Source organism: Triturus cristatus, chromosome 2_2 (assembly GCF_964204655.1).
Source record: "Triturus cristatus chromosome 2_2, aTriCri1.1, whole genome shotgun sequence".
NCBI classification, from domain to species: Eukaryota; Metazoa; Chordata; class Amphibia; order Caudata; family Salamandridae; genus Triturus; species Triturus cristatus.
Window position 1 is genome coordinate 864,120,281 of NC_140582.1, and position 1,013,147 is coordinate 865,133,427.

Genomic DNA, 1,013,147 nt, shown 5'->3' on the forward strand with positions numbered 1-1,013,147 from the left:
CATTTATACAGAGTGTAAAGTTCCAAAGATGTCCGGCACTGGGATCTTCCTCTAGTGACATCTACCCTATGAGTGCAAGTGTTCCACAATCTGGTGAATTAAAGATCCTGTTGATGGAGGTCAATGCAGAGAGAAAGGAGATTTATTTTTTGACTGCCACGATCTACACTCTGCCACTGCTCCTTCCACTCATTTAAAGGGACAAGACAGATAGTAAGAGGGAGCAGAACCACAGCATGACCTTTTATGGAGCTCCGCGTGACAGTAAGAGGGAGCAGAACCACATAATGAGCTTTTATGGGACATCCATCAAAGACAGCCAATTTGACGGGGCCAAGGTCTCCAGGAATATCAATTTAAAGTAGCGTAGCGGTTAGACTTGGCATCTTTGGCGTGGTTCCCAATGACTTTTTGCCTCCACCTCCGGTATTTTTGATGCTATGCTTGATTTTGTTTTTGCTGGTTTAGATGCTTTGGGCACTTTGCCTCTGCTGATCAGTGTCAAAGTGCAAGTGCTCCCTCTGTGAATGGTCATTACAATTGGTTCTCCCTGATTGGCAAACCAAATGCTACTAGTGGCCCTGCAGCACTGATTGTGCCACCCACCTAATTAGCCCTGCAAATGTAACTCAGACCTGCCACTGCAGTGTCTGCACGCAGTTTTAAACTGGCATGTCGACCTGGCAAGTGCACCCACTTGCCAGGCCCTAACCTCACCTTTTCGTACATGTAAGGCAACTCTATGGTAGGCCCAAGGTACCCCATGGGCAGGATGCAGTGTATGTGAAAGGTAGGACATGTACTTGTGTGTGTGACATGTCCTGATAGTGAAATACAGTGTATTTCGTTTTTTCACTATTGAAAGGCTATCTGCCCCATAGGCTAACATGGGAAATACATAGTAACATCTTACAAGTTTAACTTACCATTGGGACAAGATAGAGAAATTAAGTTTAGGCTCTCTGATCTCAGAATTTAACAACATATTTAGTAAGGAGGGTTTTTAAGTTGTGTGTTGGAAAATGCCACTTTTAGATTTTCTTGTTTAACCATTTTGTGTGCATCTGCCTGTTTGTGGATTGACTGTCTGGTTTTGAAGGGACAGGGGCTGGGGATGTGCATTTCCTGTAGACAGCCACAGGGGAGGTTGAGGTGTGCCTGCCCTTCCGGGATGACTCAGAGCTGAGCTGAATCGACCTTGGCTTCATTTAGATTAGTGGGAGGAGTTGTCCTTGCACCTGAATAGGGCCTGTCGCCCTTGCACAATGCTGTCTTAACACACTGTGGTCATACTTCACCAGTGAGGACAGAACTGGTTTAGACTAGGCTTAGAAACCCTTGCACTAAGAAGAAAAAGACAAAATGAGGTATAAGTATTGCACCTTAAACCCCAGAACTTTAGATCACTTCTGGACTCAAGAGGAACCTTTGCCAAGGAGAAGAGCTGGAGAGCTGTGAGGAGGGGTACTGGCCCTAATGCTGTGTGGGGTTGGCCTTTAGTTGCTGCTTCTGCCAAGAAAAGGACAAAGACTGAAACTTTGCTGTGAACGTGCTTGAAGAAGAATCGCCAAGGGCCTATGTGTGCTGGCCTCCTGTTCTGAAGTCTCAGGGACACAAAAACGTCACCCCCAGCTCTCCTGAACTCTATCACTGAGAGTTCTGACCTGCCAGGAGGTGCCTTTTCCATTCTTGGGCCTCCGGAGCTTGTTTCTACTGTTGGGAGCTGGAAGCAACTTGAAAGAAGCAAGAAAAGCAATATCCAAAGCAGTCAGCGATGCTGCCGTAATGGCGCAAGCTTCACCGAGGCCAGGGGACCGCTCGTGAAGTGCACAACGCACCGCACGGCCTTCACCACAGCTCAGACGCCTGCGATCCTGCAGTTATCGGCATTCCCGATGCTAGTGCTCGCACTGACTCATTCACTGCCAGCGCCGGCATCCTGTTATTGTGCCACCGAGAACAGTCGAGGGTAACTCGCCGACTTCGCATTGCCTCACCGGAACCGAAACCTCATCGCCAATGCAACCAACTTCTCCTGTCCTGGATTTGATATGTTGCCGCGCCTCCCAAGTAGCAGTGAGGGAGCCAGCCTCAACCTCAGCACCGATGCCTCACCTCCACGACACTGTGCATCGTCATACACTTGGTTATTCAAAGGTACTGTTTGTTTTGGGGTCCATGTGACTCCATGCCCGATGCCACGCAACGCGTGGTCGGTGCCGTATTTTAGATTTAATGCTGTCACAACGTCATAATAGCCCCAGGTGGAGCTTTTTGTTTTCTACAAGCTTTGTTTTGGAAATAACTGTTTTTGAGTGCTATTTTACTACACGTATGTTGGATTGTCGTCGTTTTGGTCCTGTTGAGTTTAGATATAGATACTTTATTTTTCTAAACTGGTGTGGTGTTCATTGGTGGTGTTATCACTGTGTTACGGTGTGTTTTGAGTACAAATACTTTATAAATTGCCTTTGGGATAAGCCTGTCTGGTCGTGCCAAGCTACCAAGGGGGAGAGCAGGGGTTAGCTAAATGGTGTATCCCTCTTACCCTGACTAGAAGCAAGGGTCCCTACTTGGACAAAGGTGCATACCTCTGCCAATTATAGACCCCCAAATCAATGGTGAGGATTGAACTTGTATTTGTACTTGACCCACAGTGATTGATGTACATCACTAGATTAGTGCAGACCACTAAGCAACCACATACTGTGTTTTTGGGTTCTATCTTTGATCTGACCCTTGAAGTATCCACGCACAATGTCTCCAATTGGTAAACCAGCAGAGGAAGCAGAATTAGAGTTTAGCATTGAAATGTTACAAAGTATATCAACTCAAGCAATTTTGCAGAAATTTTGGATGCCCCAGGGGTTATCTAAAGTTTGTAACCCTCTTACCCTAACTAGGAGCAAGGGTCCCTAATTGGACAAAGGTACCTACCTCTGTCAATTAGAGACCCCCGATTCTAACAGTATCACAACCCGGTCTTGGTCTTGCTCAGCTCATACACAGTTCACAGCCAGCATGTTGTATTCCCCCTTGTTTAGGTAGTCTGTATACTTACCTTGGTGTAGGCATATTCTTCTTTTTGGCTTGTGGGTCGAATGCAGCTATGGTTACTTGCATTTCCCTAAATTGCTAAAGCTGGCCCAAGGTGGTGCAAGACGGGACTAAGAGCGGTATTAAGGCTGCCTGTTCTCGAAGGCACAGTTATTGTCTTCTTGATGTATATGGCTTGTAGTGATGGGTGTGGTGGCGGAACCAAGCCACTGGTCAGTGCCCTTTGCCGCCGGAGTGACCATTGCCATTTGTCGACCCCCTCTGAGTCAACTACACCCCTCTCTTCTTGTTTGGCCACTTTGAGGCACCCTTTCGCTCCCTCCTTCACACCCCTTCTATTTCTAATTTTCTACCCGACCCAGTAAAGATGTCCGGCACTGGTTGTTGTTGATCCCTGGACCCTCTCCGGTTTTGTTCGACCTGCTTACTCTGACTTTTTTTGGTATCCACTGAAGTACTCTTCTCCATGACCGGTCTACCTGACTTGATATGTATTCCAACCCCTTTACTTTTCCCCCTCTACCATCTATGACTTGTTTTCTATGTTATCTTATGCTCTAGCAACGGATGTATTTATGTAACACTGTCTTTCTCTATGCTATGTTATGCTCTAGAAACTAATGTAACTATGTAACACTGTTCTTTTGTAACCATATCCTCATGTAAAACGCTCTGATACCTCCGGGTCTAGCCAGCGCTATATAAAACTCTTCCAATCAATAAATAAATAAAATATATAAAGTACATGTGTCCAAAGGAATATGCCTCACAGCAGAAAGGCCTGGCATATGGCTAAGACAATGTTGATAAACTCTGCAGCATAAATTTATACACAAGAACACATTTGAACATATGATACTTACAAAAGCTTGCAAGTTTACTGCAAACAGGCTGGTGTGTTGCTGGTCCATGACTGCATCAGGTATCACAACTCCAATGATGGTAGGAGTGCTGTTCCTACTTGAGGGACCACTGCTGCATCCTCGGCAATTGGGAGAAGCCAGTCTGTCGGCCTGAGTACTAAGGCCATCTGCATCATATTGTCACAATATTCAGAGCACAAACAAATGCCATTTTTACTGACATACCCTGTTTCCAGGTGGTACATGTTGATGTGGTAAGCTGCATACCAAGACACAGGCGAATGCCTCACCGGGTATCCAACTACTGTCAATGCATGGGGGACCTAATGAATGTGCTGCAGCGGCAGGTTCACACACTTTGGAATCCAGATCAGCTGTGAAGAAGCAAGAAACATTTATCCACCGAGTACTCAATGACAATGCACTTAATGTAAACATCATGGGGTTTTCACATGTCGTGTGCCAAAATTGGAAAAAAAAACAAAAAACTTTCATGGTGAAAAGTCTAATTACTATACAGCTACAAGCACACATGGCATCCTAACTTGTTACATTTTTCTCATGAATTTTACTATCAGTCTATACAGACCCACATTACACAGTCGGGCATCAAGCACTGCTTCCATGCTGCCACCAAAACTGGAAATCCCTTTTTCTTTTCACAAGGAAACAAATATAGGACCAGGGCCAATGAGATGTGTCATAAGTAGGATAGATATGCACATTGCAATACACACCAACCAGGACAAGAAAGGTCACAGGTCAAGGGCCCATGTTAGACATGAGCTCCTGCTGTTCTTTCTGTGCTGAGGCGTGGTTTGAAAACGAGGCCGGGCGCGGCCTGTCCTTTCTTATCCCGCTGAACTGGAGTTAAACAAATATAGTGAAGATGAAGGAATAATACATCCTGTATTGGACAGCACTCAAGGATTTCCAAATCACGCGTGCGCAATGGCGAAAGAGCGCACTGAAAGACGGGATGATACGGGATGACCCAGGAAGGAGGGAACAGAATGTTCCTGAAATTTAGACACACCCAGGATATAAGGCTGTGCGCGGATTATGGGCGCCAAGCTGCCTCCGCTTGTTCTTTGTATAGGAAATGATAGCAGCACGTATATATTATTAATAGAATAGAAAGACTATTGTTATGAACTAATATCTGAAATGCATAAAGAAAAAAATTAGATATTATTTATTTCAAAAATAGATACTGCATAGAGAAATGAAATGAAATGCCTGCACAACCACAAGTCACCTTCGTTTCACTTCACATGAGCACCACAGCTAAAGTGCATGTTGACTGACAGGGCTTACTCGTGGGATTAGGCAGCTTTGGCAGACTCTGAAACTTGTCTGGTTGGCGAACAGCCTGGTACTGGGAGTAAGAGTTCTCCAATGTGGAGCTATCCACCAGCCAGAAAAATAACCATAGAGCCTGAAGAAAAAAGACGAAAGCACAGCAGCTATCAACGATGTAGAGAGACACGCCAAGGGTTTTAAATATATTTAAGGGCCTTAGTAAGAATGTCGATGTAGGGTTTGTCGGACCAGAGATGCAAATTCCTATTTTTTCATGCCTGATGGAACTTCGGGCCTGCTCTGCACAGAGTCCAACTACGTTCCTAATCTTTAAAAGTTCATGTTTCGTTTCTATTTATTATAATTCATGTTACAGAAGTCAGTAATGTCTGTTTTTACTCATTTGTACATATAAATACAGATGCAATACTATATATCTTCCTGTCTGTGTGTGAGAGCTCTAAAGCGGTCTCAATGCCTACCTGGCCGATGGTTTTCAGCGAGAAAGATAAAACCAATCGGAACAAGCATTTGCAATGCAATAGGTCTCACATTTATGCAGTTTGAGCTATTGGCATTGTAAATGACAATGCCCTTTATTTATGTTTTGGTTTTCAAAACATAAATAAAATGCATTGTCATTTACAATGCCAATAGCTTAAACCTGCGTAAATGCGAGACCTATTGCATTGCAAATGCTTGTTTGGGGGGGAAGTGTCCGAGCCTAATCGTGATCCAATCTGACCCTGGCCGCCCTCTGCCAATGGCGGCTAGATGGGGCCCGTGTGCCTCTGCCTCTGATGGTGGAGCTGCGCTGTGTGATACTTTCCTTCAGCACCTGCAGGCAGCGGCTCGTTCCTGGTACCTCGCCGAGCTGCCGGTACGGTTTCCTGCAGCCCACGTTTGCGCGAGACCCGCCAGACAACATACGCGCAGGAGCACATGAAACCACTTACTGCTTCATTGGCAAATCTGTACACAAACGGGGCGTTCACAAAGCGCGGGGCTGGGGATAAACATTTTAAAGGCCGCAAATGCTTTCGCGAGATGATATAAACTAAATCCAGAGAGTTAACCCAGCGATCTTCCAGCATGCCCAAGCATTCATCTTTTCAATTTCCTCAGGGCGACATGGCGCGTACAGCGAGGGTTATAAATATGGAAAATGAAACGGCACGTCCGGCCTGTGGGGCTCTGGCCCTCCCCGGCTCCTGCCTGCCTCCTACCGCCCCTGCTTTCCCTTGGAGCTGAGGGGCTTACGGTGGAGGGGAGGGGGTGGTTTCTCCCGGGACCCCTAGGCCATGGGAGTCAACGTTTAGAAAGAAGGCGGGGCATGCAGCCGCCTTTGGCCAATTGTGTGCTTTCAATTTTTGAAAGCCACACGAAAAAGGCCAATAGAATGTGTGGTAAAACTAAAGCCACACGCACAAGTTTTATTAAAGTCTCCAGGGATTCCAAGAGGCCCTCTCCTAGAACAGCGCATGCACACTGCCTTAGGCTCGACCTAAAAAGGCCCCAAAGAGGCCCAAAACCGGCCCCCACCATGGCGGCCCACCGGGGAAACGCCCGGTGCCTGCTACGGCCAGTCCGGCCCTGCCCTTCTCTACTTCCCATCAAGAAGCAAATTTACACCACATCACTCCCTTGCAGCCACTGTAGAGTGAAGGTGTTTTCCTCATGCACCTCCAGCCATGGAGGTGGACCAAAGTTGCCCTCCACTCTCCCGCCTCCCCTCCCCATCCCTAGATCGTAATGCAAAATGGTGGGTTTCCCCTGGAGAATGTGATTAGGGGCTCTCAAATCTCCCATCTCACAGAAGTTCATTGGCCTTGGCTTGAACGGTCCCCTCCCCCCCCTCATGAATGGTTGGGCCTCCCTGGAAAGTTAGGTGCCTCCTGGTCTGCAGGGGCTTGCCACACACTCATGAGACAGGTACATTCAGTTACAGTTCTCAAAGCATGATGTATGCGTCAGTGCATAGAATTTATAATAATATAAAAAATGCTGTGTGATACAAGAGGGATTGTACTGCTTTCCCTTCACTCATGACTAAATCAAACTATTCAGTGGGCAGTCTCTGCCCAATGGCTAGCCTTTAGTACAGCCAACATGGTTTGTAATCAATACTCCGTCCATAAGTGTTTCATTCATTAGATTCGAGGTCTGAGCCATTTCCACATATAATCCACCCACTCCAACAATCAACCTATGCTGCCTTAGAGCACCCTAATTTACATCCGCAATATTTGTTACAAAGTATCCGATTGCCAACAAGTCCTCTATAAGTGACCTGAAAAAGCGGCTTCTGTGATCCCGAGTACAGGAACTGGTTCCTGTACTCGGGATCACAGAAGCCGCTTTTTCAGGTCACTTATAGAGTTGACGACTTTCATAAAGGACTTGTTGGCAATCGGATACTTTGTAACAAATATTGCGGATGTAAATTAGGGTGCTCTTTATTTAGGCCTTTGACGCTTGGATGGCCTTTCTATGATTTTGCTGCATTTCGTTTTTGATATTGGGACTTGTGATTATTATCAAGTCTTAACAGGTTTGCAGTTCTTCGAAAAATTAAGCCCTGAGGAAGTCGTATGGGTTAATCCCCTCTAAACGACGAAACGCGTTGGGGAGTGGAAGAATCTTGCCAATAAACAAAGAAGAACTGAAGCTTTTGCTGGATTTGATTTATTGAAATATTTACTTATTTTATGGCGTGTGCATCAACTTTATTTCTTATCTCTATCAATCTTGCATTGAGCATTTTGGGATCTTGGGTGTTGTTCCCATTGTTGTTGGCACCGCTGTGACTTTGGTTCTTACATGTCTGATACTGTGTAATATTGTTGGTAGCGCCACATAGCCTCTTACACCCTAGGGATTTTTTTGCATGGTCACCCTCCCAAAAAGGTGGAGGGGGCTCAGCGCGAGGGGAAGATACTCCACGCGAGGCCTCTGAGTGTCTCTCATTCAGCGGAGTGCTGAAGGTCAGTCTGACGGGGACAGCTCCTCTTCTGGTTGGGTGAAAAAGATACACGAGAAGTGACAAGTGCAAAACTCAAAGGAGCCAATTAAATAAGATGCCATTATTGGGCCTGTTGCAGTCCTCTAGCAAAGGTGATTCTGCCAGGTGCCAGCGCCTCCTGCAACTTTCACAGATGTCTAATTTGTAAAGTACCAATGACCTTTCTCATTGAAATGTCAACCAGAATTTAATTTCCATTCAGAATGTGTTGTGCAATATCCGTGTATCGAAGGGACACTGAAAGTGCAGTGACTTTTTCTTTAAAAAAAAAAAAGTGTAGACACAGATTTGCAAAAGAGATGTGGTCCCCGGGCGGAAGTGTTCACCTCTTAAATTGGAGACCTGGGCTGTAATCCCAGCAGTGGCACTTGTGGTTTCGGACAAATCACTGCGTCTCCATTCCCTGAAATCTGAAACGTGTGCCTGTAATGCCTGTCGCTGCATTGTTTTATAATATTTAACCACTTTCACCGAAGTACGGAGACATATTGTAAAATTACATCAAATGCATTCATTGTTACAAATAAATCTAGTTTTAACCTCAAGCAAGTGGATTTATACCTGCGAACACTTCAGGCTTGGAGTCAGAGTCGGATTACATTTAAGAAACGCTGTGTTTTGTTACCACACGCTATAATGTTCATACATTGCAAACACACCTCTAATCAGCACTGAAATCCTTGTACCCTTTACAAACACCACTGAGCACTGATTCTGTCCACACAGCTAAAAAAAAAAAACTCATTGCACTCGTCAAGTTTATACCCGCACCCAACGCCCTAGTTTAACCAGGCTGAAAGAATATACTGCAGCAAAAAACACCCGAAAACAGGTATTACTGTAAGCATAGACCTCGTCTTGGTGGGCGGGGCCTAATGCCGACAGGGCGGACACCAACCCCGCTTCCACAGAACCCGGACACAGAAGCAACAACAATAGATCTCTCCGAGGCGAAGCAGCGCATGCGCTGCCTTCGCAGGCGAGACCTAAAAAGGCATTACACGAGAGTCCTGGCTGAACAGTCATTTTAATCTTCTTTACATTTCACCTATAACCATAACCCTGATTCAAAACTTAAAACAATCTGGCTAGTGGTTAAGTCCGCACTTTCTCACTTCCTCTAAAACAAATGTGTCATTGGAAAATTGGATATTGGTTTGAGACAAAAAATAGCATTCTTTACTGACAACATCCTCTGCTTTATAGCTAACACTGGGCTGAGTATACGAGCCCTACAAACTGAGCTCGACTCTTCTAGGTAAACTATCTGAAATCACAGGGAAGCGGCACGGGATCCACTGGAGCAATGTGACTTCACTTGGAGCATGACTCCAATAAGATAACTGGAAATTAAATTACACGTCAGGTCAAGAGAAATATAGGATTACAATGTTCCTCCTCTTCTCCGCAGGTTTTCTCTGGGGCAAGCTAGAAATCTCTTGGATGGGGAGGAGAGCGAGGCTCAAAATAACGCCTCGCTTATTGTATGTGGCCCAAGTTTGAACCCTATCCTTCTCTAAAACAGTGCTATCCCAAATAAGAATGCCGAATGGGACTGAAAAGACTGGTCCCCCAGGGTCACTAGAACAATTTTATATCTCTCTACTACAGAAGGTGGTCTAGGCTTCCCTAATGAAGATGCAGCTTCATTATGCCCAGCTTTTGACTAGAACTATGATTTTAAGAAGAAAAACCTTTGTACGTAAAGAACAAGAAGTTTCTAAAATCCCCGTTTGTGGTTGCTATGGCTCCCTCTCAAGGCTCATCCCACACCAAACATGTTTTTTCGTGCCACTTCGATCCTTCTAGATTATTGGCAACAGGTAATGAGGAAAAGGGGTTCCTTATACAAACCTTCCCCATTATCGCCAATAATCCATAACCTGGACTTTTCAACAGGCCTTTCAGACTTGGGGTTTAGCAAATGGAATCAAATCATCCCATCATCACTAGGGGATTTCTTTGGTAAAGAGAGCCTTCTAACAAGCGAAACTATAAGTGTGAAAGGATACTCCGGGATGATGAATTCCGAATAACCCAAATATTGCACTGGGTCAACAAGTGAGAACTAAGGGACAGAGCAGGTAGAAAAAAATTTGTGCTAATATGAGATGCAAGTGCATTACTTGGATCTAGCAATACATCGAAGAGCTTGCCCCCCTAACAAAAATAAATATGTAGCAATTTGGAAAAAGATATAGAGAAAGAAATCCCACACAAGACTCGCTTAGTGATATGGAAAAGGGCAGCCAAGTCCTCAATCTGTGTGCAACATGAAGAAAACGCATATTCGCGCATGACAAGGTGGTAACTCTCCCCTATGAGACTGAAGGACTCCGATATATGTTGGAAGGGTTGTGGGGACCGGGGCACACTAATAAAGTATGGTGGTCTTGCCCTGGTAATAAGTCACTCTGGTGCAAAATGTTATCCCATATTAAACACATAACGAGAATTACGCTTCCGCTGCAGCTTTTGATGCTGCTATTGGGAGATCTAGGAGAGAAAATCATAGTTCCTTTGACTATACATATAGGAAAATTAATTTCACCTACTGGCAACTGATGACCGCTCCGCAACTCAATGCGTGGTGGGCTAAGGCATGGCTTATCTTTGCAATGGAAAACCTTTTGATCATCCTGCATGATAGCGTTCAAGTGTGAGAGGGCGTGGCACCAGTTTATTACTCACCTGGAGATCACTCAGGTACTTAGGGGTGGCCAAACAGTCTTGTCAGATGTTCTAAGGAGCTCCAGATTATGTAAAATGTCCCCTACTGGGACAGGTGATGAGGATAATCCTAGACACCGATAAACGCGGAACTAAATTGATAATTATTGTGAATTACCTCACTGTACTAAGCCTTGACAATGTCTGTTAGCCCTCTCACTTCCGGATGCCAGATATGGGTCATAAACAATAGCTCGAAAAACCAAGGAGCCCATAATGGTATGAATACTGATGTAATACAAGATGTACATTCCGTGTAAAAAAAATTAAAATAAAAGTTGTTACAAAAAAAAAAAAGCTTTAGTCTACTGTGTAACTGAAATCTGAACAGAATTTTCAATTTATTCTAGAATCAGTTGTTCATATATAACCTCAGGACTTTGGTAAAAAACAACATCATCATTTATTTTAATTAGATACTTTGAGGGATTTTTTGGTGGGTAGAAGAAAACACAAAGAAAAAGCAATCTCCCCTCACCAAATACTGCCGAAATTCTCAATGTTTGTGTAAATGTGTATGTACATTAGGCACAATCTTTCCCTTTTCTTTTGATTGTGTGTGTGGTTGTACATAAGCGGTTCAGAGAAATCTGTTTCTCACACGGATAAATTAGCTCCGTAAAATTCAATTTAAATGACACACATCATCAAAGTGTGGCGGTGTGGACTTCTATGGATTTAAGTGGAATTACGTGTTGGTTTACGAGCTGATTTTAATCGAAAAGCGCTCACAGTTAAGAATGAGGACGCAGCGTGTAAAATCAAAAACGTATAGATTGTTAATCTGGTATTGATAAGCGCGAGAAATGTGCGTTTGTGGGTCTGTTCGAGCGTGGTCACGTACCTGTATCAGTGTGGCAGCTGTGCGCGCGTGCCTCTGACGTGTGCGGTTAGAAGGCAATGTCAGATGGAGGTGACACAGTCTCCGTTTGGGGGAGAGAAACACATTTCAAGGAACTGGATCAGGTGTTAGCGTGAACGCAGTTACGTGTGAATGTGTGACTATGTGCACCAGCACAGCATGTCGAGATATTCCAATTTAAAGGCACAACCCTTGTGCGACAGGTGTTGCATCGGGACCGCCTACACAAATGTGCCTATTGTGCTTGCTGCTGCTCAGGACAGGGGCGGCACCCTACAAATAGAGGGCGACTCTGGGGCTACCAGGAGAACGGCAGGCCACAGCCGCACTTCGCCCTATCGTTTTGACATTGCCACCCTTAGAATCTGGGAAGTAACTGAAATGAAAGTGACCCAGGAGAGGTTTTGTGGCTATCATTTTTGGAGCACGGGCTTTTGGGATGCCTGGATCTTAGCTGTTAGGTCCTCCGTGTTTGTCAGCAATCGTGTTAAAAATAGAAAGACTATTGCAGTACATGTTCACCGTTTTTATGTACTGTTCATTCAGGCGAAGTCTGTTGCAATATTTCAGGCATAGCCTCTTGCAAATGAAAGTTCAGTTTATATATATGACAGCATCTGTAAAGTGTTCATGATTGGACTGCACTATGACTGAAGAGCTCAGGTTCTATTGTGGGATTATATGGCGACACCACAACAAAGCCAGTAGGCCTGACGTTTCTAATAATAAACTCCTCATGTTTGTGTTAAGTGCATAGGAGTGCGGGGTGTTATGTTTCTAGGGGCTGTGACAGGGCTGGGGCACAAACTGCTAGAGATGCCTCCAGCATAGGGGATCCTGGCCACACTTCTGGGGTTACTTGACCTGTGTGACTTTCTTTTGTTGTGTCACCACGTGTTGTTTGTGAGGCCATGGGCATTTTCACCTTCTAGTTTTTACATTTTTTTTAACTGTTTTTATTAAACAAAAGGTGTTGTTTGTGGCAGTATCACATATTTGAGAATCAAGTACGTACACAGCATTCAATAGTACATATGGCAGGATAAGAGGCTCACTGGTAATGCATGTCAAGGCGATAACGGTTCGTCTAGGGCGGGGCAAGTGGGGGTTCACAGATATTGCCGCGATATACATTTCAATTAGACCAAATTGCTATCAATTTTCGGGGGCAGCCACGCGCTACATATACAGCATTTTCTCTTACCATACACCAGTTCATATCTGCCTTCCAGGCATTCAGTGTTGGCGGCCCTCCAACCTGGATTGCTCATACTATTACATATTGACTCAATTGTATATTTACACTTATGTTATCTAACTGTTATTCTTTTTCATCCCTTTGTCTAAACTTCTTTTTATAGTTGCCTCTCCTCAATTCCGCAGTAGTATTTATTCCATAGGTAGGTTCATTCGTTCAACTCCGTTTTTTGTTGCATGTCTCTCTCATGTTTAATCAATGTGGTAGTTTATCAATGCAGGTTTTGGTGCAGATTACAGCTGGTTGTGGCTGCAAAATATTTTATAGGTGGCTGGATGTGTGCACTCCTGTGAATGAGGTATGTTGTAGTATAGTATTCCAGTACAATAACTGATCATGTGCTCCAGGCACTCAGGACAATCCAGTAATATTCTAATACAATGTTTCTGGATGGAATCGTTTTCCCTCCCCTCAGAGGAGTTAGCGTGAAAAGGGTGAAGAATGAACAGGGGGCTGGATGGTCAGGCCAGTCAGCTGGTAAACCGTAGAAGGTAGGCTCCTGATGTACAACTACTGGTGATCCCTCCCATCATCTGAGGTGTTCTACCAGATCTACTGGTTTCTGGGTTTACTATCAAAACCCTATTAGGCGTCTCTACCTCAAGGGACTCCCCATGTGCTGACTGGTGACTGGCAACAGGTAGAAAAGGATACATAAGAAGAAGCATAATAAGAAGCGGATGATATTGATGGTACCCCCGATAATTACAAGGTATGCTAGTACAAAGTAGCGTGGAATTAGATGCTACAATTAGTCTGTCTCCTATCTAGATACACTATTCAAAGGATCTGTTGCTAGATGAGTTGTATTTTGGCCAAAAACACACATACAGGAATGGTTCCTTTTAGTCCTACCAAGATCAGATGCCCTAGGATGCCTTCTACCCGCTCCTTCAATAGCACTGGCCACACAAAAAGCAGGACGGAAGAAGGGAAATCTACAGGAATTGACAGACTTGACATTTGTGTATGAAAATTCTTTTGCAGCATTCTCAGAACAGGGGGTTCTCCTGCATCATTGAAGCTAGGCTCCATAGAAGGACTGGCCCAGTAATAGCCGAGAGGACAATATTCCATTTGCTACCCTGTAGGCTGCAATGGGAAGGACATGGGTGGAGTTGGGGTATTAGAGAGAGCACTACATAGCTAAGACAGTGAACCTCAACCTCTGTTTGCAGAAGCCATGAACTCTGCGCTCAATATATTGCCAAAGAGCACGTCCCCAAAAAGGGAGGGGAATTCTATTGCTGAACAACTGGAAGATGGAAAATTGGGTATTTCATCAGGACTACGTAGACCTCATAACCAAATCCAACAGGTTTACTTTTTAAAACAATACTCAAACCTTTCAGTAATAATCAATGGAAAGCGAAGGGAAGAAAAGGCAATTATCATGAATCAAAGAAACAAGAGCAAAAACAAAAACACACCAATATTAAATCAATCAAGGTCTGTATTTAAGGGTGAATCCATATGTTCTTTACATTTTATGGTGTCGAAATGAAACAGGCTGTCAAGGTTCATAAACATGTCATTTGTTCCAACGGCGGAAGTGATATGGTGAAAAAAGTGCGAAACAAAGTGCTGAATGTGAACAAGATATATACAGTGCTGAACAAAATGATGAAACTGGTCATTCAAAAGACATCCATCCCTTGGTACACAAAGCTCTGCGTCGCTTGGAGTTTTAAGTTTCCATTTCACGAGTGGTGGAGAAAGTAGGGTCAGGATTATCACAAGCACGTTTCGACCCAATGGGGTGCGTGGTCTTCCTCAGGACAAGGTGATAAAAGAGACAGCCAGGATTTATGCAAGAATGGTCTTCCGGGAATGGTCCACCATGGGTTGGACTCACAATGACTCACAATGACTATGGAAGGCGTCCTAGATGGTGATGAATCACATTAATAGGGCAGCGTCGTTCTGTAACTCTCCGGCGTGGTTCAGGAATTGAAAGTCTTTCCGGTGAGTTACAGAACACTGCCCTATTGATGCAATCACTTCGACTTCCTGTTTTGTCATTCCTTATGCAAGACGTTTGCTTTTTTACTACCAGAGCTCTGTGGCCTGCCAAGACCCCACATAGATCGTGATAAATAAAATTTTGATGAAACACGCGTCGGCTGCTTTTAAAAGACTTGAGCACATTGTCTTCTAAGACCCAACAAATATAAAAAAACTGCTCTCCAAAATCACGACTGGCATCCGGGAATTGTACTTGCTTTTTCAGTTCTTTGCGAAATATAACATGCATAGTGTGCTACCCATGACATGCGTGTTTTCTCCTTAGCAATTCTAGGAGTGCAACAAGTTTGGGGGTGGCCATAGTCTCCTACGGTATGTAGCCTTTTCAGTTGGATACTACCAAGTGTCTAACATCTGCAATTTAAACACTGGAGTTTACTGCTTGTGAATGTACGCTATTCATTTCACAGCTGCTAGGTTTTATTTGTATTATAATTTTTACCTTGGGCTATACTATAGATAAGGCACATTGTCCGTTGCACTGCAGTGTACCCTTTACAGGGTCTGCCGGGGAGGGAGGGGAGTGGAAATCAGGGACAGTATGCCCTATTACAAATAAATCACTGACCACCAGGACAGATGCAAACTCGCTACTGCCCTGGGGGCAGCACATTAGTGAAAGGAGGAATGACTGTTTTCAGCAGTTGCTCCATCTGCCAAAGTGTAGGCACCATCTGACATGTACATCAAAGGTGGAACACAGATCTGCACCCCACTGCAAGGGGATGTCTGGGTGGTCCACGGGACTTCCTTAACTGTCTTGCACCTCTTGGTAGCGTAATGTGTTTCCCTCATTTGCATGGAGCCACCATAAGGTCATATCCTATGCAAATGTGGCAACACCACTTTAGGATGGCGATACATGTGCACCAGCGCTTTCTTTATTACAGAAGGGGCCATGGAAGCGTCTGCAGCTCCTTCTGTAATACCAAAGTACCCCAGGACGCAGAAAGTAGATGAACATGCCTAGCACTTTATATAATACAAGCCTGTTGCACTTATATCATGTGCATTTTGCCTGACGAATATCTTTCAGTTGTGCAAGTTACAAACTGTAAATCAGGGATTCATCACAGAAACTTTACATTTATGGATAAACTTGTTTGTCCCTGGTGGGGGCTCAGTCACAGCTCACAAGAAGTCTGTGACCTCTCATTCTCATAAGCTAGATTCCCCGACAGCAGCCCATTTAGTACCACAAATCCTTGGTAAAGTGTGGACAGAAGTTGTGTGTGTATACAGTGTGCAGCGCCAGGACACCCTTGGGTATTAGTGCGCTTTATAAGCTCCTAAATAAATAAAATAAAGAAATTTTTAAAGAAACAGTATTTATCAGGAATAAATATCCACATATAGTATCTTCAACTGCTGGCCTCAGGACAGATACAAAGAAGATAATCATCAGACTGAAAGCAAAATATAATTTAATGCTGTTTTGCTACAGTAAAATAGTTTTTCTAAAGATTGAGATAATTTTCAATGTGCCTGCCCATAAATGAGGTTTTGCATGTACCATGGTCCATTTAGTCTGCCAGTTTTACAAGGATTTGGCATGATTTTGTATGAGAATGAGGCTGATGCAGCATCGACAATTTTTATATACTTAGAAATATCTCAACAATCTTCAGATAATTTAATATTTTCCGACAAGTGACATAAGCAACATCTGCAAAGAAAATTGTAAAATGCTATTGGTCTAACAACCTCTGTTTGTGGTGGAACGTCCGTATAATAACCATTTTTTGTTTTTTGTTTAATGAACTTTTGCTCACGTTGTCACTCTTTTCTCATTCCACTTTAACTGTTCTGGGGCATTTAAAATACCAAGGCACCCTCAACACAATTCGCTGCATATTTGGACAGATTTCACTCATCATACTACAAATGAAAGCACGGTTGTTGCCATGCACAGTAAGATTATTTACACAAAAAATGAAAATGCACTTTAAACCAAGGTTGGTGACTTTACTTTAAAAAAAAAATTGCAATACAGAACAGTAAACGAACTATAAAGAAGCAGGTCAGAATTTTAATGACATTTTAAGGATGGGGTTTTCTTGGCCAAAACATTCTCTTACCAAATGTTAATTTAATAATTGCACGTGAACAGCCAACAGGAAGATAAGTAAACACATCCTTTCTCCTCAGAACTGTGTCTTGTAGATGCTAATCCTCACAGAGACAAAAATAGCTCATACTCAAGTCTAATAAAAAGTCTAGTAAAAAGTAAACACGACACCCGATTCACTGGGGGGTATAAATACTTTGCATAATTCTGGACGACAAATGTGATTGAAATGGACAGTTCTAAGTAAAATGTAAAACACTTTGCCTGTCACTAATTTCCGAATATGACATGAAAAAGACGTGTACACCTAGTAGAGCCCACAGATCCTTGTGAAGAGTGACTAGTCGGGCATTTCTGTAAAATGCCAGCTCCTGAGTACCTTCAGAATGTTACTGGTGTAGGCCCTGACAAGACCCTACAATTGCTTTTTCTGCCACGAGAAGAGCACAGTTATCAAACAAACATGTACACACTTGATAACTAATGGGAACGCTAGTTTATTGCGCAGGCACTTTCTTTTCAAGGCACCTGCTTTTTAACAAGGATTAGCTAATTCATGATTCAAGGCAAACCAAAGCACCTTTAAATGTGTGTGTTGTTATGCATTCCCCACAGTCAATCACTAGTGAGATACAGGATGATGGTTCAAACTGTCCCGTACGGCTCTAAAGTTGAAAGTGTTGATCAAGGGCTCTCAAAATCAATCGTTAATTATACATCATGTGATAAAATACAAGCCCTTTTCACTGAGAATATAATTTGTTGTCGGGCATAAAGGTAAAATAAATCCTATATATGTGTAGAATAAAATCATAAATAAGCCTACCTTCACATGTAAATTTAAGAGTAAGTAAGGAGAGGCCACATACAATTGAGCCGATAAGCGTACCAGAGTTTTTGAATAAGAGAGACTACATAATACACCATTTGAAGCCTTCTTAAAGTACAGTCTATGAATGGTGATGAGATTTGTGGAGAAAAAAATGTGGCATAAAACGGTTTCATGAGCCTTTAGGTATATCTGAGGATTGACAGACCCATTTTGCAAAAATAAAATAGTTTTTTTTACAATGAAGAGTTAATAAGAATATTGCATTCCCATTAGACAGATACACACACCTTTGTGATCAAAACCGAGGTAACAGTACTAAAGTAGTGCAAATAGATTTGTCTGAAAAAGTTCTTGACACTTTCTTAAAAGTGAATTAGTTAATGTTGGTTTTGTGAAATGTACTTTGTCCAAACTATCTAGTCCAAACTATCTTAGTTCTAATTTCAGAGAGATAAAATAACTGAAATGCCTCTTTAAATTTTAAAATTGCTACCGAATTAAAGACGTTGTGAACGAATCTATGCATTATTCTGCAGGAATTAATCCATCTATGAAGTACTGTGCAGGAACAAGAAAGTAGATCTTTGTTATATTTTTTGCATCAATATATTCAACGTGAAAAAACTTGACACATTCGAAGTTCATGAAAATTCGAAAGGAAAACAGATTAAATATTATAAGTGTCACATTTATCACAGTTGCTATGCTTCCAGCATTGCAAAGACATACTAAAGGCTCAAAATATATATTGGGCATGACTCAGCAACTGGAACCACCATTACTGCTCAGAAAACAAACTGCTGTATTAAGAAGAGAGATTTCTTAGTCTCTGGCCATAAAAAATACAAAGCAACAACACGTTAAAAAATAGAAGTCAATATTTTGTAAAGTCAGTAAAATAACACACCATTTGTTGCAATTGTATCTAATCGTGAACTTAAAAACATGAGGATGTGGTCAACACTTAATAAGGATCAAATAAAATATCTTAAATAAAATGTAAAAGGCAGCAGGACAGCATGGGACATGCTCGAGGTCTGAGTGCATGTGCACCATCCTCATTGTTAAATGATGTCGTTCTTGCAGACCACCAAAAGTCATCCCTGTTGCAAACGAGTGTGTTAAGGAGGGGAATCCTTATGAGATCACTCCACTGGCCAATTTCTGAAGACAGGGTAAAAATAATGGGGAGAGTAAATTTCGAGCAAGTAACTGAAAGAACTGTCCTCCCCTATGTCGTTCGTAAGGAAGTCCTAACTCCCAAGTTATCAGCGGTCAATTACTTGTCTTCCGTTGATTTATTCCTTGAAGGGTAAGAGTTTGGATCTGACTACGCAGTTCTTCTACTCTACTCAGCAGTGCCGACCGCTCAAGTTCCAAAGCAAGGAGTGAATGCTTCAATTTGCTTTCAGAGCTCCTGAAATTGTCCACTGTGGATTCCAGACTTTGAATCTTCCCATGAGCTACCTAAAACAAAAGAAGAATTTTAGTGCGGATACTTATGGTAGCAGAGCATCAGAGAGAATTGAATAAAACTCCAAAGCGAGCCCAATCAAATGTTGAACTAATAAAAACGCCATCTCATACAAGCACTTGCAGATTGTTAATCATTCTGGATTATACAGTAGTCCAGTTTAACATTTACGTATTGTATAAACAAGATTCAGACAGGCCACGTCTAATGTTAATTTCACAATTCAATGGACTTTGATGTGCTCGACAGGAATTCATGATGGAGGAAATGCAGATATGCTGTACACCGCTTAAAAATGTGATCATAAAAACAATTACACATGGCAAGGCAGTTCAGTGCAAAAACAATCATGAAATGTAAAATAAAAATTGCTGTCTCCACTACTGCCCTACATGAATTTGCGAACAACCACCAAGGTTTAGTATCTAATCTGACAAAAAATATTCTTCCCAATGGCCAAATGTAGGGAAAAGGAAACCTCGGTTCACCCTTGGTATAATGGCGATTGTCGCAAGGTCAAGCAAGCACTAGTTTTTGCTATCAAATCCAAAGATAGACCCCTAATAAAAGACAAGTGAACAGCCCACAAAAACATAATCAATATGGCCAAGAAACAATAGGAGGAAGATAAATGGGAAGGCTTGAAAAATGCCCTATGTTCCAGGGACATGAGGACTTTTTGGAACTTAGTAAATACTGGCAGCACAGATGGCAAACTGGCAACAGAACCAAATCTGGGGGCAGAAGTCTGGAAGGCCCACTTTGAACCCCTATATGAAATGGCAGAGGGTGTAGCAGGGCAGGCTATTAATGAGTGCCTCCACTTGCAGCCACCTATCCCTGCTATTCCAACAATGTCTCTTAAAGAGATAATGGATGCCCTAAGCAGGGTTACCCCCCTCTAAGGCACCGGGACTAGACAAGAGTCCAGGTGACCTTTTCTGTAACAAGCCTAATATTTGGTCCCCATATTTATGGACCGTATTTAATGCTATCCTGCAGGGAATGCCGATTCCTAGGACCTGGCTGGGGGCAGAAATTATTCCAATTCCCAAGAAGGGCTCACCACTGTTACCCGCTAACTATCACCCAATTAGCCTTATAGATGTCACCCAAAAGATATATGCATGAGTGCTATTGGGACGATTAGAGAGCTGGATGGAGGAGTATTCTATACTCAGCCCCTATCAGGGAGGTTTTAGAGCTAGAAGGTCCACAATAGATCAAATTCTTAGGCTGCAACTTGTGTACTGGAAGACAGTACTTTTGGAGGGCGGCAGCCTTTATTTGATCTTTGTCGACCTAAAAATCGGCATTTGACCTGGTCCCCAGGGACAAATTGTGGTCCATTTTACTAGAAATGGGGGCCCCTCCCTTTCTCTGCCATCAGATCAAACGACTCCATTAATGTAATTACGCCCAAATCAGGCACGGGAAAAATGGCGAGCTCACTGTGTACGACAAGGGTGCGTGTTGGCTTTTCTGTTTATTTATTAACGGCCTAGTAGAGACTCTGATTGCTGGAAGGGATGTAGATGCCCCTAGGGTGGCAGACCTCAAGGTTCCCGCATTGATGTTTGCAGACGATACCCCCTTACTATCTAAGTCCCCCATGGGAATACAGAGGGCCCTAGATATCTTTCATTCATTTTGCAAAAGCAGGGGTTTAGAGATAAATTCACAAAAAACCAAACACATTGCTTTTAATGTAAAAAATACTACACAACCAAATCCTGTTAGATGGGAAACCACTAGAGAAAGTGACCGTCTTTGAATACTTAGGATTAACACTCACTGAGAAGATGGAGTGGAGCGCACAAATAAAGAAGGCCAGCCTTAAGCTGATACAGACAACGGGGGGTTAGCTAAAACGCTCAGGAAGTGTACCCACAAAATGGTTGGGCCAGTAATGGAAATTTATAAAGCCCAAATAAGGGGGATGGCCCTGTATGGGGCAGAAATCTGGGGCCATCGACCAACCAACCCCCTATCTAAGAATGAGAATTCCATTGCCAGGCAACTCCTAGGTCTCCCCATAAGTACTCTACTTACGCCACTTCGAATGGATCTCAGGGTTGGTCCAATTGCAAAGGAAGTTTCCCTCAGATCTTTCCTACATTGGAGATGCCTATGGAGTACCCCAGAATTAGATGCTTTTAGAGAAGAGCTAAAGGAAGTTTTAAACCTACAAGGAGCTAGTAAAATCTTATGGCTGGCGTATATTAAAAACTCCCTAGAAGCCATGGGGCTGAGGGACCTATGGGCTAATGCCGAAGGAAGCTGCATGTCAATACCCAGGAAGACCCTGTCAAAGATCTTTAGGGACTATAAACGTAATCAGCTTAAGAGGAACCCCGTGACTGGCACAGTGACTGCATCCTTCCTAGAGATTAAAGGGCAATACAGGCTAGACCCTGCTATTGATATTATTCAGCCTCCCCTTGCTAAAAAGCTGTATCTACAATTCAGGCACAGAGCATTGCCGCGTCGCACCTTTACAAATAACTGGGGGGCATTTTGTCCCAGGATTGTCTGGCTTGCAATCATATTTCGGAGACAGACCAACATGTATTATTCTCTTGTCCGGCATACAAGAAGGCTAGATGCCGATGGCTAGTACAGATATGTAGAAACCTTGGAACAAATCACTGTGCGGAGGCCTATAGGATATTAAAATATGACACCAGTACGCCGATTGTGTATTCGGTCTCCCGATATCTATTCTCCATGTGGTGTGCACGCCGAGTTATTTTAAAAGCAGGCTCTGCCTAATTTGATCACTTCATCTCCTTTCTGTGATTATATATTGGTACCAACCTTACCCCTTTTTAAATGTACTTTAATGCATTTATTACATCTTATAACTTCTATTTGGTATTCTTTGATACTGTATTGCACATGCATTTTTTCTTTGGAAATTAATATGTATGAATTGTGACGTATTTTTTACCTGTGCTTTTATGGTCTTACTGGCCGAAATAAAGAATTCTTGATGATGCTGAAAATAAAAATGTCCACGGTAGAACATTTCTTTACATCTTTAAGTGAAACAAGCTGGGCAAGGCGAGTTGTGTGGTCAGATTTTTACCAGCTAGTCGCAGGAGTTTATGTATGTTTATTCTGATAATCAGAAATGAGGCAATAAAAGAAGGAACATATTGATACTAATGGTAAAGCATTTCATCATAACTAGTGACATTGAAGATCACTTAAATTTCCATCAGAGCCTGACTAAGGATCAGACCCAGTAAAATAGTAATAGAATTAATGAAATGCCAATGACCGCCTTTAAAAGATTTAGGTGCAGCGAAGCTAGTTTTGGTGCAATGTAACTGGTGTGGTATAAATCTTTGTCAACATTTAACACCCCAGGTTACGTTGTGTCGGTTCATCGATAAACACGGCTAGAAAATATTATATTACTATTATAGTAATGACAATGCTAAATAAGGTTTCTTGGTTATCTCCTCTACACAAAAAGGATAGCATAGCCTTTATTACAATATTATCATTCCTGATAATATAGGGTCACCGTGTCCCAGGTGTGTAACGAGAATGTCGTTTTATAAATATCTATGATCTGAGTATCATGTCCTAAATATACAAAAATATTGCTCCATGAGTTAATAATTGAAAACCGAAACCCAATGGGACGATATTTAAGACAGTATTCATTTCAGACGTGATTTCTTGTATATGAGTGTCTGACATAGCACGATCCTGGAGCTGGTAAGCGCACTATTCCTTTTGATTTAACAAAATGTTTAGTCCCTCTCCCTTATCACGAAGACATAAATACCTTTCCTTTAATTCGGAAGTTTGTCAGTTTCCCTTAATCAGAATCTGAGTTGAATGGTGCTATGTATCAAGTTTCACCTTCCTTCTTTCTACAGCTTTTTTTATATCCCATTATTTTCTTACTTTCGAAGGCTCTGCTACGACTTCACTCTTGGGTTGACATCCAGCGGCCAAACCAGATTTCTTTACTCGTTGTTTAGGGGAATGGGCCTAGAAGGTTGGTATATAGATATATGTATCGCCTGGCACTCCTTGGGAATGTTCACTCTGATAAAGTCTAATGCTCTTGGTGCTATACTGTCCTGCTGGGGCACTGTGCACTAGTACCAGGTGTTTTCTTAATAACCCTTTTAAGGGGGCAGGGGGGCGCCTGTCCACCATGTCTCACTGACAGAGTACCCCTTGCTTTGCAAAGGAGATAGGGTGAAGCAAAGCCCATAACCCTCCTACAGCCTGCAATGCCAGAGGTTTGTGTTTCCGTTTTGAATGAAAAGGGAGTACTGAGCTCCTGTGCAGGTTCGACCCTCACACCTCTCGAATCCTCTTACCAGTGGCCCTCCTTCGTGGTATGGAGGTCCGCATCCGTTCATACCCTTACGTTTTTTTTACTGCAATAAGGACCTTGCTTTGCAGGTCACACCCCAGCTTTCGCTGGAGTCAGAGGAGGCTCCCGGTGCTTAAAGCATTCCTTCCGGGTCGCTGTTGGAGGAAAGTACCTTGATAGAAGCTGGATGTTCTTCCAGCCGTCAAGTACCACTACTCCTCCTCAAGTTTCAAATCTTGCTGGGGTGTGGTGGGGTGCTTTTACATGCCACGTTTGAGACATCTTCTCAGAAATGGAACACCGTGGTCATTCAAGCTACAAAGGTCTTAATCCCACCATACATAAGAGATATTCTACAGTGTGTTTTCATCAGAAAAATGGTTAATGTTCAATCACTATGTAGGTATCAGGATAGAAGCTGAACATGGCTCTGCTCTGGCAGAAACCTAAGCAGGTTTCTGCAGACCTTCAGTACTGCTTGTGGTATATTCTCCTTCACTCCTTCATTAACTGGGAGCCAAGAACAATATACCATAAGTCTTGGGCATTTGAGGCTGGTACTCCTCCCTATGTGCAGTTTCCCTTTATGTCTTTGATACTCTGCATTGCAGAAATGGTACGTTACTCTAGTTGGTTGAACAAGTCACGCAGAGGCTTACATGAGACCTGCAAGTCATGGTGGAAGGTGCAGCCACTGCCGCAATGATCCAGCTCTGGTTGCCCAGTATGTGCTCACTCAGGCTTCAGAAGCTGTGCCTGAAGCCTGGACTTTGCAAGCAGCGTCTAAACAGGATACACAGTTAACCTGCTGTGGCTGGTTCCTTTGGACCATGTCGCAATACTAAGGAGCTGATTAGCTAACTGCTCAGCAAATAAAAAAATACATTTCCCAGCATCCCTGTGGAGTGGACATCTTGCTATTGCAGGTACGAGATGTGAAACCCTTGGTCATGGCTCGTCTTTAGTGGCTCTTCTGAGGAAGATGAAAGAGTGTTTTGGTTCAGCCGAAGACAACAGCAGTCTCCTTGCTTGCTGGTGCATGCTCTCCTTTGGGCATCAGCCTCCCCAGCAGGGCACTTTGTGGGCATACTTGAAGCCCCTAGGCCAAATGGTGGATTTGACTTAGAACATTTTGTGAGTGTAAATACTCGTACAAGAACGGCTGGTGAATTCAGGTACCTTCTTTGTGTGATTCCTGGTGTGACTTAAAAACTAAAACTGGGTTGAAGTATTTTCTTTGTGAGGTTATATGATGAAACAAATTGCACTGGAAATCCAAAGTTAGTTTTGAAACAGAGCACAAATGATGGGGTCCCTAATTTTGACTTAACTGTTGGTGCCCAGTAATTTTTCTTTGATCTTTAAACCCTTTTCCTTTCTGGGAATGCAATTTGTGGTCAGTGAGGTAACGGACAAGGAATTGACACTACACGGCTGCTATTTCACATGGAAGTTGGATAGCCGTTAGCTGACAAGGTGTAAACACAAAAGAAAGTAGTTAGCTAAGTACAACAAAAAAATCTGGTCTTATTGATTTTCTAGAGCAGCTGCTGGGATGATGTCAGGCTTGCTGTCAAATTAATGCAAAGGTTCGCTATGGATTATTTGGTCACTATCCTTCTGTGCTGCTTGTTGTAGGTTTTCCTTCTTTTCCAGATCTCCTTCCCATTAGCACCCTTCCCAAAAAGCCATCTTTGTTGCTTAAAAAAGTAGCATGGAACTAATGGTCGTAAACATGGAATCATGCTTTGGGTGTCAACGAACCCAGGTTCAAACACTAGACTTGTCCGTTTCTCGATAATTCTGGGCCATATTTCAGAACATTCCAGAGCATCATTTTCAAATACTGCGACTGAGTCCACCTTTAACCTCTTCGGTGCCCGTGACGAGCTGGACTCGTCATGGGCCGCGGTGGCGCTGTGCCCATGACGAGTCCAGCTCGTCACAAACCCCGCCCGCTAATGTAACGGCCGGCACAGGGCGGGGAAAGGGGCGGGCACCGAAGGGGTTAAGCAAACCAGTGCTGCTCCTACTCAAATAGGAAAAGTCCAGCCTGAACAGCTATACCAGGGGCCACATGTATCATGCATTTTTTACCAGCCGCAAATGGCCCAATTTGCAAAATCGAGCGTTTTAAGGAAAACGGTCTGCATTTAAAAAAAAAGAAAAGAAAGGATTGCTTTATTTAAAAGCAATCGCATACATGGTAGTCTGCTGACCTCAGCAGGACACCATCCCCGTGATTTTAGCAATTCACAATGGGTCGCAAATTGCGACCTACCTCATTAATATTCATGAGGCTCGAATCGCTAAATGAAACTCATGGAGCTTCATACATAAGGAATAGCGATTACCTAATTGTGATTAACAGAAAATCACAATTAGGAAATTATTATTATTATTATTGATTCATGTGTCCCCAGGTCACTTCCAGATGGGAAGCCAAGCCAGATGGGAAGCCAGATGTGGGCTATTTAGGCCTCGTCAATTAGATTATAGCTTGAGTCCTGTGGCACAGTGAGCAAGGGAATCCCCTTCTCATAGCGTGTCTACTGCAACAAAAAACTAAGTGAAGGAAGGAATGCTAGAATTAATTGCAGCCACTTCTGAACGCTCAGGGCCACATGTCAGACCATTACCTTTTGCTCACTGTGCCACTCTAAACAGAGATCAGCCAAATGCAAATGGGCCTTGGTGCTGCTCCAATAAGAGCAATCCGGCTTTAACTGCCAGATCAGGTCTCTTTCAAATGATGTGGAAATAGGCGTTTCATACAGGCTTCAATTAGATGCCTACAAGATACGTAGTTCATTAAATTTTTAATAATATGCCATAACGGAGGATTCACTTTGGCCGAATAGAATTCCTGTGCTTAAGGTATGCTTTCCATATATGTTTTTTACGAATGCATGACGTTACAATGCAGACATTTAAAACGCATGCTTTTACAACACAGTTTTTACATTGCAACATCCTTTACAATGCATACATTTACATCGCATACCACTACAATGAATTTTTGAAAACTACACTTACAACGCATTCCATTACATCGCATTATACCTTTACAACGCATACCATTACATTGCATTTAAGGTAAGTGTTGGATAGTGTAGGGGTAAAAATTACTATTCTAACTCCAGGGGGTGCAACAGTAGGGTAAGTGTTGGCTAGTGTAGGGGTAAAAATTACTTTTCTAACTCCAGGGGGTGTAACAGTAGGGTAGGTGTTGGATAGTGTAGGGGTACTATGCGTTGTAGTGTCATGCAATGTAGTGTCAGGCAATGTAATGGATAAGTTGTAATGACATGCGTTGTATTGGATGTTGCGATGTAATGACTGTGTTGTAAATGTAGTGCGATGTAATGGTTGTGTTGTAAAGTTTGTTTCCCGTTTTTTACTGGCACCTTTGAAATGAAAAGCAGTGATTTTCAAAACTGTCACATCACTCTCTAATTCAAAATATGAAAATTATATTACAAGGTTCATTACGAGGAAGGGAAAATATATTGGCATGGAAATATATATCATTCCCTCTGGGAAAGGAAGGCATCCTACTCGCTAAAGATGTGCTTGTCTCATTAGACAACCGTTGGATGGAAATGAAAAATGGGGGAAAGATAGGAGTCGAATATACAGGTGCCATGAATCTAAGGTAGGGAGGAGATGAAGCCAAGTGGTCAGAGCCGCCGACTTAAGAACCTGGGGACCCGGGTTCGGATCTGAGACTGAGCTCTTGGCTCAACATCCTGTGAGTCTGAGCAAATCACTCATTCTTCCCTGTGCCTAAAAATGTGGACTGTAATGTGTGAAATTAATTTGTGTACTCCCTTTATCTACACGCCCTTTTAGATAGTCTCCTAGCCCTCCCATCCCCATCTAATGTATAGGGCTCAACTACTTACTAGCTAGGTTTGTGCTCCATACATACAAAATATACGCACACATTTTAGGTAAGAAGCTCCGGTGACAAGTTTTGGACGACCCATGAACCAGCAAAGCAGAAAGCATTATCTGACAAGCAATACATTTAAATATGTATTGATGGATAAATAATGCTCAAGCTAACTAATAGAGGAATATCTATACATAGGAGCGATATGTAATTTAGGAGTGCGATTGTGGAATAAAACTTTACACAGACTTTTGTTCACTATCCTTCAACCCAAAACCTGGGATTTTCTGATATACGTGGATAATCAAGCTTGAGGGACTCTATAGCGTTCACTACATTTGCTTCTATCAGAACAAAAGTTAATTCTCCAATAGCTAATAGGCGTTACATTTGCCCAAATCTTTGTAGAGTACAAGCATAAACCCTGTAGCCAAAAAATGGTAAAGTAATCTCAATAATGGATTTAGGGTTTTCCAACGCATCAAGCCACTTCTTTAGAGTGGTACATCTATGGAGTTAACAAAAATTCAAACCTTGAACTCCTTGAGCTCAAGTACATTAATGGCACAGACACCGCGTATCTCAATTGCACATTGGCAGCAAGTCCGGGTTTAAGACACAGCATAAGTAGACTCCTTCAGTTCAACGCTAACTCTCCCTCCACAATTCTCAAAACCTGAATTCAGAATGCCTGTTCAAGCACTGGTCCTATTCCACCTGGATGAATGCAACACCATGCTTCCAGACACCAATCTCTTGGTTTTGTAGCGTATACATGTGGTTGTTTGCGCTACTCACCGCACAACTCGTAACATTTGACATCATGGTTCAAGATTTCGACTGGGTTCCTTTGACTCCCACAACACATTCAAGATTTGCTACATCACGTTGTGGCAGCGAACTCAAACACATCACCATACATGGCAGACAAAATTAAGAACCTGAGTGCAGCAATAACATTAACAGACTTGAGACAAATGATGATTAGAAGCACCTAGGACCAGAACGCCACCCGGGCACAGACCGTCAAGTTCCTTATAACCCATTTCAGAAGGGAACCAACAGTAGGTTCCTCAAAAGAGCACTTCATCCACAAGGAGCTGTAGTTACTGCACCGCCATCTGGGATGCTTTATAAAGAATGTCCTAGCTCTCTACGACTACATTGCTCTTCCATCCCATTTGTACCACAAACCCTTTCTCATTGGCACTGTTATATGTTGCACCTAGATTTACACTTTATAGGAATGCGTATATATAGATGGGCATTCTTTCACAAAGATTAACAGTCATATGTAAAGACATTGTCACCCATATACACAGAGGCATAAACACACAAGCGCACACACAAAACATACGGAATGAACATGCAATCACAGAGAGCACACATAAAGAACACATGGACATAGGAATGGATGTACTGAGAGAGTAATGGATGATGTCAGGGGAGTGGATGTAGACAGAACTGATGCTGGAAAGATGCAGGCGTATTCCTTAGCCACACTGCTGTGGAAACTACAAGAAAAGTTAAGACAAGAGTGACATGCCAACACTCATTCAATTCTTGGCCTTTTTCGTTATAGGACTTTCCAGGGATGATTAAATACTTTGCTCTCCATGAGCATTAAGTATTTACCCCCTTGGGAATGTTCACCAAAATATATCATTGCAGAGTACATGTAAGCCCATTCCGAGACTCTGATATAACTGTTTATATATCTGTATTAGTGCAATTAAGTGCATGCCTCTTTCTAGAGCTTTTATGGGGAACAAGCGTATAAAGTCCCGAGCTTTTCTTTTATGAATCACTGTCATCATAAGTGTTCTTTCAACTGGTAAAATTTAAGAACCTGAAACTACAATTGCCAAAAAGAACATTTATTAAACACTAGAAACATTGTGCTTCATGCAGATGGCAAATTTAGTTAAATTGCCATCTAGAAGCTTTACCTTTATCACCTTCTGAACAAACATATACATTTTGTGCATGTGAAGTTGACAATGTAACATACATTTCATCCTCTCAGAGAAATGAAATGTGTTTCCTAAGCTAGCAAGTCAGAAACAAAAAGTTGGAAATAATCAATCGAGCAACAATACGAATACATCTACTCTGCTTGCTTCTCATTTTCATTACCCTGCAATTATATTCCCCTACAGACAAGAAGTGTCTCATAAAATAATTCACTTTAATCGCATATCAAGGAATAGCAGATTAACCAATCTGAAATGTGTGCCTTATTTCAATCTGCTAACCAAGAGATAGCCAATCATGATATTAAAGCAAATGCCTGATGGATAAATAGATTATTATTATTATTATTTATATGGCGCACGGATCATCCCCAAGGGGATCTCACGGCGCCTGGGAGGGAGGCGTCTAAAAGAAGAGCGTTTCAGTTAAATAACCAGGTTTTTAGGTGTTTCTTAAAAATAGTCAAGGTGGAACATGAACGCAGATCTAATGGCAACGCATTCCAGTATTTGGGAGCCAGATGGGAAAAGGCACGGCCACCCATCTTAACTTTTTTAATTCTCGGCGTTTGAAGAAGCTTTTGGCCACTGGATCTTAACTGTCATGCTAGGGTATACCATTCCAATTTCTTCGTAAGGTATTTAGGTCCTTGTCCAAAAAGCGCTTTAAAAACTAGGCACAAAAGTTTGAATGGTGCCCTTTTCCTTATAGGAAGCCAATGTAACTCTCTTAGTAGAGGTAAGGATGGCGTAAGCAGGGGTTTATTTAAAGCTAGGCGGGCAGCAGTGTTTTGAAGGACTTGTAGCCTAGAGAGCAGGTCCTTCCTCATCCCCACTAGAAGAGCATTACCGTAATCCAGTCTACTGACTAAAAGCGCCTGAATCAAAACCCTTCTAGCGGAGAGAGGAATCCACGGGAAGACCTTTTTTAAAGTGTGCATCAGTCCAAAACATTTACCTGATAGGGTCTTAACATGTTCTTCCATGGATAAGTTATTGTCCATTAAAATGCCCAGATTTTTTACCCATTTTCTTGGGGCAGGGGGTACTCTAAGTTCCTCAGGCCACCACTCATCTGTCCACAAATCCTCTGCTTTACCAAACAATAAGATCTCAGTTTTGTTGAAATTAAGTTGCAGGTAGTTGTTTTTCATCCATGTGGCTATTTTCATCATACAGCTCTTAAATCTGTCTCTGGTCACCGTGGGATCCTTCTCTATGGGGACTATCACCTGCGTGTCGTCCACATAGGAGATGGTTTGGAAGCCACAGGATTTTAGAATGGTAGCCAGAGACGACACAGATGTTGAACAGGGAGGGACTTAAAATGGAGCCCTGAGGGACCCCCTTATCCACCAATGTAGTCTGGGAGACAAAGTTGTCCAGTTGTACACATTGAGATCTGTCCGATAGGAAACACCCGCAGCCACTCTAATGCCATCCCAGTGACACCAATCTCTCGCAGTCTATCCAACAGAATTCTGTGAGAGATGGTGTCAAAGGCTTCTGACAGATCCAAAATGACCAACATTGTAGGGGTCCCTTCGTCCAGCGGCAGCCTGATAGTATCTGTTATCTCTATCAGAGCGGACTCTGTGCTGCAACCAGCACGGAAGCCTGACTGCGAGGAATCCAAAAGGTCATGCTGTTCCAGATAATCTGAAAGTTGGCGATTGATCAGAGCGTCCATTATTTTAGAGCAGTCCGGGAGAAGTGAGATAGATCTGTAGTTTTGTAAATCGGCACAGTCTGCTGACGTTTAATAAACGCTTTTTTCCATCTAGACGGAAAAGAGGAGGTTACTTAGGAGAGGTTACAAATTTCACTTATTGGATTTACTAGCTCCATTGCTAAGTCAGATAACATGTGAGGGGGGGGCTATATCAGACGGGGAGCTTGACTTGATATGTTTCAGTAGTGGTAAAACTTGCTCCCTAGTGATGGTTACAAAGGTCTCCAGTCTCGGTAGGGAGGAGTTATCTGTGATTAGGATTTCTTCCCTATTCTCCGATACCTGCTCAAAAGAATCATAGATATTGTCTATCTTGATTTTAAAATGCTTAGCGAGCTTATCGCAGAATTCCGGAGTTGGGGAGGAGGTAGAATTGCCTACTCTTGGGGTAGTAAACTCCTTAAGAATCCTAAAGAGTTCTTTCAACGAGCCCTTTGCCTCATCTATTCGAGTGGCTAAAAATGTTCGTCTTGCTGTATTACAGTTCTTAAGGTACATCCTATGTACTATATTATAGGCCAGTCTATCTTCCTCAGATTTTGATTTCCTCCATTTACATTCTCTCACTCTGCAAGCGGCTTTCTCCGTCTTTAAGCTATCAGAATACCATGGAGCCGGGCTCGTTTTATCATAGATTGTTGCTGTTTTACTCGGGGCGAGTAAGCCCTTATTATCTCTGACTCCAGTTTATCTAAAGCTTCATTGATGTCATAACATTCATTAAGCATTGGAGGAGAGAATACTGTACTAAACGTCTTTGGTGTTATTTTCCTCCATTGTCCACGTGTGACTTTCCGCCCTTGCGGTTGGCCCGAACATTTAGGAGCCAAAAAAGAGAAGCTAAGGGCCATATGGTCCGACCAACTTACTACTTGAGGTGGGTCTATGCTCAAACTGGGGATATTGGTAAAAATATTATCGAGTGTATGGACTGCTAAGTGTGTTGGAAAAACTACTTTAGGAAAAAGATCTAACGATTCCATAGCTGCCAGCAGGTCAGCTGTACAATTATTAGTATCAATATCAAAATGAAAATTGAAATCCCCTAAAAGAAAGAAATCTTCTGTTTGCAGAACATATGGGGCAAGTATTTCTAATAGTGAGGCACAAAAGGCCTTCTTATTTTCCCCCGGATGATACACTACTGCTCCAATTACTTTATGGCCCTGGGCAGGTTCCATAGATATAATCATCAACTCCATAACAGGAGATGATATTGTGTCCAGCACTTTTATATTTAAAATGGGACGGGTCGCTATAGCCAACCCTCCACCCCTTTTCCATGTTCTGTCCAGCCCTACTACCGTGTAATCTGATGGAAAGGCGATAGCTAGAGCGGGAGAGGAATGTGTGTGTAACCATGTCTCAGTAAAAAACACCAGAGTCAGGTTTTTGATCATCTAAGAAATCCCAGACTTCCGTGGCATGCTTAGATATGGACCAAGCATTAATGCATAGCCCTTGAAAAATGACATCTGACGTCTTATCTTTATTTGAGACTTCCTTAGGGGTCGGATTTATGACAATTTGCGGCCGAGGAGGCAGATTTTTGTTCAAAAGGCCAGCTACTTTCTGGGGCTGACTTACTGCTCATTTGCAACAAGGGCAGCAGCTTATAAAGGCTCCAGTATCCACGCGAAGCCTGCCTTCACATTCCATGCTAAACCTATTTGTCCCTACCTCCAACAGCTCCTCCCTTGAATAGGTTCGGGGTGATATTATTATGGGTGCGTAGGAGGACAGAGTTTTCCGCCAGCTAGCAGCGTTCTGGCGCGGACGGGCGCAGACGCGCTTGCATTAGGCGCGACAGCGGCGCGCCCGCTACGCACCCGCGAGTGATGTGAATTTAAATGACTCAGCGGTGGATCACTAGAGCGCTAACCGCCCAAAATGGCGCCCGATTCATGTCCCTGTGGTCGTGGGTTAACCTCTTGCCACTCAATCGGTCATAAACAGGACCGTGGTGGACCGGAGAGACCCCTGTGGCGAGTCACCAACAAAGTGCCCCAGCAAAATCACAGTATTAAAAATCAATGCCCCCCAATATTTAAACAGAAGTCATCAAGTTTTAAGAGCGTAATATTCGCGTGCATCCAACAATTAATTTTAAAAACACAAAGCTATCCTGCGGCAGTTCTACGGATAATTACAACTTCTAGCGTGCTGCGTGAGTAAGAAGCCAGCAGCTGTGTATGTGTATGTAGCTAGTGAATACGTCGTGAAAATCCCGCATGTGACTCATTTAGGATGTATCCAGGAGAAAACAGCTGCAATCTGTCCTTACTGCTTTTAGGTGCTTCATTTCAGTTTAAGGGCAACTGGACTACCTAGGATTGGTGTAAAAAAAAGGGAGATTGTGCAGATTACATAAATACATGAACGACTGGAACAAAGACACCATAATTCACAGATGATAAAAAGAATAACGCAAATGAAAAAGCTCTCTCCCAAGTAGAAGAAAATATGTATGATTGATTACTCAACTAGGCATTTACTAGGACGTCACTACCTTTTCTCATTCGTTCACTGAATTGAGTTTAATCGTTTCTAGTCTGCTATCGAGCATCTGCGAGTGACGAATGGGCTTTTACCGAGCATGGCATTTCCCCGGTTAGAGCCGCTGGTGTTCGTCGATGGGAAAGAAACTGCAACGGTTGCAAAATATTGGAGACTTTTTTTTATAAAGCTATTTAAGGTGATTTAGGGTGAATGAAAAGGACTCAAATCCCCATATGACCTACATTAGCCGAAAGACGAACCAGTATGTACTAAAAATTGGAAAAAATCATCACATTTTTTCAAAGCAAGAGTCAAACGCAAACACCTAAAGACACCTGCCATCGTAGGAAGCGCTTCAGAGCCTCATTCGGGGTCAATAAACGATACACACTCATACCATACACAGTTGTCAATGCATTGTTCTCTAAATAGGCAAGTGGTCAACCGGCCAGGTGTTTTGTATACTACCGCCAGTGGAAATAGCAGAGACCACAGTATCATGGTCCAGGCACCAAATCGGCATTGCTCAAAAAAATGGAATTCCTCTCTTATTGTAACAATCTGAAAACACTCCCTCCTTACATCTATTTGCAATAGATTCAGCATGAATGATGCAAGAGTCTAAAATAAACCAGTAACGCATGTCAATCTACAACTCTATGTGGCGACTGCCAGTGCTCCCAGAATGCCCTTTGATGGAATGCATGTCGCGATTGTCAAGATGCATAAGTAATTGTATGGACCTCAGTCATGGTGAAAAAGTAACTGAAGTCAATACGCAGATTAAAACACGTATCACGGTTCTATTTTTTGTCATCTTTGCAGTAATTAACAATTAAAAGAAGGCCGGCGACATCTTTAATTAGCAAAACGCCATTAGGAGGCTTGCTGCTGTTTCACCAACAGACCCTCTTCAAGCAATGACTCAGTTTCTTCAAAAAACCCTGTTTCCCCAGTGAAAAAGTAGCCCTTGATTATAACCATCTACCTAATCTAATAGCAGAAATCCCGAGGTGCCAATCCTGTCTCTGAAAACCGTAATTATTCACCGTGTAAAGACAGTAGTTTCACACATCTCCAACTGTGTATACAAGATAAGTGGGTGGTTGTTTTCGAAATACAAAGTGTCCAAAAATATAGGTAACTTGGAAAAATATTAACGAGGTTTGCAAACAGCGTTGCTAACCTACCACGCATTTTTAAGGTGAATTAAAATATTTTTTCTCTAAAGCATCATTCAATAAAATGTGTGACGTCGACATGACATTGCAGAAAATCTACCTATAAGATGGAAATGCTCACTTCGAAATTCTCACCACTTTAGCAAACAAGGTAACTGAGGCACAGAGATAAAGGGATTTGCTCAAGATAACACAATGCAGTTTAAAACTGCGACCAGACTCCTGGATTACAATTATACACAGTGTTTATTTACAGTAAACTATTGTAAAGTCACTTGAATGCGTTAGAGCACTTTTTCCACCTGCCAGAACAAAGCACAAACCCACCCACAGAAATCAAGTTAGGAAAGAGCCACGACAAAGATCTCCGCAAACAACTCTGAATACCACCAAATGAATGGGAAAAACAACTGCAGTGCTGCACCCACTCTTGAAAAATCATTCGCTGTCAACATTTTAAAACCATGGATGGACCCTGCCTGTCGATATGCATTGGTAAAAACAAAAGGGTCGAAAATGGTAGTAGCATGGCCATAGGCTTTCAATGGTGACAGTCTGATAATTTGGACAAATTTGAGGGACTGTGTAGCAGCACACATGTTAAAGCAGGAGGCGAATGAGCTCTAACACCTTTCTTTCTCTCCATTCTAATGAAGAGCAAAATACACCGTCCAGCTTTTGGTGCCTAGAAGTGACCATGCACAGAAATGCAGCATCATAATTGAGTGACTAGAAGATGTGATCAACGAGCCAGGTTTTGAGCCGTGAGAATTGTCTGAGTGTAGGATTTTCGATGGTAAGCAAAAGCTTGATCCACAGTTTATCCCCCAACACCCCGAAAGACCTTTTGCCCCAACTGGAGCGCTTGAATTTAGATACTACATTGAGTTTGAATGACACTGAGAGAAGCTTAAAATCAGGAATACATGTGCGGCAATTTAGAGGCGGACTTTTAGGATGAGCAGATCAAAATATCCTGTGCGTAATCCCCAATGTTTTGAAATAGATCTTTTCTACAGGTAATAAATGTAGAATTCTGAGTATGCCTGAGATGGAATCAAATTTGTACAGTCCAAAATGGATCAAGCTGCAGCATTTAGAACATGCTCGAGTCTGCGCGTTTTTGGAAAATGATAGTGCAATAATCAGTGCAAGAACAGACAAAAAAGCCTTTGCCACCATAAACCAACAGATCTGACTCAGTCAAAAACTAAAATATCTAAAAATGAAGAAGGCTGGTTTGGCAACTTCTCCCATGAAATTAGGTCAGAGTTTGTTTGCGAAAATCTACTCTGGGAGACCCTTACGGATTGGCACATCACATGACAGGTAATACACATGTGCCTTCTATGTCCACGGCACTTCTTTCAACACCCAGGAACGCTATTTGTGGACACCTTACACTGTTTCATGCTTGATTAGGAATATTATACAATGCTATGTTTCTGAGATGTCTCAACAAAGGTTAAGTCTGACTGCCATCGAAGAGGTGGCAGCTGAACACATCCAGAAGAAAAGAGAATGATCCAAATGTCCATAAAAGCGTGATGGAAAGGCCAATATAAGAGAAAAAATTATACAAGACTTCTGGAAAAAAAAGTCTTGTTCTTAACCAAACAACCTTACTAATAACAAGCTCCATATCCGTGAGGTACAATTTAGGCTAAATGCGTTTTTAACCTTCCTAGTGGAATATTCCCAAGCTGAGACGAAAACGGAGAGATTATGAGCAAGTGAATAAAGTGGGGCACCTGCTGGGCATACAACTAAGACAATGGACAGATATGTCAGCAATGCTTGCTGTTGCTAATAAAAAAGTCTATAAACTCATCCCCTGGAAATTAAAATATAGTTATCAGTTTATTTTTTAGTCTGCAATAATTCATCTCAGCCCCCTCCACTGCTATGATTAACAAGGGTAGTGGAGTAGGATGGAAGGCAACATATCACCATACATAGAGATTGGGCAACTTTTCGAGCAACACAGAGAGCATATGACTATGATCTGCCACCCCTAGCCCATTATGGAACAACATTACTGATGACTAACGATGGAGTGAAATCCGAAAGAATGATACTCACCTTGCACTTGATGAGCTCTAGCATTAGAATCCAGCTCAGCCCGCAGTTTGTCTGGGAACACCAGCACTACTTCCAGATGTGTGCAGGAATTGGTAGTACCTACAATGTGTGACATGAAGTGTAGAAAGAAGGGTACCGAAGGGCCGCATAAATTATTTGGGCCAGCAGTTGCCTCAGCATTTCCTGTAGTTATTACCAATGTGTCTGTGCTAATTTTCGGCAGCCCGGGCAAAGATTAGTTTATGTCCTCTCCAACATTATTTATGACCCACAACACCACCTCTGTTTCGGCAGTACTACCTACCATGGAAATCATTGCCTATATTGCTTTCTGTCTCCTTCTTTGAAGTCAACTATGTCATACAGATCCCTGGGATACTACGGATACTGCCATTGAGCTTCTAAAAGGCTATATAGCTGCATTCTGGCCCACGTTCACTGCAGTGGACTTTTAACAGAACCATTCATGGTCAGTATAGAAACCAGGCGAGGCTCTTGCCACCCATGCATTTCCTCATTGCCTTAGATTCTTCGGGAGCAGACAATGGGAATCCCCACTGATCAGAGGTAGAACCATTTATGCTGAGCACCAGAGGGTAATCTTGTAGGCCTGAGATCTACTACTTATGTTACCATATTATAGACCCTCTATGTGTACAATCTGATGGCCCTGGTTGCAATATTCTTTAAATACTGAGTTCCGGGGGGAACTGGGTGAGGAACAAAACCATGCAGTTAACCTGGTCACCTACAAGAGAATGCACAGAAAACCAAGAGTTTACTTGGATGCCCAACAATCCTAAATACCTAGGTATATTAGTTAACAAGGGTTGAACACATGGTGATAGAAAATATGAAATCCGTGATTGTAAAGACTACTGCCACTTCATCCAAAGTTCTCAGTGTCATTTGTACTCTGGGGCAAGGTAAAAGTGCTTAAAATGCTAACTACTCTTTGATTTAATCTATTACTACTATTTATGGAAACTGCAGCTGAAGATTTCCCAAATGAGCCTGCAGTCCACTTCCAAGTGCACTGACATCTTCATATTTTAAAATATGAAGAACTTAAACTTCAGTCACCAGAAGATCCTGAGGATTACATGTCTCAGATATAGAACCGTATTACAAGGCCCTCCAACTCTCCACATTTTTGTAATCATCACCACAATCAAAGTTGAAACCAATCTGAATACTAATTGACAAATGAATACTCTATGATTGCAGAGGCATAGATGTACTCCATCATTCGAAAACGGCCCCCCCAAATGGGAAGTAGATAGATGTTTCTTGTGAGACTGGATCTATGGGCCTCAACACACAACTAGCTAAATGTTTATTGGTTTATACTTCCAAATGTCTCTCTGTATAACAATTCTGACATATTGGTAGAAAGAAGAAGGCCAGTCTGGGCTCTGTAGTTCAGAAAGGGGGCAGCATGCCTCTTAACCAAGCAAGCAGACAATCCCATATACAAGACACTGGCATAGTCCAGTCGAGACGTGATAATTGCATCAATCACTGTTTTCTGTGACTAAAACAAAAGCAAGAACAGGAACTTTTTTAAAGACCACAATAAATCAAAACACAAGCCTACTACTGCCGTAATCTGTGGTGCCATAGTCAATTGCGGGCCAAATGGCAATATTTTGATTTTATCTGGATTTCACTGAAGGTTACTGGCCCACATCCACTCAAAAACTGCCCCAGACCACTCTTAAAAGTAACTTCCTGTGCCTCTGTTGTATCTTTATCCGTTGAAAAATACAACTGCTTGTTATGAGCATAGGAGACAATCCTAACACCAAAGGTGTCCACCAGAGAAGCCAATGCGGGAATGCAGATATTTAATAAGGTAGGGCTAAAAGCAGAGCCTGTAGAACTTCAAATGTAAGGGGCTTCATAATTGGAGGATTGTGGAGCCATCTAGACAGCCTAGCCCTCCACGCCAGTGCCAACCCCCTAACTCCAATGTTCTCTAAGCGATGAAGAAGGAAAGTATGCAACGCAATGTCAAAAGCTGCTAATAAATCGAATAAAATCAGGGCAGCCTGTTTTCTCTGATGCAACGTCAGCTTAATAGAGTTGATCACCTCCACAAGTGCCGTCTCTGTAATATGTTGATTCCGGTATCCATATTGTGAAGGATGCAATATCCACGTTTGCCGATTGTTGAAGACTGATCAGTTTTCCAGTTTTTAATAGGTGATGAGGAACAGGGAAATTGGTCTAAACGGAGTGCCATTCACTGAAGGTTTTTTTTTTTTTAAACAGTGGAATGACTCTGGCATGTTTCCAGCAGGAAGGCACATTTGTTGATTAAAGGTATGTGTTTAGTAGTTGATTGAAAATTGGGTTGATGACCTCCGAGATAGCTGTCAGAATTGAAGGAGGATGCAGGTCTTAGGAGGAATCTGACTTACACATGAGAACGGCACGTTCTGACTCTTCCAAAGGGATCTGGGAGAACTCGAGCAAGCTACTGGCCCTGGTCTTACTGATACTCTATAGTCAGTATAACAGTGCTAGACTCCAAATTAAAAACAATGTAAGACTCTTGGCTGCAAAAAAAAACAAGCATTTGCAATGCAATAGGTCTCGCATTGACACCAGTTTGAGCTACTGATATTGTAATTGACAATGCCTTTTATTTTGTTTTTAATTTTTAAAACCTAAATAAATGGCATTGTCATTCATAATGCCAATAGCTTGAACTCTCGTAATGCCTTTTATCATAAATGCATTGCAATATGTCTCGTATTTATGAGAGTTTAAGCTATTGGCATTATGAATAAAAATGCCATTTATTTATGTTTTAAAGATGAACACAAAAATAAAAGGCAGGGTTCTTATTTCCAACACGTGCCATGAAGCAGTTGTGCGGTTCGACTACTTTCATATGTAACTGTTCGAAAATCAAATCAGTTGTGGTCTATTTCATATTCCCTCGCTAGGCTGAGAGGATTTAAGTTTGCAAACGAGGCGAGCTTAAACCAAGTGCAGGAAAAATCCCTCGGAGCAAGGCTCCGAAAAGCCGTATTTGAGGAAGGAAACCATTTGCATGTGTGCGAGTGTGGAGACTCCAGGGTTCGTCTCCAGCCAGGGGGAGGGGAGGGGTTCTGAGGAATGCAGGGAATCAGGTCGGATTAAAAGGGGGGGGGGGGGGGGGGAGATTTGTACTAGTTTGCTGGATATGCTTAGCCAGACACGGGTGGAATGTTAAGAATTAAAAGTAAAACAGGCCCCATCCAGTTGGAAACGTTAGTTTTAATTGCATTTTTTCACCACGGTACGGTGCGGTTTATTATCTTTAGTCTTTGAAACATCAGCGATCAAAACTCTCAAACAGGAGGAGATACAAAGAGACAGGTTAACAAGAGGGGGCGATGCGTGAGTGATTCCGTGCAGCCTCCCAGATTAACACGGGCTCTCACACTTGTGTGCACCCAAGGCTCATTGAAGAAGGCACTTCATCTGACACGGGGACACATCCACGCTCACTACTAATGGTGCAAGGTGCACTAGACTCAAAACTGCACTGATGCCACACCAGCGACAGATTGTGTGCCATAGTTACCTCAATCCTGCACGCGCAGAGCTGCAATGCCATATGTGACACTTCCCGTCCGTCTTCGCGACAGAGCGATGCATTAAGGAGCCATTTAACCATCACATGGCAACAGTGAAACTTCACGTTACAGAGTAAAGGGTGGCTTTGGTTACAAACTCTGTCACACGCCACCAGAACCCACAGTAAAATGACAAGTCATCGATATTGTGCTAGTCGAGGTTATAAATATAGGTGCCCTTCCCTTTCTCTGACGCTATGGCCTCTCGTGTCTGCTCTGAACCTCTCAGCTCTCCTACTGAAGCTGTCTTCTGCAGTAGTTTCCTACACCTGTCTCTGGGTAAAGAGACAGCGCCGGGGCAAGGACGTCACGAGCCATGACTCCAGCAGACAACAAGACAAGCCCGGCGGATCAAGGCGCGCGCGCGCTTGGGGGTGTGTGCGTCTGCGCAAGCGCATCTCAGAAGCGCGTCCACAGACCCCGATAGCTGCGCGTGCCCCGGTCTGTCTCCATTGGGAGCAAACACGGCAACAATAGTAGTCTCGTTGGCGGCAGCGCTTCGCGCTGCAACGCCAGCGAGACCTAAAAATCAGCTGACTTAGTGCACAAATCTAAGGTAGATTAAACAATCTGCGCACAGGTCGCAGGGTGAAGAAAATTCCTGACAATTTTGAAAAATTCACGTCCCCGATAGCACCTTTGGATATTTTATCCTCAAAGTATCCATCTGGTTTCTCATCATCATCAACTTCCACATGGAGCCCCTTGGGGCTCTACTCACTTATATAACGCTAGTTGAAAGATTCCTCCACTCCAAAAATCCAAAACTTTAGATACTGTCTGCACCTCATTGAAACCTGGATGTAAAGGACCTACCTGAAGCTCACCTCCAACAAGATAGAATTCCTGTTATTTGCTAAGAACAACAAGCAACAACTTGCTCAGCCTTGGTTTAATGACATGAACTTTGATGGCTTTGAACCCCAACTTTCACCCAATACCAAGTCACTGGACACAAACCTCAAGCCGAAAGAGCACATCGTCAAAATAACAGATAGCATAGTGCCACCTGTCTCTAGTTAAGAAAGAGACACAGTTCCTCACAGGAGGCAACTTCAGAATTGCTGTTCAAGCCCTTATACTCTCGCAGCTGGATGGTGACAAAGTCCTGTTCCCTAACCTTCCGGACTGCATATTTGTCCCCCAAAGGGCATCCTATATGGCGCAGCACATATCATCCATGGCCTGAAGAAAAATGACAACATAACCCACATCCTGATGGAACTCAACTGGCTCCCCTTGACAACCCACATGGTCTTCAAAGATTATCTGCATCATTTACAAAACCATCATGCTACGCATCTCCTCCTACGTAGCTGACAAGCTAATCATCCGAAAATGACTCCCAGCACATCCACAATGAGGACATCTTCCGACTAGAGACTACTAAGTGCAAAACAGAAAAAACAAGGCGTCAGGGCTATTCCATCTATGCACTCAGGATCTGGAATAACATCTATGTATCCTTTTGGGATTGCCCCAACCCTGCTCCAGTTTAGGAAAGTTAAGTTAAAGTTTATAGATTTAAAAGGTAAGGTTATCCAGGAGCTGTCCATGGGCAGATTAGGTGATTTGCCCAGAATCACAAGATGTGCCGATGCAGAGACTCGAACCGGATCCCCAGCTCCCGTGTCGGCAGCTCTGCCTGCTGCGCCTCATCCTCTCCAGGAAAGAACTAGACACGCCTCTTTAAAGAACAACACATCATAATGCAGTCAGAGTCTTCCACTGTCCGAGATCCCAGCTACCTCTTCAATCATTTGATGGCTTCATACTTGCCTTTGACCCTGTACAGCGCTCTGCTGCCTAGTGGCTAGATTTCTGCTATGCAAATATCACATACTTAATGCATGCCATAACGAGTTATTATCCGGTTTTGTCAAAGCTGCTATCATTGAATTTAACTAATGCAACATCCCTACTCTGCACAGCTGGCACAACGTAAATGCTACATTGTACTCTTGGTTGCACAAAGCATGCCACTTGACACACTGTTACTAATCCAGAACACAAAAATATTAAGATACAGTTTACAAAAACACACTGTGCCACAGGTAAAGACCTTCTTCGCTCTAAAGCAGTCTCCGCAGGGGCAAAATAATAAATGACTAACAGCAAATGCAGCAGACCATAATATACACACAGTCCAGCTTGGACACGACTCTGTGCACACTGTAAACTGACAGACGGTTAATGATTATCTGTCCAGAAGCAGGCAGTAACTTCATACCTGCAGCTGCTCCAGCAGGTCAAGGTTCTGTTTGCGCAAGCTACTGTTTGCCTTTTCTAGTTTATCGATCCTCTGATTGTCACTCAGCGGAGAGGCGTCTATCAGTTCGTCCTGCAGCACATAGTACTCCACTTCATAGGCCTGCAGCTGCTTGGAAATGTCCATCTCGAACACCTGCTCGATAAATAAATATCAATATATTAGGAACCATGGACAGGAAGGTGGTCACCCTAGTATACTCTAGGCTGCTTCCAATGTGACATGGTAGCGCGGCAGCATTCAGAGGGGGGGGGGGGGGGGGGGGAGGGAAGGGAATACAAAAAAAGAAACTGTAAAAAAAAAAAAATAGATTACCACTTACCTAACGCTGGGTCCTCCGTCTTGCTCCTCTCCTGATCATCGACTGGTGCACACTACGCAGGCTCAATCCAGACACTGCTCTCATGCAGGGGATGCTATTGCCCAGCATGCGAGAAGCGCTGGGATTGGTCTGAGCGGCCTGGTTTGCCACTCAGACAGGGCCTGGGAGCCTGTGTGTGTGTTCTCCACCCAGCAGCTGTGCAACACCGCTTGGGTTGGAGAAATGCTAAGTACGCATGTCGGATTGGCCTTCCTAAGACGGCTAGCCAAACCGACATGCACACTTAGCAGTGCCCATCACTCTTCCTCCCTGAAGCCCAGGATGGCCTGGACCTGCCCTGTGACTCGACTATCCAGCAGAGGCAACAGTGAAAAATAATTTCTTATCATTTTAGTTTTCACTGTTGTCTCTAGCAGAAGCAGCGGGGCGACGCTCCTCCACTATAGTAGAGGAGCTGCCCCTGCTCTAAAGTAACTAACTCATTATGATTTTAAAGAGCATCTCGCAGCTGGGGATGGCAATTGTATACATCTTGGAAACAATGATAATCATGGAATGTAGAGAGTACACACAAGGCATTTAAATAGCAGTATCACAGTAAATACATTTTTGTATCCAACAGTCGTGGCATAATGCAAAATGATGAGGACCCCTGTGAGATATGAAGATGGCGGCCAAAGTCTCCCATAGCTCACAGCGCAGTACAACGCAATATAATTTATAAGTCTTAGGGTGAATGGGGGTGTGGGGCTTTAAGTGTGGAGGGCCCCTGCATTATGCTCCTGTCCAAAAGCAAACATGCAGCAATCAAGAAACAGAACGTTAAACACAAGAATCCTATATTTTTTTTAAATGTATTCTTCATCACAAAATACAGCATAATGTTTGTGTCTTACTGCAATCTGGTTTACATTCAGGCAAAAATCTTACTGTACGTAGATCTCCACTATACATTGTTACCTACAGTTTCTGAACATTATGGATCTCAGTTCTGTTCCAGTGATTCTGCAGGTAGGAGGTCCCAAAAGCATGTTCATTATATTATTATTTAACACAACCTCCTGTAGTCGTTTTACACTGAAAGAGTCAGAGTTAGAGGCTGGAGTTCCTACCAGTCGGTCTAATGGTGGCATTAAACTCTCCGACTAACACTAAGCAACCATGGGCCAAACTTTCTATTTTGTGGAGCAAGTTTGAAAAAAAATAGTTTCCTATCATCTTTTGGCCCATAGATGGATATGATAGTGACAGATTCTCCAGTCTACCTCTGATCCCTGGAATCCAACTCAGCTGGTCTTCAGTCAGGCTCTGGCTTAAATGGTAGGTTCTTTATCAACAAAATGCTTACTTGCCACTTTGTTTTGTTAACAACATCTGAGTGGACTTGTGTCAGGTGCTACTAGGATATAAGACGATGGGAGTCCTGGCGTAGTAAGTGTGTCTTCTGCAATAAGGCAACCCTGAGATTTTTATCATGGAGCCATTCTAGTATTGCAGAGCGTTTGACTGGTGTGTTCAAACCTTGGGCATTGGGGGAAACCAGCTGGGGGTCCACTGTCATCGAGGAGAGAGATGGTGCTTGCTTCAATCATGATATCACTACCCCAACCCTCCCACTCTCTAATCAAGAAGGATTGTTTCTGGGCTTCTGCCCTAAGAACATACAACACTGGTTTGTAACAATCATCAGTAAGCAATTGTCCCTCCAAACATACCTCCCCAATCCTCGTTTTAGGTTTTTACATCTACACAGTAAACTGCTAGAAGTATGAAACCAACCACAAAAAAGCGTCATCAGGAAAACCAAATCACATCTCCTCCATGGATGAGTCTTAGTACGAGTCTGTAGTAGTGTCTGGGAGGAGGGGCCCCTTTATCCCAGATACCTCTGGGGCAATAAAAGTTTGGTGTCCATCTAACGAGATAGGGTCCTGGATGGCGGCACTTAGGATATAGTCTCCTCAGGCATCTCTAGGAGGCCAGACATCGCTGGTATCACCCAAATAGCATTACCTTCCCTTCACCAACTGTTAGTCATCATTGGAGGTGGCTGCTTGTGCCTGCTTCTCCGCCCTTTGTCTCACTTTCGATTTTTCTCTACATAATTTTGCTGTTGGTGGTCTTCCCCATCCCTGTGCAGGAACGTTGTCAACTGGTTGCAGTTTCGGTCTCTGGCAGGTGCCACTGTGTCAGTAAGGTGCTTCATCTGGGTCATGGGTGGTGTATGCTTTTCCAGTGAAGGTGAACATTAGTTTAACAGGTTATCTCCTGCTGTAGGCTTTCAACGTTTGCCAATGGCTGGCTTTTGCACCAATAAATACTTTGCTCCAGGATATATCACCCATGACTCATCAAGCGCAAATTTATTGAGTCCTTCCAAATTTGTATTGGGTTAATTGCTCCCGCCATTGCGCTCTTTTCAAGTTGTGCGCATACTGTTTGTGTGGCAAGGTCTGTTTAGTCCGATATAAAGAAAAAACTCAGCTCAACCTCCATACTGGCATCTTCAGAGTGGATATGATGTGCCTTAACATGTGGCTTGAGTCAGGGACTGGGACATCGAGTTTGACGCCCTGAATCCTGATACTGTTCTACTTAGACTGATTTTCGATATCCTCTAACTTTCCAGCGAAGAAGCCAAATTAAGAATCTAGTGCTGTCGCAACTTCTGTTAGGACATCTTGTTCGTGGGCCGGCTCTGCTGCGATTGTTTGGGCCTGGTTGAGTCTGCTTTCGACTTTCTGCAGATTCGGGTCAGGTTCAGAGATAGTTTTAGCCAAATCTTGGCATAAGAAGGAAAGTTCAGTCTTGATCCCACATATCAGCAGAGGAATGTCATTCTGTGTTGCTGGAGCTTCGCCGTCTTGGGGTCCAATGCGCCTGAGGTATCAGAGCATGCCGCCACCTTCTGACACAGCCTTTGGATCTCGTTTCTGGTCAGTCAGCATTTCCCGCACCGAAGGGATTCTTGGTTTTATTGCCTTTTTGGGATGCCATGGCTGGTGACACAGTGGTGTGTTTTGTCCCCCATGGCACTTATAGCTCCTAGAAAGGGCTGTATTAGTGCCCCAGGGGGTGCTGTGCTCTAGGAAAAAAAAATTCAGTTGGGTAGGGAGGGCAGGGACATGTCAGATGTGACTGTCTGCTGACTGTCGTAGTCCCAACAGGCTTAGCCAAGTGTGGTGGCTAAGCTTGTTGGCCTTGCTCCATATAACAAGCTCCTAGGCCACTCCCCAGCAACTCCTGAGGCAGTGACAGAAGGGGTGTCAGTCATCCTAAAGAGGTAGAGGGTAGAAGATGCAGGGGTGCCAACACCAGGGGCCGCAGCAGTCTTTCCTGATTCTCTATGACCCTTAATGGTGGTGGTATTTGGTGATCATTGGGTGGGGTGGTTACTCCAGTCCCCCCCACCCTCACTCCGAGATAGCCAGAGAATTCCTTGAGGGTCACCCTCTCTCCCCAGCTCCCCACAATTCTAGCAAGGGAGAGCAGATATGTCCCCCTGCCGAGCACTCACAGAGACCACTGCTCTGGCCCCGGCATCCAGTGCTTGAAATGGAAAAATAGAAGTGCAGGTACTCTGTAGCAGAGTACCTCCTTGTTTCTGAGAAGTGCCGGTACTCTCCAATTAAAAGTATAGCATTTCTCTTGAGAAGTGCCGGTACTCTCCCTCCCAAAATAAAAAAGTGCCGGTACTCCGTACCGGACAGTACCGGCCCATTTAAAGCACTGCTGGCATCATAATAGTTGGTGTGGTCTTTATGCGGGGCGGTCTGTATTCCTCAGAGGCATCTGGAAGATCATTAGCATGGCTCCAGGGATGATCGCCACCTCAATGATGTCCTAGCGCTGCTGCCTTAGCAACGAATCTCGAAACAATGCCTTGGCTCCACCGGATGCCATCTTGGATCCCAGTTGCACAGCCTACCTCCAATGCCGCTCCGTTGCTACAGCTTGCGCAGATTGCGGTTGCAGCATAAAAAAAACAAACAAACAAAAAAACAGCCATCCACTGCCTCTTCGATTGCAGGTATTAGATGTTCTGCTCCTCCGTCTGCCCCCAGTGGCCAAGTTGCGTGCCCAGCCTGGAGCCTAGACAGATGCATCTTGTCGACTCCATGCACGACAGTAAGCAGCCCTGGAATATGAGTAACTCTGCCAGAGGTATGCTGTAGGCTTGGTAAATATAATCACAAAAGCTGAAGTAAGTGGAAGCCCTGTCAGAAAGGTACAGCTTGCTAAGGTATGCCAACCGGAAGTGAGGGTGCCAACAAAGGAAGAACCCTGACATGATGTGCAAGGATTCAGAAAGGACAATTAGTAACTGACCTCAGTCTTGGAGCTCATATTGAAGAAGATTGTGAAAACATTTTGAAACTTTTTCGTAACTTCTCCAAAACGGAGGTAAATGTCGTATTTCTTATCCGCTCTGGTCTCAGTGAAATGCTTTATGGCTGTCCGCCTGCTCTTTAATTAACCATCTCAGCGCCCTCCAGCAAGCTTGTTAAGGGGTTAGGATAGAAAAACCTTTTTCTAGTTGCGCTATATTTTTACTCCAATATCTGATTTTGTTCATTTTTCATTAATATCTTTTTGTACCAGCCCTTTTAATTCCTTGATCTTTTTATAACTGAAATGAACATTTAACTTAATTTCTGATCTCTATATTTTTTTAAGTTGTTTGTTGCACACCACTTCAGAAAATCTCTCCATGGATTGTCTTGCCTCTCTGGCCTAGCTACCAAAAGTGAGCAAAGAAATTCTCACCGAAACCTGCTCATTTCGGGGTACTTGAGTGTCGTAAAAAAACAATATGAGAGTTTTGACAATAACACATCAATGCAAAATAAAATGGATCATTGTACGGCTACCTGAAATATTGACAAATAGTAAATATGTCCTGTTGCCAGCCAGTCATGGTCACACACCCCAGGCAACACAACTTAACATGTGGAGCAGGAAAAATGAGCAGATGTCTTGTGAACCTCTCCCAAACCTATCTGGAAAAGAGCCAGGTTAGGAACAAACCTGCTGGAGAAATGGTGTATTTCCCTGGCTTTCTCTCACTGTTGTCCCAGAGGCAGCACACGAAGAAGACACTTGGACTAGTATTTTTAACAGAGTATTAGTAAAAGATACACTATGGGAAACAAATGCAGAATAGCGGTTACAGTGACAAAAGAGCATAATGAAAACACTATGAAAAGAGATCGCATAGTACGTTTCCCCTTCCTATTGAGTATATGCTAGTAAGAATGAACACCTAAACATTCTGCCATTGTGAGAGGTGGAATACATCCTTGTATACCTGCTCGCTAAGGGTGGGCGGCCGCCCACTGCTTGCAAGGCCAGATTGCGTCAGAAGGAGCCCGGATAGAATGGCAACCACAGTTGGCTGCTGCTGATTCTTACAAACCAGTGTTGCAAGGTCCCAGGGCAGGAATCCAGAAACAATCCTTCTTGGAGACACAAACTCACTGGATGCAAGCATGCGCCCCTCTCTGTCGCAGAGAGCTCATCCTGTTCTATTTGTATCGTTTCGCAAAAATAAAAATGAGGTGGTGTTCTTGTGTTTGCTGATGCAGTAAGCAAAGAATCTTTACAGTTTTACATATCAGTATACATACAAGACACTATGCCTAAGCTAAACTCTATACTATACATGGCTACTTGAATTAAATGCACACTATCATAATATGTGAACCCAAAGCAATGCATCATTATATAAATATCTGCATAATGGACTACAAGCAGTCAGCAGGAGCAATGGACTGTCAGGGGGCTGCGGGTGAATAATGGGCACCATTACATACAATGTGTAACACACGCAATAGATCAGCCTGAGATAATGTTTACAACTAGAGGCAGAAGTGCATCTCTTGGAGGATACTGAGGTGGATTAAGAAGATAGGGGCACAGAGGTTTTTAGATAGGAGAAGATGTCTGTGGAGACAATGTGCTTGTGATTCTAACACTAGTAGTTGCAACATCATCATGAAAAACAACGGTTCTGCAATAGTTTTCTTCCACTAATCTTTGGAGCTGGTCATGTGGACTCCCTTGAAAAGAGTTGTTTAAGTGGTTACATTACTAGAGCCAAGTCCACCAATGTCCTGCCAGCACACAATTAACATTGAAGGGTATTCAATATTCCGTATGCAACAAGGTGCACACTGATCCGGCTGGAGTTCAATATTTCAATGATGGACATCGAATGTAAAAAAAGACATCATTAAATTGTACTACCGGGTGACCAAGGCGGGTCCTGATACAATTAGGCAAGCACTAAAAGCGGTTTTCCAGGACAAAAACAGCCACTGGGCGAGGTATCTCTCGAAGGCAAACGAGTCACTGGGCTTGCCCCCATACACCATAACTGACACATCCTTAACAATGGCCAGCCTGAAAAGTTTGCTAAAGAAACCGGGCAAGCGCATCTCAAAGTTACAGGACCTCGAACGAATCAGACATATCCCTGGCGCAGAGGGCCTCTCTCCAACTCACATGAAATCACAGCTAGTTAATCATATCTGAAAGCAGGGCTGGGAAGGCAAGCCCTACAGAACATACTGAGATCCAGGCTCTTAACACTGCTAATACGGGATTACCGGGCCCACTGGAAACTTACACTGCCAGGAAACAAGGGATGCTGCCTGTGTCAATATCACACAGAAGCAGTCGAGCAGATCATCTGTTGCTGCCCAGTTCTGCTGGGACAGAGGCGATTATATTTAAGAATAACGCTTGTGCAAAATGGCGTGAGAACATACAAAGAGGCCCCAACGCTCATTTACACCATCACGGCACTGATGGCCCTTGCACGAATTGGCAAGTTATACGTGGAAGCAGCAAGGATCTTAAGAACAACCCAAGTAACGGAGACAAAAGACCGCAACACACAAGCCGCTGATCGTCAATTGCCGCAGCAACAGCTTCGGGAGGAGCATTCCATATGAGCCAGCCCCAAACAATTTCACTCTTGCACCTCGCACTTTGATCTCCTAGGTGCACATTGGTATGCATGAAGGCTGCCCCAATCTAGGGGCTCGCACGCGGTTCTGCTCCCTATCTATCTCTGGCGTAATCACCTGGTGGGGCCATTTGCACAACCATGCACCATACAGACCCATGTGCTTACATAGCGTGTATCGTCGGTTCTAACACCAGACTAATATTGAACTGGGAGGAGTATCACTTTTTATTTGCGTCATATGTTGTATTAATTTTGACACGCCCATGTATAACTCAATTCTACGCACACTTGCATGGTACAACTCTTCAAGCTCACGTACTCCCCGGCTTTGGCCTTGCCCAGTGTCACCTTACTATGCACTCACTACATAAATCACTTGTTGCTTCCACACCTCTGGACGGTAGCACCATCCGGCACTGTCAACCTTGCTCGGTGATAAACTTCGCGACACTTCACACTTTTATACGGCGTCACTTTACATTGTCTTTTTATATTTTTATACTTGGTGCATTTTTATGCTATTGCTTTTGTAAAAGATTTTAGTTAATCATACAATAAAGACACCCATGTGCTCACTGCGTGGGGAGGAGAAGCAAGAAACAGTTAACGTTTAAATTCTTCACAGTGACTCCAGCCTTCCCTGCGCAGGACATTCTCAATGTCCAGTTACTCCGGACCTCATGAAATATCTTCCACACAGCAGATCTATTAAACTGTATAACTGGAGTGAAATGCCAGGAATACACAAAGTGAGAGATGACAGTACCAAAGGCTGAAGAAAGATCAAGAAAGAAAGGCAGAAATTATAGTTGATGAGCTGGGTTTAGGTGAGGAAATTAGTGACGGAAAAAAGCAATTTTGGTTGTGTGCTTTTTCACGTCAATAGTGTGTTTATTTGAGCGGGCGAAAATGCCTGATGAAGGGACAGATTAAAGGAGTAGAATAAGAAAACAAGTACATGCAAATAGTGAGTAGGAATGAAGGAAGTGTCCCAGACGGTGTAAGGAAAGGGAATGGAGCATAGTAAGAGAAAAATAGTTAAGAAAGGAGACCTGTGGGGGTTGGAGTTTGAAAAGTGGAGAGCTGACAGGAGAAAGGGTCATCAGAGTGAGGCAAGAAAGGTTGACTGAGAGGAAAAATTAGGTGTTAGGAATGGGAGAAATAGTTACCTATGGGTTTGAGGTGGAGATGTTAAGACGCTAAGGAGTGTAGAGTTGTAGAAGTATGAAGAAGAGAGAGCAGTAAGGTCACTAGATGAACAGGATTCCTAAGAACTACATTTGAATAATGTTTTGGGCAAAGGAAAGGAGATGTGTCAGCCAGGCAAGGGAAGGTTGCACATGTTAGTAGAGGGGTACGGAACGAAAATAATCTAGAATAGAAACAAGGCGAGGGAAGAACAGGATAGAAGAGGAGAACATAGGTCATGAGGAAAAAATCATACAAGTGGGGGAGAGAAGATGTAGTAAGGTGGTGAGGGCGAAGAAAAAAAAACACAGTGGTCTGCGCCTGAGATAAGGAGGGAAAGTATAAAAGACAATGACAGATTAAAAGAAGTTCTTTAGATATTAATATGGATTATTTATCGCAACAACCATGGAAGTTTACTTTTCTTGTCTGATTTCAAATGTTTATATGGGGAAAATATAGATACTGGCATACCATTGGTAAGGACATCTCCCCCTACCTTACACTAGTTTTCGTACACTACCCTTCTGTATTTCCTACAGTACGATGCAGTTTCAGTGCCTTGTGGCAACAACATCTTCCAAAGTCCCTGTTAGCTCTGCACTCAGAATCCAAAACAGTCTTCAAAGACAATAAATACATTCCTACTCTCCCTGTGAAAACAGGTTGTAAATCCAACAGAGCACTGGAGAGCACATGGCTGGATTGCGACACAGCGGGAAGGAAACTGGTCACACATCCCTTTTATTGAGTTCCTGGTAAAACAGCTGATCCATCACACTTCAACCTCTGCATGCTCTTTTTTCCAAGAAAGCCTTTTACAATTAGTGATGTTAGTTTGAACTACTTAAAGTTACCTCCCGCTCAGGAGATGCAATTACAATCAAACTGTCTCTCCCTGAGAAAAGTATGAAAGCTCCAAACACTGATATATAATGCAAAGAAAACTGACGAAACTGAGAATAGATGATATGTCCTGAACATGCCCTTCCAAAATACTTTAAGATAGTGTCTCGTATGGACCTTCCTTTACATTAATATGGTTGTATTAAAAAAAGATATTACCTGATTGATGGTCTTTTCCATTTGTACCAAGCCCAGGTTGGGCAAAGTGCTTTTAATGAACTCAACTATGGGCTCCAAGTTCTCATGTTGAAGAATCAAAGGTTTGTGGCTTCCCATCAAGCTTAGGGAAACTTTAAATATCACCTCTGAGCCTTGAAGAAATATGATATCTAGCGGAAAAGACAAAGAAATCACCTTTTGGTAAATGGTAACAAAAGTTCACCCGACATAATTATGGGCTTTATATCGATGCAATATCACATATCAATACAATCCTATACAAGTAAAGCACTATGCTAAAACTATTCTCTCTGCACTTGAAAAAGATGTTGTTCAGGCAGTCAAATTAAGTTACATTTTGTACAGACCTAAAAGGCAGTGCTAACATTTGGAAAACTGAGGCACCTGCCTTAGGCAGTGGGTGAAGGAGTATGAAGCTGTAAAAAACGAAAGAACAGAGCAGAAACAATGTCAGCAAGCAGGAAATATCAGCTGTACAAGACTACCACGATAGCGAAGAAAGCACTCCTCTTCCTCATGGACATCATATACATCAAGCAAGATGTCACCATAGTCACACCACATTCAAAAGACTCATTCAAAGAACGGTCTCCGTTTTGTATGCGGGAATGTCATAACTAAGGGCAGTTACCTACTACCATTCCACCAGCATACATGCAACCAACAAAAGCCAAGTCATCTTTAAAGCCTTACACTTCCAAAGCAGCCACTTAATGGGACAATTTAAAGCCCATCAATCATTTCTTCGAAACAATAGATGAAAACAGGCAGCACATAACCAGCACCAAACAAGCAGCCAATGTTCCACCCATCTGACCTTACTGCTTGGGGCTACCTCGGTTTTCTTCACTCTCTCAAAACTTAATAACATGCTAGTCTCCCTCAAAGCAATCACATACTAATATGTATCAATGCCAGCCTTGTTCAAACCCTAACTAGGAATGTAGTTCTCAATATAATCAATGCTTCCCTTACACCACATTGCACTCATAACTACATCAAATATCCCTCTTCTGTGAAAGAAGAAAGGAATTCTTGACACTCATGATGGAACCAATTACACCTGCCCTCCCTCTGAATGACTATCAAGAAAGCAAAGACCATTTAATCACCAGATCAATGACCACTCCCTCCTTCATGACTACTAATCAGGATTCAGGGAGGAATGTAGCATCGGGTAATTCCCTTATAAAAGCACAATGCCTGGCTGCCACAATATCTATAAGCTAATCAGGATATCCTTTATGACTCCCAAGATGCCAGCTGGGCTTGCCCAGATGTCCACTATGTTAACAAGCAATCCCGTTTGCTCTAAATTATGTTATGCACGTCCAGATGCCTACTCTGCCAAAGCAGATGCTTGCTGTGCCTGCCAGTGTAAATATAAATCTGCCAAGGATCTTTATTATTCTATCCAGAATCCCTGTTTCCGATTCATGCAAACCAATTCCTATCTGCAAAGCAAACTCAGGCAAGTAATGGAATGGGGGAATTGCACCTCCCCCTTTCCAACAGTAGAAACTTTCCAATGTATTGCTTCTTTTAGAAACAGTGGAAGTGATACATTAGAACACCACACCACAAAAAGGACCTAGCTCCCAACTGAGACTGAAGTAAAAGAACAGAGATATACACCGGCATTGCTCTCGCTCTGCATGTAGATCAAACTTCCCTTATCGGTATTTTTCCAAGACCCAACAGCTTCTAATACAGTGCCATAATCACCATTAGCCAGTACTGAGGCAGTGATGGTGGTGGACATGGTGGATGTGGTTGATCAACCACATAGTAGTGGTTGCGGCTCCTCCAAATATGGGAACAATGGACATGTTTGATTGTTCGCAGCTCACTCCTCCATCACTCACATCCAAAAGAATGGTTAAGGCTCTCCCGGGCCAGGTTTCCGGATGGTGGTCGCCTTAATCATCAAAGTATATCCAACTTCCTCAGACCCACCCATAAATCGGACATTAAACACGGTCATTCAAAGGAAAGACAAAGAGCCCATGATTGTTGGTAGTAGTAAAAGGCACCGAACCAGGATAAGGTCAAAGTAAAGCTAAGCCGGTGTTATGGTGGGGAAGATTAGTCTCAGAAGGCAACAGTTAAAAGAACCTACATCAGGAAAATAGATTAAGCAAACTATGCTGTTTCAGTTCCAGCTGCGGGCTGTGGTCTAGCAATGCCGGTTGGTGGGCTATAACTCATAGGTAATGTGATGTCTTGTGCAGTGAAAGAGAAAATGCATCAACTGCTTTATGTTTTTGAGCAGATGCTGAAAAACCAATAGCAAGGAGGATTCAGATTCTGTAACTGTCTACAAGTCAAAAACATTTGAGGCATTTCTGGGATTGCCATGGAATGCCCCAATGGGGCAGACATGCCTACAATCTACCGCGCCAGTGAGCAGGACACAAAGGGCATGTCCAGATCAATACCATGTATAATGGAAGTTTATGTACCAATTGTGGAAGAATGTACATTTCTAGTAGTAGAAGGTCAGGAAGATGCATGTTGCAACATTGTTAGAAAGGGTCTCACAACATTCTAAGAAATATGAAAGTAAGCCTCACATCCTAGTCACTCTGAAGTGCCTAGGAAGCCTGAGTCAAAGTTAAGGCAGTTGCGGCCGGCATTAATCACGGGTGGTGGGGTCTCGCGCAGGGAGGGGGGTGGGTGTAAATCTAATAATTAAAACAAAATAAAACGTACCTGTACGCCGGCCAGGTCCCGTCTTTTCTTTCCAGCTACAGCTTCTGCTCTCCTCTCCTGCCTCCGGCAGGAACAGGAAGCAGGCAGCATCCCTCCCCTCAGTCAATCACAAAGCTGCAATGGCCGTGTTGTGATTGGTGGGGACACCGCCCAGCCAAAAGCCTACGGGAAGGCCATTTTCTCCATATAGGCTGCATTGCAGCCTGCATGGATAAAGGGCAGAGAGCGCATGACTGGTTTGGGCGGCCCCAGAGGGCTGACCTAACCAGTCACACTCACTCAAGAGTGGGCACAACACTCCTCCCCTGCCCATCCCTACTCGTAGAGCAGCCCCGCCTGCCCGCAACCAAACACTTCTGATTTCTCGCAGTGCGAGAAGCAGAAACATAAAATTGTAGTTTTGCCATTTTATGTTTCTGCTTCTCGCACTGCCAGAAACCAGTGGGGCGATGCTCCTCCGCCCTAGTGGAGGAGCCACCCCTGCTAACTACGAGGAGAAAGCAGCAGTCTGAGAATCAGGTTACCAGAACTACTAATTATAGCACTGTCCTGAGACCCACACACAGACTATTACTTTACCACCTACTACTACCAATCATGACCATCAGTGAAACTGAATTAAACAAGAAGTTAATTTGCTGTTGAAGATTCCTTAGAGGATATACAACCTTTCTTCAGGACTATTTCCTGCTTCTCTTCTGGTACACAACTTGCACCTGGCTCTGCCAGAGTAGAACTGTTCATTATTAATTTTAGAATATGCTAATGAACTTTATTTTAAGTTTACTGTACTATGTTTTACTTGTAAATGCAACAATCCAAACTATAAATATCTATATCCACAGATTAAAAGATAATTAATTAGCTACGCTATCCCAGATAAAGAACTTGCTGCTAGTTCACTGTAAGCCCGGCATTTGATTTGCATTATGACAGGGGCTAAAGCTCCAAAATTAGAATTCAGCACATGGTTTTACGTTGCCAAAGCACTACATTGATTTACCACTACATCGTAATCACCACACTGAGGAAAATTATGTTGTCGAGATAAGTTAGTATACTACTACCTTCAACTCACTGCATAACCCCTACAAATACCCTGACTTGTTTGTCATTTTTTATGGTGGTCAATTTCTTACAAAAGCTGCAATTGTAAGCTTTTTTAATGTATGGTATTTGTTTTTAATATTTGTATCCGCTCTACTTCTATTTTATAAGTAGATGTGACCGATTTGATCAATTATCCGTATCCTAGCCCTAAATCTAACCTTAAAACTGTTTGTATTAATACAATTTACCCTATAACCTGTCCTCACATATTAGCTATTGGGCTTTAAATAATATATTTTATGCTATATTGTTAACCTACTTCGAATTCTCACCCTAACCCTAAATATTTTACTTAAACTGATTTTAAACTGTATGATTACAAGCCTAACTCTTATACTAACACTGACCATTTATTAACTCAAACATTTTTATATAAATACCTTAAAGTTTGCTCTTATATGATTTAAAAAAGAAAATTAAAAATACATTTTAAGTTGAATATGCATTAAGAATAATAACTGCAATATGTTACAAACTCATTAATCTGGGGAAACCATGCAAACCTGCATTTCTACATATCTTGTATTTAAATGAGTAACCCTAATGCGTATCAATAAATATTATGAATTAGAAGGTTTCAATAAATACCATACCTTGAAGAAAACTTTCACCGCCTCCCATGATTTTTTAAATGAATCTAAATATGCTACCTTTCGTAATGTTTTACCTTAATTGTAGTTGCATGGGCTACAATTTACCTTTTTAATGTACCTAAAGCGATGTAGTAACAAAATATGTAAAATGGTGTATCAATAACATTTACACAGTCGTAATATTATGTTGGTGTCTTTTTCTGTATTCTTCATCACCTAAAGTAGACTATTTACCGCCTAACTGCATTTTGAAGTGCAAAGTCTGCAAAAGTCTGCAAAGTGATAGTATGAAGCCTGGGTGGAAAATGCACGTTTATCCTAACTCTGAGGTGTCCACACTGGCTTCTTGAAGAGGAAAGAACAGGTGAAGAAGTAGATTTGCACATCTATTTACAAAAGACGTAGGAGTAACAAAAGGAACACTGACATACGAAGCCGAGCAATGCACTTGTGTAATCAGCTTAAGCTGCAAGGGACAAGTTTGACAACAATGGCTTCAATACAAGCACTTCACTGAAAACACTGCACGACACTGGCTTCTAGAAGTCCTTGTTATCCCTTCTGTTGATGCTACAATATAGGTGTTCTCAAGAATCGATACTCAAATGCCTTAGGGTATAAAAGTGTTTGTGATCATCACTTTTAAAGAGTATAAGAGTGCACGACTTGATACACAAAAGAACAAAATATGGGGTGGATTACTTGAGCCCCGGATAATTCCATTTTTGGATCGGAATTATAAATTGTGCTTAACTTATTTTACATGCTAATTAGCTGTGATAAAATTCCCACCGGCAGGAATCTTTCCTGGTATTATTCCAGGAGAAAAATACCCCGAAATATAGAAGGACGTGCGGATTTTGATGCAGAAAGAAACAAAGTTTGTGTTATGCCCAATGTTTAGGACAAAACTCGCAACAGGTGTAACTAATCGCATTTAGATTACATTATATTGGGTCAGGAAGATATTGTAAACTCTTCCATAGCAATTGTAATCCGGGCCTCTGTCCTAACCCATCACCTATTCAGCATATAAAATTACAGATGCTTAACACTGAATTAGGGAGATGTTTTGCAAGTGACTTCAAATAGACAATAAGAGCAAAGCTCGATTTGAGTTTTATATCACTCAGAAACAGAGGAGAAAAACATCCCTGTAATTCACTTTTAAATCATCTATAATGTTATGCTATGTCTGGCCCCTAAAATCCTCTGCCCGGTTTTAAACTGCTTCAGAGGGTCAGAAGAGTAATGGGGAGCCATACATAAGATGGCCTCTCCTTCCTAACTTATATGTGAAAAAACGCACCTTCCCTGCCACAATTTACCAACCCCCACCAGGTTCCCGTCTTCCTTCCCAGTCCTGCAACTTTCAGTCGGGGCTGCGCTGATAGGTTCTCATAGAGCCCCGTCAGCCCGGCCCGGAAGGCCTTTATGATGTAGCAACAGTGGGTAATTCGTTTTGTTATAAACGGTTCCTATGCCAATAGCAGTGAATTTCCAGACTTAGATTCTGGTGTAAACGCTAGAAGCTTCCAATGGTACCCCATGCATAACAAATTGATTCAGTCAACTCTGTCTCTGTTTTCAGCAGTACACAGAACACACAGGTCTGGAACTGACATGTAATGTAAAGGGTGCCCTTGGCAATTGTGAAAATATAGAAAAAGAGGACTACATCCGAACCAGACGAAAGTGAATTGCTTGCAATGGCCAAGTCAAAGACAGCCTTGAAGAACGTTTACATTATTAAAGACCAGTGCTTTAAATGGGCAGTTCCTATCAGGTATCAGTACCTGCACTCCTTTAATTGGGAAGGGATAGTTACCCTACCTTCCATTACTACAGGAGTCCTTCTCATACATGCCAGGGACCAGCCAGAAGCTGCATACCTTATGACAGTGAAAGCCTACTCCCTCGTTAGGATGTATATTTGCTGATTCGCCATGCAGGCATTATAACAGATGTGAAATTGCTTAGTTTTACCATTATGTATGTCAAACCATTATGTATGTTAATCCAAGAGGAGTAGAGTTGTGTACTGCTGAGCAACCCTACCCAACACAATTCTTGATCTATTCATCTCTTATACAAAGCCATTTGGAAATTGGTTGCATGAAGTGAACAACATGTGCTATTATGACCACACTTTCAACTTTTCAGCTTCACAGTTTGAAAAGGGTCATCACAAAACAGTGGATTACTCATGGATTTTAGGTCTCATCTGAGACAGCACATGCACAGTCGCTTGCAAACCTTTCTGTTTACTTACAAAGGATTTAGAGCCCGCCCATTGCTTACCACTGATCGACTTAAATGTAAATCTTATTTGCTGGCTCTTGTTTGGTCAGCAAGTGCTGGTTTCACTTTAGTTTTGTGTGGCTCCCCTGTCCTTGAAGCATGGGACCAAGTACAATATGTTTGGGGGGGGGGGGTGGGGGGGGGGAGTGTCCTTTCGCTGCTTCTGCCTTGGCCTTTTTAAGGTTACGCCTAGGTAGAGCACATGCGCTGCATAGGAGACCTTTAGCCGTGGTTCTACTTTTTCCAAGCACACACTCGTGCTTGTGGTGGCATACACCTTGCAGGAGCGCGCAGGGGCGCGCCTCAAGCCCGAGTGCAGAGCTTGGAAATAAGCAGACTGCTCTCCCAAGCGCGCGCACCTCTCTCCTCACCCACACGTTCCGGAATTTCATTGATGTCCTTATCGCTTCCCACACCCCTCCCCTTTCAGCGATGGCCGCCCAATATGTCATGAAGTGTTGGAGCTGCTACACGACAGAATCAAAGCTTGTTTATCATGCGGCCTTGTTTTGCTTTCTTCGGAGTGTTCCTTGTCTTCTGCTCCTCGTACACTTCACCTGAATCTCTCTGTGCATGTCTGCAGCTTGGAGCTCACTTTTAATGGAGGTGGACAGATGAGGCCCTCCGCTGTGTGAAAGAATGAATGGGGCCGGGTGACTTCCTCCCAGCAGCGTCTGAGTGCCTGCAAGTGTCTACTGCACTGGCCAGCCGCCAGCTCAGCTGATCACAATTGCAATGCATTAATCAGAACCACAGTGGGTGTTACCTGTACTGTTGATGTACAAAGTCCTGGTCTACGTTTCCTGTATTTTACTAGTGCGCATTTTCCCTACATTTGGAAATGCACAGAGAAATGTAGCGAGACCCAGAAAACACGTGATCAATTTTCAAAAAACTTCTTAAATCTGCGGGTAGCTTATATAAGTGGAAAATCTGTAAAAATCTGCTGTGCGTAATTTGATTGTCCGCAGTGATTCCTCTCAAACAGGAGACAGCAAGAGTCACAGGATAATGGGAAATATGTTGGTGTGTCCCTTGCCAGCTTACAGCGTGCGAAGGATGGTCCAGTCCCTCGGTGGGGTACCTGGTGCTTAAGAGGCCAATGCTGCTTTTTACTCCATCGATTTGTCTTCACGGAGACAATAACAGAGGTGGCACAGACTTCCTAAAGGGACCAATAGTGCACCGGGAAGTCTGTACAATGGGATACCATTCATCTGTGTGCACTTGAAGAAGCATGCCCAATAATAAAGTCGCTTGCCTCAGTAATTAATGTTATTCCCCAAGATGATTGCTTCCAGGAGTAAAGGAATTAGTCTCTGTGTTTCAGCCCGCTACACTTACATAGTCAAATTTAAATTACTTTGTTTCATTGCTGTATTTCGACTCATGACGTGCCATTCTAGATATTAAAGTGATTAAGCATTTAGACTTCCAGGTATTTGGGCGACTATAGAGCATGTACAAATTTCTAGAAATCCTGCGTTCTGATGTGCTTTATGGATTGATGCACAGTAATGGTACTCGCCGGACAGGACATTTAACAGGCTAGCCCCAGCTATAGAGGAACCAAAGGCATATTCAGTAGCACCCAGCAAATTTACAGGCACGGTTCGGGATAGTGTGCCACCCTCCTTGGTTTCAGAGTTTATGCCCTTCAGGGGTGAGGCTTGCCTTCAGGCCCAGCCTGAACGCGTGATGGGGAAGTGCTCAAACAGTACAATGATGAAAGTGTGCCACTGTGGCTTTAATCAATCATTGCCTTTTACTTCCTTTTTACCTTTCTCTGTACAGCCTTTTCCCCCCGGAAAAAAATTAGAAAGTATAAATTTCACGCAGCAAATACATTTCTGCCCCCCCCCCCCCCCATCACCTTTAATAAACAACTTATTTTGTTCTTTATACACTAGAATTCACCACGCGCAATGTCAGAATTTGTATTCACCAATGATCCAAAAGACAGGAAATAGCTCTGCTAAACCGGTATGTTTTATTTTTATTTTATTTGTTTTTGCCTCCGGATTCCAAACTACCAATCCCCGTTTTCATTTACTAGATGAACTACATGTTTTGTCGTGAATTAGCGCTTCGTGCCGCAAATCAATTTGTTCGATCATTATGTGCGTTTTGTTAGCCCATTTTTATGGCTGATTAATAAAAGCTAAGGGGCTATTTCATCATTAACCTTAAATGGTGCCCATTAGTAATATTAGAATATGTGTATTCTAAGGCATGGTTGTACTTTGTCGAAACATACATTTTCTTTTCTAATATTATTTTGGGATAATGCATTTGAATGTGTATCAGGAGTGAAAATCTAGATAAATGCCCGCATGAACCCAATGCCTTAATTAATGATGTACATTGTGGACAGACTTCGGGTACATTTTGCACATTGTTGAAAGCTTTCACAAACTGGCTGAGAGTGGAATCTGGAGTGATGCACCTTATGCATTTAGCTGCTAAAAAAAACCAAGCGTTGACATAGCCAATAGGTCTCGCTTTTGGGACCTTATAAGTATTTAGTTATGCAGCACAATATCCTTGGTGCAACAACATCAACTGTTACATGGCTAAACACTTATAAGGTCCCAAAGGCGAGACCTATTGGCTATGCCAATGCTTGTTTTTTCTTCTACTAGCAGCGCTTTGCAAGAGTGTATGTAATGTAACATGGGTTTGTAGGGTGGTGTTTGTCACCCATGAGGGTATTTAGGGTATGTGTTTTGAAGTTGTCTTGTACCTGGTTTGCTCTGCGCTATTGATTTCGTCAACTCATTTCCCATGTTCTTTCCTTAGGTCTCGCGAGCCAAAGGCTCGAAGAGACATTTTATATGTGGGCTCCAAAAAGTGCTACCAGGCCAGCCTAGAGGTACAGTGCATGTGCGCGGGCGCGCGCGCCGCGCTTACTTTCACTTTCGCGGCCGCACGGCCGCTTTGATCGCGTATTCTTTTCAATTCATGAGCCCCCCCCCCCCTTCCTGTTCAGCGATAATTGACACCTCCAAGATGCAGTGACGTGCTCGAGCGCCCTGCTGCGGCTTAGCCATGCGTTCATCCCGGCCAGCCCTGTACCACACTCCGTGCTTACTTGCACGTCTCTCGTGTTTTTCCCCACGGTTTTCACTAGTATTTAACCTGCTCCTCTGCCATCCGCCACTTCGTATCACCAGACAGAGCAGAAGGCTGCAGTTATCGTGTTCCTCGGGTACGTCTAACATACGCTCTACATCTACCGAAGCCTTTACCAGCCTTTCGATCTTAGCTTATTGCTGGCCTTAGTATTGCATGCTTGGCTGCTTTTTATTATTTTTATTACTTACGCCCTTTTCGGCCCTCGTTTGTACTGAGTTTAGTGCTTCCCGCCCATACGGTAATTCTACCGGCATCAAACCTGGCCCGGTTAGCGCCTGTACTTTTTGTTTCTTTTTTCTTAAAATAAACTTTCTCCCGTAACTTGTACATGCAGTGTCGTGCTTATCATACGAGGCGCACCATGCCTCATGAGCTGACCTAAGACTTTCTTTCATCCCACAGGCCGGGAGGCTTTACATCACTTGGGCCACCAGCGCGCCACCCTATACCGCGCACGGATCCATTATCCTTGTAAAAGCACGATCTGTGCTTTCTAAATGCGCCTTATTTTTGATAATCACATTGCACTACTGTGCGCCGCCTACCCCTCGTATTATATCTTACGATGTTTAATCAAATCACGGGGCTTTGCCCTTTTATTTTGTACTGATTATGATCGGTTTGAACGTACGGGGACATCGTTCACTGCACCCTTTCACGTGCAATCTCTGCTTTCCTGAATGCGCCCAATCATTGTTTTTCGCATCCCACTGTTGTGCACTGCCCCCCACCCCCCTTGTTAGGTCTCGCTATTGTCAGAGGTCAGCCATTTATGAAGGGCCGTATAACTTCCTCAAGCTGCACCCACATAAGTTATTGTAAACGCCCTCTTTAATGATCAGTGAGAAGAAAAACCACACCTAACGCCAATCCCTTCAGGACACAAATACACCCAGACTACTGTCAACCCAAGCGAGTGAAATAAGAAGCAATGCACAGCATGCACACACGTGGTAGAAAGCAACACAAACAGAATACGCAAACAGCCAAACAGTACGGGATCCCACATAAATATGCATAATAAATGACTAAAATAAATAAAGTTAGACAAACTGCTGGACTAATTCCAATGTCGGCATACGCAGCAAGGCCTTCTGGGAGTGAGGAGGATCACACGGAAGACAGAGTGTAAGGTATACAGCGCAGAATGGCCTTTAATGCAGGTCACAAATACTGACAACACAGATACCGGGTATATTACTCTCCACTATGAGCGCACTACCAGAAGTACATATGTATCACACACAGGTTTACCCGAGGGGGAAACTTTCTACCATACAAAGAATCGCAAAAAGGAGCTATAAGCAGTGATGAGTAGGGGCTACTTCACCCTTTTACTATTACATAACATACTCTCTTAGAAACAAATGACCTTTATATCATATATACTCGCACAAGTTGGCCTAGGAAAATGTATGCAAAAACAACAATTGATGGACAGAATGCAGAACAATGTCATACATTCACCCCAGTACAGAGATCTGGGCCTAAATCCATCGTTTTTTTGCTCACCATGCCGTTCCAGTTTGAACCCAGCCATATGCAAATCAGTCTTGACCCTGTGCCTCATGGGAACAGTCCAGCCCGAACTGCCAAGCCAGGTCCTCCCTGGACTGGAAACAAGCATCCTAGGACCGGTTTCTGGCATTTCAGCAGTCTTCAGCCAGGCTTGCTTGATTTCCAGTGGCATGGAGAGCAAGGGACCCACGTCTTACACGAAGTTCTGTGAGAGTACCAAAGTGTTTTAGTGGAGTAATAATGCAGCTAGTAAATACTAATAACCAGCGTTTAATCTGTGAAAAAGGTAAGTGCAGGGCCCCAAAGTTTTTCTTAGGAGCCTAGCAGTCTACTTTAGTCTCGATTCCCCTGCATACTCATTCTTCCACGACTCTGCACTTTCTGATTGTCGATCTCAATCATGCAGGTCATTTTTCATCAATGTTTTCTCAGACTCTCACTGTTTTCCTAGCTTTGGCTTCCCCCATTCTCCCTTTCCTGCCTTTTTCCTCTTGGTCTGAGTCAAAGAGACATGATGAACAAGCATTTGCAATGCATTAGGTCTCGCATTTACGCGAGTTTGAGCTATTGACATTGCAAATAACAATGCCTAATGGCATTGTCATTTACAATGCCAATAGCTTTAACTCGTATAACTGCGAGACCTATTGCATTGCAAATGCTTGTTTTACTTTCAGCCACTCCCCTTCCTCTCTTTGCTGCGGCATACACCAACAGGCAGGCCACAGATTGTTAGCGTTGCCTTTAGCAATTATTTCAAAATTCATTAATGGCTTTGCACTGTCGCTATTAAGTAATCACTTGTTTCGTTTGTAACCAAGTGCTTTTTTGGTACATTTTATGATTTATAGGATGTGTTGGGCATGATTAATATGTTTTATGCAGGAAACAGGGTGTGCTTTAAATTGGTTAATGTTTGTACGATTACAGGTCGGATAGAACATTCTAGAGTGAAAAGAACATTATATTGTAAAGCTTTTTTTCTACTTGTTTGTCCGCTCCTATTGCACTTTCTCCCCCTTACTGTGTACATTATAACAAAGATTACCATACTACACTATACAATGACATACAATACCATACAATACAATGAAAGGCCACGCCATACCAGCCCACACCATTCAATACCAACCTATACCAGGCAACATCGTACCATACTATAAGACAGGCCATAAAATACTATACAATGACATGCCATACCATACTGTATGACAGGACATACCATATCATAAAATGGCAAGCAACACCATAACATAATAATAATGACAGGCCATACCATATTATACAAGTACAAGCCATATCATACCATACTATACAATGACAGGCCTTAACCATACCATACTATACAATGACATACCATACTATACAATGACAGGCCACACCATACCGTACTAAACAATGACAAGCCATACCATTCCACACTATGCAAGGACAAGCCATTCCCTAGCATACCACCCTGTTCAATGGCGAGCCATATCATACCAGACAATGAAATGACAGGTCATACCATACCACACTATATTATGAAAGGCCGTACCATACCACACTATAAAAGGGTTAAAAAAAAAAAAAAAGAATGTTGCCCATTTTACACAGAAACCACGCTGTTGTGCAACATGGCTAAAAAACAAACATTGAATAAGCCAATAGATCTCGCATAGGCGAGATCTATTGACGTTGCCTAATTTTGTTAGCCTTGTAAGTAACTGGAACACGGATCGCTTGTTAACAGCATTCTGGGCCCAACTCAGCTACTCTTCACAAGCAGAATGCGCCAGCACAACTGTCAGTGTCCTGACACCCAGGCAATGGACAGATTTTCTCCAGCGGGACACGTTGAATTCAGAGTTACTTAGTGGAAACGCTGAGCTAGGTTTATGAAATGAACCCTAACTTCTAGCAATGGAGGAGGGAGTGAACACCGCCGTTTGCATTGGTCGTTAATCAACAGAAGCTTAAAGTAGGAAAACATATCGGACGCCTGCACGTTTAGTGTGAACGTGTTGTCAACTAATAGGAAGCGAGTAAAGTACAATTATTAAACACACACAGAAATCACAGCCCCATCTCATGTTAACATAACATGACTGTGTGCTTCTGTAAACTTTTTTCCGGTTTTCTGTTTATTCGCAGACTTTCTTGTGGAAACCTCATAAAAATATTGAGCAGGGAGGGTCACCAGTCAAGCAATTCTTTTCCTGCGTGTTTATATTCCTCCCGCTGCCTGGAAATGCTTACTGGCAGACCGGAAGTGATCGCCGCTGCTACAGGTGGTCGCAACATAAATGTGCAGAGACTATCTATTGAGCGGAGGAACGTCAACAGACACTTCCTTTGCACTTCTTTCCCCTCCTGTCACAAACGACCCGCCTCGACTCCAGCCTTTCACAGACAGGAAACCGAAAGGAAGCTCTTAGGGCAGCCAACAAAAACAACTCAGGGGGCCTTGGGCTGTTTTTTTTGTTCATTTCTGACTGCAGCGTCACTTCTGTGAAATAGATCCCGAAACGCCCATAGACACCCTCTAGGTTTACAGGAGCTCTGTGTGAAGCAAACTGGGCTACTGGGCTATGCGTTTAAAGTAGCTCCGAGACTGGTCCGCAGACATTTGGTTGGAGGTGCTCTTCTATAAGGAAATCTCCTAAATTAATTTCCTTATAAACCAATCTATCTGGACAAAAGAACTACAAAGGAGATATCGGACCACACACACTCACGTTAGCATTTCACACCTACTATTTCCTAAATACAAGTGGAGTGGTGGAAACACTGCTGCTGCGTGTGCTTTTGTTACAAGAAACCGATTTTGCAGCAATGCTGAAAAACCGGCCCCCACTAACTAAAACACTCCCCACCGGTCCAAAACCGCCCCCCACCCTTCAGGCCCACTGGGGGAAACGCTGGTAATAGCTATGGCCAGTCCGGCCCTGGTGGTGGCCACAGGTGGGAGGGCCTTATAGCTTTACGCAAGTGTTTTTCCAGCTGTACAATATGGGTAAAAGGTAAGCCATGGAGGGAGGAAACGGGACATCCAAAACTAAAAAACCCAACAAAATGTTAAATACGGCTGGTGATAACTGTCATTGATCACCTTCATAATCTGCTCATTGAATGTGAGGAAATACTTGACCCAGCAACACCTATCCTCCCCATTAGCTCGGTCCATTCCCGGCACCTCCTCCACAGACTCTTATCTTAAGGAAAAACTAATCCCAGTGATGATCAAAGAATCCCAGTCCAGGACCACTTAATCCATCTTATCTGGTCCCACTGGTGCTACCTGTAAACCCACTACTGCGGACTCGCATAGTTCCATTTTACCTCAAGACTATTTACACTATAGCAATCGTTTTGCACCCTTGCCAGGCCTCATCGAGGGTTCGGACCCCTCCGATAGATGCCCTTACACGGACCAAGTACCTTCTTTGCCCGTTTTTTACTGTACTATCCTGTCCCAATGCATATCAGTTATTACTGACCTAAGGACAGAGGTCCTTGAGGTGAAAGCAATGCTTCAGAGTATGCCAGCCACTCTGAACCAACTTGCAGCTTTAAGAGGGCCGAATTCCAACATGCTTATGTATCAACCACCCTTATGTCTACTCACAATACCTCAATCCGACCCCCTTCCCATCAAGCTCTTGAGACCAGATTATTTGCAACTACATCATACAACAGAGGAGGTCGGTTTCAGGGATCCAGGCATGCACATGCCAAACCTTGGGCCTCCGGCTGTTACTAGACCAAATGGTCGGATAGGTAAGCCCACCAAACCCCTGCTCACTAACTCTTATTTCATTCAGGCCACAACAGCCTGTATGTCTAACTATAGGGCTCACCCAGGCTGTGAACCCAAGTCTCTGCAGCCTTTCAGCAACAAGCAACATATGTCTTCTAATTCTATAGCGATGATCAGCATTCGAAAACTGCCCTCTGACTCTTGCCCCGAAGAAGAAGATTTTCTTAAAAATAAAGTGGTCCACTGATGAGACATGTCAGGGGTTGTCATTCTTAATTCGTTTCGACATTATCAGTGCTAAAAGGTAGCCCACATCTCACCCCAACATGACGTGATTGAACTGACCTTTAGTGATAAAACAATAGGTGATGACTTGGTGGCCCTCAACATCAGTTCTTGTCCTCCAATTCATTCGAACATACAGTTCAAGCCCCAAATATTTTTTTCCTATTAGACTACCTACTCTCCCAAGCAACTCGTGTGAGTGACTTTGATTGATTCTGGGTTCACCTCATACCCCCACATGTGAGTCTCGTTCACCATCATCAAACTTATCCATTATTGACAGCTTCTGGTACTGTAGTGAAAAAAATCTTCCCCAGAGGTTTGGCCTTACTCTTTGAAGTCTCCTTGCCTCTGGGTTTTACAGCACCCCGGCCCTCTTGATATTCCCACCAGCAACTCTGGCATGATGCTGGTTCAATTCAAATCTCCTCAGGAAGTTTCTCCTGGTCCAGCCTTTTCTCTACAACACCCTTCTGTGTTAAAACCCGTGTCCTGGAACATGGCTGGCCTAAAGACCAAAACACCCATAACCGATTGAAATGCATTTATTGAAGGGCATGACATTTGTCTGTTCCAGGAGACATGGTCGTTGGACCCCATATTTAAATTTGGCAATCTTAAGCATTACATCCCTGCCAAGCCTAGTCTTCATGGGAGAGCATCAGTAGGCTTAACCACATGGGTCCGTGTTTCCCTTAATTGCAAAATGTGCCCACTTAAGATCAATAGTCAGGACATCTGGGCATTTTGCTAATGATTATCAAAGGTCTCAGGGTTTCTATTAATAGCATGTATTCCAGAGGGATGTCAAGCGGCCTGGCTTCTAATACTGTGCAAATCCTTGAGGATTATTTGAACAGGTCCCCACCACAAAATCTCCATATTATCTTGGGTGACTTCAATAACTAATTTCAGCCTTTGGATAGGGATGATGTCCAACTATCACTTGAAGAGGATGACATTTGGGATGTTCCTTATCTGGATATTTGGCCATAAATAGGAGGACCCAGGCTGCTATCCAACTAAAGGCAATTACCATTGAATATTGGCTTAGGGCAACTAATGGTCGAACTAGATCAGATCCACATGGTGCTCACATGTTTAATAAACTAAACCACATGAACTGCATTGACTACATTCTTGTTGATTTGAGGTTGTGGTCAATGGTTGATGATCTGACTTATTGAAAAGACGGAGAGTGACCACAATCCAATCTCTTTTACTGTGTTAGCTCTCTGTGGTGGCCATCCTCCTGTCCACCGTGAGGGAGCCTGAGTTGTCTATATACCAATCCTCTGGAGTAGCTTTATGGTCGAAACTGATGAGGACACTAGGGGGAGTGAATTATCTGAGCTAGACTGTAAGGGGATCAGGTTTGCTGTTGTCATGTAGGTGCATGAGGCAGATTCGAGTCGGAACCATAGCCTCCTCTGGTGTCAGTGAGATTTAGATGTTGATGAAAAGGACAGGGATAGGTAGTGGACTCAGAATGAAAATCGGCACCCGAGTCAGTATGGAATCAGAGGTGGCTTCTAGGGACTCCGATGGTGCAAAGAACAGATCTGCTGGCGGAAACTATGCTGGAGTTTTCTGCAGGTCCTTGGGGCCTGTCAGTGCCGCAAAGGAGGGGGCAAAAGCTTGCCAAACGTACCGCATGGCCTGTTTAAAGACCTCGACTGGCAACTGCATCACCAATGGCCCAGGGAATGTGTTATACATCAGGACCAGCTGCAGAATCTGTTCCTCAATACAGGATCAGGAGGGAGATCGACTGGTGCATTGACAACCTCACAACTTCTCTTTAAAAAGAGAGTGGCTGGATGGGGAAGTGTCCCACTTTGACTTTTTATACTTCTTCTTGGACTTTGACTTACTGGAAGACTCTGACCATGAAGACGACCTGTCGCAGGAGTGGTCCAGGGAGCAGGAACACGTCTACGCTCGACTTGAAGCAGGAGTGGGCTAACAGGAGGTCAATGACTTCTTTTTATTATTAGATTTATTGCATTGCTTCATTGTCCCGTATTCCCTTCAGATTCATCAGGGCGCATTCCTCACATGACTTGGAGTCATGCACTGAGCCCCACCACCAAAGGTACACCTTGAGCGAGTTCCGTATCAGCATCTATTTCAAGAGTTACTGCATAGTTTGAAGCCTGTATTTTTTGCTGAGGACAACATCCCTCTGAATACTGGAATTCAATTTGAAGAAAATTGTCTACTGACAAAAAAGGGAGCAGAACTCCGGAACATTGATGTACTGGTGTTGTACTTGTATGATGCTCCGCTTTAGGGCAGAGCGAGGCCAATACAGACCTGGGTACCACCTAGTGGCGCACAGGAACACTGTTGTAAAATCTTCCAGATCCAGTCTGGCACCTGGAAAATATCCTAAAGGCGAGGAACCTGCAGTTATAGGTATCCATCAGAACAGACATACCTTTGGCAAGAACACCTGTTGTGGAAACAAGGTCTGAAAGCTTATGTTTAACGTACGGAAAACGTTAAAAAAAAAAAAAAAAGGAGGGCTCAGCAATAGGTTCGGGAAAAGTGTCAGCAGTTAAGGTGCTAAACAATGCTGATTAAACTAACAAAATTGTGGATTGATATATGGGGTGGGAAAGGTATTGCAATGTATTAGTTTGCAGTGTAGGGAATGTTTTAGCATTTAAGATGAAGGGGTAAAAATGCAGAAGTTGTACTGTTTCTTTTTACACTATTAAATACAAAATGTTACAGAGACACTTGTCTTGGTGTTTGTGAAGTGTTGCAACTCCTACACGGAGAGTGGGAGCAGTGCCACACCCCTCCATGTGACTGTATAGGGGTGAGGAGGGTGGGAATGATGGCTCACATATATCCTGTAGTAGGCCAACACCCTGCCCAGAGTTGTTGATGACTGGGGTTAAGTGGGCTACCAATGTGGAAAGATGTGCTGTATTCATGAAGGGCAAGGTCTTTTGGTCGGAAAAAGACTATTAGATTAGGTGTGTCAATACACGTGTTGTCTATAGGGGCTGGATAAAAGAATTGGACCATCAGGCCATTAATTGTGGGTTTAATTGTTGTTAGGATTGTGTGTGGTATAACAATTAGGATATATTAGAAGATGGAATGATGGCTCAGTGAGTTAGACGCTCACTTGTTATTATATTAATTTGCTGTTTATGCATGTTCTAGTTTTCTAGGCTGATGGAGCAGAGGGAGAAGTAATTGTAAGCACAGTTTATTTCTATTACATGCACTTTTTTGTTTTTATTTTGCAGAGTTTTATATAGCGCGAACTTGATCCGAAGCCAATCAGGTATCAGAGCGCTTTACATAGCACCAGTTACGTTACATGAGGACACACATTCATTTTTTTGTTAGGCACGGGGAGATCACGTGATTTGCCTAGAATCACAGGATGTTCAGCGTCATTACCGAGACTCGAACCCAGTTCTCCAGGTCCGAGGTCGAGCGCCCCAGCCGTTAGGCCAACTCCTACCTCTATTGATGTCTGGATAGCCTATTTACCCAGTGGCAGCTACTCTGTAATGGCGGAGGAGCGCCGCTCCCCTATTAAAAGAGGAAAAATAAAATGATAATAAAAGAATTATATTATCATTTTATATTTGCCAAACAGCTGACAACGTGAGTCTTCAGCGGGTCAGGGCAAGCCCAGGCAATCCTGCTGGAGAGGCATGCCAGGGGGAGGAGGGGTGAGCACTTTTAAGTGTGCATATGTGTTTGGCCGGCCAAACACACTTGCGCACCTAAGTTTCTCGAACCCGGCTGTGTTGCACAGCAGGTTGAAAAAACACCCCAGGCTCCAATACACTGTGAGCGGCAAACAAAGCTGCTCAGACCAATTCCAATACTATTCCCAGCATGAGAGAAGTGCTGGGATTTTGCATCTACGAGCCTGCGCAGTCGGAGTCTAGGATCAGAGGAGAGAAGGAAGGCGCCACCTGTCGGAGCGGAAGGTAAGTGTAATTTTAATTATTTTTAGATATGCCTTTAGTTTTTGGTTGTATTCCCCCCCCACCCACCCCACCACTAAGGAATAATAGTAGTTGCCACTGTATTTACCCCTAAGGCACGCACAGGAAGGAACAGCAGCACCACTGGACAAACTGAGAAAAACAACATACAAGACACTATCCTGCCAGAAAAAGCGGACGCTTTGGAAAGAATGAAACTGGGGATTTCATGCAAAAGACAGCGAGTGAGGGAAATGTCCATTGTAGGCACCAGTGGTGGAGCACAGTAGGAGAGAAGAGAGAGAGAATAAAACAGAGAAAAGGCTTGCACTAAGGAGCACAGATGCTGTAGGAGAAAAGGGAAAAGGCAATACATGAGCTATGTATCCAGGAGTAATGGCACAAGAAAGACCAAGTTGGAGGAAGGGCAAATTCAAGGATTGCACACAGCAGAGACTGTGCAGGACAGAAAATAGAAAGAGAAGGAATGCGTCTGGAAAGTTGTCAATAGGGAGCATCGCTTAATTTGAGACAGTGGTTTCCGGTGCTCAGCACCAGCTCTTAATTATCAACAATGGTACAAATGACAGTCCACTATATTGTGGAGCTGTTTGTCTAATTTTGAGGTGAGCTCACCAACAGTGTTTAATAATCCAATATACATTAAACATGAATATTACCCGACACCCAGTCTATTCTTATAGTGTGAATTGTCACATTTGTAGCAGTGCTATGGTTAGTAGTTGTGGTGGTACGGTCACTGCCTGCAATGGAAGGGTTACAGGATGGTGCAAGCTGCAGTGGCCTCCTGAGAAAGGCCTTGGCACTTACTCTTTACATTTAAAAAACAAAAACAAATTAAGCACCGATAGGGAAGAACAGATGAAGTTGTACAGTGGATTAGAGGAAAGTGATGGCATGCAGTGTGACTGCAGGGGAGCAGGGTAGGAGAGTGGGGGATACAGGAAGGCAACAGGGTAGACTACTATCTCCCAAGACTTGTTTCTTTTTTTTCTTTTTTTAACTACCCGGTCCCACAACATATGTTCCTCCCCCACCACAGGCAGAACCACAATTACATGGCCTGGTGAAAAAACAGTTACCACTGCCACAAACTGATATTCTCTAGCACTCAATGTTTCAAGTTAATAGTTATCACCGCTCAATGATCCCTAAGTAACTGGAGAAGTGAAGAATATGTTGAGAATGTTGCATCTCTTAATGCAAAAGAGCTTAGCTTTGATCGCTGTAAAGGTTTAACAAAGAGCGTCAAGGAACTCTGCATAAAGCACAAAGGATCTGAGTGGGTGAAGGATTCTGTTCATAGGTGGTCCCAAAGTAGATCTCCAATAAAGGACGGCCTCTCACAAACTGTGGTCTCCCTCCTCTAGGCTCCCTCTCCGACAATTGATTCTAGGATTGAGTCTGGTCATTACCGCTGATTCACCACACTGTTTACCACCACAATAGTTCCAGTGTATCAATCAACAAGAGAGGCTAGAAGGTGAATCTACGTCTTCACCTCCGACTCTGCTCACAGCTTCTGCTTGCACATCACTCCTCACCAACCAGAGGGCTTGCAGCGACCTAATGCTCCTTCCTGAGGCGACGTTAACAGCCATACCACATATGGACTCTTCATGGTCTCATGCTTAATATACCAGTTACATTCGACATGTGTCTGCAACCCATAAAATCCTGGTAAGTTGTTAAGAAAAGGCAGGAATGCTGAATGGAATAAAAAAACTGGAGTACAAAATATTACCACACAACGCCCACACTAAAATAAAAAAACAAGTATTCTAGGTGGCCATCGCTGGGTGCATGGAGAAACCCACTGCTCGCTCCTACCTTCACACTCACGCAAAAGCATTAGGTAACAGAAGGATTATTTGTTTTTTTTGGGACCATGTCCAGTACTAATGGCTTGCAGCACCCGGGACGCATGCCAGCCCAAACACGACACACTTTAGCCTTCAGCAGGCGTAGCCGAAAGGCTTCGCGATTTATCTCAATTTAGCGCAGTCTCGGAACACAGCGAACTGAGAACTTTTATGACTGCACGTTCGTGGAAATCAAATGGTCGCTTTAAAAAACTCTGTCTTTGCTATCATCTCCTAGAACCGTCAGTTCAAGAGTGCTAAGAGGGGACAATGAATGGAAAACAAACAATACGGTTTGTTTTTTGATGCTATAAAGTACAATGCTACCTTATGATTTAAGAATCCTGTCAAATAAACTTTAGATTTTACAACGTGTTAAAATATCTCTTTGCGGGATGATGTAAAGGGCACTAAACGTTTCTGATTATGAGCTAGTTACTGAATAATAAAGTAAACAAAAGCACTAGTCATTGAGAACAATGGCTGGACAACTGAGATTTTTACTTGCCAGTTACTTAGGCGACCTTCAGTGTGGCTAATATATCTGAGAGTATTTCAATTCAAGCAGACTCAGAGTTCTTTTCTATAATATTTCTAACTGCCAAGTAGGTCCACTCTGTTTTTCAATAAAGATGCTACACTTGCCTGCAAATGTCCCCGGTTCATGGAGTGCCACCCTTGATTCACATTGCTGAGGTAATCCTAGCAGCCTCTCCCTCCAGTCTCAGTGCGAAGATTTTTGGGTGTCGCAACTCTACACCCAGATCCAGCCTCTCTCCTCTCCAGAATGGGGAGTGTTGGAAATGGCCCATCTGCAGAGTCACCACGAAACCTTTTGCCCGGTGTCATGCTTCATCATCGGCTGTCCTCGCCCTCTACAAACTTGGTTTGATAGAGGGCGGGGATACACTTCTAAATCTAAGTGATGGCCGTGGGGGAGTGATAAGTGACTTAAAAACCATTACATTAGTCCTTACTATGTTTATTCAAGTGGTAAAGGTATGGTGGTTAAAAACTAAGTGAACGGTGATGTGGGATGTTATTCTCCCTTCACCGTGTCAAATGCGGTCGACATGTTTCTGCTGTGTCCCCGAAGGGTACGTAGCATTCTTCAGGACCAAAAGGGGGTTATTACCTATGGACTCCCCTCCTCATACCTAGTGTCAAGGAAGGAGATTCTGTCTCTAGAACGGGGAAGGGGTTGTGATTTTTAAAAAAATATATCAATATTTCCCTCTTGGTATAGTACCACTGTGAGTAACTCTGTAGAAAAAGGAAAAAGCAAAGGAAAACATACAAACCAGAGCGTGTGAGTATGTGAACAAATTCTATACCATCCTGCGTCATACCTATTGCGCGCGTGGTGGTGTGGTCTTTATGAGACACGTGACATGTGCAACGTGTACTCATACAGTCACAAAAAGCGGTATCAAACCAACTCTTACCCTGTATTTCTACCCTACACACTCCATGGGAGGGCTGAGGTGGAAGGACCTACTTAGACTTTCCGAAAGGAGAAATATATGTAATCACTAGTGGTAGCTAAAGTTAGTTACCATCATACATAAATAACCAGGAGGACGACTCCCAGCTTGGCAAACATGACATGGTGGTATCCCATACTGTGGACCACCCATTCAAACTCACACTAACATTCCTTCAAACACACTCTTACTGTCTGACTTCAGTGCTTCCAGCCGTTCTTCCCGGAGGCGTCCTCTCTGTCTCCCTGTTGATACCGCTTTTTTGTGACTTTTTTGTGATGAAGGATGCTACGTACCCTTCGGGGACACATCAGCAGAAACATGTCGACCGCATTTCACACGGTGAAGGGAGAATAACAGCTCACATCACCGTTCACTTAGTTTTTAACCACCATACATTTACCACTTGAATAAACCTAGTATATGGACTAATGTAATAGTTTTTAAGTCACTTATCACTCCCCCACGGCCATCACTTAGATTTAGAAGTGTATCCCCGCCCTCTATCAAACCAAGTTTGTAGAGGGCGAGGACAGCCGATGATGAAGCATGACACCGGGTGGTGTGTGAGGCCAGTCCGTAACTTTTTACGAGATGCCCCCACTGGCGCTGCATCTCGTTAGAATGCTGTAGATAACTGTAGGAATTTAATCGAGGGGCAGCCCATTTTTGTGTATCCATAAGCTGTCTTGCCCCTTGGCCCCGTGCCTCTGGTTCCCACGCTCGGCAACACTGCTGAGGTTAGTCTGTGTGGAGGCTGCAATGGGGACAGAGGGGCCTGACCCAACCCTCTTGAAGAGTCTCAGAAAAGGCAAATCCGGGGAGAGGACTGTCCGCCAGGGGTTGAGAGATCTAAACAAAATGCTGTGGCCCGGCTTGCCTTAAAACGTTCAAAGGTGAGTCAGCTTTTTTGCCAAATGGAGATGTCAAAAAACATAAGCATAAGGGTTTCCTGCACATCTCCTGAAAACCTCATTGACAGCATCCACACATAGTGACAGACCACCACACTGGTGCCAACTGTTCACCCAAGCAATCAGTAGCACCCAGGTCAACACGAATTATGTATTTGCACGCATCCTGACCAACCTGAATGGTTTCAGCCAGAGAGGTCCTAAATTCTTTAGGGACTGCCAACAACAACTCGCTGGCCATGATCTAGTGGCCGTGCATATAGCATCTGAGTAGACAAACTGCATTGATTGACCTCAAGGCTAGATTGGCCAAAGAAAGCATCTGTTTTGTGAATTACTCAAACAAAGGGGGGGGGGGGCATGGGGACTGAATAAGAATTCACCTTCCTAGTGGAAGCTTGGGCCACCAAAGTCCCAGGGGTAAGATGCATAAGAAAATCAGGGTTGCAGATCGCATCTGACCATCTGCCTGTTCAGCAGAGTCAACAGTAAGGCTTATACGAAGTGCGTATCAGTGAGGGCTTCATTGAATGGGAGTAAGGCTCAGTGGAAGCAAGCCAAGACTAAGAAACTTTGGTAAGGATGATTTCTTTAACTGCAACTGAAGGCAGTTGTAGGTGCAGGACCTCAGCTGCATGTTGAATGATCACAGCAAAGGAAGCACTTTCTTCCGCTGGTGGCTCATGGGGGTTATCAACCTTGTGTGAGGGGAAGTATTAATTCCACAGGCCTCCAACTAAGCCCATGTATAAACTCTCTTCAACAAAATGTGGGGTAAATAATCTCTTACAACACTATTGTTATCTCCGGGTGGTTGTAAACTCTGGTTAGATAAGGAACCAAGCCTGGATCTACATAATCTCCAGCAACCAAGACAGTCACTGTCTCTAAAATATCCTCCCTTTCACAACATTAAAACGATGTTATCAGTAGGAAGCTTTAATTCCATTTTCCCGACATGTTTGCATGTTACATACGCACACACTGTCCCAAAAATGACAATCAAAATGCAGGGTCACTGCAGCATCAGCACACCACAAAACACAAAAGAAAGTACTACATTTAATGTAGATATACTTCGTATGGGGCACTCTCTGGAATGTTGTTCTCTTCACCTGTAATGTGGCCTTTCTGTTTTTTACTCCTTCAGAAATGTTTCCAAACAAATATGTACAAGAATTTGTTTAGAGCTAAATAAAAATAAAAAAAGACACACTTACCAAACACTCGGGCCACAAATCCAAGAGGAAACTGAGAAGCAAACATTGTTAGAAACCAAGGGGCAGCATATAGGCTAGGGCCTATTTCATACTCTTCTAAGTGGTCGTAAAGGTCACGGTGATAATCGTGAAGAAGTCGCGAAAGTTGGTACATCTGGATCTGTGTAAATAAAATACAATAATAAATAATAAAATTGGGTTAGCACCTTAAAGTATATTGTAGTATACTCTGAGCACACACCTGTCAATCACGCACAAGTAGGTCTGACCATTTTGAATAGCTGTTCTCACATAATAACACAAATACTTGTGCAGCTGCACAATGAACTACAATTGAGAAAGAAGCCACAATATGTCATCATATGGTAATGAAAAATGAACGGAATGCTAGAGCTTAGAGCTGCATAATGATAAGACTGGTACCTTTTGGGCAGTACATTGTAATAACTCTGATCTAGTGGTTGCTTACTTGACAAAAAATATTTTATAATTTGATTTACTTTCTTTCAGTATGCCTTAGTTCCCTCTCCTGAAATTAATGCGAGCACTTAGAAAAGGATGTACTGCCTCAGTCAGAGAAGTCTATGAAACATTGGCCAGTAACTGCACTCAACACACAATGCTGACACAGTACCATACAACTCTGGTCAGGTCACTCAATCACTCTCTGCCCTGCTCATTCTCTTTCACCCAGTTCTGTTTAGTTATCAGATGAAGTGGGACGAGTCTTTCTTGGTCAGATGTGATATCACATGAAAGGCAAAATATGCATGAAAATGCATATAAGAATACACCATCCATGTGTCATTGACAAGTAATTCATAACAGGCACTAGACAACGACGCTGGTTGATAGAGGTGCAAAATGAGCATATATCCTGGCGAATTTCAGGGGGTTTATGTTTTTGAAAGTGAATTTCTTACGTTTAACTAGGATATCACCAATGCCCCCATATCCACTTGGCATGGCTAGCGACCAAAAATACTGAGCATTAATCATCGAGAGAGCACCCTTTGGCACGGTCATGGACCCAGTTTCTAATACATTAGCGCCTAATTAGCAAATCGGACCTTGGCCATGTGTTGTACACATTCTTCCTGCCCCCAAAGTCATAAGTTGTGCTTCTAAGGCCACATGGTGATGACTTTGAGTACTGCCATGGCCTCGCCTCTGCCAGAGCCTGTAAGGCATGACTTTTGACCTTGTCCAAAAGGCTCTGGGCACACTTGTGTTCACTTTCCACTTCCACCCATAGCAAAATGCCTTCAGCTGTGCCCAGCTATTTTTGCTTGTAGGACATAGACTTTAGCCACACTCTGCTTCTAGCTTCACAGTCCTCAGAGGCATGGGGTGCGGGGAGGGGGGTTGGCAATCCAACAGGGGGCCGGCCCATTCATCCGAAGGGCAATGAATATCAGAGACACAGGCGCCCCTCATCACATTTTGCGGAGGGCAACATCATTTTGTGTTATGCCATTGCCAGAGCCTGCTGGGTAGGACCTTTGGCCAACCACTGCTCCCAGCCCCACATGGTGCCACAGCCCACAAAGCACTGAAAGAAGCCCGACTATAGACTGAAAAACAGATGAGTAAATGAGCCATTGGTTGGGATCTCAGTGATATCATCAGCCATTTGTGAGGTGATATCTAAACCACCTGTGATGTCATTTAATTTAATTTCTAATGTGACTAAGTATATAATTAACAAACACTACTTACGCGGACAATACATACCCTCAGAGAATTTAACAGGAGTTGTAAGGATTTAGAACCACTTTCCGCAACTAGATGTCTCTGTAAATGATACGTCTAGGGACACAGCTGTTATCACTCTCAGCTCACAGAATGCGTCAAACAACAACTGATGTTTTCTGCAAATGCACAGGTGGCCACTGAGCATTTCCAATTTGCAGGGCAAAGTATTACATGGAGGTGCTAGAGGGTAGGTAGGTCCCTACCTACACAGGCAAGGACAACGGTACGCAATCAAGAATTCTAAGAGTGCATGCAGTTTATTAAATATGAAGGTGGAAAACTAGGGACAGAGGAGGGCAGCTTTGTTTCACTGCCATGTCTAACGTAAAGGTCCTAAATATTTCCCATGTGCTTTCTTGTATACTCGATGAATCACAAAATATGCTCCAGGGCTGTGTGCTTGCCCCAACGCTATTTACCTTGTACATCAATGGATTAATTAAAGAGCTTTATGACTGTGGGGGTGATCCTCCTAGACTAGCAGGCAGGGCCTTACCCTCCTTGCTGTTCGTAGATGACACACTACTCATCTCTTAGGACCCGATGGGTATTCAAAATACCCTGAACAAGTTTAATAAAGTCTGCAAGGATCGGGGCCTCGAGATCAATGGCTCTAAAACAAAATATATGGTTTTTAACCCCTACAAACTATCTATGGGTAAATTGATGCTGGGTACCAAGCATATAGAGCAGCTTAAGGTCTTTGATTACCTGGCTGTCAGAATCAGTGACAACCTAGTATGGACTCCCCAAATTCAGAAGTGCGAGTTGTCATTACAACAAGTGGACTGCGCAATTGCAAGAAGGTAAGACGCTCATCCTTTCGCCCAATTTCCCCCACACTCGAAATACACAGGGCCAAAGGCCTAGGTGCAGCCTTATATGGAGCCAAATTGTGGGGTCTGGAGAATACGAAAAAGTTAGAGGTAGTGGAAAACAAATTTTTAAAAGCAATACTTAATGTCCCAATTAACACACCAATACTGCCACTACGCATCTATTTAGGTATTAAATCCATCTCGCACTTTGCTATCCTCAAAGCACTGTTATTTTGGGTTCGAATTTGGACTGACAATACGGAGATTCCCTTAAAAGAGGTTGTGGAGGAATTACTAGCCCTCCAAAGCCAGAAAGTCGAGTTGCCGTGGTTTAACAGGGTAAGGAAATGGTTGTATCGGCTGGGCATGGATATAATGTGGGAGCCCCTTGTTCCATCACTAAGAGAATGGCTCCTCTATTGACGAAGAGGTATTGGGATTTTTTAAACTCCTCTTGTAACGATACTGTAGCACGTGGCACTTTAACCCTGCAATTTCTAAACTTTAAAACCTGCTTTAACTTTGATATGTACAAGGACGAAATTGAACCACCCCAGGCACGAGCACTATATATTCAATTCAGGCTTGGGACTCTACCATTAAATGCATGGAAAAACAGTTGAACAAATGCTACAATTTCCTCTATGTGCCCATCTTGTTTGACGGTGCCAGAGACAATAGAGCACTTTTTCTTCTTGTGTCCTGCATACAGAAATACAAGGAAAACATGGATTACTCCAGCATGTCGATTGCTTTCCTTTTCACGCCCTCGGTCAGACACAACACAGTGGCTTGTCTTTGCATTAACAAGATACTTATTATATGCCTGGTGGCAGCAATCGAAAGCCTCATTGAAATAAGTGCCTGGGTTTGATGTCTGAATATAATGTTTTTTCATACTGTACATCCATTATAGATTGTAAATAGTAACTTTTTAAGTTTATAATTGACATTAGCTCCAAGCAAGGTTTTGAATCATAGTTTTATGAAATGTTTTTTTAAAGTTCTATGTGACAAAGTTTGTATGCACGATTTTAAGCTGTATATGATCATGCTATTGGTCGATCAATAAAATAATGATTCACAAAATATATGCATACGTTTCCCATACTTCCTTGGTCTAACTTTTTTCATGTATTGCAGTGCATTCGCTGTACAGCGACTCTTTTGGGAGCGCATATTTAGCTGCTCCTGATAAGCTCAATGTGTCCAGGGGGCATTTTATCTGAGAAGGAACAGAATGCATCTCCTCACTGAAAAACACAAAGCTTCCACAATTGTTTACTTATGTGGAGTGGAACAGATGGGGCAGCTGACTGCTATGTAATCTCACGCAGGCATAATACTGATATACGGCATGACACACAGGTGGGGGCTCCAGCACCAGGGACTCGCCTTCATTAACTACTCACTGGTCATGAGCGAGATGGAGGAGTAGGCATGATCTACATCAGGGTTCTCTGAAGCTGGTCCTGGGGGGCCTGTTCCATGCCAGATTTTTGGCATATCCCCATTTAGATAATTGTAGTTCTCTCAAAATCTGGTATGTATCCGGCCCTCCAGGACAGACTTTGGGGAACACTGCTCTACATTATAATAATATTTGTTTATTGTTCCCTTTACAGCCATCATTTCACAACATGGGTTGGGCAGAAAGATTTGTGAGTCCCTATCCTTATGATAGGCCAAGTTCCATGGCTTTTTTATTTCGCACTATTCAGGCGGCTTTCTCCTCCTGTGACAAAGGTACTGGGGCAATCTCTGTGCCCCCACCTGTTGAATTTGACCATTCCTTGCATGCGGTTAGGCCTGTGGACCTTCCTGATTCCCTAAAAATTCTCAAGGGTCTAAAGTCTGGCTCGCCCTCGGACCCTTGCACTCCTAGACTGCTGGCGGCAGCAGCAGAGACTATTAACATAGAACTGAACGGCATTATCAACATGTCCCTTCAGGAAGCCGGTGTACCACAGGTATGGAAGCAGGCCAAGATTTTGCCACTTTAAAAAAAGCCGTCGCTAGATCCCCTCAGTCCAGGGAACTATCGTCCCATTTCCCTCTTACCTGCTTTGGCCAAGGTGTGTGAGAAGGTGGTGAATAAACAACTCACTGAGTTTGTTGAGAGGGAGGGCCTTCTGCATCCGGCCCAGTCAGGGTTTTGGGCTTCTCATAGTACCGAATCGGCCCTGGTTGAGGTCTCAGAGGCCATTCGGGAGTGTTTGGACGCCGGCGGGAGGGCAACATTAATCTTGCTTGACCTCTCGGCAACTTTCGACATGGTCCCGCATTCACTACTCCTTGCGCAACTTGCCTGTGTCGGGCACTGCCTGGGGCTGGCTTAGGTCCTTCTTGGAAGGACTGATCCAGCAGATCTGACTTCCACCGTCCTCTTCCTCTCCCCAGTCAGTGACAACGGGAGTCCCCCAGGGGTCCTCCCTTAGTCCCCTCTCTTCAATTAATGTTACACCTTTAGTATATCTGGTCTGGGGCTTGGGGGCCAAGGTGATGGCTTATGCCGATGACACCCAGCTGCATTTCACCTGGGACAAAAGTGCGGACTCAGTCTTCTCTGTTCAACATTGTCTCTCTTCCATTTTTAAATGGCTGGCAGTTGCGCAACTCAAGTGCAATGAAGAGAAGTCTGAGATTCTCCTCTTTGGAAAATTTCCTCCTAACTTCCGGGAATCCCTCTGGCCACCTGAGTTTCCCTTGCCCACCTCTACAGGGAAGCCTGCCAAGAATCAGGGGGTGTGGTTCGATGAGAGCCTTTCATTTTCGACTCATATCAAGCAGCTGGCCGGCAATTGTTTTGGCCTTCTTAAAACCCTAAGGAGTTTCTTTCCTCTCCTACCCCAGGCAGCGAGGGAAACGGTTACCGGTGCACTTATTTTGTCACGGCTGGACTATGCCAATGCCCTTTGCATTGGCATCCCGGGCTGCAGGTAGTCCAAAATACAGCAGCCAGACTCCTTCTGGGTATTTCCACCAGGAATAATGTGTGTCATCACTTGCGTTCACTACAATGGCTTCCCGTGGTCGAAAGGGTAACATTTAAATTGTTGGTTCTGGCCCACCGTGCTCTTCATGGCCTCGGCCCTTCTTACTTGCAGAAACGTTTCTCTTGTTATGCTCCCTCTCGATATCTGTGATCTATGTCCCAACGCCTCGCCCAGGTCCCTCGTTTCAAATTTCAGAGGCTAGGAGGCAGTTCTTTTGCTCGGATGGCTGCCGTTGCCCTTCCTCTTGCCTTACGTAATCTTCAGGAGCCAGTGGTTTTCAAGAAGAACCTGAAAACACACCTCTTTGTTTTAAGACCATACTTTCACCCCTCATGGTTCCGCGCAAGGACACTCGTGAGTATCCGTGCACGTTACAAATATAAGTAACATAACATAACATTTCTTAATTATTTTTATAACATGCTAGTTGCTTTGTCCAACTCAAGACTTATTTCTCTTCTCATTAGAAGTTAAAAAGTTACATTCCCGCCACTTAAGGCTGTGTTCTAGTTATCATTGGTGTTGGGGAAGCAAAGGGGGGCGGGATGTGTGCTCCCCCTGTCCCCATTGCCCTATATTGTTTTATTGTGATTTTAGAACCAGAACAGACTTTTCAAACCCTTTAATGGACAACGGAGGAAAACTAACCAAAGCTTTGTAGTCAATTAGTCTGTAGATATTAAAGAACCTGCTTCTAAACTTACGAAGTATGTCCTTGAAAGTCTGGAGGTTTGGTTTAGAAAAGGTACAATCATAGATAAATATTCACTTGCTAAATTAAGCAGGAAACCAAGCCAGGTAGTGTCAACTGCAATCTCCCATAAATAAGTGTCTTCTGCATTTAGATCATTATCTTACAATAAAGCAGTGGGGTCAGATGGTTCACCAGTGGTAATTTACACGGAATTGCTTCTGCTTCTAAACCCATTACCATTACCTACAGGCAGGTTATGCACAAAATTATTAAGCAATGGGCCACTCTGCAGTGCTGGTCCTGACAAGGTATACATGTCTTTTTTAAGCCTGCTGAAGGTGCGTAATAAAGATCAATCTTACTCTTGAACTTCAAGGAAATGTCTACTCTTAGACTCATGGTAACCGCCTGAAACTAATGCTTGTAACAGTGATTTCTAAGGAACAACTCAATGTTATTCCTACTTAGAAAACCACTGAATACTACCTCCTTATCTTCCTGGACCCATGCCAACTGGCTGACTTATAGACGCGCCATACAGGAGGATATTCGTATATGGAGCAACCTCCCTCTCTCCGTGCTAGGGCGAATCAACACAGTTAAGATGTCTCTCCTCCCAAAAGTGCTATACTTACTTCAAACCCTTCCTACCCCAATCCCACAAGCAGATATTCAATCTCTCCAACGAGATTTAACCACTTTCATATGGGGCAAGGGTCGCCTGCGCTTTTACAATAAAGTCCTGATGCTAACACACGACCGGGGAGGCTTAGCGTGCCCTAATATTCTTGAATACTACTGGTCCTGTCATCTCTGCTATATCTCGGAATGGGTGGTCCGTGAATGCGAAAAACACTGGTTCCACATGGACCTTGCGGTCTCATATAGGTCCTTATGGGACTTAGCTTGGCTTCCTCGAGCAGACCCCCATTAGTGCATACATAGCCACTCTCACTAAAACGGTCCTGGACATATGGGACAAACTTTCGACATCTCTGGGCCTGACCTCGTTTCCATCCCCAACACTCCTATAGCATGTAACCCCATCTTCCCGCCCGCACAGCAGCCTCACGCCTACATGTCCTGGACAGAGGGAGACTGTTGCACAATCCAAGACTTATTTCACGGGGACACATTCATCACTTTTGAACAATGCAAAATATCATTTCTCGATGTACAATAGAGGTCTTGGATATATTACCGCACTTATTTGTGTCTCGGGGAATTATTAACATGTGGTGCAAAGATCAAAAGAAACAAGACCTCAGTTTCATGACTGTGAAAAAATTCACATCAACAATTACAGAAAGAATTTGATCAGCACACACTAATTGTAATAAACAACTTCACAGAAGGAGATTTTTTTCAGACGTTCCATTATTCTTTAATCTTATTTTCTTCACAGGTTAGCCAACGCTTTTCGTCCTTTTATAGGACTTCTTCAGGACCACAAAACAGACAACATACATGACATTTTTAAAAATCTTATTGTTTTCACATATGTCAAAGTTTAAGACATTTGTGCTCCACATATGTACATTATAATTCATGTTCTATTTACATATTTACAAAAACAATTACAAATTGGCATTTAGTTAGAAAGAACACACTAAAAATACATTTGGAGAGGCCATGATGTTTGCATGGGTATAACTCCATAAATTATCGACATAACCATCAAATATGAAATAGAGATCATTAACAAAAATGCAAGTCAATCATCTAAAAACATGTCAGTCAGGCAGTATGGGATACCTTCATTTCGGAACTGTCCGACTGAATGTAATCAATTTATCAGAGTTTTGTTATGCACGGTTACATTGGTTGAAGGGAGAACGTGAAAGAAAAAAGACACAATAAACAGAACACAAGACATTTTGTAAAACATTGCAAGAAGATCAGCACACAAAAACCCACAGTTGTCAAATAAATATTTCCATTGTATGGCATAGTTACCTCATCAATAGTACTTTCAGGTACACAAATATACGTGCTCCAGAGGTTCAGTAAAACATGAAAGTCTTCTTCTAAAAAGAAGTTGAAATAACACTCGAATAACACTCAAATCCATCGATCCACTTTTTGAAGAAGTGGATCGATGGATTTGAGCCTACCTTGGGTGGCAAGGAGTTCCATATCCTTGGCGCTGCTCCGGAGAAGGATCGTGTGTACGTTTTCTGCTTTCGGAATCTAGGAGGTTCCAGCCCGAGAGAGTTAGCGCTTCTTAGGTAGCGGTTGCCACCGGATATTCGAATCTTTTCTGCCAGGTAACTTTAAAATGTAATGCGTTGAGCTCTTGCTTCAAGGGGAAGCCAGTTTAAATACCTGAGCGATGGGGTGATGTGGTCAAAGCGTCTAGTTCCTGTTACAGTCTCGCTGCTGCATTAAGAGCCACTTTTGAGTGGAGCTTTTCTCGTTTTGGGTAGTCCTGACAGTGTCGCCACACCGTATTCTAGTCTGGAGACCACAAGTGCTTGTACTGCTTGTTTGAAGTCTGAAGGTGGTAGAAATGGTTTTAGTTTTTTCCAGTAATCTGAGTTGGAAAGTTGCACTGCGTGTGATCGCAGTGATGTGATCTCTCATATTTAGACTTTTGTCCAGAGTTATTCCCAGGGATTTCATGGAATCAATGATGGTAGGTGTGCAATTGAGTGCGTCGAGGTGCTTGAGCCAGTCATGGACGAGTGAAGAGCTGTTTGGTGGGGAGAAAAGAAGGCATTCGGTTTTCAGAGAGTTCAGCTTGAGGTTGTTTTGAGAGAGCCAGGACTAGGTTTTTACTAAAGTGTTATTTAGTTGAATGAGTCATCTAGGGAGGATATCTAAGTATAGTTGTGTATCATCTGCGTACATGTGGTATGCAGTGTTCGATTGGTTGAGAATTTCAGTTAGTGGTTCCATATATAAGTTAAAGAGTGTGGGTGAAATGGTCGACCCTTAGGGGACTTCACATCTCACTGGGGAGGAGACAGAAAATTAGTTGCCAAGTTTGATTTACTGTGAGCGATTCTGTAGGAAGAAAGCAAACCAAGAAATACCTTTCCCAGACAACCCCATTCTGTGCCCCAGTACTTTTAGTAGGATGTTGTGATTGACTGTGTCAAACGCTGATGAGAGATCTAGGAGGATGAGTAGGCATGAGTCGTCATTGTCTAGTATCTTAAGTGTATCGTCCATTATATGCACGATGGCTGATTCAGTGCTGTGTCCTGTTATAAACCCTGATTGAAATTTGTTAAGTACGTCGAATTGATCAATGTGCTGGTACAGTTGGTTGTGCACACCTTTTTCCAGCAATTTTGCTAGAAAGGGGTTATTTGACACTGGCCGAAGGTTGCTCAGGATTTTAGGGTCAGCACCCGCTTTTTTCAAGAGGGGTGTCACTTGACCGATCTTCAGGCATTTTGGGATCTTGCCTTGTTTGAGCGATGAGTTTACAATCTCCATTAGTATAGGTGCGAAGATGTGACTTAGTTCCTTCACTGTTGAGGAGGGGATGGGGTCATTGAAATGTGAAGCTGGTTTCACAGATATTAAGACCTTGTGGACCTCGTCCTTTGTTAGTGCTTTGAACTCGCTCCATGTAGCTTGATTTTTGGTCTTGGAAGGGTGGTTCAACCATGGCTCCCTCCTTTGGCCTGTAGGGTCATAGATGGGATGGCGATCATAGACTTTATTGTCTTGTGAACTGTGTCTGTCGGTTGCAATTTCCTTTTCAAGTTTTTCATCGAAAAATGAAGCAAACGCTTCACATTCTTCCACTGTGTTGCTACTGAGCTTAGTTACACCGTTCGCCCCCGTTTGTTGGTTGACAATTTCAAACAGTTATTTTGGTCATTTATTTGCCTTGTCTAGTTGGATTCTGAAGAATGAAGCTTTGGCATCCCAGATGCTTTTTTCGTATCTGTTTCGTCGCTCCCGAAGTCTGCTTAGAAGTAATGTTGAGGGTTCCTGTCTCCATCTTCGCTCCGCTTGTCAGACTTCTCTTTTCCTCATTTAGGCTTTGCATGTACCACGGTTGGGAAGGTTTGTTTCTTGAGTCTTAGAGGGGCTACTACCTCCATTATATTTGATACTGTTTGATTGTAGTGTTCGGTTAGTTCGGACACATTCTGTTTTGATGCTGGAGGGGGTGAAGTTGTTTTACACAATTCTGTCAGTTTCACTTTATGTTTTTGTGTCTCTGACCCAGTATTTTTGTTTGGTTAATTGTCCTTTGATGGTCTATGTGTGCGTCATTACGTGGAATAATATTGAGTAGTGATCCGACCAGTCAATGGGTGTTGAGTTTATTGACAATGCCCCTTCTCTGGATATGATTTGGTCGAGTGTCGATCCTTTGTTGTGTGTTGGGCTTGTGCAGGATTGGGTCAGGTTTTGGTTCTCTATGAATTGTTTAAGGGTGGAGACCTGTGAATAGTCCTTGTCGTTCCAGTGAAGGTTAAAGTCTCTAAGAAAAATCGCATTGGGGTGTAGCATGGAATGTATTGTGATTGTTTCCATTATCTGTTCAATTAACAGCTGGTTGTCTCCTGGAGGGTGAAAACAGGTGTACTGTGGCTAATGATTTCTCTGCTGTATAGATTTCTGCACCCATGTAGTCACAGGATGTGAGATTGTCTACAGAGAATGTTTTGACTTGAAGGGAGTTCTCTTGAATAATTACAATCCCGCCTCCAGGTGGATGCTGTCTTTCTAGGTGTTGGATGGTGCAATTTTGGAGGAACAAGTAGGTCCGGCATGGGTGCGGACCATTGGTTTAGCCATGTTTTTTCAGGAAAAGAATGTCCAAGTCGCGGTGAAGAATGGTTTCGGCAATGTCTGTGGCATCTTTGATCGTTGATCTGCAGTTTAGTAACATACATTTAGTGGACGGTTTTGGGAGTGATGAGGGATTGAGATTTAGCTCCCTTGGGATTTCAATTAGGTTCTCATGGTTTGTGTTCTGTCTTTTTTCCAGCGGGTTACGACTTTCTTTGAAATCCACAGTTTGTATGTTAAAGACTTGTGTGTTGGATGGTGGTGAACGGACGATGTAATGTTCAAGCAAGTTTTCAATGTCTTTCGTGGATAGATGGTTCGAAAAAATGGATGGCCAAGTTTGGATGTCGAATTAGGTTTCCAATTTTTCTTTCCAGTTGCTTAGCTGGGCATACCATGGGGTTGCCAGATTGTGTCTACTTAGCGGATCGTCTATTGGGGATTTTATATTGTTTGCCACTGTCTGACCTGGTGCGTGATCTTTGTAACCTGTGTTGACTGGAAGTGGTGATTGACTTATTGTGCGTGTCTTTAAGCATCCGTGTGATAGAGGATTGTGGTAATTGTAATTTGTTTTCCAAAGTTATTGGAAAAGGAGTGTTCGCTTTTTCGAATCTTTGGGTGCCCTGGACGTTGTGTGCAAGTGATGGGTTTATTGCAAACTGGGGGGTGTTGTTCCTGTATCCCTGTGGTCAGCTTCATTTGGGGGTCCATGTACGTCTTTTCTCCGTCGGGTGAGGTTTGATGTTCTTTCTGTATACGACATACTCATCTACGTGGGAATCTTTGCCTCTCCGTTCTTCCCTAGTGTTTGTCGTTATCATCTGGTGTTGTGGCCCTGGGGTAGCATCTGGAATGTGAGCGCCTGGAATTTGACTTGGATCCTTAAATGTTTTTGATCTTATTGTAAAATTGTTGCCGTTCCTCAAGAGAAAGTGTTTTGTATGATTGGCTACAGTTGTACTAGGGTCTTGGACGTTTGTGTTGGGGAGTAGATTTAGTTGGAATGAGCTCGTAGTGCAATGAGGAGAGCGACGAATCATTGCCATCGAGTCTGGGTCTTGTTCTGTAGAATTCCCGTTCTGAGAGGCTGTTGAGTGAACTGTGCATCTTGTGATGTGTTCTGTGATGATATGGCTCTTGTGTGTGCTCTTAGTTTGGGGAACAAAGATTTCGATGTCAGGGTCCGATGCTTGTACCAGCAGGATGCCATTCTTGTAGAATGTTATTGCCACTTCTGCCTCGAATGATTGTGAGGGGGAAATGGATAGTTTGAGACCGTGCGGTATTTTGTTGGATTTAAAGACCAGTAGTACTGCATGCATCGATTTTCTCCACCTTGCTGTACATCGTGTGAAGAAGATCAGATCTGATTTTATTGCTCCTTTCTTTAGGCAGAAGTATGCATCAGCGATTAAAGTTTAAAGTCAGCCATATGCAAATCAGTCTTGGCCCTGTTCCCCATGTGAACAATCCAGCCCAAGCTGCCAGGGCAGGTCCTCCCTGGACCAAAAACAAGCATCCTGGGACCAGTTTTGGGGTATCACCCCTTCATCAGCCCGAATAGCTTGAATCCTATGGTATAGCAAGCACAGAACCCATGTCTGGGCATACCCTTCCAACTTAGGGCAACAAATGCAAAAGAAAACAGATGATGGATGGAATGCTGAGCAAATCAAACATTCACTCCCAGTCACAGATCTGGGATAAATCCATTGTTGTTTTGCTCACCATGCCATTCCAGTCTAGACCCAGTCATATGCAAATCAGTATTGACCCTGCTCTCCATGGTAACAGTCCAGCCTGAACTGCCAGGCCTGGTCCTCCCTGGACTGGATACAAGCATCCTAGGACCGGTTTTGGGGCATCACCCCATATCAGCCAGGATAGCTTGAATCCAGTGGCATGGGGAACATGGGATCCACGTCTGGGCATACGAGTGCCACTTGGGCTGACAAATGCAAAAAGAAGAACTGCTGGACGGAATGCTGAACAATGTCTATCATTCATCCCCAGTCAGAGAGCTGAGCACAATCCATCATTTTTCTGATCACCACACCAAATCAGTTAAGACCCAGCCATATGCAAATCAGTCTTGACCCTGCTCCTCATGGGAACAGTCCAGTTCGAACAGTGGGAGGAAGGCTCATAGATGCATGCTGTTTCGGAAGTCCACTCTTCATGCTGTTCTTAGCTGACTCACAACTCTGGTCTTCAGCAGTACAGATGTATAAGACAGGGGTAAAAAAGTAATCATGGAGAATCCAGGAAATATGCACCCTAGAGGACAGAACACAACAAGGGACTGCCTAGTAAACCTTGCAAAGAGATCAACAGGTTGTGAGACAAGTAGGAAGTAGGTAAAGTCTTGCAAGAAGACATGATAGGACTGGAAGTAGATTCACAATCTCGTACAGTGAAAAACAAAAGTCCAAGTCAGAAAAAAGAAAAAATACTGTACGCCAGACTAAACACAGAGTTTGTTCAAAGATAAATCCTTCATGGGAAGGAGTGAATGCAGCATAACACAAAGGGCAGAACAATTAGATGATCAAGCAACAAAAGAGATACAAAACATCAGGGATGATAGGAAAGAAACCATGAGAAAGGCAGGCCCATCTATGGTTTCAGAGACTGCCAAGAGAGTTTCTCAGGGTTTGAAATCTATCTGGGGCCAAGACTTAAACAACTAGATAATCCACAAAAATGTATGCACTAATGTCATCTTTACATGAGAAACCAATCAGTAGCATACTGATTTCACAAGAATGCAAGACAAATTCGAACAGACAGTTCTATCCTCTGCACAGAGAAAACAATGGGGTTGTCATGTTCTTTCGTAAAATGGGATTGGGAAGGCAAATATTGACTGGTGGAGTGTAAACTGCAGAGAAAGATAGTCGCTATTGTGTTTTGTTTATACTCCCCAAGCTAAGCAATCTTTTATTTCATTTTCTTCAAACACTATCATGTTTCTTTCTGTGAGTGAATTCCTATGGTGACTTCAACTTGACACAGGATGGGCACCAATGGTGGGATAAATCTACCTGCGCATGCTTCTAACCCACTAAACTGTTTGAGTGGTTTGGCTTGTTTAACATTTGGAGGGAGAAAATTCCTGAATGTATGGAATGTACATTCTTTTGCCATGTCCACAGAATGTACTCAAGGGCTGATTATATTTTCTTGAGTAACAATCTGGTGTTAGGAGACAACTCTAGACCAGTGGTGTAATGAAACTTGAGGGGGTCCTCCTGCAATGTACATGGAGGGGCCACCCATGCTCCGGACCCAGTCAGGAGCACTCTGGCCAACGGCCTACATCCAATGCACAGTGCTTGAGGGGGGACCCCTGGAGCTGGACCACACCACACCACACTGCAGGGCTAATGTTACGCAACTGATCCAGACAATGATGTCATCACTATCTCAAACCATGACCCCTAAAGGGGTCACTCAACATGGGTCCCAATATGAAAAGACAAATGGAGGCTACACCAGGACCTTCTCAAGGGTTCGGACCATATACAAGAATTTTTCCCGCACTAGGCATTCCTTTTTTGTCTCCTCTGGCTTTGAGACCTGCAGTGATATAACTCATAGACTGATCCGTTTAATAGCACCCTTATGTGCTTTTATTACATCAGATAGGTTTTGGGTTGTTTCGTCTGTTTCTGTGGAATTATTGGCTCACTAAGATTGCAAATTACACAGGAATTTATTTTTAATAAAGTGTTTGAGGGAGGAGAATTGGGATGTGCAAGCATTTTAAACATTATCACCTTCGAGTTTCAAAGGTGTTCTATTTGAATGGCGCTGTATATGAAAGGCAAATCATGAAATGGGATTTATCCAAATGATATTCGTGTAAGGTGGTGATGATTGGGTTTTATAAAGTGCGCACATATTCTAAGGAGTGTCCTGGACCTAATTGTAAGGCTGCTTGCAACAATGCTGAACACTCAATTCTTGTTGGGAGAGACCGAAGATGTCCATCTCTGATATGGCACGAAGTTCCAGGGGGGGGGGGGGGGGGGATTATTCCAGACCACTGGCCCAAAATAAGAAAAGGATCTGCCTCCAGTCCTGGCCCCGTGGATTTTGGAATTCTGGCCAGATAGCCATAGGCAGAGCATAAATTCCTGGTGGGTGGGGTCATAGGCACAAATCCTCCTCCTCAAGTATACTGCTCCTTTGTCATGCAGGGCTTTATGATTCAGGACCAGGGTTTTTAAAAAAATCCTCTTTTTAATCAGCAGCCAGTGAAGGGCATTCAAACGCGGGGCCATCTGAGTTTGTGGACAAAGGTTGAGAAGAATTTGAGCTACTGCACTCTGCACCACATGAAGTCTATGGTGAAGATAATTTGGAAGACCCAAGTAAAAGTGCATTGCCATAATCTAGTCTGGAAGTTATTAGTGCTTGAATGACCGTTTTCTTCGCTTCAACTGATAGGAGAGGTAGGAATTTTTTAAACGACCATAACAGCCCAAAACAGGAGCCAGCCAGTGAATGAATTTGTGTTTGGAAGGTGAGGGCACTATCCATTTTAATTCCTAAATGCTTTACCATACTCTGTTGAGGGCCAGGAAGGGGAGCACCCTTAAGCCAGAACATTCTCTAAAAGTCAGGCAAAATGTGCCCAAAAACCCCAATCTCCATTTTGTCAGAATTACATTTTAGTTGGTTGGTGGACAGCCAGTTAAACACATTGAAGAGGCAGGTTTTAAAAGCTCCTTCTTCACCTTTTTCACAAGTTCAAAGCACCTGAGTGTCGTCTGCACAAGATATTATGTTCACCCACAAAGTCTCCGCTAATGACGCCTAGGGTGTAAGATATGCATTGAATAAAGATGGGCTGAACCTTGAGGGACTCCAATTGCTAACTCATGGACATGAGAAAATAAAAGGGAGGTGTCCACACTTCTTGCCTTCTATCAGTCAAGAAGGAAGTCAACCATTTCAGGGCTAAGCCTCCAATCCCAACAGACTGTAGACGGGCCAGCAGTTTCTCATGGGCAACGGTATCAAAGGCACCAATAGATCTAACAGAATCAAGATGGCCTTACAATCTTTATCTAGCATGCCCCTAATATGTTCGATCACTTCAAGCAAGGCTGTCTCCATACTGCAATTAGTTCTGAATCCCGACTGACTCGGGTGAAGAAGATACTTATTTTCCAGGTATCCCGCGATTTGGGAATTTGCTAATTTTTCTAAAACTTTAGAGAAGTAACGAAGAAGGGAAATGGGACTATAATTTGCTTGGGATTTGAGATCCGCCATAGGTTTTTTGAGTAATGGCAACATTTTAGCATGTTTCCACTGAACCAGCACCATTCGCGCAGACAGTGATGGGTTTCGAACTTTGTTGGCAATAAGATTAATAGCATAGGCCGCTTTAGCAAGTTTATTAGGAGGGCATGGGTCCGACGATGAACCAGACTGAAGAGGCTTAATGGCCTCTAATGAGTCTTCCACAGAAATAGTTGGGATGTTACAAAGAGAAGGCGCCTCATAAATGGGCTTGCTAGAAAATATCACCTCAAGGGGAATATCTGCAGCTTGGGTGCCAGTAAGCAGGCTAGCTTGAGTATAGTGGTAATTTTGTTGTGAAAAGAATAGGCCATCAGGTGCTATGTTTGACAGGTCCATTACGGAAAAGCCCCTGAAAAATAACCATCTCTCCTGTATTTTATGTGTGCTAGATATAGCAGGACCCTTCTGGTCTCTGATGGACTCCGTAGAATAGCGGCGTAAGTGATTGTGTGTGCTTAGAAACTTCATGGCCTATTAACGGCAGTTAATAGTTAAACTCTGAAGAATAAGGATGTGTAAATACCGAGCTCGGTGTGTGGCATCATTTACATGTACCCTGGCGGTGGGTGGGGGGGCGCTACAACTAGTGACGAGTTAGGGGATTACGTAAACCCCGCAACCCGAAGAACCCAGAGTGCTCTCCTGGAGAGTTTGCCATGGTCCAGAAAACTGATCATGCATGCCATGTGTGCCTCAGTAGAAGTAAAAAAAAATGATGGTTGGGATATGTGGATTCAAAGCGCCACTCCAGCCACTGCAAGGCCTGTGAAGAAAGTGAAGGCCCTACAGAAAGTTGGTTTGTCATCAGCTGTAAAATTGCATCAAAAGTTGAGACACGAGATACTGCGCCACAGCCTAATTCATACAGTACGACAACACTAAAGGCAGCGACAACCAGGCTTTGAGAAGCACCAAAGTCAGTGACTGCCAAGTGTAAGGAAGTGCTAAAAGCGAAAACCTTTCTGACAAAAAAACACTAAAGGGAACGACATTCAGGTACGGAAAGCGCAACGGGCAGTGACAGCCAGGTGCAAGAGAAAGCTTGGAGTAGAAGCAGAGAAACATTAGAGGCAATGATAACCAGATATATATAGAGAATCGATTACGCTTACCAGAACCTGAGTAAATAGAGCCATCTGCCTTCAGACCAGACACCACAACAAAAGCAGAAGCACAGAGTTGCGCTTACAAGGCTGGTGAATCACATCGGACCAACTGAAAAGAAGTGGGCGACAGTCGGAATAGTGACTATTTCAATGGCTGCACAAAAGAGCGTCAAATAGGACTCTGCCTCCTTAAAACCACAACTTTCCGCCGATACCGCCAAAAAGCAGAATATTGGCATCAGATGCACTGCCTGGATCGAATCCTTAAATGATTTCATTGATGAGCTGGAAGAAGCAAATTACAAAAAGAAGTGTTAAATACCTAAAGAATTCGGCGGGTGAAGGAGTACAAGACTGAATAAAGAAAATATCACACGGTGATCAAGTGACATACCGTCAAATCAAAAAGGCGTTAAACACCAAGTTCAATCCAATGCCAAATGTACACTATGAAAGGTGAGTCAAGAAAGGCAGATAGTTGGTGAAACAACGGACGAGTCTGCAGAACGACTTAATTCGCTCATCAAGCATTCCAAGTTCAATTAGTTCAACAATGAAGAGGTCATGCTTATCAAAGTAAAAGAGTGTCTGTTTCATTACGACGAATGCTGAAAGAGACACTCAGCTTGGATCAAGTACTCATGGCTGCTAGAGCAGAAGAAAGAGCTGACAGATAAGCCGCTAACATGGAGGCTGGAACACCCCAAAAGGAATCAGCTCCAAGTGTGACAAGTAAGCTGAAACACAATGCAGAAGGCACAAAGTAATGTCTCAGAAGAAAAGAAAGTTGTGTTTTCTATGTGGATTTTTCTTTCCACATGAAGGTAAGATGTCCAGATATGCAAAGGCTGCAGTAAAAAAAATGTTTTTAATGGTTTGCAAAGCGAAGGAAAGATCAAGTGTGTCACATCAAGAAAACTAAATGGATGCCAGAAAGTTCCAGAGGCGTTCCAACCAGACCCACAAGGCCAAGAGGCAACATCAATTGAGGAAGTAGAAACTGAATGATGCGGATTGTCATCAAATTCCTCTTCGAAACGTTTGTCACCATCCTTGTCAAGTGACAGTGAAGAAGATGGGTGTGCGATGTCAATGTCGACCACTGGCCAACATACACATGTAGGATTAGCATCTTGCAAGGAAGAATGCAGATCGAAGCGAGATCAACCAGTAAAGTGCGAAATTTATTTGGACACTATCCCAAAATCACACTGAAGATGAATGGGTGCTCCATACCTTTTATCATAAACAGTCGATCGTCCATAAAAATTATGCCAGTGGAAAAGTACAATGAACTGTCTCCAGTGGTCCGTTTAACCCAGTCGAATATCAAAGTGTATATGTTGGTTGCTTCGACACCACTGCAAAGTCAAAGTTCATTTCTAGCAACTATGAAGCATAAAAAGAAAGAAGTACAAGCATCAATTCATGGCCTCCTAGACACTTCATCAAGGGCATGTTTACTCAGTTTAGCATGGATGCTGACATAGGGCTGATTTCTATAAACTACAACGTCAATGCCCATCATGAGATGGTGAATCAGTTTCCATCTTTGTTTCATGGACTAGGCAGACTTTAAGACAATGAAAGTGCAACTTCACATAAATGAGGACATCCATCCTGATGCTCAACGGCATTGTCGAATTCTATTTTATTTACAAGAGGCTGTTGAGAAAGAAACTGAGATACTTTAAAGCATGACATCATTGAGCGAGCCACTGGTTCGACGCCATGGGTATCACCCATAGTGGTAGTGCCTATGAAGGATAGTGGAGGAGCCATGCGCATCTGCGTTGATATGCGCCAAGCTAACAAGGTGATTGAAAGAGAACGACATTCAAGTCCGCATATTGCAGACATGATCACACAGCTGAATGGAGCCAAAGTCTTTTCCCACTTTTTTTTGAACAAAGGATATCACTAACGTAAACTGGAAGAAAATTTCAGGTAGATTACTATCTTTTCAAATCATGCTGATTTATTTAGATATAAAATACTACATTTTTAAGAGCTGCAGAACTCCTAGGATGTCATTCATTGAATAATACAGCCAGTCACAAATGCTTTCAATTACAGTGATGACATACTGGTTTTTGGGGCCACATGAAAGGAACATGAAAAAGCACTGACACAAGTGTGTTGTATACTTTCTGATGCAGGTCTCGCTTTAAATGCAGCAAAGTGTGAACTTCATAAAACAAATCTCAAGTTTTTTGGTCAATCTTTTCTGATGGGGGAATGACTCCAGATCCAAATAAAGTACGAGCTTTGTCTGTCACTTCTCCCCCACAAGATGCAACTATGCTACAATCCTCCTTTGGGATGGTCAGTTACTGTTCAAGGTACATAGGTACATATGTGACTTTGCCACTGTAAGTGCCCCATTGTGAGACTTAACAAAACTAAATGTTCTATTTAGATGGTCACGTGAATGTGAACAAAGCTTCAAGAAAATCTAACATGCAATTGAAAATGCCCCTGAAATAGCATACTTTGATCCGAAACTACAAATGAGGATTGTTGTTGATGTCAGCCCAGTGTAGTTAGGTGCTGTACTGGCCCAGCACAATGGACATCCTAATGCACTGAGACACATTGTGACTAATGCTAGCAGGAGGTTGTCATAGACGGAGCATACTTATCCACAACCTGAAGGGAAAAAAAAGCCTTTCTGTGGTCTGAGCTTGTGTTCATTTCCATGTGTTCCTGTATGAAAAGCACTTCACAGTGGTCACCGACCACTAATCATTACTCACCATTTTTGGCACTCCTTAAGCCAAGATGCTCTCTTGCGGTGGTTGGTTGAGACTGCAGGAGTATTATTATATGGTTGTGCATCATCCAGGAAAAGATCAAAACCCTGCTGGCTACTTCTCACATGTACAAATACCATGTCAAGCGACCACTTCTAAAGTGGTTGAGGCTTATGTTAACTTTATCGTAAAATCCTGACCCCCTGCTGCCAGATCAGTGGAACAAATTACTGCCATGACCACTGACAGATTTGCTAATACTCAAAGACATTATTACACATCAGTCTTGGAGAAAATATACTCAACCTCTTCATGAGGACCTTGAACATCAGAAATTCAAATATGTGCAGAAAGAAGACAAGGCAATCTATTATGAGGATAGAGAATTGTTATTCGGAAGACAACAAGTAATTGAACTGGCACATGAGGGACACCGTGGAGTTGCTGCTATTAAACAAGCCCTATGGGACAGAGTGTTGTTCCCTCATCTTGATAAAAGAGTTGTAAAGGAATTAAGGGCATGTCATTTGTGCAACTTATTGTCATCCAAAACAACCCCACATCTGCTAAACATATCTGATCTTCCAAAGCATGCATGGGAGAAGATTGCAATTGTTTTCTTTGGACCCCTTAACAATGGACATCTACTAGTAATTGCTAATGAATACTCCGTTTTCCCCTTGTGGAAGATCGGTCATCAACTACTCATGACAGAGACATAGAGAGATTAAAAACGGTTTTTGCAACATGGGGTGTTCCTTTGATTTTGAAGTCTGACAATGGCCCGCCTTTCAATAGTCGAGCATTTAAGGACTTTCTCACACAACTAAAGGTTGATCATCAGAAAAAGACACTTCACAGGTCCTAGGTGAATGGTGTTGTTGAGTGTTTTAATGAGCACCCTTAAGAAGACTGTTCATAAGGCTCGAACTCGAGTCAGTTCTTCACTCTACTCTTCATGCATGCAGGTCAACTCCCCTTTCTACCACAGGTGAAAGCCCTGCCACCTTAATGTTTGGGAGAGCCATGGGAATCAAATTGCCACAATGGACCACTGAAAGATCTATTGACATTGATAAACTTTGCACTACTGATTCGTCTCACAAACGCAATTAGAAGACCTGTGCCGATAGACGCCACTGGGCTCAGAGTACTGTGTTCAAAAGAGGAGACCAAGTCATTGTCAGGCAGAAATGTAAACGCAAGCCTGATGCTCCTTTTGATGCTAACCCACTAAGGGTTGTGACGAGCAAAGGACAATGGAGACTGCTCATCTTCCTGGAAAGTCCATCACAAGAACAACTTCTTATTTCAAACACCTGCCTTGAGGTTCATTGACTCCAGACTTTCAGAGTGAGACCCTTCTATCTAGAAGTCAGGAGAGCCCAAAAACTGTGTCTGTGTTACCTGTGCCTGTTGCGGATGTCTCTCCTATGTCTCCTCAAGCTCACACAAGGAGATATGGAAGACTGATTTGTGCACCTCAATGACTCATTGGGGAGTTATGATGCATATATGTATTTTTTTTTAGTACTTTTGATTTAATAAGGAGGGGTGTTGTGTCATGTGTGTTAGAGAATGTGGGATCCATCTGGTCTCTGATGGACTCTGTAGAATAGTGACGTAAGTGATTGGGTGTGGTTAAGAAAATTCATGATGTAGTACGGGCAGTTAAGGCTTACACTTTGAAAAATAAAAAAGTGTAAACTTGAGCTGTGTGTGTGGCATGATCATTTACATGTACCCAGGCGGGGGTGATGTGGACGCTACATCTCCTTTCAATTCTATATGGCTCTATGCATGAAAAACACATTGAGGAATGTGCTTTACCTGTAAAATAATCATATCATTTTTCAATATAAGGCACTGGATTTGAAATCCAAATCAGGAAATAAGAATGAACTACAGAACTATCTTATCGCATTAAAATCCTGTGAGGGTTTGCCTGAAAGCCACCTTGGGACATGAGAATAATGCACAGCATAATCATATCAGCTTTCAATCCTGTAAACAGCATATGTCAAATGGGCAAACCCCTTTTGTGGCCGCAAAATCAGAGGGCTTGCAAACACCAAAGGGGGTTTCTTCAGGTGGGAAAGCCCTTTAACAATTCGTAAAAGGGCTTTTTCGATCCGATTGAATTGCAAATAAGATGGGTCATGAAAGTGGTGATTGGGAATAGAATGCATAAATGGTTTGTAACTACAATTGTGGATCACTGCCTGCTCCCCTAGCCGCTGTCTACCCATGGGGGGGGGGGGGGGGTGAGGATTTCTCAATTTCGAATTGAATTGGAGGGACGGGGGCCTACTGTTCCTTGCAGGCTTCCTTCCTGTAGACTGACAGCCAAAACCCAAGGTCGCAAATGGAGGCCCGCTCCCTTAATGCTGTCTGTTTTTTACCACCACCTGCGAATGGATAATTCGGTTGTAACCTATCAGTACAACAGTCGTATTGCAAATTGCATTCCTGTTTGTGAACTGCATTCCAATTTGCAAACTGCATATCATATCCCTGTTTAGCGAATGGGAACGATACCGATGGCCCTATATGTGAAGGGCAATTTAGGGAAAGAGAATTGCCCTGTAGAATGACCATGTGTTGAAAGATTAGACCAGACTGCAATCCTGTAAATCATTATGTGGAGAGCTGCTTGCAGAATAGTCCTGTATTACACCTCAGGCCTTCAAGGAGTTGTGTTTGAAATGCACATTGAAGAGAAATTAAGACCTGTAGAATCATTCTATAACCTCTCATCCTGTAAGGCGTCACATTTGAAAGGCACATCAGCAAACAATTTACCTGTAGAATGATCATGTCAGGCCGATACTGCTTCCTGAGCCCCATGTCATACATGAGAAACTTCAGCATGTTAAATGCGTCCTCTTCGGTCATGTGCAGCAGCAGGACCCCGGCCACGAAGCTGAGGCCCTGGCAGTACCCGACCTCGGGGTCCAGCAGGGAGTAGGCCTTCAGAATGTTGTAGAGGGACAGCTGCCCCGCCCCCAGCTGGGCTGAGAAGTAGGGATGTGTCGGGAAGGTGCGTCCTGCGAAAACAACGGAGGTGAGCAATTCAAACATGCCTTTTTCAACTCTACAATCTAGACAGGTCAAACAAACACAGCTCCTTTGAAGCCGTCTTATCTCTAAGTCAACTTTCAAAGCTACCACCACTGAGTAAACAATATATAATCAGCGTGTCCTTGGCCCGTCAGGTTGTGTCTTTTTTGCAATAAAATTAAAAGGAATAGCTCATAAACACGTGTTGCAGTGTTTCTGACAATGCTGTTAGAAAACATTTCGGCTACCAGGATCTAAAAGGTACATACGATACACTAAGCATCCCAGCCCAGGTCCCTCTGTTGCTGTATGTTGTAAGGTATGCAGCCGCAGCGACCCCTACTGGCTGAGCGTGAGAACGCTCAGAGCAGTTTCATACTGTGTACATTGATGTTACACTAAAATAGTGCCTCATTAATCCTCATCGATGCAAACATCTACCCAAAAAAATGGGCTTGTAGGACTATTTTCAACTGCAGTATCTAAGCATGTGGGGAAAATATTGGAACACAGACACCACCTGAGACGGAAAACAATGCATAGAGAGCGCCATTCGATGTTCTCTTAGAGATTTGATTCACAAAGCTTAAATGTAAAAAAACATGAGTTGAAATTGTCTCCTGTTGAATTCCTTTTGGAACATATTTTACATTCTTTTTTTTAATTCTTAAGGAATATAGTCATAGCTTCATAGGAGTTCAAACATATGCAAGATTTTTAGGGGCAGGCCAATTTAATAAAATGTTGTATTTGTTTTTTAATTTTCAAAGGAGAAAATATTTTACCAACCTAAGGCACAGTTTGGCCTATAATGACATTAAAATTTTGATTTTTCCCTAACCATTCCTACTCTAGAAATACACTCACATTTGCTAATGGCAGGAGTATATTTATTTGAATGTGTATCCCAGTTAAGAAACTACCTGCACATTTTGGCAAAACTCCAACTTTTACGGCTGGACACACTCAGAAGCGCCCAGAAGCCTCCTTAGTCGTAGGTTTTCGTAATATACAAACACACCATATGCAAATTCCATTAATGCCAAAAGATTATTCTAATTTAAGATTTTTCACTTTACGACCCAATTTGTGAATTGGGTCCTTATACATCAGGCATAACTGATCATCAACTAGGAGACAGTAGAACATGCAGTGTCACTCACTGCTTGACTTGAACTCCATCACTCGACTCCAAAAACACCTTCTGTCAAGATCCTCTAAAAACATTCGTAACTTTAGACGAAATAGGCTTAGGTCTGTACTCTTGAATAAATCTAATTTTTGGGGGGATTCACAAAATAAATGTTTTTGTGCATGGAAATATATGTAAATCATATAATTTCTGTATAGTTGCTTAATATTAAACAGATTATTTTTGTTAGAATTCAGGTGTAAATCCACTCCTCATTTTATTCTTCACATGGAACTATTTTGCTATGGAAATAAATCCCTTCCATTACGACCATTGTAAATATGTGGATGCTAGGAGCACATTCACGCCCAATACGCATATCTACCACAACATTTCATTCACCACTAAACCTAGGTGGACAAATTGGGTGTGAAACAGCATTGGTATTTTTTTTGTAATACTGATAAAGTGACGAATATCTACTGCTTGTAATAACCCAAGATCCCATCCCTCACCTCAAATACATGGCCTTGAAAAACTTGCCAAGTTTGGACAGATTCGATTGTCCATAACAGACAAGTTTTTTTTGTGAGGTAATTTCCAGTTCAATATTTTTATATGACAGTTTTGTCTCATAAATCAACATTAAGAAGATGTTTTCTCTCCCCATTTGCTTATTTTCAACCTCACTAACCGAAATTTCCAAAATTAAAAAAAACAAAAACCTTTGGGAGGAAAAAAAGCAAAACTTAAATGCAATACTTAAAAAAAACTTCAAATAATTTCTGTGACAAGGATCTGGGATTTCGAACCTCCAATCAAGCTTTTCACAGTCACTCACAACTACAGCTAGCAACGCAGACGCTTTGTGAATTAGGCCTTCAGCCAACAACGCGCGTTGCCTGCAAATGTCATGTGTCTGCAGCACACACAGTGTTCCCCTTTCACAGGCGAGGTTCAAGATGCACCACAGTTACAAGGGCCGTGCAGTAATGAAGTGAGGTTTCCAACTTAAAGGAAAGGAAACCTGATATATTCCATCCCCACCCCTTCCACACAAAGAGCGTCTGTGTAGAGGCTCCCAAAAGCTGCCTTCTTCCAGGGCCAGTCAAGCGTCCCGTGCAGCAACCCACTTGTTAAATAACAGCCGCGCCTCCTGTTCCAGGAACGCTGCTCTCATGGAGCCACGGTAGGTGCGCTGCGAGATACCATCAGAGCGCCTTTGTGCACAACCAAGACTTCCGCGAGAAAGACTACGTGATCAAAACAAAACCTGAAAGAAGTCTGCTTACGCTTCTCTCTCTTGTTGTGGGCATGCGTGCGCTCGGCACATGCATCTATGGACGTGACAATAACCAAGTTCTTGTGCAGTCGCAAAGCCTGCAATTTGCAAAATCACAGGGTTTGAGACCACAACATTAGTTTTGGTGATGTGCAAAGCTCCTTTTGTGAGTTGCAAAAGCCTTTCCAATCGGCAAAAGGTGTTCTGCGGATCGTTTGGAATCGCACTTAGGAGGGGCAGTGAAGGGGCCGCCCCCTTCTAGTGTCAACTGTCAGTGACACGTACCAGTCGTATGGCACTGTTAGGACTGCAAACCACTGATAAGATACAGACACCTGAGCTGGGGTGGGGTGGGATCTGAGTCACAAGGGGGAAGCTACCCCATAGGACAGCTTCCCCTTTCAGAAAGGTATTGGGGCCTCAAAGGAATTGAGGAGTGATTCTGGGGATCAATGCATGCTCCCACCGATGACCTCACAAATGGGACTTTTTTTATTTTAAAGCAGAACTTGTCCATTAAAGGGACTTCGATTGCATTTATGGTTTAAATCTTTTATTAAGTTTTCAAGTAATAATAAAAAAAAGACCCCCAGCTCCGTGAGAACAGTGCAATATGGACAACAAGTGTCGTAGGTAGTAGCATTACCAAAGTAAGATGAGCGGAGCGGGCCTGTGGGAAACGAACAATGAAAGGGAAAAAATAAAAGCAAGCAACATTAATCCAACATTACCGCCCCCCCAACCCCACCCCCCCTCGTCCACCAAAAAGAAAAAAGGAGAAGGATTAATATGGAAATCAGCGTGGTCGCGTTCGATGTCGTGAAGGATCATTATGTGTGGGTTGTGTGTCTGAAAGACGGAAGAGTCTGAGGTATCGGGGGCATGTCAGTTCTTGGAATTTCGATGTGAGAAGGGTCAAGAAAGGCTACCACATCTTTAGAAAGTCAGACCCCTTACCAGCTAATATAAGGGTTAATTTCTCCATACCTAACACCTGCCAAAGTCGTTGTAGCCATCCGTAAAGTGTTGGAGGCTGGGAAGTGTGCCAGTGTATCAGGATGTTCTGTGTAGCCGCGCCTAATGCAATGACAATCAGTCGGCTCCTCCGGGATTTGAGCGGATATGTTATGGGATTGGGTAATCCCAGGAGAATATATGCAGGAAATCTCGGGAGCTGTGTCTCGAAGTGGGTATCTACTTCATCGAGCACCTGCGACCAGTATGATTGGATACGATCGCAGTCCCAGAGGAGATGCACCAGGGTGCCAACCTCCCCACAACCCTTCCAGCAGAGGGCGCTTTGTCGTGAGTCAAATCGGTGCAGGCGTTCCGGTGTGTAATACCAATATGTGGCTACTTTAGTGAGTGTCTCAGTGAGTCCCATGTGATATGCTGAGTGCCGGGCCCTATCTTATATGCCTTCCCATTCTTTGTGGCTAAGTGTCCTTCCTAAGTCTCACTCCCAACATGCTCGGCTGGCGTTATATGTGTGCGTGTTTGATGCCAGTAACATTTTATACAGGTCCGATAAAAAAAATCAGTTCTGATGTGCGGGTGATGAGCCATTTTTCGTAGGGAGTCAGAAAGCGGTGAGCCTCAGGTTTGATGTGCGGATGAAATGCCCAGTGACGGAGCTGTAAATAGGGCAGACGTTCCGATTCAATAAGGCCATAGTCCGCCTTGAGTTGTGGGAATGGGAGAATCCCTTCCAGGTCGAAGAGGTGGCTCAGGGACCGACATGTGGTGAGGCACCAGGTGGGAAAGGCCTTAATACCATACCAGGTTGGAATTCTGGGTTATCGAATAATGGTGTGAGGGGAGAGGGATAGGTAGTCAGTTATGGGCAATGTTAGTGTGATCCCAGGCCTCCATAATCGTGCTTGTGATATATGATGCGTAGAGATTGGGTGGTCTGTGTTGTTTACGGAGGAAGGGAATGCCTTGAAGAGGCATGGCCGCTACTGCCTGATCCTGAAACAGCCAGTGTTTCTCAGATTCTTGTCGGTGTCATTCCACTAAATATCGGAGCTGGGAAGCGTAGAAGTAAAGTTGTAGATCAGGAACCCCTACACCTCCCTTCTCAAGTGGAAGGATTGCTATCGCATGTTGAAGCCGGGGCTTGTGTCCCTGCCAGATAAATTGTGCCAGGTCTGATTGGGTTTGTTGGATCCAGCCTGATGGAGGGCGAAGGGGTAGGGTCTGAAAGAGATACAGGATTTGAGGGAGGATGGTCATCTTAATAGCCACAATCCTACCTAGCCAGGATAGAGTACAGTGTTTCCACTGGCCTAGCTCCTTACGTATGTGTGAGCGAAGTATTGAATAGTTGGATTCAGCCATGGCCTGTATGGAGGGGGCTAGTTGAATTTCCAAATACGGGATCACACGGAGGTTGACCATTGTATGGGATGTTCTTCCTGGAGGTGAGCAAAAGTGTGCGGGGAGAGGGAGATGTTAAGTGCAATCGATTTATCCATGTTGATCTTGAATCCTGAAGCCTGCACGAAGCAATGCATTTCAATGAAGAGGGATTGTAGCGCGGGGATCGGGTTTGAGAGGGAGAGCAAGATGTCATCCGCGTATAAACTTATAGTGTGTACGTCTCCTCCAAACTTGATCCTAGAAATGAGGGGGTGACGCCTAATCCGTAATGCTAAGGGTTCCATGTAGAGCGCGAATAAAAGGGATGAGAGAGGGCACCCTTGCCTGGTGCCCCTGCAATAGGGAAGTGAGAAGACGTATGGCCATTAACCCGAACCGTCGCTTTGGGGAAGCGATAACAATTAAGGATCTGAGTGCGCAGTCTCTCACCGATGCCGATGTGCGTTAGGACCTGTTCCAGGTAGGGCCAATGCACCCCGTCGAACGCCTTCTCCGCGTCGATGGCCAATAGCATGTATTCCCCCTGAGTTCGAGAAGCCTTTTCGATTAGATGGAGGACCCGTTTGGTGTTGTCGCTCGTCTTTCTCTGTGGGATAAATCCTGCCTGGTCCGGCTTGACTAGTTGGGACATGTAGGGTGCTAAGCGAGCCGCCAATACGCTAGTGTAAAGTTTAATATCTATATTCAATAGGGATATTGGTCTGTATGCGCCGCAGGATGTTCCATCTTTATCAGGTTTCGGAATAACTACTATAGACGCTTCAAGCATCTCATCCGGAATAGCCCCGGTCTGTGCGAAGGAGATGAACAGGCCCGTCAGTAGAGGGGCCACCAGGCTGCAGAAAGTCTTGTAAAAAGCTGCCGAGTAGCCGTCCGGACCGGGCGACTTGCCCACTCTGAGGCGTGAAATAGCTGCTATTAATTCTTCTGTCCCAATATACCTATCTAAATAGTCAGCCTGCGCCTGAGTGCGAGAGGGTATGTGTGCTGCTGCTAGATAGTCGACACTGTGGTGGGCGTCCAACGGTTCACCTGAATATAGCTTAGCATAGAAGTCTCGAAAGACTTCAGCTATTGCAGAGACCTCTGTAGTGAGTTCGCCTCTGAGAGAGCAGATGGCCAGGACACCCTGCTTTTGCCTGGCTTCCTGCAGTTTATGGGCTAGGAGGCGACTGCACCTGTCACCACCCGTGTAGTATGAGTGACGGAGACGGAGAGCTGCAAATTCGGCCCTGTCTTGATCCAAAGCTGCGAGGTGCTTCAGCTCTATACACAATTGGTGTCAAGCCCGGGAAGCGCCAGTCCGCTCGTGTTTCTGCTCCAGTTCCGCAACCCGTTGAGAGAGGTCGGCCCGTTTGCGGCTGCGCTCCAGATTGTTGGCTGTGGATATGGCTATAAATTCCCCCCATATAACTGCCTTTAGTGCCGCCCACTGCATCGCTAAGGTGGTATCCGAGTTGGCATTAAGGACCAGGTAGGTTTTAATGGCTTTCTGGATCTGGTCTGCTATGGAGTCTTGGTGGAGAAGAGTATCGCGCAAGCGCCAGTGTCTGATGGGCTGTCGTATTGGTGGGAACTGAAAGGTGGCAATAACTGGGGAATGGTCCGATAACGAGGCCGTCAAGATCTCAGTGCTGGTCGCAAGCGCGTGTAGTGGGGAGGAACTAAGGAGATAGTCCAGTCTAGCATATGTTTTGTGCGCTCCTGAGTAAAAGGTGTAAGCACGACTGTGGGGGTGGAAGTAGCGCCAGAGATCTATAAACCCCATGTCTTGAAGGCGGGCCTTTCCAGCAGGTGAGAGTGCGCCGGTCTGGCCCGCCCTCTGGCAGGAATGGTCGTTAATGTTGTCAAAGACAAGATTTAGGTCTCCCCCCAGTAGTAGGCGCCGTTTTGTTGTAGCTGTTGCATCAGTGAGTACGTCATCAAAACATTTGTCTTGCCCCTCGTTGGGTGCGTATACAAACCCCACTATAAATGTCACCCCTCCCACAAGGAACTGATAAGTGAGCAATCTGCCTCTGATCTCGGCTTCCTTCTGTAACACTGTGCCCTGAAAGGATTGAGAAACTAATAGGGCAACTCCAGCAGACTTGGTGGGATTAGAGGAGAACACCTGTGTAGGGAAGACGCTGGATTTCATCCTATGAATACTGAATAATGAAATTCTTTATTTGGTTTTTTACAACCATAAAATATAACACTTAAAATGTTTACAATGTATGTTAAAAGACAATTTCACAATAAAAAGCATCATTATGTCTGGATATGTATAAAATGTTCCTGCTCATTAATAACCATGTTCACAAATTGATGATAAAGTGTATCATTATGTCTGGATATCTACAAGATTTTCCAACTCATTAGTAACCATATTCACAGGTTCAATGTCCGCTTTTTTTTGAAGAGTGTGTCAATCAAGGTTAGAAACTTTACCCCTTGACAAAATAAAATATTTGATGATCCCCCCCCCTCCCAGCGGGTAATAGTCTGCCTACAAGTACGAATATTGAGCTCTTTTAAAATTGGTTTTAAAAGCGTTCTTCGCGACCCATGACCCTGCTCTCAGGCAGGTCGCTCCCCGCGCCGCACAGCACCACCTGTGTGTCCGTACCCTCCAAGCCCACTGCTGCAGCTGCCAGAAGTTCGAGGCCAGTGTTAGGCAGTAGGCCCTGTGCCCGTTGAGCCGAGTTCTGCGCCTTGCTGTATTTTTCTGCCTCCTTACTGTATTGTATTTCTGCCCCATTCTGTGCTTTTATTCCGCTTCATTCGTTCTGTGCCTTGCTGTACTTTTCTGCCCCCTTACTGTATTGTATTTCTGCCCCATTCTGTGCATCTATTCCGCTGCATTCATTCTGTGCCTTGCTGTACTTTTCTGCCTCCTTACTGTATTGTATTTCTGCCTCATTCTGTGCTTTTATTCTGTTCATTCTTTCCCCCCCGTTATTCGTCTCGTCTGACCATGCCTTCTGTTGACTTTTTCCGCCCGTTTTTCCCGCCGCTGCGTCCCCGCCCCCCTGCCAGCCCATTCGCCACCCCGTTCCCGCCTCCCAGCTGCTCCTCCCTCCCACCTCCCCTTATATGGCGGCTGCTGCACAGCGAGGAGAGCTACCCTTGACCCTGCTCTCAGGCAGGTCGCTCCCCACGCCGAACAGCACCGCCTGTGTGTCCATGCCCTCCAAGCCCACTGCTGCCGCTGCCAGAAGTTCCCGGCCAGTGGTAGGCCGTAGGTCCTGTGCCCGTTGAGCCGAGTTCTGAGACTTGCTGCATTTTTCTGCCTCCTTACTGTATTGTATTTCTGCCCCATTCCGTACTTTTATTTCGCTTCATTCGTTCTGTGCCTTACTGTACTTTTCTGCCTCCCTACTGTATTGTATTTCTGTCCCATTCTGTGCTTCTATTCCGCTCCATTCATTCTGCGCCTTGCTGTACTTTTCTGCCTCCCTACTGTATTGTATTTCTGCCCCAATCTGTGCTTTTATTCTGTTCATTCTTTTCCCCCCGTTATTGGTCTCCTCTGAGCGTGCCTTCTGTTGACTGTTTCCGCCCGTTTTTCCCAGCGCTGCGTCCCCACCCCCTGCCAGCCCATTCGCCGCCACGCTCCCGCCTCCCAGATGCTCCTCCCTCCCACCTCCCCTTATATGGCGGCTGCTGCGCAGTGAGGAGAGCGACCCTTGACACTGCTCTCAGGCAGGTCGCTCCCCGCGTCGCACAGCACCACCTGTATGTCCGCGCCCTCCAAGCCCACTGCTGCCGCTGCCAGAAGTTCAAGGCCAGTGGTAGGCCGTAGGTCCTGTGCCTGTTGAGCCAAGTTCTGTGCCTTGCTGTATTTTTTCTGCCTCCTTACTGTATTGTATTTCTGCGCCATTCTGTGCTTTTATTCCGCTTCATTCGTTCTGTGCCTTGCTGTACTTTTCTGCCTCCTTACTGTATTGTATTTCTGCCCCAGTCTGTGCTTTTATTCCACTTCATTCGTTCTGTGCCTTGCTGTACTTTTCTGCCTCCCTACTGTATTGTATTTCTGCCCCAATCTGTGCTTCTATTCCGCTTCATTCGTTCTGTGCCTTGCTGTACTTTTCTGCCTCCTTACTGTATTGTATTTCTGCCAGTTTTTCCCGCCGCTGCGTCCCCGCCCCCCTGCCAGCCCATTCGCCACCCGCTCCCACCTCCCAGCTGCTCCTCCCTCCCACCTCCCCTTATATGGCGGCCGCTGAGCGGCAGCGGGCGCGCCAAAGGCAAGCCTGTCTGCGCCTGGACCACGCCCAGTGCCAGAATCCCTAGCCCCCGCGAACGCCACAACGCCCGTCTCCGCTACGACTCCAGCACCCTCCATGCACTCAACGCTGGCCGATCATGCACCTGCTGCCTGGCCGCCCCAAAGCGTACCCAAGGACCCTTCTCCTGCTGGAACTGCAGCTTCACCAGCATCCGGCCCGCCAACCCACCTACCAAAGAACCAAACTACCTCAGATGCATCCTTCTCAACACCCGCTCGGCCCGCAAACACGCCGTTGAACTCTGGGACCTACTCGACTCCAACACCCCAGATGTCGCCTTCCTGACAGCGACCTGGCTGAACCCCTCCTCGGCACCCGACATCGCCATAAGATCACCCGCAAGGACCGCACCAACGGAGTAGGAATCGCCATCGTCCACAGGCACACTCTCAAAGTCTCGACAAACACCGACGACACCCTCAGCTCCGCCGAACACCTGCACTTCCAGATCCACACCGACCCCAACACCACCCTCAGAGGAACCTTCGTCGACAGAACCCCGGACTCCGAGCACAGTTCAGCGACTCCATCGCCGACTTCGTCAGCTCACACGCCCTCGCCTCCACAGACTCCATCCTCCTCGGGACCTGAACTTCTACCTCGAGAACAAGAACGACTCCAACTCCACCACCCTGATCGCCAACCTCGGACTCAGACAACTCGTCACAACACCCACCCACTCCGCCGGCCACACGCTTGACCCCATCTTCTCCGTCTCCTTCAACCACACCACCGAACTCCACTGGACCGACCACCGCTGCATCCACTTCACCTTCCGGAAACCCACCATGCACCACCGCGCCCAACAGATTGCCTCGCCGCTGCTGGAGCAAAATCTCCGAAGACCAGCTAACCACCACCCTGAAGACCCGACCGACCCTGCCGCCGCCACCCGCAACCTCAGACAGTGGATCAACGACTGCACCAACACCCTTGGCCCACTCAAGAAACCCTCCAACAGCCACACCAGAAAGAAAGCCAGCTGGTTCACTGAAGACCTCCAGGCCTCCAAGCAAATCTGCCGAAAGCTAGAGAAAACCTGGATCCGTGATCGAACACTGGAAAGCTACGCAGCCCACAAGAATGCCACCCACAGACACCATCAAAGACCACCTAGACAACAAGGCACACAACAGCAAAGAGCACTTCACATCATGAAGGAACTCTCCAACTCCAGCTCCAACACCGACATCCCACCTTCGCAAGACCTGTGCGACTCGCTGGCCACCTTCTTCCACCGCAAGATCGCAGACATCCACGACAGCTTCACCACCACGACCGCCCTGGCAACCACTGAGAACTACGCCCCCACGACCACCACCCACACCAACCGCCTGCTCTCCTGGACCAACATCAACGACACCATCAACATCATGAACACCGTCCACACCGGATCCCCGTCAGACCCATGCCCACACCACATCTTCAACAAAGCCAGCACCACCATTGCACCACATATCCGGAAAGCCATCAACATCTCCTTCGAGACAGCAACCTTCCCAGTGAGCTGGAAGTACGCCGAGATCAACGCCTTACTCAAGAAACCCAAGGCGGACCCCAAGGACCTCAAAAACTTCCGACCCATCTCCCTGCTCCCATTCCTGGTGAAGGTCATCGAGAAGGCCGTCAACAAACAACTGACCAGCTTCCTCGAGGAGAACAGCATCCTGGACCCGTCCCAGTCTGGGTTCCGCAGCAACCACAGCACCGAAACTGCCCTCATCGCCGCCACCGATGACATCAGGACTCTGCTAGACAACGGAGAAACTGCAGCCCTCATTCTCCTGGCCCTGTCAGCCGCCTTCGACACGGTCTGCCACCGCACACTAAGAACACGCCTACATGATGCCGGGATCCAAGAGAAGGCCCTGGACTGGACCACCACCTTCTTCTCCGGCAGAACACAGAGCGTCTGCCTCCCCCTTCCACTCCGAAGCCACCAAGATCATCGGTGGCGTACCCCAGGGCACATCCCTCAGCCCAACGCTGTTCAACATCTACATGGCACTGCTCGCCCACATCGTCCGACTGCACGACCTCAACATCATCTCTTACGCCGATGACACCCAGCTGATCCTCTCCCTCACCAAGGACCCCCACACTGCCAAAACCAACCTCCACGAAGGAATGAAGGCAGTCACCGACTGGATGAGAAACAGTCGACTGAAGCTGAACTCGGACAAGACGGAGGTCCTCATCCTCGGATCCACCTCCTCGGCCTGGGACGACTCTTGGTGGCCAACCGCACTAGGGATAGCTCCTACACCCACCGACGACGCACGCAACCTAGGGGTCATCGACTCCACCCTCTTCATAACAAAGCAAGTCAACGCCATCTCTTCCTCCTGCTTCAACACCCTCTGCATGCTCCGCAGGATCTACAAGTGGATTCCCACCGAAACAGGAAGGACAGTCACCCAGGCCCTCGTCAGCAGCAGACTGGATCACGGAAACGCCCTCTACGCAGGAGCCTCGGCCAAACTCGTGAAAATGCTCCAACGCATCCAGAAAGCCTCCGAACGCCTGATCCTCGACATCCCTTGCCGCAGCCACATCACACCCTACCTGAGAGTCCTGCACTGGTTCCCCGTCAACAAGAGGATAACCTTCAAGCTCCTCACCCACGCACACAAGGCACTCCACAACATCGGACCAGCGTACCTCAACAGCCGACTCAGCTTCTACACCTCCACCCGCCAGCTCCGCCGACCACGCCCTCGCCACTGTCCCCCGCATCCGAAGCGTGCCCGGCAGCGGCAGATCATTCTCCCACCTCGCCGCCAAGACATAGAACACCCTCCCCATCTGCCTACGGCAGACCCAAGACCTACTAACCTTCAGAAGACTCCTCAAGACCTGTTTTTTCGAACAGTAGCAGCATTCCCCCTCCCCTTAGCGCCTTGAGACCCTCACGGGTAAGTAGTGCGCTTTACAAATGCTTTGATTGATTTATTAGCTGGCTGTTGGACAGTCACACATCACGTGGCATAGGGACTCCTTATGATATCCACATACTCTACAAGTTGCGTTATGATATTTCCCTTTCCAACTTGGTTGCAAATCCTTGGTTTCGTATACTCCAAACCGATACAGCATATACTTCTTTTTTAGAAACAGTCTGAAGTGAGCTGCTAGATAGTCTTGCGGTTTTAGTTTTACATAGGCATTTATCACTGTCCAAGAATGTCGTCTTGTTGCCACTATATTTCTAGTCGTCTAGGAAATATTTTTTTTTTGCTGAGCCATTGCACACTCTGTTAAACGCCACCCTCTCCATCTTACCGTCCCATGCCTCTTCAATGCCCAGTTCCACCAGAGCTACTCTTAGGTGTTCACCCCATGAATATGTTTTTTTTTTATCAAACTGGGCCATTATTTCTATCCAGCATAGATTGTTCAGGGTACCGGGTTCCGAAGAGCGAAGTTTCCAACATAATTTCACAAAAACAGATTGCCTCTGGAATTTCTGATTTTGAAGTCCAAATTCCAGGAGAATCTGTGCTGAGGACACTGCTCTAGGGAGGTTAAAAACAGCTTTATACACTTTTGTCTGTAAATCATTTAAAATTCTGGATTCCAGACCATGCCATATTTCCAATCCATAAGCCAGTGCTGGAAGTAATTGTGCTGCCATTGTTTTTAAAAGATGACTATAAGACGGGCAACTCAATTTTATTTGTAGCTGTTTATATGGGAAAATTAAAGTTTGTGCCTTTGCTCTTATTACACTTTTTTGATCCATAAAGGACATACATCGCCCTAAATTGATACCCAAATACTTGTAAGTGCCAACTTCCTCTATTTCTGTACCCTTGGCGAATCACTTACATTTTCTTTTGGGTCTTGGGCCTACTAATCGCACCACCTTTGTTTTTTTCCTATTTATCTCCTGCCCCTGACAGTCGAAGTAGTTAGTCAGGTGGACAATGACACTTTGTAAGCCAAGAGGGGTTTGGCTTAGGACCACTATATCATCTGCATATTGCAAATGCTGTATGAGGTCCTCTGACAATTTCGGGGGATGGCCATTTACTTCTGACAAATGGTTGTTTAGGTCTGCAAGGTACAAGTTAAAAAGGCTTGGTGCCAATACACACCCCTGTTTCAGGCCATTTTTTATATCGATCTTAGATGATGCTATGCTACCATCTCCCAGCTTCACCCGGGCCCAGGTTTTGCTATGGAGGGATACTATGGAGTTAATTAATTGTTGTGGTAAACCCCATCCTTCCAATTTTGTCCATAGTCGTTCACGTGGGACTCGGTCAAAAGCAGATTTTAAATCTATATAACATACAAATAGACCTGATTTCTTTAAAATTGCTTTTTCACGAAGGAGTGCAATAGCTGCCAAGTTTGTGCTTGTACCCATTCCTTGCCTAAAACCGGTTTGATATTTGGGAATTATACCTTTCTCCTTCATCCATTCCTGTAGATGTAGTATTAGACAGGAAGCATAAAGTTTTGCATCAACATTCGTCAGGGCTATGAGCTTGTAATTACTAGGATCATTGCGATTACCATTTTTATATCTAGGATGAAATATGCTCCCTCTCCAAGAATTGATGATCTTGTTTTGTGAATACAAATAATTAAAGAGTGGAGTGAGAAAATGTGCCCAAAATTCCGCAACGTGTTTGAAGATTGTGTTTGGAAGCTCATTAGGCTCTGCAGCTCCCTCCGTTTTCAATTTTTTTATTACTTCTTTTAGTCGGTTGTTGTCAAATAAGATGTTTAAGCCATTATGATTTGGTTCCTGTGATCTGACTTCAAATTGAACCTTATCGTGGTGGACTAAGATTTCTTCTTGTTGTGCTATTTTCCAGGAAGTGGGGTCGATGTCAAATTTTGTATGCTTTTCCTCCTGCAGGATGTCCGGCCCAGGTTCCAGTTTCATTAACATTTCATGGTTTGTATTGTTGTATACATATTGTATATGTTGTTCCCAAATCTTCTCACTTATTCCTGCTTTTTGAGAGATTCCTGTTCCCTTAGTTAACTTGTTTATTATGCCCCAGAATTCACAACTGTTAGGCTGTTTACTGGCCCAGAGTAATTTTTCCCAGAGCTTTTCCATATCTTCCTTTTTTGCCACTCTACACCTCTCCCTAAAATTCTTCCTCATGTCTCTAATATTGTTGTTTCATCCTATGGTGATGCTTGGGGAGGGGGTGAGTCTCCTGTAGGAGGCATATGTCAGCGTTGGAGTGCTCCAGATAGTGAAGGACAGTTCTACGCTTGACAGGGTTGTTCAAACCTCGAACGTTTAGGGTAAGAATTTTGAGAGAGTTATGTGGCATCTAAGTTTCGGAAAGGATGAATGCTGTGGCTCAGGAAATATTTCCTAACGGGTGAGGAGGCGCAGGGGGGAGAGGACCATAGTCCGGTTTCGTACATCTGCGGCACAGTGAGAGGGGGTGGACGAGGGAACCCAAACCCGAAAACCTCAAAAACCCTCCAAAAACAAAGTTCCAAAGTAGAGCAAAATGTACAACGTTTAGGAAAAATAGTGTTAGAAAAAATAGTCTGTCATCTCGGGATGACCAGAGGTACAACAGAGTGGGGTCCATGGTCTGACCAAGTATGGGGTCTCAGCCCCACCCGCCGCCCGCCCAACATCAAAGGGAGAAAATGCAAAGAAATCAGTGACCCCCTGTCTATTTACTTGCCGCCAGAACCTGCTCCGGCCAAGGCGTCCGATGCAGAGGTAAGGGCTACTTGTTGACTCCTGGCAATTTCAGGCTTGTTCGGTTTCTGGATGCGCCTCCGTTGGCCCTGTCGCTGCCACCCTGATGGGGTGATCTCGGGCCCAGAGGTGGTGCTATGCTGGCTGTCTTCATCACATGGTGCGGTGAGGCCAAGGAGCCGGCAAGATTCCGTGAGTGAGCAAAGTTAGTGGAGTTTGCCATTACGACGGAATATGAGTCTAAAGGGATGGCTACAGGAATATGGAATTCCTTGCTGGCGAAGGTGCTCAGTCACAGGGCGGAATTGCCAGCGGCGCTGAAGTGTGATCAGGGCCAGATCTTGGAAAAACACCAGAGATTGTCCCTGGAGAGGGATGGAGTGAAGAGATCTCGCCTTGGCAAGGGGGACCTCTTTGGTTCTGAAGTCCTGAACACACACGAGAATGTCTGCCGGAGGAGCGTTGTTTGCCCGGGGTGGTCCGACCCTGTGTGCTCGGTCTAATATGATCTCAGCTTCGTGGGGGTCCCCCAGGATATGGTGGAACAGGCTGTTGGCGAAAGCAAACAAGTCTCTGGTGTCCTCTGTAGCCTTCACTCCCCAGATCCGGATGTTGTGTCTGCGTGACCTGTTTTCCAAATCTTCCAGGTGAGTTTGGATATCAACATGTTGGTCTTGCAGTCGGATCACCTCTTGTTGAAGCACAGTTGACTCAGACACTGCGGTGTCGCTCTTTTCTTCCAGGGCAGCCACCCGTTCCACCATGTCATCCACGTCCCTGCGAATCTCTTTGATCTCGCAGTGAGGTATTTTTTGCAGGTCTTCTCTGAGAGTTAGGAAGAGGGACTCCAGGAATGCCTTCGTGATGGGCTCATCTCCAGTGTGGACAGTCTGTGTCGAGGTCCTGGCGTCGGGGGCAGCGCTCGCCATATTGGGGTTGGATTGTGAGCATCCAAAGATGTCCTTCAGTGGCTTCAGCTTCTTCGTCCTGGAAGAAGACATGCTCAGTTGGCACCCCTAGATGAATCGTTGGTTGATTGGGATATGGGCGCCGGAGAAATCGCAGCTGTAGGGAACACAGGCCAGGGGGTGCTGGTGCACAGGGCTACGGGGAGCGCTAGGTGAGTAGTGCACACCCTTGTGTCACTTCTGTGGAACAGCGTGGAGCCCCGCTGCTGAGGACCGTGGAGGCATTGTGAAGGCAAAGGCAGGTGGATGCATCAGGCCCCGGTGGGGGGGGGGGCAACAGGTTGCTTCGCCGATCTATATAACTGCGTGCGATCCGTCACTGGCGTGTGCTGCAGCTACGCCGTAGTGCAGGGTTTAGGTCCCGCACTGTCAGGCCGGGCCTCCAGACGATATCACACCGGGACAGAGTCTCCCAGGTAGGCCGCAGCCCCCGTGCGTCTCCCCTGGGGTCCGCACACCCAGTCCTCCAACCACGGTGCGCCCAGTGCTCTCTGGTAGGCAGGGGTGTTCCTCTCCCCAGGTCGTGTGGCTCCCCCCGGCTCAACTGCAGGGTGCGCGCTCTTACCGGGTGTCCACATGGGGGTAAAAGTCTCACAGAGGCAGATCCCGTCACCGCGTGTGCTGTGGGGCCCAGGCATCGAGGGAGTGCCGGTCCGGCGAGCAGCCCAACAGCGAGAGTCGGGTGCGCGGACAGCTCTCAATCCCCAGACACGTTGATAGGGAGCTGGGCAATCCACCTGTCCTCCAGAAGATCCAGGGGCCTGTTGAGCCCACTGCCCCCGGCCTCTGTGCTCTGGGCGGACGTTCCCGAAATTGAGGCTGGGGATCCTCACGGCCTTGTGAGCTACGAGGTCTTTCTAGCTTGCGGGCATCCGACGTCTCCGAGCAAAAGGATAGCTTGCCTGGCCCCTTGCGGGCCATCCAGGTGGTTCAGGAGGCAACCAGGCCCGTCCCCATGGGCTCTGGCCGTTCGTGCAGGCAGCCCGAAAATCGAGGTCAGGGATGCACTTGGGCCTCCAGCATCAGGGCCTCACGAGCCGAGTCGAGGTGGGTGGTCACAGACCGACAGGCGTAGTGCTGGGCAACCCGCAGGTCTTCCAGGTTGCCCGGTAGGCGGCTGGGCGTAGAGCTGCCGGCCTCGGTGGTCTATACCCTAGACCCACCGCGTTGTTGAAGCCGCCGTTTGATATCGACGAGGGGGAAGCTAGTTCGTCTCCCTCGCGGTCCCCACAAGGCAGCTGCGTTCGACATAGGTCGAAGAGGTCGTCTAGAAGTAAAACATAACTATACTTTGGTACAAATTGTGAGTCTTTGGGGCATGTTTCTTGTTTGCATTAGAACCCATGGCATCCCTGCTAGGACACTGAAAAAGATTTCTTGTTTAACTAACCATAGTGATGATAGTCACGACAAAAATAGACTAGGGCTGTTCACCGATTTGAGGTCACGAAGTCCTAAGAATCTCAAAGTACAGGACACGGTCATCAGTTAGTTAGAAAGGCCTAGTAAGTAAACAACTACCATGGCTATCACGCATTGTTCTGGAATCTTTGCTGGTATTCAACACACTGGTTGACTTGTTAAGGAAGAATATAATTTCAGCTTAAACATTTTATTATAGCAATCAGTGCGCATTGTATGAGCGCGAGCAAATTTAGATGCAAAGCTACAAGACTAATATAGACAGTTATCAATCAAATTTCATAAACAAAAATAAATCTACTTATTACACTCTGCAGAGCTTGGATCCATAATACTCTATGGAGTAATTACAAAGTTCAAATTTACAATGGCAGGAGCTACAAAATAAGTAGGATTATGAGGAAGGGTCTGGATCGATAGAAGTGGGAGTGTTGGATAAGGGCTTAGTGCAGTAAACCCAGGACCTCACAACACCTACACTCAGTTGTTCAAATATAAACCTTACAACAGCAAGCAAATTAGGTAAGGACATCCTGCCGCATCAATCCTATACAGATTGCACCAAATTGGATTGTTAAGACATGAGAGAGAGAGAGACCCAATTCTTGATATGAGGTGTGGCTGCGCTCCCATACAACCCAAACAATACAACCCATACAAGGCCAGCTCACTTCTGTGATGAATGCTTAGCAAGTTTTTGGTAGCTTGGCTGAAGTTGCATGGTTCGAGGGTGAAACTCTTCAACTAAAGATGGAGTCTATAACTTAGGGCCCCCAAGGCTGGCTACACTTGATGGTCAGTTCCACTGTGCCAAAATTCTCAGAGCTGGAAAAAACGAATATGAAGCCATCAAGATAGGATATTTTTTTTAAAAAGATAAAAGTTTGTCACCATAGCCCAGTCCTGAAGAAATGAAGAAAACTTATCTGTTGCACTGCCACCATGAAAAAAAGTGACCAGATCCTCAAAACTGCTTCCTCAGATCCCTGTCCATGTTTCCCAATTCCTCGTTCGAATGAGTCCTTACAGTTTTTCAACAGCAACAACAGCGTTATCAGTTTACATAGCCACGGTGTGTGCTTTCCATCACGTGATGGCTTCCGCTGCTGTAGGAAGTCTTCACTCTGCAGCCACAATATGGAATTTTCACATAGGCTAGAAGGCCTTTATGGCAGGCGATGGTCCTCTATCCTTGGGCTTTAGCAAAAGATTAGCATCAGTTGCCTCGAAGCTACTTTAGGGGACACAGATTCAGTTTAAGAGGAGACAACTTTGCTTTGCCCTGTTTACGCAAGTTGGAAACCTCTGCTCCTCATTTGGTCTAGAGTCAAACAGGGTACCCTGAACAGTAAAACCAGTGCACTATTCCAGATGACCACCTTAGATCACAGCTTTCCAAACTTTTCATGTTGGTGACACACTTTTTGGAGATGTATCATTTTGGGACACAGTAAGGGAGTGTAGCGAGCGAGCGTAGCAAGCAGGCCTGAACCACTTAAGAGGTTGGGGGGGGTTCTCCCCCCGGAAGAAAATTTTGAAATAAAAGTGGGCAAATGGTGCATTTTCAAGCAAATCTGAGACCATGAGGTTGAACACAGGCCCCTGCAGAGGATGCCTTCGTCCAGTGAGCCACCAGACCCGGCATACACACATTTCTCTCTCGCTCTCTGTCTCCCTCCCTCTCTCTGTCTCCCTCCCTGTTTCTGTCTCCCTCTCCCTCCCTGTCTCCCTCCCTATCCCTCTCTGTCTCCCTCCCTATCCCTCTCTGTCTCCCTCTCTCTTTCTCCGTCTCCCTCTCTCTCTCTTTCCGTCTCCCTCTCTCTCTCTTTCCGTCTCCCTCTCTCTCTCTTTCCGTCTCCCTCTCTCTCTCTTTCCGTCCCTCTCTCTCTCTTTCCGTCTCCCTCTCTCTCTCTTTCCGTCTCCCTCTCTCTCTCTTTCCGTCTCCCTCTCTCTCTCTTTCCGTCTCCCTCTCTCTATTTCCGTCTCCCTCTCTCTCTCTTTCCGTCTCCCTCCCTCTCTCTCCCTCCTTCCGTCTCCCTCCCTCTCCCTCCCTCTCTCTATCTATCTATCTTTCTCTGTCTCCCTCCTTCTCCCTCTCTTCTCCCTCCCTCTCCCTCCCTCCTCTCTCCCTCCTGTCTCCCTCCGTCCGTCTCCCTCCTGTCTCCCTCCGTCCGTCTCCCTCCTGGCTCCCTCCGTCCGTCTCCCTCCTGGCTCCCTCCCTCCCGTCTCCATTCCTCCCTCTGTCGCCCTCCTCCCGCTGTCTGTCTCCCTCTGTCTGTCTCCCTCTGTCTGTCTGTCTGTCTCCCTCTGTCTGTCTGTCTGTCTCCGTCTGTCTGTCTGTCTGTCTGTCTCCGTCCGTCTGTCTGTCTGTCTGTCTCCCTCCCTCTGTCTGTCTCCCTCCCTCTGTCTGTCTCCCTCACTCTGTCTGTCTCCCTCCCTCTGTCTGTCTCCCTCACTCTGTCTGTCTCCCTCCCTCTGTCTGTCTCCCTCCCTCTGTCTGTCTCCCTCCCTCTGTCTGTCTCCCTCCCTCTGTCTGTCTCCCTCCCTCTGTCTGTCTCCCTCCCTCTGCCTGTCTCCCTCCCTCTGTCTGTCTGTCTCCCTCCCTCTGCCTGTCTGTCTCCCTCCCTCTGCCTGTCTGTCTCCCTCCCTCCCTCTGCCTGTCTGTCTCCCTCCCTCCCTCTGCCTGTCTGTCTCCCTCCCTCTGTCTGTCTCCCTCCCTCTGTCTGTCTCCCTCCCTCTGTCTGTCTGTCTGTCTGTCTCCCTCCCTCTGTCTGTCTCCCTCCCTCTGTCTGTCTCCCTCCCTCTGTCTGTCTCCCTCACTCTGTCTGTCTCCCTCCCTCTGTCTGTCTCCCTCCCTCTGTCTGTCTCCCTCCCTCTGTCTGTCTGTCTCCCTCCCTCTGCCTGTCTGTCTCCCTCCCTCTGCCTGTCTGTCTCCCTCCCTCTGCCTGTCTGTCTCCCTCCCTCTGTCTGTCTCCCTCCCTCTGTCTGTCTCCCTCCCTCTGTCTGTCTGTCTGTCTGTCTCCCTCCCTCTGTCTGTCTGTCTGTCTCCCTCCCTCTGTCTGTCTCCCTCCCTCTGTCTGTCTGTCTCCCTCCCTCTGTCTGTCTCCCTCCCTCTGTCTGTCTCCCTCCCTCTGTCTGTCTCCCTCCCTCTGTCTGTCTCCCTCCCTCTGTCTGTCTCCCTCCCTCTGTCTGTCTCCCTCCCTCTGTCTGTCTGTCTCCCTCCCTCTGCCTGTCTGTCTCCCTCCCTCTGCCTGTCTGTCTCCCTCCCTCTGTCTGTCTGTCTGTCTCCCTCCCTCTGTCTGTCTGTCTGTCTCCCTCCCTCTGTCTGTCTGTCTCCCTCCCTCTGTCTGTCTGTCTGTCTCCCTCCGTCTGTCTGTCTGTCTCCCTCCCTCTGTCTGTCTGTCTGTCTCCCTCCCTCTGTCTGTCTGTCTCCCTCCCTCTGTCTGTCTGTCTGTCTCCCTCCCTCTGTCTGTCTCCCTCCCTCTGTCTGTCTGTCTCCCTCCCTCTGTCTGTCTCCCTCCCTCTGTCTGTCTCCCTCCCTCTGTCTGTCTGTCTCCCTCCCTCTGCCTGTCTGTCTCCCTCCCTCTGTCTGTCTGTCTCCCTCCCTCTGCCTGTCTGTCTCCCTCCCTCTGCCTGTCTGTCTCCCTCCCTCTGTCTGTCTGTCTCCCTCCCTCTGCCTGTCTGTCTCCCTCCCTCTGCCTGTCTGTCTCCCTCCCTCTGCCTGTCTGTCTCCCTCCCTCTGTCTGTCTCCCTCCCTCTGTCTGTCTCCCTCCCTCTGTCTGTCTCCCTCCCTCTGTCTGTCTGTCTGTCTCCCTCCCTCCCTCTGTCTGTCTGTCTGTCTCCCTCCCTCTGTCTGTCTGTCTGTCTGTCTCCCTCCCTCTGTCTGTCTCCCTCCCTCTGTCTGTCTCCCTCCCTCTGTCTGTCTCCCTCCCTCTGTCTGTCTCCCTCCCTCTGTCTGTCTGTCTCCCTCCCTCTGTCTGTCTCCCTCCCTCTGTCTGTCTCCCTCCCTCTGTCTGTCTCCCTCCCTCTGTCTGTCTCCCTCCCTCTGTCTGTCTCCCTCCCTCTGTCTGTCTCCCTCCCTCTGTCTGTCTCCCTCCCTCTGTCTGTCTCCCTCCCTCCCTCTGTCTGTCTGTCTCCCTCTGTCTGTCTGTCTGTCTCCCTCCCTCCCTCTGTCTGTCTGTCTCCCTCTGTCTGTCTCCCTCTGTCTGTCTCCCTCTGTCTGTCTCCCTCTGTCTGTCTCCCTCTGTCTGTCTCCCTCTGTCTGTCTGTCTCCCTCTGTCTGTCTCCCTCTGTCTGTCTCCCTCTGTCTGTCTCCCTCTGTCTGTCTCCCTCTGTCTGTCTCCCTCTGTCTGTCTCCCTCCCCGTTTCCTTCTCTCCCGGTTTACCACGTTTTCCCTCTCTCTCTTCCTCCCTCCCTGTCTGTCTCCCTCTGTCTCCCTCCCTCTGTCGCCCTCCTCCCTCTGTCGCCCTCCTCCCTCTGTCGCCGCCCTCCCTCTGTCGCCGCCCTCCCTCTGTCGCCGCCCTCCCTCTGTCGCCGCCCTCCCTCTGTCGCCGCCCTCCCTCTGTCGCCGCCCTCCCTCTGTCGCCCTCCCTCTGTCGCCCTCCCTCTGTCGCCCTCCCTCTGTCGCCCTCCCTCTGTCGCCCTCCCTCTGTCTGTCGCCCTCCCTCTGTCTGTCGCCCTCCCTCTGTCTGTCGCCCTCCCTCTGTCTGTCGCCCTCCCTCTGTCTGTCGCCCTCTGTCTCCCTCCCTCTCTGTTTCCCACATTTTCCCTCTCTCTCTCTCCCTCCCTCTGTCGGTCTCCCTCCCTCTGTCTCCCTCCCTCTGTCTCCCTCCCTCTGTCTCCCTCCCTCTGTCTCCCTCCCTCTGTCTCCCTCCCTCTGTCTCCCTCCCTCTGTCTCCCTCCCTCTGTTTCCCTCTCTCTGTTTCCCACATTATCCCTCTCTCTCTCTCTCTCTCTCTCTCTCTTTCTCCCTCTGTCTGTCTCCCTCCCTCTGTCTCCCTCTGTCTGTCTCCCTCCCTCTGTCTCCCTCTGTCTGTCTCCCTCCCTCTCTCTCCCTCCCTCCTTCTCTCTCCCTCCCTCTGTCTCCCTCCCTCTGTCTCCCTCCCTCTGTCTCCCTCTGTCTGTCACCCCACCCCAGCTTCCCGGGCGCGCGCACACAGCCGCACTAGAGTACTTCCCCTCCGTCTCCCTCCTGTCTCCCGCCCTCCTGTCCTCCTGTCTGTCTCCCACCCTCCTGTCTGTCACCCTCTTGTCGCCCTCCCTCTGTCGCCCTCCCTCTGTCGCCCTCCCTCTGTCGCCCTCCTCCTGCTGTCTGTCTCCCTCCCTCTGCCTCCCTCCCTCTGTCTCCCTCCCTCTGTCTCCCTCCCTCTGTCTCCCTCCCTCTGTCTCCCTCCCTCCCTCCCTCCCGTCTCCCACCCTCCGTCTCCCACCCTCCGTCTCCCACCCTCCGTCTCCCACCCTCCGTCTCCCACCCTCTGTCTCCCACCCTCCGTCTCCCACCCTCCGTCTCCCACCCTCCGTCTCCCACCCTCTGTCTCCCTCCCTCTGTCTCCCTCCCTCTGCCTCCCTCCCTCTGCCTCCCTCCCTCTGCCTCCCTCCCTCCCTCTCCCTCTGCCTCCCTCCCTCTGCCTGCCTCCCTCCCTCTGCCTCCCACCCTCTGTCTCCCACCCTCTGGCTCCCACCCTCTGTCTCCCACCCTCTGTCTCCCACCCTCTGTCTCCCTCCCTCTGTCTCCCTCCCTCTGTCTCCCTCCCTCTGTCTCCCTCCCTCTGCCTCCCTCCCTCTGCCTCCCTCCGTCTCCCTCCCTCCCTCCGTCTCCCTCCCTCCCTCTGTCTCCCTCCCTCTGTCTCCCTCCCTCCCTCTGTCTCCCTCCCTCCCTCTCCCTCCCTCTGTCTCCCTCCCTCTGTTTCCCACGTTGTCCCTCTCTGTCTCCCTCTGTCTCCCTCCCTCCCTCTGTCTCCCTCCCTCCCTCTGTCTCCCTCCCTCCCTCTGTCTCCCTCCCGTCTCCCTCCCTCCCGTCTCCCTCCCTCCCGTCTCCCTCCCTCCCGTCTCCCTCCCTCCCGTCTCCCTCCCTCCCGTCTCCCTCCCACCCGTCTCCCTCCCTCCCGTCTCCCTCCCTCTGTCGCCCTCCCTCTGTCTCCCTCCCTCTGTCGCCCTCCCTCTGTCTCCCTCCCTCTGTCTCCCTCCCTCTGTCTCCCTCCCTCTGTCTCCCTCCCTCTGTCTCCCTCCCTCTGTCTCCCTCCCTCTGTTTCCCACGTTGTCCCTCTCTGTCTCCCTCTGTCTCCCTCCCTCCCTTTGTCTCCCTCCCTCCGTCTGTCTCCCTCCCTCCCTCTGTCTCCCTCCCTCCCTCTGTCTCCCTCCCTCCGTCTGTCTCCCTCCCGTCTCCCTCCCTCCTGTCTCCCTCCCTCCCGTCTCCCTCCCATCTCCCTCCCTCCCATCTCCCTCCCTCCCGTCTCCCTCCCTCCCGTCTCCCTCCCTCCCGTCTCCCTCCCTCCCGTCTCCCTCCCTCCCGTCTCCCTCCCTCCCGTCTCCCTCCCTCCCGTCTCCCTCCCTCCCTCCCATCTCCCTCCCATCTCCCTCCCTCCCATCTCCCTCCCTCCCGTCTCCCTCCCTCCCGTCTCCCTCCCTCCCGTCTCCCTCCCTCCCGTCTCCCTCCCTCCCGTCTCCCTCCCTCCCGTCTCCCTCCCTCCGTCGCCCTCCCTCCGTCGCCCTCCCTCTGTCGCCCTCCCTCTGTCGCCCTCCCTCTGTCTCCCTCCCTCTGTCTCCCTCCCTCTGTCTCCCTCCCTCTGTCTCCCTCCCTCTGTCTCCCTCCCTCTGTTTCCCTCTCTCTGTTTCCCTCTCTCTCTGTTTCCCACGTTTTCCCTCTCTCTCTCCCTCCCTCCCTCTGTCTCCCTTCGTCTCCCTCCCTTCGTCTCCCTCCCTCCGTCGCCCTCCCTCCGTCGCCCTCCCTCCGTCGCCCTCCCTCCGTCGCCCTCCCTCCGTCGCCCTCCCTCCGTCGCCCTCCCTCCGTCGCCCTCCTCCCTCTGTCTGTCGCCCTCCTCCCTCTGTCTGTCGCCCTCCCTCCCTCTGTCTGTCGCCCTCCTCCCTCTGTCTGTCACCCTCCCTCTGTCACCCTCCCTCTGTCACCCTCCCTCTGTCACCCTCCCTCTGTCACCCTCCCTCTGTCACCTCACCCCAGCTTCCCGGGTGCGCACACACAGCCGCACTCGAGGACTTCGCAGGTCTTTAAAAGACCATTTACTGGGAGACGTTATGCAATAGATGAGGCATAGTGAGAACAAAGCTTTCAAAGGAATGCCTCTTAATTAGCAGCAGTTATGTGCTAAGTGCCCGTTAATACCAGTGTCCTCCCGCGACACACCCACCATTTGCAGGCGACAGAGTACTGTGTCAGGGGGCACAGTTTGGAAAGCTCTGCCTTAGATGATCAAACTATAACTCACAGACTTCCATCTCTGAAGTTTGGTGTAATTCCGATCCCGTAGGCTGTGTGCAGTGAGGTATGTCCACACACAAGCCATCTACCCGTACCAGGGTAAAACCTAACCAGGCGAGACAGTGTGGGAACAGCTCATGGCCATAGGTTCAGACCTGCGCTCAATCCTGCTGTGGACGACCAAAAGGTGGAGCATAGATCGCTGTATCCACAGGGCCTGGCTGAGGCCACGTTTTGCTTTCATCGCATTGCACGTGGCCAAAGAACATGAATAGTCAGTTCCTAGGACTTGCAATGTTTGGGGTTAATGGAAAAAAGGAGATTGTTGCACACGAATGTAGGCTGTGTGTACCAGCCCAGAAATTTGTCATGGCAAAAAAACTCTGCATGACCGAGGACAATGCACAGCAGGGATTGAAGAGGAGTTCTGTTGCTTGCAGACACCAATACTACCATATATAGACACATACAGTTGTCTACTCGCTGTTTGTGAAACACCACACTGTAAATGGTGTGCGAACTATGTAAAGAGCATTAATCCTCTACTGTTCTCCCTCCTCTAAGAGACCAATGGATTACTGATGGATGTATTTATGTGGGGTGTGGGGATCACAACAGTGAAACATATAGTGTGCTCCTGTGATCTGCACCATACCTGTAGCACAATGTCCCTTGTGCAGACGGCATGTGCACAGTTACTTCATTATGCCTAGGCAAATATCCTGAGAGGCAAACTTAAGTAAAAATCTTATGCAACTTCATTTTGTTGCAAAGAGTTGATTTGCACACCGACCACTGCCGAGGCTACATAAAATGGAGGCGTCTTTCATTACAAGCCCCATTACTCACATCATTGCTTACATCACCAGCTGACATCCCACATGTCAGTGAATTCTAGACTCTGCTTTAAGAGGAATGTCTGCAGCTGAACAGGGAGGTGCAACGTCATCTGTCATAGTCAACAATATCAATTTGCTTAGCGTTCCTTCTAACTCTGTTAGATGCTGCTGATAATGTTACAAGGCACCCGGTGAAGTGCGGCAAATCCTATTAATTAAAACATGTCTGCTTACTTTTTCAAATCAGAGGCACTCAGCTGCTCCTGGAACTGTCTGATCTACAGTAGCATTTGCAAGTGTGTATATTGATGAACTTTTCTGATATTCAGAAAAACACAGGATTACTGCACAAAAAGGATGAACATAGTTTCCTACTTATACATAGCATGTGTTTTTGCTGGTTTTGGACCCTGCATGTGTAAACATCCTTTTATGTATGTGTTATCGGGAAAGGAGAAGACAATCAACAATTGTTCAGGTACTTATTAAGTACACATTTTTACAGCTGCTAAATATTAGAAGCATTAATTCAATTACCTGAACCCGGGCTGCTTTAATACGTCGAATCCCCTTTCCTCTTTCTTATCCTCAAAAACACACCCTTTTCCTCTTTTTTTGTTAAGAGGACTTATACACAATTTCGGTTTAATGAATGACAAATAATAGTTATTACTCACAAAGTTCTAAAATGCTGTTGTGCAAATTTAGACAAACAATTTTTTGTTCTCTATATTCCAAGATTTCTAAATTTTGTTGATTTATTCCTATAACTTTACATTTTGGTTTCTACTTTTTCGACCGACCAGGCCTCAATTAGTGTGCTACTTTTTATTATAACACCAGTATATATATATAGTGTAAAAATGTTTTTTTTCTTTTCACAAAGTATCACACAAAAAAAAAATGCGTATCTAACATGTATAATTATTTAAAAGCAAACAATGTTTTATATTTTATTGCAATTATTTGACTGGTATCTTGCTATAGTTTTGCCCAGGTGGAAAGAGACACCCAGTTGCTTTCTCCTTGCCTTTCTCCTATCTCCTCTTTCCCCCTTTTTCTGCCTGCATCTCTTTCTTTTTCTCTAATTATTGCTATGTGGGGTTAGCTAGACAAACGTGACATTGATGTATAAACTGCGCTTGGGACAATCTATGCTAACTCTGTAACAGAATTGCTAATGTGTTCTTGTATAAAAAAAAAAAAAAACACATGTTGAAATAAAAAAACAAATGCATATATTTGGTGTCCCACCTCTAAAGGAAGGTTCTACAAATTAGTTACCGTCAGTTTCAAGATGTGACACCTAAAAACCGCATCTGTGCTGCCACAGCAGTTCTTCCATGACTACTTCAGCATAGAAAAGATGTGGTTGGCCATCAAGTTTTGGGCTGACCATGTCATCTACGGGCACAAGGGTTGGTCAAGAGAGGCAGGTTGATGATGTATAGCTTCCGTAAGTAAGAAGGGATTATGTTGTTTATGATATGAGAAGTACAAATAAAATCTGTGCTAAAATGTACAGCCTACTATAGCAGTGGAATCAATCAATCAATCAATCATCGCATTTATATAGCGCGCTACTCACCCGGAGGGTCTCAAGGAGCTGGGGGGGTCCGCTACTGCTTGAACAGCCAGGTCTTGAGTTGCTTCCTGAAGGTGAGGTGGTCCTGGGTCAGGCGGAGGTGGGTGGGGAGGGAGTTCCATGTCTTGGCGGCGAGGTAGGAGAAGGACCGTCCCCCTGTGGTGGCTCTTCGGATGCGGGGGACGGCGGCGAGGGCGTGGCTGGTCGATCGAAGCTGGCATTTGGGAGCGTAGAAGTTGAGGCGGCTGTTGAGGTATCCTGGGCCTTGGTTGTGTAGGGCTTTGTGTGCGTGGGTGAGGAGACGGAAGGTGATTCTCTTGCTGACCGGGAGCCAGTGCAGGTCTCTCAGGAGTCCGGAGATGTGGCTGCAACGGGGGATGTCCAGGATGAGTCGCGCTGAGGCGTTCTGGATCCGCTGGAGTCGCTTTTGGAGTTTGGCGGTGGTTCCGGCGTAGAGGGAGTTGCCGTAGTCCAGACGGCTTGTGACGAGGGCCTGGGTGACCATCTTCCTGGTCTCGGTGGGGATCCACCGGAAGATCTTACATAGCATGCGCAGTATGTTGAAGCACGACGAGGAGACGGCGTTGACTTGTCTGGTCATGGAGAGGGAGGAGTCCAGGATGAAGCCCAGGTTGCGTGCATGGTCTGTTGGTTTGGGTGCGCTGCCTAGGGCGGGGGGCCACCAGGAGTCGTCCCACGCGGCGGGTGAGGATCCCAGGATGGTTGGTTTGGGTGCGCTGCCTAGGGCGGGGGGCCACCAGGAGTCGTCCCACGCGGCGGGTGAGGATCCCAGGATGAGGACTTCCGTCTTGCCTGAGTTCAGTTTCAGGCGGCTGTTCTTCATCCATTCGGCTACCTCTTTCATCCCTTCGTGAAGGTTGGCTCTGGCGGTGGCGGGGTCGTTGGTGAGGGAGAGGATCAGCTGGGTGTCGTCGGCGTAGGAGATGATGTTGAGGTTGTGCTGGCGTGCGATGTCTGCGAGGGGGCTCATGTAGACGTTGAAGAGGGTTGGACTGAGCGAGGAGCCTTGAGGGACGCCGCAGATGACTTCGGTGGCTTCAGATCTGAACGGAGGGAGACGGACTCTCTGTGTCCTTCCGGCGAGGAAGGAGATGATCCACTCCAGTGCCTTCTCCTGGACTCCGATGTTGCTGAGGCGTTGTACTAAGGTACGGTGGCAGACAGTGTCGAAGGCCGCGGAGAGGTCGAGGAGGATGAGGGCCGCTGTTTCTCCGTTGTCGAGTAGCGCTCGGATGTCATCGGTGGCTGCGATCAGGGCGGTCTCGGTGCTGTGGTTGGCTCGGAAGCCAGACTGCGAGGGGTCGAGGGATCCGTTTGTTTCGAGGAAGGCGGCCAGTTGCTTGTTGACGGTCTTCTCGATGACTTTTGCTGGAAACGGGAGCAGCGAGATGGGGCGGTAGTTCTTGAGGTCGGTCGGGTCGGCCGATGGCTTCTTGAGTAGGGCACTGAGTTCGGCGTGCTTCCAGCTCTCCGGGAAGGTGGCGGTGTCGAAGGAGGTGTTGATGATGTCCCGCAGGTGGGGTGCGATGACAGCGTCGGCCTTGTTGAAGACGTGGTGAGGGCAGGGGTCGGTCGGAGATCTGGAGTGGATGGAGTTCATCGTGCGGACGGTGTCTTCGGTGCTGATCTGAGTCCAGGCGTGGAGGGTGGTGGTGGGGGGCGGTGGTTTGGTCGCGACGTTCGTCGGTAGAGAGCTGAAGCTGTTGTGTAGGTCTGCGATCCTGTTGTGGAAGTAGGAGGCGAGGGAGTTGCAGAGGTCTTGCGAAGGGGTGATGTCGTTGTTTCCGGCGTTGGGGTTGGAGAGCTCTTTGACGTTGTTGAAGAGTTCCTTGCTGTTGTGTGCGTTGTTGTCCAGTCGTTCCTTGAATGCAGTTTTCTTGGTGGCGTGGATGAGTTGGTGTTGTTTTCGGGTGGTGAGCTTGAGAGCAGTCATGTTGTCCGGTGTTGGGTCTCTGCGCCAGGTTCTCTCGAGGGCTCGGCAGTTCTTCTTGGAGCTCTTGAGTTCGTCGGTGAACCATGGGGCTTTCTTGCTACCGGGTCTGCTGGGCGGGGTCCTCAGGGGGGCGAGCTCGTCTGCGCAGTCGCTGATCCACTTCGTGAGGTTGGTGACCGCCTGGCTAGGGTTCGTTGTGCTGGTGGGAGGGTTCATGTTCAGGGAGGTCGTGAGCTGGTCGGCTGTGATCTTGTTCCAGCTCCTGCGTGCAATCTGTTGCTGGTGGTGGTGGATCGTGGTCCTACCGAAGCTGAAGTGGACGCAGCTGTGGTCCGTCCAGTGGAGTCCGGTGGCGTGGCTGAAGGCGATGTCCTTGCTGGATGAGAAGACGGGGTCGAGTGTGTGTCCGGCGTAGTGGGTGGGGGTGGTCACCAGTTGCTTGAGTCCCAGGTTGGCGAGGTTGTCCAGCAGGGTGGTGGTGTTGCGGTCGTTGTTGTTCTCCAGGTGGAAGTTGAGGTCCCCTAGGAGGATGTAGTCAGCGGAGCAGAGGGCGTGCGGGCTGATGAAGTCAGCGATGTCTTCGCAGAATTGTGTGCGGGGTCCCGGGGGTCTGCAGATGAGGGTGCCTCTGAGGGTGGTCTTGGGGTTGATGTGGACCTGGAAGTGAAGGTGTTCGGCGGTTGTCAGGGCGTCGTCGGTGTTGGTCGTGATGCGGATGGTGTTCCTGTGGACGATGGCGACGCCTCCTCCGGTGTGGTTGATGCGGTCCTTTCGGATGATCTTGTAGCCGTCTGGGATGGCGATGGCGGGCGCTGAAGAGGCGTTCATCCAGGTTTCCGTGAGGAAGGCGACGTCTGGTGACGTAGTGTCAAGCAGGTTCCAGAGCTCGACGGCGTGTCTGTGGACGGAGCGGGTGTTGAGCAGGATGCACTTCAGGTGGCTGCTGCTGTTGCTCGTCTTGGTCTTGGTTGGTGCAGGTGTAGTGCAGGTGAACTTGCAGGAGTTGCAGCAGAAGGGTCCGTGGGTACGTCTCGGGGTGGCTCGGTAGCAACCCGGGATTCTTCTGGAAGGCTGTACTGCATAAATATTGATGTAGCAGAGCAAGGTATCACTTTCTAGATAGTGATTAAAGGGAAAAACTACACACAAGTTTGTCAGTAAGGCAGAAGACTCCATCGTACTGCCATTCGTATTGCTAGACGAGTGAAATGGAGAGACGTTTATTGAGATGTCGAAGATTCAAGAATTCAACGTGTTAGGAGGGTCAGTCTCGTCTAGAGCCACCACCTCCAAGTAGCACACTTAATCCAGTGATTTTCAGGGCTGGAATAAGATCCAAAAAAGCCCTAAAAATATTATTAACCCCAGACTGGCCAAAATTGTCTCACGAGAGCGAACATAGAAATCTAGGCCACCTTTCTCCAGCCATTTTGGTAGGGTGAGGAGTTTTGGATTATCCCACTCAATTTGCATTTTTGGAAAAATGGAGCCAAACAATGTTTTTTGCATCTCCATTCATAATATATAATAGCTATATAGCTACAGATTTTAAAAGCAGTCCTGAAGACGACATTTTGGAACAGCATTGTAATTACACCACTATCACATTGCAGACACAACCACCATTGACAAGTCAGTTCAAAATTGCACCAGCATGCAAAGCACCATAGCCAGGCAAATATCAACAGTCCCTGTATAGAAAGCAAAGCGGCATAGCCAGTCATGTTTCCACCATATTTGATTTATGTTACGGAGTTTTATATAGCGCAAACTTGACCCTAAGGTTTAGGGTATCAGAACGCTTTACATAGCACCAGTTGCTTACACAAGGACAGATTCATTTTTGTTAGGCATGGGGAGATTAAGTGATTTGCCCAGAATCACATGATGTTCAGCGTCGTTGCCGAGACTCGAACCCAGTCCCACAGATCAGGGGTCGACCGCTCTAGCCGTTAGGCCATCTCCTCTGTGACAGTGTTTCAGGGACTATATATAGTCGGAGTAGAATATTGTGTTGCAAACTTTATAGCATAAATGAAACATTTTGCTTAACAGATACTTCTTCCAACCTTGAAATGATGTTCATAATCTACACTGATGATGAAACTGCAGTTTGAAAAGAACACGGATACCTTGCTGTTTTTCTACTGACTTAAAACTATTTACGGCTCTCACAAAAGCATACTCTCATTAAGAAATCTCTCAAATTAGTTAACCTCCAATGACAAATTAACAATTGTGGAGGGAATGCTGTTAGTGGGCAATGAATCCTGCGAGCTGAAGGTCATCGGTTATCTGTAATCTCTGGGTGACTTGGAGCTTCATTAGGAATAACATGTCATTATCTAAAAGCCACTTCTGAGAGTTTTGAGGTATAGAGAACCTTGCATATATCATGTTCGTCCTCTGGAACGATACATACAGCATCGTGAGGGTTAAGAGTGAGTAAGATACAGATTTCTTTTATTCAGTTCATGCTCAAATGTGTATTTGGCAGATTATGATTATTAAGAGCAATTCTTAGTAGAGGTAATGGTTGGGTAAACCAGCTGGGTACTGAACAAAGGCAAGATGTAGTCAATGAGATCACTGGTTAAAGAGTTCTCTATTCCATTTGTCCAGTACATAAAATACCCCCTACACGACTTCACTCCAGGTTTCTCTAGTTTTTCAAATGCACAGAATTAACATGTTCTCAATATTACATAAGACACCAAGAAGACCTCCCTAAGTTGAAAAACAGCCCCAAGCCTGAAATCAACCTTTGTTGTCTTATCTTCTGCTGCCTCATGTGTGAAATACCCACAATAACTGGGCAGTAAGTCCTTCCAAACTGTGGACCCAAGTGTTCTCTTCCACACCCATTTCCAACAACAAGTCTATCTTCAATGCTACTTCTGGACTAGATCCGTCAGTCATTTTATGACTACCTCCCCCATTACTAACCATTTACAATTGGAAATGTCAGCTGTTTCTTATCTTAACTAGACGTGGGGTAGCACTTCTATAACGTTAACATTTATTTTAAAACCTATAAATACAAAACTATATCTTATTTGCCTCTACAGTGGAATCCTACCCACAAAGTTAGCCTAAATGTCGATGCCATGTTTACTGAAAATAATGCATTTACATTGAAAGGCCTGTTTTCTACATTGAACCATTATTTTACACAAGATGCTTTTTCTTTTTCTGCAGATGTTGATACTTTCCAGAAACCTTCTGTTCATGAATAGGCATATGCTTTGTTATTTAATGATTACACCCAGAGATTGAAATATAGAAAACTCCGCTGCGTGGGTACTTTGACACGCGAGTACTCGGATACCACAGCATTCTTTAATTACAGGTGTGCTGACCTGCTCTAAGGATTCTGTTTGATGCAACTTGTAGACACTACATCCTAAAAGCATAATGCAAAGTCCCTTTCATGTATATATTGGAAGCCTGTATAATATAAACTGATACGAACATGTTACTGATCTCCCTCAATTTGTATTCCAATCTGTAATTCACAACTCTATTTCCTTCTTAAATTTGAAAAGACATAATAAAAAAAGAAACTATCTATTTAATAAGTTTAATAACATTATAGGCAAACAAGCATTAGGATTGGCTCCAGAAGGTAGACTATTGCTTCCAAAGGAACAATGTTTGCACTCGACCCAGTCACCAGCCATATGACCTCACAGTTACTGGCTCAATTTCCCCAGAAGTGTTTTAAAGCAGGAATCAGTTACTTGTTTCTTATGAAAGTAATGGACCATTCCATTAACTTATTTGTTCGTCATCATTTTTGACTGCCTTCTTTGCTTTTTTAGATGCTTCCTTGGAATGGACAAAAAACACTGCTTTGTTGAAAAATATAGCCAAAACGCAGTAATAGTCTAGAAAAGTCTTGTTAATACTAATTGTAAAAACAAATCTTTATTTAGCTCGTAATCTTGTTTTAGGTGCAAAGATCAAGTAATCAGGCGGGGCAAATAAAACCCGTTTTTTAATCTAGGGGCATTATTGCAAGAGAGAGGAGGGAAGAAGGTAAAAGCTTTAGAACCACATAACCAGCAAACCGGTCGAATGAAAGAGTTTGGGAACTGAAGAAAACGAAAATGAAAACAAACAATTAGAAAAACAAAAAATGCACACTAGCGGAATCTGAGAAATGGCAAAACAACATTGTAAGGAAATGGCGCTCCCCACATAATATTTTATTGCATTACTTTTGAAAAGCAGAACCATGTATACCGATTCTGGAAAGTAAAACTTGCTATATAGAGAGATCTTAGTAACAGAATATTCTGCAAACAGAAACTATTCAAGTGCTGTACTATCCATCCTCTCTGTGTGTACAAAGGTGTTCAATAATGCTGTGGTGCTCAGGAGGCAGCATTCTTCTGAACACTTCTCTCTGAAACACAAATTGCATCTGAGGGTTAGATTAACTGTGAGCCAACCGGGTATGAGACACTTGGCACTTTCGACCTCAGATCGGATTCACCTGCGTGAAACCCAAAATCCCTTCCCATCAAAGACATCTAACACAAAGAGCACACAGTTCTGTGAATCTTTTCAAAGTAAGGCTGGGGATTATTACAGCATGAAATATTTTATCAAAAAAACAAGTCACATTTGCGGGAAGAATACATTCCAGCGTAATGGCCACCCGACGAATGTGACAGCCTGGAAATAGCCGCTGACGAATATGACAGCTTGTTTGTTTTCATAACCTACCACTTGCCTAAATGGAAAGCATGTCTAGCTCCTACCTTCTAAGTCTGTCGGGAAAAAATCCACTGAACGTCGGCTAGAAAAAAAAAAAAAGGATAGAATGCCCTGGCTATTACCTGAGCAGTTACTATTCTAAAGCATACGTGTCTTCTCACAGCCCATACAATGTTGTCACTTGAAATCGGTTTGAATGTCTATTTTACAAAGAGCCGATAACAAATTTGATAGCGCTGATAAGCCACACCCCTGATTTAATATTTCGACTCAGAGTCCTGATACAGGCAGATATAAACTGGGCGTACATTCAGCGTAAGGCATGTCATTACTTTTAGCCACTACAATCACTGGCGAACATTCATGTCCCAAATGACTTGTAGTTATGGAGATAAGATACAGTAAATATAAACAGGATTAGGAGTCTGAGCTTAAGTCGTAGGACAACACATGAATTCTAAACTGGAAACAGAAGACATGAATTCCTTGCAAATTACATTCTTTTAAGGAAACGGGCTCGTGTGCAGGATCCCCCGCCCCACACTTGCCACCACATTTCGACTGTTAGCTGCTGGGTTTTCGAGAAACCACTGAGGCCTGCTGTCCACACCTCAGTGCCAGTGTTCTGACCCACTGCAAAAGGTATGTTTAATGGGATACACCCAATTGGCAAGGACTGACTGACTTATAAGTCCCTAGTATATGGTTCACAGGGTACCAAAAGCATGTAAGGCACAGTATTCAAGCAGGGCGGCAGTCCTGTTTGTGCCACCCTGCATGTGAAAGAGACCAAATGGACCCCAGCCTGCCACTGCAGACTGAAAGGGCAATGTGTGACTCTGCTAGATCGACTTTGCCATAAAACCTAATGACAAAGCCGCCACTTCCCTATGGATGTCAGGGAGCTATACATTATCAAGTAGGACATATTATTTTCAATGTATCTTGGCAGCAACCCTTCTTAAGTGTTGGTTGGCTGTTGATGGGTTAGGAGCCCCATTGGCTAACACAGGGCTACTGGCTGGCACCCCAGCTTGGCTAACGTCTGATAGAGAATGCTTAACAGAGTTAAGTAAGGTATCAAATTAATTGTGGTATTAAATCCGACCTAATGCCCAGGCCAGATTTAAAGTCACTATTAAAGCGAAACAACTTTTAGAAAGTTGCCACTCCTCAATCAATCAATCAATCATGGCACCCGCGAGGGTCTCAAGGCGCTGGGGGTGGAGGGGGGCAAGCTGCTACTGTTCCAAGAGGCAGGTTTTGAGAAGTCTTCTGAAGGTCTTCGGTCTGCCGTAGGCGGATGGGGAGGGTGTTCCATGTCTTGGCGGCGAGGTGGCTTCACAAAAGCACTGACACAGACTGGTTTCTGACCACCTAGGGAGATGTTTGAATGTGGGACCTCCTCCCCCTGGATGGTCACTCAGGGTATTAGCCCAAAAGCCAGGCTTCAAAGGTGAAGTCCCCTTTGAAGGGCTGCTTCTAACAACATCCCTGAGAAGACAATTAGGAGACAGAGCCAAGGAAGGGAAACCTGTGTCCAAACAGGTTTTCCCGTGGGTGTGTGGCCCACTGGTAGCCACACCTCTAGAGTGGGCTACCCTGCTCCCTAGGACCAAGGAAGGGTCGTGCCATCTTAAGAGGGATGTGGGGGGGGGAGAAGGGTACACTCTGGGATAGCCAGATGCCAAACATCACAGGAACTTTGTCACTAGAGAGGAGGGAGCCCAGTAGCACATTGGCTAGTGACGGCATGGTCCCCACGGGGTACTTTCTTAGGAAAAATAGGTTGCACCTGGCACTCTGCCCCTCAGTTCACTCTTGAGACAAAGAAAGGACCAAAGAAGGACTGCTCTGCTGCCTTTAGTTCACACAAAGAGGTTGCACCATCGAGAGGACTGCACCTGCTGCACTTTTGGACTAGTAAGTCTGGGACTGTGCCTGTGGTTCCTGACTGTGGAAAAAGTTGATTTCCCACTTGATTTAGTGAAACTACAGTGACTAAGGATTAGTTGGCTGATCCCCTGGAACCAGCTCCAGGGACACAAAAGCTGAAAGTGCCCAAAAAGAAAAAGTCGACTTGAACAAAAGGGGCAGCCCAGTAATATGGGCTGGATAATTTTTAACAAAAGGTGGTCCCTATGGGGAAGTGTAGCCTTTGACTTCGATGGCAAAGTGTCACGCAGGGGGTACAAACATCTAACACAAATAACTCAGCATTACATATTTATCTTTTTATTATAGCAACTTTTGTTTTCATTGTAGCCAGTGAGAAGTAAAACTTATATTTTCTCTATCAAACACAAGGAGCTCCAAAAAAGGGGTCAGGGAGCAGTGAAAGTGACTATCAGTGGAGAAAGTGCATACGTGCTATGTACAGAAATAAATACATGTGGCTGATAGGGATAATAGAGTGTTGGAGATCAACCCCCGCTTAACGAGTGTTGATAGCCACCATTAGTTTCTTGAAAAACTGTCCACATATGTTATTTTTGTCAACGTTTTGATCCCTGGACTTAGATTATGTAAAATAGGGTCAGCATCAGGACGCAGAAATATAAAAGAAACACCAACTGATTGGGCCAATTAGTCCGCCAATCAAGAGTATCTTTAAACATCAGTCTTCAAATAGTTTTCAAAATAAGTATTCATATATGCTATTTTGGATAGAAGATATACAGGCACTTTGAAATCATGTGTACACCACTGGCTCAGTGTGAACAGGACCTCCTGGGTCCAGGAGAGATGCCTGAGTTTGCAGAGTTAGGAAACAGAAATTGCAGTTCAAGACTAAAGCGCGCTTGAAAAACAGATTTAATTTTGACGATGAAAGGCTTCCTTTCCAAATTTCAGCTCCTCCGGTTACATACAATCCAATCCAAAAGTGCACTCTTCTGTAGGGAATTTGTTGACTTGAGCACCCTCCTTGAGGTTTGGTTCACACTGACTCAGTGATGTACACATGATATCACAGTGCCTATACATCTTCTATCCAAAATAGCAAAGAGGCCCCAAAATGTCAAATGCCAGCTTATTTCATGACAATTGTGAATTATATGGTGTGGTTGTGCTATCTCACCGTGTAATGTTTTGTTGATTTGTATAGTGTGAAAATCACCAGAGAGGGTATCCAAGTGCTTGGGCTGGTGTGTGTGGTCCCCCGAGTGCTTATATGAATAGCCACATCTTCAGCTTCTTGTGGAACTCCAGAAATGAGAAGGATGCTCTCATGTATTGAGGGAGGTCATTCCTTGTCTTTGGTGTGATGTAGGAGAATGCGCAACCTCCAGTTTTGCTTTTGCAGATGCGAAGGGTGTGTGTGAGTGAGGCACAGAGTAGGTGAAGGTGTATGCGTCTGTTCAGGTATTCTGGTCCTGTGTTGTGTATGGCTTTGCATGCGTGCATGAGAAGTTTGAATTGACTGTGCTTCTGAATGGGGAGCCAGTAAAGCTTCCTGAGGTGCGATGTTATGTGGTACGCTGTGAGAGGTTGCATATGAGTCTTGTGGCATTGCTCTGGATGGTCTGGAGTCTGTGTAGAAGTTGTTTGGAGATTCCAGTGTAGAGAGTGTTGTTGCCTTAGTCCAGCCTGCTGGTGATCAGTGCATGTGTGATTGTCCGTCTGGTGTTCTACGGCAACCATTTGAAGATCTTTCGCAGCATGCATAGGATGTGGAAGCAGGAGGTGCACACTGCATTGACTTGAGCCATCATGTTGAGCCTGTCTTCTAGGATGATCCCTAGATTTCTTATGTGACCTATGTATGTGGCTGCTCGTCCTAACTTTGATGCCAACCAGGTTGGGTCCCATGGGGAGTTCTTGTTGTCGAAGACCAGTACTTCCGTTTTGTCAGAGTTGAGCTTCAGGCAAAAATAATGTCACAATTCCATATCAGGCCCAGTTAGGTTTGTTTGTAAAACCGTAGCTCAGTCCTGGGTAGCTGTGACACAGAGCAGCCAGGCCTGATCAAAGGAACAAGTGTTAACTATTAAGAAGTACTCAAACAGTCAATAATTAGAAAACACAACACAATAAATATCCAACACCAATTTATACAAATAGAGTGTATTTGTATCTTTCAATAGGCACCTGAATGACAAACTCTACTGGACGGGACCGGATTTAAGATTTTGGAAAGAAACAACAAATCACTGCTTTTTTACTCAATGCAATAAACCGCTGTAATCTACTGCAATAGCACTTTAGCAAGTTAAAAGTGGCTACGTAGGCACTCTTGGATAGGCCAACTCAGACAGAAGACCAGTCACAGAGACCAAAAGGTCTAATAAGATAGTTACCTGTCACTCTTAGCAGTCTCCAGTCCAGTTCTGAATCCTTAGGTCATACCACCATTGAAGTCTATGGAGTGATCCTGATGGAAGGGATGCAGGATACTGACGAATGTTGAAAATGCTGGAGATGCTAATCTGAATTATTTTTCTTGCCATAGACAACCAGTCTAACTGCTCTAGTTCAACACCTGAAACCTTTTGAATTCCTCTTCACCTAGTAGTGTACAGTGGGATTGAGAGTCTGTCATCACCGTGAAGCTTTCGAGATTAGACTTAACATTGCAATAAAGACTTCTCCTTCTACCTCCAACCCCCACAATGGTATTCACACACCCATCAGTCATCCCGACCTCACTCCTGTGATGTTTCCAATCAGAATCCTTGTAGACCTCACACTTGTGATGTTTCCAGTCAGAATCCCTGTACTTGCTGATGTGGTTAATATTGATCTTCACATTGTGACAGGACCTACAAGCTCTGTCATAGTTATCTTATTGCAAAACTTGTATCAGGTTTGTGGTAATGTGGTGCACAACTTGGCATTGTCTATATGGGATTATTAGAAATTGGGATGTCGGTTGACTGGAGTGTCAGCCCTGGTCAAGCAGCAACCACAATCCTAGTCAGGGGAAGGCACAAGCAAATCGCAAATTAACATGTGCTCACCCTCTCGTAGCGTGGTACAGAGCAATCAGGCTTAACTTCAAGGCAATGTGTAAAGTATTTGTGCAACACTTCAAACAATAAAATTGTGAAAACACCACACAAAAAGATCGCACATCCGATTTAAAACAGAGTAGATTTTAATAAATAAAACAAGACCAAAATGAAAAAAATCCAAACCAGAGATATTAAATTTTAAAGCTTTAAGGTAAAACAGCACCAAAAAGCACAAAGCGCCTACAAGGAGTATCTGGTCGTGACGGACCAGGACAAGGTCACAAGTGCAGGTCGAATGCAATAAAGCGTGGACCGGCTACAGGGACCCGGTTAGGCCCGCTTAAAAAAGTATCTTGAATTCTAGTTGTGGAGCGTTACATGGATCTGAGGCGAAGAAGCATTGAGCAGTAGAAGCGATGCGTCGGTTCTGAGAGGAGGCGAGCCAGCTGTGAGATGTCCAGTTGCTTCCTCATCGAGGACCCCGTAGACGAGGCTTGAGATGCGAAGTCTGGGCATCGAGGAATGCAGTGCGCAGCTGGCGATACGTCTGTTCCGAGGAGCTTCCAGGTTCCTTTTCGGAGGTCGGCGTTGTTGCTGAGCTTCCTTTGATGAGAGATGCGAGATCCAAAGTCGGCGATGTGCAGCACAATCGGCAATGCATCGGAAGACTGAGGTTGAGGCGGATCTTCTGCATCACGCCCAAGCCATGGGGCATTCCTCTGTTAAGCACCTTAGACCCACTTCCAAGAATCTAGGACTGGGGTGGCACCACTTGGCAGGGTAGACTCACAGATGGCAGAATCCAAATGCAAGGTTGTTGGAGGCATGTTATGTCCCTGAGGCTTCAGGTCAAGAGGTTAGCCAAGTAGCCTTGGTTCAAGGGTTGTAGGTCTAGTCATTCTCACCCAGACAAGAAGGCAGCAGGGCAGCAGGTCAGCAAAGCAAGAGTCCACCAAAGTAGCACTCCAAAAGAGTAGCAGTCCTTTCAGCAGTACAGCAGTCCTTCTTCCTGGCGGAGAATTCACAGGTCCAGAAGTGTACTGAAGTGGTGGTGTCAGAGGTCCTTCTTTTATACACAGTTGTGCCTTTGAAGTGGGGAGAAAAGTCTAGAGACATGCCTTTAAAGTGCACAGATGCCCTGCCAGCCCTGACTCCAGACTATCTACAGGGGGTATGCAGTCCTGTGTGTGGGGACAGGACACAGCCTATTCAGGTGTAAGTGAGGCTAGGTCAAGCTCCCCCCTCCCATCCTGTCAAGGATACCCCACTCATTCACACCGGAGGTCCCATTGTGTGTGGCTGTCTAGGTGGAATACACAAAGCCCAAATGCTAACTACACCAAGTCATGTGACCAGAGGCAGGCTGCAGGCACCAAATGGCTAAGGCAAGAAAATGCCAACTTTCTAAAAGTGGCATTTTCATAATTGCAATTGTAATTTAATTGACTTCGACATAAATTAGTATTTTAAATTAGGATCCCAGAGACACCAAACATGAAACAATCATATCTTCCCATTTGGAAATTATGCTTTTAAAAATGTGATAAGGTAATCCAATGTTATCCTATGGGAGATGTAGGCCTTGCAGTAGTGAAAAACAAATTTTAAGAGTTTTTCACTACCAGGACATGTAAAACTTAAAAGTACATGTCCTGCTTTTTAAATACATGGAACCCTGCCCTCTAGGCTGTTCAGGGCCTACCCTATGGGTGACTTATATGTATTAAAAAGGGAGGTTTGGGCTTGACAAGAGGTTTAACTTGTCAGGTCGACAGGGCATTTTAAAACCGCACACACAGGCTTTGCAATGGCAGGCCTGAGCCATGATTACAGGACTTCGGTGGCACAATCCGTGCTAGAGGCCCACTAGTAGCAATTAATTTACAGACCCTGGGTACAGGCAGTGCCCATTACTAGCGACTTATAAGTAAATACTATTTCCCCATTAACAGCAACAAACAAGGATTCATTGATTGAAAATGGGGTAATCAAAGCCAGCAAGTGGGACTGGTTAGAGTTGCTAGTTTCCTGCATACAGAACAACCTTTATAAACCTTTATTAAAACGTACCTTAAACTTGATAAAAACAAAACATGAATGTCGATTCTCATCCTCAATCTTTTGCTAGGCCATGCTACGGGGTAACCAAAATGGATCCCAATGGACTCCATTACATTGGCTTGCTCAGGCACCACGCAAGGGTTTGGGTATGCCCATGGGAGCAATACTTTATACAGATGGGCCAGTAAGCCTTAACCCAAGAGACAGAGATAAAAAGGCCTGGTCACGCCATTGATTTCTCGTAACCAAAGTACGCTGCCACCACTTCTCTATGAGCCATACTCACAACAGGGAAAGTAATATAGGTATGCTTGGTGCGCCCCTCCAGCTCACAAGAAAGGTCCAGGACCTCACATAGTCAAGGACCGGCCTGCTCACACACTTCAAAGAGGTGACACAGGGTCAAAATAAGCCAGGAAACCAGAAATACAGCAGGCGGGCACCCCCGGCACGGAACACGCCCATAAATCATGCAGTGGGTATTTCCATCCCAACAGACGTTATGGGATGTTCATATCATATTAATACATAATGTGCATGCAAATCACCCGCTATTGAGGTCTACGGGCCACTTCATCAATATTATAATAAATTTCAAATATTGCGGGTTATAAACGAGTTCAGACATGCCTTTCAGTTCCACCCCACTCCACAGCAAGGAACTCCGATATCATTGTACATATTTCACAAGTAACAGGACATATAAATCATCTTTGGCTGCTTTAATTCCATAAAAGCAAGATTACATTTCTTATCTATGGAAGAGGGTGCACTCTGGTGCATACCTACCTAGGTCAATAAGAATGGCATGCTGCTGGGAAGTTAACTGTTTTAACAATTCCTTATATGGCGTATCCTTTAATTGCTGTTTACTCGTGACTTGATGCCTCAGCTGGTGCTGCTCTGCTAAAAACTTCCAGATTTCCCCACGATGATGACGTGGTACTCCTGCCAAGAGACATAAGAAAAGATGCTGATTAATCTTGGTGTGGCAGGGAATGCTCGTGCTCTGTATACGACATGGGCGAGGCTTTATTATTTTAGCCAAACACGTTTTAAAATAATATTTCGATTGAATTTCAAGATTGACAGGTAAACAAATATCCAGCAGTAGATACATTATTTCGCCACTTTCTAAAATGTATTTGCAAAATAATCTGTTTAAAAATATATACTTAGCAGATTCATTTTAGAACGTTGGAATTCCTCTCCGATTTTACCCAACTCATTCTACTGTAATCAGGACTCATGAACGGCTAAAGCAATAAAGAGGGTCACAATAATTACCTTTAGAAAACTCAAATTTACACCATATTTTCCAAAGCTTCCTAAAAGATCCAATTTTCTTAGTACACACGAATTTAAATTTCCTTGTCTTGTGCATTTTAATTAACCATTCTGAAATGTCTATACGGATGCACTGCTTACCATATCTGAGTTATCAAGATGCACCCAAACAACACTGCTGTAAAAACAAATACACGCAAATTACTTTCTACATCTTCTGTGGGTTGTGTGAACCCTAAAAGGCTGACTTCTGGCATTAAATAAATGCCTAGTCCGGTACAAAATCCTCCGTCAAAATATTGTAGGCGTAGGCAAGCCCACACCTTAGGAATCAATTTCCAAAGTTGCTGTTCCAGCAGATTGAATTGTTATATTTATGAAGGACACAATATCTGATGACACAGGACTGAGACCACAGGCTCCGGCAGTAGGGGCAGTGCGTTAAGGATTGCACTGAATTATTTCAAGAACTTTCTTTACTGTAGAAGCACCATTGATGGACACTCATAGCACTGTCAAGAACAGCCTTGAGGCTTCTCACCAACGAAGGATACAGTAACGACTGCATTTAATACATACACCGAAATATATATATTTTTTTTGTGATTTGAAATTAAATGATTGATCCCGATAAAATGCACCGAAAGCAAGTTTATGTATAAGATGCGTTACAAACATTGGGAGCGTACAAGGGCTATATGAGCCAATGCACGGTTGTGTAAAGCATAAGTTGCAGCAAGAGCCCGCTGGCGCGGGTTGAGTAGGAGCCTGGGCAAGCTGCTGCTAGTAGCCAGTACCCTGCTGTTTAGTGGGGTGGCTGGCTTGGCGCAACCTACAGGTGGGATCATAGCCCTGTAGGTGGTGTGGTTTCCATCTCCGCGCGAGCTCTGGTTTCTAGGAGTGGTAACACTGGCTCGCCACACATGTTGAGCATCACTTATCTCATGACCTTGGTGTACACCTGGACCTGTACTACCACCACGTTCCAACCCATGGAGAAGCCTGCAGTGTGTGTTGCAGGGTGGGCCCTGTGCTGCCAGCTTCTGGCAACCAGTGGGGCTTGGCTGGGATTGCCAAATCATTTACTATTCAGTTCTGCGTAACAATATGGTTGAGTATGTGACCGGCCATGTGTATAGGTGAATGGCCCAGTGGGAGACGCCAAAAAGCTCCATGTTTTCAACAGTATTAGATGCCAAGTTTGCTGCTGACGTTGTAGACTTTCCAAGGCTAAAATCACCATGTCATGATACATTTTTTTTTATTTTTAGAGTGCATGTAGGTGGATGGCTAGCTTGATGACTTCTACGAGAAAGGAAGCGCTGTGACAAAGGGGTCTGTAGATCATAGCAGGGTGAATCAGGAGTGGGCTTTGATAGTGCATCTGAATATTACAAGTTCAAAGGATGTGTTTTGGACGGGAAGGATCTCCTTGTACGTAAATGATTTATGTGGAATGATATCTACGCTCCCTCCTCTTCTGGAATATCTGTTTTATCATTTTATATTGTAGAAGGGGCTTATGAGTTCGTAAAAGATGGCAGAAGGTTTCACTCAGAACCAGGTTTCTATTAAACCAAGGAGGCTAAAATTGTGGTTTTCCAGGTGGTCATGAACTTGAAAGAAATGACAAGATGCTAATAATGTATTCATGGTGCTTTCTTTTAAAGACATATTAGAACTAGTCTGCACAGAGAAAGATGCTTGCATAGGGTTGAGTCTGATACCATTAGCAAAGTGTTAGGGCTGTAAACTCTGCAAGACGAGCTGTTCTGACTAGGAACAGCTGCTGAGGAGCAGAAGCATGGGTAGGCTGACAGGCCAGGGCAATGTCTGCGATTTAAAAGTGATTAGAAGGTAAAGCAAAATTAACATATTTATGAACCTCCCTGGAAAAGAGCATGTTGGAGGAACAGAGTACTATGCGGTCTAGAAATGAGGCAGTGTCTGTGAGGAAGTCAGAAGGATCGGTAGTAATCTTGAGCTAGTAGAAAAATCTGTGAAGGCAAAGTAGGCATTAACTGGACTGGAAGAAGCCCTGGGAAAAGATTCACAAAATTGTAACTCGGTGAGATAGAGGGCAAAAGGTTATTTCCTGAGACAGAAATGTTTAAGTTATTGTTAAAAGTTATGAACTGAGGTGCATTGTCGATATGTGATTAGGAGTGGGTAGCAACACCTGATTTGAGCAGCTGGCAAAGCATAGCTGCAGGTGAGATTACTGCTAGGTTGCACGGCTATTCATATTCACTGGATAAGGCAATAAAGTTCAAGCATATTTAAATATGGCTGCCTTCAAGATGTTCAGTTAAAAGTAAAAATTAATTATGTGTATGTGCTGTCAAGATGACTTCCACAGAGGGGTGGATTAATGCTTTGCCAGAGTCGGAAGATGAGGTTGTTTTAAAAAAGTGAGGGCCAGCTCGGGAGTCAGGCGCTATGGCCAGCTCAGGGGTAAAGCGCTATGGCTAGTTCAAGGGTCAAGCGCCATGGCCAGCTGAGTGGTGAAGCACTGAGCTGGTGGATTGAGGACGCATGCAAGAGTTCTCAAGGAGGTGAGACGGGTTGATGAAAGGAGTCATTACATTAGCATTTGCTGCGCTTCTAAACATGACTTTTTTTCCTTTTTAGCACTGTATTTATGACTACTGTATTTTCTGGCATAACTAGTATTTTCAAGACGAATGCCCTAGAGAGGCAAGAAGAAGATCTAATCGATTGTGGAGATTTGCTTTTGTTTCCACTGATGGTTTGCTAAGTTGATTTTAAATTGTTGGGCCATTTGCATATCAATACTGCAATTTTGTGATCCAGGGCATGGCAATGACGAAGATGGAGGGTGATTGTAAATGCAGGGGAAGACACCTTCAGTTCTTGGGAGGTGGAGAGCAGTAATGACAGTCAAATGAGATTAGCCAAACTGGGCCCCAAGAGAGATGCAGCAGGCCAGCCCTGATCGGAGGCATGACTGAGGCTGGGACTGCGTCCCGGACTGTTGGAACTCTGCAGAAGAACGCTGTCCTCAGATGTCCGTGGTGCTGGGAGGATGGTCCCGCAGTCAGTTGGCTCATGGGCCACAACAGGTCATCTTAAACATCTTCGGCATGAGTGGCACTTGCAGTGAAGATGGAGCACAGAGATCTTGAAGGAGAAGGTCACCAAGAGGTGATCTGGCCCGAGTCTCAGTTTGTGAGAGCTGATGGCACAACAGTTGTTGGATGACAAGGCCACTGAAGCTAAACGTTTTGTTCTGGAGACTTGTTACTTAGATAACGCAAAAGGAGCGAAAGTACTAAGCAGCTAAGTCGGCTACAATCGGTAGTTTTTTTAAAAGTTGCCTCAGGAGCTTGATGGAGCGGTTCCTCATGAGTTGACCATCTGGGAAACAACCTTAGGGCCTGGGTAACTGCCCCCAACATTAGTGCCATAGGCTTTGCTCCCTGTCTTTAATGGCAGAGTCATAACCTTGAGTACCTGCATCTTTGCCCCCCCACCTTCACTATTGACATCGTCCCCTCCCACCATAGCGCCAGTCTGTACCTGTCATTTTTTTACACCGTGGCCAAAACTGCAGTGCCAGGGACTCTGCGCCGAATTTAGTGCCTGTGTCTTTGGCTCTTACCTTAACAACAGGGACCCTACCTCTCAACTTGTCAGTACCTCGAACTAAACTCATTAGATTTAAGAATATTGACATCTACAGTTTGTGGCAGGGTATCTGCATCTCACCTTTAACATCATGGTCTCTGCCACCCAGAGACGTTTTAAGGCATAGGCAAAGTGGGCAATTGCCTAAGGCTCCCACCTACCAAGGGGGCCCTTGGAAAAATTCTATATCAATTTCTATATCTGAATCTGTTTTCTTCTCTGTCCCTACCTCTACCTCTGTCTCTCTTTGCCCAGTGTCATCTTGAAGATTTCTGGGGTCCTCCGAAAGACATATGGCAACTGTTTTTATGTGAAACCTGTTTCCAAAGGTTTGTTTGGCATCATGCAGGCCAGCGCACTTTCCTAGTGCAGCGCGACACGGCTCTTGGCTAATAACAGTGCAACGTGCACAAATTTTCCCATCACACCTTTTAAGTGGGGAACATGACATAGCAAGCATATCGAAGGCACACACTACAATGCAATCCCAGTCATTTCCTGTAGGTGTTGCAATACCCCTTCCCAAAACAACAGCACTCGTCTGTACCCCCACGCCAGATGTAAGAAGTCAGCATCCGGCTGTCCGCATCTTTTACAGTTACTAGTTTCTCTAAGGCCACATCTGTGTAGTTTAACAGGCGTGTGGTAGACTTGGTGAATGTATTTGAAATGTATGATGCGCAAGTTACCATTAGGCGTGAGGGCTCCGGTCAACTTACAAATATGGTCCCATTCTGTTTCTAGTAGTGGTGGAGTTAAGCTGCAATTCCAGTGGGCCAGACTCTTATCTGATCCATGATCCCTCCCATCACGCACCTCTCTGTAGAGTTTTGTTACTAGTTTATGTCTAGTAGGTGCAACCAGTAGCGTTTGCAGTGCTGGCAACACCAGGGGTTCTGGTGGGTATGTGGTATAGTGGGCTTTGATCGCTTGCCGCAGCCTATGAATGGTAAAATTAAACAACGGCGAGGGATTAGTTATGTAACTCCGGTCTTCTGTCGTAAGAAAGTGCCCATCTGGGTAGATGTCTCGCATAGTCACCATGCCCGCTTCTCTCAGTGCCCTAAATTGGCCTTTTTCCCCTCATCATCGATAAGGCCGCATGATGTGCAAGGGGCAGTTCCGGAGCATAAACCGGGAGCCTATTCGTCAGTTTGCCCATAGCTTGCCATGCTGCGATAGTCGTATCTATCATGTTGATTGCAGTTCGTTGCGTACCTCTGTTTATATGTGTGATGACACCGGCTAACGGGGTTGGGTGTGCGTCCCCATCTTCCACTGCGACATGTGGAGTGTAAGCATGCGGTCTAAACCAATAGTAGGCATATTGCGCCTAGTCACAAAGGTAATATATAAAGAGGTCCGGAGCACTGAGCACTGAAGCCACCTCTAGTGTAGTCCAGTGTGAGTATAGTCCAGCTTACCCTGGCCTGCTTTTTCCCCATATCAAGCTAGTGAGAGAAGAGCGGAGCGGAGAAAACTGTTGTGTCAGCTTAATTGGGATGTTACAGAATAAATACAAAAAGCGTGGTAGTACAATCATTTTAATGATCGCTATTTGATCTGCCAGGGAGAGTGTCAGCTTGTTCCATCTGTCTACTTGCTGCTTGAGAGCGGCATATGCTCTGCCATAGTTCTCCCTGATCACCAGTTTGGGGTCCCGATGTATCCACACACCCAAGTATTTCACCGGGTCCATGGTCCACACCAAAGGGTAGTCCATATTTGCAGGGGGCGTGTTCGTTGTTAGTAGTATAACTATCGATTTCTCCCAATTGATTTGTAGCCACGAGAAGAGTCCAAACCGGATATATTCCCTTAACAACTGCGCTAGATACCGACAGGGTTCCCTCACAAATAACACCATGTCATCAGCATATAGTGATATACCTACCGGGCGAGGTAAGAAATTCAATGCAGATTCTCTGTGGCGCTGCCGTATGATGCAAGCCAGTGGCTCTAGGGTCAGCCATGGGGCTGTTGTGCAAAAGTCGTATCCAACCCAGGAACAGTGGCGGGAATCCCATGCGGTGTAACACATGAAACATGTAACTCCATTCAATGGAGTCAAATACTTTTGCCGCGTCCAGTAGGACCACGGCGGCTGGCAGTTCAGGGTTTAGTACATGGAATATTGCAAAGATGGTTGGTAAATTATTAGACGCGGAGCGCTCTGGGATAAATCCCGACTGGTCCGGGAGTACCAGGTTGGGCATGAGGGGCTGAAGCTTGGTAGCTAATATTTTTGCCAGTATCTTAGTGTCTAGGTTTATCAGAGACAACGGCCTGTGTGATTCGCACCTGTCCGGGGCCTTGTCTGTGTTTTTAACAGTGTAATTATCAGGACCTGGCAGAGGGACGGTGGCAGTACGCCAGCTTCATGTGCCTCTGCATACATTTCAAGCAGGTATGGCGCGAGCAGATCAATGTATTCTTTATAGAATTCAGCCGTCAGCCCATCGGGGTCTGGCGGCTTTGGATTTGGCAACGTGCACACTGTCACCCGTATATCCGCGCCACGCGCAGGCTATGTCGGATAGATAGGCGTCCAAGTCTGCATCTGTCGCACTCCCCTGTGCCGTGTATAGATCAGAGTAGAATCTGCGGAACTGTTCCACTATCGCCTCAGGGGCGTAATGCACTGTGCCCTGCTGGTCCGTGAACTTAGTTATGTGGTGAAAGTCCTCACAAATTTTTATTTTGATGGCCAGACTCCTGCCCGGGCGCCCTCCCTCACCATATGCTCACGCCACATGTCTACGTGCGATGTAGCGAATCTCAGATTCTGCCAGTGTGTCGTATTCCCTTTTTTGTTCATGTATACGGGCTAGGGTTTCAGGACAGGGACTGTCTGTGTATTGCCGTTCTAAGCCTGTTAGTTTGTGCTCAGCCTGTGTTAGTTGGCCTCGAAGGTCTTCAAGGATGCCCGCTGTGGTGCTGATACAAACCCCTCTAATAGTCACTTTTAAAGCTTCCCACAGTGTTAATGCACTGTCCACTGTACCCGTATTTACAGCAAAATATTGTTCAATGGCTTTCCGAAAAGTATTATTATAAAGCAGATCTAAAAGAGCTTGCGCACGGAAGCGCCATATATATGGGCGATGAACATTAGTCACATGTTTAAAGGAGAGCAGCACCGGATTATGATCTGACAATGTGGGTGGGAGGATCGTGGCGTCTGTAACCCAGTCATTGGCCCGCTCGCTAAGAACCCAATAGTCCAATCGGGACCAACTATTGTGTGCAGGTGTAGCATGTGTACCCTCCTTAGCTGTACCATTATGCAGTTTCTAGACATCAACAAGACCAAATTCAAGTACAGCATCATTGATGCACTGCGCTATTTTGGGTGTACGTATACCCTGCGGATTTGATTTATCCAGTTGAGGATCCAGGTATGTGTTTAGGTGTCCCCCCCACACAATGGCCACTTCAGGCCATTCTCACAGAGTGCTGTACAGTTGCAGGAAAGTGTCTGGTTTGTCTGCTATGGGCCCATTATTCTTTATGATGGTGACGAGGGAGAGTCTCAGCTTACCATGCACCATGGCGCATCACCCCTCTCTGTCTATGTATGTTTTAATAGGCGTAAATGTAATGCCTCTCTTCACTAGTAAGAGTACTCCTCTGGCATATGAGGAGTATGAGGAGGCCAGCTTGCATCCTGCCCATTTACCAGAGATTTTAACCTCAGAGGACATATTCAGATGCGTCTCCTGCAGGAAGGCGTTCTGTACGCTGTGGCGGTCTAAGTAGGCGAACACTTGTCTGATTTTTTGGGGGGTATTAAGCCCTCTGACATTCCATGTCACACAGTCTCGCCCATAATCATCATGATATGTTAAGTGTAATTGTGTCTGTGCCCTGCCGCTAAGGTCAAAGAATGCAATCAGTGTGAGTTGAAGCGTCTCTGGTAGTTCAATCACATTAACAAACCAGGCTTTTGAACCTTGCCATCCCCCCACCCCCACCCACTTCAGCAACCCCAAATTGGTAAAGCCATCCCACAAACAAACTCTAGAACCCCACTTCCCACCCTCCAAACAAACCCCGTTAGAAACAAGAAGACAATGTGGTGCACACATGGAGGCAAAAGCCGCCCGCCGGAAACCCCAGCGACAGTCACATGGGGGAGGGGGGGTCGATTAATTATCTAAATTCCACCTGTACAGCCCTCTGGCCAAATTTTCTTTTCTTCGACTACTGCACGAAGAAAAGCTCTACATCGTGCGCATGTGCATTGCCCCCACAATTAAATATCAGGAACCATACATCATGGCATGTGTTCGTGACGTGTACTTCTCTGTGTCCATGCAGCTCGCCATCGACTGCAGACAAGCTGCATTGTCCCAGTACTATCCAAAGTTCAGGGGGATCTGTCGATCATTCAACGTCTGAAGTGTGTCCTTGTTCCTCCTGCGCACCGGTCGGCGATTTTCTACGCGGTACTTGGGCACCCTTCAGCTGCAAAAATTTAAGGACATCCTTAGGGTCATTGTAGATCTTATTTTTTCCCCCCGTCAGTGATCCGAGTAGATCATCGTGTATGGAATATTCTGGTCCCGCAGTGATTTGACTGCTACGAACTTTTTCCGCGCCTCCTGGACTTGTTGCATGAAATCCGGGTATATGGAAATGTTCATCCCATCATGTGTTAGCTTTCCCAGCCCCCTGGCTTTCCGAAGCGCCGCATCCCGATCTCTGTTGTTTCTGAAGTTTTGCAATGATCGGGCGGGGTCTAGCCCCCAGCGGAGGCGGCGGGGCAAATGGTCTGTGCGCTCTTTCAATGATGAAAACCGCCGAGAACGTGTCTTTGCCAAAAAGAATCACTAGTAGATTTTCGATGTAGCGCTCCATGTTTGTCATCTCTGCTACTCCCATGACACGTAAGTTGTTACAGCGGGATCTCACCTCTAAATCTTCTGATTTCGCCATAATAGCAGCTAGTGTTTTCTCGACTTTTGCCTGTTTTGTTTCCATTTGGCGTTGTGCGTCTTCTGAATCCGATATCCGTCTCTCCGCCACATCTATTCTCTCCGTGTGGCAATCAAGCCGTTCAGACATACGATCCACTCTATTGGTCAAGGTATCGATCTTCCCAGCTATGTTAGTCAGCGTGGCTTGGATCGTTGTGAACATTGACTGAAAATCTACTGACGCAGCAGAGTTCGCGTCCACCATAGGCGTTTCAGTGGAAGATTGTTCCGCTATGCCCGAGTCTGTTGTTTTCTTGGTTTGGTCAAAATGTATTTTTGGCTGAGATTTATCCAGTTTCCACATTGTGCGCCCTGTCTAAGGCCGTGACGGTGTGACGCGTCTCGTGGGACCAAGGTACTACAACCTTGTGGGTGTCATGGGTAGCACCAGACGCAACTATCTTCGCACCGCCGCTCCTGCAATGTATCTTATGCAGTTATGAAGGGTAGTGGGCCCTCGATCAGCACGTGTGTATTGGTCCAGGGTACTGTTGTGCTAGGCCGCCTGAGTTCAAACGTAGCGCAGTCAGTGTTCAATGGAGGCCGCCAGGAATTCAGAGCAGTGGCGTGCCCGAGTCAGGTGACGCCCGATGGTCTCCGGGTATCACACGCGGAGAACTCCACCCTCCCGAGCAGTTATTGTGGGCCCCAACAGTGTACAGTCTCAGGTGCTGTTGGGGGTGGAGAGCCAAGTGGAGATTTCCCTGCAGCCCGATGGAAAGCCTCCCCCTATGTGCGCACCTCAATTGTTGCCGCTGAAATAGCAAGATCTTGGGGAGGTTGTCAGTCCCGAAGCTCCCAACCCAGTCCAGGTCACGACTGTCTCCTCCCCTGGATGCAGCCTCAGTCAGGGGGAAGTCGCTGGTTAAGAATGGCCGCAGGCACCCGCTGGCGCCCAAGAGAATCTCGGGTGTATGGGATCTGTGGCATAGGACGTCAGAGCATGAGTTACCTACGACAGCCAGTCCCTCAAAGCCGCAGTGTGCCGATCGCGGGTTCCCCCGGGTTCTGCCCTCAAGCACGCCCACGCGGCTGCAACCTCTCGGAACCCAGGCCCACGCGTCAGATGGCGCTCACCTCCGTCTCGTCGATCCCCTCAGCGGCCTTTATGACAGAGTTAGGGCTTCCGCCCCCAGGGGGTACAATGCAGGAGGGTTGCGGGATCACACAGCAGCACTTCACCTTCGCTGCACGGGTGCAGACGCCGAATCGATCTAGGGCCTCCGCACCGTGATCTCTACAGTTACTGCACCTCGGGTTGCAGGTTCTCCCGCATACGCTCCTCCCAGGCCCCACGTCGGCCGCGAGTCAAAAACAGTTTTCAGGGGTTACAGGAGCGATTTCGTCTGCCTTTGTTGGTGTAGCTTATCGCTGCAGTCTTCCGAGATCGTTATCTGTTTGTCTCATCACCCGAGACAGGCTGCTAGTGCAGGATAATTGCAGGATTGTGAAACGACCGCACAAGCTCGCTTACAGAGCGGCCATTAGTAGGTGTGGCTAGCTCCGCCCCCCTACTGATGAAGATTTCTGATTAGTATTTTGCACGTCTCCTGATGTGCTATTAATAAAAATATTTTTGAAACATAATTAATATAAATATTTGTCTGCTTTTGAAAAGGCGAAAGACTCCAGGGAGAGTGAGCAGATTAGGATTACTTACCAGAAATTTTACACCTATCTTGCAAATTATTTGAAAGCATGGTGGGAAACTTATTACATAGTTGGTGGAAGAGAAGAAATGAGGGATATTCAGCTGAAAATGCCTCTGAAGAGAAATGTCCATCAGAGTTCAAATCATAGTTCCCTATTTGGAGATTTCAAGGAAAGTGGTTGGTACTTTGAGCAAATTAATGTCTCTAAATCAGCCTCCCTTTCATGAGACGTTATTTCATCTCAAGCACCACATTGTGGTAGACTGCATCAGAAAGGTTAATTTTTTTAATGATTGCTATAATTTCATCACACGCACTAAATTGACTTGACCCATTCCTGTGTTTATTTTTTATTTAGTATTACTTTTGTATTTATTTTAAAACATCGCCCTACACTTGCAAGCAAAGCTAGACGCTAGTTTTAGTGTTTAGCTTTGCAATTTTTTTTTTTTTTTTTAAGCCTGAATCTTGTGGATTAGACACAAAATGGCAGTCAAATCAGCACCTAAAATCAGTACTGGTGAGTTCATGCATCGTCCTCAACATGTGATACATGCACTGTTTAGGTGCTTTTTTCTCTGAAGTGGTTTTATTTTTCAATGTGTCTGGTGTCCCATTTCAGTTGCTTTGAGGTCAGTCCTCTTTGGGGCTGTCCCACCATGACTGTGGATAATATTTTTTAAATTGCGAAACTTGAGTCAAAGCAGACTCGCAAGTTTCACGATGGCAGAAATAAAACATTCAGCCCTAATGCAACCGATCACATTTTGTAAAAAATTCAAAATGTGATTCATAGGATTCATAAAATAGGATTTGCTCGTTAAAACATCGATAGACAAAACTGCTAATCCTTTCGTTCCACTGAAGAACTTTACTAAGAAACTTACATCGCAAAAACTAGTGAACAGATTTACCGCTAACCAAAAAGGATTGCCTCCGCAGCTAAGCTCTACTTTCCTGCCAAGTTTGGTGTAAATCTGTTCAGCCGTTTGGGCTCTAGATGTGACTAAGTTTACACCTGGGGCTAAAATGGGAAATCACTTTTTGTTTTTACCTCTCTCCAGCATTCCCCCTCCCCCGTGGATGGACCTAAATAAAACTTGGAATGCCAAAACCTACTTGAGTAAGTAGATAGTCAAGTAACATGCAAATCCATCAAAAGTTGTTGACAAATCAAAAAAATCCTTTTCAATTGAAACATTGTCTGAATCATAACTACACATAGTTTATACATACACACATACAATATAATACAATATAAATATATTTTCATAGTGGTAGTCACCACTGTACATTTATAGTTAGGTCAGTGTTTCCATTGGAAGAGCTTTTTTTTGTTTGGCTAATAACTGTTTGACTGATCTGCACAAAACCACCTCAGCTCCTTCCTGGAAAATTTCACGCTGATCAGTCAAGCGGGGGCCAAGAAAAGTATGGTGGATCCCAAAATGTTTATTCCCTATAGGAAACTTTGCTCTCCAATACAGAATCAAAAAATTTAAATAAAAAACATAACAAAACCAAACGTGAATTGGGTGTCAATGGAAGAAGGATGTGGGGTGAGATTAGCCACCTGAAGCGTGGATTTGGTTAAATATGATTTTAGAAAAAGCTTTAAAACCCAAAGATTAAAGTGATGTTAATGTTAAGTATTGTAAATTAAGATATTTTGTTACGTTAAAATCAAAAAACAAATTCCTCTTTAAGAACTCTACATTATAATGCTTACACACCCACAACTCAGCTTCCTCTCCTATTACTTGTCGACTTTAAGCTTGCATTTGAGGATGCACAGTGCCACACTGCCTTTTGGCTAGGTTTGCATAGTAAAAATACCTTTTATATAAATACATTCATACATACACAGAAAAAAACAAATGTTAAAGTGACATTATAGTTGGGTAAAGTAATAAGATCATAGATCACAAAAAAAAATAGAAATCAACTGAAAAAAAAGGTTAGGGTGGTGCAGTGCTGTTATAGTTAGGTGTTCAAATAAGATAAAAACTAACGTTTATTAAAAAAAAACACTGAAATATACCAGTTGTAGTTTATTGAGCCAACTATAACTAGCATCCCCGCCATGCACTGCTCATGACCTTACATTTTACATCAGCCATGACATGTTATATGACATTACTGTAGACATCTCAAATGGCATCATTGATGAGATCAATATAAACATTGCGACACCATCCTATAGGATTTGTTGATGAAGTAATTCAGCAAACTACACTGGGGAACAATTTTCTATACACAACAGACTAGGAACCTACAGATCCACTAATTTGATCAGAAAAACATACTTTATATTTTATAAACATGCCATAAAATGCCAATAGGTGTTTCATGACAAAAGCTTTATGTATGTCAGTTCATCAGGGCATGGTACATTCAAGAGAGTTTTACAGAAAACTAGAGATCACAAGTCACAGGATTTCAGACATACCATGATTTCCTTTTGCAGTGAAGAGCATGATTTAGAAGTAGATATTCTATTTTCAAGAACAGAATTAGTTAGGGTGCGATGATAACACCTTCAGCACAGTTTTTCAGATTTCAACTATATATAATGTGATATAAATAAAAGATATTTCTGATCAACTTGATGGATCTCTTCGCCTCTAATCTGTCACTCATATACATAGCCAGGAAGGAGCTCTACAACACATACTAGTAGGGTTCAGTATTTTCTGCTCGCCTGAATGGGATTACCTTCTTAAAGATTTCACGTGACCCACAATATTAAGTCAAGGTATACCATCAGTCAAGCCCTATGGACAGGCCTCAGTAGTTTAATAAAATACACTACCCACATTCCTGGGATAGGCACAATAGCATACAACCTTGGAGTTATGCTTACTACACAAGTGTGAAATAAACCATGCACACCTTATAAACGTCTTTGCTACATGGAATTTTTCTATGCAATCTTTACAACTATTTAACAAGAAGATGGGCCCAGATATCCATTGGTGGACACTTTATTGTCAACAGCAGCTTTGGCATTTCTAACAGATTATTTGGAATAGACTTTGGCTTTAAGCCACATTCTACTTTAAAACACACCTCTGCAACCCACATCAGGTGGGTTCAAGGTTTTACTTTTATTAACATGGAGTACTACGTCTGCTCCGAACTTTAGTGCTTGTAAAAAGTGCACTGGTGCACCATGTAAATTTCAACATGCACATGGACACTTGCCTCCAGGGCTTACTCTATTTTCACGCTATGGAGCACTCAATGTCCACTCAGTAACTGTATGCTGTGTATGACTATGGTGTTTTTACTAATGCCATCAATAATGTCATTTGAGATTTCATCAGCGATGGCTTTAATTAGGTCATTCAACTTTTCATGAGGGATGTAATATGTACAGTCCTAAGCTGTGCATGGTGGGGGTGCTAGTTATAGTTATCTCAGTAAACTATAATTAGTGATTTTCATTTTTTTTTCGTTTTTAAACATTAGCTTTTATCTTATCTCATCACCAAATTATAAAGTCACTTGAACGTTTGTTTTTTTCAGTTTAATCCGGGGGGTTTTCTAAACAAAAGCCAATATCTTTTTACCATACAAAACTAAAACCATTTGTTCTTTTCAGTGAAAATCTATGTATGCACTATTCAAACCATAACCTATGCCCCTGCCATGCACTGCCAGGACCCATGACCTCACTCATGATATCACTAATTGCATCTCAAATGACAACTGATGAAACCTCAGTGTCATTGATGACATCACGGATGAGATTACCTCGAAACACAAATATTCAGCACAATACCAGCACTGCCGCTGGGGCGAGGGGTGGTGAGCGGTGGCCATTGGGAGGTTAGCCGGCTAGTGGTCGGGTCTGATCATAAATACGCATGCCAACGCGACCGCGCAGCATTGTGTGCCTGGGAAGGTTTGTGTTCAATACCCTCCAGGAGCGTGTGACTGTGGCCGAAGAAGTGGAAGGTGAAATTGATTTTAAAGCCTTTTAATTGTTGCTTTCTTTTAATATTGCATATTTGCACTCTTTGCACATCTCCAACTGCTGCTGCTGTTCCTTGGTGCTACTTTTTTTTAAAAACCGGAGTCTATATTTTAGTTATAACTCACCTCGCAGATCTGCACCTCACCCGTTCCCATTTGCCCGAATGCTGAAGCCGCCCGCTGCCGACCAGCACTGCCACTGGGGCGAGGGGCGGTGAGCGGCGGCCATTGGGAGGTTAGCGGGCTAGTGGTCGGGTCTGACCATAAATACGCATGCCAACATGACCATGCAGCATTGTGTGCCTGGGAAGGGTTGTGTTCAATACCCTCCAGGAGCGCGTGACTGTGGCCGAAGGAGTGGAAGGTGAAATTGATTTTAAAGCCTTTTAATTGTCGCTTTCTTTTAATATTGCATATTTGCACTCTTTGCACATCTCCAACTGCTGCTGCTGTTCCTTGGTGCTACTTTAAAAAAAAAAAAACACAGAGTCTATATTTTAGTTATAATTCACCTCGCAGATCGGCACCCCACCTGTTCCCATTTGCCCGAACGCTGAAGCCGCCCGCCGCCGACCAGCACTGCCGCTGGGGCGAGGGGTGGTGAGCAGCGGCCATTGGGATGTTAGCGGGCTAGTGATCGGGTCTGACCATAAATACGTATGCCAACGCGACCGCACAGAGGACGCGTGCAGCGGGCGCACCGCTGGCGCACTGAAGGCAAGCCCGTCTGCGCCCGTCCGAGACCAGGGGCCACAAACTCTGCTCAAATTTTGGCTCCCCCACCACAGCTTATCAAATACTCATCTGAACGGGGGGGCGTGGCCAAGCCGCGGGCTGAGATGGCCGTGCGGTGTTGAAGCTCCGTAGCCGACTCAGCGCTAAACCTGTCTTTCCCGACCTCCTGATGCGGGCGATGGCTGCCCGGACCCGGCGCTGACTCCCCTGTTCCCCTGCAGCGACCCGGAGTGGCGATCTGGCCCCGACTGCGCCCGGAGCGACCGACGGACGCCAGGACCGAGCGGATCTGATGCCCAAGATGGCGGCCTGACTCGGCGGCCGGGGAGATTAGTGTGGCGGCGGCGGCCGGTTGTGATGCGGGCGGTCGGGGGGGGGGTTTTGAGCGCTGGGGCGCGGTCTGGTGTGGGTCTGCTTCGCCCCCTTCGCCGCCGCTGGCCAGGAGCGGTCCGGGCGTTGGGCCGTTGCTCGGCGCCGCGGTCGCGGCCTCACTCGCTGACCCCTCTCGGGTTCCCCGGGCTGTTGCGGTCTGGGGGTCTGAGGGGGGCGACGGAACGGCTGGCTGGCGGTGGGGGTGGGCTGGGGGGGATCCGCGCTGACCCTAGCGCCCGGGCCGCCTCTGCCCCCCTTCCCTGGGACCTTGCTCGGCTGCTCCTGGGGTTCGTGGCCTGCGCCGTCCGGTCTCCCTCTCCCCGGCCCTGGGTCGCCTGGCCGCATCTGCTGACGCCCCACTGGCCGCCCGCTCTGCTTGGTCCGGGGCTCGGACCCCCAAGGAGGCGCTCCCTGGTCTTTGGCGCAGAGAAGTCGCCTTGTAACGGTGCGGCCGGTGCTGGTGCCCGGGTCTGGAGTGCCGCGTGGCCCGAGACTGCGGGGGACCGCTGCATCGCCCACGCTATGGGCCAAAGAAGTGGCAGAGCCGTTCCTCCTCCTGGCTGTCGTCGCAGCGCCTTGAAGCCGCCTTGTGGCCCCCTACCCGCGACTCGCAGTTTGGCCGTGTGGGGGCATGGGACGGAAGGACCCCAAGCAAAAGACTCTGCCCTTTGAAAGGCTCCACGATCAGCCGGCAGACCGTCGCCCGGACATGCCGGACCCTGTTGGGGGCCAGTCCTCTGTCCTGGCGGCTGTTGCTCCATCCCCTGACTGGCTTCAAGAGATGCGTGCTGGAGTCAGGGCCCTCGATGGACGCTTTGATGCCCTGAACAAAACGCTAGAAACGATGGGGGCGAAGATCCAGGCCCATGATCAGCGTTTGGTGGAGGCTGAGGCTCGAATATCGGCGGTGGAAGATGGCGCAGTGCAGGACACCAAGCGCTTAGATCGACTGGAGCGCATACTAAAGGACGTGGCCATCAAGAACGAGGACTTGGAATCGCGCAGTCGGCGCAATAACGTCCGAATCACTGGGGTTCCGGAATCCACGGCTACCGGCAGGCTGGATGTTTTTGTTGAGCAACTGTTATCGGACATTTTTGGGAGAGACTCCTTTACACCAGGCTTTGTGGTCGAGATGGCGCACCGCTCCCTGGGGCCGCGACCTAACCCGGGGCTCCCGCCTCGCCCTCTGATCGCCCGGATCATGAACTTCCGAGACCGAGACACGGCCCTGCGGCTGGCCAGGGAGAAGGGCGAGATCACCTGGCAGGGCTCGAGACTCTCGTTCTACCCAGATTTTACCGCCATGGTACAGGAGGCCAGGCGTAAATATGTTGGGGCGAAAGCGGCGCTCCGCAACCTAGGCCTCAAGTACGGTATGCTGTATCCTGCCCGGCTGAGGGTTGACATTGATGACCGACCGCGGATATTTGACAATCCTACTGCGGTACAGGAGTTCTGCCGAACATATAAACCACGCAGGGGCCCTTCGGGGCGCGAAGAGGATGGACACTCTCCTCCGCGCAGTGGTTCTGCGATTAGCCAGGACCTGTTTTCCGGCTCTGGGCCTGGCTGAATCAGTGCCCGCATCCCAGCTTTAGACTTCTTTTTCTGACTGTCTGCAATGGGGAAGTTTGAGACACTTTGTTCTGTCATTGCTTTTTCTGTGGTGCTGGGTCGGCGGCGGGTCGTTGCCATTCCCCGTTGGTTGACACCGCCGGGAGCACTTTTGGCTTACAATGCTTATTTCTTGTCTAATTGTATATCATTGGTATTGCTATTTGGAGCTTCGTTTTTTTCCACAGGTTGGGGTTTGCCTCACGTTTGCGTGATGTGGCTGGGTGGGGGGAGGGGGGATGGGATGGGGAGTTTTGATATTCTTGACATGGCTGGTCAGATTGTAACTTTGCGGATACACGGAGACGCTTCTGCTTTCCTGCTCTCATTGCTAGTGGTATGGCAGCGACGGTACACATAGGCTTACATGAAGCCCCCCTTGGCCTATCTCTCATGTCTTGGAACGTCAGAGGCCTGAACAATCAACGAAAATGCAAGCAGGTACTACACTATCTGAATCGACACAGGGTTGACATTGCCTTTCTGCAAGAAACGCATTTACACACCTCTGTTCCCGCGCGCTTTGCAGCTTCCTGGGGCGCCCATAGATACTTCTCCAATTTTAGCAATTATGCCCGAGGCACCGCGGTGCTGATTCACAAGAGAGTCCCGTTTCACTGCCATCTGTTCCGGGGGGATCCGGAGGGACGCTACTGCATAGTACGAGGGGTGTTAATGGGTCATGCGGTCATCCTGGTATGTGTGTACGCCCCTAACACTGATTCCCCGGAATTGTTTCATGCGCTGGCTGCCCAACTTGCGACGCTTGAACCAGCGGGCCTCATTCTTGGCGGCGACTTTAACTTATTGCTGGATGCTGGTTTGGATAGCACGTCTGGGGCTGCTCCTTCCAAGCCTAGGGCGCGGCGCGCACTTTTGGACCTTTGTCACCAGTTCTCCCTAGTCGATATTTGGCGCAGGCGCAACCCGAACACCACTGACTACACACATTTCTCGGGGCAACACAACACTTGGACCAGAATTGACTATTGGCTGCTGTCCCCGGGCTTGTCCCCATGGTCTCGTGGGCTACTTACTCTCCCTAGAACGTACTCAGACCACTCCCCTGTGTCGCTCTGCTTGGATGTTCCGCGCCCCGAGGGTTTTGAGCGACAGTGGCGATTCCCTGGGAGAGCACTGCTGGACGACTTATTTGTCCACGAGATTTCCGAGGCGATAGAGGACTATTTCACGATTAATGCAGGATCTGTAGACTCTCAGGCCGTGCTCTGGGAGGGGTTTAAGGCCTACATCAGGGGGATTTGCATAGCTAAGCACGCTGGGGTCCTGAAGGCGCTGCGCGCGACCATTAAGCAACTGGAGACACAGCTAGAGTCGATTGATGCTGAAGCGCAGCGTGAGCCGACTGGGGACGTGTCCGCTAGGCGGCTTTGCCTCCTGACTGACTTCCGGGAGGCAGCGGACAGAGAGATTCTGTATCTGGGGAAGTACCAGACGGCGCGTAGGTATGGTGAGGGGGACAGGCCGGGACGCACGCTGGCTCAGGCTCTGAGGCCTCCATATGGTAAGTCCTTAATAGTTGAGGTGCGGGGCGTAGATGGTTCACTCCACACAACACCCACCGAGATCAGAGACGAATTCCTGACCTACTTCTCCGAACTCTACAAGACCAAGCTGGGGGAATCCCCAGCCTCTCGTGCGGCCTACTTGTCGGAGATCGCGCTTGTGTTCCTGGATAAGGGCATGCAGGAGTTCATGGCGGAGCCTATAACTGTGGCGGAGGTGCGCGGGGCGATTAAGGTGCTTCGCGGGTCCACAGCCCCCGGCCTCGATGGCTTCTCCGGGGATTTTTATAAGGCCTTTTCTGATCTGCTGGCGCCACAGCTGATTGAGGTGTATGCGGAGGCGCTGGAGCGCGGCTCCCTTCCGGCTACCCTCAGCGAAGCGGTAATAGTTCTACTTCCAAAACCAAACAAGGACCCGACGTTGTGTAGCTCATATCGGCCCCTCTCCCTTTTAAACTTTGACTACAAGATCCTGGCAAAGATAGTGGCCAACAGGCTCTCTCAATTGATGGAATTCATCATTTCGCCCGTCCAATCGGGCTTCGTCCCGCGCCGCTCTACGTCTTTAAATCTGCGGACGCTTTTCACGGTTCTGCATAGAATTAATCCGGCCACGCCTGCTGCGGCGGTCCTCCTGGACACCGAGAAGGCCTTCGACACCCTAGAATGGCCTTTCTTCCTTTCCGTCATGCAACGTATGGGCATGCCGGAGAACTTCCTTGCTACCACGCGGCTTTTGTATAGTCGCCCCACGGCCCGATTGCGTATCAATGGCACGCTGTCTTGTCCCTTCTCTCTAACGCGTGGTACGCGGCAGGGCTGTCCACTCTCACCGCTACTGTTCATTTTGGCCATGGACCCCTTGATCCGGCATTTCCAGGAGCGCCATCTCCACAGGGGTCTCCAGTTCCGGACGGGTCCCTTGCTTGCTTCCCTCTACGCAGATGACACTATACTGTATGTAAGAGAACCGCAGGTCAACCTAGCCCCCCTGATACGGGAGATCCTTCGTTTCGGCGCACACTCCGGGCTGGGCATCAACTGGCATAAGTCCGTAATTTTCCCATTAACCAGCAGCACCTCCCCATGGCAATGCGAGTTCCCGTTGGAGTGGTGCTCTGACTCGGTTCGGTACCTGGGCATACAGATCCATCTAAACACGGACGAACTCATCCGCCTCAACTATGGCCGCGCTTTGGATAGGCTGGAGGCACAGGTGGAGGGATGGTTGAGGCTCCCGCTGTCCATGTCGGCCAGAATTGCAATCATAAAAATGATAGTTCTCCCTAGATTTTTATACCTCTTCAATAATATCCCTGTCCCTCTCACCCGGGCCTTTTTCTCCACGCTGCGATCCCAGCTGATCAGGCTGGTATGGGGCGGGAAGCACCCCCGGATCGGTTGGAAGACCCTCACGCTCCCTCATGATAGGGGCGGCCTCGGAGTACCGGATCTGTATTTGTACTATCTGGTTGCTCAGTGTGCGCACGCCTATGCCTGGTACCACCCTGACGCTCGTATTCCGTTCCTGCGTCCCGAGGCGGATTTCGTTCTCCCGGGCCGTTTGGCGGCTGTGTTGCCAAAGGGGGTTGCCCGGGACCCAGTAGATATTCAAACGGTGTCCACCACCAGCTGGGCGTGGCATCGCCTTACTCGCTATCTAGCCCAGCCTCTCCTCTACTCCTCTTCTCTTCCACTTCCCAACCCCGGGTTGCTGTCTGGCACGGGGGAGGCACTGGTGCAGCGTACTTTGACCAAGTTTCATCTTACTAAGATCGGAGACCTGTACCCTGGGGGCCACATTTTTTCTGTCTCGGAGGAGGAGCGCTTCAGTGAGGCCACGTTCATGGACAAATTTGTCCTGCGCCGGCTTTATTGTGCGGCTCGTTCAGACATTACGGGATTCCCTCTCGAGCCTGCATCCTTCGAGCCCCTAACTCTCCTCATTGACAAGGACTCTGGTGCCCATATGGTCTCTAAGCTTTATAAGGCATGTGCAGCGCTGGTTCCATGCGAGGATGGCCGATTGAGAGCGGCTTGGGCGGCAGATTTGGGTAGGCCGATTACAGATGACCAATGGACCGCTCAATAGTCGACATAAGCTCCTCCATTATAAATTTCTTCGCCGCTGCTACATGACCCCTGATAGGCTCCACGCCATTGACCCCGCGCGCCCACACACATGCTGGAAATGCGCTGCGCCACACGCTGACTTTGCGCACCTGTCCTGGACATGCCCCAGACTGCAATCATACTGGACGCAGGTACATGAGATCCTTGGCGTTATGTTGGGGCTCACGCTGGTTCCCACTCCGGAGGTTGCTTTATTGGGCTACACAGTAAATTTCCCCAAGAATGTCTGCAGGCTTGCCTCCCTGGGCCTGCTACTCGCCAAGCGGGAGGTGGCAAAACATTGGGGCGGTAGAACAGCCCCCACGGCCGGGACATGGCTCACGTCTATGGCTTATTGCAGCACAAACAGCGAGATCTACGCCAGTCTCCTCCCTGCAGTGGCGCGTCCCAAAGATATCTGGGTCCCCTACAAGACCTATATCGCTACCCTCCCGAGCTCTTCCCCACCGCGATCCAGTTCCAGAATAGTGCCTACGGGAGTAGGGTAGTTCTGGTATTCCTCCCTGTTGGGTGTTGGGGGGCTGTACTCTCTCGGGGCGGGCTGCATTGGGGGATTTGGGCCGAAGATGGGGGTGTCCGCTGAGCATGTTTGGTGTGTCCTGACTGCGTCCTTTCCCTTTAGTGGGCACGGGCGGATGAGAATGGTGGGCTCTTGATGGGGGTCTTTCTATGGTCTGCTGCCCTGATACTGAACTGCTTTTTGTATACGAGAGGGGAGTGTAATGTTGTATCTCCGTACTTGCTCTCAACTGTCTGCACAGCCGATATTTTCACATTGTTATGTTTTTCAAAACTAAATAAAGCTTTAAAAAAAAAAAAATACTAATTTGAACAATTGCAGAATTTACACGGTAAGCCTCACCCTGACTGTAGCTTATTTCACCCCACAGATGACGTTATTATTTGTTATCACTGTGATTTTATCTTTCATACACTACCCTCCAGTGAAGCAAATGGTACAATTACAGACAGTGTTTTTGCCCAACAAAATCACGGTCTCTCCTCTAACAAAATGTTTAACTTCTGGAATATTAACTGTCGATCCCTCCCTAAACATAAGGAGGATATCTTCAACCTATTAAGCAGTGAACAAACAGACGCAATTTTTCTAACTGAAACATGGTTGCATACAAGTTCAGGACCAGACATGGTCACGGCTTTACCTGTCAACTATGCCCTAGTTAGAAAAGATAGAAATCTAAGGGTAGGAGGAGGCATTGCATTAATCGTTAAAAAATGCTACTCATGCAAATTTGAGGACCTGCCTCTTACTGGTTGCGAAGCAGCTTTATTTAAAATTACCTTGACTTCTCAGTTTACTTTCTCCGGTATGCTGGTTTATCGGCCCCCAGGACCGTCCGGTCCTTGGGTATCATCATTCCCAGACTTGATTGCCCCCTATCTTCTTAAAATTGCTAATTTTACCATTTTAGGTGATTTAAGTCTCCATCTTGACAATACTGAGTGCACAACTAGCGGCTGCTATGAACTTACCACTTTGCAATAGCGGACCGACGCGTATGGCAGGCCACCTAGTAGATCCCATCTTTTCTAGTTTATGTCACATTCAATGTCCTCCTGCCTTTCCCTTGTGTTGGTCATATCACTTTGCGGTCAAGTTCTATTTTACTGCCCCAGGGAAGTTGTTTACATCGGTACCTGGATCACAATCATAATCAAGGAACTGGGGAAAATTGGATATGGAAGCTTTTAATCAAACCCTGTCCAATAGTGCTCCTATTATGGATTCGATATCAATGTCTTCTTTGGAAACTATTTACAGTTGGATTTCTAATGCAACTGATGACTGCCTTCCAACTTCTGTTAGAAAAACTGCATAACCATCGTCCCCCCGCTCCGTGGTTTACGGAACAACTAAAAACCGAAGAAAGTAAATGTAAAGCATTGGAAAGATGCTGGAGGAAAAAGTATTCCTCAGAATCTAAAATTATATACAAAATCGCCTTAAAAAAATATCAAGTTCTATGTAAATTGGCTCAAGCGGAATATGTTTTCGCCACTATTTCCAATGCAAATAACTGTTCACGTACTTTGTTTTCTATGGTCAAATAGTTAGCTGGCTCTGATACTCAGCCTACTTCTCCAATTCTTGATGAATCACAATGTAACACTCTCGCTAGCTTTTTTATAAATAAAGTGGAGCAAATATATCTAACACTAGATAAAACTAGACCATTGGCGCATATTCAGTCAGCCCCTTCGCCTGAGCCTATTTTTTCTGCCGAATTGTCCACAAAACTGGAAACGTGGTCACCTCTCTATATTAATTCTTGAAGAAAAAAAAAAGGCAGCCTCAAGTCAGGGTCTCCTTGTGATCTCCTTCCTGTTTCTTTATTTCAGCAACTGGAGTTGCCATCCTTAAAAATTATTATGGAGCTACTCAACGCTTCGCTCCAAGAGGCCATGGTTCCGCCAGATTGGAAACATGCCATGGTCCTCCCACTTTTGAAAAAGGCTAATGCCGACCCTGCCCAGTTATCCAATTTCAGGCCTATCTTCCTGCTCCCATTTTTTTCCAAAATCTTGGACAAACATGTTAACCTACAACTAACTGAGTTTATTGAATCCTCTAATTTTCTGCATTCGTCCCAGTCTGGCTTCCGAGCGGGTTTCTAGACTGAAACGACTCTTCTTGGTGTCACTGAAGTGTTACGGCAACATTTAGATACAGGTAACACTGTGGCCCTCATACTGTTAGACTGGAGTGCTGCATTTGACACGGTCTCTCACACCGTGTTAATTAAATCCTTGCAGTCTCTTGGTATTACTGGTACAGCACTTGGCCGGTTGTCTTCTTTCTTATCCAAGTGGACTTTTCAAGTCTTTTCTTCTAGGGCTGTGTCAAAAATCCACTCTTCTCCTTGTGGGGTACCTCAGGGGTCAATTTTAAGTCCTCTTCTGTTTAATGTATATGTACAACTTTTGGCAACGATCGCTTTTTCATATGCTGACACCCAAATAATGGTTTCCCTTTCTGCAGAAAAGCTGCCAGGACCCTCAACTCTTAAAGTTGCTTTGAGTAATATTGCATCTTGGATGCAAATCAATCTACTCAAGCTCAATGGTAAAAAAACGGAGGTCCTTATTCTAGGGAAAATTAAAGACCTGTGGGGTCCCCAACATTGGCCCAGTACAATGGGTCCTTTACCTGTGCCCACCTCTCAAGTCCGCAACCTGGGATTGATAATTGATAGCAATTTATCTATGAAGCAACATGCGGTAAAAACTGCTGCCACCTGCTTCACCATCTTAAAATGGTTGAAGAAAATCATCTGGATGCTCCCTAGTGTGACCCAATAAACCGTTGTCCAGGCACTTGTAACATCTAGACTGGACTACGGAAATATTCTTTAGTTGGGAGCATATAGGGATGTATTACGTAAGCTTCAGGTGGTGCAGAATTCTGCCGCAAGACTGCTTAGCAAACTCCCAAGAATGTCCTCTACATCTAGTGCCTTGAGAGAGCTACACTGGCTTAGAGTGGAAAATTGAACTAAGTTTAAAGCTCTGAACTATATGTTCAAGACCAAGACAGGTACTGCCCCTCAATACCTGCAAAAACGAGTCCGTCCCCATCAGCCCTCCCGCCTGTTGAGTTACACATCTCAGGAAAAATTTGTGGTTCCTAGGGTCAAGCTTACAAGAATGAGTGGTCGCTCTTTTTCCTATCTTGGCCCACTCTTATGGAACTCTCTCCCCATATTGATTCGTAGAGAAACACTTTATACGAATTTCTGTAAACTACTAAAAACTTGGTTGTTCAATCAATAATCTTTCACTTCCTTGGTTCCTTCAGCTCTGCACTGGGAAACCTTTTTTGGGTAGCTGTACGCATTATAAAACTATTTTAACATAACATAACAAGATGTAGAACGCAGAAAGTGTTAAAGAAAAGGAAATGCAGCAATAAAAAAAAGAAGCAGCAATTACAGAACGAGGGCCTGAAACAGAGTCATAGCATACCCTTCGAGACTGTAGACGGGAAGGAGAAAGGAAAGGTAAAGACCTAACAAAAATAAAATTCCCTCTGCACAGTAAAGACCAAGTCAACCTATAAGAAACGGCGCATTTCGAAGTGATACACATTCAAAGTAAAAAACAAAAGAAATCCCTGTACATTCAACCTCACAATGCTGGCTGTGATGCCAGCAAAGGCCCACCTTTACTGCTAGGAAAAGGGGATGTTTTCTAAGAACTGTGCAGAGCAGTGTTAGAAGCCTAGGACTGAATGGTACTATTAATTTGATTTTGTGATGAGAACTTTCATTTGTTTTAGTCAAATTCTGTTTATTCAGTTTTATTCAAAGATTACAAACATTACATAAGAAACAAAGACCATACACAAATTCAAGCTTTCTGCACAGGAGCATAGTCCAGACATTAGGTAGCTAAAATATAGACACAGTTTCATAATACATTATGGACGGCTCATGTGACCCGGTTCGAAGAGGAAGACCATGCATGGCTTCGGAGAGTAAGCAAATTAACCATAAAAAAGGAGTTAAGTGCAAGCCCCCTCTGCAAGCTTCTGGAATAATTAAACGCTTTCAGTGTTAAACCAACCAAAACCCATTGGGTAAGTGAGGTAACATGAAAAAAGAAAAGAAAAAAGAACCACTAACAAACATACCCAGGAAGGCTCATAAGCGAATATGCTGATGTGGGGAGCGGGGATGGACGGGAAACCCCTTGCGACCCGCATGCGGGGATCACAGAGGGCAATATACCAGAGGACCCATCCTCGGGGGGAGGTATGTCCTTATTAAATCAGGAAAAGATGTAGTGTCCAAAACCTTGGGCTGCAAGCAAATAGAGGGAGTCCCTCCGATAGATAGCTGAACAAAGGGCTCCAGATATAATCAAAGCTCTTGCAGGAATCCTCCGCGATGTCTGATAGACGATCCAGAGCCAGCGCATGCCACAAGCGGGCATGCCATTGGGTGAGGGAGCTTCCGGCTTCTTTCAGGCTGCCGCGGCAGCCATCTTGGCTAGTCCTAGACATACATAGAAAACAGGTGAATAATAGGGTCTGAGGGAAAGTTAACTACCAACGTGGACAAGTCCCCATACTGAATCTGTACAAACATAGAAGTCTACGGGTCAGGAAAAAAGAGAGAAAACAAAAGTATTAAGACTGTGGAAAACTGTATGGTATGACACCAGAACTACTGTCTAAATAAAGGGTCCTCATAAAGAGGACCTAATCCCATCACCCACCGAAGTGGCATGCTTCATCATATGGGATCTCCTCTTAACCGCAACCTGGTGCGATTAAGGAGCTATGACCCCCAGCAGTTGTCAAAAGGAGGAGCTCGCGGATGTTTTCAACTATACAGGGAGGACTAGATCTCCTAACGATCGATGAAGCTAGCCTTAGTGTGGTGAAAAGTAAGTGTTGCAGTGTCAAATGAGAGTGATATTAAAATGGACTACGAGGAGGAAGCATTATTTAATAGAAGTCTCCAAGTGCCAACATTAAAATAACAGTAGAAGCGCGATCTGAACAAATTTGCGAACGCGCATAAAGTGAATCAAAAAAAGTTCTACATGTTTCAGCCAACAGAGATCAAAAACTGTGATTGTGGCTTTCTTCAGGACCAAAAATTAACTACTGCAGCTAGTTAAAGTGACTCAATCACAAATGTGTGAAAGTAACCAAAACCAAAAGAGGGGTTTACATAACAGTGGAACAATACAACCAACTGTGTACCTGTGTGTTGTCTCTTTTTCATGTAAAACACTACAGGAATAGTGGACAGATTCCCATATCAAATCGGGAATATCATCTACCGCTCCTGGTCACAACTCAGGGCGTGAGGCAACGCTCTGTCCGTGGTTACCCTGGGCTTCCTTCCTGGTTTCTCCGAGCGCTCGGACAGAGCGTTGTCTCACGCCCTGAGTTGTGACCAGGAGCCGTAGGTGATATTCCCGATTTGATATGGGAATCTGTCCACTATTCCTGTAGTGTTTTACATAAAAAAGAGACAACACACAGGTACACAGTTGGTTGTATCGTTCCACTGTTATGTAAATCCCTGTCCACACAGCTGGTGTGTAGGCCTCCGGTCTTGGATTCGAAACCTTGGTGTCAATGCTGGAGCTGAAATTTACTTCAGTCGTAAAAGGCACCTGCGGTTCCTCAAGGAACAATGCGTCAAGATGGGAATAAGCTGGGGACAGAGTCGTGCATGGGACCACAAGGGTTCCAGCCTGGAGTCAACTTCCGCTGGCGTCTCCATCAGAGGTCCAACTCGCATTCGCCTACGCAGAAGAGGCATCGGAAGACAGGTACGACGCAGTCTTCAAAGACTGGTCTGAAGGATAAGAACCATGAAGCACTTAGTTCTCGTAGGCAAGGTGCACCGAGATGCTGTACCATGCGCTCACGGTAATGTCTTTCCAGGAGAGCCTTCGCAATCTCGCTGGCAGATGGTCCGTCCATTGCGCAGCAGGAAGACGATAATCAAGATTCCAGCTACAGCTAGCAGTATCAGAGGTAGACCCTCGAAAATACTTCCAAACACGGAGTGTATGAAGTTAGGAATAACTCTTAGGATAGTCTGGAAATTGCTAAGGAATCCGGACCCTATGGTCTGAAATAGGTGTATAATGCCACTCATATCAAACATATTAAAGATACGTCCCACCATTTCTACGAAATGTAGGGGGGAGTTTGTTCGAATTAGCACCTGTATCTCGGTCGAGGTCCTTGCAACATTAAGTTCAAAGGTTTCTCGAGCGGAAGTCAGTGGCATGGTTTTTTGGAAAAGCATGGTTTTCATTCTGCTCAAAGCATCAAATTGTATCAACGAAACATTCAGTGAAGGCCATACTGGTGGCCTCCCTGACTGCATTTGTCGGTGGAAACAATACTTGCATACAGCAAGTAACCCTGGTGTTCAAGGTGACCAGATATGCAACGCCTGGAAGCATGCCACAACAACCTTGATCGTTCAGCATCAAGTAACTCCCATTCGAAAGTAACTCGAACACTGGTGATATTACGGCAGCTGGTGTTCCTTTCATGTGGCAAGACAGATTTGAAGCCGAACCATTACATGCTCCGTGCAAAACGATATCTTGGCATATGAGAAAACCGCTAAAAGCGTTCTTGCAGTTAGTACCACTAAGAAACACTTCTCGATCCCCACTCCGGCATCGAAATCTACATGGTAAATCCCAGGATTTCTTAATGTATTCTTTACCCAATTGTTCACTTCTGCCGGCCTGCCTGTGCTCAAGGCAATAGTGAAACTGAAATGTAGTGACCGGGAGAGTGATTTGGCCATGGATTAGTCACTCAGTTGATGGTAATTCAGCTACTCTAAATGGTAGTCTGTCCAGCTTTTCAATTTGCAGCATTGAATATTTAGCTCCCCTTTGTGCCATTTCAATCTGTGTATCAGTGAGATTGTATTCTGGAAACAGACGTACTGTTTTTAAAAAGCCAAGGCACAAGGCATGCATGCAAAGATTGTAGCGTCCAGCTCAATAACATAATAGAACGCAAGTGTGATTGGCCGTGTTGAAATATGGCTAAATACTGTTCCAGCATGTCAACAGCAGAAGATACGTTGCCTAATACTCTGGAGGTCAAAGTTGTTAACCCATTATCCGCCACAGCAAAAGCTTTTTCTATGTTTATACGGTCTATTTCCTGTATTCTCTCTGCGGCTTCTTGTTGAAAAATCTTCCAGATTTCATTATAGGCAGCATAAATGCCTGGATATATGAAACGTTTTTGCCGTTGTTTCCTAGGTCCTAGTAAAAAATTCCCTAAGATCCATTTCTTGTGAGAGTAAAGATAAGTGTTGTTTCACTTCTGTAAGTGTTGAGGTTTCTAGCCAATCTAGGCACAACTTCCCAACACTATAGGATGTCACTACTCCTGGATGTTCTCTCTGTCCATTACGTGGGTCTGGCCTATGCATGCGGAGTCCCTCAGTGATGTTCAGGAACCTTCTATGACATGTATTTGTGTCTAAGGGCCAAACCACCCACTCTTTCCAATTTGAGTCTGATCTATTGTACTTTAGTATGTCATCAACTGTTGCCCCTTCCTTTATAGAAAAATTCTGCCACGCATGTGTCGGTGTAGGCAACCTTGGAGTGTTCAGGTCCTTTATCTTAGCTATTCCAAGACAGGATGTCTGTTGCAAAGTTTAATTTAAAAAGATCATCTGCTTTGGAATGAGGCATGCTCTAAATAGTAACTCTGTACCCTGGGCTTGCCAGTTCCTTGAACCCCAAATCGATTTTGTGTCAATTTCGTCTTGGCATAGGTCGAAACCCTGTTCAGACAACTGTAAATCTGTTTAGTGTTTGTTAGCATGATTTTCAGTCCTGATGTTGGTGCAACCTTATAATAAAATGAGGTTGGATCTGTTGTGTTAAATCCTGAAAAGTATGCAAATTTCTGTGCAAACACTTGTGAATTAGTTTTTGGTGGTGTTGGGCAATGTTCCCCCTGATGGTAGTCGAATACATTCCTAGGTGAAATGGATTTGTGCAGGAAATGATGACCAAAATGTTGATAACAGTACAATTTGTCATAATCTGATGAACCTGCTAATATTTCATTATAAGAAAATGCCGTAGTTTTCTCTAATCAGATAACATGTTATTAACTGTTTCAGTGTCTCAATCATCAAAATGTACTGGAGGTAATGAAATCACTTAATGATATTTTAAATACATGATTAATTTTTAAAAGTTCGTTCGGGCCGAAAATGTTGAACTCAACCTTGTCCCATACTATACCATCGGGTATAAGAACTGCTGTAATGTTCACTGATAACAAGTCTCTTCGTACACGATGTGACGATGTGTGTTCTATAATTCTTGCTTGAAAGGTGTTTTGGCTAGCGTTGTTTCCGGTTCGCTTGGATCCAGTGAAAACGTATCAAAGTTAATGAAATAGTCAGAAGCAGTTCGATCAATTGTTGGAATTGCATTGGGATTAGTTGAAATGTCCTTTTCCTCTCGACAAGGCATGTTGATGTAGACATCTGTATTAGGTCTAATTGCAACTTGTGAATTATTCATATTTTCTTTTAGATGGTGACTGTTTGGTTCAAGTGGAACAAGTTCCATAGCATTGTTGCTTAGTCCTTCATTCCTTACAGGTGGCTCTTCAAATGTGATGAGTCTTTCTGTTTGAACTTCTTGGATTGTAGCTAGAGGAGGACGTCTGCTACATTGGAGCCCACTAGGCCTACTGTTTAGTATCGCCCACATAGTGTGGTCAATTGAGACGAATCTTTTCTCCTTTTTTTCGGCAAGAGGGTCCAAATTACCTTTTATCCGCAATTTTCTCTCTGACCAGATCCCCGACTGTTGGTATCCAGACAGGTCTTGCCGTGACTACCCCGACTTCTTCAGTGGCGGTTTGCTTTAGATGGACACTGCTTTGTTTTGTCCTGGATTCTTTTAGATCCTGTAAAACAACCAAACGATCATGGATGTCAAATGGTTTTTCATCCGCCACTGTGCCTTCACACTCAAGATCAGGTACCCACATTTGTGTACCAAATAAGACCTCATATGGAGTGACACCCCCTAGAGAGCTTCTTGGCATGTTATTTAATGACCGCTGTACCCCAAAAAAGGTGTGTGACTTAACTACCGCCCTTACCTAATACCCTAGCTGGTAAAGATTGCTTTAAGTCTCGTTTTTTTTTCTCTCCACAACAGAATTTCCCTCAGGATGATACGGAGATGAGAACCGCAATGCTACGCCCATTCCTTCCATGGCCTCTTTGTAAGCCCAAGGGCTAAAAAGCAGGGCCGCGGTCAGAGCGTAACGTGTTCACTGCGTATGTACCGATGAAGACTCGCAAATCTTTTATAACAGTTCGAGCGTCAGCAGAACACTGGGGCCAAACCCATAGGAATCTCGAGCATTAATCCACTGCAACCATGATATACCTGTAAGCGCCGTCCATTTGTAAGGGGACACAGTGGTCCAAGTACACACATGCAAGAGGTTTGTCTGACTTTAGTAATGGCGTCTGTGTCTGGCGTATAACGGAAGAGCCTTTCATCTGCTGGCAGATGTCGTATTTCAAGACATAGTCTTTGGTTTGCTTGGATAACCCTGGCCACTAATAGCGCTGTTTCAGTAATGAAATAGTCGCTGTAACGCCTGTGTGCGCAGAGCCCAAACCCTTGAGTGCAGCTAGTATTAAACCTTGCCTACGATCCAGATTTGGTACTACTCTATCCCCCACTCCAGGAATCTGAGCATATGGAATGTTTTGTGCATCTAACTTGTAGGAGTATTTGAGTGGAAATTTTTCAGGTACTGCTGTGCTGCCTTTGCGTGAAGAGATGACAGCTACCATTATATCTCAGTCTATTCTCGTTTTCGAATGAGTCAGCGCAGATACGAAAGCTGTGCGAACAGCCCCCTTTGCGGCTTTATCAGCCAATGAATTCCCTTCAACGTGAACACCATCACGTTGATGACTCAGTGTATGGATCACATGAGTCCTCGGTAGCTCAGGTTTCAATTCCGCTACCCGTTCCCATAGAATTTTATGCTCAATTGTGCCACCTTTTGCATCCTTAAACCCGTTTTTTTCCCAATGCTGTAAGTACTGTACACAGTAAAAAGAATCACACACGATTAGTGTGGGGAATTCGTGATCCATGTTTACAGTGGTTTTAATTCTGCCAACTGAGCCGTGCAGTCTCCTAGAGATTGTGTCTTTGTGCAGCTTGGATGGAACTTACCATCACGCATGAGACCTTTAACGATAGCACATGCTGAAAAATATTGCTTCATACTTCCTATCCCCGGTTGAGCAGATCCGTCAGTGTAAATAATATATTCATACTGGTGAAGAGGCAAGATTTCATTTGGTAGAGGATATTCTTGTTTATATTGCAGGAATGCTAGAGTTTTTAAACTTGGATCAAATCTGTATTCAACATCTGTTGCAGTAAGAGAATTAGTCCATTGTATCCAGCTTGGATGTAACGCTTTCGCATTCGGGATGCTGGCTTTTGTAACAGCTTCTAAAGCCAGCACCGGAGTAACGACAATGATGCGTTTCTCCTGAGCCAGTGCTCTTTCTTTTGCTACAGCAGTCTGAAAGGAGTTTTAGTCTGTTGAAGTGAAATGCATTTGTGTACAGGTGTGATTTGTATGAGATTGGTGCAGTTTCTCCCTTATTAAAGGTCAAATAAGTGTACATGCTTTGACCCGCAATTATTCGGATCACCAAGTGGCATGTGTTTGGAAGTGTTTGGAAGCAATCATGTCATCCTAGACTAAACGAAGAATATTAATATGTTCTTGTGTCCAATCATTGGATGAAAATTTAGGTTTGATTAATTCATAGAAAGGTCTTACCCTTTGTGCATAATCTAAAATGTTTGTTCTGCCGAAGTTTAGGAATCCTAGTAATGATTGTAAATTTTTCAATGATTTTGGAGGCTGGAGCAACTCACACTTTTCTAAAAAGTTAGCTGCCAGACTCTTGCCTTCACTTGACAACTCATATCCCGAAAATAGGACATTGAGGTGGGCTATTTTTGATTTTTTTTTAAAGTTGAATTTGTAGCCTTCTGAAGCAAATCCCAATAATATTGATGCTTACCCTGGTCAAGTGCCTCTCTAAGTCGTCGTCAGTCAGATAAATATCATCCACATAGGACAACGCTTCTTCATCAAAATTTTGAAGTAACTGTGTTACCTTTGCAGAAAATACACCGGGGCTATTTTGTGCCCTTGGGCGAGTCGACAAATTTGTCGTTGGGACCCTAACGCACTGAAGGCTGTTAAATACCTGCTTTCAGGCACTATATTTTGGCAGAAAAATCCATTTGAGATATCAAGTGTGGTTTTATATTTTTTGCGCACAATTTTATTCATTTATGCGGCACTGTGTGCATTTTGGACAGCAAATGTCTTTGTACACGAGTTTAAATGTCTGCAATATAATACTAGACGATATGTATTGTCAGGTTTAGCAACTGGAAACAAAGGATTGTTCATTGGAGAGGTACAGTTTTCAATGACCCCCTGGTATTCAAGTTGATCTAATATCTCCCCGACTTGTTTTTTTAGCTTCTTGCTTCTTGCCTCTGAGCATTTAGTGAAACATTTAATGGAATCACAGGGTAGGTTTAATTCTCATCCCACCCTGCGTGATTTTTGTACAATGACGGAGCTTGGACTACTGCCCACTCCTGTGCATATGCATGTTTAAGGTAAAAGGGAACGTGGTTGGAAAATGCAGGAAAAATTATACTTTCTCCCCTAGGGCACTCTATTACGAATGCAGGCAGCCAATCTTGTTCTGCTAACAGGATGTCCTAACCGGATGATAACTTCTTCCAAAAAATACCTTTTACCTTCCTGGGCTTGTCCCCCTCCAGCCGGAGTGTTATTTCAAATAACTTATGTGGGACGCTCACCCTGGTGTCTGGTGTTTCCACTGTGATGTGATCATTCAACTCCGCTGTCACCAGAAATTCCTTCAGGTTCTGGCGAGCTATTGTTACTTCTGCCGCACTGTATGGCATCGTCTGAGCCCATTCCCCGTTCAGAAGTTGTGTCCTCAGAATTCTGGGCATGTCTGATTTTCAGACCAGCAACTTTCTTTTTCTTGAATTGAGGTTTTGGATTTTGCTTATCTTCTTTATTAGAAGATAAGTCTTGAGCGCGCTGCGTATCTCTGGACTGTGTGTGCTCCTCTCTGTGTACTGACCGTCCTTCTCTTTCGAAGCCTTTCTTCGAGCCCTGAATGGAACGTGTATCAGTATCCTGATACCCGTCAGGTTTCCTAATGTACCTCTTTTCAGAGTGCCCCTGTTGAGGAGACCTACCTCGGGACTGAGATCTCTTGTCTTTAGAGTTTTCTTTTTTATCCCACTTCTTTTTAGAAGAAATAGGTGTCTGTTTAAAAGTGACTGCCCTGTAGTTGAGGTTTTAAAGCTTTTCCCCCCAAACTATCCCCGCCTAATTCTGCATACGCAGTGTCATTTATTTTGGGTAGTTCATTCTCCTGTTCTTGTTCTAATGGAGAGAACTCCCTTAGGCGTTGGCAGATTGCCACTGATGCTGCTTCCCCTTTAATGTTAGCTAGTATTATGGCAGATACCTGGTCATAGTTGTTTAACAACTTCATCCCTAAGTTTAGGGCAGGTTCTGCTCCATAGTCGTTTTGTATTTATCTTATTACATCTGGTACTACTGCTAATGAAGGAATACCATGAGTTCTGGTATATATGGCAGCAAAGACTGTACCACAAAAGGTGCAATCCTCTAACTGTGGTGTAATCCCCATGGGCAAACAGATTGTTAACATTCTGTGTTTCTCAAAGGTGTTGTTTTTGGGAATACTGCTTCTAACTGGGTTATCTTCTGAGCTACCCAGAAATCAATTTGTTCACGTATTGTGGGCACTTTGCCTATTGCTGCGTGTAATGTTTGTGGAGTAATTTTAGTACCTGAGCTCTGTGTAGGAGCTGCAGTAGGTGTAATTACTGTAGGTTGGACCGCTTGAGTCCCCAAGACAAAGTGTGTCATGTTTCTGTAGAGTTTTATCAACTGTTTGTGTTGAACAAATAGTTCATCCTGTGGCATTGTGTCAATGTCTGGATGTGGTGCATAGATCGCTAAAATCGGCCATGTTGCTCCTGGAATCCCTAAAGGACCAAGCCTTGCTCTTGTTTTTATGTGGGGTAGGGCGCCATTAAACCACAAAATATGTTCCTGGAAAGTAAGCGGAATCTCAGTCTCCTAAAAAGGAGTGTAGACCGCTGGAATGTCATCATGTATGTAATAATGAAAAGTTTTTGTTATAGCATCGGCTGCTGGGAATATAACCCATGAGTAGAATACCTCTGTTTTGAGATCTTTGTGCACCTCTATCTCGAATATTACTACACCTCCTCTGGGTTGTAACCCATGTTGGAGTAGTTTTACTGTTCAAGTTTGTCTTACTTTGGGTGCAATTTGTATTGCATCTGCATCGACCTCTGATTCTGGAAGTGGTTGCTCTAGTGGGTTTAGTGTCGGAGAAGTCATTGGTTATAGAACACAGACTAACTGTCCAATGAAATTAAGAAAAGGTTTTATGCAAAGGTTTTATGCACATTTTTGGGAATATTGTCCTTTCAAGCTTGATTAACCAACAGCCAATACATAGGATGTCTCACCTACTCAGCTGTGGCAGAGTTTTTCACCCACTTACTCCAGACATCTCTGAGTTTTTGTAAGTAGGGTCTCTGAGAATAAGCATAACTGGGCTACTCAGATTCTATTGCTGAGTAAGTGCGCCTTCAATATACCACGTTGGGTGCCATGTACTGTAGTTCCAATAGTACCCTTTATGCAGGACCTACGCATTTGTGGATAACAAACTATGAGCGTGGTGGCAGACTGACTCTGTACACCCCCACCGAATAGGTTAGCCTGTTTTCGCATTAGCTAGCTCGTAGTGCTACTAGAATCTCCTGCTATCAGAGAGATTAGTTTTTGCAACCTCAGATCACAATAACCTCAGACTCGTGGAAACAATATACTACTTTTCACCCAGTCACTCGTGCATGCTTGTTTTGCTCTCAGAGAGATACAGAGAAGAAACAGTCGAGCATTTTTACAATAAGAATTTATTGTACCGTAGTTCTTCTCATGTAGAATAAGTGCGCTGTTACAACTGTAACACAGTAGCGGAGATATAGTACCAGCAGTACAGTGAATAAAAAGGAACAGTATTGTTCTACCATTTTGCAATAGTCAAGCACATATACATTAATATGAAATGCATTTATAAACAAAGTGCGTACTCCTAAGATGCCTGACTAGATGTACCTGAGTGTACCTAGCATGCAAGTAGGTGTGAAAGAGCTACTGAGCCTAAAAGCCGAATAGTCTAGAATCTAAGAGCCAAGAATCCCGCTAGGATTGAGCCGAACCTCCATACCTCCATACCGGATTAGTGAGAATGTGGGACTTCATCCTGGACTTGAGCTGGACACCCCACAAGGGATAGTTAGACCACTGTCAGCTGGAGAGATGTCATGCCGGAGCTGCAGCGTCTCTGGTCAGTGTGTCGGCCTTGAAGTCTCAGGTCCCTCCTGCTTTATGATAGCAGGAGGTGCTTATTTATACAGTTTATGTACGTGTGTTACCCATTGTTCAGTATGAGGTATGACATTGGGGATTAAACCTTGTGCGTCGATGGGAGAGGTGAAGTATGCCTCCTGGAGAGTGTACTCCTCAATTATTCATATCAGCTAAGGATGAGGTCTTAGCAATATCGATTGGGAAAAACCCACCCTCGGCATGGAACTAGGTGAAACGTTTAGTCCATAAAAGGCTACAGTCCTTATAAGGCGTGATGTCCCTATAAGGCATTCTGCCCTTATTTGGAGTTATGTCCTTATAAGGCTCATTCATGTGAAATAACGGGAGCTGATGTAGGGAAAGTGTACGATGTTCCCTGGACCTATATTAGGGCAGTGATATGAAACATAACACAAGGACCCCTTGGCTCATGGCCTCATCAGGAGGTAGTGAGAAAGCCGCGCCCGTTGTCCCTGCCAGATGAACTTGATAATCATGGTTTTCAACTCAGTAAAGAGTCCTTTTTCAGGCAGGATAGGGAGGCCCTGGACGAGGTAAAGGAGGGGGGGGGGGGGGGTTGCACGTTCATCTTTATGGTGTTAATCCTACCAATCCAGGAGATATAAGCTGCACTCCATTTCTTAAAAACAATGGCGAGCTGTCTAAGCAGCGGGGGTAAGTTGGCTATGCATAAATCGTTCAGTTTAGGGGTGATTTGCACTCTTAAGTATGTAATGGCTTTATGAGTCCACCTGAATGAAGACATCTCCTCTATCACACTCTGGGTCTCAGGAGCCAGAGTTAGGTTTAGTATGAAAGATTTTGAAAGATTGACCTTGAAGCCAGACACCTTTTCGAACTGCTCTAGTTCCTGACTAATTTCGGATAGGGAGGTAACTGGATTGGTTATCGGTAAGAGGACATCATCAGCAAAGAGGGATATTTTGTCATCGTCGGTTCCAAATCGAATCCCGCTGATCTTCGGGTTTGCTCTCAACCTCGCAGCGAAAGGTTCGATGTTGAGGGCAAAGAGCCTCAGGATAGGGGGCAGCCCTGCCTTGTTGACCTAGTCAGGGTAAAAAAGTCAGAGGCCACCCCGTTCACCAGGAACCTAGCTCTAGGGGTGCTAAAATTAGCTTGTACCAACCCCACGAAGGCCTCACTGAACCCAAATCAACGCAGAGAAAGCTGAAGTAAAGCCCAGTCGACTCGGTCAAAGGCATTCTCTGCGTCGAGTGATAAAAGGACTGCCGGTTTTTTCGTTTCTTCTGGACTTTATCTATTAGGTGGAATACCCTCTTGAGATTGTAATGAGTCTGGCACCCTTTAATGAACCCTGATTGATCGGGGTGGATGAGAGCAGGGAGAGTTTTCTCAAGTGTAGTGGCCAGAATTTTGGAATAGAGTTTTGCATCCAGGTTTAGATGAGCGATGGGCCTATAAGAGACGCATTTTTGTGGATCTTTGCCTGCTTTCGGGAGAATAGAGCTTCAACCATAGTTGGGGACCCCGCTTGGTTATTCGCAATGGTGTTAGATAAGGTAGTGAGTTGAGGAGTCAGTTCAGCTGCAAAGGTGCGATTAAACTGCGCCGTGAACCCATCAGGGTCTGGGGCTTTGTGTTGTTTGAGGGAATCAATGGCCGTCTGCACTTGCTCTGGGGGAGAACCTTCATTTTTAATCGAATATGTTTTATTTGGAATCCGTGTCTGAATATTTAAATTTGTAACAACAATGTGCTCTGTATCAGCATTTGTTTTTAACTGTAGGACATCACAATACTGATTTGTGTCAAGGTTGTAATGTAAAAATACAAGAAGGCGAAAAGTAAAAAAGAAAAACTAACTCACACAGACACCCATGTGGTGTCCGTCAACATTTAGTGAAAACAAATCACATTTAGGCACACATGAACGGTGTGACAGATGGGTGGCCAAGAGAAGACCCCAAGTGTGGCTGGATGTATCATCCTCAGATGAATGCATTTAGTAATTGACCTGGGATGATGCATGCTCCGTGCCCAGATAATCTTTAGCAGCTGTGTGGAGGACATTTAAATTGTGATGTCTCAATGATCACGCAATAAGAGACCTTTTTTGGCAAACCTTCTCCCTAGGAATAATGCATCAATCCTCTTGACCATCCAATCAATGAGCTCTTTGATACCTGTAGGCAATAATAGTGTGTATTTTGCATGTCAAGTTCATCTGTAATCTCTTTCATATAATGCATGAGCAGTACTAGAATCCATCATTTGCTTAGATCTAGGAACAGCATATGACACAATTAGGATTTCCGGAATGCTCCATATATGATAAACACTGATTATGCCTTGGACTTGAAGTTTAAAAATCACGCTCTTCGGCTGTTACACCAATTGTTTCAAATAAAGCAAACAAAGGCAACAATTCCCAGACTGCATGAGTTTGTTTAGTGAAATCCTGGGTTTAAACCAATGTGATTGGGATGTATGGAATGATCAGAAACCTTGCAGTGTGCATGCATTATGTATTTTAGATCTTTAAAAAAAAATAAAGGTTAATCCTCCTAAGTAACACACATATTTGGCGTCTAATATAGCAAAAGTTCTTCTTATTATCTGGGTCTACTTGATACCGGAGTGAAGACAAAAATATTGGGAAAAAAATATTGTGTGGACAAAATCTTGGGTCAAGAATATAGAGGACAAAAATATTGTGAAGTTAAGTTTCTAGAAGTGAGCAAAGTTTTACTATATAGAACTCCACATATATGCACCTTGACAATATATCTATTGTCAAGGTACGAAGATGTGGAGTTAAGAATAGTAAATCTATGCTTAGCTATTTGCATTTACCTTCTCGATATTTCGATCTTTGATATTCTTGACATGATATTCTGCTCACACAATATTTGTGATTCCTTCTGTCAGTGATCCCTAGTATTGTAGTTTGAGAAAAGGTTTGTCCCCATTAAAACGCCCTGAGGAAGCCCCAGGCCGGATGGCCATGTAAAGGGGCGAAACACGTGTTGGCTGTTCTTCTACTCACTATCACGAATATAGTGACACCATTATAAAAACTACCAAATGAACCAATGTGTGATTGGAATTCTTCCATAAAAAATTATAGGAAACAAATCTTGCCTGACAAACCTTTCTACATTAGGGGGTTAGGGGTTTCCCCCGGTCAAGGGGAAGCACCCCAAAAAAGAGTGACCTTTGCTCAATATATGGCCAGTAAGGGATCGGGACCTTTTACCCCTCTCTCAATAACTATCCCTAGTATTGTAGTCTGTGTTTTCTCTCCATTGCAGTGATCAACACAGGTTATTACTGCAATGGGGTGCATTTCATGTCATGCATGCAATTTTATATTTCTTTTTCTGCTTCAATAAAAAAACTACTATCCCAACTAGCACACCGCACTTCCCTTTCGCAGCTCCAAAATATTTGGTATGAATACTACAATGATCACTGATTAGCACCTGCTCAAAAAGTAAATGCACCTTTTGTGTTACAGCAATACATCATTTTCACAAAAAAATGTTTGCCCTTATACTGGGAGTATACAGCAAAGAGAAATTCTTACTGGTTGATAAAGGTTGCGGTTCATTTACCACTTGTGTGCAGATTTCTAGAAGAGTTTATGAAACAATGAGAAAAGAATACCATTAAACAGTGTTTTTCTTTAATGTTGCCACTCACTGCCTCAAGCAAGTCATTTAGATAAACTCTACAGTGCTATACAGGTCTGGCACACAATTCGTCACTGTCCCCTCGCGTGACAAACACAAATCACCAAGATTCTACACTGTATGAAACATGTACTGAAAGCTCAAGAGTTTGCCCTGAAGACATTTCCAGTGTGATTAATGTGCGGGGAGAGACAGAGGGCTTGCAACCTATGGTGTCCTCTAGCACTGTGCACAGCACCTTCTTTCCTGAGATCATTAGTATTGTAAAATGTGGAAAGGATAAAACTGATAAACAGAACATAACAAATGGAGCCACGCACACGTATTCAAATAAATATATTTCATGTAAAATGACCAACTGAGTGCCCATGCAAAGTTGGCTGATATGGGGCAATACATCCAGAACCTTCATCACTGCACTGCGCCCAAAAAACATTACAATTCTAACTTACCCATCACAAACAGATTTAAAATAAGAATGGTGTTGAAAATGACCCTCTTTTGTGTGGTTTACCCCCAGATTTGACTTGTTGTTAGCTATAGAACACTGTGCACTTCACCCCTGCTAACTGGGGGTAAAGTGCCTGTGCGCCCCCTTTCAACCTTATGAAATTGACATATCCCTGACTGGCATATTTAATTTACCCATTGGCCCATGTCACCAGTACGATTAAGCACTCATTGTGCCACCCATTGCAGTTGCAATGCACACATGACTGCAGGACTGCCACCAGTAGGTTGAAACTGCCAATTGGACCTGTAAAGATAACCCCTTTAACAGGTCTAAAATGGTTCTTTTAAATATTCATAAGACACCCTTAGCTAAGCATTACTGCCCAATGCGACAGGATGCATGGTGTTTAAAAGTAGGGCTGGTAAAGGTTTCATGTTAAATATGTCCTTCCAGGGAAAAGGCCCTAAACTTCATTTTTACAATTGAAGAGTTAGCAGTATCATAGGAAAGCATTGGGGTACAATATAAAATGTAATATTGCTATTTCCGCCTAGAAAAAAAACTACTGTGTAAATTCTGGGTCTTCTTGAAATATTTATTACAAGTCTAATTCGTTGGTAAAGTCTGATTTGTAGAAAATATTTTGGAACAGGTACTTTTTAACGTTGCCTGTTACAGGACTAAAGCCCCTGACACACAGAAGCTGAATGGCCCCTTTGATGAGGTGTGAACTTGCTCCCAGATTTGAAATAAAGGCTTTGGGGGTGGGGAGTTGTTCAGTTTCTCTGGCAGGCTGATCATCTGGGCTATGCTCAGAAATATAATTTACTTCACAGGCAGATGTAGCCAACACATGTGCCTCCCCCTTCCTTTGCCCCCTAGTAATTCAAACACCACACCCAGTAGAAGACGACGCCCCACAGAACCGGTTTTGAGTGACCACAGGGGAATGGTTGCCACACCTCTAGTGTGTGCACATGAGCTCTGCATAGGGGAAGAAAGGTCATGTCATGTTGGTTGGGCATAGAGGATCACTGTGGGACTGTTTCTAGTAGGGTACTGCATGAAGTGCTGCAAAAGTGGGTAGGGTCTCTTCTGGGAACAGTAACCCCAAAGGGAGTGGCCAGGAGTTTCCCCCACCCACAGGTTGGTGCAAGGCATAAATATAGCACCCACTGTACACTCCTCAGATCACTTCAGGACATGTGGAAGAACAGACGCCAGCTGGACCTACTGTCTGTGACCTGAGAGGAGCCCTGAAAACTGGACCCTCTCGCCCTCTTCTATCCAAGACAAAGAAGTGGATTCCTAGGGACATTAGGCTCACCTCCTATGTGGGCTACAAGGACACAATAAGCGTCAAGAGGCCTTCTTCTACATTCCCAGCTGACCAATTCCTTCTGGGCCTGCAATGGATGCTTCTGGTGACCTCTGCTGTAATGTATCTTGATCCCAAAGTACTGTACCCAAGGTCACTTTAGTGTCAAAGTGTATTTGGGCCGGGACCAACCTGCGAAGCCGGTCCTGCAAGGATGCACTATCGGTTGGAATTATTTTGCTGCAGCTCCCACTATGTTCTTTTTCACTGCATCAAATACGATTCAGCAGGACCGCAATTGACTGGCTTTCCGTTGAGGAAATTAGAGTGCCAGAAACTTATTTTTAAGTCTGAATATAAAACGCATCACAACACCAAGCTGCTGCCTATATCTGATCGATGGTAAAGGCTGTTTTACCATAATTTGAAAATGACCACAATGGTACGCAGGTCGAATACACTAACCAGGTTTGCCCTTGCAAAAGATTTTATTTTCTGACTTAGCCCTTCAAGTCCCAATCTACCACAAGAGTACAATTCTAAAGCCCCCCCACTCGCCAGGACTTCAGGGGGGGAGGCTCTAAGTGACTCACAGGGTGTCAGGCAGAGGTTAATAGGGTCCAGTTCAGGTTCAATGGACTATGACCATCTAGGTACTCCCATTAACAGGCCTCTGGCGAACCGGAGGGAGCCAGCAGATGAGCTTAATCGAGGCTGCAATCTGAGGCCAACCGCGAAGAAGAGGTCTGTGGCACCCCCACCCCGAGTACATGACAGGTGTCAGCTGAGGTGTCTGCAATTGCAACAGGATGGCTACCGACCTCGTGGGGGCAGGTCTTTCAAGCGCATACTAAATGGGGTGCTTTGCCCGGGAAGAGGCATTGCTGGACTGCCTCTGTCTGCACAGCCCCCTCCTTGTTGCTGTCCGCCGGATGGACTATGAAGTGAGGGGTCCTGGGGAGCGCAAGTGAAACTGCCCCTTGTTTCCGAACTGCCCAGCCCCCCGCAGGGGTTCCAAATGACTGGCCTGAGGCCCGGGACACTACCCAGTAGGCACGGGTCCCCCTTGCAGGTCACATGGACTCACTGTTTGTTAATTTATTTATTTTATTTATTTATTTATATGTTGTATAGCGCTGAATCACCCCAAGGGGTATCTCTGCGCTTGGACGATAATGCTAACACAGTCAAAACAAAACAGTGTTAAAAGAGGTGGGTTTTGAGGAGTTTTCTGAAATGTGAGATGGTCGAACAGTCGCAAAGTTGAAGAGGTAATTAATTCCAGAAAGCAGGGGCCAGATATGTGAAAGCTTTGCCACCACTGCGTGATTTTTTGATTCTAGGGATGCACAGTAGGCGTTTAGAGCCTGACCTAAGAGAGCGCAAAGGGGTGTAATTAGTTAGCTTACTAGAGAGATAGGACAAGCCTAGGTCTTTTAAGGCCTTGAAAACAGTACAGCCTATCTTAAATTTCACTTGCTTTCTTACAGGGAGCCAGTGGAGTTTTTTAAGAAGGGGAATAGAGGGGGTTCTAGGAGGGACGCCAGCAACTAGGCGGGCAGCTGTGTTTTGTACAACCTGTAGCTTGTTAAGGGAGGCTTCATTGGCCGAAAGAAGCAGAGCATTACAGTGGTCTATTCTACTTAGTATCAGGGCTTGCATCAGCGTTTTTTTCGTGGAAGGGGGTAGTAGAGGAAAAATTCTCTTAAGTAGACCTAAAATATAGTAACAGGTGCCAGTAGTGGAGTTGGCGTGAGCATCTAGAGTGAGCTTCTGATCGATTCTGATACCTGGGTTCTTGACCACTTCCTTAGGCGACGGGGCTTTACCCAACTCCTCAGGCCACCAGGTAGGTGACCAGCATATGACAGCTCCTCCAAACAGCATGATTTCAGATTTTTCGGAGTTTAATTGAAGGAAATTGCTTTGCATCCAGGAGGCACTAGCCATCATGCCCTTAGAGAAGATGAGTTGGATGTCAGGTCTGTTCTTGTCAAAGGTGAGGAGGAGTTGGGTATAGTCTGCATATGAAATGGGATTGAATCCCAAGTTCCTCATAAGTTTGGCCAGGGGGGTCACATAAATGTTAAAAAGAGTGGGGCTCAAGCACGAGCCCAGGGGGACCCCTTGGTAACCTGGGATGGGGCAGATTTAAAAGGGCCCAAGGTGACGGTTTGAGTTCTATCAGTTAGGAAATCAGTCATCCACTTCAATGCGAGTCCCTGAACGCCTATGTCTTGTAGCCTCTCCAGCAGGATCTGATGTGAGATGGTGTCGAATGCTGCTGAAAGGTCAAGCAGCACCAGAAGTGCTGCTTGACCTTTGTCCAGTGCCATCCGGATGTTATCAGTCACCTCCACTAAGACAGTCTCTGTACTATGTTTGGCCCGAAAGCCAGACTGAGAAATATCAAGAAGGTGAGCGGATTCAATGAACGCAGGCAGATGTTTATTAATGTGTCTCTCAATGAGCTTACTCTGTAGGGGAAGCAGGGAGATGGGGCGGTAGTTATTCAGCTCAGAAGTCTGAATTTTAAGGTTTTTGCAGATGGGGATTATTTGAGCATTTTTCCATTCCGAAGGAAGTCTGCCTGAGCTCAAGGAGCTGGTGAGGATAGAGCAGATGGGTAATGCGAGTTGGGTTGAGAATCTAGAAGATACTTTGGCAGGGATGATGTCAAGGGGGAGCCTGATTTAGCACATTTGAGAAGGGATATGACTTCTGTAACGGCGAGAGAAGGAAAGCTGTGGAGTTGGAAGGGATTGTTTAGATGGCTAGTATGGTCCGCTATGGATGGGGGGGGGAGGAAACGTTTGCTGAGATAATTTTCTGATAAATGTTTTCAATTTTCTGAATAAAAAAAGAGGCAATGTCATCGCACAGAGATTGCGATGGAGTTTCTGCAGTATCACATGCTTTAGGATTGGTAAAAGATTTCAGAATTTGAACGAGTCCTGGAGTTGTTTCCAGCTTGATCTAATTGGCATGAAATGTGGAGTTTGCGAGCATTTTTAATATTTTTGTGGTACGAGGTCAGAGCAGTCTTGTAGCTAACTTTATTTTGCTCATTGTGGGAGAGTCGCAAAGTCCGCTGTAGCTTCTTGCATTGACTCTTTTCATCCCGCAAGGCGGGGGAGTACCAGTTCGAGGGAGTGGATTTAGGAGGGTGGGTTTGAAGCTTCATAGGAGCTGCCTTGTCTATAGTGTTTAGGATGACAGATATCAATTTGCTTGCACCTTCATAGGTCTGTGCTCTTCCCGCAGCTAAAAGTGTGGAGGACTAACCCACACCAGAACATTAGCATACATACTGTGGTTGCCACGAGTGGTAAGTGTGGGTAGTGGGAAACTGCAGAGCATCATGAGGAGGTTCACCCCACTACTGTGTGGCAGGACGGCCCAGGAGTGCACAGTGGTGGACAACAGACAGAGAGAACCCGACACACCAGCAGAGGAGAGGACTCTATTAATTGTGCCCAATGAGCCCCCAGCAGAGGCTCATTTCCTTTTGACCCTCTACACACCATGGGCAAGGACAGAGGGCCCAGATGGGTACAGCAAATAAAAATTGATCAGTTCATGGTCCCAGCGGTAGCCAACCCGAGGATGGAAACGAGTGACCACTGGACCTTCAGGAACCAAAAGGAGCCCAAATCCTAGTGGCTATTTAAGCGTCAAGCTCGGTGGTACAGGCACATATCGAGGCTATGGTGCTAGACATGAATCTACTTATGGCAGACTTTTGTAAGGTGGCAGAATGATCAGTCGAACTGGAACAGTAGGTGTCCAAAATCCAAGAGAATATGTCCGTGATTAAAGCCGCAGTAGCTGGACTTGAGATCCTTTCACAAAAACTGGAGGCCAGAGCAGAAGATGCGAATGAACGGTAATGCAGATGCATCCTACGGTTTGTGGGGTCCCCTGCAGAGACCGATGGGGTGCCCCTGAAGCATTTTTGCAGTACTGTATCAGAGCAGCGCTACCAAGTCCGAGGCTGTCGTAGTATTTGAGGTGGAGTGAGCTCACAAGTCATTGGCGCCGCTGCCTCCGCTGGGAGGACCATCAAGGACAGTCACTGTACAGATCCTCAATTATAGGGACCGGGATGCCATTCTACAGGAAGTGTGTTGGAAGGGAGATCCATCCCATGAGAACCGTATGATACTCATTTTCCCAGATTACACAAGCGCTGTTCAACTGCAAAGACAGTCCTTTAGTGGTGTAAAGCAAAAATGTAAAGCACTAGGACTCACTTACATGTTGCTTTACCCAGCTAAATTTAAAGTGCTACATGAGGGTCAATAGCACTTTTTCACTACACCGGAAGATGCCTGGAACTGATTAGAAATTAGAGGAAGCGACCGAATCCCAGCCGGGCACCAGGAGGCAACTCAGCAGAGTCCCAATATAGTAAGAGGAAGGTACACGCACCAAGGAGGAAAAGCAGACATAGGTGAAAACCTGATCTGGAGCTAGTGTGGTGGAGCATCAGGATGACACCCTGGACCTAAAGCTACAGCAACAAGAAAGGGACGCAGTTAGGGCATTGGTGGAATCGGTCACCTCCACTAGAGGTGGTAAGGACCTGGCAAATTAAATCCAGAACCCAGAAACAGAGAGTGAATTGGTCTAGCAGACAGTGCCGAGGGATGCCCCCTACCCGCAGAGATGCACATGCCAGGCAGGGCACACCAGGAAGCTGGACCATGCAGTGGATGCAAGGTACATGAGGTACTGTTCACTGCAAACTATGCTCCTGCCCCACTGGGGGAGCGTGTGTGTGCCGAGACATTTGGTGGAATCCTGCCTGGGACAAATATTATGGGCTAGGTGATGCGGGCACCCTAGGACAGCATCATCGACCCGGCCTTGACGGCGAATGGAGACCTGTCCCCCATCTCCCCCCTTCTTTCCTCCTTTCCTATCTCTCCCTTCTGTCCTTCCATTCTTGTGGTGGCTGCAATTGATTGATGAGAGGAAGAGTGTGCAGGACCTGTAGAGCTAACAGGGGGCCTGGCTTATGCTCTGGGCAGCTGCTAGGGTTGCCTAGTCACATCCCACTTTACTTTGTTAGAAGGGCTACAGGTGGATTCCACAACACACTGCTGTAATATTGGGTTACATTATGGGTGGGTGAGTTCTTGATAGAACTCACCCACCCATAATGCTTGGGAGACACTAGTTGGGTATAGGGATGTTTTCCCGTGGGAAGGAGGCGGGCAGGTAGTTGTGGGTTAGTGTTTATTTACATTCAGCGAATGGTGTTTCTTGGTACTGTAGGTGGCAGCGTGATGGGTGGGGCGGGTGGGGTTTTGAGCAGGACAGGGTGGTAGGCAGGACTGGAGGTGGGATGCCTTAGATTTTCAATCACCTGTAATGGGAGAACACATACAACTCCTCACGTGGAATGTGAGGGGATTGAACTCATTTATAAAAAGATACAGGACCCATGCCCATCTCAGGTGGGTGGGAATCCACATTGCGTTACTACAGGAGACATACTTAGCAGACAGGAAGGCCGAAAAACTACAGAGGAAATGGAGGGGCCAACTGTTCTCATTGACATACTCCTTTTATGTAGGGGGTGTCCATTTGGATGGCACCAGTAGTCCCTGTCCAGTTGCGCCGCCACACTGCAGATGTGGCCGGCCACTATGTGCTCCTGCATGGCATCTTGGACGGAAGGTAGTTATGCCGTCTTAATATATATGCACCCAATAGAGAGGACAGTGGTTTTTTTTTGCCCATTGGAAGCTGAACTCGTTTTATGTCGGAATACCTATTATATGGGCCGGGGACTTCAACTGCGTTGTGAATAGGCAACTGGACAGGCTTCCCCACTAGACTGGTCACAAAACCCCACATAGTTGCAAGCTTTTGAGAGGTAATGGCCAGGTTCCAGTTTGTAGACATCAGGCAGAGCCTCTATACCTGGGCCAGGGAATTCTCGTGTTAAACTCCCACACATGGGGATCATAGCCAGCTAGACTGTTTCTTATTGACAAGTGACAGGGCACTTACCCTCCAGGTAGCAAGGTAATAAGTGCGTGTTTTATTGGACCAAGCCGGCTAGACTGTTTCTTATTGACCAGTGACAGGACACTTACCATCCAGGTAGCAAGGTAATAAGTGTGTGTTTTATTGGACCATGCCCCCTTGTTGCTGGAGTGTAGGTTGAAGGGACATAGGCTGAACATCCTGGTGTGGAGGGTGCAGTCAGAATCAGTGGGGGACCCAGAATACAAGACAGACATGGAGCTGGCAGTGCAGGCCTACTTCGTTGCAAACTAAAACTCTTCTGGGTCCCCCAGAATACAGTGGGAATCTTTGAAAGTGGATCTCAGGGGAGAGAGGCTCGATAAAAAGTATGGCCCCAGAAAGAAACTAGAGTGGGAACTGAAGGAGGGGTAGGGACTCCTTACCAATCTGCACCTTAAATTGGGCCCCTCACCGCGCTTTTTGCGGACCAGCTTCATCTTTCCTTGCTCCTTCGTGTTTGGCGCCGGTCACCATCTTGGGGGTGGCGAGTAGCGAGTGTGCCACTTGTTTGAGCGCTCTAGCGCTCACTAGGACCACAGGTGAGCCCTATTTAAGGTGAGCTTGGTAGTAGCTCGTCCTTGGAGAAGGCAATAGCACGCACGCGCGCTAGGCTGCTGAATTGTAATATACAGAGCTGCTTCTTTTTAAAATATCCCGTTTTTGCATTTTGTTTGTTTTAAATTGTGTTTGCCCTTGCTTTTAGTCCACCTTTGTGCGCCCACATACCTGCACCTTAAATTGGGCCCCTCACCGCGCTTTTTGCGGACCAGCTTCATCTTTCCTTGCTCCTTCGTGTTTGGCGCCGGTCGCCATCTTGGGGGTGGCGAGTAGCGAGTGTGCCACTTGTTTGAGCGCTCTAGCGCTCACTAGGACCACAGGTGAGCCCTACTTAATGCTCGCCTTCTGCGCGCAGCGGTGACGCGCAGCGGTAGCGCCGGACTCGCGCCGGAGTCAAGCCAGAGTCCTGCCCGTCTGCGCCCGTCAGCGTCCCGGAGGCGATCGGAGCGGCGGGTAGGATTCTATACACCAGGGATGTGTCCCCCTGCGACTCCAGTGCTGCATTATTCCCCTGGGGAACTGCGTTCCTTCGACACCCTGGTCACAGGTTGTCGCACTGTCTTTCCCGGACGCCATCGCGGGAAACTCGGCTGCCCTGGCTGTGGCTGGCGCCCTAACCGCGCTCAGTTATCACGCCCAAACAATAACATCCTCAATGTGGGTTATCGCTGCATGCTTTTAAACACCAGGTCGGCATGTAAACATGCGCAAGACATATTTGAGCTTCTAGATACGGTGAAGCCACTATGTCTTATGCTCATTGAGACGTGGTGGGGTGAATTTTCCAATCCAGATGTCGCCATGGCAATCCCGCCTGATTATAACATCTTCAGGAAGGATAGAGCCGAGGGGAGGGGCGGTGGAGTGGCATTGGTGGTCAAGAAAGGCACGCCCTGTGCGATTTTGCCAGGGAAGGACATCCGAGGCTCGGAGACTCTCGCTTTTTCTATCACTCTGTCTCCACATCAATCTGTTAAGGGTTTACTTGTGTATAGACCACCTGGTTCACCCGGTACGTTTTTTGAAGATCTGGACTCCGTGTTGTTGGGGCTGGCCCTGAAAGCGGAACACTGCATCGTGGCAGGGGATTTTAACTTTCGGTTGGATGATCCGTCTGACCCTGCTGCCATTAAACTTTCTGAGGCTATGGCCCCGCTGGGACTGATCCCTCATTTGCAGGAGCCTACGCACGAGAAGGGGCACACTCTTGACCAGGTGTTCTCGTCTTCCCCTCTTGAGATGATTGAGATTACACCAGTACTATGGTCTGACCACTCGCTTGCCAAATTTACGATCAAAGGCACAGTCAAATCGGTGGCTGCCTTGGCACTGCAACAGGTTCGTGTCCATAGGGCATATCATCGTGTGACCCCAGAGATGCTGGCCCAGGCTGCTGTGGATTGCCCATGTTCCCTCTCTGGAGATCTGGATAAGGACTTGGAGACCCTGCAAGCTTGGCTTCTAGACAGGCTGAATGACCTTGCCCCGGATCTGACACCCCGTCTGACACCGAAACGGGTCTCTGCGCCTTGGTTTACCGCTGCACTGTCGGCTACGCGGCAGCAGTGTAAGGTGGCCGAGAGAGCGTGGCGGGCTCATTATGATACTGCAGCCAAGCTGACCTATAAAACGGTGGTCAAGGCCTATCACCGGGACATCCGCCTGGAAAAAAAAGCATATCTAGCCAGGAGAATAGATGCGGCTCCTAACTCCTGCAAGGAGATTTTCTCCATTGTGAGAGAATTTATTTCCCCACGGTCTAACATCCTAGACGAAAAACCGTCTGGTACCTGGGCTTCAGACCTTGCTGACTTTTTTACGAGCAAGATCCAACGCATACAGGATTCTTTTCCATCGCCTGGGCTTTTGGCCCAGACTAATCCTGAGGCCACCTTATCCCCGCGGGCAGGGCCTGGTGTGACGCTGAGTGTGTTCCCTCCGCTCTCTGCCCCTGACTCTTTAGCGCTAATGGGCAATCTTAAATCGGGTTCGCCCCTCGACCCTTGCCCTGCTAAATTTTTAGCGAAAGTTGCGGAGGTGATTAATCCACTGGCAAATCCGCTGTTAAATCTTTCGCTGAGTCAGGGAGTGGTCCCGTACACCTGGAAGCAGGCAATGGTGATTCCATTGCTCAAAAAGCCAGGCCTGGATCCGAAGGCCCCGGTCAATTATAGGCCTATCTCTTTGCTGCCGGCTCTCACGAAGATTTTGGAAAAGCACGTTCAGGTTGTGCTCTCCAATTTTCTTGAGACCAATAAGATTTTGCACGCCACCCAGTCAGGTTTTCGTTCCCATCTCAGTACAGAGACTGCGCTCCTTGAGGTCTCAGAAACCATTAAAGGGGTTCTGGACTCTGGGGGCAAAGCCATGCTGGTGTTGTTGGACCTGTCGGCGGCGTTTGACACCGTCCCCCATGATGGCCTTCTCGCAAGACTCTTTGAGATAGGTCTGCGGGGGACGGTGTTCGGCTGGTTTTCCTCCTTTCTAGCCGGACGCCGGCAAACGGTCTGGGCCTCGCCAGATTCCGCCGTGATGCCGCCTCTGGGAGTCGGGGTCCCACATGGCTCTATTTTGAGCCCGACCCTATTTAACATCTTCATGACCCCGTTGGCGGCATTGGTGGAGTCGTATGGGGCCCGGATCGTATCCTATGCCGACGACACCCAGCTCCTCTTCTCATGTATGAGAGGTGGAGACTTTAATGGGGAGAGCATTCGGGATTGCCTTGGGGCTGTTTTTCAATGGTTCCAACGGAACAGCCTCAAGTGCAATTCCGATAAATCAGAGGTTCTCTTCTTTGGGTGCGACACAGAGCCAGACTGGCAGGCCTGGTGGCCGATTAATATGTTTCCCCCGTCTTGCTCCTCCCAAGTAGCCAAGAACTTGGGGGTCAAGATGGATAAGGGGTTAACATTGAAATCCCAGATCCTGGGGGTGTCGGGCATCTGCTTCGGCATCCTTAGGATGCTGCGGAGATTCCTTCCCCTGCTGTCGGAGGAGCATAGGAAGCTGACAGTGCAGGCTTTGATCGGGTCCAGGTTGGATTATTCGAACATTCTTTACCTGGGGCTGCCGGAGTATTTGCTGCAGCGGCTCCAAGTGGTGCAGAACGCTGCTGCGAGAGCTATCTTCGGATTAAATAGACGGGCCAGTGTATCGGGCCTGTTGAAAATTTTGCATTGGCTCCCGATCCGGAAACGGATTGTTTTTAAGGCTTTGACTCTGGCCTATAAAGCCCTCCACGCGGTGGGAGCAAAGTACCTTCAAAAGAGACTGGTCTTCTATCATCCGACCCGGTCTTTGAGGTCGGAATCCCTGTTTTTGGCGGTTGTTCCGCGTGTGAAGAGAGCTCGTCTGGGTGGCCGCTCTTTTGGACTACTGGCGCCACAGTTGTGGAACTCTCTGCCACTCACTCTGCGGGGAGCTACCAGCCTACTAGCGTTTAGGAAAGGCCTTAAAACCTGGCTGTTCACCCAGTAGCCTGTTTTTTTCTTGCATGTATTTGTCTGGCATTCGGTCTTTTTTTCTTCTTCTAACGTTGTTATGTTATTATGTTGCAGCACTCCTTCTCCTAAAGCGCCGGGACACTCTTTTTGAGTAGCCGTGCGCTATACAAAAGAATAAATAACATAACATAACATAACAGCGGGCAGTGGGGCGGGCAGCGAGACCTTCAGGACTGAGGTCCACAGGTGGTTCGTGTCCTCCTGGACAGATTAGATTGTCACGAGTGGAGGGAATATAGATAGTGGCTGCACAGGAAGGGGGACAGGATGGGGCAAATGCTGGCGTGGCTGCTTAAGAGCGAAAGGCCCAAACCTTTGATCCGATCCCTTAATCGACCGGACGGCGGGAAGGCAGTGGGACAGGCAGAAATTAACTCCCTGCAGCAAGATCATTTGGCGGGGGTGTAAGCAACACCATTGGGGAATGGTGTACATGAGGTGGTAGGATTTCTAAACCACATCGAGGCCCTGTGACTGAAGCTGGAGAAGCTTCTAAGAGGCCCTCCGTGACATGGCCCATGGAAGGTATATAGGACCCGATGGTCTCCCAGTTGAACTTTATGAGGCATATTACGTGTCCCAGCATTTGACACCCTGTCCTGGAAATACTTATGGGAAATGCTGTGTTGAAGGGACTGGGTCACGGATTTCTATCATTGGACCACCTTTTCTGTAGGAAACTCGGGGTGGGGGTGCGCACTTGTCAGGTAGTATATGACACATTCCATTGTGGAGGGAGGGACCAGACAGGGATGTCTGCTGTCCCCACTCCTCTTTGTGCTCTTCATGGAGACATTAGCCATACACTTAAGGGCTGAACTTAATGATTGGGCCTGCTGGTGGGTGCCCTGATGCATACGGTATCAATATACGCAGACGACACCCTACTCTATGTAACTGATCTAGAATGATCGGTGCCCTTCCTCCTACAGCTCATGGCCAATTTTGGCAGGGTGTCTGGCCTACATATCAATACTCATAAAACAGTGTTTTTCCCCTGGCGTCCTTAATCAATAATGGGGAGGCCAATCTCCCTACAGGTCAGATATCTTGGAATACAGATCACACATGACCCACACCAACAATACAAGTTGAACATGGGAAGAATGATGGACAGTCTCCCTGCCTATATACAGGTATGGAAATCAATGTCGTTGTCGATGATGGGTAGGGTGGCATTAAGCAAAATGGTTCTGCTGCCCAGATGCCTCTAAGCCATACAAAATGTGTCCTGCCAAACACATTATTCCAGAGAATGGATGACTTGTTGGTGTCCCTGGTGTGGGGCAGGATGCGCAGCAGGGTCCGGCTGGTGGTCCTGAAGCTAGACCTAGCTGAGGGCGGACTGGGCATCCCAGACCTTAAGCCATACTATTTGGCTGGTCTGCTCCACTATGCTGCTTTGTGGTGAAAAAACGCCCCAATTGGGAAGAGTTGCTATTGGAGGGGGCGGCTGCAGCCGATGCAAGTTACTTATGTGCAGCCGCACGTTGCCAGTGGGTATACCCCCTCTATAGCTTTGCTGATCGCACCGGCATGGGAGCAGGCAGTGACCCATGTTTTGAGATGGGCGTCCAATGCTAAGCTTCTCCCTATCTGGTGGTTGTTTCCATATATGCACATACAAAACTCTATGGATGTATCACTGGTTGGAAGGTGGATGCCAGAGAGCAGAAGACCTGTTTCTAAATGACACCTTCCTTCATGATGATGGAGGAGGTAGAGATATACCATGGCATCTGCCCAGGGCAATTTCTGGAATACGCAAGTGTAGCCTTGACGGTCAGGGAACTGTAGACGTCCTTCAGAGACGAACCCAGTGAATCAAACATCCTGAAAGTAATGCTGGACCCTAGTTTTACCAGAGGTATCATCTACAGGCTGTATGCTCCCTAAAAGGCGATAGACAACAGAATTACCACCTGTGCATGATAACTGGAATTGGAACCTGTAATCCCCCTTCCTGCGCCCAAGTGGAGGCGTGCTTGGGCGCAGGAAGTGGCCAGCAATGCCAAATTTAAGCGGACACAATCTTACTACTTACATAGGGCATATCTAACTCTGCAGCGTCTACATGGGGTGTAACCAAAATGCTCTGCTGGGTGCGAGAGGTGAGAGTGTTCTCGGCCACTTTTGAACATGTCATGTGGTCATGCGACACTGTCTACTGGGACTGTTGTCACTCGCCAAAAAAGGTAGCAAAATAGGGGATCGATTTGCCTGGCTGGATCTTTTTCTTACCAGATGCCATATCGCTATTCACTGGGCAAGCCCAGTGAAATAATGAAGTTTCAGAAAAGTAAAAAGCTTAATTGAAGTACTTCAGTCGACATCCATGGCCCCAAGTGACAGTTGGGCTCAGGCACTTGCACTAGAATGCTCGTCGCATTCCAAGGGGCAAAGGGAAAGAAGACAGGGAAGGGGGGAAGGAAAAGGAATGAACCAAAGGGAGATAAAAGGAAGGAAAAGAAATTACAACACATCTCCCTCCTTATGGGGAACAATATAAAGTGACAGTAAACTATCGCAAAGAACCAAAACTAAGTCATATTATAATCATTGTGCCACAATGGTTTTTTGCATTGGTTGCTAAGAAATCTTTTTCCCCGACATAGAATTGGATCTTCCACTCATTTCCGTTTCCTGTTCCACAGTAAGGCTCTGTACATCTATGCTGCTATCTCTAACAATCCTGTCATGACTCCACACTTGTCCATCATCAAGACATACTACATTTTTGAAGACTTTACATATTTTTTTTCTTTCAGAAAACTTGGAATAACCTGAATGTACAGATCTAGGCAATTTTATTCTTACCCAATCTCCTTCTTCCCAATTCTTAATTCTCCCTGACACTTTGCTGTTAAACTTTTTGACATATCTCTTTTGATGTTCTTGGATCTTTTCCATTATCTTGCATCTGTCAACCTCTTCCACGTCGTTGCCAACTAGCCATAAGGGACTTAGCTTGGTACCAGGTTCTCTTCCTTTGAGAGGTTTGAAAGGTGACACCTTAGTGATGGAATGGGGAGTTATTAAATAAGACCAAATCATATTATCTAACTCTTTCTTATTGTTGTGTCTCTATTAACATTCAATTGAATACAATCTTTAATCATGCGGTTCACCCGCTCTACCAGGCCGTTTGCCCTTGGACAATATAGGGCAGATTGCAGATGTTTCACTGCGTACGTTTGTAAGAACTCCTTCATTAGAGAAGAAGTAAATTGGACCCCATAATCTGTTAATAAGGTCTGTGGTACCCATTCACTCCTAAAGACATCCTGAAGGAAAGCAATGACTGTGCTGGTAACTACACTCTACAATTTTAATGATTATACATTTAGAGTGATAATCTACTAATGTTAGAATGAACTTTCCTCCTAATCCGTTGACATCGATTGGGCCTATGAAATCAAGTGCCAATTTGTTCCAAGGGACCTTGGGCACCTCTACAGCAGAAATCTGGCTTTTTGTACTTGTTTGCTCTTGTCACTACATGCGCAAACAGTAATGTAATCTGATTTTACTCTTGGTTAAGCTGCACCCCAAGTGAACTTTATGTGCTAACATCACTATCTTCTCTCGCAAACTCTCAGGGGGAACCAGTTTATTACATCTATATAAGTTGTCGTTGTGTATGTACAATTCATTTCTCACCTCCCAGAATCCTCTTATGTTACTATCTAACTCAGAACACCCATTAGGCCATCCTTTATTTATGAGTTCCTTCACATTCTTGAGAGTAGAATCATTTCCTACACTATCTTTCAACTCTTCTTCTTGTATACCATCAGTAATTGTTGCTACAACATACTCATCAACATCATTTATTCCCCATCCATTTTCTGGCAGGGGGAATCTAGCTAGGAAGTCAGCTGCATGGTTACTAGGCCCAGGAATATATGCGATCTTAAAATTATACCCTTCCAGGACAAGGAACCATTTAGAAATTCTGGGTGTGGTTCTTTCAATATTTTTAACTGAAAATACATTCATTAGAGGTTTGTGGTCTGTCTTTATGATAAAAGGAATCCCCCACAAAAACGCTCAGATATGCTTGACAGCCCAAAAGCAAGCTAATGACTCTCTTTCTACCACCGAGTATCGTGTTTCAGCTTCAGACAGTGCTCTAGACGCAAATGCCACAATTCTCTCCTCCCCATCCACAACTTGACTTAGGGTAGCTCCTATACCTTTTGTGCTGGCATCAGTAGTGAGTATGGTGGGTTTACAGGTGTCAAATTGTCCCAGAAAAGGTGCATTTACAATAAATTTCTTCAAATCAATGCTTTCGTGCACTCCACATCTCAAACAAATTTTACATTCTTTTTTAATAGTTTCCGTAATGGATGAGTGATGTCAGCAAAGTTTTTTTACAAATTTAGAATAATATTCCGACAATACAAGGAAGGACTTCACCTCATCCTTTGTAGTGGGCACCGGTGCTGACCTGATCGCCTCTACTAAGTCGATCTTAGGTTTGATCCCTTCTCTGGAAATCACATGTCCTAAGTAAATGACAGATTATTCCCCAACTTGGCATTTTTACCTTTTCAAGGTTAAGCCTGCATCTTTTAATTTGTTCAACACCTTCCTAAATGTCTCATTATGTTCTTTTTTGTTTTTTCCAAAAATCAGCAAATCATCCTGAAAACACAATACGTGGTTAAATCCTTCTAGGATTTTTTGCATTGCCCTCTGGAATACCGCGGCTGCAGATGCGAGTCCGAACGTCATCCTACAAAACCTGAATGCTCAAAACGGCGTAATAAATGATGTCAGTGGTTTGCTAGTAGGGTGAAGCCTCACCTGATGGTATGCGGAGGATAAATCAATAACTGAGAAAAACTCAGCATCACCTATTTGGCTCAACATTTCATTTATGTTAGGTAAGGGATGCCTGTTAATCCAATTATTATTATTTAACTCCCTTAAATCTTCTGCATAACCTGATGGCTTTGCTATTGGGTTTAGATGTAATGACAATGGAAACTACCCATTCAGCACTTTCAATGGGTTCCATAACACTCTGACTGACAAGCTTTTCTAATTCCTGACTGAGAGGTTCCTTCAACAATATTGGTATGTTTCTACACTTGTGTGCAACAGATTTGGCATTTTCTTTTAGTATTATTTTATGTTGGAAATCTTTCAAACATCCTACATTGTCTGTGAACACTTCGGAAAATTCATTAAGTAACTCTGTACCACATACAGATCTATCTACCAGCAGAACAGGTATCTCCGCACTGGGACCTAGCTTAATTCCTAAATCTTTTTGATGTGCCCATCCCAAATGATTAGATCCATGTTTGGCTACATAAACCTTACCCACAGTGCTTCTGTCTTTAAACATAATTTTCATTATGGCCATCCCTTCCAAGGGAATAGGATCTTTGTTATATCCTACTGGAACTACATCTGGTTCAACAAGTGATATTGTTTTTCATCAAACCTTGAGTGGAATGTTTCACTGTTAATAAATGTGTAAGCATGAATCTGCGAAAACTTCTACATTTCGTCCGTCCAGTTCTATCTCACATGTAGGTAGATCAACCATATATACTCCATTAGTCCCTTCCACATCCACTTGTAAAACAAATTTACTTTTTTCTTCCTCACATGTTCCAATAACATTGACTGTTTTGCCAGAAATGTCCTTACACATACGTGCACAATGGCCCTTGCGGTTACATTTTCTACACGTAGCTGTTCTGGCCCAATAGACAATATTATTTGCCAGGTGCCCTGCGCTTCCACAACGGAAACATCTCATCCTATTTTCAGGAATCTGTCCCCCTTTGTTTTGCTCTTTTGAGCTTTCATATATATTTTTTTCCTTAATGGCACACACACTTTATTTCATCACCAATTTCATTCACTTCCTTGTCACTGGTGATAGACATTTCCTTTATGCACACAGCAGTATGCTCTACGCTCGTTTATATTTCAATAGCTTTTTTAAAATCTGGATTGCCAACTAATAATTTTTTCCTGTATCTTTTTGTTATTAGTACATCGTACTAGTTGGTCCCCAATAAGTGAATCTGTCAAATCATTATATTTGCATGTGTTCGCTAATCCTCTCAATATCGCTATATAATTACTTACACTCTCAATTTTTCCTTGAACTCTGCCAAAAAATGTATGTCTGTCTAAAACTACATTTATTTCATCCGCAAACTGTAATTCTAATTTCCTAAGTGTTATAGCATAAACATCCCTTTCCTCAAATTCAGCATCATCTTCTTCAATCTCTGGGAGGCTATCATATACTTTCCTCCCCTCAGCTCCCAAATTGTGCAGCAGTATATGCTGTCTACGTAGTGCCGAAAAACCATTAGCACCAATGGGTATTAAATAAGTCTCGAACCCCTTGATCCAGTTCTTCCATGTCATGCTGGGTTCCCTCGCTTCAGATAGAAACGGTGGGGGTTGACTCATGCTTGCCGCTGCCATATTTATAATCTTCAAAAACCTTTAAAACAGGATAAAAGTTTCTGCCCAGTTACGTCCTGAAAAGTTCCTCTTCTACCGTACGTTCCTCCTCAATTACGTGAAGAACAATGTCGTATAGATCATTTACAACCTTTCAGGATCGTCAATATTTATTCTCTCATTTTGTAATCAAAAACTTAAGTTGACGCTGTCACATATAACTCCTTTCTGTGAATATTTTGCGAATGTTCCTCAAATAGAAATGAATTATTTCTCTGCTTTTCTCTGTTAAACAACTATAGACTGAACAGTTCAAAGTGCTTCTTTTCTGACATGAATAATTCAATCAAAGTACTTATAGAATTTCTGCAGGTATTTCTTGTCTCCACGCTCCACTTTTCAGTCAAAATATTCCTTGCACCTTTTTATTTTGAAACGCAATATAAAAACAAAAACAATTCCACACTGACAAGTACCAAAACGATACTAATCATCCGTGAGGGAAAGTTCCTTTTTAAATATCACATTGCTCTTCACTTCTTATGCCGCTTACAGCGCTGATTTTCGCAAAATAAATCATCATTAGCGTGCGGATATAATATCTTCAAACACTCACCCACGGCAGCAAACACCTCTCCGAAATCTTTCTAACGTTCTTAATCAATTACACGCTGAATGCGAAGCAGATTCATCGTTTTTTTACCGTGCTTCAACTCCACCCTTGCGTCGAGCATCAGATCTCCTTGAGAAACCAGCAAAAGGCTCCTCCCCGCTACGACGCTGCCGGCTAACCCGGATGGGTTTCTTCCTTTTCCGCAATCCTCCTGAGGCTCCACCTTCCGTGTGGAGAATACACATGCGGTGCGATACTATCAGGATGTGTCTGCTCCGAATTTTCTTCCAGCGTGCTAGAGGCGTTCTCCTCAGGGCTACTTATGGAGGGGATGTCAACAAGTTGCCCTCCACGCAACTCCTCGTCGCCAGTGAAATAATGAGGCTTCAGAAAGGTCCCGAGTGACAGTTGGGCTCAGGTGCTTGCACTAGAATGCTCGTCACATTCCAAGGGACAAAGGGAAAGAAGACAGGGAAGGGGGGGAAACGGAATGAACCAAAGGGAAATAAAAGGAAGGAAAAGAAATTACAACACCCAGCTCCACCGAAAGGGAATAGATGGAGGGCTGATATACTGGAGTGGGCGGTAGCTGAGGAAAGCCGGCTTGAGAGGGTCTGTTTACATGATAAAGCAGAGTGGAATTTAAGGATCTGGAGCGCAATGGTAGACCTTCTTAAACATGATGGTGGTGCGGCAGATGGTGGCTCTTCCCGGAAGTCACTGGGGACCGCAGTGGCAGTCACCCCAACAGTAGTTGAGGACTGAGACTAATCCCGCCTGGCCGGCAGCGGGATCCCCATGCACTGTCTTTTAGTGTAGGATAGGGGTCTTTGGAGGCTGGTGAGGTACGAGATAGGCATAGGCTAAAAGTTGGATGGCTGAATTGACGATGCAGCACCGCAAAGTACACTCCTGCCCTTGTAAAATGCTCCAGCTATGATCCTGCACAGGTTTGCAGAGGACAATAATATGCAGCTGTGTGTTGTTTTCTCTGCTCATCGGCTCTCACCCCTTTCTCCCTCCACCCCCTTCTCTGGGACATTTGCTCTCACTCTTACTGCGCTCTGGGGAACCTCGAGCACCCATAATGAACAACCAACCCCACTTGGGAGGACAAAATACCAATGTTATGCTGCAATTCTATAGGATTGTTTTTTGTACAGAATCCGGGCATTTCCATAATGGCTTTTCCTTGTATGGTATTATGTATTGTTTAATATACAAAAATGTGCAGGAAAGGCTAATCTTGTAAATTAAATGTAATCATGTTGGGACAAGGACATTTACCAACCATGTGACCTACAACCCATTTCATGCAAGACATACTGCTGTAGATATCTGACAAGCACAGCAAACAGTAGAATAACTTACTGAATCCTGGGGTAACTACATGTTCTGCAGACCTTCAGCAATAATGAAAGAAAGATCACTATGTATGAAAGGTGGATGGCAGTACATCCTTGCTTGAAGAGTCAAAAGTGGTGCAGTGGCACTAAGTAGGAGGTTGACTGCAGGTATGAGCCTAACCCATAATAAAACAAAGCAGCATTAATGTGAAAGGAAGGAAAAGGAAGAACACATCCAAATGTGCCCAGAGACGGTGCTACTTAGGTTGTACCTAGAAGAATCTACCTAGAAGGCACCAATAAGAATGTGTCGGATACTTCTGTAAAGTCTTTTATGATTTAGCACTGCTGTTATCGAAGTTGTCCTGAAAGTCTACTGGCATGCGAGACATGAGAAGACTGTGGGGAAAAAGCAAGCTAAACACCCAGGTGACAGTTCAAACACCAGCAATCATGGATGAAGGGAAATTAGTAAAGAAGTTCCAAAGCAAAGACTACAATGAATACCAGGCAGCCTAAGATGGATGCGGTTTCTTAATTTACACAAAACGTTTGCTTGAAGAAGCTTTATATAAAATGAAGCATGTTTCGTACACTGGAGAGTGAATTTCTAATGTCTCACACAGCCACTCACAGTTTCTTCCTCTCCTGGAACCATGAAAGAAAGCCTACATAGAATCTTCTTCCTACTAAATGAATTCAGACCTGTGCTTAGCTGCCCCATGCTCTGTTTTTGTGAAAATCACTCATTGTTAACTAAAGACTAAGACATATTTTATATTTAGGTTTAGTCAGCGGGCTTTGGTGGATGACCAGCTGTAGGGATGAGAAAGTTCCATTCATAGTGTACAGACACGTTCCCCTGCCCTGAGGGCCCGACTGCGCATGTTTGGTATCCTGGCTTAAGATGTTTGGTCCTGGAATCATGCTATTCCAGCGTATAAACACAGGCCTAGTCTTATGCCTGTCACAAATAGATCTTATACTTGTCCGGTGAAATGGAGGAACGCAATAAGTACACCCTCTTTTACTGACAGCGGACTATTGTCCCCGTCATGGTTTTAAGCAACAGAGAGGTGGTGGCAGCCTACTGTATGTCCCTGTTGTGACCAGACCTTTTTAATCTGAGTCACTGGAGTGGAGAATGGCACACTTGTGTAAAGTTCTGCTTACCAAGTTCCTAGTGGGGGGGGGGGAGAGAGAGAGAGAGAGAGAGAGAGAGAGAGAGAGAGAGAGAGAGGGGGGAGAGAGAGAGAGAGAGGGGAGAGAGAGAGAGAGAGAGAGAGAGAGAGAGAGAGAGAGAGATGGAGAGCGAGAAAGAGAGAGAGAGCGAGAGAGAGAGAGCGAGAGCGAGAGCGAGAGCGAGAGAGAGAGAGAGATGGAGAGCGAGAAAGAGAGAGAGCGAGAGCGAGAGAGAGAGAGATGGAGAGCGAGAAAGAGAGAGAGCGAGAGCGAGAGCGAGCAAGAGAGAGAGCGAGTCAGAGTAATGGAGGCTTTGCACAAGGAGGTGAGATGTGCCTTTCTTGACAGTGGAGCAGCGTTGCTCACATTCCTGAAGATGGAAGGAACAGACCTATGCACTGAAGTGATGGGAGTGGAGGCAAGGCTTCTTTAGGAATTAAATGAGGCCGCATGATTATTCAGTGGCTGCTGATGAGTCTTCCTGAACACTTCCATTTGGCCATCTGACTGCGGGCTCTGTAGTGCAAGATGAGGAAACCTTTAGGAGAGGCCTGTCTCGTGGTCTTTCCTTGATCACTCCTTTAGTTGGGCTGATGACAGCCAGGAGCAGAAACCTCAAGTTTTTGTGCCTCTGTTGTGAGTGCCCCAGGTTGGAAACTACCCTCTGTGAGATGCATCAGTCTACACAGAGGCTGTGTTTGGAGTACACCCTGGAAGGAGACATCAAGAGGGAACCAACCATAACAGTACCTACAGTTTCAGTCAGTGGATAATTATATCATGTCAGCTAATTGTGCAGAAAAGTGGGTTCCCGACTATCCCGCTTGTTGTTCACTTCAAGATCCAAGTCTGCTATGGCTGCAGAGTACTCAGATGACTGCAGTGCCGCTAGAGTTAGTATCTGTTTGGCAGTCAGTCTCTCAGAGGTGAGAGGACGTCACCTGAGGACTGGATACCTTGGTGGAGCAGTTTTATACCTGTGTCTAGGTGCCTGCCTGCTAAGAAATGGAATGAGCCTGCAAGAGGAGAGACTGTTCAGGAAGGAGCGAGGTGCAGTGTGACCCCAGAGTAGGCGGGATACTCCCAAGAGCAGACTGCTGCAGAGCGATTTTTTGGAAAAGAGTGTCACATGATCTGTCAATTCTCTGTAATGGTTGCTGTATGGAACCAGGACTCCATGAGAGTAGTTGCAGCAGCCCAGTTGGAGCCATAATTGTGTGTTGTGATCACCCTGTGCATGCCCGCAACTACTCAAGCTGCGGTCAGTCCTTGTAGAAAATAAAGTCCTTCACTGGATTCATAGAAACGCAGATTTTCCCCTGGGGTGACCTACAGCAATGTGATGACTCAAAGTTGCTTGGGTGGTACCCTTGCCCAAATATTTGTGGTATAGGTCAGTTTTCGATCCACTCTGATACAATTAAGCTTCTCCCATTGGGTTTTTTCTAATGCCACCGTAGCAAAAAGACTTGGAGAGTTCAGCGAGGCTTATGCCATTTTGATCCCTCTCCTCTCCTACCGCTAACCAATTTTCAGTGTTTGCCCAATTTCTAGACAATGACTGACTCTCACCAACTCTTCCATTTCTTCCATCCCTTTGGTTACCTTGCACTTCATTACTACCTCACGCTATGACCAGGAATGCATCTCCTTCTCTAGCTGGTGCAGCCAGGAAGCCAATAGGTGCATTTGATATGAACAGGAATAGCAATAGGAATTAGCAGTCCCTGTGCTAACACCAGGTGTATCTACCCTAGGAGTGGAATCCACACCCCAGGAAGCAAAGCCCTCTAGCCTGTGCATGCTCTTCATGAGAGTACTTTTTCGGAATAAATGTCCAGCCCGTCAACCAGCACGTTCTCTTCAATCTCCTCTGCCGAAACATCAGTATCGAATAGGGAGGTTGTTTGTCAAACTGCTCTCTCTTGCTCTGATTTCATTATATTAAGCTGGAATGGTGCAGGGATACATTCTGAACTAAGTGATATTGATGAACTTGAAATCTCAATGTTCCTGGACACACAGGCTCAAGAAAATGTTTTCAGATGCGTGTTTAAACGTGTTTTTTTTATCCCAACAGTAACATCAGTGGCAGGCAGAGCATCTGGAGGTGTACTAATATGGCTGTAAGTCACTATAGTGTGTTCAGTGACCCAGCTGGGGACACAGTCCGATGATATCTTTGGTTTAATATTCACTCCAGCAACTCGCAGGACCGTAATTAACTTGCAATCAACATCTACAATAGAAACGTTAGCATGCAGAAAGATTCTCCAACTGCAGCTATTAAATGAAATATTGTTGTGCCACACCAATGCTTATTATGTGATTATTGCAGGCGAGATAAATTTAACCTATGAGCCTTTTCGCATCAGGCAGACTTAGCGGCCTCCAAAGACATTTTCTGGGGAATCCCTGAGTCACCTGACCCACCCAAAAACTAATTGGCAAAGTCGGTTCTGCAAATGGCTGTCATATCTTTCTCATATGGCCTCCACACCTGCAACGGCCACTCCACATCCGATATTAATGCTGCTCCAACATTTCGGAGGGGGGCCTACTCCAGGCACTTAGATTACATTCTCCTTGATGTCCGGATCTGGAAATGTATGAAGGACGTGACGGTCAGTCCCAGACCCACAAGTGATAAAGACCCACTAACACTTACCCTACAGGATTTTGTACCTTTTTCTAAGCCTGCTCATGAGTTCTCTCGTAATTATGCAGTAGTTCTAAAAAGCATTCCAAGAATGTCAAATGGTGTGTCATCTCCTCCTCACCCGATTCAAAATGTTTGGGCTGGAAGCTATTACCTTGGTGGTCAATGGTTGGAAACTGGAATAACCACAATGTAATACTTGAGGATCACAACAAATTATTCATAAAGTTGAAAGACTGGTTCCATAAGGACTTCAAAAGGTTATTTAGAACTCCCAAATCACTCATGCTTGTAGAAGTGCTAAGAACATTCTTCTAGCTACCCTGACTTAAGTGGCAGGTTTAAGATCAGGGAAGCTACAGATTTCTCTAGGTAAGCCTTAAAGCATGCTAAATCTGACTGAGAAAGCAGAAAGTGGGAAGATCTTCTTGATGCGGCTAGGGCAAAAAAGGCCTTAACATTTTCTGCCACCTTGTTAGTCAGCGGGGTTAAGATCATCCAATGATTCCCGAGGTACACCCAGGGAGTAGTCTGACCACTTTAGATCTCTTTATTCATCCACACATGAGCCAATACTAGGGTAGTCTTGTATGGTGCATGCAAGTTTAGGACTTGTCTTGCTTCCGGTTATGTTCTCACTTGCTTATACTGAAGAAGCAGTTATGTCCCAAAAGCAGGGAAAGGCCCCAGGGTTGGATAAGATAGTCATGGACCTGTTCAGCTCTGATCCTACTATTTTGGTCTCTTATATTAATCTGGTTCTGTACGCAATAGCAGCGGGAGCTACGCACCTCCTAACGTGGAAGGGTGCGGAGATCATTCTGGTCTTCAAGATAGGTTGTTGAAACCTTCCCAGCAACTATCATCCCATTAGCCTCTTGGATAATTTGCAAAAGATTTTTTGCAAACAGGTTCTTGCAAAACTATCAGAGTGGATCGTAGATAATGATATCCTGACACACCTACAAACGGGCTTTAGACCAAAAAATGGTACTGAGGATCAAGTCTTCCGCTTCTTGTTGACCAAGTGGAAAACTATTGCTATCAGTGGTCGGAACATTTTTGTAGCTTTTATTGAGCTTCATGACCCGCATTCGATCTGGTTCCTAGAGTTAAGCTTTGGAAAGTTCTGATTACTATGGGTGTTCCTAGCAACCTTCTCAATATCATAATATACCTCCATGAAGGCAATTATGCCCCGATACGTTGGTACCCTCATGGCGAACCTAAAGAAACATTTGAGTTAATAAAGGAGTGTGCCAGGGTTGTATCCTGGCTCCAACCCTTTCTCTTTTGTTTATCAATAGCTATATAGGCACCCTTTCAGATTGTGCTAATGATTTTCTGTCTTAGTAGGCCAAAAGGTGTCCGCATTTTTATATGCGGACGACACCCTCTTAATTTCTAAAACTGCAGTGGAGCTACATACCCTCATTAGCAGATTCTCACAGTTCTGCATGTCGAATGGGTTGGAAATCAATGTGCTAAAAACCAAATTTATGTTCCACAATAAACAAACATTTTAGGGGGTCCGTGCACTTGGGAACTAATATTTTGGAAAGAGTCAGAAAATTTTACTACATCAGGATTTGATTATCTAATGAAGATTCTTGGTCATCCCAAAACTCTAAGAGACCCAAGCTGATAAAGCACAGGGTTTCAACACTAGTGAGTTTCGCTAAAAGGACCTCAAATCACCCCATTTCACTTTCATTGGAGATTTATACTGCCCAGATCCCAAGTGCTGCACTGTTTGGTACAGAGTTGTGGGTTTGTTGAAGCACTTCCACTGTGGGGGTATGTGAAAATAACTTCATTAAATCTCTTTTAAACCTAGGCCACAGCACTCCTTTTCTGCTTTTGAGATTAAACCGTGCTCGAAAACCAACACTGGGACAGGATAAGGTTTGCCTAGCCTAATTTAGCTACAGGTATGGAGCACCACAGAGATGTCACCTTATTGAGATGCCTTTACTGATATCATTAGATGCTGTAATAGCCACAGGATGCCCTGATTGGCGTATGTCAAAACAAGCTCCGATTTATGTAGGACAAAGCAAGTGTTGGTACAACCCTTCTTCGATATGCACATCCTTGAAGGCTGTTGTAAAGAATAGATTCTGGGCCAAGTATATCAATCAAAGTGAAACACAAGCCCTTACGGGCAGTCAGTCCAAATCTTTCTTTCTCCACAAAAACGTATTTATGGCAGAAGAATTTATTGATCTAATAAATCCAAAGCCTGCGAGGGTGTACATGTTGAAATTCAGATATGGCATTTTGCCTACGACTGCTTTCCTCTCATCTTGGAACAGTTCTAACTTGTGCCTGATGTGGAGTTACCCTATAGAAATCTAAAAACATCTGTTGGTCTTCTGCCCAGCAAACCACCAAACCATGATCCCGCAGTTGCATCACCCCTATGTGTCGATCATTAGGGCTAACTAACCGGGTACATGTGTTATGAATTTGTAAAAGAAACTCCAGCTTGATTGTGGTAACTGCAGTATCTACATTTTTGTGTGGCTTCATTCCACAGTTAGCATCCTCCTTGCAGTTTTAGGATTTATTTGTGCCGATAGGTTTAAAAATTGATGTTAAGCTGCAATTTATTTTTTTCTGATTTTATACACTGTATGTATTGGTGGTTTATGTATTGACTATTGCTATGTTTGATGTTTATTGATATGTTCAGACTTTTACTGTACTTTTATTCTGGTTTTATGCTTGTGGGTCAATGAATTTTTTACATTCGATCTGACAAATCAATGAGAAATTAGTAGTTGGTCAATAATGCAAAATTATCATTTCTGTTTCTGAAATTGAGAATAGTACACAGAATCTGATTTTGAACCTTAATACGGCATTTTATGTTTTAAAGAAGGATCATCATAAATTGGCAGAGTTCCACTTTATCTTCATACAAAGGAGAGGTCAATGATAGGGTCACAAAAGGGTGATCAAGTGAGGCTAGAAGCTCAACAATTTAGTCGGAGGTGTAAGCTTTCAAAATAATTACTGTCTAACTTTCAAGGTGGCTTAGTCAGTCATAGGTGATGATATATATATATATATATATATATATATATACATACATACATACATACACACACACACAAAGGTTATAGGAATGTTATATTTAGGCTCAGGGTTTGAACACACAAATCCATAGAAATTCTGTAGTTATAGTTATGTCAAGTAATTATAACTCATACCTTAAGGTAAATATATCCTGCACCCCCGCCATTGACCGTTTTCTCCTTAATTCCACTGCAAATGTTGCAGTGATATTACCAATGATGTAATAGAAGATGTCATGAGTGATGTATTATATTGGGTAATTAGCAGTAAATGGCGAGGGCATAAGTTATGGATATCTTAGGGCTAGGGTTATAGGGCCTGATTCCGACTTTAGCGCAGCAGCGACGGCTCAATGCCACCTCCGCTGCGCAAAAGGTGTTCAAACACCACTGACCATATTAAGAGTTGAAAATGTGCAACTCGTAATATGGTCTGCGGTTCTTTGGCCTTTTCCATGGTGGTGCCTTGAAAACAGGGAGTGCAATGGGAACGGCTAAAAAGTTCCATCACAGCATGAACAGTGACATCCATGCCGTGCTGGAACTAGAGGGAATACAGACAGGTGGGCAATGTATCCTCATGGTGTGGGGGGCATGGGGGCCCTGTAGGGCCCATTTTGATCTTGCACTGCCAGCTTTTTCATGGCAGGGCTCTGCCATGAAAAGGCTGGTAGAGCAACTACTCAAAATATGCTGAGTGGGACTGCGCCAGTCCCAACTCAGCATATTGCGTTGTGGCACTCCTGCGCCACCGCCATGGAACGACTGTTCCCTAGCGCAGCAGGCGGTCCACCGCCAATGCGACTTTGTAAGCCATAATTAACAATACAGTGTACCACCACCCCTGCGCCACCGCGAGTCTGGCATAATCAGTTATTTGAGATAACTGACTATAATGGCTGAATTTGTATGGTATTATGTGTGTACAATCTGAACCTCACTAGAACTTCCCTGTAAACTTTGTTTTTTAGTGAATTTCTAAGGTTTTTTAATTCTATTTCCTAACTATAATATCCATGTAACCTGTGTTTTTGTCAGTGAATTTTTACTGTTTTTTAACACTATTTTCTAACAATAATGTACCTGTAACCTGGGTGTGTGTCTGTGTGGGTGTGTAGTAGGTGTGTCAGTGCATGTGTGACTGAGAGTAGCTGTATGGGTGTGTAAGTGGGTGTGTCAGTGCATGTGTGACTGGCTGTGTGTGTCTGTGAGTGGTCTTGTGGATCTCCGAGTAGGTGTGTGAATGGTTGTGTGGATGTTGGTGTGGAAGTGGTTCTCTGGGTTTCTTAGTGAGTGGCTGTATGTATGTGTGACTTGATGTGTGAGTGAGTGTGTGAGTGAGTGAATGTGTGTATTTTTTTTAACTGAGATCTGGATCCACAGATCCGTTGCAGATTCACACGGGGTGAGGGTGCGCCGAGTGCCACGGTGGATCCGCTGATCCTTGGGCGCCCCCAATCACAAAAAAAAGACAGTTTGGACAATTTCTTGCCCCAACAGTCCCTTCATGGGGTCAGGATACCTCTATCCTGATCCTCTATTTTATATTTACACTTTATCCCTATTCTCAAGTAATTGTGTCCAAATTGACAAAATGGCAGCCTCAACATTTCCCCCAGGTTGTGGCCAGCCAATCACAGAATTATTGTTAGCGCATGCATCCACGGACCCTCCAGGGTGGATCCGCTTCTTTATTTATTTTTAGAGTTTTCTATAGCGCGAACCAGACCCAAGGTAGGGTATCAGAGCTCTTTACAAAGTGAGCAAGGTGTGAATAGCACATTTAGTAAAAACATGGCATACAAAAACATAGCATTAAAAGTAACAACATAGAATAACAGAGTTCGGGGGATAAAAGGAGAATAGAGAATTGTTCTGAGCAATAAGAATCAATTCAAGATTGTGCAAGTCTGAGCTTCAAAATATCAGTGGACGAAGAGTATAGGCAAGTTTGAAGTATTAAGCTAGTGTGGTTTAAGGGAGGAACTTGCTCATCATTCTTTAGATATACATACATCTTTTTCATTTAATAACTGCAAAACTACTGAAAAGATTTACACCAAATTACAAAAAGCATTCTTTCTGGACCAAGCTCTATCTTTATGCCAAATTTGGTGCAATTCCGGCGGGCAGTTCGGGCTGTAGCAGTGTCTAAAATCCGTATGGTAAATTGCATTGGGAAAATGTGTTTTGGGACCACCCCACTTTACTCAGCCCTTCGCTTGATGAATCACCCCAATACTTTCCAGACAGCAGCTGCTAGTTTTGAGCATTTTGTGAAGATTCGTCAAACGGCATCAAATTTAAAATCCTTTTCCGATGGAATCTAGGTTCTAAATATGACTACCTACTGGCGACCGCCAACAGGAGATATATTATTATTTTCAGAGTTTTATATAGCGCAAACTAGACCCAAGGCATCGGGTTTCAGAGCGCTTTACATGAGCACCAGTTTTGTTACAGATGAACACATTCATATTTTTGTTAGGCACGGGGAGATGAAGTGATTTGCCCATTATCACAGGATGTCGAGCATCGTTGCAGAGACTGGAACCCGGTTCCCCAGGGCCGAGGTCGACCACTCTAGCTGTAAGGCTACATACTCTCCCCCCAATATATATATTGAAATCTATTGAAGTAACGCGACAGGTAGGATCTATGGGCGGAGAAAACCGATGAGGATAAGGGATTCTGGATGCAGGTAGGGGAGCTCTTCCATTAAGAATAACCCGTAAAAACAATAGCATTAACACCAGGTTTTTCTCAATATGGTGTCCAATTATATCTCCATTTTGTAATCATTACAGAATGCTAGCACTCTAGCTCTTCATTGGAGCACGGTGGTAAAGCTCCAGTGCAACACAATGGAATAAAAGGACACGATGCTGCTGTGTAAAGTATAACTTTCACTCAGAATTCAGGCTTTCTTTTGTATATGATGCTTCAAGATATTTCTTGATTCAGAGGAAATGTAATCTAATTCAAGCTTTCAGGACATACATAATTTCCATGAATGAAACTATGAGGGCAAACCATTTTCCATCAAAGATGGCATCTCAAAACCCTAAAGGAGACCAGTATGCGTAACATGCTCCAAAAGACTTTCTATTCATTCCAATCCCTCCAAACACTGTAGAACCACCTTCCTAGCCCTCAAACACGGCTACTGTGGCGAAGTACAAATCCATAGTGATTATTTCTGAATGTATCTTACTACACGTATCCGCTGGTCAGGGAACCCGGTTTACCTACGGACAATTTTTACAGCCGCACTGTGTCACGGCTGCCTTACCCAAGTGCAGGCCCCAGCAGCAGCTGCATGGTTGAACACCTCAGTGGGAGACATGACAGCCCACCGTTATGCAATGTACTGCCTAGGTTGTATTTTATATAAACTTAGCTTTTCCACAACACCATCACTTGCCTGCTCCCTTCAGACTATGCTTGTACCATACCTCTCAACTTCCACACCCACAAAGGATTCCAACCTTGGACTCATGTTCACTCTCCAAACACGTATTGTGCGCCTCTTCATATTCCTATATTTTCAAATAGGAAACTGCGGTCAGTTCAACTTAAAATGAACTATGTCTTTGGCATTCTTTTAGAATTCTTCTGCCACTGTACAATTCTGAATCTCCACTTTTCACTGCTTGCGGCGCTGTATTTTAAGACATCAATGGCCTCGAGTGACTTGTATGTCTGACCAATCACTTTACCATTATTCATGGTCTGGGCTTTAAGGGGGATGAATAAGTTTGGATCAGAGGTAATTTTCAAACACCTATTAACAGTGCTCTCAAACAAGTGAACAACCAGCTAGTTTGTCAGGGAGAAACTGAACCAGTTCAAACTCTCCTGTCTACGTTCTTTTGCTTCATGACTACAAAAAACACTACAGCATAATCAGGCCAAATATGAGATCACTAGACATATGCAACGTCTCAGCCGCCTTGCACACATCTCTCTTCTTTTCCTATTTGTGAGTCGTGATGTAAAGGGCTAACACATCTCTTATCAACTTTCCGTCTCCCCGTTAAAAGTTTTTTTTTCTATCTTATGTTTTTTAACTAAGGCCTGGCAGCTGCAAAGTGCTGCTGAGCCGCTCACTTAACTCTCCTATCTTTAACAGCTGACAGCTATTTAGGAACTCTATATGAAAGATTTCTACAAGGCCACTTATGTCTCATGAGACTTGCGCACACATGCATATGCATCAGCAGCCACCTAGGAATGGCTTATCTTCAATATAAAACCCACTCCACGATGGCCCCCCATGCATTGTCATTAGTCCTGATATACAGGTGAATATTTTGGCATTAAAAAATGCCAATGCAAAAAGTATTGGCAAAGCGAATATGTCGACTATTTAGTAGAGATGGGCGAAACTCGCAGAGTTACATAAAAAATCCGCAAAATTCAGCATAGTTTCGAGAACATGCAGAATTTGGCAAATCGTGCTGCTTGCGCTGATTTTTAGCACGAGGAGCTTGCTAGGTGCTGTAAAAACAGTGTGAATGGCACCACTGTGGTGCAGCACAAGTAGATTTTCTAGTCGAGCGCGTTGAGAAAGCTGGCGAACGTTTGTGAGCTGTCGTGACACCAAAATTGAGAAACCTTGCCGGGAGGCATTCTAGTGCCTGATAATCACACTCGGGGTGCACATTTTTACTCGTGCTAGCCAATTTAATGTTGGCGAGTCGGTTGTGAGAAAAAAACTCTGCCACGTGGCGGATGGCGGAGTTTTGCTGGAACTCCGCATTCCAAGCAGAGCGCGGAGTGGTCAAAACTCTGTGAAGTCCTCCGGCAGAGTGGAATTTTCAGCCACCCTACCATTTAGTGCTAGGACTACTGACTTTCCTAGTGCTTCTTAAGAGGTCGGCTCTGTCGACATTCTTCTGCAGATAGTGAACATGAAACAAATCACAGATTAATTAAGTAGAAACTGGGCATTAGTGACCCGATATATAGTAGGCCTGGGCTAAAATTTCGTTCCGTTCGCGGAAATTTCGATAATTTGACATTTTCGCCTTCCGCGGAAAGCGCGAAAATGTCAAAATTTCCGCATTCCGCAGCTCGGCGATAATTTGTTTCTTGCTCGCGCTGTAAAATAATACATTCTCGCGCGCGATCGCCTTACCTGAATCCCTGCGTTCACCGACAAGTTTTCTTGATCCGGTCGCATTCTCCATGAGATGTTGTATTGTTTTTAGCCATTTGCGCCGTCTCGCGACAGTTCGCGCCCGCAGTGACGTCATGCGTCGTGTGATCACGTCTTTCTTCTCGCGATCATGCACCGCGAGACAACTGAAAACAAGATGGCCGCGCCCGCGAGCAACCACATGGGTAAGTTGGCGAGCAGCAACCATGCAGAAAATCTCGCGAACATGCGGGAAAAAAAATTCCTTATCTTCGCGATGTTTCCGCGTGTTTGCGATAATTAACATTTTCGCGATAATTTGCGAAAGTGGATTTCGCAAATTCCGCCCACCCCCAATATATAGTGAGGAGGCTTGGGTGTAAACGTGACACAACAGAACATGAACTGGAAATGCACAGAGCTTCAAAGTGTCCCATCTTAAACAAGTGAATCTGCAAAAGTTTAAAGCACTGTTTGCTGCTAAGAGCGACGGGGAGAGTCAAGTATGACGCCATAGAGAAACTTGCCAGCAATGAGGATAGGAGGTGGATCCTAGCATGGCTTGAAAATACACACCGGTACAACAATAAAGAAATGCATGTCTATGAAAAGGATAGATCTATTCGTGAATTCAAGAAAAATATACACATGAAAATAAATTGAATTCAAAAAGAGTATGATAATTAGGACATCATTAAGAATGCCCATCGATGTTAAGGTAGACATCTCTGAATACACACAGGACAACACAATGAAAGGCCTTGCGAAACTGTGCAGGAGTGCATATTTAACAAACACCACATAGCGATAGGCAAACATGTTCGGCTCAGCAAAGCATCCCAGTGCCCCACATACCTTTGGCAACAGCACTATGAATCTTTTCCACGTCAAACTTGGTCTTTGATCTTCCTGGCACACTTAACATTTTCTCCCAAACCAATGTTACATCCTTCAGACACAACGTGATTTCTTCATAGTCGAGTTTCAGGCGTTTGTTCAGCAAATCATTTTCAGATGCTGAAAGACCAAGTGAAGAACTTAAAAAACAGACGCACCGAGAGGTCTGAACAGAGCATGCAGACGAATCTGACCCGCAAGTGCCGGGTTGGTGGGTCAATGAAGAAAGAGGAACGTGGAAAACTCATTTATTTCCAAGAGTTCGCTCTCTTTTTCACTTCTTTCTTCGAGCCCTCCCAAAGCGGTCCCCCCTGTGAAACACAGGCCCTTTAATTTCTGGTACGGATGCCCTACAGGTGCATGTAAAATAAATAAAATAATTAGCTTTCCCAACACGTAAAGTCAATAACTTGAGAATTGGGTATATATAGGTAACGTGTTAGATATTATTCTTGATCATTACAATCATATTAAAATATAGTATGCATGCATTATGTAACACAAAAAAAAACCACGCACCTGACATGTAATAAAACAGAACATGCACAGAAAATATGTTAACAATAAAGTGACACATTAAGTTCCCTCAGGATGAACAACAAATGCACGGGAGGTATCTGAGATAAAGGGTAGAAACATTTCAAGCACAAGACGAACACCTATGGCACCTATAGGCACAATGCAGTGAAGACCGAATAAGAACGCTGCTACATACATGCCTATGGCACCTATAGGCACAATGCAGTGAAGACCGAATAAGAACGCTGCTACATACATGCCTATGGCACCTATAGGCACAATGCAGTGAAGACCGAATAAGAACGCTGCTACATACATGCCTATGGCACCTATAGGCACAATGCAGTGAAGACCGAATAAGAACGCTGCTACATACATGCCTATGGCACCTATAGGCAAAATGCAGTGAAGACCGAATAAGAACGCTGCTACATACATGCAAACTAGCACGGTGGTCATTCTCGTGCTTTTTAGCTTCAGGCTTGTCTCGGTTGCCTGCTTCTGGCGCCTTTGAACTTTCTGGATCTGTGTCTCGGGGAGGCCAAAGTGTTGCTGCTATCACCCCACTTTGATAGCCCCTCAGATTTGTTGTTGCTGGTTTGATTGTAGCGGTGGCGGCTGGTGGCAGGGCAGAGTGGCAGGGTGGGGGAAGGAGGGGATGGACGACTAGGATGGAAAAAAATACAAAATAAGAACTCACCTTAAGCTGCATCTCGTTCTTCTACTCCTCTGCAGCCAGACTCCCAGAATCCCCTGCAGCCAATCCTGATGCTGCTCTCCCTTGATTTGAGCTTCCAGGGAGACTGGGAACGGTGACAAATCCACATGCGCACTGATGCGGTCTCCAACCCGAGCTACGTTGCAGGGTTGGAGACCGCTTCAGTGTGGATGTGGGTTTGGCCGCCCTGAGACAGCCGCCAAAAACCACATGCGCACTGAAGGGAGTGCACCTGCCCCTCCCCCTCAGTGCCTGTCATTCCCTGGGACGCTTCTCAAGACTCGGCACACTTAGAAGAAAAATAAAACTGGTTTTAAACCGGTTTTATTTCTTCTTTATTTTTCCAATTTTTGAGGGTGGTGGCAACGGGGACCGACACTTCTGTGCCAAAACAGAGGAGCCACCACTGGATTGTAGCGGTTCATGCGTTCTTCTTAATAGTGGCATAACACAAGGGGATGTGATCCTTCAATGGAATGCCACAAGTCCCCCTGGACTCCCTATCTCACAGAGATTCAAAGGCTATAGGTTGAATGGGAGCACTAAGTGTGGGGGCACTGCCCCTGCTTTTAAGCTAGAAGAATTGAAAGGTCATGCTTTTACCAAGTGACTTTTCTAAAGACCACCCAGCTAAAAAAAAAAATTCGAATGTGGGCCATATGAAGAACAGGCCATTTCTGCATACACGTGCTATGGTTACTAGTACTATTTCTCTTTGGCCCGTGGACACAGTTTCAAGTAGCCCCTTCTGCATTGACCCAGACTGCTTTGAGATCATGGATAGGGTGCCAGCGGAAAACACAAAGAAATCTATCAGGGTGGTTTCCATCAGGAGTCCTCACCTGTGAAGGAGGACTAGACTAGTGAGAGCTCTTCATGATACCAACTCTGAAATGGTGAGTAAGGCTGGGGTTAGGTGGGAGGGAATGCAAAGTCATTCTAGATACCTGGCTTTATATGCTACTAAAAAAGGTGGGGGGGGGGGCACATTCCAATAGTTGGCCCAGTTTCTATGAGAAGTACAGAACAGAAATTGCAAATGTTATTTTGCTTGGGGTTAAAAAAATCCATGCACAGAAATTGAGACTGTGGGGACCAGTGACTGCTATTATCTTATCCTGAAGAGAGTAGTGCCCCATGTAGAATTACAATTGTCAGCAATGTTACGCATCATAGTGATTGGTTGTTTAGGCCAACACATGAACAGTGCAATTTTGAGTCACATTTGATGCTATATTTTTATGTTTATGGTATTTATTTTCAAATAGTGCCTGGGCTTAATAAGATAATGGCACTGCTATGGAGCAACACTGAAATTAGAAAATTGACAATACAGCCCAGATAATATTTATTTTTGCAAAGAAAATTATAAGAAAAGACATTTCATGAAAGGGTGAAGGTGGCCGGCCCGTTGGCAAAATGGCAGAGGAAGGCCCTCTTCCTCTTAGCCGCTTGGAGACAGAAGGCTCTGCCATCTTGCTATGCTCTTTTCAGTGGGCACATCCCACTTATCATTGGCTCTCTGACCTCAGAGTTCTTAGGACACATGGCTCTGGTTTCTTCAGCAGAAACTAAAGTATTTTCTATGACTTATATATTCAGTGTGTCTCCACCAGCACCTGTAGTCTAGATGTCAAGCTAGAAAAGCATTCAGGGAATATAGGATGCAGAAAGGCCAGGTATAGAAGGAGTCTGCATAACCCTTTAGGTGAAAGAAGCAACAGTGGGGAATTGGTAGCAAACCTTGGGGTAGCCTTAAAATGAAAAATATGAGGAAATTCTAAAAACAACAGCATAACTGAGGAAGCCCCTCAACATCACTGTGACCTAAACATTAGGGGTTGGTAGCATAGAGACGCAGTACCCGCATAAAACAGCTGTAATTGTATTAACCCTCGGCGTGGACTTGAGCACCACAAAGCTGTACTGACATCAGCACGTCTGACAGATGTACTGTAAAAGATCTACTGCTGGTAAAGACAGAGGCGTAGGTGAAACAGGTGAGGTGAGTCAGACTACCCTGGACCGCCTAATGAATGCCAGGAGATCACTCCATATATATTCACCAAAGCTCAATTCTCCAGTGCGGGTAGCTGATCAATAAGGTGATGTAATATGTGCCTAATCAAGACATATTCTCTTATCCATTAGCAAAAGGCTGGTTGTTGGCTTGAACCATGACAATAAAATATGCTACTCTACCTTCCTCTCAGCACTTTATGAAGCATCTACAGAACACACGATGGAAGTCATCAATGCAGGTGTTTTGTTGAATGCAGAATTCACCTCTGCTACCGTAGACTACATTGTTGCCACATGTAACTATTCCAAATGATGGCTATACACTTAGTATCAGGTGTTGTTTGGGTGAGAACATGGGGGAGAGAAGTCACACCAAAAATGAGTCTATTGTAATAGAGCTGCTCAATAAGAGATCGAAGTTGGTGAATGCGAATGCCTGTATAGACATTTACAACATAAACATTTCTACTTAGATTTGTGGCTGCCTCCCCATCCATGTGAACAGCGATTTCCGACCATAAGATGTCTGAAGAAGCCTAAAGAAGAATCTGGGGAAAGAGCAATTCCAAATTATATGTTTTAGGAGCAAAGCATTTCTTTGCATTGCTTCATTAAAAAAAAAGCAACATTTTTTTAACCATGTAGTTTTACTTTCCAATTTATTGTTTCAAGCGACTGCAACCTAGAGGTATGAGATGATTAATAACCGATTACTTATCCACAGGATAATACTTATGATTTTACAACTTAACATTAACATCTGAAAATATGATCACTGATGTGGGATTTCAATGAACACTGAATGTATATAAAATGTTGCAGTAGTTTTAAGAAAATAGCAATGAGAGAATGACAATGTTAACTTATTTGTACCCGTAAAATGAGAGATTATTTCAAATGTCGCCATTGCAACCTGCAGCTTCTGTCCCAAACGGTTTCTGGCTTGAAGTTTAGGACTCGTGTGAGATTAGGCATTCTTCCCACATAATTTAGTGTGAAGGCTGGAGAGCTTTATACAATGGATATTGTGTGCTACAACTGCAGTATATAGGGGTTCTCCTGAAAATGACAGGAACAAAACAATTGATTGTACCGAAAATCTTAGGCAACTACAAGTTTCAACAAAGGTAACATATCATGCTAATATTCTCGGGGAATAGTTACCAATGACCAAAGACACTGAATTATTCAAATATAGTACATTTATTATATAAAAAAACATTGTTTTATATATTTCTATCACTTTATATACATAATATAATATAAGCTTCTTCTAAAACATACCATCCACACAACCTGTCATAAGTATCTCAAGCATTCAACTATACATCCCCTTAGCCTTCCATACAGTACAGTGTATCAACAGCATCTGATATTTCAATGTCCATACACAAATGTACTATGCCTTTATTTTTAGGTTGGTAGAGACTTAAGCGGATGGTATTCAATAAAGGAAAGAAGTTCCTGTATTTAATTTTAGCATTCAGTCCAGAATTGTAAATACACTTTCACTATGCAAAATATTCTTCTTTCTTCTCAATCACTCAATCAATCACTCAATCAATCAGGGTAATTGTAAGCTCGCTATTCACCCGCGAGGGTCTCAAGGCGCTGCGGGAGGGTGGCGGGGGCGCAGATCTGTTTAGCCGAAGAGCCAGGTCTTGAGGGTCTTCCTGAAGGTGTTCAAGGAGGGGGCGCGTCTGATGTCTGCTGGCAGCTCGTTTCAGGTCTTAGCGGCGATGTGGGAGAAAGATTTTCCGCCTGCTCTAGCTCTGTGGATGCGAGGAGATTTGGCCAGCGCGAGGTTGGAGGATAGGAGGTATCTTTTGGGTACGTGGAAGTTGATTTGGTTGTTGAGGTATTTGGGTCCACTGTTGTGGAGGCATTTGTAGGCATGAGTGAGGAGGCAGGATCTTGAAGGTTCCCTTTTCTCCATGGGGAGCTGTGGAAATTTAGTTCGTAACTGAACATTATCTGCGCCATCTTGTCTCTCCCCAAGCGCCACACGCAAAAAACGCACGACGGCCATTTTAGGCACCATGACCTCATTGCCGATCGCCAGCGCGTCCCTCTAGCGCTGCGAACATCCCCCCGCACGCTGACCACCCCCGCTCTCTCATACGTGGGCCATAAACTCTCTACTTCTGCGCGACCCTGCCATGAAACCACATCCCGCACCTGGCCAACACCTCCTTTTATCCCTTACATGGTCATACATCCTTTCGGTAACCCCTTCCTCCACGCCTGATTGTCCTAACTGATCCCAGGCCATCACCTAGCCCTACCGACGCAGTTTTATTGCCCCTACTGTAAAGGGAGCACCTCACATCTAAGGGATTGCAGTAGATCAAGGCCCCCAACCCCTGTGACCCGATCAGTCGCGCTCACCCCCCGGGAATTGGCGGAATACCCAGCTGTGTGATAGCCATCTCCTGCTGTGGGTGGGGTGGGGACTTCTACTGTAGATATGTGTGGGAACGAGCTTAAAGTGGGGATTCCGAGGATGTTCTTTCATGTATCAAAGCAATCTCAAGAATGTGCCATGTACAATAAACCGTGTAATAAAGCAATAAACTTGTGTATAAGAGGCCAGGCCTCAGAGATGTGGACAGAGCATCTCGAGAAGATTCCCTGTGGGTCTGACCTGATGTGTTCTCCTCCGGAGAGAAATAAACCTTTGTTTCCTGCCTTCCAGTCTTCAGCGCCTGCCTCTTTTATTGGTAAATCATCGAATGGTATAAGAGGCGATTACCGCCGGGCAATACTTGAAAGGTTATCGACTGAAACTGCCGCTACCATTTAACAATTGGCGTCCCAAGCGTGGGGCCCATCAGCGATACGTGGATCCAGTGGGAGAGGTCCCGACGACAGAGTGAACGACTGCAGCGATCGGGAGAGCTCCTGCCTGATAGACCCTCGTCTGGCAGCCGATCATCCGAACTTCACTGGTTCCGAGCAGACCTCTCTCGAGTGATCTACGGTCCTGACTGGGAACCATCAGGAGTGCCGTGGCAAATACGGAGAGTAGAGGACGATCGGGCGCTGGAGGCGGAAGACGAGAAACTGTCCATGCGGTCCGGGTAAGGTCGTATAACACGACAAACTGCGAAACGATTGATTGATTGAGTGAAAATACTAGTATTGCTTATCTGATTGTTCTTTTTGAGATATTCGCTGTCTACAAACGGGGATATTCTCTCTCCCTTTGCAGATAGTGAAGGGTAGGTAACGTGGACTTTTGTCCCCCTTTGTAATCTGTCCTGCCTATTATTCTCCCCACTGATTGATTGTCCGAACATTGATTGTTTTTGACGAATAGTGCTTTTTGAGATATTCTCGGTTTGCAAATAACGTAGAATAGAAATATTCTGTCTAGTCTTTGCAGATAGTGAAGGGTAGGTAACGCGGACTTTTGTCCCCCGTTGTAACCCGTCGTGCCTATCTCTTTCTCACCATTGATTGATTGATTGTCCGAACACTGGTTGTTCGATATTGGTTCTTTGGAGGTATTCTCTGCTTACAAATAACGTGGAATAGAGATATTCTGTCCAGTCTTTGCAAGCAGTGAAAAGATAGGTAGTGCAGACTTTTGTCCCCGTTATAACCCGTCATGCCTATCTTCTCCCCACTGATTGGTAGTTGGTTCCGCCCGGACCGCTTGTTAGAGATGAACCATCCGGCTCCACTGGAAGGCACCCCTAATAAGGACATATTTACTAAATATGGATCAGTCGCTGTAGCCTACAACAAACTAGGGCATAAAAATCGCTATAGAGAAACAAAAATAATCGAGAGAGACCAGTAGACCACTGATGGGATCCTTTTGACCCTACAAAAATAAGAAACACTAGGAAATAGCCCTTTGCGAAAAATATGAAACTAGGGGAAGGAGCCAAGCTCACGGTCGAGATGGCCACGAGGTAGCTCGGCTCCGTCGCTCTCGTTGTCTAAACATGTCTGCCCTACCACCCACCCCGCCCAGTAAACCCAACAAAATCCTGCACAAATGGAAGTCTGCCGATACCCACCATCGACGTTACCGAACTGGGCTAGATCGCGCACAATTGGGCTATGTCATTTTCCGGTTACGCAGTGACATCCTTGTGCTCGTTGCCAGATTACAAATATATACAACACTCTAACAAAGTAGTATAATTAAGATGTTTTAATAACTTATAGATATATGCAACACTCCAACAGGGTAAGCACGTTAAAACACGTTTTTAACAACTATTTACATGACAGCCTGCCGCAACACCCATCCCAAAGCATTCACGTCCGCGTGACACAGTCCTCGCCCCTCCTTCCTCGAAGTGGCAACATTGGCCTGTTTTGGGCGGTCTTTTTAGTCGGCTTTGGGCTATAAAAGGCCCGCAAAATCCATCGGCCTGTGAGGCGGCATCAGTGGCAGAAATGTTGTGCGAATAGGCCGGAGGCAACACGACGCGCCAAGACCAGGACAGCATAAGAAGTGGTGTCCAACAAGTTGTTGTGCTGGTCTTGCCAACCTACAATGCTGCACAGATCGACAACTAAGGGTGCCCTGGGGGGGGAGGCGACGCGAACGGGCCTCCCCCGCCTCCCCAGGTGGAGGCTCACCAGCTGAGAAGGCACCCCTGCCGTTTCACTCGCCGACCAGCCGAGAAGGCACCCCTCCACTCGCCGATTAGCTGAGGAGGCACCCCTTTGCCGTTTCCCTCACCGGCCAGCTGCAGCAGGACAGCCATTTACGTCTCGCCTGCCGGGCGACCACCCAGGCGCGGGTTCCTTTCTGCACCAAGATTGCCATTAGCGTTCGACGCAAGAAGTGGGCCCCCGCAGCCAAGTGGTCGGGGGGACCCACCCCGGTGGCTGTAATGAAGAGCTGCTGCTGCCACTGGAGTCTCAAAAATGGCGGCCGGCTCTTCGGAGTCGGGCCTGGTCCGCTAAGATGGCTCTGGGCAACCTCGGAACTCGGATGCTTGCCTGCTCGGGCGTGGGCCCCACCCTTGAAAACGTCCTCTCAGCTTTGCAGGTTTTGCGGGAGTCATTGGCCCTCGACTCCCGCGGACTTCCGGTAGGGGCAACCGCCACTATCGCTCGATCATTCCACATTAACATGCCTTTGCCCCGGGCGGCAGCAACCTTGTCCCCGTTTGGTGCCGTGAGAGAGGCTGATTCAGGGTATCGGCGGAGAGGCACGCCTGCTGTCTCGCTCTCCGAAAGGACCACGGCGTCGCTGCAAGATGGTGGTGAGCTCATGCTGACACCAAGTTTCTGTTTGAATTACCAGGAGACACTGTAGTCTACCAACCCGAAGCAGTTCTGGTGGAACCTCAGCACGATCCGGTAGGAAACAACTTTGCTTTCCCCACCTTCGAGTCACGATTCATGCTGTCTGTTCTTTCTGTTGGCATTAACGGAAACTTTTTGGACTGCCGAAAGGGATTCTGGTCCGACCACTAGCTAGTGGAAACATCTAGACTGTACACTGGACCCACCCGACCTCGCCCCAAAATGGCGCCGATGTAGGAGGGGCCTACAACTCCTTATGGCGTTTCGGTTACTTGACATTTATGTTAGAAGGATATGTATGCGATGTTTTCACACATGATGGGCGGGGGGACGGGGAGGGTACTGATCGGGCATACGAACAACCTTATTAATGCTGGCCTTCCCATTTTTATTATCATTTTTATTTTTTTTCATGTTAAGGTAGTGTTGCTCATGATACTCGACGCCTCTCACACCGTGGCCGGCCTGTAACGGTTGTAGGCCCGTATTTGTATACTGACATTGTTTTCAATAAAGGGCTTTTTGAAGGAATTACGGAATCAGCGTCATAACAAATCATCTAGGTTGGTAAAGGGTTTTTGATGACTGTTACTCCCAAGCGATAGAAGGCAGATAATGCAGACCCTTTTCTTTTTTGCCTGAATTTTGGATTGATGAAATTTGTACCCATCACGCCTGTCTTTTTCAGAATTGTTAGAAAATGGTTGACTATAGCTTAAGGTATCTGCCGAATGCAAGGTACGGTACCTTGCCCCATAATATGCGACCGATTGAGAAACAAATGCACGACAAGGGAACCCGAATTTAGGAGACAAATAAAATGGAGCATCTTGTATAGTCGAAAGGAAGGATATAGTAGGTCTGTGGTATTACCCGCTCCTGCCGCTAGCCTGGTACGTGGTAAGTAGAACTTTTTCGTGTCTATGCGCGCTGATGTGCTCTGAATGCTATTCCCTCCCCCCTTCTTTTCTTCTCTATAGGTCACATCGGAGTTCCGACTGAAGAATGGAGTGGACATGGACCGCACCATGCTCAATGTAGGGAAAAGCATAGACAAACGTTGTGGGATGGTGCGTGAAGTGCAGACCACCACTGGGAACGTGAAAAACTGTATGTTATGACTGTGCGTATGTGCCCTGATTGTACGGTATGAATGTGTATGCATTTCATGTGTGCTCGGGTCGCTGGAAGAGAACGTCATCGTATGACTGGAGTGCTTGTCTACCGATCAAAGGGAGGGGAGTAAAAAAGAGTCCGACACCCCCCCAAAATGAATTACGGAAAATACTGAAAATACGCAGCATGCATAAGAAAGAGGACAGGAAAGGAGAGGTCCCCGTACTCAACGTAGCTCTGTGTCTTCGTCTTAATTCCTGCGCTTGATGTATGTACTGTTACGCCCTACCCGGTATTTGTGTGTACGTGATCGCCGAATTTATGTTTTTCCCCCGCTTGTGTTTTCTTACGTAGAACTGACCCGTGCTACTCCATGTTGTGTGTACACCAAGTAGCCTATTATCATACACATGTCTCTCTCTCGTTTTATGTCGTACGTGTACCAAATAGCCTACTTGATGCGCCTCTCTCTCTCTCTCTCTCTCTTCCCCCCCCCCACCCCCCCAACCCTCCCACCCCCCCCCACCGCCCCCATTCGTTTTAGAGCTCTAACGACACCACCTCCACCGCTCAGAATCGCCCCGCCCAATTGCTCAGAACTGGAACGTCTAAGCACCCCGTCCTCCCAGAATAGCCCCAGTTCTGTACTAGCCGTCCCAGGGTATTTTGAATAATACAGCTGATGACTTTATTTTCTGAAGATACATCGCCTAAACTAATGAGGGTTACCTATTGTCTCCAGTAAGAAAAAAAAATGTTTAGCTTGTGTCCCTCCCCGAAATAGATATTTGTGAACCCATGACAGTAGCACCTCGCACTTTTTCATAAACTTAGCAGTCCTCAGAGAAAAATGTGAATTAACAGAGCTTGTGTTAGAAGAACGAGTTTCTACCGGAGAAGCCGGTTCGAATTTTGATAGACCAGAAAGTTGACAGATGTCAGGCCTCCTGCAACGATTATAAGGTACAGGAATAGACACCTAGCAGGCCAGACGAGGGAAATTTGCAGGAACACGCACAAAACATGCACCACAGCAATGATTAATAAGTTAGTAACATACACCGACATAAGAGTTAATAGACATCCATCATAGAGCGACCGATAAAACATTTCCCCGACTACTCGGTGGTTGGGAGAGAGAATGAAGTGCGTAAATGTTTTCCCTGCCAGCTCCCTAAGATTTTGTTTCTTGTACTCATTCAAAGATAACATGCAGTCATCGGAAGAGAGGGGTCGGACGTGACGCACAGCCTGGCTGCGGATCATGGAACACCTATGGCATCGACCAAGGGGGAGCCACGAAGCAAAAGGATGCGGGACGAGGCACCATTCTCGGCATGGAAAGCGATAAAACGAAGGGCTATCCCGAAGCCCCCTGCTCGCTGATCAGCTCGTGCCTGAAGTCCCAACCCGTCGGGCCCGATTGATGGGCCCAGTGCTGAAAGATTCTGCTCTCCTTGGTCCGCTTTTTGATCCGATCCCACTCCACCCCCTCTTCCCTCGGCCTCCCAAAGCACGCCCCTATCCCCCCCCTCTCTTTTATATGGGATTTTGAATTTGACTTGACAACAGAAGAACGAAATGCGGGTACCCCGTCTCAAGGTACCTATGATAAGATGAGTTAGGGAACAGGACTGTGATCTGAGAACAACAAATGGTCACACCCTGCTACGTGAAAACTTGGATTTGAGCTAGACCTTAGCTCCACCGCCGGTACTCAACAGTGCCAACGAAAGAAGAAGAACAATGAGAGCTTACCAGTGATGGCTCGTTATAATAGGACACTGGAAAGAAGAACTCCCTTCCCTGACTGTAACTCATGTTGAGTTGAATTCCTCTCCCAACCGCTTTCGTATTGACTATCTTCCAATCGAGTTTTCATGATATTACATCGGTCACTCCCAGCTGTACACTGATAGTTAAGAAACTTTAACTTTGTATAATGACACTTGTATAACACCAGCCGTGCACATGACTATGCTGTCTAGTTTGATCCACACGAAGTCTAGGCCTTAAGTAATGTACGTAATATTCCTTGTTTTGCCAGAACATTTTTATTACTCTACGGTATCATCTTTGTGTTCAAGCGAGCTTCCCTCCTCCTATCTCCGGGTCTGACAGATGACGCAGCTGATGTCATTTTGTATGCGCTACCCCCTCGCCTATCCCATCAACTACATGTAATTATGTACAATTGTGTCAGATTATTCCTATCCGCCCTAAAACTCTGAACTTTGAAGCAAAACATATGAAAGCTTTATACGAGGTAGAAGTTCGTGGTATTATGGGGATAGATCCGAACTAAACAAGCTGGCGAGATATGTTAAAAGGGAGGACTGTGGAAATTTAGTTCGTAACTGAACATTATCTGCACCATCTTGTCTCTCCCCAAGCGCCACACGCAGAAAACGCGCGACAGCCATTTTAGGCACCATGACCTCATTGCCGATCGCCAGCGCGTCCCTCTGGCGCTGCGAACATCCCCCCGCGCGCTGACCACCCCCGCTCTCTCATACGTGGGCCATAAACTCTCTCCTTCTGCGCGACCCTGCCATGAAACCACATCCCGCACCTGGCCAACACCTCCTTTTATCCCTTACATGGTCATACATCCTTTCGGTAACCCCTTCCTCCATGCCTGATTGTCCTAACTGATCCAAGGCCATCACCTAGCCCTACGGACGCAGTTTTATTGCCCCTACTGTAAAGGGAGCACCTCACATCTAAGGGATTGCAGTAGATCAAGGCCCCCAACCCCTGTGACCCGATCAGTCGCGCTCACCCCCCTGGAATTGGCGGAATACCCAGCTGTGTGATAGCCATCTCCTGCTGTGGGTGGGGTGGGGACTTCTACTGTAGATGTGTGTGGGAACGAGCTTAAAGTGGGGATTCCGAGGATGTTCTTTCATGTATCAAAGCAATCTCAAGAATGTACCATGTACAATAAACCGTGTAATAAAGCAATAAACTTGTGTATAAGAGGCCAGGCCTCAGAGATGTGGACAGAGCATCTCGAGAAGATTCCCTGTGGGTCTGACCTGATGTGTTCTCCTCCGGAGAGAAATAAACCTTTGTTTCCTGCCTTCCAGTCTTCAGCGCCTGCCTCTTTTATTGGTAAATCATCGAATGGTATAAGAGGCGATTACCGTCGGGCAATACTTGAAAGGTTATCGACTGAAACTGCCGCTACCATTTAACAGAGCCAGTGGAGTTTCCATAGGTGTGGGCTAATGTGCTCGTGCCGGGGGATGCCGAGGACGAATCTAGCGGCGGTGTTCTGTATTGTCTCGAGTTTGCGGAGTAGGAACTTGTTGATGCTGGCGTATAGTGCGTTTCCGTAGTCAAGTCTGCTTGTGATCAGTGCATGGGTGACGGTCTTCCTTGATTAGGGGGGATCCATTTGAAGGTCTTGCGGAGGATGCGGAGGGTGCTGAAGCAGCTGGAGGTGACAGCGTTGACCTGTCGGTTCATTATGAGTGATGAGTCTAGCACGATGCCGAGGTTTTTTGTGTGGTCTGAGGGGGTGGGTGGGCTTCTGGGGGGGGGGGGCACCCACCAAGTGTTCTCCCATGCTGAGGGGGTGGGTCCGAGGATGAGGAATTCTGTCATCTCTGCGTTGAGTTTCAGGCAGCTGTTGGACATCCAGATTGCGACATCTTGAATTCCTTTCTGGAAGTTGAGTTTGGTGGTGATGGGGTCCTTGGTGAGGGAAAGGATGATGTGGGTGCCGTCGGCGTAGAATACGATGTTGAGGCCGTGCCGTCGGACGATGGATGCGAGGGGGGCCATGTAGATGTTGAAGGGGGTCGGGCTCAGTGACGACCTCTGTGGGGACCCCGCAGGTGATTTCCGTGGAATCAGAGAGGTAGGGTGGCAGTCTGATCCTTTGACTTCTTCCGGTGAGGAATGATCGGATCCAGTCCAGGGCTGTTCCTTGTAAGCCATTGTCATGTAGTTTTGCGTCTAGTGTGCGGTGGGAGACGGTGTCGAAAGCTGCTGATAGGTTGAGTAGGATGAGGGCTGTGGAGTGGCCTAGGTCCAGGAGGGTGCAGATGTCATCTGTGTCGGCGAGTAGGGCGGTCACGGTGCTGTGGTTGCTTCGAAATCTGAACTGGCCGAGGATGACGTTCTCTTCGATGAATTGCGTGATTTCCCTGTTGACCCTTTTCTCCGCGACTTTGGCTGCGAAGGGGAGGAGCGAGATGGGCCGGTAGTTCTTGAGGTCGGTGGGGTCAGCTTAAGGTTTCTTTAGCAGGTGTCTGACTTCTGCGCGCTTCCAGTTGTCTGTGAAGGTGCCTGCTTTGAAGGTGGTGTTGATGGTCCGTTGTATTTCGGGTGCGATGGAGGCCACGGCTCTCTAGTAGATGTGAGGAGGGCAGGGGTCGGTGGGGGCCCCTGCATGAATGCCTTTTATTGGTCGTGACTGTGCCTTCGGCCGTGATCGGTATCCAGTTGGTGATGGTGGGCTGGCTGGGGTATCTGGGAGGAGGGGGTCCGCCTGTGGCGTCTGGTGGGTGGTCGACAAAGTTGTCGTAGAGGTTTTTGATCTTGAGGTGGAAGTAGGTCCCAAGCTTGTTGCAGAGGTCTTGGGATGGGGTTATGTCTGTATCTTCGCTTCGTGGGTTGGTGAATTCCTGCATAACTCTGATAAGTTCCTTGGAGTTGGCGAGGATTTTGTTGTGGATGACGTTCCTGTTGGTGGTTCTGATTTGTTTGTGGTAGTTTGCCATGGCGTCCTTGTAGGTAGTGTAGTCCTCGGTTGTTTTGCCATTTCTCCAGTTCTTTTCCAGGCGTCTGCAGGCGCGTCTAGCTTCTTGGAGAGCGGTGGTGAACCAGGCGGCTTTCCGGGTGCACCGTTTGTCGGGGTTGCGTAGAGGGGCGAGCTCGTCTGCGCAGTTGGAGATCCAGGTGTGGAGTTCTCTGGCTGCGGTGTTGGCGTCGGATGCACAGGTGTGGTTGTCTCGGGTGAGGATGGAGATGAGTTGCTCATCGGTAACCTTGCTCCAATTCCTTTGGGGTGGACGTGGGGCTGGTTTTGGTGCCTTGGGATTGTTGATGGCGAAGTGGACGCAGTGGTGGTCGGTCCATGGCGGTTGTGTTGTGTGGCTGAAGTGGACGCTGTTTTCTGCTACGAAGATGGGGTCAAGGGTGTGCCCTGCTCTGTGGGTAGGTGTGGTGACCAGTTGCTTAAGTCCAAGGTTGGCAAGGCTGTCACGGAGGATGGTGGAGTTGGGGGCGCTGGGGTTGTCGAGGTGAAAGTTCAGGTCTCCAATGAGTATTTAGTTCATTAAGGCGATGGTGTGGGGGGTGATGGAGGAGGTGAAGGATGTCCTGGGGGTCTGTAGATGAGGGTCCACGGAGCGTTGCGTTGGGGCTGGTCTGGATCTGGAAGTGCAGGTGTTCAGCAGCAGGGTAGGTTTCGTTGGAGGTGGTGAGGCGGACGGTGTTCTTGTGGGCGATGGTGAGGCCACCTACTGGGTGGTTAGGGGAGTCCTTCCTCTGAATCTTGTATCTGTCTGGGATGGCAGTGTTGATGTTGGAGGCGGAGGAGGCGTTGGTCCAGGTCTCTGTGAAGAAGGCGATGTCGGGCGAGTGGGAGTCGATTAAGTTCCAGATTTCCATGGCTTGTTTGTGTACGGAGCGTATGTTGAGGAGGCTGCATCTTAGGGTGTCGCCGGTGGTGGTCTCTGTGGTGTTGGAGGCCGGGGTGGTGGTGAAGGTCTGTCAGCAGTGGCGGCAGGAGAATTGGCCGTGGTTCGTGTGTGACGAGGCTTGTTGGCACTCCCTGCGTTTCCCGGGGCTGAGTGCGAGGAGGGTGGCGGTGTCGTAGCGATGGCTGGTCGGAGGTCCAGGGTTCCTGGCGCTGGTCATGGTTGTGTCGCAGACGGGCGCGGACGGGCTTGCCCTCTGCACGTGTCATGCAGGAGCCGCTATTAAGTAGGGGAGGGACGGCAGCTGGGAGGCAGGCAGCAGGCATGGACAGGGGGACGGGGCCACAGGGGCAGGAAGGGAGCGGGGAGAGACGCACGGGAGGAGGGAAAACTGCAAGGCTAGAAAATTACACTACCAAAGGGGCACAATATTGAGAGACAATTAGTGAAAAAAAAACGGACAGTACAGGCAATTACGGGCACAGCAAAAAGAAATGACAACACAGACAGTACCAGCAATTGCGGGCGCAGTGAGGAGGCACAGTCAGGCAGAGTGCACAGCAGCATCAAACAGAGGGGGAGGAGGGCTCAGCGGTGGCACAGGAGGAGCCGAGCTGTGGGGAGAGGGTAGGCCTGAGACCAAGGTCAAAGGTCTTACTTGCGCTCCCCCGCAGCAGCCGCCATTAAGTAGGGGAGGGACGGCAGCTGGGAGGTGGGGAGCAGGCGTGGACGAGGGGGCGCAGGGCCAGCAGTGGCGGGAAGGGAGCGGGGAGAGACGCTCGGGAGAAGGGAAAACTGCAAGGCTAGAAAAGGACACTACCAAAGGGGCACAATACAGAGACGTTAATTAAAAAAACATGGACAGTACAGGCAATTACGGGTGTAGCGAGGAGGCAGAGTCAGGCAGAATGCAGAGCGGCCTCGAACACCTCCCCGGAGGGGGCAGGAGGGCTCAGCAGCGGCGCACACAATCCTGGGACTTAAGGGCTATATAATTCATTCCTTGTATCTGTTATAGCTGTATAATCCAATTTCCTATGCGCATTTCAACAAAAGCCTTTATCAAGTAGCCATGTATTTATCAAACAAATCCGGTCACTTAATCAGTGGGTCCGTTCATGACTGGTAGAGTCCTATAGATGTGTCTAGTTACAGTATTTAATTATGCAGATCCCAGGTCTGATAAGTCTCCTACAGGCTCTTCCGAAGAACAAGGATATCAAGTCAATATATCTGAACTGCACCTCAGTCCCGTATGGTGGGACATGCGTCCACAATGTGGAAAGTGATGATATTTGTCGTCTACTTCTATTCCCTGGACACAGTAAAGTACTGTGTTTCCTGCCACCAAACCGAGGACTGGTGTTCCGCGTCTTTGCAAGGATCTATACACCACCATTTGTTGCTGCGCTATCACATTCTACTTTGACAGCATTGTAGTATGCTTGGTATAGTATGGTTAACTTGCTTTTTATTATATTATCCCACTGGAAAAGAGCATTTCAGCAGCGCCCACACCCCCTTCCACGACTCACAGGGATTTGCATACCCTGATAACTTCTTACCACTTACGTTCCTGGTTTTATTTTGCCACACAAATCCGCGCAAACTTTTGGATTACGGTGTGGGGTTGGGCCATATTTACATGAATCTTTTTGCTCTATGAATTCCTAACATTGCTTCACATGGTGAAAGAAAAACTTTGTGATTATAATCTTCTAAAATACTCAGAATGTTGAAGAGCTTTGCAGCACTCCTAATACTGTGAAACAGGAATGCATCAGCAACGCTGGCCACTGCTGATAGCACAATAAATCTGAAGTTTGGCTAATGTGCTTGAGTAAGTATAAGAACCGGTAAGAGAAGGAGTTAACGCACTCTGCTTCACCCCAGGCCTCGCCCGTGCTTCAGGCGTAGTATAATTTCATAGCAACACACCCTGGACGTCTCAACAAACTGGCTGTGCTGAACACTAAGTATATAATGTGCCTGAGCTTGTTTGACCTGGAGGTGACTGAGGCCTTGGTCGGTCCCAGCACCTCCAGAACCACAACAAAGGGAGGATTTACCCAACGTTCAATAAGCAAATGAGAAATCACAAACACAAAGAAACTAGAAGACCAAACAAACAAAGGTGGATTAGGTAAGTGTAAAAAAACTTCGAGTGAAACCCAAGCCAGACTGCAGAAACAACAACAGGCGTTCTTTGCACAATGTACGCCTTCACCAACCTTGCAACTTCTGGTTTTCCTTCTCCATTCTCAGAAGCAGTATCTGCTGGAGGATGGCCTTCTGCCACAGGTCACGTAATTCTTGAGACGTTCGGGTCCTTGGCATTGCTGGCCCTAAAGGACCATCTTCAAATACTGGTTCTAAGGGCGATCGGGGTACCAGGTCCCCCAAATCCGAGCGTTCTAAAAGGACAGTAAAGCATTATTAAATCATTAGCAACGTTCAGCATATGAATAACTCTATACCTCTCAGTCTGCATTTAAAGAAACCACGAACACATGAATAATTAATTTTCAAACATGTTATATACAAATAATTGCAATTGGTCCATCGGTCTGTCAATCATGGTCTTGGTGCCAATAGGTCACTGAGTCATATTCTGAGTCTTTTGTGGGTTTCTGAAGGTAGCTAGTTTGGTGTAAGAAGTTTGCTTGCAAGTCAGTCAAAAGAATAGGATTACTGGGATAACGCGAAATCGACCAAATTTTATGGCTGTTCCCAATTGATGGGTAAACAACTAGAGAAATGTGCATTTTAGGACATGTTTTTGTTGAATGGTTATCCAAGCTTGCCAAGGTAAGTACGGGTGTTGTAGATGCGGGAGTGCCATTTAAAGATTTCTTTCCATTCCAATGGAGGGCAACCAGTTGTTTGTATAAAGCTTTGAGTGTTTCCCTAATACGCTTAAAGAGTATATGGAAAAGGGGAAATCACCTGCCTTCTATCCCATGTGAATCAAATATCTTAATGTTGCCCGAAAGCATCGTTTAGCCCAGATTGAAATGTCTAGTGGCCAAAGAAAATGCTGCATGCTATGAAGCAAGGGGTCAGACAAAGTTCATCACTGTCAAATTTCACAGACTGGTTTGCTGACTTTGTGAGTGAATGCACTTATCATTACACTTGAAATACAATGCACGAGGGGCCTGGTAAACAATTGGATGCAAGGGACAGATATGAGAAACCATTTCGCATTTCCAAACGCCGCGTTTCTCAAAATTACAGGTTTGCAAACATTTTTTTTTTTTACAATGTACTAAATCCACTTTGTGAGTTAGAAATATATTTCCAACTCACGAAATGGGTTTAGTGACCCATACCGGATCACAATTTGGAAGGGGAGCACTTTTCTAATTATGATTTAGTATGATAGGTATCAATGGTTTGAACTGCAATTGTGGAATAAACCACTGAGCAGTTACCAACTTCTCGATGAAAATAGTAACTGATTTGCAAAGGGAAAGGAGTCTTCGGGTCCCCCTTCCCCTTTGGGAATCTTATTAGCAGCCTCAGCGGGAGTAGGCAGTGGTCCTCGGGACAACGGCCTAGTCCACCAAAAGATTTTCTTAGCAGGAAACTTTTATGTTTTTTCCCAGGAGCACTGGTTCCTTTAAGGAAGACGGGCTGCTTTAATACGCTTCTTTTTGGGAACGCAAACTTGGGAATGGTGGTCTGCTGTTCCTTACAGGTCCCCATCTCTGTGTTTGATGCCAATCACAGGAGGCACAGACAGTTACCTCCCTAATTAATATTCATTAAGCAGGTCATCCTGCTGCAACCCTCCTGGCTGCAACTTTTGCGACGCGAGCCATTAGTAAATAGGTCACGGTGCAAAAATTAAAGACTGGTTGGAAAAAGAAAGGTGTACAATCTGCAACGAGTCTTATCACAATCATTTCCAACAATACCTACTAGAGGAATTATAAACACATAAAAACCATTTTAAATGTAAGAAATTAGAGTAAGGAAATTGTAAAGGGAAATCCCAAGTTTGGGGCCGTAATAATTGCTTTTCTATTTCTTCCTTTCAGGAGGAACATGGAGGACAGAATGCAGGACCATTCAGAGGTAAAGTGGAAACTACAGAGTGTGTCTGGGTGGGGAGAATCAGAGCAGGAGAACAACGGAGGAAAGGGGACTCCAGAAGAAATTGAGTTTTGCAAATGAGAAGAGTAAACCGGTGTCCCCCGGCAAGAAAGAGAGGAATCGAAAAGAAAATCCTTACAAGCACTAATGGCAAGAGGTTGGAGTGAGGAGCAGTACTGAGGGGGCAAGGCAGTGGGCCAATGGAATAACTCAGAGGAGAGGTTCTCCTGCTAAACAGTAGCAAAAACTAAAAGGAGATAAAGGGAACAGAAAACAATGAGGAACAATATGCGTGGTTTTATTTTAAAAAAGCGAGTGATCTACAATTTAATATAAATATGTTCACCTACTTGGATTAAACAATATGGTCTGAGAGAAGATGTTAATCAGAGCCTGTCTCAGGTGTATCTTAAGAATTTTGGGGCCATGGGCCAAACATATTTTCAGGGCCCCGGTTCTGAACACCTTTGAATTCATGATCCGATTTCAGCCCTTTCATGCTCTCTTTGGCCAGGTCACTGACATGCACAGGCACGCTCCCCCAAATCCTAATGTTTGTTTTCAATATTGTAACACAGCAGCAGCTCACTCACATTACTGCAAATCATTTCCTGTTTCTTGCAGAAGAGGTCCTGTTTTGATCTAGAAGAAACTTTTTTATGGATGATGCATGAAACGAACATTTCTCTGCAAAATGCTCTAATAGACTCTCGCACATCACCCACATTAAAAATAAATTAAGGAACAATGGTATTTAAACAATCTGTTTATGAATTATTTAAGGTCATCAGGGAAAGACTCTTCAGAACAGAATAGGCTCCATCTGGGAGTCCCTTGAAAGGCTGGGGCCATGGGCCAGAACCCACTTTGCCCATGCCTTAAAACAGCTCTGTCCTGTTTCATCAGCACCATGTACAACCACTTAATGACGCACTTTAGTTCTGCTATTGATCGCTTCTTATGCAATACCAGTCACCATGCTTCTCAGGGATGAGAGATGCCCAACCACCCTCAAACCATAGATGACATTAAAGATGATTGATGAAATAGACAGGTATGTTTACTAAACATATCATAGGGTACCTCAAGAAGAGGTGACAAGCAAGTGTTCTAAAAAGGAGCCAAAACTAACTGAGGGTAAAAACAATCAAATTCACCGTTGAGGGTTGTGTCTTGTGGAGGCTTTGTCCCCTTAGACTAACGTTTACTCTGGCAAAAGCATGATGCAAGATCCGAATTGCCCTTATTAAGTCAACTACAGAGCAATGATTGCCCGGATAACACGGAGCACCAGTATGCACTGGGCACACATTGCTTTCATATGATGATCTGCAATCCCCTTTATCAAATTCAGTGCAAATGTGGACTTGATCGACTAGTGTACGGTTGTGAGGGGCAATCACTTGCTCACAAGGATGAGCTCCAGGGAGCCCCATCATAAATGTGTGAAGATCCACATGCAAAGGCTCCTGATCCTCCACAAAACAAGCATTGGTAGCAACACCACAGCCATTGTCAGGGGTGTGCGTATGAATGTATATATATATATATATATATATATATATATATATATATATATATATATATAAAAATGTGTTGTGAGATACTACCTGCAAATGGTTGTAGAATAGCCGCTAATGTACAGATTTTGGGGAATTGGCCAGCGTTTGCTGCTGAATCTACCCTGGAACTCAACATAACAATCTTTGAATATTTTACCTCACTAAATTATTCTGAATTTCATCTCATGAAACCATCTCATGAAACCTGCTCATGTTCAGAGCTCCTCTACTCTCTAGCTAGGGTCCTGCTGTCAAATGTCTATACATGCATACACACAAATACATGTACATAATAAGTTTGGCTCAATCGGTTCCCAACCCTCATTTTTATCTAGACACAGACCTTTCCAAACAGACTTAAAGTTTTAATGAATGCCCACAGGCAAGGTTAGTCATAGTCAGCGCACTGCTGGAAACCAAAATCATCCCTGGCAAAATATATTGTTCCAGTCCCACACTGATGGAGGCTAGAATGGGGGCCTGAGGAGCACGGTTGGGTCCTACCCCGAAATCTACCCCTACCTTAGAACCTACGAAGAAAATGCCCGAGCGCCCCAATTGCCAGTCTGGGCCCCGGTTATATTGCAACTTTCCTGAAATTTGTGAAACTGACGGGTGTTCTACAGGCCTAGTATTTTACATCTCTCTTATTTCAGCTTGAAACCTTCAGGCATCACGGGCACATGCCACATATCCACCCACCGACACCCTGAACGGTTTGTAATGCGTCAAGTCAACTTATCGGTGCATACATTTGTTGGTGTTCCTCAGCACAGTTTCTAACAGATGTCTGGACTCGTGTACATGATGAGGGTGCAGTGGCAGCATCAAGTGAAATGCACATTCTATGTATTTGTAAAACAAACATGGAGACGATGGCACAACATTTTATTCCGGAACCTCTGCTGAAGTTAGCACACTGAGGCAGAACAAACGCCTGATGAAGGGATGTAGAACAAACACGCCTTCAGCTGAAACAGCTCGATGACGCAACCACATGGAGGCTAACCTTTAACTACACTTTCCCAGAAACTACGTTTGTAGAAAAATTCTGAGCACAGGACCTTCCAATTCGCAAACCACAGGACAAACAAGTCTGCATGGTTGGGTGTAGCCTCTGCACATTAGGGGATGAACAGAAGCTTGCTGGGCATACAGGGAGAGGAGTTCTCATTTATTTGCTTTGCTTTAGCTAAATGTGCTGTGCCCGACTTAAATCCAAGGGCAGCTTTTATTTATAGAAACGTTTTGTAAGAGAAGGTGTGTGGAGCGCCACCTCACGAATAGCCAGCCGCATTAGAATAAAATCTGCATTTGGCTAGTATATTTGCTTATGCTGTATCGTGATACTGTGTTAGACTGTACAACTAGCCGCATACAGAAACCTGAGCATTGGCGCCGAACTCAGCAGGGAATCCAGAGTTATGTGTAACTGAAGATGGTTATTTAACAGCCTACCAACAGGGGGCAAAGAGCAAATCTCCTAAAAGGAAGGTGGAAGAACAGCACCGGAAATGACATGATTGTGTATTTATTGCCCAGCCTAAAACCATGTCAGGAAAACAGTCTTGGTTTTCTGCTCTCCACTAGCAAAATAGTGAACCGATAAGTAAAATAAAGTTGAGAGCAACATAGAGTTGATGATAATGAGCACAAGACGGCTTCCGTGTATTTCAGAACATGAATAAGAATTTAAAAATGACGCAACGCAGAATACCATGTATGCTACGGTGTCAACAGAACAATAAACACAATAATGAGAGTGAACTAATTTTGGTCTTTACCCAAATAAAAGCAGGAATTATATTAGAAGTAATAATAGACAGGCAGAAGGCTGCTTTTTGTTCAACCCCTGGAATCTCGCATTCTCTGCAAAAGCAAGTAAAACACACTTGTTAGAAAAGAACCGCCTGGGCCGAATAAAAAAATTGTTAAAGAAAGTAAATCTACAAATCAGAGCCGCCAGTCTTCTATTTTCACTGATTTGTTTTCTTTCAGGGGATTCAAAGACATCTCCTACACGAGAATTTACAACTGCATAATCCATGCCCAGTGGTGCAACCTCTAGAGCAGAAAAAGAGACTACTTTACAGGGTGCTGAGACATTTAGCATCATGTTGCTGCTGACCTTGTTGTACAGGGATGTCTGGCAAATATGTGGTACCAACAAGGCTGTACCTTTGACATTTTCCAAGGAGCACCAGGCTGCTGTAGAGATGGAATGAGTGCAAAGTTGAGAATTCTACTCCTTCCCTAGGTTTCATACAATCCTATTGCACCTCCCAAACATCTACAAGTGAGAAGGTGGTACAAATTTGGCGAGTGCTGGAAATTTGCTTTACAATGGCAAACTTTAAGAAACTTCTCCAGACATTCACTGAGGTCCAGCCCCATCAACACCTTTTCAGTTTCTTACTAGCAGGAGTGTCTGCTTGTAGGAAGGAAGTTGATTGAGTCCTGGGAATGTCATGGGAACTGACAGTGTAGATTAAGCACCAGAAGCCATTAACAGCAATACATGGTAGCTGAAAAGGGAACTGAGAATTTGCAAGTGAGCACAAAAGAGCTCTTGGACAGATCCTGAAAGCGCCCCAAAAAAGCACTGATGTCTTTAAGCCCCGAGAATAAAACACAGCAAAAACTGGAATATGACACCATCTATTTTAGAGTGAGGACATTTGACACCTTCACTGAGTACCCTCTCACGCCATTACTCAAGGAATAGCCAACAGCAATTGCCACAATGATTGAAGGGCTACTATGTCTTACATCAACCTCTGTCAGTGCATTGCTACAATTTAAGGATTAGCTTTGGCTTCAAAGATGTTGCACACCAATCTGGGTGATGCGCCATCATACAAACATCACCTGATACCACTAAGTGCTTTTCATGTGCAAAATGGATAAATGGCAAAGTAAAATACTATTTACAAAATCATGGCATGCAAACAGGGGTTATCATATAGAAAAATAAATATTTAATATTCTAAGATAAAATGTATATTGTAATAGCTACCTAGCAGGTGCCCTTTACGTATCTGCAATGCAGAAACTGCCTTGGTTGAGGTGACTGAAGTCTCTGTCAAATTAAAGTCTTCGAGCCGATGGGCTGTTCGTGATATACATGCTTCTGTGAGGCAACAGCACATTACGAGCGGCACGCTATACAAAGTGGCACCTGCTTGCCTCAGGAACCAAAAAGAGCTCTCCCATCAAAAAGCAGCAGTTTTAAGAGGAAATAATGGATTCCCCTAGCACAAGCACACGTCCATAGTGTTGTGATAATCAGGAGGGCATTGGTGGATGGCTAATAGTAGTAGAAATGCTCTGCGCTGTAGCAGAGCTTATGGGATCACCGCCATCTTTGTTGGTGCACACGCCACACTTTTTATTTTGCATCTTTTATACTGAGAATGATAGATATTTGCATTACATAGCTGTACTTAAGACAAGGTAGTTTATTTCTCATTTTGTTTTGCATGAGCATCAGAGAAACGGTTCTGTTTGTTAGACTATCCCTTCAATACTATATTGGCCTATTCTGTTTTATGACATTATCTACAGACATACAAAAAATGAATAGTGAATAGATGCACACACAAATGTAGATAGCTTTTTTGGACATTTTTCCTGAGATCTATCATTTATATCCCTTAACACTAAAGCAGGTCAAATTTGGCAAAAATGGTCTTTTAGAAAGTTGTACCACAATGGCATGTATGTTGAAGATTTCAGGGGTATCCCACTGTTAAGTTGAATGTAATATATATTTTCAAAACCTGATACTGCAATAAATTAGGTGGGCAAAATGGGAATGCTCTTTTTCAATTTCTTGTATATTCCTGTAGAAACATTTTTCCTAATACGTTGTTTGGGATATGCTTCCTCATATACCTTATTTGCACTAAATGCAAATCGTAATGCCAGGTTATTTCAAGTTTTTTATCCCATTCACATTAACATCAATTTCAGGTATCTATGGCATCTTTATCCTCATTGTTGCTGGGGCATCTTAATGACTTTCTTTCTAATGACCGTTTTGTTTCCTTTGCCTCATTGCACGCTCTTTATTTACTGCTTATGACCATCATTTTCTCTGAACTTTACCTCGCAAAGCAATGTAGGTAAACTTTTGACGGGCTGCCAATTCTCACCATCTCCTTTACTTTCCAATTGGAGGAGGCTGTTTTCCATGGAAATGCTTTGGGAGTGCATTAAAGTAATGTTTTAAGCTGGAGCTTGCCCTAACAGAGAATGCTACGATACCTGGACCTTCGGGTCTATCCATTTCCCAGCACCTTCATAGGAACAGGTTCTGACCTCTTGTCACAGTCGCTGTAGTTCAGGTGTTAGGGTGAGGATTCTTCTGTAATGTAATAATCTGCTGAGTTGACCCTTTGCAGGTGTAGCCTGCAGCACTTACTCTTTTGTGCAGTCATATAGTATATCCTTTTTGCCATTTTACATGCTATCCTGCTCTAACCTTTTACCTCTAATTTAAGGGCAGAACTAAATCTCTACAGTGGCCTGATAAGTTGTTTCATATGAAAAAGGCTAGCGATCTACATGTCACGGCTATGGCTCTCATCAAGTGCAAAATCTAAACAGGCCAAGAATGACCCTCCCTCTCCTATTCAATCCTCCAGTAATCCAATTTTAGATATAATTCTCGATTAAGTGAGGGGTTTAGAACCCTTTATGAGTGCCACTAATGAAAAACTGCAGCAGTTTGAAGATAGATGAATTATCATTGAGAGTAGAACGGTCTAATTGGAACCAAGTGTTGGCTCTCTTCAAGACATTGCTGTGCAGATTCCTCTACTTGAACAAGAGATCTCAAAACTTAAGCTTCACACTGAGGATTTAGAAAACCAGAATTGTGGCAATAACCTCTCTCTGTATGGCCTATTGGAGTCGCTTGAAGGTCCCTATCTGACTTTGATAAAATTCCGTCCAGACTTGCTGGGACTCCCCAATACACCTCCTATTAACTTGCAATGAGCTCACCGGCTTGGTCACCTTAATCCTCTCCCTTCAAGCCCCCAAGGCATCATTATGCTTTTTCTAGAATTTACTGATCTCCTTCAAAATCGCGAGGGCAGCTTAATCCAAGAGACAGCTCATCTGGTCTGGACATGACATCATAATATCTCAGGACATAGCTACTGCCACCAATGCCAGGTGTAAGGAATTGCTCTCCCTGTGATCCAAATGAGACATCTTAACACATGCTATGCTATCTTACATCCCTGCTTGTGCAAAATAACCCACAAGGGCACAACTAAATTGTTTGATGATCCTGCTTGCTACGCTGAAATGGTTTCTTTAGAAGATTTCCTGTACTGCAATGGACACTATTGCTTGGAAACCTTAATGTATTGTGCCCCTTTATTCTCATCTAGTAAGGCTGCTTCTTTTATAAATGTACTTGTTTTTGCTCAGCTATTGCACTTGTTGTGGTGTTGACACGTCTCATGCTCACTTTTCTTCACAGTAAAGTCAGATCTTTGATCTGCAATTCTTACTATTTCCCTATATATCTCCATTTTCTACTTTACCTTCTCTATTCCCCTTTATTTTCTGAGAGTGCTGGTTTTGACCTCCACTTTTTGTCATGTTTTCGTAAAACATATATTCCTAAGTTGTTATGTCCCCTTTTCCTTTTTTGCAGCGTCATACCTGTTCACATGTGTTTTCCCCATACCCTCAATATGGTTAAAATTGTTTTGTGGAATGTTCGTGGGCTTGGACATCTAGTTAAGTGGCAAAAGGGATAACCTCACTTATCTAAACTTAATTCAACACTTGCTTTTATACAGGAAACTCACTATACTGCCTCAGAGTCTGCTAAATTGAAGTGACAATGGGTCGGCCAGGTTTTCTATTCTCCAGTGGTTGGCCGTAAAGGTGGTATTGCTATTCTTTGCCACAAATCTTTGAAATTACAAGTTTCAGCGGAATGTGACACTGATGGTAGATTGGTGTTGGCTCATGTTGACATTGACAATACATGTTACCTTGTTTAATATTTATGGCCCTGTTAAATCTGACCCAGGTTTTTGGCACTCCAAGATAAAACTTGCTAATATTACTAATTGTAATAATATGGCAGGTGACTTTGATCAACTGGCTGACCCCTTCATGGATAGAGTATCTCAATACAAGTTTAAACCTGATAATTCAATCAAAGCATTTCAATCAGCAATCACCGCTCGACCATTGTTTGATGTTTGGAGAACTTTCATTCTGATAATTTGGAATATTCTTTTTTTCTCCAATATGCATAATACCAAGTCTAGAATGTATTATATTTGAGTTACCAAATCACTATTTCCCACCCTACAATCCTCTGAAATGGGTCCCATTTTTATTTATGATCATGCCCCTTTATTGGCTTCCCTAGCTATCTCTAATTTTGCTTCTACAATCGGTAGATGGAGGTTTAATATTTTGTTATCGTTTGATAACCAATTTACTACTGAAGCCAACATGTTCATACACAAATTATTTAATTAAATAACTCTGATGATACGTCTATCGCAGACAATAATGATGCTTTTAAAGCCTCATTTCGAGCTTTCACTATTTCGTACTCTGGCAAGAAAAAGAATGCTAAATACGTCCTCTCACTAAATCAAATCAAGGCACCTGATAATGCTTTTACTCCACCTCAAAGTTTTCCACCATGCTACATGTCTTTATTAAAGCAAAATCTGACCTTAATAAACTTGCTACTGTAGATGCCTGTAACATCCTGCTTGAAATTAAATCTAAATTTCATGGTGGTCAAAGTAAAGCCGATAAAATATTTGCGAATAATTTAAAAGTTAAAACGTAATGTAAGGCCATTGTTTCCATTATTAATGCTTTATGTATCAACTTCCAATGCTGATATTTTCAATCTTTTCAAACATTTTATAAAACTCTATGCTGAAGGCACTTCTGAACCTACTTACAATCTCCAATGATTTTTAGGTCTCGCCTGACCCAGCGCATGCGCTGGTCTGGCGAGACTTATTGAGAGGGCTCCAAAAAGTGCTACCAGGCCAGCCTAGAGCTACAGTGCATGTGCGCGGGCGCCGCGGTTTACCGCGATTACTTTCGTTTTGATGTTTGATCGTGATAACTTTCACTTTCGCGACCGCACGGCCGCTTTGCATAGTCAATAGGTCTCGCTTTTGGGACCTTATAAGTATTTAGTTATGCAACTGTTGCATGGCTAAACACTTATAAGGTCCCAAAGGCGAGACCTATTGGCTATGCCAATGCTCGTTTAAGGATGTGTCCCGTCCGCCTTCCCTTCCAGAAACATTTGCTGAATTAGAGGCTGAGATTCTCCATGAAATCTAAGATGCAATTAAATCCTGAAGAAAAGCTAAGGCACATGGCCCAGATGGATTCTCAATTGAGCTTATTACGTCTTTGTCTACTTTTTTTGCACCCAAATTAATAGAACTTTTTAACTCTTATTTGAGTCCAGAACCAGTGATCTGGAAGCATTGATCACCATTTCTCCTTATACAAGATAGGGATCATAATTTTGAAGAAAAAAAACTACAGTCCCATTTCCCTCATCAATTATGATTGCAAGACTTTTGCTAAGGTTCTGGCTTCCCGTCTTGAATCTGTTGTTCCTCTCCTGATTAAAACCGACCAATCTGGTTTAAAGGATGACTGACTTCTGATTATGGTAGGATGTTCTCAAATATTGTAAGCCCAGCCTCACGATTTTAATCTCTCCTTGCAGCTCTTTCAGTAGATGCTGGAATAGCTTTTGACCGCATAATTGCCAGTTTTTATTTATCAGCCTTCAGTGGCTTGGGTTTGGACCTACGTTCATTTCCTTTGTCAAATTATTGTAGTCTAAACCTTGTGCTAGTGTTTATGGAAATGGTTGTTTCTCTACCTATTTTGGTTTACACAGAGGTACCAGACAAGGTTGCCCTCTATCTCCCCTGCTATTTGTTTTATGTTTGGAGTCTTTTTTGGAACAGATTCATAGTAACTCACACATATCTGGTTTCAAACACTGCACTCTGGAGGGCTAGCTGTCGGCTTATGCTGATGATGTTTTAATATACATGTCCACTCCTTTGCCCTTGACGGATCCATTTTTAAAAGAAATTTCCCTTTACTTCAGTGTCTCAAGTTACAAACGTAACTTGAATAAAACTGATATGTTACCCCTAAATTCTCTAGGTTATCAATACATGTTTGCCGAGACTAATTTCACATGGTGTCTCCCAAAAATTAAATATCTAGGTATTTTGTTTTCTTCCAACCTACGAGACACACTCAGTCATAACTTTACGATGTTAAAATCTAAAACACAAATGTTACTTTCATACAGTTCTCCGTTATACGTAGCATGGTGGGGGAGACTCAACACCATCAAAATGATAATCGTCCCTTATATTTTGTACATGACTTCAATGCTACCTTTCAAGATTCCTCATTACTATTTTGCATAGTTGGACTCTATCTGCACAAATGTTTTGTGGAATATTAAGCTCCGTGTATAGCACTCTCTAAGCTCAAGCTTCCAAAACTATGTGGTGAGATTCGATTCGAAACCAGTCCTAGGATGCATGTTTCCAGTCCAAGGAGGACCTGGCTTGGCAGTTTGGGCTGGACTGTTCCCATGGCGGATAGGGTCAAGACTGACTTGCATATGGCTGGGTCTAAACTGGAATGGCATGGGGAGCAAAAAACTATGGATTTAGGACCAGATCCCTGTACTAGGATGAATGTATGCTATTGTTCAGCATTCTGTCCATCAATTGCTCTTTTTGCACGATTCCCAAATCCTTACTCTCTCCAAATCTTAATAGAACTAAAAGTGATTTGGAATTATCATGAGAAGTTGATCCATTTCCTTTTCAGCCCAATTCTGGAATAAAATATTAATTTAAACTTTTTACAACTTCCAAAGCCGCTCATATTACCAAGTCAGTTGGGGGGCGCTAGAGGGCGCACTGCGGAATGGCTGGCTGAAAAGGCAGCTCCGCCGGGCGGAAGGCAATTCGCGGACTTTTGACCTCATGAACCACCCCAAAGACAATGAAAATGGCGGGTATGGCTGTGCAATGCCCCGGGGCATAAGGAAATGAGGTTGGGGGACTGCCTCGGCGGCGCTGCAGGGCATTTTCAACGGAAAAACGGACGGGGACCGGAGAGCCGATCCAAGATGGCCGCGCCCGCTGCCTGGGAGTGCTGCCGCCTCTGAGCGACCGATCACCGACCCGCGGCTACCGGGATATGCCGAGATACGCCCAGCGACATGCCGACACCGCAGCGCTGGTGACACTTGTAATTGAGCCCTGGGAGGCGAAGACTACGCGGTCACACGAGACCGGAGAGCCGATTCAAGATGGCTGCCCTTGCTCCCGGGGACTACCGCCGCCTCTGAGCGGCTGACGGCCGGGCCTCGGCAACCAGGATCTGCCGTGGTATACAACGAGAAACGCCGACACGACAGCGCTGGTGAAGATAATGGGTGAGCCCTAGGAAGAAGAAACGGCGCGCACACGCAAGACCGGAGAGCCGACTCAAGATGGCCGCGCCCGCTGCCGGGGACTGCCGCCGCTTATAGACGACCGCCACAAGACCCTCAGCTACTAGAATCTGACGAGGTATACGCGGCGATATCGAAGCGCTGGTGCACGTGATAGGTGTGCCCTGGGGAGAGAACACAACACGGACACACAGTATAGTTGCTGGCGACCGCGAACTGGCGGTGAGGCTCACTTGCATGCCCGTGACGCAAGGTGTACGAGAGCTGGATGGTCTTCGCTCCATCGAGCGTGACAGATGCACGACGGATGTCCAGTGGCAAGATAAGGTGTGGATGGTGCCTGTGGGCGCGCGCGCCAACATGGTGGAATGGCGATCTCCGCGGTGAGTGGGGGACAGGAGTGACACCGGCGTGACAGGAACGCAGAGGCTGGCTGGCGAAAGGTGCGTGCCCTGTCCCTCCTGGAGCGGCGTCTAGTGGCGCCGCGTGGCTGGTAGCTGCCGCGCTGACCTCGATCTGGAGGGCACCACCACTGGCCTACACACCTCCGTGTGTCAGAGAGGACGAAACGCATTGGTAGTGGTGGCCGAGGCTGGCGGGGCGAGCAGTCGGTAGCCACTGGCTGCTGTCGGATGGACTGGCTGCCCCGTCCGCCCGCCCGCCGTGCTGCCATCGTGAACATAGCCACACACCGCGCTGATCCATAGACCAACGGCACCAGGACACTGGCGTTTGCCATGGGTAAACCGGACAGGCACCAATCCAAGCTGCAGTTCGAGACTCGCAAACAAGGCAAAAATAGCGCTACTGGCCCGGAGGCTGAAGGTGAGCGTGACGCGTCCGAGGGCTCGGGAATGGAGGCTGTCCTGAAGGCGATCCAGCAGAGCCTACAAGAAATGAACAACAAGCTGGACTCCGTGGTGCTGAGGGTCGACACCATGGCGACGAAGCTCGAGAAGCACGATGGACGGCTGACGGAAGCGGAGCATAGGATCTCAAAAGCGGAGGACGACACTATGGCTATGTTGAAAATGTGTAGTGGACACGACAAAGCGCTTGAAACCCTGCGAGCGAAGGTGGAGGATCAGGAAGCTAGATCCCGGAGGAACAACATACGCATTTCCGGCCTCCCGGAATCCACAAACACTGGGAAGATGGAGACCTATGTGGAGACGCTTCTAAAAGAACTCTTCGGGGCCGATAAATTCTCACCTGTCTTCCTAGTTGAGCGGGCCCATCGGTCACTGGCACCAACACCTAAGCCGGGAGCTGCCCCGCGCATGATAATAGCGAGGATGTTGAATTACAGAGACAGGGACGCAGCGCTCAGGATGGCCAGGGAAATGGGCAAAATCACGCATCAAGGAAATAACCTGGAATTTTACCCAGACCACACTGTGGCGGTACAGCTGGCCCGCAAGGAATTTGCCCCCGTGAAGAAAAAATTGCGAGATCTGGGACTAGAGTATGCGATGCTATACCCAGCAAAACTGAGGATCATGTCAGAGGGTAAACCGATAATACTTCCAACAGTGCAGGCGGCGCAAGAATACATCAAGAAGCTGGGAAAGAGGACGGAATCGCGGGGAAGGACCGATCGCACCAGCGACGTTGAATGACCAATGGACACACTGGACCACGCACAATGTCGAATGACAGATCTACACTACACGCGGTTGTAGGTCTATGCTAACTGTTGAGCGCCACAACGCAAACTGCGATTGATGTGATGCTGGGCGTCCGGGGTGAGGTCGGGAGGCCCGGCTCACCCCCTGAGTGTGGGAGTAAGTACTGCTGGCGCACTCTCTGCCCGGAACAGTTGGTTGGTAGCAACGGAGATGTCCCCTATCGCAGTGAGTACAGTAAATGCATTGGGAATGAGGAGCTTGGCGGACATAGACTTGCGGTTATGATGGGGCACGAGATGCACAGGCACGAATGGAATGCTGGCGCGGCGGTGCTAGCCGCTGGGTGGCGCTGGTCTCTTGGGGCGGGACAACCCACTGCGAACAGGGTGGTATACACTGGCAAGGAGAGTTGATGGTAAAGCGAAGTCACGAGTGTGCACCGGGATGATGGACAACTGGGACATAGCGCACCTCGGCATGGACGATCAAGCCGGAGGTCATGCTTGCGATAGTCTACGGGGTGGGGGAGGGGACGAAGGGTTACATGCAGATTACGCGCTATTCATACTTCCGACTTCCGCCCACATCCACTATGTGGGTGACGATGTGTGCACCTGGCGACACCCCCCGGAGGGTGCGCCCCACTTTCAAGTTAACTACAATACAGTTAATGTTACAGTTACTTTTGGGATGGCTTTGGCAAAGTTCGGGGGCTAAAGTGGGTGGGGGGAGGGTGGGGAACTTGGACTCTAACCAACTACAACCTCTGCGTCTGAGAGGCATGGCGTACTCCTTGGCAAGGTACTCTCACATATATAACGATTGCGCTCAGAATATGCCGCTGTCACATTCACCTACCATGGGGTATACACTAGTGCACGCAAGATATGGAAATCTGACTGAACACCTAGCATGGATCATCTATCACCCTCTACTAACACATGTCACGTAGAGACTCGCTAAAATTACTCACCTGGAACGTGAGAGGGCTGGGCAACCCCAAGAAAATTAGACAACTGTTTGCTTACTTTGATAGGCTGCGAATTAACATTGTTTTCTTGCAGGAAACACATTTGGACCGAAACGGCACTTCCGCATTGGGGGTAAAATGGGCTGAATCGGTCACTCACTCTAACTACTCCTCTTACTCCAGGGGGGTGAGCATACTGATCAGAAAGGGTACGGGTTTTGACGTCACTGATGTTCATAGGGACACGGCAGGGCGGTGCGTGGTGATAGCTGGTAGGATTCGAAGGCAACAGATCTTACTCGTTAACACGTATGGCCCTAATATTGATGACCCGGGTTTTTTTAGACAAGTATGGGAAACCATCGCGAGCATGCAGGCACCTCAAATCATTTGGGGGGGAGATTTCAATGTCACGCTGCAAGATGCGCTAGATAGAGCGGCACACACTACGGAACAGCATGGGAACGCCAGAATAATGCTACGGGATGCAATGGAAGATCTACATATGGTAGATCTGTGGAGGGCGCGTAACTCGGGAGTCACGACAGCGACACACATAAATGCGGCAAATGACAGTTGGTCTAGGATAGATTACTGGCTGGGCACGCAAGACATACTCACATGGGTGCTTGATGTTGTTCACTTACCTCGAACATTATCAGACCACAACCCGGTGCTTTTGGAGGTGGAGGTCCCACACTATGACCCACCGCCTTTCGCCTGGCGTTTTAACGCAGCAGCGCTAAGAGACCCTGTCTACGTGCATACCATACAGGAGGCAATAGGAGACTATTTTGACCTTAACGGCCCAACAACGAAAGACCCGGGTTTGTTATGGGAGGCCTTCAAGGCTACAATCAGGGGAGTCTGCCTCAGTACCACCTCAGGCATCCTCAAAGTCTTGCGACAGCAACTGCTGACGCGCGAACAAGCCATTCGCACACTGGAACAATCATACACCCAGACGGGAGACACCAAACTCTTGGGGGAAATCCAGGTACTACTGTCAGAACATGCTAAACTTGCTACTGAAGAGTTGCATTATGTGTCTAAACGAGCTACAGCGAGAAGATATGGGGAAGGAGGTAGGCCTGGTAGGGAACTAGCCTCAAAGATCTGCGCAGGCAAAACACCACAAAATATCACGTCCATAACTACTGATGCCGGGGAGGTGATCTCAGATACCAAGGGTATCATGCAGGAATTTATGAACACATATGGCACACTATACAAGGCACACCCTTCACCGTCACAAGCTGAATTGATGAAATACATGGAGGACATAGAAATGGCATGGCTGGCTGATGGACATAGGAAGTACTTGGAACGCCCTGTAACTGTGGAAGAAGTCACAGACACCATTAGACGCTTACCTAACAATAAAGCACCAGGACCGGATGGCTTTGTAGCAGAATTCTATAAGGCATACGCTGACCTACTCGCCCCACATTTAGTGAACCTGTACGGGGCGGCACATGAAGCCCAAACACTGCCCGCATCAATGAGGGAAGCCTTGCTTATTGCATTGCTGAAACCGGGAAAAGACATAGATAAATGTGACTCATACCGGCCTCTATCATTGTTAAATGTGGATACAAAAATCATAGCTAGTCTGCTGGCAGACAGACTTAAACCGCTTATGCCACTATTGATCAGACCTGACCAGTCGGGTTTTATTCCGGACAGGGCCACCACACACAACACACGCACACTGTTCGCTTTGGCACACTATTTGGATCCGGAAACAAAAGCTGTGGCAGTGCTCCTAGACGCTGCTAAAGCGTTCGACACTATTGGTTGGCCCTTTATCCACGCAGTGCTGGTCCGCATGGGCTTCCCGTTGATCTTCCAGAGATGGATAGCTATGCTGTACACGAACTTGACAGCACGCATCAGAATAAACCGATATGTCTCCGACCCCATACAAATCTGCAGAGGTACTCGACAAGGGTGCCCGCTCTCGCCGATGCTTTTCGCTTTAGTGCTGGAGCCCCTAGCCTGCAAAATCCGGCAACATCACCACCACTCAGCGATTCAAATGCCCTCTCGACCCATCCACATCTCACTTTACGCGGATGACATGGTGTTATATGTCAAACACCCTGACCAGCACCTGAATCCGCTTCTGAGAGAGTATATAAAGTTTGGGCACCAGGCAGGTTTGCAGATAAACTGGACTAAGTCCCTTGTATTGGCGCTAACTGACACCACGCAACCGACCGCATTAGATTATCCTCTAGAGTGGCATGAGGAACCCACCAAATATCTGGGCATATGGTTCCATAGAGACCCCGAATTGGTAATCCGGACGAACTACGGGCGGGCGATTGCGGCCCTGGAAGACAAAATTAAAAAATGGAACAGGCTTCCGCTGTCTTTGGCGGACAGGGCAGCGATTGTGAAAATGGTACTGCTGCCGAAGTTCCTATATTTGTTTAACAATATCCCTATAAAACCTCCTGCTGCTGTCTTCCGCAACATCAAGGCGCTAGTCCTTAGTTTGTTATGGGCAGGCAAACAGGCGAGGATGGAATTACGCACCATGACACTGCCGTACGCGAGGGGGGGGTTCAAGGTTCCGGACTTCTACCTGTATTACCTATGCGCTCAGGCGCAATACGCGCACTTCTGGTATCACGAAGTGCCCTTCCTGACACATGTGGCGGTGGAGGCGGGAGACGCCGACCCGGTCCCCTTGCCCAGTATGCTCACGCATAAGCGCACCAGGCTACACGAGCGTGATATTAACCCAGTTAACACGACCGCAGAAGCATGGAGACTCATGGGCAGGGTAGCAGGCTGCCTACCACTATATGCACCCACGCTCCCGCTGGCGCATCACCCAGCCCTCTCGGTAACACAAGAAAGGGTCGGCATGGATCTGTTCCGGCGGGCTGGAATAGACACGTTGGGGGACCTGTACACAAATGGCGAATTCCAGACACTTGATAAATTGCAGTACATCAGCAATCCAACTCCGCTGTTCAGTTTTAACTTCTATAGACTGCAGAGAGCACTACGGGAACACTATCCGTCACATACGGAGGAACCACCTATCCTGGAACCTCTACAACTGCTCCTGACTACACCCAAGGCATCTCACCTGGTCTCCAAATTATATGCAAGTATACAAGGGGCGGTGGGGTCCAACACACACAAGGCCAGGGACAGATGGAGCGCGGGACTAACAGAACCCCTGACGGATGTAGAGTGGGAGTCTGCTTGCATACTCACGGGCATGCTAACTCCCAACGGGAACTTGAAAATTATACATTACAAGTATCTGCATCAAGCGTACCACACACCTCAGAAGCTTTACAAACACGGCTTACGAGAAGATTCGAAATGTTGTAGATGCGGTCAGGAGGATGCGGATTTCATGCATCTAGCATGGCACTGTCGTAGAGTGGCGGGCTATTGGGAACGGGTTGTAGAAGTTTTGAGTGAGATGCTGGGGGTTGGCGTGCAGTGCGAGGCGAAGATATGTCTGCTGGGTATCACTCCACAGCTGAAAGCTTTGAGGCGTAGATTCTGTGCTGTGGCGCTACTTCTGGCTAAAAGAAGGGTGTCGCTTCACTGGCATAGTAAACGAGCGCCAGCAGTAAAGCGATGGATTGAAGATATGGTGTACTGCCGTGATACGCTCGTCACATACGAAGAGGAGTTGCCGGGCAGCTCTAAACCCAAAGACTATTGGGGGTACTTACGAGCCTATCTGCTGGAACATGACAAGTCAGACACAGACACGGAACTTGCGCAAGCTGGAAACCCCGCAAATGACAGCACAGGGTGATCAGTTATGTAGTGCCGACGCTTGGGAGGGAGGATGCCGTGACGCAGGGGGGAGGTTGCAGGGGGAGACCTATAAGTTGGGGAATGTAATGATAAGATAAGTTTCAGTTTTAAAAAAACGAAATGCGCATACAATACATCAAAAACTGTTAAAATGTAAGACTACAGATGTACCAGACAGCGAGCAGAGCACTGACTCACACCTGCCTATTGTCGGATAACACGCCGCCGGTCCGCTGGATGTCGGCTGATGGGCTGTGTACAACTCGCATTGTAGAGCAAAACTGTAACTGCATGTAGCCGGCCCGAGGCAGATGTAGGCAAGTGCAGTATAACTGATTCGCGACCTGTTGGATAAGTGTTAATGAAGTGCAATAAAATTCTTACAATAAAAAAAAAAAAAAAAAAAAAAAAAAATATTACCAAGTCAGTTTTTTTCATTTATCATAGAGCTGTCATTACATTAGAAAGTGTGGCTCAATTTGATTCATCCTGTTCTGTATGCTGGTCTTGCTCTGCATGTAATGGTTCATTCTTACATGTTATTTCATTATTGCCACGTCCAGGCTTTTTGAACTTTAGTCTCGTCTTGATGCTTAGAAGTTGTTCAATGTAATATGCCACTTACATTACAGAATGTTTTGCTAGGATCTTTGTCTCCTATTGATTTATGCCTCCTAGACCACTACTATTTGATCTTATCATTGCACTTGCATTTAAAGTAATACTTTCCTGTTGGAATGAATTTTCTAAGTTGTCTGTTCTCACATGGTGAAATTTGGTATGTGATGAGCATATAATACACACTTTCTTCTTCTACTATACATCAAAAGATGAAATCTGACTTATACTGGCTACCTCTCACAACTTTTCTCTCCTTGCTCTCAGAGATGTGTGCAAATATTACTTTTTTTTTTTAAACAATTTTTATTGTTTTCTTTCAACACATTACAATGCATCAACTGTTGATCACGCATTCGTTTTCCAGCATATAACAAGATCACAAGTGGCTCAACCCTCAACCACCCAACAATACCCCCACCCATCCGCCCAACTCCGGCAGCCACACCCCATATGTGCGCCATAAAGTCTTGCACCTCAGTCCGCATCAAGGGTTTCATCATCAAGCGTTGGCGGTGGCTCACATATACCTCCTCGATGTTTATTCCATGTCCCCCATACTTTAGACCATTTTTGAGGACACCCCCTCCCGATGTATACTGATCGCTCGGCTAGCATAGACATATCCATGTCCCTCCCCGATACGGACAGCAGCGGCACCTCTCCCACCCCCCCATTTCTGCGCTATGTTCCGCTTAGCTAGCACGATTCCCAATGTAGCCCAGCTCTGAGCCTGCCGGCGAAGGTCATTGGGTTCCCATACGTTTAACAGGAAGCGCCTGGGCTCCGGCACCAGTGACACACCCCCCGCCTGGGACAGCGTCCGCATCACCCGCCTCCAGTATTCTTGGATTTTGGGGCACTCCCAAATGGTGTGATAGAAGGTACCCTCCTCCCCGCAGCCGCGTAGGCAGAATGGATGGGGTGCTCTCCCTATTTTGTGTAGCGTGTACCTGGTGTAATATGACCGATGCAGAATCCGGAGCTGTACCAATCTAAGCCTAGAAGGTATCCCCGCCTCCAGGGGGGACGCGAGTGCCTCCCTCCACTCTGGGTCGTCAAATTCCCCTACATCACTGGACCACCTCTCCCGCAGGGTTCCCATAGGGTCCGGAAGGTTATTTAGCAAATATTACTTTTGAATCTAAAGTAAAATAAAATATTACTTTTGAATTTGAATTTAAATCTTTCTTGGGTAGAAATAAAATTCACATTTCAAACTGACCACTTAAAAGAATGATAAATAATTAAGTTTGAATATTTTTGCTTAAATAGAGATTGTGCAGAAACAACTAAAATATGGAGAATCGTGATTGAAATGAATATTTTTGATCTCTGGTAGCTGACCACCTTAAACAGCATCTCGAAGACCACTGGATAAGGCAATTTTGAATCCGGATAACTCTTCGATAAATCCCCTAAAAGCATACTCAAGAAGGGGGTGGAATTTTCATTTCATGCTTTCTGAAATGAATAATTCCCAGGAAAAAGTGCCAGTGCAGAAGGGAAAGAGTTATTCAAAGAGCAGCAGATAGTGAACATCTAGAAACGATGAGAGATTAACCCCTCTGGTTTTCTGGTTAGAAAAGCTAAGCGAGAGACAGCATATACCATCGAATATCTGGAATATATAATGCTTAGTTCTAACAGCATCGTAGCCAGGTTGAGGCACAGAGTTCTACTGTGATGCACAAACAGCCCGCCCAGCATTGGATAATGGTTACATCCATGCGTTTAATCTTCCACCAGTAGAGCACTTTATGACGCATTCATCAATTTATTGCAAACCCATTTAAATTCATCACATACCAAGCCAGCCACCATGCTATTTTAAAGTTAAACTTGTGTAACTGAACATATTATCAGTTTCTCAGCCTAATCACAAACACTTGAGAATACATACTGCTTGTAAAAACAGCAAAAAACGGTCGCACCTTTATAAAGATTTTACAAATGGCATAGTTATGGCATAGAAGTAAAGCCGACTTAATGCTGACAATGCAGGTTTTTAAAGTACTTTCCACATTCACACTTTTAGCAAATGCCTTTTTATGTATGGAAAGAAAATGTATTTTAAATGCAAATATGTTTATGCCGTAAGGTGATTTTGTCAGATCAGCAGGAGTCACCTTTTTGAGTACTTTTTTTTTTTTTTGCAGAGTTTTATATAGTGCAAACTTGACCCGAGTCCAATGAGGTATCGGAGCGCTTTACATTAAGTGATTTGCCCAGAATCACAGGATGTTCAGCGACATTACAGAGACTCGAACCCAGTTCCCCAGGTACGAGGTCGAGCGCCCTAGCCGTTAGGCCAACTCCTCTCCCCTTAACTTTGTTGCAGGAGACCATCCCCGTAGCACTGAATATATAACAACTGCTTCCAAGCACAGTATACAGCTGCATTGTAAAAGGTTCAAAGCAAAGGTGCTACGTTATCACCAAACAGAAAGAAATGTGTCTTATTCCCCCACGGAATACAAGAAATAAATTTTGAGCGCAACAAAGATTACGGTAATTTGCTGGACGGACTTATTTCCCAGTATCTCTGAGAGCATTCACAAACGGCTTTAATTGTAATTAGAACATTGGAATGTTGGAAGCTCCATTGAAAACAATGGAGTGCTCCGGGCTTATAATGGCTGGTATAAGCCCGGAGCTCCAACATTCAAATTCTTCTTTGTGGTTGTGAACAAAGGCTTCAGGAAGCCTGAGGGGATTTCAATCCCCTCGCGCTCCCTGAAGCCTTTGTTTAATTTGTTAGAACATTCTGCCCTCTAGAATGTTCTAATAGCCTTATAGCCCTTCGTAGCAGGGCTGTACCGACTATTAAAGTCCCGCTGCTTTGTTAAAGTCCCTCGCCTTTGGCTCAGGCTTTTAACACTGCAGCAGGCCTTTAATAGCCGGTATAGCCCGCTACGGCGGGCTATAAGGCTATAATGAATATACCTGATGTATTTTCCGGAAAGAGAGCCAGAAAAGCACCCATCTCAAAAAGATATTTTCTTTTCCCTTGTAGTTTACATAAACTACAATCAAATGAATGATACCCCAAATCTACCTTTCACAAACACAGCGACAGTTATGTATGTTAAAGCTATCACTCTTTCCAATGCAGGGATGACATAAATAGCAGATGCTTTTGATGTGAGGATGTTCTGCATGAAAAGAGTGAGGCAGTTAGAAAAGTGGAATATTTACTGAAGAAGTGTCTCTCGCCCTACCTGCAGTTACCTCACCTTTTCTACCCTTTTCCTGATACCATAGCAACCTGTACTGAACAAATACGGATTTGACCTGTGTGCCCTGATGATAAACAATTTCATTCCAGGGATTGCAGTATAAATAAACACATATAGCACACTATCTAAATTATCTGGTTTGCACTGGCCAAAAGTGGCGGAGTGCTCAATAACAATTTAAAGACAATACGATTTGGGAAAAAAAAAAACTTGGACATCTGAGAGGTACAAATCAGACTCTTAAAAATTACTGTGTTTACAGAAACTTTGAAAAGAAAAGTACATGGATAAACACCATCTATTCAAGACAAGCTGGCCAAGAAACCTCAGAACAGGATAGATCATCATGGACTAACTCTGAAAGAGGCCAGAGAAAGGAGGCCCTGCGATCTAGGAGCAAAGGGGGCGGGCAGGGGAATGTGAGCCCTTATTTAGAAAGATTCCCCCTCCAAGAAGGCAAAGAAAGTAATCATCAACATATGACCTAGAGACGGATAGACAAGAACATGACATTCGGATGCAGCCAAGTGACATCACCGACCAAGATACTCTGGTTATAAAAAAATCTTAGCAAACACTGTACACATTTAAAACAAATGTCGTGTTAAAGGGCGGTCTGTATAGTAAAATCAAGTGGGAGCAATTTTTAAAATGTTATTTCTCTATATATATTGCTAAGAAAAATGCATACGAAATAACTACTTAACAAACAGAGGGAATACAACAGACAACACAATAAGTAGAATTCAAGCATAAGAGAACGTTGATTTTATCCAACATCCTATTTTACATGCTTTTCTGTTTTTGATAAATTGAATGTGAAGGAAACAAATGGCAGTGAAAGAAACATCTTTTCAAAACGACTGTAGAAGAAGAATGAAGCTTACAGAGAAAGGGATGTAGAACGTTTCTGGTAATAAAACCAGCTAACGAAGGAAAGTAACTATGGATAGGAGATTTTAAGCCGGTTCCCTGACGCAGGCACCTAACCGCCATTAGACCATGATCTGTGAATCCAAGAAGGAGGTGGAAGGTGTGTATAACTCTGCATATGGATGGACTACACGTTCCTCATTCTATTTTTGAGGCAATTGTTCTTATAATTGCATTTTATTGTAAGACTCACAGCACATGTTTGAGACCATTTGTTTTGTACTTGACCCAGGTGGCTTATGCAAGGTTTGCACATGCCTATTTCCATGCCGTTACAATAAATAGTGTTGTTTCTATGACAAAGAAAAGTATTCATTGACTACCTAAGACAAACCTCTTTTCTGTTTGGCCGCCCTTAGAAGGCATAGGTATAAAGCAAAGACCTTAACAGGGTAAAAATATATCCTGCCTGGAACCCATTCTTAAACTGAATTTTTCCTTGACACTTAACAGATTTTGTTAGATTGACCCAAACCTACCTGCTTCAAACTACTTCCTATAATGTTTCTACCGCATATGAAATTACTTTAGTTAGTAACGACAAACACCTGACTGCAAAGGTGAAAACAAATTGGCATGAGCTTCCTCCATTACTGCTTGGGATGTTCTATGGCTGTAACATACATAGAAAGCCCTCTTTATTTGGTAACCAGCCTGACTTGGTGCAAGGGTATTGGTTTAGGTTACCCGCCTTTGGGTATCTTTAGAATTTGCTGTACGACCTACCGTGCAATCATTTTGCAAGAGTTGGTGTGCTTCCACTGCATAATCTGTGCTAGTTGTTGCAGTTGGGAGGCACAAACACACATTTTAAGGACCAGGAAACATTTTAAATGATTAGATTTCGATCCAGAAGCATGAAAAAGACAAAAAGAAAGAGAAAGATGGGGCCACTGTAGCAAAGGGAGAAAGAAGAGATCAAAAGGAAGATGCAAGAATAAGAAAGAGCCAGTCTTGTGCAGGAAAGAGGCATTAGGTGGAATCAAGAGTAGGTAGCCTTGGTATTCAGCAAACCAGGAATCTAACAGGGAGCTCCTGCAGATGTGTTTGTACATATTACGCACTACCAATACATATGTAAAACGCTCAAGACTGGTGAGGCGCCAGATTCACCAACAATGGAGGCATGTTCAGCCTGGACCTAGAAACGATTCTCCCCAAGTCCTGATTCTTCTCATCTTGCCTTTCTTACATTTGTATTGTCCATTCCAACAGCACGGGTGAGTTTGCTTATGCACTATATAGACTTGCAAAGATGACCGCATGACCGATTCACGATTTTCACTTTCAATTGACTCGCTTGCTCCTGTTAAAGTGCATACAGCCGAGTGAAAGCTCAAACAAAAAGTCTAATTAATTAGTTTGAGCATCCTTTGTTCCTTCTGCAATTTCTATTTTACATCAAATGAAACACTGTTACTTTCCACATAAGAACATACTACACTGCTAAACTCCTACATCTCTCAGAGTGAATGGCATTAGAAGTTATCAAATTAACCTTATGTGTAAAGTGCTAGCGATGAATAAAAGTCATTACTTCCCAATCACTGCTTCGCCCAGTCCTTTCATCCCGAGATGTGTCTGCACCCTAGAGACAGAAACTCCACTGTGTCCCTGAAAGAGAAGTGTACACTCTGTCTCTCTCTAGGTGTGCCTACAACTGACCACCTTCACTCAGTATATTCAGGTTTTGTTTTTCTCTGGATGGGAGTTCCTCTTTACATTACCTTCTGGCCCTATATGGGTGTTTCCTCCTGTCTGCAGACAGGTTGTCCATTGCTGTGTAAGACGCCTTCTTGTGAGATGCTTTCTGTCAATCTAGCACTTTTTGAGGGGGGTTTGGTAGGAGGGGCTTGCACACTCCCCTTGTGTTTGTCTTGTACTTGCTCGTGACCACCTGGTGCCTTGGGTCGCTGGGCCTGTATGAGACTTGGCTGACTTCCTTTGACCCCCTCTTTCATTGCACTCCTCACATGCTCTCTGTTGCCTCAGATGGGAGAGGGACCAGGGGTGAGGCATAGACTATCTAGGGTGTGGTTAATGCCTTGACTCCTTCCTCACTCTTACTGGGCATGAGAGTGCCTCTGCTCTTCGGGTGGGCGACTTTTGCCAAACGTATGGCATTTGAGTGGAGATATCATTTACCTCTTGGGCCATCGTTTTTGTTTCACTTGGCTGTGTCTCCTCTTTTTGGTGTGACAAGCACTCTCCTGCTGTCTTGTGGGCAACTATAGTTTCTGCCTCTACTCTTTGGCATCTGGTATGCTCTTGCCCCTGCCCAATCTGCTTTGGGTGCAGCGCTGTACCCGTCGATGGCCCTCTGGCTGTGCTCCCTAAGGTAGAGTTTGTCCTACTTCAGCCGGTGTGTGCTTACTTTGCTGAGGCACACTGGTGACCTTGCTCTCTGGTATCTGAACTACTGCTTTATTGTCCCCTCTGGATTTCTTGCTCCTCACCACTGGCTATGCATATTTGATTCCTCGGCGGACTGGTAGCACTGGCTTCCTTAGTGCTCCATTTGACTATAGGAAATAGCTCTTGATGGAGACTGTTCGACTTAGGCCTGCTCTCTCTCATCTTTGGGCTTTCGGTGCTTGTTGGCTTATTTTACCGCCTGTGAGAAAAGCTCCATTGAACTAGTTTCCTAGACCTCTTCCCCCCTTTTTTTTTAGCATTTATATTAGAATATTAATTTCCTTGCAGATTAACAAAATCACACTTGAACATGTCTTATAGTGATGCACACCGCAATTCACATTTTGCATATACATACGACATAGTTTGTCATCCTGTGTCTATTGAACAAATAAGGAAAAAAGAAACAGTAAAGACATGGCCACTTATGGTGTGCGTCTTTCCTCTTTTGTGTCTGAGCTTTGCCCATTATTCCTTTAGGTTAGGGCGGTGTTTGCCTGTTTTGGTAGAATTGCATGATGTAAGCGCTAGGACGAGGAAGTAATGATATGGCGATGCTTCGATTACTCGAGGATAGGGGTCCCAGTTTTATGGCGTCTATTCTAGTCGCAATTTATCTGTATTCATTTTTTCTCATTTTATCTTGTATTTTGTGAAATAATTAAGCTTCAATTGGTACCTGCTCACATTTATTTAATTAAATTTGTACTTAGATTGCTCATGCGTTTCTGTGCTCCAAGTAGTCTCATGTAATATATCAATACATGAAAATGAAACAATAGCCTTATATAGCAAACACTATATGAACACCTGTAGTTGCACAAGCTTCTTTAATAAACGTCTCCCCCTTTTTCAACTCGCCTGCTTTTTGTCTACTACACACATCTGGCAGCACAGTGAATTCCACACAAAAATACCAATTTCTCACTTTCGTTTTAAAATACACACTGATGTGGAAGTCAATTGTTTTTGGTCTGTATTTATCTGTCAAAATGGAAAACTGCGAGCCTTGCTTTTCAATACTGTGATTACTCTTATTTCGCTCCCTTGTCCCTAATGTACAACCAGCCAACACTCATCTTTGTGGCAGATTCTGCTTGCAGTCTCCTGGGCGGCTTTGTTGGTCGACTCTGGAGCACTCCGAGTAGAGGCGATCCTATATCAGCGGGCCCACAGGGGTAGGAGTGTACATGTTTTTTTTCCTTTTATGTAGGCAGAGGGGGCTGTTTCCAGGGTATGGAGACCTTGACAATGTGAGGACTAGGATGGGTAAAGAATCAGAGTAATGCGATCACCAGCAAGAAATTAAAATATTCATAATGGCAATGGCAGAGGCGCTCGGACATGAAAAAGACTGTAGATAAATGAAAGAACTACACGGCACGATCAATGGAGATAGAGGTATCCTGCAATATTTTATCAAATCTAAATAAATAGTCACCATTTACTTCCCTTGACTCTGTGAAGCAAAACCTAACTTTATCCGAAAGTCGCCCAATTGGTAAGTTCTACACCAACTATAGGATTGAGAGAGTCTAGATAAGTGTGCATGGACAGCTCATGTCCTGACACAGCTATAGAAAAATGTGTTTTGACAGCTGCTTTCTCAGTAACAGTCATGTTTTGATAATAGGATGGTAATTGCAGGATGTAAGTTTAACAATGTAGCTTCTCTTAGAATCAGGAGAGAGAAAAAAAAATAGTGACATCAAAACAAGGCCATAAGCGGGTGCGGATTCCCGCTCTTCAGCCCGGGGCGGCCTTCTCCAGCGCGGCCTCTCCTACTTTGTGATGGCCAGTGTTACAATACTCCTTAAAAGCCTGTCAGGCTGGAGCTTAACAGGGAAGAAAGGATGGAAGATGAAGGCCATTGTGCGTTTTAAATGGCAATTGTTGTTAGTCACTCGCTTCCATGCACAGCCAGTGGGCATCATTAGGCAATGCTTCTCAGCACTGGAATGCTTGCAGTAGGAAATGTCAAAAAGGCACTGCATTTTTTTAAGCACTGATGAAAAATATGCAGCACCAATGGCTTCACACGAAATACAGTAACGAAAACAAGCATTGGCAATGCAATAGGTCTTGTGTGTTTTTCAAAGCAACACATGTTAAAAGGCATTGTCATTTCTAATGCTAAAAGCTGAAACTCTCGCAAATGCGAGACCACTTTAATGGCAGCCACGCCCATTTCTTTAGATGCTGCTCGCCGTATTCTGGTTACAGTGAGCAGCGTCTAAAGAAAGGGACGCGGCCAACATTAAAGTGAAAGTGCATATAGGGTGCTTTTACACAAAGTGTAAAAATAAAGAAAGAAAGCTTTTGTAGCGTAGCCGATAAAGTGAAGTCGACCGCGCTGTAAATTAAATAAGCGCAGCCGCTAATGTGAAAGCGGCCTATGCTGTAAATGAAATAAATAAATAAGGGCGGCCCCCAAAGTGAAAGTTAGAGCGGATTGCACTGGAAATGAAAAAATACATGACTAATAACAATATAAAAGGTGGCGGCGTGCTGTGTCTTGTGTGGAATAGGGAAGATCATTAAAGAAAAAATTGTGCTCACCAACTAGATAAAGCAGACCGTGTAACAACACAAGTACAAAGTCAAGTCATTATGGGAGGTTACAAATGCAGACAAGGCGGTACCAAGGAGGAACTACTAAGCCTATTCACGAATGAAAAGTAAGCATTTCGAAAGGACAGTAACAGGAGCCAATTGAAAAGATGCGTGGGAAATGGGCATAGCTTCTATGCCATACCTCAATACAGCATGCCTCGCAGAGCAGCGCATGAGCTGCCCAGGCTCAAACTAAACAAGGGTCACTTGGAGAAACATATCGTAGAACAGATTACAGCACCACGTCCTTAACATCTGTTCAGAACAGTTAACCTAGGCAAACAAGACACAGGGAGGATTAATCCATAATGGGTGTCCAAAATATGCATTTCAGTTTGTTTGCATCCACCACACCTATTACTATATATTTAGATTGAATCAGATATGGTAAGATTGCTGTATAATTCGCATAACTAAAATCCAAATATATACAGTTGTAACCCCTTCTGTGCCCATGACGAGCTGGACTCGTCATGGGCCGCGGTTGCGCTGTGCCCATGACGAGTCCAGCTCGTCATGAACCCCGCCCGCTAATGCAACGCCCGGCACAGGGCGGGGAAAGGGTGTGGCACACAAGGGGTTAAAGATACTGTTTTTTTTTTAAGGAAACATATATAAACTGATCTAAAGACATTCACTCACCACATCGCACGTACAAAAAAGTATGGTCATGTTAATCAAGGCAATACAATGGTTCATATTATTACCACTGCAGCTCCCAAAAATAAAAGGAACAAGTTTGTGTCGCATTTACACAGTTCCTCTCATATTTTAGGCCATCTTTTTATATTGGAATCAAGAACTATTGCCCTCTGCTCCTGGCGTTAACAGACCTTAGCATTTTCTGCTGACGGAGGGGGCGTTGCCTGAGCAAGACTGCGGCTTAACCAGACTGCTCCGCGCCAGACCATGCAGTTTCTTACACTTCAGAGTGCAATCTTCCCGGCAGATGCCCGATGCAAACCCGTGGACGCAAACTAAGCACGGGGGGCTGAGATGTGGTGAAAATCGAGGCATCAGATGGGCAGATTAGTCCGGATTGGACTCCTCACCGCTCTTGTGCAAGAAAAACAAATATGTGGATCGCCACGTGGAAACACATATAAGCGATTGTAAGGTAGGAGGCACAATGCACTGACCCCAACGGGGGACTCTCGCGGAGAACACTTACTAGCCTGCATAGCTGCGCAGAGAAGTGCATGTGCCCACGATCCAAGGAGCTGATCGATCCATGGGCACATAACCAATATCATCCGCGGACACTCCCTACAGCCTATGACTCATGTCAACGTAGAAGCGCAGAGAGCACTGTACCCCGCCACCACTTACCATAAACCTGCAACCAGTGGACAGGTCACTGGGCACATGTGAAACGCTTTACATACAGGGACAGACCAGATGTAGGAATACAAAATGGTGGCACTGATTACCGCCGCATTCTGTTTAGTGCCCCGCTATTGCACACAGCAATGATAGACGGAATGGAGGCACAAAGCACTGTACCCAACGGGGGTCCAAATAAAAAAGCTCACTTGCCCCTATCACTGCCTGGTTGAGTACACCTGCCTGGATCCCAGAGGCACTGACCATCCTTAGCCGCACAATCCCTTTCACCCATGGCCCCTGTCTATGAACTACGGGCTACATGGCCAAGGAGTGCCTCGTACTGCGGCTCCGGTAGCAGTTCCCCTCATCCACTTACTGCACATCAGCACCAGATTATCTGGCCACCAAGAGCAGGTAATGCGCTTCTGATCTGCGGACAATGCCACCAATTCGGTGGTTGGCCTTGTGGGGTGAGGGACTGTCTATGACCTGGAGTTCCCGACTTCAAATCGTTGCAGGGCAACCCCACATGTCGTTCACCCAAGATCAAGAAATGTACTGCTTCTGATAAAAAAAAATTGCCAGATTACTTTAATGAGAATATGAAGGTCCAGTGTTGAACATTCATTTAACAAGATAATGCAGTCTGAGAACTGAAGACATGGTTCACATTCAATTGAACTAATATACCAGATTACGATGGTTTTGCTGATGGAAAAATCAGTGGTAGCAGGTACTATACTTTTAGCAACATTCTCAGTAAACAATTTACTAGTAAGGAAGTAGTTTCTCACCCATATATTTCCCACATAGTTTTTTGATTGTGGGAATGCCTCGTTCCTGAATCTCTGCTGTGAGCGAGTTTGTGTCATTAAACATCCTTCACTACAAACTTCTGTTCAAATGGATTTGAGTGATAACTACAAATGCCCGCATTTTAAAAGAATGACTGCTGCAGCACAGCTGGATTAAAAGGCTCTGCGCTGGTTGCACTTTTAGGCACATTGTTATTAGGGAAACTGCCTACTTGTAACCTTTAAAATTAGCATAGCAAACTGTAGCGAAAATGTAGCAGACAAAAAACAGTCCAACCCACTCATTCAGTTGACGTTTCAGCCCTAGCGGGCAACTTTCACAGGGTCATCATCAGGACAAAAATCAGTAAACTTTTACATGTAGCACACTACTTCAGCCCAGAATAGAGAGTCTGAAAGAGTGCTTTGGGAGCAAGACATTAAGGAAGGCAGCTAGCAGTGCCCTAGTAACTGCATGTAAGAAATGTGTAATGCATCCACAGTGCTCTCTTTGCCATACCGGGTTTTTCTTCCTGTCGACAGAATGCACTGTGCTGCTTTGAAAGACTGATGTCACCAGCCGAAACTCTTACTGCTCTTAGCCTGTATACGAAAAGTTGGGGTATGTTCTAAAAAAGTGTTGATCCATTTGCAGTCAGGTCCTCTTTCTATTTTTCATATTCTGGATTTTGTTAATGGCAGCATTCATGGCCTTGACCTATTCATTTATTGATCCCACAATTTTATATGTTCTCACAATTGTTTATGTGTATGGATAAATAAATACAAAGGAAAATGAGCTATACCCATACTGACTTGTAATTCAACTGTATGATCAAAAAGAAAAGTTCCCTTTCTTTATTACTTAATATACATATGTAGTGCTTTACTGTAAGTCTTTAGTATATTATTCGATTTCACTGTAGGTGAAAATTGCACAAATATAAACTTTGAATAGGTTCAACACAGACAAGTGATTGACCAATTTTTTCTATTTTGTAAAAGTCAGGAGGGCAAGTAAAATATTCATTAGGTGAAATGTGCGCTCATTCAGGAATTTTGGCTTTTGAATATTTTCTTGAGCCATCCCTTAATGAGATTTGGCTGTAAACTTTCCTGGTGGGCCAAGTGAATAACTCTAGTGGCTTGCTACCACAGTAAACCCATCCCTGTACAATGGATCCACTTGGAGAAGTTTCCCGGAAGAGGATATGGGTGAAATACGCGCAGGGTAATTAACTGACAATCTTCTGACAAGCATGGCCATGCCCTTCTCACAGGGACCGTGAGGACACAGGCAGCCCTCCGGTGGTAGTCACTCCAAATCCAGTCACTTTAAATGAAATCTTTGAGGGAAGGAGCCAGCTCTGCAAGGTCACTTGGGTGCAGAACTAAGACCCAGGTAGAGCTCTTGCTTCTATTTTGAAATTACCAAACCTATTGGGCAAGAGGGAGGACCGGTCAGGGGGCTGCTCCAGGGAGTGCTCCTGAGGGGTGGAGCGGTGACGAGTCATGCTGGATTAGGCGGAGACAGTGGCTTCTAAAAGTCTCCCCCTCCACTTTTACACCTCTGCACAATGGCACAGATTGAGAGAGAAGACAGAGCTCCAGAGGAAAGGAAAGAAAGACCCACCATGCGGACTGGCTGGAGAGGACTCCGGGCTTGCAATTCCTGGGACCCGTTGGACCCCGTTTCCAGGGCCAGTGGCACTGGCATTCTTACTTCCTCTGAGAGACAGTAGATGTTAGACTGCCAGGAGCCTCTGAAGGAGAGGAGCTGGGATTTGCAGGTAGGCTTTATAACCGGCCTTGAGAGCCACAGGGGGCTGCTGCTGAAAGAGCCCGGGCCAAGGGGCCCCAAAGAGCTGGGCAGCCGGTACCTGCAGCTCTGTGCAGCACACGGTGAGCAGTCTTAAATTAAAACTCAAAAAACATCCACACATTTAGAGATCAGGAGGCGCTAAGTAAACACTGCTTATAGCTGAGAAATGCCACCAGCTAACTTAGGTTTTTGCCAGACTAAGTATCCCATTGCCTGGAGACAGTGCCTCTGTGATAGGTTTCTACAGTTTCAAGCACTCGTGGAGCTGGGACTTCTATTCAGAGGCTCTGGTATGCATAGACCTCTGTTGCTAGGTCCTGTGGCTGTTTGTCAATCTTGATTAAACGTAGAAATAAGGCTCTGATACTGAAATATCCAACATCTAATGCTGGTGTATACATCATTAAATATGCTTCTGGCATAGAGGATCCTTAGTACATTTAGACATTTATTCGGTGTTGTTTGTTGTGCTACTGAGTTTCTAGCCCGCAGCAGGAGCCCCGAATAAACCTTGGAGCACTCTTCCTCAGCACCACCAGAGTGAAGTGCTAAGACGGGGTACTTGCTTCCCAGTTTGGGATGAGCAGCGCGGAGGCCTCGGATCACCTCTGGCCACCAGAGGTGAAAGCCACCAGTTGCTACCTTCTGATGGCTTTGGGGCCCTCCGACCTGGATTGCTCCCATCAAGCGTGCTTTTCTTTGGGGAACTGGAGCATGTTGCAGCCCGTGCATGGGAGGCCTCAGACTGCTTTCTAAACATCAGGAGGTTGAGGAACAAGCAGTCAATATTGTTAGGATGGAAGGTGGGTGGTATTTCGTGCAGGTGCTGCGGGACGGGTTGTTTCAATGTTGGCTGTGTCAGGGCTGGTTGCAGATATGTCGATAATAACATGCTCGCGCTGTGAGATCTTCGAAGGTGTGTCTTGCAAAATGTGAAATGACTTAATTAGAGCTAAATCGACTGTTGGAAGGAAGCCAAATGGTTCCTGCTGCTTGGATCCGGCTTGAACCCTGTTCAATTGATGTCCGGGTCAAAGGTGGTCACCTCACCTTGCATGACCCATACCTTCCGCCAGAGCAAGTTGCATTTTCAGCTGTTTTGAGGCAGTTTCTGGACCATTTAATTGAACAAAAGGGAGTCAACATCTATATTTAACATAATTACATTGTCACAGCTATCTGCTATATTCAACATAATTAATGATCATAATTGCTTTCTTCTACTTATCACAGTGCCACACAAATTGTCCCAATTAAGACATTGAAATGAGACACATACGCAGATCGAAAACACAGATCTGCCACGCACAGGCTAACTCGAAACTTAGAAGCTGTGGTAATAGCAATCCCCATGATCGAGGGCCTGCACCAATGACAATCGGGGAATGGCGCTTAAAGAACGCACCTGCGGAAAATCGACAGCGACACATTTCTTATTACAGGCGGGCTGCAATTAGGTTGTATTCTTTAACCTACAAATGGCAGGTGTCTGCGGCGCGGCAGGCAATCCAATGCAGGCGCGCGTGATAGAGCCACAGCACTCCCGGCCTGAGGTCACGGGTTCGTCATCAGAATCCATCACGCTCAAGATGCGCGTCTATGGTACAGATGTTTGACCCCGTACCGATCTGTAGCAACTGTAAACTCCTCATGTGTGTACGTATGCCATGGCCTTCAAACCTTTCAATCCTGCCCACCCCCCACACATACAACGAGGAGCACATTCTATCAGCAGCCGGGACTCCTAAAACTGAAGACGCAACCACAGCGTGTCCCTGTATCAGAAACGGAGGGGGGCTTTAGGGTCACTTGGTGCCCAGCCTCTGGCGCATACTCCCAGCCATCCACGAAGAGACAAAACACGCTACTGATGGCCTATGACCGAGTGGCTCGCGCACTGCTGCTCGGTTTTCGTTCACTATGCATCAGGGTGGAATTACATTACCTACTTTTCCCTTTCATTTATTTTCTTTCTGTTTTTTTAGAAAGGCTGAGTGATTGCCCAGAATCACACGAGCCAAGCGCGAGGTCGGGTTTTGATACAGGAAAGTATGAGACCCTTGGGGGTGATATGTGCGCTTAATAAATGGGCATAACATTACGTAAAGGTTCTATCTTCCGGTTTCATATTACAGCATAGAGAATTCTACAGAAAGTAAAGACCCGTGCTTAAAAAGTACTGTTTTTTTCTTTTTAAATAAACAATATTTATAACATTTGTGCCACTGACATTTTTTTTTAACTAAGCGCCGCCACGAATTCCACAGACTGCGGGGGGGGGGGGGGGGGGGAATGGTAACTTGAGGCCTCGGAATACAGAAGCAGAGAGTGTGCGCCTCTCTTAGCAGGATCCGTTTGTTTTTGTTCACTTCTAAAACATTTCTGAGCATTTAATAGCCGCAGGCGAAACTTTGCTTTTCTAGTAAGACTGATACACTGATTCCAGGAAACATTATCCAGCACAATACACGCCCTGACCCAACCCCAGTCACTTAGTTAATCAAACATTGTGCAACTGACAGCTCTGTAAAAACATATTGTTAACCCGTGTGGTCCTTCCGCGACCCCTGGTGCTCTCAAACGGTACAGTACCTGCTGCAGAACGCTTAAATATGCTGACTCACCATAAACCATAGGTAGATTGTTCTCTGGTGTGCAGGCACTGATTGTGACCTGGTGCGTATAGCTCTCACAATGCAGGTTACAGCTCCAACTATCAGCCACTTAACATAAGTGTCTTTTTTATCACCTTAAATTACCCTGGCTTTACGAATAGGTATTTGAAAGCAAACAGTTTCCGCCTTCAATATGTTAAAGCCTAAAACATATACATGCACAAATGTGCACTTATCTGGTTGTGTTAAGTTGCAATGCGCCTGATCTTAAGCAGATACATGGTATCGTGTCAATTTCTGCAACTGTTGCCATTTCATGTAGTTGACGAGCTGGAGGCATCATGAACACAGCAATATAATGGGAAGAAACTATATATTTGTTATTCTCGAGCAGCAAAACATACATGGCAAGTTTCAAAACACCTCTTCTATGGGTAAATACTGCATGAAAAACAACCTCGAAAGCCACAGAATTACACAATCAACTGCGAGGTCGGGTATGATTGATTACAAGTGGCCTGACAATCAGGACGTGACTCCCGCAATCCACATTCACCCTTATTGTAAACCTGGGCAGAGTTCGTGGAGTTGCACTACGTGGAACTCCGCGAAGTGCAAAAAAAAAAAAACTCCGCCGCACTACGTGGAGCTCTGCAAGCGGTGGAGTATGATGGAAAAATGCCGTTCGAGGTGATTGCACAGTGCCGGATGCTTGTCCACACTGTGCTATCATTGCGAACGGCACCATGCACAGTGCAAGCGGTCTCTGCTTTCCTTTTCTGCCGCTCAAGTAGATTTTTTTCTCGAGCAGCAGCTTTCTCAACGTGAACGGGCAGTTTCTCAACGCGAGCTGTCGTGTGCATACGCGACCACTCGCAATGAGAAACCTGACCAACTTGTTGACGATTGCGAACGAGGAAATATTCCGCTCTGCGATGCGCAGCGGAGTTTTTCGGAACTCCGCGATCTCCGTGTAACGCGGAGTGCAGAAAACGTTGCAAACTCCGTGAGCGGAGCTCACCGCCCTGGGTTACCTTATTGCAGCAAACATGAATTCTGGGGTGGGACATTTACTCCAGATTACAAATAATGGGGAATAACATGCAGGAGTCGCAGTCTTTTCACAGATTTCTATGGCCATGGTATCTCACCTGTATTGAGCAAGCAGTTATCAGATGGAAGACCCCAGTGTTACAGTGCTCCCACAAATTATAATCCTGATATGACAAAAATTACCATTAATATCTCCTACAGGATATTACAGAACTGGGAATCAGTTCCTTAATTGTGGTATGCCCATCCTTTCCTGAGCACCAGGACTACGAGCAGGGTTGGATTGTAATAAAAAATAGGCACGATCACCCTAAAAATAAGTCCCCCACATTTGTAGATTGCGCCTTTTCACAAAACACTGGTTCAATGTTTTAAGTATAATGCAAAAAAAAGTAGGGGGGGGGTCTCTAAAAGAGACATGTTTTCTTAACTTCACTTAATAATAAAAATGCAAATGTTGCCATGACTCTCTGGGCATGGATTAGTTCACACTGGTTAACCACATCTGAATATAAGTGAGGCTACTTCTGATCAGGCCCCCTGCCGCTGCTCAATATGCATACATTAATGGGCCGGACCAGCGAGTGACTGGCCTATGTTGCCTCCCTTTTACCAAGAAAGCGAAGGTGTAATTCCCAATCTGCCTAAGGAAAGGCAGCTCGGGCGCCCACTGGGCTGCCAGGCATCTGAACAGCACAGAGACAGCACAACTTGGCCACCACGCTGCCCAAAGCTGCACCTCAGGTACGAGGGTGTAACAAAACTCGAGGGGGTCCCCCTGCAAGCCGGTCTATCCTCGGTTGCCTGAGTGCCTGCCTTACCAATCCAACCCTGACCATGAGTGAATGCAACTTGTTCTTACAGGACTAGGAGCAGGGACAGTGAAGCTGTTAACCACAGTCCTCAGATGCAGCGGAGGGTTCTCAAAACATGGTTTCAATCTGTCCTCAGTCCATAATGAAGAGCCTAGATCCCACTGACCCCCAGATGAACTGCACATTTTCGAAATTTCTGACATTGCATGGCAAATTACTTAAACAGACCACTATGGGCAAAGAATACAGTGGCAATGAACTAGGTTACTGTGAAATAGAGTTTTTAGCTCTAAGAGGCTCTAGATTTGCAAGGACATATCCGGTATTGCAGGATTCTGTACAGTTAGAACGAATGTATTAATTTGATATGTGTATGCACAATGTCACTTTAATTACTCTTTATCAGTTGAGAGATGATAAACATTGGAAAGCGTTTATGATAAAAATCATGGAAAAGTTTACCATTTGAAGAGTGACTAAGTGATTTTAGATCTGTGAGCTGATGCCTATTATGCAGAAATTGTGTACAATTAAAAGAAATGCAGCAATGATACCCATATGCAACACAAACAAATACTTGTCTACTACATCATGATTTTCTATCTAATTTGTTGATTGTTAAATATTATTCTATGAAACTCGTACTTGAAGTGAAAATGAAATTTCTTGGAAAATTGGCAAAAAACACAAGTTATTGAAATTTTATAATTTCCTTTTTTATAATATGTAGCCTTTGTTAATATTGTGACAGTTTTGACCAACTTATAACAAAACAAAAAAAAGGTATTGAATTGAAAATTGAACTTTCGTCAGCCCTTCTACTAACTGAGCCCACCGACTGTCTCCCCAAATCGGGGGAGGGGTGGAGAGAGGCTAAAGGGTGTGTGTGTGTGGGAAGGGCGTTATAAACACGCAGGATTTAGAAGAGCTCCACACACTGCACCCCATCAGTAAGGCAGTGATCGAGCAGGCTGCGGGTGCTACTGCGTTATGGTGGGAGGTGGTAGGCTGAGGACAGGCCTGTAAATCCTGCCAAAGCTAAACTCCCTTGAATTTCCTGTGCTCGATGTTTCTTCTGTAGAGCAATTGGTCTGGAAAGTGCCACAGAAGTCAGAAGAGAAGGACGTAGCTACATCAGAATTCTTTTGGCCAAGAGCAAACACCAAGGTGCAGTGTCAGACAAGGGAAATACCCCAATATAAGATTCTATTGCCTCATGACATTGCTGCAGTGGAATTATTACATTATGCAATAAAGTACTACTTTTACATCTGTCACACATGGAAAATGTGAAGGAAAATCATGTTATCACGAAAACTCCATGGGCTGGTACCAACACATGATGGACACCCAATTGAGCCAATAGCTGAATTGGGTTCCCCTAAAAAAGAGAAAGGGTGAAAATGGTTCACCTTACTCTCCTTTTTGTTGCATATTGCTTTTTGTCTTTGCATGAAATGTGACAAACAACTAAAGAGGACGATAGCCAGACCTAAAAAAAGAAGCCAATATTAGTTTTTCTTCAGAAATCCATGATGATAAATGCATCACTGTTATGTTATTTATGTTTTTACAGCGTGTTAGTCACCCCTGAGGTTATCCAGGTGCTCTGAGGAGGATGTGTGAGGTCAGCCCTGTGGGCTTATTTGAAAAGGCAGGTTTAGCTTATTGCAAAAGTCAAGAATAGAGGAGGACTTTCCAAGACTTGTTGGCGGGTGAGTGTGCCTACAAGGGATTTACTAGATTAAATGTTTGTATAATTATTGCAATCAATGTTTAACAAACTATCAAAGTAGTTTGAAATTCACAATTTCAAAATCAAATTCTAATTAACATATAATCAAAAAATTGTCAAATAAAGATTTATCACACGGGTGTATACATTAAAAAATATACTTTTAATATTGTTTAAATTTCGTTAAAATCATTTAATCTAGTAAATCCCTTGTAGGCACACTCACCCGCCAATATTTGTATGCCCAAGCCATCAATGGTTAATTGGGTTCCCCATTTACTTTTAAGACTTTCCAAGACGGCACAGACCCTTGCTCTGCTTTTGTGCATGCGTGGGTTGTGTGCTAGAGAGAGACTAGCAGAGTGGAGGTGTATGGAAGGTTGGTGGAAGTGAATGCAGCTGTTCATATAGGCAGAGGCAGTGGTGGGGAGCTTTGTAGGTGCGGGTGAGGAGAATAATGTGTGCATGCTTATGTATTAGGAGCCACAGGAGTTCACCTACGGTGTAGTGTGATGTGGGAGGTTGGGGACTAGTCTAGCTGCTGTGCTTTGGACGGTCTGGAGGCTTCTTGTGGGCCGGTCGGTAATCCCTGCATACAGGGTGTTTCCATACTCTAGTCTGCTGGTGATGAGGGCTTGGTGATAAATTTCCTGGTGCTGGTAGCCACTTGAAGACTTTCTTCAGCATCCTTAGCATGTTGAAGCAGTCCGAGACCAATGCGTTGACTTGGGCGACATGTCCAGTTTATTGTCTATGATGATTCCGAAGATTCTTGCTTATGTGCAAGGTGTGGGGAAGGGACCAAGGTCTGTGGGCCACCAGACAGAATCCAATGGCAAGGTGTTCTTTCTCAAGTCTAACACCACGGTCTTGTTCTTGTTCAATATGAGGCAATTCGATTTCATTCAGGTGGCTACTTCGGTCATGCATGTGGTGAACGTGTTCCTCCTGTTGGGTGTTTTGTCCGAGAAGAACAGTATCAGTTGCATGTCATTGGCGTGAAGATGTTTATGTTGTGAGCTCATATGAAGTCTGCCAGTGGGATCGAGTAGATGTTGAAAAGCATTGGGCTGAACAAGGAACCCTGCTTCATAATTCAGAGGCATGGGGCTTGGGGGGAGGGGGTGGCATGTTGACCGTTTGGATTCTTCTGGTGAGGAAGGAGCAGATCCATTCAAGGGCGAGTCCCTGGATGCCTGCTTCAAGGAGTCATTGGATTAGGATGGTGTGGGAGACAGTGTTGAAGGCTGTTATATGTCTAGTGGTTTCTCCCTTGTCAAAGATCATCAGATTTTCAACTGTTGCTGCTGTAAGGCCAGTTTCCATACTGTGGTTGGGTCTGAGTCCTAATTCTGTATTGTCAAGAAGCTGGTGTTGGGTGAGGTGGTCAGAGAGACACTTGTTGATGGCTCTTTTCAGGACTTTGTCTGGGTAGGGAAGGAGGGAAATCAGTCAGTAATTGGCAAATTTGGTCCGGTGTGTTGAGGGTTTCTTTGGGAAGGTGTTGACAGCTGCATTTCCAGAGTTCTTGAACGGTGACTATGCTGATGGAGGTGTAGACGATAGGGGCGAGGGTCTTGTTGATAGCGACTGCTACTTTGTTGAAGGTGTGGTGAGGGCAGGGTTTCCCAGAGCCCCAGAGTGAATGGTCTTCATGATTGTTGTGGTTTCCTCTGTGCTAATGATACAGGCCCAGAATAAAGTGCCTGGTTTGTGTAAGAATTGAGCAGAAGGGCTACAGAAATGTGTGGAGGGGGAGGGCATTTTAAAGTGTTTGGACACAATGTTCTTTGTAGAGGTGGGTCTTCAGTGTTTTTAATTGTAGAAGGGTAAGGGTCATTCTGACTATTACATGAATGTGTTTCCAGATCAGGGTGCATAGAAGTAAAATACCTTTGTCCTGCTTTTTAACCTCTTACATTTGTTTGTCTCTAGTTTGGTGGTCTCCTGATTGCAAGTGCAGTGTGATCTGCTAGTTAGGTCAATCTGTCAGCCAAAAAGGCATTAATATTTCTCCTTGTGAGTTTGCAAGTAATGCAGCTATTTTTTAGGCTTATGCAGGCAGCCAGCAGCGTTCAAGCAGCGCCCGGACAATATGGTTGAAATTCTTCACGCATGCAAGATGCCTTTTGGGGAGACGGCAGTGTGGTGTCTGGTAGGCCGTGGAGCAGCGTGTTGACATCATTCAAATTTATTTTGGTCAAAGGGCTAGTCTATAGTAGAATGGTTTACAAACCAGAATATCTTAAGACAAAATGTGGTCAATCTGGAGGTTCTGTTGGCGAGATCTCCAATTCACTGAAGAGGGTTGATATACTATGTCAGCAAGTGATCTCCAACTTTTCTAAGAGCTACTCATGTTCAATAAAAAAACACCCAGAGGTGGATGTATTATAATTATTACAATAGTGACCATCTCAGACAAGGTTCCATTAGAGGACATTACATGCAGGATTACCAGCAGTGACCACATCAGTGGATCAGGTAATGTCGCCAGTAATACCAGTTTTAATTTTGAAGGCCTCTACCTGTTGTAGCAGTCATATACACACTGCACCCTGGCATCTAAGAAAAATCAACAGCAATAAAACTCCCACAACACAGCAGTGGTTTACCATTTAATATCAGCCTTAAGTATATATTTTTTGCAAACGTTTGTGTATCAGTTGTGAAAATGCACAACTTTTAAATACATCTTTTTCAATTTTGGAAACATGATATTTAGCCAATCAAAAGCTGTTCATTTACTAGGTTTGACTTCACATAGGGAGGTTTACAGGTATCTGGCGAGCTGCCAGTAGCTCCTGAGCAACTCATTGGAGAACCCTGGTTTATGGATTATTCTGACATTCTGTTGCACATGCATTCCTACACACAGCATGTCTATTATGCTCAAGCTATGCCAGTTTGCCAATGCTCCCTTGGACCAACGAGAAAGATGCTTACTTAGTATTTTTAGTTCCTTAGCTGTAGAATCATTTCCTTGCACATTTAAGAGACCTTGGGCACCTGTAGATATTTTGCCAAGCTGTAAAAAAGTATCCACTCAAACACTCCAAGGTTAATTTGTCACTTTATTAAGATTATGCTCTACAGAGTTTTATATTGTTTACAGTTGCCATCATACAAGTGTCATAAAATAAGATCACACATCTAAATATTAATATTTAATATACTATTTCAATGCCTGCTGAATATGATTTCAAGTTTACGGTACGCAGAAATTCGCATATTAGACATTTACATGGAGGGGCTATAAAAATTTCAGGCACTGGTTAGATGGATCACAGTATTAGAATATAAACCCACTGACCTAAGTAAACACCATTTGCTTCTATTTGTTAGCCAACAAGATTTGCATTTACGTATGGCATTTGGCCATAGATTTGATATGAGACTCACACAAAGCTCAGTAACATATTGTCCAACTTCTTCCTACATGTATCCACCCCAACATGTTTCGGTAAAGGTTCATATTTGCCATTTTAAAAATACTAATTGGGTCACCATAAAGTGATTGTTCAAAGATAAACCTAAACTTAGGGAGGGTGGTCAGTTTTATCATATATCGATCCTGCAAATAAATGTCAAAGGTGAAAGGAAGGTTAAAGGGAGGCACATTTTTCTTTCCCAGGGTCTTTCTGCTTTTCTATACATCCTAGCAAATTTCTTCTCAGACACAGACTCACTTTTCTTGTCATTTTAATTCCCCGTGTAGCTTGTTTCCTTGTTGGTCATCTGTGGCCAAGTTCATGGTCTGGATCTCACCAAACGGACTTTGTACCCGATGTCTATGCACGCTGTGTCAGTGGAGCATATTTAAATAATCCCAAGCTCTCACTGGCAGAGTTTCTCTAGCTTGGCTGCTCAACAGTGCAAGGGTCGCAATTCATAAAGCAGTGAAGAGAGGTGGACTATAGTGCCCACCACTGCAGATCTCTGATATTCTGTCAGTTCTCAATTTAGTCATATCTTTGCTCTACACTTTTCATACATGGCCTGCAGGCTTTTACGAAAGACCTACAGCATCCCGATGTTTGGCTTGGTCCGCGTGCTATTATTCAGTTATCAAGAACCTCAGGAAAATTGCAATTCACATTTGGCACATACATTTTTACTGGTACCTCAATAACAGAAATATAATGCTGGTGTCATGACAGAGGCACTATGAGCTCTTAAGGACCTGAGTAAACACTGACTATGGGTTCCTGTATAATTTTCTAGGAACTTTACCTTCATAATGACCCATGGTTTTCATCAGTACCTCAATTTCTTTGATGGTTACATATATTTTTTCAGGATTGTTGCTTACATCATGTCAGAAAGCAATTGTTTCTTGCACTCATTTGAGCCTATTCACTGAAAGTATTCTAATCTTTCTTCAATTACTTAAAAAGCCTCTAGACTGCTCTTACCCTTTTTAGATCGAGCCTACAGCAGCGCATGCGCTGTTGCTCGACTTTTACTAAGGGGCTTTTCAAAGTGCTACCCACATGCTTTTCTTGGTCTGAAGCTTGCGTGCATGTGCACGTGCACGGGCGCAGCTACCATCTGCCTTTCTTATCTCTTCCTCCTCGCTGGCCATTACTTTCACTCTCGTTGCAATGGCTCTCTTCCAAGAATATTCAGGAGAATATTCTGAGTTCTAGCTACCAAAAACTCAAATTGCAAGCAATGACTGAGTGTACTGCAGCAAATACATCAAATATTGGGAGCCCTACATGCAAGGTAATGTTTTTGTACAAAAGGCACATATATTTTGTCCTTCAAAACTCTCTTACAATACTTGTAAAACTTTCGAGATGGCCTCAAACGCCTTCTGAAATGACTTCACCAGAAGTTAAAGATGATTTTCTTGAAAGTTCTGTGCTCAGTTTGGAAAGGTGGGCCAAGAATCCGCGGGTGTTAACTCATTTTTAATACAGAAATAAGCACCGTACTTTCAACTAAGTGCATGCCAACTGTGGAGCCCGCTGGAACCAACTCCATTAGCAGCCCTCTGTGTGATTCCCACATCGAGCCTAACGTAGAGATGTGGCTTCACTGCTATTGCATTAACTGCATGGACAGTGTGCGTTTTATACACCGCGGGAATAAGTCCATTAGAAGATACACCACTGCTGGGATCGTGTGAAATCGACAAATGCATAAAATTGCAACTTGGTGAACTTTTTTTTTCACCTAAAAGCTTTGGTTTAAGCGGGTATATATCGTGGCGGTAAACTGAGTGGTTTCTACGTGTAGGCAGTATCGAAGAGCCCAGGCCAACTGGCTCTCCTGCCCACTCCACCTGGCCCTCTCCTGCCCACTCCACCTCACCCTCTCCCGCCCACGCTACCTGGCCCTCTCCCGCCCACTCCACCCGGCCCTCTCCTCCCCACTCCACCCGGCCCTCTCCTCCCCACTCCACCCGGCCCTCTCCTGCCCACTCCACCCGGCCCTCTCCTGGCCCTTTCTTGCCCGCTCCACCTGACCCTCTCCTGCCCACTCCACCTTGCCCTCTCCTGCCCACTCCACCTTGCCCTCTCCTGCCCACTACACCTGGCCCTCTCCTGCCCACTACACCTGGCCCTCTCCTGCCCACAACACCTGGCCCTCTCCTGCCCACTCCACCTGGTCATCTCCTGCCCACTCCACCTTGCCCTCTCCTGCCCACTCCACCTTGCCCTCTCCTGCCCACTCCACCTTGCCCTCTCCTGCCCACTCCACCTTGCCCTCTCCTGCCCACTCCACCTGACCCTCTCCTGCCCACTCTACCTGGCCCTCTCCTGCCCACTCCACCTGACCCTCTTCTGCGCACTCCACCTGACCCTCTCCTACCCGCTCTACCTGGCCCTCTCCTGCCCGCTCCACCTCACCCTCTCCTGCCCGCTCCACCTCACCCTCTCCTGCCCACTCCACCTCACCCTCTCCTGCCCACTAAACCCGGCCCTCTCCTGCCCAATCCACCCGACCCTCTCCTGCCCACTCCACCCGGCCCTCTCCTGCCCACTCCACCCGGCCCTCTCCTGCCCACTCCACCCGGCCCTCTCCTGCCCACTCCACCCGGCTCTCTCCTGGTCCTTTCCTGCCCACTGCACCTGGCCCTCTCCTGCCCACTGCACCTGGCCCTCTCCTGCCCACTCCACCTGGCCCTCTCCTGCCCACTGCACCTGGCCCTCTCCTGTCCACTGCACCTGGCCCTCTCCTGTCCACTGCACCTGGCCCTCTCCTGCCCACTCCACCTGGCCCTCTCCTGCCCACTCCACCTGGCCCTCTCCTGCCCACTCCACCTGGCCCTCTCCTGCCCACTCCACCTGGCCCTCTCCTGCCCACTCCACCTGGCCCTCTCCTGCCCACTCCACCTGGCCCTCTCCTGCCCACTCCACCTGGCCCTCTCCTGCCCACTCCACCTGGCCCTCTCCTGCCCACTCCACCTGGCCCTCTCCTGCCCACTCCACACCTGGCCCTCTCCTGCCCACTCCACACCTGGCCCTCTCCTGCCCACTCCACACCTGGCCCTCTCCTGCCCACTCCACACCTGGCCCTCTCCTGCCCACTCCACACCTGGCCCTCTCCTGCCCACTCCACACCTGGCCCTCTCCTGCCCACTCCACCTGGCCCTCTCCTGCCCACTCCACCTGGCCCTCTCCTGCCCACTCCACCTGGCCCTCTCCTGCCCACTCCACCTTGCCCTCTCCTGCCCACTCCACCTTGCCCTCTCCTGCCCACTCCACCTTGCCCTCTCCTGCCCACTCCACCTGACCCTCTCCTACCCACTCCACCTGACCCTCTCCTACCCACTCCACCTGACCCTCTCCTACCCACTCCACTCCACCTGACCCTCTCCTACCCACTCCACTCCACCTGACCCTCTCCTACCCACTCCACCTGACCCTCTCCCTCTTCTGCGCACTCCACCTGACCCTCTTCTGCGCACTCCACCTGACCCTCTTCTACCCACTGCAGCTGACCCTCTCCTGTCCACTCCTACAGCATCCCGATGTTTGGCTTGGTCCGCGTGCTATTATTCAGTTATCAAGAACCTCAGGAAAATTGCAATTCACATTTGGCACATACATTTTTACTGGTACCTCAATAACAGAAATATAAGGCTGGTGTCATGACAGAGGCACTATGAGCTCTTAAGGACCTGAGTAAACACTGACTATGGGTTCCTGTATAATTTTCTAGGAACTTTACCTTCATAATGACCCATGGTTTTCATCAGTACCTCAATTTCTTTGATGGTTACATATATTTTTTCAGGATTGTTGCTTACATCATGTCAGAAAGCAATTGTTTCTTGCACTCATTTGAGCCTATTCACTGAAAGTATTCTAATCTTTCTTCAATTACTTAAAAAGCCTCTAGACTGCTCTTACCCTTTTTAGATCGAGCCTACAGCAGCGCATGCACTGTTGCTCGACTTTTACTAAGGGGCTTTTCAAAGTGCTACCCACATGCTTTTCTTGGTCTGAAGCTTGCGTGCATGTGCACGGGCGCAGCTACCATCTGCCTTTCTTATCTCTTCCTCCTCGCTGGCCATTACTTTCACTCTCGTTGCAATGGCTCTCTTCCAAGAATATTCAGGAGAATATTCTGAGTTCTAGCTACCAAAAACTCAAATTGCAAGCAATGACTGAGTGTACTGCAGCAAATACATCAAATATTGGGAGCCCTACATGCAAGGTAATGTTTTTGTACAAAAGGCACATATATTTTGTCCTTCAAAACTCTCTTACAATACTTGTAAAACTTTCGAGATGGCCTCAAACGCCTTCTGAAATGACTTCACCAGAAGTTAAAGATGATTTTCTTGAAAGTTCTGTGCTCAGTTTGGAAAGGTGGGCCAAGAATCCGCGGGTGTTAACTCATTTTTAATACAGAAATAAGCACCGTACTTTCAACTAAGTGCATGCCAACTGTGGAGCCCGCTGGAACCAACTCCATTAGCAGCCCTCTGTGTGATTCCCACATCGAGCCTAACGTAGAGATGTGGCTTCACTGCTATTGCATTAACTGCATGGACAGTGTGCGTTTTATACACCGCGGGAATAAGTCCATTAGAAGATACACCACTGCTGGGATCGTGTGAAATCGACAAATGCATAAAATTGCAACTTGGTGAACTTTTTTTTTCACCTAAAAGCTTTGGTTTAAGCGGGTATATATCGTGGCGGTAAACTGAGTGGTTTCTACGTGTAGGCAGTATCGAAGAGCCCAGGCCAACTGGCTCTCCTGCCCACTCCACCTGGCCCTCTCCTGCCCACTCCACCTCACCCTCTCCTGCCCACTCCACCTCACCCTCTCCCGCCCACGCTACCTGGCCCTCTCCCGCCCACTCCACCCGGCCCTCTCCTCCCCACTCCACCCGGCCCTCTCCTCCCCACTCCACCCGGCCCTCTCCTCCCCACTCCACCCGGCCCTCTCCTCCCCACTCCACCCGGCCCTCTCCTCCCCACTCCACCCGGCCCTCTCCTCCCCACTCCACCCGGCCCTCTCCTGCCCACTCCACCCGGCCCTCTCCTGGCCCTTTCCTGCCCGCTCCACCTTGCCCTCTCCTGCCCACTCCACCTTGCCCTCTCCTGCCCACTCCACCTTGCCCTCTCCTGCCCACTACACCTGGCCCTCTCCTGCCCACAACACCTGGCCCTCTCCTGCCCACAACACCTGGCCCTCTCCTGCCCACTCCACTTGGTCATCTCCTGCCCACTCCACCTTGCCCTCTCCTGCCCACTCCACCTTGCCCTCTCCTGCCCACTCCACCTTGCCCTCTCCTGCCCACTCCACCTTGCCCTCTCCTGCCCACTCCACCTGACTCTCTCCTGCCCACTCCACCTGACCCTCTCCTACCCACTGCACCTGACCCTCTCCTACCCACTCCACCTGACCCTCTCCTACCCACTCCACCTGACCCTCTCCTACCCACTCCACCTGACCCTCTCCTGCCCACTCTACCTGGCCCTCTCCTGCGCACTCCACCTGACCCTCTTCTGCGCACTCCACCTGACCCTCTCCTACCCGCTCTACCTGGCCCTCTCCTGCCCGCTCCACCTCACCCTCTCCTGCCCGCTCCACCTCACCCTCTCCTGCCCACTCCACCTCACCCTCTCCTGCCCACTAAACCCGGCCCTCTCCTGCCCAATCCACCCGGCCCTCTCCTGCCCAATCCACCCGGCCCTCTCCTGCCCACTCCACCCGGCCCTCTCCTGCCCACTCCACCCGGCCCTCTCCTGCCCACTCCACCCGGCCCTCTCCTGCCCACTCCACCCGGCTCTCTCCTGCCCACTCCACCCGGCTCTCTCCTGCCCACTCCACCCGGCTCTCTCCTGGTCCTTTCCTGCCCACTGCACCTGGCCCTCTCCTGCCCACTGCACCTGGCCCTCTCCTGCCCACTGCACCTGGCCCTCTCCTGCCCACTCCACCTGGCCCTCTCCTGCCCACTGCACCTGGCCCTCTCCTGTCCACTGCACCTGGCCCTCTCCTGTCCACTGCACCTGGCCCTCTCCTGCCCACTCCACCTGGCCCTCTCCTGCCCACTCCACCTGGCCCTCTCCTGCCCACTCCACCTGGCCCTCTCCTGCCCACTCCACCTGGCCCTCTCCTGCCCACTCCACCTGGCCCTCTCCTGCCCACTCCACCTGGCCCTCTCCTGCCCACTCCACCTGGCCCTCTCCTGCCCACTCCACCTGGCCCTCTCCTGCCCACTCCACACCTGGCCCTCTCCTGCCCACTCCACACCTGGCCCTCTCCTGCCCACTCCACACCTGGCCCTCTCCTGCCCACTCCACACCTGGCCCTCTCCTGCCCACTCCACACCTGGCCCTCTCCTGCCCACTCCACACCTGGCCCTCTCCTGCCCACTCCACCTGGCCCTCTCCTGCCCACTCCACCTGGCCCTCTCCTGCCCACTCCACCTGGCCCTCTCCTGCCCACTCCACCTGGCCCTCTCCTGCCCACTCCACCTGGCCCTCTCCTGCCCACTCCACCTGGCCCTCTCCTGCCCACTCCACCTTGCCCTCTCCTGCCCACTCCACCTTGCCCTCTCCTGCCCACTCCACCTGACCCTCTCCTACCCACTCCACCTGACCCTCTCCTACCCACTCCACCTGACCCTCTCCTACCCACTCCACCTGACCCTCTCCTACCCACTCCACTCCACCTGACCCTCTCCTACCCACTCCACCTGACCCTCTCCCTCTTCTGCGCACTCCACCTGACCCTCTTCTGCGCACTCCACCTGACCCTCTTCTACCCACTGCAGCTGACCCTCTCCTGTCCACTCCACCTGATCCTCTCCTGTCCACTCTACCTCACCCTCCCCTGCCCACTCTACCGGATACTCTCCTGCCCGCTCCGGCTGGCTCTCTCCTGCCCGCTCCGGCTGGCCCTCTCCTGCCCGCTCCACCTCACCCTCTCCTGCCCACTCCACCTCACCCTCTCCTGCCCACTCCACCTCACCCTCTCCTGCCCACTCCACCTCACCCTCTCCTGCCCACTCCACCTCACCCTCTCCTGCCCACTCCACCTCACCCTCTCCTGCCCACTCCACCTCACCCTCTCCTGCCCACTCCACCTCACCCTCTCCTGCCCATTCTACCTCACACTCTCCTGCCCATTCTACCTCACACTCTCCTGCCCATTCTACCTCACACTCTCCTGCCCACTCCACCTAGCCCTCTCCTGCCCATGCTACCTCACACTCTCCTGCCCATTCTACCTCACACTCTCCTGCCCACTCCCCCTGGCCCTCTCCACCTCACCCTCTCCTGCCCATTATACCTCACACTCTCCTGCCCACTCCCCTGGCGCTCTCCTGCCCACACTACCTCACCCTCTCCTGCCCATTCTACCTCACACTCTCCTGCCCACTCCCCTGGCGCTCTCCTGCCCACACTACCTCACCCTCTCCTGCCCATTCTACCTCACACACTCCTGCCCACTCCCCTGGTGCTCTCCTGCCCACACTACCTCACACTCTCCTGCCCACTCCACCTCACCCTCTCCTGCCCACTCCACCTCGCCCTCTCCTGCCCACTCTACCTGGCCCTCTCCTGCCCACTGCACCTGGCCCTCTCCTGCCCACTCCACCTGGCCCTCTCCTGCCCACTCCACCTGACCCTCTCCTGCCCACTCCACTTGGCCCTATCCTGCCCACTGCACCTGGCCCTATCCTGCCTACTCCACCTGACCCTCTCCTGGCCACTCTACCTCACACTCTCTGCCCACTCCACCTAGCCCTCTCCTGCCCACTCCCCCTGACTCTCTCCTGCCCACGCTACCTCACCCTCTCCTGCCCACGCTACCTCACCCTCTCCTGCCCACGCTACCTCACCCTCTCCTGCCCACGCTACCTCACCCTCTCCTGCCCACGCTACCTCACCCTCTCCTGCCCACGCTACCTCACCCTCTCCTGCCCACTGTACCTGGCCCTCTCCTGCCCACTCCCCCTGACTCTCTCCTGCCCACGCTACCTCACCCTCTCCTGCCCACGCTACCTCACCCTCTCCTGCCCACGCTACCTGGCCCTCTCCTGCCCACTCCACCTGGCCCTCTCCTGCCCACTCCACCTGGCCCTCTCCTGCCCACTCCACCTGGCCCTCTCCTGCCCACTCCACCTGGCCCTCTCCTGCCCACTCCACCTGGCCCTCTCCTGCCCACTCCACCTGGCCCTCTCCTGCCCACTCCACCTGGCCCTCTCCTGCCCACTCCACCTGGCCCTCTCCTGCCCACTCCACCTGGCCCTCTCCTGCCCACTCCACCTGGCCCTCTCCTGCCCACTCCACCTGGCCCTCTCCTGCCCACTCCACCTGGCCCTCTCCTGCCCACTCCACCTGGCCCTCTCCTGCCCACTCCACCTGGCCCTCTCCTGCCCACTCCACCTGGCCCTCTCCTGCCCACTCCACCTGGCCCTCTCCTGCCCACTCCACCTGGCCCTCTCCTGCCCACTCCACCTCACCCTCTCCTGCCCACTCCACCTCACCCTCTCCTGCCCACTCCACCTCGCCCTCTCCTGCTCACTCCACCTCGCCCTCTCCTGCCCACTCTACCTGGCCCTCTCCTGCCCACTGCACCTGGCTCTCTCCTGCCCACTGCACCTGGCCCTCTCCTGCCCACTCTAACTCACCCTCTCCTGCCCACTCCACCTGACCCTCTCCTGTCCACTCCACCTGGCCCTATCCTGCCCACTGCACCTGGCCCTATCCTGCCTACTCCACCTGACCCTCTCCTGGCCACTCTACCTCACACTCTCTGCCCACTCCACCTAGCCTTCTCCTGCCCACTCCACCTGACCCTCTCCTGCCCACTCCCCCCGACTCTCTCCTGCCCACGCTACCTCACCCTCTCCTGCCCATTCTACCTGACCCTCTCCTGCCCACTGTACCTGACCCTCTCCTGCCCACTGCACCTGGCCCTCTCCTGCCCACTGCACCTGGCCCTCTCCTGCCCACTCTACCTCACACTCTCCTGCCCACACTCCACCTGGCCCTCTCCTGGCCACTCTACCTCACACTCTCCTGCCCACTCCACCTGACAGCCTCCTGCCCATTCTACCTGACCCTCTCCTGCCCATTCTACCTGACCCTCTCCTGCCCATTCTACCTGACCCTCTCCTGCCCACTCCACCGGACCACTCACCTCAGTGCGTAATAATAAAATATAAATAAGTGCAGGTACCCAAACATTTATTTAGGAGGCACAGTTTGGTTGGAGCAAGCAAATTAAGAGAGCCTGCCTTCCACCAAGGGTCAATGTAATACCTGCGCTACCCATCTTTCGAAGTCACATGTCTGATAGATAACTCACTCCAGAGGCCTTTCAGAGACCTTACTTAGATCTGCATTCACCAAACTAACTGAACTATGACTTACACTCTAAAGTCCTGCAAGTCAGACTAACTCCTGCCTGACATCTGACAGACTACCTCTTGTCCAGCTCTATCAGTCTTTCACTCACTGGCGTGAACAGGGCACTTTTTTATCCCCCTTTCCCTTTAGGGTGTGACTGTAAATGTTATCAGATTCATTACAGAACCAGGAGCATCATCTGCCTCTCATTCTATCCCCCAAACCACCATCACAACAAGCTCTGCACTTCAGCAGGGAGGCCAAGTGTTAGAAGGGTGCTCTCTGGGGAGTCAGAGGGTGTCGGACTGACCACCCCGAGAGCCACCGTTCCGTAGGAAAGTAGCCGAGCGCCGCTGAGAAGCCTCCTGGGCGAGGTCCTTCTCCTATGATCGTACCAGCCAAGCAACCCCACCACCACAAAGGGACACAACAAGGGTATCAATTCTCACAAGTCTTTATCGGTATTTAAAAGGCAGGTTTCTGTGGCAATATTTACAGGTGGATCGAGGGATCCCAAAGAGTCTCAGGGTCGTTCAGGGACAGGGTAGCGGGACAGTCTCAGTACCAGCCTGGTACGGGAACACCCTGCGCCCAGGTCGCAATCCTCGAGCTGGGGAGGGTTTCCGGGAGCCGGGGCGTCGTCTGCAGGGCTCAGAGGGTTGCCTCGGTGAGGTCGAACCGCGACGAGGTCAGCAGGGCTCCGATGGTTACTTCTGCGAGGTCGAGCCGCGACGAGGTCAGCAGGGCTCCGATGGTTACTTCTGCGAGGTCGAGCCGCGTTGAGGTCAGCAGGGCTTCGATGTTCTGTAAGGGTCTTCTTCTCAGCAAGGGGGAGCCGCGACGCAGTCAGCAGGGCTCGAGTTCCAAGTTCCAGGCAAGGAGTCTCTCTCCGTAGGGTCAGCCGCAATCCGATCAGCAGGGCTCTCGACTCCAGGATGCAACTGCCATCCTGGTTTTGGGCTGCCCCAGATATAGGTCTGGAGCCCTTTGATGTCCGGACCTCTCGCGCCTGGGGAGGTCAGAGGGGCTGGGAGAAGAGTGTCCAGATACCCAGCGGGGGGTGGAGCCAGCGCCCAGGGAGGCCGGAGGGCGATCGCAACCAGGCGTCGGGGGACGGCTGGAGGCCCCATCGAAACTCTCTTCCTCCGGAATCTGTGGAGTGGCCACTCGACCCCCTCCGGTCAGGTCTTGGCGCCTTGAGGTCAGGGCTTCGCGGGGACAGAGGCCGGGGGCGGGTCGCGCCGCGACGGCTGAAGGGTAGCGGGGTACAATCCAGGGGGACCCCGAAGGGTTCGGGTAGCCCCCGTTTAGTCTGGTAGGAGGGTTCGGGACCACGCCACGAGGCCGGGTCCAACACCAAGCAATGGATGCTCAAGCATGGCCTCTGAGCTCCCAGGCTAGGCAGCTCGGTAGTCCATCCGTCAGAATCCTGCAGGTCCTTCGGGCTCTTGTTCTACAAACCCGGCACCTTTTACAGCAGCAGAATCCAGATTTGCACTAAGTTGGAATATAGTGCGCCAATGGAAACATACTCGCCCATCCAAGCGCCGCACTAGTCTGGCATCATTTATGTACAAAGCAATCTGTGGCATGATAGCATACAGATACAGTTACTGTATCACAGCAACACGGATGGTTCCCAACTCCGCCTTAGCCATGCCTTCGTGGCATAGCCAATAGGTCTCGCTTTTGGGACCTTTTAAGTATTTAGTTACACAGCACAATATCCTTGGTGCAACAACATCAACTGTTGCATGGCTAAACACTTATAAGGTCCCAAAGGTGAGACCTATTGGCTATGTCAATGCTTGTTATTTCTTGAAGCTGGTAGTGTGCAGCTCTACAAGTGCAGAGAGGCCATTATTCACTTAGTCAATCATTCGAGGCTGCTTTGACCTAAGTAAGGATTGGTCACGACAGGAGCAGTAAGAACACAGGAAAATATATATCAATAACAGGTATAGCTGAAAGTAGAGGCCATAAATCAGTCCCGTCACTAAGCATTTTAAATCTATGTGGCAGAGATGTCACCTGAATTCCACACATGTGCGCCAATAGTCTTCTATATTCATTTTTCATATTTATGATTGTACAACATATTTATTGAAAACTGAACTATGTAAGTAAAGTTTCATCCAAGATATCAAATTTTCAGCTTGAGTGGGTTCAGCGAAAATTCCAAGATAAAAACAAGAATTAACGCATCCTTTATTTATAGTATGCATATTTGCCCGTTACTTTCTGGGTGAATTGTACAACAGCTACTATAGACTGTACTAGCTAACTAATTTCAGTTACCAATGCCATTCTGGGTAGTAAACTCTACTTATGAGTATAACCCTTAGGTTCTAATAACTAACTGTGACCAGGAGTCCTCTGGCCCTTTTAGGGAATCCAGTATGGCGGACACCATAAGGACCAGCGAAGAAGAAGTCAGGGCACCAGCAGCCGGACCGCCTGCAGGAAAACAGAATCAACAGCCTTGCAGGGAACATGAGGCGAAAAGCCAACAGGAAGGGAGAGAAAGTAAGCAGAGAGTCACAAGAGCTGTGATGAAGCCGGAATCGGAGTAGAGTATGCAGAGTGCAGAGAGGACAGAGATGGAGACCGCAGACGAGTACTCAGAGGAGATCCACCATGAAGACGGGAGAAGAGCAGATGTGGGACCATGAGGCAAGTCAGGAACTCCCCAGGAACCATAGCATATGCACCAGGCGACCTGAAGGAGGGAGGCGCTGTGGTCCTAACTGCTGCGGCCCTACCACTGGCCCTGGCCACAGGCAAATGACTACGTTGATTACCATGTGGGTAGAGAAGTGGGAAGGCCTGTCACGTGTTAAAGGGCTTAAGCACTCAGGAGCACAGGTTACGCATTACAGGAGAATCAGATGTGGGTTAGTAAGAAGATGAAGTACATGATGTACAGCACTGGGTAGCTCTGAGGTGGAGACGGCGGCACATGGTGACAGTGGAGGGCTTATGCAATACATACGCTGGTACTCCGGTCCTTGTTCTCTTTTCCCAAGGGTCCACATTTTCCCACCAAAGGTTATCAGAGAAAAGCACCAAGAAAGAAAGCCTTGCGGAGCACCGTGTGTGAAGTGACCAATCTATCTGAAAATCTTTAAACTATATTCACCAATTTCTTTTATTATCCAAAACGGAAAATCTCCCCACAATAATACATTGGGTCGTTGTTGTGATTTGCTGCCTACTATACGTACCAAGAAACGTAAGCTTTTCTCATTAGCTAGTATTGTAGTTGTTCCTAAATGCTAATTCTAGCAATGCTGCATGGGCAACTAAGTGTCAGGATATTAAAGTTAAGACCCACATAACTCATAAGCTCCTGGAATCAAGAACGTTGACATTTCTGAGTCCGGGATCCCTCCTGGCTAAATGTAAACGGAGAGCTTCTAGAACAGTCTGATCACACGTATCCAGCCCCACAGTCACTCATTCTTAGGGGTTATATCTTTCAATAAAGTTACGCAAATTCAGAACCCGGTAGCTCTCCTGCAACCTATTGTGTGCCACGTCAACCTATCATCTTGATAGCAATGTATTACTTTCAGTGTTGATGCCACTGAATTTGGGACAAACTTTAATTTGAAAGTGGTCCTGGATAGGTTTCTAAGATGAAATAACAATTTTGTCTTCTCTTTCCTCTGGACTTCGAAGCCAGAAGAAGTGTTCCCGCTGAGCTCATGTATAGAACCTTCATTGTTTGAATGTACCCCTTTAACACCACTCAATTCAATTCAAAAAACTTTATTCGATCATAAAAGTACATACATACATTAATAAAAAACATGAGGTTTCAGCAGATTTTAAATTAATCACATGTCATAAAACAGTGCTTTTCCTCATACATATCGATTTTAAAATATATACAGCAGTAAAATAGCAAATGTCCTGTGAGTTAAGCCCGAATAAAAGCCCCATGGCTGAAGCAATATTAAATACTTTATGTTTTTTAAAAAGTGGTTTCAGATATATTTTTCGAAGATGGAGATAAAGAGGACATAGCAGTAAAAAGTGCTCCGTACTTTGTTTAGTAGTCCCATCACACGGACAGGGGGCAGTAGTATATGTCTTCATTACAGGATACGCAACAAGCAAATGAACAGTCCCCATCCGAAGTCTTGTTAACACAAATTGGTGGGAACGAATATTAACCATTTTGAGGTATCCTGGGAGCCCCATTTCTTCCTTGTTATATTTGTCATAGAAAACGTGTGTGGAGAACTGGACAGTAGCTGCGATACGCTTCGTCCTGCTAACCCTCAGAAATTCATGTTTAATCTCAGTCTTCGTGATATCTAAAACACAAGAAGGGTTATCACAAACCCTAAAATTAAAAAAGTCATCAAACGTTCGAATGATATAGTTAAGCCACGGGATATGGGAACATTTATCCAAGTTTAGACAATCGAGGATTATCTTTCTAGTAAAACCAGTCTGTTCCTTCGACCAGATAGATCTCCATACTAACAGGGGTCTTAACCTAATCAGGTCTGATAGATGTTCTAGGCCAGACTCTTGATGGATCAACTTTGTTGAAGAAGAAGATGGCAGACAAAGGAGTTTTTTAATAAATTTGTTCTCCTCTACCTGGAGCATGTTATTGTTACAGTGGCCCCACACTCCTGATCCGTATAGAGCCAGAGCAACACATTTATGACGGTATAGGTATAACATGTCGGGTATCCGTCTAGAACCTAGCTTGGATGCAAACCTGAATAGGCCAAAAGAGCACTTAGCCATCTTGGCCCTAACATTTGTCATTTCAGAGGTCCACATCCCCCCACTATTAAAAGTGATACCCAGATAACAAAATTTATCCACCACTGTTATGGTTTGATCTATAACTGTAAAGGGCCTTAAGTTCTTAATTTTCTTCCCACAGGGCATTATAAAAGTTTTTGAATTATTGATTTTTAATTTTCTCCCCTTGATAAAATCTGCAAATTTATTCATTAGTTTTTGCAGCCCTAAAGGGGTTTGAGAGAGCAGAACCGCGTCATCCGCGTAGAGCAGAATTGGGATGGGCAAGCCACCAGCAGTCGGTACATCTGCACTTACGGAGCGAAGTTCCGTCTCAATTGCATTAATAAAAAGGGAGAAAAGAAGAGGTGCAAGAACACATCCCTGCCTAATACCTGATCCTATTTTAACACTAGGGGTACACTCCCCCGATTGCCCATATCGTATTTTTGCTGTCAGATTCCTGTACAATTGGGCCAGGAAGTAAATAATATCTTGAGGTGCCCCCATATCCAACAAGGTTGACCACAGAAGACCATGGTCAACCAAGTCGAAGGCACTGGATAGATCGGCAAAACAAAGAAACAACGAGCCTTGTTTGGCTCGTGTATATTTACATATAATGAGATCTAGGTTAATGCACTGTTCTATAGTGCCCAACCCCTTGCGAAATCCATACTGTGAATCCGCAAGGATCCCATTGTCTTCTACCCAATCTTCCAGACGACTTAATAATACTCTACTCATTATTTTTAGGGAAGCAGTAAGAAGGGAGATCGGGCGATAATTTTTTGCCTCGCCCCTATCCCCTTTTTTATATACCGGAATAATGATTGATTCCCCCCAGGTCTGTGGAGCCGCAGTCGTCGCAGCTGCATTGAAAACCTTTGTTAACAATGGGCTCCAAATGGAGATCTCAGCTTTATAAAGGTCAACGGGTACCCCGTCCGGGCCCGGTGCCTTTCCCCCCTTGCTAGCCCGGATGGCTGCATCTACCTCTAAAATTGTAATATTGAGAGGTATGGGGGTTATTGCCATGCTTTCATTATCCCCCCCTTCAGTTAGTCCTTCGGGGTTGAAAATACTAGTAAAGTGAGACACCCATTGTTCCTCAGATACCTGGGCTGACATTACCGGGACATCTTCGTTTTGAAGGAAGGGGCTATTTACCGTGGACCAGAAAAGTTTGGTATCTTTAAGGTCCACTGCTTTTGTCAAGTTGTTCCAAGCCTCTTCCCTTAATTCCTGTTTCCTTTCCCTCAGATGGATTGTGTATTCCCTTCTGAGGGTATTAACTGCTTCCTTATCTCTAGGTTTTCCCTTGAGAGCAGCTTTAAGTCTTTGTAAAGATTTGGTGCATTCTCTGTTAAACCATCCCCCATTACTCCTAGGGCCCTTTTTTTTTGTTCTTCCAGTTAAAATTTCAGCAACATTTTTATTAATAGTGTCGAAGCTAACTAGAATGTCAACATTATTCTTCCCAGGTTCAAGACAGCATTCCACCTCTTCTATACAGGCTGACACGATAGTACAAAGTAGATGTTCCTCATTTTGCCTACCCCATTTAATTCTAGGGCCGTTGGGTCTGTGTGGGACTATATCTGTCACTACGCCATGTACCATCATTTCTTTGACCCCCCACAAAGAAAGAATCATTGTTAGACAATTATGATCACTAAGTGCCGGATCTACTATTACAGGTAAGGAACACTTGGCTACAATACTGGCAGAGACAATGAGGTAATCGATAATCGTGGCACAGTTCCTCCCAATAAAGGTTGGTACCGAATTACCCTCACTGTCACCCCTAGGAATCATAATACATAAATCCATTTTTAACAAAAACGAATTAAGAGAATCCCCATAAACCGAGTGCATAAAGTGGGTCTGTTCTTCCCCTCCATCATCCCCATACCCACACACCCTATCGCCAGCAAGTGGGCACATGTAGATGTTAAAATCTCCACCCCACAGAATATCAAAATGCACGTCACTACATCCATATAGGCTTTCCACCTCAGCTTCAAGTTCATCAACCGTATCAGTATTTAAGTGGTTAAAGGCATTGTTGTAGTGATTTATAACTAAAACATTTCGCCCATTCCTATTTTGTAACCACAGCAACTGAGAGTGTTGACCGACTGTCCGGTGTATTTTTACTCGAACCGGTAGATTCACAGAAAGCAATATCACCATTCCACCTCTGGCTCTCCCCATATTGGATGGTTGGGCATGGCAATTATAGGCAACATACCCATCAAGATAGACATCTTCGGCCGCCCAAGTCTCCTGGAGACACAGAATATCAAACTGGGTTATAAATTCTAACCATCCTAGACGTTCTACCTTGTTATTCCATCCCGCTATGTTCCAACTCGCCATCTTATATCCCCGTTCCATTAACCAATTAGCCTCAGTGGATAAAGGGGGCAAGATGTGAACATGGGTTAAATCCCCTGGCACGGGATCTACAGTTGGTAAAATCTGACTAATACTTCCATTAGCCGGGGAAAAAGCCTTGAGGTTGCAGTCAAACTGGGCAAAATTACTTGTGCACCCCCCAGGACTACATGTAACGTTGTATCCAATGGGTGTATCATTATCTAGTAGACCTTTTTCCCCCGTTCGTCCGCCCATATCTCCCCCTCTATCCACACCAAAATCCCTCTCCCCCTTCCCTGTGTCTCGATGGCATCAATCGCAATCTTCCAGTCCACTAAACACCTCAAACCTGTTGGTGGTATCTAAGGGTGTAAAAGGTTTGAGCTGTTCCATTCTCCTATGTATTAGAGGGTTATATCTTGGGCCTATGGTGTTCCACCCATACTGATCTACTGCTGGTGGTGGTTGCCTCTCACTAACCATAGGTCCATTGTTGTAGATGGGTGGGCAATATGGGTTTGATTGCATTTGCCTCGATAGAAGTGGGGGGGGAGCTCGCTGTAAACAATGATTTGGTGGAAACACCACTGAACGTGGGTAAAAATAGGTTAGAGGGCGGGGGGTGATAGGTTTGCTATCGTGGTCTGTCGGCCAATTAAGTATAAAGTGGACGGCATTTCGATCTCTAAAATTAATGACCACTATGTCTCCCTCAATATCCTTGGGTCTTCCTCCCAACCAGGGAAGGCGGCGGACATGAATAATTTCTCCATTAATGTTATTTGTAATAGGTCTGTGTAAACTTAGCCAGTGTGATATCTTATTTCTCAACTGGGTAAAGCTCTCCCGTTTATCTTTCTCCAGCTCCGGTACCCCAGTAAGAACTACTACTAGGGGTACTGCTTCTGGTGGGAGTTCTGGAAGGGGACCCTTGTTAAATTTATCTCGGGCAAGTCGCTCGTTACCTCTCTCTCTATATAAATTCCCTACGGCTTGACCAGAGTTATTCCGCTGTCCGTTGGACATTTCAGCCTGTTCTGATATTGGTTTACTATTAGGTCCAACAGGAATATTCCCTGATACACATCCACTCATACAGATTGAGGGTTGAGGCTGAGTAATAATCTGTTCAGGGGTAGTTGATGTTATTGTAGCGGATGTCCCTGATGAAGAAGGTACCGTTGGGGCTTGTATAGGGAGAATAAACGGTGCTTTGTTGGTTACGAGCTTTTTCTCCAATTCTTGTTCTATATTCCCAAGTCTGTTTTCTAGTTTATCAAGTCTTTCTATGATAGCCAGGGAATAGGTCCTCATTATGGACTCTATGCTCCCAATCAGAGCCCTGTCTGGAGATGCCTGTATCTTTCCCATCACAGGGGGGCTATCGATAATAGAAATAACAGGGTCAGTAAACGGGGTTACACATGTATGCGTTGGAGAGGTTCCTTTCCTTCCTTCGTCTAGTGCTTTAACCAATTCTCCTTTGGTACTAACCCCCTTCTTCGTACCAAAGTCTGCATGATTAAATTTCCTCTTGGAAAGGTTACTTTTACGCCGTTTAGCCGGAGGGGGGCCATGAATTTTAACTTGCGTAACTTTTCTAACCCTACTGTTGGCTACTTTTGTATGAGGAATTGGGGTAATTTGCGCTTTAGTAATCACAGCTGGATTAATGATACCGGAAGTAGTAGCTATGACTACCTGATTGCTACTAGTGCCCAAGGGTTCGGGTTCCCTCGTAGATGTACCTTCTCTAAATATTAGAGGGATACTATCCTGTGTGGTAGTACAAATATCACCCTTAGAGCTCATTTGCGCCGGTGACAGCGGCAATGGTCTATTCTTTAAACTTTCAATCGACCGCCGTCGTTCAGTTCGTAGTTCTTCAAGGGTAGGGGTAATTGAAGGATCGAGTAGGGATTTCTTAAAATACCTGTCTAATGTTCCATCTACCAAACCCACCGACTTCACCTGGCCAGGTAACTCCGGTGTTGGGATTTCAATGGACATGATGTTCGTACAATAAGCACCACAAACAAACACTTACACGGAGGGTCTATGTTGAAAGATGTTCGGGCAGGGGTTCTGGCCCAGTCCAGTCTCCTCGTGTCTATGAGGGTCTTAGAGGGTCCGCCCTTAGTCCGGGCTTCGTCCAGGGCGTCCCGCGTCGCGTCCCGCTCGGCTGGTGCTATTTGGCCAAATTAACATCCAATAGGAAATAGGGGTGGTCCGTAATTCCGGTAGTGGGCGGGATGGCGGGAGGGCGGGCCGCTACTCAGCTGCGGCGCTCAAGGCTCCTGGGACCAGTAGTCCCGTCCGACGTCTCCTCCAACAAACGGCAACCAGGCAGTGGAAGCCTCCACCTCCTCCCAGAAAACGGTAACTGCACTGTCAGCGATGCGGGACCCGCGCCAGCGGGTTCCGCGAGATGTTTTATCCCGGTAGTGGGCGGGATGGCGGGAGGGCGGGCCGCTACTCAGCTGCGGCGCTCAAGGCTCCTGGGACCAGTAGTCCCGTCCGACGTCTCCTCCAACAAACGGCAACCAGGCAGTGGAAGCCTCCACCTCCTCCCAGAAAACGGTAACTGCACTGTCAGCGATGCGGGACCCGCGCCAGCGGGTTCCGCGAGATGTTTTATCCCGGTAGTGGGCGGGATGGCGGGAGGGCGGGCCGCTACTCAGCTGCGGCGCTCAAGGCTCCTGGGACCAGTAGTCCCGTCCGACGTCTCCTCCAACAAACGGCAACCAGGCAGTGGAAGCCTCCACCTCCTCCCAGAAAACGGTAACTGCACTGTCAGCGATGCGGGACCCCACTCTTTTAAAGTGTTCCTAAAGAGCCCTTTCCATTATTTGAAACTCTCTCAAGAGGTCACAATTATCTTGGCTTTCTAATAGCTTCTTTACCATCTCAACAGCCTTCCAATACGTGTATTTACTTTACAAATGTCAAGTCTTCTAAAAACATGAGCCACAATGTTGTTTTGGGCAAACGTTATAGCTATCCCAGATTCTTACGTGTGAGGTGATTGTCATTCCATTTATAAAGAATTACTAGTCTTTCTGTATTATTAATTGGCAGTGGGGCATCAGGCAACATATTACCAAAGATCAGCTTTTGACTAACTTTTTCATAACTTTCATAGTCTATTCCTGAAAATTTGAAAGGGTTTAACGAACTGTTTAAACTCAACCACATTTCCCCTAATGTTCTTACTTGCTTCGTCGAGATGGGCCTGGGCCGGATCCCGAGTTGATGGACAGGTGTGTGCCTGGGCTGGGAGGTGAAGGAAGGGGTAACCAGGGTACCGACCCTAGCGGCGAAGAGAACCCTGCGGAGGGCCTGGTAACCGCCCCAAGGGACTCCTTTCGGGGGACACCACCTCCGCTACAATTGAGAGCACACCCTCTGCCTTCCACTCCTTCTCGTGGTTTTTCAGTGTGAGGGTCGTCTTGCACACTGAGGGTTCCCAGCGTGTTACGGAGTTTTGTTTGTTTCAGTAAACTTTTGATATTTGGGAGGAATGTAATGTCACGTATGTTACGTCCAGAGGATCGGACTATCGCGGATAGGGGTGTGATATTAGTTTCCCTGCGTGAATGAGCACAGTGGATGAGTCCGAGTGAAAAAATAAAAGGACCCGGGAAGTGTGGGGCAGAGTTTGACGAACACAAATTAATTTCTTTATGTGCGAAATACTGAGTATTACATTGGGCCTGGTTATAAAAATGTACCTTAAGCAGGTAATACACGAGACCTTGTTCACAGCTCCTGTTTTCGAGTTTAATTATCAAGCTTGTTAAAAGCAGCACGGCCCTCAGTCACAATCTATCCTTTTACGTATATTTTAATGTGCGCAAACATAAGCTGCATAGAATAATCCCTTACAGTCTGGCACTGCCATCACCAAATACTGTACGTAGTCTCCAATCCCCTAACTGCACACCTTACAAAGACTTGAAAGCAGTCCCGGTTTCTGTCATACTAGTGACCATAAAGCCTTAAAAGAGGCAATTTGGCGATACGCCAAAAACTAAATTTAAAAAATGGTAATCGGTGGTGTAACGTCAACTTTCAAACAAGCGCTGCCCAACTGGGATGGCAGGTCAAAGGAAAGAGGCGCTGGCTGCAGCAAGTCACCAATAGTCTCACTATACGAATCCACCTGAAAAAAACAGGCCGCGAAGAAATATGAAACGGAAAAACACAAATGTAACCCAAACCCACGAACAATAGGTGAAACACTGCCATCTTGAGGCTATCATACACATGTTCAGCTCAACGAAAAATATGAATTTATTTTAACCCATATGAACCAGGAAGTCTACAGAAAATCGTGCACGCCATTAACTCCGCAGATCAGACTTGTTCCCCTCTCGACCCACAGGCTGAGTTTCAACCCTCAGACACATTAGACAACTGTCATTTGCTTTTAACAAAAGGCTGTTATCTCAGCTTCATAAAAGTAGTGGTCTAAAAAAATTATTTAAACAAATACAACGTAGCTGTCAAGGTTTCAGATCGCTTATGTGGGACATTTTCAAACTTTCAGTGCAACTATGAGTGACATTCAATGACAATGAGTGACACTTTCTAACGAGCAAAAATCAAGCAATGAAGACGAGGCAAACACATATCAGAAATGACACCCATCTGAGCAACAAGAAACACTAAGAAGATCTTAAAACGGCTGCAAAGCACCAGAAATAGGAAGGCACTAACCTAGTAAAGAGCAGTAACTCACAGATAATCCTCGTAAAATACAGTTTTTCGAATATGCGTGGTTCATGTTCTTTTGTGAAAACTATCACTAGACAAAACTCTGATCTCGCTCCAGCACTCCATTATTCACCAGAGTTATCTTAACATTTTTATTGTTGCATTAAAACTGCTGGACACACAAAGAATTCGGCCCCACTGCCAGTTGGTTTTAGACCCATATTATGTTGGTGGCCCTTTGCTGAATCTTAACACAGGATTCTCTGTGAGAGGTGGTGGCCCTCCAGAAATTAACCGCGGAGTGGCTCGGTGCAGGAACATCATGAAAAGACACTTATGAGCGCAGACACCTAAAAGCTGGCAAGAAGGGGTAGTGTTCGTTTCCATAGGAGAGAAGAACAGTCTTGGGAGGGAGAGCAGCACCGCACACAGAGTGGGACAGGGAGAATGCTTTTGATAGAGTGAGGGTGCAAAGCAAAAGCATAACAATGGGACAAGGAGCCCTTAGAAAAGCTGAAGGAAAGAATGCTCCCAAGAGGGGTGAGGGTGGAAAAACAAAGCTCATAAGAGGAGAGGGGTAATGTTCATTTTAAGGCAGGAGAAGGCAGGGTACAATCCAGAAAATGAAGAAGAGGACTGGTTTCGCTTCAGAGAGGACAAATGGAAAACAGTAAATCCTTCATATTAGGAGTGAGAGGGAAATGCATTTAAAAAGATGAAGTGGTGCACAGTGCATTTTATTTGTGGACACAGAGGAGAAGTCTAAGATAGGGACATAATGCATTTTTTACTAGTGAAGTAGAGGGGAAACATGCACCTCTCGTGGGCGACTTCAAATATTGGTACAAAGACCCTTATGAAGGCCCACAATCGGCTGAGTTGTCTGACCTTCTCACTAATCTAAATTTCAGCCAACAGGTCTCATCCCCCACCCATCTGAAAGGCCATATTCTTGACCAAGTCTGGACTAATGGCTTGACCACTTCCATTCCCACTGTTGTTCCCTGTATCTGGTCAGATCACCACTTGTTAAAATTTATACTTAGATTTCCGCCAATCAAGAAAACCTGCACGGCCGAAGGCGGCCTTGCTAGGAAGTGGAACACTGTCAATAAAAAAGAATTTCTGGATACGTTTTCCAAAACTGCCCTGTCCCTTGGCACTGACATCAACACAACAGAAATGAATGTATCCGAATGGCTACTTAATGCGAGTAACAAACATGCACCCCTCAAAAAAGTTTAATTAGCCCGCCGCGCCGATGCACAGAGATGGTTCTCTAATGAACTTAAAACCCAGAAATTGGCCTTGCGCCGGCTAGAGAGGCAGTGGCGACAGAAATACTACCCTGACAAAAAAACTCCTTTATATTGCAGCCATGAAAGAATACAAGAAAAACATCCTGATTGCTAAAGCCGCCCACTTTTCCACACGCATCCTCAACTCTAATAATAATTCTAAAGAAATTTTCACCATAATTAATGAACTATCCAATCCAGAAAGAATTCTGCTGAAGGCTATGCCCTCACAAACTGTGCAATTCTCTCAATGATTTTTTTATCGAAAAAATCTTTGCTATCAAGGCCAGCATTCCCAAATACTCACTCACTTCGATTCCCTCTGCCTTACACCAAAACAATTGTACCCTTGATGATTTCCCCAGTATTAGCATGGAGACCTTCCATGATCTTTATTATTATTATTATTATTATTTATTTTACAGTTTTATAGAGCGCGAACCAGACCCGTGAGGGTATCAGAGTGCTCTACAGGATTGAAGGGGGGGAATAAAACATAAGGATGGGAGGGATCACACTGGGAGAGAAAGGGATACAGGAGGAGCACGCAGTTTAAAGGCAAGCTACATGAAGGAGAAAAATTGAAGCATGCAGAGTAACAATAAAAAGGTTTCCAATCCACGAGGTGCATCATAGCTGAGGTCGACGCCATTTGGGATAAATTGAGGCAAGTCTATGAGGTGATTGTAAAGAGTTCGCTAGATGAGGTATTTTCCCATTAAGAAAGTTTTGGTCTCCTTCTTAAAGTGTGCCAAGGATGGGAGTCTTCTAATGGAGGGTGGAAGAGAGTTCCAGATTCTTGGAGCGGCTCCAGAGAAGGCTCGATTGTAGGTTTTTTTCTTCCGGAAGTGTGCTGGCTGCAACAGCAGGTTTTTGGCGGATCGGGAATTTCTGGCCTGTCCGGATATCACGAGTTCTTGTGCAAGAAATGTCGGTGAGTTCGTGTACAGAGCTTTGTGAGTTATGCAAGCCAGTTTAAATTGTATTCTGGCCTCCAGGGGAAGCCAGTTCAGAGCTTTGAGGTGGGGAGAGTTGTGGTCAAATTTTTTTGAGCCCGTTATGAGTCAGTCTGCTATGATCTCCTAGCGAAAGTTAAATCCGGCTCCCCCTCTGATTGTTGCCCACCTCACATACTCAAAGACTGCTTGGCAGCTTATCCGGGTCCAGCAATTGCTCTCCTGAATGAGTGACTTTCATCCGGTCAAGCCCCTATGGCTTTCAAGAAAGCCATAGTGGTACCCCTTTTTAAAAAAACAGGAGCTGACCCTGCGCTTCTACCAAACTACCACCCGATCTCCCTGCTCCCATTTTTAGCAAAGGTATTAGAGACCCACGTGGCTAAATGCCTATCCAAATTTCTGGAAGAATCTAAATACCGTGATCCCCCATCAGGCAAGTTTTTGGCCGGCTCACTCTACCGAAACTGTCATTCTCGCTGTCCTGGATACTCTCCAGGACAACGCCGATAGAAACTCCCCTTTGGCACTGGTACTGTTGGATCTATCCACCACCTTTGACACAGTCGACCATACTATTTTGGCCGACCGTGTCACGTTTGCTGGTATTCAAGGTACGGCAGCCTGCTGGCTCACTTAATTTCTGGAGGATCGCTCCCAGGCTGTTCGCCAAGGGCATTTTTTGGCTCCCCAGCGTAAAAATATCTGTGGTGTTCCACAGGGCTCAGCCCTCTCTCCACATTTGTTTAATCTTTATATTGCTCCCTTGATTCAGTCCTTGAAAGACAGAAAGGTGACGGTCTTCAACTATGCAGAGGACTTACAGCTAGCCTTTAAGATTGACAATTCGCATAGCTCTGTCTCCGATTTTCAGTCCACCATGCTGCATATCCAACAATGGATGGACCATAATCACCTTAAATTAAACCCTGGCAAGACAGAGCTTGTTCTCACCGGAGATAGCCATAGGTTCTGGGGCCCACACTATTGGCCTCCAGAGTTAGGACCCACCCCTTCCCCTTCCCCCTTGGCCAAAACACTAGGAGTCTCCCTCAACAATGACCTTTCATTGAAAACTCAGGTTGGCACAGTTATCTCCAAGGTTTTTTTTTCAACTGCGCAAGATCAGGAAGATAAATCGTCTTCTTACTCAGGATGTCCTGATCCAGGTTATAATTGTCACCGTCCTGTCGCACTAGGACTATGCCAACTCGGTGTACTTAGGCATGCCACTCTACCTATTTAAACGGCTGCAGATGGTTCAAAACCATGCAGCCAGACTGGTCTTTCGACAACCGAGATGGCAATCAGGAACTCCCTTACAGAGGAAACTGCATTGGCTCCCCATTTCCCAGCGCTGCGCCTTCAAAACGGGCTGTCTCATCTTTAAAGCGCTGCATGGCAACAGTCTCATATTCATCAACAGCTTGCTTCTTAGGCACACTCCATCACGCAATCTAAGATCTGCCCAGCTTGCTCTCGTAACCACCCCGGTTTTTAAGCGAGTACGTCTAGGTGGTTGCATATTTGCTACTCTCGCCCCAAAATTCTGGAACTCCCTCCCACTAGAAATACGGTCCTGAACTGACCTTCTGCAATTCAGGAAATCACTTAAAATGTGGTTATTCTCTCAAGCCTTCAACTAATTAATTCATTGCCAGCATATTGAGCCTTACAGCGCCATGAAGCCACCCGGTGTACGCGAGCTCTATAAATTATTATTAACATTAACTTGAGGATATGAGTGGGGAAAGTTGTCCGTTATTGGACAGGGAAAAGTGTCCTATTATCAAGCAAAGCACGTCATCACTGAGTAAACGAGGCCTGATGAGCAGTTGTCAGGACAGAAGATGTAATGGCAGAAAATAAATATAATACTGCCAGCAGATCGTGTAATCCGGAGAAGATCTCGGGTGGCCTCACATACACCCTTCATACAGGGACTCATACAGGGACTGGATGGACCCAATCAGACTCACCCCGCACATTCCAGACCGGGCCTACTGCGCCAGCCTACAGATGCTACTCAAGTCCTACTGGAAGCCCCTTAACTCCAGTGGAGAAACCTGGAATACACCACTCATCTGCTGCCTGGCTGGTGTAATGGTTCGGACCAGACCACGTCCGGAGAGCGGTGGTGCGCGATTGCCTTAGCAGCCGCCCTTCCCTGCAATTCAGTGCAGCCAATGCTGCACTGTCATGTCCTTTAGGCTAGTCCTGTCATGTATGCCCCCTGATTACATACATTGTCCCATCCACATGACAATAACTATTTGGAATAGGTGACATTTTACTTAGTAGCTTGTTCCTGTCTCTTCGACACCAGGCTCTTAGTGTTTTATCATTATCCCTGTAACTGACGTACATAAACATGTCCTCAGGCACTGCATAATTATTATGTATAAGGGTCACCACTTTTCTATCCTTGGCCAACAAGCCCCCTGTGCATGATTGCATGGTTTAGAAAAACATTTATGATGGTTTTCAAAACATTTATGATTGTTTTCAAAACATTTATGATTGTTTTCAAAACATATTGATTCTAGAAGAAACCCTGGAGTGCCCACTCTAGTATATAAGACCCTAATTTACCCCTTGCAAATTAGAGGAGAATTCCTTCCACGCGGACACGGGGTCCTGCATGCTGAATCTTCGACATGCAGCGGTCTGACATCTCTTGCAGGGTGTCATCCTCGGAGCAGAGACTGGGACCTTCATTCTCTACCATCAGGTGAGGGGGTTGTTTCTTCCTTAGGGTATTCTTGGCTGTATACATACATACATACATATCTATACACATATACATGCTACACCTACATATCTAGGCTAGGCACGTTTAGGCAAATTACATCGGGCGTGCATTATAGGAGTATCCAAGTGCCACTGTCTTATCTGAACTGTATATTTTCATCTGATTAGCACTCTGGTGGAAATGTATCTACTATTTACTATATTGGTACTTGCGATTTCTTTTGTATGCTTCTGTCTCCTGATTGTCGCAGCAAATATGTTTTACACAAGATTGACGCTGGATGAATAAATACCTACTGAAATGTCCTAACCCCCATCCTGTGAATTTTCGGAGAATAAGCAAGCATGAGTGACTGAGCAAAAAGTACTTTAATGTTTTCCACGATCCCTAAGGAATCGGGGTTGTCATGCTCAGTGGTTGCCAGAAACTAGCTACACCACTGTAAGATACAGGGGGGTTGTAGTAACACTGTAGAGCTAGCTGGTCTAACGGCTGACATATCCTGTGGGGGTGTCCGGAACTGGTTTGAACCCCAAGCCCTCAGTTTACGTCATCCAAAACGCGCAGGTCCTGAGGATTCCTAGGAACTACACAACACCACGAGTTTGGCTGGAGTGTCCGACCTGGACCGCGGCACTGCCCGGGATGGAACCAGGAGCTGCCAAACAACTTTAAGCTATGCCACGCCTGCCTATAGTGATTGGGCAAATGAAATCACGATACTGAAGACTTGTGACGTGATGTCAGTGATTACCATGGGTTAAGCCAGGTGATTAGGGAAATGAAATCAGGAGACTGAAGAATCATGATATAAAGTCAGTGATTACCATGGGCTGAGCCAGCCCCCAAGCCTGCCACAAGATGCCAGCTAAGAGCTTAGGCCATCAGTGGAGGCGCTAAATAGCAGCACTCCAGCAGACAGCTGAGGCGCTATAAATGGGTGACAATGGATTTCAGTGCGGTGATGCGGACCACCACACTTAAATGTGTTAGTTTAAAACCTGATGCGTGGTACTTGGCAGGGCTGATACAAAAAATTTACAAAAAGAATTGTACTAAATACAGACCCCTCGTAGATCAATGTGTTGTCAAGCTCATGCAGAGCAGGATCCACAGGGACCCACATGCCTTAGGCAAAAGAAGTCTTGGATTTGAAATTATGCCTGGAAAACAGATTGGAAGACCACTTCATTAACAGGTCAACATTACGAGATGCAACAATAAGCATAGCAGATTAAAAGGGGGCAGGTGCATGGCAAGGCGCTACAATTCTTTGGTGTCACTGATGGGATAAAACACATTTTTTTCCAAACGAATGAAAGAAAACGAAAAGAAAAACCAGAACAAATGCTCCTCATAAAACAAAGTCTCAGTATTATTGAACCCTTAGGGTATACCTAGGATAAGCAGCATGAGAGGTTCATGACGAAACAGGAGAGGAAGACTTCAAACTTGAGCCAACCTGGGCCGAAGCAGAACTCTCTTCTGCACAGGGGAGACTAGCTCTGCTCTCTTATCGGCTGGGGAAGACTGCCCTGTTTGAAAAGCTCACGTTTAAAAGGGAAGTCGCTCATCTCTGGTTGTCCATGATCACTTGCAATCGTCCCCCATTTGAACCTGCTAAAAAAAATACTCCTTACTGTTCCTTTCTTTCCAGGCACCTGAATCCCCTTTACTTTTTACCACTGTCATGCCAAAGTTTCAAAGGTTAGCCACATTTACTTCTGTCGTACTTTGCAATTTGGGACCGCGTAGGAGGCAGGGCCCTACCCCTGTCTATCCTGGTATTAGTGAACCGCGAGTGGTTAATGCGGTATGTACAAGTGCTTTGTGTAACGTTTTAGCTATGAATGCACTGTGTATACGCTATTATACATCACTACGTGGGTTCCATTTTAGAGCGGTGGCCATCTTATGGTTGCCCTCACATAGGCTACATAGCATGAAGCGAATACGGGCCTTTTAGAGCACATGTGCCTTTCTTTGACTTTTCTGTGACCTGGGCAGCTTGGCTCCGCTGCCCCAGGTCAAACTGGTCCCACGAGTTCCCCGTCCTCTGGCCACCTGTGATTAGCATCAGGGCTTGACACACCATAAAGTCTTTTCATCCTACACGAGCCTCCAGCTAATCTCTTTCTCACCTGACTGTTCCTGCTTTATGGCTTGTTTTCCAAACAGGAGATGCTCGTGTTTATTGGGGCCTATCGATATCTAATGTGGGATCTGAGCCTTGCTGGGTAAATAATTGCGGGCTGGCTTAACTGGAATGTGGGATGGTCATCATGACTCTGCCTTTTCGTTTGTAATGTATACATGTAATGGCCATATCGTAAACTAAGGAATGTATGCCTGAAGCAGGATATTCTGTATTTAAGAAGAAGCCCGTTTCTGTGATTTTGGGGCAGTCTCCTGAGAACATACACGCTGTTGTACTTCTAGCATACCTGTAATTGGTCTGCAGCCAATAAACTGATCTTTGACTTCACCCAGAAGACTCTGTTTCTGTAGGTCTGAAACAGGAAGAACCCTGAAGTCATAGGGTGTGTTAACCTGCACCGCTGGGCTTAAAATACCCAGTACTTCAGTTGGCGCCCAACTCGGCGCGATTTCAGCGGTACCAGTCCAAGCCAGAGGTTCGTGAGGAGCTTCGTGTGGAAATTCTGGAGGAAGGCCGCCACTTCATCGACCCCTGAATGTCGACGTGGTCCGAAAGTCTTTTCTGCGAGGTTCTCCGCGTCCCGACGGCTACGAAGGACTGCTGCCCTGATTAATCGCCCTGTTTTGGACCCTTGACGATTTTTTGGTAGAGCGAAACAATCGAGAGAGTCTTCTGGTGACGCCATCGATAATCAATATTCAGTTAAGTATAAGTGGAGCGTCTCCTAGTTTGAATTTGGTATCCTTCGGGATCATTTTGATTTGGTGCTTTCAAGTCCCAAAGCCAGAGGACTCGTGTATTCACGAGACTATCGTATTCGATAATCCTTTGACGTTTGAAACTAGACTAGTGAGCGAAGATGCCTGGTTCTAGTGTATTTTGTAGATTGTTTTGTTTGGGTTGTGGAAGGGATTTCCAGTTAGAGGATTCATGTCCGGTTCCTCCAATTGGAACTCCAACTTATGAGCTTTATGTAAAACATGGCGTGGGCCCCATTGCATATAATGAAATATGGATCCGATACACCAGAAAGGACGGTGTTTTAAAATGGCCCCAAAATGGTAGTTTCGACACAGATATCTTAGATAATTTGGAAGTTAAATTGTTTAAAAAGAAAGCCCGGCCGGCGATGTTTGATACTTTCCGCCTATGGCGAAAGGAAGCCAAACAGAAGGAAATTAAGCTAGGAAAAGAAATAAGAGAGAGAGAGGTATGTCAGTGATGCAAGCAGCTGTGCAATTTAAAGATAATGAGGAGGAACAAATGAAGGAACAGTTACATAGACAGCGCAAACTAGGGATCGATAAATGTTACCCTGTTTTGTCACCCCTTGTGCAAGATGAGACAAAAGAGAAAGAAAAAGATTCCCTAATGTCCCATTTGTTAAGTTCGCCATCCCCATATGCGCAAAATGCCACCGCACCTCCACAGCTTGTAAATGCGCAGCCTCCAGTAAATATGCCGCAAGCCTTCCCACAGGCGCCAGCTCCTCTTCAGCCGGCTCCTATCCCTGCAGTGCAGCCCTCTCAAGGGCCGCCAGTTTTGCTACCTGTTGCCCCTGCGTTTCCTGCGACTTTGCCTAGCACGCCAGCGGCCTCCCCTAGCGCTCCTTCTTGTACTACCCAGGTACCTGTATCTGTTTTTCTTCCCTCTGTCTATCCTCCCGTTGTCGCTTCAACTTCTCCTTCAGCACGACAACGACTAGCTAATGTAGTGACTAGTCTAATGTCGCCTCTCTTTGGGTCATCTAGTGCGACCCCTGGTTTACAACGTAAGCAATTGCGCAGTCAGCTGCCTGATCCTGAAGAGAAAAAGGTATTAGATCATATGGCGCGTAGGTGGATTATTTTTTCATCAATCTATGATGTGGAATCAGTTGTTGACGTGTTTCATCAATGGGATGCACCGAAACAGAGGTATGTGTTCGAGAAAATGTGTGAAACCCTCTGTGAGGAATTGGATGATCATGGTAGAGATCCAAGCCCGCAGGAGTTGTGTCGAGTGAGATTCGATTTTGGAAAAGGTACGATTGTGGGCCCCGATGTCAATAGAGCAGTTGCGACCTTATTATCTTTGAGGAATGATGATTGCCAGCAGTCGTTGTTTGAGCAGGATTTCCCTGTGGGGAAGAAGGTAAAAGCGCGCCAATATCCGATGCGTGAGGTTCCCCCAGTTTGGAGACCTGCTGAGCCAAATGCTGTTCCACCTGTCTTAGCACATTTTCAGCGTGTTTGGGTACATGTTCCATGGAAGCGATCTGAGGTGTTAGCACTTAAACAGACATTGCCTGACCCCCGTAAAAACCCTACCGGTTATTATAAGGAGTTGTCACAAACTGCAGAATCTTGTGTAATGAATCTGGCTGACATAGATATGCTGTTTGGGAATGTGGTCCCACTGCCTTTATGGGGATCCATTCGTAATGTAGATCACGCTGCAGAATTGGGTGACACATGGGCTAATATCGTTGCTGCAGATGCTCGACAAGTTGGTGGTGCAAAACCTGACCCTTTGGTAGCAGAACTCCCTGGTCGAATTCTTACCTACATGAAAACTATAATGCCTGCGATGCGCGTAAATTGGGATAAACTATCCGCATGTAAGCAGAAGAAAGATGAGACAGTGTCTGATTTCTTTACCAGGTTTGAAGAAACGTTTATCGACCACAGTGGTCAAGACATGAGTACTGAAGGTGGCCAACGCTTATTTGTTGATAAATTTGTGCAGAATCTACTTCCCGAGTTGTGTAAGAAATTAAAAGACTCAGAAAGTTCTTGGGCTGTTTCCTCTTCAGCGCAAATACTGGCTACTGCACAGTATTATGAAAATAGAGACAAAGATGAGAAGGATAGAACAGATAAGAAAACGAAAGAACTAAAAACAAAGGTTCTCTTGCAGGCTTATCCGCCACGTGGAGGACAGAGTAATTATAGGCAAACACAAGGTATCTATCAGCAACCCCAACAATTTCAGAATAGTCAGCAAATGAATGGGTATTATCAACCACGAATCCCTGTAGGTCCCAACCAATGTTCATATTGCAAAGAGGAAGGTCATTTTAAATATAGTTGCCCTAAATTAATGCAGCGTAACAGTAATGCGTATGGCGCAAGAGGTAGAGGTGGTCAGCAAGCTCCTAGAGGCAGCGGGCGTGGAAATGTTCTCCAGAACGCGCGTCCTCTTCCGCCTCAAAATACCATAAATAGCTTTGATCAGCAAGCCAACGCGACTGGTAATACAGCTCAGTACTACAATAATGATTATTATGCAGAAGATGACAATGTAGAAGATAATGATTACTAGGACAGCCGTAGACAGAGAGAGGGAGTTGTTTCAGTGCCAGTGGATCAGAGCGGACCTTATGTTAAAGTAACTACAGCAAATGTAACAGAGCCCTTTCTGCTGGATACTGGTGCTGCAAAGAGTTCAATCATGCATTCAAAACTCCCTGGCGCGCCTTTGTCTGGCGAAATGAATGTCTCAGTAGGTTTTTCTGGCGCCCCAGTTAGGAACCCGATTTCTAGTCCTATGTCACTTTCTGTTGGACCTTGTGAGCTAAAAGCACCCCTCATTCTAACAACAGGTTGTGGTGAAAATTTACTAGGCTTAGATTTGCTAAAAAGATTGCATGCCACGCTGTATTGTTCTCCCTCAGGAGTACAACTTACATTAGGCAAGAAAGTGATTTCCCCAATGTATTTGTCTAAAAATGCAATGCCACCCGAATTGTCATCCCTTCCGGATGTCCTTTGGGCTACTGGTCCCAATGATGTGGGTCTCTTGGAAATACCGCCATATGTGGTAACTTTAAAGGCCAATGTCAGATTGCCACGTATTCCCCAGTATAAGATCTCCAATGAAGGTCAGAAAGCGTTGTTAGAAATTGTCAGCGATTTGATTAAAAAGGGTGTAATTGAAGAGACAAGAGGCAACGTTTGCAATAGTCCTGTTTTACCTGTCGTAAAACGAACGGACCCTTCACAGCCACCTGTTTACAGATTTGTGATTGATCTTAGAGAGGTTAATAAGATTGCTGTGCCACAGTTTCCAGTTGTCCCCGATATAACTGCCTTGTTAACTATGATTCCAGCCTCCGCTGCATGGTTCTCAGTGATCGATTTAAAGAATGCCTTCTTTAGCATCCCAATTGCAGAGGAGAGCAGAGAAATTTTTGGCTTCAGTTTAGGAGGTCGAAGCTTCCGCTTTAAACGCGCTCCTCAGGACTACTGTGAAAGCCCATCAATATACAGCCAAGCTTTGAAAGCGCAGCTTGATGCACTTGTTTTACCTAGTGGCGCTATCCTCATTCAGTACGTTGACGATTTGCTAATCGCCGCGGATACTGAAAAGATTTGCAAAGAAGCTACATTGTCATTGTTGCGTCATTTGTCTACCTTTCATCACAAAGTGTCTCTCTCAAAATTACAATATTGTCGACAAGAAGTGACCTACTTAGGTCATCTCTTATCGAAGGAGGGAAGGAAACTGACCCCAGAAAGAATTCAAGCCATTGCACAGTTGAGTGTGCCAAGAACACAGAGAGAAGTGCGTGCTTTCTTGGGCATTACTTCATACTGTAGGCATTGGATTCCTAATTTTTCCTTGTTGGCAAAACCTTTGTTAGCATTAACATGCAAAGACACACCGAATCCTATTCCATGGTCTGAAGAGTGTCAGAAAAGTTTTGTGGAATTGCGTAATGCATTGTGTTCAGCTCCTGTGTTGGGTACCCCTGACTACAGCAAGCCTTTTACATTGTATGTTCATGAGAAAGATGGTTGCGCATTATCAGTGTTAACACAGCCTTTTGGCGACAGACCGCGCCCATGCGCATATTTTTCGTCAACCTTGGACCCGGTAGCGAGGGCATTGCCAAGTTGTCTGAGAGCCACAGCCGCCGCAGCTATGTCTATTCGACAGTCTGCTGGCCTAGTAATGGATCATACATTGATTGTCATGGTTCCACATGCTGTGGACACATTGTTAAACAGGACCAAGACACAACACTTAACTAGTGCGCGATTATCTGGTTATGAGCTGACACTGTTAGCAAATCATATACACATAAAGAGATGCAACACGTTGAATCCAGCTACACTATTACCAATCCCAGCAGACCTAGATGAGATTGAGCAACATGATTGTCTGTTCAGAACAGAAGAAGAGACGAAAGGGAGAGTAGATCTTAAAGATACTCCCCTGACTGAGTGTGATGGTACCTTATGGGTGGATGGTTCGTGTTTCAAGCTTCCAAATGGTGATACGACTGCTGCATATGCTATCACGACTTTGCACACGATTGTGGAAACTGCGCGTGTGCCACAAAATTCGGCTCAAGCAGCAGAATTGATTGCCCTTACGAGAGCATGCGTGTTGTCTGAAGGAATGAAAGTGAACATATATACGGATAGCCAATACGCCTTTGGCGTGGCTCATAGTTTTGGGCGATTGTGGAAAGAACGTGGGCTCCTGACTTCGCATGGAGCTAAGATTCAGAATGGCAAGTTGGTGAATGATCTCCTTGAGTCGCTGACCCTACCGTCACAAGTTGCGATTATGAAATGCAGTGCGCACAAAAAAATCACTGATGTTGGTCTTGGTAATGCGTTTGCTGATGAAGTCGCGAAAGAAACAGCAAAAGATGTAAAGACTCGAATGTATGTTGCAGGCCCTGCCAGATGGGTTGGTGATGTTGGAATGTGTGAGAACACAATAGAGTGTGTAAAGTCCCTTCAAGCTGAAGCCACAGAGAAAGAGTTGAGCAAGTGGAGAGAAAGTATGGGTAAGTTGGATGAGAATGGTTGTTGGATTGATTTGTCAGAACATAGGCGATGGTTGTTACCTGATGCATATGTGCTCCCAGTGGTTACTATGGCACATGGAATGGCACATATAAGTACGAAAGGAATCTGTAAGTTGTTGGCTCCAGTATGGCAGAATGCTGGAATTCCCAAGTGTGCAGAGAATGTGGTCAAGAATTGTATGGTATGCTTGAAGTACAACCCTGGCAGGGGAACTCCAACTCCAGCTGGTCATTTTGCGCCTCCATCATATCCATTTGAAGTTTTGCAGTTAGATTTTATCCACATGGAAAGGTGCAACAACCTGAAATATGTATTGGTGGTTGTTTGCGCTTTCTCAAAATGGATAGAGGCCTATCCTCTAAAAGATAACACTGTTCTGTCCACAGCCAAAGCCCTTGTGAAGGAATTTCTCCCCAGGTTTGGAATGCCAAGAATGGTGTGGAGTGATAACGGAAGTGAGTTTGTGGGTAAAGTGATGAAGAATGTGTGTGAGGGACTAGGTATAACGCAAAAGTTCCACGCTGCAAATCACCCCCAATCAGCTGGATTAGTAGAGCGCTACAATGGCGCTCTAAAACTCAAACTGGCCAAAATCCAAGCGAGCTCAGGTCTTAAATGGCCTGACTCTCTGCCTTTAGCACTCCTATCCACAAGAATGACCGTGCACTCACGAGTGGGACTTAGTCCTTATGAGGTTGTTTTTGGCCGCCCGGCCAATGTATGGGGTGTGCCAAGACCGACGAAATTCAGTGAAATCGAACATCCAGTACTGCTTGATTACTTGTATGATTTGACGGTTAAACTGCGCGTTTTACACCAACAGGTGCATGATACTCTCCCCCTGGCCTCTGAGGCTCCAGGACACCCCATTGACCCTGGCACGTGGGTGCTCATCAAAAACTTCCAGCGGAAAAGCAACGATGAGCCCCGCTGGATTGGCCCTCACCTCGTACTACTGTCTACAAGATCAGCTGTTCGAGTGAAGGGGAAGAAGAACTGGATCCACGGCGCCCACGTGAAGAGGATCCCTTTGCCTCTGCCGTATGACCAGTGGGTCCAGGAGGGTATCGCAGACTCTGAAACAGACACTGTACCTCGTTTTGTGCCGTTCAGTGATGCACGCATAAAAGGCACAACTTCAGCACAGGAAAGTGACGATATTTTGCAAGAAGCTGTGCCACCGTCAATTCGATTGGACACTACAGAGCCTGAACTCTTGTTCCAAGACCAAACAGTACCTGGCCATCTCCATTACAATCTAATACCAAGGCCTATGGACAAATAAATATTCTTTTTCTTTTACCTTTTTATTTTTTGATAACCAGAGCTCTCCCATCTGAAGGACTTTCTTGATTTTTGTTTTTCGAACCACCATCCGGGTTCAGCTGCAGGGTCGCGGTGCCAAGACTTTGGGGTACAGGCCGAAGACGTTAGGTCGACGGTTCTGGTTGGTCTAGGGCGTTCCCTGGACTGACAGGCGTACTCCTTAGCAGAAGATACTCACCCGCCGCGAGCGGCACGATTAGAGGATGGAGTTTTTTAAGATGGAGAGACTCACTGAGGAAATGAACTTTAAAGCAAGAATGTGTAAAATAATGAAGAGCAAACGTTTTGTATTTTTATGCCTGTTTGTATTATGTAGTATGGTAGTGTTTACTGTAGGATTTGTATTCTTCTCCTCTCAAGAGCCATTGCACCCACTGTACAGCCTATACCTCCTCCTACTGTCTCCTCACACTCTTTTCACCCACTGCCTGAACATGAACAAGCTGGACGGTCCGAATTTGTAAACAACTCGTTTATCCAGCTCCTGCACCAGCACCAACTAGTTATGAATACAACCAATTGCTGGGTGTGTGGTTTAATGCCACATACCATTAATAAGGGTATTCCCTATCTAGTGCTGCCGTATAGTTACAATGGATCGTCATATGCATTCCAGACCATGTTTCTCTATGCACTAGATGCGTACTCCCCGCGACAACCGCGTTCCATCAGACCTAGCACCAATAACAAAGCTTTAATGAAAGGAGTTGCCGATATGAGCAGAGATATCGACGCATACTCCTCTATTCCCAAAGAAGAGTTGAGAGCTTATGTAGGGTGGAACGCGACGGGGTATAGTATTAGTCTGGGTGAAAGACAGCGAAAAATCTCATCCCCAATCTGGGTCGTACCCCACATAGGTCGGTTCTGTTTGCACGGTAATGGTCAGAATCCTAGAGCTCAACTGGGAAGAGGTGACTGTACTGAAACGTACACTTTCCCGTCACAGTTTTCCCCTGCGTTTTTGGCTGCCAAGGGTACATATTTTATCTGCAATGACCGAGCCTATACATGGTTGCCCCCTGACTTCTCGGGCACATGTTATATTGCAAATCTGCTACCGCCAACATTTACTGCCGCCTCTGACTATCACAGGACCAGAGTTGTGAGAGGCGTGATTAGTAAGGAGGATACTGCCGTTCAGGAAGCGGGAGATTTCTTTTTGGGTTTCCTGCCGTTTTGGGGACCTATGGTTAATAGTAGGAACCTGAGACAACTGACTCGTGTGGTTGAATCCACTGTTAATGTAACGGCTGGTGCCCTTGGTAATTTGACAGCTGAGCTCCAAGCGGATCGCCTCATGACTTTGCAGAATCGCATGGTTCTAGACGTCATACTTGCAGACCGCGGTGGGGTATGTAAGGTTATCCACTCTAGTTGTTGCATTTTCATACCAGATAACGCTCTAACAGTTTATCAAGCCATCTCCAAACTACATAAAATATCCGAGTCCATACACGTGGATAAAGGAGATTGGTCACTGGTGGGGTGGTTCTGGGAACTGATATCTGCCTGGGGTTGGAAAGTTCTGATGGTCATTGGAATGATTTTAGCCATCCTTTTCCTGTTCTGTCTGTGCATACAGCGTGCTCCTGCGATATGTGGCCTCTGTGCTACATTATGTGTAAGGAAACCTGTATCGAGGGACGAGCTAAGTAATAGGATGATGCTACAGCAACATCTCCATGACTTCATGAATATTGACCTAGACTCGGATTGAAATGAGTATAGTTATTGCCTATGTAAGGGCAAAAGGAGGGTCTGTCGTACTTTGCAATTTGGGACCGCGTAGGAGGCAGGGCCCTACCCCTGTCTATCCCGGTATTAGTGAACCGCGAGTGGTTAATGCGGTATGTACAAGTGCTTTGTGTAACGTTTTAGCTATGAATGCACTGTGTATACGCTATTATACATCACTACGTGGGTTCCATTTTAGAGCGGTGGCCATCTTATGGTTGCCCTCACATAGGCTACATAGCATGAAGCGAATACGGGCCTTTTAGAGCACATGTGCCTTTCTTTGACTTTTCTGTGACCTGGGCAGCTTGGCTCCGCTGCCCCAGGTCAAACTGGTCCCACGAGTTCCCCGTCCTCTGGCCACCTGTGATTAGCATCAGGGCTTGACACACCATAAAGTCTTTTCATCCTACACGAGCCTCCAGCTAATCTCTTTCTCACCTGACTGTTCCTGCTTTATGGCTTGTTTTCCAAACAGGAGATGCTCATGTTTATTGGGGCCTATCGATATCTAATGTGGGATCTGAGCCTTGCTGGGTAAATAATTGCGGGCTGGCTTAACTGGAATGTGGGATGGTCATCATGACTCTGCCTTTTCGTTTGTAATGCATACATGTAATGGCCATATCGTAAACTAAGGAATGTATGCCTGAAGCAGGATATTCTGTATTTAAGAAGAAGCCTGTTTCTGTGATTTTGGGGCAGTCTCCTGAGAACATACACGCTGTTGTACTTCTAGGATACCTGTAATTGGTCTGCAGCCAATAAACTGATCTTTGACTTCACCCAGAAGACTCTGTGTTTCTGTAGGTCTGAAACAGGAAGAACCCCGAAGTCATAGGGTGTGTTCCCCTGCAGCGCTGGGCTTAAAATACCCAGTACTTCACTTCCTTGATGCCGATCTTTCAGGAGCACTACATCCCCAACCACTAAGTTAGGCTGCTGGGGATTTCTCTTGGAGAAGTGCATGTCACTTTTGTTTCACCGACGCACCAGAGTTCATTCATTCTCCAGAGGCTGAAGAGCCCAGTGGAGCTGGTGTGGAATGACATTTACAATTTGCCCTTGGCAAAGAGGTGTATGGGCTCTACCGGTGGCAGAATGAGGGGGGGTCAGCCTCTATTCTTACAGGAGCGGAAGGCTCATTCACGGTTTTAGCCGGCAGCCTGAGCTATGTGGATAGGCTGAGCTATTATCGTCCTAAAATATTCTGCTTCTTCATTAACCTGTGGCCATCGGGGAGTTATCTTCCAGTGTTTTGAAGCCTAGCAGCAAAAGGTATTCCACCAGTTCCTGACTCTGAAAAGGAGGTCCGTTATCGGTCTGGAGGTGGACTCTACAAGTTCTATGTAATAATACTTTGCGTGATCATCAATGACCACCAGTATGTGGCACCCATTAGGAGGTATTCAAAGGCATTGCTGGTTCTCACCCCAGCATGAGGAGACCTTCTCAGTAATGATGGGTGGTCATGAGGACTGACTGTCCCATTTCCCGCTATGGCCTCTTCCACTTGTTGATCTAGCCTAGGGCACCAGACTTTTAAATGGAAATGGATTTTAATTCACACCATTTCTTGATATACCACATGAGCAAACTACATCCACCAGTCAGTAAAGGTGCTAGGAATAATTCACTGATTTTCTCGGAAGAGGCATCCTTTCGCGGTCATTGCCAATTCATGATGTGAAGAGATTGGAGGCAGAGCTTGGCTGCCTGGTTTAGCATCTGTAAGTTCTCAAATGAAATCTTCTAGTCAACATGCTGTCGTACTCTGATAAAAAAAAGCTGTATAAATTAGTCTCAGGCGGTCTACTGCTATGATATCTTTCAACAACATGAGTTTCAACCTTGACCATTACTTGATGAGCTTGATGTACTTCTCTATCTCAATAGCTTCATATATCTCAGGGAGCGTGGCCAGGTGGAGTAGCTGCAACAGGAAGTAAACATGGTTCTTTGATCTAGGGAGATGGTTGATGGAGAAGGAGTACTCTTTGAGCTGAAGTATCCACTTTTCTATTCTCAATGGGGGCTTGGCGGATGATTCATTCAAGAGGGGAGAGAAGAGACTTGTGATTGATAGACACAAGGAACGGACATAAGTGAACTGAAAAAGCCACTAATGGACAGTGATAGCTTCTTTTTCTAAGTGAGAATATAATTTTTCTGTGGTAGTCAGTGTGACTTGCATACTTGGTTATCATTGTAACAGCACAGTCCAAAGCCCTGATGGACCAGCATCTATGGATTATTCAGTATCAAAGTACTTCAGCGTCATATCTTTGGCCAATGCTTCTTTTGTGGAGTGAAATGCACCCGTCTATGCATTGCCCCTGTGTCCAAAGATTGACGACTTGGTTAGTTCTATCAAAGTTTCTGTGTGGATTGTTAGATTTAGTATGAACTTTCCACAATAAGTCACCATGCCAAGAAAATGTCTCACCTCTGAAAGGGAGGAAGAGGGTTGTATTGCTTTGATAATCATCACCTTGGCTGGATCGGGTGCAATTCCTGGAACTATGTAGCTGTACCCAAAGAAACTAATGACATGGTGGAGGAACTCACATTATTTCTTGTTGAGAATTATGCCACGGCTGTGCAACCTTTGGAGAAGACCATTGAGATGGAGATTTGCATTGTGTTCCTTGATTGATGCTGTGTGGACCAGAATGTCATCACTCACATTGGTTAACCCAACTACTCTACAGAGTACCTCTCTGAGGGCATTTTGGAAGATTTCACTTTGCCGGAAATCCTGAAGTTAAATTGTTTAGAATTATAAGCCGCTATGGGTCAAGAAAGTGGTTATATATTGCGATGGATGACCTAGGAGAAGTTGGTAGTACCCCAAATAGAGGTCAACTTTGAAGAACCACTGTGAGCCACTGACTTCAGCTATTAGGTCATCTATAGTCTGTTTCAGATGGGTTTCTCACCAAATGGCAAGATTCAGCAGGCACATATCTACAAAAAGGCACACTTCTAGTTGGGGAAGCTTTGTAGTGACCACAATAGGCGAGACGCAGGGTGTGACCCATTCCACTCTCTCTATAATATCTGTTTTCTCTAGCTTCTGTAGTCCTACCTCAACTTTTGGTCAAAGATGGCAAACCACTCGCTGATGATGAAGTGTGATAGGTTGGATTGACTCGTCAATTTGCAACATGATAACTTTCCCTTTCAAACATTCACAGCCCTTTAAGAGTGTCTGGTGTTTAGCTAGAAGAATGCTAACATCATTAGTTTGCACACTGTAGGTGAACTAAACCAACTGTAACTTTACAGCTGCTTGGCAGAGTTCCTCCGCCTTCCTAAGACATATATCTGGGCTGTTATGGATGGTTCGCAATTAAAGACACTGCATATATTTAAGGGTGACATGTTCCGTAGACAAACACCTATTTCCTTGGTGGGTTGAAGTACTGGTTTGGTGTCAGGAGATCATGTTGACTCTGGGCAAAGTGTAATCAAACATTGACTTGACACTTTGTGGTAGGATGCTCATTCTTCATTCCGTAGTTTATTCTTCATGTACTGTTGCTTCTCTTTCTTTGTCATTATTGCCCATTTCATTGGTATTAGTTTGAATTTTGGGACTGCATGTGTACTTCATCTGGGACTGTGCACTTGCTGGCAAGGTCTTTGGGGAGAATATTAAACTTGTCCACTGATTCTTCAGGCTTTTGTTTTGCTTGTATCAAGAGGCAGTCATATTCCTAGTTGGCAGGTGGGGTTAATGTGAATAGTCGGCCGGTTTCTCACACCGTGCAGGAGAATTTTTTATGCCCTCACCTGCCAGGCAATCTTCAGGTGCTGCTAAGCCTACAGCATAGATCGGATGTCTGTCCATCCAGAGTGTCCATTTTGCAGCTCGGGAGGATGGGGTGCCTGAGAATTTAAACTGTAGCACAGTCAAGCAGGAGAGTGATATGTGTGCCTTGTGACAAAATGATAGGGTCGATGTTAACAAATTGTCTTCTCCGTTTGTTTTACATATGTTGCTAAATCACAAACGTAGTGCGTTGATGCTTCCTGACACAGAAGTGTGACAGTCTTTGAGGTGTTTCATATCCACTTTATGGTGGCTCGCTTGGGCCCTTAGCATGTCCTTCCATTTTGAAACTGCAGTTTATAGTGTAGAAATACAGAGCACCACAGCGGCACTATGCTGGTACCACCCTCAATGTGGATACGGTTTGTTCAGGCTCCTGGTATTTCTGGGGTTCTAGGAGTGTTTATTTTTGTATGTATCATGAAAGTTCTGATCTCTGCATTGGAAGGATGGGTAGAGTTGTGTGGCGTTGGCCCACCGGGTTGGCCGTGTAGACCACAACCATATGAGTGGAACTGCACGTGAGGCAACTTTCAGGACAGGCGAGTGGACCATCATAGCAGCCAGCCAGAGGCTGTGTTGTATGGTTGAGCTGGGGTATTGACCATCATGGCTCGACCTCACTGCCAGTGTGATGTAAGACTCATGCAGAGTGGGATGCACAGGGACCCACAGGTCTGGAATAGGAGACACGCACACACACACAAAGCACGTGGATTATTCATCATGCCACAAGATCCTGTGCCAGGCTCGGCTGACTCATTTATTAAAAGGCTGACATCACAGGATACAACAGACTGTACAGCAGATGAGGAGGATGAGTTTGTGGCAAGATGGTACAATTCTTTGAACTCATGCATGTGTGACACCACACTCGCCTCTCTCACTTAAACTGTGGATGGTATAGTGGTGAAACAGGTGTTCCTGACATTGTCGGAAGGAAGGAGATTGTTGAAGTGAGGAAGTAGTAGATAGAAAGTATGAGACGTCTGTTTGTTTGCAACTCCACAATGCCTTAGAACAAGATGGAGAGTCTTCAACTGTCACAAGCACCGAAACCAGCATAAAATAACATACTACCTAATAAAGGGCCATGGTACATCAGTGGGGCTGCCCAAGCCACACTGCTTGAGGCCTGGGCAAGCGAACAAATGATGAAGAGACGGATGGAGGATAGGGAGGGAAGAAAAGGAGAAATGAAACAAAGAATACAGCAGAAATATCCAGAAGCATTTCCAATCAGGATTCAGGCCAATGCACACAGACAAAACAAGCATTGGCATAGCCAATAGGTCTAGCCTTTGGGACCTTATAAGTGTTTAGCCATACAACCGTTGCATAACTAAATACCTATAAGGTCCCAAAAGCGAGACCTATTGGCTATGCCAACGCTTGTTTTTTTAAACGGTCGTGACATACAAACACCAGTTGTGTGGATACAATACTGGCCAGGAAGCCACACTATGCCGTATTAACTTCTATGTTGTCTATATTAAGTAGCTTCCATATACAATGTGGGAACACCACCACCTTGTGGACAGTTGTAGTAACAAAGAGCAACAAGGAAGCTATCAACTTCAGGAATGTGAAAGAAAGTTCTCGTATCTTGAATGCTGATGACCCATGACGAGAGAGGAAAGCCATATGGCGCCTCTGCTCGTAAGCACGTGCCTGCGCACATGCACGCAAGCTCTAGGCCACAGTGTAGCACTTTGAAAAGCCCCTTACTAAAAGTCGAGCAGCAGCGCATGCGCTACTCTAGGCTCGACCTAAAAACGTAATCCCAAGATTAATCAACTGCAAAGGTTCTATTGGGAATGCTAAGTTGAGCCACAGCGCAGAATATGACTTGCATTTGCAAACACAATGATGTTACCCCATCCTCAACGGATCCAATGAAGTACAAGATTTTTTTAATAGGAAATCAGAACTAATGCAGAGGCTCCCTTCCAGGGCTAATTAAGTTACATGTAATGCAATTTTCTTATTATTACAAACCAATATTTGGAGGTGATATATGGTTTGACAATTAAAGGATAAATGTCCCATCTTTTTAAAGCAGAGTCTATTAAGAACCCCTGAAGCAAAGGACCTTATCAGTCAATACCAGTTCAGGTGTCATTGTGTCTGTCAATTTAAAAAAGAAGCAAAGGACCATCATCAAGATTACATATAATTCTATACACCAATTACTGTCATCATAAACTCAAATAGGTACTGGCCCCTAAGGGATTAGAACAAACACTGTCTGACTCACCTTTGCCAGAAAGGGGCAAATATGCATATACATGTCTGTTAATGCAAGACACAGACGCAGCACAACATGCAAATTCTCTTTATAGTTGTCATCCCAGAAACAATTCAAGGCCACAGTGAAATCACTGCATTATGGCTTGTAAGGAAGCACTGTCCTCTTTATTGTTGCGCCTGCCATTCAGACAAGTTCAACTTTTGTCTGCTACCCTTAGCTCTTCTCGCTTAGGTCTCCTTCCTTACCTTGTGGCTACTGTTCCTTGCCTAAATAATCCTTGTGTTCTCGTGTGCAACTAATTTATACTTTGTAGTGTTACGGTTTGTCACATTCAAATCTCTATCTCCTCTATGCATTATTATCAGAAAGAAATCAATTTTTGCTACTTTTTCCCCCGGCAGCGCAAAGCACATGGAACTGTCTTAAATGTGCTACACACCACTTGTGAATGTCTGCCTTTGCATGCCGTAGCATGCTAAAGCCGGACCTGTTGGCTTTGCCAATGATGGTTTCTAATGGCTTTCTTAAACAGCAAGGCACATCTCAAAAGTCCTTATGCAGCACATAGGCTGCTATTGACTTATGCCAATAGACCTGCCTCCTTGTCCCTTGGTAACCTACTCATGTTTTGGCAGTGGTTGGCTTCAGTCCGCATTTCCACATCCAAGTTACAAGCATCATCGCTGCCATTTGTTGTACGCAGGGGCGTACCTTAAGGTGGGGGGTGTTTTATACGCCGAAAAAACATTCTGTCATAAATAGTTGAGTACAAGTGCTTTCAGTCTGATATGATGAAGTGTCTGTCTGATTTCACCTGGGATTTTTACATGCCCACACTGACAAGCGCGCGCGCGCACACACTCGTCTGTGTTTTGAAGTCCTTCAAAATGTTGATTAGTTAACAAAAAAAAAATCTGTTTTAAGTACCCAAAACAAACCTCCCTCCTCTCTCTTTCAACTGCCCCTTAAGCCCCCCTAATGTCCGGCTTCTCTTAGAACATGTTTTATTGGCCCTGCGTGTATGAGAGACATGCGGACGGTGTCTGAGTCTATCCTGTGCCCTGCAACTGTACCTGAGCCAGTACATGGCAGGTTGTCTGCCTTGGGCTATCCTGCTGCAGCTGGCTTAAATTATGCTCTCTCAATCCTCGAATAAATGAATTGGAATATTGGGAATGAGTTTAAACACATTTCCACCGGAAGGCTGCTAGGCACTAGGAATGCACCTACCCAAAGGGTCCGGACAGATTTAATTTATAATTAAAAGGGGGGGGACTTGAGTGCTTCTGAAAAGCATTGTATCTTCAAATTGATCAAAGTTGGAGTGGTAAGCGATTCACCAGCTGAGTCTTCTGAACGAAGATAGCCCTTCGAGGAGAGGTGAGGGAGCATTACATAAATGGATCCACTGACTGCAACCAGCCACATAAGATCCATTGTTGTAGTGGAGACCATTGAGCCCCTGGCCATAAAAGGCCCAGTGCACATGACATAACTGATTCATCTCAATACCCTGAGCCGCATGCAATCCGCGTAAAGTAAGTCTCACTGCAGATTCTAATTATCTGAAGCTTTTAAATTGTCTCTACAGGTAGTTCCCAATAGCAAGCGTTGACATGTTATATCTATACAGAATTAAGCCGGCTTTCTTTCCTGGATAGTGAGGTAGTGGAGAGGCCTCTTCTGCTGTTGCCGTAAGATGGGGAGGCGGTTCTACAGGCTATACTGCCCAAAGATCAGAGACTCTGCAGCTTTTGACAAAATGGCAAGACTGGAGGGAATGCTGCAACTTTTTTTTGTAACCATTTTTATTGATTTTTTTGGCATCAGGATCAGATTTATCACATCATATACATCCACATACTAATATTTCTGTTTGAATCTTAATTGAAAAAACATTCCCCTTGCTAGATTCCCCCTGCCCTGCCCCCCATGTGGAAAGTTCAAAAAGCAAAAACAAGCAACAGACCACGTTAATAACATTCGAGGCTTACAGGGACTCGCATTTAAACAGTATCTCCTTGCAGTACCTTCCTTCTCTATAATATCCTATTGCCCTGTTCCCCCCTGTCATTTTTGTTCCCCTTTGGGCACCTTGTGCGGAGTTACAAGTGGTAGGTTTCGCTAGTCGGTTATGTCTTTGTGGACTACCCTACATTCATCAGTGCATAGTTCAAGCATCGTCTGCCTCCATGCTCTAAGGCCGTCTTCTGGTTTTTAATCTCATCTAACTTGTTTCATCCTGATTTCCTCGGCTGTTGGCCCATTCAAGTATATCCCGCAGCCATTCCTCTGGAGTCGGCAGGCATGCATCCAGCCATTCAATGGAGATACGACGCCTAGCCAATACTAGACCATGGGTTAGGAATGTGCGACTACGTTTCTTTTTGGCTGGGAGTAAGCCCAGCAGTATCTCCCGGGGGTACCCTCAAGTTCCCTCTTTCTCCAGTATTTTTTTTTTTTTTCATTTCAAAAGAATTTTATTATTTTAAAGAAGCAAATACGAAACATGAGATACAAGCAAAAGTGATACAATTGATATCAGACAGAGGCAATAGATACATTAAAATAAAATTAAATAATAGGAAATCAAATCATTGTCATTCATTAATCCGCAGATAACAGATAAATAAATTACTTAAGGAGGGACGAACCAAATTGATATCCGGCAAAGATACTTATCAAAAGTATCACCCTCAGATGGCAAAATAGGGATAAGAGGAAAGAAAAGAGAGGAAGAAAGAAAAGACGGAAAGAGTAGGAAAGAGATGAGGAAAGAAAGAGACAGAGAAGAGAAAAGGAAGAGGAGAGGATTTCCAAAGGATTCACCCGACACACAAGACAACACTAACCAGACAAATCAAAGGGATATTGCTCCACCAGCCCCTCGGAGGCCAACTCCATGTACGAATCTAAGGCTTTCCAAACACCAGTAGATATAGAAGGGGATAGATGAGCATGGTCAACTGACGTAGGAGCACTTCGTAGAAAGGAAACCCAAGCCCACCAAGTATGGTAAGAGACGGATGAAAAGGATTTCCACTTCATGAGAATTACTTTGACTGCAATAGTCAATAAGAGATCCAGCAACTGTAACTCCATGGGATCTAAAGGCAGAGGGACTGGGGCCGCCAACGGACCTAAAAGGATTAATGGAAAAGAAAGTTGGAATTTAATGTTAAAGATGAGCATGAGGTGTTTGTGAATTAAATCCCAAAAAGATTGGAGAAGGGAGCAATCAAGGAACATATGTTGAAAATCGCCTGGTAAAAGCCCACATCTCCAGCACAGATTGTCTTCTTTGAGATTTAGCGAGTACAAACGAGTGGGAGTCCAGTGAAGAAGATTAATAGAGAAAAACTTAGACTGCATTAAAGAGGGGGCGATTTTGTTACAAAGAGAAAATTTACCAATATCTTGCCAGGTATCAGAAGAGATATGATCGGTAACACTATGATCAAAATGATGTAACCATTTTTGCTGTGCGACAGTTTGGGAAGGGAGTGTAGAGGACGATAAGAATTTGTAAATCCGAGACGCAACATGACCAGTCCTGATCCATAACTGAAAAAGCGTAATCATAGGGGAAGAAGGATGAAGGTGCATTTTAGCAAGTGCAACCTTTATCTTAAGAAAAGTATAAAAGTCTAAATTAGATAAAGAAAATTGTTGAGCTAGGGATGAGAAAGGGGAAGGGTCATTGTTGGAATCATAGAGATGTTTAACAAGTGAGACACCTTTCCCAGCCCAGTAAGACATCAACTCTGGGTCAATATTAATTTTGATTTTAGAAATGCGCCAAATAGACGACCATCTAGTTTTATGCAGTGGAATTGCTACTCTCTTATCAACCTTGCGAACCGCAGCAATAGTGTCTAAAATAATAGAACGAGAGAATGGAATAGAGAGGGTATTCGTGGTTAAAAAAAGAGGCAGTCAGCAGTGGGGAGGCCAGTTCCTGTTCTATTGTCAACCATGCTGGAACATGAAGAGATGGAGAAGAAAACCAAAGGGCACCCTGGGACGCCAGAAAAGCCGTTTGATACTTCCCCCAATCAGGAAAATTACAGCCACCCATATCATAAGATTTCCGTAAAAATGTATAAGCAATCCTAGCCCTTCTGTCATTCCATAGAAATTTGGAAGTAAGCAAGTCAAGTTCATGAAAGAAGGAATCAAAAAGCCTTACTGGAAGCATAGAGGAAACAAAATTAATAATAGGAGTGATCATCATTTTAAGAGTCTGCAGTCGGCCCCACCAAGAAATATGCTTCGGAGACCAAGTTTCTAAAAGACGTCTCACCTTAAGAATAGTTTGGGATTCATTATAAGTAGCCGTAGCATATAGGGTGGAACAAAAATAGATACCCAGATATTTTAGCTGTTTAGATTGCCATTTAAATCCCGCCGAACCCATATGAGAAGAGAAACAGTAAGCATTTAAGGGAAACATCTCTGTCTTATCTTTGTTCAGAGTGTATCCTGAAACTTTTGAAAAAAGAGAAATCGTATCCGAAATAGCAGGGATGGCCAGTGCAATATCATCAGAAAAAATGAGAACATCATCTGCATATGCAGCTGTTTTTATCTGATGAGACCCAAAAGAGAACCCCTTAATGTCTGGATGCGAGTCAATCATTCTGAGAAGAGGATCAATGGACACCAAAAATAAGAGAGGGGACAAAGGACACCCTTGTCTAGTGCCCTGACAAAGGTTAAAAAAGGAAGACGTAGCACCATTCACCCGTATGTTAGCCCTAGGTCGGGAGTAAAGAGACATAACCATACGAATAAAGAAATCACCAAGGTTATGTGCACATAAAACAGCTCTTAAAAAAGGCCAAGAGACCTTATCAAAGGCCTTTTCAGCATCAAGGGCCAAGGCCGCCGCCGGAAGATTAGATCGCTTGGCGGCACCAAGAATATGACAAAAAGTACGAATATTATCACGTGCAAGACGCCTCTTTACGAAACCTGTTTGGGAGGGATGAACCAATTGAGGAATAAAGGACTCTAAGCGTTTAGCTAAGATTTTAGCAAAGATCTTAGCTTCCATGTTAAGAAGGGAAATAGGACGAAAATTCTTGGGATCTGCATGATCTTTCCCTTCTTTGGGGATAACTACAATAGTAGCATCAGCCGCGGAACCAGACACAGAACCATCTTTAATAAAAGCATCAAAAACGGATTGAAGTTTCGGGACAAGCACGGAAATAAAGGTTTTATAAAACGCAATAGGATATCCATCAGGACCAGGAGCTTTACCAGAACGAGTAGCTTTAATCGCGGAAATGATTTCGTCAGAAGTAATCGGACAATTCAATGAGTTATTATCTTCCTCCGAAACAACTTTCAAAGGAACCGACTTCAAGAACTCCTGACATTGTTCAAAAGAAGCTTGAGCAGACGGGGTATATAAATTATTATAAAAATCGCGGAAGACCTCAAGAATTTCTACAGTTTGAAATTTTTTCATACCAAGCCGGTCAGTAATAGACGAAATTTGGGAAGAATTACAAGAAGATTCCTGAAACTTTAAAGTGGCTGCAAGAATCTTGCCCGCACGATGTTTTAACAGCAATTTCTTAGATTTCTGAGCCTGAAGGCCAATATGAGCTCTCTTAGTGACTATAGTATTGTACGTATACTTTAAATTCTTAATAGATTGGAGGCAGGACTTATCCTTAGAATGTCGAAAAAGGGATTCCTGACGTTTAATCTCATCTGCTAAGTCCGTGAGTTCCTTTTTAATGGCTGCGTTTCTCCTTGACATACATTTAATGACCTGACCACGGAAAGTACATTTAAAAGAGTCCCAGAGAACAACAGGGGAACTGACTGACCCAACATTCTCAATAAAAAACGTCTCGATATCATTGGAAAACTCTCGCACCAAGGACTCATCATGTAAAATTTCTGTGTTTAGTCTCCACGAACGAGATCGTGCCCTAGGGGCAAAGGACACAAGTGTAAAAGTCACTGCGGCATGGTCAGAAATTAAAATAGGGTGAATAAGCGGAGAAGAAGAGGATTGAACCAGAGAGGAGTGAACCAAAAGATAATCAATGCGTGAAAAGGACGAATGAGGGGAAGAAAAAAAGGAGAAGTCACTACCAGTGGGATTATGAAGACGTCAGACATCCTGAAGATGGGTAAGAGAGCACATATTAATCATTTGTTTATGTGCTTTAGGGGGACGAAAATTAAAGGCAGAATTCCTATCTAAGATGGGATCCATTGGCAAATTAAAGTCTCCACCTACAATAAGATTACCAGAGTGAGGTGTATCATTTAGCTTTTTGGTGATCGCTTTCCAAAAGGACGGGTCATCCTTGTTGGGGGCATAAATATTCATGACAAAGAGATCAGCATTACCATTGGACATCTCAGACAGCAACCACCGACACTCTCTATCCTGCTCAGAGGAAACGATAGACAACCCAGAATGTTTAGAAACTAAGGTAATTACCCCATTTCTTTTACCACAAGCATCTGAACAAGCAACATCAAAGACCCACTCTTTCTTCAGAAACAACGCCTCCTTGGCAGAGATCTTTGTTTCCTGAAAAAGGACGAGATCCGAAGAAAGAGAGTTACAGTAGTCCAAAATCTTTGACCTTTTAACTGGGTGATTTAACCCTTTAACATTAAGGGAAAGTATATTCAATCCAGACATAGAACCATTATCAGGAAAAAAAGACATTCCACATATGACAAATGAACTACAACATCCAGGAGAACCAACCAGCAGACATTAGAAACCAACACGAAACAAGGTGAAACCAAAAAGGATATCCGAAGAGAAAAAAGGAAAGAAGAGGAAAAAGAAAGCAAGAAAATTCACAGAAAGAGAGAGAGAAGGGCCCATAAGGCAGGTCTGAAAAAGACCAAATTCATACAAGGGGGAACATGGGAAAAAGAGCAAGGGACCAACAAGAGGAATAAAAAACATCAGCATAAGTAACCCCAAAACAGTACATAGCTGATTATACGTGTTTAAAAGAAGAACTATCTAAAAGATAAGAACTGGAATTAATTATAGTATTTTGGAAACAGAGCGAAATGAAAGACTATAAAGGCAACACGTTTAACCAAGTTGATAAATAGGTACCAGCTAAAATGGATCATAGAAAACGGGAAGGGCAGGAAAAAGAAAAAAAAAACAAGTGCAAGCAATAAGAGCTGGTGGAAAGTGAGCTAAAAGTTAACATTACTATTAGGTAGAGCAAAACCAAAGCAGACATCATGAAGAGAAAAAGGAACAGAATGAAGAGAAAAGAAGAAATACATTCTAAAGCATACTATATGATACATTATGGGAAAAATAAGTGAAACATAATAGAAAACGGCATGTAGTAACCTCTCTATATAACAATCAATGAAGCCCTATGGCAGATAAATAAGAGAACTAATACTATATACAAATATGTAAAATCTATAGATAAGCTTATATATAACTGACCATGAATAGATAAAACCAGATACACACAAGTTGGCAAAAAGAGGTAAGCTTACCTAAGTAAGTGAACATGTAGGTAAAGAGGCATAAGACTATCAATTACAAAGCATCTATAAAAATCTGACCTATTCGAAAAAGATAATTAATAATACTAAATAAACAAACCACTCAGTGATAAATCAGTAAAATAGATATAACTAGTAACTATATAGACGAAACATATTGACTCCAATTATAGCCATAAATAAGCATCTGATAAACACCTATGATTCAAACATATAAACAATCCATACATCAACACGTGGATAAAACAAAGGAAAAAACAATGGCCTACTCCATAAATACGAGACAACAAAAGACAACCATGAGGCAGAAAGACCAACCACAAAGAGATAGAAGAACCAAGTTTCACATCAAAATTCGGCGAAAATAAAGAGGTCATACAACGGGATAAGAAACGGACCAGGACCTAATACGTCGAGAGACAAACTGGGAAGGCAAGGAGTAAAAGGACGACACGCGAACAGGAGTGAAGTCAAACCATCAAGAGATGCTACCACAAAAAATTAGAAGGTTTATACAATAAAACTAACAACAATAAAGACCATTACACCATAACGATAACAAGGGAGCACCAAAAGACGACAAAGACACACCAAAACCAATGGACAAAAAGACCACCGCGCAGATCTAAAAGCCACTAGACTTAATAGATCTGACAAAGAAGAAAACACATTGCAGTATGTATAACCGCATCATGTGCCAGAAGAACCAGGAACATGTGAGGCCTCCATTTGAAGTTCCATCTGTAACTCCATCTGATTATCCAAAAACGAGGCCAAATCAGCAGGTTCATCAAAGATTCTGACACGACCTTTGAAAGTAATGCGGAATTTTGAAGGGCCAGCAAAGGAGAAGGGGATATTCATCTCAGATAAACGCTTCCGAAGATTAAGAAAGCCCTTCCTCCTTATCACCGCGTCTCTGGCAAAGTCTTGAGAAATTGAAATACGATGGCCATTCCAAGAAACAGCTCTAACCTTCCGCATGTGAGCCAAAATCCGCTCAGTATGCTGATGACGCAGTGGCTTAAAAATTACCGCTCTTGGTTGCGTAGCAGACTTGGGGCGAAAGGTGGGAACACGGTGTGCACGTTCCAGTTCAAAATCTCTTTGGAAAGAAATTTGTAGTGTAGAAGGAATCCATTGATAAAGGAACTCAATCATGGAAGATGCATCTTTCTCAACATCCTCCGGAAGACCAAAAATACGCAGATTAGATCTGCGATTACAATCCTCTTGTTCAGTGAGGTCTTTCCTCAATGCTGCCATGGAACGCTCCATCTGAGTGAGAGATCTAGAATGCTTTTGCATGGTATCCTCTGCGCCACTAATCCGTGTTTCTGTACCTGAAACACGAAGGGAAAGGGCCTTGAAATCATTCCTGATGGCTAACACCTCCACCTGCAGTAAATCTGTGTTAGTCTTAGTAGACTGCGCAATTTCATAGACCTCATTAAGGCGCGTCAGGATGGACTCAAGAGTGGAATTAGTGTCTTTTGGAGCAGACTCAGGTGTAGGGGATACCTGTTTGGACCTCTTAAGGGATGCTTTAGAGTCCTTTACGTCTTTAGCATTCGGTGAAGGGCCCATATTCGCAGCCATAGGGCACACCACCTCAACAGGAACAAAATACACCCCTTCAGATAGAGTAAGGGCAGGAAATGCCAGGGGATGTAAGACCCTTAATGTGCGATAAGAAAAACGAGCAGGAAGGGATAACTCACTTTCAGCAAAAAGAGCAGGACAATGATTATGGCAGGCGAACAAAGTCGGGGAAAAAAAAAAACCACCTCACAAAAAATATCATGTGCTGCAGGAACAAGTAGGCGCACACCGACCTCGAAAACAACCAAGAGCAAGCATAGAGCAAAGAAGCCTCACATAAGGAAGTGGCAGTGCGCCTGACGAGTGATATATTAGCAGAAACCTCAAAAAGTTCTCACAATGGGCAGCACTGCAATAGGCGGAAGGAAAAAAACAAAATAAGCACAGAAAAAGTGAAAAACTTCACCAGTTCTTGTATGACTCCATTCCTGACAGGATAGTCCCAGTAGCGTCGTCGTGTAGAGGAGAGAGTAAAACTCCCTCAGTGAAGAAACAAAATGGCGGCCGCTCGTGAAACCATCGAGCGCCACCTCAAAATGCCGAAATATGGTCCCTGGCCGCTTCCCACCACCGGAAAACTCCCTCGTAGCACACACGGCAGTCTCACAGACAGGATATCATCCTCTGCGCTGAACGGGGCAGTCCGCAGAGGCAGGAATAGCTCCGTCGGCCCTCGCTCTTTACGGAGCTCAAGCGCGATCCGCCATTTCACAGCGGCGCGCAAGCCACGCCCCCCCCTCTTTCTCCAGTATTGCACTATTTTAACACAGTACCAGACTGTATGAATGAAGTCCGCTGCAGGAGCTCTACATCGAGGATATTCGTCTGTTCTTGTAGGGTAGATTTTTTACAAAACCTTGGGAGTAAGGTACAGTTGAAGGACAAAGTTGTATTGAATTAATTTAAATCGAGCATTTAAACTGACTGTGCATGTCTTTGTGTATTTTTTGCCAATCACATTGGGTGATATCGTCCCCGAGGATCTCCTCTCATCAAATGTGGGCCTTTGGAGTTATAGGTAAAGCATCCTCCTGTATAGCCCTATAGAGATGGGTGATGCATTAGCTTTCTCCTGTCATATCCAGCAACCTGGGCAGTGTTTGGGGCTGGAAAGGCTCCTCCGTGAAGGTAAGCCATAACTCTCGGGCTGTGGCCGATATTTTATTATATTGTAGATATTGGCCTGCGCCTAGGTCGAATGATTCAGTTGCGTCTTCCTTGGTTATAAATTGGCCTCCTACATAGAGATCCCCAAGAACATCGCAACCACCGTCTTTCCACTGTTTCACAGACATGGTTTTCTCACTTTCCGTGAAGGGCTTAAACACCCAAATTGGCATGTCTCGTTCAAATGGGGGCCTACTGAGAACTGTTGTGACCATTCGTTCCCATATATGCCCTATCAGTCTGACCAAGCGTGAGTAGGCGTCAAGGACACACTCCCCCCAACATTTGAAGTTTCGGCAAGCTTTTTTGTCAGTCCATAGGACCCAGCGACCTCTTCTCCCAATGATCTGCTTCATCAAACCAATGAATTGGGTATTGTAGGTTTGTAGCCATATAGTAGTATTCTAGAGTGGGGAATTCAATCCCTCCTCTAACCCATGTCTGCTGCAGCATTTGTAGGTTAATTCTCTTCTGTTTTGTGGACCATAACAGTTCCACAATAAGACTGTCTAGTTAATGAAAATATTGACGAGGAATCTCATATAGCGAACTCTGCATGACGTAGAGGCAGCGGGGCAATACCACCATTTTGACCAGAGCAGTTTCCCCCATCAACGTCAGTGGAAGGTCTTTGCAAAGGTGAATGGATGCACGTAACCCCATCAGGACCCTTCCTATATGTAAGTCTAGGAAACTCTGTCTTCCGGTAGCCAACTTAATGGCAAAGTAGCGAATACCCTCTGGACACCAGGGCAGTGGAAGACTTGGGAGTACCGTGAGATCAAGGTCCGCCAGTGTCCCAAGTGGCATAATATGTGACTTCTTGGCATTCACGGAGAGGCCAGAAGCCTCCGCAAATTCAAATAATGCTGCCTGCATTATTGGGAGTGCCTCGCTTGGCTCTCGCAAGTACAGCAGGGTGTATTCTGCGCAAAGTGAAATAACGTGCACCGATCCCCACACTTTGATCCCCCTGTGCTTAAGCCCATTTCAGAGCAATACGGCGAGTGGTTCCATAGCCACTGCGAACAGTAAGGGAGACAGGGAACATCCCTGTCTCGTGTCGTGGCACAGAGGGAACGGTTCTGCTATATAGCCACCGGTACGGACCCAAGCTTTCAGAGTAGTATAAAGTATTTGTACCCATTTAAGCTGCAACTTTACTGGGGTCTCTCATATTCCCAGAATTGACAGTATTTAATCCACATATTTGATGGACTCCGCAGTAAAGTTTCCACTGATGGCCGACAAGTGCTGCATATAGAACTCCTTATTGGTTAATATCAGTTGGCCTAGGTCTCTATATATGGTGCTCCGAATAGAGCTTGTTGGAAGGTTGTTTGTGCTTGCTTCTGAGTATGTGGCATAAAGCAGCTCTTGGATAACTGATTACGAGCGTGTTATTTGGGGATTTGTTAGGCTGTAGTATATTTTTGGAATTTCCTAACTATTACCTTAGCATGCAAAAGAGGAAACAAAAGAAGGATTTGTTTATTTTATTTTTATTTTGGGAAAATATTTGAGGATCCATTTAGCCAAAGCCCTGAATAACGAAAGTGACATGGTGACTGTTTTAATAATATTTCATTTCATATCACACTTCTGCCATCCGCTGTAAACAACATGCCATGCTATTGCCCAAATAAATTAATACAAATTTGTTGACCTTGAAACAAGTGAAGTGGGGACTCCCCCTTGCATGTGAACAGTTTATTCTCCGAATCATCTGGCTAGATTATGTTAAAACACTCTGGAGGTTTTCACCAAGCTTCTGGTGACTCTATACATCATTTAGATTTGCATCATAGTATTTCTGTTTTGTGTTCTTTCTTACCTGTAACCTTATACACTACTGGACGCTCCTTTAAATCTTTAGTGGGTGTGATATTTTGGTGAGCGTAGCATATCCCAAATATACCGAATGTGGCTTCATAGGGCTAATCAATCTGATATTGACAGACAAATAAATATGGTAACAACTTGAAGCTGATAATGAGAATTAATGAGCGTGATATAGGGAGGTAGGTTGTACACAAACATTCCCTGCATTATTTCCCAGTTGGTTCAAACCAAGTGCATACAGAAGAACAGTGGTGACTTTTTTAATCTCACTGGGCATTCCTATGGACAGGTGCTCAACCTGTCCAGGTATGGATGTAAATGTATTGAGATGTATACAGTGCAAATATAGCTGGCAAGCAACCGTGTATTGTACAAATATTGGGGAGAGAAAAGTCAGGGTCCTATACAGAGGTGAGGGGTCTCATTTAGAATGGGCTCAGGGCCAGGAGGAGCTCAGGGCTCTTTAGCAAGGCTGGGTGAGGTGCACTAAGGTTCTTTCTGGAGTGGAGAAGGGAAGGAGCACGCCTAATCTCCAGTGGGATTTCGCCCCCCATAGCTTTGGCCTATAACTTCAAGACTTTACTTTTGTTGTCTTTTCTATTTTCACGGTCTGATTTCATATCCTATGATGTCATGGTTGTATGTATTTTTAAGCCACTTGAGAAAGATGTGTTTTTCTCCTGTTAGTTCAGTGCGTTCTTGTGCTGTAGGTGATACAGGCAGTTGTTTTTTTTTAGATGAAACAAGCTTATAGGGTAAGCCAATGATGTTTCTTTAGGGTTGCAAATTGTGGTAGTCTGTTTTTAGACTTTTCACATTGCCAGTGGTCGCAAGCCATTGTCAATGCAATCAGGTGGGTCATGAGGACACTGGTGAGCAGGGAGTCCTGGATTGAGAGAACCAAAGCTCAGATGTTTGTAAAGTTGTCTTCTGGGGGGTGTATAGCATATTTGTTTTTTTACATGAGAGTTTGAACAACCCAGTTTACCACTTCTTGCTGAAGAGGGCCTTGAGGACAAAGACAATAACTTTAATGCAGCACATAACTTTCATGTTCTGGTCACGATTTTGTGAAACTCTCCCACTTCATCTGAGAAGGTCAGTCCTGGCTCTAGGACTGTTTGTCGTTCTTGTGAATGAGCATTACCGTGTCCTGGAATTCAGTTTAGGGTTGGACTAGTACATACATCACTCGATGAGGGCAGAGATTCTTTGGATAAATAAATGTTCATTCATATAAGTGAGGGCTGGCTATCATGTGAGTACTGTTGTCTCTTCATTCCCTAGCTGACGAGATGGACTCTGAGAGCTTCTACAGATTTTAAAAAGTCAGTGGTGAGAGGGTGGAATCTTGGGGGTACTCTGCAGGCCGCTGATTAGCTCCACTCCTCAGCAACTGGTATGAACACTCAATTTTAATGGGTCTTGAAATCTATCTATACAAACATTTATCTTACAGTATACAAGTTTAGAAATGCAGAAGCATTTAGTCTTGTTCATTGGATCCTGAATCATAATCTTTCTTTGCTTATTCTGCGGATTAAAATACCAGCTTGCCGTATTGCATCATTGACCAAAGAAATGGTCAGGATGATAATTTTAAAAGACGATTCTTCATTCATACCAGAAAATGGGTAATGGGATTCTGAATCAACTTAACCAATTGCTTTTTCCGTCCTCTCCACTTCAAAAATACTTTAGTAGTTTTTGGAAATGGGAGTGTGTGAGCTGGTGGTGGAGAGACTAGTGTGATCTTCACCTTGATGAGAATATCATGAAAGATGAATTTAAGAAGGATTTAGGTGAAGATGTGGCACATTGGTTTTCACTTAGGAGGGTCAGTGGGTAGGGTTTCCTTGTTCTTGAGGAATATGGAAAAAGCTACTGGGCATTGGTATTTCTGTTAGGTTGAATCATGTAAGCAGAGTAAGTTAAGAGAGTGGTTGGAAGGTGGTCCACATCAGGTTGCATTCTTCTAACTTCAGAGCAATGGCATGAGGACCAGTAAAGGAAAATGCCTAGCAAGCAAGTTCTCACAGGAAGCCGCAGAAAAGATTGAGTGAAGACTGTGTGTCGCTGATGTGGAGATGTATGCCTTCCAGGGATGAGCTTTGTTCTCCATCCACTTTTTATGGTGCTGAGAACTTACGTGGAGTGGTGATGTAGAGTTGCAGACAGTGTGGTGTCATTGGACTAGCTCAAAGGTTTAGCCAGAAAGGAACACATTTCTGTTTCACACCAACCTTAAATTCCATTAGGGTGCTTTGGTATAAAGTGGAGGATTGGGTTTTTTGACTTTGAATATGAGATCGAAAGCTGAGCAGGGAGGGGAACTTTAACATACATTTTAAATTTGTAAAAAGATGGAGAGGCGAGAGAAAAGAAAGAAAATTTAAGTGGGGGGGGGTCTTGGTGTAGTGGGAGGTAGTGGGCTACTAAACTAAGTGCCTCTCTGTGCTATATGGCGTCAGAATAATCAGGGAGACGGTAACAAATGGGAAGCAACTGCACAAAGAAGAGACAGATGCAAAAAAAAGTCAAGCAAACTGACTGATCCAAGTTCAATTCACAGTAAAGGAACGTATGTTCAGCTTTGCTAAAATACAGCACATTAGGCTTCAATCTAATGTCTACAGATAGTACATTACTGTTTTTTTCTCTAGTGACACTTAGCTCGAGATAGTTCCGGATTGCAATGTCTCAAACAGTACATACGTGTATAGACAGTCTACACGCCAGAAATATAGTGTTACAAAATTGTGCACACATTTGAACACGAGAAATCAATTTAAAGCTAATGTGTCTAATGACTGAGCAGTGCAAAGTGTTGATGCTGTGTGCAATGATATTATATTTGTTGTCAGTTAGGATTGGGTATTCTGTCCTGTTGCAGTCGAGTCAGTTGACGCATCGGGGCCAATTCAAACAGAACCTTGGCATACTCTTGTTTTTTGTTAATCAGCGAGCCAGGTTCTACTTGGTTATTATTATGGTAATTCAGTGGCAATACAGCTGATGAAGATGGTGAAGTTACCTGATCCAATGATCCTTTGTGAATGTTAATGGCAAATTCTGCATCCAAGATGACTCCAATTTTGCTTGCAGAAAGAAGTGGGAAGATGAGAGAAGGGAATGGAAATGCTTTCACTTAAGTGTAGCGGAGACTTAACACGTGTAGTTGTGTTTTATCCCATTCAAGTTTAGGCTGTTATGTTCTGGGATATTTGCCCTCTTGGTGCTGTACGACTAACACAACCTAAGCTCAACATCTGGAGTTAGACATTTTTGGGTTAAATAGCCTGATTATCAAGTAGAGCAGGTTTAGATAATAGGGATGCAAGATTTGCAGCAGCCACGGAGAATGCTTTCTCACTATAGGAGGCTACTTTTGATCTGAGGTCAGAGAAAAGGCATAAGATGCCAGAATACAGGTTTCTAATAGGATTGTTCCAAGAACATTTGGAAGCAATGACCCTGTGGAAAATCGTCAGAGATTTGAAAGTGATTCTATGTTGTACAGGTAGCCAGTGAAGCGAACTTAAGTGCTTTGGTGCTGCCAGCATTTTGCAAAAGTTGAAGACGTTGAATCACTTTGTTACAAGAAGCCAACTAGGATATATTAGAATAGTCTTGTCTTGTCTGGATCAATACATTAGTAACCGCCATATGGAAGTCTGACTCCAGTTGAAACCATCTTGGTTTTTACAGACTAGCGGGCAGCGCTCCTCTTTGGCACAGGGGTTACAATTCGAGCCTCTACTTCCCTTTAAATTCCACAGTGGTGTGATGGAAATCAGGGACGGCTCCTACATTTGAGCAGAGGATTGTCACCCCACAAGCCTCAGAGCTGAAAAATAAAATGGTAATAAAGTTTATCACCACTTTTTTTTCAGCAACCTGTCCCTAACTGTCAGGGCGGGGCGGGGCGGGGCCAGCGCTGCCAAGTGGCAGCAGCAGGGAGCTGTGCGCTTTAAAATGTGCATGACTCTTTGGCCGGCCATCTTGGGACGGCCAGCCAGCATGCACTTTGTAAAGTTCTCTAACCTAACTGTCTTAGACAGCAGGGTTAGGGAAAGCACAGGCATCCAGTGCTGTTAGGAGTGCTGAGAGAGCCTGCTCCATCCAATCCTGATGCTGCTCTCATGCTCAGAGAGCAGTGCCAGGATTGGGTAGTGTAGATTCCTGCGTCCAGAGCTTCCTGAAGACACCAGAGTGAAGAGGACATTACGCTGCAAAGGCAAGTCCAATATTTTTTTTTTTGCTCCCTCCATCCTCTGCGCACCACTCGCGGCACAAGCTAGCCCCCACTGATGGAATTGTAAAGTAAAGACCGTAAAAGTGGAGACACTTGAGTGAGCTCTACCCTCCATCAATGACTAAAGGGATTGGGAGTTTTTCCAATTCAACACATTGCTGCCTACCTACCCGAAATACGCCTAATACCTTCATTGCTAGTTCAGACATTTTAGGATGATAACAGTGGTTCCAAACAGTGTGGGCAGATCTTGTGCTGCAGCATCTCCAGCCCATGATGTCTCAAAAGCCTGACTTATTCATTTGTAAACGTTGCCCTGATCAACAACGTTCCTCGTTTGTTAGGCATCTGCGTGCTCCTTGATTTGTGCTAGCTACTGGAGACTCGCAACCGAAGAGTAACCCTCTAAATTGTCCAGGTCTTTACCCGATTCCTTGAAAGAAAGTGTTAAAGAGATGTACTTTGAATGGATTGACTATTTGGGTGAGAAGGTGGAGGGCTATGACTTCAGCCCATGTATTAGCAGTTAGGGTAGGCAGAGATGTATACATGTAATAGGAGGGGCAACATTTCATATTCAATAACACGCTATCATCTACCTCCACATCTCTTAGAATGAATTCTGGGGTATAATGAATGTCACTAGTGTTTTCTCTTAATATTTAGTTAAAGTTTAATGTTAGTCATTTAATCTAGGGACTTATTTCGGTCTAGTTTGTATCTACAAATCATTCTAACCCAGAACTTCAGAATAATTGTCTCAATCATGACTGCAACACCCTGAATGTATTGGGTTATTGGGTAAAAACACAGGAACGGGGTATGGTGTCCCTAATTGACTGGTTTCTAGTCTCTAACATTCCTGTCAGAGCCACCTGTGTATCCGGTAATCCTCTCCCCTTGGATTTCCATGAAGGGCACATACGGTACAAATGACAACCAACAAGGACCTTAGGAATTGATCCAACCACAATTCCATGGGGGAGACAATTCCTGTTCATTATGTAACTGAGCCATTGGTATTGGGAGCATGGTGGAGAATTGTCCAGAGCAACATGCAGTGACCATCAGTCATATAAAAAAAAAAATAATAATAATAAACAGTCCCTGCCCATCCTCAACGTATAAAACAATAAGTGCCAGTGCCCAAAGGTCTGCTCAGAAGCCAGAGTCCAGTGCAGTAAAAAGTCAGTGCACCAAATACCAAAGCTGAGTAGTCGTTAGTTCACCTAAGGTCTCTTTAATCCACCACGAGACACTGTCTACCCCTTTATCCCATTCTTGCAGGTTCCTATCTGCATTTGTAACGTTTGTTTTCTGTTTCCACTTTGCGTGTTTTCGCTCTCTTTCTATTGGTGATAGTCTGATGCAGAAAAATAAGTGCCAATCTTCAAAAATGAGTGCTTGGGCAACCACCGGCTCAAATTAAACACTGGTCCCTGTGCTTCAACAGCTGAGTTTTTCTAGCTAGAAATGAGCCAGTTGAAATGGTATCATTCTACCAGATATTGTGAAGAGAGGATTTTTTTAGTGGCTTGACTTTCTGGATAGATAGATCGAAAAATCATGGATTCTTTACTGGTACATTAATAATACATCATAACATTTAATGAGCGACGATCATATTATAGCCTGCTGCTGAGGGCTGTACTGAGTGTTAAAGGCCCTGAACCCTAGTGCGGCGAGGGCCTATAATGAGGGAGACGGCCTTTAACAACCAGTATAGCCTGAGGCAGAAAGGCTACAAAGCTATTATAACATTCCACCCACTAAGGGTAGAATGTTTTAAATGAAAAAGGGAGAAACATGAAAACAAGCACTGGAACGTGGAATACGGGCTTATACCAGCCATTTATAAGCCCGGAGCTACTCCATTGTCTTCAATGAAGCGCTCAACCTTCTGATGTTACCCGTAAATGTAGTTAGTGACCATTCTTTTACCCATAGAAACGCTTTTGAAAATCACTGCCTCCCCTTCTGCCTGCTATCAAGGTAGTATAATCATGCATCATTGTTGCATAGTAGTTTTAAGAGTGTCCACGGCGTCCATTTGCATAACATATTACTTTATTTAGAAATGCAAATATTACTGTTTAAATAAAGCTACTTCTCTCAAGCCTACTTAAAAACACACACTGGAATTTAGAATCCACAAAAGAATTGCATGTAAAAGGTAATTTGTGGGGTATATTCTGCACTGCCCATGTGACCTAAAATGTATACGGGTGCACGACTTGAACCCTTCATGAATGATTTTTGGAGCATTCCTGTGCAATAAAACATGGATTACACCTATCTAATATCAAGACACTCTCGGTAATTACATGGGGCGAAGGCAGAGACCCAATGACATCATGGTATTGACATATCTTACAAAAACGACAGAGGTGGATACAAGGTCAGAATTCTGAGAAAGCTGCAATCATGTACATTGTACAATTTAAAATGATGCTCCCGACCGGACACAATCGGAATGAAGAAGTGTTGAAAATGCGCATCAGGCGGGCTTCCTTATGGCAGGGCCCGACTCATTTTCTCCACTCATTCCAGTAAAATGTAACCGCGTTTTAATACTCAGCAGATAAAACCGGGACCGCTATCCAGCTGCTCCACACGCTGCAAGTAAAATGAAAGTAAGAGGTTGCAGAGTTCTGCCTTTCAAATTACCACAGTGCTGGTTCAGTGGGCGCTCCTGGCCGTTCAAGGCACTGACTGCAAGAACCCATCACAGTCAGCACAACTAATAACTTTACTGCTCCGCCGTTCTCGAAAATAGAACTGCAGGAGATTTTCAAGAACATAAAACAAACATACAGAAGAATTTAGAAAATAGCTACCATACATGCCAACATTTTAGAGAAGTAAAGTGGGAGATTTGGGAAAAAAAATACATTATCAGGAGAATGTGTTAATCCTATTGGCTTCTAGGCCGTGGCAATTTCAGGCGGGAAACACCCAAAATAAAGCAATGTTTAGCTTTAAAAAATCGGGGATCTCCCGCCGGAATGGGATCTGCTGGCAAGTGTGGGCACCTAAAGTGAAAACATCTGAAGGACATGAGAGCACCGCATATTCAAGCAGGGTTTAACCAAGAGTTGAAGTGCAGGCTATTATTGCATGGGTAAGAGTAATTGCATGGTAGGTAAAAGGGGATGAAAACCCCGTGGGTCCAGCCAATAAAAATAGGCTTGGTTCTTCCTGCGCTTATCTCATATTAATGGGTGCTGTGCATTTGTGTTATTTTATATAAACAGTGAGCAAGCACTTCACCAAGCGGGTTGGGTTTAGGCCCATGTATATCCTGGAAACTATCCGCTCGCGCCCAGAGAGGTTTCATCGGGTTTAAAAAAGCAGAATCCAAGCCACGAGAAATTCATTACAACCAATGCTGCCTCGTTTACGAACCGCTCTCTTCTGGCCTGCCTTTCAGAGATGCCACTTTTGTCTTTTTTTTTTTTTTTAAATGATGAAATATTGGATTTAGACGCTTATGTCACGCTGCTGCAGTGGTGGAGGACCGACCTATAATTGTCCCCTAAGATCTTGAATCCAATCTCGTAAGACCGTCGATGTTTGCATATTACATTTGCTTGATTTTTTCGTAGATAGGGGAGGTAGGGGGGGTAACTTGGTCAATAAGACTGTGTGTGAGGGTGGGGAAGAGGGAGGGGGTGAGCTTCAGATTTTTCGACAATCACTCTGGGATATAAGGCAATAAACAAAATTACTGTAAAGATATTTTAAATTGCATGTTGCCACATTTAAGTTTGGGTTTGCCTTAAGAAGGCAACTCTTTACTGTGAGTCAGAGAGGAACAGTGAGTTTGGGTGCTGCATAAAAGTTGCAGGAACGTGTCACTACTGTATATGAGGGAGGTGACATGCAAAAAAATATACAAATTAGAGCCTGTTGTGTCATGGAAGACCAGGTCGGTATACTGTATAAGTATCCTGATAAGTATGCCGAATTGTTGAGTGATCTAAAGATGCACACTGCATAAGAGTGTTCCTTATCTAGAGGTACAATCCTTTCAGAATAGATGCTTAACAGGATGCTGGTGGCTAATAGTGCTTAATAGGAGTACCCTGTGGAGTAGTATGGAGAATCAAGTATTACAATATTGGGCTATTAAAAGACTGAATAGTTTTTGGGGTTTGCAGCCATGGAAGAGTTATGCGAGAGAAAGCATAGCTTTCCCTGATTGGATACGTAAACCAGCACCCAGGGAACAAGGCTTAGCTATCAGGAAGGGGAATCAGCACATGATCCTTTGTAGTCATTCAGGATTTTTGTCGACACCTCAAGCAAGATCAATGTTTTGTTAAGGTCAAGTGAAAAGCTGTGGATGATAAACACCAGTTAAAAGCTTCTACACATAAGGTTAGAGAAGAACTGTCTAGGGTTAAGAAAGATATAAGTAGCCCTTATATTTTCCAATACTCAGTGAAACCAAATGATTAAGCAAATCTAAAAAAATTAAGAGAACATTTGATTCAGAGTCCTTATATTTTTCAGGCTTCATCGATGTCCTTAGCAATTCTGGAAATGATTCAAAGAAAACCCGCCTGTCATAGAAAGGAGTGGAATGAAATATTGAATTGTACTTCATTTAGCCTTATGGATCATGAACAGAAAACTTCTTGGTTCTCAATTCAAAAGGCACCATGATGTAGCTACGGTGAAAGTAAAGATGACTACTTGAACCAGTAGTGGTACAGCCGGTCAGTAAGTGTTCCACGGAGCAGCTGATACAAAAGCAAATCCTTCAAGAGGACAAATTACAATGAGCTTGTGAATGCATCTCAAGATTAGAAATTGGAATATCAGATTGTAGGTACAGTAATGCAATAACACAGATTGATGCTCTGAAATATTAAAAGTATAAAAGAGTTCTTGCATAATTTAAGGTACAATGTCCTTTGAAACGAATAACTTTTACTTCTTGAAAAGAGTATAAACAGCAGCAGTTCCATCAGAAAAGAAACATGTCCGCACCGACTGGAAAACACCATCTAACCCTCTTCCTCAGGCCTTATGCTACATATCAGCTCATGAGGACACCCTTCAGCCTTCCCTCAGTGGTATCATGTTTTCAAAGGATCATTTTTAGTAGGTTTCAGCTGTCTCACAGTTTGAAAGTATAATATTCAGTATGTTTAAAAGCTTACAAAAGGATTATTGCATTTAAGAGGGCATCTTAAAAGTATGTTTGAGGGGGATCACAATATCGTTCTGGATCAGGTGTCCATGGCATAAAGTGGAATAAAATATTAGAGAATATAAATGTGTTTACAGGGAGACATTAACATCTACCAGTAAGAGTCACGGTCACTGTGAATGCTCTGCCGCCCGACAGCAGGAGCAGCTAATGCCATTCTTTTGTTTGCATGAATTTTACGTTAAGCATGGACTTCCTTCCAAAACTAAGACTCAAAAGTTTACTGTTGAAGAAAGACTGAACATAAACCAATGGGATGAAAAGGCACAGGAGCATTTTACAGAAATCAATCTGGTATCAGTAATGCACCTGCACTGTAGTAATGTGTAACCAGTCATATGTGTTACCATCTCTGTAGAAGCAGGTTAGTATCTCATGGTTGGTTTACTGTCCCTAGTTGGAAGGACAGGGGTTATATGACATTGCCTTTTATTGCACTTGCTCAGACAGCCAGAATCAAAATATTAAGTTGTTGAGAAAGAAATTATTTCTTGCACTTGGGCAGTACAACAGTTGTGTGAGAAACTCACTTTATAGTTTACACAGGTCACAAGCCATTGGTTCACATATTAAGCCAGAAACACACTGGCAAATCTAGAGCATGGCTTGTTTCATTGGGTACAGAATTACATCCTCCGGCTGAGCATCTATCTGGGGCACATCTAAAGTTAATTGTATGTCCAGGCTATTGCTACTGGATGTTGAAAATTGTAAGCTTGATGCAGGGCCGGAGGGGAGAGCTGGATGCGCAGACTTCAATATGTGCATTTGTTACCGTATAGATGATTTGTCCATTTCAGAATGTGTTAGTATAGTGGTACTGGAATTTCTTTTATTGTTTAATTCAACAGTTTTTTTTAGTAAAGGTTAGCATAAAGAGAGGGATCTGTCACTTGCAGTGCATTTAGTTTTGAAGGTTGCTACAGATTATCCTATCCGAATTACATTTTATTGAAAGTTGATTAATGTGTAATGAAAGGTGAAGCATGGCATGTCCACATATCTCTCTCTGCCACTTAAACAAAGTAAGTATGGAACACTGTATAGGACCTTCTTCTCAATAAACACAGCTGAAGATCTATGGTCATAGGATCCTCGATAGACATACCCGACAGTGAAATGGAAAAGCCAATATGCCACATTCACGTATGGAGCCAGCTCCAACCAATGGAGCTTGCGCACCCACACACACACACACACCAATGGACAGCGTAGCCACAATGATTTCAGTTCGGTTGATGAATATAGTACTAACCCCAATACAACCACACTGATGCAGAATAAGTAAGCATGTTGCCATTGGCACTGCTTCTTCAATAAAGCAACTCCATGCATATCGAAATCCAACAATATCTACAACATGTGTTTATGTGGTCTTACCGCCTTCATATCGGTTCGGAGAATCAAAGGATTTCTGCGGTGTTGCTACACGAAGGAATATCTGCTGTCTCCATGAATGTCTCCGAGTTCTTACTGGGCTTTCACTGTTAATGTCGGCTTCATGTGGCTTACAACCCAAATCACTGAAAGTAGTAAATGTTTAGGAGAAAAGTAAGATCCAAGTCTTTGACTGTAGACGCACTTGTGAAATGAAGAGCAAAGCTACACAATGGAAAAGTGTAATCGGCTCTACACCGGCAGCACAAATATGGGTTGTTACATGGTTAGTCGAGGAAAGCTTCGCACAAGTAAACGCAGTCTTCCACTCCAGATCATTTGTTAGGAGGATATCTCAGAGTTCTTCCTACATAATTACATCCTTTCAATATTTACAAAATATATTGCGGTTATCAAATCCAATATCCCAATCATTAATGATGTGAGTATCAGAAGACTGACAGTAATAATTGAGCCCTACCTTTTTTTGCTGCTTAAGTCAGAGGAGTGATTTTCCGCTACAGGAGCCAGAAATTTAAGAAAATTTGGCACAGAGGAAGAAGAGCGAAGCTTGTTCCGTAGGACAGTACGGTAGGAGAAGCTTGGAGGACAGTTTGAAATAAAGAAGCAGTCAGGTAAGGCAAGAGAGCAAAGAACATAAAATGTAAGCTATAAAAGAGCTCCCACAACACTATGGAATTTCTGACACGCCTAACAAGGGATACGCAGACGAAACCCGTGTGGCTGAAAGCGTTTTTGAAGTCTATAATTATAATTTTGGATGTTCTTAGTTTGCAAGACTTAAATAAAACTTTCGACAGTTTTAAAAATGTTTCTAAGTCATTTAACCCACTCGCACTCACCCGATAAGTACAAAAAGTGTAACGTTTTACTTTTACGTACCATGCACTGCATCACATCATTTATTTGAGGGTACGCGACCGATCACGCTCTAGCATTAGTTAAAAACTTGCAAAAGCTATAATTACTTAGTCAATTATGGGAAAAATATATGATATTTAATAAATATTGTGTTTAACGAGAACAACAATTTGGGCTTTTTTTTTACGTTTGTGCCCAACAAAATAAATGTAAAATGCCGAAAGCATTCAAAGCAAACTATGCCTGCCGGCTCACCTCTTGGGCACTGTGGGGCCACCTTGGTCCGCAAACGAACTGTACTTAAGCTTTTTAAACAAACTAGGTGAAGAGGCAGAGACTCCAGAACGGCCGGAAGCCGCAGGAGCTGCAGGCTGGTCTGTGCAGTGCGAGGGCTCACTTGTAGGCATGTCCGAGCTATGCAAGCAGCATTCCAGCGTGAGGGGGAGAGCAGCAGGAAGGGAGTCACAGAAACAGAGAAGAAAAAGAAAAAAATACAGCAGAAGAAATGCCAAACAAAGTGGGCAACGACTATCACGTTTAGTTCAGTTATAAATGGTCTACCTGGACAAATTGAAATCTTTTCCCAGAAAATGAGATATTAAATTACCAGATTTGTTTTCGGTTACACCAAATGTATCATAAACAGGTTATAAATAAAAGATATTTAGAGTAAAAATTATCCCAGTTTCAGACACATTATTACTTAAATCGTATCCACTTAAAACACAAGTATAGCGTTTGCATACTCTGAAAATAGCAGCAACACCTGCACAAAACATACAAAAGTTTGGGAATTTAACCAGAATTGCCCGTTTGATCGTCTTATTCGTCAGTCAGTGAAACTGTAAAATCCTTACCGTTTGCAGAACGATATTAGCACCGTTGGGTCATCCCGGAAGTAGTAGTAAAAAAATAGAAATGCTTTGCCAGTTAAAACATCATAGCTCCCTTTTTCAATTTCTGTTGCACTGTACGTTTTGAGATCTTTTCACTTAGGCTTCATGTGACAATCGTAATTCCATGTATTTATCTTAGTGCAAACAGAAATAGAAGCGTTTACAATATGTTAATCCCATGAAAAATGTTTCTACAACAGAAAAAAAATGCACGGTCTCCAGGCAACCAGGCTACTTCGTTGCTTGGCCTCTGTTGCTCCATCAGGCATTCAACCTTCCATGTCTTTTGTCAGGGAGTCAAAGTGGATTGTTTCAAATTGGAAATTGCAAGGATTACTGCTTAAGAGTTCATGAATTTTCTAACTTGGGACAATGTATGCCTCGTCGGCCATCTTTTCCTGACGTTGCTGACTAACACGTGACTATTGTTTATTCTGTCTCATAATGAAGACTTGTGAACTTTACTAGCTGAGAAGTTAATTCTCCTAGTTGATTGGGCAGAGCGTACTTTCCCAAGGACAGAGTAGCTGTCCCAGACTGAATCATATAAAATGTAACATTTCATTTGCTGAAAACAGATGTTGTGAACATTAGAGCTCCAAATATTAGCATTGGAGAGAAAATCTTCAAATGAGTTCCATTGCAACTGCTGCTCTACTATTGGTTATAGTATGTGAACCATGCATTGATGTAGTAAATGTATGAAGCTTGTGTCTAAAACACTATGTAAGGGCGTGGCTTCTCAAAGTTAGGAGGAGACCATTTTGCCATTCTGAGGAGGCGAATCTAAGCTGGATTTGTACTACAACTTTACTGGGTTATTTGCTGTATTCTATATTGATCTGCATCAGGCACGCAACACCCATTGGGCTCAGCCCCCCCCCCCGTCGTATGTGACAGCCCGGCTGAGACAGCCTCGCAGGCTGGCGTCCATCTAATTGCAGCCGCACCCGAGTACTTCACAGGTCTTTAAAAGACCATTTACTCGGTAATGAGGCTTTTGTTGTGGTTTCACCCCTGCTTATAGCCACTCTGCATATGGCTCGAAGACTTAGCCACCCCGAAATATTTTTCAGCCCCCCCCGAAATTTGGCTCTAGTTGCCTGCCTGCTCTGCATGGTTATTGATTTCCGATTGTGGGCTCAGTCTATGTACTGAACTGTAAATGTATTTTAATTAATTGAGTAAATCTAGTAACTGAGATCCTTGTCTGATGGTTCCGAATGGATCCGTCAAGTATAGCTCAGACCCATATTGCTATACTAGGCTCCTTAACCAAGAACTATAACTTTATGGTATAAGTGGATGCGCCATAGAGTCCAGTTCACACCAGATTCTGACAAGAGAAGACACCGTAAACACAGAAACGATGGCATGAGTATCAATAGGGAGAAAAGTGGCACATTCTGGATTTTTTGTGAGAAATGGAGCGTTTGCGATGCAGTGGATGGACGTTGAAATAAATTACTATGTAGCTTTGATCTATAGGGTAGGTGGGTATTGTTTTCTTAATGTTTTTTGTGGATTGTTCTGTGTATATATCAAATGGTGATGTTAGGTAAAAGGTACCTTCGGTGCAATTTGGAGAATTGACAGATAACTGTATTGTCTGCCAATGTGAGGTGTACTGTGAAGCGCCATCAGTCACACCAAGCACTTCGTAACTTTGCTGTTGCACAGTTGTATTAATTGGGGCTAATTGTCGTTCATTCCTATGTACACAGGTCATAGCACATTGATCGGGGGCAAACTTTGGCAGGTCGAATGTCTGAAAATTGTTGTTATGAGTAAGGTAGCTTTTCTCGAAATTTAAATTGACACAGAAGAAGCAGACATCGTTAGAACTGTGAGAGAACAAGAAAAACGAGGTTCGGAATAGTTCAACAGCAGACAGGCTGTTAATGTCATAGGGTGTCATGCAGGGATAGGGTGACTAATGCAGAGAGCCGTGCTGCGATTGACTGACCTTTGACTTGGTCGCTCTGTGACTGTAGAAAGAACTGAGAGCATTGTGAGTGAAAGAAAGGAGTGAAATGTGAGAGAAGGTCATTACTGACATTAAAAGGCAAAAAATCATAGGGAGTTAGACCTCAAAAGGGCAAAAAGAGTGAAAAAAGGAAGAGAAATTTCCACCAAAGTCACACCCGCAAAGGGGGATGACTGGAAATGAAGAGTTGCACAGATTTTTGGCTCAAACAATGGCACGAATATATATGGAGAAAGATGGGGACTTATAGGTCCCGCTAAGTGGCATTTACCAGATACCCAAGCTATAGAATTTGAGGAGGAGAATGTATGATTTGAAGCCTCAGCCTAGGTCCACACAATTTGAGGCTCTGAATCTTTGGGATCAGATGGGGAATGGGAAACATAGAAAGAGGTTCGTACTAAAGACTGCAAGAAGCTTTGCTCTTAGCTAAACATTCAGGATGATGAGAGGCAGCCAAGGTGGTTGTTGGAAATGGCCCTTTTTGCAGGGTTATCCTTAAACTTTTTTTGCTTCTACCTCCTTTGTTTTTCCTGATCTGTGGTTGTTGGCTATAGGACTCTGGGAACTTTACCACTGCTGATCAGTGCAAAAGTGCATATGCTCTCTGTGTAAATTGTTATTGGTTATCCATGATTGGCTTATTTGTTTCACCAGTAGGTCCCTAGTAAAGTGCACTGAGTGTGCCAGGGCTGGTGATTCAAATGCTACTAGTGGGCCTGCAGCACTGGTTGTGCCACCCACAGGAGTAGCCCTAAGATGGTGTATCATGCCTGGCACCACAGTGCCTGTGCATAGTTTGTTAACTGTCATGTTGACCTAGCCAGTATACCCACTGGCCAGGCCTTACCCTTCCCTTTTCTTACACATTGGACACCCCTATGGTAGGCCCAAGGTACCCCCCTGGGAAGGGTGCAGTGTATGTGAAAGGTAGGACATGTACTAGTGTGGGTAAAATGTCCCGATAGTGAAATACTGCCAATTTCGTTTTTCACTATTGAAAGGCTATCTTGCCCATAGGACAGAATGGGGAATGCTGTGTAACATGTTTACCTGTGTATCTTCCCATAGAAGCAAGATAGAAATTTGGAATCTGGTACCCCTGAACTCAATATTTAATAACACATTTTTTAAGAAGGATGGTTTTTAAATTCAGTGTTTGAAAATAGCACTTTTAGAAAGTGGCTATTTTCTTGTTCAACCTTTCTGTGTGCCTTTGCCTGTTTGTGGATTGACTGTCTGGTTTGAGAATGACGGGGGCTGGGGTGGCTCCAGGAGACTGGATGAGTCAGCACTAGGCTGAATAGACCTATCTGCATTTGCAGTGGGGGGGAGGAGTTGCAGGATCCATATGTGTTCGGGTTCCCAGAGACCAGTCAGGGGGAACCATAGGTATACCTTTACATGCCACAGTTCCCAGAATGATCCCAGTACCCCATGGATCAATTCCACAGAGAATAAATATAGCCCAACTGAAAAATAAACTCTATGAAATAGTCAAGGGGAATGTGGAATTAGATTTCCTTGGACACTACTCTGAGAGTGAATTGAAATATATAGGCAACGAAGCTGCAGGGGTGGCACAAGAGGCATATGCAAAAATGGAGTGACTAACAGAGGAGTGTGGATATGATCTGAACCAGAGAAGTAATTTATGAAGAACTGCCAGCATGACAGCAGGAGCCAGGGTGGAAAAAGTGGAGGCACGACGATCTTCCCAGCAAGGCTGAAAGGGATTTCGGGGGAGGGGGAATCTTGGTTCTTTGGCCCACTGGAAGAAGCCTGGGAGTGGCGGGATGGTTGAAGAGTTGTGGAGAAAAGAAGAAGAAGAGGATGCCCCCCCCCCCACACCAGGAAAGGAGATGGACATCTCAGTAACTGGAGGGAGCGGGGGTAGCCTCACAGGAGGAAAGAGCTGGGGTTATGGGGACTTTGAAGCCATGATGACTGTTGGAGGGCCTGAAGGACCGATTTGGGCCGGAGCTATCACAGAGTAACAAAGCATTCAGAGGAAGATTGAGGACACCACCATGCACCCAGCTACCGAATGAGGAACTCCTTTGGTTGAGACACCAGAGGAAGAGCCTTGAATATTAGAGATCACCTTCAAATTTGATGGGGGGGGGGGGGAGCGGAGGCGACAGACACCTCAAATATAGGGGGGGGGAGGTAGTTCTAGACTAGTCACATGAGGATGTGGGGTTGGGTGTGTTCATATGGGGGAGGATTCAACTGACATGACAGAACACGCATGACAACAAAGGCGGTAATATGCACCATGGGCCACACATGGCACACACCACACATCAGACGCATTCAGGGAAAGGTAGCAAGTAACAAGAGGGGGCTCAACCTTCTATATTGGAATGTTAAAGGGTTGGGAAGTCAAGTGAAGAGAAGGATAGTGAAACAATTCTTGAATAGGCAAAACACCAATGTTACAGGAGACGCATCTGATAGGGACCGAGTGTCTATTCCTCGAGAAGAGTAAATACAAAGTGCTGGTCCACTCCAGATTTACATCGGGCCAAGTGGGGTGGGAATCCTATCCTGGTCCGCCAGTCATTCACTTTAGAGTTCACCAAGACCCAAACTGACCGAGAGGAGGATCTGGTTGCTATGCAGCGCTGAATGGGAGATGGAATGGAGTGCAGATCACATTGGCTTCCTGGTACTACCCTCCGGGACTGCAATTGAATTTGTTAGGAGTGATGGGAGATAAATGTATGATGGAACCACGTAAGCCATTACCATGCATAGCTTTACAATGCGGTCATTACAATGCCCGCAACACTATCACGCAAGTCTTTACCACGCATATGCCTTTACAATGAAATTTGCATTGTTAAGGCTTGTATGGTAAAAGCATATGTGTGGGAAAACTTACCAGCTAAGAGTAATCTCAAATTAAGTATATGTATTTATGTATGTATGTATGATATATATATATATATATATATTTATATATATATATATATATATATATATATATATTTTACAAAAATGTAAATAGATATTTTTTCTTAAATATACATTTATACACACACACACACGCACCCTTGCCCACCTGAAAACCAATACCCACCCTAAAAGCCCCTTACCATCCAAAAAGCGGTCTGGGACAAATTGATTATGCAAAATTTCATGACTGCCCATAGTCAACTTGTGTGCAATACATACAGGTCATGGATGTGTGCCATGCACACAGGTCACAGCCACAGTCCATGCCCTGTCCACTCTGAAAATAGAAAAATGTGATGGGCTATGCCTGGTTCTGGGAAGTACAGGGCACTGCCAATTTCTGCCCTGTGCAATCTGAAGATTGGCAAATGCCACAGGCCACGAGCGAGGTGAATGTACAGGCCAGGAGTCAGTGCAGGTAGGCATTGACCATAGTATGTGTGCAGCACATACAGATCACAGCTATGGTCATTGTCCTATGTGAATGTCATAGCCTCTGTAGATCACTAAAAACACACAGCACAAACCTTAGTTAAGGAACATCAAATACTAAACACTGAGCCCATGCTTACTCCTGAGGCGAAAAGCCGGGAGGTGTTACTGCCGATCTTTTTAAAACTGTTTGTTGTGTATTGTTTTTAAAATTACTTGCTTATTTGCACAAGTGATCGCTCGGTCACTCACCTTGACTCCCAGAGCAGCTGAATATCAGCTGTTGGGAAACGGAATTCACTCGTTTCTTGGCGCCATTGCTCGCCAAGGGAGACGATAGCCACGCCCATCTCTTGCTGGCCACGCCCCCTCCACAGAGATAAAGAGGGCGCGCTGAACTCTAGCGCTGCTCCATTGCTTACTCCTGAGGCGAAAAGCCGGGAGGTGTTACTGCCGATCTTTTTAAAACTGTTTGTTGTGTATTGTTTTTAAAATTACTTGCTTATTTGCACAAGTGATCGCTCTGTCACTCACCTTGACTCCCAGAGCAGCTGAATATCAGCTGTTGGGAAACGGAATTCACTCGTTTCTTGGCGCCATTGCTCGCCGAGGGAGACGATAGCCACGCCCATCTCTTGCTGGCCACGCCTCCTCCCACGTCACTCGCTACCACTATAACTCATGTGTCAATACCGGAAGCGCAGCGGACGAGCGCAGCGGGCACGCCGATTACGCGCCGAAGGCGCGCTTAAGGCAAGCTCGTCTGTGCTCGTCCGTGACGAGGACGCGCCTAGCGCCACCAACTCTGCCCAATCCAGCCCTCAATCCACCTGCTACACCCGGGATGCACTGCTCAATCTACGAGGGTATGCGCACGAAGGTAAGCTCACCTTTGAAGAGACTGCTTCTCCCTTAACTGACCTCACCCACAAGGACTTAATCGTAGGAGGTCTCTTGAATGTCAGATCCCTACCTAAGCATGCCACTGAAATCAATCTTCTTATAGACTCTCACCATCTAGATGTCCTTTTTCTAACTGAGACCTGGACACATGCCAACTGTGAGATCGACTTAGCATCTGCCTGTCTGCTAAACTTCAATATTCTACATCTCCCCAGACCTAAAGGCCGCGGCGGCGGAGTTGGCGTCATCTTCCGAGCCTCCTGGCAAATAAACACCATCGACATTGATCCAGTACCTGGAACTGAGCTCTTTGGTCTGGCCATAAACTGCCACCCAGGAGTCACCTTTACGGTGATCATCTGTTACCGACCGCCAGGGGCATTTTCCCTCCCGCAACAGCAAGCTCTTCTCACGCTCATCACAAACATGGCAACCTCCCATAACAAACTTATTATTCTAGGAGACTTTAATCTCTGGCCCAACGGCAGCCTAGACACAGGACTAGACAACCTTTTGCTGTCTTGTGCCAGCGTAGGGCTTCACCAACTGATAAAGGACCCCACCCACTCTGCAGGCAATCGTCTTGACCTCATTTTCTCGAGTCCTGATCTAACTCAAGTAGGCGACATTCTGCCTATGAGTTGGACGGACCACTTGCTTATTAAATTATACATCACCAACGTCATAATAAGAAAGTCCAAGAATAGCTCTCCACCACAATTCCCTTACCGAAATTGGAAAGCTTTAGAAAAACTCAGCACCACCACCAAAGTCTTCGAAGTGCAGGATAGTTTCTCTCCTACCAGCTCGGTGGAAAACAACTACAGATCCCTCAGCTCGAGAATTACTTCTATCACGGACTCGGTTGCCCCATTAAAACACTGCAAACCCAAAGGTAGAGCACCTGCACCCTGGTACAATGACTCCCTCAAAACCCTCAAATCTGCCTGTAAACAGGCCGAGAGAAAGTGGAGACACGGATACTGTGACACTAATAAAGCCCTCTGGAAAAATTCACTCCGTGATTACAAATCTGCCATCGCAGAGAGTAAATCGAATTACTACTGCAGCACTATAGCCAACGCTGCTAACAGCCCAAAAAGTATATTTCAAATCCTGGATAATATTATACATCCTGACTGCGTCAAGAACTCTGTCCCACCATCTTAGATCCTTTGTGACAATCTCGCTCTGTTGAGACCATCATCAACAATCTGGCAACGCCCCCTTCACATAACCACTCAACCCCCCCGGAGCTGGCTCCACCAACCCTGATCCTTCGAGTTCAGCGTGCCCTCCTATGAATAGTCTCCTGGCCTTCCCCCTGATTTCTCAAGCAGAATTTGAGAAACTGGCACGGGGCATTACCTCGGGATCTCCCCATGACCCTCTGCCCCCAAAAATCTGGAAAGCATGCGGGCACGAGTTATTCCACACCCTTCGGATGATTTGCAATCAATCTCTCGGCTGTGGTCTCGTCCCCATCCCCTGGAAGCAAGCGCTCATCACCCCGCTATTGAAGAAACCTACGCTGAATCCAGAATGCCTTTCCAATTTCCGCCCCATATCTCTTCTGCCATTCCCGGCAAAGGTGCTTGAACGTTGGGTCAGTAACTGCCTCTCAACCTACCTTGAGCAGCATCACGCTCTGGACGAATTCCAATTTGGCTTTCGCCCAGGCCATGGCACAGAAACTGCAGTGCTTACTGCCATGGAAGAGCTTCGAATGCGTGCAGACAGGGGCCAAGCCGTGGCCTTGATCTTATTAGACCTGTCTGCCGCATTCGATAATGTCAACCACGCGACCCTGCTTGAGAGGCTGAGAGAGGCAGGGGTCGATGGTACGGCCCTGCTCTGGTTTCATTCCTATCTCAGTGACAGAAAACAGGCTGTATCCCTCCCCCCCTTCCAATCTGTCTTCTCCCCTGTCCCTCACGGTGTTCCCCAGGGCTCCTCTATCAGTCCGATCCTTTTTAATGTTTACTTGAAACCACTGGTCACTTAAATTAAATCCCACAACATGACTACAGTAAACTATGCGGACGATACCCAGCTCCTTTTCTCTTGGGAGGGCGAAGATTCCATCTCTTTAGAAGCCTTCCACAACTGCCTAAGAGACACCGCAGGCTGGTTACATCGGAACTCCCTCCAGTTCAACTCCTCGAAAACCGAGGTTCTGTTCTGTCCCGTAAGCCGCATACCCCGCCCTCTGCCTGCCGAGTTTTGGCCCCCGGAAAACTTAAACAACCCGCTACCTGCTACCAGCGTTCGTAATTTGGGCGTCATGCTAAATCACCAACTGAGCATGGAAACGCAGGTTTCAAGAACAGTCGCCACCTGCTCAGCCCTTATGCGCTCACTGCGCAAAATCCTGCCTCTACTACCACCATCAGCCCGAGCATCGATAGTCAGGTGCACGATTCTCAGTCGCCTTGACTATTGTAATGCCCTCCTGCTTGAATCCCCTGCGACACTGCTAGACAGACTCCAACGAATTCAGTCGGCAGCAGCCAAACTGGCTCTTGGATGGACTAGGAGATCCTCGACCACCGCTGCCTTGGCCGAGCTGCACTGGCTTCCCTTGAAGCAACGCATTGCCTTCAAAGCCCTTTGCTTGGTCTTCAAGGCATTACACGGTACAGGACCTAGACCTCTTCAACGTCTGTTCTCGTGGTACATCCCCACCAGAACACTTAGGTCCGCAACCGCATGCCTTGTGAAAGTACCCAGATGCAAGAAGGCCAGAATTGGGGGAAGATCCTTCAGAGTAGCTGCGGCCAAGCTTTGGAACAGTCTGCCTGCCGATATCCGCCAAATCCCTCACCTCCTACCCTTCAGGAAGCGAATCAAAACATGGCTCTTCCCCCACCCCTCAAACCCCGTCCGCCCCTAGTCACCCCTCGACTAAAATTCCCAGGAGTAAGCTACCAGCGCCAGGATACCTGCCAGGTGACAGCCGCGCTCTACAAATGTTTTTAATAAATAAAATAAATGTGAAAAAAGTTCAGTTGAAGTAATGTTTACTTTCTGGAACCTCAAAACCACAGCAATTCATACTCAGGTAGGCCATGCAGTCCTTACATCCCTGACAATAAACCCTGATCGCCCCGCCCCCCTTGACAAATAAATTACGCGATCAATTCATTACATGACGTCACCACTGACCTGATGACTCCATCTGGCCTCATCAACAGTGCTACTGAGATGCATACTGTGGTGGTATACAGTAATTAGGACATCCTAGTACGGAGAGGAGCAGGAAGGTAAAACAAACATGGCTGAAGGTGGGAATGGTGAGAGCCACAGTGAAAGTGAGGCTGCATGAGGGGCGCCCTAGGGGCACACAGGGTAGTGCGCTGCTAGAACAGGCAACTGGCACAAAATGGGCCTTTGATTGACCCAAAACTGGTCGCATCTCAAGTCTTTAGAATTCTTAGGGAAATTATTTGCACACAATCTTCTATGCATCATGTTGATACATTAATAATTAATTAAAATCAAATCAATTAAGGGGTCAGGGGACTGACCATGAAATATGATGTCTGTGTCAGTGTCTCACTTCCAAAGCCTGTGCCTAATAACCCAAACCTCCATGCTTCACAAACCTGCCTCTATGGAACACCCCATCCTGCCACTGTTCATCACTTGAAACACTGTACAGAGAGTCCATAAGAGGGGCTTCTGCTTCTTCGATAAATGCAAAATAGAAATAACTGGCAATGTGAATTCTGGACAGGCGGTCAATAGTGGGGTGTGCACCCAGTTATCATTCACATGGATAAAGCGCGATACTTACTCCTGCTTGTGAGGGGACTCGGTGCTCAGCGAGTGATACCGTGTGAGTTTTCTTTGTGAAACCGATGGAGCTCGCTCGACTATATCCACGCTCTCTGTCCTCTGGACCGGGAGATGGCTCAGTGTGTTCGCCCTCCGTCGGAAGGCTGGGTGGCAGAGTTCCTCAGACTGAGAAGAACATTCACTCTTACTGTCCTGGGAGAGGTTTCCCACAGACCCATGAGGCTTCAGTGGGGACTCCGGAAGGTCCTCAGCTTCTGCATCACTGGTCAACTGTTCCTAAAACAGAAACAAAACACTATCACTCTTGAGAAGACAGTTTTACAGTTTATGACCATTATTTGTTTAAACGTAACATTTTTATTCAAATTATCATTTGCACTCAAATTTATAAAACATTTCAAAATAAAGCGCCATTTCCTGGTCGTTTTTCAGGACAGCTATGCTGCTCAACATATTTTCGAAAAAATAAACAATTGCATTTCTTCATTATAGGAATAAATAAACTTTATTGTACTTGGCTAATGTCTCCCAAAAGTGGAATAGATCTTTCCACCCATGTGCGTATCGATGAACAGCAATACATTATACACACACATTCATTTGAAATCCTTAGATTTCTATTTCGTTGTGAAATATTTTTCAATTTCGCCATGCATGAGTGAGCCCCCCAGGCGATAACTGTCTGGAGGTGGGTAAAAGGAAGACTGCAGGAGTCGGTGTAAAATGCCACAATCCAGGGCCTGGTTGCATGGTGCTGAAAGCCACTGCCTGCTCCCACTGGCAAAGACCAAGAATAACCAACACAGGTTGGTACAATCAAGGCAGCTCGTGCAGGAGTAGAATGATGCGGCATACTGGACCGCTTTATTCTGCGACTAAGGTCGAGGGGGGGCTCTAGGCAATATTTTAGCTTCTTCTCTAGGAGGGTATCATTGATGCTGAAGGAACATGGGTCAGGGCTGGAACAATCCTGTCATATGCACACCTTGATACCACGGAAGGGTAACTGGTATTAAAATGTTTGAGCCTGGGTATCCGCTTGTGATGTACACACACAATACTGTGCAGCGGACCGGCTGTGTGGCAGGTCTCTCAATGCCACTTGAATCAAGGTGATCTGGTCTCTGAAACAGCAGATGAGTCCGGATACTTGATCACTCAGTTCCTTTGCCTCTTCTTGGCATTTGTGTCTACTCTGCCAGATCCTTAACTCCTCATGCGCTTCATCTACAACTCTGCTCTACACAACTCATCCAGGTGGCGAATTTGTTTTGCTGTCTCTATAATTTTGTCAGTGAAGTACCACGGCAAAACCAATCCTAAATGTGTCGATGTCCAATGCAATAGCATGTGGGGTGTTTAACATCTCTACACCTTCATGAACTCACACATTCTGATGGTACAAACCGCTATGCAATGAAGGTTTGCAAGGAATTGCGTATTAAAAATTACCCTGTGCTTATAACAATGATATTAGGAACGTTGCACATGCTGGATCACTGAACATTGTTGAGACTGAGACTTAGCCCAACAGCACTCAACGCCAGTGAGATGATTCCTGCCCTCTATAGTGAAGGGCAACACTCTAGCGCCGTGATATCCTTCGGATGAATGTTGCGCTCTATAAAAAAATAAATATAAATATATTGCACCTCCTGTTTATATAAAAGATGAACTGATGCCCCTTGAAGAAGATGCCCTCAGCACAGGCCTCTGCACATCTGTATTCACGTATGTGCCGTGCAAACCAAGACACAAAGGCAGCGGAGCAGCATACATTCAGATTAACTCTATGTAAATCTGGCTTATGTCACAATTCTGAAATTGTAGCACAGATCCAGCCCCACAGACCTATTTTCGACACCTCTTCCTTGGACAGAAAGATGCTGCCTTTTGCAGAACTATGCCTAAGGGAAGCTACCACTTGATGGGAGGATGCTGCTGAAAAGCTCGGAATATGGAAAGGAAGTCAGACACAAGTGAGAAGATACTGCTGTGGGTACTGTAGTGGCCAAAGAATACCAGTCCAGCGCATGATGCACACAGTTACGGAGCATAATTTGTTCCCATTTTGTTTCATGCCTCTAGCTCACAGCAACATAATGAATGGGTAAATGAACTAAGTCTGTGAAATGTTACTAAGATTTTTCATGAGATCATATTGAGGCTGTGTGCTCTACAAAATGGATAGGTGACCTAAATAGGGGACTGCTTTCACTTCTCAGTGCCTAGAAGTGAGAAGTAGGAGACATTGCTGTTTGTACTGCAGATTACGTGTGAGAGTAACAGATGCCTTGAAGAGGTGCCCCTATGCTGAATACCTACAGATGATAAGGGTAAGAGTATAAGGATAAGAAAAAGCTGGAAGATGTGCCTCTTAAGTTAAATCTTAGTATTATCTAATTGTGCATCACATATATATTTACATAAGATGGACAAATGTACTTACAGTGCTTGCGCTGTGCAATGAACCAGTCAAAGGGTTGTCAAAATCCAAACTTCCAGATGTTTGCTGCTGTATTCTGGCTTTACTACCCTAGGGAGAACATTTAATAGCATTACAAATTGAAATCCATATTTCTGGAAACACATTAATTAGATATTGATGTGTATTGATCTTTCTGGAACACATGCAGTTCAACTCAATTCCATCAACAGAAAATGGACGGTTCCTCACTAACAAGTCACAGAGACACTCGCTTAGAAGAATTTGACATTTTCTCAACAACACGGCAACTAAATCAATGTACAGCGTGAGATATAGCACATCGCTCCGGCAACTCATCACAGAACATTTATTTTCATTTAAATCTATATATATATATATATATATATATATATAATCTCTCAGAGCATCCCCAGTACCAATTAATTAAATACTAAGGAAACGCTTCAAACATCTTAGCCGTAGCTCATTGCTTAATTAGCATTAGTCAATTTGTGAAACGAAAGGAAACCATTACGTTCTAAATAAAGTCAAGGCGCATTGATAACTGCGCCACTCGAGCAGCAGCTTTAACAATCTGAGCGTAATCTATATCCATCGTTTAATTGACAATCAATGCCTGACAGCTGAACATTCTAATTGGAACCAGGGTCTACTGTAAGCTCGGCCTTGCTGGCAGCAGCTTCAAAAACCTTTCGGCAAAACCACTGCCTGGTGTTTCATGAAGAGTTTATTTGTGAAAGCCGAACACTCTGACTGCAGCCACGGACCTTGCAAGCAGAGATGACTTCTAGATCCAGAAGGGCTCCAAGAACCGAGAGCCGGTTTCAGCTGAAACCCTGTATTTTAAACTACGGACTGCAGGCAGGCAGTAGAGTCTAGTATGCCACTTGCGGTTTTCAATAAACCTTTGCTTGTTGTTTGCATGCTACATGATATAAACATCTTTTGGGGTGCGGGACACAAACCAGCAAAGTTAACAAAGGAGTTGTTCTGTTGTGTGTGGCAGGGCTTTCCTGATAACACATACATGCAAACCAGACCTGACTGCATACAGCATGGAGAGCGCCAATGCTTCAGGGTGAATGCGTCAAGAGTAGGGCTAAGGAAACGAATATTCTAATTGAAGACGCAAACAAGAGGGTGCAAAGTAGCCATATTATTTTAGCTGCAGCTGAAATTAGTCAAAATAACACAAAAACACCGACACAGCAGAAGGCTGCCATTCTTGTGTGTGCAGGACTCTGAGCAGTGATTAGCGCTGCATGGCTGTCTGGCCTTGCATGGAACAGGTTTGGAAGGAAGAAGGGCGTCAACATGACTACAGCGGCTCACTTTTGGAGCAGGTCTCTACCATCTCAAAGAAAGGCATTGTGCATGCTGATGCAGGAGTATGCACAGAGGGACCTCCTCCTCTCTCCATAGGGAACCACTGGGGAGAAAGGTATAAAGTGACCCAGGAATCCGGGAGAGGCATACACAAGACTGCTGCTAGAGGAATATGCCGGAGTGTCATTATTACACTGCGGGCCCAACACATTTCTGAGATATGCAGGGATATTTGGGGCTGGGATGGATGGCACACAATAGTTAGGGAGATTACTAACAGTTCAGTCCACAGAATAACCATAGGCTGAGTATATATTTATGCATATATCTGCTAGGCAGGGATTAGACTAATCTATCAGGGGTTGTGGGATGTGTGATGTAAAATGCCTTGGGTCTTTCTGATATTTATTTTGGTTTATATAATGACCACTGAGATCACCACAATAATTACCATAATTCTGATACATAATATGTATATGCTGTTAGTACTTTTTAAATAATCTATTGTAAAATACCAACAGTTGTGTGTCTACTATATTCAGACACCAGGGTAAGAGAACACACATAAGTATGCATAAGTATGCATATATGCCCCAGAAGTGGAGTTTTTCCAGCAGGGTTGTTTGGATGAATCTAGCTTGACACAGAAAAGAGTGAAAGACCCCTCTTCTTTTTTTTCTCGAAGCGATTGTGACCCACAGTATTTCCCTTGGGGTGGAGGAGATCTAACTGGGTGAGGCCACACAGGACTGGGAGGTTCACAACAACGGACTGTGAGCAGGCCGCCTCGTGTGGCTGACGTCTGCCACAATGTCTGACATTGGGTGATTGTCTCACCTCCAGGCTGCAATACCAAGCCCATTCATCCTGGCTCATTCAGGCCCACGGCTCCTGTGTTAAAATCAGCCCGCGATTCTCTTTTTTGCCCAAAAAACAAAGCAGTGTGTACAAAACTTTTTAATTATTTTAAGGAGTTTATGTATATATTTTAAATTTTTTATAAATTCTTTTAGATGGTTTGTTACCCCTCCCTTCTGTCATCTTTCTATGGAGTATTCATATTTCCTCTGTCAGATTGTATTTTGCACACGGATTGCTGCTTTTTATTGTTGTTTGCACAATAGTGGGATGCTGTGCTCATTTCCCACTTTTGTTCTGTTGTTAAGTTTAAAACTCAACCGAAGTGGGATTCTGGACTGCATTTTTGCACATGTACTGGCTGCTATTGAATTGCTGTTTGCACAGGTTGGGACCTGCCCTGTTATTCCCTTTTCTTGCATCTAATTCCAAATTGAACGTTCTGCTGAGGATGAATTCTGGACTTTATTTTGTATTTGAACCAGCTGCTACTTACTGCCCTTTCTAACTTTTTTGCACTTTTTAGGATACACCCTGCCACTTCAATCTGTCTGCTGCTAGTTCCAAATGTTTTTCTGTGAAAGCGGTTTCTCTTGTTGTTGCCCAAATGCTTGAGGTCATTGCGCCTCTGTTTTGGTCCATGAGCTAAAATGATAACATTGGTAAAAAACTGAACTTTTTGCCTATTTGGATATTGACAATATTGATTAATGTTATCCAAAGGAATTTTTAGACCTGCTAATGCAGGCCTCTGATAATTTACGATGGTTCGTGGAATGAGTTTTGCTAGGGTTAATTTTCTTATGCAATAATTTGTATGTACTTTTATGTGGACCTCATATGAGTTCAAAATCTTCAATAAAATATTGGATTGCCCAGAGCTTGGAAACCTGCACTATGGACTTGAAAAAGGGTGTCAATGTCTAATATGACTGAGGTCAAATAGAGCAGATATCTAGTCTGTAACTTGCTCTGTGTTGTAACAAACTGTTGTGTAGTCATCGAGGAAACGTCCCCTTAAGTTTGACCAGGAGGTATTGTGCCTCTCTCTGTGACACAATGTGGTACAAAGCAGTGTGATTTCGAAGTATGTATGGGACGTTTGCTTGCGGCAAAAGTAACGTTAAAAACTCTAAACATTTTCCGTCTAGATCTTAAAATGTGCACTCCGTCTACAACAAGGCGAGCATCTTTGATAACAAAGGCAGAGGTAGGAGGCGAGTGTTACCCTTGATAAAATGTTTTCTAGAGATTCCGTCAGAGACCGCTTGGCCTTGCTTGTCAGCATATCAAGGCGGAACCGTGGGCCAAAGCTCGGCAGCTCCGGGGCAGAATGGTCTGTTTGCGACGCCTGCAAAAAACAGAAAAGCCACATATTAGACATTTAAAACACCCAAAGACCACCGCTGGCAGCATTTCACGTTTAATCAAAAACACGAAAACGTCCAAATGGGCTGGACAGAGGCTTCAAAACGAATGCACCTTAATAAAAACTCTCGCGTCGCACATGTTTGAAGTATACGCTGTGCATGCCAGTCCTTGCTTCCTCTGTCATTTTTACAATCCAAATATTGTCACTGCTTGTACAGTTTGTCAATATGAACCTTGTTTAGTAACTGTACTTTTGGATTGAAGTTTGATACTTAACAAAAATATTCCATTGACAAGGTTACTCGTAGAAGTGTTACATACTTAATGGTCTGATCTTATTGTTATAAACAATTACTAACACACCTAGTTTAGCCACAACGTCACGTTTATCACAGTTAAATAAATAACCCACCTGCTTCGTCTCCCAACTGTGGGTGTGGCTTTTCTGTTTCTCCTCGTACAAGCGCCGCAGGATAGAAATGATCATCTCATTCTCTTTCTGGTCAGATCTTGGTCTAATTTTCTGTAAAATGATAAACACTAAAGATGACGTTCATGTTACATCATATCGTCGTATCTCTGTGCCTTCAAAGGTTTAGTTAGAAACAACAGAAACAGCCTTAGAAAATTACTGAAATCGAAACAGTACTCCAGAATGAGCGCCAGGGGGTGCTAAGTACGAATACAAGCACACTGATTGTTAGCTGAAACCTTAACACGAAACGCTACATGATACAGTATGTTCACTGTGGTGTTTTTTGTGAAATAAAGCTTTATGAAGCAGTGGTCGAAGCAGGCCCGGACTGGTGCTTTCGGGCACCGGGCAATCCCCCGGTAGGCTGGATGGGGTGGGGGCTGGTTTTCCAATAGGGGGCCGGTTTTGTGGCTGGGGGGCCGATTTTCAGTCCGACCGTCGTGGGACCGTGAGACTGTCTGACTCTCAGTCAGACAGACTGAAGTCAGTCAGACTTTCAAGTTCCCAGCAAAAGCAAGACTACTACTCCGACCGAGTCCGCTCTCTGAGTGCAGCTGCAGGGAAAACAGCAGCAAGCCTGATTGACCCGTGCAGTGTGCAAGTGGAACCGAACTTTCAGGAGGAGGAGGTGCCTCTGCGCAGCGCGCAGAATGATGCACTGACTCCTCCTCCGCCGCGTCTGCGCGCCTCTCTAGGGTGCGGCTGATGTCATCCCCGCATGCGCATTGGGCCTCGCGCGATTTAAACTGCGCGCCTGCCTGCAGCATCGGGAGTGACGACGAGCAGAGGTCCGCACTTCTTGATCTTTGGCGGCCATAATTTAATTATTTTATCCTAGGCTAGCCCGCCGACGTAGCCCCCCTGTGTCTACAGACTGCCACCAACAGCAGGTGAGTACGTAACGTTTTTCTGGCACCAAATTAATTAATATGACATTGATTCATCATGGTGGGTGGCACAAACAGTTGGCGGGCGTCGCGCCTCGTGCAGTGGTGGTGACGGGTGGTGGTCTCGAGATTCCATTACCGTGTATGCACAGCTCTGTCCTCTGTGTACATGCTGAGGCCTCTCGCCTGCTAGCGCCTTGTTTAACCTTCACTGAGCTACCCATTCCAGCTCAGCCTGAGTTGTGCGCTCAGCTTCTCACGGGACCTTCGCGGGTGCAGGCAATAAATCAAAATGTGTAATTATGATGATGAATCAATCATCATCATGATTACAATTTTTGATTTGGTGGCGCGCATGGTGCGGGCGGGCAGGCCGCGATTAAAGTAGGAGAATTTAACTAAGCTAATGCAACAGGCTGGCTGGCTGCTTTTTTCGTTCTCCTACTTTAATCACGGCCTAGGTATGGGTTTGATTAATATTAGTGATCAGCAGTTGCTGTAACTTTAAGGGATTGGGCATGAAATCTGTAGGCTGCACCGAGCTATTTTTGATCTTAGTTTGAGAAACTATTCAGTGAGATGCAGACACACTTTAATGTGGTAAATCACTGGCAGAGCTATGCATGAAACCTTTTTCCTGGGCATTTAATCTCACTGCTTTCCTTTGATCCATACCCCATGTCTAAACCTTTCCCATGTCAACTCCTCCTTTCTGTCCCTCAAAACTTACACCTGTTTGTATCTCTTCATATTTTCGTCTCCCTTTCTCTCCTTTGCCAAGTCTGTCTTACTCTCCCCTATTCAGTCTCTTCCCCCTTTTTTTCCTCTCTCTACCTCCGCTCAGTTGCTTTTCTTAATTCTCTTCCTCTTGAATTTATAGGGGTTCTTTCGTCTCTTTTCCCCATCTTTACCTCTCACTGCCTCCTGCTTCTGCATCACTGTACCTTCCTTCCATCTCATTGGCGACTGGTGGCTCGGAATTTCGTAGCTATTTGTTTCTGTTTTTACACGAATACAATGAATAAAATCGTGTTTCTGTGCCATCACAATACTTTTGCAATGTCTTCTCTCCCCCTTTTGAGCGGTATGTCAAGTCATACATTTCCCTATCTCGTTTACAATTGAACAGGGAACCCGCTGGCCGCACACAATAAATTAACTGATTGGTAAGGTTGGCAGCGTGTGATCGCGCACCAGAGCTTGCTCTCGGTTTGCCAAACAAGTGACCTACTGTATAATCAAGGCCCAGGAGGAGCGCTTGCACTGCTGCTGGTCCCCTGTGCGCACCGGTATTCTCCCTGTCTAAGGAGAAGCTCCAGTCCTCCAGGAGAGAAAACTGATAAATGCTGGAATTCCATAACGACGAGTACCGGCCCATTTAAAACACAGGTCATGATGACCAGTCGGCAGGGTTTCTTGACCCTAGGCCATCATTGTAGTACAACTGTACCCAGCGGTGCATCCTGTAAACCTGACCCCATGGTGTCCATTGAAATTGCCATATCAATCATGGGCCTTAGTGATAACTCCTAACAGTGAAATCTACTTATTTTTGACTAAAAACCGGAGGTAATCGTATGATCACACATTTGTTTTGCACTTTGAGGAGCAAAGGAAAGTGAGGCTGACAAATGTGATGTAAAAAAAGTTGTCTGTTACTTTGGATCTGCTGCAGTTTACAACAAGTTTTTTGAAATGCTGACTCGGAGGGGTCCAAGTTTGGTCCAGGAAGGCTGGATCCTTGGCTGGTGTTGGGATAAGCACAGACTGTGTAATGCGTTTCATTTCAGACTCGGTGGATGTGCATTTATCTCATGTCAATAACCTTTAAACGTCTCTATGACTATGGACCTTTTCGGTTAAGTGTTGCCTGCTGTCAATATTGGGACGTGCTCTGTCTAGCATGCATGTTGCCCCATAGGTGGCTGAAGTGGAGCCAGTCGGGGTGGAGAGCCTACTTGAGTGTGGGTAGCAGTGACTTCGTTTGGAGAGCCGATCATGCAGAGAATGAGAAGGCTACTGTGATTGCTGCCTCAGCCTCTCGGGACTGCAGGGGGATGGGGGGGGGGGGGGCAGCCGGGGCCACCGAAAGTAAATCACAGGCCCAATTAAAAAATGTTTAGATGTTTAGATTACTCCTCTCAAAATCGGAATGGTTGTATTAAAAATGCAGAAATGGCTGCTGTGTTGTGGTCGCAAATTAAACTCAGAAGCCACATAAACGTGATTTGCCTCAGTAGTTCAGCTGGTGGGGAAGAAAGATGCTTGTGCGACCAGATACCGTACGGTGGCTGTAATAATGGCAGGCCAGGCTTAGACATACAGGTGTTTCACTGCGTAGAAGGGGTGGGGAATGAGAGATTGGGAGGTAATGTGTTTTTGTTAGTGTGTGAGAGCGAGACAGAGGTGCAAATCTGTGTTTGTGTGTGACAGCGAGACAAAGTATGTATGTATTTACATGTGTGCAAAAGCCATATTGTTTCTGTTCGTATGTTTGAGTGGGAAGCAGAAACACGCATACACAATGGGGGTGTGTGCGTGCAAGCGAGAGTGTGGGTGTGAGAGAGAAGATTAAGGGGAGACTGTGTGTGAGAGGGAGAAACAGAGAGAAATACGAATTGATTTTTTTTCGTTCTTTGGCTAGGGGGTTAGTTTACCTCTGTAAATACCCTTATGTCACCTTCCACATTCTGCCTAAAGTGGTATTGAAAAGTGTGCCCATACCCTTAAAATAGTGCAGCACATGAACCTACAAGCAGTGTTTTTATAGTTACACACGGTTACATGAAACGCTTCGACAGCCACAGTCCCCAAATGTGAAGTGTATGTGTGTGGGTCTTCCTGGGAGGTCGTGCCACTAGACTATGCACACACTGCAGGAGTGAAAGCGACCAGAGAATGTTTACTAACATGGTGCACTCCATGAGACTGCATGCAGTGTTCACTATTTTGATATGAAAACGTTTAACAGCCAGACATGCCCCCAAACATGCAGTCATGAGTTGTCACTTCAAAGCAGCTGAACATATGTACTTATCCTTCCTTCTAGAACAACTATGCCATAACAGAGTGGCCATGCATGTGATTGCCCATGTATAGTCTTTGTGACATGTCTTGTTTGCTGTGGGTACCCGTTTCTATCAGAGAAACCACAAAATGGTCTGGCAGGCATATGGGAGAGAGAACTGCCTTCCCAGCAATTCTAGCGCCTACACATTCTAACTTCTACCTGCTGCAAGTGCGTTTTTTGCTGAGAACGCCGCCCAACCAAACTCCTGGTGAAAGAGCACACTGGGGGAGTGGGTGGAGGGGGAGCTCATTCGCACTGCCTTCTACATCTATAGAAACGCAGGGGCCATGCCCTGCTGCAGGCTGGAAGGTCTGCTGTCACGCGCATCTGTTGGGCACACGGTACTGCGGACACATTCAAAGGTGTAAACTGTACACAAGCACTCTCGCGCCTGCCAGTACAAATCCCCGTGCCAGGGACTCTGCTCACTACAGAAGATGGCTTGAAATACCGCACCTCCAGCCTGCGCAAGATCTGACTGACCCATCCACCTTTCGATGTCTGTAATTGTGGCATGGGAGGAGGGGGGGCACTCTCTCCCCACCGCATATCTGATGGAACCTCGTGCATATAACGAACACCCCAGCGTGCCCTGTCCTTACAGCAGGGGTGAGCCTGTTTTTGCCAATTCACTCTGATCCCACGAGGCACACAAGTCAAACTGTGATCGCTTTGGCAATTCTGACAAAATAAAATAAATGGCTTGTATTTTTTTTCTTGCATTGTGAGCAGCCCTCCTTTTAAATGTACCTTTTTAGAGAGTGGCTGCCTGACTGTAAACCCAGCAGGTACAAGCAAATCTCCTTAAAAAGGAGGGGGGTTCCCGCTATTACCACATTGCCACTAATTAATCTCCAAAACGCCTCTCGCAAGAGTAGTAACGCAAGATCTGGGCTTGGCGCGTGTGCTCGCCGTTGTGTTCAACCAGGACTTCTCAGTGATGCAGACGTGACCTCAATTTCCTATTATCTCAGGTGCATTACATATCTTATAAAAGGTGGCTCCACCGGATACACCCATCGCACAATAACGCACTAGCTGTTGTTTGTGAGCCCACGGTTGTGCCGATTCCAGTGTATAAAACATCTGTATGGTCTAGAGCGCCTTATTCGTTTTTATAGCAGCTTTATATTTCCTTGTCATATGAATGCATTTTTAATGCCGGCGTTCCTGGAATATTGAAAACCTAAAACACAAAAAAGAACTATGTTTTGGAAGGCACACCTCTTATATTTCGTAGCACTGTCCCTGGACAGCATGAAAAGATCTCATCGGTTTATTTTGATTGCAAGTTTCATCTACATTCAGGGGAAGAAACCACAAAAAGGCAAGTACAAAAGGGTCAGAGACAAAGAGAAGGGACCGAGAGTGAAACAAAAAGCGAAAATCAAGGTGGAAGAGAGATGAAAGTAAGAAGAAAAGACAAATGCGGACAAAAAAGGGAACAGTGTGATCGCTCTCGCGCCCTCTCTCTCTCGCGCTCTCTCTGGCTCCATCACGCGCTCTCTATTTATCCCTCTCAATCTCTCTCTCTATACCTGTCCCCCTATCGCTCTGTCACTCTCGCCCCCTCTCTCCCGCCCCCTCTCTCTCCCTCCCTCCCTCGTCCTGATGTTCTTTAAGGTCATCATCTACTATTTACTGTGCTTTGAAAGTTGATACAATTTGAATATGTAATGAAAAATGTGCTGTAAAATTCACCATTTTGGTCTGTCGTTTTCCCAAATTTTCTTGGAGACCATGCCCCCCCCCCCCCCCAACCCCCCCCTAGTGGCGGTCGGGCGCGCTCGCGACGCGCCGGACGGGGGCTGGTCTGGCAAAATTTGCCAGGGCTGCTTTCAGTTCCCAGTCCGGCCCTGGGTCGAAGTGTAAACAAACATTGCATGTACCAATATGTTTGGCTTGTGGTGCACTCTGCACTCACACACGAATGGCACTCACGTCATTCGGGCACACAACTCACCTGGACTAGACCCGAACTTCGGGGGTGGGGGGCTAATACTTAAGCCACAGTGGTGGTGCTATCAGTTTACGCAATGGGGGTAGGCACATCAGCAAAGAAAATATGAGACCACTCATGCCAATAAGTCGGATTGTAATGTTCTGATATATGGCATTTGTGTATGCCTGTATTCTTGCTTTAGCACATTAAAGCCAGATCTATTGGCTTTGACAATACTTTCCACTGAGACAGTAAGCACTGCTGGAGCTTCAAGAGTGTCCACCAGATCTGTGAATATCTGAAAACTACAAGATGACAGGTTCTGAACCACTCTTGTGCCAGGTGTGCATGTCCAACACACAGAAAAGGCAGCACTTATTGGAAAGGTGTCTTTTCTTACTAAAAGCAAAATAAATTGCATGATAAACAAATGTTTCTAGGGAATAAGATGTTTGTGAGAGGATCTCAAAAGGAGCACAAAAAACTGCTCTGTCAGACATCAAGAAGTGATTTATATGAGCTCCATCAAAGGTGTAGAGAGTGCACTAGGATAAAGAACATTTTTAGGGCTTCGATCTGGATTTCAAAATCAAAGATTTACCAACAGCTTAAAACGTGGGGGCATTCACAGAGTGGAATACGCTGGAATACCTGTTAACAATGTAAAAACACATATGTGTTTATATTTATATAACATGGACCTAGCTATAGAGCAATTCAGCTTTGTACCTTATATGGAGCGATGTAAACTTTTCAAATCACTGTCCCCTCAGATGCTTAAATTGTTAATTTACACACACACACACACTGGCATCCAGTTTTTTTTTTACCAGTTTTGTATAGCGTGAACTTGACCCTGCAATAGAGATCTTCATACAAGGGGAAATTACATTATAGAAGTATTCTTTTTTTTTAGGCTGGGGAGATTAGGCGATTTGCCCAGAATCACAGGATGTTGAGCTGATGTGGAAACTTGAACCTGGTTCCCCAGCTCCAAAGTCAGCAGCTCTAGCTGTTACGCCATATCCTCTCCCTACACTGGCATCACATTGTCATGCTGGATTCAAAACCTCTTTCCCAGGTTGACTTGGTCACTACATCACATCTACTTCCTTAGTTGATGTAACTAAGAATGTTAAAGATGTAGTTGAATTTTCTTCAAAGGTTTACCTTTGGTAATCCTTGAGAACAATTGTATTCTTTTGATGTCTTCCCCAAAGCCTTATGCTGTATTCGTGCTATCTAGTGAGTAGACCAAATGCAAATTATTGTAGTATATAGGTATAACTCAGTTGTCACACTTTGAATACACTGTCTCTCGTTTAAGGTTTCCGGTTTGTTTATGTGCATATACACTGTAGTTTAACCCCTTGCATGCTTCTGACGGAACCACTCCGTCATGAGCCACGGGCACCGTGTGCTCATGACGGAGTGGTTCCGTCATGCTGCGGCTGTTGGCGGCCGCTCCGCCCACGCGGCGCTGTTTCCCCGCCTGTGCGGGCGATCAGCGCAAGTGGGTGGAGTCATGACGGAACCACGCCGTCATGAGCACAGCTCGCCCGTGACTCATGACGGCGTGGTTCCGTCATGAGCATGGCGGCGCCGCGCTCACCCCAAACCCCCCCAGCGCTGCAGCGGAATTCGCGCCGCAGCGAAGGGGTTAAAGTACAACATGGTATATAACAAATATTTACATGTTTATCAAAGATTTAACGATTTATTATTAGTAATGTATCCCCATTGTACCCAAAAGGATAGAGCTGGGATCATGTTCCAGTTGATAAGTACCTTTTCATTTTACCTTTGTATTTTCTATCTGTTGCAAAGTCATCCTGTGCCCTGGGCACCCCCTAACCTATTGCTGACTGGTACTGATGGTAACTGACTCTGACTGACCCTGGGCTCTACCTAACCAGGCCCAGTGCTATACTGAAAGAGACACTTAGAACACAGTGAAAAAACCTACATACACCAGGGTACACTATGGGTTGGGGTACCCCTGTGATTGGCATGACCTACCCTATCAGACCCTAGTACATAATAGGGCATGGCAGTTTAGACGCCAGCAGCATGTTCTGCACTTGCATGTGTGCCCTGCTGAAGCCTGAGGTAACTTTAAAAGCAGCCCTGTGTGGCAGGACTGCTTTTAAATAGTAAATTGTTCACAAACTTGACTTTTGTGTTTGGGGCACTTAAAAATGGTTAACCTTCTATGTTTGGGCATATATGGCACCCACAGGGTCTATCCTAGGTGCCCCATGGGTGGGGGGTCAGGTATCTATAAGGTGGACCCTTATAAAATGGGTTTTACAGGCCCTGGGTAAAGTGAAATTGCACATTTCACTCCCCACATTGTGATAAAGTGCTGCCCAAAATCGACTTTGGCGACAGGAGCACTGTGGAGGGAGGATCTGCAATATTTTTACATTTACATATTCAGAGCCCCTATAGTGTCCCCTAGGTGTTCCTGGGGTGGGGGTCCTGTACATATATGCAGCATACTAATAAAATATGTTTTTATAAGCCCTGGTGCTGGGAAAATGGCCCAAGACACTTTTCCCATTGCAAATCCTATGCCATAGGATAACATTGGAATAGGTTATCAGTTAATAGCTGGAGAAAGAAAAGCCATAAAACTAGGACTCAGTAGAATGGTAGTGATAAATGCAACAATATGATATTATTGAATTTATTGTAAAATGTACAGACAAGAAGTTATAAGATATTTTTTGTCTATTAGTAAATATTCAACCCTGTGCTGCTCTGCCCTGATTGGTCAGAGATAAGTGGGTGGGCCTGGCTGCTTAGAAGAGGTGATAGATGAAACGTGGGGTTAGGAAGCCTCTCGGGGCAGGAGAGGTTGTTGGGCAAAGAAACGCGAGAGCAGAGGGACGAGTCGTAAACCATGGACTTCAAGAGAGTAAGGGGAGGAACGCAGTGTCATTTACAACTTTACCCTGTTCACCTACAGCCAGATGCTAGGCTTAAGAAAGAAATTAGCAGATGCAAGGGGGAGAGACTATGGAGATTAGCCATCCTAGGGGTGTGTTTAGCCAGCTCTTCTCTCCCTGCTGAAAATTCTGACATATTGAATTTTGGAAGAATAGTGGTTTCTGGGTTAGCATTTTACTACACTCTGCAGGAAGTGGTCAGAACTTTGGGTGGAACCCTGCAGCCCATTGGACAGGAGTGACCTCCTGCTTGACCCAGAGACGTTGAAATAAGTATCTGAGAATGGCAGAGGCCCTCCGATCTGCTGCTTGAAACTTAAGAGAATCAGAAGGGTCTGTGCCGAAGAGTTTGATGTGCATTTCCAAAGGCCTGCATTCTGAAGATTGAGCCTTTTTGCACCATTTGAAACTACAGCCCTGTGGATCAAACCTGCTTCAAAAGGACTAACGCGTGGACTCCCTGCAAGCTACAGGTTAACAGAGCTCACCTGGACATCACCATAAAGCATCCCCAGCCTGGAGTACTACCAGTGGATTTGTAAGGGTTGTGTCCAAGTGGATTGTGGAAATTGAAGTCTCATACTTTCAAGGACCCTCTTGGAGATTCCAGAACCTTGGATTGCATGTTGGATACTTTGGGACCCGCAAGAAGAACTTCAGGAAGGAGTTCTAATTGGACCCAGCCTGCTGGAGGGGGCTGCACAAGACTGGTTAGAGATCCTCCAGAACAATTGCTAAAGGTGAATGTTTCCCTGTCAGAGGCAACAAAATGACTAAAAGGGGCACTGTTGGTTTCTAAGCACTATAAAGTAACTAATCTTTAAAAATTCATTTCTCTGGTTCCCTACAGTGTATTATATTAGTTTTGGTGTCATTTAAAAGATAAAAATATATCCTATTTCCATAAATTGGTGTTGGATTTTTATTTTGTGTTGTGTCTTAATTATTTACTGAATTGGTGTTTTTAAATGCTTTACATACCTGTCTTTGAAGGTAAACCTGCCTGCTCGCAGCCACGTTACCAAGGGTTGAGCATAGGAATAATTTTCTAAGACCTATTCTGAGCCCTATACTGTGTTAGTGGCCTTATTGCCAGTGGCAGATCTACATTTGCCCCTACCAATAATTAACTTTCCAACACTATGTTAGTGTATAAAAGGCTAATACATCTTTTTTTTCAGTCTTTGGCTCTGAAATCCTTTTTTGAAATGACTATGCTCAGCTATGGTAGGAAAAAAGCACCAACCTACAACTATAATACTAGTGTATGTTATGTGAGCTATAGGTGATATGTCTTTTACAAATACACATATATGACTAGGACAAACCTGCACAGTACTTTTCTTTTTATTAGGAAAAAAAGATGATTGAGTAACGATGACAAGATCTGAATGTGAACATGCTACACTAGAAAGGCATCATGGTAAATACTTTTGGCAGCCATGTTTATGACACAGCTGAGGCAGTGAAAAAAATGAGATTAGATCTTGTTATGGTCAGGATCAAAAGCACACGGCACTGCAGTATTAGACTGAGACACAGGGATAGCTAGACTGAGATCTGGGCACAGACCATTGCATGTGGGAGGGTGTGAGCATGCCCATGAACCTTCTGCACCCCTCACACTGGCTCCTGTAGTTCCAGATAGTGCACAACACCTACACCCCTAGCCAGTGTGGGACTCATGTTCCTCAACCTGAACAGATGCCGGATCATCTCTCACAGGAAGAAAGAAGGAATAGCTAGCAGGCCTTCTGTCTGCCGAGGGAACCATGATTGTAGCTTGAGGCTGCTGCAGGGAATCCCTCCTTGAAGTAGAGATACTCTCACAGGCTTTATGCTAGGCACATCCATCCACTTAATCTGGGGGTTGCCCACTCCAACTAAGTCCAGAGAGGTGACAGCAGGAGTATGGACAGCCTTGTGCATGATGTGCTAAAGAAGCAGAGTAACCTGCATGAGTTCTATCCATTAACAGCAACACTCGAGAGTGACGGAGCAGGAACTGATGTTCTATAATAGCAGCAACAGTCTCTTGCTGTGACGGGAGCATGAGTTGCAGCGAAAGGCAGAGTTAAGACCTGCAGACACTGAAAACAAGTCTCTATGACAGCAGCCAGGCTCCAAGATATGGCAAAAGCAGGAGTTGTGGTAACAGCAGGACTTAGCGTGACAGCTTCAGAATTTTCAGGATATGACAGAAACATCTAAAGTAAAAGTGTGTGACTGCACATGTACTGTCAGCTGCCAGGTTGTGTCTGTTCCAAACAGAGGGTAAACTTGCACTGCTGCCAACTACTGCGAGCAAGGAAAGCATGTTTATTGCTGTCGAGGAGTACTAGTTTTGTGAGGAAAGAAAGCTTGCACTGTAGGGTCTCAATATGCAGTGTAGCTTACATTGCTGCTGCCAGGACATACATATTCTTAACAGAGGGAAGCTTGCACTGTCACCTCAGTTGTGCCTGTTCTTAAAGGAAGTGAAGCTTTCACTGCTCCTTCCTCATTTGTACCCATTGTGTGAGAGGCACACATCTCTACTGCTGCTTGATGTCTAGCTGTTCTGCAGGGATGGTTTCACAATTTCTATCCATTTTGTACCTAATCTGATAGACAACACCTTGGACTGCTTCTGCTGTCTCATGCCCAGTATCTATTCTTTGTGGTCTGGATGCTGCCAATGTCATGATGTGGCTGTGGTATGTATTTTCAGTGATGTGTGCTCTCAGACTACTTCATTGCTTTGCAACTGTGGTGGGACATTGGATTAGTTTAAGGTATTAACTCCGATTTCAGCTATGCTGAATTTATGAACATCAGTGCAAGTAGCAGAGAGGTTGGTCACCATGAACAGCGGGACATACACCCTCTGTAGTGTTCCATCTAGGTTCTATGAATTCAGGAGCAGTGCAGACTGTACTAGTGTCACATAACAGAGGGTTCCACCTTGTACAGCCACCACAATGTTGTGTTAGGTGAAACCCTCCCTCAGCAAATAGGAACACAATACAAGGACTCTTTCAGACGTTGGCCTCCTCTATTGATCAGTCATGCAAGTTCCACGCTGTCCCTAAACCTTGCATACGAGAAAAATAGAATTTCTATGTACCCAGATCTTGCAGTGTAAGCTCATTAGGTAGACATACATGATTGACCACTACCAACCAAGCAGATATCAAATAATGGTTGGCAAAACAGACACAGAGCCATTTTGATTTTTGTTGTTAACTGGTTTGTCAGCATGGAATTTGTACAATTGTAACAAAGATAAAAAATATTGAAATTAAGAACGTAACTTCTGGCATACTGAATGTTTAAAAATGAAACCATTATAAAATAAATGTGTTTCGAACGGTCAGTGTCTTGCTGGTATGGGGCTACCAAACTACACACTGACAGGGTACACATCAATCTCTTCTGTAGGCACGTTAAACCATTAACCCACTGACTTACGTCAGGATGAGGGGCCTGTGACCAATATACCAGTAAACTCTCTTCGGCTAAACGGGGACAAAACAGAGATTCTACTGTTTGGCATAGTACAGCTCCAATGGACAGACGAGTGGTGGCCGGCCGAACTTGGCCCTCCCGCTTCTTCTCCCAGAAGCACAGTGAGAAACTAGGGTATTCTGTTAGATTACAAGTTATCAGTGAACGACCAGGAGACAACCACCTGCGGCATGTGCTCTGGGACAATGCGCCTTCTCAGGAAGAATTTTCCAGTGGCTTCTGCTGTCCAGGCTCTGATAATCAGCCACCATGCACTTAATGTAGCATCAAATAAATCCCTTCAATCTATAATGCAGGTGGTACAAAATACTGCAGCCCGTTTGGTTAAAAAACGGGCACCTGGCACACCTTCAGCCCCTCTGCTCAAAGCCCTCCATTTGCTCCCCATAAAGAAAAGAGCAATATTCAAACTCCTCTGCCGGACGCATAAAGCTCTGTCAGGCAAAGAACCCAAATATCTACCGGACAAACTGGTACCCTACTTTCCTGGAAGAAACCTTAGATCAAGGAGTCAACTTGTTCTTTGCCCCCAGCATATTCATACATCCAAGTATGGTAAACGGGCCTTCTCATACCTTGCTTCATACCACTGAAACAAGTGTCTCTTCTTCATTAGGGCATGCACTGAGTTTTCAGTTTTTAAAAAACATCTTAAAATCTGGCTGTTCTAATGGTTGCTTCTCGACTTACCGGCTGCCTCTGCACCGAAATGACCCTCCGGCGGAATCGTTGCTCCAAACTAAGTCTCCAATAACCTGACATAACAATATGTCACACACAAATATGTGCAACAGGTTCATTAACCCACTGAGCTTTATCATTGGGATCAGAATCTCTGGCCTGTGGTAACCCAGATTTCGCCAGTAGGTACATTTACCTACTGAATTCTTGATCTGTTTTTAGAATATGTGGCCTACAAGCTACACGTTGATCAATGCAGTCAATTAACACACTGAACTATCACTAGACGTTGATAACTTCAGCCAATTAACTCACCCAATTCTCTCACATGTAAAAGACCCAGTGACCTGAAAATTAAACACTGAACTAAAAAGACAGTGCCTCTTTATTTGAAACAGATTTTCTCTCCATATTCAATCTTTTCCTTCTGGTCATTACCCTTATTTTTTTTAATACTCAATCTTTTAATCATTTACATCTTACTCTATTATTTTCTGTATCTAATTGTATATCTCAAATCACCTTATTTTCTTAATTTGCCTTAGCTTTTTCTCCTTTTCTACCCGTCTTCTTTAACTTGGCCATCTTCATGCATTTACATGTAATGCCTTGTTCTCCCATTTAATTATTCTTTACCTGTTATGTGGTGTGGTCATTGTTTCATTCTCATCTTCTGTCACTTTATCGTTATTGTAAACATTTAACATATTTTTATCTCCTTTCCTCCAGATATTGTGCACCGCCAACATGATACCCTGACCTATGTGCACAATACCTAATGGAAAGGACCCAGCAATAACAGCATGCTCCAGAATCCAAACCCCAAGAGTCTTAATAACCCATGATTTGTTTTCATACCACACTAACCAATCAACCAGTGCTAAATACTCTAAAAGCCTGTGTGGTACACTGTATGTGGGGAACAAACCCTAAAAACAGGCAATTTGGAATCATTTAACGCCTTAATACTAAGTTATGTCAGAACATACAGAGTCTCAATTTTCTATGTTAGTGGGAATACTTTCCTGTGAAAATCCAAGTCTAAGCTATGTATATTATGCATGCATGAAACATGCATCAAACTCAACACAGAAAAATCTTTTGGTAAAAACATGGTGAGGTGTTGTGGCTAATGCATGGTGGCCTGCAGAGCGCGGTACACCCCCGCCCGAGAGACCATGCCCACAACCTTGGCATCATCCTAAATAGCAAGCTATCCATGGAGAAGCAGTCAATGCAGTCTCATCTGCCTGCTTCCATAGCCTTTGGATGCTCCGCAAGATCTTCAGGCGGCTCCGAGCAGACACCATAAGGACAGTCACGCAGGCCCTCATCAATATCAGACTAGATTACGGAATCATGCTCTACATAGGAAGCACTGCACCCCTCCTGAAGAGACTCCAGACAATACAGAACCCAGTGGCATAACTCATACTCGACCTCCCCAGAAGGACCCACATCACACCACATCTCAAAAACCTACACTGGCTTCCAATTCAGAAGAGATGCCAGTCCAAGATGTTGTCCCATGCCTACAAGGCCCTGCACAACAAAGGACCAGCATACATCAACAAACACCTGACCTTCCACCAACCAACCAGACACCTTTGATTAGCTTCACTCTGCCTCGCAGACACACCACGGATCTGTCTAGCCAACAGTGGAGGACACTCCTTCTCGCACCTGGCAGCTAAGGCTTGGAACAATCTCCCCCAAAACCTTAGGACCGTACTGTCACTCCAGCAACTCAGAAGAGAACTAAAGACCTGGATGTTTGCATGTTCAAACCTCCACACAGCAGCAAACAGCTCCAGCAACTCGAGACCCTCACAGGTGATTTGCCGTTCTCTAAAAATGTTTAATTGATGTATGACAAGAAAATAATGGTCCTTATTAACCACATATTTGTATTATCTATCTACTAGTTTATCAATCACTGCAAAGTAGTGAATATTTGAGAGGTTACATGAGCCAAAATTAAAAAATAAAAATAATCATCCTTATAAACAATCAATTGTAAGTGCTATGTATGTTGTGCTTAAATCACTTGCGGTCTTCTGACATTGTGACCATTCTACAAAAATAACAAATACTATACAAGATCACACTTACGAAATGCGAAAACCACATTTTGAAAAAGATGTTAGTGATTTTCATGCAACCGTAACTGAGCTTACAAATGATATAAAGTGGCATGTTTTAAAACTAAGCGAATGTATGTTTGGTTCTTTTTATATTTACATATAATCTCTAAAGTGCAACAGCTACCCACATAGGGTTTCCAGGCACTAATCAAGAACGTAAGGTGACATTGCCGCAGTTTTAAATAACCAAGTCTACAGCTTTTTTCGAAATGCAAGAAGTGAAGTACACCTTCCCAGAGGCTCGGAAGAGCGTTCTACAGTTTGAGGCCCAAACCAGTGAAAGAGCGACCAACCATATGCACAAGTCTAAATCTACGGACAGTACACAGGCCCTGGTTCATTGATCTTAACATATGTGTGGGCTGATAAGGCACCACCAACTCCGGGATATAACACGGACCGAAACCAGCTTTAGACCTGTAGATCTAGCACAGGGCTTTGAATTGAACGCGCTTAGTGATCTGGAGCCAGTGGAGCTCATGGGACAGATTAGAAACAGCAGCATGCTTTGGCAGCTGAAACAGGTGTCTGGCTGCTGAGTTCTGGACAAGCCGTAGTTGTCGAATAGAAGCCTTATCAACGCTTAAATACAACACATTGCCGTAATCTAGCCTTGATAGAATAAGGGCTTGAATCAGAGTCCTTTGAGCTGGCAAAGGGACCATCCAGATAATCTTTCTCACCCACTTGAGCACCCCAAAGCAGGAGGAGGTGTCCTTGGCTGCCTGAGGCTTCATAGATAAACTATCTAGTAAAGGACAGTGTTCACAGAGTAAGGTAATGCTGTGTAGATTTACCACAATAATAATCCTTTGGCAATAATCCACACATAGGAGTCAAGGATGCATCTGCAGTCAATTTCAGCCATGCTATATCTCCCAAGTAGCCGTTTGCTTTACAGATCACCAGCTTTAACATGTTTATATATTTTTTCAGAAAGCAGGCAACTTGGCGAGCAGGGGATAAAGGGTTTCCTTGCCGATTCTTTAGCTGTTTGTTCACTTTCATTTGCTTACAACCCAGGACACCCAAAAGGTCCTATCGGCTCTGGACATGTTAAATCCACAAGTAACTTTTCAGGAACATTTTTTAAAGTAAAGAACTCTTTTTTGAAAGTGAAAAAGCTTGATAATGTTATTCCCGTCCACTTTGACCAATATATGAAGCTCAACAATGTGACTATTGATTAATCCCTATGATAAGCGTATATGAATCACAGTCGAGGTTCTAGAATAAGCAACATATTTACTGACATATTACACACTGCATTGCATTTATATTTTGTGCTTTGTTAACTATGTGCGGTGTGCAATTTTACACTTGATTTGACTGATTTAATGTATTTATTTTTTTTAAACTATTTTCCTATGATATATACAGGTTTGTTTTTCTAATGGATATTAGATATGCCACATTCTGTGTCAAACGACATTTTTCCAAAGATGGATGTCATCTCTGTCACTCATTCAATATTTCCCCTCCTGCACCCATCCTCTCCCTGCAAGCTCCACAGCACAGTCAAGCTGAAATGTATTAAGATATTTCCATTGTTCTAGTTTTTCTGCTCACGGTGACATTTCTTTCACTCAGATGTAACTGGCAACATGTTGCCATATCTGCTATATTTTCTGTTTCTGCATCGAGACCTATTCATTCACAAAGTGACACTGTAAATGTAACTTGTTTGTTCAAACATCTTCAGATGACATTAGCATGGAGGGTGCTGAATAACAGTCATGTTGTGGGATAGTGCTTAGGTGTTCAGGTAATGTGACGTTTATTTTCTTGTGCTCCGATTTGCTGATGAAATGATACATTTGCTCATACCACAATTATATTGCAAAAGTTCTAATTTTCCATGCAAAAATTGTGTATAAAAACTCTCGATTTTAGTGGTGATTTGGAGAAGAATGTTGTGTTCTACCAAGGATGCTTTACGAATGTATCTGATTTTGCAGCCCTTTGAAACCTAGAATATTTTCTGATTTTTTTTTTTTTTTTTTTGGATTTTGAAAACCTTTATTTAAACATTTCGGTACACAGCAGAGAGCCTACAACCCTGCGGGCCGGCCGCGAAAAACCCATTTGGATGCATGTCGGATCACACAGCCCTGTGCCGTCAACCCGGAGGTACGGCGGCGTTGAGGAGTGCAAACGTACCGAGAGGTAGAGAAAAATATTGCATGTCTCAGTATTAAATAAACAATCACAAATTAGGGGCAAGCTGCCCTAGGAGGCATAAGGTGCCGCAACTTCCAACTCCCCCCCCTCCCTCCCGAAACATCGGTCAACACTGCGCTTTCATGTGTGCCCTTGGCTAGCCAGCACCCTCCCCTCCCCTTTCCCAGCTCCCCGAGCCGCGATAGCAAGTGTCTACACATCTCCGGGTTCTTCCTGCACAATGGAAGGGGGCTCGCAGATCCCCCCCCTAAAATCATTCCACTTGGACCACACCTCAACCCACTTGCGCGGGCACCCTCTCGCCACATATACTGTCTTTTCCTGCAGCATGCACCAGTCCATGTCGCTGGCCCAGTGTGAAGGTTTCGGTGGGACAGCGCTGCCCCAGAGCCTGGCAATGTTCCTTTTTGCTATCATTTGCCCGAGTGTCACCCAGAGCCTCCCCTTTGGCGGCAGGTCAGTTGGTTCCCATATGTTGAGGAGGCATCTCTTGGCTTCCGGGCGAATCTCCACCTCCCACACCTCTTCCATATCCCGCACCACCCTTCTCCAGTACCTCTGAATCTTCGGGCAGTCCCACAGTACGTGAAAAAAGGTTCCATCGCCTCCACACCCCCTTCTACATAGCGTTGTGTCCGCCCTACCCATCATATGTAGTCGTGTGCAAGAGATATAAACTCTGTGTAGGATCTTCAATTGGATAAGCCGCAATCGGGCCGATATCGCGACCTCACGTGGAGAAGCCAAAGCGTGCAGCCACTCCTCATCATCTATTTCCAGCCCTTCAGCGACCCACTTTTCTCTAAGGGGAAGAAGCAAATCTGGGGGGTTATTAATAAGTTTTTTGTAGGTAAGGGATATGGCGTGTTCCGCGAGGAGTCCATCGAGCAACCTATCTTCGAGCGGGGAGGCTGGCGGCAGCTTGACCTCCGGTGGGATGTTCGCCTGCAAGGAGTGGCGCACCTGCAAGTATCTGAAATATTCGGCGTCAGCCAGTTCGTACGCGTCCTGCATTTGGGCGAATGAGCGGACCCCGGCAGGTCCCCAAAAGTCTTTGATTTGAGAGATGCCGATAAGATCCCAATTGCGGAATCCTTTGGTGCGTCGCAGATTTCCCAACGCTTCTGAGGCCCATAGTGGCGTGGCCATCGTGAGGACTCCGGACCACCCGAGCTTCTTCTGTGCGATGTGCCACAGCTTCACCGAATGAAGTGTCGGGCCGGTGAGTCTGCTCACACCCCGTCTAGAGTAGAGTGCTATTTCGTAGTTCCCTCCGGGAAGCAGCCATCTATCCATGCCGTAAGCCGGGTCATTCCCGTCCCCGTATGTCCCTTGGTTGATCGCGGATAGGTGGGCCGCCCAGTAGTACTTACGAATATCGGGGAGAGCGATTCCACCATCGTACCACCCCAGTGTGAGTTTGGCCAGTGAGATTCGGGGCTGCCCGGCCCAGAGGAGGTCGCGCAGCGCAGCTTCGATCGCTAGGAAGTAACTGTTCGGGACCAGGTGCGGGTAATTTTGGAGTGCGTATAGAAACCGCGGGAGCGAGAGCATCTTAAATAAGGCTGCCCTGCCCAGCAATGACAGGGGCAGATGCTGCCAGGACTTCGCCTCCCGTTGAAGCCGAAGCAGCGGCGGCTTGAGATTGTGCTCGTACAGCAGAGCCTTGTTAACAGTAATATACACTCCGAGATACTTAAACCCGTCCTCTGCCACCCGAATAGGGCAAGAGTCAGGGAGTCTGGGAGGGTCCCCACGGAGGACGTATAGATGCGATTTGGCCCAGTTGACTCGGAAGCCAGAGTTGCGACCGAAACTGTCCAGTATATTCAGCGCCGCGATCAGTGACCCACGCGGCTTCGAGAGGTAAAGAAGTATGTCATCGGCATAGAGAGATATCTTATCCTCCCACCCCTCCGCCCATGTTATGCCCTGCACGGTGGCAACCTGTCTTATCCAGGCCGCAAGCGGTTCGAGGGAGAGGGCGAATAGAAGGGGGGACAGGGGACAGCCCTGTCGAGTTCCTCTGGCCAGCGTGAAGACTTCAGACACCTTATTGTTTACCAGCACCTGCGCCAGGGGTTCCGCATACAGTAAGCGCACCCAAGCGATAAACTGGGGTCCAAAGCCCAGCTTACGCAGGACTGCGAACATGTAGGGCCACTCTAAGGTGTCGAAGGCCATGGTGGCATCCAACGAGACCACCACCGCGTCCTCTTGAAGACTGTGGCACTGCCCTAGCACCCCATGCAATCTCCTAATATTGAGGGCCGTATTTCGGTGGGGCATGAATCCCGATTGGTCAGGGTGGATTAGCGACGAGAGCACCGCCTTAAGCCGATTGGCCAGCGTCTTGGCAAGTATTTTAGGTTCCGCGTTTAGAAGCGAAATGGGTCTGTACGATGCACAAGAGTCTTTGGGTTTACCTTCTTTCGGAATCGCCACTATGGTCGCCAACCGCTGGTCCCGGGGCAGCAGCCCTACTGCTTTACTGCAGTCGAACATGAGTTTGAGGTGCTTACTAGTGACGTCTGGCTGGAGTTTGTAGATCTCTATGGGTATGCCGTTCGGACCGAGCGCTTTACCAGGACGGAGGTCTCCTATCGCCCGCTGGAGCTCAGCCTCGGTGAGCGGGCTGTCAAGAGCCTCCCGATCTGTGTCCGAGAGAGTGGGCAAGCGTATGTCCGCGAGGAGGTCCATGGAGTCCTCCTCCGGCCGGTCCGACTCTCGCTTGTAAACCTGCCGGTAATAGTCGGCGAACTGTTGTACTATTTCCCGGGGTTCCGTGAGCACTCTCCCCAGTTCAGTGTGCAACTCCGGCACCACCCTGCTGGCCTGTTGTTTCCGCTCGAGCCAGGCAATAAGTTTCCCGGCTTTGTCACCTTGATCATATATTCTACCAATTCTATGCCGAGCCACCGTCTGGGCCTCCTGGGATACCAGCGCTCTATACTCCGCCGCCTTTAGCTGCATCGCGTGCCTGAGCTCCCGGTCGCCGTTGGTCGTTGCCTCCCTTTCTAGTTCCCCAAGTTGCTCCTCTAGCGCTACGGTCTGGTGGCTGCGTTCCCGTCGCCGAGCCGCGATAGCCGATAGCGCCTCGCCCCGCACCACTGTTTTAAACGCCTCCCAGAGGGTGGCAGGGGAGGCGACCGACCCATCATTTTCTGTGAAGTAGCGCGAGATGGAAGTGGATATGTGTTTCCTAGTGACCTCGTGTTTCAAGTGCCAGGGATTAATTGGCGCAGTGCAGCCCTCCCGTCGACTTCCGAATATAATCTGTGCAAGGACCGGTGAATGGTCGGAGATGCCCCTGGGGAGGAATTCGGCCTCCAGTACCGCCATGTCGTGTTGGAGCAGGGTGAGGATGTAGTCCAGCCGTGAGAAGGAGTGGTGCGCCCCGGAGAAGAAACTAAAGCTACTTTCAGTGGGGTGGAGTAGGCGCCAAACGTCCGTCAGCCCGAAGGACTCGAGGAAGTCCGGCAGCCACCGTTGCCCCTGGGGCAGGTCTCTAGGTGGCAGTCTGTCTTGGGCTCCCGATGCCACTGCGTTCAAGTCCCCTCCCAGAACGAGCCGACCCTCGGGTAGCGATAGGAGGAATGAGCCCAGGTCTGCGAAGGCCCGGGCCTGTAGGCCTGGGGGGACATAGACTGAGAGAAGATTAAGCGCCCGGCCTTCCCAACGCCCCGACACAGCCGTGAAGCGGCCCTGCGGGTCGGTCTTGGTGATATCTACATGAAGGGGCAGCGAGCGTCGCAGGAGTATACCCACTCCTCTCGATCCAGTGGTGAAACCTGAGTGTGCTGCTAGAGTGTACCCATATCTGTTCAGGGCGTGGCAGACATTCCCCAATAAGTGTGTTTCTTGCAGAAGCACCACATCTGGCTGGTGCCGTTTGAGGAACTGCAAAACTATAGTACGCTTGAGTCTGTCCCCCATACCGTTGACGTTCCAGCTGAGAATCTTCAGGCTTTTTTCCCACCTTCTAGCCATGTCTGTGTCGTAAGAGGGTGTCTTGTCCCATCACCCGGGCATCAAGTGTGTGAACATAGTGTGTGTGACCGTGAAGGATCCCCAACTCCCACCCCTCCCTGAACCCCACCCCACAATAACAAACCATACAAAATACAACAAACCCATCGAGCCGGACAATCAACTCCCTCCCTCCCGGAGCTGGCCCTGACCTCCCTGCCCCCCCATCCCAAAACAACACCCCCCACCCTGCCCCCTGCTCCGTGGGTCTTGAACTGCCCACCACCCCAATTAGCAGAGCGCCTGTCGCCCCACCCCACCCCGGTGAACCCACCGAGGAACTCAACTTGGGAAGTTCGTGGGCTAGTCCCCTTTGGTCGCCCGTCCGTGGTGTCCCAGTTCGTTCAGCCCCTCTGTCCCGGAGTCACCCATAGAGGGAAGCCACCCGTAGAGGCAGTGAGGCGGCCAGGGTACCCCAGAGTCAACTAGTCTCAAAAGAAAGGCACATGTGGTATACGTTACTGTCTGATGTCTTCTCAGCGCTATCTCTCGTGGTCTCAGCGCGGCGTCCCTTCTCTGGACGAGCCCCAGCGGGGACTGTTGGACCTGGAACGCCAGGACCGCTGACTCGGCGCACCACCCGCAGGGTGTCCCGGCGCCGACTCCGTGGCGGGCAGGCCCGCGTCTCGCCGCTGTACTTCTTCACGCCTGGAATCCTGCGTCGCCTCTCCCGCATCCAGCCACTCCTGCACCGCCTCCGGCGTGGTGAAGAAGAGGGATCGCCCCCCGGCGATGATTTTCAATTTGGCGGGGAAAAACATCATATATCTGATCCCACGCTCGCGGAGCGCCGCCTTGACCCCTTGGAAGGAGCGCCTTTCCCGTTGGACCTGGAGCGTGAAGTCGGGAAAGAACCGGATCGTGGCCCCTTCATACTGTAGGTCACCGTGCTGTCGTGCCGCCTGAAGAATTGCGTCCCGGTCCCGGAAATTCAGAATTTTGGCTATGATCGTCCGTGGCATGGCCCCAGGCTTGGGTCGTGGGATAGGGGCCCTGTGCGCCCGCTCAATGGTGAAGAGCTTCGAGAGACGCTTGGGTTTAAGGTGTCGTAGGATCAGGTCCTCCAGGAAGAGCTCCACACTTTCTCCTTCAAGTCCTTCCGCCACACCCACGACGCGGATATTACTTCTCCGAGCCCTCCCTTCTTGATCATCGAGCCACAGGGCCATCAGGCGGTGCTGGTGTACTAGCTCATTCACCCTACCCTCAAGCCGCTTCTCCGAGTCCTGTAGGGCCTTAATATCGACTTCATTAGCCTTGGAGCGGTCAGTGGTTTTCCCCAGGTCAGCTCGGAGCAGGGCCACTTCAATGGTGATCTTATCCATTTTGGTTTCCAAGTTCGTGCCCAGGGTTTGAATCGCAGCCATGATGGACTTCAATGAAGGGTCCGCTGGGTCCGCGTCATCCTTCGGAGCCCTTTCCGCCGGAGGCGGCGCCTTGGCTACTGTGTACTGGTCAAGCTTGTTGGCCTGCGTTGCGGCTCCACTCTTGGGTCGCATGGCGGTCCGGGCACCCCGCGGGCCGTATGCGACACCGCCCGCCGCAACACCGAGGTGTCCTGTGGTCCGACCGGTGTTCGCGGATGTAGCCTTGGGCCCACCGCTGTTGCTCAGGGATCGATAGAGGGAGGAAGACCTCCGCCGGCACACGAGAGGCCCAAAGTCAGTTCCCGTACACCGTCCCACTCCCAGTCAGCCAGGCGGTGCGCAGTCCCCAGTCGCGCTTGTAGGCCTCACCGGATGAGTGGGCCGGGCGCTCCTACGCAACAGGCCATGCTCTTCTGTGGCCACAAAATGGCGTGCCCTTCTAGGCCAGGGAATCAGTCCGCCGCAGCCCCAGTCGCGATCGTGCACCTTCCCAAGGACGGCTGGTGGTTCCCTCCGCAGCACCCAGGCGCCCCTCGATCCGGCTGGGTTTGACGGACGTAGCCTTGAGCCCACAGTTCTCTGTCAGGGATCGATAGGGGGAAGAAGGTCTCCTCCGCCAACAGCCAGGCCCGATAGCAAGCAGGGCACTCCGTCTCACCCCCGGGCAGCCAGGTGGTTCGCAGTCCCAGTCGCGCTCTGGAGTCTCACCGGAGGGTAGGGCAGGGCGTCCCTCAGCAACAGGCCTTCCTCTGGTCTCTCGTGGCCGCAAAATGGCGCCCTCTTTTCGGCTAGGGAATCAGTTCGCTGCAGCCCCAGTCGCGATCTCGCACCCGCTCCGCAGACATCCGATGGTCTCCGGCCCCGAGCCGCGATATCAGCCGCGTTTTCCTACGACGGCGTCACTCTGAGCGCGGCGGTGGGCAGGCCCTCGCCGGGGCCTCAGGTAGCGCCGGGAGCCGCAGCAGAGCTCCGGAGCCGAGGCGTCCGTCCGCCGTCTTCCGCCGCGGCCACCCTCCTGGGCCGTGCGAGTGTCGCCTGGGGTCGCCGAGCCGCCTCCGTGTGCACCGGGTCAGGGGGAGCCGGGGGAGCTCCGAGGGCACTCCCCGCAGCGCGGATTAAGTCCGGATTTTGCTGGAACACCAACGGTCCCGGCGGAGCTCCGGGATCAGGCGGCCATTCACCTCGGCGCCTAGCCACGCCCCCATTTTCTGATATTTACAAATTTCGTAGAACACTGCATTGAGAGAGTTCATGGCATTGACTCTGTAGCAATTATTTTTGAATTCTGTAATAAAACCCTTTAAAAATGTCCTTGCTTTAGGATTCAGTAATTGAGTGGGCCCACTCAATTCCATTAAATTCTAAATCATTAATGTGCTGTATTTTGCTTGATTATGGATAAAACTGAGGTTAACACGGTCTCCAATCCAGGAAAAATCGTGGGAAGTCTGACTGAGGTGAATTTTGCTATGTCTAAATTTTGGGGTACCCTCCATTTGCTCCCACACGGTTTGTCTTATTTTCCCATTTTGCATTTCAGAATTCGTAAAAAACTAGAATGGCTGCGACATGCAATTATTCTTTTTTGGATTCCCTGTGACCTTTCACAATGTGTTTAGTTCAGGTTTATTAATCCACGGTGGAAAAGTACTCGTTGCCCCGATGCACACTGAACATGTTGTGGGAGGTAGTGCATTAGTCACTAACTTCACTCCAAGGTCCTCTTTCTTCGGTTCCTAAATCCATTTAGTTCATTTTGTATCCCAAACTTGTTAGAATCAATTCACAAGTTTCCAAATCTCATGTAAAAATAATCCATGCACTTGAGCTGCAGAATACGACTCACTGATAAAATGCGCCTCAGAGGATGAAATCCCAATACAGTAAATTCACCCCATAAGTGATAAATTGAGTAACGCATTATTGTGATGAAATGGCCATTGCTATCACACTGGTCAGAATGACGAATGAAAGAAGAAACTTCTATAGAGTAATTGATGAGGTAAACAAATGCGACATGGATGCAGGCATGCGAGGATGACAGAAGCATTCTGTAAGATACACATTAGTAAGTTACCGGGAATTAGTGCTCTAACTTGTTGTGTGTGGTGGATATCATGGAATGCCCTGTGCTGCTAAGATTGGAACAATCTGGCTTTATCTGCAGTAATAACTTGAATGATCCTGGACACCGCTTCGTCTTTGTAGATTAATTTGTATGTTTCATTTTTCAGCTCATTCACTAACCTAATACCTTTGCTCAAAGACACTTTTTACAATTATTTATGAAGTCTCTTCTATTTTTCTGGTGGCGTACAAACCAAGTAACCAACACTAAACAGTTCTATTTAAACTTTCAGCTGTAGGCCTTTATAACAGAAAATGAAAACAATAATGGCTAATGATTTGCCGTGCGGAAAATTGGAATATGATGGAAGTGAGCCAAGGCGAACAGAGGGGAAGAAGGCAGGGAAGAGAGGAATTTGTTAGAAGGGATGAGACATTTAGGAAATCACAATGGACTGAAGAGGTGAGGAGACAGTGTAAAGAAGTGATGGATAACGCCCCTTTTCCCAGCTAGTTTAGTCTCACTTCTCCTTGGAAGCAGCGCTCTCGTATGATGGTTTCTTCAGTAGCCCGGGCAGTGATGTGGGTTTCGTTTGTTTGAGGCCGGACTTCTAAAATATAATCCCTTTTGTGGTTTTATGAGAAGTTTTGCAAAGGAGCTGAAAGTTGGTTAGAGATTCTACTACGCTGGCACACCTTGGGCAGACTTTGAGATCTTTTGGCCTAGAGTTCGATTAGACGAAGGATGTTGCTGTCTGCCATGAAGAGTATTCTTTTTTGAGACTCTATAAAGTGAACCTAACCAAAAGGCATGTGAGCATGGTCAAGGCAAGCAAAGTCAACCAGCAGTAGGAGAACGAGCAGAGTTGTGGAGGGTTGATGCATTGGGAAGTATTATGTTTTTTAAAGGAGAGTCTTCAACGCTTTCCTAAATTGGAGCAGTGTTTGGGAAGTCCTGAAAGTTGCAGGAATGGCATTTCAGATCTTCTTATTTTCATGGATGGAAAACGCTTGCGGTCTTGTTTTTTTCTTTTTTACGCTCATTAGTGTGCAGTTTGAAGGTGCCCTGGCTACAGGTATGGCAACAACCACTATAGATGACGATCTTGCCTGCAAAACAAGTGGGGGTTTTGGGCGAGATGGCTTTGTAAACAACTCCGCTGGTTTGGATGATGGTTCAGGCTGGCAAGGGGAGCCATAGGAGTCCCATCAGGATGGTTTTCATGTGCTCATATTTCATCTGGCCCCGGATGAGACATGCTGCGGCACGTAAGATGCCCTTAAGGGGTGCCAGTGTAGCATCTAAGAGATCAAGGAGCAGGGTATTACTACCATCCAAATGTAAAACTACTAACTAGGACATGAACAGCAGTTCTGAAATAGCTTTCTGGAAGAAATGGTTTCACCTTATTTAGTAGAGAGAGACAGTACTAGGTCTCCTTTGATTCTTTGGCAAAGTGTTTCTTTGAGGTGAGGTTGGTGTCCATAGCAAATCCAAGGGACTGGGCATTCAGTGAAAATTGGGGTTCTAAGCCATCAAGGTTGATGTAATTGAGCCATATTTGTATTGCTTTTGTTTAGCTGTTCTTGTCAAATAACAGGTATTCTGTCGTGTTTCAGTTGAGCTTCTGATAGGTACTGAACTTCCAGGTCTGGATGATGTGCAGTGTTTGAGGCATTGGATGTCTGAGCATTGAAGACTTTCACGTAGAACTGTGTGCAATTAGTATATTGGTGAATCTTGATGCTTTTATCTGTGACTAGTAACATTTTAGCAAGCAAGATACCTCTGACACCATTAATCACAATATTTCTTTTCGCCACACTAGTCCTTTTTATTGACTCTGGGCTTTAAATTTTAATTTTTTCTTTTTCTTCAAACCTTATTTTCAAATTGAGGATCCCTTCATCGAATACATTTACATATCTCCAATATTTTTCACAACACATAAAACATTTATATACAAAACATATACACATTTATGTCACTCACTGGATAAACTCTGAACTAGTGGTACATGGATAAACACATCAATAAACAAATACTATACATGTAGTGTTTCTTTTGCATCACACACTAAACAAGCACTTTCTCAATTAGTCTTGTTGTAATTTTTGGAGGTTTAATTCACCAGCTAAATTACATATTCTCTTTTGTGTCCTACTTTTTTATACAAAAACAACAATTGATGGACAGAATGCAGAACAATGTCATACATTCACCCCAGTACAGAGATCTGGGCCTAAATCCATCGTTTTTTTGCTCACCATGCCATTCCAGTTTGAACCCAGCCATATGCAAATCAGTCTTGACCCTGTGCCCCATGGGAACAGTCCAGCCCGAACTGCCAAGCCAGGTCCTCCCTGGACTGGAAACAAGCATCCTAGGACCGGTTTCGGGCTTTCAGCCCTCGTCAGCCAGGATAGCTTGATTCCAGTGGCATGGAGAGCAAGGGACTCACGTCTGAGCATACCCTTCCCACTCGGGGTGACAAATGCAAAAACAACAATTGATGGACAGAATGCAGAACAATGTCATACATTCACCCCAGTACAGAGATCTGGGCCTAAATCCATCGTTTTTTTGCTCACCATGCCATTCCAGTTTGAACCCAGCCATATGCAAATCAGTCTTGACCCTGTGCCCCATGGGAACAGTCCAGCCCGAACTGCCAAGCCAGGTCCTCCCTGGACTGGAAACAAGCATCCTAGGACCGGTTTCGGGCTTTCAGCCCTCGTCAGCCAGGATAGCTTGATTCCAGTGGCATGGAGAGCAAGGGACTCACGTCTGAGCATACCCTTCCCACTCGGGGTGACAAATGCAAAAACAACAATTGATGGACAGAATGCAGAACAATGTCATACATTCACCCCAGTACAGAGATCTGGGCCTAAATCCATCGTTTTTTTGCTCACCATGCCATTCCAGTTTGAACCCAGCCATATGCAAATCAGTCTTGACCCTGTGCCCCATGGGAACAGTCCAGCCCGAACTGCCAAGCCAGGTCCTCCCTGGACTGGAAACAAGCATCCTAGGACCGGTTTCGGGCTTTCAGCCCTCGTCAGCCAGGATAGCTTGATTCCAGTGGCATGGAGAGCAAGGGACTCACGTCTGAGCATACCCTTCCCACTCGGGGTGACAAATGCAAAAACAACAATTGATGGACAGAATGCAGAACAATGTCATACATTCACCCCAGTACAGAGATCTGGGCCTAAATCCATCGTTTTTTTGCTCACCATGCCATTCCAGTTTGAACCCAGCCATATGCAAATCAGTCTTGACCCTGTGCCCCATGGGAACAGTCCAGCCCGAACTGCCAAGCCAGGTCCTCCCTGGACTGGAAACAAGCATCCTAGGACCGGTTTCGGGCTTTCAGCCCTCGTCAGCCAGGATAGCTTGATTCCAGTGGCATGGAGAGCAAGGGACTCACGTCTGAGCATACCCTTCCCACTCGGGGTGACAAATGCAAAAACAACAATTGATGGACAGAATGCAGAACAATGTCATACATTCACCCCAGTACAGAGATCTGGGCCTAAATCCATCGTTTTTTTGCTCACCATGCCATTCCAGTTTGAACCCAGCCATATGCAAATCAGTCTTGACCCTGTGCCCCATGGGAACAGTCCAGCCCGAACTGCCAAGCCAGGTCCTCCCTGGACTGGAAACAAGCATCCTAGGACCGGTTTCGGGCTTTCAGCCCTCGTCAGCCAGGATAGCTTGATTCCAGTGGCATGGAGAGCAAGGGACTCACGTCTGAGCATACCCTTCCCACTCGGGGTGACAAATGCAAAAACAACAATTGATGGACAGAATGCAGAACAATGTCATACATTCACCCCAGTACAGAGATCTGGGCCTAAATCCATCGTTTTTTTGCTCACCATGCCATTCCAGTTTGAACCCAGCCATATGCAAATCAGTCTTGACCCTGTGCCCCATGGGAACAGTCCAGCCCGAACTGCCAAGCCAGGTCCTCCCTGGACTGGAAACAAGCATCCTAGGACCGGTTTCGGGCTTTCAGCCCTCGTCAGCCAGGATAGCTTGATTCCAGTGGCATGGAGAGCAAGGGACTCACGTCTGAGCATACCCTTCCCACTCGGGGTGACAAATGCAAAAACAACAATTGATGGACAGAATGCAGAACAATGTCATACATTCACCCCAGTACAGAGATCTGGGCCTAAATCCATCGTTTTTTTGCTCACCATGCCATTCCAGTTTGAACCCAGCCATATGCAAATCAGTCTTGACCCTGTGCCCCATGGGAACAGTCCAGCCCGAACTGCCAAGCCAGGTCCTCCCTGGACTGGAAACAAGCATCCTAGGACCGGTTTCGGGCTTTCAGCCCTCGTCAGCCAGGATAGCTTGATTCCAGTGGCATGGAGAGCAAGGGACTCACGTCTGAGCATACCCTTCCCACTCGGGGTGACAAATGCAAAAACAACAATTGATGGACAGAATGCAGAACAATGTCATACATTCACCCCAGTACAGAGATCTGGGCCTAAATCCATCGTTTTTTTGCTCACCATGCCATTCCAGTTTGAACCCAGCCATATGCAAATCAGTCTTGACCCTGTGCCCCATGGGAACAGTCCAGCCCGAACTGCCAAGCCAGGTCCTCCCTGGACTGGAAACAAGCATCCTAGGACCGGTTTCGGGCTTTCAGCCCTCGTCAGCCAGGATAGCTTGATTCCAGTGGCATGGAGAGCAAGGGACTCACGTCTGAGCATACCCTTCCCACTCGGGGTGACAAATGCAAAAACAACAATTGATGGACAGAATGCAGAACAATGTCATACATTCACCCCAGTACAGAGATCTGGGCCTAAATCCATCGTTTTTTTGCTCACCATGCCATTCCAGTTTGAACCCAGCCATATGCAAATCAGTCTTGACCCTGTGCCCCATGGGAACAGTCCAGCCCGAACTGCCAAGCCAGGTCCTCCCTGGACTGGAAACAAGCATCCTAGGACCGGTTTCGGGCTTTCAGCCCTCGTCAGCCAGGATAGCTTGATTCCAGTGGCATGGAGAGCAAGGGACTCACGTCTGAGCATACCCTTCCCACTCGGGGTGACAAATGCAAAAACAACAATTGATGGACAGAATGCAGAACAATGTCATACATTCACCCCAGTACAGAGATCTGGGCCTAAATCCATCGTTTTTTTGCTCACCATGCCATTCCAGTTTGAACCCAGCCATATGCAAATCAGTCTTGACCCTGTGCCCCATGGGAACAGTCCAGCCCGAACTGCCAAGCCAGGTCCTCCCTGGACTGGAAACAAGCATCCTAGGACCGGTTTCGGGCTTTCAGCCCTCGTCAGCCAGGATAGCTTGATTCCAGTGGCATGGAGAGCAAGGGACTCACGTCTGAGCATACCCTTCCCACTCGGGGTGACAAATGCAAAAACAACAATTGATGGACAGAATGCAGAACAATGTCATACATTCACCCCAGTACAGAGATCTGGGCCTAAATCCATCGTTTTTTTGCTCACCATGCCATTCCAGTTTGAACCCAGCCATATGCAAATCAGTCTTGACCCTGTGCCCCATGGGAACAGTGCCCCTATGGTTAACATAGTCTGCTGGGACCATGCGATTCTTAGTCCTCAGGACTATCTATTTGTATGGTCCTATAAAGGGTCAGAGACTATTCTCGAGAACTAGAATAGAAGAGCAAGGCTGCTGATGCTCAACAGTCTGAGAAAAATCGGTATATTCTTTTCCTAGTTGGCTCCGTACCGCTGTGAAGTAAATGCCAACGCGTTTCGACCTTTTGGTGGTGGGACCAAAAACTCTGTTTGTGCTAAGGTCTTCATCTGGGCTGGACATAATTTGGGTAGGACATCTTTTTTCCTGTACAAATAACAATATGACTTATTTTAGTGTGTTTTCCTACTCTTTCTGGCTGTGATAACTTCTAGATTTCATTTACTTACGTACCGTTTTGTATTACTGTATGCAGGTGTAATAGCATCCTGCCTGTTTAAATAGAGTTAAAACATCTCAGTTAAACGGAACCTTTTCGTATCGTATTTATAGTTCCAAATTTCATATAGGGGGGTCCATACACCTACCGGGTTCAATGTTGTATGGGTTAAAGCTTCCCAGTAGTGGTGCCTCTTATGATGTATTGTACCACTCCTGGGGGAAATAAATGAGATTTAATGAATTTTTCACGAGGATTTTATTACATATGTTTACCTAGTGCATGGTAACTGTTTTGGTTAATGGGCGTTTTTCATGCCGAATATTGTCATGCTTAATTTAGAGTTTTTTATGTTTTAGCGGGATGGTATAAAGTCTATTAGCCCTTATATTCAAGTTGCGGCAATCTTGGCAACTTTCGGTCTGAGAGTACCAATTAGTACGGAGACGTGCTTCTACTCGTACCTTTTTTATGGAGACGGGTCTTCATGCTCCTTTGTTAGCGTGGTTGTTCTTCTCCATACGCATGCGGGGGTCACCGGATGAACGGAATCCTCGGCGTGTAATCGGTTCCTTACTTCCTGAATTTGTTGAAGTTGCGTGTGACGTAGTCACGTCTATTTCGCATACGTTTCCGTTGTCATGGTACTCCGAGACGCTGGTGGTATAACTGATTTGATTGGACAGGACTCCATTCCAGCATTTCCTGCTTCGGCATATTTTTTGTTGTTTGCCCATTTCTTTTTCGAGTCTTCACTATTGTACTCTCACATGACGGACAATAAAGTTTGAATTTGTGAACTCCAATTGTCGATTTAGTGTATCATTTAATTTTGCTTGGGGTTTCGTTCAGTAGGTACATGCACTAGGAGAATTAAATAAAGGAGACCCACGAGAACTGCGATGTTTAAAGGGAGTACAGTTCATTTAAAAGGAAGCTGTGATGTTGTGAAATTGGTAACGGCCTCCCAGTTATCCACAGTTTGTTAATTCCGACATTTCATTTAAACCATTTTCAGTGTTCCCCAGGAACATGATGGCTTTTGCCTCTATTTTAGATAGAAGGTTGTCAATGTTCTTTCCTGTTATGTGCCGTAGCACAGTCCATTTTATTTCATTGGGGCCACGTCCTTTTTCTGTACAGTGTGCTACCATTGGTGCATTCGGGGGTTTACATCTAATGCGGGAACGGTGTTGAGAGATGCGGTTTTTGATGGGCTGACTAGTTTTCCCAATGTATGCTTTGTCACATGGACAGATGACACAGTAAATAACATTGTGAGTCTTGCAATTCGTGAAGTCGTCATGTTTTATATACTTATTGCCGTATACAAATTTAGTTCCTTCCATGGTGCTTTGACAAGACACACAAATGCCGCATTTCCTGTGTCCTTAAATTGGTGGTAAGGACAGCATTGTTCTTAAGGAAGTATCCTGTTTTTTGATTGCTGTGTTTGCCCGTACAAGTTTGTCCTTTATACTGTTGTTGTTCTCCAGAGCAAATATTGGTGTCTGTGTGAACGGTGTAAGACCTTTCACCGTATTCCAGTTTTTTCAGACAATTTTTTGTACCTCATTGGTTAAGCCAGAAAAAGTTGTAACGCAGACAAAAGGCATACTTTCTTTCTTCTGTCGCGGAGTAAGCAGGGAATCACGGGGGTATTCCATGCCCTTATCTGTGATTAGAGCACCCAGCAGTTCCAAGTGAAGGACGAAGATGAAAAAGAGACAATACAGAATCCTGGGAGGACACTTCACAGGTGATAAGGATGTTTTGTGACCTGGAAGTGCCCATGTTGAGACACTGGTGTTAGGTAGAAAGGTAAAAGGAGAACCAGTGAAGGAAATTGCTGGCCACTGAACCCCAATTAAGACACCAGGGTGCATACTGTAGGGATGGCATGGGCACGAGCGCTATTTTAGAAAACAGTAGTCCTTGATGAGGCTCAGTGTTAATGGCGACAATAAATATAGAATGAAATCAGTCCTATATAACTACTATCCAGCTGGATAGTAAGATTTAATCAGGAAACAATTATAAAGGTTAAACGGCACATGATTAAAGTGGGACAGTCCTGTATCCAAAGCATAAAGGTGAAAACAATTAACAAAAAGTACGAACAATCAGGCAAAACAAGGTGCTTGTTTGTAAATGTCAAGGGTTAAACAAGCGTGATAATCAACAACAACCGCTACACGTTACGTTTCAATAAGTTTGTGTGCACGGTGTTTTTAAAAGCCCTGTCACACAAAGAACGTCACTGCATCATTGGAAAGTGGGGAGGTCATCATGAAGACGGTTGAAAGTGGGTGCGAGGAGATTGGCAATGCCATGCATATCTCAGCTTGTTGTGCCAGGATCTGTACAATAAAGCTTTTACTTCTACAGAAATGGCGTACTTGTCATTACACATTTGAGTATGGCATGGTTGACTGTCCAAGGCAGCTAAGGGGTTCAACAATATCAGAAGGCAGGTGTAATCTTCCTCTGTGTGCCCAGAGGGCATCATCTTTGAGGTATAAAGGAGCATCTGGCAGTCGTTCAGAAGGTTAGCGTTGATGTGATCTTGCTGTTGAACATAGATTCCTTTTTCAAAGAGCTTGCTGATGAATGGTAGGTGAGTGATGGCCAGTAGTATAAGAGTCTAGTAGGTTTCTTTAGGAGTGCAAGGATCTTGCCTGTCTTGCAGCGTCTTGAAAAAAGCCTTGAGTGGGGGAAGGAGGCCTTGACAGTGATATGTAGGGGTAAGCGAGTATCACCAGAGAGAGTTTTGATGAAGGACGATGGTAAAACACAATTTTCTTAAGAGGTGGCTTTCCGGGAATTGAGTGGAGATCTAGAAGAAAAATGGCTTTGAAGGCTGACCATTGCGGGCTTCTGCAGAAAGGTGTGGGTGAAGCAGACTTGGTGTTGTCGATTTGCTGTCAGATCTTCTGTAGGTGTTCATTGAGGAAGAGTTTTGCGGTATTGCACTTTTCTTTTGCGTGAGGAATAGCTGGGTAGAGCAGGGGGCTGATACTGTGCTTGATTGTCTTGAACGTGGTTCTGCTTCAATGAGAGTGTTAGTGTAGTACATTTCTTTGACTGATGTGATGAGCTGTCTGCATGTTACACGGAGGGACTTCAGTATTCAGAGGTTATAAGAAGTTCTGTTTTTCTTCCATTTTCTTTCCTGTATGCAGATGCATTGTTTATTGTCAGCAAGTCCTGTAGAGTAGAATTTTCTGAATCAATACAGATGACTTTTTGTATAAGCTACTGATTGATTTAATATTGACATCAAAGATACTGGAGTAATGCTGGTGTTTACAGGCTGCATGCACAGCTTTGTAATTGATTTGTCACCAGGACCGGACTGGGAACCGAAACCGGCCCTGGCAAACTGCTCGTCCGGCCCCCCTCAGGGGGAGGAGGGGAGTGTAGCCGAGCGGTTTGTTAGGTCCGATATTGCCAGCCCCCGGTAACAAAAATGGCCCCCAGGGGCCCAAAACTGCCCCCCACCATGGCAGCTCACCGGGGAAATGCCCGTTACCCGCTACAGCCACTCCAGCCCAGTTTTTCACCTCTTGACTACTATTGCAATCTCTTGGCTAGAGTGGTTAGTGGTTTGCAGTTTGTAGATAATTAGGTAAGCATGACAAGCTTTCCACTAAAATCCATATGATCATAAACTTTAATGCTCTTTGACCCAAAACTTCCAGATCAACTCTCTGGGTTACATTTTCAGATAACAAGAGAGTAAAATATGCAAAGAGTAGAAGCCCCGTTGTACATCTGTAATCACCAGCTCCAAATAGAAGCTTAGCAGGATGGTCAGATCCCCAGATTGTTTCAAGGCACCTGCATTCTCACAGGCTCCACCAGGCATGCAGCCACAATCAGTGCAGATCACCGAGGTCCCTTTGACCGTCGGTGAGGGCCCCCAGCTACTAACTAAGATACCAGCTTGGGATGTGAATCTAAATCTGGATGCAAACAGATGATATATCTGGTTACTCAGTTCACGACACACCAATAATGCTGGTCCCCACCACTCCTGTGGTGCTGGATCCTTAAATCTATTGACTATCAAATGATACTGAATCTTTCAGAGATATCAGACCTACTAGTGGTACCCCAGAGGAGAGGTAAAAGGTTATCTTAAATCAATTTAGAGGTGGGATAAATCATATTTCCAGACTGGTTCATACAAAGCAACATAAAAGTGTCTTAGTGGGAACTAAAAACAAGTGCATGCCGCCTGATTCAATACTATTAATTACAAAGTTAGACTAACAGCTGTTCCATCATCTAAGGGTGTGAAGGGATATAGGTCAACAAATGTAGACAGTACCCATATCTGCTCCCATTACAAGTGAGAGGGCAATGCCAAAAATATCTCCTTACAGAAACAAAATATAATATATAGGAAATCTTAAACAAATCATTCTCCAAGTGAGGGCATCAAAGTGCCACAGGCCAGAGTGGCGCACCATTATGAAATCTCATGCATATGAGACCCTCCAGAAACATCACTAAGAAATAGGTTTATGCACAATCACGAGCAGCAACTAAACATTTCAACTGAATCATAGACCCCCATAATAAATTTTGTTCTGAATTGGTAGCCTTTATGAGACACAAGTGCCTTATTAAAAGTGGAAAACAGCCTCCGGATGAGCATTCCATAACAGTTAATATAGCCAGTCTGAAAATAAAGCTGTTCAGATGAGATAGCCAAACATCACACAAGAACATCATAGCTTGAAAACATGGCGGCCGGCAGATAGTGGGTCGCGGGAGCAACCTTGTAGTGGAAACATTTCGGTGAGCGATGGTGTGGTGCGGCTTGATAAAAGACTTCTAAGACACGCAAGATGCATAAAGGCATAATTTATACGTGTTAAGTATTTTAAAGGAATACATTTTACTCATGAATCAGGCACAGGACTTTGTCTGCCTGGCTCCCGGGCGGAGGCTGCGGATTGAGTGAATCGAGTAGTGCAAAGACGATGTTTGACTTGGCGTCCGCTTCAGTGATCGGCAGCCCTTGGTCCAGCGTGGCCCTGGAGTATCGGAGGGGAAGAGGAGCGGCTGTGAGGATTTCCTTCCGGGAGAAAGGTGGCCGCGGAAACAGCGGCACCGAGTACACGGCTGGGGAAGCTGACGAGGGAGACAAGCCATTACTGGGGGAAAGGAGCAGGTTGTTAAGAGAGCCAGGTCCATCTCCACTTTGAGGCAGCGGAAGGAGAGGACGTAGAAACCCCAGACTGCACTCGACCGTGGGCGCCTGGATGCAGGAGAAAAGGGGTGGGAGGTGCAACCCAGAGGAAGGTGTTATCCCGCTACGCGTTGCGGAACCTGCGGGGAAAGGAAAAGTTGCAGAAATCTTTTTCTGAAAAAGTTTTTAACTCTGTCAATACACAACCTGAACATTTTTTTACTGCCACAGTCCAGGAGCCCTTAGCAGTGAAGGTTAAAGTTAAAGCCAAAGCAAAGAAAATAAAGATAAGGAAACGCACGCCAGAACTTAAAGGGCGAGTCACTCAAAACCCATTTCAGAATTTTACCCAAAACAGCAAACCTGGCTGATATAGAAACAGACGCATAGAGGAACTCGCAGGAAAAGGCAAGCATAGAGCAGGTTGCAGTGTCTAAAGAGGGGGACTTGGCAGGAGGTGGGGATTGGAGCCAGGATATACAACCAAATAGATATCAGGCTTTGGCGTCACTGTCTCTAGAAGAAAGAGCCTCTGAAAATCAACCTGAAGAACAACCTGTAGTTGAAAAGAGGCAGATTTTAACAATGCAAATGGAACAAACAAGTTATGCTCTTGATGGAGCTCCTGAGAAGAGGTTAAACCAGGGGAAGAATGAGGATCCGGCTATTGGAACTCACCTGATGGCGCTAACTACCGAGATCAAGAATAGATTCAAAACGTCTGAAGAAAATCAGAAGGAAATTAGACAGGCTTGCGAATCTCTTGAGAAAAAAGATAGGTGATCGAGGCTGTAGGACAACAACTCTAGAGGGAGAGGTGGAAGAATTAAGAGAAAAGGTACAGGCAAATTGCTCAGAATTAATAAGGTTAAAATCAGAAGAAAAGCTGCAGCAGGACAGATTGGAAAGGATGGAGAATTTCCAAAGAAGAAATAATATTAAGATTCTGAAAGTACCGGAAGGAAAAGAAGAAGGTGAGGATGTAAAATCCTTTGTGGTGAAGTTGATTAAAAAGGAATTACAGATGGAAGAATCAGAGGACGACATAGCTAAAGATTCACAAAGGGTGCACAGAGACCCATTCAGGTTAAATACTAACAGGACAAAACCGAGAAATATTTTGCTTAATTTCTTAACCTTTTCCTTGAAAGAAAAGATATTGTCAAAAGCCTTGAGCTTAAAAAGGATAGAAGTTGAGGGAATTAGATAGCAGTTCTGATCTGACGTCTCGAGTACTACCTCAAATAGGCAATGGGAACTGGGTAAAAGGAAGGACATACTCATGAGTTTGGGCGCCACAGTTCAGCTAAGATTTCCGCCTCATTTGAAGGTCATGTATAAGAATAAAATGTCTATTTTCCACTCAGCTGAAAAGGTCGACGATTTTATTAAAGACTTGCAGGCTGGGGATCTCTGATCTCATGTGACTCCGAATAGATCCTGATTACGCAATAGAAGAAATAGTTGAGAAAAACAACTCGTATGGAGAGATAGAAAAAAAAAAGGGATAAACCTTCCCCCTGTCATTTCCTGTGCCAAATATAACAAATAATCAAGTTTAAATAAAAAAATTAATGATGAATAACCAATTTCGGAAAAACAGGAGAAAGGGAAAATACGAAAAAAAAATTAAAAGGAAAAATAATTGAATAAATATATTAGCACATTGCTTAGATAATTTTTTTTTTTTTTTTTTTTAAGTTTCACACTCTGAAGGGGGACCCATATGGCTTTTAGCCGTGTAGATTTAGGGATGGGTTTTCCGGGGGGTAGAGCGAGCACAGGGTGGGGAGCAGTGGGGTAAAAAAATAAATAAATAAATTGTTCCTCTGAAGCCTCTTGGATGAGTAAGGGTTTATTATCACACTCTGTCGGTATTAGGGATGGGTGAGAAGAAGGAGAGCCTTATAAAAATTCTCTCCTGGAATATAAATGGTCTCCGGGTAAGAGGGAGACGAGAAAGAATTTTACAATACTTAAAGGGCTGCCCAGCACAAATTATAATAATGCAAGAAACACATCTAACTGAGAAGGAGGGAATGGAGCTTTTTAGGTCTAAGAACTGGAATGATCAAGTTGCATGTACAGCTCAAACAGCAGTAACCAAAGGAGTAGCAATATTAGTGAAAAAAGGTGTACAAGCTAGGTTAGAGTCCTAGGTCTCCGACAAAGCTGGGAGATGGTTAGTAACGAAGGTTAGGATTTTATCCCACCCCTTTGTTTTGGTAGGCTACTATGGACCAAATCAGGATGATGTTAACCCTTTGGGAGAATTAATGATAGAGTTACTAAATTCCTCTGACCCAATCATCTTAGCTGGAGTTTTCAATGCAGTCTTAAATCATGCCCTTGACAGATCATCATACAGTAGTGCACTGGCTAACCCAAACTGTCAGCATTGATTAAACCGATGCTGGAGCATCTGGGGCTGTGTGACCTTTGGTGTTAAAGAGCAGGTACACAGAAATGTTTCACCTTCTATAACAAAAAATAAAAGCACCAGTCGAGAATAGAATATTTTCTCATCAATGGTAATATAAAAGATATGGTCCATCATATTGATCACGTGGGAGTCCACTTGTCTGACCACTCTGCTGTGATGCTTCAAATGAAGTTTGGAGAGCTGGCTGTTCAATCCAGGTGGACTTTCGATCGTATGGTCCTCCAAGATGAGGGTGTTATAGAAATGCTGAGCGAAGAGACTGAGGAGTTTTTCAAACATAAATGGGGCTCGGCTCCCCCAGGTATAACCTGGGATGCTACAAAAGCCTTTTTAAGGGGGAGATTAGGATACCTGGGGGCAGGGAAAAGAAGGAAATACTATGCAGAAGTATTAGCTCTGGAGGAACAGCTTCGCACTTTAGAAAAGCTAATAATTGACTCAGGCACAGAGGAAGAAGCGAGACCAGGGTTACAGCTAGAAATAACACAAGTTAAGTCCAAACTAGCAACAGTTCTTGAAGACAGGGTAAGGAACAGGTGGGAGGCCAGCCGCTTAGCTCATTTTGAGTATAGCGAAGGGTGTAATAAGTTGTTGGCCTGGAAGGCGAAGAAAGAGCAAGCGAGAAACTGAATAGACCAGGTGATATGCGAGCAAACTGGGACCCTGACTGAATAAATGACAGGGATAGAACAAACCTTTGAGACACTTTAATAAAGTGCATCGTGATGACCTTAAACCAACAGAGGAAGAAATAATGGAATGGTTAGGACAAGATTCAGTAACTCCCCTTCCTTCAGATAAAGTAAAGTTCCTAAATAAGAAAATGAAAATAGACGAAATAGAGAAGGTAGTTAGGCAGCTCAAGAAGGGGAAGGCTCCGGGCCCTGACTGCCTACCTCAAGAAGTCTACAAGGCTCTGGGAGATACTTTAACACCCATACTGACAAGGTTATTTAACGTTCTATTCAATGGAAGGTCCACAATGCCGGCTTCCTGGAACGAGGCCACTAGATCTTTAATTCCGAAGCCAGGGAAAAACCCTAAAAAATCCGAGTCCTATCAGCCGATATCATTACTGAATTGTGACTATAAAATCTACGCTAAGATTTTAGCCGATAGGTTAAACGGGTTAATGGCGGGAATGATACATGACGACCAGAAGGGTTTTATACGGGGCGGAACTTTAAAAGATCTAATATATACCCTCGTGGCTTCCATCGATCTGGCCACGACATACAAGCTCCCTCTGGCCGTGGTGGCCTTAGATGCCGCAAAGGCTTTTGATCGAGTCAATTGGACCTATTTAAAAGCAGTGGTAAAGTTTTCAAACCTGGGATCAAATTTCTGCAAGGCTTTGGCGGACATATATGAATCTCCAGTAGCCTCCTTTTTAATCTCTACATAGAGCCACTAGCCAGGGAGGATCTGACCATTTCACCTTTTAAGTATAAGGATTGGAACAAAAAATTAGGTCTATATGCTGACGACATTCTTGTTTACACCACCAATCTGGCCGACACCTTAGAGAGGATTATGACTTTGACGACTGATTTTGGGAAGATCAATAGGGACAAAACGGAGATCATGACCTGGAACTTAGAGGTGGAAGGGGTGGCTAAGAAAGAAGATATGAGATATCTGGGAGTCATAACACAGAACATAAATAAGATCACCAAGGTTAATTTCGAGAAGGCAAAAAAGGAGGCTTGCAGACTTTTAAAGATATGGTCCCACCTTCAGTTATCTCTTTTAGGACGGGTGAACTTAATTAAAATGATAATCCTCCCGAAGTTTACCTTTTTTTTTGTTACCATACCCTTAACCCTACAGGAAGGAATGGCTAAAGAGCATGCAAAGCCAAATCAGTTCCTTTATTTGGTCGAATAAAGGCCCTAGAATAGCATGGAAAAAACCAAGAAGGAGGGTGGAGAAGGGAGGCCTGGCTTTGCCGGACCTGCTCTACTATTCCTGGGCTTTCCTCTTAAAGAATGGAAGAAGTTTCATTGGTAACCCAAGTACAACCAAGATGGTAGGCATGTGGGCTATGATGGCGAATTTAGAGTCAGGAGGTAATCAAGGTTTTCTGTTCAAATGTGCTGACCCAAAATACTTTAAAAAAGTAAGGTTGAAAATTCAAAAAAGTTTAGCAGAAATTTGGTTCAAGATAAGGAAAATTGCAAAAATTCCGTACCATAGTTTGCCTGCACCTATCTGGGATTCCCCAGGTTCCCCAGAATGGATGAAGGATGCTCTAGCAAGACCACTATTAAAGGCAAGATTGGTTCGTTGGGAGCATATAATTGCAGAAGGGGAGTTGATTCCTTGGGAACTGTGTAATCAACAAATAGATCACCAACTGTCCAGATTTAAATACCTGCAAATGAGAAGTTGGTACCAAGCCGAGGGGACAATTATAGGGCAACAAAATGAGCTGGAAACTTGTTTGATGTTGCAGACCGTACCAAAGAAGGAACTGGCGCCAATCTACTGGCTGTTGATTGACTCGGGAGGAGTTTTTACCCTGCCAACAAAACTATGGGGGAGATACTTGCCGGAGGCACCTTTAGAACATCTATGGCAAGTTTTTATGAACATGTTATTTAAAACAGTCAAGCCTGCATACCCAAGAAGGAATCACCTTTTTTCCATTCACAGAGCCTATTGGTCCCCCAAGAGACTGTCGAAGTTTGAGAGAGGAGGTGATGTAGCAGGTCCATAATGTGGTAGTATGAAAGAGGATGATGTCCACATGTTTGTGACGTGCCCAGAACTTCAGGTCTTTTGGAGAGGCGTGAGTAAAACCCTCTCTGAATGTATGATAATCAACATCGAGGTAAGCCTTATGCTTGTTATTTTTGGGAAGTTTGATTTATTGGTGAAGATTACAAAGGACCAGGCTAAGCTGATCTTTTACAGTATACTACTGGCACGCAGAGAGATCTGCAAGTTATGGATGTCCGCTACTCCACCAAGGTTTGAAAATTGGGTTCTTTCTGTTAAATACACAGCCTCCTTAGACAGGTTGGGTGCAAGCAAACATGATTTTTGGCTTCCGATTCTGGACTGGTGTGAAAGATGAGTGTTTAGTAAGAAAAGGAGAACAAAGTTATGGGCGTCCAATAATTAAGCCTTGATGCCTCTACAAGTTTTTCTCTATGTTCCCTCTCTTTTGAGCGTGGGTGAGAAATGGTCAGAGGCTGAATACGAAAGATGGAGATCTATTCCATGGGCGGCACAGTTGAAATCTCTGTATCTGTCTCTCGTGATCTCCCAGCACATGGAGTTTGGACTACTCCCATGTGATAGTGCTAGAGATTGAGAGTGTATTTCTCTCCAATGAGGCAAATGGGGGAAAAAAAAAAGGGTACATCATAGCTCAGTACTATTTAGTACTATAGCTCAGCACTGCAAAGTCTCCCCCCCCCCACCATCATCATCAGTCATCTTATTGAACATATATACCCTAAGGTGCTAATTCCACACTTGCTAGTGTCAAAAAGATATGTAATACATTCGCTCTACTCTAGTGGTTTCTCAATTTTCTTTATATTGGAGCCTCATGATTTGAGCTGATGCACTGATCTAGGGCACATTAAACAAGCCAGCCACGGTATGGTCAGTGCAAAATGACACTTCCCTTCACTCCCTCTCTCTCAGTGAAGCCCCTGCTGATACAATGACCTCCTACCATGGTGTCAGGATACTAGGCTAAAACTGGAAGGCGTATCATTAATAAGTATCATATTGCAAGGCAACCGCAGATGTACAGACTGCCTTATAAAGTCACATTTACGCTTACATGGTGTGAGGATACTAGGCTAACACTGGAAGCGGAAGCATTTAGAAGCATCATATTTTACGGCAACTGAAGATATGCAGTCTGCCCTATAAAATCACATTTATGATTACGTTGTGGAATTGTGAAATATTATATTAATATTCACAGTACATAAATGTGGTTCTGTGATCTATCATTTCACACTTGAGTCTTTATAGCAGCAATGTTCTCTCATGTTACAAAATCTCATCGGAACTCCAAATTTATTAAAAGACTTGATTTTCAGCAATTAGCACTTTTTCTTATGAGGCGTTTGTACACCCCTGTGCAAGAGCTTATTTCCCCCGATATCACTGTATATGCCGCACTATTTATTTGATGACATATCAAACTTAGGCTATGTAGAAAGTATCAAAATTAGGCACTTTCTATTTCTATATAATCTAGGGTAACTACTACTTCAAGTCAGATCTCCCTCGCCCTGACGTGCTGACAGGGTGAACGGTATGAGGATTGTAACCCATTCAGCAATTGTTTCCCCAAAACATGGAAATTCCCTGCAATTTCCATCTCACAGCAACATTTCCTTTCAATTATGTCACCCACAATTGTGTTCCCCAGGGTCTACTGGTCTGGGGTTACCAGGTGTATGAGTTGTCAAACACTTTGTAGTGGCAACATGGGATACACTGGGTGAACTGCATTCAAGAAATGTTAAAAGCCTCTTGAAGAGAAATGCTTGTCTTTTAGCTGTAGTTGTATTTAGATGGCACTTACTACCCTTGATGAGGTTTTGAGGTGATTTACGTTTGCAGCACTCTGATTTGTGATCAGTAGTGTGGGGTGAGGAGGAATGTGATACATGCATGTGGTTGGGGGAGTAATAGATGAACTAGAAGAGGTTAGGTATTGTTAGGTTGCAGCAGCATGACTTTAAGGGGAGAGGTCAAGAACTTGTAAATGAGCTGTAGGCAATTTGCAGAAATACAATATTAGACATTAAGACAAACAAGCATTTGAAAGGGGGGCTGTGCTCAGACAGAGAAGGCATGCAGAGAATGGAAGGGAAAGAGCAGGTCATATGAAAGAATTTCAAGCCAGAATATAGAGATCTAGAAGATCTTTTTTTAGCTAGCATGCAATGTGGGGATTCAAGACTGTCGAGTGAAACATGATTTCCATGTGAATATAGTACTACATTAGGTATTTTTGACACTAGTATGAAGGAATCAGTCGGTCTGCTACTAGGCTACTCCCAGACCACCGCTCTAGCCGTATCAGGCAATAAGCTCAAAGGTTAGAAGCGAAAAATAATGGATATGTAGGGAAATATTGAGAGCTCTAGGCTGTGCTCAAAGGAAACAGTAACCTCCGTATCCTAGAAATCCCATTTGGATCTGTCTCCTTCAGCATGGTATAGGATGGAGGGTGAGGACAGCTTCACCAGATATCGGAAGTGTATTGCTGGCATTTTTATGGGTGGAGAGCCAGACACTCCGGTGTGGTGGATGGAAAACGACTTCCCTTTAGAAATTCAAGTGAAGGCTTTGTTAGCATGGCACTGCTGATTAGACTTCCTGAAGCAATTCCCTTTGGTAGATTGTAGGGGTGAGGGGTAGAACTTCAGATTCTGCTGTGCAAGGTGAAAAGGCCCTTTAAGTCAGGGCCAGCCTTCTGTCTTCCTTGAACACACTTTCAGCTGGACTGATGGCAGCAGTGAAGAAACCTCACACCTCTTTGTCTCTGTTGTGGTTTCTCCTAGACAAACACTACCCTGATGTGAGGGGTTTCACTATATAAAGGTTGTGTCTGTCAAGCAGTCTCGAAGGACATTTGAAAGGAGGACCACCTCAAACTGGTTCTGATGCATGAGAGAATGGATGCACTTGCAGTGAAGATGTTTTTTCTGCTGTTACACTGTCCTTTGTTGGGTTTCTTAAAAATTAATGGGATTTTCCTGTGTCAAATCAGAAATGCACCACTGAACTTTGCACGAAAGAGGGGATGAAAGAGAACCATACGTATGCAACTTGGCACAGACCATCTTTCCCTGCAGAATTTAATAAGCGGCGTCACTGACACACTTCCCTGTTTTCACCTAGCTCTCAAAAAGCCATGGTCACGCCATGCACTATCCGAAGCTTCCACACCAAGTACAATGCACACTTTTTCAGGCAATTGAGGATATATATTTATGTATAGTTACTCCCAGATACACATAGTGTGTGTGAAAATGGCGAAGACATACAATTCCTTGTAGTGGCGTGCCTGGTGAAATAAGTACCCTACCGCTTCACGTGACATCAAGACTGTGGGGACCAATAATAACAAAGAAAACAACAAGAATATTAGGAAGAAGAATCCTAGATCTGAAGCCCCTTGAATCAAGAGTTTGGAGGAAGTAGAAAAGGAGCTGTTAACATTTTGTGCAGCAGAAACCTGGCACTGGTAGAGTGACTGTTTGAGCTCTGGGCAGGAGACAGTACCCAGAGCAGTTCTATAAAGGAATGCACCTATATAAACAGACTCCTGCTTCCCTCACAAGATTTTCAGATTTTACTCTGTAAAAGAAATTAAAAGCCAGGCTTACCATGTGCATCCTGGTCAGTGAGCTGCTTCCTAGGGTGTTGGGGTGTCATTCCACCTCTGGATGGTGCAGGAGAGACTCACTTATGTCACAAAAACATGTTGCATTGTGTTAAAAAGTAGAGATATTGATAACTGGCCAGAAAGTTGTTGGATCTATACCAATTCCAATTGTGCATAACACATTGGCTTCAATACAGCTTTGAAACATAAAGTACCACTACCAGAGAGACTTGACTATTTTTTTTTCCCCACAGTCACGTTTTTGGGCCTTTGCTGTCCCAGATGAATAATCCACCCACACTTATGGAGTACCAATTTATTGAGAGAAGTGTGGGGACAGAGGGTGGTGGGCCTTTTCCAAATATCAAAAGAATTTCTAAAAATGTTTGTTTTTTAAGTAAGCTTCAGACAAAAAAAAAAAACTTTATGAAAGAACGTCCTCAAAATCACCTGGTTATATAAATAATCCAGAAGTGGTAAAGTAGACCCCATGACTAAACTCTGATTGTTCGGTATGTCAAAAAAATGCATACCTTTCATTTACCCCAATTTCTATTTATTAGATTTTTCATTATCTAGTGATGCACGGTAAATAAAAAAAAATACTATGTCAACCACAGCTTGATTGTTGGATCTGGGTTGCTAATAGTCACATTGATAACCAAGAAATGTATAAATATGTTATAATCTAATATGAGTGTCGCTTTATTATTAGAGCTTCCTGTAACTTTACATAGGCTTGCTAATATGTCTGCTAATTAGAAACGTTTTTTGCCTCACAATTTTCTGTTAAGTGATTAACAAGACTTATATGGAGAAAAAAACATACATATACTGGTAAAAAATTCCATGTCTTTTAGCACTATGCTCCAAATGACCTTTTTCTAGCAAGGTCAGTTGAAATGTCAATTGTCTGTGTGCTGCTTGGTGTAGCTTGTTGCTCTTTAGGCCTTCCGAATGTTTTGTTTTTAACAACCAACCTTCTGCAGAAAAGGTTATAGAAGAAAACCTTGTCGCCCATTTCTCTTTCTCCGTCACTTGTGATCACTAATTCTTATTTCTATGATTAGGTTTTGAGGGAAATGCTCAAGCAAAGTACCCAAATGACCCCTGCTGAATTCAGAATTTTGTCTACTTTTAGCAACTGTAGCTTTCAGGAGCCACCCGAAGATTTCACACCCGTGTCTCCCCCAGACTGAAAGGAGGTTTAATACGAGATGCCGGTTTCTGGTTCTCCAGGCTAAGAAAAAGCCCACTCGTGGCCTGGCTCCTTTCTGGGGCACAGATGTCCATTTCAGCAAGAATGCGCGTTTGGAGATTTTTCTTACCCTATGAAAATTTCCAACCGGAGCCTCTGGTTCCTTACTGGGGCACAGACACACAGCTCATTCCCCTTGTTTTGTGACAGGTCAGAGCTCTGAGCCTGAGCCCCAGCAAGGCCTGGATTATGCTAAGAAAAAATCCAAATAGTGTTTGGTTTCTTGCTGGGGCTCAGAAGCATGGTTAGAGGAAGGAGCTGTGTGTCTGCATAGAAAGTGTGTAACTGGCCTACATTATGCACAACACCTTCTACTGGACTACCTAGCCCATAAACTAACCATCTCCTAAAGAACAACAATCACGAATCCCTGGAAAACAGATTCGTTTACTTGTTATCATTACCTTTCCTCACTTTTTATCCTGCACACTTACAATAAGTTTGTTTGGGCGGGCTTTTCCCGACTGTTGGCCTCTTAAGTGCAGTGGATGTACCGTTCACGTCCATCGCACCACCTTCTCAGTGTGGTGGATGGGAGCAGTTCTTTTTGTCACCGTGCTTATCAGCATGATGTCACTGTAACAAAAGCGAAAGCGGTTCACATCATTGGGATTTCACACTGCGCATAATGCTAACCCCCACCGAGCACTGATCACTGCGGCAGAGGCACCACTTTAAAGAGGCCTGTGAAGGGTTCCCGCAGCACCTTGTAGATTCCTCTTATAATGAAATCCAAGAACACGGTGGTAGTTTAAAATATTCCTCAGAAGATCTCATTCACAGCCTCACAACTGCTGGAGCAACTGCCGCTCCTTACATCCCAGTTCTACTCCCTTATCAGATCTCCTATGACATGACTTGTTCCCCTTCAATCACCCTGATGACTCACAAGGTGCTCTGAACTACCAAGCCTAGGTACCACACACCTCCCTTCCTCAAATGGACACAGATAACAATTTACATGAAAAGAAAACAAAAACGAAACAGTCTTTGATATAAGCTGTTTTTTTCACAACTCTCTCAGACACAATTGTCTCAACGTCTTCCTCCTTACCCCCAGATCCAACTTTCTTACCCAAAACTTTAGGTACATCAGTCTTTTTTTTTTCCCTACACAATAACCCTGTTAAAATTTCATATGCGGAAGTCTTAGAGTTTTTATAGCACTGTTCAAAACCTTCAAGACACATGCAGAATTAGAGAAACTAGGACCACCCCCACACACTGTGGGACGCTTCATCATAACAAAGTCTCCCACCATAATCTCCATTTTCTTCACTATTTTCCTCATCAAAACTTTCCTGTACTTCACCCTGGACTCCTCTCTAGCTTGTACTTCATCCCCAAAACAAGTCTTCCCTCTTTATGCTTCATATTTACACACCCATGGTGGTTCGACAGAAGTGCTGGATAACCTTCCTCGGAAAGGTTTCAAAGGAGTGCTCCCTGTGAGGTGTAACTCTGTACAGCTCTATTTTTTTTAGGTACTTCTTTCTTCCAGTTCAGTGAGTTGGACTTTGCCATGGCTATGGTTTCCGTGAGCACTCTATTCAACCTCTCAACCATTCCATTTGTCTAGGGGTGATAGAGCACAAATAGTTTTTGCTGTATACCTCTTTTCCTTAGAAATTCCTCCATTTCCTTTGACACCAGCTGAACCCCATTGTCAGTAAGAATAGTTTCCGAAGCACACTCTCTAGACATAAGTTCATCCAGAAACGTGATCATATGTTTGGTATCAGCAGCATTTGTGAAGCAGACCTCTGTCCATCGTTCGTAAGAGTCTCATACCACAATTACCTACACCAGCATACCATTCCCATGATAGGGGCCCCAAGATGTCCAGTGGAATATCTTGCTAAGTTTGTGACTGCCGCTCTCTAACAGCCATGGGCGGCACTCTTGGGCTCATATATTTGTCACTCATGGCACAAGGAAGACAATGATGAATGGACCTTTCTATCTGTTTGTCCATTCCCGGCCACTAATATGATACCCTTAGCCGCTCCTTGGTCTTGGTGATCTCTTGAGGAGTCTCATGGGCTGCATCAATTAGCTCATTCCTGACATTATATGATGGTACAAGACTTGTGCCTTAAGGTCCTTAGAGACACTAAGCTCATCAACACACACACACACCAATAAAATTTGGAGGTCTCGGATCGCTGTTTTTTATTGCACCAGCCATTCTGAATCAGTAACACCACTTCAGCCAAAACAGCATCAACAACCATTTCTTCACGCCATCTTTGCTCAGAAATTGGTTTACTTTCCAAAAAGGATACCCAATCAGACTCATTCTCCAACAGATCATCATCACACACCATATCATTCTCTTTGGGAACAAGTCTTGAGAGTGTATCAGCAACTCAATTTTCCACGCCTGGAATATATTTTACAGTGAAACTGTATTCCTGTGCTGCAATCACCCACTTTGCAATGCACCCAGAAACTAAGTCCCTTTTAACAAAAATATTTTTCAAGGGGTTTATATTCAGTACTAATCTCAAAATTAACAGCACACACAAATGTCTTTAATTTCTTAACTTCCCAGTGGGCAGCAAGTGCTTCCCTTTCCACCACAGAAAAGCTGGACTCTGCATCCCTTAAACTGAACATATAAGGGGTTATGCCATTGTGGAAATGTACCTTTTGAGGGGTACACTGGTGCAGGGTCACCCTTTTGTCCATGGGTTCAAAGACCAACAGAATAGAGATCAGCACTGGAGTTGGGAATAAATAACAAGTTTATTAATCACTCATGAGTGGGACCACATCCACACAGCACTCTCAAGTGCTGCATGAGGTAGTACACTGAAGTCACAGAACACAGGGCTTTTATACAGGTTTTCTGCATTGTAAGCATGTGAACAGAAATAGGAAGAACACGTTTTTTAGAAATAGGTTTCAGCAAACAAGGGCAGATGAATAACCACTTGGTCAGCAGAGGGGGAGCAGGAGTGCTTATGACAGCAGTAAATGGTTGACAGTGAACATCTGAGACCAGGTGCTCTGGCAGCTACAAACCCTCAGCACGTACATTGCTTTTAGCTGAGTCAGGAAGTCAACTAAAATAGATAGCACAGACAGAGTGAAAAGACAAAAGAATTACGAAGGAAACTTAAATGGACACCACAGCCAAAATGGCTGTCGCTTATGGCAAGTAAAATATTACACGCTTTCCAAAGACGGTCCTTTTGCCATAAGCGAAGACATTTTCTTATGCTTTAAAAAGGGGTACGATAAATATCATGTATATCAATCGGCATCATATCGCCGACTTCCCGGTCTATTGCTAAACGGGCATTTACATTTTGGACATTTGTTTTAGATGATAGACAAGTAGTACAAGTGGATATACTGAGGGAACAAAGCATTGGCCCGCACTGGATACATAAACAACAAGAGAAGAGAATTGCAATAATTATAAATAAGGCTGACAATATTTTTAAGCCCCATACAGAAAATATGCTCCAGAACCATCCAGCCCAAGTCCATGTTCCTGAATCTTGATGCATCTCAGCGGCAATTTTATGCATTTTGGAAATGGCATCATAAACAGAAGGGGCGTGGTCAGGGCTAAAGACACAACTACTCCCAATAATGCGACATGCTACACCACGATCAGCTCGAACCACATCTAGCACCCTTCGGTTTTGCAAAGTCACAATTCTCGTAATTTGTAGTTCTTCTTTAATATTTCCATGGGCCATTGCTGTCTGATTAGTCACAGCCTCTACTACACGAGTTAGGAGCCTGATTTTCCTGCTATTCAAAGCCGCACCAACAAAGAAAAAGAGTCCCAAATTAAAGTCAACATATTGCTGTAATGCAGCATCAGTTTGATCCACTTCATCATTATTTATAGTTCTTTTTAATCAGTTCAAGGAAATGTCAATAAACAGTTTTTGATCTTTATGATAAGATGCTGGTGCTAGGAACACAGGAGGAAGCAAGAAGGACCCGTAGCATGTTCCGGACCAAACAATTGGTAGATGATAGTAGCCTTTACTCCCACAAATGAAATAAGTGTTGTGCGAGGATAGAAAACTGCTATTGTTTGTTCCAGTAATGTTCAATACTGTGGTACAGTCACTTTTTCCCACTGGGATACTACCAAAACTGCTCACACAAAGATTTGCTCGGGCTCTAGTAACATCAGTAACAAAAGGCCCATTACCCTTGGTCGTTCGAGTGTTGGGGAAAACAGAACGTGTGGGGGAATTTCCTCTGCGATACTCCTCCATTTCCATACAGTTCTTTTGGCTTGTGGGTCCCCTTCCTCATCGGGGTAACAAACTTTATTAAGCTTTGCATTAAGTCATCCTACAACAGCTGGAATGATATTAACAATTTCACAGGCCCACAACAGTGCGAACCAGGCTCTACAAGAGCCATTATGCGAGAATGGCAAGGGAATGAAAGGTGTTGCTCCCTTCTTCTGATGTGCTGGCATCAATCCGCATACCCAGCAGTTGGTAGTGTTCGTAGCATTACGAGTATGATGCAACATTTGTATGAAAGTGTTATTGAGGTACGACATTCGGTGCTTTCTTTCATAATAGGGAAGAGTAACATAATAATGTTTGGTGGGGACAGGAGTAGGAGCAGTCACTACGTTTTGAGCCGGAGCTACTTCCTCTACAACCCACACTATTATAGCAATGATAACAGCAATGTATTACTGGGGCTTGCTACAGGGCTGCGATTTGGGGGGAGAGCCCCCATTGCTACTTTACAAACACAAGAAAACAATTTCTTTAAAAGATAACTAGCGGTCCCTCAAGCTACAGCAAATTGTATAGCACACAAGGAATTAATGGCCCCATATCTAACCGACACGATAAATTTAGCCGGATTGCTCCTATGGCAAGGGATATGGTCCAAGGATGAAACTAAATTTACAAAAGAAATCATAAGCTACTGTCTGACACTTGATTTTAACAGGAAAATCCCATGGTTGGAACACATCTCTAAATTATTAACTTATTGTAAAATTGACTTTGATAAAAAGAACCCTTCAACCATTCAAGAGATTAGCAAAAAGGACCTGAGGGCTAGATATTCCAAATTTGTCGTTAAAGATAGAGATAGAGTCGATAATCTAAAAGAAAGTGTTGTCTCTTATCATGAACAGGTGACTATGGTTGGCTTACCCTTATACCTTGTAATGGTGAGAAACACCCAGCATACATTTTAGCTAACAAGGCTGAGGTTGAATACATTACATCTTTTAGTAGCCTTCCCAAAAATGGAAAAATGGAAACAAAAATTACCTAACTGCCCATGTGATGGAAGATCTGCACAAACAAATATGCACTTTATACTATTTTGTAATTTTTACATTGATACGGAAATTGTTTTTAAAGCCTCTATTCTTATCTAATAGACTTTTTAATTACAAACATGCTTTCAGTCACGTTTGTAATCTGGGAAATGCGAAAATCATTAATTCCGTTATTAGATACGTACTATGTGCAATTAGGAAAAGAAAAGATTATACTTACCTGGAAGCTTTACTATATGAGAATGTGGACTATTTAATTTAGCTGTGAAAACATACTTGCATAGAGAGAATTGTAGGTCTTTAATTGTTATATCTATCTCATTATAAATAAGTATTTGTATTTTATGATAGAAAACTACTGATGAAATTTAGTTTTATTATTTTTATATTGTATGAAGTGTAACTTTTAATAGTCGATACTGTATGAACCTTGTGCTTTTATGGTGACTTTTGCATACACCGAATAAAGCTGCATTGAATTGATAACAGCAGTCAAAGTTAGTCCAGTGATGAACATTGTGCTTTTACTACAGATTTTTACAGCATTCTATTTCTTCTCCTCAGGCATGTTTATTTTGTCAGTAAACAACAAAACATATGGTGCCCTAAGGTCCTGGGCAAGCGTTTGTTTCTTCACTTCCCCTTTGTAGTCCATCTTTAACCACCCAGGACAGTGGCTCAAACAGTCTCTTTCTGCGCTGATGTGTCTTTCTTGCTGGATCGAAGCAGATATCTAGATGTACCAGGGATCGTGTGGTCCGGGAAGACTTCCTCAGGTCTTTTAGGTGACACAGCTCGTCCTCTCTCGGTGACCAGGATGTCGCGGTGATCTGTCAACACAGCTGGGCTCACGAGGGCATGCAGAACTTTACGACAGTGGGTGGCATGCACCCAATTCTTTCGGTTGGCCACTCGTACAGCAGTTCTGGTAGCCAAGATGACTTGTTCCGGTCCACGCCAATGGGGTGCCAGGGAACTGGTCCGTTGAAACGACTTTATCAAGACAAAGATGCCAGGCCGCAGATCATGGCCATCACCCTGCGACCTGTCTGGAAGGGCTTCCCGTACCTGCTGATAAATAGAAGACAAGCTGTCAGTTAACTGGGACAAATAGTCACTCATCAACACATGGGGTACATCATGTATAGGGCGAGGCTTAGGGATTCCCCAAATATTCATTGGCCTGTCAAACACAACCTCTTATGGCATAAGGCCAGATCGTGTATGTGGTATTGATCTGATAGAAAGTAGTGCTAGGGGTAGGGCATCAGGCCATTTCAAAGACGTGAAGCCTGTATATTAGCCAATTTCAATGTGAAGTTGTAACACCCACCAAGCCTGCTGATTGTGGGTGAAAAGCAGCATGAAATTTCTGCTTAATCCCTAACCCCTTCATGACATATTCGACAACTTGCCCAATGAAATGAGGTCTGTTGTCACTTCATAAGACCCGACAAATGCCGAATCGAGGGAAGAACTCTTTTAGGAGAACTTTCACTGTCGTGAGAGCTGTATTACATTCGCCTCCACCCATTTACTGAAGGCTCAAACCACCACTAGGACATATTTTAAGTTATTACAGCGCTCAAACAGAATGTAGTCCATTTGCAGGACCTCAAAAGGTGCAGTTGGTGTTGCAAATCCTCCTGTTGGAGTTCCCGTTCCCTTTCCAGGATTATACTGAAGACACACCCAACAAGACTGGACCATCTTTTTAGCAGTGCCAACAATATCAGGATGATCCCAAACTTGCATAAGTTGTTTTGCCATTGAGGATGCACCAACATGTGCCGGCCCATGTGCCATGTGAATCATGGGGTATAAGTAAGATACGGGTAACTTCCATTTGGTCATATCTTTATTCCTCCAGCAGCCCTCATCATCCAGTGCTCCCTCCTTAGACTATTGGTCTAATTCACTAGTTGAAGCAGATTGTTCCATGTCCAGCAGCTCATGCCTGGCATCAAGCCAACGTTCAGCTTGTGACTTCACTACATACATGGATGTGGTACTTCGCTGCATTGCAGTTTCACGTGCTGTGTGATCTGCAAAGGCATTACCTGCTCCTATTTTATCAGTCACTTTCTTGTGTGCACTACAATTAACAATTGCCACTTTCTTAGGATAGGTTAGGGCAGTACGGAGATTATGTACTAATTCTCCATGCACTATCTGTGTCCCAAGTGAGGTGAGAACGCCCCTTTCTTTCCATAAGCGGCCAAAATTGTGTGCCACCCCGAAAGCGTACTGGCTGTCGGTAAAAATGCTAACTAGTAAGTCTGTACTAAGCTCACACGTTCTCGTTAGTGCAATCAATTCGGCTGCTTGGGCAGACTTCTGTGGGATGCGAGCTGTTTCAACAACTGTCTGAAGTGTTGTAATTGCACAGGCAGCAGATGTGGTGCCATCAGACAATTTTAGACACGAGCCGTCAACCCATAACTCCCCATCAACACTAGAGAGAGGTGTATCTTGTAGGTCAATGCGGCCTTTAGTTTGCTCTTCAGTAAGGAATATACAATCATGTGACTCTTGTGACTGTGGCTGAGTAGATGGAAATGGCAACAATGTGGCAGGGCTTAGTGTCAAACATCTTTTCAGTGTAATATGAGGGGCCAAAAGTGTCAATTCATATCCTGTCAAGCGAGCACTAGTTAAATGCTGTGTTTTCGTTTGATTTACCAAAGCATCAACAGAATGGGGTACTAACACAAGCAGTTTATGTGACAAAACTATTCCTTCACTCTGACGTATTGATACAGCTGTTGCTGCCACCGCTCGAAAACATCCAGGCAGCGCACAGGCGACTGGGTCAAGAACAGCTGAGAAATAGGCACAAGGACGTTGCTTATCAACGTGTGTTTGTGTTAAAACCGAGAGGGCACAACCTTCCCTCTCATGGACAGAGTGTGAAAGTCTTAGTGTAGTCTGGAGTTCCTAATACTGGCGCAGAGCAAAGAGCTTGGCGTAACTGTTGGAAGGCATTCTGACATTCCGTAGTCCATGGGAGGGGCATCGGAGTGTCTTTAGTCAAAAGGGCCAATAAAGGTTTAATAATGTGTGAAAAACTAGGGATCCACTGCCTACAAAAAGACGTGAGGCCAATCAGTGCACGAACATCCTTCTGAGTACGGGGCACGGGAGTATCTAAAATAGTCTGAATGCGGTCTGGTGTAAGTGCACGTCCCGCCTTAGACAGGAGGTGACCTAAATAGGTAACCTGCTGTCTACAAAATTGCAATTTCTTGCGCAAGACTTTGTGATTGTGAGACTCAAGAAATGATAACAATAACAGTATTCCTTCTTCACACTGCTCAGGGGTATCTGCAGCTAACAAGAGGTCATCGACATATTGGATAACAGCCACCTCTTTGGGTACAGGAAAGGAATCAAGCTGCCTTTTTAATGCCGGACTGTAAATAATGGGACTCTATGTATAGCCCTCTGGAGCTCTACAGAACCGATATGATCTATTGTTCAGGGTGAACCCGAACAAATAACGACTGTCGGGGTGAATGGGTATCGAGAAGAAAGCATTCTTCAAATCAATCACCGAAAATGTAGTGGCAGTAGGAAGGACCATAGTGAGAAGTGTAGTGATGTCAGAAACTACAGAATATTGGGGCACTACAATTTTATTAACTTCTCGCAAATCAATAATGAATCTGTAGATTTTAGTGTCAGTGTCTTTTTTCAAAATTGGAAGGATAGGGCTATTGCAAGTGTTATAGGAGACCTTTTCCACTACCCCCACTTTAATCAAATCTTGAATAATATGTGCTAATGCTTCTTCACCTGAAATTATCAAGCCTGAATTCAAGAGGCTGTGAAAGGGGGCTAGGTATAGGTGTCCCATCGAATCCTATTGACGTTATCATTGTGCCAGACAGGGGAGCCACAGGAACCAGTTTTTTTAGACAGAGCACAACGAGTAGCCCCTGTATAAACCAGAAACCGATCAGTAGATCCAAAGACGTTTGCGTCAATATAAGGACCCATTTGATCTACTGGCACCTCAACCAGTTCCTTACCCCATCCTAGGCATCCCTATGCATAATCTGAATCTGCAAGGGCATCAGCAGATTAATCAGACATTAGATATTGATTTCATCTATCAAAAGTATTAGAGTAATTTGGTCCTTGTTCAACTGCCTCAAACCTGGGACGAGCTCCCATACCTCCCGTTTCCTGAATTCCCTGGGCGTCCTCTCATACTTCCCCCTTCCCCGCTGATACTGCTGACCTCGCAAAAGAGGGTACTCAGAACGCCAATGCCCAGTCCCTTTACAATAGGCACACTGATCAGGGGACACATTTGCTCGAGGGAGAGGAGGTGCTCCAGGTGTATAACATTGCACGTCCGCCTCCTCCACCTCCCCTAAACGGTGGACCATATATTTGAGCCAACATAACTTTTGTCTTAAACTCCTTAACCTTCTTATCCTCCCTGCCTTTTGCTTCCTGTTCCTGCCGCTCATAATATTGGGCCATAGTCAAAAGGGAAACTGGTGGAGATGTGGTCTAAGAACTCTCGCTGGCCTTTAAGTGACTAGCTATTTCCAGTAACATATTAGCAACAAATTTATCAACAAACAAATGCTTACCCATATCATCTGCCAATGACTGACCACTAAAATCATGGAATGTTTCCTCAAACCTTGAAAAGAAGTCAGATCAGAACTCATCCGTTTTCTGTTTACAGGACACTAACACAGTCCAATCTATTTTTTTAGGGGGTATGAGAGCTTTTAACTTAGTCACAATAGCTTTAGGAAGATCTAATATCTCCTTCTGAGGTTTCTGCGCGGGCTCCCTTTCCGCATCTATGTGTTCTAAATGTTCCCAGGTATCACCATATGCTACATTGTCATCTATTTTGCATATTGTTCTCCACATATCAGGAGGCAAAATAAGCCCAAAGAACATATCAATATCTGGCAAAGTCATACTGCAGGAGCTAATGGCTCCTTCCATCTCCTCATAGGAGGCGGCAGGATTTTTACGGGGGTCGGGCAAAGCAGTTTTAAGAGCCATCACATCAGCTCTACTCCAAGGAGTATAAACCCAATTGTATATAAAATATCCCTTTGCATCATCCAAATGTTTATCATCATTGGTTCCCACACTCTTCGGAGGAACAAACAGGGGTGCAGCTTCGCGCATAGGTTTTACAGTAACTGTAGTACTACTGGGTGCAGCCTCTTCCACCGGAGCGTCTACATTCTGTGCTTGAGATTGAACTGCTTCTATACCTCTCTGTGTTCTAGCTAACTCTTGTTCCTTTCGTAAACACAATGTTACGTCTTGTATTTTAACCATTCGTCTAATCATGTCAGATAGGTTTGAAAAAGGAAAAGTCCCCTCTGTTAACTGTCTGTCATCAGTGTTTATATCAGCCTGCTCTAGTGCCTGAGAAATGTGTCTATAATCAAATATTACTTCCCAAACTAATTTTTCTACAAAATAAAATTGCTCTGCACTGTTCCACTGTTGAACCTCAGTTACAATGAGAGATGCAGCGTGAGACCGACGAGCCTCCTCCTTAGCAGCAGTTTTTAAGGTATCCTTTTCTGCTTAAGTCAAAGTAGAGTGAGTCTGTCAGCCATCTTGTTTATCTTGTTCTTTGTAGTCTGAAGACATATGCTCGTCGCGAGAAACCTCAACAGGGGCACTTGGAGTGGGAAATATATACGTGGGTGGGGGCGTTCTAATAGGATGCAGTCATCCTGAGGTTTAGTAAGTATGGGATAAATAGGGCGCCTAATAGGATACTGGCCATTTACCTCTAATCGACGTTCCCTATCTTCTTTTTCTGTTTTTTCCTTGTTTTCTTTATTTTTTTAATTCTAACGCTTTTTGATATATCATTTTTCGTTGTTCTTTTTCTGCTATAGCTTCTGCTCTTTTCGCTCCCTCTCGCACTTCTTTCTCCCACATATGTACACAATCAAACATATCCTGTCTACTTTTTCTTTTAAATAAACACTGCTCTACAGATTGAACCTTTTTAAGATCATATGACCCATTCACTGGTCATTGTAGATCAGAATCTTTCTTTGTGCATTTGTTCCTCAGAGGACCGTACATTATGGAAGAAATACCATATTTGACATACATATCTTGATTTGGCGCCCCCTTTGGGGAAGCCGGCTGACTTTGTTCTAGACTTTCTTTGGTACCTCCAGAGCAGCAACACCACCTACGGAGTGTGCTGGGAGCAGGCATGTTCTACAAATATTAAAAAAATATTACTACTCCAAATATTTTGAAAGGAGAAGAATCTCCACATTACCTGCCTTCAAACTTTGCAAAGGTTGAATAACAAATTTAAACAAAAAGCCCAGGCTTAACTAATCAAGAGTGCCGCTTTAGCGACCTTACCCAACAGACGGTTCCAACTCCCACCTGCTGCACTCCGGGTGACCTTATGGTCACCCCAAAACTGCGCCAAAGAAAACCCCAGTTGAGACCGGCCACCACCTTGAGGGTCAAATCGGGGAAACCGGAAAAGTCACGTCGGCCTGCAAAGACAAAGGACTCCTCGTGCAGTGCGCTTCCTCAGCAAAATTTCGGTCCTAAGTCAAGACCTCTCCTTCAGACGGCCGCGTCTCCAATGGGGCCCCATGAGTCGGGCACCAACTGTGGAAATGTACTTTTTTAGGGGTACACTGGTGCAAGGTCACCCTTTTGTCCACACGTTCAAAGACCAACAAAATAGAGATCAGCACTGGAGATGGGAATAAATAACAAGTTTATTAATCACTCATGAGTGGGACCACATCCACACAGCACTTGAGAGTGCTGCCTGAGGTAGTACACTGAAGTCACAGAACACAGGGCTTTTATAAAGGTTTTTTGCAGTGTAAGCATCAGTGGCGGCTGGTTATAACGGGCGAAAGGGGCGTAGCCCTACCTAGCATCCGAGAGGAAAGAGAGAATGAATGTACAACACAAAGCAGCTTTAATTAAAGTGCTCTCTGCTTCGTGTTAACTGTAACACAGATTCTGATGCTTACTTGCTTTAATAATTAAAGTACTGGGGAGCGAGCTGAGACATGTCCTTGTGTGCATGTGCTGGCTGGGGCGACGGCTACCGCTCGCCCTTGAGGCACACATGAGGAGAGAGTGATGTCAGCATGGTAGGAGTGGCCGGTAGAAGCGGTAATGGTTATCCTGTATATGTTACTGAGATAAGAATAAATAGTACATGCTGCATTACACCAAAAGTGTGCGTGTCACTGCAATCAAAATACTCAGGACAAACCAAGTTGCACCAATAGTGTGCGTGTCACTGAAAACCTGCACACCGGATTTAAGGCATCACTTGCTCCTTTAAGGAAACTGCTCCCACTGTCTCTCCAAAATCTGTTGCTTCCAGAGACAGAAGGGAACCGGAAACAGCTCTCAATGAGGAGAAGCAGAAGGGTGAAGCGAGATAAGACTGGAGCAAAATAAGTCCCTTCTTCCTAAATATGTAAGTATTTTTTCAATGTGAAGCATGGTGGCAGTTTAAAATTGCGTGTTAGCGCTACTGGATTGGACAGACCAGGAATGCGTTCAATACGAACACCAACTTGTATCAAGGCAGCGCGAGTGCAGGAACGGGCTTGCAGGAGTGCAAGCTCGTGAACAACTGCAGAGAACGTAGAAAGTCTCCTACTAGCATTACATGAAATTAAGGCTGGCACACTAACAAGTAAAGTAGCCAAAGGGACTGTCAAAGTGCTCAAATAAACTCAATCTCAACAAATAAGAAGGCTAGACAATTGGCAGACAAGGGAGTCCTTTGTCATTGATGAATTTTCTTCAAAGGTCATACCTTATAAACATTTCATTATTCAAATTATATAATAATTTCAAAAGACATGAGCAAACAGTTCGTATGACTTTACAAAACAGACCAGCCAACGCGTTTCGTCCTGAGACAGGACTTCTTCAGGGCTGTCAAACAATAAACAAAAAGATATGTACATATAAATAACATACATGTAAAAGACGTATACATATTATAAAAATACTTATACACAAGAAGTATGTTTATAAGGTATGACCTTTGAAGAAAATTCATCAATGACAAAGGACTCCCTTGTCTGCCAATTGTCTGTGGTGCACCTCTTGTTTTATGTAAATACACTTGGATTCCTAAGGGAATAGGCATTTCAACAGTGGGTGCCACTGAGTGTGCACACGTTTCTCCCTCACATACAGGGTCATTACAGATAGAGTGATAGAAGGTTAGGTGCTGGTCAAGTGAAGGTTCCACTGTTAGTTCTTCTTTCTCAAATAAGAAGGCTAGGTCTGCGAGTCTGTGAGATCGACCAAAGATACGTGCCGCACCCAGTATATCCACCTGCGCTGAGATCTTCTTGAGGCCTGCCAACAACGCCAACTGTACCATCCTCTTATAATGAAATACAAGAACACTGCGGCAGTTTAAAAGGAAGTTTATTCCTCAGAAGATCTCATCCACAGCCTCATAACTCCTGGAGCAACTGCCGCTTCATACATTCTATCTCTATTCCCTTATCAGATCTCCTATGATATAACCCATGACATACTCTGTGTTCCACTTCAATCAGCCTGATTACTTACTAGGTGCTCTGAACTACCAAGCCTAGATACCACACACCTCTCCTTAGTGGATGCTTTCTAAGAATCTCCCTACAGCAGCAATTCACCCACTCGAAACAGGGCCTTGTTTGGGCATTGGCAAGTGCTAACACTACCATAGTCCCAAAAATAAAATATAGTCTTTCTATCACCACACATGGGCCATTGGGGGGTTAGCCCCAATCACACTCCTGGGGGGCAGAAAGCCCACTGAAGGCAAGGGAGTATTTATTTATTTAAAAAATAAAACATAAAGCCCACTAGACACCAAGAAAATAAAATAAAAAAGGGGTGAGGCAGTACACCCAGGCACTGGGCCATGTATCCACCACATAACAGTCCCAGCAGTTTTTCTGACCCACCACAGAGGAGTTAAATGAGAGTGTTTTCCCTCAGTCTTCACCCACCCCTACAGGGCGGCATTAGGGCCACTCGATACAGATATTTAAAAAAACATAAAAATAATAATATGTGGGCCATGCCATCCTGACATCAAGCAGCATTCCCACCCATATAGTCCCAATAGTTTTTCTGTCTCCAGGGGGCTACTTAATCCCTATTTTGCATGGCAAGTAAGAGAATGTTGAACTCCTTTAGGCATAGTTTTAGCATATGGGCTGACCGAGAAGGAGCAAATGCCAATTTCCTTTCACTTGCCTTGTTGAATGGCTGCATTTATGGGTCAGCTGGAAACAGGGAACCCTACTGATCCTGGGCATTTTTTAAACCTAGAAACCCAGGGTGGTATGGTGTGTATGGATCTCTAGCAAATTGTTACCCAGAATGCCCTGCAAATGTCAAAGCGTGGTTCAAAAAAGGCTATTTCTTACCATATGTACAGGACAGAAAACTAGGAAACTTCCAGCCAATGGTCAAATTCATAGGAGCTTACATTCCTGCACATCTGCCAATTTAAATGCTGCCTCCCATATATGGGTGGACCAGTCACAAATATCAGGTACGATTTATCGGATGAAGTGCAGCAACCTGGGTGGTGGGAATTTTGTGGATCACTGCAGATTCCAGAACTTTCTTTCACAGAACTATGAGTGAAATGTGTGCTTTTAACCAATGTGTGAGGGTTGTATGACAGTCGGAGTATGAAAACGTAGGAGCATCAGCACAAGTCACACCACTCTGGGTTTACCTGGGTGTCTAGTTTTCAGACAAGTCTGGCTTTCTTAGGTTTCCCTAGGTACCCAAATGGGTTGATTTTCATGGCGAAAAGCTGATGTCTCTGTTGCATTTGGGGCCGTTACTCTAGCAAGTGATAGGCCCAGAAACAGAAGTGTGGTAATGTTCTATTAGGAGAAATACAATTATTGAAAACAGTACAACATTTGCTATAAATCAAACCTCAGCAGTTAAGGGGTAAACAGATGTGAATTACTGAAAACGTACATGTGTTTTTTTATAACATATCCTATGCTCAATATGCTTAACAATAAATGTGTATTTAAATAATTTAATTATATTCTTAATTTTCATTTTAACCTCTTTCGCTATAAAGTGCTCTCTAACCACCTAGTGTCCACAATATAAAACTATAAATGAATAAAATAAATACATGAATGGGCGATATCTTTCTTCTTCTGTATGTTTTTCCCACTCAAATTTCTTTATTAGCATTTTACAATATACAAATTGTACAAAAACTCAGTGTCGAGCCTCAAAACTGCAACCCAAAAACATTTCTGCAGCGTGGTATCCCCTCAGCTCCCAAGGCATCCCCAAACGGTCAGGTGTGCTCCATCCTTGGTCTGGAGCAGGGAGGGTGTGCATGCATGCTTGATACTTTTCCTATATGCTTGACCCCTTTCTAGCCATTATTTTTGTTAAGGATTTACCAATCAAATAAATGTTAAGTGGAAAAGTTAATTATTTGTTTGTTTAGCTCTATTGCGGTTTTACAACCTTTCCTCAAATCTTCAACACTTCCTCAGATCTTCTGTTAGGACTGCCGTAGTGCTCAGGCCAAGTTAACAAAGAATAGCAAAGCCTACTTTCTGCAACCCTCGTGCACTTTAGGGGCTTCAGGTTTGGGTAGTGTGGAAGTCCATTTACATCTGAACCCTAAATCTGCAGCCTCTCTCTCAAAATAACTAGCTGGTAGTACACTATAGGCACCTTCAGAATTCCAACAGTCCCTAAAAAATGATCCATTTTTAGGTCTTGCCTGACCCAGCGCATTCGCTGGTCTGGCGAGACATTTTGTGAGGGCTCCAAAAAGTGCTACCAGGCCAGCCTAGACCTACAGTGCATGTCTGCGGGCGCGCGCGTCGCGCTTTACCGTGATTACTTTCACTTTGGTGGCCGCGCGGTCACTTTGATGTTTGATCGCGATCACTTTGGCGGCCGCATGGCCGCTTTGATGTTCTCCGTGAGGCTTCAATAGATTGCAGCAGTTAAAACAAGCACTGGCATAGCCAATAGGTCTCGCTTTTGGGACCTTATAAGTGTTTAGTTATGCAACTGTTGCATGGCTAAACACTTATAAGGTCCCAAAGGCGAGACCTATTGGCTATGTCAATGCTGGTTTATTTCCTCTGTAAGCCAGTCGACCAAAACTACTAGCGCTGAGGAAACCATAGTTTGCTTTGGAACTCCATCCACTGAAGCGATGATGGCTTCAGGAACACACTGCTCCACTGGCGAGGTCCAGACCATGTGATAATCAATGAAATATCTGAGATTGAGATTTTTCAATATGTAGGTGTGAATTTCCCCCTTTAAACACGTAGCGTAAGCTTACAATAGAAATGTAGCCCTTACATTATTAAACCAACAATGCTTAAGTCTCACTGCATCATCACCAACGTCCCTGACTCAAGCCTTTCATCTGTACTCTCATTGACTTGACATTAAACTTTATTAGCAACCGGCGTGGAACGCTGAATGACCCCATTGTAGGATGCAGTTACTATTAAAGGTCCACAGAGGAGCAATCCATTGCTCCCACAGTCCCTCCTGTATGTTTGAGCCATAGGCTTTACTCCTTTAATGGCCCTTTACCTTATGGTGAGTTCGAGCCTGAACATTGACATGAAGGCGCACAAATGTTCTGTGCAGGTGCCGTTTCTTTTCTGGTGGTGCCACGGAAACATGTGCTTCTATATTGGCCTCACTACAGAATGCCGATTCCACCCTATCCCTTGCTATAAGCAAGCCCAATCAACCACAGAAATAGAGAAAAATACAGATTTCTCAATTTCTGAGTTTGGCCAGACTTATTTGCAGCAGGCAAGGGAAAGTTAGCCAGATAATTACCCTTGCCTCGTTATGGGCCCTTGCCTGTGGTTCTGGCCTATAACTTCAGGGGCAGGAAATTAACAGCAGGCATTTCTTGCAGGTGTAGGGAATAATGCTTAATTACATCCTGTGCTGATTGTATACCGATTGGGACGTGCACGTCAAATTCAGCTTAGTAGCAGGATTCCTCCACTCCTTGTCACTGAGGCCATATTACAGCATATGTTCCTCACCCAGCAGCAAAGTGCTGAAGGACATTTCAAAGTCACCACAGTGGATCATCCAACAGAATGCTACAAGCAAGGATCCATGACTACTAAGAGACTAATGGAGGTAAAGACTGCTGGATAAAGGTTATGGAATAGGATCCATGACTACTAAGAGATTAATGGAGGTAAAGACTGCTGGATAAAATGTATGCAATTGGATCCATGACTACTAAGAGACTAATGGAGGTAAAGACTGCTGGATAAAGGTTATGGAATAGGATCCATGACTACTAAGAGACTAATGGAGGTAAAGACTGCTGGATAAAGTTTATGCAATGCAAAAACAGGTGCAAATGGCAGGGTCAAAACAGCAATCTGGGCTTAAATTGCATTTAGGAGGACTCAGTGTGGTTAGAAATCCAGGTATGCATTAGAAGCATATTCCCAATTCGCTAGGCCGATTGCTTACGCATTCACACGATGCACTGGTCTACCTCCTTCAGATTCTCCACTGGCAAGACCACACAAATCTTTCATAACACAGTTAATAATAATTTTTGAAAAATGTCCATCACAAATGACCCATCCTCACCCTACAAATATGCACAAATCATTGTCTTCCACGATTCCCTGGCGGCTACCTTCACCAAGATCGAAAAGGATTTCTCACAGATTTTACAAGCCAACCCAGACACTGGTGTTTATGACAGCCCAACAAAGTGTTTATCAAACACCAAAACTAATGCACTGTTCACTTAACTATTTCAGGCATAATGTTTTTCTTTGCCTCTCTTTGCATTACGCTGAAGGGAAAGCGTAAATGCCAACACAAAACCATTCTGCAAGACTCAAGAAGGTGGACTTAAGGAGGACGGTAGGAGGCGGGGAAGGGTGCAGTCTCAGACTTACTGATAAAGGATTGCCACATCTCCTTATCTTTGTCAAAATGTTAACAAACACTATAGTTGGCACATGATCGTGATAAGGTTTGCATGTAATACGGAGAAAAGGCTCTCCCTATTTCGGAAAAGGTAGCTTTTCCTGAATTATTATTGGCAAAAATGTGTTCATAAAGGCTTGTGAATAAAACACGCAAAACATTTCTGATAAAGGAATTTGGGACAAGTATAACACCACTACTTAAATGTGGACACCGATTTATAGATACAAGTCTTAGAGACTAAAGTAAATATAATACAGAACCTTTCACCCATCAGTACCTGGTGCCAAACAGGTCTAAGCACATACTTACTGGTACAAGACACGAAATATGGGTCCTAATAGAACAAGCATTGGCAAAGTCAATTAGTCTAGCTTTGCCAATGCTTGCTGTTTTGAAGCACTAGTTGACTTTGGCAATGCAGCGCCAGCACTGACACAGCTATTGGTGGTGGCCGACCACATCTGGAATATTTTCTGTAATTCCAAGATGGTCCCACATTGCATCAAGTAGCAAGACCACAAGAAAGGAGACCACCAAAGAGCAAGCAGGAATTTGTAGGACATGGTTACACTAGAAAACATGTAGACTTGAAAATGGAATAATTTGTGGGGTGCACGGGCGTGGGTTTAAGCAATATTTGAATTTAAAAATGTTTAAGGGTTTCTGGGGTCCTACCACTGGAGGGAATACCTTACACTATAGACAACACAGGGACTACCAAGGAGACAAACATATCACAACCTTCTTGATTAGCCTTTCAGTGGCTGAATTTAGTTTTCTACAGCACTTTGGGCATAGTAGGGTTCTAGGCATGTCATCTAGTAGTTTGCAGATGAGTTCTACCATGCATTTCTTCAACTGAAGAAAAAGAGGAACTACTCCCTGGAGACGAATTTGGGAATAGACCACCCCTGTATTAAAAGCGTTTTTAAGGCCCCCGGGTGTTACAAAAAACAGAATGTCTTTTCAAATCTCTTAATAGTCTTCGTATGAATTACCTCTAGAGGACTGCATTTTCTAACCACTAGATTGTAGACTTCACACAGTTGTCCTAACATTTGATGAGACAAGGATGCAGAGCCCCCTTAAGAGAATATCCCAAGTATGGCATTAAAAGAAAATAAGTCACGTGAGGGAGAACAGAAATGATTAAAAGATTCTTATTTCCCAGTTATTCAAACATGTTGTATATCATTAAGAAATGTCACTTGGTTTTAGCTATGTCCAACTTTGAAAAGGTGTGTCCAAACAGCATTTTGCATCGGGTCCAACCATGAATAAACACAATGTAAAAGTAATTTGATAAATTAGCATTTAATTTAAATAACACACTGTACCTGAACTTCTTCAAAAACTGAAGCTTGCTCCTGATTATTTAGCATTGTCAGGTGCTTCTGGAGCTCCAATCTAGTTTTTGCTGGATGAAGTCCTAGTGAAAAAAGAAAGATAAGAGGTTAATTTCATAGTCAAGAACACATAAGTTAGTAAAGTGAGTAAGCATGTATCATAAGATAATTTGCCTAGCTGCCTCATGGTGCTAGTACATCCCCAACCACTAACAGCCACACATAGAAAATTAACAAACAGAACAGAACATATGGGCATAGACGGCCCTCCAAAAGAGCCACGATTCATAATAAAACAAATAAGTTAAATAGAAGGCACCAAGACAAAAAAAAAACACCTACACTAAGAGGAGCCTGATTAAAAGGCAGAATAGACAATTTCAACTGGGCACCTGATCAAAGAGGTAGACAAAACGCTTAGTGTTGGGAGTGGAACTCGGATTCACACGTGGACTCATGCTTAAAAGGCTCAGCGGGCCAAGAACTTGATTCTTTGAGCCACCAGAGGACAATGCAGGCCACAGTAAGCCTAAGAGAAGTCATAATATGCATGTAATTGGCTTAAGTACTCCACCAGTACAGAAATATTTATCTCACATATAAACTATGCACATGTATTTTTGAAAGAGAAAAAAAGGTGATTTTACTAGTGATCGTACAAATGCAATGCAAATGAGATGTACATCTACACTATTATAATAATTTTCCAAACATTTTCCAATGCAATTTTCACACTGTACTCATTTATCTAGAACCTACATGATCCAGACTCGAGAGGTGCAGAAAGGGAGGGGCTCACCAAAACATTCAGTTTTTATTGAGTGCATGAAGGAAGAGGATATCTTTAAAAGATACATTGAAAGGGAAAAATTAATTTAAAAAACATGGCAAATTCCATACCTATTCTAATCCTACCACAACCTACCTTGTGCAATGTGTATGTTACACACAGGTAGGGTTAGGAAAAGAGGTGCAAATATGCAATACAGTCCTTTGTTTTCTAGCAGAAATATAAGCATTGGATTACCAGACATTTGAGGGGGCACATACAGTGTTCATGGTGTTCTAGATGCACTCCCAAAAAAGGAGCTGATCTCACACTAAAACAAGGAAGCACTCGGAGTGCGTGCACACATATATATATATATATATATATACACACACAAGAAAGAAGTGACTCAAACAGATGGATTTACCAAAGAACAAAAATATACTTCCACTACAAGGTTTGCTCAGTGACTGCACAGATGAGACGGCTGAATTTTCAAAAAGCATCATGAGTAAAGATTCCATTTGGAATGTGGAATCAATGCAGTCCTGAGAGCTCTTGAGATATGCAGCAATCAGGTAGTATTGTCAGTAACGTTCAGTCCATCTGGATGCAGTGATTTTAAGCGGTACATCCAGAAGTTTTCTCTGGAGTCCAGTAGTTCTTCCTTTAAGACATGTTCACCAGAGAAAATCTTCAAATCTGATAGTAAATGATCCACAAGGTTAAAATGATTGTCTACATCCTGGTCAATTTTCTTATTAATTATTGCGGATTTGTGGTTTCTGAATCATGTTCATTCACTGTTTGTCCTACATGGCTGGATGTTGTTTTCCTGTGATCCTTCATCTTCAAATATATATATATTTATATTACCTACGAGCTAGGACCAAGGTTTCCATAGGAAAAGCGTTTTTTGTATGGCCAATAAGTTTGGCACCGCTTGACGAATCTTAATGACATTTTCAAAAAAGTCGCCTTTTTGATTCAGCTGCTGTGTTAAAAGCTTCGGGATGATCCATTAAGTGGGGGGCGGGGGGATTGAGAAAAAAGGGGGATCCCAAAATGCGTTTTACCCAAGTTATGTCTACGGATATTTTTTTATTTATTGAACATGACTACAGCCCGAACCGCTGAAAGGAATTACACCAAATTTGACAGGAAGCTAGATGTTGGTCGAGAAAGTTTTGTGACTGGTGTAAATCCGTTCAGTAGTTTCAGAGATATTTAAAACTATAGATATCTGGGTATGCGAGTCCTTGCAGTGGACTAGCGAATCCTACTGAAATTTCATTGGCTGCCAAAACTTCAACTAGGAAGTGTTGGCAGCCATCTTGGGACTTTGCTTGAAGCCAAGTCCCATACAAAAGTTATGAAAAGGCGGCAGGGTAGGAATACCCTGACCCCCCCAGTTAAGGGGTTTAAAAGCATGTTTTTTTTTTTTTAAATGATGACGCAAATTTGCGGATGGATCTGCTGAACCATGGCAAAATTGATTTTAAAAAAAGATGGGCGGGCTTCCACATGTCTTTTTCATTATCCCCAGGGTGGACCAAACCCTGTGGGAATGTTTTAGAATAATATGGAACCACCCACGCTCCGGGGACTGCCACACAAGCCACAAGGGCCTCCCCTGCATCCCCGGGGACTGCTATTTCCCCATGGATTTATCTGTAATGGAAGCGGGGTGTTGCATGGACCCCCTCCCCTGCAGCCACAGGGATCACCACCTCCCGTGGGCTTTATTCAAAATAAATGCGCGACCGCCAAATATTTACTGAAAAAAACCACAGGTTTCAGGGACGTTCTAGTTAGTTGAACATTTCACTCGTACAAAACCAGAGAAATTTGGCCGTTATAGTTAGTTGAGCTAACTATAACTCGCACCCCTGCATGCACCTGCTGATAACGTCACATATTACATCATTCATGTCATGGTCAGTGACGTCACCGATGATATCATCCAGTGACTGTGTGTTTCTGTAAAGTTTAAATATGATAGATAGATATATACCAAGGAGTATTCAAGAATGAGGGGTGTATGAGTGTCTTAATGGATGGTTTAGTAGGTGCATGACTGACTGTATAAGCGAGTGATTAAACGTGTCTTACTGAATGCATGGGTTAGTGACTAAATTGTGTGAATGTCTGTATCAGTCGGTCAGTTGGTGTGGAAGCGGCTGTATGGGTTGGTGAGTAGCTACATGAGTGTCTGTATCCAATCCAATCCAATCCCAGCATTTGTATAGCGCACTACTCACCCGGTAGGGTCTCAAGGCACTTGGGGGAGGGGTCCGCTGCTGCTCGAATAGCCAGGTCTCGAGTTGCTTCCTGAAGGAGAGATGGTCCTGGGTCAGCCGAAGGCGGATGGGGAGGGAGTTCCATGTCTTGGCCGCCAGGTAGGAGAAGGATCTTCCTCCGGCGGTGGCTCTGCGAATGCGTGGTACGGCGGCGAGGGCGAGGCTGGTCGATCGTAGCTGGCGGGTGGGCGTGTAGAAAGTCAGGCGGTTGTTGAGGTACTTGGGGCCCAGGTCGTGGAGAGCCTTGTGTGCGTGGGTGAGGAGTCTGAACGTGATCCTCTTGCTGACGGGGAGCCAGTGCAGGTCTCTCAGGTGACCGGAGATGTGGTTGTGTCGGGGGATGTCCAGGACGAGTCGTGCAGAGGCGTTCTTTATGCGCTGGAGTCTTTTCTGTAGTTTGGCTGTGGTTCCGGCGTAGAGGGTGTTTCCGTAATCCAGTCGGCTGGTGACGAGTGCCTGGGTGACCGTCTTCCTGGTTTCGGTGGGGATCCATCAGAAGATCTTACGGAGCATGCGCAGGGTGTTGAAGCACGATGATGAGACGGCATTGACTTGTCTGGTCATCGAGAGGGAGGAGTCCAGGATGAAGCCCAGGTTGTGTGCGTGGTCCGTTGGCTTGGGAGTGGTGCCCAGGGCAGGGGGCCACCAGGAGTCGTCCTAGGCGGAGGGGGCTGATCCCAGGATGAGGACTTCCGACTTGTCTGAGTTCAGTTTCAGGCGGCTGTTCTTCATCCACTCAGCGACGTCTTTCATCCCTTCGTGTAGGTTGGTTCTGGCGGTGGCGGGGTCGTTGGTGAGGGAGAGGATCAGCTGGGTGTCGTCGGCGTAGGAGATGATGTTGAGCTTGTGTTGGCGTGCGATGGCTGCGAGAGGGCTCATGTAGACGTTGAAGAGGGTCGGGCTGAGTGATGATCCATGTGTTACGCCGCAGATGACTTCGGTGGCCTCGGATCTGAATGGGAGGAGGCGGACTCTCTGGGTTCTGCCGGCGAGGAACGAGATGATCCACTCCAGTGCCTTCTCTTGGATTCCAATGTTGCTGAGGCGCTGTACTAGGGTGCGGTGGCAAGACAGTGTCAAACACCGCAGAGAGGTCCAGGAGGATGAGGGCCGCTGTTTCCCCGTTGTCGAGCAGGGATCTGATGTCATCGGTGGCTGCGATCAGGGCTGTCTCGGTGCTGTGGTTGGCTCGGAAACCGGACTGCGTGGGGTCGAGGGATCCGTTCGTCTCGAGGAAGGCGTCGAGCTATCTGTTGACTGTCTTCTCGATGACTTTGGCAGGAAAAGGGAGGAGCAAGATGGGGCGGAAGTTCTTGAGGTCGGTGGGGTCCGCTGTTGGTTTCTTCAGTAGGGCGCTGAGCTCTGCATGCTTCCAGCTCTCCGGGAAGGTGGCAGTGGTGAAGGAGACGTTGATGATGTCCCGGAGTTGGGGTGCGATGATGGAGTCGGCCTTGTTGAAGACGTGGTGGGGGCAGGGGTCGGTTGGTGATCCGGAGTGGATGGTGTTCATCGTGCGGGTGGTGTCTTCGGTGCTGACCGGGGTCCAGTTGCAGATGGTGGTGGTGGGGGGTGTTGGTTCGGTGGTTGGGTGTGTGGTTGGTGCGCCGAAGCTGTTGTGTATGTCGGCTATCTTGCGGTGGAAGAATGAGGCGAGTGAGTCGCAGAGGTCTTGCGAGGGGGTGATGTCGTTGTTTCCGGCGCTGGGGTTGGAGAACTCTTTGACGATGCTGAAGAGTTCCTTGCTGTTGTGGGTGTTGTTTTCCAGTCGTTCTTTGAATGTTGACCTTTTGGTGGTGCGGATCAGCTGGTGGTGTATGCGGGTGGCGTTCTTGAGGGCAGTCATGTTTCCTGTGGTCTGGTCGTGGTGCCAGGCTCTCTCGAGGGTGTGGCAGTTCTTCTTGGAATTTTTGAGTTCGTCGGTGAACCAAGAGGCTTTCTTGCTGCCGGGTCTGCTGGGAGTGGTCTTCAGTGGTGCGAGGTCATCTGCGCAGTCGGTGAGCCACTGTGTGAAGATGCAGGCTGCTACGTTGGGGGCCGTTGCGCTGGCGGGAGGGTTCCGTCTGAGGGAGGTGGTGAGCTGGTCGGCGGTGATCTTGCTCCAGCTCCTGCGGGGAACCTGTTGCGGGTGGTGGTGGGTCGTGGTTCTCCTGAAGCTGAAGTGGACGCAGCTGTGGTCAGTCCAATGGAGTCCGGTGGAGTGGCTGAAGGAGATGTACTTTGCTGGAGGAGAAGACTGGGTCAAGCATGTGGCCGGCGTAGTGGGTGGGGGTGTTGACCAGTTGCTTGAGTCCGAGGTTGGCGAGGTTGTCCAGCAGGGTGGTGGTGTTGCTGTCATTGTTGTTCTCCAGGTGGAAGTTGAGGTCCCCTAGGAGGATGTAGTCTGAGGAGGCGAGGGCGTGCGGGCTGATTAAGTCTGCGATGTCTCCGCTGAATTTTGTGCGTGGTCCCGGGGGTCTGTAGATGAGGGTGCCTCTGAGGGTGGTCTTTGGTTCGGTGTGTATCTGGAAGTGGAGGTGCTCAGCGGCGGTGAATGTGTCGTCGGGGTTTGTCGTGATGCGGATGGTGTTCTTGTGGACGATGGCGATGCCTCCTCCGGTCTGGTTTACGCGGTCCTTCCGGGTGATCTTGTATCCGTCCGGGATGGCTATGGCGATGTCGGGCGCTGAGGAGGCGTTCATCCAGGTTTCCGTGAGGAAGGCGACGTCTGGTGATGTTGTGTCGAGCAGGTTCCAGAGTTCGACGGCGTGTCTGTGGACGGAGCGGGTGTTGAGCAGGATGCACTTGAGGTGGTTGTTGCTGGTGCTCGTCGGCTTGGCGGTGCGGTGCAGGTCCAGAGGCAGGTGAAATTGCAGGCTTGGCAGGTGAAGGGTCCGTGGGTGCGTTTCGGGGTGGCTCGGTAGCAGGCGGGGTTCCGGCCGGGTTTGAGTGCGTTGAGGGTGGCGGCGTCGTAAGTCCATCATGTGGGCTGGCATCCTTGGGGGCCAGGGGTCCTTCAGTGCACAATCGGCGCGCCCGCTGCGCGTGCTCGCTGCGCGTACGCGTGGACTCCGCCATAAATGGCGAAGTGGGAGGGAGGAGCAGCTGGGAGGTGGGAGCGGGGCAGCGAATGGGGGTACAGAAAGAAAAAGGGGGCGGGCCGCAGGGGAGCCGCGGCGGGGAGCGGGGGGAAAGGAGAGCAGGAAAAACGGGCGAGGGGGCAGGTACACAGGACAAAAACGGGCAGTACAATGAGCACAGAGACAAGGCAAAATACAAAATACAAGAACAGAATACAATACATAGCAATAAAATACAATAGTTAGCGGGAGCGGCGACAAAAGACGGGCGGAAAAACCGGCGAAGGAAAAATCAAAAGCTCAGCTGCAGGGCAGCGGCGAACTCGAGGCAGCAGCGGTGGAGCCTGGCACACTCACGGGGAGTCGCGCAGTGTGTGGAGCGACCGGCCCTGAAGCAGGGACAAGGGTCACAGCTCACCACCGCGTGGACTCCGCCATAAATGGCCAAGTGGGAGGAAGGAGCAGCTGGGAGGCGGGAGCGGGGCGTCGAATGGGGGTACAGAAAGAAAAAGGGGGCGGGGCCGCAGGGGAGCAGCGGCTGGGAGCAGGGGGAAGGAGAGCGGGAAAAACGGGCGAGGGGGCAGGTACACAGGACAAAAACGGGCGGTACAATGAGCACAGAGACCAGGCAGAATACAAAATACAAAAAGAGAATACAATACGTAGCAATAAAATACAATACTTAGCGGGAGCGGCGACAAAACACGGGCGGAAAAACCGGCGAAGGAAAAATCAAAAGCTCAGCTGCAGGGCAGCGGCGAACTCAAGGCAGCAGCGGTGGAGCCTGGCACACTCACGGGGAGTCGCGCAGTGTGTGAAACGACCGGCCCTGAAGCAGGGACAAGGGTCCCTGCTTCAATGGGTTATTGATTGGTTGTTTGACTATCTGTATGGGTGCATGATTGTGTGTGGGTGGCTGGGGGATATGTGGTTCTGCGCATAGATGTGCGAGTGGGTGATTCACTGGGTGTATGGGTTCAAGAGTGCATCTATGAAGGGCTGTATTGGTGGGTGAGTGTATGTGTGTGTTGGTGAGTGAATGGATGTCTCAGTGGTACATTTGTGAATAACTACAAATGTGAAAGGCAGTATATGTGAGTGCTGGAGTATATAAATGACTAGATGTGAGAGTGAGTGATTGTGGGAGTAGCTGTATGGATGAGTGTGTGCTTATATCAGTGAATGCATAAGAGAGTAAGTCTGTGTTAGTATCTGTATGAATAAGTGAGGTGGTGTGTGTATAACTGTATAGGTGAGTGAATGGGAGTGTGATTGATTCTTTGCATGACTGACTAGGTATGTGAGTAACTATGGATGAGTGGTGGTATGTGAGTGTCTGTATAGGTGTATGAGTGCATATGATAGTGCTGTATTGATGAGTGACTGCATGTATGAGTGACTGTATGGGTGAATGAGAGGATGCGTGTGTAGACCTAGGAATCAGTGAGTGGGTTTATAGTAACTGGTATTGGTGTGTCTATGGTTTCGAAAATGGTAGTATGTATTTTAGAGTGGGTGTATCAAGGGTTATATTAGGGTATGAGGAGGTGCATCAGATTATCACATGGATGATGTCATCAGTGATGTCGTTTGAGAGGTCATCAGTGATGTTAATGACCAAGTCATAAATGATGTAATATTTGACATCATCAGCAGTGCATTGCGGGGGTGCGAGTTATAGTTAACTCAAATAACTAGAACGGCCAATTTTCTCTGGTGTTGTACGAGTGAAATGTCCAAATAACTATAACATCACTGAAACCTGTGGTTTTTTCAGTGAATTTCTAAGGTTTTTCAAATGCTAATTTCTAACTATAACGTTCCTGAAACCTATGGTTTTTTTCAGTGAATTTTAAAGGTTTTTTTAAATGCTAATTTCTAACTATGCCTACAGAGGTAGGACATGTGCAGAAAGAGTAAGAAAGGTGCAGAAAGAAGCAAGAGGTATGCAGAGAGAACTAACAGAAGTGCAGAAAGAGGCCTTGTTGCAAAGTCATCCTGTGCCCTGGGCAACCCCCAACACTTAGCTGACTGGTACTGGTGGTGACTGACTGACTGACCGACCCTGGGCTGTGCCTAACCAGGCCTAGAGCCAGTGCTATGCTAAAATACACTTAGTATACAGTGAAAACACCTACACACACTAGGGTATACTAGGGGTTGGGGTACCCATGTGATTGGCATGAACTCCCCATAAGGCCCTAGTACGCAATAGAGCAAAACCAAAGGGGATGATGGAAGGAGTGTTGAACATTGCAAGCACTCACCCCAAGTCAACTGATCTGGGTTTAATCCATCATCATTCTTTAGCTCACTCCGACACCCCAGTTCAGACATGGCCATATGCAAATCAGTCTGACCCTGTGCCTCATGGGAACAGTCCAGCCCGAACTGCCAAGCCATGTCTTCTGGGGGTGAGTGCTTGCATTGTTCAACACTCCGTCCATCATCCCCTTTGGTTTTGCTTTGTTCGCCCTAAGTTGGCAGGGTGCCCAGACGTGGGTCCCTTGCTCACTTTGCCACTGGATTCAAGCTAGCCTGGCTGATGACGGCTGATTAGCCAGAAACCAGTCCCAGGATGCTGGCTTCCGGTCCAGGGAAGACACGGCTTGGCAGTTCGGGCTGGACTGTTCCCATGAGGCACAGGGTCAGACTGATTTGCATATGGCCATGTCTGAACTGGGGTGGCGGAGTGAGCTAAAGAATGATGATGGATTAAACCCAGATCAGTTGAATGGGGGTGAGTGCTTGCATTGTTCAACACTCCGTCCATCATCCCCTGTGGTTTTGCTAGTACATAATAGGGCAGGGGGGGTTAAAACTACCTCTAAGTTCCTAGCATATAATAGGGCATGGCAGTTTAGAGGCCAGCAGCCCTTTTCTGCACCTGCATGTGTGCACTGCTGAGACAGAGGTCAGTTTAAAAGTAGCCCTGTGTGTGCAGAAAGAGGCAAGAGAAGTGCAGAAAGAGGGAAGAAGGGTGCAGAAAGAGGCAAGAGCAGTGCAGTAAGAAACAACAGAGGTTCATAAGAAGGCAAGAGGGGTACAGAAAGAGGCAAAAGAAGAGCAGAAATAAGCAAAAGAGATGTGGAAAGAGGCTAGAGGGGTGCAGAAAGAAGCAAGATGTGCAGATAGAGGCAAGAGAGGTACACAAAGAGGCAAGAGGTGCACAAAGAGGGAAGAAGGGTACAGAAAGATGCAAGAGATGTGCAGAAAGCAGCAAGAGAGGTGCAGAAAGAAACAGGGGTGCAGAAAGAAGCAAGAGCACTGCAGAAAGAGGAAAGAGAAGTGCAGAAAGAAGCAAAAGAGGTGCAGGAAGAGGCAAGAGGGTTGCAGAAAGAGGCAAGAGCAGTACAGAAAGGACCAAGAGATGTGCAGGAAAAAGGAAGAAGGGTGCAGAAAGAGGCACAAGGGGTGTAGAAATAAGCAAGAGAGGTATAGAAAAAAGCAACAGGTGCAGAAAGAGGAGTGCAGAATGAAGCAACAGAGGTGCAGAAAGAGGCAAGAGAGTTACAGAAACAAGCAAAAGAGGTGCACAACAAGGGAACAGGGGTGCACACAGAGGCAAGAGAGGTACAGAAAAAACAACAGGTGCAGAAAGAGGCAAGAGGGGGCAGAAAGAGGCAAGAGGAGCAGAAAGAGGCAAGAGAGGAGCAGAAAGAGGCAAGAGAGGAGCAGAAAGAGGCAAGAGAGGAGCAGAAAGAGGCAAGAGAGGAGCAGAAAGAGGCAAGAGAGGAGCAGAAAGAGGCAAGAGACGAGCAGAAAGAGGCAAGAGAGGTGCACACAGAGGCACAAGGGGTGCACACATTTCAAGAGAGGTGAAGAAAGAAGCAAGAGAAGTACAGAAAGAAGAAACAGTGGTGCAGAAAGAGGCACAAGGGGTACAGAAAAAAGCAAGAGAAGTGCATAAAGACGGAACAGAGGTATAGAAAGAGCCAGGAGGGGTGCAGACAGAGGCAAGAGGGGTGCAGAAAGAGGCAAGAGGGGTGCAGAAATGTGCAAGAGAGTAGCAGATAGAAGCAAGAGCAGTGCAGAAAGAACCAACAGAGGTGCAGAAAGAGGCAAGAGGGGTACAGAAAGAGGCAAGAGGGGTACAGAAAGAGGCAAGAGGGGTACAGAAAGAGGCAAGAGGGGTGCAGAAATTTGCAAGAGAGGTGCAGAAAAAAGCAAGAGCAGTGCAGGAAGAACCAACAGAGGTGCAGAAAGAGGCAAGGGGGGTGCAGAAAGAGGAAAGAAGTGCAGAAAGAAGCCATAGAGGTGCAGAAAGAGGCAAGAGGGGTGCAGAGTCAGGAACAGTGCAGAAAAAACCAAGAGATGTGCAGGAAAAGGGAAGAAGGGTGCAGAAAGACGCATGAGGGATGTAGAAAGAAGCAAGAGCTGCAGGAAGAAGCAACAGGTGATGAAGGAGGCATGAGGGGTGTAGAAGGAGGCAAGAAAAGTACAGAAAGAGGCAAGAGCGTTACAGAAACAAGCACAAGAGGTACACAACGAGGGAACAGCGGTGCACACAGAGGCAAGAGAGGTACAGAAAAAACCAACAGAGGTGCAGAAAGAGGCAAGAGTGGTGCAGAAAGAGGCAACATCCGTAGACCCGTTTCTGGCTCTTGCCGTCATCAGTGTGGAAAAGCCGTCAAGAACAACGACAGTCATTTAAACGATTCTGCCATATGATTGGTGGATCCTTGGCCAATGAAGGGCCGGCAATGGGGTGTCACCGTTTTCATTATTTATTGCCGAATGCAAGGTCTATGGTGTCCCCCCCCCACCCCCCAGAAGAAGTGGATGGTGAGGATTCAAGTTACCGTTTCCTCACTGAACTAAAACTGGTGAATTTCAGTGATTTTTATAGTTTAAAACATTTTTTTTTCACTGATATTTTCACGACCCCAATAGTTGAGTAACACCCTAGACTCCTTTTTTTCTATCAGAAGCCATGGATCTGGGGTTTCTACACAAATTATACATGGACCGCGCTGGGCGTCGCAGTAGAACCATAGTTCCATGAAATAGTGGGGAAAAAAATTACTTTCATTTGACTCCAGGGAGTCAGGATACCCCTAACCTGCCCCCTCATACTTTTCTTGTTAATTTCCCAGGATACGTGTCCCTGATTCCTAAAATGGCGGCCTCAACTTCTTCTTAGGTTGCGGCTAGCCAATCAGATGGCATAGCTTGAGCTGTGGATCTGGGAGTCCTTGCGGATCCTCCAGGAAATAACAGCAGGGTGAAATATACATACATTTTGAACCTTCATTTCTCAAAAAGCTCTGAACGGATTTACACCAAGTCACATAAAAACACGCTTTCTGGGTACATATCTATTGCATGTCTGGAGGGAGTGAGCTTGAGAGGTCTTCAGTCATGTCATCAATGATGTCACTAAACATGTCATGAGTGATGTAGCATGTGATGTAATATGTGAGGAAAATAATGTATGGTGGGGCGCATGTTATAGTAAGCTAAGTTAACTATAACTGGTGAAATTCTGTGTTTTTTTAGTTTAATATTGTACTACTGAGGAACTTCGATTTTCGATCACGATCGAATCGACACGCCATTTTGTGACCCGCCGCCATTTTGTGTTGCCATCACTCAGGCAGCACCGCGAACGAAGTCTATTCTGCTTTTCCCGTAGCTCGGTGTCGAAATACGTCCTCGGCCTTATTTGCGAAGCTGGTGTTTGGACTAGCCGAGTACACTAATCCTTGTCTGGCTTTCCTAATCCCGGTTTCAACTATCTGTAGGCTCACACTATTCTTTCCTGTTCATATCTTATCAACTGGCCTTCACTGTCTCCTGCTAGTATTCTCTCGTGTCACGACTGTCCTCTAACACACACAAGCGTATCTCACCACCTGCAAGTTAGTTATAATCTGTTAATGAATTAGTTCGGGGGTGGGATGACAAACACAGTTGGAGGAGAGGTCTCTTCGAGTCATCTGATATTTCTGTTTTCGAACCTTTCTTATTGATTCCCCTTTGTTTTTCCACTTACCCTATTGGCTCTTTCCTTCTATGCTTGGGGAGTGTGTCTCGTAAATAATTATGTATTGTATAGTATTTAATCTGATGCGCCAAAGAGTGAAGTGGCAGTCTCCTGAGAACCTACTTTGTGTACTTCTAGGATAACTGTACTAGCTGCAGCTAAATAAATCCAATCTTCTAACGCCGACAGAGGGTCCCGTGTCTCTGTGTAGCGAAGCAGGTGAACTCCGGGGACAGAGGGCGTACCCTGCGCCGCCAGACCCAAAAGGTTCCGGTTCTTCACTATTTGAATGCCATTTTCAAAGGTTTTTTTTAACGTAAAGTAAGATATTATTATGAGACCAAACTATAACCTCACTTGGGTTTTTTTTTTTTTTTAAATAAAAGTAATTATTACCATTTCTAACAAGAACGCCACTTAACCGTTGATTATTTCAGTAAATTTCTAGTGGTTTTTTTATGGCAAGTAAAATATTACTAATATGGCTAACTGTACGTACTTTTACTATTTAAGGAGACTTGATAATGTGGAGGAAATGGGCTCTCCATAAAGAACTGCACAGAAAGTGTAGGCAGAGTGTAGTCGGGGCTTCCCACCTAGTGAGGCTTGGAACTCTGGAGGTAGTGTCATCTATCTACACACAGTCTGCACACTGTGCGCAAACTGTGCATAGTTGTGGCTTGCCCACCTAATGGTGCTTGGGGGTTGGTTCTCCAGAGTTACTGGGCTTTATGCACTGTCTGCATAATGTGCGCTGACTTTGCGTAATATGGGTTTACCCACTTAGTCTGGCGGGAGGGAGTTCTACGCACAGCCTGCACGAGCGCAGATTGTGATTAGTAGGGGTTTGCTAACCTATGAAGCCTGGGTCTCTACAAGGAGAAGGCTCTGTGCAGTCTGCACACTGAGTGCTGGCTATGTGCATTAGGAGATCGCCCACCTAATGGGGCTTAAATCTCTAAAGGGAGTGGATCCAAGCACAGTGTGCGCACTGAGCATAGACGGTAAATAGTAGGGGGCTTGTCCAGGCTTCGTACTCTGCGCTGACTGTGTTGCAGGGGCTTGTCCACATAATGAGACTTCATAGTGTATTGGGAGTACACTCTCCGTAAAGACCTTTGCCCAGCCCAGAGGTGGTGCTTCAATTATTTTTGGGGGTCTTTCCCTCTCCAACGGCGACCCAAAATATATATTTTATTTGACAAAATGGGTGGTTTCATTGTTATTTTCTGAACACTGGGACCAAGCACCCGTGTCCTTTAATGGCAGCTGCAACATTTTTTAAACTGTTGTGCCCAGCCAATCCCAGAGCGGACTCTCACGGAAGCAGTCTTGACTCTCTTGTGAGCAGTCTTGCTCCCGCAGGAGTGAAATGGCCGATGGGAGAAAAGGCTCCCTCAGCAAATCAAAACCGTGTATTTATTTTAAAAAATGCTTTTACTTTCACAGGATACTTGTGGGACAAACTGTCAATATATCTACAAATGTTGAGCCTTCATTTCTCAAAAACTACAGATTTACACCAAATCCTAAAAAGCACATTTTAAAGATGTAGCTTTTTGCCAAATTTGGTGTAATTCAGTTCAGCCGTTTTGGCTGTAGTGCTTTCTAAAATTCCCTAAGAAAACTGCATAGGAAAACGGCCCCATTTCCTTAGCCCCCACTTGATTTATAACCACAAAACGTTCCAGAAAGTAAATGAGGCGGATTACATTTTTGGGGGAAAATTTAATGAAGATTCATCAAACGGCAACAGCTCTGGCCTAACTATAAATACACTATGGTGACTGTGTAATTAAAATACATTTATATATATGGACGCCACTTAAAAACAATGATTATCAAAAAAGAATTTAATCACATCCAACAGAATGGAGAAATATTTATGAGGCTGACTGTGATGGATCTAAATTTGAGTTTAGAGTAATTGGAAGTCCGTTATTGTGCCTGCAAACAGTACTGTAAAGCCACAGCCAAGCAGAGGAAAAACTGGGTTTGAGAAGCATCTTCTTAATTATATAGTAATCTCTGTGAACACTGCATTGATCTGAACAAAAAGCAACAGAATATGATTAAAAGTAATTAAAGATTAATGAAAGCATATTTCCTCAATCTTGTAACCTAATCTATTAGAGAATTCATTTAAATTGATTTTTGGATCTTGTGCACAATTACAAAACCATTGATTTAAAACTTGGTCCAAAATACAACTTTGCTTGTGCAGCGGATGGCTTTACCTTCTATCTTCTCACACAGTTTCTGCAGACCTTGCATTGGGCATCCTTCGCATACCTGGACCTGGACTTTCGAGTGTTGATGTGATGCTGCTACGGTGAAGGCCTGCTTCAGCGTCAGCATAATTTCATCCACCTAGATGACATAGGAAGGAAACCAAGTGTTAAAAAACTTGGATCTAAATAATCTCTCCAAAATAAATTGTTATGAATTTATCTGCAGATATTGCATTTAAAATAGAACAAGATGTGATTTTGTGGTGGGTAATGTAAGTAGGAGTGTTTCTCAGCACAGACTGTCCGTTCTAGTGGCCGGGAATTAGGGGCATAATTAACCTCTCGCTTTGGCAGCTACAGCGGGGCCCTTTATGGGCCTCTTCTGTCTGCAACTCGGCAGATGAAATATCATAAATAACACTATGAAGGAATACTGCAGTCAACATAAGAGCAAGTGGATGCAAGGGAACACAAAACATGGGTAAATAGAAAAGGGAAGGAAGGAATTTTGAAAAGGGAGGGGGCAAGAAATGAGGGATGAGTAGGTGGATGAATGGGTAAGTGGATGAATGCATGCGTAAATGGATGAATGGGTGAAAGAATGAGTGAATGGATGTGTGGATAGACAGGTGAAAGGATGGTAAAGGAATGTATCAATCAATCAAGTAAAAAATGTATTTAACAGCATAGTGGCAGCCATAAAAGTTATTCACGAACAGAAAATGATAAAAACATTTTACATCATAACATTTTAAATGAAGATTTGACCAATATATAAAATGCCTCAGCTAGAAGGATAAAGTATCTAATACAGTACCAAACTGCAACAGCATACCTCATCAGTGCATCGAAGTTCATGCCCACGTGGCAGCCTTTAAAAATGTGCCCACATGTTATGTTATGTTATATACACTTGTAGCGCGCACGGATACTCCAGAGAGTGTCCCGGCGCGAGCCAGACAAGGATCAACACAGCCGCAGATAAGGAGACTAGAACAGGAAGGTTTTCAGATTCTTTTTGAAAATGGCAGGGTCTTTGATGCCCCTCAAAATCAATGGCAGAGCATTCCAAGCCTGCGCCGCCAGCCGGGAAAAAGAATAGCCACCCAGTCTTAGGCGCTTAAATCCGGGAGTCTCTGCCAGAAGTTGAGAAGACGAAAGCAGCTGTCTTACCGGGGTGTAGAAAGCCAACCTGTTCTGTAAGTAATTAGGACCCAACCCGTACAGGGCTTTATGAGCAATGGATAAGATTTTAAATTTTATACAGGCCTTAACTGGAAGCCAATGCAGCGATTGCAAGTGTAAACGCACACTACATCTGCTGGAAAGGACCAGCAGAAGACGGGTGGCAGCATTTTGAATCACCTGTAATTTAACCAACAGGTAACCCGGAATGCCAGCATACAATGCAGTGGCATAATCAACGCGCGAAAGGTTTAGCGCACAAACCACAGTCTTCGCAGCCTTGGGCAGAAGAGGAAGGACCTTCCTCAAAGACCTAAGAATGCTAAAGCAGGAACCCGTTAACTTCTTAACCTGCAAGGAAAAAATCAGGTTCTCGCTGAATCAGACCCCAAGGTTCTTGACGGAATCACCCTTAGAACAAGGAAGGGGAAAACCAGGGGGCCATAATCTCCTTCTGAAGTCGTCAGGGAAGGCACCATACAAGAGGATCTCCGATTTCTCCTCATTGCATTTAAGCTGAGCCTGAGCGAGCCACCGAAAAAACGAAGAAAGACAACGTTGAGCAGGGAGGACCGAGTCCTCGTCCCGTCCCCAGGAAAACAGCAATTGGGTGTCATCGCATAGGCAATCACCTTAGCCCCCAAGGTTTCAGCCAGATAAACAAGCGGAGTAACATAGATGTTAAAAAGGAGGGGACTAAGGGATGACCCCTGTGGAACACCAGTGGCCACTATCCGTGAAGCCGAAGCACACGGAGGAAGCCAAACCTGCTGATAACGGCCCTCTAAGAAAGACCTAATCCAGCCCCACACAGACCCAGAAATTCCGATCTCTCGGAGGCGACTGAGAAGCAGGGCATGACGCACCGTATGAAAGGCTGCCGAGAGGTCCAGCATAACCAGCGCTGCCCTCCCATCGGCATCAAGGCGCACTCTAATCACCTCAGACACCTCCAGTAAGGCAGACTCAGTACTAAAAGCCGCCCGAAACCCTGATTGTGCCGGATGGAGCAGGCCAGAGGCCTCCACATATTCAGTAAGCTGATTAGTGACCACCTTTTCACAAACCTTGGCCAGGCTAGGAAGCAACGAAATAGGACGATAATTTCCAGGAGTAAAAGGGTCCAAAGATGGTTTCTTAAGAAGGGGAAGACTTTTAGCTTGCTTCCAAGATGTTGGAACACAGGCCTCCCGCAATGACATATTAATGATCTGATTGACCTCCGAATTAACACACTCCGCAACGGAAGCCAAAAGTATGGCCGCACAGGGATCTGTGGGCGAGCCTGATTATAAGGCCATCAAAATTTTAAGGGAGGTAGAAAGATCAACCACAGAAAAGGAAGACAAATTGTAGGAAGATTCAGCCGACAGAAAAACAGGGGTACAGGGGGACAGGTGTGAAAGTGTTGATGGCAAAAGTGGCTTGAATGTCCAAAATTTTGTCCTGAAAAAACCTGGCCAGTATGTTACACCAATCCTCTGTAACAGGAGAGGGGCGCGACAAAGCTAACGGGGCCATAAAACTTTTCACAATTGAGAAGATTTCTTTGGAGTTATTATTCGCCTGGTCAATACGTGATGTAAAGTATTGACTTTTAGCCACCGCAATCGCTGCATAATAGCTCTTTTGTTTAGTTCTCAAAGTGAGCTTTGCCAAGGGGCAATAGCCACTGGAGCGCCAGGCCCTCTCCAACACTTTACACTCATGTTTCTGGGCTTTCAGCTCCGGCAGGAACCAAGGTTCAGAAGGCGATTCCCTGGTAAGCTTGGATGGGCGGGGCAGTGAAAGTGAGGACACTGCATCAGCAATCCACCTCGTAAACCCGGCCACACACCCCGTAAGTTGTTGCTGGCGAGGGGGCCTAGAAACAGCCAGGGAAATCTTAAATTGCAAAGGATCGATTTTAGTAAACGTCGGAGGACGGGTAGAGCGCAAGGACTGAACTGGCCAACTAATATCCCAGGAGAAACAGGTGAAGAAATGGTCCGACCAAGGGACCGGAGAAGGGTTGTCCACTACCACTGGGAAGTTAGAGCAAATAGGGTCGAGAATGTGGCCACCCTGATGCGTGGGTAGAGAAACCCACTGAGTAAGGTGAGCAAGTTGAAGAGAATCAAGGAAATCCACCGACTCTTTTGTATCTTGTTGGTCAAGGTGAAAATTCACATGACCTAAAACCAAGAAGTGGGAAAAACGTAATGAGCGTTCAGCTAGGGCATCTCCACAAGATTTCAAGAACGCACTGGCTGGGCCAGGGGGGAGATAAATAAGAGAGCCGCCCAATGTAAAATGATCCGAAAAATGAATGGTGAAATCCAAAACCTCACACCCATCCCATAGGCTAGAAACTTCACTATGAAATATTAATTCTCTCTATAGAGAATCGCTACACCACCTCCTCTGCCAACATGCCGGTCCACCCTACAGAATTTAAAACCAACAAGGGTGGCCAGTGCAATAATAGGGTTGGAACTGGCATCCAGCCAGGTCTCTGTAACAAACAAGTCGAGGGCGTTATCTGTCAGCAATTCAAAGACCTCAGAGTGATGTTTCCTCACTGATCTGGCATTTATCAAGGCAGCTTTCACACGCAGCCTTCTCGGGGAGTTGGTGAGAACCGAGAGGAGCTCAGGATTGAAAACAAAGCCGCAGTCAGCACACGAGAAATGAGCTCTAAAGGGTGGGAGCCTGCAACCAAGCCAGGGGCAGGGGGGCGGCCGAAGTGATTTAAGGAACTCACTTGACAACTGGAGGTGGGCTCCAACAATAAGTGCAGAACGGGCAGTATAACTAGCCGCTGACTTGGCGCAGACGGGCTTGCCTTAGGCGCACCCGCTGCACGCGTCTGCTGCGCGTCCGAGCCCAGCCCATTAAATAGGGTTAGAAATGGGCGCGTGCGACGTGCGAGAGCTAGCGCGCTACTCGCAAATGGCAGACGGCACAGGCAAGATGGCTACTACGCCCTGTATGCAGATGGTGTGAAGGGCGAAAAAGAAGAGGAGTTACACACACTCCAAAAAAGCATTAAAAAAATGAGCCAGCGTTTCGTTTTAAGAACAGGAGTTGAGGAAGCTCCAGATAGTTAAAATAGCAGCACTTGTTTTCAAAATTACTTCCCCCAACTAAAAATGAGCAAGTCCCCAAGCGACACATAAAAACATTCACAATTCCCAAACTACCTAACCAAATCCCCCTGCAGCATAAGAATACGTCCACTTGTATGAAATCAATATCTTGGAGAGTGAAAAGAAACCTTGTCAGACACTTCATCATTACGTAATGAATGGATGGATGAGTGGGGTGAAAGGATGAGGAAAGAGGGGGCAGAGTGGACGAATGAGTGAAAGGATGGATGTCAGATTAGATGGAAGGGTGGTGGAAGAATGGCAGGCTGAATGGATGGAAGGTAGATAGAATGAATGGATGGATGCATGGATAGATCACAGAGCGGAGGGATAGATCAGTGGATGGCAGAGTGAATGGATTGATGGAATGGGAAAAGACTGAATGATGCATGAAAAAATAAATGGATTTAAGAATGTAAAGGTGAAACAGTGGATATTAGCAGGTGGATGGAAGGGTGGAAGGATGAATAGATAGATGTCTGGATTGAAGGGACAGGAGAGCTCCTCTATGGAAAAGTCGGCTCACTTGCTTACCTTGCTTTGTGCCATCAGAGCATTCATTTCAAAGTGGGGGTGCTTTCATTTTCTAGCTACACCCTTGCCAGGAATAAATGGAATAGAAGGGTTTTCAGATGACACTGAGTGCAAGAGCTGCACAAGAAGTTGCTGCCCAAAGACTTCCACAGATTGACACCCAATACTGAGAAACGGCCACCTCCCATAGCAGCCAACTTAAAGATGCTTGTGGATACAAATACATTTTTTATTCATATTGGTGCATGTGTGACATTAGCACAGTAGGATTGGCTTGGCTAAGAAATCCAATGTATCCATAGAGAAGGTGCACAGCTTATGGAATAAAAGGAAGAAATCCAACGGTAACAACGGTCAAGTGCACAAAACCTGTGATCCCATAGTGCATGCCAAATATGCAAAATATATGAACACAGATAATAATGTTAAGGGTGCAACATGCCTGCATTTACTTATACCTCCATGAGAAAAAGGTTTTTTATATTACAGGGAGAGAAGGAAGGAGCATGAATTTTTGCAGCCATGACAGAAAGCCGCTGGTAGTCTACAGGTGGAATAACATATTGGACTTAATGTGTTCTGTTCAACCATTCATAATATCAAAGTCCAGCTACTTACAGGGAGAAGTTGGTGGCAAAAAGCATTAATCACCAACTGTGGTCAACTGGTACTGGTAGAAAAGTACTAGGCGCGATTTGAGGCTGACGGTAACAAAGTGCGGGTTGGGAACACCAGCCAGGTTCAACCTAGTCATAGATTTTCCCTGGGACTTAGTTTATTTTCTGTCAGGCCAAGTCCTTCAGTATGGCAAGGCAGCAGGCTGTATCCGAGATGAGCTCCACAATGTCAGAGAGGCATTGTATGAGGTCCCAAAGAAGTGGTTGGTTTCGGTAGAAAAAGCTGGGAGCAGGAAAATTAAAAATGTATGCCCAGGGAAGTCCTCTTGGCAGCAGGATACTATAAACCACCTTCATACAGTCAAGTTTTCTATATTATGACTTGGTCTCTTTTGGAGTTCAGATTCCTCCAGCAGGGCAAGGCTGCAAGCTAAAGACAATGAGGGCTCAACAAGGCTGGATAGCTTCTTTGAGAGGTCCCAATTAAACAGATCTGCTATTGGAGAAACCTGACTCTTCAACCTGGTGGCAAAGCATCTTGGTCAGATTGACTTAGCAGGTTTGTCACGGTGCTCTCGAAGTCTTTAAAACCACCAAACATTTTCTAAGCCCCAGGATTTTTGGGGTGTTAGGAGAAGTATATTTTGAACAAGCCAAGGATTCCAGGACTTCAGATGCAGCCCTTGGGAGAAAAATGGACTCCAGCAGAAGTCACCAGCAGGGTCCAGAGCAGGTCCAGTTGGAACTGGTCAGGTAGGCTCTTCAATAACAGGGCTTCTTGCAGCGTGTGTCCGTCTAGTTTAAGAGGAAGTAAGCCAAATGTCCTGTGGAGTCCACTTCTTTGTCCTGCATACAAGTGAGAGCAGGTCCAGCCCTTCAGGTCTCTTCTTTTGTTCTTCCACAGGTCCAGAGTGTTCTGCAGAGGTTGCCCATATATGTATGGCATTATCCTGTTGTGGGGTTGCCTCCTGCCGCCCCCAACGAATAGGGAAAACGTTCCCAGAGTTAGCCCTACCCACTTTTGCAAAAGGTCCTATGTCTCTTACTGCAAACAATCCCACAATGCCCCTTCTCTGCAAAAATAAAAGATGGTGAAACCCTTCTACTCTTGTGCAGAGCCTGTGTGCCTACCCCAGAGGTGTGGCCAAGGAAATGAACAACCCCTCCTCTGTGTTTACTTCACACCAGCTATGAGGGCAGATCCCTCCCCACTGTGACTGGAGCTTGCATTAACAGGGAACAAAGGAGTGGCATGCCCAGGTGTCAACTAACATTTTTCTGTGACAGAGGAAGACTCTTTGAAGTTATTCATGAGATATGCCCAAAAGGTGATTCTGCCCGAGGAACATCAACACCTCCACGCCCCCAAGCCTTTATCTTCTACTCTGGAAGCACTTTTCACACTTCACTCAGGGCTAAAGCCTGAGAGGGCTACAAGTGTCATTAATGTAGGCTTTGGGCAGGGAAAAGGTAACTTTTCTGGAAATACCCTTTCCTTAATATTTACTAGCAATCCAGCTTCACCAGTGAATTGGAAAACTAATAATTAATAAAGACTCCAAGAATAAAATGTCTAGCTGTAGACTGTGTTATTAAATGCAATAATGCATCCCAGTATTTTCCTATGGAACAGCCAGCCTTGCTACAGAGAAAATAGATTTGGGATATTTTTCACTGTCACAACATGTGTAATATAAAATTTCAATAATTTCTACTTTTAAATACCATGCACCTTGCCTTTTTGGCACTAAAGCAAGGTGCCTTAGGTGGTGACTTCTTAATATTTAAAAGGTTTAGTGCTGTCAAAATGGTTGATTTTGACAGGTCGAATTCCACTTTTCAAACGTCCACATTCAAGCTACAATGGTAGACCTGAAGAAATGTTTACTCTGCACTGTGATAGACTGCATTATAGGTGCTACAGTCCACGAGTGACTTAACGTAACGCCCTCTGTACCCTTTTGCACCATATAATGGGGATATATATATACAAGCTAAATAGGACAAATAGGAGCATAGCCAATTTCAACACATTTTAGGGGTCAGAGCACATGCAGTGGTACCTCGTTAGCAGAGTCCGAGTGCAGAGAGCAAAATGCTTTAGATAAATACCATTAAAAAGGTCAGAAGTTAAAAGCCACACCAATGATGAATGCAGAGTTAACTATCCAAAAGTGTTCATGGCTGGTGTCCGTTGTGAAAGGATTATAACATTCCCTGGTGGTGGAAAATTGTTAAAAATTAAATGCTTCATGATTTTGATTCTGTTTCTCAGAAATACTTGACAAACCTCCACATCATTTTAGCATGTTATAGACCAAGGGCAAGGCTGATTCTCCTGCAGCCCCGCTCAGTGCATTGTGGCAGTAGGAACAGTAAGAAATGTTACCTCAGGAGAAATTAACAACTCCAGTTCACTGAAGAGGGAGCAGGTAGCAGGCAATGTGAAATCTGTATTCAGCATCCTCTGGTTGCATTTGGTGATCGCAGTGAAGCAATCATGAAAAGATGAAAACGCTTCAGTTGGGAGAAGATGCTGCCAGAGGCAAAGCAGTACACTTGGCTATCTGATCAAAAGGCCCTTTTCTCACATGTGGTTATCTTATACACTGATTTAAAGAAGAGAGGTTCCTTTAAGAAGAAACTGGTACCAATAAGGGCATGGCAGAAATATTTAGTCCAGCAGGAGACACCTGGAAAGATTAAGATTTTGATGAGCAGGGACTTGCATAGCCAGCAAAATGTTCAGTGAACGATGTCCACAGCGTGACATTAGAAACAGAAATCAGTAAATTTGTTTTCACGGATCGCTAACCTCTATCATAAATAATGGGGAGCTCAGTTGAAAGTGCTACCCTCAAAAAGTTGCAGCAGTGGCAAGTCAGGTGCAACAGCGACTCAAAACGTATGCTGGGAAACAACCTTTCCTATCTTTGGGCATCCAGTGTTAAGGTTTAGTCAGGGCTGGAGCTGGCTCAAAGAACTTAATGGCTGAAGCTTTAATACAAAACAAGTTGCTAAGATACACACTTCTTTATCTTGTGGAATTAAAAACAAATTGAGGACAGTCCTGTTCAGAGAAGTGTTGTGAATAACCAGTTAATAAATATGCTGGATTAAAAGTGTAACTTCTCAAACACAACTTATTATATATAAATTGTATTTTGAAAGCTCACAAACAAAATAGGTTTTACCACAAAATGTTGCAATATACCCTTGTTTGTGTCCTATTACCATCTACTTCTAAAAAAGCCAGGTTAGGTGAGCTTTTCATACATAACCTATATGGAGCCCTTTGGGTAGGGTTCTTTTATGGGTTTTTAGAAATAATTTAAAATCTGTGAAGAGCTGAATGAAGATACTCTCTCCAGTTCTGGCATAGATGACGTAGATTCCTGAGGTACATGTAGCCGTGTCTCAAATAGGGTTTGAATCCAATGGTTTATATGCCAAAGTTAAAGATGCTCGATTCAGACACGTTCTATTAATGGAAGCTATAAAAATATGTTAAGAGAATAAACAGATTTAAGGAATTGTGAAGAATCAGAAATGATTGTTCTGGTGACTGAAATAGAGGTGCAATTTAATTTAAGGTCAAAACCTTTCATACTTACTACATAAATCTAGAAAAGTTTTACTAGTAGGTAAGGGATCACTGAGCAAACTGCCCTATGACAAATGAGGAATGGGATAACCAACTTATTGAGCTGGCAACAATACAAAGAGTCACCTTTATTGCTGATTGCTCCAAAGAGGGAGATTTATTCAATAAAAACAGGAAAAAATCTTAGAATACTATGGCTGGATTGTAAAGATAATTATGTATCTTCACTGTCAACAAAGGCTGCTTTATACATAGTTCTGTATTACAGTAAAACATAGCATGATTGCAATTGTACAGGGGCAAACAGAATTCTTTCTTTAAAAAATGTAGGTTAAACTTGCTAGCCACTAAACTTGCTAGAAATAAGAGATTTCATTTGTTTGCAGTGAAAAGTAGTAACACATTGGTATTTTATGGTCTTCAAAAGTATAGTGCAACTCTGTATCCTGCTTGGGTATATGTTTAAAGATTTTCTACTCGTCTGAGGAAAGCAAGACATAAATATTTCCAAGATGGTCATTTATCGAAAATACCCTTTTATTTGGCAACGGACACCGGAAGAATCTTTGCTCAGCATACCAGTGTTTAGAAAATTAAAATTTGTGGTTAAAAGAAGATGAATTTGCTACACATGTAAAGATGTTTTAATAAAATAGTTTTGAAATTCAGTAATGTGGCATTTGCCTATAACAAAAAGATGTGAGTCTGTTTTATTCACTGTTTATTTTTCATGAATTTCTTGGGCAGTCTAGGTGCTTAAAATTTGTTTGCGTTTTTGTAAATTAAAATAGACCTTAATTGCACGGAACAAAGACATAGTTAATGGTCTTTTAAAAAATAAATATACACTGTCTTAGCCTACCTACCAAAGCTTCGTTTGTACACTGAAAAACGTAACAGACAAAATGGAATCCTTCATTGTCTAAAGGCTCGCGGCAGATAAACCCAAAATGATCCACATGTCGGATTCCCTGGAAGAGAAAAGAAAAGTGGAAATTATTAATGCAAAAACAAAAGGCACTCAATATTGTTAGTGACCGTGTACTATCACTAAGCAATGTTACATGTACTAAGCAAATACTTTAACTTTTAAAATGTAACTTAATAGACCACTGTCATTGTCTACATCACTCATTAAATACCTGTGCATGAATAATGCACCCAAGCTGAAGAAGAGAACACATGCATCAAAACAAGGAAATGCGTAGTTCCTTTGAAGACAATGAAGTGGCTTAGGGCCATTAATGCTTGGTATGGACCTTGGGCTCCAACAACACCATGGGGTCCATTAGGATAACGGGCGGATCGCCACCGCCTGTATGGCGGTGGCGATCCTCCCGCCAAAAACCTCCGCCCGCTGCAAATTTCCCCCCGCCACATTACCATGGCGGTGGGGGGGGGGGGGGGGATGGGAGACCTTCCGCCGGTTTTCCGCCGGTAGGCAATCTGCCCGATTGCCTACTGGACGGAAAAGCATTTTATATGGTGGCGGTGTCTGGTAGACACCGCCATCCATATTATTATGCAGGCGGGGACCTGCCTCGTTGCCGCCACGGAAAGGCAGGCGGTTTTTGCCATTGGGGGCCCATAGCGGGCTCCTAGGGATCTTGGGGGGGGGGGGGGCGCACATGGGGGGTACCTATGGTACCCCCTTGCAGTTCCATGCACAACATGGCAGGCACCGCGCGGTGCCTGCCATGTTGTGCATGGAAGTGCACGACATGCCTTCTTGGCATTGTGGCGGGCAGTGCTGAGAGCACCGCCCGCCGCTATGTCAAGTATGCAGAATGGCCCGCCAGTGTGGCAGGTGCATCCTAATGTCTGCAAAGGGACCCCCACACCGATGGAGGGCGGTCCCATTCTCCGAGAGGATGGCGGCAGACAAAGTCCACCCGCCATCCTAATGACCCTCCATGTGTATACTTCTCTTTTTTGCCGTTTATTTCAGAATTTTCTAACCTCAGTGGATGGAATGCTCTGATAGCAGTATAGCCCTTCTTCTACTGGTGATGATAATAGAAGCCCTCCCCCTTGTTATAGGCCCTCGCCTCTAGCTCAGGACTACAACTCAGAAAGAAGGCCTTTAACAATTGTTTCAGACCTCCTTATTGGCTATATAATGTTATAAGGTTGGATACGGGAAACATTCAAATTTCCTTGACAACATCTCTTGTTCTCTGGACATTTTGTGTTTGAAGGAAAAGATGATTGCAATTTACACGTGCGACATCATTAACAAATGAAGACTGGAAATGACAGTATTTAAAATGCAATAAAGGAACAACAGCCCTTGCACATTACGGCTGATGAGAAAAAAGTAACTTCTGGCAGACAAGCGCACTGCTTGTGAAGCTTTCTGATCTGTGACCTTCACTCAACAAAGTACTATTGATCAGGAGATGCAGGTCAAGGACTGAGATTTTACTTTAGTAGAAAATGTACAAGAGCATGAAAGGGTAATTTTTTTAAACTGGATTTCACGGTCAATTTTGCCTCTCTTCAAAGAGGTCAAGTATGTTTTTCTCAGATATATTTATACTACATTATTAAAATGTCAGATTCAATTTGAACCTATTCATTTTTGGTATATTTTTATGTGTAAACCTTGATTCTAGCTAGCAACGTACTATACAATATTAACAGAACAATTAAAGTAAGAGGATAAAATGATATAAAACACTAAACTTATCCAATAATATGTTAGACAAAAGAAAGAAGAGCCACAAATTGAATTTTAGGCATACATAGCTGCCAACAAGACCCATCCATTCGCTATTATTCTCTCTCCCTTTTTTCTGTTTTTCCACCTTCCTCCTCCCCTCCATCTCTTACCCTCATGTAGCCATCTCTACCTCCTGCAGTCAACCTTGGGGAGTCAGGGAAAGTGACTGAGGGACCAGTAGTGGCCCTTGGCTTCCAAACTCAGCCTCCGAGATCTACAACTCACTAGGGAAATACCCAATGGAATAAAAGGCCAGTCCAACTGGGCGTACTGTGGGTGTAACCTTCAGTCATTCCCGCCTGACACATTTCAGATGTAAGATGAGTCGCCAATTTATACCAGACGCTCATCTGTCAAGTTTCAGGAACAAAGTTGGGTGGCAGTTCAAGCACTGTCCCCAAAGCATCATTTTCAGCAGTACCCAGAGTGCGAATCATTAAATCCCTAGGCAGAGTGCAATAACATGGGAGACTACCTGTGATGTTCATAGTGGGAAATTGTAGTCTCAATGAGACAAAAAAATAGAAAAATCTCATTATGGCCGAAGTGAGTATGCAGCAAGGTCCACTGCTGTGAGATGGCCTCTTCATTGGCGCGCCATTGGTTTTGTATAGGGATGGCATACCAGATTAAGGCTGGATAGCTGTGATGAGCCTTCAAAGCAAAGGATATCATAGCACTGTTAGAGAAACGGAGGGCAAACAGCCATTATATCCCGCCTATGAAAAGAGGACACAAGGCACTATGTGCCTGAGGTCTGAGACTAAACTGAAACACATGAAGAAGGCATACAGATGGCCAAGTATTGCTGCAGCTATATTAAACCCACGTCAAGACTCAAAGGTCAGCTACTTTTTTTTTTTTTTTTTTAAACAAATTTTTATTGTCAAGTGGCACATATATCTCAGGGCCCTGTACCCCAGGGACAACCGCAGAATCAAAAGCAATTATCATTGACTTTGACATTTTACAAAATAGTATCAAGAAAAAATTAGGGGCAATACAAACAAAATCTTACTCCCCCTCCCTCCGATCGCACCACACCCCAACTCTAGTCGGAGCCATTCCAATGTTAGAATAGGAAATACCCACCAGGATTCCATCGTCCATCCCTCTCTCTACAACTTGCCTATGGACCCCATCCTACATACGCGGGTCCCTCTCTGATGGGACCGGATCCAGGAGCAATCCCCTGTACTCTGCCACCTTCTCCATATTTTAAAATGTTTGAGGGGGCACCCCCTGGCAATGAAAATGGGTTTCTCTAGGCCCATGCAGAAATCCAGGCCATTCTTCCAGGCCGATAGTGAGGAGGGGGCCCGGTGCCTTCCACACCCTTGCTATGTCTCTTTTGGCTAACGTAAGACCCAACAGCAGCAAGTGACGTTTGTAGACATTGCCGCCTATCCCCTCCATAACATGCAAGAGCGCTAACTTCGGCGGGCGGGGAAGATCCTAGCCTAGCACCTCTGATAGGCAATTGAAGACTCCCCTCCAGAAACGATCTAAAGAGAGACACTGCCAGACCGTATGTATTAACGTACCCTCTTCTCGCTCACATCGAAAGGTCAGCTACTTTAGTTACTTTTTCTACCTTGGAGTGACAAAATCTATGTCCAGCCAGAAAGGTTTTGAATCTGTGACCCCCCACATACAGGTCACATATAGAACTCACCCGCAGGTGCTGTATCCACTGAGAGCCTGAGACCATCTGTCCTCAAGTAATCCTTATTACACCAATTTAAAAAAAGCATTTTGGCCCCAGCCACGCACATAACATTTACCCTGTGTCAAGCCTCTGATACCTAAAGGAACTATCAAAACAGTGTTGTACATGAATTTTACTTCTTTAATAGGGATGCACTGCAGTGTAGCCTCAGATCAACATATGGCACCTACTGCTCTAGTGTTGGCAGTAGGGGTTTTGGCCCATGGTGCAGAGGAGACAGAATTATGAAAGGGCGGCGGGTAGGGAATGGTGGAAAAGGGATGTAAGGGGGGGTAGAAAATAAAAAAAGAAAAGAAATAATAAAGAACATCCTACCTGCTGGTTGCGTTGCCAGCCACAGCCTTTGTCGGAGAAAGCACAGGGGCTCCCAGGCTCCCTAAGCCAATCACAATGCTGCATTGTAACGTTGTGATTGGTCTGAGCACCGTGTGCATGTTCACCACCAGGCTGGCTAATGCAGCCTGGTGGGGAACATGCAAAGTGTGCATGAATGTTTGGCCAGCCCAAGACGGCCGGTCAAGCATTCATGCGCACTTTGAGTGTGCTCACCACTCCTCCCTTGGCCCCTGCTCTGGCCAGCCCCACCCCTACCTGCACCTAGGAACAAAATAAAATGATAATGGTGTTTCAATATTATAATTTCATTTTTCCTCTGCACTGCTCTTAAAGCAGTGAGGCGACGCTACTCCACCTTAGCGGAGGAGCCGCCCCTGAAATTATGTTTAGCTAATGGCCACACTGTGCAGTGGGCCTCTGGCTGAGCTGGATGGCCCACTGCCAGTCTACCTCCGGGCCATCAGAGTTGCCATTCCAGGGAACGGAGACAGTTTCCACTATTTTGGACCTGATCTTGGCCTAAAGGTCATGCCCCTGCTTTGCAGGCCCATTTCCCAAATGGGCCATTCATGGTGCTGAAGCAGGAGACTGCGACATACGAGCTATCTATGACAATAGTCTACACTTTGAACCATAGGAACATGGTGCCAAGTTTGAATCCCAGCATAAGATAAATTCAGTGCAATTATCTTGCCAGGCGTGCCGCATTACCCACACCCAAGGTTCAATTACAATGCTTCCTTTCCAATTTCATCATAAGCTTCAAGTTACTGTTAATTATTTACTGACCCTATATTGCGTGTTCAGAACTTCGTTTCTATCTTGACTGTTAGATGCCACTCTATCCTCACCACAAACGTTGCTCAAATGTTGAACTCCACATGACTCTATATAAACAGGCTTTACTGAACAATATGTACCCAAAGGCACTCTACATACTGACTAATTCGAACAGGGAATCCATGTTGCCATTAAAGGATCTTCAAACATGTTTGTCAGCATCCCAGGGTGTCATTCCAACACTGCCTATTTGTGTGGGAGCCAGCCCTGATGTTGAATCTATTCTGTACCATCAGGCTGAGATGCAGAATAAGGAGTAATACTAATGCAATTTTGTGCAGGAGAATTCATGTTTTCTAGGCAATGGAAGGTGAATGCTGCTTCTCCCTTGTTACGAGATGTCCATCGGTGAAAATCGCACTGTGTCAAAATGACTTGTTCAGTCTAAATGCATACAGTGAGATGATGTGGAAATTGTAGCTAAATGCAAATGCTACATATACAGGCAATATGATTTGTTTGACTGCCCATGCTATGTCTCGGACTAGCTGATCTTCGTACTCGGACCCCAATAGCTCTGCTTACCTCCTCGTCGATTATATTAGTATGCAGTTTTTCGGTTCTCTAGTCAACAAAGGTCACTCCTAGGTTTATATACAAAGTCTTTTTGGTGTTTTCCAAGTGTATTTACAAGATATTGATATGGGTTAACCAAAATGTGATTATATTGAATGTAACAGGCACTGGCATTCCTATTAAGATATAGTGCTTAGTATATTTTAGAGAGATTTTCATGTGGATGTGGCACTATGTCACAAAACACATCTCAAGGAGGCCACATCTTTCAGGTTTTGTACAACTTGAGTTGGTCAGGGAATTAAAGCATCATATTCACTCACAAGATGAGGGTTAGCCATGTTAGTGGTGAAGCACTTTCTGTATAAAAAAATCAGGGGTTCTCCCTAACTCACACAGAAGGTGTGCAGTCATCCAGGATGCTGTACAGAGCATTGACGCCAACACAATGGAGAGAGTACGCTCTTGTTAAAGTTGATCAATATATTGTAATGTAGCATGTTTGGAACACACTGTTCTTTCACTGAACGCCTAATAATCCATGGGCAGAAAGTTGAATACACTCCTAGACTCCTAAACGGATAGGAGATCAGATCCATAAAAATTGCTGCAGCCAGAACAATGAACAACAGCAAAGAGAAACGCAGCTATGCAGAACTTTGCAACGAATGCAATGGAGACAAATGTCTTATTTCTTGCCACAGAAAGGTTTCAGTGGATTAGATGAGTGGTGTGCTCTCCAAATGCATCTTAAATTGGACAAAATAGTTGTGATATTTTAGTTATCACAATTTCTTACCAGGGTAATGCAGCGGAATATCCCAATCTCCTCCCACAGTTGCCCAGCAAAAGACTAAGTCTGACCAATGCTAAAACATTCTTAATTGTTAGCCGAGATTAATTTAAAACTGTAACCTTGAAACACATTTTCAAGCTTGTTTGGATGCCCTGAACGCCTTTCTCAGACAGCCATCTATTTCCTTCTGATCTGTTGAACTAATGAACTAAATATGGAAAGAGATGTAGGGGTGTTTCTAAAAGCATGTATTCGAATGGCTGTTTTGGTCATGGGTAAGCTTGGCTTTAAGATGTCAACTCAGCCAGAGCCAAAGAATTAGGGCTGATTATGCCCTGCACAAGTGGTAATTAACACAAACGATAACAAAATAATCTGGCTGGCTCCTATCACCATGCTGCAGATCTATTTATCGCAGGAATTGCGCAATGTTTTTAAGTGGTGATATTTCTTTTCCGCGGGGCAGACACACTGGTACCCGTAAGATCATGCTATCCTATTTCCATCGCCCAATGCGAAATAACAGAATAACCGTACAATATGAACAGCAGAAAAATTCCGCATATGAAATATTATTGAGCCTCAACTGTTAAAATGTTCACAACAGCACGTCCCCTTTCCTAATTTCATACAGTACCAAGAACATTCTTCTTCATTTAGAAAGTGCAACAATATTTTACATTTGGATATGGAGTGGATTGAACTTGCCTGCATTGTTTTTACACATAGCGCTTCCAATAAGAGTCTTTGGAGCACGCTCTATAAGGTTTGTGCAGCTGTACTGAACTATATGGGCAATGGTTTTTGGCAGCTCATGTGCCTTTGATTAAACATTCAATACAAATATTGGGGGAAAAACAAGTGTCTTTGGCTATAAAGTTAGGGAAAAAATTAGCTTGGACTGGGCAAGTCATGCCTAGGTCTCACATGCCAACTTAGACCCAATTAGGAGCAAGTAGCCTAAGGGTTTAATCCAAGACACCGCTGGCTTCACGATGGACTCTGTTTACTAGAGGCACCACCTGAAAAAGGCCTGAGGGTTACTTTCAAAAGTATAAGGACTGTAAACCCTGGAAAGACCGAGTGCATTGTTGTAGGTGGTGTAAAATTGAGCCGGGGCCTATGAAAAAACCATTTGCATTTTTACATCGATCTTAGCACTTATTCAAGCCTTTACATTAAGATGTGCCTTTATACTACGCACACTGCATAAACAAATATTTAAAAGTGGCTTCTGAACAGATCAGCTCTGAAGTTTTACACTGAACATTGTTTACAACTGTAAAACACAGTTGGGTAGTTTGCTCTGATCTTTATCACTAAACATACATACAAGATTATACAAAGAACTAAAAAGAGACAGCTTCACGCCTCCCTGAAACAAAACAGATTAAACATTTGCAAAACACAATCATAAATTAAGACTGAACTTTCCCCACTAACCTGAGAGCAGAAGGAAATTTCTTTGAAGTTTTTCTCTATGGCAATTTTTTTGGTGTCAGGGCTGATCAAGTAAACTTCAGACTGGGCGATCTAAAAATAAAAGAATGATTATTTGCAACGTGGTTTTCACATACACAATTAGCATTTCGTGGTATCAATTTAGCACAGTGTTGGTAATGCAGAGTGCTATTTCTGCGACATATTCAAGAGACATTAATAGTTTAAAAAACTGAAATAAAAAGTTAAATCCTTACTTGCTTTTTAAATTACAATTAAATTGTAAAAATTAAAAACAAGTTTTCTGCAATTACTTTACTGTACTAAGTGATTCAAGCTTCTTTCATGTGTAAAATTTAAAACTCTCCTCTCATGTCTTCCCACAGCTTGGTTCACTTATTTTAGCAAATATCTGAAATCAAGAAAGCGCACCGTGCCTCCATTAACAGTACTGGAAAAGCAATCCCTGCCCTGAACATTTGGAAAAGTTTGCAAAATGCAGGAGCAAGTTGAGGCCAAGCAAAGAGGAGTATAAGGGTGAAATTCTCATCCCTAAAAATGTGCAGACTAAAAACAACAAAGTCAAGCAAGAATCACAAGAATTTCAAACAAACTGCCGTTGCAGTAGTGTATATTACCAGTTAGTCTAATTAATGTTTAAAATCTTTACTAGCCTTGCGTTCGGCCTCTTTTCATGCAGATCTGATTGTTTGTTTGGGGACACTTGCCTGAGCCAGAGGCCCCGGCTGCAAGGTTTCCTCGCAGGGGTGGGACTTGGTCCCCCAGCACAACACACTCACCGAGAGGGGGCAGGGCCAAGCTCCGGATACAGCACAAAGGTGCTGGAACACTCCCACAGTGCGGGCGCTTACCTTGGCTAGAGGAGGCCCCAACTGACCTGTTTCTGCGGGGCTGCACTGTTTCCTCGCTGAGGTGGGACTCAGTCCCCCAGCACAACACGCTCTCCGAGAGGGGTCGGAGCCAAGCTCCCAACATGTTACAAAGGCGCCAGAACACTCCTGTAGCGCAGGACGCGCGCAGGCTCTCCCATTTGCGCCCAGGCAAAGCCCGGGCCAAGGGCTGGGCTGTCTGTGCCCATCAGAGCCCAGAAGAGGCTGGGCTGGGCCACCCCCGAATATCTGCTTTCTTGGACTGCGAGGTATTAACATTGTAAAATTATTTATTTTAATCGTATATGTCATTTACTGGGAGGCTGCCAAGACCAGCGAAGGTATATTAGCCCTAGGTTTTACTATCTGACACAGTGGTAGTCTGGCAAGGTGACCATTTCCAGCAGTTCTTCCTCTTGTCCAATGGATGAAAAGGAAGGGGATGGAGGGTGGGAGCTTAAAGAAAGCAAAGAAATTAGCCCAGTATGCAGGGGGCAATTGCGTCCTTGACTGTATAGACAGTCTTTTGGTTGAATGCTCAGGGTATTTTAGAGGTCAATGGGAAGGAGGCGGGCTCAAGCAACCCCAATAGTTCCTCTAATCTCATTAACTTTGGCACAAATCGGGGGCGTGGTTAGCAGCCCAGGATGGTGGTCGCATAAGCGATGTGCTTCGGGCCCAGGACGTCTTATCCGCCACATTACCCCCGTTTCCAGCCGCCTTGTCTACCAGCGGGAGTGCGGAGAGATAGCAAAATCCTTGGCCTGTGCAGTGTGGCCGGGCGATGCATAACTGAGCATTGCCAGGGACGCGCAGTGCTCCGGACTCATCCCTGGCAGGGGCGGGCCAGTGATGTTAGCAGCAGGCCTTAAGGCGGCAGCCTCGCCTACTTCCCTATCCCAGCCTGCTATTGAGTGAGGCGGCGTGCTCCTCCACACGAGGCCCTGGATTTAGCCCTGGTCGGCCGAGTGAACACACTGTCTACTGCGGGATTGCTGGTGGCTGTGACTGCCAGAGGGTGGTGCCTGGACCCACCCTTCTCTTCTTTCCAGCTGCCGGAGGGGATCGTTCTGGCTCGCTATTGCAGAGATGGTGGCCTCCGGCGAGCTTTCTGGACCTTCCCCCTTTCCCAACAGCTGCAGACAGAGACCCCGAGAGACGGCGAGGCCCGGGGCGGAGGCGGGGCCCTGAGGATGCCTGCACCCAGACGAGGCCCCGGATGCAGGCCTGGATGTTCAGGGGCGGGCAGTGCCTCAGGCTGACTAACAGCAGCTCCAGACTGCTGGTGAGAGCCGACCGGACCACTCCTTTCCCATCACAGCAGGTGTTTACCGGGGGCATATTGGCATTAAGGACAGAGCCCCCACCCCCCTGGACATTTTGTATACCCCTTCCGCCCACCCCCCAGCTGTGGACATGCCCCCCGGGGGCGGTGTGGGCATCGGACTGTTCCGAAGGTGGGGCTCTGGAGAGGCTTGTGGTTCCCCCTCCCTCGCGCTGTTGAAGACCCGGGGCACTGAGCTGCCCCACACAGCAGTGAGCCTCTATCGGCAGGAGTGGCCACATGTGACCTTGCACCGGGGGTTTAATTGATTTGACGTAATCGAGTACGCCAGACCCTAGACTGGTTGGAAGTATCGGGCCTGCACTGCATGCTGGTGAGCCAGTGGTGCCTGTGAGTGTGGCCTGATTCCACTCACCCCCCTCTGCTTTCCAGTAACTGGAGGTGACTGTCGTGTCCGGACCACACAGCGTGAGGGTGTGTGACCCCTCTCCATTTTCACGGCTGGAATCCATCCTCGAGGCCTGACCGAGTCGGGAGTGGAGGCACCCCAGGGACTGTTGGAGACCTTTCCTGCCTCCCTCCCCACCCGGCTGTGTTTGCCCCCACAGGTCTCCAGGTGATTTGAACCGGCCCAGAGGCTGCACATTCTTGTGTTTGAAGTGCCCCACACAGCACTGCATTATCAACTGACGGCCTCCCTTTCAGCCCATTGCCTGGCCAGTACCGATTTCCTGGACGTGTTGACTCATGTGGTGGCCACAGATAAGATGGATTTCCCGCTGGATTCCCGTCCGGTCGCTTCGCTATCGATCCACAGATGTCCTTGTGGCAACATATCATGAACCGTTGGGCACAGACCGTAACTATTTCATAATATAAACATTGAGACATTGACGAAGCTGACCGGCATAGTGTGAATAAATGTGAATTACTGATTCTAATAAGCCTGCTTTATAAGGAGATCTAACCCTGTCGATATAATATATGTGTAGATACTTCATTTAGTGTACAGTATATACGAGGTTTCTAGAACGTGGTATATCAATTAAGAGACATAGCCACACAAGACAGTAACTGCCAGTGGCCCTCTGTTATATACTAACAGCACTAATATCCCCTGGGTGTGTCTATATTGGTCTGATATCTGGCTAAGGTCCTGAGGAAGGTGGTGCCACCATTCTTTAAGCCACTGAAACACGCGTCGAACAATGCGGCTCAGTTCCTGTTACACGCAGTCACTCTAATTGGTTGCGGGGACTGTACAATCTTTTGTCTCCCACCCTCCAGATAGATATATTAGTCAATGTGGTATGAGTGTATATGAGATGGAACGTATGTGAGGTAGTATGTATGAATGTTTTCATCTCACTCGGGGTTTTTGATGTAGAGACTGTTTTGTATTCAAATGTTCTGTAATAATTATGTAATATTGTCTGTATATGTCTAACATATTGGTTTTACTTTTAAAGAAAAGCAAGTAAAGTAAAAAGATTTTTGATAAAACAAAGAAATTAAATAAATAATGTGAATATTTATAAACATGGTTATCTTCTTGGATTTTGTCGTTGTTTAGCCCATGTTCAGCTCATGTTGAATTTAATTTCAGATTTATAAAAGAAATATAGGTCACGAGGGAGTTATTGCAGATTGTGTTGTTTTCCCCTTTTCTCCCTTACCTTAAAATAACCTATTCAGAGTGGGTCTCCTAATTTTGCTTGGCCACAGATAAGAGGTCAACTAAAATTCGCCCGTGCCGCCGACAATGGGCAGAGGAAAGAAAGGCGGCGGCAGGGTCCAGCAGGGCCGGGTCTCGCTCGCTGCCCTCGGAGACCTCGTTGATGCGCTCTCAGCTGCTTGAGGATGGGGCCATAAAACCCCTCCCGCTGATCAACTCGACATGATATTGCAGGAAATCCAGGACTCTAGATCTGCAATTGCACGACAGCTGGGCACCATCTCCGCAGAACCTAACCTGCTTAAAGACGATCACAGAAAACTGCGGAAAAAGTCAAAAGATCTGAGCAGTTACTGACCGCTACGGTACCACTGGTGAAAGAACATGATGAGAATATTCAGCATATGCGCCAACAAATCGAATCCTTACAGCCTCGTGCTGATGATGTGGAGGGAAGGGCCCGACGCAACAACCTTAGAATAGTGGGGCTTCCTGAAGGATCAGAGGGCCCGCACCCCACGACATTTATCGAAGAATGTCTCAAAACCAGTGTCGCCCCCACCGGTCTATCAGCGCTCTTCATGGTAGAGCGAGCCCATTGGGTCGCCACGCGAAAGCCCATACCTGGCGCAAACCCACGTCATATATTGGCAAGGTTTTTGAATTATAGAGACCGAGACCATGTGTTGCAAGCAGCCCGAGACAACGGCCCCATACATTTTGACAATGCAAAAGTTTCCATCTTCCCGGATTACACCTTAGCAGTGCAATGCAGGCGTTTGTTTATAAAGGTCAAAGCCCGGGTCCGCATTGCGGGCCTCACGTTTGCGCTCTTGATTCTGGCCAAACTGAAAAATTATCCACAACCAACGCTCCTTCTTTTTCGACACCCCGGAGAGTGCGTGGGACTGAATGGACAGGAACATTCCTGACACCATGAGCTCTGCATGACCAGAAGCATCCCAACGGAAGTCACAGCGTCCTCCACGGAGACTGAGGACAGGACTTAGAACTCTGAGCACTGTAATCTTTGTGCCATGTCAGCAGCTAAATCATACACTATCATCTCCTGGAATATTCGGGGGATGGGTTCCATTCACAAGAGGCATAGGATTGCGGCACAATTACACTGACGTCGGGCCCAAATAATATGCTTACAGGAAACACACTTAGTTACCTCCGAGATTACTAAAGTGTGGAGACGATGGAGGGGCCGGCTATATGCTACTGCTTACTCAAGGGGGGCGGCAATCTGGTTGCGGGCTGGGGTTCCCTTTTCTCTGAGAGTAGGATAGACGACCAGGGTAGGTATGTACTGTTACAGGGGATGCTGGATGGCACACACGTGGTGCTGGGGTCTGTGTATGCACCTAATACTGACCAAGATGACTTTCTCTCCCGCTTGTCACGAGCCCTAGCAGACTGGACGCATTATCCATGGGTGTTGGGGGGGGACTTTAATGCGGTATTCGACATGCACCTAGACCGCTCTCACCCTCCCTTATCAAACGTTGCCGCCATAGCGCAGGCTACCAACTTGGCTAGATGGGCAGACGCTTGGGACCTGCTGGATGTATGGAGATCGCAACATGTCGGTATGCGAGAGTACTCCTTTTATTCCTACCCGCACACCCGCCTTGACCATTTCCTTTGCACACCAGAGCTGTTCCCATCTGTTACTCAAAGCACCTACCTGGGGAAAACTATTTTGGACCATAATCCATTGGAGCAGATGCTTAACTGGGTCCGGACCACCACGCCAATTCCAACATGGCACCTTCAACCCTTGCAGCTAGAAGACCCAGTGCTTAGAAACGCATTAGCGAACACCATCACTACATACTTCGCGGATAATGAGGGCATGGCCACAACTAGATCCGTAGAGTGGGAAGCCTTTAATGTCACCATCCAGGGGTCTCTATGGGAACACTGGTGGGGGCTAGGCAAGAGGTAGCCCGTGACATTACAGAGCTGGATGCGACACTACAGACGCCGGAGGTAGCGGGCCAGGCAGATGTAGGGGGAAGTGGAGGAAATTCATGAAGCTAGGATAAAGTATGCAGAACTATTGGAACGACAGAGTAATTGATTCGAATGCGTAAACACTTTGCACACATGCAGAAGCAGATAGGTCCAGCACATTGCTAGCCCGACTGATTAGGCCACAACCCTCCCCCACACCTGTTCCAGCAGTCCATGACAGTCACCATACATTGGTCACCTCCCAGGCGGAGATTAATAGGACATTTCACGACTATTACGCAAATCTCTATGCCGCTCCCTCCCTCGATACATCAGAAGCTACCTCAACATTTCTGGGTTCCGTAAAACTCCCCACTGATGCAAATATAAAGGATCTGGCAGCTCCGCTGTCCACCACTGAGATCCGTGGCGCAATAAAGGGACTCGCTCATAACAAGACTCCGGGCTTGGATGGGCTTCTGGTCGAGTTTTATTCCACCTTTGTCCCTAAACTGTTACAGCTTTACACTACTGCGCTAACAGAGGGAGCCCTACCCCCCACAACCAGGGAAGCGATAGTGACTTTTTTATTGAAACCCAATAAGCCCCCAACAGACCTTGCATCCTACAGGCCCCTCTCGATTCTTATTACAGAGTATAAAATTCTTAGTAAAGTCCTGGCATCGAGGCTACTCCCCCCTACTCCATAAATTGATTCACACCAACCAATGTGGTTTGATACCAAATCGTAGCACATCTTTAAACCTCTGCCATTTTTATGCCCTGTTACATACAGCTCAGATCCACTTTCCTCGGGCGGGCTGGCTTTCATTGGATATTCGTCAAGCATTTGACTCCCTGACTTGGCCATACATGCTGGCCGCGTTAGCCAAATTTGGCATCACTCCAGAATCTTTGTAAATGGGTGGAGTTACTTTACTCCAGACCTACGGCACGAGCAAAGACTGGAACCAACATTTCCCCTGCATATCATACCTATTGTGGCATGAGTCAAGGCTGTCCCCTTTCGCCCTTACTGTTCGTGTCAGCCTTGGAGCCCCTGGCACAAGAGTTACGGCACACTATGGCAACATATGGCATCCCAGTTGACTCTGTGAACCACTTCGTATCGCTTTATGCCAACGATATGTTGTTATACTTTAAAGACATGCATGTGGACATGATACCTATAGCCTCTTTGTTCACGCAATTTGGGGAAATATCTAGCCTTCATCTCAATGCAACAAAGTCTGTGGCATACTCCTTTTATGACACTTACACTTCACCCACTCTCCAGCTTGGTCTGCTGCAGTTCAGGGTAGAACCAATTACTTTTAAATATTTGGGCATCCATATTTTTGTACACCATAGATGGAAATGTGGTACGAATGCTAAATTCCTTAAAATCTAAAGTGGCTTTTTGGAACACCTTGCCACTGACGACAGCTGGTCGATTGGCTGTTTCTATAATGGTCATGATTCCCAGACTTTTATATCAATTTGTGAACCTCCCTGTAGCCCTTCCAGCATGGATCTATAAAGCATTTGATACCCTACTAACTTCATTGCTCTGGGGACCGGGTCGACAGACTGGCCCTCGCCAAGATGCTGTTGCCAAGCACTGAAGGGGGCATGGGAGCACCAGATTTTAAGGCTTACTGCATCATTGGGCAATTGCAATGGTAGGCATACTGGCTGGCTGGACATAATTTATTCGAAATAGGTTATTCTCCAGAGCAGTTAAAACTTGGGTCACTACAGACACTACTATGCCCTAGCCCAAGGCGAGTAAAAGACCCCCCTTCCTACTCCATATAGCACTCCATTACTGGAAACTGGTGCTGAAATATACCAAAACGCCCACACCGTATGCCCTAAATGTTCCGCTGTGTGGCTTACCAACTTTGAGGGGAGTACTATCAACCACTAGGTTGCGGAGTTGGGTGGAGGCTGGATTTGCAACAGTGGGGCACTTATTCCTCGACGGGACTTTAATGCCTCATGCTGAATCTACACAAACGAATGCTGTCCCGAACACACTGTTCTTAACTCACGCTGAAATCGCACATTACATATGCAGACAGTGGTTGGTGGACAAAAGGGAACCCCCTACCTTCCAACTTTTGCAAGCACTACACATAATGGGCCATGGGAGCAATCTGGTTCGATGGTTGTACCGTGGACTACATCTACATATGGGCGTTTCATTATTGACCCTTCGCCAGAAGTGGGAAACTGCAATAGCCAGGGAATTCACTGACCGGGAATGGGTGCAGGTCCTAAAACATCCCGGACGTGTCTCCCGTAATGTTCGACTATAAGCTATACAATTGCTAATACTACACAGGGCTTACCTTACCCCCCCTCCCCCCAGGCAATACAACGCATGTTTCCGGTTGTCTCTTCAGATTGTCCTAGGTGTTGCTGCCAGGATATGGATTTTATCCACATGATATGGGCTTGTCCCTGCCTGAATAGTTTCTGGACGGAGGTCACGCAGGGTCTTACACAAGTCACTGAACGCTCCACATGGGGTACAATCGAGGCCTGTCTTCTGGGTCTTCCCCCCCCTCCCAAAAAAGGCAGTGGTATTGCGTCACTTCACGGGGCTCTCCCTGATGCTAGCCAAGAGACTAATCACGCAGCGCTGGAAATCACTCACAGCACCGCATGAAGGGAAGTGTCGGGAGGAAGTTATTAAATGGGCTACTGCTGAAAGAGAAGCGCTACAGCGCGAAGAGTATAGGGGACTGAGGAAAAAGCAGATTTCAATGGAATGGACCCAACTTTTGGAACATTTCAAAGCACATACCGGAACGGATTCTGACGTTTGAGGGACTGGTGGGGGCTACCTCCCTCTTGGTTTTGTCCGCCTGTGCCTCTTTGCCTGGGCACCATAATAGATTTAAGCACTATGTCTTGAAATGATTCTGTACCTCCCCCCCTCTCTCTCCCTCTCTCTGCCCCTACTGCCACAGCCTGATCACCCTGCAGGGATATATACTAGGACGGATACCCAGACCACAGCAGCATTGTTTTGATGTTTCTCTTTTTCCTTGGGATGGATTTATGTTTAGTGAGAGGGGGCGAGTCAGTGGACATGTTTAAGGTTCTAAAACGTACTTACCTAAAAAGTATATCCTGATTACTGTATGCACCCGTTCTTTTCACACCTGCATGTAAAAGATCTCCTGTAATGTTGATCAGTCAAATGTACATTGATACCAATCCTGGCAATTTATGCCCGTGTAAGAAACCTCACCTGATGTAACCACAGATGATCATCATATAGGTATGCATTAATTGAAAATTGAATAACAATTGTGTTAAAAAAAAATTTAAAAACTTTGGCACAAATCAAGTTATACCAAAGATGTTCTTGAACCCTAAGAATAAGAATGATCTTGCACTCGCCACCAAACAGCTAAACACATACTTACAACAGCAGTCACAATTCACCCTGACACACATTCTGATACATATTTAAATAAAGTAGATTTGCCAATTGTATGCAGTAACCGACTTGCACTCTTAAAGAGCTCCACTAAAACTAGGGATAGTTGCACTGAGAATCTTACCGCAAACCAAATCACAATATTTCAGCTACTTTTCCCCAGAGTCCATGATTCTGTCAGCGACCTAAGGGGAGAGGTTATCACTTTGAAATCCATGATAGGTGACCTCATGGGGATGATGAGGGAGCTAATGGCCCTCAACAAACCAACACCTTTGTGCGCTGAGGCTCAAATCATATTGTGTAACTGACCTGCCACTAGGGAAAACCATGAAGTATTTGTGGTTAATAGGCAGGCTGCTTTGTTTCCTGCACTAAATCAAGAGGCTGCACTGGAGGGAAATGGTACATTATGTAGGGCCAGAAAAATACCCGTACCTGTAATTCCAACCACTTGGGAGTGCAGGAAGCAGGGTCAGAGCACTCCATTAGATCCAGGAAGGCTGGGCGCCCACTAGCTCACGCGTGGAGCAAAGAACCTTCTCCCAATGGTGTTTAACAATTAATAAGCCCTGCAAAGTGTATGACCAATGACCAAAAACTAGCACACAGTTAGGTTTTGAGAATGAAGATTCCCTGAGAAATAAAGTGACTCACTGGATACAGCATGAGAGAGGATGCAGGTGTCCGATTAGGGAAGACAGTGTTAGCGTTAGAAGTCACATGATCCCCTACGCTTCCGCTGATTGTCTGGAGTTGACTTTGGTTAATGAAAAACTGGCAGAGAATCCAATAGCCTTAGGGTTTAGATCATGTTCATCTGTCCTTTCGGCTATACAATTTAGATGCAGACCACTGCCCACAGACCAGTTCCAGATGACTAATAGACACACAAAGAGAATTCTATCAAAGTCACCGTTAATGGAGGTTGACTGACTCGTAGGGCTGACCACCCAGCCAGTGTTAGTCAAGATGTACTGCCAGAACCTCCTATGTCACCACTGGTTACACTTCACACATCATAGAGCTCTCAGGAGCAACTAGTTGTCCCGTGGGCGTAGGGAACAAGGAGATGTTCCTTGGCTCACCAGGCACCTCCTCAGAGATCTTATACTTGAACAAACTTAGGCTTCGCGAACAAGCCAGAGGCCCAACCCCCATAGGTAGTACTAAACACAACTATGCGATGTCAAGCCCAAAGAATCAAACGTGAGAGGAAGCAGACTCATTGTTCTCGATGATCTCATTGAATGTGGCAGGCATTAAGAACAAGTTATCGCTCTCACATTGGAATGAGTTCCTGGATAACTTTAAAGTATGGTTATTTCATGAGACTTGGAGCATTGCTCCAGTATACAAGGCAGGCTTAGCTAGTTTTTGTGTACCAGTAATCAAAAACACAATGGGTCGTCCTGCGGGGGGGCCTTCTGCAGTAACAGATCACTATTACCTGTGAACAATCCAGATATCATGGGAATTTGTCTTAAGGGACGTATGACCAATATTATTGACATCTACAATGTCTACGTGAGAGGTACGAGAGGGGGTAGACCCTCTGCGACTATCACAACATTGGAGGAGCACCTGAGTAAGAGAAATCATTCTCCCGCTCTAATAATAGCAGGGGACATTAATATAACCTTCGAACCACTAGATGGAGACGAGATGTTGGCGGCACTAGAAGAAGGAGAGAAGTGGTTGATGATGCCAGTGGACTTGAAACTGGTTAAAAAGTGGACCCAAATAGTGCTACAAGTCAAAGCTATGACCCTGGAGTTTGGTCTTAGGGCAGCTAATGGTAGGACCAAACCAGATAAGTCTGGTGCAAACACATTTAACAGACTAGGAGGTCAAAGTTGCATTGACTATATCCTGCTGGAGTTAAGGTGTTGGCACATGGTAAAAGATATGGTGGTTGGCGACACAATAGATAGCAATCATAACCCTCTTTGCCTAACAATGCTACCCCTGTGGGGTGCTTTAACAGATCTGTCAAAGACCCTGGGGCTGGTAACAAAAGAAGTCTGCCCTACTAATGATAGGTGCCGCCTCAAATGGCATAAGCTAGTCACGGATCACAACAAATTAAGGAACATACAGAGTGATCTACCGACCTTCACAGTCGAGGTTGCAGCATTGAAGGCAACAGAGGAAGGGAGGCTCGAAGCAGCAAGCCTCCATTGCTGTGTCTTTATCCAACTGGGTCACCACCTCACAGTAAAAAAACACTACGTTTTTGCGGTCTATCAAAACAGGACACAGACTTGGTACAGTAAGGCTTGCAGGCCCTCCAGATCATAATTAGTACAAGAAGTCAAAACCAGAGATCTAGAGGGGATAAGAAAAGCAAGGAAGGCCTACAGGCTAGAACTGTGGAAAGCGAAAAGGGACTGAGATGAAGATAGATGGCAGTTCCTTGAGAGTAGATTTCCTTGAGGAGACTTTAACCAAACAAATTTAAAGTTTTAATTTACCACTACACAGAATACACATTTCTAATCAAAGTTTAATAGTAGTAAAGCTAGGTGAGGACCGGAGCGATTTGCATGTCTTCTCTTTTGTATGAAAGACTTCGATAGTCCTTTAAGCCAATAAAAAGGGGCGAAGACACAAGTGTTGCTTCGTGGCATACAAATTATGTTTATTAACTCTTACGTGCCAGAAGTCTCATTTGTCAAGGACTGTACGTGTCTGGAGATGTAAATCAATCACTGAAGCAAAGTTTTTCCATTGGTGCTGAACTCAGAAGGACAATTCACTTCATGCCATGTACCAAACAACAAGCACTGGCAATGTACGGTGGTACCAGCACTGTAAATTACAAGAATGATTATGAGAATTAATTTAAACCCCGATTCACCAAGAGATTAATACAGACACTTCAATTTGTTGAAATCCTGGTGTCAGAGACAGTACAGAAATGTGGGTGTCATATGGAACCTGCACAGAATGAAAATATAATATCAAATACACATAATTGCCTCTGCCCATTGCACAGGTGTATTTTATAGACCTGCAACCCCTTAATTGAAAGAAACTTATTATCCCACAGGATCCTGAGTTTAAGCAACACATTGACCTCTTGTCTATTCCTCTATTCCTGTACCATCATGAGTGGTTAAGGTTTTCATAAAACTGGGGTACAGTTGAGTATCTCCCTCCTTGATAAACTTTCACAAGGCATAGATGAGCTCCAAGAGCCTCCCTTTATATCTCCGACTGATTTAACATTTTTGTTTCAAGTAATAGAATGTGTAGCAGCTAGAGACGCCCGAAAGTAAAGCATGCTGTGCAAGTGGTATCGTCATCACATAACCTCACACCAGACTATAGACTTTAGCATTCCATCACAAACCATCATGGATTAACTTGTTCTACCAGGCTAATGCCTCCTGCTCCTACACATAAATCATATAACAGGTGCGCGAGAAAACTTGATCCCAAAAAATAGTCATGCAAGGATCCATGCTCTCAAGCACTTCACCCTCAAATGTCCAGTTCTCGAAATACAAACATCTGCTACAAATGAAGCATAGGACAACATTGTTCTGCATCCCAAAAATAAAAATAAGAAATTTGTGAACTATTGCCCAGCCTACATGATTGAACAATGGAGACAATATCCTAACCATGCCACTTGAACAACTCAGACATAGTGGGGACAACAGAGGGTAGCCACTTAACAAATGACAAACTCAGAAACCAATGCAACGCAGCCAAAAAGTTAGAAAAGTCACCTTATTATCAATTTGCAAAGACTCCAAGATCAATTACAACCTAGTCAACTAGTCAGTTTTTATCCCAGTACTCATCATGTGAATGGTCACACAGTTAGGATAACTGACCAAGAACGTCCGGTCTTTAGAAATAGTGAACATTATCGGGGCCCAACTGAGCTACCTTTAGGACGAGAATATCCCCTGTATCACTCAGAGCACGACCCCTATCCCGAGTTACCCAAGGAGCGAGCCTCTTATTTATTCATTCATTTTTACTTTGCATCATCAAACAACAATCATGCATATGCAAAGGGTGCAAAATCATGACTTGTGACCCAGAATGGCGATCTGTGGTCTGGAGAGGCATACCATATGAACCCTCTGTTAGAAATCGGCTCTGTAGTTGGCAGAGATATGCATCCTGTCCAAGTAGGGACCACAATCCTAGTCAGGGTAGGTCACAAAACAATCCCAAATTATCCTGTGCTCACCCCCTGGTAGCATGGCATAGAGCAGGCATGCTTAACTTAGAAGGCAATGTGTAAAGTATTTGTGCAATAACACATACAACATGCAGTCAAGCACACCACAAAAAGACTCCAGTTTAGAGAGAGAGAGGATATTTATCTGAGCAAAACAAGACCAAGACGATGAAAATACATCAAGTAGAAGTCGAGATACTGAGTGTTGAAGAAATAAATGCACTAAGACACTTGGATGCAGGTAGCGCTAAAAAGGTTACTTCAGGCCACGAGGGACCAGTGCAAATTCAAAGTTCAGGCTGACCGTAATGGACTGCGGGCTGGCTACAGGTATCCACTTTGGCCCGCTGAGCACAGTACCTTGGATCCTGGGATACAGGCAAGGGTAGGACTCGCAGAAGGCAGAGTCCAGCAGCACCAGCAGAACTGCAGGAAGTCTTTTGTGTCTCTGAGACTTCAGAAACGGGTAGCAAGCTAACAAGCCCTTGTAGATCACTTTAGAGGGAAGGCAGAGTCCAGCTCTCCTTCCAGCAGAGTCAGACAGCAGCAGGCAGCAAGCAGGAAATCAGTCCTTCCAGAAAAACAGTCCAGTTGAGTCCTTTGACCAGCACCACAGTTGTTATGACAAAGATTCGGTGTAGGTCCAGACGTAACTGATTTGGGAGGGTCATGGGTCCAGTACTTATACACAAATGTGCCTTCGATGTGGAGGAAACTTCAAAGAGTGGTTTTGAAGTGCACAAACGCCCCTTTCAAGCCAGTCCCGTCTGCCAGGTTATCTATGGGGATCACCAGCCATTCGTAAGGGATCAGGTGATTACACCATAATGTCCCCGTGGGAGCCCTCATGCCTCCTGTCAGCTCAGGCCGGCCATAGGAATGCAGAGTTATGCAGAAGGGTGTTCAGCCAGCCCTGGACTTCATGGGTTTATGGCTTTCGGGGAAGAATGCACGAATGGGAACTGTCACCCCATCCAGATGTTTATTGAAAACAGGCTGGGGGTCACAGAGCAAAGTTAAGAGTGGAAAAATGCACACTGAAAGTTATACACTATAAAAAGAGTTGTCGGGTAACACAATTCTTTAAAGGAGAATTGTGAAAGATGTTGGTCTTTCAACATCGATAAACAAAGGGTCGAAAGTCATTGTCTTTTGAAGCTGTCCATATTTTTAGTCCTGAGGAAGACCTGCCATTTCATCAATGTGGATCGTGATTTTCACTGTGTATCACAATTACATTGAGTTAGGTTTTTGTATGTTTTGAATGTAATATGGGCAGCTTATACACATAAAAAACAAAGAAAAGGTTGGTTTGCTAGATAAAGTATTTGATATATGATGGTAAATATACCAAATCAGTAAAAGTTCTGTTGTGTTTATGTTTTTTTTTTTTTTTTTTAATATTTTTATTGAATTTTCTTACATGCATATATAAATATATATACAGGGCACGACACATTTGAAATGAAATAGAATACAGAACAATAACCAAATAGATATCCTTTCTGTACAAAGTAAAGAAATATAACTTCTAATATATTCTTATTGCTACAAAGCTTCAGTACGGAATCATTTAGGTTTCCTCTTTCCATTGCTTAATTGGATCCCAAATTTTTCTCCCTAATTTTCTCCCTCTTTTCCCCTTTCTAGCATATATTGCCTTCTCTAAATTATATATTGTCAATAATCGAGCGAGCCACTGATGGTACGATGGCGGTGCAGGATCTAACCAGGCGGAAGTTATGCATAATCTTAATACTGCCATTGCGACAAATAGAAGATATCCCCCCTTCATGTAAATATCACTGTGTTTAACACCAAGAAGAATTATGGAAGGAGACAAGGTTATTTCAACAGCCAAAACTCTGGAAAGAAATTCCTCAATGTTCTTTTGTGTTGGTTGCAGATGGATACACGTTGCAATCATGTGTGTCAGATCCGCCTCTAAACTTCCACACCTAGGACATCTAAACCCCGAGGTCCCACCCCACTGTGCAATTCTCGCAGGAGTATAGTAGAGATGGTAGATAGTTTTGTAGTGCTGTGCCTGTAGGGATGCAGAGCATAGAATACTCTGTCCCAGCTCTAGTGATACAAGAAAACTCTCTTCTGCTATTTGTAGCTTTGTCGCCCATTGCTGCGCCATTCTATCCTTATCATCCTGTTTAGCTTTTATCAGTTCCAAATAGAACCTCCTAATCGTGCAATCCTTTCCTGCTTGTACTAAATCCATAATTGGAATCCTACCAAACCCAGTCGGACCCCCCCGCTTTGTTTCAATATAACTTCTTATTTGTAAGAACTTAAAAAAGTGTCTATTCTCTATACCATAGTTTGCCTGTAGCTCCGAAAATTGCATTACCCCTTGTGTATTCATAATGTCTCCCAACATCCTTATCCCCTTTCTTCCCCATTCTTCAAAACCCCAACCTGAGAAGATATCTACTGGTAAAGTAGGGTTCGCACTCATTCTGGTATATGCGTTATATTTCCCCAAACCAAAGCTTTTTGAAAATGCTTTCCATACGTTATAAGCCGCTAAAACCGTCTTGAACAGCGTCCTTTTAAAATAACAGAAATCAGTATGTTTCAAAAATAAATTTTCAGCTTCTCCCCCATGACTAAACCATAAATTGCCAACGTGCCAAACTCATCCTGTCCTTCAGTCTCTGCCCCTCCTATCAGACCCACCATGTTCTGTAGGGCCGATGCCCAGTAATATAATTTTAAATCCGGGAGCGACCATCCACCCCTATCACGCGGCAATGCCATATATCTAAGAGCTCTCCTTGTCTTTCCCTTTGCCAAATAAATCTATTAATCATATTTTCACATTCCTTAAACCATCTTGATTCAAATAGTAATGGTATTGCTCTAAAGAGATATAAGAACTTAGGTAGGATCAACATCTTTATGATGTTGGTACGCCCCACAATTGAGAGATGGAGATTCTCAAGCCTATCTAAGTCCCTTCTCACTTTAGCAAAGACAGGTGTCGTATTTTTCTCAGCCAAAGTATCTAGATTGGAGGAGATAATTACCCCCAAATACACCCCATCCTGCACTACTCGATGATCGGAACAATCTACATATTTATTCTTAATTATCTGTGTCTTATTAGAGTTCAATTTATAACCTGATACCAGTCCAAATCTAATGGCCTCAATTTCAACCTGCCCTATAGCTTCTGTGGGATTAGATATAATCACTGCCACATCATCCGCATATGCGAGCACCTTAGAATATCCTATGTGGGTATACACCGGGGAAATCCTATCACAGCTCTCTATTCTTCGAATCAAGGGGTCAATATACATCGCAAATAAAAGCGAAGAGCAAGGGCAGCCCTGTCTGGTGCCTCTCTTAATTTGAAAAGAATTAGTTAAAGCTGAATTAATCCGGATTACAGCACTTGGAGCTCTATATAGTGCTCGGGTTGCCTTAATATATCCATCTTTTATGCCTACCCTTTTCAAAATATGCCACAGATAGTTCCAGGAGACCCGATCGAATGCTTTTTCTGCGTCTAATAACATAACAGCCATCGGGTCTCCTGAGACCTCCATGGCGTCAAATAATGTGATAACTTTACGGGTATGGTGGGTCGTACCCCTACCCGGAATAAACCCATGCTGATTACTACTCACAAGGGGACCTATTATTTGAGCAAATCTTGTTGCTAGTATTTTAGAAAAGATTTTGGCGTCAGAATTCATGGGCGTGATTGGCCTATATGATGACGGCATGGTGGGAAGTTTTCCTTTTTTCAGAATTACCACTATTTCCGCGCCACCCCATGACCCTAGTATGGAGACCCCAGATTGTGCTTTCTGAATCGTTACCGCCAAGTCTTGAGAGAGAGTATGCCAGAATGCTTTATAAAATTCAATTGGTATTTGGTCAGGGCCTGACGCTTTGCCCGAAGGGAGATTCACTATAGCATTTTTAATCTCTTGTAGGTCCAATGGTTCTTCCAGCCCCTCTGATTCTTCCTCTGATAATCGCTCCACTGGTATATCCTCCAAGTATATCCCTATCTCATCCAGATCCCGACCATTTTGCTCATCATATAGCGAAGTATAAAATTTCCTAAATACCTCTCTTATTTCATCTGGATTTGTGCGCAAGTTACCTTCCGAGTCTATGATTTCTCTTACCTCGCCTGAAGCAATCCTTTGTCTTATACGTATATGTTTATGTTTTTCAATACATATGTTTTTTTCAAATTTGCTTTGACAATTTATTTGTATGTCCAACATCTTTTACAATTCTCTTTTAAAGAATTTTGTTCCCTGAAATAACTCTTTGTAGTGCATAATTGGGAGGGAATCAGGAAAACCCCATTATATTTAATGGTGACTATCTGAAAGTGTAATTTCTGCACTACTAGTGTTAAATCCAACCTTATCAGCAAAGCCCATTCATCACTACTATTCCACCCATACCAAACATGGTAAAGCTACTCCCCTAGGATCAGGAATTACTACTTAAAGGCAAGTAAGTGAATTTCCAATGCTAGTCTCTGAGGGGAGAAGGCCTCACCGTAGTGAAAAACTAAATCAGCTGTTTTTCACTACCAGGACATGTAAAGCATACAAGCACATGTCCTTTACTTTGCTTACATAGCACCCTGCTCTGTGGGTTGCCAAGGGCTGTTCTTAGGGGTGACTTGTATGTAATAAAATGGGGAGTTCAGGGTTTGGTAGGTAGTTCTACTTGCCAAGTCACAGTGAGAGCGAACTGCACATGCAGGTCCTGCCATGGCAGGCCTGAGACATTGTTAGGGGACTACTTATGTGGGTGACACAATCAATGCTGCGAGCCTACTAGTAGCATTTAATTTACAGGCCCTGGACACCTGTAGTGCACATTACTAGGGACTTATAAGTAAATTAAATATGACAATTGGGTACGATCAAAAGCTACCATGTTTTAGGGAGAGAGCGCAAGCACTTTAGCACTGGAGAGTTGCCTTCTCAGGGCCCCCACTTGTGTGTCAGTATTCTGCAATTGGGTAATTCACTGCATTCAATTGTGAATGGATGTTGCATGTGAAAACATGTTGTGTGAACAGCAGACTGAGCAAGGTGTGTGTGTGTCATGGTTGACTGAGGACACAGTGGAATTCACTCTTTATTTCCTCTGTGTGGATGCTGTACACAGTGGGGGATGAATGTAAACTCTCACATAACTAATTAATGTCTCTGGGATTGTTCGGCTGCTTCCACGATGCGTTCATGATAAGCAACAGTCTAGGATGTGACAGGACACAGTGGCGTAACACAAATGATAGGGCTTGCCTGCAGAATGCGATAAGTACCCCTGAGTCTTCCAGATCTCACAGATATGCTGCTACTGAGACTTCCTTTTAGTCTCCCCAATAGTGCTTATGGTACAATTGGCATAGTAGAGCTTAAAGGCAAACTCTTAGGCCACAGCCATAGACAGACGTCAAATCATTCAAAATCACTGTGACTTCACCTGTTTATTTCCTGTAGTTGTTAGAAATCTGCCACAATATCACGAGTATGCTATCTGTACTATTTCTTATTAAAGATAAAGTCCTGGCTAATGAATCGATTTATTAAGAGCTACTTTGTGAGTTACTGAACACCGTGCCTAATCACACATCTGCTCCCCAAGTAAGCTATGGACGACTTGCTTCGCTACCACCAGAGTCAAGTGCTAATCCCCAGTTTTCGATCGCATAATAGCTTAGCCCTTGGACATCAGAGGGGAAAAAAAACATTTCCCATAACTGGTGCTTAGTAATACCTCTGTGCCCTGGGGATTCTGAACTGGTGCCTAAAGCCACCAACACACACATATTCAAACAACTGGTGAAAACCAAAGTTACCAATATATGCACAACTTCTGACTTTAAAGCCTTAAGTGATGACTAGTACTTTCAATGATTCACCCCTTAACTGCTGGGTCTTCCTGATTGCGTGCTGAGCTCTTTTTTTTGGCTATTCGCTGTAGATTTTATGCTTAGTGCTCCATACCTTTTTCCCCACATAAGGTATCCATGCAAAATGTGCATCCTTCTTTCCCCAACATCCAGGGGATTCTAACAGGTACCCAGGGTTTGTGGATCTCCCTGGACAAGACTGAGAAAATAGGCAAAATAAGAAAACTTTTGAACTTTTTGCAAAAAATATGTGTAGGAAAGTAGGATCTGCTTTCATGGTCACCCCCACTTTTTGCTGGTGTTAATATGTTTTACTGACTAGTCTGACCAGGATCCTGCTAATCAGGACCTCAGTCTCTGTGCTTCTTCCCTAAATTGGACATGGTGAGTACTTGGGTACACTCCAGATTGGCTACTGGTGTACATTGATAAGTCCCTAGTATATGGTACTAAGGTACCCAGGGCATAGGTACATCAGAGGTCTCCCATGGGCTGAAGCATGTATTATGCCACCCATAAGAGACAACTCAAATTGTGGCGACAGGCGTGCCATTGCAGCTTGTCTAAGTTGGGGCTAGCACCACTTACGGCAGATACAAGTTTCCTTATAGTTGAGGTCACTGCACTTACAACCTATAAAATCACCCGTAAGGCAGGCCTTTCAATCCTGAAGGCCAGGTGCTCGGTTCAAAGTGTGAGGGTGCCCCTGCAAGAGCAGGACACCCCTACAACCTTTGAAGTCCATCCTGCCAGGTTGTAAATGCATCAGCCATTAAGATACATGGAGTGGCCATGCGTCATTACGCAATGACCATCTCTAAACTGGCTGTAGCAAACCCTTTCGTGTTTGGTATCAAACATGTTGGAATAATACCTCCCACACCGTAAACAGTGTGGGAGGTATGATTCTAAGCACTGTAAATCTCCTCTGGGAGGCCCACAGTGCTCCCGGTACCAGTCTTCTAGACCCGGACAGCAAACTATGGCTGCTGCTGATCAGAGACATGATTCTACCCTCCTGCTGCTGAGCCAAGCTCGAGCAGAGGAAGGCAAGACAATAGGTACCCTGTCACAGGGAGGTGTGACCACCTCCCAGACAGGACTTAGTGTATTGGGACAGAGTGGGCAGCTTGCCAGCGCCACTCAGACTGCTTGAAGGGCACATTTAGTGCCCTCCTTGCATACTCCAGTCCAAACCAGTTCAGGGAGCCGTTGGCTCCCGCTCTGGCACAATACTGGACAAAGGACATGGGAGTATCCTCCCCACTGTTCATCCCCTCCTCTGGGATGGACCCCTGAATCATTCCAACCCTTTCTTTAGGGTACGTATTGGCTTACCTGTGGATGGGTCTCTAGATTTGTCATGGGACTAGATTCAGATCACATACCACTTTAACTTCGACCATCTGGGCACTCTGGACCTCGCTGGACTTCGCGTTGGGAACCGAGACTGCAACTACGAAGAACTACTGTGGCTACTGGTCTCATCGTCCTGCAAGTCTGCTGCGAGGTCTGTGCCTGTGCTCCATACAGGTACTTGACAGGTCCTGTGGACATTCAAGACACCTGAAGGAATCTCTTCTATGCTCCCATGTCTTTCAATAAAAAAAGGTACCTCACTTGTGTGGGTAGGCCTAGTGCCCACAACAGGAAACGGGCCATAACACAACATGGACGCTTAACATTTTTCCACTGAAAAATGACCCCCTTTTTTACAATGTGGATAGCTATGGAGTCTGGGTCGTAGCTCAGCAACCACCCAGGGAAACCTAGCAAACCTGTATATTTTTTAAAACTAGATATGTAAGGGAATCCAGGGTGGGGTGACTTGAGTGGCTCTCACCAGGATTTCTTTTACCCAGAATCCTTTGCAAACCTCAAACTTTGACTAAAGAAACATAGTTTTCTCAAAGTTCTGGAATCTGTGGGGAGCCACAAACCTCCTCCCACCTAGCATTTCCCCAAGTCTCCCAAGAAAAATGGTCCCTCATCTCGGTCGTTAGACCTAGTGCCTGCGTGAGGAAGGGGCCCAAAACACAACTTGCACACATCACATTCTTCCACAGAAAACTGACAATTTGTTTTGCTAGGTGGGTAGATGTGGATTTTGGGCCCTAGTTCAGCCAGCACCTAGGGAAACCTAGCAAACTTGCACATTTTAAAAAAATTGACACATGGGGGAATCCAGAATGGGGTGACCTGCGTGGCTCTCACCAGTGTTTTTTTTGTTTTTTACCCAGAATGCAAACCTAAAATATTTACAAATAAAAGACACATTTTCCTCATATTTTTGTGATGGGAAGTTTTGGAATCTGCAGGGAACCACAAACTTTCTTCCACCTAGCATTCCTCCAAGTCTTCTCATAAAAATGGTACCTTACTTCTGTGGGTAAGACTAGAACCCGCAACAGGAAAAGGCCCAAATAAAACATGGATACATCACATTTTTTCACTCACAACTAACCCCTTTTTTTTGCAAAGTGAGTAGCTGTAGATTTTGGGCTCAGCTACATCTAGGGTAACCTAGCAAACCTGCACAACTAGACAACCCGAGGAGTATAGAGGTGCATGACTTGCATGGCTCTCACCAGGTAATTTTACCTATAAGCCCTTGAAAACGTCAAACTTTAGTCAAAAACAAAACATTTTCTTCACATTTATGTGACGGAAAGTACTGGAATCTGTGGGTAGCCACATATTTCCTACCACCCAGAGTTCCAACGTGTCCCCCGATAAGACCAATACCCCTCTTGTGTGGGTGGGCCACGGGACCACAACACAAAAAGACTCTTAAGCGCTACATTGGTAGAGGAGGCATTTGGGGCTGTGCTGTGGTCCCACCAATGCAAACCTACCCCAGACATTTTTCCAAATTTGACAGCCAGAGGATTCCAGGGTAGTGTGCCATGTGTGTACCCCATGAGGTTTTCGTACCCACAATACCCTGCAAACCTCAAACTAAGCCTGAAATCACACAATGCCCTTCCATTTCTGTGATGGTAACCTCTGTGAAGAATTGCCGTTGCAGGGCATTGTGGGTAAGAAAATGCAATGGGATCGACGAAAAAGCACACCGCCCTAAACTCCCCTGGGTGTCTAGTTTTCAGAACTGTCTGGGTCTGGTAGGTTTTCCCAGGTGGCAGCATACCCAGGAACTTCAAGGGAAGCCTCACCATTGCAAGTGGGATGATAATGGGAGATAGCCACACTCTTCTGGCCCATATGTAAAACAATATTGAAAGGAATCAAATGTCCTCTTGTATGCCATTAAGATGGGATTTCTTAGTCCACAGGGGAGCAGAAAGACTGTTGAGGTGTTAGGGGTGGAAGGATGTTAAGATGAGCCACACCCATCCCTTTATATTATTAAAAAAAATATATCCCTGCCATACAACAGGCTTTCTGGCCCCCAGGAGCAAGTTGGGGCAAACCACCTGTCTGTCCACAGGTGGGGGTGTGTGCAAAATGCCTGGTTTGTTCCTTTTTTGGGGTGGAGTGTGGCCAATGCCAGAGTGCAACGACTGCTCTATTTTCTTTTGCCCTCAAGGCAAAATCCCTGGTGTTAGAAGGACTTTATACTCCCCCCATGGGGCATATTTGGGGCAATCTTCCCAATTGGGAAAAACCTCCTACCTGCCCCGGGGGCAGAAAGACACTATTGCCCATTTTGGGGAGGGGGTATAGCTCGATGCCCCAAGGGTGTCCGCACCCTCCTTTTGTCTATTTTGGCAGGCCTGCTGTTTAGTGAGCTTCCCCCCGTGGGGTGAGGGAGAGCATGGGCTCATGCCCAGGGAGTCCACACCCCCCCCCCCCGCCAAAAAAAAAAAAAAAACTCAATAAATGCAGTCTCTGGTGTCTACAGGGCTTTCTGTCCCTGGGAGAGGCAAATTGGGATAACTGCCCCAATTCGCTCACGAGGGACAGAAAGACTGCCTATGCCCTTTTGGGATGGGGCCATGCGCATGGACGACAGGCCCCCACCCCTATGTTTTTCCCCTGGTGTCTAGTGGGCTTTCTCTCCCCTCCTGGAGGAGAAAGATTGGAGGTCATCACCTTATGTGCGCCTCAGGAAGGGCAGAAAGACTCATCAGATTTTCTTGGGGGGTGAGGGCATGGCCATGCACATAGTGGGCAGCCCCCACCTCTATATTTATTTGTATACTAAACCCTGGTGTCTATTGGGCTCTCAGCCCCTCCCCCCGGGAAGGCAGATCAGGAGTAATTGCCCGCATCTGTCCCTCGGCGGGGCAGAAAGAATAGGTCTTCTTGTTGGGTTGGGAGCATGGCCATGCACATAGTGGGCAGCACCCACCCCTATATTTAACAACAAAAAACATTCTCTGGTGTCGGGTGGGCTTATTGCCCCCCCTTCCGCAAGGGCAGATGGGCAGATGGGGGTGGTTACTCGGGGGGGCAGAAAGACTGAAAATTTTAAGGGAGGGTTGGGGAGCACAAGCCCTTGCGTAAAGGACCGCTCCCCCTATCCCTGGTGCCTAGTGGGTGGATCCCTGCTTGGGGATCGCTCTCCTGTGGCGATCCACTTTGCAGAAGTACCATTGGAAAGGAGAGAATCTCCCTTTCCAACACTACTTTTCCCATACGAATCAGTGCTCAGGGTATGAGATATGCCCCTGAGAACTAATTCCGTGAAAGTAAGACAAGCCCATTGGTTCGTTTTACTTTCACTTTACTGCAAAAGATGTCAGCGTGCCCTGTGCGCGGATAATCATTCCACTAAATGGAAAACAAACAGGTTGCTCGGAAGGCACTTACCGAGTAGTCCAAGGCAAATATTAATTGAAAGAATCCCTCTGGTGCACAGCACCACAGGGGCCTTTATACCTGTCCCCAGTGTTAGCCAGTGGCCGACAGATGCACTGGAGTGGTAGTGGAAGTGTCGGACACTGGCCGACACCCTTAAGCGGTTAAAAAAGCTCTAGCCCAACTGACAAAGGGAAGAAACAAAGTAAAAAGAAAGACAGTGCAAAGTTGTGGTAATGTCCATTCAACCAAGCTTGGTTAAGTGAACATTCTTTCCTCCCTTATCGTTGTGTCTATTTGTTTTCATTGGTCTGTGTACGAGCATTCCTCTCTCTGTGGGATGTTCTATTCAGTTTACCTGTGGCTGCCTTTCTATGTGGATGCTCCTATTAAAGCTCTAAGTGTACTTCTTCTGTGTCGGACCTTTACTACAAAAGTGCCGACTTCCAACCTGCTGAGCAGTGAGTCATGAAACAACATTACAGTATTATTCAAGTAAAGTAGCTCCAAATCGATGAAAAGATCATCTGAGTAAAGAATCCGTGATTTGCCCTCATTTAGAAATGCCATGCAGCCCTAGTAACCGATTGAATTTTCTGATTACTGCAAAACAAGATAAAGCTAATCAAAGAGAAATAACTGGAGCTTTAGGGAAAATAGCGCATCTTTCAAAGTGAAGGGGAAAAAAAGCTGCAAATGTGTTCACGCAGGGCATTATGACAAACAGAAAACATGCCAACAGGAGCATTAAGGATAACTGCAAAATGCTTGTTTACATTTTATAAAACAATGTAAATAGGTCTGACTTAAAGCAGAAAGTGCCTCTTCAGTCACGGGTGAGTATATTCAGTCAGTACGTCACCACATATGCACTTTGTAACTCATCTGTTTACTCAGGTAAAAACTCACCCAACCACCGTCTCATTTTTCGCTTCCCCACTACTCAATAAAATCACACATGTAAACTCAACAAGCATATGCAAGTTAAATGTAAAATATAAAAGATGTATAAGCAAACATGCTGCAGTATCCTTACAAATAAAAAGTAAAAATAAATTAAAGTAGCAGGCAGCCGTTTTGCAATAGTATTCAATATAATGTTTTGGTGCGTTTAAAGTTCCAAGTTGGCCACAATGTTTAGAAGCCACATACAGTCCCCTCTTGTAACACAAAAACAATACTACATTAAGCTCAGCATGAATCTTAAATGGCCACTAAATATTGTCCTAAATGGCTATCTTTGACTGGTATTGTGAATAGTGTATCATTGTAGTATCGATCTAAAATGGCTAAAATAAAGCTTCCAAGTGTGGTGCCATCTTGGAACTGTAAAACTGTATCATTACAAGGTGGCGGTCCAATTTAGAAGGATCGACTGTGAGGGAAGCAGCGCACTTTGTATGAAATTAGCAGAAACTAGCAGCCTAGTAGCACTGTCTGGAGAACTACAGGACACTTAAAAAAAAAATAATAATAAAATTAAAAAAGGGAATGACATGAAATGAGATCTATAAGTGGAGAAAGAGAATGTGAACATGTGATCAGGCAAAATGAAATCACTCACAGGGAAACAGAGCGAATGGCTGAAATGAGCAGACTCATTGCTTTATGCTGTACACGGTCATGGGCTGAAGCAGAATGAGAATGACATTCAAGCAGAACAATGGAAGAAGGCCCTCTATAAATGTATGTATGTTAGCTTGTGTGCTTGAATGTATGTATGCGTATACACATATTTACAACTGTTTTGATAACAAGAGCCAGTGCTGGAAATTCTGCTTTTTAGGGTCCTTTTCCTCAACTTTTTACTTTTCTCCTTCCCAGTTTTCTGCTGATCTGGATGCTAGCCTTGAGACTTTGAGCACGTTTGACACTGCCATTCAGTGTCAAAGCGCTGTGCTGGTCTTATATATGGCTGGCTGATTCAAGTTAGCTTCAAATCCCTTGTGAAGGTGTAAGACATATACCCAGGGCATGTATCTCGAATGCTCCTCTGCGGGCCTGCAGCACTGGTTGTGCATCCACAGTGGTAGCTCAAGGATTGAGCTAGAGGTTTGCTCTGGTGGGGCCTGTGTGCACAAGTTACCGTTACTCGGCTTGGCATTTAAAAAGCTATGTACCAAGGTTCTGCATGTCTCTAGCTATATCGGAGTTGTGACAGGTTGCGGTGTTGGGAAGACGTAGGGCATGTGCGCGTTACATGCAAGGGCGTGAATGGTACCAGGTGATGTGTTCAGTACAACGGGACCAGCTTCTCGCATTGGATTAGTATGAGGGAATGTAGGGAAAGGCTATTGAGCAGTATTTCCTAGCGGCGGAATAGTAGCAGTATCGTGTTTGATATTAATGAGTTTGTAATGGAGAATCGTCTTCGGTAATGCAAGAGGATAGGACATTACAAGTGTGGAAATGTCACTTTTGAGAAAGTGGGCATTTTGATGCTTGTGTCTTTGTGTGCCTGTCGGCATGTCTCCCATTCACATCTGGGTTCTAGGGGGACAGCTACATCTGTGCAGTCCTGATGTGACCCGAATATTCATTTCACATATACTATTAGCTCCAAACAAGTAGAGTATTTGGACATACTTATTAAGCATGAATCAGGCTCCCTAGTTGTTGATTTATTCATTAAGCCGACAGCCAGGAATACCCTTCTACATTATGACAGTTTTCACCCTGCTACCCAGAAAAACAGTATTCCCTTCGGGGAATTTTTGCGTCTCAGACGTAACTGTACTAACATCTTGGATTTTGATACCAAATCTGTAGCAATGAAAATTAAATTCAAGAACAGAGGTTATCCCAAAAAGATTATTAGGGATTCATACAAGCGAGCTCGGTTCTTTGACCGACAGCATTTGCTCACTCCTAAGCAGGACAGAGTAGAACCCACCTTAGTGTTTATTGCCCGTCATTCCATGCTCAATGACAGGATTAGACATGCAGTTTACTCCAGTTGGCAAATACTCAATGTGGATACATTGACTACAGATATCATACCTAAACCTATGTTTGCGTTCAGACGAAACAAAAATTTAAAAGATCACATAGTCAACTCACGTATGAATATTGATAGTGTCCCATTGCATCAAACCAGACTCACAGATGGTCAACCGGTGGTTGGCACATATAAATGCACGAGTTGCAAATCCTGTCCATCAGCAATAGAAGGCCCAACGTATCAATTTAACAATCAGACTCTTACGTCGACCAGCATGAGTAATTGCAAAACATCGAACGTAATATATCTGATAGTATGCCCATGTAGTCTTGGATATATAGGTGAAACCAGCAGACCCATAAATGTTAGACTTACGGAACACAGGTCCGCTATACGGACTAAAAAGACTGTAGCTCCAATGGTGACTCACTATTTGGAACATAATCACCAACCGGACGAGATGCGATGGTATATTATTGAAAAAATCATAAAGAAAGTAGGAACTAATATGGATACCATTAGAAAGTTCAGGGAAGTGTACTGGATTTTCACTTTGGGCACGGCCACCAAGGGTTTGAATTTGTCCATTCCATGGGATCAAGCTATAAAGTAGTATTATAATTACATAGCTAATTCTCACGGCTTGTTTTGCTCAACTATTTTGAATCTTTTGATTCGAAGAGACTAATACATGTATTCCATACCAATTAGACAGGGTTAAGTCATGACATATAGTGTTCCACTTGTCTATTCGAGTATTACGTTTGTTATGGATGGACCTATTTACAGATGGATTAGATTATCATGTTTATCTTCGTACTACACGCAACATAATGCCCCTAATTTCTATATATCTCTGTCTTGTTAACACACGGTTTTGATCTGGTGTAATTATTCGGACACGTTCTTTACACGTACAGCGCCCCATTTTAAGATGGCCGTATCATTGGCGACCACTTATGCACGATACAGGCAATAAATTTTTATATTTTGCCACGTTAGTCACTTTGGTAAATATCGTGATATTACCAGTCCCTCCCCGTTACAGGATAAAGTGAGGGTTGTTTTTCAAAAAAATTTTTTAATCAGGGGTGCGTATCTTCATGTCAGATTAGTCTTATCTCCCATTATCGTCCATGTCAAGTCTCCGTAACTATTCACCACTCCAAAATGGCCGAATTATTAGGACCTTACATACCTGAATCTTACACGCATGCGCTTGTTCTTTACGTCATCAAAACGAACCTAATGGTTTACTCCACCACATATAAGCTCTCGTGTTGCGAGCGTTTACCTCCGTATGGCGATACAGAGAAACTAGCCACGCCGCATCTTTGCCCCACTCTGGTATGTACCAACAACTTAAACTGCAGATTAGACTAGTTAATTTGGGGAGGTCTTCTACCTCTGTGCTTTATTAGTATGTAGCCACCTTTTCTTTAGAGAATGGCGTATTAGATTCTATGCCAGTTAGGCATCAAGGGGGTCAAGAACAAAAAAAAAAAAAAAATGTTTGCATATATCCATAATAGAAATTTGGCCCCACGTGCACTTCACTGCAAGGGGATTAAATCAAGTAGTAAATATAACTAATCCGCTTTTCGCTACATTATGTATGTATGATGCTTCTTTGCATTTTTTCCCCACGTTAAAACATCAATTTGTTCCATTCACAGTCATACCCGTGAATGCCCTCTGAAGTCCAGGATATCGTTCTCCGGTAGCATTTATATTTATACTGATTATGTCCACGAGAGAGGATACCCATATAACGATTAATGCCAGAGATGTGTAAGAGAGAAACATCCTATTCCCGGCATTTGTAAACTATCAAATTTTCAAATATTCACAACCGACATATTGGGTAAGTGTAATCAATTAGTTCATGCACGTCAACAGTGATCACTATTGAAATATTGTACCAGTCCCAATACAGATTATAGTATACGACAATGAGGTTTTCCCTCCATCTCTTCTAGGCATATCTTTTAGAAGATAAGAGTAGGGGCCATCTTATCTTATTTTTTCGTATCAAGACCATCGAGGGTTGTCTCAATATAGCATCATTGGGTAAGAGTCTACAGCTATTCTTTCCCTCCCTCTTTTCCATTTTCATTGCTTTAGACTTGTGGGACCATAAACATTCCTATACATATATATGAGTTAATCAATATTGTATTCTGTTATATTTTTTTCTTTTAAGATTAAATCCGACTGCCAGAGAGCTACTTGATCAATCATAGAGCTGCGAATCAAATTGTCAATTAATTAAACTATAGGTAGGAGACGATCTTTAACAATTCTTTTCCATTTTTTGTACCATCATCACCTCTTAGTTTTTTCTGTTTTCTTTTTCTTTTATCCTTTCTTTGTGGTGTTATAGAGGATAATTTTTGTATCATTTGTCACTAATTGGTCTTTCAAATTGTTCTAAATTTTATGACATTACTTGGATGTGGGTTCCCTAACGGGTACAGTGGTAGATATTGTTTTTAACATTAAATATGAGCTAATTGCCATTGAGTCTCCTGACTCATTTATCAAGTGTCAACAAAATTAGGTAACTTCAGAGTGAAAATAATACATACCAGTATTGTCATATTGGGTTGTTGAATTGTGTTTCTACATATTGTATTAGATTTTTACAGAGAAGTAAGGATATAAAAAAATGTCTTTTTTTACAGCAATCACTGACACAGAATAATCTGAAGAAGGCTTTGCCGAAACGCGTCATTTCATATTTCTGTGATTTTACTCAGTGTTTTTATCTTGTTATAAAATTGTATACTCTTGAATTAATCTAATGTCATTGAGTGAATTATCAATCAACGAAATCACCTTTGCGTATCTTAGCAATATATCCAATTGCTAATGCTTGATTGTTTCATGTATTTGTTGTTTGTATCATATTGATTGTCTTATATATGTAGTCTTTGTGAGTAAATTAAATACCCATCATGAATATCAAATTGGTTATGAAACTACAAAAATAAAAATGAAATATTAAAATAAAAAATACAAAATTTCTAATTGTTTAAGTTACATTATTGTATTGAAAAAATTATGGTTTGTTGTGTATCTCTGAAGTTGCTACGTTTTGTGTAACTTAATCTTCGCACTTAGCCTGGTGCAACCGTCACTTTTTACATACACAGTCCTGATTGAAGACCATAAACTAGGGGTTCAAAGGAAACTGTGGACTTCTGACTCGGAAGGGCCTCTCCGGATGGATACGTCAGTGTGGAATTGGCACCTGCATTCCAAGAAGCAGGGTCTTGGCCCCACTAAAAATAGTGATCAAACCTCCCAGGGTAGGATGGAAGATAGGACAAAATTTAGAGAGGGCATGTGCATGTCAAAGGTGGCCTTTTGAACTGATTGTATCTTCAAAGACCATGGTGGGTCTAACTACTGGTGCATTTGTCTCCGACAGCAGAGACACTTTTAGATTTGGAACCATACTGTGCTGGTTCGATGCTGGGAGATTGACACAAGGAGTCATTAGGGCAGGAAGGACTGCAACTGGATTATTCACAGACTTGTGGTAGCCTGTAGCTTGTTGTGCTCGAGGAAGGGGACTATCACTTAGTGGATATTGCTTAGATGTTGCTGGCCTGCAGCTAAGTGCCAACTGTCGTGGCCGGGATCCCGAAGTACTCTCCAAGGGCCGGTTAGCTGGCCTCTTGTCCATAAGATCACAGGAACAAAAAAGAATATCACAGTTTCCACAAGATTGTAAGGACCACACGGGGTGAGGCAGAAACGAGTGGAAGTGATCGTTGAATGGGACAAGGACCGTCCTGGCATACACCAACATCACACTGTGCAGAGTAGTGTGCTCGTAAAGATTAGTAGCCACCTGAGGTGCCGAGATGTGAGGAGTTTGAGGAGTGCGGGGGACCCGTGGTCGTTGGCTCCTTCTCCCTGGACCCACACCACAAGGTACTTTGTTGTGGAGAACATTGTGACGAGGCCAGAGGGATTTTATGTGCTTGTGGGCACCTGCAACTGACTGTCAGGGATACAGCAGTTCACACCTCCGCCTCAGGGGAAACATTTCTCCAGACTTGATAGCGTGCCAGCTTCCTGGGTCACAACCTTTTGTCTACCTAGGTTTGGGGGTTCACGATCCTGCACTTGTGCGGGTGCCTCTGGGCACCTGGAGGTCTAATCCGGATGGACGAAACTAAATAATTGCTTGTTTCCTTGTTAGGTGGTTCCGACTGTCTAGTCAATAGGGCGCAAGCAGGGGCAATGTGTATCATTTGCTAGGGTAGTTGAGTGACTGAAAAGCTGGGTCACGAGGCATAGCCAAAGACCTGTGACTGTTTGACCCGTCTGCGAATGGGAATGTTCGGCAATTGCATATAGCTGTAAAGTGTATATACAACGTGTATCTCGTTTTGATTTCAATGGAGAAGTTCGACAATTGCATATAACTGTAGAGTGTATATACAATGTGCATCTTGTTTTGATTTCATTGTGTGTGTGTGTGTGTGTGTGTGTGTGTGTGTGTGTGTGTGTGTGTGTGTGTGTGTGTGTGTGTGTGTGTAATGCAAAGACAAGTGTTTTATACATGAGGTGTAGAGTTTTGTGTGGTGTACGCAGTGTGTTGCGAGAGTGGTGTTGTGCCAATACTTTACACTTGGGCACGGAGGATATACCCGACTGCACGGTGCCAAGGTACCCAAGAGTGAGCACAGGTTATCGAACATGTGTATAGTACTCATCCTATCTAGAACAGTGGATTCTAACTGGCTTTGATGCATCCCTGCCAGCCGGAAACTGATGGGTTTAACAGCAAGACAAAAAACTAATTATTTTTTGTAAATAAATTAGGTACCCTATTATTTCCTAGAATAAGGGTAATAAAGTTTGAGTAAAAAGTTGTTCTGGTAGGAACTTTTTAAAGCAATTTAGCATGTAATGCGCCAAATATGATAAGTAACAAATATGGATACACCGAAATGAGCATGTTCAATAATGTATTTGAAATAATGAATTCAAAAGACTAATGATCATATCATAGTAAGTCAAAGGTGCTCCAGGTGACTGCACAATGAAAGTGAAAGTCAGTGAGTCATACCAAATCAAAAAAGAAGAACAAAACAATAAGTATTTACAATGGAGTTTAAAATGGAATCAATTACAAAATCAAGAATATGGGCATTTGGGTTTGAGTATCCATCAATGAAAGGTATGCCTAGTTTTGAACTCTATTAAGATAAATCATTAAGGGGTCTTTATCAGGACAAAAGAATTGATAGCGACCTGTGCAGTGCAGACGGGACCGCATGCTATGGGTAGCCGCTGTGGGGTGTTAAGTACACAGTGATTGTTTGCCACTACTTGTTCAAAACTGAAAGTGACAACTTATATTCTATGATTTAAACTTGACCTAGATTGCACTGGTTAGGTAGGTACCAATTCTTTTTCAATTGATTCAGTATTAAACTCCATGGATATTGGCCCTTTGTACATATTGTAAATACTTCTTGTTTTGTACTTCTTTTACGATTTTATCTTTTATGATTTTGTATGGCTCACTGACTTTCGCTTTCACTGTCCTGTCACATGCAGCACCTTTGATTGACTAGGATATGATGATCAGTCTTTTAAATTCATTGTTTTCCAACACATAACTGAAGGTCCTCATTTCTGTGGTTCCTTATTTGTTTGCTACATATCATATTCGACCCATTACATGCTAAATTGCATCAAAGAAAACATTCCTGGTAGAACAATCTTTTACTCAAACAACTAAATCAGTCAGACATTCCTAAGAAGGTCTCGAAAGGATTATCGAAGCAGACATCTTCTACGCACAGGTTTTATCAGAGGGTTAACCTATGCCAACATCTTTGGCTACTAAGGCAACCTGTGAAATTCCATGCAACAATATATCTGGCTAAAGGTTTTAAGGGTAGATTGTTAAAAACCCGTATTAAAAAGACAGATTGGTTTTAACATACAGCTTTGTGGTAACATTTCATTATAAATAGGTCAAACCAATTGCATCTGACATCACATTTTCCAATTAATCAATCTAGGATTGCTGTGTTACCATAACCAGATCAGTCACCTTATATTAAGTGTAGGCCTTCCCACAAGGCAACCAACAAGTATACATTGCCATAATTGTAAATAGGTACGAAATCACAATTTATAAAATAATACACACCCCTCTTAATAGGTGCTTAAAAGGATTCTAACAGAGCAAATCTTTTACCTGCAGGGCTTGCCAGAGGGGAACCCCAACACCAAAGCCCTTGCCTACTAAAGTAGTATGTGAGATTCAATGCAACAAAATATATGTCTACAGGTTTTAAGAAAGAACACTAACAAACCACTCCAAAAGGCCTATTGGCTGGGACATATGTTTTTTACAGTAAGTAAGTCAAGCCTATTGCCTTTGTCATACCTTTCCTAATAAACAGAACAGACCTTTAAAGCCTACTCTATTGTGCAATAGGTTTCCCAGAAGTAAACTATCAGGCATACAGTCATAAAACTGCAAATATGTGCAAAATTACAGTTTGCAAAACAATATACAATCCTTCCTCAGAGGGCCTAAAATGGAATATCAAAGTTCTAGTCTTCCCCAGGTGTTGTCAGAGGGAATGACCAACACCGAACCCCTTGCCTGCTACGTTATTCTGTGAGATTCCATGCAACAGCAGGCCTGTCTACAGTCCATAATACAATGGGACAACAGCCCACCTAAAAAGTCCTACTAGCTTTAACATGTTTTTTTCACAATATGCAAGACAGGCCTAGTGCCTTTGTTTTAACTTTAAATAATGAACAGATCAGTCCTCTGTCCTGTATCATTGACTCGTCACCACAGCCCGCTCTGTATTCAGCATGGGCTTTTTTCAGCAAAACTACACACCTTCACCCAAATAAATACAGTACTCAGGAGAATCAACATGGGGGTTGGGTCAAAGCCCGTCTGTCAGAAATGCTCCTTAAAGCTCTTTTTCTGTTGACCACATTAGGTTGTTGCAGCAAGCCAAACTAAAAATAGGAAAGTGTGATTACTGCAAATGAAGGAAACATACCAAGTGCTGCCTGGTTTATTGTGCAATTTGCAATGGGTGGTAATTGGGGCACTATGAAATATCCAGAAATACAAGAATTAGTAGTGGACAAAAAATCAAAAGCTTACAGCTAGAGTTTGGACAATTAGCAAACCCAAAATACAGAATTTGTGCTCCACGCCCTGAACACATAGGGGCTCATTCCAATTTGTGTATGAAAAGGCATCATTAATGCATCACCCAGAATGAATCCTAACATGGGTCCAACTAATTCCTGGATGTGGTACTACAGCACCATTACAGTTGTACCAGGACGAATGGGGAATAACCACAAGAATCCGGGTTTACACATCAATTCAAGCCTGTTTTTCCATCCTTCTGCAGTTTATCCCCCAGGAAACATTATGACTGCTTTTAAAAGGTAAAATGTCCAAGTAAAACTCAAAAGGAGGCAATTAGCCCGTCTGCTTTACTATCGCGATTCAGCCAGTAACTATCATTACAACTCAAATCAGGATTTACGGGAAAGTTAATGAGGGCCTAAATGTATACACATCAACTAACATGGAAAACATGAACAGGTAACCAAAAACGTTGTACCGAAAGTACCCTGTAAATGTATCAGAGCACTTTTCTTTGAACACAGAAGGCTCTTAAAACACGGACTGCACGTTACAAACGTTTAACATCTAGGTGCATAGGTTATAAGCCATTCGGCTCATATAGTATTTGCTAAATTTCTTAGGGAATTACTATCGTCTCTAATATGTCAAGCAACCACACAAGTTCAGCACAGCCTGAAAAGTAATAGAGCTGTGTATCAAATGAGATGCTTCGGGTATCTGCAGCTCTTGTAATCAGTACCTGTAATCTGAAAGTAGGGGATTACTTCCCATTTTAAGCACAAATGTGGAAAAATATTGAAGAAAATGTCATCGTTTTTAGTGCTAGTTGGAATACATTGTATTTTTCGACAAGCAAAAATTATCGTAATCCGTAAAGTAACAATCAGTAAATTGATTAAATTTTTTGGCAATACTTCAACAATAGTAGTAACAGCTCATCAAGTGGTATCTTCATATACAGATGCCATTCCCACAAATTGTGATTATTGTCCCCCCCAATAATACAGGAATTCATCCCCGTCGGTAATCACCGTTGTCAGCGTATAGTACAAGCAAGACTACCACCAATCATCATCAGTCTTTTCTGGTGCACTCCAGTGAGCACTCTCATTGGGCAGGACGATCGAACCCAAATCGCTCTGCACTATTAGTACAGCAAGTTAGCCACTGATAGAGCATCATGATATTTTGAAAATTGTGGGGGTGCATATATTCTTGTGTTGTACTCAAAAGTGATCATTAGAAACGTGGGGTAATAACGAAATATGTAAGTGAAATGAGAAAGCACAATGACATTTAAATGGAATTATGTAATCTTGGATGTTCATTGCAAATGTATAATTAAGTAGTTCATGTGTAATGTAATGCATCAGATTTAAATGTGCACCAGATTAAAGTCTGCACATGTAGAAATGATTAATTGTGCTTTAACGTGATGAAATGTAGTGCTTGCAAATACAACCTTTATTAAGGAGTGTAATTTCTGATGTGTAAAGGCCTAAATTAATATTCACGTTTTGCTATGAGAGGCCTATTCGTTTCCTTAGGTTAGCTGAATTATGTAGGCCTGAAATGTGCTTTCCCTGGTAAAGCTCTCATTTGGAGACAGTCAGCTAAATTCATGTGCGTGCGAGGTTGTCTGTTCTCATGCTTCTGTTGCAGGTGCAAGGACACCGTTCTCATTAGTTAGACTGACGCCCTTTGTTTTAGGAGTTAGGTATGGAGGAGACCCGCAACAAAGTATACTGGAATGTCGATAATTGGGAGCAGATACTATTCCTCGCTGAAAAAGAGTGAGACCCAAGAACATACCAACCGTTGCTGGACGGAGTACATGTTTTGGTGGAAAATTACCTACGAGTGGTGCCTGGCCAGAGGAGGTGTTTCAGGGGCGTGTTCTATCAATTGTGCATTTTGTATTAGGGACAGTGCCCCGAGGGATGAGTGGGCAGAGAGGGGTTAGAGACTCAGAAGGAAGGGAATCGATTCTCAGAGGGAAGATTTAGAATGAACTCTGTAGCTTTGGCTACTGACCCTTACAACGTGAGTGTACTTCTTAGGAAGTCTTCACGAGCTGACACCTTTTCTTGATCTTGCCTGGGAAATGCTATGTAGGGATGCCACATTAGTGATGGTGTAGGGACAGATTAACATATTTCTTTTCAGCCACTAATGAAGACTAATTTAGATGTTGGAGTAGTTATTGCCTGTTTAGTGTTTTTGGAGTTGCTCATTCTTTTCATGCTACATCGGATTAGATTAGTACATAAAATGAACTTTGTATTGGTGCCTATGTATTTTTTCAACCTCCTCATGAGGTGTTTGTAGGTTCAATTATTTTTGGCTTTGTAATAAAACTCCTAAACTAGAATTCGTAGTCCGTGAGCCTTTCCACAGTAGAATCTGGCGTGATCACCACCGATTGGGATTCTCATATGAGTGCCATGAGACCTCTAACAGTGTGGATTCACCGGTTTGCACCCTCTGTACTGCTATGTTGCATTCTGAAAGCCACACACTCTGCCGTGGCCTGCCTATAAAGAATATTCATCCAATCTACAGCTCTGGAGACCAAGCAGATATGTTTCTTTTCAATCTGCTATTGCTATCCAGTGTTAATAGAAAACTGAAGGCGACAAACAAGGGCACCAAGCGCAACATTTTGGGGAGATGTGGCTAGCACAAAACCACTCTGCGGAAGAGAGTTGAGACCTTTCTTCACTAACTGTGACCAGAAATGGTGCAAAAGAGGGCACATGCACGTCACATGGTCAGCATCATCAGATCGAAACCTGGGACAACCGCCTGGACGGCAGCCTTTAATCTTAGAGTCCAGTTAGAGTATGAAGGGTCTGCTGAAGAATATGGAACTGCATTACCATGGCAGTCCTGACCACTTGATTCCTTGATGAGTGCGCAAAGAAGCAGCGCAAAAATATTTAAATAAAAAATGATAAAACATAACATTTTCAGTAGCTGTATAAGCTAAAGAATGCCCAGTGACCACTTGACAAGATCTACATTTATTCGCAAGCTGTGAACAGCAAACTGGAAGACTTCTCCACTTCTCTCTCCAACTGAAAAACCTCTAGGCTTCTCTAAGAATTCAAAGCTCACCATTATACCACATATGAACTAGGTGACTGAGTCAGCAAATTTCTACCTTTAACTCACACGGACAAATGACATCAATTGCCACAACCTTCTCAGACGATTTGAAAACAGTACTTCAAGCTTTAATTGCGTCCAGACTGGCCTTTCGGAATGCTCTCCTAGCAAGCGCTGCACAGCCCTCACTTGCGCTTCTCAATATTGATCTTGTGCTGCCAGACCTATCATGGTCAAGAGGAAATGTAAAAAACAAAAAACAATACAAAACCGTTGGTAGAGGGTCTAAGGGAAACTTTAAAATACCGGCGCGGATAAGTTCCCCACAACAACTTAACGTAACAAACAAGTTATACACGGGTCTGGCAAGCTTAAAAAAGCTTTAAAGCACAAGCATGCAATTCCTATCAAAACATGGAGGGAGTCCTTTTATAAGGACGGAATCCCATCACCACATCACATCTTGGCTCCCGACTCGAGAAAGTGTCGATTAGCTTGCTCAGCCCAAAAAGGTTACATTCTTGTTATGTTTCATGGTCATCGTCTTCCTTTCTCATGATCTCAGTCCCAGGCACCTGTTTACTCCCTTTGTTTTACCAAGTCATCCGCTCCTCCTTGGAAGACTGTATGTCAGTGGTTTTGCATGCGGATCTCGCTCAAATTCAGTTTGCTCGGATATCTTTGTGGCGTGGTAGGATTAACAAGTCGTGAGGCAGGTCTGCTTAGATAGGGTTTTATTGAACGGAAGACACGCTTGTGCCGACTTGTTAGTCTTTCTGTGGCAAACTGGGCGGGATCCGTTTTGCTGGCTGCTTTTCGCCTTCTCGGAGGGGTTTCCGTCTCGTCTTCCTGCTTTCAGGGACCAATCTCTGGGCTCCGTCCGGATCCGTCAAGCAAGGAACGGTTTACGGGAGAAAAAGTGTCAGGATGTTGTCCGGTGTATTTCACCGACAAGAGGGACCGGGAGTGAAGGAGACACCACACTCTGTGCACGTTGTGAAGCAAACGGGTGAACAACGGGATACGAAAGTCAAGTGCTCGGGTGGGGAACCAGTGTGGCGTGAGGGTTAAAATCAGGGATTGCAGGGCTCACGGCTTAGACGGTCGGATGACCCCTCCTCCCAACCCACCATGAGAACTTCTCGTACCTGTGCCAGCCACGCTCCTCCGGGAGCGTGACTCGGCGATGCGTGGGGACGTTGGCCTCCTGGCTTCTCAGCAGCTGATTGTCTTGTTCCTCGCTCTCCTTCGTCCTCAGACTGTTTCACGATGCACCCGAAACGCTCCGGCTCCCGACTCTGCTTCCTCCGCTCTGGTGGTGACACACACAGTCTTCCGGGATTCCCCCCCCCCTGTTCTTATTGGTGGAAACGCACGGACGTCGGCCGGAGGCTGAGTCTCATCAAAGCGAAAGCCCCAGTTAAAGGAACCGTCTCCAGGTTCTGTCTCCGTGGGTGTCAATAAAGTTGTGGATTGCGGCCAGTCATCCTGCTGTGAGGACACAAGAGGGAGAGGTGGAGGCACTGCAGACCACCATTCGGCATCGGGTTCACGCAGCGAGCCCGCCCTTCACGATCATCCAGTAGGCCGAATCAGTGAGTGTCTGTTAATTTGTTTTTCTCGTTAAAAGAACTTCTCAGACTTTGATTGGCATGTGTGCAGTCCTGATAAGCTGGTGCCAGAAATTACCTGTGCTTGATTAGATGTGGGAGAAGAGCTGGACCTGACTCCACCCAACATCTAACTGTGTCAAACTGTGCATCAGGGTGTGGGTGGGGGAGCAGTAAGGGAATAAAGGCAGACACATCTTTTGTGAAGGTGTAAAATCTGATTCTCTCGTTTTTTGATTGAGCTATGCCTCATCCATTTTTCACCCTGGCCTACTTCCAGCCTGGCTCTATCCTTGACACCGCATCTGTATAAACATGAGTAAAGAATCTAGATTGGGGCATTTACGGCTGTGTATTCATGCAGAGTCGGCGCAAAAGAACAGCTGGTGTCTGCTCGGGGTTTTTCAGACAATGGTAAAGCCTCAAGTAAAGTTTACTCCGATAGCATATCTTGTTGTGCAGCCTTAGAATGCGACAATTGCACAAGACACCAAGGCTGTTGATTCTTACCATTACCTCATTTGTGTGTTCTTCCCAGAGCTGTATTTACCTCTGGGCGTCCCTGGTTTGTGATCTTTTGCTATAAAAACCCATGTAACAATCGTTCGGTGTGCTTCCTCCTAGAGTATCTCTATGGTGCTTGTCGGATGAGCCCCCATTCATGAGGGCAAATAAATGATCCTTGGTTTGTACTTTACTCCAGTGTCGATTCCTCCTTACTTGTTAAGAACCCGTGGACTAAGGGTGACCCTGCACCAGTGGGTTTTCAATAATCCACTTACACACTTTGGTCGACAAAGCCCATGTGATGTTCCACCAACATAGAAAAATAATGTGCATGTCTACTGAATACTGATTTGAGTGCACAAGTGGCAAGAACAAAAAGTTATTCCGTAAAAGGATACACCTTTGACATTATTTATTATATGAATTCGATAATTGTGGAAAAACAAATGGCACCTGTTGAATTTACACAAAGATATATGCATACAGACATGGCTGCCATAATGTCGCTAATAATAGCATCAATTGTGTGAGTCCTTTGTTGCTGTCATTTCTCTTGAGTCCCCCAATTAAATTGCTTGCTGAGTGATTTAAACACATGTGCATGATGGCGTTTTAAAAGCGCACTGATGAAGGCATAGTGCCGAAATGCATTTGCTGAAAATAAAACAAACCATAGTCCCTTGAGTGCTGAGGTCCTGCTGTTTGGAGCGGAGATATAGATAGATAGGATAGATTAGATTAGATTAGATAGACAAATCTTCTGAGTATAAATCAAGTGCAGAACATTGGGTAGCCTTTCTAAATGGGCATGACGAAGCAAGAAGTGGAAATAAGAATCTGAGGTTCAGGGTTTGAAAGACACCATGGCAAACAAATACCAAATACCAAATTAGTCACTTGAGAGACAGGACTATGGCTTGTGTCATCTCCTTTATATGTATTTCCCCAAATCAGTAGTAAGAAGTCAGAAGTGGTAGCAGAGAGGGAGGAGGGTCTGTTAGGTGCTTCATGATTAAAAGATGCTGGTGGTGTACTACAGGGGACGCTTAGGGATGGAGCACAGTCAGTCAATGAGCTGGCAGCAGGTGTAGGCAAATTAGTGCAGCCACAGAGGCAAGCAATAACATGACAGGTGCAAAGACAAGAAGCTGGAATCACAACCAGGGGCGCAGGTTGGTTGGTTGGATTGGGGAGGGGGTGATCAGGGACAGTGGAAAGAGAAAGGAGTGCGGATTGTTTGGGGTACTTAAAACTCAATATTTATCAAACTAAGCAACATTTTTAAAGGCCTTCAAAACAGACAAGAGAGATTGTGTGTGTGTTTTTGCGAGTATGGGCATTGAGAAATTCCCAGGTGAAATCCAACAGACACTTCAAATTATCTAACTGAAAGCACTTGTTCCCAACTATTAACTACAGAAATAATTTTTATGAGGGTGTAACACTCGAAACACTTCCCCTGGAGCTACGCCCCTGACCACAACTCCACACCTGCCACCCAAGATATTTTTCTGTCAGTATCCCACTGTTCCCAACCAACATATAGGAGCAGTCAGGCTTGTAGCTGAACTATCACTAAATAGAGTCAATGAAAGGCCATAGACGAGCAATAGATGTAAAAAAACAAAAACACGCCGCCTAGAATTGTGTTCCTCCTCGGACTGCGGAGAAAGCAATGATGACCCCAATAATACTGCCGACATTCAGCCTGTCTTTCTGCACCTGCAAGAACACCCAGGCCGTGGCCCGAGGGTAGGAGGTATACCTACTGTCCATGTTCCCTGGTTCCAAGGCCAACCTAGTAAATGTCAAACGCCAATTACCCAATATACAGTATAACCCTCAAAAGGTTCGTGAAGAACTTCGATCTGTATAGGAATGTGACAAACATACCTGAACTAACTAAATTGTTATGCATTATAATGACAAGTGTATAAAATATCACTTTTTGGAGAAAGCTAACCAACACTACAAACACCAGTGGTATAAATGCTCTTTTTGCTGCTAGAAATACACTATTAAATCACATGTTGGTTGTGATTGATCAATGCCTGTGAAAACTGATTGGACCAAAATTATTACTTGTACGCAGAAGAACTCCTGATGATTATTTTGATCTTTTGAAAGACGTGTTTGATCAATATTCTGGTCTTGCCAACGCTACGGAACCTGTTCCAAAAGCAGCGGCTGAAGCATTTGTTCAGGGACGACTGCTTCTCCGAGTTGGTTGGCTAATTCTATTTTATTTTGTTGCTAAAGAAGAAAGAAAGGAGAAAGAAAACAAAGAATCTACTGAATCTAAGCTGATGTCTTTACAAATGAAACCCTAACAATAACCGGTCAGAGGGTTGAATGAGGTAGAGTTAGGTGGTGGGCAGGGAAGAGGAAAGCCCATAGGGAGACAAGGGAGGCAGACAAGAAGATTCTACTCCAATTGAGGATTCCTCATGGTTCAGTTAAGGACAGTTGAGGCAGTGGACGCATGATTACCCTCACTCGCCCCAGAGTTCACATGATCAGCCTGAGGAACCTGAATTTCACATGGATTTCGCAAAACTGATACCTTACCTTTGAGAACAACCTGAAAGGGGGAGGGGGCAACTGCTGCGAGAATGCTTTAATTCCTCTGAATCAGAAGGGGCCAAACATACAATCCATCATTATTGGGAGGGATCATTTGTGTACATTTAAATGTAGTGCGTACTGTAGTAGAGATGGAGTCTATCGCAACCGAAAACCTTAATTTCAAGCAATGTCTGATCAAGTTATTCCACTCTTTAGTCTAAACATGCTAATGATGTAGGTTGTATGCTAACTGCTGTAGGAGTGAATTTGAAAATTAATGAATCATGTGTGTTTAATTAACATGGATGCATTCCAAGTCATATAAATGCTCAGCAATTAATAGAAGAAAGATTTTAAAGTTGACATGACTAGGCCTCAAATCTGCTTGCTTATACACTGCACATTAAAAACATGCTTTCTCATTTCTCTCTCTGTGCAGCTCGAGGTAAAATATGTCCTTCAGCGTTTTGTAAAATATTGTTAGATCAAACAGTTTAACGGTCCTGCTCTGATGTATCATTAAAATGTATTCTTTGTCATGATGTTCCTGGAGGAAGGAGCAGAGCTCGACTATATATTTACAATGCCATTTCCTCTGGCCTAGTGTAACTGAGTATATCGTTTTAAATGTGTCTGCTTTCTCTTCCGTAGATAATACAGGATTATCCATCGGTTATATAGCAAAAGTTATGTTTCATGTGATGCGTCATCTGTTTTACCATTGCATACTGTGATGTAACTTCTGTTTCACTCCACATTGACAGTATGATTTCTCTGTTTGAAAGGGTATACAACACACACTTCCACGGACTTCCAATGAGCATGTCTCTATAACACATTGTTATTTTACTTTATAGTTCGAGATTTTACAGGACTTGTCCTTGCTTTCAAACCGTGCCCACTTCCTGCCAGTCTTCTAGCCTTATGCTAATTCCCATTTAATTACCCTTTGAGAATGGCTGATTTGAACTAACTACTTTTGCCTTCTGTAGTGTTTCTTTAATTTGAGATATAAATACATTTTCATGGTTTGTTCTTGAAATGTGTTGTGTGGATTTTCCAGTGTGGAGTTTCCTGTGTGGATTTTCCTGTGTGGGTTTGTTTGAAATTCAATGCCTAGAGCACCTATCATTTGGGACTCACATGGCCTAATGTGTCTCAGTGGCCCTTTTAATGGTAAAAAGCTCCGAGACTGCCAAACCTTTCATGGTATGGACAAACCTTTTCAAAAATGCTCCTAGGAATAACAGTACCCATTACATCCAAAGCAAGAGCAAGAATCTGCTCAGTCACTGCTCCTCTGCTAAAATAAGGGGTCTTGATGCCCACTATGAGTGCCTGTAACACTTCGATTTTATGACAAAAAGATCTAGTAAAGAAAATTACCATTTTGTACATGATTTACATGCTATTAATGCTGTTGCATTGCCAAGTTCTACAGTAATACCAAAACATGCTACCAGTGTCGAGTACACTGGCATCTGCTGCACGATTTGCTGCTGTAAGTCTGTGTCTTCCTTCTTCTCGATTTCAATATACCCTGATAACCAGTATGTTTTTGCTTTCACATTTTCTGGGGGCCAACTCACATGGTCCCGTCACCCATATTGGTATGAAGAGTCATCATTTATCTTTTCACAGGCTTTCAAGAAGGATCTGGACACCCTCAACTTCCAGGAAGACTCTACACCGGGTCAATATGTTGATGATTTGTTGGTTGCTTCGGGCTCACTGGACCAATGCAAGGCTGATCACCTGCATCTGCTCACTGAATTTGCTAAGAAGTGACACAATGGGCTAAGGAGAAATAACTGTTCTGATTACCCACGCTTGATATTATGCTCAACATCTCGCAGAGGAGGAAAAACATGTCTGTGAAACGCACTGCACCAAGCCATATGCTACCCAGATTGCTACAGTCTCCAGGCAGGCACAGTAGCCTGGAGGATCGCCGGCTGCTATAGGCAGTGGGTTTTGGGTTATGCCAATATCGTTAGGCAACTGCACAATCTGGTTAAGAAAGACCATCTGAACCTCAGCCTTATTTAAAGGAGAGAGAACAACCACCTGCTTCGGTGCAGGTCCTATTATTTCACAGCTTTTGCATTGTATTAACGTTCACTCTAGGGGTTTAGGTTCAGGAATATTGTGACACAAAGAAACCAATAGCCTATTATTCCTTTGGACTTGATGTTGTTGCGTTAGGAATTTCTTTGCGGCTGCATGTGGTGGCCTCTGCCCACCATTTAGTGAGAATACAATACTAAGATCCCTTATCACCATTTCTGTTGGGCACAAAAAAAAAAAACACACCTCGATGGGACCATCACCCTCTGAGAAAATCTGAATACTATTGAGCCGATCAGTTAGCAGTGGTGGACAACTGGGTCTTTTTGAAACTAGATGAATTTTAAATCAGGGTAGATAAACATGGTTTAGTTTCAAGGGATAGACCTCAGACCTAGACAGTTGACAAAAGCACCAGGTATCTGCCATCATATGCACAGTCCGTGGTAAGGGTCTGGAAAGCTGCAACTAAGCACACGGAATGGAACATCATCTCCCCTAAGGTTCCTTATTTGTGGGACAACAAACTACTTTGAAAGGTCACAAATATATTGGGATTCTAGAAATGGGATCTCATCGGAATCAGCAAACTGGAAGATGTCGGGGAACAGAACTGACCGCTATTTCTAAAAATGCTCAAGAGGAAATGCAAAATTCAGGGACATGAGGACCTATCAATACCAGCAGCTCAGGCAAGCTAGTCTAGTGGCCCACATTCCAAAAGACCTTTGCTCACTAAAGCACAGGATCGTAGCTGAACATCTCCCAAGAAAGCAGAATCAGTAACATACAAGAAAAACGAAAGACGTCTCCATGTAGAGGTTGACAAGGTAAGAAATACTGTTACTCTGCATCACGTATAACATTGGTACGAGTTCCTTTTTTCAACCATGCCTCTCTTTACGAGCCACTCTTAAAGATGGGCCACATAACGGTGTTCTGGTAGGCACCCATCTAACCAAACCTCGGTGTGATCTCACCGATACACCTCTTCCAAGCTGTGACCATGTGAATTATCTTAGTGGTCCAGGTCTCAGAAATAAAGGGAGAACTCCAGTTCCGTGTTTTGTAACAAGGATGCAACAAGGTTTTCTTTCTTTTGAGGGAGTCCCAAGTTTCTCATTACTCTTCAGCTGAACAAAATGAAGTGCCTAGAATGAATGCCCTCCCTGATTAGACCACTAAAAAGGTTGCTTTGTCTCCCAATTCCGAAGTCACTTTCTATGGATCTCAGATTACCTAACCCTTCATGTCCTAAAGGGTCTTGTTGAATTACACAAATGCACCACTTATATTAGAAAAAAACTATTTGGTTAAAGCAGGACTGTCAAAAAGGTCTCACACAGAATATTGAGGTACAAGCAAGGGAAATCAGTTTCCCCAAAACTGCTACTCCCAAACCTTGAGAAACTGTACCATTCGCCCACATAGGCAGAGACAGCATGATTTGAGCCACAGGTACTCACTGGTGTGCTCCCTTCTTCCCTTTTGCCCAGCAGTATTGTCATCCCTGTGCCACTTGTCAAGCCCACAGTAGTGCGAAAAGTATCGAAACCATCCCTCCTGCCCACCCACCTCTAAAAGAGCCCTTCATCCATGTACACATCAACTTCATTCAATCAATCAAATAAGCTTTAATTCGGTTTGTACAAATACAACCATATAAGCTGAACAGGTTAAAAAAATACATTAAATAACATAAAATATAATTCGGCAAAATCATGGACAGGTAATTGTTCCTATACAAGCCCTAACTTAACTGGCATTGAATGGTGAGTCATAATTGATATATCCAAGAATATACATATAAGACATGTAAAATTAAGTCATTTAAAATCTTTTGTCAATAGCTATAACCATGTATGTGAGGGAAGTAGATGGCTAACATAAAGTGACTCGTGCATAAAAATGAGTCCACTCATTATAGTAAAATGACTGATGCATAAAATATGTTATTCCATGAATGACTTATACATAACTATAACATCAAAGTAAAATGCAATTTGACATTTATCAATTAGCAGATAGTTATGGATTTCCTAGCAGCTCTGCATTTTATAATATATAGTGCTACATGGAAACAAATGTCCCAACTCTCTAAGGAACAGAGTAAGTTCATAGCATCAGCTGTTAAGCGAATGTTATATTTTAAAAGGATCGGTTTCAGATAAAATTTCCTCAAGAATGTATAAAATTTACAAAATAACAGGAAATGGCAACAACTTTGTTTGGAGACATTGTCACATGGGCATACTTTGCTAGAACCAGCCCCAATCACAGGGAATGATACGAGATGGTGTACAGTACCCAGTCTTAAACGTACAAGAACATATCGGTGTGATTTCTTGGTCACTTCCACCAAATATGTCTGAAGGCCTTTTTTTAGGTTAAGCTGCCTATAAAATACAGAAGTTTTATAGGTCTTAATCAATTTATTCCTTTCTTCTGTTTTATATAGAAGGAATGTATCTTTAATTTCCTTCTTAGAAGGTAGAATATCATCAACTGAATCTTTGGAGATCTTAATTCCAAATAAAATGTTATACCAAAAAATAATGTAATTCAGCCATTGAATGCGAAGATGGAAATCCAGTTTAAGACAATCCTTAATTACAGACTGAGTGAACCCAGTTTCCTCTTTGTTCCATATTGAACGCCATAATAGTAAAGGGCGTAATGCAGCCAGGTCCGATAAATAATTAAGGCCTGTTTCTTGGTGAATTAAATCAGATGAGGCTGCAGCTGGGACACATAATAGACGTTTAAGGAATGTATTTTCACTTGTTTGCAATTGGGCCATTGGGGAATAGCCCCATAAACCTGCTCCGTATAAGGCCGAAGAGACACATCTTGCGTTATATATGGTTAACATATCTTTTATTCTGTAATCCCCTATTTTTGAGGCAAAACGAAAAATGCCATTAGAATTCCTAGTCATTTTGTGACCAATGTTACCTTGCTCGTTGGACCATTTGCCATTCGCATCAAAATTGATGCCTAAATAACAAAAGGTATCAACCGCTTGTATCTTCGAGCCTTCAAGATAAAAGGACCGTGATGGTTTAATTTTACGTCCACATATCATGGTAAAAGTTTTTAGTTTGTTAATCAGCAGTTTCCTGTCATTAATAAAACCAGTAAAAACATCAATTAAACGTTGTAAACCCAGAGGAGTGCGTGAAATTAGGACGGCATCGTCCGCATATAACAAAATGGGCACGACAGTGTTATCAATTTTCGGGGCATCAGCAGGGGTATTATTTAAAACCTCGGCAATTTGATTTATAAAAAGAGAAAATAAAAGGGGAGCCAATACGCATCCTTGTCTGATGCCCCTGCGTACAGCGAAAAAAGGGGTTCGCTCACCCATCGGACCATAGCGCACACTACAAGAGAGTTTTTCATATATCCTAGCTAGGAAAAACACAATCTCCTTTGGTGCCCCAGATTCCAGTAGTATCGACCAGAGGAGCGAATGATCCACCAAATCAAACGCACTGCTTAAGTCGGCGAAGCATAAAAACAAATTGCCCCCTTTTACCACTGTATATTTGTTAATAAGTAATTCCAGGTTAACACATTGTTCAATGGTCCCAATGCCCTTCCTAAAACCATATTGGACTGGAGTCAGTACATTGGATTCTTCGGCCCAGGTCTCCAATCTTTTTAAAAGCACCCTACTTAGTACTTTTATTGAAGAATCAAGCAATGAAATAGGGCGATAATTGCATGCTTCCGAGCGCGAGCCCTTTTTAAAAAGTGGGACAATTAAAGATTCGGCCCATGACAAAGGGAAATTACCTGTAGCGGCAGCATTAAAAATTCTTGTAAGGATTGGTGCCCAGAGATCCATTTCATCCTTATATAGGTCAATCGGGACACCATCCGGGCCGGGGGCTTTTCCCCCTTTGCTATTTAACAAACCTACACGCACCTCCTCAACGCTAATTGATAGTGATAATGGGGGCCAAGTAAAATTATTTGTTAAAAGAGGAAAAGTTAAAACAATCTGTTCTGGGTTAAAAAATTTTGAAAAGTGCTCAATCCATTCAGTGCAATTAACATGGGACGTCAACTCCGGGGTGCAATCCTCTTTTAAAAAGGGGCTATTTACAGTTTCCCAAAAGAGTTTGATGTTATTCAACTCACTGGCCATGGTTAATTTATCCCAAGCATCTGATCTCAGTGCCTTTTTTTGTGCAAGAATTGCTTGTTTGTAGTCTTTGCGTAGTTTACAAACAAGAGAATGATTACGAGGTTTAGTCCTTAGTGCTAGTTTTAATTTTGATAAAATCTTGGAGCATTCAGAGTCGAACCACTTCTTACCATTCTGCCTAGAACCTTTGGTGTTCCTAGTTAAGATATTTTTTATGACAGTATTTATGTTATCAAATTCCATACATAGCTGTCCAGGGGTAACCTCCTCACTGAGGCAGTAATTAATACTGTCCCTGCATTTACCAATCACATCCCGTTGGATCTTTTGTGGGTCCAGACCAGTCCACTTAAGTCTGCTACCGTTTGGTCTAATGGGGAGGATATCATTGATTGTATGGGTAATGCTAGTAATTCTGTTTCCCCAGGCTAACAGAACTATGGAAATACTGTTATGGTCACTAACTACCTGTTCGGATATCCAAAGGTTCATATAAGGGCAATTCTTGGAGAGTAGGATATGATCTATGTTGGTACTAGCTTCCCTGCCAGTGAATGTGGGACATTTAAGATGGTCCTCGTTTAAAGTGCAATCCAACAGCTCAAGATCGAATTTGGCCATTAAGCTGTTGAGGATTGTACCATATTCACAATGGGAAAAATGTAACATATCATCTTTATTACCATCAGTGGTGGAATAGGTATTCAAATAACCACAAGAATTAGTATAAATGGTAGGACAAGCTTGAATATTAAAATCGCCGGCCCACAAAACTGCAGCCAATTTGCTGGGTGAATTTAAAAGTCCGTCCAGCTCTTTTTCCAGTGGCGCTAAACAAGCTCCTCTATCTTTCTGGAAATTATTATTATAGAAGTTTACTAGTACCAGATCTTTGCCTTGCGGGAAAGATAATCGTAAAACTTGACTATAATTGTCAATAGGTAAGTGAGATAAAACTTTGCAACCAATCAGTTTGGTAGAAATTAACACCATAAGACCACCTTTTGCTCTACCCATTAGCGAGGGGGTCGCATTTACATAGTACGAGGTATAGCCCTCTACCGAAATAGGTTCTATACTCCATGTTTCTTGCAAGCATATAATATCAGTGCCGCAAGTAATAAAATCTTGCCAGAAGGGCGTCCCTAGTTTATTTCTAATACCTGCTATATTCCATGTGGTCAATGTATACCCCTTTTGAGTTAAAATTACTTCGTCATTAATCAAATTTTTGGGTGCATCCTTGCGCAAGTGAAACTTATCAATTGTAACAACTATAGGATTAACAGGCACATTGTCACCATTTACCCGTTAACTTGGTTATCACAGGCAGGTCCGTACGTAATCCTTGACTATTCTCCGTTTGTATAGGGCTCAGATTTGGTTTCCCATTTCCCTCCCCATCAACAATCTCCACAGGTTTTGTGTGTCAATCAGTGTCCTCCATTGAGGTCAGACATTGAAACCTATTATATAGTGGTAGTGGTGCACTCACGTAATGGGTAATAGGTTTCATGACATGATTATTGGCTAATGGGTGTCTATAAAAGTAGGCAAGTGGCAACAAGGTAGTATTAAATTCCCAATGAGAGGGAGGGGGGGCACTACGCAGAACGTTGTGTGCCCAGAATGGTGATCTAAAACTAATAATAATGCAGTCCCCATTAAAGTTCTTAGTTGTGGGGCCTATCCATCCCACTCGCTGAGTGAGTAGGATCTGTTCTGCATGTAAAGTTGGCAGACCACAATTATTAGTTAACCAATAAAGAGTTTTGTTTTTCAGAATTTCATTGGTCTCAAGTTGCCCTTCCCGTAGCCTAGGGACGTTACAAAGGATCGCGACATATGCTCCACATTCTGGGGGAAGATTCATTACTGATGGTACATTAGCACTTTTATAATCTATATGGTGAAAAGTACTCTTCAGTGGCTCTGGTTTTTGAGGCCCATGTTTCCCAGCGTCTGCTCGTGATGTTACAACCTTTTCCGCTGGGGCTGTGTCTTTATCTTCGCTAGTCCCTACATCAGGGGGGCGGCTAATACTACTACCTAGGCTTATAGGTAAGATACATGGGGCGCCTGCTTGTTTGTCTGACCCCCTTGATCTTGACTTTGTGCCATCAGATACGTGCGAGGCAGAGACGGGGGTAGGTGTGGGCATCCTCCTACTCTGGTCAGGGTTGGGTATAGTAGCAACTGGTTGTATTGGAATCGACTTGAGTGAGAGTAGTATTGTCTGTACATGTTGATCAATGGAATTAACCCTAGTTTCAAGAGCCCGAATACTCTCGTTAATGGGCCCTAGGAAGGTTGATACAAGTACGTCCAATCTTTCCCAAAAGCCATCAGCACTAGGCTCAATATTGGGACGATTAAGCTGGACATTAGTAACCTCTGATTGATCTACACGTGGCTCTACTACAGGTGGTTTTTGGGCCGCTTTAGAATGGCGGCCATTACCTTTACCCTTGGGTTTAGATGCCTTCTGTTCTTTGTTATTATGTTTTTGTTTGTTTTTGGCCTTTTGGCCTCGTGTTTGAACTGGTGAAGTAATAACAGGGGATTGTGTAATTACAATAGGTGTCCCGGCAACACTATTACCATCAACATTAATAAAGTCATTAGCCAAAGACTCTTCCTCATTTGTAACCTGCTTCGACAATACAGGGGTGATGGACAGTCTACTTGCCGGAGGAGTGTGATTCAAAGTCCGAGAATGATTAGAGTTAATTAATTCCGAGTTAATGTTAGTTCCTGGAAGTTCAGGTAAACCAGCGTAGGAAATCATTAACATAGAGTCATAGGAATTGCCCAAGGTTGTAGATGCATTCTCCGGTAAAATAGGTGGGACTGATCCAATAGGAAGAGAGAGACGCCTTTCGGTAGACTCTATAGCTGAAGCGACTACCCCTATAGTCTTTTGCAGCATTCTGTCAATTGCTGTTAAGCTTGGGAGGGGATTGGTAGATGTTTTGTTGTGTCTGGTGTTGGGTCGTGGGTGGGTAGGATTGGTTTTACCCATACCAGACTAGCGTGACAGACAGGATGTAATAATCAATGGTAACTCTTACCTCCAACGCGAGTGCTAAAGATCGTTGCGAACAAGGGGGGTGGCCCAGCCCAGCCTCGTCCTGCCCCGGACGGCCACAGACGGCCCGCCCTCTGCCCGGGCTCAGCCCGGCGACGCCCGCGCGCGTCCCGCGACGCGAAGGAAGCGGCGGTTTTTGAAGCGCCTCCTGGCGCGGGAAAAGTTGTGGGCGGGTCTCTGGGTGCACAGGCTGCTGGGCAACGTAGTTCGACCCCACTCGGCGGCCGCTGTTGGTACTTGCGGCGGCGGGGGCCAAAGGGTGCAGCAGGACAGGATACACGAAGCACAGGGCACACAATGCGGCCAATGTCGGTGATACGCCCACGGATTAACAGCAAACAACCCGCTCTGCCAAGGAAGCGGCGGTTTTTGAAGCGCCTCCTGGCGCGGGAAAAGTTGTGGGCGGGTCTCTGGGTGCACAGGCTGCTGGGCAACGTAGTTCGACCCCACTCGGCGGCCGCTGTTGGTACTTGCGGCGGCGGGGGCCAAAGGGTGCAGCAGGACAGGATACACGAAGCACAGGGCACGCAATGCGGCCAATGTCGGTGATACGCCCACGGATTAACAGCAAACAACTTCATTCAAATGCCATGAGATCATTTTTCTGTCTATGTTTTGGTACTAGTGTGCATGTTTGGAGGATGAACTGAGGCGTACCCATATGCTTGAGCCGATGCAATCACTGTAGCCGCAAACTGCTCTGAGATTTAACCCCTGGTTTGGGTTTGGAATACCTCTGCAGGCAGAGAATGGCCAGGGCGCTCATTTTGTACCATCAGTGGTCCAAGAATTAAATAAGGACATAGGAATCAAACACTACTTCCAATGTGCTTAGCAACCCACATTTTCAGGAGCAATAAAGAGGTTTAACGAAACTCTGAACAAGAAATCTAAGATTTGTAGTGAGACCAGATTTAAGCTGCCTGACGCTCTAACTTTGGCCCTCTGGTCAATTCAAGCCAGTCCTACCCAAAAAGACTATATTGAACTCCAAGGAAATAATAATGGGACGCCCAATGACACGTCTTTCTACTTCTACCCAATGATATTGCCAGCTTTGCTTGTGTTGCACCTGAATGATGGTCTGACTCTGCTGTGTTGCAAACAACGGATTCAATGTCTCAGATCTCTCCTAACACGGGATAATGAGGATGACCTTGATTAGAAATCTGATTATGTTTTTTTTTAGAAAGTTTATCACTTAATCAATGTTGATGTGTCTTAATTTGTCCTAAAAATAGCGCAGGAGGGAGGGAATTGTGAACTGGGACTTGCTGTTTTTCCTTAGCTGACATTTCAAGCCTTTCTTTCACATCCACGTTCTTAACACAATACCATGTTGAATAGCTTGCTCAGACCAAAAAAAAAATCTTGTTACACTTGAAAGCTGGCTTCTTCATTTCTCTTGATCTCAGCCCTCAATACCCATGTGCCCTCTTTGATTCACAAAGTCATGCCATCTTCACTGGAAGCTTGTATCTGAAATGTTATATATTTGCTCCTTGCCTCTACTTGCAGAACTTGCTTAAATTTTGCTGGGGGCAGCCAAAGCGGATTCAAAGACTATTCTTTTTTCTTTTGCTAATAAAACCTTTTGAATGGTTTGTGCACATATTTGCTTCGACTGTACATTTCCAGATGCACAAATGGATGTGTATTTAAATTCTCCTAGAAATCATCCCAAATTTTCCGGCAATATCCCGAGAATTCGCTGACAATTCCTAGAAAATTGTACAGTGATAAAATAGTGAACACAGGCCTTTTCCAGCTTGTAGGGAATGTTAGCTAAAGATCATCCACTTTACATGATCAGTGATAGATTGGCCATTAAAAGATACTCCAATCATACAATATGTCTTTAACCTTTGGTGTGGTGCTGAAAAATTCCTCCCTCACGTGGTGGATGGTACCTGGACTGTGCCGGAAGATTGGGGTGTCAGTATGCTTGTAGATCCTCACCTTTGTCTTGTGATAGGACTGTGGCTGGTGTTTAAGGAATAGTTTGTTTTATTACTGTCTGAGAGAACCTAGGTCAAGCTAGTGATTTTTTTGCAAACATTTCGAATTTTTGCTTACAAAAGTAGTAACATTAGAGGTTCCATAACCGTGGCATTGTACTGCAAGAACAGTATACAATCCAATAGTGGAGGAGAGGGGGATGGTTTGAGCAGCATGCAGCATATCTGGACACGGGTGGAATTGACAAAGAAGTGTTGTGGTGCAGCCTCAGGAGACAGAGTCCGGAATACCTGAGGGTCTCGCCGGACTCCTACTGCCGATGCAATATCCCTGCGATTTCATCTCAGCGTATTCATGCTATGAATTGGAGACAGTATCTGCTGTGTGGAGAGGTAGCTATGCAGTCAGGGGCTGCCATATGTCTCTAGGTCTAACAAGTAAATCTAGGTTCACTCCCTCTGTGCAGTGTGTTTCAGGGGATCCTCCAGACATTTATTAACTTCGTTCTTTACATGGAGTTGTTAGGATATCAATTGGTTTGCCATCTTCTCCTACCGAGGAAGCACTTTTATCTTGAGGTTAATCTCCATTGCTTGAGCAATTTTCAGCTTTGACTGTAAGCTTGAAGTCATATTTGATTCTTTAACCAAAAAGTCGATATGTTTTGTTCATACCTATAACCAGGTGCCGTAATGTTAAACTTGGCTTGCAGTGTCGAGTATGAGGGCACTGCTCCCAAAACCGTTTAGTCAACCGCTGGTTGACTAGGTGCCCTTTCTCCTAGTTTCAGACTAGTCCAGGCTGCAGTTCTTAATTTGTGCTGGTAGTTCAAGGCGGTGGGCCAAGGAACTCGATTTTGGGAACAGGGCTTATTTTTGATCATCAGACTTTGACCTAAAGCAAGAGAGAGAAAGGAGAAAAAGAGGAAGAGAAAGATAGAAAAATAATGACACAGATAGAAATCAGGCACAGAAAAGAAGAAGAGACAGGAAGCGCAGTGTGCCTGAAAACAAAAGGATGAGGTCAAATTAAGACTATGGGCGTGAGAAATGTGCGTAATTTGCATTCATGCAATTCAGTGTAATTTCAGAAGAAATGTGAAATTACGTATATTATGTGAAATGCAAATCTTTTCACTGTAAAGCTATAGCACCAAAAACATGTTAACAACGTCCGCTTGTGTTCTGGCTTTTCAGATTATTTAAGTTTACTGTAACTTTTTGCAATGAATGGTGCATAATTAGGCAATGTGACGTAATGATGTGATTTTAATTTTTGCTTAACAATTGTAACAAAAAATGTCCATAACGCAAAGTACATCAGTGTAATTTATATTTCCCCTAGCCCTAATCAAGACTAAGCAGCCTTGTATTCGACAACCGCAGCATTTACAAAGCCCGGTTGTGCCTCTTTATAAAAAAACTTTTCAACCCACGTTTTTTTTTTTAACAAATCAAGCACTGCTAGTCCCATTACATCCTCCTGGAAAGGCTTACGTCATTGGACTTGGAGGGTACTGCATTAACCTGGATGTCTTGGTTTCTTGAAGACCGTTCATTTCAGGTCTTCTCAGGCAGTGCCATGTCAGAACCATGTGCACTTGTGTGCGCCATTCCCCAGGGGTCGGCGTTAAGCCTGATGCTGTACGCCCCCTTGCAGAGGTGGTCGAGAGCTGCAGCTTAACTTTGTCATCATATGTAGGTAACGCACAGATCATCTTTGCTGTGCCATCGGCACATGGAAACGATACCAGAACCCTGAACCTATGCTGAACAGGATTTCCACATGGATGGGCGAGGACTCCGTTAAGCTCAATGGCGAGAAGACTGAGGTTATGGTACTGGGAGAAAATCTCCAACTATGGGATCAGCAGCATCGGCCGGAGGCTCTGGGAGCCTCCCAGATCTGCCACCTAAGGTAAAGAAGCTCAGCTTCTGGCTGGATGAGAAGCTTAACAGGAAGCCACAGGTAGCCAAGGTAGCTTACCTGTTTCGCAGTTCAGAAGTTGGTAAGAAAGATCATAGGCATAATACCACTTTTTGCCCAGAAAACTGTGATTCAAGCATTAATCTTGTCCAGTATGGACTACTGGAACATCCTGCACTTGGGGGCCGAGAAGGCAGTCATCTGGTGCCCGCAAGGAGTTCGAAATGCCGCTGCCAGGCTGCTCTTCTGCCTTCCTCAGTACGCGTCTGTATCCCATCTTCTTTGGGGTGATTCCCTGGCTGACCGCAGACAAACGCATACAATTCAAAGCCTTCTGCTATATACACAAGACTAGATTTGGTACCGCCCCTCGCTACATTCAAGGTCTGGTGGTGCCTTATCAGCCTGCTTCGGTCATCTAACCAGTCCTTGTGTAAGGTGTAGAGAAGTCATCGAGCGCGCATGGGGGTGGGGATAGGTCGTTCATTTTCATACCTCGGTCCGTAGCTCTGGAATGACTTCCGGAATCTCTGCGAAACTGCTCTTCTCTCGTGGTGTTTCGCAAGGGAGTGAAGACTTGGCTGTTTTAACCTAAAGAAGTATTCATGCTACCTGGGTCTAGTAGCAGGACACACCCTGGTGGTAGCCAAGCGCTTTATAAGATGTAATAATAATAATGCCAGTTGTGTATACTGAGACTTGGTCTTTTAACAATGTGTGATCCAGGCATTGGGCCTGTTCCATTTAGATGGAGACAAAGCTTTCCTCACCAGATGTCTAAAAAACACACATTATTAATTGAAAGTTTCATTTAATGCTGCAACACACCTAATGTGAAGAGACAAGACATTCAGGAATATATTGATTATTTTGATTTCTCTTCAACGGCTCTTATTTGAGGATTGTATACCAAGGAATTGGTACTTTTAGACGTTTTCTTAAAAACGTTACCTCATTGCCAAACTGTGTTGTAGTAGGCAGTGATATAGGGACAGGTCAGAGTTAAGATTGGAGATTCCCACACAAAGCTGACCAAACCATAAATCAGGGGTTTACTTGTCCTCCCGCCTTACCCTGGAATAGCCTCCCTACTGCTCCATTCTGGGCGCCATCCTTTTAGCAGTTAACTAGTTTTAAAAATATGTATTTGTGCTACTCTAAAGAATATATCAATTAATTTAGACATTTGAAAACTGGTTTAAGCGGTTTGTGGTAACTCATTGTATTTGTATATGATTGTACTGTACATTTTAATATGTATTTCAGCAGGTTGTGGAGGGCTCTCCAGGACAGAGACATATTGGCCCTTCATAAATACTTTTAATGAAATAATTATATCACTAGGTCCTCTACTCTTGCCAATTATATGATAAAGTAGTCGAAGCATACACAGTAAGGATATTGCAATTCGTGAGAAAATGAAGTAGCAGGTAGGGTGCATTTCTTAGGCCATACAACTCAGTGGAAACTGGCAAATTAGGTTCTCCCTCATAAAAATGTGGTCAAACTACATGCTTTGCAGCGGGAATAACAGTGGTGGCCTACTCTGCTGTGAGTCTCTCCTACCCCTTAGGTTATCGTAAAAAACCTGGGCGTGTGGTTAGACTGTGCACTTACCTTCCAGGCACAGACAAAATCAGTGGCGAGCAGCTGCTTTGGACTCCTACGCGGTCTGAAGCCGCAGCTCGGGTTCTTTGACACTCAAACAAGCCAAACCATCATCCAGTCTACTATTCTTTCTAGACTGGATTACTGTAACTCTCTGTACCTTGGTGCCAATAAGGCAGGCATCAATCGATTACAGAGGGTGCAAAACGCTGCTGCCCGTAACCTCTTTACCCTCCCTTAGTCTTGCCCTAGGTCCAAATATATACATAAACTATACTGGCTCCCAGTGGGAAAAATAATTACATTCAGATCTCTGTACATAGCTCACAACATTTTCTATGCCCAAGCCCCTTCCATTCTCGCCAATCTTCTCGTCCTCTATGTACCGGAACACGCCCTCCACTCCTCATACCAACAGCTGCTATGCACTCCCTGTGTTAGAAGAGGCCGAGCGGGTGGCTGCTCGTTCTGAGTTTTGGCTACATCTCTCTGGAATGCTCTACTTAGCACTACCAGGAACCCACAGGATCATGAGGTTTTTAGGAGGGCAGTTAAGACCTGGCTCTTGACTTGATTCTTCTTCTGTTAACCCCTCCCCTTTTCGGTTTTTACCTGCGTATCTAGCGCTGGGACGCCCCATCGCTGGGGCAGTCATGCGCTCTGCAAATCAGATAACATAACATAATATATCATCGAGGATTGCATTTGGCACCTTGAGTAACAAGGAATGGAGCAAAGAGGCTAGTTCCAAACTCAGTTTTGTGCATATGACAGTTTCCCATGGAACAAATACGAACATGAAATATAATGACAAGAGCAATGTCAGCATCAACCTTTGCTCATCACTGTTATCAACCTATCCTTTTGAATGTTCATTACCAGCATCTGCAGAAGCCATTGTTATAGATTAACCACTGAAACCAAGAAAAAAACATCCTTTCTTATAACTGTGAGTGGACCTGAATCGTTCCCGGGTTAATGGGCAAACACATATTTGATTTATTTGTTCTATTAACAGGTCACCAGCCACATCTCTTTGCGGCTAATCTTTTGATGTTTAGAATGCAACTGAGACGTCCCCAACATGTTTAACATAGTGGTAACACCCAATGCTAAGGCTACACTGTTTTTTTTTATGAACTCTAACACAGTTACAAGAGCAAGCGGATGGCAAGACTCTATAGCAAGGGAGAGGGCTTTGAATAGACCAGTACAGAACACACACATAGGCTATGTTATTAGAACACTACATCCAGCGATGGCAAAATGTTCTAAATTAAATAAGAAGAACCAATAGGGCAAATAGAGGAATGGTGGAACAGATCTGGTCTATGCCAACCTTCATTGGTCCTTTGCCACTCCAATGTCTTTAATGGATTTCCCAACATTCCAGTGTTCTAATTTAGAAAAAAATCTATAATTGGTTAAGGCCATATCCATAACTGAAGGCCTACAGTGTTCAGAATTTACCATGCAACAAACTAAACGCTACAAAGGATTTGTACCAGGCTCTAAATATTTTTTGTAAAAACAGTGATTAGTTTTTGCAGAGTTTTGTGGTGAGAGGTTAAATTAAGCCTTCCAATTTGACAGTCAGGTGCATATGAATGATCAATTATCTAAGGCAATTGCTCAATCATACCGTAAACAGCATAGTTCGATTTCCTTCGATATCCGTTGGCTGTACAAAATTCCGTCCCTGCGTTGCTGGGGTTTCGATATCTAATGATACTTCCTGCTCCTCAAAAGAACCAGGAAGACTACTGCTGCCACTTTCTTTCCAGGCCTTTTTTGAAGCCCAACTTCGTAGCCCAGGCTGAGACGAGGATTTTCGGAATGGCTTATTATCATCTTCTTCACTGAAAGGAGACTGGAACATGGACCGAAATGTCGTGTGCTTCAAGGATCCCAGATCACTGACAGTTTCTTCCTCTTGAGAACCCAAATTGTCATCAGTTTTTTTGGTATTACTGACATGGTTAAATTTTTCAATGCACTCATCAATAAGTGCTGGAGGGGGCTTCTTATGGGCCACAGTCACTCGTCCACAGAACAGCACCTCAAACTTTTTAGCAAAAGCATCATCAACATCGGAGAGACGAGCTTGGGATTCTTCTTGGCGAGCTACTTTTCCAGCCTGGCGAATGGAACTGATGATCTCAGGTACCTGTAAAATGCAAACACAGCCTTAAGTGTTGGACACCAAAAAGATGATCACAAGCGTGCAAGAATCACAACATAAAGACATGCAGCCCTTTCTTAACTTACAGTAGAAGAGGCAATATAACATGCTCTGTTCACAGCGGCTCTTGGATATCAACATTAAAAAAAGATTGAAAGTAGAATTCAAATGAACGTCCATTTTAACGTATCATCTCACATTTAACATTCCACACTTTCAGACACTAATGACTTCATTCAAAAGAAATATAGCATCATTGCAACATTGTGAAGCGGAACATTCCCTGTGGAGGGAGAACAGAGACTCACATGTTCGGAAAAAATTTCAAAGGGATATCGCCTATAATATTTCTGCAGTGAAGCAGCATCGAGGTAAGTTGCTTATTTCTGATAGGGTTCAATTTCTCAAATTTTAGGACCCAGTAAACTCGTCGCAACAAGTACTTATTAGTTTCACATTTCGTTTCTTCAAATTTCTTATGTATGTGGGGCTATGTCCTTTGTTGGTCATGAAATTCATTGAAATATTGTCGGAGGTTAACGGCAGAGTGAGGGGAATGTGGGCGGCACAGACCCTACAGAGGAGGGTAAGCTCTCCCCCGGCAATCTTAGGATTTATTCAAAGATGTTTAAAAGGCGGAGTAATAACTTTTGCAAATCAGATATGCTCTATAAGTCTGCTTAAAATGAAATAAGCTTATGCAATTCTTTTTTTTATCTTATAAGCAAAAATGGAAGACGCTCAGAAGCGAGTATCTGTAACTTACACAATTAGTTGCTTCAGCTCGTAGCGTTTTTACTTTGTACATTCTACTCTGGCTTTCTTACAGTAAAACCTACCTTGCAGTACACATAAATATAGCATGTGCCACAGACAGGCGAGGAAGTATCCATAAGGGGGAGGTTGCAGAGGCTTGTGTTTATTGATTTATGTTGGTGTTTTCCACCGTCTCATGTGTCCCCTTCTGTTCTCAGGTTGCTCATTCGAGTCCAATAGGTGCGGTGACAGCCAGGGGCAGCCCCTCTGCTAAGGCAGAAGAGCGTCGCCCCACTGGTCTCATAGCAGTGGAAAAAGGAAAAAATATATCATTTTATTTTTCATAGCTACGGGGCCAGGTTAGGGAGGGGTGGGGTTGGTGTCACAGGGAGGAGGAGTGGTTTGTGCACAGTAAGTGTGCATGATGGTTTAGCCGGCCGTCTTGGGCCTGCCAAACAGTCATGCAAACTGACCTTGTTCTCCACCTGGCTGTATTGCACAGCCTGGGTGGAGAACATGAACAAGCTCCAACTCCCTGTGTGAGCGCCGAACCACAGAGCTCAGACCAATCACCACACTGCTGTCACGCTGGTGACAGCAGCGCCGTGCTTGGCTTAGGTGGTTCCTGCTTCTGGGACTTGGAGCCAGGAAGAGAAGTGAGACAACTGAGGAGAGACAGGCCGTGAAGAGGTAAGTGGTTTTAAAAAAAATATATATTTTGAGTTTCCTTCCCTTGGAACTCTTAAAAAGCCCTCCCTACATATTCTAACTTAACTCCCCCCGCACTCTGCATATTTTGTTATTAACTTTTTCTATTTTGCTTTTTAAAAGGGTTAGGCAGCTGCAAAATGCTTCCGGGTCACCCACTCTCTCATTCCCCCCTGCCTGGTGTTGCCTGCCCTCTCCCAATAACACGTTTATTTTTATATTTCTTTAACCAAGTTCCAGTGGCTGGAAGGGGCGAGCACGTGGGTGGCTCAATTTATCTTCTCGCTTTGAACAATTTATATCTTTTTTTGGTGTTAATTTTCCAGTCTAACATGGCTACCTGCCATGTTAGACTGGTAAATCAAAAACAGTTACCTGCATTACAACGCATGAGCAAGCACATGTGTGTCATGATGCTTGGGTGCACGTCTGTAGCCATCCTGGAATGGAAATTTTCTTTAATCGAAAACCCATTCCATGATTGGAAACCATGCCTGAACATGCATTGTGACACATTTGCATGAATGCGTTTACAAAAAAAATTATAAAGCCAGTAGCTCAGCACGCGACCTATTGACTTTGCCAGTGCTTGTTTTAAGGTATAAATGTCATTTAAGTTCAAAATTGGTTCTCTTCGGAATAGCTGTTCCAGTATTTACCACCTGTAAGAAAGTAGGTTTCTGGTTGAGGCCGTTGTAACCCTACTCAAGCAGGAACCACAATCCTTGTCATGGTGAAGTCCCAAGCAAACCCTAAATTAACTTGTGCTCAACCCTCAGCTAGCTTGGCACAGAGCACTCAGCGGCAATGTGTAAAGTATCTGTTCAACACTTCAAACTGTAACACAGTGAAAACACACCACAAAAGGATTCCACAACAATTTAGACATATAGTGCAATTTTTAATAAATAAAACAAGACCAAATCAGCAAAAATCCAAACAGTAGAACAGGAGTTATGCTGGTTTAAATATTTCAATGAAAATTCCACACAAAAGCACAAATCTGTGGACATCTGGTGGCACCGGGACAAAGCCACAGGTTCAGGCCAACCGTGATGGAGAGCGGGCTGGCTGCAGGGACCCGCTGAACAAGCGTAACTTAAATCCTAGTTGTGGAGTGTTGTGAGGTCACTCGCCAAGGATGCGTTGCGTAGTTGAGACGATGAGTCGATTCAGAGGTGCTGTGATGCGAGGTTCTGCATCATTGTAGACAATGGCTTACAATGCAAAGTCCATCCTTGTGGATGCGTTGTGCAGTCGGGCAATGAATCAGTTCCAAGGAGCTGTGAGGCTGCGATGCGAAAGCCGGCCTGGTCGTTGAGGCTGCCGTCAACGAGAGATTTGCGATGAAAGGGCCTGAATTGGGAAAGCTTTGCAAAGGCAGCTGTTCTGATGCGGGCTGCAAGTTCGATGCAGAGTCTTTGCGTCAGGAGACCCTCACAGCAGAGGCAATGAATCCGTTATGTTCGGGGTTGCACCGCAGAGCAGAAAAGATGTGTTGGTCTGCTGGAGCCACAGATGGACTGGCAGAGCACTTTAATGGCCACTTCCAAGGGTCCAGGACTGGGGTAGCACCACTTGGAAGGGTAGGACTTGCATATGACAGTCTAGGTGCTGGGTTTAAGGTTATTGGAGCCTTCTGTCCCTGATACCCTATTCAGGAGGCCAGCCAACTAGCTCTCTTGGAGCCACTTTGAGGTTCTGGGTTCAACATATGCATGTCCAGTCCTTCTCACCCAGGCCAGGGCACAGCAGGGCAGCAGTCTTTCAGAGTCAGTCCAGCAGAGTGACAGTCCTTTCAGCAGCACAACAGTACTTCTTTCTGGCCGACTATCCAAAGGCCCAGAAGTGTACTGAAGAGTTGGTGTCTGAGCTTCAACATTTATACTCAGTTCAGCCTTAGAAGTGGGAGAAGCTTGTACAGGTTTCCTTTTGAAGTCTCCTGGCATCCTGCATTCTCCGCTCTGGCTACAGACTGACTACAGGGGGTATACAGACCACTGTGTCATTGTGTGGAGGCAGGACACATCTATTCAAGTGCAAGTAGGGTTGTGCACAGCTCTGCCCTCCGATCCTGCTATTTATGGCCCATCCAGGCAGACCCAAGCTCTCGATTGTGTGTGGCTGTCTAGGAGGAATACACAAATTCCAACTTTCAGCTACACCCAGGCATGTAACCCAGGAACAGGCTACAGCACTATATGGCTAAGACAGGAAAATTCCAACTTTCTAAAAGTGACATTTTCATAATTATAATTTAAAACCCTGCTTTACCATAAGAGAGGATCTTTAATTACAATTATAAGGACACCAAGTATTAACAGGTCACCTGTTCACATTTGGAACTACCAGTACATGTAAAACTTAAAAGTACTTCTTAAATACACTGCCCTTTGGGCTGTCCAGGACCAACCCATGGGGTGACGTGTATACATTAAAAAAGAAGGTTTGGGCCTGGCGAAAGGTTTATTTTGCCAGGTCGAAATGGCAGTTTAAAACTGCACACACAGGTCGCAATGGCAGGCCTGAGACATGTTTAAAGGGCTACCTAAGTGGGTAACATAATCAGCGCTGCAGGTCCACTTGTAGCATTTAATTAGGCCCTAGATATATGTAGTATCATTTTACTGGGGACTTGCAAGCGAATTTAATATGCCAATTGAGTGTAAACCAATTCTAACAAATTTAGAGGCGATAGCACAAGCACTTTAGCACTGGTTAGCAGTTGTAAATTTCACAGAGTCCCAAGACCAGCAAAAACGAATTCAGCAAAATGCGGAAGGTAAAGGCAAAAGGGTTGGGGGTGACCCTGCAGAGTGTGCCAGGTCCAACACCACCCAAACCTTTACACTTCTGTCTCTTTTCTTTCCCACATTCGTTCTTCCTCTGGCCTTTGATGGGATATTGCCCAACACTTCCCAATACATTTTTTTATATAACTTTACTCTCCCTGAAAAATTGCTTCTTTTATACATTTGTGTGACCCCATTAGTATCCTCATTCCTTTTTCCAACCCTGGCAATGCATGCTGACCTATTCTTTGGCTCCTTATCATTTTCTTTCTGCTTTGAAATTAAAACTATGTTCACTAGCATGGACCCAGAATGGCTTTTTAAAATATATTTTTACCTGTTCTTGGAGTGAATATCTATTATATTTGATCAAACTCTGCCTTTCTTTATTTGGATTTTCATTTTCTGCGTTCTCAAAACGGAGCTATCATTATCTGTGGTTTCAATGTATTTTCATACTTCAAAACATCAACCTAATTGATTACGATATCTGTGGTCTTTAGTGGTCATCTGGAAATATGCACTTCATTTTTATATTAGGGCACAGAGAAATGAATATTATTTGCATCACAAATTATGATCAATAAATACCGCAAAATTGCAGTTTGCAGCTCGGGAAGCATCAAGGTTCCTGGCATGGGTCCTGGAAAATAAAACAGTAGCCAACTCATATTCATACACACTAGGTAGGTGCCCCAGGAGGGCGATATTGCATCGACTTTCCATCCAGTGTGGCAAAATACATCTTGCTCTTAGACATTCAAGACAGCATTTAGCTTTCAGAAATACACACTATGCTGACAAGATTAAACAAGCGATGAAAAGACTTTCCCTAAAGACTATCCAATTTTAGAAAGGAGGGCTGCTTGGGCATTTAAAAAGTATTTACTCTCCATAGGTATATTCTGATTATGCAGTAACAGTGACATTGTACCGAATTCAGAGCGAATGTAGGAAAGTGCTATTGTGTTGGCAGTCTGTCAACAGCAAACTCCTAGCTCAAGAGAAAATTGTAGCAATTCAATCAGGTAGGTGTTTAAAATCATGCATGCTAAATAACAGGGTGGGGTGCCAGTGGACCGGAGAATGGCCACATCAGTGATAAGGAAGGCAGAAACCCCTCTTGCGGTCCAGACCATCACCACAAGTAGGTCACCAGGTTCATTCGCTGTGGAGGGATGGCAGATGGAAAAAATATTTGCAACAACATTTTGTGAGGAAGGTAGAGGAGTGGGAAGGAACAATTTGAAAGTCCGACTATAAAGCTCTTTCCAAATGTCTCCTCACAGGGCACAAGAGGCAATCTTCTCAAACAATGAAAGGTGATACATTTCGATCCATGGAAAAAACCAGAATGATTATTTTAAATAGTTGCTGTATATTTTTTATTAGTACAAATGAAGACGAACAATCTTCCTATTATACACAGTTAACAAGTTTTCTTTGGCTGTCAGAAAAACAAAGGCCCTGCTTTAGCCCCCTGAACCCAGCTAGATTATTTCCTAAATCAGACCCCCAAGGTTATTGCGGCATAGATTTGTAAATTTTTTGGTGCAAAAATTGAGATTTTGCGTCATAAAATTGACATTTTGCAGCATTATTGCAGCACTTTATTTTTCTGGCAATCATTCCTTTTCAGCCTTAAATCAATGGAAACTGTTTTAGCAGAGTATTCCACTTTGAAATAGGCATGTTTAAAGTGTCTGAGAGTGCTTCGCACTTGGTATTGCTAGAGTGTTACTTAAAATCGGAACAGATTGAGGGTCCCAGATTGTTTGAAAAGGTGTTATTGAATGTGAATGTGCAGTTTCATCCACAGTGGGACTGTCTTATGGTCTAGTGTAGTAGTTGTAGAATAGGAAGCACACTCCCGTACAGATGACCAGATCCTTTACGAAACATTCAGATTATGGACTTCTGCAGGATGATGGCAATGGGCATCCCCGACACCCTCTTCTGTGTGCGTACTTCCTTTGTTGGTACAATGAATGATTAACAATTGTGATTACTCTTCATAGAATTCTGCATATTTTTGCAACTATTTGTGCACAGTGTTTGGGAAGTCCATTTAAAAGAATTGCATGTAATTATTTTAACTAATATAGCAAATAATATATCGGGGAAGCAGCGTGTTATGGATGGGTGGAGTGAGCGCTTTGTGTCAACAAGTAAAGCGCTTGTTGCTGAACTCCGATGATGCATGTAGGTCACATATTCTTACTATAATTAGTGTGTTTTGTAGTTTCTAGGTAGATTAATTTAATACCATTAAATCTGGTGCGGGTATTGCAATTTAACAACCATTAAAAGAGAAAATATGTTTAAATAACAGGATTATTTTAAATTATCTGGAGAGGAGCATTTATAGTGAACACGCAAAGAATTAGTCGGAAAAGCAAGCAAAATCAGGTTTGAAATTTTGGTGAATCATAACTTGAGAATTATTTTTAAAGTGTGCATAATTGTTGCAACTCTTGGCAGTGCTTTATTTTTGGAACAGTTCAGAGAAGTTTTGAAAACTGACAAATTGTTGAAAAACAGCACAGAAATCTCCGAAATGGAAAGGTTTCTTACAAAATGTTGTAGAATTGTTTAACTTTGTACACAAAATCCTTACAGAATTGAGTACAGGATATTCTCCACTCCATGATGTACTGGTAATTTCCATCCGCCCCGAAGCACAGTGGGGACAGAAATTGCTTTGTTTTAATCTGGCAAGACTAATGTATTAAACAAAAAATACTGTTACTATTAATACATTCAGTGACAGCCAAAGAAAACTGAACACAAAAAGAACGGCCAAGGGGATAAAATGAGCGGCTGCCTTCGTGTGGTAATGGCTACACTGAATGAGGTTTCAAACGAGAAGCTTTATAAGTCAAACTACTCGCTACACTCAAGGAGGGCAGCCTTTCAAATGTGTCTGCTGTAGCCAGCTGCCATCCTCTGAGCACTTCTCAGATGCTGCCATAACTTGCTGCAGTCCGCGCTCTGTGACAGGCTGCTTCTGCTGCCTCAAGATTTTGTTTTGCACCCTTCTTGGGGCGTCAGGGGTCTGCTGCTCTCTTGCAGAGCTGAAGAGCCGGAAGGTCGGCTGCGTCATTGGTGGACATGGCTAGCTGGAAGCAGACACAGTGCACCCCCGAGCCCCACAGCAAACACCCATAAACCGAGTGAGAACCTAACTGAGGACCTGCAAGCAGGCCCCTGACAGCAATGTCTCGAGCAGGGGGCACCTACGGGGCTTAAGAGGCGGGGTTTTGGCTCACTATCAGGACTCCAGAACGCAGATAGGGGCCTGGCCGCCCAGGTGCCCGTCGGGCCAAGAAAGACAGGATTATTATGGCGAGCACGGCAAGATAACGCTGTGCCCCCGCCTCTGTGTCCGTCAGTCTAGGGATTCAATTAATGCCTCAATTACTTACCGGTAATTGCATTACTCTGAGTCCTACTCCCTCGCTTCCATTCCTTACACAATGAGGCATCCCTGCCTCACCAGACACCCACACCACGCGATTTATCACACGGGCTATAAGAAGCCCCCACCCCCCTCAAACCTCCTGTAATACACACATGGACCGAAATCAAACCAAAAGGTTGGCCTGGACTACCAGGGAGGGAGGGAGGGATGTAAGTAATGGAAGCGAGGGAGCAGGGCTCAGAGTAATGCAATTACCAGTAAGTAATTGAGGCATTACCTGCTCGTCCCTCCCTCGCTTCCATTCCTTACACAATGAGATGTACAAAGCCAACCAGGACAACCAAAGAAGGTCTGCAGAAAACAGGTTTATTAAAAAACACAGACAACAAGGAAATCCCACTACTCGGGAACTATAGAGGAAAGAACCTTGTACCCAAAAACATCAGAACGGTCAAACTCCCGGCCAATCCTGTAATGAGAGGCAAAGGTCAATGGCGAAGCCCAGGTGGCAGCCCGGAAAATCTCAGAAATGGAAGTCCCTTGGACCTCCACACAAGACGCCGCCATGGACCTAGTGGAACAACCCTGAACCCCCAAAGGAGACAGGTGCCCCCCCGCCTTGTAAGCCAAAGAAATCAGAGACCTAACCCAACGACTCAAAGAAGGAATGGAAGGACGCAAACCCCGATTCACCGGCCCAAAATTCACAAAAAGGGAATCAGAAAGACAGAAAGGAGCGACCCGCTCCAAATAGACCAGGAGAGCCCGCCGGACATCCAAAGAGTGCAGCCGCACCTTAGACGCTGAGGATGGGGAATCAAAAAAGAAAGGAAGGACCAATTCCTGATCTCGGTGGAACTGAGAATCCACCTTAGGACGAAAGGAAAGAACCGGTCTTAAAACGATCCGGTCATCAAAAACCACCAACCCAGAGTCGTCCTGATCTGAGGGGACACTGGAATCGGAGAAGAGGGGCAGGCAATGGGGAGACCAATGTGCCAGAACATGAGCCATCAGAGTGTGCAAATGAAACCGGGCCCACGGAACAAGAAAGACCGCGGCCGCCATGTCCACCTGCACCTGGAGCCAATGAGCCGCCACCTGAACCGGACCTGACAGAAGAGACAGGATGTGAGACTGAATCTTGTCCACCTGAGCCTCGGGCAGAGTGACCACCCCCAAATCCGTCCGAAACCGAGCCCCAATGAAGAGACGATCTTGGGACGGAACAAGGAAGGACTTCCCCACGTTGATAAGAAAACCGTGCCCCCTCAAAATGGCCAGAACCTCCGTGTGAGAGCCAACTGGAACGAGGGAGCATGAACTAACCAATCGTCCAGGTAAGGATAGAGAAATATCCCCTGGGCATGGACCAAGGCCACCAACGGAGCCAGAAGCTTGGTGAAAACCTGAGGAGCGGACTTCAGCCCGAATGGCAAAGCCGCAAGCTGGAAGTGGGAGTTGCCAATCGCAAAACGTAAAACCTTCTGACGCTCCCGAGCCACTGGAACATGAAGATAGGCGTCCTGCAGATCGATAGAAGTTATGAAGTCCTGGACCCCCACCAATGGAATGACGGACTGCAAAGTCACCATTTTGAAGTGAATGGTCCGAACCCAACCATTCACCCTCTTGAGGTCAAGAACCGGCCGGAACCACCCTCCCTCCCTCCCCCCCCCAAACCTTCTGGACCAGAAACAAAATGTAACCCTGACCCCGTTGTGCCAGGGGGACCGGTACGATTGCCCTCTTCGCCAGAAGATCCCGAACCCCCTCCAGAAGAGCCTCCCGCCTCGCTGGGACCTGGGGACAGGAGTACGGATGGTGCCCCAGCCAGGTGGAATAGCGACAAAGTCAATAGGATAAACTCTCCTGATAACACTCAACGTCCAGCGATACCTCACATCCAGTCTCCAAGCCTCCAGAACAAATTACAACCTCCCGCCCATGTGTCTCGAGGCTGCCACGCAGTCGTTGTCGGGACTTCCGCTTGAAGGCATCCGACGGACCCTCGGGACCAGCCACGGCAGCCGCCTTCTTGGGCTGGAATTTACGCCGACGGTCCGAAAAGGTCCTTGAGGACTGCCGGGAAGACTGGAAAGAAGAGGCCGAGGAAGGAGCCAGAATCCAGAAGCGGCGAGAGTGAGAAGCTGATGACTTTTCCTTGTAAGGCAGAGCATACTTATGGTCCTTGAATGCTTTCGTGATCATACTGTCCAGCTGCTCACCAAAAAGCTTAAGGAGAGAGGACTTCTCCGAACAATCGGCCTTCTAGTCACGCATCCACAGGTTCCTCCGCGCCAGGACCAAGGAACCAGAAGCCATGGCAGAAGAACGAAGCACATACGAAGAGACGTCAGCCAAGAGCTTGGCCTGGTGCTCCATGTGGACAAGCAAGCCGGAGCAGTCCGACTCACCTTGAATAGCCGTGGCAAGCCTCCCAAAGTCAGACACCAACGACTGTGACGCATATGCAGAATAAATGCCAGCACGCATCGAAAAGTTACCAGCAGAGAAGACTTTCTTTAGCGCCCCATCCACCTTTTCATCAGTAGCATCAGCTGGAGAACAATCACCGTACGACCAATCAGGGTGGCCAACATGGCATCCACTTTGACAGAGTGTGGAAGAGAGACCTCCCCCAAGGAGTACAGCTTCTGCAAGAAACAAGGAACCGACGAGCACTCCAGATCGCGCCATTCCCCAGAAATCAAGTCCTTGATGCATCCATGAAAGGGCATAGCGAGAATGGGAGGCTTAACATACTGCGGAAATATGTCATCCCACCCCCCCGGAGCAGAAAAAGGCGAAAACCCCACGTTTTCCCTAATGTGCTGGAGAATCGTAGGAACCTCCTCCCTATGAACAAACTTCCCGGAAGAGGTAGAAGGCTTGGCAGCTCCTGACGAAAAAGAGTCCTCAGAGGGAGAGTCCACCGGACCCACCGCCAAACGAGAAGACTTGTGCTTAGCAGGGACCCTGGCCGCTAGAGCGCGAGCCACAGCAGCCTCAATCATGTCCTGGACCTCAGAAGCAAACAGCAGGGCAGCAGAATCCCTCGGACCTAGTCCGGTGAGCTGGAATTGGTTCATTATCTTCAGAAGAGGAGGACAATACATGTCTGTGTTTGGAAGCACGCTTCGCCATAATGAAACAACACCCAAAAGCACAGCTGAGAGATTTTTAATAGGGAACAGCTGAACACCAGGGACCAACCAACAGGTACGAAAAACAGGGAGGGAACCCCAGAAAACCAATCAGAAATGAGGTAAAGTGGAGGAAAAACACAATCCAATCAACAAACACATATGAAAGGATAAAAAAACGGCCTCACACTAGGCCCTTACTGTAACGAGGAGCAGAAAAAGCCAGCCGAGGATTCCAGTCGACCCCACTGCTGACGCTTCCCTATCCGGCCTCCAACCCGGAAAGACAGCCCCAAACACACAGGGCTGGTGACTCCGTCAGCCGGACCCGCCCGTTCCATCGCCAAGAGCGCACCCCAACTCCAGACACGATGAGGGAAGGCACAGCGATGCCCAGGCCGGCCCCGCCATGCCCCGCAGGCAGAAAACAACAAGGGAGATGACCTCCCACGAAGAATCCATGAATAAATCCAAAGAAGAAGACCGCAGCACTGCAAACGGCCAGCGCGTGGTACGCACGCCTCAACAGGTGAGAGAAAAAAAACCAGGAGGTTTGAAGCGGGTGGGGGCTACCTATAGCCCCGCCCAGAGTCTCTTGGCCAACTTTATCAATATAATACGAATACAAAGCTTTTCAAGAAACAAACTGCTTCAAAAAACACGGAAGACCATATGATCAGTGTGTTTTCAGACTTATGCTAGTCATTTCAAAATTGGGCAACAGGTTTTGAGGGCCACTACAACTAGTGACTTGCGCAGAAAACCAGATAGTGTGTCAAAAACAGCACATACGTTTATTTTTCTTAAACACACACTGAACATATAGACTATGATCTCCTTCATTTAGTGAAATAAATACAGGTTAGGCATTTCAGAGCTATTTAAGTCACTGATAAACAGGTGAATTGATTAATATTTCACGACAGGTAAATGAATCGTAGTACACATCATGGCAGACAATACAGGGATTTCCCTCTCTTTTGAACTCTTGGAACGCACTCAATCCTGCACATAACAGGAGAATTTCTGTATACCTTTCAATAGTGACAAACTACCAACCGTTTCTTCAGGAGCACCCAGATTACCAAGGCTTTGTGGGTGTTCACTGTAATATGAAGTGCAACTTCTTCAGAATTCCTATATTCCTGCCCCTGCACTTGTGAATGAGGAAAACGCTACGTAGTAGGGGAATTTCAGGATTCTTTTTTTTTTTTTTTTGAAATTTTATTGAACAATAAATCAATTACAAGCATGGGCCTACAACCACCAGGGCCGGCCGCTAGATTCGGGAAGGATCATACAAAGGCTAAGGCAGTAGTCGACTCCCGGGGTCCAGCCCCGTACATGACTCCGGATAGTCCTAGGGAAGCAGGATACATAGGTTTAACATAAATAACAAATAAAAACAAAAGGCGAGGCGTAAGGGCAAAAGATGTGGGTCAGGCTACATCCGGGGGACTCTACTTCTGACCTTCAGATAGCTACTAAAAGGAAGGAGTAATGATAGGTCGGGGGGGGGGGGTCACGGGAGAGGAACGTCTATATTCGATTATCCCAAAAGTCACAGGGAACCATCAAGGGTCAGGGGGACAAGGCAATATCGGTGTCCACTAGGGGGGGGAACACAGATACCCCCACGATACGCGTTCCATTGCCCCCAGATTCTACCCCATGCCCCCGGTTTACCACGAGCCACATACACAGTCTTCTCCCTGAACATGCACCAGTCCACGTTCTCCTTCCATACGGACACGGTGGGAGGCCGCTGGGAACCCCAAAGCTGCGCTATATCTCTCTTGGCAATCATGTTCCCCAGGGCCGCCCACCGAGTCTGAGCCGCGTTATAATCATTGGGTTCCCACACATTCAGGACACAGCGACGCACCTCCGGCAGCAGCACAACCCCGGTGACTTGTCCCATGACCACATGAACCCGACGCCAGTATTCCGCCACCTCGCGACACTCCCAAAGGATATGGAGAAAGGTGGCTCTGAGTCCACATCCCCGCTTACAGAGCCCGTCTTCAGAAAATCCCATCGAGACCAAACGGGGACCCGTCACATACACCCGGTGGAGAATCTTAAGTTGGACCAGGCGGAGACGGGCTGGAATGGCCACTTCCTTGGGGGACGACAGGGCGGACTGCCAGTCCTCGTCGTCCAGTTCCACCCCATCCCCCGTCCACGCCTCCCGGAGGCGCACCAAGAGGTCAGCCGATTATTGATAAGTTTTTTATAAATTAATGAAATAGTACTGTCGGGGACATGACCATCGAGTATGCGGTCCTCGAGGGGCGAAGAAGCCGGGATATTGGTCCCCGCCCCAAAAACAGAGAGCAGGGCATGCCGAATCTGGGCGTAGCGGAAGAACTCCCTTTCCGTAAGTTCGTATTCGCTCTGGAGCGCCGCGAATGTTTTAACAGCACCCTTAATCCATAAGTCTCCCACTCTACTAATACCAATCGTGTCCCAACGTTCAAACCCCTTCGTTGTCCAGAGGCTTCCCAGGCGGTCGGAGGCAAACAGAGGAGTAGCACATGTTAATCGCTCACTCCAGCCCAAGGCTACATTGGCCGCCTTCCAGATCCGTACCGCAATCTTAGTAGGGCCCGTAAGGGTCCGTCCAGCCGAGCTGGAGTAAAGTGCCCTGTTATAGTTCCCGCCGGGAAGCAGGAATTTATCCATCTCATACGCCGGATTCAAGCCAGGCGCATACGTGGCATGGTTAATGGCCGACAGCTGTGAGGCCCAATAATACCTGCGAATGTCGGGAAGCGCGATGCCCCCATCGTACCAGGGGAGAGTAAGCTTTGCCAGAGCGATACGCGCCCGTCCGTCCCACACCAGTCTCCTCTGCAGGCTCTCCACCTCCCGAAAGTAGGACACAGGAATAACATCGAAGGAGTTCTGAAGTGCATAGAGAAATCTGGGAAGGGACATCATTTTAAACAGTGCTGCCCGACCCAGCGGGGACAAGGGCAGCCTACACCACCGAGCCGTGTCCTCCCTCAAACGCCGAAGTGGAAGCAGGAGATTCTGCTCATAGCGAGCCACCGGGTCCATCGAGACGTATATTCCCAAGTATTTAAAGCCGGACAGAGATAATTGGATCGGAAGCCGAGGCGGCAAGAGAGGAGGGTCACCGGAGATAGGATAGACACAGGATTTAGACCAGTTGATCGTTAGACCCGAATTTCTCCCAAAGGAAGTCAGAACATCAAAGAGAACATTAAGCGACTGCCGCGGCGAGGTGAGATACAGGAGAATATCGTCCGCATACAACGAGACCCGATCCTCGAAGCCCGGGGCCACCGGATCCCTCTGATCGAGGGCTCCCAGCGGAGCCAAGCAGCGAGCGGCTCCAAGGCAAGAGCAAAGAGCAGAGGGGACAACGGGCACCCCTGCCTCGTACCCCTACCGAGAGCGAAGGGCCGAGAGACCCGCCCATTAACTACCACCTGAGCCATGGGTCCCGTGTAAAGAAGCTTCACCCAGCCAAGAAATCCCTCCCCAAAGCCGAATTTGGTCAAGACAGCCCAGAGAAATGGCCACTCGATGGTGTCAAAGGCCATCGTGGCGTCTAAAGAAACCAGCACGGCTGGTTCGGAGAGGTACTCCGCCCTGGCGAGGGCGCCGTGAAGACGCCGCAAGTTAAGAGCGGTGTTACGGTGAGGGATGAAGCCGCATTGATCAGGATGAATCAAATCGCAGATGACGCTCAACAAACGATTGGCAAGGACTTTCGCCAGGATTTTAGGCTCTGCATTTAGCAGCGAAATAGGCCTGTAGGAGGCACAGCGATCTCGTGGCTTACCGTCCTTGAGGATCACGACTATCGTTGCCAGACGTTGGTCGTCAGGAAGGGAGCCTGCCTCAAGGGACTCCTGAAACATACGACGGAGGAAGGGCGCGAGTTTATCCGGGCGCAACTTATATAATTCAATAGGCAGCCCGTTGGGGCCCATCGCCTTGCCCGAACGAAGGGACCGAATCGCCGTTGCAATTTCATCTACAGACAAGGGGGCGTCCAGCTGCTCACGGTCGTCGACAGACAGGCCGGGCAAAGCAATATCCCTCAGCAGAAGGCGAGAGTCTTCTTCATCCCTATCAGTCACCGGGGAGTACACGGCCCGGAGGTGGTCAGCGAAACATTCCACAATCTCACCAGGCTCAGTCACACACACTCCATCCGAGACACACAGCTCCGGGACCACACGGTTCACTCTCTCCTTCCTATCCAGCCACGCAATCAACTTTCCCGCCTTGTCCCCGGCATCATACAATCGACCCTGCTGCTCCCTATACAACGTTTTGGCGGCGTCAGTGACAAGAGACCTGTATTCAAACTGTTTCAGGCTGAGGGCATGGAGCCCGTCCGGAGTGACACCCGCCTCCAAGGCCGACTCCAGCCCCGAAATGTCAGTCTCCAGCTTCACCACTGCCTCACTCTTGAGTTTCTTAGCCACCACTATCTGGGAGAGGGCGTGTCCGCGGATTACGGTTTTAAAGGCTTCCCACAGGGACATTGCGGACGACACCGACCCCTCGTTGTCAAGGAAGTATTGGTCCATAGCCTTAACCAGGCTGTCGCGAGTCATAGGGTCTCGCAGGTACCACGGGTTAATGGGAGCAATCCGCCCTGCAGACCGCGTCTCGGTGTCAAAGAGCAGCCACAGCGGGGAATGATCGGAAATACCCCGCGCCAGGTGCCTAACCTCTCGAATCCGACCAGTCTGTGCCGCGGGCATAAGGAAATAGTCTAACCTAGAAAGACTCCCATGCGCCCCAGAGTGAAAGGTGTACTGACATTGGGTCGGATGCATTAATCTCCAGCTATCTACCAGGCCGAAGGTCTCCAGCAGGCCACCAAGCCATGCCTGGGCAGCGGGGAGGGCCCTGGGTGGGTGACGATCCAGGTCACCCGAAACCACCGAATTAAAATCCCCGCCCATAAGCAAAAGGCCATCCGGAAGTTCAAGCAGCATTCGACCCAAGTCCGCGAAGGTGGAGTTCTGGAGGCCCGGGGGGACGTAAACTGAGACCAGGGAAAGGGGCTGCCCCTCCCACCTCCCAGACAGACACACATAGCGCCCTCTGTCATCCGAGATTACCCTAGTGATATCCAACGGAAGTGAGGATCGCAGGAGAATGCCCGCCCCCCTGGAACCAGTTGTGAAACCAGAATGGGCCACGAGGCGGTATCCTCCCCTGTTCATTGCGTGACAGACATTGCCCACCAGATGCGTCTCCTGGATAAACACCACATCAGGAGTAAGACGACGCAAATACTGCAGTACTATACCCCGTTTGATACGATCCCCCAACCCATTGACGTTCCATGACATCAGTCTCAACCCGTCCCCCCCCATCCCCTCCAATAGATCAAAGGCCCCCCAGTCAGTAGCACAGTTCCCGTATCTGGACAAAAATCAATACCTCGCCCTGTAAACAAAAAACACACAGCAAAACAACCCCTCCCTCCCCCCAACCCCCCCCCAAATCCAACTCCCCCCACCCTGCACCCCTGCGGGCCTGAAAACCCCCCCAACTTGCAGTGTGCCTGTCGCCCTACTAACCCCATTCTACGAAAAGACCCCGGAGGAGGAAAGGGACCCGTCCCCGCCCGCCCCCCACACAGGTCCTAGTGAGACAAAATGAACAAAAGAAGTAAAACCCAGCTGAACAATGCAAAATGGCAAAATCAAGGACCAAAAGTCACTCCAAAGGGGACCCGTCACCTTCGGCGCCTGCAGAGGGCCCGGGACGGTCACCTCTGTCCGGCAACGAGTCCAGCCAGTCACTCACGGCCACAGGAGAGTCAAAAAAGGCAGTCCGATCCTCATGTTCCACCCGGAGTTTTGCAGGGTAGAGCATAGAGTACTTTAGGCCCAGTTCACGGAGACGGCGCTTCACCCCCTGGAATCCCATCCGCTGTTTCTGAACAAGTTGGGTAAAGTCCGGATAAAAGTTAATGGATGAGTTCTCATGACGCACCGGGCCGTGGACCCGTGAGGCCTGCAGAATCGCATCTCGGTCTCTATAGTGGAACAGTTTGGCCACGATAGGCCTCGGGGGGGCCCCCGGCCGTGGCCGACCGCCCGGAACTCGATGTGCCCGCTCCACGGCAAAGAACTTACTTAGGCCTGCAGGGGCCAACTGTTGGAGGATGAGTTCCTCAACCAGGAGGTCAACCGGGCGGCTGTCGGAGGACTCCGGTACGCCTATGACACGGATGTTGTTGCGTCGGGCCCGTCCCTCGAAGTCCTCCAGCCGCCGGGCCATCTGGTCGTTGACCGCCTTAATGTCACCAAGCGCGGCCTGCAGGTCCGACACATCCGTACCAAGGGTGGAGGTCCGCACATCGAGAGCCTGGACCCTCTCATTTGTTTTGGAGAGATCTGCCCGAATTAAGGTGACATCGATCGCCACCGTGTCGATTTTACGGGCCAGGGCCTCGTATTGCGTGGCGATGGTTTCCCTGATGCCATCAATGGCGCCCATGATGTCCTGCAGGGAGAGCTCCGGAGAGATGGTCGTGCCACCACCGACGGCATCCGGGGGGGGCCGGTCGCTCCAGGGGACCCTCTGCCCTGAGTGTAGCGGTCCATGTTGTTGGCCTGGACCGGTCCCCCGCGGAGGGAGGCCTTAGTCTTACGCCCCTCGGGGCCCCCCTTGCCCCCCATGTGGTCACGGACACCGAAGGGGATCGCCGATCAAGAGTCGTAGGGGGCACCGGCACCGCAGACCAGCGCCTCACCAGAGACCACAATATAACGGTGCGGGGGGACCCAAGGCGATGGGCACTCTAGTGGCAGGTGGAGACAAGGCCTCGCGCAGAGGCCAAGGAAACACCCCGCCACATCAATTGCATTCGCAGGCCAGCCCCCTGAAGTCCGAAAGTGAAACCGAAAGTGGTAGAGCGGCCACTGGCACCGCACTGCAGCCGCTGTTGTTCAATTACGACACGGCTCCACGGTTCACCTTCGCCCCGGGCACCTCCGTCGGGTGGGTCCCAAAAGTTCGAACAACGACAACTCAGGATTCCCAGGTCCGATTCGAGTTCTGAAAAGAGATACGTGCTCAGCCGGTCTTCATCTGCCAGATTCCACAAACCACATCAGGATATTCTCAGGATAAATTCCGAGGAGCAGCAAGGGTCCGGGGAGCCCTGTGCTCACGCGACCATCTTGGATGCGCGCTAGGCTCCTCCCCCTCAATTTCAGGATTCTTAAGGGCATTTACAAGAACAAAATTCCGGATGTGGAATCTGTATTCATCATTCCCTCCTAGAAAGCGTGCAAAGAAGAACGGTCATCACTGGATGGACTTCACACTGAAGGTAGTAGGTAGTGTTACACTCTTTCACTCTGAGCTCTGGATGACTTATCTGAAGCTATCTTCACAAAGTTAGAGGATCGCGCTTTGTCCCAACTAGTTTCCACTTAAGTGTACGAAAACAATACTTAGCAAGAATGAATTAATCTGCAGTCACGTTAAAGACCTCTCCATTCAAAATAAGTACTTCCCATCATCCCACTTTTGGAAGGAGGCTACCACTTTTAGGTAATTTCATAGGTTGTAAAGCACTGCCTTGTCACATGTAGTCACTTTGAAGTGCTGGGCTGAAGAGCTTCCTCCAAGAGTCAGCAGGTACACAGCAATTAATCTCTAGAAGATCTCACAGGTACTGGTACTTGTAATGACTACTGACTTGGGAAGGCTCTTCAACACGCCCTGATCTCTAAAATAGAGGGTAGGGGGGGCCCGGAGTAGCTAATCCATTGGCTAGGATTCTTTGAAGAAGCGGGTTTTCTCTTTATTCTGGAAGGACAATATTTTGGGTTGGTAGCTGAGTAAGCCTGAGCGAGTTCTATGTGGAACTCCACTAAGTGACCAAAAAACTTGATAGGTTGCGCCATTCACACTGATTTTTAGGGCTGGGTGTTTCTCCCTTACTGGAAAATTAATGCGAATGGCACCATGTGCAGCACAAGAATAGATTTTCAACTCGAGTGGCAGCTTTATCAATGCGAATGAATGGTTTCTCAACGCGAGCAGGCGCGACCATTCGCAATCGCCCACTTTGAAAAATCTCACCGGGAGTTGTTGGATTTTCCTCGCTCTCGCCCACCAACTTAACGTTGGTGTGCAAGGAACATACTGCTCTCCACTTAAAGGAGTTTTTCAGAACTCCATGTGCTCCGCGGAGTGGGGAAAACTCCACGAACGGAGCAGAGCCAATAGCGGAGGTCTTGGCTCAGTGAGTTCCGCAGACAAGCTCCTAGGTTTCTGTACATAGATGGACAGAGAGGGGATCAGGGCTGGTCTGAAGATTTTTGCCAGGGCATCTTTTGATTACCATACCAACCTGGAACATAACTACATAAGGTGTTGATTGTCTGGATGAGAGGAACAAAATTTAATAAGGAACTCAACTGAAGGCATTTTAAGCAGAAGGTATCTGGTGGGATTTCATTCATATAAGAATTGTAGAAAATTAGTACAGTGCAGGTCTGTGAAAAAAACACCTTCCTAATTGTGTACAATATTCAAGCAAATTAGATATTTGGGGATTAGAAAACATGTTGATTTCTTCATTTTGGAATTACAGAGGAACACAATTTGAAAAAGAAGGTCACAATTGTGGGGGATTAATGCGACAACCTTTGTAGAATATGAATGTCAGTAGCTAACTTATGTAGGCAATTGGTATTTTTAAGACACAAAACATCCAATATAGTAATAGTTCAAACTCTGACTAAGGCAAAAGCGCATTGTCTGATGTTTTAGCAGCATCATACTCTATGCCTAGATCCTTGATATATATATATATATATATATTCAAACCTTGGTTCGCGTTAATCTCTGCCTCTTAAGTGGTGGCGGGCTACCGGCAGGGTCGCGACCCCTCCATATCCAGAAAACAATCAATCTTTCTTAGTTCAAAGACTGCGCCGAGCCGTAATTCTTTTCAATGGCGTGCTTTATTTCAAGCAAAAACAAACACTGTCCCGACGCGTTTCAGAACCTTAGTTCCTTGGTCACGGGTCATCAGACGTTTACGTGCATCATGTGATATAGTGCAACCAATAATAACAATACAAACAAAGGACTACGGTTTTGCCCTGATGTTGAAATTGCATATACTGCCATATTTGAATGGTTCAATGGTATCACTTGATATACAATGATTTTCACTTAAAAACATTGCATCACAGTTTTACATTATTACAGAAAATAATCATAGTATAAAGATTTAATTCAAACTTATTCTGATCAAATCCGATCAAATTTGTTGTCCGTTTTTTACACCGCTTTAGACATAATCCGTCCATGATTCGTATTTCTACTGTTACCCAAGTGGGTAAATAATCACAAATTTAATTTGCGATATGGACTTCATTATCGCAAAATCATAATCAAAAATTATTGTATACATGATTGATCGCGATGTGGACTACATTATATGCATTAATATGCCCTTGCCAGCTGGTATACATTGGCAGCACCATTAACCAGGTGAAACTGCGCATCCTAGAACACATGCGTGCTATAACTAATGAAGACAGTCAATATCCTATTGCTCGACATTTTAAAGAACGTCACAATAAGGATATTAGTTTACTAAGATTTTGTGCCCTTGACAGAATTGTCAGATCTGAAAGAGGGGGAAATAGAACGCAAGAACTGCGCAGAACTACAATTAGATTGTAAATATTACAGCTTTGACCTGACCTTCTATTGTTAATGTTTTTAATACTATGAATCTCGAAATGTTGCCTTGTATGTATGATGTTTGTGTTGTTTTTAACAGGTAAATAGTAACCATTATACTGATTAGTGCATTTGGTTTATTTTTATAGGAGACGGAGTGTATGCCTGATTGTGAAGAAATGAAGTATTAAACCCCATGAATTGGTATCACTATATGAATCAGATATAATTTGAGATCAGCCCACTAGGGCATTTGAGCAATAATGTAGTCCACATCGCGATCAATCATGTATATAATAATTTTTGATTATGATTTTGCGATAATGAAGTCAATATCGCAAATTAAATTTGTGATTATTTACCCACTTGGGTAACAGTAGAAATACGAATCATGGACGGATTATGTCTAAAGCGGTGTAAAAAACGGACAACAAATTTGATCGGATCTGATCAGAATAGGTTTGAATTAAATCTTTATACTATGATTATTTTCTGTAATAATGTAAAACTGTGATGCAATGTTTTTAAGTGAAAATCATTGTATATCAAGTGATACCATTGAACCATTCCAATATGGCGGTATATACAATTTCAACATCAGGGCAAAACCGTAGTCCTTTGTTTGTATTGTTATTATTGGTTGCACTATATCACATGATGCACGTAAACGTCTGATGACCCGTGACCAAGGAACTAAGGTTCTGAAACGCGTCGGGACAGTGTTTGTCTTTGCTTGAAATAAAGCACGCCATTGAAAAGAATTGGGGCTCGGCGCAGTCTTTGAACTAAGAAAGATTGATTGTTTTCTGGAGATTATATATATATATATATCCTTGCACGAGTGTGAGACCAAGATTTATCAGGATAGGAGCTAATTCACATACCATCCCTTGTTTTAATTTCTAAATTGCATATGAACAAATGTGAGTTTATAAAGCCCCCAGCTCCCTGAAAGCCTCCCGGCACTGGGGTGAGTACTACTGAAAAGGAAGCATGCCAGAGGTACTGACGAGAGAAAATTCAGGTTTTAAGATTTTTAGTAAAGAGAGTACTATCATGTTGAGATTTAAGGTTTTAAGAAGCAAGTTACATAATTTAGCTGCAACGTACTAGAAATGCTTACTTCTCATTTGGCAGATGGCAGAAATGTTCAGATAATTATACTCTGGTTTGAGATTTTAAAGAGTTTTGTAAACTAGAGAATTTAGTCATTAGACATGTAGGTCCTGTATTGTGAAGATCTTTATGTGAAAAACAAGGAGGCTTAAAGGAAATTATTTTATCAATTGGGAACCAATGTAAAAAGTAATGGCAAGATTTCAACAGGTATGCGCTTAGGTCTACCGAAAATAAGCAAGGCAGCTTCATTATGAATGGTCTACAGGCGCTTGAGGATTGTAATGGGAATGCCTCATAAGAAGGAATTACTGTAATTAATTCTTGAGGAGACAAGAGCTTGGATAGTTGACTTTCAAGAGTCGGAAGGGTAGAGGGAAGATTGTGTACAAGTTGTGCAAAATAAGAAGGCAGGAGGAAGCCATTTTGGAATCGCGAAGCCAAATGGACAGAGGAGTCGAACCAGATGCCAATATTTTTGGCTGAGTTGACTGGAGGAGGAGAGATCCTAGATGCCTATCAGATGTGCAGATTTCACATTGTTAATCAAAAACTAAAATTAAATTCCCCATTTTATTGCTATTAAGCATAAGGTAAATGTGGTGCATCCAGGTTGCAACCACCTTCATACAGTTTTGCCCTTGCTAGGTTTGTCCAAAATAGTGAGGACAATTTGGCTTTCATCTGCATAAGATAGTACCATGAGACCAAAAGATGTTACTATTCTACCTGTAAATGTGAAAAAGGGCGGGTCTCAATGATGAGACTTGAGAAACCCCACACCCAAAAGAAAATGGATCAGACTGAAAGGGTCCTAAAGAAAGTTTCTTAACTCTATTCGTTAGGAAGGAAAGTATCAATTTTACGGCAGTACCCACCTCCCCCAAAGTCAAGGTCAATTAATCTAGTTTTGAGTACTAAAAAGGGACACAGGACCAGATGTACATAGCATTTTTGCGGTCGCAAACAACCCGATTTGCAGAATCAGGCTGTTTGAACCACAAAAATGCTTTTTCAAGTGTACAAACACCAAATTGTGATTTAGTAACTTGTTAACAAATATTAATACAATTAATACTAATATTTGGTATTTGGAAGGGGCGTCCTTTCCAAATACTAAATCGGCACAGTATGGATCACTGGTGTGCGACAGTAATACTTTACCATCAATTAATAGTGGTGGTAACCCGTTTGCAATTTTCATAAAGTTAAAAATAAAAATTAAGAGCAATTGCCCGAGTGACCACAGCCTGCTCTTAAAAAATGAAACAAACGTTTCCTTTTCTTATCTGCAGCGCATCCTATTTTCCTTCAAGGAAAACGGCCTACATAAAAATAAAAAAAATTGGTTTATTGAACAGCAGTCACAGACATGGTGATCTTCTGACCCAAGCAGGCCACCATCCCTGTGATGGTGTTGATTCTTAAAGAGTAGCAAACTGCAACTTACCTAATTAATATGCATAAGGTTGGTTGATTTGCAACCTACTATGAATCACGATTTAGAAATAAAAGTTCTTGTACCTTAGGAGTACCGATTTTCCGATTGCGATTTGAAGATAATCTCAATTAGGAAGTCGGTAGTCCTAATGTTAGTACCTCTGGCCCCCATTGTCAAACATGCCGAAACAAGGGCTGCTGTGCTGCCTTCATCGAGGATAAGTTTAAGATAATCGGTGATGGCAGGGTGGGTCAATCTGTCCTGTGTCCTTGTCTGAATCCAGACAGTGAGGGATCTAGGCGATTGGCAGCTTCAGTGTAATCATAGATTTGAACATTGGCCAATTTCTCAACTAACTTTGGAAGATAGTGGCCCTAAGGAGATGGGCCAACTGTTGCCCAAGATGGAAGGCTCTGATGTGGGCTTTTTCAGTAACGGTCTTATAATGGCCCATTTCCAGAGTGCTGGAACTATTGTTTATTCCAGAGACAAATTGGAAAGATCTGTGGTAGCTGGTGATATAATGTCTTTGATTTCAATGAGGTGGAAGGGAGTGCACGGGTGAAGCAGAGAGCCTGATTTTTTTTTTTAAACATTTCTTTTTATTAAACAAATACAATGACAATACAAATATCTTTTGAGAGGAAGTGAATTGATTTGCATGTACAATTTTACATGGATTTACAATAGGTTTAGCATAGGAAAGCAACACACTCGAGGTTCAAGAAACTCTTCGATTGAGGGAGCGACAGGAGCGTTACAAATATTTCCTCGGTACACATTTTGTTTATTCCAAACAGCTGACCATTTTTGGGGACAGCTCCGTGCTGTGCAGACAGTTTTCTCCCTGAACATGCACCAGTCCATGTCCGTTTTCCATTCCAGAGAGCATGATTTGATAGAACTGAATATTTCCAAAGTCTGACTTTCAGAAAGTGGTTCAAGGCTGTTAAAAGTGGAGTTAACGTTCGAGCTGTGGAAGGGAGGTAGTATTAAAAAACCACTTGCTGGCGACTGAGATATTTTAAAATTATGTCCTTAACAAAAGAATGCAAATTCATTGTAGTGCGAATGCCTGTGCGGCATGGGGTTCGAACCTCCCTCGGGCTTACCAAGCTGCTTTACTATGACGCAAGGCTCTGGAGGAGGTTTCATTGGCGAGGTGACAATGCAGGAGTAGGAGTCTGCTCTTGTGGCTTTAATGCCAGATGCAATGTCCTGGGAGGTCTTAAGAGTCACACGTCACACAATGTTATCTCTAGCGATGGTTGTAGAACACTGGGTCATGTGATTTCATCTGCTTCAGATAACACCCAAGGAAGGACTTCTGTGCCTTTAACTGAACTCATTTCAAGAAAGGGATCGTAATCGACGAATTTCGGACATGGTTACTCACCTGGAATCTGACATCCCCTCCCACCATCGGCTGCATTTTACGACACTCTGAAGTAGCAAAAGGAGAAACACAGAGCTTCACAAATATAGGTAATAAATAAATATGTTAACTCCTCCAGGTATAAATTTAAAAATAAGGAGTCCAAAATTACAAATGCCTATCTGCGCACTGCTGCCTGCCTACAAAATCAGGAATCCGAGCACAGCGTTGGGCCGCCACTGCTTTTGAAAAGAAGTGGACTGGTATTTTCATTTATGTTGCTGCCTTTGCTCCGTTGGGTTTGCTGCTGCATGCCGTGCTAACAGCAATACTGGTCTAAAGCTTCACCTATCAATGGCAAACCCTTCCCATCCTAGGGACAAAAGCATACGATGATCTCTGCACCGTATATGCTGCCGTGACTCATACATTATTCTTGGAAGCAATAAAAGGCCTACCCTCAGCAACAAGAACAGGAAACCGTGGAACCAACATGGAAGCGGTGCCCTGAACAAAGCCCCACGGCCTGCTGGAAGGGCGCCACCCATGGAACAGGACATCACCCGGCGGAACCCACACTGCAGACAGATCCCGGCCACTGAGGCGCCCGGCCAGTGTGGGCGACGAGGGCTCAGACAGAGGTTTGTTTATTTTAGTTGGCTGTTAATAGGTTTCCTTTTACCCCCTGGCTGTTGCTAGTCTGGAAACCACAGCAGGATTGCTGCACAAGTTCAAGCAGGTTAGAAACCTGAGAAAGGTGCACTGCAGTGTCTATTTCTTGTTTGTAGAGAGAGTGCAGGAATAACAGCCCTGGGAACTGCTTTCAAGTGAGTCCTGCGAGATTCCACTCAAAGCTGATAAAACCTGAAGGGCCACCAATAAAAATATCAGAACCAACACCATTAGCATCACTAATACCAACACAACCAATGCCAGTAATACTAATACTATCAATGCTATCACCTTCAAAAACACTGCCTTATACCACCACGAGCAACACCCCCATCAATAGCGCTACCACAACCAATACAAACTCAATGAAAACAGCCAACACTACTAAACACCATCAATACACCCACCACAATACAGATTCAACCATCATCAGCGGTACCACCACTACCAATATCGCTCTAGCTCTGAAAAAAACATTATTTAACGTAATAGCAACTTGATAGCAACACGGTGTATAAAATGCCTGCATTTAATATGCTCTCACATATAAATACACTTCTGCATGCTCTGTCACATCAAATCTATTTGTTACTGTAAGCGATCCAGAGACCCCAGCAGGAATTTTGCATAAGTTAAAGCATGTTGAAAACCTCCAAAACATGCACAATATTCTTTATTTTCCTTCTTCTCTTAATGTTTATTACTAGATGGAGAGCATGTGGCACTGGCAGTGCTGCGAACTGCTCTGCAGTACCACTCCATGGGCCTTGCAGGCTTCCTCTTCAAGCCGCTATGGCTGAAAAGCGGTTTTCTTTTGGCTACGTAGGAAGAGAAGTCCAAGGGCTGCTCCCAGAGATCCCAGAATGCAGACACAATATTGCATCAATTCCAAAAAGAAACCAAGGAGGTCTCTTCACAAATGGAACGAACTCCAATCTGTGCATCAAATGAAGACAAGGCCAACTATGACCTCATTCTAGCATGATGACCATCTAACCTCACTCACTCATGCACTGTAATTAGTGCCTCTTCACCAATAAGTTCTCATGTGCGGTTTCTGTTCTCATGCACAGGAACATACAATTATGTCCTAAAGCAATGCATGCAGGAATATGCTACTGTAATATTATGCAGACTGCCAGTTACAGAAATGTGTTTTCAAAGGAAACCTATACATCTACTCACAAGAGCAGTGCACTTTTATTTCACAATGTGTATCCATCTTAAGTTAGGTTTATGTTTTGATATCTTTTACTAGCACTCACCACCGTACGTGAAATCCAAAGCCATGGGTGTCTGAACGCAACCTAATGTGTTGGATGGCGAGAACATTAACAACGTGTGAGTTAGCATGGATGGAAAGAAAGTCCGGGGCATTATTTTAAGTGTTTTAGAGGAATGCTTAAAAAATCGGTTTTGGGTTATGTTAGTTAAACTAAAGCGGATTTCAGAAGAAATAAATGAAGCCATTAACGTACACTAGTGAAGAGGGATGCAAGTCGCGCTTCCGAGACTAGATTTGCAGTAACTAGCTGGTCCCTTTCTAAGCATCAGCATCTCCAAAGCAACATTCCATTCTGTAACAACCAATGACTTGGAAAGTGGAAGACAGGTGTGCTTGGATTAAGCCACTTTAAAAGCGTGTGATTGTGAAACAGGCCTTCAAGTCCATACTCTCTCTCCCTCCCCCCCCCCCCATGAGAATTGTGGTGAATGAATCTTAATACCAAAGCCTTTCCAATCAATAAGGATAGCTGGGTCTAGAAAAGGAAGCAAGGTGAATGATTTCGCTAAAATAAATAGAGAAATAGAAACCAGTTGAAAAATCCCAATATGCCGATTAATAAAAAATCTAGTTGTCTGCATCTAGGAACAGACGCTTGAGAAGGCCCTACATAGGGACAAGCAGCATGAATGGACAAGTCAGTGAAGGTGGATTAGTTAAACATCAATAGGAATCTAGGGGGCATGGTGAATGTACAGTTTGCTGAAAGGGGAAGGCAAAGGTAGGAGAGCATTTGCACTCATTTATGCCAATTCACGAAGAAGAGATTGAACCGGCTGAAAGCTATTTCCTCAATTGCCATTCGTCAAGTTATGGTTGACAGAAGTGCAGTAAGAAACACAGAAGATGGACTAAGCGACATTAAGTGACAACGATTGCTACTGTTGAGAATACATAGGGCACCATTGTTGAAACTAAAGGTAAACTGGTTGGCATGTCAATTGACTGATAAACCTTGCGGGCAGGTCTGCTGATTCTTGAATTGTTTATTAACTGGGTAAGTGGTAACACATTTCCAGTGTTTAACCATGCAATCCAGAACTCCTTATTTCAATCTGTCTATCAATTGCAATATCGTTCATTGGAGTTTGGCTATTAGTATTAACTTTGATGGTCAAAAGGGCGGCTGTGAAATGGGTATGAAGGTCTTCTAAGTGGTCTAAGCTGCTGCCTTAGGGTGACGGATGTCTTCATATGGGAATTGAGAGTAGGTTTTAAGGGAGGATTTTACATTTTAAATAGTGGGGCTTTAATATGGATATGGCAGGGAGTCTTAGAATATGCAGCCTGACACAAAACAATATTGGACAGGAGGAAAATCAACCAAACATATAGGAAATACTCTATAGCTAAATTAGCCGGAAAACAGTCATGGGTTAGGTGATCCCTTAACTCTATAAACACTAGGCAACAGGTGTATTCATAGAGCTTGTATTCACCAGAAAGATATCTTAATGCTATAGACAGACAAAAGATATTTATTGTTACCCAACCTCATGATATTGCTTTTATGAATTTCCTATGAACGTAGGCTGAGTGGACACAATAGGTGTTCTACATTAATATACGAAGCTCCTTCGTCTGTACTGGGGAAAGTGGCCCTGGCAAAAGGTAATCTTGCCCAAAACCCATCATACCTTTTCTCCCCCCCCCAACCGGTTTTCATTGAGGTGCAAAACATAATATCACAACAGCTTCCGACCTTGGTTTACTTCAAAATACAAGGCAGTCCATATCCCTCATGCAAGAGTTAGTGAACCGCCCGTCCCCATCGTAGCTCACCTTCCAACTACCCCCATCTCTGCAGGGGACGACCATCATACAAATACCACAGTGCACCCTTCAAAAACAACATGTGCTTACAAAAACAAAACAGTACAGCCCAAAAAAACTAAACAGCAGCAGATTCCCAAGGCATGCAAGGGGGAGATACCGAAGGGGGTGATGGGGGAGGGACGAAGCAACAGTTAAGTTAATTTCTTCAGGGAATTAAACTCCCACTGCACTGCTCTGTTATGGAGTGAAAGCCGGAGAAGAGTTGACACGCACAAACTCCAGCTCATGTTGATGCAGGACAGTAGGAGTGCACTTGATGGCATGTTTTTTTCCTTTCTAGAGTAGCGCTGAGCACCAGCATGGCAGTGTTGATCCATTCGGGTGTTGGGATCTTGTATGGTCTGCCCAGAGAAACAACACTGATCCTCTCGGATATGAAAAGCATTGAACGATTTGCTAAATACACCTTCTTAAAAGAGACAAACACTTCAAGCAGACTAGAAAGCCCACAATCCATTGTAAGCCATATTTTGCCATCATACAGTAGACATTTTGAAAACATTACCTTTTACATCTGTAGCTGTGGAAGGTTCTGCATGCTGCAGCAAGCATATTACCTCATCAAATCTCACCGAATCATGTTCCCTTCCAAATAACCATACACTACTCACATATTCATCTTTTTGATATGGTCTTTTGTCGTAAAAATGAGTAGCCAACTTGCTCATGTGTGATTCTCATTTCCACTTCAATTTTGTAGTACAGAGAACTCTCAAATAAATAAATACTTGCGTTAAATAATAGTGTAATAACATAATATGTAACCCATATTAAAATATTTATATGAGTTTTGATTTTTTTATGAGCTTCTAGGATTATAGTATGTATACTTGTACGGAAAACAGTTATGTTTTAATAATAAGCCTCAATTATTAAATAAAAAGATTACTTGGACATAAAAAAACAACAACTATGGTTGCTCAGGGAACAAATTGTCGTTAGTCACCGATTTTTCCCAGTTCTGAGTAGGTCTATTGATAATCGAAGATTTAGCGAGGATTCTACTAAAGAAAAAAGAAAACCGCTCTCCACTTCCCCAGCCGACCACGCCAGGCTGATGCTCACCCGCACGAGACGAGTCTCTAGGGAGCACTACGTCACTGCTGAAACCACTGATTTCCCAGATACAGTAAGTGAGCGCATCAGAATACAAATCCCCCAGAGACAGAAACCAACATGCTGCAAAACACGGAGGTCTGTGGATATGCAAAACAAATCACAATTACTGCACACCATAGAAAGGCTTAAACACACAATAATGTTTCAAGATGTTTGCAACTTTCATTGCACTCATTGTGAAGTTAGACAATCGCCTAGCTGACGAAGTAATTATGATTCATGGCGGTTTTGGTCTATGTGTTATGTACAATATACACAATATTTTTATATACTACTGTGTGGAGTCTTTTTTGTGGTGTATTTATTGTGTTACTGTTGTGAGCGTGTTGTGCAAATGCTTTACATATTGCCTCCGATTATACGACGTCAAGCTAACAGACGGTGAGCACAGGTTATCTTTGGTGTGTAACTTACTTGCCCTGACTAGAATGGTGGGTTCCGCCTGGTTTAGATTTTTATCCTAGCCAACCAGAAACCACATTTCTAACACTATCGCTCACATCTTTTCAAATTCATGCACAAATGCAATAACAAAATACAAGAATATGGTGCAGAATATCATGCTATTCGTGGGCAAAGGCATGCTGTCACAGGGATTAACAGCTATAGAAATGCAACTATAGGGGGCGTGGCCACGACGCCGACCAAGATGGCCGCCTGACGCGGGACCTCCGACGCAACGGAGCTTCTCAATCATCCCGTTTTTCCTCCGGAGAGCCCTTTCTCACCGCAGACACAAGATTTACACGTCGGAATGCAGCGCGCTTCTGGTGAGCGCTTTTTGACGCATTTTTAGGGCCGGGGTGCCCCTTTTTTCGCCGCAGTCGTTCTCTCCTCAGAGAGCGGCCGCCATTTTGTCTGTGGCGTGATGTCCGTTTTTCTGCCGGCTTGACTGCATTTGCTCTACATTGCCCTTTTTGGAGTTTCACGCCTCCTGACTGCGGTATCATCCATTCTGGGCGCTGCCATGCCACATGGATATCTTCTAGCCTGTGCTGCTCCACATGGATGGAATGAGGTAGTTCCTGATAAATGACTTTTTCTTTGTGATGTTCCTGTCTTCCTTTTTTGATTGCACTCACTGCCACTGACGGAGGACGTCTTTGACCTGGTTGGTTTCTGACCCTGCACTCTTCATTTTTGCCTAGTTGGGCACTGGCTTGTCTCTGCTCGCTCTGGAACATTTCCTTACTCACTCCACAAGCTCTCCTTGGATTATTACTCCACCTCTATGCGACTGAATCCCTTCATCTTTCCTCACAGTCGCCCTCTTGTTTACTGCTTGTTTACTGCTTGTCAACTCCTGACTGGCTTCTATGGGCAAACTACGTAATCCAAAGTTTGTCTTTACCCCTTCGGGGAACTCTCCTGTGGTAACCTCTTCACCTCATTTACCGACGGACTCTCCTACCAAGGTAGCACCAATGGCGGGAGTAACCCTCCCTCGCTCCTCCTCAACACAGCCTCCTTCAAACAAATCTTCACCTCCTTCTGCTTCATCTTCTAAACGCCTTAAGCAGGATGCCTCTTCATCAGAGAAGCCATCATCCCCTATTTCCATGGAGATGCTTTTTGAGGAAATTCGTGCCCTTCGGCCTTTTGTTGAGGAGACTAATAGTAAAATGCAGTTTCTTGAGGAGAAATGGTCATCTATCGACAACAGAGTTACAGTTGTGGAGCAACAGATTTCAGACCTTCACTCTACATCTCAGAGAGTCTCCTCCTTAGAAAAATCTGTTCTGGCGCTTCAGCAGCACACGGAGGAGTTGGAGAATAGGAATAGGAGGAACAACCTCCGTATTTATGGTTTGCCGGAAGCTTTAGAAGGGGACGACCCTGTGCTCTTTTTCTCCTCCTTTCTCCCGAAGCTTTTGGACATGCCATCCACCACCTCCCTTAATATTCAGAGAGCGCATAGACTTGGTCCTCGTTCATCCACCTCAACCAGGCCAAGGGGTGTCATTATCCTCTTTCTCAAATTCACAGATCTTCTCTCTGTCCTTTCAGCGTCCAGAGCCAAGCGTCAGATCTCCTGGTTGGGTCAGAGAGTATACCTTTCCCAAGATGTTTCAAATGCCACCGCCTCCCGTCGGAAGGAATTTTTGTCCCTGCGTGCTCCGCTGAGGTCCCTTGGTGCTAGATTTGGTTTATTTCACCCATGCACTTTCAAAGTTACGTTACAGAATCAGACTTGGACCTTTCAGGATCCTGCTGAACTCAAAAATTTCATTCATATCCGTTCTAATTCTGCCATGGAGACCTCCTCCTCTTCTTGTGGCTGATTGTTTAACTGTTTTGCATCTTTTGATTACTTGATATGTCTAACTTTTGCTTCCCTTACAGGTCATCCATTTCTGTTCCTGCCTCTGTCTCCGTTTATTAATTCTTCGTATTAGGTTATAATATGTTTTTCTTACTCACATGTTTTTAACCTTAGACTCCCTCATATCTTTTCTAAGTTTTGTGTCCAGTTTTGTTCCTCAACACTTGCATTCTCATCCTTGGTTCGTCATAGTATGTCTTCATGTTCTCAAATGTTACTCTTTCTTTATTCATTTATCTAGATGGACCGTCTCCCCCTCATCCTGGCTCTTCGGTTATGTTCCTTTTGTTCCGGTGCGATCCGGCCTGGTCTCCCGTTCGGGGGATCTGTCTCGTTGAGTGTCGCCACTTCCCCGTTGTCCTATTTCGTACTCCCCTCAGGTATGTTCTCCTCAGTCGTCCCTTTGGGATATGTGCTGTCTCTCCTTGTACTTATTTTCCTTTCCCTTCTCCTTTATCCTTTTCTCTTCCCTGTACTGGTTGATCAATTCCGATGTCCCTTTGTTTCCATTTACCTCTTTTCCTCTCTTCTTAACCTATTTCATCGGTATTTCTTAAAGTTTTCTCTTTTTCGACTTGTCTTTTGCGTATGCCTCTTCTTCTTTATTTCTTCTGTCCTACTTGATTCTACGTTATTTGTTAATTCAAAGTTATTACATGGAATGTAAAAGGTTTTATTAACCCTATCAAGCGGCAGAGAGTTCTGTCCCATTTGGCCTCCTACAACCCAGATATTGCTCTCTTGCAAGAAACCCACCTTAATGATGTTGAATCCCTGAAGTTAAAAAGAAGTTGGGTAGGTACAGTCTTATTTTCACCCTCTGACAACAAAAAGAATGGAGTTGCTATCCTCTGTCACAAGAGGCTTAAATGTACGGTTCTGTCCCAGGAGACGGACTCTGAAGGTCGTTGGGTGCTGGCTAAATTATTGATAAACTCGATTCCTTTGACTGTGTTTAATGTTTATGGGCCTGTACAAGCAGACTGTTCTTTTTGGCCTTTGATTACAGAGAAATGTATTCAATATAAAGATGTTTCATTTGTTTTTGGAGGTGATTGCAACCAGATTGTTGACCCGTTCCTTGACCGCAAATCCACAGTCCGTTTTACACCACACAAACCCCACAAACAATTTCTTAAAACTATCTCACAATCACATCTTATTGACTCTTGGCGTCTTTCACACCCGGACACGTTGGACTATTCCTTTTTCTCTCCTCCTCATTCATCTTTCTCTCGTCTTGACTATATTTTCCTCTCTAATTCTTTATCTCAGAACGTTCTGTCTTCTTCTATTGAACCTATTGTCATCTCGGACCACGCTCCCATCGTGACAGTTTTTGATCTTCTCCCACCACAGCCTAAACCTTCCCGTTGGCGCTTTAACAGTGCACTCCTCACTGATCCCAATTTTTCTTCTTCTTTTCGCTCTTTCGTTGAGGAATTTTTCTCTCTCAATTCAGACCCTAGTACTTCTCTTCACACTCTGTGGGACTCTTTTAAAGCCTCCGCGAGGGGTTTCATTATTGACTTCGTCTCTCGGAAGAAGAAACAGTTTATTCAAAAGCGGAAATCCTCCCTGGCTCATATTAAAACTCTAGAACACCAGTTTTACACCTCTTCTGATAAAATTATGTCACCGGATCTCCTGCGAGCTAAACTAGAGTTCAACAAATTAACTACAGATAATGCTTCTTCGATTCTCCTTCGCAGTAGTGCACGGTATTACGGAGGTCGCAATAAATCTGGAAATGCTCTTGGCCAATTATCTCAAATCCCGTAAGGAACGCACTCTTATAGACTCAATATATTCCCCTGCTGGCACTCTTCTCCACAAAGACAAAGAAATCCTTGAGCAATTTCAATTGTTCTATCAGAATCTCTACACCCCAGAGTGTCCTCCCACTCCTTCCCTTATTCAGAGTTATTTTGAGAGGCTCCCTGTACCATCTAACTCTCACCTGAATTTTCCGGATCTTGATCTCGATCTCTCTCTTCAGGAACTCTCCACTGCCTTGTCGGCCCTTACTAAAGGGAAGACCCCTGGCCCTGATGGCTTTCCTGTGGAATTTTATTTGCATTTCTCAGACATCCTACTACCTAAACTTTTAGCCCTCTTTCAATCATTTTCCTCTTCTGGCAAGGCTGAAGGCACCTTTCAAGATGCCTCCATCTGTTTGATCCCCAAAGAAGGCCGCGACCACCAGTTTTGTAAAAATTACCGACCGATTTCGTTAGTCAATGTAGACTACAAAATCTTTGCCAAATTACTTGCAATGCGCTTAGACCCCCTTATGCCTCATCTCATTGGCAAAGAGCAATGTGGATTCGTTAAGGGCAGGCTTACTTCGGACAACTCTCGCCTTCTTCTTAACGTTCTAAATAAAGCCCCCTCACTTCCAACCCCTCTTGCTGCTATCTCTGTCGACGCAGAGAAGGCCTTTGACAGGGTTGACTGGTCTTTTTTGTTCGCTTCATTGCGTTGGCATGGTTTTGGTCCCAAATTTATATCCCTTGTCTCTCTCCTATACTCTGCCCCCAAGGCCTCGGTGCTTGTGAATGGACAACTTTCTCCCTCTTTTACTCTTCAGAGAGGTGTTCGCCAAGGTTGCCCTCTTTCCCCGCTTCTTTTTGTTTTATCTCTCGAGCCCTTTTTATCCTCCATTCGCAATAACACTTCCATTTCTGGTTTCCCGTATGGCTCTCATCAATTGAAACTTTCTGCCTATGCGGATGACATCTTGCTATTTATTTCTGACCCTGAATCTTCCGTCCCCCCCTTATTATCCGAGTTTCACTCCTTTTCTTTGGTTTCCGGTTATAAGATCAACTCGGACAAAACCGAAATACTCCCTCTCACCTCATCCTGTCTTCCCCATCTTTTCTCTGCTACTGGTTTTGCATGGAGTAGCTCCAAGATTAAATACCTTGGTATTCTGTTTTCTAACTCCATCTCATCCTCGGTTAAATTGAATCTCTCGGCAGTTATTTCCAGGATTGATCAGTCACTCTCAGCCTGGAATCCCTTATTTTTATCCTGGTGGGGTCGCTTGGACTCAATCAAAATGATGATCGCCCCTATTTTAATTTACACCCTCTCTATGCTACCGGTTCACATCCCCGCATCTTACTTTAAAAAAATTGATTCTCTTCTTTCTCGCTTTCTCTGGAAAGGTAAGAAATCCAGAATTTCCATTGCCTCCCTTCGTAAACCTAAATCCAATGGTGGGGTTAACTTCCCTGATTTCCGTCTTTATCATAGATCCTTCTCTTTACGTCAGGCCTCGAGATGGATCTCATCTACTCTCTCTCCTTTCACCCCCCTCTGGCTCCTCATTGAGCAGTCTTTACTACTACCCTTCTCTTTTGCCGAGGTGATGCGATTCTCTTCCAGGAATCCTTTTTCTCTTTGCCCCCTATTCAAACATACCTCTTCTCTTTTAAACCCTCTGGTTCTTCCCTCCGAGGTCACACGTACATCCTTCTTAAATTCCACTATTTGGTATAATTCTCTTATCCTTTTAAGAAATAGACCTATTTTCTGGAAAGCATGGAGGGTAAAGGGCATAATATGGGTCAACCAACTTTTTGACGGTGTATCCCCTTGCTCTTTTCCCCAATTTCAACTTTTATTTCGATGCCCTCGCTCCTTTTTGCGGAAATTCACAACCCTCATGGCAATTATTCTTGATTGTTTCTACTCTCTTCCCTCCTCAGCATCATCCTCGTCGTCTCCTTCTCCTCTTCTTAATATTCTTGCTACGCTCCCTAAAGCATCTCTCATCTATAAATCTCTTGTATCTTCTAGTCCCAATCGTGTCAAATCTAAAGTGGAGCTCGCTTGGGAAACTGATTTTTCTTGTAATTGGTCAACTACTCTTTGGGATAAGCTGTGGTCCAGATCTCTAAAAATCTCCCGCTCTGCTTCTCTTACTCAATCCTTATTTTATTTGTATCACAGGCTTTACCTTTCTCCTCTTTCTTTATCCCGTTTTTCTCCCTCCTCCGACTCTAAATGTTGGACTTGTTCCTCTTCTGATGCTGACCTTTTCCACATGCTTTTTCTTTGCCCTGTTGTCTCTACCTTTTGGGGGAAAGTGTGGTCATGCCTCTCCCGTATCTTCCCTCTCCCTTCCTCTTTTACACACTCATTTCTCTTCTTGGGTAGCCTCTCTGATTCCTTGAATCTCCCTGATCATCTACACGGTCTCTTTGACCTCACGCTTGCGCTTGCCTTCCAACATATCTCCTCCAACTGGAAATCTTTAGCTTCCATCTCCTTGCAAGGTTGGTGGAATTCATTATGCCACTTTCATAGATTGGACGTTTCCTTTGCCTCCTCTTGTAAACCTGCTCGCAATGTTGATTTTTTCTGGTTGCCTCTCACCACATATTTGGACTGCTTGGCCCTAAAGAAACCTATATGTCTCAATGCAGAAAATTTTAAACCTCCTTGAACGTCTCGAACTCTCTCCTTTCCTATTCACTATATGTTTTGTTTAATATTCTTACTTGTTTTATGATGGTAATTGTGCATCGCTGACTTTTTACGACTTTTACAATTTGGATATGTGTCGTATTTTTTAGATATTGTATGGTTATTTTATTATCTTTATATCCCCCCTTTCCCTCTCCCCCTCCCCCCTCCCTTCCTCCCCTCCCTTTATCCCCCTCAACGTTTAAAATCCTCCTAAAATGCTTTGTGGTTTCTAATACTGATATTAGCAGTGTTAAGCTTCTCAATGGTTTTTGTATTGCAATCTGTGCTGATGTCTCTTTCTTGTCATCAATTTTTTTTTTTTTAATAAAGCTTTCAAACATAAAAAAAAAAAAAAAAGAAATGCAACTATAATACAATACACAACTGAGCAGCTGGTGTGAAAAAACAGTGGTGTATTGTAGGTGGATGGCCATTCAACTGTTGTAAATGTAACTTATAAAGCGCGAACTCATGCCCTAGAGCACTGTTGTGCACTGAAACACATGTTAGCAGATGAAACTAATAGAAATAACAACAAACATTTGCAATGCAATAGGTCTCGCATTTATTAAAGTTAGAGCTGTTGGCGTTGTAAATGGCAATGTTTTTTACTTATTTGCAGCGGAGTAATTATATTTGCATAGCGCTATTGCCATTGGTGTAAAAAAGCATAAGTAAAAAACAGTGTCATTTTCAACATCAACAGCTCTAACTTTTAACAAATGCGAGACCTATTGCATTGCACATGCTTGTTTAAATAGCCTGCTTTGTACAAACTTCCATGCGCACAGGAGAGGTGTGTTTCATAATCGTGGTTCAATATATATTCCCTGTGGAATCAGTTATTTATGACACTATTTTCAGGACACACTGTCACAGCAGAGCAAAGAACTGTAGATGTCTTCAAAGAATTAATGATGTTTTAATTTTAACGAGAGGATAGTGGAAGCAGGGGGAGCTGTGGAGAGAGAGGCGAGCGGAGAGTGGAAGCAGGGAGAGCTGTGGAGAGAGAGGTGAGAGGAGAGTGGAAGCAGGAAGAGCTGTGGAGAGAGAGGCGAGCGGAGAGTGGAAGCAGGGAGAGCTGTGGAGAGAGAGAGGTGAGAGGAGAGTGGAAGCAGGAAGAGCTGTGGAGAGAGAGGCGAGCGGAGAGTGGAAGCAGGAAGAGCTGTGGAGAGAGAGGCGAGAGGAGAGTGGAAGCAGGGAGAGCTGTGGAGAGAGAGGTGAGAGGAGAGTGGAAGCAGGGAGAGCTGTGGAGAGAGAGGTGAGAGGAGAGTGGAAGCAGGGAGAGCTGTGGAGAGAGAGGTGAGAGGAGAGTGGAAGCAGGGAGAGCTGTGGAGAGAGAGAGGTGAGAGGAGAGTGGAAGCAGGGAGAGCTGTGGAGAGAGAGGTGAGAGGAGAGTGGGAGCAGGAAGAGCTGTGGAGAGAGAGGTGAGAGGAGAGTGGGAGCAGGGAGAGCTGTGGAGAGAGAGAGGCGAGAGGAGAGTGGAAGCAGGGAGAGCTGTGGAGAGAGAGAGTGGAAGCAGGGAGAGCTGTGGAGAGAGAGGTGAGAGGAGAGTGGAAGCAGGGAGAGCTGTGGAGAGAGAGGTGAGAGGAGAGTGGAAGCAGGGAGAGCTGTGGAGAGAGAGGCGAGAGAAGAGTGGAAGCAGGGAGAGCTGTGGAGAGAGAGAGGTGAGAGGAGAGTGGAAGCAGGAAGAGCTGTGGAGAGAGAGGTGAGAGGAGAGTGGAAGCAGGAAGAGCTGTGGAGAGAGAGGCGAGAGGAGAGTGGAAGCAGGGAGAGCTGTGGAGAGAGAGGTGAGAGGAGAGTGGAAGCAGGGAGAGCTGTGGAGAGAGAGGTGAGAGGAGAGTGGAAGCAGGGAGAGCTGTGGAGAGAGGAACAAAGGAGGAGATGCCGAGCAGGAACACCTGTAGAGTGGGACCACAGCAGCGAGGGAGAACTAAGACTGGGTAGAAGAGTGGGATGATAAAGGTCAGGGAGAGCAGGAAGAGCTGTGGACAGAGGGACTATCATCAGAACCACTGGAATTGTGCAATTCTGCGTTTTGGTGTTACCCATATAATTATGGATGTGCCGCATTTGCACCAAAATCCATCATCTACAGCATATTCAGCAGATTTTAATAACAAAAAAATAGTTTTTAGCTCAAGTGGGTGGAAAGTAGCTAAAAAACGCAGTGACCGTTGTTGCGCAGCGGAATGCCGTTTGCAAAGGCTGACCGCCAGCATTTTATTGTTTAGTGCTGTAGTAATGAGGTGAAACATCATGTGTAAAACTGACAAACTAATAAAGTGATACCATCCCCCCACACACATATAACGTTATTATCCAAACGCCGCTAAGTTTGCATCAGCAGCAAGGGGCGGGGCTGGCAACATTTACACCCAAACCGAAGGGCTTTTAGACGCTTAGGAGCATTCAGGGTAAGGTTTGGTGTCAGAATAGGAGCTGGCCACTGAGGTGCTCGGGTAGGGTCAGGAGGCTGATTGGAGAGCTTAGATTCCATGCCCATTCCATTATTGACCTCTCCGCTTTGACCATCAGCAGGTGTCCTGACTTTTCTCACAATGGTGCCAACCATGGTGGTTCTCTGGGGGCTAGGGGAACAGTTCAAATAAGAAAGTGGAAGCTTGCAAGAGGGAGTGGCGGTGGGGGCTGCCAAAGGTGACAGTAATGTCCACAGGTGGAAACTAATATGAGGAAAGCAAAGGGGAACACATTGTTAGTGGAGCATGACTGTTGTGCTAATATTGGTGAATCCGTGACACACTGCTGTTGTTCATGTGGCGTTTAAGTGTCTCTCTCGCAGTGTGGAACTACCTCTGCTCCAGTGCCCGGGTCACACAGGCTGGGTCTCTGTAGTTGTACCGTGTCGCAGTGTCCTTCAGTAATTTTCCATGACTTGGGTTTAAGAGGCCATGAAGGGCTCAATAACATCAATGCAGGGCACCTGTTAGTGAAGGCTGAGGGCGTGCTGCTGGGGCCCTAACCCGGACGCTTGTGTGTCTGCTCACCGGTCGTGCTTGGGGTAAGGAGGTCAAGTAAAGTGGTGTTTGGGGCCCCAAAGGCCAGGAACACATGCATGTACTCACAAGCCTGGGTCATGCAATAACCCTGTGCCTTTCTTTGGCTGTACTCGCGTTCCTCTATTCACAAGTTGTGTTCCACACTAAGGGTCACAAACCAGGTTCGAGAGCACAGTGACCTGCAGGAGACGCCTTTGGTCACAAGCTGTAAGTGTGGAGCCTAAGGCCCCTGGTGCTAGCGCCTCAGGCACCAGAAACTTCGAAGTCTCCAGCAGCTTAGGGCCTTGGCGCAGGACCCTCTCTTTGGTCACAAGCTGCAGGCGTGGCCCAAGTGCCTGGGAAAGATGACTGCACACAAGAGATACACCAGCACCTAACACGGGGCAGGGGTGGAGAAGGGAGGAAGGGAGGTGGGTATCAAACCTTGCTCCTGTTTCAAGGGTCCTGAAATAAGTGTCTCTCTGATCGGGTTCCCAGGGCAAGTGTCTCTGGTCACAAGCTGCAGACGAGGGCTGGGCCCCTGCGAGCAGGTGACCCCGCACACAACGATACCCAGCGCCCTAACACAGGGAGGTGTCATGTGTCGAGCTGTGCTCGGGGCCCCACGGTATGCGTCTCTGGCCACAGCTTGCAGACTGGCCCCAGGCAGGTTAATCTACTCACAAGCGACATCATGGCCCCTAATAAGTCGTGGGGTGGGTGGGGGGGGGGGGTGTTTGCATGGTCTCAAGCTGTACTCACGACGCAGGGCCGTGGGGTAGGGATGTCTGCTCGGGGTCCCAGAACCAAGGTGTGGGCGCTTCCGGTAAGGGCAAGAGCCCTAATGGCAGAGGAGTGCACACAAGCGATATCTGGGCCTCAAATACGGGGGCTGGGCGTGCCGTAGGTCTCACGTTTACAGCGTCCCGAGGTAAGTTTATCTGCGCTCAGGGTTCTGTCACCCCAAGGCAAGTTTTTATGGTCACAAGCTGCACGCGAGGGCCCAGGTGTATGCACACAAACTACACCTCAGCCCCCAACACGTGTGGCTGGGCTGGGTTCCCAAGCAGTGCTCACGTCCACAGCGCCTTGAAGTATGCGGCGGCGCTCCTGGACTCAAGCTGCTAATGATCCGTGCCCAAACAGCACTCGTAGCGCCGTTTTAATGCCCCCACATTTCATTATTTTGGTACAGGAGACACAATTGCCGCATTTGTGATGCCCTTTGATTTTGGGAAGGCCCCAAGCGCTGATAAGTGTATTGGTGTTGTTAATCTTAATATGCATACAAGAGAGGGAAAAATATCAAAGATCATCTTGTCAGATCTGCCACAGATCTCAAGATTAACAATCCCAATACACTTATCAGCGCTTGGGGCCTTCCCAAAATCAAAGGGCATCACAAATGCGGCAATTGTGTCTCCTGTGATCTCACGTTTAACACTGCCACATTTGAACATGGCAATGTGAAGCATGATCTATTAACCTCTTCCAACTGTAACACACGAAATGTAGTGTACTGTATTTGGTGTCCCTGCGGACTCCCATACATTGGACAAATGCAACAATTGGTCAAAGCACGTCTTAGTCAACACCGTAGTCGCATACGTAGATCGGTTCCCAATGCCCCTCTGGTGTCGCACTACAATGAGAATAATCACACTGCAGACGAACTAAGATGGCAAGTAATTGATGTCGCCACTCTACCAGAGAGGGGAGGTGACATTACACACATACTACAACGCAATGAGTGTCGTTGGATTGACAGGGTCAACTCAATAGATGATGGTCTTAACTCTGCTGAGGAATGGAGGGGGTATGTCACCACCCTCCAATAAGAACTTAATATTGATTATTCGTGTACTAATCCGAGACCAAAGGTGAAATGCCATTTTGGTATGAAATATGAAGTATTTTAATGTTCACTGTTTAATTGTATCTCTCACACTATTCCTAACAAATGGTTTTACTTATACCAAATCATATGTAATGTAATATGAAGTTCTCTCAAAAATATGATTTTTGTAAATGATGACTAATAATTATGAAACTGTCCTTGATCATGATCAAAATTCCTGTATCTGTTCCCTTTGCATAAGAATTTAGTTAATGCCTCACAATATTACATGCCTCACAATATCACTTGCATTTAACAGCAGCGCAGCATTTACACTTGTGCCACAAGAACACAGAGGTCTTTCTTTACTTTCTATCCTTCACGGATACCGAGCACCGGATTGAATGCTGTTTTCCACTGTCCCTAGCAAGGCCTGCCGGTTCTCAATGCAAAAATGCGGGAAACACTGCATAAAGGAGCAGTCTTCCAAAGCGATCACTGTCATTGTACCGTCCTTGAAGCTGACTCACGCAGCTTGGGAATACAGATGCTGTGATTCTTCGCGCACAGAATATCATCCAGGTAAGAATAACTATAACTGAAGAGCGCAATACCTTACGCTCACCGCCTTCTCTAGAAACCAACCTCCCCTTTTATTAAATCCATAGACCGACACAGTGCATTGTCACTGTTTCCAAAACTTACCAGAGATTAACCATACCGCTATGGCTATAGCGAGTTGATGTAAAGAGACGGTTAGCCAAACCGTACCTCTGACTGCCAGCCTTTCCTCACACTGAGGTAAGAGCACCTTTTGAATCAAAGGGCATCACATATCCTGCCCTGTCTCACCGCTTTCCCTTAACCACACTCTCCTTCTCTCCCATTTCCCCCGGCAGTACCAGGACGGGTCCTCTTGTGAGTAATACCCTTTCACTTCTCACTTGTGGCACATCACTAGTTCACAAGGCTGCGCATTAAGCAATCCAGGTAATTCACACTCCATGTCCCCCCTTTTTTATTTCTCGCATTTGTGCCGGTACATGGGCCTTATGCTCTTATTATTTCATTAAAGATGTCCCTGCATCACTAGTCGTGAGGAGACCCCGTACTGATAGAGGGTTGAAACGCCGTCGACAAGCTGAAAGAGCAAACCATTTCCCAGCGCGTATTATTATATACAGTTGCGGTTTACAAAGAAATTATACAAGAATGGTCGCCTTTTAAGATTTATGGAAACCTTGTATATAAATATACACCCTGTCACTTACGATTAGGTTCCATTTTTCACTTTGGGACACAGTGCACAAATATCTGTTCTATTGTAAATTTAAGCAATGTATATAATAAGTCTGTTGTGTTTATAAATCATGTCATAATTGTACAAATGTGTTGGTGGTTCCTTGCCCTCTGACATTATTCTACCCTCTTTTTATTGCGTTTGTGCAAATTATATTGCTTGAATCATTTTTTATGAGTCCACAGGAACCGTGGTTTCCCCTTATATAACCTTTACCCTGGTTCCGTTAGTGAGTAGGGTTCCCCTGTCCTTTCTCTCATGACCGAATTGAGGCTTTGCTTCACATGATCCATGGCCCCTCAACACACCCAGTCATGCTGTTATTCAAGTGATGGCAACAAATACCATGCTATACTTGACATCTGCATATATACTATAGGACAGATTTACTAACAATTTGCACAGTGTTTGCATAAAAAAAGTAACGCAAACAGGTGCAAAGTGTTTTAATGGGATTTACTTTCCAGTGCAAACCTATTTTGCACTGGAATGTAGCCTTAAAGTAATGCAAAGTATTGTTATGAACTATTTTGCATCAAGAGAGTGTACGGAGGGTGTTCTCATGCAACAAACAATGGAATTTTGATGAAAATACCTATATATTGACATTGATAGGGAAGGATTTGCATTGAAAAATGACTCCTCTCCAAGGCAGGCTTAACGTTGTAGAAAAACACTCTAAACTTTTCCATCTTTGGATATGTGTTGTACCGTCCACCACATATACAAAGTGGTAAACATGTCTAAGCGGGTTACTGCAGTGGGTGAAATTGCGCAAGTATGCCGCACCATATTTGGGATGCCACGAATACACCACACATTGTCGCTGTATGCACACACCAGGACTTATTCACAAGGGTGATGAGGGTCGCAAAAACAGCAGCAGTGCATGCCTGAAGTACGGCTGTCCTGTACAAACCGTAAACCAGCACAAGCAGTGCCGGTGTCAAACCTGGCTCTTGTGGTTACAGGGCTGGCAAGTGACTGATGGGGATGCTCTGGGGCTGAGATCAGCTGCGTGTCGGTGGCCAACAGGTGTGCAGCGCAGCAGTGAATTGTCTTGTAGACCGACAGGGGTTAAACAAACACAGCCTTCCTGATGGCAGCCTCGATTTTAGACAAGCTATTGCTTGACAGTCCCCAAATACTTGGAATACCTTTTAACACACGAACCTTTTCTGAATTGCGCAGAAGGAAGCGTACAGTGCCTTCGTGACCTCCCCAGGCCCCTCACGGTTCAGCACTGCTCTCCAAACGCCATAAAACAATCTTACTTTATACCGTTCAAGTCCAGTAGTGCTCTAGGTGACGGGCTGCTGTTCAGGCAGAGGCGGCCATATTTCAGAGAGCGAGCAGGAGGCATCGATGATGGACAAGCATTCATTGATTGGTTTGGTATGGGGCCGAACATAAAGAAAGGTTTGTTTTCACTGTTTCAGATGCACACAGAGGGCTGCCTACACAGAACCCTAGGGAACTGCATTTTTTACCACTAATCACTAGGTCCTGTTCATAACAGCTTTGTGGTGTATAAGTTTGTACGTTGTACTGTATCTTACATGCCTTTGTGAGGTGGCCCCAAAGCTTCTAATATTGGAATAAAATGGGAATATTCACAATCAGTTAAAATAAATAAACAAGCATTGGCCACGCGGCCGTAAAAGGCTGCGCGGCCGTGAAAGCGAAAGTAATCACAATCAAAGCAAAAGTGATCGCGAGGATGGGACGTGCTGTGTGGTAAGCACGCGAGTGGTGCGCGTGCAGCAGTGATTGGCGGCTGCGCGTGTGAACGCAAGCATTAGGCCAGCAAGGTCTGATAGCACTTTGGAAACCCGTATACTAAATGTCTCTCTGAGCAACGCATGCACTGCCTCAGGCGAGACCTAAAAAGCTTGCCGAGCCTGACTCCGATGTCCTGGGGTGTTTTCACACCCCTACATGGACGTCAGCAGTTCAAAGCTTCAGAAAGAAGCTGGAAAACCACTATTTACAGCGGTTTTAAGCTCATTTTCCTGTCACCGAGTGATATAGGCTCCTCACCAGGAGACTGTGTGATGGGACCCGATATCATGTGTCGCATGGTGGCACCGTGTGAGTTGCCAGGTATGGTGTCTCTTTCTAGGAAACCAATCTAAATTACCAGGGAAATCCACATTTCATATTTGGCATTATTCACTCTAATCAGCATTGCAGCATTACCAAAAGGACACAGCGTGCCTTTTGAATGCGCATTTGCGTTTCGAGTCACCACCCGGTTTGTTGTCAGTGGAGACCTCCCAGGGCACAAGTCGGGGGTACATGCATGTACTGGGCGTCCACCCACTATTTTCACAGGGTGGATGCCGTCCCCCCTGCAAAAATGTGTGGGCCCCACAGAAATATGCTGAGCTTGTCCCGGTGTAATTTTCAGACACTGGGACACGTTCAGCAGCGCCTGCACGTTGTCTGCTTTCGATTCCCAGCAGCAACGTGCAGGCAGCGAGGGGGCTTTTTTTTTCACCTCCAGCTGGGACGAAGTTAAGGGGCCTTCAGGCCTCCTTTTGCTTGAATATCCTTACTGGAGCCGCCAGGAACCTCACACTTAAATGTAAATACCACAGAGAGGAAACAAAGGCACAGAGCTCGTTATCTCTTTACAGGTACTTACCCAGACGCCAAATATAATTTGTTACATCTCATAATGCGCTTACATGTATTCATGATATACCCGATAAACATGTGTGAGGTCTTAATCTCTGATGTCACTTCTTGTGATGTCACTTCTTGTGAGGTTACTTCCAGTGAGGTTACTTCCTGTGATGTAGCATGTTGTGACATCATGCGCTGTGATGGTACGCGTCATGAATTTCACTTGTATACTGCCTAACCTGGTTAATCCCCCCCACTTCTTTTTTTAAGACTTGTGTCCTGGGACCTCCCATGCCTCATGTTACTATGCTGGTTACCGCTTCACCTGACCCTGAACAAGAAAGAACTGGGTAGAAAGCTGAGCAATCAGTAAGCCCCGCTTCAAAAGAGGCGAAGTGGCAGAAAGGCATGCAAGTCCGTCGTTGTGAGGTTGAACACAGTTGTGTGGACGTGGCACAATGCAGTGAGGCTTCTTTAGAATACCAAAAACAAGGCACTGCACTAATACAGTGGATATGTCCATAAATTCTACATCTGTGGACACCAGATAGAACACAAGGAGTACCGAGTCAGCTGCACTGTGCATGGAGAAGTTTACATTTTAATGCACACGTCTGGTCTCTACCTCCTTTATCGAATAAACATAGCACGTTAGGATAGCGGCAATGCATAGTAAGCTGCAAAAGTCTATTTTGAGCGTTACATATGACAGCGGTATTGCTGACATCTGTTCATGCACCCACACTAACCCAGGCAAATCCAACGGATTCTAGTTTTGTAAGAAATGTAACTATGCCAGGAGTGGCCACTAGGGAAATCGTGGGGTGGGTGTTATTACAAAAAAATTAAAAATAAGGAAAAGAAAAGCTCACTTACCTGCTGCCCGCTACCTCTCCTCTATCCTCTTCTGTAGTCTCCAGGAAGCACAGAGGCTCTCAGGCTCCCCTAGCCAATCACAACGCTGCGGTCACCAGCATGGTTCAACACTCAGACAGGGAGTGGGAGCCTGTGCATGTTCTTCACCCTGCCTTGCAATGCAGCCGGGTGGAGAACACAAATGTTTTCAAAGTAATAAACACTTTTAAGGACTTCAAAACCGAGGGGAGGGGGTAGGGTGGTAGGGTGAGTGTGTGTGTAAAATCCCAGGTGAAATCCGAAAGACACGTCATCATGACCTACTGAAACCACTTGTATTCAACTATTTAAGACATAATAAGGGTGGGGTATAACACCCCAAGCATCTCCCCCTCCACCTCTCAACCCCCTACCCCCCCCCAATCATGCTACGCCCCTGTCCTTCTTGGAAGCCCTGAGCAAGCAGGAGAGCCTCTGTCCTAAGCCTCGGTTCTGGAGGCCTGCAGAGACGTCAGGTGGAAGAGCAGGCAGGTGACGCTGAGTGAATTTACTTCAGCTCGTCTCCCCGGGAGTTGGTATGAGGCTGGGTGGCAGCACACCACCCTGGCCTGTGAAAGGCAGCTCAGTCTACCAGAACAGGGCCACACATGCGGCAACATTCCTCCTGTGACAGAGGGCAGGATCTGCAGGGGCCTGTGGGGTGGAGTGGGAGGGAAAAAGAAGAAGAGGAGGAAGATGATAAAAATAACGAGGAGGCGGCGGCGAGTTTGGGATTAAAAGCGATAACTGGGAATTAATTTTATTATGAACTGCCACAGTGCATGTGGGGACTGGCATTTGTTGCACGGGCAGGACTGCTGCTGGGCCTGCTGAGACAAGCAGGATCTCTTGCTGTGTATGTAGTGACGGTCATAACCTCTTGCTTTCTTGATGCTGGTTAGCATTTCTATGTAGAAACACTGCTCAATAATCTCCCACAAGCACATACTAACAGATTTCCACTTACTCCTACTTGCTACGCAACAATGTGCACGAGACTGACATATTTGGTTGACAAAGAAACAGCCACAGATAACTCCCAAATATCCAGAACTCCTGAAAGAACAGCGGTTCGCCAAAATGAAACATTTTTCATTCAATATTCGTGGCCGGCCATTGTTTTCTTGTTATAATCTGTTGCTGGGCATGTGAAGGCTGGTTACCAATTATGTACTGACACGTGGAGCAGTCTGTCGCTGCTGTCGAGCACATGCAGTCTGACGTTGCCTGGTGCTAGGCATGGAGGCACTTATATCTATGCTACATATTGGGCACAGAGAAATTTCCATGTGCGGCACCACCATAAAGAGGCTAGCATTTCCTGCTGCTGAACACATGGAGGCTGCCCATACCAATTAATGTTCATAAGGGGTGATGTGTACCTGTTTCTGTGCACATGGAATATGGCGATGCAGGAGTGCTGGGAATTTGAAGGCCAGTGAAACGGGTTTCTGGGCACCTGGAGAAATGCATGACCTGCTGCTGAGAATGTGGAGGTTCCATTACTGGTAGCTTGGCATTTGGTAGTTAGTAGCACTTGTTGCGAGGCATAGCCTGATTCACATTATCTGTTGCTTGAAATGTGGAGTACTCGAACCCGAACTTTCATCGAATGGCAAGTCATGTAGATTCACCCATAATACGAATCTCGCTGTCACGAAACACATAGCAAAAAAACAGACAGCCTGGTACCAGCTTTCTTCTAAAGAATGTTAAACTGTTTCTTCCGTGAAAGCAACATCAAACCTGCCGGTTCAAGCTCTCATACTCTTGCCTCGGGATGGTGGTAATGCCCAGTGCATGGCCTCTCGGGCTCCACATTGGCACCCCTTAGGGACATCCTATACTCCCCAGCACATTTCATCCAGGGTCTAAAGAAATATGATCACATCACCACCATCATGATGGAACTCCATTGGTCCCCCCTTGCCGGTCTGCACAGTATTCAAAACAGCTGCATTAACAAAGCTGTGACGACTCACACCTCCACTTATCTTGCAGACGAGCTCACCATCTCGGATGGTTCTCCGCTCATCAGACTGCAGACTAAGATGAGTAAAAAAAGAAAACAAGACAGCTGGCCTTTTCAATCTACTCACCCAGGATCTGGAAAGACATCCATCAGAACAGCCCAACCATTGCTCCAATTTAGGAACGAGTTGAAGAATCACCTCTTTGAAGAACACTACATCACCGAGCATTACCCGTCACAACCCAACTTCTTCTCCTATTACTCGTTGACTTTATGCTTATCTCTGACCATGTACAGTACTCTGCGGACTTTAGGTTAGGTTTGCACTACCGAAATACCAAATACATAAATACTTACAATGTTGATTGGCATATGGGGGTGGCCTTACCTGACGCTGGTTACATGAAACTGACATCTATTATTAGACAACTGGAATTTTTATGTCTGCCAAAAGTTCAGAAATGTACACACACTGTTTTTATATGGGGAAAAAATGACTTTTGAATAAGCTCTCTAAAATACTCTTAAGCGCACTCATTACTAATATTTCTCATCCAAAGTGATTTCAAATACACAATTTTGAATCAATTTGCTAAAAATGGCGTTTAAGAGAAACACGATCCATGTATTTTCGGTCTGATCAAGTGTTTGTCCATGTTCTCGCTTTAAATTGTGTAAAAGACACCTTTTGACACTTTTCTTTCAAATAACGTGTTAGGAGAGAACTATGACCCGCACCCTTTCCTGTCCCGCCATAAAGTAGTTGACATTCAGACTTTACAGCTCGATTTGCTTGACAATACACTATTTCAAACCATTGTTTCAACATATTCTTTGAGAGGACAACCTCCAAACAGTCCTATGGTGTGATCTTCACATTATCTTATTTGTTACCGATGCTATGGCCTGGTGAACTTACACATTAAATATTGGTCTTAAACATTCCTCGAGGGGGAGCTCCACCCACCCACCCACCTGACAAACAAATGTTGTGGTCCTTAAATGATGGCATGCTTTATTGCAGATACTGGTTCGGTTCAAAGTGCATTAAAATGCAAAATGCTGGTATGTTTCTCCTACTAAATAATGCTTTACATTTTTCCATGTCTAAAGAAATTTTGTTGGCACAATGTACCTTCGTAATTCGTGTATACATAACCATCAGTGTCATTTTAAAACAAAAAATATTTTTAGTCAGAGAATGTATTTTTTTTTTAAGAATTAAGTGGGCAGGGTGTATTATACACAGGCTACTGTAGCCATCAGGTCAAGCATCAAACCACTGTGTTTTGTTACCAATGACCTAACAGCCTTGGGTCCAACTAGAGATATTTTCTGCTAGCAGGGTGGAAGAAAATTGGGTAACCTTATCTGTGCGGCCCTGTGTATTTCCATGTAATGTGATGGAAGGTAGTTGTGTGCTTTCCTGTGCTGTTCCCCATCTTGAGAATAGAGGGAGGTGTAGAACATCAGGTGCTGTTCCCTGCAGTGTGAAGGGAGGTAGGTGTTTCATGTTGTGCATTATGTGGCATTTTGTGTCACTTGCTGTCCTCTAAAGAGGGGCGGGGGGGGGGGGTGTGCGTGTGCGTGTGTGTGTGTGTGTGTGTGTGTGTGTTACAGTGCATGTTACATCGCCGAAGACTGTTACATCTATGTCATGGTGATTCGTCAACATCAGTGGCACTCTCAGGTCAGAACAGAATGTCTAATGCTCCACGGAGAAATGCTTCACTCTCCAAGGCGAAACATGGGAAAGATCCTGGGGGATGAACTCACAGAAGACTAGACTGTTGCTCCTGGTAGGTCATTTCCTGTACCTTTACAAGCACAAAGCAAGAGGACTAGATCATTATTGGCTGCAGCGTAGTGTCACTATTACGCATGCTTCCTTGAATACTACAGCGTCCAAGATCGGAGAGAACTACTCCTACTCGAGGCACCAACCACTGGAGACAAAGTGAGTTGGTCAAACCTCTGAGTTCTGGTCAAGAAGTCAACTTGCATTGTATAGAAATGATGTGCCATTCCAGCGTCCAAAGGAAGCAATCTGGGATACAACCCCCCCCTTTCTCACAATCTCCCACATGCCACACTGTCAGCTCACAGAGGTGGGCTCTTGAAGTGTCTCTTCCTGCACAAACACAGCAGCATGGCTTCAAAACAAGTACCTTTGCAAAACCTGAAAGACAATGACCGTAGTGACCTGGGAAGCAAGTCTCTCAAGTGAAGAGTGGCCATTCCATTGCCAACATGATAAGCAAATTAATGGATGCATCATTACGTAGTTATGATGTTTATTTAAACATTTTATATTCCAGTGTACACTTCAAAAGGGATCTTCTATTTGTGTGCATGAAAGGAAAGGTTCCATCGCCCAGAATGTGTTACAAATGTTTCAATTATTTATATTTCAATGACGCCATAATAAACAATTCCCGCCACTTGCCGCCTCGGGCGCTTAAACTTTCCAGCTGTTTGACATCAAAGGAGAAGCAATTTCAGATAATCTTTTCCAGGATCGGGTGTGATCTATTGCTTTAAAAGACGCAATGTACTAACGATTGCTTCCCCGACAACAGCTAAAAGAATAGAGAAGTCATTAGTTTCTGTGCATACAAAAATAATGTGGTTTTTCACTCCCACGCAGCCATCTACCATGGAGTAGGGCGTCCTGACCGGGATCTACGGGGACTCCTTGTGCCCAAGAGGAATGCGAGACTTTTTGCTAAAAAGAATAAGCGAGGAAGAGACACTGAGAAAAGAGTTATTCCCAGAACCTGAATGTATTCTACAGAGGCCATTGGGACTTTGCATCTATTCGGCTTGAAGAAAAATAAATGCACGTAATGTATGCACGTTACTATCCAAACGCAATGGCCAACTATCACGTATGATACAGGCGATTCACGTGTTCTCTGGGCTTTTCATATGTTGCATCACATTAGACAACTAACTGCGAGCCCGATTGATTTACAAACCCTTGCTTTAGAAAACCGTGGTATTTATACTTTTTCTTATTCCACTGATTTTTCTTTTTTTTTTGTGTGAAGAAACTCCTTGCTCACCTCAAAATAATCTGAGGATGTTCCCTACCTATTTCTGCACTAGACACCCAGTTACTCCAAAACAGAGGTTTATGGGCGATCCATGCATTTTGCATGCTCACCCCTTGACACCCATCATCCTAATTCTGTGAATGATTTTTTCTAATTGCAGGTCCATATGTCAGGGTGTCTAAATTGAGAACCCAGCTGCGGAGCACACAGTGCTGGACGGTGGGCGAAGACCTGAGGTACAATTCAAGATTGTTACAGAGAGGCTGCCAACAGCTGACGTTTTATGGTGTTTCTAGCCCTAGCACAGAAGGGGTTTCGGCTTTCTTCTTTACTACAGAAAAGCTGAAGCACTTTCCATATTGGTGGGAGTGCTGTTCCCTTGAGTGGGAGCACGGGCAGAGATGGTCGATCTTCTGGGTTTTATCTTGCGCATTTTCGTTTCAAGTCTGGCGGAGACCAGGCTCCTGCCATGGCACTCTTTGTCAGGTGCTTAGTCTGTTGGACAAGCGTGTGGACATCTTTATTCAGCCTCGGGTTTTGGGTAAAAGCTTTTGCCATGCTGGAGGTTTAAGGAATATGCTAGCAATGGCACAAAAAGGCTGTTTTCACAATGAAAAGCCAGATTCAAAACATTTCTGTGAAGGCTAGCTTTCTTCCATAAGATGCACCAATAAAGACACCAAATTGCGTTGGGTTTATTCAATGGGTTGTTCTTCAGAATGCATATTGTACTGGAGGTCTTGGACATGGCCCCCGGAGTGAACAATTTATTACTAAAGATTTGGCAGACCCCCGAACCTGATCCTTTGATTATAATGGCAGAGAGATCAACATATTATATTATTAAAAGTCTGTCTGCAGACACGGAGGACCTGGCAAACATCGGGTCCGTCTCTGCCCTCCCATGCATTGGAGCACTATTTAAAACCATGATCACGCCTCAACTTTCGACTCTCTTGGAATTCAAAGGGCTGTGACTCGCACGATGTCTCCGCTGGTCACCTTGCAGGTCACAACTTCAAATCCAGGGAAGGCTAAATTAGCTGCTCATGCTTCCAAGAATGAGATTTTTTGAACTAATAAAGGAGGTTGTATGAATTGCAGTGCCAAAAACAATCCTTAAGTGATTTACAATCAGATCATATCCGCCTCACAGTACCGAAAGCACCCTTAACTACACAGGGAAGAATGGATACTCAACACAACAGGGGTTTTCTGCTTCAGTGCTCTGACTCACATGTACAACACTACAATTTCAACAAGGTGGATCACAAAATTCTTACCAGCTTGAAAGAACTTGTGCTCTGGTGTACTCCAGTGTTTGCCCTGTACATGACGCATTTCAAGTGAAAGTAGGATCTTTCTTCTCCAAGTTAACTAAGAATCGTATACAACAGTCAGGCCGGTCATCCACCCTCTTAAACACATTCAGTGCCCCTCCATCAGCCATCTTTAGTACCATAACATTGGCCATCAACTGAATGCCAATGACACCCTCAGCCACATTAGAAAAGCTGAAGGTATGTTTAATTGTGGAACTGGAATAGGGAGGGCCTCACACGAGTTCAACAGTGGCTCGATCTCGGTTCTTGTTTTTGTTTGAAGAATCCAAAATGGAGATCATGTCATCAGCAGAGAGTCGTCTATGCTCCTACCCTTCCACTGAGGTCCTTCCTTAATCCAGGAGCGACTCCTCCATTAGGGTGGAGGAGCGTCGTCCCGCTAACTATAATGCCCCCCAAAGAAGCCCCAGAGATGAAAAATAAAATGGTAATAAAGTTTATTTGCTACCATTTTATTTTTCACCAACTAATCACGCACCAAGTGTCGGGACGGGGCTGGCCATTCCTGCTGAGTGGCGGCAGCAGGGAGGAGTGGTGGACTGTGTACTTAAGTTTAAAGTACACATCACTTTAGCCGGCTGTCTTGCAACGGCCAGCCAGACATATATATGCATTTTAAACCTCTCTAACCCATCTGTCTTAGGCAGCTGGGATGAGAGCAAGCACAGGCCTCCAGTGCCCTTGAGAGTGCAGAGAGGCCACTCCCCAATCCTGGCGCTTCTCTCATGCTGGTTAAGAGAATGAGAACAGCACCAGGATTGGTTAGGAGAGTTAGCTGGGGCCCGCATGGGGGCCGGAGGAGAGAACAACACCGGAGCGAGGAGGAAGTGTAGTACAGCAAGCAAAGTAAGTAACTATCCATTTTTTAATATAGGCACCTTACATGTAGCGCGAGTGCATGCACCCACCTGCCACCCATTTGCCAGTCTACCACTCTCCACGGTTGCCAGCCGCCACTGCCTTAATCCCTCCTCTCACACTCAACCCAAGCCTGTATGCTCAGTCTTCAATCTGGATGTAATACTTGAGTCCAAGCTGTCATTCAACTCACTGACTTGATAAAATAACGTGAGTAGAATGTGCTCTTCGTCATCTTTTTCTAATGCAATAATGCCTCCACCGTTGACTCGCCATCACATCCCGTTCGCCCTTTCTGTGTATTAGTACAATTGTGGTCATGAAGTCTGCCCTGTCAAAACAAACCGAACATGCTACTGGTAGTAAGGATATACAGCTCACCTCCTCCTCATTATTGATATAAAGAAAGCCAAACTCATCACACCATGCAACTGGTTACCAGCTGAGCAGCGGGTTTAGCGTGATAGCCCGCCTTATTCACAAGTGGCTCGGTCAAATGTCTGACTTTGTCATTCCTCACCAAAACCATAAGTTCTGCCTCTCATAACTGAGAGGACGATCCTTTTTGGACAAGGCAACAAAGGGAAATAAAATAAATACATATAGATTCTATTTGTGTCATTTATGCGATGTTGTAAGCAATACTCTCAGGACTTTTCAGTTCACCTAGAATTAATGCTATAATTATTTTCATGAAAAGTTAGTATTTGAGAGATGATGAATCTCACAGTTTAGATGTTTATTTCTACAGACTACCAGAAGATGTTCATACTCAAGTCCAGCCATCATCTAAGCATGCAGGTTTAAAAAGGGTGCATTACTGTAAAATATGCAGCGCGTATACATATGGAACAATTAGTCTGCATTTAAAATCAGTGAATAAACAAATTGACCCATCTAAACGGCAAAAGGCACAATTTATATTAGTGCCGCTTGGCAAACCCCTCAATGGAGGATATAGTTTTAATGCTACCCTTTCCTTTGGCAAGGTTAAAGCTCCGGTAAACGAGCTGATGAGGAATGTATTCTACTAAAGTTCTTCAGTCAAAACCCCATGCTTTGTAGTATAAGAAAAAATCTTCAACCACTCTTGTGAACCACACTTTCCCAACTTTTTGGAAGTGCTGCCAAACACTTTGCCATCTAATTCACAAGCGCACAGGGGGCTACAAATAAAAACCTAACCAAATTCTACAATTGGGATTTTGTTAAAAATGTATTACCTTTAAACTTTGATGCAGTTAAAATGATTTCCAGCCCGCAACTGCATCATGAAACGTGGTTATTGTCTTTCTAGTACTGTGGTTGTATTTTGAAGGCTCGGCAGGTGTTAGTTACCCAATTCTAAACCTCAGTGAGTGTCTACAGCAGCACCTCATCCGCTGAGCAGCAAACACATAACATTACCGTGCATGTGCTGGCCTGTTACACCAAGCTGCGACAAAAAGTGTCTTAATGATTAGGTCTTAAAGATACAGAAAAAACTTGAGGCTTTTCCAAAGAGGAAAAATACAATGGTGTGCAACAGGTGGGAGAGATGGCATGTCAAACACAAATGCTGATAACACTTATCTCACTCTCTTTACAAACAAAACCCCTGTGTATACACATTACTCAGTCGTATGCTCACGGCTTAATTCCTTGGCAACCTCTCACCGAAACCCTTGAGCTCTGCTCCTCCCCCTCTTCCTTTCACGTGTGTTGTCTCTCCACCTCGTTTATCCTCCAGCATCACCAACGCCGACTGATTACAGCGTGAGAATCCACGTCGCCACACATCTTATATTATTTCTCACCAGTCATCTCCTCGCCACACACAAACACAGAGGTCCTGCCTCTTGTTAAGGTTAGGTCATGTCTCTCTGTTGCAAGCACAGGTTTAGCATTTCTTATCCCCGCCTCATTCATCAGATATCTACTCCTGGAGCAACCTTTCACTAAACTTTACAAGAAAATACATTCACAGTACATGGGTGATGTTGCAACTGTTAAGACCCTTTGTAAGTAAATAAATAAATGAATAAATAAATAAAAGTATGTTTTGCACCCCAAACCACCACAAAAAGTACATATGTTAATGTAATGTAACTGTGTGCCTACTAGCTCCAAATTTCACTATTCCTGATGGACATTTTATGATACCCTGATCAAGAGATTAGTCACGAGTCTACGAACAAGCGTTCCAATATGGTTTTAGGCTGCAATGTAGGTGACGGTGCACCCAGAGAGAACCCACTTTCAACCTGGGTTACTACCATTTCAATGTCCAGGCAATGACTTGGCTTGTAGTTCTGTGGTATAGGACTTTTTACCTGTACTCCCAAGTGGTTGATGCTAATTACTATATCTCACTGGTAGATCTGTTGCAAAATAACAATGATGGATTCAAGCCAAATCTAATAGTGATTGGGGGCGAGTGTCTGAAAAGTTTCACCGCTCCATTCATCAAGTTGACAGGGTATGCTCAGAAGTCGGCCCCTTGCTCACTTTGCCACTGGATTCAAGTTAGCCTGACTGATGAGGGGTGTTACCCCGAAACTGGACCCAGGATGCTTGTTTGCAGTCCAGGGAAGACCTGGCTTGGCAGTTCGGGCTGGACTGTTCCCATGAGGAACAGGGTCAAAACAGATTTGTATATAGCTTGGTCTGAACTGTGGTGGCGCAGTGAGCTAAAAGAGGATGATGGATTAAACCCAGATCAAAAAGTGACTGGGTGTGAGTGTCTGAAAAGTTTCAGCTCTCCGTCCAACATCTTATTATGTTTGCATCGATCTTATTCTGAATTCATGCTGCTAGAGATGCAGGCTGGTGTTGTAGTGTAGTTTATAGCTCAGATGTATTGTCATGAGCTTGATCAGGTTTAATGACGCTCATGTCTTAATATGACATGTTTATGTTCCACTGATGAAGTTTTGTGTTCGGACTTGCAATTGTGGAGAATGTTTGAACAGGTAATTGAAGGGAATAAACAGAGTAGCTTTTAACTTGTACACACTACGGCTGAAAGCTTCTGTTAATATACCATTAAATTTTTTGTTGAATCTATATTCTTTCTATTATAAATTAACGAGGACACAACAGCAGGGCGGCTGGGACACTGTCCATCCACTATGGTCCCACTTCAGTTTTAATGTGTTCTAGTCACAAGTGTAGGCCCCACTGGGTGAGCTGCTGGGCAAGAATGCTGTCCCAGCTGCTACTGTGATTCCGCAACATTACATCTGTAATATACACTGGTACAACAAATTACATAAAACATGGTTCTTCAGCAAAGGTATATATTTTGAATATGCTACTTACCAGTATGCATCTGTTCTTGGCATGTAGGGCTGCTGACATTCATATCTGTGCATAGATCGCCGCCTAGTGTTGGGTCCGGATGTTTGCACGTTGTTGTCCTGGAAGAGTCTTCGAAGTATCCTGAGATAGGTGACTCCTCCCCTGGACCACAGTGCGCATGGGCATCCTCTCCATCCTCAGATTGTTTTTCGCCATTGTGGCAGTGATGGAGTAGATACAGAAAGTGATGACCATGCTATACAGTAATTCTGAGAGCTGCAGCTGCTACAGGCGCCGGGGAGGAGGGTGGGCGATATGAATGTCAGCAGCCCTACATGCCAAGAACAGATGCATACTGGTAAGTAGCATATTCAGTTCGAGGCATGTGGGCTGCTGAATTCATATCTGTGCATAGAATATATAGCAGTACCCTCTATTAGCGGCGGCTACCAGTGCCAGCTGCAGCGGTCTGAAAAAGAGTTTTGAGAACAGCCTGTCCTACAGCTGCCTGCTGTTTTGATTGCACATCTACACAATAGTGTTTGGTAAATGTATGTGTAGTGGACCAGGTGGCTGCTCTACATATATCATGCAAAGGAATGTTTCCCAGGAAAGCCATGGAGGCCCCTAACTTACGTGTTGAGTGGGCTCGTGGGGGAATCGTTAATGTGCGTTTAGCCTTTTGATAGCAAATTTGAATGCATTTAACGATCCATCTGGCTATACCTGCTTTGGAGATGGCGTTACCTTTGTGGTGTGGGGCAAAGGCAACGAAAAGTTGTTTTGTTTTCCTGAAGACTTTAGTCCTGTCTATATAGTACATGAGGGCTCTCTTTACATCCAGTGTATGGAGTGCTCTTTCTGCGACAGTTTGTGGGTTTTGAAAGAAAACAGGCAGTTCAATAGTTTGAGTCATGTGGAACTGCGAGATCCCTTTGGGCAGGAATTTTGGGTTGGTACGTAGTACAACCCTGTTTGCGTGAACCTGTATGAATGGCTCTTGAATGGTTAGTGCCTGGAGTTCACTAACTCTCCTCAAAGAAGTGATCGCTACTAGGAAAGCTACTTTCCAGGTGAGGAACTGAATCTCGCATGAGTGTAGAGGTTCGAAGGGTGGACCCATCAGGCGTGTGAGGACCAAGTTGAGGTTCCACATTGGAGCTGGTGGGTGGCTTGGAGGAATTACTCGTTTGAGTCCTTCCAAGAATGCTTTGATGGCAGGCACTCTGAATAGAGAGAGGTGCTGCCTGGTCTGGAGATAGGCTGATATTGCGGTCAAATGGACACGTATTGAGGTGTATGCCAGATTGCATCGGTATAGGTGTAAGAGGTAACAAATTATGTTTTGGATGGATGCATCTAGCGGGTTAATGTCATTGTTATTGCAATAAAATTACGAACCTTTTCCATTTGGCTGCATAGCAAGCTCTGGTAGTGGGTCTTCTAGCTTCCTTAATGATGTCCATACAGTCAGGTGGCAGATTCAGGTAGCCAAACTCTAGGACTTCAGGAGCCAGATTGCCAGGTTCAGCTGTTGCGGATCTGGGTGCTGAATCTCTCCATGGTTCTGCGTCAAATGCGCGGGTTTGATCCGCAGCCTTTGATGCGGCACCACGGAAAGTTCGAGAAAGGTGGTGTACCATGGTTGGCGTGCCCACGTTGGAGCAACCAGGACGAGTGTCAGTGAGTGTTGTCTGAGTTTGCGCGCCACCAGCGGTATCAATGGTGCTGGGGGAAAAGCGTACGCAAATCTGCCGGACCAGTTCATCCATATCGCATTGCCCTGCGACTGCGGATGTGGGAACCTGGCGGCAAAGCTTTGGCATTTTGCGTTTTCGCTTGTGGCGAATAGGTCTATGTCTGGATGACCCCACTGCTGGAAGTACGGTTGGAGTACTGATGGGTGTAACTCCCACTCGTGCATCTGGTGGCTGTGTCTGCTGAGCAGATCCGCCATCTGGTTGTCCTTGCCGGGGAGGTGTTCCGCCATGAGGAACATGTTCCTCTGAATGGCCCACTTCCACATGCTCTGAGCCAGATGAGACAACTGTGGAGAGTGTGTTCCTCCCTGCTTTTGTATGTAGTACATGGCGGTCATGTTGTCTGTCCGGATCAACACGACCTTGTTGCACAGATGTACTTTGAATGCCTTCATGGCTAGGAAGATTGCCATCAGTTCCAGAAGGTTGATGTGCATCTTCTTTTGTTGTGTTGTCCATAGTCCCTGCACTTTGTAATTGAGTACATGAGCTCCCCATCCCTGGAGAGACGCGTCCGCTGTCAGTATTATTTGTGGAACAGGCTCTTGGAACGGTCGGCCCTTGCAAAGGTTTTGTGGGTTCCACCAATGCAGAGAGTTGTATGCCCGACCGCTCACCAACACTAGGTCTTTCAGTTGCCCGTGAGCCTGATTCCATTGACGTGCTAAGCACTCCTGAAGCGGGCGCATATGTAGTCTCGCGTGTGGGACTATGAAGATGCAGGAGGCCATCATGCCTATCAACTGCATGAACACTCGCGCAGGAAGGGAGTGTTGTGGTTTGAACTTGGAAATCAGCATTTGTATGCTGTTGATCCTCACTAAATTTGGCTGAGCTGTGGCTGCCAGAGTGTCTATGGTCGCACCTAGGTACTGTTGTACGTGTGCGGGTTGGAGATGTGATTTTGGGTAATTTAGTGAGAACCCCAGACTGTGAAGAAGGTGAATGGTGTGGGACATGTGGCTGGCACATTGCTGGGCTGACTTTGCCTGAACAAGCCAGTCGTTCAGGTAAGGGTAGACGTGAATGTGTTGCCTCCGTAGATGTGCAGCCACAGTAGCTAGGCACTTTGTGAAAACTCTGGGTGCTGTTGTCACGCCGAAGGGGAGATCCTTGAATTGGTAGTGCTGCCCTTGAATAGTGAACCTGAGATATTTTCTGTGTGAGGGGTGAATGGGTATGTGGAAATATGCGTCTTTGAGATCTAGCGTGGCTAGGAAGTCTCCCTGTTTGAGCAGCGGGAGGACTTGTTGTAGGGTGAACATGTGGAAATGCTCTGACAGAATGTAGCGGTTGAGGGGTCTCAGGTCTAGTATAGGTCTGAGTGACCCGTCCTTTTTTGGTATTAAGAAGTACAGGGAGTATATCCCCATGCCTTGCTCGTGGACGGGTACGACCTCTATTGCGCCTTTTTCCAGCATACTTAGCACTTCCTGCTGTAAGAGCGCTAAGTGCTCTGAGGACATAGGACGGTGTTTTGGCGGTATTGTGGGTGGAGTGGAGGTTAATTCTAGGCAGTAACCGTGTTTAATATCTTTGACCCACCTGTCCGTGGTGATGGAGTTCCACGTGGACAGGAACCTTTGTAGCCTTCCCCTGACAGGTGTTCTGTGGTCGGGAGGAAGGGAGAGGGCGTCACTGTTTGTTCTTGGGGGAGGACCTGTTATTGCCGTATCCGCGTCCTCTGCCCTTTGTGCTGGAGCCACGATACCCACCCCGGGTGTTTTTATCGTAGGTACTTTGTGTGTTGCCCTTGTTGTAGGTTTGCTGTGACCCCTGTCCTCTGCCTGCTCCTCTATTCCCGGGGCGACGAAAGGAGCCACTCCGAAAGGTCTGTGTTTGGAGAGCCCCCATGGACTTTGCAGTGTCTGTGTCCTTTTTTATTTTCTCTAGGGTGGCGTCAACTTCCGGCCTGAATAAGTAGTCGGGGTTGACCGGCTGATTGAGAATGTTATTTTGAACCTCAGGTTTGAATCCGGAGATTCGTAACCAGGCGTGTCGTCGTAGCATGACGCTGGTGTTTATTGCTCTGGCAGCTGTATCTGCGGCATCCAGTGCACACTTAATGGATGCGTTTGTGAGGAGTTGTCCCTCCCTGATGAGGATCTCTGCTCCCTCTTTGTATTGGTCAGGGAGATGTTGGAGTAGGGTTTCTAATGTGTCATAGTGTGCGCGATCGTAGTGAGCTAGGAGCGCCTGTGTATTGGCAATACGCCATATGTTAGCTGCCTGGGCTGCAACCCGTTTGCCGGAGGTCTCTAGCACCTTGGACTCTTTGTCCGGGGGAGGAGCATCCCCAGTTGTTTGCGAGTGCGCCCGTTTGCGAGCATTTGCGACTACGATGGAATCTAGAGGCAACTGGCCTCTAATGTACGTAGGGTCCCCAGGCGCCGACCTATATTTTTTGTCGATCCTGGGGTTTATCACTCTTGCCCTGGTGGGTTCTTGAAAATGTCCTTTGCTGGTTTGAGGACACCTTTTAGCATGGGTAGAGTTTTGATATTCCTTTCTGAGGATGCGAAAGTATCCATTAGAAAATCGTCCTCGATTGTGTCAGAGTGGAGTTGCACACCATGATTTTCCGCAGCACGTTCAATTAGGGCGTTGAATGCGGCAGTGTCCTCTGTGGGAGACGTTTTTGCGCCATAGAGCTGCGTGTCCTGTGTATCCATAGGTGCACCTGTGTCTACGGGGTCATCCCAAGCCTGGTCAGGGTCCTGTTGGCCTTCAGGGTCCATCTCTCTTGGGTAGGGGACGTCGTCACCCATATAGTCCTCCAAAACGTCGGTTTCGGAGTGTGTCGGGGAGAAGGACTGTGGATCTGGGTAGGAGGTATGGAGACGTTCGTAAAGAACTGGCTCCGAATCTGCTGGCAGCTTTTTCTTCAGCGGGATCCGGTAGGAGTCCAAAGCGTGTTCGGAAGATATTCTCCGCTTGTGGAGCATAATTCTGCCGGTGTCGGCATCGATGATGTGAGATGGTGACGTCTCCGTAGGAGAGCGTTCGGCAGGTGTGATCCTAGTTTGGGTGACACGAGTTCTTATTTCAAACATTGTTGGCGCCGTGGATGGCGGCAGGCCACAAGTGATATGAGGTGTTGCTGGAGAAGCTTTTTGGGCTTTTTTCGGCTCTGGGCCCGACGTGTCCTGGAGGGCTGCCTTTTCTTTGATGCGTTGCAAGGACTCTGCAACTTGTTGCACCTGGAGCGCCGACGGTTGTTTGGCGCCGAGCGGTTCAGTAGAGGCAGGAGTGGGCTTCTTCGAGGCCACGGGGTCATCGAGTCGAGTAGATGCGATAGCCGTTGACGGCGTCGATGATTGGGCCTTAGGGGCTGATTTCGAAGTGGTGTGCGACGCAGCGGCCATTTTGACCTTCGTGGCCGGAGCCGATTGTTTCGGTGCCTGGTGCCGAGGCGGTTTGTCGGTGCCGATGGCCTTTTTCCGTGTGTCGGCGCCGACGTCTGCTGCTGCGAGTTCGGCACCGAAGTCCCGTTTGGTGCGGTCGGTGCCGACGGGTTTTGCTGGCGTCGAAGGTGTAGTGGGCTTCGATCTGACCAGTGCCACTTTCAGTTTCGGTTTCTGTGGAACCAACACGACTTTTGGTTTCGGTTTCGAGGAAGGGAAACCAGCATGTTTGGGTCCTAATGGCTGTCGCTGAATGTCCGAGGCTGGGCCCGAGGGCGGGGCCGAAGAACTGCGAGATAGGTATTGGGTAAGGCCCGAAGGCGATACCTCGACCGGAGCCATAGACTGACGCACTGGGATATCCTCCGTCTGTACGGGTAGGCCTTGCTCGTCACCGGAGCCACTTTCTTCGGCCCCTAAGGCCTCATCGTAGTCTCCTACCTCGGTGTCGTCTTCATCTCTGTGAAAGAGTTGTTCTTCGATGTCTTCCGATCCGGAATCGTGTTCGGAAGCGGGGCTGGAGGGTAGGTTCTCCACGCCTTCCACATCTTCGTCCTCGGCGCCGAAGATATTGGTCGGGGCCGGTGCCGCTTGCTGCGCTTCAAGTCTCGCCGCTCGTCGATTCCGAAGGGTCTTCTTGGATCGGAATCGGGCACAGGCCATACATGTGGATTCATCGTGATCCGGTGAAAGGCATTTGTTGCACACCGTGTGGACGTCGATATGGGGATATTTCGCATTGCAAACAGGACACCGCTTGAATGGTGTCCTTGATTCCATCGTCGATGGTGTCGATGGTCGATGCGAAAAAGTTGTTTTAGAAGTTAATAAACTAAGAAGTAACTGTCGATACCGATCGGGAACAGTACCAACGCGAACTAAAGGCCTTTTGGCCTGAAAAAAGTTTTTCCTAACTTGAGTCAAGATAAGCACATCCGAACCCAATGGCGGAAAAAAACAATCTGAGGATGGAGAGGATGCCCATGCGCACTGTGGTCCAGGGGAGGAGTCACCTATCTCAGGATACTTCGAAGACTCTTCCAGGACAACAACGTGCAAACATCCGGACCCAACACTAGGCGGCGATCTATGCACAGATATGAATTCAGCAGCCCACATGCCTCGAACATATAGCAGAAATAGAAGATTTGCCTAACGCTTATGCAGGAAGAGTGGGGGGTTGAAATGCTGATGATGGTACATAAAAAACGGACTCAAATAACCAAATGTTACTGTAAAAAGAGATCTGAACTGGCATAACAAGTTTAGACAAATCCTCCAGATGTGCCAAGGAAGTCCTTCCTCTGCTTTGCAAGAGTGTGTGATATGGATATGTGTCAGGTCCCAGAGCTTGACCTTGACTCTTAGGTTTAACCCTTGATGATGGAGTAGTCATTGTCTTTGGATAGAGATTTGAGTCCCCATCAAGGATAGGATTTGCTGGACTTTATGGCAGAGTGCCTCACGATCATTCCCTCTGTGGGTGCTGCTGGCTTATAGCATTCCCAAATCCACGTGGACGAGGAGATAGGTTTGAGTGCTGTACAGCATTATTCCATTTTCGCTTCCCCTCTTTTTTTCGTTCTTCCCTACTAGCCGCTCGTTTACACCCTGCCATTCAGACATATATATTGTCTGTACTCATTATGCACGTCTTATTTCCGATGACAAAGCTGGAAGAAAGCAGTACCACTGCGACCCACTTTCTGCAAAGTGCAAGATTACTGCTTATTACACTACCTAAATGTTTGCTCTCATTGATGGGTGAAAACTTGAGCACTACTTTTACATTTATAATGTACACTCTGACAGTCATTTACTACAAGCCAGGCTTGTTGCTTATTCTCCCAATTCCTTGCAAAATATTAAAATATTTCAAAATAAAGTATTGAAAAAAAAAACAGTTACTACGAAGCTGAAATGCACAACAAAGAAGATGCATTTGAATTTAGTGGGCCCTGTAAATGTGCAATGGCTGCACAGGGGCATTTAAAGTGCTGCAGATGGTCTGGGTGGCCTGACACCGACTGCTACTACCCAGGGAAATAGGCTTGTGAGCCAGAATATCCGTCCACCTTTCAACCTTTTCAGAAGCTCAATGCAGAAGAAAGCGTAGCAGCAAAAAGGCTTGCAGCCAGGGCATTTAGTAGGAGAGCAAGTTGGGAGACGTGAACCTAAGACACACTTGCCCACTTTGTGATTTTCTTCTAGTCATTTAGTCAAGGAATCATTCTAAGGAAAGCAGAGTTGTAGGGAGTGATGTCCTCACAGAATGCTGATGCTGCTACGGACTGAAAGCTGCTGAGAGTTGAGTCTGAGGCAGTCAGGAGTTGGGAGGGCTGGAAGACAGGGAAGGAGCCGTTCTACTGAACAGCCTTAATAAATGTAACTCAGAAATTAGATATTTGCTTGAACAGACTTACCTCTAACACTTACTATGAGACAGGACCAGGCTCCTGTAAGCAACTCCCTCGCCTCAGGGTGGCGCTGAGAATGAGCGTTGGGTCCCTCATGCGCAGAATTCTAAGTGAACAATCAGGATCCCACTTTAGTTGCACTGATGGAATATTTAACCCACTGACAAGATGAAAGCAGGCATGAGTGACTCTTCCTTGCACTTACTACCACATAGGGCTGTTTAGCGTATGGCGTGGCCTCCAACTGCTCTCCTAAAGGAAATGAAGATTTTATACTCGAGGAGATAAGGTAGCCAGAAGCCAAGGAAAACATCTAGAACATATTTTTGGGGTTTATTCAAATGTGTACCAACTTGCAGTTGTCAAAACAATATGAAATGTATCATAAGAGGGTCTAAAATATGACTATAGTGTAAATCTTCTAGAGACACTGTTTTCTCGAATGTGTCACCTACACAAAACTCTTTAGAGCGCTGTGAGATTCCATGTAACAGAGTATCTGCCTACGTGATTTAGCACAGTGTATTAACAACCAGTACTTAAAATAATGCTGCCTTTAATACTGCTTTTCAGCATATGTAAATCAGGCTTGCTGGTCCATGCAATCTGCCATAACTGTTCCCAAAGAGCCAATGTAGCTATAGCCAGTGCCACGGGAATTATGCAGAACAGGACGACCAAATTATGCTGGAGTGCTCATTAAATTATGGAGCAGAAAAAGGGTAAATTATGCTACATAAAGAGGGATATTCTGTGGGAGTATTATTTTCATATTTTTTAATTTTAATGCACATTAGTACTGCCTAGAGAAAACGTCAGCTCATTAACACCTGTTCAACACCGAATGAAGCATTTAACAACTGAAAAGTGACCAGTTAATTTATGAAATCATATACAACTGTTGTACCACACATAGACCTTTTTTGTTTTAGTAATGTTTGACTCGGTTGAGCTAGAAACAAAAGGTTTTGTTGAAATTGGCAAATTAGGCGTGGATTATGGTGAAAGTAAGGTAAAACCATAATTATGCAGAAAATGACCAGCATCTCACAATCCCAGTGGCCCTGCCCATAGGCTTTACGAATGGCTTATCAGCATGATCAACACGACATGTAAATTGTGCTCAAGCTATCAACCATCTGGCATACAGTTATAAAAATACAAAAATTCCCCTCTCAAAAGGATCTAACAAAGATTATCACAGTGAAAATCTTTTATGCTCGGGTTTTGTAAAAGGGGATTACACCAAATCCTGTGCCATCTTCCATAAGCTCATGTAATGAAATACCTGCCTACAGCCAGTAATAAATTGTAATAATAATCCATCTCTAAAGGTCACTATAACTAACACAAGCTTATTGCATTGAGTGTAAGCTTTCCTACGAAGCCAACATCAGACATACAGTTATAAAATTACAAAAATATACAAAATTACAATTGGCAAAGCACAATACTATCTATCACTCCTTAAAGAGGGTCTAACAAGGATTATGAAACTGCAAGTCTTGTAACCCCACAGTTAGTCAGATGAGGTAACCAACAGGAAACCCTTATCTAGTACAGTAATCTACGAGATTACATATAACAAAATACCTCTTTGTCATCTTTAATATAGAGTAATAAAAATCTATCCTCAAATGCTGATTGGACTTAATATAGGTTTTGTACCATAAATAGGTCAGGCCTACTGCCTTTGTCATAACGTTTCATACTAAACAGATCAGGCCTACCCCTTGATCATTGGCTTGCCACCATACCCAGTCCTTCTGTATCAAGCACAAGAGGTGTTGTCTGTACAGCGCATGTGTGCTGCTCTCTACTTAAGCAGTAATCGGATGATGGGTTATTACGGTGGTCTTCAAGCTGTGGGGACAATGATGGGATCGGAAGGTGGTTCAAGACTCGGGCAAGAAGGATAGTTGACATTTTATAGATTCAGCCAGGGGAGTCAAATTAACATTTTATTTAGCGGGAAAATCATGATTCAGTGTAAAAGGTTTAGGGCGAGTGACCTATTGTCAATACAGTTAGTTAGCACTTCATTTCTAGGTGCCATTATATCCAATCTCATTATGATTAGTTTCCACTGTGCCCACTTAGCACATCACAGCCAATCACAAATATGCCCAGCTTGTCTATTAAGGGGGAATTCCATTGAAGCCCATTTATGTTAAGATGTACATTGTCCATTATGGAGTTAGCACACGAAAGAATCAATGATTCAAAGGTATTTGTAGAGAGCACTACTACCCAACCATGGACGACCTGGCGCTAAGGTGAGAAGCTTTACCAGATAGGCAGGCAGATAATGATTTATTTAGAGATAAAAAGCCATGTTTTCATACGTTTTCTGAATTTAAGGGAAGTGGCGTTTCTCATTATACTTGGCAAGTAATTCCACTGCTTAACAATAAGAAAAGAAAAGGAACGGCCACCGAGTAGAACTTATGAGTGGCACCTGAAAAAGTTTGGAGAAAGCCGAATAAAAGAAAATGGATGGGCATGAAGGGAATGAATCGTTTCCTCAAATAAGGGGGACTTGAACTGTGACCAACCCTGCCTGCTATGCACTGAGCTTTGAATAGACTGCGTTTTCACAATGGAAGCTAATACAGTGTCTTCATCTGGTCCTGTACAGACTCCAGGCACAGAAGATTCATACAAATTCTAGCTTTGAAATTTTGTACCCCCATCACTCTGTTAATAGGATATTCTGATAAACCTAGATAATATGCATTGCCATAGTCTAGGCGAGAAATTATTAGGGCCTGTATTACTATTTTCTGTGTTGAACGTGGGGTAAATAGTACCACTTTACAGAGTATTTGAACTATCATAAGGGAGAGGGAAGCCACCTGCGTAACCTGAGGCACAAAAGATAATTGGGAACCGGAGAGACTCCCTAGGAGCCTAGTACACGATATACGGGTAGGGGTTACACCCAGTTCAGCTGGCTACCAAGCGGAGAACCAAATAGAGGATTGCTTGCAAAATAAGAGAATATCCTTTTTATCAGAATTGATTTTGAGGGTATTATTGTTCATCCATCTTGCCACCGCTGACAAACAAAGAGAATAGTTCGTGAATATAGCTTATATTATCCGAAATTTAAATTAGAATACTTGTATCATTCATTTACAACCGTGTCCGAGTGATATAAATGTAAATAAAAAAGCATCTATATGAATGTCCATATCACTGACCGTCTTTATGCTATAATCAAACGAACAAAAGTGGGGGATATGGAGCTTTACCAATCAGAACCTAGAGTCGTGACAACTTAATGGTAGTGCATATCCCGTGGCACTATCAAATCAGAAAAAATGAAAAGGACAGTGTTTGAGGTCCACTCAAAGTTGGGTCTTAATTGTACCGACAATGCTATTTGGAGATATTATCCTTCAAGTGGAGACGGAATGCAGAAACTTTCCTGTGACACAGTAATCATCGAGTCACTGGGAGTTTATCTCATCTTTTTATTATATTCTTCAATTCAGTAGAACAGTATCAATGAATTTCAAGAATCCAAAAAAGGCCTACATGTGTTTTGCGACTATGACAGACTAACGTTTCGCTTCATCCGGGCCTATAGTTTTTCATATAAATGAAGCATCGACCAACCAAATGTCATAAAAAATGGAACATACCAGAAAGTTGTGCAGGAAATAACAAAAGAATACAGTATAGAAAAACTGGACGACAACATAGAAAAAAGGGGCACATTTTAAAATACAAATATTAATAACAATACCATATATTGATTTTTTCGATAAACATTTATATACAACTAACACGATGTCAATCATCTCCACTGTGCAACATGATACAGCACGTGTCAGAGGGTGCATGACAAAAGCCCAATATGTTATAGGATGACTGATAAGTTGCATGAAAATGTTGAATTCAAGCTTGAATAGGCCATCCACCTTAAACCACCAATTCTGAACATACAAAAGATTGTTCTATCTTTACGTGTCACATGACGACGACTCATAGTACACATAGAACAGAGCTAATTTCTCACCTTAGAAATGGACACCAGCCCTGAAGCAACTGTACGGATTTCTGCTTTTGGACACCAGTAAAGTGCAAGCTCTCACTGTGACTTCTCAAGCAGTAGTAGACATTCATACGTACCCTACGTGGGCAGTACAGCATTGCAAGACCACTAGCTGATGCTAATATGAATATCATAGTTTATGACGAATTCTCGCTGCTTTTTATAACCATGCAATTGGTACAATTGTAAAGAAAAATGGCAGAGATATTTTATTGCAGTTGTGATGAACTGCTAGCTTGTTAGAAGGAATATAGAATGTGTGCAGCTACATTTGGTTTTGTGATATTAATCTGTACTATTAACGGGATTCCGGCAGGAGTTTCCTTATCATTAAATAAAAGTTACAAGTGGAAGGAATAGCCGGCATCATTGCTGGGCTACTCTACATCTACACTAATATTTCTATGAATTTATTAAAGAGTGTTTTCTTTTCATCGGCTCTGCAAGAAATGAAAGCCCCTTTACAATTGGTTGGGTCGAGTCCTAAAAAAAGAACTATTCAGAATTTGGTAGCATGAAATTATCACAGAGTGGATTTTTTAAACTATAAATAAAGGAACAAATACATACTTGCCCACCACACAAAAAGATGTTGAGACTGCGAATGCTAAACCTTCTAAGTAGTATCTGAATTACTGGTGTCGAATTCGCAAATAAATTAGGAAGTCTACGTGGCCTATTATTACAGCTAATGATTTGAGTCTCAAATAGGCACATTTGTTTGCCACAGTTGAAACATGTTTTCTTGTGGAGAGAGTGGAATTTGTGCTCAAAACACATCACAATTATTCTTTCTGCCAATAAATAATGCAGAACTGTAACTAAAAATTCCACTCTTTCGGATATCAAGTTGCATTGTACAGCGAAAGCAGATATAGGACTAATATCATCTTCAAGCTTAATCACAGACAAATATCTTCTAGAGCTGTAGGGTTCTAAGAGAACGTTCTTAACATTATTCTGAAGTTTTGCTAGGAATCATTAAACCGAATAAGTGGTTTTCTTAAGCTAAAGCCTTCTTATGTGCACCCTCTGTCGGGGGCTGTCATTTACGAAAATCCTAGATAAAGGATTCAGGTGGTTGTGTGTGGAGAGAGTAGAATGTTTCTTCTCTGCTACAAACTGAAAATCCTGCACATACTAACACTACCAGATACAGAGAAGCATGAAAGAGTCAGATACAAGCTGTTGGTAATTACAAAAACACAGAGGGAAAGGTTAAATTATAAGGATTATGAGTATCAACGCTCAAACTGTAATTTTTTGTCAGATTTCTATCTGAGAAATTAAAGGTAAGAAGCAGATCAGAAGAATATTCTAACAAAAAGTAGAAGTGGCAGCACACAGAGGAGCAAAGAGTATACAAATCCCGAAGGGTGAGGAAAGAGTGGCATGAAAAAGTTAATAAGAACTGCGAGAGAGTATATCAAATTAAGGTGCAGAAAAACGAAGAACTGTTTAAACAATTCAAATTAAATAAAATTAGGATAGAGCAGTCAAAGACACAGTAAAAGGTGGAAGTGGTGAGAAGAAATAGGTAGAGGAAAGAAGCAGAAAAATAATTTGGAAAACACTGCAGGGTATCAGTTTATTGGTGAGAGAGCATTAGTTTATTAATATTAAGACAAAATCAGTAAGCAAGCAGAGACACAGTGAGGATTTGTATATGGTATGGACAATACAAAGTTACGGAGAGGAAATGTCTCAAAAAAGCTATGGAAAGACCACCCTCCACCCCCGGTTCAAAGTTTAAAAATAAAATGGGGAGAGGAGTTGCTACCATCCTGCTGGACTCCAGAGGGACTAGGAAAGTTAATTACAAAACAAAGTGGGCTGGCATATCTATGGTTTTTGGTGCCCGGGGGAAGTTGGGCCTAGGGCACGGCCACACTTCTGCCCCCGCGTCCAACATCATACATGCACAGCGGAAACGGGGGGATGTAGCTGCCCGCAGGAGGTTGGGTAATAATATCTTAATTTACATCAAAAAGAACCGATATTTCCTGGAAATTAAAGACAAAGGTTAAAGCGATGTTATAGCTAGGTGAAAATATCTGGTAAAAAGTAACATTGAAAACACTGACATTCACCAGACATAGCTTACAGAGCTAATTACAACTTTTGACCCCCACCATGCTCTGCTTATGACCTCACATATTGTACTACTCATGACATGTTCAATAACATCATTGATGACATCAGTGATAACATCTAAAATGACATAATTGATGGCAACACTGGGCATGGTCAGGGCACAAATTCCAGTTTGATCGGTAAACTAGAACTGGTGAATTTCAGTGGTTTAAGATGTTACGTTTTAGCGGACATTTTTCACTTAAACCTTGTTTTTTTCCAGTGAATTACTGAGGCTTTTTTTTTTTTTTAAAGGTAAGATCATCACCCTACTATAACATAATTGTATATATATATATATATTTTTTTTTAATATAGATATATATATAGTGATTTTTATATAGACATTTTTATTCCCCAAACATGAGGAAACCATCTATTGCTCCAAGCTAAGCTACCAGGCCCATACCGTATCGGCCAATCCACTCTGCTGCAGGCCTTTGGCAAGGTGGCATCAAACTCCCAGGCAAGTCAATCTTTCCAGCATCTATATGATAGCAGGAAAGGAAACCGACTAGGCCAACAAAACATGTGGGTAAAAGCCTTCTGAAAGCCTCTCAAGCTTTTTGCAAGCATAAAGCACGTCAACCAGGTCACGGCACTTCCAGCAGTTAGCAGACTCCTCTGACCAGGGGTGTCAGCCAAGAGGCAGTTTAGTGCAATCATCAGAGGCACTTTTAAGAGCAGAACTTCATCCTTTGCCTTCCAAGTGTCTAGGTGGCTCTGAAGAACAGTGGCCCGGCTGGGATATTTAGGGAGTACACACCTAAAACTTTGGTGAAAAGCCACCCATTCACCCCAAAATTCTCACTCTAGAGTCCATTTGAACCTCAACATGATTTACTGCATGACTTGCTGTAGTGCAAGCCTTGTGCCTATAAATGTCCCAGAGGTCTTTTTAGAGAGAAATCACAAGATAGACAAGGAGTGTTCCTTCTGGACCCCCAAACCCATCACTCTTTTTTCTGGCCCACCCAGGAAAACTAAGAATCATACTACATTCCATTGCAAATAATTACAAAGCCCTATGCTATGCAACTGGGGGCATGGGGCTGGCTTTGGCCTCTGCATACATATATCAGACAGTAGGAGTGACCGCTACAGTTCTAATCTAAACACTAATTGGCCATGTGCCTCAAAGGAGGAATCATAAGCCTTATTGGGCCTTTTCAAGAAATCACCCAACTCAGAAACGTGAATATTCTTTATCATATGTGGAGATAAGTATAAATGTTGGTGGAATTTCATCAGGTTTCAACAACACAGGACAAATAAAACAAATAAATACGCATATGTTATAGTTTTCAAGGGGGAATGGCTGAAGTTTGAGGGGTCATGCTTCTCACACAAAAGTATGTTTAAGTTAGATTTAGGTTTACACCACCAATCATAGCAGATACCTTTATAACCAGGCCCCTTGCCCTTCAATTGTTAGCTCACCATGGTTCACTTATCAGTGTTTGGCAAATGTCAGTGCCAGCTGCGTCAAACCATGGCACAAGAGTCCCATGTTACAGAAGCTGCACCGAGAGGCATAGAGGGTCCCATCTTAAAACAGCACCCGTATCAAAGAGCCGTTCAAAAACTGAGTTAAACCCTAAGTGGGGGAGATTCAACACAAACTATTTATTGTGATCCAGAGAAAGATTCATTTACACAATACAGCAAAGCTATTTTCCAAAGAGAAAAGAAGCAAGTTTATTAAATGGAGCTGCCTGCTACCCCTTGCTGCTCTAGAAAACCGTCCACAGTGTAGGTGGGGTGAGGGTGCTGTATAGAAGGGAAAACAACTCCAAAGAATAGTAGGAAGAGGATACGAAACAAGTGAAATGCAAGTATCCATAAGAAGGGAAATGACAAAGAAAATGGCAGGTGGAGATCAAGGTTACTGCCACCAAAGCGGTCAAAAGCGCTGAAAAAGGAGAAAGATGATGAGGGACAAAAAGGGCGACACAAACAGATCAACAGATCCTAAGAGGAGCAGAAACCAAATAAAGGACGTCATTATCTGTTTAAAAGGCAAAACACGTATTTCTTAACGTGCTGAAAATAAGTCATGCCTTTAATTCATTTCAATCTGCCCAAAATCACTTTACTTCCAACTTTCAGAGGTGAAAACTACTCCGACCGAAAGTCTTCTCTTCAGCCTAAAACAAAAAATGCATTTCAAAGCTTTGTGCGACCGGAATTCCAGAGAGCAACCGCACATACAAACGGAATGTATGTGGGTCAGTAAACTTGTGCTCAAGCACATGAAGGAAGCGAGAGCATCCATTCTACATGAAAGCACAAATCCCAACCATGTCAAAACATTGGAGCAGAGTCCTGAAAGGTACTTTAAGGGGATTAATATACTTAACATGTAAAACTTGCTCTGCTCGAACTACATTTTTGAAACCGTGCTCTTGTTGCAGCTGGATGCAGAATCCCTTTGACTTTACCAAAAAAGGTATGAGACGTGCATTTTTGATGAACCACTATAAACAAGTAAGGTGGCAAAGATCCAACTTTCCTTCACATTCGGACTTCAGTGTGCACGCCTGATCAGGATGTGGCTGGAAGCCACTGGTGTTTAAGTAACACCGAAGCGGTGACAACATCTTCCATCAAACCAATACATCCTTTCATACGCTCTTTCCAAATCCTGCAGAACAGAACTGTACTACAGAAGGAGCCCACATTATCCTACAACAAAGTGTTAAGCTTGTGAAGGACTCTTGCTAACATTACATTTATTAAAGCCTAAGAAATGACACACCTACCATCAGCAGAGCTAAGAACTGATGCCTGTAGGCAGCCATGTTGGAAGGGTGCACTTCCTGTATAGTACGGCAAAGGTTCTTTATAAGAAGCACAGCATATCCCTCAAAAGAGTCAATTATGCCGCAGGAAATCCCAGTGACGGTTAAATGCACAATATGTTTTTCAATCAGGACACTGTTAAATACTTGTAAAACTGCACACCTCTCAAGACTGGGATGATGCAACATACCACAAATCCTCCCAACAGACTTTACATTTTCCAGACCGCCACATATAAATGTCTAGACTTCTGTGTACAGCAATGAAAAATATCAACAATGCCCTTGTCTTCATAGAAAGTTACTTTAGACACACTCCTATTTCCTAAAGTCAACAAGCATTTATTATGCAATAGGTCTCGCATCTGCGAGAGCTTTAGCGATTGACATAGTAAATGACAAATGCCTTTTATTTATGGGTTTTCAAAATCAACACATATATAAAAGACATCGTCATTTATAATGCCAATAGTTCAAACTCTAGCAAATACGAGACCACTTTAATGGTGGCCAGGTCCCTTTCTTTAGACGTGGTTCACAGTAAAGAAAGGGGCACAGCCACCATTAAAGTGAAAGCATGGCATGGGGTGCTTTTACCACATTTGTTTGTGAACTTCAGAAAACAGTACTTTAAATTGATGTTCAATTCAATTAGCATTTGTAGGATTCAGGCCTCTTTTCTCAACTCTGTAAGGAAACGCAAATGGCGAATGCATTAGATTTGTTACAAATATAGATACGAATTTCTGACTTTTAATGGGTATGAATCAAATTGCTAATTAATGCTGCTTTTAGGTTTTTTAAATGACGGACAATAATTTGATTAGTTGGTTTGTTTTCTATATTGTATTTTACATTTTGTTTTAGTTTGGTAAGTTTTATTACTGTAATGCACAATGATGATTTCATTCACATACAAGTAAAGGATCCATAATCAACATCTCTATCTCAGAGATTTTGGATTACGGATAGCTGTACTCGGCGCCACCACATCGATTGGATGGGAGGACAAAGATAACAGGAGAGATTTTGGATTACGGATAGCTGTACTCGGCGCCACCACATCGATTGGGTGGGAGGACAAAGATAACAGGAGAGATTTTGGATTACGGATAGCTGTACTCGGCGCCACCACATCGATTGGGTGGGAGGACAAAGATAACGGGATACCGACTGAAAAGTTAGACCAGCGCTACACGCACGCCACGTTGATTACGAGATCGTAGAATTTGACTGTCCCCATCCTGGATTTGACCCCCATGTGGTCTGGAATTTTAATCACATAATAAAAACCTTACTGGATAGAAAATAGCCTTGAGGAAGTCGTGGGATTAATGTCCCGACACGATGAAACACGTGTTGGCTGTGACTAGGATGTTCCATTTGAAATAAAGAACAAAGAAGAAGAACTTCGCATATGATTTATTGATGTCAATATACGGTCTTGACCTACACGAGTGAAACGTTGAAATTGTAATAATTACGAGTGCTGGGGATTCGATAAACTTATGTTGAGCTCCTGCTCTCCTTTGTAGAGTTGGTGGTTTCTCTACACCTTACAGCACCGTCATATAAGTGAATATTAACATATGAATGTGAATTTTCTTTGAAGCGCCAACGTACCTATGACCCATACCACATATTTTGACTAATCTCTATCTCAGCCTGCACAATATAACCAGCTTCTCTCCCATCAACTGTCCAATTCATAACAAAGCCAGTATGTGGCTTTCATGGACTGTACCACCAGCCAAACATTGTGCCAATAATTTGTAAAGTCAATATTTTAAAGGAGCCTGTGGTGGAAATTCTTAGGTCTATCTACGGACACTTTTTAACAATTATACACAACAATTTGCTAAAACAAGCTTGCAGGGAACAACAAATAGATGGATGATCTAATGAAGCCTTACTCAAGATAAAACCGTTCTTATTTTACCCATGAAATTTAACAAAGGTTATTTTGTGAACAACAGATGCCAGTAAAGTTAGAGGCTGTAAAACCATCAAACAAAAGCGCATAGCTGATTAACTTTAAATAGGGCCCTAAAAAACTGAATTTGGCCTAGCAGACAAGCACCTCTGGCAATATTGACAACGGTCACGGTTCCTACAGATGCTTTTTGGACCCTGTGAAGACTGAACTACTCAAGTTCCCTATTCTTCAATACTTCAAGGTGCGGGTACTTTTTCGAGCATGATATCGGGATTGTGTAGTGTATTAATACATTGTTTTCTACACCAAATGTTCTACCAAGACACAGTGGCAAGATGTGCAAAACCACAAATGTTCCCATGGAGACTGATCGTCCCTACTGCCTTGTTTCAAGACAGATGTGTTATATATTTCAAAATGGTACACAACTTAAGATAGCCTACTTTAAGACAGTAAAAGACAATTGTTCTTCATCACAGTACATACTGATCATGTAGCAAATTAGGTTGTGACTTACTGCATTTCCTGTGGGTCTGAGAGAAATCAGTCTGCAAATCTCACCAAATTACTTGTTGTAATTGATGTCACAGCGTTGTTTGTACACATTGACAGGTGGATAGCATTACTCTTAGCTGTGGCCCAGATTTGTATCCTATGATACTGGGAGCAAGCAACTGCAACTCCCTTGTATGAATATTGGAGGAAAATGTTCTCCAATAAGAGGGTTTGTAACTGGTAAAAAGGATTTCTGTATTTACTAAGCACATTTACCAATTCAGAAAAGTGTTTTTGAATCTGTAAATGTGCTTAGAAGTGAATTAAGAATCAGTATTTGGAAGGGACATGTTGTGGACATCCCCTCAAAACTGCAATTAATACCATGATGTATCAATGGTTTGCAACCATAATTCGAGTCACAGTCACATCAGTTATCGGCTTCCAAGTTGGGGTGGTAACGGATTCGCAAAGGTGAAGCTGTCAGCTTTGTACCCTTTCAACTTTGGGAATGTTGAAAAAAGTTTCAAAGGAGAGTAAGTAGGCAGAGGTCTACAGAACCACTGGCAACTATCACAGCAACTTAAATTTTTTTAATGCAATTCGTGCCCTCAAACTAAACAGGCCTGCGCAAAAAAAAAAATTCTCCATTTAAACACAATCCAAGATATGGTGGCCTTCTGACTCTTGCTTGCTAGCATCCCTGTTATTCTGGCCAGTTGCAATGGGTTCTGCCTAATGAATATTAAATAGGCAGGTTGTTCTGCTGCAATTTGGTATTCTGTTACATTCGTACTTGCATTTGTACATAGGTATTTTCGCAAAAATCCTATTCCATTCGAAAAACATTGGTGCGCAATCTGGGACCACTTTTTGTGAAGTATGTAGCGTAGTATACCATGGAGACGGACGGGGCCCTCGATGACTGTGTAAGTTGCCTCTCACCCTGCTTCTCTAGCTGCTCTTGTTCCCTATCCCTTCCCTTCCTCATTGACCGAGGAGTTTACCTATTACTTATATCTCTATGGGGATTTAAAAAACCTTTTTACCCACGACACCTGCTTCACTGCAGTTTATTCAATTTGTTATGCATCATATCGTATGAAGGCTTGATTTTCAGTCATTCTAAAAAACCTACTTAAACAGGATTCCTTTCTCCTTATTCCCTACAAGCGAGCACTGCGCTCCTCACCCTGCTCGAAGGAAAACACCCCTTTCAGTTCTCAAAAGGCATCAGATGTGTGTCTGGAAACTGATCCATCTCCTATTAGATGAATGGCGGATCCGCGCTCACATGTAAGTTAGTTTATTTGCCTGCAACTTATTCATCATGGGACCTATGTTGCACGAACTCTTCTAGCTCTAAACAGCAGCGTCATTTCTGCATTTAAGCATGGTCTCGCAACTGTGGATCGCTATCTGTAAAAATCGTAAACACTTTTTTATAACAAAAACTCAGTCGATGCCAAGATCTGCATCATCAGTCAGTAAATCTCAGAGCATGCTAATGCTTGTACCATCTCTCAGAAAAGGAGTGCCTAGCCAGAATTGCACTTCCACTCAGTGGTCCTGAATACAGACGCATATTTGGACCAACACCCTAGTGATCATATGCAGCCATCACTGGACAGTGCACCTTTATCCTTTGGTCCATAAATCGCTGGGATCCTGAAAAGAAACGCGCTTTCTTTTCAGGGGAGTTGCGGCCGCGATCTGCACAGGGTGTATTCTGTACACCTTCTTTTCTCCCATTTGCTGCGAAAGTAGACGTTTTACCTTGGACTGCAGAAACCCTGAAACACAGTTCCCTGTTGGGAAACATCTATTACAATACAGGCATTACATCGTAGTGCCTTTACAACGCAGTCAGCACCACGACTGCGACATTACCATGAAATCCTTTACAACGCAGGTCTTTACTTGCTTTAGGGAATGCGGTGTTAGACTTCTGTTAAGTCCAACACCTTACCTACTGATACACCAAGTTGTTGTAATGACTTCCGTTGTAATAGAGCTTGTGGTAACGACACAGTTGTGGTACTGACTGCATTGCTAAGCCATGCGTGGTATTGGCACGCTTGGTAACAGATGCTGTTCTTCCCTGTCTGTCCAAGGAACAGCTAACAGCTCTCCTGAGATCAGAGCCACATTTCATCTGGGCGGCATAAACAAAGCCCCCAGATAACACACCACAATGGAGTGGAGCCGCGCTGGCTGCTGCCAAACAACTCCTCCTCCTCACTTCCCCCCGCATTGTCTGCAGCTGGCTGTTTGATCAACTTTAGCCGCAATTAATTAATTAGTCAAAAAGTCGACATATCTGAAAGAGGTGCAGTGCCATTTCTCCCATCCTTCCATGAGGCTTCCTTGAATGTAACAAGGCATGGCGATCAGCTGTCTCAGAAGCGTGGTATGCGGGCTGCTAATCAGGCAAATGCCAGCACCAGCTGAAGCCACATGTTAGACATTCCCACTGACTACTTACAGAAGCGTCTGCCTGAACATGCCCAATGGAAGAACACAGATGCAATAGCTAAACTCCTCATTTATAAATGCAGCGGCAAAGAACCTTGGAGAATGAGCGATATTTGAAGTACACCACAACCAACAGCTGAAGGAGCTAACATTTCAACACTTCTCTCTGGGGATTATATTAGCTCTGTGAGACAGAGGCAGCAGGCCGCAGTCACTCCCAAATACAAGCACTGGCAAAGCCAATGAGTAATGTGCGAGCACCCCACCCAGGAGAGGGCGAGCGGGACTAGACAGATAGGACTGCAGCTGTAAAGTAGTCCATCATGCAGTTCGAAGCAAGCACTTGAATGGAGGTAGACGAATACAGCCAAACAGCAAATAACATTGGGTGAGGACCATTCCACTGGGCTGAGCCAAGTCATGATCAACAAGGTCTCAAGCCAACAGCTGGAAGGTGCTGCTTGAAGAAAGCAAATTAGTAAAAGTGGCGACCCAAAGTCAACTTTACTTACAGTGTAAGTTAGAGGTCGGGTTGACAGCTGTGCTGTCAAGATCCAGACCTAAAAAATAATATATATACATATAAATAGACATGTAAATAGACTATTATTTCTGCCTCACCGGTTTTCAAAAACTATCATTTTAGAAAAAAGTTACTATCTTGTTGCTATGATTTGAGGGGAAAAACTTCTTTTGAAACGTTACATATATTAGGTATTTTAGGAAATTCTAAAAAAAAGTATTTTCAATTTGATCACTGGGTGAAAACCATGCTTATAAAGTGCCCGGCTAGAAGGTTTTTTTGGTTTGAACACAGAGGTGCAAAATGATTGAAAAGCATTGGCAAGCTTTGAGTTATACTCAAACTGCAAGTAAACCCTATTGGTTTTGCCAACAGGCATCAATAATTTAACTACAATTTGCATGCAAATGTAAAGTGCATACAAGTCCTATTAGGAAGCAAAATAAGAGCCATGTCTATAGGGAGTTTAAATCACCTAAATTCTTCTACATCAAAAAATTAATGCATGAAAATAGAGTATTGTGAAAACGATGAGCAACAATAGAAACGTTGGAATCCTCAGCGAGTACAGAGGAAACACGAACATCCCAAGAAGCAAGGTCTATAGATAAAAGACTATAAAACAAGAATCTAAGCCACAAAACAGTAAAAGTTGACCAAAATTCATAAGTTATTACATACAAATTATTCACTCAAAGTCTGCAATATAGCGTGCATCTATGAATACATTGGAAGTGAAAGTGCATGCATAAGAATATTGGTAAAAATGCTTACTTTAATCTCTGAATAGACTAAATTAGCATAGGTAAGACACCATGGCATTACCTTTGCCACACAACAGGGCAATGTGAGGCACAGCATCTACACTCCAACAAAAGCTTGTTTTCATACAGTACTTAAACCCATATTATCTTGTTTTCATATAGCACTTAAAGCCAAGGTTTTGCCACTTGGAAGCTCCAGAAACTTAGAAGGAAGAAAGGATGAGCTAATACTGCCAGGATTCAAACAAGTGATCTCACCAGGCAGCTGAATGTCACTTAACCCACTTAATCATCTGGTCGACATAGAGTAGTATGGCATCATTAATAGACATGTGCCTTTCCATGCCCATGATATAGCATATTGAACACATACTGACAAACCACATCATGTTGGACGAAAGCCTTCCCTAGAGTTGCCAGCAGATGTACCTGGGAGAGTATCTATGGAGCAGGGATTTCCAGAAAGAAGGTGAATGGATGGATGATGAACAGTGGCTGAATGAATGATGGATAAGGAATGAATGGAAGTAAGAAAGGTAATGGATAGCGGGTGGTAAATGGTGAATGGACAGTCTCTTGTGAATCATATATGGCTGCTAAATAGTGATGGATGGTAAACAGATGGCTAACTGCAGATGTAGATTAGACGGTGCAAAGAACAAGCAACATGCACCAAATCTGATTTGACACTGGAAGAGGGTAACCACCACTCACCCAGTCACACAAGCCACCATCAACCTGACTGAGGGTATCAAATTCTGATCATTATTGGCTACTGGTCACTGCCTGAAGGTAAATGAAAATTGAAATCAGGCATGAGGCTACTGTACTATTGAGTCCTGAAGAACACACTCCTTCAATCTAGTGGCAACATTGTAAAAAATTGGATTATTATTATTATTACAAAGAAGTCTGGCTTCACCTAGGACATTGTGTAAAGTAAATAAGCAGTACCAAAACATTAAATGTAAAAATGCAAAGCAATAAAAATCCCAAACCGAATCAGAAAAACAAAGGGACATTTAATAAATAAAATTACACCTAAATGACAAATCAAAAAAAGGGGAGTAGGATATATGAATTTTTAAAGATTTACTGGAAAATAGTGCCAAAAAGCACAAAGTGCCAATGGCAGTCAATGGTTGCTATAGACCAGGAACTTGGGAGCGGTTTCAGGCTAACTGCAATCATGCAATGGTCACATACACCAACTAGGTAGGTCCTGGTCAAAGATTTTAGCTTCTGACTTAGTCTTGCAAGCCTCAATCAACCACAGGAGTACACTTCTAAAGCCCACGAGTACCACAGTGGAGGCTCTTAGTCTCTGCCTGATGCCTTGTGAGCCTCTAACAGCAGGGTTCAGTGCAGTCAGACTCCAATTACCGCTGGTCAGCATGGTACAGCCAACTGACCCCTATAGTCTACTTTTTTGTTCTAGGTACAATAGTGAGCAGATCCAGTCCTTCAGGACTCCTCAGGTCACATACTTCAGGCCAAGTCCTCTTTTGATCTTCTGCAGGCCCAGAATGTGTTCTAAATAGGGTGGCTGGGGATGCCACGATTTTGTCCGACACTAACTAGTGGGTAGAGTGACTCCTGGCCCCTCCCTAATGAATGGAGTAAACGTTCAGAGGTCCTGACCTACCTACCTTTACAATAGTTCCTATTTGTCTTACTGCAAAAAGGCCCAAAATTCCATTTGTCAAGGCATTTTCAAGATGGCAATGGTCTTCAGTCACAGACCTGTCAAGCAGGATTTAGCAGTATGCTGTCACAGGCCCCACTCTGAATATTCGGAGGAGTTCAGAAGGAGTCATCTCCGGGCATTAAGATCAGGCTATTGTTTGCTCATGGAAGGCATTTCACACCTATTCAAGGCTGAGCACGGGCTGAGTGCTGGCAGAGGCCTATGCTAATAAGTCTTCTAACAGTTTAGGAAGGGAAAAGATACGTTTCTAAAACTTAATTTATCTTAAAATGTATTAAAAATCCGATTTCACCATAAAATTGAATCTTTAATAGCCATTAAAAATAGTGGTTTTATTTTTATCATTATAGCTGGTCACATTCCAGAGATGAATTATTAAAATTTTAATCTACTTTGGTTTTCGAAATAGGCCAGCTAGGGATGCCACAGTGAAAAAAGCTTTTTGGGCCTTGTCACTGTAGAGTAGTGTTTCCCAAATAGTGGGTCGGGACCCCCTATTGGGTCATGAGCTGATTTTTGCTGGGTCACGAAAGCCCCGGTCTATATGGAAGTAACATTTAAAAGGATTAGCCCTGTTTGTGCACGAGTGCAAAGGTGGTGAACTATGTCCCTACGTCCAATTTTAAAACAAACACTTGTAATTATTCCCTAGCAAGACTCTGGGTGAACCTTTCAGTATGTGCTGCTTCAGTTTTTACTACACAAAGCAATTTCAACTGAGAATGTGGTCGCTATACATTCCCATCTACAACCATCCCACTTGTGTAGGACTTTCACATATAAATTGAGACATATAGATGCAGACTAATGGCGAGAGCTGCTGATTTTTTATATGGAAAAGCAATTCGAAAGCCGCATTGGCTCAATGTCTTGATTCTGGGCAAATCACTTCATGTCCTGCTCATAAAATAAAATGAATCTGAACATTAAGTAATGTAATGTAATCTGGTGTTCATGTAAAGTGATCCAATGCCCTTGGACTGTGTTTGTGATATACAAAACGGATATAAATTTATTCCAAAATGCACTACTGGGCTTCGTTTTAAAAGAAAAAATAATATGAGGCCTTACTCCATATCCCGGTGCAGAAGTGGTTTCTTAAATATGCTAAAATCACAGGTATCAACACCAAGATTTTTTCAGAAGCTTCGTGATTTTAGTGGATTCATGTCACAGGCAACACCCCGCTCTGAAAAGTGTTCCACCTCCAGACTCCAAGTGCAGTTCACCATCTGCTACTTTTATGGCCAGATCAATACTTTAGGCACAGTGTGTGGTGGATGGGATAAAATGAGGTAGCTGAGGACGTGGATGACCAGAGCAAGCAATGTATGGGTCTCTGTTTGGGTGGCAGGCATACCCTGGTGTTGTGTCCAGCCAGACTGTGAACAGGCAGTTTCTGCCTAGTTCTTCTGTATGACTGTGTAGATATTCTTTTGGTGTATTTTTGCCTTGAATGCATTCCCATGAAATAGCACATTGTAAAAGCTGCCTTCTTCTCCGGCCTACCACTAGCCAGTGATACCACAAGAAGTGTTGGGAAGAGGAGCTCCGGGTGCTGTGAGGAGACAGTGGCTAGTTTGGGAAGGGTACTATAGGTTGCCTATCTGCAGGAGCAGGTCGCTACTGCGCTATATGCTGGGCAATGCCTTTTACTAATAGCAATTCCAGAGCTGGCAAAGGAGCAAGCCCAGCCTAGTGCACACTTTACCGAACTGGTGGCAATTGTAATATTAGTTATAACACCAAGATCGTGCAGCTGTTGGCACGTTTGCAACTGACCACTGCCGGTTGCCCCCAAAACAAAGATATCATACCAGCAGCACACACACCATGTCGAGGGTACTCTGAAATCATATGGGTGAGGAGAGGGGAACGGTGAAGTTGAAAGTTATGACAATGTCCCCAGGGGCTTTCCTAGAGAGAGCCGGCATGGAGCTTGATCTGAAGAGAGCAGGCCCAGTCAGATGCAAGACATCTGCAGTACAGCCTTCACGTGATGGCACTGCTGCTGCGGTCTTGAAGGTGCTCTCAGGAAGAAGAAATTAAACAACTGATATTGTGAAGGTCATGTTATTAAAGTTGTAAAACATTTAAACAGATTATAGCACACAAATTCATTAGGCGGAAATCAGACTGTACTGATCGACTATTGTATCTAATTTGAATTAATTTTAAATATCGATTTCTGGTCCCAACTAGTGTCAAATTGGGACATACAAAAAGAACATGCTTCAAGACTTGCACTCCTCCATTGCAGAGTTCACATGTACTGGTGGCATTTTCTTTATGGTTCCAGTTAGAAGTAAATGATTTTTAAGGGGAGAATCCCGAGCCGTAATAATATAATGCATTGCCGGACTCCATGCCTAAAGGTGAAACAAATGTACTGTAGCAAATGTTTATATTCTATTGACTCTGCATAAAGTTCATAATGGTGCAATTTGGAACAATGTTTAATGTCCAGATCATAACTTATCCTTGGCATTAGATGTTTTAAGAAGAGCCTCAATTGCACAGGAGTCCAGGATTTCAATAGTGCGGTTGTAGAGTTCAATAATTTAAAAGCTGTAATTAGATTTTGACCAAAAGTATGCTTCGATGGATCGAGCTCAAAAGTCTCAATTTTTAATACAAATCTTAAGGCGCCTTGTTCTGCATGTATGAGGTTATAAGCCCATCTTATGATGTTAGTAATGGCTCTGGTGTATGAGCTGACTAAAGAAAGCTCAAGGCGCATAGCTTGCGCAGGAACTCCTTGGTGGACCTTAATCGTTTTACGAAGTATTTTCCCTTCTTTAATTTGTACTTGTTGCCACTGTCTTATTGGAATATATTCCAGAGCGTACGATAAAATGGGTGGAATTTTAGAGCTAAAAACCTGTAGAAGAGGAAAAAAGTGCCTTTGCCCAAAGGAGGAATATAAACGGTGGAGAGCCCCAACATGTACGTCTTGCTTTACGACCCAAGTGCTGCAGATGAGGGGAATTTTGTAATGATTGTGTAAATATTCGCCCTAAATAGGTATATTCTTTAACCACTTCTAGTGGTTGTCCCCCTAAAGTCCAATTGAATTTTGTGTATTGTTTTCTTCCTCTGAACGGAACCATTTTCGTTTTAGTTCTATTTGGAATCCAAAAATTTTTTTCTGTACATCTAGAAAGTTCTTCTGTATTCCTTTGTAGGCCTAATGGGGTGAGGTCTAGGATAACCACATCATCGGCATACATCATGATGTGGATTTTGCACAATGATATTTTTGGGGTGAAGTTATTGACCTGTGTGAAATTATCCGGAAGGTCACTCAGGTATAGAGAGAAAAGAAGGGGAGCCAAAAGGCAACCTTGTCTGAGACCGTTTGGTGTGACTTTTGGACGGGTGAGTCCCTTCTCTTTTCCCATTTGTACTTGACACCATGTTTCCAAATGCAATGATATAATTATATGAAGAAGATTATTCGGAATTCCCAGCTTTCTAAGCTTGTTCCAGAGTGTAGGTCTGTCTACTCTGTCAAATGCCGTCATGAAGTCGACAAAGAGAGTAGACGACCTGCGATTTTGACACAACATATTTACTTATTACCATTTGTAACACCACTGTTGTCATTACGGAGTGTTGAAACCCAGCTTGATTTAAAGGGATTACTCCGGTTGAGAAAGCCCAGTCTTTAAGATGATCCAGGACGCTTGCCGCAAAGATCTTCCCTGTAGCATCCAACAAGGCAATCTGTTAATAATTACAGGGAAGCAACCGAGATCTTGTCTTATACATTGGGATCATGATGCTCCCCTTCCATGAGTTTGGAATTTCACCAGTAGCAGAGCAGTGAAAGTAGAGGGGTTCAAGAAATTTACTCCATTCTTCTGGGTTACTTTGAAGTACTTTTATCGGAATCTGATCCAGACCTATTGCAGCTGAGGATCTGCGTTCTTTATATGATGTTCTATTTGCCGAGCTACTGGAGCAATGTCATCTGAATATTTTCCACCGATTTACTTGATGCTTGGTTCCAACTTTTTGGGCTCAAATTTAATTTGTATAAATTGAGTAGATATGTTTTCCATTCAATTGGGGGAACTGGAGAGGCTTGCAGGGATTTCTTTGTACCCGTTACTTTAGCTATTAAGCTCCAGTATGCTCGATTATTTTTTTGTTTGGCTGCAATTTGAATATCAACCCAGTTTTGGTACGGTTGAGTTTTTCTATTTTTGTCTTTATCCCTCCGTCTGCAGTTTTTTATGATTTTGATTTCTTGGCGTCTTATCTCTGAGAAATGTAAGAATTGCAAACTGATTAATTTGTTTAGTGCAATTGCTCTTTTATCTGGGTTCTTTCTTTTATGATTTTCCGCTTGGGAATTCCAATGTTTTAAGGTCTCCTGCAGGGATTCCACTATTTTATTGAGGGCTAATTCGAAATGTATTATTGGGTCAGAGGAATAGATGGTCTTTAATATTTGTGGATTAACTATTGCAGAATGTGTATTGTTAAAGAGTTGTAGAGTTCCATGTCAATCGCCCTTGAAACTGATTCACAAGTACATTACTATGCGAGTGCATGATAAACCCAGAAGAGATAGATTGCACTATTATTTCTGTTAAGAGATAGAATATTGCATGAGCACTTCCCTGTGTGAATTTAGAGCTTAGTTTTCTTGTGCAGGCTGCGGGTATATCGCCTTCTATGCATTCATTAAGAATGACTCCATTTATTACTGGAAGAGAGGAGAGTAAAATTTTCTCTTGATTATCTGCTTTGATCCCTGGGGGAAATAGTGTTGTTGGGATTGACAGAGCGTCCTCCTGTTCACCATATTCCCATTTTTCTAAAAGATCATTAGAGATTTTCCCATTAAAATCTCCTGTTAGAAAAACTGAGGGGAATCCTTTTCCTTCCACCACCTTTCTTATTTCCTCAAATATTTTGATCATGAGAGCATCCATTTTGGAGCCTGGAGGGATATAGGCATTAAAAATAATTAGATCATTTGAGGTGTCCATGTGTGCATTTCAATGCTTGACACTGATGCATTGTATGTTCGTTAGACGCATAGGGACGAGTTCCTGGTCCCAAAAGAAATCCTCATGCAAAAGAATTGCAAGTCCATCTTTAGCGTGACACTGGCTTACAGGTTCTGCTGGAATGTCGTATACTAAGTACTATACTAAGTACTCATTTTGATCAAAATATTTTGTTATCCAGGTTTCTTGTAAAGCCACCATCACTGGAGAATCTTCCAGGATCATTGCAAGTTTCTCCAGGTTTTTCCCTGCTCTATTCCAGGACGCAATACTCAAATTTCTGTTAAGAACTGAGTTTGTTTTCCCTTCCCTGTTTGTGACTGTTAAATTTCTCCGAGATCCAGGACCAGTGATTTTCTTTGGGTGTAATCTCCTTTTTGGCGACGTTTTTGTTCCAGATCTTTCTCTCTCCATTCTTGATCAAGATGGTTATATTTTCATTAGGAGTGCTGACAGGATTTTTGGAGCCATTGGCTATTCGTTCTAAGTACTGAATTTTCATTTTATTATTTTCCTTGATTTTTTCCTGTATTTGATTTCCTTTGTTGTTTGCGACTGCTACGTCATATCCGTTTTTAGGAAGGATCTCACTTTCTTTTAAAATTATGGTCGGTATGACAAGACCAAAATTCGACAGTAGCCACCGAAATTTTAGACCTTATCGGGAAAGCCACTAGTTTTATTTCGGGGCTTGTTAGTGACTGTAACGGAAGGATCTTTTGGATGAGCTTCATTATTCTCGGTTTAGTGGGTTGTTACCCGAGGGGAATAAATCAGTAATTTCTAAGGAGCATGATTGAACCTGCTGTTCCTGGAGACTTATAGCCCCAGAGATATGTGCCTTCTTTTGTACGAGAGATAGTACAGGCGGCTCAATGTCATTCACAGGCGTGGAAAAACTTGGAGCCAGGGGATTTAGTTATTTAGAGATCACTTTTGTTCTTGTTGCTGAGTTACAATAACTATAGTCATGTGGATTTATTACCAATTTTGAAGTTTGCTCATTTTCTAGAGTTTTACGTTCGGGGGCTAAAAGATTCAGGAATTTTAGCTTCTGAGCCTCCTGTTTTGCAAACCTTATTTCTCTTTTCTTAGTCTTTTTCCGCTTGTTCTTGTTGTCGCTTTTTTCCTTTTTTTAGTGAGACTGGGTCAGGCAGGTCTGAAGCTGAGGAATCAATTTGTGTTATTTCTTTTTTACTGGTCAGGTGATTGAGTGATTTCATAGGTCTACACTGATTGAAAATTGGATAAAAAGAAATAACTTTGTTTTGGTCTTTATCATTGTTTGGTTCTTTGAATACATTTGAGGGAAAAAACTTTTGCGTAACCAAACTTTTTCTTTTTTCCTTTTCGCAAAGTCCAAGCCTCTTTGGGTCGCCATTTCTTTCTTTGATGGAAGTAAATCTTCAATTATTGAGGTGTCTGTTGGATATGAAGTTTTTCAGCAACATTTTCTTCTCCTTTTGTTAATAACAACTGATGTTTGAGTTGTTTGTTTTTGTTGTTAACATAATATTGCAGTATACCTATTTGTGTATCCAACATCTGGTCAGAGTTTTCCATTAGATTACCTAAAAGAGAGAGTTCTGACTCCAAGATTCTTTGGAGAGCGAATAAAGAATTGGACACTAGAGTATATCCAGTGAATGATTGCATATTATTTAGAGATGGAAATTCCGGTGAGTGAGAATGGTTCCCCGCTAGGAGAGGTGTTTTTGTGGAGTACTGTTAAATGGTGTCGGCATCTCCGTTTTTACTTTGTCTACCTGGTGAAAGAGTGTGTTGTTAATATTTATGTCTGGTAAGGTGAAATCTGTTTCGGAAATTTGTTGGATCTTACAATCGACTAGACTGGGGGATGGTTCAGAACATCCTTGGCGATCATCATTGCGTACAAATGCTGGGTTTGTAGTGTCACTTATCAATTCTCCAGCATAGACTTTATTACTTTGTGTAGAAGTACTGCCATCCACTACTTTGTCTTACCCTTTGTTCTGGACTTTTTCCTGTTCGATTCTTGAGTTCTCTTGGTCGGTTTTAGGTGTTGTAAAAGATTTGGTTGTTTCAGCGTTCCCAGAAAAGGGTTCTATGTGGGCCGCCTTGCAGGAGCTCTTTCGTATTGATTGTTGTGTACCCAGTCTTTTCATATGAATGGCACATGATCTTCATTTTTTTATAGGCCTTTGTGAGGAAAGATGGCGAAAAATACAGTTGGACGTCTTAATGACTTTTATTTAGACTTTGATATTGCACCGGATTACCAGTTTCGTGCCTAAATTATACAGTTTTTTCGTTGGCTATGTTGGGTTTAAAGAAGGGATTGGCCTGTTTGGATGAAAGAATGGCGAGCGAGAATCTGGGGTGGATGGAGAAGGCTACTTGTCTCCAACAGTCATTCCTTTCTCCCCTTCCCTTCCTTCTATTCTTGCTCTCCGGCGCAATCCCACCCCTCCACTCCCCTGTCACTCCTCTTCCTTATCTCTAGCCGCTGGATATACCGTGAGGGCAAGGATCAAAGATCAAGGAGGGGAAGGGGCCAAGGGGCCGAACCGGCTTACCTCTGCTGCCAACTGTGTGATGCTGCCGATGTGGACTCTGCCACTACTGACTATAGACGCTACCGCTTGCAGCTCTCTTTCCAGTTGCAGCAGTGAGTAGAATGCAGCCGGGGGAGAGTGGGGCTCAACAGGCAGGTGCAGGCTGCGCCAGGAACTAACTGGGCCGCCTCCGCGACTGCCGGCCGCACTCACGTTGGAGCCCAGGCACCCGAACGCTGGCCGGCAGAAATCAAGTGTGGCCCAAGGTGCCTGCCCTCGCGGTGAATTTCCTGCTGAAAAGCCGGTGCCAAGTCCCTCAGCTGGCAGCAGCACTTAACATGAGACCGTGGGTAGGGAACAACCGTGGGGGCTGCGAGGAGGGATTGACTGTGCTTTGCAGGGGGCGTGAAGGGCTGCACGGCCGAGATTTAGACAAGCCTCAGCTGTTCCGCTGCTTCCGCACTCCCGCTCCAGCAGAGGAATACCAGTGCTTGCGGAGGCTGCAGGGAGGGAACACGAAGCTTTGCAGGGGCTGCGGGGAGCAGCACAGCCAAGACCAAGCGAAGCCCCGGGGGAGTCCTGGTCTCCGCGGTTCTGCTGTTACGCAGTGTCCCCACTCCCGCTCGGACGCCTCCAGCAGATCCTCCAGCGGCTCCGGCAAGGCTCCTCCTTCCTGCTTCGCCGCTGGACTGTGCTGAAGTTCAAATCTCAAGATGAGGCCCATTGATCAATATGTGCCATGAGGTGCTGTTTTAGAGGACTTGTCACATGAATCTTTAGGGGAGCTTGAAGGAATGATGGTGGAGGCTTGAAATGGGTGACAGTCGGCAAGAGGAGGACCATTTCACAATGGGAATAGAGAGAAGCAGCGAGATAGCTTTTTTGTACAAATTTATTTGCAGTGGTAGCAAGGAAGCACTTCATACGCCATCACCAAATCCATAATGTAATTCAATAGAATAAAGAATACATACTCAAAATGCTATGGGCTTGACTGGCAAGCCATACAAGCAAAGCCAATCATTAAAAAAAGCAGAAAAAGCAATGAATGAAGGGTGCTTCAGCAAGTCTACTTTCTCTATATTGTACTTCTTTTTTAATAATTGATGACCTAAGATGTTCACAAGCTAAAGCTGTCTGAAGCCAGACCTCAAAGGGGCATTGTCAAAGGAGAGGAACGCCTTCTAAATACTTAAATTAAGACTAGCAAGATTTGAGAGGAGCTCACGAGTAGTGTTTTTTGCACGAGTGTGATGTGAATCCCTCAAGCATTTCAAATTGTGATTTTGGGGCTTTACGCTTTTGCTTCTCATGATGAGAGCTGAGAAATCTCGTAGGTTCTCTTGCGCTATGAAAGTTGAGCTAAGAAGAGGCACGTTGGTCAACACCGACATTTCCACAGCATTGCCCCTGGTTTTACATTATTAAAACAAGCTCAGTTGTTTAGAAAAAGGACACAGCTACAGGGAACATTTTTATTTGAGCACAATTTAGCATTCTGACAAGGTATACCTTGTAGCCATACATAAATATTCATATAGTAAGTCTATGGGAGCTAAAGGCTACCAAGATTGTTTTGTTGACCATTAATGTCTGCGACTGTATGTCATGGATTCCATGCCACAGCGCTAATCTGTATTAAACCGTTGAAGCACAGCTGCCTAGGTTTGCTTTTAGTCACATTAAATCACAAAAAGCCCTGGGCCGCTGTTAGTAACTTTACTACAGGAACCATCAAAAGGGTGAAAATACAAAATGTAAAAACATTCACAAGTCAAGATTGGATACAGTCAGCTCAGTTCATTCAACTTTATTCGATTTTATAATAAAATCATAAAAGCACAATAAAATACATAATTTGATCAAAAAGTGCATTAATCAATACAAATACAAAAACAATAACACATTAAAAACATGACAGGGTTTTAACTAACCCGTCAATCATTTCTTGTTGTCACTCCCATGAGTTTTAATAGGTCGAGCGAAACCCAGTTAAATATTTAATGTGCATGTGCAGAAACTATTAACAAAAGTTAAAAGTCATGATATTTATCTTTTCCTTAACATCAAAGTTTGGACAATAAAATTTAAAACAGCAATATAGATCATAGGTGAATCAAGGCGCTGAAGGAAAATCAAACCCTTCTTATGTGTCTTGAATGACGGGGCATAAAACACGTAATCTACAAGAAGCATACAATGGACAGAATAACATGAAATGCTTAGTGGTGTGACAAGAAGTCCCATCACAGGCACAACTTGGCAATGAAGCAAACCAAGCTGCCGTAACTGGAAAGGCACGTAAATTATGAATCATTAAGTCGCAACCGTGACTGATAAAAATCGGTGTTGCGGGGTTTTAATCCACAAAAGATGGGGTTGCATACCATTACTTGTGGCAAGCAATCTATAGTGCTTGAATTGTTACCATATTAATTACTTTCTCCAGCCTTGTGTTTTCTCTTCATTCCAGGTGCTGTAGCTTAATCTGAGCCTTGGAAGAGAAATTAATATCAGCTTTGTTGGCCCAAGATCTTGGAGTGACTTTTAACATAGTTTAGCCATGGGATAGACCGCGCCTAACTAGATCACCATAAACCTCAACTCCGGTGCAGACAATAATTTAACCCAAAGCAAGATAGGTGCCAGTCCCATCAGGTCTTCAAGAAATCCTAGCCTTGCTTCATTATGAGTAATAAAGCTCGACGTGTCTGGAAGAACCAAAAAGAGGCAGGAGAAGGCAAGCATGACGGTAGACCTTCAGTCGCCATCTCTTTTCTGGGAGGTGTTTGAATGGTAAACCAAGGAAAAATCATAAACCTTATGTTTCACAGATACGATAAGAACTTAGAAGGGATGTAAAGACTATTGCTGCATTTTGGAAACACTCAGTTGTGACCAAATGCCCACTGAAGGGAGAGAAAAATATGAAACAGTTGTTGAAATGCGGCACCTACTTGAGGTAATAAAGGTAATGAAAAGATACCACAAATACCAGAATGCAACACAAGTTGAATTAATGATGGAGCCCACTAGAGGGCAATTACTATAAATTGCGATGTGGATTAACTATGTCTTTTCAATATGGCCGCATTGAAACAATAATGCCTGTGACCAAGATGCTGGCGCACCGAAACACGGAAGGCGAGAAGAAAAGTTCAGACACAAGAAAGCTGGTGTGCCTTAACTATCTGCTGCTGAGTGAGCTTTCGAACGAGGACGATTTGTAAAGCAATATTGAAACGGCAGGTCTAGCTGTGAAAGCTGCACCATTCTCAAAATGAGGAGGAAGCCGTGGAGTTGGGAACTATCCAAGCCTGGTTGCGGAACAGCAGACCTGGCAAAAATCACCAACGAATTGTGATTGAATGCCCACTGGAGGGTGGGGAAAAATATTGAGTTGTTGTTGAACTGCGGCACCTACTTGAGGTTATAAGATAATGAAACGATACCATAAATACCAGAATGCAACACAAGTTGAATTAAGGATGGAGCCCACTAGAGGGCAATTACTATAAATTGCGATGTGTATTAATGTCTTTTCAATATGGCCGCATTGAAACAATAATGCCTGTGACCAAGGTGCTGGTGCACCGAAACATGTAAGGCGAGAAGAAAAGTTCAGACACAATAAAGCTGGTATGCCTTAACTATCTGCTGCTGAGTGTGCTTTCGAATGAGGACGATTTGTAATCTCTCTCTCTCTCTCTCTCACGGTCTCCGTGTCTCCCTGCAAAAGGCAAATGCGTGGTAATGGATGCGTGGTAAAGGTATTGTGTGGTAACAACCATGTTGTAAAGATTTTTTCCCTTCTCTTGGAGCTTCAAGTCTGTCCCCGACATGGAGCATGTACCACATATAGCTTCCTGTTGGTAGCCAGTGTTTTTCTTTTTACTGTTTTACATAGAGGGTTATAGAGTGCATGTGTCTGCAGTCTATCTCTCACACTCCGCCCTCCTCCCGCTGTCACTGCTCCCTCCCTCATGTTGCTTTCACCCAACCATCCTCCTGCTGTGCGTGTTTTCTTTCCCACCCCAACACCATCCCGCCTACTGCTGTCGCTTGTTTCTTTCCCTCCCCCGCAATCCTCCCTCCGTCTGTTGTTTCCTGAACAACCCCTGCCCTTCTTCCTCTGTCCGCTGTTTCTTTCCCACCAACTGCCCTGCTCCCACTGTCTGTGGTTGAAGCTCCCTCCCTAGCAAGTCCCTTGTGTTGCTTGGCCTCCGTGCAATTTTTATACACACTGCACAGCAGCATGGCTTAAGGGGGGGGGGGGGGGGAGGAGGGGCAACTCTCAATAACAGTTTTCCACTGTGGGGTCATCATACGCAACCACAGATTTACTCCTCTTGTCTGTCACCTTAAACCTCTAGGTGGACAACATTTTTATTGTTAGCTACCCAGCTTGTAATACTATGTTGACAACAATGACAATTTATAAACACTAAGAAAGAGCCATAGTTTGAGACAATACAGAGATCTATTCACAATCGATAAGTATTAAAAAAAAAATTGCAGATTTTACCCATGTTTATTCGCTGGTCAGAGGGATATTGCATTGGGGAGGCACAGAATCAAAGATTGAGAACTCGTTTGAAACGCAAAAATATATTATACAGCTAGCAGGTGAGCAGGTTACAATTGAGTAATGAAACCGCTTGCTTCTACCCCTGAAGTCTACACAATTTGCGTTCTTGCAGTATATGTGGATTGGTAGGGATCATACCTTGAACACAACTGCCACCTTCCACATTATGATGCAGAAGTACATTTTTTATTTGCTATTCTTAAAGTATACGAGTGTAAAATGGTCTATTTTCTTCTCTAAAATTACACAAAATGTCTGGAATCTTACGCAAAATTACTCGAAATGCACATTGAGCTACCTCGAGTGAAAAATTAACTTAAGGGCATCTCTCAGGATCCAACAGTTAACCAAGATGCAAGCAAACTGGTGGGTTCACAGAGAAAATGTCTCGAACCTATATCCTGCAAGACATTTCCTACTTGGACCAGACCTCTGCAAAAAATTGTGTTAAATTGTGCGCTTGCGTAGTCTCCATAATTTTGCATAATTTGCAAACAAAATCAAGCAAAATACGCAAGCATAATTTAAATTTTGGGACAGGCCTACCCCAAAGTTAAATCTGCAGTAGCCACATGCAGACATTTCTTTCCAGGAAACACAGCTGCGCTGTTGACACTATTCGAAAGCTGATGCTCTGTTCAGTCATTCTGTTGCTTCATATGGGTAGCAATTAATCAAATACATTTACCTAGAAAATAGTCTTCATGTAGCGGTTTATCCCAGTGGGAGAACCAAGCCATGGAGCTATCCCTACAAAGGGACTGGGAGCAAGGGACTCACAGTAGGAGACACCATATGTATGCACAGCAGTGTTATGACGTTGGGTACCAGCCTTTTAATGCAATTGACTGCTTTTCGGAACCTCAACGAGACAAGCTGGAAAACAGGAATTAGGAGTCTTAATGGGCAAATCAAATCAGCCCCTAACCTAATAACTACATGCAAACCTTGTAAACACACCAAATGGATTAAAAATTTGAAAATCATAATTTCACAATTTGTCCAAAGTTATGTTAGAAAAACATTGAGTTTTTGAAAAGTTACTCTACTCAAAAATTATAATATATTGATGCATAACTCAAGGCTGAAAGGATGCATAATTAACACTCTGCAAACAGTAATATTTTATCTGGCAGTGGAGGATACAATTAGGCATCATATCACTGCCTGGCTTTAAAAGACAACATTTTCACGAGCACAGCAAAGGTAGTACATACTTGCAACGTTTAGTAACGGGCACCCTTGCTCCTGATCCAGAAATTATAAGCATCTATCACACAGACCAACAAACTCAAGGAAAATAAAATATAATACAAAAAAATATCAAAAAAATACTACCAAAAATGTATACATGAGCCAGAAGGCGATAGCGATACACTCCTATCCTTGAACTCCTTGAATTGCATCTTTGAATTCAAATAATTGAAAATCATAAGCCATAGCTTGCAAATAAGCAGTACTCGGACATCAGCACTCGCTCGAGAGAGGGGCAATGCTCGAGCTAAAAACTGGCTCTTGCAAGTTTTGTTGGCCATTAACAAACTTGCAAACCCATTCATTAGCCACTTCCAAGTAAACGGCTCCCAGTTCACAGTCCAAACCGTGCATGCTTTGCTTGCTTTTAAACCAACAACCATCCATCAAATCTATCACAATGCCACAAAGATCATGCATGTAATCTGCCACTAGGGGCACATTGGATATTTATATATATTATTTTGTTTTTATATTTTTTTTATTTGGAGATAGTTCCTAAATTATGAATACACAAGGCATTAAAAAGATTAAATGCATTTGTACCACAAACCGCCACCCACATGGTAAAAAAAACATTTTTTTTTAAAAAACGATATTTAAAACCACACAGTAAAAGCCACAATGATACTGAAGTGCAATAATTCACAACCTAACTCATACAGTCTGATTTAACATTGTTTTTAACCTCCATCCGTTTCCAGCACCACAAAATCCCCAAGCTGCTCTCAACCCGAATTCTCCCACAGGGCCTTAAACCTTTTATAGGAGCCTGCGGTTAGGGCGCACTTTCTTTGGTGCTGCTTTATCCTGCCCAATTTACTTAGTAACTGTGCAATAGTTGGGATATCCACCGACCTCCAGAATCAGCGGCCGAGCGGCCAGGACCAGGATGAATATCTGGGTTTTTTTGTAGGATAGATGCTATTAAAACTGCTGAGTATCCTAAAGCCATTGTATGAGTGTCCAGAATCTGTGGGACCTTCAGTGTATCCTGGCAATATTTATGAATATTCTCCCAGAATCCAACTAATTGTGGACACCCACAAATAATATGGGTCCAATTCCCCCCTCCGAGTTATATCTAAAGCAATTTGATGAAATCTGAGGATTAATTTTCTGCAAACAATCCGGTGTACAATACAGCAGCTCTTTAGTATAAAATTGCATTCGCTTAAAATTAGCTGCTTTGAACAAGAAGCCATTAAACTGGTTGATTTGATGCCAATCTGTACTAGAAATGTGTAACCCTTCCCGATTTTCCCACTTCATCTTCTGACAAAGTTTATCTTCACCTTGCGTCCAAAATAGGGAGACCCAGCCACTTATTGAAATGCGGTGAGCTTGGTTTACTAAACACCCTGCAACATCGCTATCACCACCGATAAGTGTGGGGTTAAGTTCAGACAAAAAGCCTTTGATCCTAGCGAATGACCATTGCAAAATTATTTTACTATGCTTAAGCAGCTGTTCTATTTTGGCCCAGGTTTTCCACTCCCCCTGCAAGAAGTCTCCTATTTTACTAAAACCCTGACTTCTCCAGGTCGCCGTAATTGCTCGTCTAGAAGTAAATCTTGACCTTCTTAGATATCCGAGAGGTAGGTTTCTGCATTTAGCGTGGTGATCGAGAAATGCCTAAACAACAGTTTTTTCAGTTTAATGCTCCATTGGAGGGTTTTATATCTTACTTATTGGGGGATTTGTATTAAGCGCATAACATCTCTGAATAAATATTCCTTGTAAATCAGATCGAAGAAGAAATTATCATACCTATTGATGTTTAAAACCTTTGTTGATCTGTATAAGGTGAGTGCAAAATTAGCATAATAATACTTTTTCAAATTAGGAAGTGCTAGTCCCCCTTATGATACAGGCCTGAAGAGCGTTTCAATTGACAGCTTTGACACCTTATTAGCCCATAGAAACGTAGAAAAGAGGCCTTGGACTTTCTTTAAAGAATTCATTTGAACCGCATTAGGGATGGCTAAAAACAGAAAATTGCAAAGAGGGAGGATCATCATGCGGATTATAGCAACGCGGCCTACTAATGAAACTGGAAGTTCTTTCCATTTTTAACAATTTACTCTTTATTTTATTAATAAGAGGGATATAATTTAGAGCATTAAGATCATTAATCTTTTCTATTACGTATATCCCCAAGTACCTCTTGGGTCGTGTGTTCATTAATGAAGCTAGATCTGTAGTGATGCGGCCGTACAAATACATGTCTTGGATGTATTAATTTGATAGCCCCCAATAGATTGAAATTCATGAAACAGGTTAAAAATTTGCAATTGCACTTCTGTACTGCTCGATTTTCCCGGCCTTCCGGTGTTGCAGAGCAATCCATATGACTTCAGTCTCTTTCCATCCGAGTCTAAGGACTGGAGTAGTGAGTAGGGCCTATCTATTAGACACTTGTGACACAATCCCGTGCTCCTACCCTTAGCTCAGGGTCTACACACATAGCCTAGGGGATAGATTCGTTAGCCTTGAGGATAATTTGCCCTATAGTGAGGTTGTTTCATGGAGCTGTGTTGAATTCAGGCCTGGTAGGCCTCAAACGGGAGAGACTCCATCTTTCTTTCTGCTCCGGCAGCCCGGGACCTTTCCAGAGGGAGGGGGATGTTTTAGTTATGAGGTGTTATTCGCTCGGAGAGAACCGGTTCAGGCCGGCCCTTATCGAAGGATTGTATTTTTCTTCATGCCGAAGACACTACATCAGGCCGGCCGGCTGGGAAAGTGTCCTTGGTACGGGGAGGTACAGGAATTTGGTGGGCGGCAGGTTTCGAGCTGGAAATTTCCATGAGGGAATGCACTTCTATATTAGTGAAAGTCTGAGTGAGATAAGGGCACTTGCTTCTAGACCATAGGCGGCATCTGGCCGTTAGCAGAAAAGCTATTACTTATTCCAGGGAAGACGGATGACGAACTCGAATCTAAAGAGGACAGAGTAGCCGACAGGGAAGAGGTTCCAGTGACTCGGAGAGGGAGAAGGGAGCAGACCCACAACTGTAGAGGGGTGACTTCCAGGCGAAGCCGAGGCATAGACGAGAAGGGAACCTAGATGACCATTGAGCACGGGCTACGTACCATAAAGGTGAAGTCGACCCCTTTTTCTTTAGAGTATACAACTTAACCTTTCACTTTCCTTGCAGGTTGTCTATATATATAATGTATTCTGCGAATGTGCATGTGGCATTTAAATAAAGTATTTAGCTTGTTGTACGTTAGCATGTGTTGTGTACTTTTGTATAGGAGGATAGCCTATTCTTTAGTCAGAGTTGCCTTAAAATGAACAGAGGTTAATCCTGGTCAGGTAAGTGGTAACTGGATGAGGGGGAAAACAAGCCCCTCGAACTAGAGAACAGGTTGTGCTCAACTAATAGTCTTTGTGTGATCTGATATATGGTAATCCCGATTCCCCTGTTGTGTACCACAGTCATAATAGGATGAGCTCGTGCTAAGGCTGCCGTGTAGGTAGGAGATTCTGGACCTGACTGAGGTCGCGAGATCGTGTGTGTCGCTGCCGAATGGGTAGGAGATTCTGGACCTGACTGAGGTCGCGAGACTGTGTGTGTCGCTGCCGAATGGGTAGGAGATTCTGGACCTGACTGAGGTCGCGAGACTGTATGTAGCTGCCGAATGGGTAGGAGATTCTGGACCTGACTGAGGTCGCGAGACTGTGTGTGTTGCTACCGGATGGGTAGGAGATTCTGGGCCTGACTGAGGCCGCGAGATCGTGTGTGTCGCTGCCGAATGGGTAGGAGATTCTGGGCCTGACTGAGGCCGCGAGATCGTGTGTGTCGCTGCCGAATGGGTAGGAGATTCTGGACCTGACTGAGGTCGCGAGACTGTGTGTGTTGCTGCCGAATGGGTAGGAGATTCTGGACCTGACTGAGGTCGCGAGACTGTGGGTGCTGAGATTGCGAGGCTGTGAGGTCTTGATATATATATATAATAGGAATTCTCGGTCCTTAGGTGGTACATATATATATGCTTATTTAGGTGTAAAAAGGCCCTAGGGAGGGGGTAACGTTCTGTTTTGGGTCAGAAGGGCTCTGTAGAGCAGGTTCTACCCAATCCAAAAACCAAAGCAGAACATTTGGCGTCACGAACTGTTTACGTAACCTGTGTGCGTTGTGGTTGTCTTGTGTTTGCTTTCGGCGTGTGCGTGATTTTCTTTTTTGTATATTTGCGTGTATACTTTTTCTTTCTCTCTTCCTTTCTTTTCTCTGCGTTTCTTTTTCTTTCTTTTTCGCGATGTTTTCTAGGAAATCGAAATCTACTCTTAAATTGTCCGTTGATATTCCCGGATGGGATTCCACGCCTTATGGTGCCTTGGCCCGAGAGTGGGCTGATTCTACTGGTCTGAGTGAAAATTGGAATTCTTCTTTGGAGTCGGCGGAACCGGCTGATGTGATTACTTGTTTGCAGACGGCGCCTGTCTTGAAGGGTGAGGAGGTTCCCGCTTTGGGGCGCAGAGGTTGGGTTATTCTGTCTGCGTATCGGATTCTGCATGAGAGGTTGCTGAAATTGCAGGTCTCTTTTAAGGATGCGGAATCACACCTTGTTGAGATTCAGAATTCTAACACTTTATTGCGGTGTCAAAATAAGTTGCTTTCCGACATACTTGACACTTACCAAACGGTTGCCGAAAGGGCGGCTGTGCGGATTGCTCGTTATAAGTACAAGAACAGGCGTGGTCGTGTTTCGTCGCGTAAAGTGCGTCTGGTCGTGGCGAAAGCTGGACTGGATTGGAATCCTGATGAATGGGATGGTAATATCTGGGACTCGACTTCGTCTTGTTCCTCGGGTGAGGAATGTGCTATGCATGAGCTTTCTCGTTCCCGTCCTGACAGTAAGTCTACTTCTCGCACCTCTGATGGTGCACCCCGTGATTGCGCTCGTTCTTCGGGCGGGATTGATACTTTTCACACTGACTGTCCCTCTACTCGTACTGCTCGGGCTCCTTGTGATGCTCGTCCCGTTGTTTCTGCGCACCCGGTTTTTCGTCGGAAGTTGCAGCAGTCTCCCAATGCTCCGCAGGGTGTTTCTTTAGACTGTTTGGAAGATTTTACCCAGCAAGAAATTAGTGATATTTTGCAACGCTTTCGGCAGCGGACTGGTGAGGCTTTGCTCACGTGGATGGTGCGCCTTTATGAACTAGGCGCTGCTGGTATTATGTTGGATACTGGCGATTGTTTGAAGTTTTGTTCTTTGAGTTTGGATTCTACTGTGCAAGATCATTTTCGTAACTATAATGGTGGTGGTCAAATTTCTTTGCTCCAATTGGCGACTGAAGGTTGCAATTTGAAGTATCCTACTGAATCTGACTGGCCTGTCAATGACAAGCCGTGGTATACCTTGCGTGATGCTGCGCAACGTCTTAAGGAGGAAGTGATGAAAACGGCTATTTTTCTGGGCACTGCTGACAGGTTGCTTGATGGGATGTTGACTTCTTCGGTGCGGAATCGTATCATTCGCTCTTCTCCTGTTGCCTACAAGCAGGTCATGATGACTTTGTTGATTAACCAGACTGGTAATGTACTATCTACGGTGTTGGAGTCGGTACGCCAACTCGGTGAGTTGGGTGAGTGGTTTAAACCTGAACGTCAGTCCCGGTCTGACACTCGTACTCCTGGTGAATATAAATTTACTAGACGTGATATCTTTACTGGTCTTTTGGCTGATGGTGTGCGTCGGGAGGATATTGATGGTGAGACTACTGCTCGTTTGTGGGAAATGTTTCGCAAACGGGGCTTGGACCGGAAGGAGGGTGCCCGGCGTGTTCGGACGACTGAGTGTGATCGTGGTTGTTCTGATGGTAGCGGTGATGATGATCGCCATGGGCGCTTTGATCGTCGTGATGATCGGCGTCCTGTACGTGATCTGTCCCCTCGTCGAGAGCGGGACAGGGAGAGAGAGGGGGAAAAGGAAAGGGGGAGAAATGATCATGCTTACAGCAGACGTAGAGATGATAGGGATCAATCCCCTGAATTGAGAAGGAGGGAGGATCGATACAGTTTGGCCGATCGAAACTCGCAGTGCAATGTAGAGGACAGGAATCCATTTCGTAATAGAGATGGATATGAACAGGAGGTACCGATACCTAAGAAACGTGAGAGTCTTTATCCTGATTTGTCCTGGTACACAGAATGCAGTAAGAATGACTAGGAAATAGGTCAAGCTCCGGTACACAGATGGGCTCACAGAGATAATAGACCCTATGTAGATATTGATATTTTTTGGAGACATCGTAATATCCAAAGGGCCCAAGCATTAGTTGATACAGGAGCGGAGGCCACTCTTATTCATGGAAAATCAAAGAAATTTACAGGGCAGCCTTTCACTATTACCGGATTAGGAGGAAAGGAAACCCCTGCAGTTCAAACTTTGCTTGAAATGAGAATAGGTAGAATCCCTAGAAAGGAATATTCTGTATTAGTGGTGCCACTTCTAGAATTCATAATTGGAATTGATATTTTGAAGGGAATGACATTGCATCTTGATGATGGGTGTTACCAATTTGGAACGACGCATTATATCTCGTCCAGACCTATACGGGTTGGTCGTTTAAGGATGCCCCCCATACAAGTTCCCCAGGCGACCAAAGTGGTTTGTCAGAAGCAGTATCGTATTCCGGGTGGTCATGAAGAGATTAGTACCACCATTCAGGAGTTGGTTGATGCAGGCGTTATAACTCCAGTTACTTCTGCTTGGAATAATCCTGTTTGGCCGGTGCGTAAAAGTGATAATTCTTGGCGCATGACTGTTGATTATCGAGAATTGAACAAACACACGCCCTCTTTGACGGCTGCAGTGCCGGATGTTATCACTCTGATTGAAAGAATTCAAACACATCCAGGTACCTGGTATGCGTCCATCGATATTGCTAATGCTTTCTTTTCTATTCCAATTGCCCCTGAGTGTCAGGAACAGTTCAGTTTTACGTGGAACGGGCGTCAGATGACGTTCAGAAGTCTTCCTCAGGGCTATGTGCATAGTCCTACGATTTGTCACCGGCTGGTGGCAGAACACTTGACTGAGGTACCAGCTCATCCCAAAATTCAGATATGTCATTATATTGATGATGTTTTGATCCAAGGCGAAACACAAGAGGATGTTCAGACACAATTAGATAGAGTCATTGAGTGTCTGCGTGGGAAAGGTTGGGAGATCAATCCGGACAAATTACAAGGTCCGTCTCAAGCTGTAAAATTTTTAGGTATTAATTGGCATGAGGGACACCGCGAGGTGATCCCTCAAGTTAAACAGAAGATTCTTGATTTTTTGGTTCCGAGGAATAGGAAGGAAGCCCACAGCTTCATTGGTTTATTTGGTTTTTGGCGCCAGCATATTCCTCATTTGAGTCAGATATTGGCCCCTTTGTACCGAGTTACACGTAAAAAGAATGCATTTGAATGGGGTAAGCAACAGCAAGATGCATTTAGTCTGGCGAAAGAGGCAATTCAACATGCTATGGATCTCTGGCCTGTACGTGATGGTGATGTGGATTTGAATGTGTCTGTGCAAGGCCCTTATGCAAACTGGAGTCTGTGGCAGAAACAAGGCAGGTGTAAAGTACCATTAGGGTTTTGGACCAAAAAGCTACCTGATGCTGGTGAGCGTTATACACCCTTTGAGAAGCAGCTACTTGCTTGTTATTGGGCTTTAGTGGATACCGAGCAATTGACTTTGGGACATGACATATTCTTGCGTCCTGAAATTCCTATTATGCAGTGGGTTTTGAGTTCACCAAAAACTCATCGAATTGGGCATGCTCAGGAGGCGAGTGTGATTAAATGGAAATGGTACATACAAGACAGGGCACGTGTGGGTCCGAAAGGAGTTGCGTCTTTACATGAGCAAGTGGCACAAGCACCATCGACTGAGACTGAGAGTGAGTGTTCCGTACCTTTAGAACAGGAGTCTCCTGTCAAGTGGGGTAGACCTTTTGATGATTTATCCGTCGAGGACAGGAACCATGTGTGGTTCACAGATGGGTCAGCAAAGTTTATTGGAATGACACGGCACTGGAAGGCGGTGTCTTATAATCCGATCACACAAAAACTGTTGAGCACAACTGGTGAAGGGAAGAGTAGTCAGTTTGCCGAGCTCTATGCCGTTTACCAAGTTTTGAAACAGGAGTTACCTGGCGTATGCCACATTTTCACCGATTCCTGGTCCACTGCCAATGGACTGGCTGTTTGGTTGCCGACCTGGCATTCCCATAATTGGAGGTTACACTCCAAAGAGTTATGGGGAAAAGAGTTATGGCAAGAGATTTGGGAAATGCTCCCACAGAGTACTGTTACCATCTTCCATGTGGATGCTCACACCCCAATAGACTCTCTTGACAAATTTTTTCATAATATTGCAGATGAGAAATCTAAAATTGCTGAGGCAGTGGTGGACAGACAAGATCCTGATATTGCGGGATTGGCGAAATGGGCACACCAGAAGGCAGGACACTTTGGAGAGAAGGCCACTAGCAGGTGGGCTGCTGATAGAGGAATTTATATTCCCCTGGATCTAATCAAAAATGTTATTCTACATTGTCCCGTCTGTCAGCATATCAGACAGCGTAAAGTACCTCAAATTGTTAGAGGTCATTTACATCGTGGGAAACTGCCCGCTCAAATTTGGCAGATTGATTACATTGGACCCCCTTCCCATGAGTAGAAATTGTCAATATGTTTGTACAATTGTCGATACATATAGTGGTTTGCTGGTAGCTTTTCCATGTAAGCAAGCCACCCAGTTGAATACCATAAAGATCATTCTTTGGATTGTTGCTGCAGGATGTGTCGGCACTGGACACCGTTTGGACTACTCCGGAGAGAGAGAGGGGATCCTATCGACCCAGGATGAATTGAGAACCCGAGTATTGCGTTCCTTCAACGCATGGGACTCGTCATCGAACTTTTGGACGCAACTGGCAAAAAGAGTGACTGATGCCCCTCACTTTTGTTTGACACCGATGAGATCCGTGCACGACATTTTAGCGACATGTCTGGTTGCTGTCCCCGCCTCGCTAGAAACTTTAATAAGTATTTTTAACATTTCAAAGGCTCGCTCAAATGTTATTCTGGGTGATTTTGCTACCCACGCATATTGTCCTTTGTGTACTGAACTGCCGAATGAGCAACTTCCCATCCAATCCCAAATAACTACGTACAATATCACACAAGGCGATCTATGCTTCTTCCTCACATGTAATCCTAATGCGATTTCTGAATGTCTACGTCTCAAGTTAAGAGGCGCCACTGTTTTCACATCTCATGAACGAACTCTGTGTTTCCAGAGGACACCGACGACATGCACCTCAGTTCAGAACAATATGACTTGCAACAGTTTGGTAGTTGCTCCCAGTCACCATCGTGCAATATTGCTACCTGCCGGGTGGCTTTTCTCATGTGGTAATACTTCCTGGCCCTATGTCCCTGCGAACATTTCCGGAGGCCCGTGTGCCATTACTAGACTCCGTTTACTTATGTTCTCATCACATCCAAATGCCAACTCTCGTGTGCTCCGAGATACAACTACGTTACAGGAGGATTGTGACTCATCTTTGCATTTATATTCCAAGTCTGAATACCTTAGTCTAGCTGTTTCAATTATTGGTGTCCCTGCTTTGGCGGTTTATAATGCTAAATCCATTGGGAAAATGGCTTGCTGGATGGTCAAATCTATTAATCATACTTCCACAGTCTTATCTGACTTACTATTAGACGCCCAGGGTGAACGTAGAGCCATCTTGCAAAATAGAGCAGCCATTGATTATCTTCTGCTTAAACATGGACATGGCTGCTCGGACTTTGAAGGCCTCTGCTGTTTTAACTTATCTGATCATACACAATCCATTCGTGCACACATAGATAAATTGCATGACCTAACTAATGAAGTTAGGAAACACATTGATCAGGGCTGGTTTGACTGGCTCTTTAACTGGTTGCCAGACATGAATATGCTACGCCACACATTAGGTGGCATTTTGATTGCTCTTGTTGTTTTAATTTCTATCTGTTGTTTTATTCAGTGTATCCCTTCACTGCTTCAATTCTGCACATCTGGTACTAGACATAGATCGGTTAGTTTTGTTTCATATTATTCTTCCACAGATGTTAGTTCCATTTAGTATATATATAATAGACTGAAGTCAAGGGTGGAATGTACTGCTCGATTTTCCCGGCCTTCCGGTGTTGCAGAGCAATCCATATGACTTCAGTCTCTTTCCATCCGAGTCTAAGGACTGGAGTAGTGAGTAGGGCCTATCTATTAGACACTTGTGACACAATCCCGTGCTCCTACCCTTAGCTCAGGGTCTACACACATAGCCTAGGGGATAGATTCGTTAGCCTTGAGGATAATTTGCCCTATAGTGAGGTTGTTTCATGGAGCTGTGTTGAATTCAGGCCTGGTAGGCCTCAAACGGGAGAGACTCCATCTTTCTTTCTGCTCCGGCAGCCCGGGACCTTTCCAGAGGGAGGGGGATGTTTTAGTTATGAGGTGTTATTCGCTCGGAGAGAACCGGTTCAGGCCGGCCCTTATCGAAGGATTGTATTTTTCTTCATGCCGAAGACACTACATCAGGCCGGCCGGCTGGGAAAGTGTCCTTGGTACGGGGAGGTACAGGAATTTGGTGGGCGGCAGGTTTCGAGCTGGAAATTTCCATGAGGGAATGCACTTCTATATTAGTGAAAGTCTGAGTGAGATAAGGGCACTTGCTTCTAGACCATAGGCGGCATCTGGCCGTTAGCAGAAAAGCTATTACTTATTCCAGGGAAGACGGATGACGAACTCGAATCTAAAGAGGACAGAGTAGCCGACAGGGAAGAGGTTCCAGTGACTCGGAGAGGGAGAAGGGAGCAGACCCACAACTGTAGAGGGGTGACTTCCAGGCGAAGCCGAGGCATAGACGAGAAGGGAACCTAGATGACCATTGAGCACGGGCTACGTACCATAAAGGTGAAGTCGACCCCTTTTTCTTTAGAGTATACAACTTAACCTTTCACTTTCCTTGCAGGTTGTCTATATATATAATGTATTCTGCGAATGTGCATGTGGCATTTAAATAAAGTATTTAGCTTGTTGTACGTTAGCATGTGTTGTGTACTTTTGTATAGGAGGATAGCCTATTCTTTAGTCAGAGTTGCCTTAAAATGAACAGAGGTTAATCCTGGTCAGGTAAGTGGTAACTGGATGAGGGGGAAAACAAGCCCCTCGAACTAGAGAACAGGTTGTGCTCAACTAATAGTCTTTGTGTGATCTGATATATGGTAATCCCGATTCCCCTGTTGTGTACCACAGTCATAATAGGATGAGCTCGTGCTAAGGCTGCCGTGTAGGTAGGAGATTCTGGACCTGACTGAGGTCGCGAGATCGTGTGTGTCGCTGCCGAATGGGTAGGAGATTCTGGACCTGACTGAGGTCGCGAGACTGTGTGTGTCGCTGCCGAATGGGTAGGAGATTCTGGACCTGACTGAGGTCGCGAGACTGTATGTAGCTGCCGAATGGGTAGGAGATTCTGGACCTGACTGAGGTCGCGAGACTGTGTGTGTTGCTGCCGAATGGGTAGGAGATTCTGGACCTGACTGAGGTCGTGAGACTGTGTGTGTTGCTACCGGATGGGTAGGAGATTCTGGGCCTGACTGAGGCCGCGAGATCGTGTGTGTCGCTGCCGAATGGGTAGGAGATTCTGGGCCTGACTGAGGCCGCGAGATCGTGTGTGTCGCTGCCGAATGGGTAGGAGATTCTGGACCTGACTGAGGTCGCGAGACTGTGTGTGTTGCTGCCGAATGGGTAGGAGATTCTGGACCTGACTGAGGTCGCGAGACTGTGGGTGCTGAGATTGCGAGGCTGTGAGGTCTTGATATATATATATAATAGGAATTCTCTGTCCTTAGGTGGTACATATATATATGCTTATTTAGGTGTAAAAAGGCCCTAGGGAGGGGGTAACGTTCTGTTTTGGGTCAGAAGGGCTCTGTAGAGCAGGTTCTACCCAATCCAAAAACCAAAGCAGAACAACTTCCCTTTTCAGGTTTTAAAAAGAGGGCAATATCGTCCACGTATAATTTAATATTAGTCATACCGGGCATTGGAGATGTTGTACTGCTTAAAAAACTGATGGCTATTGCCAGTGGTTCCATAAAACAGGCAAAGAGCAGGAGGGAGAGCGGGCAACCTAGTCTTGTCCCCCCCAACTACTCTACATGCACCTTCGATATGTGGCTTCTCTCATGACATCATCAACCTTCTGAACCCCTCATGTGGAATTCCTGAACTGCTAAATCATAAAAAGGTTATCCCATCCTGAAAAAGCTTACTACCATATTTTATATATATATATATATATATATATTCACTGAAAAAACCATAGGTTTCACACATGTTATAGTTACCTGGACATTTCACTCGTGAAAAACCAATGAAATTCCCCCGTTATAGTTAGTTCAGCTAACTATAACTCGCGCCCCCGCAATGCACTGCTGATGACGTCACATATTACATCACTCATGACATGGTCAGTGACATCACTCATGACATCACTGATGACATCTCAAATGACATCACTGATGACATCATCCAGTGAATGTGTGTTTTTCTGAAAATTAAATATGTTTTATATATGTATGTCTCAAGGTCGATGGAAGAATAAATGGGTATATAAGTGTCTAAATGGATGATTTGTTTTTGAACAATTGATTGTGTAACTGACTGATTAAGTGTATCATAGTAAATACATGGCTTAGTGAGTAATGTTTAAATATGTAAGTATCTGTATCAGTCTCTCACTTTGTGTATAAGTGGCTGCATGGGTTGGTGAGTAGCTACATGGGTGTCTATATAGGTTATTAGTTGTTTTTTTGAGTATCAGTCTGAGTGTCTGCATGGTTCGGTGGGGGGTATTACGTAGTGCATGAATGAATGACTCTCTCTTTGTATGTGTTGAAGACAGCATGTGTGCAGGACTGTATGGGTGGATGAGTGTGTGTATGGGTGTGTTAGTGAGTGAATGACTGTCTCAATAGTGTCTTTATCAGTAACTACATATGTTTTAAACTAGTATATGTGACTGTTGGTGTATATAAGTGAGTATATGTGAGAGTGAGAGATTGAAAGAGTTCCTGTATGAATAAGTATGTGTTTCTATAAGTGATTGTTTAAAAGACTAAGTATGTGTAAGTTTCTGTAGAAGTAAGTGTGGTGGTGTGTGTATAACTGTATATGCAAGTAAATGGATGTTTGATTCTTTATTAGCATGAGTGACTATGTGTGTGAGAAACTCTATGGATGAGTGGCGTTGTGTAACAGGATGTATAGGTGTATGAGTACATATGATGAGTGAGTGCATGTATGAGTGACGGTATAGGACTGTTGGTGAATGAGTGGATGTGTATGTGGATCTTAGAATTACTCAAGAGGTTGTTGTAACTGGTATTGGTATGTCCATTTTTTTGAAAATGTTAGTCTCTATTTTTGAATGTGTGTATCAAAGGTTATATTAGGGTGAGAGAAGGTCTGCCACTCTATCACAATGATGATGTCATCAGTGATGTCATTTGAGATGTCATCAGTGATGTCATGAGTGATGTCACTGACCATGTCATGAGTGATGTAATATGTGACGTCATCAGCAGTGCATTGCGGGGGCGCGAGTTATAGTTAGCTGAACTAACTATAACGGGGGAATTTCATTGGTTTTTCACGAGTGAAATGTCCAGGTAACTATAACGTGTGAAACCTATGGTTTTTTCAGTGAATTTGCAAGGTTTTTTAAATGCTAATTCCTAACTATAACGTGTGTGAAACCTTTGGTTTTTTCAGTGAATATATATATATATATATATATATATTTAAAGAAACTGTGAATAATTTTTACTTAGGAAAACTGTATTCATTTTTTTTTTTAATATTATCCAGAAGTCGCGCACCCTTCGTGCACCCTACATGATGGCTGCACGCATTCCGGTATCCATTTTGAAGAGTCGGCCTGGGGTCGCGACTTCGGCATAATTTGTAAAGTATGAAATATCTTTAAATTAATTATAAATAAAAGTTGAACTTTAAGTGTTTGTCTAAATTTATTAATAAAAGTATTTTTAAAGTATTATTTTCAATATTATATTGACTACAAATTATTCGATTATTATTGGATTCGGAGGTCAGGAGGGATGGCCATTTTGCTCGATCTGTTTTGCAAGATTTTTTGGTCTAGTCAGGTGGACACCCTCCTCCGGGTGAGGTACGGCTTGAGGATTTTATTCAAAAGGTGAGGAATCAACAGGCAGAAGTATCCATCAGAAGAGCAAGTTACTTACCTTTGGTAACGCTTTTTCTGGTGGATACAGTATCTGCCTGTGGATTCCTCACTGTCCCACCTGCCTCTCCGTTGTCCACCTGTTTCTACCAAAAATATGCTTTTACTGTTTGGCATGAATGTTTTTAATATGTCTTAATCATGCTTATGTTTTAATAGTGAGAAATGCTTGATCTGTTGCTATTTCTTTATGCCTTTCTTGGCTATGCATTTGTGTATATATATATATATATATATATATAAATGTAGTATACTATGTATACATGTGAAAATGTGTCAGTCCACCTGTTTACCTTGGTGGCACGGAAAAAATGGGTGGAACTGACGTCAGCACGCTGACGAGGTCCTCTTATGTCTCCTATAACTTCATACGGTGTCGGGAGTGGAGCAGTGCTATTATGACATTGTTGTCGACGTGGGAGTGCTAGGAAAGAATTTCTGCAGAATGCTGGCACAGGGGATATTCACCTAAGTGTTCAGGCTAGTCCTTTGGGAGCAACCGTTTGTTGCCATTCCAGAAACCAAAACCAGTGATCCGAAGGCAGAGGCCCAGCAGTTGGCACACGAGCTGGGGAGCCCAGTCGTGTGCATCAGCGGGTCAGCAAAGTGACAAGCACCACTACCCACAAAAAAGGTAATGAGGGCACTGAATAACACAGTATCTTCTCTTTGTATCTGGCAGGAACAACAAAGTTAAAATGCCCTAGTTCCAAAATGTAGAATTAGTGCTACAATGGTCTTCACAAGGACCTGCGAAGGATGCCGCTTCTGCCTTTCGTACACTGGAGGCGGCACATGGGTCACGTGGTACGGTCATACTGCGGTGGGACGCTCAATCGTTGACCTCTCATGGCACTGCTACACACTTCGGGGACAAAGCTTTCCATTAGCTGTGTTTTCTGATGACGTGTTGCGCCGGCCCCGTCCATCAGCAGAACCCCTTAAGATCCAAACAGACTCTTCCACTCTCTCACCGGCAGTGAAACCAGGCCACGTGGACACTTTCACAATACAACAGCCGAGAATGCACTTTTCGGTAAAAAGAACACATTCCTTCCTCCTAATTTATCAAATAAACGTCTCACTGAAGAACAGAGGCCAGCTGCGATCGGTAAACAGCCGTTACAATGACTTTTTTACTTCACGATACCATTACAATGCATGCACTATCACACATGCGTTGTACATCGCGAAGTCATTACTACGCATGGTTTTAGAAAGCATGGTCATTTACCACGCATGCCTTTACAACAAATTGTTTTGTAAAGGTATGTATGGTAAATGACCATGAGTTCTAAAATAATGTACACGATCCACGTCATTGTAAGGAAACAGAGGCTGTTGCATTTCCTCACAACGATGTGCACCGCCCCTCAGAGATGGCATGAAGCAGGAACCACAAGGAGAGAGGAACCACGAGGAGTGAGAGGTAAGGGGGATTGGGCAAGGGGTGGTGGTTACTTATTTAGGGTTTAGGGTAGTGCAGTTGTGTTTGTTTAGTGTAAGGGTCGTGCTGGGGGTAGTGTTTTAGGGTTTAGGGTAGTGCAGTGGTGTTTGTGTAGTGCAGGGGGTCGTGCTTGGGGTAGATTTAGGGTTTAGGGTAGTACAGTGGTGTTGGTGTAGTGTAGGGGGTCGTGCTGGGGTACTGTTTTAGGATTGAGGGCAGTGCAGTGTTGTTTGTGTAGAGTAGGGGGTCATGCTGGGGTAGTGTTTTAGGGTTTAGAGTAATGCAGTGGTGTTTTTGTAGTGTAAAAGGTCATGCTAGGGGTAGTGTTTTAGGGTTTAGTGTAGTACAGGGGTGTTTGGGTAGTATAGGGGGTCGTGCTGGGGTAGTGTTTTAGGGTAGTGCAGTGGTGTTGGTGTAGTGTAGGGGGTTGTGCTGGGGTAGTGTTTTAGGGTTTAGGGTAGTGCAGTGGTGTTTGGGTAGTGTAGAGGCTCGTGCTGAGGGTAGATTTAGGGTTTAGGGTAGTCCAGTGGTGTTTGGGTAGTGTAGGGGGTCTTGGTGGGGGTAGATTTAGGGTTTAGGGTAGTGCAGTGGTGTTTGGGTAGTATAGAAGGTCACGCTGGGTTTAGATTTAGGGTTTAGGGTAGTGCAGTGGTGTTTGGGTAGTGTAGGGGGTCATGCTGGTGGGAGTGTTATAGGGTTTAGGGTAGTGCAGTGGTCTTTGGGTAGTGTAGGGGGTCATGCTGGGGGTGGTGTTTTAGGGTTAAGGGTAGTGCAGTGGTGTTTGGGTAGTATAGGGGGTCTTGCTGGGGTGGTGTTTTAGGGTTTAGGGCAGTGCAGTGGTGTTCGGGCAGTGTAGGGTGTCGTGCAGGGGGTGGTGTTTCAGGGTTTAGGGCAGTGCAGCGGTGTTTGGATAGTGTAGGGGGCCATGCAGGGGGTGGTGTTTCAGGGTTCAGTGCAGTGGTGTTTGGGCAGTGTAGGGGGTCATGCAGGGGTGGTGTTTCAGGGATTATGGCAGTACGATGGTGTTCATGCAGTGTAGGGGGCCATGCAGGGGTGCTGTTTCAGGGTTTAGGACAGTGCAATGGTGTTCGGGCAGTGTTCGGGGTCGTGCAGGGGTGGTGTTTCAGGGTTTAGGGCAGTACAATGGTGTTCGGGCAGTGTAGGGGGTCGTGCTGGGGCTGGTGTTTCAGGGTTTAGGGCAGTGCAGTGGAGTTCTGGCAGTGTAGGGGATCATGCTGGGGCTGGTGTTTCAGGGTTTAGGGCAGTGCAGTGGAGTTTGGGCAGTGTAGGGGGTCATGGTGGGGGTGGCATTTTAGGGTTTAGGGCAGTGCAGTGGAGTTTTGGGCAGTGTAGGGGGTCGTGGTGGGGGTGGCATTTTAGGGTTTAGGGCAGTGCAGTGGTGTTCGGGTAGTGTAGGGGGTCATGCTGGGGGTGGCGTTTCATGGTTTAGAGCAGTGCAGTAGTGTTCGGGCAGTGTAGGGGGTCACGCTGGGTGTGTCGTTTCAGGGTTTAGGGCAGTGCAGTGGCGTTCGGGCAGTGTAGGGGGTCATGCTGTGGGTGGCGTTTCAGGGTTTAAGGTAGTGCAGTGGTGTTTGGGCAGTGTAGGGGTGGTGCAGGGGGGTGGTGCTTCAGGGTTTAGGGCAGTGCAGTGGTGCTCGGGCAGTGTAGGGGGTGGTGCTGGGGGTGGTGTTTCAGGGTTTAGGGCAGTGGTGTTCGGGCAGTGTAGGGGTGGCACTGGGGGTGGTGTTTCAGGATTTAGGGCTGTGCAGTAGTGTTCGGGCAGTGTTGGGGGTCGCGCTGGGGCTGGTGTTTCTGGGTTTAGGGCAGTGCAGTGGTGTTCGGGCAGTGTAGGGGGTCGCGCTGGGGCTGCTGTTTCCAGGGTTTAGGGCAGTGCAGTGGAGTTCGGGCAGTGTAGGGGGTCGCGCTGGGGCTGGTGTTTCAGGGTTTAGGGCAGTGCAGTGGTGTTCGGGCAGTGCAGGGCATCGTGCTGGGGCTGGTGTTTCAGGGTTTAGGGCAGCGCTGTGGAGTTCGGGCAGTGCAGGGGGTCGCGCTGTTTTTCCTTTAATATCTGGAAAACTACTGAACGGATTTACACCATTTAAAAAAAGTTTGCTTTATGAACCAAGCACTACCTTTTTGCTGAATTTGGTGTAATTCCGTTCAGCAGTTTCAGCTGTAACCGTTTCTAAAGTTTCCTATGGGAAATTGATTTTTTGACCTCGATTTTTTGAATTTCTCAGGGGGGTCCCAAAACGTGTTTTCTCCATGTTATTTCCCATAGGAAACTTTAGACACGACTACAGCCTGAACTACTGAACGGATTTACACCATTTAAAAAAAGGTCTCTTTCTGAAGCAGGGGCTACCTTTTTCACAAAGTTGGTGTAATTCCGTTCAGGAGTTCAGGCTGTAGTCGTGTCTAAAGTTTCCTATGGGAAATAACATGGAGAAAACACGTTTTGGGACCCCCCTTTTTTCTCGGCCCCTGCTTGGCAAATCACCCCGAAACATTCAGGATAGGAGCTGACCGGAGCGGGCCATAAGTTTTAAAATTTTCGCGAAGATTCGTCAACCAGCGCCAAAGTTATTGGGAAAACAAAAAATGCTTTTCCTATGGAAACTAGGTCCTAACTATAACTATCCACTGGGGACCGCCAGTAGATCAGATATATATATGTATATATTTACTGAAAAACCCAAGGTTACAGGGACGTTATAGTTACACTGACATTTAACTCGTACTGTGAGGGACTTACTGGATGTAATGTTGAACTATGCTTAAAATGGCCACTGAGACTCCATTTCGTGTTTCCATGCTCTCGGCAACCTGGTGAAGGATTGCTTTCTATGTCCCTGTTAGAACTTGCTTAACCCTCCTCGCTCCTTGCAGTTGAGCTGATTCCAGAAGCTGCTTGTGTACCTCGCCCCCCCGGTTGTGCCAGAGACTTAGCCACATCCTGTCCACTGTTGGTAACTCAGCCTCTTACACCATCAGCTGTGCTCCGTCACCAAGCCATCTGGGCGCTGAGGCAAAAGGCTGTGTAATCAGAGACCGACGCTCTCTGGCCACGATTACACCACCTGAGACTGATGAGGAACTTGTTGGATGTGTAAAGGGTGTGGCTAGTGCTATAATTATGTGTGTACTGCGGAGTGAAGCAGCAGTCTCCGTAGAATTGTCTTTGTACCATTCTGGGACCCTGTCCTTAGTTCGAGCTAATAAATTAAATTTACTTTCCTCCACAGATAAGTTGTCCTGGTCTCTTTGGTAATGCATGAGTAATCAAGGTGAACCCGTCGATTCTAGGTGTCCCCTGCACCACTGGTTTTGAACCTCCAGTCGGGAGGGGTCTCTAAAAGCCGGTTCTGCAGTAACAGGAGAGCTTGTTGGCCCCCAAGGACCCTCTGGACCTCAGGGAACTTCATCCCTCAACCAGCAGTGCTCCAGGAGACATGTTTGTAGAGTGGTGGAGAAAGGGTGTGGGCCTCTGTTGTGTTGCCGGTCTTTTAATTTTTGTAAAAATGTTTTCTTTATTCAGGGAAGGTGCCCAGTGGCCCACCTTCCCCAGGCCAGGGACCCCATCCACCGGAGCAAAGCCTATTTAGAATGGGAGAGGGGGATATGTGCCCCCGGGCTTATTTTGGCCACGGGGACCACCTCCTCAGGGGCCTAGCTTCTAGTATGCATGCCCTGGGCCCACCCAGGGCACCCAGACAGTTTGCTGGGGACCCCCGCTGTCCCTGCTGGCTCCCCGCATCCTGCGGGGGCTGGCATTGTTTTTGGACAGAGGGAGCTGATAAACATGCAGCTTCCTCTGTTGAAAAGCAATTCTGGGCTGCTTTCAGCAAGCAAAAGTTATTTAATGCTCATGCTTGTTGCAAGCGGAGCAGCGTTTGCTATAGCTTGGCGGGAATGGTAATGCTCCAGCCAAGCAATATCAAGCAGCTATGCCCCAGGTGTGGGTACCCGGGGACATAGCAGGTGTCAGCCCTGGGTGGTGGCGGACCCCAGGACCATGCTGCCTCCAGGAGGGGGGCCGCATGGCCCTTCTCCTTTCTCTCTATTTGCCCCAGGGAGGTGGTGGTCCTCAGGGGCTATGGGGTGCTGTGCCCACCCCGAATTCAATACTACAATGTCCCTGGAGAGCTGGCAGTCCCCGGAGCTGCAGGGGCATCTCTACGGCCCCGCATTATGTCCAATTGAAGCCCCAGGGAGGTGGAGGCCCTCTGGGATGCAGGGGGTCCCAGCGACCCTGCATTCTTATCAAGTAAAGCCCCTGGGAGGTGGTGACCCCGGGGCCAGATGGGTCCAAGAGGGTCCTCATTTATAAAATTATGAGCCCCGTACGGGCACCCCCAAATCTTTTTAGAAAGAAGCCTCGGGGAGGTGGTCATCCCAGGGGCATTATTAAGCCCCAGGAGGGGGGAGCCATGTGCCCCCTTGTATATTTGCATAATGAACGAAGCAAGGGAGCTTCGATTTGAAAAAATGTTTTGGTCAGATCCGCAGATCCCTCCAAAAATGTTTTTAAATGCTTTGTTTGGCCCTTCAGAGTTCCTGTGGGACCCCCCGCCCCCAAAGATGCCTAGGGGATCAGGTTATTTCCACCCTGATCCGTTTTCTTTTTTGTAACTTTTTTAAAACTTTTTTTTTGGACTCAGCTTCAAACCTGAATCACAAGATGGCTACCAATTTCCTTGTTGAAGTGTTGGCAGCCAATAAAATTCCAGTAGGAATTTGGGCTCCCAGATATCTATATTTTAGAAACTTAAATATCTCTAAAACTACTGAACAGGTTTTCACCAAATCGCATGCATTCTGAAACCAATATCTAGCGTTCTGCCAAACTTGGTGTAATTCCATTCAGCGGTTCGGGCTGTAGTCGTATTCAAAAAATGAAAAATCCCTAAAGGGAAAATGAGTTTTGGGAACCCCCTTTTTTTTCCTTGGACCCTGCTTGACAGATCACCCCAAAACTTTCAACAAAGCTACTGACCCGAGAAAGGGGACTTTTATGAAAATGTTGTGATGATTCATCAAGTGGCGCCAAAAGTTACTGGCACAACAAAAAATGCTTTTCCTATACTATAACTCTTGGTATACTTTACCATCTGGCAAACGTCATTAGGTAATTTGTGTACATGTGTATATATATATATATATATATTCACTTAAAAAACCATAGGTTTCACACATGTTATAGTTAGCTGGACATTTCCCTCGTAAAAAACTAATGAAATTCCCCCGTTATAGTTAGAGCAGGCAACTATAACTCACGCGACCCTAATCCTCTGCTGATGATGTCAGATATTACATCACTGTATTTAGACACCTATTTACCCATGTCTTCTTCCATTAATCTTTAGCTATACATATATTACAAATATTTATTTTCCAGAAAGACACATGTCATCAGTGATGTAATATCTGACATCATCAGCAGAGGATTGCGGTCGATTGAGTTATAGTTGCCTGCACTAACTATAACGGGGGAATTACATTGGTTTTTTACGAGGGAAATGTCCAGCTAACTATAACATGTGTGAAACCTATGGTTTTTTAAGTGAATTTGCAAGGTTTTTTAAATGCTGATTCCTAACTATAACGTGTGTGAAACCTATAGTTTAAGTGAATTTGTACGTTTTTTTAAATGCTAAGTTATGTATTTATTAATATTTTTTTTTTCAGGTTTTTCACCGTGGGCGCACCATGCGCGCACGGTGCGCTTCGCGCACCGTGCGTGTGCTGTGGGCGTGAGGGACGGTCTGCGCACAGAACACCCATGATACGTTGTGCGTGCCGTGCGCGTACGGTGCGCGCACCTCGCGCTTTTTTGAAAAAATACAAAAAAGTTTTTTTCACCCTGGGGGGTCCTTCAGTGACCCCCTGACAAAGGCTAGGTGGTCAGGAACTGTCTACCCTGCCCCCTTTTCACGTTCTCCACCTTTGTTTTTCACTGCCTCAGACTGCGAGAGACAAAATGGCGGCCGACACTTCTTGATTTCGACCGATTCGAATGATTACTGACATCTAACAACCAATCAGAATTGCGCTTGCGCACGTCACCGTGCGCGCACCGTACGCGCACGGTGCGCGCGTATAGATATTTATATGGTTTTAAATGATATTTTCTCAGGAAATACTGAACAGATTTACACCAGACCTGCAAAAGGCACTTCCTTGACCTGAGGACTACCTCACTGCCAAATTTCAAGTAATTCTGTTCAGCCGTTCGGGCTGTACCTTCGACTAAAGGTCCTATGGAAAAATGCATGGGGAAAACGCGTTTTGGGACCCCCTTTTTTCTCTGCCCCCGCTTGACAAATCAACCCGAGACTTTCAGGGTAGGAGCTGAACGGAGCGTCCCATTTGTTGTGAAAATTTCGCGAGGATTCGTCAACCGGCGCCAAAGTTATTCAAAATAGAATTTTGAGATTTCCTATGGAAACACGATCCTAACTATAACTATCTACTGGCGACCGGCAGTAGATAATATATATATATATATATATATATTCACTGAAAAAACCATAGGTTTCACACAAGTTATAGTTAGCTGTACATTTCACTCGTAAAAAACCAATGAAATTCCCCCGTTATTGTTAGTGCAGGCAACTATAACTCACGCGACCACAATCCTCTGCTGATGCTAATACTGTATTTAGACACTTATTTGCCCATGTCTTCTTCCATTAAATTTTAGCTATACATATATTACAAATATTTTTTTTTCATAAAGACACATATGTCATCATAGAGGATTGCGGTCGCGTGAGTTATAGTTGCCTGCACTAACTATAACGGGGGAATTTCATTGGTTTTTTACGAGTGAAATGTACAGCTAACTATAACTTGTGTGAAACCTATGGTTTTTTCAGTGAATTTGCAAGGTTTTTTAAATGCTAATTCCTAATTATAACGTGTGTGAAACCTATGGTTTTTTCAGTGAATTTGTACGGTTTTTTAAATGCTAAGTTACTTTACGCCATTCATGGCGTGCGCGCCCAGTTAACGCAGTTCGTTCCGTGTGCGCACGGTGAGCACGCGGTGCGCTTTGTGCACCACGCGCCCACTTTACGCAGTTAGTGCCGTGCTCGCACGGTGGTCACGCGGTGCGCTGCGCGCACCACGTGCCCACGTTACGCAGGATGGGCCATGTACGCACGATGCGCTTCGCGCACCGTGTGCACATGGGGGACATATTATGTGCTTCGTTGTGAAAGGTATTCATTTTTAGTTTCCAAGACAAATATATGCCATGCACAAATGGTGCCCTTCCGGCACCATTTGCACACGGTAAGCGTAATCGGCAATTTTACGCAGTTAGTGCCGTGCATGCACGGTGGTCACGCGGTGCGCTGCATGCACCGCGTGCCCACGTTACGCGGGATGGGCCATGTACGCACGTTACGCTTCACGCACCCTGCGCACATGGGGGACATATTATGTGCTTCCTTGTAAAAGGTATTCTTTTTTAGTTTCCTTTAAAACTATAGGCCATGCACAAATTGTGCCCTTCGGGCACTATTTGCACACGGGGTGGGAAAATTGTGGATAATTTTTTTTTTTTTTTTAATAATTTTAACCGTACGCGTACGGTAAGTGTAATCGGCGATTTTTCGAAAAAAATTAAAATTGTTTTTTTGGCCTTGGGGGTTTTTGGGGGACACCTATATCCATGCTGGGTGGTTAAGAACTAAATATACTACCCCTTTAGATGTTTTTTGACTTTGTTTATGCTGCCCCCCTCAGAGTGCGAGAGAGAAAATGGCGGCCGCCGCTTCCTGGTTTCGACCGATTCGAATGTTTACTTAGATCGAACAGCCAATCAGAATCGCGCTCGCGCACGTCACCGTACGCGTACGGTAAGCGCACCGTAAGCGCACCGTAAGCTGGCTCAGATATATATATTGATTTAAAGGCTATTTTCTCAGAATCTACTGAACAGATTTACACCAAACCTACAAAAGGCACTTCCTTGACCTGTAGACTACCTCCCTGCCAAATTTCAAGGAACTCTGTTCAGCCGTTCCGGCTGTAGCTGTGTCTAAAGGTCCTATGGAAAAATGCATGGGAAAAACGCGTTTTGGGACCCCCCTTTTATCTCAGCCCCCGCTTCACGAATCCCCCCGAGACTTTCAGGGTAGGAGCGGAGCGCAGCGCCCCACCTACTTTGAAAATTTCGCGAGGATTCGTCGACCGGCGCCAAAGTTATTCAAAATAGAGTGTTGCGGTTTTCCTATGGAAACAGGGTCCTAACTATAACTACCTACTGGCAACCGCCAGTAGGTAATATATATATATATATATATATATATATATATATATATATTCACTGAAAAAACCATAGGTTTCAGGAGTGTTATAGTTAGCTGGACTTTTCACTTGTACAAAACCATTGATTCATTAGAAATGGGACAGAATATATTATGTTCCGCGGCCCTCCAGGCACAACATTACAAAACTTTGTATAGATTATATTATACCCCTGCTAGAATAGCGCAGTGGGGAGGGACAACAGGCATTAATTGCCCGAGATGCGGAAGCTTAGAGGCTGATATTGTGCATATTTTTGCTACATATATATATATATATATATATATATATATATATATATATATATTCACTGAAAAAACCATAGGTTTCAGGGGTGTTATAGTTAGCTGGACTTTTCACTTGTACAAAACCATTGAAATTCCCCCGTTATAGTTAGTTCAGCTAACTATAACTCGCGCGCCCGCAATGCACTGCTGATGACGTCACATATTACATCACTCATGACATGGTCAGTGACATCACTCATGACATCACTCATGACATCTCAAATGACATCACTGATGACATCACTGATGACATCATCCAGTGAATGTGTGTTATTCTGAAAATTAAATATGTTTTATATATGTATATCTCAAGGTCGATGGAAGAATAAATGGGTATATAAGTGTCTAAATGGATGATTTGTTTTTGAAAAATTGATTGTGTAACTGACTGATTAAGTGTATCATAGTGAATACATGGCTTAGTGAGTAATGTTTAAATATGTAAATATCTGTATCAGTCTCTCACTTTGTGTTAAGTGGCTGCATGGGTTGGTGAGTAGCTACATGGGTGTCTATATAGGTTATTAGTTGGTTTTTTGAGTATCAGTCTGAGTGTCTGCATGGTTCGGTGGGGGTATTACGTAGTGCATAGGTGCATGAATGAGTGACTCACTGTTTGTATGTGTTGAACACAGTATGTGTGCAGGACTGTATGGGTGGATGAGTGTGTGTATGGGTGTGTTAGTGAGTGAATGACTGTCTCAATAGTGTCTTTATGAGTAACTACATATGTTTTAAACTAGTATATGTGACTATTGGTGTATATATGTGAGTATATGTGAGAGTGAGAGATTGAAAGAGTTCCTGTATGAATAAGTATGTGTTTCTATAAGTGATTGTTTAAAAGACTAAGTGTGGTGGTGTGTGTATAACTGTATATGCAAGTAAATGTATGTTTGATTCTTTATTAGCATGAGTGACTATGTGTGTGAGTAACTATGGATGAGTGGCATTGTGTAACAGGATGTATAGGTGTATGAGTACATATGATGAGTGAGTACATGTATGAGTGACTGTATTGGACTGTTGGTGAATGAGTGGATGTGTATGTGGATCTTAGAATTACTGAAGAGGTTGTTGTAACTGGTATTGGTATGTCCATTGTTTTGAAAATTTTAGTCTCTATTTTTGAATGTGTGTATCAAAGGTTATATTAGGGTGAGAGGAGGTCTGCACTCTATCACAAGGATGATGTCATCAGTGATGTCATCAGTGATGTCATTTGAGATGTCATCAGTGATGTCATGAGTGATGTCACTGACCATGTCATGAGTGATGTAATATGTGACGTCATCAGCAGTGCATTGCGGGCGCGCGAGTTATAGTTAGCTGAACTAACTATAACGGGGGAATTTCAATGGTTTTGTACAAGTGAAAAGTCCAGCTAACTATAACACCCCTGAAACCTATGGTTTTTTCAGTGAATTTCTGAGGTTTTTTAAATGCTAATTCCTAACTATAACGTGCCTGAAACCTATGTTTTTTTCTGTTAATTTCAAAGGTTTTTTAAATGCTAATTTCTAACTATGCCTACAGAGATAGGACATGTGAAGAAAGAAGAAAAAATGCACAGAAAGAAACAAAAGAAGTGCAGAAAGAAGCAACAGAAGTCCTCAAATACGAAGATAAGTGCAGGAAGAAGGATAACGTGCAGAAAGAACAAAAAGAAGAGCAGAAAGAAGCCTTGTTGCAAAATCATCCTGTACCCTCAACTTTTTCAGACGGATACTGGTGGTAACTGAGTCTGACTAACCAGTCCTAGAGCCAGTGCTATGTTAAAAGACACTTAGAATACAGTGAAAACACCTACATACACTAGGGAACATTATGCGTTGGGGTCCCCCTGTGATTAGCCTTACCTCCTCTATAAGCCCCTAGTATATAATAGGGCATGGGGATTAAAACTACCTCTTAAAACAGGCCACAGGGCGTTTTTGCACACGTTAACTCAGGCCCCGTCCCCTCCTTTCACCATTGTGTAAACACGCCCTGTGTCCGTTTTTAGTTGGGAGATTAAGTTCATTTGAGTCCTGAGGGTCCCTAGGGTCCAACTAGCCCACTAGGTACCTCCAGTAAGTGCCACAGAGCTGCGTTGCAGAGAGGTGTAAAAAGTGGCACGGCCTGGACCACCTCTCTGCAATGCATCTCAGTGGCGCTTACTGGAAGCACTTGGTGGGCTAGTTAGCCCCCAGGGGCCCTCAGTATTGAAGGGAAATTATAGCCCCAATTTAAAACGTGCCATGGTGCGTGTTTGCACACGTCACCTCAGGCCCCGTCCCCTCCCTTCACCACTGTGTAAACGCGCCCTGTGGCTGTTCTAAGTTGAGAGATTAAGTCCCCTTGAATCCTAAGGGTCCCTAGGGTCACACTAGACCACTAGGTACCTCCAGTAAGCGCCACAGAGCTGCGTTGCAGAGAGGTGTAAAAAGGGGCTTGGCCTCAGAACACCTGTCTGCAGCGCAGCTCCCTGGCGCATACTGGAGATGCCTGTTGGGGTCGCGTTTGCAGAGTGCTGCATGGAGGGGGCATGGCCTCCGGCACGATGCCAGTCTTTTATTTATTTTATTTTTTTAAGAAGGGGGGCTGTGTGGTTCCCCTTCTTATTCTAATTTATTGGCCCTGATGACCCCATCCCCCAGGGCCTGTCTCCTAATTATATTTTTTTGACCCCAATCCCCAGGGCCGGCCACTGTTTTTTATTATTTTTAAAAAATATATATTTATAGACACACCTAGGACATGCTGGACAAACCGTACGTACCTATCACCATGACGATTTGCGTGATATTCATTAAAAGGCGACTATGCATGCAATTAATCCACGTGGAATGTATTTACACCACTAGTGAAGCTCTGACATGTCTGATGCTCTACCGTGCCTAATCCCGGTAGACACCCTTGTCGTTTATTTATACAAACATGGGTAGCTATTGACGGGCACATTTAATACACATGCACACCAAGCCATTCAAAGGGGATTCGACAAAAATTCGACCAAAACTATGCAAGAAACGCCCTCACAGTTAATAAAACACACATCCACTGCCGGATGTGTAATACTTTTTATTTTACTCTCTGGAAAGGGGACGAACATCACTTGCGAGTCACAGCGCGCTCCTGACAGAGCCCAATGCTGTGTTACACCCACCATTGCCTGCCGAGTGCCACACACCTCTGTATTGTATTCCACTAGCTAGTGCATATGCTATGACACTCTCTAGCCCATGTGCACTGTAACACCACCCCGTGAAAATGTCATGCCACACTTGTCTTCGCACGGGTTATATTGCCCCATCTAACGTGCCTTCCTCGATGCCTATGTTATAATGCACAGTGCTATGCCATACATATTACAATTTGGGATCCATATCTTTGTCACAGTGCATATGCAACGTTACACTCCCCAGCACATATTTTATATTACAACTTTAGAGACTAGTTAGGTTACATAACACTGCCCTGTGCATATTACACTCCAAGGCGCATATCGCATAGCACACGCTAGTGCCTGTGCTATCTCGCGCTCTCCAATGAATCTGTCATTGCGCACAATGTATTGCATATTATATTTCACGCCTGGTTCATCTTATATCACACTTTTTGGTGCATAGTTTATACCATACACTATATCTAGTTTTCATTTTCAATCGTGCTCTCAGGACTATGTTCTATATAACACTGTGTTCACCTACCCTTTTCACGGGCATTACATTTTGCGATAGGGGGTGGAGGGTCAGGGGGTGTTTTTGCCAAGTGAGCCCGGAGTCACAGTCACTAACGTCTTCTTCTTCCTGAATAAAAGTGAGATTATGCTGCATACTTGTTCATATTTTAAGTAGTTTGCACAGACAAAATGTTTTAAAAACAATAAAGTTTCTAATACCCGCCTTCTCTGAACAGTTAGCTTGCTGCCCCATCCCCCTCCTCCCTATCCTCTGTTGTGCGAATCCATGGACTAGCCTCCTCCCTCCTGCCATGCATGGTCTGATGTGCTGCCACTGCCCTCAATTTAGTATGATGTACCAGTCCACTCCTCCTGCCCTCCATTGCCCAATTCTATGCCCCATCATTGACCTCCTGCTTAAACTCTGTGCTTAGCTTGCTGCCCCTATTCTCCTTCCCCCTGCCCTCCGATGTCTTTGTGCATGCCCCTGCTCCATCCTTTTTGCCCACCATGTCCCATGGACCTGCCACTCCTATCTACTCTGAGTGTTCTGTTGAGCTGCCACTCCCCTCCCACCTGCCTAGCATTGTCAGATGACTGTAACCTGCCCCTGCCACCTCCACCCTGCCTGTCCACATGCCATGCCTCTATCCTCTTCCTCCTGTCCTACATGGTCCATTGTACTGCCACACCCTTCTGCCCTCCCTGGTCTGTTGTGCTGCAACTGCTCCTCCTGCCTGCCCCGTGTGGTCTGTTGTGAGGCCCCTTCCCCTGAACTTTCTTGTCTGTGCACAGGTCCTGACCCTCCCTTCTATCCTCCATCGTCCTTTGTGCATGCCCCTGCACCCTCCTTCTTGCCCATCATAGCCATTGTGCTGCCACTAACCCTCCCACTTGCCATGCATGGTCTTCTGTGCTGCCATGGCCCCTCCCACCTTCCCTGTGTGGTTGGTTAGCTGCCCCTGACCCCCTCCCACCTTCCCTCCATGGTCTGTGTGTATGCCATCACAGTCTCACTGTTGCTCTTCATGTTGTGTCTTGCTTCTAGTGCCCATCCTGCCTGACCTCCATGGCCATCTTGCTGCTCCTGCCCTGCCCCCTTGCCCCCAGCCCTCTGTTTACATGTGCAGACCCCTACTCCCTCCCTCCTGGCTTGTCTGTTCCATTGTAATGCCCCTGATCCGTCCCTCCTGCCCTTTATGGTCTGTTATGCTGAAGCCTTCTCTCCTGTCTGTCCATTATGGTCAGCTAGCTACCATTGCCTCTTGCCCCTCTGTTCTCTGTTGTCCATGTGCATGGTCCTGTCCCCTCCCTCTTGCTTTCTATGGATTGTTGTGCTGCACTCCCATCCTGCATGCCCTGTGTGGTGTATTGTGCTGCTGCAAACCCTGATGCCTGCCCTGCAGGGTCAGTTTGGTGCACCTCTCCATGTCTCTCCTGTCCTCTGTTATCCAAGTCCATGTCCCTATCCCATTTCCTTCCATGATCCAATGTACCATACTTGCGAACATTGAGCTTGGTAAGAGGGAGATTTTGAAAAAAAACTGGGGTATTGATTTTCCCCTTTGAGTTACATTGAAAAAGAGGATATTGTAGACAGGAGACAGATCAAATAAAGCCCATTTGAGCTTAAAAACATTGGACGTTTCCTGGCTGAATCGGGTCTGTTGGCATGTATGGTTGTACTACCATTGCCTCTTCCTTCTGCCCACAATGGTCTATTACATTGCCACAGCCTTGAAGGAGGGTAGATTTTGTATCACAGGGGGCCCCTGGCCCGTTCTGTCCACACCTGAAGTATGAGACCCTTGTCCTTGCCCTGCCAGCCGCATTTGTAGGCCGTATTAAATTGACCAGCGGGTCCTGTGTTGCTATATAATTATCCTGAGACATCCTTACCACTCAGCCAGCATAAAACCCCTGTGTAGGCCCTTCTGTTCAATATGTAGGCCTCTTTGTTAAATTGACCATAGCTCTGCAATTTTAGTGTATAGCAGTCTGAAGGCAGGTCTGCGAGGCCTTCTGCTCCAAACTAGTAGCCCCCACCCTACCCGAGTGCTCCGTGCTCGGTATCAAAGTTCAACATCCCCCTGAAGCTGTCGACATACAGTAGGCTGCATCCTGGACTGGTACTTGCTTCCTGGGCAGGTTTCCCGCTTTTAAGGAAGTGGCAACCGCAGAGTGTCAAGTTAGGAGAACTGAGGAGATTTTATACATGAATATATTGAATTCCTGTACAATACCCATTATTTTCTGCTTGCTCTATGGAACTTACGATAAGCGATTGGCCTGAGAGACTGACCTTTTCACCCAGTCCATTGTCAGCATTAAGTGGGTAAATGACGAAATGTCTGGTAAAATCTGCAGACGAAGCTTTTGGGTAGCATACGTAGGTAGATGTAGCGTGCAAAGGAGCCCACAAAATGATATCAAAAGGGAGCACCCACAGATATTGACGGACAACCTCGCCGTCTGTATGTAGGTTAACAGGCTGTGCAGGTTTTCCCCAAGAACTGGGAGCTCTTGTCTTCCTTTGCTTAAAATGTCTTGCTCGGCTTTGCTTGAAGTATCTTATTCTATTTTACCTATATGAAATGTCATGTTATGTTTAACCATTGTTCTCTTTACTTTTGCATTTAAAAGATGTTGTATTGTAATTGCAGGAATGCTTGCTCTAAGAGTAAATGTGAGTGTCCCTAGGTAACATTTTCCTTGGTGTAACTTGTTTCTCATGATGCATTTATAGATGTGTTTTCTCTCTCTCTCTGTCAGTCCATTAATTGAGATACAGAGAATATCATGACAGCTGTATGATTATCTAGATTCTGTATTTTGTACTTTAGGTCTCTATTCTGCGGTTTCTTTGAAGTTGCATCTTCTCATTAAACTGCCATTGTATTCTGCCTCCAATTCCATGTCTCATATGTCTGTTTTCTTCATTTTTGGAGCAAGCGTTCCTAGGCACCCCGGCTCAAATTAAGGTGCCCCTTTTGTCCCTGACTCACTCTCCTGCTCAGTTCTGTGGTGGCTCCCGGGGCTCTGGGGACCGCCCCTAGCTTCCTTGACCCGTAATAGATCTTCCCTCCAACAGCCTCTCTTGCAAGTCCTGTATTGTTGGTTTGTTGCCCCTGCCCCCCTTTCCACTGCCCTCCATAGTCTGTTGTGCTTCCACGGCCCTTCCTGCCTGCTCAGTGTGGTTAAATTGTTGCCTTTGCACCCTCCTACCTGCCTTCAATTTTCAGAGTCCGTGCCCCTGGCCTCTGCCTCTCAACAGTATCCTAATGAACAACTAGATTGCTAACATTCTATATTTATTACAAAAGTGTGGAGCGCCTGACATCATCTTGATGTAATCAAAACTGTAATACCTAGAGCATTCCTTTAGAAATTACATATATGAGAGGGTCTTATTGGCATCAAAATTATGGTTAGTGCTCTAAAAGACTAAAATAAGGACATATTTTCTGAGTTTTCAAATAGCGACAAAGCACTTTTAAATTATTTGTTATCTTTATGTTTTTTTATCTAGTTGACAACTTGATTAAATGTTGCACATAGGGGAGAGGATGTGGTGTTACTTCCAGAACTGCAGACTTTGCAACTGGGGAACCAGGTTGAAGTTTCTGCTTCAGCTCGACATTCTGTGATTCCGGTCAAATCACTTAGTCTCCCCATGTCTACAACCAAAATGAATTTGTTCTTGTGTGATGTAACCAATGCTCATGTAAAGCACTCCAATACCTGACAAGTCTGCACTATATAACACTGCAAAAACACAAAATAATAAGTGTTTTGCACACTTCTGTCATTGGGCTATATTTGGGCTATATCTGGGTGATTTTGGGCTACATTTGGGCTCTTTTGTCTCCGGTGGCCATCTTGGGAGATTTATTTGTTATGAAGTTTCCTAATTTCCTCATGTACTGCAGTCTCCTCAGTCGGAAATGCTTTCAGTTTTTTACTTTGATTCCATCATGAAGGTATTCAGATATGTCACACATTTGCCATGAATTCTGAATGTTAGCACTCTAGTTGCTCATTAGATCACTGTAGTAAAACTACTGCTCACCATGGAAGTCTGCTCCTGGTATTAAAAGTGCATGTTTCAGTCTGCATGTCAGAATTTTTTAATGAAATAGAAGAGGATTTGAGAAGTCACTCAAAATGTGCCCTCATTTTCTTTCTTCAGCATTAATCATAATTTCTATGGCAAAATGAACCCCCTCATTGTGTTCCTTTTTAAATTAAATGTTTTAAGTGTTACCAGTTTATTCCAATCAAGATGGCTTCAGGTGTGCCATACTTTTGTCATAATGAAGACAGTAAGTGCTCTAGTTGTTTTTAAGAACATTCTTGGACATTCTGTCATTGGGCTATACTTGGGCTACATCTGGGTGATATTTGGGCTACATTTGGGCTCTTTTGTCTCTGGTGGCCATCTTGGGAGACTTATTTGTTATGAAGTTTCCTAATTTCCTCATTTACTGCAGTCTCCTCAGTAGGAAATACTTTCAGTTTTTTACTTTGATTCCATCAAGAAGGCATTCAAATGTGTCACACATTTGCCATAAAATCAGAATGTTAGCACTCTTTTTGCTCATTAGATCACTGTAGTAAAGCTACTGCTCACCAGGGAAAACTGCTGCTGGTATTGAAAGTGCATGTTTCAGTCTGCATGCCAGGATTTGAGAAGTCACTCAAAATGTGCCCTAATTTTTCTTTATGCAGCACTAATCATACTTTTTATGGAAAAATGAACCACCTCATTTTGTTCCTTTTTAAATTAAATGTTTTAAGAGTTACCACTTTAATCCAAGCAAGATGGCTTCAGGTGTGCCATACATTTATCATAAGTAGGACGGTTAGCGCTCTAGTAGTGCTTTGGAACACTCTGGAAAGCTGCAGTAGAACACAAAGGAATCAACTGACAGTCTCTGCCCTTGTTGGATGTACATGTTTTACTGAGAATGTCAGACTTCATTCTCACATGACTGAGAAAGATAATGTGAATTTACAGAAAATAAGCTCTCAGTTTAGCTTCCAAACCTCTGTGGTAAAAGCATGAGAAAATATTTTTCTCTCAATCATGATATCCCAGCAGAAGGCTTTTTCACATGGTGAAATCACCTTAGAACATACCACAATTCCTAAAATGAGTATGGTACCATCAACAAATGATTTATAATGTAACTAAAGTCTTAAAATCTTCTATTAACTGCAATGCTTTTTAATGAGGTGCTATCATGTATATTGGTCCCAAGATGGCTGCCAACACTTCTTGGATGAAGTGCTGACAGCCAATCAGATCTCAGGATGAGATGTGTGGTTAGGCTCCGCCCACATATATATATTGATTTAAATGCTATTTTCTCAGGAACTACTGAACAGATTCACACCAGACCTACAAAAGGCACTTCCTTGACCTGAGGACTACCTCTCTGCCAAATTTCAAGTAACTCTGTTCAGCCGTTCGGGCTGTAGCTGTGTCTAAAGGTCCTATGGAAAAATGCATGGGAAAAACGTGTTTTGGGACCCCACTTTTTTCTCAGCCCCCGCTTGACGAATCCCCCCGAGACTTTCAGGGTAGGAGCGGAGTGTAGCGCCCCACCTATTTTGAAAATTTCGCGAGGATTCATCGACCGGCGCCAAAGTTATTCCAAATAGAATGTTGCGGATTTCCTATGGAAACAGGGTCCTAACTATAACTATCTACTGGCGACCGCCAGTAGATAATATATATATATATACCCAATATACCATATATCCAATACCTCCCAGTCTACCATATGTATGCAAGATCGTACACAGACCCTGCACTTCTGGAATTAGATCGTATCCTCCCTCCTGACCACAGCCAGCACTGCATCAGCCTGGCCAAATCCATTAAGGAGGAGGTTCCTTGCAATATTCCATGGGCGAGTGATGGTATGGAAGGTGGGGAACAAGTTATGGTCAGTGTAGTGGGCCAGAACAGTAGAAATTCAGGTCTTTTTAGGAATTGATTTTTAACTCTATCATAACATCATGTGAATGTTATAGGTTTTGCACTACCAGAGTCATAACATTTTAATAGTCATATTTTAAAATTTGAATTCCTAGTTTTTTGTTGTTGTTTTTTTTTTTTTAAGTAACATAAGTGGTTGGATGTAGAGGAACAGCTTGATCATCCAGCCCCTGCTACACATGGCCTTTGGTCACTCAAGGAGCAATTTTATACAGGGTCTAGTCCGTGTACAGCCTCTGTGCCCAACGACCTGTGTGTCCAACATTTGCCATAAATGAGCTTTAACCAGTTGTGGCTAAGGTAGGGAACACGGACTGGCCTGCAGCTGCATAGGCTTCCAAAAACCCATCCAAAAGGCTTCCATCACACGAGACCTTCAGTCAAGTAAGGCAGAGGTCAGACCCTGAATCTGCCTTGCAGCCAGTCCTCGCACCTAGCAGTCTGTGCATCCAAAACCTGTTGCACATAGCCTGTAGCTATGCACAGTGGGGATCTGATGCAGGCCCCGAGCCCAATTGTCCATGCATCCAGGCTATGCAAATTGGGGTGTAAAACCCTGGGTGTGACTTCGGGCAAGGACATACACTCATCCATCCAAGAGTCCAAATCTTGCCTTACGTGGCCTTTGGCCATGTACAGTAGGTGTTGGGAGTAGGGCCTAGCATTGGGGTAGACCCAGCTCCCAACCATCTGTGTCAACCCTTGCCACACCCAACCTCTGGTAATGAATGGCGGGGTTTGATGCATCTACTATCACACATGGGGTTTCTACTGGAGAATGTTATCCTACCAAAAACGTACTGATCCTAGGGAACTATTTCACACAGTGTTTGTACGTTCGGTAGTGTCAAAAGAAGAGCATTTATCTGTTAAGGACGAGACCCTCACTACCCCGAAGGCGACATGCTTCATTATAGGCTCCCTACTCACACAAGGACCACAAGGTGCCTTGTGTGGGCTACAACTCCCATATATATTGGGAGGAGCTAAGGTGTTTTGGATGAGCAAGATGGTGACATTTTTTAATAAGTTTTATATAGCACTAGCTAGACACGTTGGTATCAGGGCGCTTTACATACAAGAAAGAAAAATATAGTGTAGCATGACATAAGGATGCATAAAAAGATGAGCATTCCGTTTTAAGTCAGCATAAATTAAAGGGGTGAATGTTAAGCTAGATAGTTGAAACAATCAAATAACCACCCATCGTTGATGGTCTAGTTATGAGGAGAGTCAGCTATTGAAGCCTGGATCAGTTGGCTTAAGTGATAATGGGTGAGGGGCAGAGTGCAAATAAAGGGAAGATAATAGTGATTAAAACTATCTCCCAGTGTGCAAAATAATAATTTTATTCTGGTGCCCCCTTCAGATAGAGCTAAAAATGTGAGGACAGGGGGTAACAACTGCCCTATCTCAATGGATCAAGATGTTTCTGCCCCTTAGTGACTATATAAAGTTCATGTGCTTTCGTCAGGACCAGAGATAAGCGGTCACTCTGCTTCTTGCGGTCCTTGAGTGAGGAGAGAGCCCTAAGATGAAGCATGTCACCCCCGGGTGAGTGAGGGTTCTTATCCTTAACAGCTAAATGCTTATCTTTTGACTCTACCTAACGTACAGACTGTGTGATGCCGCCCAGTTCTGTGCGTTCACCCATGAAATGTACAACCATTGACTGTGCCCAGACAGTACTGGACACTCAGTACGACCAGCAGCTAAGTCCTGCACCTACCCACCCATGTGTTCAAGCCAGTGCTCACAGCTGTAATCCAGGCACAGCAGAGCTGTAGGTTATGACGTGGTCTGTCGCCAGGACCTATGTGCAACCGCCAGTGTATCAATAAGACCCTCCCCATCCAATCACACATTCCAGTCCAATCCCCATTCAAGTCCCCTGTTAAATGACATTTCATGTCAAATTCAAACGTGATTACCAGAACTCCTGACTTCTCTGCTTGCGAATTTAATGGCCGAGATAACCCTAAAACGAATTCTTTGACACCGCTCAATTCATTTTATAAATGCTAATATATTAAAAAATTACTGGATGCATTTACAATAAATCAAGAGAAAAATGTGCTGTCAGGGAGATATACTTCCATACCACATTTGGTGTAAATCAGTTTTGTAGTTTTGTTACAGCGGACACCAAAATGTCCTAATCTTTTTTGCGCCCTTTCTTTAAATGTTTTCCCCTGCACAGATCTGCACAAAACGGGGAGTGACCCCCCGACTTACCCAGTTTTCCTAGAGTTGTGGCAAAGTTTATGCAGATTTATGAAACAGCGCCAAAATTATAAGTAAACCAAAAGGATCAGGAATCACTATTATAGACTCATATCAAGCAGGCCTTCAGCCACGGTAAGGACCAGAAACCGTTTCAATCTCATTGATCATGAAGTTGGATGAGGGTAGAGTTCCTGCACTTATTTTGCGCGATTAGCGTCATCTATCTGCAACACTGTCTCGCACCCCATTCCCTTTGACAGACTTTGGGATGCTGGGGTGTGAGGAGGGCTCTGGCTGGGCTCTCATCATTCCTTAACTTCAGTTCTCAAGTAGTGATGTTTAATTTTTATCAGTCCGACTTTATATGCCTCATGGTCCTGATCTCAGTCCCAACATATGCTTGCTTTATATCACCCCTTTGGCTTCTTCGATACAATCGGTTGGCATTCTTTTCTTTTCGCTCTGCTGATGACACATACGCCTGCTCTTAGATGAATGAATGAATGAAATGATTTCATAAAGCGCGCATTACCCAAGGGTGTCTTAGCGCTGAACAGATTGAGGCCGGAAAAGAGGGAGTCATAGGTTTGGGGGGTGGAGGGGGGGGGAGAGAAGAAAAACCAGGTAACCTCATTGATTTAGTGTGGAAACAACCAGGTCTTCAGCTGCTTCCTAAATACCTGCAGCGCCGGCTGTGCGCAGAGAGCCAGGGGGAGAGAGTTCCATAGTTTTCCCCCCTGATAGGCTACCGTTCTGCCACCCGAGTTGGCTCGTTTGATTCTTGGGACCATAACCATAAATGCAGAGCTAGATCTAAGGCTCCTGCTGGGCATGTACCAGGAGAACCGTTCTTGAAAATTAAACAGGCCTGTCTTATAAAGCGCCTTGTGCATAAGACACAGCGCCTTGAAATACACCCTCTTCTCCATAGGCAGCCAGTGCAGATCATGCAGTAAATGGGATTCAGGTTTGAATATCGGCATTTTCAGAAGTGTCCGTGCTACAGCATTCTGAAGAGACTGCAATTTTTTCACCGTTTTTTACAGGTCGAAGGGAATGCATGGGAGGACGTTTTGGAGTACACACAGCATGAAAAAAACTCCCGACATTACTGTATTGATTTGAGCAGATGGTGACAATCTGTGTTTTGACGCACAGTCTAGAAACTGTTTTGTGAGCTGTCGTCAACTGGATGAATGGAACTGCCCTAATCTTAATTCTTCTAGGACCAAGATATTGCTCTTTGGTAATCCCTCCATTTGGGGACCACACTGGTCACCTTGCCGCTGCCGCCTCTTCCTCTTCCTCCTCCTCCTCCTCCTCCTCAGTCGGCAGTTAATTTGGTAATCATTTTTGACTGGCAAGTTTCTGCCAAAGAATTAATCTCCGTGCTTGCGTGCTTTTTACTTGTAAAGGACCTATAAAAAAAAACTCTCCTGTTTCTCCCTGCCTTTCAACACAACACATATGTATAGGCAGTTCTGGACTCCTGGTTAGGTAACTGCAGATCCATTTGAGCCAGCTTTCCACAATCTCTCTAATACTATTTTCAAATTATTCAGAATTCAGCTGCACGTTGGGTGCTAGGGATAACATCATATATTTTCCATCTTCTCTAGGTAATCCCATGGCTCCTTCTTCTAAAGCATTCTTTTTGTAAATCTCACAGTCGCTGCCATTGGGTCTTGCATAAACTGGCCCCCTCCTACATCCGAACGTTCTTCACTCACAATTCTCCTAGACCTTCAGTACTTTCAGCCTCATGGCGTGTGCTCTGCAAATCCATCATAACCGATCTGGTGGAAGGGGGTGCTCTGTCGTAACAACTTAGGTGTGGAATGCCTTGCCTCTTCAACTGTGCGCTACCCCTTCCACCTTTGATTTTTCTTTCCTTACGGAGGTGATTTAGTCCAGCAGTGTAGTGCCAGGATACCCAGTTGCCAGGAAATACTCATGCTTTGTAAAATCTCAATCAATCAATGCCATACCATAATTTTGTCTTGTCCCTCCTTCTATCAGTCTCCCAATTTAGAAAGGCCTGAAGGGATATGTTCATTCTCTTATGTTGCTTATGCATATTTGGAATGCAGTCATCCTGGCCTGTACAACATAAGGATCCATTGTAGGAAGGCTCTTAAAATTCATCTAGTTTATTTATTAACTTCATATATTTTCTGATGCGTTAGTTCAATGCCAAAATGCCTTATAATGATTGTTGAACTTTTTTTAAGTCTCAACTCAGTTAATATCTTGCGTTTCTAGGTTTTCAATAGATTTTGTGGGTACCCTCAGGCATTAAGCACAGGAACAATGGCAATTTTAAAAGAAATCAAGTAGAAATGATAGGTTATGGCACATGTTCTTTTGTGATGGACCACGGCCCCCTGAAGGGTAGCTCAGGTGCTTGATTCCCAACTACTAGGCAGACTGAAAGCTAGCTTTGCTATGTGAAGCCTGCCACCTAAAGCAAACACTTCTATGATCCGTTTCTCGGAGTACATTGTAAGACAGATGTAGAATTTGCTTTAATGCATGCCTTGTGCATTTTTCCCTTTGCGTACACATTGCATCACTATGTCCTGCCTCTTCAAACTAATGTAGTCTGTCAGCTTTACGCTTGTGGAGCCTTATTCTGCTGTCAAACTAGGCTTGAGACTATTAGAATCAGCTTAAGTCTGATAATGTGTATAGTAGGTTTCCAATGGGAAAGCACTGAATATTGAAAATACTACCTTGTGCACTGCTTGTTCCAGCGTTACAATGGCAAGCTGGTAACCACGTTGCAAGCCTGGTGTCTCGCTTGTGCCCCACTCAAGGTTGTCCCTTTCCCTACCCAGGCCAGGCTAATTGCTATAATCAGTATAGACTTTTAGAAGCAACCATATAGAAAATATGGACATTCCTTTCGAAGAAACTTTGGAAAATGTTAACAATATATAATGCATATTTTGCCAATTCAGGATTTAAAAAAGCATATGCATTGCAGTGGATTTTACACTTTATGCTTGGACTTCAGAACAGAATTAAAAGCTTTGTTATTGTTATAACATATGCTTTTGAGAGGAGCCACTATTTCTGTTTGAGTAACATCTGTGCAGGACACTGTCCATTAGTGTGTTTTGGAACCTGAAGCAAAACTTGATCCTTTTGTATGCTAGAACACCGTTCGCTGCAAAGTTATTTCAAGGCAACTACATTTTTTTTGCCAGCTCTACATGTTTGTGGCTTCCTGCAGGATTGTATCTAAGTACAAGAGAACTGCTCAATGTGGGGTGCCAACAACTTGAATAATATTTTGATTTTCAACAGCGCAGATTCTTAGCAGAGTAATTAACAGGTGGTCATACTTTATTCAATCGCAAGAGAAACTAAAGATGCACTAGGAATCAAATCCAGGACTTTACAGTCACACATAACATCAGATGTGTTAACCCACTAAGCTGGATATCCGGAGACCTGTACATGTGTGTGGCCTCAAACAAGCATATATTGCAAAGTCCAGATGAGGAGGCTGAAAATATACCTTTGATCCACAGTCAGATAGAAGCTTTCTCCTGAAAATATTATTAGAAGTATTTATTCGAGATCAAATTTTCAGCGAATTGGCAAAAATCTTGAAATAGCTTTTCGGAAAGTGGTTCTAAAAACTGTTTGCACCAAAATCTGCAGAAGCTCTTTTGTGTTGTCAAATCAATCATTCTTCTTTTCAAAGATCTGCCAGTAGCCCATAAACATCATGCAATCACTAAGACACATTTGTTTTAATCCTATTGGGTTTGACCAATATGTTTAAAATGCCCAATTTATCAGTCTAACTTCTTGTATTGGCTATAACGATAGCTCTGCTCCATTGTTTGGAGTATTAGCTCTGCCTCCATTGGTTGACCAATAGGCAGTCCCCCGGCCCCCCTCCAAAGTTCGGACGTAGGGGGTTTCGAAAGTGACGAAAAGCATCTTTTGATTTTTCACTGAAGTCATCTTTTGGCACAAACTATAGGCTACCAAATGCCTTTCTCCAAATAGCTTTATTCAACATTTGAATCTTAATTATGAAAATAAAAAGTGATTAAAAGCAAACATACCAGGGCTCTGCAGAAAATGTGTGGCTTGACACAATAAAATTTGTTTTAAAAACAAACATATCCTGTACGAAAAATACATAATTGCAGGCTTATAAATCAGTCCTGGATTAACATAAACAAGCAATATGACCCCAGGTTACCTCAAACTTACATTTCAAAGTATGTTATAAAGCTTCTAAAGGGCACCACCTCAGAATAACCATTGCTTACTAATCCCTCTTTTCTAACCCTCCCTCCATCCAGAGGATAATGTTTCCATTTGTTTTGGATAGGAGACAGAGCTTTAAATGGGCTGGGACTCACCAGTACGGAGTACTGGCACTTTTCAGTTTTCTCTCCTTGAGTACCAAAACTTTTCATTGTGTGAAGAGAGTACTGGTACTCCTAGTGGCACGCTGGGGCCAGGCTCAGCGGTATAGGTACGTATAGCGTGGGTGCTGCTGAACAGGACGTTTTCAGAGGAACGCATGCCGGTGCGGCGCTCTGCAGTCCACAGGGAGTGTGCTCCAGCACTACGCTGCAGCTTCAGCCCTACACTCCAACTGACAGCGCAACAGGAATAGGGAGATGTGGCTTGATGGCTAGAGCTCCAGACATAGGAACTGTTCCGCTGACAGAGTGCAAGGCGGCAGCACTAGAATACACTGGCCATTGACTGTCAGAGCGATAGCGCCTTTCGGCCAAGTTTGGCCATGTGTACAGTGCGCAACTGGTACTTATTTTGCAGTTTTATTTTTGGTACAAGGTCATTAAAGTGCTTTAAATGAGAAGCGCAAGTTCTACATGAAAGTATACTTTCTTTTCGTTTTATGGAGGGGGTAGAATTCCAGCGTGAGCTCAACAGCCTAGGATTCTGGGCAAATCACTTAATTTGCCCATGACATAAAAACAAAGAAGAACACATTCATGTAAAACTTCTGCTTCTAAGGTAAAACACTTTAATGCCCTTAGGCCAAATTTGAGCTATATAAAACTGCAAAATATAACAATTAAGCCCTGCACATATAAACTGAATATGGCTGAAGGGCACTAGGGTGCTTTGCATTGAAGAAAATGCTGATATTATTAAATGGCTGCCTCGAAGCCATGCCCCCCAGACACGCCCCTACCACAAGACCCATCCCAATCAATTTGATGATTACCAGCACTTCTCTTTGTCCATTTAAAGAAGTGGTAGGAGGTGAAACTTGGCTCTAAAACTGAAAGTTGGTTGTCAGCCTTAGGTCCTTCTGCAAATCTCCTTCCAGGTCGAGAATGCAGAAACACTAGCACCTTCCTCAGACCCAGCTAAGAACATTAATTGTGCCACACGGCCAGTGACCTTTCACTGACTGCGTCCCTCTGCCTGATCCCATCCCATCTAAACGTGCAGATGGGTGATCCATGTGGTAAGGGGGAGTGCGGGTTACTCCTGCAGCTCTCAGGACAGCGGTGGACTCTAGGAGGACAGAGGCAACATTCACAGCCAGCTTGTCACTCCTTTCAAATCCAGTTACTGGTCCCTGGGACGCTATGAATTCTTTTTTTAAAGCTGTGTCGTCTTTCGGGGTGCCCCTTAAGCAATGAACTCCTACCCCATTCAGTGCTTTGTTTTAGCAATAAATTTAAAAAGCTAGAAATAAAAGGCATGCATCTAATGACTGCCTTAGAAAAATACAGGGAACAAGAACTCAAAGAACCCTTTGCACACATCAGTCATTAAAAATAGGTTCTCTTCGAACGTGTTCTCCTCACAAAGTAATAGTACTATTCAAAATACACTAAGAAAAAATTTTCACGTTACACTGGCAACGGTTGGTTAAGGAAACATTCACCGGCAGGTAAGAAAACACCTCGCCATATCAATAGGTCAGCCTTTGCAGCAGTTCAGTCCATCTACTCTTCTCCAGCGATCGTGATCCAGGATATAGAAGTGGGAGTTTAGACTACAATCCATGTGTCTCCTCTGCAAAGTTCTGCTCCAGTTAACGACTCTTGCAGCTTGCCTCGCATTTTAGTCACTTTTTCTTTAAGCCAGTTGGAGCTTTGGAGAGTTGTTCTAATAGTTTTTTTCTCTGGCAAATCGAATCATGGCAGATGAGTATGTGAGACATATATTATGCTAAGAGTGCTCCGGAGGAGCATGCATGACAAAACTTCAATTACTTTCTATGAGGACTATAGAAGACTTCTTCTGGATTGCCAGTTGATAACTATTTAGGAGGATGCTAGTCATGCTATTTTATGGTACTGGGATCCACTGGGAGTTTTTCATGTTAGTCTCTCTTTCATGTAGATCTGAAGGCAAAGGATGGTTAATTGGAGGCCTATTTCTTGACACACTCAATTCATCTCGGGAGGGTCTTATGCACCTACTGAATACTGCATGGCGTTGCTGAATATCCGATTTCATGAATCGCTTAGAGATAATTGGATTATAATCTAACATGTGCATGATAATGATTTGATAAATACTACACAGTGTTACCCAAGAAACAGCTTACATCAGAGCAGTGGCTGCACTTAACCTCTAAAGCTAAGAGCAGTCACATACAGTGACTTACTTAAGAAAATCAATCCCCAGACTATCCATTATGTACTTCATAATACAATATTCCTTGCAAATTATGTACACGCTATGGAGACTACCCCAATTAAAGTTTTATCCAAATGTATTGGTGTCCATCAGGGCACAGTATTTTTTCTCTATAGTGTGTACACGGTTGACATAATGATACAAGTAGTGTAGTTCTGATACAGGAAGCAGCAAACTTTTCCAGATACAATAAAAAACAACAAAAGGAAACATACTTTGTAAAGAATATCAGACATGAATCTAATAATATAACTATGTATTGAATCATGGGTCTGAGAAATAGTCACTTGTAAGGACGCCAACCTGCAATATCAACTTCTTGAATGTTTTTCACAGATCTAAGCCTTCACTTATTTATTGAGAGCACCCGGTATAAAGAACAAAGTTTTAACATATAGCTCCAGTAATCCAAATCCAATTTAAATTCTACTTCTCTGCTCTGATACTTCTACTTGCTGCCTCGGTTTCTGCCCCATTCCGACAGCCCTCATAAATGCTTTGTTAAAAGAAGCTCCCAGCTATACGGAGGACATCACTATATAACGATTGGCCAAAATGAATAACCGCCATTAAAAAGCCATTTGGTTTGACGTTTGTATGGTGTGTAGATCAGGTGCGTGCGCATGCCTTATAAATGACAAACTAATTTGCTACTGGGGAGGAAGCTCAGAAAAAAAGCATCTGGAAAAAAAAATGGATGCTGCAAAAATAAATCCTTTTTATTATCTATAATCCATTTTCAGTTGCTTTTTTCTTGCTTAGTGTCCATTGCTACCAGGCCGTTAGCATACTGATCTCAGTTCCATAACAATAATTCATGCATTCCAACGCGGTTAGAAAAAAACACTGAAAATGCCAATAGAAAAACATTGACAATACAATACTCCTGTGCACTGATCCAAGTCATGATTGACAATGTCTCAAACCAATGGCTGAAGTTCCCTGAGCAAAAGAAGCCAGGGTTCAAGTAGGCTAACCAAAAGCCTTTTACAGTAAGCACAGAACAGAATGCTTGCCATTGAAGGCACAAGCACCGCAGAACTCAAAGGTTCAGGAGCGAATTAAGCCAATGGCTCGCGGAGGCCACCTCAAATCCCCTTACAGTAAGCAGCAAATTCAACATGAATGGTGCAAGTGATATACACGTTAGACCTAAAAATGCTGCAAGCTTTCGCACAATGTGATATTATTGCTTTGGGTTTATCACCCCGGATACATATAATTTAAAATTATCCTTAGCCTATCTTCTGCCTTGCTCCAAAAACTATGCCCGTGCGGGGTTTTCTTTTAATTTATAAAGCACATGAGTATTACTGTACAATCACACCTACAAGGTGCAAAACAAACAAGATATTTAAAATTCATAATATGAAAACCGCATGTCACATCCAAATAAAGTCCAGTATTTCAAATACTAAAACAGCATCATCTCTATACATCCTGAAAAATCCATTACCTATCTCACATTAAAAGATCTCGGAGACAGATGAGGTTTCACATGTGTATGAAAATGGAGAAAAAAGGTTCCTCTCAAATATTTTGGGAGACAATTCCAAAGTATCTCTCTACCAATTTACATAGATCTGTCCCCTCAAACATGTTGGAACCTAAAGTAGAATGTAATATTTTACAATTGGTCTAAGTGGGAGGGATATAGAACTGAAGGCTGGAGACAGCATTAATGATTATCTATATTTTTTCAAAACACTCAGCCCTATTTGGTAGCCGACACTTAAATATATATTTTTTAAACATGAAGTTAGATGAACATATTTCTTATGATCAGAAATGTTCATTATTGCATTGTTGTAGAAATGGCTACACAATACTGTGTAAGAAAGAACTGGATATATCACTTGTAATATATGCATTGTTCAAAACAAGGCACAACCTTCACATCATATGCAAGCGAAAATAAAAAAGCCTTCATGACTGTGAGCACCCTTTGGTTTGAAAGATAAAAAACGAAGCCAAAGAACACTGTTGTGTTTTACCCTGTATGCACAGGGTCAGGAGTAGCCCACAATGGTATATGACACAGAAATGGAGAATATGGGGAACTGGACAGAATTGGAGCAGGACTACGATCCCGTCTCCATTTAATGGCAATTAACCTTACTGCGTGCATAGCTGTAATGCCTCAAGACATCTACTACTGTCTGAAAAGCCTTCGAGGTAAGATGCTAATCCAGTAGGAATGGTTTGAAACCAACCTAATGTTGACACTGTAGACCACATATTGCCCACGAAAAAGGTAAATATTACTTTTTTGTTTTTAGATCAAGGGATAAAGCTGATCATTGTGGATTTCAGCACACAGATGACCATGATAAACCTGACCAACTGTAACTTGTCAACCTCTGCCACAAAAAAAGGTCAATGCACATACAGCTTGATATTTTTCAATTGCCTTTCCAAATGTCTAGTCAATCAAACAAAATGCTCAGGCCCATGGTGTCAAAAGCTGCCACCACCCTAAATGTAGCAGGTCTGTCCGTGCACCAGTTCCATGATTCCAAACAGCATTCTCGACTGACCGATCAGTGCGTTAAACAAGGACTGGAGGTCCAAGAGCAACTGCAGGAATTCTATACAGATCTGAAGCTGTGCTGTAACCTCGTCCCCAATAATCTTCACAGGTAAATAGGGAAGACGTGTATAGGATTTTTAGAAACTAGTTTAAAATGTATGAGCATAGAAGAATCTACTGCACACCTTACTGTAATAGTAGCGTTTTAAGAGACTCAGATTAGCATCCTGGCTGTATGAAGGCATTGATCATCAATGATAGCTCCTCAGACTTTCAGCCAACAGCCTACATAAATACTCTGAAGAAAGAAATAGCTGGCAATTAACCCATTTGCCGGACAGCCATAATCTGAAGGATTTCAGGGAGTGAAAGTAAAGAAAAATAAGCTGGCATTTGCCATTCCCAAAATGAACAGCCTCTGTGTTAATCTTCTTAGGTGAAACTCATTTAGCTATGCTATCTCAAATATATGAAATCTTCTATATTTAGAATGTAGACATAGGATTGCATAGCCTACCTTGTATGTTGGAATAATGTGATTGTCAATAAATTAAGGAGTCACTCTTTATAGGTCTTAGGAGTTCAAGAGAGCTGTTTGGGATATAATTTATTTGGTAAGCAAAGTAGTGCTTTTGTCATCACAGTCCTCAATTAATTGTATAATTTTCCTACATCACGTTGTATTATCTTAGCACAAGGTCTTCCTTTAATACTGCTCCAAACTTTTTCATGTACAATTCGGCAGATGAAGGTCAAATTACAAAGAATTAAAAAGGTCACATTACTCTCATCCCACCTTGTTATATTAATAGTTTTCATACTACTTCCATCTTTACATTTCACTGATCTTATATACCAGCAGGACCGCAGCCAATACCTATTCGGATACAGGAACTGGCATAATGAAAACCAAGTTATTTCTGAAAAGTCTCTGCGTATTTTAGTTGGGATAGTTTGCTTCAGGAAACAGTCAAAGAGTCATGGTACAGTCAGACCTAGAAAATGAATAATGGTAAAATATTTCACTGCTATATTAAAATCAACAAGTAAATCAAGATTAGCGGTCATGTGGTTAGGCCCTCTCAGAACACTACAGTTAGCTAAGGAGCACCCAGGATGATCAGGAAATCATTTGAATAGGTTGAATGAAAATCAGATTAAACAATGCATCACCCCACAGACATCTTTTGAGAAAGAAAAAAGTTGTTATAACCAAGGAAGGGGTGTTGATAAATAACATATATGGACAATGCATTTCTGCCAAAGTCACTACTATACATTGTAAATCTGGTCAGATATGCTCAGATTCAAAGTCTTGTCCCATGAGTCACGCATACTCACAGTAAAATATTTGTGAATCAGCCTTGTCTCAGGACGCGGTCCTCCTGGGACTCGCCGGATGTAAAAATAATATCCCTTATAGCATGTGTCCAACAGAATAGCAGACAACTTGCAGGAATAAGTCGAGGAATTGGCAATACTACTGCTTCAAGGATCCATGTGTCCCTGACTCCGTTCAGGGATAACTAGACTTCTAACCTCGAGATGAAATGGGCAACACATATGAAGCATATTCAAAGAATGATCTTGGGGAGTTTGCGAATGTTCGCAGACAGACGAAGTGTTGCAGTGGAGAGGAGCGGAATGAAGGAGAGCAGCAGGAGCAGAGATTAGGAGTGGGGATAAGGAAAAGGTGGAAGCGGAGACAAGAAGAAGGCATGAGCAGCGGCAAGGAGTGGAGGCAAAGAGCATCTGAAACAGAGATGGGGGAGACAGCATGAGGGGGAAGAAAACTGCTGAGCAGTGACAAAGGAGAAAAACACTTCGATGAAATGGAGTCAAAATCTCCTGAGGCAATGTCTCCCGATTTCCTTGGATCTAGACAGCAAAAGACCCAAGCACAGAGCCCACAACAGCCACACCCTTAAGGAATAATAATAATAATAAAGGAGCTTGTAAAGCGCATGGTGACGCCATCCCGGCGTGTCCCCGCGCTGTGGAGAAAAGTCAGGGCCAAGAGAGGGCGATTAAGAAGAAAACAGATGGGTTTTTAAAAGTTTTCTAAACAAGGGCTCTGAGTCCGCTAGCCTGATACTCATAGGGAGGGAATTCCATTCTTTGGCAGCCATAACACGAAAAGAACATCCGCCCATTCTGGCTTTCTTGATGCGGGGAATTTTAAGCAGTCCAGTTCCCCCAGAGCGGAGAGTTCTAGTAGGCTCGTAGGGGATAGCCAGATCTGTCATATAAAGGGGAGCTTTGTGTGAGATAATCCTATAGCACATTAAAAGAGCTTTAAATAGGACTCTTTTTTTTTATGGGGAGCCAGTGCAGAGTGGCTAGGGCTGGCATAGAGGCTGATCTTTTCGGAAGTCTAAGGACTAGGCGTGCTGCTGTGTTTTGGAGTACTTGAAGTCTCCTGAAGTTTTTTTGTGTGGTTCCGAGCAGGAGCACATTGCCATAGTCTAACCTCGAGGTCACTAGAGCATGGGTCATAGTGCGCCTGGCTTCCAGAGGGAGAAGGTCTAAGGTACGGTTCAAGGTCTTCATTACCCCAAAACATTTCCCAACCACTTTGTGTACATGGTTGTCATAAGAGAGTCTGGGATCAACCCAGATCCCCAGATTCTTAGCTGCTTTGCAGGGAGTGGGTAGCGGTCCCAAACATGATGGCCACCACTCCTTGGTCCAGCTCGCATCCCTTCCTCCAATTACCAGAACCTCCGTTTTTGAGCCATTAAGCTTCAGGCAGTGCTGGGTCATCCAGCCTGCCAGAGCCTGCATGCAGGTATTAAAATTGTTAGCATCAATGGAGGGTGCTTGGGACAGGGAGAGGAGGAGTTGGGTATCGTCGGCATATGAGACTAATTCAATGCCGAACGATTCAACCACTTCCGCCAAGGGGGCCATGTAGAGATTGAACAGGGTGGGGCTCAGGGCGGAGCCCTGAGGTACCCCCTGTTCTAAAGCTATGCTATTAGAGCGATGCATGCCTCTCTGAACCTGGAAGCAGCGGTTGGTGAGAAAGGCTTTAAGCCAGCCCAGTGCTTCCTGGGTGACCCCGGCTTTGTTCAGACACTGCAGCAAGATGGAATGTGCCACAGTGTCGAACGCGGCACTAAGGTCAAGCATAATCAAAGCCATAGTCTGGCCCTCATCCACGCCTGCACGTAAGGTTTCGGTCGCTCTCAGAAGGGCGGTTTCAGTGGAATACCCTGCCCTGAAACCAGATTGAGAGCTGTGGAAGGCCTTATTAGACTCAAGATGGGCCATGAGTTGACTATTAGCTATTTTTTCGGCCACCTTCGCCAGATAAGGTAGCAGCGAAATAGGCCGTACATTTTCAAGGATATCCTGACTTATGTTAGGTTTTTTCTTTATTGGAAGTACAATGGCTTGCTTCCACTCCACAGGGAGGGTGGCCGTAGAAAAGGAGAGTTGGAGAATGTGTCTGAAGTGTTGTTCTAGGACTTTAAGGCTAGCTGCTAAAATCTTGGGAGGAGCAGGATCTCGAGGGGAACCCGATTTAATGCTTTTACAGATATTATTTAAGGTTGTAGTACAAGGAACAGTAAAGCAGTATAGGCATTCCTTATCATGAGTGATCTCCAAATTCTCAGTGAAGTCAGAGCCCGAGGGCAGATCCTTAGAGAAATTTGCATAGATGTTATTAATTTTGCTAGCAAAATATGTAGCAATATTATTGCATGATTCAACAGAGTCACTCTGGGCATTGCTCTCATTAGATACTACCGAGATTTCTTTAAAAATTTTAAAGAGCTCCTTTGAGGAGTTCTCAGCCTCTCCAATGCGGGTCTTATAATACAGTGCTTTAGAGGAACGAATAAGTTTATAATATCCTGCTTGCGCTATTTTATATTGAATTTTGGCTGTGGGGCAAAATTTAATGCGCCATTCTCGTTCCAGTTTTTTGCATGCAGATTTTGCCACCTGAAGTTCAGAGGTAAACCACGGGGAGGGTTTTCTCATTTTCTTGGTAATTACTGACCTACGGGTAGGAGCAGTATTATCTAGGGCAGTTAGGACACAGTTCTTCAGGCATGAATAGGCAGCCTCACAATCTGACCCTCCAGGAGGTCCAGCCGCTTCAAGATTGTCGATAAAGGTGTCTAAGTTGAAGTTTTTCCACTTTCGACATTGGTAAATCTGCGTACTATCATTCCTATTTTCAGGCTCGGACACCCAAATTCGTAAGGGAATGACAAAGTGGTCAGTCCAAGGAACGGGTATTGGAGAAAGCGTTTCTACTCCATTCCAGTTACCAAATATGGGGTCGAGCAGATGACCTTGTCTGTGCGTAGGTTCTATGTTTTTAAGAGTAAGCTGCAGGGAGAGTAATTCATCTTTTATACAGGAGGCATCCTTGTCTTGGACATCATCAAAATGAATGTTCATGTCGCCAAGTACCAGGAGTTTGGATTTCCTCAAGGCGAGATGTGCTGTCGCCTCTACTAGACTAGCTGTAAAATCAAATAGTCTACCTGGGGGTCTGTATATAAGAATACCTGATAGGGAGTGTTGAGGTCCCAGTGAGATACTGAATGAAGCAGCTTCGCAGTGGTCAATTGTCAGGGGGAGTAAGGAGCATTCCAATGGGACTCTAACAGCAATAGCTATACCACCACCCCTACCATCCTGCCTGTCAAGCCTAGCGAGAGAATATCCTGGAGGCAGCGCCTCTATGATGTCTGGATCAGAGTGTTCGCCAAGCCAGGTCTCAGTTAACATCAGTATATCCAGTGCTTCATCCTCAAGTAGGTTGTAGACCTGAATGCAGTGTTTACTGAGAGATCTACAATTAAGCAGTGCGGCTTTTAACAATTTTTTAGAGGGGACTGTTATAGAGCCCGTTTCAGGAGTAAAAGGGCACATGGAACAGTTATGTAGTGATAAGGCCTGCATAGAATGTAAACATGGTAGTGTTATAGCAGGACGGAAATTCAATAACGTTTGTTTATCGTACCGTAAGTGGAGGGGGTTAGGTGAGCCAGGGTGTATGGCCCCGCGCCCCGTCCGACCGCGGACGGGCGCAGACGGGCTTGACTTTGGCTCGACTTCGGCGCGCTTCCGGCGCGCCCGCTGCACGCGTCCGCTGCGCGGACGCTGGCCAACACACATTTATAGGCAGTAGGGGCCACTAGAGCGCTAACCTGGGCGCTCGAGCCCGGAAGTGCTGGCTCCTCCTCACCCTCCGCAACAATCGCCCAGAATGGACGCGGCGGTCCGCGGCGGACCGGGGCGGGAGTTCACAAGGAAGTGGGTGTCAGAACAAAGGTAAACACACAAAGCCTTTTAAAAAAGTAGCCTACTTGCACAGTTTAAAATATCACGCTGTGAAACAGCGTTAACATTCTGACGCACATAAAATAAGATGTACCACAGCACGAGCGGATAGAGCCTGCCACTGCCACCGGCAAGACTCTTCTCCACAACGCGACTGCGTGAGGCACCGGGTTAAGTACACTTCCCCTACAATGCCACTAGAGCGCTAACCTGGCCGCTCGAGCCCGGAAGTGCTGGCTCCTCCTCACCCTCCGCAACAATCGCCCAGAATGGACGCGGCGGACCGGGGCGGGAGTTCACAAGGAAGTGGGTGTCAGAACAAAGGTAAACACACAAAGCTTTTTAAAAAAAGTAGCCTACTTGCACAGTTTAAAATATCACGCTGTGAAACAGCGTTAACATTCTGACGCACATAAAATAAGATGCACCACAGCACGAGCGGATAGAGCCTGCCACTGCCACCGGCAAGACTCTTCTCCACAACGCGACTGCGTGAGGCACCGGGTTAAGTACACTTCCCCTACAATGCCACTAGAGCGCTAACCTGGCCGCTCGAGCCCGGAAGTGCTGGCTCCTCCTCACCCTCCGCAACAATCGCCCAGAATGGACGCGGCGGACCGGGGCGGGAGTTCACAAGGAAGTGGGTGTCAGAACAAAGGTAAACACACAAAGCTTTTTAACAAAGTAGCCTACTTGCACAGTTTAAAATATCACGCTGTGAAACAGCGTTAACATTCTGACGCACATAAAATAAGATGCACCACAGCACGAGCGGATAGAGCCTGCCACTGGCAAGACTCTAGGAAGGAGTGTGGTTTCAGCTAAGTTTTCAGGCTCCAGTAGTAAGGGGTGAAAGAGCACATGTGATTAATGATGAGGAGGATGAGGATGAGGAGATGGGATTTGTAAAGTGCACAGATACTCCGCAGAGTCCCAGCACTGGCGTCCAGGCTACCTGCAGAAGCAGACAGTAAAATTACTCTTGTTGGGACAGCCAGGTTTTTAAAAAATGTTCTTAAAAACCGATATCTCAGCTGTTGTGCATAACTGCATAGGAAGTTTACTCTATGCTACCAGCCCAAGATAGGAGAAAGACCTGCCTCCAATTCTCGCTTGACAGATCTTGGGGACCAGTGAAAGATCGGAGTTTTCTAAAGGGGACATCTTCTTTCATCCTTTCCCTGAGATAGTCTGCCCCAGTGGAATCCAGTGATTTGTGGACAAGAACTAATGTTTTCAAAAGATTTTTAAATGTGGGAAAATGGGAGATCACGAGGAGAGGCTAAGGAGAGCTTGAATTGCACATTCTGGACCACTTGAAGTCTGTTAAGAAGGTAATCTGGGAGACCGAAGTTGAAGGCATTTCCATAGATCAGGCTGGACATTATTAAAGCCTGAATTACTGTTTTTTAGTGGAAAAATAAAGTAAGGGAAGAAACTTTTTTCAAAGTGCATAGCATGACAAAACAAGAGCTAACCACCAATTGAATGTGGTTGAAAGGAGAGTATGCTATCAAATGTGATGCCCAGGTTCTTAACTGTATCCTGTTGAAGGCCAGGGAGTGGGGTGTCCTTCGGCCAGAAGGTCTGCAATGAGTCTGGCAAGATACAGCCAAAAAATAATATCTGTCTTGTCTGCATTATATTTCAGTTTATTGGTGGTTATCCAGTGAAACAGGGATGAGAGGCATTTTTAACAGCCTCACCAGAAATCTCCTCACCCTTTCAATAGGTAAACAATAACTGGGTATTGTCAGCATATGAATACACTTTAGCCCCTAAGGCCTCAGCTAACCTAAGCTAAGGGTGTGAGATTAACATTAAATAAAGTGGGGCTAAGTTCCGAACCTTGAGGCACACTGACTGTCAACTCATGTACTTTTGAAGACAAGGAGGGGGGGGGGGAACCAAACTTCCTAACTTCTCTCTTCTATAAAGAAGAAAAGCCACTTCAAGGCTGTTCCACCAATCCCAATTGATTGGAGTCGGGCTACCAACTTTGAGTGGGGGACTGTATCGAAGGCCGCCGATAGAACTAGCATGACGAGGACAGCCTTCATCCCATTATCTAAAGTTCCTTTGATGTGCTCAGTGACTTCCATCTGAGCCATCTCAGTACTGAAACTGGGTCTGAACCCAGACTGCCTCGGGTGCAGTAGGTAATTAGTTTCAAGATGATGTGAAAGTTAAGCTTGCTTAACAGGGACAAATCAGGCTTGAGGTTGCTTGGTTGTCTGCCCAGAGCAGACCTGTACTCGTAGTTCGGGCTGCACTGTTTCTTTTGGAGCTAAATCAACCTTCATTTAAATAAGGGTGCCACCTCACACCAACAGATGAAACGAATCAGGCAATGGGGATTGCAAAGGAATGGACTAAGATTGTTCCTAGTACTTCCCTTTCCAATTCCTGCTTCTCAACTCCGTTTCACACAGCTTCTTCCTCTCCCAATGCTTCTCTGAACTCAAGAAGGCTTGGGAGACAAGGAACTGTGTGTCTGTGCCTCAGCTAAGAGGCACACGCTGGGGAGCAGACACAAAGTTTTGCGGACCAGACACTCAGTTCTGAGCTACAGCAAGAAGCAAGACGCTAGACGCTGTTTGCATTTTTTTCCGATTCCCCCCCCAAAAAATGCAAATAGCATCTGGCTCCTTACTGTGGTACAGATGCACAATTCTTTGCCCCAGTCATGAGCTCAGATGTGGTTTTGATTTTGTCTTACGCGAAGACAAAATTCTAAACAACGTCCGGCTCCTCAACAGAGCACAAAAACATATTCCTGGGTGTGAGGTGTCTAGCCTCTAAGGAGACCTACCAACCCCAAACATTTCTGACACTAGACACATGCAAAAGTGATGCATGGCACGGCTTGCAAAGAGGTCACCACTGTTTCTTACCCAGAATTCCCTGCACAAGTCAAACACTGGTTAAAAAAAAAGATGAGGGACAAATTTCCGAACTGTGTTCGGGGAACAGCATATAGTGCACTGCCCAGGGTTCCCTCACTACTACCAATAAGGGCAGCATCCAATCTATGTGTGTACCTATCGTAGTCGACAAACATGCGATCATGTGGAATGTTAGTTTAAGGCCAATGTGGTGTTCACTCGGTCACATTGTTGATCTATTCCTCTCCAGGCATGAAGTCCATCTACACATGCGGGCTACTGTTTTTTGTTGCGAGAAGTGAGGGAATATTAGATGTTAGGAGCTTTGCCACTTGTCTGAAGCTGTGCAGTTTTCCATCACAGAAAAGAAAATCTTGGTTTTTGTTTTCTTTTTTACAATACATTGTCATTTGAATGAGAGCTGGAGTAATAAAACATGATTGAGAATCATGCAAGCCTCACCACTGATCTAATACTCCTATAGGCCTGTGGTTGGTAGACTGCCTTGAGTGGTGAGCGAACCCATAGTTGAAATACTGGAGGCGTCATCCTTAGAATTGCTCCCCTCAAAAAACGTTCCATGCGGTCTAATTTGTGGATCCGTTCTCAAATACATGGAAACCCCACATGTCTGACACCCAACATCCAGAAGATCTAAGGAAATACAGATCTGAGTCACGTCTTGGGAGAAATAGGTTTGTGTATGAGAAAGACTGAAGGAAACTATCCAACTTGGAAAAAAAAAAAATCACATTCTGATGTCTTATTCAGTGTGCTGTACTGGCCAGGGATTCAGCATGAGGTCATTCGGGCATCCAGAAATTGACTCCTTATGATGTGTACATGTTAATTATATGTAGTTGTGTAGGTTTCCATACACTGCCCCACTTGTATCCATCCAGAACTAGGCTCTAGAGGTCCTAAAATCCTTACGTGGCGAACACCGCAGAATGCGGGAAGGAAGCAAATCCGCTTTGTTATTTAACCCTCACACACCCTATTGGTGTCATGCTTCATCATCGGGTTCACCCCGACTCCTACAGGTCAGGGTGGGCTCGACCATATTTCAGGGAACTTTTGGGAGATGTAGGTCAGGGGGACTTAAAGATAAAAATCCTACTTCGTTCCCCAGGTATCCCTTTTATTCTCGGGGACGTAGTGGATATTAAATAGGTCTTTTTGTTGTAATGGTCCTATGACCCTAATAATCCGCCAGGTTAATATAGGTGACCAAAAGAGTTATCCTAATCCGGAATGTCACTTGCAGCTGCTTTCCAAATTTACAAAATGTGCTGCATCTAGTTTTTGCCCGAGTGCAATCTGACACCATAGAAACCCCATGCATGGTGGTACCGCCATTTTCAGAGAACGCAGAGGACCAAAGTGGGAGGCCCATACCTTGGCAGAAATATGTTCCAGCATGAGTAAGACTGGAGGGAATTCCCACATTTTGGGACCAATTGCTGAAAAATCTTAAAAGTGTCATGTTTAGAGTGTTCTACAGGCCAGCCAGATACCAATGCTCTATCAGGCTTGCACCAATACATTCCTTGAGCCATACAGGATTAGAAAATGTATATTTTTTATACTTTCCATATAGTCCTTGAGTTTGATATCTACCATCAAACGCACTGAGCACCATAAAAAGTAATTCTTACATCATTTAGCGGTCTCCACTAATATTACATAAAATGACTGTGCAGATGGCGTCCCCTAGACAAACGCACACATGTTTGGCGCTGCTGAACTCCAGGCATCCAGCGCTACATTGCCTTGGTTAGCTTTCCAGGATTTAGGTCTGTCCATTTGAGAAATTCAACAAAACATTGAGAAAATGTATTTAAAAAAGAAAGTATTTCCACATGTTGCATAATATTTTCGGGCAGCAATGAGATATTGCTGGAGGATTTGAACCAATACATAGTCCTGAATATGTCGATCAAGAATAGTTAGCATGGGTACACAAAGATACCAAAGAGGAACTTATGCCTGAACAACCTATGGTCTACTTTTAAAAACACAAGCTCAGACTCAGAAGTGCGATAATAACACCCCAGCAGCGACAGAGCTAATCTGCATGTGCATCATGGCAAAGAGAGCTGTATGCATCTGTGCGCTGAAGTTACCATATCTCATAAAAACAGTTACATATTTTTTGACAGAAAATAGAAAATTAGCGGGGTTTTATTTGTTTTATTTTCTTCCGATACAGGCAACAATTCATTAACCTCAATGTTTAAAGTGGTTTTAAATGCACGAAAGCTTCTGAAAATATAGTTAATTAAAAAGCGATAGGCTGCATCTTAAATCAGCCAGTCCAGACAGTTTTCCTATAGGTCTACACCCCGTGTAGGTGAATTGCATGCGCAACTTAAATCATTCCAAAACACGTTAACTACTAAGCCCAAGAAACGTCATACCTTAGCCACCCAGCTGAAGAGTGGGGACATCCTAAAGCAGCAGGCAGATCGGGCGAGCTGGCCCCCTGCTACCTCCCCCTTCGACCCTTAGCGCCCGAAGTAAGCCGACATGTCTGGCTTGTGAGCGGTCAGTTGAGTAGGCGGGATCCGGCGAGAAGTGAGTGAGTTCCTCCCTTCGACAGCTGACCCGCCTTCCCCAGTTTGTCAGTGCGAGCAGCGCTGAGAAACCAGGAAGTCGCAGAGGGGCTGGTTCTATATGACACAGCGCTGGGAAACTCACTCGGGAGTTTTGGCGGCTTATAAAAGAAAAGCGCCGTCATGAAGGCAGCGTAACTCTTCGTGGTCGCACTTGACTTCTAAAACCGCTCTCTGTGGAGAACAGAAGTCGCCCAAAGACTACGGCAACGCAGGATGCACAGACGTGCCGTCACGAGAAAAACTGACACCAAAAAGCGAGCGAATAATAAATGTTTTGAAGCAAATGAACTGCAGTTGGTAAAAAAATGTGTTAGTGGCAGGCAACAACCCCTATAACACAGAATTCATATAGCGTCGTTTTTCCATATAAATAATGTAACTACCCTGCCGTAAAAATCAATCATATTTTATTAGCAAATAACTGTAATTACACTGTTTTCAGAAGACAGTATTTTCTCAGAATGTGAGCATGGATATTGGTACCAACTCCCACACACAGCCGCTAATTGGGGTGAATTGGGCCCCTCGCGCCCAGGTCCCCGGTGAACTCGCACCGCATGTAATGATATGATGAAAAAATACCGGCTTTAGATGATTTCTCTACTTTTTGTACCGACCCAGACAGTAAAATGCAGGTCATGCCAGTTTAAAAATAACGGCCAGGTGGTAACCCTAGTACCACCTTTCAGGTCTTGGACAAACTTTCGGATACACCATCCGGAAGTTGTGAAAAAGAGACCCGCTTTCAGGCCTTGTTTGACCCCTGGTTTAAATAACACCCTTTGGCCTCGAGATATTCAACTTGCAAAGAGTCACAGCACAACCATAAACCTTATCCGGTGGAAATATGCCAATGTACCACAGAGCTTCTGCAACTGAGAGACCCGTGCCGCTGTGCAAGTGGCATTGCTGTTTTTTGCATGAAGTAACACGGGAGATTCTCTTTCTTGCACCTGTGACATCAGCTACAGAGGTTCTGGCCCACCTCCTCTGAGCCAAGCTTTGACTGCCTAACCAATATACACCAGAGAGTTAGAAAAACCTGGCAGGCCAACAATCTGTGACAGATAATGATCTGTTTGTGAAGGGAACGTTCCTATTCTCCTGTTTGAGGACTGTCGAGAAATGGTTCCTCCAACTTCAAGTATTGAGAAAAATGCATGACATGGTGGGTGGAGGGGGGGGGGGGGGGGGCACACATTTCCCCTTGTGTTTAAGAAGCGTGGTTTGAGGTTTCACCGTGGGTCACACTGAGCGTTTACCAATGCTGAACTCCACCTCTAAGAAGAAAAAAAAAAAAGTAACAATTAACCCCTATCCTATTTTTATGACTGTTTTTCATATATGAACTGAGTCTTAAATGGTAGAGATGAAGGTATATGGAAGATATATGAAAGGGCGTGGGCCAGAAACTTGAAGGAATATAAAGACCATTTTATTAATGTAGTCAGTTGAGGAGTTTTCTACAGTGATGATTGCCATGATACGATAACCAGGGTACAGAGGGCATGGCCAACTTCCCCAAGAAATTGTTTGGAAACTGTGGTAAGAAGGGCCATGTTCCATATGCCAGGGTACAACTCTCCTTTAAATGCCCAAAAAAGGTATTGACAGCATCCAGAGGTCCAGCAAGCGGAAATGCATGGATTGGCAAGAAGCAACAGATATGGCCAGCCATCTCTTGCAATGCAATAGGCAGTGCCGACCTCCATGTGCCCACAAACAAATGCAAATAACTAGCAACATATATGATTCACTTAGGGGTGCCATGCAACATGAATTAAACCGCTTCCAAATGCCCGGAAGCGATAATAAATTGTCACCAGATGCTAAGCGTCAGGGAAGGTCAGCCTCGGATCAGTACCAAGAATTACCAGCTTCCACATGGTCAGCAACAGTTAATACAAGTTTCTACATCCGAACCAACTAGCAATGGCAATCTGCAGGTGTCAAGCAACAGGTAACGCTGGCTTCCACATGCCTACCAACAGGCAATACTGTCCTCCACATGCCCTATAACAGGTGATATACATATGTAAGGGACATATTCACACTCTTTATAATATTAATCAATAGCCAAATACAGTGCTTAATTTGAGCTGGTGGTTTCCGGTGCTCAACACTGGCAACTAAATCATCAACACCAGCGCTTTGCATGAGCACCAGTTAAGGACACATTAATTTACATGGAGATTAAGTGATTTGCCTGGATCACAGGATGTTAAGCCGATGTCGAGATTCAAAACTGGTTCCCCCGCTCCGAAGTTTGCAGCTCTGGCCATTATACCACATCCTCTCCCCCCTTTCATGGTTAGCAGTTGGTTCTGTTTTAGGCGGCGCTAACAGGAAAAATGGGCTGGTTCAAGCTGCCTCCTGACAAGATCCCGGTCACTTTTTTATTTTTTTTATTTTTTTTACACAAATTACCCACTGGCCCAATGCACTGGTGAAGTTGGATTTTGAATAAATATTAAAGAAAAAGGTATTTTAGAAATTCTCCTTTTACCCACTAAAGGACTCTGATGGCTAACTTGCATTAGCCTCCAGCTGCAGCTCTATGGGTGCTCAAATTTGAATGAGGTGTCAAAAGCTGCTCCCAGAGCAAAGACAAAGGCTTGAGTTTGGGGAGATGTTTCTGTTCTTTTGACAATACGTCAAACACACAAATGGTGATGGGAGGATGCTTGCAATAAGTATAACCACTGGCAATCTTTGGTGTAACATTTCATCCAGTCATTCTTTTGCCCCCCGTGCCACCTCAGATTAGACCCAACCATATGGAAATCAGTCTTGACCCTGCTCCAATAGGAAAGGTACACCCAAACTGCTAAGCCAGGTCCTCTGAACCGGAACACAAGAAACCCAAGACCGGTTTCACCTTGATTTGGTCTCCTCCGTTAGGGCGTAGCTTGGTTCCAGTGGCACAGCGAGCAAGGGGCCGACATCTGGGCATACCCTTGGTCACTGGTTCAAAGAGAACATGGCAGTTTCAGCTGAACTGTTCGTATTGGAGCAGGGTCAAGACTGATTTGCATATGGCTGGGACAAAACTGAGGTGGCATGGTGGGCAAAAGAACGATGGGTTGTATGGCTACCACAATTGCAAGTGGTTATACAAATTGCAATCATTCCTCCCATCACCTTTTGTCTATTTGCTGTACTGCCCTCCAGCAGGATGACCATTTGGATATCGCCCAGCAATTTAACTTCAAAGGGGCCTCCCCTGGCACAGGCAGGTGTCTGGTAACACCTGCCCAAGTCCAATCATTGTTCTTACAGACAGCCAGGCTCCAAACTCAGCAGGGAGGACGCTGCTCCTTGAACTGGTTTGAAGTGACCACAGAGGAGTGTTTTCTCATTTTCCTGGCCACACATCTGGGGTGGGAACATTGGCTCTGCTCACGAGAAGTGTTTCATCATGTGGGATTTAGACAGAGGGGCCACTGAGGGGTTATTTCAAGTAGAACAAATAGGAAATGCTGCAAAAGTGGGTGGGGTAACCCCTGGGACGTTTACCCCATAGCTAGGGAGGAGCTAGGAGTCATCCCGCCGACAAGCTGGTGTCATGCATAAATGTGACAATCCCAGTACCCTCCTCAGAACACTTTCTGGACCTGAGAAAGATAAAAGAACACTTAACCTGCTGTCTCAGACCTGAGAAGAACCCTGAAGGACTGGACCTTCTCGCTCTTGTATCAAGAACAAACAAAAGGACTTCAACGGTCATAAGGATGACGTCTTGTTAAAGCAACAGAAACACAATATGCTACAAGAGGCCTTTCCTGCAACTGCCTAACTGACCAGTTCCAACTGGACCAGCCCTGGACCCGGCTGATGGCCTCTGCTGGAACGAGGCCTGACCCCCCCCCCCCCCCCCCCCAAGTGCTTTTCCTGAGGCCATGGAACCATGCCAAAGTATACTCCTCCCAACACCTGGAGAAACTTGGGACTTAGGAACTGTTTGGCTCTAAAGTCCTCTGGAGCACTGGGCCACACCTGCCAAGCCAATCCAATCAAAGTGTCTTGTCACCTGGCCGAAGATTTAGGTTTCCTCCACTTGGAGCTTTACCACAGCAGCAAATCTGATTCAATGAGACCTTGGGGAGAAATCATTCCGCCTCGTGGAGCCCTCTTCATTTACAGGCTGCAGTCTTGACCCGCTGGAGGAACCCAAGCCACAAAAATGAAACTTAAGAGCGAACAAAAACATCTTAACTGGGCGAAGGTGTCAAAAGTATCCAGCTGGCAAATGTTCTTTCTTGGGCACAAAATTCAAATTTGTCCCACTCAAAGCTCTCCCACCAAACATTAACTGCTTCATCGGGACCTCGTCCGAGGGCTGTCTGACCTCCTGAAGCTCTAGTGAGCTACAGCCTCCTGCTTTCGTCTGCTGAAGATTCTTTACTTCTATTTTTGAGACCAAGTCCCAAGGTAAAACTTTTGATCGGGTCAAACCTGGTTTCTGTATCCGACCCATGCTCTATCGTGGTCAGCCTCAATCACACCTAGGTTCCTTTCTACTGTGGCTAGTTGACTGCAGTAGGTGCTCAACTTTTTTGGCGCTATTTTGATTAAAACCTTTAAAAAATGTATATCCAAGGCTTCCCATATTGGATTTTTGTTACTCAATTTATTAATATTCGCTCTATTTTTCTAAATTGTTTTGTTCTGACTTTATTACTGTTTTTATACTGCATAAATGCATTACCCATTTCCTTTAAGTTAAGCCTGTTCTCTGTGCCATTGCAACCAGGAGGTTGAGCTCATGTTAATTGAGTGACTTTAGGTATTTCCCCTAACAAGGATTGTGGCTATTGCTTAAGGTGGGTCATCACCCCTTTAATCAATACCCTAATTTCTCACACCCATCTAGACCTTTTGCGGAACAAAAGTTTAAAATATAATTAGGCCACTGATCTTCAGTAATAGAAAAATAACTTATTGACTTGGGTTCTCCTGAGGAGGCCTTCGCACATAGATAATTTGCGTGCATTGTTTTCCTACTATGCCATAGGGATCTTTCATTAATTGGTTCTTCACTTCAGTCTCAATTCAACCTGATTTTCAGTGGAGAGTAAGTGATGTGCTGCTGGATATTTTGGGACCCCTTCTTGATTCGTGTTCCTACCTTTGAGTCTGTGGTTAATTACATCCTGCATTATGGTGACATTGGAAAACATTGAATCCTGCTATCTTTCAGGATGAGCAAGGATCGTTTGAGAGACTTCATCAGAAATAAAGGGGACATGAACCGTATGGTAGACTGGTGCTTACTAATGAATATTCCTTATAACAAGCAAAAGAAAATAGCAGCATAGACTCCCGATCTTTCTTTTTTTTAAAGAAAAAGCTTACCTTTAAGCCAAAACGTTGATCATAAATTTCACTACTGATGCTTCTTAAACTATCTTTCGTGCCAATGCAAGTAAATTGAGGACTATAGTCTAATGATTCTGACATCAAACTCCTAAAGTTATTGGGGCGTGGCTAAGTGCCGAAGAAGGCGGCAGCTTAATGGCGGAGCTCCCGGGCCCAGCTGGGCTACCCATTATCTGGCAGCATCCTATGGCATCCCTATCTCCTGCAGCCTTCTATCTCTTCCTCAACTGAGACTGTTCTACAAGATTGAAGAAGCGACCATGGGTTTCTGAATCCAGCACCATTACAGCCACTGGGCCTGGCCACATGGCATTGGAACTGAGGGCCTGACACACACAGAGGGGTGTGGAGGAGACGTGAGCAGAAGGCCCTACAGGGGGCTGAAAAGTAAAGTGAGAGATGACCCAGAGTGCCGCACACCCCATGCTGCCTGAGCAAACCACCCAGGTGACACAAGCTTGGCCTGTACCAGAAGTCCCACCGCTGTGCCTGTGGGAGGGTGGCCCCTGTTACTATCAGAGCTCCGGGCCCCTGATGTGTGGAGGACAGTCAACCGCTGTGAGCCCAGACACTCCAGCCCCAGGGTGAGTAAGCTGCCCAGAAGGGACTGGGCCCCACAACACGGTGATCTGCGCAAATTACCTTAAGGCACGCAGGACGATCAAACTCCCGAAAGCATCCGCTGCACTGGGAGGCCCAACTAGCGCTGCGTGGGAGTTGCTGGGAGGAGGAATCCAGCCTCGGTGGTGACTGCGGCCCTGAGGAGTGGAACTGCAAAGCGTGAATGGGCTGACCACCGGGATGCTAGTGGCTGATTCTGCATGGGACCTGCCTGCCCCCTCATGTGGCGGGCTCTTCTTCTCTTTACTCACGCTGTCCAGGGCCATGACGACCAGGGCCTGATTAAATAACCCTGAGGCAGGCCCAAGGCACAGCAACTGGCGGTTGAGGAGCTGTGGAAATGTGTAATATTTTACTTAGCATAAGCGACAGCCATTTTGGCTGTGCTGTCCATTTCGTTTCCTTCATAATCCTCCCGTCCTCTGCTGCTAGTCTTTTCACTCTGCTTGTGTTATCTATTTTAGTTGACTTCATGACTCAGCTAAAGCAATTTACGTGCTGAGGGTTTGTATCTGCCAGTGCACCTGGTCTCAGATGTTAACTGTCGACCATTTACTGCTGCCATAAGCATTCCTGCTCCCCCTCCCACTTTGCTGAGCACAAAGTTATTCATCTGCCCTTGTTTGTTGATAACTATTTCTAAAACTTGTTCTTCCTCTTTCTGTTCACATGCTTACATTGCAGAAAACCGGTATAAAAGGGACATGGTTTATGAATTCAGTGTACTACCTCCTGCAGCACTTGAGAGTGCTGTGTGGACATGGTCCCACTCATGAGTGATTAATAAATGTGTTATTTATTCCAACTCCCGTGCCGATCTCTATTTTGTTGGTCTTTGGATCTGTGGACAAGAAGGTGACCCTGCACCAGTGTGCCCACTTTCTGGCACATTTCCACAGTTGGTACCCGACACGTGGGGCCCCATCGGAGACGCGGTCATCCGAAGGAGTGGTCTTGACGGAGGATTGAAATATTACTGAGGAAGCGCACTGCAGGAGAAGACCTTTGTCTTTGCAGGCCGACGTGACTTTTCCAGTTTTCCTCGATTTGGCCCTCCAGGTGGTGGCCGGTCTTGACTTGGGTTTTCGTTGGTGTAATTTTGAAGTAACCATCAGGTCGACCAAGAGATCGTCATGTGGGAGTTGGAGACTTCTGTTTGGTAAGGTCGCTGAAGCGGCACTCTTGATTTGTTTGGCGTGGGCGTTTTTTTGTTTGGATTGGTTATTCAATCTATGCAAAGTTTGAAGGCAGGTAATGTGGAGATTTTTCTCCTTTTAGAATATTTGTTTGGAGTAGTAATATTTTACACAGTACTTCTAAAACATGCCTGTTCCCAGCACACTCTGTAGGTGGTGTTGCTGCTCTGGTGGTATCAAAGTAAGCTTGGAACAAAGTCAGCCGGCTCCCCCAGGAGGGACTCCTAATAGAGACATGTATGTTAAATATGGTATTTCTTCCATAATGTACGGTCCACTATGGAACAAATACACAAAAAGATTCCGATCTGCAATGGCCAGTGAATGGGTCATTCGATTCTAAAAAGGTTCAATATGTAGAGCAGTGTTTATTTAAAAGAAGTAGACAGGATACGTTTGATTATGTGCATATGTGGGAGAAAGAAGTATGAGAGAGAGCGAAGAGAGCAGAAGCTATAGCAGAAAAAGAACAACGAAAAACGATATATCAAAAAGCGCTAGAATTAAAAAATAAAGAAAAGAAGGAAAAAATAGAAAAAGAAGAAAAAGAAGATAGGGAACATTGATTAGAGGTAAATGGCCAGTATCCTATTAGGTGACCTCTCTATTCCCTACTTGATATGTCTAAGGATGATTGCATCCTAATAGAACGCCCCCTACCTCCATGTAAATTTCCCACTCCAAGTGCACCTGATGAGGTTTCTGACTACGAGCATTTGTCTTCAGACGACAAAGAACAAGATAAACAAGATGGGCGACAGACTCCTCTGCTTTGACTAAAGCAGAAAAAGATAAATTAAAAACCACTGATAGGGAGGAGGCTCGTCGGCCTCACGCTGCATCGCTCATTGTAACTATGGTTCAACAGTGGAAAAATACAGAGCAATTTTATTTTGTAGAAAAATTTGCTTGGGAGTTTATATTTGAATATAGACAAATTTCTCAGGAACTTGAGCCAGCTGATATAAATACTGATTATAAACTATTAACAGAGGGGAATTTTCCTTTTTCAGACCTATCTGATATGATTAGACGAGTGTTTAAAATACGAGACGTAACATTACGTTTACGAAAGGAGCAAGAATTAGCTAGAAAACAAAACAGAGAGGTATAGAAGCAGTTCAAACTCAAGAACAGAACATAGATGCACCGGTGGTAGAGGTTGCACCCAGTAATTCTACAGTTACTGTGAAACCTATGCATGAAGCTGCACCCCTGTATGTTCCTCCAAAGGGTGCGGGAACCAATGATGATAAAACTTCAGATGATGCAAAGGGATGTTTTATATACAATTGGGTTTACACTCCTTGGAGTGGAGCGGACGTGATGGCTCTTAAAGCTGCATTGCCCGACCCCCCGGAAATATCCTGCCGCCTTCTATGAGGAGATGGAAGGAGCCATTAGCTCCTGCACTATGACCTTGCCAGATATTGATATGATCTTTGGGCTTATTTTGCCCCCTCATATGTGGAGAACGGTATGTAAAATAGATGACAATGTAGCATATGGTGATACCTGGGAACATTTAGAACAAATAGATGCGGAAAGGGAGCCTGCGCAGAAACCGCAGGAGGAGATATTAGATCTTCCTAAAGCTATTGTGACTTAGTAAAAAACCCTCATACCCCCTAAGAAAATAGATTGGACTACGTTAGCGTCCTGTAAACAGAAAAAGAATGAGTTAGTTTCTGATTTCTTTTCAAGGTTTGAGGAAACATTCCATGATTTTAGTGATCAGTCATTGGCCGATGATACAGGTAAGCATTTGTTGGTTGATAAATTTGTCGCTAATATGTTACCGGAAATAGCTAGTCACTTAAAGGCCAGCGAGAGTTCTTGGACCACGTCTACCCCAGGTTCCCTTTTGACTATGGCCGAATATTATGAATGACCGGAACAGGAAGCGACAGGCAGGGAGGATAAGAAGGTTAAAGAATTAAAGTCAAAAGCTATTTTGGCTCAAGTATATGGTCCACCATTTAGGGAAGGTGGAAGAGGCGGACGTGCAATGTATACACCTGGAGTGCCCCCTCTCCCTTGAGCAAATTTGTCCCCTCAGTGTGCTTATTGTAAAGAGACTGGGCATTGGCGTTCTGAGTGCCCTCTTTTGCGAGGTCAGCAGCACCAGCGGGGAAGGGGAAGTATGAGAGGACGCCCAGGGAATTCAGGAAGCAGGGGGAGGTACAGAAGCTCGCCCCAGATTTGAATCAGTTGAACAAGGACCAAATTACTCTTATACTTTTGATAGACAAAATCAGTATCAAATGTCTGATTATCCAGCTGAGGCCCTTGCAGATTCCAAATTTGCATAGGGATGCCTAGGATGGGGCAAGGAACCGGTTGAGGTGCCAGTAGATCAAATGGGTCCTTATGTTGACGCAAACGTCTTGGGATCTACTGATCGGTTTCTGGGTGATACAGGGGATACCCGTAGTGCTCTGATGAAAAAATTGGTTCCTAGGGCTCCACTGTCCGGAACAATGATAACATCGATAGAATTCGATGGGACACCTGCACCTAGCCCATTTTTACAGCCACTTTAATTCGGACTTGACAAACTCACTGCAGCAGGTCCATTTTTGCTTTCCGCTAACACGCCGGACAACATTGTCGGTATCAATATGCTTAAATATTTTCGTGCTACAAAACGTTGTTCTCCAGAAGGTGTGCATGTTATTTTAAATAACAATTATCCAATGGTAAAGACAGCCTGTCTTTTCAATGAGGATGCCGCTCGGGCGTCCTTACCTAGTGTGAAGAAGGAACACTTATTGTTATCATTTTTTGCCTCCCTTCATCACAAAGGAAATTGCAATATTGTAGACATCAGGTAACCTATTTAGGTCACCTCCTGTCTAAGGAGGGACGTGCACTCACACCAGACCGCATTCAGACCATTCTAGACACTCCTGTACCCCGCAGTCAGAAGGATGTTTGTGCACAGATTGGCCTCACTTCTTTTTGTAGGCAGTTTTTTGCACATTATTAAACCTTTGTTGGCCGTTTTGACTAAAGACACTCCGATGCCCCTCCCATGGACTGCTGAGTGCCAGAGCGCCTTCCAACACCTACGCCAAGGCCTTTGTTCGGCACCAGTATTAGGTACCCCAGACATGTTAATGAGTGACTATTTGTCCCAGTTAACTGACAGCTTGTCTTCTATTTATCAGCAGGTGCGGGAAGCTCTTCCTTCGTGACAGATCATCGCATCATTTTGGTCACCGAGAAAGGACGAGCTGTGTCACCTGAAAGACCTGAGGAAGTCTTCCCGGACCACACGATCCCTGGTACATCTAGATATCTGCTTCGATCCAGGAAGAAAGACATTTCATCGCAGAACGAGACTGTTTGAGCCACTGTCCTGGGTGGTTAAAGACCGACTACAAAGGGGGGTAGCCTTTTAGTGACTACTCGTCTCAACGCTAGTGAAGAAACCAACGCCTGCCCAGGACCTTAGGTCATCATCTATTTTGTTGTTTGCCGATGAAAATGAGCTCGCCTAAGAAGGAGATCGCTGCGACAACGTGCAACAGCTGTACAATCTGCATCCTTGGTCTGACTTTGACTGCTGCCATCATCGCTACTGTAATGTGGGTAGTGGAGGAAGTAATGCCTGGAGCCTCCTTACCTAACATTACTGTTACATCACTTGCTGCAAAAGAGCACCATCATTTTGATTTTCCGCAACATGAACAGGGATACCGGCAAAATCTGAGAAACAATTCATTTCTTCAAATGTTGCATCAGACACTTCAGCTAAGCAAAGCTACTAACTGTTGGGTTTTTGGCAAGATTCCTCCTCACCAGAACATAAAAGGAATCCCGTTGTCACCGCTGCCATTCTCTCACAATGGCTCATGCCCAGCTTGGTTCAAAATTCTATATGCCTCTAATGAACAAAGTCTGTTACCCCAAAGAAGATGGGAACCCACAAGCAAAAGGGACTGCTTTAGAAATAGAAAAATATAGTAAAGGAAGTGCAGCAACAAACTATGTGTATCCAAATTCTAGGTCGGCTAAAGGAAATGGACCCCTTGATATCTCTGTTGCCATGACCACTGGCCCCCTTTGTGTACAAAGTACAGGCGATGTGCCAGTGGGCCAAAGTAACTGTACTAAAGTGTTGCAGATGTCTACGAGAGGCCGTAGCAGCTTCCTTGCATCACGTCACACTTATTTTGTTTGTGGAACTAAGGCATACTACTTCCTGCCTCTAGGCTGGTCTGGTACCTGTTACATAGTCTTCCTTCTACCACGTGTGGTTTTAGCTTCCCCAACCTACCATCAAGATTTCAATTGTTCGATCACCATGCTGGTAGTAGGGGAAAACGTGCAATCAATGTCTCTGTAGTCAACCAGACAGAGACCACATGGGAACAATATAGACTTTAACAGAGGATTCTTCTTTGTGGCCCAGTACAGAACAGTAAGCTGGTCTGTTGCCTCACCCGTACAATGGAAGCAGTGATCAACCAGACAACTGCGGCCTTAGGGAACTTGACAGAAGAACAAGCATCGATCTGTATTGTTGCTTTGCAGAATGGACTTGTGCTAGACATTATTCTAGCTGATCGTGGTGGAGCATGTCACATTATCGGTAGTAGTAGATGTGTATTTATCCCCGATCATGCCCCTTCTGTTTATGATGCCATTTCCAAAATGCATAAAATAGCCACTGAGATACATCAAGATTCAGGAACATGGACTTGTATGGGGTTAGAAAATATTATCGGTCTAGTTCATAATTATTGCAATTCTCATCTCTTGTTGTTTATGTATCCAATGCGGGCCAATGCTTTGTTTCCTCTGTATTTCCACTTTTACTACTTGTCTACTATCGAAAACGAATGTCCAAAATGTAAATGCCCGTTTAACAATAGACCGAGAAGTCAGCGATATGATGTTAATTGATATACATGATGTTTATCGTACCCCTTTTGAAGCATAAGAAAATGTCTTAGCTTATGCTAAAAGGGTTGTCTTTGGAAATGTGTAATATTTTACTTAGCATAAGTGACAGCCATTTTGGCGGTGGTGTCCATTTAGTTTCCTTTGTAATTCTCCCGTCCTCTGCTGCTCGTCTTTTCACTCTGCTCGTGTTATCTATTTTTGTTGACTTCCTGACTCAGCTTAAGCAATGTACGTGCTGAGGGTTTGTAGCTGCCAGTGCACCTGGACTCAGATGTAAACTGCCGACCATTTACTGCTGCCATAAGCATTCCTGATCCCCCTTCCACTTTGCTGACCACAGTTATTCATCTGCCCTGGTTTGCTGATAACTATTTCTAAAACATGTTCTTCCTATTTCTGTTCACATGCTTGCATTGCAGAAAACTGGTATAAAAGGGACATGGTTTGTGAATTCAGTGTACTACCTCCTGCAGCACTTGAGAGTGCTCTGTGGACGTGGTGCCACTCATGGGTGATTAATACACTTGTTATTTATTCCAACTCCAGTGCCGATCTCTACTTTGTGGGTCTTTGGATCTGTGGACAAGAAGGTGACCCACGTTCTGGCACATTTCCACAGTGCCTCCCCCTGACAGAGTGGTGGCCTCCTTTCTTGCTGCTGGGGCCCTCTGCAGTCTATTGCCCTGTAGAACACAACGAGCCGTAGGGTAAACGACTGCTCACTGAATCATGGCAACAAACAGCCCTCTGGCCTGGCTGGTTACACAATCTACTTCATCCAGCTATATCCCTCCCCAAACACACCACCAGTCCTGCATAAACAATGGGCCGCACCAAAACCACACCTGCCGAACTGGTGCTGCATCCTTCCCAATGTCTGCAGGGTCCTTCCAGATGATTATAGAATGTTTTCCACCTACTTCATTGATCCAACCAGTAGATTAACTTGACCTAATCCTCCAAAAATCCAGGACTCAGGCAAGCCATCGAACAATGAATTGGGGCCCTTACCTCGTCCTTCACCCTCCTCAAAGATGATCACAACAAACTGTCGGACAGGGTCAAAGCCATCGAGTCAGCCATTTCCTCCCTTACCTACTGGCAGAGGGAACAAATTGCTACCACCACATTCCTACAGAGGCAAGTTGACCCCCCTTCAGAAGCTGGCAGAGGATGCAGAGTGTCGGGCTCACTGAAATAACATCTGCATAATTGGTATGCCGGAGGGAATTAATGCCACACAATATATCAAGAACTACACAGGGGCAGCTCCTCCATGTAGGTGGAGGAGCGTCGCCCCACTGCTTTCTGGCAGTGGGAGAAGCAGAAACATAAAATGGTATTATAAATACCATTTTATGTTTCTGCTTCTCACACTGCGAGAAAGCAGAATGGTTTGGTTGCTGGTGGGCGTGTGCTCGAGGGCAGGGGAGGAGTGGGTGGCCCAATGCTGCGGGCCCTGACAGTTTGGTCGGTCCTCTGGGGCTGACCAAACCAGTCATGCGCACTCTCCCCTTTCTCCTTGTAAACTGCATGCAGCCTACATGGAGAAAATGGCCTCCCCTGTGCAGTCGGCATCCAAACCAATCACATCGCTGCCATTGCAGCATTGTGATTGGCTTAGGGGAGGGAGGCTGCCTGCTTCCTGTTCTGCGGGCCCCAGCCAGGAGCCGAGACGGTGCTGGACTTGGGAAGGTAAGTTTATTTATAATCTGCCCCCCTGGCCCCACATGACACCCCCACCCGCCCCCCTGACCACGAGTCATACCGGCCGCGACTGGACGTACTGTCTCTCGAAGTGGCGCACAAGATCCCTTCCAAAAGACCAGCACCACCGAGACCCTTTGTGGGCCGCATATTGAACTATAGAGATCAAGACACTATCCTCTTTAAGGCGCATGAATACGCATCAATACTGTTGAACAATGTACGTGTCTCAATATTCCCTAATTATACACAAGTGCAACAAAAGATGGACTCTTATCAAGCCATTAAAACCCAGCTACGAGTAGCGGGGCTCAACTACGCCCTCTTATTCCCAGCAAGGACCACGAGAGATGGCACAGTCTCCTCTCCTCAACAGGCCTTGGATGGTTGAAGGGATGGTTGAAGAGATGCAATCATTTCAGCCACTTTGCAACAGGTTCCCTAGCCAGTCCTCACCTTCAGCTCCTCCCAGGATTGTGTCCCAGACTCGGAGTCGGGGGCAGCATGGCACGGTTTCCTACAATTACCCCGCAGATAACCCACAACATCCTGGGCTGAAGCCCCCCTAGGAATAAGTCAGCCTGAAACCACTCCTAAGACATCACTATCACTTGATTGCTCACATATGACGCTGAACTGGGGTCGGATACTCTCAATGATAATTCTGTGACACTGAAATGGTCCACCTCAATGCTACTTGATGCTATGGTTCTACCAGTAGTCCCATCTCGCCATGATTGAACAATTGCCAGGCCCAGGTGCCCGCCAGCTCTCACTTTCCCTTTTGACCCTTCCTAGCTGATTGCTTGAGATCCCCAAAAGCACCTGCACACACTCCCCTGAAGTTGTTCTGTTTTTCCTTACTAGTTTTGGTCGAACATAGTTGCAATGTTTTTTGTTGCGGCGTTTGTTCAAGGGGGTTACACATTGTCGCAACAAACCTGTCCACTAACTGCAACCGTAGCTCTATCTCGAGCACACACAATGTACAGACCGCTACCCATATACAATGACAGTACCGGGTAAATACAATAAACTCACCTGGAATGTAAGAGGCATGGGATCCATATATAAATGTTACAGGATCCTCTCCCATTTACACAGTCACCAAACACATGTGGTGTGCCTACAGGAAACCCATCTCATAGCCAGTGAAGCCCTTAAACTCTTCATATTCTACCTTTTCTAGAGGGGCAGCAGTCTGGATTGAAGCAGAGGTCCCATTCACTGCAGTGGAAAACAAAATTGACATGCAGGGAAGATACGTTCTTATATGTGGCACACTGGATAACATATCTATTGTGATAGGAAGTATATCTGCCCCAAATACTGAGCAAGACACATTTTTAGATCATCTATCCACAGCACTAGCAGACTGGACACTTTATCCATGGCTCTTAGGAGTGGATTACAACAACGCTGTCTTAGTCATAACACCAGATAGGTCATATCCTCCACTCTAGAATGCAGCCTCGGTCCGACAGGCTACTACCCTAAACCGGTGGGTAGAGAGATCGTCCCTGGTGGATGCCTGGTGCTCCCGAAATCTTGGCATGCATGATAACTCCTATCACACACTTGCTCCACACAAGACTTGACAGGTCGCTATGCGCTACCTCCCTCCAAGCCTCAAGCACTAGCTTGCAGTACTTAGGAAAACCCTCTCTAACCATAACCCCCTTGAAATCACACTTATACGGGTTTGGGTGCGCGCACCCATTCCCTCATGGTGGCTTCAGCCACAACTATTAAAAGACTCAGTCTTGGGGGAATGGCTTGGGAAGCCATCATGGCGGACGCCATCTGAAACGGCTCCGCCTTGCCAAGCCATATAATCCGGCACCATCCGACGCAGTTATCCCTAGGGCGCATCCAACATTTGTCAAACTGGAGGAGGTGTCCCTGGGGATTCGCCGAGCTTGAAGGAGTGCCGCCTTGGACCTTTAGGCGGGGACTCGCAGTGCCAGGGCTCGGCTGGTGACATGGGGCAGAGTGCAGGGCAAGCAGAGGCTTGGGAAGAGGCCCTCTCTCCGTTGGGGGGGGAGGGGAAGAGTAATGCAAATTAATCCGTGACACGCTGGACTGAGGCTGGCGCTGGGGCAGGGCGCGGCCGTGGGCTGGCGGCCTCCTCTCACCGGTGCAACAAATAAGGAGCAGTGATGGCCAAATGCCGGTGACAGGCTGCAACCTGAACTCTCAAAGGAAAGCCATTGGTGCGGGACCTCTCAGCGTGCCCCCCGTGGAACGTGACATGCCTGGGTAGGCCACCTCACGCATCAGGAGCCTTGGCTGGTGGCCTTGTCAGCCAACGACACTGGATTTGGCCCGACTGGAGTGAGCCCTGGAGTAGAAGGCCACACTCATTCATTTGGGGTGGCGCCCTCTCCCTCCCTCACAAGTGTGGTACAGACCTGGAGAAGACAGAGACATGGATGTCATAACGATAGCCTGCGGCGAGGTGTGCCCTCGTGGGTTATCTGTGAAGGGGTAAGTCCCCGGGCCTGGGCTGACGGGGGACACCCGGTGAGGCAGCAGTACGCGGGCGGTGGGGGCGACTGCGCACCCATGTGACGTAGACATAAGCGGGTGCATGCTACGCCCCACAGGATATAGCCTAGATCAGGTTGCTCTCGAGCGAAGACCCCGCAGAGAAAGGAGACGGTGCGTACTTCTCCGGTGCCGAAGCATGGTCAAGAGACCAGGGACTTTTGCAGGGGCTCTAGTGCTGTGCCTGCCTGCGCATTCAGAATTACCGCCAGGATACTATGCGGGGAAAGAGCTGAGGGAGAGCCAAGGGCTGGGGTCCGGCGGGTGTGATCTCGCTAAGGGGTCCACCTTGCAGTCCGCTCTCAGGCTGCGGAGGAGGCTGAGCTAGGCTTGGTGCGGCTTGTGGCCTGGGGAAGACTGAGTCCGTGAGGCCGGGCCTGCGGTGTTCCACCCCTGGGAAGAGGGGCGACCAGAAGAAGCTCCCTCCCCCCCACCCCCCCCGACCCCCCCCCATCTGCTTCCCACACCTCTCTAGGAAAGCTCGCATGGCGGATCGACCAGGTGATGCAGGAGTGGCCCGCAGCCCCTCGGCGCCATGCCTAAAGACAAGACATCTGATTTAGCCTCTATGCAGAGTACCATGTATCAATATACCACTGCCTTCGCCGGGACAGGTGGTGCCGATGGCGGAAAACCCATTCCGGACAATGAGGCCCTGTTAACCGCCATAACGCAATCCTGCGACATGTTGGATGCCAAGATTGGCGCAGAAGTTTCCCTTCTACGTCAAGACCTCAAGAAGGCGGTAGACCGCATTACCAAGGCGGAGACCAGAGTAAAATCTGTTGGAGACGCAGTGACAACCTTACAGCAGCAGGTCAACAAGCTCACGGTGGTGACCTAGGAGCTAGCTGCGAGGGTGGAGGAGCGGGGGACAGAGCAAGATGGAACAATCTATGCTTCATCTGCTTCCCGGAGGGATGCGAGGGGGCCTCAATTGAGGGTTTCCTAACACAGTGGTTGAGGTCTCTCCTACCAGAGGGCTCCCTTCCCTCTTATTTCGCCATAGAGGGCACCCACTTAGCACTTGTATGGAAGTCCCCGCCCCCCCCCGTCCCCCGGGGGGGCGGTCCCATCCTATTATAGCTAAACTGTTGAACTACATGGACAGGGATGCTATCCTTCAATTTGCCAGGAGTCACAGAGACCAGATGAAATAAGAATCCCACATCATCATGATCTTCCCAGACTACACGCGGCTGGTCAAGCAGCAGAGCCATTCATATACGTTTACGTTCAGAGAGGTAAATGTTCAATATATGCTTTCATATCCTGCTCAGATGCGTGTAATTTACAGGAATAAATCCATATTCTTTGACAATTCCGAAGCCATCTTTGCGTGAGCAGACGAGACAGTGCACATTAGGCCCCATACTCCGCCCCCACTCGAATCAGACTAATTTCAGGGCACTGGGGGGGGGGGGGGAAACCAGCTGAAGAAGTCTGCCTCCAAGCGACAGCACAGGTCGAGATCAAGCTGGCACTCTCGGGCGCAGGGAGACGACTCCTGACTTCAAGACACACCTGTTGCAAACCCTGATGTGTGTTCACAGTGGGCTCCCTGTTGTAGCCAAGGGCCATTCCTGACCGAGACAAATAATTCATGTTGTCAGAGGTATTGGGGTGAGAAGTTGTTTTAAGTTACGACAAGTTTATTAGAGTTGCGGCACAGGCATTCCTACACTACGAATATTGCACATGCACCCCACGAAAGACATTACACTTAAAATATAGATGGCTGAGCAAACCCTAGACACTATTCCTGGTAGGCTCCAAAGCATGACTTGGAATGTGCCTGGGGCGTTAGATAAAATCAAACAGGGTGCAACTCTTAAGCAAGCTAAGAGCCTGAACTGTGGAAAACGTGTAATATTTTACTTCGCATAAACTACTGCCATTTTGGCTGTGGTGTCCATTTAGTTTCCTTCGTAATTCCTTCGTCTTGTGCTGCTCATCTTTTCACTCTGCTTGTGTTATCTATTTTAGTTGACTTCCTGACTCAGCTAAAAGCAATGTACATGCTGAAGGTTTGTAGGCGCCAGTGCACCTGGTCATAGATGTTAACGGTCGACCATTTACTGCTGCCATAAGCATTTCTGCTTCCCCTCCCACTTTGCTGACCAAGTGGTTATTCATCTGCCCTTGTTTGCTGATAACTATTTCTAAAACTTGTTCTTCCTATTTCTGTTCACATGCTTACAGTGCAGAAAACCGCTATAAAAGGGACACAGTTTGTGAATTCAGCGCACTACCACCTTGCAGCACTCGAGTGTTGTGTGGATGTGGTCCCACTCATGAGTGATTAATAAACGTATTTATTCCAACTCCAGTGCTGATCTCTATTTTGTTGGTCTCTGGACACGTGGACAAGAGGGTGACCCTGCACCAGTGTGCCCACTTTTAGGCACATTTCCACAGAACGTGGACATCCTTCTCATGCAACAAACCCACATGCTGGGGACAAAGGTGCCATGCTTAGCCAGATACATTGACTTCTTCCAATCTCACATGTCCCTCCTGGGCCCACACCTCCTGGCGGCGCTCCACGACACCCTGGAGCCGCGCATCCTTCCCCCAGATTGGCACCATGCCGAAATTTTGGTGTTCCTCAAACCAGGTCACCCGCCTGAAGAGCCCTCTTTATATCGCCCCATCTCTCTTCTAAATTTTGAGCCCAATCTCTTAGGTAAAGTCCTGGCCAACCATCTATGTACTCATATCCATGAGCTTATTCATGCCGACTAGGCGGGCTTTTTGCCTCACAGGTCCACACGACATAACATTCGTTGGGTGCATAACGTCATCGCGGAGGCCCCAGACCTCGGTCGGATTACCCATTTCTCCTCTTAAGAGCACTTCATTTTGGCCCAAGATTCCAGTCATACATCCCCCTGTTATTCAAGAGTCTCTCTGCCTCAGTGCGTGTGTCTGGGACACATTCAGAACAATTACCCATCCATCGAGGCACAAGACAGGGGTGCCCACTCTCCACCTTACTCTTTGCTTTGGTGACCAAGCCCCTAGCGGCGTGGATAAGGCAGGACCCCGTGGTACGAGGGTACGACGGGTCGGCAGAAACATCGGACAGAATCGCACTATATGCAGGCGACGTTCTGTTTTTTCTTCCGGATCCCTGGTTTTCTGGCCCATGTATCTTACAAATCTTATGAGTATTCGGGAAAACTTCAGGGCTCAAAACTAATCAGAAAGTCGGTGCTGTTCCCGGTCTGCGGAGACCAGGGGAGGACCACATGGTCGACACAATTAGTACAGGTTATAGAAGGGTTCAAGTACCTAGGGGTGTTCATTTACCCGCACTTGATTGTCTCATGGACACACAACATCGCTCTGATATTTCCACGACTCGGAGAGGAGATCAAAGCGTGGTCACCTCTGTAGTTATCCTTGTACAGGCGGTCGACGGGTCATCTTCAAGATGGTCGCCCTTCTGCGACTTTTGTACAGACTGCAAAACGTCCCGTATGAAATCCCCCCTTCGTGGTTCCAACAAATCAACACCCTCATAAACTAGTTTTTGTTGGGAGGGGGTGCAATCCAAGTGGCCCTCCGGACATGCATGCAGTTGACTTACTGTGCTGGGATCGCTGCCGCAGACATCCAGGCATATTACTCGGCCTCTCATTTACTCAACATTAATGAATGGTGGTACAGAGCACAAACTGACACGGCTTTTGCAGTTGAGAGACGAGCACTGAACCCCCACACCTTACTTGACCTGCTGTACTCTCAGTCAAACCTAGATCATCTTCCACCCGCATGTAAGGAAGTCATACGATAATGGCGGAGCTCAGTCAGAAGGTTGGGCTGGAGGGGACGACCGACGCAGAAAACCCAACTCTGGCACGGCACGTACCTGCACCAGGTCACCACACTATCTGGGTTTAGGGCCTGGGACAATATCAAGATGACAACACTAGGGGACATAATGCAAGGGACGATACTCAAGTCCTTTCAACAATTACAAACTGAATTTCAACTACATCATAGCCAATTCTATAAATACCTCCAACTCAGACACGCACTGACTCGATACATCCGTTCCATAAAAGACCTGCCGGACTTCCAGCCACTGGAAGGGAGCTTGTTGATGGGGGACCTTGGCTCTCACAAAATCCGGCAGATTTACCAAACATTAACTACTCATAATCAGACCTCCCTAGACACACTGTGTGCGACCTGGGAACAAGATTTTCTAGACCTCACCGATGATGATTGGACCAAGGCATTAAAAAGCCCACGAGGTGCGGCTATCGCCACTCGGTATCTCTTCATCCAATTCAAATATGTCCATAGAGTATATTACACGAGATCCTGGCTTTGGCAAATGGGCATAATCTCATCTCCTACGTGCCTATGATGCTAATACGAAAAGGCGACATTTCTACAAACAGTGTGTAGCGTTAGGGTGCTTATTCCCTTTTGGCGAAGTGTAGCTTTGTGTCTTGTATGCTTCCTATTATGGCAACTTGCTCTTGACCACAAGTTATTTTTACTACATGGTACGGAAGGGATCGGAGGTAACCGATACAAGTCACACCTTTTTCTAGGGGCAACACTAGCCAAGCAAGACATTGCACAGCATTGGAAGGGGACCCTACCACAGTCTGTGGGGGGGTGGAAGCGTGCTTTAGACAGATGCATGGGGATGGAGATGGCAGTGTTCGGAGCATGAGGCTGCCCACACAAATACCACAAAATCTGCCCTCGATGGGCTACATATAGATCTACCCTCAGAATTGCAGAATCCTCCTTTTCTTAAATCACCCGCGCACACCTTCGTGGAGTCTTTCACGGTTAGCAGACATGACTTCAGGGTACATTTGATAGCGACAGTCATTGGTCAGGGTAAAATGTGTTACCTGTGCTGAAGTTGTTCTGTATGGTTCGGTTACATTTTTCTTGGTATGGGACATACCTTCCCAACATGCATGTATGTAGGCCTTCAGGGCCAAGATGCACAAATGAAACTTCAATAAAAATGTTATTAGAAAAAAAGACTCAGTCTTTCGCGAGACTTTGGCCACAACCATTGACAACTACTCTGTAGAGAATTCTGGATCCACCTCCTCCACTTTAACGGAATGGGATGCCTTTAAAGTCATAATAAGAGGAACTTCCCTAGGTAAAGAGGTAGGAGCCTGTAAAACAATACTAGCAGAGCTTAAGTTGGTAGAAGTGACTTTGGGACCCCTAGCGAGAGCAGCGGGAAACGATGAGGAGCAGACCACCAAGTTACAAGAAGCTAGGATCGATTACGCAGACCTGTTAATAAACTATAGAACATATATGAGGTGAACCCATGCTGAAGCAGACAAATCTGGAGCCCTTTTGGCTCACTTGATAAAGCCCCAGCCCACTCCAATACTCACCATTAACACACCCAACAACACGCCAGCTGGCACATAGCTAGATATAAACAGAGCCTTTCTTGAATATTATACTACCCTAGATACTGCCCCTCACTGCCTGGATCGGAGTCTATTCAAGCGTTTAATACCCTAAACCTTTCCAGAGTAACAGTAATAGAGAGGGACGAACTCTGGCCCCCCTCACAACCAAAGATATCCGGGGAGCAGTAAAGTCACTTGCCAGAAATAAAACACCAGGCTCTGATGGCCTCCCCACTAAGTTCTACACCACTTTTGCTACACGCTTGGTCCCACAACTTTAGCGTCTACATAGAGCTTCGCTAGATGCCGGTACACTACCTCCCACCATGACAATGACACTGGTTACTTCACTTTTGAAACCCAACAAACGCCCCGCAGATATGGCCTCGTGCAGGTCTCTTTCAATCCTTACTACCGAATACAAAAATCTCAGTAAAGTCTTAACTTCCCCACTGCTTCCCCTACTCCCCAAACTCCCTCACGGTGATCAATGCGGCTTTTTTCCCAACCGTTAACACTTTTCTAAATATTCACCGGTTACACCACATGATGGACGCAGCTCATGGAAGCCTCGACTGGTAGGAGTGTATATCACTAGATCTCAGAAAGGCGTTCGACACGCTTCGCTGGGAATATATGTTTGCAACCCTTACACACTATGGCATACTTCCCACATACATCCTCTAGGTAAAATTGCTCTATTCGAGCACTACAGCCCAAGCACGTACCGGCCAATAGAGGTCAGCTCGCTACCAGATACAACGGGGCACGTCAAGGTTGCCCCCTTTCTCTGCTGTTGTTTGTATTAGCATTGGAGCCCTTGGCTCAGCGCTTACGCCAAGAAGCCGATATATGTGTCATCCCCATATGACCCACCACGCACACCATTTTGCTTTATGCGGAGGATAGGATATGATATATCAGAGACATTTATCTAAGTATGCACACCTTGGCGAACCACTTTGACCTCTTTGCTTCTCTATCTGGATTGCAAATTAATGAAATTAAGTCCTATGCTTTCTCCTTTGAAAATACCTACAACGGCCAAACGCTGCCTTTAGGGGAGATGACGCTATAAGTGGCCTCTCGTACATTCCAATATTTGGCAGTACATATATATGGGGAAACGCTTGATGTACTGGCAGGTATCTTGCTCAAAACTATCACGTCCCTTCGATCACAGGTAGGCTTCTGGACTATGCTGCTATCATCCATAGCCGGACGATTGACCCTAGACAAAATGGTAATGTTGCCCCGATTACGGTATAACATTGTAAACCTACCGGTGCCTGTCCATGCACAATATTTTAAACTCTTAAACACTTTAAAAATTGATTTAATATGGTAGAATAGCCGACGCAGGATTGCTCTATGCAAACTCCTGCTTGCCCCGGATCGAGGAGGTATGGGCACTCCCAACTTTAAATCTTACTGTATGGTGGGACAACTGAGGGCAAATTGGGAGGGGGGGTAATGCCTACATAGAGGTAGACTAGACAGCGGCGCTACGACTTGGTGTTATATATCACTGAAATATATGAATACTCACTTCTGAGATATGGGACACAGGCAAAAGGACTGGAATATGTAAATGTATTGTTGTACTTGCAGATGCATTGTTGTTTAAAAAAGGCAATACAATCTGTTAAAAAATATAAAAATTGTGGGACAACTTTAGTGGCTTTCCTTCTGGTTAGCTGACAGTAACCTCACTGAAATTAAATGCACAGAAGATAAATTTAAAATATGCACACTCCACAGATTATGTCCAGGAGCCACCATCCCAATGAATGGACCAGAACTACTCCAAATTGCCCTCTCCTATTAGAGAATGGTGCTGCGCTATACCTCACCACAAATCTGCTATGCCCTGAACGTACCGCTAATGGGGCTCCCTATGGCCACCGGGATACTGACAGCCCATAAGCTACTACCATGGACACAAGGAGGGGAGGAGATGGTTGGCGATCTTTTTTGTAGAAGGGACCCTGCTAGGTCATGCTCACTTTATACATGCTCATAATTTACCACATACCCCATTTCTCACACACGCTAGCATAATTCGCTATCAATCAGGGGTTTGTAAAGCGCACTACTCACCCGAAAGGGTCCCAAGGCACTGAGGGAAGGGGGAGGGGGGGTGCAGCTCCTGGGTGGTACACAGTGATTCTCCAAAGAGCAGAGTCTTGAGGCCCTTCAAGAACTTGGAGAGTGTGGGTGTCTGACGGAGAGGGAGGGTGTTCCATGCCTTGGCCACGGGGAGGGAGAATGAGCGTCCTCCTGTTCTGGACTTCTTGATGTGTGGTACCATCACCAGAGAGAGCTAGGCTGAGCTGTGTGAGACGACACTGGGGGCTGGTTGGTACAGAACCCACTTTACATTAACTGCTACAAGCCATGCACACGATGGGGGCAGCATCTAGTTTGATGGCTATATAGGGGCATTCATCACATCAAAGAGTCCCTCTGACCTCACTCCAGAACAAGTGGGAAACAGATCTTATTGGTACCCTACAGGACTAGGAATTTTATTTTTTGCTAGAATATCCCTGGAAGATATCCCGTAACTCCTGATTTAAATGTATTGAATTCACTATTTTGCATCTCGCTTATCTCACTCCACACAAACGATCTCATTGGCCTGCCCACGCTGTTGCACACATGACACCAACCTAGTGCACATGCTATGGGCATTCCCCATACGGACTCACTGTTGGTCACACATCTAATCTGTTCTATCAGAGCTCATAGGCCAAACACACTGGCACACATTTGAATGTTGTATACTAGGCCTATTTCCAAGGCCCGTAAACAATAAATTAAACTCATGCTTCACCGACTTGGCGCTGCTATTGGCTAGGTGCCAACTCACAAGGCACTGGAAGTCCCACTTGGCTCCAGTTATAGCTCACTGGCATGAAGAGGTACAAAAATGGGGCCAGGCTGAAAGCAGTGCACTGCGTCATGCAAAATAGAGAGGTTTGCGAAAGAAACCTGGGGCATTAGAATGGGATGCCATGCTGGAATCATTTGAAACCCTACACACAGATGATCAGTAAACTGACTCCATCACTATTTGCTGCTAACACTTCACGGTTTATCAGGATGAGCATTTCTAAGATTTTGATAAGGCTAAATATTCCAGGATACCTGGTAGTTCCAGGATCATCATCCATGCTAATCATTTCGTTTACCGAGCACCAAGTGCATTCACTGCATTGACTGAAAAAAACACAGGCTTGCAAATTAGCGGAATTAGAATGTTTAACATGTTAATTCAACTGTTAATTCAACTAGTTTAAGGTGGGCGGGTGCAGGGTTACATGTTCCATACTGAATTAGTAATTGCATTGTAAAATGTATCTATACCTCTCACCTCAGAAAGGACTATTACTTGTAGTGAACTCAGGTTTGTAATACAGTGAGCCCATGTTTTGATGGAACGCAATGTGTACCTTTCTGGAAAACGCAATAAAATGTGTTTAAAAAAAAAAAACTACTAAAGTGCTTCACTTCCATACACAAAATGCAATTTCATTTCCTAGTACTTCTCTGTTCTAGCCTTTATCCTTTTTGCTGCTTTCATTTACTACCAATTCTCAAAATCTGCCGACAGTAAAATTGCATGACTACCCGTTTTGAGTATGGGTGCTATAGCTCATTCATTTTGCAGTCTTCTGAGTTATTTAATGTCCCCTTTCAAAAGTGTGAAAATCTACCTGCTCTAGCTCTCTTTTCTCAGATGCCTACCAGGGATAGGAATCAGGGATATACTACCAGCATTGAGTCCTATTCTCCAAAGGATGTCTTCTTATTGGGGGGTGGGGGGAGGGGTTAAAGTCAATCGCTCGCTAGGTTTCACTTTTATTTGTATTCTCCAGTGATGTACCACAAACTTACTACTCTTTTGAAGCCCTCTTTGAGAAGCTGAAAAGTATTCTTGTGTGCATACTACCACAGTATTTACATTTTGAAGGAAAAAAGTAAACTGTAAACTGTAGACCATCTCACATCTGGTTAAATGTAATTTGCACTGAAAATCATTTGTAACATGCTTGATCATAGTAAGACAATGGGAATGGGCCACACACCTTGAAAGTACAGCAAAACAGACCATGGCCCTACACACTTTACATCCAAGAAAAGACAGGTTAATGGTAGATAATGCATCATAAAGGGTCATGACTTTTTTTCTATGCATTAGAAGGGTTTGACATTCTACCAAATATTTACCCCAATCCAAATGAAATTTACAGGGGCATCTCAAAGCTCTTGCACATACACGCTCAGCTGACAATTGAGTATATCCTGCCCAGTTATTCGGAACATTGCTCCTTTATCCATAATTATGTGAAGAACCCTTGTTCCTCCCATAGCAGCCCACATCACATCTTCCCTGCACACACCAATCTGCAGATACAAACCGGCAGCACAGCTTCACCTCTATTACAATTTCCACTTCACCAGAGGTACTACAGCGAGAACAGAAAATAGAATGCCACACTAATCACAAAAATCACTGCCCCCTCCTCATTCGAAAGTGCTGGTAATGTAGCAACTAACCAATTAATGTGCTAAACAATGCACACCTGATCAGGATAAGCACTGGCTCACTCACTATGGATTTTTACTAGGGCTAGGCAAAAAGTTAACCGAAGAGCATTGTGGGTGAAATCTGCCTTTTTGTCTCCGTGCAAGGCAAAAACAATTCTAAAGAACCACTACTACAGAATTGGGTGGATTTATAGCACACTACCCACAATACCTGTGCTGGACCTGGCACTCCCTACAGGGGTCATCCCCAATCTTTTTGCCTTCCTCATCCTAGTTTTTGCTGAATTTGTTTGTAGGCTGTAGAACTCTGTGCAATTCACCACTGCTAACCAGTGCTTTTGCTCTCTCTTTCAATCATGGTGGAATATGAGTTTACCCAATTGGCATATCTGATTTACTTATACGTCCCTAGTAAAGTGGCACTACATATACCCAGGGTCTGTAAATTAAATGCTCCTAGTAGGCCTGCAGCACTGGTTGTGTCACCCACTTAGGAAGCCCTTTAAACAGGTCTAAAGCCTGCCATTGCAGAGCATGTGTGTGTAGTTTTAACTGCCAGTTCGACATGGCAAAATAAACCTTTTGCCAGGCCCAGGGATTCCTTTCCAATACACATAAGTCACCACTAGGGTAGGTCCTGGTCAGCCCAGAAGGGAGGGTGTAATTTATTTAGAGTTGTACATGTACTTTTAAGTTTTGAATGTCCTGGTAGAGAAAAACGCTCTAATTCATTTTTAACTACTGCAAGGCCTCTCTCTCCCATAGTTTAACATTGGAATTGCCTTATTACATTTTAGAAGTGTATTTTCGAATGGGAAGAGATAACTAGTTCATGTTTGGTGTCTCTGGAATACAAATGTAAAATATTAATATATGGTTTAGCTGGATTTTATATAAAAATCTGAAAATGCCACTTTTAGAAAGTTAGAATTTTCTTGCCTTAGTCAATTGGTGCCTGAAACCTGCCTGGGTCACATGACTGGGTGTAGCTCACAGTTGGGCTTTGTGTATTTCGCCTAGATAGTCGCACACAGTGGGGAGCTTAGATGTGACTGGATGGGCCATCACTGGCAGGATGGGTGGGAGGAACTGGCCTCAGCCCCAGCCCCAGTTACACTTGAGTAGGCTGTGTCCTGTCACCACACAAAAGGTTGCATACCACGTGTGGTGAGTCTGGAGCCAGGGCAAGGAAGGCAGGGCATCTGTGCACTTCAAAGGCATGCCTCCAGAAGGTTCTCCCCACTTCAACGTGTGTATAAAAGAAAGACCTCAAACACCATCACTTCAGTAAACTTCTGCACCTATGGATACTCTGTCATAATTAAAGGAGAATGAATCACTTGTGTCAATATTCCAGAGCCTCAACAGAATTGTATCGGAGACCCTCAACCACACATTCACAGTTTTTGGTGTATATTGATTTTCCGCTCGTGTGGTTTGGTGGATCGTAGCATCATTGAGTCTAACACATGAGTCTTCTGTTCTCCTAGTGATCTACTGTTCTCCACCAGGAGGTAGATTGTCTGGATAGCTAGTCATACAGAGTTGAAATGATCTACTTTCCTATATGTAATGTTTTATTAACCAGGAAAGGGATAAGGTTAAAAGAAGCGGCGGTGTTAGGGTGGATGTGTTCTTGATCCACAACACCTAGTGAAAGGTTGACATGTTACGGCCAGGGAAATTCCCCTACGGATCAAGTCGCCTTAATCAGGACTGATGTAAGAGAGCTCAAAATTTTAGAGCACTCTGTGCATAGTATTGGGAAGTTGACTCACTGACCGCTCTTCGGCAGTGAGCACAGTTGCCCAGATATGACAGAGTTATAGGCACAGACCTATGCCCATAACTTACAAAGGAGGATTTGTATCCTCCTTGAGGTGCAGGAAGGGACAGATGATCCTTAGAGTTGGTCATCTCTGCCAACACTGCTCCAGTCTCCCTGGCCACGATTATGGTCTGTCAATATTATTATGCCAGGAAGAAGGACTGTTCTGCTACTACAAGGACTGCCACTCTGCTGGACGGCTGCTCTGTAAAAACTGCTGCCCTTCTGTGCTTCCCTCTTGCTGGGATGAGAAGTTATTGACCTGCATCTCTTGAAACCAGAACCCAGAGTGACTCCAAGGTCTAGTAGGCTGGCCTCCTGATCTGAGGCCTCATGGACATAACAGGCTTCCATCCACCTTGCATCTGCACCTGGACTCTGCCATCTGTGAGTCAACCCTGCCAAGTGGTGCAACCCCAGTCCTGGACCCTTGGAAGTGGGCTTAAGGTGCTCTGCCAGTCCTTGTGGATACAGCTGAGCCGACTTATCTCCGCTGGTGTGCGGCAACAACCCTAAGAGGAGCCAACGTATCTCTCTGCTGCAAGGATTGGATTCTGAGCAGCGAATCACATCAACACTGCGGCCCACATTGGCTTGGGAACAGCCACTGCATGAAGCATCCTCGGCGCAGGCCCCCGCATTTCTCGTCGACGGCAGCCTCAACAACAGTTTCCACATCGCAGCTCTTCAGAACTGATGCATCGCCCCTGGTGTGTGCCAAATCATCGACAGCAGACTTCACATCGCAAGCCCCGTCGATGAGATCCTCTACCTCAGCGCAACAGGACGAGACACCACAGCCCAGCTGCATCTTGAAACCGATGCATCGCTTTGGCTCCGCAGCACACCTTCAACGCGGATCCACACATCGCTACACAGACCAGAATTTAAGAAACTCTGTTCAGGGGCCTAACTGGGAACCTGTAGCCAGCCTGCACTCTATCGCGGTCAGCCTGAACTTGTGACTTTGTCCCAGTCCGGCGTGACCAGATATCCACAGTTGGCGCTTTCTGCCTTTTATATCATCAAATGTGTTTCACTTGGGATAGCCTCAACCAACAAAGACAGACTATAAACATGAATGAGAACACATAGTATTTAAAGAAGTTAGTGAGCCTAACACACGAGAAACCCAAGCAAACAATACATACAAATAGACAGCACAAAAATAAGAAAGACTAATCAAATACATTGAAGTACCCAAATAATCCCTAAACGCACTAACAGTGACCCATTACAGAATTGTTCATGAACATTAATTTACCACAAATTGAAAAATTGGTCAGAAAAGAATTGTAATTTTAAAAAAAAAAAAACATTTTGAAAGCAACACAAACAATGCGGATATGGACTATAGAGGTATAGGCTGCCATTGGCTCAACGAAGGAATACCAATCCTTGAGATTAGCAATTAATCAAATTTTGAAAACTCAAATCAAACAAAGCATTTGGTAGTCCATGTTACATAGAGCGAGGTCGAAGTTTCAGCCCAAAGGAAAACTTGACCAGGGCCATCATCAGGACATTGCGTCGCAAAACTCAAAATTACTATACAATTTTTACTTAATTCAAGACAGCACTGGATATGAAATTATTGGCAACCCAGGGAATATCTCCACATCAGGCTGAAAAGAGAAATTAATCCTTGCACAAAAACACAACAAAACCGGCTTCAGAACAATGAGAGTCCGCCGAAAGAGGGGACCACACACCATTTAAAACTTGCAACTGCAGAGGAGGCACCCTGTAAGTGAATAACTCAACCGCCTCGAGGCAGAGGGAACAAAACCACTCGGGTGCCTAGCAGCATGCAAGATCGAGGAGGCACTAATGAGTAATCTGAGAAAGACATGCGAGACAGCAACATATCGCAGTTCATGCTTTTTGGGGCTATTTAATCTAAAACCTTTTTTTACGTTTTGGTGTCTAATAAATTTATTAAAATGCATTCTATTTTTCTAAATTGGTTTGGGATTTTTCTTATGTTGTGCTTTCACTTTATTTACTGTTTGGACGCTGCATACATTCTTTATACATTGTTTCCAATTTAAACCTGACTGCTTTTGGTGCCAAGCTACCCAGGGTTAAGCACCAGTTAATTTAGTGACTTTTTGTGGTTCACCCTGCAAGGGATTGTGGCCGTTGCTTGACCGGGGCTAACACCTCAGTCAACCAACAACTCAATTTCTCACAGTCTGGATCACCGTGAACCAGCAATTTTGCTGTGGTTTGTGAACTGCTGTCAAATTACCTTCTGTTTTGGCCCATGTAAGCCGATGCACATCTGTCAAAAATGCCAGATTCAAGCTGTGGTTTACATCCAAACGTGCAGAATTAATTTGTCAGCACTAAACTTGAGCCCGGAGGAACCTTATGTGAAAAAGAGCCGCTTCCTACACAGTTATTATCCCACACCACCTTAGGTCAAAAGAGGACAGAGAAGTAATAGGCCCCTAGGCCAGACTACCCTGTGCTCCTATGAATCCCAGCTGGATGAATAAAGTACATTCATCCAACCTTGCTAGTACTGTCTGTAATTGGCTCCCAACAACTCACTTGCCCAATACACACAGAACATTCAAAAGTACAACTTAGATAGAACATTGCACACTCAGCTAGCACAGCAGATACGTTTAATGTGCCTTCCTCATTTACCATAGGGTGTATGGCCTTGCCCTGGAGAAAAGGGCTAGATCTATGAACTGAAAATGCAAGAATTGGAGAGCCCAGTCCCCCCATACCTCATGAAAAGGCAAGCAGAAGCTACATACATTTACACAAGCTGAGGCAGAAGCGGACTCATTAAGTCAGAAATTAGGCAAACAACAGTGTTGGGCTGGGATCTAGAGATAATGGCTATAGCACCTCTCTTCATTGATCCAAATGGGGAGGGCTGGGGCTATATTTGGGGGATGCAAAGTTTAACATAATGCTTCATATTTTGTCACTCACTAGAAGTTAAGGGAAGTGTACTTTGGACGAGTGAGGTAACAGGGTGTATTATATGGTGTGGTGTGGTGCCCAATATTATGGCTGATATAGGCAGAAATCCACCAACAAGATGTTAGTATGCCACGCATGGGCATCACGATGGCCTTTATCCTTGGCAGCACAGGTGGAAGATACTCAACACAGGCAATAATGCATCTCATTGGAAGCGCTACAGACTAAAAGTTTTTTTTTTTCTAAAACAAAAAAACATTGCGGTCAAATGACCAAAGACCAAAGAGACAAAAAATATAAAGAAAGCCAGTGTAAAGCTGGTGACCATGATCTGGCAGGAACCGACCAAATGCGTGTGGCACAATTATTTTCAGTCACACGCTCTGTGCATGCGCGCGTGCAAAGGACATGCGCAATTCTATTTCCGTTCTCTAACCGTAAACCCACCTAAATAAGTACACAAATGAACGCAGAGATGTTTGCTGCCGGCTTCCTTATTTTAACCACCCCTCGCCCACTCGCTCCCCGGATTCCCTTGATCACTCGTCAGTTTAAAGCTTCTACACGCTCACGCGCACCAGTCAAGGGGCGGCGCGCACTAGGAAACGAGTCACAACATTTAAGGAAGCAGATAAAACCGCCAGAGGGTGAGAACAAATACATTGTGTTTGTGCGAGTTTCTTTGTATCATTCTAAACATTGAACTCTTGACTGGAGAATGTGGAAACGGGCATTGGGCGCAGACAGTTTCCAATAATACAAAGTTACTTTCTCCTTCCTTGAACTGAAACCTTGTACCCGTGTGAACACAGAGATCGCTGAACTGCGGCGCTTCCACGGAATGTCCAACCCCCACGCGGCTGACCACGGACTGCTGCTGGGCGCAGGCAGCGCGTGCCGCGAGAGGAGGGTAGGGTTTACCGCCTGAAAAGGTTTCATTATGTACCTACTATTCACGTGCGGGAAAGATATCTCGGTAGGTTAATGGTCTTTCTGCAGAAACATATGCTCACTCTCTGTTTAACCTTTTAAACCCTGTTAAGTTGACTCATCCCTGAGTCATTCTACGTTTATATTATTAAGGCGAAGACGGGATACGATTGCTATTTGTTGTTATAAGAATACACAAATATGCGAGTTAGCAGGCTCGAGATAAAAGAACAATATTACAAAATTGCATCATGCACACAACTCTTTTTGTAGCTGATGCTATCAGCGACATCAATGTGAATAGAAGAGATTTTTATTTGTACATTTGGTTAGTTTTTTTCCTAAAGCACGAACGTGGTCCCAACCGCGCGCCAGAGGGCCCCACAACATATAGAACATCATTATACAATTTACTTGGGTGGCTTATACATTGCATGGTGGTAGGCAAGAAAGTAGTAGGTACTTAAATAGGTCACATGTTGCCTTCAAAGCCTCTGCCGGCGAGGTTGGTGGCGCTTTGTGCCATATTAAACTGGACTAGAAGCAGTGAGAGGGCCAGTAAAGATTGAAAACAGTAAGGTGCTCCTGTGAGAAGAAATGGAGGCAGATTGAAGAGCGCAATGTTCATGCATTGGTGTTCCTCAAAGCGCTAGTATCTCACTGGACGGAGCAAGGGTGCTCTCTGAACATCTGGCCGTAGGAGTCTGCGCGCGGGGAGGGAGAAAACAGCGCGGGGAGGGAGAAAACAGAAGCGGGGAAGGGGAAGCAGAGAAAACAAGCATTTGCAATGCAGTAATCTCGCATTTGTTAAAGTTCGAGCTGTTGGCGCTGGAAATACCAATGTTTTTTACTTTTGTTTTTTTAATCGCAGTGGAGTTACTATATTTGCATAGCACTATTGCCAATGGTATAAAAAAGCAAAAGTAAAAAAAACATTGTCCTTTTTAATGCCAACAGTTCTAACTTTAACAAATGCTAGACCTATTGAATTGGAAATAGAATCGGTCTTGCATTTGTTGGCGTTGGGAGTTATTGGCATTATAAATGGCAATGTTTTTACCTAGCCAGGGTGCAATACCATGTGTGGCCAAAAGAGGTGTAGTGCAGCGGCCAGGGCGGCTGACGCCGGAACATGGGAACTCACGGTTCAATCCCCGTGGCCGGCAGCGTGTTACCCCAGCACCTTGTGACTCTGGGCAATAGCTCGCTTAATCTTCCCGACAGCCCCCAGCGCCAGGACACCTCTCCGGGGGTAGCTGGGCGCTTTACAAATGCTGGCATTTATTCATATTCAAAAAGGTCCTACGGTGCAGTACCATATGTGGCCAAAAGAGGTCCTAAGGGACCTCTTTTGGCCACATATGGTACTGCACCCTGCAAAGTTGGAGTTATTGGCACTATAAAGGCCAATGTTTTTTTAACCTAGCCTTGTTGCAGGGTGCAGTACCCACATATGGTACTGCAGCTTGCAGAAGTTATGGCAAATCCACCCTACCCATAATGCATTGCATACAAGACACTACAACGAGTACATTCAAATAGCTATGTCCATATATACAATTAGTAGCTTTGAAATGTGACAAAAGAAGGATATTAATTCCACATTAGGTTGTACTCTGTGTGGAGCTGATCAAGGGAAATTTAGAGAAGGTCTCATATAAATGTGAGATATGCTAGTGAGTAAAGTAACCACTCCCTGGCTTGCTTAGGAACTAGCATGTGTCCTGCCTGAAGGACTTAAAGAAAATAGTGCTCTGAGGCTGTAATTAAAACCTAGAGAGTAACAACACATGAAACAGCGGATGTCCTCATGGGAGGCTACAAGAAGCGCCAAGGCGGAACTAAGGAGGGACTACTAAGCCTACTGACCAATGAAAAGCCACAATTTACAAAGAACAGGGACAGGAGTCAATTAAAAAGATGGGCAGAGTTTTTTGCCCATATCCTGAATACAGCATGTCTCGAAGAGACAGCATAAGCGCTGCCTAGGCGAAACCTAAAATGTCCAGAACAGGAGGAATCGGGTCTAAATAGTGGGGAAAAGTCATTTTACCCGACACGTAAATAACATTCATCCAAGTATGATGGTTTAAATTCTTCATCCCTGAAAATATTTTCCATCTGGAGTTAAAACTAATAAATATGTAAGCGGTGCAGTTGGAGACTCCTTATAATAGTCGGGCCACTGGAATTGTGTGATTTTGGCCTAATTATGCATTTGCTGAATTTCCCACATTACCTGCTGCATAATTTGCAGATTCACCAAAAGCAATTGTTTCTACCTCAAGCAGTTCAAAAGTTACTGAAAATGGAACAAATGTTGGTTCCTCACAATAGCAGACCCTTTGCATAGGTAAATGAATGGCCTTTTAGTTTCTTTTTGCTGCATTCAGGTGTTAAACTGGTATTATTGAGCTGCAACTTGGTTCATACAGTGTTAATAAGTGTTGAAATTAAACAATACCAACATAATACTGGCATCGATTGTGCAGCATTATGCTCCATAACATGGCTTTCCTTGCGCATAATTTAGTTAACCCTGCCGCATAATTTGGTCCTCCACGGCGGCATAATTCCAGTGGTCCTAATTGTAAACTAGGGCTCTGCAATGGTAAATAAACTGTGCTTATAGGCCAGCTTCATGATCTGTTATTTTGTTTCACACTCCAATAGTGGTATGCTGTCCAGGGCCAGAATGGCCATTCACTCCATCGGGCATTTCCCGGTGAGGTTGGGCTGGAGGTTGGTCATTACCTCTGCACCCAGCTCCCTAGGGGTTTATGGCAGTACATGCAGCACGCAGGGAGAGAGGGAGCGAAAGTTTGGAATGAAAGAGACAAGTAGGAGCAGGGAGGGGTTGGAACATGTTTGCCATGGCTGCTTTTGGTTCCAAGTCCGGCCTTGATGCTCCCCTTTACAGTAAGTACATAAAACCAAGTACACCACAAGCAACTGCAATAAGGCAATACAAAAAAGCAGGAGAAATATAAAAAATAAAAAAAAACACACAAGGTAAAAAAGTAACTATCACCAATGATCTAAAGTGAATCTCGAACTGTTTACTGCAAACGTTTGCAGGAAAGAAACTTGCACTCTCTATCAAAACGCACTAGGCTACATTGTTGAAGGAAAAAACTGCGATTGCAGTGAATGGTTCGTTTATTTCGAAAATGAGTGACAGCCCCTCCTAAAGACTGCGAGTTGATCAAACTCACAAGGACTCTTGTGCGGGTAATGAATAACCCCTTCTTCTGCCAGCAAGATGGCGCGGTGAATTACACGTGCACTGCAGACATCTGCAGACGCCCTGCAGGTCACGAGCTGGAATACTGGGAGGTACCTTGTGTAGCACAGTTCGAATCTCGGTTGGATCAACTCAACCTCTCTTACCTGGGAGGCTGATAAATGGGATAATGCCAACACTTGCTATTTACAGCGCTTACAAAAGGCAATAGTGTGTGCTAAATAAAAACAAGCTTTAGTTCTCGTTAGTTATTATTACTCTCACCAAGGCAGTCCTGTATAATCATAAATAACTATCCCAGAAATTGCCCTGGTAGACTCCCAACAGAAATTGGACTTTAAAGTCAAGTACAATTCACAGGGGAATCTTTCAGGTGCGACCCCTCCCGCACCCCCCGCCCCAACTTACAATTTGAACCATTTCAAAGTGTTCCAAAGCCCTTCGGTGAAATTAGTACGTTTTAATAAAATGTAAAAAAAAAAAAAAAAAAAAAAAAAAAAAAAGGTAAAGGCGTTTATTTAGGCGTTTTTGCTGGGGAAATATAATTAATAGCGGAGCATTTTTTTATGACATGCAGCTGTAGTATAAGGAAAATGTTATGAAACAACATCTTCGGCAATAGAATGGAAAAGATGGGAGCACGGCTCCATTGTATAACAAATTGCATTAGCAAAGTTAAGCTTTACTCTCAATGAAACAAAATCAGAAGATGTTGTTATGTGTGGCAAACCTAGACGGCATGCTAATATTGCATTGTAAGTACTTTTGTCTAAGGGCCAGTATTTTTTATATACTTTTCGAAAAGTCTCTGAGCAGGCACATCTTTACTTGTTGGCCAAGAAAAGCTGTTAAGCCAACAACTTGTTACCATGACAGTGATGTAAAACAATGAACGTGCAAGGGCAATTAGTGAATAGTACTGTGTCTTTATGAAAGGCTAAGGCTTCCAGACAGCATGCATTTCTTTAACAAAAAGTAACAAAGAGAAAGGAAAGTGTTATGTTATCGAAGTCAACCCATTGTTTTTGTATTGCACTTGTATAGTGCTTTATACTTCACTGCAAAGCATCAATGCCCACTAGCCAAAGTCCACTCTCTCACTGGACTCCTTATTACACTTTTTTTTGAAGAGCTGATGACAAGGTACTCCAGGCTCTGTCTGTACCCAGACCCAAAGAGAGAGACAGCTGCCAGAAGATAGTGGAAGGTAAGACTCAGCTATCTCTTTAGCATGTAGGCATCAGACTGTCATCTCCATTTCGTGGTCATGAAGGACATACTATTTTATATCTTCATACAAAATAAACAGCAGACTGAGTTCTCTACTATTTTTATGCAGTAGGTGGTTGCAGGGAGGGTTTTAATATTATTTTTTTAAAGCTACACTGTGCACCTCATTACTGGCGGGATTGAATAATAAAAATGAAATAGTGAAATATTCTGTCCAGCATGGCTTTTAATCTATAGAACCAAATGGTGGGCCGAGTCCCCAAAAAATTAGAAACTGAATCAAAATGCAAATATTATGGATGAATGTCAACCACCCCAAAAACTGGGCAGGTTAGATACACTGACAATCTATTCACTTAGGCCAAGCCACAGATATGGTGGCTGCCACAAACAAAGGGTGGTGGGGCACGTGGGGGTGGGTGCGGGGAAATCGGGATCGCACAGGGAGGCTTGTTAGTAATAATAATAACAAAATTTAAATAATAATTTACCTGAAGCTGCCGGAAGGCTGCTGCGTCACATCTGCTGTCCTCCTCCTGGTCCCAGCAGCCCCTTTGACAGTCTCCCATCAAATCTCCATGCTGCAGAGCAGTGTGGGGATTGGCCTGAACAGGCTGGTTAGATGCTCCACTCAGGTCATGGAATCTGTGGGCTTTCTCCAGCCCGGCTACTGAATGTAGCCGGACTGGAGAAACCAAAGTGCGCATGTGCGTTCTGGAAGGCCTGAGATGGCCGGCAAAACACATATATGCAGGTAGGGAGTCCACAAGCACTCCTCCCCCCCCCTCTCATGCCCCGTCCTTCCCTGCACAAACTGGCTCAGAGCCGGCATGCGAAAAATAAGACCATGCTAGAACATAGTTTTTTTTTTCATTTGCTGGCTCTGCATCAGGCAGCGGGGCGACGCTCCTCCGCCATTGCAGAGGAGCCCCCGCAAGCATGCATTCCCCAGTATTAGAGCTGCTTTTGTCTTGCAAACACTGAAGGGCACTCTAGGTTTGTTGGAACCCAAAGTTTTCTTCACTCATCCTGCTTTGCTGAATTCGTTTGTTGGCTCTAGCTCTCTGCACACTTTGCCAGTGCTAAAGTGCTTGTACTTACTCCTGTAAACATGGTCAAATTGGCATACACTCAATTGGCATATTTAATTTACTGGTAAGTCCCTTGTAAAGGGGTTTACCATATACCCAGGGCAGGTAAATTAAATGCTGCTAGTGGGCCTCCAGCACTTACTTTGCCACCAATGTAAGTAGCCTTTGAAACCTATCCGAGGCCTACCATTGCAGCCTGTGCGTGCAGATTTAAACTGTCATTTGGACTTGGAAAAATAATAATTTGCCTGAGCCTAAACAGCCCCTAGGACAGGGCACATTGTATTTAAAAAGTGGTATATGTACTTTACATTTTTACATGTCCTTATAATAAACACTCAAATTTGTTTTTCAATATCTGTCTCTCCCGTAGGATAACATTGGGTTACCTTATTACATTTAGTCAGTGGTGTAGCAAGGGGGGGCCCATCCACCCCAAGCGGCACAAGTTTTAGGGGTGGTGGCTGGCAGTCTCTCCCCTCCCCCCGCTCTTACCTGCGGCCGTCACAGAGCGGCAGCTGCAGCAATCGCCAGCCCCCCCACACTCTTACATTCAGCCACCATGGGCAGCCTAAGGCCTAGCTACGCCACTGCATTTAGTAAGGTTAACTCTTGGTTGGGAGCAGGTAGGAATATCATGTTTGGGTGTTCTAGGAATTATAATGTAAAATCTTGTTTAATGTTAAAGCTAGGTTTTAAGTCAGACTTCTGAAAAAGCAACTTTAAGAAAGTTTGCATTTTCTAGTCCTAACCATTTGGTGCATTCACCCTGTTCCTGGGTTCCATGACTAGGTGTAGTTAGCAGTCTTTTTGTATTCCTCCCAGTCAGCCACACATTAGAGGATCTGGGTGTTGGCAGGATGAGCCATCTTGACTTGATGAGGGACAGAGTCGTCACCCGTCACACTTGCACTTCAGAGACACTGCCTCAGCTCACACACAGAGGACTCCACACTAGCCTATTGTTCCTGAAGACAGGCTGGGACCAGGATAGGGAGCCAGGAAATTCCAGACACTTCTGTATGGGTAAGACTCCAGACGTTTCCTCCATTTCAAAGTGGGCACTAGGTATGAAAAGGGGACCCTTAGACCCACGCTTCAGTTCAATTCTGGACCTGTAGAAGGACTCTCAGATGACTGTCCTGCTTTCTGTGGACTGCTGTGTGCTTCAGAGGACTGTCCTGCTGCACCAAGAGCCCTGCTGCCTGAAGCCTGCTTTGTTTCCTCAAAGGACTGCCCTGCTGCTTGAGACCTGCTTTTCTGCTTGAACCCAGGACTACCAGTGGGACTCCACAGGCTAGTTGGCTGGCCTCCTGATCATAGCCTCAGGGATAAAAAAGGATCCAGCCATCTTGAACCTGCACTTGGACCCAGCCTGATTACTGACCCTCCAAATGGTGCACCTTGAGTCCTGGATCCACGGAAGTGGGATAAGAAAAAAAAAAAAGTGCTGTTCCAGCCTAACTGAAGACTCCATCAAGTCTGGCATGAGGCCCCCATAGCAACTCTGCACAGATTGTGCACCAAGGACAGGAGGTACAGTCCTCAGTGGGTCAAACTTGGTCCCGTCCCCGGTCCGCCCTCCCTCACGGTCAGCCTAAACTTGTAACTTTATGCTGGTTCAACATGACCAGTTACCCTTGGTTGGCGCTTTGCGCCTTTTGGCGCTACTTTTCATCTAAATCTTTAAAATTACATATCTCCAGTTCTATAGATTGAATTTTTTTGTTGTGGTGTCATTTTATATATTAATTTTTGCTCTATTTTCCTAAATTGGAGTGGGATTTTCCTTTCACTTTATTACTGTTTGTGTGCTGTATAATGCTGCATATACACTTTACACATGGTCTCGAATTTAAGCCGGACCGCTTTTGTGCCAAACTACCAGAGGGTTAAGCATAGGTTTATTTAGTGACTGGTCGACACGGACAAGGATTGTGGCTGTTGCTTGAGAAGGACTCACCCCTCACTCCCTACCAACAACCCAATCTCTCACAATCTTGATGATTTTATTGTTCACAAAGCAAATTTTCAGCTGCCTGCACATTAAGAACAGTACTAACACAACCCAGATCCCCTTTGCACTGGTAAATAAATGGCTAAATAAAAATCTTGGCACGGACACATGAAAGTCAAAGTTTTGAATTCGAATCCTGGAATGATAAACTCAGTTCTTTACCCATCAGAGGTTAATAAACTGCAGCGCATCACATTTGTTAAGATTACAACTTTTTTACAGTGCTCAAAAAAAAAAAAAAAGTGGGGTATTCGAGGTACATAACTAAGTTTGGCTGCAGAGACTGTGCCAGACCATATCCCCATCAGGGGGGTAACACAGGACACCGCAGCCCCCGCAGTGCCGTCCCCCCCCCCCCCCCGAGATGCATGGGCCCCCCTCAGCACTGTACTAAGGCCTGAGAGTTCTGGATTAAATCCGGAGCGGGGACCCTCTGTGAACCTTGCAGAGGGGCCCCTTCAAGTTTCGTTACACCACTGATCCTCATTCCACTTTGCAGCCAATCCTACCTGTACACAGCCCTGAACATTTACAGTGGAAGTGTCCCATAAGGTCCTGGTACAACCTCCATAGTGTGGACAATGGCAGCAGAGCCTCGTATGTGACCAGGCCCTGGAAGGGAACGCAATGAGCACAGACTTCACTCTGCACATGGCCTTATGGCTGTGCACTCTGAGGATGTGGATGCAGGGCTCTGTGCACAACTTCCAAGGTAGCCATCCCCTAACTATGCATGGACTTTGGGTGTATGCAGAGGAGGTTTGATGCTGAACCAACACCAAACCTTTCACAAAGCCAGCCTCAATGTGCGGGGTTGACGATCTGGCCGAAACCCACTGTACATAGTCAAGGGTCATGAGCAGGGTCTGCATCGAAGTCCTGTGCCCAACCCAGTGTGCGGGGACCCTTGCTGTGCTCAGCATTAAACAGCATAAATAAAAGAGCAAGTAGAAGAAAACAAATAACAGGACTGGCACGGTGCAATGTTGACCTAAACGGTCTGGCATTGGATTCAGCCCTTTGCCAAGGTTTCTTTGCTTTTGTTTAATATTAATTTACCATTTCAACATGGCGGACACATTGCTTTCAAATGAATCAGTCATCTTGGAATAGTGCATTGTAATAAGTATGGCAACAATGTTACAAAACGGCCATCGGTGGGCACGCACGCATAGGCAGCCATCATAAAATGATGTGTTACACTTTATGGTAGAAGCATTTAAAGATTGTTACCTGTACATGCATGATGAAACATTTTGGAATGGTTTTAAAATACTTTAAAATGATAGAGCATGGGAGACCCCATTTCAACACTACCACCGCTAAACCAGCAAAGCCTCTGAGGTCTGCAGCCCCTAGCGATCGCCAGTGGCTGAGATTTATTCAAGCATTCTATGCATCACCTTGTAGTTTTAGTATTTGATGCACCAACTGCATCGGGAATGCCCAAATGTGGGTCCCGGGCTCACTGTTCCACTGGAACCAAGATATACCAAACGGAAAAGTCCGTAACAAGCATGAAACCGATCTTGGGCTGCTTGTGTTCCACTTCAGGAAGGACCTGGCCTGGTAGTTTGGACTGGACTGTTCCATCAAGAACAGAGTTAAGACTGATTTGCATACGGCTGGGTTCAAACTGAGGTGTCATGTGGGCGAAAAATGATGGATTGGAATGCGACCCGAGAAATCACCAGCGACAGATAAATTCAAACATTCCATCCATCATCTTGTTATTTTTGCACTTGATGGCCTAAGTGTGCCGGGTATGTCCAGACATGGGTCCCAAACTCACTGTGCAACTGGTACCAAGCTATACCCAGCTGGAGAGCCTATAACAAGGGTGAAACAGGTCCTGGGTTGCTTGTGTTCCGGTTCAGGGAAGAACTGGTCTGGCAGTTCGGGTAGAACTGTTCCCATGAGGAACAGGGTCAAGACCGATTTGCATATGGCTGGGTACAAAATGAGGTGGCATGGTGAGCATGAAACAGTGGATTGGGATCCAGCCCTTGAGCGGTTGCTAGTGGATGAGATTAATTCAAGCATTCCATCCATCACCTTGATGTTGCATCTGATGAATGCCGAACATTGAAAGCAGCAAGTATCCAGTAAAAGGGCTTGCCACGCCCTCACATAAGTAAAAACAATAATAGAACTTTTAAAGAGCTAATAATAAAAGAAAATGAAAGTAGATTTATTTAAGTCTAACAAGGACTTTTGGGCTCCTTTATTGACCTTGAACTTGAATTCAGTTACCCTAGCTTTCCCACAGAGCCGAAAACACTGAAGGCATTACAAGCTGTGCTTGTGGGGAGGAAAGAAGGGGTCCGATTACAAGGTCATACAACGCCTCCCTGGGAGAGAATGAGCTGCTTTAACCCCCTCCGCTCAAAAAATGGAATGAGGTGCTTGAGACCCCAATGTCGCTTGAACAGTGGGAATTCTGCTGCAAACTGACTGGTAGATTAACGGCAAACTGTAGTCTCTGCATTATCCATTTTAATGATCTACACCAACTGTACTATACACCAAGTCAATTACAGAAATTCGAGTTGAGAGAAAGTGCAAGATATGTACTCTCTCGGGGGCGGGATGATGCTGACTTTATGCATCTCGCATTGGGCTGTGCCACAATATATGCTTTCTGGAGGTGCTCACTGAGGTTGACCTTGAGAGATTTGCATGCACTCCTGAAGCATGTCTGCTGGGTATGGTAAATCAGCTTAAGCCCTGTAATCAGTGTATCGTCGCAATAGCAACCCTGTTTGCTAAGCATGCAGTTGCACAATACTGGGGCACTAGATCTGGCCCCACTATTCAGAAATGGGTTCCAGACTTAGTAGATTGTAAAGAGCAAATGGGGATCTGTGCAGAGGAACTGCCTGTTGCCTCAAGGCTCAAAGATTTCTGGGCACTGCTCTCCAAATAACTACTTGGAAACCCGGACTTGCATCAAGCACATTGAATAAGTTTGTAGGCCGAAAAGACAAAACGCACTTGATGCTATCAAACTGTTTTGCCAAAACTGTACTATGTAATTTGTATGCATGTATGACAAACAGCAATTGTCAAGTGGGAGAAGTTGGGAGGGGGTCGGGAGGGGTTTGTTGCATGCGTTTTGAAAACTGCTTGCGCTGCATATAGACAATGTTTTGTAGCGGTGTTTGTTTTCTGGAAGTTTGTACATTGTGAATTGCAAGCTGATAAATAAAACTTTTAATACTTGAACTCATTTGCTACAACTAGTATTCTAGTAGAATGGTCCTCCTCTGTAATTGTTCCTATCATTAAGAAAGGAAACAGAGAGGACCCCAAGTGTTTCAAGTCTAATTCCCCCGATTAGTTTCACAGCCAACTTTGTGGGCCGCATCCTAATGAACAGAGTAGTGGATTGGGCCATGCAATAGAATGTTTTATTGGACACACAGTTTGGAATCAGTCAGGGATTAGGCAGCATTAATCAGGGCCTTGATTTCTATTTACTTATTACCAAATACATTTATTGCTAAACAAAACAAGCATTGGCATAGCCAATAGGTCTCGCCTTTGGGACCTTATAAGTGTTTAGCCATGCAACAGTTGATGTTGTTGCACAAAAGATATTGTGCTGCATAACTAAATACTTATAAGGTCCCAATAGCGAGACCTATTGGCTATGCCAATGCTTGTTTAACTAGTAGAAAGCAGGTTTCAAGTCGAACCAAATATGGGAAACCAATTCACACAAAATGTGTTTGGCCTGCCCAAATGCACCCACACAGATGCTTCCATTGGCCATTAAAGTTATCTAGTCAGGAGCAAGCAGTCCATCCAAAGCAACCCTGTAAGATGCTGCAAGCGACAGACTGCTATGGTGTCTGTAGCGAGACTGCGAAAATCTGCTAATTTCCCGTTGCGTTTCTTGTGAAACGAGCCTTCATGGATTTTCTGACAGACTCCCTGCATGTATTGCAGAAAATGTGCCCACCATTAAAGTATCTAGTGAGAAGTGCTGGTATTCCATACAGGTGGATTTTATGGGGAAAATGTCTTGATTGCATTTTTTCAAAAACTTTAGCCTTTCATAGATCCCTTACTTTCATTGGTTATTTAATTGAAAAGACAACATTGCCCTCCTTTCCACTTACTCAGTAGATCAGAAAAGAAGTCTCGCGAGGTTGGAGTTTGCTGGAGGGGGAACCCGTTGACACTTACTTTCTCCGCTGAAGTCTAGTTATGTAAGCAGTCACAAGGTTAGGCCTTTTTGGCTTTGAAATCTGTATTACTGAAGCAGGTATAAAGGGCTGGTTACAGCTTGTTCCTTCAGAGTCAGTCAAAGAAACTACTGTCGCTGACTCAGAAAAACCTGTAAATTAGGCAGGTTCTAATATACCCATTTCCTCTGTTGAAATATCTGTGAAACAGAAGACTACGTTGTATGTGACCAGCAGTATTGCGCCGACATGATAATTTCCCCCCCTTAACTACTTTGCAGCTTCTAGAAGGGGTTTCCTTTCACAAAAAGAAAATATTGTACAAAAGTTTATTGCCTTTTTAATTTTACTCGTGTTTTCCCAGTGCCCCGGTTTCTCTGTGGAAATTGCATGAGTCACGCGGATCAAACCTAGCGTAATTGCACACACATCACTTCTGCATTTGGTAGAGCCATGTGTGTACTATGTCAAATGCCATATAGCCCGTTTACCTAACTAGGCAGTCGACTAGTGTGCCAAGTTAAATGGATTACCAAATTCGAGGAAAAAGTATCAAACAAAACAAGAGTGCTTCACTTTTAATGTTAAAAGTAAAGCGTGGGTGCCGCGATTATAGCAAAAGTAATGAAATAGAAGCGCGGGTGTCGCGATCAGCATGAAGCTTACAAGGAGGGAGTGGTAGAAGGGAGGGGTGTGAGGGGATTCACGCGCGCGCTGAAAGACAAATGGCAGCTGCGCGCTTTGTGCGCGTAATAGCAATCGGGTGGCCAGCAAGGTAGCACTTTTAAAAGCAGCTACCAAATGTCTCGCCAGAGCAGCGCATGCGCTGGCTCAGGCGAGACCTAAAAAGGGGCTTTGCACGTTGCATTTATGGACCTCAGTACAGCCTTTGACAGGGGCAATAGAGGGAAGCTTTGGTCCATTATGCTAGAGATGAGGGCTGACCATAGGATAGTTTATTTCCTGCACAATCGATATTGTAATTGGTCAGCCTCCGTGAGATTCGAGGATGGTGAGAACGCACTGATCACTTTAATCTTAACCGGGGAGTTTGTCAAGGCTACATTTTGGCTCCTTTTTTTTCACTTTATATATCAATAGCCTTGAAAAATTACTGACTGAAGTAACCAAAGACGTACCTGAAGTGGGCTCTCGCTCAGTTCCTTTATTGCTATACGCAGACAATGCGGTCCTAATTTCACGAACCACCTTGGGATTAGATGCGCTATGCAACCAATTCATCACATTTATGGACAGTCTCGATTTCCACACCAACTTCAGTAAGTATCATGTTATGGGGTTAGGCCTCCTGAGCACCAGGACTAAATCCTATTGCGTTAAAGGCAATCACCTTACCCGAGTGCCCATATTTCCCTATTTTGGAGTTCTTTTGACTCAACTTTATCTTCATTCCCTTTGGTATTGGCCATAAGACATATGCTCTGTGCAAGTATTGCGTCTGACAGTGATTTTGCTTCTAGGCTGGGCCATAAGCCCATCTAGAGCCAAACGTGTTCCGATAGCCTCATACAGCAGTAATATATGGGGTACACTAATATGTCTTCGCTGTAAGTCCGCAAAAATGAGTTTTTAAGAAATCTACTTTACCTCCCCAGAGTATATCCTTTATTAGAACATTGGAATGTGGAGCACTCCATTGAAGACAATAGAGTGCTCCGTGCTTCTACGGGCCGGTAAAGGCCTGCAAAGCAACATTCCAATGTTGTTTTCACAAAGGTCTCTCGGAGCCTGAGGGGATTTAAACCCCCTTGGGCCCCGAGAAGCCTTTGTTTTATTTGTTAAAACATTCTGCCCTCTAGTGGCACAATGTTCTAATAGCCTTATAGCCCTTCGTAGCTGGGCTATACCAGCTATTAAAGTCCTGTTCCCTTGTTAAAGGCCCTCGCCGAATGCTGGAGCAAGCCTTTAATAGCCGGTATAGCCCACTACGGCGGGCTATAAGGCTATATTATTATCCATGAGGAACTAGGGCTTGGGTCTTTGAGGAGACATCGAAGGCTTGACCATTACTTCTCTGGATTTCGGTGTGGGTTCGTCCAGCTATGCACTTCAATGGTTTCATCTTAAAAGACTGCCAGGCCCTCGACTGTGCTGCCAGTATTCTGTGGATCAGCTACATTACGGATGTTTTTTTTCAGGCAAGGATATCCTGTAAAATGTTATCACCTTGAATCCTTAGTTGTGGAGGACCTCCTCTGGATCAAGAAAGCTTTTGCGGAATGGAGGGACAATGAGAGAGCTATATTGGCCAAGAATAGAGTTACAGTAAAAGCCTATCTACCGCTACAGACCACTCTTTCACTTGAAGTGTACCTGATGTACAACATGTCTGATTACCATCGGTTTCTTTTGACAGGTTTCCGTTTAAATTTAATTTAATACATCATTTATTAGCAGTTCCTCATGGCAGCTCCTACGGTTTTATCCCCAGCACATGTGGCTGCAATAATCATTCAGATAAGCACTTTACACAAGTCCGTCCTGCAGGTTTCTCTCTAATGTTATCAGTGAGTTCATGGGTTTTAATGTGGCCCTCTTTTTAGGTTTCGCATGATCCAGCGCATGCGCTGGTCTGGCGAGACTTTTTGAGAGGGCTCCAAAAAGTGCTACCAGGCCAGCCTGGAGCTACAGTGCATGTGCGCGGGCACGCCCCGCGCTGGACCGCGATTACTTTCACTTTCGCAGCCGCACGGCTGCTTGGCATAGCCAATAGGTCTCTCTTTTGGGACCTTATAAGTATTTAGTCGTGCAACTGTTGCATGGCTAAACACTTATAAGGTCCCAAAGGCGAGACCTATTGGCTATGCCAATGCTTGTTATCTGGTGCTGTTAATGTGAGAAGAGACTTATTTGAATCTTAGTGTGAAGCTAATTATTTTTCAGGCAGTCCTGGATATAGTTTTAACTTTTATTTTATCTGTGGAAAAAAAAAAAAAAAGCATCCGTTTGTCAAGTTGACAAACAAATGCTTTTCTTTTTGTAAAAACACCGCATGCCGCTCTTTCACTTTAATAGCGGCCGCGCACTTTTATTCAGACACGGCTTGGCTAAAGAAAGGGGCACGGCCTCCATTAATGTGAAAAGCGCCACATGGGCATTAGTAAACAAAAAAAATAATTAAATAGGCGCGCCCGCTATACTTTAAGCGGACCGCGCTGCTGAAATAAAGAAACGCTGCTGCTATACTTAAAGCGGACAGGCATTAGTAATTATAATAAAAACGGGCAGGGTGTTGTGATGTAGTGGGTGGAATAGGGACAAATCATTGAACAAAATAGTGCTCACAGCCAAGATAAAGATAAAGAAAACCGTGTGACAAGACAAGTAAAACTGCAGTTGTTATGGGAGGTTACAAATGTTGACAAGGCGGTACAAGGAGAGACTAACAAGCCTATTCAGGAACGAAAAGCAACGATTTTGCAGGGATGGTAACAGGAGCCAACTGAAAAGATGGGCAGGACATGAGCAGAGCTTCAAGTCCCTACCTCAATGCAGCATGCCTCGCAGTACATGCGCTGCCCAGGCTCGACCTAAACATTTATTTATTTTTATTCTGGAGAGACAGATACTGTAGTCATAAATGCAAGTCTTAAAATAAAACGAATATTCACAGGATGCAAAGTGGTTTCTGCTAATGTAGCATATGGTCTGTGGCCACCTGGAAGCTATGTACATATATGGTCATGCTTCTTAAGGGAATCAAGAAACTTCAAATCCCAGCATGCTTAGTGTTGGAACATGTTTAAAATCACGACATGGGCTTTGTTGATAGGTGCCGACATAAATAAGAGTTCTCAGGTACTAGTCAGGATGAGCATTCCAGCAGCTGATATGTCGAGGTCCCCAAAACGTTAGAGCTTTGAGTTCTTAATGCATAAAACGCAATATCTGAAAACCCTAAAAGTAGATATGTTTTGCTTAATCTACCTCCTTTGGCCATTTTTCCTTTTTGCAGGAAGGAAATATGAAAACATTTATGAAAGAAAAAAAGAGCGCCCCCCAAAACCCAGCGGGAAAAGGTATAAGCGTGACAGTGTTACGGATGTAAGAGGTCATCAAACACACTAATTAAGTAAGGGTCTAAGGGAATGTTTAAAGACCTAGCGTGGATATACTCCCCAATTGAAATAGATACTACACAATACTATCCACGGGTCTAAGCAACATGAACAGACACGAGAGAGCCTGGAACAGAGTGATTAATAACCTCTGTTTAATTACCAAAAGGAAAAACTTGTCGTCATCCTAACCCTTCTGGAGTCCTATTTATAAGGACGGATTCCCATCACTTACCAGTGTTGACATGCTTCATCATCTGGGTCTCCTCCTAGCATCACACTAATGACACCAAGGGCTACAAAAGGAAAGGGGAGCTCATGGATGTTTTCATCAAGAGCTATTAATTATGCCCGAAAGATAGCCCTTTATTATCTTTTAACCTCCAGATGTTAGCAACTATTAAGTGTGGGACAAAAAATGTGCAGTGCAAAAAGGTGAATTAAAATTGGGCAGTGAGAGAAAAAACCCTTTATTAATATCTCTCAGTGCGCAAATCTAAAAATAGTGCATATAGACCGTTTTCAGCAAATAACTGTTGTGATGAATAAATGTGTCAACATGTTTCAGCAAACTGAGGAAAATCTCATCCTCTGCCTTCTTCAGGACCACAATAATGTTGCTACTGCAAAGTGAAAATAATTTCCCCAGACGGCTTGGTTGACCGCATGAGGAACCCACGGTTAGAGCGGTGCCTCCTCTTTCCTGAGCCGCAGCCAGAGGAGGCGAGGTCTTCTCCTCATGCATTACGGGTGCCAGTAGCATCACGTCATTTGTGGAGGACATGGTATACACCTAACGACTTCAGGTGGTAAGGTTGTATTAATTCCAACCTAGTTATATTAATATGAATAATATTTTCACTTTGCCGTAGCAACATTATTGTGTAGTATCTGTGAGAGGTCATGCCAGGACTTCGGTGTGCAAGACGACAGTAATTTAAAAGTCAAAAATAAAAACCAATGATAAAAGAACATGACGCTTCCTTTTTAATCTGCAACAGGGGCAACATGCATAATAATAAAACAAGGGTAAACTTAAGGCAAATCACATATTGCCCCAATTGGCATCCATTGCATTTCTAAAAAAAATTTAAAAAAAGAATAATCTTTAATTTCGGGGGTCATTCTTTGAAAACAATAACAGCTTCTGGTTTGCAACGTAATACATATTGATGACATGCTAATCGAAAAATTATGAACATTGGTTTCCAGAGGGGCAGACATTATTCACTAAATCGGTTTGAAAATGTCTCAATGGCGCAGCTATTTTGGCACAGATGGTCTTGGAGGCACAGCAACTGGAGAACCCACTCGAGCCCAGCATTCTTACTTCCTAAACCCCAGTGAAAGTTTTCACGCCTGCATTTTGAATTCCAAATCGTGTTTCGGATGGACAAATGTATAAAAATTAAAAGGAGATTTAAGGACATGCAATCGCAATGCAGGGTCATGCAGCCCCTGTGACCTGCCTACTCTCTGCAGCGTAATGGAATGTTAAACCAGCCATTCCACTACTTACGTTGAACAGCAGTACAATTTATAAATCACAGTCCAACTGGTTAAGGTGCATTTACGCGCGACACAGATAGCACAGCCACTGACACCTGCCAAGCGAGCTCATGTCAGGTGTGGCACCTCTAGCCAGTCCAGACTTTTTGGCCAGCACACGTTGCATTCTGGGACTTTTAGTTTCACTTTTCAAACTGACAGTATGAACAAAAATTCCCAAAATACAAAACGTTGTTATCCAAAAAGCCAGGGCTAGCTGAATTGGCCACTTAAACAGTAACAACATTTAAACCCAACCTCCGGAAGCCCTTAAAAATTCCCTATTTCAGACACGCCGCCTTAAAAACAATCAGCCCCAAACATCATGCAATCCAACGTCCTTAGCAGCAGCATAAAATATTACAACCCTAACCATTGTATGCATCGGTACTCAGCCAACTCCCTCCAAATATGCCGATGCGGTGTTCAAACTCCGCCAAAGCGCCAGCAGAAACCAGAACCGAACGCACGAGAAGCCAGGAAACAAGTCCCGACCATTCAATGCAGCATTTTCCTTTCAAAGCTACCCGCCGCGACATGTGAGCGCTGGTAAAGAGAATGCCATGACCAGGCACGGGGTGGTAGCCCAAACAGCGTTCCTGGAGTTACTCTGCCGTGAGAAGGATCTATCCGCCTTCCTCCAGTCACACCGGAAAAGGTGCCCCAGCTGCAAAGCGAAGCGAACCGAGCAGAAACCCTACCTTGTTTGCCGTGCTTTGCCCGGTGTCAATGTGAAGGAAGCGCAGCTTTTGAAGTCGTGCCCTCATCTCGCCGCTCCTCACTGAGGAGGCGACAAAAAGCAATCCGAAACTTTTCCAGAAGAGGATTCGTGCCTCCAAGACATGCTCGCGCGGGCTAATTGTTCCTTAAACAGCCCAAACTCCGCCGCAGCGCTCTGGCCAATTAGAGCCGAGCCCCGGCGGCTCCTTACCACTGCCAGCCTCCATTGGATTACTCGGGCTCACGGGGCATTCTTGCAGCAGACTTCCCAGGAAATGGGCTGCGCGCTCGGGCCGAGGGTCCTGTAAACGGGCTGAGCGGACTTTTCAGCTCTGCAGCTGAACTTTTTTGATATCACCGAGGGTGGTTTTTCGCGCTCCTTTTAAAAGCTGACAACACTAGTGCATTTGTGTGCTAGCCTTTTACACAGCAAAACAGGAATAGAGGCCTGGCTACCATATAATGATATGCAAAATGTAGAGATTGTGTTTATAATTTATAGGGAGAGTAGTTTTGTTAATTGCTATTTAACATTATAATGTTATGAAGGTAAGATAGTTCCTGAGACAGGTCTGGGGCCACAGGAGGGCAGAGGAGCAATTCATGCCGCACGGGCTGTTGGCATGTACCCAACGCTGGGATTAACATAATTTTAAGCCTTGGTAACGCAGTCATGATTATATCTGCAACCAAGACCACTTACTTCTTCCAGAGGGTTACATCACCACACCCAGCCCCTAAAAGACCTATGTTGTCTCCCGGACGCTATAGTCAACTGCCTTCAGATTGTTGGGGCTGTTCCCTGGACAAGTTCACTTCACACGGACATTTATTGAGTTGTCCAACACCTCTGACTCAGTCAAACACTCCAGGCAGGTCCTAGACCGCACAATCAAGATCTCATTGCGGACATTCAAGACCCCTGGGGGCCCAGCGAGTACATTTCAGACGGTGTGCTTGACAAATTGTCTTTTGATGGACGCACTGTGAAAACGATGTTCCATCCTCAGGACTGTTCCTTCAGCGGTTCCTGAGATTTCCTAGCAATTTATTCATTATTGCCATGTGTGCAGCGGTATTCAATGCTGACTGCACTGGTAGGATTGCGTGGAGAACAGGGTCTTGTAAGGTTTCCGCTCGTACTTTGTTAAAGCTGACGACATCAGGTATGGTGCTGTTAATGACCAAGAGCACGTGTTCCTCAGTGGCTGGGCTTCCTCTAGTTCATGTGGTATACTATGTTTGGGAGTCTTGATAGGCAGTTGGCGCATTAGTTGTTTTAGTCTATCTTCCACAACTAGTTGACATTCCTGCATTATACACGTTGCTGTTTGTGGTCACGAGTGTGGTTCTAACCCCAGTGAGTAAACCTGCAATAGTTGTTCATACATGTACAGGTCAACAGCAGGCATGACCAAACCATTGTGACTGCTACTTTGTCGATCTGGAAAAATCTTTTTACTATGTCGATAAGTCCTAGACTAGTATATGCTATGGGCTATGTGGTGACCGTCTTTCCATTCTGGGCGGTCCAAATATACTGACATCCACAACAAGCTCACAATTCTATTGAAATCTGAAGTATGTCTTGGTTGTTTCTTCCAGGAGATTTATGTTGGTCTTTTTATCACACCTGAGCGAGTGGAGAGGCTTATTTTGTCTACTAAGTCTGGATCCCCACTGGACCCCTGTCTGGCTACGGTTCTCCATATGGTACCTAGTACTATTGCAGGCCATTTAGCACCTCCTCTAAATAACATTCTGAATGCAGGATCCTTTCCAAACATCTGGAAAAAATCTCTAGTACGGCCGATTTTGAAAAAACCTTCCCAAGACCCTGCGGAGGTAAAAAATTACCAGCCGAGTTCCTGTCTGCTGTTTCCTTCTAAAATCTTTTAAAAAAGCACTTAACGAAGATCTACTGTATTTCCTGGAGTCAAATGACAAAATGGATCCTGCACAACATGGATTTCGACCTCTACACAGCACAGAATCAGCCCTTATTGCAGCCACCGAGGAGATTCGCATCCAGCTAGATGGAGGAGTGAAGGCAATACTAATCTTGTTAGACCTCTCGGCCGCATTCGATACAGTAAACCATCAAGTGCTTATTCGGCGCTTATCTGAAATGGGGATCACAAGTGGAGCCTCCAAGATACTAAAATCATTCTTAGCTAAAAGAGAACAAACTGTTGCGTTGGGAGGGCATAAATTGCATCCGTACGCCTTGCCATGCAGAGTGCCCCAGGGGTCTTTATTATACCCAACCTGTTTAATGTTTACGTCACCCCACTGGCTAAACATATCCGCTCTCATGGCTTCACTGCTATTTGTTATGAGGAAGACACGCAAATAGTGGTATCTCTATCATCAAAGCCGGATGACGTGGCAATACATTTTAACAACTGTATGGTCCACATAATTAGATGGATGCGTGACAACTACCTAAAGTAGGATACAGATAAAACTGAGGTGCTATTATTCTGAAAAAATACAGCCCTCTGGAACTCAGCTTGGTGGCCAGAAGTGGCAGGATCCTGCCCATCCCCCGTAAGGAAGGTAAAAAGTCTAGGTGTCCTTCTTAACGATCAACTATTTTTCTCAGACCAGGTCAATCATATTACATCATCCTGCTTTTACACCCCGAAGATCTTGAGAAAAATCTTACCTTTTATCCCAATGGATCTAAGGACAACAGTAATATTGGCCCTGGTGTTATCAAAGATTGATTATTGTAATGCCATTTATCTAGGTGCAAACAAAAGGACCACACGCAAGCTTCAATCACTTTAAAACACGGCAGCACGATTACTACTTAAAATTCTTTCATCATTAAACCCATCTAATCACTTCATTGACCCTCTACTTCCAGCTATATTCCAAGAGATCAAAGCATGTATTCTCCCCCTATGGACTAAGATTATAGATGCCTTACTACACCAAGGTATTATCCCCGATTGCCTAAAAGCAGGACAAGTAACCCCCACTTTAAAGAAACCCAACACAGACTGTTCTGATCCTAATAACTTCAGACCCATCTTCAACATCCCTACTCTTGCAAAGCTCTAAGAAAAATGTGTCCAGATCCAACTCTGTAATCACATGGACAACTAACAACTCCTTGATCTACACCAATCAGGATTCCGTCAAGGTCACTGCACTGAAACTGCGCTTACCCATGTTGTTGATGACATACTAAAAATGCGGGATCGAAATTAATCATGCCTTTTCATACTACTTGACCTATCGGCCGCCTTTGACACGGTAAAATATGATGGTCTATTGAACTACTGGAACAAAGGATGGGCCTATCAGGGGTCGTATTGCAATAGTTTTCCTCATTCCTCCAAAACAGATCCGAGAGAGTCAAAATGAACCAATCTCTATCTAAGCCACACACGATCATTCTGGGTGTCCCATAGGGATCTTCTCTCTCCCCCATTCTTTTCAATTTATGCCTGGAACCGCTAGCAAGCTACTTAAAATCTGCTACCATCCATTATCATCTGTATGCTGATGATACTCAGCTGTATCTCAAAATCGCCTTCTCAGAGGACATTATACTCCTCAATGTCATCTTGCAAAACACACATCTCTGGCTCACGGATAATCATCTCAAACTTAACGCTGCCAAAACCGAATTTCTTCTCATCTCCCTGCCAAATAACACCCCCAAGATCGAGCCTTGGTTAAAACATCTTACAACCCTTAACTGCTCCCCTCACACCATAGACTCTGCTAGATCCTTGGGTATTACATTAGACAAACAACTGAGCATGCAGGAACACATTAATGCTGCCACCAAAGGAGCGAATTACCAACTGAGCATTCTATGGAAACTTAAATCCTACCTTCCACATAAAGACCTAAAACAAGCGGTCCAAGCTCTGTTCTGCCCAGACTGGACTATGGCAGTGCCACACTATGTGGCTTACCTAGATACAAGTTGGCCCCTCTAAGAGCCTCTCTCAATGCGGCAGCCAGACTTGTCTCTGGAACAAAAAGAAATAAACACATCTCCCCGCCCTAAAATCCCTGAACTGGCTACCAAACGAAGCAAGAATCCAATTAAAAATTGCATGCTTAACACATAAAGTGCTACATTTCAATACCCCCTAATACCTGGCTCAAAAGCTAGAAAAATCAGGGGGCTGCAGACCCTCGAGAATTGTGCACACCCTGCTCCTGAAACCCCAACGAACCCGCAAAAAAGAAAACAGGCACCAGAGCTTTCTCGGTTGTTGCACCTAAGATATAGAACTCTCTACAACCAGATGTTCGACAAATCTCCTCTACCGCCGCCTTCAAAAAAGAAGCAAAATCTTTTTTACTGACTAAGTTTTTACCTTAAGACAATTTATCCTTGCCTATGGAAATGTAACCATATTACCTTCTCTTCGAAGATTGACCATCTTATTATTGACTACAATTGAGATCAAGCTTCTTACGCTATGTACTTCATATATGTTTGTCATGCACACCTGTACCTTTTTTTACCAGTCCAATTGATACCCTACTTCTCGTCATGTAAAGCGCTCTGATACCCACTAGGGTCATGTTTGCGCTATACAAAACTTTACAAATAAATAAATATAAAGACCTAAAAGCTTGGTGTCCAAAGTTATCCAAGAGCTGCATTGGTTGCTGGTCCAGGGTAGGGTTCAATTCAAGTTCTGGTGCATTGTTCACAAGACCCTCTACATGACAGGACCCGCCTATTTCAATAATCCCATTAGATGGCATGTCCCACAACGCAACCTTAGATCATCGACTGCCTCCTTGTTGCTCATTCCCAGGGTGAAGACTGTAAAATGGGGTGGAAGAAGCTTCTTTCATCTGGCCCCCAAACTGTGGAACACTCTGCCTTTTACTCTGATCAAGCCAAACCAACAGACAACTGTTCAGAAAGGCGCTGAAAACATGGCTGTTTGCGCCCAACTTTTAACCTCTGTTCGCTTCTTCTGCTCAGGTTATGACAGCTCCAGCGCTAAGACGCCTCGACATACATGTGCTTTAGAAAACTTTTATTTCATTTCATCAAAATCATTCCCTTGGTCAGAGACCCAATTTCATTCTAGCCATTGTACCCTCTTAGTGGCATCATGGTTGTGATGATGTTGGGGATGAATTAGGCACAGTAATTGGTCAAATGAAGAACCTGTGCACTCCCAGTACATTCTGTGGACTGGTGGCACTGTTGATGTTTACCACATTTGGAGCCTGGTTGCACTCCTGATATAAAGACATAAGGCATGACTCAAGTTTAAGTTGGCAGAGATTCAATTTTCTGCATTTTTATAGAATCATAGACATTTCTGCCTTTGACACCAATATCTTCTGCCCTTATCATTCCTAGAACTGTTAAAGTGTCTAGTCATTTAGATATAGACTCCAACAAGACACCTGATGCGACATCAGTCTGCAACAAGTGCCTTGTTACCTCAATTTCAAAGTTGAATAAAAACAATAGCCAAAACTGTGTAGTCTAAATTGTCGTCCTGTTTTTACCTTATTTGTTTAAAAGAATGCATCTTAGATTTGAATCTTGATGCTTATTGGTTATATTAAACATTCCTGAGGTGATGTTGGAAATTCTATCTTAGATAAGATACAATATAAAAGAACTGACACATGACCACCTGTTAAGAGAGGTCCTTTGCCCCAGATTATCACAAGCAAGATACTAATAGAGACGATCATCCATGCTAGAGAAGCTGCCGTATAGCACTTTCTATTGAAATCTGATATCAAGCTCGAGTCCGGGTGGAGCTGATGGTGATGCTGAATGTGTGTTTGCCTTTTGCAGGGAACATGGCCTCCTTGACTCCTGATAAGTATGGCGCTTTGCTGTAAACAGGTTTACAGTGTGCTCATTCTCCCTAAGAAAACCTAGATGCAAGTTATTCTACTCCATGCCCTCATAGCGTAGCGCATAGAAGTAGCTTTTAGGGTGTTTGTTTTTTTAGATGACACTTTAACCATGGTACAAATGTTTATTTTATTCTGGTTGTTCACAACATACATTTGTGCTGTTTTAAACGTATTCTGTATGGTTATTTTAGATGTGTTCAGCAACAGGGTGCACCTGTTGAAATAAACATCCTTTTTAGTTAAAGTGTCTTTTTCTTACTGCATCTTGTGTGTGAGTGATTGAAGAGAACGAAAACATGCTTGTTTCTGATTACCACAATGTCCCTGGATCCCTGTTTGTGGACTGTTAGCAACCCAAAAGCATTGAAACAAATTCAACTATGTATTGGGTGGGGTTGTGCAGGGCTACCAAAAACTGTCTTTCACATTCAAGCATTAGTGCATTGAATGAAGTTCACTCGTGTCACCTGTGGGTGAGAAAGCAATCCTTGTAGAGCTGAGCCAGAGACTCCGTTTACGCAACACTCCTTCCACCGAGAAGACCTACTAAAAATAAATGAAGATATGTTTATTAGAATCTCATACTATTCCTTGTGGCCTTAATTTGTGAGTCTTTGAAAAGTTGTCTTCATCTGTTGATGATGTTCTGGGCAAATGTGGGTGCAAATTGGCATATAATAGTTAACGTTCAAGACTCCCCAGAGCCCAGTTAGTACATCTGAGAGAGTGTTTTGAAAGAATTTAACTACTGGCGATATTCTGGAGCTAAATCACCAGTACTGCAGGTGGCCAATTTGCTTAAGAAAGTAGTTATACTTCTGGAGTCGGTGTGCTACCCCATGTTCAAGTTCTGTTTGGAGAACTACTGAAGCCAATTGCTACCATCCAGTATTTCTTCAGTTGTGGTAGATGATGTGTCACTCCCATGTGACAGCTTTGTTGGAAGGCATATCAATGTAGAGTTTCAGACAGTGTAGACAGGTCAATGTGTGGGCCGGTTTCTGGCTGTTTGTGGGCCTGTTTTATGGTTTTCTGGGCAGCTTTTTACTTTACTGTTGATTTCACTGATATTAAAATAAGCATGGCCTACTGCAAGCTTAATTCCATTCAGTCTTCCGTACCCTGCAAAACACTTATATAGCATGGCTTCACAAGTTTAAAACTGACTCAATTTGCAAACATGAGCCACTTCATTTAGCTATCTAATCCACTAATAGCTGCCACTTTTATTTTGGTGCCCAGACCTATTTTCTGTCCCAGTAGGACCCTGCTTCTAGTACTATACTGCAAATACAAATGTTCAACCTATGATTTTAGTCCGAGTTCAGAGTGTTGAAAGGAAATATTGTAAATGAATAAGTGAAGTCTCAATTAAAAAGATTCATATTTTATTTGAATTTGAACTAATGTTCTATCAGTGTTTGATTCATTTGTGCTATCATTTGTGCTTAAGCAGAGAATAGGCTAAAAGTGGAGTCAAAGAAAACAAACTGAAGGATATGCCTTACAGTGCACATACTGTCCTATTTTGGATTCTAAAACATAGCACAAAATGTCTTGAGGCATTAACAAATCTTGTATCCTGCCCCCTACTGAACTATTTAATAGCACTACAGAACGGGTGCTAGAAGCTCAGTAGTGCGAACACAGTTGCCGCAAGAAGCCGGCTTCTGGAGGTCTAGTTGATCAGAAGACACTCTCAGGATCAGTGCTTAATTTGTAAAATTATAACTGCCAGTTCCCTCGTCAGGAGGCCACTTCCACTAGCACCACACATTGTCACTGTCAGCACTGCCAATTATCATAAGAAAATAACTACCAACCATTGTAGGAAGGTGGAATCTGACTACATGGTTGCCCCTACTTTTTTCCTGGTGTTTTAATGGTTTTTGACTTAGTTTGGCTGGGAACCTGCTATTCAGGTCCCCAGCCTATCTGCTTTCTCTGATAACTTGATTCCATGTACTTTAGGTACACTCCAGATTGGATTCTGGGGTACCCTTGTGAGTCCCTAGTACATGGTATACTATGTACCCAGGGCATATGTACCCCAGAGGCCTACCAGGGGCTGCAGCATGTATTATGCCACCCCTAAGAAGCCCTTCAAAATGACACCAAAGGTCTGCTACTGCAGCCTAAGGTGGTGCATGCACTCCTTACTGAGATATAGGTTCACTCTATCTCACCCTATCACTGCACATATAAACCTATCAGTCACCCCTATTGCAGGCCTTATCAATCCTGAAGGCAGGGTGCTTGCTTTTATGTGAGAGGGTGTCCATGCATGAGCAGAGCCCCTCTGCAGCCTTAGGAATCTATTCTCCGGGGTTGTCTGTGATGCAGCCTGACCATATACTCTTAAGTGCATTATAACCTCGCGATAAATGCTAACTTTGGGATGGCTGCACGGAAACATGTTGTGTTTGGTGTCAAACACTTTGAAATCATACCCCCACACTAGTAACTGGTGTGGAAGTATGATCCCACCCTTCTAGAGGGAGAGACTTGACAGCACCGGTATACCCGGTACCAGCTAACAGAGCCCTGGCATCACAAAATGGATGCTGTCAGCCACAGACACAAGTCTGGCCTCCTGCTGCTGACCGAAACTCCGGCAGGGGAGGCCTGGACAATAGGTTTCCTGTCCCAGACAGGCCTTAGTGGATTAGGGCTGGGTGGGTGCACTCCAGGAGTGCTTTGAAGTCTGCACTGGGGGCACATTTGGTGTCCCTGTGCATAGTCCAGCTCAAACCGGTTGCAGGGGCTACCAGCCCCTGCTCTGGCACGAAACTGGACTTAGGAAATGGGTGTAGCCACCCCTCTTTCCTGACCCTCCCATAGGTGGGTCCCCAGAGTATGTCTAACTCCTTCCTTGGGTATAAGAAAGGAACCCCTGGCTACAGGACTTTAGATTACACCTGGACGAAACTCTGCTACAGAAATCCCGGAACTTCAATGATCTACACGACTAGATGACTGAAGAATCTCCCTTGGAGTAAAGGAGTTACTCCCCTGCAAGGCAGGCACCAAAAACGCATCTGACCGGTTTGCATCTCCGAAGCTCCCGCCAAACTCTGAAGTATTTGCAACACAGGAGGTGGGTTTCCAGACTTCCCCGATGCTGACCGGAGTCTCCAGCAAAGCTGAGACCCGTGGCCCTCGTAGGTACCGTGGAACCGGAACCCCTGGATACCGTGCAGCTTCTCGACGTTCCTTGAGGCTGTGCATTGGGTTACTTGTAGCCCAGTCCCGAGCACCTTTTCCACCGAATTTTGCTGGCCTACACTCCACGAGTGTTCCGTGAGCCGGCCCTTTGTGTTTTTGCTCGAGGTACCTTTGCGATCCCTGGTCCGTTGACTGGTGGGTCCCTGTGAAGGCAACTTTAACTTTAATTGGGCTTCCCTGGTTGCTCCAAACGTGCCCTGACTCTCCATTGCTTGGGGAGTCCCCAGGACCTTGCTGGTCCGCACCAAAGCATCTTTCCTCATCTTTCGTGGGTTGCTGTTGCCAAGGCTTGTTGTGTCCAGTCTGGGCACCGATGCTGCTGCACTCGACATCCTTCATGCGACAGCTCGAATCCAGCTCCTGGTCGTCCTCGACGCCTCCTGGTCCTCGTGGCTGAAGAGTCAAGCTTCCTCTCTTCGCACCGGAAGCACCCGACATCGGTGGGCATTCGACTATCGTGCCCCTGGTCACTGGCAAGTGACCCAGACTCTGTTCCCTCTGCTTTCAGGTTCTTCACATCTTCAATCCAGGCTTGGATCTCTTCGGACACTTCTCTTCTTCCCGGCAGCAGCACTTTTCAGTATCCTGCCATTGAAAACGACGACGCGACCCAACACCATTTGCCACCTATGCACACGGTTTCCCTGGGCGAGGTAACATGAGTACTCCCATGCTCCCGTGGCTGTTGGTCCTAGAACCATCTAAGTCCAGAAGGGTTTGTTCCTAGTCCACTCCTAAGTGTCCTTAAACTTTAAAATTCCAACGTGACTTTCCCCATAGAAGCTAATGGAGAAGCTGTGTTCTCGCACTGCACACGTCACCCGTGGGTCCCCTGTGTCACTACCTTGGGTGGTTCCTTGGGGTCCCAGCGATTCTACCGGCTCTAGGCCTTGTGTCTAATCAAGTCGTAGTTCTTATACCACTTTCTTAATATATGGTATGGTTTGCCCCTAGGGCCTATCGTATATTGTGCTAATTTACTGTGATATATTAAGTGTAACATATGTGCTTTGACCTCTAGCCTCATAAAGAGACTAAGTGGGTTTAGTAATAAATACATATATTTTATATATATACCTGGTGTGGTTCTCCTTTCATTTGGTCATTCCAGAGATTATAACTGGTAAAACAAGCGGATTTACATTTCTTCAAGACTTATCCTGAAGGCTGCTCTCCATAGCTACCACTAGGGTAGCTTTCAAATAAGGTTGTCTTTAACCTATCACCTCTAAGGGGTTGTTTGGACTGGTGCAAGGTGCCCACTATAACTAGTGGACAGCATAAACCAGGCCAACTTCTCACAACCATCACACTACTACAAGTGTGGCAGTTCTGACTATTCCAGGCCCCTACAGCTATAAGATTGGCTTTGGTGGCAGATATTAGTAATGTATGTATATTGAATTATTATACAACTGTTGTTGTTCTTTTCTCTAAATTAGACAAACAGCACCGTCATGTGGCAGACTGTTATAAGTGCCAGTGTTGACAATTTAGTTCCGTAGCTGAGCACCGGAAACAACTGACTCAAATTCGGCACTGCTCAAGATGCAGATGAAAGGGATTACACCAAACCTTAGGAAGGTACCCATGTCCACTCCTGCAAGGGACAAAAAAAGAGGATGAGACTTTCTCTGGGGTCGAGGTGCAAAGAAGCAACAGAGTAGCGGTTTACGAAAGCAACTCCTGAAATGGCAGTCATACTCTCTAGATGTGTGTGTGTGTGTGTGTCGGGGGGAGTTATGGTATGCAAATTCTCAAATCTGTATTTTAGGGTTAATATATTTTTGAGCAAAAACTTCACCCCCTAGATAGCACTGAGTACAGGATTTAAGAATTAGAACACACTCTAAATAATACTGGAGCGCGTTTTCGAACTTTTATATTGTAAGCCAGATTACTAACTGAACTGACTAGGTCTCATTTTAGCTGGTGGGACAGTTGAAAAGACAAATGTCCAGGAACCCTAACTCTTTTCACAAGCATTTAACTCATTTTACCCCATTGAGTACAGAAAGTTGTGGGTCAACCACTGGGACTTGGGCATAACTGACTGTGTTCTCAGTTGAAGAAATACCCATTTGTGTGCAGCATGAATATGAGCTTGCCTAAATATACAGATTGTCATTTTGGAAGGGAGTGCTGTAAAATCTGCTTCCAGGGCAGTCAGGGATCACAAGGCTTTAATTGGATAACTGTAGTAGGTTACCTCTGATGTTCGCAAGGCCACATTACTATTGGATTACAAATTGAATGATTTGTACTTCTTTTCAGGATGTGACTCACTTAAGGTAGTGAAGCAAATCAGTCTAAGGCTTTTTCTAGAAGGTGATGTGAAGTTAGACACTTTGAAAACGATAGAAAATGTCAATACCAATTTACTGATTGCCAAGTGAGTGATTTACTTTATAAAAGAAAATTACTATATAATATACGAGAAGAATATACTATATATAAATCATTGATCCGCAAAGTAAATCAGAATTAGAAATGGTCTTTTCTATGGTTGAAGGAACAATATATAGCGTCTTGTTTTCTGATGCCCAGCCAAGGGTCACAATATATTGAAGTCCTGGCTGTGGGGCTAGTTTATTGGGGTAAAACCTGGTAACAGGGCCACAACTAAACACTATCCAGAGAGGGGGGGGTCTAGGAGCAAATTTAGACAAGCATTGGCATAGCCAATAGGTCTCGCTTTTGGGACCTTATAAGTATTTAGTTATGCAGCACAATATCCTTGGTGTAACAACATCAACTGTTGCATGGCTAAACACTTATAAGGTTCCAAAGGCGAGACCTATGGGCTATGCCAATGCTTGTTGCAACTTGTTATAGCGTTGTGTAGTGTGTACTGTATTTTTTACACTAAGGCTTGACAAAGGATGTTTATGCTGTTCAGTAAAACTCATTTTGCAGTAAGTTGGTGTTTTTTGAGTTTAATGTATTACCGACAGCTTGCACCATATTGTGGACAAAAATTGATCACCCTAACAATAGTGTCTAAAAGACTATACATAAAAATAGTTGTCTGACCACTAGGCGTTGTGTAAATAATCAAAGAGACACCCGCTTGAACCAATAATTGTGTGCCATCATTGAACTGAACCCATACAGCTCCGCTGCTCAACTGTAAAAACATTTTGAAAACTAGTCTTTTTCCACTTCTGCAATCTGTGTTTAAGTAGCAGTGTATTATAATAAAAGGAGTGAAATGGAACCATGCATAATAATTATCATGCTTTTTGATTCTATGCTTTAGCAGAACATGCATCAGAGCTTCAGGAGGCAGATCCAGGAAAATAATTATTTACATTTAGCAAAACAGCATACAAGTAAAGAGCACTCTTGCCGGAATTAGGTTGTGATTTTGTACCCACAACCAGCCTCGACTTGGAAACACTTATATAAATAAAGTTTTAAAAAACAAAATCAATCTCACCTATGAACAGGAAATTAAACTATGTCCCTTAATATTTTGAGCATCACAGAGAAGCACCACCTACAAAGTTAAACTCCAAACACTGCCATCTTTGTTTACATTTAGTGACCAACACAAATGCAACACACTAGCAGTGCGGGTTGCACATGTATCGAATGATACCCTTGCAGAATAATTTGTATAAGAAGGAAAACATATTTCCTTCTCATGCAATCACCCCAGACAGTAGATAAAAGATCTTAACCATTCCATGCCCGATTTAGAGGAAGTTCGGACGATATTTTAGGAAGAAATGTATACAAACCTTGACTGGCAGACAGCGTGGATCTCACCCTATATGCCTTTTTAATACTCAGGAAAAAAAATGACAGAGGCAACTGCGAGCAACAAGGGACCATGGGTGATAAAAAACCCAGTACAGGATACAACAGTTCACTGTAATTAATAGCAGATCGAACATGCAAGGTCTCGAATGCAGCGGTTTACATGCAACTCACAGAGACAACCACAGGTTGCTGTACATAGCACTTCAGTTAAGGCAGTAATACAACAAATGTTGAGATTCCCTTGCCACACTAGTCGTGCCCTTGGAGTGCATACAGAAGCAATGTCCTGCATGAGTATGCAAAAATGTAATAAGCCTCTTGGGAGATGATTAACCCACAAGGTTCTCCAATGCGGGTAGGTGGACCGGAGCTGTGGGAAAGGAAACTTGCAGAGTTTTCACAGCGATAGAAGACACAAATGAAACTGATGAAGAGGGAGGGGGAGAAGGGAGGGGGGAGTGCGAGCAGAGGAGACTGATTACAGCAATAAAAACACAGATGGCAGCTGTGCACGTGCACACGCTCGTGAACGCAAGCTGGAGGCGAGCAAAAGCCTCTGGTGGCACTTTTAAAAGCCACTTACTAAATGTCTCGAAGAGACAGCGCATGCCCTGTCTCAGGCGAGACCTAAAAAAGGGGAAGGTCCTGTACCTGTGCTCCTAAGGCAATATTCTATAGCAAGGTGGTAACAGTTCCTAAGAAAGATTTGGGAGCTTGTGTCTTGGAACACACCAGTAATTGCCACAAAATACCAGTGACTGTGGTGCCCACAACTCCAGGGGTACATTTCTGCTGGTCTAGGGAGATTATTTATCAGCCCCGACATCAGGCTAAATCCAAAAAGTATGTAGCACATGAAAAAACGTAACTAGGTCAGGTATACATTCAGCCCGGGTTTTGTCTTAAGAAGTGTGACATTCTTCACAACACTCAAAAACTACCCAAGTTAGCCCAGACGAAAGACAACTTGAAATGGAAATACACATTTGTTTGAGCTACAATCCAATAATCAGTCAGTGAAGCTATTGGGTCTAGCGGATGAGTTCACCATGGCTTATATAAACTAATTAATTAACACAAATGCAAGAGGAACTTAATTTCACAGTTGCATCATCCCAGCACTCCAAATTCAACAAGAGCAATGCTAGTATCAAAACTTCCCCAAAGAATCTATGCTGGTCAGCAGTGGATTATGGGAAAAAGGAACGGGACAACAGAAAGGGAAACAGAGGCACTGGAAGAGGATAGCTTCACCTTCCCTTGTCTTACTGCTCGACGCAAATTTCACTGCAGAGGTGTTGATATCTACAGCAAGAAATAATTATTTTAGCATTTATTCAGTAATACCGCCGTACGCTATTTGCTATTTCTTCTATGATGATTGGTATACCTTGTGGCATTCTCTGTTGAACCACTCTCTGAGGTTGCTGATAACTCGATGACATCCCCACCACTGGTAATACTGCCATACTTGATTCAAGTGATAGAAACCAAGGGCCTGATTTAGATCTCATTGGACGGGTTACTCCATCACAAGGGTGATGGATAACCAATCCGCCAAAATATACATCCCGTTATATCCGATGGGATGTATATTTCGGCAGATGGGTTATCCGTCACTACTGTAGCGGCTGGCAGGGAATGACAGTGAAGGGGTGGGGTGATTGCGGGGGGGGTCCAAATAAAATAAAAAGCACTTACCTCCTTGCCGCGTCTTGAGTCCTCAGTCATCTCTCCTCCATCATCCCTCGTCGTCTCTCTGTGGCCAGAACCAGGAAGCACACAGGCTCCCTCCCCTAAGCCAATCACAACACTGCAATGCAGCGTTGTGATTAGTCTGAGCGCCGTGGCTCGGCGCCCAGATGGGGAATAGGAGGCTGGGCATGTTGCCCACCAGGCTGTGTAATGCAGCCTTGTGGGGAGCATGCAAAGTGCGCATAACTGTTGGGCCGGCAAAACAGTCATGCCCACTTTCGAGTGCAGCAACCACTCCTCCTCCCGGACATCATGGGAGCCCAGACAAGCCACGCCCAACGTGGCTCACACTAAAAATAAAATGATAATAACAGAAATAACTTCTATTATTATTAGTTTATTTTTGCTTTTACACTGCTCCGAGGGCAGTGGGGCGACGCTCCTCCGCCTTAGCGGAGGAGCTGCCATTGCCTCACCATTGTGATGGAGGAACCCGTCTGCCTAGATCTAAATCAAGCCCAAAGTCTATACAATATAGAGGATTTGCTAGCTCCTCTCATGAATAGGTGCAATAGAGTTCATAATTATAGAAAGGATTCTTCAGTGAGGCCTAGTCCTAAAGAATAGTTACAATGATATTTTTTCTGTTATTTGACAGAATCAACAACCAACCATATCAGATGTCCACAATGCATTAATCAATAATAGTTTACACCCTCACATGCAGTTTCAGCTCCAATTTTTAGATTATAGTTTGCAAATCATACCACATTGCAGTGAATTTCTAAATACAGCAAAAAAAGACCAACATTTAAAACATATAAAGTTATACAAATGCTTTACTGTGGTGCTCTGTGGAAAAACAGTAGCAAATGTAATATTTTATTAAATTACAGTTTGATGTTAATGATATGACAAGGAAATAGTTGATTGCAACTATAAATGGCAGTATAAGTTAGCTGACAAAGGGGTTGCAATTGATTTGTTGAATTATAAACAACAAATCAAAAAATGAAGGGTCCGTTTACGATGTCTGGCGTATCGGTCTGACTGTCAGATTACAAGGCCGGTGGTCTGAGCAATTTGGGCAGGGGGAAGACTGCCGCCTCCGACAGGCTCAAGGAGGAAAGGTCCCCTGCTATTGGGCCTAGGGGACACACGTAGTACCCCCCAAACATCCATGTACCCGTGCCAGACACCACATGGTGCCTCGCACATGGTGCATGGATGTTCAAAAACATCCCTTTTTCCATTGCGGCTTGCAAACTCTCTACTATTTGGCTTTGTCAGTGTTTTTTAAGCCATGTTGTATAGTAGTGAGGCTGCTGTGCAGCATGGTTGGAAGTAAAAAAAAAAATCGATACGATGCTGCCATCATTGACCGCGTCATGGCACTTTTTTTGTTTTTACTTTGAGCCATGCGGCAAAGTAGCCACGCTGCTGTACAACATGGCTAAAAACACTGACAAAACCTACAGATCTTGAATAAGCAAGACCTATTGGCTTTGCCAATGCTTGTTCTTTCTGGCAGGAGTGGATGGGAGGGTAAGGAGCAAGCAACAACGAGGGGAGAGGGTGGGGGTACAGGCATGTAATCATGGGGGAGGGGGTCGAGAAGACGGATGAAAGCTCTATAACATGACCATTGCTTGTTGCGTCATAGCTATTTTTTTCGGTGAGGGTGCAGGGGCAAGCAACAATGCGTATAAGGGGCTGGGGGACGAGGCAAGCTATGGCAGGGGGCAGAGTAAAGGGCAACCAATGACAAAGGTAGGGACTAGCAACAATGAAGGAATGGAGGCAAGGGTGCGGGGCAAGAAATGATGTGGTAGGAAGTGTGGGACAGGCTAGCAAACAACAGCATGCAACATTCAAGGGGCGGTGGGAGGGATGGGCCAAGCACCACCAACGGAATTCAGAAGAGAGTCGGAGGGACAGGGGCAAGCAACAATAGAATGTGGGAGAGATGAGGGTAAGCAACAACGGAATACGGTAGGAGGTCAGAAGGCTGGGGCAAACAACAACAACAGAACGAAGCAGGGGTTTGCGGGGTCAGAGAATGGGGCTAGCAACAACACAGGAAGGGGTACGGGCAAACAATGACAGGGAGCAGGGGGTGGGGACAGGGCAAGTAAAACAATAGAATACAGGGGTGAGAGGAACAGGGTAAGCAACAACTTCGGAATGCTGTAGGGGTGAGCAAAACAAAGGCAAGCAACAAAGGAATGAAGGAAAGGGTGGGAGGGACAGGGTTGAAAGCACCAACGCGGGACTGGATGGGGAAAAGAAGGCCGGCAAACAAAAATGCTTATGTTTGCATGTCTGAAAGCACACAAGCTTTTTTGAGGGGCTCTTAAGCTTTACTATACTTAATAAAATGTATTTTTGAAAATCTAATTGAAAAATATGTATAACTGCTTACTTTCCATACAGGTAACACACATTATATAGCTGAGCAAGCACCAGGTTCAACTCAAAGATCGGAGCAGGGAGACCTGTGCCAATAAATGAAACCTCTGTGCCACTAACCATGGACATCATTTATGGGTCGCCAGTGATCGCAGCTGTGACCCTTGGCTTGTCCACCGCTACCCCTGGCACCACCTTTGAGACCCTTGGCCTTAGAGGTGGCAAAATCAGTGGCAGGAAAACAGTGGCATCTCGTCCTTCTGGACGTCAGTTGGGGCTGCGGTCTCTTTGTATTCTGTCAATTATATTTTTACACTAATAGTGGATATATATATATTTTTTTTCACTATTAGTGTTGTAAAAATGGAATTCAATTAACTGAAATGTGACCCTCTCTGGCAGCTGAGGGATGTAAAATTGGTTTTAAATGTATGTTGTGTGCTTGCTCACGGATGACTGTGTTTATGTGAGTGTAAGTGTGAAGTGTGTGTATATGTAAGCATATGTGTGTGAGTGAAAGTGAAGGTCAAAGGGCATGTGATGTCACTTCCGCTACCCCAGGCGTTTTGGTCAATTGAAGTGCATGCTACTAACTAGTTGAATAGTGTGGGTGTTCCTAACATATGGGCATTGATATATTTTCTAGCACCGCAGGTCATACCATTGGAGATGTTGCACGTAGTTTTCCATGGACCAGAATGAGCGAGAACCTCATATAGATATCTGCAAGCTTCCTATGAAGAACTGGTAATATAGCTTTAGCTGTATCACATGACAGTCACCATGTCTTGATTCAACAGACATTTGTATTTTGTAATGCAATTCTTTTTTATTCGTGCAGAAAACCCACTTATTACATTGTAGCTTTATATGGGAGCCCTTTTCCGTTTTGCTTTCATGTCAAAACAACTTGCATGCTATTCAATAAAAAAAATGTATGGATTGAATTGGATCTCCATAATAAGTGCTTTTTTAAATCAACCCCCTTAGAGTTGGCCAAACAAAGCCCTTCTGTTATCTGCAAGAATAAATATAGTTGGAGATGTAAGTGTTCAAATACTGAAGGATTGTGTCTTGTAGAAATGTGTGTGTGACATCCTTGTTTGACTTTTAGCCTGAAGGCAAGTCATTTTTGGATCCTTCGAGTATCAACTGCAACATGCCTCGAGGATATAGACATCAATGTGAGGCATATCATTGAGGCCTAAATACAAATAGATTATACAGACTGTTGCACTGAAGAAAAGACAGCGCATGTTAGAATAATGAACTTTTTTTCTCGCAATTAATGGCATTGCAGTTTTACATGGTTCGTAAATTTAAGATCAGTTCGTAAGCCGAAAAAAGACCACTTATGCCCGAAGAAAGAATCTCTTGTTTTGTGAAATATTAGCTCAGGGGCTATAAATAGGAGCCACTTCCTGTATCTGGAGGGAAGCAGGCAAGTACAGCGCCCCCATAGCTCGCCCCTCAGTTGTGTAGATTGTTAGTCGAGCCTTCCACTTTTTTTTTGCTATTGCAGATTTTTTCTAAACTAATTTATGTACATTGCTTTATTCAACTTAATTTGGGACAGCAACAAATCCCTGTTCTTTAGGATGTTCGAAAAGCTGCTGCAGGAAGATCCCTCATATTAAATATCATGCGTGTATTGTAACAGGAGATGGGTGTGCAGTGTGAAGTACTAATAACGTGTAAACCGACAACATCCCAAAACTGGTGACTCAGCTCACTTTACAAAAGTGGCCAGATGTATCCGGGCAGCAAGCACACGTCTGTGACGCTGGGGGCTATGGCAACAAGCTCTGTCTCGGAATTTAGTTTCATTTATTTTTTATGTTTTGCAAAGGACACTCGCCATCAAACCAGACTCAAGCAGGCAGGGCATAACAACTGTATAATAAAAACATTAGAAACATGGATTAAAATACAGCACGAAATGAAAAATAAGAATGCAAAGACGCTAGAACCTGAGGGTTTTTGGGGTACCCGAAGGGAGAGAGGGTACAGATGCTCGGGTATTTATTGCTAATCTTTTTTCTAAGGTATTTACTGATCTTGTTGACTGGGACATGGACACGCAAGTTCAAAGAGCGCACCGGCACCCCCTTTCAGTTAACACCTCTCGATCCTCAAAATTCCCTCGACCGATTTTGGTGTATATAGGGAATTTCTTATTGAGGCAAGCTATTTTCTTTAAGGCTCGACCAACAACTCCAGTACAATATGACTCTATGTCGATTTTTGTTCGCTCTGACCTGTGTAAACAAACTATGGACAGAAGGTGGCGGTTACGGCAGCTTATGGATCCCTTTAAGGCTGTTGGTGCATCAGTATTTCTACAAGATCTTGCCCGCCTTAAGGTGATCAAAGATGGGCACTCGCACATTTTCTTTAATGAGCAGGAGGCCAAAATGAGTTTATTTAAATGGCAAAAACTACCGAAGAAATGAAAAATGTAGCCTTTTATGAGCTGTGATTTATGTGGTACATTTGGTGGGGGTTTTTGTAATATACTTCTATTTTGTTGCGCTTAAATGCCAGAGGGCAGTCGGAGGTGGGTGGGGGGGGGGGGGGGTTCTGGGGGTGCACTTCGGTGCAGTGCTGTCTTGCTGACAGGAGGGTAGGGGGTGATTCCGTTCCGAAGGTACAGGGGTGTGGCGGGGTGGTCACAGGTTTATTTGTGTAGGGAATCGATGGATTTAATCTGTTTGATTGCACTGGTTAATGTGGGCGTTATTGGAGTGGGCAGGATTGGGGAAGGGGGGTGGGATGGGCGGGTGGGGGTAAAAACTGAAAATAGCCAAAAGAGTGTTAAAAGTTTACATAGGAACCTTTTGCAGGGCAAGATTGGGGTTTGGAGGGACTGTGGTTAAGATCAATAATTGGGAGACAATGTCTAGAATTCGTATCATGTGTTGGAATGTAGCTGGTCTGAACTCTCCTATTAAGCGTCGATTAGTATCGGAGGAACTAAAAGCATACAAACCTCAGATTATTGGACTAACAGAGACTCACTTGGTTTTTAAGGACCGTAACTTTTTCAAGCAAATGGGATTTGAGTTGATAACATGTACTTCTCAGACTGTTTCAATTCGTGGTGTTGCTCTTCTGCAAGCTCGAACCACTAAATTTACGACACTACGTTCATTTAGCGATAGTAAGGGGCGATGGGTTATCGCTCAATTATTGGCTTACAATCATATATTTACAATCTGCGTGGTTTATGGCCCGAATAATGATTGCCCATCTGACATTTCTTTTTTAAATTCAGAGTTGTTGGGTTGGGACGGTGAACTTATACTCATGGGAGATTTTAATTGCGGTTTAGATCAGAAGTTAGACTCCTCAAATGTCATGGGTCGTGTGAGAATGGTATCTACTAGGGCGGCTATTAAAGATTTGATGCGTATACATCAGCTGGTTGACTTATGGCGGGAGGTTTATCCATTAGTTAATGGCTTTACATATTTCTCGCAACCACATCGCCAATACTCTAGGATAGATATGGTGTTTGTTAAGCAAACTCGTTTAGCAGATTCTGAAATTGAGATCTGCCAAAAAATCACATCGGATCACAATCCTTTATTATTTTCAATACTTTTAGGATCAACAACACAGCGTACGGTGAGAGGTTTCACATTTCCGAAGAATTTGCTTAAAAATGACGATTATATTCAGTTCATGCAAGGACAATTAGTGGACTTTTTAGATTTCAATGCCTATACTGCTCCATGGTCTATGGTTTGGGATTGTCTTAAGGCCTATATTAGGGACATTACCCAACAGTATTTATTCCGTCAAAATCAGATTAGATTACGGCTTGCATTGGTTGGGCGTAGGGAATGTCTGGAACTAGAACAGTGCCATATTAAAGCTATACTGAATAAAGACCCTCGAGAAGCTGATATATATCAGCAACTTATAATAGCGAGAGCTAATATCACTCGTGAGTTAAAGGAGAAAGTTGCTAGCCAGTACCATAAATTTAGGCTGCGACGGTATGAATATGGAGAAAGGATTGGACGGGTACTAGCCTATCAGCTGGCGGATTCCAGGGCTCATACGCAAATCAAGAGCATTACCGGGGGGGAGGGCCTGATGTACCACCTACCTGTAGAGATCTTGGAGCAAGTTAGGCAATTCTACACAGACCTTTATAGCGATGATATGCCTTGTGATCTACAAGTGTTGGCAGCCTACCTACAGGAGAGTGGTCTGAATGCATTAAACTCCCTTGCTACCTTATCTATGGACAGGGACGTGGAGGGATCTGAAATTTTTGAAGCAATTAAGGCTCTACCCCCAGGAAAAGCTGTTGGGGGTGATGCTCTTCCTTTGGAGTTTTATAGAACTTTTTTAGGAATTTTGGGCCCGACCTTTATGAAGGTGGCGAACGATATACTGAACGGTAGTGACGCTCCCCCGTCTTGGAAACAGACTAATTTAATTGTGTTTCTTAAAAAGGGGAAGCCCCCAGCTGAGAGAGGCTCTTATCGTCCAATCTCACTCATCAACCACAACGCCAAAATCTTTTCTAAAATTCTGTCCTCTCGACTTGCCCCATCTATACAGCAAATAGTGTCGGATCAACAGCACGGCTTCGTTCCCGGGCGGGACACTACAATGCATATTAATACTGCCATAGCAGTGTTTGACGCTGCCCAATGTTTGGGTGGCAAAGCAGCAATGCTAATGTTGGATGCCGAGAAGGCTTTCGACCGAGTTTCTTGGAGGGCACTTTGGGCTATAATGTTGGAAGTGGGAATCGGTCGTAAGTTTGTCTCGGCCATCCAGAAAATTTATACGAACTCACAGGCCGTTATTAGGCTTAATGGATTGACATTGGATCTATTTTCTATCCAGAGGGGCACCCGGCAGGGGTGTCCCCTTTCACCTTTGCTTTTCACAATATACATTGAACCTTTTATTCGTCATCTGTTACGGAATCAGCATATTAGCCCGGTTACTTATAATCAAGTACACATTAAAGTAACCGCCTATGCGGATGACATAGCTGTCTTTGCAACAGAACCGGTTCAAGCGATGAGGGAGATTGTTTTGGAAGCACAGCAATTTGGACTAATCTCAGGGTATAAACTCACACTAATAAAACTCAAACTATAACTAATATCGAACATATCCCATGTATACCCATGTTGGGTGTTACTCAAAAAGCTACATATCTAGGGGTCAGTCTTAATAGTCATACGGAAGAAATAGTGAAGCTTAATTACGAACCACTAATTAAGAAAGTTGCTACGGACCTGCGCAAGTGGCACCAACTCCCCTTAACTATTTGGGGGCGTTGTAATATTATTAAGATGAATGTCCTTCCAAAGTTCTTGTATCTGTTGAGGAGTATTCCTCTGCGGGTTCCATCTGCATTTTTTTACAAACTGGATGGCATCATAGGCAGTTTCATTTGGGGTATAAAAGGGCTAGACGGGCTATCAAACTTCTCAAATTACCATACGAAAGGGGGGGTTTTGGATTACCTGATTTTAAATTATACCTTTGGGCTGCTTTTGCTACGCGCCTACAGAGTTTGATGGAAGGTTTTGGTATGTCTCAAATGTGGCTTGCATATCAGTTAGTATGTGGGTCGGAGTATAGGTTTGTACTCTCTAGGATGTCTGACCCGAACTACTTTAAACGCGTTCGTTTCAAGATATTAAGACACGCTATCTGGATTTGGCGGACATTGCAAAGCTGTATAACATCCCTGATCTACATGCAAATATTTATCTAAGGGGAAATCCCCGGTTGGGGGTTTTATTTGGGGACTCTGCTTGGAAGATCTGGCATCACTGCGGTGTACTTCAGCTAGGGCAACTGTATGATCAGGATGGATTTAGATCATTTTCTTCTCTTAGAGATGAATTTGGGATTCCGAACCACTCTTTCTTTAAATTCCTGCAAATTAGAGATTTTTTTATTAAGGGGAAGGTTTATTGACTGTTAATGTGTTGGGGGTTTCTGCAAGCTCATTTTTACAACTTAAGGGCAGGGGTTTTATAGGAAAAATGTATAAATACTTAATTATAGGTGTAGCCGATGATGCTGTTCAGGCTGTAGAAAAATTAAATCGTTATTTTGGAACTAGTATTACTACAGCAGATTTGCACTGGTCACTATTAACTATTAATACCTCTGTTACTTCTATTAATTTAAAACTTCAGCAACATTGTATGCTATTTCTTTTGTACTACACGCCTGAAATTATTTCTAAATGGGCTGTGCCTAATGTGACACCTAAAACCCACTGCCCTAAATGTTTATTTTTTGCTGCGGATATTAGACACATGTTTATTACGTGTCCAGCACTTTCCACCTTCTGGTCATTGATTGCAAAGGAGCTATGTAACCTGTCGGGTCGTAACATTATTATTTCTGAGAAAGAGATTCTTTTGGGGTTAGTAGAGGACCCAGGCTCCATATCAGCTGCTTTATTTTCCATTATTATGGCTTGTTGTCGTTTATGCATTGCTAGGGTTTGGATTGAGCCAAAACCTCCAACGCTTGCGGAGTTTTGGCAGTTAATAAGAGGGGTATACGAGATGGAGATTGCCTTAGCCAAGGTCAGGGGCCTCTCCTCCCAAATTAGAATAGAACGAATATGGCTCTGTCTACAATGGGATTAACCTCTTCGATGCGGCGCCGATTCCCGCTCAGCGCTGACCGTTTCTTGCGCGGGCGTGGTCATGACGGAACGGTTCCGTCATGAGCACAGCTCAACCGACGCTCATGACGGAACCGTTCCGTCATGAGCACCGAAAAGGTTAAGTGTTACACACTGTAAATGTTTTTTTGTTTGCATTTATTCTGCCTTGATGTCCTGCCATGTTATGTAATTCTTCTCGTTTTTCCTCTTTTGGCAAATAACATTTTTTTTAAAAAAAAGAAGATATATAAGAATGCAGGTTGGTCATCTAGAGTAACAAATGAATGAGGTAAGGCTAGATAAAAATAAGTGTGAAATGTCAGTCAGTCAAAAAGCTTTATTATCGGTTAAAAACCATAAAAGCGAAGAATACATGATTACATAAGACAACTAATTGATCACCAATGAGCAGCAATACAAAGTGTACATGATTAAACAATACACCTAGAACAATAAATAGTATTTAAAATAATAAAAACAGATAAAAACAGGCCACTCAAAGTGGTATTAAAATTCCCTAGTAAATGCAGAAGGGTACTCACAGTTAAACAATTAAAGCAGCTTTCTCCTTAAGTTTGGCTCCTCTAGAGCACCACATAGAGAACAAGAATATGGAGGTCGCAAACACAGTCAACGGGGTAGCGTCATATTTCAGCAATCTAAACACAACCCTGTAATCCCTGAAGCCCCTGGACTTGCATAACTGTAAGATCCATTTGGCTCTAGCCGTGGAGTATGAGGGGCAGAAGAGCACAAAGTGCAGATCTGTCTCTTCGGCGTATTCACACCCCGGACATAGGCTAGATGCATAATGAGCCATTGACCACTTGTTTTTTAATGCCCTCACTGGGAGAGATCCATGTCTAAATTGGACATACAATTTCTTCGCCAGTGGGGGCTGAATGTCGTCCAAGAGTTTCTCAAATTGGTACCTGTCCTCGACTTCAAGAAAGCTACTGGACAACCTACCCAACGATGGTCTTAGTGCCATCTGTTCCAATCGGAAATAATTGAGTGCTTTGACCAGCGCCCTCTTAGGAGCCGTAACAGAGGAGAGTGCGGGGGCAAGCCACAGATCTCCCTTCCCCAGGGCCAGGCATAGATCTTTAACATGCTTTAACCAAGGGATTTTTCCCACACCCCTTAGCGTCAATAGATGACTAAGTTCCTCCTGATAACTTAAGAGCTCAGATGTGGACCAGAGTCTCCTCCAGTACAATAGAGGACGGTTAGGGATAACTTCATGTATGGGGACCAGACCTAAGTCAAGGCATAGCGGGATCAGCGGTGTGCTCTGTGGGAGTCTCAGCAGACGCCTTATGAAACTGTTCTCAGAGATAGAGAGCGAGGAGGCATTGGCGTGGCCCCATAGCTCTACACCGTAGAGCGCCCCACCTCTTGCTTGTGCTTTATAGATTTCTACTGGAGGTCCCACAATTTTGGATGTGCACTCATTATGTACCTTTAGAATGCCTCCCGCTGCTTGGGCCAGCTTCATATTTGCCTTGGCTATATGGGTCCACCATTCCATCTTGTCATTCAGTGTTACCCCTAAATATTAAAAAGTAGAGACTCTTTCGAGGACCGTGCCATCCATGTGGGGAAGGGGACAGATGGTCAATTTAGAGTTAAAAACCATAAATTTGGTTTTGGACAGGTTGATCTCCAGGTTTCTTATTCTGCAAAAGGAGCAGAAAGCCTCCAATGTTCGCTGAATACCCGTTGAAGATTTTGATAACAAAAGGGTATCGTCAGCAAACATCAGGGCTGGTATCTTTCGGGCTGCCAAGCTGGGAGAATCTAAATCCTGTCCGTCCCAAAGATGTTTGATCAACCCATTAAGAAAAAGCGAGAAGAGCGTGGGGGCCAACACGCACCCCTGCCTCACTCCCTTTTCCACAGGAAAGGCGGCCGAAAGCTCCCCATTCCTCCCGTACCTCACTCTCGCAAAAGTGCCCTGATGTAGACGTTTAAATAGTTGGCACAAATAGGCTGGAACACCCATCTCCAACAAAATGGCCCATAGCTTCTCCCTCGGGACCAGGTCAAATGCAGATCGAAGATCTACAAAGATCAAATACAAACTGCCAGCCCCCAAAGTCACCGTCTTCCAGAATACCATCTGTAATCTAAACAGTTGGTCGATGGTGGAAACTTTGGTACGAAAACCTGCTTGTAGGGAGGTCAGGATGTGATGATCGTCCATCCAACACTGCAACCTTGATAGATGAATGCGGGCCATTAATTTCTGGAAGATGTCAATAAGACTGATGGGGCAGTAGTTGACCGGGTCCAGGGGGGATGCCTTTTTATGGATGGGAATAATCTCTGCGCCCAGCCAAGTTAGAGGAATTTCCATACCCAGGAGTATGGTGTTAAAATATAGGCACATGTAAGGGACCCAAACCTTCTGCTCACTCAGAAACAGGTCTCCCGGTATGCGGTCCAGTCCGGGGGCTTTCCCTGTGGCCAGACTTTTAAGGGCTCCCTGAGTTTCCTGCAGGGTTACTGGATAGTAGTCCGGGTCAGTAGTGACCTTTGTCTCTGGAGCAGGTGTGACTGAGTCTGTTGGGGTCACAGTATTAGTATGCGCGAAGAGGGGTTTAAAGTGCGCTATCCACACATCTTCACTCAAATTAGGTGTAATAGCACTCGACCCCTCGGACGAACCTAATCTAACCAGGTTCCAAAATGCCGTGTAATCATTGGACTCCACTGTAATGCTTTTGTAAGCGAGTCTAGCCCCTCTTATACTCTCAACTGTGCCAGTTTTAACCTCTCTAACAAGGGCGCGTTTAGTCTTCCTACAGGATTTGTTAAACCACTGCTCCTGGATTCTTGGCCGGACCCTCCCGTGAGCTGGGATATAGAAATAATCAGCTAGGGAGGTGAATAAATTAGAGTGGATAGGCTCAAACGCCCGAAAGTAGGAGCAATCATAAGTAACCGGCAAAAAGGAAGCCTCTGCAAAGGACGAGGCAACTAGTTGGTAGAGCTCAGATACTATATCCGATGCCAATGCAAACTTAGCCCATTTAATACGTCTGCCTCCTGCCACAGTGATTAAATTGGGGTTTGGGTAAGGATCGTACTCCCCCACTCCAAGTTTACTGCCCAATGCTGAATGAAGTTCTAGAGACAGGAGATTGTGGTCACTATCCACTCTCTCAATTAAAGTGAAGGTCTTAATTTGGGACCACAATTCAACATTGACCATAATATAGTCAATGGTCGTAGTTTTCCCCGCTCTATTGTAAGTGGGCTTCCCTGGGGAGTCGGCAGTAAGTCTGCCATTGCAAGCTCTAAGGGAATGGGAGACTAAAAGCTTATTTATCTGCAGCGCCAATGGAGTCAGGCGCTTTGCTGGATACAATAAGCACTCCTGAATATGCCAGATAGAATCCTCCTCTGCAGTTACAAACGGGAACCCCACCAATGGTTCAAAATGACAATTAAAATCACCACCCAATATTCTATGTATAGGAGTGGGGTACAGTGCGAGGAGTTCGTCAATAGCCTCAATCAGGGGAGACCCCATGGAGTGGGGCGCAGATAGATGTTGAATATCACTACTGACGTGCCATCCAGATATTTAATGGCAATGCACAAAAGATCCGGGGAGTGTGTATCGATCACTGTCACTGAACACCCCATCTGCACAAGCCCCCTAATGGTCTACCCCTCAATCCCTGTGCAGCTGGAATGTGGTAGCATGCATAGCCCACCCTGAGGAGGACGGAAGTCATCCAGGTCTCTTGGAACAGACACATGTCATATTGATCCACCAACTCCCCCCAATCTGGGTTTGATAACTTAGAGCCTAACCCCGCTACATTCCAAGACCCTATAAATGAGCTACGTAGCTGGGGCCTTGTGGAATTGGCTATGGCGGGCAGTGGCAAACAAATACAAGGGATTCCTTCTTGAATGGTTGTCCCGCTTCCATCTCCTTGTCCGCGAGCTTTAAGATTTACAATTAGTAGAGGCGGCAGTGGATCCACTAGTACTGCCCCCCCTGCGGTCTGAGGGAGCTCCTCCCCTTGCCTCTCATAAGTGTGAAATTGGGGGCATTATGGATGGCAATGGAATTCCAAAGGTAAATTGCACCCCAGAAAATAGCCCATCAATATTGGCAGGCCTTGGAACCCCCAGAGCCATCACAGATTAATTGTGCATTGTACTCAATCCAATTCTAGTTGGTGAAATTTCAAGTTGAATCGGTGTAAACATAGTTTGTGAATTTGACTAACCTCAGTGGAGCTTAAAGGGTTTTCTCCCTGAAAATATTTTCACAATAAAGCGCATTTTAAGACTCATTGTGAAAACATATTTGTAGAAAAGATTACAAAATGAAAGGGAAATTCCTATAGAGTACTCTCAGAGAATCTGCTCCCATTTAGTTCATCTGGAGCCTGCATGTTGCTGTTTATTTTTGGGTTTAAGTTGTCTCTGCCCTTCTTACTAGGATAAATTGTGGTTTACAATGGAGGAAGGTGTTTGTTAGCAGTAATAACCTGAAAGTGTTTTTTTTGTTAAGTATGCTTCTTTGTGTGTCTTAGATAGATAGATAGATAGATAGATAGATAGATAGATAGATAGATAGATAGATAGATAGATAGATAGATAGATAGATAGATAGATAGATAGACAGATAGAGCCTTGTTTGCGGTGCAGTACCTGATGCTATCTATCAGCTAGGCTTCTGCTAGCACTGCAGACTAGGAAATGTTCGGGAAAAAAACTAGTACTTCACTTCCTGTATGTATCATTTGTCCTGCAGAAATAAAGTAAGACACCACAGGCATCAGGCTAGTAATCCTCAACTTCTGATTTATGCCTTCTTGTTTCTATCCCACAGACCTTCCAGAGCAAGACGAGGTATTTTGACAGTCCACAGCGTCCGATCATTCCACCAATTTTATTTTTAATTTTGACACAATTTTAAATTGTATCGTTTTTGGCATTGCTTAACTTATGAAAAATAAGTGCCAGGCCCAAACTTTTGTCAGGAAGCCACCAGCGCTACTGCTGAATGTCGTGGTTGCCAAATACCAAGGCTGTTTAGTCTTGATTTCCCCTCATGCCTAGTTTTTCCACCTACTTACTCTCTCTGTCCCTTTATTTCAATATTGCAGGCTATGCTTAATCTCTGGCATCCAAAACATGTTTTCTTACCCTTCACGTTTCAATATCACATTGCTAGTGTGTCATCATGATTGACCGGTTTGTTTGTTTTACTATGTCCATTAAAATAGCTCAGGGGGATTCTAAAGAGAATTCCATTTTGCCTGCAGGTGGCTGACTCGAATTCTGGTGACTCAGCCTTTCAGCATCTTGTTATCAAGTGAGTACCTTCATTTTGGGTGATATTGACATTTGTTTTTTGTGGTACCAATTACCATTTGTAAGCTCTTGTAATTTAATGTCTTGAGTCACCTACACTCAGTGTCTGCTTTTAAGGTCTGTCATTAGCCAACACTTTTCCATTGTACTAAAACAATATATAGAATACACTTACCTTCTGGAGTTTCCAGCCAGCCCTCATCATCTATAGGCCTTTTGTTGAGTCTTTTATATTTTGCTTCCAGCATACATCAGGTGGCAATGGGTCAGCCCACTTCAGCTATTGGCTGCCTTCGCCTTGAGTGACGGCATTCTGTCCTTTCACAAGGGGCTCATCTGCACTCAAATTAGTTTCCTCAGTGCAAGGGACTACCATGCTAATGTGTACTTTCTGACACCAAAAATATTTTTGCTTTAAGGCAATGCTTTTTTAAAATATTGGCGAGGGCCTATCAGTTTCCGCCAACAATAATATTTTACAGACACCATATAAAAACAAGCATTGATCAAAGTTAAAGTCTTGCAACCAACACCAGTCCTTTTGGATTTGCCAATGCTTGTTTTCTTAATTGCTATTTGTTTACAGCGACTCTTGATTGTTTAAATCATGGCAATTGGCCTCGAACGGTGTTATCAATAAACATGCCTATTGTTTGGGAAACAGGACAGCGCTTTCTGCAGATACAGCCATTATGAAGTTTTCATGTTACTCTCGAAGTGGACGCTATCTGTTGGGCGTGAGATACAAATCTAGAGGCAGCTATACATTTGAAGTCTGTGCAAGACTCTGCATGTATGATTTTACATTTATGAAAAAAACAGAAGTGGCAATGTAGGCACATTTTTCTACATTTAACCAAATACAAAGGAAACAAGCATTTGCAATGCAATAGGTCTCGCATTTACGCAAGTTTGACCTATTGGCATTGTAAATGACAATGGCTTTTATTTATGTTTCAAAAACCAAAACATAAATAAAAGGCAATGTCATTTACAATAAAAATAGCTCAAACTCTCGCAAATGCGAGACCTATTGCATTGCAAATGCTTGTTGACATGGTTGGAGATTTAACTAGTCCGGAGAGAGCCAATGCAAAATTGTCATGAATCACGTCCCACATTACCCCACGGGTTGAGTTTTAAAATGGGACTGCAGCCAGAGCCTGAAAGGAGAGCATGCAGGCTCTGCAAGGTGGCAGATACAGATCAACAAGGTATGAAACACAAACAAGTTAATCATTTTGTTCTTTTGGGAGCATTAGGTCAAGAAATAAAGTGACGTGCTTAAGATGAACAAGGAGAACAATGGAATTCTGAGGGACAAAATCCAGGTTTTTCTCCAGGATATTGTTTTTGACTGGTTTTAAACAGCAAATCTTTACGTGAAGCAGTTATAAGTTATACTATCAGAACAAATACTAACAGGTTTAACGTGTCATCATCCTTACAGTGCTTCTTTTTAATTTCACAAGTGCTCCACCTTCTAATCATCTTTCCTCACTGCCTTTGGATGACCCACATACACACGCCCTTGGCAATATTGACAAACTGTATCCAAATATTAGCTTTGTGTGGACTACTCTGTTAAGGTCTTAACACCTAAAACTGGTAAGTAGCACGGTCCACCGTGAATATTTTCAAATTGGGGTCATTAATTCCCAATGGAGAAAGTCTGACCTGATGTGTGCGATATGTAGAGCAGGGCTTCTGGAATTATGCAAATGTGCGGCCTTTGAGTTTTCTGCATAATTAGGCTATGTTGTCAGAGTGGCCACAATCCATCATCTGCTGCATAATCTGCAGATTTTAAGTAAAAAATAAAATCTTTCTAGCTAAAACGGTTCAAAAGTTACTAAAAAACTGCAACATGTTGAGGTACAGTGGAAGGTGCTTTGCAAAGGTGGACTAATCACCTTTAGTTGCTTATTGCTATCTTTAGCAGTCAGATTGGTACTAAACAGATGAAACCCTTGCCCACATAGTGTTAACATGTGTGAAACTAACAACATTTTGAGGAAATACTGTCACAAAATGTGCTGCATTACGCCGCATAATTTGCCTTTTCTTGCTGCTTAATTTAGTAATCCCAGCCACATAATTTGGCCCTCCCCTGCCACATAATTCCAGTGGCCCAGCTATAGAGTAATAGGTGGGCAACAGTGAATAACAAACATTATGTATGGTGTGAATAACCATATAAAAATCTGGGTATTCATTGCTGCAGCACAACAGTGGGAAACAGTTGTGATGCCACCAAGTATTCGCTTCTCCTGTATTCCACAGTGTCACCAAGATCTATGGAGAACTGACCAAGGCATAGAATTGGCGGCTGCCAGGTTCATCTGCTTCACCAAGTGTCCAAGGACCCATGGGAGGCGAAAGAATGCAGTTGTGTGCTGCCTGTGCCAATCACCATATTTCCTTATGAGCAGGTCTTTGCAGAACTTTGCTCACATACACAAAATATCCTTGGTGCAACAACATCAACTGTTAAATGGCTAAACACTTATAAGGTACAAAGTTTAGCCATGCAACAGCTGATGTTGTTGCACCAAGGATATTGTGCTGCAAAACGAAATACTTATAAGGTCCCAAAAGCGAGACCTATTGGCTAAGCCAATGCTTGTTTAGGTAGCATATAACTCTTGTCAATTGCATAATTTGATCTGAATTTCATCCAGGTGTTACTACCCGGCCACAACTGAGTTGCGGCTTAAGGCACTGCGAGTTTCTCTCAGTGCCTTTCAGTAGGTTAAATAGGGTCATTTAATCCTTGGCCTCTCTGCAAAGGCACTGAGCAATGGTCAGGTATACTGGCTGCAGTTTGTGTTCAATGCAAATGTTTGGGTAGGCTGGCGTGTTTAAAGTCATATCCTTAATTATATAGGCCCGTTCCTTTCTTGTCTCCCACTTTTTTCATCCCACTTAAAGCCCCGCGTACAGTAATGAATGAGCGAGATGAACTACAGCAAAGGTCCCAGACAGCAGCCTGCTCTCCTGTGGAGGATGTCGAGTGAGGCGAACACTCATCTACATAGAGAGGTTTCCACCAAGCAGAGACCCCTTTCCACTCATTATGGTCAAAACGCCATCGTACGGGTGCGCATCTTCACGTAAACTGATCGTTTATGATGAAATCGATAGCAATCGTTGTATTAAAGACACATTTGGCAAAAATCATTTAGGTGCCTAAGTCGGAAGAGGCAGTCAAGTGATTTACTCCTTGTCGCAATAAGCACAAGAACCGCGCTGGGAGGTGAGAATGCCTAACAAATGCAAACACCCATGACTTTCAGTTACCCGTCACGTCTCCTACTCCCAACTGAGTGTTACTTTAGGTCTTTAAGAAGGCTGCAGCACAGCGGGTGTCGCTTGTGTTTACACAGGATCACCAGCAAGAGCTCTCGAGCCTCTGAAGAGGTTGTTTGAGGTAATGATGCATTGTTCATTGTTTGATGGGTTTCTGTACTCATACAATTGTGCGAAGTAAAGCCCCGTGTCTCTAATAATCGCACGTCACGACCTGCAGCGGCACGAGCTTCAGACATGGTACCGGTAAGTGCTGGATGTGTCCCTCGCTTCCTTAACAGCCACAGGAAGAAGATTTTGTTTTAGAAACTATGACACGTATTTACTGGGCTCTGTACTGAGGTAACCTCATTTAACACACGCCATGACGGAGTCAGCAAATGCCGTCGCGCTCACTCCTCAAAGGGCTCTAAAGTGACCTCGCGAGCCTCTGACACCACTAATTGAGCAGCGCAGCCTGTTTGTGTAGGCTTTCTCTCGTTTTTCCGAGAACTCTCCAGCGCTACCTCGAGTGACTCAACTCAGGGTTTGCTGTGTCACGAGCTTAGTGTTACAAACGCTCCATTGTTTACCAGCACGCTGGGTTTCCTTTACCGCCCACGCTTCTCTCTATCGTATCGGACTGGGTGTAAACACACCTTCCAGACACATGGGGCTCTGCCTCCCGAAGTCTATACCATTCAGGGCTCTGAAGAAATCCAACAGTTCCTTCAACCCCGTTTGTACTTTAAATGGCCCGATCCGCCGCATATTTTCAGTAAACCGAGGGAGAGATGCGATTTGTCGCTGCTCAAGAAAGCACTAATTTAACAAGTGTACTCTTCTTTCGAAACATAAAGAGAACGCGCCCCAATCCCTCTCGAGGAGCCGCTGGAAGACGGGGACATTAGGCGTGTAATCAGCACTCTGGTGCCAAGCAGTCTGCAGGGGCATTCACAGGGGCGCATGCCAGGTCCTCGAGATAAATACATAAATAGAGAACTCTTATCTCAGACATAACTGTGGATAATCTGCTTTTAGACAGAGGATATTTGGAGCGGACCAAGTACCCGCAGAGGGGTCAGTTCTGAAGCTTTGAGTGGTGCGCGCGCCACTGCGAGCCATATGTTTTCAATTATTGCGCCAGTGTCTGGGCACGATAATTGAAAACATATGGGCTTTGGTGCGCGTAACAGACACCAATAGGCCATGGGCGGAGCAATGCGCCCACCTTTGGCCTATTGCGTGCTCTGTTTGAAAAATATACGCACTGAAAGCCCAATAGCAGAAGATCAAACAAAAAACACACGTACAAGCGTGTACGATTCCAGGGTCCATTTCAGAACCCCGGACAAAAGGACTCTCGCTGCGCGAGCACCGCTGCGCAGTGCATCGCTAGGGGCGAGCCCTAAAAATAAATACAATGGCACTCATTGTACTTCTATTCAACGTTCCTAAATGTTTACAAAAAGCAGCCCAGTTGAGCTATGCAGACTCCCTGGCTCCCCCCACACAAATACCGCTGTCTGAGTCCTGAGGTCAAGGTGTTAGCCACTCTAACACAGACCCACTGCAACTAATAATGCAATATAGCAGGTCTTCCACAATACCGAACCAAACTACTGTATCCACATTCAGGCCCATTCACAAAGATAAGCTTACACATGAGTAAATCCACATGTGCAAGTTTACTCTTATACTTTTGGGTAACTTTATTACTTTTGGCTATTCACTATTTGTAACCGTAAAGTTACTTAAAAGTGTAGACTTACATGTCTCCTCCACCCACTGAAATGGGGAGGAGCCAAATTTACGAGTGCAAGTTACTGAAGCCAGAAAAGGAGCAGTAACAAATCCAACACCACACATGGCCAACTACTGAACCTGCAAGCCTATCCATACAAAATATTAGGAGCAGGGACCTAAAATAATGCCTCATAGGAAAGAATGTTAAATTAATGTAAATGATTGACAATAAGTTTGAAAATATATTCATAGATTAAACTGGATGTAAAAAATATATATTTTAAAAAAACTAAATGTTATTTAATAATAGAACAATAGAATCACTTTTTATTGAAATTATTTTTTAACTAATTTGTCAAAAAATAATGTAAATTAATTTGAATTAAATCTATACATAACTTTTTGTAATATTTAATATACTATATGTAAAAACGAGCATATTACCATAGGTGGGATTTGTTTTATTAATAACAATTTAAAATTATTTTGTATTTCATTGAATATATATAAGTTAATTAAATAATTATATAAAAATAAGCTAATTGTTTTAAGTTACTACTAGTAACTTTTCACATGTTTTCAGAGACCTCCACCACCATGGTGGAGATGAATGTATGACAAAGTATATGTGAAAGTGTAAATGTTTACTAAACTTAAAAAAATAAAGACAATGGGGCATATTACCAAGCCTCTATCGCCACCACAATGTCACTTTTTGTGACATTGTGGTGGCGATAGGGTCAGTGCCCTATTACCAAGGCAGTGTTAAAACCCATAACGTGGCTAAAAGCCACGTTAAGTGGCTTAACGCTGCCTTGGTAATAGGGTCTCTTTCACGCTAAAATTAGCGGTAAAGGGGCGTTCTGTGGGTGTTACGGCGGGCGTTCCATCGCAACACCCATTCACTTCAACACTGCCACATATTATCAAGAGAGGTGATAAAAGTTGGCAGCGCCGAACTTAAGACCAGGAAAATCCTGGTCTTAAGGTGGCGAAACGATTTCTCCTCATTTTTGCTTTTTCCATGTGTGCTGCCTTGTGCAGCACACTTGGAAAAAGCAAACTGCCAAGGTTTGTTTATGTACAGGAAGGTGTCCCTTCCTGTACATAAACAAACCTTTTTTTAAAATGCCATTTTGTAACTTACACGTGCGCTGCACGAAGCAGCACACATGTAAGTTCCAAAATTGTATTTTAGGTTTGTTCATGTACAGGTAGGAACCCCTTCCTGTACATAAACAAACCTCCCTGTTCGCAGACACCCTTGCACTCTGGTGCAAGGGTGCCTGCGCTGGTGTTAAGTCGTGAGACTTAGCGCAATCGCAGGGGGAAACGCCAGGCTGCACCATATCCTTGGTAATATGGTGCAGCCTGGCGCTTCCGAAGTGGCAATGAGAGGTGTTAAGCCAAGGAGGCTAACGCCTCTCACCGCCACTTCCTAGATAATATGCCCCAATATTTTAATAGAAAAAAAATTATGTTAAGTGATTTTGTATATTTATATTAATTGTTGAACATTATAAAAAAAAGGGTGCAGCATTAATTACATGATTTAAATTTAAAACTTACTTATTTTGGGTATATTGAATTAGATTAAAGATATTTTACATAAGTTCAAAGTATAAATAAAGTCCCACCTAAAATAAAAAATGTTTTATTATGTATTACAAATGATTAATAGTAATGTATAGAATTAATTAAAAGGAAATTAAGTATATTCAAATAAAAAATAATGTTACATTAATTTTTTTTAAATAGAAAAAGGTTATTGAAATATGTCACATTTAAATGAAAGGGTTTTATTGCTAGATTGTTTAGTAGTCCATTTAATGTATTTTGTTATCTGTTTAAATGTAATTACATTTTCCATTATTTCTTAAGGGGTTTTATTTTATATTCCTACCTCCATTATATTCTGTGGGAGGGTTTTACAGTACAAGTGGATGCCCATAAATGGTGCTGGACTTACTACAGCTCTGAGGTCGAACACATTTCCTACTATTTTGGGTCCACTTTGGCTGTACTAACTTTAAAAGTGTATTTGGTGAATAGGAGCAAGCGTACTCCTTTGTGGGTGAGTGTATGCCTCTTACTAAACCCTTCATTACTGCGAAAAAGCTTTTGAATACAAGTAGTTTGGTATTTAGCAATGGGCAGGTCACTTCTAAACAAGGATTCTTGTCATATGCACAAGAGGGTTATATGCAGAAAATAATATTTGTGGCATGTCTCGCCAACAATTAACCATATGCACAAAAGCTAGAGAGGCAGTTCTTTCTTGAAGGGTTGGGCGATATTTCAGAAACATTCTGCTGGTGGGGCCCAGTTGAGCCGGGTGGGGCTGGGGGGGCTGTAGTTTTGCTTTGCTCCTGTTTAAATGCAGGACAACGAGTACCAGACTGGAAAGAACAATACTAAAAAGAAAACAAAAGACCACATGATAATGTGATAAAGGCGGCTGTAGCCCAAATAAATCCTCACGTTGTCATGTGCTTTTGATTTACAATGCAGTGATTCTACAATTAATGGCTGCTCACTTCTCAATAAAAATAAGTCATAGCAACTGTTTCCATCCACTGTAATACCGTGACTTCTTTGAGGGAGAAGGAAACCAATGCCTGCTGAAACCACACAACACAGGGACAGCTGGGAGCTACTCATACCTTCAATCACTGACTGCAGGTAGACGTGGAGAGGATCAGCAACATCACTACCATACAGGCCAACATTTGGAAAGCAGAAAGAGGAAAATAAAAATAATTGCATTGGGGGATTTATTTCCCTGATTGACTAGCACTGAAATAGGGACCATTCCATGCAGGAAATAAGGTAAATTAAAGCTATTTTTGTGCCTGAATCCGAACTATTGACACGAATAAACTATATGTCTTGAAAATAAATCCACAGAGTGACTAGCCATGCTGTATGCGCCTCTAGTTGCTAGGCTTCCTGTCATGATGCACTATGTGGAAGCCTGAGGGGATTGCTTGGCAACTGTAATACCATCGCAACCAATCCAGGTGCCGCTCTCATGAAATAAACAGTGCTGACAATGGCTGGCCAAGGAAATCCAGCTCCTCCTTGCAGACTGGAAGAGTTGTGTACTCACTCACCCAGCCCACCATGCAATACAGGTTCCGGGGCATAAAGTATGCATGTCTGGCTGGCCGCACCAAGGCACAGGTCAGCATGACATGCACACCTTCACAGGGCAGTGGGTAGCCTTTCCTTAATGTCTCATCATGGTGATTTTAATACACAGTAGCAAGAGCCACGCCCCCCTCCTCCTTGTCCGATGGCACAAAGGCCATGTGGCACTTATAAAACCTGCAGATTGTTATGATGAATGTGGCTAATGGCATGTATGAAACCAATTTAATATCTGCACTGTGTTCGGTGATGTGAGTGGCAGGTCATTGTCCTAACACCCTTATGGAGAAGCCACCACCTCCTAGCTCCCTCGTTATTCCCCTGCCAGATATATGAGCCTTCCCTGTGTAAAGGCCTAATAAGTGGAACAAGTAACTTAAGATATGATTGAAAGTGTATAGAATGCCGGTGGTCACATATTTTCTTTTTAAACAAATGTTATTCATTTTCTGCAGATTGTCGTACATTTTATTTGTACAGCTTGACAGTAGTTATGCTTGTATGAGCAGCATGATTTTAAATTATACATTATTTTGGCATGGAACAATGCATACATTCATTTAGTATTCAGGACCGAGCCTGACTTAGGTTAAGGCAGGTGGTCATTGGATTGTTATCTTGCTTGTACGTCATTGCAACTATATTGTGGTATTGATGAAAAACACAACATTTCTATAACAAAAGTTCCTCCCCCCTCCCCTGGTGACGGGCGCAAAAAGGACAAATATGTGCTGTCTGGTTGTAACATGCCTGGCCGGGCTTGTACACACATGGGTTTGAGTCGTTGAGGGAGCCATGTATTTAGTGTTCACTGTGTTTCGATGTATAGGTTTTGGGGTACTGGTGAGTATGGAGGTAGTGTTGTACATTTTCCTGATGTGCAGCTCTGTGAAAACTACAGCTGTCACCTAAAGGGGGGGGGGGGGGTAAGTTTTAAGCTGGAGAAAGGTACATGTGTGGGTGCAGCGCTATCATTGGGGGTTGAGTATGTCAGAGGCTTTGAATGCTTCTAATAGAGCATCCCAGCTCATGGCTATAGGCTTCTTTCGGAGTCCTCTACGTTCTTCTCTGCGAATAGCCACACTTGCCGCCAAACCCCATCTTTTGACTTCTTCCTTCCAGTATTGGATCTTAGAGGGTGATGATGATTTCCATCTCCTTGAGATGCCTCTTTTTGCTAGTATATGAGCACGGTCTGCAAACTTGGCCTGTACTTCGTGTACCTTTTGCTGCCGGTATGTACCTAATATGCACGTTTCTAGTGTTTGTCAACCCGTATCACCCACCATCTCATTCAGGGTAGCACCTATCTTTCCCCAGTAATCTTGGAGTCCATTGCAGGACCATATCATGTGGATGAGATCTGCATCTTGTTCAGGACATCTGGGACAGGAAGCCGTGACACTGGGGTAGATGGAGTGTAACTTGTGCGGCGTCAAGTATGCTCTTTGAGTTATAATGTACTGGATACATTTAAATCATGTATTACGAGATTCTCGTTTGGGATATGCCATTGTTGTTTCCCATTCATGCCCGTGGTCACATAACGTGTTGGAGAGGCTTTTGAAAATGGCACCAGAGCACCCGCCTTACAAATTATTCTCAACAATCACCAGATTCATCATCTTGACTCTGCATGATTTGAGACATTGTACCTATTGATGCATTACGTGGTAGTGGGGGTGGGCAAGATCAGCATGTGTAATTGCAGTATAATATCATCTCATGCATCTCCAATACAGCACTAGAGTGAGCCAGGTACCACCTTTACTTGATGGCAAGATGTAAACATTTCACATATGCCCATGCAAGTACGAGTGGTCTCTAAGGGGGAGTATTTCTAGATTGGAACTTGTTTACTATTCGAATTGTTCTGAAGTAAGCAAAGTCACCGCTACTGAACAAGGTTGAGTTCCTCTGAAGAGCTTTAATTAAAGCAGACCTCTTCAATCTGTAGGGCTCGACCCCCAGGGTGGCCGAAAAGTCCTGGGAAGGGGGTCCCGCATTCCGCAGCCTCAGTTGTGTCTGGATTCTAAAATATTTGCTTTGGTTTTGGAAAAAGACAGCCGTCCTGGGACAGCTTATTTTGATCGTTTAAAATCCTTCAGCTGAATCTAATGCTCAACCATCGTTACCACTGTTCGTGGCAAAAATAAACAAACTAGGACATCAGGTCTCCCATATATACAAACTCCTTCGCCCAAAAACGTCTAACCTTAACAGTAATATTATAGCTTTTTGGGAATCCCATTCCTCTATCCCGATTTCTGAATCGTCATGGGCAACATTGTGGGGCTCTATCTCATCTAATAAAATATCTCCTGTACTTTCCCAAACTAAGTACTGGTTATTACAGAAAGCTTTTTGGACTCCAGCTAGACTATTCTCGTTAGGTATTCGTGATAATGCACTCTGTTGGAACTGTAATCTAGACACCGGTGATATAGCTCATCTTATTTTAAAATGTTCATCTGTGAAATCATTTTGGTTCAGGATTTTTGAGTTTTTAAATGAGCTGTTTAATTGTCGACTGGTGATGGAATTCTCTACATTACCTGTGGGTTTTCTGAGAGCTGAAGCTTGTTCGGACAAAGCACTTCTTGATCTTCTCCTCACGTCTGCAGTTAAAATGATACTTACCAATTGGAAGGACACAAGTAAGGTCTCTTATTCAGGATGGTTAAATTGGATCACACATCTTAGAGGCGCTGACAATATCGCTTTACAAAATTCTCCTTGGAAAACTTCATCCAGATTGATATGGAATACTTTGAACAATTATTTCAATTCTCATAAACCTCTGTGAATTCCGATACATTATCTTTTATTATCAATTTGTATGGTATTATATATACAGGTATTAATTCATTTTTGTCTTGTGTCCAGTGAGCGATTCCACCATGTGGTTTATTATATGGCACTCTTATTATTGAACAATCTGTTAACTCTTGTATTTTAAACTATATAAAATGCTAGTAAATATTTTCTGTCTTTCTTTTTCTCTTACCTTTTTCCTTCCTTTCCTTTCCTTTCCTGTTTTCTTTTTCTTTTCCTTTCCGTTCTTCTTTATTTCACTATTACGTTATAGAGGTTAGTATTAGTAGTGATATAATGGTGTCAAATCTCAATATCTGTTTTATATTCTTGACTTGTTTGCTTGATATGTATACGCCATGCTAACCTGGATATGTTATTTATCCTTTTGGAGTGTTCACCTCTTTTTCTAGAAAATTTCAATAAAGTATTGGAAATATAAAATGCTTCAGTTGAGTCTCCTGTGCTGTGAAAAGCTTTTGTGTCAGGGCATCTGGTCGCCTGAAGAAATGCAAATGTGTCCTATTAGTTAATTTGCAAGTGTAAAGGGTGCTTGGGACCCGTGAATCGCTCCAAGCTTTGTGATGACAAAGAGTTGTTTTTTTGAATGGTAGTGCAGAGAGTTAACAACTTTGAGGTGGAGTTCATGCTTTTAATTGTAACTGTATTTACACAGCCCTAAGTGCCCCTAAGGAGGTGTTGAAGGGACAGTTATGTTAAAAAGAAATTGCAATACATACACCCTGGTATTACTAAAATCTACATTTTGGAAGCACCATTTTATTTTAAAACTATTTACACATTTTGTATCAGTCTATATTTTACTGTATTTAATGTAATGCAAGTATAAAATAATGACTTACATACCCACAGTGCTTTCTGTCACAGGCTGTGCTCTTGTAGCACTAAAAATACACTATTCTCCACTGCATTAACCAAGGTTTAATTCTGTGTCTCTCTGGTTACACACAGACCTCGGCAGTGCATTAACTAATAGAGGTTTCATAATGTACTACAGTGCTTTTCCCACTGAGTAACAATTTTTTACATTTATTTTTCATATACACTGCCCATTATTATATATGTAGGTACCTGATGATGAAAGACCTAAAAAACATAAAGAATATTTTGGGGCTTATTTATGAGAGGCTTGTGCCGCCCAAACGTCAGTTTTCTTTACGCTCCGGTGGCGCAAGCGTCTCAGCCATACCTATGAGGCAGCGCAAAGTCACCCTGCATGGCTTTTCAAGGCCTCATAGATTAACCCCTTCAGCGCGGCGCTGTAGTGAAGATGGTAAATCACATGGCGAATAGAGGAACCCGTGGATTCAGGTACAACAGAGCAACAGTAAAAAGGAGAGACAGGTGGGGAGGCCCCAGTGAACCAGCCTGGCTCGCAATAGCTGAGCCAACTAGTAACAGTCCACCCAATGAATGTGGGGGCCTGGACATCCATCAATAGACCCATAGTCATGCAAAAGCTCAGACCAATCACAATACGCCCCCACAAGTGCCTAAAGAGGACAGGGCATGATTGGGCACCCGCCACATAACAACGGATGAGGGGGAACTTGAGTGAGGCTCATCCGCCACAACAAGCCCCAAGCGATCCAGCCGGGGACAGGCTGTCAACACTGCATCCCAAACGGGCAGAATCACACTTTCCAGACTCCTCAAACCTTCGCTCTACAAATCACCTCCCTCTCGCTATATGCCCATTTAACCAGTTCCAACTCCCTGGCCACAGTTCGGTCATGGTGACTCACGAGGCACAGCTGGGGACTAGGCACAAAGTCCCTATTGGCAGCCCCATGAATCACCTGGAGGACAATGGTCTAGTATGGAAGCAACACTGGGCATATCCATAGCATATACAAAAAGTCTGCAATCTCCACAGACCATTGACAGAAGAATTTACACTCTGTGGACACAGCGGATTCACTTTAGACATTTTACATAAAGCAACGTGGTCCACTTCAAAAGAACACCTCATGTTCGCCATGTACATCCGACATACACTTTGGGAACATAATTCAAGACCTCACTCTGTGTATCTCATTCACAGAATACATCAAAAGAGGCTTCTGGGAGTAGCTCCTAAAACCAGATCCATCGGGAGCAACCGGCCACTCCTAATGAAGGCTTGCACTTTGCTATGGGGACTTCAATGTCCTGGCCCTACAACTGGGAGGCCTAACCCTTCTCGTTGAATGGAAAGTGAATTGAGGTTGAAAACAACTAAAAATACCCGCCAATAAGCATTAAAGGACCTTCATTGTATTATAGCTTTAATCTAGATCTTCATATCCCATTGTAGAGTGATGAAGCACATTTCCAGACCGTTGGCACTTTATACTGTGGGGAGTGTATGGATGGCAGAGTTATAAACCTACGGTTTAAAAAAATATTTTTATTTGCATTTTAATTCAATAGAACAGAATACAAAATACAAAGTAGTGAAGATGGCAGGCAAGTTATGCAGGATAGGTAAATCACATGGCGAATCGAGGAACCAGTGGATTCAGGTACAACAGAGCAACAGTAAAAAGGAGAGACAGGTGGGGAGGCCCCAGTGAACCAGCCTGGCTCGCAATAGCTGAGCCAAATAGTAACAGTCCACCCAATGAATGTGGGGGCCTGGACATCCATCAATAGACCCATAGTCATGCAAAAGCTCAGACCAATCACAATACGCCCCCACAAGTGCCTAAAGAGGACAGGGCATGATGGGGCACCCGCCACATAACAACGGATGAGGGGGAACTTGAGTGAGGCTCATCCGCCACAACAAGACCCAAGCGATCCAGGTGGGGACAGGCTGTCAACACTGCTTACCAAGTAGGCAGAATCACACTTTCCAGACTCCTCAAACCTTCGCTCCACAAATCACATCCCTCTCGCTATATGCCCATTTAACCAGTTCCAACCCCCATCTATACACGTCCGGGCCCCATGGTGATTTCCAGCTCAAAGTTAATTGCCTACGAGCAAGAATCAAAGGCAGGTCCATATATCTGTCAGTTACTTTCCTGGCCACAGTTCGGTCATGATGACTCATGAGGCACAGCTGGGGACTAGACACAAAGTCCCTATTGGCAGCCCCATGAATCACCTGGAGGACAATGGTCTAGTATGGCAGCAACACTGGGCATATCCATAGCATATACAAAAAGTCTGCAACCTCCACAGACCATCTTGAGCAGGCAGACGTTGCTGCCAGAAACATAGCATGGATTCGCCGGGGATAAGGTAGGTAGGTAGTAAAACTGAATTGAGCTTGAAGCAAGCATTTTTAGACACCCGCGGTATAGACTCCAGTACCCTCCATCAAACCGAATCGGAGAAGGTTTGTCCCCAAATCCCCTTCCCAGCAGGAACAAAGTTGCTACAGGTTTGGCTGCACACCCTTCAAAAGTGCCCTATAGAGTAACGTGACCACCTTAGTTTGCCCTGTAATAAGGAAAAGGAGCCTCAAACAGTCATGTTCCGGCAGTTCTGCAACATCACAACCCTACCACTCGCGTAACCCATTGACCAAGGCTCTGTGTACTAAAATGTGCCGAACAGGTAGGTAGGTCATAAGTCTTCCAGAGTCCCGAGAACTGACATATTTCACCCCGCACAAAGATATCACCCAGCACCATGACCCTTGCCGCCCTCCACCTGCAGAGCCCATACCAGCTCCCTGGTCACTCCCAGTGCTGGGCAACCAGCAGTGGAAGTTCGCACATGTATGGTGCAGTGGTGTGCGTCTGAATCAAAACACTCATATTCCGCATCCTAGAGGCAGGCACCGGCCTCATTAAATCACAGGTCAACAGCTCTTTAGATGGTGAGTCCTCCTCTCGTGTACCCGTCGATCCCACAGATAGGACCTCCACCGAGCCACTCACTGCAGCTGTGTAGAGAAATAATAAAGATTGAGATCTGGGGCTGCTAGGTCACCCTCTGTCACTGGTAAGCGCAGCTTCCAGAGTGCCACACAGCATTGCAAAGTTCTGTAAACATCAGTAGGAGCACATTGAGTTCCCGATAAAACCTTCAAGATAGCTCCAGTAGAAGGGCCGCAATAAAGGAGACAGGGCAGCACAACCATTTTTAAAACAGCTACTTTCTGACAGTGGCAATGCGATCCAGAAAGATACCGAGCGTTGCAAGCTGGCAATGGCACGTCCTTAATTCCTTAAATATAGTAGATAGATGGCCACCCCTAAATATCAGATAGTATATAATTCCCAATGAAATGTTGGGGCAGCGGGATCGCAACCCACCTGCACCATCACCCCTGAGGGGTTAAACACAGGATTTGTCCTAGTTGACCTCCAGAACCAAATCGCGACCGAAGTCCATCAAAGTGGACACAGCTTCCCTAAGATCAGGGTAGTCACCTCTCAAGTATAGAAGCATATCATCCGCAAAAGAGGGAATCCCTGTCTGGTGCCCTGTACAAAGGCTTCCGAGATCAGTGAACCATTACGGATCCGAACTAAAGTGTTGATATGGAAGAGCCTCGTCCATTTGACAAATGGCAGCCCTAAGCCCAGACCAAAAAAGGTTGCATATAGCTCAAGAAGCAAGGAAGGAAGCACACGCCACTGCCAGGAGTCATTGAATAAAGTTACTAGTCTATGGAAAAGGGCTGAAGTGTATGCAGAATAGAATTCTATTGGCAGCCCATCCAACCTGGGTACCTACCCCCTCGCCATGTCCTGAATCACACCCTTTACTTCCTGCTGAGTAACGTCCGCACCCAATTGACTTGCCACTGTAGGATCAAGGGCTACAGGGGAGGAGGCCACTATGTAATCTAACATACCCACCTCAGAACCCCCTCTCCCAGCTGAGTGGAGTTCCTGGTAGTTGTGGAGGAACATCCTTTTCTCTTGAGCTAGTTTTTGCAGCCTAGCGCCAAGGTAGTCAAGCTTGCACCATGGTGCAAGGGTGCCTGTGTTATAGGCAGGATTGTTTTTGTGCAGGAAGGAACACCTTCCTGCTCAAAAAAATCCTGAGAGGCGTTTTACTCTTTCTATGTGTGCAGCAGGATGCAGCACACATCGAAAGAGGAAAAAATTAGAAGCAATAAAGATATTGCTCCTCATTATGCTTCTTCAGGCAGGCGCATTATTTTATGAATTCCCAGGCTTAACTGTTCTTGTAAATCTGGTAATGTGTCAAAATCCATGAATGTTGCGTTGGTAATGCAACCCCGCAATTTGCGCTGTGTTACATTACTCGAGATTTATGAAGCCATGCAGGGCCACGCAAGGTGGCTTCATAAATCTCATTTTACACTTACGTCGCTCATGCACAAAGTTGCGTGGAGCAAAAGCGACGCAAAGGGGTTCATAAATATGCCCCCCAGTTATGTTTGTGCCTCTACTGACATTGAGTCAATTGGGAAAAGGGGGACAGGACTGTTCCACAAGTTAGATTAATTGTACTCTGTTACTAAAGCGGTTAAAATCCTATTTTTAGGGACAGCAGCTTTATCTGACAGTTTTTTAAAATTTGTGTACATATATTATTTTTCCTGTCAGACGTGCCCTCTGCCCACCACTGCTGCTGGTTTCGCCTTCATTTTTTCCTCTCTGCAGGCTCCACTGTACTCTCCATCCCCTACAACTCCTCTCGACTGTGGTCTCATCCAGTCAACTGCATTGTGGGCCTTCCTCAGCTCATGGCCATGCACTGAGAGACCTTTTTGTGTGCCTCTGCAGACTTCACAGCTATTTGGAAAAGTAGGAACAGACTGCCAGGTGCTGCTACTCCCGTAATGCGGAGGAGCGTCGCCTCACTGTCTTTCAGCACTGCAAAAAAGGAAAAATAAAATGACGCGTTTTTATTACAATTTTATTTTTCTGTGCTGAAGGCAGTTTTGAGGTGCGGGGCTGAGCTGGGCAGCGCAGGGGGAGGAGTGGTGGGCACCCTCCTAAGTGTACATGAATGTTTGGACGGACGTCTCGGGCTGGCCAGTCTTGCGCACTTTGCATGATCTCCACCCAGGCTGAGAACATGCCCAGGCTCCCATTCCCCATCAGAGCGCCGAACCATGGCACTTCGACCAATTACAATGCTGCATTGCAGCATTGAGATTGGCTTAAGAGAGCATTGGTGCTTCCTGCTTCCTGTTCAAGTAGAAGCCAGGAAGAGGACGGAGAGGCAGAAGAGAGGTGGCGGCCGGCCAGACAGCTGGCTAACCGGCAGGTAAGTGGTCTTTTTTTAAATGTATTTTTTAAACCCCCTCCCGGCCCCACTACTGCTTCCTGGGAGTATCTGCCACTGCAGACTGCTTGTTATGCTGCTATCCTAGCTAAACAATGGAAGCAGGGTAAGTCTCCTTTCACCACACTGTCTCATTTTTACACTGAAATGGCATTCTCTCCTAATTATGAAAGTGGAAAATGTCTGGGAGAAAATTCTAGCAGGACAGGAGACTACGTTCTCCTGCAAAACTAGAAAGAGCAATGGTCTTAGGCATTTAACAAAAAGTATTGGGCTCACACAGAGGGGTAAGGACAGAAGGGTAACAATGGGTGTGCCAATTCATTCTTGTGCTGTCAGGACAGCAACCTATCAAGTGCTTAGTTTCCCTCATTTTCCTGTGCTGCGTGCCATACTAGCTAGTCAAAGAGCCCGTCGAGGGCCTATCTGGCTGGTACTTGACTGCCTTTGGAAGCCTTGAGTAGCATGACAGAGGTTTGGGGATATATGTTTTGGCCCTTCAGTTTAGCCAGTGTAAGTAAAATATGGTCCTTTAAAGATTCTGCTGCTCCTGCTCAGGTTGCCAAATATTCCTTATTTTTTCATGCTCATGGGGTGTGTTTGTACAGAAGGCATTATCCCCATTATTCCTGCCTTCAAACAAGGTGGGTGGCTCGGCTGCTCTCATATCACCAACTCCCATTCTTGCTCATTTGGAATCATTTTACTCATGTGACAGCATTTCTGCCTCAGGCATTCTGCTATATTGATGATTTGGCCTTCTCTGATTATACACCTTTTCTTTGTACATGCGAACAGCACAATACTGCCCCTCTGGTTAGGATGGTGCTCGGTAACTGCCTATATAATTTAAACAGGTATCCCTCACACCTTCTTCTCCATCACACTGCTAGGCACTGCACCCTAAGACAAGAAAAGAGCAACTCTCTGGCCACTCAAGCACAACTCCAAAATACTTACAACATAGGATCATTACAAGGGGGAGGAGGCAGATGCCATCCATGACTTGAGGACATGGACGGCTTTGCTTCTCACCGCCCGCGAACCTAGCCGCATCCTGCACCCTGCTCCTGGCGTGAAGTGGCCGCTGGGGGTTGGTGATCCTTGTGGAGGCTCCAGATGCTGCCTGGAGTGCCATCGGTGGGCCTGATACCAAGGCAGATGGAGGATGCCAGAGCCTGAGTGAAAACCAGAATGGTGGCCCACTTTGTTTGCAGGTGCTGCACTGAAGCCCGACCAGCCTGGATGCTCCGCTTCGCCCCCAGCCCCTGCAATTGGAGCCCACAGGTGGTTGTGGATCCAGCAGGGCCCTCGGCCTTACAATGACCAGGGTGTGTGTGTGAAGGAAGACGTGCCTGACCAAATATCAGCTCTAACCATGATGATGTCCCCGCTTTATTGGCAACAGACGTGCTGAAGCCCAATTTGGCCCAGATGCCCCTGTCTGTCTTTCACTGCTGTGAGTACCACCTGGGCAGTTGCGACATCAGTGTGGCTCCCTGAGAGACCTGCAGTCCCCTCCAGCAGGGCCGGCAAGGGTCGGATGTGATTAGTGGCCTGAGTTTGGCCTTCTGCAAATTGGTGGACCGTTTTGTTAGCAGTGGCCGCAAAGTTACTTGTCCCAGCCAACACCTGGTGAATTACCCTCCATCCCCACCCTGAGGTTGGGGATGCACTGTGTATGTAGTTGCAAGACCTGGGGTAACTGATCTTTTGCCTGCCCCCGCCCTGGCTACCCCTGTTGGGATGTGTGCCTTGCCCTGGCGTGGTTGCTGGCCCTGCTTCTGGTGCAGAGGTTACATGCTCAGAGCCGACTGAGCGGAACACCGTTTGGAGACCTGCGTGCCCAGATAAGGGTGCCCCTACCTCATTGGGATCAGTGCAAGGCCCTCTGGTGGTGACCTGGATTGTTCTTCCTCTCACTGCAGAGGCCAAGGGTCCTAGCCCTGCTGCTTTTCCTGGAGCTAGGGGTGGCCTGTTGCCTTGGATTGTGCTATACTTCCTAGCCCCCCTACCTGCTGACTTCCTTCCCGCTGGGAGCATCACATTGGGATCGCGGCTGGGTAGTGGTACTCCACTGACTTTTTCTCCTGTGCTTCCTACTTCTTTACTGGGGTTGGCATGGGGCGCACTCAGCAAACCAGAGATGATGCACCCTTGGGCACACCCCAGGAAGGGAGCTATCAGGGTGCTGGCATCAGTGACTTATCTTATATTGACAGCAAATCTGAGAAACTTCTGGCCGCGCCTCTGGGGAACACCAAGAAGGAAAGATCGACTGTATCTAGATGGAACTTGGCCTTATCTGAGAGGACTCCTGAAAGATTTCTGAGAGGCTAACTACTTTGAAGGACACTGTTCAATCTTTGTACCCTTCTGTTGAATCTGCAGACCTCCTTATAAAGGTCCTAGAAGCCCAGATTCGGAGCTTGGCCACCCGTCTTGATGACCAGGAAGGGCGGGCTTGCTGGAACAATGACTGTATCGTGGAGCTGCCAGAGCGAACCGAGGGTGACTCTCTCAGCTGAGCAGGAAACAGCAAGGAGTACAGCAGTCACATTACACGTAGATTCCACTTCACTGCCAAAACATATGTCTCTGTGTCTGGACCTGAAGGGTAAATTTGGCGTTATCCACCATGAAGGGGCTGTGCACCCAAGCGTGCTGCCGGAGGCAAACCCTGTCCCTGACGTGCAATAAGCAGGCCACAACCGGGCAAGGCGGGCCGCAGGGTGAGGCGGCTTCACCGGGTCTCTGTGAGCCCGCTCCTAGGCATAGAATTTGGAAAGGCCCTCCGGGCCTCCACCTCTTGGAGCTATACTTCCAAATAAGCCAGTAGAGTCAAAACTGAGGACAAGGTACATTTCTTTGCGAATCCATCTGGGGCTGGATTGAGCTCTATGACAAGGGTACTGTGCAGCCAGATTTGCAGGCGCTGCAGTGGGTTCTGTGCCTGTGTAGGCAGAGATCTTGGTGCAGGTGGCCAAACCGTTCCTCTAGGTCACAGGGGGTGCTGGAGCAATCGAGAGCTGTGGAAACCGCCACATCCTTGGAAGCTTGTGAGGACTCTTCTAGATGTGTGTCCCCAAATTGCCATGGCTCTTCTTACGATTTGATGAAGTCTGTTGTACCAGGGCAGGAGGATATACTACTGGGGGGTCACGCTAGGCATGGTGGATAATCTTGTCTGACACTTGGTTGAATGTTAAAGCAGTCTCACTTCATATTGGCACTATTTATACTGTGACAAAACAGTGGCGGCATGGTTGATTTCTCCTGTGTTGTTATTCTTTTGTTTTTTGATTTGATTGGACTTGAGGGGAGTCAGGCAGGGGCGTACAAGCTGTGTTTTCTGGCATTTGATTGAATCTGTGTATTCCCCCCTCCCCCGCTCTGACTGGCCGCTCTTTCTTTTTCTCTCCTCATATCTTTCTGTTACAGATCTGGTTGGACCTTCGGGCCTTTAGTTGGCTATTTGGTAGGCCCTGTGTGGTGTGTTGTTTGGACAGGATAGTTGCATGTCTTCGTCCTTCGAGGTTGTTGGGTATTTATTTTTTGGGGAATGCAGTGGTAAATGTTCGGCTGAGGTGCCTGCCTGCTGGGAGTGGTGGGGTGGGGCCGGTGCGGTTGGGGGTCCCTCGGGCCTCCTTTCTGGTACGTTATCAATGGTGACCCAGGTTAAATTGACCATCTGGAACGATCGGGCCTTTCCTCACCCTCTTAACATTATAGTATGCTCTCTTACTTGAAGTGTAGGGGAGCATGGATAGCGTTCCTCCAAAAAACAGATCTCATGGAGGCTGAGGGGCGGGTCCTGTGGGGGAGCTAATGGAGGCAGGTTTATGCTACCGCTTACTCTGCTTTTTCGCTGGGTGCCCTTATTTGGGTACCACCTGGTTCCCCTTTCACTTGCACAGGGCAGTTATCAACCCGGATGGCAGTTATGTCTTGATAATGGTTTGCCTGGATGGTAGGGATGTGGCTCTTCTGACTGTTTATGCCCAGAATGCTGACCGGGCTTTGTTTCTCTCTGGTCTGACTCCTGTTCTATCATTGATCATTCCCTGCCTGAGAATAGCTGGGAGTGATTTTAATTGTGTTGCAGACCACGGGTTAAAAAGATCGCAACCCCCTGCGTGCTGCACCAGTGGTTAGACTGGTGGAGGTGGCCCGATCTTGGGCAACACAGTGGGACCTTCTTAACTGTTGGAGGGTCCGGAACCCGTTGCCCAGAATGTATTCATATTGCGCTGGATTGCACTATCTCTAGTTACGACGCAATAGAACGCGACCAAGGTTTGTTTCTATCTGGTCGCTGATAGTTTCCTGCCTGAGTACAGTTAAGGTCAACTTTAAATGTGTGGCGTACCCGGGAGTGGAGAGATTGCACCCCCCCCCCCCGCGTGCCACACTGGCAGGTAGACCTTCTTGACTGCTGGAGGGTGAGGAACCCATTGTCTCGAATGTATTCCTATCGCTCTGGACTGCAGGTCCAACTTGATAGAATCTATACCTGTAAGGTGGTGTATAGTAGAGTGGCTGTGGAGGAGTATCTGGGCAAAGCATACACTGATCCCTCCCTGTGTTGTGCACCCTCCGGTGGTCCATGCCTCGTGCCTGTGTCCCTAAGTGGCATCTGGATCCTGTTGATGCTTGAGGAACAGGCTTTTCAGGCACAGTTGGGTGACCATATTGCGAAATATTGGCTTGACAGCGCAGGGTCGGCCCCATTGGTAGAGGTTGCATGGGAGGCCTTGGATAATTACGGCACTCTCCTGCCCTTTCCCTGTGACGCAGGGCAGCGCAGCAAGGTAACTTGCTGCACTGCCCTGCACCACAAAAGTCATAAATATGCCCCTGAATATTTTTTAAACGCCTAATTGCACTGGTAAGATCCTCTGAATGCCCAAAGACGCCCTTCATATGGACTGCCTGAATGCTTAACATAACATGTGTGTTTGAAAATCACACATTCATCCATAGGTCTCATGGCACTGAATAACAGATGTTTATTATTACCCAACTCAATGGTGCTCATTTTATCGACCTCAGATGGATGAAAGGCTGAGTGGACCGTCGGGATTTGAAGCTGTGACCGTGAGGTCGAACACAGGCCTCTGCAGTGGATGCATTAGTCCACTGAGCCACCAGACCCCGCCTTCACATGGAGTGACTCCCTATGTTGATGTGCACCATCAGCGCTGGTTAAGACAGAAACCGTTTTAGGAAGAGATATGGAGCCCAAGATTAGTAATTGTGAACTGTAGTGGTCACCTATATTTTCAGTACAACTGAGCAGAGATATATGTGTTTAATGCTCAATTTTTAAAATACATCTGGCTAAACATTTAGAAGTTATGGCGAACTCATGATCACTGATGTCAAAGACTGATAGATGCACTCAATCGAATGTACTGGTAATGAAATATATATGTACGACTGCATTCACAACGTGCTGCCTTGGTGTGTACTCTGTCCAATTGTGGTGAGATGGCTGGCAGGACGCACAGTCACATGCTCGCTCATGCTCACTGACACTGTTGATAGATAACATCTCAGTTTGACATTAACCGCGCTAGGGACCCCAAGTGACCGATCACAGTTCATTGCTGCTTCCAGTAACTCAGGTTAAGATAACATATAAATGACATATAGTGAGTGCAGGTCATTAGCTTCAATGAATCACCTTGTATATAGGCCTTGCTATCCATTCCATTAACTTTCTACTTGTAGTTGTATTAATGTAATTATTATTCTTCCGTTCTATGTGTTTCCAACCTTTGTTTCAATAAATAAAGTTCATGTGCTAAAATTGATACGGTTGATGTACTAATCCCCTAGCTGTGGCTCAAGCATTCGCAATGTATTACACAGAGGTGTATAGGAAAAGGGAAATTATATCCCCAGAGTTAACTCGGGACTTTTTACAGAACACCCCACCGCAACATATCCCAGATGATGTGCAAAACCAATTGGATGTTCCCCAGGGCCAGACTGGGAACCAAAACCGGCCCGGGCAATGGGCTCGGCCACCCCCCTGCGCCCCACCACGGGAGGTGGGGGGTGCCGCCGAGTTCTTTACCAGGGCCGGTTTTCAGCCAATTTTTTTACAGGGCCGTGCAAAAACGGCCTTGTAACAAAAATGGCCCCCAGGGGCCCACAACCGGCCCCCACCCGTGCGGCGCACCGGGGGATTGCCCGGTGCCCGCTACGGCCAGTCCGGCCCTGATACCCCCATCACGCTGGAGGAGCTCACTGCCACACTCCATGCCACGATGGGGCCCCATCTCCTTGGTGCATTGCAGGAATCCCTTGAGCTGGAGATTCTTCCACCAGATTGGCCACACGCCGAAATCATGGTATTCATCAAACCAGGATGCCCCCCCCAGAGGGCCCAGCCTCCTATCGCCCCATTTCATTGTTAAATCTAGAAGTCAAACTTTTAGGTAAAATCCTTGACAATCGTCTCTTACCGCACATCACGGAATGAATTCACCCAGACCAGTAGGGCTTCATGCTGCAGTGGTCCACACGCCATAATATGAGACACAACACCCTTGCTATGGTACCGAAACTAGAACGCCCCGCAGCGGTCTTACTTGCCGACATAGACAAAGCCTTCAACTCATTAGACTGGGAGTATCTCTTTCTTCTCTTACATGCCCTAATTTTGCCCTGTGATTCACATCTTATATACGCCTCTTATATACCGACCTATCTGCCTCTGTGCATGTGGGGGGCGCCATATTGGCCCTCTTTCCCATTGGGCAGGGCACGCAACAGGGGTGCCCCCTGTCCCCGCTCCTCTTTGCACTTGCCATAGAGCCACTGGCAAACTGGGTGCGCCGAGATCCATTTGTTCGGGGCTTTACATGGTCCCCAGAGGTGTCAGACAGGATTGCGCTCTATGCTGACGACGTCCTGTTCTTTCTTGTGGATCTGGGATTTTTGGGCCCACGAATACTACAGATCCTTAAAGTGTTCAGGGAAACATCGGGTCTTTGCACAAACCCAAGCAAATCCATACTATTCCCAGTCTGCGGCGAACAGGGATGTGGCATGTGGGCATCACAGTTGACTCAGATATCTGACGGCTTCACATACCTTGGCGTCTTTGTATCACTTGATCCAATGATGTCTTGGACACGCAACATTCTTCCATTAATACCCAAGATCAGAGATGAGGTGCGGGTCTGTGTCCCCCCTCCCCTGTCCCTATATGGTAGGTCCGTCATCTTTAAGATGGTTACACTACCTTGGATTTTATACAGGCTTTAGAACTACCCCTATGGGATCTCCCAATCATGGTTTGGACAAATCAACGCACTTCTAACCAACTTCTTATGGGGCGGTGCAGCTACGTGAACGTGTAAACGATCCACTTACTGCGGAGGCAGTGCATCAGCCGATATCTTCGCATATTACTCCGCTTCTCACCTTCTCAACATTATGACTGGCGTTATAATTCTCAGACAGACCCCGCATTTGCCGTAGAGAGAATCATGATGGAGGTCCAAACGTTACTAGACTTGCTGTATAGCCAAAGTCGCTTAAATCACCTACCACCGGCCACTAAAGTGGTGATCCAGCTGTGGAGATGTGTGGTCCGACGGATGGGTTGGGGAGGGCGGTTGACACAGGCGACCCCGCTGTGGCAGGGATCACTTTGTAGACAAATTCGGTCACTGTCGGGGTTCCGTATGTGGGACCTCATTGGCATATCTAATGATGGGTACAATACTTAAATCCTTCCAAAACCTACAGGAGGAGTACCAGCTCCACTGCATTCAATTCTACAAATACCTGCAACTGTGACATGCTCTGTCCCCACACATTGCAACGTTGACAGAACTTCCGGAATTCCATCCATTAGAAGGGCAATATACCAAACCGTCGTTACACATAACCGCATGAAAATAGACACACTCCAACGTAACTGGGAAACTGATATGACTGAATTCACAGATGATGATTGGATGGAGGCACTGGCAAGCCCCCACGGGGCCACTATTGCCTCCTGTTACCGTTTGATTCAGTTAAAATTTTTACACCGTGCTTATTACACCAGACCCGCCTGTGGCACATGGGCGTAATACCGTCACCAGTATGCATCGGGTGCAACCGTGAAATTGGAACCTTTCTCCACACGGTGTGGAGCTGCTGCTCCCTTCAACTCTACTGGTATAAAATCTTGACGTGCCTCGGCAAGATACTTTCATGGGATATCCCTTCCGACCCCAGATTAGTTCTGCTCCATAGTACAGACGGAATGGGGGCAATAGATACAAGCAACATCTATTATTTGTTGGGCTTACACTTGCTAAACGAGACATCACCCAGCACTGGAAAAATAACACTGCGTCACCCCTGGGAAAATGGAAAAAAGCTTTAGACTGGTGCATGGGGATGGAACTGGCTGTGTTTCAGGCACGGGTTGCCCACAAAAACACCGGAAGATATGGCAGCGATGGGCAGAGTATAGAGGCATTGACTTCCCTATTATAGAGTCACCGGAATCCCTCATACAACGAGAGAGTAATTTACTGGCATAGGCCTCAGGAGACAAGTCATGATCATCCAGACTGTTATAATGCGTTAATGATTGAGTGATGCTGGGGGGGGGAGGGGGTTGCCTGATCTGTGCACAGTTTATTATGTCAACTGTTTATGTTTTTTACATTTTTTTTTGGTTTCCATTATTTCTCTTTCCATATGATTGCCAATTGTACATGGCGGCATCTATATTGAACTTCATAGATGCGTAGGCCTCTGCCCGCTATGGTGCCATGTACAAAACTGAATAAAATTTGTTTATCAAAAACAAAAATGATAAGGTCACAAACATATGCACTCTTAGTTCAAAAAAATAGGCCGTCCTAATCTATTAATGGCTTCACACACGTTTAGGCTTTAAGATAAACTATTCTTGCTCACCTGTAGAAACCATAACTATCAGTTTTTGCCTAGGTGGAAGGGGCGTTTGTCATTGGGAAAGGTGCACGCAAGGGGCATGTAGTTTGTGAGCATGTCATTTTATGGTACATCATTGTACTTCCAGTAAGTATTCATAAAAACATACCTGAGGACTACAAATAGTTTTACCAGTACTGATCTTTTAAACTTACTTTGATAGCAGCATACGAAAGGCATAGAGTCCGATTTCAAAAAGGCTTGTGCTGAAAAGTAGAAACTTTGCTTCTTTCTCATGTCCAATTTCATGTCGATGTAAACCATTGCCTTTGTATAACTGCACCTGCTTCAGCCATACTTTTCTGCTCATGCAACCTATGCATAATGGAAGTGCCTATCTATGACACCTAGGGCTATCTGTCACTTCCTGGGTCGAGAGACAAGAAAATATTGACTAGCTTGCTAAGCCGAAGCAGTTTACATTTTTGTTATACCTGACAGTCATTTTATTCCTTTCTCATGACCTCTGCCTCCGGCACCTATGTGCTCCCCGTGCTCATGAAACCACGTGATACCCAAGGAGAGCCTGTTTGCAGATTATATATATTTGTGTCCTGCCTTTGCCGAGCAGCACACACTTATATTACAGTTGCGACTGATTATGTATTTGACAGATATATACATTTTCCTTTTGTTAATAAACATTTTGAGGATGCAATAAGCATAGGCACAACGTTTTTTTGACAGACTGGGTGCCTTGGCTGGCAAGTGCCTGCACTTGACTGAAGACAGGGAGCAGAGCTGGACCAGACTCCACACGCCAGGCCCGGTACCAAAAGTATACGGGGAATTATGTTGAGGACAGCGTGGCGTGGCTCATTCAGCAGGTCAAACAGTGCTAGTGAGCTTTGAAATGTATGTATTATTTATTTACACTTTTTATAGAGCGCATCACTCATCCCAGTGGGATATCACGGCGCTAGTATCACTCCCTGACGTTTCTGTAGGCATTCGCTAGTAAGGACCCTAAAAGCATCATGTCCTAAACAACCATGTTTTTAGCTTTTTCCTGAACCTCAAATGATCTTTAATGAGGTGTTGGGGTCTAATGGTAATTTATTTCACTGTACGGCTGCCTGCTGTGAGAAAGAGCGACCTCCAACTCTAACTTTCTTTATTTTCCTAATTTTTGTTAATGCAAGATTAAGGGATCACAGCTCTCGTAAAGGCAAATAGAATTCTACTCTATCTTGCAAGATTATAGGGCCAGTCTTATGTAATGCTTTGTATGCATGGCACAGTAACTTAAACTTCGCTCTTTGGCACATTGGCAGCCAGTGTAAAATCTCCACACATGCTGATGCCGAACTTGTCCTTATTGCAGATTAACTTGCCCGCTTTATTTTGAGTAACCTGCAGCCGTGAAAACAATTAGTTTGCAATGCCTACACTTAAGGCATTCCCATAGTCTAGTCTGCTTATTATTAGAGCTTGAGCTATACTTTTTCTCCAGTTGTCGGGAATCCACATAAAAAGTCTCTTTAACAATTTTAAAATGGCAAAACATTTGCCACAAGTGCCTTTACCTGATCTTGCATGGATAATGAATTATCTACCAGGACTCCTAGATTTTTTGCTACCAATTTGGGCTCTGAAATAGGAAGTCTGATTGTGTTTATTGACTGTATAAAGACTAAGAATTGATAGCTGAAATTGCCTTCTGGGTAGCTGACGATGACAGGGGAGCCCCAGGATAACAGGAGTTTGAAGCTTGAGTGGAATCCACAGTTCAGAGCAGGAGGCTCTAAAGGATTTCAAGAAAAGGGAGGGCGAGGAGTGCGTATAAACCTTAGCACAGACCCGGTCAGATGACTATGTAAACAAAAGAAGTGCACTGATCTAGCCACTCCCAAATATCTGTGAGCCCCGAAGGGCTGTGGCGGGGAGTCTCTGAACGCAAAGGGGTCAGAGTACAGGAGTGAAAAAACGTTCCTTCCTCCCTGCAATAGAACAGATGGGAAAAGCTGTTACACCCATCCTCATCCTACCCCTCTATCCCACCCATTTCATGGATGAGCTGTGGCACAAGGCTGGCAGACACCTAACTGTATACCTGATCTTGAATGAGGGTCTATACAGAACTGATGATGGCAAGAAAACCAAAAGGCACTCCTGCCCATTTGATGTACCAGCAGCATGGAAACAGCATGTCAAGGTATATTGAAAAGTGGGTCACGTGTAGTAGTGGTAAGGATAAAAAGTATTTTTTCAGAAGGAAATAACTTTGATATTGAATGCTTAAATGACCCAATGCAAGGCATTAGGTATAAATCAAGCACAGGACCGTGGACATCCATCTTAAACTAACACAAAGAAGCCATGAAATGTAGACAGGAATTTTGGGTATGAGAATTGAGAGACACCCGTGAGAAACTGAGATACCAAATTAGTCATGTGAGGGACAGGGCTAAGCCTTGCACTTCAACTTCACGCCTCCTACTTACACGTCCAAGCTAATGCTATGCAAATGAAATCACACCAACACTGCTCAGAGGGAAGGGCTGGGGAGCAATGGAAAGGCAGAATGACCATGGTGGGCAAGGATGAGAAAGATCCAGAAAGAACTATGGGCGAGGAAGGGGAGACTCTGCTGCCCCAGTAGTTCCCCACCTTTCAATTGCAGGCAGTTGGGGCACTGGAAACATGATTGTCCTAATGTACCTAAGGGTTTAAATTAACATCCGCAGCAACGTCAATTCACTCAGATTGTACATAACCGATACTTGACCTTTTAGGACAGCCTGAGAGGAGCAGTGCTGTGTGAATGTATTAGTGTCTGTTTATCAGAAAGGATCATGTGTACAATGTGCCATTATTGGAAAGCCCGCCTTATGCCTTACTTCTTTTGGTGCTAGTAGGTCTGCATTGAAAACCTCTAAATTCTCTTCACTGTCCCTCCTGTGTGCAACTATTGATGTGTTTGGCATTTCTAACGAAGGATAACAACAATAGAGAGTGAGAAGTGAGCATGCTCCCCTACCCTCATAAATATACTCAACAAAGAAAAGAAAGCACGCTACCATACTTTGTCTGTCTGCTTGAGATGTCCTTCACACATCTGTATGAAAAATCATACTTTTAGGTTTTCTTAAAAGACCCTTCACCCACTAACCTAGTTGGGGGCATGCTTCATCAATGGGGTCCCATCCGAGATACCTAGCGCATCAAAGGTGTGCTACAACACCTGATTACAGCGGAGCAGGAGTTTCTAGTGTTTCTCAAGTGAAGAAAAGTTAAATTAAAATTGCTTAAGGATGCCAGCCAGTGAGGTATGTTTAATAGTAGTAACCGTGGACAAAGGTTAAAAGTGGTGGTGGATGTGGTCCGAGAAGGCAATCAACTCTCATATCCTCATTTTCGGTCGACATGTTATAGCCATAATGTCTAGAAGCCCAAAGGGTCAGTATGGCTTTTTTCAGGAACAGAATCGCATGCGCGCTAAGGCATGCAACAATATCACAGCTCATGACTGATGGTTGTCTGTGTTTACTCCATTTGATTCATTGTATTAAATATAAGAAATGAGAAAGACATTTATTATATGGTACTTTAAACATTCAAGGGAGCATGGGCACAGCACTCCCTTGGTAAGGATGTAAACACGTCCCTGCTGCCCAGCCATCTCCATGAGGGCTTTCATCCACCTTTGAATCAATTTCGTACAAATGCCTTAATGTTGCTCTTAAGTTTATGTTCTGGTTTTAGTTTGCACGTTCTCTGGATGGATTGGAGCCTTCCCTTGTGCCCGAACAGATACCATCACTGTAGCCAAGAAAATGTTAGGGGATTTCATTCCTATATTTGGGAACCTCCTGTGGATAGGAAGTGACATGGGTACTTACTTTGTGTAATCTGTGATCCAAGAACTATGTAAAACATTAGGACTAAAACAAAAATTTGCTTATCACACTGCGCCCTCTGGGAGGTTGGAAATGGTCAATGGCACTTTAAAGAACAAGATAGCAAACACATTAGGTGAGATTTGAGTGGCCTAACACTTTACCTTTCACACTCTGTTCAATTTCAACCACTCCTAACCAAAAAGCTAAGCCCACACAAAATCAGTATTGGTCGTGGCACAGTGTTCCAATGTCTCCAACTTTGGTTGATTAGCATCTGAACGATGGAGTGACTCTGAAGCATGACATACAAGTGATTCGCTGTCTCATCAGCTTCCCTACTAAGCTGGACTCCCCACAATGTCTAACCAAAGCCTGTCAAGATCTACAGTCTGGGGAATGGGTTCTTGTATAGATTCATCAGCAGAAGGCTGCTCTCCAACCTTGTTGTCAAGGTCCCTACTAAGCAGCCCACGCTGAACCTGCCTATCAAACTATCACTGTGTCTGCCAGTCGAGGAGCTTTGCATTGCTGCTCCCTTAGTTGAACGCTGTACCTGTGTACCGATTCTAGGAAGGGCTCCTGTTACGGCTTAACAGCTGTACAGATTTCATTACAATGCTGCCACTTCCGCTATGGTCTGCAACCCCAACATTGGGAAGCTTCCCAGCTACCTGATCCCTCAATGGTTCTGGCTGAACCCTCTTTGCTGCAAGCCTGCTTTGTTGGCTCAACGTATGGTAATTTCTGGGAGGAACAGGTTCTGAGCTGGAAGCAATGAACCATACTGAGCCTAGTGACCTCCCCCTAATCAAACGCTTATTCTGTCATGACAATAACTTCCTGGATTTCTTGGTGCAGTACAAGCAGGACCTAAACCTTTCTTCATGTTGGATTTGTGCCCATTTGCCCATTATCTCCTTACTTTGTTGACTCCCTCTGCAGTGCTCTATACCCTGTACCTGCACGGTGATCTGCTTGAAACATTTTTCATCTGCGGTAACAGAAATTATTTACGTTTGATTACCAAAGAACTGGTCCAGATCCTATTACTCTGCTTATGTGGTACCTGCCATAAGACACAATCCAGCTAATCTTCACCCCCTCCGTAAGAGACTGCAAAGAGAGATTTTTGAGACAGTCTAATAAGCAGGAATGTTCAACTGTCAAATGCAACAACCAGTTCAAGTTTTCGAGGAGATTACAAACGCAGCTGCAGTTGCCCTTGGGTTGATCTCTGAACACTTGCAAGGACAAGGAATTGCAATTTTACAAAACAGGATGACTCTTGGTTTTGTCCTGGCTGTCAAAAGTGGGGTTTGTGCATTTCTAAGCCCCGAATGTTGCACTTTCATACCTAATGTCTGTTTAGGCCTACATGAACAAATTGGTCAAATACATGAGAGCTTGCACTCAATCGATGACTTGGTCAGTTCTGAAGGTGAAGTATCCAGCTTGGTTGAAGCACATTTTAGGTGGTTGGGGAATGAAGATTCTTGAAATTGTATAGCTCATGTTGTTGTCCTTGTACTGATTTACATTATTGTCTATGTTTGCATTTCCTCCATCAACCACATTACTGAAATCAATGATATATTTCAGTATTACCCATTAACAGCGATTGATGATAATGATAAAATGGACAGCAACTCTGATTATGGTTCTTTGGGATGTTTTGAGCCTGAAATTAACTTGGAAGTGAATCGCTTAATGAAAAATGTGTCCAAAGCTGCACTGAATAGTGCCAAAGGGAGCAGTTGTCAATGTAAACCATTGCTTTTGTGTAAGTAACTGTAACTGCTGACAGTCATGTTTCTTTTGCTAATGCTAACACTGCCTAAAGGAAGTGTCTGTCTATGATGCTTAGAGCTTCTCTTTCACATCTTGGCTCTTGAGACGAGAAAGTGTTGATGAGCTTGCTGGGCGTATAAAGTTTACATTCTTGTTACAACTGAACCTTGTCTTCTTCCTTTCTCCGGCACATGTGTACCCCCTTTGTTCCATGAAACCACTCCCTTTGTTTAATTGAAAACCTGTTTGCCCAGGAACCTCACCTTGCCTAGGAGTGCTCACTTATATTACGGTTCCTGCGGAACCTTTTTCTAGACTTATTCTATGATTGACAGATATATATTTGCCTTTCGTCAATAAACATTTTAAGACTTTATTTGATGTGCGGGTAGAATTTATTTGACAACTATAATGCTGCAGAAGGCAAAAAAATGTCCAGTAATGACATTACCGGGTTTTATTTTCGCTTCTCAGCCAGCACATAGAAGGAATAGTACTGGTAGCACTACACACCCACCGTTAATGACTGCAAGCGTATTCTTGCTGGAGGAGTTTTGTGGCACTAACCAAAATAGCTAATGCTTCCAACGATTACTTCACGGAACAATTCTAACATAGGTTAGAAATGGCTCCTGGTCTTGCTAATACCAGTTCCAAATTATTTTACACAAAGTTCTACATCAAGATCTTTCATGGGGTGTACCAAGATTTGCAGAGTAATCCTGAAAGTCTATGCCAGGTCTTATTTTCTGCATGCATAAATGTGAAGCAAATGTTCTTTGACACACCTCATTTATTTGAGCCGTAAGAACAATTTGTTTCTGTTTGCGTAAACATGAAGTCGATTGTCTTTGCTGTATCTCATTTATTTCCTTCATAGAAACAATATATTTCCCTGCATAGAACCTCTTAAACCTACTCTTCTGTTAAATATAGGTATTACGTCCCAATTCCTACCTTGGAAACGCACTAACGTCTTATAGGGTATGTGTTTGTGGGTGGATGGATGACTGGGCCTTCACTTTGTCGGCACATCTCTGAGAACACCACATTTTCACCCCTTCTTCTGTATTTTGGAATGTCAAAAACATCCCATATGGTCGAATTTCTGTACAGGCAGGTACACTTTACATTACAAATACAGATTTCCACTAATTATATATTTTGGAAGATTTATTTTCCACACCTTGACTTAACATAGGTGGGCAAGGTGCTTAGTCAGTCAAGATTAGTGGTGATTTCTGTATTTTTTGTGAAGTGACTAATACAGACCAATTCCACTCTTAATCATGCCCTTTATTCAGCATGGTGACAGATGCTTGAAGGTGCTGTGATTTCCTAACCAGCACACCGACCTATTTGAGCAAGCCCTGCTTCAGAATGATAACCACTGGCACTGCCTCCTGCTTTATGGGACATAAGAAACATTTGGCACAAAAAATGTGTGCCATTAAGTTCTATTTGCTTTACTGCAAGACTTCGACGCTATAACACATTTGTACACAATTGCATCCTCTGTATCGGTTAGATTGGTGCTCAAGAGGTGTTCAGAGCCGCATGGACACTCCCCTGTCTGACGTCAGATGATGCTGAGATGTTTCAAGGAAGCTTACCTTGAATTCTAGGTTGTGATTTTAGAGCGGCAGTTACACCAAACTTTGTGAGTGCGCACCCGCCAGGTGCCAGTCCAAACAACCCAAGCACAAGTGGAATCTGCAAGTGGAAGTGCTGTGAAAAGGCAGCCTGTGCTAGACAGAGGGCCCTTGAGCTGCTGACAGTTTATTTATCCCTTACATCATTCCTAGATGTATTTGAAATTCAAAATCTAGGAGTTATGAAACTCGAGCAGAGCGCCTATGAGAAGGTGGATTATTTAGCTTGTTTGTGTCAAACAGTACAAGACGCTGACTCCTACGGGCTGGGGGCGGACTCGGAAAAACAGTGGTGGCAGAAGTGCATTAAAAAAAGTTTGGGAACTGTGATGCTGCGTGCAAGGGGGCGGGGGGAGTGAGCGTGTGGGCGTGGTAAAAAAACGAAATATTCTGTAACTTTTTTTAGTCTTTCACCTTCTGGTAACTACATATAAAAATAACGCACAGCTTAAATGAAAATTAAATACAAGTGATGTTAATCAGTTGGAAATGCACTATCGTACATTAATGCACTGCACCAGTTGATGCACCGGAGAAAAGTGACTTGTGTATGTTTCGGGCACCCAGGTGCCAGTCTGTAACAGAAAGCACTGTGAACCTACAAGTCATTATTTTAAGCTTGCATTGCAGATAGTATAAGATAGGCTGCTAGAGAATGAGCAAACAGGTTTAAATCAAAAGTGTTTCCACAATATAGATTGTATGCAGGCTGTACGTAGCGCAGTTTTTGTTATAACTGTCTTTTGAAAGCACACACTTTTCAATCTTAGCTGGTAGCTCCCTTACAATGCCCCTCAAAAAGACTAAAAGTGTGCCACTAGGAAGCTTCAAGTGATTCAATCAATTAAAACCAAAGAATGGCTTCCAGGCACCCTTTACATGTGCAGATTGACCAGTTGTGCACATTTACATTTCTTTCAGACAAGCAGGCACCCTGGCAAGAAGGCTTGTTTAGCTATCTGCCCCTCCATCGGTTTCACAGCACAGGAGATTCTCTCTTATACTACAGCTGAAGCATGTCAGCTGTCAGAATTAACCGTCCCAGGTTTTTCTAAAAATTAAAGAAGTATGGGCATGTCGTGCCCCTCGGACCCTCCCCATCTCGACCACTGCTGCAAAAGGAGGACTCTGAATAAGATCAATATATCTAAAGAGGCCCCCTTTTCCTCAATGTAAGTTAACCAAGCGAGGCAAACTGGCTGACGTCAGCACTACATTAAAGATAAGCATTTCAAGCCCTAAAAAGAGCAATCGAGTTACTACGAGCGAATTAAGTTTTCTGATAAAAGAAAATAAATACATGTACAGCAAGTACTTGTTACCATTAAATCGAGTGTGCACCTACTTTGGACTACGCAATGAACCAGGACGACAAGAACGTGATCATCGCACTCCTAGACAGGTCGCACAGAAATGATATTAGATTTTATACATTATGCCCGGACTTGCCCTTTGGTGGCTGCCTACTGGCACAGAATATTGGGAATGTTGGCAGATATGATCATCAGTAAAGTCACCCCACATCCACTTATGGCCTTACCGGGATTTGTTCATGTTTTAACCTATAAGGCACTTCCCAAGACTGGCACTGTTGCTGATCAAGTGGAAAGTGGCTAACTCCTTGGGCAGGGGCGCGATACCCAGACTGGTTGTGAGACCTGGCATATTGTGATGCGGGACAAATCGCCACATTCATCCTGCTCCAATTATATATGGCGACCCCTTTCGTGGCTGCCTGCTTAGTGATAGCCATGGAAATATAGCACACTGGAGAGCAGAGGTAGCTAAAGATGGTGACCGCTGGACCGTCCGGCACTCTGGGTGCTAGGGCGGTGGAGATGAAGAGGTCAAGGGAAATGTGATTAGATTGATGTATATAACATGCTCGGCCTGTCTTCGGTGCCCTGTGCCATGTAATGTCAGTAACAAATGTTACTGATTGCTGTGCACTAACTACATATATTTTTGCCATGATATGTCAATAGGTTGTTTTACTGTTTTAATGAAATTGACAAAATACAAATAAAATAAAACCTAAAAAACAGCGTACGACACACTTTCACTGGTATGTCAGTGTCTTTTCCTATACAGATTGTGACATTTATCACTGAAATACGAGAAAATGATACAACACTCCTGCTAAATGAAGCAGAGTTACCTTCTTCTGGCAGATTTCTGGAACAGAAACGTCAGAGAACATGAGTGGTCACATTTTCACGGTGACTAAGAGTTTACTGCTCTGAGAGAGGATGTACATTTGTTAGTTGGAGGGAATTACAGAAGCAGGCTAAAGCGAATGAAATAATGTCCTGGAGCTGTGATGGAAATGGTTTCAACTTTGCAGTGTAAGCTGTTGAGGTAGATCCTCTAAGCTAGATTCGTCACAAAGTTGTGCTTTCCTCTGCTCTATCGAGGGAGTGACAAAAAGTATTTCGAAAACTATTAAAATGCTTTATGTTGAGTGCAGTCCTATATAATGTTTATGCATCTTGGCTTTGAAGCAAGTGCACCGACCTAGAACGTAACGACCAACATTTTGCATTTGCATTGGGTTCGTCCATTTGTCTTTCATTGTATCACCCTGGCAGACTTCTGTATTTCTGTGCCTAATGGACATTCCTAGACAAGCTATTAAAAAAATATTCTTGGGCATGAGATGTGGGTGCAATATTTCACCACTACCAGTGCAATGTATATCGCTCATGTACATGATCGTATATTGGCGAATCTATTGCTACTTGAGTGTTTATTGCATAAAGGAATAAGATGTGTGTGTGCTGTTTGAGGAATACACACAAATACATATCCACACATTTCCGAATCTGTATTTAAATTAATTAAAGGTTTCCATTCAAAATGAGTCATTCTCTAATAGTGATTTGTTGACATTCACAAAATTGTGAACATGGTACAGAGTTTTCACCTCACAACCAGGAAGTGCACCACCCTTTCCACAGTAGAGGTTGGAAGACAGCTCAGGAGAGGAGCTTAGGCACACACACCTGTAGAGGATAGCAGCAATGGCCCATTCGTAGAAAAGTTCGAAAAAATGGAATTTGAGATATTTGTAGACAAATTGATGTACATCAATGACACGTTTTTAGTAAATTCTCACTAATTGCACTTCTGCTGTGAAGAGTTGTATATGGCAGGAGCACATAAATGCAATCAGAGTTACGACCCAAAACATAGATGAAATCCATAGGAGGTGGTTTAGCCTACATTCCGAGAAGAAGGAGAAGGTTGCAGTCAAGAGGAGGAAGCTATTAAAAATGTTTGTGCCTGAGGGTGTCACTTGAGTAAGTGACATTGACACATCTGCAGCACCACCAGCAGGGTAGTGTCAGAACATTTAACCACTATCCTACAGGTGTATATTTTGCTCCCCTTGCATGCTTTAGGGATGACCCTGCATTGAATCCAATTATTTTACTTGTACATGTGTCTCAACACTCCATACCAACAATCTTTGAGGTCAGTTAAACAGATGTAGAACTATGAACATCAATACAGTGCGCGTGAAGACTGAAAGTGCAGTTATGGCTTACACACGTGCACCCAAAGAAAGAACTGTGCACCAGTAATACCCATGTCCGAATATTACTCCATCTAATAAAGAACTCAGAAATTTCCTTCCATTGAACACATTCCTTCTCCCACAGATGACATGCATCTGCAGATTTGTAAGTGGGAATAGGAGAAAAGGAATTACAGAAAGTCATATCAAGCCTTACAGTGCAGAAACATCGACCGGTACCCATGTGACACAAACCAGTGAACTGAAACCAGCAGCACAGTACTCCAACACAATGCAGGTGGATAGGACAGCAACCAACTAGCTCATAGAGAAAACCCAAAGCATAAGCTGCTTCGAGGTCACATCTAATCCTCCATTGGCTCAGAATGTGGGACACAGCTCTACTTAAGCGAAAGAGATATTCCTTCATGAGCCAGAGGATATCTCTACAGAAGGCCAATTCCTTGCATTAAAGAAATCAATATTTGGAGTGAAGTACCAACAATTGTTAGGTGAATGCACTGCATACTGACAAAGGCTTCACTGCCCTGTGAGCCAGCATGGGCTCCATCATGGATTATGTCTGATGATGAGAGCATGACACAAAAGGTCTGCATTGACAAATGCTTACCACTATTAGGGAGTGCAGGAGATCTGTGGAGAAACTGATCACAGCCACCGGTGCCCATTATCACTGCAAAATAAACATATAGGGTGAATGATACATCATGGCCATCATGTTGTTAAGGGCCTGTTTCAAATAAAAACTGTTCAAGAAATGTTGCACATCCTCACAATGCATTCTGGAGCTCTAGGCACCCATGTGTAAGAGAGTGAAGAGGAAGCAAGCTTAATAAACATTAAATGTCTTAGGTCCATAAGGGCCTGCATATTAGAGATTGTAGAGGAAAGCCAACAGGCCCTAGGGTACAGTCACCCATGTCATGTACAAAAAGGGTTATTTCTACCAAATGACTCAAGAAACAGTAGTAATAAAATTGTTAAATGCACACAAGTATTGATTTTGGTTTGGTACCCTCAGAGTTTAACTTTATATGCCAAATTTAACAGTGGTGGCTGACAGGGAACGGGGGCGGGGGTGGCGGGAGGGGAGGAACAATTAAAAAAAAAACACTTAACTCCTCATGTCGCAGCCACCTCCGTCTTTCCTCCGTCATTTCAGAAGAGTCCCCTAAGTCACAACGCTGCAATGCAATGCAGATGGGAACTGGGGACCTGGGCATGTTCCCCACCAGGCTGTGCAATGCAGGCAGGTGGGCAACATGCAAAATGCACATGAGGGTTTGGCCGGCTTGAGATGGCCAGCCAAGCAGTCATGTGCATTTAGTGGACATTGCACAGTCCACTCCTCACCCCTGAGCCACCAGCTCGGCGTGGACGTAGAGGCCTGCATTTGGGATATAAGCGGCCCGGATGGCCTGCTGATGCTGCCGGTCTAGTTCCGCATTCAAGTTTTCCGCAGACCAAAGAAAATGATAAGAAGTGTGGCCGTTGCTCGGATATTGCCAACAGTGTATCACAGGAGAATATGCCCATAGTAACAAAGTGATTCCATCTCCTTTTACATGTAGTGGGGAAGAATGCGGGCATTGAAAGCACTGTCTGATGACATACAGGGTGGAGCATCTCCAAAGTTGGGCCTGCCAATCCTGCCTTGATACCAATGTGGTTTTTTTGTAGTTCTTTTTTTTGCCCATGTCCGGATGAGGCACGAATCAGTGGGCCGAAACATGTTGACCAGGAGAGGTGGAGAAGTCGAATGGATTAAAAACTATATTTTGAAATACACATTTCATGGACTGAGTGGAGGTGGAAGTATCCCTCAGACTTGTGTGTTATGGACAATCTCCCCTCAGATTGCATATATATTTGTGTTATTTTGCAACCGGGTTTAGAGTGTATGGGTAGGAAGGAATCATGAACTGTTTTTGATCATTGTGGTTTTTCATGTTTAATGTCTTTGGTTTTGTTAGAAATGGGGGGTCTCTAGTTGGCAAGGGCTTGCACCTTTGTCCAAATAGGGACCCTTCCTCCTAATCAGGGTAAGGGAGTTACACTTCTAAAATAACCCCTCCTCACCCCCTTGGTAGCTTGGCACGAGCAGTCAGGCTTATCTTAGAGGCAGTGTGTAAAGCATTTGCACATAACCCACAGTAATACAGTGTAAGCACTACAAATGGACACCGCACCAGTTTAGAAAAATAGCCAATATTTTTATATACTTTAAGACAAGACCAAAAATGATTAAGAAAAATCCACAATACAGTACTTAAAAAGCTACAGTTGTCAAAATAAGCTTAAAAAACAATTCCTTGTTGATAGATCCATCCGGGGCTATCACGGCGTCATGAGCAAACAAATCCAAACAGCTACGGTGTCAGGACGACCCACAAACAGTACCTTTAGGAATGCAGGGTGTCGATGACCTTTCGTTGAGCTTCCGAAAACACGGTGTTCCGAGGCGTCGGTTCCGGAGGTCGGTGCAGGAGTCGTCGGGGCCCTCGAAGTCACACGCGTTGTGGGTCGCTCTCCTCTCTGATGGAGTCAGGAGCGCTGGCGTCGGCAGGCGTCGGGTGCTGCGGTGCCAAGTGCTGCGGTGCGGCATGCGATGCCCTCAAGTCGCGGTGTGAGCAGCGGCTCGGTGGCAGCGTCAGATGGCATCGTCGGTGAGACCAGGGTTCCATTGTGAGATGAAGATGGTGCTCGTCGCGGTGCTGGCAGGTCACGGTGCAGGCAGCGTCGTCGTCGTTGCCGAAGCACTGTTGTCGGCTGACGAACTGGAGTCTATGGTGCCGGTGTCGGTAGGCCAAGACTGCGGTGCGGGATGAGGGCGGTGCATCGTGTAACTTTACGAGCGGTGCCCTCGAACCACGGTGCAAGCAGCAGCGTCGATTTTGGCGTGGTACCGTCGTCGTCGGGGATACCAAGGAGTCGTCATGAAGCGAGGTGGTGCGGAGTGCGGTGCCCACAGGTCGCGGTGCAGGCAGCGGCTCTGTGGCAGCGCCAGCAGGCGTCGTAGGTGAGACAAGGGTTGCGGTGCAGCGTTGCCCTCTGCCGTGCCAAGGCGTCGTTGTGAAGCAAAGTCGGTGCGGAGTGCGGTGCCCACAGGTCACGGTGAGAGCAGCAGCTCGGTGGCGGTGTCAGCAGGCATCATCAATGAGACCAGGGTCGCGGTGCAGTGTTACGGCAGTGCCTTCAAGACACGGAGTCGGCAGCAACGTCGTAGACATCGTTGAGTTGCTTTTCTTCTGTTGCAGCACAAAACACACAGTCCCCAGTGCTGAGGGCAGAAGAGCTTGAAGTCTTTGTAGTTTCTGAGACTTCTTGAACAGGGGGCAAGCTCTACCGCACGCCCTTGGAGAAACTCTAAAAAGCAGATTGCAGAAAGTTCAGTCCAGTCCTTTTACTGCCCAAGACAGAAGCAGCCACTGCAGGTCCACACAGCCAAGCACACAGCAAAGTGGTAGTTGCTCCTCACAGCTTCTTCGGCTCTTCTTCTTGGCAGTCTTCTTGATCCAAAAGAGCTCTAAAGTTCAGGGGTCTGGGCCCCAATATTTAGATCCCAAAATCCTTTGACCTCTTTGGCAGAGAGTGTCTGTGCCCAGCCAGAACCAGTTCTGCCTTTTCTGCTGTGAGTTCCTGGCAGGAGGTGGAGACGTCATTGTCAGAGGCAGACCAAGCCCGTTGAGGTGCAAGTAAATCTCCCCCCTCTTCCCCCATCACAGCCCAGGTCTATTCAGCCCTTTCCTGACCCACCTAGACTATCTGGAGCTACTCCTGCTCCCCAGCCTTCTGTCATCCAAAACCAGACAGGCAATCCACATTCCAGCAGAGGCACACAGGGTGACTGAGCAAGAAAATACCTACTTTCTGAAAGTGGTATTTTCAAACACAGAATGTAAAAATCACCTCCACTAAAAGATGCATCTTTAGATTCTGAATTCAGGCATACTAAACTTCATTTTCTTACCTAATACCCCAGGCTCGTTATGCTTATAGGATGTTATAAACAAACTTCCCATTCTGTCCTATGGAGAACAGGTAGCCTTGCAATAGTGAAAAACGAAATTGGCTGTAATTCACTATCAGGGCATGCCACACACACCAGGGCATGTCCTGTCTTTTACCTATCCTGCACCCTGCCCACAGGGGTACCTTGGGCCTACCCTAGGGGTGCCTGACATGTAAGAAAAGGGAAGGACTGGCCAGTGGGTGCACGGGCCAAGTCGACATGGCAGTTACAAACTGCATGCAGACTCAGTAATGGCAGGTCGGAGGTACCATTTTCCGGGCTACTCATGTGGGTGGCACAATCCGTGCTGCAGGCCCACGAGTAGCATTTGATTCACAGGCCCTGGCACACTCAGTGCACTTTACTAGGACTGACAAGTAAACCAAACATCCAATCATGGAAACACCAATCCAGAACATATTCTACCACAGGAGCACTTGCACTTTACCACTGATTATCAGTGCGAAAAGTGTGCAGAAACACTACACTAGCAAAAACAGAGTCAAAACCGGGAGGTCAGAAAGCAAAAACTCATGGGAAACACGCCAAAAGATGCCTAATCTAACAGGTTTTGTGAAGTATTGAGAAAGAAAGCATATAAACTGACATGTGAAACAATTGTGGCAGGTTCGGTGAGAGTCTGATATATTTAAAGAATTTACCTGGGGACTAGGCTCCCATCTGTAGGAACTAATGTATTTTTTTCCTACTTTGTAATTAGATTGATCGATCCCCAAACATCTTTTTGCTTATTGCTTCTAACCCAGCACCGCAGCAACAAAAAATAAAATGATAACCTTGCTATTATCATTTTATTTTTCCCTTTTCCACTACTCTGAGAGCAGTGGGACGACGCTCCTCCACCTTAGCGGAGTAGCCGCCCCTGAACTTTAGCTGATGTTAAATTCTTTTGTTGTTTGTTTGTGAATAAACCGAAACCTTCTTGTTAGAGAAGGAGACACCATATACGTCCACCCATATTGAAATAATGTTTTTTGTGCTGTCTTATAAGTGGTTCTGAGTGATTTTCTATGTGCATACAATTTCTTCTGCCGCCCTTAATGCACTTTGGTTGTTTGATGGGGTTGGTGACACATCTGGGGCATTGGGAAGGCCTTTTCTGGTAGCAATGTTGTGTACCACTGGACAGTAGCAATCAATCATGCATGCTGTCTTGGGTGAATAATATAGTGTCCCTCAACTTTTGTGCAGATGCTGAAATCTGCTCTTTGGGAGCCTAAATCAACAATTCTTTACCTCTTTCTGAGAGAGACTCTATTTAGCCACAGAGTCCTCACCTTTTGAATTTTCTCCGGGCATCAGACTTGACGTGGAAACTACTCAGTAGTACAGCTGCACGCCACCAGTTGGCAGCTCCGCACTGACGCTGTTTTGCTCTGGAAATGACATGCGGACCTGTGTAGGCGCCAACCCAGTGCGCTGATGAAGATCCCCACAAGCAAATTGTTCATGATCAGTGTGCAGATTCAAGACTTACGTTCCTATTAATGAATGCAGTCCAATCACAGAATCAGAAGGATCGGAGGGACACCGAGGAACCTGTGGCTAAAAAGAGTCTCTATTAACAAAAACATTACAGAAGAAAGGTAAATTGTTCTTCGAATAGAGACTTATAGCCGCAGATTCCGCACCTATTGATTAGATACCAAAGCAGTTCTTACTGGAGGCGGGTCTGTGAATGGACTCAAACCAGAAAGTTCTGCAGGACCGAGTGAGCAAAGTACCCTTTTCGGCAGACTTGATTTTCAAGACAATAGTGCTTTGTGAATGGATCGAGGGACAACAACAGGACTGGCATATGTCTAGGACAGTGACTCCACGTGCCAGCAGAGTGGTAGCAGCTTTGGCCCTGGTTGAATGAGCACACATATTTTCCAGAGTCTGTTTTTTAGCCAATGTGTAGCAGATCTTAATGCAGAACACGATCCAGAAGGACATAGTTCTCATCTTAACTGCCGTGCCTTTCTTCGCACCAACGAACCCCACCAAGGGCTGATCATCCACCCTGTGTGCTTTGGTACAATCTATGTATAAGGTCAGCAATCTTTTGGAGTCCAAGGGATGGAGTCTCTCCTCCTATTTAAGATAGGAGGGGAGGAGCACAGAACCCGTTAGGGTGATAGTTTGACCAATGTGGAACAGCATCAAAACTTTAGGCAGAAAAGATCCCCAAGTCCGCAGGACCTTTTTTTTAAGAAAGAAGGTGGTATAAGGTGGAGTAACCTGGGGATTACTGACACACAGTGCCAAGCTGTTAGAAATGAGGAACACAGTCTTGATAGTAGGGAGTTGTAGGGGGCAGCTATGAAGCGGTTCGAATGAAGTACACATCAAGAAAGTAAGGACTACATTAAGGTCCCATTGGGGCATCACAAAAGGAAAACAGAGAAATATTAGTTGTAGGCCTTTCAAAAATCACATCAGTACTGATGACTTAAACAAGGAGGGCTGATCAAGCAACAGTGGCAGCCGCCCCTGGGCTGTAGTAGTGGGGTGGGCAGAGGGGCGGGGGGGGGGGGTTTAAAAGAGAAAAAAAGAGTTCAGTTGGTCAGCCGCTGCTTCTCCTCCTCCTCTGCTTCTGTTTGAACCAGAAGCACACAGGCTCCTAGACTCGCCTAAGCCAATCACAACGCTGCACTCGTCATGACAGCAGTGTCATGATTGGTCTGAGCGCTGTGGTTCTGTGCTCAGACAGGGACAGGGAGGCTGTGCATGTTCTCCATCCAGGTTGTGCATTACAGCCCGGTGGAAACATGCTAAGTGCTCATGACTGTTTGGCCGGCCCAAGACGGCTGGCCAAACCATCATGTGCACTTAGAAAGTGCGCCACTTGCTCTGTGAGCAGCCGAGCCCCCCCCCTCCCCCCACCGCCGAACTGCCACAGCATGGAACAATAAATTGATAAAAACAGCAATTTATTATCTTTTTTGTCCCCTTTTCTTGCAGTGCTGAAAACCAGTGGGGCGATGCTCCACTGTCTTAGCAGAGGAGCCGCTCCTGACAAGCAACCATAAGACGACAGAAAGGGCTTAAAGATAACCTTTAACTGTGCCCAAATCAAAACCGTGCAGAGCGAAAGATCAAACAAACAAGAAAACATCATATAATGTAACCTGGAGGGCATCAATCTAGTGTGTGCCGCACTGAACCACAAATGAGTTCCAACAACATGCATATACAGTTTGCATCGAAGGATGCCTGGCTACCAAGATGACATCAACCAGCTCCCGAGGAAGGTCGAAGGTGTTCAGCTGTCACTGCTAAGTATTCAACCATGAAGGTGGAGAGTGCGAAGGCTCGGGTGCAGAACCCTGCCCTGTTGCTGTGACAGCAGGTCTTCCTGGAGGGGCAGCCTGATTGGAGGACAGATGCTCAAGCCCAGGAGTTCTTAATACCGTACTCTCCATGCCCAATCCGGAGCCTCTAGGATGACTTGTGCTTGGTTGTTCATGATCTTCTTGAGAACTTGGGGCAGGAGTGTTATTGGTGGAAAATCACAGAGGAGTCCCGAGTTTCACTCCAGGTAGAACACGCTGAGTGAGAGACACCTTGGAAATTCCAACAAGCAGAAGTGCTGACTTCATGCTTTCTCGACAGAAGCAAACAGATCAAGCCTTGGTTCTCCTCATTCATGGAAAAGCCCTCTTGCCACTTCTGGGTGTAACTGCCACTCGTGATCAGGTAGGCACTAATGACTATCCTCGTACGCCCTAGCATTCAAAGATCATGCAATGTGATATACCACTAGAAAAATTCCTTGGCGGCCCAGCCACTTCCACAGGTGCCAGGGTCCTGGCACAAGAACCATGACTCTACCCTCCCCCATTTGTTGCAGTACCACATTGTCGTGTTTTACATAAACACAGGAGTCAGGTATGGTGTGTGATGCTTCTTTATTGTTTGCCTGTACAGCGCTCCTATCCCCACGTCCTCATCAGTCCCCTCGTGTCCTAGACTGCCCCTTCCCCACACCCTGACCGGATGTCGTGTCCGGTTGCCCTTCAAGTCACATTGTCTGCTGCAGGGTCCTAGTGCCCTGTCCCCAGGTCACTACATCTCCCCCCTGTGTCACAAAGAATGACGAGAACGTGACAATACGCAGAGGTGTCATTAGGTGATGGATGTAAGTCTGTCATGGCATAGTTCGGTATGCTCCCCTGCCCTATATCTCTTCTATTAGTCTCTTTGGGCGCCGGCATGTTCTTTGCGGGCCGGCCTCCGTCCGTAGCTCTTCCTCTAGCCCCTCTCTATTTCCTGTTTCCTCCTTGTCGTGCTCCTGCTTTCCTTGTTCCGCTGTCTCCTTGCCATCTTCCTTTAGTCCTTTGAAATGGGAGCTATTTCTTGTTATCCTCTGATGCTCCAACTCTGCCGTTATCATCGGGCCATTCACTCTTGTTACTGTGAGAGGGTCTTTGTAGAACATGCTGTCAGATTTTCTCTGTTGCCGTTGACGCACTATTACCGTGTCTCCTTCCTTTATGCTCAACGGGATGGCGTGTTGCTTGGCGTCGGCATATCTCTTCATTTTCTCTTTCGCCTCTCTGTCCCTATCTGCAATGCTGCTACGATCAAGTGTCACTGTCGCTTCAATTTGTGGTAGCCTCGTCCGACTCGTTCTTCCCAGTACTAATTCTGCTGGACACCTTCCCGTGGAGTTGTGAGGTGTGTTTCTGTAATCACGTAGTACTTGGCACAGGGCTTGACTAAGTGATATCTGTGCTATTTTTTGCCCTTTGAACGGCCTTTTTGATGTTCCCCATGAACCTCTCCACCATTCCATTCGCTTGAGGCCATAGCGGTGTTATTTTCCTGTGGCTTATCCCTAGGTAGACCATGAATCGGCGGAACTCTTCTCCTGAGAATGGCGGACCATTGTCTGTTTTCAGTGTCTCTGGTGAGCCCCATGCTGCAAAGATGTCATCCAATATCAGTAGTGTTGCTGTTGCTGATGTCGATGAGACCTGGCGTACTATCGGGAACCGTGAGTACTCGTCAATGACCACAAGCAGCTAGTTGCCTGTGTCTAGGGGCCCAAAGAAATCAGCTGCTAGTGTTGTCCATACCGCCCTAGGAAGATACGACATTTGTAGTGGCTCATGTTTAGCTGGTGGTCCTATCACTTGACAGAGGTGGCATGCCGCTATGGTCTCTTCTACCATGTGATCCAGGCCCGGGAACCACACTTTCTCTCTTAGTAATCTCTTTGTCGCGACCACGCCTCGGTGTGACTCATGGGCCACATTTACTAGTTGTCTTCGGAGTGTGCTTGGTATCACAATTCTCGTCCCCCTCATCATTATCCCTGTGTCTGTTTCTGACAGTTCCTCATGGATCTTCTTGAGAGCCAGCACTTCTTCTTTGCATACTCCTGTTCCCCAGGTGCAGTTGTTATTGACGTTCTTCCATCCCTGCTTTCTTGTTATGTCCATTGCTGTTTGCAGCGTGGCATCGCCCTTGCTCTCTTTTGCTAGTTCTAGTAGTGTTATCGGCGCTGGGGTGTTTTGCTTCAGTATGAAGTTGAGGTATCCTTCCACCATTGATGTCGTCTCATGGACCTGCGGCAATGGGTGTCTCGACATGTAGTCTGCCGGATTGTGTTCTTTCCCTCGCTTGTGCACGATCTTGAAGTCATAGTCCATCAGTCTTATGCCCCAGCGTTCAATCCTTGGTGGCATTTTCGCTGATGGGCTGCCATAGATTGTCACTAGCGCCTGATGATCTTTCTTCCTATTGGCCAGTTTTGCCTGACTTTAAGATGGCCGCCGTAGTCTCGCGAGAGTTTATTTGAATCCCTTGCGCTTTCCCATTCAGTTTCAGTTCTATTTCTGCACGCTTCAGTGCTTCGCGCTCTTCGCTTTACAGGCGGTGCGCTTAATTTATTTCTTTTGTCTTGCTGCTTGCGCTCTTACCGCTCTGCACTTCTTCCGTGGCCGGGGTGGGCTCCCGCGTCGCTTCAGCTTTACTCCCTCAGACCAGGGTGGGCTCCTGGCACAGCTTCCCTCAGACCAGGGTGGGCTCCTGGCTTTTCAGTTCGGGGGAATCGGCGCGATGATCGCGGATCGTCGCTGTTCCTCTCCAGTCGTCTGGCGGACCAGGGTGGGCTCCTGGTTCGTCGCAGCTGCTTTCAATCTTCGGCGTCTTCCTGTCCTTCATGCATCCCACCTTCGTCGCCAGTTGTCGTGTTTTACATAAACACAGGAGTCAGGTATGGTGTGTGATGCTTCTTTATTGTTTGCCTGTACAGTGCTCCTATCCCCACGTCCTCATCAGTCCCCTCGTGTCCTAGACTGCCCCTTCCCCACACCCTGACCGGATGTCGTGTCGGTTGCCCTTCAGGTCACATTGTCTGCTGCAGGGTCCTAGTGCCCTGTCCCCAGGTCACTACACACATAGCAGTGGTGTTGTCCGTGAGCACCTGAACCACTTAAACAGCCAAAATGATGGCTGGATATTGAGCAAGGCCTCTGACAGAGACTAGATGCCTCCGATCTCCAGGTGGCCATCCCAGCCCAGAAGAGATGCATTGTTTACCACTGTCAGCTCTGGGTGGGGTCAGTGAGAAGGGTATGCCACAGGCACAATTGCGATCCAGCAGTCACCACTGCATATCCTTTTTAGTCTCCTCCGAAATCGGTGCGTAGTCGGAGAGGTCCCTTTCATGTTTGGCCCACTGGGACTTCAGATCCCGCTGCACAGCCGGCATATGCCACCAGGCTGGCTCGACCAACAGAATGCAGGAAGCCATCAGTTCGAGCAGACTCAGAGTAGGGCTCACTGAAATCCAGGACAACTGCAGAATGCTTGGGAATGTCCTGGACTCTTTTCCCTGGGGGAAAGGCACAGAACCAAGCTATTTCCAGAATGGCTTCAATGAAGAGGAGCATTTGATAAGGAGTCAGGTGTGAATTTGACATGCTGATAGTGAACCCCAAAGATGACAGGTGGTTGTTGACTGCCTGCAGCAAGAACGACTTTAACAGCCAGTTGTCGAGGTAAGAAGACTGGTACCCCCGACCTCCACAGATGTGCTTCCACCTCCGCCATCACTTTCATGAACACCCAAGGGGCACTTGTGAGACCAAAAGGGAGCACAGTAAACTGAAAATGCTCCAATCATAGCATAAACTGCAGGAAAAACTAGAGGTCCAGTCTCCAGGGAGGAGAGCAGACAAGACCTGGGCCAAGGTGAGCATGTTTTTTTATTTCTCCTTTTGGAGGAAGGCATTGAGAGGACGCAGGTCTAAAATAGGCATCGGGCTGCCATCTTTCTTGGGCACCTGAAAGTAGTGGGAATAGCAACTGCGACCTACTTCTGGCATGAGCACCCTCTTGATAGCTCCTTTGGCAAAAATGGCTTTCACTTCATGCTGGAAAATGGTTAGCTGGTCCTCTGTCAGTCACTGGGGGATAGCTGAAGGTGTGTTGGGGAAGAAAGGAAGGATAAGGCATAGCCCCCACGAACAATTGGTAGAACCTACCTGTCCATAGTTATTGCCTGCCAGCCCAAATAGAATCAGTGGATTCTAGCTCCCATATGGTGACTGTGCTCATGTAAGGGTACTCTAAAGAGGTTTGGCAGGTAGAACTGCAGGGGGGCGGTAGACAGAGTGGCTCGTTGAACTTGGCCGTGGGGGCACCATGACCTCGACCATGAAAATGCTGGGTTCCCTGTGGAGGCTGGACAGAATGGTAGTGGAGGCACCGTGGCTAAAACCACGAAAGGAGCAACAACACTGTTGCGGGTGGCAAGATGGGGCGGAAAGGCTCAAAGAGCGTGCAGTATCCCTGCTCCCCTTAAAATGCTCAGAAGCAGAATCAGCCTTATCCCCAACAAGGCAAGTCCCATTAAAGGACTTGTCCATTGGGGAGGACTGGAAATCGCTAAAGAACCCAACACTCAAAGTGGCGAAAGTCAACAGTGGAACCTATAGCTCGCCCAATGGGATCGATGGTGTCCAAGCCACAACAAATCATGAACTTGGTGGCATCCAGGCCATCTTGAATCACCTGATTGAGAACACCAGGGAAGACCTGTGCCACCGAATAACAAACAGCTGTCATTAGAAGAACAGAGGGTCAGACTAGTGGACAAAATACACATTTGTCAAATATTTCCATCTGTTTAGATTACCAGTCAAAGGGAATGGTAGGAAATGTGTTAGGGTTTGAACGAATCGCGCACCACCATTTGTCGGGCAAAGGATGCTGTGAAAGGAAAGCAGGATCGCCTGTAGCAGGGGTATGGCACCTGCCCATTTGTCGATTGATTGGAGAGCTGGAGCAGGGTTTGGCCCATGTCCCCAATAAGGTTTCTGTCAGAGCCTCATTAAACAGGAGGTGGGGCTCATTAGATGTTTGCCCTGGTTGGAGAATTTGGTCTTAACCTCCATAGTGGGGAGTTGGCGGTCAGGACTTTAGCTGCCCTATGCATCACCAAGGCAGAGGAAGAAGATGCCTCTGTGGCAGGTCCAGGGGATGAGAGGAGACCCATTTCAGGGCAGATATTGAGACCACTAGCCCCATGTAGGTCTTCAGGCCAATTCTAATCCTGGTAGGGTTGAGTGAACTCATTACCCAAGTCACAGTCATTCTCCGAGACAGTCCCTAAAAAGGGAATGCAAAGTGTGTTGTTTACTTTATGGGGGTGGCAAATCAAGTGGCGGAAAAGGCACCTCGGATGGAATTGGGCGTGACTTTGATCATGGTTGGACCAGCATTGACTTGCCCTCAGAGAGAAGAATTGGATCCTCCTCCTCCAGCATTAATGGAGCCGGGATCAAAGAGCCTGGGGCTGGCATTGGTTTCGGTGCTGCAAACAGGGTCGAAGGTGGAGCTCGAAGCAAGATGGGACTGGAGGGATGGTGTTGGGGCGAACCTGCCAGAAGAACCCACGATGGAAGGCCTCTCAACTTCTTGAGACCCAAAGGCACACCAGAGTGGGTCAGTAAGGATTCAAAGAGCCAGAGCATGGCGCGATGAAACTCTTCAATCTGTTGTGGCCTGGCTGACAGCCTCGGAAACTCAGGTTGTGCTGGAAACAATTACAGGATTAGGTCTGAAGTCAGCCGAGTTCAGGAGCAAGATTAAGAAATGTGGAAGTGCTGCGCGCCCGCTCGGGCGAATGAAAGTGGTGCAAGGGAGCCGAATCCCACTTTGATTTCTTGTGCTGCTTTTTAGACTTACCTGTTAATTTCGACTGTGAAGAAGACCGACCTTTTGAGCGGCTTTGATGACTCTGGAAACAAGAAAGGGACCGAGAACAAACTTTGGACATGGACCCCAAAGCGGTTCTGTCAAGGACGTTTTTTGTGCTTGCCGACTTAGAGCTTCACCTCGCGGTCCCTGATGGCCTTTGGGTTCATTGAAATGTAGTTGTTGCGGGCCTTGGAGTAAGGGCCCGACCCCAAATAGCACATGCCTACCTGGTGGGGATCTGTCACAGACATTTAATTGTGACAGTCCATACACTGAACTTGTTGTTTTGGGGGGGGGGTGGCATCCCTTGTATACTGTGACCTTTTTCAAAGAAATGTCTCAGAGAGACGCAAAGGGTGCTCTGGATTAACAGCTGGTGGTACGTAAAGAAAAGTACTCGCGTCAGCACGTGGGGTAGTGCCTATACACGCCCAGCGTGTCAATTGTGGAACAGAGCAGCATCAGTGCATAGCTGAATGGTGCCACGTGACGGTAGGCTGAGGTATGTTCTACTACTGAACATATATGTCTGTGTGCTATGCTGTAACATCTTTCACACGGTATAATTGCAATCAGGTACATGATAAGGATCTAGTAGCGAATGGCATATATACTGTCATTTACAACAGCAATACGAGACTTGTCATTGTGGTTCTTAAGTGCATAGCTGGTGTACATCTACTTGAGTTCATGTGTGATTTACCTGTTACCCCAAAGTCAGTGATTATGTTCTCAGCATTGCACACAACTTGTATGTTTAAGGAGATTCTGGTAGAGACATTCAATGATAGAGGGAGGGCAAATCAATATATGTGACTCATATATAGAACCTAGTACTAGGGGGAAATTTGCTATTCTGCGAAATTCATGGGTATTAATCCTGGCTAACACTGCATCCAGGAAATTACATAAAAACCTAGACTTCCCGCTCTGCGATGCACCTCTGACTGATGCTATGATGCCCTGATAGCTGCCTGAGGCAAGGAGGAGCAGTGAACCTAGGACCTGCACATGTGTGAGTATATCCTCACTTGATCCTTCCTAGTACAGGGTCCAGCTCATCAAGGAGCGTATGGATCAGCTGTGAGATGAGCCTGTGCATGGCATATTACTCCCCCACTGTTAGGTCTAAAACTGAGACTGTGACCCTAAAAACCCTCACCTGCCGCCTTCTCTTCTGCTTCATTGCCAACAACCTCCTGTTCTTCACCATCACATACAGCGCAGCCATTCTGGAGTTTAAAAAGAACATACGGGCCTCCTTTTATATTCCGTACCCGGTTACTATTTGCTTCTAGTTGTTGGTAATTAGTAAAGCAAAACCCTTTTGAACTAGGTTTTGCAATTTGCAAATATCTGTATGTAGCCACTGCTATTTGCAATTTTGTTATTGCTTCTTGAAAATAGATATATTGAGTTGCAAGCTTAGTGATCCCATACTTCAGATTTTTATGCCATCTTTGCAGAGCTGTTAGGCCCTTTCGTATTTTGAATATTAATGATACGCAGTTACAAACCAGTTTCCAATTGGTTTGCTTCAGCAATATCCAACAGTCTACATTCAGATCTGATCACGTCATAGTATGCTTATCTATTTTGGGCCTGATACACAAAGGTAATCTCACACCTTTGTGTACATTTGCTATTTTTTGGGAATTCACAAGCTACAAGTTTAATTTTATTTATAGCAATTTCAAGACAGCAACGACTCCTCAGTTGGGGCAGAGAACTCCACACATAAAAAGATAGTACAGGCCATTTGTGAATACCAAATTAATAGCAAGATTACACAAAAGTGCAAGTTTACCTTGTGAATCAGGTCCGTTATTTTTATGAGTATTTCCACTGATTGAAAATTGTTAGGTAAAAATTACGGAAAATTGTGGGTATTTAAGGGAAACCTGTAATTTCAGGAAATGTTTGAAACCAGAAAGTAGATTGATCCTTGAGAGATTAATGAAATCAGATTTACTGAGAAGAAGAATTATGTTGGTTATAATAAAAGTACCAATTCATGGCTCTATGTGGATAGAAATTATTATTATGGTACTTTTAACCAGAAACATTTGTAGCATATTATACTGTTTGTGGTGACATTATCACATAGCTATAGACAATGCATCATGTGAATTCACATGTATATAAGTAGTAAAACAGGCAATAAATACATGAAAACAAATGCAGGTAGTGATACAGTATCTGTGAATTTCTTTCAGGACTGAATTATATCTGACGCTTCAAGCATTTCTCTCCAGAATGACTTTTCGAAATGCGTTGTAATGCTTTTTCTTCAAATTACAATTTGTCCCTCATCTTGCAGTGCAAGCAATCTGTTAGAATTAGAGTGGAAATAAAATTATACAAACTAATTGGGCCACCTGGATCTTGGTGCATGAGATTGATTTAGATAACCGAACACCAAGTAAACTAATAAGGCGAAATGCAGGAAATGTTCCAATCAGTGTTTCCATGTTGATGTACAAATATGAACAGTGGAAAGGAAATACATCTTTCATGTAAAAGAACAATTAAGCGAATCAAGTAAACTAGGACTGTTTTGTTATTTGATTTTCCTTTATATATTTAAATGATAATGGATAACAATTGATTCAAGAGGGCAAGGATGTACTGTAGGGCATTGCAGCAGCTGAAATGGAGTCATATTATATAGCGGCTCACTTCCTGATCATAAATGACTGGTGGTATGATATACAGGGAGAACCGGCTTATGCATTAGATAAACTGGCGATGGGTGCTACTCGACTGCTGGCATACCTATATGGAGAGGAAAGAAGCACTAATCTTCCCTCGCCGACGAAAGTTGGCCTGAATTTATGGCGGTTAACACTTAGACGGATGAAGTGGTTGGGCAGATTGACAGAGCAGACGCCGCAATGGTGTGGAAAACTGCATTCACAGGTGTCGAAGCTGACTGGATTGTGGAAATGGGGTCTTATTGGGATCTCCACTTTAGGGGATTTTATGCAGGGCATGGTCCTTAAATCGATTTATACACTCCAGACAGAATTCCAACTTCATCAATGCCAATTTCACAGGTATCTCCATCACCGCCATGCACTGACTCCCTACAGAAAGGCGTTATCACTATCAGACCTTATGGAATTTAATCCTCTTGAGGGTAAACTTACTATGGGTAACCTGGGTGACCATAAAATCGCAAAAGTCTATCAGACCCTTATCTATAATCAGCTGGATGTGCTTGATGCCCTACGCACGACATGGGAGGCCGTTTTGGAAGAATTGGAAAATGAAGACCGAACAGAGATTCTTGGTCCCCCGAGAGGGGTGGCCAGGCTCCGACTGATTCAATTCAAATACATCTACAGGGTATATCTTACATGTCACCGGCTCTGGCATATGGGGATAATTGTTTCCCCACCTATTTCCACTGTGTTGCAGAAGAGGGCAGCTTGATTCTTACGGTATGGAGTTGTCCAGCATTAGAAAGGTTTTGGCAGTGGGTGGTCACATGTCTCGGTGAGGTCCTGTCCTGCCAGATTCTGCAAAATACGAGGTTGACCCTCCTTCACCTCATGGAAGATGTGGATGGGAATAAATGAAATAATTGCCCTTGCTTAGCTTGGGACAGACGCTCACCAAATGTGATATTGCTAGGGAGTGGAAAGCGGTGGCCCCTCCGTTGTTGACGGTATGGAAGAAGGGAATGTACCACTGCATGGGAATGGAGATTGTTGTATACAAATCAAGGGACTGTCCTTGCCTGCCGAACGACTTTACAGCTGGCACACCTGAAATGCAGGAAAGCGACTTGGTTGCTTACAGCCCCTTTATGAAGATTTATTGCCAACGAGCCATTGTTTTCCAAGATGTTAACACAACGCAATGGGCTAGATAGCTCAGCAAAGGGAAATAAAGCAAAACAATGTATGCTTATATTTGTATACATTGTAGCACCTTTCCACAAATACATTAATGCCGCACATTATAAATATGTATTTAACTCAGCAAACAAACACTTTTAAGTCCTCATGGGCCTGGGAAAATGATTGAAAATATATAATTACTAAATTAATGCTTGATTATCTCATCATCATTTAACTTTATTCGGCAGTTATGCCATATATGTACAGTACAATGGCAGGATATCTCGAAGGTAGAAGCGTATAAACTAATGACGCGATGTTACTACACCCCAACCCGTTTCAACAAATGTTTCCAAACTTACCCCCAACGTGCGGGAGGTGCAAGGGAGACAGAGGAGACTTTATACATAGATGGTGGCCCTGCCCGAGCCTCACGATGTTTTGGAAAGAGATCCTCAGTCACATCAAAGAGGTAGTGGGGTTTCCTATTCCTCCCTCTCCGATAGTCACCTTGTTGGGCATTAAACCCTTAACACTAACTGCTATGACATACACGGACTGGCGCTAGATTCTACACATGTTAGGAGCTGCTAGGCACTTCATAGCCTTATTTTGGAAGAAGTCACACCCTCCCCCTGTAGCCACATGATTTCTTCACTTGTGGAATGTCTTAGCCCTCGAATTACTTACTGCCCGCATGAATCACATGGACACTAGATTTACCCGCATCTGGCAGCTGCTTATAAACTATTTTACTAAGACCAGACATTCCCGGTTGGATCCCCCCGACTATGAGCCTTGCAACTATTTGAAGACTCGCTAGAACCATACTCTAGGGGTTGGAAACCAGAATCCACAGAACAACCCACTTGAGCGAGGAGGCCTATCCTTCTACCCCCTACGAGTCTCTTGTTTCCCCCCTTGGCTTAGATCCTCCCAGCGCATCCTCCCTTTTCTCCCCTCTCCCTGAAGAGAGTTTCTTTTCCCTTTTTATTTGCATAAAATTGATGACAGTTCCCTGTTGCTTCCTTAGACTAAAATGTCCCCACGAATAGAGGACAGAACCTATGCACCGGGACGTCATACATAGCCAGACACTAACGATTCCATCGGTTTGACAACAATAAAGCCCCATACAATGCTTGGATTATTGAATGTTCCCTTTGGTCTATCCCTGAGACATCACATTTATCAGGGTAGTTTGTGGTGGGATGGTGCTGCACAATTTCTTTTTCTACCCTAGCTTACTTCTAAGAGGAACATCTGGGGGTGTATTGAATGGAATTGGTTCTGCCATGTATGTTCTTATCAAAATATTATGCTGTGTAACGTGGATAGTGGACCTAATTTGTGTTTTTCTCACACGGACATGTGTCCACAATTTGTTTGATTTTTGTTGTCTGCTATATATTCAATAAACAGATTTTTTAAATAAAATAAATGTACAGTACAATAAAAAGGAAAGATTAAAAAAAAATAACATTTCTGAAAACTCAGCGAGGGGATATCCTTTAAAACACTAAAAGACAACGGACCAACACATTTTGTCAAAAACGGATTAAAAATATCATGACATAAAAATTCAACAATGAATATAATTAAATTACAGTATCTTTTCCTCACTACTAAAACCTCAAGGATGAAATTAATCCTAGCAAAACAAATTATGGGGTCTCAACCCACTGTAAATTTTATATCCCTGTCCTGTGACTTCTAATGGCAGAGGCAAGTAAAACTGAGTGTAAAACCGCTTACGTTGTGCGCTGTATAAAGTGCATAACATTGTACGATGCATAGTGCTATGAGGGGACACATTGTCACACAGACAATTTGGCAGTTTCATTAACCACCCACCCTGGACTGGGGCAGCCAAAAGAAAGTGAAGCGTTCTTAAGCGAAATCGAGTAAGATAAAATCTATAATGAGACTTACAGATAAAAACCAAATATGGTTCCAGACTATAAATTGTAATTTGTAGGAAATACAATAAGTACTAATCCGTGTTTGGCAGCTGTGGCATCCTTTCTTTGCTCAGAAACAAAGGAACAGGGTTTACAAATAATGCTTAAAGTTTGGCATGATAGATTTGGGATGAGTAAAATATTCAGAAACTCTTAGATTTGTAAAGGCCTGTTTTATGTAATTAAGCCATGAAATCTTTGACATATTGTCTAACCGTAAACGATCTCCAACTATTAGTCTGGTTAAGACGCCTCAGGAGTAAGCCGTATCTTGACCCATGACAGCAGCGGCGCAAATCTTACGGAGTCCTGCACATAATTCACCCCCAGTTCTGTATGGCAAATGTATGATGTACACCCTTTGGGACAGAGAAGGGTCTGTGCAATAAATTGCTCTCTTTGTAAAACCTCTGAATAATGTACCCCCAAACACCAGTCCCATATAGATCCAATGGGTTAGATTTATTCACATATATCTGCAAAAATTCCTTTACTGTTCTGTGGCAAAACCTAGTTGCAAATCGAAAAATTGTCTCTATTGCACAGGAGAATTGTTGTGATCTAATAATTAAAAGATGAACCCGGCATAGCGAAAAATCGAAAGGAATTCCTAAACAGTTAAATGTCTTGACTTTACCCACCTTGCCACCCCGCACCCCCAATAAAATATCATTTGGATGTATTTTATTAAATTGGACCCCAAGTTAGAATAAAGGATTTTGTACGATTCACTTATAAGTCCGAATTATTCATAAAAGCATTGAAAGTGTACAGAAGTGATTGAAGGCCAATTGCAGTTCTCACGAGGGGAACTGTGTCGTTGGTGTGCAGCAGGGTAGGTATTGGTCGATTCCGCACTTGTGGAACATCAGCACCTTGCTGGACTAAATGGCTTTCTAACCCATTTATGTCAAATAAAAACAAAAAGGGGGCCAAGATACACCCCTGACCCACACCACCTGTGGAATGTATTGGTGTTGTACACTTATCATTGGGGCCATGGCATATCCTGACAGCTATGCCCATGCGCAATCTTCTCAGTACAATACCGAATGCATCTTCAGCTCTCACATCCTCCATCATGCCCTACAATTTAGAGTGATTTATATAGTCAAAGGCACAGGAGAGGTCCATGAAAGCCATGTGTAAAGAACCTCTCCTGGCTTCGACATGCTTCCCTATTAACAGTGCCAATTCCAGGACAGAGCCGAAGAAGTACATTAGATAGAAAGTTGCTTCTTTCAGCCCACTCCTCCTTTCTGGAAAGCAGAACCTGGCCTTATATTTTGGAGATAGTCTAAAAGTGAAAAAAGGCCGCTACACCTATAATGAATCTGGACCAAGCAGGCGTCCCATTGCGACGTGTCTTTTTCCTGCCCGTCCACACTGCTAACACGTCCCATAGAACCAGTGTTAACTGTTACGGCTCCACTTTGGCTGTCGCTTTCCTACCTTATCAGGTTGCAATTACTATGGTGTTTGCAATGGGACGCCTGCTTGGTCCAGATTCATTATAGGTGTAGCGGTCTTATTTAGTACACCGGGTATATCCCTTATCAGGGGGTGCAACTCGTCTTCCCATCAGGCCTTGATGTGACATATGTGCATGAATACCTTGCGTAGGATTAATACTGAACCTGTCTAATATATATAGTGGCAGAGCTGGACATTATCAAAGTGGGACTTATTGTATCTACTCATTGAGTGATCGTTACCTCCTTTTAAAACGGCGCTACTCCCTAATACAATATTCTATTGGACGGGGAAATGCTCTCTTTAAGGGAATCCCTGAACCAAAATAAACTGTGTGGAGAGAGTTTGACTCCACCTATTCCTATTGCCCTGAAGAAGTCCCCCAAGGGGACGAAACGCGTCGGCTGTTCTGTGTGTTGAACGCTGTATTTCATCAACGTGAAATGAAAATGAAACAATAAAAGGGAAAGAAAAAAGAATGAATTCAAGAACTTTCTTTACTAGATATGGACGTTAAAATTATCCTTTTTGATAACGTTTTTTCTGAGTGGTGCACCTGTGCTTTGGTTTTGAATTGTTAAGTTCCTGTTGGAATAAGTACTGTGACGGTGGGTACTACTCAGTGTGCACACAGATCTCACATAATATAGAAGGGACACTAAGAAAGGAGTGTAAAAACAGGTTAGGTGCTGTCAATTAGAAGGTTCCACTGTCAGATCTTTCTTTTTTTATCTAAAAGTGAAAAAGTCCGGTAGCAGTTTTGATTATTCCTATTATCTTTCTTAAAGATGGTCACAATTACGGATGCCTTCCAGGATGCTGGAAAGAAACCCTCGATAGCAGCAGGTAGGACAATTGTGACTAATGGAGCCCACAATGACAAATTGGCTTTAAACACATCCACAGGAACATCATCGCTTTCTCTAGTTGACTTTTCTGGATAGCAGAAGTACTGCATATGGATTTACTCAAGGTATTAGCAGTCTCAGAATCAATGTTTGCCCGCCCCGATTTAGCGTGTCCATCTATACCATCGCAGTCAGAGTCAAGGACTCCTTCAAAATAGAATTTGCAAGTATCATCTGCGTTATGACATGTATTCCCTGAGCCAGCTTTCTCTGAAGAAAGGGTCTTTTCAAGACCTCCCAAAAGCTTTTACTATACCTTACACATCCTGCAGCTTCGAGGTCAGCCCAGACTGTTCTCCTAACCTCTTTCCACCGGGTTTCTAAAACTGACTTATATAATGCTCAGGCATGGCTTACCATGTCGGTATTATGTGGGACAATACTCAAGGCTGCCTTAAGTTGCTTGTGTGCTGCTGTGCAGGCTGAATTGAACCTTTCATAAGGTGGTATACCATTGCCAAGTTTGTGGATTTTTAAAGAGTAAGCAACTGGGATATGTATTCACTGATCTTACCAAAACTCTCGGTTAAAAGTGCCGGGCTCTGTGTCAGGGATCAAACAGTTATGCGTAAAATCGATGTTGCTAACTAACAGATCCTTCAGAAAAAACTGTGGATCGATTTGAACCCAATACACTAGCTCCTCCGTTGTTCTAACATCCATTAAAGGCTGAAGACCTAGATTGAAGATCACCAGGAGGGGGTTATGGTCATTAATACAGCTAGCAATGATCTTAAAGTTGGCCATTTGGGCACTTACGTTCTGGGAGAATAGAATAAAGTTAATAATACCACCCTGCTCAGAGCTAGTAAAAGTTGGTATATGTGATTCGACTCCCAATAAGAAATCTCTGCCCAAAAACTAAATTATATTTAATGAAGGGCCCATTTAATGCTTCACCACAGGCAGTATGTGAAAAGTGAGTGGAATTTTCCCCATTTGTATCAATACAATCACAAAATGGCAGGTTGCTAAATCTGCAGGTACTCGTGTTAAGAAGTCTCTTGACAGTGTATTATATCATGTGTTTTTACTAGAGGCAGCCAATCACTATTTAGGAGTTTTGCATGGATACCAGCCATATTCCAAGATAAAGGTATAAGGCCCTTCTGGCCAAAGGTACTGTTACTTTGGGAGGACAGTATAACTTTGGCACTAGTCAAAACACCATCCGTTGATGGAATGTCCAATTGCGATGAAAGGTCCAATTGTGATGGAAAAAAGCTATCTAGCTTATAAGACGCATGCAGTCACTCAATGTTTTACAATGATTGAAGGGGGACAAATATATTCTGCCAATCAAGGTTAAAACCAAGGTATGTGTTTCACTTATCCAACGAGTTCTCAGATAAAGGTTGCACGGCATGTGGAATAGAGGGAGGAGGCCTATAGGAATATCCCAATGGGTGCGCCAGCGTTTTTCCAGGGGATTTGGTGAGGTGATTCAAACGTTGTTTAAGTTCCTTTACCAAAACAGGATATTTAAAGTTCATTACCAAACATCACAAAAGGAGGTATTACGCACATGGCCAACCCATTCAACCCTTCTCACAGAAAATATTTCCTGGAACAGATCTATATGCCGCGCTGCATTTTTTCCAAGCCAATGAAAATTGCTTCTTTCTGGTTTAGTGCCAGGGTAAGTACAGCCTCTCAGATTATCACATAAGGTGTACACTCAGGGGGAAGTTGGATACGTATACTACAATTCCCAGCTCTTTCTTTCTTGTTAGATCCAGATTGCAAGGTTAGTGCATTCTGACAGTCACCTATTTGCACACAACAGCAAAATGTCTGTTGCCTTTTTCTATTTCTCACTCATGCACACTTCACATCACAGTTCACCTCTCACTCATTATCTAATGTTTGGCTTCCTATTGCCTCATAGCCCATCAAAGCCTGTGACCATCTATGTTATTTATTTAACTTATCGAGAACAATATTCATTTGTTTCTACATTCTTCGTCTTTTTCTTCTCACCTCTCCTGTGCTATCAGTCCCGAGGCTCCCCTCACTCACATTATACGTCCCTTCAATGTTATCACCTCAGCAGCCTCTTCTACTGAACAGCAACTACGAAAGATGTGTAAAATCAACACAACCTGCACTTCAAAAGTGCAAAACTCATTATAAATGGTCTGACCTCCAGAAAATTCCAGCCAGTCTCAGTTTAGCTATCTCCACGTTGTTCTTTTTCCACCCTCCACTGCCACCTCCCTCACAGACACCAGACTGGGTGTTTCACTGGCAACCACAAATCCATATATAAATAGGATGTGCCTTCGATCCTTGTGAAGGTGGGCTCACCATACATGCATAGATGCTTCCTAAGACACCGATGCCTTCATTGACTCTCCCTCTCTACGGTGCCATCTCCAAATTGATCTCACTACCCCTCTTTCACCCTTCAATTGGAACATCATCTCCTTGATCTCAGAGAAAGATTCTCCCACCCCTTTAGGAAAACTTATAGAAGCTCCTACTCCGAAAGGGCTCCGTCTTAAAGTTACCTCCCACTTAGGCAGTGAAAAGATTATGCCTTCCTAAGAACACCCCTGAGCCCGAAGGACTTTCATTTCACTCAGAAACCTTTAGAGACAAATTGTAGATCTACTACTGAAGTAAGATTTGCTGATATGTTCAGGAAAATATTTATGTTGTTTTCAAAAATGGCATTGCCCTCGAGGCTTTTAGCTACGGAAGAAAGATTCCATCTTTACAACCTGTTTGGCGAGCAAGAAGCAAAGATTTATGCTTCGGGCGGCAGTTTTCTGCAGCAGCCTCTGAAGGACTCTAGGGTTCTGAAGATATACTCGAGACTCTTGGAGAATGTCCATTTTGTGTTATGATATATGATATACATATTGACTAAATATTGACTAAATAAAGGCATATTGGGAAAGGTGTTCGGGAGGACAGTACCTCGACTAGACAGTGGAAGCTTTGGGGCTGTGACCTTGTTGCAAACGACTTGGATGTATAATGGAAAGAAGGTGTTGCAGTGAGGCTCTTCAAGTGGAAGGGAGGGTGTGCATGAGGGGGGGCCTGACTGGCCTCTTCTTTTATAGTGTGTATATACTTTTAGCTATCAGACTTGGATGCATAATGGAAAGAAGGTGTTGCAGTGAGGCTCTTCGAGTGGAAGGGAGGGTGTGCATGAGGGGGGGCCTGACTGGCCTCTTCTTTCATAGTATGACTATACTTTTAGCTATCAGACTTGGATGCATAATGGAAAGAAGGTGTTGCAGTGAGGCTCTTCAAGTGGAAGGGAGGGTGTGCATGGGGGGGGGGGGCTGACTGGCCTCTTCTTTCATAGTGTGAATATACTTTTAGCTATCAGACTTGGATGCATAATGGAAAGAAGGTGTTGCGGTGAGGCTCTTCAAGTGGAAGGGAGGGTGTGCATGAGGGGCCCTGACTGGCCTCTTCTTTCATAGTGTGAATATACTTTTAGCTATCAGACTTGGATGCATAATGGAAAGAAGGTGTTGCAGTGAGGCTCTTCAAGTGGAAGGGAGGGTGTGCATGGGGGGGGGGGGGGGGCTGACTGGCCTCTTCTTTCATAGTGTGAATATACTTTTAGCTATCAGACTTGGATGTATAATGGAAAGAAGGTGTTGGAGTGAGGCTCTTCAGGTGGAAGGGAGGGTGTGCATGAGGGGGGCGGGGCCCTGACTGGCCTCTTCTTTTATAGTGTGTATATACTTTTAGCTATCAGACTTGGATGTATAATGGAAAGAAGGTGTTGCAGTGAGGCTCTTCGAGTGGAAGGGAGGGTGTGCATGAGGGGGGGCCTGACTGGCCTCTTCTTTCATAGTATGAATATACTTTTAGCTATCAGACTTGGATGTATAATGGAAAGAAGGTGTTGCAGTGAGGCTCTTCAAGTGGAAGGGAGGGTGTGCATGGGGGGGGGCCCTGACTGGCCTCTTCTTTTATAGTGTGAATATACTTTTAGCTATCAGACTTGGATGCATAATGGAAAGAAGGTGTTGCGGTGCGGCTCTTCAAGTGGAAGGGAGGGTGTGCATGGGGGGGGGGGCTGACTGGCCTCTTCTTTCATAGTGTGAATATACTTTTAGCTATCAGACTTGGATGCATAATGGAAAGAAGGTGTTGCGGTGCGGCTCTTCAAGTGGAAGGGAGGGTGTGCATGGGGGGGGGGGCTGACTGGCCTCTTCTTTCATAGTGTGAATATACTTTTAGCTATCAGGCTTGGATGTATAATGGAAAGAAGGTGTTGCAGTGAGGCTCTTCAAGTGGAAGGGAGGGTGTGCATGAGGGGGGGCCTGACTGGCCTCTTCTTTCATAGTATGAATATACTTTTAGCTATCAGACTTGGATGCATAATGGAAAGAAGGTGTTGCAGTGAGGCTCTTCAAGTGGAAGGGAGGGTGTGCATGGGGGGGGGGGCCTGACTGGCCTCTTCTTTTATAGTGTGAATATACTTTTAGCTATCAGACTTGGATGCATAATGGAAAGAAGGTGTTGCAGTGAGGCTCTTCAAGTGGAAGGGAGGGTGTGCATGGGGGGGGGGGGCTGACTGGCCTCTTCTTTCATAGTGTGAATATACTTTTAGCTATCAGACTTGGATGTATAATGGAAAGAAGGTGTTGGAGTGAGGCTCTTCAGGTGGAAGGGAGGGTGTGCATGAGGGGGGCGGGGCCCTGACTGGCCTCTTCTTTTATAGTGTGTATATACTTTTAGCTATCAGACTTGGATGTATAATGGAAAGAAGGTGTTGCAGTGAGGCTCTTCAAGTGGAAGGGAGGGTGTGCATGGGGGGGGCTGACTGGCCTCTTCTTTTATAGTGTGAATATACTTTTAGCTATCAGGCTTGGATGTATAATGGAAAGAAGGTGTTGCAGTGAGGCTCTTCAAGTGGAAGGGAGGGTGTGAATGAGGGGGGGCCTGACTGGCCTCTTCTTTCATAGTATGAATATACTTTTAGCTATCAGACTTGGATGCATAATGGAAAGAAGGTGTTGCAGTGAGGCTCTTCAAGTGGAAGGGAGGGTGTGCATGGGGGGGGGGCTGACTGGCCTCTTCTTTCATAGTGTGAATATACTTTTAGCTATCAGACTTGGATGCATAATGGAAAGAAGGTGTTGCGGTGCGGCTCTTCAAGTGGAAGGGAGGGTGTGCATGGGGGGGGGGGCTGACTGGCCTCTTCTTTCATAGTGTGAATATACTTTTAGCTATCAGACTTGGATGCATAATGGAAAGAAGGTGTTGCAGTGAGGCTCTTCAAGTGGAAGGGAGGGTGTGCATGAGGGGGGCCTGACTGGCCTCTTCTTTCATATTGTGTATATACTTTTAGCTATCAGACTTGGATGTATAATGGAAAGAAGGTGTTGCAGTGAGGCTCTTCAAGTGGAAGGGAGGGTGTGCATGAGGGGGCCTGACTGGCCTCTTCTATTATAGTGTGTATATACTTTTAGCTATCAGACTTGGCCCACCTCTCAGGTATAGAGATGTAATTTTTGTTGACATTTCTTTATTGGTTCTTTAACATAATTTGCCTTACAGATATATGTTTCACTGCAGCTCAGGCACCAAGGTGCATACATCATAGGTAATAACAATTCAGGCAACAGTTTGGTGCATAGGTTTGGGTGCAGCCCGCAGTCAGGTATGGAGGTGTAATGAGTGGGTTCTCAGAGAGAGTTGTTCTTGTGTGTCTAATTAGCAGCTCATCTTTCAATGAGACCATTCATGTGGAGGGGAGGTGGCAGTGGTTTCTGTGCTTTCCCTCACCGATCCAAACTATTCTGCCAGCAAACTTGTAACCTTTGGCAGCCAAAGAACAACACCCAGTCTAGGCACGGCCTGGTTGGAAAACCAAACAGCCCACAAGGGAAGGCCTTAGAAACAAGTGTTTTCGACGATATGCGCCTACTCTCTGGAATTATGTGCCACTTTACCTAAGTCTGTCTTTTTCTCTGGGCCTCTCTAAGCAGACTCTATATGCGACCTCTAAGAGGGATGCAGACTCTCAAGGTTGGACCCAAGGACCTCAACAAAGAGTGCGAGGTTAATCCCCTAACCCTCGCATAAATATCACTAAAAATGGACCGGGTTTGAGGTCTTCAAAACAAGGCAATGAATTCCGTAGGGATTCTTTGTCACATAAGAAATGTCCATGACAGTGAAAAAAAAAACTAAAATGTTTGCTTGGATTTCGAGTTCTCTGCCTTTTGCTCCTGAATGGACATCCTAGTGGGAAAGCACCCTGTAGGTTTCAGTGCCTTTTCATGGCACTAAAGTGGTTAATTCGCTATCATGGACATAGTTCTTTATTTTACTGCTTTTTTTCTCCTTTCTTTTTTTCATGGAAATCATCTAGTAGGTTGCAGCACTAGTGTGGTTTTCCTTTTGGGCTCTAAATTCTCAAAAAGCTTAAGAATGTTCTCAGTTGTGATTTCAATGGCCAATAATTGCTTGATTTTGTTTTTGTCTGATCTTGATTTCTTCTTTTCAAACTGGTTGTGTTCACTGCCTGCCTATTGATTTCTCATTACATGATTCATATGTATCTGTATTAAAGGGGTGCTGTTAGTGGCCCTGATGAAGCAGCATATGTTGTGAAGCATGTGTTGGCCAGTTTTGCGTTTTGATGAAAGAGCAAATACATTTCTTTTCTATCAAAGAATCCCTACGGAATTCATTGCCTTATTTTTCAGACCACAAACCTGGTCCATTTTTTATCCCATGGGAATAAGGGCACCTCTTGTTGCATAAACATATTACATATTAAAAACAACTATCTGGTATATCTAGGAAACACTCAGGCAATATACAATACTCAAAAATTGGAAGGTTCAGAACCAAGACCTGCAATCTTCTGAGAAAAGTGGAGAGATCTTGCCCTCAAATAGATAAGACCAGTTTTAGCATTACTCAGAGGGGATTAACAAGTAGTATTAAAATTAATAAAGAAAAGTAGTTTCAAATGAAATATCTCCAGCCGCCTACCTAACTGCCCAGTTTATTAAACTGTACACAAATATCACCTGAACAAACTACAGGGTACACACAGTAGAGGAATGGATGAACGAATGAATCATGGCACTACTAATGCACTCACTATCATATAGAGGTCTCTTGGAACGAATCCATTGCTTAAAATGTTCCAAACAATTCAACTATACTATCTTTATAAAAAAAAGAGTCTATTGTTAGGCAAAATATACCTTGCATCACGGCAGATTTGCTCTAGAAAGTACCACTGGTGTCAGAGGCATCTTTGTCACAGTCGCATTCAATTACTTTGGAAACAGTTCTTATGATAAAGATTGCGCCTGAGCTTCTGTCTTCCCTTTGAACCCATGCTGAATTAAGGACCTCCATTGGTCTCTGGCAGAGAGGGACCACTGTCATAAATCGGTGGTGCTCCTGCTCTGTCAAATCTGAGGTTCTCCATCGCGATGTGAAGCTTAAAGGTGGGGAAGTGTGTGCTTAAACTGGTGGAGCTTTGGCTGGCCCATCATTGTAGACCTCGTGGCCTGCCTGCCAAAATGCTGCCAGGTCATGGTGATGGTCACCTTGATCTATTGAGGATGAGACGACTCACAGGAAAAATGAAGAATGGCCCGCTATGTACAGTGAGAAACATCTCTGCACCTTGAGGCCTTCTGCTGTTTGTATTGAGAAAACAAACTCCTGCTTTAAGAACTTATTCTCACAATTCAAAGATGTTTGTTAAACTTACCATGGTGCCCACTTGACAAACCTTTGGTTTTGTGAAGGGAGCCACAGCAGCTCCATCAACAGCAAAGACATCCTTTGTAGGCACTCAGGGTCAGCTGCCAGGGTGTAGATGATCCCCTAAGTTGTTAAATAAGAATCAGTTGTCACAAGGTGGTTAATTAAAGGAAAATCAAGGGATTCCTTGATCCATTCTATTGGGGAATGTCCCGTAAGAGATTTTATTGAAGGTGTGTTGTTATACAGAGAACTTTACAGGATGAGCTCTCTCTGTTTTTAGGAAATTAGGGCAAAGTGGATCACTTAGATAAGCAGAGGCAGATAAGGAGAAGAATACCGGGGAGATACAGGAACTCACTTTTGAAGGAGTTTAACATGAGTTACCCTAACACGTATGGAGTAGACAATGGCCACAAGATAGATACACATGAGTCACAAGGAGCGGAAAAATAGAAGAGAGAAAGAATTGCATGCTGTCAACATAAAGGTGGTATGAGAAACTAAAGGAGGGAATGATGTCCACTAGGGAGGTAATGTCGAGTGAGAAATGGAGACGCCCTGAGGAACCCCCTTTAGATGTGACTGAAGTGGGTGTTCATAACTTGGATCCCATAAAAGACCATAACAGGGTAGCCAGAGAGGTCGGAGATAATTTGGGTGCTCTGGCTGTGATGACTTACCAGCGGAGAGAGAGGAGTTGGATGTTTGATGATGTCCAAGGAGTGGCTAGGTCTAGAAGCAGGGGAATGGATGAATCTTAATGTGATGGGACACTTAAAATTGCCCAAGTAATTGCCGCTTTCACAGAAGCGAAGAAAGCAGCCCACGTGTCCCCGCAAAGCCTAAAAAGACAAACACAGACAGAGCTCTGTCCAGCTGTGAATGGCCAATGGCACGCTAGTGGGCTCGTTCGGACAGGCAGGGGCTTGACTCTCCCCTGAGTTACTGTGCCACTCCTCCTCACAATCACACATGCTGATGGCCTGGCCGAGTCCTCACCGAAAACTCTCTCCTCCATCCTCTACTGATGCTAATGAAAGCCTGCACTTATCTCCCCCATTCTAGGCCATGTAACTGCACCCCCGCTGATGGGGTCAGCAGGATTCCGTCACATACGTAAACTAGGTAAACACCAACAGGGTCTTAACTTGTGCATGTGGTGCTTATACAATGCGGCCCTAGCTAGAAAACAGAGCACGGTCCAGGGGCCCAGAGAGCAGAGCAGACTTAGAAGTTGTGTACAAAGAAAGTAAGGCCGAGTCTCTGTCCTCTGTGACAGGGAGGTTCACTATTAATGTTTGATGAGGCGCATCTTGAAACGATCAGAAATCTACGGATTTCTGAATTGTAGAGGGCATGTTGCAAGTTCGATACGTAGGGAAATATTCCCTTTTCTGGAAACATAGAAGTATTACCTCGTATCCTATTAGAGTATTTTACGTTTCTTGTTTTCTAGCCTAGCAACGCTGTATCTTGTTTCACAACTCCCTCCAGAAATGGTGGCTAGGTAGGTTCCAACACTCTACAGTACCTTCTCAAGCCATAACTCATCCCAGTCCTTACATAAATGAGGTAACTCTACCTCCCCAGACTCCTCACGAATACTTCGGTGAATTTCCAGACACCACACGAGTGTTTGGGTGAATTTCCAGACATCCCTAGAGTGCTTAGGTGAATTTCCAGACATCTCTTGAGTGCTTCGGTGGCTTTCCAGCTAGACACCACACGAGCTTTTACGTGAATTTCTATTCAGCACATGAGTACTTGGGTGAATTCCCAGGCAGATACGACACAAATGCGCAGGTGAGTTTCCAGACACCACGCGAGTGCCTAGGTGAATTTCCAGCCAGACACCATGCACGTGCCAAGGTGAATTGAACGGAATGGGCCACAGACATATTGCAACTAGTAGCACCACTGGGTTATTTGTGCCCTGTTTCATGGTATATGTCTCACTACAAATGCACATTATTTCCTGCTCTTTTGTATTCCCAATAACATGAAAGGCTATAAGTAATAGAGCCATCGCATTCTTTGACAGTCAACACAGTGAAATGTACATTGATATTGAACATTTCTGAGAGACCGACACTGCTTTGTGGATGATACATTGGTTTAAGCTCCAGTTCAGAATGTCTCAAGAAGAAAATAAACTAAAACAAGCGGTGCCCAGTGGTAATTACTGCAGCCCACCCACCCCCAGTTCACTGATTCTTTGCCTGGTGTTAAATCCATGGACAGAGGTTTATTCGACGTGTGGATTTGCATGATATGTGCCTGTTTTTATTGAGCAATATCCCCCAATTTGTGACAAATTGCTATAATATGAATGATTGTCAAGTGTCAAGATTCCAATTTGGTATGGAGGCCGAGAAGAGCACGGTGGGCTTTTCACTCTGAGCGCCCATGACCTCCACGAAGGCAGAGAAAGAGCTTCAGAAGAATGGAAGAAATGTAATTTTAGATGTTCGGTTCAAAGAGAGTAGGATACACCTCGTGTCTGCGCGGGACCAGTAAGTTACTAAACCACGTGCACTGTAAATAAGTCCCAAAAGTACAACGGCGTCATTTGTGTTGTGTTGCGTGTGTTTTAATATCTTCCTTCAGCGCCACCTAGTGACCTAGCCAGGCAAAGTATTGGCATTTGAAATATTCACAAAAGTTTGCATATTTTTTTTGAGCTTTTTCCACAGAGGAACTATATACATAGTAGCATCAATAAACTACTTTTGGGAAAGCTGATTACATCTACATCAGTTTGAAGCCCCCCCCCCCATCTACCACTGTGCAGTGGTTTGTTACTTGGTTGACTGCATTTAAGATGGACAAACTTCCTGATGTTAGGAAAGAAGATGGTATAAACCACCTATTTTAATGTTCTGATAATGAAGATAAAAACATATTGCTCTACTTGGGGTGAAATCTTCTAACTCCTCTTCCTACTTCGCTCACACTATGAATTATTGAAGTTGTGTGCAGTCATTCATAATGTTAGGCCGGAACGAAACTCTGTGTATCGAAGGCGTAATTCGCGTAATTTCGCCAAGTTCACGTTACTCATTATGTGAAAGCCCCCAAATTACGCTATTACACCACATCACGCAATTTACACGCTGATAGAACGTTTATGATTTTATTAGAAAGTGTGCATTAATATGAGTTGCACTGCCCTTGATTCACACACATTATACTGATGTAAGGCCACAACTGAAACACCGGTGCAGTAAAGACTCCAATTAGGCCTCAACGCCATTTTGATTGAAATGGACGCCTTATCATCATGTTCATTCTGTGTTCATATTTCTCTCGGATATTACATGCAGCAAGATGTGGTTCGTTTGTTTCTGTATGGCACTGTTCTCGAAGGGCTCGCTAAAGGAAGCCCAATTGCAACATAGTCCAAGGCCTTCCGCTCGCGCACTGTACTACATTGATTCACAAGGTCATCTGTTGTTGATGTGACTAGTGTGTTCCAGCATCTCCGGATGACAGGAGGTCAGAAGGAGTAAATCAATATTTATATACTGCTTAGATTGGTAGGGCTATGTGCCGATTTATAATGTAATAAATAATGTGATTTGCTGGTCAGATAATCATACAATGCTGACTTTGCAATTTCTGAATTTTCATGTGCAAGAAAACTATATAAATCCTTCAATTTAGAGATGAGCCATTGACTTTTTGAGTCCTTTTCTATACCAGGAATGCTGTCTGATTTTGCAGCACACTTGAGATTTAGCACTTTCTGACACTGTATTGCATTTTATTATTCTTTGTATTAAGTATTTTGTAATAAACTTTTACGGTTCTCCGAAATTTCTGACCTTCTGATCTCAAACTCACTTTTTGAGTCAATCTTTTCCTATTGATTGTATATTTTTGAAATGTTGTTTGACTCTTGTCTCTTGGGAAACATTTCCTAATAATGTTGAGGTTAATACCGTCCCCGATCTAACCAATGTTTGGGTGTATCACTGACATACAGATTTCCTAGGGCCACGCTCGCCCACAGTTTGTTTGTAGCAGTGGGTGGTAGAGAGATAAGAGGATTCACAGAGAACAATTTTTGTCTATGATCTGGATTGTTGCCTGTACTCCAGAGAACTCAAATTGGATTATTTTGCTGATTCCTGATGCTCCAGGGCTGTTCCTGGGCTCAAGGTTTGTGAGCATCAGTAGGTGAATGATTGTTGAGCCTGAGAGTGTTTTGGTGTGTTAATGATGCATTGTGGGATTCATAGTTGAGACTGTGGGCTGTGTTTGAGACATGAATTGTTATACTGAGTGTGAGTTCTTTGATTTTGCGTTGTTGATCTTAGATTTGATTACTGTGGTTCAGACGTATTTGTCATATTTGTGAAGTTGTGTTGTGAGGATTATAGTTTTGTTATTTGTTGGTTAAGGTAATTGGACTAGTCATAATCGAAGCTCTTCGGATATTGCTATTGAACTTGCCTGTAAAGGTAGTGTATTTTGTGATCCACAGCATTCACATTGGGAGGGATTTGTTTGTATCAAAGCTTTTTCTTTTAGGGGATGCAAGTCTAATTCATATTGATATTATTTGCTCTCTCTTGCATAAGAGTAAGTATACTAATCGGGGTGGAATGCCGCTGGACAGTAGCCTTAGAGTGATTTGTCAGTTGGTACTTCTGGATTATTTCGTTCCTTTGGTGGTCCTTTATGTTTGAATTAGGCAAATAAGATTTTCATCTATTTATTTGTGTATATTTGGTGGCTAAAGGTGTTTATATTGACTTCCAGTTCATGGATGGAGTCACACTACAATTGGTTGACTGATGCTGGGAGCCATGCTAGGATTGGTGAGACATCCCCACGAGTCATGCTGACATTGGTTGGCTGTCCATGTTGCTGCACTGTGATTGGTTGACCTTTCCAATAGCCGCACTGGGATTGGATGCTCATTCATTTATTTTGTGAGTATCTGTGTTTATTTTGAGTGAGAATAATGGGTGCTATATTGAAAAAGACTAAAGACCCTTGCATACCGGTTATGGAAAGTGAGAGGAGATTCCCACTGAAGGTTCTCTGGCAATTGCAATGGTGACAGACTTCTGATATTATACATGTGTGTGGTAGAAAAATTAGCTTGAGTATATTTCTGGTGACCAGAACCTGCAATTTCCTTCAGAGGGTACCTTTAATACTAGAAAGCTGGAGTTCCCGAGACATGCAATGTGTGAGAGAAAGTCACAATCTAGATCTACAAAACTTGAAACATCAAGTGAATGGTATCAAGTGGCTATAGGGAGGAAAAGAAAGAGGATGAAAATGCATTCTAAAGGTTGGTTAGAAATCAACTGGGGAATTCAGAAAAATATATGGAGGGAGGATACAATGCATGGTGTGAGGGTTTCACCTGCAATAGTTAATGAAGCAGATGGAAAGAAATTTGAGGAATCTAAAACTGAAAGATAGAAATGAAATGAATAATTTGATTTCTCTAGGTAAGGGCAGTGGCAAGTGTGACTACCGCAATAGTCTGTGTTAGCATCACAACGCCTTTTAAGCAATCATGCGCTTTAAAAATAAATAAATATAATAATATTAGTTCAAATTAGGATGATAGTTTCTGAAATGACCTGCTAGATTCTAGACCGTCTCCTTACAAAAACGATGCACAGGTACAAATACAGAGACCACATGAAGTGGCTGTGAGGGGTGAACCAGGTATGAATATGAAGTAACAACACTTGCATTACCAGGTGCAAGTACCACTGAAAGTGCAAGTGCTCCGCCTAAGAATACATTGCAGCTTTACCTGGTCCTAGTGGAATCACAGAGGTTGTGGGAACAGTGGTTACTGTTGTTGAATCTGTGGCTACTATACCACGTGAAAAGAGAGAATTTAAAGATTGAATTTTGAGAAATTTTGTAAGGGGCAATTGATTCAGGTAGGAAACTTTTATGTAAAATGGATGAATATAAATACCTGATCAAAGAAGCAGCGAGGTATGCAAATGAGCCTCATAATAATCTTTCAAATCTAGCAGAAGAAATTAGTTTGGATTTACACAAATATAGTAATTTGCAAGAGAATTACAAAATGGATTTGAGTGAAGCAGAAATAACAAACATGGGTCTAATGACTCAGAGGGCCCATATTAGAGACTTAGGGCCTGATTATGATGGCGGTCGGTCAGACCACCAACCACCATCGCATTCGGCAGGAGAGAGTCCAACAATGAGTCAGCGGTCCAACTCACCCAATTTGGATAAGACCGCCAGCACGGCAGTCGGAAAGTGCTTTTTAATACTGTGCCATGTGCTGCGGCCAGGTAAAGGGCTGCAGCACAAGCCGCAATGGTAAAATGCACTTTGTGCACAATCATGCACCATGTGCCAGCGTGGATGTGTTGGAGGGGCACTAGATGTGCCCCCACAGGCCACTTAGCAGTGGCCCACGGAGGACAGGGCCCTGTTTGGGCCCCCAAAGTCAGTTTCTGTCTGCCTGTTCATGGCGGTGGGACCTCTATGAAAAGGCAGTCGTAAAGGGACATCCTAATCCGTACGATAGTGCCTGCACAGGCACTGCCTCCATTGTAGGGATAGGATTCTGACCACCGCCGACAGGATCTTGGATCCTGTCAGAGGCAGCGATCTTTCCCCCTGACCTCTGCGCTCCGACTGCCGGTATTGTAATCCAGCAGTCGGGCTGATGGCCTGAATGTCTGGCGGCCGTTGGTGGCAGTCCGCCCACCATCGTAATGAGGCCCTTAATTGAGAATTTAAAGAACTGGAGAGACTTGAGAAAATACAAGAAAGAAAGTTAGTTCTTAGAAAAAGAATATTGATTGACATAGGGGAGAAAGTGAATGTGGTCATGAGTCAACCAGATACATAATCAGTGATAGAGTTTCCATTACCAGAAGTAAAAGGAGGGAATTATGTGTATGTTTCTTGGACAAGGGGTGATCTCTATACTTTTACAAACTTTCTGGAACTGAAAGAGGAACCTGTCAAATAGTATAAAGAGGTCTACAGATTAGTGACAATTTCAAAGGTGTTTTGAATTGGTTTGGATACATTATTTTAAATTGTTGTTTCCAAGGATTTGTAGCCAGAGTGCAAGGCTGCTTTTTCTTGGCCAACAGAAGAACCAACTAAGGCTCCACCTAATAATGCTCCTGCTGATGTAGTCATGGAAAATATAGGGCAGTGATAGAGAATTTTAAAAAAGAAGGTGCTAGAGAAAATGGTGAACTGGGCAACGATAATGAGAGACACACAAGTGCCGAAGGAGTCGTTGCATGCCTATTATGAGAGACTGATGCAGATCTATAGCAAGTTCAACAGAGTTAAAGAGCCAGAAATGGAAGGTATTAGTGGATCTGTATCAGCTTTTGTTTTGGGTTTGCATATGGAACTGAATTCACATATTCAGCAGAGGGTACTGTGTTGGCAGACTAAGAGTATTAATGAGATATTGAAGTATGCCAGATATTGCAGTGACTGTTTCAAAGTGAACACAGAAAAAAGTCAAAGAGAAGTTGATGAGTGTGCAGATTCAGAAAATCAATAGGAATCATATGATGAGTTCAGATACGAATGTTGTGCCGGCAGTGGTTCTGATGTGAATGTGAAATTGATTTTTGGGGTACATGGATGGCAAGAAGTTGGAATGCGGAATGACATTGTGCAGGTGCAAGTGCAATATAGGGGTAGAGGTATGTGAACAATTCTGGAACTAATGCAAATATCAATTTGCTGAAGAAGACACTGCTTGTCACATCTGAGGAAAAACCTGGCACTGGAAGCACGTGTGTAACCAGAACCCATATAGAATTCAAAATGATTTTGTTCCCGTTCCTCAGATACAAAATAATGCAAATCAGATGCAGACACATATTGCTTCCCCAGCCTAACAAACTGTTATGAGACATGTTCCAAATAAGGGGAAAATTCATAGAAATATGCCTCTTGTTCTAGTGTTGCAACAAAACATGAGAAACATAATGCCAAACAATCCATGGTAACAACCAAATCCATTGATTCTGAGCAATGACTTTCCCAAGTTTTCACCGGATGTGATGAATTCACAATGACGGAGCCTGAAGGGGAAGAGGAGTGCATAGTTGATCCAGTTCTAGAGATAGACCAGAGTTGCCCGTGCATAGAGGGTGAGGTGAATGGCCACCCTGTATCATTCTTGATCAATACTTATGCTACCCGCTCCACAGTTTATTCCATGGTGATTCCAAACCTACCCCTCTCGGGAGAGAAGTTCAAGTTGTAGAAATAAGTAATAAACAGATTACTAAGCAGGTTTCAGCTTATGTCCCAGTTAACACAGGGTCACAGGAGAACAGTAATTAATTTATACTCTTTGATTCAAGCCCTGTTAATTTACTTGGCACGGATCATGATTTGCAAGATGAATTGTGTGATTTATTGCACACTGGATGGTGTCGTAAGTGAAACCCAACATGAAGATTCAGAGTTTAAAATATAATTGCAAGAGTTGAGAGTTCAGCTATTCCCAGTTCTTACAAAGGACGACCTGCCTCTTAATGTAAGGCATACCGTGAAAGGAGAAGCCTGGCATTTTATAGGAAAGGAAATAGGATTAATAAAAACAGTCAGAATACAAATTAGGCAAATGCTGTTTATCCTAAAACTCAACAGTATAAAGAAGCAAAAGGGGGGACTGAAGCCTGTTATTAAGTACATTATAGATCAGGGTATCCTACGAGAGGGGCTTGGTAGTCCTTGCCACTCTCTGGTGATGGGCATCAAAATAACGAGTGGGAAGTGGAGGGCAGTTTAGGGCTTTAGGAAAATGAATGCAATCGTAGTACTATGTTGTCTAGTGGTAATAAATCCGGCTGTCATTTTGTTTCAAATTCCTGTGGATGCAAAATGGTATGCAGTCATTGACTTATGAGGAGTGTTCTTTTCTATTCCTCTAGATGAGGATAGTCAATATCTTTTTTGCATATCGGTTCCTCAATAAAACCTGGTTTGGTGTTGCATCCCACAAGGGTATATAGAAAGTCCCTCAATCTTTAGCTAGATTTGAAAGAAAGATTTGGAGTGTTCGTAGCTGCCCTGTAACTCAGTGCTAGTGCAATTTATCGATGACCTAGAGGCATCAAAGACAAAAGAGGACTGCGAGTTAGATGCAATTGCTCTTTCAAAATACCTTGCTGACAATGGTCACAAGATCTCACCTACAAAGATGCAATACTGAGATAGATAAGTGATTTATCTTGGCCATCACATTGAGAAGGGGGTAAGGAAAGTGTCCTAAGAACTAATTTCAGCAATCCTGAAGATAAATCCTCCAATTATACCCGAGAGAAGTAAGGATGTTTTTGGGAATAGTTGGCTACTGTTGTCAGTGGAATCCAATATGTTGTTGGATTCAGTGGATTATCTCTATTGTCATGAGAAACAAAGGTATACCTTGTCCATCTTTGTTCAAAAGCATGGTGAGATTAAGCGTCCTGATGCTTACTTTCCTACTACTTTAGATCCAATAGCTGTAGCTCTTCCTGGTTATTTGAAGTCGACTGCAGCTTCTTGCCTTACAACTGAACAGAGTGAGGCAATTAATATGGGTCATACCCTCATTGTGTTTGTCTCTTATTGTAGGAGGCTGGCTTTGTATATGGTGCACACTTATTTAAGTGAAGCACATTGTACTAATCCAGGCAACCAGTATGGTGATTTTATTGGTCTTAGACATCCTTAGAAAGCTAAGTGGTAGCTGTGTAGAGCAGCCGTCAGGCTTATCCAGAAGGAGTGTTAAGCAACTTGTTTTACCAAATCTAATCATGTAGTGTAGGTTAAACGAAAAAGAACCACACAATGTATATATAAAATATGTCTATTTATTACACAACACTCACTAACACATTGGTACAGCTCCTACCTGGAGATATAAACACAAATACACCATAATATTCCAACTGTAAGAGGTAAGTAAGCACAAAATACAGTGGTCTCCAGGGGGAGACCAAACCATATACTAAAAAAGTGGAATACAAACTGCGACCAAAGTCGGGACTTGGACCAGGAGATTCAGAGGAGCTGTGGACAAAAGGAACCACAGTGCGGCTGTAAACATTGTCCGTAGTTAAACTGTGTTCCCTGACCAGCGGATACATGTAGTAAAATACATTCAGAAATAATCACCATGGATTTGGACTTAGCCACAGTAGCTATGTTTGAGGGCTGAGGGCTAGAAAGGTGGTTCTACAGTGTTTGGAGGGATTGGAATGAATAGAAAGTCTTTTGGAGCATGTTACGCATGATGGTCTCCTTTAGGGTTTTGAGATGCCATCTTTGAGGGAAAATAGTTTGCCCTCATAGTTTCATTCATGGAAATTATGTATGTCCTGAAAGCTTGAATTAGATTACATTTCCTCTGAATCAAGAAATATCATATACAAAAGAAAGTCTGAATTCTGAGTGAAACTTATACTTTCCACAGCAGCATTGTGTGCTTTTATTCCATTGTGTTGCACTGGAGCTTTACCACCGTGCTCCAATGAAGAGCTAGAGTGCCAGCATTCTGTAATGATTACAAAGAGGAGATATAATTGGACGCCATATTGAGAAAAACCTGGTGTTAATGCTATTGTTTTTACGGTTTATTCTTAATGGAAGAGCTCCCCCACCTGCATCCAGAATCCCTTATCCTCATCTGTTTTCTCCGCACATAGATCCTACCTGTCGCGTTACTTCAATAGATTTCAATATATATATTGGGGGGGGGGAGAGGATGTAGCCTTACAGCTAGAGTGGTCGACCTCGGCCCTGGGGAACCGAGTTCGAGTCTCTGCAACGATGCTCGACATCCTGTGATATTGGGCAAATCACTTAATCTCCCCGTGCCTAACAAAATTATGAATGTGTTCATCTGTAAAAAAACTTGTGCTCATGTAAAGCTCTCTGATACCCGATGCCTTGGGTCTAGTTCGCGCTATATAAAACTCTGAAAAAAAAGGTAAGTACCAAGGAACCCCATGGAGGCTGTGTGCAGAGTAGAAACACAGTTGTGTACTCAATAGAAGTCAACGGGAAAGTAACAGTTGCAGTTTTGGAGAAGAAGGACCCTTCCCAGTGGACCTTGAAAAAACCCCGTGGAAGACAAAAGGTTGACCCACCTGTGGATACCCCTGGAACCAGGATACCTACAGCGGGGAAACCAGGTGCATAGGTACGAAGTGACATCAGAAACCGCTGTAGACCACAATGAAGGACTTCAGAAAAGATGCAGCTGGCAAAGACTATGCAAGAGTCCAGTGGAATCCAAGGGTGTATTCATGAAGAGGAGAACCTGTAAGCAGAGAGGACAGAGTCTGCCACTCAGAGGTGACCAAGAGGCACGAAAGAGCAATGTCCACCGTTGTCGGAAGGTTCAGGAGTGATAACTGTGACCTTGTCACTGCAGCTGTGAACACCAGGTGATGCTGACGAAGACCAGGAGCTGTGCATGAGCTGTCCCACATCGGAAGTCGAGAACCAGGGGTTTGGTGTCCGGCGGGGGCACCAACAAGCCTTGGCAGTTGCAACAGGCATGGAAAGTGAAGAAGGAGCAACATTGTGACCAGTAAGGTCCAAGGGACTCACCACAAGCAGGGGAGTCAGAGCATGCCAAGCAGGCAGGTGAGCCCACTGGAGCAGGAGAAGACCCTTGAGAGGACCCACAGGCCGAAGGCACAGGAGTCGCAAAAGGACCTCTAGCAGCTCACCAAAGATGAAGGCCCATGGTGCAGAGGATGCAGTGAGGACGCTGTTCTTGGCAGGAAGAGATGCTGTAGCCTGGAGCTTCTTGTAGCCCTAAGATCCCTGGTGTGTAGAGCCAACAAGCCTTGGCAATGGCAAGTCAAAGACGTGCACAAGGTTTGGTCCCAGCGGTTCCGATGAACAATACTGGCCTCAAAATTGCAGAGAGGCCTGGTCAGGCATCAAGGGAGTTGCAGTATCACCACCTGTGTTGCTGAGCCTTTTGAAGTCGGTAGGACGTCAGGAGCAGCAGACCGGTCACCTTCGTTGTGGTGCTTGCAGATGCACGGGAGTGACTCTTTCACTCCAAGGGAGATTACTTCAGGTGTACTTGATGCCCACAGGTCAGTTGAAAATCCTGAAAGAAGAAGCACAGACACAGAAAACGAAGAAGACTTGCAGAACAGCGAGACCAGGAGCAGCAGGAATCTTCCATGATGCAGTCCAGGCGAAGTCCAAGTGTCCTGACGGTCAAAGAATGATGTGGTTTCATGCTTGAGTCTTGTCCCACAACCAAACTGAGGACCCACCCACAGGTAAGCCCTTAAATATCCTATGAAAGGGGCTAGGACGACTCAGGGGTCCCTCCCAGAGGAGGGGATGGACAGTGGGGGTGGATACTCCCATGTCCTGTGTCCAGTTTCACCCCAGAGCTACAGCCCAAGGCTCCCTGAACTGGCTCAAACAGGACTATGCAAGGAAGGCATCAAATGTGCCCTTCAAAGTAGTCTGGTGGTGCTGTCAAGAGCCCTCATCCAAGCCCAATACACTAAATCCTGTCTGGGAGGTGGACACACCTCCCTGTGACAGGAAACGTATTGTTCTACCTTCTCCTGCTCGAGCTCAGCTCAGCAACAGGAGAGCAGAATCATGTCTGGGGTTGGCAACAGCACTAGCTTGCTGGCAGACCCTAGAAGGCTGTTACCGAGAGTACTGGGGCTTCCCAGATGAGCCCCCCAGTGCATGGAATCATCCCTCCAACTCCGGTACCGGTGTTGGGGTATAATTCCAAATTGTTTGATATCAAACATTCCCAGGTACGGCACAGTCTCTACATCGTTAGCTATCAGGTAATGGCAGATGGCCACTATATGTATCAAAATGGCTGGACGCATTTACAAAGCCTGGAGAATTGACTCCGGGGTTTGTAGGGGTGTCCTACTCATGCAGGGGTACCCTCACACTTATAACCCAGCACCCTGCCTTCAGGATTGAAAGGCCTTCTTTAGGGGTGTCTTATAGGTTTTAAGTGTTGTGACCTCAGATATAAGAAAACGTATATCTGTTTGAAGTGGTGCTAGCATCAGCTTACACAGGCTGCAATGGCAGGCCTGTAGTCACAGTTTGAGTGGTCTCCCATGGGTGGCATATACATGCTGCAGCCCATGTCGGACCCTTGGTGTACCTATGCCCTGGGTACCTCAGTACGATATACTAGGGACTTCTAGGGGTGCACCAGTAGCCAATTGTGAAGGTACAGAAGTACTTACCATAGTCAATTTAGGGAAGAAGCACAGTGACTGGGGTCCTGATTAGCAGGATCCAAGTCAGACTAGTCAAAAATAACATACTGACACCAGCAGGAAGTGGGGGTAACCATGAAATCAGATCCTACTTTCCTACACTTATTCAGTTCAGCTTTTCCTGATTCTTACTTGGACTCAGCATCTGACAAACAGCCGAAGCTGTTCACCTTGAAATAGGTAATCTGCTATGTTTGAGAGACCATCAAAGAGTACTGAAAGCTGCTTATAGAGTCTGTTTAATTTCTCAAATCATTCAAGCATCATAGTTACCTGATGTAATTTCAGCTCAAGCAGCAGAGCTAATTTTCCTAACAAGAGCCTGCTACTTAGCCAATGATTTGAGTATGACAATTTATAGAGACAGCTGTTGGACCTGGCCCTCTCTGCAGGGTCACCACAAAAACGTTTTGCCTTTCTCCCTCTACTTTTTGCTGAATCCGTTTTAGTTGGCCTTAGGACTCTGTGCCTTTTACCACTGCTAACCAGCACTAAAGTGCTTGTGCTTCCTCCCCTAAACATGGTTTAACTGGCTTACACCCAATTTGGTGTGACTGAATGAGCCATCTGCAGGCAGGATGGGGGCGGAGCTGAGCACAGTCCTACTTACAAATTAATAGCCTGAGCTCTGCCTTCACACAAAGGGACTAGCGACCCCACATTGTTACTGCAGTCAGCTTGGAGACAGTGTAGGGGAGGCAGGATATTCCATGCACTTCACAACCACTGTTTCTCCCACCTTCCAAAACCAGGGCTCCTGGGTATATAAGTAAGACCTCAGACACCAAGTCTTCAGTACACTTCTGGACCTATGGATACTCTACCAGGAAAAATGACTACTATGCTGCTGCAAGGACTGCAACTCTGCTGGACTGTTGTTCTGAAGGACTGCTGTTCTGCTTGGATTGGTGCCCTGATTAACCTGTTGCTCTGCTATCCTTATGCCTTGGGACAAGAACTGGATCTTCAAGTGTCCCAGGACCTCAAGACCCGTTCACGTAGCTGTGACTGTGGTAAGAAAAAGAGGCTTGATTGAAACAAAGCCCAATTGAAAGCGAAATGGAAAATTGATAAAAACTGCTTAAAAGACTATAGTTGTTGAGAAGATTAGGAAATACATATTGCCATTGGTCCACAGTGAAGAATCTTAAAGGAACCTTAAGTAACTTGTTTGAAATCAAGACTAATGAATGACTTGCAAGCCAGACTACAAAAGTGACCACCCACATTGACTTCCATTAAGAGTGATCACTATATACATACATTTTTTAACAAAAACCCGATTGATTTTATCACTTGGTCCTGAAGAAGGTGGGGTTAAACAACTGTAAATCACCGAAAAGCTGCGTGAACATTTTTGTTCGATAGAATATTTGACATTTTAATACTCTTGTGTGATATATAAGTTAATATTTTCTCTAATTGATTATCGTTTATGAAATAATGTGTTTTTATTTGATGTATCAAAACCAGAGAGTAATTAGTTCTATTAAGTTTTCTTCTTTATGTCCGGGATAAACAAGGATTTGTTTAATACCATTCAGACACAACCAAATTGGATATTATTCTTAATACCGCTTTGAATATTGTTTTTAATGTACTGTGATAATACATATTATGCACATTGTTTTATGCAAATTTTGAAATGTAAGTGAGAATTTTCCTATATTGGGGTACAAAATATATTTTTATGAATTGTATTTTTATTGTTTTTGACAAATAAAGGTAGACATTTTTGCATCAATCGGGATTCAGCGTATAGATAAAGAGCGAGCTTAGAGGTGTATGAATGCTTCCCTACAATTAGATTAATAGAGTGATGTACAAATAAGAGTGTTCTCACAGAAGGGAACTTTTCTTGCTGTTGGATCTAGAACCCTGTTAACTTTTTATTAGAAAGGTGTCTCTCTGATGAGTGTTGAGTTAAAAATGCATTGCTTGCCAGAAAGTTAACAAGGGTAAGCGCACACTGACATAGGCAAATTTGAAGGTCTATTTACTAGACTAAAAACGTATTTCATAGTAATGCCTGTTTATAATGGGCTCGGGTATGTTCTAGTGTTTATTTGTAGATGGATGGAACCCTATGTGACTAGGAGAAGTGACAGCCTGACTTTGGCCAAACTCCTGTTGAGGGAGTTAATACCACAGTTTGGCATGCTTATTTGTATTGAGACAGACCGAGGAACTCAATATAAGAATGAGATCCTAAATTATTGTGTATTGCTCTTCAGATGGAGCAAAAGTTCCACTACAGTTACTGCCCAGAGATATCTGGAGTGTATGGAGTGATTGAGAAAACAAGTGCCACAATTAAGTCTAAATTTGCCAAATTGTGTCCTTCCACTACTATGAATTGGCCAGATGCTTTTTCTTTTGTTCTCATGAACATTAGATGTACCCCAAACAAAAAGGCTTGTATCTTGCCCCTTGAATTTCTTATGGCCAGTGCATATGAATTCCACATGTGCTTTCAGCATCAGTGGCGGCCTCCACAAACACAGGGTGGTGGGCGGGTGGAGGGAACATGGGAGGAGGGGCACGGGGTGGAGCACCGGGGGGGGGGGGGTGCAATAATAATATCTTTATAAAGAACTTACCTTGAGCTGCCGGCCGCCTCCTGCGTTGCGCTGCCTGTGCTCTTCCTGGTCCCTTCAGCCCCTGGGACAGACTCCCTTGCAATACCAGTGCTGCTCTCATGCTATGAGAGCAGCACAGGGATTGGCCTATGCGGGCTGAAAAGTTGCTCCACTCAGGACAGGGAGTCTGTGGGGTTTCGCCAGCCTGGCTGTTCAATGCAGCCAGGTTGGAGAAACCTAAGTGTGCATGTGTGTTTGGCCAGCCTGAGACGGCCGGTCAAACACACATGAGCACTTAGTACTTCTCCTCCCCCTCCCATGCCTTGGCCCCGCCCCTCCCTGCTCATTGGCTCATTGGCTCATAGCCGGCAAATGAAAAATAAAACAATGATAGAACATCGTTTTATTTTTTATCTGCTGGCTCTGAGCCAGGCAGTGGGGTGACACTCATCCACCAATGCTGAGGAGCCGCCGCTGTTCAGCATCACTTGTGTCAATAATTGATGACAATAGATTACTGTCTGGATGATGTAATGAAATCTGTCACTCATCAGGGGAATTTAGAAACACTATCAGCAAAAGAAGTCCAATGCCACACACTGCATCCAGGTGATTGGATTCTGATAAAAAAGCAAGTTTTCAAAAGCTGCTTGGAACCTAGATGGAAACGCCCCATCAAGTTGTGCTTGTGACTAACACTGCTGTAAAATGGGCAGGAATGCCACAGTGGATCCATGCAACTCACACGAAGAGAGTGAAGGCGGCAGATGAAGGAGTGGTGACAACAACACTGATTCACAGAGTCAAGCTCAAGTTCAATGCATAGATCCAGAGCATGGAGAAGAAAGAGAAGACGATCTTGGTTAAGGTGGGACTAGCCAGTTTGAAAATCAGCAAATTGAAAATCAAGGAGAAACACAGTTGCAAAGTCATGAGCAACAGCAATGAGAAGAGACAGAGACTGTTCCTATTTATGAAAAAGTTAAACTAAGAATCAGTATCTCAAGAACGCCAAGGGAAAGTGATTCATGTAGGAGAGTAGGGTCTGCTTTCTATGTTCACCCCCACTTTTTGCTTTTGCTTTACTGGTTTTCGACTTAGATGTGGCTGTGGGCCTGCTAATCAGACCCACAGCCCTGCTGTTCTCTCTCTAAATTGATACTATGTACTTTAGGTGCATAACCCATTTGGATAGGATCACCTTATTGGCCCCTGTACAGTGTACCTTAGGAACCCAGGGCATAGGTGTACCCTAGGCCTACCAGGGGCTGCAGCATGTATTATGCCACCCCTGGTCTGGCCTTCCATTATGACACAACTGGCTGATCACTCAGCTGGGGCAAGGTCGTGTAATCACCCCTTGCTTAGGTGTAGTAGTCCTATACCTAACTTACATATAGACACATGTGCACCTATCAGCCACTCCTATGGCAGGGCTTAACAATCCTGGAGGCAGAGTGCTTGGTAACATTTGAGATGGTGCTCTAGCATGAGCTGAGCCTGTCTGCAGCTTTCGGAACCATGTCCTTATAGCTGTTCTATGATATAGCCTACCATATACTCTTAAAGTGCCTTATAATCTTAAACGGTTATGGTAACTATGGTTTGGCTTTATCAAAACATGTCGTGTAAGGTGTCTAACACTTTGGAATAATACCCCCATCCCATTTCTGGGGATGAGGATATTATCCCTCCCTTCTAGAGGGAGAAGACATGTTGTAACCTACTTACCCGGTTAAAGTTAACCAGAGCCCCAGCATCACAAAATGGATGCTGCTGCCACAGACACGAGTCTGACCTCCTGCTGCTGGGAGTGATCCCGGCAAGGGAGGCTTGGACAATAGGTTTCCTGCCTTGGGAGGTGCTAGCACCACCCCAGACAGGCCTAAGTGTATTGGGGCAGGGAGGGATGAATAGAATGAGACATGCCTGGGGCACACAAGGTGTCCCGTGCATAGTCCAGTTCAAACCGGTGCTGGGGCACTCCAGCCCCAGTCCTCGCGCGAAACTGGACAAAGGGAAGGGGGTGTAACCACCCCCCTCCCAGGTCCCACCCATAAGGCGTGACCTAGCAGGTATCCCAGCCCCCCAGATTAGTATAAGAGTGGGAGTTGGGCCTCAAGACTTTAGATTATCCTGAACCTGCAACTTGAACAGAAACTCTGGACCTTCGACATTCGACGAAAGAAGAAGACTGAAGAATCTCCCTTGTGGCCAAGGAGTGGCTACCCTGTGCAAACAGGCACCATCAAGAGACTACCCTTTGCTTTGCTAAAGTTCTACGAGGGACCGACTGCAGAGCCCGACCAGAGCCTTCACTTCCAGACTTCTCCGACCCTGATCCACATCCACAGCCGTGCTGAGATCCGTGGAGGCGACGAGAGACGTGGGACCGGCTACCTGGGAAAAGTGGCTAGTATCTTCAAGCGCAGCTTCTGAGGCACCCTCGAAGTTGTGCACCGGGGATTGAGAAGCCCCAACCCCAAGCACCATCTGCACCGAAGATCAGCCCCCCACACTCCACGAGTCCTGCGTGGGGCCCTTCTGCATTTTCCTGCTTGCCGCGTCTGTCCGGTTGCTTGCCCGCTGGCTAGTGGCCTTTGAGACGACGCACCCTGCAATCTTCAGCGCTGGTTTGGCTCCTCCAGACTGGCTCCCGCTTCTTTGAAAAAGAGAAGCACCCCAGACCTTCCTGGTCTGTCCCAGAAGCAAGTCCTCCGTTCTTCGTGGGTTCCGCTTGCCAAGGCTTGGTGAGTCCTAGTCCAACTTCGACGCCGCTGACAGCAAGAGCCTTCGTGGGACAGCTCGCCTCCTGGTCCTGGTCGTCCTCAACGTTCCCTGGTCCTCGTGGCTGCAGCGACAAGCTTCACCTTCACCTGCAATCTTCACGACATCGCCTGGTTCCTTCCTGGTTCCACGTGGTCACTGGCTAGTGACCTTGACTCTGTCCCCTCTGCTTGCAGGTATCCTTTCTTCCTGATCCCAGCCTTGGGATCCACCGGACACTCTTCATTGACTGCCTGTCAGCATCTTTCTTCAGGCATCCATAGGAGTCGACGACGAAACCCGACGCAACTTCACCCCTATGCACCCGCAGCCTGTGGGCTAGGTAACTTGGGTACTCCGGTGCTCATCAGGGTAGTGACTATCCTAGTGTCTAGTTTTCCAGTCTCGACTTCCTAGCTACTCCGGAAGTGTCCTAAATCTATTTAATTCAAAACTGTACTGTTTCTATCGATTATACGCATTACGCGTGAGTGTTTCCACTCTGCACCTGAATCCCGTGGGCCTCCCACTTCCTAACCTTTGGTAGTATAGTGTAGCCCCAGCGATTCCCTAGGCCTAGGCCTATCCTATTTCCGTGACAGTGGTCCTTATACCACTTACTTAGTATATGGTTTGCGTGGCCCCTAGGGCCTAACTGTATTACTTACCTGTGTGACTTAATGTATGCATAAATAAGACTGTGTTGTACTTACCTCTAATCTCATAAAGAGTGCTGAGGGTTGTCTAGAATAAATACACTTTATTTTGATATATATCTGTTGTGGTGTCCTTTCATTTGGTATTCAAGGGATTATATATGGTATCACAGCTGGCTTCACATGCCATTCAGAGTTTAGCCTAAGACTGCTCTTGTCCATGCTACCACTAGGATAGCTGGTCTATAAGGTTGACTTTACAACCAATCACCATAAGGGTTGTTTGGACTGATATAAGGTGTACACTAGAACTAGTGACATCATACATCAGGCCAACTTCTCACAATTCAACATGAGGCAAGTTGTTGAACCAAATGTGAGGGAAGAAGAAGAAGATTCAGAAATAGTTGCAATTGAAGATACAGCAGTGGAAACGTCACATTAGGGTGATAAGTGGCCTGTCTATGAAAAACGCAAAAAAACAATTGCACTGGACGACCCAACAACCTTAATCAATTAAAGAAAAATCAAAGACAGTTAAAAAATATTTTGGGAGTTGCGAGGCTGAATCACCTGTATCCAAAAGACCAACAACAAGAAGAGTTCCAAACAAGAAGTATGCATCACCTAAGTGGAACTATCTAGCATCAGTATCTGAAGAAAAAAAAAAGAGTCATATGTAGAAATCTACAATCTAATAGAATGTTGCTAGCTCATCTTTGAAGATGGACCAAAAGAAGAAAGACCACCTCGAATATATGTTAATTCTTCATGAATTTTTTTAATTGAATGCTGAACGTTGAATGTTGCCTGAATCTAAATGAAATGAAATTGAAATTCTGAACTTAAAAAAAGAAGATCCGGAAGCTTCATTTTTGATTCCTGCTTTTTGAACTCTTTTAAGTTTTGTTTGTTTTTCCTAGTAGAAGGTGCCATGCAGCAGAAGCTGTGAATTATTTTAGTATGTTTTCATTGATAGTGATATTAATAGTTTTAGTTGTCCTAATGTTGTGTTTAATTTCCCCAGTCTGCCATGTCTCTCCTTCACAAGTTGAATCAATTACAATACATAATAAAGTAGAACACGGAGGAGGAGCCTAGCGCGCAACCAAGATGCCGCGTAGGTGCGAGGCTCCCGAGGACCTCCGCGACCTCCTATGACTATCCTGAACATATCCTGTCCTAGATGAGGGGACTGTGTTGGTGAGCCTGAGCTGAGGTGGCGCCCGTTTTCCGCTTCCACATCGGACCTCGGACACCGGCTTTAGCACCGATTGAGGTTTGCGGCCTTCTCCTAGCCGAACCCCGGATTTGCGTTGTGGGGCGATCCAGTGACGAAGTGAACAACAGCGGCGGGCAGGGCTTGGTGGCTCGCGTACCCCGCACTTTCACTTTCGCTTTCGCACCCTCCTTGCTGTCTCTGCGAGGTTGGGTCGCGGGGCTTTGTGTGTTGGTGTGGCCTCGCCGGGGGACCCTGCCTGCCCGCCGGCTGTGATCCGCCCCGCAGATCTGGGGTGGCACCCCCCCGGAGCCCGTGGACCGGCTTGCCCGCCCTTCACGACGTGGCTGGTGCGACCGGGAGACTGGGACCATGGCCACGAAACAAGATGGTGACCGGGCAAAGATAAAATCGACCCGGCGTGGCGCAGCCCATCAGTCCAACAGCATGGATCGATATACCCTCCAGAAGGGATCTCCCGAGGTGCCACGCAGGTCCCCTGAGGGCCCTACTGATGCCCCCGATCTGCCCACGGATCTGACTCTGTGGGATGTCATGGGCGCTATCGCCGAGATGAAGGCCTCGGTGGGCCAGCGTTTTGATACACTGGCGCAGAAGATCGACTCGGTCCTCGTGGATGTTGGCCTGGTAAGGGCCGATCTTTCCAAGACCAACGACCGAGTCGATTCTTTGGCCCACACCGCATCGGGCCTTACGACAGATGTGGCGGCCCTACAAACGGAGGTGCGCCGGCTTGCTCGGGCGAGTGCGCTGATGGATCGCCGCCTGGAGGACTCCGAGAGTCGGGCCCGGAGGAACAACATCCGTATCATCGGGGTGCCTGAGGGACGTGAGGAGGCGGCGGCGGACCTTTTCGTGGAGGACCTGATTGTTACCCATCTCCAGCCACGGGGGCTGAGTAAATTCTTTGCTGTGGAGAGGGCCCACAGGGTTCCCGGGGGAAGGCCTAAGGTCGGAGCCGCTCCGAGACCTCTCATCGCCCGGATTTTTAATTTTCGGGACAGAGACGCTATCCTGCAATCCTCCAGACTACAGGGACCGATTAGACTTGACAATATGGACATTAATTTCTATCCTGATTTCACCCCTGCGGTCCAGAAGCAGAGACTGAGCTTCCTTGGTGTCAAGCGCCGTCTTCGGGACCTAAACCTCAAATACGCCATGCTTTTCCCAGCTAAGCTGCGAGTGGAGGTGGACGGTCGCACGCACTTTTTTGATCGTCCCGAAGCGGCCGGGGACTGGCTGGATACTCTGTCTGGGGATCGGGATCGGGGTGGCGGGGGGGGAGCGGCCGGGGGAGAGGGCTCGCCGGATCAAGACTGAGGGACTAATATTAGGCCTCGCTCGGGACACAAATGATGCCACTTTTGACTTACGTCGGATTGCTTAAGTTCCCCTCCTATGGAGGTTGTGTGGGGTCTCTTGGGGGTTCTCCCTCCTCCTCTGGGGGTCTAGTTAGTTTAACTATCTATGGGGCGACAGGCACACTGCACGTTGGGGGGGCTGTCTGGGCTCATGCAGGGGTGCAGGGAGGGGGGAGTTTTGTTGGGGTGGGTGGGCAGGGATGGGATGTTGTTCGTTATTATCACAAGGCAACCCTTTTTTTGTGTTGGTTCTACTGTGCTCTCGGGGGGACGAATGATGGTTTCGGTGTATGATGGGGGTAGGGAATTAACTTTGTTGTCTTGGAACGTCAATGGACTGGGGGACAGGATCAAACGAGGTGTGGTCCTACAGTATCTGAAGCGACTCTCGCCCGATGTAGTCTTTCTGCAGGAGACACACCTTATCGGCAATTCCTTCTGCGCCATGAATCGGCGTGGCTACCGCCTCGTGGCCCACTCGGGCTTCACGTCAGGCTCGAGGGGTGTGGGTATCATGGTAAAGAACTCGCTCCCGTTAGAAATTGATGAGGTGCTCCACGATGATAGGGGACGTTACACTGTCTTGGTGGGGAGAATGGAGGGCAAAGTGGTTGTCTTTGTGTCAGTGTACGTCCCACCGGGGTTGCAGTCGACCACCTTTGCAGACCTGGGGCGCCTCCTCCTTGGCCTTCCGGGGGGGCTTCTGGTGGTGGGGGGGGGATTTCAACGCGGTGGTTTCTGGGACTGTGGATCGTCACCCCCCTAGGGACCTCCCCCGGGCACAGGCGTGGCTATCCGGCCTCTTGGATACACTGGGATTGGTGGACTGCTGGCGCTTAAAACATCCCACGCAGCTGCAATACACTTTCCACTCGGGGGCCTATGGTAGTCTCTCACGGCTTGATTATGTCCTTGTCCCGGCGGCCTATGTCGGGAGGGTGGGGGAGGTGAGCCATTTGGCACGGGGTATCTCGGACCACTCCCCGCTTCTGTTGCATTTCGATGTCTTTCCAAGGGGTGAGAGCAGGGTGGTCCCAATCAATTCCTGGTACCTGCGCGACCCCACCATTCGCGCTGACTTGATTAAATCCCTCCAGCGCTATTTTGATGAGAATGTGGGGTCAGTGCCTTCAGCTATCTCCCTGTGGGAGGCCTTCAAAACAGTACTCAGAGGGGAGGCCCTATCCCTTATTTCCCACGCCCGGCGGCGCGAGCGGGAGGAGGTGACCCGGGTGGAGGCTGAAATAGCTGAGTTGGAGGGTAATCTAGAAGATGGGGTGACGGATGCTGCACTACATGTCCTCCAGCTCAAACAAGCGGCTTATAGGGCCCTCGTTACGGAGGCGGCCAGGGGCCTTGGTAGAGAGCAACAGGGGCGACTGTATGATGTGGGTGATAAGGCTGGTAAACTGATAGCGTGGTTGGATAAAAAGGAGAGAGCGAATCGTGTGGTCCCGCTGATTGAGAAAACGAATGGTGTGTGTGTAACTGAGCCAGAAGAAATTGTCTCCTGTTTCGCGGATTATTTCAGCGAGGTGTATTCCCCGGTCTCTTCTTGCTCTGAAGAGGATTCCCGTGCCCTGCTCAGGGATATCGCGCTGCCTTCCCTTTCCGGGGAGGACAGGGTGTCGCTGGACGCCGCTCCCACCTCCGACGAAATCGCCCTCGCCATACGCTCGGTCGCTTCTGGCAAGGCCATGGGCCCGAACGGTATCCCTATCGAGTTGTATAAGCTGCGACCGGATACATTGGCGCCTCACCTCCGCGCAATGTTCCTTGCGGCACACTCGCTGGGCTCCCTCCCGCTTGACCAGCGTCTGGCTACAATCGTGGTGATCCACAAGGAAGGGAGACCTCGGGGCCGGGTTACTTCTTATCGGCCTATCTCACTACTGAATGCGGAGCCCAAAATTCTCGCCAAGGTACTGGCCAATCGGCTGGTCGGTGTGGTGGGAGATCTGGTTCATCAGGACCAGTCTGGCTTTATTCCCCATCGCAACACAGCCCTTAACCTGCGGCGTTTGCATGGGGTGCTCGCGCGCGTCCCCTTTATACGGGAACCGGCCATTTTGGCGTCCTTGGACGCCACCATGGCGTTTGACACGCTTGAGTGGCCATACATCTGGGCGATGCTTGCGAAGTTCGGATTTGGCCCAGGATTCATCAGTTGGGTCAAATTGTTGTATTCGGGCCCATTGGCGCAGGTGGTCGTGAACGGAAGAGTATCGGCCCCGTTTGAGCTGGGCCGGGGCACGCGACAGGGCTGTCCCTTGTCGCCGCTTCTTTTTGCGCTTGCCTTGGAGCCCCTGGCGGAGTGGCTGCGGTGGGAGCCTTCCATCCGTGGTCTCCGTTGGACCCCCGAGTATGAGGACCGCGTATCCCTATACGCGGATGACATCCTTCTGTACCTAGCCTCCCCACGTAAATCACTTATAGTGCTGGTTGATGTTTTACACTCGTTTGGTCGTAACTCCGGTCTCGTCATCAACTGGGCTAAGTCGTGCGTGTATGTTCTCTCTGGGGAGGCTCCTATTCTCCCGCGGGGCTGTCCGATCCAGATCGCCCCGCAGGGATTTCGGTACCTGGGTGTCTTCATTACTCTGGACCCGGAGGCCCGGTATGAACGGAATCTGCTTCCCCCCCTCCAGCGCCTGCGGGTAGATGTCGCACGCTGGCGGCGCCTGCCGCTTTCGCCGCTCGGCCGGGCGGCATTGTTCAAGATGATGTCTCTGCCGCGTTTCCTGTACGCTTTGCAGAACACTATGGACTTAGTCCCGGCGCGCTACTTCCGTGAGGTGGAGAGTCTGCAACGCCGCCTGTTCTGGGACGGGAGGCCGCGTATTGCCCTGGCGAAGCTGACGCTCCCATGGTTTGACGGGGGGATTGCCCTCCCGGATATTAAACGGTACTATTGGGCCTCCCAGCTCGCTGCCATTAACCATGGCCTATACGGGCCCGCCTTAAACCCGGCATTCGAAATGGACAAGATGCTCCTGCCAGGTGGCGACTACAATCGAGCGCTCTATTCTAGCGCGCCCGACGCTCGTCTGACGGGCCCCACGCGTGTCATGGTGCAAGTCTGGCACGCGGCCAATGCAGCTATGGGGTGGAAGGACCGTTTGACCCGGGCATCACCACTATACGCGTCTGAGCGGTTAGGTTCCCTGTGGACCTCTAAGGGCTTTGAGAAGTGGGACATAATAGGTATCAGTAAAGTGGGGGATCTCTGGACGAGGGGAGGATTTAAAACGTTCGATATGCTGCAGACGGAATTTCAGTTGCAGGGCAGTGAATACTTTCGGTATTTGCAGGTCCGTCATGCGCTGGGCTCCGTCTTCTCGGACGTTGCCTCCATCCCGGAATATTCCCCCCTGGAGGATAGAATGCTGGATGGGCACGTCCCGGACAGCACGATCTCACTTATATACAAAAAGCTAATAAACGACCGCTCCGGCCTGTTGACTGCCCTTCGTGCGGCTTGGGTTGCCGACGGGCTGGAGTTGGACGACGAGGACTGGACCTCCGCGGTGGCCTCCCCGAAGGAGGTGGCCATACCGGCTCGCCTTCGCTTCGTCCAGCTCAAGATACTCCACCGGGTCTACATGACGGGGCCAAAGCTTCTGCGTATGGGCTATGCTGTAGATGGGTTGTGTAAGCGTGGGTGTGGTGCTTTGGGGACCTTTCTGCATATTTTATGGGAGTGCCCGGAGGTGGAGGGGTTCTGGCATGGTGTACATGAGGTGCTGCGACTGGTTACGCATGTGGCGCTGTTGCCTGAAGCGAGGAGATGCCTGTTGAATGTGTGGGAACCTACTGATTACTCGGCGCCGCAGACGTGGTGGGTGACTCTGGGATATATGATAGCCAAGCGTGATATTGCTCAACTGTGGGGATCCCAGAGGCCCCCGACGGTCTCGGCCTGGAAAGAACACATGGACTGGTGCATGTTTCGAGAAAAGGTGGTGTATGTGGCGAGGGGTAAGCCTGGGACATGGGTGAAAGTATGGGGCCCCTGGAACGCCTACCGCGGGGGTATCTGTGCACCACCATTGCTGCCTGATACCTCGCCAGCCCCATCCCCTTAGCCGACTCATTCCCCTGCTTCCGGGCATTGGGTTCCCCCAGTCCTCGCTCTGTTCTCTTCCCCCTCTTTATACTTCTGTGTACAGTTGGGATCCCCCCTCTAGGGGAGCACGTGCTGCTATTTTCGATTGTGGGTTGCCTTGTGGGTGTGGTTTTATTTTTTGTTGTTCTTAATTTAAAATGAAACCGCATAATGGGGTCTGGATGATGTGGCTTTTGACATTGTTACCTATTGAGAAATGCTCCTCCGTAATACCACGTGTTCCATAAATGTATGTCGTATGTTCCTACCATTGCTAGCGGCCGGCCGGAAGGTTGTAGGCCCATACTTGTATACTTTTAAGACCTGTAATAAACGGTTTAAAAAAATAAATAAATAAATAAATAAATAAATAAATAAATAAAGTAGAACACATGGCACTAGCACATTGGGACAGATTAGTGAACAGTTCTGAAATGATGGAAATTGTTTTGTCTGTACATATCTTCCTTCTTCTGCAGGTAAAAGTGTGCCCTACTTCCAACTGCTGTTGACTTATACCTTGTCCTGTAATGTTTTTGTTAGTATATTTCATAAGCGATATTTTATGTGGCCATACCTGCCGGATTTCAACGCTTCACTGGAAGAACTTCCTGTTTTTAAAAATCTTGGGAATCATGTGAGTTATTCTAAATATTTGAAGATTGCACAAATTAATTGAAAGACTAACATGACCAAAAATAGGAATCTATGTAGTATGAATGGAAAAGAGCAAGAGTTTATTAGGGAGTATAAGGAGAAGGGAGTGAACATATTAGAGAATGGAGAGATGAAAGTGAAATTAAGGAATAAATTAAGGCTGAAGAGGAATTTAAGAATTCAACTATGCATCCAAGACTGAGACTGGAAAATAAAGGAATGGGTGAATATGTATATTGCGGAAGGGGGTCCAATGAACTAGATCAATAGAATTTGTTGGTGAGAGTGAGTGTGAATAAAATTATGTTATTGATGGTGAGATTGTGGTTGGTGAAGAACCAATATTTAGAGGAATTTAATATGTGTGTGGTAAGACTGCTTGCTTTAACCTGCCCCGTACACGGAAGGGGAACTGCTGCTTTGCTTTGGTATTCCTTCGGATTTATTATATGAATGAGGTAAGTGATGCTGTTGGTTTAAAGAGAGTGAAGCATGGATTTGGACAAGTTGTGTTAGATGCATTGGGTGCTATGATTCCATCTATCGGAGTGGCTATGATTGATGTAAAAAATAGAAGATTATCTATGCTTGTAGATTGCCTTGTTTCTAACTCTGCTGGTGTATTAATCCAGATATATAACAAATTAATTGCAGTATGGGCCATGATTATGCAAACCGGCTTATGAAGGACAGTAGAGTTCGCAGGGCTCTGAAGGTGAGAGAGTGTTGCACCTCCATTCTTGATAAAAGTAAGCTTATATATCAATAATATTACTAAGATTTCTACCAAACCCAAAGCTTTTGAAGGGTAAGCTTTGTGGTAATCAGTGGGTTCCTGGTTTGGTGAGACTGGAAATGTATTTAGGAAGGTTGGTGAGTGGATTGTTAGTTTGGGCGGGGCATATACTAACTGCTATAATTATTGTGTCAGTTTGTACAATAGTTTTATTCCTTTTGTTCAGTCAGTCAGTCAGTCAACAAACTTTACTCAGTTTGACAACCATAAATGTAACTTAAAAAAATACATAAAATTCATAAAAAGACATGGTAGTAATACAAAATCATTAACCACGTTATGCACTAACCATGTCAAATCATCTAAAAATTGATGTCCTTATTCAGATGTATTAAAATAGTCATTAAAATTTCCAGATTTATGAGCTCAAATGCTCAGTTAATGTTTAAAGAGTGTGCAGTCATACAAGTTACAATACAATTTTTACTTACACAGCAACGAGAATATGATTTACGTTCATCTGGCATACATAGCCATAAAAGACATTTAAAGTGCAAAGTGCCACCTAAGAGTGCAAAGATTAGTGACCAATAAAGAGTATAGTCTATGTGAGTGATTTTATAGCATAAAATACAAAGCTAAATATTAAAATTGATCATTTCCCTAATAACCTCTTTAATCGCACTGCAGCAGAGATTAATTTATAAATCATTTGACATATATATTCTGTTTGAAGGAGCTGAAGGTAAAATAATGCTGGCCTAAATGTCATCATATTCAACACCCTCTATAGTAGAATAAGAAATTCTCTTTGTGGTTTAGAGTAAAGTTGGCAGAAAAAAAGGAAGTTCAGCATATTCTGGGATGAGTTGGAGTCACATGGGCAGGGGTCCAGGTGAGAGTCACAATATGCTTTGCTGGAATTAGAAACCAGTAAGTGAGCGATGCTAAATCTAAATCTGATAAGATAGAATCTTTTAGAGTGACCAAAAGGGAGCAAAAGGTATGGCTTTATTCTTTTGGTACTAATCAAGGGAAGATAATCAGCTACACGCTTCTTGCTCAGTTCCATACGTTCCCTGCGCTCCGTTAAAACAGTTAAAAATTCTTGCTTTAGATGAGATTTTGTGATGGTAGTGATAAGTTGTGGATTGGTAAAGCAATCTCGCCTCCCCATGAGTTTCAGCTGCCTTTTGATGTAACTAAGCCAGGGTATTTTATGAACATGATCCAAACTTGAACAATCCTGTATTACTGCTCACTAGAGGGCTGGTTCTTCATTTGTCCAAATTGAGCGACATAACATAATAAGGGCAATTTGAATGCGGTGTGTTAAAGGAGTCAGGCCTAGTTCCATGTAACATACGATACTCGGAAGGGTGGAAGGGACTGTGTAGGAAGGTGGATATCTGACTATGGTTACCCCCAACTTTTTGCCTAGTGTCTAGCTGGTTTTTCGATTTAGTTGGCCTGAGATCCTGCCATTCAGGGTCTCAGGCTGTCTGCTCTCTCTGTAAAATGGACTCCATGTACCCTAGGTACATAACCAATTGGTAAGGATCACCTTATTGGACCCTGTACAGTGTACCCTAGGTACCCAGGGCATAGGTGTACCCTAGGCCTCCCAGGGGCTGCAGCATGTATTATGCCACCCCTGGCCTGGCCTTCCATGTTGACACAACTGGCTGATCACTCAGCTGGGGCAAGGTCGTGTAATCACCCCTTGCTTAGGTGTAGTATTCCTATACCTAACTTACATATAGACACATGTGTACCTATCAGTCACTCCTATGGCAGGCCTTGACAATCCTGGAGGCAGAGTGCTTGGTAACATGTGAGATGGTGCTCTAGCATGAGCTGAGCCTGTCTGCAGCTTTCGGAACCTTGTCCTTATAGCTGTTCTATGATATAGCCTACCATATACTCTTAAAGTGCCTTATAATCTTAGACGGTTATGGTAACTATGGTTTGGCTTTATCAAAACATGTCGTGTAAGGTGTCTAACACTAGGGAATAATACCCCCATGCCATTTCTGGACATGAGAATATTATTCCCCCCTTCTAGAGGGAAAGACATGTTAAAATCATACTTCAACTGTTAGCCTCTGACCAAAGCCTCAGCCTCACAAAATGGATGCTGCTGCCACGACACAAGTCTGACCTCCTGCAGCTGGGAGTGATCCCAGCCAGGGAGGCCTGGACAATAGGTTTCCTGCTTGGGGAGGTGCTAGCACCTCCCCAGACAGCCTTTAGTGTATTGGGGCAGGGTGGGCTGAAAGGAATGAGACATGCCTGGGGCACACAAGGTGTTCCTTGCATAGTCCAGTTCAAACCGGCGCTGGGGCACTCCAGCCCCAGCTCTGGCGCGAAACTGGACAAAGGGAAGTGGGTGTAACCACCCCCTCCCAGGTCCCACCCATAAGGCGTGACCTAGCAGGTATCCCAGCCCCCCAGATTAGTATAAGAGTGGGAGTTGGGCCTAGAGACTTTAGATTATCCTGAACCTGCAAAACTGAACAGAAACTCTGGACCTTCGACATTCGACGAAAGAAGAAGACTGAAGAATCTCCCTTGTAGCCAAGGAGTGGCTACCCTGTGCAAACAGGCACCATCAAGAGACTACCCTTTGCTTTGCGACCGTTCTACGAGGAACCGACTGCAGAGCCCGACCAGAGCCTTGACTTCCAGACTTCTCCGACCCTCATCCACATCTGCAACAGAGCTGAGATCCGTGGAGGCGACGAGCGACGTGGGACCGGCTACCTGGGAAAAGTGGCTAGTAACTTACAGCGCAGCTTCTGAGGTACCCTCGAAGTTGTGCACCGGGGATTGAGAAGCCCCAACCCCAAGCACCATCTGCACCGAAGATCAGCCCCCCACACTCCACGAGTCCTGCGTGGGGCCCTTCAGCATTTTCCTGCTTGCCGCGTCTTTCCGGTTGCTTGCCCGCTGGCTAGTGGCCTCTGTGACGATGCACCCTGAAATCTTCTGCGCTGGTTTGGCTCCTCCAGACTGGCTCCCGCTTCTCTGCAAAGAAGAAGCACCCCAGACCTTCCTGGTCTGCACCAGAAGCAAGTCCTTTGTTCTTCGTGGGTTCCGCTTGCCAAGGCTTGGTGAGTCCTAGTCCAAATTCGACGCCGCCGACAGCAAGAGCCTTCGTGGGACAGCTCGCCTCCTGGTCCTGGTCGTCCTCGACGCTTCCTGGTCCTCCTGGCTGCAGCGACAAGCTTCACCTTCACCTGCAACTCTTCACGACATCGCCTGGTTCCTTCCTGGTTCCACGTGGTCACTGGCTAGTGACCTTGACTCTGTCCCCTCTGCTTGCAGGTTTCTTCTCTTCTTGATCCCAGCCTTGGGATCCACCGGACACTCTCCCCTGACTGCCTGTCAGCATCTTTCTTCAGGCATCCATAGGAGTCGACGACGAAAACGACGCATCTTCACCCCTATGCACCCGCAGCCTGTGGGCTAGGTAACTTGGGTACTCCGGTGCTCATCAGGATAGTGACTATCCTAGTGTCTAGTTTTCAAGTCTCAACTTCCTAGCTACTCCGGAAGTGTCCTAAATCTATCTATTTCTAAACTGTAATATTGCTATTGACTTTTACGCATTACGCGTGAGTGTTTCCACTCTGCACACGAATCCCGTGGGCCTCCCACTTCCTAACTAACGCTAGTGTAGTGTAGCCCCAGCGATTCCCTAGGCCTAGGCCTATCCTATTTCCGTGACAGGGGTTCTTATACCACTTACTTAGTATATGGTTTGCGTGGCCCCTAGGGCCTAACTGTATTACTTACCTGTGTGACTTACTGTATGCATTAATAAGACTGTGTTGTACTTACCTCTAATCTCATAAAGAGTGCTGAGGGTTTGCTTAGAATAAATACACTTTATTTTATATATATATCTGTTGTGGTGTCCTTTCATTTGGTATTCAAGGGATTATATATGGTATCACAGCTGGCTTCACATGCCATTCAGAGTTTAGCCTAAGACTGCTCTTGTCCATGCTACCACTAGGATAGCTGGTCTATAAGGTTGACTTTACAACCAATCACCATAAGGGTATTTGGACTGATATAAGGTGTACACTATAACTAGTGACATCATACATCAGGCCAACTTCTCACATTGGTGAGCAGCGGTTGGGATCTGAGCTTGCTGTTGTAATACCATTGTAATCTTGAGATACTAAATTGAAAGATCACACAGATATTGTCTAGGTACATATAACATAGATTATTATACTTAAGTCCTACTGGACTTTGTAGTTGTAGGTTGAAGGGAATAACACACCCTGACTACAACTACTAGAAAGGTTTAGTAGATACAACTAGTGTAGGTAGGTGCACACACCACACCCTCACTAGATCATGTCTCTGAGAGTAGATCAAGTAGATGCTCTCTCAGGAGGATCAGGTCTGCAAAAGATCCCCTCTAGATATGATACCTTAACATTCCAGGAGATGAGACAGTTGTGTACCTCCAGAGGAATAAAACAGGGTGCAAACCCTACCCTCCTTCAGTTAAGACAACTCCTAGAGGAGTATGATGCTCAGAGGGCATCTCAGGCAGGTGCCCTAGGCACAGAGGAGGGTCTACCCACCACAGAGGAGTCAGATGGGGCTTCAGATGGGGAGGTAGACAGCCAGAGCCAAGTAAGGAGACTTAGCCAGGCTAACTTAAGTTTACATGGGAGTTTGCATGGGGTCCCCCCATACAGACCCACAAGTAGGCATTCACAGAGAAGCAGGAGGAACAGATCCCCTTCAAGGGAATCCATCCACTCCCATGTTTCTAGCATCTCTAATGCTTCCTCTCACAGGGGAATGACTTCACCTGAGAGAAAGGAGCATAAAGCCAGAATGAGGGAAGCTAATCTGAGGATTCAGAGGGAAGAAATTGCCCTTGCCAAAGAGAAGCTTGCTCTGGCTAGAGAGCAAAAATTGTGTGGGTCAGAACCCACTGGTGGCAGCAACATTCCTAGAGATAGGGATAGGTCTTATGACCATAGAAACCTAAGCAAGATAGTCCCCCCATATCAGAATGGGGATGACATCCACAAATGGATGACTGCTTTGGAGAGGGCCTGCAAAGTACAGCAGGTACCCCAAAGTCAGTGGGCAGCTATCTTGTGGCTCTCCTTTTCTGACAAAGGTAGAGACAAGCTCCTCACAGTCAGTGATGAGGATGCAAACAATTACAACGTCCTGAAGAGTGCTCTGATAGATGGGTTTGGCTTAACCACTGAGCAATATAGGTTGTTGTTCAGAGACACCCAGAAGACACAGACACAGGACTGGTCTGATTTTGTGGATTGTGCCACTAAGGCTTTGGAAGGTTGGTTAAATGGCAGCAAGGTGCAGGACTATACAGGATTGTACAACTTGATTATGAGGGAGCAGATCCTTAGTAATTGTCAGAACCAGCTTCTCCATCAACACCTGGTAGACTCAGATTTGACCTCTCACCAAGAATTGGGAAAGAGGGCAGATAAATGGGTCAGGACCAGGATTAGGCCTAAAAATGAGGGTGGTGACCAAAAGAAAGATACCACCAAGCCTCAAGAGAAGGGTGGGGATAAAGCAAAAGAGAAATCTTCCTCAGGGCCCCAAAACTCCACACAGGGTGGTGGGTCCCAAGCTCCCTCCTCTACCACAGTTAAAAAGCCTTACTGCCATGTGTGTAAAACTCCTGGGCATTGGAAAACTGACAGCAGTTGTCCACAGGCTAAAAACAAAACTGTTCCTCCAACTACTCCTGTCACACCACCTATTACTGTCAGCAGTAATCCCCCAGGTGGTGGGAGTGCCCCCAAAAATTTGGTTGGGTTTTCTTGGGGAACACAGGGGGATCCTGGCTTAGCCAATTCCCCTACAGCAGCCACTCTTGTCTGTGATGGTGGCATGGGGTTTGCCAACTTCACTGCCTGTCCCAACACTTTGGGTAGGTACAGACAGGAACCCTACATCAATGGTAGAAAAGCTGAGGCCTACAGAGACACTGGAGCTAGCATCACTATGGTGGCCCATAGGCTAGTTCCCTCTGAGCAGCTTTTGCCTGGTTTCTCATACCAGGTGACTAACATTGATGGCAAACAGAACAGCCATCCCATGGCAGAGGTATGTCTCAGCTGGGGAGGTGTCACTGGCCCTAAAAGGGTGGCAGTGTCTCCAACCTTGCCTGTGGACTGCTTGCTGGGGAATGACTTAGAACTCTCAGCTTGGGCTGGAGTTGAACAAGACACCCATTCTAAAATGGTAGGCCTTTCCAAAAAGGGTAGTGGGGTTGTGCCAGTCACAACCCCTGTCCAAGTAGCTTTCCTCCCTGAAAAGGTTGGAAGGGCAGTGGTAGCCACAGCCCAGGCACAGACAGACTTCCCTGTAGAAATTGGCAGAGCTGTGACAGTCACAGCTCAAACACAAACTGAGTGCCTTCCTGAAAAGGTTGGCAAGGCTGTAATGGTCTCAGCCCACACTCAGACTGATATAGGTGTAGTGAAGCCTGAAACTATGGATCACTCCACACAAACAGAGAGTAGTGGGGAGGAAGAAAAGTCTCCCTCTCCCCAGACATTAGGAAAAGGTCAGCCTCCTCAGGGATCTGACCTCACCCCTTGTGAAGGAACTGCCCCAGAGGTAGCCAGGCCTGGCCTGGCAGAGCCTCTGATGTCAGTGGCCCCTTCCAAGGTGGGACCCAGTCTGGTGCAGGTAGCCTGCCTCTCTCTACCCTGCCTCAGTCAGCCCAGGGCTGCAGAGGTCAGGGAGGCCAGTGGACCCCAAGAGGGCCCCTGTCCACAAGAACCCCCCCTTCAAAAGAATGAGGATTGCCTGGTTAGTTGCCCTAGCCAGGTGATGGGTAAAAACATTCCTGAGGGATCCCCTTCACAGGTAGTTAGGGACCTCCCCCAGAGGGATTCTGTTGGGCACAGGCAAACATGGGACCTTAGGGCCCCAAACCTGACCTGTCCCTCCAGTAAGCCCACAAAAGGGACCCAGCCTCCAGCTTTCGGTAGCCAGAGGCTGACCCTGAGAGCACAGTGCAACTCAGTTAGAGAAAGAAAGGCATCCAGGGTGGAGGATGATTGGAGGAAGCTGAGGCCTCACTTTGAGGACACTCACTTCAGTACTCCATCTCAACACCAGCCTTTTACTTTGCAAAGACACACCAAAGGTAGAGATTCCCTATGGTGGAGACCCTATGATATCTTTAGGATGGGGGATTGCTTAGTGGACCATGAGACAGGGGGTAACCATGCCAGTGCTGGTTCTTCCTTATATGGCCACTCAGGCAATAGAGGCTTACCTTGTCAAGGCCAGCCTTATCTCCTTTCGTTTGGGGGGGGGGGGTTGTGTAGGAAGGTGGATATCTGACTATGGTTACCCCCAACTTTTTGCCTAGTGTCTAGCTGGTTTTTCGACTTAGTTGGCCTGAGATCCTGCCATTCAGGGTCTCAGGCTGTCTGCTCTCTCTGTAAAATGGACTCCATGTACCCTAGGTACATAACCAATTGGTAAGGATCACCTTATTGGACCCTGTACAGTGTACCCTAGGTACCCAGGGCATAGGTGTACCCTAGGCCTCCCAGGGGCTGCAGCATGTATTATGCCACCCCTGGCCTGGCCTTCCATGTTGACACAACTGGCTGATCACTCAGCTGGGGCAAGGTCGTGTAATCACCCCTTGCTTAGGTGTAGTATTCCTATACCTAACTTACATATAGACACATGTGTACCTATCAGTCACTCCTATGGCAGGGCTTGACAATCCTGGAGGCAGAGTGCTTGGTAACATGTGAGATGGTGCTCTAGCATGAGCTGAGCCTGTCTGCAGCTTTCGGAACCTTGTCCTTATAGCTGTTCTATGATATAGCCTACCATATACTCTTAAAGTGCCTTATAATCTTAGACGGTTATGGTAACTATGGTTTGGCTTTATCAAAACATGTCGTGTAAGGTGTCTAACACTAGGGAATAATACCCCCATGCCATTTCTGGACATGAGAATATTATTCCCCCCTTCTAGAGGGAAAGACATGTTAAAATCATACTTCAACTGTTAGCCTCTGACCAAAGCCTCAGCATCACAAAATGGATGCTGCTGCCACGACACAAGTCTGACCTCCTGCAGCTGGGAGTGATCCCAGCCAGGGAGGCCTGGACAATAGGTTTCCTGCTTGGGGAGGTGCTAGCACCTCCCCAGACAGCCTTTAGTGTATTGGGGCAGGGTGGGCTGAAAGGAATGAGACATGCCTGGGGCACACAAGGTGTTCCTTGCATAGTCCAGTTCAAACCGGCGCTGGGGCACTCCAGCCCCAGCTCTGGCGCGAAACTGGACAAAGGGAAGTGGGTGTAACCACCCCCTCCCAGGTCCTACCCATAAGGCGTGACCTAGCAGGTATCCCAGCCCCCCAGATTAGTATAAGAGTGGGAGTTGGGCCTAGAGACTTTAGATTATCCTGAACCTGCAAAACTGAACAGAAACTCTGGACCTTCGACATTCGACGAAAGAAGAAGACTGAAGAATCTCCCTTGTAGCCAAGGAGTGGCTACCCTGTGCAAACAGGCACCATCAAGAGACTACCCTTTGCTTTGCGACCGTTCTACGAGGAACCGACTGCAGAGCCCGACCAGAGCCTTGACTTCCAGACTTCTCCGACCCTCATCCACATCTGCAGCAGAGCTGAGATCCGTGGAGGCGACGAGCGACGTGGGACCGGCTACCTGGGAAAAGTGGCTAGTAACTTACAGCGCAGCTTCTGAGGTACCCTCGAAGTTGTGCACCGGGGATTGAGAAGCCCCAACCCCAAGCACCATCTGCACCGAAGATCAGCCCCCCACACTCCACGAGTCCTGCGTGGGGCCCTTCAGCATTTTCCTGCTTGCCGCGTCTGTCCGGTTGCTTGCCCGCTGGCTAGTGGCCTCTGTGACGACGCACCCTGAAATCTTCTGCGCTGGTTTGGCTCCTCCAGACTGGCTCCCGCTTCTCTGCAAAGAAGAAGCACCCCAGACCTTCCTGGTCTGCACCAGAAGCAAGTCCTTTGTTCTTCGTGGGTTCCGCTTGCCAAGGCTTGGTGAGTCCTAGTCCAACTTCGACGCCGCCGACAGCAAGAGCCTTCGTGGGACAGCTCGCCTCCTGGTCCTGGTCGTCCTCGACGCTTCCTGGTCCTCCTGGCTGCAGCGACAAGCTTCACCTTCACCTGCAACTCTTCACGACATCGCCTGGTTCCTTCCTGGTTCCACGTGGTCACTGGCTAGTGACCTTGACTCTGTCCCCTCTGCTTGCAGGTTTCTTCTCTTCTTGATCCCAGCCTTGGGATCCACCGGACACTCTCCCCTGACTGCCTGTCAGCATCTTTCTTCAGGCATCCATAGGAGTCGACGACGAAAACGACGCATCTTCACCCCTATGCACCCGCAGCCTGTGGGCTAGGTAACTTGGGTACTCCGGTGCTCATTAGGATAGTGACTATCCTAGTGTCTAGTTTTCAAGTCTCAACTTCCTAGCTACTCCGGAAGTGTCCTAAATCTATCTATTTCTAAACTGTAATATTGCTATTGACTTTTACGCATTACGCGTGAGTGTTTCCACTCTGCACACGAATCCCGTGGGCCTCCCACTTCCTAACTAACGCTAGTGTAGTGTAGCCCCAGCGATTCCCTAGGCCTAGGCCTATCCTATTTCCGTGACAGGGGTTCTTATACCACTTACTTAGTATATGGTTTGCGTGGCCCCTAGGGCCTAACTGTATTACTTACCTGTGTGACTTACTGTATGCATTAATAAGACTGTGTTGTACTTACCTCTAATCTCATAAAGAGTGCTGAGGGTTTGCTTAGAATAAATACACTTTATTTTATATATATATCTGTTGTGGTGTCCTTTCATTTGGTATTCAAGGGATTATATATGGTATCACAGCTGGCTTCACATGCCATTCAGAGTTTAGCCTAAGACTGCTCTTGTCCATGCTACCACTAGGATAGCTGGTCTATAAGGTTGACTTTACAACCAATCACCATAAGGGTATTTGGACTGATATAAGGTGTACACTATAACTAGTGACATCATACATCAGGCACACTTCTCACAGACTGTGTTAGAAACGGGGGTCTCTAGTTGGCAATGGTTTGCACCTCTGCCTAAATAGGGACCCTTCTTCCTAGTTAGGGTAAGGGGGATACACTTCTAAAATAACAACTGCTCACCCCTTTGGTAGCGTGGCATGAGCAGACAGGCTTATCTCAGAAGCAGTGTGTAAAGCATTTGTGCGTGCATACATTAACACAGTGAAAACACTACAAATGGACACCACACCAGTTTAGAAAAATAAGCAAAACTTTACCTAAACCAACAAGACCGAATACAACAAAAATCCAACATACAATACAGTAAAAATGGTTAATTCATAGGATAACCTTCAATTTGCAATAAATAGCAGAAAAACACAGTTCTTCCAAGTCAGTAGCTCCGTCCGGGGATTCCGCGATGCTCAAAAACGACAGAGTCTAACAGTTCCAACCGACAGTGTCAGTACGGGCCAACAAAAGCGTTGACAGAATCGTAGACCGTACCTTTCTCTTTGCGGCCAATCCCGTGGGTACGAGTCGGTCAGGGCAACCGTTGCGATGTGAAGTGGAAGTGGTGCAGCGTGTGGTGCCCCCATGGCGTGGTGCAGGTAGCAGCTCAGTGACGGTCATCCAAAGGTGTTGGTGAGGCCAAGGCTCACAATGCGAAGTGAGGTGGTGCACGATGCGGTGCTGGCAGGTCAGGTGCAGGCGACGGAGCCGGTAGATGCTCGGGTCAGGAAGCAACAGTGTTGGTGACGTCCTGGCAGAATGAAAAGAGGCAGTGCTGAGTGCGTTGCCCACAGGACGCAATGCAATCAACGGCTCAGTGACGGTCGCCCAGCAGCGTTGGTGAGACCAAGGATGCAGTGCGACGTGGCGGGGCCTTCTGCAGTGCCTTCAGGACACTGATCCAGCGACGGACCCGGTGACAGAGTCGGCTGCTCTTTTCTTCGGTGGCGACTGAAACCAGCAGTTCCAGAGACGGTGCCCAGAAGGATGGTGAGGTCTTTGCTGTTCCTGAGACTTCTTGAACAGAGGGTAAGCTCTACCTCAAGCCCTTGGAGAAACTTTGTCAAGCAGGATACACACACAGTTCCTCTCCTTGGCGAAACAGCTATTGCAGGCCAACCCCAGACAGCACACAGCAAAGGGGCAGTACTTCTCCTCCAGCTTTTCCCAGCTCTTCTCCTTGGCAGAGGTTCCTCTTGAAATCCAAAAGTGATCCAGGCCCCACTTTTTATAGTACGAAATCCTTTGTTCTCTGGAGAGAGTGCCTGTGCTCAGCAAACCCAGTTCTGTCCTCTATGGCCCAGCTTCCTGGCAGGAGGTGGAGACAGCATTGTCCAAGGCAGACCAGACCCATTCAGGTGTGAAAGAAATCTCCTCCCCCTACTCTGAATGCAGCCCAGATCTATTCAGCCCAGCCCTGGAAAGTCAGGACACACCTCACCCCCCAAGTGGCTGTCTGAACAGAATGCACATCCATCGCCCCTGTCACTCCAAAGCCAGACAGTCAATACACAAACCTAGCAGAAGCACACTGGATGGCTAAGTAAGAAAATACCTATGCACACGTGACAATTTTGGTAATAAGATCACAGAAAGAACAACAAAGTTCAATAAACAATGAAGAGAGGTTGTTTTAATTCAAAAGATGTTTTCATCAGTACAAAGGGCGCCAGCCGACACGTGTTTCGTCAACAGTAGAACAACTGTGACTCTTCAGGGCACGATGTGCAATGTCAGGAGAAACAATAAAAAGCCGTAGGGATCAAGGGTAGAGCGGTCTCCCATGGGTCGGTGCGACCAGGAAATAACTGGCCTGTAGGTAACGGTGTGAGGTGGAGGATCCTCCGCAGCCAGATCCTCCACCTCACACCGTTACCTACAGGCCAGTTGTTTTCCTGGTCGCACCGACCCATGGGAGACCGCTCTACCCTTGATCCCTACGGCTTTTCATTGTTTCTCCTGACATTGCTCATCGTGCCCTGAAGAGTCACAGTTGTTCTACTGTTGACGAAACACGTGTCGGCTGGCGCCCTTTGTACTGATGAAAACATCTTTTGAATTAAAACAACATCTCTTCATTGTTTATTGAACTTTGTTGTTCTTTCTGTGATCTTATTGCCAAAATTGTCACGTGTGCACAGGATTTGCTTACAATTGTTCTGGCATGGGCTTTCGCCCACACCTTATACAGATGTTTTGGGTACTCCCCTGACCTGTTTACACCGTAAAGCATTGGTTCTTTGTTCTTCTCACTTCATCTGTCCGTTTATCTGCCTGAGCGCCATTTATCCTGTTTTCAAAAACCCTCTCTGGTCTATAAGAAAATACCTACTTCCTAAAAGTGGTATTTTCAAACTAATAATTTAAAAATTATCCTTACTAAAGGATGCATCTTTAGATTCTGAGTTCAGGCATACTAAACTCCAATTTCCCATCTTGTTCCCATGGGCAGTTATACTTATAAGATGTTATAAGTAAACTCCCCATTCTGTGCTATGGGACAGATGGCCTTCCAATAGTGAACAACGAAATTGGCAGTATTTCACTATCAGAACATGCCACACAAATTAGGGCATGCCCTACCTTTCATGTACACTACACCCTGTCCACAGGGGTACTTTGGGCCTACCTTAGGGGTAACTCAAAAGCAAGAAAAGGGAAGGTTAGGGCCTGGCAAGTGGGTGCACCTGCCAGGGCGACATGGCAGTACTAGACTGCACACAGACACTGCAATGGCAGGCCTGAGACCCTTTTGCAAGGCTGCTTGTGTGGGCCCTCAGCACACATAGTGCCCTGCACTAGGGACTTAACAGTAAACCAAATAAGCCAATTATGGAAAGACTAATCCATGACAACAACGTAACTAGGAAGCACTTGCACTTTGGAACTGAACAGCAGTGGCAAAGTGCCCAAAGCATCTAGACCAGCAAAAACGAAGTCCAACACACAGTAAAAGCACAGGAGGCAAAGGCAAATAATTCAGGGGAAACCCACGCCAAGGATGCCAGGTCTAACAGACTGACATTAATCTTCTGAGGAAAACATTTTCTGTTTGCAAGGTTGAAACATTACAAAATCTTCAAACCCCGGCCCCATACATGATGACAGCACAACACCGTACAATGTAGATGTCAATTATTGCAGCGATCGGTTTGCAGCCCAGTTTCCTTGCTAGCCTGAATAGAGCCCCAAGAGGTTTATCGAAGCACCGTCTTCATAACCTCAATAAGATGAAGCTGTGAGCCTTTATGGTCGAAAAGGACACCCAGCTAGGAAAAGTTTGATACCTGGAGTAACTTATCATTATTAATAAAAAAAGATCTCAATTTCGAATGTGCTTTCCCCACCACCATAACTTGTGACATAGCTGTATTAGTCTTTAGGCCCAAAATTATATATAAAATCAATGAATCTGGATTTGTAAGCCGACACCAGATCTTGAAATCAGTACACAATCATCCGCATTTAATAATTCAGGAAGATTTCTCTGACCCACCCTTGGGACATCAGCCGCCCCCTCATTCAAATAACTCTCCAGATCGTTAAAATATAGGCAATACAAAAAGGGGGCTAGCACACACCCTTGTCTAACCCCACAGTTCATTTTAATTGGAGCTGACAGTTCACCTTCTGCCCCATTTCTAACTCTGCCCATCACATCCTGATGCATCTGACCTACAAAATGAACCATGTGTGCATCTATGCCCATTCCCAACATCTTTTCCCAGAGTTTCCCTCTCACCACCCAGTAAAAGGCTGATGTCAGGTCCATAAATCCTAGATGAAGAGTTTTTAGCTAGCCTGTATTTTCTTATCACCAAATGGCAATTAAGGCATTGCTCAAGGGTGCTCAAACCTCTTCTAAAACCATATTGAATGTCTGAAAATGTTCATTTTATGGCTACCCATGTTTCTAAATGATCAAGTGAAACCCTACCCATTAACTTACATATGGAGTCAATCAATGAGATCCGGCGATAACATTTAGGGTTTGACCTATCTCCTTTATTAAAAATGGGAACAATTATTACACTCAACCAAGATTTTAACGGGCCCGAGCCTGCAACACAGCCTGGGAGTCATAGATCAGGCCTTGCCAAAAAAGATCGACTGGGACACCATCAGGGCCGGTGCTTTGTTCTACATAGTCTGATTTAGTGTCTTTGCTACTTCCTGAACTGTTGGGGGGGGGGGGTCATCTTTTGCACTCTCCCAGCTATGTGATTATCAGATTCTGTCGGGCAGATGTGCACCCCTTCACTCTTGTAAACTTCAGAAAAGTGATCGACCCATTCATCAGGAGGGATTGTGGCATTGATGCAGCTATTATGACTGTTCTGAGAAAAGGGGCATTAATAGACTTCCAAAAGAGGCCCGAGTCTTTGGTAACCCTAGCTTCATATAATCTCTCCAACGCCTCTTTCCTAAAAGTCTCCCTACGACCCACGAGAATCTGTCTATAGTGATATCTGCAGGATTTCACAACCACTTTGTCTCTGGGCTTCTGTTTTAGAGCCATAATTAGCTTATTATGACTCCCTAAGCCTTCACTATTGAACCATTTAAAAGGTTTGGGGCAATTTTGATTTCTGTACATTTTTAAGATTTCATTTATTGTTTGGTTATATCAGTGAATGTATCCAATAGGTTTTTTGGGTTCATGTCACTTTCTAGACAGACCAAAATTTGAGGCCTATTTTACTCACTAATTTTTCAAGAACAGTGTCAGGGTTTATAGATACCCATTTGTGCTTGAGACCTTTATTTTTGTTATAGGTTATTGGTGGTCATCTGGAGTCGCTTTCTTACTTTGTGTTTCGAACTGGATGGACAGAGGAAAGTGGTCACTAAAGTGCTTTTTTAGGATGGAGAAACATACAGACTTTGGTTTATAATATTTAGAAAGCGCAATGAAGTCAATGAGACTGCCCTAGCCTCTCCCAATATATGTAATCTCCTCCTGTCCTACCCGAGTGATAAGGTTTATTGTTAAAAATAGAGAGAATTTGTAAACTACAGAGTTAAAAACATCGCCTCAGGGGCTATGTTCAAAATGACATAGATCCTCGGAAGTCTCTTCCATATATTTACAGGCAGACATTTTTTAAAGTGAACATCATCTGCAATTAAAATCCCCACCCCACCAAATATATAATAAGTATTCTGTTCCATGAGATTTTTGCTCAGGGAGTTTTCGAGCCCGACGGCTATTTCTGTATATACCAAGGTAAAATTAATTATGATAAACATTTACAATTATAAGTGATACAAACCCATCAATTATCCTATGTCACAGGCCCAGGTTTCATGGAGGCAGACAATATCATAACCCTTTATAAAATCTAGCCAATAATTATTTATCACCCCGCTTGCAAGCCCAGCCACATTCCAAAATAACACTTAATATTATTAGCCTTTTGCGCAGTTCACCCTGTGCCAGCTGGACAGCCATTTTTTTCATGATCAAGCGTAACATGTTTATCCCTCTCTTTCCCAGGTGTAATTGTAATGTTTGATTCCATAGTAGCACAAACTGAGGAAAAGATGGCATTTTCCAGGATAACTATCATCGCGTCCTCTCTTGTGAGTTCCTGAGAAGTGGATATCCTTTGGGTTTGCAGTCAATCAATTTGTTCCAAAGGAGAGAAACGACTGTAGGTCGAGATAGCAAATGACTCCGGGGCACCTCCCTGGGTGGGACGTAGCGTGGAAGGAACTATCTTGCTTGGTTTATAAAAATATCCCAGAGGTACTGCCATAATTCTGCCACTTAACAAGCATGACCTGAAAAGTCTTTCCAAGAGAAAACTTGCCATACACTTATTTCTAAAATTGACAACAATGCAGTCTCCAGGATCCTCCTTTGGTTGGGAGCCAACCCAGGATACTCTCTGGGGGATATTCTCAAGAACATGTGATAACCACCGCAAGTTTAGCTTAACGCAACTTTGCATATCGCAGTCTATTTTGGGAAAACAACGCCGTTTTAACGTAGTATTCTCAACCTGGCAGCACCATGGGATAGTCCCACGATAACGCATCAAATGACCGCATTAAAGTCAATGTGATGCCGCAGAAATGCGAAACGCGAATACAGTTGCGATGAGGCTAACCACGATACAAAAATCATCGATAACCAGTGACAGGCCTGCAACTCCCACGCGTCATGCAGGTTAATGCACTTTAAAAGCACACCATAAACAAAATAAACTGCGTAGCAACATGGATGCACCCGGAATGAGTGCCTAGGTCAACGCGAACCCCAAAAGCCCCACAGACCACCAGCAAGGAACCTCGGGGTCGGGGAAGGCCAAGGAGAAGAGGAAGAGGAAGACGGGGTACAGTCCGCATGACAACCGGATCGTCGTCACGGAAGTGACAGAGCACTAACAACAACTGTCCGTCACCTCCACTGTGTCATTGGCAACACAGACGGAAAAATGGCATTCCATCGTGAATGCAGTCGGAGTGTCGAGGAGGACAAGATGTGCTGGCACGATGTGAAAAGCCAAACCAAGCAGAAACCCGCTGCCAACAGGAAGGCAGCGCCGGCGAATGGAGGTGGGAGTCCTGCGCCACAGGAGGAGCTAGAGCAAATGGTGGCCACAGTCATCAGTGTGGAGACGGTGCAAGGAGTCGGGAGTCCGGACACTGCTCGACATGACCTGACACAACGTCAACAGGGTGAGTAACGAACAGGGACTGGGTGGACCGGGGGGGAGGGCGGGCACAATGGCACACATGCACAATGACGTGTAGCACACCACACACCCACAATGACCCTGGGTCATGTCCCTGATCCCTGTGGCACACTGCAGCACATATCAAAACATCAAGTAGGCCCCCGTCCACCATGTGCTCAAAGGGGTCCCATCCCACACATCGCCAATTCCACAACACACACATGCACCCGTGCGAAACACAGCAAAGATGCGTATGTGAGAGCCACACTGACAATGCAAGTGAGACCACATGACGAGCAGCATGGCTGGAGTACAATCACCATGACATTGTGCATGCCACAACACTGAGGTGGCTGAGTGTGGACCACATCCGGAAAGGAGCAGGTCACACTCTGACACATCCACGTGCACAAACAACCACTGACGGCAACAATACATCTGCAGACAAATAATGCACAAGAGTACAAAAACCGTCCAAGAGCACAAATGACCCAAGTCACCAACATCACAGCACCTTAAAAGCACAAAAGCCAAAGGCACACCGCCTCAAAGGGATAAGGGGTAGTAAAATCACAGCTGCAGGTGCAACTCTCCCACAATGCAGCACACACACATAGCAATGACAGCACATCCACATGGACGACAATGTGGTACACAGTGCAACACTTACACTGCAGAACAGAGGACACAACTGGGTCCGACCTGTGCGTAGAAAATGGCCAATCACATCTGACATAGCAAGAAACTGTGAGATGAAAATGTATGTGTACAACCTCACCTACGTCATGTAGTACAAATGTGCACTGTCTCGCATCAAATAGTCCGCCCCTCTCAAACAGTCACAATGTACATTGTCATGCAGTCCGTATGTAAACGTGATATCCTATTAATAGTAATATAATATTATAATATTATCATATTATCCTGCTGTGATGCGACGTCCGGGCAGGTCAGGACTCGATTTGATGTGTGAGCCCAGGTGCACCGCCGTTGAGGCCGGAGGCAGCAGACAGCGCAGGGCCACAGATACATGGCCCTGATGACCCCCAGTCCATCGACCCAGAGGCCATCCAATATGCTATCAGACAGGGGCCATGACTTGAGCTGCACAGAGTTAGTGGCCCCGGATGCACTGCGGCCGGCACAGGCACACCGCCACGGGACGGTGACTTGCGGTGTAGTGAGATAGGGCCACGCAAGCTGAGTGGGTCCTCGTCGATGTCGAAGGTGAATGTTGCAGAGGTTTGCGGGGGACAGTGGAAGGTGTCCTCCAGGGCATGATGCAGAGGGCAGAAGCCGGCCGGAAGCGGCAAATGGAGGAGTGGAATGCTACAGCCTCATTTTTGCCACAAAGTTAGTATCACCGACATGATGATGAAGACAACCCCCAGTCCATAGACTCAGTCACCACCAAAGTTCAACCAGAAAGTGTCCATGGATGTCGGGGAACAGACTTAGTGGCACCGGAGCTGAAAGGGGATGCAGTCTGCGATGAGGCCAGTACAATGACAACAAGTCTGCCATAAATAAATCATGACTGAGTTCCCAATGTGTGACCTACTCGACTGTAGTGTAGGCCAGAGGCAGCGGTCTGCATGGGCCCACAGACACGTGTCATTGGGATGCTATGCACAGAGTTGCTGGCACCAGATCGAAGGGAGTATAGTGACATAAAATCTACCATAAAGTGTGTACTCTGACATTGCATAATCAAGACTCAGTTCCACATGTGTGACTTACTTGACCACTGTGTAGTCCGGAGGCACCGGTCAGCGCGGGCCAACCACTGTTTAGCAAGCTCATCCTGGAACTCTAACACACAACGTTGAAATGGCATGTGGGGATGACTTGTGGTTGACGGAGGTAGAAGCACCAGAGCTGAGCGGGTGTTTAGCGAGAGACGATGCCGTGTCCTGCCTGGTACGGACTGGATTGGATTGGTGTGAGGCCTGCTGGACCTCATTGTAGGCCGAAGGCGTAGTCATCAAGGGCCCCCAGACACGTGTTGGTGGGATACCATGCACATACTTTGTGTCACCACATCGAAGGGAGTATAGGGATTTAAACTGTGCATTGATATGTGTACTCGGCTATTGTATAATCAAGACTCAGTTCTAAATGTGTGACACACTTGACCGCAGTGTAGGCCCGAGGCAGCAGTCAGCAGAGGCCCACAGACAGGTGTAGTTTGAATGCTATGCACAGAGTTGATGGCACCACATCGAAGGGAGTACACAGATTTAAGATCTACCATAAAGTGTGTACTCTGCAATTGCATAATCAAGACTCAGTTCCAAATGTGTGACCTACTTGACCGTAGCGTAGGCCGGAGGCAGCGGTAGAGTACGTCAACAAGAAAGGAGTAAAGCGGGCCTGTGTCACAGAGGGTGTGATGGTTTGAGGAGGTTGCCAAGGTCACAGGCCTTGGGCTTGGAGCTTGCGCCAGCACGTGGTGGGCCCTCTTTGACACACGCCAGTGTCGGCAGGTGAGCAGTGAGGACTGGCTGCGCAGGGGCAGGCATGACGGGTTCTGGGACCAGCAGCCCGGGGTGCAGCAGGAGCCCAGGATCGCAGGCCACACCGCTCACGGCGACTGCCTTGTGGCGGGGTGGGAGGCGCTGCCCTGGCAGACACGGGCAATCTGGAAGAGAACCACGCTCAGCTTTTTATTCACACCCCTACGCTGGCCTGGCATGCACCGGGCCAGGCCACTCGGCACACGCTTACAGGGGGGGAGGGCACAGGCTCCATTTCCGCGTTCTTCCCCACTGGCTGGGGTGGCATGGTTGCATCCACTGTCCACTACACTCCAAACACCAGCAGTGCATGTAGACATGGATATGCCTGTGGTCTGCATACTGCAGTCTGTCCAGCACATCTCCGCCACACTTGGCATTGTGTACATTCTCATTCATGGGTCACTTGCCTCCTTCGCACATGCCTATTTCCCACCTCTCCCCACACTCTTCCGCTATTGTGTGGCTGAGGTGTCATGCCGTTGGTGGCTCACAAAGGTTGCCACAGTAAGTTGTGCAGTTGTGTCTGGTGGGTGGGCATGTTGTTTGGCATGTGGTATGTGATTTTGTGACGTGTGCATTGCCAGAGTTGTGAGTGATTGTGAAGTTGAGGTGTGGGGTGTGTTCATTTGGTACTTGCCAACGAGAAGTGCATTCCCATAGGTGCCATCCTGGAAGCGCTGGGTGATGTTGGACTGTCGGAAGATGAAGGAATCATGCACACTGCGTGGGTAGTTGGCGACGACATTGGTGAAGAGTCCCCGGTGGTCCACTATTGCCTGCACATTGATGGAATGCGTGTGCTTTCTGTTGCAGTAATTGTGTGCAGTGTTGGCAGGGGGCACAAGTAGGACATGTGTTGGTACTATAAGCCTGTGGGCAATGATGTTCAGGATGCGTAGTATGGTTGTCCTTTTGAGCCTGTAGTGGGCATTGACATTGTCTGGTGTTGGGTCCGTGAGTCTGGTGCATTTCCAGAAGGTCCGCTGTCTTTGTCTGCGCTGCCTCTGTGGTGGTCCGGGTAGGGGGTGAGGGGGTGGCGGTCCTGGGGGTGGTGGCTGTGGGTGTTGTTGCCCACTCGGGGCTCCGGGATGCATGGTGAGTGGCTCCATGGCATCTGTTGTTCTTCATGTGTGGCTCTGGGCTGGGCTCTCTTTGATAGTGCAGGTTGTCGTCCGACTTTACACCAGGTCAGAGCAGGTGTTAATTTCCTGCTGCTAACAAACCTTATCGCCTGTTTTGTGGTCTTATCGCCGATGTGGCTGGTCGTTAAGAATGTTGAGGTGAGGTGTTGTCGTGGATTTTTGCTCGGGGTGCCTACTCTGCATCTCATTAGCGATAGTTGCCGGGGTCATCTGTGACGATGTTTTTTGCGGATGCTTTCGCAGGAAAACTGGTGGTATCGGCTGTTAGCACCAGCTTGTGAATGGGGCGATATATTTTTCACGCCTTTGGCTGCGATAAAGTGCCGATAACTCGGCGATAGCTCCTTGAGAATATACCCCTCTGTACATTGTTTATGCTCTTAAACAAGTACTCACAACTATGAAAATATGTAGATTTTTTTATCCAATGTACAACCTTGTTTTTTAATTGTTGTGGGTATTTGTTATGAGGCTTGGGTGGAACATTTTTTAAAATGACTACCAACGGAGTTGCTTCAGGCTGAAACTGCTGGATTCTTTGTGAACTGGATCGTGCTACCTGTTGGCCTACACTGGTAATTCCTTCTTTTAATTGTGAATTAGGCCCCGGTCTAGTTCCCCGCTGATGCTGATCGCATGTTTGTGCCACAGACAATTCCCCCGCTGAGATGATCTGATTTGTGCAGTTATAATTGAAAGGTTTCAAAGTGAATCTATTTTCTTTGTTCTTATCTTGTTGGCCGCCCTTATGTAATTTGTTTTGTTTTAGATTAACAGATTGTGACTCTGATCTTTGATTTAGTTCCACCGGTTTTTCAGATTTGCTTGAACTTGACCCGATAACCTTTGTCAGGGATGAGTCAATACTATTAAGAATGGCCAGCACTGGATCAAAGTATATTTTCAAAGATGTATCTAAAATATCTGCGAACTGGATGTGTGCCAAAACTTTATTGCCGATTTCTTTAAGTGGGTCTGTTTGATGAGGTGTCCCTGCTAAAGACTGGTTTATTCGCAACTAGGGGCAACTTTTGTTTTGGAAGGGGCTTATTACAACCTTGGGCATTTTTTGTGGGCGTTGAACAAGTGGCTTCAATCTGAGTTTTCTGACCGTCACTGGAGACAATCTCTAAGTCGCCATTGAAAACACATGAATTCACGACTTACACAGAGTTCCTGTCATTACCAGCCAGACACAGACGTGTGGAACACTAGTGCCTCCTACCAAAGGGCTAATGTGCAAAGCTTTCTTTGTTGCCCCCAACCTCACCTCCACGTACTGAATTTCACTATTAATTGGCCCCATGGCAGTGGTAAAAAAACTGATAATGGTTACGGTCAAGGGGCCGTCCTTAGTGGCTGGCACAACCGACTTCCTGTTCCCGATGTTCTCATCTCAATCAATACTATTGGAATTTTTGGAGCGGAGTTCTCACAAGGGCGTGATGTCCCGGGACAAATGGCCAACAGGGGTGGCCCAGCCCAGCCTCGTCCGGCTGTGGATGGGTGTAGGGCGGACCCGGCCTTGGCCTGCGGAATTGTGGAGCAGCCTTTACGACGACGGGAGGATTGTTTCCGCCTCCTGCACCACGCACAGAATGCTGGGGACCGAGTCCCACCCCAGTCACCAGCCCAACAGAGTGCTGCACACGGGCCTCGGACGGCCCTATGCCAGATTCACTTTTGTTCAAATTTTCTGAATTAATCATTAATAAGATGGGTCTAAATTGTGGGTGAAAAAAGAAGACAACGGCATCCAAAAGGTCAGACAGTATGATGGAGTAAGAAGGAGCTAAAGAGCGGGTTTATGATCATCTTAAGATGTTGGAGAAATTGTGACACAAGAAGCCAAAAGTGAAGTATTCTATATTGTAAATAGTTTGGGTTTTAGTGATGATGTAATCATCGGAGTGGGGAAATTGTTATAACTTTTCTGATTTTTTCCAAAAATGTGCATCAATATCAGTTGCACTGCACTTGATTTAGTATATAATGATATAAGGCTAGTATGATTTTTTTTAAAAAAAATTTATGATATGTAGAAGTGTGTTTTTTCTAGCTTAGGCTAACTAGGCCTCACATCATCTTGTATAAAATGGATGCCTTATCCTGATGTTCCTTCTGTGTTTATGTTTCTTTCTTACACTACATGCAGCAAGGTGTGGTTTGTTTATTTCTGTAAGATACTGTTCTTGAAGAGCTCACTAAAGGCTACGTAGTCCAAGGCATTCTACTTCCACACTGTACTGCATTTATTAACAATGTTTTTTCTGCTGTTGATGTGACAAGTTTGTTCTAGCACTTTCGGGTGACATTAGGCGAATCAATATTCATGTAGTGGGCTAGTGCTTAGGTAATAGGGCTATGTGGAATTTTACAATGTAATAATGGGATTTGCTGGTGAAATGATCATACCATGCTGACTTTCATATACAAGAAAACTGCACATAAACCTTTGAATTTGGAAATGAGCTTTTGATCTTTTGGGAGACCTTTTCTGTCCATAGGGATGTTGTCCGATTTTGTTGCACACTTAAGACTTTGCATTTTCTGATGCTGTATTGTATTTCTATTATCCTTTGTATTAAGTCTTTTGAATTTTGGAATAAACATTCATGGTTTTCCTAAGTTTCTGATCTCAAACTCACTTTTTGAGTCAGTTCTTTCTTATTGAGTTTAATTTTGAGGTCAACACTGTCCCAGCTGCCCCAATGTGTGGGCACACCACTGACACATAGATTTCCTAGGCCCGCTCGCCCACAGGGCCATTCTCTGTAAACCAAGCAAATGAGTGCAAGCGGTTGTTGTTTGCAGTGCTTTTATTTTTGCACTTTTTTTATCGTGAAATGCACCCTGGTGCATTTCAAATACAGCCCCAAATGCCAGTTTTGTATTTGGAATAATGATGTATAATTTCACATAATTTCACTGACATTTTGCAAGTTAAGCAAATTTTACACACCCCTAATATTGAGTCACCAGCTAGGTCAGTGTGAGTAAAGACAGTCACCTATGCTTGCTCCTCCAGGTTTTGGAGCTCAGCAAGTCCAGGTTTTGTGGGGTCTGGTATGTGTTTGGAAGGGTCAGTACCCCACCTCCTTGGCTCCCATGATCCAATGCCACTCTATATGCGTCTTTTTTATTTGATCGGTTTGGCTTTTTACACAATCTGTATTGAGGGCAGGACACAGTGAGGCCTTGATCAGCCAGGTGACTGAGAACCACCAGCGGCTCATTCTTAAGGGTGGACCACCAGCAGCTCATCTTTTAGGATTGAGGGGCTTCATCTCCCCACCTTTTTGCAGACATGAAGAGTGTCTGTCAGGCTGAGCAGAGGTCAGCCGGACAGACACTCTTTATGTTCATATCAGGCAGCCAGGTGCTATACAAGGTCTAAATGCACAGGCACCTGGCTGCCTGAGTTGAACTTTGCCGGGATGAACATTTCCCAGCTCTGTGGGCATGACCTTCCCAGCCTAGCAAAGCACTTGAAGGTCCTCCCCCTCACGATGAGGGCGTGTGTCACTGATAGACTCGGAACTGGGTAATTCAGTTTTAGGCCCTGATGTGCCCAGGGATGACTTTTGATCAGTGATGCCTGTCACAGAATTGTGTGGGGTCAGCAACTCTCACTAACCTTATCCCACATTGTGACGAGTAAGGGACTGCTGCCTGCTGCCATTGGCCGACCCATAACAAGGTCACCCAATAAGAGGAGGTGGCAGCCCGGCCCTCCACAAACCACAGAGGCTTCTCTCTTGCCACCTGAGATCACTGCTGTGGCCAGTAAGTTGTTTTTATGTGCGTGTGTGTATATGAATGTATGTTTATTTGTGTTTGCATGCTGTGAATTGGTGTGTGCATGATTATATGCTTAGGAATGTTGGTTGTATGTATGCACGCTTGTGAATGCATGGGTGTGAGTGAGTGTAGATGAGCGAGTGTAACTGTTTGTATGTGTGGCCTACCTGCCCCACCTCCTGTTTGACTTATAAGTCTCCACTGCTGATAGATAACCCAACTTCACTTTTTCAGCAGTCTGAAGGAGCTCATGGAAGATAAGACTTGTGTTTTTAGTTCCTGTTCTTTTCTTGGTTTGCTGCTCGTCCCTGCATAACTACTTTTAATCATAAATTCTGAGGGCCAGATGCATCAAAGGGTTTTGCCCATTCTGTGAAAATGGGAAAATGTATTGATGCATATGGCCCTTACTTTCTGCAGTTTTTGTATGTGACCCTTCCTTAAACTGGAGATAGAGCTCATACAAACCCTGGATTACTGCCCTCTAACAAACGACAATGATACTTATCAATGGAACTTCCAGAGACTGACTCAAAGCTAAAATCAGCCATGGGAAAATGGTCAAACCAGCCCCACACAGCAGGAGGCTGGGACTAGATTGGGTCCAAGGGGCATGGTTGGGTTACAGCAGCTCAATCTGTGCTGAAAGCAGCCCCTTAGCCAGCAGCCTACGGACAGATGCCGCAATGGCATTACATTCTTAATTAAGGAAGACAGCCCCCTTTTTATAAGTGAACAATTTGGAGGAGTTCACTAGTCAGCACAACACAAATACACCTCAAACAGTCTTATAGGCATTCATAATTAGGTGGGAAAATTGCTCAGTGCCACATGACTGTGGATCTTCAACCTCACATTGGGCCTGATTAGGATGGCGGACGCACCCTAACGGACATGGGGACCGCCCAACATAGTGTTGGGGGTCCTAAATGCCAAATTACAATGGACCTTCACCCTGGCGGTCGCATTCTACAGGTTTTCCATTGTGGCAAAGGAATAAAGGCATGTGTAACACATCCCTGTAGTACGTGACAGGCCCCATGTGTAGCATGTCACCTGGTACAGAGATCTGTTGGGGTGCACCATAGGTGCCCCCCACACCCAAAGAAAAGAGCCTGGGGTGAAGGGGGGCCCACTACAGGCCCCCAAAGTCCATCCCCGCCAGCAGTTAACCCACCATGGAAAAGTTGGGGGAGGACCATCCTAATCCCTACGGTGGTGCCTGGTAGGCATCGCCACCATTGTAGGAAATGGGAGGCCCGCCGCAGCACCGACGGGCTCAAGGTGCCCGTCGGATGCGTGACGGTTGGGCTTTCCCCCGCCATCAAAATCTGGCGGGCGGAAAAGCTGCTTAGGATGGCGGGGAGACCGCCATCAACAGCCTATGGGTGGCCATCTCCCCGCCATCCTAATCATCCCCATAGTTCAAAACTGAGCCTTACTGAGAACAAAAAGCATCTCTGGCAAATTTTGTTAGACCATCTCTCATACTGCATATAGTAGCCTAGTGTAGCAGGAAAGCTTTACCACTATAAGAGTGTTTGGCAGGAAAATAATTACAAATAGGGTGCTCTTACAACGCATTTTTGATTATTGAACTTGGTTCAATCATTGATTGAGTGATTGGATGGAGATTGGAGACATGGTTGCATGGCTCAAAGAATGAATGAATAGTTGGGTGGTTGAGGAGGGGGTGGATGAATTAATTCATGAACGGTTGACAATAAAAAAATACTTTTAGGGACGAGCTCTGGTTTTCACTTTAGATTCTGTATTAAAACATCACCCTCTCCAAACACTGCCAACGCCAATCCTTGTGAAACATGGATAGCCTGAATGTATTTAACACAGTGCGCTGATTTATTACATCAAAGAATTAAACACAAAGCACTAAGGCTCAGATTTATCAAGGGTTTGCATTGCCCTTGCACCACGCAAGAGGATGCAGGATGACACAAAACCTTGAATTAGATTTACCAAACCACGCAAGGCCACCTTTTGTGGGCCTGCGTGGCTTGGTAAGTCTGGAGTAATGCAGGCAAAAGCAAGATGCTGCCTTGAGGTAGTCTGCCCTGGAAAGATTTTCCATGAATGGAACATGGGCGTTCCCTAGCATCCACCCATGGATTCAGGCGCATTCCCAGATTTATCAAGACTGGTAAACCTGGGAATGCGTCAAAATACTACACCTTGCCAGGGGACGTGCAATGAGGAGATATATTGCCAAATTTATTTATTTCTCCTCGATATTTCTTCTTTCTAAATATGCGACATTCTGCAGCACACTTATAAAGAGCAAAATGCCCCTGAGATTGTTTTTGTGCGGGAAGGTGCAACTTCCTGTACAAAAACAACCCTGCCTACAATGCACGCACCACTGCACCACGGAACAAGGCGGCCTCCATTAGCAGAAGTCAGCACATTGTGTGCCAGTGCAAGAAGAGTACAGGAATGCACCATATAATGTTAAATATGGCACATTCCTGCCCTCTCCCTTTCACATAGCCCATCGTAGCAAGGTGTCTTACTGTATTGCATGAAAGTACGATAATCTGTGCCTGAGTGTTGGTCTAAAATGGAAGAAAGAAAGAAAACAAGCATTGGCATAGGCAATAGGTCTCGCCTTTGGGACCTTATAAGTGTTTAGCCATGCAACAGTTAATGTTGTTGCACCAAGGATATTGTACTTTATAACTAAATACTTATAAGGTTCCAAAGGCGAGACCTATTGGCTATGCCAATGCTTGTTTTTGTTTTCCTCCCCCCAGTGCACATGGGCCGAGACTTGAATATTTTCAGAGGGGACGGTTTTATCCCAGGCCTTACTTGGTTGGTCTCATTAAGAAGGTTCCCCGCCCTCCAGCCTAGGTCCTGTAGGGAAGTGCATGCGCGCCCCCAGGCGGACGCTGCACGCGCCCATGATGAGCTGGGAAAAAGAGACTTCTCAAAGCAGGAAACCTCGTGAAAAGAGGAGTTTGTTTACACGACTGATAACAGCACCGGGAAATTATTTTCAATGTCACACAAGCGCCAGTTAGGGTGCCATTCAATTCCCTCGCGCTAGTAAAAGAGTTAACAGTTCCTCGGGGAGGATCTGGTCTCTCCAGTAGGGCCTTCTCACCAGCAAAAAATCCGGCACTTGAACTGCTTCTAAACCTTCAGGCATCGTTAAACATTGATGGTGCTGCCATGTCCTTAAGTGAGAATTTCGGGCACGATAATTCAAAACATATGGCGCCCATGTGGTTTACCGCAATTAATAGGCAACACACGCACGAGCGAGCGTGTGGTGAGCTTTTTGAAGCCCCCTTACAATATGTCTCGCAGAGCGGCGCATGCGCGATGCTAGGTGAGACCTAAAACCATGTAGTGACTAATTGGCCGAACGTGAAACCTGGAAACCTTGCATCAATCCCGGCTTCCACTTGAAGACATTGTGTGATCCTAGGCAACTACGTTTTTTCACAGTACCTTCTTTTCCTTTATCATCAAAATACATCAGTTCAGGGTTGAATTTACTGATATCATCTTCCCCAGGTTAGTGGTGGGAGGCATACATGTTTCTAAGTTCATGATTAGAGGCACTTCTAACTACTGTCACTCAATGAAATATTGTAATTATTATAATAACCTAAAATGTGTTGCCACAGTCACAAAATTGAGAAATACACTATATTAAATTCTGAAGAGTCTTCATCATACTTATACAGGACTACCTGAGACAAGCAACTGGAGACCACTTATCCCACCCCCCATTTCTCCTCAAAGTCAGGGCTACTTATGTTGACTCGGAAATAGGAAACAACCAGATGCAAAATTAAGTGGTTTTGAAGCAATCGTGGTTTGTTTGTGAAGCGCCGAAGTGCTGCTGGCAAGCACGCAGTTGGCTGAGCCCCCGGCAACAAAACCAGCCTCCACCAGCAATACATCTGTCCCTCTCCCTGCCAGAACACTGGGAAAACGCTGGTACCCTGTACAGCCTGTCCGGGATTGCTTCAAAAATTATCTCCTCTGACAAACTGCCTCCTGCAAAAATATAAATCCTAGTCCATGACATACATAGTTGCTGTCGCACGCTTCAGGAAGGGCAGATTTTACTAGAACATGGGAATGCAGAGCACAAAATTTACAAATACAAATAGGTACCAGTAATTTATGGTTCAGACAAGGTATATTTACATTAGCAAAACAATCAGGCCTGTTTACGTCAGTTTGCAGGTTGTTAATGAGCAATAAAACACATGTGGGCTACTCACAAAGATTAATCTACAGGTGAGTAAATCTACAATTGTAGGTCTATTCTTACATTTTGTAGTAAATGTACTTTTTTTTGGCTATTCATAGTTTACGAGTGTAAATAGACTACACACTGTAGATTTACATATCTCCACCCCATGAAAGCAGGGATGGAGCCTAATTTACGAATTTAAAGCTCCTACTTGTAACATGTAAGTGAGGGCTAGATCTTCCTAAGGTTAAGTACGGGGAAAATTAAAAAGTTTATTGAACTTACTAATAATATTTTTAAGATAAAATAATAGGTTAGATAATATTTTAATATATTTATCTAAATATAGAACAAAATAAAAAATATAACAGCACTATTAACATAATTTTAAATTGAATATTCAATTAATTTAATATATTAAATTCAAATAATTTATTTAAAGATTTTTTTTTAAATCACAGCCAAAGTACAATATTTATAATTATTTATTTATTCAAAATTATTAAACATCATGTATAGAATTAATTTAAATTAATGCAATAATTCAAAAAAATAAAGTTACATATTAATGTAAAAAAGCTTAATAAAATATTTTAAAATAAAATCATTTGTTTACTTCCATTTTTTAAACATTGAATTACATATATATAAATTTGTATAAATATATACAAACATCCTCACCCACATCATCAACATCTCTATATAATCCGCCACCTTCCCAGAAGACTGGAAACATGTAGCAGCCAATATTTACATGATACTGCTCGCTAACATCATCAGGTCACAAGGCATCTTAATCATATCCTGCACCGATGTCAACCAGCTCCTCCTTCCTCTGACCGACAAGTCCACCACCACCAGAACCAACTTCTCCAACTGCATGATCAACTTAGCACTGGATGAAACTAACTGCTGAAACTCAACTCCGACAAGATGGAAGTGCTGATCTTCAGGAACAAGAACTATCCTTGGGGCACCAACTGGTGGCCATCAGAGCTCGGACCACACCCATGTCAACTAACCATGTCAGAAACCTGGGAAACATTTTGGATGACAAGCTCAACAAGACAAAAAAGGTCGATGTGGTCAGTTCCTCCTGCTTCAACATTTTCCGCATGCTTTGCAAGATCTTCAAATGGCTATCCCAGATCACCAAATGAATTGTAGGAAAGTAGGATCTGCTTCTATGGTTACCCCTACTTTTTGCCTGGAGCTAAGCTGTTACTGACTACTCTGACTGGGATCCTGCTAATCAGGACCCCAGTCTTGCATTTGCCCTTAAATTGTTGTGGTTAGTACTTAGGTACATGTCAGATTGGATACTGGGGTGCCCTTATAAGTCCCTAGTATATGGTACTGAGGTACCCAGGGCATAGGTACCCCCAGAGGTCCTCCATAAGCTAAAGCATGCATTATGCCACCCATGGGAGACCATTCAAAATGGAACTACAGGCCTGCCATTGCAGCCTGTGTAAGCTGGTGCTAGCACCACTTATTAAAGACATAGGTTTCCTATATCTAAGGTCACTGCACTTAAAACCTAAAAGTCACCCCTATAGTAGGCTGTTGCAATCCTGAAGCCAGGGTGCTTGGTTCTAAGTGAGAGGGTGCCCCTGCATGAGAAGGACACCCCTACAGCCTACATAGCCTATTCTCTCGGATTGTCATTGAAGCAGCCATATACCATATAAAGGGGCACCATGTAACTAAGCGATGACCATCTCGAAAACGGCTGCAACGAATCCTATCATGTTTGGTATTAAACATGTTGGAGTCATACCCCCAACATGTTGGATTCATACCTTCACACCGTAAACAGTGTGGGAGGTATAATTCCAAGCACTGGAAGAGCCCTCCGTTAGGCTCTCAGTGTTCCCAGTACCAGCCTTCTTGACCAGAACAGCACAAAATGGTTGCTGCTGACTAGAGAAACAATTCTGTCCCCCTGCTGCTGAGCCAAGCTTGAGTAGGGGAAGGCAGAACAATAGGCCTCCTGTCACACGGGGGTGTGACAGCCTCCCAGACAGGAATTAGTGTATTGGGGTAGGGTGGGTACGCTTGCCAGCGCCACTCAGTCTGCATGAGGGGCACATTTGGTTTCCCCATGCATAGTCCAGTTCAAACCAGTCCTGGGAGCCGTTGGCTCCTGCTCTGGCACAAAACTGGACAAAAGACATTGGAGTAATCTCCCCCCTGTGCAGACTCTCCCTTGGGAGGGTCCCCTGAATCGTCCCAACCCTTTCCCTAGGGTACTCAGGGTTTACCTGGGTGTAGGTCCCTAGATTCGTCGTGGGACAAGATTCAAGTCAGACACAACTTTTCTTCTACTGTCTGGGCACTCTTGGCTTTGCTGGACTTTGTTTGGGCTCGACATTGTTTCCCTTCCAGTCTGCTGCATTGTCTGTGCCACTGCACCATACAGGAACCTTCCAAGGCCTGTGGGCATCAAAGACCCCTGAAGGAATCTCCCTTGGAGTGAAGGACTCACTCCCCTGCAGTCACAGGCACCGCAACTAAGTCGACCGGTCTGCTGATCCTGAGCTCCTCCGGACTCCATAAGGTTCTGTAATACAGGTGGTAGTTTTCCACAGCTCCTGAGGCCTGCCCGGTCCTCTCACCAAGTTTGAGGCCATTATCAAATAACCAAACCCCTGTGCACTGCGTCAACTTGCAGTTGCAAAGACTTGTTGGCTTCCTTCCAAGAAGCTCTTCGGGCTCCAAGTAGCCCCAACCTCGAGCACCTCCAGTGACCAGAATCTTCAGCCACACCCCATTGTGTGCCTCGTGGCCTGCATCTTTTGGTGAGCTGCTTGAGGTCCTCTCGCGACTCCAGTGCCTCCAGCCTGTGGGTCCATTTGAGGGTCAACTTTGTTTATTTTGGGCTCCCTTTATTGCTCAGGGTCTGCCCTGACTCCCCTGCTTGTGGTGAGTCCCCTGGACCTTGCTGGTCCCAAAGTTGCTCCTTCTTCCGTTCCTGCATTGGTTGCATTTGCGAAGGCTTGTGGGTGCTCCCACTGAACACTGACCCCACAGCACTCGACATCCTTTGTGGGAGAGCTCATGCACGGCTACTGGTCCCTCCTCAGCATCGCCAAGTCCTCACAGCTGCAGAGTCAAGGTCATTGTCACCCATCCTGCAACACCCAATATCGGAGGGCATTTGTCTTCCATGTCTCCTGGTCACTCCTGAGTGACATAGACTCTGTCCCCTCTGCTTGCAGGTACCTCTCATCTAGAATCCACCTTTGGATTCCACCAGGCACCTTCTCCTTCTTCAGAAGCCACACTTTCCTGAAGACATCCATTGGATTTGACAGCGGTTTCCGACACCACTTCACACATATGCACCCGGCTTCCCTGGTGTAGGTAACATGTGTACTAGGGTATCCACGGGTGGGTGGCTCTCCAACCTGCTGTCTACCACTGGGTTTCTTCAGGGTCCACTGGGAAGCATCTTAATTTTCAAAAATCCAACCGAGACTTACACGTAGAATTGTACGGAGCACACGGTCATGTTCCCACACTGCACATGCTCTCCATGGGGTCCCTATCTACTCACCTTGGGTCCCCAGTACTTCTACGTCCTCTCGACCTTGTCTTGACCCGAGTCGTAGTTCTTATACCACTTTCATAGTATATGGTTTGGTCCCCTCCCCCGGGGTCCACTGTATATTTTGTGCTATTTACTGTATTTCTATGCAAAGTATTGTGTGCATTGTGTTTATCTCCATGTAGGAGATATCCAAACGTGTTAGAGAGTATATTTTAATAAATACATATTTGTATAAATACCTTGTGTGTTTATTTTTCACTTAATCTATACTATAACATTGCACCTGGTAAAACAAGCTGCTTTACACTCCTTCTGGACTAAGCCTGAAGGCTGCTCTCCACAGCTACCAATTAGAGAGCTTTCTAATGTTGTCTAAGACCTCTTAAATCACCATAAGGGTTGACTGGACTGGTGCAAGGTGCCCACTTACATTAGTGGACATCATATGCCAGGCCAGCTTCTCACGTGATTCCTCAGGCAAGCCCTCATCACAAGCAGATTAGACTACGGCAATAAACTATACGTCAAGATCTCCAACCATCTCCTCCACCAACTCCAGACCATCCAGAACACCACAGAGAGAATCATCCTTGATCTCCCACAATGCACCCACATTGCACTTCACTTCAGAGAGCTCCACTGGCTTCCCAAACACACATTTCCCAATTCAAACTTACCTTACACATGCATAGAAGGCACTGCATAACATCAGTCCCACATACCTGAACACCTGCCTTCCCTTCCACCAACCCACCAGACACCTATGCTCAGCCTCACACTCACTCACATTCATCCCCTGCATCCACTAACACAGAACGGGAGTTCTAGCATTCTCGTACATCACACACAAGACCGGGAACGACCTTCCTCAACACATCAGAGCCTCCATACATTTCTTGGATTCAGCAAGAACCTGAAGACTTAGATCTCTGACTAACCCATCTAGTCTGACACCCAACACCTTCAGTCTTATGACTACACACCTGCATTAATAATAATGTAAAACCCATCTTAATTGATCAAATCATTTTTTTTATTACTATTTTCCGAAAATGCCACCTTTATAACATTGTCATTTTCCTGCCTGGCCCTAATTTACGTTTCTGCCAGTATGCCCTGTCACCCAGGAGCTGAATGGCCCCCTTATTAGGTGTGAGGTAGTTCCCAGAGTTGAGATAAAGGTAGTAGGGTTGATCATCCCCTAACAGACTGGCCATCTGGACTGTACCCAGGAACGTAATTAACTTCAAATGATGCCTAATCTGTCACAGGCAGATGTAGCTCACACTCGGACCTGCCCACTCTATTGTCCTGCTAGCCTGCCAGGCACCAATCCCAGTAGGAGAGGAGCTGCCCCAGAACTGATTTTGAGTAACCAAAAGGGAGGACTTGCTCATTATCATAGCCACACCTCTGGGAGGACACATGGAGCTCTGCACAGGAAAGAACGGTTCTGCCATCTTGGTTTTAGATAGTGAAGAGCACTTTACTCAATTGGTTAGGTAGTGGCAAGGAATTCCCCCTACACACAGGCTGGCACTGGGCATAAATGAGGCACCCCCTAGTACACTCTTCAAAACATTTCTGGACCTCCAAAACACAGAAGAAGGATTGCTCCTCATGTTGTGACCTGTGAGGAGGACTCAGAGGGCTGGACCCACTCCTACTTGTACCCTGGACTGAGAAGTGGACTCCAAGGGACTGGAATTGAGTCGCAAAACAATAATACATATCAATCTAATTTGGTATTTGGAAGGAATGCCCTTCCAAACACGTCTTTCCAAATAACAAATCGGTATCGGGTCGCAAACCCAAACTATGATTTGGTAACATGTTACCACATCATAATTTGTGCTTTGTACATGAGAACATGCGAATCAGGCCATTTGCAGCCTCAAAAATGCTTCATACACCTGACCCTACATCTGATGGTAAGACTTTTGCAGGGGGTCCAATGCCAAGCAGCATCCAATTGACGTTGATGGCTTCCTGGGTGTGTACTCAGAAATTTTCCTGCCTTTATCTACGGCTTCACTGAGGCCTCGTCCTTTACCAACCCATCATTGATTGTCAGGAATCGTAGGCATCGTAGGCAGACGCGCCTACCTAGCGTGTAAGACTACATATCCCAGCAGCCTCCGGGGCCCGGAAGTAGACGTCCTTATAACGGCGTCCCACCCGGCCGGAGGTGTGCGTTATTCATTTTACTAGGAGGACGGTCGGAGAACGTAGCAGAGGAGCGTTGCTGAGCAGTTTGACGGCGAGAACCAGTTTCCTGAACACCCGACAGACGGACGCCCCCGCGGGGGCGTGTTCCCAGCGGCCGGCGGCTGAAACGAAGAACACGGAGCAGGTAGGAATCGTCCCTGGCTCCTATCCCCGTGAACCAACGCTCATAACTCAGTTTGCGGACGAGCGAACTGATCCATTGCTGCAGAGAGGCGGTGTTTGTCCTCGTGGCACCATAGGAGGTGCACATTCTTGATTCCACGGTCTAGGGTGCCAAAACCACCTACTACCCCCCGCATCACCCCGAGAAGGGGAGGCACTTTCTCTGGTCATTATCGGACGGGGGTATAACTGGCTTAGAAATTCTTGCTCGGCTGAGCAGAGAGACACTGGGTGTCCTTACACCTAACTGGGTATTCAGGGAGAGCGCGGGCTGCGCCTTTCCCCTCAAGGCGGTGCTCCTGGTGAGAGATAACCAGGGAGTACTATTGTACATACTGAGGTACGACTCTTAGCGTGTTGATCCTCACGTTGTGAAGGAGCGCTATCACTGTGAGAATGCCGGCGGCGGTTGTACACCGTGGAAGCCTACCGGGGGTTCTTGGAGTCATTTATGGATAGCTTTGAAATAGGATTCTTTAGTCTGAAGGAAGACTGAGGATAGGCCATTGCGTTGCGTGGCCGGTACTAAGTTCTGGACATTGAAAGACACGGGATTTGTCTGTGTGCTGGAGTGATATGGTTTGGTGGTCCTGAGAGAGGCATCTCAGTGATCACGGGGAAAGGACTCACACTACACATGGTAATTGCTGGCACTAGTGAGACCTAAATGAGAGTAGATATAAAGTGTTGCTCTTATATGAATGTTATTCTTTTTGTCTTTCAGGTTCTATTCCCTGCTGTCCCTTCCCCCCTTCCTTTTTTTCCCTCACCTGATCGCCTCTGGGCTCTGTAACCTTCTGGTTGGAGTCCGGGGATATCGGGAGGTGGACCCCTGTTACGTCGCCCGGACCCTGAGGAGCCCTGTATTCCTAACAGAATAACGCACCCACGATACGTGCTCCACCCGGTCCGGGGTGTGCGACATGGCCACCTTGGAGGACGTAGTACAGGCACTAGCCTTAGTCCAACAGGATCTAGTGGCATCGCGAACAGAGACGGCAGCCTTGAGGGACAGGGTAGATAGGCTGACACGTAACCCCTTTGATGCGTCCACAGCGGGCGGCCCACAGATTCAGGTGACGGTGCCACCGCCCATTCCCTTAGCTAGCCCTGAAAGATACGCCGGAGATCCACAAAAGATACAAATCTTCTTGACGCAGGTCATGCTACATTTCTCATGTAAGCCATCGTCTTTTCCCACCAATCACTCGCGGGTAGCTTTTGCCATTTCATATCTAGTGGGGGACGCTGCGTCTTGGGCAGTCCCGTTGGTCAGAAACAACGATGTCGTTCTGTCCGACTGGGACGCGTTCAGGACAGCTTTTGAAGCAGTGTTCGATAGAAGAACCACCACGTTCAGTACAGACAGAGAGTTGTTATCCTTGAGACAAGGAAAGAGCGACCTGGTTACCTACCTCACCTCCTTTAACAGGTTGGTGGCGGAGGCGGCATGGCCCGAAGAAAAGAGGATGTCCCTGTTCTATCAGGGTTTGAGCGACGATCTCAAAGACATAGTGGCGCAGATTGACCCCCAGCCTACCACTTGCGCCGCCATGATGAATCTAGTTTTGCGCCTGGATGGGCGCATGGCCGAAAGAGGGGGAGAAAGATACAGAGGGGGAGGCTCCACGTACAGATATACCCGGAGAGAACAGGCTCCCTTGGCCACCGACAGTGAACCTATGGAGGTTGGAGCAGTGAGAGCCCCATTGTCCAAAGCGGAAAGGGAAAGCCGCCGCACCCTGGGCCTTTGTATGTATTGTGGGAAACGCGGGCATTTTGTGCGCGAATGTCCGGCGAAACCCAAGGCCACCCATATTCCATACAAGGGAAAGAGGGCGGCGGTTTCTACATTGAGTAAAGAAACAAGCAGCCAGGAGCGAGGCCCGTTGGGAACCTCGGGGGACACTGAGTGGAGAATACCTTCGTTGACCATGACCCGTTCCACAGACACCGAAGCCCATATAGTACTGCAGGCAGGACTAGAAGTAGGGCAGCAGGTGCATCAGGTCCTAGTAATGCTGGACTCGGGGACCACTGGCAACTTTATAGATCAGGGGTTGGTCAGAACCTTATCCATAGGGGTCGTTCCACGGGGGTCCCCGGAAGAAGTACTGGCCGTAGATGGGAAGCCTTTGAAATCTGGTCGCATTACGCTCCACACAGAGAGTCTTAAGATGTCCCTAAGGGATGGGACCAACCAACATATAGAAGAAATTGAACTGAACATCATAGAGGCCCCTCAATATGAAGTCATTCTAGGGATGCCGTGGTTTTGTAGCCACAACCCGACGGTGGATTGGAAGGAACGGACGGTCCGGTTTCTTTCACCCGGGTGTGCGGAGCGGTGTCTGCATAAACATCAAGCGATAGCCCTAGCATTGACTTATCCCTTTTATGTCGCTACCGCGGCAGAAAAAGAGGTGGAATTACCGGCGGAGTATTCCGGTTTTGCAGACGTTTTCAATAAAACTCAGGCTGAACGTCTTCCCCCCACATAGAACATATGATTGTCGGATTGACCTGGTGGAGGGAGCAGTCATCCCCACGTGTAGGGTGTATGCACTGTCAGAGCCGGAAACACGCCATTTGAGAGAGTACTTAGACCACTACCTGGCACTGGGGTTTATAAGACCATCCCGATCCCCTGCAGCATCACCGCTATTTTTCATAACTAAGGCCAATGGAGAGCTGAGAGCGTGTTGCGACTACAGGAGTCTGAACAAGAACACCGTCAGGAATAGGTATCCGTTGCCACTCATCAGCGTCCTGTTGGATCAAGTGCGTGATGCAGTGATATACACCAGGCTAGATCTACGAGGGGCCTATCATTTGGTAAGGGTCAGACAGGGGGTTGAGTGGAAGACTGCGTTCAAGACCCGTTTTGGGCTCTATGAATACCTGGTGATGCCGTTCGGGCTCTGCAATGCCCCGGCGGCATTCCAGTTTTTCTTGAACGAAGTCATGAGAGAGTATATGGACATCTTTGTAGTCGTCTACATTGATGACATTTTGATCTACTCAACCACAGTGACAGAACACACCAGACACGTAGGGTTGATTTTGGAAAAACTAAGGGCCAATAAATTGTATTGTAAGCTCAGCAAGTGCAAGTTTGGGGTGAATACTGTGGAGTTCTTGGGAGTGATTCTGAGTCCGAATGGGTTGAACATGTCGGAAAGAAAGGTGAAGGCGATTCGCGAATGGCCCATTCCAGGGACTGTTCGGGACGTTCAGAGTTTTCTGGGATTCGCGAACTATTATCGCCGTTTCATACAGGAGTTCTCCCAGATCGCTGTGCCGATTATTCGTCTGCTTCGTAAAGGAGTGTCGTTTGTGTGGACAACTGAAGCCACCACGGCTTTCGAGCACCTCAAGACGGCGTTCACCTCGGCTCCCATACTCCGGCATCCTCAGATGGACGTCCCGTTCATAGTGAAAGCCGATGCTTCGGAGGAGGCCATAGGGGCCGTTCTGTCCCAACGAGACAAGAGCACGGGGAGGCTGCACCCGGTTGCCTTTCTCTCAAAAAAGCTAGATAAGGCCAAATTAAACTATACTGTCGCAGAGAAAGAACTGCTGTCGATAAAAAAGGCCATTCAAGAATGGCGTCACTACTTGTGGGGGGCGCAACATACGGTGACGGTCTATTCGGACCACCGAAACCTTCAGTTCATGAAGACGGCGAGGCATTTGACACCAAGGCAAATGCGATGGACTCTCTTTTTTGAGGAATATGACTTCCTAATCACCTTCAGGCCAGGCTCAGAGAATCGGAAGGCCGATGCACTGTCTAGACAGTCCATGGAGGAAGACCATCTCGCCCCAGCACCTGTGGCTATCATTAACCCGTCCAAGGTAATCTGTGTGTTAAGGGCAGACCGATTCATGGAAGAAGTGCGGATCAGCCGTTCCGTGGAGGAATGGAAGAAGTGGGCTCAGGTGGATACAGTGCGATGTCTAAAGAAGGGACTCCCTTTTCATCGAAATAGACTGTTCCTGCCGACCAGCAAGCTGCAGCGCCAGGCGTTTCAATGGTGTCACGTTTCGCCCGTGGCAGGCCATCCGGGGATAAGGAAGACATTGGAAGCCATGACAAGACATTTTTGGTGGGAAACCATGTCCCAAGACATCCATCGGTGGGTGATGCACTGCGAAGTATGCGCCAGAACCAAAGGAGAAAGATGCCGAAAGAAGGGGAAACTGCTCCCTCTACCTACTACCCAACAACCATGGAGGAACATCAGTCTAGATTTCGTAACCGGTCTCCCTATGGATCAGGGGTGCTCGGCTATCCTAGTGGTTGTGGATAGTTTGACCAAGATGGGTCACTTTGTCCCTTGTAAAAACCTCCCTACGGCAGGACATACCGCACAGCTGTTGTTGACTCATGTGGTGAGATTCCACGGCCTGCCGGCAGTGATCGTTTCGGACCGAAGCCCTCAATTTATAGCCAGTTTTTGGAAAACATGGTGTAAGGCGCTGCACGTGGAGTCCGCCACCTCTACCAGCTTTCATCCGCAGACCGACGGACAGACGGAGCGCCTAAATAAGACTTTAAAACAGTTCCTGCGGTGCTATGTGTCAGAGGCACAAGGCTCCTGGGTATCCTGGCTTTGGTTGGCAGAGCTGTCTTACAACAATGCCCTGCACAGTTCAACAGGAGTGTCCCCGTTTATGGCAAACTTTGGGTACAACGCCAAAACGCTACCGGTAGAGATACCAACAGAGGTGAACGATCAACCTTCTGTGCAAGCGCATGTCCGCGCTCTAGAAAGACTGCATCGGAAGACGCAACAGGCGCTACAGGCAGCCAAACAATCCTATAAGAGGTGGGAAGACAGGAAAAGGATCGATGGGCCTCAGTATGCGGTGGGGGACAGAGTCTGGCTGTCCACCAAGAACATCAGGTTCAAGCTTCGCAGCATTTTCCACCCACACTACATAGGTCCGTATACCGTGGTGCGACAAGTCAATCCTGTGGCGTATCGACTCCGGTTGCCAGGCTCTCTCAGGATCCACCCAGTCTTTCATTGTAGCCTGTTGAAGCCAGCAGTAACCGCCAGGAGGAGAGCCCCGCCACCTGTTTGCGGAGAACACGGGTTGGAATACGAGGTCTGGAGCGTCCTTGACGCAAAGTACCGCAGGGACAAGTTGTGGTTCTTGGTCGCTTGGAAGGGGTACACGGCGGAGGACGATTCCTGGGAACCAGCGGAGGCGGTGCACGCGCCGACCGCGGTGAGAAGATTCTATGACAGACATCCAGGGAAGCCGGGTGCTAGGAGGCGCCTGGGAGAAGGACCTTCTGTCAGGAATCGTAGGCATCGTAGGCAGACGCGCCTACCTAGCGTGTAAGACTACATATCCCAGCAGCCTCCGGGACCCGGAAGTAGACGTCCTTATAACGGCATCCCACCCGGCCGGAGGTGTGCGTTATTCATTTTACTAGGAGGACGGTCGGAGAACGTAGCAGAGGAGCGTTGCTGAGCAGTTCGACGGCGAGAACCAGTTTCCCGAACACCCGACAGACGGACGCCCCCGTGGGGGCGTGTTCCCAGCGGCCGGCGGCTGAAACGAAGAACACGGAGCAGGTAGGAATCGTCCCTGGCTCCTATTCCCGTGAACCAACGCTCGTAACTCAGTTTGCGGACGAGCGAACTGAACCATTGCCGCAGAGAGGCGGTGTTTGTCCTCGTGGCACCATAGGAGGTGCACATTCTTGATTCCACGGTCTAGGGTGCCAAAACCACCTACTACCCCCCGCATCACCCCGAGAAGGGGAGGCACTTTCTCTGGTCATTATCGGACGGGGGTATAACTGGCTTAGAAATTCTTGCTCGGCTGAGCAGAGAGACACCGGGTGTCCTTACACCTAACTGGGTATTCAGGGAGAGCGCGGGCTGCGCCTTTCCCCTCAAGGCGGTGCTCCTGGTGAGAGATAACCAGGGAGTACTATTGTACATACTGAGGTACGCCTCTTAGCGTGTTGATCCTCACGTTGTGAAGGAGCGCTATCACTGTGAGAACGCCGGCGGCGGTTGTACACTGTGGAAGCCTACCGGGGGTTCTTGGAGTCATTTATGGATAGCTTTGAAATAGGATTCCTTAGTCTGAAGGAAGACTGAGGATAGGCCATTGCGTTGCGTGGCCGGTACTAAGTTCTGGACATTGAAAGACACGGGATTTGTCTGTGTGCTGGAGTGATATGGTTTGGTGGTCCTGAGAGAGGAATCTCAGTGATCACGGGGAAAGGACTCCCACTACACATGGTAATTTCTGGCACTAGTGAGACCTAAATGGGAGTAGATATAAAGTGTTGCTCTTATATGAATGTTATTCTTTTTGTCTTTCAGGTTCTATTCCCTGCTGTCCCTTCCCCCCTTCCTTTTTTTCCCTCACCTGATCGCCTCTGGGCTCTGTAACCTTCTGGTTGGAGTCCGGGGATATCGGGAGGTGGACCCCTGTTATGTCGTCCGGACCCTGAGGAGCCCTGTATTCCTAACATTGATGACCTCGTCTTTGAATTTAGCCTGCAACCCTGCCTCGCTAATAACTCTACCTTCTTAGAAAAGTTCTAAGTCTGAAGGTAACTCTTTGACTTGGCGATGCCTGAGCCATATATCTAACCCGTGCTCCATCGTGGTCAGCCTCGACCTTTACCTTTGTCCTGGTTTAGCGTGACCAGTTTCTCACGGTTGGGGATTTGTACATTTGGTTCCAACATTTAGCTCAAACTTCAAATATCACTGATTCCCCTTATTTACATTTTTTTAATTTTGGCTTCATTCTCTTGTTAAAATATTCCGATTTTTATTGTGTTGTGTTTTTAACTTTTTAACTGTTTTGGTACTTCTCACTGCTTTACACATTTTTCTAAGTTAAGCCTGTCTCTTCTGTGTCATAGCTACCAGGGAATGAGCTCAGGTTTAAATCACTGAAACCTTTACTAGACCTAACAAGGATAGTGCCTCTATTACTTGTGGTCGACTATCATCCACCCCTACTAATAATCCACTTTCTCACATTTGCGGCAGCAGTGGGATCCAGAACTTGTGTATAGCAGTACCACACAGCTATTAAATTAGAATTTAATATCTCTACATTGAATAGAAAGCAAACATTGACTTTTAATTTTTAGCTGGCACTAGAACTTTGATTATCTAACTTTTGATTTTGCACCTTTTAAAAGTCTAAGGGAAAATGGAGTTGGATCTGGCTACCTTGACAACTCTTGCTGTGGTGGAGATGAAGGTCCTATGAAGAGACAGAATTTTGAAGCTGGGCCACAATACCAAGAATGTGGATTTTGAAATGGCCTTTGGGGCCTGGGAGGAAGCCAACCTAGCACAGATCCCATGTGAGGCAACTCCAGAGGATAAAGGAGAAGTGGAAAACCTGTCCCATCATGGATTCTTTGCTGCACCATCCATGGCTGGAAGTGAAGTGGGCTCTGTTAGCACAAGCCCTTCAGAATTGACCCTCTGCCAGTTGGAGCTCAGTGAGAGGCAAGCACAAAGGGAGCTACAGGTCAAACTGGCAGCCACAGTCTTGGAGGAAAGTACTGGCAGTAGAGGAAAAGAAATTGGCCTGGCTAGGTTTGATGCCCATTTAAATGGTGAAGTGGTAGCTACAGCCGGGCCACATACCTCTTGCTTGCCAAAGGTTATTGTGCCTGGGTTTGTGGAAGGGGTGACATTGAAAATGGTTTGCAACAATAAAGGGTACAAAGTTCCTCGTGTACAGTAACGAAGAGAAGTGTAAGGAGCAGATGAGAGTGTATCTCAACCGATCAGTAATAAAAGAAACCAATCAGGGAAAGACAAAGGGAATTGCCCTTGGTTGAACTAGTGCTCTCACACACCCAGCAAGCTAGGTGTCATGCTTCATCATATGAGCACTGCCCCTCGTCAAGTCGGCGCTGCAATCCTTGACGGTTCCTGGCGGTCTGGGTAGGTCGTTTGTTTGAACGTGAATCCACGTTGGACCCAATCGGTGTCCCCTCTTTTAGCCGCCAGTACCGTTGCTAACAATAATAGCAACCCCATTAGGTAACAGACCATAGGAAGTGGTATGTAGATGTCACTTTACCACGTATTGTAGACAGCCTCATTTGATCCTGATGAATTGCCTTGATCCTCCTGACACTCACGGCAAGAAACATGTTGATCCTATAGAGTAGAGCTTATGTCTAGATACCTGACTCCTAGCACCTAGCCACTCTACACATTTTTAATAGGGCAGTTTACCTTCGGAATAAAATCAATTAGGACTAACTGACCCCTTTTAAACCCTTTTTTCTGCTACATCACCCCATACTAGGCCCCTCACCCCCAAGCACCTTCGGCAGGAACAAAAGATCCCCGACAAAGAGCCCCGATTTCGGGAGCCCGTCAAGGATTGCAGCGCCGACTTGACGAGGGGCAGTGCTCATATGATGAAGCATGACACCTAGCTTGCTGGGTGTGTGAGAGCACTAGTTCAACCAAGGGCAATTCCCTTTGTCTTTCCCTGATTGGTTTCTTTTATTACTGATCGGTTGAGATACACTCTCATCTGCTCCTTACACTTCTCTTCGCTACTGTACACGAGGAACTTTGTACCCTTTATTGTTGCTAGTCTCCTGGGGTATGTACACTGGACCTCTGTAAACAACAACACCCCTAGTCCCTAATTTTTGATAGTAGTATTGAAAATGGTTTGCCTGCTACGAATGTGCATTGGGAAGGCACAGGGTGAGTCAACAGGTACAAGGGGAATAAACCTTTTAACCTCATAAAGGCTGCAGATTGCCTGAACTGTCACAAGCCAGGACATAAGAAGGGAGACTCAGTGTGTCCCTGGAAGTACCCCCACTGGTGGGCAGGTCAGAGGGATTGCTAGTGTAGGAATTGGCTTGGAAGTTTCCCCATTGGAAACCAAGGGTAATACCGAAGTCACCTTAGTCTCTGTGGGTGGGGTGGATGCTGAAGCCCTGGCCATCTTACCTACCAGCATAGTGAAGTACAGGCAATGACCAACCATCAACGGGACCAAGGTAGAAACTCTCAGGGATACAGGAGCCAGCATGACCACAGTGGTGGTTTCCCCAGAGTAGAATATCCCAGATACTCTCCAATGCTGACAATGAGCTGCAGTTTCATCTCATGGCAATGGTTACCTTTGAGTGGGGAGCAGTGGGGAGCGGTTACTGGCTTGAAGAAGGTAGCTGTGAGCCCTGCTACTCCAGTGGAATGTCTCTTGCGAAGCGACTTCGAAACCTCTGCTTGGGCTGAGGTGGAAAGGAAGACTCATGCAAAAATGTTGGGTCTGCCTGAGAGGGTGTGTGTCACCACAAGGGAGCCATTAGTGTGGAAAAATTACCCAGGATCCCAAAACCAAGAGGAAGAGCAAGAGGAGTGGGAAAGCATCCTCAAAACCTCCTTCAATTTATAGGTTCTAGTTAGTCCCCGGGCTATAGTGATATTAAAATAAACATTTCTTTTCAGGAAAAATAAAATATTGCCGCACTATAATATACAGTTTGCCTCTATAATGCTTACTTTTCAATTGGTCTATATAACAAATAAACATACATAATTCCAGCATAGATGTACATTTTTGGCTCAGCTATTGGAAAACTACTTCTAATGGAGTGAGTTGTTTTATTTAGATTAGGAATTTTCAAACAGTTTGTAGAGGACTGTAAATTATTATAAGGTGTTTGACTGAAGACTCTCACAAGATTCCAATAACAACTGGTCTCAAGCAGGGATGCGTGCTAGTCTTGGCACTAGTCAACCTTTCCTGGCAGACCTAACCCCAGAAATGGATCAACTAAACACCCATGCACATAAACTTAGTGGACATCAACTGGTCAGCATATTATATGCAGGTGACATTGTTCTCTTCAGTCAAACCAAGGTGGGTCTACAAAGGCTGCTACACAAGTTATCCTCGTACACCCTGGACAATAATTTGCAAATCAATCTAAATAAAACAAAAGTGCGAACCTTCAGTAAAAAACCTAAAGCCAGTGGAACCTTAGAGTTTAAACAATAACACATCGAGCACAGGTAGAGAATATAAGTACCTGGGACTCAAGTTTGACACAAAAGGTACCTACCATCGGCACAGGCTGCAAATAACATCTGAAGCCGGTTCCCTCCTCGTACCCTTCCTTTCACTATGGAAAAGGTTAGAAGGTTACTCATTCTTGTAACTTATAGAGGTCATCAACCCAAAATTTCTGCCAACCATAGCATACGGCATCAAAGGTCACTATGATCGCGACTTTCAGTGGCTGGAAACACTGCATCTAAATCTGTATAGACAGCTTTTTTGGCTCCCTCGCAATGCTTCACCTGCCCAAATAAGGTTGGACTTTGGACTTGTAAAGCAAAAGTATGCATGACAAAGAGCCTTTGTCAAACTTTGTCACAGACAGAGAGGTGAGAAAGAGAACTCTTTCATCCAAAGATTATGGATCGAATTATCAAAAAACTCAGGTCAGTGACTTCACCGGGATAATCCACGGTCTTCTCTAGACAATCTGCAAATTATGGGGCTGTGGGACCTCCCAACATCCTACCAAGTCTTCAAGAAAAACGTCGATAAAAGTGTGTACGCGTTCATCTCTTCTTGAAGACAAAAACAGTTTTTGAAAGTGAGCGCATTCCTAGTTCATCATTCATTCCTACAAAACCCTGGCTCAACAGACATATCAAAGCTTCTGTTGGTCCAATGTGAAAAAAAAGTTTTTGTGTTTACCCCTGGGAGAGTTTCCAACACTAGACCTATGCCCAAAATGGCTTGTAACAGCAAACGACAACCTCTGCAGAGGCTACAACCAAGCCCCTGAAACCACCATGCACATAATCTGCTTTTGTTCAGCATTCCAGAATGAGCGCCTGGATCAACTGCACCGCGTTTTAATACTTTGGGAGCACGAACATGCCGGGAAGCAGTAATTGCATTCTTTGATGGGGCAAACACAAGTCTAAATGCACAGATGACCACATCTTATACCTGCCTCTTAAAAAAGAAAAAAACAGACGTTGAAGTCAACTCATCTAGAGGATCTCAATAGTACCCACCCCTATGCTTCTCGGATGAACTTTACAATCATTTACGTACTTTACGCCGACTGCGTCTGCCTGCGATATCAAGAATGCAAATTTACATAACTGATCCACATTTTATTGTGTCTTATAATTTATAATTTTATGACTGTATTTTATGCAATGGTTTGTATTAACTAAGCATATAAATAAATAAATTTAAAAAATTGTAGAGACTTAATTAGGCCATCACTTCGTTACTTATTATACAGATCAGCATACTATGAAAATATCAAAAACCATCCAAAATGGATACTAGAAAATATTCTTAAGAAAAACTAACAGTTGAGTCTCTGGTAGTACCAGGACACACGAAGGCAACCCCTTGAATGCTCCTGCTATGCTTGTGACATCCTCCTTTGTGGCTGTAGCAGGACATAAGGGACTCTTTTGATGTTTTATTTTCTGTCATGTAAATAATCGAGTAAGGTCCCTTCCCAGCTCTCTGGTGTTAAACAAAGCTTCTGACGCCAGTGGTGCGTCTTTTGAGATCAAGACATATCAGGATGACTGTACATCTGCAAAACGTGCTTTTTATGTCCCACTCCAAGAGTGTTCAAGGGTATCAGGTCAAGATGGCAGATGTGGTTCTGCAATAGTTGGGTTTTGTAATCAGTTACGAGAAATATGTGTTGATTTCATCTCAAAGCATCCTGTTTCCGAGTTTCATGATAAATGCAGTGGTGTCTCTGTTTCTGTGAAATTCAAAGATAAAGTTAATCAAGAAATGAATTTAAGTAGTGGGGAATTGAACAATTTTTCTTTGAAAATGTTGGCCAGGATTGTGGCTCTTTTGTTGACATATTTCAAGTCATTTTTTATGCACCCTTACATTACAGGGTTCTTTAACGTCTGAAAGTCCTGCACTTGTGGAAGGGTCTCCCATACTCAGCTTTAGTCTCCGTCTCTAACAATGCAAGGGAAAGTTGGCTTGCTGGCTCTCCCAGATGGAAGCGTGGAATATAAAATGGATTTCTGGTTGTCAGGTCAGGTACCCTAGCAAACTGTGCTTCGAAGTATGGCTTGGGAATATAGTAATATGATGCTCACAGGTCCTTTCCAGTAAGAAACTATCTAATGCTAGGATGGGTACATTGATGTGCTCTGCAGAGAATTGACAATGTTTCTATAATCAGAAACATAAACAAGTTTGGAAGAGTATAATCTGAAAAGTTGGTGGACTTAGCCAAAGACTTTTGACCCTTCTGACGAGAGAACTATCTCCCGTAGTAGTCCATTCTGTAGTGGACTGTGAGTGCAGGTTTTTACAAAGACAGGAGTGACTGGGCTCTTAACAAGTAGGCTCATTATGGGGCCTGTTACGGGGAAATCTCTTTTTCTCATAGCTTAACTGCATGCTCCTGAGGTTCCTCAGTTGGAGAACAGATCAAGCAGTGAAGATGGTAAATGCTTTCCTTCAGCTTTGGGCAGCTTTTCTAGGTTATGCTTTCCCTCCTTTCCCTATGTCCTTATAACATTGGTACACATGAGGAGGGACAGGGTGGTCATAGTTTTCATAACACCATTTCGGCCGGCCCAAATATGGTATTCTTAACTCCTCAAACTCTCCAGATATTTTTCAAGGTGGCTACCTCTTTTCTCTTACAAATTTCTAAGTCCAATCGGTTTCCCTTATATCCTGGGTCTCCGGGGTTGCCTGCAATTGAAGTTTGGAAGATTTCCAGACTCCCTATTTTAACCCTGGCCTTTCCCAGAAATCACTATCATCAGATATGTTTGGGCTCTGTCAGCTTGATCTTGCCTGATCAGTCTGGGTTAATAAGGCCACCTCCAGAAGAGGTGGTAAACTTTCCAGTCTCTCTTTTTTGCGACTGGTAATACTAGAGGGCAATTAATGTGTATAGATCTTCAATGTATGCCAGCCATATCTTACTTAAAGAAACACTAGTGGGCAAATACTTTTTTAACACAGCACAGCTTTGTGCTCCACATATACTAAGGTTTCACCTATGTATAAATGTTCAACACTGTGGGATGTTTTTCTTTGAAAGATTACTTTGTTGCTATATTTCATTTTCATTAGGATGGTGCCAGCTGTGAATAAGCGATCTTTTTTTCCTAATAGATCTTTTTCCTCCTGATGGAGAGACTTTTACATTACTATATATACAAAGTCATTGTCAACTACTGTATCATATCACAGTTTGCCTGACTGTGACAATGTATGTGTGGTTGGATGCTGTAACTGTTATGAGACTCAAACTCCCCTTGAGACATCCTTCAGCCTCACAGCTTTTGATTTATTTTGAAAACCCTATAAGCAGGTTTATTTCTCTTCTCTGGCAAGATTAGATGGGTGGTGGAAGGGTGGGGATAAATCCAAATCATGTTGGGCTTTGGTCAGTTGGAGGACTTCATGAAAGCAGCACACTGAACTTTTGGAAATATTTTCATAACTTTTTACTGCAAGTTAGTGACTTAAGCCTATCAGTCACTCTTTAATGTGAGGGTCAGTCTTTTGACTTGGCATAACAAAGTCTCTGGTCTTGGGGGATGATTTTTTCCTGTGTTTTCTTTTAGTATGGTTTCAAGATGGTATGTTCCAAGTCCAATGGTGGGAAGTCTGATTGTAAAAGGGGAGTTAGGAGATCTTTTAGTGCTGTACATTATCCTATGATGTTGGATGCTAACGTTTTCTGCCAATAGTTTTCCCGATTTTTACTGATTTGCTGTTTTTTTTTTTTAAAAAAAAGAGGATGTCACATGGCAGGCAGAAGCATTTAAAGGCAGTGTCTGGTGGTGACTCTCAAAACTGGAGGGGCGTCGGGAGGACCGAGAGACAAACCCAGTAGGGGCAAAAAGATAATATCAAAAACATTAAATGTACTTACCCGTGCCGTGTTTTCTTCATTCCTCAGGCGTGAGTGTGAGACAGGGCACCTCTTGGAGCCGCAGGCAACCCTCTTCTGCAAATCCCAACGCTGCTCTCATGCTGCAGATGAGCAGCATGAGAGCAGCACCAGGATTGGCTGGAGCGGGCTGCCGCGACACTCCAGCAGGCACAGGAGGCCTGTGCCTGCGCTCCACCCACGCTGTCTGAGACAGCTATGTGGAGAGGTCACACTGCGCATGCCAGGATGGCTGTGGCAAGAAGGCTGGCCAAAGTGACTTGCGCAGTGTAAACTGGTGAAGTGAGCTCCACTCCTCTGCTGCAAGTCAGCAGTAAGGCCCGCCCCCAAACACTGCTGGGAGCGGTGAAAAATAAAACGGTAATTCATTTTATTAATATTTTGTTTTCCACTTTTGCAAACACTGGCAGCAGGGTTGGAGGGGCGGGGGCGATGCTCCTCTGCCCTAACGGGGTGGTGCTGCTGTTTAAAGGGTTGCCTAGCTAATGATTGGTCCCCGATGGATGACATCGGTAGCCAGAGACTAGGCTATTATTTTTTGTTCAAGGGTGCATTTCTAGTATCTATGTTGGATACATATTGGTGTTTGTAACTTTGAAGTTATGGACTATCAGTAAAGAAGTGGTGTCATAATCGTGAGCCTGCAGTAGGCTGTTGCTGTGCATATCTACTTCTGCAAAGCATCTACTTCCCTGAAGCCATAAATGATTTGAAAACAGCTGTTTGTCTTTGAAACATCTGGCCCCTGCAGTTCTCCAGCCGCTGCCGTTTTGCTGCTTTACATCCTTAAAGCTGTGCCCTTTATATATGACTAAGCACTTGCTCACAGCACATCCTTTAGATATTCAGAACAGAACTTCCTGTGCTCTGACCACAAGTGATTGCACACATCACAAAAGCATCAAGCACTAAGCGTGAATTAATCGAGCTACAGTTCAGAGCATATATCCTAAGCCTCTGGACAGATCACAGATAACACATGTGCGTCAATGTATTATGCATGTAATCCTGATGTGTTTATACTTTAACACCCCACAGAATGAGTATTAAGGGAACACCTAGAGCAACATATGGTTCACAGAATGCTAGACAAGCAGAAAAACACTATCTATTTCAAGCTGGCACGCACACATTTTTAACATGCAAAAGACTGTACCCACTACTGCTGCAGACTAGACAGAATACAAAAACATACAATGCAATGCTACCTTTCTATTTGTGTTAGGATGGCTCAAAAGAGGCCTATATATGTTTTGATTAAGCGCAGATATGTAAAGGTTTTACAATATAACAGAGCATAACGGTGGCCTGCATATGTGTCTAAGTAACTGAGTTTGTTATGATAAACTCGAGTGTACTGACTACAGCACAGCAGTGTTGACTTCGCTCAGGAGTTAAATAAGTGAACATGTATGCTAGAGACTGGATAGGCTAACAGGTGAACATACACCATGAACACTGACTAACCAAATAAAACACTTCTTAGAAAGATATGACTACGGATATGTAGTAAGAATTTTTATTCAGAGACTTCAATCCCCAGAACCCATGTCTCTATAATAAGCACTGCACTCTAAATAATTCAGCGAAAGTCTTAAAAGCAATAAAAGGAATGTGTCAGTACAGGGAAAAAAATGCTGCATATTTAGATCCAAAAAAGCATTATGCATCCATGGTGGTGACCAGGCCTCCCTCAGCATCCCACATTCAGTACTGAGCATGGAGTTTTGACAGGTCACTCTTTTCATTTACATTTGGCCAGAAACTATGGATTGTGATTAATGTAATACATTGTGTGGGCACATATGGAAGTGTTTTAGGTTATTTTAATGTCTTAATTATACTATAATTCCTACCTATTTTTATTTATTTTATTGAGTTTAAATGAAAGGTTTCAGCGTCGATGTGAGAACAATATAACAACATGCAAACAATGCGCATTGCTCCCAAGCCCTACCAGTCGTTAAATGACAACAGTCTGCCCATCCTAGGTTTATGCGCAAATATATGTTGTAAGTATGCATTTCAGCCTCCAGGGTTGCAGTATGGGAGCCCCCTGGATCCCCGATAATCAGCCCATCCCTTCCACATTTTAGTGTATTTTTGGGAGCAGCCCATGGCATCATATACTGGCTTTTCCATAGTCTTAATGAGGTCTATTCCCCTCTTCCTCTCCTCAATGGAGGGAGGGTTCACATCTTTTCAACGGCGAGCAACGTCCCGTTTCGCCACAGTCGGACACAAGCCAAGCAATGTCCGTTTGTATCGGTCATCATCAAGGTCCGTGTTAACATAATTTCTATGTCTTCTTAGGTAAAAACTCAGTACTGTTTACATTCCCAAAATAATCACAACCCATATAAATTCGCACTAATTTAAATCAGCACTTAATTTGAAAAAATGTAAGTGCCAAGGCCCATGACATTTCTCAGGAGGCTTCCGCTGCCTATTCTACCTCAGTTTTCTGCCAGGATTGCCACATACCAATAACAACACATACCTATAATTACAGTCCTAGTTATAATTTGTCTATACTAGGTGACCCAGAACCTTAAGAATGGCCTGAGCGCTCTGGTAATATTATTCTTTAATTATAGATTGAATCACTAAACACTTTGCTTGTGTGCTGTAAAAAACAAAAATACACTGGCAGCGAGCGCTACCATGTGGTTGACAGCCATAAATATGTGCCATGGTACGAAATAGGTGCCGGAACCTAGCTCCGGCAAACACCGGCACAAATTAGCCACCGAATATATCATCTTTACAGCATCCATATCCATACGTAAGAAAGAATTGGTGACGTAAGTAATTAATAGAGGGTCATAGTATTTAGGTTTTTTGTTTACCTGAGAAGACATAGGAGTTATAGTGCAATTAATGAAGGAAAATAACCCAAAAATATTTTTGGGGACAGGTAACAAATGAATAATGTGCAATACTGTTGAGTTTTTAAAGAAAAAAAATCGAAAAAATATAATCTATGCAAGGAAGAAAAATCAACTTAAAAATGTGCTTCTTTCCTTATCAGAATCAGAGAGTAAATGACCCTGATACACCAAGAAGCGTATATAGTGTTGTTAATATGGAAACCGATGCGTTCTTCTATAAAAATGAAATCACTTCTTATTAATAGAATCGACCGTTCTGAACTCCCCATCAACCTCAACTCACAAATATGATGTCAAGCAGGCCCTGAGACCTAGGCCCGTGATTACTGATTGATAGGTCACAGATGGGAGGGTGCTTAGCTGGCAGTCAAACACTCAAGCAGAAAACTCTGGATCAATGTCACAGATAGGCGCAGCGACATTACAATGGTCAGGGGAGATTGCCCCAGTAAAGCATACATGGCCAGAGGGGGTATGCGTGCTCCTACAAACACCATAAAAAGTCAGATGCCACGTGAGTTAGGAACACATAGACAATCAGGACCTAGAACACGTAGTAATCACATGCTCCCCATGCCATACATCTGTACACGTTATACAATGGTCACACTGTGTCCACGTGAGGCCGAGACCCACCTATAGTAACCATTTGACCATTAATTTATGACTCCAAAGGCAACAACCAACATTCCTCACCATATATGGTACGGCAAAAACTTTTACAACCTGTCATGTTTTGTATTAAATAAGGACAATATACCGATTGTAAATTGAGACAGTCCTCAGACCTTGTGCCTGTAACTGTTCTCACAGCCATAATGTTTAATTAAACAAACTGTTCCTGTTTTGACAAACGCCTCTTGTCTTCTGTTTTTTAATGGATTTCTAACTCAAGCAACAATGTGATCTGTGTGATCTAGGGTTAACTTCCATTGCCAATTGGGACACCCGTTTCGTCTCTAATGTAACAATTAGATGTGATGGGGATCACAGTTTGTCACTATCATCATTACATGAAACTGTAGATCGGTTTTTAATTTAGAGAGGTGTGTGTCCATATTCAGATACAACAGACGATGAAAGCATGATTGTATTTCATTGTTTTTATCATCTTATAGTTTCTTGGGAACTGTCAATAGGAGCTATTTTAGTCACATTTATGAATGTATATGCTGTCCTGATAAAGGTTGGAGCAAATCTTGTGTAAGGCACCAAAATGCAGCTTCGGCTAAAGATATGAAGATTGTTGTTAAAACTGGGTTTATAATCTTTACTGGAATAATATTTCACAATTGATACATGGGCATTAGAAAATGGAATCTAGCGATAGAATAGTTGTATTTGGGGAAATATGTGAATAGGGGTGTGTTGGCACATTTTTGTGATTTGGTTCCCAATGTCTATTTTTTGAAGCTAAACAAAGTTTTTAAATTCAGAAATTTGAAGGTAAAATTATAATCTACTATAAACTATTTTAGAGACATGAATTAGTATCATTACCCTGTCCTTATGACAACTAGAGGGGTAGTTATTTTTCGTTTTCAGAATTTCCAGCTAGAGACAGCGTTTACTTTTTGTTAGACCTGACATCCTTGGCATGGAATTACCATACACTTTATGCCTTCACCCATCTTGTTTTGCCGGATTCTTTTTTTTTTGCTTTAGAACTCTGTACGTTTGACTACTGCGAACCAGTGCTAACATGCTTGTGCTCACTCCTTTAAACATGTTAACATTGGCATACACATAAATGGTACATTTAATTTACTTGTTAGTCCCTGCTAGATGCTACTGCATGTACCAGAACATCTAAATTAGATGCTACTAGTGGACCTGCAGTACTCATGGTCACACCCACCGAAGCAGGCTTTAAAACATGTCAGGCCTGCCACTGCCACCTGTCATGCTGTTTTAAATTGACATTCCAACCTAGCTGAATAAACCTTTTGCCAGGCCTAAACCTTCCATTCTTTACTTATAAGTCATCCTAAGGTCATGGATGTTTTTTTAAGGCTAGTTAGGGGGCACAGCTGTGGCCTCTAACTTGCACCCTGCTACTCCTGCCACTTCCTTTATGACCCCTGTCCTCGGAGGGGGCAACATGTTTGCCTCCTTTGAGGCCTGGTGTCGCAAAGGAAGTGCCAGGAATAGCAGGGAGCAAGTTAGAGGTCACAGCTGCAACCCCTAACTAGCCTCAAATTATGTCCATGCCTAAGGTAGGCCCCAAAGACTCATAAGGGCAGGGTGCATTGTATTTAAAAAGTAGGATATATGTATTTAGATTTTACAAGTCCTGTTATAAGACCCATCTTCACTGTGGACTAACACTAGGTTATCTTATTACACTTAATAAATGATAACCTTAGATTGGTAGAAGATAAACATATTCTGTTTACACTCAAATAAATTGTAATCTAAAATCCTATTTAATGGAAAATGGGATATTGATTTAGAATTCTGAAAATGCCAGTTTTGGAAAGTTGGCATTTGCTTGTCCCAACCAATTGTGCCTTTTGCTAGTGTATTGGGTCACTAGACTGTGAATTGCTCAGATGTGTGGGTCTGTGTATTGCTTCCAGAGAGTAACACAAAGGGGGCTTAGGTGTAGACAGGATGGACAATCCAGGTTGGCTGACTGGGAAGGGGCTGTACTGAGCCCCACTTACACTTCAAAGGGCTTTAGCTTCTGCTCACACTAAGCAACTTGGCACCAGGTCTGCCCTGCCCTTTGTCACCCCAGACAGTTTGAAGCCTTGACAGGGTAAGAGGAAGAACCTTCCAGAACCAGATTTAGGGAGTAGGACAGGTAGTCCCCCCCACACAAAGGCTGGCACCAGGTATAAATGTTGGACCTTTAGAGCCACTCAGCAGAACACTCCTGGACCTGCAGGGGTTAAAGAACAAGCATTTGCAATGCAAAAGGTCTCACATTTCCGAGACTTTGAGCTATTGGCATTGTAAATGACAATGCCTTTTACTTATGTGTTGGTTTTTAAAACAAATAAGAGGCATTGTCATTTAGAATGGCAATAGCTTAAACTCTAGCAAATGCGAGACCTATTGCATTGCAAATGCTTGTTTGAAGAGGAAAGTGCCATCTACACCCTGCAGAAGTGAAAGTGCCCATTCTGCGCATGCGCCCCAGGGGCTGTCGAACCACATGTGCTGTTTTCACATTAAAAAGCCAATTTCGTGACGTGCTGCCCATTAAAATGGATTAGTGTGCTCTGGCATTCATTTCCTCACTCAGGACGTCAGCAGACTGGTTGGTATGGAGTGATAATGTCACAAGACATGACCTTGTGACAGTGCATGGAAGGTGCGTCCGCGTCACTCCCTCATTCACTTCCAACTGAAATATTAGTTGTAGAAAGCTGCATGACAGCAATGGTAAATATTAGAGACCCCGAGTGAGGAGAAGCAAAATTACATCACTGTAGACCCACATGAGAGTCATTTGCATGCCACAATATTACAGTTGTTTCTCAACACACGTGACAGCAGCCCAGAACTGCATTCATACTCTGCATGTAAAACCCCACAAGAGGGGAATAAGGCAGGCTGTTTTGAAATCCAAAGTGCCTAGTTTGCTGTGCAAACCCACTCTTGTGTTCTTGCCAAGGTTTGATTAAGATACCAGTGGCAGGTGGTCTTTGCTTTGCTGCTAGGGCTGATTTTGGCACAGCTGTGTTTTATTCTATCAGTGTGTAAGCGGTGGGCTAGGAGTGACTTGCACTTGTGAGCCTTCATCCACAAAGCCAGTGCTGTCTCCTTGTCCCATGTAGGTCCACTCACCTTCCACAGCTCGGGCTTGTCAAAGGACGGCTTCTGCGACGGCACCAGTGACCGTTAATTGAATTCCCCTTCAGACTGATGTCACAACCCAGGGTAATTTCCTGTGTTTTGTGCACACTGAGGTGTTCCTCGGGAGATATACAGCGGCATCATCTGTGGTTGTAATTTGAAGGCTGCCTTCAAGGTGGAAGTTCACCTGCAGATTGATGTCACAATCAGTGTTAAATGGTCATGTTCTGTGCACACTGAAGTGCTTCTCAGTGGATGAGAGAGGAGACGCGCCCAGGCAGCAACAAGGACCGGTGAGAGGGTGGCTGAAAGACTGCACAGAGAACGATGTTAACGCCGCTGTATGCGTTCCTGCGATGGAAGCAGCTGACGTAAGCGCGCCGTGCCCGCACACCACAGGCGTTCGCATCTCCTGTCTGGGTGCGTACGCTACCGGTTACAATCTGCTGTGAAGCCGCGAGCCGCACATGAGGAGATGTGCAAATCACCTGTCCGGGCACGTGCACATCTCCTGTCCCCTTCGGGAAGCTAAAACCACAACAATAGATCTCGCCAAGGCGAGCAACGCATGCGCTGCGTCGCTAGGCGAGACCTAAAAAGGACTGCCTTGCTTAAGAGGACTACCCTGCTGCTTGAAGGACTGCCTTTCTGACCCAGGCTACAGAGAGTGGCTACGAGGATCAGTTGGCTGACCTACTGTGTGACCTACAGGGACACAGCAAGCTTTGGAGGCCTCCCTGTATCTGCCCAGCTGTCTGGCTGCAACAACTGAACCTGTCTGGACCACAACTAAACGTGCCTGAGCCCTTCTTCTGGCCTCTGCTGGAGTGAATTCAGATCCATGAAAAGTGACCCCTGGGTCTTCGACCGTTGCTTGGAGCTGAGTGCCCTTCACCAGGAGCAACTGGAGGCTTCATCGGAAGTGACGCAGCTACACGCAACCCGATGCAGGACCTCACATCGCAACACCTTCCACCTCCTGTTCGCGGCTTCATCAGAACCAATGCCGAGTGATTAAAATCTGATGCAAGACCTTGCATCACAGCATCTTGCAGATCCTGATCAGCAGTTCCACCGGATTCAATGCAGCATGGAGCAGATTGACACAGGACTTCAGATATCAACACCAAGGCACACCTCCCAGTGGGACTAACCTGATCTTTGTATCCAACCCCTTCTCCATCGCAGTCGGCGTGAACTTGTGACTTTCTCTCGTCTACTGCAACCAGATGAGTACGAGTGGTGCTGTGTGTGTCAGGGTGCGATTTTCACTGATTATATTTTTGTCATTGTGACAGAGAGGCGGCGGGGGCGAGGTCAGGGGCCCCCGGGGGCACCGTCAGGGACATGCCCCTGTCATCCGGGAGGGCATGTCACGACCCAGAAGGAGACAACAAAAGAAGCGAGGCGGAGCAAGAGAGGGCGTTCGGCGGAATCGAGGAAGAAGCAAGGACGGACCCAGAGGACGAGAGCGGAGCAGATGGGGCCGCGGAGACGGCTACAGACGCCGAGAAGAGAGTGGGAACCACAGAGGACGAGAGCAGAGCGGCCGGCGCCGCGAAGGAGGAGACAGCTACAGACGCTGAGAAGACCAGTGAAGAAGCAGACACCACAAGCCAGGAGGCCACCCCTCAGGAAGGCGCACCGGACGAGGTAGCCGTGACCCTGTTGCCGGGTCACGGTATCAGGCAAGTGACGGCCGGGGCAAGGGTGGTTTTGCACAGCTGGGTTTTCTGCCGGGTGGCGTTCTTGGGATGTTAAAGGAGCGAGGCATAACGGGCGCATAACGCTGAGCGCTAGGGACGAGAAACCCTTATAGGACCCTACAGTTGAAAGCAGGAGGCAAATATAGTCGTGGGCACACAGGAACCAAGAGTGAGGATAGAACTTGCGGCTCTCTCCCCTTCCTTCACGGGCAGGCTTACCTCACTCACCTTCCCCAATACTATTCACCTTACGCCGTGTGAAGCAACACGGCGAGATCCACAGTCATTTCCCTTGTGCACAAAGAGGGCGAGAGCAATAGATTATAGGCTCTGACCAGGCCACTAACTGCCTCTCCACTCTCCATTTCTTTCCCGAGGAGGAGGACCCACAGAGGTGTCGACCAGAAGACCCACCAAGGACCGTGAAAAACCCAACAGACCTACTACAGGAAAAGACGCCCTCCTGTCTAACAATACTCCAATAAAATACATTGTCCCAGCACTACCTTGACCTTGTGTCGTTCTTGGCGCATGACAAGTGGTGTCAGAAGTGGGATCTCCCCTTCCTGTCCCGTCGCGCATCAAGAACATGTCCCAACTGCTAGGCCTTGAGGATATGCTGAAACAGCTGGCCGAAGGCCAACGGCACCTCCAACTGGTCGTAGAAGGGCAGGTCACTGAGGCCAAAACAGACCGGGAACACCTGCAAGAGGCCCTCCAAGCCCAGGCAGGTCTGATTGCTCAGAACCAGGCGGTGCAAGACTCCGCCATACAATGGCTAGCGGACACCATCGCCAGTAGGAAGGTGCACCCCAACGTGCCCAGCTCGGTCCTGCAAAAGTTCCTACCAGGCGAAGATCCCGACTATTTTTTCACAAACTTTGAGCGCGTTGCGGGTATCGCCCAATGGCAGGCCGAGCGTTGGGGCCAGTACATCACCCCTCTCTTGTCCGGGAAGCTACAAACTGCATATCAGGCCGCCAATCCAGCCGGTACAACCCCCCATGACGTCATCAACAAGGCCATCTTGGAGAGGCTTGGTTGTGACCAAGAACACTATCGGATGAAATTCCGAAAGGAGAAATGGCTTCCCCTAGATAACCCCAGGGCGTTGTTCTATAGAGTACAAGACCTGGGTAACCTGGGTAACCAAGGCAACTGGGCCCCTCCAATATATGCATGTTTTGTGAATTATAGTGCCGCCTTTGATGGGGTAGATCGAAACATACTGTGGGCAAAATTGGTTAAATGGGGAATACCAAGGAAACTCCTTGCGGCCATATTATCACTTTACACTGGTACTTGGATGCATGTAAAGCTCACAAGCACATGTGCTACAGCCAAGATTTTCACTAATTGGGGGCTAAAACAGGGTTGTGTGATCGCCCCCACCCTCTTCAACCTATAAACTGCAGACCTGGGAGAGGCACTCTTAAAAACTAACATCTTCCCTCCAAAACTGGGTCACCTAAGACTGCCGATCATGCAATACGCGGACGACCTGGTTTTATTGGATCAAACAAAAATAGGTATAAAAAGGGCACTAGAGATGTTACATCATTATAATATGAAAAATAAACTTATAGCTAATCCATCAAAGACAAAAGTGTTGATCTTTGGCCACAAGCTAAAAAAACTATCATTTGTATGACAGCTGGGTCCTCAAAAGATAGCCACAACCAAGAACTACACCTACCTGGGAGTTCAATTTGCAGATACCGGCAGACCAGTACTGCAGGTTAAAGCACTGGAGGCAAAAGCAGCCAAACTTACATATGGCTTAAGTGAATTACATCACAAGCTTGTAAGCCACTCGACGGAGGGGATCCGATGAGTAATGCAAGCCAAGCTAATGTCTACACTCAGCTACGGCCACCTTGCCTTCCCTGGTTTGCTGACCAAAAAACTGGAGGGGTTATATATAATGGCTTACAGAAAAGTTTTCAAGCTCCCATACTCGACTAGGCGTTCACTGATCCGACTAGAGCTTAACATCACATCAATGGACATTGAATGCAAAAAAGATATAATCAAATTCCACCATAACGTGATTAATGCTTGCCCGGGCACAATCAGGGCAGCACTACAGGTGGTCTTTACAGACAATAACAGTCGCTGGGCGAGGTATTACTTGATGGCCAATAAAACATTGGGACTCCCCGCCGACCTCTTAACAGATACACCCCTGACTAAGTTTAGCCTAAAGAATCTGCTAAAAAAGTGTGGTAAGACCACTCAGAGGCAACAAGACGGATCAGATCTGTTCAGGGTGCAGAGGGTCTTATCAACTTATATGAAACAACTGCATGCCAGCCCTACCTAAAAGCAGGACTGGGAAGGCAGGCTTTACAAAATTTTATGATGACAAGGCTATTAACTTTGCCAATTCAAGATTATAGAGCTCATTGGAAAAATGGGTTGTCAAGAAGGTCTGCATGCTGTTTGTGCCAATATCACACAGAATCTGAGGAGCATGTCATTTGTTGTTGTCCAGCCCAGCAGCCCCCAAGGTGCTTGTATCTAAGAACCATGTTCATACAACACGGTGTAAGAACTTGCAAGGAGGCCTTAAGGCATATATACACCACCATAGTCCCGATGAAGCTCGCACGAATTGGGAAGTTTTATGCGGCGGCTGGACTGTCTTTACGATCAGCCCGCGAACTGACAACAAACGAATTTACGAATCACGGAATACCTCTAATCGTTTTTGCTTAGTATCGCCCTTAATACTACTACTGCCCATAGCAACTTTTTACTAGTTAATAGACTTTGGTGATGTAGCGATGCACATTCTTTGCATGTAATACCAAACACCTGTTTTAATTTTAAATGTACTATTGTACGATTGTACTTGGCACCTAAACCCTATTCAGATTTTATTCATTTTATCTTTACCTCTTCTTAATTTGTATTTATCTGCTCTGCTTTTGTAAAGAATTTTAAGTAATCATACAATAAACTCTGCACGTGCAGGTGAAAAAAAAGACCTGGGTAACCGATGGTTGCAGCCCCATAGCTCCAGCATGGAGCAAGTAATGGAGAAAATAGTCTTGGAACAGTACTTGGTCACCCTCCCCAGCGCAGCTCGCTCCTGGGTGAAAGAGCACCCCAAAGTGACAATATCGGACGCAATGGAACTGGCATGTGCACATCAAAGAGCCCTGGAAATGAGACCCCTTCTTGTCTGGCCACCCATGATCAACATCCCATGCTGGAGACCCCCTGCTCCAAATCCTCTTACACCCCAGATCTGGCCCCTTATAGATCCCTCTTTTCTCCCTCGACCCGCCCCTAAGGAGGGGGGAGCGGGTCCCCAATGCTTTTGCTGTGCCGAGTGGGGACATATCGCGCGCCTCTGCCCCAGAGACAGAACACAACCGAACCTATGGAGGTGGGATACGCCAGAGGAAAAGTACTGCTGCCAGCGACCGGAACAAAGCGTACCATCTGGGTTTGGTTTTGAACGGCGCTCCCATCAATGCCCTTATCGATTCTGGGTGCCACCACTCAGTGCTCACCCCAGAACGTGTCTTAGCTCAACATTGGAAGAAAAAAGAAAAGGTGGCCATTATATGCGTCCATGGAGACCAAAAGACCTACCCAGTTGCCAAGTTGGTCCTTACGGACAACAGAGAAGAAAAGGGACTGAGGGTGGGTGTGATACCCAAGTTGGTTGAGGAATGTATCATAGGGATGGATTGTGCCGACTTCCCTGTTTATCTAGCCAGGGCCATTAAAGAAGAGGAGGGGCGCACATGGCTAAAAGACACACCTTTTTATTCAGAGGACTTAAAAGAGGGTAGGTAGAGGGAAAGGAAAACGCGCAGCACCAAGAGAAAACACAACCACGAGGTGGTACTCAGTGGGCTGTCTAACCCCCTCTCTGCCTCCTCCTCTGTTACAGACAGCGAGACAGGATGACCCCACAGTTTCAGAGCAGCACAAGCTGAAGACCCCGCTCTGGGGAACGCCTGGGCCCGGGTGGTACCAGAGGACGATGATCAGGTAGGCCCCTGTTTTTTTAGGTCAAAAGGGTTGCTATATAGGCGGGTAAAGAAGGACACCGAGACGATAAAGCTGCTGTTAGTACCCACTCCTTTCCGTCAACAAGTCCTCCACCTGGCACACAACCAGGCGGGGGGGACACTATGGGAGGGAAAAAACCGAAGAATACCTCTTACGGCGGTTCTATTGGCAGGGGGTGTTCTCCGACATTAGACGTCACTGCGCTGCCTGCCACTTGTGCCAGTGAACCAATCCCCCACACGTGCCCGAGCACCCTTACTACCCCTCCTGATCATCGATACTCCCATCTCCCATCTGGTATGGACCTCGTAGGACCCTTGGTCACCTCCGCACAGGGACACCAGTACATATTGATATTGGTGGACTATGCAACCCGGTACCCTGAGGCCATACCGCTCTCCAACATGACGACCAGCAATGTGGCCCAGGCGATGCTGGGGTTTTTCAATCGGGTGGGCTTCCCCAAGGAGCTTCTAATGGATCAAGGAACGCCATTTATGTCCAATCTCATGGCCCAGATGTGTAAGCTATTAGGCATACAACAGATACGGACATCCGTATACCACCCTCAAACATATGGGTTGGTTGAATGCTACAATCACACCATTAAAAACATCTTAAAGAAGGCTGTGTCCGCTTTGGGTAAGGACTAGGACAAACACCTACCCCTCACCCTGTTTGCGATACGTACCCACACCCAATCCTCAACTGGATACAGCCCCTTTGAGCTGGTCTTCGGACAAAAGCCCCGCACCCTATTGGAAATGCCCGCGGAAAGATAGGAGGAGGAAGAAGATAAGGGACAGGGACTGCTTGACTACGCCACCAGCCTCTGGGACAGACTAGCCACTTTATGGGGGGACGTAAGAGAGAACCTAGAGGCCGCACAGGAGGAGCAAAAAGAGCCGTACGACCGGCATGCCAGACTAAGAACCTTCCAGGTGGGGGATAAAGTCCTTCTTGTCTTGCCCTCGTCCGATAATAAACTCCTAGCCCGATGGATGGGCCCCTTCAGCATCACACACCAAGTCACCCCATCACATACAGGGTAGCAGTTCCCCATACAGGAAGAGCAGGGCATATATATCATGTGAACCTCTTGAAGAAGTGGGAGGAAGATCCAAATCCTGAGCCCGCACCGTCCAACGCCCTATTTATAATGAACCAACAACCCCTAACCATCTCCTTTCCGCCCCAGGACCGAGACCCTGTTCCCATTACAGTCCCAACGGGGCCCAAAGTAGACAGGGACCAAAAAGAGGCCCTTCTTGCCCTAATCAATGACTTCAAGGATGTCTTCTCCAAACACCCAGGCAGGACACCCCATGTCAAACACCACATTAGAACCGACGGGGCTAAACCCGTTCGGTTACACCCCTACTGAATCCCGGAAGCCCGGCGAAGGGTGGTAGAGCAAGAGGTTGAGGACATGTTGCAGGATGGTATTATAGAGAACTCCACCAGCCTTTGGTGCTCCCCGATAGTCCTAGTGCCAAAGCCCGATGGATCAGTGAGATTCTGTGTGGACTTTAGACAGCTGAACTCCCTCTCTCGCTTTGATTCTTATCTCATGCCCCGGGTGGATGAAATGATTGAAAAGTTAGGCACAGCCAGGTACCTCACCACTCTAGACCTAACAAAAGGAAACTGGCAGATAGCCCTGGCCCCTGAGGCCAAAGAGAAGACAACGTTTTCCACCCCGTCAGGGCTCTATCAATTCAAGGTCTTACCTTTTGGCCTCCACAGGGCCCTGGCTACGTTCCAAAGTCTGATGGACATTGTACTGCGAGCCCACCAGCAGTACGTAGCCGCATACCTAGATGATATTGTAATTTACAGCCCCACGTGGGAACAACATGTCAGCCATCTACGGGCAGTACTAGACAGTCTACGGCAAGCCGGCCTTACGCTAACCCGGCTAAGTGTGTGCTTGCAATAGACTCTGTGCGGTTCCTGGACTACCATGTACAGGAAGGGCACATCAGGCCACAGGTGGACAAAGTGGATGACATCATGAACCTACCCCTGCCCTCCATCAAGAAAGGGATACGGGCCTTCCTTGGCCTCGTGGGATACTACAGTAGGTTCATACCCCGGTTTTCGGAGATAGCAGCCCCACTGACTGACATGCTAACAAAGGCCTACCCCAACACCATTAGGGAATGGACAAACAAACAGCAACGGAGCCTGACCTTGTTGAAAAGTGCACTGTGTCACGAACCCGTACTACAGTGCCCTGACTTTACCAAACAGTTTACCCTCCAAACCGATCCTTCGGACCGGGGCCTGGGGGCAGCCTTGTCCCAACACGATAGCGTAGGCGACATGCATCCCATCATCTACCTTAGCCGTAAGCTGCTACCCCGGGAAGACCGTTATTCCACAGTCGAAAAGGAATGTCTGGCAATCAAGTGGGCTGTCCAGTCTCTCCAGTTCTACCTACTGGGTCGCTCCTTCCTTCTGCTAACCGACCACGCCCCTTTGGTTTGGCTGGCCAGGAACAAAGACACCAATGTCCGGGTTTTGCGTTGGTTTTTGGCCTTACAGCCTTTCTTTTTCCAGGTGTCCCATCGTCCGGGAGCTATGCAGACCAACGTGGACTACCTATCCAGACTGGACGCTGTTTCGTGGCCTGATCGGACATGCTTGGTGGGAATACCAGGTGACAGAGAGGCGGCGGGGGCGAGGACGAAGGACCCCGGGGGCACCGTCAGGGACACGCTCCTGTCATCCGGGAGGCATGTCACGACCCGGAAGGAGAGAACAAAAGGAGGAAGGCGGAGCAGGAGAGGGCATTCGGCGGAATCGAGGAAGAAGCAAGGATGGACCCAGAGGACGAGAGCAGAGCGGATGGCCCGCGAAGGCGGAGACGGCTACAGATGCCGAGTAGAGAGTGAGAACCACAGAGGACGAGAGCAGAACGACTGGCGCCGCGAAGGAGGATACAGCTACTGACGCTGAGAAGACCAGTGAAGCAGCAGACACCACAAACCAGGAGGCCACCCCTCAGGAAGGCGCACCGGACGAGGCAGCTGTGACCCTGTTGCCGGGTCACGGTATCAGGCAAGTGATGGCCGGGGAAAGGGGTTTTTTGCGCAGCTGGGTGTTCTGCCGGGTGGCGTTCTTGGGGTGTTAAAGGAGCGAGGCATAACGAGCACATATCGCTGAGCGCTAGGGACCAGAAACCCCTATAGGACCCTACAGTTGAAAGCAGGAGGCAAATGTAGTCGTGGGCACACAGGAACCAAGAGTGAGGATAGAACTCGTGGTTCTCTCCCCTTCCTTCCCGGACGGGCTTCCCTCACTCTCCTTCCCCAATACTCTTCCTCTTACGCAGTGTGAAGCAACACGGCGAGATACAGTCATTTCTCTTGTGCATAAAGAGGGCGGGAGCAATAGATTATAGGCTCTAACCAGGCCACTAACTGGCTCTCCACTCTCCATTTCTTTCCCGAGGGGGAGGACCCACAGAGGTGTCGACCAGAAGACCCACCAAGGACCCCGTGAAAAACCCAACGGACCTACTACAGGAAAAGACGCCCTCCTGTCTAACAATACTTCAATAAAATACATTGTCCCAGCACTACCTTGGTCTTGTGTCGTTCTTGGCGCGTGACAGTCATTCTGTCATCATTTTACTTATTAAAATTTACTCTATTTTACCAGTTTGGTTTGGGATTTTCCTTGTGTTGTGTTTTCACTTTATTTCTGTTTGTATGCTGCCTTAATATTTTACACATTGCCTCTAAGCTAAGCCTGGCTGCTTTGTGCCAAGCTACCAGAGGGTTAAGCACAGGTTAATTTAGTGACTTTTGTGGTTCGCCCTGATGTTGCCTGAGTGGGGCTTCCACTCCCTCAACCAGTATCCACAATTTCTTACACTTTTGCTGTGACTTTGTCTTCTAGTGAGGTAGAGTTTGTAATTATATTAGCTTGTGAGTCCAGGATGGAGGGCTTTGTGAATAATGCATGTCATTTTGAAGTAGATTTTAGCTTCTTGCAGCTTTAATAGAGTTCTTTTGCAATATTTATAATGTGATAAGATTTCCTAGCAACTCTGACAAGGCATGACACTTTATGCAAGGTTGCACTGAAAGGAACTATTACTTCAGGTAGGATGTAATGGTAAATGGGAACTGATCACAGGCTATAGAGCTGTCCCGAAGCCAGGTTTGAGGCTAGATGACTTAAACTTCGGTAGTAAGAGTCGGGAGGTTAATTAGTAGAGAAGGAATATCAAACATCCATGGTTTACAAATTTGGATCTAGATGAGAAGAAGAAAGAAAAACAGTTCGGCACTTTACCAGTGTCCTGATTTGGTGCAACTGCACTGTATCACGTAAATGAGCTTTTCCTAATTTTATTAGTTGTTAGACAAACTCAATTTTATATTCTGTTTATGTACAGTAATGATCCTATGCACCCAATGTATTTTAATTGAACAGTTTTTAATGTTTTACTGTCTAAACGTATTATGGAGCCTTGATGCATTATGAGATATTTTACATAAATAATTTGAAATAAACATTATTTAATTATAATACATAAGCTTATAAGAAAGAAACTTATACACAGTCATCAGAAACAATTACTGATTATTTCTTGCATAGAATCAGGAGTACAATTATATCTTATGTTTACTGTCCTACCCCAGAGCAAAATTGTGTGTGTAAAACATATTATACAATGTTACTCTCTGAAGAGATGAGGCCCACCATTATTCAGGCCATCCCAGTTATGTTTGAAAATTGGCCATCCCCTTTCCCTGTCTTCACACAATGGGTCTGATAGGAGGTCCTCAGCTCCCTGGTGAACAATATAATACATTTCCTAGTTATTCCATATCTGTCTCACTAAGAGGAAAATTGTGATTTAAGAAACTGGACCACCAAAAAACACAGATGCAACATATTTTTGATTCTTCTAAAGTTTGATCACTCTCTGAATACAATGCTGTGATGTGAACCTGAATCTGAGAGAATAGTGAAACAAAACGTTTTCATTAAAAAAACAATCACATCTCTCCCTGTTTATTTATTTATTTACTGAATTTATACAGTCCATAGCTGCCCCAGCAACGCGGCGTCCCAGCACTACCCAGGTATACGTAGGTAGAAGCAGATCCGAAAAAAATATCAGAGTTACCCCGGGAAAAGCCATGTCTTTATGGCTTTGCGGAACTCTAAATGATTCTGTAGTCCTCTAAAATGATATTAAATTATATATAATCAGTTTACATGCCTGCTGTAGACAAATGCTGTATCTCTTTCAATTCCTCTAATGGTACATTTAATGTTCGGAAAAGGTCATGAGTAAAATTCGTGCACAGCAATTTGAATAACTTTCCATTTATTTCAGCTAGAAACTAAAAAATCTTTCTTTAATATCTGAAATTTGTACGGCACATGTCATATTTGACAAGTGTGTCAAATGCACGTTTACATGGAAAAAGCTGGGCCTTGTATTTTTCCTTTGGCTTTGGTCATGTTTTGAACACGGCTTGGATAGGTTTATGTATCACTATCACTTTTCATAATTGCATTCGAGATCTCTGTGCAGGGAATCTGGGCACAGACAACAGTCTTACAAGTGGGTAAAGCAGGGCTTTAAGTGGGATAAAAAAAACTGGGGTTTCTCTCAAAGGGGCGTGGCCAATGTAATTAAGGTCGTGGCTTAAAACACCTAAACTAAAAATTTGTGCTTAGCATAGTGTGCCGCTCGACTTGTATTTAGCAGTTTCTGTCACTGCATCCAGATATATGATACAACAAGTAACATCATACCTACAACAAGTCAGGACTATTGGCTTTGTCAATGGTTGTTAGTAGCATAAGATAAATAAGCAGCAATTATGGCAAGTATATATATTGAAAAAGCTTCCACTTAAAGCCCTGGTGACACCACGACAATGTTGCTGCTCCTGAGTCTCAGAAAGAGAAGGGAAATCCAGGGAGATAATGACTCTCTTTAAAGGATTTCTCTTCCTCTACAACGCTCACCTGGCAACTTCTCCACTAGTGAGAAGTGAGCAGTGTGAGCAGCGCACATCGATGTGCCTGCTGTCACGGAAAAAAACTTACCGCCTGTGCCAGGGCACTAAACAGATACCCGTTCCGAGGCCCCCTTTAAAAAACCTGCCGGTGCTCAGCATCGGCGAGACCCGGCCCACTTAAAGTCCTGGGGTAAAGTATAGCTTTTGTCAGAGAGTAATGCGACTTGTACTAATTAGTAGGCACCATTTATAGCAGAAGTTTAAAAATTACAGAAGCCTAAACAATTTCCCCACATCATGAGGGATAGTGTTCTTGAGAAGATCTTTGACAAACACATGAACCCACATGCGAGCCAGACGTCAATAAATATCGCCTTGAGTGTCAGAACGGGCCCGCCAGAGGGGAAAGGCACATAGTTTCATAGACATTACGGCGACCCCATCTTTCTGTTGGAGAACCAGAAATCAGTTAGATGAAGTATCAACCATCTCATATGTTTGGGTAGTTCAGTGAATTTGAGATTTGTGTTCCGAAGAAATACAAAAGAGGCCTCAGGACTCTGAAGCTAGTGATTAGGATAATTCATACACCTTAAGTGCAGAGAAAATTAAGCATGCATCACAGAGTCCTGTAGGATGAATGCTTCACAGAATTCACATAAATGCAATTTTCTGGGTCATCGCCCCACATTACTCACCATCCTTCACACAGAGGACGATGCACCCAGGGACTAGCCTCATGTAAGGCTATAACCATAAGTCGTCATTTGAAAAAGAAGGGACATAGTGATGTAAGTAGTGCAACCAAAGACCTAATTATCAAATCAACCGATAATTAAACAAGCACTCAAAAAATCCCCTAACAGGGTGAGAAACACATGCTTCTAAAGATATTCAGACGTGTGACATAAAGATAAATTTCAGTATATCATGTGCAATATAAATGTCGATGGTGGCAACTCTTTCTGCCCATCAGTGAGCACTGGTAAAAGTAAGGATCACTTTCTTCATGGAGAAAAGTCCCAATCTCCTATCCTCACCCCCACTGCACTCTTCAAGAGCTGGATGATATTTCGGAAAACGTTTTGGCGTCCTCCTCTCCCAGGGCAAACCCTGAGAAGGGGTGGTCATTTTTCCTGGTCATGAGGCAGTGGACCTCAGCCTGGAGCAACAAAACGTCCTAGCTCTTTCCTGATGGTTATCGCTATAAGTCTAGAAAAACACTAGTCCTCTAAATTGTGAACTAAAGGATGGTTTTGACCTTCTCTAATGCGATGAACCACCAGGTGTTAGAACTGAAACTTATCACCAACCCACTCTGTGGCTTGGAAGTATCAGGACATTTTATGAGGTTATGTAGAAAAGTGCTAGAATGTCTTACTTTTAAAGTTTCTTTTTCTCCTTCTCTTTCAATTAGACCGCTTATTTCTCTTGAGCTAGTAGAAAGTGGCTCAAAGTGGCTCTCAGAAGATGGTTTCAGACAGTGCTCCAAAGAGGTCCTCAGAAGATGCTATTGGGTGTGATAAGGTCCAGTTCTCTATGGCCCTAAGGATCAATAATCTGTATACTTTGGTGATGCTTGTCGTACCTCTGAAGAGGGCAGGTCCATAGTTGTATATCCAGGTAGTACCTCTATTATTCTGCACAGCTTGGAAAATAAAGAAGCTATTAAAGCATGAGAGATTCTTGTTCATCATGTTGCTAACCTTCCCCAGCAACCTAGCACTTGTGTGATGTATCGATCCATATTCCAGTTATTATACGCCAGGGCACTGACTCTCACTTCCAGACTTTCTCGACTTTCTGTCCTGTGATTGCAAATGCACACTTTTTCCTAATGTGTTGTCAGTCCAGCATTATGGAGATAAATATGTTGTTCATTGTTGTTGACAAAACTGGATCAACGCATCTGAGCAGAGAGAAGCGTGATAAAAGGCAGGGCTGGTGTCAAAAGGCATAACCATGGTAAGTCTGATTTGCAGTTGTATCCCTCATTCATTTTCCATGATCTACCCCTCTTGGCAGTCAGTCTATGGTCATAAATCCAGGGGGCTCAGTGCTAATGGAGGGTCCACTTCCCTTGGACGTTTTTCCCTTTAAGTAAAATGATGCAACATCACAAAGGAAGCAAGCATACACTAGTGTGCATGAGACCTGCCACCCTCAGAAAAAAGACCACTGAGTCTTTCTACACTATCATTTACATACATAAAACCGATGCACCAGGGATAAAAAAGCACTCTATCGAAAAACAAACCAGGTTCCCACAGGAAACCCCACCCACTTCAGCTTTTCAGGGAGCAAGGAAGGCCACACAGACCTTTAGACAATGGACCCTCCACAAGACGCCGCTGCAGATTACATCAAATACACTGACTCATCTTCCCACAAATCACTCAGTCTGTCTCGAGATGCAAGGTGAGACCACAAGGTAATGTTTATGTGCACCATCTGTAGACACTGTAGCTGTCCCTGCCCACTAGGGAAATGTAAATGCAATCTTTTCTAGACTCCACCTAGGAATTATGTTAATTCTGATCTGAATTAGCTATGGAAATTAGTGACTACAAGTGTATTTGTGTCACATGGAGGCGTTTGACCCTTGAGGTTGTTTTAATACTGTCTGATGACAAAGTAACACACACAAGGCAGCTCTGTTATGTGACTGGCCCTGGCAACATATTCTTGGCGCTCACAAGTTCTCGCTGAGCCCATTTATAGCTGAATAATGCCAGGCATGTAAACTGAGGTCTATTTGCCTTCTCGCAGAGAGTGGATCTTGGCTGGGTTATAAGCAACTGGTTATCATCCGCCTCTGATAGGAATCTCCCCCAACATTGGCCTGGGTTACAGGACTTTCCATCCAGCACAGCGTGAAGTCCACTGTATGCAACACGCCACTGTTATTTATGAAACGAATGGCAATTGTACATACATAATTCAAGAAATGATGTAAAGGGAAAAAAAGACAATTGAAAATGTGACGGCTGCATTGATTTATGGGATGGGATGTATGTATGTATGCATTGGTGCTTACAAAGTGAAAACCTATCTGGGAAACAGCAAGGAATGATTAATAATTGAGGATTGTGTAGAGAGAGAGATTCGGGTTAGGGTCCATGATCCGGATTAGTGCTGGAGTTTTGATGGGCGGATGATTTTCTTGGCCAGTGAAAATATACATGTGGGCTTTGGTGTTTAAAGAAGGTGCTCTTTGAAGACGTGTTCTTTGAAGAAATGACTTCTCAGTTCTTTTCTGAACTGCAAGAGTGACAAGGCAAGACTGATGAGTGGAGTAATTCCAGATCCTGGGTGGTTTGCTAAAAAAAGAGTGTTTTCATGACTGCAAGCTCGTCAATGCCTTGGCTCTTTCATTTAGGAAGGCCTCCTGAGATGCTGATCTTTTCCTGTAGGTAAGTCAGAGCACTGGCAATGACACTACTATAGATAGGGATCAACCTTTGCAAATCAGCCTTTGTCCTGTTACAATAGGAACAGCCAGGCCTGAACTACTAGTTCACGTCCCCTCTGAACGCCCCTGTGTGTAATGGCACAGGCAACCTAAAAAATGATGGAGTGGCCTAGAGTAATTGTCAAGGGCTGGACTCTGAAAAGGGCTACGTAGTCCCCTTCTTGGTTGCCCAAGAAAAAGGCCAACGTCCCCGATACCGGGGACATACAGACTCGCAGAGGGGCCTGATAGAGGTAAGCAGCACACCGAGTTTCGGCTCCACGATCCCTTGAAAGGCTTGGGAAAGGCTTGGGTGCAGGGAGCTTTTGCACTAGACCTGTTCTGTTCTGTTTTATACCATCATTACGACTAACGGTACTGTACTGTCACTATGGGGAAGCGGCAAGGCGGAACACCTCTCCATGTCTCTGACTAATGTCCTCCTTTTATTTTGATTTTTAGACTCCCTTGTTTTCCTATGTTACCACATTGTTAGTGCCCAATATTGCTTAGCTGGCTAGTACTATGGGCAAGTCCCGTGCACATTATTAAACTGGGCGCAATGTAGCTCTGTTATATTTGTTGGCTATGTGGTTTTATATAGTTACATTTATATAATCAAGCAAATACAGTTCGGTCCTTTGTTGCAGCTAAACAATAAATTGGAACTGCACCACCTTTTTTTAAATATGTGTAAGGAATCCTAAATGTCCATAACATCCACTAGGACCAAATTGTATGCAAAGAGTTCATTATCCTGTCAGTTGTGTATATTCTCTTTATTTTCAATCCATATATAGAAAGCCATCAGCCAACGCGTTGCTGGGGGTCGCGTAACTAGTTAGCATGGAAAACTCACCCGGCCCGGACACGGAAAGGATTGACAGATTTATAGCTCTTTCTCGATTCTGTGAGTGGTGGTGCATGGCCGTTCTTAGTTGGTGGAGTGATTTGTCTGGTTAATTCCAATAACGAACGAGACTCCTCCATGCTAACTAGTTACGCGACCCTCAGCAACGCGTTGGCTGATGGCTTTTTGTATATGGATTGAAAATAAAGAGAATATACACAACTGACAGGATAATGAACTCTTTGCATACAATTTGGTCCTAGTGGATGTTATGGACATTAAGGATTCCTTGCACATATTTCAAAACAGGTGGTTCAGTTCCAATTTATTGTTTCCTTTGTAGTTTCTGTGGAAGGGAAGTGCCTCTGGGCAGGGGGCACGTTTGGAATTTGCACACATAATCAATGTAAATACATTTCTTGTAAGATATTGGGAAACTTTCTAAACTGGTGCTGCATCAGTGCTTCGTGGCCCACTGTCCATTTTTGTGTTTGACCTTTGTTGCAGCTGTATATGTGAGTTTCTCCTGTAATGCCTTGTTCTACTATATAGTGTGCACCCTGAGACTCTCGCCAGTGTCTTTCCCTGCAACACCCGACTTTTGTGGGTAAGTTTGATTGTCTATGTGTGTGGCTTACCACTGGATACTATGTTGACACCCCACTGGAGGAAGAGGTTGTACCCCACATTGGTTGTTGGTGAATTATTTGAAGGTCCTGATGAATACCCCGACACTCAGCTCAGGGTTTCAGTGAGGGCAGAAACATGTTGACCATAGGATAGTACTTTGTCAGGGTTAGAAGATTGCTTCCCTGAGTATCCACTTATTTTTAATCCTGAAATTGGAATCAGTTTTAATCACATTGTTTAGATTTTTCTTTTTGCACCAACAGCACTTATTACTCTGCTACCCTCACCACACGATTGACTGCAAATGGTTACAACATATACTAAAACATCCAAAGAGCTCCTACCAATTAGAATGGGAGTTGTAGCCCACACTGAAACCTGCTGTTACGGTTTGAGGAGAATCCCTATGATGAAGCATGCCACCTCTGGTGGGTGAGGGATTTTGTCCCACTAAAGGAATACTAAGCCGACAACTTAGGTTTCAAGTAACCTCTCTTCTTAGACCTGGGCATTTTGTTGTGCTTAGCATTCCTTCCAATAGTCATGGTCCTACCTTGCACAGAATAGTATTGCTCATATTACCATATTTTTCTTTTAAAACTTCATTTAGTTTTGTACTTAATATACCATAAAAGTACAGCATATGAAAACATAAACCACAATATAATATGCAAATACCAGGATGATTGTTTATAATGTATCTGTATTGCTACTTGCTTATTCCTTCTTGCATTTGTTTCTTGTATGTGAGACTTGATTGCTATATGTACAGCACTCTGATACCCTGACGGGTCATGTTTGCACTTTACAATACGTCTCCAAAAAATAAATAAAATAAATATATGTGAAAGGTGTCAAGAGACTCTGTCAAACGGTTCAAGTTAGGCAGAAAATCTCACAAAGAAGAGAAAAAGTAATTGGCAATTGTGTAGCTCTTGATTGAAGATTAAGATTAATACTAACGAAATTAGCATGGCACCACACTCCCCTTGACATCGCCAAGAAGAAAAGAGCCAAGCAACAACTACAGGTGTAGATTTGAGAAGGAAATATGACTGACCATTCAAAAATTCAACAAAAATAATTCAGATGGGGAAAAGAACGTAACAAAAAATACACAAACTTTAAATGATTCGAACACAAACTGACATCACTGGAAAAGGTTCTACTTCGACCTGGATTAAGTACCTCATATAAAGTCTGATAGTGACACCACCCTCTTGGGAGGAAAGAGCTAGTTAGAAGGCTAGCCCACTCTCCTTTCCAGAAAGGCATGGCATTCTTTTGGTAAATGAAAAATAATTTTGTTTGGAAGCCTCTATTTAGGCCTGGACTCCAGATTTCTGCCAACGCCCTTTATGCCTGGTGCTCAGACAGCTTGTGAAACACGCAATTTAGGGTGACCTTGAGAGCAGAGATGCTGGGCAGGGCCGGGCAGTGTGGACACTCAGCCATTTGATGAGGATTGGGCCCTGGAACATGCAGGCTGACGGTGTGAGAAACGCTTCTTTCCATCTTATATGCGCAAAGTGTTCAGTAACGTTTGGACACTGCTTTTGGTACAGATGTAACAGTGATTATCATTGGTTCAGATTAATTTAGAGATTCCACCCATCACCTTTTGTGTTGTGAAGAGATCATACTTCTCAGCACCACCAATTAAACAATCTTTAGCATTAATTACATGTCTAAGGTTGCAATGCCAATGGAGGGCTTAGGAAAACATGCCCTAAAGGCATTTACTCCATCCTCTGAACAACCGTTCTGGGCTGGACTACATGCATTTTTCACTGCTATTTGAATTGAATGATGATTGGTAAAAGGGAACCGCTGGGGCAATGTCCTGGAGTTGATGCCTACACTGCCTTATTCTGGAAACTCTGCTGCAATAATGACATTTAACAGAGTAGGGTAAGGTTCGAGGAACAGCTGCAGAAGTCACACTAGTATGAGTATTGGTAATGAAAGGACAAGGTCGCTAATCAACATTGATTGTAAAATGATTCCGAAGATATTAACAGGTAGACTAGATTCAGTTTTAATGAAATCAGGTTTGCGGCACAAATATATTTAAAAAAAGAAAAAAAGAGGTATTTGAGCGACAGTACCACAAGGTTTGGTAATGTGACAGAAATAATGAAATAATTATATTGATTAACTCTGTAATCACAACAGTGAAAATGAACGCATGCCTTTTTCTGACTTTTTCTCTATTTAGGTCTTTTTATAATTTTTTTTTGGTGACAATTTTATAAAAATCTTTCTCATCTTATGTGACAATCCATCTGCAAGAGTTATCTTAAATGGCACACTATTGCAATCCTTTCACCAAGGCAAAAGGACACCTGTTCCATTTCTTCTAGCATTTGAACCACTTCCAGCATTCACCTTCAGCAATACAAAAATAATGTACAACAGATTTGTGTCAGGCACATAAAGAGTGATGGCCTTGGCTGATGCTGTTTTGATATTTATGAAGGAAGCTTACATTTTATTCTGATCAATTTGTGATTAGGCTGAATGTTACACCTGACAGCCATATGGTGGTCTTCCCCCCAACCTTTTGGCTACGTCCTCCACTTTTCTGACCTCATTTTTGCTGATATTAGGATTCTGTGCACTTTGCCACTGCTAGCTTGTGCTAAAGTGCTTGTGCTCGCTCCCTTAAACATGGTCACATTGGTTAATCCCCAATATGCATATTTTATTTACTTATAAATCTCTAGTAAAGTGGTTCCCCCTGTACACAGGGCCTGCAAATTAAATGCTACAAGTTGGCCTGTAGCACTGATTGTGCCAAGAACTTCAGTAGCCCTTTAACCATGGCCCAGGCATGCCACTGCACAGCCTGTGTGTGCAGTTTACACTGCTGCGTCGACTAAAATAAACCTTTTGCTAGTCACAAAACCTTCCCTTTTTTACATGTAAGTCACACCTTAACAATCAAGGGGGCAGGGTCAACTATATTTTATACTTTTACTTTTTATGTATCCTGGTAGTGAAAAACTCCCAAAGTAGTTTTTGACTACTGCAAGGCCTATCTCCCTCATGGAATAACATTGGGATTACCATATTACATTTTATAATTGTAATTTCTGATTGGGAAGAGATAAAACCTCTAAGTCTGGTGTCTGTGGAATCCTAATTTAAAATCCTAACTTATGGCGAAGTCAGAGTTTAAATTACAATTCTGAAAATGCCACTTTTAGAAAGCTGACATTTTCCTACTTTAGCCATTTGGTGCCTGGTACCTGTCTCGGATCACATGTATGGGATGGGTAACAGCTGGGCTTTATGTATTTCCCCTACACAGCCCCACACAATGTAAGCTTAGGTGTGACTTGATGGGCCATCCTGGCAGGATGGGAGGGAGTACCTGGACCCACCTTCACTTACATCTGAATAGGCTGTGCCCTGTCCACACACAAAGGGCTGCATAGCTCCTTGTAGTGAGTCTGGAGCCAGGACAGGAAGGGCAGGATCTCTGTGCACTTCAAAGGCATGTCTTTATAAGTCTCCCCCACTTCAAAAGCACAACTGGGTATAAGTACTGGACCTCTGACACCACTACTTCAGTACACTTCTGGACCTGTGACGACTCTGCAAGGAAGGACTGCTGTGCTACTGAAAGGACAGCCAATCAGCTAGACTGCTGTATTACTGAACTCTTGCCTTGCTGTGCTGACCTGCTGCCCGTTGCCTGGGTGAGGGGACTGGACCTGCATCACTTGAACTCAGAGTGACGCCAACGGCTGACTGGCTGAACTCCCGATCTGAAGTCTCAGGGACATTAAAGACTTCCAACGCACCTGCTTCTACACCTGGACTCTGTCATTTGTGGCTCTACCCTGCCAAATAGTGCCACCCCCAGTCCTGGACCCTTGGTAGTCGAATTAAGGTGCTTCTCCAGTGGAGCCAACCTACCCTCTGCTGAGCGACACATTCTCGAGCAGAACTGACGCATCTCCTAGGCTGAGCACGGCATCTTCACTGCTCATCAGCACTAACGCATCATCTCCACTCAGCCTCGCATTCTCGACACTGACCTCCGCATCAGAAGCCCAGTCGACAAGATCATCAACATCAATGTATCAGGACCTTCCACCGCAGCCTCGTTATATCCCGAAACCGACACATTGCCTTGGCTGCATGCCGCATCTTCGACATGGAGCCAGGCAAATGCTCCACAACCAGGATTTAAGGTACTTTGGTTCAGCGGGCCTAGCTGGTTCCCTGCAGCCAGCCATGCTCCTTCACAGTCGACCTGAACCTTTGACTTTGTCCTAGTCCGACACAACCAGATATCTCAAATAGTGCTTTTATCTTCTTGGTGCTATTTTACTCAAAATCTTTGAAATTCAATATCTCAAGTTCTACTTATTGGATTTTTGTTGCTGTAGTCTTGTTTATTACATTAAGCTATATTATTCTAACCTTGTGGTGTTTTCACTGTTGTACTGTTTGAAGTGTTGCACAAACACTTTACACATTGCCTCTAAAGTTAAGCCTGACTGCTCTGTGCCAAGCTACCAGAGGGTGAGCACAGGTTAAATTGGGGTTATCCTGCCTCTTACCCGGACTAGGATTGTGGTTATTGCGTGAGCAGGGCTTATACCTCAGTCAACCAGTAACCCAATTTCTAACACTAAAGTTATGGGCTATACACTAATTAGAGTCAGAAGTACAGCCTTTCAATTTACTTAGTTATACAAGAGCGGTTGTGACACCAAACTTAGCTGGAGACCGAGATATTTGAAGAGCCTACGGGTATTACAAGACTTGGGTCTCAATCCTGAGCAAAAACATGTAATCAATTATCAAAGAACAAGTTCATAGGGCCATTTTAGTCCAAAATCAATCTTCTTCTTTATTCTCAAGAGTTAATCAGTTTCAAAAGACACAGGTGATTTACAGATTATTCATGTTATCAGATTGACGTAGTGGGCTACGTCAATGTGATAACATGAATCATAAAATTCATAAAATAAAATAAAATGTCCCTATGAACTTGTTCTTTGATAATTGATTACATGTTTTTGCTCAGGATTGAGACCCAAGTCTTGTGACTCTTTTTCTGTGAACTTGCGTCCACAGAAATATTTGGAAACGTGGGTGGCCGTTTCCCTTTCTTTCCTCTGAGCAGCTAATGTGATATCATGATGAGCTTGCTCCGCTGACGGCTATGTGCAGACTCCAATCCAGCCACATTTCAAAGTTGTACAGCCAGGTACAATGAGGAGATGGTATTAAGAAAATCACAGAACTCCTTGACAGCTGATCTAATTGTTCATCCTGGTTGGGAAGAACTGAAACTGTAAAAATGATGGTGATACCTATAGTTACTCATCATTTGAGTATGATCCTGATCAAATTATCCATCAAATTCAATGAAAAAAAATGATTTCTTTATTGTGAACTTAATTTGGAAATCAAAGAGGGCTAGAATCTGCCTGAAAATTTAAAACTATGGAATGAGTTAGGAAGTACTAACCTATCTACCTAACTACCAACAGCTTTTCCTATACACCAAGAAACCCTCTTTTTTCAACCTCACGATTCATTCTCACTGGTTTGGTTAAAACTTTTGAATTCTCTACTCACCCTCCTATCGATTAGCAATATCTATTCTTAACAAAGCGCAACCTACTCACATTAGACCCATTTTGTTGGATGCACTGCTACAACTAGACAAGCTTACTAACGAAGTAAAGAAACCATCCATGATATTATTATAGCAGAACAAACACATTAAAATTGAATAATGTACATTATACTCGAGAGACGGGACCACTGATGGCTTAGCTCGAGAGCTGGGTTCTCATGCTCTCCCAATGTTTTTTACCCACCTACAACACAAATAGGGACTGGGCAACCTAGACTTTTATAACTTCATGCAATTAAAGGTGACAATATCTTAATATTAACACATTGATGAGCTGGATCTTCTGGAATTATCATCATGGTAAGCCATATGGTATCAACAGTGTATAAAAGGCCTACTTCTACGATGCTAACCCAAAGAAAAGAGTTGATGAGGGAGCAGATCTGGAGTCATTATAATTAGGGTCCTCTTCCCAGCTTAAAATGACCAATGATGTAAAAATCATCTTTTCTGGCTAAAGCTTACTGCAACATTAGCCCAAATGTGCATCTGTTTTTGTAGAACATTCTGGACACCAGTGAGATTCAAAAAGTTAGGTCTTTCACCATCTGATTTATGCTGGAACTGTATGGAAGGAAGAGGTGAGCTAACTCATATAGGGCATGATTATGATGTTTGTCGGAGTTGCCTCTGACCGACAATGTTTTGGTGGAGGAACCCCCGGACCATAGGTCGGCGGTTCCGCACACCGAATTACGATCCAAAACTTGTGTTTCAAAATGGGAGCTTGTGCGTGGGGCAGAAACCACCCGCAGCACAAGCTCCCATTGAGAAATGGTTGTTTGTGAACATCACTGCCTCATGGTGCCTGCCAAACAGTGCAGAGATGTTGAGGGGGTATCTATGATGCCCCCAGGAGCCAGGAGGGAAGGGGGCCCTGCCAGGGGCCTCTAATGTCACTTTCCGTCAGCCTTTCCATGTCAGAAAGGCCAACTGGATGGCAAAAAATTGCCTAAAACTCAACTCCAATAAAACGGAGGTTATCCTTTTTGGTAATAACCCTAATTTATGGTCTCCAGGCTGTTGGCCGTCAGACCTTGGCCAACTCCCTACCCCGGTAAGGAAAGTAAAAATTCTTGGAGTATGGCTGGATGACAAACTGAGTGGCATGGATCAAGTGAATAAAGTTGTTTCCACTACTTCTTATATACTTAAATCGTGCAAAAATGTATGCCACTACTCCCAAAAGCTGCACAGCAAACGGTGATCACTGCCCTCATTATGCCAGGATTGGATTATTGCAACAGTCTTTATTTGAGGATACATGAAGAATCCCTAAATAAACTGCAGATCATGCAGAATGCGGCTGCTAGACAGCTCATTGGCATACTCCGATCTGGTTCCATTTCTACCCAAATTAAGACCCTTCACTGGCTCCCAGTGAGACAACGTATTCAATTTAAGGCTCTGACACTGGTCTTCAGGGCCCTTCACGGAATGGGACCTCAATTCTTAATACAACAACTCCATTGGTATTCACCTACCAGAACCCTACGATCCTCGGACGCCAAACTGGCTATAGTCCCTAGGGTAAAGAAGGCCAATTGGGGTGGCAGAGGCTTTCTGGCTAATGCAGCCAAGGCCTGGAATGATCTCCCTCTAGCTTTGAGAAGCATGACGGATCTCCTCCCTTTCCGAAAGTCATTAAAAACATTTCTGTTCAAATATTGATCTTTTATTCCTCATCTTTCTCCCATCTGCCCTCCTGTAGGCCTCCTCTAAGCGCCAGGACACCTTTTTGGTAACAGTTGCGCTCTATAAGTACCTGTAACATAACATAACATAACATAGAAAGGCTGTCGGAAACTGACATCATAATCCCGACGGTGGAAACGCTGTCCCTAAGGGATCATGAGGAGTGTCCGTCCGACTGATAGGTTCCATGAGCCCGTCGGAAAGTGTTGGTTGATCCCTCCGTCCGCACGCATTTTAATGCGTCGGTCGGGCTGCAGCAGTAGATGCGGTTTGGAGCACAACCGACAAGCCCTCGGTTGCAGTCCAAACCGCATCGTAATGAGGCCCATAATGTTTGACAGTAAATTTGTGATGGCCATGTGGCTGAAAATAGACATCTACATACAAGATATTGCTACAGTCAAGTTACTGTTAAGTCCAGTGACTGTCTCCTGTGAGGTAAACACAGTCAACAAGATTCTAGATGCAAATCTTGCTGATTTAAGGCTAATGGATATGTTCCTCACATTAAGAAGAAACTATTCCTTTATTACCAGAAACTCCTCCAGTAAAACATCAACTCACACATGAGGGACATAACCATGTTTCACACATAGTGCAGATAACATTGGCTTGAGATATCATACTCAATGAAACACTTATGTGAAATAAATTAAGTTGCAATCTGCAGAAGATAAACCGTCTTTGAAAACACTCTCCTAAATTGCGAACTATATTCGAGATGCTCCCCCCCCCCTCCGTGTAACCCGAGAGGTCTGCGTAATTTAGGGTCGCTTCTCATCAACTACAGTGTGATACCGTCAGTCCATAGCTCTATACATAAATAACTTTTTTCTTTCTTTAGGTTTTTTTATTCATCTTGCTTTGTGTTCATAATGTATTCTTTCTCGGTTAGGAATTGACAGAGTGATAGGTATAATATTTCTCACGTTTTTAGACTGATGTTTTATATCAAATCCATGCAAATCTTCTTCTTTAGATTTAACCTTGCCTGCCTTAAGATTTATGGATAATCAGGAACGGTTCCATAATGTATGGTATTGTTCTAATATTTTTGTTTTAAAACTTAAAACTTTCCAAACAAATATTCTCTGTTGAAAAAACGAGTTACTCGCTTTCCTGGATTCCTGTAAATATTTCGTCACATTAATTACAATTCAAAAATCTCAAATGAAATGGTGTACCATAGTATGGCAGGATTATATGTAGCCTGTATATTACAGCCAAAAAATGCTATTTTTTTGTTACTATACGAAGAAATGGATAACAATAATATTTGTTTATGTGCCTTTTTGAAGATGTAATCAGAAAACAAAATTTGGAAAAAGAAATATCAATCACACCTGATTAGAAATTAATGTAAAATATATCCACTTATATTTGTACTATTTACTGAAACATCATGTAGCAACATCCTGCAATCTGTTAATGTTCCTTCTCTCTATAACTTTTTCTGGTGCCAATTAGAAAAAACACAAGAATCACGTCGTCTGAAAGAACACATTTGCCGAAACAATGAGCACACATCCAAAACAGGTCTGATGACCTCAGGCAGCTCACAGCAGGGCTGCACTCTTCATAAAACAATATACCTCCCCAAGACAACAACTAACATGCTTAATAAGCAACCACCCAGACGCAACATCCCCCAATGAGACTAATTAAAATGGGTACTGTAAGACTCTAACAAGACACCCTAGTCTGAGTTACGTTACCTCGAACACTACATTATGTAGGGCATACACAGACCAAACCTCAGCTGGCACATCCATTAGTTGGCAAAGATCTCTGGCAGCACCCGCCAAACACATATAGCGAAACATGTATAGGAAAGATTAATCACACCCACGCTACTGAAAAAGAAGTCTGGTCTGTGTCGGAATCCTCAAGACAATAATGTGAAGATACAAGAAGTACTGAAGAGCGCAGCGACACCATACTAACCGCAACATAGGCCTGCAGATCTCTGATAAAATAAAATGCAATATATGCGAATAATTTGTGCTAGTAAGCAAGCCATGTCATTCAAACTGGTATAAAACACAACTGTTCTTACATTCAAAAACAAATCTCTTTCTATTTTAACAAATTTCAACTTTTATTATTTTCACTTTATTAGATGTTTACCTGAATATATCACGGAGAATAACTTCTTTCACAAAGTCATGCAATGCCTAAATAAGCTTGCATAGTAAAAATGCACAATTAGGAACAGCTGAGGCAAATATATTCCATGCATTTTGCTGCAGAATACATTCTGTAGATAGAATAACAATTAACTTAAGAAGGAACACTAGACTATTTGGTGCACAACAAATAACTAAGTCTTTATGAATTTGCCACCTATTACATCTGTATAAATGTATCAGGAGGATGTGCATACAAATGGCATTCTACCCTGGCTACTTGAGCTTCAGTTGTAATGGGCACATAAATATTTGGAGCTGGTAAACTGATGCGAGAATTTGCAAATGATATCGGAGAGTAAAATAGACTAGAGGCGATCAGAAGCCAAACAGTTAACGGTGAAGGCATTTGTGGCAATGAATGATAGATAAACATGGCTGTGGATTGTATGTATTAGCCAACATTAGACCCTGGGAACAACAAGGGGGGATATGCTTGGGTGTCCATCCAGAATGCCATAATTGCATGCATCCGGCACAGGTTAGAAGATCCAGTCACCTAACTCTGGGGTAACTGGCAACAAAATCTCAAAATGCAAACTATGTGACGACTACTTGATGTATCTCAACTATATTTCTTAAAAATCGGTAGGATTACCCCTGTCATGGTTCACATTTTGATCTTGAAAACTCATTATTTCCTGTAGAAGACCTCCTTTGAATAGTGTGTAAATCCAGCTGTTTTCATCACACCAATGCACATATTTAAAAACAACACTGACCAGCAGGGTAACAACTCACAGTCCCAAGGTAATCTAAACAGAATGTGAAAATTCACAGTAAAATCAATATATAAGTATGAAAGTTGCAAAATATTTCAGTTTATTCATACTCGCTCCACTCAAACAGATCAGAAATGACATTACCTACCTTGGCTTGATCTGCAGCTCTGAAAACATAGCAGATGCTCTGCTGCCTTTGAAGGCCCTCATCCCTCATCAAGCAGGCAAAGTAGCTGGGATCCTGGCTGTTGTGGATTAATTTCTGGACACCTTGCGGCTTGTGCTCGAAAAGGCTGCTGCAGATCAGCGGATCCCATTGTCTGCTCATCCCGCAGTCTAGCTCACCACGCACCAGAGTTTTGGACACATAGAGTCGGATTTGGGTGTGATCAAGTACGTTCATACGTCGAATTTCTGCAACAATCCATGGCAGCATCTGGGTTGTTGTTAGAGGATGGACAGGCAAAAACCCAACAAGTTCCAGTTTGAAGTCTGCCTCGTTACCCCAGCATCCGGTGGACAGCTCTGGGACACTAAATGACAACGGGTCCATCTTCCCAGGAATAACCAGGATAAACTTCTTGAATGCTGCAACTGCCTGAAACTGAAACTGTAAAAAAATATATAATTTCTTTATCTTAGCAACCATTTATTTTTATGAACACATTTTAAAACGTAAAGGATTGACTTTAAAGGAAGTGTAAAAAATATAGCGAAAAAAGAAGGTGAATCTCAGAGCAACATAATGGAAAGAAGATGTATTTTAATTCTGAAGTATAAACAGATATATTCTTTATATCAGCAGTTTCTGTCATGAGTTCATAAATTCAGTAAAAAGAAACAATTTATAGAAATCAGAAGTATTTCTGGAAACTAGCAAACCTACCTCCTAAAAAATAAAATCCACAGCGTTTGTCACATCACTTCCCTAAGTGACAAGAAAGCAGTGAAGAAAGTATACAATTAGAGAGAGAGAAAGGCAGAAGCCTGAGAGTAGAAAGCTGGTGAGGCAGTAGAGAAGTGAAACCAAAAGCCATGAGACAAATTGCCAATGGTGGTGTCTCAACAAAGTGCATCCTCCCAAACATTTCCTCATTTTGTGCCATTTTTATGGTCTGGCTTGACAGCGCAGCCGTCGCCAGAAAGTTATGTGCGCATCACTAGAGGGGCTTTGACTCTGCCCATATGTTGGGAGTCAGGAGTACATGCTTTGATTGGGCAGAAGTTGTGAAATTCCACAAAAAGTGCTTGTCCTTCACGCAGCTGCGACCATTTTGCTTATTTATCCAGGTGGCTGAGATTTAGTTTTTCAGGGGTACACACATGACATGGTAAGGCTGTAAAAGTGACACGATAGCTTATGGTGTTTGTTTTTCTCTGGCAGCAGCACAGATGAGAGGAGGGCAAACATTGACCTACACTCATTTTTAGCTCTGGCCTGAAAGTGACACTGTCACCTAGCCTTTTAACCTACAACAATATTATTCTACACTTCTTTGCCTCCGCACAAATACATAATAATTCCCATGCTATTTATTTGTAATGATTCACATTACCATACAACAGTCTGTTAAAGCCAGCTAAAGTGAGTTCCAGAGGAATATTCACAGGAATTTAGTATTTTATTTTAATTTCGGGACTTTTACAGGTGTTGTATTTTCTGACCCCAGATGTCTGCTTGCCTTATATTTGCTTCATGGATATGTTTATAGTGGGACAAGGAATTCTGGTAGACTCTGTGGAAGATATTAGATACTTTAATTGAGATCCATTGCTCGATATACCGCCAGTAAATGTGTTCCAACTTACCATATGGCGGCCCCGCCTAGTTGGGTCTGTCATAATTGTTGTCGTATTTGGCAGTGGTATATGTAGACGTGGAATGACATATGCAAGACCTGATCTGATGGGAAACTGCGTATGTGATATAAAGTTTCGGCACTAAAGACAAACAATAACTTTCCCCAACCCCCTCCCCCACCCAAATACCTCATGAATCTTGAAGCATCTGTCACGGCATGGCAAGAGCTTCAACCCCAACGGGGACCAGGAGCTACTCCCCGCCAATGGTCCCAAAGAAACATCCCTTATGCAAATAGCATCTTCTAAGTCAATAAAGAGGTATTGTAGCGGTAGTCCAGATGTAGTTGCCGTCCTGCATATTGTATACATCATATCTAACTTTCGGCTCTACCCGGCCCTCTGCCAGCAGCACACAGGATTTGCTGCGAGTCTTGGAACGTCTCTTGGAGCGTGATCTGCAGCGCTGTTTGTCAGTAGCTTTGAGACGACAATGACTAGGGTCCCCGGATGAATTATCAGAGTCACTCCTTGGTGGAGTGTGGGGTTTAAGTGTTACAGTTTCATCTGTTCAGGTAAGCACCCCCTCTGGCATATCGCAGAAATGAGTTCTGGATTGATAAGACACTCTCAGGCGGGCCAGAAACAACAAGGAGTATTGGACAATAAGATTCCACAAGCAGGCCTTGGCTTCCACATAGGATTGTCGGCGTTGTTAGACCAACCTAGTAGTAGTCCGGGAAGATCATTATGCGAAGTAAGGCAGATGTAAGGGCCTCCTTAAGCCTGGCCTGCTGCAGGATAACGTCTCTATCTTTGTAATTGAGGAACCTAGCGATGATTGGTCTGGGACGGGCCCCGGGCAGCAGCTTCTGCAGGAGGGCCCGCTGCGCTCGTTCAACTACAAATCAGAAGAACAGTACCTTGGGTGTGAACCAGTCTGTCAACCACCCGATAAGGACATCTTCCATGGTGTTACCCTCATAGCCCTAGGGAAATCCTACAAAGCGAATGTTATTTCAACTGGCCCTTCCGCATCTTCCACGCACATTGCCAGGCCCTTTGTCAGTGTTTCTAATGAGGATACTTTCTTCTGAAGAGTAGTTACCATGTCTTCCACCATCGAGATTCTTGTCTCTGTTTCCGTAATATGTTGCACTGCGTTGCAGAGATCTTCTCTTCAGCGACTTCAACAGATCGAGCCCTGTATGCCACAGCGTGAAGATCACACCATACCAGATAGTGAATTGATTATATATCAGGTGGCTTCTGTCGTATTATGGTAGCAGTCCAAGGCAAGGCCACTGACCAGAGAAATGGCCACGTTGACATAGGCAGCGTAGGACTTCAGGGCGATAATGTTCGAGGGGCAAACCGTGGCTGATAACTGCTCCAGGACAAAGTATTATGCCACAGGAGAAGGGGAGACCTCAGACATCCAACCCCACACTAATCCCTGGTGAGATTAAGCCCTGCACCGCAAGGATTGAGAAGAATGCTAGATAATGTGGGGGAGAGAGAGGGGAGCCCTCTTCATCAGGATCTCAATTTTTATGCCAATCCACCTACACCAGTCTTCGACCACCTCTAGGCGTAGGCCCTGTCCAGAGCAAGCCACATTCGGCCAACCATGGCCCAGAGCCAGCCCCAAGCATCCGATGCAGCTCAGGCTCATTCGCAGCCGCACCGCGGCCTGATATGGCCCCGAGAAGAATAGGGCGCTGCCCAGCAGAATTAGCAGCGCTGTCCCGCGGCCGCCCTTCTACTGTCCAATACCAGCTCAGGGCTGCTTATATTGAGGAGCCGCACTGCAGATTGACCCCCAGGCAGGGAAGGAAAGATCTGAGCTCCCCCTCCAACACTTCTGTTGATACAGGCTTGTGCGAGCAGCACCACGGCCCGATACAGCCGTAGAGTCGTGCGCGAGATAGCCCGAACGCCGGCCGCTCATTTCGTAATGGCCACCCAGTCTGTCGTCTCCTCCGACGGGTGTTCCACCATCTGCGGTGACCTCAGAAGCTGCCTCGTCCCTTGAGGAAACACCGCAGCTCCACCCAGCAGCTCACCATCCACTTCGGCACACTTCCATCACAAAGAGCCGAGGATCACTAGGCCTCAGCACCGCCGTCTCTTCGGGCCATCCTCCCCACTCCGCTCAGCGCCCCCGACGGGGGATCCAGGGCAAGAGCCGGACCGAGCCAGCAGCAGGAGACGACCAGGAAGCAGAATTGGAGACTGTATTCTGCAGGATTAATGACTGATTAATGCAGGGCTGTGGGAGCTCCGTTAGAGCACGTCCACCATGTTGGACAACCTAGCCACTATTTGAGTGTGTTTGTGAAGAGACAATTTTAAAGATATTGATATTCTTCGGTTTGAGAAGATGGTTTGTGTTTGGGTGAGCTTTGATTGGTTAAACCAAATGCTCAAGGTTCATAGAATGCAGAGGCTCTTGTGATATTTTGCCATATTGAGGAGGGCTGGGGGAAGGGGAAAGGTGCCTAGTAGATGGTGAATTTTCTCCAAGACATTGGTATTGTCCTATTGCAACAACAAGGTGATGGATGGAATGCTTGATTTAATCTCAGCCGCTGGCAATTGCGCGCACCGCATCCCAATCCATCATTTTCAGCTCACCATGCCTCCTCAGTTTGGACCCAGCCTTGTGCAAATCAACCTTGATCCTACTCCAATCGGAACAGTCCGGTACGAACTGCCACACCAGGTCCTCCCTGAACCAAAAAACAAGAAACATAGGACTGGTTTTATCCTTTCTATGGGCTTATCAGCCACATAAAACTTGGTTCCAGTGGCAAAGTGAGCCTAGGACCATGTCTGGGCATCCCCATCGCACTTAGGGCGGCAAGTGCAACAACAACAAGGATAATGAATGGTATGCTTGAGTTAATCCCAGCCACTGGCAATCGCCCAGGCTGCATCCCAATGCATCTTTTCAGCTCACCATGCCACCTCAGTTTGGACCCAGCCATATGCAAATCAACCTTGACCCTACTCCAATCGGAACAGTCCAGTACGAACTGTCACTCCAGGTCCTCCCTGAACCCAAAAACAAGAAACATAGTACTGGTTTTATCTTTTCTATGGGCTTATCAGCCACCTATAGCTTGATTCCAGAGGCACAGTGAGCCCAGGACCATGTCTGGGCATCCCCATCGCACTTAGTTCTTGGATAGTTCCCAGCATGGATTCAGGAAATTTCATAGCACAGAATCTGCCCTTACTATGGTGGTTAATAACATTCGCCGTAAGGTGGATCTCGGTCAGACGACTGTTTTGGTCTTATTGGACCTTACGGCAGCGTTTGACACCCTGTCTCCCTCTATTTTAACATCTCGTTTGAGGGAGGCAGGGGTGGCTGGGCCGGCCTTGAGTCTCCTTGACACTTTTTTACATCTTAGAGAGCAAAGAGTCATGCTTGGAGAGTTCCTCTCCCCTGCCAAATCTCTGCAATGTGGGGTGCCCCAGGGGTCGGCCTTAAGTCCGACTCTATTCAACATCTATGTGGCCCCCCTTGCTAGATTAGTAAGATCGCAGGGGATGGAGGTGGTGTCATACGCCGATGACACGCAAATCATGGTTTCCCTGGCCCACTCTGTTAGTACATCCGCGTTCGGCTTTAGGTCATGCATGCAGATGGTTGCGGAGTGGATGATCCAAAACTCCCTAAAGCTGAATGGCGACAAAACAGAGGTCCTGGTCTTTGGTAAGGACCAGGACATTTGGTCTAGTGAGTGGTGGCCTACATCTTTAGGAACCTGCCCCACTCCTTCCCAATCAGCCAGGAATCTCGGTGTTATATTTGACACCTCGCTGTCCATGAACTTTCAGGTCAACAGGACAGTGGCCACATGTTGGGGAGTCATTAAGATTCTTAAAAGAATCCTTCACTATTTGTCCCCCCAGGCGCGTAAGCAGACCGTGATTGCTCTTGTAGGTTCTAGGTTAGACTATTGCAACGCACTTTATGCGGAGACCAATAAGTACCTTGTCCAGCACCTTCAGGTTGTGCAGAATGCAGCTGCCAGATTTGTTCTGGCACTTCCAAACGCATCTTCTGCTACAATAGCCAGGAAGAGCCTGCACTGGCTTCCTATTTACTATAGGATATCATTTAAACTCCTCTGTCTTACCTATAGAGCTCTTCTGGCCGGCTCCTCGGATGCTCTGGGATCCTTGCTAACCCGCTATATTCCCAGTAGGCGTCTTCGCTCCTCAGACGCGAATCAGTTGGTAGTCCCCCGCTCCAAGAAGGTCAGATGGGGCAGTAGAGCATTTTCCATCGTTGCTCCGTTATTATGGAATACTCTCCCTTTGGAGATCAAGTCCCAACCTTCTCTGGCCCTTTTCAAAAACGCCCTCAAAACCTGGTACTTTATTAAGGCCTACCAGTAAGTTCCTTCATCCTTTACTCAGCTAGCTTTTTTGGTTAGGCGCCTTGACGCCCATTAGGCTTAGTAGCACGGTATAAATTTGAATTCATTCATTCATTCACTTAGGGCGGCAACAGCAACAGCAACAGCTACAAGGATAATGAATGGAATGCTTGAGTTAATCTCAGCCACTGGCAATCGCTCAGGCCGCACCCCAATGCATCATTTGTGGCCACCGAGCCCCCTCAGTTTGGACCCAGTTGCATGCAAAATAGCCTTGACCCTGCTATAATCTGAACAGTCCAGCCCGAACTGCCAGGCCAGGCCCTTTCTGAACTGGAAAACAAGCAACAAAAGATCTTACCCGAGACATTGCTATTCTCCTAGGCATCGCATGTAGCTGGCCATAGGCATCCTCCCAAGAGGTAGAGAGCTATGGAAACATTATAAATGAAGAGGGCCGGACAGACTGGGAGAAGGAAAAAGGTAGATTTCATGATGAAGGGGGAGAGTGAGACAATTGGGTATGACAGAGAGAGAGAGGAAGAGAGATTTAGAAATAAGGGCAGAAATGCTCAAGCAGGCCAAAGAGAGCCCATGGGAAGCCCGGACTGACCATAGAATCTAAAGGCAGATCTCTCATAATAGTTATGTTTAGCTGAAGAGGTATCAGGAGAAAAAGTGGGAGGAATAGACTGATTTCTTTGAGGACACAGGACAATAGGATTGAAAATGTAACTATTGTTTTAAGAGGGTGGGGGTCAAAAGGCTAGACTTGAGGAGAGGAAATGCTTGAAATGGAGATTACTAAGTGTAGGTATATTCTGTCTTGGAGTAACAGCTTCCTTCTCAGATAAGCCATTACTACACATCTGAAAATAAAACGAGGGTGGGATTAGGTTGTATACACTATTACTTAATATTTTCATTAAAGCTATTGCTACGTAATAAGTTGATCCTACTAATATTTAAGGTGTGTTCTAAGTTGGGGTGTCAGTTCTATACTCCAATGAGGGTTCATTCACTAAAATTCCAGAAGTAGCTGAAGTGACTTCACCCACTTTCATCGCCATTGGCAGTACAAGGAGACACGTTGCTCTTTAACATCTTGGTAGTTGCTGCCCAGTTTCTAGGTGGAGAGCAAAGCATATAAACTAAACACCATAAAGAAACAGGGCTTTTGGAGTGCTGTTTACTTTTTGATGCTGCCATTGTGCTAATGACTCCTGAGACAATTTGTAGGAAGAGCAGTACCATGGGTGGTAAACTAGGACAGCAATTGCTTTGCTACACTTGGTAAACCCCAATGGAGTTCCAAGTAGGATGTGGGGGAAGCATGGCTAATCCTTCGAGCATGCAATAACAGCAAACCTTTCCAAACATTGGTTGCATCTCAATCTATCTTCCTACTAAGCATTTGGAAACCAAGAAACTTATATGCGAGTTCTAGCAGTTTCAATTAATACAATTTCAAATTTGTATGTGTTACAGAGATTGGACATGAGGAGTTCCCTACCAGAGAACAAGAAAGGGGTATATTAAAGTAACATTTTATTCTGCCAATAACATAAAAGTATTGGGTGCACGTAAATGGAGCATTAACAGCCAGTAACTCAATTGTGCTTATACTTCATTATTTTCTACCACTTTTCTAAAGCTTCCTTTGGGGAAGGAAACTCAAATATCTTGTTGGATATTTGTTTTTTTTTAGGTCCTATTAGGTTGATACAACTGGCCAATGCGTTTGGAAAGAATAATTTGTCATATATTGAAGTATACAGTCGAACCTGAAATTCTACATCGTACTATGTCTAATAAACAAATATTGTGCTGCAATTCATTGAGAACCCTAAAACTCCTTAAGTTGGTATTAAACCTTGCTATGCTGAAAGTAATATTTCATACCCGGTGTGTTTTAAAATGCATACTTGTCACATGTAGTAGAATGACCCCAGTGCTATAAGTTGACCCACAACAGCAAAGGGAGCCCCTTAAAGGTAATGTTGACATGGCTATAAGGATGTCTCTTCCTCCACTGCTTGAAGTGTTAGCCCACCCACTCCCGAAGTTGGAGTCTAGTTGCGCCCCTGCCTGGCACTAAAGAATCCGCAGAGCAAATGGAGGAGACAGCTGTCTTAGCATGAAAGCTGCAATGTTAGAAAAGGTAGATGGACCGGGAGGGTCGGCCGGGGTCAGGAGGAGAGGTCTCCGGGGAGAGCCGTCTCCAGCGATCGTACAGACAAGTAACTTCCCCCCCACAGACAGATATCACACACGGATAAGGTTCAGTGTTCTTTATAAGCACTTGTTTAAGGTACGGTTAAATGGTACAAGGAGGTCTGGACTCAGGGGTCCCCTCGATTAGAGTCTCGCAAGGTAGGGAAGGGGGTAGCGGGACAGTCTATTTACCAATCAGGTAGTTCAGATGAGATGATGTTGAGCTCACAATCCTCGAGCTGGGTGGTTAGGTGGTATGGGCCGCGGCAGCGCCAGCAGGTCCCGGTGTGGATGGTCGATACAACGGGCCGCGGCAGCGCCAGCAGGTCCCAGGAAGATGAAGGTTGCAGAAGGCCGCGGCAGCGCCAGCAGGCAGGACGATGGTTCACAAGAGCGGGCTACGGCAGCGCCAGTAGACCGTCAGGGTTGAGTTCACTCGGTGTCTCTCGACTCCAGGATACAACTGCCTTCCTGCTCCGGAGCTGCCTCAGTTATAGGGCTGGTGCCCTTTGATGTCCGGACCCTCGCACTTGGAGGTCGGAGGGTCCGGGATGAAGGTGTCCAGACACCCAGCAGGGGGTGGAGCCAGTGCCTGGGGGAGCTGGGGGCGATCGGCACCTGGCGGGGTAGAGCCCTTGACACTTCGTTCTCCCTTTGACCTGCCAAGTGGTCCGCTCACCTCCCGGGTGGATGGTGGTGCCGGGATGTCGGGGCCGCCCAGGCCCGGGGTTAGGGTCGAGGGGAGGCCATGCGGCCGCGTGGTGCAGGGCCCAAGATGGCGGCTTGACCCGGCCGGGAAAGCCGGTGTGGCTGGACCCCGTGATGAGTAGGGGTCCGAGGGCAGAGGGTCCGTCGGGAGACGGAGTACAGGAGCTTGTTGCGGGGATATGCCAGGTGGGCCGGAGTCCGGGCCCTGTCGAGCGGGGAGGGAGCAAGCCGTCTGTGAGGCCTGTCCAACATGCGTCCCCCCCAGCTGAAGGCGGGGAGAGTCACCCATCTCCTTGGGGACTCTCTTCGTCGAGGCGGAAAAAGCGGGACAGGCCATCTGCGTTGGCGTGGTCTTGGCCTGGTCGGTGCTCCACGGTGAAGTCCATTCCCTGCAGGGAAATGGACCAGCGCAAGAGTTTTGGGTTCTCCCCCCGCATCTGCATCAGCCATTGCAGGGGTCGATGGTCGGTTTGTACCCGGAAGTGGGTACCGAAGAGATAGGGTCGGAGCTTTTTGAGGGCCCACACTACTGCAAATGCCTCCCTCTCGATGGTGCTCCAACGCTGTTCTCGGGCCAGGAGACGTCGGCTGATGAAGGCCACCGGCTGGTCATGACCTTCGGGGTTCAATTGAGAGAGGACGGCTCCGATGCCGTGGTCGGAGGCGTCGGTCTGCACCACGAATTCCCGACTGTAATCGGGGGCCTGGAGCACCGGGGCGGTGCACAGGGCGGCCTTCAGCTCCTCGAAGGCCGCTTGACAATCAGGAGTCCAGTTGACCCGCTTCGGCGGGTTCTTGGATGTGAGACCCGTGAGGGGCCCCACGATGCTGCCGTAGTCCTTCACGAACCGCCGGTAGTAGCCGGTGAGCCCCAAGAAGGCTCGGACCTCGGTCTGGGTGACGGGGGGCTGCCAGGACTGGATGGCAGCAATCTTAAGTTGTAGTGGGGCCACCAGCCCGCTCCCCACTTGGTGCCCAAGGTAGGTCACAGACCCTTGGCCAATCTGGCACTTGCCGGCCTTAATGGTGAGGCCGGCCCGCTGGAGGGCTTGTAGGACCTCTTGGAGGTGACGGAGGTGGTCGGACCAGTGGCGGCTGTATACAGCGATATCGTCCAGGTAGGCAGCGCTGAATTCTTCAAGCCCTGCCAAGACCTGGTTCCCAAGGCGTTGGAACGTGGCGGGGGCATTCTTCATGCCAAAGGGCATGACCTTAAATTGATAGTGGCCATCGGGGGTAGAGAAGGCTGACCGTTCCTGAGCCCTGGGTGTGAGGCCGATCTGCCAGTAGCCCGCCGTTAGGTCGAAGATACTAAGGTAGCGGGCGGCCCCCAGCCGGTCGATCAGCTCGTCTGCTCGGGGGATGGGATGAGCGTCGGTCCGGGTGACAGCGTTCAAGCCCCGGTAGTCGACGCAGAATCTCAGTTCAGGGGCGGTGCCGGGGGCAGCGGCCTTGGGAACTAATACGACCGGACTGGCCCAGGGACTGTCCGAGGGCTCGATGACCCCGATCGTGAGCATCTTGGCCACTTCCTCCTGTATGCAGGCCCGTACCCGATCTGGTACGCGGTAGGCCCGGTGCCGGACAGGGGGACTGTCCCCGGTGTCTACGTCGTGCAAACACCAGGGGGTGACCCCGGGGGTGAGGGAGAACAGGGCAGCGAACTGCAGCAGGAGGTTCCGGCAGTCCTGGCGTTGCTCCGAAGTGAGGGCGTCAGAGAGCCGGACCCCGTCCACGGAGCCGTCCTTCTCCTGAGTCTTCAGGAGATCCGGGAGGGGCTCGGAGTCTTCTTCTGTGCCACTGTCTGTAGCCATCAAGAGGCTTAGTTCGGAGCGCACAAAGTGCGGTTTGAGCCGGTTGGTGTGGAGGACCCGAAGGGGGTTCCGGGAGGACCCCATGTCGATGAGGTAAGTGACGGGGCTTTTGCGCTCGACCACTTTGAAGGGCCCCGTCCACTTATCTTGCAGGGCACATGGTTCGGTGGGGGACATCACCCATACTTGCTGCCCAGGCTCGAATTCAACGGAGGAGGCATTGTGATCATACCACCTCTTCATGTCCTCCTGGCTGGCCTCGAGGTTCGTCTTGGCCATCTCCCTGAAGCGCCGGGTCTGGTTTCGTAAGGCCAGGATGTATTTGAAGACGTCTGGAGGGGTCGTTAGGGGGGCCATCTCCCAACCTTCCTTGACTAGGCTGAGGGGCCCTCGCACAGGGTGTCCGTATAGGAGTTCAAATGGGCTAAAACCCAGGGACTTCTGGGGAACTTCCCGGTAGGCGAAGAGGAGGCACGGGAGCAGTACATCCCACTGGCGACGGAGAGGTTCTTCCAATCCCCCAATCATCCCTTTGAGAGTGCGGTTAAAACGCTCCACTAGTCCGTTCCCTTGGGGGTGATAGGGGGTCGTGAATCTGTAGGTGACCCCGCATTGTTGCCAGAGGGACTTCATGTATTTTGATATGAAATTCGTGCCTCGGTCGCTGACGACTTCTCGGGGGAAGCCTACCCGGGAGAAGATCCCCATCAGGGCCCGGCCAACCACTGGAGCGGTCACTGTCCGTAGAGGCACCGCCTCGGGGTAGCGGGTGGCATGGTCCACTAGTACCAAGATGAACCTGTGTCCTTGTGCCGTGCGGGGGTCCAGAGGTCCCACAATGTCTATCCCCACCCTCTCGAACGGGGTGGTGACCACCGGGAAGGGTTGTAGAGGGGCCTTCAGCTTCCGGCCACTCTTCCCGCTGGCTTGGCATGTGGGGCACGATCGGCAGTGGTTCAGGACGTCATTCCTCATTTTCGGCCAAAACAAGTGGGTCACCAGGCGACTGTACGTTTTGTCCTGGCCCAGGTGTCCAGCCAGGGGGACATCGTGGGCTAGGTTGAGCAGAAAGTCTCGGAAGCGGAGCGGTACCACCAGAACTCGACCGGCCCCCAGCTCGGCGATTCTTTGCTCGCTGTAGAGCAGGTCGTTGTCCCAGTAGACCCAGTGGGTTCCGGTGGTGTCCCCGGCGGTTTGGGTGCTGGCTTGTTGGCGGAGTCCCTCGATGTCGTGTACCTCACAAGACTCACCTTTGCTTGCGAGGTGATTCCGCAGAGACGACAAGAGCACCCGTCCCTGTACCCACCTGACCTTCGTGAATAGTAGGAACCAACGGAGATGAGATGGACGCAGGGAAGGGAGCCAGAAAAGGACGTAGTGGCTGGGTGTGGATGTATCCTAGGGGCCCTATGGAAGACAGGAAGAACTAATCGATAAGGAGTCCTAACCCCTGTTCTACAGCACCCACGCCAACCCACACACAGAAAAGAAAGTCATTCCGGGGACTCACCGATGCTTCTTCGGATCAGGGCAACCAGAATCAGCGCTGCTCAGGGCGAAGAACTCCTGGACACTACTCCTTCCGAAATCAAAGTAAAGCGCATCTGCGCCGGTGAGTTGAAAGAAAGGTCAAACCATGCGCAAAGATGTTCTTGCGCAATAAGGCGGCAAACTACGGGGGCAAGCTATAACAAAGGCAATGTAGGTGCTTGAACACAGTTCCAAAATGAAGTGGGTACTTTGTCACAGTAGCGCTCCTGCGCTATGGACACTTCAGTACCCCCAGAAGCACACCCACGCTGAAGTGATGCAAAACCAAGAGTATCCCACCAACGCTCCTGCGTTGTAGGATTGAGGAAAAACCCCCAAGCGCTCCTGCGCTATGTAAACTAACTGTGCTCCCTAAGCGCTCCTGCGCTATAGTAAACTAAAGAGCTCCCTAAGCGCTCCTGCGCCGAATAAACTAAAACACCCCCCAAGCGCTCCTGCGCTAAACGAACAAACAGGTCTCCAACGATATATACAAGTATCCCATTAGCACTCCGGTGCTCTGGGATTCAGGCAGCCTCTGTGGCCGGAATTCTCGATACCCAGTGGGGCGCTCCAGCGCCGAGGGAAGGAATGCACAAGCACGCCTTCAACTTACTGGAACCAGGTTGCGGGGGTCGGAACTCCGCAGTCACGTCTTCGGGGGATTCAGTAGAATACGAAGCACGGAGCCGGCGGGAAACGCGCAGTGTAAGCGTTTCCCCCGGAAGTGTTCCTTCGACCTCTCGTGCGCCGCAACCACTAGACCGGGACTCACCCTTCCAACCGGAAGTGAGTCTCCCGGCGTTTCTGTGTGCGCGTTTGCGGGGCACCTGACACTCGAGGGAGGGACAGGTCTTTTGTTCCTGGCGGAACTGTTCTTGGGTGGGTCCCCCTTCTTGCCGCCACTGAGCCAGATCCGGAAGGTCCTGGTGTTGCGCGTCTTCTTCGGTAGTCGGGTCCGGGAGGTCGGACTCGCCGTTGTCCTCTACGGGGGCAACCGGGGGCGGAGGTGCTGGCCATTCGGTTTCTTCTGATCGGGGGGCGGCACGGGCGGCCATGGATCGGGTGGTTATGCAGGCCCAGTCCGGGAGGCCCAGCATCCCCAAGTGCTCTCTTCTCTCGACGGTGGCCCACGGGGAACTCTCGAGGTCATTCCCCAGGAGGCAGTCCACGGGGGCATCGTCCCGGACCGTCACCTTCAGTAGGCCGGAGACCCCTCCCCATTCAAACGGGACGCAGGCCATCTTACACATGCTCTCAGAGTTATCTGCCGAGCGGACGGGGCAGAGAATGTTCGGCAGGATCTGCTCGGGCTTCACCAGGTGACAGCGGACGGCCGTCACGCTGGCGCCGGTGTCACGCAAGGCCTCGGCTCTCTGTCCATTAATGGTCACCCACTGACCGTATTTTCTGGTGTTGGCGGGTAGGGGAGCCCGCGGAACCATGTCCCTTCCCCCTAAGCATGCCAGGACCATGGCGGCCGGTTCCCACCCTTGCTGGTCCGGCTCATACTCCTCGGGTCCCTCCGATGATTGCTCTTCCCCCAGGGCAGCGGCAGCTACCTGGCGGGGCTTGGGTGGTTGGTTTAGCGGGCAGTTCGGATCGTTGGCGTAGTGGCCTAGTCGCTGGCACCGGTGGCACGTGACGTTGGCTCGGTACCCAGGCCGCAACGGGGGGTTGCCCCGGCCGGCCGGAGGTGGGGTGCTGGCCACGGGTGTTGCTGGTAAGGCGTCTCTCCCTCGCCCCTGGCCCCCTCCTCCTCCCCGAGGACGGTGCTGGCCTTGGTTGCTTCTGTTCTGGTCGTGTGGCCCTTTCCGGCCCACTCGGGTGCTTTCCCACCGGTCAGCTTCGGCGGCGAGTTGCCGGGGGTCCGTCAGCTTACTGTCGAGTAGGTGCTGCCTGAGCTCGACGAAACAGTTGTTTGACAGGTGCTCCCATACCATAAGGTTGAAGAGTTGTTCGTAGGTGGTGACCTGATTTCCCTTGATCCAACCCTCGAAGGCCCGGCTGAAATAGTTCACGTATTCCACCCAAGTTGTACCTGGGATCCGGGTGCAATCTCTGAACCTCTGGCGGTACATCTCGGGCGTGAGGCCGTAGCGGGTGAGGAGGGCAGCCTTCATGTGGTCGTAGGACGACATTTGGTGATCGGGGAGCTGCAGCAGGGCATCGCGACCCTCGTTGATGAATCTCCCCCAAAGTCCGGCTCCCCAATCACTCCGGTCGATCCGGTGGGAGGTCATTGCGATCTTATAGGCTTTAAACCACTGTTGTATGTCGTCTTCTCGGACATACTCGCGGACCACATCCTTGGGGATGTGAACTTTTTTCTCAATAGGCCCCGGGGTGGGTGGTCGCTCAGGCACCCCCAGTTCCTTATTCTGTTTGCGCAGTTCTATTTCCGCCAGTCGGCGCTCGTGCTCGAGCGTTATTTTTTTCTCTTCCAGCTCTCTTTGTCTCTGCTTTTCTTCTCGTTCCTCTCGAAGCCGCATATGCTCGAGGTTGATCTTCTGTTCAGCTAACTTAAGTTCCCCATCCATCTTGAGTCGTGCCATCTCTAATTCGTGTAATCTGACTCTGTCTCTTTCTCGTATCTCCTCCTGTGAGAGGCCCGTTCCCCGCTCCTCAGGAGCCGTGGCGTTCCCCTCTGGTGTGATGCTGTTTTGGTCTGGTGTGACGCTGCTTTGGTCGGAGGGTCCTGCGACCCCAGTTTCTGTCCATGACTCAAGAGCGCGCTTTAGATCATCCTTGGTACTCAGGCCGGTGGTAGCAATGCCAAGTTCTATGCAAAATTGTCTCAGTTCGCGGTGTTTGTATTCTTCCAATTTCTCCATTTGGAACTTCTCGGTGGAGCTGCTATCTTTGGTCGACATCGTGCTTTGTCGTGGGGTGAGCTACTCTCTGTACGATTACGCGTTGATTCGGATCGCGCCGCTGGCCACCAATGTTAGAAAAGGTAGATGGACCGGGAGGGTCGGCCGGGGTCAGGAGGAGAGGTCTCCGGGGAGAGCCGTCTCCAGCGATCGTACAGACAAGTAACTTCCCCCCCACAGACAGATATCACACACGGATAAGGTTCAGTGTTCTTTATAAGCACTTGTTTAAGGTACGGTTAAATGGTACAAGGAGGTCTGGACTCAGGGGTCCCCTCGATTAGAGTCTCGCAAGGTAGGGAAGGGGGTAGCGGGACAGTCTATTTACCAATCAGGTAGTTCAGATGAGATGATGTTGAGCTCACAATCCTCGAGCTGGGTGGTTAGGTGGTATGGGCCGCGGCAGCGCCAGCAGGTCCCGGTGTGGATGGTCGATACAACGGGCCGCGGCAGCGCCAGCAGGTCCCAGGAAGATGAAGGTTGCAGAAGGCCGCGGCAGCGCCAGCAGGCAGGACGATGGTTCACAAGAGCGGGCTACGGCAGCGCCAGTAGACCGTCAGGGTTGAGTTCACTCGGTGTCTCTCGACTCCAGGATACAACTGCCTTCCTGCTCCGGAGCTGCCTCAGTTATAGGGCTGGTGCCCTTTGATGTCCGGACCCTCGCACTTGGAGGTCGGAGGGTCCGGGATGAAGGTGTCCAGACACCCAGCAGGGGGTGGAGCCAGTGCCTGGGGGAGCTGGGGGCGATCGGCACCTGGCGGGGGAGAGCCCTTGACACTTCGTTCTCCCATTGACCTGCCAAGTGGTCCGCTCACCTCCCGGGTGGATGGTGGTGCCGGGATGTCGGGGCCGCCCAGGCCCGGGGTTAGGGTCGAGGGGAGGCCATGCGGCCGCGTGGTACAGGGCCCAAGATGGCGGCTTGACCCGGCCGGGAAAGCCGGTGTGGCTGGACCCCGTGATGAGTAGGGGTCCGAGGGCAGAGGGTCCGTCGGGAGACGGAGTACAGGAGCTTGTTGCGGGGATATGCCAGGTGGGCCGGAGTCCGGGCCCTGTCGAGCGGGGAGGGAGCAAGCCGTCTGTGAGGCCTGTCCAACATGCAATGACCAGGTTTTGATGTTAAACTGATTGTGATTGGAAAAGATTGAAAGTGTGGAGGAAAAGAGTTCCACAGTGTGGTTGCTAAGAAGGAAAAGAATCTGCCCCCTTGTTTGCTAAGCCTGGGGTTTGGTCTACTACTAGAGACAACGCTGCAACGCGCAGTTTCTAATATTGAAGATATATGTTGAAATACTTTAAAAAATAAGTTAAATAAGTATGTCGCAATAAATGCATGGGTGTTGAAATCACTTTCAAAACAAGTTAAAATCTTGATGTTGCAAGCACTTTAAAATGAGCTTTCGATTTTGGGGCATTCGAATTTCCCAAGAGAGTAGAACGTACAAGTCTCAGAATACGTAAATATATTGTAGGTCTTGTCAGGATATATTGACTCCGAACATAGGCAGAGACGTCCTTGAGACTGATTTATTTTTTTATCCGAGGAGTACTAAGTTTCGAGGTGGTGATGCTGTGTCACTGTTTTATGCTTTATGTGACGTTTGCACTAATCAGTACTACACATAAATGTATCTATATAGTGTAATTTTCATGTTAAAGGTGGCCATAGTTAATGAAGATGTAGGTTTGAATGATTTATGGTAACATAAACTGTCTTTTGGCTGCTGTGTATGTTCCTCTTTCTCTTGTTTCAGGAGCTGAGCAGTTACTGCCTACTTTAAATTCAACTGTATTTTCATGTTTAAAGTTTCTGTGTGAATATTTATACCAAGTGTTAAATATTGATTCTCCACACCTGCACCGAGGACAGGCCGACTGGGATTTATCAGGCCATGCAGCAGAAAACTCCCACTGCACGGTGTCTGGAAAGAAGATCGAAAATGTTTTTTTTGTGAAATATTAGATTTGGATTGGTTCTCTTCATGGAAACTGTATGGAGCTGTTTTTCACTGTAAAGAATTATATGTTTTGATTGTGGATTGCTGAGCTAGTTGGATTCAGATGCCCTATATTGCTCCCTTGAGACTAGACATCTCTCTGCTTCTCGTCAAAAAGTTAGACTCTAGAGCAAATCCATTCTCACTTACCTGAGCGAATCTTTATTTGATTCTGTCTGTTAGAGGCTTTACTTGCTGTCACCTCCTACTTGACTTCTTTCACGTATTTTCAGATGTCCTTTAGCTTAGCATCTTAGAGAATCTTCCCTTCAAGGGAAGCTGAATTGTTCCATTTTTCTCCATGATAACTCAACATTTTGCTTTGTATTTGCTAAATTCAATTGATTTGAATTATATAAGGAGACATTCATGCAAGTGATCATTTATCTTTTGTAACCTTAAATGATTTGAGTTTCTAACTGTGCAAATCTGCTAATAAACCTTCACGGTTTGCAAATCTACAACTCTCTATCTTCCTTGCGGGGCCTCATGTGCTTCACTGCCATTGATGTGTTGCTGATTTGTTCATGTTATGCCTCAGTCTGGGACTACAGGTTCCTCTGCTCGAGTGCAGCCTGTACTTGAGTTTGAACCAATGATCTGCACGGAGCAAATCACATCCCGCTGCAACAGAGGCAGGTCCCATTTTAGGGGTATGGCATGCTACAGACTTCCTTGAGAATCTCTTCCCCGCACAGATCTGCCTGGTCATTGATCTCCAAAGTTGGGTTCAAAAAGGATCCATACACTGTGTCACATAAAGCAACAGCACAGCTGCTGTGACTGTAAATATTCTATTTGGAATCTCCTTCAATCTGAAATGTAGCTGAAGTTCAAGTTTCTGAAAAAGGTATCTTAGCATCAAATACATGACACAGATGAGAAATATGCTCTACTTGATTTATAATGGTTTCTGCTTAAACAAGCTTCGTAATACTGTAATTTAGACCAATATCCATTTGGATCCGAATCAAGAATAATCATAAAAAGAAGGTGTTTCTGTGCTAGTATGCAACGTATTATTCTGTCTATATTGTACATTTTTCCTCAAAATAAAGATGAAAACTAATGTAACTATCATGTCTCTCACAGCCGCACATTCCCAACAGGGGCCAAGTACAATTTCCAAATCTCACATGTATTACTCTTGGGCACGACTTCCCAGTCCGCCTGGGACATCCGTGTGATGCTTGCATAGTTTTCATTCCCATGGTGTTACTGAACTCCAAAAAGCACCGGGCCAATAGCCTCACACCCCTTGCCTCAAAGGATGTATTTGGAAATGCATTCTGCCCTTCATTAAAAAGATCAGCATCTAAGTTGTTTATTTATCCTGTGCCTTGGTGACCAGACTGTTTGCTATTCCACACTTGCGAGACAACGTTGCCCTCAGATGCACTAAGATCTCTCTCAAACATGGGCAAAGATTCGCACAATTCTTACAGTAGATAAACAAGTGCCGAGCTTTACAACACATCCACCCATCTGTTTTCTTATTCTTTATCTTGGAAAAGTGTAACAATTTGCAAAGTTGATCGCATTCCCATGCTGATCGCACTTCCATGATGATTAACATTATGTTTGCTTGAGTCCTTCATGGCTGGACTGCTTTCTCAGAGAAGATAATATCTAGTACCACGTTCACAATTCCGTGCTAGCCACATCTGAATATTTGCTTCCTTAGCTCTTAGAAGCCATTGTGGGAGCTTTGTATGCATGCATGTGGTGGTATTTGTAAAGCGCAAACCTGGCTTGATAGCAACAGAGAGCTGAACATAGGGCATCATCGTATCCCTGGGCACCAGCCTGTTGGGACATGTCGTACAAGTCTGCAGCAGGAGGCTCAATGTTGGCTCTAGGGTGGCTGTGCACTGCACGCCTGAGCTGCACTCTCAACAGCATTCCTATGACATGGGCTCAAAACATAGATGGCGTGCTAGGCATGCCTAAGGAAGGGCAGCGTGTCAGCTAACTGAGCCAGAAGGGGGCTTGCACATCTTCAGCTTCTGCCCCATACATTATGAATGAATCTATTTATCAACAACAGGAGCAGTGTCAATATTTTGAACAGAAAAGTTATCCAAAGATAACAGTGACAGTGAATAATACATAGCCCAGTGAATGGCAGAGGCTGGGTGATTTACATCAGCCAGGCCTACCGTTTTTTGTGAGCCAATCATTGTATGTTCGTTGACAGCAAGAAAAGATCATCATCTGTGTACAAGTCTATTTAATTGCAAAATTACCCCCTGCTTAAGACCAGGTATTCCCTGGCGATATTTTTGGCACTGCCCCATACCTTGTAAATATGGGGCAGCGTCAAAAAGCAATGGGTGTTGCAGCGGAAAACCCACTGCTACACCCATTGCACGCCCCTTTCATGATAAGTTCTGCGTGAATAGAAGCATTATTTACAAGTGGCTTAATGCTGCCTTGTAAATTAGGTGAAGGACTTTCTGATGTCGGAAAAAGTGATGTTCTGGTGGCGTTAACTCCTTGTAAATATGTCAATCGGTATCTGATGAGCCAGTATTGTAGCCATGGGTTACTCTGTTATATGCGTGCTCTAATGAAAAAAAACAGTGTATGAGTCGTGTCATATCCTACTTATTACCCTCTTCCCCCGCCCACACTGATCACCCCAACTATTAGTGTTAAATACCCGAAACAGGTACTTTACTCACCCAATGATGCATTGTGGAGGTGGTACACACCTAGTGGCGTGATTTCCCAGCCATCATCCAGGCTCTATGAAAGAGTTATTCATGTCACTTCATAGGTTGCACAGTATTTACTGTGTGTTCTGAGGCAATTCAACAACACATTCACTTAAAGTTCACTAATATATACCAATGAGGAATGTACATTAAGTGACTGCAATTCTAAATTGCGAAAAAAACAACATACAGGAGTTCTGCTCATGGAGTCAATAGTAGCGTATTTTATTTCACATCGACCATCTCCATTCAATGCTCCTGGCTTCTCTCCAAGGTCTGTGAATGTTCCAGTGCCTGTGATGGTCTTTTTGCATTGACATACCTTTTACAGAACTGTTTGTCACTCCTGTATCTGGAAAAAAGTGAGTTTTCCCATCAAACTCAATCTTTAGCCTGGCACGATATAGTATTATGTATTATCCTTGGATGTTTCGCTTTGACAAATTTACTTCTGGCCTCTTGTATAGAAACTGTAAAGTCTAAATATATTGCCAAAGTCACACGCTGGTGCGTTACGGCCTATTCTCCCTTGCCAGTCTTAAGGCCATATTCTGATCCCTGAAGGTCAGGAGTGTTGCAACAGTCGGGGAGCTCCACATTAGGCAGCTGGAAGCCAAGAGATCTGTGGGCCCTCTCAACATGGAATACATCAGAAAAAACTGGCTTGATCAAACAACTTGTGTGGCAAGTTCTCAACAAACAAGTCTGAGTGACCTATCCTTGTGGACTCTGCAACACCTATAATGATGATCTGTTTGCATCAAGATCATGATTCTGTATCTTCATTTTTCTCTGTTATGGCATTCATCAGTTTCTCTAATTTCTCCACGGTTGCTGTAGTGTCATTTTCTGAAACTGATATCCGGCTTTCTGCCTTATTTACCCAACACTTTGGCTATAGATTCTCTACATGAGGTGATCCAGGCAGGATGTCAATGCTTCAGTCTTGGTGTCAATGGACCTCAGGCTGGTCTTGTGGTACAATAGTATAGCGGGCGTGTCCCCACCACTGTTCACCTGACCCCCGCCCCCTGCATTGGGTTTGACACCGCAGTTGATCTTCTATTCGGTCTAAATTGCATAAACACAAGCTTGCTTTGTTTCTGAACATCCTTACCCTTTCCGTCATCAGTGGGGTGTCCAGGCCCATCACCCAATGCTCTAACCCCAGGTTAGTGCACTCAGGTGCTCCGGCGACATGCAGGAGGAAGGTCATCCAAGTACCAGGAAATTGTGCGCTAGGGCTCGTTGCATCTGGACTGTCGCAATTTAAAATTTTAGCCAACAAGTCCACATTCTGAGAGATTGTAGGGTTTGGTCATCAATAATAATCCCCGACCAGTTAAGGGCAAAGTATGCCGGTTCCACTTGGTATACGACCACAGCAGCCCACTCCCTCTGTATCCCTTAGGTGACTCGTTGGATATAGCGTGAATATTCTTCACTCGTCGGCCAGCTTGTTATCCTTTATAACCCATGCATTGGTTACTGTGGCATGAAGGGAAGCAGCAACAGAACTGCAAAGATGTACCACACAGTCTGTTGCCTGGAGGCAAAGCCGCTCTTCCATACAGTAAGGTGGCATGCCTCCCAGGGTGTGACCTCAGTACCAGGGCCCACAGTCCTACGAGGTTGGCAGCAGTACGAGGCCCTAAAAGCCCATGAGGTGGTGGGAGTGAGCTCATGGATCTATGTGTACCCATCTGCAGTGAGTGCTGCCTCAGGTTGTCCATTGGTTCTTGTCGTGGTCAGGCCTCCAATACCTACCCACACAAGTAGGGCGTGGTTTGGCATGGCCATCTGTGCTCAACTTCAACTGCAGGTATTGAGCTCCTCCGGGTCCAAAGGACACTTAGTCCTCTTACCTCCTCTTCTCCACCGTCTGGGCTGACCGAGTTCTGCACTGCAGAAGATAGTGGCAAGCCAGGACGTGGAGTTCCATCTTATGCAGCTATTTTGGCTGTCTCTGTAGCTATACCCCCATCCATATTTTGTATCTGTATTTTCAGTAAAATGCTGGCCCTCTTATTCACTGCAGAGAATGATATTTGAGGTAGTAATTTATTATTATGGTTTGTTGCAATGAAAGTAATTTCTGTGACGTGAGAGGAGATAACAGTGCGATCTAGAGTGGTAATCTAAATCCAATTGGAAGGTACAGAACTTCTAGAGACTAGTCCTGATGCAGGATAAGCTCCAGACAGCATAAAGACACAATGTTAAAAATTAATGGAAGCGCAAAATATACTTGCGCTTTTAATTTTAGCAATACCTCAAATTTGGACAGGAAAGAACATGATACATTTCAGCCTAATGTGCTCCAGAATAGGACAAGTTACAACGCAAACATTTACAACGCATGCTTTTACAACGTGGTTTTTACATCACAATATCCATTACAACACATGGTTTTACAACGCATGCCATCACAACGCATTTTTAGAAACTACATTTACAACGCATTCCATTATAACGCATACCATTACAACGCATACCATTACAATGCATAATACTTTTAGGGCAACAGTAGGGTAAGTGTTGGATAGTGTAGGGGGAAAAATTACTATTCCCACTCCAGTGAGTGCAACCGTAGGGTGAGTGTTAGATAGTGTACGGGTAAAAATTACTATTCCCACTCCAGTGAGTGCAACAGTAGGGTAAGTGTTGGCTAGTGTAGGGATAAAAATTACAATTCCAACTCCAGAGAGTGCAACAGTAGGGTTAGTGTTGAATAGTGTAGGGGTAAAAATGACTATTCCCACTCCAGTGAGTGCAACAGTAGGGTAAGTGTTGGCTAGTGTAGGGATAAAAATTACTATTCCATATTACTTACCTTATAATGCGTTGTAATGGCATGTGTTGTAGTGACATGCGTTGTAATGGCATCCGTTGTAGTGACATGCGTTGTAATGGCATGCGATGTAAAGGCAGTTGCGTTGTAATGACTGCGTTGTAAATGTAGTGTGTTGTAATGACTGCGTTGTAATGGTTGTTTCCCGTGCTCCTGTCAAAGACACTTGCAAAAAGTTTCCTCTCACCCTTTCAAAAATTAACTTAATCAACCATATATTGTCCAACGTTAGTGTCTACGATGTACCGGCTCTCTTAATATTACATAGGTTAGCAATTACACAGTTTCTATCAGTATGAGTTGATTTGTCAACAGTCATTTATCACGGTTACAAGTAGCCAACAATGAGTTAAGCACTGTTACACTAGCTAAAACTCAATGTCCTTGCACCAAAATAGCCTATAGAGCATCTAGAATTAAATTAAAAAGTATTAATAGCCTTAATAGAACCGGCGGCACAACTGAAGGAGAATTTCAATCAAATGTCTCAGCCATGCCGTGACTTAGAACGACCAAAGGACATTACTGGAGTCAAGAACACCTTGGTCTGCACTGCAACCTAGTAGATCAAATTCATTATTATGTAACATGTATGCTACTGTCTCATTTCTTGCATGGATGAACTATTTCTCTAAGTGCTTCTTGGCAATCCTTAAAGCTCAGACGGTCGCAGGATTGCCTAGTGAGTTAAACCATCGCTGCTAACATCTACGATGATCTGAAGGTGTCTAGGTTAAATCCAGCAAGGCATACTGTGGATCCCATCCTTTTGTGGTCGATACATTGAGGGGTAAGAGTAACATCTGTCTTCTACAGCACTGAGAGAGGGCGGTGTGATGCACTGTAAAAAACTAGCTGATTATTCTCAGAAAGGACACAGGAGCAACCAAAACTTCTTTGCTTAAAATCTCTTTTACCTAAAAACAATATCAATCGTAAAACAAGAGACTAGAACACACGTCAAAGCCATAAAACACTGCATTGTCTCTTCTTCCACACTCAGTCCAAAAATCCTGTATCAGCTATTTTCTTCTTGACAAAATCCAACACAACTTCCTCCTGACTAACAACTCTTTCCAGAATACCTCGTTGCCCCTATACAGGATGCTCACTTGGCTTGCATTCACACGCCTCTCCCTCAAAAATGACCTCTTTAACATTCTCTCCCCCCTTAAGGTCACCTCCTACAAGGTTGATATTTTACCCTCGGGCCTCACAAAATCACTCCATGGAGAAAAGACCTCCCCCCTTCTCGACACTGTCAATACATTTCTTTCTGCTCCTTACTGACAATCAGCACCCACCCCCCCCCCCCGACTCATATCGACCCTATGATAAAGTATGTAATAACTACACACATAGACCCTCTTAAGAATTATCCAGTTACCGCCCATCACCCACTTATGGTTTCTCAGTAAAGTCTTCGAAAAAGGAGGTGCACTTCAACTGCAGTCCCACATTAACTGCAATCTTCCACACTCGTAACAAATAAGTCATTTTCCCAAAATGCTGCACAAATCTCCCTTCCATCCGGGTAGTTGATGAGACCCTTTGCATCATGGAAAGAGGTGACCTTGCTACTTTCACTGCTCCCCCTATCAAGGGCTTTAGGGACTCACTAGGCCCATTTGACTACACTATCTATCAGCCTGGGCCTCCATTCGTTCATCTTCTTTCTCTCAGTGCATCAGCAACTCGTTCAAATGAAGGCTTTTGGACCCTTCTCACTCCCCTCATATGCTGGTTCAAACAGGTTCCATTCTTTACCATCCATTCTTTTCAATCAGTTCATTTACCCCAGAAGCAGTCAGAATCGAGCAATGCACAGACAACAACCAAAAGCACTACAGTTGTTGTCCGCATACGGCATTCACTACCTCAGATCCTTGGTCTTATTCAATCTTGGATGTCTACAGTTAACCTAATAAAATAAGATGTATTCTTATAAATGGGGAACCCTCCAAACCCGAATTCAGTTCAGGATGGTGGTCCTCAACCTTAAGAGAGTGATCTACAAACTCACCCACTGTGCAAGTTCTCTCTGCTGCTATGGTAACTCTGACCACTCACTCAAAACTGCCATGACCAAAAAGGCATAGATTACTACCAGATTACCTGACTCGATGAAGTAACAATCTTCTTGCCTCTAGACAAATTTCATAGTAATGAAAAAAGCTTGTGTACTCCTAATGTCTAAGGTGGGGATGCCCAGTTGAAAACTGTACTCAAGGGTCATCCATGTAGATCTGCAGTGGCTTCTCCTACCGGCCTGCACCACATTGCTACATAAAAGTCCAGAGGGCCACAGTGCATTTTGCAGTATGTTAAGTAGCACTACTTAGTACAAAATGCAATTCACAAACGTAGGAGTGTAAATCTCCAGCTCTTCTGTCATTTCTATGGGGCGATCCTCAAACATTTAAGTTTACTACTTAAGAGCCGATTACGATATCGTTAGGATACTCCTCTCTGTTTCGGAATCGTTTCCGAACGAATCGGGTTCTGCGAGTCCGATCGACCGATTACGATGCTTCATACATCGTTCGGTCAGTCTCCTATTGACTTCAATGGGAGCCTGTGTTCCGAACAAGAACCACATTGCTACATAAAGGTCCAGAGGGCCACAGTGCATTTTGTAGTATGTTAAGTAGGACTACTTAGTACAAAATGCAATTCACAAACCTACGAGTGTAAATCTCCAGCTCTCCTGTCATTTCAATGGGGCGATCCTCACACATTTAAGTTTACTACTTAGAAGCCGATTACGATATCGTTAGGAAACTCTTCTGACCAAATCGGTTTCGGAATCGTTTACGAACGAATAGGGTTCTGCGAGTCCGATGGACCGATTACGATGCTTCGTACATCGTTCGGGCAGACTCCCATTGAAGTCAATGGGAGCCTGTGTTCCGAACGAGAACACAGGCTCCCATTGAAAAAAGGGGTTGTTGGGGAAAATCATGCACCCTGTGATGGGCACCCCATGGTGCCTGCCACACTGTGCATGGTTGGAAAGGGGGGTTCCTTGGGTACGCCCACATGACCGATTCGGAAGTACCCATGTAAAGGGGGGCCTGCTACAGGCACCAAAGTCAGAATCCGACTGCCAATCCGAGTCGGAACAACCGATTCGGAAAGGCTGTCCGAATCTAACATCGTAATCGCTCTTTGGGAAACACGGTCCATAGACCTGTACGAGTCGGCTCCGAATGACTTGTTTCCTCCAAATGCCATCCAGAACAGAGTCCGAACGCTTTACAAACATCGTAATTGGTCATTCGGAAACTTTTCCGAATTGGTCGGAAAGACGGGTTCCAAATTGGATTCGGAAGACCTGAATCCAATTCGGTGCCCTTCTGAATGTCATCGTAATCGATCCCCAATTAGTAAATGTGGGAGGGACCAGAAGTGGCTGGAAAAAGGAATAAATGGGAGAGGTTTAGGAAGGAGTAAGGAGGGGTTTAGGGTGGGTTCGAGAAGGGTTTAAGGAGAGACATGCACTCACTCACAAAAGAGTAAGTTCACTGCTATTTACAAACTGCACTTCGAAAATTGCTACAGATAAAAAGGAGCCAAACCACTATTAAATGTACTCCAGCTCAGAACTGTAGTAAGTGCAGCACTGCATATGCTCAATAACTGGTACTGCAGCATCTTCTCAAAGAAAAGAAATCGAAGCAGGGACTTTAAATAATACTCCATAGGAAATGTTACATTAAAAATACATTATTTAGTGTAGTTAAAACCTAACTATATTAATTTAATGTTAAACAAATTATCTAACAATAACACATATGTGTTTTTTTACAGTTTACAAACGTTTTATAATAAAACATTAATGCAACATTAACTTTTACAATAATATAATTAAATTAATTTTTCATTAATTCTATACATTCCTTTTAATAATTTTACATAATAAATATATGTTGTTACTTCAGATTGTATTTTTTTAATTTGAACTTCAGAAAAAAAAACTGTAATATAATATAGTCCAAATAATATTTCAAAATAAAATCAGGTTAATAGAGCTGTAGTATTTTTTAATCTGTCCTTCACTTAAAACTAATGTATAATATTATTTACATTATACTTTAACATAAAATATGTGTACTCATTTTTTTCAAGTTTACTAAACTTTTTAACTTTTCCACATACTTTACCATTGCAAGAAGTATCAGGGCAAAAACAAAAAATATAATAATACAAAAATACATTTGCTTAAATATCCATTGCCCGTTCAATTAAAGCAACGTAGGACTGATGTCATTGCCACTCTGTATATTTCTACATTAAGAGAGAGACACACGCCTATTATCAACAAAAAAGAGCTTTTATGTTTTTTTAAATTTAAATCATTCACGATTTTAAGGTAACAATAACTCCATTTATGTAAAGCTCTACAACACACGAAATCTGAGCTAGCAGCTCTATATAACATTACATAACATGTATATTTGTAAAGCGCACGTTCACCACTACAGGTATCTTCGCGCTGAATAACAGATGTTTGTTGTTACCCAACTCAATGGTATTCATTTTATCGACCTCAGATGGATGAAAGGCAGAGTGGACCCGCCAGGATTTTAACCTGTGACCATGAGGTCCTGCAGTAGACGCATTAGTCCACTGAGCCACCAGACCCGGCGTATATAAAAACATGATTATGATATCTGACAACCTAGCAAACAAACTTGGAGATACTACTGGCATACGGTGCCCTACCTGTTGGCTGCGTTGGTTCCTGAGGTCTTGAAGGGGCTGTGACGCCTTAGCAGGGACAGCAACGCCCTGGAGGTGACATTGGAAAGCTCTGTGCACCGCCTGCCAAACTCTGGCTGACTCTACAGCACTCTGCTTCCTTCCATGCCACACACTCTCGCAAGGCCCCTGCTGCAGCTGACTCCTTCCCTCCACATGTATAGAACAAAAGACAGAAGTAACGCAGCACTTTTGAAAACTGATACGGCAGATGAGGAGAGAGAAGGGGAGAGGCACGGGGAAATGGAGGCCTGTAAACATCCCCATGTGCCACTGCTGCTCGTGCGTGCAGCTCCGACATTTGAATGAGCACAGCTGCCCTGTCAGGCAGGCATGGGCTGACACAGTTTGCACCTGCACATCTTCCTGTCATTTTAATATACACAAAGCTCGCCGAGCCTCGGAAGGGATGTTAAAATAAACATACACATATGCAGTGGCGCTGCATGAATGAAACCATGATGACCCGTGTGACTTTTGCATGAGTTTTTAAATGTCACCGACGGTCACATGTGAAGAACAGCTGCAGTGCAGAGCTTCTCCACCGCCGCCGCCGCTGCCCTTCCCATCCCCGGCTGTCTCTTTTAATGACAAATGTAGTACTCACTGGATCCTGGCTGCAGAAGTTTATCAGCCCTGTGCATCTGCCGTACGTACCCTGCGGCTGCCTCGAGGCCACCTTCTGCGGCGCTCGCGCTCACCAGGCAGGAAGAACCAATTCTACCGGCTTATTTTAGCACTCCCCGAGAACCCGTCACATGGTACGTCCCACACCGGCTTCAAGCGAGCACTTTTGCCCTAGCGCTCCTGGGGGCTAACTCCAGAGTGACATTTAACTTGTCACTGTATCCGCGAAGCGTGGCATTCTCGCCTCTGCGACACCACATACACATAATAGAGACGTGCATCATAACACGTCGAAAACACACTGACGTCCAGACCAGTGCGTGCACGGATTGCAAAGTAGACGTCCATAATACATTATAGACATTAACAGTAATATATCGCCCTCCCTCTATAAAGCCTAAAATGGTTTGATTACCGTTATCATTATGAGATGGAGTGACTCTGAAGCTCACATAGGATATTTACATATCTCATCTTGGCCAGCCAATGAACTGGGCGTGCCCTGAAAAGTGGGTCTAACTTTCTGCGGTAGAAAGGGTGCTCTTTGGGCGTACATTGTGCTCTTCATCACCAGCTGATGTCCTCACATACTACGTGATATTTCAGATTTTGTCTTTCCGCGTTGCTGTAAACACCTATTTTTTTAAAAGAAGACAGTGCCGCTAAGATATTGCATTGTAGAGCGCTTCTCTGCCACACCGTGAGACGAAGGGGCACATTACTTTAGAGCGGCCAGTCTAAAACTGACGAGGGGCAGGAGAGGGACCTGCGAGGTTGGAGTGTATACAAATCCACCAGGATGCCGGCTGTATGTGGCAGAGATCTTCGGACCCTGTCCCCGCCCTCCTCTGTGTGAACTGACTTCGTTTACCTGGGGTGATGGCGGGTGTCTGACATTGTAGCAGCAGCTATTGCTGGCACTGTTACTCTACCTCACAGTATTATGTGGAGTCTACCCGGGAGTGATACAGGGGACAAATCATTTGATTGCATCTTGAACCTCCGCTCCTGCATGGACCTCGAATAATGCTGTCCGCAGCACATGCTTTGCTCAGAGCACACAGCTGATTTTCTGCTGCAGACAAATAATTCCTCCATGTACTTGTAATGTCTGAACTCAACCAATCCTGGCTTGGCTGTGCAATCTTGTGGGAGAGAGATGTAAATGCCAGAAGCTGGTTCCTTACGCCACCAGAGCCCTGCAACCACCTGAGAAATAATTATAACTCCAGGTGACAAGCAGCCTGGGGAAATGGGAGGCGAAGAAAATAACAGAAGATGGCAGCCGTGAGGTCGCTTCAAGAAGACCACTACCACGTTTGGCACCGCAGATCCCCTCAGTGTTGAGCATCATCGTGCAGCTACATGAATATGATAAGTTTTGTTTAGGACCTTCCCTTCTAAAGTATAAACATAATCATGCAAATTAAAATAAATTGGTATATGTATGTTCTCACCTATTAGTACCTCCCACTTTCCCACTACAGTCTAGCAGCTGGAACCCCGGAGAGTGCAGTGTTAATCCTATGGGGAAGAAAATATACAGGATGTAGGTGAATAAGTACCCAGAGAGTCACTACTACCACAACTTTACTACCACTCCTAAAGTTACCCCAAAATAAAAGAGGTCTGAGGCAGATCATTCCTTCAATGTCTCGCAAAAACAAATATCCATAAGGGTAGGGATTCGAATAATGTCCCATGGAGCGCCAAAAGTGTCCAGGAAATAATAGTCTTTAGATTCCTATCACTGTTTCACTGCAAAACCCCCAAATTAACAGTCTTATCCTTCTTTCACAGAGTAAACCACCATCATCCAGAAGAGGTCATGGAGTCAGACCACTGAACGGTAAGTTTATATCCAACCATGTATGGTAATCATGCAGCTCACCAATTCAGAAGAACAGTCAGCTGTTGGTAAATCCTCTCGTTTGTTTTGTGTCTCCGTCAGTACCAGGAGTGATATGGAAAAATGAGGAAAGAGCAGGGAATCGGCAGCAGCCGTCAATCAGAAAAGGCAGTGTAATTGGGGACCGATATGATGATATACCAGAGATAAGTGGTGGCTAATTCTTTTTATTAATCTTCTCTGTTTTGTTTCCTTATTTTCTTATTTCAGAGTCCTTTACTAATATATAGCGAACCTCAACTGTCCAAATAAACAAATTACCCAAGGAATGAGAACTTCGGTCTGTTAATCGTGGCCAGAAGGCCTGGGTTAGTCTTCCTCCCTTCGAAAAGCTTTGCCAGCTGGCCCTCCTGAAAAATAAAGAAGGTCCTGAGACATCTACTCTATGCCAGGGGAATTCATTTTATCACCGACACTATCGTGAGTCACATAGTGATTTGTTTTAGTGAGGTCGTGCTTTGAACAGTGCTCCGCTCCCAATATTTACCCACAAACACCTCACGGATAGGGAGGATGGCACTCTTCCTCTCTGTAGCCCGCCAACCCCTACCAACCCCTGAGACATGCAAAAACCAGGGAGTTCAACACTTACCTTCAGCTGCAGCCCGAGCCAAGGCGGTCAGGTCCTCAGGGCTTTTCTCCTGATGCAACGCTCGGGTTTCCTCGGTGCTCTCCCTTTCCTGGGCTGTTGGTCTCCTGGCGCTCTCTCCTTCCTGGGTTGTCGGTCTCTTGGCTGTACTGGTCCCAGTCCTTTTTCTTCCTGTTTGCCCAGATTCTTCATCTCTGGCGACACGTGGCAGCTGGTCCTCTGCTTCCTTCTCCTGCCCCTCAGTTTCCTTACCTTCTCTGTCCTTCAGGCACCTCCTCACCTGTCTTGTGATCCTTACAAGGTGGATGCTCCCCTCCTTGACTGTGGATTCATTTGGCTGGCGTGCGCCATCTCCATCGTCTAGTGTGGTGCCTGGTCGCACAGTCGGTGTTTGTTTGTTGGCCACGTCGAGACTTCCGGCGACCATATAGGGGTCCCTGTCGCAGGCAGAAATCAGCAATGTGAGAAACTTCGCAGTGGAGGCGAGTTGTCAGCAGAAGATCGGCCTTCAGCCTTAAATAAGGTAATTAACATTGTCCCTTTTTTAAACAATTACAGATACAAGAGACTCTCAACTGTGACTAGTGTGGAATTCCTGGTGATCCGTTGCAGGGAGACAAGGAAACCCTATACCGCGTCCCCTGCCTCAGCCGCCTCCTTCTCCTCACTTCCTGGTTTGGCTGTACCTCGTGTTCCAAGCAAAGACATGTGGCAGCAGTTGTGAAAGTACACCCCACCCAAGATCATTCCCACCAGCTTCGGTTTGCCTGGATATTGCACATGTGTTGGAAATTGCACTTTCTGCAGGTCACCCCCAACCCTTTTGCCTGCTTATCTCCTCTTTTTGCTGATTCTTTTTGCTGGCCTTAGGACTCTGAGCACTTTACCACTGATGGCCAGTGCTAAAGTGCATGTGATCTCGCTAAACATGGAAACATTGGTTTATCCACAACTGGGAAATGTAATTTATCTGTAAGTCCCTAGTGTAGTGCACTACCTGTGACAGGGCCTGTAAAATAAATGCTAATAGTGGGCCAGCAGCACTGATGGTGCCCCCCACACAAATTGTCCTTTAAACATCTCTCAGACCTGCCACTGCAGAGCAGGTATTTGCAGTTTTACTGCCATGTCGATGTGTCCTATAAACCCCCTTGCCAAGCCGTAAACTCCCTTTTTATTAAACATAAGTCGCCCTGAGGTAGGCCATAGGTGCCACCTGGGGCAGTATGCTGTGTAAGTAAAAGGAAGGACAAGTACTTTTAAGTTTTGCATGTCCTGGTAGTGAAATACACCTACATTCATTTTTCACTACTGTAAGGCATACCCTTTTCATTTAAAAAAATAAATATCTTTATTTGCATTTTTTTTTAAAGAAAACAGCTTTCATGGAACATAAATGTGAAGGAGGGGGAAGGGAAGGGAAAGGAAGACAGATGGGTACTTTTGCGTTAATGATACAATAATCAAGTAATTAGTGTAAATATTATAATTTGCCAACTGCGTTCTCTGATGCACTCGTTAACCCCAGTACTCATAAAGATCGTGTGGCCAAGACCTGACCACCAAGTCCATGTTCCAAGCGCCATCTGTCTAGGGGACCACGTGCCAGCATCTCTACATAGCAGAGGAAATGATTCATCCTGTTTCAGCCTCACATATCCATAACTGCACTTAGCTTTGCAGTCAAGTGCTAAATTGCAGCAAAATTAGATATAATTTGTTATTTTCGTAACTCTAACAATTGAACATAAAACCAAACAAACAAAAGAACTCGTCGTCACATCGCCACGCCCCGACCAGAGTGTGTAAAGTAAGTATGCCTTTTGTGCAACCATACTGATTTAGTTGAGTCCCCCGCTTGCGAGGTCATTCAGAGGGTCAGTGTTCATGTCATCGCTCCCTTGACTCATAGGGAACTCAGGTGTGCCCCCTCTCCCCCCGGTCACCCGCCTCAGGGCTCCCAGCCCCATGAGAAGAGTTGCGCCCCCCTTCCTCGTACGCACTCGTCAGACCGGCCAGTATAGCATCCCATAGCTGGGCTATGGGGTATTTACGTAATCCCGCTATTTCCTCCCTGTGCAGTGATGTGCTTTCCGCCTGCGCCCATACGAAAAGAGAGTTCCTCCATCCGGCCACTGCAGGTGGATCGGCGTATTTCCAACGCTTAGTGATTAGTCTCTTAGCTACGATTAGTCCCTGGTCAATAAATCTAGATGTGACTCTGTGTTTCTTGGGTCTGGGATACAGGCCCAGTATGCACACCTCCCACATCTGCAGTAGTGTCCTCTTAGTACTTGTTGTAAGCGCCAATATGCTTGTAGAGAAGCGCAGAAACACAGCATATGCAGCAAATCCACATTCACCTGCAAACAGCGGGGACATGCGGATGTGGTCATGTGAAAGTATGTATTTATTTTATCTGGGAAAAGGTATGCCCTGTATATAATGTATGTTTGTATGAGCCTGAATCTGGCGTTGCGTGGTATGTTCATGGGGGTGACTAATATCCAAGCCCATTCGCTGTCTGTCCAAAGGGTACCTCTGTCTGCCTCCCATTTTACCTGAAGCTGCCTCAGTGGTTGTGTAGTATGCGTCAGCATTGCTTCCGCCAGCCAGTGAACGATATGGGACCCATTACCCATAACGTATAGGTATTGTAATAGTAGGTGCGATTCCAGTTCTGCACTAATGTCGCCCCACGCTACTGTATGCGATCGCAGAATAGAGGTGTATAATAAAAATTGACCTGTAGGTAAATTAAATTCCTCCGCTAGGCTTTCAAAAGATATCAGAACACCCTCAACGTAAAGGTCACCCAGGGTGTGTAACTCTGCCTCATGCCAGGACGCCAGCATCCGGTCGGTGACACTCGCCCTGCCCCTTGGCATCCTTAAAAGTGGTATTGATGGGGCATAAGGGATCGTACTCTTAGTGAGGTACAGACTCCTTATCTGAGATTGGGACCATGGGGGCTGTGTGGTAACCATATCCTCTAGATTAACACCCACCAGCCACTTCGTCACCCACTGTAGTTGTGCCGCCAAGTAGTACAGCTCCAGATTGGGGACCGCCAGTCCACCTCTGTCGGTAGGGGCATAGAGTTTACAAAGCGCCATCTGGGGTTGACCCTTGTTCCAGATGAGGTCGCGGAGCACTTGCTCTGGCTCGCGGAAAGTTGCTACCGGAACATAGACCGGGAGATTAGCAAAATAGTATAATAGTTTCGGCAACACTACCATCTTGGAGAGAGCTGCATACAAAGAAACTGCGTGCAAGTTATTCCCCAGTTGGATGCCCCAACCTGCTCCTTCCCTACATAGTCGTGCTGCCAGCAGCTCCATAGCTAGTGAGAAAAGGAGAGGCGACAAAGGGCATACTCTCTGAGATCTGTCTGCCAGTCCGTACTCTAACGGACGGCTGCGTATATAATAGTCGGACCATATGGAGGAAGGGATCGCCCAGGCTATACCCCCGCAACACCTCCAATAGGTATGGCCACTCGAGGGAATCGAAGGCCTTTCCGAGGTCTAGTACTAAACAACCGGGTCCGCCCATATGTCAGTTGCGTAACGTCGGACTCTGAAAAGACTTTGAATGTTTAAAGCTGTGCTTCTAGCGGGGACAAAACCATTTTGGTCGACATGTACCAATGTCCGAACCAATGGTGCCAATTGGGCTGCTATAATGGAGGCTAGGACCTTCTAATCTGTATTGAGTAATGCCAGCGGCCTGTATGAGCTCAGCATTTCCAGGTTCCTGCCAGGTTTAGGGAGGGAGACCAGCAGTGCTTCATTTTGTGAATCAGAGAGGGTGAAGTCTGATATCGTGGTGTTGTACACTTTTAATAATTGGGGTGCCAGGGTGTGCGCATAAGCTTTATAGAACTCTGCCGGTAGGCCATCCGGGCCGGGGTTTTCCCCCAATGCCTGCAAGCGTATACCAAGCCAGATTTCCTCTAACACCAGAGGTTCATTTAATTCAGTTTTTTACTCGGGCGTGATTTGTGGTAGGGGAATTTCTCCTAAATATCTACCTATGTCATCAGCTGTGGCTATGCTGTGCGACCTTTAAAGAATATTATAGTGGGATACGAATTCCCGGTGTATATCCTGTTGGGAATATATCACAGTGTTCTGTGCGGAGGTGGAGCGAGGTGACGGGTGAGGTAGTGTCTTCCTGTCTAATCAGCCATGCTAAAAGCCTGCCCGCCTTATCCCCCGAGTGGTGCGTGCATGCTGAGTGTGCCGCGTAATTCAAGCAGCTATGCCGTTCCAACAATGCCGTATGTTCCTTTCTGCAATGCACAAGTCGCCTGCGTGAGCCCTCAACTGCCCTTCTCTCCTGAGATGCCAGCTCACCCTCCAAAGAGGTGAGGTCTTTTTCGAGCTGTCTATGCAGGCCAGCCTGCATACCCAGACAGTGTCCCTGGGTTACTATCTTGAAAGCGTCCCACTCCACCAATGGTGATGAAGCGGTGCCCTCATTTTCCTCAATGTATTGTGTAATGGCCGTGCCTAGTGCGTCTCTGAACGTCCCGTCCAGTAGCATGTCTGGTTGAAGTCGCCATCTTGGTATTGGGGGTGTGCCACTATTCCAATCGAGTTGCAAGGTGTGGGGATTGTGGTCAGAATGAGTTCTCCCGAGGCTCTGGGGCTCAGCGACCACTGGTAGGAGATCACTGGTCACCAATATCCGGTCAAGGCGGACATGTAGTCTGAGCGCACCAGAGTAGAAGGAGTCGTATGGGTTCCTGTGCCTCCACGCGTCTACCAAGTGCCATTGGGCCGCGCAAGCTTTCAACGCCTTCATGGCAGTGGTCGTGGGAGCCCCAGGCAGGGTGGGGAAGGAGCAGTCTAATAATACATCTAAAACACAGTTATAATCTCCCCCCAGAATCATTGGGATCCCGTGCCAAGCAGCTAACTGAGTTGACAAGGTGTTGAAAAAAGAGGCCTGGTCTACATTAGGTGCGCAAATTGAGGCAATAACTACGTGTCGGCCATCCAGTCGACCCTTAACAAGTACATATCTACCCTCCGGGTAAGGTATACCCTTCTCATACGGTAACATTGGGAATTCCTTATAACACTTTTAAGCTGTGATCCCTGATTAAGAAGGAGTAGCTTTATCATGTTTCATATCACTGGAACTTTATTAGTGGTGCTGGAATTAACATTACTATTTTAGAAATACCACTTTGAAAAAGCTGGTATTTCTCTGCTCTTAAAACTCTGTGTGCCTGAAGTCTCTAAAATCTGGGGTGGGTGGCAGCTTGACTTTGTGTATTCCTCTAGACAGACACACACAAAGGAAGGTTAGGAGTGTCTGAGTGTGCATCTGCATCCCGATGGCTCATCCGGGGCAGGATGGGAGGGAGGAGCTGACACTTACCTCTGAATAGGCAGTGTCCTGTCCCCACACAAAGGGTTGATTACCCCTCTGTGGTGAGTCTAGAGTCAGGGCTAGAAAGAAAGGACCTCTGTGCACTTCAAAGACCATTATTTGCAGTCGCCACCACTTCAAAGGCATAAAAGGGTATAAGTACTGGGTCTCTGACCCCACCAAATCAGAAACTTCTGGACCTGTAAAAAAACTCTGTCAGGAATATGGACTTTTGTGCTGCTACAAGGACTGTTACTCTGCTGGACTGCTGCTTTGGAAGAACTGCTGTGCTGCAGTGCTGCCCTGCTGCCCTGCTGCCCTGCTGCCTACTACCTTCTACTCCTGCTGAAGGAAGAACTGGACTCTGCTTGAACCCAGAATGGTCTCCAAGGGCTTGTTGGCTTGCCTCCTATTTTTGACACTCAGGGATATCAAAATCTTACCAGCTGCTCCTGTGCCTAGTCCATTGGAAGTGGACCCGGTGCTTGCTCCAGTCAAACCAATGCATCTCCTGTCTGCGGGAAGCGGAACCAACACATTGTCGCTGTTGCGGGAACATAATTGGTGCATCGCACTTGGAACCAGCACATCGCCTTAAAGATCCAACGCATCGGAATCATCGCATCGCTGCTGCTGCAGTGGGAAGATCGACGCATTCCTTCGACTGCGTGGAGAAACCCGGCGCATTGTCTATGGAACCAATGCCTCTTGGCTCAGCGCATCGCCACTACTGCGTGAAGAAAGTCGATGCGTCACCTCGACTGTGGGATCGACACCAACGCACTGCCCGGCTGCACCCCATATCTCGCTGTCGCTACCAGGATCAAGGTACTTTGTTCAGTGGGTTTTGCATGGTTCCTCTATCCGGCCTGCGCTCCATTAGTTTGCCTGGGTCCAGGGCAACCAGATAACCCCCCCTAGCCGATTATTGCTTCTAAGCACTATTTGTACATTTAATCCAATTAAAAAATAATATCTCAACTTCTACTTATTGGATTTTTGTAGTTTTGGTCTTGGTTCATTGATAAAATCATAATCCATTTTTCTAATCTGTAGTCTTTTTGTGGTGTTTTCACTGTGTTACTGTTTGAAGTATTGCACAAATACTTTACACCTTGCTACTTAAGCTAAGCCTGCCTGCTCTGTGCCAAGCTACAAGGAGGTGAGTCCAGGTTAATTTAAAGTGTGTATCTGACTTACTCTGACAGGGATTGTGGTTCCTTCTTGCACAGGGTACATACCTCTCCCTACCATAAACCCGATTTCTAACAACATGAAGCCTTCTAACCAGCCGGGCTGCATGCACTTTCCCTATAGGCTCAGAGGATTTGCTTTCTGGGCCATAACCCTTCCAATCATTGAGATAGAAAATACATCTTCTCGCTGTCTTTGAATCCAATACTGCCTTCACTTCATATTCTGGTTTGTCCCCCACCTCCACTGTATTTGGTATAATTTTCAAGCATGTGCCTATAGTAACTGGTTTGACCAAAGAAGCATGAAATACAGGATGTAGTAGTAAAGTACTAGGCAGGTCTAATTTAAGGGCTTCAGGAGTGATTATTGAAAAGGCCCTACAAATTTGGGCAGGAATTTATTTTGCCCCTTAAGACATAAATGATTTATGGATAACCACACCTGATCCCCAACTGAAGATATATTTTCTGGTGTTCTGTGTCTGTCTGCATACATCTTATATCTTTGTTTTGCTTGTTGTAGGTTTTTCTGTGCTTCTTGGTGTATTTTAATAATATGTTCCTGAAAGTCATGTGCTGTGGGTACTACTGGAGGAGTTTGTAGTTCACTATTTATTATCTTTGGGAGAAAGTCATATGTACAGAAAAAAGGGCCAAACCCCAGGGATTCATTTGTGGAATTGTTATATGTAAATTCAGAATGCCAAAAGGAGTTTCCCCACTTTGAGCTATCTTATAAGATATATTGTTCTGGCCACTGATTCTATCTCTCAGTCTGACCATCTGCCTGTGGGTGATGGCTAGTGGAAAGTCGTACCTCAATGCCCATCAGGTCACATAATGTACTCCACAAGTGAGAGATGAATTGTGAATCACAATAGGAAATAAGTATGGAAGGTACACCATGTAATTGGATTATGGCCTGTGTAAATACCTCTGCCAATTTCTTAGCTGTGGGGAGACCTTTCAAAGGGATGAAATGGGCCATTTGTGTTAAATGATCAACAATCACCTGAACTGTATTGAACCCTTCGGGTGAACAAGGTAGTTCCACAATAAAATCTATGGACACAGTATGCCAAAGGCCGTGAGGGTACAGGAATGGGCATAAGTAACCCCATAGGAGTTGCATGTATAACTTCTCCATGAGCTCAAACTGCACAGGCTTCCACAAATCTTTGCAAGTCTTTTACCATGGTGGGCCACCAGAAATGTCTCTGTAAAAGGTCTAAGGTTCTTACCCCTCTTGGATAACGAACTAACTTACTCAAATTACTCCAATCAAGAGCAAGGTCTTGTAGTCTCAGAGTAGGTAACGATAAACCCACCCCCCCTTTTGTGTAGTGTAAATGATCCTTTTCTGTACTGGCATGTTGCTTTAGAACTGTTTTACTTTCCTTTGTTACTTGTTTCCGTAAACTAAGGTCAGAAAGTCTGGAGTCATTGCCATAAATACAACTCTGTCAGCAGGTATTATATGTGGAAGATCATTTGGATGTTCAGATGGTTCATATCCATATCGAGAAAGAGCATCTGTTTTAGCATTTTTCTTCCCAGGTTGAAAGGCGACAGCAAAATTATAATTGTAAAAAAAGTGTCCATCGTGATTGTCGAGTAAATAAGGCCCGAGTTGACTTCAGAAACTGTAGGTTAACGAGGATCAGTAAGTATTGTTGCTATGTGTTGGGCCCCTAGTAGGTAATGACTCCACTCTTTGAATGCCAATTTGATGGCCAAGAGCTCTGTATCTGCCACTGTGTAATTGACTGCGACTGGACTGAGTTTACATTTTTGTTTTTTTAATAAGAGTTTTATATAGCGCGAACTAGACCCGAGGATATCGGGTATCAGAGCGCTTTACATGAGCACCAGTTTCGTTACAGATGGACACATTCATTTTTAGGCATGGGGAGATTAAGTGATTTTCCCAGAATCACAGGATGTTGAGCGTCGTGGCTGAGACTCGAACCCAGTTCCCCAGCTTCGAAGTCGACTGCTCTAGCCGTAAGGCTGCATCCTTTCCGCAACATGTGTAATAAACAACTGGCTGCCATTGCCCCGGTGGCCTGATGACGTTGCAACAAAGCTCCACCAACCGCAATTTGTGAGGCATCTGCCTCCACAAAAAAGGGCTGCATCAAATATGGATGCCTAATAAATAGGGGCTGTAACACATCTGTCTTTTAAGGCCTGAAAAGCTGTTTGTGCCTCCATATCCCACTGAAAACGTACCCACTTTAAAAAAAAATCTTGTAACAGTAGAGACAAGTGCAGAAATCGGGTTTATGAAACATGGGGAGAAGTTAGCAAAGGCCAGAAGACTTTGCACTTCCTACCCTAACTGAGGGGACTTCCACACCTTAATAGCCTCAATTTTCTTAACGACCATTTGAATTCCATTTGAAAAGATGATGACGCCCAGGAATTCATTCTCTTTAGCATGGAAATACATTTTTCCATTTTCTCAAACAAATGATGCTCTCTGTTTTTACCATGCTCAAAATGTTCTTCTAAGGAACTGGAAACGATTAGTATATCATCAATATACACAACTGCTCTAATTTCGATGCACTCTTGTATTACCTCTTTGATGAAGTATTGCAATGCAGCAGGTGGATTACAAAGCCCAAAGGGGATCACCAAGTATTCGTAGAGACCAAACTTCATACGGAAGGCGGTCTACCTTTCATCATCCTCACGAACCCCCAGTAAATGGTAGCTCCGCTAAAGTTCAATTTGCTGGAGATAGTGGTTTTTTAACTTTATCTACTAAAGGTGAAATTAAAGGAAGAGGATACCTACTCTTTATCATGATGCAATTAAGGGTTCTACTCTATGCAAGTCCTAAGCTTTACTAACTCTACAAGGATGAAAACTAATTGAGAAGACCCCGGAGAATGGGATGGGTGGATGAACCTAATTTCCAAGAGTTCGTCTAAAAACACATCTGTAAGTGTTGATTTTCACACTTGGTTAACCGTATGCGGTCTCCAGGGAGAGAAGTAGGTTACTGTACCAGAGGCGGCTTTGATGAAAGTGTGACTACAAGCCCCTGTACCCCTGGCTTTGACCATGATGCAATAATATAGCATCTACAGAAACACGGACTAACCACTGGAACCGTATGTATACAGAGCGCATTAGGTGTGCATGGTTTGTGTCCTTATTACAGGATTCACTAGGAGAGGTACACACGGGGCTGGAACCTGTGGAGTCCTGATGAAGAGCTATTATGGGGACAGCTCGAAACATGTAGACAAAAACACATTACTGAGACAACCAGACTCATTAAGGTCAGGTTTCTTCTTAGTAAACGACCCCTGATTTTTAACCATACCAACTAGGGGCGGAAAAAAAGAGTGGCCAACTAGTTAGGTATTTTAAAATTTTCTTTCCCTTTCCACTCCACATCACTGCACTACACATAGTCTACAATAAAAAGTGCTCCTATGTAATTCACAAGTCGCAGAATGTCTCAATCTGTAGAGTATTGAGAGGCACCCCCATGATGTAGCATGTCACCTAGTGGCAACCTTGGTGGGTGAGGGGTTGCTAGAAAAAATATATTTTTTCTAGACAAGGGATTACAACCCATTCTTGCTGTATCCTATCTAATTCCCTAAGGGCAAGTTTTCTTTGATATACTCGATTTTTATTTAACTACGTAAGTGTCAGGAAGATAAAGCTAGCCTCTACCTCTGCCTCCCTCTCTGCTTTGGTAACTATACTCTTCCTCTGTCAATTTTCTTTCTCTCAATCTGTAGTCTAAATGGACAACTAGGTCAAAAAGATCATCATATTCCTCTGGCGGATCAATGACCTGAGCCAATAAATCTTTTAGATCATTTCTTAAGCTCCTACAGAAGAAAGAAGCTCTCTGTTATCCCTAGATCAACTCGGTTCAGTGACAAGTCTATTAAATGTGGTCATGTAGGTAATGAGATCTTTATTCCCTTGTTTTAGATTTAGTAATTTGGTATCTATGGATTGCATATAGCTATGTTTATCAAACAATTTCCTCATCTCAGCCTTAAAATCCATATATATTACATAATTTGGATCGTCCATTTCTATCAGTGGTATTGACCATGTAGCTGCAGTTCTCCCTTGATAAAAAAAAGAATAAATGCTGCTCAAGATTGATCATTTGTAAAATAACCTGGTTTGCACATAAAATGTAACTGGCATTGATTTAAAAAGGTAGTGAATTTTGATGATTCTCCTTAGAACCTTTCAGGGGGGCCAATAGAACAATGTGTGTCCCAGTAACCTGAACCACTGGATTTGATGCTTCCTCCCCAACAGCTGCACCACCCTCAATGTCTGATGATTAGGAGTCAGAATAAATAAAGGAAGGTGGTTTGAGAGCAAATTTGATGCAAGCATTTCCACCAGAACTAGTTATTGTTTTGGTTCTCGCACCCGTTCACCCTGGATCATCTTGCATATCCATCTAACCAATGTGCAAGCTGATGTGTTTCAGTTTGAAATTGTTGTACTGCCTGTTGTGAATCCTTAGTTTCATTTTGTAGAAAAACTAATGCATCAATAACATCCATCAAAGAGGGGTTTTGGGATTTCACCTCGCTCAGACAAGAATTTTAAACTTGGTCCTGTGCATAACGATTGTAGCAGAAAGTCCAAAGGTACAATCATGCCATCAAAAGAACCAAAAGTGCAATCGTGCCATCAAATGCATATAATTTGTTAATGAAAAATTCAATATTAACAGTCTGAGTCTTTATGGGCTAAATATGGTTATGTACCAAAAGGATTAAAAGTGTAATTGTGCTGTCAAATACAAGAAACTTCATTAAAGGAGACCAGTTGTATGTTGGAACAACAAGTTCCTCAACAATGACTCCCTAAACCACGCTGTCTCAACAATGATTTTTTTTTACCACACATTCTTTTACCATATATTTTCAGGATAAAGGAATGCATGGAAAACCACCCCCTAAAGTCTATTCCGAACCCCTCCCACTCCCTAAAATCAACTCCGTACCCCCCCACCTCCCACCCCTAAAAACTTAGATGAACCCCACTCCACCCCCTTAAAACTAACTCAAACCCCTCCCACCCTTTAAAAACGAACACAAACCCCTCCCACCCCCTGAAAACTATCACAACCTCCCGAACCCCTAAAAACTAATACGAACTCACCCCACCCCCTAAAACCTAACACTTACACCCCACCCCTTAAAATCTACCCCGAAGGCCTCTCACCCCCTAAAAACTAACACGCAACCCTCCCTCCCCACCCCCGAACCCTTCTTACCTCTCCTGTTCCTCCGACGCTCCTCAGGACTCCCCATCTAGAACAGGTGCTTCCGGAGGCGGTCCTTGTGAGAGAGGAGGGTGTTGCTACTCAGGTTGAGCGGTGAGTCGCGGTGAGCATCGGCTCCCGGCTCCCGGTCCTGCCCCAGCTTCGACTTCGAACTACTGACGACTTTCCTGGCTCTCTCGGCTCTCCTGCCCTGCTGCCTTTGCTGAGGGGGGCTGCTGGTTCCGCTCTTGCCCCGCCCGGCTCTACGGCTTCACGAAAACGCGGCGAAGTGGGCTCGGCTCGCTCGCTCGGCTCGGCGGCGGCGGGCAGGTGGCGAGTGGTGTAGTCGGAGGTGGAGGTGGAGCCATCCGGTTGAGCCGCCGCAATCATTGGAGAGTTGCCAGCGGATCGGGCGGACTGACCTGCGAGCGGCGGGGACATCAGCTGCCGGCTGCCGACTCGCTGAGGCTTACTGCGACTTCAGCCAGCTTTCAGCCAACAACCAGCAGGCGAGGTGTGAGGTGTGAGGGGGGGCCAGGGCACAAGGAACGGCAGGGGCCAGAGGGGGGGTGATTCCTCTCGGAGGCCAAACGCCAAACGCCAAAACGCTAAAATACGCCGCTCAGGTGCCAACCTTCCTTTTAATTCTCTTAATTCCCGCTTCTGCTTCTGCGGGGGGGGGCCCCACCTCACCCCCTCACCTTACCACACCACCATCAGGACAGCATCAGACCTCAAAGGTAGTTCAGAGGCCCAAACCAGCCCGCCGGACAGTAGCCCCAGACGGGCACACGGAGAGAGGAAATAAAGCACTGTCAGTAGATTAAAAAAAAAAAAAAAAAAACAAGACCAGGAAAAAAAAAACCAACATCTCAATTTCAACTTTAATTTAACGGAATAATATACTCAACCAACCTAAAAACCCCAAACAGAGCCTCCAAGGCAGCTGGAATGAGATCTGGCAGAGTCAGGGAATTGTTACTCAATCCCAAATCCCCTACAAAGCCTAGGAAAAAAAAGAGAGAACCTGAGTTGCACCCAAAACTGCATCAAGAAGGTCCTCAAGGCCCTCAAGGCCCCCAAGAGGGAACTCACAACATCTCAATAAAGATGGAAAGAAGCGATTTAATGGCATCATCAACTCCAGCCTCAACCGCAAACGAAAACGGAAATAGAAACAGAATAGGGCGGGACAACATATCATTAAAGGCTAGCTTCACCCATCTGAGTTCTATCATGGTACACCAACAGCAACAATCGGAACTTCCAATAGCCGCTGCACCCGGCTCATCACCATCAACACCGCAGGCCCCAACCGCTAAGACAAAATCACAACCAAAGGTCCCAAGCGAATCAAAGGAGCTCATTTCTATAGAAGGAATATCGGAAACAAAAAGGAAATGCACTAAACAACCCAAAATATACACACAATGTTCCTTCTTGAAAGACCCAGGAATAGCAATCTATTCTAAGACTGGATGTATAGAAGGACTGCAAACTCCTCTCCTACTCGGGGCACCCATCTATGCTTGCTCCGATAGTCACACAAATGACACATCACTGCCTGTAGGGGGGAGCAGTTGCACTATACTAGACGACCCACCAGCAACAAAAACATCGCCGGTGACGAGGAATTTAATAACATCCCCGCTAAAGGCAGACCAAGGAGCCATTAGAAGAGACCACCAAAGCTCGGCTAACAAACGCGACACGGACGCCCGTACAAGAGAGACCACATCAAAAATGGGCGAACCCGCTAAAGCAGCTAACTCCCTAAATTCCATCTCTAAGGAGGAGCCACACTCAATTAAAATTAACAAATTGCATCAGGAAAGTCAGGACAGCCAGGAGAGCCAGAATCAGAATCTGCGAAGCCCTCCTAAGATAGAGGGCAACAAGGGTGGAAACAGCGGGAACAGCCAAGACGTGTCGCCCTACCAAACAAATAGCAATTCCCCAAAGGGGCAACAAACCAACACAATAACCCGGGACAATCTGGGCATCAACCAAGAAATAACGTCAGAAGAACAACTTCAACTGACTAACATCTTTCCTACACAAATAGAGACCCCAACTAGAACAAAAACAGACAATGGGGGGGCAAACAAGCGCCCAGATCGGGACAACCGGTCTCAAATCAATAATGCGTCGCACTCTATCCAAATATAGTGACTCCAATTTCACGACCAGCTCTGCGGAAAACGACATGACATTTATAGCCACACAGGAATGGGAAGATCTAGTCGCCTCTTACAACCTAAGACCAGAGCACACTACTCTACTTGAAGAATCAAACATCTTACCAAGCCAGGGGAATAGCAAAAGCATGACAAATCCACTATTGGAAATTCCATGGCTTATAATCATAAATACTCTGCAAACATCGGCCAAAGCACTAGAGTTCCAATCGCAAAAAATGGACACTCAGCTTACCGTTTTACAATCAATAGCAACCTCAATACTAGGCATTGAGGGAAAGATATCTGAACTAAATGGTCTCATAAAAAGGGGCCAGGAAGCGACTTACATGATCAAATCACCGCCCCAACTATGCTCATGCGAACTGATACTAGATCAGGGGTCTCCAACGAGTAGCTCGGGAGCTACTGGTAGCTCGCCAGTACCTTCAAAGTAGCTCTCTGAGGTGAAGTAAAGCCAGTATCAAATTCAGAGAGTAGGTTCCTATTAAAGAAGGCAGCACTGCTCATCTCAGGACCCTTGGATTGACAGCCAGCCACATTTATGGCAGTAACTAATGCTAACACTCAAACACACACTGTGTCGACCTATAGGGCCTGCTACATGACCGTCTGTATTCAATCTCAATATAATTAAGCCACAAGGAGATTGACCATTGTTGTAGTCCTTCCTTTATCAGTCGCAACAGTGCACCATCAAAGAAATATGGCAGCAGTAGCCTGAGCAGTAATCAGTGATGACCCACCAAAGTGTGGGAACGCAGGAGTCAGAGTGAAAACGTGTCAGTTGGATGTATGATCAGCCCATGACCTGAGGATAACAGGGTATGATCCAGACCAGAGAAAATTAAGAGATTCATCAACATAAATGTTTGTGTCCATAATAAACACTATTGCTTCCTGAAACTATGCCTGGTACCAAGAACCGCCAAATGTATATGCTAGCCCCTATCATAAGAGTGTCATCTCTGGCATAATTGTGTCCATTCCTGGCAAAATAGTGCCAATGGCATAATAATGGTCATCCTTGACTATTTTAGTATTGTGGGTCTAGTCATGGTATACTGGCAGCCATCGTTGACATACTAAGAGCATGACTGGCCTATATGTACCTATTCCCGACATATTAATGGTCATGACTGATATATGGTCTCATCCCTGATCCTTATGGTTAACAGCCCTAGCACAACTGTGGCCCCAGTATAATGAGGGGTATTACTGGCATAATACAGGCATCTGTGGTGATATGGTGAGTATCCATGGCATATGAATGTAATATCTGGGAATTCAAAGTAGTCTGACCATATGAGGCATTTGTACATGGAAGTACATGATGAAAAGGACAAGATGATGTTTTAGGATTGCGAATTTCCTAAAAACTGAAAAAGGATATTTTAAAGGCAGTTTTCACTTTTCAGAAATGGGTTTTCTTCTGGAAATTTGAGTTTGTTTGCCCACAGTGCAAAATGTTATTAAATAGAAAATGTGCATTTTCAGAAACTGGGGAATAATAATTCAAGCGGAGCTGGGGAGACGTACTACTGTGCTTATATCCTTTGTGCCAAAGGGCACGTCAAGATTTAAATGTTACTTTAGAAGTCACAGGGAGGCATTTAATATAGCCTTATAGCCCGCCGTAACGGGCTATATCGGCTATTAAAGGCCCGCTGCAGCGTTAAAGGCCCAAGCCGAAGGCGAGGGACTTTAACAAAGCAGAGGGACTTTAAAAGCCGGTATAGCCCTGCTACGAAGGGCTATAAAGCTATTAGAACATTCTGCCACTAGACGGCAGAATGTTCTAACAAATAAAACAAAGCCTTCAGGGAGCGCGAGGGGGTTCAAATCCCCTCAGGCTCCCTGAAGCCTTTGTTCACAGCCAGAGCTGTGAATAAAGAAGCATTGGAATGTTGGAGCTTCGGGCTTATACCAGCCATTATAAGGCCGGAGCACTCCATTGTTTTCAATGGAGCTTCCAGCATTCCAATGTTCTAATATAGCCTTATAGCCCGCCGTAGCGGGCTATACCGGCTGTTAAAGGCCCGCTGCAGCGTTAAAGGCCCAAGCCGAAGGCGAGGGACTTTAACAAAGCAGAGGGACTTTAAAAGCCGGTATAGCCCTGCTACGAAGGGCTATAAGGCTATTAGAACATTCTGCCACTAGAGGGCAGAATGTTCTAGCAAATAAAACAAAGGCTTCAGGGAGCACGAGGGGATTGAAATCCCCTCAGGCTCCCTGAAGTCTTTGTTCACAGCCAGAGCTGTGAACAAAGACACATTGGAATGTTGGTGCTCTGGGCTTATACCAGCCATTATAAGCCCGGAGCACTCCATTGTTTTCAATGCAGCTACCAACATTCCAATGTTCTAATATTGATTAACTTTCTCCCAGCATTTCTGCTGGTAACCACACTTGATATAAATAATTGGGTGGTAACTACTAAAAATCCTGCTTTGGGTGGTCATAGTGTAGTCACTATTTTACAGTTATAAAATGTGCTAGTAGCTCAGGAAGACTTTCCTTGAGCAGAACTAGCTCTCACTACAGAAGACCCCTCTACTAGATAAACTAGCTACAATGCCATCTATGCTAGGGGATTTGATGCGAGAAATAAAATCAACAATCCCCCAAATGCAAGACTGTAATGTAACATCAATTCCAAAACAAGAATTACAGGATCCCAAGTCAGTAGCGGCTCTGAGAGCAACCACCAACTCAACCGCAGAGTGCTGGGAATCTACTTCAACCCAGCTAAAGGAACCAGGTGTCGAGTTCGTAAACCAAACAGCAACCTCAACTGAACTGACAGCAGTGAATAGCAAAGCACTGAATAAAACCGGAAGGAAAAAAAGGAAAGGGAGGAAAAAGCTCCTACCAAACGCCAGTCTTTACACTAAAAAACAACTCAACCTGCTGCAAGTAGATAGCACAAGCCTTATAGAAGCAACGGAAACGGAGCAACGCTCACGCACACCGCAACATGAGGCACTGGAGAGACCACAGGAGAAGCCAACCAACTTTTTTCATGCCATAGCTCAAAAGACAACTAGAAGTCCAACTCAGAAATTTCATACGGAAGAAAATAAACAATCACTTGACCACAAAAATTGGGCACCAAAAAAAACCAATGACCCAATAACCAAATTTAACTTAACACAAGAAACTAGGCCTACTACAAGGAATATTATTAATAATACAGAACTTATTCAGTTAACAAACAGCACAACTAACAGCAACATAACCGAAACAAGAGTTGACTTCACACCAAGAGCCCAACTAAATAACCCCATTACGAACAGCCCAAGCCGCCAACCTCAGTCCAATCAATATAGCCACGTGCGTCTCCAATCAAATCCCAAAAATGCCACCAATCAAGCAAACCCTACTGTCATCCTTTTCGTACCAGAATATACGTCCCTTGGTAGGGATGACATACTGAACAGGGGAAACATCCTCAAACTCCTTCATTCAATAACAAGCCTAGAGAACATCCACTCTTCAGATCTGTTTCAAATCAAATTCATCCCCAGTAAAGACTTCTGTCACCAAGAGACGACGAAAACAACTTGGAATACACCCGAGACAGCAAAAAAGATAATGGAAGAAAAAACAATTTTTAAACAATGGGGGATTGACCTACGACTTGCAGAACAACTTCGATACCCGGCACCTTTCTTACTTCCGCCTAGTCCACCGGCGCGAAAAAAGACCAGCTCTGTATTAAAAGGAGCAAGGAGCTTCTCGCCGACAGCACATTCCAAAGCCGAAAAAAAAACGACTAGTGGACGGGAACTCATGCAAAATAATCAAAACCTGCCAATCAACACTCAGAAGTGGACATCGATCCAACGAACCATCCACACAGCCAACAAGTCAAATTGACAAAAGGGACTGAACACCGAGAGCTTTACAGACAAAGCCAAACAAATGAAAATTTGCATTTGGAACATCAACGGTCTGGCAAGCAAAAGACACGACCCCGAATTCTTACAGTATCTATATTTATTCCACCTTTTGCTGCTCCAAGAAACCTGGGAAGAAGAATCATTTGAAATTCAAGGGTTCACTTCATGTTTTCTCCCAGTCAGCAAAAATTCTACTTTTGGACGCAGATCAGGAGGTCTTGTAATATTGGCATCTATAGCCACAATAGGAACAATAAGAACTACAGAGTTTCATATAACCCCACCAAGTGGAATTTTGACGGCAAAAATCTCGCTAATATTACAACAACACACCCAAGAGGTTATAATAATAAATACTTATATCCACCCAAAACAAAAACGAAAGGCAGCCAATGAATTGATAAAGGTATTGAAAAAAATCTCGGAAGAAGATCCCTCCGACCTGATCATAGTCGGAGGTGACTTCAATACGTTTCTCATTAACACAGAATACGATAATAACATTCAGCAAGAACTTAGCGCCGCATGGGGCGTACCAGTACAAAGCATGGCAAAAACCGACAAATCAACAACCAACTCAAAAAAAATATTGCGGCAACTAGAAGATCTCAACCTAAGGGCATTGAATGGGCGTCTTGCCGACGATAACCTACCGGCTCCAACGTTTCATTCCAATAAACAATTCTCCCATTTGGACTACACCTTCATATCCTTAAATTTGTTCCCCATGATAACAACATTTAGGATAGGGGTAAATGACCTTAGCGATCATCTCCCCCAAGAAGTTTCCATAAAAGCAAGAGCACTATCAAACGTTGAGCCATACACAGGTCTCGTGATAGACACAACTTCAAACCTAAGGCGACTCCGATGCAACTCCAACAACATCATTACCATAAGCTCCGACGTAAAATCCATATACACTTTAACAGCAAAGTGTATAAACACACCATCAGAAGAATGGCAAAATTTCATTCAAAAAGTCACTGCGAAATTATCAAAAGGATCGTCAAAGAAGCTTTCCCACGTAAAGGGGAACCCAAATAAAACATCACTCTCTCCGGGAATGAAGATCCAAAAACGAATAATAAACCACACACTGAGAAAGATACAGAAAGATCCAGACAACAAAGAACTGCAGAAAACCTTGAGGGAAGCCAAAAAATCACTAAAACAGAAGAAATGGGAGAAACAGAAAAATAAAAATGATCAATTATGGGCAAAGTTATTCTATGAAGGGAATCAAAAAAACAGCTCTAAATTCTGGCGAATGATTAAGGAAATAAAAAATCCAGACCATCCTGGTATAGACTCAAACATCACAGAGGAAGAATGGACAAACCATCTAGCTAGGCATTTTAACAGTGAGGACGCCACCAAAGAGGAAGTGCCAAAAAGCTTGAGTACGGACGACACGATCGAAAGATTAGGCAATTATCATACGGTCGCTGGTGCCCAAAGAGAAAAAAACAACAAACGTAGTACCCTCCTCTCGAGAACGAATGAGTCAAAGATCGACCTAGACATCCCTACAGATTCGGACCCACATGAATTGACCATTGGGCCAGACGATATCAAAAGACAAATAGCGAAAGGAAGACCAACAGGAGCTCCTGGACCCAACGGCATACCACCAATGTTGTACAAAAACGATGTAGCGTTTTGGAGCGTCGCACTAACACCTTTATTCAACTATGTAAAAACAACTCAGATACTACCCGAGTCATGGCACGGATCAATAATTAGCCCAATCTACAAACACTCAAACAAAAAAGATCCAAAAAACTATCGTCTGATCGCCTTAATTGACGTAGAAGCAAAATATTTTGCAGGGAACATACTGGAGGAATTACCCTCATGGGCCACAGATAATTCAGTGATACCGATCACTCAAACTGGATTTTGTCGGGGTCAAGGAACAATCACAAACATCATGGCCCTGACCCTATTGATGGAATCAGCAAGAGAAAATAATAAATCTTTATATCTTTCTTTCATCGATTCCACTGCTGCGTTCGATCATGTAGATCGTAACATGCTATGGCAAAAACTGGTCAAATGGGGTATACCAGCTCACCTCTTAAATATACTGATAGCACTTCATTCTAACACCTGGATTAAAATTAAACTAGGTGCAGGCACACACCTTTCAAAACCTATAAAAACAACAAAGGGCCTCAAACAGGGCTGTGTCCTAGCTCCAATGCTATTCAATCTCTTCCTAGCCGATTTACCTGGCGAACTAGACAAAAGTTACTGCCACGCACCAAAGCTAGGGAAGACCACATTATCCAACCTGCTGTATGCAGACGACCTGGTGCTTATCAGCCAGACGCCCATAGGTCTTCAGCACCTGCTAAACACCACTTACTCTTTCTCGAAATAAAATGCTCTGCAAATAAACTTCGACAAATCTAAAATAATGGCAGTAAATTACAAAAAGAAAAGGGAAAACAATTGGCACATAAATGGAGAACTAATGGAAAATGTAACAACCTATAAATACTTGGGTGTAATATTGGACTCAAAGATCTCCTTCAAACCCCAGCTGGACTCTCTGCGACGCAAGGGAATGGCAACTTCCCTTGCCTTAAAATCTTTAAAGACAAAACTCCCAGATCTGACCTTTTATCCGCTCCTCCAAGTACTTCGTGTAAAATTGCAACCAACACTCACCTACGGGAGGGAACCCATTCAAGGGAAAGATGCCACCCTGTTGGACATAGTTATATCGAACTCCTACAAGCTCATCTTTAACCTGCCAAAACACGTTTCCTCCGCACAAATACAACTAGAATTTGGCATCACGAAACAAACTCTAGAAAGACGGTGTGCATACGTCGTTGCCTGGCATAAGATACGCAATGCCGACAAAGATTCCCTAAACTACAACATCTGGGAAGAGACTCTCCGGCACCAAAAATCACCAGCGAGGAAATACCTAATTGACTGTCTTGAAGTACTGGGCCTGTCCGACTTGTGGGGTAGCCCGACAGACCACGTGACGTTTAAAAAAACAGCCAAAAAAGTAGTAAGACTTATCTCCACAGTCGAAGACAAGGAGGCCTTCACAAAAAAAGCGCACGGCTGGATAATCCTTAACGATTATGGAACAACGCAACCACAGGTATACCTTAATGTTGGCATGAACCTAAGAAAGAACGAAAAATTTCTAAAACTGCGTTTGGGTGTAATCCCCGTACTTCCCCACTTACCACCTTGGATAAGGAAAAATTTTCAACCACAATGCCGCCTGTGCAAAGCCGGAAAGGAAGACATTGTCCACGCGTTGTGCATTTGCCCCAACTTGAAAGACCTGAGATGCAAATTTCTGCGAGACTCCTTTAAAACTCACGGAATCCGGACATGCAGACAGGCAGTTAAACTTTGTTTCAACCCCAGCAAAACAAAACTAAACTGTCAGGTTGTAACATTTTTTGAACTTGCTGGGGTCAGATATATGAGGGCCTGAGGACTGTTGATTTTAATAACGGCAAACCACAACTTGAATCACCCTGGTAAATCCACGGGACAGAGACAACTTTTAAACTTTTTTTCTTTGCTAATTGATTTTTCTACTTTTTAATTTCCCTTTACAATGTGTTTACCCGGTTTGTAAAGATTTTAATTAATCATGCACAAATAAATAAATTACCTTACCTTACCATATAGAACACTAGACCGTGTTAGCCTGAACCACGCACATGCGTAGTTCAGGGTAAGTCGATGTTCGTGCAAGTCGTTGTTCGGCTTGCGTGACTCCGGAACTCGTTGTTCCGGAGTCATTGTTAAGGATGTTCCACGCCATAATCATTTCAGCCTAGGAAGATTCAAAATGTTAGCATGGAGTTTTTTGTTAATGAATCCTATGCATTCGGCGGTATGATTGTACTTCTGATTCTTTTGCCACATAATCATTTTAGCCTATGAAGACTCAAAATGTTAACATTGAGTGTATTTTATTTGTTGATCCATGCTGTTCATATGTTTTCTTGCTATGATTGTACTTAATCTTGGGAATAAAGATAATTCATTAATGATTTATTACTATGTGTTAAAAATTAATGATTGCTCCTTTTTACTTCTCCTTGTCGAAGAACAAGGTCCATACGACCAGTGGCAGGGCGTATTTGATAATTACGACCAGTGGCGGGAGTTATTTGATGATTACGCCCAAAGATTGAGATATAGAAACCCCCCTCTCTGTCAGTTGTTTAAGCAGTATACTTTTACTATAATGTGTGCTGTGAAATGAATTAAACACAATAACATTTAAAAATACTGTCTTCATTCTGTCAGGTTTTTGCCTCTGTCATTAACTGCCTCTGCCTAGTTGTATGTGATGCACATCATTAAATAATCCTTAAATGAGCAAGCCAGAAGGTGAAAACAGAACAGGTCTAAGTTTCTAAAGCCAAAACAAGTAGCATCGAACACAGCAATGCTCTGATGTTAACAGGGCTGAGTTTCTTAAATGCTCATGCTGAGGTCTGCCATGATCTGCAGATAAGGAGTTTGGATCTAGGCAAGGCCAATTCAGTCTTTCATCTTTCTGACAAAGATGAATTGAATTTCATTAGTTGTATTGATAATGTAACACCAGCTTTTTTTAAATGCTGAGAATGGCCGAAATACAACATGCAACACTGTGGATAGTCCTTACATTTGGTAATGCAGAATTTTCTCTGGAGGCATCACTTAGAATAAATATATTTAGAAATGTGCGCCCAAATTGTTCAGCTTGCTGAAGGTACTGTCCTGCATTCTGGTGCAATTTGGCAACTTCCTGCCAGGCCCTTATCCTGAGGTAAAAAGGCTTTGGGGACCTGTATGAGGAGGCATCTCTTAACATCATGGCTGTAAGGTATGGCTGGGTGAATGGGGCGCTAAATTAAAACCTAGACAAGCAGTTAGAATAAATATGAGAAAACAGAGTTAATGCCAAAGTCACATTAGTGGAAACCCTGTTGAGGTCTTGGGAAGAGGGAGATAGAATAAGTCTACACTTCTTAGGCCCATTCTAGTACCAAGTGCAGCCGGCCTACAGAATGAAATGTATTGATCACCTCCTCCCCATTGCTCTGAAAGTGAGAGAGTGGAAGGGTTCACAATTCATGTCACTGCATGCCTAGAAACATTAAAGTTCTTGCCCAGGTATTCCTTTTGGACACCTCATTAACCTACCAGAAAGCAATCAAATGTATGCATACATAACTCTAAACCCTTCCCATTTTGTAGTCAGTATTTACCATTTTCCAGGTACTGCCACTTGTCCCTCATACAATACATCCAACTTTGAAAAGCCTAGCATTGATTTTAGCTCATTGTTTTTAAATTTGATTAACCTCTTAAAAACGTTTACTGCTGTTCCTATTACCTGCACTTTGCACTTTTGTCATTTTGCTGTGTTCACGCCCCCGATTGTTGTGGAGGGTGTCGGCATTGTAGAATCCCGTTCTCCGGCTGCTGGGGGCGGAGCAGGGTGGTTAGCGTTACAGTGTTCCAGCGCTTGCCGCCTATATTCATAGCATGCATTCCTCGTCGTGCAGCGGACGCGAGCAGACACGAGTCAGTTGCTGATACTGATTACACCTCGCTGAAACTTTGAAAAGTCTATCATTGATTTTACCTCATTGTTTTTAAATTTGATTAACCTCTTAAAAAACGTTTTCTGCTGTTCCTATTACCTGCACCTTGCACTTTTGTCATTTTGCTGTGTTCATGCCCGCACTCCGGTCCACCACGGAGATTCCCCGATTGTTGTGGAGGGTGTTGGCGTTGAGGAATCCCGGTTTCCTGCTGCTGGGGGCTGTTGGGGATGAAGCAGGGCGGTTAGCGTTCCAGTGCTCCAGCGCTTGCAGCCTATATTAACAGCAAGCCTTCCTCGTCGCACAGCAGACGCGCCGCAGGCACGCCAAGAGCAAACCCGTCTGCGCCCGTCCGCAGCCGACCGGGGCCCATACACCATGCCCGTTTTCTCACCTCTTTGGCATTAGATCTGAAACAGTTGCAGGGAAATTGGCCTATTGATATTGAGACCTGGGCAAAACTTGACAAGGTAGGGATCCTTACATACAGGAACACCTATCCAGAAATCTCTTATAAATCTAGCTGCCGGGAGATTCCTGTCGACGATAAGGGCCTGCCAGATATAGCTATCCCAGAGCAACTGGAGATGAAGGGACTCCCTATCTGTTATTTGAACACTCGTTCAATTGGGAAACATCAGCTTGAAATTATCCAGCTTGTAGACTCTGACAAACTGGATATCCTCCTCCTTTCTGAAACGTGGCTTACTGCAGAGTCTGTCCCTGATATCTTAGCAGCAGTACCTGACAACTAGTATATTCTTCAGTCTAACAGGTCGGGGGAGGGGTCGCTGCAATTATCCATCAGAAACTCCGGCTCACCTCATTAAGAATTACCGGCATACCCTCAGTCGACAGTTTAATACTGAAATTTGAATCTCCTCTGTCCCCTTTTATCTGTGCCCTATTTTACAGACCCCCTCATTACATGCCCACATTCCCTCAATTGCTAGGCAAAATTACCTCCCATTTAGCTATCAACCATGCCAGAATTCTCATAATTGGAGATTTTAAATATTGGCCTAGCGATGCACAGGAAAGTGCTGACTCCATAGAACTAACTGATCTCCTTTCTGGAATGAATTGCATCCAGCATGTGAACGCAGCTACCCACATAAAGGGGCACATGTTACAACAAGTCTGGACATTTAACCTGGAAATCTCTAAAGTTTTTAATTTCCCCTTGCACATGGTCGGATCATCATTGTATTTCATTTATGATCTCAGTTGTTTTCCCAGCTAAAAATTCTCAGACAAGAAATCATTTGGCTAGAAACTGGAACCGTGCTAACATATGCGAATTTTGTTCATTACTAACTGTCCCTTTACAATCAGGCAAAATGCCTCAAGACATGGCTTGAATCTGCTAGTGATAGCATTGCCCCCTTTAAGAAAATCAAGATTATGCGACCCCATGATGCCCAACGTTGGTTCTCTAATGACTTAAAATCAAAGAAACTAGTCTTAAGGCAAGCTGAACGTAGTTGGAGACGTGATTATTCTTTAGACAAAAAGGCCTCTTATGTAATACAGCTCAAAAATTATAAAAATGCTATCCTCCAAACTAATGCAAAAAGAACTATTGATGGACAGAATGCAGAACAATGTCATACATTCACCCCAGTACAGAGATCTGGGCCTAAATCCATCGTTTTTTGGCTCACCATGCCATTCCAGTTTGGACCCAGCCATATGCAAATCAGTCTTGACCCTGTGCCCAATGGGAACAGTCCAGCCCGAACTGCCAGGCCAGGTCCTCCGTGGACTGGAAACAAGCATCCTAGGACCGGTTGGCATGGAGAGCACTGGACTCACGTCTGAGCATACCCGTACCACTCGGGGTGACAAATGCAAAAAGAAACTTGATGGACAGAATGCAGAACAATGTCATACATTCACCCCAGTACAGAGATCTAGGCCTATATCCATCGTTTTTTTGCTCACCATGCAATTCCAGTTTGGACCCAGCCATATGCAAATCAGTCTTGACCCTGTGCCCAATGGGAACAGTCCAGCCCGAACTGCCAGGCCAGGTCCTCCGTGGACTGGAAACAAGCATCCTAGGACCGGTTTCGGGGTTTCACCCCTCTTCAGCCAGGATAGCTTGATTCCAGTGGCATGGAGAGCACAAGACTCACGTCTGAGCATACCCGTCCCACTCGGGGTGACAAATGCAAAAAGAACTATTGATGGACAGAATGCAGAACAATGTCATACATACACACCAGTACAGAGATCTGGGCCTAAATCCATCGTTTTTTTGTTCACCATGCCATTCCAGTTTGGACCCAGCCATATGCAAATCAGTCTTCACCCTGTGCCCAATGGGAACAGTCCAGCCCGAACTGCCAGGCCAGGTCCTCCGTGGACTGGAAACAAGCATCCTAGGACCGGTTTCGGGGTTTCACCCTTCTTCAGCCAGGATAGCTTGATTCCAGTGGCATGGAGAGCACGGGACTCACGTCTGAGCATACCCGTCCCACTCGGGGTGACAAATGCAAAAAGAACTATTGATGGACAGAATGCAGAACAATGTCATACATGCACACCAGTACAGAGATCTGGGCCTAAATCCATCGTTTTTTTGTTCACCATGCCATTCCAGTTTGGACCCAGCCATATGCAAATCAGTCTTGACCCTGTGCCCAATGGGAACAGTCCAGCCCGAACTGCCAGGCCAGGTCCTCCCTGGACTGGAAACAAGCATCCTACGACCGGTTTCAGGGTTTCACCCCTCTTCAACCAGGATAGCTTGATTCCAGTGGCATGGAGAGCATAGGACTCACGTCTGAGCATACCCGTCCCACTCGGGGTGAAAAATGCAAAAAGAACTATTGATGGACAGAATGCAGAACAATGTCATACATACACACCAGTACAGAAATCTGGGCCTAAATCCATCGTTTTTTTGTTCACCATGCCATTCCAGTTTGGACCCAGCCATATGCAAATCAGTCTTGACTCTGTGCCCAATGGGAACAGTCCAGCCCGAACTGCCAGGCCAGGTCCTCCGTGGACTGGAAACAAGCATCCTAGGACCGGTTTCGGGGTTTCACCCCTTTTCAGCCAGGATAGCTTGATTCCAGTGGCATGGAGAGCACGGGACTCACGTCTGAGCATACCCGTCCCACGCGGGGGTGACAAATGAAAAAAGAACTATTGATGGTCAGAATGCAGAACAATGTCATACATGCACACCAGTACAGAGATCTGGGCCTAAATCCATCGTTTTTTTGTTCACCATGCCATTCCAGTTTGGACCCAGCCATATGCAAATCAGTCTTGACCCTGTGCCCAATGGGAACAGTCCAGCCCGAACTGCCAGGCCAGGTCCTCCCTGGACTGGAAACAAGCATCCTAGGACCGGTTTCAGGGATTCACCCGTCTTCAGCCAGGATTGCTTGATTCCAGTGGCATGGAGAGCACGGGACTCACGTCTGAGCATACCCGTCCCACTCGGGGGTGACAAATGAAAAAAGAACTATTGATGGACAGAATGCAGAACAATGTCATACATTCACCCCAGTACAGAGATCTGGGCCTAAATCCATTGTTTTTTTATTCACCATGCCATTCCAGTTTGGACCCAGCCATATGCAAATCAGTCTTGACCCTGTGCCCAATGGGAACAGTCCAGCCCGAACTGCCAGGCCAGGTCCTCCCTGGACTGGAAACAAGCATCCTAGGACCGGTTTCAGGGATTCACCCCTCTTCAGCCAGGATTGCTTGATTCCAGTGGCATGGAGAGCACGGGACTCACGTCTAAGCATACCCGTCCCACTCGGGGGACAAATGCAAAAAGGAATATTGATGGACAGAATGCAGAACAATGTCATACATTCACCCCAGTACAGAGATCTGGGCCTAAATCCATAGTTTTTTTGCTCATCGTGCCATTCCAGTTTGGACCCAGCCATATGCAAATCAGTCTTGACCCTGTGCCCAATGGGAACAGTCCTGCCCGAACTGCCAGTTTTATCAGTGATTGGATGAATGACAATCAACTGAAACTAAACCCTGACAAAACTGAGCTTATTCTTACAGGTGGACCAGTAAACCTGTGGAATTCTAATTTTTGGCCACCACTACTGGGTATCCCCCCCCACTTCCAGCAGGCTCTGTTAAGAGCTTGGAGATTGGGATTAGTAATGATCTGTCCATGAGGGCCCAGATTGGTTCAGTGGTCTCTGCTTGCTTTTTCCACCTGCGAAGAATTCGGAAGATCAGCAGATTCCTGTCCACTGAGGCCTTGACTTTGTTCATTCTAGCTTTGGTATTGATTACGGCAACTCATATTTTGTTGGCATTCCGGCATATCAGTTACATCGCATGCAGTTGGTGCAAAACCAAGCGGCCAGGTTAATCTTCCGTCAGCCTAGACGACAACATGTTAAACCTTTGATGAAAAGTCTACTTTGGCTTCCCGTGGCTAAACGCTGTGCCTTTAAGCTGGGATGTACCATCTTTAAAGCCCTCGCAGGGAATAGCCCAGCATTTATTTCCTCAAGGATCCATCGCTATATCCCTTCCTGGAAATTGCGCTCTTCCAATCTCCACCTGTTGACCACTCCCTCATTTAAACGCAAAAAGCATGGGGTGCTCAGATTTGCGGTCTTGGCCCCGCAATTTGGGAACTCGCTTCCTGCAGAATTGTGGTCCGTGACCCCTTCTGCACAGTTTAGGAAACAGCTCAAGACCTGGCTGTTTCCCCAGGCATAGGAGTAAGCTAACTGTCCCGACGATGCAGCATCCCCTCTACTCTCAGCGCCATGAAACCGCTTGGTGTACGTGCACTTAATAAATACTTTTAACATAATATAACTGCTAGTGCAGGCCTGTGAAGCATAACACACATCACTTCATATTGTGGAAATACAATTCACGGTGCCAGGATGTACTGTATCATGATTCTTATCTAGGCTTATATCTTGTCCAGTGGTTAAGTGAGGTTGGAATAAAATGAGATAGAATTGTGACCAACCATTGCCAGGTAAATACAACCATTTATGTTTCTAGATTAGCCTTCAGTGCGGGATTGCCTTTCTTTATAATGAGGCACTGACTAAACGTTATGGTGGCTGTGCTCTGTCTCCAAGCAAATGTTTTATCTCCATTGAGTCTGATATCTATTATACAACTTTTCAATATCAAAGTTCCAACAATAAAGTGTTTGAATATAACCACATCGCTTTAGCCTAGTCACAGACTTTAAAACTATGCTGCACCACAAGATCTCTCCTGCAACTAGACATATAGTTCAAAAGGCAAGAGTGGAAGACAGACTTTGGTACATGTTATATTTTATTGAGATTTGGTTAGACTTGGCAGTTGATAAATTGCTGAACATAATTCTTAAGCATGGCAGTGCTTTGTTGGTACCCTAATAGAACCTGCTTTTATACCTAGAGTTGTTGAAAAATTTCTTTAGTACATGTGGTGTAGATGCAAAAAAACTCCCTCTTTTTTTCAGAATCTAATCGGGAGAGATTCTACCCAACCCCGTTCCCTTTGGAAGATCATAACCAGCGTTGCAGCCCACCACTTTAAAATTTCACCAGCCACCGGTGTCACCTAAAGACTGTGGTGTCCTGAGTACACCCTGTCCACAAGACTCCTTGATGTTGTCTTTGCAGTGCTGGGAAAGAGAGAGAGTATGGCCTGTGCACCTGCTCATGTCTGTAATGATGCCACAGTGAAAAGAAAGACTCAGTCAATGGCAGGTGAGGTCTGACCAATATCTGGACAGCCCTCAGGAATCTGTAGGTGCCCTATATGATCTTCCGGTGGAGACATAAAAGGCTATTTGGAGTCCTGAACCTTGGGTTCTGCAGAGGAAGAGCAGGTTGTGACTCTAATTCAAGTTTTACACCAATTAGATATTACAGCGCCCGCGCTGTGGCTTAGACCTGTGCTATATTGGGGATTAGTTACCTCAACTCGTTTCAGTCTGTGAGCGAGTTGTGTGAAAAGTGACAAGCAAGGCAATAGTTCTCACTTGACCATGGAGTGGCTTGGATACATCCAGCAGTGAACCAGGGCGCTTCTTGCTCCCGTCTAAATTCACAACAGGAAAAGTGTCCTTATTAATGACTGTAGTGGGTGGCCCAACGTTTAAGGATCCCACAGTATAGATCCTGGAGGTGCGATCCACTTATGAATATTTGTAAGGGCAAAACTCATCCCCAATTGCTCTCATATGGTTGGGAATAACACACTGTGTGCAGGCTAGTTTTGCCCAAGTTCCATGCATTTGCACTGCGAATAAATTCTGCCTGTGAAAATCACCAGTTGTTAAATTTTTCGATCTCTGTGTTTTCCCCTCAGTAGTGGTACGAGACTGCCAAATGGAGACTCACGCATTGTGAAGCCCTGTGTGAAGTGACTATGTGCCACAACCTCCAGTGCCCACCTTTTAATATACCATTAACTGCCTGTAGACAACCAGGGTGAGGGGCTCTGAGCAGGTTGCACCCAACACTTGTTAACACATTACACATGTATGCTGAGCGAGAAAGACTATTAACTTCCTTCGCATTCTCCATAAGACCTTCAAATGGATCTCCTCCAACTGCAGAAGGACCGTCACCCACGCACTCATAACCAGCAGACTTGACTACGGCAACGCCCTCTATGCCGGAATCAACAGAACTCTTCTACACAAACTCCAAATCATCCACAACACCGCAGCCAGACTCGTCCTCGGGACTCCGCGTCACGAGCACATGACCCAACACCTACGCGACCTCCACTGGCTCCCCATTGAGAAGAGGGTCATCTTCAAACTCCTCACCCACGCCTACAAAGCCCTCAACAACATCGTACCCAAATACCTCAACGAGAGAGTATCCTTCCACGTACCCAAGAGGAACCTCCGCTCCGCCGACCTTGCCCTAGCAGAGGTCCCCCGCATCCACAGAAACAAAACCGGAGGGAGAGCCTTCTCCCACATCGCAGCAAAGACCTGGAACAAGCTCCCTGTGAACATCAGGTGCTCCTCGACCCTGCACACGTTCAGGATGGACCTCAAGACCTGGCCTTTCGACCGATCCGGAGCCGCCCCCCCCCCCCCCCCCCCAGCGCCTTGAGACCCTCACGGGTGAGTAGCGCGCTACATAAACCCCTGATTGATTGATTAATTGAGGATGTAAGAATGTGTCACCAGTGATTACATTCCCGTATTGACCACAATTCCAGCATTTCTTCATGCCAGTATGAGTTTGTGAATCTTTCAAGTCCTTGGTTTTCAGAATTTCTCTAAAGTTCTTAGCACGTGTATGTGCGAATAGAGGTTTGTCCGTAAACACTGTGGTGAAATCTGCTTCTTGTTCAAGAATTTCCCATCTTCGTAAGATGCTCCTTTTGATTTGACTTGATTGATGAGAGAATTTTAACACACAAACTTCTCTTTGACTGCGAGCTTTAGGTGTGGCTGACAGTAAGTCCTTTCGATGTTTTAGAGTCACAATTTTCCTTGCTGAATCCAGTATGTCAAAAGGATATCCCCATTCGATGTATCTGTCTAATTGCTCCTGTATGAGTAAATCGGTTAGCTGGGAGACGTGGTTTTGGACGTTTTACACTAAAACTTTGGTGAGTGTGGCCGGTTGTTTTCAGTTCCTGAATGGCAACGGACACTCATACTTAGGATTTTCGCAAGAGTTTGCATTTGTTTGTTTTTACAGATTTCCACTCAGACATGCAACTGTGGCGCACGCGATAGGTAAGGCACCGCGAGATTTTTCCACGGAGTTTGCTAAAGTACTGCATTTAGGTTCTAATGTGGGTTCCAACAAGTTTACCTCTTTTATGACAGGAATCGTCTCAGATTCATCATTAACTCGGAACACTTGTTCTATTGATAACTGAGAGGTACCCATTTCTTCAAATTTATGGAGTCTGTTGACTTGTTATGGAATATACTTGATTTACACGAACGACGTAACATTGTTTCCACGTGTTCACTTAGGTAACTAGCTGGTAAACTCCATTCTGCCATTGCGATTCCCATCTTGAATCACACCGGGTATTCACCATTTTCAAGCACAGTAAAGCGCCGTTAGGCAAAAAAATCTTCACGTCATAGTGTTGTGAGGAGAGTCATTTTTTAAGCACTTGGTAGGTTTGTAGCATGCCACACGTTTGGGGAAAGGTTGTTCACATTGTGTGCTGACACCGATATATCTTCATCTCATGTTTTCTTCTTGTTCTACCAGATACTAAAATAGTCTTTTTTATTCTGTTTTGTGTTCCGGCATGAGGCTGCGGAAGTTTTGTTCACATTTTTGAATGGCTGATAATATTACTATCCCCTGAAGAAGGGTATTAACCCAAAATGCATTGGGGTTGCTTGATGTACATGTAGTACCATGCTGGTTGTTAAATGTAATGTATTGATTTTCATGAATCATGTCATTCATATTGCTTAACTATGATTTATGATTAAAAGTTGATTGGACACATTTTGGTCCCAAACTCACGTGAAAAACACTGCTTTGTTTACCATACGGGAGTAAAGTTTGATTTTTTGATTTAAACCTTTGAATCTCTAATTGAAATGCAGAAACCATAGGGCCTCGAGCTGTGGACTGTGAGTAGGAACGGAGCCTCTCTGCATCCCAGGTTTCATTCGATCTGGAAATGCACCAAAATCCATGGGTGGATGCATGTGAACAGCCCCGTTGAACTCATAGAACGCCTCCCTGCCGCAGAGTAACGCAAGGCATTGCTTTTTCACTGCCTTGCATTAATCTAGATTTATCAAGCCATGCAGGGCCACATAAGGTGGCCTTGGGAGCTTGATAAATCTCACATAGGTTTTGCGTCGCCTTTGCACACCCTTGCACGGCACAAGGGCCACGCAAATCCTTGATAAACATGCCCTTTAACAATTTAGATTTTTCACATCAGGCTGTGCAGGAGTGGGATTGTGAGTTGGCTGGTTCATCTTATGTCAGCTAGAGGGGAAGCGATGATGTGGCATCTCTAGTTTTGGAGTCTCAATACCAAAACTATCCACCTCCCTCCTGCAGACAGGGTAAGCTAAGAAGGACCCTAATGTGCTTGTGATCTCCTGAATTGTGGACTTTTAGCCTCACATCCACATCTCACAGTCTCACTCATGGCAGACCAGTGCACTCTCCAGTTATCCACTTTCAGACTCATGCAAGGTAATGTGAGCAACAGCTAGAGTACACAGTGACCACGACTTTAAGGCATTATAGCAGGTTCAGTCAAAATAAGAGTCCACAATGCCCTGACCGTTGGGGTGCTACAGTACCTCTGCTATCAGCTAGACTTGGGAGAGAATGAAGCAGCTGGTGCCATAAACCCTGGGAATGGAGTGCAAAACAAACTAGTCTAGGAATACAAGCTAGGAGTGGGTGCACCCCCAAGTGCCTGACTGTGGCTGTAGCAGCACTGATTCTTCTTACTTACTTTGTTTCGAGGTACTTCCTAACTCATCCTGCCTGTGGGAGGTGGGAAGTTTTTTCAATTTGTGAAACAAGCTCCAAATCTAGAGATGAGAGCCACTACAGTGAAACGTCTGGTACTAGGGAGTGGAAGCATCTGTGCAGAGTTTGTGAAGTGATAACGAAAATCTACCAGTTCTGGAACTGAGGCGTAGAAGCACTGCTTGCTCTAGTCTCCATCCATAGTCCAGAAAAGCCATTGCCTTTGTAACTGGTGGCTGGGAAGATCCCCTGGAGTAAACTTTCCAATCCCTTTTGAAAGTGGTGTAAGAGGGAACAATATATTGGAATTCCCAAGCACTACTAGTGTGCAGCTTTACAAGAGATGTGATGGCCTTGTAAAATCATGAACCTGATCACCCATTGTGAAGGAATGGCCTTGGAAGCAGCAACGGTGAAGGCACAGTCACATGCTTTCCAGTTAAAGCCCTGCAGGGTGGGTAGGATAAACTCCAGCACTAGTCTGAAAGTTACTAGGACCTGGTGTGCTTGTGTGTATTGATTGGACTCCACACCTACATGTGGAAAGATAAAATGCTGATTTTACTGCTAATAAATGGTTGAGTAGTGGTCCATCAATGACTGCACAAGCTTTGGTAAAGCCAACCGGTCTCGCTTTTCCAATACTTTATAGTTGCCTCGGTAGGCTTTGCCAATGCCAGATGCTTTTAAATTGCACCAGCATTGGTAAAACCAATAGCAGCAATGGGCCATCTTGAAAGCCTATTTCTAATACATTTAAGATGGCTGCCACATTGTTTGATGCAATGTGGCAAGCCAAATTGTGGCAGACAGTTTGAAAGGTTAGGAAATATTTCCATACTTTCAAGATGGACACTTGATTGCATCACACTATTTCATCGTGACATGTTGCACCACACTACAAGGGGCACTAGGCAGGGTTGCCCCCTATCTCCTTTGATATTTGCCATGGCAAGGATGCCATTGGCTTGTGTGTTGCGAACCCGTCTGGAAGTATGGGGAGTAAAAGTGGGTGGCACAACCATATAGTCTACATGTATGCCGATGATACCCTTGTGTACTGTAGTCAACCGCAGGTGGCAATACCAATCCTGCTAAGGGTGCTGGAGGAGTTCGGGACGGTGTCGGGTCCTCGAGTGAACCCCAAAAAATCGAAGGTACTCCCTATGGGATGCCTGGTGGACCAGTCAGTGGAAACGTTACCGGAAGTGGGGCTGCCATGGACGAGGGATCCTCCTAAGTATTTGGGTATGCTTCTGGCACAATCCGGAGGAAAGATTCCTAGAGCTTAACGTAGGCAGGGTGATGGAGGGAGTACGAAATTCGGTTGGTTTCTGAAAAGACCTGCCTCTATCTTGATGGGCAAGGTTGCAATTATGAAAATGGTCATAGTGTCACGCTGGTTGTACGCTCTACAAAATTCTTTTTATAAAATTCCGCATCACATTTTTAAACAAATAGAGACCCTGATAACAGAACTAATGTGGGGCAATAAACGCAAACGTATTAGCCTATCAACACTACAGTGACCATGGCAGATGGGGGCGGGTGGAGTTACCTTGTATCGAGTACTACTATGTGGCCTCACAATTACAACACACAATTCACTGGTTGGACGAACAGGACAACTGGGAAAAAAGGCTCCTAGAAGGATCCTATGGGGAGGGTCGTTGCCTGAACTATTAATGCGTCGACGAGGTAATCCCGGGTCATCTCCGTACCTTATCAGGCATGTGGTGGAGACATGGGAAAACATGGTGAGAAGAGTGGTGAAGTGCGCACAATATGCGCCCGATGCACCTTGGTGGGTGGTTCCGGGATTTGCTAGAATCGCAGAGTCAATGTCAGTGCACAAGTGGAAGGAAGGTGGCTGCATGCTGATGGGTGACCTATACCACAATGGCCAGTTCCTCACGTGGGAAAATGCAAAAGCTACATATGAGTTGGGAACGGGGCAATTCTTACAATATGCTAAGATTTCACAAGTGGCCAGAGAAATTTGAGCATGGCAAAAGGCTGCCACATGATGACACACTTATACAGGGCAATTAGGGAAGATTTGCCAAGAAATCCACTCTCCGTGCAACAGAAATAGGAGGCAGCGACAGGAGGACAAATCACAGAGAAAGAATGGGAGAAGATACACAAAGGGGTAAAACTGGGTTATTTCAACGCACGTTTCAAACTTATACAATATAACTACATTCAACAAGCTTACCTCACACGAAGACCTTAGGCAAAATATACCCAGAGCGTTCAGGCGAATGCCATAGATGTAAGCAAACAGAGGCGGACTTTGTGCATGTAGTTTGGGCGTGTCCACAGGTGGCACAATTCTGGGAAGAGGTGCTGCACAAAATAAGACTTGCATCAGGGTCGGAGATCCCGCGAGTGATTCGGAAAGTGTTTCCTACACCTAAAAATAAGAAGCTAAGCAGGAAATTTGTTCTGCTGGGTTTAATTATCGCAAAAAGACGCATAGCAATTGAATGGCAAAGACCGACGCCCCCAAGGGTAGACAGATGGTTAACGGATATGTGTGAATGGGCCACTGCTGAGCGCGTAAGAATGAAGTTAGTTAGGAAAGACGAAAGACTGGAGGAAGATGTCCTAGCATGGTCAACGATGATAAGCGACCTACAGACTAAGCCAAACACTAACTCGCAGACTGAGACAATCGACTCACAACATTTATATAACACACAGTAATAGGAATTATACCTAGGACAATATGTTTTGCAACAACAAAAATTTCAAAGGGCGTTCGTGTGGGGAAAGGAGTTGCGAGAGTTACGGTGAAATACAAGGCATGTTCAAGAATATGGTTGCGAAATGTGGTAACAATGGGGGCAATAATACAGGAAGCTATATGTGTGAAGTGTGTAAAGTATGGGGGAAAAGCAGTTTCAGAATGGTTGACACAAACCCACTGTACATATGTATAATACTGCTGATGTACTTTTATATTGCCTTTGCTTGTAAAATGCCAATAAAAAAAAAAATGTTGCATCACACTATGAGGTGTCATGCAATATGGGGCTCAACTTAAAAGTATACGAAATAAACCTTCAAGATGGCCAGTCACCACTGTTTGTTTTGCCAATGTCAGCACATTTTAAACATATCAAGCATTGGCAAAACCAATAGCATTGGCCTACATGGAGTGGTGGATGGGTGCTGGAGGAGGGAAAGAAGGACTGCGAAAGCTGGTGCCATTTGGAACAGAAAAATGTTTAGGAGCAACATACTGGGCATCATCAAGCCTGTCCTCTGGTGCTGTGCAGAGGAATCAAGCACATTGCCGACTTCATCAACGGGAAGATGGGTGCAGTGCTCAAGGTCTTCCTCAAGCTGGGGAGACAGGGTGTGGCAAGGGAGGAGGAGAGAAAGAAGTTGCAAAAAGGCAGAAAGAGAGAGACAGTGAGGGAGAGGTCGGGGAAGTAAGGGAAAGAGTGTGAGCAGGACATGTAATGTCTTGGAGCACTAAATGAGAAATGAAACAAAGGGTAAAGAAGTGCTCATGTGGTGGGACAAAACACACGAATAAGGAGAAAAGCCACTCAACAAAGAGGAGAGAACTAAGATAGACGAGAAAGCCATCCAACCATGAACAAAGAGCTTACCCCAAGTCAACTCTGTGTAGTATTGTATTCTATTTTGTCTGTGGCAGACAGCTGAAGAGGTCTTCATTGAGGCCACAAAATCTGTCAGAACATGCTGAGGAGTGGTCGGCATGCTGAGGAGTGGTCGGATGCAGAGTCCTGCATTTGAGTGAGATGACAACGGATGCCAAACGGAGACCTGATTAAGTTGTACTGGAGGGCGAGTGTCAACGCCCTCCCTAAGCCTGGATGCAAGTCCTCCCCAATTGATCTGTTGTGTGTAATCTGTTAAAATTCTGCGATTTGCAAGGCAGAAGTAGATAACTACTATGCTGTATGGTACAAGACCACACTGTATGGTACAGGATACCAGTGCTATGCCAAGACTGAATGTAGTTACTGTGTTCAAGTGGACTGCTAGAAAATAGTCCTGGGTGCTATATTGCCCACTGCCAAATATTTCTGTTTGTTTTGAGTAAAGTGGAAGAACGTCAAAATAATAATTTTTTACACACCACTGACCTTACATTGGCTGTACCTTGCATGTCTGCCTCCTTAATTCTCACATTTTTGTGCATTGGGACTATATTGACTTTTCCGCTATATCCCAGAGTTGTCTTTATCTGTAGCAAATCGTAATAGAGACTTGTCAGTGATTCATCCACCATCATTAACCCCCCAGGCTGCATCCCATCTGGTCCCTTTGCTTGTACTACTTAAAGCTGTACAGAAGCCTGCAGGGCTCTTTCTTTAGTACATTGGGTCCTCTCCTCAGTTTGCTCAGTCACCCACCTGAGCCCCCTCATCATTGCTTTCATTTTTCTACACTCAACAAAACATGGATTGAACAATTATGTTATGACGTGGTTGTTTTTGTTGCATTCTTCCCCTTGTCGCATCTGCCCCACACTTCCTCCCTGCACTGCACCCAGTCGTTGTCAAATAAAATAGGATTGGATCCTTTCTTCATGGCTTAGACAATGTTCTGCTCAGTTTGTGCCTGTTGCTTCGTAACTATTGCTTTAAAAACAAATATATATATATATAGATCTATATATATATATATATATATATATATAGAGATATATAGATGTATATATAGTTGTTCTTTACAAGCATAGATTTGCAGTAATGTTGTGTGAGCAATGTGAATCAAGATCGAGATATGAGAACAGAATTAGGTTTAGAAAGGCCATTCAGCTGAGTAATGTTGCTTTATTAATGCAGTCAAAACCAAAGTGATAAGAATAAAAAGGAACAATGAATCCACTTCAGAATCGCCAAGCACGCCGTGCTTGTTGCTAGTGAATATACAGCTGTACACATGTTCATAGCGTTACAAGGCTTAGATCCTAAGACAGTAGTTTCAGATATATATGGCAGGGTCCAGAGAGACTACATTGTGTTATGGTTCAATAAGACGGATCTTTAGTTCCCTTGTCTATATCACAGAGAAGCGTGAATAAAGTGTGTGCCGTCTTGAGGTGTAAGGGGTGTAAGGTAGCATTGCCTTTTTCTCCGGGTCTTCTGTTGACCAGATGCCCCCGCTTCCTCCTTGTAGGATTTAGAGTTGCCCAGGAACCCCCTATGGGGATGCTCCAGAAGAAGCCCCACAAACAGAAGCAAAAACTCAGGTACGTATATGCTGAAGAAGTCTTTCTTTCTCGCTTTTAATCCCTTTTCCCGGTTTCTCTTCTAAAAACACACCCTGGAGCCTCCTTGAGGGTAGGGTTGGGCTTCATAAGCCGAGGGTCGCCACTTGTGCCCTGAAAGCATTTCTCTCTCTGGAGCTACAGGTAAGGGAAAACATTGCTAGGCCAGCTCGCCGGGCGAACGAGGTCCTCATGTACAAAGATCCCTGTTAAGAAATCGAAAATTGTGATATTTAATGATTAGCAATTTGCAATTTCTTATCTAGCATGTACAAAAAATGTATTTGGGAAAAGCACAATAATTTTTACCGTATGCATTTGTATTTTGCAACCCGACCTATGCTTTAATACAGGGTTCTCCAAAGTCGATCTGGAGGGCCGGAACCATGCCAGATTTTTAGCATATCCCCATTTAGATAAATGCAGTTATCTTAAAATCTGGCATGGATCCGGCCTTCCAGGACTGGCTTTGGGGAACCCTTCATTAATAGATTGGTTTGCAAAATACAAAATCATAGTGGCTCACAATTTGACCTAGGATGGACCTCCGCCTGATCCCAAAAACGTTTTTATGAACATTTACAAAGGGTAAGTGGTCCACAACAACCGCTGAAATGAATCTGGAAATGTCCTGTTGGCAGCCAAATTGGTTGGCTTATAAATGATCATCATTACCAAAAAGTCCAGGAACAAATTGTTATGAACCGTTTAAAAAACATGATGAACCGTTCAAGTACCCAGCGACCATTAGCGGCTGACTCTGGAGCACGGGACTCACGGGTCGATCCCTGGCACTGGCAGCAACTCACCGCAGCATCATGTGACTCTGGGCAACAGCTCGATTAATCTCTCTGCTGGCCCCTCAATTCCTGGATACCCTTAGGGGTAATAAGTTCACGTTTTAAAAATTAGGAATTATATTATTATTATTATAAATTTGTTAAACAAGTTGAAGTGTTCTTCATTAGGAGGAAGGCCCCACTGAATTCAAATTTCTCCCAATCCCCTGATTTCCACTCCCTCTTCCTGGTCCTCTGCATACAAACTTTCACAAAGCGTTGTATGCCGTGGTAGCAGACACTTCCCTGATTCGTCGTTATGTAGTAGGTCTGGCGTCAGAGGGGCAGACTGGCACTGCAGTGCCCTAAGAGCGGACCCTCACTACAATTCAACAGCTGTGTACCAGGCTCCGCCGCTTTCCCTTCACCATTTGGGGTAGGGACGATCCAAGGACTTTGATGGTTGCTATGGTCTCCATAAGGTGGATCGATGTGGCCAAACAGACTGTTAGCCAAAATCTCTGGGGTCAGGTATGATATTCCTCCATGTATTATTAAACAATTGACCGTATATGGACAATGCTGACTGTGCCTATTCAGCACATGCTCTACACATCACACACAGGTGACCTGGTCATTTTTATCACACCTGATAAAAAACTGCTCAGAGGAGTCAGGATCTCATCAGGTGTGATAAACACCAACCAAATAGGAGTTTTGGGGATATAACATGCAGATCACGGTGCTGATTGCAGCAAACTCCACATGTACAAGTAATTACAAGGTATTTTTACCCCAATAAATATTAGGTTTCACCTTCCAATATTTATCAGAAAACTCATAATTGCAATATGTGCAGTATCAGCAGTGACCTATATATCTCAAACTGGGTTGCTCGTAATGAGGGCCATAGTGCATTTCCTAAAAACTCTACCTGACTCTGTGACAAGGAACAGCAGGGAGAGAAATACAATCATGAGTCTAGGGGTGCAAGGTAGAACCTAAGGTTAGTTTCATCAATAAGGATTGTAAAGTGATGGACATAAAAAAAACGTGTTTAAGCGTTAGGAGAATAAATATATTTTGGTTTTAACTTCTGTTATTGTACTTAGCGCTATATTTGCTCACTACATGGGAAAGTCCTATTCCAAATAAGAAGGCAGACCATTTTACAATCGCTGTATGTCTTACTTTTTTTTTTATAATTCTTTTTTTAATACTTTTTATTAAACAAAAGAACAAGCTTCAGAAACAAAGCAGACCTAGACATACATGTGCGGGTTATGAAAATGATGCGGTGGCTACATAGTTCCTCAGCATATAGCACACAATTACATGCTGCGTAATTTAACACGGTACTAGATTGAATTCTCCGCTTAGCTCTCATAGGGTAACATATACGACACACCTCACAGTCCCATTCACAGGCCTCTATACAGTGTCCATGACCCCTATATTTTCTCCCACTTGCGAGGGCATCCACAACTTTGATAGACCACTTGCTCCGCATTATGACACCAGTCCATATCGCACAGCCATGATTCCACTGTCGGGGACTCTGCTTCCCCCCATGCCCGGGCAATATTCCTCTTACTTTTAGGCATATAATATGTCAACAGCTCAACGCGATTGCTCTACTGATTGAGAGGTCAGGGGCGGGGGAAGGGCCTTGACCTAACAGAGAAAAATTACATCCATGTAGATGTCTGCAACTTTAACTTTATCTTCTTGATTCCCACCAGTCAGGATTCAGAGCAGGGCACAGCACCTAATTCACATTGTTTTTTTTGGTTTTATTTCACAAACTCACATTGTTGATGACGCCGCGAGAGCCCTCGACCAAAATGTCCCTCGTCTCCTGATCCTTCTAGACCTGTCCTCAGCCTTCGGTACCATCAAACACAAAAACGTGATTGATTTCCTACAACATAGGATGAGATTGTCGGGCCCGGTCCTAAACTGGTTTGCCTCCTTCCTTCATGCAAAGGATCAAAGTTAATCATGCCCTCGTTTCCAGTACCCCTGTCCTGATTGGAGTCACACAAGGTTCTACGCTATCACCCACTCTCTTCTACCTATTTATGGAACCTCTTGCGGTCATTTTGAACAGAGCCAACATCCAATTAAACATGTATGCGGATAACACCCAATTGTACCTGAAGATCTCCTCGCAAGAGGACATAAAAATGTTAAACACTGCACTTGCCCAAACTCAACAATGGCTAGTTCAGAACAACTTCCTACTAAGTACTCTCAAAATGGAATTTCTGTTGATCACCCCACCTAATCACTTGGCTCCTACCCTAGACTGGATTAAACACCTAACTGCTCTGAACTGCACTCCCCACGTTGTAGACTCTGCCAAATCTTTAGACATCACCTTGGATAAACACCTAAACATGCAGGCACACATCAGTGCTACTACTAAGGGGGAGCCAATCTCCAACTCAACACACTGAAGAAAATCAAACCATTCCTCCCCCCGAAGATCTCAGACCAGCGGTTCAATCCCTGATTATCCCTAGATTGGAATACGGGCTGATGACCCTCACGGGACTTCCCAAAGCTAGCCTGGCCCCTCTCCGAGCTACATTGAATGCATCGGCCAGGCTTTTAAATGGTTCTAGAAAATTTGATCACATTTCACCTGACCTTTTGCAGCTAAACTGTCTGACTCAAAGCCATACACTACAATACCCCATACTATCTAGCTAATAAACTTGAACTATCAGGCTCCAACAGGAACCTCCGAAGTACGTCCATCCTTCTCCTGAAACCTCCAAGATTCAAAAAGAAAAGATCATACAACCGTGCGTTCTCTGGTCTTGCTCCAAGAATGTGGAACTCCTTGCCTTCAGAGATCAGATCAAATCCTTCCACTACTTCAAAAGCCTACTAATGAACGAACGTTAAGCGCACTGATCATGTTAGTGTGTTCTGTTAATAACCAGAAATCTTGAAATATTTCTTCTGATGTTCTAGGACATATTTTTCCCTATTTTTGTTCTAGCCCTAGATAGCCCCTTTAACTGCATCAACTATTGATTGCAAGATGTTTTACTCGGCACACTAGATTGCACCAATGATACTAATGAATTACCTTCTTTATGTTCTGTATATTTGCTGACGACAATGCTGTACAGCGCTTTGATAACCCCTTAGGCCTTGTTAGCGCTCTATAAAACTTTCAAAATAAAAATAAATAAATAAATAAAAATAGATTTTGGATAGAACACTGGGGTGTCTGAGTTTTAAGAAAGAAAGCAAAAGAACAAGTTACTTACATTTGGTAACAGTATTGAATACTCTAACCTCAGATTCCTCACCTTTTGAATTCCCCCAAGTACCAGATGTTATTCAGAGCATTTTCAGCAATTGCTCCCACATGCTGGTAAGCGGCACCATCGAAATCTGCAGCAGCTTTGTAGTTCCTACTGAAAGATGGCACAGAGCATATATATATATATATATATATATATATAACCCCATTTTTCTCTTAAAACTCGTTTGCCCTTGCACGTGGATTGACCTGACAGATCGTAAGCAAGGCAGTGAAAAAACCTAACTTGGAGCCTTTTTAGAACCATAAAAAGGGAACTCCACAGATGGGGAAGAGGGATTATGGGGAGGAATGTGGGTTATATAGAGTATCCAGCAGAAAGAGCATTGTTGGAGATAAATAAAACATTCAATCTGATGGAAATTTAATTACAGATTCCACACCTTTTGAATAGACACTAAAGCAGTATCTCCTAAAAGGTGGAGGGTCTGAGGAGTGGGCATACACCAGGAAGTTCTGCAGGACTGAGCAAGTGAAATGGTCCTCCCTGCGGACTTTAGAATCAAGACAGTAATGCCTGGAGAAGGTGTGGAGTGACACCCAAATAGCAGCATGGCAGATATCCAACATCGGAACACATCTCCGGAGCTCCTTCTTGGACAGGGCGCAACACATTTTTATGCGCAGGATAACTGATCTGGTCATGGCTCACTTCTAAACTGCACTTCCATTCTTAGCACTGCCAAATCCTACAAAAATCTGGCCTTCCGTCGTATACTCCTTAGATCAATCTACCTATAAACTTACAGTCCTCTTTGGATGCAACTGATAATCTCTCCTCCTCAGAAGGAGGCGGTAGAGAGAAAAAAGCACGAAGCTTGATGGACTGTCCTAAATGGAAGGGTGAGAACACTTTCAGTAGAAAATATATCCAATTACAAAGCACCAATTTGTCAAGATGGTATATGGTGGCTGTACTGACAGTGCCTTTGGCTCGCTGACATGGCACGCTGATGTAACCACAATAAGGAAAACAGCCTTAATGGCCAGTAACCTCAGGGAACTGTTCTGCATAGGCTCAAATGGTGTGCAGATCAAGAACACAAGGACCCAAGTTAAGGTCCCACTGTCAAATGATGAAGGGGTCAGGAGGAAACATATGTGAGCCTGATGGACCCGACATTCCTACAACTTTTGCCTTCAATCCTCCTGTTTGTGATTTCATTTTTTTGCTTGGCTTAGGATTCTGCACAGTTTACCACTATTAACCAGTGTTAAAGTGCTAGTGCTCTCTCATTAAAACATGGTAACATTGGATTCCACCCAATTGTCTCATTTGATTTTAAACTGCTAACTCGACCTGACAAAATAACTTTTTGCCAGGCCTAAACCTTCCTTTTTAGTAGGTCTCGTCTGACCCAGCGCATGCGCTGGTCTGGCGAGACTTTGTGAGGGCTCCAAAAAGTGCTACCATGGCCAGCCTAGAGCTACAGTGCATGTGCGCGGGCGCGCACGGCCGCTTTGATGTTCTCCGTGAGCCAGTTTTTTTTTTTCTGTTTATTACTTCTATGTAGTAATGGTGGCACCCGTGCTTTAGCTTAAACATCTTAGGCTAAAGTCGGGTCCTGAGATTGCTTCAAAAGTAAAGAAATAGACAATTCTTTACTTTTGAAGCAATCTCGACACCGACTTTAGCTTAAGATGTTTAAGCTAAAGCACGAGTGCCGCCATTACTACGCTTTTGGGACCTTATAAGTATTTAATTATGCAACTGTTGCGTGGCTAAACACTTATAAGGTCCCAAAAGCTAGACCTATTGGCTATGCCAATGCTTGCTACATATGCCACTCCTAGGGTAGACCCTACACAGGAAGGTACTTTAAAGTTTTACATGTCCTGGTAGACAAAAACTCATACATTTGTTTTTCTATACTGCAAGGCCTACCTCTCCCAGCCAGCCCAGCAGTGGTCTTTTGAGCAGAACTGACGGAGTGGGATGCATCTCCTCGCAGCCCAGCATCAGAACTGCCGCTGCACGATGCATCTGATGCAGGACCCCGCAGCTCTTCAGAACCGCAGCTATGTGATGACTCTTTGACACAGGACCTCAAATCACAGACCTGCAACTCCTCGGAACTGGTGCTGCACGATGCATCTTTCGCGCAGAACGTTGCATCGCAGCCCATCAGAACAGCTGCTATGCAACACACCCACGACACGGGACTTGATAACCCTCCACCACCCGTATTTCAGGAACTTTGTCCAGAAGGCCTAACTTGGTTTCTGTATCCAGCTGACCCTCAATCGTGGTCGGACTGAACTTATGACTTTGTCCCAGTCCGGCACGACCAGATAACTTCAGCGTTGTGCTTTTTATCACTAGTTTTACTTAAATCTTTAAAATTGACTATGTCCGCTTCTGCTAACTTCCTGTCACATAATTTATTAGATTTTACTCTATTTTGCTAAATTTTTGTGGGATTTTTCTTGTGTTTTTTACTGTTGGAAGTGCTGCATAAATACTTTACACATTGACTTCAAATTAAGCCTCAGTGCCTTGTGCCAAGCTACCAGAAGTTAAGCAATGGTTAATTTGGGGTTTGCTTGCGTTTCACCAGGACAAGAATTGTGGTTGCTGCTTGAATAGGGTTTTAACCCCTTCAAACCAGAAATCCAATTTCTTACATAGCCCTTTCACAAATGGCGTCGACTTAAAAATGAGGGTTGGTCAGATATCCTTAGAAAGGCCAAAAGGGCTAGCAAGTGTAATTTAACAGTGTCCACAGTAAACCTTACCGGGCCAGTGACAAAGCAGACATAACACCTATATCAGTAACTTCAGTTGTTGTGCCTCAGTAATTTTTGTTCCAAGTATATATTACCATCTTGGCATTAGCTACTTTGCATTGGAAAAATATGGAGGACAGGCACAGGTCAGGCCGTAACCCGTAACTACATACGGGGCTACTTCAGAGAGAACAAACTAGAATTATATGTAGGTGTAAATCATTGAGAAATCTTCGCACTCCCTTCGGGGGCTGACAAAAACATTTTGACTTGTGGGCATTAGACGAAAGAAATAGTTTATGGCCAACTGTTTTTACCATCTCAAGAAGTTAATAATCCATAAATATGAAATTCTTCAGTCTCATTCAGAAATCTCATGATACCTAATGAGTGGAAAGCGAAACCTGTAGAAACTTTTCAAATATACCTCCTTTTCCATTTGTCTATAATTCACTATAGGATGCGTACTAAACGCTAGCCACATGTGTCCTTTTATAGCAACCTGAAGCAGAGCCTTCATCTTTGCAGAGTTTTCTCTCCTGATGGTTTGTGCCTTATGACAGCTCAAAAGGTACCTCAGATAAAGTCAATGCCAATATCGAAGACCTAGCAGAATTGAAAATGAAACATAAATGTTTTAAAATGGCAACCAGACAATAAAGAAGAAACGTAGGGCCAGATGCATCAAAGGGTTTTGCCCATTCTGTGTCTATGGGAAAATGTGTTGATGCATATAGCCCTTAATTCTAACAGAATATTGAAATCTTTAAGACTCTGGCTTGCTCCATACAAAGTACTAAAGAAGCCTTTGCTTCACCCAGCATATTTTTGCACTGAAAACTGATAGCAAACACCAGCACCATGAAGCTTGTTTCCCCAGCACATGTTGCAATATACAAACTCAAATAGACAAACAGCATTTATAACTTTGGACAATAAAGCTATAATAGCTTCCCTTTCATCCATCTATTATTTGTACATTATCATTATTGGAGGAATGTCAAATCTACACTGATACCACTACAGACCTGTGTGGGAGGCCAATATGTGTGGGTGCACCTTACAGGAATATAATCTGCAAAAAACAAATAGGAGGAAAGAAACAAGCAGCTATTGGGGTATGTCGCTTGCCGTATGGTTTCATATCTGCTATGCTTGCACTACACAGAGTGCACAAGTGCAGTCAAAATAGGCTACATATTCCAGAACTCCACAGGACTTCCGCAAGATTTGCAATGGTAGCAGCCATCTTGGATTTTTGTCATGCAAGTTCTTCGTGCTTCAGAGTGTTCCTAGCTAGGTAATCAAGATATGTAGCTGCTACAGCAAGACCATTATTGCCAACACCTTGTTTCATCATCTATATTTCTTAACCACTGAATACAGACAAATATTCTAGGATGACACTAGAGATCACAGATCTAGACTTTTATATGTGCACACTATCACTGGAGTCAACCTTTCAAAGGATTATGAACTATATTTTGCACTTATTCTTTCACAAGAGGAGAGAGAGAGTAAACTTTGACATGTACAGACTTGGATTATATTACTTTTAGTCATGTATGGTATTAAGTTAATGGTGGGGAAGTGAATACTAATGTGCATTCATTACGTTACAGTTGATGTACTGGTTACACTGAGAATCCTTCAGATCACACATTTACTTTGGAAACTGCTAATAGTAGTTATCTTTATTAAAAAACATGTATTACAGTTCAGGTGATTTCACACAGCTGTTAAAAAGGTTTAATTTGCATTTCACTTCTAGGAAGTCATAGGCTTTCAACCATCCATAGAGTCGATTACACAGATACTGTCACAATGTACATTGTACGTTATATTCGAAATAGTGAATTGTATTTCATATGATGAAATACTAAAATAATTATTTCTTGCTGTGGACATCAGTGCTTCTGAAGAGCAGGTTGAGCCCAGCTATAAGATCAGGCAGAGTGAAAATATCCAGTGTCTTTGTTTCCGTCTCGCTTGTACCATTCTACGGCATCTAAATCTCTTCATGCATTCACTATTATTTGAATGGTGGATAATTCTGTACTAAATTTAGAGTGAAAACCAGATTGAAATGTGTGTAGGAGGTTGTTAATTGCAATGTGTTTTAGGAATTGGGATACAACAGTGCTATCAATGCTTCTCCTACTGAGGGAAATTTAGAGGGTGGTCTGAGATTTTTGGAGTTTGTTTGGGTCAAAGTTTAATTTCTTGAGGAGTGGGTTGACTGGCCTAGATTTTTTAGAGCTGTATGGAAGATAGAGAGGTGTTGCATATTTTCAGAAGAATAGGTCAGACTTCTAATGTGCACTGCTTTGGCAAGAAAGCGGGTGCAGGGTCCTTTGAGAAGATGGGTGGATTTGCGGAAGATGGAATTTATGTCCAGTTTTTTTAAATTAAGACAATTGGTAGTGGCTCTTTCTGGGTTTTCCTAGCATGGAGACGTTATATATTTTTCAGCAAAATCGGAATGGATTTTATTGATTTTTACGGAAAAACATTAGCAATATAGTTTAAATGGTATTATAATCTTGATACTTATGAATTTGAGGATTTGAGGTTGGGCTTGCACAAGGCTTAATGGTGTGGGAGAGAGTTCTAGGTCTGTTTACAGCCTCTTTTTTCAAATAATTGGCTTAATGCTCAGTGTGAGAGCTGCATGTTTTTTTCTTTTTTCCCCTGAGTGCAATGAGTGATTCAGTGGACTTTGGTCTTCTACAGATATTCTTTAGTTTTCTTCTTAATCATTTGCTTTATTGAGATATATTGAGCATCAGGGTCCTTGAAGGATTTAGCTTTTAGGGGTGCAAATGTGCCCAGTGTGTTCATGGACACCTAATTATAGAACTTGGGGGTGTAATTTGTAGTTGTCTGTAGTTTTGGAGAGCTGCTATGGTTTTGCACTCTTCTGAAAGAAGATTCAAATAACTTCTTTTATAGGCCTTCTCTATGTTTTAAATGGTTTAGGTTGGCCAGACTTTAGAATTTCTATTTGCTGTATGGAGAAGGGAATTACTAGATGGTCAGATTTGTAAATATAAGGATAATTGTTTATTTAGAGATAATCATATTAGGGGTGGTCTCCTTTCCAATGAATGCAAAACAGGATAGCCTGTGTTAGGTCATGTTAGGTGCACAAGTTGTTAGTTATTTTAGTTATTTTGTAAGAGGGGTTTTCAGAATTTTCCATGGGATGTTGATGTCTCCCAGGAACATTGTAAGAGTAATGTGTCATTGAAATTCGTTTTTCAAATTGTGTGGGAGAGGACATTGTGTCCTGGCAGTCGATAAACGCTGTGGAAACAATAGGACTTATGTTTTAGTTCAAGAGAACATCCACTTCTAACATCTATAAATGAGGTATTGTTGGGGTGTTGGGTCTGATCCTAGATTGGGTTTTATCTTTTTCAGGGTCCATTATGGCCAATTTGGGATCCTGTCTGTTGCAAACTATTTTCAATCTATATTTAAAGCTCTTCATGTGAGCGGATATAGCGCTGTTAGGTGCACTACTTTGACCACGCCAACACTCGAGACACGAGGTCACGCCCCCTGGCAGGACACGCCCACAACCCCCGCCTATAAGACAGCGCTGACCAATAGCGCGTCTTACTGGAACTAACACCCTCTGAGGCGGAAGCAGGAGGACATACTCGCTTGTTTTAAAATTGTATTTGCTTGTTTTGACATCTTTTAAAACTTTGTTCCTGATTTGAAGCTTACTCTGGGCAATACCGCCAGGCAAGCACTTCACCTGAGCGGATATAGCGCTGTTAGGTGCACTACTTTGACCACGCCAACACTCGAGACACGAGGCCACGCCCCCTGGCAGGACACGCCCACAACCCCTCTCCCTAAATGTGCCACCAGCGCAAGCGCAGCGGACAAGCGCAGCGGGAGCGCCGTTTGCGCGCCTAAGGCGCGCCTAAGGCAAGCCCGTCTGCGCCCGTCCGTGCCAAGACCGCGACAGGCGCAGGAAACTCTGCCCCCGGTCCCCCCACTTTAATGTACCAAGCCAATTCGCTAAAGAACTTACGCAGCAGCGTACACTGCACTTGTAAAGTTGACATTAACACCATCAAGGGGCCTTTTAGCTGCAGGCTCTGCAGATGGACCTCCTCCCCGACTAACACCTCAGCCCCCCAGGTTAACCCGAGGGAAAAAAAAACATCCTTCATCGGAGGGTTGATCAACGCAAGATCCATGACCTGCCACAACCAGGACATTAAAGACCTCATTCAGGAGTCAAATCTTGACTGCCTTTTCATAACGGAGACTTGGCTTACGAACAATAGTAACCCTGACCTAGCCACTGCTCTCCCACATGGATACTCCATATTCAGGCAAGACAGACTAAAGGGACGTGGCGGAGGAGTTGCCTTGCTACTACGCAACTCCTTTAAATGCCACACCTTTACCCTCGACTCACTAAAAGGAGCCGAATCCCTTGGATTCTCTATCAAACTCAATGAATCCACCTCATTCTCAGGAGGACTTATCTACCGTCCACCAGGTACTGCCACCAAATTTTTAGACTCCCTCAGTGACACCCTCGGCCAACTCTTAATCAGATACCCTCATGTCACCCTGCTAGGTGATTTTAACCTGCACCTCGATTCCATAGAGGATGCACAGACTCTTAACTTCCACCAAACCTTGGAGATTTTCAACCTCCAACAAATGATCAAGCAACCCACTCACTTAGCGGGACATACTTTAGATGGGGTCTGTTCCAACCTCCCTGACCTAGAAACCCACACCACAGTCCCACAAATCTGGACCGACCACAACTTGATCCCATTCTCTATCAGAACCCCCCATTATATAAACGCCTTTAAACCTTGTGTACCTACAGAGAACCAGGTCAACTGGAAAAAGGTAGAAGAAGCCTTTAAACTCAAACCTACCCTTGAGACCCAGATCCCCAGCATGACTGGAAATGCTGAACAAGACTCCCAAGCTTTCCACAATTGGATATCACACGAAATTAAAATCCGTGCTCCACCCAAACGCATTAGGAAAGCAGGTACAATAACTAAAACTAACGCCCCCTGGTTCACACCAGAAGTAGCCAAAGCTCACCTGCTGTGCAAAAAAGGAGAACGCAAATGGCGAAAAACATATGATAGTGCGGACAGAAACTCCTACGTCCTACTAAGAAAAAGCTACCATTCTACTATAAAAAACGCCAAAAAAGAATTCTACACCAGAACCATTAATGAGGCCAAACAAAAGCAAAAAACCCTGTTTTCATTAGTGAAATCTTTCACTCATCCTAAAGCCTTACAGTCTGAAATACCCCCCTCCCAAGATCTCTGCGACAGAATAGCAGACTTCTTTGAAGAGAAAATTAATATTATTCAGAAAGATTTCCCCCTATACCAACGTTCCCAGTCCTCCTTCAGACAGGAACAAGAAGATAATACCACGGCCTACCTAAAGACCTTTTCACAAGTCACCCTGGCACAGACCAAGGACGTCATCCTAGCATGCAAGTCAGGTGCCCCCTCTGACTCCTGCCCCCCCAGTATTCTGCATCAACTGATTGACATTGTAAATCCCATTATAAATGAAATAGTGAACACCTCCCTCAGCACTGCTACTGTCCCAAGGGCATGGAAACATGGCATTGTTAAACCTCTAATGAAAAAACCAAATAAATCCCCGTCGGACTTAACCAACCTCCGCCCTATCTCCCTCCTCCCTGTCTTGGGTAAAATCACAGAACAAATAGTTTACAGGGAACTTAAAACCCATCTGGAAATGAATAATATCCTCCACCCCCAACAGTCAGGATTCCGCTCACAGCACTCAACGGAAACAGCCTTGATTGAGTTGACTGACTCCATAAAACTTCTCCAAGATCAAAGGAAAAATGCTGTATTGATCTTGTTGGACCTCACGGCAGCGTTCGACACAATCTCCCACCTCATACTCCTAGATAGACTTAGGGACATCGGCATCTCTGACCTAGCTTTAGATTGGATAACATCTTTCCTTACCGAAAGATCACAGTCCATCAAACTAGGACCTTTCAGCTCAGTTGAGAAAAAGATTCGATCAGGAGTCCCACAGGGCTCCATCTTAAGTCCTTTACTTTTTAATGTCTACCTCATACCTCTTATCTCTCTGATCGAATCATACGGTATCACTGTTACATCTTACGCCGACGATACCCAACTCATAGTCCCGCTTGAGGAAAACTCCACGATTGCTGAACAAAATCTAACAAACTGCCTGAAAGATGTCTTCCTATGGATGGAAACTAACCATCTTAAGTGTAACACAGGGAAGACCGAGATCCTTCCCATGGGGAAAAACGTCAACTTCTGTCCTCATCTCTGGTGGCCAGAGGACTCCACAGCCCCCCCTCAGACCGTCGTAACTGCAAGAAACCTTGGAGTCACCTTCGATACTGACTTATCCTTCGACCAGCATGCCAGAACAGTGGCAGGAAGCTGCTTCGGAATCATTAAATCCCTCAAAAAAAATTTTGATTTCCTACCAATTGAAGCCAGAAAGACGGTAACTGTGGCGTTAATCCTCTCACGCTTAGACTATTGTAATGGTCTCCTGGCAGGTGTGAAAAAAGCCACTCTCAAAAAATTGCAGAGTGTTCAGCATTCGGCTGCTAGACTGGTGCTTAAACTCAGAAGCACGGGACCAGCATGGGGAGCACCTTCGCTCCTAGTGTAGCTGGTCTCTACGTGCACCATCTAGAGACTACGAGGATATTACATCCAAATAATCCTTTCCAGGGCCACATTGGTATCTGGAAAAGATACATTGATGACATTTTGATCATATGGAATGGCGATGAAACCACTGCCAATCACTTTATGACCTGGCTAAACTATCAAGATGAGTTTCTGAGGTTCACCAGCACAATATCCAATAAGGAGCTGACCTTTCTTGACCTAAACATATCACCTAAAGATGGCAGACTTGTGACTACCACTCACTTTAAAACCACAGCGAAAAATTGCCTTTTATTGTATCAAAGTTTCCACCCAAAACACTTACGGGATAACCTTCCCTATGGTCAATTTTTGCGCCTACGACGCAACTGCACCGAGGTTGCAGATTTCAAAAACCAATCAGAAGAACTAAAAGTGAAATTAGCAAAAAGACAATATCCCAAACGTATTATTGAGAAAGCATACAAAAGAGCACGCAACAATTGCAGAGAAAGCCTTCTTGAACCAACCACACCAAAAGTAAAGGAAGAACGTCCTTTTTGCATTACCACTTATAACACCAACTCCAATAGAATTACGAAAATCGTAAATAAACATTGGCGCATTTTGAACAGTGGTGGACTCAACCTCCCAAAACCCATCTTCGCACACAGAAGAGGCAAAAGCATACGTGATATGTTGGTCCATACTAGACCCAGCAACAAGGATCCCACAGGTTTATCAACCGCCATGGCCAAAATCCAGGGACACCATCCTTGTGGAAGATGCAAAGTCTGCAGTCTTACCAAAAAAACTACAAGTATCACTTTTTCTGATGGCACAGAATGGGAACAGAGAAGATTCACCACCTGCAACAGCCAGAACGTTGTGTACTTGATCAGATGCCCCTGCCAATTGGAATATATAGGAATGACCACGAGATGCGTAAAAGTGAGAATCGGCGAGCACAAAAGCAACATCAAGTGCAAAAAAGGAGCAACGAAAATGGCAGCACATTTCATTGACTTCGCACACTCACCAGAAGAAATATCATGGACAGTCATAGAACATGTACCTAATGACAAACACCTGTTCGAAAAAGAACAAAGATGGGTCCATCGCATTAAGACCAATATCAAAGGTCTGAACGATGATATTCCTTGGAGTCAGCTATAATTACTTCACTCCTCAAACGCCCGCTGCATTCTATCTATCTAACTCACCTTCGGGCAGACTGTGAAACCTTTGATATACCTTGAGGAGCGCCTCACATTTTGTTATATACACTGTAGTAGATGGTTCTGTCATTTCATCTGTACAGCACGCAGCGCCTCCAATGAGTAATAATGAATGAAATGACCAATCTGATTCCGTTCTAGGAGCACGCGCCACGGAACAGTGTGTTCTTTTGTGTCTTTCGTGCTTCAATTTCCATATAAACGACGGGGAGTCATTAGATGAAGTCAGACCATGAATAAATGTTTCTTGAAATTAACGACCAATGAACAACGCGATCGATCGATGATTTTATCTGGTGTTCTGCAGAAAATCGCAATTCTAATGCCGCAACAAGGAAGTGAGGGAGTGTTATTTGACAAAGAATCCATGTGGGGCATCTTTAGCTTGTCACGCGCCAATAGCGCGCTTGCTTCCTTAAATCCAGACGTTACCATAACAACCAGGAAGTGAGGGATTGGTGTCTCAATAAGTCCATGCTGGGCGGCCATTTTTTAGCCTTTCACGCTCTAGCAGCGCGCTCGCTTCCTACGTGCTCCCGGCCAATAAAAGCACTGCTGTACACCTCAGTGTTTACATCGACGGAGCGGCACGGAGGCAGACGGAAGCGAGGCATGATCCTGAAAACTGTAAGTTGTGACCGGGCCAGGTCCTTAAAAACAGGTCAGGAGTTTGGTAAGCTCGCTTATCACCAACAGCTACCGCTTCACTAACTATTACGATACTTACTATTCTGTAGTGACTATTACCAGGCGTCCTCCCCTCCAGTGCGTGCTCATGAAGCCTGAACAGTACAACTAACCAAAGTATGTACACTACGTCTTTTTGTATGTATGATTGTGTACCATTATGTCTAATTTTCGTATTTCGTATATGTATATACTATTGTGTGCCTTTGTGTAGTAACGTTTCGTATAGTCTGTTTTCTATGTCCAACTTTCTTTTCCAGCCTTCCTAAAAAACGGGTGCTGTGTACAATTTACCATACCCGCATAGATATAGAATGAAAAATATATATATCGAGAAAAATATATCACAGATCAATTGCAGCAAGATATATCATAAGTACGGTGATGTGCTCATACCCGACAAATGACAAAACAGCCATGTATTTCTGGTGTTATCTTCATCCTCTTTTCTTTTTTTCAGATACCAATTTGGTCCTATTTTTCAATTAGGGTCAGTGTACCCTATGATGCAGCTTTCATTTAAGTCTGCCAACAGAGACGAATAGGCATATGACTCTAGAAATTTTCTCTAGTGCTTAAGGGATTATTATTTTCTGGTCCTGATGAGTATAGCAGTGGGGACTGCTCACGAAACATGTCGACCCTGTAGGTAACCACAAAATTGAGATTTCCTACTCCTTTTCCCCATTTTTAATGGTCCCAGCTAGAGAACAGAATAAAATTGTTTTTTCTACTAGCCAGGGTCTTTTTAATTTTACTTTTATTTTCACGTATCCCTAATCACTCACATCCCTTGCACTACACATAAGCCTTACTATCACAACAACAGTGCTCCCGCGCAGTCGTTGGTAGTAGCACGCCCCGCCCCGTAGAGGGACGGGAAGACCCCCATGATGAAGCATGACACTATGGGACTCATAGTGTGTGAGGGGTATTTTAAAAACACTTAGTGCTTTCCGTGGCACTCCACGGATCACTTCTATCTCACTGTACTAATTAATATAAAACAAAAAATATATAAAATCAAGTAATTAACTAACTATTTAGTATCACTTTTTTTACACTTTTTTGATAGGATAGAATCACTTTTGTTTATTAAATACCAGATAGGAGGTAGGTTCTATCCTTATACCTCTTCCCTCCCTCTCTTTGATTACCTCTTTGGTGCTTAAACTCCCCAGAAGATCTTCAGCCTCCTCCGCCCTAAGAACCCTCCACTGGTTACCCCTGCACAAAAGGATCCTATTCAAGATCCTAACCGTGGCTTTCCGAGCATTCAACCACACTGGCCCCAAGTACCTGATCAAACGCTATCCCCACTACAACCCCCAGAGGACCCTGAGATCCTCCAACAACAACCTAATAACACTAGCCATCTTCAACCTAAAAACCAAAGGGGGAAAAACTCTTACTCACCTTGCCTCCAAGGCATGGAACGCTATGCCCCAGCATCTGAGATCCCTCACCAAGGAATGCCAATTTAGGAAACAACTGAAAACATGGATCTTTAGCCTTTCTGACGAGTATGTACGGAACACCATCTAACCCTGCTCCATTCCATCTTTCTATACCCCTTCCAGTCAGCGCCAGGATGCTTCTTCCGGAGCGACAGTCGCGCTTTATAAATACCATTTCCATTCCATTCCATTCCATCTAAATCTTGGTCTACTACTTCAGAATTACACAGATGACACGCATGTAATGTTTGAACTGTTAAGGGAGCCAGATGACATTTATTTTGTCCAACTGACATTTGCCATCATTCATGATTGGGTGAACTTAAATTGTCTAAGGCTTAACGAGTTCAAGACCAATGGTTATAAAAAATAAAGGATTGAATAAAACCCTCAAAATGAGCCTCCGCTACCACCAGACACAAATGAGAGATATTTCAACCCCTCCTCATGCAAAAGTCGTGAGTCACCTACAACACAACACTATTGATAGGAAGCCAAGATAATGAGGTTGTAAGTTACTAGGCAGGATCAGCCTTTGGTTTACAAAGAAACCTAGGGCCAAAATTGAAAGATCCAGTATGACCTCAAATGTTCATCATAGTGATACCCCAATTTTAGAGCCCTTTTAATCTAATTGTAATGACTACATGCCCTACAGAATGATGTGACAAGGCAGCTTCCCACATACCTAGGAAGAAACATATCTCAAACACCCTTAGGCAATCAGTGAAGGAGTCAGGTGAAAGCTTAAATCCTGGAGTCTGACCCATACAGTTCTGTTTGAGCATTTTAAAGGATTACCTGAAGTCTTGCCATAAAACAGATTATTTCACAAGACTATTGGTAAGGTGTTGGAAACCAGTTGATGGCTGTGCTGCTGGTAGAGCTTGGCCTTCCATGCTGTCGGCTTGTTGAACCCTCATCTTGAGTCTAAGAAACACCACACCTTCCAGGACACCTTTCTGTTTTGATCTTGTCATCTGATCAGTGCTATGCCGTTGCTCGTATGCCTTTGGACTGCACTCAGTATGAAACAAGATGATGAAACAACATCCTCAATAGGGAAGTGACAATGTATGGGGAGAAGGTAAAAAACCTCAATAGCTCACAAAGCAACACTGAAGCTGTAGAGGAGCACTCCGTAGCGCTAATGTGTCAACCTTCTTCTGATCATCTGAACTTTGGTTCTTGCTCTATATTTCATAAATGCGATGTAGAAATATGCATCGTAGGTTTACAGTGTAGAACAATTTCCTCATTTCTCCCACACAGACTATGTGCATGATTTGTGCCACAGTGAGTAGGAAATGAAATCTTGGGTGCAATTGAGACCTAAAAGGGATGATGGAGTGAACTAAAGGTGAAAAAAAACCTGGAGTACTGTAACTAATAAAACTCCATGTAGAGAATTTTGTAGACAATCTGTGCAATACACACCATTAATAGTGATACTTAGAATTATATTGAACTTACCATGTAACTGAGTGGAAAATCTTAATAATACACTGATATTTAATGCAAATTTTGAATATTTCTTATTTGCAAATATGTGACCATTGCTGTAGGCGCATCCTGTTAAAAATACCAATTTGTGCTAGATCACCCTATTGCAGAACATTTTGGTAATAAGATTGCTGAACAGATGAAAGTCCAGCTTGCTGTACAAACCTCTGCTTTAACTGAGAACAGCAAAAAGACAAGAATAGAAACTGTCAGTAAGCTCTAGGCCTTGAACAGCAGCTCAAGGGAGACTGGATGTAGATAGCAAGGAGCAGAAGTTAGGACAGGTAAGAGAAGCAGTATGAAACCATGTCCAACACTGGACTCAAGTTGTCTCCTGCCTTATTGCCCCTAAGCTTGATGGTGGCATACGACTCTCTCTGCCACTGATGATATGAAATGGTCTCTAATAACTTGAAGGAAGAAAAGGAAAATTAATTTCTCATCCTGTAAATGCAGACTCTTTTGCCTTGGCAGATTATGGAGAATGAATCTACAGAGATCGGGTCCAAACAATCACAACACAGACATGATGTCCAGACAATCGCAAAATTACCAATCTGGTTACGAAAAATCGCAAAGCGTTAATGCTACTTAACTCCTGCGAGTCCACAAATATTTCCTCACATGAGAGAATTCATAAAGGTTGGTTTCTGACAGTGGAGTATAATATCTTTTGAGAAAAAAGTAGTTGGGAACATTCTAGAGCAGTGGTTTGGTTGACAAAATGGCTGGAGAGGGTGCACTTTGAGCAGTAGCTACTAATAGTACATGTGTCAATACCACACAAGCACTCTTTTTGGGATTGGTGCAATATTCCCCATTCTACAGCTAGGATTTCTCCATTTTAGGCGCTTAGAGGATGAATATCCATAGTACTGATTAACCTTGGAAGCATACCTAACTGAATATTTATAAGCGATACATCAGAGAGAGGAAAATGCTATACGAAGCACTGTTGAATCTAAGCAAGATAAGAGAGTGATATAGATATGACAATCTGAACCATACTAGGGACGGATTGTAAATGTATCAGATGGGAATGGAGGGATTGTGGGGAAATATTAAGAAAGTAACACTGACGACTGTACTAGAAAAGGTGGAGAAGGAAGGTAAATGCTATGCTATGTGTTTATTTAGGGTGACCAACCGTCTGTAAATTTCACGGACCGCCCATTATTTTGGCATGTTCTCCGTTGTCAGTCATCATTCCTTTTATGGACACCATTTGTCTGTAATTTTGGGGATTGAAGCAAGCTGTGCCGTCTCCCTGGAGAAGCCCTAATAAAAGTTGAAATGTTATTGCTATCGGGGCCAGCTCGCACTTCTCAAACTGTAGAGGCTGTGGCAGCCCTTCCCCGACTTCACACAGACCGAGGACTGGCCCATTGTCATTCTGACTTCGGCTGATTGTCACTTACAGAATGACAACAGGTGGTTGGGTAGTTACTGCAGGGTCTGTGCCTTCTCCCACATCTGAGCTGATTGTCACTTACAGAATGACAACAGGCGTTGGGTAGTTACTGCAGGGTCTGTGCCTTCTCCCACATCTGACTAGGGCATGGCGATGTGCTTTTGTCAAGCAGCCATGCTGGAAGCATCAGCAAAAATCAAAATGAATGTAGACCAATCTTGTCATGAACTCGTGAGAGTTATAAGGTGAAGGTATTTGATTAATCTCGATGTTATTAGTATAGTAAGCTACTGCCTTCCGTTAATATGTTGCATTCTCTCTCCTCAGCAAACCTCCCTTTTGGTTATTCGCAATGGTTTGGCAGTCTACTGACAGTGACTTTACTACTATTTTCTAAACACTCTTTGTCTAAATATTGTATAACTTCCAAGAGAGGAAAAGGAGGAAACCCTAGCTACATTTGTGAATAAACATTGGATTTGTTACATCTATCCCTCACCTAGACAGAAAAGAACTCTAAAGGTCTATTCAGAAATAGGCAAAATATCTGTCTAAGGAAGCATTTGTAACATTTGAAGGACAGGAGCTCTAAGATTTTTTTTTTTAAACATCTGAAGAACAGGAACAGGAGCACGTGAAGCGCATTCCCTAATACTTATGAGGCCTACATTATTTTAGCTGCACTGCTGACAGTAGCCTATCGCCTTTAAACCCCGTGGTACGTCTGGAGTGCCCTCAAATCGGAACCCTCTTTCTGCTTGCCAATTGATGTTAGTGTTACAGACTGTTGTATTCATCCTGGGCAGCAGTAAACACAAATTTCAGCAGCATTTCAGCCCAAAACGTTATTTCCTAGGTGATAGGGTGTCATGCCTTGTTCACAACATTTGTACAGCAAACTGCTACCATTCTTACTCTCAGGGGATGGGTGCAAACTTGTATGTGGGGCAGGCGCCGAGAGGAGTAAAGTTGCCCACTCATTGACAATGTGTGGCTTAACGGCTAGAGCGTTTGACTTTTAAGCTGGAGGACCAGGTTCGGGTCTGGCTGGAGACTCAACATCCTGTGATTCTGGACAAATAACTTAATCTCCCCGCGCCTAAAAATGAATGTGTCCGTCTGTAATGCAACTGGTGCTCATGTAAAGCGCTCTGATATCTTCGTGTTGAGTTCGAGCTTTATAAAACTGCTAAGGAAATGTCTGCAGTGCGCTGCAGTCATAGTTGGCACTACACAGCTGCTGGGTGGAATATATCAGTTTAACGCATTATCTGTATTAATGTAGCGCAAAATCACTTGCTGTTTATTGCATTCTGCTCTGTTGCCCGGCCTAATAAGGCTGCCTTGTTGAGCCGCATTATTACCAATTACGCGGCTGAGTGCGGTGTTGTGTGGGTGGCGACGTTGCATGTTTAATCGCATTGCTCTAAATGGTTTGTGGGGGGCTGTGGATGTGCTGTTGAGGGTAAAAAGGCAAGGGGCAAATGGTGTTTAAAGGGGCAGTAGCTATGTCAGCCCATTACAGGGTTTAGGAACTTAGACTAAAAAAAAATTACTTACTTCATCGCCAGCACCTCACGTGAATAAATCTTTGCCATGCCGCCTGCGAGGGGGCCATGAGAATTGAATTGTTTATTAAACTGCGGCCTTTTACTCCCGACACAGTGTGTATTGGTTTTGTTAAAGGTATGATCAGGGTCTGGGTGTTAAACTGGAACTAAGTAGGTGCAACCTAGGTCCAGACAGCGTTAACAAGTGGAAAAAAAAAGACAGAAAAATTAACTAATCCTATCAGAAAATGTGCCAGATGATGCCACATAATTTTCCATTTCTTGCCACTTAATTTAGTCAACCCTGCTGCATAATTTGGCCGTACCCTGCTGCACAGTTCCAGGGGCCCTGAACATGATGGTTTGGCACACACCTAAATCAGGAGCTGAGCCGAGTGTGTTCCACTAGTGACACGTCAGCTCATTCAGCAATGGGGGAAGCTCTTGACAGGTCCCGGTGTGGGATTCTTCTAGAATACTTCACATGTTCCGGCTGGTGTACTTACAGTATGATGTGTTGCCACCATTTGCACACGCCTGCATTTTACCACATGAGTGGAAGATATGTTTTTTTAACAGACATCTCCACTGGTCGAACTGCATAGACTGAGAGTCGGCACTGACTTCTTCAGCCCAGTGTTACCACGGTACATTACAAAGCATGTTTCTGTCCATGACACAGGGATCGCGTCCTTAAACATTATAGGGCGTAAAATTGTGTGGCCGGATTATTAACAGGATAATGTGCTGCATGGCTAAACACTTATA

At 45.1% G+C, this 1,013,147-nt stretch overlaps 1 protein-coding gene across 9 annotated transcripts; it reads right to left on the minus strand.

Annotated features, from left to right (window-relative positions):
- Window positions 1–17,063: 17,063 nt before the first annotated feature.
- On the minus strand, window positions 17,064–950,424 carry TBC1D1 (TBC1 domain family member 1). 9 transcript variants are annotated; one of them, XM_085642279.1, is made up of 22 exons: window positions 950,243–950,424; window positions 922,128–922,589; window positions 516,339–516,863; window positions 457,861–457,950; window positions 450,345–450,449; window positions 440,417–440,549; window positions 426,060–426,151; window positions 360,326–360,436; window positions 359,771–359,893; window positions 356,359–356,445; window positions 353,908–354,185; window positions 343,188–343,346; window positions 342,532–342,651; window positions 342,054–342,196; window positions 232,940–233,122; window positions 215,367–215,528; window positions 142,264–142,422; window positions 100,522–100,766; window positions 77,521–77,680; window positions 52,644–52,813; window positions 43,057–43,230; window positions 17,064–19,486 (listed from the first exon to the last, which is right to left on the minus strand). In XM_085642279.1, the coding sequence occupies exons 2-22, from the start codon at window positions 922,530–922,532 to the stop codon at window positions 19,295–19,297; spliced, it is 3,816 nt and encodes a 1,271-aa protein (XP_085498405.1). In that variant the 5' UTR covers window positions 922,533–922,589; window positions 950,243–950,424; the 3' UTR covers window positions 17,064–19,294. The 9 variants fall into 9 exon arrangements, with proteins under 9 accessions (XP_085498405.1, XP_085498403.1, XP_085498407.1 ...); XM_085642277.1 differs by lacking the exon at window positions 950,243–950,424 and adding an exon at window positions 949,600–949,797; XM_085642281.1 differs by lacking the exons at window positions 922,128–922,589; window positions 950,243–950,424 and adding an exon at window positions 717,495–717,693.
- Between the last annotated feature and the right edge of the window lie 62,723 nt (window positions 950,425–1,013,147).

What these genes read in the sequence shown, in the direction of transcription:
- TBC1D1 (XM_085642278.1), bottom strand. Translation starts at nt 949,902, where the DNA reads ATGGGGATGTTTACAGGCCTCCATTTCCCCGTGCCTCTCCCCTTCTCT. An exon ending in ATCGAACTATGCTGTTTACG is followed by an intron (nt 457,951 to 516,338) that starts GTATGATTGAGC and finishes TTTTATTTTTAG; the next exon opens with ATCGCCCAGTCTGAAGTTTA. An exon ending in TAGAAAACATTTTATCAAGG is followed by an intron (nt 356,446 to 359,770) that starts GTAACACTCGCC and finishes TGTTCTCCCTAG; the next exon opens with GGTAGTAAAGCCAGAATACA.